Source organism: Myotis yumanensis, unplaced genomic scaffold, assembly GCF_028538775.1.
Source record: "Myotis yumanensis isolate MYYU_CA2020_CCGP unplaced genomic scaffold, mMyoYum1.0.hap1 SCAF_1, whole genome shotgun sequence".
Taxonomy (NCBI): Eukaryota; Metazoa; Chordata; class Mammalia; order Chiroptera; family Vespertilionidae; genus Myotis; species Myotis yumanensis.
Genome location: NW_027223752.1, coordinates 205,545,003 through 206,698,435, shown reverse-complemented (window position 1 = coordinate 206,698,435; position 1,153,433 = coordinate 205,545,003). Strand labels below are relative to the sequence as shown.

At 41.5% G+C, this 1,153,433-nt stretch overlaps 17 protein-coding genes, 6 non-coding genes and 4 pseudogenes across 42 annotated transcripts; 14 read left to right on the top strand and 13 right to left on the bottom strand.

The window, feature by feature from the left end:
• Window positions 1-30,673: 30,673 nt before the first annotated feature.
• On the bottom strand, window positions 30,674-31,168 carry LOC139007196 (serine/arginine-rich splicing factor 3 pseudogene; annotated as a pseudogene).
• A 10,360-nt stretch (window positions 31,169-41,528) lies between these two features.
• On the bottom strand, window positions 41,529-112,642 carry LOC139007190 (cyclic nucleotide-binding domain-containing protein 2-like). The gene is made up of 14 exons (XM_070410351.1): window positions 112,490-112,642; window positions 108,995-109,106; window positions 107,029-107,103; window positions 98,895-98,983; window positions 93,031-93,190; window positions 90,760-90,843; window positions 74,622-74,686; window positions 62,767-62,844; window positions 58,493-58,553; window positions 58,063-58,210; window positions 57,693-57,769; window positions 46,500-46,559; window positions 44,231-44,278; window positions 41,529-42,618 (listed from the first exon to the last, which is right to left on the bottom strand). Exons 1-14 carry the CDS (start codon window positions 112,609-112,611, stop codon window positions 42,418-42,420), a joined length of 1,380 nt encoding a protein of 459 aa, XP_070266452.1. The 5' UTR covers window positions 112,612-112,642; the 3' UTR covers window positions 41,529-42,417.
• A 21,170-nt stretch (window positions 112,643-133,812) lies between these two features.
• EXOC1L (exocyst complex component 1 like) lies at window positions 133,813-152,473 on the top strand. The gene is made up of 3 exons (XM_070410337.1): window positions 133,813-134,131; window positions 145,345-145,475; window positions 152,046-152,473. Exons 1-3 carry the CDS (start codon window positions 134,011-134,013, stop codon window positions 152,310-152,312), a joined length of 519 nt encoding a protein of 172 aa, XP_070266438.1. The 5' UTR covers window positions 133,813-134,010; the 3' UTR covers window positions 152,313-152,473.
• A 12,563-nt stretch (window positions 152,474-165,036) lies between these two features.
• EXOC1 (exocyst complex component 1) lies at window positions 165,037-219,845 on the top strand. Of its 4 annotated transcripts, XM_070396335.1 has the most exons (20): window positions 165,037-165,159; window positions 171,893-172,026; window positions 174,675-174,805; window positions 178,187-178,346; window positions 181,410-181,430; window positions 183,007-183,194; window positions 185,155-185,382; window positions 185,587-185,719; window positions 186,351-186,460; window positions 192,661-192,810; window positions 199,572-199,677; window positions 204,081-204,125; window positions 205,627-205,790; window positions 206,347-206,454; window positions 207,822-207,898; window positions 208,419-208,647; window positions 211,574-211,757; window positions 213,500-213,699; window positions 217,383-217,577; window positions 219,196-219,845. In XM_070396335.1, the coding sequence occupies exons 2-20, from the start codon at window positions 171,903-171,905 to the stop codon at window positions 219,346-219,348; spliced, it is 2,706 nt and encodes a 901-aa protein (XP_070252436.1). In that variant the 5' UTR covers window positions 165,037-165,159; window positions 171,893-171,902; the 3' UTR covers window positions 219,349-219,845. The 4 variants fall into 4 exon arrangements, with proteins under 4 accessions (XP_070252436.1, XP_070252445.1, XP_070252454.1 ...); XM_070396344.1 differs by lacking the exon at window positions 181,410-181,430 and having other exon boundaries at window positions 165,038-165,159; XM_070396353.1 differs by lacking the exon at window positions 204,081-204,125 and having other exon boundaries at window positions 165,038-165,159.
• Window positions 219,846-238,465: 18,620 nt separating this feature from the next.
• On the top strand, window positions 238,466-319,030 carry CEP135 (centrosomal protein 135). 3 transcript variants are annotated; one of them, XM_070396308.1, is made up of 26 exons: window positions 238,466-238,568; window positions 243,046-243,203; window positions 247,994-248,184; window positions 249,150-249,317; window positions 253,008-253,149; window positions 255,849-255,933; window positions 259,265-259,393; window positions 261,185-261,400; window positions 265,910-265,975; window positions 269,407-269,545; window positions 270,386-270,609; window positions 274,559-274,711; window positions 275,807-275,956; window positions 279,438-279,515; window positions 285,103-285,254; window positions 293,218-293,333; window positions 293,402-293,556; window positions 294,143-294,198; window positions 295,083-295,251; window positions 297,552-297,662; window positions 300,451-300,636; window positions 308,557-308,766; window positions 309,887-310,089; window positions 311,019-311,123; window positions 312,997-313,110; window positions 318,622-319,030. In XM_070396308.1, exons 2-25 carry the CDS (start codon window positions 243,091-243,093, stop codon window positions 313,094-313,096), a joined length of 3,417 nt encoding a protein of 1,138 aa, XP_070252409.1. In that variant the 5' UTR covers window positions 238,466-238,568; window positions 243,046-243,090; the 3' UTR covers window positions 313,097-313,110; window positions 318,622-319,030. The 3 variants fall into 3 exon arrangements, with proteins under 3 accessions (XP_070252409.1, XP_070252426.1, XP_070252416.1); XM_070396325.1 differs by lacking the exons at window positions 312,997-313,110; window positions 318,622-319,030 and adding an exon at window positions 312,170-312,988; XM_070396315.1 differs by lacking the exons at window positions 312,997-313,110; window positions 318,622-319,030 and adding an exon at window positions 311,553-311,656.
• Window positions 283,186-284,419, bottom strand: LOC139007175 (small ribosomal subunit protein eS6-like; annotated as a pseudogene).
• Window positions 288,413-288,541, top strand: LOC139001475 (small nucleolar RNA SNORA11). Its single transcript, XR_011470042.1, has one exon. It is a non-coding gene; the product is annotated as a small nucleolar RNA SNORA11 (small nucleolar RNA).
• A 5,555-nt stretch (window positions 319,031-324,585) lies between the features above and the next one.
• Window positions 324,586-553,358, top strand: CRACD (capping protein inhibiting regulator of actin dynamics). 7 transcript variants are annotated; one of them, XM_070396234.1, is made up of 12 exons: window positions 324,586-324,638; window positions 433,301-433,448; window positions 501,186-501,357; window positions 518,913-519,048; window positions 526,519-526,680; window positions 529,547-529,615; window positions 533,075-533,263; window positions 533,993-536,918; window positions 545,655-545,845; window positions 546,627-546,789; window positions 548,985-549,141; window positions 552,363-553,358. In XM_070396234.1, the coding sequence occupies exons 4-12, from the start codon at window positions 518,929-518,931 to the stop codon at window positions 552,616-552,618; spliced, it is 4,233 nt and encodes a 1,410-aa protein (XP_070252335.1). In that variant the 5' UTR covers window positions 324,586-324,638; window positions 433,301-433,448; window positions 501,186-501,357; window positions 518,913-518,928; the 3' UTR covers window positions 552,619-553,358. The 7 variants fall into 7 exon arrangements, with proteins under 7 accessions (XP_070252335.1, XP_070252327.1, XP_070252342.1 ...); XM_070396241.1 differs by lacking the exons at window positions 324,586-324,638; window positions 433,301-433,448 and having other exon boundaries at window positions 501,277-501,357; window positions 552,368-552,438; XM_070396258.1 differs by lacking the exons at window positions 324,586-324,638; window positions 433,301-433,448; window positions 552,363-553,358 and adding an exon at window positions 548,451-548,508 and having other exon boundaries at window positions 501,277-501,357; window positions 548,985-549,162.
• On the bottom strand, window positions 553,247-583,208 carry AASDH (aminoadipate-semialdehyde dehydrogenase). Of its 2 annotated transcripts, XM_070396297.1 has the most exons (16): window positions 582,749-583,208; window positions 580,834-580,994; window positions 580,173-580,468; window positions 578,655-578,775; window positions 573,634-573,953; window positions 570,009-570,201; window positions 568,085-568,326; window positions 567,624-567,730; window positions 566,949-567,121; window positions 566,106-566,298; window positions 565,373-565,488; window positions 563,532-564,327; window positions 558,929-559,092; window positions 557,415-557,537; window positions 556,800-556,931; window positions 553,247-554,318 (listed from the first exon to the last, which is right to left on the bottom strand). In XM_070396297.1, exons 3-16 carry the CDS (start codon window positions 580,400-580,402, stop codon window positions 553,932-553,934), a joined length of 3,297 nt encoding a protein of 1,098 aa, XP_070252398.1. In that variant the 5' UTR covers window positions 580,403-580,468; window positions 580,834-580,994; window positions 582,749-583,208; the 3' UTR covers window positions 553,247-553,931. The 2 variants fall into 2 exon arrangements, with proteins under 2 accessions (XP_070252398.1, XP_070252390.1); XM_070396289.1 differs by lacking the exon at window positions 580,834-580,994.
• Window positions 583,209-590,798: 7,590 nt separating this feature from the next.
• Window positions 590,799-623,083, bottom strand: PPAT (phosphoribosyl pyrophosphate amidotransferase). Of its 3 annotated transcripts, XM_070396186.1 has the most exons (11): window positions 622,523-623,083; window positions 606,347-606,413; window positions 605,552-605,758; window positions 602,940-603,052; window positions 602,665-602,810; window positions 601,827-601,899; window positions 601,128-601,279; window positions 600,612-600,739; window positions 599,024-599,245; window positions 593,714-593,834; window positions 590,799-593,119 (listed from the first exon to the last, which is right to left on the bottom strand). In XM_070396186.1, the coding sequence occupies exons 1-11, from the start codon at window positions 622,648-622,650 to the stop codon at window positions 592,923-592,925; spliced, it is 1,554 nt and encodes a 517-aa protein (XP_070252287.1). In that variant the 5' UTR covers window positions 622,651-623,083; the 3' UTR covers window positions 590,799-592,922. The 3 variants fall into 3 exon arrangements, with proteins under 3 accessions (XP_070252287.1, XP_070252303.1, XP_070252295.1); XM_070396202.1 differs by lacking the exon at window positions 599,024-599,245; XM_070396194.1 differs by lacking the exon at window positions 622,523-623,083 and having other exon boundaries at window positions 605,552-605,784; window positions 606,347-606,400.
• Window positions 623,084-623,236: 153 nt separating this feature from the next.
• Window positions 623,237-643,236, top strand: PAICS (phosphoribosylaminoimidazole carboxylase and phosphoribosylaminoimidazolesuccinocarboxamide synthase). Its single transcript, XM_070396213.1, has 9 exons — window positions 623,237-623,540; window positions 626,560-626,757; window positions 631,368-631,546; window positions 632,599-632,778; window positions 632,881-632,994; window positions 635,017-635,100; window positions 635,900-636,080; window positions 637,334-637,492; window positions 642,080-643,236. The coding sequence occupies exons 1-9, from the start codon at window positions 623,525-623,527 to the stop codon at window positions 642,244-642,246; spliced, it is 1,278 nt and encodes a 425-aa protein (XP_070252314.1). The 5' UTR covers window positions 623,237-623,524; the 3' UTR covers window positions 642,247-643,236.
• On the top strand, window positions 627,823-627,956 carry LOC139001362 (small nucleolar RNA SNORA5). Its single transcript, XR_011469960.1, has one exon. It is a non-coding gene; the product is annotated as a small nucleolar RNA SNORA5 (small nucleolar RNA).
• Window positions 640,669-640,770, bottom strand: LOC139000560 (U6 spliceosomal RNA). The gene has a single exon (XR_011469636.1). It is a non-coding gene; the product is annotated as a U6 spliceosomal RNA (small nuclear RNA).
• A 7,225-nt stretch (window positions 643,237-650,461) lies between the features above and the next one.
• Window positions 650,462-681,762, top strand: SRP72 (signal recognition particle 72). Its single transcript, XM_070396166.1, has 19 exons — window positions 650,462-650,582; window positions 652,710-652,830; window positions 654,727-654,850; window positions 656,151-656,294; window positions 656,374-656,485; window positions 659,949-659,980; window positions 661,012-661,136; window positions 661,224-661,281; window positions 663,468-663,599; window positions 664,432-664,560; window positions 665,503-665,575; window positions 667,125-667,189; window positions 669,086-669,181; window positions 672,643-672,746; window positions 672,880-672,957; window positions 674,044-674,181; window positions 677,426-677,463; window positions 680,063-680,222; window positions 681,506-681,762. Exons 1-19 carry the CDS (start codon window positions 650,468-650,470, stop codon window positions 681,681-681,683), a joined length of 2,022 nt encoding a protein of 673 aa, XP_070252267.1. The 5' UTR covers window positions 650,462-650,467; the 3' UTR covers window positions 681,684-681,762.
• On the bottom strand, window positions 679,192-679,753 carry LOC138995604 (ATP synthase subunit d, mitochondrial pseudogene; annotated as a pseudogene).
• Window positions 681,763-685,462: 3,700 nt separating the features above from the next.
• On the top strand, window positions 685,463-696,286 carry ARL9 (ARF like GTPase 9). The gene is made up of 4 exons (XM_070410312.1): window positions 685,463-685,824; window positions 690,690-690,852; window positions 694,024-694,199; window positions 695,843-696,286. The coding sequence occupies exons 1-4, from the start codon at window positions 685,567-685,569 to the stop codon at window positions 696,020-696,022; spliced, it is 777 nt and encodes a 258-aa protein (XP_070266413.1). The 5' UTR covers window positions 685,463-685,566; the 3' UTR covers window positions 696,023-696,286.
• Window positions 696,287-701,850: 5,564 nt separating this feature from the next.
• SPMAP2L (sperm microtubule associated protein 2 like) lies at window positions 701,851-757,232 on the top strand. The gene is made up of 9 exons (XM_070410301.1): window positions 701,851-702,415; window positions 729,739-729,769; window positions 737,914-737,979; window positions 741,672-741,800; window positions 743,398-743,535; window positions 746,105-746,219; window positions 752,727-752,858; window positions 755,381-755,556; window positions 757,118-757,232. Exons 1-9 carry the CDS (start codon window positions 701,851-701,853, stop codon window positions 757,230-757,232), a joined length of 1,467 nt encoding a protein of 488 aa, XP_070266402.1.
• A 28,994-nt stretch (window positions 757,233-786,226) lies between these two features.
• HOPX (HOP homeobox) lies at window positions 786,227-815,448 on the bottom strand. 3 transcript variants are annotated; one of them, XM_070396144.1, is made up of 3 exons: window positions 815,078-815,448; window positions 793,532-793,688; window positions 786,227-787,038 (listed from the first exon to the last, which is right to left on the bottom strand). In XM_070396144.1, the coding sequence occupies exons 2-3, from the start codon at window positions 793,673-793,675 to the stop codon at window positions 786,961-786,963; spliced, it is 222 nt and encodes a 73-aa protein (XP_070252245.1). In that variant the 5' UTR covers window positions 793,676-793,688; window positions 815,078-815,448; the 3' UTR covers window positions 786,227-786,960. The 3 variants fall into 3 exon arrangements, with proteins under 3 accessions (XP_070252245.1, XP_070252254.1, XP_070252235.1); XM_070396153.1 differs by lacking the exon at window positions 815,078-815,448 and adding an exon at window positions 811,170-811,255; XM_070396134.1 differs by lacking the exon at window positions 815,078-815,448 and adding an exon at window positions 793,860-794,060.
• Window positions 815,449-896,342: 80,894 nt separating this feature from the next.
• Window positions 896,343-908,091, bottom strand: SPINK2 (serine peptidase inhibitor Kazal type 2). Of its 2 annotated transcripts, XM_070410277.1 has the most exons (5): window positions 907,979-908,091; window positions 906,952-906,995; window positions 901,465-901,544; window positions 898,230-898,339; window positions 896,343-896,661 (listed from the first exon to the last, which is right to left on the bottom strand). In XM_070410277.1, the coding sequence occupies exons 1-4, from the start codon at window positions 908,031-908,033 to the stop codon at window positions 898,237-898,239; spliced, it is 282 nt and encodes a 93-aa protein (XP_070266378.1). In that variant the 5' UTR covers window positions 908,034-908,091; the 3' UTR covers window positions 896,343-896,661; window positions 898,230-898,236. The 2 variants fall into 2 exon arrangements, with proteins under 2 accessions (XP_070266378.1, XP_070266388.1); XM_070410287.1 differs by lacking the exon at window positions 901,465-901,544.
• Window positions 908,092-925,528: 17,437 nt separating this feature from the next.
• Window positions 925,529-925,974, top strand: LOC139007146 (myosin light polypeptide 6-like; annotated as a pseudogene).
• Window positions 925,975-962,772: 36,798 nt separating this feature from the next.
• On the bottom strand, window positions 962,773-962,902 carry LOC139001384 (small nucleolar RNA SNORA42/SNORA80 family). Its single transcript, XR_011469979.1, has one exon. It is a non-coding gene; the product is annotated as a small nucleolar RNA SNORA42/SNORA80 family (small nucleolar RNA).
• Window positions 962,903-982,842: 19,940 nt separating this feature from the next.
• Window positions 982,843-1,007,285, top strand: REST (RE1 silencing transcription factor). 3 transcript variants are annotated; one of them, XM_070396116.1, is made up of 4 exons: window positions 982,843-983,055; window positions 985,442-986,345; window positions 996,194-996,277; window positions 1,001,731-1,007,285. In XM_070396116.1, exons 2-4 carry the CDS (start codon window positions 985,451-985,453, stop codon window positions 1,003,626-1,003,628), a joined length of 2,877 nt encoding a protein of 958 aa, XP_070252217.1. In that variant the 5' UTR covers window positions 982,843-983,055; window positions 985,442-985,450; the 3' UTR covers window positions 1,003,629-1,007,285. The 3 variants fall into 3 exon arrangements, with proteins under 3 accessions (XP_070252217.1, XP_070252224.1, XP_070252206.1); XM_070396123.1 differs by lacking the exon at window positions 982,843-983,055 and adding an exon at window positions 983,827-983,869; XM_070396105.1 differs by lacking the exon at window positions 982,843-983,055 and adding an exon at window positions 983,983-984,415.
• Window positions 1,007,286-1,025,970: 18,685 nt separating this feature from the next.
• NOA1 (nitric oxide associated 1) lies at window positions 1,025,971-1,038,669 on the bottom strand. The gene is made up of 7 exons (XM_070396080.1): window positions 1,037,521-1,038,669; window positions 1,036,269-1,036,433; window positions 1,035,152-1,035,357; window positions 1,031,739-1,031,870; window positions 1,030,511-1,030,627; window positions 1,027,040-1,027,160; window positions 1,025,971-1,026,367 (listed from the first exon to the last, which is right to left on the bottom strand). The coding sequence occupies exons 1-7, from the start codon at window positions 1,038,641-1,038,643 to the stop codon at window positions 1,026,165-1,026,167; spliced, it is 2,067 nt and encodes a 688-aa protein (XP_070252181.1). The 5' UTR covers window positions 1,038,644-1,038,669; the 3' UTR covers window positions 1,025,971-1,026,164.
• On the bottom strand, window positions 1,026,395-1,026,563 carry LOC139001211 (U1 spliceosomal RNA). Its single transcript, XR_011469916.1, has one exon. It is a non-coding gene; the product is annotated as a U1 spliceosomal RNA (small nuclear RNA).
• Window positions 1,038,670-1,039,307: 638 nt separating the features above from the next.
• POLR2B (RNA polymerase II subunit B) lies at window positions 1,039,308-1,088,435 on the top strand. Its single transcript, XM_070396069.1, has 25 exons — window positions 1,039,308-1,039,437; window positions 1,042,517-1,042,589; window positions 1,049,212-1,049,362; window positions 1,052,052-1,052,164; window positions 1,052,285-1,052,504; window positions 1,053,319-1,053,477; window positions 1,057,011-1,057,175; window positions 1,060,101-1,060,297; window positions 1,060,467-1,060,586; window positions 1,062,281-1,062,467; window positions 1,065,706-1,065,849; window positions 1,066,090-1,066,229; window positions 1,066,330-1,066,441; window positions 1,070,074-1,070,228; window positions 1,070,950-1,071,148; window positions 1,071,477-1,071,645; window positions 1,078,764-1,078,860; window positions 1,079,896-1,079,990; window positions 1,082,311-1,082,561; window positions 1,082,658-1,082,747; window positions 1,082,996-1,083,103; window positions 1,083,826-1,083,939; window positions 1,084,563-1,084,723; window positions 1,087,558-1,087,753; window positions 1,088,243-1,088,435. The coding sequence occupies exons 1-25, from the start codon at window positions 1,039,419-1,039,421 to the stop codon at window positions 1,088,330-1,088,332; spliced, it is 3,525 nt and encodes a 1,174-aa protein (XP_070252170.1). The 5' UTR covers window positions 1,039,308-1,039,418; the 3' UTR covers window positions 1,088,333-1,088,435.
• On the bottom strand, window positions 1,088,419-1,152,602 carry IGFBP7 (insulin like growth factor binding protein 7). The gene is given in 6 exon segments (XM_070396094.1): window positions 1,088,419-1,088,673; window positions 1,090,199-1,090,325; window positions 1,090,935-1,091,051; window positions 1,094,547-1,094,656; window positions 1,152,082-1,152,322; window positions 1,152,324-1,152,602. Coding segments are annotated over 6 exon segments (849 nt in total). The 5' UTR covers window positions 1,152,558-1,152,602; the 3' UTR covers window positions 1,088,419-1,088,653.
• On the top strand, window positions 1,118,771-1,118,877 carry LOC138999911 (U6 spliceosomal RNA). Its single transcript, XR_011469475.1, has one exon. It is a non-coding gene; the product is annotated as a U6 spliceosomal RNA (small nuclear RNA).
• Window positions 1,152,603-1,153,433: the final 831 nt, after the last annotated feature.

Here is a 1,153,433-nt window from a genome sequence, read left to right as displayed (position 1 = left end):
AGAGGTTATGGGAGTTAAAAGCAAACTACTGCAAAAACCCAGTTTAGCCTGTGGGCTCTAAGAAGAATGCTGGGTCACTTGTGGAGCTACAGAGCGGAAGCTCAAGAAGAGATGGTCATTTGTGGCAATTACAGGACAATGACCAAGTGGCTAAAGGTCTGATTGGTTCACAAGATGAGTATCTACTTAGTTTCAAGGATACCTCTCAGCTCTCTCCACAAACATCTCTGGCATCTGGATGAAATTCCCATTTTATAACTGAGTTTGCCTTCTCTTTGAACACTATTATTTCATAAGTTTTATAGTGACTTCAATAAAATTGTCATAATTATTTTTTCCCATCTACCTCTTCAACTATCTAGAGATCAACCTCTGCTTCCAGGAATATCTCTTGACTAAAGTGTTTTGAGTGAACTACATTGTACTGAGAAATCATCCCAGGAGAAACACTCTTCTAAAAGACAACACATGGACAATCAATACAAAAAAAAAAAAAAAAAAAAAAAGGGAAGGTCACTGACCAAATACACCTACATTTCTTAAGACTTCCTGTTGTAGGATAAATAACTTTGCCCTGATAATAACACAGTTATTCTAAAAGATACAACACATAATTCTAAGAGATACAACATCCTCTACAGGAGAAACTTTTCCTATGTTCTCTAATTTCTTGAAAAATTAATTTAAACAGTTTAGAGAAATAGTAAGCAACATTATTGAAAGTCCTTCCCCTTGAGGTTGTTTTCAGGTTCATCCAATGCCCCTAGTGACTGTGATGTGGACTGATGGCGAGTAAGAGATTTGTATGTCCAAGAGACATTCTTGTTAGTGTTTTTTTGCAAAAGGTTTCATCTCCAGTCTCTCGAGGTCAGGAGGCGCTGTGGGTAGAGATATTGTGGGTGAATTCTCTCCACACAGGCCAGGGACAGCAGCTGGGGTTCATCTCAGAGGGCCTTCAGAGGTAAACGCCTTTCGAGAAAAGTAATGAGATTTTTTAAAAACGCAACTCAATAACGCTTGCAGTTCCTTCAGTGTCCACAAGGCTAGAATTTTCATGTGATAGATGTTCTGAGAGTAAAGCCATTATAGAAAAGCAGTAACGTTACTGCTAATTTGAAACATGACATTGAAAAAAAATTCCCATCTGCCAAAGTCAGAATCTTTTATTTGTTCCTTAATTTGCAATTAAAATATTAATACACACTCATGAAAGATTTATTGGATTTTCTTGAGATATTTATGAATCACCTCAGGGCAAATCTGGCAATAAAACAGATACTTCCAGACATACGAGGTTTTATTAAAATGAAACCTAAAATTAAATGATAGCTATAAAATACAAGGATGGATCAAGTAAATTTCATTATTTCTACACAGTAAATTGTATAACCATTCTTTATAGCTAGACTGGTTTTTAATCTACTTAAGAATGAATCAAAACATTATATTTTCTAGACATCTTGTATTTATGAAAAATACTTAATTTCCTTACATAGTCATGTTCAAATCAAAATTTTTATTGCATTTGGACAAAGGAATTGAGAGGAAAAAATTGGCATAATTTGTTCTTTATAAAGAAATGCTAAAATAATCCAAAGAGACCTGGAATGAGTTTCTGAATATAAAAATAAGTGACATTTCAGTTAGTATTATAAACAGGGGTAATCACTACTCATTTTTTATATATATTTTATTGATTTTTTACAGAGAGGAAGGGAGAGAGATAGAGAGTTGGAAACATCGATGAGAGAGAAACATCGATCAGCTGCCTCCTGCACACCTCCCACTGGGGATGTGCCAGCAACCCAGGTACATGCCCTTGACCAGAATCGAACCTGGGACCTTTCAGTCCGCAGGCCGATGCTCTATCCACTGAGCCAAACCGGCTTCGGCAATCACTACTCATTTTATCTCTACTGTCTCAAATAATTTTAGCTCTGATTTTTTTTTTTTTTTTTTTTTTTTTTTTTTTTTTATAATTTTTATTTCTTAAAGTATTACAAAGAGTATTACATATGTCTCCTTTTTCCCCCCCATGACATTCCCCCGGCCCCTACCCCCCGCCCCCCCCCCCGCCCCGTGTCTTGTGTCCATTGGTTAATCTTATATGCATGCATATAAGTCCTTCAGTTGGTCTCTTAATCCCCCCCCCCAACCCTCCCCAGGCTCCCCATTGTAGTTTAACATTCTGTTCAATGTTGCTCTGCTTCTGTATCTACACCTGTTCATCAGTCCATACTGGTCCCCTTTATTTGTCCCAACCTCACTGGAGTAGTCTCAACCTCCCCAGGGCCGTCTGAGCCTCACCAGGGTCATTTCAACCTCACCGGGGTCGTCCCTACCTCACGGGGGCCGTTTCAACCTCACCGGGGTCGTCCCTACCACACCAGGGCCGTTTCAACCTGACTGGGGTTGTCTCTACCACACCGGGGCTGTTTCAACCTGACCGGGGTTGTCCCTACCACACCGGGGCCGTTTCGACCTGACTGGGGTCGTCCCTACCTCACGGGGGCCGTTTCAACCTGACCGGGGTTGTCCCTACCACGCCGGGGCCGTTTCGCCCTGACTGGGGTCATCCCTACCTCACGGGGGCCGTTTCAACCTGACCCGGGTTGTCCCTACCACGCCGGGGCCGTTTCGACCTCACCGGGGTCTTCCCTACCTCACGGGGGCCGTTTCAACCTGACCGGGGTTGTCCCTACCACGCCGGGGCCGTTTCGACCTGACTGGGGTCGTCCCTACCTCTCGGGGGCCGTTTCAACCTGACCGGGGTTGTCCCTACCACGCCGGGGCCGTTTCGACCTGACTGGGGTCGTCCCTACCTCACGGGGGCTGTTTCAACCTCACCGGGGTCGTCCCTACCACACCGGGGCCGTTTCGACCTGACTGGGGTCGTCCCTACCTCACGGGGGCCGTTTCAACCTCACCGGGGTTGTCCCTACCACACCGGGGCTGTTTCAACCTGACCGGGGTTGTCCCTACCACGCCGGGGCCGTTTCGACCTGACTGGGGTCGTCCCTACCTCACGGGGGCTGTTTCAACCTCACCGGGGTCGTCCCTACCTCACGGGGGCCGTTTCAACCTGACCGGGGTTGTCCCTACCACGCCGGGGCCGTTTCGACCTGACTGGGGTCGTCCCTACCTCACGGGGGCCGTTTCAACCTGACCGGGGTTGTCCCTACCACACCGGGGCCGTTTCGACCTGACTGGGGTCGTCCCTACCTCACGGGGGCCGTTTCAACCTCACCGGGGTTGTCCCTACCACACCGGGGCTGTTTCAACCTGACCGGGGTTGTCCCTACCACACCGGGGCCGTTTCAACCTGACTGGGGTCGTCCCTACCTCACGGGGGCTGTTTCAACCTCGCCGGGGTCGTCCCTACCTCACGGGGGCCGTTTCAACCTGACCGGGGTTGTCCCTACCACGCCGGGGCCGTTTCGACCTGACTGGGGTCGTCCCTACCTCACGGGGGCCGTTTCAACCTGACCGGGGTTGTCCCTACCACACCGGGGCCGTTTCGACCTGACTGGGGTCGTCCCTACCTCATGGGGGCCGTTTCAACCTCACCGGGGTTGTCCCTACCACACCGGGGCTGTTTCAACCTGACCGGGGTTGTCCCTACCACACCGGGGCCGTTTCAACCTGACCGGGGTTGTCCCTACCACGCCGGGGCCGTTTCGACCTGACTGGGGTCGTCCCTACCTCACGGGGGCTGTTTCAACCTTGCCGGGGTCGTCCCTACCACACCGGGACCGTTTCAACCTCACCGGGGCCATCCCAGCCTTACCAGGGAAACAGGATGTTTGGTCCTCTGTCCCCTGCCGGCGGCTCCCCACTAGACAAAATCTCCAGGCATTCCTTGTGGTTGCACATCCAGCGCTCCTGCCCTCCACCAAGTGCACAGACTGCCTGTCTGCTGTCCCGCAGTGCCCCACCAGAGACTGGGACCACTGGGCATGTTTGTGCGCTTGCTGGTACAGCAGTTCCACAGTGCCAGCCGAGTCAGGCCCAGCCCTGGCCGGCCCCGGACCCGACTCTGCCCCCCCGATTGCATCCCTCCCAGATGCAAGGAGCTGAAATCTGCAGCCTGCTGGGATGGGCTCTGTACTTGGTGCTTCAGCACATCCTACTCAGTCTCTATGCGCTTCTTTCTATGCGAGGAGTTGAAATCTGCAGTTTGTTGGGTTGGGCTCTGTACTTGGTGTCACATCCTACTCAGTCTCAATGTTCTTTCTCTCCTTCCAGTTGTAGAGCTACCACTGGGCCAAGTTTCCCATGGTTCTGTATGATAGGTGTTTGTCTGATATTTGGTAGTTTCGATGTTGTTGTGCGAGGTAGCACGCACAGGTCTCTTCCTTATGCCGCCATCCTGGTTCTCCTGGGTCTGCTTCTTGAGTGTGTCTCTCATGGCTGCGAGCAGTTGAAGTCTGCAATTTGTTGGGACAGGCTGCAAAAGCGCATGTGGGTCTTTTTGTGCACCTGGCACAGCTTGGATGGGGATGTAAATTGATTAGGGCTGAGACTCAGGGAGTCGCCATGGCGGAGCAAATAGCACTGGCTGAGTCTCCGCGGCCCCTTGACTCTCTGCCAGGGCTTTGTGTCCCCCAGTGCCGGCGAGCAGCTGTGCAACAGAGTCTCCCTCGCTTTCTGATGGCTGCAAGGCCGTGCTGCCTCTCCCCGTAGGGTCTGGTGCTTCATGATCCCGCCTGAACCAGCTCAGTGGATTTGAAAGCTTGCAGAAGAAAAGGCGCTTCTACTTGTGGGTCTGGCACAGCCCAGATGGGAATGTAAATTGCGTAGGGCGGGGTCACAGGGAGTCGCCGGGGCGGAGACTCAGCGGCCCCTTGCCTATCCAGGACTCCAGGACTTTGTGTCCCCCAGTGCCGGCGAGCAGCCGAACGCCAGAGCCTCCCTCGCTTCCTGACCGCTGGAAGGCCGTGCCGTCTCTCGCCTTGGGGCCTGGGGCCTCAGAGACCCGCCCGAACCAGCTCAGTGGATTTGAGAGTTTGTAAAAGCACAGTCATTCCCTCTTGTGCCTCTGGCACAGCCCTGAGGGTAGGGCGGGGTCACAGGGAGTCACCAGCATGGATGAAATAGCGATGGCGGCGTCTCCGCGCCCCTCGCCTCCCCGGGACACCAGGACTTCTTGTCCCTCGGTGCCGGTGAGCAGCCGCGTATCAGAGCTTCCCTCGCTCTCCGACCACTGCAAGGCCGTGGCCGCCTCTCCCTGTGGGATCTGGGGCCTCAGAGACCCGCCCCGAGCAAGCCCAGAGGATTCGAGGGTTCGTAAAAAACCGAGAATCCATTTGCAGCCCGCGTGGCGTGTGACTGCGTACCTCTGGTTTTGGTGCCTCCGTAGCTCCCACTCAGTCTCACTGCGCTTCTTTCTTTTCCTCCAGTTGTAGATCTCCCACTGGGCCAACTTCCCCATGGTTCTGAGTGGCGGTTGTTTACTTCATAGTTGATAGTTTCAATGATGCTGTGAGAGAGCAGCACACACGGGTCCGCTCCCTACGCCGCCATCTTGGTTCTCCCCTTAGCTCTGATTTTTAAGTGTATCATACAGATATGAAGTTCTGAAAGTTGTATATATATACATATATATGCATACATATATGTCATATTGCTCTAAATTAAATACCAGTTGATACTATTTTAAGAAATTTCTGAGAAGAATAAAATTAATAATGTTGTCTTTGTTCATTTGTAAGGTAATCAAATTCCTTTTTCTAAAAAATGAATCACAGGTCCCTTTTCTATATTTCCTTACCCGTTAGTATGATTTCAAATATAAGCTATTTTTGCCCGACCAGTGTGGCTCAGTGGTTGAGCATCAACCCATGACCAAGAGTTTACAGGTTCGATTCCTGGTCAATGCACATGCTTGAGCTGTGGGCTTGATCCCCAGTGAGGGGGCTTGCAGGAGGCAGCTGATTGATGTTTCTCTCTCATCAATGTTTCTATCTCTATATACCTTTCCCTTTCTCTCACTCTAAAAAAATAAATAAAAGCATATATATTTTTTAAAATATATTTTTATTGATTTCAGAGAGGAAGGGAGAGAAAGAGAGAGAGAGAGAGAGAGAGAGAGAGAGAGAGAGAGAGAAAGAAACATCAATGATGAGAAAGAATCACTGATTGGCTGCCTCCTGCACACCCCACATGGGGATTGGGCCCTCAACCCCGGGCTTGTGCCCTGACCAGGAATCAAACCCCGACCTCCTGGTTCATAGGTCGACGCTCAGCCATTGAACCACACTGGCTGGAAAAAAACATACATTTTCTAAAAAGTAAGCTAATTTCAATCTTACTGAGTTTCAACCCTAATTTAAGAGATTTTAAACAGCTTAAAGGGAAAAAAGCAGAAATAGGTAAGTTAATATATTTATTTCTCAAGGAAAACTGAATAGTAAAAGTAGGTTTCCAAGCAGATCACCCCTGGTATTTTCTATCATGACATCCATATATTTAATGTCTATTGGGTCAACTGCCAACAATTGATTTGTGACGATTGTAGTTAATCAATCAAAATCAATTTGATCTTCTTTTCATACCCTTCTATCCTCCTGTGCTTTTATTCTCTATAAAACTGTGTCAAGGAATCGCCTCCAATACCTACCCTATCCTACCACGTCATGGCTCCATCTTATAGTAGAGACCTTCAGGAATATTGAACTAATTTTATACTGGACAAAGCACTCCAGGCAGATAATATATTACCTTACTGATGGCATCTTCTTTCCTGATCACTTGATACTAAATAGCACACTCCTCCTTCTAATCACTTCCTATGTCTTCCACACAGCTTTATTTTTTTCTCCTTAGCACTTATTACCACTCGATATACCACGTTAGATATCTTTACTTATGTAGTTGTTGGTTTGTTTATTGTCTGCCTTTACTAGAAAAAACCTCCAAGTCAGATTTTTAATCTCTCCTATCATTTATAATACACTTACTTTATATATTGTTCTGTTATCTCAAGTTCTTGGTGTTGTTAATTTGGAAACAGCCTAAGTGCCCATCAGCAGATGGGTGGATAAAAAACTGTGGTACATTTACACAGTGGAATGCTACACGGCAATAAAAAGAAAGAACTCTTACCATTTGCAACAGCATGGATGGGCCTGGATTGTATTATGCTAAACAAAATAAGCCAGGCAGAGGAAGAGAAGTGTCACATGATCTCACTCATATGTGGAATCTAGTGAACCAAATAAACTGATGATCAAAAATAGACCCAGAGAGTTAGAAGCATGAATAGACTGTTGAACCTCAGAGGGAAGGCAGGGGGGATGGGTGGGAAGAGATGAACCAATGTACTTGTATGCATATATGCATAGCCGTGGACACAGACAATGGGGTGGTGATGGCCTGGCGGGGGGGTGGGGGGGGGGCGAGCTAGAAGAGGATAATGGGGGAAAAAGGAGGACCTATGTAATCATTTTAACAATACAGATTTTTTGAAATGCTATGTGAGATTTAAATAGAAAAAAAATGGTACTCTTAGCATGAAGTGAGAACTAACTGTGTGTGTGTGTGTGTGTGTGTGTGTAAATAAGGGAAATATATATATGTAAATAGGGGAAATAGATAATCTGATTTCTGAAACATTTATTTCTAACAGCATACAACCTTTAAATATATATATATACTGCATAAATAGTGATACAGCCTTAACTTATATGGGAATGATGAAATGATCTTTCACTGCATAAAATATTGCTTAGAATATTCCTAGATTCTATTTCTTATTCTGTCCTACTCAGTTTGGGAAACTTCAGAACCTGGAATTGATATAGAAAAGAGTGAATAAATATATGGTACAAAATTAAAATAAATACAGAAATGTTGTTAGGAGGTGGAATTGTCTAACTAGGAGAGCAAGAATTCTTGGAGGCACTATGACCTCATGATGAGAACTTGAGCAATGGAGCTGGACCATCTAGCTTTGAATCATGACACCACCACCTACTAGCTGGAAGACCTTGGGATAGTAATTGACCTTTAAAAGATGCAGTTTGCATTATTTCTAAAATGGCAGTGTATCATATTTTTGCCTGCACAACATCCCCTTCCTTTGGAAAACCAACCCTTCCCTCTTCTATGAGAACCTCACATAGTTCAAGGATCAATGCCTGGATTTGTGCAGGGACTATGGCAAAGGCTTTCTGTCTGTGTAAATCCAACATACAAGGACTGTGTGGGTTACATGAAGAAAGGCTGTCTTAGAATGACACCAAGTAGTGATGAGAAATGGAGAGAGAAAGAGATTGAAATCAATATACATGCTAACATTCAGCCATGTCTGAAGCCAGGTCCATCCTTTGGAGTTCAAAGTTAGATAAGTCAAGCTTTCCATTTGTTTTGTTTAAGTTGGGTTTCTTAAATTTGCAACAGTGACTGGCACAAAATAAGTGCATAATAAGTTTTATTATGTTAGTGAGGACAAGAAAATGGAGGAAGAAGAAAAGACTTCAAACAGAAGAGAGGGTTTTGAAAACTTCTAAAGTTTTACCTTTATAAAAAATTTATTTTATAAAGAACAGGCAAAAAGAGAATTCATTTTCTTCCACAAAACTTTCAAGACCTAGACCAGCTGTGAGCAAACTACAGCCCGCGGGCTGGATCCAGCCTGTTTGAAATGAATAAAACTAAAAAAAAAAAAAAGACCGTACCCTTTTATGTAATGATGTTTACTTTGAATTTATATTAGTTCACACAAACACTCCATCCATGCTTTTGTTCCAGTCCTCTGGTCCAGTTTAAGAACCCATTGAGGCCCTCGAGTCAAAAAGTTTGCCCACCCCTGATCTAGACCCACCAATTATTCAGAAAGGCAGAAGGAGAAAATGGGACAAATCTACACTAATAAAAGAGAAACATGCAAATTGACCATCCCTCCGCTACACCCACCAGCCCATCAGAGTGAGTATGCAAATTAACCCAACAAAGATGGTGGTTAATTTACATACACAGGCACAGAGCAAAGACTGAAGACAGCGTAGAAGGAAGCCAAGTGCTGCAGAAGGGAGCGAAGCGGTGGAGAAGGCAGGGAGCCAACGCAGGCTATGCTCCCTTCTCTGCTTCGCTCCGGCTGCAGAAAGCCCTATTCTTGCAGGAATAGGCCCGAGGAAGCCCTATTCTTGCAGGAATCTTCCTGCAACGGGCCTCTAGTTACTATAATAATCTTTTACCATCCAGGCTTCACCATGAACACACAACCCAAGCTCTTACAAAGTTTTAAAACTTTTTATTTTGAAATAATTATAAATTCACAAGAAGTTGCCCCCCAAAATGAACAGAGAGGTTCTACATGTCCTTTGCTTTGTTTTCCCCAAAGGTAACATCTTGCATAACTTCAGTACAATATCAAAGACAGGAAACTGACATTGGTACAATCCATAAAGCTTATTCAGGTCTCACAAGGTTTACATGTACTCATTTGTGTATGTGCAGGTCTGTGCAATTTTATCAAATGCATAGATTCTTATAACTACAACCACCAAAATATAGAGCAATTGTCCTGTACATATGTATGCACTTAAATTTGGTGATTTCATCTTGTTAAAAAAAAAAAACAGAACAATTCCATCACCACAAGGCTCCCTGATGCTACTCTTTTACTAGTATACACTAGCCATACCCAGCCCCCTCTCCTCATCCCTAACCCTCACAACCATCTGATATTCTCTATTATTTTATTATTTTAAGAATGTTACATATATACAATCATATACTATGTTACCTTTGGATAATGGCTTTTTTTCTTTCACTCAGCATAATTCCCTTGAGATCTATCCATGTTATGTGTATCAAAGTTCATCTCTTTTTATTATATTCTGTTTAACCATTCACCTGTTGTCACCTGTTGAAGGGCACCATCCAGTTGTTAGCTATTATGAATAAAGCTGCTATGAATATTTGTGTGCAGGTTTTTGTTTTCACTTCTCTGGGATAAATGTCTAAGAGTGCAATTGCTGGCTCATTTGGTTAATACTTATTTAATTTTATAAAAGATTGAAAAACTATTTCAGAGTGGATATACCATATTACTTTCCCATTAGCAATGAGTGATCCAGTTTCTCTATATCTTTCCCAGCACTTGGTGTTATCTTTATGTTTTATTTTAGCCATGCTGATGGGTATATGTATAGTGATATCTTATTTTCTTTTTTTCTTTTTTTACAGAGAGGAAGGGAGAGGGATAGAGAGTTAGAAACATCGATGAGAGAGAAACATCAATCAGCTGCCTCCTGCACAACCCCTACTGGGGATGTGCCCACAACCAAGGTACATGCCCTTGACCGGAATCAAACCTGGGACCCTTCAGTCCGCAGGCCAACGCTCTATCCACTGAGCCAAACCAGTCAGGGCTTGAAAGTTCTTTATATGTTCTAAATACAAGGTCCTTTAATAAATAGTTACTCAAATATTTTCTTCCAGTTAATGGCTTGGCTTTTCATCCTCTTCACAAGGTCTTTCACAGAGCAAAGGTTTTAATTCTGATGAGGTCCAATTAATCAAATTTTTCCTTTTATGGATCATGCTTTTAGTGTCATGCCTGAGATTTTTCAGCCTGCCCTAGGTTCTGAATACCTTCTTTTATGGTTTTTTTTCTAAAAGTTTTATGTTTTATATTTAAATCTGTGCTTAATTTGAAATTAATTTTTTACATAAGGTGTAAAGTTTAAATCAAGGTTTTGCCTGTGGATGATCAATTGCTCCCACACCATTTTCTGAAAAGGCTTGCATAAACTTTTAATAACATTAAGTTGCCTTTGGTTATATTTTCTTCCTTTCGGCATTATTTTCAAAGCTGTTTAAAAAAAGTAGGAGAGCCACTTTTTATTCAAAAGTCACTTTAGGATAATCTTATTTGCGGTGATTTGATTTTACTGAATTTGCAGCCTCTGAAAGCCATTTTTGTTGACAGATCAATTGCATCTCATTACATCTCAGGAAAAAGAACATCACCCTTTCTCCCAACGAGCACACTTTTTAAAATGGTGTGACCTTTTCCAGACCAGAAAAAAAAAAAAGTGCTGCTTGTAAAATTCATACTCAGACCCCAAGGGCAATGTCATTTAACAGTTTCTTCTTCCTCAACAAAACCTGGCACTTACACGAGAGGCAATGACATCAATGCCTCACGTGTGGTGTAGAAACTGTTTCAAAAAGCCTGTGCCCGGGGTAAGTCGGTTTACAGTAAGTGTAGATCAAAACATGCTGGGACGTGACTTCATTGTTAAGAAAACATACTCAGTTTAGAACTTGAAAATGTCCAAGGAAAGACCTGTGAGATCCTTCTGTCAACTGGAAGACTATACTGGAAAGTGAGAGTGGGTCTGTGGATGGACTCAGACAGTATCTTTACAGAGATCTTTACAATTCTCAGGGAAATTTGAACAGGTTTGTGTATATCCTAGAAAAGAAATCAAACCATCAGATGACAGGTAAGCGTACACAGTGCTGCTCCACACGTGTCCTTCCCCTAATTATTGCTTAGATGTGAACATGATAGAAGAGTAGCATTGGATAGCATGCTTGGGGCTTCAAAATTCAATATGGTTGTATTACTAAGATTTACAGCTACAAATCTGAGCATTTCCTTGGCAGTATATGCCTGTGGGATAACAATAATTCTATATAATAATAGCCTAATATGCAAACCTGGAGGTTTGACCACTCACTATGATGTGCACTGACCATCAGGGGGTGGCATGGAACATGGTGGGCATTGGGGACACAGCGCTGGCAGCGGGCAGTAGTGGAGGCGCTGCCAGCCCCAATGGGTCCCAATGAGAGCGGGACCATGGTGGGATGGTGGAGCAGGTGAGCGGTGGCACCAGGCCAAGGTGGGCATAAGCAGGAGCCAAGCACCCTGCAGATGGTGACCAGTGGCAGGCACACCCTGATCGCCTGATCAGGGCTGGGCCCCAGGCTGGGACTGGGAACTGGGGGTGGGTGGTGGTTACCAATCTCCTGCAGCACCCAGACGGGAGGCTGTGACCTCTTGGCTACCTGGGGGCGGGGATGATGGAGTCGGAGGTGCGGTGAGAATGTGGGTGTCCGCTGAGCTCACTCTCACTCCCCCTGCTACCCTTCCCCGGATGCCAGGGCCCACACACTGTGCTCAGGTGCTGGGCACCTGCGAGGAGTCCGCCACACATCCGCACGCACGGTCTTTTCCAGGTAAGCCAGGCCACAGTCGCTGGGACCACAGGGGCTGGTTGGGCTCCCTCTGGGTTCGCACAGGAGCCAGTCTGCGAGGCTGGCCGGGAGAGAGCCTGCTGCCCACCTGGCTTCTGTGCAGCACTGCTGGGCGGCCCAGAGGCCCGTGGTGTCTGGCTGTGCTCATCGCATCTCTGCATGGGGACTCAAGTACTGTGACTCAGGCGGGGGGGGGGGGGGCGGGGGGGGGGGCGAGTGGGGGCCCAGGGGCCCAGTTGCTTCCCAGGGCCCAGAGGTCAGCTGGGACCTGCCCTTCCATGCCAGACGCTCGTGCTTCAATCGCCGGCCAGGCCTAGGGATCGCACCCTTGCACGAATTTCGTGCACCAGGCCTCTAGTAATAATAATAATAATTGTACTTTACATATATTATTTTACTGAAGAAGGGAAAATTGTCAAATAATAAAGATAAAAAGAAACACACCAAAATGGTAATTGTGGTTGTTTTTGCTTTATTTTTCTCTTATTTTCACATGCTTTAAATGTGGTTAAATTAGTTTTCCAAATAGAAATACATGTACATATTTAAAAGATTATTGTGCTATACACTGAACACTTGTGTTTTATTATGTGTAAAATATTTCTCAATAAAGTACTGAAAAATAGGGTAAGTAAAATGCACATGCAAAACACACTACCTATAAATCAATTTTGTTATTTTTCTTAAGAAAAAGAGAGACACACCAATTAAGGGCAATGTATGGAATTTACTTAGATACAAAATCAAACAAATCAATCGTATATAAATAAACAATTAGGCAATTCATAACTAAATATTCGATGTTATTAAGAGATTACTGTCATGTTTTTAATAAATGTGAAATTTTCACACAATACAATGCACAGATCTTAAGTGTTCAGTATGACTAGTTTTAACAATTGTATCCCCTTTAACAATATGGCTAACAACCACCCCCCAAAAAAATACTGATACAGATGTAGCTGTAGATACAGAAAATTTCAATCCCTCAGAAAGTTTCCTCCTGTCCCTTTCCACTCACTAAACCCCGACTCTTAACGCAGGACATCAATTCCTGGCTACTAATGCCATAGATCAATTTTGCCTTTCTCGGCTTCGTACAAAAGGAATCACACAGTAATGAACTCATTAAATTAATCCATTCTAAGTGTACAATTGAATGACTTTGAGTAAATTTATCAAGATGTGCAACCATCATCTAACCTGGCTTCATTAACCCAATTAGATCCCTCATACTCATTTTCAGGTAATCCCCAATTCCACAGCCAGGCAACTATTAATCTATTTTCTTTCTCCACATATTTCCCTTTTCTGGACAATTCATGTAAATTGAGCCATACAATAAGTAGCTTTTGTGTCTGTCTTCTTTCACTTAGCATATTTTTGAGGTTCATCCATGTTGTAGCATAGATCTGTACTTCATTCCCTCTTATTAGCTGAATATTTCATTGTACCATATTTTGTTTATCCATTCATCTTTGGATGAGCATTTTGGGTTGTTTCTGTTTTTTGGCTTGTATGGAAAATGCTGCTATGAACACTCATATGTGAGTTTTTGTTCCCACATATGTTTTCATTTATCTTGGGTAGATAAGTAGGAGATGAATTACTGGGTCATATTGCACATGTAAGTTTAACTTTTAAAGAAAAGGTCAAACTATTTTCTAAAGTGGCTACATCATGTTACATTCTCACCAGCAATGCATGAAGATTTTTGGTTTTCCATATATGTTGTCTTCTTGATGACAGCCATTCTAATGGGTATATATCAAGATAATGTTTTTGAGATCTATTCATGTTATTGCATATATTAGTAGTTAATTTCTATTTATTGCTCAACTAGAGGCCTGGTGCATGGATTCATGCACCGGTGGGGTCCCTCAGCCTGGCCTGTGGGAATTGGGCCGGAACTGGCTCTCCAACTTCCCTGAGGGATCCTGGATTGCTAGAGGGTGCAGGCCAGGCTGAGGGACCCCACCGGTGCACGCTTGGGGCTGGGGAGGGACCATGGGAGGGATCCAGTGGCCCAGTCCCAATTGGCCAGACCCCAGCAGCAAGCTAACATACTGGTCAGAGCGTCTGACCCCTTGTGGTCAGTGGGCGTCACAGCTACTGGTTAAACAGTGAAACGGTTGAACGGTCTAACGGTCACTTAGGCTTTTATATATACAGATATCATTCAATTGCATGAAAATATCACTTTTTAAAAAATCCATTCTCCTGTTCATGGACACTTGGGTGGTTTCCAGTTTGGGATCTAATGAATAAAAATTATAAACATTCTTGCACAAGTCTTTTGGTACATGTAAGCTTTTGTTTCTTGGGGTGTAAATTCCTAGGAACAAAATTGCTAGGTGATAGTATAGATATATATTTAGCTTTATAAAAAGCTGCAAAGTAATTGTGCTATTTTATACTCCTAACAGCAATGTATGAGAGTTCCAGTTGTTCCACATGCTTATCATTTTTTTTAAATTTTAGCTTTCTTAATATTATTACTCTTTAAGGTAATGGTTGCATAGGAGTTACATGTTTTTTTATAGTATTCGTATATTTTAGAGATAATGCTGGCATTTTTACAGGTGAAATTAAATGCTATCTGGAATTTGATTCATAATACTTCAGTGAGGGAGTCGGGCAGGGAGTGAGGTTGAGTTTCAGGGATGAGCAAACTTTTTGACTCGAGGGCCACAATGGGTTCTTAAACTGGACCGGAGGGCCGGAACAAAAGCATGGATGGAGTGTTTGTGTGAACTAATATAAATTCAAAGTAAGCATCATTACATAAAAGGGTACGGTCTTTTTTTTTTTTTTTTAGTTTTATTCATTTCAAACGGGCCAGATCCGGCCCGCGGGCCGCCATGAATTGATGGTATTGTTGCTGGGGGATGAATGCCTGGATGTTCACTGAACCTTTCTCTCTAATCCTGTGAGTTTGAAATTTTCATAATAAAATGTTTTAAAAATATATGTATACATTTTTTTAAATGAACTGAATATTGGAACTGTTAAACCAGACATAATATGTCATTCTGGAACATCTATAATCTGTTCTCTTGGTGTTACTTAGCAATAACTGTCTCAGAGTGTTAAAAAGTAATAAAGTACCAATGTCTTACATACAATTTCTCCTCAAAAACTACCCTTCTTGTACAAGAGAATATCATGGCTACATTCAGTAATATAACAGCTTTATTGTCACATTATTTGATCATTTAGAGAGAAACAAGTTTTAATAATAATAAGGAAATGTTACCATTTAGAGCTTTTCTGACTAACATGGCTGATATTTGACAGACTCATTTCTTGTGAAATCATGATGGTATTAGTTGTACCGAGAGAGAGAGAGAGAGAGAGAGAGAGAGAGAGAGAGAGAGAGAGAGAGAGAAAGAATATCTATCGGAGAGAAAACAGACGAATTTATAACTAACTGAACTTTTGTTTTCTCTGAGCACTTTGATTGCCCCAGGAAAATGGAAAACTACTTAAAGTCATTGTAATCAAATTTTATTAAATCATTAGCATTATTTTCAGTTTCTTGAGACTAAAAAACTTGCCCAGATGATAGTTGAATAAATGAGAAAGAAACATTATCTTTTTATATAGACTTCTAATATATTACTTTTGTTCTTTCTTGTTAGAAATTAATTTTTATATTTATCAATAATATCAAAACTGCCAAACATTACCATTCTCATCTATAATGGTTGCAATTTTTTAAACAACAATACGGAAACCCCAAAAGGGACACTGTCTAGAGCCAGTCACACAAGATAACTGATCATTCTTATGTCAAAGGACAGTTCAGAGAAAACAGTTCATTCTATGCATCATTCCTGAGAATTATGAACATTCTCCTGAGACAGCGATGAGACGTCTCCCATTGTCCATCAGTAGCTCTGACAGCCAGACTTTCATTTGCAAGCACACACAGTACTCATTTAAAACTTATAAAGATATCAAGTGGATAATATCTCTTTTCTTCCCAAGGTTTGATTGATGATTTAATTCTGTGACTTTCTCTTCTGTGCGGATATGACTTCATGAGAGTCCTTTTAAATTTCTAAGCCTGAGATAAAATTGAAGGGTTACTTTTCTTGGCTATTAACTGTAATATCTTGAAATTCACTTGACTCACTTTTGAATCTCACACACCAAAAAATGACATACTGCAGGCATCCTGAATTATTTAACTTTATCCTGAACAACTCTAGATTCATCAACTAAATTTAAGCTCAGCTGGATTATCAGTGATTGTGGTAAATGTAAATGGCTGTAGACAGTCCCCAAATCCTGCATCTCCCCAAGTCAAGGATTCCTAAAAATTATACACTCATCATAAATTATATTAAAAATACATCAACAGAATGCCTATTTACAAATGGTGGGGGGTTTTTGTACAGGAGTACAAGTAACTTAAAAGTGCAAATTTAAAACTATATTATAAAACTTTGTTTTATGAATGAAGTTTCTGAAAATTTGAGTATTTAAAGTTCCTTTGTTTGGCAACCATTATCTAAAAACTAGTGGCCCAGTGCATGGATTTGTGCACATTGAAAGGAAATCAATTGGAAGAGATATTTTAATATCACTATTCACCATTTTTCTATAATAGAAGTGTCAAAGATGAAAGAAAATTAGTAAAATGTATATGAAAATAATATATAAATTTATTAATAAATAAACAATAACAACATGATATAACAACAAAGACCTGATATAAAAACATTGATAAAAACAATGACTAATAAATTGATTAAAGTTATTCTAATATCTCCCTGTACACCACATTAAGAGTAAAAACACTTTCAGAGGGCTTGACTAATTTCCCCTGTGATGAAGTACTTACAACTTTAGCTTTAACATCACATGCTCTTTGAACTCTAGAGAAAGCAACATATAAACTGAGAATGTCCGAAAACAGATTTAGGTAGGAATATTCCTACTCTGTCCACAGTTTTTTCTTTTGATTTATTAATAGTCATCGCAAATGCCGGCATCACGGATTATGTTAGGTTGCAATCTTGTGATAATAAATCTAGTACTGTTACAAAGACCCCATTTAATATTAAGATTTCTCAGTAGCATGATGATTGCACCTACTTTCTTTCTTTCTTTCTTTTTTTTCTTGGCTCAAGTCAATTTAATTCACAAAGCACCTACTGGGATAAATATAAGGTTACAGTCAAACATAAATAAGTCTTTTATTTTGTCCTTATCTAACTATAAAAGTTAGGAAAAAAATCATTTCTGGGATTTTTTTCTTGCTTATTTAAAAGATGATGGTGTTGGGATAAGATAACCAACTTTTAATGATTTGTTCTTTTCTTTTTCTTTATTGATTAAGGTATTACATATGTGTCCTTATCCCCTCTTACTCCCCCACTCCCCTACTCATGCCCTCACACCCCCTGGTGTCTGTGTCCATTGGTTAGGCTTATATGCATGTATACAAGTCCTTTGGTTGATCTCTCCTCCTTACCCCCACCCTTCCCTACCTTCCCTCTGAGGTTTGACGGTATTTCCATTTTAATTTATGACACGGCGTTCCCAAAGGAGTGATACTATTAAGAAATTCGATAGGAAAATTTTCCTTTTCAGCATCATCGTTGAATCAATGGAATCACCACCCAAATAGGTGTGAAAATCTCCATCAAGTATATACAAAATTTCTTCATTTAATTTATGAACATGCTCATTTTTAGGACAAATAATCGCATGTTTAGATATATTTTTAATATTATCTATAGATATACTATTTCCAAAGGTAGCTTCAATAATAGATCCGTTATAAATCATTTCACCGGGGATTTCAATAATATCCATTCCAAGAGCTTTATATGTATCGCGCATGCTTGAGTCAATGTTTATTTTTAAATTGCCAGTGTGTTTCATATGTACCAGCCAATCGGTCGGTCGGTTGGTTGGATAGATAGATGGTCAGTTAGCCTTTTATAGATATAGATTATGTACTATTTTTCCTCAAACTCTTGGGGAAATTTCAAGTTCAAATTATTGAGTTACTATGCATAAATAACTACTCTTTTCAACACCTTACACATGCTTTTTTTTTTTTTTTGCCAACTGTAGGCCTTTGAAAGCATTTTATTTCATGTTACCAAAGTTCAAGCTAAGCCTCATATTGTATTTTAATATCTGAATGTTTCTCATGGGTCATGCCCAAGGCAAGATTTAATTGCAAATAAAGAACACATCTGTCTCCAAAACGTGACTAAGAGATGCTGCATTTGAGGCAACAACACAAACCAATATTTTGTTCCAAAAATTATGAACTCTGACACACATCTAGCTCTTAGCATTTTAGACAAGGAATTATCTACCTGAATAATAATAACCATAACAACAACAATGCTAGTAAAAGTTTAGTTCTATACTTTTATCTCATTTTTAAGTTTTTTTAACACAATAATTTCATATGGAAACATCAATAATGAGAGAGAATCATTCATTGGCTGCCTCCTGCATCCCCCCCCCCCCCACTGCCATTGGGGATCGAGCTAGCAACCCAGGCATGTGCCCTGACCAGGAATCAAACTGTGACCTGCCAGTTCAAAAGTCGCTCCTTAGCCACTGAGCCACACTGGCCAGGCCACATTTCTTTCTTATAAATGGTTGGTGAAGAATGAAAACTGGTTCCTGCCATTTACATTTCACTCAGTCTATCATCTTAACTCTACTTAAAACAATTATTTATGGGAGGTAAAGAGGGAATTGAGAGGTGTCACAATTTATTTTATTAATGACATCAACTTATGTAATAAGAAAATAAGATAAACTAACAGGGTTTTCACTTTACTCAAGAGGCTTTGTTCCTATAAAGAAAATATAGGGAATTGGCTGAAAATCTTCTGTCCCTTTTAATAGATGGAATTTAGTAAAAGAGGTCAGTAATTGATATCCCAGGATCATTACACTTGGGCACTAAGCTACTAAATGACAGTCCTATGCCAGGCCTAGACTTGCCATCCATCCCAGGCTCTCTGAGCTGAGCAGCCTTGTCTCTGGATCATTCGGCCATCAGCAACAGCCTTAGAGGAGGACTTGAAATTTTAAGATAAGGGCTTATAAAACTCAGACCTTGATAATGATGCAATGAATTATTTTTGAACGCTCACCAAAGTTCTAGTAGCTTTATAAATATTCATTAATTTGATCTTCATAACTGTATGAAATACTATCATTCTTTTTATACAGGTAGAGAAACTAAGGTTATAGAGAAATTATAATGGTAAAGACAGGAATCAAACCAAGGAGGTCTGATACCTCCACATGAGACAGAAGACCTCTCAGTATTTTGAGGATCAATATGGTAAAGAGGAAAGAGACCACCTGACTCTCTCTTTTGCCCATGTGGGAGCATTTCTAAGCCCTATAAATAATTAGATAGAAATAGCCTTGAAAAAAAATATTCTTTCAGTATATATTTTATCTCCCCAAAGCAACCCCTTTCAAATTTTAATGTGCATATGAGTGAGTAAGGATGCTGTTAAAATGTAGGTTCGGACTCAGAAGATCTAGAATAGGGCCCAAGATTCTGCATTTCTAACAAGCTCCCAGGTAGTCTGCATACTGCTGGTCCAGGGCCCACACTTCGAGTAGCAAGGCCATAAGATACATAAGTATATGTTTTTAAATACATAAACTCGTAGACTCACCTCTTGTTAAATAAATTTCATAACAAACATTTCATTCTAGATGCTTGTAAGGCTGCTCCTATAATTGTCTGTAGGACTTAGAAATGCTCCCCAGATGGACAAAAGAGAGAGTCAGATGGTTTCTGATGCTGTGTGGTGAGAATTTGAATCATTTTTATTTTTGTAACTTGGTATAACTGATCTAATTAGCATGGGGGATTCTAAAATGTGCTTCTTACTTCACTGATAATATTATTTCCTAAGTTGATATTAACCTGCTTAATGTTTTAGATTTTACCTAAAATAATAAAAATGTTAACCATATAGGTAGTAAAAAGTGGTAATTTAATTTCCAGGCTGTTCACACAAGTGAATTCTCTTTTATTGTACTTTGTTATGAAGAAAGCAAACAATAAAAAGTTGTTTATATCTATTATTTTTTTTAAAATACTTAAGTTTGAATTTAAAAAGTAGGACGAGAGCACATACATTTAAAATGCCATTTGTTGCCTACATGACACAAGGGAGCACAAATTGCAAAATTACATCTCACACCTTTGCTTTTTAAATTTAAAGGTTAGGTGAATATCAAAAGTAGTTTTAAATATAGTGTATTATTCAAAAAAAGTAAACAGGTTTCAGACCAGCATACATATGATATCACACACACACACACACACACACACACACACGGCAAGGATATGTACTGAAATTATCAATAGATATGGACACAATCGATGGTAAATCATCTTCTACCATTGTTTTAAGGGAACCAGAAAATGGCCCAACTGTTCCTTGTGAGCATGAAACATTTTAAGACTCAAGTTCATCATGTTTTATTGAGAAAGTTGAGTTCCACCTCTTCTGCTTGCCTCAGTGAAAAAGATAAAAATCAGGAAGGATACATAGAAGCAAGCAATGCTTTTCTGAAAGAATTACAAATCAAAATTCCACTGCACCTCTCTCTTTCCATACCTCATTTGTTGCCAGAATTCTGAAAGTTGGGTTCTAAACTAAAATTGTCATGGGTGCCTACAGCCCACATTCATAGTTCTGAGTCTGCACTTTTATCAGCTGTCCGGATAAGAAGCTGAATGACTTTTTACTCCACAGTCTCCACTGCCCCTCAAGGTGTCACACCCGATTCGAATGGGACATTCACAACCAGAACCTGAAGCTTCAGGGATCAGGTCCCTCCAGAAGGAAGCTCAGCAACACTTTTTTCAGATAATCCAAGCCATGTGACTCTTCCCTCTGCTGGGCCACTTGCTGGTTGCTCACTGCAGGCTGCACAGACAGTGGAGCAGAAGCTCTGTGCAGTCAGACACACCAGACAGACATTGCTCCAAATTCTGGTCCTGGGGCTCACTGCCAGTTTTATGTTTCTTTTTTCTCCTAGATTCTATCACTTCAAACCCTGCCTAGGGGCCTTGGCTGTTGAAGAACGTATCCTAGCTTCTTCAGCACCTCCACTGAAGGACAGCTCTGCACAGGCTCTGCTCCAGGTGGAACAGAGCTTTTTCAGAGGACAGAATTCTTAGAGCCCCATAAGGGAAGGAAGGCTGTGTGATGTTGTACCACATTAGCCATCCTTCACCTCGGGCAGGTGCCTGTCAGGGGTCCCATTCAGTAACGCTTGAACTCAGATGTCGGGGAGCTCAGAAAACCATAGATTCCCCTTCATATGAGCTCTTCTGAGAGCAGGGGGGAGTATAGTAACAAGAGCATTTATTCAGCACCAGCTGCCTATGTTTTAAGGCACTGTTCTAAGAAGTTTACACAAGTAAACTTATCTCTGTAATTATTCTGTAAGGCAGCCACATGAAATATTGTCACAAAATAATATTTTTTGACATGAAATAATGTTCTCTCCATTGTATAGATAAAGACTCTGAAGGACACAGGACTTAATGATTTAGTATGTGCAAAGTATTCAGAACTGTGCCGGGCACTTAGTAGGCTCAATAAATGTTAGCTATTTGTATCACATGATTAGTAAGTGACATGATTGGTATCACATAATTTGCATCACATGATCAGTAGTCTGGGATTCAATAAAGGCATCCACATGCTTAACCACCTTCTCCTGCCCCATCTATAAACTGAGCTCCAAAAATAGCCTGAAGTATCTATAGTTATTCCAAATAAATCTGGAAACAAGATTTGCTAATACAGAGAGCTGATCCTGTTATTCCTGTGCTTAATAACCTTTGATGTCACCCTACCACTTTCAGGAAGTGGCCAACTCCCATCAGCATGGCATTTGAGGCATCCCCCTATCTCATACCAGTCACCGCTCCCTAAACGCCCAGGCTCCTGCTCATTGTTCCCTCGCTGTGGCAGTATTCACAGCTTGTTTCTCTCTCTCTCTCTCTCTCTCCTCTCTCCAAGTTCTTCCTCTTGAAATGCTCTTTTCCAGCTTCCCTATCTAATGTCACCCCATCTAATAAAACATTCTCTGAAACTACTCCTTCACCTCCAATCCCATCCTGATGAACTGTTGGCTCACCTCTATTTTCCCACAGAAAAATCCTCACACCTCCCTTATAGCACTCACTACAGTGTATTAAAATCTCGTGGTTTATATGTACCTCTCCCCATGGATTATCACTACTTGAGTGGGAGAACACATGTGAAAATATTTTGGAAAGCATTCATAAAACAATTATTATGTACCGGACACTGTGTCCTATATTATAGTTCATTAGTTTCTGGATGTTGATTGGTCCTACAGCTAGGAAGTTTCCCCTTCTCTATTGCATCGCACCTTGAGCTCAGAAGAAAACCCTGAGACAGGGAGTCAAGTGCAAGCAGTTTATGTGTGAGGTGCAAAAAGCACTGGTAGGAAATGAGGAGGTGAGCCAGGGAAAGGAAGGGAGCAGTCAAGGCTGTGTTATTGAGCCAGCTAGCACTGTGGGCAACTGGAGCTTAGTGGTGCCAGGAACCAGGAGGAACCGTAATACACACTTCAAAGTTCCCCGCCCTAGAGCAAAGGCCCCACCAGGCCTTGGCTGAGGGTGTTCACAGATATTCTCCATTCCTTCCTTCTAGCCTGCTCCTTTGTATCTGGGCAGAGAGCATGGCTCTGGAAAAGCCCTCAGGCAAACAGGTGCAGACACTGGCAGCTGGAAGTGGACTAGAGTGAGCTGAAGTGGCAGGGGGAGGAATCTGGGTGAGACCCTGACAGCATCCGCCACAATGCCTCTCTGAAACTCCCCAGAGCTATGGAGGAGGAATTAAGTTAAAATTTTGGGAGGTTTCCAATCATTCTCACTTGATAATAAGAGCTTCTTTAACTCCTAGAATACAACACGAACTCCTTACCTTTGGGACTAAAGAATATAGATGGTTGGGAGCCTGAAAGTAATATGAGACTGAACCAGTGGATAAAAAAATCTAATATAAGATCGCACTGGTATTATGTTTGCATTATAGATGAGGTTATAACTTCAAGGAATAGGTGAATATCCATGATAAACAAGAAAAAATTTTAGAAGGTTTTAATCAATTGAGCACAGACTGCAAATGGAGAGCATGGCCTTTAGTCATGGATATAAGCCAAATAAATATAAGGGCATTTAAAGATCAAGTTAATAAGGAAGTCAGCGGATAGCGTCTGGGAAAGTACACCCCAAAGGAAAAAAGATATTAAGAACTTGAATAGCCATCTGACACAACTGTGTTTGTGGTCTAAAGATCTCTTCTGGGTTTTCATAAGGGAGTTTTATGGAGAACAAACCAATATAGGAGCAAAATAGGAATGTCTGAGATCCAGGTAAAAGCTTGTGTGGAATAGTGCTACGTTAGTTCTTAATTTCCCCCAGCAGTGTTTTTACAGCTTTCTTAGTAAGCAAAATGCAAGTTTTAAAAATAACTTCTTTCATAGAGCTGTCTGATTTGCCCTATTCAGAGAAAACCATGTATATGAGGACAGTATGCTGTAGGTAAGGAAGGGTAGTAAGAAAATGGCTTGATTGAAAAAAAATAAGCAATACACATGGAAAGGTCACCAAATTGAAAAATAATAAGGATTTTTGCCCTCAAACAAGAAGAATTTATCTGTGTGATATTAACTTCTCTTAATAAAGAATGTTGCAACATGGGAGGGTGGTCTACATAAATATATGGAAATGGGGATCAGGGTAACTGAAGTTGGCAATGCCCATCTCACACTGTCCAGGGGAGAAAATACCAACCCTAAGGAAATGCTACTACAGGGCAGAACTCTGCTCTGAGTCAGAAATGACTGTTTCCTGAGATGTCCAAACATCTATAAACCTCCTTTGCTCTGGCTTCCTGCTTAAAGAGCAACCAACTGACTTATGTCCACAATGGCTTTCAGATATTTGGAAACCAGGAAGAATTCCTGGAGGGCAGATGTAAACATGTCACCGTGAAAGAGCAGTGCCCATCATAAATGGGTCATTTGGCCAGTGTTGTTAGTGTAAGTCAGACCACGCAGGTCAGGAGACTTGGCAGGCTGAGAAAGTGAAGAGCCCAGGTCACAAAGCTAAGATTAGGGAGTCTGGTGATTTCACCACGGTAAGACCCATCTATGAGGTCTTGCCTGGAAAACTAGCCAAGCCACCCCCACCCAGATGGCCTCTGGACAATATTACCCACATTCATTGTAAAGTGGAAAAACTTGTACAAAAGAAAACTTTTCTCGAAACGCACAGGCAGAGAGCACCAGTACCGTATGAAGGGCCCAGACTTTCCAAGGCAAGCATAAATAAACTTACACCTACTCTGAAGATGTTACTCAACCCCCATTGCCTCGCACCCCCCCTCCCCATCCCCCAGCATGTGGTAGTGCCTTCTTACAGCCATTACATCTGACAGCCCCACCCAGTATCCTCTTCTGCAGAGCAAGAACTGGGTCCACTTTTCGCAAGAGCCTCCAACACACTGCCTTGTGTAAAATAGGTGCTCAGTGGAGGTTTGTTAGAGAGAAGAGAATGACAAACATGCCTCTACATAAAACACTTTCTGAAAATAGACTAAAACATGTTAGACTTTTAATACTACAAACCAGGAAAAAGAACTACTTGACATCCTTGCTGGGGTCTGGACCTGCTCCTCCTGAAGAGGGATTAGTACCCTATCCATGAGACCATTAAGATGTTCCTTTCAAAAAGAAACACAATGGCTAAAAGGATAGAGGCTTGTGTAGCAACAAGGGCCTTTCACTAGCAACTATATCTTTGGGTGCATGTCAGTTCCAATATTGTAGACAATGTCCATGTCAGGAACTGGTGAAGGGCAAAGACAGGTCTTTCACTTTCTTTTGCATGATAATACAAGTCTTACTGCCTAGTGGATGCTCAATGGTAGACTATATAAACTAATGCAATGTCATGTAAGAAATGCCATGGTGAATAGACATCAAACAAATAATAGTTTTATCATTTTTATTGGTGTAAAATATTATAAAATGTTATTTTCTATTTTTATGCCTAAATTGCCATGTTCTCCAATTTCCTGAATTTCTAATTGTTTTATTTGATTATTTTTGTTTAAGGCTCTAATTGGAAGACATGGGAAATATGTTTTGTGTGTGTGCTGTAAACAGTTTAATTTATTAAGATTTTAGTGAGTTATTTCTAGATGACTACTTCTGCCTGTTCTGTTTTACTTAAATTGACTCAACTCAATCTCAACATTTCTCAATATTTGATCTTGATATTTTGTGCATCTTTTATGTTCCAGAACAATGAAGTCCCTGCCTTGATAGAGCTCATTTCTTAGGCTGGAATATAGAGAAGCAAACAAAAATTACGACAAGAATAAGTTAGATGTTATAAAAATTGCAATGGTTAGTATTATATAAAGTATAAGGGAACAGAGGGAATGATTATTTTGCTTCAGAGGGGGCAGCTCAGGTGGCCCCAAGTAAAAGAGGAATTCTAGGCAGAGGGAAAGGCAGGTCAGAGGGAATAGAGGAAGAAAGTGCACAGTGAGAAATCTGTGGGGGAGAATGAATGGAGGTAAATCTGGAGAGATGGGCTCAGCAAGATTATAAAGGGGCTTTGTTTATTGTGTGAGGATGTATTCAGAGGGTGATAATAAGCCATCAAGAGTTTCAAGTGGGTAGATGTTTGTTAAGATCTGTGCTTTAGAAGGTCTGCGTTTTAGAAAGATCACTCTAATGCAATGTGGGAGGCTGGATGGGAGAAGAGTAAGCCAGCAGACAGAAGCTATTATGCACATTTAGGATTGATTCAGGGAATGGGCGTGAAGATGAGATGGAGTAAAAGGCATTTCAATAGAACCTAGCAGCCTTACAATTCAGAGCGATGATGGCAACATAATGGAAGAGAAACAGAACGGCACACAGGAGTGTGTTCATATCTGTCCATCCTTGTAGTCAAACTTAGTTTGTTACTTATTTCTTATTCCTCAAGCACAGCACCTAAGAAACTGCAGATTATGAATTATGCTTTACTTGCCTATGTTTTGTGATTGCTCATTATTTTAGACTAGAGGCCCAGTGCACAAAATTTGTGCATGTATACAGTCCCTAGGCCTGGCCTGCCATCAGGGCCATCTTCCCCAGCTGCCCGCATCCAGCCCCACCCCCTGCCACCACCCACCCCCAGTTCCCCTTTCGCCATCAGGTGATCAGTGCTTGACGGCCAGGGGAAGGGACCGAGAGGTCAGCTGTTCCTGCCCTCTTCCTGACCCCACAGCAGGTAGCCATCAGGCAATCAGAGCCTGCTGGCCAGGGAAAGGGACCAAGAGGTAGTCAGTGTGCCTCAGAGTGACTGGTCCAGTGGTCATTCTGCCACTAGGGTCAATTTGCATATTACCCTTTTATTATATAGGATTGGTTCTGAATTTGTGATGAAGGCAATTGCTGGGTGTAATTTAACTTGACCCCCTCTATTAAAAAGGGAAGGAAAGACTCAGAGGAACTATGAGATAATAAATTCATGTTGCTTAAATTCAGAAAAAGGAAGGAAGAAAAATGTACTCAGTAAATTAAACTTATAAATAGGACTGCAAAAAAAAAAAATTATTCTGACGATAGCAGTTTTGGGCCTTTAAAAAGCACCGAAGTCCACAGAAATATGGCACAGCTGACTTCCAGGCCACACAAGGAGCCACATCACTAAGCTCCACCCTCTGCTCCTCACCCAAACATCTCTCCTGTAGTTGCCAGAGAGCCAGGGGGAATAATCCTAGAGATATTAGAAAAACTCTGGGGTTTGAAGGGGAGGTAAAGAAGCAGCAACAACAAGCTGCAACAGGATGAGGAACTGCCAACAAGGCAGTCTGCAAAATCTCCAGCTCTTTCTCCCTCGCTACCTGGATGTTTGAAATTTGCCTTGTCATCTAGCCAGAAATCCTATGAATAGCAGTTGCTCTGGGTTAACAAATATCCTGTTAAAAAATTCAAATGCTTCAGGGATTTTTTTTAAGGTTAGTCATTCTCAGATTACCATAAAAGGCAGGCATTTCCACTCAGGCCCTTCAACGGGGCAGAAGTAGAACACAGTAGGACCAGAGAGGAGACACATTAGGAAATAGGAGAAAGGCATAGGAGGGGCCAGAACTCTGCAATTCATTGCTCAGATAAGAGAGAGAAAACACCGTTCTCTCTCTTCTTGTCCACATCTCTCTATTGTTTCCAGAATTACAACTGGAATGATCCCTATTAGTGCCAATTGGGGTGCATCACAAGTGATTTAAATATGCTGTCATATCCAGAATTACGAATTTCATCTTAAATTCCACTTCTTCCTTTTCCCAGCGCTACAGAATCAGAATCCCCAGAGATAAATTCAGTCAGTGACAAGGATTTGAGAGGCTTATGCCCTTTATTTTCAATGCTGCGAAGAAGATCAACCAGCCTGCCTTATTCAAAGGTAATTTCCCAGTTTACCTGAAGGTAACCTGGAAAGGAACCATTTCCTTTGCCCCGGTAGTTGCTCACACCAAGGCTTCCTTACCTTGCCCTGTTTCAGAACCTAAAAAGCCAGTCTCTTCTGGGACCTGAAGTTCTCTTGGATGGTCCCACATCATTCCCTACATTATTCACACAAGGGGAAAGCAATAGCTAAAAGGAGCACACTATTTCTCTCTCCACCTGGAGAATTCTCAAGGCAGACATCCAATGAAAAAAGGCAAGTCTCAGAATAAGTGCCAAATGATGCCATTTACACAAACTCAAAATCCTATAAAATGCTATGCTTTGTCATGTCTATACATGGAATAGTGAAAGAATGTAGATCAGTGGTTGCCTGGGGATGGAGGGAGGAGGGGTGGGTGAGAAAACAGTCTGTATGATACATTTATCTGAGGATAACTGCTGCCTCTGAGAGCGAGAACAAGGCTGCTGGAGAGGCAGACAAGGACAGGCCTCCCAGCAGCTGGGAGCAGCAGCCAGGGTCTGGGAGCCTAACTGTTGGGGTCCAACCCCAATTGGCACTAATAGGGATCATTCCAGTTGTAATTCTGGAAACAATAGAGAGATGTGGACAAGAAGAGAGAGAACGGTGTTTTCTCTCTCTTATCTGAGCAATGAATTGCAGAGTTCTGGCCCCTCCTATGCCTTTCTCCTATTTCCTAATGTGTCTCCTCTCTGGTCCTCACCTAACTGTTGGGGTCCAACCCCAGCAGGTCCAGGGGTCCCCAAAGGTGTGGACAGAGTCGGCAAAGAAGGAATGACAGAGGCAGCGTTCAGGTGATCAGCAGCCTAGCCAAGTTCTCTAGCCAGGATCTGTTTTTTATTGTCTTGTTACATCTGTATTTATACCAGTTGGTTTTAATCCTATCAATTTCTATTCCAAAGGTTAGGGTGTTTCTTCTCTCCACTCCAGGGAGTAAAGATTATGTAGCTTAAGCATGATTGTTCATAGTTAAAGTGATTAACTACCCACCTGGCACTTCGTTAAGGGGTTTTACTGATAAAAATTCCCACCTGGGGAAACAAACTTTCTCAGAGAGGTGACCTTGGTTAAAACACACAGCACTAAGGGGAGCAAACATATTAAGGACAGTATGCAATATAGGCCAGGTCTCTGGAAACATAAGCTGTGCAGATGTTTCTTCCCTGCAGTGACTGTGTCAAGCAGCAAGGGTGGATCAGCTTTCTGCACTTCTCATTTAAATAGGTTTTGATACAGCGGACCATACATGGTAGTTATTACAAAATCAAAAATAAATATTACACTTCAGTGTGTAAAAATAAAATGTCAGTATCAGAATTTAGCATATGCAATGTGAAGAAAAAATAGAAGTACTAATAACCACCAATTTTCAGTGAAGAGGGTCAAATGTTATGGCAAACATGGAAAAATAAATAAAACTTTTTAGAACTGAAATAAAAGCATACGTAAGTACTATGCAGGAGTAATCCATAATAAGTAAGAATGTCAGAGAATGAATACCCACTATCTAAAGTTGAAAATCAATAAATGTAATTAGAAAAGCACCATAAAACTAAAGTTTCTTTCGATGAAACTTCTGTAGTATGTGCTGCCATATACATTAATTGATTTATATTAAAAACTTTCACATTTAATGGAAGTTATTTACTTAGATGCCAATATAAAGATAACAGTTTTATTAAAGTAGTGAGATAATATGAAAGTTTTTTATTTTAAATTTTAGTTTTTTATGTTATTACATTATTTTTATTTATAAAGCATAACTTTATATGGAACCTCTTCAAAAAATGTTAGAATGCCAATGCAAGGTGGGCAGAGATTTTAGTTTTTCTGCTCTATTCTCAGAACATAAGACAGTGATTGGCATGTAGTAGATGAACATTTCTTGAGTGAATGAAATCTGAACTCTTCAAATATTGCCTTGTACATAGAAGACAAAATTTTAGGTTCAGCAACTTCAAGTCTGATTGCTTACTTTTCTTTTTATAAATCTCTTTTTGATTCCACTTTAATAATTTAATTTTATCCCTATTGCTCCAGGACCTTTTTCCTCATATGGTTTGCAACCATTATAGGGGAACTGCCATTTAAGATGAACACTGAAGGATGAGTAGAAATTGCTTAAAGAGAATATCATAGGTAGAGATAAGAGCATTATGAAAACTCAATATGTCATAGGGATAGGAGGATTTTGAAATCATTAGAATATAGCGTTTGAGAGGTGAATGGAGCTAGAGTGTCTTTAGATGTTCCTGATCATGGGGAAAAATAAAAAGACAATAGAAACCATTCACGCACATTGTGTTTTATTTATTTATTTATTTATTTATTTATTTAGAAATACATTTTATTGATTTTTTACAGAGAGGAAGGGAGAGGGATAGAGAGTTTGAAACATCAATGAGAGAAACATTGATCAGCTCCTCCTGCACACTCCCCACTGGGGATGTGCCTGCAACCAAGGTACATGCCCCTGACCGGAATTGAACCTGGGACCCTTCAGTCCACAGGCTGACACTCTATCCACTGAGCCAAACCAGTCAGGGCAAATTCCCCCATTTTTATTTTTTAAATGACAGCGCGTGTAAATCAGCGGCCACCTCTCAGATTGGGTTGTTTGAGACTCGGAAGACTTGTTTGTGACTTTGCCAACAGGTCAGTCCGAGGCTTAACCCTATATTAGCTCCCCAGTGGGAGGTGTGCAGGAGGCAGCTGATCAATGTTTCTCTCTCATTGATGTTTCTCTCTCTCTCTCTCTATCTCTCTTCCTTCCTCTCTGTAAAAAATCAATAAAATATATTTTTTTAAAATGCACCAAGCTTATGAAGTCTCAAACAAAACTTGAATTTTCTGTACATCCTCCTGTCAAATGAAGTTGTTTCCTGTACACCACTCGCCTTGCAAACTGGTCTTCTATTTCCTTGCATTTGACCTAGATCGGCTCCAAGACCTAGAGAAGTATTGAGACCGCTTATGATTTCTCTCCCGCGACAGTGATCTCTGTCTTCTCCTATCTCTGGAAAGGGACCTGCTCCGGCTACGGGAGAAGCTTCTGCGTCTTGGAGATCTGCGGCGAAGTGGAGGACTCCTTCGCCGATCATCATCTCGAGGGCGACGATCCCAAGAGGGAGGCGGGCCTCGATTTCGACTTCTCTTTTCACCATTGGACAGCTCCACTCTGACTCGGCAGCCACATAGTGTTCTCCCATCGAGCTCTCGGACAGCATCGGCTGCATCTCGGGGATCTTCAAACTCCACGAAAGCAAAGCCGGGAGGCTTTCTAGCAACCCACACACTTCTGAGTGGCCCATAATAGCCAAAAGCCCGTTCTAATTCTGTCTCGTCACCATTGTCCCCAAGATTTCCCACATAAACCTTACAATCCAATGGACAGGAATGACGATGCATTTCGAGATCTGGAGTGAGAAACTCAACGGCTGAAGTCCACACACTCTCGGACGACTCTCCGGCTCCCCGCTGACTGGTACCATAGGTCTGCGTACCTCTCCGGGTGGACAAAATTGCCTGCCCAAACAGGTCCAGGGGTTCCCAAAGGTGTGGACGGAGTCAGCGTTCAGTTCATCAGCATAGCCAGGTTCCGTAGCCAGGATCTCCAGCCAAGTTCTGTCCAGCCAGATTGTGTTTATTCCTCCTATTACATCTGTATTTATACCAGTTGATTTTAATCCTATCCATTCTATTCCAAAGGTTAGGGTGTTTCTTATCTCCATTCCAGGGAGTAAAGATTATGTAGCTTAAGGGTGATTGTTAGTAGTTAAAGTGATTAACTACCCTCCAGGCACTTAGTTAAGGGGTTTTGTTCCCTCCCTAACTTCAGGGGAAAATCCCCACTTGGGGAAACAACCTTTCTTGGAGAGGTGACCTTGGTTAAAACACATAGTGCCAAGAAGGGGAGCAAACATATTAAGAACAGTATGCCATATACACCAGGTCCCTTGAAACATAGGCTGTGCAGATGTTTCTTTCCTGCAGCGACGACCGTGTCAAGCAGAAAGGATGGACCAGCTTCCGGCACCTAACAACCATCCCGGGCCCAAGGCAAAGGGGCGTGGGCATTAAAATAAACACACACACCAAAGAAAAGAAAAACAAACACACACACACACATTGTAGAAAGTTATTTCAACACTGCCACCAGTATGTGTTTATTCTACTCTTGCTGTTAACAACGACAAAGATAGATTCAAATTTAACATATGGGAATGCCCAGGTATATATAGGTGCTCATTATGAAAATGGCTTCAGTGACCAGAAGGGAAATTTTTCAGGTAAAAATAAACACGGGATTCGTTTAGTCATGGAGTATTCGGAGTCTCAGCCTTCGCCTAGCTCAGCAGTCCTGCTGCGGGCAATTACACCAGCGCCAGGCTCTCCTTCTGCCTTTCTGCGCCTGAAGTGTGTGAACATAGCTCAAATGACCACACTCTCACATCCAAAGGCTCGTGTGCTCCCATGAATTCAAACTCCGTCCGCACTGGTCTTCGGCTAATAAAACAAAAACAAAAACAAACAAGCAAAATGCAGAGAACAGGGGCTGGCAGGGAGCTCTAAAGAGGACGGGTCTTCCTACGAACCGAACCGCTAAAGCCCCAGGCTTGTTGGTGATGGACAGGCCATAGGTGATGGGAGCCAACCAAGACCGGAGCGGAGGGGAAGGGGGTCAAAGGTCACTCACCCGGCCCAGGCATGTGCTACCCTGCTGGGGTAGGGGGTGGGGAGATGGGCATCAAAACATGCCATTACATCCAGGCAGACGGGCTCCGTGGTTTGAGCGTCATCCTGTGCACCCAGTGGTTGGTTTGATTCCTAGTCAGGGTAAATGTCTGGGTTACGGGTTCAGTTCCCGGTGGGAGCCGTGGGAGCCGTACAGAAGGCAACCCATTGATGCGTCTCTCTCTCCCTCCCTCTCTCTAAACATAGCCTCGAGTGAGGATTTTTTAAAAATGCGGCTCTAACCGGTTTGGCTCAATGGATAGAGCGTTGACCTGCGAACTCAAAGGTCCCAGGTTCGATTTCGGTCAAAGGCACACATACACACACACACACACAACTGCGATCACCATTTCTAGGCGACCTGATAAGACTTCAGCATAGAAGTAATTCGTTAAACTCGCAGCTGTAGCATGACCGATTGATTGGCTGTTGAGGTCTCGCGTGTGTTTAACTCAGGCCGATGGCCCTCCCTGGGCCTGTTTCTGCATCATCTGGTGACAGACAAAGAGTCCACCAGGTAGAATGGTGCGGGGGAAGAGGTGGGCTAATCCCTGGCAAATGCTTCCCCCGACGGTGGGCACATGGGGAAGGACTACGTCAGCGACCTCAGGCAGTCATTCATCCGTGTTCCGAGAGCGGATTACAGCCAAAGCCCTGGGCTCCGCCCTGGAGGGCGTGGCAAGCAAAGGAGCCAATAGGCACGCAGCGCATCTGGCTGCGGCTCCATAAATGCCGGCACATCTGGCTGCGGGCTCCATAAGTGCCAGGCCTTGCACCGAGCAACTGCGTGCCGGCCCGACCTTACCTCCAGACACAGTAGCTCCTGACCGCGCTTGATGAAATGATGGATCCCACAGCTGAAGATCTAGTTCAGTTATCCGGCAACTGCCAAGATACTCACTCTTTACCTCAGGAAATTGTGGAGTTCGTCCTGGAGTTCTCTGAGACACATGAGTCAAGAACTCCAGCTGCACCAGAGCCACAGATCTACATGCCTCTGACTGCCCGTGGTGACGAGAGCCAACATGAGTCCATTCAGAACCAGATGATGGCTCCTTTGAGGCCCACAATGATGGTTTCTGCATGTTCTAATATCCCTGGGACAGTCCTTGACCAGAACTCAATAACTCTTCCTGTTAATGCCTTCGATAAGCCCCCTGGAGAACTAAATGAGACTGTCTCCATGGACCAGAAGGTGACCTCCTTTGATCAAAGAAAACCCACAGCAACCTCCTGGATGATAGGTGGTACTGACAACCCAAAGACATTGTTCACTGATTGCCAAAAGACAACCATCACTGCAAACAACATGACAATCTCCAAAGAAGGTAGCCAGATGAAGACCCTCAGTGATGAACAGACTGTCTATGGAAGCCAGATGACCTTCAGTGGGGACCAGACCCCTTATGGAGGCCAGATGACACCTCTTAAAGGGGGCTATCCAGTGACCTTCATTGGGAACCAAACCTTCACTGGGAACCAGGTGACAACATACAGCAGTGACAAGACTCTCTATGGGGGTCAGATGGGGACACTTAAGGGGAACCAGATGAGAGCCTTCACTGATGACCGCACTCTCTATGGAAGCCATATGATGCCATGTCAATCACCATCATTGCCATACCTAGGATCCCTGTACTGTTCAAGTTCCCATTTGACCCAAGGACAATCCCCAGAAGAGCAGAAGTCAAAACTCAAAACCCAGAGATGTCAGTTCAAGAAGAATCTTGACATTTTAAAGCCCTACACTTGCACATACCAGGACTGTCAGAAATCATATTCAAAGTATTCCTCTCTCCAATTCCATAATCGCAAACACACAGGAGAGAGGCCCTACAAATGCAATGTGAAGGGATGCACATGGGAATTCGCCCGTTTAGATGAGCTCAAGAGACACAACAAAAGGCACAGTGGGGAGCGACTCTACCTGTGTACTCTGTGCGACAGGCGTTTTGCACGATCTGATAACTTGAAGCAGCACCAGAAAGTCCACCAGTAACTACGAACTGAATCCATCAGCCCATGAGGAAACAAGATTCTCCCTAAGCCTTTGTTTGCTTAGCACCTAGCATTGTGCCACCACATTGTAGGTGCTTCATATTACTTGTAAACTTTTAAGGTTTTTATTTTTTATTTTCTAAAACGTAGAAGAAAGAGCCCAGCTGGTGTGGCTGAGTGGTTGATTGTCCATCCATGAACGAAGAGGTCACTAGGTTGATTCCTGGTCAGGGCACATGCCCGGGTTCAGGGCTCTATCCCAGTGGGGTGTGTTCAGGAGGCAGCCAATCAATTATCCTCTCTTATCATTGATGTTTCTATCCCTCTCTGCCTCTCCCTTTCTTGCTGAAATCAATAAAAATATTTTTTAAAAAGATGTCTCTCTCTATCCCTCTCCCTTCCTCTCTCTCTAAAGATCAATTAAAAAATTTTAAAGCATAGAAGAAATACATGTATGCATTTTAATGGAATCAGAAGCATTTAACTTATTCAAAAGTTGGGCCTCCTGCCCTGGCTGTTGCTCGGTTTAGTGTCGTCTTGTGCACCAAAAGGTTGCTGGTTCGATTCCCATTCAGGGCACATGCCCAGGTTATGGGTTTAATCCCAGTCGGGTGTGTATTGAAGGCAGCCGATCAATGTTTCTCTCTCTCCCTCTAAAATCAATAAAAACATGTTTTAAAAAGTTGGAAAAAAAATTCCACTTCTTATAACCTCCTGATTTGAGGAAAGGTGACCAAGTTGCACAGAGTTGACTTGAGAATATGCTTTTCGATCTTGATTCATATTTGGAAATTTTCATTAATTTCTATCCCCTCACTAAAGGTCTCCAGAGTCTTTTGCCTAACTCCTATCATTTTGGGTCCTTGAAAGCATTTTCAGTTAAATCAAGATGATATTTTCTCCACCAGACAGAATTATCTAGGTGAGGTTTTACTACCACTATTGATCATAATTACAATAATAATAGATGCTCGAATCAAAGCACCTCAATATGGCATTTGAGTAAAAGAAATATTTAGTATATCCATGAGCAACATCAGAGTTAAATTTTATCTTTAAAACAGTTAAAAATAAACTGTCATTGTATTATTTTAACCCAAATAAGCATTTGAGCAGTTATTTAATTTGGTCTTCCTAACTCTTTTAGGTAGATAGGTCAGAAATAATTACTGCTAACTAAAGAGCTCCTTGCATCACATACAGCACTTGCCAATATAAGCTACTAACACTTTGACACATCACCACCATTGATGTATATAATTAACTTCTGCATTTGTTACATGACAGGCACCATGGATACGTCCAGTGTGTAGCATATAATCTTCTGTGACATTAGTTACAGTAAGTGGAATTGAATACAGAGCAGATTTGAATTTGAGCCTCTCTGAGAAATGGCATTTTACTAATGGGAGCTTCCATGTAATTGTAAAATGGCATTGAGAATAGCATAATAAGAGAATAACATTGAGAATAATAATGTGGCAACATTCCAGCATATTGCATTCTTTTTCTAGAATGTACTGCAGGACCAACATCACTTCCTTAGAGTTAGCTAATTGGTTAAGGACATGAATTGACTCCTCCAGACCACTGGGTACCAATTAATGCTAATTGTGGCTGTAATGAAGAATGGGCTGAAACAAACTTAAAGACATTTAATGGGATAAATGTAAAGTCATATTCCTAGGGACAAGGAATTTTAGGAAATGAGTATTAGTCATCCTTCATCATTTGTGAAAGCCCACAAAATAGCACTGTGTGCTGAACCAGTTCAGAAATAAGACAATGACATAGCACCTTATTACTGAAAAAGATAATAAAGAAACTGGCTGAAATCTGCAGGCCAGTGGGGCCTCCCCATGCAGAACCCCGCTGCACTAATGCAGGCCTCCCTGGGGGCTCAAACCCCTTGCAAAACTTACTGCACAGGGAGACCAGGCCAGATGGCACATGCTCTCTGTAGGTCACTTGCTCCCAAAGAAAGAGGAGGAACGGCATTGAGCTATAGATGTCCATCTTCTCCCTCCAAACACCCATCAGATTACTGTAAATCACTCCTTCTCTAGGAAGACTGAGGAGTAGAGAGCCCAAGACCTGTTCAGGGATAAGGTTCCCGCCACACGGAAGGAAACATCAAGGGAAAGAATCCCGCCATAAAGCAGGGAAGCCCAGAGAGACTACACAACCTTCCCAGGATTATGTAGCTAAATTGGTGTCAGTGCCAGGGATGATCCCCGGAACTCTTATTTATCCGTGTTAAAGAACAAACCAACAAATAAAGAGCAAAACCACAATGAGAGAGACCTCCTCATTTATTAGCACAGCACCTGAAAAAGTTGGGGTTGGATTGTTTAGTAGACTACAAACTTATTATGAAAAATTTGGTGATACATGTGATCAAGGACAGTGTCCAGATTACAGAAAATAATATATTTGTTCTCCAAAACTTTGTGGATTGTACTCAACTCTATGAGCCACATTTTTTTTTAAAGGAAGGTAGATGTATATAAAGTACAGAAAGGTCTGATCAGGATAATAAGAAGCTGAAACAGAACTGGAGTTTGAAAAGCCCTCTCTGAGAAGGAGGCTTACTTCTGTAAAGCTCCCAAAGAAAGAGTGAGACCAGAGAAAGTCATATGGAGGCAGCTTTAAGTCAATAGAAGGAAGAACGTTCACACACACACACACACACACACACACACGCACACACACACACACACACACACACACCCCTCTAGCAGTGAATAGGATGCAAATTTTATCATGTCACCCCCTTTATCTTAGGGTAAAGTCCAAGTTCCTGAGCAGGGTTTACAGGCCTTTGCAGACTGGCCTCTGGTGGGTGTCCAGGCCCAGCTTGTACCCAGCCGGCTGCAGCCATACCGACCTTCTCTCAGTCCCTGTGTACACAGGCTTCTTCCCCCTCCCGTCTTGAACGTGCAGGTCCTTCTGCCTGGTGGTCTTCCTTCTTTTCTATACCAAACCCAGTCCTACTCATCTCAGTTTTTCCGTCTTCGTGGAATCTGTCCTGACCGCCTGGAAGAGGCCGTTTTGCCCTCTGCACTTATCAGAGTCCTGCCTTCACTTTTCTTTTTGGGCCCTTCAGGTAATGTTTGTCTCCTCTCCTAATCTGTAAACTCCATGAAGGCAGGGAACATATTTTTACTCAAAATATATCAGATCCTGCACATAGTAAGGACTCAACATATATCTACTGAAGGAAGCAGGGGAGGGGGAGAAGGAAAGAAGGAGGAAGAAAGAGCGTTCCTGGAACTGGAAAGGTTCAAGCAGAAGATGTGAAGAACCATCTTCTGGGGAAAACGATTGAAAATTCAGGGTGTCCCCCCAAAAATGTATACACACTTTAACAGCTGATTCTATTACATTTTAAAAATGAAATGTATTTTAATAAACACTGCCTTTATAATTATTCAACGTATGTGTACATTTTGGGGGACACCCTATATTCCTGCACTGGGTGGAAAGATTGAACTAGGTAATGCTAGTCAGCAAATGTTTGCTGAGCATGTACTATGTTCCAGGAGCTGGGTGCAGAGGACAAGTACTGAATCAGTCCCTGCACTGGTACGTGAGGCATTTTTCAATTCTAAGAGCTAGTGATTAAATGCAGCAAATCCATTTAGCACCATAAGACAAAGCAACAAAAAGTAAAAATGTATGGCATTCTTTTTTAAAATTTTATTTTTATTATTGAAAGTATTACAGATGTCCCCTTTTTTCCTCCATTGACCCCTCTACCCCACCTCCCCCCCTCCCCCTGGAAGTCTTCACCTCACTATTGTCTGTATCCACAGGTTATACATATATGCATATAATTTCTTTGGTTAATCTCTTCCCACTATTGGACCAAGTTTCGATCGTAAACTGCAGTCATATCTAATTTTACTAAATACATATTATTGATGTTGAATATTAGAATTACTTACTTTTGGTGAGTCATCTATATGTATATAAAAAGCCAGCGACTGGAACACCATAATGACCAGAATGACTGGTCGCTATGATGCCCACTGCAACCAGCGAACAGGCCTGATCTGGGGGTGGGGCCAGCCTCCCATGGCCCCACCCCTGATTGGTCTCTCCTACCCCGATTGAGGGCAGGGCAGCAAGCCAACCCCTTTTGGCTCTTCCCCCCAGCCGGCCCGCCCCTGATCGGCCCACCCAACCCCTATCGGCCCACAGACCCTCCCCCTGGCCAGCCCACCCCTGATCACCCACCCCTACCCCAATAGGGGGCGGGGCCAGCTAGCCAACCTCCTGCAGCCCCTCCCCCGAGCCAGCTTGTCCCCCCCCCATCAGTCCCCCCACTCCGATCAGGGGCAGGGCCAGCCAGCCAACCACCCATGGCCAATCCCCTAGGCTGCTGGCCCCTGATCAACCCTCCCACCCAATTCAGGGGTGGGGCTGGCCGGCCCACCAACTGACGCCCCTCCCCCATCCAGCTCCGCCCCCAATTGCAGCCCCCACACTAATCGGGGGGTGGGACTGGATGGCCAACGGCCCACGGCCCCTCCCCCAGCTGCTGACCCCCAATTGGCCCACCCCACCCCAATTGGGGGCAGGGCTCGCCAGCCAATTGCCCGTGAGCCCTCCCCCCAGCATGCCCGGCTCTGATTGGGCCCCAATCGGGGTGGGCCAGCTGGCCAACTTCCAGCAGTCTTCTCCTCCCAACAGGCCCAGCCTCAATCTGCCCCGATTGGGGCTGGGCCGTCTGGACCCCACCTGTGCACAAATTCATGCACTGGGACTCTAGTAGTGTAATAAACAGAGAATGAGAGAAGGAGAATTAAGTTAATATCTTCTGGAAAGCAGCTGCGAGAACAAAAATAAGAAACCAGTCCAGTGAATCAGATGAACATTTCTCAATAATTACGAAGTACACTTTTTAGAAAGCTGAATTGAGTTTGTTTCCACTAAGTCCTTCCAAATAGTTCCAATATATAAGGGAAAAAAATGAGAAAAATTCTAATTCCCCTTTTCCAAGATTTTGCCAGGCATAAAAGCCTCCACTTAGAATCTACTGCTTTTAAAATTTTAACTTTGGCATTCTCAAACCATGTACCTCGGGTGAAAGAATTAAGACAGACTTGCAGCATCTTCTATCAGGAGAGGTAGCCAGAATGGAGTGGGGTCCCTCGGCCTGGCCTGAGGGATTGGGCCGAAACCAGGTCTCTGACATCCCCCAAGGGGTCCTGGATTGCGTGAGGGTTCAGGCCAGGCCGAGGGACCTCACCAGTGCAAGATCGAGGGTGGGGAGGGACTCTGGAGGTTGGCCAGCCGGGGAGGGGCCAAGTGAGGGCTTCAGGACATGTCTGGCACCTCTTGCTCAGTCCCAATCACCCGGACCCCAGCAGCAAGCTCACCTACTAGTCAGTGTCTTCCCCCTGGTGGTCAGTGCATGTCATAGTGAGCGGCTGAGTGACCTTAGCATATCATTAGCATATTACACCTTGATTGCTTGACTGGACGACTGGACACTTAGCATATTAAGCTTTTATTATATAGGATATTTCTGCTCTCATTTAACTTGGAGCATGCTGCCTGGATGTAGCTATGCAAAAAAAAAAATACCTTGAAAGCAAATTAGTCCCACAGTTCATGGCCTCTGTCCTTGGGACATTGGGCAGTCACTGCTTTCTCTGTCCACATTGTCTTAACACCTAGGGCAGTGATGGTGAACCTATGACACGCGTGTCAGAAGTGACACGTGAACTCATTTTTTTGGTTGATTTTTCTTTGTTAAATGGCATTTAAATATATAAAATAAATATCAAAAATATAGTCTTTGTTTTACTATGGTTGCAAATATCAAAAAATTTCTATATGTGACACGGCACCAGAGTTAAGTTAGGGTTTTTCTTTTTTTTTAAAAAATATATATTTTATTAATTTTTTACAGAGAGGAAAGGAGAGGAATAGTGAGTTAGAAACATCAATGAGAGAGAAACATCGATCAGCTGCCTCCTGCACAACCCCTACTGGGGATGTGACCGCAACCAAGGTAGATGCCCTTGACCAGAATCGAACCTGGGACCCTTCAGTCCGCAGGCCGACGCTCTATCCACTGAGCCAAACCGGTTAGGACAAGTTAGGGTTTTTCAAAATGCTGGCACGCTGAGCTCAAAAGGTTCGCCATCACTGACCTAGAGCATGTACTCTTGTACTCTTCTTGTGGATCTGCAAGAGTTTTGTGCCTGGAAAGAATTATGTAGTATTTTAAGATAAGAAATATCAGCAGACCACACTATCCCAAAACCATACAATGTAAGAACATGGAGGGAGACTGAAGATACAATTGGAAGAGAGGATAATTAATAGAGGAAGATGTTGGAGGAAGTGGGAAGGGTGGAGCAAGTGTCTGCTCATCTGAAAGTCATTTGAAGGCTGAGGTCCAGAGGTCCACTAAAACAGCTCTGAGTCCTCTAACTTAGAAACTATTGAACTTTACAACTTCTCTATTGTTTAGACTTGTTTCTTCATATCAAGGCAATATAGTAAAATTATAAAAATTCAAGAAAATTTTGCTGTTCAGCTCTCAGAATATAGCCATTCCTAATACACATTTAAACTCTACTGGCTTCATTGCATTGAAAATGTTTGGGTTCCCATTACTTAAGGCCTATGCTGATTAGTAGACTTAAGAATCACATTTATAAATGTAGTTTTATAAATGCCTATATTAAAGAATAAGCATGATATAAATAATTTACTGTTCAGTCATAGCCAGTGGGTTAATACCTAGACACAATTTGTGTTCAGGCTCATTAGTAAAAATAAAAAAAAAAATGTGGGAAGTGGCTGACAAATTAATGGTAAAGGTAAAGGAAGATGACTTCTGCGACCGTCAGAATATTAGGATTCATTGTCTCATTCTATTATTTTTAGAACCAATTAAATAACTGAGCTCTGAGGAAATGTGACATTTCCTAGCCATTTGAAAGTGGCTAATTTGCTGTGTGTCTTCGTTCTTTTTTTAAACTCTGTATTATGGAAAACTTCAAACACATACAAAAAAGAGGAGAGTATAATGAAACTTCATGTATCCATCACTCAGCTTCAACAATCTTGTTTCTTCTACACCTCTACGTATTTCCCCTGCACGTTATTTTGAAGTGAAGCTCAGATATCATTTTGTTTCATCTGTGTCTATGTATTACAATTTTTACTATTCCTGTATTTCCAGTGCTTTCTTCCTAGGATTAAATTAGTTATCAGTCATCAAAGAAAAACATAATAAGAACAACAGCAAGTTTTTCAATAAATATTTGTTGAAAGAATATTGTTGAATGAACAAAAGCTTAAAATTTATTGAGCACATACTGTGTGCCAGGCTCCGTATTATATGCCTTGTGTGCACAATTCACTTAATCCTTATAACAACCCGAAACCATAAATATTATTATCTTCACATTTCAGGTGGGTAAAACAATGTGAAGAGATTAAGGGACTACCCCAAAGATAAAACACACATTAAATGAATTAAAATTAAATCATATTGCAAATATAGGATAAAAGCAAAGTATGAATGACACTGGATATTTTAATAAGGCTTAGAATTTAGGCCTTTGAGAATGAAAGTAAATTTTCAGCATAGTCAGTAGCTGAAAATTTTCCAGTGTGAAATGATACCACTCTACTAACTAAATCTTAAACACACTTTTCAGTGACAAACAGCAGTATATCTTATCAAGTTTCAATTATGTTTTCCAGTAGGAGGAAGTTACCAGCTGGAACTGTGAGCAAGTTAGGGTGTGGCATCATTTATTTAAGCAATAAACAAACGCCAGGCCCTGACCTCTGCAGAGGCACTTCTAAGCGCATATTAAAATTTCCTTCCAGTTGTGTCTTTCAATCTTTTTTAAGATTTTCTTATTACAAAAATAAAAATGAGCTGAGCCAGGGCATCAGCTTCCTGTCTTCAGCTGCTGAGCCAAGAGTCTGGCCTTGTACTCATTCCACACTTGCTGCTCCGCCAGGTACTCCCTAATGTCCTCCTCTGAGGGGTACGCACACACCAGCTCTACAGCAGTTCTCCTGCATTCAGGGCTGGCTTCTGCTAGAAACAAGCTTTTGGGAATAAAAATGCACTCCACTCCTTCACTAATCTAGAAGAGAGAATAAACATATTTATTTGTTTTAAGTTGTTTAATTCACAAGGGAACTGTAGTTGAGGGTCAAACATGGATTTGAAAGGGTTAATGTGCCACTCAACCCCACCCAAGGGCCTAATCAAACACCAGGGATGTGCTGTGCACTTGAAGAGCTGCTGACTGTCTACCCAACCTGGAGACCAGGATGGCAACTGGGAAAGCCATTGGGGTCCATGTAATCCTGACATCCCTCCTTACCAAAACCCTAGGGCCGTGGTCGGCAAACTGCGGCTCGCGAGCCACATGTGGCTCTTTGGCCCCTTGAGTGTGGCTCTTCCTAAGCCTTAGGAGTACCCTAATTAAGTTAATAACAATGTACCTACCTATATAGTTTAAGTTTAAAAAATTTGGCTCTCAAAAGAAATTTAAATCGTTGTACTGTTGATATTTGGCTCTGTTGACTAATGAGTTTGCCGACCACTGCCCTAGGGGATTCGGCATAAGGACTATAAAGAGTTAGTTAAGAAAATATGAACCCTCAAGGGATAAGCTATGCATAGTTTATATATAAGACAGATAGTTATATAACAATTTTCAGGTAGCATGGAAGGTAAGTCTGATGTTAACCGTTAATCTCCCTCCGTAACACACTGTTCTGTGCCTCTCTTCTGGTCCTAGTCCAGATCTTCCTCTTCTTCTGTTGGGTCAGGTGCTCTGCCTCTGTCCTCTACTGTCACTTCTATGTTTTGCATGGGTCCCTATGTGCCAGGGACAGAGTTGTGAACAAGAGACTGATTCCTTTCTCACATTAGACTTCATTCTCTCTTCAACTGTTCAAAATTTCTGTCTCTCCCAAGGTTCAGCAGGGTTATTTCTTTTGGTTTTTGCAGTTGGGATCCTTTTAAAAATTGCTATTGCCCAACGCCAATGTAGCAGACATTTAGGCCTTTTACATACTTTCAGGGTGGGAGTGAATTAGAAGCCTCCAGGATTTAAAACAGGAAAACAGGCTATTCCCAGTTGGATATGCCTGAAGGGCAGTCTCTCATTATGTTAGTGACTTTGTTTCTAAAGTTGTTCCACTGCTCCAATACAAAGGTCTCCATTGCCACTGCCTGCTCCGGAAGGCAGAGGCTGGCCTCAAGCAAACAGCTCTGCAGGCTGATTCTGTATGGATTCCACAGGCCAGGCTCTGGTTATGTGAGTTTCAAAACCACTTTGAGTAAATACTGTTCCTTTATATTATTTCAAAACTTTTTATGGATCTCAAAAAGTGAGAGAAAAGCCCAAGTCTTTTAAAGATTTCTGTTAACATGGCATAAATACTGACATGGAGAATGGCAGATGAAAAAAAATGCATTTACTCTTGAAAATGAAAACAAAACAACCAATGAGACCAAATAAAATTACATACACATTTTAAAAATTTAGTTCCATTTAAATTGTTTCAATAATTCCTAACCGGAAGTTTTTTAATTCTCATGAGGACATGGTCCTCTTTGGATTTCCACCTCATGGAACGCTGCTAGAAACCGTTTTGTCTGTGAGCTCCCCACCAAACGGACAAAGCATATGACTTTGCTAAGAATGATTCAGGGACCTCTCTGGAAAAAGGCCATGCTCTTACCAGGTACACATGAAGATCACATGAATTGTCCAATGCTTCTGCCAACCCCTGAAAGTGTAAGAGAACCTCAGTCACTAAAAATGATAAGTACCTCTTTATCAGTTAAATTGAGCAAGAGACAAGAAGAGTCAAGTCAGAAACATGGCGTGTGTTTTTATTAATTCTTCTGTAGCAGTGGACCTACACATGGTTCTCAGTGGTCAGAGCATCGGCCTGTGGACTGAAAGGTCCCATGTTCAATTCTGGTCAGAGCATGTACCTCGGTTGCAGGCTCCTCCCCGGCACAGGCCCTGGTAGGGGCTCCTGCAGGAGGCAACCAATCAATGTGTTTCTCTCACATAGACATTTCTCTCTGTCTTTCCCTCTCTCCTCCACTCTCTCTAAAAAAATAATCAATGGAAAAATATCCTGGGGTGAGGATTAAAACAAGCACACAACAACAAAAACAAATGTATTCTATACATGTGTGATGGAAATGATTAACAATCAGGAAATATTTATTTAAAATGTGTGTGAGACTGTGAGAAAGATAAATGAGATGTGATCTTTGCCTTCAAGAAACCTTCGTCTTCTTTGGAACAAAAGACCTGCTTTTTGAATTGATCTAATTGCATTCTGAAAAAAACACACAAAAATTTATTTTTTTAAAGGAACTAATTTCATGTTAGGAGGGAACTGACATGTTTTGCATAACTAATATGTACCAGGCACTGGGCATATATTCTCCCACTTAATCCTCACAGCAATGCTATGAAGTGGATATAATTATTTTCATTTTGTAGGTGAGGAAACTGAGGCTCATACAGCTGAGGTGACTTGGATAAGGTCACATAACTAGGGCATGACCGTCCCAAAAAGCCAATGCAAGCCAGTGTCTCCGGGTCAAATGTCCACGCTATTTTCATTACTGCTGGGATGCCCATGGGAAACAGGATGAAAAAAAAACATTGTGAGATACACTTTAAAGCAAAAAATTGCAAATGTTTTTAACTTCTTGGCTATTAATATTAAAACTTTATTAACAAAATGATATGGAGGCTTGATTGAATTTTAAGGAAACCTTTCATAAATGAGATAAGGCAGGGACATCAGGAAACAGAAACCTAATTAAATGTGTTGAAGGAGTCAGATTAGGTTTATCCACCTATTTAAAAACACTCAATCACTTAAGTAAATGTATTATTGTCCTCTTATGCAATGTTTCTAATATTATAATTTTAAATTTAAATGGTAATACTGTGTAGAGAAAAAAGCACTAGGTTAGAAGATCTGAATTTGAGTTTTAGCCCTCAAATTACTATAGTATAATCTTGGGCAGTTTATTTAATCAGTTTTAATCTTGTAGGAGCACTAATATCTCTCCTATGCTGTTCAACCATCAACTCACCCACCCATCCATTCATCCATCTACCCATTCAACCACCCATTTATTAAATGATCTATTCAATATATGTTTATTAAGTGCCTTGTAAGTGCCAGTCACTGGAGACATGTTAGAGTTAAACTAGACTGAGAGTCTGCCCTCAAGGAGCCCACAGTCTAGAGAGACAGACGTGAATATAAAGCAATGTTGGGAAATGTGGTGGGTGCTGTAAAGAATACCTGTCCCGGCTGCAGCGGGCAGAGAGGAAAGATCACCTCCACTTAGTGAGAGGTAGAAGGGAAGGACACCTCACAGAGACCATGGGAGAGAGAGGACAGGCATCATGGAAAAGGTGACACTTGAGCTAAGTCTTGGTAAAGCATGAGCAATTTTTCCCAATAAATCTGGGGTGTGATGTTGGGAAGGATGTTCCAGCCAGAAGCAACCACATAAATAAATACCCAAAGGTCCGATATGGTGTGGTAGTCAGCAAATTACATGCAATTTGAGTTGGCTGAGATGTAAGGTAGGAGGAGGATGCAATAAATGAGGGTAGAGCAGATGGCTTGCCATTATGAGGAGGTTTAATTTTATTCTATGGGCATTGGAAAATTATTAAAACCCCTTAAATTAGAGTAAAGGGGTCAGATTTACATTTGAGGAAGGCTACAGCTGAGGATCTTAGTATGAGGATATTATAAGAAAACATGAAGATCTGTCATAAACTGTAAATCACTATATAAATCACTAAATAAAAGTGCTTTCAGTTTTAGTTCAATGTAAATCATGATTGGCTATATTATAGACCATGTGTGATTAAAAAACATGAATTCTGTGTGATTCTATGTATGTATTTAAATAAACCTATAAAATTTAAATGAATTGTAATAAACTAAAAACACTTACAAAAATGTCACCTTGTTCCAGCACTCTTATCTCAACAAAACCTGTTGCTGGTGAAGATCCCTAAAATAAATAAATCAAAATATTGGTGATCTTTGGAAATAACAAGTGTGGGTAAGGTTGTAGAGAAACTGGAACCCTTGTACAATGTTGGTGGGAATGTAAAATGGTACAGACACTATGGAAAACAGAATTGTGGTTCTTCAAAGTTTTAAAAATAGAATTACCATATGATCCAACAATCCCACTTCTGGGTACACATCCAAAAAATGTCAATGCAGGGTCTTGTGGTGATATTTGTATAGCCATGTTCATAGCAGCTTTATTCACAACAGTAAAAATATAGAAGCAGTCAAAGTATTCATTGATGCATCAATGGATAAATAAAATGTGGTATATATACATATAATGAAATAGAATTCACTTCCTTAAAGAAAAGGAAATTCTGACACATGCTACTACATGGAAAAACCTTAAGGACAATATGCTAAATGAAATAAGCCAGTCACAAAAATATAAGTACACTATGAATCTACTTATATGAGGTATCTAGAGTAGTCAAATTCATAGACACAGAAAGCAGAATGGTACTTACCAGTGCCTGGGGGAGGGAGAAATGGGGAGTTGTTTAATGGGGACAAAGTTTTAGTTTGGGAAGATGAAAAAGTTCTGGAGATTGGTTGCTCAATAAAGTGAATATATTTAACACTACTGAATTGCACACTTAAAAATTATCAAGATGGTAGTTTATGTTATGTGTATTTACTACAATAAAAATATATTGATAATTTAATAGATTAAAATTTATTAAAGGGATGTATGAACAATGACCATCAAATAAAAGACTTTTAAAATATTTATAGTGTTTTTTCTTTTCTTGTTTTTTGGTGAGGGAGATAGTAGTTTGTAATCAGAGAAATTATTACACTAAATTAAATTATTAAGCTAGTATGCACTTTTGGAACATTAAAAAGGGAATCAAATGACTTTACCTATTCCTTTCAATTACATAGCAATTTAATATAAGCAGAAATACCACAAATCATTTTACTTTTCACAATAATTCAAAAATGAATTCAAGAACAAAAATTAAGGAGGAAGATATTAAAATGAAGTTACTGTAAGGATTCTTTCCTTACACTAAGGCAAATGATCTGGTGAAGCACATTTTGTTTTCAGCAAAATGATGTCAGATTCGCCCACTAAGTCGTGTTGACCTACCTTGACTTTCAGCAGGATAATTAGGAATTATTTCCAACTCATTAGCATGGTGGTTTTCAAACCTGAGTTCTAAGAATCATCTGGAGAATGTATGAAACTTGCAGATCCCTGGGCACCATCTCTTTCCACCAAATTCTAATTCAGCAGGTCTGGAGTGAGGTCAAGGAATCTGCATTTTAGCCTCACACATGGAGGGGGTGGGATTCTGATGCTCCAGGTTCACAGGTAAACTGCATTGCAAATGATTAAGTAGAAACAACCTGTCCCACACGGAGCTTGTATGTCCAGAGGCAATTCCAATTGGAAGATTCTTTTTAATGTCAAAAGGTAAATGCATATCATGGGATGTTTATCCCTTGAACAAGATTTCCAGTAAGTTGACCATGATGAGCAAGTCAGACTTGAAGTCCAAGATGGCCATGACTGTGACATGAACTGGCAGAAATTCCCAGCAGGCAGGAAGGAGTGTGCCTGTCACCCCTTCTGCTGGGAACTTCTCTGATCTCCCCAAACCCACAACAGATCATTTCAGGAAATTTAAATTAGATCGAGGATGCCTATTGGTGTCTTCTGAAACATAAACAAAGGAGATGAAAGAAAGTAGACCTGTCAGTAATCCTGGAAACATGCATGCAATGGTTTGTCTCTGCTTGGCAATACAAAAGGGTGAGTATTTTTTTTTTCTGCCTGTGCCATCTCTCAATGGATTCCTCCTGATGCACATCACCTTCTGGTTTAATGCTTATTTAGTAACAGAACAGTTCTCTTTACTACCTCTGTGGAGTTCTCTGGGTTGGAGAAGATTTTGTTTTCAAGTATATTTTGCAACACCTCTGAGGAGCAATCAGAGAAAGAACCTCCAAGCAATTAGCTCCTGGCTGAAAAGGTGAGAGAACAACAAAATAAACTCTCTGAATTGTACCGCTGCCTCCAAGCCATGCACATTCAGTGGCAGAAGTTAAAGGTCTAATTCAGTGATGGCGAACCTATGACACACGTGTCAGAGGTGACACGCGAACTCATTTTTTTGGTTGATTTTTCTTTGTTAAATGGCATTTAAATATATCAAATAAATATCAAAATATAAATCTTTGTTTTACTATGGTTGTGAATATTAAAAAATTTCTATGTGTGACACGGCACCAGGTTTTTCAAAATGCTGACACGCCGAGCTCAAAAGGTTCGCCATCACCAATAATTGGCTAAGGAGGCGTAAGCACAACCTTGACCAACTCTGTTCCTCTTTTCTAAGATTGTTTTCCTTATTCTGAGTTCTCTGATTTCTAAAGTTTTGGAACTCAAGCTAAGCAAAATACCTCTTATGGAATCGTTTTTAACCTGCCTAACAGAACATTAGCAAACTCCACAATCTGTATGGCAAATTTCAAAATACTTTAAAAAACTATTTGCTCTGCTTGTGAATGAGAAAGCATTTACTCTCCCAGGAAGCTCTCTTTTTTCCATTCATTAAAATTCAGTTCGCTCTCTATCTGACCACTCTAGGTCATGTAACTGTCCTTCCCTAAGTGGCTACCTATCTACCACATACCTAGTGGAACCAAACTGAAATGCGTGGTTTTTCTCTGAGCAGGATGCAAAGCTGATTTCTTTCCTGGGTTCTTGTCCAGGTGGATTCGAAGAATGAAGCCACTGACAAAAGGTGGTAGATGAAAAGCTGAAAATTTATTGGAAACAAGTACAGACTCCCACATAGGGAGGGGGCCCCAAAGAGGGCAGCCCACTAAACTCCTTTTTCCTAAGGTTTATAAAGGCTGCAGTTCTTTGTGTCCTGATATTCCCTTCTGATTGGTCCCTATAGCAGCTTCAAAGCTCAAAGCCCACGTGGGTGCCCCCCTATTTGTCTCCTCCTTCAGTGGTAGAATTCTCTAACCCCTGTGAAAAGCTGTTTTCCTCTTTTCCCTTTTGTTTCATTACTCCCTGTGCTTTCCCCTTATCTTCTGTGAATAGGTGCGTTCCTCTCCCCTTACCCTGTGGTGCCTTTTGACAGCTCCCAGTCCCCAACCATCTATGCCTCCTTCCCCCATGGACCCCCTAATTCCTAAAACTCCCTTAACCTGCCTATTTTACTCCTAAAAACTCCTTTCACTAAGACAACAGAGCACTTATTTACATATGGTTTTTACTCTCAAATCGTGGCATCAAAACTGTAAACTCCTCAAAGATAAAGAAAATGTTATAGGCAGAGAATCGAAGATGGCGGCATAGGTAAACACCGGAGACTGCTGCCGCAAACAACCACTTCAAAAATACAACTAAAAGACGGAACGGACATCAACCAGAACCACAGGAAGGCTGGCTGAGGAGAGACTCTTCAACTAGAAGGAAAAACAACAGCATTACAAGGCTCAGAGGAGGCGCAGTGTGGAAAATTTCAAGGTACGGTGGTGCGCGCGCAAAGTGGGCTGGTGGCTGAGGGCGCGGTTGTCATTTTCAATCAGGAGGGAGTCTCAGACTCTGGGCTACAGATCCAGGCGAGTCTCTAGGGACCCAGACTCAAACGGGAGAAGCAGGACTGTCTGGCTACGGTCCCTCCGAGGTTTGCAGCGGTTGCTGGGACAGAGAGGCGGAGCCCCTGGGGACGGACTGAGAGCAGCCATAGCTGCTCCCTCCCCCCGCCCTGTTGAGCCCGCCCCGCCCAAGCCCTGCGCAGAGCCATTTGCCGGATCGCCTCAGGCAAAGGCTAGATTAGCACCTCCCCAGAGGACTGAAGTTTTCCCACAGCTGATTATCACAGCCAGTCGGCCTGGTGGTCAAATCCCTCTAGTGTTAACTACAACAATTAAGGCTTAACTAGAACAAGACTGTGCACAAAGACCACAAGGGGGTGCATCAAGAAAGCATGAAAGATGCGGAGACAAAAAAACATGACAGAAATGGAGGATATGGAGCTAAAAATCGCAATTTTGAGGGCTTGCAATAAACTTGAGCAGAGCCTCACGAAAACTAATGAGACCCTCGATGCTACGATAAAGAAATTAGAAAGTAAGCATACACGGACTGAAATAAAGAATATTATACCCAATAGCAGACCAGAGGAGCACAAGAATCAAACCAAAGATTTGAAAGCAAAAAACACCCAACTGGAAAAGCAAAATGAAAAAAGAATCCGAAAGTGTGAAGATAGTGTAAGGAGCCTCTGGGACAGCTTCAAGCGGACTAATATCAGAAAAATAGGAGTGCCAGAAGATGAGAGACAGCAAGATATTGAAAACCTATTTGAAGAAATAATGGCAGAAAACTTCCCCCACCTGGTGAAAGAAATGGACTTACAGGTCCAAGAAGCGCAGAGAACCCCAAACAAAAGGAATCCAAAGAGGACCACACCAAGACACATCATCATTAAAATGCCAAGAGCAAAAGACAAAGAGAGAATCTTAAAAGCAGCAAGAGAAAGAGACTCAGTTACGTACAAGGGAATACCCATACGACTGTCAGCTAATTTCTCAACAGAAACTTTGCAGGCCAGAAGGGAATGGCAAGAAATATTCAAAGTGATGAATACCAAGAACCTACAACCAAGATTACTTTATCCAGCAAAGCTATCATTCAGAATTGAAGGTCAGATAAAGAGCTTCACAGATAAGAAAAAGCTAAAGGAGTACATCACCACTAAACCAGTATTATACGAAATGCTGAATGGTATCCTTTAAGAAGAGGAAGAAGAAAAAGGTAAAGATACAAATTGTGAACAACAAACATGCATCTATCAACAAGTGAATCTAAAAATCAAGTGAATAAATAATCTGATGTACAGAATGAACTGGTGATTATAATGAATCAGGGACATAGAAAGGGAATGGACAGACTATTCTTGGGGGGGAAAGGGGAATGGGAGATGCGGGAAGAGACTGGACAAAAATCGTGCACCTATGGATGAGGACAGTGGGTGGGGAGTGAGGGCGGAGGGTGGGGCGGGAACTGGAAGGAGGGGAGTTATGGGGGGGGGGGGGGAAGAGGAACAAATGTAATCTGAACAATAAAGATTTAATTTAAAAAAAAAAAAAGAAAGAAAATGTTATATATATTTTTAAAATTCCTGCCTGTTATACCTTGAAACTTAAATTTGCATTTGTTGGATTGAATGCTACCCCTTACAGATTTTTTCAGACAATGAGTTACATTAACATCTTAAATAAATTTAAAAAATGATGTATTTCCTTAATTAGACAATCTAGCATAACTTTGGGTACAATGATACACAACTGACACACTTGTTAGATTTAATTAGAAGATAAGGGGATACAACTAACATATTTAACATTTTTTATAGCAGGAAATGATCTTAGCGCATAAGTAATTTTATTTAATTAAATAGAATAAAGTGTAAGTCACATGTAAACATTATTATACATTTAGGATGCACAAATAAGATATATTGTTTTTATCAACTTAAAAATGCTGGTTAAACTAATTTAGCTACTCAAGAACTCATTTCTCAGAATCCCAAATTTCTGCCTTGACTCACCCCATCACCATGAAAATATCAAACTTAAAATATTCAGGACACTTTATAACATTGCTAACCATATTCTCCAATAATTTATAGCAATATTCATGTTTTTAAAATTATGCCTACAAAAATTATAATTGTTCTAAAAATCTTTTCCCTTTATGCATTTGAATTATACTACAGAGTACATAAGAATCTGCAGAGGCAGACGTACCAGGAAATAATGAATCTTAAGGTCTAAGGCCCTCTCTTGCATAGGCCCCTTCCAAGTTCTAGGAGAGGCCCCAGCAACATATTCACATGTACTTCTATTTTTGTAAATTTTGCAAAAGTTATATATTTTAGTTGCAATTGTTTAAGATAGCATTTTCTTTCCACTACTACTTTCTCTCCATTTATATTTTCCATCTTTTTTGGTGGCACTGGAGTAGCCAGAAGTACTTTGAAGGACCAGGTAAGGGGAAGTTGAGTTGGAGACACATTTGGCTTGGATTTAGCTGGATATACTGATGTAGTTATCAGTCACTTCTCTATTTAATTAGGTTACCAGTTGCCTCCCATGAATAGTTCAAGTGCCCACTCTGTGACTCATCTGGCTCATAATGTGATGATGAGGGATACTGGCTATATTATGTTACGAACATGGAGAGAGATAGAGCCAGAAGCTGCTCTATGGAGAATTCTTCCATTTAACAGGCACATAAAATTGTAAGTTGAAGATTTGACCTCATTGAGTCCTAATCAAAATAAAATTTCCATTTTGTGAAAAAAAAAGCTCCATATGGCAATGTTATACCTATAAACATGTCACATGTACTTTTTTGTTGTTGTTAATCTGCACCTGAAGATAGTTTTTCATTGATTTTTATAGAGAGTGAAAGGGAGGGGGAGAGATAGAGAGAGAGAAACATTGATGTGAGAGAAATACATTGATGGGTTGCCTCCTGCACACAACCCAACGAGGGCCAGGGATTGAGCCTGCAACTGAGGTATGTGGCCTTGATCAGAATTGAACCCGGGACCCTTCAGTCCACTGGCCAGAGCTCTACCCACTGAGACAAACTGGTTAGGGCTCACATGTACTTTTTGTGGAATTCTTATAAAACAAAAATTTTCACAATTTCTATGAATGTAAGTAAAAATTTACAGCAACACACAGTGCGTGTTTCTCAGAGCAAACTTGCATATCTACGTATCTCAACACATCATGGCATACCTGACACATTTTAAAGATTTTTTTATTGATTGACTTGAGAGAGAGGGAAGGAGAGGGACTAAGAGAGAAACATAAGTTTGCTTTTCTACTTATTTATGCATTCGTTAGTTGGCTTCTAGTATGTACCCTAACCCAGGATTGGAACCTTGGTGTATTGAGATGATGCTCTAACCAACTAAGCTACCCAGCCAGGGTGACACATCTTGAAATATGGTGTTTCCAGATGAAATGGCTACAAATTCTTTTTCTTAAAAAGTGATCCCTAAATTATATAAGCTTCAGGTCCCACAAAACCCAGATTTGTTCCTAAAAAGCAATTCTGCCTAGATTATCTTCATGCAGGGAATTATAAAAGATGATGATGATGATATCACCTAAATACCATGTAGTCTGGTGGGGTGTTTTCATATATTTTCTTTTAAGTTTCAAGACCTTTTTTTTTTCAAATAAAAACTTGATGTTATGAAACGCAGTTGAAAGTCTTAGTTGTTGATACCATGAAATAAGAAAATAATAAGCTAAATGAGAAATAAACACAAAATAAGAAAGAATAAATTAAATTTTAAAAATCAGTGTTGACTTATAACCTTAAAAAGATACATCCTCACCTTTCTGTTAGGAGTAGTCCACACTGATCGGCCGGTGTGGCTCAATGGTTGTATCACAAGAAACACACACCCCCAAAGAGCTCCCAGCACCATCTGAAAACTATTTACCTATCTGGTTCACCCCCTACTTGATAGATGAGGAAACCAAAGTCCAGAGAGACCATGTGACTTCGAAGGCATATTGGATTGCTAGGCATATTGTAACAAAGGACTCAAACTGGGTAATTAAACAATGTACTTGTATGCTCAATGTTTCTAGCCCTATTTTGGCGGAAGAGTGATGTATAGTTAAGGACATTCTGCTTTTCATGTTTAGAAGAACTTGATTTTAGGTAAGTATTTTCATGCTTTTCATGTTTAGAAGAACTTGATTTTAGGTAAGAACTTGTTTTTAGGTAAGTATTTTAAAGAAATTACATCTGCTACTTACATTGAGTGGGCAAGTACTAATTACAATGATTTTAAGATCAGTCACAGTTTCTAGAGGCTGAAAGCCCAAAATCCAGTTGTCAGCAGGATTGTTTCTTCTAAGGGCTGTGAGAGAAATCTGTTCCAAGCCTCTCTCCTGGCTTCAGATGGCTTGGTGTGCCTTAGCTTATAGAAGCATTACCCTGAATTCGGCCTTCATCTTCACTTGGCATTCTCCCTGGGTGTATGTGGCTGTGTCCAAATTTCCCCTTTTCTATGGACAACAGTCATTCTTGGATTGGGACCCGCTCTAATGACCGTATCTTAACTATCTTAAATGACATCTCTAACGACCCAAATTTCAAATAAGGTCACATTCTGAGTTCCTGGGGGTTAGGATTTCAATGTATGAATTTTGGGGGAACATAATTCAACCCTAACACCAGGATTACTGCCACTAGTGAAACTTTCTGGATTTCCCAAATATCCCTGAATTTCATAAGTGTCTTTTATACCAAAGAGCCAATTTTATAAAATATTATCATTACTAACATCTCCAGTTAAAGATAAATATCTTAATTCAATAAGCAAACAATTGAGATTCAACATGAATTTTTAAAATGATTAATCTAGAGTAACCAACCATGTCGTGGGCATTAGTAGGGGATAAATCTTTGTACGTGCCATGGCACCGTGGAAAGGACTGTGGGCTGGAGGTCAGGAAATTCAAAGCTAAGTCCCAGCTCTGACTTTCACCATGGAAACATCTGGATGGCCCCTGCCTCTTGTGCAGGAGTTGATATGATCTCTATATTCCTGAGGATTCTTTCATTCCATTCTATTTTGTTATACTCCATTTTGTAATATTTTTTTCTATCCACACACAAATATATGAGCAATGGAGAAATGAATGACACAAATAGATAAGCATATTTATAATACCTGCTCATAGACTCAGAGATTTTTAGAAATAGAAAATTTTGATTTACTACCCTTATTTAATACACACAAAAATGGAAGCCTAGGGAAGCAAAATGACTAGTCCTAAGACACACACATCATTCTTTGCTTGGATAACTTTAAATATGGAAAGAGTCCTAAAATTAAATTCACAGACCTAGGGGCTGCCATGGATGAACTTTAGGGGTCTATGTACCTTCTGAGTGTTTTGTGTAAAAACTGGTATGAATGTGCATGTACACATTCTATTTCTTCTAGGAGACGCTAGTGTTCGCCATAAATCCTCAGCTCCTATGCCTAAATGTCTGGCAGATAAGAAATACTCAGTAAATAATTGCTGATTTATGTATACTGAATTCTTAACCATAAAAAGTTAATAACCACTGAAATAGAATAAGATAGAATACAGTCATCCTCTGGGAAACAATCCTCACTGTCTCCTGCTCCCAGAATGCTCTACCTGCCTGAAGTTTTCCATCATCCTGTAGTTGCAAGTCCTGGATGAATTATACAATGTTGGATGTGCCTCTTAAACCAATTAAGAATGATGTTTAAATCACAATTTCATCTCCTTTAGGAAATCATCCATTTTTTATTTAACGTTACCATTCTGTTTAATTAACAAGGGTTTAATGATAGTTAATAAATGATATGTTAATTAATTTAGGAGATTACATTGTGCTTATTAAAGTAATTTAAATTTTTAAAGCTTGTAATTTTCCTTAATTCCATCAAATAAGATATACCACATTCAATTAAAATTGAGTTACCTTATTTTATTCTCCTATTAGTCCAAGAACCAGGGAAAATCTCTAGTGTATCCAGGACATGTACTGGAATAATTACCAAGACTGTGACTTTCAAAAAGGCAGGGGAATGCCTTGGGCCCAAGAGAGGTGGTATCATAAGCAGAGAGTAGCAACACCATAGAAATAGGTGATCAAGAAATATGTGATGAATCAGTGAAAGAAAAAAGAAGTAGCTAATGATGGTAGGAGGGCAGAAAACCCTTTGAGCAGGGAGCCATCAACATTAGAACAGTTGATAGGACATCCATCAGTGCCGGGTGATGGGATTAATGGTTGATCCTCCTCTGAAAGAGAATGTGCTTTTTGTGGGACATTAAGGAATGGCACCAACCTGATGATTATCAACATAGATATCAAATACAACTGTCTGTCTCTAGTTATCAAACATTTCTTTTTGCAAATCCATTACGAAGGACTTGCAAATGGGGCCTCAAGACAAAAGAGGTATGATACTCTGCATGAAGCAGGCCAGGCCATTTGTACCATAGATGTGTATAATAATGAATTACATTTTTAAAAAACCCACAAATGTTATTTACAAATCATTTGTACTCTTCAGAAGCATTTACAAATAATTTACTTTGCCTTCTTCATAAGGTTGGGTCTTACTCATACTTGTGCCCCAATTCCAGAAAAGAGTAGCTACTTAACAAATGACAGTGAATGTATACTTATAAACTAAATATAGTCAAGAGCATTATTAAATACTAGAGACCTGGTGCACGAAATTCATGTATGGGTAGGATGCCTAGGCCTGGCTGGCAATAAGGGCTGATCAGGGCCTTCCGGCTTCCGGCCAGGGCCTCCCTCCATTCTGCACCGCCCCCTGGTGGTCAGTGCATGTCACAGTGAGCAATCGAAGTCCTGGTCTCCCGGTCAAACTCCCGAGGGGACAATTTGCATATTAGGCTTTTATATATAGGTAGATAATCAAAGAAGGTCAAAAAAAAAAAAAAAAGATCCCACAAAATCTTGCTATTTGTCTTGTATAGTTTGCTAGCCTATTCTATATCACAGAGAAAGAGTGAATTTCTGTCCTAAAAACTTCCTGAAAGGGTAAGTGATCAGTTTGACATCTTTAAGACTTAAAGAAATGAACACAGGATTTTGGGGTGCTCCCTTGGTTAGTGCCAAGACAACAGGGATCCTCCTATGTCAGTGATGGCGAACCTATGACACGTGTGTCAGAGGTGACATGCGAACTCACTTTTTTGGTTGATTTTTCTTTGTTAAATGGCATTTAAATATATAAAATAAATATCAAAAATATAAGTCTTTGTTTTACTATGGTTGCAAATATCAAAAAATTTCTATATGTGACACGGTACCAGAGTTAAGTTAGGGTTTTTCAAAATGCTGACACGCCGAGCTCAAAAGGTTCGCCATCACTGCCCTATGTCTTTACTCTGCAACCCCTGGAACAAAGATCTCTGATTTTTAGAGAGAAAAGAACCTTAGATTTAGATCTTCAATGACAAGTCAAATTGAAAGCATTTATCTTACCTGAAGTGGAGGTTTCTTGGTGCCTAGTGTTTTTTTCCTAGCACCTGAGAATGAAGTCTTGGGAGAAACTGTGGATGCTTAAACAAGAACAGATATTTTGTTGTTGTAAATTCTATTTTAACTTATTCACATTATGATCCATTCATTAGGAGTAATGCTAGGCACTTCTTAAAAATGGTGTTGTAGAAGAATATTTAATGGAAAAGGAGATGCTCATTTAAATTTTTCCTCTTTTTAATGGTATATTGAAAAATAAATATAATTAACAAAAATAAATATAATGTGGCAGATATGGACTCAAATTGGTAGATTACAACTCAGAAATAAATTCTAATGTTTATACAACATTATTAGACAGACATATTCTTACTTTCTAAACTTCTTCCAGTTACAGCAGGAGTTCCTTTTGGTGGAAGAAGAGTGTGGACATTTTTCCGGGTGGAGGAACCTGTCTTCATTACACAGGAACGTACAGATACTTCCTCATAGTTCATCTGAGCAATTATCCGACCACGACCCTAAAAAAAAAGACGGTGAATAACTGAGTGAGAAAGAAACTTGGAGTTCTTAAATGCATCATCTTCTATATTGGCATATAGAAATGATTAACTTACAACTTCACAAAGGAGTCGATACTATTGAACCATCTAATGTCAGTTGGCAATCTGTGGTTGGTTCAACTAGCCCCCTAGCTCCATAGTTGATCACAAATACAAAAGTCATCTAGAGGACTTAATCATTGGTTGTAGCTCCCTGCCAGAATTTTAACTGAAAAAGTCAATGCTCCATTGTGTACTTACAGATATGATGAATACAAGAAAGTGGGAGTGTAAGTTGTCAGAGATAATGGTTGTTCCAGCCCTGAAAGAAAAGGGGGAGGGATGGAATTCAGAGACCACAGGGAATATTTATTCAACAAAAATCCTCATTGAGACTGTGATGTGCTAGGCTAAAGGTAAAGTGAGCAAAACAGAGACAGTCCCTGGGTGTATGGAGTTTTATGTGTTTTCCCAGTTAGAGCAATTCTTGAGCATTGATGTGCCAACCTTGCAGATTTGAGGTGGAGGGCAACCCCCACCGCCTGGTCGGAAAAAGCAACAATAGGTTCTGTTTGTGCTTTCCTTGGGGACCTTGAGGAAATGCGCCATAAACAAGAGTGGAAGGAGGTAGCATTTAAGTACATGTGCAATGATGTAGGCAGAATGATTTGAGGTGAGGTTATTTAGCAGGTGAAGCTTGATTTCCGTGCTCTGCCTCTGTCTATATGTAGAATTTCCTCTCAGTGGGTGTCTCTGAGGCTCCCTGGCATCTTCCTAGGGTCTTCCTCTTTATATTCACCATGGATGCCTCAGAGATCGTCCAAGGCCAATAACTAATTTCTACTAATGTGATAAACTAATTTCTAATAACTGATTTAGAGTCATTCTTTTAAATAAAAGATATAAATTTTAACTTCAGCCTTGTAGAGAGACACCTGGAATAGCAACAATGCTTTATATTCTCATGCGCTGTTAATTTACTTATAAACCTCAGTGCCAGTTACTGTGTGTTAAGTAGTAAGGGACTATGAAGATGAAAAAGACCTGCCGATAAGTGGCCTTATCACCTACTACAGGTTGGGGGTGGGAGGATTAACAAACACTTTAATCAGTGAACAGTGGGGGCAGCATGGGCATGAGTGCCAAGACAGGACTGAGCGCTCACCCATGCCAGCTGCCATTTATGCACATTGAGGTTCTGAGATGCAGCCTGCTTATGGTGATGGGTTTTTGCAGCTAAATCTGCAATCAAGATCCCTGAATGAGCCCAGGCCTAGATCTTCCCAGGCAGGAGCGGCGAGGGCGACCCCAACAGAAACAGGAGCAGGGACAGTTAGTGAGACCCTCAAGGGAAAGACGAATTTCTAGAAAGAGGCAGGGATCTGAGGCCCAGCCACTCCCACCCACATGAAAAATCTCTCTTCTTTCATTGCCTTGGAGAATTTAGGTTAGATTTTCCAAGGGGCTGGCAGATTTCCTAAATGTACACACAGCTTTTCAGAGATCAGAGGGAGGCTGATAAAAGGTTACTGTCCCATCCTATCAGGCGGAAAGACTTTTGAATGAGTTTGATCTTTGTGGTTTAACCCAGTAATGATGAACTCTGGTAAATCCAGGTCAGGCTGGAGGAAGACCGTGCCTTAGCAGAGCGGCAGGCGACAATGTGAACAACCAGTCCCTTTAATCACTTCTCAAGTCACACCCAGCATTAGACTCTTACACCAAGAAGACACGTCACAAAACTGATTCACAGGAGCCAATGCATCCTCAAGTCTTCTGGATCCTTCCCTGCTCATGTTTTCACTTCTGTGACATTAGATCAGGTTTTTCCCATCCTCTGGGTTATCACAACAATCTCCTTTGTCTCCAGTAAGTTTGATGGCAATGCATCCTCTCTCAGCAAGGTCACAAGAATAATCCTTAAACACAATCGCACTGTGTCGTTTCTGTAGGCGGAGGTGGTTTTCTCCGAATGTCTTGGAGGCCGTCTAAGGTATTGAAGGCTTTCACCTACCACCCTCTCCTAAGTTAATTCTTTATCCTTCTACAGCATACACTCTAACGGAGAGCCACACACAGTCAGAGCTTGCTGTGACACCATCTGGGCTATTTGCATTTCTGGACCTTCCATCAATCTATGTCACTCAAAAGCTGGATTTAACTTTATTTTTTTTCCAGGAAACCTCCAATCGCTGACCTTAACTATTCACATCTCAAGCCTGACACTTCTATAACTAACTGGCATTAATATTGATTTGCCTGTTAATTTGCTTATTTTGATTTATCCTCCTCTAAATGGTATTTTGTTGTTTCGTGTATTACAGTCTAACTTTCTAAGTAGTTTTCAATCTCCTTAAAATCAGAAACCACAACCTCCAGTCTTTTTTTCCTACTCTCTTCCTCCCATCTCCCCAATCTCCAAAACAGTACATTTTAAGCTACAGGGACTTCTATCAATTAGCAGATGCATGAAATCAGTTTCATAAGTCTCCTCCCAATATATTTAAGTGAAATAGAATAGAACCTAAGAGAACCAAAAACATCAGAGTGCCTCACCTATGGTGAGGACGAGGATCTTTCTAAAGCTCTCACACAATGAGAGAGCTGTGAGTGAGAGTGTGTTAGACTATGATTTAAAATATATTTCTTACTGAGTTGTGCTCAGAAAACCTTGAGAAACATGGCCAGGGATCTACTAAGTATTGGTCCTACGCAAGAAAGTTGTCTTTGCACATTTATTTGGATCTCCCAGCAGTTGCTCTTGGGTTCCGGACTCATTTCCCTTTGGCTTTTAATGTCACCCTGTTGGCTCCAAGCAACATCTAATGACTCCCAGATTAGACCCTGCCTGTCCCTTGGATCGCAGTCTGACCTCTGCATGACCCTATCCACACTGACCCTGCATGCCCAATGCCCACATTGTATCAGATGCACCTTGCCCCTCCCACCAAAAAAGCCCAGAAATAATGGCAAATGTGTACACCTGGTTATTTTGGGAGCATCTAATATCCTCTTTCTAGATTACAGTAACTGGCTTTATTATGTAATGAAAACAAAAGAGACTCAGGAACATTAACATTTCTTGGAGCTACCTGGGAGTAAAATTCTAATTCGTGAAGGAGCCCTGAGACCCATGACCTTAAATGAGCAAATTTAGTTGAATTTTAAAAATAGAACAGCAAAAATTTAGCATTTTGAAGAACTAAGTCCTGTGGGGGAAAAAAATTCTAATTACTAGTTATTACCTGATGCGATAGTTGTTATAATAAAATCCTATTTAAAAGGTCAATTACTATGAAAATTCTATTTCAGTTATAGTTTTTATTCTTGCTTTATACATAAAGATATAAATCTAAATTAGAGCCAATATTCTTATAATTTCAAAAAAAGATCCTAATGCAAGTAGGTTGCTTCAAAATGGCTTAGAAGGGATTTTGGTTAAAATATAGAAATTAGGTAGAGAGTTGAGGGAAATCAGTAGTCTTTTACATTGCCATGGTAATAATCTATACTTTTACATGTTGGCACAGTCATAACATTCCATCTGCACTTTGCCCTGGAGCCATAAATGATTGTGTTGGTGCCATCAGTTGTTCTTACAACATTTAGAAAATGAAGATCACTTGCTTATCTTATTTGCTGTCATTTAGCCAATGGAGAGAAAACAACATATAAACAAGGCTTCTTCTTCAGAGGCAGCCATAACTTGATAGAAAACTGCCAGGGGTTCGTTTTACTGGATAGTATGTATATATTAAGCACACACCAGGGGAATGGAAATTCCCTGGGAAAATTGAAGGATACCCTATCTCCCCACATAATTATATGAAAGGTCTTAGAGTTTGAGCATGGAAGCCCTTAACCCTTGAAGAGGCTCGAGGAAGACCTACCAAGCTATCTATGGAGCTAGAAAGTCCTTTAGTACTAGCACAATGGATAATACACTGTTGCCTATTTTCTGTCAACCAACAATAGTAATAAGATTAAGAAAATGGATAGGTGGGGGCAAAATTATTACTATCAAGTCTCTAGTGCTGACGCTGACTTGAAGCTGGTCTCTGAAGGCTTCCTCGGTTTGAACTGGTCTATAAGCCATAGGTGTGTCCCAACCCCGTTCTGCATTCCAGGAGAGCAGGGATGGCCTAGCATGTGTAGAACATGGCAAGTACCCAATAAATGTTTGTGGCAGTTGGCTTCATCGTATAGTGCTTACTTATTTCCTGTTCATTACCACCTTCTCATTTATTTTATATTTTCTTCTATTCCCTTTGTGGAACAAGAAGAGTTATAAATAAATTCTACGTAAAGGTAAATTAAATATTGTTGAAGAGTGAAAGGATGGCGAAGTCACATTTAGAGAGAGGAACCAGGTGAGGCTTCATGAAAGAGGTGATTTTGATATGATTATAAGCAATAGGTAGAAGTGTAGCTGGCAGAGAGAGTCAAGTCTTATAATTCATTTAATAAATTTTAGTCAAAGGTTGATTTCCTGATTCTAAAAGAGAAGCTTAGGATACAAAATGTAACAACATAACCTGTAGTAACGGCGTACAGAACAGTGGACCAGAAAGTCTATCTTTTCTTTTGGCCATGAGAAGAATAATGGGAGGCTCCTGTTGAGAGAGGAAAACAAACTGATCAGAATTTAGAAGGATACTCCAAGCTATTATTTTAATTTTTAAAAGCAGCTGTAATTTCTGTTTTTCATTCTATGATTGTCTTAGTCCATTCAGGCTGCTATAACAGAATATCACAGACTGGGTGGCTTATAAACAACAGAAATTTATTTCTCAAAGCTCTGAAGGCTGGAGAAGCCCAAGGTCAAGGTGCCAGCAGATTGGTGTCTGGGGAGAGCCCACTTCCTGGATCACAGAGGCTGTGTTTTTACTGCCCTCACGTGGTGGAAGGGCGGACTCTGATCTCTTCAGCCCCTTATGAGGGCACCAACCCATTATGAGGGCTCCACCCTCATGACCTAACCACCTCCCGAGGGCTTCTCAACACCATCACATTGGGGATTAGGTTTCAACATATGAATTTTGGCAGGACACAAAGCATTCAGTCTATAGGAATGATCAAAGTCAAAATGCATTACTTCCCAATCTAACAGTCCCTACTCTTGGCTAACCCGTTCCCCCAATTAATTTCCTCTAGTTCCAACTGCAGCCAGCCTCAATCCTGTCCTTCTTTCTTGTGTTATTGTCAGGGTCACCCTAACCATGTCACCTTTAACCCAGAAGGACCTCCTTGACCTATGATTCTGTCATGCCTTACGGAGAACTTTCCCTACCTCAGAGTTCCTACCCCCGCATCCTGATTCCCTCAGATCAGTTTCCTTGGACAGTATTGCAGGCCCATATCAGAATGGAATTTTCCACTCTCCATGGACATGGTGATTTTCATCTCTGAGCCTTGCCTGAGAGGGTACCAGCTCTTTATACCCACTAGTTTCTTCTGGCCCTTGCTGGTAATTTCCTCTTTGCTGTATAGCCTATGATGTTAGCAGCCTATTTATGATATTTCTTGCACTTTAAAATAATATATAAATATGTTTACCACACTCCCATGCATATGCAAATATTCCCAAATAATTTTTCCCGGTTGTCGAATGTATACAAGCTTTGTCTCTTCAATTTAACAATAAACCCAGTAATCATAATAATATGTGATTTAACATCTTTATTTATGCAAGCCATTTTATATATAAAATATATTTCATACATATAATACAATATATTTTTAATTTACTTTATATTTATCTTCTTCCTGAGAATAGAGCCTATACCCTCAACTTCCTTTCTTATACCTACTTATCCTTTACAGCACTACAAAGCACAGGCACACAGTAAGTGATCAATAATTGATTACAATATTAATAAAATAAATGAAGGATTTAAGGCATACCACAACAACTGAGTAATAGTGAGAGCTCATAATCAACCTCAAAGACTAAAATGCTTAAAAGTCACCTGTCAGAGGAGTGTAATATATAGACCTTGAAATGTCAAGGAAGAAGAAAGTTCTGCATTTTTAGCTCCTTGGATTATCTTAGATATCGAAGAGATCTATACATCAATCTACTTGACAAGTAGAAAATAAAACAGAACAAACAAAAACACCACAGAACCCAAATTTCCCTGCCTGCCTGGAAATAATGAATGTGAAGGTTGGTGGAAATAATAAAGGTGGGAGGAAGTCTAGAAAGTGGTGCTTTCCATGTTTATGTTGGGATAGATCCTGTGTGCACATGACTGGTTGATTCAGGGTCAGTAAAGCTAATAAATACAGGGAGAAGTTAGCTCCTCTGCCCAGGAATTCTGCTTCTAGAGACTCCTCAGAGAAATCATGATGGTTTTCTCTGAAAATGCTTCCTTTTGAAACAACTGCATTTTGAAAAATAAAAAAAAATCTAGCAGAAAAAGGATGGGTTGGATGTGAGTTACTATGGGAACGGTCACTCACTAAGCATCAGTACTTCCCAGGCTCCACGTGCAGTGCTTCATGCCGGCTCTCTCAGTTAGTCCAGGCAGCACCTTACACACGGAAGCTCCGGGAAGTGAAGTAACGTGTCCCTGGCCACCCCCAGTGGCAGAGCCAGGCTCCCAGCCAAGGTCAGTCTGACTCCAGAGACAACGTTCTTTTCCCAGCATCAAATTGCCAATTCAACTCAACAAAAAGCTAGTGAGCACGTGTGTCAGACACTGTTTTAGCTCCAGGGACAAAGCATGAAACACACAAAATCGTGCCTTCAAGTAGCCTACATGCTTGGGATTCCCAAAGCACCACTTGGGATATTTAGAATCACCTAAGATACCTCTAAAATGCCCGGTGAGAAAGAAAAGAATGACGGTGCTATCCAAGTTCTAAATCAATAAAAACTTCATCCAGAGACACTTTCATTTTTATAAGGCTCACTAGAACCAGGGCAATTTTTTCCTTTATTTGAAATTCAATGAAAGGCAGAGAAGACATGCAGGCCCTGAATGGTATTAGAAAGGTTGATTAATGTCTCATAAATGTAAATGTCATGATTCATCTTCTACAACTACTACTCTACAACATCCAACTGTATTAGATGCCAGCAGATACCAGGGTCCACTTGGTCATTATTTATTTGTGTCATATTTAATTTTAAAGTCATTTTCTCCATTCCACACAGACACTCCATGTAGCTGTAATTACAATTTTATTCTGGCCTTCCCTTGACCCCAAAACTTCCAAAGTCTTTGCAGAGTGGCTAAAAGTATAAAGGAAATTAAATTTAGCAGGCCATTTCCAAGACTCTCCAAAGTGTATTTATATAATCAAGCAATGTAGGATCATTCTTCAATATTAATCAGAAATCTTCTTTTGCACCCACAACTTTTATTTTTAATTTTAAGGATAGAATAAAAATCAACTGGGGATTATTGTCTTGAGATTTGGTATCACATTGGCCTAAAGATTCAGGTAAGCATCAATCCCAAAACAACTCTCGGGAAAACTACTTTGACTCCCTTCGTACCAAGAGGTCTTTTATTGGAAAGAGAAAATTAGCAATTTTGAGTGTGACCTAATTTTGACCAAGATCAATGTTACAGAACATATTACCATCCTATTTTTTGTTTATTCCAGTTCCTTCCCACGCGTCTCCTGAAGAACACTTCTAAAAGTGATCCCTATAGGGACTTGGGGCCACTGTAAATAACTCTGCCATCCAAAGGAATAATTCAGTAAAATATAAATACAGACAAATTCTCTTCTCTGTCTCACCTACCCCTGCTCATTAAGATTCTTCTTTCCAGAAATTCACAGAAGTGCATATACGCCATAACTATAAATGGAAGTGACTGACCTGGTTTTGGATTTTTCGGAAATAATGAGATTATATTATACACAAAGAATAGAAGACAGTCGGAAAGAAAGAGAGAAGCAGAGAGCTGTCAGGTATTACAAAGGAGCATAGAAGAATGGCTGACACTGGATGAATTGGGAGGAGAGAAGAAATGAACACTGAAAGGAAACATTGTTTAGGAAATATTATTGGAAAATTCCTATGGGTTATTAAAAACCTTCCTTTTTTTCCTAGAGCATTTAGTGTCACTGCCTTATACAAGTACTCAAAGAACTTACATTCTGGCACTTAAAAAAGAAAGAAAGAAACTCTTCATATATCTAATAACTTCTTTTCATTGAGTAAAAAAATAATTTTTGAAATAGTTTAAGGCTCATAAGAAATTGTATAAGTAGAACAGAGTTCCCATGGATCTTTAACCCAGTTTCCCCCAATAATAATATGTTACATCACCTTAGCACATTGTCAAAACTAAGACATTATGTTCTTCAATATTATTAATTCAGACACAGACCTTATTCAGATTTTCATTTAAACATTTTTCTTATTTTTTCTTTTCTCTTTTCGTCTCTTGTTCTATGAAGCTTTACCACATGTGTAGAGTCTAGCAACAAATCAGGATATAGAAGTGTTCCATCACTACAGAGAAACTCCTTGGTTTCTACACCCCCAACACTAGCCTGTGCGACCACTGGGCTCTTCTCTTTTACTCTAACTTTGTCATTTGGGGACTGTCATCACGGTGTGTAACTCTGAAATTGGCCTGATGCACTTGCCCCTAAGATCCATCCATTACATTGATTTTTAATGTTCCCATTAAGCAAACTTTAAAAGAAAACCAACAACACCTTAAGCATCAAAACTGATCTGATTATTTTCCTTGTGCAATATACAAAGAAAAAAAGCATTTGGAATTCTTAAAAAGAGAGAATGTGCAATGTGGAATAAACTGAAGAGCTGTTAATAGAGTTACTTCTTAGAGGAGATTAAAAGAAATAGCTTTGGCAAGTTGAAGCATTTTATTTTGGCTTTTCTAAAACTATGACGTCAGGATCTCTGGGACAACAGCATTTTGGTTTATTGCTCAAATTTCGATGCACGAAATTCATGCAAGAGTAGGCCTACCTTCCCCCGGCTGCCGGCACCAGCTTCCCTCTGGCACCCGGGACCCGGGTTTTTCCTCCGGCTGCTGGCAGGCACCCAGACCCAGGCTTCCCTCGAAGCCCCAGTTTCGTCTGGAAGGTCGTCTGAAAGGACGTCCAGTCTAATTAGCATATTTCGATTTTATTATTATAGATAGTTGTTGCTGTCTGTGGAGAACAGACTAAAATTTTGGATATAAAATTTTCATTAAGAACTTGATCAAATGCCAATTCCTACACTATTTCTGTACCTGTGATTAGTAACACTATCTATGAAAAGTAGCAGATGTTCACAACCATTTCTACCATTAATAAAGTGGCACAAGAATACTTCTATTAAACAATGTTTATTACTTCCCTCAGAATTTTATTTTATTTTTAAAAAATATATTTTATTGATTCTCCACAGAGAGGAAGGGAGAGGGATAGAGATTTAGAAACATCCATGAGTGAGAAACATCCATCAGCTGCCTCCTGCACACCCACTACTGGGGATGTGCCCGCAACCAAGGTACATGCCCTTGACCCGAATCGAACCTGGGACTCTTCAGTCCACAGGCCGACGCTCTAGCCACTGAGCCAAACTGGTCAGGGCCCCTCAGAATTTTAAATGCTTGGATTTAATGTAAAATCTGATGAGACTAACTTTTAACAAAACAGTAAAGTCTTCATAGCACCAAGTTACATCCAGAAACTATTGAATTGGTTTTTAAATATATGTAAATAGGAATGTTCTACTAAACCTCTACAGTAATAGTAACATGTCTCCTAATGGGCTGCTTTCCAGTTCAACAGGCCCCAATAACTTACTATGTCAATGTATTTGGCCTGGGGCCTGAACCACCTGCTCTGAAGACACAACTTCTGAGTTCTTTACTGTCTTCTAATGATCACCTCACCTTTCTGACTTCCTATTACAACCTTGGCGATGGCAGCCCCCCTCCTGAGGGGGATTCCTGCCTGAAAGGACCCACATTTTATGATGGTACAACACCCCCAGAGGCAGCTTTGCGGGTCCTCCAGTAAAGGCCAGCTGTCTGTCAGGAGAGACAGACCAGCTCCCAAGTCCAATTTAAAATACAACCTTTCTGCACACACCCAGGTGGCAAACACACACTGCAAAGTGCAGCTGGACACCTCTATCCCTAAAGCCCCAGGCCCAGTGACTGAAAGGAGGGCAATTATGTCCTGCCCCATGTAGCTCAGTGGGTAGAGCACCAGCCTGCACACTGAAGGGTCATGGGTTTGATTCCCAGTCAAGGGCACATGTCTGGGTTGCAGGTTCAATCTCTGGCCGCCACTGGGGTGGGTGCAGGAGGCAACCAATCAGTGCGTCTCTCTCACATCGATGTTTCTCCCTCTCCAGCCCCCCCTCCTTTTTCCCTTCCTTACATTCTCTCTAAAAATCAGTGGGAAAAATATCCTTGGGTAAGGATTAAAAAAAGAAATAAAGAGAAAAGAAAGGAAGGCAATTATTTGGCAGGTTAACCCAGCAGCAGGAATGGGGATCCCACTGCAGACAGTGGAGTGGAGGATGTACCCCAAGTGCATGCTGTTAGGGATGGTAGCCAGGGCAGAAAGCAGGCAGGCAACTGGCCACAGAGAGGCACAGCAAACCCCATCAGCAGGAGGTTGTCTCAGAGCACAGAGCAGGAGGCAATGAAGAACTGGAAGCAGCAAGATGGTGGGGACCCAGACAGTGGTCAGCATAAGAAAAGTGTGGGAGCTGATGACCACAGCAGGAGTAAGGCTTAGGGGAGCACAGCAGTGTCCCTGTCAGTGGCACTGGAGTACACATTTTGAGCTGGAGCACAGGCATAAGGTAAGGAAGAGAAAGGAAAGGGCACTGAATTTGATTGGCAGCCTACCAACCTAGGCGCTTTAAACACATGATCTTATTTAATCCCCAAAACAACCATGCAAGGTAGGTATTAGCCGCATTATGCAGGAGAGGAAACTGGGGTTCAAAGAGGATATCTTGTATTGCCATCATCATAGAGATGAGATGTGGGATAGTGAGAATTTGAACTCAGGACAGGCTGACTTCAAAAAGCAATGTTGCGCCCTGACCGGTTTGGCTCAGTGGATAGAGCATCAGCCTGCGGACTCAAGGGTCCCAGGTTCGATTCCGGTCAAGGGCATGTACCTTGGTTTCGGGCACATCCCCAGTAGAGAGTGTGCAGGAGGCAGCTGATCGATGTTTCTCTCTCATCGATGTTTCTAACTCTCTATCCCTCTCCCTTCCTCTCTGTAAAAAATCAATAAAATATATATTTTTTTAAAAAGCAATGTTGCTCCATTCCCGCTGTTGTTTGTCATAATTATCCTATATAATAAAAGGCTAATATGCAAATTGACCAAACAGTGGAACGACCACCCACTATGATGGTGCTGACCACCAGGGGGCAGATGCTCAACACAGGAGCTGCCCCCTGGTGGTCAGTGTGCTCCCCCCATGGGAGCTCAGCCAGAAGCTGGGCCCATGGCTGGCAAGCACAGCAGCGGTGGCGGGAGACTGTCCTGCCTCTATGGCAGTGCTAACGATGTCCTGTCTGACTGCCGCCTTAGGCCCCCGGGCTCCCGGACTAAGAGAGGGCACAGGCTAGGGTGAAGGACCCCCCTCTAGTGCACGAATATTGTGCACCAGGCCTCTAGTATTTATTAAATGCCAAATCTTTGAGAACACAGCTCCCAATGCATACTTCTCCTCATGTCACTTACGTTTCCCCTTTCATTTATATTGTGCCAAAAATTAGAGGCTTTTTTCCAGAATCTAAATTCACTTCCAGTGGCTATGAGATTGGGCATAAAGTCAGACGTATCTGAGAATGATGTTTGGAGGCAGCCAAGAGGAAAAGCAGGATGCTGGGGCGAATAGGTCAGACCTCAGCTTCTGAGGGTGGAGGTGCACCAAATCAGAGACCAAAATGTGGAGAATGGAGCTAACGCATGTCTTGTGAGTGCAGGCTGAACGCAGAAAATATGACTCTTTCAATGAACTCTCCTCGGCCTCCAATAGGCACATGGCTGGGGGACAGATGGCTCTAAGAAGGGACCAGTTTCAGTCCAAGGAAACTAGGAGATGGATATGTAAACATAGATTTCTTTTGGAATAAATATTCATTGTGAGTCTCTTGATTTTTAAAATGTATACTTCATAAAGTATAAAGACGATTTTAAGAAAACATAATTTAAATGTCTCCAATTTTCCTCCTAAATTGCACCCTTCTAATAAAAATATGTTATATAGTTATATAATATACATTGTCAAATAAAGGGTAGTCGGGCATGTATCCTTTCCAGTTTTGATAACTGTCAATACTGGAAGGTTCAAGCAACGTCATTTTTTAAATTAAGGACTGAGGTTTATTTGGCATTTCAGAGCACCACCTGCTGGATTAATGAACAACAACAGTCCAGAACAAAAGTGAATCTTCACATTGTCTTTAAAAGAACTGGTCATGGAACCCTATGATGCTCATCCCTTCTCTTTTCTTTCCCTACCCAGTCAGTCCTCTCCTGGCTTTATTTACACCCTAAGGCTGTCCATGCCACACCTATCAATATTGCTGAGTCCTCAGAGTGGCTAAGGAGCAGGCTTCTCAGGCCTCATTTAATAAAATCTGGGATGTTTCTAAATATCAAATAGAAAGGCAAATACTACTTTTGAAGTTGCAAAGTTCAATTTTCTTCGAGGGACTGTTTCTTTTTGCCCAGGGATGGGTTTGTTTGTTTGTTTTACACATTAACAACCATTCTAATAGAACGCTTTCACATTTTATTTGTGAATAATGACTAAAGTTGACTGATTTACGGTATTTGAGCCTGTTGTTTTGATACGGCTTCCCAATGGCATTTGAGGAAAAAAAATAAGGTTGGTTTAGAGCTACTTTTTTAAAAGTCTCTGATCTCAAATGACCCACAAGTATTATGAATGAGAGGAATGGGACAGATAAAAGACATTAGGGAGTGGTAGAGACTGGGGACCTAGAGCTCTGTCTCAAAGGGTATACCTTATTCTGTTCCAGCCAGCTCTTCAGTTTTTTTAAAAAGAAGCCAAAAAAGCTTGATTTTCATCAGTGATCTTTAAGTGTTTAAATGTTAGCGAAAAACAAAACCAAACCAAAAAAGACCTGCAGGCCAGAAGTGGCCTATAGGCCAACCTCTGATTAAAAGTTGTGGATACTAAGGCCTTATCAGATGTATCTTTTGAACTTTGCTCACTGGATGATAAAATATGAATAAGTGAGCAGTCTATGGCTAAAATCCACTCCCGTCTCTGATCAAATCACTTTACCATGCCTAAGGACCTCTACCAGCCAGTCAGCAAGTCTATGCTATATACCCCCTGTTCCTTGACAGTCACGTGACAGGATCATGGATTGTTGAGATGTCCTGGCAATGGCCTTTTATTCCTGTGGCTTCCCGTGTGCCTTAAAGTAACCCAAGGCTCAGATTTTGGCTACAATAGGAAACAGTTTAGCAGAACTGAGAAAAGCAGCTGTGGGGTTTATGGGCTTGAAATTTGCATTGCATTTCCAAACAGATACATTAATATGTAGTAACTTTAAAAATATATTTATGTTAAAAAAAAACAAACCCCACCTTAACTCAAATTTTGACCATCATACCCTACAGTAAAGTCTCCTCACCCATACACCCTACTGGGACAACCAGAGGCAATCTACCTCTGACTTAGGAAAGATGTTGACAGCATTTACACATTTTAAAGAGAAATACATTAGCTTTCTTACTCAGAGTGCTCTGGGAAACAGTGCAGGTTTTATGCTTTGGCCTGGGAAAAATTCATGGAGAACATAACAATACTATGTAGATAACAAATTTCATGACAAAAAAAGATTTGAAGGAGATCATTGTCTGCTTCGTCTGCCATAAAATACCGTAGATCAGATCATTTAAACAGCAGAAATTTATGTCCTCACAGTTCTGGAGACTAGAAGTTCAAGGTCAAGGTGCTGGCTGATTTGGTTCCTGGTGATGGCTCTCCTCCAGGCTTGCAGATGGCCACCTTCTCGCTATGTCCTCGCCTGGCCTCTCCTCGGTGCATGAGCGTGGATGGAGAGAGACTGCACTAGTGACCTCTCTGGCGTCTTTTCTTATAAGGACACTAACTTTATCAGATCAGGGCCCCATCCTTATGGCCTCATTCAACTTCCTATGGGACCCCATTTCCAAATTCAGCCGCATTGGGGGGTTAGGACTTCAAGATATACATTTGCAGCAGAACACCAACATTCAGCCAAAAACAAAAGAACTCCGCTGTATTTCTTTATCATCCGTAGAATGCCTCTTGAAATTAAAATAATTAAAGCATCTCCTTTTTTAAAAATTATGAGTATGAATGTTGGGGGTTTTTTATCTTAGGCAAATAACTTTAAACCCATTTTTCCCTGACCTACAGTCCTTTTCTACTCTAATAGGCACACCTGGTGTTTATTTTTATATATTTGCTATTCTTTCATAATGTTTCAAGTTTGTCTTCTTCCTTTATTGTTAATGAATTTCCAGGTGCTAGCTTTCCATGGAACTTCAGGGCACTACTTATAATGTCAGCACTAGGTATAGCTTTTTCTCAGAATTTGCTTTAGAATTCTGAGACGTCATCAATTTATAATCCCTCCTAGGAGACTGGGCTTAGTAACACTCTACACCTCTCGATTTTTACCTTTATTCTCTGGAGATGAGGTACCTGACTAAACAAATCTGGTTTTAAAGAATAATAACTTGTAATATTTTCAATTATTATGAATTTTTAAAAATGGAATCCCTTTCATTTCTTTCTTGAAAGAATACGGTGAAATGCCCTCAGGTACTGGGCCTCCGGCAATAGTCATGCTCCTCCCACTTTCCCTCTGCAAGCCCTGAAGCCATGTTTGTTTTAGCCTCTGGCTACCCCTGCCAACCTGACAGCTGGCCCGAGGCTGGCATGGCCTAATCAGATGGTTTTTCTCACAGGAATTTGGAAGAGGGACATAGAAAGCCTCCGGCAGCAAGATATGAATGCTGGATTAGAAGTCTTGTCAGCCAAAGGCACCACTTGTGGGCAACTCGGATGCATCATGCCCAAGACAGCAAAGGAAGCCAGTCCTCGGCCAGCAAGAGGAATGGAGCACGTGTGCAGAGCGAAGCAGAGACCAGGGGCCATGCAGCCGAGAAAGACCGGCTCGCAGTTCCCAGTTCTCATCCTTCTGAGCCTTCACTGTGCGTCATAGTGGATGCAGAGCGAAGCCAGCTCTTCACTGTTTTAAAATACAGTATATTAATAGAAAATCTGAGGTATAGTGAGCCCAATGGATCAGGAGACATAAACGAGCTATCAGAATACTGCGATACGAAACCAAAAATAAATGAAATTAAAAAATCAATTGAGCTGCTTTTAAGCTTTCTGGCTCTCAGCTTCTTGGTGATTATTGCCCTTGTTTTTTTAAAAATGTTCCCACATCTTATCTTACAGTCTAGTTTAATTCATGCACAATATATGACTGGTCTGAAATCATTTGTGGTAAACACATGAATCTCATGTAAATTAAAGGCATGAAGATGTACTTGCCTCATCTGATGCATTTGTTTTATAAAATCATAAAATGAACAGACTTCTGAACTACATACATGTGCACATGTGCAAACACACACACACACACACACAACATGCTACTGGTTTCTGACAGATGACCGCACTGCCTGATTTGGTTGTATTTCAGGAATAGACAGAGCAGTACAAGAGCATAAGGCAGTGGTTCTCAACCTTCTGGCCCTTTAAATACAGTTTCTCATGTTGTGACCCAACCATGAAATTATTTTCGTTGCTGCTTCATAACTGTAATGTTGCTACTGTTATGAATCATAATGTAAATATCTGATATGCAGGGTGGTCTTAGGTGGCCCCTGTGAAAGGGTCGTTCGACCGCCAAAGGGGTTGGGACCCACAGGTTGAGAACCACTGGCGTAAGAGATCCAGAAAAAGATGCAAACTGGTAGGCTTTACATAACCATTTTACCATTTCACCTATGCTAATCATTCAATCATTCATTTGTTCAACAAATATTATTGAACATGTATTAAGTCTCAGGCACTGTTCTAGGTATCCTGATAAAAACAAAGATTTAAAAAAATCTGTCTTATTTCATCTACAACATGGAGGAATGTACTATTATGTCCATCTCATAGATGAAAAACTGAGGCTAGAAGAGGTGTATTAACTTGCCCAACACATAACTAATAAGTGGTAACACTGGGACTCAGATGCCTTCAAGGCCCATGTCCTTTCCACACACCCTACTAGCTTTCACCACCATAGACATTTATAGATTACCTTGAATTTCAAATAAGAAATATCAAATATCAGTTACTTTCCTCTAAAATTGCAAAAATTATATACAGGGAAATGCATACCCAAGAAAGCTGCATGTTTCTTGATATTGTTCTTGTACTCTCTGTGCAAGAATACAGTAGAAATCCTAAAAACAAAGTAAAAAATAATGACTCTCTCTCTACACACACACATACATATAAAAATACATTCATATATGAAAAACTATCCACCAACATATATATGAAGCAACCTTGGAAAATCATTTACTCTATTTGTCCCCTGTCAAGTCACATGATATTAATTTTTTAAATCCTATACACCTCTGATTTATAAAATCAGATTTGTTCAATAAATAGTTATTTAGTAAATGAAATAAATTTCAACAGCAGCAATATTTTTAAAGCATTTTCATTTTCACTTAAAAACAAATTAACTGTGTGGTAGTTTTAGGAATCCTTAATTTACAAAATTAATTTTTTCTTATTTTTTTCTTAAACAATTTTTAAATTGTTTCATTTTTATTATATAAACCATGGTGATGTTATTAACTGCCCTTCAAACAATCTATTCTATTTCATAGATGATAATTTTCAATAATTTGCATAATACTATATGAAAAGATAATGGAGTACAAATGTATAAAGTAATTTTTTTAAAAGGCAATAGTCAGTTTGACCATGTCCCCTAACACTAATATAAAACCAATGTGCGCACTGAAGGTAAAGAAAGGGTAAAAATAAATATACTGGGATGTGTCTATGTCAGTTAAAACCCAAACTACTGCTAAAAAACAAACCACAAGATGTGGAGAAAAAGAAAAGATACAACAATGAGTAAAAAGGCAATTTTCTCTCTGTTTAACCTGAAACCAAGAATTTTTTTTCTAAGTGTTTCAATCTGGGTTATTAATACTAGCATTGTGTTTCACAACTGAATGCTAATTTCCAGAAACATCCAAAGACTTCCAGAGTTTAAGCTTATATCAGTCAGTCTAGGCTAGGCTATTCTGCAGTATCAAACAACCTAAAAACTCTCCGTTTAAAACAATATTTTATTTCTCACTCATGTGCATATCCATCGTGGTCAGCAATGGACTTTGCTCACAGAAGTTACCAGAAACCTAAGCTGACAGAGGCTCCACATCCTGACAAAAACAGAGGCAGGGAAGACAGAAGATAGAGAACCCTATACTGGCTCTTCAAGGGTCTCCCCAGATATGCACCCAAGTCTACTCACATGCTATTGGCCAAAGCAAGTCACATGATCAAGCCTGGCATCAATAGGGTGGAGATGAATCATTCTTGCACTGGAAGAGACAGTCTTCCAATAGTCCTAACAGTACCCTACAGCTAGGACTATGGTTTACAAAACAGACTCATCTGCATCATCTCATTTGATCCTATTAACAACTCTCAGGGCAAGATGGGGGTTGCTGTGGGACATTTCTGTAGAACTAACTCATCAGTGTTAACTGCTTCTGCTATTTCTGCTCTTCCACATTGGCCAGTCAGACTGAAAGCAAAGGATGGGACAAGCCATGCCAAGGCCCCTTCCAAGCTGCTCTCAAGCCCACCAGCTTCATCCACCCTAGTTCCTGCCTTCGGAGGGCTCCCACTTCCTTGTACTCCCCTATAGTCCCAGGAATGGAGCAGGTGGGCCAGAGAGGAGATGACTGGCTGTAGTGACATAAGCCTGGTTACCTGATCCGAGGGCACGAAGCTATGCAAGACTGCAGCTGCGTCCCTGGACAGTGATAGGAATGTTACATAAGGAGAGGCAGGTGCCTGCTCCAGGTGAACCCTGGATGGATAAATGCTAATAAATAGCATGAGTTTCCTGGTTGATAAAATCAGCCAGGGCTTTTGGGAGGTTAGGGCCCTTTGATCTCCAACAGGGACCCAGGATGGCTTCGCAGATTGTTCCTGATCCAGATGTCAATGATGAGTTCAGGTATAAAGCATTTATTATAGTGTCGGACTTGCCGAATTATGTACCGACTGTTTTGTTAATGTGCTTCACACTGTGCAGGAGGCCACACTCCCTGGGGTCTGGGCCTACTGGAAAGTTGCCACCAGGAAAGTGGTTCTCGCATGCTCTCCCTAAGCCAGCAGGTTAAGGAAGCCGCATGGCTTCTCCCTCTCTTTCCTCCTTCTCTCAGACGCAAAGGCGCAAGGCCCTGAATTCCCTCCACTGGTCCCTTTCATCCATGAACCTGGGGCTGGAGTGCCCTCTGGGCCAACCCAACCCCAGACATGCACTTTACACCTGACCTTCCACCTTCACAAACCCTGCTCCTCCAGAGTCTTGGAATACTCCACAGGGTGCCTGGGATGCATGAGGCAAATGAGCCCCCAACCACTGAACACTGATACATTTGTAATGTGAATAAAGAAAAACAAATTAGCTTTACTAGTAAATGCTTAGAATATAATATCTACATCAAGAAGCTCACAAAATCCAAGTAATCTCAACTCTCAGTTCTAAAGTTCCATTAAACTTGTTTATCCTCCTAGTGTTCTACCCCCTGCCCATTATTCCTACTGAGCAAATGTGCAGCAAATTAATTTGTCATCTTTTGGCAGGTTTCACAGTATCAGAGGAAAATAAAAGTGTTTTATTGATTCAACAGTGAATCTGAAATGCTTTCAGATCTATCCTAAAGTCAATGAATGCTCTAATGATCATCAGAAATAAAATAAAGGGCTAAAACATGAAGAAAGACAAGGATTAGGTGTCACGTTACTGGAATATTCTGGAAAGCAAACTTTAGTGCTAAAGCCACCAATAAATTTATAGCATAGTGTAGTGTGGTGTAAACAGTCCTAGAGTGGGGAGGAATTTGTTGTATTCAAGCAGCGGTTCTCAACCTGTGGGTCGCGACCCCGTTGGGGGTCGAATGACCCTTTCACAGGGGTCGCCTAAGACCATCAGAAAACACATATTGAATATATAATTACATACTGTTTTTGTGATTAATCACTATGCTTTAATTATGTTCAATTTGTAACAATGAAAATACATCCTGCATATCAGATATTTACATTACGATTCATAACAGTAGCGAAATTACAGTTATGAAGTAGCAACGAAAATAATTTTATGGTTGGGGGTCACCACAACATGAGGAACTGTATTAAAGGGTCGCGGCATTAGGAAGGTTGAGAACCACTGTGTTCAAGGAACAGAGAAAAGGCCCCATACAGCTAGAGCATCGTGGATAAGGAGGGAACAGCTGTGAAATGTCAGAGAGTGGTGTGGTAAATTAAATTATCAGCCTCAATCTCCCCCCCCCCCCCCGACACACACACACACGCATACACACACATCCATGGCCTTTGACATGTCACTTTGCAATTCCTCTCACAAAAGAAGAAATATATTTCCTTACTCCTGGACTCTGGCTTTGCTGTGAACTTTTATTTGGTCCATGAGATGTCAGCAGATATGACACAACAACTGTGTTCAAAAGCTTAGGTATGCCCTCTGGTGCTCACCCATTGCCTGTTGGTAACTGGTCCTAAGAGGAGAATGAGCACCTGGAGCAGAAGGGCCCCAAGGTCACCTGTAGTGTGAAGCAGAGCTGCCAGTCTGCAAAGCCTCCATCAGGCAGCCGCAGCCAGGCTGCAGGCATGGGCGTAAGCCAGCCGACTAGCAGATCCAGGAGGAAGGGAGTTGTTTTAAGCCAGAAATTTTAGGGTAGCTTATTCCTCAGTGTCTCTGTGGCAATATCTAACCAATACTGATCTTTTTATGCCATAAAAGAGTGTGTAATTAGAAAAAAGAAAATATATTACATAACATAAATAATGATTTTGTGTGTGTGTGTGTGTCTGTGTGTGTGTGTGTGTCTGTGGAGAGAGACAGAGAGAGGAAAAGCGCACACAAGAAAAAGGAAGTTATATATGATAGATACTTTTTTAGGGGTTACTTCTTGAGAGTAGAAATAGGGAATGTTCCATTTTTAAGTTTCTGCAGTCTTTACATCATTTTTACAGTGTTCCAGTGAGCACAGGGGAATGAGGGATAAATAAGTAAAGTTCTATTTGTCACAGTCATCAGAGAATCTCGAAGGTCAGTCAAAAGGTATTGAAGTTCCTTAGATGAATCCTGTGTGCCATTTAAGCTTGTCTGAAACCTCACTATTGTACTGACTAGTGTACTTACATTTCCTGTTTTTCAAGTAAAACTGTATTTGTAGCAAGGTGTCCTGTGTCCCAACTAGACTGTGTTTTGCAGAATTGGTGACCTAGTGATCCTTATAGGATTCAAGCAATGTGAGAACTGATCATCAAAGAGGATCATATTTATGACTGAGGAAGAAGCAGCTCTTTTCTGGCAAGGGTGCCCAAAAGAGGGAAGACAAGGAGATCAACGAGATGGGATAGAATCTGTCCCCTTCACAGTCCAAGGCTCTGGTTTTTAATCGTGATGAGAGAAGGTTTAACCATGAAACCGAAGGGCCAGAGAAGAAGACCGCCCCACCCCACAGTAGACCCACAGTGTAGAATGGGCACTGTGCCCAGAGACATCCCCCGAGCAGCATAAGGAGCCTGGTGAGGAGGCAAGAACAAGAGCTTGAGTGGATACGTTTCTGAGGACAAGCACACAGTACCTTGGGGATGCCTGAAATGAGAGGACCATTCCCAGGAGGGGCCAAGATGAACCGTGATTTGGGCAATAATGTCATTAGAACTGCATTTGCACTGGGAGAGGTGATGTGGGGCTCACATGGACACTATCAAACAAGGCGCCAGGAGTTAGTCAGCCTGTCCGAGAGCAAAGGTCCACATCTCCTTCCCTGCTGAGGGGTCTATTATATATTCCATGTCGATTATATTTCCATGTTTTTTGTCCCTTAGAAAAATATGATCTATGGGAACCTCTTGAACCATTGCTAAACGTAGGGCTGACTATAGGGTTAAGCCTCGGACTGACCTGTTGGCAAAGCCACAAACAAGTCCCAGCTTAGAGGGCACAGTCCTCTTAGCATAATTAGGCTTGATCTTATGACGCTCCCTAGATCCTTCCTAGGTAGCTAATGGGCTTTGGGTGGTGCAGCAAGTGCTGCCAAAACAAGTGAAACTCACAGGAACATTGTAACTATGGTGACCGCTACCTTGTTTACCTCTGGCTATAAAATAAAGGCGCAGCTTGCCTCTGGATCTCTCTCTGGGCCTCAGCCAGGCACAGGAAGATAGACCCAGCTTATTCTCTTTGTCATTTCTTCATCCTTCACCACTATCACTCAGGCTTGTGAACCCTTGGCTGAGCTGACTCGGCACAAATAAAGACTGCCAAAATACTTGGTTTCTCTTTTCAAACTCAAATTACTCTGTGCTAATATCATAAAAACTCAGGGGATCTTCAATTACCTTTGAGTTCTCATCTAATTTTTTATGATACATCTTCACTTGATATTGTGATGAAAATTCTCCTCTGTGAGCATTTAATCAAACACTAATCACATAAGGGTTCATTTTTCAAAGAACAGCCCCCATGAACTAAGAATCCTTGAAAATGTATTTGATTATGAGTTAAATCACTGACTATTCCTAAATAAAAATAGCAAGGTTTAAAAAATGGAGACTCAATGTCCTTTGACACATGCCTCCATTCAGGTACGAGGCTGTCCTTTTAACAAAGCTACGTCTTTAAATGTGCCATAGACGCTATTGGAAAGGACATAAATAATGGAAACCGGAGCCTGGAAAATGGCAAGCTGGCTCAGCCTCGGGGAGCATCATTTGTGAGATCCAGCTGCAAAAGCTAGAACCTATAAAAAATGCATGCAGCATTTCTCTTTAAGCATTAACACACCACTACTTTAAATGTTGGTTCTGACTGAGAAATTCCTCTCAGCAGGTGCTTCTTACCCCCGTAACCTCCGCAGGCGGTCAGGGCCCCAGGAGACTAAACAAATTGCTAACTTAAAAATTCATTATAGAATCTGCTCCCTTTCCAAGACATGAGATGTACTCTATAATTTGCTCTTCGGAACCCCCAGGGACCCTCCTCTTCAAGGCCCCATGTGCTAATATGACGCCATCTCTTGTCTATTATTAATAGGCTGGATAGAGTTTTTAAGAAATGTATCACACCCAAAAGTACTAAAATTGGAAGTGAGAATGCCAGTAGTTGCACATGAATTCCTTTAAGCAATGTCAAAAGTGATGACAAAGATGATCTCAATACACCAGACTGCTGAGAAGTGTTAAACTCCATAGTTTTCATTTACCAACAGATGGTGGCAAATGGATGATGAGGTCCAGGGGCATGAACTCACTGTGAACAAAACAAATGCAACTCTGTGAAGCTATGAAAGATAATATAAAGTTATCGGGGATATAAGAGAAAAGTATGGAGTTTAAGTAGGCATTATTTTGAAAATATAAAAACCAGCCGTCTGGGCAAAGGCCCAGACTTAATACAGATAAAGCAGGTGGCTGCTTACTTTATCACATATGGAAGACTCTCATATAGAGGGCACATAAACCCAAGATGGTGATAACTCAAATAGACCCAGTCAAAATGTCACTGTCAGAATGGGCCCATGGTGGCAGGAAGAACCAGTACTAGCATCCAGAACCAGGGAAACTGACCCAGGACAGAACAAAGCAATCCCTGAGAAAGTGCTAAAACGAGTGAAAAAAATGGTGTGGTTGATATTATCCTATATAATAAAAGCCTAATATGCTAAGTGTCCAGTTGCCCGATTGGCCATTCAACCAATCAAAGTGTAATATGCTAATGATATGCTAAGGCCGCTCAACTGCTCACTATGACATGCACTGACCACCAGGGGGCAGATGCTCCTACTGGTAGGTTAGCTTGCTGCTGGGGTTCTGGCCAATCGGGACTGAGACAGATGGGCTGGACATGCTCTGGAGCCCTTCCGCAGTCCCTTCCCAGCTGGCCAACCTCCCAAGTCCCTCCCTGGCCCTGATCATGCACCATGGGGGTCCCTCCGCCTGGTCTGTGCCCTCTCACAACCCAGGCTTAGGGACCACCCATGAGTGCACCAATTTTGTGCACCAGCCCTCTAGTTTCAAAATAAACCCTTTGAGTCTAGTTAATGATTAAGAACAAGAGTTTCTTTCTCTGAAAGCTTGGGTCTGAATTCAGTTCAAAGCACTTCTCTAAAATTTAGTCAATAGGCAAATATAGTATAAATAGATTAAATGGATGCAGGAATGAAAGAGGCCTAACCAAAGACAACTCATGGATTATTTAAGGATAATGTTTTTGTTCTAAAGAAATACAGCACTTTTAAAAAATGCTGTGGTAGACAGGTAGAAACAAAGAGAACAATTTGATTAGACAGAGAGGTACAACTAAAGTCCTAGAATGTTAAGAGTTTGGCTAGTAATTATAACCCATCCCAGAAGAGATAAGAGAGAAGCAAAATCATTTTAAAGAGATGGAATGGCTAAGAGTAAGGTCTGGCTGTAACTCAATCTTGAAGACATTAGCATACATTATGAGAGAATGGTCACTCAGAACAGTAATAAGCCTAGAAACAGCAAATGGAGGTGGAGATGGAGAAAGGGAAGAATTGGCGGTAAGTGCCCATCAGAGTTGAGACACGGAATCGGTGGGAGGTGACTGCCTCACTCTGGAGGTGCTCTGAGCGCTAGGCTTGGGTTTATTCCAGGCGTCCCCTTGGCCTGGATAAAAGATCCCTCGAGACCACTTACAGAACTTTACTTCAATTTTATCTTCACTTAGCATCCCTCTGACTGTGAATTCAGCCTCTCAGGCCACCCTAATATAGGAAGGATTCATGAAATAATAAACACGGATATCTTAGTGACTGGAAAAGAATATTCACCATCAACGCTAAGAAGCCAACATTTAGGTTTACACCATTCTCTTGTAAATTAACATGGGTCAGTCCTCTCCTCTTCTCAGGAGGCATCTCATGAAGCGCTGGCATGCAAATGTCTGGAACTACAAATCTGACATCAGTCAGGCCCAGACAACAGGATCTTCACCACCCAGTGCGGAGGTTGGCTGCCAGTCGGCTACACCCCCTTTATAGGCTATACTCCCTGATGTTACAAAAAAAGAAACATGTAGGAATACATAATCCACTTACTATCCTGTGAATTTAGCCTTAGATGACTAGATTATGTGGATCAGAAATCAACTGTATAAATCAATAACCAATATTAAACCTATTAGGTTGTATAAGAATGTACACTGTATCTATTTTATTTGTGGTGGGCCCTAACACAAGGAATTATTTTTTGATAAATACAAATTTAAGAAATGAAGGGAGATAAAGGGGGTGGGGAGAAGGAATTCAGGTTCATTTCAGAAGATTAAGCTGCTAGTAAGACATGCTGACTTCTCATGTGACTGTTAAGCCAGGTGGTTTCAATCCTTTTGAGAAGCTAGTCATAAAAATTGTTGGAGGACAGAGAGAACTATAAAACTAGATCAGTTATGTAACTGGACTATTCATTATAGTACAAGGCTGTGAAGATGAAAGTTGTTCCTGCTTTAATATAAACATAAACAGAGATTATTTTGAGAACTATCCAGCCTGGGGAAGAAAAAAGGCATCTGAAAGTTTACTGTATTTGCCTGTTATATGACTCAAGTACACATGATCTACAGTGCTAAGTTTCACCAAAATTTATGATGGAGAGAAAATAGAGAATAACAACTCATTAAAAAGATGGAACAGAGAACATACAATGGAGTCAAGACAGTCTCTTCAATAAATGGTGTTGGGAAAATTGGACACATACATGCAAAAAAATGAAACTAGACCACCAACTTACACCATACACAAAAATAAATTCAAAAATGGATAAAGGACTTAAACATAAGACAGGAAACCATAAAAATACTAGAGGAATCCATAGGCAGCAAAATCTCAGACATATGCCGAAGCAATTTCTTCACCAATACAGCTCCTAGGGCAATGGAAACTAAAGGGAAAATAAACAAATGAGACTACATCAAAATAAAAAGCTTTGCACAGCAAAAGAAACCATCAACAAAACAACAAAAAAGCCCACTGCATGGGAGAACATATTGGCCAATGTTATCTCCAATAAGGGTTTAATCTCCAACATTTACAGGGAACTCATACAACTTAAGAAAAGGAAGATAAACAACCCAATCAAAAAATGGGCAACAGACCTAAATAAATACTTTTTAAAAGAAGACATAAGAAAGGCCAAGAGACATATGAAAACATGCTCAAAGTCACTAATCATCCAAGAGATACAAATCAAAACGACAATGAGGTACCATCTCACACCTGTCAGAATGGCGATCATCAACAAATCAACAAATGACAGGTGCTGGCGAGGATGTGGAGAAAAAGGAACCCTCGTGCACTGCTGGTGGGAATGCAGACTGGTGCAGCCGCTGTGGAGAACAATATGGAGTTTCCTCAAAAAACTAAAAATGGAACTCCCATTTGACCCAGTGATCCCACTTCTAGGAATATATCCCAAGAAACTAGAAACACCAATCAGAAAGGATATATGCACCCCTATGTTCATAGCAGCACAATTTACCATAGCTAAGATTTGGAAACAGCCTAAGTGCCCATCAGCAGATGAGTGGATTAAAAAACGGTGGTACATCTACACAATGGAATACTATGCTGCGGTAAAAAAGAAGGAATTCTTACCATTTGCAACAGCATGAATAGAACTGGAGAGCATTATGCTAAGTGAAATAAGCCAGTCAGAGAAAGATATATATCACATGATCTCCCTCACTTATGGAATATGATGAACAACAGAAACTGATGAACAAAAACAGATCCAGAGACAGAGAAGCATTGATCAGACCGTCAAACCTCAGAGGGAAGGTAGGGGAGGGTGGGTGTACGGGGGAGAGATCAACCAAAGGACTTATATGCATGCATATAAGCCCAACCAATGGACACAGACAACAGGCGGGTGAGGGCATGAGTGGGGGGGCAATGGGGCGATAAGGACACATATGTAATACCTTAATCAATAAAGAAAAAAATATATATATATATATATAAAAAGATGGAACAGAGTACTCATATTAAATGAGTTGTTCCTACTAAGCAAGTTTGAATAAAGGCAAGACTGGTAATTATAAGTATGCTATGCATACCTGAGTAAAACATCTGAAAATCACTCGATTTTCTAAGTACTTGTTGGGGACAAGTTTTTGTAAAATCTGGGCCTTGGATGAGCAATCAGCAGCATGCTGTGAAGAGGCTTGAAATTTATTCTCAGGAGAACATTTATTTCCCAGTGATTAGACCTCCCTTTGCTAGGATCCAGGTCCAATAAACTTGAAGTGGTTTTGATGTATCAAGTTTCTGAGCAAACAACAAACAAAACCAGAAAGAGAAAATTGTGAAATTGTAATGTCCATTGCAACCTTCTTGGGCAATCACAGCAAGTACTGCTGATAACCGTCCACTCAGGTTTAAGTACAACCTCTAAGTCTAATGCATGTGTTCACATACAAAACGAGGGTTTCAAGTTTCCTGTCACAAATCAGTCTCTGCCACAGTATTTGCTTCCCGGGCAAGTGCTGAGACCACTCCATGGCCTGGCCAGAACAGAGTACCCACCAGCTCTAGACACACCAGCCTGAAACTCCCTTCCAAAATACAGGCCAGTTATGGACTTCTGAGGCTGGCTGCTGTTCTGAGATAAACTTCCACTGCTCAGGTTTCCCTTACTGTTCAGGAAAGGAGTGTGGCTGCCAAATCCCAGGTGGCATAGGCACGCCAAAGCTGACTTCTCGGTACCCAACACCACCTTTTATTACGGAAAACTTGAAGGATGGTAAGTAAATGATTCAACCAGCCAGTGAGGACAGAGTACATAAGTCTGTGATTAAGAAGGTGAGTCATGCCACAAAGCTGGGAATATGTTCTGGTAGCATATTATAGGATGGGCCACTATACAGCAAATCTTGGCACAAATGAATAAAGAGGCCTTTATTATTATTCTGGAAGTTAGGAAGTTTCACAAGTATCTCTCCACGCTTGCCAGTGCAATCCTTTGGAACTTTACAGGAGGCCTCTATCTTTCTTTCTTTTTTCTTTTTTTTTTTTTGAGGCCTATATCTTTCATTGCATCACTCCCTGGGAATTACTTAGACGGGAAACCATGTGGTTGAGAGTGGAAATTTCAGGGTCAGGTGCTCTGGGTGTGAGTTCTACTGTTTGTCAGTTGTGGGCCCTGGACAACTTGCTTCAGATCTGTTAGCTTTCTTTCTTCAGTCTGTGAGAGAGAAATAAGAAGAGTAGCTAATGGAGTCATTGGGAGAATTGAATGAGCTACTGCAAGTGAAATATACAAATCTGTGTTGTTGTTTCTTTAAAAAGGTGTTCAGCAAATGATAGTGTTTGGTAACTGTGACTCAGCTGTGTCAGTTCCTCTAATCTTCTCCCATTAGACCTCTATCTATGGCCTTTTTCCCAGCAGCCAGCTCCCCGGGGGTCCCAGGAGCTCACGATCACAGTCACCTCATTTACCGTACTTTCCTGCTCAAATATCCTGGGAGTCTGTGGATGACCAAATGACTTGTATAATCACAGCAGCTCTGAAGTCAGAGTGTGGTGAAATCACTCAGGCTGAAGTGGAACAGGAAGGCTTAGTGTAAGAAATAGAACGTTTAAAAATATATTTTTTTATTGACTTCCAAGAGGAAGAGAGAAGGAGAGAGAGATAGAAATGATGAGAGAAAATCATTGATCAGCTGCCTCCTGCACACCCCACACTGGGGATTGAGCCCACAACCCAGGCATGTGCCCTGACCAGGAATCAAACCGTGACCTCCTGATTCATAGGTTGACGCTCAATCACTGAGCCACGCCGGCCAGGTGAAATGGAACTTTTTAAGTTAATCGGTTATTTTATTTATATCTAACCCCAATCCCAAATATTGGTGGGATTTTTTTAAGCACATAATGAACAGTGGAAATAAACAGTGGAGAAAGTCAGAGGGAGGAGAGAATACAGACAGGGGAAAAGCAAGGCCAGCCATAAGATTTCATCTAATTATGTCCCAGACCATCTAGAGCTAGATATGGGCAAATCTGGCTATAGCTGTCCTGTGATGAAGGCAAAAAAGGAAAATATGATCAGTTGCAAAATTCATATATGCCAATATGTGTCTTCTATGTCAGCCACTGTTCAAAGCATTTTAGATGTGTTAACTCCCTTCTTGTCATAGCAGCTCTATGAATTGGTACTATGTTATTGCTGTTTATATGGATGGGAAACTGAGGCTCTGATAAGTTAAATAGGTGGCCCAGTACTCACGGTGGCAGCACTGAAATTTGAACTCTGGTTGCCCAGTTCACAGCTCTTAAGGACTAAGCAATGCTATTTTGATAGACAACATATAACAAATAATAGAAAGCCAGCAGTTCAGAGGGAGGATTTCCTAACACTGAGAGCTAAGCTCTCATAAAGACAAATAGTTTGACAAAGTACACTAGCTTCCAGATTGAGGGATTTCCCAGGTCAGTTTTTTGGTTTTTTTTTTAATGTTTTTATCGGTTGCAGGCTCCTTTCCAGCACAGACTCTGGTCAGGGGCGTGCAGGAGGCAACCAATTGTTGTGTTTCTCTTACATTGATGTTTCTGTCTTTCCCTGTCTCTTCCACTCTCTAAAAACCAATGGGAAAATATCCTCAGGTGAGGATTTTTTTTTTTAAAGTTTTTATATATGATGTACAGCCCAGCTGGTGTGGCTCAGAGGTTGAGCATTGATCCATGAAACAGGAGATCATGGTTCCATTCCTGGTCAGGGCACATGCCTGAGTTGCAGGTTTGATCCCCAGTAGGGGGCATACAGGACGCAGCTGATTGATGATTCTCTCTCATCATTGATGTTTCTATCTCTCTCTCCCTCTCCCGTCCTCTCTTTGAAATCAATTTATAAAAACATATTTTTAATAAATCCTTAAAAAATATGATGTGCAGCTGACCACCTCTTTCTGTTTGAACATTAAAACAACAACAACAACTACCAGGGATTGTCAATATTATTTCAGGAAATAAATAACATGTAAGTACAAAACACACACACACACACACACACACACACACGAGTGTAATCGAAACATAGGGGATCTTGCTTTACAATTTTGAGTAAATTCAGCTTTGTGAAAAATGTACACCATCCTTGTCTTTCTCATTGGCCTCTGACAGGTGAAGAACTGTCAGAGAATATCAATGGTTGTCAGAACCACTGACAACCTCTCTTTGGCATCTCTGTGACCCCAGGACAGCAAGGACCCAAAGGCAGAACTGAGACTCCATTCTTCTCCAGGCCAGATCCCGGGAAGGTCTCAAAATTAAGTCTCTTAACATCAAAAACACACACACAGAAGGTCTGTGAGCAGCAGCCAGAGCAGGTGGCCTCAATCATGATTTCACACAAGATGCACATATTGCTCACCAACCTGAGCGAATCACTGCAGGCTGTGAGACATGCCACCGGGACACGTGTACCATCAGGCTGTAATTTCAATCGGGAATAAAACTGAATACTGTATCTTTTTTAAAAGAACATATTATGCTTAAAGAAAATATAAGATGAACACCAGGAACATGATTCGATTTTCCTGATGCTAACACATTGGCAGCATTTTCCTATTTTGTTTGGTAAAGAATTCTGAGTTGCTTCTAAATTTATGCTGAAACCCATTGGATGCTTTCCGAGGCCGAAGCCAGCAGCTCCACTTGTTCAGGGAGTTGTATTTACAATACCCACTGTTCCTATATGTCCATTAGAATGCAATTATCCTGCTTGGGGGGAAATAAAGGTCACTGGGTTAATGGAGCTCACCTTTCTTTTTTAGCTCATAAATAATAAATCAAATATAATATTTAAAAAGAAAACCACATCCTGCATATCATTGTGTTTCTGTTGCTTTTCTCACAGAACATTTGAGTACATGGCACTTACTATGGCCATAATCGTCACAGTCCATCAAGTTCCTATAGCACTGGTCCAGTCAAGAAATACACAGCATGCATCTATTAAATTGATAGTCATAAAAATTCAAATGGTCAAGAAATTTCTCATGACATTTTCTTTTTTTAAATATATTTTATTGATTTTTTACAGAGAGGAAGGGAGAGGGATAGAGAGTTAGAAACATCGATGAGAGAGAAACATCGATCAGCTGCCTCCTGCACACTCCCTACTGGGGATGTGCCCGAAACCAAGGTACATGCCCTTGACCGGAATCGAACCTGGGACCCTTGAATCTGCAGGCTGACGCTCTATCCACTGAGCCAAACCGGTCAGGGCCTCATGACATTTTCAAGGTAGACAATGGTACATTCTACTCTGACTGTAAGGAACAACTCACAAAATTATTTATACTAGCAAATATACAGAAAATCTCATGGGCTTTATCAAAGTATTGGCAAAGATATGCATTTAAAAATTTTTAAACAAATGCGTACAGATTCAAGCACATTCCGTTGCTTCCAAAACAACTTACCAACAGTACTTGTAAGGAGACAGTCCTTATGACCACGCCAATAATAATAAATATTTCTAGGCAAGAACCTGCTGCCACTAGTTTCCCTAATGACAAAACGAAGACATTCCTGCCAGCCAAATAGCTGAACAGGGCTCTCAGCCCAAAAGAGCCCAATCGATGTTTTCACTTCGGGCTTCCCAAGGGAACAACTAAGCAATCGCTCCAGTACCTGGCACATCAAGATTTATAAGGCAGAATAGGAACACATGGCCTAAATAGCTTCAGAAAGCCACTTGTCTAGAGAAACTAAAAACAAAACAAAACACACAAAAAACTAAAAACAAAGCAATAAAACAACAACAGAGCATCTGTTTTTATATCACCATGCCCCTGAAAATAAGGCTACATGCCTCATGCGATTTATCTAAGACATATTTTTAAAATAAAAAGGGAATGATAGTACACCTCTGAGCCTACTATAAGAACTGTTAAACACTTATAAATAACTCCCCCAAAATAATGAAAATGAAAAACTGTTTCCACTTGACGCAGGCTTGTGCGACAAAGCGCACTGCAATCACCCAACAGAACCACACAGCTTCTGCCTCCTTGGTACGAGTTTCAGCAGTAGCCCAGCACAGCCCTGTGAAAGGCATTTTGACAGAATTACAAACCCAGCAATGAACCAGACAACTGTTTTCCTAAATAACACAGCAATGGTACTCACAATTATTTCAAAAGTTTATTTGAAGGGCATGTATCTGTCATCAACAGCCTATCATTATTTGTTTTTATTATCATTAATAGCAACGAAAGTTGTTCTGCCAGGCACTGATCTAACAGTTTTATGCGAGTTACCTAACTTAATCCTTGAAAAAAAAATCCTATGGTCTGTGAAGGGTGGCAGAATATACCACCCCAAAATATGCCACTTTGGCATAAGGATGATTTTGAGCTAAAGAAATCTAAAAAACAGTACATGAAAGAAGAGCGTTCTAATCTCCCCTTTTCTTCCTGAAAACAGGAGATTAAAAACTCCCTTGTGAAAGATGCCCTCTTCTGTACCAGGAGGAAAGAAACATTCTTTGATGAAGAGTCAAAGCCGAGAGAATTCTATAAAAACAGACCTCGTTAAAATAATTCTTATCTTCCTGTAACCTCCTCATATATTTTAGTTACTTTTCCACAATCACCTCTTTTCATTTCTTTGTGAGGACTCCTATGTCATATAAAAATGATCTAGATTTGTAAGCTTTTCTCCTGTTAATTTGTTTTATGTCAGTTTCATTCCCAGGCACAGCCAAAACACCCTTTACAGGGTAGAGGTAAAAGTCTGCCTCCCCTATATCTGTGATAATTTGAATCTAATTAACACCATAGATCAGCACAAAGCATTAACTAACACTATTTAAATATAGACACTTATTTTCCTTAATATTCATTCTCATTGTAAATACTTTTGGCTTTGAGCCCTGCCGGTGTTGCTCAGTGGTTGAGCACCCACCCATGAACCAAGAGGTCACCAGGTCAATTCCCGGTCAGGGCACATGTCTGGGTTGTGGGCTCAATTCCCAGTAGGGGTGTTGATGCTTCTCTCTCTCAGTGATGTTTCTATCTCTCTATCCCTCTCGCTTCCTCTCTCTCTAAAATCAATGAAAACATATTTTAAAAGATTTTTGGTTTTAAAATTTATCTGGGTTCCCCGGAAAGGTTTCCTTCAAGTATTAGTCATTTTACTAAATATCATCAGATACTTACTTCTTTACTTATTACAAGAACTTTTGCATCTGTTTTACAAAAAAACGAAGCAGGCCGATTGGTATTAGTTAAAAGGCAGGTTTCCTGAAAAATAAAAACAAATGGATTTCTTCAGGAATTATTTCAGCTCTGATGTTATCATTACAATGAAACTCTGGCACTGTATGGAATTATAAGCATGCATCATTTTAAGCAAATAATTTTTTTAAAAAGGCAATTGGAATTGATAAATAAGGACTGTCCTGGTCTTACTTTCACATAATTTATCAGTCCCAGCAGCATTAAAATGTAAGGACTATTTTATAAAAACAGAATGCAGGGTTGAACAAGTCTTTATTCTGGAATACTTGCTATATTAAAACAACAGCATAATCTGCAAACACACAAAATGCTATATGTTAACTCCACTCAACATTTATTACTAAGAAAAAAGGGTGCTTTGTCCTACAGATGGCAAACTTGGAGTGGATTCTAACCTAGATCTATGAGGTTCAATGAGGGGTATGGTGTGAGTATAACCAAATATAAAATTATAACAAATTTTAGTGATTATAATATTGAAAAAGATGTAGCAATAAAGAATCAAGGTGAGTTTATCTTACTGAAGGGAGAGTGGCATGACTTTAACATCTCTCTTTGCTTGAGATGGGACATCCATCTTATGCAGCCCTTGGACATCAGCACTCCTGGTTCTCAGGCCGTCACACTCGGACCAGGCCTTCCACCATCTATCCCCCTGGTTCTCGGTCTTTGGACTTGGACTGAATTATACCCATGGCTTCCCTGGTTCTCCAGCTTGCAGACAGCAGGCTGCGGGACTTCTCTGCCTCCAATTCCTACAATAAATCTCCTCTTACATATACCTGTATATATCCTATTGGTTCTGCTTCCCCAGAGAACCCTATATGGATTTTGGTTGAGAAATACCAGTTCAGATAATCTCCAAGTTTCTTCCTTTTAGTTAAAAAAACACACACACACATCAGTGGCTCCATTTGATCTGCTCACAGTTGAGGCAGCATGGCAGAGTAAACAGAGCACTGATTCAGGATTCTCCTCCCATTTCTGCCACTAACTAGCTATCTCAAGAGGAGCAATTCAGCTAACTGCTCTGGTTCTCCATTCATGAAGGCGTAGAGTGAAAGTTTGTTTAGCTGACCTCTGAAGCTCCATCCAACACTAAGGTGCTGATCCTGGGGAAGATCTTGATGTCCAGAAAGGGTCATAAGGTTCTAAGTAAGAGTGCTTCCAAAGTGCCTCCAGCACTAAAACATTCAGCCAGTCACAGGCTGGCCAACATCTTAACCAATGCTCAATCTATCAAGACATATTTGACCCACCAGTGATGGCACATAATTAACAATGGGAATACCGTGGAAAATAAGGTTTGCTTTTGACTGAAAATTGTTAGGAATACATCTTTGTCCTTTGCCCTTCTCATTGGATTTGTTACCAATAAAATATATTGAATCCATCTCCTATTGGTATTCCCATAGCCAGTGCCTTGCTTCAGAGTCAATTTCCCACCTGCTGGAAAATTGACTTCCATGTTGTCCTTTCTCTGCTAACATAACCCACCTATGTTAACATTTAGTAGATGACTCATCCCATCAGTCATCTGTCTAAATGTTAATATGATTCATCTCCCTCTGACTTAAAACACTTCAACAAGCTCTACTGCCTGTAGAATTAAGTCCAAACTCTTCATCATGGTTTTCAATACCATATTTGACCTCAGCTGACATTTCCAAAATAACACCAGCAACTGTTCTCACCTCCGAGACCTCCACACTTAGGTACTTTTGGATCTGAGGATCTCCAAATCAAATCTGCCCTCAACTAAATACAGAAATGAAGCAAGTTTTATTCCTACACACAAGCTGCTTTCTGCCCTAAATTTTATCCCTTTTGCATAAAGTATTTTACAAGCATCAAAGAATCAAAAACATCTCCTTGAATCAGTAACTGTTTTGGTACACTTTTTAAAAAATACCAGCCTCCAAAGCTACAGGGTTTGTAACTCATTCATTTAACTGGGCAATCATTCATATAACAATCAATTATGAATCTTGCAGGTCCTGTATGTTGACAAACTATATATCAGGCTATATGTCAGTTCTACACTGCTAAGGAAAATACACATTCTTTAAGCATTTCAATTACTGAAATATTTCATACTTGAGGACAATTTTATTTTAGTACAATGACACATAACTTAAATTTTTAAAAAATAAAAATGGTAAGAGACTGAGAAATTAAGACAATATTTACCCCTATGAAGTCACCTTCTTCAAACTCATTTAAAATTTCAGAGTTGGTATTTCTGTCCATGCTGGTATTACTTGACATGACCTTTAAATGTCCAGCAAGAATCAGGTAGCATTCAAGTGGTACATGTCCTTGTCTTAGAAGCATACTTCCAGCTTCCAATCTGGGGAGAAAGAATATTAAAAACACTTCTGCAAAATGGCAAGTTTGAAGTCATCGTTGGCAAACAAAATGCTGTCCTCTTCACCTGTGAAGAATTTCATGTTTTGTTAAGGAGCAATTATCGTCTTCTGGTATAGACCTTGAAGGCAAGGACTAGAGCTAACCTGTCCACTGCTATAGCATCGGTGCCGAGAATGGCACTTGGCTCATAAACTAGGCCCTCAGTGAATATATTTTGAGTGGATTATGAATAGGCAGAAGGAGGTGTTGCACAATCACAGAACAGAAGGTCTCCATACAAATGAATTCCTTAGATAAGCCCTGCTTTCACAAAATATAGGTATTTCTAAAACACTACTGAATTCATGAGGTAAGGCAAGATTTTTGGTTTTCTGGGAGACAAATTTGGTATTAATTAGCATTCCTTTGATCAAGACTTTTAAAAAATACATTAAGTCCTCACTTTTTTATTAATTTTACCATTTTGTTTTCTTACAAAAATATAATCTCCAAAAGTTTCTTGGAACTGTGGCAAAATGACTTATAACAGAACCACCTTTCCCATAGGCTAATTGATATAAACAAGAGTTAAGCTCCTATGGCATCTCATCACTATTATAACAAATGACATTGAACAAAACGTTATTTGAGGATGTGCTGTATTATACTCAGGAACAGTTTTGTAAATCTGCTGCTTTTCCCTATTTGTAGGTATTGAGCCAGAGGACAGTAGTTTGTCCACTCCAAGTTTATAGAAACAACCCATCCCTGGTAGTAATGCATAATAAACTTTAATGAATATTAAAAAATCACCTGGGGCATTTGATAAAAGATCAAGATTCCTTTAAACCCTGGAAATTCTGGTTTGGTAGATCTGGGGTGGAGCCTTGGCATCTGTATTCTTAAAAGGATCTCCAAATTATTTTGATAAGAACCACACTTGGAGAAACATTGTATTTGAGGTTAAGAACAAACATTATTTATTTTCTTTTTCTTACATGAGTAATTTTTGTGAAGACTGGGGCACGTTCCATGACATATTAGGAAGTCTGGATAATTTTAGAGTTTCATTTAATTACTACCCAGAATTCTTTCTTCCTAGAAGAATAAGAGTTATAATATCTATATTCCAAATTAGACAGGTGTCACTAAAGAGAATGTTAGTGATAAAGATGACAGTGTTATATATTAAAGACTAGAGGCCCGGTGCACAAAAATTTGTGCACTCGGGGGGGTCTCTCAGCCCGGCCTGTGCCCTCTCACAGTCTGGGACTGCTGGGGGGATGACCACCTGCTGGCTTAGGCCCGCTCCCCAGGGGATTGGGCCTAAGCTGGCAGTCAGACATCCCTCTGGCAGCTCGGCAGCCCTCGGGGGATGCCCACTTGCCAGCGGAGAGCAGGCCTAAGCTGCAGTCGGAAATCTTTAGTGCTGCTGAGGAGGCGGGAGAAGATACCACCACCACCACAGCTGTACTTGTGGCTGAGCAGAGCTCCCCTGTGGGAGTGCACTGACCACCAGAGGGCAGCTCCTGCATTGAGCATCTGCCCCCTGGTGGTCAGTGTGTGTGTCATAGTGACCAGTCATTCCCAGTCATTCTGCTGTTAGGGTCAGTTTGCATATTACCCTTTTACTATATAGGATAGAGGCCTGGTGCACGGGTGGGGGCTGGCTGGTTTGCCCTGAAGGGTGTCCCAGATCAGAGTGGGGGTCCTGCTGGGGTGCCTGGCCAGCCTGGGTGAGGGGCTGATGGCTGTTTGCAGCTGGCCACACCCCTTTCAGGGAGGGGGGTCCTGCTGGGGTGCCTGGCCAGCCTGGGTGAGGGGCTGATGGCTGTTTTCAGGCTGGCCACAGCCCCTTCAGGGTGGGGGTCCCTGCTGGGGTGCCTGGCCATCCTGGGTGAGTGGCTGATGGCTGTTTGCAGGCTGGCCATGGCCCCCAGCCACCCTAGTTCCCAGTGGAGGCTGGCTGGAAGCAGGTATCTGAGATTTATTTATCTTCTATAATTGAAACTTTGTTGCCTTGAGTGGAGGCCACAGCCAGCCAGGGCAGGTGGGAAGCTTGGCTTCCTCCATCACCAGGGCAACCAAGCCTCCTGCTTGCTCCAGCTCCGTCTTGGTCAGGTTAATTTGCATATAGTCGCTCTGATTGGCTGGTGGGCATGGTTTGGGGTGTAGTGGAGGTGTGGTCAATTTGCATGTTTCTCTTTTATTAGATTCGATACTCCCATCCCTGTGTTATCAGTGAGGAGGCCTCAACTCCAGCACTTGACATGCTATGAATCAATTACATGATGTTGAGAAAATCACTTAGCTTCTACTTCCAACTCTTTATATATAAAATGGGAATAAATCTGTAACTACTACATACTTCATAATAATGTTTTAGAAGAAAATATGGAATATATTTAAATTATTCAAAAGGAATATTTTTATTAATAAAGTATTAGGATTTTGCCCTGCTTTAAGAAGTTTGACAGTGTGAAGGAGAGTTAGAAGCAGCACAACTCCCACCAAAATAACTATATCAGGCATACCAGGTAATAAGTAAGTCTGCCACAGTTCCATGGAAGTTCTTATAAGAGAAGACACGAAACCCTTGAGTCAGAGACTTATGAGTTGCAGCAAAAAGTGTAACAGGAGTGTCAGCATGGTGGCACCAGTCCCCAAGTCCCATGGGGCAATAGGATGGCCCAGGGGAGACTGCATATGCAGTGGGTGAGTCACAAGGGAAGAACCGGGGCTTAGGGCATCCACTGCTTTTACAATAGGCAGCAAGCGAGCTGTTTGTCTGGAAGGAAATCAGGAACAGTACAATGTGTTATTATCTCAGGATTCCCAGTTGCATGAACAATCCTGAGGAGTGGCCGGGGGAAAGGACCAGTCAAAGCCTTGAGCTTTGGGCACATTGCATACGAGCACAAAAGGCTCTTCACAGACTGTATCTCAGGATACTGGGCTTATTAATGAAAATGGATAAGATTTTAAAATAAGGTTCTACATTTACTTAAAGAATTATAATTCTAGTTCCAAAGGAAGACTATGCAAAAGGGAAATTTAACATTACTATCTTCACTGCCTTTTGGAAGAGAATCACAAGATTAAAATGTGATGACTCCTGATTTTCCATTACTTTTACTCTGAAGAATTAAAAAGTTATTAAATTAAAAATTGCTGAAGTAACTGCTGCATCATAGACATATCCTCAAGATAGTTGGTTTCTATGAATTAAGAAGAGTCCACAGGAATACCAGGGCATCAGGGAATGGAGCCAATCATAATGATGTGATGGAAAAGGGAAAGAGGGGAAGCACTGGGAATGGGGAACTTACAGAGGGAAGAGATGGGTGACAGGCACTAGAATGGGAAAAGAGTCTGGTATTCAAGACAGTCAGATTTAATGCATCACAGACAGAGCAGGATGATTCCACATTCTGTTTCCTTTCCTCTATGTTGTGAAAGTGGATGAGGGCCATCATTCGCAGCCAGTTTTTCAAGTGCATCATTTGGCTGCCAGATGCCCATTATACTAATTGGATCACCAGCCTCCTCTATAACTCATTGACACAAGGATTCCAGGGCTACCCATTTCTTCTGAAGCATTAAAATTTAAGAATACCACCCATACAATAAACCATAAAATATTCACAGGAGCCTGTACTCTAGTATTAAATTGCAACTCCAGGATGGTTCTTCAATAGCCTATTTGAATGATGTGAAGGCATGCCAATGCTGAATAGGCTTCTCCTGCTTAAACATTTAATTTTATACTTCCGGAGCACTCAAAGCTCTTGCGAATATTTACAGTTTAATTAAAATCATTTTCTTTAAGAACTTTTTTCTTTTTAAGCCCATAGATACAACTGCTCCAACCTAACAAATGCAGAAATCAGTATTTTTGTTAAGAATAGAAAAAGCAAGATTTAATACCATCACATCAGGCATTAACATGTCTACATAAAATATGCACATAGCTATACATGTATATTGTATATTAAAATCTAAGAAGAGCCCATGAACATTATTAAATACTGATTCATTTTTGTTTTTTATTCTTCATGTAAAAGGATAAATATGAATAAATAGTACTATCAATCTTCAATGAGTGAGCTGGTGTTTATGACAATAACTCTCCATTAAAACTTATAAATAACAAGAGGCCTGGTGCACAAAAATTTGTGCACTGGGTGGGGGGTGGTACCTCAACCCGGCCTTCCCCCTCTCACAGTCTGGGAGCCCTCAGGGGATGTCCTACTGACAGCTTAAGCCTGCTCCTTGGGGGGAGCAGGCCTAAGCCACAGTCTGGCCTCCCTCTGCAGGAGGCAACTGGGCCAATCAGGAGAAGCACTGCCCCCATCACCCCACTGCTGCTGCCACTGCCAGCTGCCTGCCCTGCTCAACCCTCACAGCCGCTGCAGTTTTGTCCGGAAGGACATCTGGAAGACGTCCAGGTTATCTGGTCTAATTAGCATATTACCCTTTTATTAGTATAAATAATGATTTTTAAAATGAGACTGCATGTTAATACTACATAAGTTAACTTTTTCCAAGAAAGAACTGCATACATGATGAATCTTGTATTAACCATTGTTATGGGTTCAGACAACAGAATCCATTCTGATTGGTTTGAGAAAGAAAGGATTTACTACAGGTATTAGATAGCTTATAGAATCTTTGGAAAGGTTATTTAAATAGTTTCTAGGCCAAATTGCCAGGAAAAACTGGTGAAGATGCTGGGAAGACCCCAGAACCAAACAGTCAGGAAACTGGGCCACCATATCTGAACAGAAAATCATATGGTCTTTGCCAATACCTCTACCAGCAAAATGGATGGCCCAACCTTTCCTCCCCAACATATTAACATCCTCTCAAATGTCATGAAGGGATATCTAAATCATATGTCTGTATACTAAAAGAAAGGGGAAGCAGGAAAAGGTAGTTTTTCATACTGTTGTTTTGCTTTGTTTGTATTCTCATTAGGATGGTAGGGTTTACATTAGGGAACACTATAAAAATATAACCTTTATTCAAAAGATTTTGGGCAACTCCTAGTTGCAAATGTCAACTTCAGACTCTTATAATAAAGTTTAGAGAATTTTACCTAATACACTTTGCATATTTTCCTCTTTTTAGATAAATAAGTGGACTGTTATAGCAGTCCAATCACTTCTTTTTATTAGTTTGGCATTTTGCTTATAAGTCTTGGTCTTCATCCTATTTTCAATTCTCGTTTCTTTCAGGTTGGTTTAAAATTCATGATTACACTACAGAGTTCAAAGCACTAACCCCAAACTTTTACATATATCTTCTGGTAAATATTCAATTTGTAACATGTGTTTTGTCTCTGAAGTTTGGTTAACTTTTATTCACCATCTGCCCAGGCCGCCGCTCTAACCACTGAGCACACCAGCCAGAGCATACTATCTGCCTTTCTGAAGGGACTGCCAAGGCCCAAAGGAATATTTTTGTGTCACTTACTCTTTTTAAAAAATATATTTTTTTATTGATTTCAGAGAGGAAGGGAGAGGGAGAGATAGAAACAATGATGAGAGAGAATCATTGGTCGGCTTCCTCCTGCACGCCCCCTACTGGGGATTGAGTCCGCAACCTGGGTAATGTGCCCTTGATCGGAATCAAACAGGGACCCTTCAGTCTGCAGGCAGATGCTCTATCCACTGAGCCAAACTGGCTAGGGCTGTGTCACTTACTCTTGATAGACTGCAGTCTGGCAAAGTTGGAGCTGTACTTCCTTTGGCAAACTGTGAAATGCCCTATTCTTCGTTAGATATAGTTGAATCTTTAAAAGAAAAGGAAAAAAAGAGAACAGCTTATAAAAGGGCTAAAGAAAAATGATTATGTTGTTCTGTTATTAGTTCAGATCTGCTCAACATTTCTGATAACCAAAACAAGAGTAGATTTTATGTGTTCTCCAAAGTCTAGCCGTTTCTTATATGGTAGATGTTGATAATTAAAATATTCCATATATGGATTCATGAGAACTTGGTATGGTTTTAATATAGCAAAAATTCTCCTATGGAAGTGAAGGAAACACTGACACAATGAGGAGGTGGTCTTCTCCAGCATTTATGAAATCCCATAGTGTTAGGACCCCACCTCTGTGAAGAGGTTGATAAGGAATCCTTCAGAACCTAGCTTGTCCAGCAAAACATGCAGTAAAAACCAAGGACCATAAAAATAAATCTGATTGTATCCAGAAGTCCTTCATTGGAAGACATTAGAGGTAAGAAGTTCAAACATGCCTTTTTCTCTTTTTCAAGGTATTTGATTTTACTATGCATTAATATTGCATCTGCCTGGTATCTTTGAAAAAGAATTGTGATGTGGCTACTAAATCTTTAAAATGTTTGCATTTTTAAAGGGTCTGAAAACAAAGATATGCTCACAACCCCTACCTCATACCCTATACAAAGATGAACTCAAAATGGATCAATGATCTAAATATAAGACCTAAAAATGATTAAACCAGAAAACAAAGGAGCAAACCTTCATGGCCTTGGATTCGGTGATGGGTTCTTAGATATGACGCCAAAAGCACAAGCAGCAAAATAAAAAATAAACTGGACTTCATCAAATTTAAAACTTTTTGCATGAGAGGAGAGCATCAGGAAAGTGAAAAGACTAATTATAGAATGGGAGAAAATATCTGCAAATCATATCTGGAAAGGGTTTAATACCCAGAACACATAAAGAACTCTTACATCTCAGAAACAAAAAGACAAGCCAATTAAAAAATGGGCAAAGGATTTGAATAAACATTTCTCCAAAGACATACAAATGGCCAATAAGTACATGAAAAGATGCTTAACATCTTTAGTCACCTGGGAAATGCAATCAAAACCACAATGAGATACCACTTCACACCCTTGGGCACTGCTGGTGCAATTGCTGTGGGAAACAGCTTGGCAGTTACTCAAAAAGCTATAGGATCATCATACCAACCAGCAATCCCAATTCGAGGTGCCCCTTCCCAGACTCCCAATTCTGCCGACCACTTTCTTTCTCTATAGTTTTGCCTTCCACAATATCATATAAATATAATCATATTATACACTGTTTCTAACTTAGCAAAATACATTTAAGATCATCCTTGTCTTGTGTACACCAGCATTTTGTTCCTTTCTATGGCCCATTTGAATATATGGCTATATCAATTTTTCTAGCCATTCACCTGTTGAAGAACATTTGTAACAATTATCTTTAAATTTTCCTTTTCATTACTAAAAAATTAAAACGCCACCTAATTTCTAAATATGTATAGTATTGTGTTAATATTTTATTTTAATTCTTTGAAATTTGGTGATTACAATGTACAGACTTAATTTACTATTAATAGAAATGCTTGACTAACTAAAAGGACTCGTTTTCTGACCTGCTAGATAAAAGTTTTCTGCAATTGCTACTAAATTTAAAAACTTGGGAATTTTAGAGTGCTTAAAACCTTAAGTTAGAGTTCCTGCATGTTATGAGCATACTTTTTCAAAAAAATGTTATGCCATTTTAACCATTTTTAAGTGTATGGTAGGTTGGCATTAATAACATTCACACTGTTATACACCCTTTCCACCATTTGTTTTCAAATCTTTTCCATCACCTCACCTGTAAACTCTGTGGCCAGTAATAATTCTCCCTACTCTCTTCCTCAAGACCCTGGCAACCACTGTTCTACTCTCTGCCTCTGTGAATCTGGCTGTTTTAAATACCTAATATAAATGAATCATGAAGTATTTGTTGTTATGTAATTGGTTTACTTAATTCAGCATAATGTCTTCAAAGTTCATCATATTGTCTTATGTATCAGAAATTCATTCCTTTATAAGGCTGTTGTCTTTTCATTTTTTTTTATAACAGTCATCCTAACAGGTATAAGCTGATATTTTACTGTGGCTTTGATTTTCAGTTCCCTGATGATTAGTGACCTTAAGCATCTTTTCATATATCTGTTGGCCATTCGTATGTCGTCTTTGGAAAAATGTCTACTCTGTTCCTTTTCCCATTTTTTTTAAATTAAATTATTTGGGTTTTGCTATTTAGTTTGAGCAGTTTCTTATACATTTAGATATTAATTCTTATCAGATAAATGGTTTGCAAATATTTTCTCCCATTCCACAGGTTGTCTTTTTATTTTTATTTGGGGGAAATTATTATTTTATTATTTTTGAATTGATTTGAGAGAAAGAGAGAGAGAAACATCAATCAGTTGCTTCCTGCATGCACCCTGACAGGACCAAACCTTCAACCTGAGCACGTGCCCTGACCAGGAATTGAACCAGCGACCCCTCTGTACACATGATACTCAACCAACTGAGCAACACTGGCCAGGCCTGTCATTTTATTTTGATGACTGTTTCCTTTGCTATCCAGAAGCTTTTTAGTTTCATGTAGTCCCATTTGTCTATTTTTGCTTTTGTTGCTTGTGGTTTTAGCGTACATCCATGAAATAATAGCCAAGATCAATGTTGTTATGGAATATATCCCATCTACAATAGCATCAAAAGAATAAAATACTTAGGAATAAACAACTGAGGAGGTGAAAGATCTGTACACTGGAAACTATAAAACATTGATGAGAGAATTTAAAAGAGATACAAACAAATGGGAAGGCATCTCATGTCATAGACTAAAACACTTAATATTATTAAAATGTCTGTGCTACCCAAAGCGTTCTATAGATTCAATGCAATCTATCAAAATCCCAATGGCATTCTGTACAGAAATAGAAAAAACAATTCTAAGAGTTGTATGCAACCACAAGGGATCCAGAATAGCAAAAACTACCTTGAGAAAAAAAAAAGAACTAAACTGGAGACAACACACTTTCTGATCACAAAATATATTATAAAGTTCCAGAAATAACAGTATGGTATTGAACTAGAGCCAGGCATATAAACCAATGGGACAGAACAGAGAGTCCAGAAATGAATCCACACATGTGTGGCAAACTGATTTTCAACAAGGAATACACAGTGGGGAAGGATAGTCTCTTCGACAAACAGTGTGGAAAAGGATATCCACATGCAAGAGAATGAAATTGGAGCCTTATCTTCCACCACACACAAAAATCAATTCAAAATGGATTAAAAATTAAATGTAAGACCTGAAGCTGTAAGGCTCCCAGAAGGAAAAACATAGGGGGACAGTCTCATGGCACTGGTCTTGCCAATAGTTTTATAGATAAATAACTTTGAAAAGCGAAATTTTGAAACTGTAAGGCTAAATGCAAAATGCTAGAGACAAAACAATGCACTTAGTTATAAACTATGTATCTCACAGGGGTCCAGGTTAACAATTCTGAAATTACTTCATATATATAACAAAAAGGTAAGTATATTGTAGATAACAACAGCCAGGTTTGTGTCTTGGGAGAAAGATGCTACAAACAAGCAAAGGGGGAATGCTGGAATAAACCCCATGGTATGGACTGGAGTCAGAGATGTCAGTATGACCTAATGTTTATTTTAATGTACATACAGATTGATATATACAGAAATGAATGTGGATACATGGGTTGGTATACATACAAACATTTGCTGGCTCTATGTGCTAAGAAGACCTAGAAGCAATGACTCCCAAGTTGCAATAAGAACAATTAGAGGGCAGATTTGGGGTTCTAAATCTCATTCTAATCTCATTCTGCAATAAAAGACTCCATGCTTCTCAAAGAAATGGCTGATTTTGGGGCTAGAGCCGTGGTCAGCAAACTGCAGCTCGCGAGCCACATGCAGCTCTTTGGCCCCTTGACTGTGGCTCTTCCACAAGATACCACATGCGGGTGCGCACGTACAGTGCGATTGAAACTTCGTGGCCCATGCGCAGAAGTCGGTATTTTGTGGAAGAGCCACACTCAAGGGGCCAAAGAGCCACATGTGGCTCGTGAGCCGCAGTTTGCCGACCACTGGGCTAGAGTATGGAAGAGACAAGATAAACCTGGAACATCTTACAATGCCAGAAAGTTACTGCTAAAAAAAAAAAAAAAAAAAGTGAGTTTGTCAAAAGAAGACCTAGTCAACATTCCTGATGGCTAGAGCTGGAATAATTTGAGCAATATAGTGAACAATGATAGTAATTATTTATAACTCAAAGAATAAAATAAATACCTGTAAGTCAATAAATATCCATTAGACCATCTATATATATAAAAGCCTAAGCAACCAAATGACCAAATGACCTAACGACTGGTCAACAGGTTGCTATGATGTGCACTGACCACTAGGAGACAAACACTAAACGCACAGGATCGGGCTCCCTCCTGTATGAATTGGGCCTGCGGGGATTAGGCTGAAACTGGCTATCCAAAATCCCCTGAGGGGTCCCGGATTGGAGAGGGCCCAGGCCAGGCCGAGGAACCCCACCGGTGCATGAATCCGTGAACCAGGTCTCTAGTACTGATATAAATACACATGAATGAATGAATGAATGAATGAGTGAATGAATGAAAGAGGCAATTCTTCTACAGAAGAATTATAAATGGAGAGAGAATGAGGAAAATAGAATATCACCATTAGAGCATCAAAGTAATAACTGCTACAGGCAAGATACACTGACGAATGCTAAAATTAGTGAGTAAAACCTTAAAGGGAATCAGGGTATCCACGTTGCCTCAAAGGATCTCCCATCAAATTCTTCTTAATAACTGTGGTGGTTGTAACATACAATCTCTTAAATACTCCTCCCTCCAGGACATGGATCCTAAATCCTCTGGGCTTGACTTAACTCCAGGGGCTGGGCTTAGCAATTCACTTTCAAAGAACAGCGTATAGAAAGGGGAAAATGGTAAGTTTAGAGTAGAGAAACTGGCAGGCACCACCTTAGCAAAGTAATAAGATATTGATAGCACAGGCCCCAAATCTAACATCAGTCTAATCATGAGAAAAAAAAGACAAACCAAACTGAAGGACATCCTGCAAAACATCTAACCAGTACTCTTCAAAAGTGTCAAGGTAGCCCAGCCGGCATGGCTCAGTGGTTGAGCATCGACCTATGAATCAGGAGGTCACAGTTAGATTACTGGTCAGGGCACATGCCCAAGTTACGGGCTCGATTCCCAATGTGGGGCGTGCAGGAGACAGCTGATCAATGATTCTCTCTCATCATTGATGTTTCTCCCTCTCTCTCTCCCTCTCCCTTCCTCTCTGAAATCAATAAAAATATTTTTTAAAGTGTCAAGGTAATCAAAGATAAGGAAATCGAAGGAGCTGTCCCAGATTGAAGACTAAGAAGACATGACAATGAGAGCAGTGTGGTATCCTGGCTTAAATCATGGAATAGAAAAAAGACATCTAGTAGAAAAAGCAAGGTAATCTAAATAGTTTATAGGTTATCCCTGACCTGGTAGCTCTGTTGGTTGAAGCATCGTCCTGTACACTAAAAAAGTTCCTGGTTCAATTCAGTGTCAGGGCACATACATAGGTTGTAGGTTTGATCCCCCCAGGGTACATACGAAAGACAACTGATGGCTATTTCTTTCTCACATCGATGTTTCTCTCTCTGTCTGCCTCTCCCTTCCTCTCTCTCTAAAATCAATAATCATATCCTTTGTGAGGATTAAAAAATAAACAGATGATAGATAGATAGATAGTTTATAGTTTAGTTAATAGTATTTGTTGAACCAATCTTAATTTCTTAGTTTTGATTATTATACCATGGCTAAGTGAGATGTTAACATTAAGGAAAGCTAGGTAGAGAGCAGCAAGTCCTCTGTAAGTCTAAAATTCTCAAAATAAAGTTAAAAAAATTAGCTTCAGCTAAACACGGAGGTTACACTCAGAAACTTCAAATAAATGGGTCTCAATCCCAGATGATTGAAGCCAAAAATAAAAATAAATCAGCAGTAAACAGTTATTACTATTTACCTATGCATTTCAAATGTCCAAGTTTCCCAAACTAAAATCTCCCAGAAGTTTGGCTGAGGAAACTATCTGGTTGTGACTCAGCTGCAGACCCTGGGGTAGAATAAGGAGAATCAGCCCCAGTTCAGTCTCTTTCTCCTCCTAGGCCCCTGCATCACGGGTATAGGTTAGCACCAGTGAGAGGTGTACTGTTTGGGATGGCTGAGGTGAGATGAAGCAAATGGAAGTTGGTGGTAATTGACACTTTGCAGAAAGGTTAATAAAGCATAAAGAATGTATGTTCAGCCTAGTGCTTTCTCTTTACCTAAAATGCAGTTAGCATTGAAATATGCACCTACCTTTAGGGCAATGCAGAAAAAAATCTCTAGATTACAGTAATTTTTATTCCCTGAACTGACAATTGCTCCTATCTGATTCAAAATAAAACTATTCATTCCTGTCAGCCTCTTTTTAACAACATGCAGAACAGGGATTTCCAGTCTGTCACCTCTAGATCTCCTTGAAGAAATACCAGCAAAAGGGGGTCTGAGTATGGGAAGGGATTTTTGAATTTTCAATATTTTGAAAAGTGTAATGAGATAATTAATTTACCTGTAATAAAGTCACCCAGGATAACATATAACATCTAACATATAACATACAACATATAACATATAATATATACATATAACATACTTGCTTCAGCTGGAATCATGTCAGCTCAGCATGAACAAAAGTGCTGATTGACAGTAAGATATATATTTAATTTTAGAAAGCAGGCAGATAAATTAACTATTAATAAATGATTTGTTAGGAAGTAAAGACCTTTCAAACATGGGGTTCATGGGGCAGCAATGGCTAGGAACCAGCATGCTTCTTACTGTGTAAGATGCCTTGCCCTCAGCTCTTGACTGAAAGCCACTCACCTCCACTCCCAGCACTTCTTTGACCCTGGACAACCTTCTCTGGTATAAATTGAAAGTGCTTGGTAATTGAATGCCATTTGATTGCCTTATGTATGCTCAAGAAAGCGGTATTCTTCATAGTATGCATATGATTCATAAGGAGTTGAATAAATATAGTATCTCTTTTTATACCCTCTGGAACACAGTTCTCTACTTAAAATAGGTTCTATGAAAAAGATAAATTTACTTTAAATTTGTCTATACGATTTTTTCCAAGTTGTACATTCACTGTTGAGGACTTTCTGGACCCACACAAGGATTTCAGCTCTCAGTCACAAGAACTTACATGGCTATGATATTTAATGATATAGGTGGATTCAAGATAGTGTCCCAAGTACAGGGACATTTTAGAAATGTCTGATGCCAAAGATGATGACTACACTTGTAATACAACACTTTTTTTTTTTTAGGATACTCTGAAATGCTTTATATTTTAAAATGTTTAAAAATCAATACCTCTTTTTACTGTATAGCTGGTATACAAAACATTCTTTAGAGGTTAAAAAACAAGAAATGTACATCCAATTTACCTAAGCACATTAAAATAATAACTGAAGCAGAGGACTACCTAATCTCTTAAAGACAGAAGAAATTTACATCTACATAATGGGTTGCTGAAGTTCATTCAAAGATTAGTAAATTAAAATGATGGAAAACATTTTCATAGGCTTAAATAAATTCATTTATATTCAAAATCAATTATTTATCACAAATACACACCTCAAACAAATATAACACATACTAGGGACTCGATGATTAATATTTCTTTAATCAACGTATAAGTAAATGAAAGAACAGCTTCACTAGATGTATGTATAAAAATATATAACTATTTCAACCATCTTTACTTAATCCCATTTTGTTTTTCTAAAACCCTAAAATTAAGCAAGGATTGGAAAGTAGAAAATAAGAAAAATAATTTGGCATAATGTTTTTATAATGTTAACCTATATTTGCTTAAATTGATAGAAGAAAAGCATAATTGAATACATTAGAATAATCATATACCAGAAAAAATTTCATTTATTTACCTCTCTGAGATTTTCTTGGCTTCTCTGATTAGGTTGAATGAACAACAATGTTTTCAGCTTTTCAAAATCTTTGCTCTGTAAAACAAAGTGTACTGACATTTAATGCATCCTACCTGTCCCCATGGACACAATTTCTCCTAAAAATTTGGACAGGATTTATAGCCTAGGGAACACTGAGTGTTATGTTTGTATAATATTGACTTTTAACTTTACAAATTAACTTTGTTGAAATTACTTTAAGAAACAGATTTGCTTAAAACAATTGAAGCACCAAGTGTGGAATTCACTGGCCATATTATTGATAGACATGTTTGATTATAACTAAGACAACAAGACCATTATAACAAATTGAGCGTTGGCGTGCTGAAAAGTTATTTCTTGAGTTAATGAGTCACCTCATGAATGTAATTCAATCTCATGTCAATCCAAATGAATAGAGATCGCATTCACCAGACTCAATGAACCTATAGAATAGTGTCAGTATTTGTTTCCTTTTTATCTAGGGAATTAGTCTCAAAATAGTGTTGCTGGCTAAGTGCTATGGTGAAATACAACTCAGCTGAGTTTATCTCAATACAGTATCTTTTCCTAACTTTGTATTCTAGGTCTCAGGCTTTAACATAAAAAAGTATGACCTCCATCCTATATCTTGATATCAATTTACTTTTCACATCCCATACCTGATTATGAGAATCTAAATATAGACCCAAGATACTCCTAGACTTATTCTGATATTTATACATATATACACACATATGTGCCCACATGTAGAAACATATAATTTTACAAAAATAAAATACACTATTCTGTTTTGTGACCTGATGTTTTTCTTCAGTGATCTACTATTTACTTCCTTCCACTTGTACATCATCATTTTTATTTTTATTTTTATTTTTATTTCTTTTTGACTTTCCTACACCAGTTTTATTTAAAACACAAGTATTTCTCTTTGTGTAATGAATGGCAAATGGTTCAAACAATGCTGAACATGAATCATTGACTAATACAAGGGCTTTAAATATGAAACAAAATTATTTTTTAAAAAGCAAATAAAGGTTATATACAAAACGGACCTGGAATCTAAGCTGATTCCAGAAATGAAATGAGTAGAAAATCTGTGTTGAAACCAAACGTTCCACCCCTGCTTTGGAGAAGGGCTATGATACAACATTCAGTCAGCTGAAGATGGATTGACAGAGGTGTGTCTATACATAAATTTCAAGTCATTTTTGCTTGTGCAGAATCATACATCATCATTTTTAATAGGTGCATCATACTCCATCACATGATACTTCTTAATATATATTTAGCCAGCTACCCCTCAGCACCTAGTTTAGGTATCACTTCCTCCAAGAAGCCTTCACTGCCTCCCCAATTCTGGGTCCAGCTCCCCTCATATGTGCTTCAACCACATTCTACACCATCAGTATTGCACTCAACAAATGTTTAGTTGACTGTCTTCTTTCCTAGACTCTAAGCTATATGAGGGCAGGGAACCAACTACATCTGACTAATAATTGTAACCCTGTACCTACTACAGTCAGTGCTCAGCCAAGATCACACCAAATAAATAATTGTTGAAATATAACTTGCTTCCTTTCTTTAAATTATAATCAATAAGATAAATATTCTTGCACATGCAAATGAATGCATTTATCCAATCATTCTCATGGGGTAAATTTTTAAAACTGGAATCGCAGAGACAAGGTTGCTCATCTTGAATTTTAATGCATATTGTCAAATTGCCCTCCAAAATCCCTGTAGAAATTTACGTTCCCACCATCAATGAATGGATGAAACTGTACATTTTCCCATATTTTTGAAACACTGAGTATAGTCACCCTTTTCAAAAACCTTTTCCCAACATGCTTTATTTCTTTATAATTAAACATAATTTAAAAAGCTATTACACATTGTGATAGTCTTAAAACTAGATAGCTATTAAGATGCAAACAAAAATACTTACCACGTTATATTTAGAATAATTGCTTATGCCAAATAATAGTTCATTAGCTGAATGATTCTTTACGCTCAAGTAAAATAGTGCCCATTCTTTTGCTCGACTCTTTTCAATATACCTGAAGGAGAAATGATAAAATTATATAGAAATATAAGTATTTACTTGATAGAGAAAATGTGCAAAAAAAAATAAGCTAATGTGGAGATGAATCAACTGGAGAACATATACAGGTTAATATGCAAATTAGTATCCGGGGGAAAACTCTAAGGTATGGATTCAAAAAACAAGGTGAAATTTGAAACTTACTGTGGATGTCATTAAATTTTGCTCTGAAAAATGAAGTTGCAAAATGTTTTGTCTTGATAGATATGTTTTTCCAAAAGTCTATTATCGCTCTCCACAGGATTGCCTACTAGTACTACAAACTAAGTTTATAAAAATAACACTCAAATTCTCTTCCTCCTCTCCCTGCAGAACACTTAATTTTTGATCCAGGATATGATGCTCTATCTAGACTTGTACTGTCCAATATGTACATGTAGCTAGTACAAACTGATGTGTGCTGTAAGTATAAGACACCCACTGGATTTCAAAGACTTAGTATGAAGACAGAATGCAAAATATCGCATTAGTAATTTTTTATAGATTACTTATTAAAATATTTTGGAGATACTGGGTTGAAAATATTAAAAATAATTTTACCAGTTTTTCCTCACCTCAACCTTTTTTAATGTGGCTACTAGGAGTCGATGAAGGGGATTCTCAAGCATGGAAGACTGTAAAAGCTGAAAAAACTGTTTTAAATACCAGATTATCTAGAACAATGGTTCTTGCTGTGTTATCACTCTGTTGCTTTTGCCAGAACCTTCAAAAGTGCCTCAGAACATTCTAACCATGTGTGATCTGGACTACAAGTAGCAAGCTTGAGCTAAAGAGTGTGTCTCCCATAGCCAGGAATGACTAATAAGAAGACCAAGAGGACACAGTGAACTTGAAGGACAGAAATCAGCTGCCCCAGCCACCAGCAGATTCCCTTTCCCATGCCAGCCTTGGAGTTCTGGATGTTGGTGGTGAGTTTTGTTTGCATGTTTTATTTTGGCTGTGCATTTCCTCAGTGTCTCCTTTAACCTGTAACAAAACTGCAGACTGCCTCAATCCCAAAAGTTGCCTGAACCTCATCTGAACTTGCCACGTGCTCTGGAATCTGTGCCTTGGATGCGAAAGCTGTCATCAGAGTCCAGCTTTGTATCCATCTCCTTTCCCATGAGCAGATGGCAGCCTGGCCCCAGTCACTTCAACTCCCCTCTTGGTCTGACCCATGGAAATCCCCAAATGCCTTGAGCTCAGTCTTGTTCATGTACTGGGTGACTGACACTCAGGATCTCCGAAGTCTTCTTCAACCATATGTTACTATAACAAAAAGCAGACCAGTGGTTGCTTGGGGCTGGGATGGGAGGTATTCCAAAGAGGCTGAGGAAACTTTTGGGAGTGATAGGTATTTTCAGTATTTTGATTGTGGTGATGGTTTATGGGTATATATCTATATCAACTTATCAAAATATATACTTCCACTATGTCAGTTATACCTGAATAAAACTGTTAAAAACAATACAGGCATTCCTCATTTTATTGCTCTTCACTGTACTTCACCACGCAGATGTTGCCTCTTTTTTTTTCTTTTTCTTTTTCTTTTTTTTTTGTAACAAACTAAAGGTAAGACCCACCACTGGCTTTATTACATTACTTGCTTTATTGCAGTGTCTGGAGTCAAACTTGCAATAGCTCAGGGGTATGTCTGTATTAACATGTATCCTTCTTAATCAGTTTCGTCAATCAAGAAACCAATGAACAAATACTATCACCCACTCTGGCTAACTCCCACCCTAGTAGGAATAGAGTTTTCTTGGCCAAACAGGACTCCAGGGAAGTCATTCTGTCATATCCCTGACATAAATAATGCAGTATTTCAGTGGCATAGCTTCCATACGTATTTCACTGTGTTAGTCAGAAGAAAACGTCATCTGATATATGTCTGAAATCAGTCGATATTTCCATAGAAAGAAATATCTCTAGTGAATAAAGAATAAAACTTGGAAAATTTCACCACCTAATATAGCAGAGTAGTTAACTTAGGTTGGGGTTCACAGAAGCAGAGCCTGAGATGAAGATTCTTGTGCGACTTAAGGCTCTCAGGTGAAAAGGGTAAGGAAGTAAAGTGAGCAGGACAGGGAAAAGGAAGAAGCAAGGCAAAAATAGGGGTCCAGTTGCAGTCCTCCCTCCACGGTAGGAAGGTACCCCCATATCAAGTCATCCTTTAGCCACAGACCACACCTGAGAGCCTGGGGGTGTAACCTCTGAGCACTTTCTGGGAAGACACCTTCCATCAGCAAAGGCAATTCTTTGAGTTGTTGGCAGCCTATACTCATAGAGCTGGAGAATGGGGGCAGCTATCCACCTTTCCTCACCTATAAAATGGGACTAGTGATAGCAGCCAGTTCATGCGCTTGTCAAAACTGAATAGTGTATGACAGCACCCAGAACAGCACTTTACATTAATGGCATATGCAATTAGAATCACACATAGCACATAGTAAATGCTCGATAAATACTTTAAATTTTATTTTCGTTGCTACTTTTGTGTCCTCAGAGGTGCCCATACCAGGGGCCTCACTGCCCAAGTGCTATCCCTACACAGCTGGACACCCAGGAGTGACATGTTTGTCCCAACATTACTGAAGGGTAATCCAAAGATTCCATATCTAGGGAACTGGCTAGACAGGTACACACGTCCATTTTACATGGCATTTTCCTCAAGTTCACAATCAAGCAAAATCGAACTTCCCTGTTTTTCTCAACATCAGCTGTTATTAATTCTGTGGTAAACCCTCAATAGCTGGGTCACAAAGAAAATTCTGTTTCTTTGTTATGGGATGGGGCCACAACATTAGTAAGAAAGAAACAATTTCTGGAGGATGAGGCCCAGAAACCAGGATTTAAAAAAGATTCCCAGGTGATTCCAATGTGCAGCCAAGGTTGAGAACCACTGATCTAGCTCACAATAGGAAAACCAAAACTAAAAATAAAACCGCTCTCTCGCCTATGCTGTGTGACCCCGGTCATGAAACCAGAATCTTCCTCGAGCACCAGAGTCCCCAGTTACAACCCATTGAAAATCAAAGTCGCAGGGGCCACCTCTCTGCGTTTTGCATTCTCCAGAGGCAAGTACGGAAAACGCAGACTTTTCCTCCGGTTGTCTCCTAGTTTTGTGAACCAAACTGACACCTATTCCCAGCTGACTAACGAAGGTGGGGTGGGTCAGTGGCGACTAGACCCGGTTCCCAGGAGCAGGCAGCCAGCGAACTTCCTGCCCCAGGAACTACGGCAAATTCGAGGAGGAAACAGGCCTCGCTGCGATAGCTGGTTCGCCATGGGTCCTGCCCCAGGAGCCGCCTGGTCCGGCTGCTTTTCGGAACCAGCATGCCGAGGGCCGGTGGCTGTTACCTTTTCATGTGCAAGGTCAGTCCGCACACGTGCGCCAGGGTCGCGGCCACCCGCCTAAGCCTGCCCCTGGCCCCCGCCGGGTGCCGCGCGAAGGAGCCGTCGGGGCTTGGGACATGGGCCATGAGCACCCGGAGTCTCCGGACTCGGGGTAGAGAGGAGCCACGGACTCCACTCCCGCCACGGGGGTGGCTGGAGGGCGGGGTCCGGGCAGGACGCGCCTCTGGCCCCGCCTCTTGGGCTGGACCCATTGGGTGCCCCCGACCCGCACCCAGCAATGAACCCGCGGGGGCGCGAGCTTAGCGTTGCCGCTGGAATGAAAAAATGCATGCGCGGAGGTGTGGGAACGTGAAATTTTTTATTGAAATTAATGAAGTAATTTGTGGAGCTAGATGTTAAATTTACATTCGTTCTTAAAATAATGCATGACTCTAAATAAACCTAATGGGGGCGAGAGAGACCCTGGGATAGCCTTGGGTGCAAGCTTGAGAGTTGCTGTTATTTACGCGGGCGTTTTTTGTTGTTTTTTAAAAGACGAGTTTCTGCCTTGGACCTCGCTGTGCGCTCTGATTCTGGTCTCCAAGGCCTCCGCGCGGGGCGCGCAACCCATCCGGAGTCAAGCTGGGAAGAGAACCGCGGGCCGCCCCCTGTCAAAGTGCTTCAGTAAGTCCTTCAGCAATAAAGGAGGGCACGTGCATCTGGGCCTCAGGGAGAAAACGGAAGGAAGGAGGGATGAAAAGCCCCAAGTAAAACCTGGCTGGTGTGGCTCCGTGGTTGAGCGCTCACCTGTGAACCAGGAGGTCACAGTTCGGTTCCGGTGGGGTACATGCCCTGTTGCGGGCTGGAGGGATGGCGGGCAGGAGGCGGCCCATCGATGATTATGTCATCGTCAATGTTTCTATCTCTCCCTCCCTCTCCTTTCCTCTCTGAAATCTATAACTATATATATGTTTTTAAAAGCCCTAAGTAGAACTTTAGGGAACTGGGTGGTGAAAGCCAACAGCTCCACTTTGCTACTAGAATAAACAAACGGCTCTCAAAGAGCCCTAGAAGTTCTTATCCGAGACTGATTTATACGTTATTGACGTTTTGGGGTGGGGAGACAACAATAGCCCTGTTTACTTTAAACTTCCTGGGAAACGAAGTTAAGTACACTTTAGTTATTTATAAGTACTTACAATGTCATAAAGCAATGGCCACTTAACGAACTGGTCCTCTATAGTTTTCCCAGGTTCGTTCCATTAGAAAGACTTAAAAAATGGAATTATGCCAGCCCGGCAGGCGTGGTTAAGCATCATCTATGAACCAGGAGGTCAAGGTTGGATTCCCGGTCAAGGCACATGCCAGGTTGGGGCTGGATCCTCAGTGTGGGGTGTGCAGGAGGCAGCTGATCAATGATACCTTCTCATCACTGATGTTTCTGTCTCTCTTTCCTTCTCCCTTCCTCTCTGAAATATATATATATATATTTAAATGGAATTGTGCCAGAAATATATGGAATATTGATGGCAATATGCACAGAAACTACAAATGCAGAAAGAAGTTGCCTTTTTATGTTTTCTTGGAGGGAGAAGTTTAAAGGTTTATGAAGAGTTAGGTCCTTTTGGAAGACCTTCAGTGTGAAGAGTGCTAGGAGAGAAACAGTGAAGTGAAAACATCTACAGTTCTCCTGTGTTTCTCCTTTACTACTCACACAAAACATTTCTTCACTTCTGGTCACCAAAGGAATGTATGGAGATTTTTCCCTCCATACCCAGCAATTCTCTGCGACATCATCTCAGTGTCCTACAATTTAACTCAATTCTGACCCTAACTACCTGAAGTATATCCGACTGGAAGCTCTCCAAACCCCGGTGCTATTGGGATTTTATGGAAGTGCCCTCACATAGGCATGGCCAGTTATTAACTCCATTTCCAGACCCACCCTGCTCTCTGGAGAAGTGGGGGAGGGGGATGCCTGAAAATGCCACGCTTCTAATTATGGCTCCATCTAGGACTCCACTCAGACACACCTCAATAGAACAGAAGATGCTCCTCGTGCTCTTATCTCTTGGGAATTTGTAAGAGTGTTAGGAGCCCTGTGTCAGGAACCAAGGGCAGAGACCAACATATATATTTAGTTTTATCTAACACACAGACTCCAGCTTATATCATACTAGAGGCCCAGTGCACAAAAATTTGTGCACTCGGGGGGGGGAGGGTCCCCCAGCCCGGCCTGTTCCCTCTTGCAGTCTGGGACCCCTCGGGAGATAACGACCTGCTGGCTTAGGCCTGCTCCCGGGTGGCAGAGGGCAGGCCCAATCCCTAGGTGCAGCCCCTGGTCAGGCTCAGAGCAGGGCCGATTGGGGGGTTGGGGCTCCGTACCCTGTCACACACAGAGCAGGGTCGATGGGGAGGTTGCGGCGCCACCCCCTGTCACGCACAGAGCAGGGCGATCAGGGGGCTGGGGCGCTGCCCCCTGTCACCCACAGAGCAGGGCCGATCAGGGGGTTGGGGCGCCGCCACTGTCACACTCGGGGCAGGGCCGATGGAGAGGTTGTGGCTCTACCCTGTCACACACAGAGCAGGGCCGATCAGGGGCTTGGGGAGCTCCCCCCTGTCACACACAGAGCCACAGGGCGATCAGGGGGTTGGGGAGCTCCCCCCTATCAGGCACAGAGCAGGGCTGATCAGGGGGTTGGGGCGCCTTCCCCTGTCATGAACACAGCAGGGCAGATAGGGAGGTTGTGGCCCCGCCCCCTGTCACACACAGAGCCTCAGGGCGATCAGGGGGTTTGGGCGCTGCCCCCTGTCATGCTGATCCCGGTGCTGGGAGCCTCGCTGCTCCACTGATCCTGGTGCCGGGAGGCATATTAACCTTTTACTATATAGAATAGAGGCCTGGTGCATGGGTGGGGGCCGGCTGATTTGCCCTGAAGGGTGTCCTGGATCAGGGTGGGGGTCCCCACTGGGGTGCCTGGCCAGTCTGGGTGAGGGGCTGAGGGCTGTTTTCCGGCTGGCGAGTGATTGAAGCTTCCAACCGCTCCTTGTTTTCTTTTTTTTCTTTTTTATTCTGGGCCAGCTTTAGCTCTGAGGCCTCGCTGCTGAAAACATCGATACAATGTTGCAGTCCGGCTGGTTTCTGGGGTTTTGTTTAGCTTCTTATTTGCAACATAGTACATAGTTGCTTAGAGTTGCAACTGAGAGGCCGGCAAGTTAGGCGGGGAACGTTGGAGTCCGCAGTCACTGGAGCAAGCAAGCCTCCCTGCTCGCTTCAGTGCATGGCTGCCGGCCGCCATCTTGGCTGACAGTTAATTTGCATATACTCACTGATTAGCCAATGAAAAGGGTAGCGGTCATACGCTAATTACTATGTTTCTCTTTTATTAGTGTAGATATGATGCATCTGACACACTAAAGACTACATTACCTTTATTAAGTGTTTTATTATTTCCTATAGTAAAGAATTAAACATTTATTTTGTACTTTTATGTTATGCCAGATTAGTCCCTAACATGTTAGAAACAGTATGTTTTATCAGGCAAAATTATTTGAGTTGTTCCTCATGGTCTTACCCATGGAAATTCATAGATCAGTCAACTGATCTTTAACAAAGAAACAAATTTTTTCACCTACTTAATCTTTTCCCTGATAAAAATATAAAGTTTTGTTCTCTTCTTTTGCCATAATAGTAGTATAGATTGTTTAGAATGTACAATGTTGTCAAGTGTATATAAAATACACAGTGCCGAAATGTGCTTTATATTCTATCCACTCTCAACAAGAAATGTGATTATTAGAAAGTGTGGGAATTGTGGTTATGCAAATATTTTGCAAACATTCTAAGCTTTACAAATGTTTAATGGTAGAAATTTATTTTATACACTATGGATTTTATTAATTGATTTGCATTTCAATATTCTACAAGCCAATATTCTATATACACACATGCTATGAAGTCAATCCAGGTTATTGTTTTCCCAAACATTAAAAGAACATGAAGATTGAAGTTACTAGTTTTCTTTCATGAAATAGTATGCAGTGTCCAAGAACACAGTAGTCATTTAGGATGTTAAAAGGGACTTTCTGATTCCCAGTTTCCTCAACTATAAAAAGAGAGAATTAAATTATCTAAACATCTTTCCAGTTCTATAATTTTATTATTTTTAATATTGTGTATTATATAGAATGCCCAGGACAACCAGCAGTAACATTTTCTAAAGAGCATAAATATTAGAGAAAGGAATCAATGAATAAATATATTACATTAGGCAACATTTTCTTTATCATACAGCCACATCCATTTTGAAGTGTATAATTTCACTAATCCTTCAGTTTTGTACAGTTCTAGTAATTATCAGTACCTAGAAAATTGCAAATCTGATAAATACATATTTTTAAAATACCATGTGGAAACTCATCTAAAATAGCAAATCTATGAAAGCCACTATTGCTTGTATAATTCAATTTAATTTTTTTAAAGAGTCATATACACAATCAAGTTGCTGTTTTTTAACTGGGGAAGAGTACAGTGATGAGTACAAGAATACTCAAATTTCTTAAGATTTAAGTTGAGTCTGAACCTGACATAGATGATGATCATGAACATAAGATATATCCAGCTTATTCTAAACATACACTCACTTTCTGTGAACAATCAGCTCTACTTAATCAGAGCACTCTCCTAGATTCTGTTATAGACTTTTTCTGAGGCTGTTCCCTATCTCAGTGATTGGCACCACTTTGTTCACTTGTCCAAGACAGAGATCTGAGAGTCATTCGTGACTCCTCCCCTACTCCAGCACCTTCCTGATGCATATAAAAACGACAGTGAAGTATCACCTCATACCTGTCAGAATGGCTAACCATCAACAAACCAACAAACGACAAGTGCTGGCGAAGATATGGAGAAAAGGGAACCCTCGTGCACTGCTGGTGGGAATGCAGACTGGTGCAGCCACTATGGAAGACAGTATGGAGTTTCCTCAAAAAATTAAATTTGAAACTGCCAGTGATCCCACTTCTAGAAATATATCCTAAGAAACCTGAAGCACCAATCAGAAAGAATATATGCACCCCTATGTTCATAGAAGCAACATTTACAATAGCTAAGATCTGGCAAAAGCCCAAGTGCCCATCAGTAGGTGAGTGGATTAAAAAGCTATGGTACAGCCGTAGCCGGTTTGGCTCAGTGGATAGAGCGTTGGCCTGCGGACTGAAAGGTCCCAGGTTCGATTCCGGTCAAGGGCATGTACCTTGGTTGCGGGCACATCCCCAGTGGGGGGTGTGCAGGAGGCAGCTGATCGATGTTTCTAACTCTCTATCCCTCTCCCTTCCTCCCTGTAAAAAAATCAATAAAATATATATTTTTTTAAAAGCTGTGGTACATTTAGACTATAGAATACTATGCAGCAGTAAACAAAGAAGGATCTTTTACCCTTTGAGATAGCATGGAGTTACCTGAAGAATATTATGCTAAGCGAAATAAGCCAGTCAGAGAAAGAGAAGTACCACATGATCTCATTCATATGTGGAACCTAATTAACAAAATAAACAATGAACAAAATAGATCCAGAGACATAAAAGCATGGAACAGGGTGACAAATCTCAGAGGGAAGGCAGGAGTCAGGGGATGGGTGGGGAGAGATTAACCAGGGAACGTATATATGCATAACCCATGGACATAGACAATTGTGTGGTAAAAGCCTGAAAGGGGCAAGTGTGGGTTGGAGGGTGTCAATGGGGATAAAGGGGGAGGAACATCTGTAATACTTTCAACAATAAAGATAATTTTAAAAAAATAAAAGAATTGAAAGCAGGGATTCAAGAAGATATTTTTACATCTATATTCATAGCAGCTTTGTTCACAATAGCCAAAAGTTGGAAGCAAATCCAAATGTTTATTGTTGGATGAATGAACAAACAAAATGCTGTATATACATGCAGGGGAATATTATTCAGCCTTAAAAAGAAAGGAAATTCTGACACAGGCTACAACATGGATGAACCTCAATGACATGATGCTAAGTAAAATAAGCCAGATACAAAAGGACAAATACTGGACAATTCCACTTACATGAAGTACCTAGAGTAGTCAAACTCATAGCGACAGAAAGCACAATGGAGGTTACCAAAACCTGGAGGGAGGAGAAATAGGGAGCTATTGTTTAATGGGTACAGAGTTTCAGTTTGGGATGATGACAAAGTTCTGGAGGTGACACATGTTGATGATTGCACAACAATGTGAATACACTTAATTCCACTAGCTGTACACTTAAAATGGTTTAAAGCGTATCTTCTGTAATGTTTGTATATTTTACCATAATTTTAAAAACTAGCAATTTAAGCATCTATATATATAAAAGCCTAAGCAACCATTATGACCGAACAACAGGAATGACCAGAGCAACTGGTCAACCAGTCACAGTGATGTGCACTGACTACCAGGGGGGCAGACGCTCAACACAGGAGCTGCCCCTGGTGGTCAGTATGCTCCCACAGACAACCTCCCGCAGCCAGCCAGTGGCGTCCGTGGCTGGCAGTCATTCCTTCTGTGCCAGCCCGGTGACCGTCACCTCTTCTCCCGACCCCGCTGGGGCCTTCAGCCCTGATCTGGGACAGAAAGCCAGGGGTGGGTGGCAGTGGACATGGCCCCTTTCCCAGGGGGGCCAAGGGCCAGCTCCCTCCTTGGGGCCAGCGGCCAACCTCCTGCACCCTGTCCCATCCCAGGGCTGGCAGGCCCCAATGGCCCGGCCTTGATCGGCCCTGATCACTGGCGAGGCCTAGAGACCCCACCCATGCATGAATTCATGCACTGAACCTCTGGTATAACAGAGATACAGAAGCAAATGCAAAATAGGAGAGGGGGCATAATTGGGGGAGGAATGCTTTTTTCAAAAAAGCTTTGTAAAACTATCTCTTTAAATATGTGCATGTAAAATTTTGATAATGCTATGAACAAATAACAATCATAATAAATTTGAAATAATTTTAAGATCTGAAATTTTATAGATAACCAAATCATGAAGAGGGTAGGATCCTCGTCCAAGGTAACCCAGAACAGTAAGTGACAGGTTAAGGAGTTGAACCAGAATGTCTAAATCAAAGTTCAGCATCAATACATTGAAGCCTCTATAGCATATTCCTGAATATCCTAAAATAAACTTCTGGGAGTCCTGCCTTAAGCCTTCTTAAATTACTTTTCTTCATGTTTTATTAAATGCCTAATAATAATACAGAGTTTTCCACTTAGCCTAGCATTGTTAAAAATGAAATTTTTCTAATCCAAATACACATTTGAAGTAACTGACTTTTCTTCTCTATCTTCATAATTCAAACTAAACAGAATTTTTGAGTCCTGCATATAATATTGCTTCCTAAATTGTTGAGTCTTTCCTATCTATCTATATAAAAGCCTAAGTGACCATTTGACTGGTAGCTATGACACACACTGAACTCCAGGGGGCAGACACTCAACACATTGGCATGGAAACATGGAACAGACTGATGAATCTCAGAGGGAAGGGGAGACAGGGAAGGGCGGGAAGAGATTAACCAAAGATCTTATATGCGTACTAAAGGCTCAGTGCATGGATTCATGCACCAGTGGGGACCTTCGGTCTGGCCTGTGGGGATTGGATTAAAACCAGCTCTCTGACATTCCCTGAGAGGTCCCAGATTGTAAGAGGGCACAGGCCAGGCTGAGAGAACCCACCGGTGCTCGTGCACCAGGCCTCTAGTGAGTTGATAACTGTGTCTATTGCAAAGTGATCAGCATGAGTTTAGTGAACACTTATGGTCTCATCCTATATAATAAAGAATATGCAAATTGACCCTCACTCCATCACACCGTCACAGATGGCTGGGCCCACAGCGGAGGCGGGGTTCCCTAACGAGCCATAACAAGCAATCAGCAGGGACCTAAGACTGCGTATCGCTGGGCCAGGGGACCTGAGACTGTGCCCCCTGCCTGGCGGGGCTTGACGGGGGTAGGGCCAGCTGGGACTGGATCTTGCCCAATGGGGGTGGGGCCGGCCGGGTCTGGGTCTCACGCGATTTCCAGGTGCACACAGGTGGACAGGGACTTGACTCTGGGTCCCACAGTGTGCCCAGACTCTGACAGGAGGAAGATTTTCATATACATTTTACTAATTTTCTTTCATCTCTAACACTTCTATTATAGAGAAAGGGCAAATAGCAATATTAAAATATTTCCTCTAATTGATTCCCTTTTAATGTGCACGAATTTTGTGCACCAGGCCACTAGTGCATAATAATAAAAGTGTAATATGCAAATAGGCCAAATGGCTGAACAGTGGAACGGCTGTCCAGATGACCACACTCTGACACCCACTGATGCCAGGCCAGCCAAGGTAGGTACAATGCGATTGGTCAGGGGCCCAGCCATCACCCCATGATTGCCCTTCAGAGGGAGGCCCAGGCCACTGACTGGCGGCCTGTGGCAGGTGGGCAGGGCCTCCCTTTGTGGGGGCAATCCATCGCAGAGCCCCAGCTGGGTAGGCAGGGCCTACCTCTTTGGGGCGATTCATTGCAGGGCTCCCGAACTGTGAGAGGACACAGGCTGAGCTGAGGGACGCCCTCCCAGTGCATGAATTTTGTGAACCGAGCCTCTAGTCTATATATAAAAGCCTAAGTGACCATTACAACCGAAAGACTGGAACGACCGGAACAACTGGTCAACTAGTCACTATGACACACATTGACCACCAGGGGGCAGATGCTCAACACAGGAGTTACCCCCTGGTGGTCAGTGCGCTCCCACAGTCAACCTCACGCGGCTCCTCCCCCTGGCCAGCCATCCCCCGATAGGCGTGGATCACTGGCCAGGCCGAGGGACCCCATCCATGCACGAATTCATGCACTGGGCCTCCAGTTGATGAATAAGACACTGTCCTTTATTTCTCATGTGGAATATTTTGCACTGAGTCTAAAAATCATGATAACCTTTATGGCAACAGAAAGCATTTCCATTTAAGCATTTTTATTTCAGTTCAACTCAAGTCACAAGTTTAATATTAATTTTAATGTTAATTTTCCCATTAGAAATATGATATCATTATAAAGAGCAGTTAGACTAAGCAATGATATATAATTTACCATGCTTCAGACTTTAAAATAAAACCCTATGTGGACACTGCTTCCAACAATACTCCATTAGGTATCAGTTGAACACATACTAATGGGCATCTATAAAATAATTTTGTAAAGAACTATAAGGACCTATTATAAGCACATCCTCCAACACTGACGAAGTGCCTTTTCCCAGAATAATGTGCTTGATGAATCATCAATCTTAGCACTCCAAATATGATTTATTATACTCTTATTATCACAATAGTATAGGTTATGATGCATGGTTTCTAATCCTATGTGACTGTCTCAACCAGTTTGTGTGCTTCCTCAGGTCAAGGTAGCACAGGACTACACATAATAAATGCTCATTAAGCATTTGTAATATGTAATGAATCAGAATATGGAATCATAGAATATTAAAGCTGAAATGGGTCCTAGGGATTGATTGGTCCTACCTCTTTTTACAGTTAAGAAAATACTAAAGAACATTCACATGTACACTATGTCAAATATTCACATGTACACTATGTCAGAACATTCGCATGTACACTATGTCAGAACATTCGCATGTACACTATGTCAGAACATTCACAGGTACACTATGTCAGAACATTCACATGTACACTATGTCAGAACATTCACAGGTACACTATGTCAGAACATTCACATGTACACTGTCAAACATTCGCATGTACACTATGTCAAACATTCGCATGTACACTATGTCAAACATTCACATGTACACTATGTCAGAACATTCACATGTACACTGTCAAACATTCACATGTACACTATGTCAGAACATTCACATGTACATTGTCAAACATTCACATGTACACTATGTCAGAACATTCACATGTACACTGTCAAACATTCACATGTACACTATGTCAGAACATTCGCATGTACACTATGTCAAACATTCACATGTACACTATGTCAAACATTCGCATGTACACTATGTCAGAACATTCACATGTACACTGTCAAACATTCACATGTACACTATGTCAGAACATTCACATGTACACTGTCAAACATTCGCATGTACACTATGTCAGAACATTCACATGTACACTGTCAAACATTCACATGTACACTATGTCAGAACATTCACATGTACACTGTCAAACATTCACATGTACACTGTCAAACATTCACATGTACACTATGTCAGAACATTCACATGTACACTGTCAAACATTCACATGTACACTATGTCAAACATTCACATGTACACTGTCAAACATTCGCATGTACACTATGTCAGAACATTCACATGTACACTGTCAAACATTCACATGTATACTATGTCAGAACATTCACATGTACACTATGTCAAACATTCACATGTACACTATGTCAAACATTCACATGCACACTATGTCAGAACATTCGCATGTACACTATGTCAGAACATTCACATGTACACTATGTCACACATTCACAGGTACACTATGTCAGAACATTCACAGGTACACTATGTCAGAACATTCGCATGTACACTATGTCAAACATTCACATGTACACTATGTCAAACATTCACAGGTACACTATGTCAGAACATTCACATGTACACTATGTCACACATTCACAGGTACACTATGTCAGAACATTCGCATGTACACTATGTCAAACATTCACATGTACACTATGTCAGTGCATTTGCTCACAGCAGTCCCATTAGACAGATAAGAAGCAGGAATCAAGCAGGTCAAGGAATGTGCCCAAGGTTACAGCTGGTCAGTGTTAACACCGGGATTCCAAACAAGGCAATTGGAGATCAGAGCTTGTACTTTGTGGAAGCCCAGAGATAGATGTTAACTGATTTACATGCGATGATATGGCGGGCTGCTGAAAGTCAGGCTAAATGCAGACTGGCTGACTTTCCAGTGCAGTAGTTCATTGTCAGACCCATTGGTGCAGATCTGAAGTTTAAACATGAATTTCTGACTGGTGATGCTCTTGACAGTAATTCCTCATTTTTATATGGTGAAATTTGAAAAGACTGTACATGTAAATTACTTCTACAAAAGTGTCTCTCTGAAACATTTATCTTCAGAATTTATAAAAAGTAAGCTTTGAATATCCCCCATTTCTTAAATAAAACAACAGAGGCTCAGAGAGATGAAGAGACTAATGCCAAACTATTGCACAGCTAAGGAAAAACAGGGAACTAGGACCAGTCTCCTGACTCCAGGGGCAGGGCCGCCTCCCCTCCTCCCCCTCCCCCCAACACTCCTGGTTCTTTGTGTTGAAAGAGGCCTCTGTCTCCCATGCTCTATAAACCCATATTCCAGACTTGCCCTTCTGGAACTTTCTATTTCTCTAATTACTTTAACTTGTATTTCTAATTATTCCCAGTCTCTTATTTATTCCTTACCCATTACTATCTATATCAGACCCAATTTATGTACTAGTATATCCTCACATTAACTAGCTGCCACTTGCAACTTGCTCATTGGAAAGCTCTGGCCACTGCCAACATTGCCTCTCTTCCTAACACTGCTGAGGTTCAATTTATAGGAAGAAAGTCTCAGGAAAGCATCTTGTAGCCCTTGTAACTCAGAAATACTAGTCCAATGTACTAACCATAGTTTTTACTTTCTATACATTATAATGCCTTGACATCTTGGAAGCCCTGAAGACTCAAGAGGACTGCACCTTCCAAAGGTAGCTAATTCCTAAGATAGCAAACAAGTTGCCCATGAGTACACTTTTATGTGCAAACCAACCAGCTCAGAGCCTATGCCCGCAACCACTTCCTTTATCAAACTCTCATCCACGGAACCAATATCCCTATTGCCCTTAGTCACCCCTATAGTCCAGAGCCTGCATAAATTATTCAACTAGCCAGTTCTAAACTCTTCGACATGTCCTACCTTACCTTTCCTAAGGAGACCACAACACAGGCTTGTGCCCACACTTCCTCCTCCTCCTTCTGCCTCCTGACCCACCCTGGTGCTTCTATAGGTGACCTTCCGTGGAATACTGTGCCTCCTGTTTTTAGAGATCTGTGAGTATAAACTTCTTCCTTCAGGAACATTTCTATGTCTGCATGTTTTACCATACCTGATTAAAAACAATCCCAGGTACATTTTTCAAGATATCTGCTGAACAGCACCCTTCCTCAGAGATCTGACTTTCAGCTCCCCAGGGCCTCTCCTCTCAGTTTTGAAGTTTTAATTATTTCAACCTCTTTGTTTCCTCAGTCCAAGGGGATGGTAGTTGCTGCATCCAGAGTTCTTTTGCTTTTTTTCAGGTAAAGATTCTTTATACCTAGTCAACAATTCTTTACCTTAAATTTTCTCTGTCACTATAACTACTGTGTTTTCTGCCTCTTGACTAGAGCCAGATGCAGACACCATTTTATGGTTAATCCTGGCACTTGGGTTTGCATCAGAGCTTAATAATTTATCAATAGCTCATGAGATATTGCCAAGGTGGAGGGGGGAGGTGTGTGTGGAATAAACCCAGCCAGTAAAAATTCTGGGAAACCAAAGAGATTCAGATCAACTTACAATTTGTCATTCTCAAGAAAATAATGCAAGATTCCTCATACCTTCCAATTCCTCATCTTATGCAGCAACAATATTCTTAATCTTCACCTCTTATTAAATCAATACTGGAGTCATATCCAGGTATCTGTTGTCAATAAAGGTCATGATACATACTGAATCTTATGAAAATCAAGAGGGTTTCAAAACATAGGTCATTGTCAGTTTGGGCCTCTATAACAAAATACCATAAACTGGGTGTCTTTTTTCTCAGAGTTCTGGAGGCTAGAAGTCTGAGGTCAGGGTGCCAGCGTGGTGGGGTTCTGATGAGAGCCCTCTCCTGGGTTGCAGATGCTGACTTCTCCTGTATCCTGGCATGAAGGAAAGAGAGTGAGCTAGCTCTCTAGCCTCTTCTTTTAAGGGCACAAATCCCATCAGGAGGGCTCTACCCTCACGACCTAATCACCTCCCAAAGTCCACACCTCCTAATACCATCACACTTGGGGTTAGGCTTTAACATGTGAGTTTTGAGAGGACGTAAACATTCAGTCCAAAACAACATATGCAAGAGAGAAGAAACTCTTGCCATGTGAGACTCCTCAATGACATCCTTGTCTTCAAGTCGTAAGAATCGCTCAGTTGTAACAGCTATTATTGTGATGACGGGTAGTGGAAAATACGCTGGAGGAGCTGGTAAAGTACTTGGACTCTAATCAAGCTATAGTACTTCATACTAACTTGATGAACTTGGGAAAAACATTAACTTCTCTCCACCTCAGTTTCTTTCTCTTTCAAATGGGAATATTAATGGCACTTGTTCTACCTACCTTACAGGCTCACTCAACTCACCAAATATGTGTAGATCATCTATAGGTAAGATGTTGTGGTAGGTATTCCAGGATATACAAAGAGATTGTAAAACATGGTCCCTGCCCTCAAGGAGTTGTAATCCAGCATTTTTCTATCCATTCAACAAATAGTTATGAGACATCTCCTCTCAGGTCGTGTGCCAGGAGATAAGAATACAGAGGTAGCTAAAATACAATTGTTTCCTTTTAGGAGGGTATAATCTGATTGAGAGATAAAACAAGGGCACATATAACTGGAACAAGAAGTAGAGGGTGCAATGAAAGGTTGAAACAAATCAGCGTGACAGCTCTTGACCTAGTAAGGAGAGAGAAAGCTTTTTTCCCTAAGAACCTCTAAAATTTCAGAGAGATCAACCAGGACCCAGTCAGAAGACAGAAACCACACCGGCTACTTAAACAGAGAAAATTTAACATAAATAATTTTTAACTAGAACAGTAGGAGATAGTTTATTTAAAGTTAACCCCCTTTTTAAAAATAGAAGTTACTAAACAAAATAAAAAAGGGACTCTAAGGGGTCCAGAAATAGCAGGTATAAAACAGCAGCTACCAACTTGAAAGGATGCGTGAACAACAAAGGACTAAAGATGAAAGGAGCCCCCCACTCCTTCAAGATGACAGTCATGCCTCTTAGAAAGGGATATGGCTTGCACAGGGACCAAAAGCCTGCTGGTAGTCAACTAACTGGGCATGGGGCACCGTCCAGGACCAGTCTATAGAAACAGCTTGCCATTGTGGGAGGGTGTGGACAGGCTGCTGGTCTATAGAAGCAGTCAACTGTCGCCAGAGGTCATGGGTGTGTGCTGATGGGAGGGAGATCATGGCCTGAGGGCAGACCTGGAATCCCCCTGTGCAGCTTTGAGGTTACCACACTAAATAATCCTATATAAGAAAGGGGTAATATGCAAATTGACCATCACTCCAACACACAGGGTGGCTGCCCCATGTGGTCAAAGATGGCTGCCCCCATGTGGACACAAGATGGCCGGCAGGGGAGGGCAGTTGTGGGCAATCAGGCCTGCAGGGGAGGACAGTTAGAGGCAACCAGGCCTTCAGGGGAGGGCAGTTGGGAGTGACCGGCCTGCAGTGGAGGACACTTAGGGGTGACCAGGCCAGTAGGGGAGGGCAGTTGGGAACAACCAGTCTGGCAGGGAAGGGCAGTTAGGGGCGACCAGGCCAGCAGGGAAGGGCAGTTAGGGGTGACCAGGCCTGCAGGGGAGGGCAGTTGGGAGTGACCAGGCTGGCAGGGGAGGGCAGTTAGAGGCAATTGGGCAGGCAGGGAGGGCAGTTTGGGGCAACCAGTCCAACAGGGAAGGGCAGTTAGGGGTGACCAGGCCTGCAGGGGAGGGCAGTTGGGAACAACCAGTCTGGCAGGGAAGGGCAGTTAGGGGTGACCAGGCTGGCAGGGGAGGGCAGTTAGGGGCAATTGGACTGGCAGGGGAGCAGCTAGGCATCAATCAGGCTGGTAGGGAAGTGGTTAGGGGGTGATCAGGCTGGCAGGCAGAAGCGATTAGGGCAATCAGGCAGATAGGCAGGCAGGTGAGCAGTTGGGAGCCAGCAGTCCTGGACTGTGAGAGGGATGTCAACTGCCCATTGGAATCAGGCCTAAATGGGCAGTCAGACATCCCTCCAGGGATCCCAGATTGGAGAGGGTGCAGGTTGGATTGAGAGACATGCCCCCCTCCGCCCCCTGTGCATGAATTTCAAGCACTGGGCCTCTAGTCCTATATAATAAAAGGGTAATATGCAAATTGACCCTAACAGCGGAACGACCGGGAATGACTGGTCACTATGATGCGCGCTGAACACCAAGGGGCAGACGCTCAACGCAAGAGCTGCCCCCTGGTAGTCAGTGAGCTCCCACAGGGGGTGCTCCACTCAGCCACAAACTAAGCTGATGGCTGAGAGCACAGAGGCGGTGGCAGGAGCCTCTCCCACCTCCTCAGCAGCACTAAGGATGTCTGACTGATGGCTTAGGGGAGCGGGCCTAAGACATCAGTCGGACATCCCCCAAGGGCTCTCAGGCTGTCAGCTTAAGCCTAATCCCCCAGTGAGTGGGCCTAAGCGGGCAGGTGGGGTCCCAGACTGCGAGAGGATGCAGGCCGGGCTGAGGGACCCCCTCCCCCGAGTGCACAAATTTTCACGCACCGGGCCTCTAGTAATAATAATGAAGAACCAGAACCTGGAAGGAAAATATCTTCCTGCTGATATTGCCCTGCAGAGTCACACCATTGCCCTCTATTGATAAAGTTTAACATCCCACTGGCAGGAAAAAGAAATGTTTATGGAGGCCCAGCTCCAAGATCACAAAGCAAGGTAAAGAAGGGTGGGATTTGGAGCTGAGGGACACTAGGGTAGGTTCCATCCTGCTTGGCTCACATGCCGAGTCCTGAACCAATCACTGTGACCAGGGGAAGGAGGATCTGCTTAGCTAAGCCAGGACAGGGTCATGTGCTCATGCCTGTGCTGTGGTCAAGTAAACCGCAGGGGGAGCAGCCCCACCCCTACACTTGAAATGGCTTTTGCATGAAAAAGGTGGATTTTTTTACCAGAAGAAAGGAAAGAGTGCCTGGCTTTTGCATAAAAAAGATGGATTTTTCTACCAGAAGAAAGGGAAGAGTGCCTGGCAAAGAAAAATAATAGATAGCGTTTGCATGTTTTATATTGACCTTGAAATGTCCCATTTCATTTGTGGGTATTAGTATAGGAAAGGAAAAATTAAGGCCTTTCTTTAACACTAATAACTCTATTTTCATCCATTTGAGAGACATTTATTAAGCACCTATTATGAGAGGACCTCATCCTTCCTAATCTTCAACTACTGGCATCTTTGTGGACCCATCAGAATTGAAAGGTCTAAAAATGAAGAGACAACTGGAAAAAAGGTTGAGACAAGAATATGGTACCTCTATGTACAGATCACAGTGTCCTAAGAAATATGCTTATGACTTTGTAGCAAAGTTTTGAAAAACTACTCGGTCAAATTGGAGCAAGGCAGGATGGCCCAGTGGTTCAGAACACAGATTACAGAGCAAGACTGCCTGCATTCAGATCAGCTCCACCACAGTGTGACATAGGGGACAAGTTTACTCAGATGTGCAATTCAACATTAACTAATTTGCAATCCCCTTATCTCCAAAATAAGAAAAAGATTTGCTTGAAAATATCTGCCTAGCTGCTATATATATATTTTAGCATGGACAAAAGAAGCCACTTGATAGAAATAAATATTTTTACCTTATCACATTAAAGTAGCCTCTTAATGAACATACATCGTGTATTCCATGGACCAAATAGAAAAAAACAAAAATGCGTTCTCAGTATTATTCTGTAGCATACAGAAGAAAATACAAACTTTTTCTTTATAGCCTGTCTTTAAATGTTTATAAAATTGTATAAAAAGACAAAGTCTCCCCTGAAAACTGATTGGTATATATATTTTGTCAAAAGAATTATATTTTCATAGGGTACTTTTTGAATTTCTTTTCCATTTTCGCTTTTAAAAGGAAACTGCCTCTGTAAATCCAGAGTTTGTAAATGGTGTTAGAACATTCCAAAGGAGAGCTGCACTCCCTCCCTCCCTGGCTGACCCAGAGCAACCCTTTCTTAATGAGGACTCTGGCACCGACGGTGAACCACTGAAGCCTCCTGACCATGACACAGTCTGCACTGTTGGTGATACATTGAAGCCTAAGATATCAAGTATCTCAGCAAGTCCTCCTCGTTGAGTATTGCAATGTCAGGGAGGAGCGGTCACAAAAAGAAGGGGAGGCTGTATTCTCTAACAACTCTGACAACAGTCAGACTTATGGGACTATCTGGAGTGTCCAAAACCAGAAGAAAACAAATGGAAGCATGAGAAAACACCTTACAAAGTACATCCACTTGTAATTTATCCTACATCATCACCCACACACACATTTACACACACTGTCTTAGTCGGTTTGGGATGCTATAACAGTATACCATGGACTGGGTGGCTTAAACAACAAGTATTTATTTCTCACGCTTCTGGAAGCTGAGAAGTCCAAGACCTGGGCACCAGCAGACTCCGTGTCTGGTGAAAACTGCCTCCTGGTTCCTTCACTGTGTCCTCACATGGAGGACCCTCTTTGGGGGCTCTTATAAGGGTACTAATCCCTTTCATGGGGGCTCCACTCTCATGACCTAGTCACCTCTCAAAGGCCCCATATTCTAATGCACTACATTGGGGGGCAGAATTTCAACATATGAATTTGAGAGCACACACACCTTCAGTTCATTGTACATATTCACACACACACACACACACACACACACACACACTATTCCTAAACTAGAATTACCAAGGAAGCACTGTGATTAAAGAACAAATATTTCTTGGATTAAATAAACTATGACATGATACAGTAACAGAATATATGTGTGCAATAGAAATTCAATATTTTTATGCCAATACTGTCCTGATTCCTATAATAAAATTTTAAGAAATACAACATAGTACTACCTTTTATCCATCTGTTATATAATCACACATAAAATGGCATCAAGTTCAGGACTTTATTAATAAAAAACATTTAGTTACAATAATACTTTCCTACTAAAGCAGTGGTTCTCAATCTTCCTAATGCCGCGACCCTTTAATACAGTTCCTCATGTTGTGGTGACCCCCAATTTCATTGTTACAAATTGAACATAATTAAAGCATAGTGATTGATCACAAAAAACAATGTGTAATTATATATGTGTTTTCCGATGGTCTTAGGCAACCCCTGTGAAAGGGTCGTTCGACCCCCAAAGGGGTCGTGACCCACAGGTTGAGAACCGCTATAAAGGAAAAAGCAATCAATGTGGAACAGAAGTGCACTACCTCCATTGTGGAGGTTTGAGAGAGGCTACCCTGTTTCCACAGAATTGTGTTTCCTCAGAGGGGAAACGGGGACAATCATAGATCTACCTCTTAGCTTTGTTGGAAGATTTAATTAAACGATGTCTATTTCAAAGGCCAGCACACAGAGCCCTGCATTGGTAAGCACTGATAAATAGTATTTTCCCGTGTCTCCTGGAGACCACTCCAGGACATAGTGATGTGAGGCATGCACAACCACAGCCTTTTGCTCAAGCAAAAGGGCTGTGGAATGTGGGTCTGAAAGGACACAAAGAAGTTGGGCCCAGCCTCTTTTCACAGTATTTACCACTACCTACTCGTGCACCTACAGAGCAGCCCTGAACAGAACAGAACTTTGCTTCAACAAACTCTCAAGTAGGCCAACTCTGTCATTCCAGAGGACTGATTAAGTGCCTTAGCCCCCAGCTCTGTGTAAGCCCACCACTCCTATAATTTGCGAATATGCAAAAGAGAGAATGAAATGCACACATTATTATCCCGTTGCTTATAGGACACTTACTCCCAGATTTTTTTTAAGCAAATAAATAATCCTGTGGTAGCATGAGAACGTAAAACTTTTAAAGACTAGGTTGGGAAGTGATTAAAGCAAGATGCCTAAACTGAAAATTAAAAGAAAAATTATTCCTCAGTCTCTGGCATAAAAATTAGTAAAAATAAAATGGATCTGGACTAGTTTTTAGACTTAGAAATTATAGTCCATTCCCCTAGTTGTGGGTCTGTTAGATTTCAGGCTTCAGTTCCTCAGTTAACACAAAGGTTAATTCATCTATGAGTCTTCTATGCAAGGAAGTCTTTTCTTCTGAGTACTTTGCCTCCCTGTATGTACACCAGCTGGGCTATGTCTGCATAGACACTTGCTTCAATACTTTGCCCAGGATGGTAGATTTAGCTGGGCCTCATTAGTGAAACAGTAGATATTAAAAATTCCTTCCTTGTGCCCTGGCCAGTGTGGCTCAGTTGGTTGGAGCATCATTTTGTGCACCAGAAGGTCATGGGGTTTTTATTTTATTGTTTAAAGTATTACAAATAGCAATACATGTCTCCTTCCCCTCACCCCCCCCCCCAACCCCCCACCACTCCCCCACCACCACCCCCAACCCCCACCATTGACAGAAGATCATGGGTTTAATTCCCGATCAGGGCACATGCCTAGGTTGTGGGTCTGATCCACCTACTCTTTCCCATTTTCATATCCAAAAGCATAGTAATAGTTCTCTGGTCCTCTTGCCCAAATTATTTTAATAGAGTCCCAGAACCACAGACAGAATAGGAGAATACTGAAGTGGGAAAAGACTCTGGAAATGATTCTTCAGATGATCTGAGGCTCAGAAAGCACATGTCTCACCCAGGACTCCACAACTCAGCCTAGCCACAGACATGCCATTTATCTCTCCTTAGAGCAGCCATGGAAGACACCATTGGTTTCCTCCTTACAGTCATTCCTAGCCCCTTTTTTCCGAGTTAGAAAATCCCCTTCCCCATGATAGGAGTCAAAACTGACAAATACTTGCTTTTCTGGGCACGGGCACGTGACCAGGTTACAGCCACCGAGATGTAAAGGCATCTTTACATCTGCTGCCTGGTTTCTGGGAAACATTTTGCTTCTGGCAAAAAGAGAAATCAAGTAGAGCCACTCCTCACCCCCAGCCGCTTCTTCCTGTCCTTGGAGCTGAACAACGGCAGTCTGAGGCCAGAAAGCCAACATCTGCGAATGGAGGCTCAGAAGAATGGAAAGCACTTGAGACCCTCATCTCTGAGCTAATCCTGGGCCACCTTCTTGCAGCCTCTTATTAGGACAGATTGTTTAAAGTCTTTCCTATTCACAACTTTATGTCATGTATTCTGTTATCTGCAACTGAGTGCACCTTGAGTGGACTGGTGCCTTGTTTATTTCTTTACCTTCCTTCCACCTCACTAAGCTCCACAAGAGCAACTAATTGTTCTATTTTTTTTCCATATTCCAAGTTCCTAGAGTCAACCCTTGAAAAGTATTTGTTGAATAAATGAATGCCCCCCTCCCAAATCATCACTGGCTCTCTACGTCTACAGAATAAAGTCCAAAGGATTAATCTGGCATTCCAGGCCCCTCACAATCTGGCCCCAATTCATCTTTCCGGCCTTATCTGCCTTCACACATGCTACAATTTAGGAAAACTGGGCTATTTCCTGTCCTCCCAAACACTCCCTGTGCTGTGCTGGTGCCGGGCTTTGGCTCACAATGTTCCTTCCACAGAATATGCCCGTGCCCCCACCTCCATACTTCCTTGCATTCTTCAAGCTCCAGCTCTTCTCCCAGAGAACTTTCCAGGTACAAACATCTTTTCTATGTTCTCTTCTCTTTTGTGCCATTGATCACTTTTAAGCATTTCTGATAATTGTGTACTCCTCCCTATTAGATTATAAGCTCTCCTTAAGGAGAGGAAACCACACTCCCAAGAAGCAAATATAATGCTTTTCCCCAGTAAGTACCTAGTAAATTTTTCTTTGTGAGTAGTGAAATAAACAATATTAAAGTGAGCCCATTTCAAAAATCATTTGAACTGAGGAATTGGTGCTGACTCCCTCAAAAAAACAAAAATGCAAATGTCTAAATGAATTGCAGGAGGGGAAAGAAAGGAGGGAAGGAGACTTGTTGGAAGTGTCAGGAGCAAGCACGGGCGCTCTTCCTCTTGCCGATGATAACCAAGTTCTTAATGGAAGATGATCCCAATCAATAGAGCCAGACAGCTGATTTATATAACAGAATCAAGCCGAGGTAGTGGGCTTCTTCTGCAAAGTCATGGGAAAGGGGCAAAGGCTGCTACACAAGAATAACCAGGGACTCCACAAGTCTCCCTGCTGGTGCTCATAAATGTGTTCCCCATCAACAAACCACAGGAGAGCTCCAGAGAGCAGCCTGCTTGAGCCTGGATGCTGAGGAGTGACGGTGGGGCCAGTGCTGCTGCTGTATTTTGGCTGCTGCTGCTGGTGCTGCTGCTGCTGCTGCCACTGAGCATATACCGCAGCGCAGCGAGGGGTCTGACCGCGCTGAGTGCTCTGGGAGCCTGGGTCCGGCTGGGAAGGAGATGTGAAGAGAGTGAGAGCTGGGAGGTGGGCAGGGCTCACTGAGGAGCTGCAAACCAAAACAAGGAATCTAAGCAGCAAAAGGAGAGAAGGGGTGAGTTTGAGCCAAGATATCAGGCCAAGTGGAACTGGAGGAAATGTCATCATTGGTAAAGGAGGACTTGGAGAAGAAACTGTTTAAGCCACTCTCGCAGAATCTGTACGAGTTTATCCAAATAGAGCTCTCGGTCCAGGACAGGTATTACCTCTGTGTGTCAGGTAATATGTTCTTTCTGTTATCATTTTTAGACGTAACTAGCCCCAAGATGCTTGGGTGATAGGGGGACATATTTTGTATTTATTTTCCTATACAATTACAGCACGTGTATCTTTTCGTGATAGAACTTAACTATGCTCAGTTTAAAAATTTGGATTCTACAGAATTTTGTAAGTGCTAAAATGGAAGACAGAAAAGAATACTGTATTAAGAATATGTTGACCAATTGTTCAGAAATGAAAGTGGGTTTGTACTTTTCCTGATTTTGTTATTTTGTTTCCAGTCTTTTATGTAATTCACTTGCACGGCATACAGTTTTACTGTGGAAGAGCTCATTTTTAAAAATGCTAAGGAGAGCTCTCTGTATATTTCAAATATGTTGGAGAATTGTGTTCTACAACTCCATTTCCATTGAGTCTGGACAACTAGGGCTCTCTCTTTGCATGCTAGGAAAGAAAAAAGATCTTGTGTTTTCTTCTGAGGGCTTGTTTTTAATAGAGAATTATCTCTAAAATTTTTTCTCCTCTAGGAAGTATGCTCACAGAAATAATACTTTAATGGTAGAAATTAGCTCATGAAGATGGACCTTTTAGTTCCTCTAAACTATTTAACTAAAATATTTCCCTGTGGCTTTAAAATTCATGAAAATTGTCCAGAGGTAGAAATAGGCCTTGGCACATAAGTATGATTTGCCTAGCCAGTAATTTCTGTGCTGAATTTAGACAGAAATACTTGTGCCATTATTGCATGTAATGTACAGCGTTCCCGTTTCCCAATCCATGCCTCTTAATACCTTCCAGGGGCTTAGGAGGAAAGAGCTTAGAAACTCTAAGTGTTCACTGTGAACTTCCCTTTATAAGGCACACACCTCAGCATTTTCAGAAAACAACTTGTTATCATTCCCTTCCAGGCAATTGGCTTAGAAGAACTTTCTAATGGTATCAAGAGAGAGTACTCTAAGGGAAGTAAAACATCTTTTTTAAAGTGTTAAGAATTCTTTAAAATTCTATTAATCCTAGTAAGTATAATATTCACTCAATAATAAAAAGTGTGATATGTATATACATCTAACACTTTACCTAGCATATTTTGCTATATACAAGTACAAAATGTGGGGATTTTTCATTATAGCAAGGTAAAAAGCTTAACAGGCCCAGGAAAAGAATTCAAAGTGCAGAAAGAAGTCAAATGGTACAATTTTAGAAACTGTATTGTATCCTAACCATCAAATGGTAAATTATGTTGACTTAATATGTTAGAGAATATGCTTGTTCCAACATTAACATTTAATAATTTTATACCTATTGAGATCCTACTTTATAAAGCTAATTATCCATCAGGTAACATTGGTATACAGTATTTTTAAAGAAAAACTTTAAAAAATAATTGCAATAATGTATATACCTACTTTATCAAACATATTTTGTTGTTGTTGTTGTTGTTTTAATTGTTTTATTGCTTAAAGTATTACATATGTCTCCTTTTTTTTCCCGCCCTTGACAATCCCCTGGCCTCCCCTACCCCCCCAGTGTCTTATGTCCATTGGTTATGCTTATATGCATGCATACAAGTCCTTCAGTTATCCAACATATCTTAATGCCTCTTTCCAACTATATAATTAACTAAACTTCTTCTATCTAAGAGAAAAAAGTCTCCTAAAATTAAATTTTTGGATATGGATGTGACTTCCCCCGCCCCTCCCAGCATCCTTGAATTCTGAGAAAGACACTATGGGCTGGGGTCACCTGCTGCCTTTTTTTCATAAATGATATGAATCTTTTAAGTAGGATTGGAAGGTCAAGGAGTTGGCATTATTAACATGTGTGAAGGCAACCACTTTAAGGTTCAATTTCCTCATCTGGAAAATGACCAAATGAAGTAGGTGATCCCTGTCTTTAGTAAAATTCAATGATTCTGTCGTGTAAGAGGCAAGGAAAAACAAGGTCCTCTCAGATAAGAGGAAAAGAAGACAATATTGTGATATTCCAGAGAAAAGTTAAGATTATAAATCATATTAGTTCACTAACTTTTCACAACTCTGGTCCACGTCACATCCATCAATTTGAAAGCACTTTCCCCAAATGTAACATCAACATCTCTTTATGACCATTTCAAATACATTTAGACAGAACAGTAATTTAAGGCAAAATCAATGCGATGCTTGACAGTCCTAAATCTTTGACCATGCTTTACTCAGAAAATTTCCATTGATGTGAATCAAACAGGTCAGGTCACAATTGTTGAGGCAAGTAACTCCGGACATTGAAATGCTGGTCACCTCCAGGGAGTAGAGAGATGCATACTTGTGATTTCCTTTTATGTCCTACAATCCAGCAGTTCTAAATTTTTAAGAATTGTACATCTGGACTAGCCAAATCCTATCATGTAATTTTCAAAATTTAAAGAAGATATGTTTAAATAAGTTAAATTTTCTGTTTATCTGATCGGAGTCTGTCACTTGTAGGGTTCTCGCAACCAGATGAGTGTGATTGGCTGTTATTTGATACATGACCTGGTTGATGTAAAAAAACAGATATCATATGTTCAATTGCCCTCTCTGTACTTTGCTAGGATTTACATTGCGGATTTTTTGGCATCTTAGTACCCTCCCACCTCAGGATTTGCATGGTTATTTATCCTCGAGATTAGCTTCCCCCAGTTTAGAACATCATTTTCCCTGGCAGTTAAAAGCAGCATCTTATGAAGGAGGTAGGAGTTCTATTATGTGTGGGCACTCAGAAGGGATAAGACATTTATGCAATGATGAGAGTACAAATGAATCAAAGAAATTCTGACAAATTTGAAATGGCATATAAAACATTAACCATAATTAAATGGAAAGTAGCAGGGCATGGTGCAATGAACCTTGGAAGGTTTGGAATCAGACAGAACTGGTGTGAAACCGAACTCTGCTTTGCCTACCTGTCAGCTGTGAAATTTGGGGCAAAATAATTAACCTCTCTGGCCTCAGTATTGACATCTCTGAAATGGAAATAATAACACATCACATGTAGTGCTCTCCTGTTAAGTCCTAAGTAGGAAAAAACAAACATGATAAACTATTTTCCAAATAAATAAAATAAAAGGTTGGGTTATATTTTTTAAATATATAGCAAAAATCTATTTACTGTGAAAACATATGCTGAAATATATATATATATATATACTGTAGATAAATATTTATAATAAAAATAAAATATACTGTAAACATACATAAGTACATATATTTAATATATAATGAAGAAATTATAAATTAAATTATATATTTTATAAATAAAATTATACCCATATGAAGTGGAGAAAACAAACATGATAGACTATTTTTAAGTATTCCTATATATTTAGAAAGACATTTCCCATTTGTATACATTAACTTGAAAATAAATAGCATTTGCTAGAATTATGAAAACAGTATGCATAAATTCCCCACACATATTACATTTTGATGCCGGAACAGGACTACTTCTCTGGGAACCAGAGAATCTAACAATTTTGTCAAATCATCTATAATAATAAAAGCGTAATATGCTAATTAGACTGGACGTCCTTCCGGACGAAGCTAGGGCTGTGAGGGAATCCCGAGTCCCGGGTGCCAAAGGGAAGCTGGTGCTGGCAGCTGGCGGAAGGAAGGCCTACTCTTGCATGAATTTCGTGCATCAGGCCTCTAGTTTACAATAAGAATAGTACAATAGGGGTATTTTTAAAAGAATAAGTTAAGAAGAAAAAGAAACAAAATACTAGAGACTGGGTGGCTCATAGAAACAGTTATTTCTCCCAGTCTGCAGGCTGGGAAGCCCAACATCATGGCATTGGCAGATTCCCTGTCTGGTGAGGCCTCACTTTCTATAGACAATCAGTCATCCTCTTCCTATAGCCTTGCATGATCTCACATCTTCTAATAAGTGCACTAATGCCATTTAAGAGGGCTTTGCCCTCATGACTTAATCACCTTCCAAAGGCCTCACCTCCTAACACTATCACCTTGGGGTTTGGGATGTCAGCATATGAATTTGGCGACGGAGGACACACACATTCAATCTGTAGTACCCAGTGTAGTCCCAAAATTGATTTTTAAAAATATTTCTAGAAAAAATATTATGTGAAAATTACTTTTTTGATGAAATCAGTAATAGCAACCTCAATGACCCTAAGACATCATCAATACATTGAAACATTTTCAATGAAGCTGCTTTGATAACTCATGGTAGCTTTTCCCTATTATTTAATTTCAATGATGGAAGCAATTATATAACACTAGGGTTGTAAAATAAGTCATTTGTTTATTTAAAGTGTGGCTGTGCAGCTTCCTCATGAGCTACTTTTTCCTCTATTCTGACAAATTCCATTTGTTCAATTGGCCTATCTTCTTTCCATTTAGCTTCATAAATAACAGTGACTATTTTAACAGGAAAATAGAGGCAGTTATTAATTATAATGTTTATTTTGAAATTAAAAATGGAAATATATGGCGGACATAATTTAAAATTATAATTCTGAAAATGCTAACTAAAATATTAAAACTGGAGCAGGTTCATTCTGAATTTCCCTCAGTCTGTAGATATTACTCACTAAATAATAATTATTCAATGTCACCTCTGATGTTCCTGAAACCAACTCTCTAGCATTTTGACTATATAAACACATTTCTGTTTTAAGACAATGTGATAAGTTTCCACTTTCCCACTCCATTAATGTGGATATGGCCATTTAATTTTGGCTGGCAGCACAGCTCAAGTGTGGGAATTAGGGGCTGGGTCCAGTCCAGCATGCGTAGACTTCTTTGACTCTTGGCTAAGGACAATCTTGGAGCCTCGTTGGCTCCAGAGGAGGATATTTTGCCAAATTAAGGAGCTGGACTGTCTCTGTGCTGCATCATTGTACCAAAAGCTTAACACTTAAAGCATCTTCTAATTTTCTTAGTTTGGTGTTAGGGGGACAGTGACCATTAAGTGTAAGAAAACTTGTTAACTGGTAGATCCTACCTTCTTAACATCTCTTTCTCCATTCTCTCCCTCCAACCAATCCTTTATAGAATTGCCAAAAAAAATCCCAAAACTTTCTAAAATTGAAAGCTCTTCCTATCTATTCACTTAAAATCCTTTAGTGACAACCCTCCCCTTAAGTCCCCACAAACACATCGCTTTCAGGATAACATTTGAACTCCTCCACCTAGCATTCTAGACTAACTCGCTCCTTCCTATCCTCCTTCATACCCCCTAGTCACCCTCACACTTCAATCCAGCAATACCAAATACCTGTAATTACTAAAAATTGTCAAGTATTTCAGCTTTTGTATACATGCTGTTCCAGAACGTCCTTTACCCTTTTGTCGTTGTAACTCCCCCTGCCCTTTGCAACTCAGATGATCTCCTTCAAGAAGCTCTCCCCGATCACCAGAGGGATGAAGATGACCCTTCTCCTGTCCTTGCCTCACTCCCAGCACTGTGATCATGTTTTATTTTTTTAAACATAATTTTTTCTTTTTATTTTGAAATAATCTCAAACTTACTAAAGAGTTGCAATGATGATAGTTGTACAAATAACTTTCTTCTTGAAACAGTTGAGAGTAAATTGCCAACATGATGCCCCAGTGCCCACACTAAAACTTTAATATATTATTGCAATAACAGGCAAGGGCGCTCTCCTACATCAGCAATTTCCAACTTTTTTCTTCTCATGGCACACATAAACTAATTACTAAAATTCAGTGGCACACCAAAGAACAGATTCTATTTTTTTGATCCTGCACAAAAAAAGGTATAATTTTGATTCATTCACATTGAATGGCTATTGTTTTGATGGCTGCTGTCCTTTTATTTATTTGGCAATCTAAAAGAAAAGAGGTCAATGTCCCTGATTAAATAGTCAGGTATTATATGTTTTAAAAATTCCTATGACACACCAGTTGAAAATCACTGTCGTACACAATCACAATACAACCATCACAATCAGGAAATTAACACTGACCCATTACTATCAACTAATCCACTGGCCCGATTCAAGTTTTAAAAAAATTTTTATATTAGTTTCAGGTGTACAGCATAGTGGTTAGACATTTATGCAATTTACAAAGTTATGAGATCATGTATTTTTTTCATGAAGCCCCGATCCCTGTAATCTCAGGAATCGTGCCTTATGGTAATTCATTATTTTAGTGTTTAGCACAGGGCTTTATTCAAAAACGCATTCAAACATTTATCAAATTAATGAATCAGTGGGTCTATGATCAATTAGCTGGTTATTATAACATGTAGATGAGGCAGTGGAATTGTCTTCAAATTACATTTTCATACAGTGTCCTGTTATGTCCCTCCATCCCTACCCTCTCCTACCCCCTAAGTAGTGAGTGAGACAGCAGGCAGAACAAGAACATTGTCCTTTGGTTCTGAGATAGAGCCTTTGTCTGGACAGACACAACTGCCTTGTTTGTCTCCAAACAGACCTTTTTTAGGGCTGGAGACATGTACATGGGCAGGAACCCACCATCTTTTGCACACAGTTTCAGAATTCTGAACTATTTCTTAACTCCTGGTTAAGATCTTCTGTTCTAGGTCCCCTCTAGGACATGGCCCTCCATCACTGCCTTTGTCTCTTGAATATGCAATCCCTCTTCCAAACTCTTGGGACATGGTATCTAAATCACAACCTTTAGTCTCTTCTTATTTCTTTTTTGACTCTACTCTAGCTGTCTCTGCCTTCGCTGTTCCAGAGAAACTGCCCTTAGGGAGGAAATCAATGATACTCCCCAAGTCAGATGCAGTGCCTGGGCTGAACTCTGGCTTTACCCAACAAAGTGACTTCACAGGATTACCTCCAAATCTTTGAAATTCCCAATCTCTCAATTTCCATAGCATTGCGCTGTTAGGCTTCTCTCTTTTCTGCTGGCTCCTTCTTAGACCACTCTGCTGGCATGTTTTTCTTCTCCACTCTCTCACCTCTTTCCTCTGCTCTTTTTCCTACACACCTAATCTTGCAAACCTGTCCACACCGAAAAAATCTCAAGTCCGTATCTCCATTCTTAAGTTATAAACTTCCATCTCCTTCTCTTCTGAAGTAGATGGCTATCCCACTCAACCAGTTCACTTTCATACCTTCCTGTTTTGATTTCCATTAATTGTCATCAATGCCTCATTTGAAATCTTACCTGGATTTACCACTTCTATTTCCATAGCCCACATCCTATGCCTATGTTACAATCGTCTCTTAAAAGAAACAAAATGAAACACTTGAACAATTACTATAAACCAGGTACTACCCTAAGTCATTTGCATACTTGATCCTTTATCTTTATAGCCTACTAGAGGCCCTGTGCACAAATTCATGTGCTGGTGGGGTCCAGTCGGCCCGCTCCGATGTGGACTGATCAGGGGCGGGGCTGGCCAGGGCAAGGGGCTGCAGTTGTTCCGGTCGTTCCGGTCGTTCTGCCATTTGGTCACTGGGCTTTTATTATATAGGATGGGTTTCTAATGTCTACTTTCTACCTAAGAAAACTGAGCTTTAATCTTTCTAGAGATTAAGTAATTTACTCAGACCACACTGCAAGAAGTGATGTCAGGATCTGCATCCAGAATGTCTAATGTCAGAGTCCATTGAATCGCACTGCCTCTTCCAGGGACCTCTAGTTCCACTCTCTTTTCCTCTTCAGTGTATCCTGTGTATCACTGCTTCCAGAAAACTGCTCCTTTAACAGGACACCATTGTATTAGTCTCCTGCTCAACTTTCACTGAACACCTGGCATAGCTTCCTCTTCTTAGATTTGTCAACCTTCTCAGACTCATCTCTCCGGGGGACTGAGCCCCATCTTCAACTTTAAGCTCAACTGGTTGCCTTAGCAGCAGTACACCTGCACCTTCAGAAGACAATTACTCCTTCGCCAGCCCCGGTTCTGGAGCCCTCGCTGTCCAGGCCAGCCACCCATCTCTCCTCCCAGAGCGGGAGTCAGACACCACAAGTCTACAGTGGTTCCTGTCACTTTTCAGATCCGGAGTCTTTCAAAACATTACACAACCTTCCTAACCTAGTTAATCTGATTGCCCACCACATCCTAACATCAGCCAATCTATATCGTTCACTTTCTCTAATTCTTCCTGGTGCAATTCCATTTCTATTTTCTATTCATTTTCTCCTGCTACCTTCACCTAGAAATGCCTTCAGTATTATCCCCACCTTTTCAAACTGAACTAATTTTCAAGCTCTAACTCAAATGGTATTTATTTCATAATGCCTACCTTAACTATTCCAAGTCTCTCCCTTCTCAGAACTCCTGTTGAGCACACAGTCTGCTCCACATCACTTATCTATCACTATGATTATATTATAACTAGAGGCCCGGTGCCCAAAAATTTGTGCACTCGGCGGGGAAGGGGGGTCCCTCAGCCCGGCCTGTGCCCTCTCGCAGTCTGGGACCCCTCGGGAGATAACGACCTGCTGGCTTAGGCCTGCTCCCGGGTGGCAGAGAGCAGGCCCAATCCCTAGGTGCAGCCCCTGCTCGGGCTCAGAGCAGGGCCGATTGGGGAGTTGGGGCGCCGCCACCTGTCATGCACAGAGCAGGGTGGATTGGGAGGTTGCAATGCCACCCTCAGTCATGCTCAGGGTAGGGCCGATTGGGGGGTTGGGGCACTGCCCCCTGTCACACTCAAGGCAGGGTCGATGGGGAGGTTGCGGCACCACCCCCTGTCACGCACAGAGCAGGGCTAATCAGGGGGTTGGAGTGCTGCCCCCTGTCACGCACAGAGCAGGGCCCATCAGGGGGTTGGGGAGCTCCCCCCTGTCACGCACAGAGTAGGGCCGATAGGGGAGTTGGGGCATCGCCCCCTGTCACACACAGAGCAGGGCAGATCAGGGGGTTGGGGCACCACCCTCTATCGCTCACAGAGCAGGGCCGATCAGGGGGTTGGGGTACCGCCACTGTCACACTCAGGGCAGGGCCGATGGGGAGGTTATGGCTCTACCCTGTCACACACAGAGCAGGTCCCGTGGGGGGGGGGGGGGAGGGTTGGGGAGCCACACCCTGTCACACACAGCGCCGCAGGGCGATCAGGGGGTTGGGGAGCTCCCCCTTATCAGGCACAGAGCAGGGCTGATCAGGGGGTTGGGGCGCCTTCCCCTGTCACGAACAGAGCAGGGCGGATAGGGAGGTTGTGGCCCCGCCCCCTGTCACACACAGAGCCCCAGAGCGATCAGGGGGTTTGGGCGCTGCCCCCTGTCACGCTGATCCCGGTGCCGAGAGGCCTCGCGGCTCTGCTGATCCCGGTGCTCGGAGGCATATTACCCTTTTACTATATAGGATAGAGGCCTGGTGCATGGGTAGGGGCTGGCTGGTTTGCCCTGAAGGGTGTCCTGGATCAGGGTGGGGGTCCCCACTGGGGTGCCTGGCCAGCCTGGATGAGGGGATGATGGCTGTTTGCAGCTGGTCACACACCCACTGGGGTGCCTGGCCAGTCTGGGTGAGGGGCTGAGGGCTGTTTTCAGGCTGGTGGGTGACTGAAGCTCCCAACCGCTCCTTTTTTTCTTTTTTTTTTAATTCTGGGCCAAGGCCTCTGCTGCTGAAAGCAGGTATCTGGTTTGTTTCGGTTCTATAATCGAAACACTGTATCATCTCCAGCTCTGAGATCCCGGCCGGCTGAAAGCTGGTTTCTGGGATTTTGTTTAGCTTCTATATTTGTTACAATGTTTCAAACTGCCAGCTCAGAGGCTGGCAAGGCAGGCGGGGAACATTGGAGTCCTCCTTCACTGAAGCAAGCAAGCCTCATGTTCGCTTCCAGCTGCCTGGCTGCCGGCCACAATCTTGGCTGGCAGTTAATTTGCATATCGCCCTGATTAGCCAATGGGAAGGGTAGCGGTCGTATGCTAATTACCATGTTTCGTTTTTATTAGATAGGATATAATGTCTTGTACATTCTCAACTAGGAGGGCATGCCAAAGTAGAACTTTCTAGAACCAAAAGAGTCTTCCCTAAAGACAGATCTGGTTTCACTCTTAGAAGACAAAGCCAGCTTACAATGTTCTAAGTGAGGTCATCCATCTTGAAAGAAAGTTTAAGATATTTGATTTTGCCAGCTCTATACACCTTTATAATATATATAATTTATGTAACTCATGTTTGTTAGTTTTGCCTCCCCAACAAAACCATAAATTTCTAGAGGACAGGGCCATGTCTCATACTACCCTCTGTGGCATTTATAATAGTTGTATCAGATAAATACTCCTTTATTAACTCATCAATAATTTTCAATTTAGGATTGCTAACATTAAATGTGGATTCTTCTGATGTGTTCACGTGAGACCAAAGACAATGATTCTAAGGCCAGGAAATTATTTCCTAATTTTGTTCACATAAAATTAGCAATGGTTTTGCCACACTTTTCAAAGCATAGTACTGAAACTTTTGGTCTCAGTGACACATTTTGAATACTAGAATTTTAGGGATGCACTACAGAAGATTAAAAATCTCAACTAGGTCTACAGTAGCTGTAATGCAAGCATTTCTATATAAAAAAATTCACAGCACCTTTTGGCCCTGGCTAGGTAGCTCAGTTGGTTACAGAGTGGCCCCCATATGCCAAAGTTGCTGGTTTCATCCCCAATCAGGACATATACAAGAATCAACCAATGAATGCATAAATAAGTAGAACAACAAATCAATGCCTCTCTCTCTCTCCCTCTCTCTCTCTCTCTTTCTCTCTCTCTCTCTCTCTCTCTCTCTCTCTTTCTCAAATCAATAAATTTTTTAAAAATCTCAGAGTGACTTTAAAAGAAAGCATACACAGTAGTATTTGCATGGTCACTCTTTAACACTGTGTTGCTATGTGAGCAGAACTATTTACTTTCCTGACTTCACTTACTTATATTGTCATAAATTAAAATTCCAACTTGTTCTGGTAAACACTTTGGCACTGACCATAAGCCAACGCTAAGCCTCTTATTTCCTGCCCTGAGTTGAACCCCATTCCCCACCACAAAACTCATAGTTGAAAGCACACAGCTCAGTGTTCTATATGACAGATATTGTTGTGCAGTATGTAACCACAATTGTAGCAAAAATAAAGTTAACACATAGGGCAAATCTGGGGGCATACTTGTGAAGGTTCACATACATCAGGGTTCATAAATGGGGTACAGATACAAAGTAGGTTCAAGCTCATTGAAAAGTATGATGATGAATAACTTATCTTCTAAGAGTTTATGTAAACTAAGTGTTTTTCTGTCCCACAGTGACCAAAAATGAAGAAGTAAAAATAATTATGGTGAAACACTACAGAATAGGTTTAGATGAAAAATATGAAGTAACAAAGAAGTGGTCTTTGAATGATCTGCAGATGATTGATGGAAAAGAAGCAGATACTGTAAGTGTTACTCTCTATAAGGGAGATGTGGGATCGATAAGCTGGAGATCTTTATTTCAGTATCCTACTTCACATATTCTTGGCATGTAATTAAGTGTTAAGATGGCATATTGTTCTTAAGTCGTAAAATGTAATCTACTGGGATGATGCACTGGGAGCTTTTTGTTTTGTTTTTATGAGTTTAAATTTGAATTTTGTCTATTAAATTTAAAAGCATCTTTCCCAAGGGCTTCTTAACAGGTTAAACACAATCAATCAATTCAGAAACTTTAAATATATGGTGCTTCCACCATCTCTCTCTCTCTCTCTCTCTCTCTCTCTCTCTCTCTCTCTTCCTCAACTTCCACTGTAAGTTTGGGGGATTCCTTCCCTCACCTTCTTCAAACTTTCTGTCAGTTAGCCACTTGATCCTCCAGAAGGATCAATACTCCTTGGAAACCCTACTACCTTCAAATTGAAAGGCGAGGGAAAGTCTGTATACTACAATCTCTCCACTTGACCTTGCAACAAGTGGTTTTCCTAGTCTCCTTGTACTCTTCTGCTGATGGAGAACTCATTACCACATGAGGAAGTCCATTCTATTTCTGAACTGCCATGCTTTATTTTTAAATTTCCTATTTATGTTTAATCAAAATCTCTACCCATCAGTTCTAGTTTTGCCATTTGGAGCAATTCAGAACAAATCCAAACCTCCTTTCATATAGCAGCCTTTCCAAAACTTGAGGCTGATTATAATGTTCCCTCAAGTTTTCTCCTTTCTAGGTTAAATGTACCCCATTTCATCCTTTAAATAACTTTCACAGGAAGATCACATACGCCAATATGACAGGACAATATAAACACTCAGAGGTAACAGCATTAGTGTTACTTGTTTCCATGACATTGCTTCAACACCCTTCACTCCACTATTCTCTCTCGTTTGAAATGCTTCTGTTTTTCCAGAATTAAAGGCAATACTTTAGACTTAGGGTGACTAGTTTATATTTCTTTTGACATGGATTCCTTATTTCTACTAAATACTTATTTGAAACCTCAGGTCTTTAGTGCATGAATTGCCATTTAACCTGGCCTGCCATGCCCTCTACTTACATAGAATAAAATCTAAATGAAGGTCCTTGGTGATCTGACTTCTTTCTCTCTGGTCATCCCATCTTGAACTTTATAATCCACTGTGCTTCACTACTGACTCTCGAGGCTTAGAATGCCCAATCGCCTCTATCTCTTACCCCTTTCCCAGATTCACTGGGTAAAGTCCTACTCACATCTTCCCCACTGAATTGTGGATATACTGGTAAGTGTGTTATAGCCATAATCCGACAAACTGCAGTTGTCAGCTTTTTCTGTCTCGTCTCTGGATGGAAAGCTTCCAAAAAACTGGGACCATGACTTTTCATCTTTTACTATAGCCTTCAACCAGTAACTGTGTTATTGTTGGATGAATTAGAATTTAAACTCATCTATTCCTATTCCTACTAAATGCCATATTCTTAGTCTGGCTTATTCTTCCCACCTATCAAATCTTCTAACATTATAATTTTTAAAATATTCACTGTAATATGATGCAGATTTAATGAGCACAACACTTAGGACTTCATTCAAATCAATAATAAAAATGATGAAGCAGGCAGGGCTATGTGCATACTTCTAGGTAATTGATAAGTTATCATTACTACTACTGTTACTGAGTAGTACTGCTACCTGCTACCATTCACACTTAGCAAACTCTTATCAAGTGCCACATAATCATCACAAAACCCACATGAGTTACATTCTATTATTACTCCTGATCTACAGAGGAGAAAAATGAGACTTAAAGAGATTAATAGACTTGCCAAGGTCACGTAGCTATTAATTAGCAGAGCTAGACTTTACCCAGAAATCTGTTAATTTGCCTTGTTTTGATTGCTTGTTTAACATTTCTACAAATTCAGATACATTCACTCATTCATTGAGAATTTATAGTATACTAGAGGCCCGGTGCATGAAATTTGTGAACGGGGGAGGAGGGTCCCTCAGCTCAGCCTGCACCCTTTCATAATTGGGGACCCCTTGTGGGATGTCCAACTGCTGGTTTAGGTTCAATCCCGCAGGGATCTGGATCGGGCCTAAACTGGCAGTGGGACATCCCTCTCATAATCCGGGACTGCTGGCTCCTACTGCTCATCTGCCTGCCTGCCTGATAGCCCCAACCCCTCTGCCTGCCTGCCTGATCACCCCTAACCACTTGCCTGCCTGCCTGACCACCCCTAACTGCTCACCTGCCTGCCTGATCACCTCTAACCACTCACCTGCCTGCCTGATCACCCCTAACCACTCACCTGCCTGCCTGATCGCCCCTAACCACTCTGCCTGCCTGATCACCTCTAACCACTCACCTGCCTGCCTGATCACCCCTAACCACTTTGCCTGCCTGCCTGATCACCCCTTTTACTCTGCCTGCCTGCCTGATCTCCCCTAACTGCTCGCCTGCCTGTCTGATCGCCCCTAACCACACTGCCTGCCTGCCTGATCGCCCCTAACCACCTCTGCCTCAGCCCCGTCACAGTGGCTTCATCTGGAAGGACGTCTGGAATGAAGTCCAGAAGGTCGTTCGGCTGTCCGGTCTAATTAGCATATTATGCTTTTATTATTATAGATATTAGGCCCTGCCAGACTCTGAGGCTACACATGGAGAATTAGACACACATAAGCCCTTAATTCTGCCTTACTTAATTAATTATTTAGTCTGAATGTGTAAATTGTGTCCTTAAGACCCTTCTGAAATCAATATATACTATCTGCTATTATCTTGACTTATCACCTAGGAATCTTATTTTTAAAATTTGGCATGTTTAGCATGACTTTTTGTTAAAAGCATGCAGGATTTCATTGTTCCTTTCCTAAGTACTCATACAGCATTTTTCTGACAATACATTCTACATAAATGTTAAGAAATACTTAGGAAATAGTTAAATATATATTATTGCATATCAATATGCTGAAATATAAAATTTTTCTACAATATTCTCCATTTTGAATATTTAGTCTGTCATATTATTAAAACTGAAATCTGGTCCTGGCCGGTGTTGCTCAGTGATTAGAGTGTTGGCCAGCCTACCAGAGTCTCAGATTCGATTCCTGGTCAAGGGCACATATCTGGGTTGCGCATTTGCTCCCTAGCCCTGGTCGGGGTGTATGTGGGAGGTAACCAATCAAGGTGACAGACACATTGATGTTTTTCTCTCTCTCCTCCTCCCCCATCCCTCCTTCCCTTCAACTCTGTAAAAATCAATGTAAAAAATATCCTTGGGTGAGAATTAAAAAAACACAAATTGAAATCTGAACCTTAAATTTTAATACAAAAAATAACACAGGTATATTTATGTGTATGCATATACATAAACATAAACATATGTATATATACATAAACATAGTATATATACACATATATATAAAAATAACATAGGTATGTATATGAACATATATATATGAACAAACCAATACTTTAACAATTAACTCTGTGTGATAGAATTACAAATTTTTAATTATTATTTTCTTTATACTTTTATGTACTTGTAAATTTTCTTCACTGTATTAAATTTTATCAGAAATCAATCTCAAGTTCACTTATCTGTTTCAGAAATTAACCATCCCTGCCTCTTTTTTTGACCATTTTCGTATTTTTTTCTGAAGTTCTCAAATATTAATGATATCATAATTATTTCTACAAGTTTGTTCAGTGTCTGAGGATGCATTCAGCAAACCTGTCAACTTAGATTCATTGAAAGCAAATAGCTGTGCTCTATTTTTTCCTTACCTTTCTGGCCTTTAATTTCATACAGACAATGTTGATTCTTCTCTTTCCCCTTTGAAGATCATTATCTTTGATAGTGAAATAGATATATTTTTAAAAGTTGACTATTTCTATTTTACTCTTCACTTTCGGACCTAAAATATTAAATTGCTGGAAGAAAACCTATTAAATCCAAAGAGTAGTCCTTTTAAAGATTTATTTTCTATGGGTGAAATAAAAATATCCCAGTTGTTCTGGGAATTTCCACTCTCCTTCCTCTTAGAATTGAATCCTTAGGAGTCAGCATTTACTATATTTTTTTCATTATCAGTGATACAGTTTTAAATAGAGCAATTTGAGCCAGAGAATTGTCAGCTTTAAAAAGGAATGGAATTAAAATGGAAGTCAATTTATAATGCAGACATCAAAATGTCTGGGGATTTGGAGACTGACATGGTGCAACAGGAGAGAGGATGATGTAGCAAAAAGTGGGATTGGGTTAACTAAGATCTTGGTTCTTGTCCTGGGTCTACCAGTAACTTCATGTGTGACCTGGGCTTCACTTCTCTGGAAACTACTATCCAAGCTACAAACAAGAGATTACTGAGTGATATGTGAGGTCCCTTTTAGTTCTAGGAGTCTGTCAAGAAAGAAGAGAGGGAGGGAAGAGGTTGAAAGAAAGGAAAGAAGGGAGGGAGAGAGGGAAGGAGAGGGAGGGAGGGAGGGAGGGAGGGAGGGAGAGAGGGAGGGAGGGAGGGAGGGAGGGAGGGAGAATGTGTAGAAAGGAGAGAAGGAGAAAAGGTGGAAAGAAGGGAGGGTGGGAGGGAGAGCGGAATCCTATTTTTAAAATTTGGTGTATTTGGCACCAAGGAGTAAAGGAGAAACCTTTCTCCCCTCCAGAAGTCTGTAAGTAGGTTCGTCTTCTTTCATCATTACCCATACTCTCAAATTCATTACCGAAGGAAGGAAGGAAGGAAGGAAGGAAGGAAGGAAGGAAGGAAGGAAGGAAGGAAGGAAGGGGAAGGGAAGGAGAGAGGGAGGAAGGAACCTGTATTCTATGTGCATGCCTGCTCAGGCTTCAATTTTTAGGCTAAAGGGAAAAATCCTCTCCAAATATCTCAAAAGCATTAAGTATATTTTCTAGATGATAAGACAACTGTTTCAATGGATAAATTATATAAGGTGTGTGATTAGTATTTGGTAATAGAATGGATATGGTTTCCTTTTATTGAGATTTTCTGCTGCAATTATGACACCTGGGGAAAATTTTACAAGATGTGACTAGGGGACACTACACTTAACACCACCCATGTATATTCTTTTTTTTAAATGTTGTTTTTAAATTCTGTTAATGGTATAAAGCAAGGTGGTATTAACACCAGCATCACAATCTCACTGGGGACAGATTTAGGAAAGGGAACTATCATTTATTAAGCTCCGTACTATGCATGTAAATTTCATATCAGACCTTTCAAAAAGGAGAAGGAAAGTGAAGGTCACATCACATAAGCGATCTGTCATGGTTACATCAGAGATTCAAGACGGTAGTTTAACTTCAAAGCCCATCTTGTTTTTCCTGCCTCATGCAAGAATTTTCTCGCAGCCCGGCTGGCTTGGCTCAGTGGTTGAACGTCGACCTATGTATGAACCTGGATCTCAAGGTTTGATACAGAGCACTGACAGGGTTGTGGACTCAATCCTCAGTGTGAGGCATGCAGGAGGCAGCCAATTAATAGTTCTCTCTCATCGTTGATGTTTCTATCGCTCTCCCTCCCCCTTCCTCTCTGAAATCAATAAAAATATATTTTAACAAAAAGAAATTGCAAATACCTAAGTCTTATATAATGTTTACATGGTAACAAATTATTCAGACTCTTGTTTGGTCTCTCTCTGCCTCCTTACCAGTTAAAGGGCAATGTTTACCTCCACTTCTTTTTTATGGAACTACTTCAGATCAGTTCAACACACGTTGAGAACCTAGTAGTTGCCATGAACACAAAGATAAATAATTCAAACCTTCCACTCTCAAGGAGAGTTAGGAGTTAGGCAGATAATGAATGTGGAAGCATTTGGTAAACTGAAAAGCACTTTATAAATGTAAGGCATTGTTCTTACTGTTATTAGTAACACTAGCAAGTATTATTTTAACATACAGGACTTTGATTAGATTTGATGTCTGCTTTTTCTCAAAACACCTCCACTAGAACTATAACAAAAGCCTAGAGCAATCCAAAAAGCCTAGAGGCAGCCTTTAGTAATTTTTTTTCTGTTTCAGTCCAATGATTTAATGATCCTTGCTACTAACTTCAAAGGTAGTTCTTTGCTATTGGCTTCAAAGTCAGCAAGTTGGTGATCTGTGGTATGCCACAAGCTAATTAGCCATCCTGTATTTCACCCTTCTACCTTTGGAATAGCACAAGGAACCACCCTCCTAGTAGAGAAAAGGAGAAACATTTTCTCCCCTTCAGAAGTCTATAAGTGAGTTTATTTTTTTTTTCATACCTATCCATCCTCTCAAATTCACTACCCTGGCAAGAGTTGATAGATAACTACACATTCTGAGACACGTTCTAATTGTATAACTGAAAAAATTATAAACGCTTCATAAATAATCCTTATGATTTTCTTGGAAGCAATGTTTGAAGCAGGTTAGGTAGCTTTGGGAAAGCTCATGTGTAGATTTTAGAAATATGTTTGGTACTAATTCTTTATAATCAAGAAGCATATACAAAAGAATATGAGAGAACCTAGTTATTTTCTTGACTACAAACAAAATCATGTCTCTCTTTCTTTTCTAGGACAATCCATTTTTTGATCTGCACTTCAAGAAAGTGTACAGTTTGGAAGCATATAGTTGTGCTTCTAAATATGCCTTTGCCCGAACTGTAAATAAGCTGAATCATGCATATCTTAAGAAGGACTTACAAATCGTGAACTTTGATTCTACTTACATTAATGATGATTCTATTTGGTCCTCCAACAACAAGGATTGCTTGGTTCTTATGAGAATATGCTTTTATGCTTTCAATCTGCTGTGCCTGTCCCTCTGTCCCCTGCCACTCTGAAGATGCATTCCATTTTCTTCCATCCGTATTCTATGAAAATGGTTTCCTAAGTAAATATTGGCAGTCATGATTTTGTTTTTTTCCCTTCATCAGTGACTGTTATTTATATGGAAATAAAGTGATGCTTTGTGAATTGCAGGGAAATGTGTTTCAATGCAATCATTCAACATTTGGGACTTTTGCCCATGTATTCCTTGGAAACTTTAGAAGGGGTCAGATGGCTCTGCCTAAATTAGTATTCTACTAAAGAGTATCAAGAAGTATCTTAAAAGGCCTAAATATATTAAAAGACATCCCATGTTCATGGGTAGGAAGATTTGATATTGTCAAGATGTCAGCGCTACCCAAAGTCATCCACAGATTCACTGCAATCCCTAACAAAATTCCAATGGCTTTATGTGTATGTGCATAAATGGAAAAGCCAGTCCTCAAATTCATATGAATTCCAAGGGGCTCCAAATGGCCAAACAATCTCCATTTTCAAAACTTACTGCAAAGCTACAGTAATCAAAACAGTGTGGTACTGGCTTAAGGATAGACATATAGACCAATGGAATAGAGTTGAGAGTTTAGAAATAAACTCATCATTTATGGTCAACTAATTTTTGATAAGGGTGCCAACCTCATTCAAAGGGGAAAGAATAATCCATTCCACAGTGGTTCTGATACAACTAAATATCCACATACAAAAGAATGAAACTGGACCCCTCTCTTACACCATACATAAAAATCAACTAAAGTGGATTAAAGACTTGAATATAAGATCTGAAACTATAAAACTCCTAGATATTGCCTGCAGCAATTATTATTTTGATATTATAATGGTGATTTTCTATTAACGTAAATTTTCTACTTTTATTATTTGAGAAAACATCATATATCTGATAAGGGGCTAATTAATAACCAAAATACATAAAGAATTTATGCAAATCAATAGCAAAAAAACCCACACAAAATAATGAACCAATCCAATTAAAAATGGGCAGATGATCCAAATAGATATCTTTCTAAAGAAGACCTACAGGTGGCCAACAGGTACGTGAAAAGATCCTTGACATCACTAATCATCAGGGAAATGCAAATCAAAACCACAAATATTACTTCACACCTGTTAGAATGGCTATTACCAAAATGACAAAAGATAACAATCATTGGGAAGGATGCGGAGAAAAGAAGACTCTTGTGCACTAGTGGTGGGAATGTAAATTGGTGCAGCCAGTATGGAAAACATGGAGGTTCCTCAAAAAATTAAATATAGAACTACCATATGACCCAGAAATTCCACTTCTGAGTATATATCTGAAGAAAACATAAATACTAATTTGAAAAGTTGTATGCACCTCATGTTCTTTGCAGCATTATTTAGAATAGCCAAGATATGGAAAGAACTTAAGTGTCTATCAATGCATAAATGGATAAAGAAATTACAGTGTTGCCGAAACCGGTTTGGCTCAGTGGATAGAGCGTCGGCCTGCGGACTGAAGGGTCCCAGGTTCGATTCCGGTCAAGGGCATGTACCTGGGTTGCGGGCACATCCCCAGTAGGAGATGTGCAGGAGGCAGCTGATCGATGTTTCTCTCTCATCGATGTTTCTAACTCTCTATCTCTCTCCCTTTCTCTCTGTAAAAAATCAATAAAATATATTTTTTTTAAAAAAGAAATTACAGTGTAGCCTAGCCACTGTAGCTCAGTGGTTGAGCATCAACCTATGAACCAGGAGACTATGGTTCAATTCCTGGTCAGGGCACATGCCCAGGTGGCAGGCTTGATCCCCAGTTGGGGGCGTTCAGGAGGTAGCCGATCAATGATTCTCTCTCATCATTGATGTTTCTCTCTCTCTCTCTGTTTCTTCCTCTCTGAAATCAATAAAAATATATTTTTTTAAAAAATAAATGACAATGTATATAATATTCCTTTTCATATGCAACTCAATATACATTGAAAAACAAACAATTCAATTATATATATAATGAAATATTATTCAGCCATAAAAAAATAATGTAATCTTTTAATTTGAAATAACATAGATGGACCTTGAAAGATAAATATGATCTCTTATATGTGGAATCTAAAACACACACACAACCACAGAGAACAAGTTGGTGGTTACCAGAGGGTGATGGAGGTAAAAAGAAAAAGTAATCAAAATAAATAATAAAATAAAATAAGATCAGCTCTCTGAGCCAGGCAAAGGGAGGGGAAACAAAGAAGAAAAATGTTTTAGGTGTATATATTTTGTGTGATTTCCTGCCTTCATTGACTTTCTCAATTATATGACAAGATATCCATTCTAGATAAGACAATTTCTCCTGTTCCTACCTCAAAAAGAGATGGAGAGAATTAAGTGGTAAAGCCAGAGCTAATGCTAGGCACATACTAAGTCCTGTTTAGAACATATGAACAGTGACACAGGCAATAGCAGCTCCAAGAAAGTGACCTCAGTAAGCACACAAAACATGTTCTTAAAATGAGTAGGTATAATAGCAGTTTAATTCTGTCAGTAACTAGGACATCCATTGAGTCATTTTTTAAAAAGAGTGTCAATACATTGAAAGATAAAGATTGAGTGCATTAGTTTGCAAGGGCTACCAATCAAGCACCATAAACTGAGCGGCTCACACAACAGAAATTGATTGCCTTGTGATTCTGGAGGCTGGAAGTCTCAGATTAAGGTGTCAGCAATATTGGTTCTGTGAGGGCTATGAGGGAAGAATGTGTTCCAGGCATCTCCCCTGCATCTTCACATCATCTTCCCTCTGTGCATGCATCTGTGTCCAAATGTCCTGTTTTTATGAGGGCAACAGTCATATTGAAGTAGAGCCCACTCTACGGGCCTTATTTTAACTTGATTACCTCTATAAAGACCCTAACTCCAAACAAGGTCACGTTATGAAACAGTAGGGGCTAGGACTTCAACATATGGATTTTTGGAGAACACAGTTCAACCCATAACACTGAGGAATGAGTTGCAGAGGGCTTAAGGCAGGGGTGGGCATACTTTTTGACTCGAGGGCCACAATGGGTTCTTAAACTGAACCAGAGGGTCGGAACAAAAGCATGGATGGAGTGTTTGTGTGAACTAATATAAATTCAAAGTAAACATCATTACATAAAAGGGTACGGTCTTTTTTTTTTTTAGTTTTATTCATTTCAAACGGGCCGGATCCGGCCCGCGGGCCGTAGTTTGCCCACAGCTGGCTTAAGGGGACGTGACAACTAAATTCAATGTGGGATCCTGGATTAGACCCTGAAACAGATATGGGTGCAATAACTGCAAAAATCTGAGTAAGATCTGTAAGTTAGTTAATGATATTATATTAAGGTTAATTTTTTTAGTTTTAAAATCATTGTACCATGGTTATGTAAGGTGTTAGCATTGGGGGAAGCTGGGCAAGGAGTGTGTGGGAGCTCTCTGTGCTATCTATACAATTGCTCTGTAAGACTAATTTTCCAAAATAAACATTTTAAAATACCTATCTGAATGATTTCTATGATGCAGCTAAAAGATGAAGAAGGTTATCATATACAAACAACATCAAAATGTAGGGAAATGAGTTAGTTGCATCTCACTCCCTGAAAGCAAGTCACTTGGTTATCTATCTGAGTTGAAAATGAAACAGCCATCTAGCTAAAGACAACAAGTTAAAACACCTTTTTGTCAAAGCAGATAGTTCAAATGATAGTAGGCTAGGCCAGTGGTCAGCAAACCGCGGCTCGCGAGCCACATGCGCTCTTTGGCCCCTTGAGTGTGGCTCTTCCACAAAATACAACGTGCGGGCGCACACATACAGTACGATTGAAACTTCGTGGCCCATGCCCAGAAGTCGGTTTTCGGCCTGGGCGAGTCTATTTTGAAGAAGTGGCGTTAGAAGAAGTAGGGGGTGTCAGTCCGGCGGGCGGGCGACGGGAGACACGGCGCAGGGGGGCAGCGGGATACACAGCACAGGGGAGGCGTACGCGATTCATGCACGAGTTGAGTGAGCCAGTCAGTCAGCAGTCTCATTGTACAGTGGTTAGTGCTAGTCGCATCCGCAAATCACGTGGGGTGACAAAAGATAGACGAAACAAGTATACAAGACGAGTGTGGATGGGAGAGTTGGAAGGGGTCGACCTCAGCGAACGTACCTCAATCAGATTGAGAACGTTTTTAGCAAAGGCCAGTTTAGGAGTACCCTAATTAAGTTAATAACAATGTACCTACCTATATAGTTTAAGTTTTAAAAATTTGGCTCTCAAAAGAAATTTAAATCGTTGTACTGTTGATATTTGGCTCTGTTGACTAATGAGTTTGCCGACCACTGGGCTAGGCAAACCTCATAAATCTTATGCCAAGTCTTTCATTGGCCTCTTCAACTAATAAAAACCTATCCATCTAGCTTAGCTCTGTGTTTGCTTCTCAGGTAAAAAGTTCAGATTGTGGTTAACAAAAGGGACCACTTCCTATATTGGAGTGATGTATCTTATTAACCTTTGAATTATACACAAGAGGCATACAAGATACGTGTATTTATTTTCTTGACATGCAATTCTTATAAAGGAAATCTGACTTTTTACGTACTTACTGTAAACCAGATCACATTTGCCTTATTTTTTAATATATTTTATTGATTTATTACAGAGAGGAAGGGAGAGGGATAGAGAGTTAGAAACATCGATGAGAGAGAAACATCGATCAGCTGCCTCCTGCACACTCCCTACTGGGGATGTGCTCGCAACCAAGGTACATACCCTTGACTGGAATCGAACCTGGAACCTTTCAGTCTGCAGGCCGACGCTCTATCCACTGAGCCAAACTGGTCAGGGCACATTTGCCTTATTTTATGTTTCTTCTCTCTCCCCTTTGCATCCTCTGATAAGAATATTAAGCCATGTAAAAATACTTGTGGATATTGACAAACCCCATTATGTTTCGCTGTCAAGAGAATAAGGCAAATTTTGTAGACATCCACAGATTTCAGTAACAAATCTTTTATTTAAAGCATATTGATGGAAATTTGTTCCAGGTAAACTAACTTTTTATTGCTGGGCCTAATGTCAAGTTTTTGTACATTGTTCTAATATAAACCATCCCAGGCTGGACAACTTAGCAGACCACTTTTTACTGGATTTCTCCTAACAATGGTGCTTTTCTATTTCATGGTTTGACTATCCCTGTTTTGCTTTCTACTGACTTTAAATATTTTGCCTGAAAGACTGAAGATCTGTGGAAAGATAGGTAGCAAGTTATTATGGAAGTATCAGATTTTATATACATTTCTAAGGGAACAACAGTCATGGGGACTCATTCCATGCCTCTCCTAGGAAGTCCCTGATCCTTAAGGGCCTTCATTAATGGTAAAAAATAATCATCCACACTCACTGTCACTAAGTAATGATGGCAATAACAACAGCCTTGTCTTTATACAGCTTAAGTGCTACTTATCAGAAAGTTATTGTTATTTAAGCACTTATTATTAGTATATGTGAAAATATATCTTCCCACCAAATTTTATCCATACAAATGGTAAAAACTTTATAACTCTTTGGAGGAAAGGAAAAATACACGTTTGAAGCAGAGCATTCAACTTAACGTCTAATTTTCAGCAAAAGTGAATATGGTCAAGCCTGTGTAGTCATTTATGTTTATCTTGACGTGTTTACACTTCTAGGGTGCAGGTCTAGGCTTGCTGATGGCATTGCTCCTGAATTCCCCAAGTGCAAAGAGTAGCAAATCCTATGTCCAGTGCTTGATCTGAGTCTATGAACAAAGTCATGCTGAGAATCATTAACTTCTACTTCAAGCCAAAACATGTAGACTTTTGTCCATTATGGCCAATTCCCAGAAGAGATTTAGAATTAGGTGAGAGATGATCTGTGTACTTAGAAGAGAATCTCTCCAAATGTTAATGGGGAGCGTAGCACTGTGTCTGTTATTGTAATATCACCCCACAATATGTACATTGAATAAGATAGCTGTATTAAAAAAAGCTTTGAGATGCAATGTGATTTTGCAAGCCAACCTTTGCCTTCCTTGTCTCTGTACAGCTTACTGCATTACTTTTCTATGTCGGATGTGCACCTATTATCTAGCTAATACTTATTTTTAATTTTTTATTTAACTAATAGCGACACAGGTAATTACCATCATCATTTAGTGGCTCCCTGACTTCCTTCTATAAAGCTAAAAAAAAGTGCTGTGACATTCGCTCTCCTCCAGAACTGAACACAATTATGAAGTCTGTTCTTTGCTTATTCCCTTGAGATAGTTTAGGTATTACACTTGGAGTCAATGTGATGAATCTGAAGCAAGACTTGCTTAGAAGCTGTTAATGCTGTTTTGTTTTTTAAGATTATGGCTGAAATAAAAACATTTAGACGTTGAAAAAAAAGCTAAAAATAAATGGAGAGTGTTATGTGGGGATATTTACATCTATTTCTAATAAAGCCTAAAACATATACCATTTTCTCTACGTGCAAAGCAGTAGAGGCTCTTTCTCTCATGCTGTCACTGTTAAAGCCATTTACAAAGAAAGATTCTGGAAAGTGGAGCACTGTGATACTTACTGTTCCAAAAATATTACTTGGTGTTCTTTGTGTCGATGCTAATGGTCTGACTTGTCTGAAACATTGTTCATTCCTTAGATAGGAATGTGCATAACTGAATAACAAGAGAACAATGCTAAGAAATAGAAAGGAAAAAATCAAAGTAACTGGCATAATAAAAGTCCCCTAAATAGGGAATAAGAAAAAAATAAAATGGTGTAAATCCATATAATTTTCTCAAACACAAAAAGACCCCTTGGCTCCATAATCAAATTAAAATCAATCAGACTTAAATTAGGAGGCAGTTGGACTTCAGTAAAGTGGTCTATACAAAAGTCCTCTTCTGCCCAGCTGGTATGGCTCAGTGGTTGAGCATCCACCTGTGAACCAGGAGGTCAAGGTTCTATTCTGGATCAGGGCACATGCTCAGGTTTTGGGCTTGGTTCCCAGTAGGGGGTGTGCAGGAGGCAGCTGATCCATGATTCTCTCTCATCATTGATGTTTCTGTCCCTTTCTTTCTCTCTGAAATCAATTTTAAAAAAACATTTTTTTAAGTCCTCTTCTGTGAGATCCATGGAGTTTCTCACTAAACAAAGTCCACGAAGCCAGTTGCACTACCCACCCATTGGTGCTTCATCAGGCAGAGTCCTGGGGGCAGTAGAACACTTCTGTCCTTCCTTTCTCAGAGCTTTCAAGCTGAGGAGAAGGAGCTCCCCTTCATCCTCCCAAAGGAATGAAATGAGTGCAGGTTACTCTGAGCGCTCTAGGATCAAGTCTCCACAAGCTTCACACCTCTGCTCTATCGGTGCACAGTACCGAGTGATTACTCTGAGGAAACAATTAACTTCAGTAATCCTGCCAATATTGTTAAATCATCAATATTCACTACTTTTGACCATTTAGAAGAGACTTTTCCTTTGGAGCCTATTAACAATAGGAGAATTATTTCAGGATATCCAAATATGAGATTGCCTCATACATGATGTATGTTAATATATGCAGCCTTCTGTCTATGAAAGGGAAGCAGGACCTTAGGGCCTGAATGACTATTGTACATTGTTTAAGAACATAAATCTACCTAATTTAATCTTCTGAAGTAACCTGCACGTAACACTATCTACCATCTATTGACTGCTTTCTATGTGCTAAGCAATGTGCCAAGTGCTTTACAGGGAATAGCAAATTGTACAAGGTCCCAAAAGATGGGGATTATTATTTTGAATTTACAGAAGCTCAGACGAGTTAAGTAACTTGCCCTGTGGTCTTTGAATCTATAAAGACCAGATTTGAACCCAGGTCTGCATGACCCCAGTGACGATGTACTTCCCACTATTTTACATTGCTTCTTAAGTCTAATTCATGCAAATGACTCTGGTAACAGAAAGAGATATTCATTGAAACACTATGTGCCTACTACATGTCTTTGAACTAAATAATTAATTTGTGCCTCTGTTTTCTAGTCTTTTAAATGAGGATAATAAAAAATTCTTGCCTCAGAGGGCTGTTGTGAGAACTAAATAGTTAATACATGGAAAGTGCTTAGAATAGTACATATAACATAATAAGTGAATTGGTTTGAATTCTAAGAACTGGGAATACATCATGAACAAAAGAGATAAATATCCTTGCCTTCATAGAGCTTCATTCTAAAGAAAAGGAAAGAGCAAATAAACAAACCAACAAACAAATATATGTCAGGATGTAATATCATAACATGTCAGGATGTAATAAGTATCATGAAGAAAAACAAAGCAAAACAGGAAGGCAAGAATGTTATTTTGGGGCACTATTTTAAGTAAGGCAATCATGGAAGACCTCATTAAGGTAACACCTGAACAAAGACTTAAAAGGGATGCAGTCATGTGCCATGAAGATATTTAAATTTTTTAAAACCATTCTAAGCAGAGGGAAAAGGAAGCGCAAAGATCCAGTTTTCCCAGATTTTTCAAGGAACAACAAAGCTCTAAGGAACTAAAGGAGAATGATGAAGGGGGGAGGGAGAGGTAGTAGAAGATGAAGTCATGCTGGATGGAGAAAGGGGCTGATTGTATAGTGTTTTATAGGTCATTGTAAGAACTTTGGGTTTTACTCTGAAACTATTGGATAGTTTTTAGCAAAGTGCAACATGATTGCCCTTGTGTTTTAAAAATTATCCTTCTGGCAGCTTTGTTAAGAATAGACCTTAGGAAGGGTAGCAAAATGGAGTTAATTGGATGCAGTAATTCAGGAGAGACATGTTGGCAATAAAGTATAGCAATGGAGATGACGAGAGGTCAGATTATGGGCATACTTTGAAGGTAGAATCAAGAAGATTTCTGGAAAGATTAGATGTGGAATGTGAGAGAAAGAGATGAGTCCAGGACTGGCCTGAGCAGCTGAAGAGAGGGATACCATTAACTCAAATTCAGGGAGAAGCAGTGTTTAGAAATCTTGTGTGAATCCTGCTATATCCTTCCAGCCTCACCTCTTTTTCCACGTGTTGTGCAATGATCAACTCTTTGTAGGCATCAACTAGCTTCTCTCAGGAGCAACGTAACATCACCTTGCCACTCTCACTCCCTGCCCACTACTTGGGATACCTACAGAAACCAGCTCTCCACACTCATCTGCACCTAGAAGCATGTGGTACAACCTTGATCAATGGTAGAAAAAAACTGATGGATAAACACTTCCCTCTTCCTTCTTCTTCACTCCAGTACAGAATCATGAGGCTTCTCAGAAGGTACCACAGGATCAACAAATCAGTTGCCCATGGCATATGTCAATTGAACAATGCATTCTTGTACTGGCTTTTCCTTCTAGTCTGTTTTGTTTACCCTGAGCCCCTTATTCAATTCCCTGAACTCATATTCTCAAGTAAACTACCTTTGTCTAAAGCTCTGCTTTAATGGAACTGTGGGCACCAAAAGTGGCTGGCTCTAGAAAGCAAACCCTCAGCCTGGGGTTTTGGAAGCTGAGCCTACAAACTGATCACAAGACAATAAGGACCCCCCTGCTGGTTTTAAGTGTTTGGTGGTTGAAAATGGAAAGTGGTGATGATCCCTAACATACAGCAGCATCACAATTACTCAATTGTAGCAGATTGGAATTAGGTGCAGACAGAAAATTATTCATTGGATTATAGTGAGCATTCTGAAAGCAATGATAATTATAAGGGATGCTGGCTTCTGTTAACTGCTTTGGAGATCTTAACAAAGGAAAATGATGGTCTCAGTTTGGCCAACAATCAAATTATGGCACACTGTGAAAGCAGGATAGCCACTGAGAAGCCTGTGCTAAAACTCAGCCCCAATATATAATCATAAGGGTGGCAGGTCTGCAAAGGAGTCTTAATGCACAGCCTTGAAACATCACCCATTGTCAACGTCAGGGCCCTACTGTGAAAATGATAGGACTTTGAAATCTAGAATGTGGACATTTGTGTGGACATGGCTTGTAATTTTAAACCCTCGGGTTTTAGTCTCCCACTGTGCCAATAGCCCCCTTAGTCTTTTGTTGTTGTTGTTGTTCCCTTAGTCCTGACAAAGGAAAGCAGCCTCTTCTTGTCTGGAAATGCTGCAAAGTATATATCTGAGGAAGGTGCCTCCTAAATGACCTTATTTTCCTCAATATCCACCCCCTCACTGACTTGAGCCTATAAGCAGGGTCCGATCTCACACAGCCTATGTTGGGGATTGCAATCCCTGCTCTAGAAAGAACTAGACCAGGGTTCCTTAATCTAGACCAGGGTTCCTCAATCTCAGCACCAGTGATCGTTTGGGCTGAATAAATCTTTGTTGTGAAGGGTTGTCCTGTGTATTATAGTTTGTTTAGCAGCATTCCTGTCATCTACATGCTTGTAGAACCCCCCACTAACGAGAATAAAAAATGTCTCCCGACATTACCAAGTGTCCCCTGAGGATCAAAATCACCCCAAGTGGAGAATCACTGAATGAGGCTAACTCAAAAGGAATTACAGAACTGGCTAATATGTACCAAGAGGAACCATGGGACTGTGTGAGAGTGACTATTTAGAATGTTAAACCAGAGGAATCAGGTTATAAGGCTGGACAGGGGTGAGCTTATGACATGGGCCATTTACCTGTGATTTTAGATTTAAGGTTTTAGTAAGAACATCTGGGGTCAGTCCTAATATACAGCCTTGGTGTCTCCTTAAGCTTGGAGATGATGATAGCCTGTGCTAAACGAGATGTTAGAACAATTCTGAATGAATACTGAAAAAGAAATTAAAAGATTCAGGGAAGCCAGGATGTTAGAATGAATTTATTATGTGAGACTAAAGAGCCACCATTAGAATGTTTCCCCAAATAAACTACTGCACATAGCCTTTGTTTCAGCCTCTACTTTTTGGGGAATCCAGGAGGGGAGGGAAAAGTGGAGAATTTAATTTTTGGACATATAAGTTTGAGATGCTTAACAGACATCCAAGTGGAAATGTTGGGGAGGCAATAGATACACAATCTGGAGTTCAGGGAAGAAGTCCAGGCTTCTGAAATGCAATTCACTTTCCAACTTTGAAGAGGGATGTAAACATAAAGGTTTAAAAGGGGGGAGACAATAGCACATGCAACTGTCACATAAAGTGTTTCCACAGTAAGTGGTTTGGGACCAAGCAGGAAGGACCTCAGGGGTATTTGCAAAGATAGGACTAGACACAGATTCTGTCTCAAAAGGGAAGTTATTCAATGAAATTAAAAAGCATTCCAAGTAGCACTGACTAGAGCATATTGATATCAGTGGCAAACACATCCCTAGTTCTGCTGATTTTTCCACCTAATTATATCTGTAGATACTAAACACCAGAAGACATTGCACAGCTCATTTGTCTCTTTCTCGGTGAATAGATCCCTGACAGAGTGAGTTATTACCTCTTTTGCATTCCCATGGAACTTATCTACCTCTGTTGTTGGGTTTACCACACTATACTGCAATTTATCTACCTATTTAATTCTGTCTCCCCAATGAGAATGTGCCCTCTTCTTAGTGGGATCTCTGTCTTTGTATCTCCAGCACCAACACAGTGCCTGGCATAGAGGTGGCACTGTTTGTCAAATAAATGAATCCATGCATGAATGGATCCCTGCAGAACCCTTGCAAAGCACTGCTTTTGCACTGGAGCAAAGAAATCACTCCTTTGAAATCCCAACACCTCACTTTGGTCAATTACTTTTTTTTATTCTATACTAGAGGCCGGTTGCACAAAATTTGTGCACAGAGGTGGGGGATAGGGGGCGTCCCTCAGTTGGCCTGCACCCTCTCGCAATCTGGGACCCCTCGGGGAATGTCCGACTGCAGGTTTCGGCCTGATCATCCCTGCGGGAGTCAGACATCCCTCTCGCAATCCTGGATGCAATCCGGGACCGCTGGCTCCTAACCGTTCACCTGCCTGATCACCCCTAACCACTGGCCTGCCTGCCTGATTGCCTCTAACCGCCTCTGCCTTGGCCCCGCCAGCACGGCTTCATCTGGAAGGTCGTTCAGCTGTCTGGTCTAATTAGCATATTACGCTTTTATTATTATAGATGTATATGTGTGTGTATCTTGTTTAGCCCTACCATACTGTGAACTTCTTCAGGGCAGATCCATGTCTGAATCATCTCCCTCCGCTCTGGCTGCCCTTCCTCCATCAAAGGGCCTGGCATACAACAGGTGCCAAGATTACGGCGTAAATGAATCTCTTGCTTTGCTACCAACATTTGTATCACCTATACTTCTCAAACTTAACCCTGCATAGGCATCATCTCGTTAACACTTCATCACTGGATCTCTTCTTTTTAAAAAAAAATTTTTTTTAATTAATTTCAGAGAGGAAGGGAGAGGAAGAGAGAGAAACATCAATGATGAGAGGGAATCGTTGATGGGCTGCCTCCTGCACGCCCCCTACTGGGGATCGAGCCCGCAACCCCGGCAAGTGATCTGACCGGGAATCGAACCTGGACCTTCTAGTTCCTAGACCGGATCTCTTCTTAAATAAACCGTTAGGTAAATAACTCCTCTAGAGAGTGTAACATCACCAGCGCCAAATCCTCAGGTGCCCAGCCAGTCTATGAGCGACAGAGGCCGCCCCACGGCCTGAGGCCCACACGCCGCTTCCGCGAGGCCTTGCCCCGCCTCCCCACGCCCACCGCCGCCTCTTTTTCCTTCTCCGCCGGGTCCACTTCCGGCGTCGTTTATCACGTGCCCGGATGTGGGAAGTGGTGGCCGCGCCACTTCCGGTTTACTGCTCCACTGAGGGGCGCGTCTTAGGAGCGGCGGCCGCCCCGCCCCGTCGCCTTTCGGTTTGGGAGGACCCGCCTGGGCCCCGCCGGGTGGGCCCGGCCTCGCGGTAAGCCTCGGGCCGCGCTGCCCAGCAGTCCCGGCGGCGGACGGACGAGCGGGCCGAGGGCGCCGGGGTCTCGCGCTGCTCCCCGGTCCCCTGCTGGCTCGGCGCCCGCGTCGGCACCTCTCCCTCCGCTCTGGCCGCCCTTCCTCTCTCGCCTCCGGGTCGGGCGCAGGGTCCGCCCGGATCCTCCCCAGCTCCTCGCTGCCCTGGGGCCGGGAGAGCCGTCCCCACACATCCCACTGTGGGTCTGCCCAGGGGAACCAGGTGTCATTGGCGATCGACCCTGATCATGTGCTCTTCGGCTCGGACCCGGGCAGGAGGGCGTGACAGCACCTTCCCCTTCTTTGTCCAAATACACATTTTCTTCCAAATCTCTTAAGTGCGTTTCCCTGTGTCCGTGCACGGTTTTCTCCGCCGGGTGACAGTGCTCCGCGGGCTGAGATGTCTTGATGGCATGCGGGGCCCAACCCACCCGGACGCTCACATGGACCAGCTGTTTGCCAGGAAATGTGCTGATCAAGCGGGATTTCAGGAAACGAGAGCCCGCACAGAGTGTATGACTGCCCCTGGAACGCGGTCAAACGTGGGTTCTTAAATCTGGAAAATAACTTTAGAGGACAGAGTGATCTATCCACTGTCTTTACAGAAAGGTGCTTTGTAAAGGCTGTAAGAGTTCATCGCGTGACCCTTAGGATGTAAATGCCATGGAGGCACTGCGGTGGTGGTGTCTTCATGAACTAGTCTGTCGTGTTCATCGCTGTAACCTAGAACAGTGCCTGGCGCACGTAGTATGACATCAGTATTTGCTGAATGAATGGGGGTCACCTAGTGCCTTTCCTTATGCCTAACTCCTTTATGAGGTATGGCCAGTCCTCTTTTTCTTTTTCTACCACGAACCATATAGTCAGTTGTTGCTTTTAACCAGAGAGGAACTGTGTTGTAAACATTGGCCACTAATGGTCATTCATTTGGCCGGTTTTTACCACTCCGTTCAGGTTACCGCAGGAGGTGTTCGTTGAATACCTACTAAGAAAGAACACAGAACTGTGCCAAAGCGCGTCTTTCTCTCTCCCCCTCCCTCCCCTCCTCCGCCTTCTCTCTCTGTGTCTCTGAAGAGTCGTTGAGATGCACAAGCTTACACTCTCATGAAGCAGTTTGCAGCAAGTGCTTGACTGCTTAGTAACTACAGTGAGTGCCACAGCCATGGAGAGATCAATTTGGAATAAGATCTTGATTGAATCAACTTTATGTCAACAGTGAAATATAATTAGGGGTTGGATAGGTGATATTCCCCACATGGAAAAGCACCTAAGCAAAGATTTATAGGCCAGAATGAACAGCAGGGCTTGGAGTGGAAGGTTTGTATTTGGGAACACTAATAAGAGCTGAGCAAGAGCGTGTTTTAATGAAAGCTGTGTTTTAATATTCCTGGTTTGTTGAGTGTTTTGGGGTTGTGGGAGCTTGCAAAGAGATAACCAGGTATTGTACTGTTAAATAAATGTAATTGATGTGAACCTGGATTAGTGCGTTGACAGTGAGAACAAAATGTGTCGATGAGGGGAAATCAACAGAATGTGGTAGCAGATTTCATGTTGACAAGGGGGGAGGAGAATCAAATATGACAGATTTTGAACCTGGACATTTGTTTACAGATGTGAGAGTTGGGAAGATGGAACTAAGCTTAGGGAAGTTATCATTGTCATGTTATTTGGTTTTCTTTTTTTTTTTTTTTTTAAATCTTTATTGTTCAGATTATTACATTTGTTCCTCTTTTTTCCCCCCATAACTCCCCTCCTTCCAGCTCCCACCCCACCCTCCACCCTCACTCCCCACCCACTGTGTTCATCCATAGGTGCATGATTTTTGTCCAGTCACTTCCCGCATCTCCCACACCCCTTTTCCCCCCAAGAATAGTCAGTCTATTCCCTTTCTATGTCCCTGATTCTATTATAATCACCAGTTCATTCTGTACATCAGGTTATTTATTCACTTGATTCTTAGATTCATTTGTTGATAGATGCATGTTTGTTGTTCATAATTTGTATCTTTACCTTTTTCTTCTTCTTCCTCTTCTAAAAGGATACCTTTCAGCATTTCATATAATACTGGTTTGGCGGTGATGAACTCCTTTAGCTTTTCCTTATCTGTGAAGCTCTTTATCTGACCTTCAATTCTGAATGATAGCTTTGCTGGATAAAGTAATCTTGGTTGTAGGTTCTTGGTATTCAGCACTTTGAATATTTCTTGCCATTCCCTTCTGGCCTGCAAAGTTTCTGTTGAGAAATCAGCTGACAGTCGTATGGGTATTCCCTTGTAGGTAATTGAGCCTCTTTCTCTTGCTGCTTTTAAGATTTTCTCTTTGTCTTTTGCTCTTGGCATTTTAATGATGATGTGTCTTGGTGTGGTCCTCTTTGGATTCCTTTTGTTTGGGGTTCTCTGTGCTTCTTGGACCTGTAAGTTCATTTCTTTCTCCAGATGGGGGAAGTTTTCTGCCATTATTTCTTGAAATAGGTTTTCAATATCTTGCTGTCTCTCATCTTCTGGCACTCCAATAATTCTGATATTAGTCCGCTTAAAGCTGTCCCAGAGGCTCCTTACACTATCTTCACACTTTCGGATTCTTTTTTCATTTTGCTTTTCCAGTTGGGTGTTTTTTGCTTTCAAATCTTTGGTTTGATTCTTGTGCTCCTCTGGTCTGCTATTGGGTATAATATTCTTTATTTCAGTCCGTGTATGCTTACTTTCTAATTTCTTTATCGTAGCATCGAGGGTCTCATTAGTTTTTGTGAGGCTCTGCACAAATTTATGGCAAGCCCTCAAAATTGCGATTCTTAGCTCCATATCCTCCATTTCTGTCATGTTTTTTTGTCTCCGCATCTTCTATGCTTTCTTGATGCACCCCCTTGTGGTCTCTGTGCGCAGTCTTGTTCTAGCCAAGCCTTAATTGTTGTAGTTAACACTAGAGGGATTTGACCACCAGGCCGACTGGCTGTAGGAATCAGCTGTTTGGAAAGCGTCTGTCTTCTGGGGAGGCGCTAGTCCAGCCCTTGCCTGAGGCGATCGGCAAATGGCTGTGCGCAGGGCTTGGGCGGGGCGGGCTCAACAGGGCGGGGGGAGGGAGCAGCTATGGCCGCTCTCAGTCCGTCCCCAGGGGCTCTGCCTCTCTGTCCCAGCAACCGCTGCAAACCTCGGAGGGGCCGTAGCCAGACAGTCCCGCTTCTCCCGTTTGAGTCTGGGTCCCTAGAGACTCGCCCGGATCTGTAGCCCAGAGTCTGAGACTCACTCCTGATTGAAAACGACAACCGCGCCCTCAGCCACCAGCCCGCTTTTCGCGCGCACCACCTCACCACCGCACCACCGTACCTTTAAATTTTCCACACTGCACCTCCTCTGTGCGTCAGAATGCTGTTGTTTTTGCTTCTAGTTGAAGAGTCTCTCCTCAGCCAGCCTTCCTGTGGTTCTGGTTGATGTCCATTCCGACTTTTAGTTGTATTTTTGAAGTGGTTGTTTACGGCGGCAGTCTCCGGTGTTTACCTATGCCGCCATCTTCGATTCTCCTATTTGGTTTTCATTTTAGTTAATTTATTAGATGCCTACTATGTCCTTGCCAAAGGAATACAAAGATGAGTAAGACATGGTCCTTGTCTACAAGGGGCTACTTTTAATGGGAGGAGAGAATACAACTAGCTAGAAAATATAGTTTTAAGTGCTGTGTTAGCAGAGTATAGAGGAAGTGTTAGAGAAGTGGAAAGGGAATTATTCATTGTGTATGTGTGACTGCTTCACAGATTTTGAGGGATGAGTTGGACTTTCCCAGAGAGAAAAGAATTCCAGAAAAAGGAAATTGCATTAATAAAACCTAGAGATAGAAAGAAAAGTAAACTGGCCAGTATCCTGTGTGGCTTTGGAATGGGGTGGAATAGAACTTCTAACACAGATGTAGGCCCTACAACATATTAAGGAATTGGTAACAAGGGCATTTTGTAATAAGTGGAATGGAGGTTAAGATGGGTGAAGATGGAAAGAGGTGGAAAAGAAGGCAATTGGTGAAAATTGTACTTCATGGCTTCTTTATTCTCTGCAGAATAGATGAAGTCATTTGCAGAGAGAGAGGAGGCTGGTACTGGAGGTGGGGGTTGGAAGAAAGAAATAAGGATTTGCAACAACACTGATGGGGAGTAGGAAGAGGAATCATTGAAGGAAATGTTAAAGAATTGCTGAGCAACATTGAAAATCTAGCTTTGTTTGGATTTAGATATTTATAATGAATACAGTGAACAAGGACATGTGGCCTTTTTAAGTGGTATATGGTAGCACAAGAGAAGTGGGGAAATATATACTGTTTATGGAGATTTATAAACAGAGTGAACTTATCTATAAACAGAGTAAGATCTTGAAGGGGTAGTGTGGATGTAGAGAAATGGACACTGTTCCCAGGCTAGGTTTGAAAAGAAGCTTGGGAGAGGTCAGATAGACAAAAGAGGAAAGAGAAGGAGGTCCGAAGACTAGAGGCTGAGATGAGGAGAAAGAGGGAATATCTAATTTTTGTAAGAAAAGCAGTTTTTTGAGTTGGAGCAAAGATAAAATTTTCACAGTAAAATAAAGGAGATACCTTGTTTACAAGTCTCCTTGTGTTATAAAAATTCATTCTATGTCATTTACTTAAAACATACTTTCTTCATTTTCTATAGAAATGGTATCAGAAGTAGAAGTTAATTTGCATTGGAAAATAGTACTATATATTCACACACAATATATATATATATATATATATATATATATATATATATATATATATAAAGATACCTTTCAAAAATATGATTAAAAATATTTTTAAAAATATTTAACTCAATCTGATATTTTTAAAAACATGTTGAATAACATGAGAAAAAGGAGATAAATGAAAACCTTCTTTTAAAAAAAATCCTTACCCAAGGATATTTTTTCCATAGATTTCTAGAGAGAGTGGATGGGGGTGGGGAGAGAAACATCAATCAGTTACCTCCCACACACACTCCTATGGGGTTGAGGAACCTGCAACCAAGGTATGTGCCCTTGATTGGGAATCAAGCCGTGATTCTTCACTGCATAGGTTGGTGCTCTAACCACTGAGCAATTGGCCAGGGCAGAAACCTATTTTTTTTAAAGCATCTTCTTTTAAAAAATATATTTTATTGATTTTTTTACAGAGAGGAAGGGAGAGGGATAGAGAGTTAGAAACTTCAATGAGAGAGAAACATCGATGAGCTGCCTCCTGCACACCCCCCACTGAGGATGTGCACCCAAGGGACATGCCCTTGACCAGAATTGAACCCAGGACCCTTCAGTCTGCAGGCCAATGCTCTGTCTACTGAGCCAAACCAGCCAGGGCAGAAACCTATTTTTTTATAGCAGTTTTATGGGGATAGAATTCATATACCATAAAATTCACCCTTTCCAAGTGTATAATTCAGTGTTTTTTTAGTATATTCACACGGTTATACAACTGTGACTACTGTAATTCAAGGACATTTTCATACACAAAAAAGAAACCCCACACCCATTAGCAGTCACCCCTCATTCCTCTTTCACCCCAGCCCCAGCAACCACACATCATTCTGTCCCTATGAATTTGTCTGCTCTGGACATTTTATATAAATAGAATCATAAAATATGTGGTTCTTGGTATCTTGCTTTTTTCACTTAGCAGGTTTTCAGGATTCATCAATGTTTTAGCATCTGTCACTACTTTTATGGCTGAATAATATTCCACTGTATGGATTACATGTCAATTTGTTTTATCAGTTCATCAGTTGATGGATATTAGAGTTGTTTCCACTTTTTGGCTATTGTGAATAATGCTGCTATGACCATGTACAAGTTTTTATGTGGACATAAATGTTCAATTCTCTTGAGTATATACCTAGGAGTGGAATTGCTGGATCATATGTTAAGTCCATATTTAACTTTTTGAGGAATCGCCAAACTATTTTCCAAAGTGTCTGCACCATTTTATAATAGCCAGTATGAGAGTTCCTTTTTTTCCACATCTTTACCAACGTTTGTCTTTTCACTGTTACCCACCCTAGTGGGTGTAAAGTGATAGGTATCCCATTGTGGTTTTGATTTAGATTTTTCTAATTTAATGATGTGGACCATCTTTTCATGTGCTTAAAATCCTTTGCTTGCCCGGTCGGTGTGGCCCAGTGGTTGAGTGTTGACTCAGGCACCAAGAGGTTGCTGATTCCATTCCCGGTCAGGGCACATGCCTGGGTTCCAGGCTCAATCCCTGGGAGGGGGCATGTAGGAGGCGCTGATCTAGGTCTCGTTGATGTTTCTATCTCCCTCTTCCTTCTTCTTTCTGAAATCAGTAAAAAAAAATTTTTTTAATCCTTTTCTCAGTTCTTAATTGGGCTATTGGTCTTTTTACTGTTGAGTTGTAATTGAGTGGTAAGAGATCTTTATATAAGAAATTTATATTTAAAGATTGAGCATGAGTTTTTAAATTTTTTCCTTAACTTTTTATTTTATATTATAATATTTGGTGAGCACTTCCAAAGATTTTAGAGTTTGATAACACTGGTTCTCTAATTTCTTTTTCAGCTTTTTATTTTTATGATGTAGGTATATTAATGTATTAAATCATTCTTCCTATGCTTATTAGCCATAAATAAGATAATTTTTATCATAAATGGAACAATGTAAGATAGAATGATTTTGAGAATGAGCTTAATATATATATTCCGAATCTTTTCAGCTGAGTAAAGATGACAGCAATCAAGCATGCGTTACAAAGAGACATTTTTACACCAAATGATGAACGCCTACTGAGTATTGTCAATGTCTGCAAAGCAGGAAAAAAGAAAAAGAACTGTTTTTTGTGTGCCACAGGTGGGTATGTAGTAAGAAAAAGTTCTTGTTTGGCATTCTTTTATTTTCTAGAGGATTTTTTTTCCTTTTTAAAATATTCTCATTGTTTCTCTAGCTGAAAAACTGTTGGACCAGCAAATTTATTCTTAAAAATTTTTTTTAAATTGAGTATTGAGTAGATACAAAAGAATTTCTATTTTATATATATAAAATGAAGACTAACCATACCATGATACTTGGGTTTTTACAGACTATTAATACTTTCAGTCTGGTGGTTGTGAAATAGTATTTCATTGTGGTTTTAAATTGGATCTCCTTAATTAATAATGAGATTGAGCCTCTTTTCACAAATGTATTATCTATTTAGTTTCCTTGTCTAAGAAATGTGCCTGTTGGCCCTAGCCAGGTAGCTCAGTTGTCTGGATAAGCCAAGTTGTGGGTTCGATTCCCAGTCAGGGCATATACAGGAATCAATCAATAAATGCATAAATAAGTAGAAAAATAAATTGATTTCGCTCTCTCTCTTTCTCTGACTCTATCTCTAAAAATCAGTTTAAAAAAAGAAATTTGCCTGTTAAAGACCTTTTTCTCATTTTTCTGTAGTGTTGCTTGTCCTTTTGCTGTTTTAAGTTCTTTATATAATCTGGATACAGTTTGTGGCTTATGTTTTCACTTTTTATGATGTCTTTTAATGAAATTTATTATTTTAATGAAATCAAATTAATCTGATTTTTTCTGTCTTCCCCTTTTGGTGTTTTACTTAAAATAGCCTTCCCTATCCTAGAGTAATGAAAGTTTTCACCTATATTATTTTCTAAAAGTTTTATAATTTTACCTTTTACATTATAGTCTTTAATTTGTTGTGTTCATGTTTGTAGTGATGAGTGTGAGTGTATCTGTTTCTGGGTTTTTTCTTACATTTGGTTTTCATTTTATCCTGTTTGGTACTTTATTCTTTCACCTAAATTTTAGAATCAACTTGTCAAGTTCCAGATTTTGTTGGGATTTTTATTGGAATTGTTTTGAATCTGTAGTTCACTTTGGAGAGATCTTGCATTTTTAAATTGAGTCTTCTCGCCGAACCGGTTTGGCTCAGTGGATAGAGCGTCGGCCTGCGGACTCAGGGGTCCCAGGTTCGATTCCGGTCAAGGGCATGTACCTTGGTTGCGGGCACATCCCCACTGGGGGGCGTGCAGGAGGCAGCTGATCGATCTCTCTCATCGATGTTTCTGGCTCTCTATCCCTCTCCCTTCTTCTCTGTAAAAAATCAATAAAATATATTTTTTAAAAAATAAATAAATAAATAAAAAATAAATTGAGTCTTCTCCAGGAACATGGTGTAGCTCTCCATGTATCTGGGTCTTTTTGTAATGCCTTTCAGTAAGGTTTATGGTTGTAAAGGCTTTATTCCTAGATTTTTGATCCTATCATAGCATTAATATACTTTTTAAGACTTTATTTTTTAGAGCACTTTAAGTTTACAACAAAATCGAGAGGGAGATAGAAATTTTCCATATACCCCTTCCTGCCCCCACACATACATAGCTCTCCCTTTATTAATACCACTCACAATAGTGGTATATTTGCTACCAAAACAAACCTACACTGACACATCACAGTCACCCAAAGTCCATAGTTTACCTTTAGGATTCACTCTTGGTATTGTACTGTCTGTGGTTGTGGACAAATGTTTAATGATTTATATCCATTATTAAAGTATCATACTGAGTATTTTCCCTGCCCTAAAAATCTTCTCTGCATTCTGTCTGTTCATCTCTCCCTCACTCCTGGCAACTATTGATCTTTTTACTCTCCATATTGTTGCCTTTTCCAGAATGTCATATAGTTGGAATCACACAATATGTAGCCTTCTCAGATTGGTTTCTTTCACTTAATACCATGCATTTAGAGTTCACCCATGTGTTTTCCTGGCTTGATAGTTCATTTCTTTTTAGTTCTTAATAACATTCCATTGTCTGGATATACCACAGTTTGTCCACTCACCTACTGAAGGACATCTTGGTTGCTTTCAAGTTTTGGCAATTATGAATAAAGCAGCTATAAACATCAGTGTGTAGGTTTTTGTGCAGACACTTGTTTTCAGCTCCTTTGGGTAGATGACAAAGAGCACAGTGACTGGATTGTGTGGTAGGAGTATATTTAGTTTTGTAAGAAACCGAGAAACTATTTTCCAAAGTGACTGTACTATTTGCATTCCTACCAGCAATGTATGAGAATTCCTGTTGCTTCACATCCTCGCCAGCATTTTGTATTGTCAGTGTTTCAGATTTTGGCCACATTAATAGATGTGTAATGCTAGCTTATTGTTTTAATTTGTGGAGCATGTTTTCATATGCTTCTTTGTGACCTGTGTCTCCTCTTGGTGAGGTGTCAAGGTTTTTGGCCCATTTTTCAATCAGCTTTTTTTTCTTGTTGAGTTTTAAGAGCGTCATTTCTCAAGCAATCTGCCTCTGGCCCTCTAGTATGATTTAGAATTTTTCATTAGTATTCTGAGTATTCTTCAGTCATAGCATTTGTTATGAAATATTGCTCCTTTTTTAGTACAGTGTATAGGCACCTGACAGCTATATTTGCAATGAGTGAATGAATGAATGACAAGTGAGTAAGTGAATAATATTTCTAATGTAAGTGTGTGTTTCATTCAACAGTGACAACTGAACGCCCTGTGCAGGTGAAGGTGGTCAAAGTCAAGAAATCTGATAAAGGAGATTTCTACAAAAGGCAAATTGCTTGGGCCCTTCGAGACCTTGCTGTGGTAGATGCCAAAGATGCTATTAAAGTATGGTGTTTTTTTTAAGTGCTTTCTTTTTTTTTTTTTTTTTTTTTTTACCTGTGTTCAAAAAGTGTCTTTCATTTTATGGCATAGTATTATGTCTTTTAAAATGGTCTAATCTTGCTGTTTTGTGATCCACTGGTCCATCAGCTAAATAAGAATTAGTCTAAACTGTATCATTCAACTTTCCATTCTCCCATTCCCCACTCTTAGGCTACTGAAAATAAGCACATATATATGTTTGCTTCATTGTTTTTGCTTTTTTTTGAGCTACAGTTATGTTTGTGTACAAGACATAAACTAGAGCAAAATAACCTTGAATCTGTGCATATAAGTCAGGTATACTTAGTATAAAACCCATAAATTAATACAGATTTAAAACAGTGTATTGTTGTTTTTTAAAAAATCATTGTTCCAGGGAAACTTAGTTCAAAAAGACATGTAATACATGTTTTTCTTAGTCCTCACGAATTAATATGGAATCACCAGCTGAAGCACCTTTTGAGGCCATCGTCTGATGTTTGTGGCTCGATTAAAGGAAATGATAGTGAGTTACACACCTTATTTTAAGGAATTTCAAGAATAAGATATAAGAATATAAATATTACACCTTTCATTTAAGCCATATTCAAACTCCAAGAAAGTTGAATAAGATGATAATCATGTTAAAGGGCCACCTTTATTACTGACAATGCATGGATTTCCACAGCAGTACCTTATTCAAAGAAATCAAGGAGAACTCCTCTGATTAACTTAGGTGCTTCCCCTCCTCCTCTTCCTCTGCAGCCCAAAGGCAACCCCAGAGCTCCAGAGAATGCTTGGTACCTCATACACTGGCACTGTTGATGGGGCTAGCAGCAAGGTTTGCATTAATGTCACTACAGGTGCCCTTTGATTTAACTCTTTAAGTCTCATACATTTATTAAAAAGATACAAAGAAGTAAAAACTACCTCTGTAGAGTAATCTGCTAACATAAAATTCTCGTTTTATTCTTACCCTGGTACCAACCTGTGAGGAATTGAAAACTAGACAGAATGACAGGCAGTTGAGTCAGGTGAAAAATAATGTTCTAATGAAGCTAAAACTACTTTAGGAGAGCCCTGCATATCTGTAGAATTCAGATTCTTTCAAATAGAGAAAATGGGATGTGAGGGCGATCTGGCTGCGACATCTGTCACCCCATTGATCGCCAGGGTTGATTCGGCTGATCTGGCTGGCTAGGTGGGTGTCCCCCTCCTCCCTCACCGATCCATGTGCGTCCCTGTGCGTCCCTCCCGAAGTTGCGCGCTCGGTCTAAGAGGACGACCCCCCCCCCCCCCCCACCCCCCCCCCCCCCCCCCCCCCGCCCCCAGGAGAGGACCGATCTTCGGTCAAGGGTATATGAGTAGCTGTGCTCCCCTGCTAGAACCTCCAAACAAGCTCTCAAATAGAGAAAATGCCTTTAAATACAGACTAGGCCTTTGCTTTTATTCCTAAGGAGCACCCTGTTTTTAGAAAACTACAGAAACGGGTTTTGCGGATGCTTTGAGTGTATGTGTATGTTTGGAAAGAAAATTAAAATGGGATTTAAAAAATAATTTAGTAAATTATTTAACAAATAATTTTTGTTACTCTGGGGAGGGATCAAGAGTAGAGACTCTTTTGGTAGGTTTCTGTTTAAGAGAAAATACTTTAAGGGCTTTTTAGAAACTTACCTTTATTGAAAAGCTTTTTTTCCTTCAATAGATTTGCACTTCATAACCCCATTGACTTGCATAATTCGCTAACTTGGCTGAATGCTTATTGGAATGCTTTCTCACAGATGACGCCTCATTGCTGACTTGCTTAATGGACTTTTTTATTTTATTTTATGTAGGCACCTTGATGTGTATATGCTATATATGGATATAAAACATAAAATTTTTATACCTAGCCTAACATTAGGCATTTAGTATCACACATTGATTTGTGTGAGTGTTGCCACTGGAGCACTCAGCTTGTTTTATGGCATTATGGGAAATATTCCCAGAGAAGAGACCATTTCCCATCAAGTTTCATATTAGTTGCCAGTACTCTTAGATTTTTTTTTTGTAAGTAATAATGCAACTACCTATTCATTGTAAATGTAAGTTTTTAATCTTTTGACATTCAGTTCTGTTTATTGAGATATAAATTAAATTGGTAGTTCCATGCTACTATAATATGATTTTGCCATGCACGGGTCAAATCCTGATCCCTAAATTATCTCAAGTCTTCACAGTATAAGTCTGATATAACTTCTCTTGCCTTTAAGGTTTTTATTTACATTTTGTTCCCCCTAAATAACACTTCAAATTAATTGAATATATTAGCCTTCTGTAAACTATTAACATTTGAGTCTATTTTTTTTAAATTCTTTGGATATGAAGAAAAGTATATATCCACATGTTTTCATTTTTATATTGTAGTAAAGTAGTTTTACATTCAAGGTAGAATTAGCCTGGCATGAAATTATTGCTGTAATGTGGCTCAAGAGACATGTAGAAATTATAGTGCAATATCTTCACATCAGATGAGTTTCTTTTTGACTTTTGAGACACTTTTAATCATTCTCTATTTTCAGAATTGAAAACAGTTAGGGGCAGTCTCTGCTTTTTACCTGACCTGTTCTAGAGAAAACCACATGAGGATATAGATTGTATTTTTTCTTATATGTTATAATTAGAGATATATTCATTATCAAGGAAGTAGTGTCAAATCATAGTTATGAATAAAGTACATTATCAAAGAAGAGGTAAAACTCTAAAACCCCATAGGCAATTTAAAAAGAAAAATTAGGTCTGCATCCAGTGATGGCGAACCTATGACACGCGTGTCAGAGATGACACGCGAACTCATTTTTTTGGTTGATTTTTCTTTGTTAAATGCATTTAAATATATAAAATAAATATCAAAAATATAAGTCTTTGTATTACTATGGTTGCAAATATCAAAAAATTTCTATATGTGACACAGCACCAGAGTTAAGTTAGGGTTTTTCAAAAGCTGACACGCAGAGCTCAAAAGGTTCGCCATCACTGTCTGCATCAAAGCTAGAGACCATTGTAATTTTGCAGATTAGGAAGCTGAGACACAAAGCCATTAAGTAGACATCCTATATTTTTACTCATAGACTTCAGGGAGACAGGAAGAAAATGACCAAAACACTGTGTTGTGTTTAATCTAGCTTCTTTTGGGAGGTAAACAATGTTTTTGCTCTAAATTGAATTCTCTGAGCCATTCTCTATAAATCACTTAGCTGATTTTTAATGGTGATTTTTTTTTTCCAAGAACAGCCTCAACTTCTTTTTGTTTTATTGAAATGTAGATTTTACAGTAATGAAAATGGGATATAATTAAAAACAATATCTTGTATATTTTTATTTCAGGAAAATCCTGAATTTGATTTACATTTTGAAAAAATATATAAATGGGTTGCCAGCAGCACTGCTGAAAAGAATGCATTTATTTCATGCATTTGGAAATTGAATCAACGCTATCTCCGGAAGAAAATTGATTTTGTCAATGTCAGTTCACAGCTTTTGGAAGGTAAAGTTAAATAAAAATGTCCATGTGAAATCAGTTTTATCTATAGCTGAATATATAATTTGATTTTATTCAAAGTAATTAGAACACTGAGTTACTTTTTGTGAAAGAATTTAAAGACAATTTTTATTTCAGAAGTGATTATTCATTATAGGACCATTATAGATAAATGATACATTAAATTAAATAAATAAAAATCACATAAACTTAATCCTCGGAGATAACATTTTGTTAGAATTCTTCTAATCTATGCATATATATTTTTGCAAATAAAGAAATTTACATTGTTTTGTAACTTACTTTCTCATATAATGTATCATGAACATTTTCCATGTTATTAAATACCCAACCTTATTTTTAATTTCTTTCTTTTTTTTTCGTGTTTATTTATTCTTTTACCCAACCTTATTTTCAATGGCACCATAGTATTCCATTATATGGGTATGCTATAATTTATTTAGTCATTTACTTTTAATTTTCCAATATTTGCTTTTTTAAAATATATATTTTTATTGATTTCAGAGAGGAAGGGAGAGGGAGAGAGAGAGATAGAAACATCAGTGATGAGAGAGAATCACTGATTGGCTGCCTCCTGCATGCCCCACACTGGGGATAGAGCCCACAAATTGGGCACATTCCCAACCTGGAATCAAACCGTGCTCTCCGGTTCATAGATCGGCACTCAACCACTGAGCCAAACCAGCTGGACAAATCTTGGCTTCTTTTAAAAAACTCTAAGATGAATATCTTTGTAGCTGTATTTTTGTGCAGAGTATAGTTGTATAGGTGTAATGGTTAAGAACACAACTCTGAAGGGAGATTGCCTGGGTTCCAATCCTGGCTTTGTCACTTACTAGCTGTGTGACTTGGATTATTCTGTGTTTCAGTTTCCCTTATCTAAGAAATAGAGGTAATGAAAGTATCTACCCATAGGATTGTTGTGAGGATTAAACTACTTAATATATAAACATGATTAGAGCAATGCCAGATATGTAGTAAGTACTCAATAAATATTAGTTATTATATTATCAGGATAACATCCTTAGACATGAAGTTAATTAGGATAATTTTGATCAGTATGTCTTCAGGAATGTTACTACAGATTGTTTTGTGATGCAAGACAAAAACTCTACTGTTAATTATTGAAAATATATGAGATTTTATTCTTTTAAACTTTCTTTCTTAAAGATATAACATTGTGAGAAAATGGTTCTCTATGCCTTGTAGATGCAATTTGTGTTATATTCTTTATCTCAAAAAAAAGCAGTTGAAAGGACAGAGTTGTTGCTCCTCTTTATTGAGGAAAAAATTAGATTTGTCCTAAGTTGTATATTAGCATTTAAAAATAGAATCTTCTATTTTGTCAACATCTGAAATTGCCAATATTCATCCAATCTGACCTATAAAAATAGCAGTTTCAGATGCCTCAAACGATTCCTTTTCTTAGTCACTTGCGCCTGTCTTTTCTCTATGTTGTTTTACTTACTCTTTTTGTTTGGCCATGGGTCTTTCTCTCCTTAAATGTAGTATTCTTTCTCATCAGTTATAAATTAGTGAGCCCATTACTGGTTTCAGGCTTAATGCTTAGAACTTGCAGAGTCAGGTCACATCTGTTAGGCCTTGTGCTCCTTCCCCCAGTAAAGCTGGCCTTGTATAGGAGCCCTCAGAGTTGCCCTCTCACCAACATCAGACTCCAATGTCTTGGTGATAGAGTGTGTTGAGGGAATGACCTTCAAAAACTGTACTGTGGCTTGTCATGCCTTAAATAGTGGTTTAATTTTAACTGGCATGTATGTATGTATTTATCTATTTATTTTTAAATTTCAAGGTTGAATATTCTGTTGAGTGAATTTCAAAGCTTTCTGTCCTCTTTCCAAATATTACTTATCTCCAGATGTTATTTATTGCCTAATATGTATTTTAAACCAATATATTTTATGAAGTCAACAATATGGGAAAATACATATCCTGCCTATATTTATATCATTAAGAAATATTACCAAAATTAAAAAAGAGAAGAATATTACTGTTATTGAGAATGAAGTGTCTATCTTAAAAAAAAGAAAGAAAGACAGTTTAGTTTTTCAGGGCTTAAAACAAAGGTGTAGACATTTTCATTTTTATAAATATTAACCCAAATTGAGATCAATTTTAAGAATACTGAGAAGATCTTTAAGGATCTCCTTTTGAAAATCACTTTCTATAAATCAAATAAGCATTGTGTTGGCTTAGTCGAGTTCAGTTTACAAACCTGTTTTAATGTTTCACTGGACTTTAAAATCATGGCCATTAATTCCCATTAAAAAAAAATAGATGTCTCTAATCTTGGAGTGATGTTAGAAACCAAACAAATGATCACCATCTCCTTTTAAGAGATAATCATCCAAGTAAGTAAGACTGTTCATTGTGAATGTTAGCAGTAGTGATTTAGTAGTTTTTATTCTCAGCAGAATATAATTTTTAAAAGAGGACTTTGTTAGCAGTTGAAGTAGAGTGAAATATTTGGTTGGCCTTTTCTTTTTCGCTTTTGTAATCAGATTTTTTTTTTAATCTTTGAGTTGAATCCTTAAGTGCCAGCTCAAACTGATATCTTAAGTGTTTTTTAATTGCTTCAATTTTGTCCTTTCTAACAGTGTTTTATGACTAATCCTTTGTGAGGGTGTGTCAGTCCTGGTGAAGAAAGTTTTGGGCCTTGAGTGAAAATAACTAGACTAAATGCATGAGTCACAACTGACCTAAAAATAATCCCCAGGAAGTGATCTGTTTCCCAGTTTTCTCCTACAAGGACTAGTCAGTAGCGTTTCTTAAAAGACTAAGAGAAAATAGAAAGATAAATGTATTTTTAGTAACTGTCTGAAAATGAGTAAGAAAAATAAACTCTGGAAATGTAGCTTCTTATGGATTTTTACACTTTGTAGTTAATTTTGACATTGTCTTTTAAACCTTGATTTAACATGAATGAAATATGGGTAGTATTTTAAAATATTTAAGCCTGTATACTTTTCTACCTAGCTAATACTCTTTGCTTACTTTCCTCTGCTTTTTTCATACCTTTTTACTCTCCAGAACTGCCTAAAGTTACAGAAGGTGCGTAACACCTTTTCTTCTTATTCTCTTCTGTATATTTTTATTACTTGCCATTGTTATATACTATTGGTTGCATATTTTATGAAATTGTGTTCAGGGACAAGTTTATTACTACAAAATCCATATGGTCATAAAATTAATGATACTATTAATTATTAATTTTCAAAGAACTGTTTCATGGGAGAGAAAATACTTCTGAAACAGTTACGAACTTTTAAAGTGTTTATTTTATTTTTTAGTGTTTGTTTATCTTACATATCTAATTGTGTAAAGAGCTGTACAGAATGTTTGGGGTAGTTCCTGCTCCCTGGTGGCTAATAAGCTGTCACACATGACAGTTTAACATTTCCACAATGAGCTAAAATGGACTCATTCAAAGGACAAGGAGCTTGGTGATGCCTCTCTAAAGAACTTATAATTATATACTCTAATCTGCAATTGCCTGTACCAAAAGTTTTAGTTTCCTCTTTTTTTCTTTTTTTTGGTCTCAAATATTAGCTAAATGTGTCTAATTATCAATTCTTAAGAGTCCTTTGTTACTTAGAAATGGCTGGTTTTTGTTGTTCGATGAATTAACATGTCAAGTCATACTGAATGTAAATATTTGCATAGAAAATAATGTATATTTAAAGCATCCAGAGTTTGTGATTTAAATTGTGTCCCATTGAGTTTATGAAAATCAGTAACTTTATTTAATAGAGATTTATTTAGAGGATAAAAATTATTTTTTTATTTTACTTCTTTTAACCTCAAGTTTTATGTAAAATCTCACATTTTACTTAAGTGTATTCAAAAAATTGAACTGAAACATTTATCTAGAAAGCACCTCAGATTTGATCTCTTGGTCTTTTGTTATGAAGCATAAGGACCCATGTAAATTTCTGAAATTTAAATAGCCATGTTGTTGTTGCTCTTTTCACTATAGAGTTGTTGAGAAAACTTCAATAGCTGATCTTTAGAAATTTTATTAATGCATGTGAAACTTTTTTTAAACAGAAACGGAAATATCAGTTAATATTTTCAGTGCCCTAAATAAATTGTGAATCATAGGTGCATTTTTTAATTTCAATTAAAAGTTACTGAAAAACAAAACAAAACATTGTTACAAAGGTGAAAAGAACAAAAATAACAGAAGAAAAATGTTACCTGGATAATAAGGAAAGCAAATTGTTTTTTGTGTCCTACATTTTTAATTGTTTTGTTAGAGCAACAAGTACCTCAGGCAGGAAAAAAAAAGGGTAGGCTTGTTTCATGTGTTTTGTTTCTGTTTTTGTATTTGTTTTTTAGTTTAATTGTGTTTGGGGAAATTGGGACTAAAGCCTATTTTAACACAAGTCACTGAGTTAGACTGCATGTTTTTTTTTTTTATAATAAACATTAACAGGTGCCATTTTTTTATAAAAATAAGTTTTTCACATATTTTGAATCACTTTCCTATTTTTCAGCCACTAAATGTGACCACTTTCCTATTTTTCAGCCACTAAATGTGACCTGTGTTTATAATTGACTTTACCTATAAGTACCATGTTACTGTCCTTCCTACTTTTTTACTATTTTAATTTTTACCTTCTTTAAGAATCTGTTCCAAGTGGAGAAAACCAGAGTGTGACAGGAGGTGATGAAGAAGCAGTAGATGAATACCAAGAGTTAAATGCAAGAGAAGAGCAGGATATTGAAATAATAATGGAAGGCTGTGAATATGCAATTTCTAATGCTGAGGCCTTTGCTGAAAGGTTGTCCAGAGAGCTGCAGGTGCTAGACGGGGTAAGACTATTTTGTAATCTATGATTAGTGATGTGTAGTGGATTGAGAAGACTGGTGATAATCCCATTTTACTGCCTCCTGTGTGATATTGCGATATTGCTGTCTTTATTACCTGCTGCCATCAGTCTTTCACTGTTCTTGATCAAATGTCAGAACCATTCCTGCCAGTTAGGCCAATGAAGGCAGTTGGCTAAGGTTATGGATTTTGAGAGGTTCTTGATATGAAATGAAGTAGCCAGCCAGAAACCAATTTAGGATTTGATTTACCCAGCCTCTGAAACACCTCAGAATAGTTCAGTGCAAAAGAATAAAGAATAGCGTTATTGTGGGTTGGGGGTGGGGCGGGGGGGGGGGGGAGGGGATACAAATTAGAGAGAAATTAGGCTGAAATAAGGAAATCATTTACCAAAAGGGAGCAGAATAAGTGTGGTGAGAACAGGAGAGTCAGGGGGAAAGGATGTTTGACTCTGCTGAAATGTTTTAGAATAGATCCTTTAACTCTTATACACAGTTTCTGAGTCTATATCTAAATGCACACCTTTAGAAAGTAGAGAGCTAAAAGGAGCAGTGGTGATGTGAAAAAAATCTAATATGAACACTTGGAGTTTTTTGTTTTGTTTAGACAAGGTTAAACATTTAAGAAAAACCTTCAGAGAATAAGGAATATTTTAAGAGTTAAAGAATTTTGGTATTTTAACTTTTTATTCCTTGTCCAAGTTTTTTCCTCATAACATGTTACCTGCCTTCTTAATGTGGCTTAGTGGTTTCTGTTTTCTAATTAATATTGCATATATGTTTCAAGTCATGATATTGCTTTGCAGTTTAATTTTGGATTTGGCAACTTCTATATTTCAGGGAATTAAAAACAGTAATCAGAAACATTTAGAAAACAGTGATAAGGGAATGGTGCTTTGCCTAAAAAAAATACGTAACTGCAAACAAACAAAAAAAGAAAAAAGACCATAGAAGAAACTTTCTTATGGCTATATGCTCTTCCACATCCTATTAGTACAAATTGTATTGCAGTTACAAATTAGTTCCATGCAACCTCAGTGACTGGTATACCACTGCTAGCCTCTTGCCTAAGCCCTAAGGTGTTACATAGGTGATTTTGCTTTTGTTTAGGGTTTTACATAAATGTTAAGAAATATAGAAAATTCCTGTAGCTAGTAGAATTGGAAGAAATGTTGGAGATGACGTAGTCTATGGCCCCTTAATTTACAGAAATGAGAATATACCATTACTAATCTATAATAATAAAAGCATAAAATGCTAATTAGACCAGACGTCCTTCCAGACGACCTTCCGGATGAAACGGAGCTGCAAGGGAAGCCCCGGTCCCAGGTGCCAGAGGGAAGCTGGTGCCAGCAGCCAGAGGAAGGAAGGCCTCCTCTTGACGAATTTCCTGTATCAGGCCTCTAGTGATATATAATGGGGCAGAAATGCACTTGTACAGTCTGTGAAAATATAAAATACTGAGACCTGGTCCCTAATCTTGACATAGAGGCAAGTGTACCTTCTTGAAATGTTTTGTAAAAAGTGGAACGTAGCCCTGGCCAGCATTGCTCAGTGGTTAGAGTGTCAGCCTGAGCACCAGAGGGTCAGAGGTTCGATTCCAGGTCAGGGGTACATACCTTGGTTGCAGGTTCAGTTCCCGGCCTGGGTCAGGGTGTGTGTAGGAGACAGCCAGTCGATATGTCTCTCTCACATCGATGTTTTTCTCCTCCTCCCCCATTCCCTTCCACTCTCTGAAAATCAATGGAAAAAATATCTTCACTCCTCAGGTGAGGATTTTTAAAAAAAAAGTGGAATGTAAACATAATGATGAACCAAAGTAGATGTGTAGATGTACATACCAGTCTTTGTTACTCTACTGTCAAAGAGATTTGTCAGTGTTTCATCTTTATACTTTTACACATTGAAGTACTATACAATGTTACTTTTGTTTTTAACTTTGCAGGCTAACATCCAGTCAATCATGGCCTCTGAAAAACAAGTGAACATCCTGATGAAGCTGTTGGATGAGGCTCTACAGGAGGTAGATCAGATTGAATTTAAACTCAGCAGTTATGAGGAAATGCTCCAAAGTGTGAAAGAACAAATGGACCAGATCTCTGAAAGCAACCACCTAATTCACCTTAGTAACACTAACAATGTAAAACTCCTGTCTGAGATAGAGTTCCTTGTGGTAAGTGTGGTTATAAATTACCAACAGCAAAAAATAAATAAATAAAAATCTAACGGATAATATGTAAAACCCACTTGTAAACATTTTTTTAATTTTCTTATGAGAGCAAGGTTTAAAATAATTACAAATCCTAGTGATAAGAATGAGTAGCCTGTGAATTTCCCAAAATTGCAAGTGCCAATGTTATATTTACATATATTCCAGAACCACATGGACTTGGCCAAAGGTCATATAAAGGCCCTTCAGGAAGGAGATCTTGCTTCTTCTAGAGGCATTGAGGCCTGCACCAATGCCGCCGATGCCCTTCTGCAGTGCATGAATGTAGCTCTTCGACCAGGTGTGTTCATTGGAAATGGTAAATGTAACCAAGGATCGGTGATTAGTTTGTAACTTAGCAAAATACTTTTGACAAGAAATACATGGGGCAAGTGGTTTAGGGTTACGTGATTAACTATTCAAACAAGTTTCACAAGTTTCACTTATTTCCAAACATATTTCTATTGGCACTAAGAACTTTTTCATTTCCGTTCCTTCCATCAATGATCCAAATTAACACCATGATTTTTCTTCACTACAGTCCACAGAACCTGGCACAAAGTAGATGCTTTGGTTAGACCAGAGAGCACAAGGTTTTGCTAGGGCTGTGATTCTAAAACTTGACTTGGCATCAGAATCACCTAGAAGGCTGGTTAAAATACAGATTGCCAGCCCCCACTCCCAGATTCAGTATGGCTGGGCTGAGGCCTTAGAATCCACATTTCTAATGATGCTGAGGAAATACCACTCTTTGAGAACTACTGTGCTATACTATTTTTCCCCATACCTTTTTTTTAAAAAAACAAACGAACAAACCAGTAAAACTTTGGGTTCTTCAAAACTGAAATATGGATACTTTTATGAATATACCCATGAAACATCAGGGAAATCTTTTTACCCATGAAAGCAATCAAGAAATAATCTGATTTCAGGTCATGACATGCTCCTGGCAGTCAAACAGCAGCAGCAGCGCTTCAGTGATTTGCGAGAGCATTTTGCCCGGAGACTGGCCAGTCACCTCAACAATGTTTTCGTTCAACAGGTAATTTTATTTTATTGTTAATACTGGCATGTTCTTGTAGTTGTTCATATATTACCTTAAATTTAAATCCCTACAAAAAAATTGTATTTCTTTGGGATCTCAGCATATTCTTCCCACATTTATTTGATTTTAAGATTTTTAATTATGTGCATATTTGCTCATAGATGTATTTAGCACCTCAACTGCCTCTGTTGATTCCTTTAACTAAACTCTGATTCTAGAAATCATATAAATAACTATGCTTTTTTACTGCATATACCATTAAGATACTAAGTCCAAACTTGTTACATGTTTACTATTTGGCCGGTTTTATTTTTCAATATTTTGAAATAAGAACCAGGATTTGATTCAGTGTATGAACTGTTTCATTGGCTCTGTGTACTTATATACATGAGAAAAATGACTATAGCACAATTGTAAATCCCAGTAGATTTAATCTCACATAAATTATTTATCTACATTTTTATATGGAAAAGAATGTTATAATTAAGGTTGTGACAATAATATTAATAATATTAGAGTACATTAGAGGGATTTGATAAAAGGCATTTTAATATCTGGTATAGTAAGCTAGGTTTCTTATGTTCTTTATCTCTTTTTAGGGTTATTTGGGAAAAGGAATTGTGGGAAATTTTGTTCATTAAGAAATGCTGTCTGAAACATTGGATTCTTATTTTGTTTTCAATTGTATTTACTATATATTTTATTTCTGATTAGTTTACTCAGGCTCTCCTTCAACTCTATAATAGGTCCTCCTTTCTTTCGGTGCCTGTGAGTACATCAAATTTGGCTCAAGCTTCTCTGATTCTTTTTATTTTTCTATAAGTTTGCTAAACTTAACAGCCACAGAATCTTTATAGATTATAACTTGCTGATTTAAGCTACCTGTTAACCATATTTGTAGCCATTTTTTAATGTCCCATAGTAAAAATTTATTTTGGCCAAAAAGGCATTTAATCTTATTCTGCTTGGCCTTTCTTCTTGTCATTCTTTTACTCACTCCTTCATTTATTTAGAAATCATTTGCCAGGTGATTGAAATTCATACCAGACATTTATTTGGGATAGACGAGCAGCTGATCCTGCCCTCAAATAGCTGACAGTCTAGGGAAGGGAAATAGATAGAAAGGGTAAATGTTATGATAATAGTATATGGGAGCATAAAAGAAGATGATCTAACTAAGCATGTGAGGGGGAAGTCGGGAAAGACTCTCTTAACATTTCACTTAACATAAAAAGTGTTGAGAAAAAAAGTAAATCTAGAAGTCACATAGGAAATACTAATTCACATTTTTCTTATAGGATGATTTCAGTAATATCTATAACCACACAATTCCTTAGTTTTTAAAAATGACAGTGATGTTATCCACATTTGTTAGTGGTATTGGAAATACCAGTTCATAAACAATAGTTCTTTCTGCACCCTTAATTGTTTGTTATAACAATCAAATATTTATTTTTTGCTTCTTTGCCTTATAAACTAATGGCTTGTTTAAAATGAATGCTTCGCAGTTCTGAAAATCTAACATGTATTGTTACATGTGAATGATGCATGTTAAAAATCACAATGTTACCATACCCTCAGATATGCTGAAGAAGGTGGAAGAGGATGTCTCAAGTACAGAAAGTAGATTTTCTATGTGTTGAATTCAGTGCATCAGGTCAACTAGCAAAAGAGTCGGGAAACCTGGATATTTCTATTCCTGGTTGTGGGACAAACTAGTTGGGAAAATTTGATTACCTAATTATGGTACATTTCTTTGTCCAGTTTTCATTGTGTGCCTATTACGTACATAATGTAGTCCATATGTAAGAATAAGAAGTAGCTCCCAGCCTCAAGATGCTTGTAAGGAGGTTAATGTACTTAAAGCTCTATAGCAATGTGTATATTAAATTGCTAATTGTATAACTACATATACAAAGTACAGTGGGGCCTTGACTTACGAGTGTCCCGACTAACGAGTTTTTCGAGATACGAGCCGTCTCTCGGCGATTTTTTGCTGTGAGTTGCAAGCTAAAATTCGGGTTACGAGCCAGCTTCAGATACCCCACCGCTAGTTGGCGCAGCGAACATCACAGTGAACGCCACAACATCAGCCCAGCATCATGTGTCTCACTCGTTCACTTTAAGATTTGACATACGAGTAATTTGAGTTACGAGCTCCGTCACGGAACGAATTAAACTCATAAGTCAAGGCCCCACTGTATACATATATGTAAGTGCTAATGAGGTTTAATTGAAAGTGAATTTTCTGAGGTTCTAGATAGTCAGATGTGTATTTATAGAAACATCATATAGTAAAATAAAACCTGGGTAACAGACCACAAGTATTTAGTTCATGTCACAAAAATTGTTTCCTTAAGCATATTGGTTGATGATCTGTTAGAAAAGAAATATGATTATTTAAAATCAATTTTCATGATGTTTGTTGGAACTTTTTTCAGATTTTCTTTTTTCTTTAAGAAAATAAAAATATGCGCTGGCTGCTGTAGCTCAGTTGGGTGGAGTGTTATCCCATACACTGAAAGGTTCACATCCCAGTCAGGGCACATGCCTGGGTTTCAGGTTTGATCCCCAGTCAGCGTGCATACAGGAGGCAACTGATCAATGTTTCTTTCTCTTTCTCTCTCTCCCTCTCCCTTCCTCTCTCTCTCAAGTCAATTTTTAAAAAGAAAGAAAAGAAAACTAGCCCTGACCAGGTAGTGTCGTCCCAAAATGCCCAGATTGTTAGTTCGATCCCCAGTCAGGGCACATACAGGAGCAACCAATGAATGCATAAATAAGTGGAACAACAAACCAATGTTTCTCTCTCCTCCCTTCCTCTCTCTTTCTCTAATATCAATCAGTAAGTTAAAAAAAAAAAAATTGAAAGAAAAGAAAAATAAACATGACATAAAATAGAGTTTTAAAATCTTGAAAATTTTTTAACATTTCACATGGACATATCATTTCGGTTAGTCAGTATAGCAAAATATTTGAGTGTGCACTAGAGCCAAACACCCTGGATTCAAAATCTTGATGCTGCTCGGTGACCTAGCTGGGTGACCTTTGACAAGTTCATTAACCTCTTTTTGTCACCTTAGCTGCCTTATCTGAATAATGGGGGGTAGTAAAAATATCTACCTCTAAGTTAGTAATGAGGATTAATGTTGTTATATGTTCAGCGCTTAGAACAGTGCTTTGGTATAGCATAGTGTTCAATATTAGCTAATTTATTTATAAACCCTATTAATATGTACACTAAAGAAAATTTATAATTCACTAAGTTTTAGAAAATGTATTGGTCTTAGATTAATTTGGACAAAACCTAATATATTATTTTTAAATTATGTTAATAGAGTTTACTTTTTTTTAAAATGAGTAAAAAAGTACTTTGCAAGATTATTATGAAGATTGCAATTTTTATATATAAAGTACTTAGCATGGTAGTAGGCATTTAATAAATTGTCACTGTTACTATTTTATTTTTATTTATAGTAAACTTTAAACAATGTTTTAATTTAAAAAATATATAAAGAATAGAATTCTTTGTACATTAGAGTTCTAGATGTGATAGTTATCAAGTTATTGATTAGTTAAACAATTTAAGTAATTTTCCTATTTTCTGAAGTTATTTGGAACTATTTTCTCTAAAATTAAATATTTTTGTTAATACTAATATTTAATTTATCTGAATAGTAATGATGTGAAGGTAATGATGGTCTTCATATTAGAAGTGAGGTTTTCAGGTGATAGTGATCTTAGAAGGTTGTAAGAGAAAGCTTTGAATAATAAAATATGTGAGACAGCTTTGGAAACTGTAAAATCCTCTACAAATGTTAATAACTAATTTTCCCATTTTTAGGAGAAGAGAAGGTTTTTAATTGAAGAGCTTTCCTGATATTAAATTAAATAATGTAATTTAAAATGTAGTGGTCTGAGTAAATAGTTGTGGGAGAACATAATAATTTTGAGTCTGGAATCATTGAGAAAAATTAATGAGGAGAATTGTTTTAGATAATAAAAAGAGATCTAATATTGTTATTAATAAAGGCAGACTATTTGGAAAACATTTATAAGCTATAATAAGTTTCAAATATTCTTCCCCGTTCATCAGTGTAACTAATTAAGACACACAATTTGGAGACATCGTTAGACCTAAAATTATAATATCTACCTATGTTTAGTATCTAATTCTTGTGATTTAATGGAATCCCAATTATCATTCTCATGTGGCCATGAGAAAATATTTCTGAAATGTAATGTTCATACTGACCTTTGGCAATTATAATTAAAGGTATAATATATAGTCCAATGGTAATATCTGCATGTTTTATTTAATAACTTTTATTGTGTCCATATTTACTGTTAGTCTTTACTTCACAGAAAAGATGTAGTTGCCAAGGCATTCCAAATATATAGAATAGTTTCATTTTTCAACTGTTAAGCTCTTAGTGCTGGATGATTCTTTGGAGGTTGTGATCGTTTTATATTCACTCAGCCATCCAGAAAAGAACATTCACACAGGTCTATGCTCCCTTATCCAAACCTCTGATGTCCTCTGTGTTTTTAGGATTGTTCAGATTTTAGAAAACTGATACAGTGCATATACTGTATATTATGTAACCACTCCAGCAGGGGCTAGAGCAGGACCCTGTAATCAAGCACATAATGTTTTTATAGCAAAATATAGGAATCATCACTTTAAACATATTCTGGAGCAATGAGAAATTATGTTGAAAAAGAAGTGTCTGATACTTCCATCTTTCTTACTGTAAAGATACTCTTCAATTACTAAAGAACTCTTTATTCCCTAGGCCAGGAATTTTTCTTTCTGGATACTCTGTATTTAAAAGAAATTGTTTTTAAAAATCTGTAACTACTACATTCTTATTTTGTATATATAATAAAGAATATAAATTAGAAGAAAGAAATCTCTCAAATTAAAAAAAATAAATTCTTTAAATTCAAGGTGTTTATAAGCTAATGTATGTCAGCTAGTAGAGTACACATTGGTTAGCTTTAGGTAACTTCACCAGGAAATGAGTTAACCAACCCCAAAATTCCAACAGTCTGTGTAATTTTAATACAGTTTTCACAAAATGCTACCAAAAACTTCTGACTATCTAGGCAAATCAGATTGAGTCAGAATAACTTAAAATACATCTGTCCTTTTTTTCCCTTATTCTTGGGAACTTGTGTTTTCAAGGGAATCTCCTGTTAATCTTCCAACTCCCCATCGCTTAGACACTGACTTTGAGTTCCATGACAAATACTGACCAAGTAGAGAAGAGAGCTCGATTGTTTCAAAAGGGACCTGGGAAGATTTTCATTGTTTTATTTTTTAGATACTAGTAGGTAGTTAGAATTTTTGAGTCTAGTTAAAATTATTTTGTTAGACATGTTTTTAAAAGGAAATAGAAGTGCAACTCACATGTCTGAGATTCCAGTTCTAGCTTTCCTTCTATGTAACCTGAGCACATGACTTACCTCTGAGTTTCAATTTGTTCTTCTAGGAAATAAGGTTATTGGATTAGATTTTCTACCAGGTCTATATTTTCTAAAACAAAAGTCAGGATACATCATCTGTCTAAGGCAGTTTGATAACTTATAAATTTACTTATATAAAAGTCTTATCAAGGTTTAAAAATAAAATAGTATAGTTACTTATTTAACAAATTAATAGAAAAATTAAAATTCTATTATCATTAGTGGTATCCTGGAAAGCCCAGGATATAATCACCTATAGTCTTTCTTAGTTCTAAAATTCTATATACCATATGTTTTTATCTGTTCTATTAAACATTGTAGGCTCTAATGGAAATACCACGTATGTAGATAATTTGTTTTAAATTACTTCCTTATTTGGTGTGTTTCTTAATAGTTTGTATCATGATGTTTATTTGCTTAGTAAATTGTAAAATTATATGGGAGAGATAAGCTTCATGAACACATTAATTTTCAACTCCTTTAGAAGATGAAATGAGTAGTTGATTTATCAAAGTGCCATTCTTGAGTGTTTATGATTATTTTATGGTGGTGGTGTTCGGTTGGTATACACAGGATGGTAAAAGAAGAAAGTAAGTACTCAGTTTTTATTTTTCTGTGTTCTGTTGGATTTGCTTATCCACATTTGGTCATTGTTTAGAATTTTCAGTTACAACAGTGTTTTTTTATACTGTCAATGATATTTGTTTATTTATTTACTCCACTCACTCTAGGGTCATGATCAGAGTTCAACTCTTGCTCAACACTCTATTGAACTGACTTTACCCAATCATCATCCATTTCATAGAGACTTGCTCCGATATGCCAAGCTGATGGAGTGGCTGAAGAGTACAGATTACGGAAAATATGAGGGACTGACAAAGGTATGGATTTGATCAATTTGACATCACTGAGTATAGAGCATAATCTTTTAGAATTAGGTTATGTATTCAGTTCCCCAAGTGACATTTGAAATACTCCAGTACATTCTTAGCAAAGCAGAAAATAATTGAGTTTCTGAGTGCTCATTAGTGAGGGAAAACATTTATTTTATTTACTTAGATAAAGAAGAGCTAAATTTTAAATTTCAGTATAATACAGTATTAGACCATACTATATGTAGTCTGAGGCATCATTCAATTTAGTTAAATGCTATAATTATTTCCTGAGTTTTTCATGTGCAATATAGAAACTGGAGAGCATGAAGATGTGTGAATGAGGCATTCACCCTTTAAGAAATTATAATTTGTTCTATTAAACAGGTGCAGAGTACCTGTTTATTAAGCATTTCACTATGCCAGGCCTAACAAACAGGTGTTTACTTCTAAAGAGCTTTAAGTCTGGCTAGAAAAAGCAACTACACTGAAAACAATTAGCAAAATATTAAGTTCAAAACTGGAAATGAGTTTGAATATATGACAGCTTAGAGAAGGGAAATCTATGACATGAAACTGTGGGGGGGAAACCTTATGAAAGACATTGGACTTGAGTTGAGTTTTAAATAATGAGTGGGATTAAATAAGCCAGAAATAAGAGGAAGGGCATTCCAGGGGTGAGGAGCAAGATGTCTGGACAAAGCAGAGAAAATGTCCCTTTCCCAGGACAGTGAGGAGGCAGGCCTGACTAAAGCAGAAATTGAAATGAAATCTTGAGCCAGGAAGATGGTGGTAGGAATAGAGAGAGAATATAAACCAAAAGAGAGACTCTAGAGATAGGAGGGGCAGGATGATGCCAAATTGCTAGGCTTAGAGATTAAAGGCAATGGTATATCTCACTGACTGAAGGTCAGCCTTTGGGGAAGGTGAGAGTCATTCACTCATGTTCATTCAGCAAATGAACTGAGCACCTGTTATGTATAAACTAACACTGTTCTAAGAACTAGAGATGCAGCACTGAAGGAAGCAGGCAAATGCTTGCCATTTGAGAGTGCACATTCTGATGGAGAAGGACTGACAGAAATGTCAATTATCCCTTTGAGTGCCAACCAATATCCTAGGAACTATGCTACAATTGCCAAGGCATTTTGAGTTAAGGTTTTTAAATTTTTTTTCCCACATAAAGAGTGAACTACTAGCATCTAATAGTGACACTGCAGGAGGAGCATGAGAGCGCTCCCGGCACTTTTGGCGAAAGACAGGAGGAGTGCGATCGTATATAGCATGTTAAAAGGTGCTGGTGAGTGCTCTAGGGAAAAATGAAGCAGGGAGTGCCAGGAGTGGGGGAAGGTTACAGTTTCAAATCGATGGTCAGAGAAGGTGTCATGAGAAGGGGACATTTGAGCAGATCTACACTAATAAAACACAAACATGCAAATTGACTGTACCTTTGCTATGCCTTAAGCCACACCCACCAGCCAATCAGAGCAACTGTATGCAAATTAACCCAACCAAGATGGCGGCCAGCAGCCACGGAGCTAGAGCAAGCAGGAGGCTTGGTTGCCCCAATGATGGAGGAAGCCAAGCTTCCCGCCTGCCTGCCGCGGCAGCTCTGAGCTCCATTCAAAGCAACAAAGTTTCAATTATAGAAGGTAAATAAACCCCAGATACCTGCTTTCAGCCGGCCTGGCCACGGAGCTGGAGCCTTGGGTTGCCCCTGGCGATGGAGGAAGCCAAGCTTCCCTCCCGCCTGCCCTGGCCGGCTCTAAGCTCCACTCCAGGCTACAAAGTTTCAATTATATAAGGTAAATAAATCCCAGAATTAAAAGAAAAAAAGGAGAGGCTGGGAGCTTCCGTCGCCGGGGAGGCCTGGCCAGCCTGAAAACGGCCCTCAGCCCCTCACCCAGACTGGCCAGGCACCCCAGTGGGGGGCCCCGCCCACCTTCAGGTGTGGCCAGCCTGAAAACAGCCATCAGCCCCTCACCCAGGCTGGCTAAACCTCCATGGGGTGAGGGTCCCCACTGGGGGGAGCTTGACCAGCCTGCAAACAGCCATCAGCCACTCACCCAGGATGGCCAGGCACCCCAGCGGGACCCCCACCCTGAAGGGAGTGTGACCAGCTGCAAACAGCCACCAGCCCCTCACCCAGGCAGGCCAGGCACCCCAGCGGGACCCCCACCCTGATCCGGGAACCCTTCAGGGCAAACCAGCCAGCCCCCACCCGTGCACCAGGCCTCTATCCTATATAATAAAAGGGTAATATGCAAATTGACCCTAACAGCAGAATGACTAGGAATGACTGGTCACTATGACACACACTGACCACCAGGGGGCAGACGCTCAATTCAGGAGCTGCCCCCTGGTGGTCAGTGCACTCCCACAGGGGGAGCTCTGCTCAGCCACAAGCCAGGCTGATGGCTGCCAGTACAGTGGTGGTGGCAGGAGCCTCTCCCACCTCCTCAGCAGCGCTAAGGATGTCTGACTGCAGTAGGCCTGCTCCCCGCTGGCAAGTGGACATCTCCCGAGGACTCTCGGGCTACCAGAGGGATGTCTGACTGCCAGCTTAGGCCCAATCCCCCCAGGGAGCGGGCCTAAGCCAGCAGGTGGACATCCCCTGGTCCCATACTGCGAGAGGGCACAGGCTGGGCTGAGGGGGACCCCCCCCCCACGAATGCACAAATTTTTGTGCACCTGGCCTCTAGTTGATATATAAGCAGGCATGAGCAGTGGGAGTTACTGGGGGAAACTTTCCCCTCAGTGCGAGTGCACTTGAGCAGTAAGGAGGCCAGTAGGTGGAACACAGCAAACAGGGGACAGGACCTTAGAAGGGGCAGGTCGGAGAGATAAGGCAGGGTGGGGCAGGGCAAATTGGAAGGGACTATGCACCATTATAAGAAATTGGCTTTTACTGTGAGGGATTTTGGGGGAAGAGGGTGTTGGTGGCCTTTGAGCAGTGGAACAACATGATCTGACTTAGATTTAATAAATTGCCATTGTAGAAGGAGGCCATAGGTACAATACTTCATTGGCATTTATGCTGCGACCTTTAGTATTGGAATTGACCTTGTCATTAGGGAAGTAAACAATTGTTATCTAATGCAAATATTTAAATATCTATATTTCTATATTACATATCAGAACAGTTCATTTAGAATTCTGCAGTACTCTGAGAAACATTTAAAATATTTTATGTGTAAGTTTTTACGAATTTGAAGTTTAAAAACAAAAAATCCAAGTAACACATAAGCTATTTTAATAACTAGTAATAATTTAATTATGTGGACAATATGACATTCAGAAATGTTTGTGAATTGGAAAGAGTGATATCTTTTGTCTCTGTAGAGTGAGAATATTGGAATTGTTAATGTAAAGGTTTTCTCCTCCACCCATGTGCTTGTGAATAAAAACTTTCTAACAAAGAACTTAGAAAGCAAATTAACCTTATTTTTTACTAGCTTTGCTAGCAAAATTTTTTTCTAGTTTTTGCCTAGTTGGCTTTCTTTCAGAATATTTCATAAGTAAAGATTATTCTCTCTCAGGTAATTAATGTTTCTGCATGAACCTTATATTTACTAAATTTTATCCTTATATTTACTAAAATAATTATTGCATTTCTTATCCAGTATCATTGGTTCATGTTTCATAAGAAGGCAAGGGTTAGGTATAAATTCATGAGAAGTGTGATGGTAAGAAAAAGACAGATTGTACATTCCTATCAACATATTGATATCAACATATTTGGCAATAGGACATTATTGTATATGTCTTCCCAAATCTGGCTCCATCTTTTTCTAATCTGATCATAAGAAATTGGACATAAACATTGGTAAAAATATTTTTAAATTTAAATTTAAAAATTCTTTTATAAAAGAACATATATATATGTATATATCCTAAGGTGTTTACATGTATCTTATCTGGCTAGCCATTTTAGTTAATATTGTTATTGTCCTTCAGAATAGATCTTTTAAGTATTATGCAACTCTACTGTTCTGTTATATATTTGTTTTGTTTTGTTTTCATTCAACAGAATTCTGATTTGGCGCTATCTTAAGGAAAAATATTTACATTACTGGAATTCTTTGCCTTTTGAAGTTTTAGGATTAATATTTTGAATAATTAAACATTATTATATCTCCTTAAGAGTTTTGTGCCAACAAGTGTTTTGTCCCCTAGTGAATATTCAAATAAGTAATCGATAAGCTTTTTGCCTAATTGTGTTCTCAGTGAGTATTATTGCCCTATCTTTATATATAATGCAGTATTCATGAATGTAATTTAAAGTGAAGAAACAAGACTGTAGCCAACCTAGTGATGATTTATAGGATGTTTCTCTGCTCACAGTATATTTTAGATTGACAATATTAATGAGGTGTTCTGTTTTGTTTTTAATGACATTGACTAATTTCCTAAGAATGTTACTTGATCCTGTGGTTTGAACTTTTGACAGACTGTGAATTTTACCTCATAATCTAATTTGGTTGCTGAAGTGTTGTCAAAAGCAGGTATTTTATTTAAAAGGAAGAAGGAAGGAAAGAATGGAAGAAGGAAAGAAGGAAGGCAACATACAAACCAATGTTTCTTTACTAAGAAAAATAAATAACCCCAGATAATATTTGCACTTGGTTTGGTGTACACAGCTCACAATTTTTGATGGGAAGAGGAAAAGCCTGTTTCATATTCTTAAGGGATAAGAATCACTAGGTACTGCCTCAGCTCTACTTTGGCTGAATCTAAGAAAAGCCCTGACTTTTGATATATACAATTAGAGCCTGTGGAAAATAGGGGTGTCTTGATCACGTAATGAGCTCAACTGCCCAGATTTCTTCCTCCCAAGACTACAACCTCTATCTGTGACTCTGGTTTTGCATGTAGGGCAATTAATAGAGATAGTCCGTCCATGCTTAGGTAGAAAATGAGCTTTCCTCTCCTAATTAACTTCCTGAGGTTGATAGTCAGTCTTGAAGATTACTCAGACATCTTCCTTTTGTTTAAAGAAAAAGTAAAACATGGAGGACACTACAGTCAGCACAAAATAAAATTGAAAAGGTAGTCTGAGGTAAGATTTAAATTCATGATAGTTTAATTTCAGTTAGGTGCTGTAAGGTGCTAAGAGAAGGAATACATATTCACAGTGAGATACATCTTTCAGAATTTGGTAAGTGAATGAATTAACTGATAGTCACACTTGTCTGTGGCTTTGACCACCAGTGAGTTTTGTTGAGTACCTGGGAAAAAATGTATCCAGTTATTTGCATCCCATTGAAAAAGGGGGTGATTTGCAATAGTCTGCTGAAGTCACTGTTTTCTAGATTACAAATAACTATTTGAAACCATTTAAATTGCTTGGATAGTAATGTGCACTTTAAACAATTTAAGCATCAGAATGTAGTCTCTCATATTGGCTGATTTCAGTAGAAAATGAAGATTTTACTAATAATGCAAAGCTACCTTCCCATTTGTCAGTCGTTTACTGATTTGCAGTGATCAATATTTTTATCAGAATTTAAACTTGAAAAATGACACATTGAAAAAGCCCAATAGGAATTAATTTTGGGGTATATTTTCACTTATATTTACTTTTAAAGTTATGCAAAGATCAAGGAAAAGAATTGCCCGTTTAACTTTTCTTATGAGAATAATATGATCTATGAATTGAAAAAAACAACACTAGTATTTATATTATGTTTCATCCAAATACTATTTTATAAGGATATATCTATAAAATATCTAAGAAAATCAGTAGTGAACTATGAATCAGTATACAAATATTTACATAATATACCTTTTGAAAGGTGCACCTGATATTTAAAGCTAGGTAAACCTGTTGTAAAACTGGATATATTCATTTGAAATAATAAAGGAAGTTGAAACTTAATTCCACAATAAAGTTAAAAGAATATGTACAATTTTTCTGCTATGGTTTTATTTAAATTTAGTCAAACTTTGTGTATGGCATTTAACTTAGGAGTTGGAAAAATACATGGCCTCCCACTGTTGAAATATCCTTCATGAAGGTATGTGATGATAGGCAAATATGATGAAGAAATGAGTGTGTGTACAAAGTAATAGGTGTTTTCATTTGAGCTACATAAATCAAATTTGTCTATAAAAATAAATTATTTAATTATGAAAACTAATTAAATTCTTATTGAAAATAACCCCAGCTGACAGGGCACAATGAAACTGAATATACTCCTTCATTGCCATTGACTCTGTCCATTGGTATAATCATTTTTAAAGCAACATGGCAGCATGGAGGAAGAGTTATAAAGGTTCCCATACTGTTTGGCCCTGTAATTCCACCCTTAGGAAATTATTCCAAGGGAAGAACTCATTGGAGATAAAAAGCTTATTGTAACATTGTCTATCATAGCAAAATATTGAAACCACTTAAAGTGATGTGTGTTAGGGGACTGGTTTACTAAGTAGCACATCAACCAACTATAATATTTTGCAGTCATTAAGGTGTGAGACTGGAGAAGCATGACTCTTCTGACTCAAGTGTCCTATATAGTATGATTGCAACCATATTAAAATGTGAAAGTTAACATATAAAGATGAAAATGTGATTATGTCCCACTTCATATTTTTATAAGTTGTTAATGTTCAATATTTTTTTAAAGACAGGAAATAGCCTTCTTTTTTTATCCTGTGAACTGCATCAAAGTTTTAGATCACGAAATTTAAAATAAGTCTGAAGGACTTAGGGGGATTAAAAATGGAAATTATTTTGTTTTATTAATAAGTACATGTTACTTTTATTTCAGAATTACATGGATTATTTATCACGACTGTATGAGAGAGAAATTAAAGATTTCTTTGAAGTTGCAAAGATCAAGATGACTGGCACAACTAAAGAAAGCAAGAAGTTTGGTAAGCTTAGGCACTTCAGTTCATTGATTTCTATTCTATTAAAAATGGTTTTATTTTATTTAAATGGTCTAATTCTAAGACTTTTTAAACAAGGAGAAAGAAGATGCAGTAGAATTAATGAAAGAGTAAGTCTGATACATTTGGTTTGCCTTATAGGTATTTCATAGAAGAAATATTTGTATCTGCAAATGGTTTTTTACTAATTGAAATTCTGCACTATGTGAGAATTCTGCAGTATGCTATAAAGTACATATTCATAGGAAAAGCAGTTGACCAGAAAACGAAGTACAGTCTAGTCTGGTAGAGAAAGTATTAGACTAAGAGACACATGTTGAGAGTTCCTAAAAGACTTTTATTTAACAGTGGTGGGCAAATCACTGTTCTCTTAAGTCATTGCTCTCCACAGGGAAATGAAAGTGATTCCTGGCTTCTTACTTCTCACTGGCTATTTTGCATCAAAAAGAAAGTTTGTAAGTGTTTTATCTCCTGCCAACAGGCTATAAATATGTCACCAAAATTTCTTCTGTGGTTATACCTTATTTTTCCAAGATGTATTTTTGAAGCCTGTTTGTTGTTGTTGTTGTTGCTTCTAAATATGTTAAATGAACAAAAACAAAACAAAACATGATTTGAAAAGATAACCAGTGAAAGTATCAAGTTGTGAGGAATGTGATTTGCCAAGGCCACATTCTGCTGTTGCATGTACCCATCTCTGGGGTTCTTTTTGGATGGAGTTCTGTGCCTATGAAGTCAAAACCCAGCCTTAAGTGGCTACAATGTGCACTCCTCAGTGTGTCTGCGTAGCTCCCTTTAGAAAAATGAGTTTAGCATTTGCTTGTTTAAAGGAGCCTATCCCCTAAGCAACTTCAGTAATCGGGAAACAGGACTGAAATTGATAGTTCATCTTTCCATTCTTTTCTTTAGGACAGAGAAGACTGTCTTTAATGGGTAATTATTTTGTAATTCACTGGCTGGTTTGTTTGTTTGTTTTTAATACAACACTAATATATTGAATCTAGTAGTCCAGACTTTTGAAATGGTTTGAATCTGTGTACAAATATGTGACACTTCGGTAAAGAAACTGATGAGAATCTTGGGACAATAGGCTTTTGGAAACAGAAATGCTAACTCATCCTAAAGGTTAATTGTTATTAAACAGCAGTGTGTTTATATTCTTGTTAATGTTTCACTGTGAATATGTTATGGTTTTTTTTAAGTAAACACAGTATTAATGTAGTTACATGTTTAATGTTTTCATTTAGTATATCTGTCACCACTTGTTAGTGAATCATTTTATTTTGAGAGTACTCTTCTGCAGTATATTAAAACTGAAGTTAAAAGGGAAATCTTTTTAAAATTAGCTCCTGAAGAGGCCATTAATCCCATTATCACAACTGATTATCAAGCCTAAGATTCACACTAAGATAAATGACATAATATAAATATAATTTAAATCAAGTACAATAATATATATTTTTAAAGTCTTTACCCAAAGATATGTTTTTATTGATTTGAGAGAGAGAGAGGTAGGGGGAGAGGGTGTAAGAGAGAGAGAGAGAGAAATATTGATGTGAGAGACAAACGTCTATCAATTGCCTCCCACACATGCCCCAACTGGGGATTGAACCTGAAATATAGGTATGTGTGCCCTGACCAAGAGTTGGACCCGCAATCTTTTGGTGTACGGGACGAAGCTCCAGCCAACTGAGCCACCCAGCCAGGGCCAAGTACCATAGTATCTTAATGTTATCATTGCATTAACCCAGTGGTCGGCAAACTGTGGCTCGTGGGCCACATGCGGTTCTTTGGCCCCTTGAGTGTGGCCACGAAGTTTCAATCGCACTGTACGTGTGCGCCCGCATGTGGTATTTTGTGGAAGAGCCACACTCAAGGGGCCGCAGTTTGCCAACCACTGCATTAACCTGAGACCTAAATTTTTTCATTTCTTACCCCTTGAAAAGTTCCTAAATTATTTTGTTGAAAATATTTTTATATTAACATAATACACATGTAGAAGGCACTTTTATAGTTTTAAAAGTTAAAATTACATCTCTTCAATGTATCTATTAAATAATAAGGAATGGGGAGTACTTTATGGAGATTGATGGTACTCTAAAGTTACATAATTTCAGTTATTTTGATACCAGTTATAACAAGAAAACACTAAACGAACAGAATTCAGAGGATAAAAATAGTTTGGTCCATCTTGAAGAACTAACTTGTTATTCAGCATTTAAACATAAATTTCAATTAAATACAAATGACTTAAGTTCTAAGGTAGAATGTAACATTTTTTAAAGATATCTTTCCAATTATTCAAATTATGTTTAAATGAATTTTAATAGTAATTATAATTAAGATAAAAACTTGAAATTTTAGAACGATGACTTTTTAATGAGTCAAAATTGGTAATAATAAATAATATTTAAATGAGTTCTTTTTTATTTGCTCTGAAAATGCTGGGTCATAGATGCTCATAAGAATGAAAGGCAGATTGAATATACTTTATAAAAGTAAACTGTAGTCCATATAGTCATAGAGATTCAGGGGAGCACTCTGTTTTTGAACCAGTCTGGACTCAGATCTTTAACATCTACTTAGTTCAAATAATTCAAAATTAGGTTAAAATGCCAGTAAAGAATCTCTTCTTTGTTATAAGGTCTTTATGTAAGTCATTGCCCTTTTTGATTAATAGGTTTATTTTGACATCCTCAGAGAGATGGAATTTTCTCCCCAAGATTGATATTTTAGTATATTCTACAACTGTGCTTAAGAAATGGCAGGGAGATGAAATTTATTATTTCTTTTTAAAATCACCAGTTTTTTCTTTCTACAGCTAAGATAACACCCACACATTATTTTAGTTCATTAACATATGTATTTATATGGTTACTGCCTCTCATATTTATTTTAATATTCCCAGATCTTTAAAATGGTATGCCAAAATCATTTTTCATTCTGTGTTTCTCCACTAAACTAAGAAATCTTGTTGATTTCAAAGGAAGTCTTGAATACAAGACTGGATTCACGATGGCTAGAAATTCAATAAGTATTTATTGATTGCCTATTATATAATAAGCACTGCTGCGTTCTGAGAAAGCAGCATAAGCAAGGATCCTACCCCATGATGTTTATAGTCTAGAAGGAATTATTTAAATATATTTAAAAGTTTACCTGAAGATTTTGCTTGTTTCTGATAAATAATATGGACTTGTTTTGTGCCCCAAATTATAGTTAATAGGCACTACTAGTAATTCTGTATTCTTTATTGGCTACTTAAAAATAAAGTATATGAAGTAGTAGGCCTTGATTTGGAACTGATGACTTAGTATAGTGACACCATAAGGACACCAGGGGGATTGTTCAGGTTGGCTAGCTAGTAGCTCTAGCATGACCCTTGCTTGCCACTTTAATGTCCAGCCTTACTGTTTCATACTCTTTTGAGCTTCAGGAAGCCAAGGCTGGGAAGACATACATGTCGCTGGTGTGACAAGTTAGTAGCTTATACTTGGGCTTTTGCCTTGAAGTTTGGCAGTGACAGTTGACATATTTTTTGTTTTTAAAATATTTCTAGATTATGTTCTTTAATTTTCTGTTTCATTCTGTAATTTCTTTCTTTGCTTTTCATATCTACTTCTAATTTGAGTTTAGAATGTTTCACAAGATGATCTCTGTAATTCATCTAATAAATATTATATATACAGAAGTTTTAGAATAAAACCAAATGATCCTTAAAAGTTTAAAATTCCTGTATTAAACCTATTCCATTAGCTTTACCCTTCCATCCTCACTTCTCCTGAGAAGTAGTATTTTTATATAAACCTTTCATTCTAGGTGTTCACAAGGCCAATTACTAAGTAGTGCAGCTTGATATTTTGAAATGGTTTTCAAACCCCAGTCATATCATTTTTTATCAGATGTAATATAAAATTATTTAGTACAGTGGAGATTCCTTTCAGGAGCTTCAGGGAATCTGAAATTGTTGGTGCATTTAATGTCTAAATCTATAGCTTCATTTTAATAAATTTACACTGTATTAAATTATTTACTTAAACCATATTTTTTCTTCAGAAACCAAAACTTGCAAATATAGTCTTTTAAATTTAAGTATATAAACTTAAAACAATCACTTAAAAGTATGGGGTGATTGACAAATATAGATAGTTTTATCTGAATATTAGAGTAAAAATAATACATGAAAAGACAAGTATTTTCTTTCCTATAATTTTTCCAACAGTAGCTGGCCAACTAAATATACGTTGCACCTTTTGTTACTTGATGCTCATGGTTCTCTGCATGTGTCTTTTAAACTAAAGCTTAACTTCCTCTTGTGCATGGTTTGTGCAAATTGCAGTTTATTAACTTGTCTTTGTCTTTGATGCTTGCAACCTAATCCATCACAGCTACACTTCCTCGAAAAGAAAGTGCTGTCAAACAGGAAACAGAGAGTGAGTATGCTGAGTGTGTTAGTAGGTATTCTCAATGCATGTTTGTTTAATGTTTAGAAATTAGTTATTTGTCTTGAAAGAAGTTGCACCTAAACTATTGATTGCTCTGAGTTATTGCTAGACATTGATGAAAGAAAACCAACATGATGGTAGTGATGTGGCTACATCAAAGGAATATCTAATATAGTTGAAAATAAATGGTGTGTAATCAGAAATTTATAAAAAGGTTTAACGATTATATTTCTGTTTTCAGGCTGTGGTTAGTAACTATAAAAATTCTTTTACATGTGGTCAGATTTTGCATAATTAAACCAAAATTTGTCTTTAATTGTCCTTACTGTATCTTTATTTGTCTCATCTGACCATTAGTAAATAATAGAGGTTCACTGAGAGTTACTCAAGAAGAATTTTAAAATGTATTTATATTTGATTCTGAATGACAGTATCATGTTTTCTTATAAAAATGGAATCCTTTAATTCTTTGATGTATGTAAGATATTGTCCAGCCATATTGTTATAATTTTTCTTCATGGCAATGATGGATACCTATGTTTATACTTAAACCCAGATGTCCCATATTTATATCATTAATGATGTATTATATTTTAGTTGTATTTTAAATACAACAGGTTTTTAGGATTTTTTTTTCCTTGTTTTTAAAGAACTGTAGTTAATCAGTTCATTTAATGTAAATGCAGAGTTTCTGGGTTCAGGAATGTATTAAGTTGAATTCTATATAATTGACTTTTTTGTAGGGCAAGAATGATCGAGTATTGTCAGTTCATGTGGTACAGCCTAATATGTTGATTTAACTTGGAGGAGGGTAATATTGGGATATGGCAGTTTTCTTTTTTAAACAATATATATATATTTTTTATTTCAGAGAGGAAGGGGGAGGGTAGGGAGATAGAAAAATCAGTGATGAGAGAGAATCATTGATCGGCTGCCTCTTGCACGCCCCACATTGGGGATCCAGCCCGCAACCCAGGCATGTGCCCTGACCAGGAATAGAACTGTGACCTCCTGGTTCATAGGTCAGTGCTCAGCCACTAAGCCATACTGGCTGGGCGGGATATGGCAGTTTTCTTCAGAAATATAACAGTCATGTTAAACTAGTACACTGGGGCGGGGGGAGGGGGGGTCAGTGACCATCATATTCATGTCTTTTGAATGGGAAAGAAATAAATCCTCATCTACTTTAGTCTAGAGATATCATCAGACAACTTTATGTTTATAATGACACTGAGAAGGACATAGATTTAGGGATCTTTATGGTCTTTTACTCCTATAGATCTATGTAGTTTCACTACTCTTTACAATATGCTCAGGAATAGGTCACAAACGTTAATGAAAGAGAAGGACACTCTACAACCTGTCCATGTGGTAGTCTTGTATCCTAATATGAGCCCTCAAAAACCAAAACAGGGGCAGATAGCCCTGATTTATGCTATGGGTCTTTATTCATGAAGGTCACAACTTTCAAAGTTTTATTATTTCTTAGGTCTTCATGGAAGTTCTGGGAAATTAACTGGATCTACTTCTAGTCTAAATAAACTCAGTGTTCAGAGTTCAGGGAATCGCAGATCTCAGTCATCTTCCTTGTTGGATATGGGAAACATGTCTACTTCTGATCTCGATGTTGCGGATAGAACCAAATTTGATAAGGTAAAATAAAAATAGCAGGTATTGCTTAACCACTAATACTGGTTTTCTAACTGTTACTGCTTTAAGTGTGTTCAAAGATTTGGTTAACCATGTCTTACTTTCCTGTTCTGATTCTGAAAAACAAAAATACTAGTCAAATGGCCACTAAATTGTGAACCATCAATTAAATTACATTGTAGCTTTATTAAATTTTGCTATAAATCATAAAATGCTTGCATCTTAAATCTAAGTTCTTTGAGCAACTACAAGGTAAAGAGGAAATAGCAGCTTTTATGGAGCAGAACTGTTCTCTGCAGTGCATTAAATAAGCTTTAAAAGTTTGACTCTGTATTCCTCTTTCCCGATTTCAAGTGAATAGTTATTGTGAGTTTCATTATAGGTATGTTTTGGCTCTGCTATGCCTTGATATACTGCATTGTCCTGTCAGTCTTGGAACCGTTTGTTTTGGGGATTCTATTGAGATTATGGATAAAGCATTTATGATCCCTGCAGAAAATTAAATGTGTAATGTTATTTTAAGTATTTGGTGCAGATCTTTCATTTTAGTTTTCTTCAGATCTTTGAACAGGTACTCAGTGAACTGGAGCCCCTGTGTCTAGCAGAACAGGACTTCATAAGTAAATTTTTCAAACTACAGCAACATCAAAGTATGCCTGGAACTGTGGTACGGCTTATGTTTATTTATTGGCTAGTATACTAGTATATGATCTGTAATATAATTAGCTTAATTAATATGTTGTCACAGTTTCAATATTAGAACAGAAAAAGAAGGGATTTATGATATCAGGACATTTAAAATAATTTTTGTCATACCACAAGACAATAAAAACAGTGATAATTCATGCATGTAATTTAATACTCCAGACTGTCTTAAGCCTAACATTATCTAAGTCAGGGGTCCTCATACTACGGCCCACGGGCCACATGCAAATACAAATATTGTATTTGTTCCCATTTTGTTTTTTTACTTCAAAATAAGATATGTGCAGTGTGCATAGGAATTTGTTCATAGTTTTTTTTTAAACTATAGTCCAGCCCTCCAACGGTCTGAGGGACAGTGAACTGGCCCCCTTTTTAAAAAGTTTGAGGACCCCTGATCTAAGTTATCGAGGGAATAAAATATCTGAGTTTACTTTTCAAAAAACATTTTGAAAAGCGATTTTAGCAGTCATCAAGAAAAATTTTAAAAAATGTTTGGTGTTTGAGTATATATACCATGGGGCGGGGGGGAGAAGGGGGAAAGGAAAGGTGAGGCTTCAAATCTGATTTTTTTTCCCTATGACTTTGTTATTAACTAGCTATAAGACCTTAAACCAATTATTTAATCCCCAATTTCCTCATCTCTCATCTGTTCAATGGATATTATAATGCCTGTTCAGCATGCCTCTCGGGTGGCAAAAATTTAAGAAAATGAAATGAGATAGTTGCTAGAATATTTTGAGGAACTTAAAAGCACAATGCAAATAAAGTGATTTTAAAATTAAGGTCATCTTAAAAAAAGAGCCAACATATTAAAAGCAGTCATAAAATGAATGAGAAATTATCTCAAATGGGTGGGAATTTGTTGTTGCAGGTGATAGTAGTAAATTTGCTTATTTCTTAACTTCTATAAGAATTTTTGATAGCTATTTTAAATGCCAAAGTTCTATTAGAATGATTTATGAGATTAATTTTTAGTTCTCTATTGCAAGTTGTTTCTGGATGTTTTCTGTTTTCCGTTGAGCTGCCCACTCATTCCAACCTCCCCCCCTCCATCTCCTGTATCTCTGTCTTCCCACTTTCCCCTCATGTGCACATAAACACAACTTTTCCCTATAATTCTCAGGTAAAATGTAAGAACAAAGCACTTTATGATCATTCTTAAGTAGCATACTAAATTATATAGTTCTGTCAGTGATGCTATCTTTAAAAATCATTATTTTTCATAATGTATTCTCTCCTAGGAATTTTAAGACTGAGCAGGCTTTTGCTATCTAAACTAGTCAAATTGTTGGTCTTTTATTATATAAAGTACCTGAATAATTTTTGCAGACTGAAGCAGATGACCTCGATGGAGGAACGTCATCAAGGCTACATAATTCTGGCACACCATTGCCCGTTTCATCTGAGTATGTATTGGTTACTATCTATTGTTATTTTGGAAAAAAATAAACTTTAAATTTAACATAGAGGAGTGCTACTCAATGAGGCGTCCAGATGACTCAGTAACCTGACAGCACTCAGCACTGACAGGTGTGCCCAGTGTCTTATTAAACATCTTACTGAGTTAAAATCTGTCCTATTGTATGACTCTATGGCTCTTTGCTCTAGTACAAAAAATGCAATCAATTTTGATGTTTGCTGGTTGGAAGTAGCATTTGAATTAGCATGTATTTCTTGGAAATCACAGAGCACATTTCAGGATCCCAGCTTTACAAATGACAGTTATAAAATGAGTGATAAAACTTAACTTTAAAAAATATTTTTATATTGGAAACTGCTCAAGAATACTTAGTTCATTATATTTGGACATTTTTAATGAAAATATAGTATTTTAGTCATTTTGTATATGCCCAGTGGATTAAAGTGAAAGATGAATACACCTGAAGCTTATAATAACTTGCTACATTTTGTATGTTTTTTGAACAGGAAAGATATGATCCGCCAAATGATGACTAAAATATTTCGCTGCATTGAGCCAGAACTGAATAACCTAATTGCATTAGGCGACAAAATTGATAGCTTTAACTCCCTTTACATGCTAGTGAAAATGAGTCATCATGTGTGGACTGCACAAAATGTGGACCCTGCTTCTTTTCTGAGCACTACATTGGGAAATGTTTTGGTGACTGTCAAAAGGAACTTTGACAAATGCATTGTAAGTTCTTTTTTAATAACTTAGATTGTAATCATTGCAAAAAATAGGTAAATGTATTTAACAGATTTCCAGCTCTCCATTTGGGGATCTGCTGTTCAAAACCCCCAATGCCTTGAAGCAGGGTATTGGCTGCAATGTATATGAACAGAGGTAGTTGGATGGTACCATGCCGGTTAGCTTCTCTTCTACACTGAATCTTGGCAAGTAGGTGGCATGGAAACTGTAGCTGCTTAAGAGATCCACTAGGTAACTGAAATCTCAGTCAACTGATTAGTGACCAAAGGTTAATGAAACAATTAAAACTATCGTTTGGATTTATTGTTTTTCTTCTAACATATTCTAATGAGAAAATTAATAATTGGATCATTTTAATTGTTTATTTATTTTGTTCATTTTATATTTAACTAGGGGCCCAGTGCACAGATTCGTGCACCTTGAAAGGAACTGGGCTGCAAGGCTGTGGTGGGCACAGGGGCAGGTCTCGGCCCATCCTCCGCACCCCCACCCGGCCCCTCCTGTCACGGCCCCTGGTCTCCTGTCTGCCAGCAGCCCCTCTCCCGCTGCCGCCACTCCCATGCGCTGACGGCGCCGGCCCTGCTCGCACCCGCTGAAGGCGTGGAACGATTGGGGCCAGCACCAGCAGTGGTTTCGAGCTGCAGCTGCTGCCCCGATTGCCCCTCAGGAGCAGGGGGAGGTGGAGAAGCCCTCAGGGGTGATCAGGGCTGGCAGCCTTTGCTCGCACCCACTGACTGCGTCAAGCAGCTGGGCGCCGGAAGCAGGTGCAAGTGGTGGCTCTGGCACCAGCTGCAGGTGTGAGGAGGGCCATCACCGGCAGTGGGTGCAAGTGGCAGCTGCCAGCCCCATTCACCCCTCAGGAGCTGGGGGAGATGGAGAAGCTCTGAGGGGTGATTGGGGCTGGCAGCAAGTGGCGGCTCCTGCGCTGGCAGCAGGTGCGCTGGAGCAAAGAATTTTTAGTAACCACCAGAGGCTTGCCCCAATGACAGCGAACGGCGCCCCACCTTGGTCTGGCACCTCCACTCACCTGCTCCACCATCCCACTGCGGCCGATACCCACCATGTTCCACACACGACCCCTGGTGGTCAGCACATGTCATAGCGACTGGTTCCGTTGTTCTGCCTTTTGGTCTATTTGCATATTAGGGTTTTATGTAGATAGATAGCTTTAATAAATAATCATATCACTATTTTAAGAATTGTTCTTAAAATAACTTCCAGAAATCATCATTTTTCTCCTTCTAATAGGAAAGGAAAAATCATTAATAGCTTCATTTTTTTCCTGTTTTGGTAAGCTTGTAGGTATAAATTGGACTGAGTCAGATTCTAAAGAAAGTTTTTTTATTAAATTACTTGGTATGTAAAAGTGGGTATGTATCATGAATATCTCTCCTGCCTGTTACAAAGCCAGAGAAGACAGCTGTCATTTAAAACATTATCTATTAATGTTCAAGTGTATTCAGGCTATAATTATATTATGTGCATTTAAATGCCACACAGAACAAAAATCTTCATAAAGCTTAACAACAATAGACCAACATTCACAAATTAGTGCTTACTATGGCCTTTCTCCCACACAAGGTAGATGCTCTGAGTGGTTATGTTACTTTCCCCAAATCAACAGTTAAAAAGTGATGGAGTTGGTATTTATACCTCACAGTCTGGTTTCAGTACCTAGAATCTTACACTGGACTCTACTACATCCATTTTTATTCTTCACAGTTATCAATACTAATGAAGTAGAGTAGTAGTAAAGATAATATGAAACGGTTGACTGTAATCACAGTATTTTCTTATACTAATGCCTATACCCTAAATAATTACTTTTCTAATCCACATGTCATATGGTTTTCTAGTTATACCCCCAACATCTCAACACAATGGAATTTCATATAGAAGTTGAAAATGGTCCAACAGTATTTGGCAATGTATTCTTACTGTGAATAGATTTAGATCCTCTGAGAAGTTCACAGAACCATAATTGAATTCCATGGATCTTTATGAACCCAAATGTCTAGATTCTGTCTATATGCAACATCCCTTTGCACTTTGTCACCATCCATACATAAGCATTTTCCTGAACTAATTTAAAATACGTAGCAAGTACATACATGGAAAACTAACTTTGTAATCTAAATCCATAGTAGAAATGCCTGTTCTCCCTCTCTATTTTCACACCCCAAAAATACAGAACTTGTCTATCCAAACAGAAATTTTAAGTTAATGAGAATTGGAAATGGCTATGGTCCTCGAACTTGGCCACTTGGGCACCAACTAGAAGAAACCTGGAGAGATTCTGTATGTGCTCTGGTATCAGCTGTGCCCCAGAATAGGCAATTGCCTCTACCTACCTTTCATAAATGATAAAAATGTTTATTGGTTGTTTTTACTTTGAACAAAGAACTTAAGGTTCATAGGCCTTGATTACATCTTGTTTTAATAACCTGGATTTTTTTTTCCCTTGACTTTATTTTCTTTTGTTAAATCTCACCCGGGGATATTTTTCCCATTGATTTTTAGAGAGAGTGGAAGGGAGAGAGGGAGGGGAACAGAGAGAGAGACACATTGATTGGTTGCCTCCCACCTGCGCCCTGACCAGGGACAGGGATCTAACGCACAACCCAGGTATGTGCCCTTTACTGGGAATCTAACCCACAACCCTTCGGTGTGTGGGTCGATGCTTTAACCACTGAACATACCCAAGGGCGACTTTATTTTCCTGAATATATGTACTTTTTAACCTATAGCAATAGTTTCTTACTTATCCCTATTTACTAATCTTTAATTGGTAAGTATCCAAATTGTTCTAGGTATTAATTATATCCTTCCTCCATGATGTGTACATTTGATTATACTACCTTGTTTTAAGTTGCTTAGCTATTTCTCTCCCTTGCTTTCTGCCTAACTTTAGAGTAACCAAATAAGGCAAATGGAAGAAGTAAAGATCTCAAAGAAGAGTAAAGTAGGAATTCTTCCATTTGTTGCTGAATTTGAAGAATTTGCTGGGCTTGCAGAATCAATCTTCAAAAATGCTGAGCGTCGTGGAGATCTAGATAAAGCATATACTAAACTTATCAGAGGAGTATTTGTTAACGGTAAGCTTTTGTTAATGTTCTAAAGAATTTTTTGGTTGGTTTTTATTATTTCTGGTAACTCGTAATGTTCATTGTTTTTCATATTCTAAATTAAAAATTTCTGAACTTTGAAAAACAAACAGCACATAAAACTTATTCATATTCATCTGGAAGCACTTAGATTTTAGAATTCATATGGGCTTATTACTATGCAAAACTGAATTCACATTTTAAACACAAAAAATGACCTCCCGGATTACATATGCATTTTAGCAAGTCTTCTGAAGATGATAAGCAATGATGACTGTGTGACCTAAAGCAAATCAGTTCACTTCTGTAGACCTCAGTTCTCATATCTGTCACATGAGGTAGGTTAATGCTAAACTTCTATAACTCACTGTCTTCCTCTGTCAGATCCCACAATTAAATTACAGAGAAACAGCGTGGCGTGTCATTTAATTTGAAGTAAATGATCTAAGTGCATGTATTCAGGAATTGACAAGAGGTAGGATCATTTCACCGATTGTATGTAACATATTTTCAGCAGAAAAGTAGGCCAAGAGGATAGATAAATTACATGATTCAATGTTTGTATGGTTGATATTTTTCTTTTACAGTTCAAAGTAGCTTTGCTTTGTCTGATTTTGAAGTAGCATATGCTCGTTGCACAAAAGCCAAAATAAGAAGACACATTTTAAAAATCAGATAATATGTAATCTCATGCAGAGATACCATTTAATTTTTATCCTTCATATAAACTTTTCCATGTCTCTTTTCCTCTTATAAATGTGCATATATTATATGTGTATGTTCTCTAATATAAAAAATTGTATCATACCTTATTCACTGTTTTGGAGCCTGCTAGATTATAATCCAAGTCTTTCTTTGTTAGTTAATATAGATAATCATACTCATTTATGATGAATACATAGTATTTCATGTATTTATCACCACCAGATCACCTATTAATAGGCATTTAGTTTCTTTCTATTTTCTTGCATATATTTTAGTGTGTTTTCCAATAATTTCCTTAGGGTAAATTACTAGAAATGGAATTGCAGGGTCAAAAGATTTGTATATATCTCAAAGCTTTTGCTAAATTGCCACTTAGAGAGATCATACCAGTTTAGTGCCATTAGCAGTTGGTGAAAGTTTCTGTCACATCTGTACCAATGATGAAGATTACTAGGCATTATCAATTCTTTTATTCTTTATCAAATTAACAGGCTATACATTTATTTTGCTTATGATATTTTTTACAGTGTAAGAGCTTTCAAATTTTATGTCTAACTTATCCACTTTTCCCATTATGACTTCTAAGTTTTGGGGAATTCTTAGGAAGGTCATACCATCACAAAATTATTTTTTGATTAGCCTTATTTCTCCTTAATTCTTATGATTATGTTCACTTTTTTATTTTTACATTTGAAGTACTAGGGCAATTTAGAATTTATTTGTCTGAAAGATGTAAAATAGTAACCCAAATGTGTTAGGTTGTCCTAATACATTCTGAATAACTCATCATTTCCCCACAGATTTGAAAAGCCACCTTTATTGCATAATAATATATATGGGACTGTTTTAGAATGATATTTTTATTAGGTTTAGGTGGATGTGAAGATCCTTCAGTGCAATATATTTTATTCAGTCTAGAAATGTGCTTCTTAAACTTACAAATGAAAAACATCACATAAATGTTTTTATAGCTAAATATGGTCATATTCATATCAGGATATTTTGGGTTTTTTCCTGTGTTTATTTAGTGGAGAAAGTAGCTAATGAAAGCCAGAAGACCCCCAGAGATGTAGTTATGATGGAAAACTTTCACCATATTTTTGCAACACTTTCTCGTTTGAAAATCTCATGTCTAGAAGCTGAGAAAAAAGAAGCCAAACAAAAATACACAGATCACCTGCAGTCTTATGTCATTTACTCTTTAGGTCAGCCTCTTGAAAAACTAAATGTAAGTATATTTTCACTTAGTATCTTTTTCCTGGTTTTGAATACATATACATATGTTTACATATGAAAAATACAAAAGACACTTATCCTAAATTTGCTCATGTATGAATGCAGGAGGATAAGGAAAGAAGAGAGACTCAGTTACTGAAGCTGCCAGAACACTGCTAGATGCTCTGTATACATCATTTCTTTTAATTCTTATAAACATTGATGTGGGGTAAGATAGTATTATCTGTATTTTACAAATGAAGACACTAAAAGTAAATAAACTTGCCTGAAGTTTTAACTAACCTTTATTCCTAGTTCAGATGAAGATTTCAAGATTTTTTCAAGATAAAAGAAAGACCAAAAATTGTTTTGTGCATTGCCTTTTCCTTTCCCTTCTTTTCCTGACTTGAATCATTCCCTACAGCAAGTTCAGTCATTAAAATTAAGAAATGAAGGTTTTAGGAAACTTTGCAACATAGTACAGAAAGTCCTTGAATAAGGTAATTTCATTCAATGTTGTTTCTTTCTAAGGTTGATGAGATGCCAGGAACTTAAGTCTTATTTGTAGTAATTAGCCTATGGTAAAATTAGTTTCATTATGCATCGTTTCACTTAGTCATAAATACTATCTACGACATTAAGATTACTGTATAAGCTGAAATGGACCCCCAACTAACATTGTCCACAATGGGATTAGTCATCTTTTATAAGTTTTTAACTTTAAATTAGAGCCAAATAAAAAATATGCATCTGTTGTCAACAATTCAAAGAAATATTCAAGAGAACTTTAACCAAATGCAGAATCAATACCTTATGAAACTTAAGGACAGATACTAGCGGTTCTCAACCTGTGGGTCGTGATCCCTTTGGGGGTCGAACGACCCTTTCACAGGGGTCGCCTAAATACATCCTGCATATCAGATATTTACATTATGATTCGTAACAGTAGCCAAATTACAGTTATGAAGTAGCAACGAAAATAATTTTATGGTTGGGGGTCACCACAACATGAGGAACTGTATTAAAGGGTCATGGCATTAGGAAGGTTGAGAACCACTGCTTTAGGGGAAAAGGTCTGTCTCAGACCTAAAGCTATGTGATACTTAACTATAATATTAGAAGCATTCTCTTTGAAATTAAATTAAAGCAGAAATATTGCTAGAGCCTTTATTAATTTAACATTGTTATGGAAGCTCCAGCCAATGCAGTAATACCTAAAGCATAAATAAAAGATAAAGAGTCAAGATTATAATTACCTGTATATAATATGCTGAAATGATTGGTCTCTGGTAAAGTGGTAGGATTCAAAATAAATATATCAAAAAAACAATTTATTTCCTTATGTCATAATAACCAGTTAAATGTTATGTAGAAATAAATTTTAAAAAGCCTCAGGAATAGACTTGTCAAAAAATTATTATCAAAAATTAACTTAAGAATAAACAAATAATAATTGCTAAGAAAATTTTAGAGGAAAGTATTAAGAGGGGATTTGGTTTATCAGTATTAAATCATAGTGTATAATGCTCAAATAAAAGTATGCCAATCAATAAAATGACATATTAAAAAAAATAATAATAACCCTGCCCGGGTGGTTCAGTTGTCCCCATACACAAAAAGGTTTTGGCTTCAATCCCATCAGGGCATGTATAGGAGGCAACCGATCCATATTTCTCTTACATCTATCATGTTTCTCTCTCTCTCTCTCTCTCTTAAAAATCAATACTAGTAAACATATCCTTGGGTGAGGATTAAAAAAACAAAAGTACATATATACTTAAAAGACTGCCTAAAAAGAATATTTGTAACAATACAGCAGTGAGTATATTTAACATACAAGATCTTTTTAAAATAAATAAGGAAAGCACTAAGACTCCCATATATAAATGAGCAACAATTCTGAAATCATACTAAACATATGAAAGCAAGTTAACTTCATTTGTAGCCAAAATATTGTGAAATAAAGCAACAAATAAACTTCTTTCACTCATCAAAATTACAACTATTTTTTTAAGTTGTGATAATGCTCATAGTAATATGGTAAGATTGCTATATGGTGAGTCTCATATACTGTTGACAAATATAAACTGATTGAACTTTTCTTGGAAGTAATTTGTATATATGAAGAATCTTCAGAATACTTTTACAAGTATACTTACTCCTCAACTGAGGAATTATAGTCCTAGAAATTTATGCCAGAAAGTAATCAGTAATGTGAGTAAATACTGATGTACAAAAGATATTTATGACAACTATATTTATAATAGATTGTTTTAAATCTGAGTAGATTTTGCCAACACTGAAAAAAGTGGAAAATATTAAATATCCAATACTGGAGGAATGAATAAATAAACTGTAGTTCAGTCACTGGATGGAATACAATGCAGACATTAAAATTTATACTTCGAGGAGAAGAATCATAAAATATTAAATGGAAAATATAACATACAAAGTTATAATCTCACTAGAGGCCCAGTGCACGGATTTGTGCACCGGTGGGGTCCCTAAGCTTGGCCTGCGCCCTCTCGCAATCCGGGAATACTCAGCGGTTTCGGCGCGTTCCCCGCAGGCCAGGCCAAGGGACCCCACTGGTGCATCCATACACCAGGCCTCTAGTATGCATATAAGATCTTTGGTTAATCTCTTTCCATCTCCCTCCTCCCCCCTCCCCTCTGAGATTCATTAATCTGTTCCATTTTTCCATGCCTGTTTGTTGAAGCGTCTGCTTCCTGGTGGTCAGTGCGTGTCATAGCTACCAGTCGAACGGTTGTTCAGTTCATTAGGCTTTTATATATATAGACTAGAGGCCCAGTGCACAGATTCGTGCACTGGTGGGATCCCTCAATCTGGCCTGCGCCTTATTGCAATCGGGGTCCCTCGGGGGATGTTGGACTGCACAAAGCGGCAGGCGGCCAGGAAGGAGCCCAAGCCCAGGCCAGGCGCCGTGCTGGTCCCACTCAATCCAGCCCCGCTGCGCCTGCTGCCACCACCACTCTGTAGCACTGCCACGGAGGCGGGAGAGGCTCACGCTGCCACAGCTGTGCTCGCCAGCCGTGAGCCCGGGGTCTGGCGCCTGTTGGTCAGCTGAGTGGCACTCCCACTGTGGGAGTGCACTGACCACCAGGAGGTAGCTCCTGCGTTGAGTGTCTGCCCCTTGGTGGTCAGTGCATGTCATAGCTACCGGTCAACCAGTCATTTGGTTGTTTGGTCGCTTAGGCTTTTTTTGAAAATATATATTTCTTTATTGATTTCAGAGAGGAAGGGAGAAGAAGAGAGAGATAGAAACATCAATGATGAGAGAGTATCATGGATTGGCTGCCTCCCGCACACCCCCCACTGGGGATCAAGCCTGCAACCCAGGCATGTGCCCTTGGCCGGAATCGAACCTGGGACCCTTCAGTCTGCAGGCTGACGCTCTATCCACTGAGCCAGGCCGGCCAGGGCCGCTTAGGCTTTTATATTTATAGATTTATATACCCCACACATAAGAAGCCTAGATAGGAACCTAAAATGTTAACAGTGGTTATCTCTGAGTGGTAGTGTACTAGGTGATTGTTTTTTATCGTTTATGTTTTTACACGTTGCCTGGTTTTTACATAGTGAATACATATTATAATCAGTGTTGTTTTTTTTTTTTTACATTTAAGTGAAAATAAAAGCAGCTTTTAGCCATTATTTCTTTTCATTTCCTTAAAGCATTTCTTTGAAGGCGTTGAAGCTCGTGTAGCACAAGGTATAAGAGAGGAAGAAGTAAGCTATCAACTTGCATTTAACAAACAAGAACTTCGTAAAGTTATTAAAGAGTATCCTGGAAAGGAAGTGAAAAAAGGTCTAGACAACCTCTACAAGAAGGTCGATAAACATTTATGTGAAGAGGAGAATTTACTGCAGGTATGCTTAGTTCTTTTAACCACCCTAGATTGCACATCCTTACATATATTGCTTTTCTCCAGAATATTCATCTAGAAATGCTACAGATTTTTTAATTTTAGTGCAGGAAGAAAGTTCCATAAAGTATAGACCAAATTAATGAATTCTGAGGAAGGAGGGAATTATATAAGTTTATATGGCTTTCCCTATATATTTTATATTTATGTTTTATTGTTTGAGGCATTAAGTTGTTTCTCTTTTGTTTGGGGATGGGTTTTTTGTGGGTTTGGGAGATTTTTCATATTTGAGAGGAGTAAGTAAATGGAATAAAGTGTAGTACAGTGGAATGATTCTGAGCTTGGGTTGGAGTTAGAAATGGGTTCATAATCTGGGTCCAGAGTAAGCTAACCTGACTTTGGGCAAGTTAGTTATCCTCTCTGGGCCTCAGTTTTCTTATTTGATAAGTGGAAATAATACCTCCCTTATATGGTAGATGTTACTATTATTATTACTGCCATTTTATAGATGAGAAAATCAAAGCTTAAAAAGGTGGCATAATATGACCAAGATCCCAAAGCACATGGAAGGGAGCGCCAGATTGAAACTCCAAATCAAACCATTATTTTTTATAAACCATATTGAAAGTCCCAGAGATGAGACTAGTTCTGATTTCAACATCATCAAAGGCTTCGTGTAGGGTATTACATTTGTGTTAGCCTCTGAAAGTCAGATAGTAATTTAACGGATAAAGTGGGAGGAGTGGTACTTCAGGTGACATGCTGTGAGCTAAAAGATGAAAAGCAAAAAGTGTAATACTGTTTAGTAATTAGTCTTAAATTGGCAGGAATTGGGGATTTATATGATTTAGGGTTTATGAGGAAAATTCCTGGAAGTATACATTTCCTCAACTGTCAGACAGGGATGATGATCATACCAGTAGACCTCCCCCCGCCCGCCCCCAGGTTGTCATGAGACTTAAATAGGCTAATATATACATAAAGTACTTTGTACTGTACTGATACAGAGTAAGCATCAATAAATGTAACCTAGTGTTAACTAATATGTCAATGTGTGTAATTGTCTATAGATTATAAATTCTTTGGATTGCAGGTAATCCTGTCTCATCTTGGTGTGTCCACTATGGCATCAAGCAGTGTTTTATATAATCAATTTTAGATAAAGGAATTTTAAAATTTTCCTTGAAATGAAATTGAAGTATTAACTATTGCATTTCATTTTGTCACTAGTCTTAGTTCCATACATAATTGTGCATCTCCATATCTGTGTTGGATATTGTAGTTAGATATAATGATAGCTAAAATGTAATGTGTGCTTACTGTGTCAAACACTGTTGTAAGCACTTTACTCCATTCACTCAGTATTTAATCCTCATAAGAAACTTAGGAGAAAGGTATTATTATTATTATTATTATTATTATTATTATTATCCCAGTTTGCAGATGAAGAACTTAGGGCACAGAGTGATGGTGTAACACACGTATCTTGTAAGTAGAAGAAGCTAGGATGCATGTTTTTTCACTATTACACTCTGCTTAATTTTTAGACTATGTCTTGATATTATTTCTGCACACTTAATTGTGTATTCTTTCCACTCATAGTATTTTTGTTTTTATAATAGGTGGTGTGGCACTCCATGCAGGATGAATTTATACGCCAGTACAAGCACTTTGAAGGTTTGATAGCTCGCTGTTATCCTGGATCTGGTGTTACAATGGAATTCACTATTCAGGACATTCTAGATTATTGCTCCAGCATTGCACAGTCTCACTAAACTTTATGAAAGAAGAGAAGATAAATGAAGAAACCACTCTGAGTATACTAGACACTATCGAAAATATCAGCAACTGTTTTGAGAACCCAGACTTGAAATTTTATGTATTTAAATGTCAAATAAATGGATAACACCATACTACACATATTCAAGAGCAAAAAGTATCAACTTATATAACAGTTTTATTTAATCAATAGGATGTGTGCTAACTTAAAGCATTTATCTTATAAAATGCCTTTAGCATTTTCTCTATGACAAAATAATTTTCCTTTATTGCCTAGCTTCTTGTATTTGTGAGTGGTTATTCTATGAGTAATGCATTGGGAGTTTTCAGCTTCCACTAAAATCATGTAACTACTAAACATTGTACAGAACTTTTTCCCTCTTTCTAGTATGTATATGATAAGGGATCTTGTAGTGATCAATTATAAACACAAGATTTTGAAAATTATGTGAACATGTGGTAATGACTCTGAAATAAAGAAATTTTCAAAAAAGTTTAAGTTTGGTATTATTAGATCTGTTACATGCTTAAAAGATCATTACTCAAAAAAGTTCTTACATGTCCATCTATATATATAAAAGGCTAAGTGACTGAACATACGTCCATCCAACTGGCCAGTACATATGATTTGCACTGGCAATTTTTTTTTTAATTTCTTTATTGATTAAGGTATTACATATGTGTCCTTATCCCCCCATTACCCCCACTTATGTACTCACCCCCCTGTTGTCTGTGTCCGTTTGTTAGGCTTATATGCATGCATACAAGTTCTTTGGTTGATCTCTCCCCATTACCTCCACCCTCCCCTACCTTCCTTCTGAGGTTTGACGGTCTGATCAATGCTTCTCTGTCTCTGGATCTGTTTTTGTTCAGTTTATGTTGTTCATTATATTCCATAAATGAGTGAGATTATGTGATATTTATCTTTCTCTGACTGGCTTATTTCACTTAGCACAGTGCTCTCCAGTTCCATCCATGCTATTGCAAATGGTAAGAACTCCTTTTTTACCACAGTGTAGTATTCCATTGTGTAGATATACCACAGTTTTCTAATCCATTCATCTGATGGGCACTTAACGCTATTTCCAAATCTTAGCTATGGTGAATTGTGCTGCTATGAACATAGCGGTGCATTTATCCTTTCTGATTGGTGTTTCTAGTTTCTTGGAATATATTCCTAGAAATGGGATCACTGGGTCAAATGGGAATTCCATTTTTAGTTTTTTGAGGAAACTCCATACTGTTCTCCACAGTGGCTGCACCAGTCTGCATTCCCACCAGCAGTGCACGAGGGTTCCTTTTTCTCCACATCCTCACCAGCACTTGTCATTTGTTGATTTGTTTATGATAGCCATTCTGACAGGTGTGAGATGGTACCACATTGTTGTTTTGATTTGCATCTCTTGGATAATTAGTGACTTTGAGCATGTTTTCATATGTCACTTGACCTTCCTTCTGTCTTCTTTTGAAAAGTATGTAGGTCTGTTGCCCATTTTTTGATTGGGTTGTTTATCTTCCTCTTATTAAGTTGTATGCGTTCCCTTTAATGTTGGAGATTAAACGCTTATTGGTGATAACGTTTGCAAATATGTTCTCCCATGCAGTGGGCTTTCTTGTTGTTTTGTTGATGATTTCCTTTGCTGTACAAAAGCTTTTTATTTTGATGTAGTCCCATTTGTTTATTTTCCCTTTAGTTTCCATCGCCCTAGGAGCAGTATCAGTGAAGAAATTGCTTCTGCATATGTCTGAGATTTTGCTGCCTGTGGATTCCTCTAGTATTTTTATGGTTTCCCGTCTTATGTTTAAGTCCTTTATCCATTTTGAGTTTATTTTTGTGTATGGTGTAAGTTGGTGGTCTAGTTTCACTTTTTTGCATGTATCTGTCCAATTTTCCCAACACCATTTATTGAAGAGACTGTCTTGACTCCATGGGGTCTTTGTAATGGTACTAGATTTATTATCAAAAGATTGTGACCTAACATAATTGAAGCTGAAGTATTAACAGGATCTGTGGAAGGAGAGGTTGTTCTGATTCCAAGAATTGATTTGTCCCTGTCTGACACTGGCCTCCCATTTAAATTAATTCAAAGACAGTTTCCCATAATACCAGCATTTGCAATTATTAATAAATCACAAGGACAAACTCTAGACAGAGTAGGAATACAGTAGGTCCTTGGTTTACGTCAGAGATCTGTTCCTACGGAGCAAGGTAATGCAATTTTTGCCATAAGTCAGAACTCTCCTAGATAAGCACCTAAATCACTCACATGGAGCACATACACAGCAGTAATGAAGTGAAACAGTAAAAAAAAAATTAAAAGAAAGATAATTTCTGACCTTTACTTATGGTAAATAAATAATAAAAAAAAAAACTTTTTTTTTTTTTTATAAATAAATGGGAGATGGCGAAGTAACCACGAAACAACGTCCATAACCCAAGGACTGTCAGTATTTCCTACCTGAACCCATTTTCAGACATGATTAGTTATATGTTGCTTTCTCTCGAGTTCAAAGAGCGTGTGACGTTAAAGTTGTAAATACTTCATCACAAGGGAAATTAGTCAAGCCCTCTGAAAGTGTTTTTACTCAATGTGGTGTACAGGGAGATAAGTGTAATCAATTTATCAGTCATTGTTTTTATCAATGTTTTTATATGATGTTTTTGTTGTTATATCATGTTTATTAATCAGTTTATATATTATTTTCACATATTTTAGTAATTTTCTTTCATCTCTGACACTTCTATTATAGAGAAAGGGCGAATAGGGATATTAAAATATTTCTTCTAAATAATTTCCTTTCAGTGTGCACGAATTTATGCACCGGGCCACTAGTTTACTATAAAACACTTAAAAGTATAATAAGAAAAACAAAATCAATTATAATAGCATAAAAATACTTAGTATTTAGAACTAAATCTAACAAAACATGCTATGGACTAAATTGTATCCTCCCTGAGACTCATATATGGGATTTCCCCTATGAAACTGTATTAGAGAGAGAGCCTTTAAGGAGGTGATTAAGATTAAATGAGGTCATAAGGGTAGAGTCCTGATCCAATAGAAGTGGTGCCCTTAGGAGAAGAGATGCCAGAATCTCTGACATATGAGGAGATAGCAAGGAAGCAACCATCTGCAAGCCAGGAAGAGAGCTCCTACCAGAACCCAGGATGCTGGCACCATAGTTTCAGACTTTCAGCCTTCAAAATAGAGAAAATAAATTTCTGGTTTTTAAGCTACCCAGTCCGTGGTATTTTGTTATGGAAGCCTGAGCTGACTAAAAAAGATGTATGAGATCTTTATGGAGAAAATTATAAAACTACTAGAGGCCCAGTACATGAAAATCGTGCACTAACATGGGGTCCCTCAGCCCAGCCTGCGTCCTCTCACAGTCCGGGACCCCTTGCTCCTTATCACCCACCTGCAGCAGAGGCAGGAGAGGCTCCCGCCACTTCCGCTGTGCTCGCCAGCCGTGAGCCCAGCTTCTGGCTGAGCGTTGCTCCCCCTGTGGGAGCACACTGACCACCAGGGGGCAGCTCCAGCATTGAGCGTCTGCCCCTTGGTGGTCAGTGCACGTCATAGCTACTGGTCGTTTCACCGATTGTTCCACTGTTCGGTCAATTTGCATATTAGGGTTTTATTATATAGGATTGGAAGATATTAAAGGAGGCCAAAATAAGAGAAAGAATATTTCATGTTCCTAAATAACACATAACAGAGTAGATATGACAGTTATTTCCAAATTTAAAGATTCAGTGCAAATTTCCAGTTTTTTGTCTAGCACATAAGCTTGGAGTCACCTCTCTATCCTAACAAGTAAAAAGCTAAACTGAAAAATCAACTCTTCCTACATTTGTAAGAGAAGTGAGGTCACAAGGCAAACCACTGCCACAACTGGAGAGACTGACAGGAGAATACAGAGAAACAACTTAATGGAGCAGAAACACACAAGCTGAAACATCCACAGGAACCCGTGCTGAGGTGGGTAAAACTGACTAAAAGCTTGAGGCTGTGTGTGGACAAGTGTGAAAAATAAAAAATCCAGGGGTACCCAGTCATTGGGAGCCCGCCCCCCACCCCTTTCTTTAGTTTTACCTCCTGTAGTTCTACGAGGTCTCACAGTGAATTCTATATAATAAAAGGCTAATATGCAAATCAACCAAACAGCGGAACGACCAGTTGCCATGACGCGCACTGACCACCAGGGGACAGACACTCAACGCAGGAGCTGCCCCCTATTGGTCAGTGTGCTCCCACAGGGGGAGCACCACTCAGCCAGGAGCCGGTCTCATGGCTGGCGAGCGCAGTGACGGTGGCTGGAGCCTTTCCTGCCACTGCTGCAGGCAGGCAGTAAGAAGCAAGGGGTTCTGGACTGGGAGAGGTATGTCTGATTGCCACAGGTGGACATCCTCTGAGAGGTCCCGGACTATGAGAGGCTCCTCACCCCAGTGCACAAATATCATGCACTGGGCCTTGAGTTCTCTCATAAGAGCCTGTTCTTTTTCTTTATGGCACTTACCATGATTCTCTCCTCTCCTGCTTCTGATTAGGATCAAGGCCATTCTGTTTACCAGGATCTAGCCAGCACATGTAAGTACTTAATAAACATTGAGCTCAAAAAGTAAAAATTGAACAGATACAACCTGAGTTGTTAATTCATGGGAGAAGGAAATTGTCACTCATATTTCATTACTATTCCCTCTCATGTCTAGAGCACAACCACACTCTTGAACATAAGTTCCACTAGGGCAGAGGTCACTGCCTGCTTAAGCCCAGTACCTAGTATGCTGCCTTGCTTTTAAGCTGCCAGTAACTAGATGTTAAAGACTAATACTCCAGGTGCTAAGTGGAGGAATTGTTATAAGGAAATTACCCACAAGCTAAAGAAAAATTGTGCTCTGCTCCCAGTTTTTACTCTATACACATATAGCAAGTCTTGCACATTTAAGTAGTATAAATTCAACAAATGCTTGATGAATTAAATTCATGGAACAATGTCTTCTGTAGACCTCAGACATGCTATCTGTAGTAGCAGCCACTCTATTGTAGATTAGAAGATTAGTAGATTGTCTTGTCAATAGTTTTATAAAGTTCATTTTACTACTCAAGAGAAGTATCAAGATACTGTTTTCAATTAGCTAATGAACTAGCAAATTAGTTTAATGGGCACTAATTAGTGCCCATTAGTACTTTAGGATTAAGTTGACAATGGAAGATATTCCCTTGTTTGGAAAGGAAAAATGAACTAAAAATCTTACTGTATTAAAATACGTATGCCCTGGTGAGCATTCTCAAGTGAGAGGGATTGGATAGGTTTCCTTTTGTCCAATATGAGGGAAAAGGTAGGAGGATTATACTAAGGAATCAAAGAAAAATGTAGATCATAGAGTTATAAGTGTGTATTAATAGCAAATATGTAAACAGTAGGTGCAATTATTTAAAATTTTAGGGGTTTGGGTTTAATTTATTTAATGGTTATCTATATGTTACTATGAATAATTAGAGGTTTACATTTAACTTTCATTGCATAGTGGATTAAATATATGATGAAAAAAAATTTGCCCAAACTTTTACACTAATTTACTGGGTAACTTTAAGCATGTGATTTAACATTTTGGAGTCCTGGAGAAGCACAATCATGATCTTTTTTGGGAGGTGATTTAAATAAAATGTGTAGAAAGGTTTGAGGGTTATTTGGAAGAAATTTTATATTGTTTTATTAGAATTTAACATATCATGCATCTCTATACTTTTAAAAAGAGAGCTTTTTATCTTTGGATGGTTTTTCTGGTCCAATAACTCTTACTCGTTTACTCTCTTGGCTTTGCCAAGCTGTAACTAAGCCAATAACGATTCTCTGCAACTACTTTGAGCTCAGCATTGGCCAGTCAATATTATAGCACTTAGAGAAAGAGAACTTCCTAAAAGGATTTCTGAGTAGTGGAATACAACATTTAACCCAAAAGACCACATGCTTTCATAAGAAAGTTTATAGGCCCTAAAATTTGAGGGGGGGGGGGAAATCTTGAACTAGGTTTGTATTAAAATTTACTTATTATAACTTTATGTGGGATTTACAAAACTACCTTAACTATAGCTATTAATGTACTATTTCTAACTTGTAATCATAAAAATTCATTTCCATATTTATTCAAGAAGTGTAATCTGCTGTAGGATTGATCAAACTATAAAAATGTATCATCACAGTGAACAATTCTCTAAATGGAAGAAAGAGTAGAGACATTTAATGAGTGTAATACATCGAATGCTTTGACTTTTATTAATGAAGACCGAAGTGATGTGCTTCATCCTAAGAATTGTGATTGCTATGTTGATTGTCAGGGCCCCTTGCCTTTTAAATAATTTCCTGCCTCTTAGCCTTTTCTTTGGACCATAGTTTCTTTTTTTCTGTCTGAAAAATTACATGGTTCATCAGTGGCTATAAAATTTATCAAAATACTCCAGAAATTAATTGAACTGTTGTTCATTCTATATATCACAGTAGATTTATTCTGGATCCTGGACTCCATCACAGTCCCTGCGCTCTCTAGGATTAGGCAGCTGACTGTACTAGCTGGACCCATTAGACTCTCTGCCTCTGCTAGAAATCTGAATCCTGAGCAGAGTGGCACTGGGTGGGACGAAGACACTGGACTTAAATTATTCTGATAGTCATACCATGAGCCACTGTCCATAAATTTATTCTATAAAGATCTCCAGACTCATTCTCTCGTGACTGGTGGTTGATGCTGGCTGGGAGTTTCAGGACCTCCCCAACAGGGGCCCTCAGGTCATCTCTCTGTGAAGACTTTGGGCTTTGTCACAGCATGGTACCTAGGTTCCGTTGAGAATTGTCGAGATAGAGAAAGCTGGATTCTTGTGATGTTCTACCTACAAGTCACATCGCTTCATGTCTGCACACTCTACTTGTCAGAGAAGTGACAAGCCCCAGGCCTAGGCTCAAATTGAGGGACCGTAGACCCCATGCTCAATGGTAGAGTTTCAGTCACTTTGTAAAAAGAGCATGGATGGGATACATATTGGTGCGCCTATCTTTAGAAAATTCCATCTGCCACATCTTTCAATGGCTCCTTGTTGCTCTTAGAAAAATTCAAACTACTTATGGCCCATAGGGCCCTGTGTAGCCTGGATATCATCACCTACCTCTCTGAACTCACCTGCTACCTCTCACCTTCATTTGCTGTACTCCAGTAACACTTGCTTTTTTAAATATATATATATATTTTATTGATTTCAGAGAGGGAGAAGGAGAGGGAGAGAGAGATAGAAACATCAATGGTAAGAGAGAATCATTGATTGGCTGCCTCCTGCATGCCCCCTCCTGGGGATCAAGCCCACAACCCCAGCATGTGCCCTTGATGGGAGCTGAACCCGGAACCCTTCAGTGCACAGGCCAACGCTCTATCCACTGAGCCAAACCAGCTAGGGCACACTTGCCTTTTTTTTTTTAATCCTAGGAACCTGCTAAATTAAATTCATTTCTTTTCCATGAAATACTCTGACCCCAGATCTTTAAAAGTCTGCTTTCTTGTTATTCGAATCTTAGCTCAGATGCCACTCCTCAGAGAAGCCTCTCCTGACCACCCAATCTAAAGCACTTTTCCTCCTCCCATCATTCTTTCTCACATTACCCCATCTCACATCACCTAGCATAATCTCAGGTTACTCACTTTTTCTTTTTTCTCATTTATATCTCCCACCCACACTCCCCACTAGAAGGTAAGCTCTTTGAGAGCAAGCATCTTGCCCCTGATTTACTTCTTTATCTCCAGAGCCTAGAAAAATGAGGCCTCATAATTTAATCTGTTCTACTTTAATTCAATGTAATCCTATCAAGAAAACTCAAAACTAAGTAATGTCTTAACAAGTTTATATAACAATAAATTTTTTTCTTAAAGCTATTTCATTTACTCTGTATTATTTGATTATTCATCATTCAATCATTTATTCATCAAATATTTATTGATGCCCTGTGGGATTACAGAGACCAGCTCAAAAAGCTCCTAGTATAATTGGGGAAATGAATAAGTAAAGAGACCCAACCAAAGTGCTTACGGTCATTATCTTTAGGGAGAAGAGTAGTTTGGGGGACGAGCCCAGGGAAAATATTAGAAATTAAATGAGGACTTTCACTTAGTAACCTTTTTTATATAAATCTTTATTCACTTAGTAATCTTGATAACTATATTGTTTGAATTCCTCTACAAGCATATACTTGTTGATAATTTTGAAGTATGGTAAAATGTAAATGTTAATAAAGTTAATATCTTAGAAATTATTTTTTTTAATATATTTTATTGATTTTTTACAGAGAGGAAGGGAGAGAGATAGAGAGTTAGAAACATCGATCAGCTGCCTCCTGCACATCTCCCACTGGGGATGTGCCCGCAACTCAGGTACATGCCCTTGACCGGAATCGAACCCGGGACCTTTCAGTCCGCAGGCCGACGCTCTATCCACTGAGCCAAACCGGTTTCGGCATCTTAGAAATTATTAACATAATTTTTTTCTTTTGCTTTTCCTAGCACACATTTTTCCTAACTGGCCCAAGACACCAACCAGTTTCAGAGGGAGAATAAGAGATTTGATACAGAAAGAGAACATTGATTGTTTACTGGGTTGCCAGACACTGTTCTGCAGACACTTGTAATGCAGAGAGAGAGATAGGATTATTTTCCAGCTTCTGACCTTCGAAATAAGATCATGCAGCCAAACAGTACCCTCAAAAACCAGGTTATTGAACTGAGAGAAGATTTTCTAAATTCTTCCATTCACTTTCACCCCCCATCCATTAGAAACCAAGCCTGGCCCAACTGGCATGGCTCAGTGGTGGAGCATCGACCTATGAACCAGTTTGATTCCCCATCAGGCCACATGCCTGGGTTGTGGGTTCGATGCCTGGATATCGAACCCAGTGGACTCAATCCCCCGTGTGGGACATGTAGTAATCAATGATTCTCTCTCATCATTGATGTTTCTATCTCTCTCTCCCTCTCCCTTCCTCTCTGAAATCAATAAAAATATATTTAAAAAAAGAAAGAGACCAACCCTAGATGAGAGTTCTCTCCTGGGGTAGAGAAGAATTCCACAGAGGGGGTCTAACTACGCTTTGGTATAAGGAAGGTGTGTTACCAAGGAAGCAGGGAAGGAAGCCATTCTTCTTTAGCTCCAGGATTGTGGGCAGGAAGAGCAAGAAAGGAGCAGAGCAGAGATGCTCTGACTGTGTATCAGGTGAGTGGGGGAGACACCAAGGGCAGAAGAGGGTTCTCCTGACTCCCCATTTGAGACCCTGAGAAGAGGCCTCACTGCAGGCTGCCTCATATCAACCCTAGTGGGACCAGCATGCCTAGGTGGTAGAAGGTCATGAGGTTGAACCTTAGAGTCACCTGTATTTACCACATGGGGCCCTTGTGACTGAGAATATCTGAGAATCTGGCTGGGGATCCACAGTGCTAGTGAGGGGGGTGAGGGATTGCAAGATGGGGCAGGATGAAATGGAAATCACAGCCAGAAGTCAAAGGACTATGTAATACTGGAAGGAGCTCAGGGGAGGCAGAGTGCATTGGAGAGGGCCGTCGAGAGAGAGAGAGAGAGAGAGAGAGAGAGAGAGAGAGAGATTCATGTATCACACCAGCCACAGGCTTTAGCTGCAATGCCAGCAACACAGAGAGCAACTAAGTGGACAAGGGTAGAAGAAGGTCCCAAAGACCACCGTCTTCCCATTGGTCACACCGTCAGCAACCCCACACCTTCCCATAGGCATACACACAGTTAGCGCCTTGGAGCTGAAGGAGTAAGAAATCTGACAGATGGAGCTTTTGTTTTCTTAGAAGACTAACATCACCTAAAGGGGCTGTTTAAGTTATTGGATCAGATTAAATTTAAACAAGGAAGGATTTAAATAATTATTCTTACTCCTTACCAGTAGGTGGGCACTGAGGAAGAAGGCTGGATGAGTTAACAAAGGGACTACGATTTCTTTTTTTTTTTTTTTTTTTCGCTAAAAGTATTACAAAGGGTATTACATAAGTGTCCTTTTTCCCCCCCACCCTTGACAAGCCCCTGCCCTCCCTTACCCCCCAGTGTCTTATGTCCATTAGTTATGGTTATATGGATGCATACAAGTCCTTCGGTTGATCTCTTACTTCCCTCCCTCCTGCCCCCCAACCCTCCCTGGCCTTACCACTGAAGTCCGACAATCGGTTTGAGGCAGCTCTGCCACTGTATTTATTATTGTTCAAAAGTTTGTAATGGTCTTAATTATCCATGAAAGAGTGAGATCATGTGGTATTTTTCCTTCATTGACTGGCTTGTTTCACTTAGCATAATGCTCTCCAGTTCCATCCATGCTGTTGCAAATGGTAAGAGTTCCTTCTTTTTAACAGCAGCATAGTATTCCATCGTGTAGATGTACCACAGTTTTCTAATCCATTCATCTACTGATGGGCACTTAGGCTGTTTCCAGATCTTAGCTATGGTGAATTGTGCTGCTATGAACATCTGGGTGCATATATCCTTTCTGATTGGTGTTTCTGGTTTCTTGGGATATATTCCTAGAAGTGGGATCACAGGGTCAAATGGGAGTTCCATTTCCAATTTTTTGAGGAACCTCCATACTGCCTTCCATAGTGGCTGCACCAGTCTGCATTCCCACCAGCAGTGCACAAGTCTTCCTTTTTCTCCACATCCTCTCCAGCACTTGTCGTTTGTTGATTTGTTGATGATGGCCATTCTGACAGGTGTGAGATGGTACCTCATTGTTGTTTTGATTTGCATCTCTCGGATGATTAGTGACTTTGAGCATGTTTTCATATGTCTCTTGGCTTTCTGAATGTCCTCTTTTGAAAGGTGTCTATTTAGATCCTTTGCCCATTTTTTGATTGGATTGTTTATCTTCTTTTTGTTAAGTTGTATGAGTTAAGGGACTACGATTTCTCCATACTTCTGAGATGTGGTGTGAGTTAAATTCAGGATCCTGCTAAATAAATTTAAAAATCAATTACAATACAGAGCATTAAATGCTATGAAAAGAAGCCTAGGGTGCTATGGGAGCTCTACAGGGCAACAGTAATTGCTGTATTGGATCAGACCCATAGAGCATCCAGCCCAGCATCTGGTCTTCCAGTGAAACCTGCGTGCATTTGCAGAGGGGTGGAGTGAGGGAGCACATTTGATTTTGACGTTTCATTTTGTCAACTGGAAAATTAAGGATACTCCTTGAAATATCACCAGTTTCTCATAATATCCTATGACATGTTTGGCATTTATTGATTTCTGCAACTCTTCTTGAACATTTGTATACATCTGCACCATCTTTTGGAGGTTTGAAGTCTCTGTAGAGGATATTTCTAGAAGTTCTGTTATCATCCGATTTGGGTGAGTTAGGAAGGGTGAGATGAGGCAGATTCTGCCTGTTGGTCAAAATCTTCCTCTTCACGTGGTCCCCTCCCCTCCTCTCGGGGGGGGGGGGGGGGACGGGGGGGGGCCAAGGTATATTTATGTTCAAGGATTGGATGGTATGGTTGGGTTAGAATGGCTCAAAACAAATTTTATTTCCTTACTTCCAGTTCTTCTCCTTGCCCTGGATGATAACTCAGGCAGAACCCATGCCTTTTGGGTTCTTTCTGCAGTAGAATAAGGCTTTGGTCAGTAATTAAAATGTCTAGTTCACTGTCATAACCAAAACTTTAAATGTGGCTTAATGGTCCATGCGCTCACCTGCCCCTGGCTTGGGCCTGCTGCACGCAGAGAGGAAAAGGGAAGTGGGCACTGCTTTCCTCTTTCCCGGTTCCCAACTTCAATTCCTCCTCAACCGACCGAAGTTACTAATGGAGGGAGAGGGGGGAAGGGGGCAGGAACGTTCTTGCTTGAACGGCATTGCAGTGAACCAGCTTCTGCTCTCCAGTCCTGCTAGATGTTGAAACCTGACTCTTCTTTGTTGTGGGCACTTTGGGGACCCTCCTCCCTCCCTTCCCTGAGGGTCTATCACCAGCAACTCACTTGCCAAGAGTAAATGAGTCTCTATTTCCAGGGATCTCTTACCACTTCCTCCACCCTGCACCTGGCACCCATCATGTCCAGCTTCTCTCCAGAAGATCCCATCTTCCCTGGAGGCCTTCCTAAATAGGCCCCATTTCTGTTAGGTGTTAGTTGCAGACCACAGAAAACCCTGAACTGGGCTGTAGGAGGCTTTCAAATTGTTTAGAAGGGCTAGAAGAATAGGCTCTAGGCAGAACTTCTAAAAAAAGCTCCCACGGGGGGGGGGGGGTTGGTGGTCGCAGCTCCTTTGTGGTCAGCAGGAAGCTCTTGATGCTACCTACCTCTGCCACTACCCACCCCAGCCGCTCTCCCTCCTTCATCCAGTTCCTAATGCAAGTCTCATGTGAGGGCCAATGAGAGCAGAACATCAAGGGACAAACACATGAGTTCAGCTTAGCTCTCCAGCCTAACATACGGGAAGACACACAGGAGCCTGGAGACCCAACCCCCAGGATCTGCTACAGGAACCATAATCTTCTCTCACGTGAAGTTCATACCTAGTTGTGGAAAAGATACAACAAACTGAGATGGCATTAACTCAGGACTTTCTCCTTCACTCAAAGGGCACGTATTAGGTGGTCTTTTCATGATTTGACATGAAGGGAGAAGCTCTCCAAATATTCCTAGATCAATTTAAAAATTTACACTTGTGCAACCCTAATTTGGTCTGGAAGTAAATCATACCTGATTCAAGCCTTCTTTGCCAGTGGCTGCTCTAGAGGTGAGCACAGTACCCAGTCTGGCCACTAAAGGGACCTCTACTAATGCATTCTGGGAGACATTTTCCTCCTGGATGAAAAAGAAGCCTAGGAACACAACCATTTCTTTCTTGTCACGAAATTCCTGTCCCCTGCCCTCACTTCTTGTTTTGGGTGCGACCACATACGTGTTCCTTAGAGCTGTGACAGCCATTCTGCCATCATGGAGCGAAAGGCCGGTGTGGCTCAGCTGGTGAGGCATTGCCCCAGGCACTGAGAGGTCGCTTGTTAGATTCCCGGGGTGTGGGCTCACTCGCAGGCAGGGGCCATGCAGGAGGCAGCTGATGGATGTTTCGCTCTCTCTCCTCCCTTCCTCTCTCTCTAAAAAAATTTTTTTAAAATAAAAAGTCCTTTAAACAATTTATCTTTGAAAAAGTTCTAGGATAAAAGCCTCCCACTGAGGTGAGTGGGGAAGGATGAAAAGTGGTCAGATCCTTGGTGGTGCCATTGAACTGCAAACCAAACTAGGACCTGCTAATACCAGCTGTTTTGTCCATTGGTACCACAAAATGCTTTTGTTACTTAACCAAATGTTACTCAGGCATTCTGATACTGACAGATACTCAGGCTGAGTCCCTAGAACTTGTTGAGATAGAGATATGGAGAGACTGAGAGATTGGGCCTATGGAAAAGATTTGGATTGAGCCCAAGTCAACAGTATTTTCCTGTTTCTGCAGGTAGGACTTTCTGAGCAAATTTTTATTGGAATCTGGGTTAAAGAACAAGCTTTGGAAGTTAAATTATGACTATGACTGAATAGGTAGTGAGAGAACTGTGGAGAGATTTACCTCCTTGGATTGTGTTTACATTTCAAAATCGGGGCCAAACCTGGAACCAAGGTGACATCCCAGGAGCTATAAACCAGGACAGGCTTCTCTTGTCCCCCAACTTGAGACATTTATCTACATTCCAAGAGGTAGGAACTTGGGACCTGTCCCTCCTCTTCCCTGAGAAAATGAGTGTACCCTCATTTCTCTCCCTCTCAGGAGGAGAAGGGAAAGAGCTGTCCCTTTCATATATAAACTCTCAGATTCTCTCTTAAAATACATTTTTATTGATTTCAGAGAGGGAGATAGAGATAGAAACATGAATGATGAGAGAGAATCATTGACCAGCTGCCTCCTGCATGCCCCACACTGTGGATCGAGCCTGCAACTTAGGCATGTGCCCTGACCGAGAATCTGATCGTGACCTCCTGGATCATAGGTCCATGCTCAACTACTGAGCCATGCCAGCCGGACAGCTCTCAGAGTCTTAATTTGCAGGAAGGGGTCTGGGGTTCAGGAGGCTTCCTCCCTGCAGGACAGAATCCGGTGCACATAGGGTGACATCTGATTAGCATATCATTCTGGGATGTTGGAAAGGCAACTGATAGTTGTTGATGTAGATAATAACTTTGATCTCTGCTCCAGAAACCCCATATTTGCATTTAGGATACTATGCATAAAAATAGATATTAAAATGTAGCCAAAGAGGCTTGTGTATGCTTCTTCACCAGAGAATATTCAACTCTGTTGCTAAAATGGCTAATGTGACATTAGACTGTGTTGATACACATTGAATGGGCTGTGTAGATATATCAAGGGAAATAATATATCTTAGTACTTAGCCCTAATCTGACTTACAAACTTCTGGGTGTAAATTTCAAAAAGAAAACTGAGAAACTGAGTGTTCTACTCCAGAGGAGGAAGTCAGGTAAGTGATGGGCTTGGAGACCATGTCATTTGAGCAAAGGTTGAAGGATCTGGGCATCATCAGATGTATGAGGGAAAAGATTAACTTTCTTTTTGGTTAATCCTTACGCGAGGATATCTTACAATTGATTTTTAGAGAGAGTGGAAGGGAGGGGGAGAGACACAGAGAGAAAAACATCGATGTAAGAGAGACACATAGATTGGTTGCCTCCCCCACACACCCCGACCTGGGTCAGGGATTGAGCCTACAACCAAGGTACGTGCCCTTGCCCGTAATCAAACCTGGGACTCCTCAGTCCATGGGCCCATGCTCTATCCACTGAGCCAAACCGGCTAGGGCAAGATACACTTTCTTTTAATTGCTCAGAACAAATTGCTCACACTCATGGAGAGGCAGATTTTAGCTTCATACAAAGAAAAATATGTCTAACAAAGATTTCAACAATGCAATGAGCTGCTTTGAAAAGTAGTAAGTTCTCTCATCATTGGAAATAGTAGGTGGCAGCTGGGATGGCCATCTGTTGGAGAGGTTGCACAGGAAATCTGTGTTTTATGTAAGAAGTTGGTCTAATTGACTTTTATTTTTATTTTTAAAAAATATTTTATTGATTTTTTTACAGAGAAGAAGGGAGAGGGATAGAGAGTTAGAAACATCGATGAGAGAGAAACATCGATCAGCTGCCTCCTGCACACTTCCTACTGGGGATGTGCCCGCAACCAAGGTACATGCCCTTGACCGGAATCGAACCTCGGACCCTTCAGTCCGCAGGCCGAGGCTCTATCCACTGAGCCAAACCTGTTAGGGCTAATTGACTTTTTAGAAGCCTGGCCACTCTATGTCTCCACAAAGTTTAATTGATCACCATCTGAATATTCTCTTTATTGGCTATTGTCCTACAGAACCCCTTCCTTGGCAGTCTGCCAAATTCCAAATTGTTTTAACTTCCTGAGCAGAAGTGAAGGCTGTATCACTTGCTTTGTAACTTCTGGTAAATTACTTAATCCCATCTGTAAAATGGGGATACCAGTACTTCACAGGGTTATCATGGTGATTCACTGAAACTTGAAACAGAACCTAACAAGCATTCGATACACAATGGCTGTTCTTACTTTACTAGAGTCCCAGTGCACGACATTCTTGCACTGGGGGTGGGTCCCTCAGCCTGACCTGCGCTCTCGCAGGCCGGGACCCCTCGAGGCATGTCGGCAGGGAGTGGGTCTAAGCCATCAGGTGGACATCCCCCGAGGGATCCTTAGAGCTTCTGTGGAGGCTGGAGAGGCTCCCAACACTGCTGCCGCTGTGCTTGCTATCTGTGCAAGAGTAGGCCTTCCTTCCTTTGGCCACTGGCACTGGCTTCCCTCTGGCGCCCAGGCCCCGGGCTTCCCTTGCTGCCCCGCCTTTGTCCAGAAGGTCATCCGGAAGGACGTCTGGTCTATTTAGCATATTACGCTTTTATTATTATAGACTGAGGCCCAGTGCATGAAATTCATGCCCTTGTGTGGGGGGCCCTCAGCCCAGCCTGCGCCCTCTTACAGTCCGGGAGCCCTTGGGGATGTCTGACTGCTGCGGAGGCGGGAGAGGCTCCCGCCACTGCCACTGCGCTCTCCAGCCATGAGCCTGGCTTCTGGCTGAGCGGTGCCCCTCCTGTGGGAGCGCACTGACCACCACGGGCCAGCTCCTGAATTGAGTGTCTGCCCCTTGGTGGTCAGTGCAGGTCATAGTGACTGGTTGTTCCACTGTCAGGTCACAACCAGCTCTCCATCATTCCCCCAAGGGGTCCTGGATTGAGAGAGGATACAGGCCAGGCCTAGGGACTCCACTGGTGCACAATCGGGGCCAGGTAGGGACATGGGAGGTTGGCCAGCCGGGGAGAGACTGTGGGAGGGCTCCAGGGCATGTCTGGCCCATCTCGCTCAGTGCTGATTGGCCAGACCCCAGCAGCAAGCTAACCTACTGGTTGGAGCGTCTGCTTCTTGGTGGTCAGTGTACATCATAGCGAGTGGTTGAGTGGCCTTAGCATATCATTAGCACATTACGCTTTGATTGGGTGAACGGCCAACTAGACGACTGGACACTTAGCATATTAGGCTTTTATTATATAGGATATTACTGCTTATTAGTCTTTTTATTCACACAGAGCTCCTGCTCTTTTCTCTACTCTTACTGACTCCAAAAGGTGATTAAAAGGTGTAATTCCTTGCACTACCACTATGAAATGAAAATTTCTGATGTCTCTAACTAAAGAAATTCACAATTGGGGATGTCAAGAAGAGATATATAAGATAAATTGCTACATCATCAGGATGCCTTAGCGTTGTGCTTTAAAAGGGACCCTTTCTTGAGAATTATTTTCCAGTGTCTCTGCTGCTAAAGAATAGCTTCTCATAACATCTGATCATTTACACAGCTTGAGTGCCTTTTGTAGCCAAGTCACTACGGAGGCTCCACTGCAAGGCTCCAGACAGACTGGAACTATCATAACCATTATCCTTATCTGCCAGTAACAATCAGGTTGCTAGCCAAAGCATACACCTGTGGCAATAGGGAAATTGAGTCCCTGGTGCTTAAATAAAAGGATGTAAATTAGCTGGCAGTAGTATTGACATTTTAGCCCTATCTATGGTCTCCTTGCTAAAGGCAGGCAACTTTGCATTCTAGACTTGGTATCAGAAGGCCTAGCTCATTCAGTTCAGTTCAGTTCAATTCAACTTGATTTAATTCACACTTTTTGATCTTTTATTAAGCTCCCAACAGAAAGGAAAACAGACTAGGCACACATTAAAGCAATACATGAATGTTTACAAAATTATTCACAACCTATAGAGCAATTACATGATAGACAAAGAGTAAGTACGTTTGGGGAAAGTAGTAAACAAAAAGGAATTGAATTCCTCTCTGATCATTTCAGAAGAGAAATAGAAGATTTCAGGAGAGAAATCGAATTCTAGGATTTGACCATGTGTTTTCTTTATGTGAGCAGGTTCTCTATTTAATTCCATTCACAAATGTTTAATGTGGTAGATACTAAAGAAACATAGATGAGTAAGATAATCTCTAGCGAAAGGAATTCACAATTGGGGGTGTCCAGGAGAGATATACAAACACTTATGTTTTGATGAGATGAAGTCTTTAATACAGAGGTCCTGAATAACATCGTTCGTTTAAAGGTCCTTTTGTTATGAAGTTGATGAGAAAAACAAATACTGGCTGGGGCCACTGTCTGTGTGTGTAGAGTTTGTCCTCCCCATGTCTGGGTGAATGTTCTTGGGGATCTCGGGTTTCCTCCCACATCCCAAAGACATGCAAGTTGGGTTAACTGGGGTGTCCACATTGTCCCTGTCTGAGTGAGTGTGGTGTGAGTGTGAGCGCACCCTGCATGGAAGGGCATCCTGTCCAGAGTGAATTTCCACCGTGTGACTTGAGCTGCAGGGATAGGCTCTGGCCACCTGCCACCCTGAAGTGCAATAAGTGGGTTGAAAAATAATTATCTTATTTTATTAATCTTTCTGAAAATATGTATATGTACAGATCACATTTATTTCCATATTTAATATTAGAAGACTTTTCTTTAAAAGTTTGGTGATTTTTTTGTGACCGGAAATATGTAGTAGGATCTTAACTCGTTTATATCAATTAGCCTGTGGTGAACTGCCTTTGTCATACATCCTTTGCTTAAAGTCACAACGTTAAGTGAGGACTTGCTTTATAAGGCTCCACACCAGGGGTGGGGAACATCCTGCCGGCAGGCTGTATAATGCCGGCAAAATCATTTGGTCTGGCCTTGCCAAGGCATTAAGGGCGAGGTAATGAAATGTTAACCCAAATACAGCAGGCAAATTTTCAAGTTAGTAAATTTGTATAGCCCCCCCAAAGATGTTATAAATATCCAAATGGCCCTTCGCAGGGTTCTCCACCCCTGATCTCCACTGAGCCTTATGGAGACATGGGTGTGGGAGCAATGGCTGTGGGTGGCTGTCGGGAAAAGCTGCAAAGACAACGTGACTTTTTTAAAAAATACCTTTTTATTGACTTCAGAGAGGAAGGGAGAGAGAAAGATAGAAACACCAATGAGAGAGGATCATTGATAGGCTACCTTCTGCACACTCCCCACTGGGGATCGAGCCCCCAACCCCGGCATGTGCCCTGGACCAGAATCGAACTCGGGACCCTGAGGTCCGCAGGCCGACCCTCAATCCTCTGAGCCATCCGGCCAGGGCTACCACGTGGCTTTTACATGGAGTTTTCCCGGTGAGTAGGCGTCCACCTTGCAGGTGAAGGCTGATTGTCCGCAGGAACAGGGCTGGGCAGCGTTTCACGCCGCGCCCAGATGTGAACGCACCTGGCCTATAGCGGCCGCCACCGCACCGCCGCCACCCGCTGGGGTCTGGAGTTTGCCGGCCGCCAGGGGGCGCCGTGGCCTCGCGCCGCCCGGGTCTCGTCGCTTCCGGGCCCCGGGCCCGCGCCGCCGTCGCCGCCATCACTGCCGGCGCGTCCCCGCCCGCCGCGCGCCGCTCGCCGCTCGGTCCGCCGCTCCCGTTACCGGGGCAACGGCGCGCCTCCTCCGTGCGGGCCGGGAGCGCCTCTCCGCGCCATTTTCAAACTGTCCCAGCGCCCGAGCCCGTGCTGGGGCGGAAGGAGCCGACGAGGAAGGCAGGCTCGAGGGCGATGCGACCGCAGACGGAGGGAGCGGCGGCCAGAGCTCGGGTGAGGGCCCCGCGGCGGCTGCAGGACCCGGCGGGTCGGCGCCGTCGCCTCCCGGGCGTCCCCGTGGCCGGGCCGGGCCGGGCCGGACCGGGCGCTGCCGGGAGGGAGGCCGCGCGGCGCGGGAGGAAGTGGGCCCGGGCGAGGCGCCGAGAGGCCCCGCAGGCTCGGCCTCCGACACCCCTTCCTCCCTCCGGGCCGGCCGCTGCCGCCGGGCGGTAGGGTGAAGGTTAAATGCCCGCGTCGTTTCGGGGCCGTACTGCTCTCTGCAAACACAGAAGCGCCCCGACGCTCGGCCCCGCACCTGGGAGGCGCCTCCGCCTCGGTCTCTGCTGCTCGAAGCGGGAGGACCGGGGGCTTAGCCGGGCCGGCCAGGCGTCCCCGGGGCGGGGGGACGGCGGACCTCCGCGCTGGCACCGCCGGCCTCGGCTTCGGGCTGTTCGCTGGCCGCGTTCAGCCGGGACACGAGGTGGGAGATGGAGCCGGCAGCCCGTGGAGAGGAAGGTCTGATACGTCTTCGCTTTTTCCTTGGGAAGATTTTCATCTTTTTCATCAGTCCTTTGTTGATTTTTTAAAAAAATTCATATTCATTTTCTCTCCCCTCCCTCCTTCCCTCCCTTCCTTCCCCCTCTCTCTTTCTCTCTCCTTTTCCTTTCCTCCCTCCCTCCTTCTCTCTTTCTCTCCCTCCTCCCCTCTCCCCTTCCTCCCCCCTTTCTTCCCCCTTCCCCCTCCCTTTCCGGGATGTGAGGAAGTATTCTTTCTCGGTAAGGTAACCACAGTTGGTACCAGACAGAGAGGACGGTCCTGGTCTGACAGGTGTATTTCTGGTGACTCCAGGAGTTCCTCTAAAACGCCCTGCATGTCAGGTCCCTTCTGTGGAAGGAACTAGGAAGCCCAAAGGGACACCTCTTGGCAGGAAAGGCCTGTGGATGGAGAAGTCGAGGAGGTGCCTGTGCTGGGCATGATGGGCGAGTGGAGGTGCAGCCAGGGCGGACCAGGACTCCAGGGCCCCGCTGCCACCTGCGCTGGGACCCGAGGGTCGGAAAGTCCCTCTCGGGGCGCGGCCTTGGCTCACCCTGGAATAGAGCGCCGCTGCCTCCTCTGCGGACCCGGTACTTGTGAGATGTCACTGTTGGCAAAGGGTGAAGTGCAGGAGCGCTGTAAAGCAGTTCTCAACCTCCCTAATGCCGCGACCCTTTAATACACTTCCTCATGTTGTGGTGACCCCCAACCATAAAATTATTTTCGTTGCTACTTCATAACTGTAATTTTGCTACTGTTATGAATCGTATTGTAAATATCTGATACGCAGGATGTATTTTCAGGGGTCGCGACCCACAGGTTGAGAACCTCTGGTTAGAGTATTAGGACCATATTTTCCTGGCAAAGGTTAGAAAAGAGCAAAGTTTCTAAAGAAGTGATCTTTTAATAACTACATTTTAGGGCAGACTGATAGAGAATAGGTCCATAAGTAGTTTAAAAGAAGGATAAAAGCGTGTATAGAGACGTGTTTATTTTTATTATCGAAGTAAAATTTACATGGTGAAACGCACAGATCTTAGGAGTACTTAATTGAAAAGCTTTGATAAATGTGTACACTCGTGTAACACTACCCCAATCAATATATTTTCATCACCCCAGAAAGTTCCCTCTTAACCCTTCGGGTCAGTCTCCACCCATCCCCATGGCCCCAGGCAACTGCTGTTCTAATTTCTGTCCACATAGTTTAATTTTACCTGTTTTTGAACTTTATGTAAATGGCATTATGCAATATATGTGGGTGGCTTCTATTGCTCAAATAATGTTATTCAAATTCATCTCTGTGGTTGATATGTATCTGTAGTTCCTTCTCTTTTATTTTTGGGTAGTACTACATTGTATAAATATATCACAGTTTATCCTGCTGTTGAAGAACATATAGTTTGTTCCATTTGGGGGCTATTATGAATAAAGCTGCTATGAATATTCTTGTAGAGTCTCTTTGTAAGTTGCTTATTTTCATTTCCTCTAGTAAATTCCTAGGAATAAGATTACGGAGTTATAGAATAGAAGTATGTTTAACTTTATAAGAAATTGCCTGATATTTTCCACAGTGATTTTATACTCTAGTCAACAGTGTAAAGATTCTAGTTCAGTGGTTCTCAACCTTGGCTGCACATTAGAATCACCTGGGAATCTTTTTAAAATCCTGATTTCTGGGCCTCATCCTCCGGAAATTCTGTTTCTTTGTTATGGGGTGGGGCCACAACATTAGTAACAAAGAAACAGAATTTCCGGAGGATGAGGCCCAGAAATCAGGATTTTAAAAAGATTCCCAGGTGATTCTAATGTGCAGCCAAGGTTGAGAACCACTGTTCTAGTTGCTTCAAATCCTTGACAACCTTTTAATTTAGCCTTTCTAGTATGGGTGAAATTGTACCTCATTGTGGTTTTAATTTGTACCAGGTGTACCGGTTAATAATGCAGATTTTGTAATAAAAGAAAACACGATAATTTCAAGAGAAACATCAAAAGTGCTTTATTCAAAGTAATGTCCTACGCTAGCTACAATCTTTCAGGTAATTTGTGGATATCGTCCCAATAGAAGTTTTCTTGTTTTGAGGCAAACCATCCAGAGACCCAATTTTCCGCTTCTTTGTACGTTTTGAAGTGCTGCTCAGAAAGTGTGTGTGCCATCGATCGGAACAAGTGGTATCTGAAGGAGCAAGGTCTGGTGAATACAGCGGGTGGGTTAATACTTCCCAGGCAAGATCTTTTAACGTGTCTTTAACTGGTTTTGAAGTGATGGTGCATTATCATAAAGCAAAATTACTTTGCCATGTCTTCTGGCACATTCTGGTCTTTTTACGATCAAAGCGTGGTTCAAATTGATTGTTTGTGGTCGGTTGCGATCAGTATTAATGGTTTCACCTGATAATACACCACACCTTCCTGATCCCACTAAATGCAGAGCATTGTCTTCTTTCTGAAGTGATTTGGCCTTGCAGTCGATGTTGATGGTTGACCTGGATCAACCCATGATTTTGTGCATTTGGGATTTTCAAAATAAATCCACTTTTCATCACCAGTCACAATTTGATGCAAAAAAGACTTTCTTTCATGCCGTTGAAACAACATTTTACTTATGACTTTTCGGTTTTCCATTTGTCTTTCGTTCAGTTGATGTGGCACCATTTTTCTTCCTTTAAAATGTTTCCCATTGCTTGTAAACGACTGGAAATTGTTTGCTGAGCAACATTTAATCTTTCTGCAAGTTGTTTTTGAATTTGACACACATCTTCATCCAATAATGCTTGAAATTGTTGGTCTTCAAACTTTTTCAGTTGACCTGGACGTTCTTTGTCTTTCACATCAAAATCATCGCTTTTAAAGCATTTAAACCAGCGTTCACAAGTATCTTGAGATGGAGCATGTTCACCATAAGCTTCCTGAAGTATACGATAACTTTTTCTTCAAAATAATGAATTAAAACTTCCCACAAATGCTCTTTTTTTGGCACGAAATTCAACATGTTTAAGTATAAAAATATCTATGATGTTAACACCTTCAGCAGATTTGACATATGAAGTTTTGAACCTTGCTGTCAATACAACAAAATAGCATACGTATCAAATTGCATATATATCAACATATGTCTAACTCCATCTATTGAAAAAAAGTCTGCATTATCAACCGGTATACCTGGAATTTCTCTGATAACTAATGGTCTTAAGCACCTTTTCATGGGATTATTCCATTCAGATATCTTCTGCAAGGTGCCTGTTAAACTCTAACCCATTCTTTTATAGGTTATTTGTCTTTATTAAGAGTCGAATTGCAAGAATTCTTTATATATTCCTTATAAAAATCCTTTTTAGATATTATGAATATTTTCTCCCACTTTGTTTGCTTTTTTGTTTTCTTCATGGAATATTTTAATGAGCAGACATTTTTAATTTGGTGAAGTACAGTTTTTCAAGTTTTTCTTTTACATTTCGCGCTTTTTAAATAGTCTTCTCTAAGGATTTTCTTCCTATCTCTGGCTCAGGAAAATATTCTTTTTTTTTTTCTTCTAGAAGCTTTATTGATTTTCACTTTTTACACAGAGGTTTATGAACAAATACTCATTTTTAAAAAATATTTTTATCGATTTCAGAGAGAAAAGGAGAGGGAGGGAGAAACATTGATTGGCTGCATCTTGCATGCCCCATCCTGGGGTCGATTCCACAACCTGAGCATATGTCCTGACCGGAATTGAACCATGACCTCCTGGTTCATAGGTTGACGCTCAACCCTGAGCCACACAGCCTGGGCCAGATACTCATTTTAATGCAGCAACAAGAATATCATAAGCATTCTACTTAAATCAATCTAAATGTTGCAGAAGTCTGCCTATCTAAAGAGGAAAAAGAATTATTTCCAATTAAAAGGAATATTTTCTTATCATGAAACAATAATAGTAACTATAATAATATAATGATGTTTCACTCTTTTCTTTTAGGACTTAAATTTTTGGAAGTGAATAAAACTAGTTTTGGAAGACAAGATGACTACAGCTGCAGAAAGAAAGTATATTAATATTAGAAAAAGATTGGATCAGTTGGGATACCGCCAGACTCTGACAGTGGAGTGTTTACCCTTGGTAGAAAAACTTTTCAGGTAAAGATGAAAATACATTTCTAAACCTGTATGAACCTTAATTTCATTTATTTGGTTTGATTGAACTTCATGCTACAGTACAGAAATTGGTAGATTTTTTAAAAGCCCTTAAATCATCCAAAGCACATCTATTTGTTGCAGATCCTGCTTCCCCATCATGAATTCAGGGTCTCCATATTGTAGAACTCCAGGAGTCACCATTTACACTATACCAGTGGTTCTCAACCTTCCTAATGCCGCGACCCTTTAATACAGTTCCTCATGTTGTGGTGACCCCCAATTTCATTGTTACAAATTGAACATAATTAAAGCATAGTGATTAATCACAAAAACAATATGTAATTATATATGTGTTTTCCGATGGTCTTATGCGACCCCTGTGAAAGGGTCATTCGACCCCCAAAGGGGTTGCGACCCACAGGTTGAGAACCGCTGCACTATACTGTCTAAAGTAAACATTTTTGAGGATTTTCCCCGTGGATAGAATTACAGACTTTTTAATGTGGTTTTCTGATATAATTGGGAGTTCTGTGTCGGCCTCACTGGTCTTTACTATTACATTAATAATGTGGTCATTTCTTTAGCAGTTACATATTACCTTATATGTGGTAATTCTTTAGCTGTTATGTATTACCTTAACTGAAGGATCCTTTGTGATTTTCTTTTCCACATGAGGTCTGTTACTGTGGTTTGAGCCTGGGGCAGGGAAATAGCTTTGGGAGCTTTTGCAATAGGACAGTGATTTTCGATGGGTGTGCCATGGCATGCACACTGGTGTGCCACAAGAATTTTTAAGACATGCAATACCTAACTATTTAGTCAGGGGCACTGATCTCTTTTCCCTTAGATTGTCAAATAAAAAATGACAACAGCCAACACAAAAATAGTGTGAATAAATCAAAATTATGCCTTCTTTTTGGTCAGGTCGGCAAAAAATAGTGTTTTTATGGTGTGCCGCAGAATTTTAGTAATTAGTTATGTGTGCCATGCGATGACAAAGTTGAAAATCGCTGCAGAAGGACTATAAGAGATGATGATGGAGAGAATGGGTGAAAAATATTTTGTGGTCTTTAGTATGGCCTTCAAAACCCTTCCTCATCTAGCCCTGCAGCTTCATCTCCCATGTATTGAACCACTTGAAGCTCCCTAAACATATGTACACTCTCACCCATGGTCTCTCCATATGCTGTTCTATCTGCCTGTAAAGTCTCTCTCTCCTCTCTGTCCCCTTGCCCTTGTGCTTAGTTAGCTATATAGTCTGCTGGACTCTATCATGTCTCTTACATGCCACCATAACTACTTATTATTACTGGAAACTTCCATTTGACTTATCTTTAGAATTCAAACTCTATACCTACGAGACCAGAGACTATACCTAGGACAGGCTGAATACATAATTGGCACTGAAGTATTTGTTGAGTTTATCACATCTATAATAATAAAAGGATAATATGCTAATTAGACCGGATGTCTTCCAGACATCATTCCAGACGTCCTTCCTGACAAAGCCGGTGCCAGAGGGAAGCCAGCCTGGGTCCCGGGTGCCTGCTGGTGGCTGGAGGAGGGAAGCCTGGGTCCTGGGTGCCAGAGGGAAGCCGGTGCTGGCAGCCAGGGGAAGGAAGGCCTACTCTTGCACAAATTTTCATGCATTGGGCCTCTAGTAGTAGTATAACTTTCTGATAAACTGTCAGTAGAATATAAGCTCCATGGCAGTGGGTTCTTTATTGCTTTCCCTGCTCAATAAGTATTGTTGGGAGTAAATATTCCACTAGTCTATGTTCTTTGAGGTAAGGAACTGAATCTTATTTATTGTGTACCTTGCACTTAGCATGTAGCAGGTACTCAATAAATATTTGCTGAAAAAACAAGTAAGTTTCACAGATTCCACAGGATCAGGTGACTAATTGGGCATGGGGGAAATGAGCAAGAGGGGAGATTCAAAGATAATTCTAATTATGTGTATACTAGAGGCCCGGTGCATGAGTTCGTGCACCAGTGGGGTCCCTCGTCCTGGCCTGTGGGGATCGGGCTGAACCAGCTCTCCAACATCCCCTGAGGGGTCCTGGATTGCGAGAGGGTGCAGGCCAGGCCGAGGGACCCCAACTGTGCATATGCGGGCCAGGGAGGGACCGCAGGAGGGGCTCTAGGGTGGTCCAGCCCATCTCGCCTGGTCCCAATCGGCTGGACTCCAGCAGCAAGGTAACCTACCAGTTGGAGCGTCTGACCCTGGTCAGTGCACATCATAGCGACTGGTCAAATGGTCGAATTAACAGTCAGACACTTAGCATATTAGGCTTTTATTATATAGGACGAGAGGCCCGATGCACGAAATTCGTGCAAGAGTAGACCTTTCTCCCGGCTGCCAGCACCGGCTTCCCTTTGGCACCTGGGACCCGGGCTTCCCTCACAGCCCCAGCTTCATCTGGTCTAATAAGCATATTATGCTTTTATTATTATAGATAATTTATAACTTAATCTTGTTTTGAGAAATTTATTAATGCTTCATAGTACCTTGAAAGACTCCTAAGTGTTTGTTTTTATATTTGAATTCACTTGGCATTTAACATATTTAAGCCTTTTATAATTATACTAGAGGCCCAGTGCACAAAAATTTGTGCACTGGGGGGGGGGGGGGGGTAAGGGAGGGGTCCCACAGCCCGGCCTGTGCCCTCTCGCAGTCTGGGACCCCTCAGGAGATAACGACCTGCTGGCTTAGGCCTCCTCCCGGGTGGCAGAGGGCAGGCCCAATCCCTAGGTGCAGCCCCTGGCCGGGCTCAGAGCAGGGCCGATTGGGGAGTTGGGGCGCTGCCCCCTGTCATGCACAGAGCAGGGCGGATTGGGAGGTTGCGATGCCACCTTCAGTCACGCTCAGGGTAGGGCCGATTGGGGGGTTGGGGCACCGCCCCCTGTCACACTCAAGGCAGGGTCGATGGGGAGGTTGCAGCGCCACCCCCTGTCACGCACAGAGCAGGGCCAATCAGGGGGTTGGGCGCTGCCCCCTGTCATGCACAGAGCAGGGCCCATCAGGGGGTTGGGGAGCTTCCCCCCTGTCACACACAGAGCAGGGCCCATCAGGGGGTTGGGGAGCTCCCCCCTGTCACGCACAGAGCAAGGTCGATCAGGGGGTTGAGGAGCTCCCCCCTGTCACTCACAGAGTAGGGCCGATAGGGGAGTTAGGGCACCGCCCCCTGTCACACACAGAGCAGGGCAGATCAGGGGGTTGGGGGGCCGCCACTGTCACACTCAGGGCAGGGCCAATGGGGAGGTTATGGCTCTACCCCATCACACACAGAGCAGGGCCCGTGGGGGCGGGGAGGTTGGGGCGCTGCCCTCTATCACCCACAGAGCAGGGCTGATCAGGGTGTTGGGGCACCGCCACTGTCACACTCAGGGCAGGGCCGATGGGGAGGTTATGGCTCTACCCTGTCACACACAGAGCAGGGCCTGTGTGTGTGTGTGGGGGGGGGGGAGGGGGGTTGGGGCGCCGCACCCTGTCACAGAGCAGGGCCGATCAGGGGGTTGGGACGCCGCACCCTGTCATACACAGAGTCGCAGGGCGATCAGGGGGTTTGGGCGCTGCCCCCTGTCACACTGATCCGGTGCCAGGAGGCCTCGAGGCTCCGCTGAGCGCGGTGCTGGGAGGCATATTACCCTTTTACTATATAGGATAGAGGCCTGGGGGCCAGCTGGTTTGCCCTGAAGGGTGTCCTGGATCAGGGTGGGGGTCCCCACTGGGATGCCTGGCCAGCCTGGATGAGGGGATGATGGCTGTTTGCAGCTGGTCACACACCCTTCAGGGTGGGGATCCCCACTGGGGTGCCTGGCCAGTCTGGGTGAGGGGCTGAGGGCTGCTTTCAGGCTGGTGGTTGTTGACTGAAGCTCCCAACTGCTCTTTTTTTTTTCTCTTTCTTTATTTTATTCTGGGCCAGCTTTAACTCTGGCTCTAGCTCTGAGGCTTCCGCTGGTTTGTTTGCGTTCTATAATCGAAACAATGTATAACTCCAGCTCCGAGATCCTGGGGTTTTGTTTAGCTTCTATATTTGTTACAAAGTTTCAAACTGCCAGCTCAGAGGCCAGCAGCGCAGGCGGGGACGTTGGAGTCCTCCTTCACTGCAGCAAGCAAGCCTCATGTTCGCTTCCAGCTGCATGGCTGCCGACCGCCATCTTGGCTGACAGTTAATTTGCATATACTCACTGATTAGCCAATGAAAAGGGTAGCGGTCGTACGCTAATTACCATGTTTCTCTTTTATTAGTGTAGACTAGAGGCCTGGGGATCCGTCAGCCCGGCCTGCCCCTTCTCACAGTTTGGGAGCCCTCAGGGGAGCGGGCCTAAACCGCAGTCTAGCCTTCCTCTGCCGGAGGTGACCGGCTGATCAGGGAAAGACACTGCTCCAATCACCCCCTTGCTGCTGCTGCCTCTGGCCTCCCTATGCAGGAGGCGATCCAGCGATTAGGGGAAGGCAACGCCCCCATCACACCTCTGCTACTGCCACTGCCAGCTGTGAGGCTGCCTGAGCCTCGCCTGGCCCTCATTGCCTGAGCTTGGGGCCCTCACAGCAGCCATCGGCGGCTTGCCTGAGCCTGGGGCCAGCCCTGGGCAAGCGGCAGCCGCCATCGCATCCCCGATGCTGCAAGTCCCCACCCACCTGCGCCTGCTGAGCACGCAGCCTGCTGATCGGTCGTTAGTGTGACAGTGTCCCGACCAATTTCCATATTACCCTATTTTTAGATATTAGAAAGTTAATAGAATGTTTCCTTGTATTTACATTTTCTATTCTTTAATTCTAGTGACCTGGTTCATACAACAGAAAGTCTTAGGAAATCAAAATTATCTGCTGTGAAAGCTGAAAAAGAAAGTGCCAATTTTGATTTTGCTTTGGAACCTTACAAACTTGAAAATGCAAAATTGAGCAGGGAAAATAATGAATTATACCTGGAATTAATGAAACTGAGAGAACAATCGGCCCAACACATTAAAGGTAAAATTTCGTGATTTTTTTCTTTTAATGCCATATTTTTGTCCCCTTTCATTTTATGTGTAGGAAAGGCTAGTCTAATTTTAAAACTATTAATTAGACAATGTGGTGGTCCTCTTGTAACAGCTCTTGAAATTCTGTAGGGTTTGTTGAAGAGTTCCTGAGAAGTAAAATAAATTTTCATTCCATATCTGTATTTGTCTATACTATAACTGGATTAAACTTTTACATTTACAATTGCTAGAGAAAAGGTTAACTGCTGGAACTGAGGGAATGCTCTTGAAACAACTTTTGTTTTCCCTATACTGAAATTAAGAGAATTAAAGTAAGTTAAAAGCAATACATCATTCTGATTCTTTAATACTCCGTTTTTGAGCTAGAAGGTACAATAAAATGATTTCAAAAGTACTAGGCAAAGAGTAATTATATGGCTCTATTACTATAAACCATCGGTTCTCAATCTGTGGGTCGCGACCCCTTTGGCAGTCGAACAACCCTTTTACAGGGGTCGCCTAAGACCATCCTGCATATCAGATATTTACATTACGATTCATAACAGTAGCAACATTACAGTTATGAAGTAGCAACGAAAATAATTTTATGGTTGGGTCACAACATGAGGAACTGTATTTAAAGGGCCAGAAGGTTGAGAACCACTGCTATAAACTCTACATTCACTTGAAAGCCCTGTCCAAAACCTGGCATGAATTAATAATTTCTTAGTTTGATATCCAATTTACAGGGTCAAAAGCCATGGTGAATATTACAGCAGAAGAAAAATATGATTCCCTCTTGTGCTTCATGACTTATTTGCAGTTTTGTTAATAGTAGAAAAGGTAGTAGGCTTTCAAACAAACCATGCATAAGAATTAGGTAGAGCCTTTCAAATTGGGGTCTTTTTGTATTTTGTGAAGTGGAAGAACTTCATAGATTTCTTGATCTGTAAAATAGTCTTTGAATCTTTTAAGAGTTGAAAACTACATTGAAGGAAAGTACACGTGAAACTGCTGATCTGAAATTTCTAAATAACCAGTATGTTCATAAACTCAAACTTTTGGAGAAAGAGAGCAAAGCTAAGAATGAAAAAATTCAACAACTTCAAGAGAAGAATTTGCATGCTGTTGTACAGACTCCAGGTATATCAGTTCCTTCTCTAAACAATTTTTTTACATCTAATGTTTTAAAGACAGTTAAACTATTAACTGAAATAGGACTTTGGGTTTTCATGCTTAGACTTTAGTATTTGAAAAGATATATTTGGATAGTCACATAAACTTTTTGATTTACTTCTGAATATCCAGATAGTATTTCTTACATGTGCTTATAAACTTGTAATATCTTCTTAGCTGTAAGAAGTCTAACTTTAATGCCCAGAGTTTTATTTCCTTAATCTCTGTTTTAAATTCTCTTTCTTATTATTGTTATCCTATATAATAACAGCCTAATATGTCGTCCAGTCGTCCGTTTAACCAATTAAAGCATAATATGCTAATGATATGCTAAGGCTGCTCAACTGCTCGCTGTGACGTGCACTGACCACCAGGGGGCAGATGCTCCAACCTGTAGGTTAGCTTGCTGCTGGGGTCTGGCCGATCAGGACTGAGCAAGATGGGCCAGACACGCCCTGGAGCCCTCCTGTGGTCCGTCCCTCTCTGGCCAACTTCCCGCGTCCCTCCCTGGCCCCGATTGTGCGCTGGTGGGGTTTCTCAGCCTGGCCTGTGCCCTCTCATTATCCGGGACCTTTCAGGGGATGTCGGAGAGCCGATTTCGGCTCGATCCTGCAGGCCAGGCCGAGGGACCCCACTGGTGCACAAATTCATGCACCAGGCCTCTAGTTTTAGTTATAAAAGTGATCCATACTTAAAATATTTGGAAAAGATATACTTTCTTAGTTTATTTTATTATTTTTACCTTTATGCTCAGTTCTTGAGCAAGAGAAAAGATGATGATGGGTCATATCCAAGCTGATGGTTGTCCAGGCATAAGGTTGGTGGAAGAATGTCCTGTACTAATGATAAGGTCATTGAGATGTCTGAACCATGGGATCAAGATTATGGGAGTAAATGAGACGTAGAAAAGTGCAGGAGTATGAGACTAGGTAGAGATTGAGAAATTAAAGAGCATGGGTGGACCAATAGTAACTTGGTCAGATGAAGATCATGATCAGAAGGGAGTTGAAGATCAAAAGCTAGTATAGTTCCAAGTAGAGATAGAGTCCAAGCGCAGTCATGTTGTTATGTACTTGAAACTAAGTGAAGAAACTCATGAGAGTTGACAGATTAGGAATTGAGAGGCTCGGGTGGGGAAGAATCAGTGGAGCTCAAGGTGGCAGGAAATGAGAGGCAGACTGAGCCAATGGCAGAAAATTGGGGAAAAGTGGGAAAGATCTCAGAAATAACTGAAAGATTGAGAAAAAAAGAGGATAATCTGGTCAGATTTAAGAGAGATTCAGGGATGTGATCTCTAGAATTTAGTAACTGCATATGGTAGACTTGGAAGGTAAGGGGAATGCTCAGATTTCTGTTTCAAGTGACTCAGTGGGTGGATAATGGTACTATTTCTCAAGCTAGGGAATGTGGGAGGTGGGGGCAGAAATCCACCTTTGGATATGTTGAGGGTGTTACATGGGACAATCACATTGAGATTTCCAGTACACAGTAGGGTATGTAGATCTGTTCTTAGAAGTGTGATCCCAGATGGAGATTCAAGTTGGGAGTCATTGGAGTATCTTGGAAATTAAAGCTGTGGAATTATCTAGTGAGATTGTATAGTTCGGGAAGAGAGGAGAACCAAAGACAGACTCTAGAGAAGTTCTTATTTAAGGCACTTAGGGAAGAAGAAGGTTATGAAAGAAATTGAGGCGCAATCAAGAAAGGAAATCAGTAGATACGGGAAGAAGAAAATGGTTTGTCTTGTTTAGGTGTGTAACTACAAGCAGGTTGTTTAAATACTTTTGACTCAGTTGCTTCATTCTCAGAACGAGAGATATAAGAGAATACCAAATTTGTTAGGATTCTCAGAAAGACATAGTTGTGTTTTCATGAGGATCAGTGAGTTTTTAAGTACATGTATAATCTTAGCTAGATGCTGAAAAAGATAAATTATCCATGTGGTTTGCACTAAAATAGGATATCATCATATCTATTAAAAGAGAAACATGCAAATTGACCACACCTCCGCTGCACCCCCACAAGCCATGCCCACTAGCCAATCAGAGCGACTATGCAAATTAACCCAACCAAGATGGCAGCCGGCAGCCACAGAGCTGGAACCAGCAGGAGGCTTGGGTTGCCCCAGTGATGGAGGAAGCCAAGCTTCCCGCCGGCCCTGGCCAGCCGTTGCCTCCGCTCAAGGCTACAAAGTTTCAGTTATAGAAGACAAATAAATCCCAGATACCTGCTTCCAGCCCGCCTGGCCTCCACTCAGAGGTGCTGAAAAAAACAAAAAAGAAATAAAAAAAGGAGAGTCTGGGAGCTTGGGTCGCTGGTGGGGGAGGGGGGGCGCTTCGCCAACCTGCAAATAGCCATCAGCCCCTCAACCAGGCTGGCCAGGCACCCCAGCGGGACCCCCCACCATGAAGGGGCTGTGGCCAACCTGCAAACAGCCATCATCCCCTCACCCAGGCTGGCCAGTCACCCCAGCGGGGACCCCCACCCTGAAGGGGCTGTGGCCAGCCTGCAAACAGCCTTCAGCCCCTCACCCAGGCTGGCCAGACACCCCAGCAGGACCTCCACCCTGACCCAGGACACCCTTCAGGGCAAACTAGCCGGCCCCGACCCGTGCACCAGGCCTCTATTCTATATAATAAAAGGGTAATATGCAAACTGACCCTAACAGCAGAACAACTGGGAATGACTGGTCACTATGACACACACTGACCACCAGGGGCCAGACGCTCAATGCAGGAGCTGCCCCCTGGTGGTCAGTGTGCTCCCACAGGGGGAGCTCTGCTCAGCCACAAGCCAGGCTGATGGCTGCCAGCACAGCAGTGGTGGCGGGAGCCTCTCCCACCTCCTTAGCAGCTTAGGCCTGCTCCCCACTGGCAAGTGGACATCCCCCGAGGGCTCCCGGGCTGCCAGAGGGATGTCTGGCTGCCAGTTTAGGCCTGATCCTCTGGAGAGCGGGCCTAAGTCAGCAGGTGGACTTAGGCCTGAGGGGTCCCAGACTGTGAGAGGGCACAGGCCGGGCTGAGGGGAATCCCCCCCTTCCCTCCCCCAGCGCACAAATTTTTGTGCACTGGGCCTCTAGTATTTAATGATAAAAAGAAATTACTCCCTGCTATTTTTAAAGATAAGTAGTAAAACATTCCCTACTAATTCAGGTTACAGCATGATTTTATATTACAGTTGACATTCCATTATATACTAATTTTACTACTTAAAATTTCAGTTATCTGCTCTTTTGGCATTGCTTAATATGCATGTGTATTAAGGCAATTCTCACTGTCTTAAACTCCTTGTTTGACAGGTTTCTGTTGGTGGTAACTTCTTGAGCTCACATAAATGCCACAAGACACACTCAAGTTTTAATCTTGCCAATATCTGGTCCCCATTTACTGGAGGAATAGATTAAATCTGGGCACACATGCCAAGTGTGCAGAATATAAAACTTGTTTTATAACCATATCTGTTGAGGTTGTCAGGAAGGCATCATTTAAAGATCAGGGTGGGTATTTATGTATGGGGGAGAAAATATTTTATCCATATATATGATGTGCTAGAGACATACTGTATAACAAAAAGGTCAACCTTCTGGAATATTTAATTCTAAGACAGTAGTTTGTTTGTTTTTAATTTTTTTTGGAAATATACATTTGTTTTCTTTAGGCGGCAAGAAAAGAAGTATTGCTTTTAGACGCCAGCGAATGCAAATTGACCAACCAGTCCCTCCCTCTGAAGTCAGTTCCTATCCAGTTCCTCAGCCAGATGACCCTTACATTGCAGACCTTCTACAAGTGGCTGATAACAGGTGATTAAAGAATTTCTTGTTGGCTTTAGTTAATTGACAACTTAACTGTACATTTTTTGACAGTGGGGCTTTTGTTTCATTAACTATTGTATCTCCAGTGCCTAGCCCAGAGCTTTGCATAAGCACTCGATAAATACTTTCTGAATGTATTCTGAATATAGAATTTTTTTATTCGTTTTGTACCTTTGATATCAGATAGATCATATGCCTGCTGTTTCTGTCCATATTTGCTTTAAAACTGTTTGGTGCCATTTAGAATCTATTTCAGTAGAGTTGCTTTGACATTTGGTTTCATCAATCAAAGTAAAGTGACTTCAGATTTATGTCAAATGCTGATGGACATGGATAGATTTGTAATTGGCTTTGAAATTCTTGCTTCAAAATTCTTGCCTCATGATTCTTTAGTTCTATATGTTTGCATTTGCTTAAATTGGAATTAGGTATACATTTCGTTTTAACTAAGCTTTCTAGGAAAGGCACGATGTAAGTGTTCTAAGGATGTAAAAATGAGTAAGAAGGGGGTTGCTGCTTTTGAGAAGCTCACAATCTGGCAGTGAAGATGAGACAAGAGAAATACACAAAATGCCATTAAGAAAATTATGGGGCCTGGCCGGTGTGGCTCAGTGATTGAGCATTGACCTACAAACCAGGAGGTCATGCACATGCCTGGGTTGTGGTCGGTCCCCAGTGGGGGCATGCAGGAGGCAGCCGATTGATGAGTCTCTCTCATCCTTAATGTTTCTCTCCCTCTCCTCTCTCATCCTTCTCTCTGAAAGCAATAAAAACTTTTTTTTTTAAGAAAACTATGAGCGGTTCAAAGGAGCAAGAGAGCACTAGTTGACAGCTTCTATGGTCATAGCTGGAGAAACATATTAAAATATGGAATACATCAATAGAAATAGTGCAGATAACTTTTATTTATTTTTTATTATTTTAGCCTTATCTGAGGATATGTTTATTGATTTTAAAGAGGAACGAAGGGAAAGAGAAAGACAGAAACATATCAATATGAGAGAGAAACAACAATCGGTTGCCTCCCATTTGTGCCCTGGCCAGGAATTGACCTGCAACCTAGGTATGTGCCCTGACCGGGAATCAAACCCACAACTTATGGTGTACGGAATGCACTCCACTCAACTGACACCTGGCCAGGGCTAGTGCAGATTACTTTTAATTTCGTGGATTATGCAGAGAATATGGGACAATTTTTCCATTTTATTAATATCAATATAACAACCTAGAAAGGTAACTGTGGTTAAGGTACTCAATTAGGATCTTTTAGCTCAGTTATTTTCACACAATGTTATGTACCTGTATTTATACAGTTATCTGACCTTAATTGTGAAATATTTTGTGTGTTTGTTAGAGTTATAATCTAGGGCTTCTTAAACAATGTTAGTATTATTTAAGGAGGGTTTCTGACTTTACCTTTCTCTTTATCATTTTTCTTTTCTATTAAACCATCATAGGTAGCATTAGTCTCTTGATTATCTTGTTTTAATTTGCACATGCAAATTGTGTTTGCATTCAGTCATTTGTGCATTTTTTGAGTGCAGTTGCATATGTACTCTTCTCCTAAGCCTAGATGAGTAGAAAATGTGGTTCCAGTAATAGCAGGGATGAGTTGTGTCCAGCCTTACTCACTCCACCCCATGGATACTCTTTCTTAAAGCAGACCTGGTTTCAGGCTTTATCTTTCCAGTAGGAGCGTAGTTGTGCCATTTATATATTAACTAGAGGCCCGATGCATGAAATTCATGCACTGAGGACGGGGGGGGCGTCCCTCAGCCCGGCTTGTGCCCTCTCGCAGTCCGGGAGCCCCACAATCGATCATCCCAAAGAGGTAGGCCCTGCCCACCCAGTTGGGGCTCTGCGATGAATCACCCCCACAGAGGTAGGCCCACCCGCCCACCCGCTGCAGCCTGCCCATCGGTGGCCTGGGCCTCCCTCTGCGGGGCGATCATGGGGCAATGATGGGGCCCCCTAACCAATAACATTGCACCACCTTGGCTGGCCTGGTGCCAATGGGTGTCATAGTGTGGTCATCTGGAAGGTTGTGCCGCTATTCAGAAGGTTGTTCTGCTATTTGGCCGTTCGGTCGATGTGCATATTACACTTTTATTATTATAGTTGCTTGGAAAGGCTCGATGTAGTACAAATACATTTGGGCAATTGTATAATTCAGGTGATTTGGACAAATGTTGATTCTGTTAGAATTAATAGGTTCCAGAAAAGAGTGCTGTAATTACTTAGGAAATTGTAATATATATCAATATTTTTCTTCTCTCCAGGATTATAGGATAGTTTATTAGAAAATACAGGATCAGTTAGGATCTGAAAACCTGTTTAAGGCCCTTATTTCACTTAATATTATGAGTTTTGGACTTTACCCTCAATTTCCTGAACTTAAGAATTAGCAGCAACATCTCAAAGAGTTGTCCTAAGGATCAAAATGCAATAGTAGGTCTTTTATTGTGTAATGTATCTGAATTTCAAATTATTTACCACTCAGTTCTTTATCATTCTTATAAAATTAACTCTGAAAGATGATATATTCCATTTATGCATAACACAACACTTCCTAATTCATTGAGAAACAAAAAGTAGAGAGTTTATAAAAGAATGTGTCTAGTTTCATTTCTTGTTATTTTGTATTACTTAACAAAAGTATATTGGCATTAGTTATGAATGTGTTTCAGAATTCAAGAACTTCAACAGGAAGTCCATCAGTTACAAGAAAAATTAGCAATGATGGAAAGTGGACTGAGAGATTACAGCAAGCAGGTAAGATTTTAATTTATTTATATAGTAGGGATTGAGAGCATATACTTTTATTATAAATATATTTGGGTTGTATTTGATACTACTGATAATTGAGTTTTTATATGGTCTTTATATTTTTCATCAATTTGTTAATAGCTGGAGTGGGTTAGATGCTTTTAGAGCAATTCTACTCCATTTCACTTCATTATGCATTTAGGTGAATAGTAGTTTTTTGTTTTGTTATTTTGTTTTTCTTTTAGGTGAATCATCAACTTCCCCAAATGTAATTTTATGACCATGTTACTATTTTCATCTCAGGAGATAGTTTTTTAAAGTATGCTATGCTTTTTAATGATCTTTTAATTTGTTTTTTTTACTCTAAACATACAGATTTTGTCATTTTGAACATATCTCTTTGAAAGTTACTCTTCTATTACCATATATTTTGTGTGTTTTTTCTATAAGTAATAGTATCTCATAAAACAGTTTTCTGAAGAAGTGGGGGAATTATTATGGAGTTAGATCAGGACCATACAACTTTTGTTCTTTCATACTTCCTGTTGGTGTCTTGACTAAATTCTGATTTAGGTAATTACAGACTTTCTTCCTTAATATGCTTACTGAAGTTTGAATTGGGTAACACTTTTTTAATTTTTGGCATTTTTTTGGAGTGATGTGACCTGTACATGCAAATATAGATTTAACTTGTGTTGTTATAACTCTTACTTTCATAAAGTACTTTGAAGATTAAGTGGATTAAAATGGAGTTTAAAGAAAAGGGATTATAGTAATGTCAGACAAAAAACTTTATGGGAGATGTTGGAAATATCAAATATGCACATGAGTTGAATATTATTGATATTTTTCAACCTATAATCACATTTTCATTATGTTTTTTCAAAGTACTTTATGAACATAAACCCACTAGTCTTCACCATCTCTGTGAAGTAGCTGAGGTATTTGGAGAAAATAGCCTAACCATACTGATGGAAACCACTAGTTTATTGTGGTTATCAATCTTAGCTTGCCTTATTATTATCTTTTTTTTGCTTGAGTTTTGTTTTACTCAGCATAAAGTCTAAATTTTGCTGTTCTCTCAAACTCTTTCCACAACCTATAATTCTCCTCACTATATCACCGTGTTTCAACTTCCTATATCTACTAGTAACTTTAAAATTAGCAGTATTCATACTTAGACTCTCAAGACTTCATGCACGTAGAATAATGTTCTTCCAGTTTAAGGGTTAGTCTATCTCCCTGTTTTTGGTCCCATTTCCTCTCTTTTCCTTAAGACCTTGCTTTAACTGATTATTTTTTCTTTACCAAACACTTATATGACCACTTTATAATGATTAATTTCTTAATAGTCATATGAGAAGGTGCTATGATAGTCATCACTACCATCCCTTAAAAAAATCTAACTACTCTCCATCTTGCTAATGCCTTATTCTTCTCCCTCATGCAAGCTTCTCTAAAGCATCTTACTCTTCTATGTCCACTTCTTTACTTCCTGCTCACTCTTTAACCTGTTGCAGTCTGGCTTCTGCCCCCCACCGCATAAATTGGTCTGCTTAATGACACCAGTGACATTGCTAGATCCAAGGGACACTTTTAGTCTTTATTTTCTTGACCCACTCTGTAGTATTTGCATTATTGATAATTTCTCGTTGAAACTCTTCTATGACTTCATTTTGTTTTTTAACCTCTTATAATTTTTTCTTTGCTTTTTTCCTCTGCCCATTCCCTGAAATATTACTGTTTTCCAGGATTCTATCTTTGACCCCTCCTCCTGTCCCTGTATGTTTTCTCAGATGGTCTCATGTTGATTTAAAATATTGTCTGTATGTTGATGACACCCCCAAATTCTTTCAGGCTTCAACCTGTCTTCTGAGCTTCAGACCCATATACCCAACTTAACACTGGGCATTGCCAGTTGGATAAAGACTCTTCATACTCACATGCCTGGTCCTGAACTTATTATTTGCCTCAAATCTCTTTTTCCTCCTATGTTTCCTACTTTGGTTGGTAGCCTCACCATCTGCCCAAGTCAACATTCTGTAGTCTTTCTAGATCATGTTCTGTTCCCTTCACATACCACTCATCAAGTTTTATCAGTTCTCCTGCCTAAGCACTCCTTAAATTTATTTGTTCTGATCTACCCTATTCCACTTTTTTATTTTAGACCTTAATCATCTCTCATCCGTTCTTATAGTAGGTTTCTCTGCCTCTGGCTTTGCTTTATTCTTATCAAATTCATCCTTTAGTCCAGAGTAATCTTTCTCCTTGGCTAAGTATTCAATGTTTATCATAATTAGTTCCTGCCTAATTCTTTGGACTCATCTCCAATCATTAGTTTTCTTGTATATTACAATCCAGTCACACTGAGCCATTTCTACTCCCTCCAACATACTATGTTGTTTTATGCTTCTGTGTCACTGACTGGAACATACACTCCTCCTCTTCATAGCATCATTTATTATTACCATTTGAGCATATTTATTTCATAAGACCTGCTCTGATTTCTATAGGTATGTGCATATCATGAAGAATAAATAAATTTATTCCCTTAACTACTTTGGAGCCATATACCTATTTCCTTTATTCTACCATTAAACAACAAATTCCACAGCAATTAATTGGTTCACTTGCTAGTGTTCCTTGTAAAGCTGCGTTCCTGTAAGTCAGGGATCATGTTTTATTTATCTTTCTATACCTAGAACTGTGCTCAATAATGGGTGAATTGAGTGCTTAGTTTTTAATTTTTTTTTTTAAACCAGTGCTTGAAAGTGTGTGGGTTTTTCCAGATTCTTGCATGTAAGTGTGAATTCATAATTACTAGTGATCTTTTTTTAATTATAAATTTGTTTTCTAAATGATAGATAATTAATTAAATTCACACAAGTTTCCTGTCCTTTTTGATACTGAGTTTCAGCAGCAATTCATTTTTATTTGTGTTTTATATTCCTTTGTTTATTCTACATTATTCCACCAGGCACTGAAGTAGTTCAGACTCAGTTTCACTGCTCGACAATTTCCTTTTATATAAACACTGCCTAATTTTAGAGAAGAGTAAACACCAAAAACTCAATTAGGAAGAATCTATTCAATAGAAATATTTACAAAAGCTATGTTGACAATTCTTATGTTGACATTATCTGTGTTTTTTATTTTTGTTCTACATATATGTATTTCATATCTCATAAAGTGTGGGTACATATATGAATGTTATTCTCTTTTACACACTGTTCAACATAAGAAAAATGGAAATATAGCCAAAAAAATGTTTATTCAGTGTTAATCATTTTGGGTCAAAACAAGATTTTTAAAAATGATGTCATGACTTTGTCTTCAGATTGAATTAAGAGAAAGAGAGATAGAACGACTGTCCAATGCATTGGACGGTGGCTGCTCCTCTGATATCCTCTCTCTGGAGACTAAAAATAAAACCAACGAAAAGATTATTGCTCATTTAAATATTCAGGTAATGATTTTTATCATTATTTTACTGAGTGTATAAATTCCTAACTGTTTATAATGGTCCACGGGTTTGTAGAAGTGACAGTATTGTTCACTGAAGTATTATTTACAGTGGGAAATTTTTGTCAGAGCCAGAGTATTCAGATAAAGGGGGCAGCTATTGAAAAACCATATTTGTAAAGAATATTTAATGAGGCAGGAATATATATACACCATAATGTTAAGTATTTAAAAGAAGAGAATAAACTGTAGATATAATGTGATCTTTAATTTGCTTTTAAAAACTGTATATATGAACTCAGAGAGGGAAAACACTGGAAGAAAAGAAACCAAAATATACTAACATTTTATCTTTGTGTAATGGGATAGTCTTCTTTATGATACTCTTTATTTTAAAAAATTTTATGACTATATATTTCTTTTATGATGTAGAAAAGAGGATTAAAAATAAGTACCAAGATTAAACTTGGGTTTTTAACTACCTATCTAATGGATTCACTGTCATGCATTAGACCTGAAAGTGAAAGAACAAGTCCATAAAGCATGACTCTTGACCTTTAGAAATTTAGACATATCAGTGCTGCCTGGGATGAACCAGAATAGAGTAAGGCACTAATATCAGCAGTAGCTCTTGAGTAATGCTGTTCAGTACACATATTTTTTATGAGCCATGTATGTAACGTAAAATTTTCTAGTAGCCAGATTTACAAAGTAAAAAGAAACAGGTGAAATTGATTTTAAAAATGTATCTTAATGTATCTAAAATATTTTTTTTCAATCTCCAATTCATGTTGTAAAATATAATTGAGGTATTATACATTCTCTTTATTTTTTTGTGCTGTCTTTGAAATCTTGTGTGTATTTTACATTCATAGCACATCTCAGTTTGGATTAGCCACATTGAAAGTGCCCAGTAGCCACATGTGGATGCTGGTGGCCATTACATTGCATAGCACAGTCTAGAGCAGCCGTGGGCAAACTTTTTGACTCGAGGGCCACAATGAGTTCTTAAACTGAACTGGAGGGCCGGAACAAAAGCATGGATGGAGTGTTTGTGTGAACTAATATAAATTCAAAGTAAACATCATTACATAAAAGGGTACGGTCTTTTTTTTTTTTTAGTTTTATTCATTTCAAACGGGCCGGATCTGGCTCGCGGGCCGTAGTTTGCCCACGGCTGGTCTAAAGTAATATTATCATCTTAGTTATATTCTCGTCATAGTTTTAGAACTAGATGTTGGAAAAATGGTCACACAAATTTTTTACTTGTCCTTCCATGCTTGAAATTCTAAAGCCAATGACTATATATATTTTTATTAAGCCACACATTATCAGTTTTGCAATTCAAAATAAAATGTTTGTGAAATCTAAAGTCAATGACTATATATATATTTTTTAAATATATTTTATTTATTTTTTACAGAGAGGAAGGGAGAGGGATAGAGAGTTAGAAACATTGATAAGAGAGAAACATCGATCAGCTGCCTCCTTCATGCCTCCTACTGGGGATGTGCCCGCAACCAAGGTACATGCCCTTGACTGGAATCGAACCTGGGACCCTTGAGTCAGCAGGCCGACGCTCTATCCACTGAGCCAAACCAGTCGGGGCTATATATATTTTTATTAAGCCACACATTATCAGTTTTGCAATTCAAAATAAAATGTTTGTAAAATAGTTGTGGTTTTAAGTTTTGTATTTTAAAAATATAGTATTTTTTGAAATATAATTTTGAAAGTTTAGTGTTTAGGATAATTTTTCATTTCATATTTTTTACAAATTACAAATTCAATGTAGGTTGACTTTCTTCAGCAAGCTAATAAAGACCTGGAGAAGCATATACAAGACCTTATGGAAACCAAGGAAACAGTGACTACTGAAGTTGTTAATTTAAGTAACAAAAATGAAAAACTTTGCCAAGAATTAACTGAAATAGACCAGTTAGCACAGCAGTTGGAAAGACATAAAGAAGAAGTGCTTGAGACTGCAGATAAAGAACTTGGGGAAGCAAAGGTATGTCTACACTGTGGGAGTGTTTTTTAATTCTCCTAGAACAGTGGTCGGCAAACTCATTAGTCAACAGAGCCAAATATCAACAGTACAACGATTGAAATTTCTTTTGAGAGCCAATTTTTTTAAACTTAAACTATACAGGTAGGTACATTCAACTTTAAATTCACGGTTTTCGTCTTCCGTTTTTCTTTGCTGCTTCTTTGTAGCCATCTCAAACAGGGCACCTAAAAAATGTTTCATTTTATAATAATAAAGCCACCAACACAAACGAATTACAATTCTTAAATTGATGACAAAAATACCTGTAGGATTTGCAGCTGGTTGGAAAAATACAGGTAACTTTATGCTTCGAGTAGGTACTTTTGTCACCCGCACGCGATTTGCGGACGCGACTAGCACTAACCACCGCACATGAGACTGCTGACTGACTGGCTCAGTCAACTCATGCATGAATCGCTCGTGCCTCCCCCGCGCTGCGTATCCCGCAGCCCGCCTGTGCCACGTCTCCCGTCGCCCGACCGACACCCCCCACTTCTTCTAACACCACTTCTTCAAAATAGACTCGCCCAGGCTGAAAACCGACTTCTGTGCATGGGCCACGAAGTTTCAATCTCATTGTACGTGTGCGCCCACACGTTGTATTTTGTGGAAGAGCCACACTCAAGGGGCCAAAGAGCCGCATGTGGCTCTCGAGCCGCAGTTTGCCGACCACTGTCCTAGAATATATGAGCTTATGCCCTTTTGATATCTGATTCAGTTCTTTTGATTGGTTTGTTTTGTAATTCATGTTTTTCTAAAGTGTTTACTCTCTCAAAGCTTGTACTTGTTCTAGTTGTTTGTGTTTCTGAAGCACACCTGTATCTAAGATAGTTCTCTAGACTGTCCTATTTTTCTTCAAGATTTCCATCTGTCCTTTTATCTCTGCATTGTGAGTGAACACCAGAAGTTTGTCATCTTTGTCATTTTGTACTCATAAACCCTTTAAAGGTTTTAAAAAAACAACACTGTTTTTGTTCTTGCACATTTTTAAGTTGGTAGGTAATATTTTTCATCTTTAAATTTAAATAGATGCAAAGGTTGTAATTTCATCTGTTATAAATATTGATCTCTTAAAATAAAACTGTCACGTCATTCTTTTAAAGCCACTGGTAGAATCCAAATAAACCTTTCTTGAAATCCTTGCAGAATTTTATCCTATGCTTGAATATCCTTTTATAATCACTCCTTCAAATGTCTCTGCAATAAAAAAAATACGTAATGGCCCTGATCGCTTTGGCTCAGTGGATAGAGCGTTGGCCTGGGGACTGAAGGGTCCTGGGTTCAATTCTGGTCAAGGGCATGTACCTTGGTTGCGGGCACATCCCCAGTAGGAGGTATGCAGGAGGCAGCTAATCGATGTTTCTCTCTCATCAATGTTTCTGACTCTCTGTCCTCTCCCTTTCTCTCTGTAAAAAATCAATAAAATATATTTTTTAAAAAAAGGTTATTTAAAAAAAATACATAATGTGAAATATTTTCTTTTTTAAAATGTCCTGTAACTATACAGTTAACATTTTCCTCTGAATAGTGTTATCATTACACTTACTAGTAATCAGTGGATCAGTGTGACAAATATAAATTTTGATAATACTTATTAAATATTAAGTAAAACTAAAATTTTATTGGAAAGACATCTCTTAATAATATATAATGGGAGAAAATAGTGCCTAAGGTTTTGGCCAGCCCCAACTTTTCAGATTATCTTTTTGTCTAATGCTTCAAAAGTCTTTCATATCTTGAGAAAGTGGGACATTAGATGTCTGCCTTTATTTTGAAAAAGTGGGAGATAGTCATTTGTAAGAGTGAAGGTTGGGAAGGAGAACTCACATGACCTAGATCACAAGCAGGTTCTCGGGTCAATAAAATTTAAGAAGGGCTGAACGCAGAGAACAAGAATCCAGATACAGTGGGGCCTTGACTTACGAGTGTCCTGACTAACGAGTTTTTTGAGATACCAGCTGTCTCTCGACCAATTTTTTACATTGGGTTGACAGAGTAATTTGAGTTAACGAGCTCGGTCTCAGAATGAATTAAACTCGTAAGTCAAGGCCCCACTGTAGTGATTCCTTAAAACCATGTGCAATGACAGTTTTACATAATATTTGGAAGTCTTCATGTTATCTCAGTAATGGATATAACCTAGTTTGAAGACCATCACTTCTGTACATTGCTGAATTAAGTTTGTACAGTGTCACCTCCACTAATTAATGGAATAGAAGGACACTGCCTCAACGTAATAAAGGCCTTATATGAAAAGCCCACAGTTAACATTACACCCAATGGTGAAAGACTGAAAGCTTTTTCTCTAAGATCAGAAACAAGGTAAGCATGCCCATTCTTATCACTTCTGTGCAACATAGTACAGAGGGGCCTTGACTTACGAGTTTAATTCGTTCTGAGACCGAGCTCGTTAAGGAACTCATTAACTCAAATTACTCTATCAACTCAATGCAAAAAATCAGCCGAGAGACAGCTGGTATCTCGAAAAACTTGTTAGTCGGGACACTCGTAAGTCAAGGCCCCACTGTACTGGAAATCCTAGCCAGAGCACTTAGGCAAGAAAAAGAAATAAAAGGCATTATATGGGAAAGAAAGAAGTAAAATTATGTTTCCAGATGACATAATCATATATGTCAAAAACCCTAATGATTTCACACACACAAACAAAAATCACAGAACTAATAAGCAAATCCAGCAAAGTTGCAGGGTACAAAAGCAGCACACAAAAATCAGGTGAGTTTCGATACACGAATAATTAACAAATTTCGTACCACATAGAAATCTCAAAGACATATGCCAGGGACCGCACGCTTTTGGGCAAACTGCACGTTATTTAAATCATCATAACTACAGATCATAATGCAATTTAGGTGTTGTTTTTCACTAATTATAACATTTTTATTTACGAAAACAAACAATTAAAGTTCCTAGTACTTTTTCAACGTATGGTACTGCGTAAAACATTTTCCTCTATGAAGAGGGACCAAACAAAATTTACATAAGCATCTAGATTCGCTCCTTTTTCCATGGGCGGCACAAACTCTGCAGGCTCTCGTAGGAAATTTTTTCTTTCTACTCGCTGGAATACACGTAGGTTCATGCTGCTTCATATCACCTGACAACCTTTTGGGTGGATCTTTACGAGGTGATCTCCTTGCACCCCCTGGGGAAGGGCTGGACAGATTTGTCTCTGGTTCCGGAGAGCCTTCATTATTGTCATCCGTTATCCAGTCTCTCGCCACCGATAGCAGAAACTGTTTATACTTCATTTTTGCTTGTGGATTGAGGACGTTGTACACTCTAAATGAATTGAAAAGTCCACAGTTTATAAGGTACAGCACAACTTTTTTTGTCCATTTCATCGTTTTCCTTAGAATGGAACAACACGAAAGGAAGTGTATCAGTTTCGTTGGTTTCCTTCCTTTTTCTGAGAGAGGGCATTTCTAAAAGCGCCAGGAACTTGAAGACGAAGACTATTCGAATGACCAAAATACAATGTAACTGCAATGCTTTATGGGTTCGTGCAATTATATAGTTTTTTGTAGATTGACCTGCACAGTTTCCACCAATGAGATCGCTTCATTCGTTGTGGACAAGACAGTGTGTTGACATCTAAGGTCCATAACAGATGGCGCGTGAAAAATGAGAAAACTCGTGAGCGGTCCTTAACAGATGGCGCGCGAAACATGAGAAAGCTCGTGAGCGGTACGAAAGGTGTTAAAATCCAAAAAGGAAATGAATAATCCCATTTACAATAGCATAAGAAGGAATAAAATACATAGGAATAAACTTAACCAACAAAGTGAAAGACATGTACACTAAAAACTATAAAATATTGCTGAAAGGAATTAAAGAAAACAGTTGCAGTTCCAGGTTGGTAGTAGCAGGTGGGGAGAAAGCAAATAGGATAGGAAAATCAGGAAATGAGAATCCCATAAGATGAATTCTAAAAACTAGGGTTCGCCGAAACCGGTTTGACTCAGTGGATAGAGCGTCGGCCTTCGGACTGAAGGGTCCCAGGTTCGATTCCGGTCAGGGATGTGTACATTGGTTGCGGGCACATCCCCAGTGGGAGATGTGCAGGAGGCGGCTGACCGATGTTTCTCTCTCATCGATGTTTCTGGCTCTCTATCTCTCTCCCTTCCTCTCTGTAAAAAATCAATAAAATATATTTAAAAAAACAACAACTAGGGTTCAAGGAAAGTCCTCCAGGTATATAGGCGAAAAAAGATTTTCAAGTGACCCTCTTGTTTCAGCTGTTACAAATAGGTCCCTGTATTCAAGATGCCAAGAAATTAAAGCCTCAACTATGCCTCCTCTTCATTGAAATTGAGGCTGAGGGCTAACGCCTCAGATTACACTGGTGAGAGGGAGCATGAACTACTTGGAAAATGGCCTTATTTGTAATGTGACTTAGTGCTAAGTATTCTTGATTTTTAAGTATTTACCTAATAGCCTTTTTATTCCTAGAAAGAGATTAAAAGAAATATTTCTGAAATGCGGAATCTTGAAGAAACAATGGCAAAACTTCAACTGGTAAGTACTTTAATATTTAATTTTCAGAATTTTTGGTAAGAACATTTTTATGCTTATTTTACATATATTTTAACAGGTATAATTTACACATTTTAATATTCTTTTAAGTGTATGATTTAGTGGTTTTAGTATAGTTACTAAGTAATGCAGACATCACTACTGTCTAATAACAGGGCATTTTCCTCTATTCAGCCCCTGAAACTAATAATCTACTTTTCTGTTTCTTTAGATTTGCCTATCCTGGACAGTTTATATAAATGGAACCATATACTAGTAATATGTGGCCTTTTGTGCCTGGCTTCTTTTATTTAGCACAATGTTTTCAAGGTTCATGCTTGTAGCATGTATCTAGTGCTTCCTTTTTTATGGCTGAGTAATATTCCATTTGTATGGATACGTTTAGTTTGATTTATATTTTATAATTCCTTAATTTAGTATATGGTAGTTGGCAAGTTAAATTCAAATAGTGAAATCTGTTAGGAATTTTATATTCTTTTAAATGTTTCTTGACTTGTCAGTTTATAAATACTAAAACTAGAAATTGATAATTACTTGATAACATTGTTGACTTTTTTTTTAATCGTTATTGTTGAGAGTATTACAGATGTGCCCCTTTTTCCCCCATTTTCCTCCCCCCTCCCCATTCCTGCTCTGCCCCAGGCCTTCACCACCCTATTGTCTGTGTCCATAGGTAATGCATATATGCATATAAGTTCTTTTTTTAAAATATATTTTTATTGATTTCAGAGAGGAAGAGAGAGAGAGAAACATCAAAGGGAATCATCGATCGGCTGCCTCCTGCACACCCCCCACTGAGGATTGAGCCCACAACCCTGGACATGTGCCCTTGAGCGGAATCGAACCAGGGATGCTTTGGTCTGCAGGCCGATGCTCTATCCACAGAGCCAAACCCAGGCAGGGCTGCATATAAGTTCTTTGGTTAATCTTTTCCCGCACCCCATATTTCCATGCCTCTGGTTCTGTTTTATTCATCAGTTTATTTTGTTCATTAGATTCTTTGTTGGTTTATTTTGATTTTTAGATTCCATTGTTGATAGATATGTATTTATTGTCATTTCATTGTTCATATCTTTTATTTATTTTTCTTCTTCCTCTTCTTCAATAATACCCTTCAACATTTCATATAATACTGGTTTGGTGGTGATGAACTCCTTTAGGTTTTTCTTGTCTGTGAAGCTCTTTATCTGACCTTCAATTATAAATGAGAGCTTTGCTGGGTAGAGTAATCTTGGTTGTAGGTCCTTGTTATTCATCACTTTGAATATTTCTTGCCATTCCTTTCTGGCCTGCAAAGTTTTTGTTGAGAAATTAGCTGAAAGTCATATGGGTGCTGTTGACTTTTATTAAAAGCACTCAGTCCTCTTTTAATAGTTTTCCTAGCCATACTATTTGTTCTGGTAGTCTTCAAATCAGAATAATAGTAATCATTCCAGCATAAGTCTAGACATAGAATATTATCCTATACTAGAGGACCAGTGCATGAAATTTGTGCACGGAGTGGGGAGGGAGGGCCCCTCAGCCTGGCCTGCACCCTCGCAATCCAGGACCCCTCGGGGGATGTCCGACTGCTGGTCGATTGCCCCTAACTACTCTGCCTGCCTGCCTGATCGCCCCCTAACCACTCTCCAGCCTGCCTCATGCCCCTAACCGCTTGCCTGCTTGCCTGATCGCCCCTAACCACTCTGCCTGCCTAATCCCCCTAACTACTCGCCTTCCTGCCTGCCTTATTGCCTCTAACCACCTGTGCATGCCTGCCTGATGCCCCTAACTGCTCTCCTGCTTGCCTGATCGCCCCTAACCACTCTGCCTGCCTGATTGCCCCTAACTGCTCGCCTGCCTGCCTGATCACCCCTAACCACCTCTGCCTCGGCCCCCTTCACCACGGCTTCATTCAGAAAGACGTCCAGAAGGTCGTTCGGCTGTCCAGTCTAATTAGCATATTATGCTTTTATTATTATAGTCTCGAACTGACAGATCTTGCTAACAGGCAGAAATTCCTAGGTATCATTCAAAAGGTTATTGAGGATTTTGTTAATATGGATGAGTATCTATTGGAAACAATGACTAATACTAATTTCTAGATTTTCTTGTTATGTAAACTCTTTATATAATCTAATGCAGCAGTCGCCATCCTTTTAGACCTCATGGACCACTGGTTGGTGACCGCTGGTCTAGTGTGCATTGTTTTTGTGGCATAAGGCAAATTTAAAAATGAAGCCATTGTGATACACTGGCACATAGTAGGTTCTCAAATACTTGTGATTTTTATACGCTCACAATGGACAGCATATCACAGTGGCTTCCTTTTCATTCAGCTGTAGGATTTCAATTCAGTTCAATATTGAATAATTTAATTAACTAAACCTGTTAATTGTTGTACACTCTTCAGTCTCCAGAGATATTGTAAATTTCTCCCATGAGCTCAATAAACAGAAAGTAGACAAACATCTATATGTTTGATGATGTCTTTACATCATAAAACTCAATGTAAGCTCCATGATGGCAGGTACTTTTGCTGTTTGTTTGCTGCTGTTTGTATGAGCCCTATAAACAGAAAGGCTCATACTTGTGATTTCTCAGGCCTCATTCTCAGGTGAGGATTCAAAGTGGTTGTCTTAGAACTATGCCCATGTTTTGCCAGTGTTGGCTGACAGTAAGATGTTGCTATAATTACTTTCTAACTTGTCTTATCTTTTCAGTTAGTGGCATATTTTATGTATTTTTAAAATAAATGTTAATATCTATAGCTAACATTCATTAAGCAATTGCCATGTGCTGGACACTGTGTAGAGTGTTTCACATCCATAGATCAGTTCTCACCAGTGAATCCGCAGTGTCTTACTGGTCCTATCCCCATTGTGCAGGTGAGGCTGAGAGAATAAGCAAGCTAATTACAGACACCTATGGTAGTCTTATAACTCTGTCTTTCTCCTGCCCTCCTTTAAAAAAAAATTAAATTTTATTGCACAGTACATATTTATTCTTTAAGATATGGGACCGTTTACTAAACAAATGAAAAAAAAAGTAAATCTAATTCTATATACTCAGAAAAGAGCACTGTTAACATTTACATTTTATGTTTTTAGCCACAATTGGTAATTACTATTAACTTTAGTTGATACCATATATTTGACTAAGAGTGTTTATGTATGTATGTATGTATGTGAGTTGCTCTTAAATAAACATGCTTTTAAATATATACATTTTAGTCCTTGCCTGGTGGCTAAGTTAGTTAGAGCATTGTCCCTTTTACCCAAAGGTTGTGGGTTCAATCCCTGGTTGGTGAGGGTGGATATGGAAGTCAACAGATTGATGTTTCTCTCTCACATCGATGTTTCTCTTTCTCTCTTTCTCGTTATAAAATTTTCTAAAGTTGTTTGAAATCTTAATTATAGTATTAAAATTTGCAGGAATTAAACTTATGCCATAAAGAAAAAGAGAGACTGAGTGATGAGCTTCTTATAAGATCAGACTTGGAAACTGTTGTTCATCAGCTTGAACAAGAAAAGCAAAGACTTAGCAAAAAAATTGAAAGTTTTGGAGATACAGGTAAAATATAAAATGTTGGTAACTTAAAAAGTGATTGTGATTTCCTCTTCATGTATTATTTTTCTTAGAAGATGATCTTTCATTCATTCAATAGATAATTTTAAAGAGTGCTTGCTGTATAACAGAATCCATGCTAGATACTGTAGGTGCAGTAGAATATCTCTCTCCCTCAAGGACCTTGCAGAATTCTTTTTATTTTTACTGGTTAATACAGGAAACCCTGCTTGAATAGTTTCCAATAGAATTCTATTCTTCGAGGCAGAACTGTAATAGAATTAATTAAGACTAAGGGGAAGATTATTCTAAAAGTGAAAAATTAAAGAACAGAATCTTTGTAAGGAAATGCACTTGTATCTCCTGAAAGTAGTCACACACACACACACACACACACACACACACTCACTCACACTTGAAATAGGCTATCTTTCTGCCAGGTACCATTCCTAAACAAGGTTTTTTAAGGAACGTGTAAGAATTCATATATTCATTTATTCATTCATTAGACAAATGTTTATGAGCCTGCTGTGTGCCAGGTTCTATTTTGGGTACTGGCATATACGATGGTAAACAAGATACACAAGGTCCCTGCTGTTGTGGAGTCTTTGTTCTAGTTAGTGAGACAGACTAGTATTTGTTTCTCTAACTAATAGCACATAAATAATGAGGTTAATTTCCCTTCTTTCCTCTTAGTATATACTTCTTTGATACCTAGCAGTTATAGGCGATATACAAAACAGTTAATAATTTTTAGTAGCTTGCACTTCAAACATTATTGATATAATTTATTTGACTAATTACATATTTTAAATGCAACTTTTAATATTTATGTTCATTTTTCAGAAAGAGAACTTACTTTGGAAGTTGAGAGGATGAGGCTAGAGCATGGAATAAAACGTCGAGACAAGTCACCTTCTCGTTTAGATACATTTCTGAAAGGTATAGAAGAAGAACGAGATTTTTATAAGAAAGAGCTAGAAAGACTCCAGCATATAATACAGAGAAGATCTTGCTCTATAAATTATTCTGCACATGAAAAAGCTTCAACATTTAAAATGCTAGAAAAGGTAATATCTCTTTATCAGAGTAATTGATAAAGCAAGAGAGTATCTTTTTGAACAAACTTCTGGTTTATTACTGTATTAAATATAACATTATTATTAAATGTTAAATGTCATTCATACTTTTTAAAAGTTTTAATTTCGATTTTTGTTTTCTTTCATCACCTATACTATAGAAACACTGCATTAATTAGGAAAGCTACTTAAGAACAAAGCGTGATACACTGATTCCTGGAAAAAATGGAAAGACTGAATAGCTCATTACGTAATGGACGAGTGTAAGGGCATCTGGGCTTCCAGAAACTGGAACCAGGAACTCTTGCCACTGGACATTTCTTCTCTTTCTAACCTTTCAGTACCAGCTGCATTTTCTCTCGGAGCAGAGTGGCTTTGTCCACAGCAGGCAACATGGCTTCATGCCATTCCCTGCCTTGGACTAGTCAGAAAGGTGAATCACACTGTACAGACCAGGCATCTTCCATGTAAATCACACAACAGGAGAAAGTAGTAAGCCCGAGTGGATGCCAGGCAGATCATCCTATTAATACTACAACGACATTTATAAGATGGTAGTCTAAAGATGTGTATTAGGTAAAGCTAATCATGATTTATGAGAGGTCAAAACCACAGTGTCTATTTTATTTTATTTTTTTAAAATATATTTTATTGATTTTTTACAGAGAGGTAGGGGGAGAGATAGAGAGTTAGAAACATTGATGAGAGAGAAACATCGATCAGCTGCCTCCTGCACATCTCCTACTGGGGATGTGCCCGCAACCAAGGTACATGCCCTTGACCGGAATCGAACCTGGGACCTTTCAGTCCGCAGGCCTACGCTCTATCCACTGAGCCAAACCGGTTTCGGCCACAGTGTCTATTTTAGATCTTAATTATTTTCAATGTTTTATGAGTATCATTGTTTTATGAGTATGTGAATTCTTTATTTTTTAAGCTTTGGAGCTGTAGGAGTCCCAGAGGCTTGTGTTACCCTAAAATTACTACACTCTAGATAAATTAGGAAAAGTTAGGAGTAAAGTCATTCAAACTCAAAACATTTGATTTCAGACTTGGCTGAATTGGCCAGTTCCATCATCTTTTTCCTAAAGATCCTGTCAATTGTCAAATGGTTTTGAGTCATTTTCTGATTAGGCTTCAGCTTTTGACCTCATTGGCTAATGACTGAATTTGATTTACAGGTGTTAGGATACACACTATTTTATGTTATCTATTATAAGCAGAATGAATTAGGGGAAAAATACAATTTAAATCATTGAGTCATTTTTAAATCCCCATTTGTACATAAGGCTCATGAAAAATAAACTACTGAATTGACTACTTTCATTATGATTGAGAATCTTCCACAAAAATCGTTGATTAACTTAAGTATTTATTAAATAGAACTGAGTAGATAATGATCTCAAAGCTTTTAACCTAAATATTCGATTCAGTTTCGTGGTGTGATTCACAACTGAAAGACAGATGAAAGATTTTGGTAAGATACTGGTAAAATCAGGTGAGACTCTTTTCCCCTTCAACTTATTTACTGTCTTGAAATATTCTAATGTTACCTGACATGGATAAATAATTTACTTTCCAAAGTTTAGAAGTTGAGATGTTCAGAGCATTTTAGATTCACAGTAATAAATTGAAGGCATGGTACGGAAGTGGTTATGTACACTATTGAAACGGGTGGAGTGTCAGTCAGTTGTGAGTGCTGGGAACTGGAGAGTGCAGCCCACTCTCTAGTTACCAAGACTCACATCTGTGAGTTTTCAATCCTGCTTTACTGGGAAATTTAGGCACTGTTTCTATGGATTACAGTAACTCAGAAAAAATACTGACATTTTTAAAATCAGTGATCTTTGTCAACAGTACCCTTGTTGATTCTCTGTTGTCTGTATACAGGGGAGACACTGTCCCCTTTCACCATGGTTCCAACTGCGAGTGTTGAGTATAGTGTAGTAGAAAGTGCTTTGAAGTTAGAGGCCTGATAAAAGTTCTAACTCCAAAAAATGGCTTTGTGAACTTGGACAAGTTGCCTGACTTCATGGAACTCCGGTTTTGAAGTTAGCAAAGTTAGGACAGTAACTAAAATCTCTTGTGAAGATTATATGAGGTAATTTGCATAAGGGTCTAGCATAAAATATAGTTCCTAATAAATGTTTCATTTCCTCACTATTTGGTGGTTCAAAGCAAATCGGGTATAGGTCGAAAGTCATGTTCAGTTCAACAGATATGTACTGAGGCTCTAGAGATACAAGGTAAAGACATAGTTGTTATCCTCATAACCTTGAGCACTGTGCACGTGTGTGTGTGTGTGTGTGTGTGTGTGTGTGTTGAAAACAATGGAGTAATAAAAGGGAGTTATTAACAATTATATGTTAACACAAAAATAAATGTGTGTTGATGAAGAAAATACCGGAAAGACTCAGAAGGCTGTGAGAGTATATAGAGGAGATCTAAATTAGATTGGAGATTTTGGAAGGATACCTTAGAGAAAGTGACATTTAAGCTGAGACCTGGACAATAATGAAAAGACACTGTCAAATCCTTTTTCACTGAGTGCTTCTTTTCTGAAATCTGCAGACTACCTCCTTTCTGTGAGATATTGTTATTTAGGTTACAGATTTTCTTTTATAGTTATTTAAGCCTTGAGTCCTCAAATCCTAATCTGCTTTTGTCCTGTAAGACATTTTATCCTTTAAGGCAGAGGTCCTCAAACTTTTTAAACAGGGGGCCAGTTCACTGTCCCTCAGACATTGCACACATGCACACTGTGGGCCCGGGACGAGTCGGCTGCTAAGCAGGACAGGCAGCGGTGGCAAAAACACCCGGCGGGCCGGATAAATGTTTTCGGCGGGCTGCATGTGGCCCGCGGGCCGTAGTTTGAGGACCCCTGCTTTAAGGTGTCCAGATAGCTAACCTCATCCATTATGTTTTGATTTTGCTTATTTAACTGAGAGGATAACTCATTTCCGAGTTGCAGGTGAGGGGTACCTCACAGATATCTACTATTTACCAACTCCACGTTGTACATGGTATGTGCACAGTAGATACTCAGTAACATAGATCAGGATGCTTTTCAGTGTATCCAATTATCAGATTATCCCTACCTAGGGCTTCTGAATGTAGTCCCAAGTCTGTTTACTATCTTTGTTTTCCATTATTTCTGTAAAGATAGTGGATATTTTGAATTGTACCCGAATAATGGGTATAATCTTGTTTTAAATGTTGGAAGTAGTTGCTTAATGTACATATACTGCCTGGTAGAAATATTTATATTTATCTGATTGCAAAGGTAGACCTCACATTGGTTTAAAGCTGGGACAGTTGGGAGTTAGTGTGTCTGAGACATTGATCTTAGATTGTCAGAAAACACTGAGGAATGTTCTAGCCTATTATAGTTCCTTGCACTGGGTGAGCAGGCACACAGTGCCTCCTGGTCCTTGCCCTGGAGAGGGTTATAAACTAGTGGTCTCCCACTATTAGCATGTACCAGAGTCACCTGGAAGGCTTGATAAGCCATTTACTGGGCCTTGTGTCCTGTGTTTCTGATTAAGTAGGTCTGGGTTGGGCCCCAAAACTTGCATGTCTAACAAGTTCCTAGATGTTGCTGATACTTCTGGTCTGAGGATTATACTTTAGTTACCACCACTATAAATAACTTCAGGAGAATGACAGTTGAAGCATTGGATAAGATCTGATCAAATAGTATCATTGGCAACTGGGTCTCTTCCTGGAAACTTGAAGGCCGTGAAATTTGCCCAAATACTGCGAGCACTCCCATCTCCTATCATTAAAGATTAAAAATCATGTTCCTTAATTACATTAAAGGAACTTGTGGTTTTTTTGTCTGTTAGCATCTTTCAGTCAATCTTAACACCAGCATCCTTGTGACAATCTTGTGGTGATAATTATAACAAATGATAACTTCTGTTTTTAATTTATGTTTCAGGGTGATTACAATTCTGAAATTCATCTGATCACAAGAGAAAGAGATGAACTTCAACATATGCTGGAAAGATTTGAGAAACATATGGAGGATATACAGGCCAATGTTAAATTATTGACAGCAGAAAGAGATAAACTAAGTGTTTTATATCATGAAGTAAGAGCTTTTTATAATTAAACCAACAGATTACACAGAACTAGTTAACTATAGTGGAACCACCAGTATATGTCTTTTAAATTATTATAATATATAGACCTTGTGGTATTTGTGTGTTTTTTTTAATATATTTTATTGATTTTTTACAGAGAGGAAGAGAGAGGGATAGAGAGTTAGAAACATCGATGAGAGAGAAACATCGATCAGCTGCCTCCTGCACACCACCCACTGGGTATATGCCTGCAACCAAGGTACATGCCCTTGACCGGAATTGAACCTGGGACCCTTGAGTCCGCAGGCCGACACTCTATCCACTGAGCCAAACCGGTTAGGGCTGTGGTATTTCTTCATAATTAGAATTGTAAGTAGTAGTTTCTACTGTGTTCCTGTTCCCAAAGCAAAGATTTCTATTATTTTTTCATATTTAGTCTTCCTCTTTTCTAGCCTATCTGTCAGGTCAGTTAGCGAGAAAATCTACTTCTAGACTGACTCTGAGTCAAGTTAATCCTTGGGATGCAGACATGTTGGGATATGTTTGTCAAACAGTGGGTAGCAGCCATTATTGGGACTAATTAGATATTAAGGACTTAGGCCCTAATGAGGAAACTTTAGGGAAGAGGGAATCGATACAGTTTGGCCCACTTACAAAGCCTCAGTTGTCAGAGGTCAAAGTGAGTCTGAGCAGGGATGGTATCTATTACCTAAATTTATTCCCATATCAGTCTCCCATGAAATCCTGCTACTTCAAGATGGGGAGAAGGACATGCAGGTTAAAAGGTCAATTTGTAAAGTTGTTTTGCCTTTTGGAACTTTCTTATGATTCTGCAATACAAATTGATCCATTGGCTTAGATTCAGCTTTCTTGGGTCTGCTTAATTAATTATTAGTTATCCATCTGCTAACTGGTTTCTAAAATTTTGTGGCTGGCACTTCCCTCCATCTCCTTGTCGTCTTCTTATTTCTTTAATCATTTTACTCATTTCTGGGGATTTGGAAAGAGAGCAAAGGTAGCATGTGTTTAGCTTGCCTTTTTTTTAAAAAAAAAACGGAGCATATCCAGAGTGTTTTTTTATTTATATCTTTTAATTTTTTAAGGCTCAGGAAGAATTATCTTCACTAAGACAAGAATCCACCCAAAGCACAGTCTCCCATAATGTTAGTCTGATGGAAAAGGAAAAAGAAGTTGCAATATCTGATTTAAGAAGGGTTATAGCAGAAAAGGAAGCTTTAAAAGACAAGTTAAAAGTAAGTAATAAGATTGACTTATTTTTGAAAGGCAATTTATTGAGAAAAAGGGGGGGTCTTTATATGTTTTTCTGTGAAGTGACTATTTAGAATGTACAACTAGGTCAGGGACTGTACAACTAAATCCAAACAATGTTTTTGTATGGCCTTTGAGCTAAGAATGGTGTTTACATTTTTAAATCATTGGAAAGCTATCAAAAGAAAATTTTATGACACCTGAAATATTTGAAATTCAAATTTCATTATTGGTAAATTTTGTTAGAATACGATGCTCATTCATTTGCATGTTCTATGTGGCGTCTTTTTTGCTGCAATTGCAGAATTTAGTAGTTAAAACAGAAACTATGTTTCTGGCTCATAAGGCTGAAAATACTTATCTGGTTCTTTATAGAAGATAATTAATTTCTGATTTCAATAGGTAGTTCCTTACATGGAGGGATATTATCTTCTTTTTGTAAAACAGTTTTATTGAGATAGTCACACACCATACACTTCACCCATTTCAAGTGCTTTTTAGTGTAGTCACACATTTGTTCAACCATCACATCAATCAGTTTTAGAGCATTTTCATTATCTCAAAAGAAACCCTGTACCCATTATCAGCTGTTTTCCATTTCCCCCATCCTCCTCAGACCGAGGCAACCACTAATCTACTTTTTGTCTCAAACAGATTTGCCTACTCTGGGCATTTCATATAAATTGAATCATTCAGTATGCAGTATTTATGTCTGGCTTCTCTCATTTAGCATATTGTTTTCAAGATTCATTCATGTTGTAGTATATATCTCAATACTTTATTCTTTTTTATTCCATCATATAGATGGACAACATTTTGTTTTATCATTTGTGTGGTTTTTGGCTATAAAGAATAATGGTGCCATGAATATTCCTGTACAACTTTTTGTGTGGATGTATGTTTTCACTTTTCTTGGGTATATACCTAGGTTCATTTGATGACTACATTTAACCATATTAACAGTTGCCAGGCTGTTTTCCAGAGCAGCTGTACCATTTATATTCCCACCGGCAGTGTATACACATCCTCACCAATGCTGTTACTGTCTGTCTTTTTTTATTATTGTCATGCTGGTGGGTAGTATTATCTATTGTGGTTTTGTTTTGCATTTTCCTGATGGATAATGATGTTGATCATCTTTCCATGTACTTACTTGGCCATTTGTATATCTTTTTTTGGAGAAATGTCAGTTTAGAATCATCCTTTGCCCTTTTTTAGATTGGGTTATTTGTCTCATTATTATTAAGTTGTAAGAGTACTTATATATTATCAATAAAATCCCCTTTATCAGATATAATTTGCAAATACTTTCACCCATTCTGTGTGTTATCTCTTAATTTTCTTAATAGTATCCATTGAAGCACAAAAATTTTTAATTTTGAGGAAGTCCAATTTATCTATTTTTTTTATTGTTTATGTTTTTTGATGTCATATCTAGGGGCAGTCTTTTATAACTCCTTTTATAATCTCAGAAAAAACGTTAATATGTATATAAAGCAAGTACTTAGCACACAATAAGAACTCAGTATTAATTGTTAATGTTACTATTATGGAGTTCATAGTTTACTTCCAAAAAAGTGTTATTGAATTAATGTTTAGAAATTAGCAGCTACAATTAGGAATAAGAACATTTAAGCATTATTAGGGTAGTCTCTTTGTCAGAAAATTTCAGTTAAACTTTTACCCTGAAAGAATACTTTCAATTTGCGTCTTTTGGAATACTGCCTTCCCAAAGTAATCTGCACTAATAAAAGACAAAGATGCTAATTGACCATACCTTCGCTATGCCCAAGCCACACCCACCAGCCAGTCAGAGTGACTATATGCAAATTAACCCAACCAAGATGGTGGCTGGCAGCCACGGAGCTGGAGCAAGCAGGAGGCTTGGTTGCCCCGGCGATGGAGGAAGCCAAGCTTCCTGTCTGCTCTGGCCAGCTGTGGCCTTCGTAAAAGGCAACAAAGTTTCAATTATAGAAGCTAAATAAATCCCAGATACATGCTTCCAGCCAGCCTCCACTGGGAGCTTGGGTGGCTGGGGGCTGTGGCCAGCCTGCAAACAGCCATCAGGCCCTCACCCAGGCTGGTCAGGCACCCCAGCGGGGACCCCGACCCTGAAGGGGCTGTGGCCAGCCTGCAAACAGCTATCAGCCCCTCACCTAGGATGGCCACACCCTCATGGGATAAGGGTCCCCACTGAGGGCCTTGGCCAGCCTGCAAACAGCCATAAGCCCCTCACCCAGGCTGGCCAGGCACCCCAGCAGGACCCCCTCCCTGAAGGGGTTTGGCCAGCCTGAAAACGGCCCTCAGCCCCTCACCCAGGCTGGCCAGGCACCACAGCAGGACCCCCACCCTGATCCGGGACATCCTTCAGGGCAAATCAGCCGGCCCCCACCCATGCACTAGGCCTCTATCCTGTATAATAAAAGGGTAATATGCAAATTGACCCTAACAGCAGATAGACTGGGAATCACTGGTCACTATGACACACACTGACCACCAGGGGGCAGACGCTCAATGCAGGAGCTGCCCCCTGGTGGTCAGTGTGCTCCCACAGGGGGAGCTCTGCTCAGCCACAAGCCTGGCTGATGGCTGCCAGTACAGTGGTGGTGGTGGGAGCCTCTCCCGCCTCCTCTGCAGCGCTAAGGATGTCCAACTGAAGCTATGCCTGCTTCCCGCTGGCAAGTGGACATCCCACAAGGGCTCCCGGGCTGCCAGAGGGATGTCTGACTGCCAACTTAGGCCCAATCCCCCAGGGAGCGGGCCTAAGCCAGCAGGAGGGCATTCCCCAAGGGGTCCCAGACTGCGAGAGGGCACAGGCTGGGCTGAGGGACCCTCCCGAGTGCACCAATTTTTGTGCACCGGGCCTCTAGTCCTATATAATAAAAGCCTAATATGCTAAGTTTCTGGTCGTCTGGTCGGCCATTCAACCAATCAAAGCGTAATACGCTAATGATATGCTAAGGCCGCTCAACTGCTCACTGACCACCAGGGGTGCAGACACTTCAACCAGTAGGTTAGCTTGCTGCTGGGCGATCGGGACTGAGCAAGATGGGCTGGACACGCTCTGGTGGCTTGCATAGTCCTGCAATATTCTGTTTCCTTTCTCTCTCTGATCTCATTTTTATTTCCCTTACACTCTGTTCTCAGGACATACTCCTGAATATACTTAACCTGCTGGCTTTTTTCCCTTTATGGTTATGCTAATGAATCAATCTATATAAATTTTTAGAAATGAATTTATGCCAATCTGTGTCTTCTGTTACAATCACACATGGAGGTAGAGTGTTGCTGTTTTTTTCAACCAAAAGCATCGTGTTTTTTTCATGTTTAATAATTTTCTTTCTAAAACATTTTGTTATTTAAAAAAACCAAGTAGAATAGTACTGGAGACTTGCATTGCTTACTTTCATAATTTTGTTGTATTATCTAATGTGCATAAATATCTTTTATAAAATTCTCTTTCAGAGTTTCCAGGAAATGAGTCTTTTTGGAAAATCAGAATTAGAGAAAACTATTGAACATTTAACATATGTTAATCACCAGGTAATTCATCAAATTTAATTTGGGGTATATTATGTTGTATGAATGACTATGTTAATTATAGTCTTAATATACTGTATATTTTTGATATTACAAAATAGTATGATGCTAGAGCAGCTATATAAAAATGATAGACTCTGTACTACGAAGACTGACTACTTGGGTCCAAATCCCTCTCTATCACCTATTACCTGTAGGCAGTACTTAAACTTTCCATCCCTCAATTTTTTTATTTGTAAAATAGGAATAGTGCTAGTACTTAATTTGTGGAGAGTAAATGAGTTAATACATATTGTAAGTACACAGTAGTGTTAGTTATGCTTATTGTTTTGCCCTTGTTAAAAATTTAATATAAGGATTAAAGTACACAGTAAAATTCATTTGCATTCCTTACTGCTCTCTTTAGAAATAGGATTTCGAACAAACTGGTATGCATTCTGACGGTCTTTTTTGTCTCTGTGCTTCATTTTGTCATTGTTTTTATTTGTCTACTAATTCTTTGATTGATTCCTTTCTCCTTTGGATTAGTTATTTTTTTTTCTCTCCTCATGGTTTGTAGTTTCATGCCTCTGTGCGTGCTCAGTACCTTTAAATTGGATGTCAGACATTGTGAATTTTACCTTCTTGGTTGCTGGATTACTATAAATATTCTTGAGGTTTGTGCTGAGATACAATTAAGTCAGATGGAGGTAGTTTAATCCTTTTCACTTTTGCATTTAAGCTTCGTTGGGTGAGACCAGAGTACATTTAGTATTGAACTAATTTTGCTTCACTACTGAGACAAAAACCTTCTGAGTACACTTCCTGTTACCCCATGAATTACGTTGTTTTCAAATGAGTGATATGAACAGGAACTATTCCAGGCCCTGCATGAGTCCTGAGTATTGTTGCTTCTAATTCTTTGATGGTTCTTCCCCTGACCTTGAATAGCATCCTCTATACTGAGTTCTGCTCAGCTGAATACTCAAGGGCCACCCTTTGCAGAACTCCAGACCTCTCACTCTATGCAGCTCTCCTCCAGTATCTGCCCTGCAAACTCTAATCGTCTTGTCCTCCCCTCCCTTGATTCTCAGTCCTGTCTTTTGAACTTAGGGGAACCACTAGACTCCACCTGGGTTCCTTTTCCTGTGCCACAGTTTGGAAATTCTTCAGGCAACAAGCTGGAGCAATCAGAGGGCTCATCTCATTTGTTTCTTGTCTCTCGGTCACTGTTAATCGTTGCCTGATGCTCAGTGTCTTGAAAACCATTGTTTTATATATTTTGTCTTTTCTTTTTTTTCTAATTATTCAAATAGAAGGGTTCCTGTGACTCCAACTTGTGTAGAAACTGAAAGTAAGAGTTAATTAACTGGAAAATATAAGTACTAGAAGTCACTGGAAAGAGACTAAGAGAAAATATAAAATAAGTTAAAGTCTTAAGAGAATGAAGTAAGAAGGTATAACAGATGTTTAGTCAGAATTCTAGGAGAATATAATAGAATGTAGGAGAGGCAGTAGTTGAAGAGATGATGGCTGATAATTTTCTAGGAATTATAAAACATAGGAATCCTCAGATTTAGAATGTACAATGAATTCCAGTGGCATGATAAATAATACAATATATTTGTGTATAAATTTCCAGGCTCTTTATAGAAAACATTATGCAACCTTATTGAAAGACATTAAAGAAGACAAACAAGTGGAGATATATATCAGGTTTATACAAAAAGGTGACAGATATTCATGTTTATAAAAAGAATGTACATTCTCCCCAAATTGATCTATAAAGTTTATGTAGGTCTGTCTGAAATCTCAAGAAGGTGGTGTGTGTGAACAATGACAATAGATTTTAAAATTTGCATGGAAACAAAGAGCCAAGAATCACAAATAATTTTAAAGAAAAACTTGATGTAGAAATTGTTCTGTCAGTTATGAAGGCTTCAGAGCTGGTAGATTTCCTCTACTTTATTTTCTAACCCAGCCGTGGGCAAACTACAGCCCGCGGGCCGGATCTGGCCCATTTGAAATGAATAAAACTAAAAAAAAAAGACCGTACCCTTTTATGTAATGATGTTTACTTTGAATTTATATTAGTTCACACAAACACTCCATCCATGCTTTTGTTCCGGCCCTCTGGTCCAGTTTAAGAACCCATTGTGGCCCTCGAGTCAAAAAGTTTGCCCACCCCTGTTCTAACCCCTTCTATTGATTTTTTAATATATGTATACATATATATATATATATATATACACATATATATATATATATATATGTATATATATATATGTTTTTTTGTGTGTTTTTTTTTTTTCTTACTTTCTTTATTTCCAAGAGAACATTTTAGAAAGAGGTGGGAGATATCTGGGTGTGAGAGTCCCAGTATATAGACTTTCAGCCAGTCTCCTTGTTAATTCTTCTCCTGACCCCAACCTAATGCTTGGTGCTTCAGTGAGCTGAGCTTCTTCTGGATACATCATCAGGCTGCATATTGGTATTTCCTGTTGTGGTCTCTGTAGATTAATGGTGCTCCTAAGAGGCAAATATCTGGGGAATTTTGGGTTGTCATAATTAGCAGGTGCTTGTATCTAGTAGGTATTGGCCAGGGAGGCTACTAAGCGTCCTACAATACAGAGGACACCCTTCCCATCCCCCACAACAAAGAATTATCTGGCACCAAAAGTCATTAGTTTTTAGATTCAGAAATTGCTTTAGATTGTATCTTTCATTTTGAGTCATTATTCAATCTGCTCTTGTCTTCCACAAGTTGTTGAAGTCACTTACTAGAGGCCCGGTGCATGAAAATTCGTGCACTCAGGAGGGTACCTCAGCCCGGCCGGCTAGCGTCCTCTCAAGTCCGGGACCCCATCGGGGGATGTCCACCTGCTGGCTTAGGCCCGCTTCCTGAGGGAGCAGGCCTAAGCTGGCAGTCAGCCATCCCTCTAGCAGCCCGGGAACCCTTGAGTGATGTCCACCTGCCACAGTTGGACATCCTTAGCACTGCCGAGGAGGTGGGAGAGGCTCCCTCCACCCTGCTGTGCACGCAGCCTTCAACCCAGCTTGTGGCTGAGCAGAGCACCCCCTGTGGAAGTGCACTGACCACCAGGGGGCAGCTCCTGTGTTGAGCTTCTGCCCCCTGGTTGTCAGTGTGCATCATAGTGACCCGTCGTTCCTGGTAGTTCCGCCGTTAGTGTCAATTTGCATATTGCCCTTTTATTATATAGGACTAGTTATATAGGATGAGCATATAGTATAGCTTTCTTATTCTTTTATTGCCATTTTAGCACTGTTTTCAGAGGGAGGAGAGATAAAATGTGGTTAGTTTACAGTTTTAACCGGAAGACATATTTATTACTAATATTTCTTGGTTTTGAAATTTATATGTACATTATTCTATTTTGTATTTATTTTTGTACAGTATAAAATAAAATAGAAATCTACCTATTTTTTCACTATGAGTGGCTGTTCCAACTCTGTTTTTAAAGTTTTTATTATTTTCTCCCGTTCCTAATTTACATCTGTGTATATGTATTTCCTTGTCAATTTCTATGTGAAATCCACACTGTTTTAATTACAGTAGCTTTCTAATTTATTTTGACATCTCATAAGGCAAGTCGACTTGCATTCTTCCCCAACCCCAATTTTTTCCTGGTTCGTTTTTTTAATGTCTGAACTTATCTGTTCCTCATAGAAAATCTCATTGTTGAATAAACTCAGACTTGGAGGTAGAAGCTCTCAGAGAGGACAACCTACGTCTCTTGACAATCTGTTCTGGCGTTTTTCTTTGGCCTCCTTCATTCTCTTAGCCTAAAGTTTAGCATATTCTGTGATATCTTCCTTATTTTTTTTAGCACAGTATGCTGCTTCTTTGGAGCAGTATGCCAACTTGTTGCAGTACACGTGGAATAAAAGGACACGGAATCTTGGGTACTGTGTCCTAGGTTTCGTACCTTCTTTGTTTAGGGGTTTTCTCACAACATATTGACGGATATCTTCTTTAGAGAGATTGAAAAGTTTGTAGATTCTGCTAGCTCTTTTGGACCCCAGGCAAAAAGGCACAGTAGTATCAGTGAGACCAGGAATGTCTCCCTCCACCCCCCTTTTTCTTTTAATTCTCACCTGAGGATATTTTTCCACTGATTTTTAGGGAAAGTGGAAGAGAGAGGGAAAAACAGAGAAACATCAATGTGAGAGAAATACATTGATTGGTTGCCTCCTGCACGAACCCCAACCAAGTTTCGGGCTGGGGAGGAGTCTGCAACCAAGGTATGTGCCCTTGACCGGAATCGAACCTGAGACCCCTGGGTCCTCTGGCTGACGCTTTATTCACTGAGACATACTGGCTAGGGCATCTCCCCTTTTTTAACAATGACCAAGTTGAGAATACTGAAATGGGCATCCACAATGCAATCCTAACAGAATTGCACTTTCTCCAGTCCTCCTTGGTCTATAACAGGAATTCCCCCTTAGTAGCAGATGTACTTGGCCATGGATCAAGACACACTGGTTCATGGGGAAACCTTGATTGTCATAGCCACCACAGATTGGAACCACATAACCCTTCCATCTTCACCCAGAGCATCAGCAGCAACTTCTATGGCCCTTCTCATAAAAGGCACGAAGCTTGCCCTAACTGGTTTGGCTAAGTGGATAGAGCATCGGCCTGCGGACTGAAGGGTCCCAGGTTCGATTCCGGTCAAGGGCATATACCTTGGTTGTGGGCACATCCCCAGTAGGGGGTGTGCAGGAGGCAGCTGATTGAGGTTTCTCTCTCTTTGATGTTTCTAATTCTCTATCCCTCTTCCTTCCACTCTGTAAAAAAATCAATAAAATATATTTTAAAAAAAAAAAAAGGCACGAAGTTTGTGTTCATCATCTACTTCAATGGGTTTCTGGCAGCCAGTGGCTGGGAAAGAGATGTTCAGCTTCATTCTGAAGTAGCTGACTGCCTTCAAGGCGCCATGAGAAAGAGCTGTTTTTTCTTAAATTCCTTTTTTCCTAAATGAATTTTAGAATGAAATTTAAGCCACCCACCCCCTTATTTTAAAAACAGTTCTGTTAGGATTCTTGTTAAAATTTCATTGAATTTATAGTTATTTCAGGAAATTGTATTACATTTCCAGTATTGTATTTCCATTCAGAAACATGTGTGTCTTTACATTAAATCAGGTTATGTTTTATGCCCTGCAGGAAAATTTTTCAGTTTTTTCATATGTCTTCCCCATTTGTGTTTGGGTTACAGTATTTTCTGATATGATTTTTCTTCAAATCAGGCCTACCCACGTGCTGGTTTTGTTTTGTTTTGTTTTTAGATACTTCTTAAAATTTTTGCTTTGCTAATTGTTTCCCTTTCTCTTTTTATTGTTTTCATGAATATTTCATTTTCTTCCTTTCTTGCTTTTTTTGGTATACATTCTTTCAATGATACTGAAAAGGAGAGATAAATGTATATGCCTATTCTTACAGGTAGAATCTAAAGTGTACACATGATTTTTAAAGGACTTTTAAATAAATCTATTTTCCCTTAGTTTTCTTCCAGAAGTGTTATTAAAATATGCTTAAGGAAAATAAAATTAAGACATGTATGTATTAACTTTTAAAATTTAAATTATAGCTTGAAAATGAAAACTGTGAATTAAAGTCTAAAATGTTAATAATGAAAGAATCAATGGAATCATTAGAGAACAAAGCAAAATTCCAAGCTCAAAAACTTAGCCATGTGGCTGGTGACTCATCTCTTCATAAAACAGAGATGAACTCACTTAGGTAAGTTTGTTGAATGCTTTGTTATTTCACCTCTGGGAACAAGTTGGTGGCTGTGTGAGGTTTGTTGTGGTGGCATTTTTGGACTAGGCCTTTTTGCAGTAGTACCCAAAGTTGGCCTTGCAGCAGAATCACCTGCGGAACTTTTAAAAAGTCTGGAGGTTCTTATTCACCGAATAAATCTGAGTAGATTTTGAGTATCCGTATTTTTAAAGACTTTCTTAGGTTGATATGATTGCAGGCAATTTTTTGTACCTACATGTTTCAAAAATTCCCCTAACAGATACTTAAGATCATTTGTACTCTATAGCATAGGATTGCTGAAAATGATAGAATTTTTTTGCTATCTATGTCACTGTCCTTATCTTTCCTGTTGCAAAGAAATATAAAATCAGAGTATTTATATACAGAGTTTAAAATGGTGATATGTCTGAAAAATGGTAAGGTCAGTATGAAAAAATAGGCTGAATCTATAGGTTGGATTCAGGTCATGAAGTTGGTATGATAACCAAGTGTGTCTGGATTTTATCTTATAAATATAGAGAACAAAAAGATTTTTAATCCAGGAGGTGACATGAGTAGCATGCCTTTTTAAAAAATGAATTTTGGCAGAAATAGGAAAGATGAGTTTGGGGTCTTAAGAAACTGATGGCAAATGAGAGAGCATGTGTCTGAACTGAAATAGTGGCAGTGAACTTAGAGAACAGAGGCCAGGTTTAGGAAACATTTCTTACATAAAATCAACAGGATTGGATGACTTGTGTGGAAATGAGAAAAAGATACAGCAATGCAGAATATTTACCTTAGGATATTGGGTTGGTTAGCCATTGGTCCATTTAGAATGCAGATGGCTGAAGGAAATAAACAGTCAATGAAGATAGGTTTTCTCTGGACTGGGATTTGCAATAAGTTAAAAGATACCAAGTCAGAAGAAGGGCATCACTCTGAAGTATCAGAGGAAATAATTTCTCTAAATACATTTGTAATAAGAAGTAGGAAAGGATTTTCAGACATCAACATGACATTGCATATATGAAAGTAAATCAGTCATGAAGTAGTAACAACTTGAGATCCAACAGGATTGTAGTAATGACAATTAGAGAAAAAGATTGATAAATAAAAACTGAAAGTGTTAGTGAACAGAATGGAAATACCAGAAAACTGAGTTGGTGGAGTAGAAAACAAACTCAAGGAATTCACCTAGAATTCAGAACTCAGAAGGATAAAAAGAAATGATGAGCGAAAAAGACATGGATCTAATATACAAACACTGAGAATTGCAAAATTTTATAGTAAAATAAACAGCAGAATTTGAAAATCAAAAGGATAGTTAGGAAAAGGCCTGAGATTATATTCCTAAGGAATTCCTGATTATCAAACAAAACTTAATGAAATAAGACCAAGAGCTAGATGTGTCCATTTAATGAAGGAAATCACAGGGCATCTTAAATTTTTGTTCTTTGCTATTTGACTACAAGACTTGATAAGTTAAACATTAGGTAAAGAACTAAAATAGAAGCTGCTCCCCCCCCCCCCCCCCCCCTTTTTGCAAGCTCTGCATACATCCTATGCAGGAGAGCTACTTGAATGGACCACCCCCCACTTCTTCTGGTTCATGTCTATATTCAAATCCAAAGTACAAGTACCATGGTATATTTTTGTCACGCAGAACTACTAGGCTACCCTTCCCCCTTTTTGTCCAGCAGCTGACTGGATCTGGCATTTATTCCATTTTGGTTTGTGCTTCAGACTATGGCCACAATCTCCTTTTCTTTCCTCACAGAAGGCCCTTCACAGTCTTAGGCACTTAGCGCAGAGCTTTCAGTTCCTTCTCTTGGTTATCCTGGCCTATAGCTCCTTTGGTGTTTTCTTTGATATACTAATCCCCTTTTCTCTGGTGAGCTCAATCTGCTACTTTCCTCATCTAGGGGTGATTCCATAACTTTGTTTTGCTCTGACAGAAAAATCTGACTTATCTTTTTTTTTTTTTTTAATATATTTTATTGATTTTTTACAGAGAGGAAGGGAGAGGGATAGAGAGCCAGAAACATCGATGAGAGAGAAACATCGATCAGCTGCCTCCTGCACATCCCCCACCGGGGATGTGCCCGCAACCCAGGTACATGCCCTTGACCGGAATCGAACCCGGGACCCTTCAGTCCGCAGGCCGACGCTCTATCCACTGAGCCAAACCGGTTTCGGCAAATCTGACTTATCTTGCTTCTGAGGAAAGTATGTCAATCCCGTTCTCCATATCAGTAAACATTGATAGAACCATGAGTTCAAGCCGTCAGGTCCAAATCCAAAGCTGAACTCAATACAAACTGTAGTGCCAAGCACTCTACGGAAGCAAAGCCACACTAGTCAAACCTCATGCCACTTTTAATGTGGTTAATAGAGATCTTGCTACCCCTTTAACCACATCAAGTTCTCTTGACATGAAGACATTTAAGAAGCTGATGCTTAGATAGAGGAATCACAGGTTCCTTCCCATCCATTTGGTGGACCCATCTTTTCTTTTCAATCCTGAGTCAGGCGTTTCTCACCAAGTTTCAGTGCCACCAGTTGCTTTTCACCAAACAGGACTATATCAAGCATAGTTTTTAATTGTCCAAGTAGAGGATCTTTGGTTTGGTTTCTTGGTACAGCACCAGAGGACATAATACAAAATTCCATTTTATAACCAAATGACTGTGTTCTCCCTTGAATTTTAGCAGGTGCTGGCAAGGTATGGCCTGCTACCAATTTTTGTTAAAACCCAAGTGCCAGGAATGGTTTTTACATGTTTAAATGATTGAAAAAGATCTCAATACAAGATTAATATTTTGTAACCTAAAAATTATATGAAGTTCAAATTTCAGTGCCTATAAGTTGTATTGAACCACAACCACACTCCTTCATTTATATGTTATCTATCGCTGTTTTTGTGCTACAAAGGTAGGATTGAGTACATGCAACAGAGACTACCTGGCCCACATTGTTTAAAATACTCTGTCCTTTTACAAAAAAAAAGTTTACTGACCCCAGCTCCAGAGGATGGCTAGCATCCCCTGAGGGGCTAAGACCATCTTTCCTGGGTAGAGCAAAATTGCCTTATAGCAAAAATGTTAAGTGGTGGGCCATAACCATAGACTGTTAGAGACATCTAAAATAAAACAGGTTGGATGTGGAGAGAGCAGAGTGCCTGAAGAATGACTCCTCTGTGATTAACACATCCAACAGCAACTTGGGCTTACTCCTCACAGGTGGCAGAATACTATGACCTTCCTGTGACATTATGCCCTATACATTAAAAAAAAAAATTTAATAAAACAGGTAAACCATATCAGTCTCTGTTTCTTCTAATAGGCCGTTAGAATTCCAGCCTACCCTTAGATGGAACTTCAGCTCCATATTAGAACTTGAGCACTTTTTATGAATAAAGGACCCTTTAAGATGCTTCTCATTATGAAGGGAAGTAATTACTTTGCCCTCTAAAATGAAAGCATGAATACCTCCATGTTATCCTCCTATATAATAAAAGGCTAATATGCAAGTCGACTGAACGGTGGAATGACTGGTCGCTATGATGTGCACTGACCACCAGGGGACAGACGCTCAACGCAGCAGCTGTGGTCAATGTGCTCCCACAGAGGGAGCACTGCTCAGCCAGAAGCCTGGCTTATGGCTGGTGAGCACAGCAGCGTTGGCAGGAGCCTCTCCTGCCTCCGTGGCAGGTGGACATCCCCCAAGGGCTCCTGGACTGTGAGAGGGTGCATGCCAGGCTAAGGGACCGCCCCCCCTCCAAGTGCATGAATTTTATGCATCGGGCCTCTAGTGTAATCCTATATAGTAAAAGGCTAATATGCAAGTTGACGGAATGGTGGAACGACTGGTCACTATGACGCGCACTGACCATCAGAGGGCAGACACTCAAAGTAGGAGCTGCCCCCAACCCGCAGGCCCCGACTGGGCGGGGGGTGGGGTCAGCAAGCAGGCATCACCAGGCCAGCCAAGGCAGGTGCCAGCAGGGGCTCCCCAATCGTCCTGCCAGTCACTCTGCAGAGGGAGGCGACTGGCGGTGGAGGGCGGGGCCAGTGGATGGGTGGCGCCAGGCCAGCCAAGGTGGGTACCAGTGGGTACCCTCTCGATTGCCCCACCAGTCGCCCCACACATCGGCCCTGATCGCCAGCCAGGCCTTGGGACCCTACCTGTGCATGAATTTCGTGCACCGGGCCTCTAGTATAATATAACTGAGGAAATTGAGGCTCAGAGAGATGGGCCTATTCAGCCACATGGGTAGTAGAGAGCTAGAACTGTGATTATAAGTGAAGTTTTATTGATTTACTTTCTGGTGGGAAGTCATCACTTCCCTTTGCTGTGTTTATAGCACTTTCAAAGCCAAGAAATTGATTGTTTTACTAATAACTTAGTTCTCAAAATTTCCTTTCCAGACACCATGATGAACAAATAATATGATAGTCATTCAGCTGTTCTTCACAATGAACTTTATACTATACCTCAGTTCTTTCATTAAGAAGACCTTTTAAAATTTTTATTCATTTTTTTAATCCTCACCTGAGGATATTTTTCCATTGATTTTTAGAGAATGGAAGAGAGAGGGAAAGACAGAAATATCGATTTGAGAGAAACACATTGATTCGTTGCCTCCTGCATGCACCCCAACCAGGGCCTGGGCCTGGACCGGGGAGGAGCCTGCAACCGAGGTATGTGCCCTTGACTGGAATCGAATCCTTTGGTCCTCAGCTGACGCTCTAGCCACTTCGGCTGGGCATGGAGACTTTTATCTTAGCAGCAATACTTCTTTTATAAAAGTTACGTCCAGATCTGGTATAGAATTTCTTTTGTCCCCTTCCCTGTCTACACTAGAATATGAAAGACAAAGCTATATTTAGGACTCACCAAGGACTTCCTGTATAACCAAGATGTTACTTTATTAACCTGGCTTTCATTAGGAATTAACTCTGCTAATAAACTAAGATGTAAAGAGGTCTTTACATTTCTACTTAGAATTTCAAGCACAGCCAACTACTTGGGATGCTGTGGGCCATTCTGTTTTTAAAAGGACTCTGTATAACTTATTGGTAGACATTTTCCCTTCCACATAAGATGTTGGTCTCCCTGTATTCTTATAGAAGGCAATGTTGATGTAGTAGAAAAACCACTGATATCAAGTTAGACTAGATTTACATCTTTTCTTGTCACCTTGGACAAGTTATTATTTTTCTATAAAATGGAGACAATAGCTTTAATTTTGGAACTGTTCTAGGAATAAGTGAGCTAATATATAAAAGTATCAATACAATGAATACGTCCTGTGGTTATATCCCTCAGAGCAATAGCTGTAGCTTTAAGAACAGATTGAATATAGTGGAGTCATCTGGACTCAGATAATTTTATGGAATAAAATTTCTTGACCATAGAATCTTTCTTACTGGGTTCTATTTGGTTGTACAGTTCTAAAGAAGTCATCCTCAACTTGACTTTTCTCCTTCCTCTGGGTCATCATTCACTTGCCATTAGAAGAATGTGTCATGTCTTTCATCTTTCAGAACACCTCAGTATGGCCAGTAAAACTTCATTTTCAAGGAGCTGTTCTATCTTACTAGTGGTTTCAAAATCCAGACCTCCTCCCCATTAGGCAGTTCTAACCTAAGCTACGCTTGGTATCTTCTTCCCTGTCATATCCTCAGGCAAACCCTAAAAGGAACCTGTGGGAATCCCCAATAAATAGCCTGAGGTGGGAGTTTTGTCTTTCCAGCATGTTGGGGTTAAGAACTGGTAGGCCAGGGCTAAAAGCATTCCAAAGTGTCTATCACAAGACAGCAAGTTCTTGTTACTTCTGACAAATAATCTTACTAAATCAGGATGAGATTACTCTGAAATTGTCTTTACTTGCTCTGTACATCCTTTATTTTGCTCCCTGAAACCAATCTTTAGTCTTAAATCTTTATTGCACTACAATAAATGCCTACTTTCCCAGTTTACTATGACCTCCAATTACCTGCCAAAAAAAGTCAGAAAAGGAAGCAAAATTAAAAGCTCACTGGACTGGATGGTCAGGACTCACATGGGTAATCCTTTTAAGTGCCAGGCCATTCTGTAAAAACAAGACTTTCTTTTTGCCTCTACTATTGGAAATAGATTTTAAGAGGAGGAGGGTTGATATTAGGAAACTGAGATGAGTTAAAACTACCGGGAAACCTCTAGAAAAGACTACACATTAACTTGATTTTTATACTATACTGGAGGCCCAGTGCACAAAAATTTGTGCACTGGGGGGGGGGGGGGGGTGTCCCTCAGCCCCACTTGTGCCCTCTCACAGTCTGGGAACCCTCGGGAGATAACGACCTGCTGGCTTAGGCCCACTCCCGGGTGGCAGAGGGCAGTCCCAATCCCTAGGTGCAGCCCCTGGTCAGGCTCAGAGCAGGGCCGATTGGGGAGTTGGGGTGCCACCCCCTGTCATGCACAGAGCAAAACGGATTGGGAGGTTGCGATGCCACCCCTACTCACGCTCAGGGTAGGGCCGATTGGGAGGTTGCAGTGCCGCCCCCTGTCACGCACAGAGCAGGGCCCATCAGGGGGTTGGGGCGCTGCCCCCTGTCATGCACAGAGCAGGGCCCATCAGGGGGATGGGGAGCTCCCCCCTGTCAAGCACAGAGTAGGGCCGATAGGGGAGTTGGGGCACCGCCCCCTGTCACACTCAGGGCAGGGCCGATGGGGGGTTGCGGCTCTACCCCATCACACACACAGCAGGACCCATGGGGGGGGCGGGGTGAGCATCCTGTCACATACAGAGCAGGGCTGATCAGGGGGTTGGGGAGCTCCCCCCTATCAGGCACAGAGCAGGGCCGATAAGGGGGTTGGGCTCTACCTTGTCACACAGAGCAGGGCCCATGGGGGGGTTAGGACACCGCATCCTGTCACACACAGAGCAGGGCCAATCGGGGGGTTGGGGCGCCTTCCCCTGTCATGAACAGAGCAAGGCGGATAGGGAGGTTGTGGCCCCGCACCCTGTCACACACAGAGCCACAGGGTGATTAGGGGGTTTGGGCGCTGCCCCCTGTCACACTGCTCCAGGGGCCAGGAGGCTTCGCGGATCCACTGATCCCAGTGCTGGGAGGCCTCGCGGCTCCGCTGATTCCAGGTTCGGGAGGCCTCGCGGCTCCACTGATCCCGGTGCTGGGAGGCATATTACCCTTTTACTATATAGGATAGAGGCCTGGTGCATGGGTGGGGGCCGGCTGGTTTGCCCTGAAGGGTGTCCTGTATCAGGGTGGGGGTTCTGCTTGGGTGCCTGGCCAACCTCTCCTTTTTTTCTTTTTCTTTTTTATTCTGGGATTTATTTACCTTCTATGGCTGTCACTGGAACTGAGAGCCGGCTTTAGCTCTGAGGCTCGGCTCCAGCTCTGAGACCTCAGCTGCTGAAAGCAGGTATCTGGGTTTGTTTGGGTTCTATAGTTGTAACACTGTTTCAGCTCTAGCTCCGGGGCCGGCCGGCTGAAAGCAGGTTTCTGGGCTTTGTTTAGCTTCTATATTTGCAACATTGTTTCTTATACTGCAGCTCAGAGGCCGGCAGCGGCAGGCGAGGAACCTTGGCTTCCTCCATCACTGGAGCAAGCAAGCCTCCTGTTCGCTTCAGCTGCCTGGCTGCCGGCCGCCATCTTGGTTGGTAGTTAATTTGCATATCGCCCTGATTAGCCAATGGGAAGGGTAGCGAAGTTACAGTTAATTACCATGTTTCTATATTATTAGATAGGATTATTTTTAGGAAGATGAACCATTTCGAAGAAGAATGGTGGATGGCGAGAAATAATATATAATGCCATTAATTATACTGGAAGAGCTTTAAGAAATAAAAAAATTTTAAAAATAAGAAAAATATTTTTTGAGATCTCTCACCTTTTAAAAATTATTTCTACCAGAGATAAAGAATACCATTTGTTTTTGTCCACTGATTCTTTAGGATAGTAAATGAGCAGCTACAGCGGTCACTTGATGATTATCAGCACCGACTTTCCATCCAAAGAGATGAACTTGAATCAGCCGAAGCACAAATTAAAATGCTGGAGGAAAATATAGGTAATTGTTTTTAAATTTTGTTTTTGCTAATCCTAATTTGCTTTGGCTAACAAACATTTCATTTATAGGTAAACTACACCTTAAGATGACTTCACAGGATCAAGAGGCTCATGTCATGAAAAAGACCATTGGTGTTATTGATAAAGAAAAAGATTTCCTTCAGGAGACTGTAGATGAGAAGACAGAACAGATTGCAAACTTGCAAGAAAACCTTGCTAATAAAGTATGTGCTTGTTAAATATTATTATCCAGCATCTGAACAGAAAAGATTATTTCATTCTCTGTTTCAAGTATGCAGTTCTTATCGCCCATGTATAAGTTAAGACCCAGGCCATATCTTCTAATATGTTTGAATTTCATTTTATCTCAGTAAGTTGAATCTTCAGAATTTCTATTTCTAGAATATAATTTTATCAGATGTGATTACAGCAAACTTAAGGAAACAATTTAAGTTCTTAGTGTGAATAGAAACATGCTATTCTTGAAATCCAGTTGGGACATAGAGCTTTCATTTATAGCACCTATATAATAAAAGGCTAATATGCAAATTGTCCCCTTGACCGGTAGTTCGACCAGGAGTTTGACAAGGGGCGGGGCCAGCCGGCCAACCGCCCGCGGCCCCTCTCCCCCAGCCGCCCCCGCCTCTGATCGGCCCCCCCCCCCACCCGTGCACAAATTCGTGCACCGGGCCTCTAGTAAGTTATATAATTGGATTTGAACTGAGTAAATGTGATAAATTGTATAAATTCAACTAAAGACATTTCTATATAAATTGTTTAGAATCTTATATATTTTTTTAATTTCTCTAGGAAAAAGCTATTGCTCAGATGAAGATAACGTTCTCAGAGTATGAATCTTCTCTGAAGTAAGTAATCAGTGTAATGGCATCCATCTTCTTTTGAAATTTTTGGTGAATGCAGCTCTATTTAAGTAGCATCTGTCAATAGTTACAGTTCCATTTTTCTATTTTTGCCAATGACAGCAGCATTATTTTCTCAGTCTTTTGCATGAAAATGTTATATTATCTTTAACTTGTGCCATCTTTTATCATCCACATCTAAGCACTATGTCTTACTATTTTTTTACATGCTACTTGCTCTTTGTTTTTATTATAACTACCCTATGCAGGCCCTAATTATTAAAATATAGATTACTTTAGTAGTAGCCAGTCATGAATTTATTCTAAGTCTAAACCTATCTTGAAAAAAATTTTATATTTTATGTGTAGTCTCTTCAAGACAAAAGTCACTAATTATGTTTATTCTGTGTACCCTTTTATATTATACTAGAGGCCCAATGCACGAAATTCATGCAAGGGGCTTGGCCCCCACAGCCACAGCGGCTTGCATTGGCCCTCGGAGTCCTGGCTTTGTCCGGAAGGTTGTCCAGCTGTCCAGTCTAATTAGCTTTTATTATTATAGATAATAGTGGGAACTTAACCATTAAATAAATATTTGCCAATAGAATCTGTTATTATTTTATTACTTACCAAATGACTCTCCTAATACTTGAAAGTCTTCTGTTTTTACTTGACTTTTAGAATAATAATTTATTTTATGACTTCAATTGCTCATAATGATTGGTAGAGAGCTAAAATGTCTCCTTTACCTAATTAATCAGTATCTTAATGCAGTATTTATAATTTCTTGTGTTCTTAATATACTTAATTCAGAGTGAAACAGTTTTCTTTTAAATGAACTAAATTATTAAAAAAGCTTAGTTTTTATTTTTACATCACTCGTGTCACAGCCAACTAAAGGAAACTCTAACTAATCGGGACCGTGAGATAAACAGCCTCCTGCGCCAGCTTGATGCAACTAACAAAGAACTCAATGATGTAGGAAGATCTAAAGAAATATCTTGTAAGGAAAATAGAAGATTACAAGATGATCTGGCTACAATGGCAAGAGAAAACCAAGTATGAATACAATGCATGAACTTAAGTAGTTTTACAGTATACAGTTTTACAGAATATTCTTTGTTTGCTATATTGTAAAGCTTTAAATATGCTTTTTAAATTTTAATAATATAAATATCAACATTAATAATTCTTTAAGGATAATGATGTTTATAAGATTTTTTTAAAGTGTGGTTTAAAATGCTGCTATATATCACAGGATGCCTAATGGGTACAACCGTGGTCTCCTCACTATTTTGGTCTTTATTGTAAGAACTATAGCTGGTAACATGGTATTTACTCTAGATGGCAGACATTGTTATCACCCTACTGTGTGAGGACCTCAGAATCACTTCCAGGGCAAAGTTACTATGTTTTAAAGACCCATGATACATTTTAATTATTCTTACTTCTAGTCGGCTTAATTTATTTACAGCAGTGGTGGAGAACATCCAGCCTGTGGGCCATTTAAGGCCCGCAAAATAATTTGATCTGGCCCTGCCAAGGAATAGGGGTGAGTTAATTAAATATTTGACCAAATATAGCAGGCTAAAAAAATATATATATACACATATATAGCAGGCTAATTTTTAAGTTGATAATTTTGTATGGCCTGTGAATGATAATATAAATATCCAGATGGCCCTTGGCAGAAAAAAGGTTCCCCACTCCTGATTTACAGGTATAAGTAAATTAATGAATAATTTAGAATGTCAAATACTTAAAGGTATTATTTTTGTTTGTGCTGGTTTATTAAAGGGTTATACCCAGAAGACCAATAATTTTCCTATTGTAAATATTTTGTTTTGTTTTTGTAAATTTCTTTCAACATTATTCCATTTAAAGCATATTGCTGTTACATGAATTTTTTTCAATGCCAACATTTGACCAGATACATGATTAGGAATGTTGTAGGAGGTATGTGGTAATATTTGGTTAAAAGTCAAGATCAGCCTTGCCAGTGTGGCTCAGTGGTTGAGTGCTGACCTATGATCCAGGAAGTCATGGTTCAATTCTCAGTCAGGGCACATGCCCCGGTTGCGGGAATGTGGGGAATGTGGGGCATGCAGGAGACAGCCGATCAATGATTCTCTCTCATCATTGATGTTTCTGTCTCTCCCTCTCCCTTCCTCTCTGAAATCAATAAAAATATATATATTTTTTAAAAAGTCAAGATTGGCCCTGGCTAGTGGTGTTTAGTGGTTAGAGTGTTGGGCTGCATACCAAAGGCTTTCAGGTTTGATTCCTGGTCAAGTGCACATACTTGGGTTGCAGGTTCGATCCCAGCCCTGGTCTGGGCTTGTGTGGGAGGCAACCAATCTATTAGATTAATAACATACTAGAGGCCTGGTGCACGAAATTCGTGCACGGGGGTGGGGGGGGGGTCCCCCTCAGCCCAGCCTGCACCCTCTCTAATCCGGGACATCCCTCTCACAATCCTGGACCACTGGCTCCTAATTGCTCGCCTGCCTGCCTGGTTGCCCCTAACTGCCCCCCTCTGCCAGCCTGATCGTCCCTCACTGCCTCTGTGTGCCAGCCTGATCACCCTAACTGCCCCTCCTGTCAACCTGGTCTCCCCTAACTGCCTCCTGCTGCCAGTCAGGTCACCCCCAACTGCCCCCTCCCTGCTGGCCTGGTCACCCCTTACTGCCCCCCCTGCTGGCCTGGTTTCCCCCAACTGCCCCCCCTGCTGGCCTGGTTGCCCCCAACTGCACTCCACCCCCCCCCGCCCCCCGTTGGCCTGATCGCCTCCAACTGCCCCCCTCTGCCAGCCTGGTTGCCCCTAACTGCCCCCCCCTGCCGGCCTGGTCACCTCCAACTGTCCCCCCTACTGGCCTGATTGCCCCCAACCACGCCCCCCCCCCCCCCCAGCTGGCTCGTTCGCCCCTCACGGCCCCCCCGCTGGCCTGGTCGCCCCATGCAGCCTGCTTGTTTAGTCGTTTGGTCGTCCCTTACTAACCCCCCTGCCATCCTGGTCGTAGGCAGCCATCTTGTGAGGGTGTGAGGGTTAATTTGCATATTACCTCTTCATTATATAGGATGAGATTGGAAGTCTCACATCAATGTTTCTCTCCCTCTTTTTACCTCTATCTTCCACTATCTCTAAAAATCAATGGAAAAAAAATAGCCTCAGGTGAGGATTAACAACAACAAAAAAAGTTAAGGTCAGGAAAAATAAGTGCAAGCAATACTAAGGAACAGTTTTTCTTTTTTCCTACTCTCTCTTGTTCCCCAAATTCAAAAGTAGCCATTTGAATAGAAATAGAACTCATTAGATGTTATGTTCACTTTAGATTTGCCTTCAATTTTCTAATTTATAGGAAATCTCACTGGAATTGGAAGCAGCGGTGCAAGAAAAAGAAGAAATGAAGAGTAGAGTTCATAATTACATAACGGAGGTGTCACGATGGGAGAGCTTAATGGCTGCTAAGGTAAAAAGGCACTATCTAGGTTTGATTTAAGACTGATTTTTTATGTTTCTTTATTCTGCCTCTTCTATTAGATTATTAACATATGAGATTAGAAGTCTTGCCTACTGTCTCTTTATATTTCCCTACAGATCTTATTTAGTACTAGAGGCTTGGTGTACAAAATTCATGCACGGGGGGGTGGGGTCCTTCAGCACGGCCTGCACCCTCTCACAATCTGGGACCCATTGGGGGATGTCCGACTGCCAGCTCAAATTATTTGGCCGGCCATAAATGGCCCATGGGCTGGATATTCTCCACCCCTGCTATAAATAAATTAATCCAACTAGAAGTAAGAATAATTAAAATGTATCATGCATCTGTAAAACACAGTAATTTTGCCCTAAACCGGCAGTTGGACATCCCTCTTGCAATACGGGACTGCTGGCTCCTAAGCACTCACCTACCTGCCTGCGTGCATGCCTGATCGCCCTAACCACTCAATCTGCCTGCATGATGACCCCTAACAACCTCTATCTGATTGCCCCTAACCACTCTGCCTGCCTGCCTGATCGCCCCTAACTCCTCTGCCTGCTTGCCTGATTGCCCCTAACTGCTTGCCTGATCGCCCCTAACCACCTCTGGCTCGCCCCCGCCACGGCAACTTCATCCAAAAGGTCATCCAGAAGGATGTTCAGAAGGTTGTTTGGCTGCCCAGTCTAATTAGCATATTTTGCTTTTATTATAGACTAGAGGCCCGGTGCACAAAAATTTGTGCACTCGGGGGAAAAAGGGGGTCCCTCAGCCCATCCTGTACCCTCTCGCAGTCTGGGACCCCTCAGGAGATAATGACCTGCTGGCTTAGGCCTGCTCCCGGGTGGCAGAGGGCAGGCCCAATCCCTAGGTGCAGCCCCTGGTCACGCTCAGAGCAGGGCCGATTGTAATATTGGGGCACTGCCCCCTGTCATGCACAGAGCAGGGCGGTTCGGGAGGTTGCGATGCCACCCCTAGTCACGCTAAGTGTAGGGCCGATTGGGGGGTTGGGGCACCGCCCCCTGTCACACTCAAGGCAGGGTCGATAGGGAAGTTGCGGCGCCACCCCCTGTCACGCACAGAGCAGGGCAGATCAGGGGGTTGGGGCGTTGCCCCTGTCATGCACAGAGCAGGGCCCATCAGGGGGGTTGGGGCTCCGTACCCTGTCACACACAGAGCAGTGCCGATCAGGGGGTTGAGGAGCTCCCCACTGTCACACACAGAGTGGGGCCAATCGGGGTTGAGGAGCTCCCCCCGTCACTCACAGAGTAGGGCCGATAGGGGAGTTGGGGCACCGCCCCTTGTCACACACAGAGCAGGGAGGATCAGGGGGTTGGGGCACTGCCCCCTGTCATGCACAGAGCAGGGCCCATCACGGGGGTTGGGGCTCCGTACCCTGTCACACACAGAGCAGTGCCGATCAGGGGGTTGAGGAGCTCCCCCTTGTCACGCACAGAGCAGGGCCCATCAGGGGGTTGGGGAGCTCCCCCCTGTCACGCACAGAGCATGGCCCATCAGGGGGTTGAGGAGCTCCCCCCTGTCACTCACAGAGTAGGGCCGATAGGGGAGTTGGGGCACCGCCCCCTGTCACACACAGAGCAGGGCGGATCAGGGGGTTGGGACGCCACCCTCTATCATCCACAGAGCAGGGCCGATCAGGGGGTTGGGGCGCCACCACAGTCACACTCAGGGCAGGGCCGACAGGAAGGTTATGGCTCTACCCTGTCTCACACAGAGCAGGGCCCGTGGGGGGGGGCGGCGTTGGGGCGCCTCCCTCTATCACCCACAGAGTAGGGCCGATCAGGGGGTTGGGGTGCTGCACCCTGTCACACACAGAGCAGGGCCAATCGGGGTTAGGGCACTGCACCCTGTCACACACAGAGCCGCAGGGCGATCAGGGTGTTGGGGAGCTCCCCCCTATCAGGCACAGAGCAGGGCTGATCAGGGGGTTGGGGCACCTTCCCCTGTCACGAACAGAGCAGGGCGGATAGGGAGGTTGTGGCCCCGCCCCCTGTCACACACAGAGCCGCAGGGCGATTAGAGGGTTTGGGCGCTGCTCCCTGTCACACTGATCCCGGTGCTGGGAGGCATATTACCCTTTTACTATGTAGAATAGAGGCCTGGTGCACGGGTGGGGGCTAGCTGGTTTGCCTAAAGGGTGTCCTCGATCAGGTTGGGGGTCCCCACTGGGGTGCCTGGCCAGTCTGGCTGAGGCGCTGAGGGCCGTTTTCAGGCTGGCGTGTGACTGAAGCTCCCAACCGCTCCTTTTTTTCTTTTTTTTTTATTCTGGGCCAGCTTTAGCTCTGAGGCCTCGGCTGCTGAAAGCAGGTTTCTGGCCTTTGTTTACCTTCTGTATTTGATACAATGTTGCAGTCCGGCTGGCTGAAGCCCGTCTGAATAAAACAGGTTTTTGGGGTTTTGTTTAGCTTCTATTTTTGCAACATAGTTGCTTAGAGTTGCAGCTGAGAGGCCAGCAAGTCAGGCGGGGAACGTTGGAGTCTGCCGTCACTGGAGCAAGCAAGCCTCCCTGTTCGCTTCAGTGCATGGCTGCTGGCCGCCATCTTGACTGGCAGTTAATTTGCATATCGCCCAGATTAGCCAATGGGAAGGGTAGCGGCCGTACAGCTAATTACCATGTTTCTCTTTTATTAGATAGGATAGTATCTGCAGAGGTAGCTTCTGTTCCTAAATGAAAACAAAAATCCCAATATGTGTATATGTTTCTGACATGAATATTCCAGTAAGTAACTTAGTAACGATTTAATTATTCTCAAACTAGGAAAAAGAAAATCAAGATTTGTTAGATAGATTTCAAATGCTTCATAACCGTGCTGAAGACTGGGAAGTCAAAGCCCACCAAGCTGAGGGAAAAAGCAGCTCAGTTCGACTGGAACTTCTTTCTATTGACACAGAGAGGAGGCACCTTCGTGAAAGAGTGGAGCTTTTAGAAAAAGAAATTCAGGAGGTAATATATATATTTGTCTTGTGAAGTCTTTGCTTAATAGAACAGAAAGCATTCAAAGGTACTTTATTTGAAATGATAGTTAAGCAATCAAGTTCAATGGTAATCTTTTGTCATTAATTCTGATAATTTGCTTAGGAGCCCCGTTACTTTTTTTTAATTGTAGGTAAAATATACCTACCATCAAGTTTACCATTTTAAATGTAGTTTTGTGGCAGTTACTACATTCACCTTACTGTGCAACTATTACTTCCATCTATCTGCAGAACTTTCTCATCTTCCCCAACTGAAACTCCATCCACTAAACACTAACTCTGCATTCTCCACACCCCAACTTCTGGCAACCACCATTCTACTTCTCTATGAATGTGACTACCCTATGTACCTCCTATAAGTAGAATCATACAATATTTGTCTTTTTGTGTCTGGCTTATTTTATTCAGCCTTAAGGTTATCCGTGTTATATAGCATGTGTCAGAATTTCATTTCTTTTTAAGGCTGAGTAATATTTCATTGTATGTATAAACCACATTTTGTTTATCCATTCATTTGTCAGTGGACATTTGGTTGTTTCCATTGAGAGTAATGCTGCTTTGAACATGGGTGTACACTATCTATTTGAGTCCTTGATTTCAGTTCTTAAGGATATACCCAGAAATGGAATTGCTGAATTATGCGGTAATTTTATGTTTAAGTTCTTGAGGAACTGCCATGCAGTTTTCTACAAGGGCCTATAGCAGGGGTGGGCAACCTTTTTGTGAGTGCGTGCTAAACCAGCAAAATCTCTGACTCAAAATTCTTCTGCGTGCCAGCCCTAATTTTTTGAGAACATGTTACACCTACTTGATATCTCTTATATGTATGTGTATGTATCTGAAGAACCTTGAAGAAATAATAAAATTCATTTGAGTGACAAAAACACAGTGTATGATGATTAAAAATACATTTATTTTTTAATGTATACATCTACACTGATAGTCTGACAGAAAACTTTATGACTCCGTTTGATATTATCAGTGGGACTTTTGCTGCTGCATCACTGATGACAGAGATTTTACATCAGGTTTATATTTCGTGACCTTCAGAGATATGCACGAGCTACTGCTTTCATCCGTCAGGCTACTCCTATTACGAGACTTAACAAAATTCATTACTGAGAACAAAGATTCACAAGCATATGTGGATGAAAACAGAGAGAGTAATGCTGTTGCAAAGTCTTTTAAGCAGAAAAAATTTTCTGGAATGGCATTCCAAGTACTCAATACTTCGTTTTAGACACTTCTCTCTGGTACTCCTGTCTCTAATACCTTTTTTTCAATGTTTTCCAAGTCAACTCTAAGGTCAATAAATGTCTGCTTCCAAATTGAGCTACTCTGAAATTCAATCAACTGCATTTCAAAGTCAGCCATGTCTATCCATGAAAATATTTGTAAGTTTAGTTCCTCCATTTTCATGCTGTCTGGAAACCTCATGAATTTTGCTGTCTCTTTCAGTTCTCTGAATTTCGCAAATCTTGAGAAGAACTGCTCAATAGTTGACTCGATGATGTTTAAAAACAGCTTTTGAAGGCTTTGACAGTCTGTTCTGTCATCTTTTGAAAGGTCTTTGATGTGCCTCTTGAGGTTTGGGAAATATCTAAATCTCTCACCGTCCACATCCCTCTTAAAGACTTCCAGTTTCTTTTCAAAAGCCTTTATGTAACCAAACATAACATCAAGTGTCTTGCCAGTTCCTTGTAATTTAACATTTAAGTCATTCAAATGTTCACAAAAATTGTAAATGGAAGATTATAAGAGAGGGTTTCACGTGCCAGCAAAAGTTACTGGCGTGCCATGTTTGGCACACGTGCCAGGGGTTGCCCACCCCTGGCCTATAGCATTTTACATTCCCACCAACAATGTAAGGATTTCAATTTCTCTACATCTTTGCCAACACTTGATATTTTCTGGGGTTTTTTAATAATAACCATCCAATAGGTGTGGTATCATATTTTGAATTTGAATCACAATTTCTTTTTTTTTTTTTTAAATATATTTTATTGATTTTTTACAGAGAGGAAGGGAGAGAGATAGATAGTTAGAAACATCGATGGGAGAGAAACATCGTTCAGCTGCCTCCTGCACATCTCCCACTGCAGATGTGCCCGCAACCCAGGTACATGCCCTTGACCGGAATCGAACCTGGGACCTTTCAGTCCACAGGCCGACGCTCTATCCACTGAGCCAAACCGGTTTCGGCCACAATTTCTTAGTGATTAGTGATGTCGAGCATCTTTTCATGTGTTTATTGACCATTTGTGTATGTTCTTTGGAGAAATGTCTATCTTATCCTTTGCCCATTTTTTTTTTTTTTTTTTTTTAATCCTCACTTGAGGATATTTTTCCATTGATTTTAAGAGAGAGTGAAAGAGAGAGGGAGAGACAGAGAAATGTGGATGTGAGAAAAACACATGGATTGGTTGTCCTGCACTCGCTCTGACCACGCCCTGCCGGGAGGACCCTGCAACCAAGGTACATGCCCTTGACGGGAATGGAACCCGGGACTTTTTGGTCCGCAGGCCAACACTCTATCCACTAAGCCAAACTGACTAAAGAGCATCATTTTTCAATCAGGTCGTTTTGTTATTGAGTTGTAGGAATTGTTTGTATAATCTGGATGTTAATCCGGTATTAGATAGGTGTTTTGTAAGTTTTCTCTCATACATGGCTTGCTTTTTCACTCAGTTTTATCCTTTGATGCCTAAAAGTTTTAACTTTTATGAAGTCCAATTATTTCTAATACTCTTATTACATAACTTTTGGTATCATATTTAAGAAATAATTGCTTTTCCCCTATGTTCTTCAACAACGTTTGTAAGTTTTAGCTCTCATGTTAAGGTCTTTGATCCACTTTTAATTGACTTTTGTATATGATATAACATAAGGGTCCATATTTATTCTTTTGTATGCAGGTTTAAATAAGCTCTTATCATAAAGACAGTCTAATAAAATTTTCTTAAGTAAATCTTGAATTCAGTTGAAATATAGAGACCTAGTTAGATTTATTTAGAATAGATGGCTATTAGGATTTTTTGGTATAGTGTTGTAGTCTTCATTTTTTAGGAGAAAGTATTATCTATAGTGGGTAGGATTATAGCCCCCCCAAAATATATATTTAGGTTCTAATACCTAGTACCTGTGAATATGACCTTTTATGAAAACAGTATCTTTGCAGTTCTATAATCAGGTTAAAATGAGGTTATACTAGACAAGGCAGGTCATAACCCAATGACTTGTGTCCTTATAACAGTGATTTTCAACCAGAGTGCTGCAAGAATTTTTAAAACATGCAGTACCTATTTAGTCAGGGGCACGGACCGCTTTTCCCTTAGATTGTCAAATAAAAAAATGACAGCCAACACAATAGCCATCCCATGTGAATGAATCAAAATTATACCTATTTTTTTGTTAGACCAGCAAAAAAACATATTTTGTATGTGCTGCAGAATTTTAGTAATTACTTTATGTGTGGCATTAGATGAAAAAAGTTGAAAATTGCTCCCTTACAAGATAAGAGAAATATGGATACCAGAAGACACAAGGGAGAGTGGCAGGTGAAGATGGAGACTGAGATTGGAGGGATTTGTCTACAAGGCAAGAAACTCCAAGGATTGCCAGTAGCCACCAGAAGATGGGAGAGAGGCATAGAACAAATTCTCTCTTAGAACCTCCAGAAAAAGCCAACTCTGTTCACATATAAATTTCATGCTTGTAACCTCCAGAATTGTGAGGGAATAAATTTCCATGGTTTTAAGACACCCAGTAATTTCCAGTAATCTGTTATAGCAGACCTAGGAAACTAATACACTACCTCTATAAACTTTCTATTGAGTATAATAACTAAAAGCATGCTTTTCAACCTTCAAAAGAGTTCTCAGGAAAACTGTTCTTTAGTTCTTTATAATTTTTCAAGTTATATGGTACTAGAGGCCTGGCACACAAAATTCGTGCACGGGTCTGGTCCCTAGGCCTGGCCTGCGATCAGGGCTATCTTCCCCAGCTGCCTGCAGCCAGCCCCACCCCCCACCACCACCTGCCCCAGTTCCCCGCTCGCCATCGGGTGATCGGTGCCTGATGGCCAGGGGAAGGAACCGAGAGGTCGGCTGTTCCCACCATCTTGCCAGCTCCGCCCTTGCAATGGGTGGCCATCAGGTGATTGGAGCCTGCCGGCCAGGGAAAGGGACCAAGAGATGGTCAGTGTGCCTCATAGTGACTGGTCTAGCGGTCATTTTGGTCATTCTGCTGTTAGGGTCAATTTGCATATTACCCTTTTATTATATAGGATAGAGGCCAGGTGCACGGGCGGGGGCCGGTTCTCCTTCCCTGAAGGGTGCCCCAGATCAGGGTGGGGATCCCTGCTGAGGGACGGGAACCCTGGGGGCGGGGCCAGCCTGGGCAAGAGGCCTGGGGTGGTTTGTAGGTCGGCCATGCTTCCGATTGGGGTGGGGGTCCATGCTGGGGAGCGGGGCTGGCCTGGGAGAGGGGCCACCGGCTGTTTGCAGGTCAGCCACGCCCCTGGCTTTGTCAGGAAGGATGTTCGGAAGACATCTAATCTAATTAGCATATTATCCTTTTATTACTATGGATGTGTAATTGATTTATATATTAATATTTCATTTGTTTGGGGGAAACTGATTTTATTAATTCATTAATATTTGGAAAATCCAAATGTTTACTTTCTGAAACTGTTGACATTTATTAAATCTTTACACACAGCATTCTATTTTTTATGTTGACTCATTTCAGAAGAGCTTGTTTGAATTAATTTTCAAGGGGGGCTTGTTTCTAAATTCTAGAAGTAGAGTTTAAGTCACTTTTTATTACTCATAATCTAAATTGTGAGAAATTTAAATTATGGATTTTTCTAAGACAAGTATCTTATCAGTATTTCAAACTTTGCTCATTATTTCAGTTAATATTGTCTTATAAAGTAGTGTATTATTAAATTAAATTTAAATATGACTTCAGGTATTTGGTTTTAAAGCAAACTCCATTTTGAAATTCAGAATTTAAAGACAATTGACGAGTGATAAGTACAGGTTGTGGCAAAAGTAGGTTTACAGTTGTGAGTACACAAAACACAGAGTTCATTCTTGTACTGTTATTTATTAATTATTGTATTATTTTCCATACGAACAACTGTAAACTTTGCCTCACCTTGTATATATGTTACTTTTCTTGAAAAGGCATTATTATAACAAACCATTTATAGAGGAAAATTTACTGTAGTTCAAAGAACTCTCATATTCACAACACCCTAGAACAATAATTTTCATCTTTTTTTTAAATTAAATCTTTATTGTTCAGATTATTACAGTTGTTCCTCTTTTTCCCCCCATAGCTCCCCTCCACCCGGTTCCCACCCCACCCTCTGCCCTTACTCCCCTACCCCCAATGTCCTCATCCATAGGTGTACGATTTTTGTCCAGTCTCTTCCCGCACCCCCCACACTCCTTTCCCTCCCCAAAATAGTCCACTCCCTTTCTATGCCCCTGATTCTATTATATTCACCAGTTTATTCTGTTCATCAGATTATTTATTCACTTGATTTTTAGATTCACTTGTTGATAGATGTGTATTTGTTGTTCATAATTTGTATCTTTACCTTTTTCTTCTTCTTCTTCCTCTTCTTAAAGGATACCTTTCAGCATTTCATATAATACTGGTTTGGTGGTGATGAACTCCTTTAGCTTTTCCTTATCTGTGAAGCTCTTTATCTGACCTTCAATTCTGAATGATAGCTTTGCTGGATAAAGTACTCTTGGATGTAGGTTCTTGGTATTCATCACTTTGAATATTTCTTGCCACTCCCTTCTGGCGTGCATAGTTTCTGTTGAGAAATCAGCTGACAATAGTATGGGTACTCCCTTGTAGGTAACTGACTTTTTTTTTCTTGCTGCTTTTAAGATTCTCTCTTTGTCTTTTGCTCTTGGCATTTTAATTATGATGTGTCTTGGTGTGGTCCTCTTTGGATTCCTTTTGTTTGGGGTTCTCTGCACTTCCTGGAGTTGTAAGTCTATTTCTTTCACCAGGTAGGGGAAGTTTTCTGTCATTATTTCTTCAAATAGGTTTTCAATATCTTGCTCTCTCTCATCTTCTGGCACCCCCATAATTTGGATGTTGGTACGTTTGAAATTGTCCCAGAGGCTCCTTACACTATCTTCATATTTTTGGATTCTTTTTTCTTTTTGTTTTTCCGGTTGGGTGTTTTTCGCTTCTTAGTATTTCAAATCTTTGATTTGATTCTTGCGATCTTCTAGTCTGCTGTTGGGAGTCTGTATAATATTCTTTATTTCAGTCAGTGTATGCTTAATTTCTAGTTGGTCCTTTTTCATAACCTTGAGGGTCTCACTACATTTCTTGAGGGTCTCACTAAATTTATCAGCGGTCTCACTAGACTTATTGAGGGTCTTACTAAATTTATCGGCGGTTTCTAGGAAATTCTTGAAAAACCTTATAACCGTGGTTTTCAACTCTATATCCAGTAGTTTGCTTTCCTCCATTTCTGTCATTTGTGACCTGTTTCTTTGTTTCCGCATTTTTTATGCTTCCCTGTGTTGATAGAGTGGCTTTCTGTGCTAGGTGTCCTATAGGGCCCAGTGGTTCAGCCTCCCCAATTACCTGAGGTGGACACTCTTGGTGTACCCCTTTGTGGGCTTTGTGCACAGTCTTGTTGTAGTTAAGCCTTGATTGTTCTATCACTGGGAGGAATTGACCTCCAGGCCAATTGGCTGTGAGAATCAGCTGTGCCTGCAGTGGGAGAACTTCTATGCTGGAGACACCCTTCTGGGGCAAGACTTGCTTCAGTGGGGCTTTGGTGCTCACTGAGTCTGCCCCCTGAGTGTGTCCCTTATGGATCTGAGGAGTTGTAATCTGGCTGGTCCCACTCTGACCACTGGGTACACTGGCTCTTGGATCTCTAAGGAGGTGCTAATTTAGCCTCTGCCTGAGGCTACCCAGCAGGAGCCCAGCTTTGAAGCAATGCAAGCTGCTGTGGGGCCTTGGGCCTTCTTTTGGAAGTTCTGGGTTTCTCTGACCCAGCTGCAGTTTGTTAGAAATTTTCAGATTGCAAAGGGCCAGGCCTTTAATATGCAAAAGCCTCTGCACACAGTTTGGTTGGGGCGGGGTCTCTGGGATCAACAGAGTGGAGCAAGCAGCTATGGCTGCTTTTCAGTCCTACCCTAAGAGGCCCCGCTTCTCGGTGTCCTGGTAATCGCTGCAAGTACCTCTGAGAGAAAGCCGCCCTCGAGTTCCAACCGATGCCAGACAGTCCAGTTTCTTCTGTATGAGTCTGGGTCCCCAGAGACTCACCTGGAGCTGGAGTTCAGAGCAGTCAGGAGCTTGAGACTCCCTTGCGATTGAAAAAGACAACCGTGTCCTCAGTTCCCAGCGCTTTCCACGTGTGCCAAGTCCTCAGCTGCCAGCCCTTTCCGCGTGCGCCTCCGTACCTCTGCACTTTACTTGCACACCGCACCTCCTCTGAGTCTCCATGTGCTTTTCTCTTTCCTTCTAGTTGTAGAATTTCCACTCAGCCAGCCTTCCTGTGGTTCTGGATGATGTCTGTTTTATCTTTTAGTTGTATTTTTAAAGTTGTTGTGCGAGGCAGCAATTTCCGGTGTTTACCTATGCCGCCATCTTTGTTTCTCTCCATCTTTTTATCTTTTAAATATATACATGAAGTACTTATTTATCATGATTAATAATTATATGCAATTCATGTGTTAAGCATTAAATAGGCCATCTTTAAATATAGCAGGCAACTTCTTGAGAGTATCTGAAAATGTGCAAATATTGGCACTTACATTTTTATTAAGTGAGGTTGTAGCTGCACAAATTCAAGCCTTTAAAATTATTGGGTTACTTTTTACCTGTTTTTTATTTTTAGCACATAAATGCACATCATGCCTATGAATCTCAGATCTCATCAATGACAAAAGCCATATCTAGATTAGAAGAAGAGCTGAGACATCAAGAAGATGAGAAAGCAACAGTATTCAACGATTTGTCATCTCTTAGAGAACTCTGTATTAAGCTTGACTCAGGCAAAGATATTATGACCCAACAATTGAATGCTAAAAACCTTGAATATGAGAGGGTAAGAACTTATAAGATATTGTTGTAATACATTGTTTTACTGAGTCCTACTCTAGTTGTTTTAATTTATCATTCACTACCTAATACATTTGTTGCCCTTCGGAGTAGTTACTTTTGACTGCAGGAGTTTGAGAACTAACTTTGACTACTAGATTCTCTGCCAGGATTTCTCTGGCAGAAGTGGTGATGAAATTAGGAGCTGTTTTAGAGTAGATGGGTGTTTAGGGGATATTAGTCTCATTATAGAATAGGAGCATATCCCAATTCATTCTTTATTTGTTTAAAGATAAGACTTAAATGAAGTGGTGAGCACTTCACTGCTTCCTCAGTAGAATATTTTTCCTGATAAAAATCTCAATGCAGCCCGGCCAGCGTGGCTCAGTGGTTGAGTGTTGACCTATGAATCAGGAGGTCAGGGCACATGCCCGGGTTGCAGGCTTGGTACCCAGTAGGGGACGTGCAGGAGGCAGCCGATCTATGATTCCCTCTCATCATTGATATTTCTATCTCTCCCTCTCTGAAATCAATACAAATTTTTCTTTTTTTTAAATATCAAGGCGTTTAAATCTTTAAAAGTCTAGTTAGCTGGAACTTCCCATTCCCAAACTGAAGCATTACTTTAAATGTATGTTTTCAAACATTGGTGTTTTCAATTTTCACTCATTTAGTATCTTTGTTTACTGGTACTGAGAATCTCAAATACTGGCTTAATCATGTAGTCAGAGGACACAGATTTAATAGATCAGAAGAGCCTCCTTGCTGATAGGGTGGCCATATTTTAGGAGTTTATGATAATGACCCTCTCCTGATAAGGTAGTACTAGAAAACTATTTGAAGGTTGGAGTAGATCTCATAGCCAAATAAGCCCTTACTGAAAATAGCAAATATTATTTTGAAAATAAGATTTTTTTTATACTTAAAAGAGTGGTTCAGGATTTTTAACTGGTACCCAAAATGAAGGAACTGATGTGTATGGATATACTAGTAGCTCTGCAGATAATTTTTCTGAGTAAGTCTAAAATGTGCCAACAAGTCATGTAACATTATATTTAAGATTGTTTTTCTTGAAATGTTAAAAAAAAAAAAAGTGCCGAAGTAATCTTCCTTTGTTTTTCCTGTAGGTTGTGATGGAATTAGAAAATGTAAAATCAGAATCAGACCTGTTAAAAACACAACTGTCAAGTGAGAGACATACGATTAAAAATCTTGAATCATTGTTGGCTACGAATAGAGATAAAGAATTCCATTCTCATTTAACTTCCCAAGAGAAGGATACAGAAATTCAGTTACTTAAAGAGAAGTTAACCCTTTCAGAAAGCAAATTGTAAGTGTCCTAAATCAATCTATGTAAGGAAAATAGCTTCTTAAAAATAATTTTAATATGAGTAAATTGTAGATTTGTAGCATAAAACAAATGATTAAAAACATTGGAGGAACAAAAAAAATGTTTTTAATTTTCAGTGGGAGACAGGGGAAGGGTGTGAAGAGCAGTTTAAAAACCAAGATACTTTATTTATGTGGCTGCTGCTTTTGGAAGTTTAGGGACTTAGTTCAGAAGAGATACTGTGTTTGGAGATGTAGATTTGTATATCTTCACCAGAGATGGTTCCAATGGAAGTGAATGAGTGAACTTTGTAAAAATTACTAAATTTGAGCAAGGAAGAGAGGAGTCAGCAAAGGAGAGAGCATTTCAGGATGGGAGTGTCAGCAGCTTTTCATACTGTGGATTAGGAGAAATACTTCAAGAAACCTGGGCAGTTTGACCCTCGTGTATTGCTTACCTTTGAGGAGGTTGATGATGGTGTCTTTTTAGCCTGGAGAGAGTTAGGTATATTTGTGGGAAGATGAGCGGAAACCCAGAGTAGATGGTACATACAAGTGGAATGAGTAACTTTTAAAAAGAATTAGAAACATTTCTCTTTCTGAGGCAAGAAAGAGTCAAGGAAGCCAGTGAAGATACTTTACAACTAGACATTACAATCCTGTCATTACTCAAATTTGTATCTGCAGTCCTGTTGCAGTGCCTTGCACATGCTAAGTGTTTATTAAATAAGATGCATGAAAAAGGAAACTTTGTGATAGAAGCTCCAGAAGTTTTGAGAATTATTGTTGAAAGTCTTAATCTTCCCTTTTTTTCATTCTTAAGTATCATCTCCTTTGTATTTATTAATCACAAAAAAATCTATGACACTACACTCTATAACACAGAACATTTGTTATTCATTTCTTTGAATTTTAAAATTTGTTTTTAAGAACTAGCCAAAGCCGGGAGAACACCATGCTTCGGGCTAAAGTGGCACAATTACAAACAGATCATGATGCCATGAAAAGGCAGATATCAACTGAAAGATATGAACGGTAAGAAAAACTTTTAGCATTAGATAGTGTTTTTATTTATGTCCTGTCCTATTTCAAAAAGTATTTAATGTGGCTTACAAATAGCAAACTTTTTTAGCATTAATGCTCAAAATAAATTTCTTCAGTAATTCTTCCTGAAAAGGCAACAAGTGTTGTGGAAGATAATATCACTACAGTAAATAAAGTAGCAGATATTGTGTGAATGTTTTCCGTAGCAAAATTAGGTCATTATTTCAGAGGCTATAGCTAGGGAATAAACAAGCTAGTAAGGATTCCACAAGAGTCCAAAACGATATGATCCAATTGGAAACTAAATACAAGTCATCAAATAAGTGATGATGCTGATTATAAGGACTTTAACAAATATGTACCAGACACTATGTATATATTTGATAATCCTAACAACCTATTATTATGCCTATATTTTAGGAAACGGGGGTCATACAGGAGTAAATAGCAGAGTCAGTAATGAAATTCAGGCAAGTCTGGTCTAATTTTAAAGCCTGTGCTCCCCAACCTCTGTAATATACACTCTACGGCTTAGTAATTTTCATATTCACTTGTATTTCAGTTCATTTGCTTCATTATGTTAAAAATTTTAATCCCCAAGTGTTACATACAGGAATAAGACCTGCTTTAAAGTTAAAATCAGTATTTGATTTTTAAATCAGTTGTCAAGTGTCTTCAATTAGTCTTTCCTACTATATTAATATCATAGATAACGACATTTCTGAGATGATATTCTCAAACAGTGGAAAAATTGCTTATTAGGCCAATTTTTTAGCTCTCTTATTCTTATCCATTGACATTAAAATGTTTATTGATGTGCTGTTTGACATATAGACAGAATTTGCTAGGAATTCAATATTTATTATCTTAGTAAGATATGAAGCCTGAGATTCTGTCAGTGTTGTGAAAGCAATTTTTAATCTTGTAATTTAGAAGACCTAGTTTCTTAATATGCTGAACTGTGTATATATATATATATATATATATATATATTATTTCCATTTCTTAATGATAACTTAAATTCTTTCAATTCACAGGTCCTAAGTCAAACTCTCGATTGCGTAAGGTTATAGACCCCCTTAATTTCTCTCCTTTTTCCCTACCCCATTTTCCGAAGAAACCTTGACCCACATGGCCATGTCTTTCCTTCTTAACATCCAACTAGATTATGCATTCTTAAAGGGGCAATATTGCCTCCTGTGGGACAAAATTGGTTCTTGGGGGAAGAGGGAGTGACAAAACCCCCTAGGTATTACCATAATTTATGGCCCTCTAAAGGGCTACAGTATGTAAACAATGTACCTGTATATTAAAATTTCATGGAGTGTGGAGAAAACATCTAAAAAAGTTTCTTTTGGGGAATAATAGTGAAAAAGCGTTTGTGAAACACCCAAATATGTAGAAATCATGGATACTGAAGAACTCAAGGCATAAAAAGTCTAGGCCAGAGCCTGGATTGCTCACAAGGAGATGATAGTGCAGCCCCCATGCTTTGTGGGGCAGATAGACACAGGGAAGGAAAGCATAATAGAGAATGGATTACTTTACTCTATGACATTTGGGAGTTTTAAGGCAGGAAGAGGCAGAGGGCTAGATTTATGTGCAAGAAGAGGTGGGAAAGGAAGGAGCAGAGGGAAGAACCATCCAACTTTGGAAATCTGTGCTCTGAGGGCCTTTGAACAGTCTCTTATAATACAATTCCTTTAATTGAAATCTTTTATCTGTTTAAAAATCATATAAGGACATGGGATTTAAATTTAGTAAATAGAAATTAATTGAGCAGTAATTATTTCATTAACAACAATAGCGCCTTGTATTTGGGTAGCCCTTTTTGGTATTATCTCTTGTTTGATCTACTTGACAGAGAACGAGCAATCCAGGAGATGCGTCGGCATGGTCTTCCCACACCACCCCTTAGTTCCACTCTGAAATCTCCTTCACATTCTCCTGAACATATCAACTGATAATTTTTAGAAAGGTACGTATGTAACACCATGGACAAGCAAAACTAATCTATGGTTATGAAAATTCAGGAAGTAGTTTTCTGGGGAGGCAAGGAGATTGCCTGCAAAAGTGATCAGGGGAACTTTCTGACCACCTTTGGTGGGAATAATGGAATGTTCTATTTGGTGGTGGTGGTTATGAGAGTATATCCTATCTAATAAAAGAGTAATATGCAAATTGACTGTCACACCAACACAGGATGGCCGTCCAATGTGGACACAAGATGGCCAGCAGGGGAGGACACTTGTAGGTGACCAAGCCTACAGGTGGAGGGCAGTTGGGGTGGGGACCAGGCCAACAGGGGAGGGCAGTTGGGGTGGGGACCAGGCCTGCAGGGAGGGCAGTTGGGGGGGACCAGGCCAGCAAGGGAGGGCAGTTGGGGGGGACCAGGCCTGCAGGGGAGGGCAGTTGGGGGGGACCAGGCCTGCAGGGGAGGGCAGTTGGGTGGGACCAGGCCTGCAGGGGAGGGCAGTTGGGGGCAACCGGGCTGGCAGGGGAGGGCAATTGGGAACAATCGGGCCGGCAAGGGAGCAATTAGGCATCAATCAGGCTGGCAGGGGAGTGGTTAGGGAGTGATCAGGCTGGCAGGCAGAAGCAGTTAGGGGCAATCAGGCAGGCAGGCAGGCGAGCAGTTGGGAGCCAGCAGTCCTGGATTGTGAGAGGGATCCCAGATTGGAGAGGGTGCAGGCTGGGCTGAGGGACATACCCTCCCTGCCCCCCGTGCATGAATTTCGTGCACTGGGCCTCTAGTATAATTGTAAAAACTCATTGAACTGAACATTTCTGGTCCATGACGATATGAGACATCACAGAGAAATATTTTATGAAGTGCTAAATTCAAGGTACGAGTACTAGATGATAAAAGTGTGGACAAAGACAGACAGGAATGCATGTGGCACAATAGACTGAATCTGATTGGAATTACAAGTTGTTGGGGAATAATGAGGGAGAAAGGCATGGAGAGTAGGATACATAGAATTATTTAATGTGAGACTAAATGAGAGATTTATTCTGTAAGTCAAGGGGAGCCATTGAAGGTCTTCCTGTGTATAGCATGTATACAAGGGAAGAGTTAAGATGAAAGAACAGTTCCTAGCCCGGCTGGTGTGGCTCAGTGGTTGAGCATTGACCTATGAACTAGGAGGTCACAGTTCAATTCCCAGTCAGAGCATATGCCTGGGTTGCAGGCTTGATCCTCAGTGGGGGGCCTGCAGGAGGCAGCTGATGAGTGATTCTGTCTCATTATTGATATTTCTATCTCTTTCTCCCTTTCCCTTCCTCTCTGAAATCAATAAAAATATATTAAAAAGAAAAAACTGTTCCTGGCAGATTAACTCAAAATTGTATTTGGGCTTTATTGGGCAGGGTAGAAACCAGAGGCAGGGAGACCAGAAAGAGCTATGAACGGAACAGAATAATCAGTTCAGGATCAGTATAATATTATTGAAAGCAAAGATGACCGATTTTAAAAAATAAATTATATGTACAGAAAAGTGTCATGTTATAGTGAGGGCAGCCTAGTGAATTTTCAGAAACTGAGTACACACAACTATGCAGCCTGCACTCAGATCAAGAAATAAAGCATTACCTCACTTGAGCTCCCTTTTGGTCATAAGCCCTGCTCTAAAAGTAACTGTTTTGACTATTAAAAGCATAGATTTTCTTGCCTGCTTTTGGACATTTTAAAAATGATACACATTTCTGGCTCCTTTTCCTCAACAGGCCAGTATAGATTCATCCATACTATTGTGTGTCCTTGTAGAATGCTCATTCTTGTTGCTGTGTAGTATTCCATTATGTGAACTTACCACAGTCCATTTACTCATTCTATTGTTGACAGGTACTGGTAATTTCCAGTTCAGGCTATTACAAAGAGTTATGAACATGCTAGTACCCGTATGTTGGTGAACAGATATGTGCGTTTCTTTGGGTGTATACTTAATAGTGAAATTGTCAGGTCACAGAACATGTAAAAGTTTGAGCTTGAGTAGGTAAGGCAAAGCAGTTTTCCAGAGCACTAGGACTGAGGAAGTGTCAATGACTTTGCTGACTCACTGGAAATGGGAATGAATGGGAAAGAAGCATGTCAGACCCAGGGTTTGAGAGGTAGGTGACTGTGAAAAATGCAGGCTCATTGACAGAAATAGTAAAGTCAGTTCTTTTAAAAAATTATGCCTCTTTTAATAGAAGTACATAGGAGATAAGTAAGCATTTCCTCGATGACTCAGAATGTATGTGCTATGCTTTAACATACAGAAGCTTCCAGGGTTACTGATATTTGAAGGGCCTAGGTTTTGTAAATTACGCTTTATTGGAGCATAGCCACACCCATTTATTTACATATTGTGTAAGACTGCTTTTCTATAGTGGCAGAATTAAGTAGTTGTGACAGAGACCCTTTGCCCACAAATCTAAAATATGTACTACCTGGTCTTTCACATCAGGTAGCCTATGGGAAACTCAACAGTACACCTGTGGGATAATGAATGAAAGCACATAATTCCTTAGTCTTGTGGAAAGAGGCTTGACCTTTGAGGTCCCCTGAAAGGGTCCTGGGGACTCCCAGGGATCCCCAGACTGTACTTCAGGAACCACTGATACAGAACATTGTGGATTCCAGCAATGTCTAAAGATGTGATAAATTAGAAAACATTTTTTTAATTGTGATAAAATATATATGGCATGAACTTTGCCATCTTAACTATTTTTAAGTGAAAACCCAGTGCATTAAATTCGCAGCATTAGGCTCTCCCCTCAGTGTTGTGCAACCATCACTACTATTTCCACCCTAGACAGAAGTCTGTATCCTTTAAACAAGAATTCTTCAGTCTCTATGAATTTGCCTACTTATATTTTCATCTAAGTGAAATCATATAGTATTTGTCCTTTTGTCCTTTTGTGTCTGTCTTATTTCACTTCAGATAATGCTGTCATCAAATATCTATCGAATATCAAATACATATCATCGAATATCTCAGAACTTCCTTTTTATGCCTGGATAATATTCGTTTGTATGTTCATACCACGTTTTGTTTATCCATTCATCAGTTTATAGACACCTGGGTTGTTTTCATCTCTTAGCTATTGTGAATAACACTGCTAAGAACATTGGTGTACAAGGATCTGTTTTAGTCCCTGTTTTCAAATCTCTTGGGAGTACCTAGAAATAGAGTTGCTAAGTCATATGGAAAGTCTTTGTTTAACTTCTGAGTCCTTGCCAGACTTTTTCTACACAGCTGGACCATTTTACATTTCCACCATCAATGTGAGGGTTCTCATTTTTTAAGTCCTTTTCAGTGCTTGTTATTTTCCATGTTTTTATTATAGCTATAATAGTAGATATAGATTAGAAAACTTCGACCATTAGCAAAGTCCCAAATAAACTAATGACCTTGTTCATTGGTAACCCATTTCCACCCATATTTCCTAAATATTATCACCAAAATTAATTTTAAGGGCTTTGCCCATAAGCACTCAGAAATAAGTAAGATATGGTTATATTAACCCATATTTTACAGTGCCTCTCATAGTTAAAATATATACCCAATTTAGTTTTACTTTTTTTTAATTGTATGTAATACATGCTCACTGAAAAAGACATAAAATACAAAAATATACAGAAAATAAAAATCATTAAAAAAATTTTTATGGAAAATATATATAACATTAAATTTATCATTTTAACCATTTTGGGGTATACATTTCTCTGACAGTTAGTACATTCACATTGTTGTGAACAAATTAGTTCCACCATCCAACTTCAGAACTTTTTTATCTTCTCCAACTGAAACTTTGTGCCCATTAAATACTTACTCCTCATTTTCCCACCCCCTGAGAATCACCATTACAGTTTGTCTCTCTGAATTTGACTATTCTATTTACTGCAAGATAAATGGAATCATACAGTGTGTGTCCTTTTTGTGAATGGCTTATTTCACTTAGCATAATGTTTTCAGGGTTCATCCATGTTGGAGCTTGTCTCAGAACTTTCTTCCTTTTTAAGGCTAAATAATATGCCATTGTATGTATATACCACATTTTTTTATCCATTCATGAGTTGGTGAACACTTGGGTTGCTGTTATGAAAGCGCTGCTACTAACATGGATGTAAAATCAAAATCACTTTTAATCCTACAACCCAGAGAAAATAGCAATTAGCATTTCGGTATACTTGCATTTGTATTTAATTTGTAATTAACATACACATGCATAGACATACATGTAATTCTAATAGAGATCATATTCAACGTAGTTTTTATCCTGTTTTTGTTTTGTTTTATTGTTTGTGGTTTTCCCCCCTAATATTGTTATGAGGATTTATTGTTATCATTAAAAATATTTTCAGCCCTAACCGGTTTGGCTCAGTGGATAGAGCATCAGCCTGGGGACTGAGGGTCCCAGGTTTGATTCCAGTCAAGGGCATATACCTTGGTTGCGGGCACATCCCCAGTAGTGGGTGTGCAGGAGGCAGCTGATCGATGTTTCTCTCTCATAGATGTTTCTAACTCTCTATACCTCTCCCTTCCAATCTGTAAAAAATAAATAAAAATATATTTAAAAAAATAAAAAAAAATATTTTCAAAAATGCCATTTTAAAATAGTGATCTAATGGTTTATCACATGGATATCCTGGGATTTATTTATCATTCTTTTCTTATGGGACATATAGCTTGTTTCCAATTTTTTTCTCATCAAAAATGTTATTTTACATAAAATTAGAAAGCATGTCTGATAATATCTTCTTAAGTATGTCTTCCTCAGTATAGAAAAATATAATTACTTTCTCAGTGTTTCTATTATGGGATTTTTCATATTTTAATGTGTGTGTTTTAATTGGGAGGATGATTAGATAACACATAACATGAAAATATTTTGAAAAATATTTGATTGCCGAAACCGGTTTGGCTCAGTGGATAGAGCGTCGGCCTGCGGACTGAAAGGTCCCAGGTTTGATTCCGGTCAAGGGCATGTGCCTGGGTTGTGGGCACATCCCCAGTAGGAGATGTGCAGGAGGCAGCTGATCGATGTTTCTCTCTCATCGATGTTTCTAACTCTCTATCTCTCTCCCTTCCTCTCTGCAAAAAAATCAATAAAATATATTTTTAAAAAAAGAAAAATACTTGACTATCCATAACATTTTAAAACTCAGACAACATAATTTTCAGTACTTGTATACACTTGTATTTTATTAAACCTAGACATATCTTATGTTTTGAGTGATTTTTTTCAGTTAACATGCTATGTTATTCCAGTCTCTTCACTATGTGTCATTCTTTTAGTCTTCATGTATTTTGCTGTATTTTGGTAATTTGAAGGGAATCTTTTTGAAGTAGAAAACACTACTATTTAACCACTAAATAGGCAAGGGTTGTATTAGAGAATATAATTTCAATTAAAACATTACTGAATCTAAGTTTTTCATGATGTTTTGAGCTTGGTTTAACATTTTTATTTTAACTCACCTTTCCCTTCCCCTCTTTTTCAGAATGTTGACTTTCAATGAGATGGCTGTATGGACTTGTTACAGACAGAACAGTAATAATATATTTGAAGTACTTGTTCCTGAAAATCATGAAAATTGACACAAATTCTACCTCTTTCAACTTTTATTTAAATCAGTGAATATTTATGTAAAAAATGGTTTAAAAGAGCTATATCTATGTGTATATTTTCATGCATATGACAGAAAAAAATATGTATTAATAGTGCTGATATATCTGTATTTTTATTCCTGACTTAAATTACTCCTCAATGTGTGTTTATACTGTGAATTAATATAATGTATTAATCACATTATGTTTTAATCTTTTAATGAGCCATATTTGTATATAAATATTCTTACAGTACTTATTTTTAAAGTGTTTTTAGTTTTCATACTTGTGCTGATAACCTATATCTTTAACACATTCACAAAGGATTATCAACTCAGATGTTACACTTAACTTTTTTCTTCTAAATGTAAAATTAATTACCAATTTGCTGTCTATCATTGAGGTAAATATATTCAGGTCTATTCTTATAATAGCAGTGTCTTGGTAAAATAATGATTACCATTTATAATTTATTGTCAATTAGAACAACTGTGATGGGAAAGATACACTTATATATTATATACTTTATTTTCGCTATCACATGGTCTCTTCACATGATACAAATTTATCAAAATTAAACTAAAAGTGGTATTTAAAATTTTTGTCAAACCACAGAACAGAAATTTGGGACTCTTTTCCAGTAAATAAAATTCTTCACTATATCAGTATAAAAGTTCAGAATATAATAAAATAGTATATGGGGTAAATATAGTAAAACATTTTGCTAAAATTCCAGTATACATATATTCGATAATATCAGATTTTGTTTCTAAACCTGTATTTTGTCAGTTAGTCAGTCTTCCAGAATAATATGTAAACATTGAACTGTGGCATAATAAGTAGAAAACAGCATTTTACAATTTTCAAAATTTTAATTTTAAGGAATATAAATATATGCACATATTAATAAAAGAACAGGAGCACAAAATAGAGTATTGAATACAAAAACTAATCGTGTTTGAACCATACACATTTGAAGAAAATTCTGTTCTCTAGTAGATTTTCATTATGACTGAAAAAGAGCTTAAAAACTAACATAGGAAAGTGAAAGGCTAATTACTATGATCCTTTTTGTTTCTTCCTTTAATAACGTGGAGTTTGTGTGTGTGCATTTGTGTGTACCTGGAGGTGGGCATTGCTCTTTTTCTAAAACTACTATGCCTTATATGTGTGAGATGCCCTTTGCAATAATTCAGTGTGTAATTTGGGTGTGATGTGCCTTACTTTACCATCATCTTTGTAATTTTATGTATTCCATCTCCTTTGTGTGAGTTCAGGTATTACATTAAATGACAAGAGAAACGGGATTATTTGCAATGTCAAATGGAAAATCTTTTAAAAATATATGTAAATAAAATAAAAATATTTGTTCCCACCTTTCCCCCCAAAGCAACTGCAAGACATATTTTGTTAAATTTATTATATTTTTACTGTTTTCTGTAATTAAAAATGTGTAGCTTGCTATAATTGTTTTTATAACCATGGTACAATTTTCTAAAGTTAGTTTTAGCTTAAAATACTGAATGTTCTGACCTTTTATAGATGTTTTTAATTTGTTTTAAATAATTTTAAATTATGGAGCTTGACATAGATATTCCGATATTCCAGTCTATTCTCTCTTTCTTACAAATAGTTTTTTCAAGAATTTTAGCAGTATTCGTTATTCTAAAATTAAGAACAGTTTATTCAAATCAAACTTTATCCTGGTGAGATATAGGGAATCCTCTGAATTTAAGTGCCAGATGCTTTTTTTTTTTTTTTTACTCCCTTTTATTTTCAACTAGTTCAAAATGTAAGAAGTGAAGTTACAGTTTCTGTTTGAAATTCATCTATAAAATGTTTAAACAGGCTTTTGTGTTTGTGTACACATTTTTCTCTCTTGCAAATTTCTAATGTGTAGCAAGAATTTAAAATACTAATTGAGAAACTGACCCACCAAATTGATTTCATGACCCAGCAAAGGGACACAGCCTATAGTTGAAAACATTATAACATGAACCATCTCTACCTTTCCCACTATTACATTTATCCCCATGAGTCAATTTTGCTCCTTTGGCTTGTTCCCACTTGCATACACACTTCCCATTTTTAATCTCACATTTAAAACCCTCCCAGACCCCTTCCATTTTATTTTTGCTCCTTCTTTGACAAAAATTTCTTGAAAACAGTTATCTACACTCATTTCATCCCCCTCCCTTTACACCCACTATTCCTTCTTGCATTACTCCAGTCATGCTTTATTCCTATTACTTACTCAAACCATTCTTGTCAAGGCACCAGCAACCCCATTATGTGTACTTTCTTTCCAATACTATCTTTTTCACAGTATTTCTTTCCACTTAGTGTCCTTGTAATAGGCATTGCAGAAAGCTCTCTTTCCCTCTCTGCCCTGTGAGGATACAATGAGAAGTCAGTCTGCAACCCCCAGAGGGCTCTCACTTCAACCTACCCATGCTGGCACCATCATCGCAGACTTCCAGCCTCCAGAACTGTGAGAAATTTATTATTTATAAGCTACCCAATCTGCGGTCAATTGTTACAGCAGTGCTGTGCAATGTTTAGCAGTATCTCTGGCCTTTACCCACTAGATGCCAGTAGTAGCACCTGCCAAACAATTGTAACAACCAAAAAATGTCTCCACATTGCCAAACATCTTTTAGAGGACAAAATTACCCATAATTGAGAATGACTGGTTTAACTATATAATTTCCCACTTTCTGTAAACCTCCAAAAACAAATGGTTAAATACATATTTTAAAAATATTTTTGTTGATTTTTAAAGAGATGAAGGAAGAGGGAGAGAAATACCCATGTGAGAGCAGAACATCCATCGGCTGCCTCCTGCACGGAGCTCCCTATGGGGAGATGAACTGGCAGCCTTTCAGTGCACAGGTTGACACCCAACCAGAGCACCGAGCCACACCAGCCGGGGCAATGAATGCATATTTTTAAAATCCCTAGTGTTCTGCGTTTTCCTTTGGTATATGATACGGCCTCTGGAAATCTGTCTTAACTGAAAGGCAGTTATTTCACAAGTGGAAATGTAGATTGAGACCTGGTTTGATGTGCCACATTTATTATAGCCCCACGTGTAGTAAAAATGAACCGATGTGTTTGAAAAGTGAGGGGGAACAGTACCTGTCTAAAGTGATGCTCTGATTTCTGAGGCCCATGAGACACAAAGATTAGCTAGAAAGCTCTAGTATGAACATAAGTTCTCTAGAACTCTCAATATTTTAAGGTTGTGTCATTTGGGATGATACCTTGCCCTGCAAAATTAAAGGAGAGGAGATCCACACTTGATTTATGTACATTTGAAATTTTAAACTTTTTACATTTATTATTTTGAGACAGAGTGAGAGAGGAAGTGGGGGGTAAGGGGGAGTGTGTTCCACTTATTTATGCATTCATAGGTTGCTTCTTGTATGTGCCCTGAATAGAGATCAAACCTACAACCTTGGTGTATTGGGACGATGCTCTAACCAACTGAGCTACCTGGCCAGGGCCAAAATTTAAATTTTTATAGAGTATATTTTCATGTAGTTGGCAAGACCATAATATATCAAGAAAAAGACTCCAGTGATATGTTCTACGGGGATTTGATTTTCGGCTCTGGGGAACTTTTAGTGACTGTATTAACTCAAAAGAGACTTGCTCAACTCTTTATACAATTCTTCATTATTCTTATTTGGAATAAAGCAGTCATATTTTAGGATATGTAAGCACTGAACAACTGACTGATATTTATAGTCACAAAATACACAATCATGTTTTATGCTGGTATTAATTTAAATGTTTATCTAGAACAGTGGTTCTCAACCTTCCTAATGCCGTGACCCTTTAATACAGTTCCTCATGTTGTGGTGACCCCCAACCATAAAATTATTTTCGTTGCTACTTCATAACTGTAATTTTGCTGGTGTTATGAATCGTAATGTAAATATTTGATATGCAGGATGTATTTTCATTGTTACAAATTGAACATAATTAAAGCATAGTGATTAATCACAAAAACAATATGTAATTATATATGTGTTTTCCGATGGTCTTAGGCCACCTCTGTGAAAGGGACGTTCGACCCCCAACGCGGTTGTGACCCACAGGTTGAGAACCTCTGGTCTAGAAGAACACAGTTGGATAAGGTGACATGCACTAGATCTTTGCTGTAGCAAAGTTGCTCCAAGGCAAGCATCTGCATTAAAATTACTCTGTTTTTGTCATTGAGACATCTGGCTCAAGATTGAATACCTTGTGGGTTACCTTTCATCTTTTGTATCTTTATCATTGAGATTCTTTTTGCTTTTTTAAAAATTTCCTGCTTAATGATAAATTATTTTTAGCATCTTTGCATTAATAATGAAGGGGAAGATCATCAGATACTGATTTCCAAGAGTTCCCATTTATTAGATAGGTCTGGGTCTCCAAGTCCGGGGAGTTCTTCCTAAATGCAATATTTTTAAGCCTTTATTTTTTAAAGAATATATTTTTATTGATCTTTAGAGAGAAGAAGGGAGAGGGATAGGGAGAGAAACATCCATGAGAAACATCAATTGGCTGCCTCCTGCACTCCTCCTACTGGGGATGGAACCTGGAAACCGGGCATGTGCCCTGACCAGAGATGGAACTAGGTAGGGAGAGCAGTGATCAATCCCACGCCCTCCCCTTGACATGTTGGTTCATGGGTCAACGCTGGACCACTGAACCATGCCTGCCGGGCCTAAAAGAGATTCTTGCTACACGTTAAAATGTTGCACAAAGCAACTGTAACAGGATAATCTTGACCTGAACCCAAGAACCCAACCCGATAAGCATAGCCAACTGCAAAGAAGAAATCAACATGTAATTAACCAAGTACCGTGTAAGCAGTAGCTAAGCCTCCCAAGAGACAGCTTTCGATGTGAATGTCCTGTTTCCATTACTTGCTGCAAACATATAAACTACCGAAGGACAACTACATCTGGTTCTCGAATAGAGTACCCCAAGCCCAAGACCCCTTGAGTTTGGTAACACATTGAAGCAGTCATAGTAAAAAGTATGGGGAAAAGTCTCAGTATTTACAGTGATTATATATATATATATATATATATATATATATATATATATATATATATTCTTTTTCTTTAAAACATCTAAGTCAATCATTTAATTTCATTATGACTGGGACAATAATGCCGAATGTTAATGTCTCTGTTCTGATGTACAGGACTCAACAAAGAGATGTTGAGCTTTGCTCTTTGGTCCGCTTCCAGGAGTCCCAGTGCCATTTCCCATTGTCGGGGCTCTGCGGAGCGAAGCTCCCTCTGGGGTCCAGGTCGCTCCCGTTGTGTCGGGCTCGTCCAGGTACCAAGGGCCAGATTTGCACCCTGTGGGCTGGTGACTGACGGTCTCGGGTTCTTGCCCCGCGTAAGCCTCCCAGTGAACCCTCTCAATAACCACAGACCCCACGCGTTCAGGCGCGCCACGGGGCGCCGCCTGGCAGCGACCAAGCCCACGCCCTTCCCTGTGGCCAAGCGCCCCGTGTCTGGGCTGCCCCTGGGAGAGGAGCCGGCCGGTGCGCACCTCTCCGCGAGGGCGCAGGAGGGAACGCGGGACGACGGGTGCCTCGCGGGGGCGCCCAGCGGTCCAGGGGCGAGGCCGGGCGGGGCCGCGGCGCGGGTCCGAGCGCCCGAGGCGCCGGCGGAGCATGTGACCACGCGCGCGGGGCCGGGCGCGCAGTGCCGCGCGGCGGCGGCGGCGGGGAGAGCAATGGAGGCCGCGGCCGCCTGAGAGGCGGGTGCGCTGCTGAGGCTGCTGCGGAGGCTGCTGGTGCCGCGGGCAGCCGCGGGCTGGGCAGTCGCACCCGCCGCCCGCGCGGGACCGCTCGTCGCTGTGCGGCCGCTCTGCCAGCCTCGGCGCCCGGCGGGGACCTCAGGTGAGCTCCCTCTCCGCCCGCGGCCGGAGAGACAATGGGGCGGCAGGCGGGCTTCTCCGCTCCCTTCGCGGCCCCCGGCGAGGGCCCCAGAGGCGCCCGGGACTCCCGACCTTGACCTTGCGTGGGCTCGGCGGGGCCGGCCGTGGTCTTCGGGGCGGTGTCCGGGCGTGTGCGGCGCCGACACTCCCCGAGGACCCGGCGCGCGGCGTGCGTCTCTTTGGTTTCCACTCGGGGAACCTGCGGACGGGCAGCGCCCCGAGAACTTGCCGAGAGCGTGGGACCTTCTGGTTCCCCGCTTCCTCCCCGCGCCGGGTTCCTGTCCAGGGTCCCGGGCTCCGGCCCGGGTCGCCGCGGCGGCGTCAGAGCTGGACCTCGCCGTCCGGGACCCGGTCGAGGACCAGGGTCAGCTCTCTCCCCGCTAGAGCGGCGATGCTTTGTCTAACCGCTGCCAAGTCATTCGCACAAACTCTTGTTGCCCCAGTTCTGATGGGCCCCCCGCTTGGGTGGCTGAGGCGAGACAAAGGTTTTCCCTGTTTACCAAAGGCTGGAGCCGGGAGACTTCACGCTGCCGGGTGTAAATGTGTTTTCCTTCTCTTCTCCCAGAGGCTCTGGCGGTGGGCTTCCTGGCGCGATCACGCCCTTTCTTGCAGAGAGGTCTGTAGTGGCGAGATTGCACCCCCTAACCCTACGGGGGCGGTGGGTGGGGTACGGCTTTCACTCGTGGCTATCAGTAAACAGGAGGGCTGACTTCACATTTGATATCAGATATTCTCAGCATAGACACATCGAGATCATTATCTGGATTGTGGCTTTTAGGAGAGAATATATGTAAAGACACATCGATTCCGTGGATGCGGGGAGGGGGGAACAAAACCTAGTAACTATGACCATGTGTTGTGAAATTTAAATATGGTTTTATAAATAATAGCCCAGAAACTGATCTGGTGTAGGTAAGGGAGTGTGTGTGTGTGTGTGTGTGTGAGAGAGAGAGAGAGAGAGAGAGAGACAGAGAGAGAGAGAGACAGAGAGAGGAGGGGGCGAATGTTGGGAGGGATGGTGGTGATAGAGAGGGAGTAGTTAGAATACAAAGGATAAGGCAGTTTTAGTAAAAGATTCTTAATTTCCTGTAGCAAATTTTCAATTCATTAAGGTGTCATTAAATCATTGTTTCCCTGTAAAAATCACCTATAGTAGTTGTTAAATTATATATGTAAAGGCTAACGATTATTTAGCATTGTGTGTGGCTCAGGAACCTGAATAGAAACAATTTTGAGTAATTTTTCAAGTCAACAAAGGAAGGACACCTTCGCTGCTACCTCCTTTATTCTATGAGAAAACTGAACCCTAGTTCCAGATATTCAACAGAAAATTGCCTGTAAGAAAAAAAATTCAAAGGCAGGTTTTTACAAGAAACATTTTGAAAAAATGCATCTGCTGTAGGTGATAAGGTTGCATGATAGATTGCTTTAACTCAGAAGTGTGAAGGGAAAACAGTCATTGTACTTCCACCCCTTCCCAGTATTATTTACAATGTATTGTCTCCAAAACCTTATTTTTACAGTCACCTCTGACATGGAGAAACTTTCACTCTAAAGACTTAGCAGGACTTGGCACTGGATTTGGAGTCAGGAAGATAATACAGATTTAACATATTTAGGCACTTGGTGTGAGAAACAAAAGCTACTATACTCAGGTACACCTCATTTTATGGAGCATGGCTTTATTGCACTTCCCAGGTGTTGCTTTTTTTTTTTTTTTTTTTACAAATTGAAAGCAAGGCCTCTATCTGCAAAAAGAGGGGGTGATCTGGAGCCAAACCTACAGCATCTCTGAGGTATGCTTGTAGTTCTTTCTAAATCACAAAGCACTATAATAAGCCTAAATTATTGTTACTAGATGAGGAAGCTGTAGTTTATAATTTTCTCTTACACAATTTTGGAAAAGTTAATTGAAATTAATATAAGATTCTCCAGGGCAAAGCATGGTCTTTTAAGTCTTTTTTTTCTTTTTCCAGCCCACATTTCTAATCTGGTATATAGGAGATATTCGGTAAATTGTTGTAGAAAGGACAAGTTAATGAAAAATAAAATACAGATGGATAACACACGCATGCAAATCAAATTGGTTCACTTCTTTTAGTTTAATGAACATTTACTGAAGGCCTTCTTTGTGCCAGGAACTGGGTGGAGTGTTTCCACATACAGTTTATAAAAGGATTGACCTTTCTTTTTTTTATTTTATCATATTTGATGTGTGTTTTGATGAATGGGGCCCCTTGGGTGGTATTAATGATCATCTCATATAACCAAGTAGCACAAAGGAACATTACACTTGTTATATGTACATATACTTTCTCACAATGGCCTGTGGGGAGCAGGGCAGATATTATCATTCCCGTTTTGTAGGTGAGGAAATCCAGACACAGCGAGATTAAATGACTTGCCAACTCCTCGCCACTGAAGCAGCAATGCCGGGGACGGAAGCTGGACCTCACGCCTAGCGCTCTCACCTCCAAATCACACTGCCTTCTCCAAGATACACTGCACCTGCAGAAAATCACTCTTGAGTTAGGCATCATGAAGAAGTCTAGCTTTTGAATAACTTTTATATAAGGAAAAGTCACATTTTACAACCTAATACTTATGAAGTGGTTAAATGTACAAGTTCTGGAGTCAGGTGACTAAATTGGAAGCCTGGATTTACCAGTTACTAGCTCTGCGTCCTGGGCAAGTGACTTCATCTCTCTAAGTCTCAGTTTCCTCATTAGTAAAATCAGGGAAGTTATAGGACTTACCTTAGAGGATTTTGGGGAGGATGACATGAAATAGTATAGTGTATGTGCTTAGCACAGTGTCTAGTAGAAACTAAGCACTCGGTATCAGCTAATTATTTTTCTTCTTATAATGTAAAGCACTGGTTTTTAAACTTTTCTCTTTTTGCACAGTAAGAGATACGTTTTACTTTGCTATCCAGAATACAGATACATTACAAATGTGTGTAATTTTTTAAAATGCATTAATCAATGTTTGACTTCCTCTGTGCTATGCATTCTCATATGTTTTATTCTATTTTATTTAGAAATGCTGGTTGAGACCCACTAGGTCAGTGGTCGGCAAACTCATTAGTCAACGGAGCCAAATATCAACAGTACAACGATTGAAATTTCTTTTGAGAGCCAAATTGTTCAAACTTAAACTATATAGGTAGGTATATTGTTAGTAACTTAATTAGCGTACTCCTAAGGCTTAGGAAGAGCCACACTCAAGGGGCCAAAGAGCCGCATGTGGCTCGCAAGCCGCAGTTTGCTGACCACGGCAGGTGATTTCAATCACATAGATGGATCATCACCTGCAGTTTGAAAAACACTAATATAAAGAATAATCAGATTAAGTGCATTAAAGAAAAATCTGTTGTTGAATTTTTATATCTTTCATTCTGATGATTTATATAGCATCAGTTGGAATTTGGATATTAAATTACACTGAATATGGGTTACTAAACATTCCTCAGTAATTACAGTCACTTATTGAGTATTTATTATGGTCTAGGTACTGTGCTAAGCAGTCTATTATTACATGTTTTCTAATTCAGTGCTCAAAACAGCCTGTAATTTCCCTTTGATAATGGAAATTAATTCTCAAAGAGGTTATATTAACTTTCCCAATATCATGAAGTTAGTGAGAGATGAAACAAGAATTTAAACTGAGTTCTGTTTGACCCTAAAGCTCTCTTCTCTCCCCTAAACTCTGTTTTGATGTTCCCTCAGAGTAATTTTTGAAGATGTATCATTTTTTTAAAATATATTTTATTGATTTTTCACAGAGAGGAAGGGAGAGAGACAGAGAGTTAGAAACATCGATGAGAGAGACACATCGATCAGCCGCCTCCTGCACATCCCCCACTGGGGATGTGCCCGCAACTCAGGTACATGTCCTTGACCGGGATCGAACCCGTGACCTCTCAGTCCGCAGGCCGACGCTCTATCCACTGAGCCAAACCGGTTTCGGCTATCATTTCTTATTTTGGGTAAATTTGAATGGCAATATTGAGAATTTACCTGGTGTGGTACATCTTTTATAGTTTCCTTTGAAAGAACCTATATTTCTTCAAAATTTGAAGAAAAATTTGAACTTAGTAAATAAAGTAAGAGCATACTGGGTAGACTAGTAATTTATTTTGACTTTGCTGGTCTTTGATGTAAATATTTTAGAATAGCTTCTGAGGTTTTTATGGTAGTCAATTAATTGGTCAGTTTTATTGAGTACCCACAGGTTTACTGTATCTTTAGAAGAGACATGAAAGCTATGTAACTATAAAAAGACTTCATTATGAATGATTGTCAGCTTTTGTTAAGGCACAAAATGAAGACTTCAGAGCTACAAAGAGTACTTTATAGTATATTGATTTGTCTCAAAATCACCAAGCAGAAAGTATTTATTTTGTAAAATATTTGTGAGAAACGACTACTAACTGTCTTACTATTGTGGGGGGTTTTGTTCTTGTGCGTGTGTATTTCAGTTTTTGCAAGTGCTTCTTAAATTTTTAGCAGTATTTTAATTTTAAATTTATGGCATTTCTGGGACTTTCCTCCTATTTAAAAAACATTGAGAAAGACTTAAAGAATGTTAAGAAAATTCTTTTATAAATAATACTTAGAATGCACAAATAGATGATTTTAAGTGTCAATGGAAAGGCAAATTTCACTGTTCCTTTCACACTATATCTTACAAATTGATTCATGTATTGTCTGGCTTGTGTATTGTTGTTGACATGTAGGAATGTGCCTTATAAGTAAGATGATTATCGGATGCCTAAAGATTTATAAATATGTTTCTGCTTTTGCATTATAGCTTCTATTCCCATGGAGCTTTACACTTTTAACTCTTACGTTAAAAGAGTTTATTTGTTAAATTAAGGTTAGTCTTTCCAAACTGCTAATTTTGAAATCAGAGTTTGAGTAGGTCATTTTGATATTTTAGACAAAGAACAGCAGTTTCGTGGTCTGAAAACCTGTTTACTTCTCTTCGTCAGTCACCATTTTCTATTAAGATTAGATAAGAATGAATGTACCGTTTTGTTTATTATTTAGTATCAGATTTCATGCTCAGAAAACCGATTTGCCCCTAATGAAATTGTGTACAAAAGTAGTAAGCTTACGTTTAATGCTTATTTTATTACTTTATTACTTTTGTCTAACACTTAAGCCTTAATGAATTGGTATAGTTTTTGTGAGCATCAAGAAATGTTTCATCAATTGCATGTTTAGTGTAATTTGTATAATCATTCAGGCAGATACTAAACTCAGTTACCATTACATTTTGTACTACTTTTATTCTTGATGGGAAAATTCTTAGAGATAAGAAGAGCAAAATCAATTACTTGTATCAGTGGCTTTGAGGCAGATTCATATGCATATTTTAGATTTACATATATGTATGAATTCCACAGATTTGTGAGAAGGGCAAGATTGCAAACTCTTAATCCATAAGTTAAAAAAGTATTTTAAGTAACTGGAAATAAAAAAAAACTGAGTAAAAACCTTGAAGAGATGTTGGATGCCTTATAGTCACAAGTTATTAGAAATATTTAAGAAGCCAAATAGCACAACCATATGTAATAGCTTTTATATTCTAGTAAGTTTGCATGTGGAAAGGTGATTTCATTTAAAACGTCGAAAATGAAAAGCAGGAATATTTTCAGATTTTAAAATCTTGACCAGCTCTTCCAGATGTTTATAGAATTTTTCAAATACTATAATTTGAAGCTGAGGTGGAAAATTCAATAAACTTGCTTCTGAAATCAGTATGGTATTAAATGTTAAGTGTTCTAGGAAAATATGCAGAAACTACATCCCCGAAACACTTTGGGAAATACTTAAATCAGAAGTCAGTGCTCCGCTCAGTGGAGACAGGTTGCTAGAATAGAATTCAGTCGCATATAGCAGCTGCTAAGAGGAATTATTTCCACTAACAAGAAAGGAAGAACAACTCGCTAAAAAGGTGTTGGGCTTTATACCAGGGAAGATAAGAACAACACAGACAAATCCACTGGCCACTCCCACTCACCTGGTGAGGGGTTGCCTTGCACTACGCGGGGGTGGTGCAAAGAGAGCCTTGGTGATACTGGAATCTAGGATAAACTGGATTCATAAATAATCAGTGAACATTCTTGTGTATAAATTGTTAGCCCATGGTTTCTTCACTTGGGAGAAATCAAAAGGAAAGGCCATAGATCACTGTTTTTGGAAGAGGAAACTTCAGAGCCATTTATGGTCCCAGGTGGGGACCACAGCGGATGCTCTTAGGGAAGCTTGTGACAGATCCAGCAGAGCAGGTAAGACACGGGCTGCCCTAAATGATTGCATTCAGGATTTTCTTCATTTTGAAAAGTTGTAAATAAACTTAGTGACTTTTTGTCTACCAGGGTATCATTGCGACAGAAGCAATGAGCTCTCTTGGCACTGATGATGAAGCTGCCCCAGCCATGTTGGTGATGGGTTAACTGTTTTCTAGAGTTAATGAGGTCGGGGTCACAGGTTCAGTTCCTTGGAAGGGCAGTTAGCTTTGCTTTGTTCTCTGGTCTCATATGGTGCTCTTCACCCAGAGTAGCCATCTGGCGTAGGCAGATCATTGATCACAAAGGGACTAATAAGCCAGACAGTGTGGGAGGAGCGGCATGAATCTTTCTCAGTGGCTGTTGAGTAATTCGAGAAACAATCCCAAAAGCATGTGCAAATTTGTGTCTCATACATTATCTTTTTTTTAAATATCTTTATTGTTGAAAGTATGACATAGGTTCTCCCATACATCATCTTAATATGTAAAAGGTAACGTGGTTGTCAAATATTATTCTTTGTCATTTTTGTTGAACTCGCATTTTAACAGTTGTTTTTTCAAGTTAGGGTTTTTTAGAAGTCTCACTCGCTCAGCAGTTGTACATTGTCCTGAATGTTCCTCATCCCCCTTTGGTTTGTAGGACAGTAGCTGTGGTGGCGAGAACAGGGTGAGCCTGCAAATAGGCGATCAGACCACCTGCTCAGTTGTTCACAGATCCAACTCCACTGAATTAAGACATAAAAGTTAAAAAATTCAAAGGGCTATTTTGAATGAGAACAAATACACTGAGAATCTTCAGAGAAACACTGTATAATTTTTCTAAGTATTCCTGATCTACAAATCTTATATTCCCTTTTTAAAATTATTTTTAGTAATGAAAGAAATGCCAGAGGTCATCTAGACCTGTGCTGTCTCGTATGGTAGCCACTGGTTCCATGTGGCTATTGAGTGTTGAAGTATGGCTTGTCCAAATTGAGATGTGCTGTAAGTTTGAAACACTTGGTATGAAAAAGAATGTAAAATATGTCATTAAAATAATTTTAAATACTGATTACATGTTAAAATAGTGTTTTAGCGATGTTAGATTGAATAAAACTTTATTAAAATTAATTTTACCTGTTTTTACTCTTTAAAGTATGCCTACTAGAAAATTAAAAATTACCTGTGGCTCACATTTGTGGTTTGCTTTATATTTCTATTGAGCAGTTCTAGACCAACCCCTCATTTTACAGATAAGAGGGCTAAGGTTCAGAGGTTAAGTAACTGAGCTGAGTTCTTTCCATTGCCTGTAATCTCTCCCTGCTAATAGGTTAGGTGCTCAGGAAGATGGAACTCTTTGAACCATCAGAGGACCATTTAGTGCATGGCAATTACTGTGTGTTGCAAGATCTGTGCTTGAGTCATTGCATATTAGAAGTAATGCCAGTTTGTGTGTGTGTGTGTGTGTGTGTGTGTGTGTTTGTGTTTATGTGTACAGATATATGTAGGAGGGGAAGTTTGTTTTGTTTATAATGTTGATGTTTAGGCTTAGTTTTATCTTCCTATATAGGTCAGTGGCCCTACAGCTTTATTTACTTACTAGAGGCGCGGTGCATGAAATTTGTGCACGGGTAGGGTCCCTAGGCCTGGCCGGCATTCGGGGCTGATCGGGACCTTCTGGCTGTTGGCTGGGGCCTTCCTTCATTCCGTGCTGCCCCCTGGTGGTCAGTACACATCATAGCGAGCAATTGAACTCCCGGTCTCCCGGTTGAACTCTTGAGGGGACAATTTGCATATTAGGCTTTTATATAGATAGATAGATAGATAAGAAAAGCACATTGCAATATTAGACATTAACAGTTATAACTCTGGGATGAACAAGATTGTTGCTTATTCAAATGGGAACTTTAATATGTATTTTTTATTACAAGGAAGATTTCAGATGGTTTTGAATGAACCTTGATGGAAAAGTAGCAAAACTTTCAGCTGTATCTATTATGGATGGAGGAGAGCTGAATAAAGAGAGGTGCTTAGCCCATGTTCTGAAGAAAGTGCTATGAGCAGTTAGTTACTATCTCTTAACTATGGATGCTCCTGATGTTCTGGTCAATGAAGAAATAGCCAGGGTTGGCTGGTGCAAACACAGACTGTGAGTTTTCTATCAGTTTTGTGAAAATCATGGTCTTTACTTGGCAACGATATGAAGGAAGAAAACCTCAGGACCAGATTTGTTGTTTGTTATTTTTAGTTAAGATTCTAAGGCATTTTGAGTTTGTTATCAGTGACCCAATGATAATTAATGAACAAGGACTTTGTCAGGCAACCTCTAATACTTCAATTAATGTCATCATCTATATTAGCTAGTAAGGTGCATGAATTTACCTTTTAAGAATGGTATTGTGGAGCTTGAAAGAAGATGAGTGATTAATTCCAGGATGGTGGCTTATAAAACCTTTTCCAGTTGATCATTTTTCTGTGAGTTCTGTCTGTTACAAACAACCTCAGTTGATCGTAGGTACAGAGAAACAAAACAAGATAGTAATCCGAATGGTTACCTTTAAATAGTCAAAAAAAAAAAAAAGTAATTATCTCATGTGGTGTGAAGTTTAATGTAAAGTACCATTACCATCCATATCCTTTCCAGCCCATCAACATAAAGCCAGTTTATGGTATGTCAGCACACATGTACTGAGCATGTACCATGAGCTGGGCGCCATGAGCTTAGCATGAAAAGAACAAAAGTTGGGGGAATACAGATCATTTGAATGTGACAATGGTAGATCTCAGCCCAAAGCATTCATAACTTTTGTTGTAGTTTCTAATCTGGGAAAAGACTGTAATATTTTTATAGAACTAATTTTGCAGAAGCATTGTTGTAGAACAAATGCATTATGATTAATATTCTACAATTCACTAGTGATTTCATGCACTGTCTTGTTAAACATCATATCCCATTTCTAGCAGTAACCGATTCTCTTTCCCTTTGGGTCATTGGGATAATTAGTTGGGATACTGGGCTGCTTGTCATCCCATTGGGAATCATATTCGACATGGAAAGGTAGCACATGTCCCTTGTATTCCCTCCTTTTTTCCCGGTTCCAGTTGTTCATACCAGGAACTGTGGAGTTGGTAGTGAACATAAAAATGAAGAACCCAGAGTCTAGTAAAGAAGAAAGACACAGCAGAATGTAATGTGTGCTATGATAGAGGCTCAACGCGCTATGGGAATTCAGAGGAAGGAGTGAGTATTCTGGTCTAGACAGGTAGACTGAGGAAAGATAAGAAGAAAGCTCATGAAGTGATACTTGAGCTGTGTCTTGAAAAAATGTGTAGAATTTTGACAGATGGAAAGGGGGTGGAAATGTATTTCAGAGATAGGGAACAGGGTGAGCATGAAAGCCATGGTGTGCTAAGGTGACAGGAACATTGGGCATGGAAGGGAGTGGCAGGAGACAAGACTAGAAAAGTGAGTCAGGCATAATTTGGAGAGATTTGACAGGTAAAGAGTACTGACATTTTTTATTAGGCAATGGGGAGCTATCAAAAGGAGGGTGTGGCATAACTGCGCCTACTTTGGAAGGATGACTGGGAAATAAGAGGCCTGGTTCTGAGGTCAGCTTTTCCTCTAACTAGCCTAGTGACCTTAGGAAAGTCACTTAACTCCTCTGAGCCTCAAATGTCATGGATAAGATAAAAGGTTTGGGCAAGAGTTGTTCAGTCCATCAGTAAACAAATGCAGTGGTTATTGAGGGCTTAGCCTGTTCCAGGTGCTGTTGTTGGTGCTGGGATACAAGAGCAAACATAGGCCTCTGTACTATGGAGATGATATTCTGGTGGGAGAGACAGACGATAAACAGTAAACAAATCTAATCTAATAAAAGAAAAACATGCAAATTGGCCACACCTCCACTATGCCCCAAGCCACGCCCACAATCCAATCAGAGCGACTATATGCAAATTAACCCAACCAAGATGGCGGCTGGCAGCCACAGAGCTGGAGCAAGCAGGAGGCTTGGTTGCCCTGGTGATGGAGGAAGCCAGGCTTCCTGCCTGCCTTGGCCGGCTGTGGCCTCCGCTCAAGGCAACAAAGTTTCAATTATAGAAGCTAAATAAATCCCAGATACCTGCTTCCAGCCAGCCTCCACTGGGAGCTTGGGTGGCTGGGGGCCATGGCCAGCCTGCAAACAGCCATCAGCCCCTCACCCAGGATGGCCACACCGTCATGGTGTGAGGGTCCCCACTGGGGGGCTTGGCCAGCCTGCAAACAGCCATCAGCCACTCACCCAGGCTGGCCAGGCACCCCAGTGGGACCCCCACCCTGATCCGGGACACCCTTCAGGGCAAACCAGCTGGCCCCCACCCATGCACCAGGCCTCTATCCTATATAATAAAAGGGTAATATGCAAACAACAGAACGACTGGGAATGACTGGTCACTATGACACACACTGACCACCAGGGGCCAGATGCTTAATGCAGGAGCTGCCCTCTGGTGGTCATGTGCTCCCACAGGGGGAGCTCTGCTCAGCCACAAGCCAGGCTGACAGCTGTCAGTACAGCGGTGGTGGTTGGAGCCTCTCCTGCCTCAGCAGCGCTAAGGATGTCGGACTGCAGCTTAGGCCTGATCCCCGCTGGCAAGTGGACATCCCCCTAGGGCTCCCGGGCTGCCAGAGAGATGTCTGACTGCCAGCTTAGGCCCAATCCCCCTGGGGAGCGGGCCTAAGCTAGCAGGTTGTCATCCCCCAAGGGGTCCCAGACTGCGAGAGGGCACAGGCCAGGCTGAGGGACCCCCCCTGAGTGCACAAATTTTTGTGCACCAGGCCTCTAGTAAGTATATAATAGAATGTCAGGTCATGAGAAGTGCTGTAGAGAAAGTAAAGCTTAGTGAAGTGGAGTAAAGAGTGGTGCTGTTTCTGGATAGATTAGCCCGGAGAACTTTGAATGAAGTGGAAGAAGCCATGAAAATATTTGGAATCTCTTCTAGATCTCAAATCATGGTTATAATTAAGTGAAAGGCTATAGGAGCAATTTCTTCGACATTTATTTAAATCGATTTCCACATAGATGCTGTTCTTAAGTTCCACTTAGTTCCACCAATATGGTTATTGATGGGCAGAATGTTTTTAGTACTCCACCTTTTAAATACAGCTTGGCTAAGTACAGCAGAATCTCATTTTAAAAAGCAATTTCTTTGGTGTTCTGGACCCTGCCTGTCTCCCTCAGCACATTATCCATCTCAAACCTTTGTGGTTTTTGGAAGGGGGGGAAATGCTAATGTTTAACCAAACAGATTTCAGGCAGTAGCTGATTATATTGAATAGCACATCTAAGTTATTTTAATACAAATTAAAATTAAGTGGGAGCTCTGGGATAGTGCTGCTTTAATTAGAGTTGGAATGCATCTTAGGAGACCCTTTCTGCCAGTTAAAATCCTAACAGTGGCATTATGATTTTTAAAAAGAATCTTAATAAGCTGGGTCTTTCCTGAGGTATTAAAATTTGGTTTATAGATGATTCGTGTCAAATCAAGTGAAAGATTGAAGAATGTAAACATTCTTCTTTGGCCCTGAACTTTTTCTTGGAGGTGGCAATCATCAGGAGAGTATGCCTAAAACTGACTGTTCTTTATATGAGGTATTAGGTTGGGAGATCTGGATGGACCGTTTATTGAGGGCCATTCCCAGAGAGCTTTAAATTGATTTCCCACAAATTATGTCTGCAGGCTGGGAGGCTAGAGTGGAAGACTATCCATTTAGAGATAGTGTACGATGTGATCCCTGACCTTACGCTGGCATGGAATCTAAGCCATGTTGCTTTGTTTCCTTGCCTGGTGGTTCACAGCCAGTGAAACTGGCCTTCCCTGAATTATTTAAATCATCCTATCCTTTAAGGTTCTTACAAGGAGTGGCTACGTAACGGAGTGACTTATAAATTTGGGGCTGATACATGTATTTTTGTTCTTCGTTTTCCCTTTTCCTGAAGACAGCAATTCCTCCTGGGTCTTTGGTCCTGCCTTCTGGTTGTTTATAACCCCTGCGCTAGATTACTTCATTTTGCCAGTCCTGTTTTTACGATTTATCTTTTAAAAATTACATTCTCATTATAAACCCCTCATGCATCTGTCTTACTCAAAGTATTTAGTTATTTGATATAGAGCTGAAGGAAAGGAGGGAAGGAGGGAGGAGCGGGAGAGGGATGGAGGGATTGAGATTATGGGGTATTTTTTCATCATTTTGTTGATATGGCAAATTACATTGATCAGTTTTCATATGTTGAAGCATCATTGGGTTCTAGGAATAAATTCCACTTGGTCATGGTATATAATCATTTTAATATGCTGCTGAATTCTGTTTGCTAGTACTTTGTTGAGTATTTTTATATCAATGTTTCTAAGTGATATTGACCTGTATTTCCTTTTCTTGTAGTGTCGGCCTTCTAGCATGTGTTCCCTCTTCTTTCTAGGAAGTGTTCCCTCTTCATTTTTTTGTTGTTGAAAAGTTTGAGGATTGCTATTAGTTCTTCTTTAAATGTTTAGTAGAATTCACTAGTGAAGCTGTCATTGGGAGATTTTTGATCACTGATACTATTTCTTGTTATGGGTCTATTCAAATTTTCTATTTTTTCATTTCTTTGTGATTTAATTTTGATAGGTTTTCTGTTTCAAGGAATTTATTCAGTTCATCTAGGCCAGTGGTCGGCAAACTCACTAGTCAACAGAGCCAAATATCAACAGTACGGTTAAAATTTCTTTTGAGAGCCAAATTTTTTAAACTTAAACTATATAGGTAGGTACATTGTTATTAACTTAATTAGGGTACTCCTAAGACTTAGGAAGAGCCACACTCAAGGGGCCAAAGAGCCGCATGTGGCTCTCGAGCCGCAGTTTGCCGACCACTGATAGGCTATCCAATTTTTTAGCATATAATTGCTCATAGTACTCTCATACTTCTCTTTTTTATTTCTATAGAACCAGTAGCTATATTCCCACTTTCATTTATGATTATAGTAATTTGAGTTTTCTCTCTATATATCTCTTTTTTGTTGTTGTTGTTAATCCACACCCAAGGATATTTTTCCATTGATTATTAGAGAGAGTGGAAGGGAGGAGGAAAGACAAAAAGAGCGAAACATCGATTGATTGCCTTGCATATGCGCCTTACCAGAGCTGGGGATTGAGCTTGCAACTGAGGTACATGCCCTTGACAGGAATCAAACCCAGGATCCTTCAGTCCAAAGGCCAACACTCTATCCACTGAGCAAAACTGGCTAGGAGGGTCTCTCTCTCTCTCTCTCTCTCTCTCTCTCTTGTCTTTCTAGCTAACAGTTTGTCAATTTTGTTGATCTTTTCAAAGAACCTGTTTTGGTTTCATAGATTTTCTTTATTGTTTTTATATTCTTTCTTTTGTTCATTTCTGCTCTAATTATTATTTGCATCCCTCTGCTAGCTTTGCGTTTCGTTTGTCCTTTCTTTAGTTTCTAAAGTTGTAAAGTTGTTGATTTGAGATTTTTCTTATTTTTAATGTAAATGTTCATAGTTATACATTTCTCTCTTAGCACTGCTTTTTCTGTGTCCCATAAGTTTTGGTATGTTGTGTTTTCATTTTCATTTATCTTTAAGTATTTCATAATTTCCCTTGTGATTTCTTCTTTGATCCATTGGTTGTTTAAAAGTGTATTGTCTGATTACACAATTTTGTGAATTTTCCAGTTTTACTTTTTTAAATTGATCCATAATTTTATCTGTTGTGATTAGAGAAGATACTTTGTATGATATCTACCTTTTAAAATTTACTGAGACTTAATTTATGGTCTAACATGTGGTCTATCCTGGAAGATGTCCCATGTGCACTTGAGAAGAATATGTACTGTTGTTAGGTAGAGCGTCCTGTATGTCTTTTAGATCTAGTTGCTTTATTATTGTGTTTAAGTCCTCTATTTCCTTACTTATCCTGTGTCTGGTTGTTTCTCCATTATTGTGAGTGGGATATTGAAGTCTGCAACTATTATTGTAGAACTGTCTTTCTCCCTTCAGTCTGTCAGTTTTGCTTCATATATTAGATGTGTTTAATAATTGTTATATCTTCTTGGTGTATTGAGTCTTTTATTAATATATAATGTCCTCCTTTGTCTTATAATCTTTTTTTTAATTTAAAGTTTGTTTTATCTGATACTCAGCTGCCCCTGTTCTTTTTTGGTTACTATTTGCATGGAATATCTTTTTCCGTCATTTTACTTTTACCCTGTTTGTATCTTTGGATCTCAACTAAGTCTCTTGTACATAGCATATAATTGGGTTTTTATCAGTGATGCCAATCTCTGTCATTTGATTAGAGAGTTTAATTCAGTTATATTGTAAGTAATTACTAATAAGGAGCGACTTATTTTTGTCATTGTACTATTTATTTTCTGTATGCCCTATAGCGTTTTTTGTCCCTCATATTCTGCATTACTGTCTTCTTTTGTGTTTAGTTGATTTTTTTTTTTTTTTGGTAGAGAACTGTTCACATTTTTTTCTCTTTGTGTACATTTGATAGCTATTTTTGTGGTTACCATGGGGTTTACATTTAATATCTTAAAGTTATAACACACTAATTTGATTTTATACCATTTAACTTAAAACATGTAAAAACTCTGCTCCTTTACAGCTCTTTCCCCACCCATTCTGGTTGTTTTTATCACAAAATTACATTTTTATCTATTTGTGCTAAAAAGTATAAACAAAGAATTCTTTCAATGCATTAGCCTGTAAGTTATATAGAAAACAAGATTTGGAGTTATATGCCAAGTGTACAATAATACTAGCTTTTCCACTAATTTTTTTATTTAAATGTATTAGTCTCTTAAATCATGCAGAAAGCAAACAAAAGGCACAGTTACAATCACTGTACAATAATATTAGCTTTTTATAATTGCCCATGTGTTTATCTTTATTGAGACATTTATTTCTCCATACAGTGTTGAGTTTCTGTCTAGTGTCCTTTCATTTCACCTTGCAGGACTCCCTTGCAGGGCTGGTCTAGTGGTCATGAATTTTGTTTGCTGGGAATGTTTTAATTTCTTCCTTACTTTTGAAGGACAGTTTTGCCAGCTATAAGATTCTTGGTTGACAGTTTTTTCTTTTACCACTTTGAATATATTGCCCACTGTTTTCTGGCCTCCAAAGTTTCTGATGAGAAATCTGCTATTATGTTATTGAGGATCCCTTGCATATGATGATTCACTTCTCACTTGGTATGTTCAAGATTGTCTCTTTGAAAAAGAAAAAAAAAGATTCTCTCTTTGTCTTTTGAAAGTCTGATTATAATGTGTCTCAGTGTGGGGGTCTCTGAGTTCAAAATATTTAGTTTGTTCAGTTTTTTGGATGTTTATATTCATGTGTCTCATCAAATTTGGGAAGTTTCAGCCATTATGTCTTCAGATTTCTCTCTGCCCCTTTCTTCCTTATCCTTCTTGCACTTCTATGAGGCATGTGTTGGTCCACTTAATGGTGTCTTTAGACTCTGTTCACTTTTCTTCAATGTCTTTTTTCCCCTATTCCTAAGCCTCAATAATTTCCATTTTCCTATTTTCAAGGAAGTTCGCTGATTCTTCTGCCTGGTGAAATCTGCCTTTGAATCCATTTGTTTATGTACTTTTTAAGCTCCAGAATTTTTTGATTTCTTTTCAGGTTTTCTATCTTTTTATGAGTAGTTCCATTTTGCTCACACATTGTTTTCTTGACTTTCTTCATATCTTCGTTTAATACTTTTAGCACCTTTTAGACAGTTATCTAGAATCATTGTCTAGTACAGGGGTCCTCAAACTTTTTAAACAGGGGGCCAGTTCACCATCCCTCAGACAGTTGGAGGGCCGGACTATAGTTTAAAAAAAAAACTATGAACAAATTCCTATGCGCACTGCACATATCTTATTTTGAAGTAAAAAGACAAAACGAGAACAAATACAATATTTGTATTTGCATGTGGCCCGCGGGCCGTAGTTTGAGGACCCCTGGTCTAGTATATCCACCATTGGATCTTTTTCAGGAACAGGTTGTTGGTTTAGTCTTTTCCTTTGAATGTATTATACTTTCCTGTTTCTTTGTGTGCCTTGTGACTTTTTGTTGTTGTTGAACACTAGATATCTGAATCTAATAATGTGATAATTCTAGAACACTGACTTTTTCCATTCCCCAGGGTTTGTTGTTTTTTGTTATGTCATATTTGTCTCTGTGCTGAGGATTTAGCCTTAAATGTAAACTTAATGTCTTCTCAGCTTTTTTTTGAGACTTTCTTTGGGAATACATGGTCACTTTCTGTGTTCTGCCTGTATGCAGTTGTTTTTTAATATCCTAGTCTGTACTGTCTGGCTCCCTAAAGAAGAAGTGAAAAATGAAAGGGGGGGGGGGGGCTTTGGTCATTTAAATCCACTTTAGCTAAAGGAGGAGGGGTTTGCAACAATGGGGGAAGGTGGAACAACAGTGGCCATTAGCCTCTTTGACTGTACCTCTGTGATAAGACACAGCAATCAGAGCAGACATCCCCAATATTTGCAATACAAAGTTCTTTTGCCCATCCTGGTTCCCTCAGACTGTGTACAAACTGCTCCAGGAACCAGGCACAGCTGCCTGCCATTTATCAGGGTGTGGGATGTATAGCTGTCACTATACTAAGAGCTGAAAATGACTGATATTGATCACAATGTACAGTCTTCCAAGTCTTCCCCTGGACGTTGTAAGCCTTCAACAGACTCCAGAGTTCCAAAATAGTTGTATCAGATAGATTCTGCCAGTGCAATTGTTTTCTAGGTGGGAAGGCAGATTCCTGGTGCTTCCTACTCTGCCATCTTCTCAGAATTCTCTCCTCTTAGCCCATTTTTGAGTTGGATGCTTGCTTTTTTTGTTGTTGAGTTGTAGGAATTCTTTATCTATATAATAAAAGCCTAAGCGACCATTACGGTGGAACGACAGGAACGACCGGTCGCTATGATACGCACTGACCATCAGGGGGCAGACGCTCAATGCAGAAGCTGTCCCATAGTGGTCAGTGTGCTCCCACAGGGGGAGCGCCGCTCAGCCAGAAGCCAGGCTGACGGCTGGCGAGTGCAGCTGCCACGGCGGGAGCCTCTCCCTACTCCGCGGCAGCGGGCCGGGATAAGCACAAGCGGTGCCTGGCGCGATTCGGGCTCCTCCCTGGCTGCCTTGGCACACTGCTACATCCCCCACGGGGTCCCAGACTGTGAGAGGGCACAGGCCAGGCTAAGGGACTCCTCCCCCCCTCCCCAGCCCCCCAGTGCATGAATTTCATGCACCAGGCCTCTAGTACAATATATAATTCTTATATATTACCAGATATATCAGTGATTCTCAACCTTCTGGCCCTTTAAATACAGTTCCTCATGTTGTGGTGACCCCCAACCATAAAATTATTTTCGTTGCTACTTCATAACTGTAATGTTGCTACTGTTATGAATCGTAATGAAAATATCTGATATGCAGGATGGTCTTAGGCGACCCCTGTGAAAGGGTCAAACCGCCAAAGAGGTCGCGACCCACAGGTTGAGAACCGCTAAGATATATGCTTTGCAATATTTTCTCTCATTCTGTAGGTTGTCTTTTCAGTCTCTTGATAGTTCACATGCTTTCTTAATATAGAAGTCATACATGAATGTGAGGGGATTAATATAAAAAGCAAGCAGCAAACACAAACCTAGCTGTTTAAGTAGAAGATAATGTTGCTGCTATTTGATTAAGACTGCTGGGAAAAGACAAGATGGCCAAAGTTCTTAGTGACAGTCTGATTTCAGCTTCCCCGAGAGTTGATATGTGCTCCTCCTGGGCAAGGCCATGAGTGAATCCTGAGAAACGTAGAGCTTCCTACAGTCAGGGCAGAGTCAGGTTGGTTATTTATGTATTTTTCCTCCACGTTGTTTCCCAAACTTCGCTGATAATGGTCATATTCTGTTTTTCTTGTGTATCGCTTTCCTCGTTGATTCAGCACTGATATTCTGTCCACAGTGATTCAGCACTGGTATTCACCTGCTTTTCCCTGTTATATCTCCTTCTGCGCTAATTACACATTTTGTGAATTATGTATTTGTCCTGATGTGCCCATAGTTTATGTTGGTGAGAGAAGCTACATACTAATTCATTGAGTAACCAGATAAGCTGTTACTCTGGTTCTTTTGGGGATGGGATTATGCATTACAGTTCCATCTAAAACATGTTTTTCATTATAAGTCTTATGTTTGCATCTACTATATCCAACTTTCTCAAGAAATTTGCCTTTTTGACTGGAATTGTCATTCTTTGTTTACAACTTGAAGCTTCAATGGTGTGTTTATGGTTTTCACTGTCAAGTTGATGAAAATTGCCTTTACTACTCTTCCCAAACCCATACTTAGGACAATGGGAAGAAAACACCAATGTATACTTATTGGCTCTCTCTGTCTGACAAATACTACTTTGTGGTAATATATGAAGCTGAGTAAGTAAGCAAAAAACTTGCAATGCATATTTTCAGGAAATCATCTTTACAATGTGGTAGATGGAGAAACAGTATGAGGGCATAGCATAAGTTTTCAGTATGTGGTCCTTTGTCTTTAATTCCAGCAAGTAAAATCAAAACAAAACAGAACAAATTCTTTGGAGAATGAAAGGGATTAAGAAGTTTAGAAATAGTGATGTTTTCTGACATGTCTCTACAGAGGTGCAAAGATACTAACGTCTACAATTCTGTCTTTAATTGATAACAGTGCATGGAAGAGCCCACTTTTGTGTATATCAAGTCCAAGTGAAGTGAGCTGTGGAATTAGCATTGACATATACGTTGATATAAAGCAGTGATGGCGAACCTATGACACACGTGTCAGAGGTGACATGCGAACTCATTTTTTTTGGGTTGATTTTTCTTTGTTAAATGGCATTTAAATATATAAAATAAATATCAAAAATATAAGTCTTTGTTTTACTATGGTTGCAAATATCAAAAAATTTCTATATGTGACACGGCACCAGAGTTAAGTTAGGGTTTTTCAAAATGCTGACACGCTGAGCTCAAAAGGTTCGCCATCACTGATGTAAAGCAACAATAGAACTTGTAATCCCCTTTCCACTCACAGGGTACCATCTCAGTTCTGAAGAATGGATAAATTTCAGGGCCCCAGTATTGAATTAATAGGTCCAGCCAAAATAGAATTGGAGGGGAGGAACTTTTGTCTTCTTATAAATGAACAAGGGTTGTTACCAGATACAGTTGAATCTTTATTTTTAGTTAGTGGTATAATAACATTACAAAGCTGCTCTGCTGGGATAATTTTACAGTTACTGAATTGCTTATGTGTATAAATGTGTGTGCATATGTATACATATGACTTCGTTTTTGTGCAATCTTATTTATGAATTGTTTCTCAAACTGTAGTATTTGTATTTGATTGGTTAGAGAACCAGTGTTTTTAGGAAGGTAATAAGGAAGCAAGTATTTCCTCGGGATATTTCAGAGTTTTACCGCACTGAGGAATGTTTTAGTATAAAAGAAATGAGCCATTTCTGGACCTGGCCTCAGGTTATAGAGTCTTGTCGTGTTTTTTGGCCCCCTTTCTTCAGCTACCAAGAATGTGTTAGCACCTGTCCCAGAACTAAGAATAGTTAATTCCATACCCACCACCATCCTTGCACCAAGAGAAAAAATAAATAAGGACTTTCCCTTTTCAGTAGAGTGAAACTTCCAGACCCTGCCCTTGGCCGATCATATTTCGTCCAACATCTCTAAATATCTCTGCATTGTTTAACGGGTGGAGACAGCGAGGATTCCTGATTGAACTATGAGCGCATAGGACTCATCTCCACCTATCAGCTTCCTGAGGACTTCTTGGTGCAAACCCTACAGACTGTAGCTCCCCGCTCTGACCATCGTCTTCTTGCCCTTCAGCCACACCATTTGCTCATAGTCATAATCTTTCTTTTTTGCCTTCATTTTGATCCCCCCCCCCTTCCGATTTTCCAGTGTATCAGTGTTCCAGTTTTACCTGCCCTCAGGCCCAGCCTCGGCTCCATGAGCACTCAGTTCAGTAATCATCGGTGCCTCCCTAGCACCCACCCAGCACCCCAGCTATTACACACCCTGCACATCCCTGTGACTTGTCCTGTTACACATTTATATTGTCTGTCCTTCACTGAACCATCATTATTTTTCAGGACTAAAAGGTTTCCAATAAAATACTGATTAAAAGTTGCAATGACTTTTTATTTTATTGCCCGTCACTCCTTAAACAAAATTCTCAAAGCAGTTATTTCCAACCTTTTCCATACACTTCAAATACACCTTCATTTCTGGATGACTCAGCCGCTTGCTTTTTTTTTCAGCAAGGTCAGCACCAACTTGCTTCTCTTCCTTCATCAAGTTTTTCGGTTCCCATAACTATCTCACTATCTTAGGTTTTCTCTAGATCTCAGTTATTTTAACAGATATTTTTGAGAGCCTGCTCTGTTGACATTTGGCAGGTGCTGCATAACAATAACTTATATTAAAGTGGATCAGTACACTTTGCAAGGTACTTGCATATACCTTCTCTCATTAAACCATTATCGAAGCTCATCTTTAGTGCTTTGGAGCAGAGGTCCTTAAACTTTTTTTTTTTTTTTTTTTTTTTTTTTTTTTTTTTTAAATATATATTTTTTATTGATTTTTTCACAGAGAGGAAGAGAGAGGGACAGAGAGTCAGAAACATCGATGAGAGAGAAACATCGATCAGCTACCTCCTGCACATCCCCCACTGGGGATGTGCCCGCAACCCAGGCACATGCCCTTGACCGGAATCGAACCCGGGACCCCTCAGTCCGCAGGCCGATGCTCCATCCACCGAGCCAAACCGGTTCCTTAAACTTTTTAAACAGGGGGCCAGTTCACTGTCCCTCAGACATTCCACACATGCGCACTGCGGGCCCGGGACGAGTCGGCTGCTAAGCAGGACAGGCAGCGGCGGCAAAAACACCCGGCGGGCCGGATAAATGTTTTCGGCGTGCCGCATGTGGCCCGCGGGCCGTAGTTTGAGGACCCCTGCTTTAGATGAAAGCTTCCCTTTTCCAAAGCCAAATTATTTATTTGTTCTGTTAGCCTTATTACTCTACATCCTCCTCAGAAACTTTGGTCTTAGATGAGCTCTTTTCTTCCAAAGGTTCTTTTCCTTCTCGATATAAATACCCTTAGGCCTGGCCTATTATTAGAAAACAAACACATAAACAAAGCTCCCAGGGCTTACTCTATCTTTGAGATGCCATTCTGCCGCGAGCCGGTCCATCCTTGCTGCTTGACACAGTCGCTGCAGGAAAGAAACATCTGCACAGCATATGTTTCAAGGGACCTGGCATATATAGCATATTGTTCTTAATATGTTTGCTCTCTTTAGCGCCATGTGTTTTAACCAAGGTCACCTCTCCGAGAAAGGTTGTTTCCCCAGGTGGGGATCTTTCCCTGAGGTTAGGGAGGGGATACAACCCCTTAATTAAGTGCCAGGCGGGTAGTTAAGCTACATAATCTTTACTCCCTGGAATGGAGATAAGAAACGCCCTAACCTTTGCAATAGAAATTGACAGGATTAAAATCGGCTGGTATAAATATGCATGTAACAAGACAATAAACATCAGATCCTGATCAGTTCCTAACCAGAACTCCGACTAGAACTTTGGCTGGAGATCCTGGCTATAGGTCCTGACTAGGCTGCTGATCAACTGAAGGCTGTCTTCGTGTCATTCCTTCTTCACCGACTCCGTCCACACCTTTGGGGACCCCTGGACCCGCTGGGATTGGACCCCAGCACCATTCATCTATTTTCATCCACTTGCTAATAGATTTTTCATAAGTATAGCCTCACATCTCAACCTTTTAAATTTTTCGCTAATTCCCTATATCGTGAATTCTACCTTCCTATTCCCATCTTGAACTGAACGATTTTTTACTGATGCATCCAAAATTTCAACCACAGTCATCCCCCCCGCCCCCCAAAAAAAAGAGCCAAAGAGCCCTTTATACAATCTAATTCTGATCACAGGCTAGTCACAGACATGTGAAATGATTCCTCATGCTCAGCAACAGCTGAAGTCATCTGAGGATTTGGCATCATGGTTCAGGGCAATTAGCTGTGTGGTTCTGGGCAGTGGGGAAGGAGACAACCAAACACAGGAGGCTATATATTTTAAAAAGAATGAGTATAGAAAGCTGCCAGAGTATTACTGGAGCAGCAAAGAAGCTATGCCTTCAGTCCTCTTCTCACTCCAAAAGAGAGAACATTCCAGATCAGAGGAGGAATTAGAAGCAATTAGAGAGATAAAGTCATTCAAATAGTCATAGCAGGTTGAGACTAGAAGGGAGTTAATTAATGTGATAACGTGTGTACAGGCTCAGCATACAGCTCTACATAGAATGGGTGAGCAACTGAATGTAATTATTATTAGTTAATAGCTATTTTTTAATCCTAAGCTTTCATTTTACAGATAAGGAAATTGAGATTCAAATATTTAGGAACCAACAGTAATTCCCTGAAGCTACTGCAGAAAGAAAATCAGCTAAAAGTTCTTAGATTGCCACCCAAAGCCCTCTGCTTTCTGGTTCCAACTCCATTTCCATCCCAACTCTTCACCATCGCTCTCTGGTATGGCCCTCCGCTCGGTGCCCCCAGTCGCCCCTTTGTCCTCTGCGCACACCATTGGTCCCTCTGGATCCCGTGCTTTCCCCCTTGTGCTTTGCCTGGAGTCTCTTCCCCTTCCTCTCTCCCTATGCACATTCTGTGCTCATTTGTGAATTCTTCCCTGCCCTCTCTAGCCACATTACTCTCTTTGACGTTCTCTAGCATGAGTCCCAGGACACTAACTGGGTGTTTCAGGGGCTGTGTAGTGTGTGTGTATGTGTGTGTACACCTTTGGGTTCTTGGGCATAAGAAAGAACCATCTATTTTGCTTGGCCACTGCCAACACTTCCCTGCTAACAAAAGTTTGTGTTGTGTCTGGCATGGCCTGTGTGACATTTTGTCATAATTTATTACCTTGTTGTAAAAAGACCTTAGAAGACTTTAAACTTTGACCCCTCTCATAATATTATCAGAATTAATATAGCATAATAGCCCTAGCCAATTTGGCTCAGTGGATAGAGCGTCAGCCTGTGGACTCAAGGGTCCCAGGTTCGATTCTGGTCAAGGGCATGTACCTCGGTTGTGGGCACATCCCCAGTAGGGAGTGTGCAGGAGGCAGCTGATCGATGTTTCTAACTTTCTATCCCTCTCCCTTCCTCTCTGTAAAAAATCAATAAAATACATTAAAAAATAGCATAATAGACCTTTTGCATGGACAACTTCTAATAAGAATCAAGTAACTTCTTTTGATAAGACTTTTGTTTTCCTAATAGGTTTTGTACTAGGATAAACTTGGATAACCCAGGAAAAGAGAAAATTGATTTCTTGTGAGAAGAATACTGATTACAGTGATGTGTGCTTGTCTGTGGTAACCAATATCTTTTCAGGTAGACATGTTCTTGCTTCAAGGGCTCAGAAATACCAGAGCATCCTTGGTGACCGTAATGAAGGATTTGTTCATTTGTATTTACCTTTTTTCTTCTCTCCAAAATTGTGTTTAACTTGTCAGTAGACAATCTAGATAGTTTTCCTCCACCTTAACACTCCTGACAGTAACAATTACTGTTAGGACAAGTTGTATTTATTTTTTAAATTCTTAACAAAAGTTGCATAATTGGAATATCTGGGTCCAAATTAAAGTCTGAACTCTGGCTAAGATTCACAGTATAAGAAACATAAATTATTCTGTTTATACTTCCATTCTCATAAGTTATTTTTATATCAGACTTTATATCTTGTGTGCCATAAAGGTGTTCATTAAAACTTTGAGTGAATGGATACATAATTTTATATTTTTATATAAGAACATGTGTACAAGTTCTTGAGTGGATGTATGTGTTCAGTCTCTTGGATATATTCCTGGGAATGGAATTGCTCAATCATATGATAACTGTATGTTTAAAATGTGAGGAACTGCCAGACCTTTTTCCAAAGTGGCTCCACCATTTTGTATTCCCACCAACAGTAGCAGTGTATGAGGCTTCTGTTTTCTCCATATCCTTGCCAACACATGTTACTATGAGTGTTTTGGAGTACAACTATTTTAGTGGCTATGAAGTGGTATCTTGGTGTGATTTTGATTTGCATTTCCCTGATGGCTAATTATGTAGAGCATACTTTAATGTGCTTATGGGCCATTTATATATTTTCTTTGGAGAAATGGTTATTAAGATCCTTGGCCAATTTTATATAGGGCTGTTTTACTTAAAAAATTGTTTTGTAAGAGTTCTCTATATATTCTAGATACAAAAGTTCCTTAACAGATATATGATTTACAGATACTTTTTTTCATGCTGTGAGTTGTCTTCTCTCTTTCTTGATAGTATCCTTTCAAGCACCAACGTTTAAAATTGTGACAGAGTACACTTTATTTTTTCTCTTTTATCATTTGTGCTTTGGGTGTCATATTTAAGAAACCATCCCATAATCCATGGTCATGAAGACTTATACCTGTGTTTTCTTCTAAGAAGTTTATAGTTTAACTCTTTCATTTAGGTCTTTGATCCATTTTAGTTGATTTTGCATATGGTGTGAGGCGGGGCTCCACCTTCAGTCTTTGGCATGTGGTTATGCAGTTGTCCCAGCACCATTTGTTGAAAAGACAATTGTTTCAATGGTCTTTACACCCTTGTCGAAAATCAGTAGACCATAAATGTGAGGGTTTATTTCTGGACTGTCAATTCCTTCCATTGTTCTATATGCTTATCTTTATGCTTGTCCTCTCTTTTTAATTAATATTCCCGTTACAAAAAGGGAATTTTAAATTGTATACAGTGAGGTTGTCTCTTACTAAAATAGGTATTAAAGCCAGTTGGAAAGGCACAAAACAAACACGGGTCTAGTTACCCTTGAAAATCCTTAGGGAGGTGCAGTGTTGGAGATGAAGCACCAATTTTAATTGGTTCACTACAGCCAGTTTTTACCTAGTTGTTTCTGTGTTTGAGGACCAGCTGAAGGAGTTGATGTTCATTTAGGGGCTCTGTTACTTGAAAAATACTTACCTTTAAACACAAGAATTTCAGTGACACATAGAAATTAGGGCCAAACAAATTCAGATTCCTTTCCCAGGCCCTCACGGCACACGTGCTCATGAATTGGAAGCTCTCAGAACAGCTAACGTTACTCATTTTAATTGTTCCTTCTCCCCTCTCTTCTCCCTACTCTTTCCCTTTTCCTTCTGCCCCTTTCTGCTTCTCTCTCTCTCTTGCTCTGTCTTTCCCTTTCATCTTTCCCCTCTCTTTCTTCCCCCTTTTCCCCTCCCTCTTTCTTTGATCCCCCTCCCTCATCCTCCAGCATTTTGATGAATTTCTGTATCGTGCCGTGGCTGTGATATGACTATAATCCCCAATTAAAATGTGTACACAATGAACTAACCTTTGTCTCTTTTTTTTTTTAATCTTTATTGTTCAGATTATTACATTTGTTCCTCTTTTTTCCCCCCATAACTCCCCTCCTTCCAGCTCCCACCCCACCCTCCACCCTCACTCCCCACCCACTGAGTTCATCCATAGGTGCATGATTTTTGTCCAGTCACTTCCCGCATCTCCCACACCCCTTTTCCCCCAAGAATAGTCAGTCCATTCCCTTTCTATGTCCCTGATTCATTATAGTCACCAGTTCATTCTGTACATCAGGTTATTTATTCACTTGATTCTTAGATTCATTTGTTGATAGATGCATAGTTGTTGTTCATAATTTGTATCTTTACCTTTTTCTTCTTCTTCCTCTTCTTAAAGGATACCTTTCCGCATTTCATATAATACTGGTTTGGCGGTGATGAACTCCTTTAGTTTTTCCTTATCTGTGAAGCTCTTTATCTGACCTTCAATTCTGAATGATAGCTTTGCTGGATAAAGTAATCTTGGTTGTAGGTTCTTGGTATTCAGCACTTTGAATATTTCTTGCCATTCCCTTCTGGCCTGCAAAGTTTCTGTTGAGAAATCAGCTGACAGTCGTATGGGTATTCCCTTGTAGGTAATTGAGCCTCTTTCTCTTGCTGCTTTTAAGATTTTCTCTTTGTCTTTTGCTCTTGGCATTTTAATGATGATGTGTCTTGGTGTGGTCCTCTTTGGATTCCTTTTGTTTGGGGTTCTCTGCGCTTCTTGGACCTGTAAGTCCATTTCTTTCTCCAGGTGGGGGAAGTTTTCTGCCATTATTTCTTGAAATAGGTTTTCAATATCTTGCTGTCTCTCTTCTTCTGGCACTCCAATGACTCTGATATTAGTCCGCTTAAAGCTGTCCCAGAGGCTCCTTACACTATCTTCACACTTTCGGATTCTTTTTTCATTTTGCTTTTCCAATTGGGTGTTTTTTGTCGAATCTTTGGTTTGATTCTTGTGCTCCTCTGGTCTGCTATTGGGTATAATATTCTTTATTTCAGTCCGTGTATGCTTACTTTCTAATTTCTTTATCGTAGCATCGAGGGTCTCATTAGTTTTCGTGAGGCTCTGCACAAATTTATGGCAAGCCCTCAAAATTGCGATTCTTAGCTCCATATCCTCCATTTCTGTCATGTTTTTTTGTCTCCGCATCTTTTATGCTTTCTTGGTGCACCCCCTTGTGGTCTCTGTGCGCAGTCTTGTTCTAGCCAAGCCTTAATTGTTGTAGTTAACACTAGAGGGATTTGACCACCAGGCCAACTGGCGGTGGAAATCAGCTGTGGGAAAACTTCGGTCCTCAGGGGAGGCGCTAGTCCAGCCCTTGCCTGAGGCGATCGGCAAATGGCTTTGCGCAGGGTTTGGGCAGGGCGGGCTCAACAGGGCGAGGGGAGGGAGCAGCTATGGCCGCTCTCAGTCCGTCCCCAGGGGCTCTGCCTCTCTGTCCCAGCAACCGCTGCAAACCTCGGAGGGGCCGTAGCCAGACAGTCCCGCTTCTCCCGTTTGAGTCTGGGTCCCTAGAGACTCGCCCGGATCTGTAGCCCAGAGTCTGAGACTCGCTCCTGATTGAAAACGACAATCGCGCCCTCAGCCGCCAGCCCGCTTTGCGTGCGCACCCTCACCACCGCACCACCGTACCTTTAAATTTTCCACACTGCGCCTCCGGTGAGCGTCGGAATGCTGTTGTTTTTGCTTCTAGTTGAAGAGACTCTCCTCAGCCAGCCTTCCCGTGGTTCTGGTTGATGTCCGCTCCGACTTTTAGTTGTATTTTTGAAGTGGTTGTCCACGGCGGCAGTCTCCGGTGTTTACCTATGCCGCCATCTTCGATCAGTCTAACCTTTGTCTCTTATAGTTTGATTTTAGCATTTAAAGTATCTTTGTGGCAAGCAGTTAGACATGACTTGAGGCTATAGTAGATACTTCTGAGGGTATTGGCTGCTGGTGGCCAGGCAGTGGAGGTGAGACTTGAACCATATGGAGCTGTTAAAGAAACCCTAAGATGCGATGAGCCGGTAAGGGGTTGCCCTTCTCCAATCCTACACATATCCCCCAGGCTGCCTTTTGGTGACTTCTTATGGTCAACAACCTTGTTCATTTATCTTGATTTCACCCACAATGAGGGTCTTTGGAGAGGATAAGGCAGGGCAGGGGTGTACACAGTCTGACCTCCCTCAGCACAGTCCTGATGAATAACTAGTAAGCAAGTCTCTACACTTTGACCGTTTCCTAGCATGTAGTTCTGTTCTGTGAAGAATTGTGCTGGCATCAGATGACCAAGATCTATAAGCAGATCACTGGCTAGTGGGAGATGGAGGAAAATATGGATAATTTTAAAAAGCGTAGTTTGCTTATTTTCCTGATAGAAAATGCAACCTAATCATGGTAAAAAAAAAAAAACATTGTATGAAACTCAGTAAAGTATTAAAAGAAATAAAAAATTATTCTATCAGCCACATTGGGGTCACATGAAATTTTAGCTCAGAATTATGTACTATCTCGTGCTCTTTGCCCAGAAGTTGATCTTGTTCTGGTTTTAATGTGGAACCCTCATTCTCAACAGAAGTAATATTGCCTCCAAGGGGAAAAATTTGTTCTTGGGAGCCTAAAATCTTAGATGTAACAATGACTTGTAGCCCTCCAAGGGGCCACAGTATATAAACAAATATTTAAATTTCATAGGGGAGGGGAGTTATTAGGAAAATAATGTCTAAGGAGGTTCCTAGTGGGTGGTGCTTCCCCTCAAATTGATACGTTCAAGTCTAGTACCTCAGAATGTGACTATATTTGGAGATAGGATCTTAGAGCTAAAATGAGGTCATTGGGATAGGCCCGAACACAATGTGACTGATGTCCTTATAAAAAGAGAAGATTGGGGCAAAGACCTGTGTAGTGGAAAGACCATGTGAGAACAAAGGGAGAAGGCAGTTGTCTGCAAGCCAAGGAGGGAGGCCTTAGCGGAAACCAACCCTGCTGACACCTTGATCTGGGACTTCCAGCCTCCAGAACTGTGAGAAATCAATTTCTGTTGTTTAAGCCACCCAGTCCGTGGTAGTTCATTATGGCAGCCCCAGGAAACGAATAGAGGGGGTGATAATGACAAAGAGGTTGAGAAACAGTGATGCAGAATAACTTACCCCATTTTATGTTCTGTTTACTTCAGGTCTATTTCTTTTTGATGCTCTATATTATTGAAAAATTGCAAAACTGGTTTTCAGTTTTATAATCTTATTAATAAGTACCTTTCCATATCAATATCTAATTTGAGCCTCAAAATTGCTTTATATGTGACTCGCTATTAAGATTCCTAATTTTTAGATGCCTCTGGACATTTATGCACCATGTTCTCTTTGCCTAGAAAGACACTTGCCTACTTCTTACATGCTACTCCTTTTCTCTGCTAAATCCCTTCAGCACTTAGCTTCCTCCAGGAGGCCTCCTGTGATCCTCAGGCACACTTTCATAGCAATCAGTGGTTCCCACCGTGGTGCCAGTTGTACTGTACCGTAAACAGTTGCCTACGTATTGTCTGTTTCCGCTCCCACACTAGCAGCCCTGTGGGTAGGAACTTTTTCTTTCAAAACAGAATTTCCAGCTCCCAGCAGAGTGCTAGGCTATGTTGTTAGTGGATGAATCAGATCATATAGCTCAGGGGTCCTCAAACTTTTTAAACAGGGGGCTAGTTCACTGTCCCTCAGACCGTTGGAGGGCCGGACTATAGTTTTAAAAAAAACTATGAACAAATTCCTATGCACACTGCACATATCTTATTTTGAAGTAAAAAAAAAAAACAAAAACGGGAACAAATACAATATTTGTATTTGCATGTGGCCCGTGGGCCGTAGTTTGAGGACCCCTGATATAGCTAATAACTGGAACTTAGTTTTTTAGCATCTCCATTCAGTTTTCTCACTGATACCAGGCTACTTCTCTAATAATTCATCTGAATTATGTGTCCTGCTGGGCATGGTTTTGTCTCTGAATACAAAAGAATGCCAGTGGAGTCTGCCCTCTGCACTGTGATGCAGGCCCCTTTCACATTCTGGCATTGTGGCAGGTAGGTACGCATGTATATATGTGTGTATGTGTGCATGCATGTACATATGCATGTGTCCGTGTACATGTGTAATGGGCTCAACCTTGATTTGTCCCCCAAAGGACTTCCTGCTACCTACCACATTGCAAAGCCTCCTGCTAGTCCTTTTATAGTTTCCCAGTAACTTCTTATTGGAGATGGGATACAAACAGATTCCTTCTTCCTTTTGACAGTTGCTAGAGTAGGTATTGGACAGTGTTCAGGATATAACGTGAGATTAACAGCTAAATCCAGAGTAAATGTATACCACATACCACGAGTGTAATTGTTTTGTTCCTTCTTCTCACATCGACCCTGCTGGTAGTGTGTTAGGTCCTGGGATGTAAAGGTGACTAAGCCCGGCCTCTGCTTGCGTGGAATACCCAGTTATGGAAGACGAGTCGTGGAAACAGATGAATTCTAGTGCAGCAGGGTTAGCGCAACAACAAAGATAGGAGCAGGATGCTGCGAGGCCTGACAAGCCCAGCAGCTGCTCAGCACTGAGGTATTTTGGGAAGTCATCGTTTATGAGCTGGATTTTGAAAGGAGAGTAAGAATTTACCAGATGAAAAGTGGGAAAGAAATACACAAAGGCACCAATCTATGGACTCTCTGGTTTAAAAATGAATATGTATATGGCAAAAAAAAAACTGTAAAGGAATATCCTCAAATGAAGAGTTGAATAGTTGGTGTTTTATGGTTGTAGAATTATGGGTAGGTTTTTTTTTCTTTTTCAGAATTTGTTTTAATATTGTTGCTCTGTTGTTTTCATAACTAAAAATGCAATAAAAGCTTGTGACTATTTTATCATGAATGGATTTATTTCTTACTGCCTATATTTGTGCCTAATTTAACATTCAGATTAAACTAGTATTGCCCAATTGAGTAAATTTTTATTAGCTTTTTTAGTAGAGGGTTCAGAACAGGATGCCACTTGGTTCCTTCTGTGATAAAGACCCATGTTTCCTTTTCCCGTGGGTTTCCGTTGACGGGGTCTCGTCTGGGCGGCCAGGATAGGCTGGGTGGGGGTACCCTTTGCTGCAGCATCTGGGTGTCTTTTAACCAGGCTGAGCAGAGAGCGTTTACCCTGCATGCGATCAGTGGTGTGCACTCAGCCAAGAAGGTGAGACAAAAGGGTGGCTGGGAGGGATCCGGGAGAGAGTGGATAGTTTTAGTTAAAAGGGACGAGTCCCCAGACGGAACTCCCAGAGGGCACTGCAAGCCCAGAGGATGGAGCAAGCAACATGGCAGGTGAAACGGGGCTGTACAGGAAACCAGGTCTGCAGACACTTGGCTGGTGGTGGAAGGTTCCTTTTATGTGGCGTCCAGCGTGTCTTGCCAGGGCAGGGAAGCCACTGAAAGGCACCACGCCGGCCCAGACACCGGGCTTTGGAGGTTTTCCCAAAACAACTGTAAAGTGAGGCTGAAAGGGCTTTTCAGTTCACTGTGAAGCAGCGAAGGTTAGACCAGCTCTGAAGGTGTGTGTGCAAAAATGTCTCCTTTCTGATTTTATTTGTGGAAGGAAGATTTTAAGAAATGTTTAAAATTACTTTATATTTGAATCATCCCATTTTTCCCCCTTCAAAGAATGTTTTTTTCTGTCTCTTTTGCTGAACAATTGTTTATTTCATCTGGGTCAAAACCAAATGTATTCCTAATGTTCCCCTAATAATGTTTTTTTTTAAATCTTCTTTCTCTTTTTTAAATACATAGAAACCTCAACTTTGTGCAGTAACAGAGTAATCTTTTCACCAACAGCACAAGGCAAATGTAGGTTTACCATTTGAACAGTTTAATAATTTGAATGATCAGAACATGAGCACCAGAAGAGTGACAAGTGAGGGATGTGTGGGCCAGGATAAGAAAAATTGTGACTTAGAAGCCCTATTTTCTAATGCCTTAAAATTTGTGTTATTAGCTGAGTATTTAATATTTTAAAATACCTTTCAGAACTGTATTGGAAATGATGGTAATAATATGATAAGTTTGCACGGTGACAGATGATTACTAGAAATAGTGGAGTGATCACATTGTAAGGTATTAAAAATGTTGAGTCACTATATTGTACACCTGAAACTAATATAACTATTATAATGCTGTATACCAAGTAGACTTAAAAAATATTTTTTTAAATGGTGGTAAAAAACTAGAAGGAATTATTCAAAGTGGTAACATTTGCTGGAAATATGATTATGTGTTCTGGCCCACATAAGTGCAATTATTTTTCAGAAATAATTTAAACAATTTTAAGTTTGATGCCTGTAAGTCATCTTACATTATTTGTAGGCAGCCAGGTACACTGGATCAGATATTAAATTGCACCAGATTTTCACTCGTCTTAAGGGCCTGCTATGGTATACGTCCAAGATCAAATATCACTTCTGCCTAAGAACTCCTATGTAGCTTAAAAAAATTTTTACAGAGCTATAACAATACACACACATATCTTACTGCAGGGGTGACTAAATAATTCTTACTTTGTTTGTCAAATAATCTCTGATTATAAACTAAAGAGCGGCTCCCACTTTTATGGCCCTGCCTCTGAACTTGAGTAGTGCACTTGCTGTGGTAAATGATGGTAGCTTGCCAACTCATTAGTAAGGGCAGTTTTCTAGAAGATACAGTTACAAAATAAAGGCCCCTCTCTCATCAACAGATAGTTTCAGTGGCAAAGTCAAGGTGACAAGACTTAAAATATTTATTACTTTTAAAGGCACCTACCCTTTAGTGACCAGCAGCCCAGACATCAGACCTTCATTAACAAAGACAACTGATCTGTTTAGTCATGACGGCCTTCTCTCTAAAAGCAAAATTTCTAAAATTTTCACAATGCAATACACAGATGATGATGCATTGTGGAATTATACACTTGAAACTTATATGATCTTATTAACCATTGTCACCCCAATAAATTTAATAAAATTTAAAAATCAAAATGTGGCCGGAACCGGTTTGGCTCAGTGGATAGAGCGTCGGCCTGCGGACTGAAGGGTCCCAGGTTCGATTCTGGTCAAGGGCATGTGCCTGGGTTGCGGGCACATCCCCAGTAGGAGATGTGCAGGAGGCAGCTGGTCGATGTTTCTCTCTCATCGATGTTTCTAGCTCTCTGTCTCTCTCCCTTCCTCTCTGTAAAAAATCAATAAAATATATTTAAAAAAATAAAAAATAAAAAAAATAAAAATAAAAATGTGTCATTTCTGAGGCTATATTAGAGCTATCCACTCATGGTCTCCCTTACCCCAATTATTTTGTTACCGTAGGTCAAGTTAAACACCTGCATGGCTGTCTTCTGTTCAGATTCTTTCATATCAACAGCACTTGGTACTTAGCACTACTTTGCCCAAGACCCAGCTGTATGTTCTATAGAGAATGTGTCACATACAGTTTTGTTTTTAATGTAGGTACCTGTACAGCATGAGAGCCAGAAATACAAAGATCTCCTTGAGATAGAATGCTTAGGTAAAGGGGCTAATTACTTTTCTGATAAAAGCATTTTTTGTTTCTTGCTTTATTCATTCAACTATAGGGGGTACATACTTAATATTTATGGTTGTTAAGGATGACATTGTGAAAAGTTAAACAACATATTTAAAGCATAAGAGATGTAGCAAGACATTAAGAGTCAAAATAATGCTATGAAGTCATAAAGAAAAAATATCATTATAGGCCAGAGTAGTAAATGAGGGCTTTGGCAAGTCTGGAATTTTCATTTATTCATTTGTGAAAAGTTTATTGAGCGCTTACTAAGTTCCTGGAGCTTCTTTAAGTATTGGACACACAGCACTGGACAAGCTTGACCAGTTCTCTGCTCCTAAAGTGCCTACTCTCTGGTGGGAGAAGAAGACAAAAAAAAAAAAAAAAAAAAGAATGTACTTTATAAGAACTACCTGATAATGGCCCTGCAGAGCTTATATAGGGTGCTTTGATAGAGTACCTTGAGAGGCTATTTTAGATTGTTGGTCAGCTTAGGCTGCTTTGAAGGTGTGACATTTAAGCTGAGACCTGGATGACAAAAAGGAACCAGCTGTGCAGTCATCTGGGCACACCAGGCAAAGGGGCAGGCGGTGCCCAGGCCCTAAGGCACGGGAGAACTTGATATATTAGAGGAACTGAAGGTTGAGATCAGAAAGGTCGGTAGGGACCAAATCATGTAGGACTTGCTGGTGATTTTGATAAAGAGATTGGATTAAATGCTAAGTGCTGTGGTAAGCCATGAAAGGACTTTAAGCAAAGAGGGCCATGAGCTGGTTTATATTTTAAAATTTCATTCTGGTTGCTGTGTAAAGAATTGATTTAAGGGTGGCAAGAGCAGAAGCAGGGATGCAAATTAGGCAGGCTATAGACGTTTAAGTAAGAAATTATAGCGTCTTTTCCAAGTAAGATGGTAGGGCAAATGGGGTGAAATGGATAAATTTGGGATGTGTTCTGGGTATAGATCCTACAGGACCTGCTAATGGATTTGAAATGGGATGTTTAGGAAATAGAAATCAAAGATGATTGTAAATTTCTGGCTTAAGCAACTGGATAAGTGATGGTGAACTTTGAAGAAAGAACAGGATTTGGAGAAAACAAGTCAGAAATTTTAATTGAAGAAGTAGGAATAAACATGGCTCATGGGTTAGGCTTTTAAGATTTGGTAAAAATAAAAAAAATTTAGTCCATGCTTCCAAGGACAGAGGACATCAAAATCTATTCAATAAATTAAAAAACATTATAAACAGATAGTCTTTTTTTCCATTATGGGCTGTTAGGAGAGGAAGTAAACCAAGAAGGTTGGGGAAATGAGGTTAGAGAGGAAAATAGAAACAAGAGAAATAAGCAAGCCAGAGAAAGACAGAGATGGAAGGATACAGAAAGAAAAGTCACAGACAAAGGAGACACTCAAAATTGAGACAGAAAGGACATACACACAGGTGCCTCCTGCGTCCCACACTGAGAACTACAGAGAGATGCTAGCGGCAGGCATAAGGAGGTCAGAACATTTTTTCTTTATTGTAATTAACTGTGGAAGTGATACCAAGAGACCGACCAAAGGCAGATGAGACCAAATCTTTCTCAAATCGAAAGAAGTAGGAAAATCCTCTTTACTTCATTTGGTTAACAGTAAATGATATTGCACCCTGAACTGTTTCCAGGATTAAATGGTTTTTTTAAAATTTGTTATTAGCTAAGCAGTAGGTTCAATAATGACCTGAAAAATATATCATAGTGGTGTACAATTATTCATTTTGTAAATAAAAGAGGCTCTCAAAAGGGGTTCTTTCTCCTTAATGAAAATAGTGAGAAATCAACTGTCCATTCATAGGTTAAGTTGAGCACTGGCCAATGAGGCTCAGTTGGTTGGGCATCTTTCTTCACACTGATAGGTTGCTGGTTCGATTCCCAAGTTGCGGGGTTGCGGACTTGATCCCCAGTAGAGGCGTGTGCAAAAGGCAGCCAATCCATGTTTTATTTTCTCCCTCTCTCTCTAAAAAAAAAAATATTAAAAAAATCTTTAAAAAATGAGCTGCACACAATTTAAAATGGAAACACAGACCTTTTATTTTTTCACCCAACATTTAAACAAAGAACTGGAATGATTTGTAGGGCCCAGATTTCATGCTGCAGCTGGATTCAAAGGCTACAACAGTGATCAATGGTGACGCTACTCACTGGACATTTTTGGAATCCTGATCTCCTTGCTGCTGCTTCCGTCCCCACCGTCGCTGACTGTCCTTATCTCAATCAGGTAGTCCTCTTCAAATGGGACCAGCAGCTCAGCTGATGTGTTGTTTGTCTCCAAAACGTGGGTTTTACTCTGTCGGTTTTGTCAGTACAGAATCTGAATAAAATGGTGACTCAAGTTAAAAAAAAAAATGAGCTGCAGGAATAAACAAATACACAACAAATATATACATACATTCCATACCATATTGTACCATACCCTAAATCCACCTGAATTTTTTGACATAATAAATAGGATCCTTTAGAATAGAAAAACACTTTGAGGTTTTTTGTTTGATTATTGGCTCTACATCCATCTTAGACCCATTAATTCTTAGAGGTTGGTTATTGGTTAAAAATGTGGCTACTAGAAATCCATAAGAATCTACACATGAATCAGTTCTACAGGAAGATATGAGGAACAGGATTTCAGATAAATGTGTTACCAGAAGACCAACATGCCAGGTGTCCTGCAAGAGGAGGTACATTATTGGGACCTCCACTCTGCTTCACCCCAAAAGACCAGTGAAACTCTAGCACAAATAATAAAAACAATAAAAGAAATAATTGAGCAAGTTTAAAAGCTATGGAACTACATTGGGCTGAAAAGTAGTTGAACATTTGGTTGAGGATTTTTCTTTTTTTTATTTTATCTTTATTGTTGAAAGTATTACAGATGTCCACTTTTTTCTCCCATTGACCCCTTCCACCTGGTTCCTGCTCCCCCCACCTGCACCCAGGCCTACCACCCTATTGTCTGTGTCCATGGATTATGCATATAAGTTCTTTGGTTAATCTCTTTCCATACCTCCTACCCCCCTTCCCTCAGATTCATCAGTCTGTTCCATGCTTCCATGTCTCTGGATCTATTTTGAGGATTTTCTTTTTATCCCCTCTCCTCCCTCCCTCTTTACCTTCTTCCTCCTCTTTCCTTCCTTTTTAAACAATTTTTATTTTTATTGTTGACATTATTACAGATGCCCCGCCCCCACTTCCCCTCCCTCTTTGCCCATCTCCTTCCAGTCTTTCTTTCTTTTTTTACTTATATGCTATTTCCTTAAAAGGACATGGAAAGAACACTCAAATAAGATATCACACCTTGGTTCTGTTATTTATGACTGTTCTTGTATCTCTATGAAAAAACTAGACTTTGATTTCTAAAATCTATTTTGATTTAACATTGTAAAATAATTATTTTGTGAACATTTTAAAATACATTTTTATTGATTACAGAGAAGAAGGGTGAGGGAGAGATAGAAACATAAATCATCAGGAGGATCATTGATTGGCTGCCTCCTGCATACCCCCTACTGGGGATTGAGCCCGAAATCAGGGCATATGCCCTGACTAGGAATTGACCATGGAGCCACATTGGCTGGGCTGTAAATAATTCTTAAGATAAAATTTGCATTCTTCTTTCCTGGCTTCTTGCCTTTCAGTATCCTAAAAGGTGATGTTTATAACATTGTCAGGGTCAGTACTTGCCAGCTCCAGGACTGAACGAGGCCATGGGCACTGGGAAATGTCTGATGAAATAACGGGATGTGTTGTGATTTATAAAGACAGAAAAATTACTACTACTCTTTTTTGGTGAATGAGACTGAATAGCTGCCACAGGAGGAGTTGTTTATGAATGGTCATCCAGGCTAGAGAGCTAAAATGGAAAATGGCCAGGTTAGCACGGAAAGTCTTATGCAGGAAGTATTACCATTTGAATTTTCCTTGGGAGTTTCAAGGTGAGTTTTGATTATTACATAGAACAAAGGTCATCAAAGGTTCGGTGAATGGGTTGCATATGAAAGTGTTTTAATTATTAAAGTAAAGACATTTTGACCTGGGTTACCACTTAACCACAGGAAAGTATCTTTGGGGCACAGCCTTCGCTGTAGGTGGTGCCTGTAGGTTGCCACATGGCTGCACTGTTTGGTTTTGTGCATGAGTGTGGCTGCTCGGCCAAGAACAAATCATACTTCCTGACAGAGATTAGATTTCAGGAAGCACTTTAAGAGGAAAAGAGTAGAAGGGGAGTTTGAGATATGTGTAGCCCATCACTAAATACTTTTTTCCCCATTTCATGTTATTCAACCAGGAGGCTGTAAAAATATTAGTAGAATCTTCAAAGTTTATTTTTGTGTCTCAGAAACCCTAAAGACTCCTTTTTCTTCTTTTTTGACCTTCAAGTGGGAGTTATTGCAAGTCTGTGTTTGGCTGACAGTCATCAGCACTGAGGGTGGTGATTCGGAGAGCTCTCTGGCCCGAGCCAAGGAAATGGGTTCTTGTGTGGGCTCCCCTGCCAGTCATTGTGTGGCCTCAAGAAAATCTCTGTCTGTCTGGTCACAGAGTCTTTGTCTGTACCAGGGGTTGACACCCTTTTTCTGGAATGGACCAGGAAGTAAATATTTTAGACTTCCCAGGCCACGTATGGTCTCTGTTGAACATTCTGCCTTGATTTTATGTGTTTGTTATAACCCTTGAAAAGTAGAAAAACCATTCCTAGCTCCTGGGCCTCACAGATGCAGGTGTGGGCTGGGTTTAGCCGCCTTGCCTTAGGTGGATGACCTCTGATCCACATAACAGAAAAGGAGAGAAAACAAGTGAAAAGGAAGGAGGAGTTTGAACTGACAGTTTTTAGATATAGGACTCTGATGTGTTCTCTGAGGCAAGGGTTTTGTTTGCTGGTCTGTGTTTTATTTCAAGTATTACGTATTCATGATATAGTTTCTTTTTGTAATTTCCTGGGTTTTAAATTTGATTCACTCTTGTCTCCTATTGTTTCTTCTTCAACTCTCCAAGGATACTGCTACTTACCAACCTCAGCACCTCCCAAATTTCTCATTGTGAACAGACCGTCTGGAGAAGCAAACAGGGAGGAATGGCTTTCTTTGCAGGTGGAGGTGTGACCTTGCACTTACAGAAAGGGAACCAGCCACTTACTGCCTCGGTGGCCTAAGCAAAGAAATGGTTATTAAACAGGCAGACCCCAGCATCTCTGAATTCTGGGAGGGGGATGGGAATAAGGGGGAAGTGGGATGTGAATGGTAAATACCTCAATCTTTCATTTCTGATAGTGTTGAATCCTGTTAGCAACACTGAACCAAAGGCCCAAAGTTCTATTTGAAGAGTCTCCTTAGGGAACATTGGAATGTGCCAGCATTTTGGTTTCCTGGAGGACAAGACCCAGAAGAGGGCGTATGGACCGCCCCCCACCCCCCCAATTTCCCTTTTCCCCTCCACCTCTCCCCCACCTATACACCCAAATCCTGTGCCCTGTCCTGTGTTTCTCCTCGTCACCTGACCTCCATGGCAGTCAGGAACTGTCCATCCTCATCACCTCTCTAGCCCTGCCCAGTGGGTTTCTTCTTACCTTTTCCCACTGCTCCTGTTGGCTGGTCCAGTTGGTGAATTGACCTGTCCCCCGTTCATATCATCGGGTCTGGTTACAGACTTTAGGGCTTTGATTCCAGAACCACTTTGAACACTTTCCATCTCTCCTCAGACAGGCACATTTGCAATAGAAGCTGACACCACTTTTTCACCTTCTATTCTCTTCTCCACCCCACCAAATGCTCTCTCTGCCTCTTTTTTCTTTAGAAAGGATCGCTCATGATTTGGGCATTGATAAATGGAACGGACACTTTTTCAGTCCCTTCCTAACTGAATGTGTTCGTTGCAGGCGTTGTTGGCCATTGACCCGCTGAAACGCTTTATTATCCAGTTTCTTGGATCCTTGTCATCTTCTTGTGTCGTCTCCTCTCTGGGCTCACCCTCTGCCCACTGCTTTTCCAGCACCCTCTCCTCTTACAGCCTCTCTTGCGCTGGTGTCATTCATTCTTGAGGCGTTACCTGTCACCTCTGTGTGTGTGGCTGCCAAATGTGCACCTCCATCCCACCCTTTCCTTCTAACTTCACACTCCTTCACCAAGACTCAGTATATGTAAGACTGACCTCAATACTTCCCCCCCAAAACCTGACGTTCCTCTTTTCCCCAGCTCAGTCACTCAGGTTACCCAAGCCAGGAGCGTGACCATCCTCCTACACCTTGAAGTTTCTCCATTGCCCACTCCCTCCACACCCAATCACTTAGCAAGTTCTATTGATTTTTATCTCATAACCGCTTCTCCTCTGTATTCCTTCTCTGCTATAACATCATTTTTAATATATAATTTATTTTATTTTTTTTAACATATTTTACTGATTTTTTACAGAGTGGAGGGAGAGAGATAGATAGAGTTAGAAACATCGATGAGAGAGAAACATAGATCAGCTGCCTCCTGCACATCTCCTACCGGGGATGTGCCCACAACTATAACATCATTTAAAAATAGATATATTTTTATTGATTTCAGAGAGGAAGGGAGAGGGAGGGAGAGATTCTATCTCAACATCAATGATGAGATAGAATCATTGATTGGCTGCCTTCTGCACCCCCCACACTGGGTATTAAGCCTGAAACCAGGGCATGTGCCCTTGACCTGAATCGAACCCAGGACCCTCCAGTCCACAGGCCGATGCTCTATCCATTAAGCCAAACCAGCTAGGGCTATGACATGATTTTTCAAAATTTATTTTTCAGTTATAGTTTCCATTCAATATTATTCTGTATTAGTTTCAGATATACACTCTGCAGCCACATCATTAACTGAGGCCCACATCACCTCATCACCCATCTCCGCTTTTTCTCCGGTTTTGTCCTCCATATCCATCCTTCCCTCTGTAGCCATATCTAAAATTCAAACCTGTTACATGTCACACGCCTTCAGATTCTTCAGTGGCCATCCATCACTTCCAGAATAAGACCCAAACGCCTTAGTGTGCCTACCTGACTCTCTATGATCTGGCCCTCTACCTCTCCACACCCACTTCCTGACCCCCTTTGTCCACTTCACCTTCTAGGAATACCGTGTTCTCGAGTTCCTGGAGCAGGCCCTGCTTCCCATGTTTCCATGCCTTTCCCTGTGCTGTTCCTTTGGTCCTGGCTGAGTCCACGTGTCCTTCAGACTCAGCTCAGATTTGCTCTCACACATTGTGCACCCCTCTCTCTTACCACTTTTATTTAAGTTTTTTGTTGTTGTTGCTGATATCTGTCTCCCTCGTGGACTGTGCACACCTTCAAGACAGAGGAGTCTTGTCTGTTTCTCATCGAATCCCAAAGCCTCCCTCTAACTCTTATGATAAACCCGTGCAGTTGACATTATCCCCATTCAACAGATGAAGGAACTAAAGATCCAAAGAAGCTGAATAAATATCTTGCTCAATTTACGTAGCGAGTGTAGCAAGACAGCTGGGATTTTGTTATGATTTACACCTCTAGTTCTACACCCAGAACAAAACAATGACTTGCAGTTGTAAATGTAAGAAAACTCATTTTTACCCAAATTATCATTTGATTTTCGAAAGAACAATGGATTTAGTATCAAAGTATCGTTTTTTAAAAATATATTTTTATTAATATATCCTGGGTTGGAGTGTTCAGCCGTTTCTAGCTAAACTGATTCATTCCAAGTTACTTATGCCCTCTTAGCCTTCCTCATCTTCCCAATGGCATAACAGTAACTGAACAAACTGTAGACGGTGTGTGGAAGTGCTTGGTAAGTGCTATGCTAGCATAACTTATTATTAGTTTCTCATTTGTGTTTACATAGGTGGATACCTCAGAGACCTGATTCTGGCAAATTATTTTTGCTTTTTCACAGTATTATACCTCAGTTTCTTTACTAAATACAAACATTTTCTTTCACATTGGAGGAGTAAATGAATTAATATGTAGCATCACCAGAAAAGGAAACCTTTAGGATGCCCTATAAAAGTTTGGGTGCAAAAATGTGCATGCCTTGAAAAGTTCATACCTTAACTCGAAGTAGGATTTCCTGTGCCAGCTAAATTGGGTCACTTTCTGAGTGAAAGGAGCTTGGCTGCTGCTCCTTCCTTTTGTTAAGCTGTAAACACGATGCTTCCCTCTCCCTCACTGCTCCGGTCGCTGCTTTTGTTACCTGAGGGTTCACTTTGCAGATTTTTTTTTTTTTTCTGAGCCCTATCACTTTTCTTGATAGCATATCTACTGTTCAGCTGCCGCCCATGGGCATGACTTCCCAGAGGGGGCCTAGCTTGCGTGTGTACAGGAATCATCCGACAAAGTAGTTTCGGGGAAGGTGTTTTAGGATCTCGTGGCCTGCAATACTGGATTCCTAGTTGAATTCTCCAGGTGCCTACCTATAAAGGAGGAGGATTTATTTCATGGGCTGATAGAGTTTCAGTCTATCATTAATGTATAAAAAGTTCTTGATGATGAGTTTTACATTTACTGAGTGTCTTCACCTTAAATTTTATTTTTAAAATAGTTTATTTTATTTAACAGAAATATGTTGAAGGGCATCTATGTGCCAGAAACTACCCCCTGTGAGAGGATAGAATAGAAACCAAGAGAGACACATTCTGCCCTCACTGAGCTTATTATGGCTTAATCTGAAAGGTAAACCTCAAACAGGTAGTTACACTCGCCTGTGAGGAAGTTACTGAAACAGGAGGTGCAGGGTTTAGGGGAGCTGTAGTGGACAGCAGTGGGGTCCTCTGCCTGGCACCCCTTTTCGAGGATTCACTCCTTATACCCAGCCCTCCACACGGCTGTTGTTAGTACAAGTTGAACCAGTGCTGGGGTTGCAGTTGGTTGGTACAAAGGTGAGCACCTGTCCACATTCCAGGAATTTTTGAAAGGCAGGAAGGCCAAGGAATTTCTGGGTGTCGAAACAGTAATGTGAAAGCCTGGGCCCTTTTAGGGTCACCATGAGGCCTGGAGCAGGGGAGGAAGCCATAGAAGGAGAATGGGAGGAAGTGAATTCGATACTCTTAGGCATGGAGAGAAAGTTTTGGCAACATTTGGGTTTCTGATTAGTTTTCTTCATGAGACCCAAGCAGTGTACCATGCTCAGAATCTTTGCAATATATTTCCTATTTCCTATCTATCTATCTATCTATCTAATCTCCTATCTATCTATCTTTGCTTAAGGTAGTTTTGGTTGAATTTCTGTTGTATGACCACAGAGCAAGTTTTTCTAGTGCAGACAGATATAGCACAGGGACCTAACCTAAATTAAGAAATCAGGGGAAGGTGCAACATTTTTACACAATGTGGTAATTATTGGTTATACTCCCAGGATAGCCCAAAGTGATCATTTGACCCACAGTGTGGCTGGAATGGATTTCTGTGTCTCCTTAGAATGGAATCTTCCATTCATCTTGAAGGCCTGCTGTGTTCATGGGGTTGGACTAGGCACTGGGGAAGTGACTACATGCCCTGGGCCTTTGAGGAGCATTTGCTGACATTGTCATACGCTCTGTTATTTCTTCCTCAGTTTCAGTTACATTCTGGGTTAAGTGGACTTTGGGGGTGGGAGTTGAGTCTGGGAAACTAACTTCCATATGACATCGTTTCTATGGCAGAGAGAATTTTTGCCCTTTGGCTACAATAATTCATTAATACCACATATATTCTTTGAATACCTTTTCTACATTTAGGCACTGCTCTAAGCGTTGGAAGCAGTGATGAAAGCCACAGAAAAGGTTCTGTTGTCGAGGAGCTTAGATTTTAGGCGGGGATGATGGGCACCAAAAAGTGAACAAATAAATGAACAGATAACTGAGTTAATGAAACGTGCCATGAAGAAAATAAAAGTGTGCTGTGGAGGAGGGTGACTGGGGGTGTGGGGATGGAGTGTGGTTCCAGGGCTAGGGGAGGCGTCTCTAAAGAGGAAACTTCTCGGGTGAGATGCACCTGACACGGGGAAAGAGGAAATATGGTGCCTCTCCACACCACCAGCTCTGAGGTGGAGCGCTCAGAAGAACAGTGTCTGCTTATGAGGGTCACCAGGTCTGACCTGCACTGTCCCAGAACTGGGGTCAGTAACTATAGTGGCAGTTGAGCACTAAAGGCTCCAATTTTTTTTAAAAATATATTTTATTGATTTTTTACAGAGGAAAGGAGAGGGATAGAGAGTTAGAAACATCGATGAGAGAGAAACACCGACCAACTGCCTCCTGCACACCCCCCACCGGGGACGTGCCCGCAACCAAGGCACGTGCCCGCAATCAAGGCACATGCCCTTGACCGGAATCGAACCCGGGACCCTTCAGTCTGCAGGCCAACGCTCTTTCCACTGAGCCAAACCGGTTTGGCTCCAAATTTTTTTTAAAAGTCAAAATTTTCAAGTTTTTATATGGATTATACAGTTCATTAATATTTTGATATACTGGTTATATAAAATACATGATTTTAATAATTCCTTGGTTTCTTTTACCTACTAGAAAATTCACAATTATATCTGTGACTCGTGTTGTTTCTGTTCAATGGTGCTGGTATAGATGAATTAGCTAGTGCTGTGGACTCAGACTGATAGGGTTTGAGTACTTATTAGGCCTTTATCCATCCTCCCTCCCTCCCTCTCTCCCTCCTTCCCTCCCTCCCTCCCTTCCTCCCTTCTTTCCTCCCTTCTTTCCTTTATTTCTTTTAAATCCTCACTTGAGGATATTTTTCCATTGATTTTTAGAGAGAGTGGAAGAGAGAGGGAAAGACAAGAGAGAGGGAAAGATAGAAACATCAATGTGAGAGAAAGACATCGATTGGTTGCCTCCTGCACATGCCCTAACTAGGGCCGGGGCTGGGGAGGAGCCTACAACCAAGGTACTTGCCTTTGACTGGAATCGAACCCAGGACCCTTCTGTCCACAGGCTAATGCTCTATCCACTGAGCCAAACTGGCTAGAGCAGTTTCTTTATTTTTTTAAAAACATCCTTATTGTTGGAAGTATTTTTCCCCATTAACCCCTTCCAGCCCACCTCTGCCCCCACCCCAGGCATTCACCACACTCTTGTCTGTGTCCCTTTTTTATGCATATGTGCACACAAGTTATTGTAGTTTCTGTGTTTGTTTTAATGTGGACAGTTTACCTAATTCTCAGGTTTTTTTGCATCTATCAAAGGCTGATCCTACTACCTTTTAGGGTTGTTTTGAGGATTCAGTCAGGCCTGGCAGAGTGCCTGTTACATGCCAGACACTGGAAACGCATGCGAGCCTCTCATTACAAATGTTGGCCCCTCCCCCCACTTCCTATGTGACATACATGTCATGCCTGGGAGTGTATTTGGAACTCAGGGAGTGACTGTGTTAAAACTGAAGAAAAGATACGGGTAAACCAACCCAGCTCACAGAGTTCCCTCCATATACAGAGCCTGGCCTCATGTCTCCCGCTTCCGGCTGACTTCCCTTCCCTTGAATGTTACTGTTTTCTCCGCAGGGAAGGTGAGTCCTTCCACGGGAAGCCCTGAATAGGAATTCTGGTGCCAGGTTCCATGCCAGCATGATTGAGGCCTTATCTTCTGAATGTTTTCGATACCCTTGTTCTACAAAAGTGACAATATCAGACTTTGTTTATGCTTTAAGAGATTAGGTAATTAGAGGCCCTCTGGCCCCAGGCCATTTCAGATAGTGATTGGTTGGCAGAAAATACTGATGCCTTTTATTCTGGCAGAAACACAAAGGTCTTTCCTTCTGAGGTGGTCTCTGTTTTCTTGTTGGTAATGTATGCGCCCTGGCTGGCAGTGCCTGGGCTTCAAACTGGGACACTGGGAATTTGGTCATGATCATTTGGTTTGAATGAGGGAGCTTTAACATATTTGGAGGACTGAATTTGGCTCCGTGTCCACGCACCAGAAGTTGATTTTTTAGCCTGGAGAAGTTTGCTTAAATTTTAATTGAATTAAAAGAATATTTATTGAGTCCAGTGTTGGAAAATTGTTTGCTGTTTCATTAAATATCTCAGGGATTTTAAAGTTGTATTTGAAAGAAAGCTGTTTAAAATACAGTGAAAGCTGGATTGGTTTACGTTTATCTTTTCATCCACTAACTACTTGTTTCATTCGACTCCTGTGTCTCAGGAGTGTACGCCTTCTTCCCTAGTAAGTCATAAAAGTGTTCGAGACTCTAATCCATTGGCTACTGCAGTCGTTTAGTTGGAAATGTAACCATAGGAAAATACAGAAGGAATTTATATAATGATATATACATATATTCATGTATATGTATTCCAATAGTTCTATGTACATTTATGTATATACATTTGTCAGAATTATCTATCAGAAATCTTAAAATTGCATTTTTTGTAATAAAAGCAAAGAAATGTAATTTCTTTTGTATACTAATTTACACACCCACCAGAGAAGTATGAGAGTTACCATACAGAGACATCCTTACCAACCACTCATTATTGACTGGTAGCTCGAATTTGGTCCATTTTATTTGTATAAAATGGTATTTCGTAGCTGTTTTAACCTGCATTTTCTGATCAGCAGTTGGCTGGCATCTTTTCTTAGGATTATTGACCCACTGAACTTCCTCTTCTGTGAACTGCCTTAGTCAGAAGAAATAAAGAAACGTATCAATTCCTTCCTTTATGATTTGTACTCCCCCCCCCCCCCCTTCTTCTTGTTTTAATCCTCGCCTGATTATGACTCTTCCATCTGGGAAGTTTTCCATCTGAGCCATTGGAAGGATGGAGTTGCTATTTGTTATCATGGGGACAATGTGGAAGGAGAAGGTGTGGAGAAGAAGACCAGGGGTTCAGTTTTGGACATAATAAGTGAGATTTCTATTAAATATTCAAGTAGAGATGTAGAAGCAGAGGAATATACAAGGCTGGAGTTCAGGGCAAAGATCTGGGTTGGAAATATACATGGGAAACATCATGATATTTAAAGCTATGAGACTGGATGAAGTTACCCAGAAAATGAGTAAAATAATGAAAAGAAGAGGTTCAAGGACCGATCTCGGGAGCACTTCTGTCGTTGGAGGCTTGGGATGGATCTGAGGAGGACTCTGCAGAGACTGAGAAAAGTCTCCAGTGAGGTAGTGATGGTGATGAAGTTCTGGAGCCAAGAGAAGACAGTGTTTCAAGAAAGGAGGAATAATCCACTGTCTCCAATGGTGCCAAGAGGTCAGAATGATGAGGACTGAGAATTGGCCGTTGGAGTTACCAGCATGAAGATTACCGGTGACACAGACAAGAGCAGTTTAGTGGAATGGCAGTGGTGACAGACTGATTAGAATAGGATTAAAGGGTAATAGAAAGGGTTGAATTGGAGGTAGCAATAGAGATAACTTTTTGAGTTTTGCTGTATTGTGGATCAGAGAAATGGGACAGAGCCATAAGGAAAATAAGGGTCAAGAGCTTTTGTGTGTGTGTTATTTATTTATATATTTTTAAATATATTTTTATTGATTTCAGAGAGAAAAGGAGAGGGAGAGAGAGAGAGAAACATCAATGATGAGAGAATCATTGATCGGCTGCCTCCTGCAGGCCCCCCATGGGGGACCGAGCCCACAACCCAGGCATGTGCCCCTGACTGGAATTGAACCAGGGACCCTTCAGTCTGCAGGCTGACGCTCTGTCCACTGAGCCAAACCAGCTAGGGCTGTGTGTGTTTTTTAAAAGATGGGAAATATAGCATGTTTATATGCTCCCATGTATGCTAATGAGTGCTTAAGTAGAGTGGGAAATAATGATGTAGGAGAAGCAGGGAGAACTGCTGGAGCCTTCCACTTGAGTGGTAAGAGTGGATAGAATCTAGTGCACAGAGTGGGAAGGGTTGGCCTTAAGGAAGTAGACATCCCTAGTAATAGGAGGGAAGAGAGAATATTGTGCGTGGTCCCAGCTACAGGCAGGTAAGTAGATACAGTGTGAAGGCTTTGGAAGTTCTCTTCTGATTGCCTCTATTCCATTAGTTGAGAGTGAGGGTGTGTGGAGGCCACGTTGGAAGTTTGAGGAAAGAGGGGCAAGGAATGGAACAGTTGTCCAGGACAGTGGAAGGATGGAGAGTGGTAGTATATGTTAGGATTGTCTGACCACACCGGGGATTATGCTGCTTGAGGTTCATGATCATGAATTGGAAATGTGACCAGTTCGTCTAGTTGAGTGTGTTTCTCTAGCCAAGTTAAAAATCATTGGTACTGTTGTGGAAGAGGTAAGGATTGGGTTTAGCTAGGTTTAGTGCTTTGATAGGTGACTAGGATGAAATGAGAAGAGGGGCTTCTAGGAAGTGATTATTATGAAGGACCTTGCATCTAAACCGGCCAAGAAGATATTTGGGGACAAGAAAATAGTGAGTGATGGATGAAAACATTACAGATCAATGGCTTGCAGGTACAGCGAGTGAAGGAATTGTTAGAGATACTTGGAGGGGAAAAGGAAGAGAGAGAGAATTAGGTGGAGGAGTTGCTTTTGATAATTTTAGAAAAGTGGCATTTTCATTTTTAATTGGCAGTTTTTAAAGAATTATCTTTGTCTGATCTATTCTCACCCCAGTTGTTAATATCCGATGAACCAACACAAATTTCTCTAAAAGAACTCTAAAATGAAAAAAAAAAATTATATGTATATTTAGTTTTCAAAAATAGTTTTTAAAACCATAAATGTCTTGCTGTGTTTTGCTGGTCCTTTAAAATATGCTTCAGGATGGCTTTGGCAAATCCAGTGAGTTTAGACTCTGGTTTGGAGTTCTGGTGCTTTAAGCCAGTTTTGCACGGGGACTTGATGAATGTCTCACTGCAGCACATGAGAGTGCATTGTAAAGCTACTTTGAAATTGAAGTGAAAGTAGCTGGCACTCTGAAAAGCATGAAGGACTTAGGGTTTTCTGGTGGAGCAGTGTGTTAGATGCTGCTGTGGACAGGAGGTAAAATCTGCCTCGATTTTTCAGTTTTCATAAATTAAATTTTGGGGAAAAAAATGGAAGCTTTTTATTTTCACATAGGATGACATAAGCTTAACGCTAACTCCTTATATATACATATACTTATGCTACTTATGCAAAAATGTAAGTAAATAATGTTTTAGTTATGGGAAATTCTACATAGCGTGGTCAACTTTAAAAAGAATATTAATACTGAGGCTTATTGAGACTTACTCTTTAAGAATAATTTTAGTTGTCACTGATTTAGAGCATGACTGCTTCACTTTTAATAACTGATATAATTAACACTTCTTCCACTTAATAATAACAAGAACTCGAGGTATCAATAGGGTAATTCTCCGGAGTCAACAACTTGTTTCCCAGGAGACCTCCACGTTTAACTTGACCCTGCCCCCAGTAGTTATTCCTTAGCGAGGTAAACAGGATGAACTCTGCTGGATTCCAGAGTGTTAATTACATTAGAAACAGCATTTGTGTAGATTTGGTGACTATTCCTTGAGGAACGGGTGACTATTTACTTTCACTTGAAGGTAGAGGTATTGTAGGCACCTTTGGAGTCAACATGGAAGACTTTGGGTAGGCTGAACTTGTATCTGTCTGCTGATGACTACCTTATTCAAGTCCGTACCGTTTTTTAGGGGTAGGATCTGACATTAGTATTTGATGTTCTGTTTCCTCTGGCTCCTTTATTTTTTCAAATGAAGTTGGACTTATAAATACCTGTGCTTTGGGGACATGCCCTGATGATGTAGTGACCTGCTGTTGGTGAAAGGTATGACTTGGCCAAAACCACAAATTTCCTCAACTTAAAAATAGATGTGTCTCTGGCTTAAGGAAGAATATCTGTTGGCTGCCTACAAGGGGCATTTTAGCTTTTGGCATATTGACTGTTCCGAAATGGCCAGTTTCCATGATTCCCAGTGTCCTTTGACGGTTTTGCCCTAATGATTCCTGGCTCTCATTCCTCTGACTTACAGGCTCAAGAAAGGCAGCTCTGTGTGGGTTAGGAGACAGTGAGACTTCCGCAGGCCAAGCCAACAGGGTTTGATTTGTCACTCACTGGGCTAAATTGAGTGAGTAGCATGTTGGAAGTGGGACAACCTGGCCAACTGTACATCATACAATACCGTATGTGTTGCTACGGTTCAACTCTGAAGTGGCAATTTCTCTCAATGAGCAGAGCCTACTGAAATAATATGCCGGAGAAATCATATATATGTCATTTTTGACACAGGTGTTAGTCCTTGGAAACTAGTTGTGTGGTGTTTTTCTAACCAAATTATTTCTAGAAAATGAATGAGTTTTTGTTAAAGGAAAAAAACATCATCATTTAATTTCAACATCAGAAAGTATTAACCTTGCTTGAATAGCCTAAATAGCTAAATTTAATAATGTATTTACTCAGTTTTAAGCAGCCCTAGACACAGAATGTCCTAGGTTAATTATGAAAAAGCATGACATTTTGGTGATAAGTAAACAGTTATAGAATTGGAGTGATTGAGAAATTTAAATTAGTAATTAATTCTGCTTCCTTCCTCCATAAGCCTATTGGTATGAAGATTTAGGGCTTTTCTATTGTTTTGGGTTGAATTGTGTCCCCACCAAAATTGATATGTTGAAGTCCTACCCCCTGGTATCTCAGAACACGACTCTATTTGGAGATAGGGTCTTCAAAGAGGTACTTCAGTTAAAATGAAGTTATTAGTGGGCGGGTGGGGCAGGAGCCCACTCCTATATGACAGGTATCCTTTTAGGAAGAGGAAAGTTGGACACAGACACACACAGATGGAAGATACTGTGAAAACACATGGAAAAACTGGCCATCTACAAGTCAAGAGAGGGGCCTTTAGAAGAAACCAACACTACTAACATCTTGATTTTGAACTTCAGCCTACAGAATTCTGAGACAATAATGTCTATTATTTAATTGTTTTTTCTTTTTGGTTCTCTGATTGAGTAATATTTTCAACTCTGTCTTCTAATTTCACTGACTGGATCCTCAGCTTCCCCTAATCTGCTGTGTATTCCTTCCAGTGTGTTCTTTATTTGTGTTATGTCATTCTTTATCTCAGACTTTTCTTTTTTCATAGTTACTATATCTTTTTTCATGCTGTTGAGCTTCTTTACCATCATTACTCTGAACTTTGTTTCAGATAAATTTCTTCTCTGCTTCATTTATCTCTTCTCAAGAATTCTCTAGTTCTTTCATTTGGAGGTTGTTTCTTTGTCTCCCCATTTTGGCTTTCTGTTTGGGTTTGTGACTATGTATTAGTCACTCACAGAGCAGGGCCCATCGGGGGGCTGGGGCTCCGTACCCTGTCACTAACAGAGCAGGGTCGATCAGGGGGTTGGGGAGCTCCCCCCTGTCATGCACAGAGCAGGGCCCATCAGGGGGTTGAGGAGCTCCCCCCTGTCACTCACAGAGTAGGGCCGATAGGGGAGTTGGGGCACCACCCCTTGTCACACACAGAGCAGGGCGGATCAGGGGGTTGGGGCGCCGCACCCTGTCACACTCAGGGCAGGGCCAATGGGGAGGTTATGGCTCTACCCTGTCACACACAGAGCAGGGCCCGTGAGGGGTGGGGTTGGGGCGCCGCCCTCTATCACCCACAGAGCAGGGCCGATCAGGGGGTTTGGGCGCTGCTCCCTGTCACGCTGATCCCGGTGCCGGGAGGCATATTACCCTTCTACTATATAGCAGTGATTCCCAAAGTGGGCGCTACCGCCCCCTGGTGGGCGCTGCAGCGATCCAGGGGGGCGGTGATGGCCACAGGTGCATTTCTTTTAACTTTTTTTGTATTACCTTTCTATTCTGAGTTCAATAAATAGTTTCATAATTTCAAACTTCAATGTTTCTAATTTACACCTTTCTTTACTATATTTTTTCGAAAAAGGTAGAAACATTAATACATACATCTTTCTGTTTAATTGCTATTAAAATTTTAAAAAAATTAATTTCCAGGGGGCGCTGAGTAATATTTTTTCTGGAAAGGGGGCGGTAGGCCAAATAAGTTTGGGAACCACTGCTATATAGGATAGAGGCCTGGTGCACGGGTTGGGGCCAGCTGGTTTACCCTGAAGGGTGTCCTGGATCAGGGTGGGGGTCCCCACTGGGGTGCCTGGCCAGCCTGGATGAGAGGATGATGGCTGTTTCCAGCTGATCACACCCCCTTCAGGGTGGGGGTCCCCACTGGGGTGCCTGGCCAGTCTGGGTGAGAGGATGATGGCTGTTTCCAGCTGATCACACCCTCTTCAGGGTGGGGGTCCCCACTGGGGTGCCTGGCCAGTCTAGGTGAGGGGCTGAGGGCCATTTTCAGGCTGGTGGGTGACTGAAGCTCCCAACCGCTCCTTTTTTTCTTTTTTTTTTTTTTATTCTGGGCCAGCTTTAGCTCTGAGGCTTGGCTCCAGCTCTGAGGCCTCGGCTGCTGAAAGCAGGTATCTGGTTTGTTTGGGTTCTATAATCGAAACACAGTTTCAACTCCAGCTCTGAGATCCCGGCTGGCTGAAAGCAAGTTTCTGGGGTTTTGTTTAGCTCAGTGATTCCCAAAGTGGGCGCTACCGCCCCCTGATGGGCGCTGCAGCGATCCAGGGGGGCGGTGATGGCAACAGGTGCATTTTTTTTAACTTTCTTTGTATTACCTTTCTATTCTGAGTTCAATAAATAGTTTCATAATTTCAAACTTCAATGTTTCTAATTTACACCTTTCTTTACTATATTTTTTCGAAAAAGGTAGAAACATTAATACATATATCTTTCTGTTTAATTGCTATTAAAATTTAAAAAAAATTAATTTCCAGGGGGCGCTGAGTAATATTTTTTCTGGAAAGGGGGCGGTAGGCCAAATAAGTTTGGGAACCACTGGTTTAGCTTCTATATTTGTAACAATGTTTCAAACTGCAAGCTCAGAGGCCGGCAAGGCAGGCGGGGAACGTTGATTTCCTCCGTCACTGAAGCAAGCAAGCCTCATGTTCGCTTCAAACTGCCTGGCTGCTGGCCGCCATCTTGGCTGGCAGTTAATTTGCATATCGCCCTGATTAGCCAATGGGAAGGGTAGTGGAGGTATGGCTAATTACCATGTTTCTCTTTTATTAGATAGGATAGGTAAATGCAAGTTTTAAAACCATCATTTGGATTACAAATGAGCTTATCAAAGTATGGTTTAGCCCCTCTGTTGCCAGTTGCCAGTGAGGAGGGGTGGCTACAGTACAAAACCATGGACTTTTAGATCTGGAAGGACCTTAGACAACATCTATTGCAGCATCCTTATATATGGAGGAGGAGACTAACCCCTGGAGTGCTTAGAGGATTCATCTCGGGGTGGGCTCATCCAGGGGCTCATGGTTAATTATTGGCATATCCATACCTAGAAACCTGGTCTCTCTCTTCCTGGTTTGAGGCCAGGCCCAACCCTTTTTCTTCCCAAGGTTGTATCTATATATAATCAAGTTCTGTTGTTTTGGCAAAACTGATTTTGAGCCCTGGCTGGTTTGGCTCAGTGGAGAGAGCGTCGGCCTGTGGACTGAAGAGTCCCGGGTTCGATTCCAGTCAAGGGCACATGCCTGGGTTGTGGGCTCAATCCCCAGTGTGGGGCCAGCAGGAGGCAGCCGATCAGTGATTCTCTCTCAGCATTGATGTTTCTTTCTCTCTCTCCCGCTTTCTTCTTCTCTGAAATTAGTAAAGATATATTTAAAAAAACAAAAATTAAAAAAACAACCTGATTTTGAGAAGCAGCCTGTTTTCTTCCCTCCCTCTTGTCCTTTCTTTTTTTATGTTAAAAATATTTTTCACGTACAAAAAGACATAAAGAATAACGTAATCACCACCCATTTTAAGCTATTAAAATATTACAAATTGAATTAAAGCCCCTTCTCTGGTCATATTTCCCTCCCATCCCCCAGAGGTAAGTACTATCCTAAATTTGACATTTAACTTTCATATATAAATATATATATATATATATATATATATATATATATATATATATATATATAAAAACTAGAGGCCCGGTGCACGACACTTGTGAACTGGGGAGGGAGGGGGTCCCCCCTCACTCCGGCCTGTGCCCTCTCGCAGTCCTTAGTGCTGCTGCAGAGGTGGGAGAGGCTCCTGCCACCATTGCTGCACTCACCAGCCATGAGCCCGGCTTCTGCCTGAGCAGCGCTCCCCCTGTGGGAGTGCACTAACCACCAGGAGGCAGCTCCTGCATTGAGTGTCTGCCCCCTGGTGGTCACTGCACATCATAGCGACTGGTTGTTCCACCATTTGGTCTATTTGTATATTAGCCTTTTATTATATAGGATAATAATTTTATGTAAAAAATGAATGTATGGTAATGGTATGGTATCATTGTACATATATGGTATCATTGTACCATTATATGGTATCATTGTACATATATTAAACATTATATAACAAGTATCATGTAAAATGTATCTTTCTCAATTTGTTTTTATTCCATTCAGTTTTGTTTGATATTTATCCTTGTTGCTGTATATGTTGCTCCATTTCATTCATTTCCACTGTTATTTAGCTTTCATTTTGTTAATATAGTACATTTCACTATTCTCTTGCTGATATTTAGGCTGTTTTTAATTCAAAATGATTCTGCTACAAAAATATTCTTGTATATAGTTCCTTGTATATATATGTGTGTGTGAAAGTTAATTTAGGGGCTGCATCTGTGGGTGGAATTGCTAAGCCATAGGTTGTGGACATTTTCAGTCTTTTCAGAGACTACCAGATTGTCTGCAAAGTAGTTGCACCAACTTACACTCCCACTTACTAGTATGGAGTTCCTGTTGCTGCACATCCTTGCCAGCAATGCTTTTGTGCCAATCGAACACACTTTCATTTCTCTAGTTATGAGTGAGTATTAGCATCTCTTCCATGTTTAATGGCCACTTAGGGTTTTTTTAAGTGTATCTTTTTCTTTATTGAAGCCCCAAACCCAGGGGTTTTCTTTATTAAAACCCCTGTTGAGGGTTTCTGGTACAGCTGGCTGGCTGAACTCCACTCCTAAGGCAGTCGACCATAGTACTAGTAGGATGGGCCACTTCTAGTCTAACAGCGAGTATTATTGGATCTTATCTGGGCCTTTTCTTCTAAGATTATTGTTTGAAGAACTCAAAATAAAGGTACTGTAATGATTACTTTTATTTGCACAATAAAAATGTCGGTTCTATATATGACCAATCATTATGTTACATTAATCCTTAAAGAATAATGGAACTCCTGGCGTAGTCCAAACAGTGAGATTCTTGCTTTTATTATCAGATTTTCTATCCTGTGTCTTTTGTAATTTCATAATTGCCTAGGATAGAAGAAAAGAGGAAACATCCTTAGCTTTTCATGAGCATGTCCAGAAGTCTTCAAACATTAAATAGCCATAATTTTGTATGTTATTCTTAATTCACTATCAAAAGAAATAAGTTATCATTGGGTTGTTCACTGACAAATAGGTTGCAAACACATGTCTTTAAGATGGGTGATAAAGAATCATCACATTATCTGTTTAACTTTGGTATCTCTGTCTTGGGCAGGGAGTTAAGAACTTTCTCTGCAAGTCTTCATTTTGCTCCCAGACTTGGGAAACTCGGGGTTCTCAGTGAAACACGCTCCATGAACTCTATACTTTCACTAAAAGAGCAACTATGATTTGCAAGCATGCTGAGTAAGAACATTGAAGCTAATTAAATAAAACTACCTGCCCCCAAGTAAGTGTAATGTCTTTTGCTGTGAAATAGGAGACATTTGCCTGTACTATACTATTGATCTTTCAGATAACTCTTTAAGGTAGTTAAGAGCATCCACTTATTCTGATTTTTGACAAAAAGTAAAACTAACAAACTCAATGAGCTTGTGTTTTAAAATGTGACAGGAGCGAAGTGCAAAGGTAAATCTGTTCTCATCTGTAATGAAATAATAGGACCTACTGACTGAAATTAAAGGACCTACCCCAAAGGGTTGTGTGAGGCTTCGAAGAGGAGATACAAGTGAGTTTATAGGTTTTGAGCTTGCCTCCCACGTAATCAGCTCTGTGTTGGGTTACTGTTATTAATTGTTATTTTATTACTATTATTTGATGCCTTTCAATATAGCAAACCTGTGTTGTCTTTTCAGTAAAGAGATGACATCATTTCCTACCTTTAATACCTTTGTTTTCTGTCAAAATCCCTTGAGTCTGCAGATTAGCTAGAATATAATTCAAAACGTGGAATATCTATGATGTTTGTTGGATATTTATCACATCTACTCCCACTCCCTTCTTTTCATTCTTGCTGCTCTGCAAATCCATCCCTGGAAAATTGAATTGCTTCTTTCTGAGCTTTGGGCTAGTGTCTCTAAGTAATCCTTTTTGTGACCTCTGACTTACTTTAGGATTCTTTTTCCAACTGTAAGCACTTGTTCTATTAAAACCTGCTTTCTGGGACATCATTGGGTGTGTATTGATATCACTGTGTTATAGTTTGGTCTCCTGATGAAGGACTTCTAGACCCAGATGAAATGGCGCATAGGGGCCATTTCTGATTTCCTAGTCGGAGACCCTGTCTCTGTAAGTCTGGGCTTTTTGTCTATGTAAAGCTCTTTATAATCTCATTTGTTCCCAGGCCACACAGCTCCAAGCCAAATCCTCAGTCCTTTAGACTTCTGCAGAAGTTGGAAAAGGCCCTGGGGATCCTCCAAAGTACACACCATCAACAGATGAAAGAGCAGAGTAAGAGGAAACATGAAGCTCATGTCCCAAGAGTAGATCCTACTCTAAAGAATTAAAAAGCCAAACACTGGAGACTGCTCATGTTTAAAGGCACTCATCCTCAGGGAAGGAGATTTGTGCTTTTCTTGACCTTCCTGACACTGTCAATCTAAACAATATATTTGGAAAGTTCCAAGGCTGGCAAGATTGATTTATTCCAATCTGCAAACCTTTTTAGTGTCAGCTGTGTGGAAATTTTCTCATCAGCCATAAGAAAGCTGTTTTATAGTCAGAGCAGGTCACATAGTTCCCTAAAGCAAATAGCAGGCCAGCTTATCTGAATGGGATGAGGGAAATCATTATTCTTTTTTCCTTGGTTTCTCTGAAATAGCTTGGACGTTAATAATCAGATCTCATTTAGGTTGTGCATGAACATGAGAATATTTAATAAGCACTATTAGACTGTGATGTTGTCCTGGTGGAAAAGCACAAATATAAAAGCACAAGGCATATTTAAGGCCAGTTTTCACACTAAGGCAGTGCAACTTAAGATAACAAATAGTGCCTTGGATGGCACCAGAGGTAATTGGTGAAACTTGCCGACCATGCACATGAACTTCTAAAGGAGGCAGTATATGCAATATTTAAAGGGCATTAGTGCCTAAGTGAAACTCCTAGGATCATGTCCTGGACTGGCCACTTACCTGTGACCTTGAACAGGTTATTTACCCTTTTAGTGCCTCCATTTTTCCCTCTGTGTATTCGGGGCAATGGTAGTACCTACCTTAAAGGTTGTTGTTGAGTTTACAATGCACTTAGAACAGTGATCAGCAAACCGCAGCTCCCGAGCCACATGCGGCTCTTTGGCCCCTTGAGTGTGGCTCTTCCACAAAATACCACGTGCGGGCACACAGTACAGTGCGATTGAAACTTCGTGGCCCATGTGCAGAAGTCTGTTTTCGGCCTGGGCGAGTCTATTTTGAAAAGTGGCGTTAGAAAAAGGGGGGGGTGTCGGTCGGTCGGGCGATGGGGGAGACGTGGCGCAGGTGGGCCGCGGGATACGCAGCGTGGGGGAGGCACACGCGATTCATGCACGAGTTGAATGAGTGAGTCAGTCAGCAGTCTCATTGTGCAGTGGTTAGTGCTAGTCACATCCGCAAATCGCGCGGGTGACAAAAGATAGACGAAACAAGTATACAAGACGAGTGTGGATGGGAGAGTTGGAAGGGGTCGACCGTACCTCAGTCAGATTGAGGACATTTTTAGCAAAGGCCAGCTTAGGAGTACCCTAATTAGGTTAATAACAATGTACCTACCTATATAGTTTAAGTTTAAAAAATTTGGCTCTCAAAATCAATTTCAATCATTGTACTGTTGATATTTGGCTCTGTTGACTAATGAGTTTGCCGACCACTGACTTAGAACATTTCAGCCACTCTTACTCCTTATATACTCTCCTCTTGTTTCTAACTTGACACTTTCTTCATCTCTTCTTTCCTTCTTTTCAGTTTTCCAGCTTGTCAGTTCTTTAATGTTTGGACCTCCTAGGGGCCCTCCAGCCCTGGCAGTCCCTTTGGTCTATTCAGGGCTACCTCTTGTAGTGAAATGAGCTGCCCTTTCTGTTTACAAAGTGTCCAAGTTTGAGCTCCCACTTGAGAACATAGAACCCAGATGTCCATTCTAGCTTAGGGAAGGTGAACATAATTGGTGTCCTGGCTGATATGGGCATTTATTGCCGGGAGGCAAGAAGTGTTGATTCAGATGGAGATGATATGATAGGCTGTGGGGCTGACGCATTTGTATATGAATTCTTTTCTCCTCAGGGTGGTACCCACACTTTTGTCTAAAGTAGGATTCAAACATTAGGCCATTGCTAGCTGCTTGCCAAATTTTCAGTCTTATTTGACAAAAGGGACAATAAACATAAACCCTGTGTATTAGATCCCAGGCTGTGTAGATCTAAGCATGCTGAGAGTCCTGTTGCGCTGGTGAACTACTTAGAAGTTTTCAGAGAGAATAAAATCTTTTCCTTTCGTTTTGGATGGAGTGAATGAAAAACAATAACTAATTAATCGAGAGCAATAACTTTCGGTCAAAATGGGGTAGTTAGTTTAGTTGCCTGCTTGCTATATTTATAGTTGAGAAACTTAGCAGATATCACCTTAACTAAGAGGTCAGAATTAACACCACCAATAATACAATATATTAATACCTCAATCCAGTACACTGTGGAGGACACAGATCACAGTTATGTAAAAATGAATAACCTTAATACAATCATGAGAAAACATCAGACAAATTCAAATTGAGAGAATATACCAAATACTAATAATTGACCAGTATTCATCCAAAGTGTGAAGGTCATGAAAGATAAGACTGAGGACCTGTCACAGATTGGAGGATATTAAGGAACCATAACAACTAAATGCAGTATGGGATCCTAGATTGGATCCTGGAGCAGAAGAGGTCATTAATAACTGGTGAAATTTGAATAAGGTCTGTAGTTCAGCTAATATATGCCAATAGTATACGCCAATGTTGATATCCTGGTTTTAATCATTGTACTGCGGTTATATAGGTTGTTAACATTAGGGAAAGTTGAGTGAAGGATATATATATATATATATATATATATATATATATATAAACTTGGTAAAAAAAACTTTGCAACTTTTATGTAAATTTAAAATTATTTTAACATTAAATATAAAAAAGAAGAAACTAAAATAGGCAAAATAGGTAAAAAAGAAACCATAGGTACATTTTTAAATGTAATAAAAAGGTTTGAAAGATAATATTGAGGAAAACTCCCAGGAAGTAGAGAAAAAAGATAGAGATATAGAAAATATAAGAAAATTAGAGTATCAGTATTGGAGCACCAACATCCCAATCACTAGAAATCCAAAAAGAAGGAGAAATGGAAGGGGGAAAGTCATCAAAGAAATCAGTCAAGAAAATCACGGAACTGTAGGACATGAATTTCCATATTGACAGGACCCATTAAGCACTCAGCATAGTATACACAAGTGGACCCACACTGAAGCTTACTAGTGTGACATTGCAAAGTATGTGGGATAAAAAGAAGCTTTCAGAGAAAAGGGAGAGAATAAACAGGTTACATATCCAACGTGAATAATAAAAACGGCAACAAAATTTTTTTAAAAGCACTGTTGAAAAACATAGACACAGTAAAACAACAGAAAGAATACAGGAAGAAAAATGAAAGAATGCTTTCAAACTTCTGAGGGAAGTATTTTCAACCTTGGATTCTATCTTTAGGCAAACAGGATATGAGGGTGGAATGAATACATTTCCAGACATTCAAGGTCTCAAAACTTTTACTCCTCAGGAAGTTACTTGAAGATAATGCTTCATCAAAGAATGGAAAAAAGAAAGAGAAAATACGGAAAGTGGGGAAATAGTGGATTTAACACAGATGTGAGATAAAGGGAATTTCCTAGATGATAATGAAGGAAAACCTCAAGATGATAGCTTTGCAGTAGCCTGGAGCACGAAATAGTTCGAATTTGAGGTTTGAAATCTTCAGGGGCCTTCTCTCCAAGAAGATGAAATTGACAGAATTATTAATTTAACTCATTAAGAGAAGGTTGAAATAACTTGTGGAAATTTTTCAAAATATTTGGTGTGAAATACATAAAAAACTAAAAGAAAAAATAAGGTAACTAGTCACAGGGTGGGGTTAGGAAGAGAATAGGATTGTTCAAGAAAGAAAAATACAGTGGGGCCTTGACTTATGAGTGTCCCCGACTAACGAGTTTTTTGAGATGCCAGCTGTCTCTTGGCCGATTTTTTGCATTGAGTTGATAGAGTAATTTGAGTTAACGAGCTCCTTAACGAGCTCGGTCTCCGAATGAATTAAACTCGTAAGTCAAGGCCCCACTGTAATCAATATACCACATGGCTAAGCTGTAATAGCATTTAAGTAGTAATAATGTAGACATTGAATATAGAACCATACAAAATGATGATATAACTACAATGGGAGGGTGGGAGTGTGGGCATGTGGATGTGGATTGGGGAGGTGGGTGACTTCGATAATGGTAAGAATAAACCTTTACAACTAGAAAAGAAAACCTAACATTCCATTGGAAGATACGGAGGCCAGCACCAAGGTAAACAACTAAAAAGATTGTAATGTGGTTGCCTCTGGGAAATGGGGAAGATGGGATGGGAAAGCATTGCTGTTTCAGATAATGAACCAGGTTATTTGATTTTTTAAACTACTTAAATGTATAACTTTGGAATTAAAGGAAGCATCAATATAAAATAGGAAAGTATGTAAATAAAAAAGTGAAAATTAATTCCCCAAATGTAAGTCAGTTGAAAAGTTTTAAATATTTAAATTACCCCAAGAAGTGAATTTTTAAAAATTTATCTTTATTGTTGAAAGTATTACAGAGGCCCCCCTTTTTTCCTCATTGACCCCCTTCACCCTGCACATGCACACCCCCAGGCCTTCACCTCTGTGTCCATGGGCTATGCACATATGCATATAAATTCCCAGGTTAATCTCTCCCCACCCCTCACCCCCACCTCCCCTCTGAGATTCATCGGTCTGTTCTGTGCTTCTATGTCTCTGTATCTATTTTATTCATCAGTTTATTTTGTTCATTAGATTCCACATATGAGTGAGATCATGTGATACTTGTCTTTCTCTGACTGGGAGAAGTGCATTTTTTTGGACTCTGGTAAGAGACAGAGTGAATGAAAAACAACTGAAGGATTTGTGGTTAGAAGGAGCACCAATTTTGTATACGTGACAGTTTGCCAATTGTCCTAATTATCTAAAACTTCTCAAAAAAAGACATTCATAGGCTAAAATAGAAATTGTACCTAGAGATTGTTCTTAAAATCTGTGTTTAAGCCCAGCTGGCGTGGCTTAGTGGTTGAGCATCAACCTATGAACCAGGAAGTCACAGTTCCCAGTCAGGGCACGTGCCCAGGTTGCGAGCTCAATCTCCAGTGTGGAGCGGGGTAGGAGGCAGCCAATCAATGATTCTCTCTCATCATTGATGTTTCTATATCTCTCTCCCTCTTCCTTCCTCTCTGAAATCAATAAGAATATACACTTTTAAAAATCGGTATTTAACACAGTCCTTTACTCTTTTTTGATGACCATTTCTTCTGGCTAGGTGAGGGGCAAGCATGGCAGTTCCTTGTATTCGGTTATTGGTGTGTGTTCTTAGGTTAGTGTCAATTTCAGCAATTAAGTGCCATTAATTTTGGTTTGAAAATATGGTCACTGCAAGTAAAGGTGTTGCAGACTAGACAAAAATAAATAAACAAACACACAAATAAATAAGATGAAATCCCATGTCGTAGGCCTGCCTGTTTGTCTGTTAGAGTCTGGTGGTCATGTGAAGCCACTTGTGTCAATGCCATCTTTATGTGGACTTTGCCCTTGATAGTTTGATTCAATTAAGCCTCCGTATTAATAAAAATTCTTGTTTCTAGTGTCTGTTGTTTTGAATGTTTGTCTTTATCTTCTTTATTTGGCAAAATGTACTGTTTGATTATTCTAGTCTACCGTCTTATTCTGGTGTGTGTTGATGAATAAAAGTGAATAAAAAATTATCTTTGGTTGTTGATCTTTTCAAAGTGCTAAAATAGAAGTCAATTAACACCCACAGTTGCACCAGTTTAACTGACAAATGAAAAATAAATGTAATGTGAGATGGCATGCAGGGAGTCTTCTAGTTTGCAAAAGTTATTTGAAGACTTAATTGAAAAAAATGAAGATCTTTCCCATGGGACTTTTTTAATGATCATAGAAGGGTTTCGTTGGAGATAAAACTTCTGCTTACCTGTCATTGGAGGCCATGGGAAGATATTTTTCCCCATTTTGCATTTTTAAAAAATAATCCTTTTTAATGCATTTTTAGATGGAAAATGTTGTGAAGATGACTAAAGAAAATTAGCTAGTTTTTATAGCCTGTGACTCTTTAAAAGGCATGTGAATCCCTTCTTCCTCATATCAGTTCCCTCCTAGGGCCCTGACAGCACCCTATCATAGCATTTATCTCATGGTATAAGACAAGCCTGTTATTTCTTTGCTTCTCACACCAGATTATAAGCCTCCTAGGGATAGGACTTGGTTTCTATTTGTGGTATCTTCATTGAGTAGCACTGTGCCTGGGAATGAAATTAGATGAACACATGATTTAAAATAATTCTTTAGAAACTGATCACCAGAGGCATTTTCCATTCCTTAGATCTCCAAAGCATTTCCCATAGAAATGAAAGCGTCTGTGGTCCTCCAAAAGAAATTTCAGAAAAGACACTCTTCCTTTTTAAAAAATGTATTTCCCATGGAGGATCATTGAGTCTAAACATGTTTGTTGAGTATAAGGTCCATTTGATCAATATGTTCAATTATACGTAATTAAAAACCTAACAGTGGTTTAAGCAAGTGAGGACTTTTTTCTCACATAATAAAAAGCCTGGGGTAGGCAGCCTTTGGCTGATCTGGTGACTCCATGATGTCATCATGAACTTAGGCTCCTTTGGTTCTTTCATTTCTCCTCTAGGCCTTGTTCTCATGTAGATGCCTGTTGCACCTTCAGGTGTTACTTCTTCAGGCAAGAAGAAGGGGAAGAAGGACAAAGGGCAAAAGGAGCATGCCAGGAGAATCTGGCTCTTTTAAAAATGTTTCTAGACCAGCCGTGGGCAAACTACGGCCCGCGGCCCGGATCCGGCCCGTTTGAAATGAATAAAACTAAAAAAAAAAAAGACCGTACCCTTTTATGTAATGATGTTTACTTTGAATTTATATTAGTTCACACAAACACTCCATCCATGCTTTTGTTCCGGCCCTCTGGTCCAGTTTAAGAACCCATTGTGGCCCTCGAGTCAAAAAGTTTGCCCACCCCTGTTCTAGACAATATTCCAGTGAGTTCTGCTTACCTTTCATTGGCCAGAAGTGGGTCATGACTGTGCATAGCTGCAAGGGAGCCTGGGAAAATAAGTATATAGCTATTTAGTATCTGTAAGAAGGCAAGGAACAAGTAGATTGTGAGTCACTTTTGGATAATCAAACTATAAAATGAATTTCAGGAATTGTGCTGCTATGAACTTAGAGATGCATATATCCTTTCTGATTGGTGTTTCTGGTTTCTTGGGATATATTCCTAGCAGTGGGATCAATGGGTCAAATGGGAGTTCCATTTTTAACTTTTTGAGGAAACTCCATACTGTCTTCCACAGTGGCTGCACCAGTCTGCATTCCCACCAGCAGTGCACGAGTGTTCCTTTTTCTCGGCATCCTCTCTAGCACTTGTTGTTTTTTGATTTGTTGATGATGGCCATTCTGACAGGTGTGAGATGGTACCTCATTGTTGTTTTGATTTGCATTTCTCGGATGATTAGTGACTTTGAGCATGTTTTCATATGTCTCTTGGCTTTCTGAATGTCCTCTTTGCTGTTCTCATCTTACTGGAAAAATAGGATCATGGCAAAGCTGTTATAGAAATACTAGAGGCCCGATGCACAAAATTCGTGCAAGGGGCTCAGCCCTCACAGCCCTGGCTGCCTCAGTTGGCCCTCGCAGCCCCAGCTTTGTCTGGAAGGTCATCCAGACGGTCATTCTGCTGTTTGGTCTAGTTAGCATATTAGCTCTTTATTATATAGGATAAGATGGGTGTTGCCAGTAAAGTAAAACAAAATCAGTTTAAAAATCATAGTGCTCCTCGACTCATAGAGTTTTAGTGTTGGAAGATGCTTCAGAGATATGTGATCCTACCTCACCTTGTTCATACTGAGGAAATGGAGATGCAAAGAGATTCAAGTAATGAAGCATAAGCCGGGAACCCAACCTGGTCAGCAGCTTCCTAGCCCCTCGCTTTTTCCTCCACTGTCTCCAGTTAGTAAGTTTAAGAGAGATGAGGAAGTGAAAACCCAGGAGAATGCTGTTTCAGGACCTTCTATTCTTCTTAGAAACAGACTTTCACACCTTATGAATGACTGGATATCAATGTGGTGAGAACTACCAAAGTTCACTGCTTTCACCCCCTTGCTCTGTTTCTTCGGTCGGCATTCTCTGGGTTCCACAGTCATTAGAATTCCGAGGTTACTGCTGAGGATACAGTGACCCACTTTCAGAATCAAAAGATCAGCCAGTCTGTCTCCTTGCCAATCAGTGTTAGGTGTTGGCCACTCCTTGTTTTCTCTGCCTGCACTCTTGAATAATTGCTCTAATCAGCAAGCTTAGTCATCTTCTCTTGTAGTTCGGAAGGTGATAATAAGCTGTACCAGCCCAGTCCTGTAAGAGATGATGATACATTTTCTTTATGATGTGCATATGTGGACAGTATCCAGTTCCCTGAAGGACACAACTCCTGCTCTTTGACTCAGGAAGCATAGCACCGATGTTCTGGCTTCATAACAGCATAGGAGAAAAGGCACTTTTGTAAGAAAAATTAATAAACCGAAAACATTGAACCTAGACATGGCAGGTGGACCCTTGACACAATCAGTGTAGGCATTGTTGTCTTCGTTTCTATGGAGTAGACATTCTTGTTTTCATTTTTCAAGGTCAGAGTAAATAATGGAGCTGTAATTCAATCCCAGATCCTTTCCATTCCACTTAGTACTGTACCATGAAGTTCATATAGGACATTAGAAGGGGATCTTTGCTTAATAGTAGATTTCTTAAAAGGATTGGATATTCACTGGCTTGGTGCAACAATTTCAGTTCTCATAAAATCTGTCAAACCACTGCCCTATCTTATTTTAGCTTCCTTATTGTAAGTAAACTTATGCAATTTAAAAATAAGTGCCATAATATAACTTCTTTTTGGCTTTTTCCAAGTGACTGGGTTTTTTATTTTTAAAATTGCTTTTCCACAAAAATGGCAATACTTTATGAATATTGAAACTGCTAAAATCAAAGCCCCTCTTCCATATAATTTATTCATCTTCAGCTGACGGATTTTCACCATCAGTGAAGGTGGAATATATGTAATGCCGTTATAATAAGATGCATCAGCTGGAGGCTGGTTATCAACAGAACCAGAAAGAACCACAGGGATCATTTGGTCCACACTCCTTATTTGCTACAATATAAATGATCTCTTTCCCTGTCCCACATGCTCCTGAGTGGCTGAGTGAGTTTGATTCTCCATCCCTCCATCCATCCATCATCCATCCATCCATCCATCCATCCATCCATCCATCCATCCATCCATAACACTTACTGGGTATCTACTGCATGCTGAGGCCTGGGTTGGATCCTGAGGATATAGTGATGAATACAATACATCCTTTGACTTCAAGGTATCACAAATCTAGGAAGAAACAGACTCATATTTGACTGCAATGGAGTATAATAAGTGTAGCAATGTTGCCATAAACTGTGTAAGCTTTGCGAACACATTGGTTAATTCTGCCTCAACATTTTCATCCTTTGTTGTAGTGAATGCATAGGCAATTGAGGGTTTCCTTTTGTTTTTGTTCATGGATAGTTCAAGTATTTAAAGTAGAAAAAGATCAGAGGCAACAGGTTGTTACTGAATATCAACAGGGAAGGAATATAAGAATACAATAATTTCTCTATCAGGTTTTTTTATATTGTGACACTTGTATGTACATAATTAGAGAATGAGCTCAGTCTTTATTTACTCTACAGTGATACTCAGATCAATAATATACTCTTTATATGGACCATGCATTAAGAGATGAAAATAGATTTTAAAAACAGATAGAGCAATCCAGCCAGTATTTATTAAGTTCCTGCCATACGGCCAGAATTGTAGTAAGATCCATCATTGTTACCATCATAGTAGCTAACATTTATTGAGTATTTTCTCAGGTGTACTAAGCTCTTTACATGCATCATCTCCTTTAATTCCCACAAAAATCCCATTGTACAGATAAGGAAACTGAGGCCCAGAGAGATTATGTCATTTGTCCATGATCACCTAGCTCCTGAGTGCCAGTGTTAGAACTGTCTGTCTCAGAGCCCATTCTCTTGACAACTACTCTGGATAAAAGAAGCAAAAGATAGGAACCTTCCTTGTGACTCCAAACCTGCTTTTCCAATGTCTGCTGGACATCTGCACACAGTTGTCCCATAGGCATCTCACACATAGTGTGTCTAAAGTTAAACTTAGAGCTGCTCATCAGTGTCTGCTCATTCGGTTTCAGAATTCGTTAAGGCATCGCTGTCTATGCCTTTTCCAAAGCACAATCATCCAGATGTTGCTTTTCCTTTCTTCCGCCGACCAGTAGCTGACCCCTCTCTCATCCTTGGTTTACTGCTCCCAGTATACGTGAGATGTTCTGATTTTAGGATTCTGTGGTGAAATTAATTTAATTAGGTCTTATGAAGATGAAGCTAGTCAAAATGATCAGACTGCTTGGGTGTGAAGGAAAAGTTCATACTAAATCAACTTTCACTGGTTATATATTTAATTCGGACATATAAGTCAGAATTCTGCCTTGGTTTCAAAGTAGTTGAGGTTTGGAGCTTACTGTGAGCTACTTCTTTTTGCTCCTGTGGCACTTTGTATATTTCTGTCTCACCGGTCATGTTTTCATAATTATTTGCTTATATTTATTCTGTTGAACAGGACACTCTAGACCAGCGGTTCTCAACCTGTGGGTTGCGACCATCGGAAAAGACGTATAGCATATCAGATATTTACATTACGATTCATAACAGTAGCAAAATTACAGTTATGAAGTAGCAACGAAAATAATTTTATGGTTGGGGGTCACCACAACATGAGGAACTGTATTAAAGGGTCGTGGCATTAGGAAGGTAGAATCTAGACCTATATGTCTTTAAGCCCAGTCACCACCAGCAAGCACAGTGCCAGACACTGAGCAAACACTTACTAATGTTTGGTTAGAGGAATGACGCACAATAATTTTAACATGGGAGTGGGGGTGCGGGGTGGAGGAGGTCAATGGGAAAAAAAGGACGTGTGTAATACTTTCAACAATAAAGATAACATTTTTAAAGTTAACCTCAACTAGGATAGGAATGCATAATTTAATTTTTTAAGATGTTACCAAATTGTTCTCTATTAATTAGCAGCCGACCAAATAATTTTAGAAAATCTTAGCTTTCTTTACATCAATTCACACAATAAAAATTGCTACATGTCTTAATTTACAATTTGTCTACTTAAAAATCTTGAGTGATTAGTCATTGCCTACTAATCAAGTGTCCTTTCAGCTCTGCATATAAAGCTCCAATGCATGGTTCTTACCTGAAGGATCTTAAAATCTGATGTGAAAATAAGACAGATGATATGCCATAGTAACTGGGAGAATGTTTTTACATATTCATGTATGAACCGCAATTCGTGCATTACTACCAGTAGTTAATTTGGCTCTTGTTTCATACTTTTTTTGTGAAAGACAATTATCTATTCGACTTGAATTATTCTTACTTTTAAGAGACTTGTTGCCTTACACAGGTGATGTCAGAGATTAGTCTATTCTTGCATTTCACAGCTAGAGCACAGTACCAGTCCACACAACTAGTTCTGATGCTTGTCATCTTCAAAGTCAGGTTTTTAAATACAACTAGTAAGTGATTAACTTCAGAACAGAAGAGTATCACAGATAGTGATATACCTAGTGCATTAACCTGGGGTGGGTCCTTTTTTAACACCCCCTCCTCTATACAACATAATTATTTTTGCTAATAATAATTTATTATCAATAGCAGTCATTACTGTCTATGTAATGATGATTATTATTATACCAGTAAATAATCATTGTTTGGTTAAAGAGTTATTATATTCTTTAGTTTAAACAAAGTTATAAGCAATAACAAATTTCTATCTTAAATGTATTATTCATATTCAGTAAAATATTTCCTGAACAAAATAAAATTTGCACTTAATCAACGAAAATATCACATTTTGCAATTCATACTGTTTTAAATTCAGATTATAAACTTAAAATGGCCACATAAGTAACAGAAATGTAGTAACTATAATTCTATTTCTCATCTTATAATCATTAGACTATCATTTTTTATTTAGATCTGCTGTTTAAGTTGAGAATATGTAGCATGATGGGTTACATGAAGCCAGATATAACAATTCTGAACAATTACAAACTTATTCTGAAAATGAATCTGTGAGCCTGAACCCACAGCCACAGATGTATTCTAGTAAATGGGCATTCTCCGACTAACTTCTATACAGAATACATGTTTATTAGAGATACAGAATTTAAAATGTGCTCATTTGAAGCTTAAAGACATTATTAAAACTCGACAGTGTCTACAGTAATTGTTTAGAATTTAGAGTAATAAAAGATATTTTGGGGAAGGAATATTTTATCACACTGTTTTGAATTGGCAATGCATGGTGATAATAAAAAGCAGACTGAGTTTTAGACAGTGTGACCATGCTAAAATTGTCTATTGACATGGCATCCCCTATTGTCTGTACCTGGTGCAGATCCCTCCCACTGCCCTGCGCTGGAGACCCCACTGGTCAGTCCTGAGTTGTTGTTTTGATTTCTCTTTCATGTTTCCCCTTTTATAACCTGATAGCATGCATTATCTGCTTAGGTGGAGTCTGACCTCTGTCGTGGATTCAGCAGTCTCCCACCACCTTCTCCTCTGTCTGACCTTCATTCCCCATCCTCAGTAACATTAGGGATTTCACTGAATCTTTGCTGTCAGAGAAGAGCTAGGAGGTCGTTCTTCTTAACTAAGCTTTGGCTTTATTATATTTCAAAATCTCAATAGTAGAAACGGTTATTGGTGAGTCAACTTGATTTGCATTTTCCAGCCCTGCTTATACTGGTGTGACCTTAAACCCACAGATGAATATCAGTGATGCATTGCCTGAGGACAAAATGTGTTTCCAAATAAATTGGTTCACTAAAGGGCAGCTGGGGTGGCTTCTTGTTATTCTGCATCTTGGTATCTTTTTTTGTCAATTAAGATGAAAGAACATAATGTTTCCTCACACTGTTATGAGCATAGATGTGTCACAGCCAAATGCCTCATCCATTATATTTTAGAAATTCTGGATTACATGAAAGTGATTTATAGCTATCAAAGTAACGCAGTGCATTATATGAGATTTTAATGGCAGGAGAGTAGAAATGATAGATTTCCTTTCAGCATGATCAACTGATGAACGTTAATAATAATAGCTAACATTTGTTGAGTGCTTACTATCTGTGAGACACTCTTCTAAGTACTTCATGTGAGTTTGCAGAGGTAGGGACTCTTATTATTCCATATATATATATATATATATATATATATATATATATATATATAAATAACTTGGATTGTTTGTCTTCCTGGTGTTAAGTTGTATAAGTTCTTCATATACTATTTTGGAGATTAACCCCTTATCAGATGAATCATTGGCAAATATGTTCTCCCATTCAGTGGGTTGTCTTTTCATTCCATTGATGGTTTCTTTTGCTGTGCAGAAGCTTCTTACTTTGATGTAGTCCCGTTTATTTTTTTTCCTGTGTTTTCCTTGCCCTTGGAGACATATTGGCAAAACTATTGCTCCGAGAGATCTCTGAGATTTTACTGCCTATGTTTTCTTCTAGGATTTTTATGGTTTCGTGACTTACATTTAAGTCTTTTATCCATTCTGGGTTTATTCTTGAGTGTGGTGTAAGTTAGTGGTCTAGTTGCATTTTTTGGCATGTACCTGTCCAATTTTCCCCAAACCATTTATCGAAGAGACTGTTTTTACTCCATTTTATGTTCTTGCTTTCTTTATTAAATATTAATTGACTATAATGTTCTGGGCTCTCTGTTCTGTACCATCGATCTATATACCTGTTCTTATGCCAGTAACAGGCTGTTTTAATTACAGTGGCTTTGTAGTTTAGTTTGATATCTGGTATTATGATTCTCCAACTTTGTTCTTTCTCAAGATTGTTGAGGCTATTTGAGGTCTTTTTTGGCTCCATATAAATTTTTGGAGTATTTGTTCTAGATCTGTGAATTATGCCATTGGCATTTTAATAGGAATTGTGTTGAATCTGTAGGTTGCTTTGGGTAGTATGAACATTTTAAAGATGTTAATTCTTCCAATTCATGAACATGACATATGCTTCCACTGGTTTGCATCTTCCTCCATTTCTTTCTTCAATGTCCTATAGTTTTTCAAGTACAGGTCTTTTACCTCCTGGGTTAAGTTTATTCCTAGGTACCTTATTTTTGTTTTTGTAATAGTAAATGGGATTGTTTTCTTAGTTTTTCTTTCAGATAGCTTGTTATTGGTATATAAAAATGCCAGATTTCTGGATATTACTTTTGTATTCTGATACTTTGCCAAATCCATTAATTATATCTAGTAGTTTTTTTTATGAAGTATTTCAAATTTCCCTGTTTTATTAATGTATTTTTATAGTTGGTTTGTTAGAATCAGGATTCAAATAAGATTGCATTTATTTGGTTGATATGTTTCTTAAGTATCTTTTAATATATAATCATTTCCTTTCCCTTTTCTTTCCCTCTTTCCATTTGTTCAAGAAACATGGTCAGGCCGTAACCGGTTTGGCTCAGTGGATGGAGCGTCGGCCTGCGGACTGAAAGGTCCTGGGTTCAATTCCGGTCAAGGGCATGTACATTGGTTGTGGGCACATCTCCAGTAGGGAGTGTGCAGGAGGCAGTTGATCGATGTTTCTCTCTCATGGATGTTTCTAACTCTCTATCTCTCTCCCTTCCTCTCTGTAAAAAATCAATAAAATATATTTTTTAAAAAAAGAAACATGGTCATTGTTTGAAAATTTTTCTATGTTGTGTCACCCACCCTACCCTTGGGTGCGAAAGAGTTGCTTTTTATTTCCCTAAAGCCAAGGAGAGGATTGTAGAATAATTGTGGACTGTGATATCCCTCAGCAGTTCTCAACCTGTGGGTCGCGACCCCTGAAAATACATCCTGCATATCAGATATTTATATTACGATTCATAACAGTAGCAAAATTACAGTTATGAAGTAGCAACAAAAATAATTTTATGGTTGGCGGTCACCACAACATGAGGAACTGTATTAAAGGGTCGCGGCATTAGGAAGGTTGAGAACCACTGCGTGGAACCACTGGCCACTAGGAAGCCAAGGGGGACAACAGCCACTTGACAATCCCAGTGTGTTATTGGAGACCTCTTTCTGGGCAGTGATTCTTTTATCTTTTATGTTCACACTGATAATAAGGAGGCATAGAAAGGTACCAGGAATGCCTAATGAATCCTTAAATATTTATCAGATGATGCTGAGTATATATTAAGTGATATGTTTTAATTCTTTGAAAACTGGTAAGTTTACAGATGTTCAATAAAATTAATCTCAATGAACACAAATATCCTTTAATTAGAATATCCAGTGCTATGTTTATTCTTAAAATCTAGATTCAGGGAATGGAGTTCTTGGTAGTTAGAATATATTGAGTGATTTTTTTGACACCCTGTAAATATTACCCAGTGATTTTTATATACACTGATAATTCTTGCCTAAATAAGTTATTATATGGAGGTTACAAATGGTGATTTTTTGAATTTTATTGTTTCTTCTATACTTATTAGTTGGCATCCTTCTGTAAAGAAAAACTTTCCTCATTTTTCTTCTTTTATTTGCTCTCTGATTACACTCCCTGTATTTCTTTTATAATTTTATACTCATGGATTTTAAATTTATTATTCACAGTATTTTACTGTCATTCTTTTCATGTGTATATTGCCTAAATTTGACCAGTGGGATCCCCTTCAAACTAGTTCCTTTCAACCTTTACCATAATCGATTCATCTCTGAGCATCTCCTTGCTTTCAAGTCCAACAAGTTACCCCCGGTTACCTTGTATTTTCTCTTCCCCAGATGAGAACTCAGCCATTTGCTTAAGCATTCCACCTCTGTAGTGGGCAATGATATTCAAAAACCATGATCGGGGCACTAGGTGTCCTATCTGCTTCTTTCCACGCCCCTTTTGACATGGCCTCAAATCTTGGGCTGAGAATGGAGGGGAGATGTCAGATCCTTCATCCTTCCTGAGATAATCCCTAGATCCCTTAGGATTGTCAGTGGTTGAATGAACAGTATTTCTAGTTTTTCTCTTCTCTAAGGATAAAAATTCTAGGCTCTTTACTATTCTCATTAACTTAAAATTTTACCTTTTCTTTAGTTCTCAAAGAATCATGGGGTTGTAGACTCTTTGGAGTTTATAACTTTTTACTTAAAAATTGTCTTAGCTAGTAATTCTCTACCAATTTTGAGTCTCAGCCCATTTAGAAAATTTGATGAAAGTGGACTCTAGTCCTAGAAAATGCTATTTATACAAAAATTGTTTACATACAATTTGTTTGAGTTCTTGGACTTCTAAAGCCGAGTCTTCTATATGAAACCCTGCTTATGCTCCCAGGTTATGTTTCAACCTTGCCTTATCTATATATATAAAAGCCTAAGCGACCGTTATGATTGGTTGACTGAACGACCGGTCACTATGACGCGCACTGACCACCAGGGGGCAGATGCTCAACGCAGGAGCTGCCCCCTGGTGGTCAGTGCGCTCCCATGGCCAACCTCCCATGGCTGGCCAACATCCTCCTCGCCTGCCTGCCCTAATCAGCTTTAATTAGCCCTGATTGCTGGCCCTGATCACCGAGGAACCCCACCTGTGCATAATTTGTGCACTGACCCTCTAGTTATATATAAGGAAGCTTGGGATCGGTGAAGGTTTAGGTCAGGGGTGGGCAAACTTTTTGACTCCGAGGGCCACAATGGGTTCTTAAACTGGACCGGAGGGCCGGAACAAAAGCATGGATGGAGTGTTTGTGTGAACTAATATAAATTCAAAGTAAACATCATTACATAAAAGGGTACGGTCTTTTTTTTTTTTTAGTTTTATTCATTTCAAATGAGCAGGATCCGGCCCGCGGGCCGTAGTTTGCCCACGGCTGGTGTAGGTACTTCCTTAAGGAACAAATTAGAAATAGGGGTTTTTTGTTTGTTTTTTATTGTCATGAAAAGAACTAGTTTACACCCACCTATATCTCACAATAATCCTGGAATGTAATGAGAAAAAGACCTTCAAATAAAAAGAATGGCCTTGTGCAAAGAGTAGGAGATTTTTATTTTAAGAACAAGAATCCGTAGAAGCAGGGCACCTTAGTTTTCCAGTTTAAAAATAATAGACTCCTTTGTTATTGAAATTATGTTTTCTAGAATTCCTTTTCTTGCTTTCTCCACCCTAATATTTAACATGAAAAATTTGGAGGCAGAGGCCAAACATGATGTTTTGGGAAATGAACAGATTATGGAACTTTTCTCCCTATGATCAAGAACTTTCCCTATATTACAGCACCTGTTGCCTTAGGGTCTCATAATATAGATATTTCGGGGGGTGTGGCTGACTTTATGAGACGCTGTCATCAGTCATCAGGAGTCTCCTGTTAGCGTGTGTCAGTTGTCTGTGAGCCATATGCAATTCTTTGGGACTAATGTATGATTCTCTGCAGAAACTGTTATTCAGCACACCATGACCTTCAGTCTGGGAAGCCTCATTAAATCTCCGCCTTGCTCCAGAGAGCCACGCCAGCTCCAAGGCAGCACATCTCCAAGCTGTCTGTGGGCTTTGTTTGCACAAAGGGAGACTTCTATTACATTGTCCTTGGACCACAATGGTTGGAAGAGGGAAATGTTACCGTGTTCTCTCTAGTGTTTTCTTGTTGTGAAGGGGATAGTACAGGGAGGCACTAGAATTGGAGCAAAATCAGATGGGAGTTGTCACTATGTCCCACAGTATCAATAGTTACTAGAGAGAGAGAGAGAATATGAATGTGTGTCTGTGTGAGAAAGGGTTGGTGCTGGTGTAGAGAGGGCTGTACATTACATAATGCTGGGGAAATATAGCCACTTAAAATGTAGCAAACCAGGGAGTGATTTCAACCCAAACTGGCATTGACTGAGAGTCTATAAAACAACGTGATTTTAACTTACTGCTTTTCAAAGCGTTGCCTACAGACCTCTGAGAACACTGATCGCAGGGTTTTATCATGATAAAACAGTTCCTGTTTCTCCTTGTGTGTAAAGGAATCCTTAGTCACTGCTGACTCTGGAATTCTTTAGTCTGGTGCTCGGTCTTATTAATTGGTTTGCTGGGCAGATCCCTCACTCCACCACTGGAAATGCTTTTGACAAGGATGTTTGGATCATTTTCTGCTGTTTCAACATGCAGCCAAACTGGCAAAGCAGTTAGGAAAGTGTTTCAATTTTGCTTTTTATGAACGAGATGGATAAAAATAATAGTTCAAATAAGATACAAATAAAAATATTTCTTGTTCTTAAAACTGCCACATAAAATTTCTCTTCTGCGTTAAACACAAAGACCATATTCTGTGATAACTGGACAAGTGCTAAAGAACCTTTAAAGTAAATAGTGCACTTGGCTATATTGGCCAATATTGTTTGAACCAACAGAAAGTATTTCTGAGGTAAAATTTCTTGAAGTAGTATTTTAGGAATTTGTTAAAAATCTAACAGTACTACTGACTTTTTCTCTTTTTTTTACCTACTTATAAAACTTTTTTCTTTGTTCATTGTAAGTATCTGATTCTGAGAAAACAAAGATAAAGGATTAAAACTTTGTATGAACTGACTTTTTGCTGTATGAGTTTAGATCAGTGGTTCTCAACCTTCTGGCCCTTTAAATACAGTTCCTCATGTTATGACCCAACCATAAAATTATTTTTGTTGCTACTCATAACTGTAATGTTGCTCCTGTTATGAATTATAATGTAAATATCTGATATGCAGGATGGTCTTAGGCGACCCCTGTGAAAGTGTCATTTGACCACCAAAGGGGTCGCGACCCACAGGTTGAGAACCGCTGGTTTAGATATTTAGGTAGGGGAAGAGTTGGAAGGGAAGTGGGGGAGTATGGAGTATAGGCAGATTTGCTATCACTTTGTAGATTGTTAGAGGAACTCTCCATAAACAGTTTCCTTCCTCCTGGGTATGCTGCCCTGTGGGGCTGCTGCCACCAGGTGGTTGCTGGTGCCTGGGCTTGGCTACATAGGACCAGACTGGAAAGTATCTCAGCGATGGGCCAGTTTAACAAGCATTTATTGAACTTACTAGGACTCAAGCACTGGGGTAGGCACTGGGGATGCAAAGGTCTTATTCAAAGATGAACAAGAAAGAATCCCTGCCCGTGAGAGACAGACACAAACCCAGTAAACTGATAGAATTATGCACACAGTGCCACAGAAGGACAAAGCAAAAACATGACTAACCGTTATGCTGTGGAAGATGTCCTGCAGGGAACTTCCATCTGAGCTGCACCTTGAGGGATGACTATGAATTAAGTTAAAGTGAGGATGTCTTGCACATAACTGATTCCAAGACTTAAGTCAGTTGTGTTTTTTTCTGTAAAACTGTAAAATAAAAAAACTCTAAATCTCTGATTGCTAAAAAAAAATCACTAATAGAATACATGTAGCAAAATTATTTAGAGCAAGATTTACAAGAACATAAATGTCTTAATATATTTAATTATCTTCTGGTTAATCTCCCATTGGTAACAACCAATTTTATTCTGATCTTGGTTTAAAACCACCTTAAACTTGCAGATAAAAATATTAGGATCAAGATGCAATGGATCCTCCCTTCCTTACCTCTTTGTGTATATTTTATTTGCTATCTGTCTATGTGTCTAATCTGTCTATATTTTAGTACAGAATTAAGGACTTTCAGGTAGCTTGAAATAAAAAAAAAAGACTGCATTCTAGTTAATGTTCTTACCCTCTCGTTGTTAGTACACAGTGATAGCACAGTTGTTTTCTGTTTCTTTGCCTGAGACAAAATTGGTTGGCTGGCCACTTAACTTGCACTGCCCTGTCGTCCCCCCCCCCCCCCCCCCCCCCCAGTGAGGCTCCCTTTGCCAGATTATTCCTTGTAACTCAATCTAATTTCTCAGTGCACATCCTTCTTGAAAGGGTTATGTCACCTCTTTGCTTAAAGCCAGTGTTTCCTTGTTGCTTTTAGGAATGAAGTTCAGGCTCCTTACTGTGGCCACATCTGACCCCGCTCATGCCTGGAGGCTTGTCTCTTACATGCTTCTCCACTCCAGATCCCAAACAATTAACCTTCTTTCTTTCACTCTTTTGAATGTCACATGCTGTCTCTCACCTCCAGGATTTGCTGTTCCCGCTCTCCTCCTTTCTCTACCCTTTGCTGGCAAACTGCTCATCCTTTAGGCCTCAGTTCAGACTTTGGCTTTCCTTTCAAAGGAACAAAAGCCTAGTCATGTCCTTAAAAATCCTTCCACTTCCTTCAATCTCAGTTCCAGCCCGTCTAGTCATTATTACATGTCAGGGCTACTCTAAAAGCTCCCTACTTGGTGTCTCTGCTGCTACTCTTGCCCCTCTGCGTAATCCATTCTGCACACATTCGCAAGAATCATCTCAAAAATATAATTCAAATAGTGTCACTCTCATTTCAGTCCCTCCAGTGGCTTATATATAATTCAGCTCAGGTGATTGGGCACCTGACCACTTCACAACTACAAATCCTCCTCTTACCTTGCTACATGCTCAGTTACAAGGTGGGCATCCAGGTAATCCAGAATGTATGTATTTTAAAGAATCTTATTAGAATAAAAATATAAGCTAAAAATTTCTTACAGAAAATGTTCAGACTTTTGAATCACCTTCCCTCTTGAGAAACACCAACTCAGACATTCCTCTGGAAAGCCTTCGCTGGCACCTCCGCCCCGCCACACCCCACCACTCTGTGGCATGAACCTCTTTTCTGTGCTTCTTTCCTTAGGACTTTCATTTGTCCGGTAACTATCTTTAAGCTCCTTGAGGAGTCCTAGATGATTGTAGTTAATAAACTGGCTATGCACTTTAAAGTATATGTTTAAAAATTAAAAACAATAGTAATTACCTACATTTGGAACACGCCAGTATCTTTGTGTGAAGCATAATCTATATGGTGTTCAGACAATGCTTGGTGCTCCTATGAATGTATTGGGATCCTTGAAATAGCTTCATGTTTCCTACAAGTTGGAAACTACTGCACTAGAGGATGAGCTTAGCTATGGACAGTCTGTATTGACCTGTCACCCGGGGGACCGGGTTTTCCCGGTACAGTTGTTGACATCTTCCTCCAGAAAAGCTGCAGTAAAATAATCATCGGATGGTCATAATAAATGTCCCATCAGATGTGTATCCCCTGTGGGATGTCCCTTTCCTGGATTTTAGTACTTGCAGCAAAACTGGACCCACTCAGAAGCCCCTCAAGAGTCTTAATCAGGTTTGAATTTGCCACCCAGATCAGTTAGTGGATTGTTACCTACTCTGAGGGAGATCAGATTAATGTATTCTCATTGTGAAGTATTCTCATTGTAACTCTTGGGATGTTCCCGCTTTCCTGAGCATCCCTATTCATCTCTGTCAATCTAACTGCTACGTTATTTTTTTTCTTCAAGACTCACCATGAAACATCCCTCTTATCCTTCTTCTCTGTTCTGATTGGCCAAACCATAAACTCTCACACTTCCTTATATTCTACTTCACATTGTTCTATAATAACTTCAGTATAAATCAAACATACTATAGGTGATGCTATTTCAGCATAAATCAAACATACTGTTGGCTTCTAGAGGACAGACACTTGCTTCCCAAAGGATCTAGCATAAGATTGGACAATCAATAGTCACATACTAGATGCATACTTTTTTTGTTTATTAGGCACTTTCTTGGACTTTATCTTCTCCCTTCCCTTTCTAATCAATTAGCTAATAAATCTAAATTTGATTAGATTTGCTCTAGTGCTACTGAGTTATTGAAAAAAAGTCAAGGGGCCACTCTGAGGCCAAGATGCACCAATTGCCATTGGCCCTGGATAGCAGAGCACTCGAATATCTGACCCGTTTTGCAATAGCAAACAACATAGCAAAAAACGGTTAGAGGTCAGATTGCCCTTGGAGCTTGCACTCTTCCGCTGAGTCACTATTTTAGAATGAACAGATTGGCTGGATTCTGTGTCCAGGATTTCCTTATATCTGCCATGTGAAAAACCTATTCATTAGAAAGTGATCACTTAGAAACCAGAGCAATCAGTGATAATGCAAATTGGATTTTACCCTTCGTATTGAGTACACTAAATAGCTTAGTAATTTATAGGCACAAAAACTCCAAAGGACAGTGTGTTGTGTGGGTAAAGGAATGATTGTCGTCACTGTACCGTTACCTTCAGAGGAAGTACATATTCGTTGTTGGTGATGTTTTGCTTTTCATTATTCTGGAATTAAAGAAGATGTCACTTTGATTTTAGATTCATCTTCCACATCTTATCCTCTTCTATCAATTAATAAATGGATCAATCAACACATATTTTATAAATGTGTAAAAGAATATGTACCATTCAATAAATATCTACAGAGCATTTCATCTGTGTCAAGCCCCGTGCCCATGTGGAAGAGATACAACAATTAACGAGAATTGACTGCCTCATTGAATTTACAGTCTGCCCAAAACCAACCAGTAAACAAGTCATTGCACAGGTGATCCAAATGAAATGTCTTTAAAAGTTAAATGGAATTAATACAAAGGTAAGCATGACATAGCCCGCCTCTTCTCTTAAGAGCTTATAATTTAAATGTCAAGAAAGATATATACAACTAACCAGAATGCCAAGCAGAGTAAATAGTGTAGAAAGGGCACAAAAATAGTACTTGGGGGACAAAGACTAGGAAATGATTCATCGGGACCCTGAGAATTATGAAAGACTCCCTGAATAAAAAGTCAGCCTAGAGTGGTAGGCATTTTGATGGTCAGATTAAGAAAAGAAAGGCATTCTGGATGTGGGTGATATTAAGCATACGTCTCATCCACTCCTGTTGGTGGCGGGGTAGTATCAGCTCTACTGCTGATCCAGCTGGACAGAGGAATGGGGCTTGGACCCCAGGCCAGAACGAGGCCTACAGCATTCCTCCCTTCTCCTCAAGACCACGTGTCTGCTCCCTTGGAGGCAATTGGAAACTGCATGCTCCTTCAAGAGTAGGATGTGGTCTGCCCATGGGTCAGCAGCTCTGGGCGAGAGGGGCTATCCAGGAGCTGGGTGTGCCTGAGCACTGACCTCCCCAGTCAGATTGCTGTCTGTTGAGAAGAGGAAATATGAATACTTAAGAGTCAAAACTTCCTCGTTACTTCCCTAAGAAAGCAGAACTATGGGCAGAAGTCAACATGTTATAGGCAATGCTGAAAATTTGGAAGGAAGAATGGAAAAAAATCTCCACACACAGACAGTTTTATGATAAATTGCATGATTCAATCTGAGAATTGTACAGAGATCAGAGATCAGGGAGAAGGATGTCAGCGGGTCCTAGAGGGGACTGGGAAGGCTGGTTGCCTTGGAGAGGGTAGAACTTGAGCCGTATCTGCGATTCAGATGGGAAGAACAGATGCACCCTGGTTTTTCTTTTCTGAGTAGCATGTAAACAAGCTGAGGTATATGTTTTTTTTGCTAAAAGCCATGTGGCAGCTCAAGCAGTTTCTTGGAGCAGTGCATTATTTGGCAAAGAAACACAGATTGACTTTGGGAGCTCCAAAGCAATTTCAGGTAAGGAGGTACCCAGGTAGCATAAAAAGGAACATGGGAATGTCTGTGGCTTACCGCACTCCATCTATCCTCCAAATCAGTGTTGCTCAAGTATCTGCTCTCTTGTTTCCTTAGCCCTTCACTTCCACCTACGTTTCTGGTAAAGGAAAATAGGTACCTTATTTTAAATATATTTCATGGTTGGATGCCAACACCATGAAGACAGACTTTCCGAACTCTTTTAAAAGGTGTTGAGTGAGTTGGGAATGAAGAAATGTGAAATTGTTGGTTTAAGAAACAGTGAACATTTGAATGCTCAGAGTATTTTTTAGCAGTTTTGTTGAGTACACTGCACATATTTAAAATGTGCATTTTGATGAGATTTAACATATGCGTAACCTGAAATTTACCTTTACCCAAGGCTTTACCAGCATCTTCAAAATTCTGATATATCATGTTTTCATTTTTATTCCATTCAAAATATTTTCTAATTTCCCTGTTGACGTCGTCTTTGTCTTGGGTTAGTTAGAAGGGCATTTTATTTTATTTTTATTTTTTACCTTTTAGATATTCCAGACATCTTTCTCCTATTGACATCTAATTTCACTGTTGACGTCTTCTTTGTCTTGGGTTAGTTAGAAGGGCATTTTATTTTTATTTATTTTTTGCTTTTTAGATATTCCAGACATCTTTCTCCTATTGACATCTAATTTCACTGTTGTCCGAGAGCACACTTTGTATGTTTTCCGTCCTTTTAAATTTATTTGGCCTTGTTTCTGTGGTCACTTGAGAAGAATATGTTGTATTTTTCCATCGCTGAGTTGAGTGTCCTACAAATGCCAATTAGACTAGTTTGTTGCTAATGTTGTACAAGTCTTCTGTGTTCTTACTGATTTTCTTTCTGCTCATTCTATTAATTATTGAAAGAAGTATTTAAAATCTCTGATTCTAATGGTCAAATTTGTATGTTTCTCTTTTCACTTTTATCAGTTTTTGCTTCATGTTTTTTGAAGCTCTGTTATTAAGTACTTAAGTATTTATCATTATGAAACGGCCCTCTTTAGCTCTGGTAATATTTATTGCTATGAATTCTACTTTGTCTGATGTTAACAAATCCAGTCTAGCTTTCTTTTGGTTAGTGTTATAATGGTCTATATTTCCACACTCTTTTACTTTTAGCCTATTTTTGTATTTATATTTGAAATTAGTTTCTTTTCTTTTTTATATAACATGACAATCTCTCCTTCTTCAGTTGGAATTAATTTGATTACTGATATAGTTGAGTTTAAAGCTATCATCTGCTTGTTTTTTATTCTTTGTCATTTTTTTTCCTCTTAGGGGGAAGAAATAAGTGTTTTTTATGATTCCAGTTATTTCCACTATTGACTTATTAGTTATATTTTTGTGGTTGCTTTAGAATATACAGTATATTTAACTATCATACTCCATACCCAAGTAACATTGTACCACCTCACATATACTATTAGAATCTTATAATAGTACTAAAGGTCCAGTGCATGGATTCGTGCACTGGCGGGGTCCCTCGGCCTAGCCTGAGGGGATTAGGCCGAAACCGGCTCTCTGACATCCCCCAAGGGGTCCCGAATTGCAAGAGGGCAGTTCTCGGGTGACACACCCCGGAATTGGGCTCCCTCCTCTCTGGTTCTGGGTGCATCACCGAGAGCCACAGCTGCCAAGTCACCTCAGCTCGGATGCTCCTGCGTTGAGTGTCTGCCCCTTGGTGGTCAGTGTGCATCATAATTGTTCATATTTTTGCTTGTTTGCATGTCTGAAATTTTATTGGATACTGAGCATTGGGAGTTTTATGTTATTGAGACCTGGATTTTGAAAAAATTCTTTGAAATAGGTTTAGACTTTGTACCATTATGCAATTAGCTAGAGAACAATTTGATCTTATGGGGGAACAGTTGATCTGTTCAAGTTTTCCAGTTGACCTTTGTTATGGGATCTAATTAACAGCCTTTGGTCTCAGTCGTCCCCACTTCTCTACTCAGGCACTACCCTTCTAAGGTCGGTACTCCTTGCCATGTGTTAGAAGGTCTTTCCATTCTGGCTGGTGGGAACATGAACCATTCATGGTCCTATGTGAACTCCACTTATTGTGCCCTCGAATCCATGTTACAGGTAGTTTCCTCACATGCCAGTCAGTACTCAGCTACGGCCTCAAGGGGAGTCCTCTGCAAATCCTCAGACCCTTCTCTCTGTGTAGCCCTGTCCTTCTGACTGTCCTGTCCCTGAATTCCAGCTGCCTTGTTTCCCTGACTTTGAGAGTCTTCCTAATTTTCTCCTCAACTCAGAGACATCACTGGGCTGCACTTGGCCTCCTTCCACCTGCACTGTAGGCTATAAATTCTCTCCAGTCAGTAAACTGGGCTCACCTCTTTTATTTCCCTTTTCTTTTTTTCTTTTTTTCAAATCTTTAAATTCTTTATTAGTTAAGGAATTACAAATGTGTCCTCATTCCCCACCATTAATCCCCATCCCTCCCCCCCCCCCCCCTCACTCATGCTCTCATCCCCCTGTTGTCCATGTCCATTGGTTTGGCTTATATGCATGCATACAAGTCCTTTGGTTGATCTCTTCCCCTTACTCCCACCCTCCCCTACTTTCCCTCTGGGGATTAATAGTCTGATTGCTGTTTCTCTGTCTTTGGATCTATCCCTGTTCATCAGTCTATGTTGTTCTCTATATTCCACAAATGAGTGAGATCATGTGGTATTTATCTTTCTCTGACTGGCTTATTTCACTTAGCATAATGCTCTCCAGTCCCATCCAAGCTGTTGCAAAAGGCAAGAGTTCCTTCTTTTTTACCGCAGTGTAGTATTCCATTGTGTAGATGTACCACAGTTTTTTAATCCACTCATCTGCTGATGGGCACTTAGGCTGTTTCCAGATCTTAGCTATGGTGAATTGTGCTGCTATGAACATAGGGGTGCATATATCCTTTCTGATTGGTGTTTCTGGCTTCTTGGGATATATTCCTAGAAGTGGGATTACAGGGTCAAATGGGAGTTCCATTTTTAGTTTTTTGAGGAAGCTCCATACTGTTCTCCACAGTGGCTGCACCAGTCTGCATTCCCACCAGCAGTGCAGAAGGGTTCCTTTTTCTCCACATCCTCTCCAACACTTGTTGTTTGTTGATTTGTTGATGATAGCCATTCTGACAGGTGTGAGATGGTACTGTATTGTCGTTTTGATTTGCATCTCTCGTATAGTGAGCATGTTTTCAGATGTCTTTTGGCCTTCTGTATGTCCTCTTTCGAAAAGTGTCTATCTAGGACCATTGCCCATTTTTTGATTGGATTGTTTATCTTCCTATTATTAAGTTTCATGAGTTCCTTGTAATTGTTGGAGATTAAACCCTTATCGGTGACATCATTGGCAAATATGTTCTCCCATGCAGTGGGTCTTCTTATTTCCCTTTTCTTAAGGCACTGGCCTGCATTGACTGTCATCTACGGTCAGAAAAACATTGCTTCATATATTTTGCCTAGTTTTTTAGTTGTTACTCTAAAAAAAAAAACAGTATGGTTCCTCTTACTTCATAATGGCCACCGTTCAGGTAACATTTTAAAGACTGAAAAAAATTAAAACAAGAATTTAAAGAGTGTTATTTCAGGTATTCTGATCTTTTCGATTTAAGGGTAGGGTTAACAAATTGGATAAGGCTCCTTTTTCCAATGAACTTCAATGGAAACGTTTTGCATTAAGCCCACTTTAGCTGATTAAGCCTTTCTTTCGAATATGTGTTCCAGAGGATTAGACATTGCAGTCCAGGTTTAGGTGACAGTGACCCCCAGTTGTCCTACATTTGTCCTTGGTGACTTTCTCTGAGATTATGACCTAAATGTTTAAATAATTGACTTAAAAGACAGGTGAGGTGATGAAGGAATGATATTAAATCACTAACACTCCAGTTCTCTGATTCTACATTCAGACTCTATCTATTCACTGTCCTGTACCATGTAACTGCCCTTGAACTCTGTGTGTAAAAGGACAGTTTATCATCTTCTATCAGAAGAGTCTGAAACATGAGATTTGAAAAGGTTAAGACTAGAATTGCCTCTTCTCATTTCAAACCTTTTAACCTAGAAACCGAAAATAACTTGTTCCTCTTTTAATCAATAAAGAAAACACATTTGATGATTGTTGTTTCCCATCCTTTCTTAAAGATTATCTTCCCTTTTCTCAGAAGACTTCAAAAAAGCTCTGATTACTAGAGCCTCCAGTAATAACTTTAGTAGTGTCAGAATCAGGCTAGTTTGTGTAATTTCTCTGATAAAAGGCTTGCTAATGACATGAAGTAAAGTGCTAATGAAATTGTTGCTGGCGTCCATATATCAGTGGGTCCAAATTAAGCTAGGAAATTCATTTTTACATTTGTTTTCACCACAGGGTGCTTTCATATATTCATTTACAGATATCTTTAAGTGATTTTTTTCCCCTATGGTTCTTGATTTGTGAAACTGCATCACTATTTAATAATCATCCTGTGTCATAAGATTACAGTCATCCTTCTAAAGCTTTCTTAGGAGCTAGAAAGAAAATACCTTGCTTTACCTTTTTCTTTCTTTTGGAGTCTGGAAATAAAGTTCTCTCCTCTCCATCCCCGTCTCTCTCTGTCTTTTTGATGACTACTTGAGAAAGAGCCTTGTTCTTTCCTTTTTACTAGGTCTCCAGAGGCAAGGATGTGGAGGAGAAAAGCAATCCTTTCACAATCTTGTACCTGGTAAGTTTAGAGCTCGCTTTGTTTTGAATAGATAAGGAAAGAAAGAGGAGGTTCTGAAAGGAATGCTGAGACATTGCCCACTCAGCTTTTCAATTTATGTCACAGCCCCTGAATCCCCAAACTACCTCAGAAGGAATGCTTGCAAATGAGACAGTGTCTGTGCAAGAAGAAGGGAAGTACTTCGGTTATGTTGAGGTGATTAACATGCAGGTAGAATGTGTCCCTGGGAATTTAGTACATGTGAACATTTTTGTATAAGAGAAAAAATATGGTGTTTTTGCATTTCTTGGCCCCAATATAATTATACTTAAATGAAATAAAAAAGGGAAAAGTCCATAGCCATCCCCACATATTTTAACCTTGCTATTCCCTTTCAGTATTTGCCCATCTACTTAATGATTTTGAAATAAAAAATTGTAACATAAATACAACTTGGTATTCAGGTTTCTTAAGTCAGCTTCACAGAGCATACATTTTCTATGTGTTCAACAATTTTTTCTTGAATACTGTAAATTTGTTTAGTTTTTTTTCTCGCTAATGTTTATAAAGTATGAATCAGTTTTCTTCTCTTGCCCTTTATCCCTTCTGTCCAGAGATGCTCTCCAGGTTCATGCTCCCTGAGCTTGGGAAGGGCCGGAAATCTCTCAGGCACTGTCACTGTGCTTCCGGCCTGCCCGGTTCTTCAGTTTGCACTCTGGGTCATGGCAGAGACCGCAGATGATTCTGGGTGGGGTTGGGGAAGGGACACTTTACTAGCATGCTCTTCTTGTGTCCTGTACCCCTTCTGCTATAGCTGTCCTTTGCTGTTTGTGTTTGTTTTGCTATTCTAATGACCTCAGTCTCCGAAGCATGCATGTTCACATCAATAGAAGAGAAACAAATATTTCCTTAATGAGTGCAATTGAAGGAACTTTCCTCTACTCTTGATTTTCTATATTTTTATTCCTAATAGAATGACATAAATATTCCTATTTTATATAACTTCTTGTGCCCACAAACTTATTATCTGACAATGTGTATTTGCACTCGCAGAAAATGAGCAGTAAATGAAAAGCGATTCTGAAAAGCCTCGTTAGCTAGGGCTAGTTCATAGGGCTGGTTCTTTGAAATATTCACTTTCTCTTTCTCTGTCAGCTCTCTTGTCCCCCTTTTTATCCATCCATATTGAATCCACAGTCCATTCTAACAGCTACTCCCTTGGCAATATCCTGAACTTACTTGCCCTTCCAGAACGCAAGCCCAGCAAAAATAAAACCCTGGATGCATCCCAGCTATTTGCCTTTGCCATACCTGTTCTCAGGATGCTGAGTTTATCTGAAAATCAAAAAGTCATACAACCATGAATGAATGAATGAATGAATGAATGAATGAGGGAAGTGTACTATTCACCAGTATGTGAACAAGTAAAACGTGATGGCACAGCATAATTGTTCTAGAGGTCAGAGAAAGGGGAGATGATTGTGGATCGGGATAATCACAGAAGGGATGAGGTTTAAATTCTTCTCAGTTTTCTGCCATTATTTCTGGTAACTGCTACCAAGTGGGATTTTATGAAGAGCCAAACCCAAACATTTAACAACAAAACTAAAACTGTTTAAACCTTACATACCAGAGATAAACACCAAACAGATTTTTTTGTGTTTCCTTCTAAAGCAGTGGTTCTCAACCTTCCTAATGCCGCGATCCTTTAATACAGTTCCTCATGTTGTGGTGACCCCCAACCATAAAATTATTTTCGTTGCTACTTCATAACTGTAATTTTGCTACTGTTATGAATCGTAATGTAAATATCTGATATGCAGGATGCATTTTCATTGTTACAAATTGAACATAATTAAAGCATAGTGATTAATCACAAAAACAATATGTAATTATATATGTGTTTTCTGATGGTCTTAGGCGACCCCTGTGAAAGGGTCGTTCGACCCCCAAAGGGGTCGCGACCCACAGGTTGAGAACCGCTGCTCTGAAGAAACAAAGACTGACTTGACAGAAAGTTTATATAGGGAGTAACGGGGCCTGGAAGATAAAGTTGGGCCAGTTGATGGGCATCTTGAAATGCTAGACAGAGGATTGTAAAACATATTGGAAATATTTTGTTGTGGTTACCTGTCATTTAACAGTAATTGACCTGTCACTAACGCTTTCAAGAGATACTCCAGAACTTGACATAAAATTTCCTTAAAGACCATTCTTTTTCAGTTTAGATATTTACTTTCATTTATGAGCTATGTTTCGAATTTCAGCTTTTTGTTTAGATTGAGTTTGCTTTAATACCCTTCACTCATTATGAAAGTAATAGGTATTCACTGAAAAAATCAGAATATAAGAAAAGTTTTTTAAAAGAAAAAAATCTTCCATTTTCCTATACCTAGGAATAACAATTCTTAACATTTTATTGTATATTTTTATATATGTGTAAATTTTTGCAACAAAGGGATTATGCTACAAAGATTATTTCTTGAATATTTTTTTAATATATCATGAGTATCTTTCTATAACCAAAATATAGTTCTATACTAATATTTAATGAGTAGATAGTATTACATTGCAAACCATAATTTAATTAGTCATTTCTCTAATGATGGCATTTAGGCTTATTTAATTTCTTCCTCTTTATTTTTTTGTGGAAACATTTCCAGAGTACCATTCTGAAAAGTTTTACCATTTGTACTATCAACCTTACAAAAAAAAATAACTTCCCCATATCCTGCAGAAATTTGGAAAGTATCAAAACTTTTCCTGATAGACCTTTAAAAAGACCTTTAATAAACATGTTGAATTTCTATTATGTGGCTGTAATGCTATTAGGTACTGGGGATTAATTGGTGAACAAGACAATAAAATCTCTGCCATCTTGGAGCTTTAGTCTGTTAAAGGATGGAGTTAAGAAAACAGGATATTAAAACAGCGTTGCCCGGCTGATGTGACTCAGTGGTTGAGTGTTGACCCATGAACCAAGAGATTACTGGTTCGATTCCTGGTCAGGACACCTACCCAGGTTGTGGGCTAGATCCCCAATAGGGAGCGTGCAGGAGGCAGCCAATTGATGATGTTTCTCTCTCATCGATAGTTCTGTCTCTCTATCCCTCTCCCTTTCTCTCTTTCTAAAATCAACAAAAACAGCCCTAACCGGTTTGGCTCAATGGATAGAGCATTGGCCTGCGGGCTGAAAGGTCCCAGGTTTGATTCCTGTCAAGGGCATGTACCTTGGTTGCAGGCACATCCCCCGTGGGAGGTGTGCAGGAGGCAGCTGATCGATGTTTCTCTCTCATCGGTGTTTCTAACTCTCTATTCCTCTCCCTTCTTCTCTGTAAAAAAAATCAATAAAATATATTTTTTAAAAAGTAAATAAAATAAAATAAAATCAACAAAAACATATTGTAAAAACAAAACAACAGTGTTGCAATAGGATATGGGGGAAAATAGGAGTAGCCTCTATCCCAGATTTGGGGATATCAGAAAATGCTTTCTGATATCTCACAGGCATCTTAAATTTTATTTGTTCAAAATGGAATTTCTGACTTCATCCATTAAATGGATTCTACCCATTGTCCTCTCCATCTCATTCAATTACATCACCATCTTCTTCCTTTCTCAGGCCAGAAGCCTAGATGTCAGCCTTCCCCACACTGAGCTATAGTCTGTCAGCAGATTTTGTATATTTACCTCCAAAATAGGCCTCATGTCTTTTCACTTCCCTCCATTTCCTCTAGTCTCATGCTCTCCTTTCCTTGGATATTTACAGTGGCCTCCACTTCATTCTTGCTTCGCCCTAGTCCATTTCCACACATCTTTTATCAGTGCAAATCCGATCATCTCACATCCTCACCAGAGACCCTGCAATGTCTTCTCATTCCAAAGGCAACAAAATCTCAGACATATGCCGAAGCAATTTCTTCACTGATACAGCTCCTAGGGCACTTGAAACTAAAGAGAAAATGAACAAATGGGACTACATCAAAATAAAAAGCTTCTGCACAGCAAAAGAAACCATCAACAAAACAACAAGAAAGCCCACTGTGTGGGAAAACATATTTGCCAATGTCATATCTGATAAGGGCCTAATCTCCAAAATTTATAGGTAACTCATACAACTTAACAAAAGGAAGATAAACAATCCAATCAAAAAATGGGCAAGGGATCTAAATAGACACCTTTCAAAAGAGGACATTCAGAAAGCCAAGAGACATATGAAAACATGCTCAAAGTCACTAATCATCCGAGAAATGCAAATCAAAACAACAATGAGGTACCATCTCACACCTGTCAGAATGGCTATCATCAACAAATCAACAAACGACAAGTGCTGGAGAGGATGTGGAGAAAAAGGAAGACTTGTGCACTGCTGGTGGGAATGCAGACTGGTGCAGCCACTATGGAAGACAGTATGGAGTTTCCTCAAAAAACTAAAAATGGAACTCCCATTTGACCCTGTAATCCCACTTCTAGGAATATATCCCAAGAAACCAGAAACACCAATCAGAAAGGATATATGCACCCCTATGTTCATAGCAGCACAATTCACGATAGCTAAGATCTGGAAACAGCCTAAGTGCCCATCAGTAGATGAATGGATTAGAAAACTGTGGTATATCTACACGATGGAATACTATGCTGCTGTAAAAAAGAAGGAACTCTTACTATTTGCAACGGCATGGATGGAACTGGAGAGCATTATGCTAAGTGAAATAAGCCAGTCAATGAAGGAAAAATACCACATGATCTCACTCACTCATGGATAATAAAGACCATTATAAACTTATGAACAATAATAGATACAGAGGCAGAGCTGCCTCAAACAGATTGTCAAACTGCAGTGGGAAGGCCGGGGAGGGTTGGGGGGCAGGAGGGAGGGGTAAGAGATCAACCGAAGGACTTGTGTGCATGCATGTAAGCATAACCAATGGACATAAGACACTGGGGGTAGGGGAGGCCAGGGGATTGTCAAGGGCCGGGGGGCGGGGGGAAGGAGACATATGTAATACTTTTTGTAATACTTTAAGCAATAAAACAATAAAAAATAAAACCCAAACCGATAAAGCGCCACCTGACCTGAGCTGTGCTTTGCTCTTCGGTTCCACCTCATGTTCCTCTTCCTCTTGCTGAGATGTGGAGAGCAAGGGAAGCACACTCTTCTTTCAGTTCTCACCCACTCTACGCTCTTTTCTACCTCGGAGTCTCGCCTGAACACTTGTCCCCCTGCCCTTTCCACCGCCATGCTTTTCCTGTGCTACTCAGGGTAGAAAAGGACAATTGTCCCCAATCGGATGGTCTTCCCTGGTTACCAGTTAAGTTCATCTCATCTGATACCTTTTCTTCATAGTATTTAACAGGATTGAAGGCATTTGGTTATGTACTTGCTTATTGTCCGGTTTTCCCCAGTAGACTCCAGGCTCGTGAGAACAGCAGCTTGTGCCCATGTGTTAGAAGAGAGTGGCAGGGGCTCAGTACTTAACGCCACCAGAAATGAATGCAGTGCATCTGCCTAAAAGAAGAGTAAATATTATTGTTGATGTAAGAAAATATAATGATTTTTAGAAGCTAATTTTCCTAAAAACCACAAAAGACTGAGATAGGAAAATAGAATCTATGAGAATCTATTAATAAACCATGATGAAATCTGCATCAGTTAATTATTTTATCTTTAAAATGAAAAACAGCTTGTTTGACAAGGCTATAGAGCTTATAAGAGAGGCCTTCAAAGCCAGTCTCCTGACTTCCCTTTTGAGCCTCATGGCTCCCCCAGAGGCTGTGTATGGAGGGCAGAAAAATGAGCTCAGCAGAGATGCTGTCATTACCTGTGAGTTTGTCAGGGGACAGAGTTAATAGGTAAAGGAAAAAAAGAAGCATCAATATAGACTAGGAATATGGAATATTTCTATGAGGTATTTGTAAGAATTAGACCCATTCAGATCTGTCGTGAGAAATCTGTTGTGACAATTGGGAATTTTTTATTGATTTTTTAAAGTTTTTCAAAACTTTTTGGGGGCCCTAACCGGTTTGGCTCAGTGGATACAGCATCGGCCTGCAGACTGAAGGGTCCCAGGTTCGATTCTGATCAAGGGCATGTACCTTGGTTGCGGGCACATCCCCAGTAGGGAGTGTGCAGGAGGCAGCTGAATCGATGTTTCTCTCTCATCGATGTTTCTAACTCTCTATTCCTCTCCCTCTCCCTTCCTCTCCTTAAAAAAATCAATAAAATATATATTTTAAAAAAAAACTTTTGGGGGGATAAAATAGAAATTTAGCTCAATAATAATAGTAATAATTATAATAGCTGTTTCAGTCAGCTGTTCTGAGGTAGCAAGCCCTCCCCAAGTTTCAGTGGCTTGCAAGAACAGAGAAGGTTTATTTCTTGACCACATCACATGTCTTTGACAGATTGGCATTGGGTTTCCTGCTCCCTGTGCGTTTTCATCCCATGATCCAGGCTGAAGGGGCAGCCACTATTTGGGGCAGGGTGCCCTTGTTGTAGAGGAAAAGACAGCCAGTGGAAGCGTACCTTGGCTATTAAAACTTCTGCTCAGACATGATCTATGGCCAAGACAAGTCACAGGGCCAAACCCATTGCCAATGGGTTGGGGATAAATAATCCTCCCGCAGAATCCTGCAGACCATATGGAACCAGTGGAGGTACCAGGGATATCCTGGGGGTTCCTGAGGAAACAGGAAGGGAACTGAGTATTTGGAAACAGTAGTACAGTGTGATGCACTGGCAAACATTTGGTTCATTTTGGCTCAGTGCACCACATTGGCCAACATTTTGGTTCAAATATTTATTAAGTTATTACTCTTTGCCTAGCACTAGGCTTTCTTGATTTCCTTAATCTTCTGGAAATGTGACTTTAAAATTCCACTTGCTCATTTAAAGGCACATGTCTGTTTGATGCCTGTTCATCTGGGAAGCTTTTCTTGGCACCCAAGATGAGTTTGCCTCTCCTGCCTCCTTCCTTCTGAGGTACCTTAGAAAGATGGCAGGAGACCCAACTTCACCACTTGCCAACCATGCGATCTGGGACAGGCCCTGCTCCTCGGAATAAAGAGGATCAGAATAAATACTTCATAGAGTGGTGTTGAAACTTCAATGACATTTCATTTGAATGTACTTTGTGATCATTAAGGATTGCTGCAAAGTGTAAGGATTTGATTAACCGTTACAATAGTTTTCCTGACTTCATCTCTGACTTTTTTGTCCTCCTCTCTTCTGTTCATCTACTCAACAGATATTTCCTGAGCATCTGCTATTAGGGACGGTCACTGCAGGGCTTAGGGATATGGATTCTGGGGCCAGACTGCCTGGATTTAAATCCCTGCTCTACCACTTACTAGCCTTGTAACTTTGGTATTTAACCTTACCCAGTTTGTTTTCTAATCTGTAAAATAGTAATAGTACTTTATCCTTGGCTTATTATGAGGATCAAATGAATTAATATATGGAGTTAGCTTAGAACTCTTTCTGGTACTGCCCTGGCCTGTCGAGTGTTGTCCTATGCACTGCAGAGTCCGTTGGTTCAATTCCTGATCCGGTGTTGAGCGGGGAGGGAAGGTGGGGGGCACATGCCTGGGTTGTAGTCTTGATCCCTGGAAGGCAGGAGGCAGACAATCAGTGTTTCACTCTCACACTGATGTTTGTCTCCTTCTCCTTCTCCCTTCCTCTCTCTAAATATCTCTTTAAAATCTTTAAAAAAAAATCCAGAGTTGGGTTTTGATGTTTTATCCTTTAAAAAAAAATTTTAGTCAAAGGATGATAGCAGGCGGGTGGGGACATGGAATTAGTAACTGCAGTTATTACAGAAGTTTTGAGGACAGTGTCTACCATCTCAATTTAGTGCTCCCCAAAGAGTGCTCCTTTTGGGAATTTCCTTCTAAAATCCAGGACTAGGAAATCTTTTCTGAGGTGTTGCATGCCTCCTCCTTTCTGCTAATCAGCATGATGTGCCTACTTGCATTTCTTTTTTTAAAAAAAATATATTTTATTGACTTTTTACAGAGAGGAAGGAAGAGGGATAGGGAGTTAGAAACATCGATGAGAGAGAAACATCGACCAGCTGCCTCCTGCACACTCCCTACTGGGTATATGCCCACAACCAAGGTACATGCCCTTGACCGGAATCGAACCTGGGACCCTTGAGTCTGCAGGCCAACGTTCTAGCCACTGAGCCAAACCAGCTAGGGCAATTCACTGTTATTTTTAACAAATATTAGCAAATAGGCCATATGTTGGAAAAAACACTGTAGTGATGTCACCGATATAAATAAATATCATGTATCTACAACTATAGTCTACATATTTAAATCCAAGAGTCACACTCATAAACAATGTTCAGAGATCACACCACATCGCCTGAGGTTCTTGATTCTGTTGTCCTGTGGCATGACTTTCTGCAGCAGGTTTAACTCATGCCTGCAGATGTTCCCACGTGCACTAAGCCACACCCCTGCCATGTGCATTTGTTTACTCCAGGTGACTGGTGAATGCATGCATTTATTAGACCTATTCATTATAATTTAAAGTTACTGTAAAACATACAGAACACTTTTCTGTGAAATTGAACTTTTTATACATACTTAATTTTAATTACACAAACATGTCTACATAAGTAGAAACAGGTAAACTAACTCATTTGTCAATTTTTTACTGTGTGCATTCAGAATATCTGCTTTGTTATATACCTAGAGGCCCAGTGCATGGATTCGTGCACTGGTGGGATCCCTCAGCCTGGCCTGTGCCCTCTCGCAATCTGGGACCCCTTGTGGGATGTAGTAGTGCACGAAGCGGCAGGCAGCGGGGTGCTGCTCCTGCTCATCCCGCTGCCGAGGCTGTGCTTGCCAGCTGTGAGCCTGGTGTCTGGTGCCCCATCGGTCAGCTGAGCTACACCCCAGCTGTGGGAGCTCACTGACCACCAGGGGACAGCTCCTGAGTTGAGCGTTCTGCCCCCTGGTGGTCAGTGCGCATCATAGCCACTGGCCGGTCATCTGGTCGACTGGTCACTTAGGCTTTTATATATATAGATGGACCTTTGGCTTTAATGGACACACCCTCACCTGAATTAGTCCGTTTTATCAAGGTTTCACTGTAATATTTTACTGTTATTTGGTTACACATGTACTTGTACTTCCTGAAAGTCACTTCAGATCCCTATGGAATGAGGCAAATTATAAATAAATACACATGCATGCATGCATTCCTACAATCCTAAATCAGCTCATAAAAAAGGCCTCTAAATTCAGTGGCTTACATTTAGTAGGAAGAATCTCATTTCCATAGATCAAGTACTGTTCTCTGTGTCCCTGTGGCTTCTACGGGATAAATATGTTCTTTAAAATATTTGTACTATGCAAGTGTAGCTTTCTAAAATGAGAGGCCCACTTTTGTGTTCTTTTAGTTTGCCAAGGGAGTACTTTTGCCTGAAGGTCTCTTGGCCCCTTAACAGAAAATCCTGTAAATAAGTGAATGTTTTCATCACTCCCTCAAAGGCAAGAACAGAGATTATGCAGTAACTTCTTACATTCTTGGGTAAAGGTAGGTAATGTTAGTGCTCTGCCTGTTACTCTTAAAAAAGGACATTTTTTTAGGAATTGTAATCATTTCAGCACAGTTGGCAACTGTTTTCTTAGTATTTTGTAGACGATGATAAATCTCTGCTTAAAACCCACAATATGTCTAGTTGGTATTTGATTTAGGAGAAAATAATGCCGTATCTTTATGGCTGGCTGTCACCTGTGCGATGATGTGTCAACACGGAGAGAGAAGAACGTGTATCACAAGGTGACAGCAAACTGCCACATCCATCAGGGCCATGTCACTAAGCCGGCACGGCCATCAGTCAGCCCTTTAAGGATTCTGGCTGAATTCTCAATTCGCATATCGATGGAAGATAGAGAGCTGTCAGGACAGGTCTTAGGAGCACAGTGTCCTTTTCCAGTATTGTTTTGTGAACTCCAGGGACACACAGGCTTGCGTTTTTGCTCCTGAACCTTTCAATGCTCTTCTTTTTTCTTTCTTGCTTCCCCATCTGGCAAAAACCTGACTCCTTCCTCATATCCAGCCCAAAGGCATGTTCTCTGTGGAACACTTCCCACCTCCTCTACGCAGAGGTCATTGCACAGTGAATGTTATGTGGTGGCAGTTATTATTTTATAGTGTTGTGGCACCTCGCCCGTTTAGGGAAGAATCATTCTTAAAGTCCTGTTATGGAGTTACCATGCAAAGGAGGAAAATTGTCATTAGTATTCATGGAGGAGAAAAAATTCTAGCACTTACTGCCATATCTATGGTACATTCTCTGCTGTTTTTGAGATGGTCTCTTTGGTAAAGCTTATACAACATCTTTCTAAACGTAGTCGCCCTGCCCAAATGCTGCCATCTCCAGTGCTAACTAAGCCTAGTAGCTAGCCCCTTCTCCAACCTGCTGGGCACAGGGCTCCATAATACCTGTGCCCTTATCCTGGACTTCAAAAGTCTTACAATTTTAAAAGTAACTTTTATTGGAATTTTCCTTTGTATACTAGTAGAAGTTTATGCATGTTTATTGTAGAACATCTAGCAAAAGCAGCCATACCAGAAAACTCATAGCTAAGTCGCTCCCATATTTTGATATTTTAACCGCCTCATATTTTGAGGGGGAAGGAGGTTTGTTTATACTGTTTTTACTAACCTGCTTTTTCCAAAAAGCTATGTATAAAGTTCATATTACATAATAGGAACAGACTGTACAGAAGACATACCCCCTCTGCAGAAGGCAGGTGCTGCTCTGACGGAACATGAAGGGCACCAAATAAAAATTAAAAAAGAGAGAGAGAAACTATGCACTGAATCCCGGTTTGAATTCTGCTTTTGCCCCTTGGCAGCTCTGTGACTTGGGCCAGCTGCTTAAACCTCGGAAGCCTCAGTTTCTCCATCAGTGAAAGGAGGCCAAGTCTGCCTGCCTTTCCAGGCACTCTAAAACGGAAATGATCTGATGCACATACAGGCATCTATTCCATAAGTTTGAGTCTGATCACCTCTGCCTACCTGTCCGGCTTCATTCTCAGTACTCATTGCCCTGTGAGTGCTCCTGTCATTTGACCCTCCTGCAGTTTGTCAAATAGACCAGAATACCTCGTGCATATTTCCTCATTGTCTGTTACCCCAAAGATGGGCACTGGTGCGGGAGGAAGATGTAGGGAAAGATAAAGAACTCCAGTCAGAGCCTTTCCCCTGGAGGTTCTGGATATAAGAATATCTCTGTGAGAAACCTGCAGAGATATTCCTCATCCTAAATGAGATCTGTAGTTTAAAAAACAACACCACCATTAATGTCTATAAAGGAAATAATTAGCTAAAAATGTTCATTGTGCCTGGTAATTGTAATGACCAGTCCTCAGTCTTTCTCAGTTGTAGGCCTAACTCAGCATGAGATGTTTGTTTTTTATAGGAAGATCATTCAATGAGAGTGAGTCTATCAGGACTAAAATAGCACTTTGCTTTTCCATAAATTTGCATGTTTAGACAGTGTGCAGAGTGAGGAGGGACTGTGGAAAAGAAAAAACTATTTTCTTCTGGCCTTTGAGGATGAAGAGAAAAAAAAGAGAGAGAGAGAGAGCCACACATATTGATGTGATTTGGGGCCTGAGAATGATTATGTTACATATGCCCACCAGATCTTCACTTTTCTGACAAATGAAATCTCTTCCTTTTTAAACCCTTGATATCTAGTTTGCGTTTTGGCACATTTCTACATATGCATTCTTTGTAGCTGATATTAACCACAGCCTAACCGGGGCAAGTGAGACTATAAATACCTTCTTTATTGAAAAGTATAATTTTGAATCAGAGGTGTTTATGTTTTATTTTAGTTTTAAGCTTGGATTTTTAAACTGGATAAAGAATTTATTTTTATTTTATTTTATTATTTGATGAGGAAATAGGCACAAGGTATTCCGGCTTATTTGACCATCTGCAGGGGGTTCAAATGGCAGGGGAACAGGGATGTGGGTCCTGTTTGCTGCTGTCGGTGCCCAGCAGATAGTAGAGTCTCAGTGGATCTTCTTGACATGACTAGCCCTAGCAACATCACTGACAGCGGTGATAGGACCGCTGAAGTGGCTGCCGTCGGCACTTGCACTTTCTGGGACAGTTTGAGGTCAAGATGTGGGTCAGACTGAGCACAGTGGACAGTGATATGATTTACCTCCACTTCCTTAACACAGTGAAACAGGAGCGTCTGAGGAATCTGGGAGGGATGGTCAGAAACTGCCATCTGGGTCAGGACTTTGCAGCTGCCTAAGCTGTTTCTCCTTCCTCCTACTTGTTCTCAGAGACCAGCCCACCCACGTGCTCCCTGGGTCTGTCTGCAAGAGGAAACAAATGACATGCATCTGACCCAAATCACAGTATTACTAACTTTATGGAACCTTTTAAACTATTCTCCATTTATCTTTGCCCAAGGAACTCTGTACCAGTTTTGGACAGGTTGATTGAGATCTAATTTACCTACAGTAAACTTTACCCTTTTTAAGGTAGTGTAGACATAGGTATCGTCATGAGACCATACCGCAGTAAGAGTGTAGAACATGTCCATCACTCCAGAAAGTCCCTCGTGTCCATTTGCCATGAACCCCTTCCTCCTGTCCCCAGTCCTGGCAACCCAATCTGAAATATGTCCCTGTAGTTTTGTGTTTTCCCAGATGTCATAAATGGAATCATACAGAACCTAGTCATCTGTACTTCTTTCGTTTTGCTTTTGAGATTCATCCACATTGTTGCATGGATCAGGAGCTCATTTCTTCTATTTTTATAATTTTTGAGCAATTTAGAAATCATCCCTTTTACCCCCTAAAAGTAAATGTCTGACGCTTCCTGCCTGTTTTTCCAAAAACTCCATGAGTGTCAGGATGCTCATGAGACACAGGTGAAGAATTTTTATAACTCGGAAAATCTGAATAACAGGAAGATACTGTGGATATGTAACTTTCTGAGTACATATGGCAGTGTTTCTGCATTATAAAGATTTTTTTTCCCATTGTGTTAAATAAAATTTTCAAAGCTGTTTGGTCCCAATAGAGAATTTAATATAGCAGATTTTAAAGGTGCTTCATAAATATAAAGTGTATAGCAATCAAACAGGATAAAAATTGCTAGTTTATAAAAATTGCCAGTTTGGCTCAGTGGATAGAGCATCGGCCCACAGACAGAAGGGTTCTGGGTTTGATTCTGGTCAAAGGCACATACCTCGTTTGCAGGCCCTGGTCAGGGCGCATGCAGGAGGCAACCAATTGATGTGTTCCTCTCACATCAATGTTTCTCTCTCTGTGTCTCTCCCCCTCCCTTCCATTCTCTCTCTAAAAATTTAAATAAATCAAAAATGGGAAAATATCCTAGGGTGAGGATTAACAACAACAACAAAAGACATTCAAATGAGGAAATCACAGTACACAAACTGTCCATTAATCTTCACAACAACCACGTTGTATAAGGAAAAAGACCTGAATAGACACTTCTCCAAAAGATACTCAATCTCACTATCACTAGAGAAATGCAAATTAAAATCACAATGAGATAACACCTCACACCTGTCAGATTGGCTATCAATAAATCAACAAACAACAAGTGCTGGCGAGGATGTGGTGAGAATGCAGATTGGTGCAACCACTGTGGAAAACCGTATAAATTTTCCTCAAAAAATTAAAAGTGGAACTGCTTTATGACTCAGTGATTCTACTGGGAATTTAGCTGAAGAAACCCAAAACATAATCCAAAAGAATATATGCACTCCTAGGTTCATTGTAGCATTATTTTTAAAAATATTTTATTGATTTTTTACAGAGAGGAAGGGAAAGAGATAGAGAGTCAGAAACATCAATGAGAGAGAAACATCAATCAGCTGCCTCCTGCACTCCCCCCACTGGAAATGTGCCCAAGATACATGCCCTTGACCGGAATCGAACCCGGGACCCTTCAGTCCGCAGGCTGATGCTCTATCCACTGAGCCAAACTGGCTAGGGCCTTTGTAGCATTATTTACAGAAACTAATATTTGGAAGCAGCCCAATGTCCATCAGTAGATGAGTGGAGGGAAAGGAATGTGGGGGGTGCGGGAAGAGACTACAAAAATTGTGCACCTATGGATGAGGACCGGGGGACGGGGGGCGGTAAGGGCAGAGGGTTGGGTGGGAACCGGATGGAGGGGAGCTATGGGGGGAAAAAAAGGAACAACTGTAATAATCTGAACAATAAAGATTTAATTTTAAAAAAAGCCATGGTATGTTTACAGAATGGAATACTACTCTGCTATAAAAAGGAAGAAAATTTTACCCTTTGGGACAGCATGGGTGAACCCGGAGAACATTATGCTAAATGAAATAAGACAGTTAGAGAAAGACAAGTATCATCTGATTTCACTCATATGTGGAATTTAATAAACAAACTGAACTACCAAGCAAAATAAAGACGGACTCATAGATAGAAAGCAGGCAGACAGCTCTGGTGGGGATTAGAGGGATTGAGAAAAAAACAGGAAAAAAAAAGAATTCATGACATGGACAACAGTGTGGTGATTGCTGGGGAGTTGGGGGGTGGGTGGGGAAGAGGGCATAGAGGGGATAAATGGTGATGGAAAAAATTAATTTTTAAAAAAGTACAGATTGGTAGTTACAAAAATGGTTATGGAGATGTAAAGTACAGCATAAGAAATATATTTAGTAGTATTGTAATAACTATGATGCCAGGGGTGTACTGAAACATCAGGGGGGTCACTGTGTAAAGTATATGATTGTCTAACCACTATGCTGTACACCTGAAACCAATACCAAAAAAAAAATGGATTGGCCAGGCAGGTGGGCTCAGTGGTTGAGCATCAACCTATAAACTAGGAGCTTGCTTAAGGTAAAGTTGAGACAGATGGCCACAATCCGTACCTTTTGAGAGTACTATTCCCTAAGTTAATGCTCGGATCACAAGGTTCTTGAACACATGGTTCCATTCCCAGTCAGGGCACATGCCCTGGTTTCGGGTTTGATTCCCCAGTAGGGGGCGTGCATGAGGCAGATGATTCTCTTTCATCAATGTTTCTCTCTCTTTCTCTCCCTCTCTCCCTCCCTCTCTGAAATAAAAATATATTTTTAAAATATGGAATATAAATTGTGATTGATAAAAAGTTTAATTTAAAAAAAACACCTTAATATTCAGAGCAGATTTTACTTTTATACAGAGCTTTTGCAAGTATGATTTCATTTTAACACAGATATTTGAAATCACTAAGTTAAATAAGCATTTTTGCATTCTGAAATACGTAATGAATGATGTGAAAAAATGTCCATGGTCCCACCATTCTATCTTTGTAAAGTAGTAACATTTTGCCTTAAAGTTCTCTATTTCTTTTGGGGGAAAAAAAAACTGTTCTGAATTTGGTGCTATCATTCTCCAGTATAATTTTTTACTTTTACAATATATGTGCACATTCTTAAGCAATATTTAATATTACTTCACATGTTTTAGATTTTATGTAAATGCTCTTACACTGTATACAACATCCTGGGACTTAATTTTTATGCTTAACAGAATTTTATGTGTCTTGATAATATTGACTTGATATATGTAGCTCCATTTTATTAATTATCCATGCTCCATAGTTTTCTGCTGTAAGATACGCTGTAACTTATTGATTCTTCTCAAGATGGTATTAAAGCTTTAGCTAATGTTTTGCCCGTATAGCTTTGCAGCAGATCCTCTAACCTTTGCTCCTTGGCCCGTATGGAGAGCCCCTCTTGATTCTCTGTTGTGGTCCACAGAGCAGCAGTGTTATTATCATTTGGGAGCTTTCATTATATAAAAAACTGTTTTTAATTTTTTTGGGGGAAAAAAAGAAGTACATCAACATAGTTTTAATGGGATTGTGGATAAATTTTTTCACTTCTTGATTTTTCTTTTGTGGTGGTGATTTTATTTACTGCTTTTACAATTAAAAAAAGGAAATTTTAAATTTACCTTAATAATCCAACTTATTACATTATGAATACATTTATAAGTTATTTTAATTTTTTAAAGTAAGTTGTTATATCCATAGAGCTGATCTGTTGTACTAATATGCAATGACTTCCAGGATCTCTTGTTAAGGGAAAACAGGGATGTGTAGGACAGTGTGTCTTGATTGTATCTAATTTTTACATTAAGAAGCAGAAAGGGAGAAAGGGTTGAAGACATACCCATATATAGTTTATATGTATATACAAAGGGTCCCTGGAAAGACACAGAAGAAGCTGGAACCATCCTATCTCCCTTTCCAGGAACACAGAAAGATTTGGGATCCCTCTCTTACTACTGCAGTAAAAGGTATAATTAGGAGTGAGAGCTAGCCCTGGGACCTAACCATTTATAATTAATAAATCATCATTTATCACATAGTTTCTTTAGGAAAAGACCATCAGCGTTTCAGCAACTGACTTGACAAACCAGCACAAAGAACAAACCTTTTTTTTTTTTTTTTTTTGGTTAAAGACTATGTTGACGGTACACACAGTGAAGGCATTACTGAAACTGGGAAGAGTCCTGAGGGGCTGGAGTGTGGGTGGAGTAGTGGGAGTCTATTGCTATGCCCGAGAGCAAACAGACAGAGCAGGAGTACGTAGTTTCTTTGTAGCTAAGGCAGGGAGGCTCCTCCACTGTATTCTCAAATATCAGAGAAGAAGACCAGACCTGGGTTGAGTCCAAAAGTACAAGATAAAACAAGGTGGAAAAAAAGAGGGGAAATGAAAGTAGAATGGAAATTCAGGAGAGCCTTCAGGAAGGTTTCAGATTTGAGGGCTGTTGTCTTGGCGTCATCTCTAAAGTGTGAATAATTTTTATCACCTGTTCAAGAACCAGGTGATCCTAGCATTAGCGTAGGGAATAGTACTCTCAAAAGGTAGGGATTGTTGGCCATCTGTCTCAATTGGTGAACAGGTTCATGATCTCACACCAGGTCTGTCCTTTCAAGCCTGAACCTTAGATTTTCCTTTAAGAATATAGGAAATTACTCATCATTTATTCTCCAGCCAAGTATGGGGTGGCGGGGCCGAGGGGGAGGGGAATGCAATTTATTTCCTAAGAGGTGCCTTTGAGAAGTTGAAAATAAAGGAACAGATTAGTTTACTCATCTGTAATTCAAACAACCAGCAGAGGTATTTACCTGGTGAGCTACTTTGCTGCAAAGAATTGAATGAATTCAGTTCATGATGCTCAGGTTCTGTTTGTACTTTCTCAGGCCAGCAGAAGAAAAAACCCTCCTTGTCCCTGCTCTTCCTTCTCCACCCTCTGTAACGGAATAACCTCCCATTGGTATCAACGTGACGCGCACAGAGGACTCTTCATTTCTTGGCGGGGAGTTCCCTGCCCGTCACATGCTCTCTGGTTTGAGTGGAGTAAGAGTTCCTGGTAGAATCCCCTTAGCCGGGGATCATGCACCTGCTGCTGCTCTGTTGGGAACTTGAATCACATTGGTAGTGGGGATGTTAAGGGCAATGTCCAGGAACAACCAAGTTTTATTCGATACTGCTCATTGACAATAAGGAAGGCTTGGAGTTGAGACTCATCCTGGATAGCGATGGGATGCAAAGACATTGATTTGTCCAGAGTAGAGAATTTGCATTGGGGGTGGTAGATGTTAGGGAATAGAAAAAGCTCAGGTGCGTTGAGTGGGATTGGGGGAGGAGGGCCTTGATTGCCAGAATCAGTTAGAAATGTATTCTGTGAATAATGCGGAGTCATTGCAAGTTTTGTAGCATGGGAGTAACTTAATGCAAGCAGAATTTGCTGAATTAGTCTGGCAGTAATATTTAGGGCACGGCAGAGGCAGACTGATTGAATAATGGGCTATTATTGTAGCAGGACAGACATGAGTAGATGAGAACCTGGGTCGGGATGGTGGCAGAGAGAACAGATTATAGCAAGCATGTCAAACTCACGGTCCGAGGGCCGCATGTAGCCCACAACAAATATTTTTGTGGCCCAGCCAATATAACGGTATGTAAGAAACGTTTTAATGAAAATTTAGTAACTTAACTTTTTACAATATCCTGTTACACATAATTATTAGTAACTAACTACAATGTTCTCTAATGACTGATTACTATAATCGTGTTGCATTCATTTCCCTTATGCGCCTTACGCACAGGCACACCATTTCTCTCCACTAATACTAGCAGCGGATATTTTAGCAGCCGATTGCCACGTCATTAGTCTTGGGCTGACTTATTTGGTGTGTGCAACAGGAAATAGTTTGCTTTGGGAGAACAAGAAAAATAGGTTTATTTGCGTTACGCTTATTAATTTGTGCAGTTATTCAGTGTCTGGTAAGTTAATGTTCAAGAAAAAATATTAATTTTTATTAAAATGTTCTATTATTTTATGTTAACGATTACTCATTTATTTCAGCCCTTTGTATTCAGCATGTCTCTATTGAAATAAACCTACATTTCTATGAAAATTGAAGCTTTTGTTTTTTTGCGGCCCACATGAACTTAAATCTTGTTTATTTGGCCCGTGTTAGCCTTTGAGTTTGACATGCTGGGATTAAAAAGACAGTCAAGGAATGAAACAAGTAAAAAAAAGAACACTAACCAGGCATGGAGAGTGAGAATGAAAAAGTAAAATGGCAGGTATCAGTCTTAGAAAAACTGTATCATTACAGCTGATAAGGAATAGATATTAGCTTTGCTTTAAAGATTTATGTGTGGAGGGGAATGAGAGTACATAGAGGGTTAAAGGCAACCAGGAAGACAGTTATCAAGGCAACTAAAGCAACAGACAATTTCAGTTAGCTGTGCCTACTTAGCAGCGTCACATATTAGGGGACTGTAGGTAGGACGGTGGTGAATGTCAAGACAAATGGGAACTGAGCAAAGACTTTTCTTTGGGATTCAGAGCTCATTGGTAACTCTCAGAAGTGCAATTTGAGTAGACGGGTGAGATCAGGAGTGATTTGAGGGTTAAGCAGAGAACAGTTGAGATGTTGGAGAGAAGATGTATAGACCATTTGCCTCTGAAGTTTAATAGTAAGAGGAAGAAGAGAAATGAAATTAACAGCAGCAACTTTACAGAAAACCAAAACTTGTAGTTTGGCTAAGAAGTGGTGTGTGTGTGTGTGTGTGTGTGTGTGTGTAGGAATAGTAGAAATTATAAGATCCGGGGGGGTAGGGTGGGGTCAGTAGGGGTGGATTTCAACCATTGAGCCTGACTCACATGTATAAGACATCTGTGAAGATGTTTCTACGTACTAATGGCTTAGATTTCCCTCCTTTTTGATGCAGTCACACAGTATTAAGTAGATCTTTTGCACTTACGTGGTCCCAGAAGTTCTGTTGGGTAGGAGGCTGGGGAGGTAGGGATGAAGGAGCAGATTTTTGCTACTCTTCTCACTAGTGCATGGAAGTAGAGGAGAATGGGAAGGAGGTAATTTATATCTTTTTTTTTCCCAACTTCACTGTATAATTTCATATCCAGCCAAAACCGAAATATGAGTCTCCTGGCCCAAAGTCCAGATCATTTCTGCACCCTGCTGTGAGGTTGGGCGCCTTAGAGGAGGGAGGGAGGACTACCTGGGTCCTGCTGTTCACTGAGAGCAACCAAAACTGGTGTCACAGCTCCTCCTGCCAGTTGCTATTGAGAAGGGGCTGAGAATATAGTGCTCAAGGTGACCAGGTTGTGTCGGTCTGCAAAGTCAAAGTCACCCAGATGGAAACCCAACTCCAGCTGGCCAGCCCCGCAGCACAGTTACTACTCCAGACAGAAACCTTCTGAGTAATGCAGCTGTAGTTTCTGTTACAGTCTGTTCTCAAGTGGCAGGTCACAGGCATCATGACTTGCAGAAGTAAGTGAATCCCGGAGACGTGGTCCTGACACCAGGTCTTCCTGACTGCTGGACTGATTCCTAGCACCTGGTTTTAGGGCGGGCCCACAGCCAGCAGGGGCTGTGAAACATCTCTTACGTGGCCATGGCAAATAGGAAGAGTCCACTTTTTAACTTCTTTACCTGGATATGCATACTTTGGGCCCACGGAGGGTCACGTTTCTTCCCTCTCCTTCTCTTCCCGTCAGTCTCCAGAGTGTAGTACCACGCACAGGTGGCCCCATTATTGATGATTGTGTTCTTGTGTCTGAAATAAGTGCCCAGATAGTTATGCGTGATTTACAGACAAACTTAACATTTCCAGTGTTCCGTAATGTTCCCCCTGAGCATCTGAGAAAAGAAATGAGCAGAGATGGGGTGAAGTGGTCAACCTGGGACAAGTTGTAAATCGCTACCTCAACAGTTAGTGAGCTTCCATGAGGCTAGTTTAGTTGAGCCAACACCTTGCTGGGAGTCATGAAACTTACCTCGGGCTTCACCAGGCCTCCTTTGTCTAAATGGGAAGAAATGTGAAAGACTATAACCAGATTTCAGACCTGGAACAGTCAGTTCCCATTGTTCCTAGATTCTATATTTGCCAGTTTGCCTGCTGGCTAAATTTGTTTATAACCCCAAAATCAATGCTTGTAACACTTTATTTATTTATTTATTTATTTATTTATTTATTGCTTTAAAGGTGTTTATTAAGGAATGGCGGACTGTGTAATTGACACTTCTAGAATATGAAAAGTCAACTGTGGTCACATTTTCTCTCGGCTGTTACTGGGCGGGAACCACCACTTAGAGCAGCATCTCTGAGAGCTGCTACGGAACAGAGACCAAAGCTGGCCGTGTCTGGAGTTCTGGAGCAGCCTCACTCTGGCTTCTATGCCCAGAACTCTCTCCCCAGTGAGCTCAGAGGGAAAACGATGGCCCCTGGAGAGAGGGCGGTCATTCAGACAGTGGTCTTTGTATTAATTGCAGTATGTAACTCTACTGAAGTCCCAGTGGCAGCCACACATAGATTGTGGGAAATTGTTTGGCAGTTTCTTGTAAAGTTAAATGCTTTCCATCCTATAACCTAGCAGTTCCACACCCAAGTATTTACCCAAGAGAAATAAAAATATATGTTCACAAGTAGACTTGTATGAAAATATTTATAATAGCTTTGTTTATAATAGCCCTGAAATGGAAACAACCAAATTTCCATCCACAGAAGAATATGTAGTAAGTTGTGCTGTTTTCATACAATGGACTATTTATTGCTCAGGAATAAAGAGGAGTACAGTATTTATACACTCAACAGTGTGGGTGAATCTCAGAGACACGCTGATTGAATAAAGCCAGACACAGACATACTATATGAGCCAATTTGTATGAAGCTCAGGAACAGGCAAAATTAATCTACGGAAATAGAAATGAGAACAGTGGTTGTCTTTGAGATTTGGGGATTTACCAAATGGAGCATGAGGGAACTTTCTGGAGTGATGGAAATGCTCTATATTTTTATTTTGTTGGCGGTTACACAGTTGGGTTTCTTTATCAAAATGTATCAAATTGGCCCTAGCTGGGTTAGCTCAGTGGATAGAGTGTCAGCCTGTGGGCTGAAGGGTCCTGGGTTGGATTCCCATCAAGGGCACATGCCCGGGGTTGCGGGCTTGATCCCCGGTAGGGGGTGTGCAGGAGGCAGCCAGTCAGTGATTCTCTCTCATCATTGATGTTTCTCTCTTTCTCTTTCTCCCTCTCCCTTCCTTTCTGAAATCAATAAAAATATATTTACAAAACAAAAAACTTATCAAATTGTACATTTTAGAGCAGTATGTATTTTACAGTATGTAAATTTCCCCTCAATTAAAAAGATACTATTTTTGTAATTTTTTATGAATCTAATCTACATTATTTCAAAATCATAAGTTCAAAAAAGTACACTATAATTTCCATTTGTTTAAATATCTGGGGGCATACTTTATGACCCATATGTGGTTAATTTCTGTAAATATTTCATGTGCACCTTAAAAAAATGTGTAGTACCAGTATTGGGTACAGTATTCTATATCTGTTACTACAGTTGAGTTCGTTAATTATGCTATTCAAATCTTTTGTATCCCTACTTAATTTTTTCTGGCTTGTTCTGTGAGTTTAAATATTTTACAATCTTTGTAATTTTGAACATATTAATTATAGTTATACTAGAGGCCCGGTGCCCAAAATTCATGCACGGTAGGGGGTGGTCCCCAGCCCAGCCTGCATCCTCTTGCAATCTGGGACCCCTCGGGGGATGTTGGGCCTAAACCAGCAGTCGGACATCCCTCTCACAATTGGGGACACTGCATGCACCAGTGACCATACTTTTCATACAGGTGAAAGGCATCTTGCTGTTGTATGGGCAGCTACATTTTTTCCCCCTGATTATAAAAAGTAGTACATAACATGATCCTTCTGAGGCAGAAGTACCATTTTCCCCATCTTATGGGTGGAAAACTGAAGCAGAGAGAAGTTAAGTAATTGGCTTTGTCACACAGTTATAAGGGTCAGAATCAGGGCTGACCACAAAATGTGCAAGCCAGAGTCCATGCATGTCATCGCTGCATCATCCTGTTTTTTCAGTGTTAGAGTAGCCTTGCCAGGTTTTAATTTTTAAATCTAAGAGACTGTTCCCAATATAGAGGGTAGGGTCCCTAGGCCTGGCTGGCAATCAGGGCCATCAGTGGGGCGACCAGCGGACAGGTGATTGGGGAGCCCCCCAGGGACCCACCTTGGCTGGTGGCCTGGCACCTCCCACTGGCCGGCCCCACTCTGTCCCCTGATTGCCACTGCCGGTCATCTCCCTCTGGGGGAGGGGTGGGGGGGGACAGACGCTCAACACAGGAGCTGCCCCCTGCATTGAGCATCTGCCCCCTGGTGGTCAGTGTGCGTGATAGCAACCGGTCGTTCTGCCGGTCATTCTACTGTTCAGTCTATTTACGTATTAGGGGTTTATTATATAGGATTAAAGACCATGTCCTATGACTCTATTTGGGTCATGTCTGGGTCTTTCTTTTGTCTCTCTTTCTTGAATCCATGCCCTGGAATGCCTAGCAATTGTTGATTGAATGCAGACATTTTGTATAAAGAGTCATAAACTCTGTAGATGATGGTATCTTTCTCCAGAGGCTGCTTTTGCTTCTGAGAGGTGGTTAGGGCAGGGCAGACCACATTAACCCGACAAGGAACTGAGCTGCTTTAAGACTCAGTTCTGGTATTATTTTAGGCTTTCATGGTAGGTGGTGCCCTTCAGGGGTCCTAAGGAAATGTACCTGAGCTTCTCCCTTTCTGGGGGGCCCTGAACTCCAGTATTAATTCCTCCAACATCATGAAACTGCCCAAAGCTCTGTTTAATTCCCAAACCTGCTGGTGCTGCTTTCTGCTTGGTTTACCCCGTTTCTCAATTAGCAAATGCTTAAGAGAGGCAGAATGTCCAGCTCACTTCTCTACATGTCCCTTCTCTCTGGGATTCCCTTGGTCTGCCAGAGGTCGGCTCACTTCGGGTGCCTCTGCGCAGCTGCTTTCTGCTTGGCTTCTCAGCAGTTCTGCGCTGGGCCTCTTAAAGATCAGTAGGTGTCCTGAAAAGAAAAGTGGTACCAGGTGTTGCCTCAGTTTTATTTCTCTTCTCCCTAAGATCTTGGCCTCTCATGTCCTGGCTGCCTTGGTGTAGCACTCCAGTATTTTAAACAGGTTTTTAACATAATCTTTATCCAGCTTTTCCAGTTGTGTTCAATGGGAAGGTGGTCTGATACAAGATAGTTCCTCAGAGCCAGAACTGGGACTTCATCTCTAAACCCACAAAAGGATCTCCCCACAAAGGCCGACAACCATTGTCATCCTGAGATTAGAAGTGATTTCTTCCTGTATCGTTGCCCCAGAAAGTCACCTTCTTCTCCTGGGTTTTGCAAAGGCAGAATGACCTTTTGCAGATCAGCCATTTCCACCTCCATCCAGTTACAGCCTCCAGTCATGACGTCAGGGTTTGCATCCTAGCATGTTTGGAAAGATTGTGCATACCCTACATAGAGGGAGCCTATTAGCCTAGTTTGAATGTGATTAGCATTTGAATAAAAAGGTGCCTTCGGTATCTCTAGAAGAGATAATCGAATGATTACTGCCTTCACTTCTGCTGGGCTGAATATGTGTCTGGTAGTTCCTTGAATTTTAGCTAAACTGCCATGAAGAATAAATGTGAGAATTCTGTAAAGGATGGAAGCTCAATTATTCATGGATATGGTTCTTTCAGTCCCTTCAAAAGTGGAGGCAGTTAATAATAAATGTTATTAAGGCACTAAAATAAATTTAGGCCAAGGAATGCACATTTCTTGAATTTAGGGTTAGTAAATTTAATTGGAAGTCTCAGCAAAAACCTCTTTTGACTTGCCAAAGAATGGGAAAGAGATTCATGTTGAAGGCATTCCCAGAGAGAATTGAAGATATAAAACTCTTGCTGAATTGTGTTTTTTTGTTTTTGTTTTTTTTCTGAACAGTTTACAAGGGTGAAGATTCCCAGGCTTTCTCGAAATGTACCTCATTTTCTGGCACACTTACCACTGAAGGTGAATTCTCCTTTTAACAAGAAGAAAATTCTGGTGGAGAGCTACCCAACAAGGAAAGGACGTGTGGCTGTTACGGTAGGTAAGTCATTTGTTTAGAGGATGGTGAAAGAAGAGAAGTAACTTGTAGAGAAAACACTAAAGAGCGTTTCCTTATTGTGAGTGGGACTCCAGAAATGGATAGTACACATTTCACTAAATACCAAGTTAAAAGGTCCCTGTCGCCCCAGCTGGTTTGGCTCAGTGGATAGAGCGTTGGCCTGTGCACTGAAGGGTCCCAGGTTCGATTCCAGTCAAGGGCACATGCCTGGATTTCGGGCTTCCTCCCCCCTGGGCGGGGGTGGGGGGGTGGGTGCAAGAGGCAGCTAATCAATGATTCACTCTCATCATTGATGTTTTTCTCTCTCTCTCTCTTTCCCTTTCTCCCTTCCTCTCTGAAATCAATAAACGTAAAATTTTAATTAAAAAAAAAGAGAAAAAGGTCCTTATCACTGAAGATCTTCTAATTCTAGATTTCATTCCCAGCTCTTCCCCTACCAGCTAAGTAAACTTGGACAAGTCACTTATTTTTTCTAAACCCCAATTCTTCCATCTGTAAAGGGAAATTTCATAACAAAATGTTTTACAGATGGGACAGAGTAATATAAAAATGCTGTTATCATTGTTTATTATTTTTACTGCTGTTATAAAATTCTGTGGAATAGTTAGTGGCCTGTGTTTCATGGTGTGTTTGTACCATAGAACTTGGTGCTGTGAATTGGAGAGCTTCATCTTGTTCCCCACCTGCCGGCCCTCTAAGTATAACTCATACCATTCTTTGGGCTGCAGATACCTGCTAAGTACTTTTGGAAGTTAGGGGACAGGATAGAAGTAAGGGACAAGATCAAAGGAAAAACAACAACTGTATGCGTTGTCATGGCAGGCATTGGTTCATGAAAAATAAATAGTGTATTTTTTAAAGCCCTTGTTGAGCACTTATTATGACCTGGGTACTGTTCTGGGTGCTGGTTCCCTCACGGAGGTCATGCTGTGGCATGGAGGGAGGCAGATAGTAAATAATGCACATACTAAAGAAATAAGTAAATTGTTAGGATGTTAGAAGCCAATAAGAACATGGGAAAAAGAAAAAGTAGAGCTGAGTAAGAGGATTTGGGGGTGCTGGGTGGGGCAGGAGTACAAATTGCAGTTTTAAAAGGAGTGGCCAGGGTTGGCCTCATTGGGGAAAGACAGGAGGTCAGGGATTCGCCCTGGGCGTGGTCCAGGCAGAAGAAGAAGCTGATGCAGAGGCCCTAAGGACAGTACAGACTGCAGGCCCACGTCATGGAGCGGGTTACATGGGGAGGAGTGTTAGGGGGTGAGTTTGGAGAGGCAGTGTTGGCTCTGGAGGAAATAATGCCATTTCCTAGTTTTAGATATGGAAGAAAAGTTACCTTGGTTGTTTTTTTGTTTGTTTTTTTGTCTACCTGGTTTGTTCTTAGTGTGTTTCCTCTACAATTAAAACACACGAGCTCACACGCACACTAAATAAATTACAAAATGACCACTGTATTAGTGTCCTACGGCTTCGGTAACGAAGTACCACGGACTGGGGGAGCTTAAAACAACAGAAATGTATTGTCTCACAGTTCTGCGGGCTCGAAGTACAAAGTCAAGGTACGGCCATGCTCCCTCTGAGCCGCGTAGGGAGGAATCCTTCCTTGTCTCTTCCTGGCATCTGGTGGTGGCCGTCAGTCCTTGGCATTCCTTGGTTTGCAGCTGCATCACTCGGCGTCTGCCTCTCTGGTCACAGGGCATCATCACTGTGTGTTTGTGTCTTCCATGGCCATCTTCCCTCCTCTTATAAAGATACCAGACATGTAGGTTGAAGGGCCCACGCTCCTTCAGTCCAACCTCACTTCACCTGTTCCATCTGCAACAACCTTGTAGGTACCGGGAGTTAGGATTTCAGTATGCATTTTGGGGGACACAGCTCAATGCCTAACAGCCACCTTAAATAGGAAATAATATGCATTACTATTTCCATCTTACAAGTGGAGACACAGGCTTAGACGCTTAAATGACATGCCCACGGTCAGAGTCAGGAAGCAGAAGTGTCAGGCCAGGGCAGTGTTACCATGCTGCTCCTGCGCCTCGAGGGAGTCTGAGGATGGAGGGGACGGAATTGCCCTGCACACATACAACATCGCAGTCCCCATCCGCATCATACAGCCTAATCCCAACAGAGCTCAAAACTGGTGCTCTGTTTCAGCATTCCTTTAAAAGGGAAACGGAGGGCCCCTCTATAACCCGCCCCCCATTTTACTTTTCATTCCATGGCATGACCAACATAGGAAACAGATGCTTTTTCCCTGCTTTAGGAATTTTTCCAGAAAAATAAGCAGCGTCTGTGGCGTGTGAGCATTTTGTGACAGGACCACATGTTTTTTTTCTCACATGACATGGGGGGAAAAAATATATGGCTCTGAGTCAGTTGGAATACAGCAGTAGAAATAGGGGATTTTGGAAGCATTGAACATGTTTTGTTTTCTCATTATATTTAGCAATTCCTTCTTAACAGGAAATCTGGCTAGCTATTTGTGAGCCTGAAATCAACAGGAGAGCCTTATTTTAGACTTACTCTTGAGGTGCACACCTGAGAAAGGAAAGGACACACCAAAACATACAGAACACGTTACCAGGAGGAAAGTGGGCGCAGCCACCAAAGGCTGTAGTCCCAGTGGAACGTCAGCGTCTCCGTCAAGTCCTAAGTCTGGGAGATGAGACCAAACAGTGGTTGGAAAAAAAATGTCCTAAGGTTAAAACTGGAAAGATCAGAGCTCCATGAAGAGGTGGTGTGAGGGATAAATTGAATGGTTCTAAAAATGGGGAAGAAGGTTGGGGAGACCTGTTTGTCTTTGTCTCTGACTGTAAAGTGTGGTGGGAGTTGGAGTGGAAGGTGTTGGGTAAACCTGGCCAGTCCCCTACCAGCTTCTCCTAGACAGGATTGTTAGCCATTTTTGTTGTTACATGGTCTTATAGTTTCTTCTCAAGGTCCCTTCTTTTGATCTCTGTTCTCAATATGTTTTTATTCCCCCCAAGTTCTTGGGCTTCTCTTCCTACTTGACAGCTGACGGCTTTGGATCTGTGTGTTGGAGCAAATGTTCTTTAGTATCAAAAGGAAGGAGGGGGAAAAGCTGCCTCTCTTCCAAAGATGCTTCTACTCTTTGTGGAAATCGATTTTTTTTTTAATCCTGAAAGTGTGTGGAAAGAGCAAAGCCTTTATATTTTTCTACTGAATTAAAGGCTTTAATTTTTCCACTGAATTAAAAGACCTCCCCTCTTTCTATTGCCTGAGGTCACCACCCCTCCTGAGAACACAGCTCGATCCCAAGGGCCTGCCCGGGGCTCAGAGGCCAGTAAACACAGATGTACGCTGTTCACTTTGGATAATCTGGCCGGCACTTTGCAACTGCAGGTAAACCGGTGGTGCTGCTGCTGATTGGGATTGGCCAAGCAAGTCAGGATCACTGGTTTGAATTGCTTCCCAGCTGCAGACATTCTGGGAAAATACCAGGCTTTTCACAGGAAATGCCAAAAGGTGACAAATATTAGAACTTAGAAACCTATTTAATCCCTCTTATCACTGTGGAATAGGAATAAAATCCTCCTTATCTCCCAGTAGTGGTAGATTGTTGAGCAATGAGAAATAGTGAGGCCTTTAGGTAGAGACCATTATAAAATATTTGTTAGTTATTTTTTGTTCAGGTAAAATTCATATAACATGAAAGTAACCATCTTAAAGTTGAACAATTCACTGGCATTGAGTACATTCGTAAAGTTGCACAACCACCACCTCCATCTCATCCCATAACATTTTCGCCAACCCAAAATAGAACGCCGTACCCATTAAGCAGTTACTCCCCATTTCTCCTTCCTCTCACAGACCCTGCCAGCCCCCAGTCTGCTTTCTGTCTCTATAGATTCTCCCCTAGCCATTTCATATAAATGGAATCAAACACTCTCTGACTCGCTGTGCTTGGTGAGACATTTACTTTTAATTGCAAGTCATGTATGTTTTCAGTCTTCCCTTATGGTTACTCAGGGCAAGGTGGGCGCTATGGGAACGTTCACTTCTCATTAAAGCCTCCAGCAAGAAACCTGCTTCAGGAATACCTGCTTCAGGTTTGTTGCTGGTGGGTTTCTCTTCATGAGACAAACAGCAGTTTAGAATTGAGTTCCTTCGTTTGCAAGGATCTAAAGAATTCATCTTTACAGAGTTTCATTTCTGTCCTGAGACTCAGCACCTTCTTCCCCCACCTCCAGTTTATGTCATTGTCTAGTGGTCGGAGCACTAGTTTATGCCATCATCCAAATGAACCTGTAATTGATATTTTGGCAGTGGGATAGCCAGAGATTATATTGCTAGCCTAAGCAACAAAGCATAGTCTCCCCCCTCCCCACCCCCCAGCCAGGGGAGTTAAATGATACCAACCGTTGAAGATGAAAATTTGAGAAATACTTTACACTCTCATCTCTTGGGGAGGCTGATCGTCCCCCCTCTTCTCTTCCCTCCCGGGTGAAATAGAGGCTGCTCAGGGAGGGCTCTGGGATGCAGACAGAAGAGGCATTGAAATGAGATTCCTCTTTCCATCTGCCAGACGTAACCCAAGATGAGTTGCACAGATGAAGCTGGCAGAGGAACAGGGAACTGGATGGCAAACAAGGTTGTGAAGGGACCGAAATCCTAGTTAAAACCTTTTGCAGGAGCAAAAGAGCCTGCTGGTCTAATAATGCAAAACCCAAGAATAAAGTTGGTGCTGTGCTAATGGTGTCAGCCAATGCAACCTCTGTGAGTGTCTCCAGGACCCCCCAGGAGTGTTATTAGCATGTGTTGTGGAATGATAGTTAAATACAGGGCCCATTATGGCCTGTCTCCTTCCCATGGTGATGATCAGGTACTGTATCATGTGCTAGGTGGGACTTAATCATCAGCTATCTGCTCCAAAATACCTCTTCCAGGAGCCTGAAAATAGCACCTTTAGGGTAATTAATGGGTTTGACAACATAGAGTGGAGGAGATGGGGTGGGGCCTTTTTTATTCTTTTCCCCTCTCTCCATCCCTCTCTCCCTTCTTCCTTTTCTCATCTCTCCCTCTCTCCATTAGTATGTATGGAACTTGTTATGTGCCAGACACCTTGCTAAAGGTTAAGGATATGCAACAAGACCCTGCCATCCATGGCCTGGCTGTCAGGGCTCAGTGGTTGAGCATTGACCTATGAACCAGGAGATCAAGGTTCGATTCCTGGGCAGGGCACATGGCTGGGTTGCGAGCTTAATCCCCAGTATGGGGCGTTCAGGAGGCAGCCCATCAGTGGTCTCTTTCATCATTGATGTTTCTATCTCTCTCTCCCTCTCCCTTCCTCTCTGAAGTCAATATATATAAAGACCCTGCCATCCAGGAGGTCGTGGTCACGCCCTCCTTCCCGTTCTTTGTCCAACTGCGTAGTGTTTCCCTGCTATTACCGTGAACTGTAGTTGTGTACTTGTCTGACACCCAGAGTAGGAAGTGGCTTCCCAAGGCCAGCGTTGGCCCTGCTTTGAGCCGTTGGATCTAGCATTGCCCTAGCAGAACTTCACTGAGTTGAATTCAGATATGTAAACAGATAACCAGATAAAATGCGATTAGTGATATTTGAGAGAGTTTTACACAGAGTGCCGGGAAGCACGAGGGGCAGAGTAAATACTGCCACCAGGAGCCAGGGCCTCCCAGCGGTGTCATTTGAGCTGTCTTGAAAGATGAGAAAGTGTTTGTCAGACAAGCAAGGGGGGCGCGCAATCTCGAGGTCACACCTACACAAATGTTTTGTTGCGGGGGGGGGGGGGGGGGGGGGGGGGGGGCCTTTGATCCTCTAAATCCCGCCCTTTCTTTCTTTAATGAAACTTTGGGAAATAACTGCTTGATTCGCCAGTAGCTGTGGATCGAGCCCAGGGACAGTATAGGCATCTCTTCTGAAAGTCATAGCTTTGTTTCTTCTAGGGACCAAAGCCCCTCCAGCACAAATTCTACTGAGTTCTTTAGCGCCAAAATGCCCCCTCCTCTAAGCTTCCTTTTCCTCATTGAAATGAGTAGGAAAAGAAGATATTTTCTTTTTTAAATTGGAGGGAGAAATTTCACTTTGAAGGGAGAAAAACTTTTCCCCTTCCCCCTTCTGGGTTCTGTGGCTGGCCTAATAATTAAATCGACATTAAACAGATTAGCAGGAGAAAAGCAAAATTAATTGTTTACTCTGAAAGCAAAGTCTTTCCAGGAGCCCACGGAGATATGAAGGGCTCGCAGACAGTCAGGCTATGGAGGCGTGTCTGCCCTCCTCGCTCAGAAGGGGCCGGGTCCGGGACTTCAGAGGGCAGGAAAGTTGTTCACAGGAAGGTGGGAAGAGCAAATGTGTGGTAAACAGTGATTGTTTGCCATGCACGCAGGTAAATCTTTTCGATATAAGTTTTCTCTGGGAACAGGCCCCCCTATCTAAATTCTTTGGGGCAGTTAAGGGAAAGGTAAAAGGCTCTTCCTGAGTCTGCTGGGCCTGATCGTCTTCAACTGGAAACAATCCACCCGCCAAAATGGCACATTCTGAAGCCGGCTGCCGAAATCCCTTCAGCGCCCATGAGCCTTTCACCCCTCCCGCTGGCAGGTGTACGCTGAATGCCTCCTGCGAAAAAGGCTCCGCTCTGAGTCTAGGCGCACAGAGAACAAACAGTGAGACAGTTTCTGCTCCCAAGGAGACTCAAGTTGACACCAAACTAATGTCAGCACAGCTCCTCTACCGTTTACTCTGAAAGCAAAGTCTTTCGGTTGCATCCATGCACACAGAATTGGCACTGAAACTTTTAAAAATAGATGACGGTGATGGAAGAAAGAAAAAAAGAAACACAAATGTTTTCAATGTTGAAAAAAATAAATAAGTAGATGACTTCGTTTCTAAACTGACATTCCTAGGTCCAAGGAATAATGAAGAAGGCTGTATTACTCACCACCGGAAGATTGATTTATCAGGAAAAGGAAAAAACATATTTAGTCTAAACTTTATTGGACACATATTTTAAGAAACCTTAGAAAGTCCATTCCATGCAGAAAAATATCCCCTAAAGGAGCATTTAAGACTGAACTTAAATTTTATGTTAAGTATCTGGTTATATAGACTTATGTATTTCAAAAGCATCTGTGTATTATTCTGTTTTTATTTATTTGTGATGGATACTGGTGTTTAGTGGGACTTCATAATTTCCAATTTAGAATTCTTATTATCACACAAATAAGGATACATTTTGCCAAGGCTTGTCTTGCTTTCCGCATCTAGGAGCAACTTAGTTCTTGAGTTGGGTAGTGCCTATAATAGGTAAAATTGCTCATCCTAATGCTATGATTTCAGAATGGCCTCCCTCTCTTCCCCTTCCCTCCTCTCCCTTCCCCTCCCCTCCCCTCTCCTCCTACTTTTCCTTTCCTCCTCCTCCTCCTCCTCCTCCTCCTCCTCCTCCTCCTCCTCCTCCTCCTCTTCTTCTTCTTCTTCTTCTTCTTCTTCTTCTTCTTCTTCTTCTTCTTCTTCTCTCTCTCTCTCTCTCTCTCTCTCTCTCTCTCTCCCTCTCCCTCTCCCTCTCTCTCTCCTCTCTCCTCTCTCCTCTCTCCTCCTCTCTCCTCTCTCTCCAGCATTCTCCAGTCTGAGAGGAGGGCATGAGACAAGTGTTAAAATAGAAACAAAGTATAAGAGAAGGTTAATAGTGTTGTGAAGACTTGTGGGAAGAGGTTGGCTATAAGGAAGAGTAGAGAAATGAACGAGAGAAGAAAAGAGAGCTGATCAAGGGATAGAAAAATGCCTTAAAATCTAACATGTCATGTTTTGAAAGGCTTTGGGAAAAATAAAAAACATAAAACATGCCCTTTCCAGAAGAAACCAAGGAAGATATTTTATTTCAGATAAGTAGAGTGAGATGAATTTTCTCATCTCAAAAAAGTGAACTTTGCCCAGCCAGAGTGGCTCAGTTGGTTGAGCGTCGTCCTGTGCTCCAAAAGGTTGCAGGTTCGATGCCTGGTCAAGGTACAGGCTGTGGGTTCTATTCCCTATCAGGACATGTACAGAGGGCAACCGATCAATGTTTCTCTCTCACATCGATGTCTCTCTCTGTCTGTGTCTCTCTCTCCCTTCCTCTCTCTGAGCATGTTCTTGGGTAAGGATTTTTTTAAAAACAACTGAACTTTATTTTACACAATAGAAGCATAAAAGACCTTTGAAATTCCACATAGAACTTGATATCAGACATCAAAGGGGAGTGGTATCAGGTTGATTAATATCAGCCTCCCTTCAACACAGACAGCAGTGTCTCAGAAAACTGAGTCCCTCCAGGCCAGGGACAACACCTATTAATCTTGGAGTCCCCAACCTTAGCACATCGTTTGGTGTATTGCCATTATTTTTTTTTAACAAGTAAAATGATTACAGAGTTAGTCCCTTCCTGCACGTCACAGCACTGATTCAGTTGGAAGAAATTATTTGAAAGTAACTGACAAGAGAAGGAGTGTGATATGAAGTAGATGATTGAAGTTTTCAAAGGACACATCTCGAAATTTTTCTTCATTCCCAAATTGTTCATTTCACTACATCATATAATTTTCCACACAAAAAAATCATATGCACTATGAGCAGAGAACAACAAACGTATATTGAGATTCAGATGTTGATATTAAGTAATGAGAATCATTCTTCAACTAAATTGCAAATTGCTAACTTCTTGACTGCTATTGTATACATAATCTCAGGAAATCATTTGAATATAATCAGATTGGCAAATACTAAAACATGAATGTTTATAGGCTACTATGTTTTATTTAGAAGATTAGGAAGAAGATACTTTTTTTATTCTAGTATTAGAGCATTCTCTGTCCTGCCTCTGTTGAGATTAATCTGAGGTCATATATGTGTGGTGTTGTTGTTGTTTTATGAGAGAGAGAGAAAGCGAGAGAGAGAGAGAGAGAAACATTGATGTGAGAAACATCGATTAGTTGTCTCCCATATGTACCCTGACTAGGGATTGAACCCGCAACCTAGGTATGTGCTCTCACTGGGAATTGAGTCTGCAACCTTTTGGTATATGGGACAATGCTCCAGCCAACTGAGCCACCCAACCAGGGCATACCCTTCTTTTTTTATCCTCAATTTGCATAGTTTAATATTGTGGACTTTATGGGCTTTCAGTAAGTAGTTGATGACTTGGATTAGGTGGAAAAATGTACCAATATGAACACTGTCAAAGTCAGTGTGGATAGGCATAAAATAATTAGAAACACATTCCCATATACAATGAACTTTGTTGATATATTTTCCCAACTCTTTGCTAACATTCCATGATCAGATCTGTAAATTATAAAAGGCCAACCTACAGGCAATACTTTGCAGAATACAGTGACAATAGATCCAATAATAGGAAAATGTAACTGATTTCAGGCCAATCTAATAAAGGACATTTGTAAGTCAAGCCCAGGAAATTGCATTCAAGAGTAATGTTGTGACATTCACTGCAATATGACAGTGGTAACAAATTTTAAAAAGAATATTGAAGCTTCAAACTCTCCAGTTCTTCAGTGATAATGGGATTTCAGGTTACCCCTAACAGAGTAATCAAGCTAAAGAAGCAGCTAAGAGATACATAAAAGGAATCAAAATTGAATAAGGATCCATTAATATTATAGCTTATGTTTCAAAACGAAAAGTGAAAACATAGGGAAAAGGGATAGTTCTCTGAAAGTTGACTGACCGCCTCCAGTGGGTTGAATTTCTTGGATACATCTGGCCAAGTCTAAATGGAGAGATGACATTTGTGTTGAGACTATAATTGTCATAGCAATAAATTCAGTAACATTAAGAGAAGGATGGCCCTAACTGGTTTGGCTCAGCGGATAGAGCGTCGGCCTGCGGACTGAAGGGTCCCGGGTTCGATTCCGGTCAAGGGCATGTACCTGGGTTGCGGGCACATCCCCAGTGGGGGGCGTGCAAGAGGCAGCTGAATCAATATTTCTAACTCTCTATTCCTCTCCCTTTCTCTCTGTAAAAAATCAATAAAATATATTTATTAAAAAAAAAGAGAGAGAAGGATGGAAGTAATAAATTTAGAGATTATTAAAGGAAGAGACTTTGTTGTAATGCTGATATAAGGTATAAGAAAAGTATTCATTTGCACCTTTCTATTTGAGATTTTTCGTAAGTGGTGTGATTCCAATGATAAGACTGACCTTGGAAAGGAACAGGTCATGAAAAGGATATTTTGAGTTTAAGGAAATAGTTCATACTATGATGCAGAAGTAGGGGGGATATACAGCTTGCTTAATCCAGCCACTGTGCCAGGGTATAGGCATTTCAGGGCACAGAGGGGAGCATAGTCAACAATGGCTATCAGTGTGTAGGGGAAAGATGCACAAATATTTACTGGCAAAATGTTGTATAGATGACAAAAGCTATACAAATTATAAAGAGCAAAACTTGAAAATTCAGAGAAATGAATGCTTCAAAAATGTACTTGAAAAAGTGTAAGTAAGGTTAAAAGATAACATTGTGGTATTAAGACAATTTAGATGATTATTTATACCAAGTAGAAAGATGGATGCCAAAGGAACCTATAGACATGAGCTAGGAAAGCACATGGAATTTAATTTCTCTAAAGAAACAAAACTTAAAATGGAAATGTTATACCTGGCAAAGCAGGAGGATGAAAATTGGCCTTATATAATTGAAATGTTTGCCTTAGTTTGTCAGTGCAGGATATTTTTTCTCTAATAAACAACCTTGATGAGAATAAATATCTGAACAGAATCTTGAAGTATGTGAAAAATAATGCAGGAACAAAAGAATTATGATGGTGATATAAACCTATTATGCTATTCTAAAATGTTATGAAAAATTAGATCTTAATAACAATACAAATCTTTGGATATTAGTGAGCATTTTGAAACAGAAGAGGTGAGATGCAAGAGGATTGTCAATCTGGCGAGATGTATTTTTCTTATGCATAGTTTGGGAATTATGTCGTTTCTTCCAGTATAAACATTGACTCTATTAATAAAAAGGAAAGTGTCCCTCAACTAATCTGGCCTTTCCTTTCCAGGTATTAGGAATACAGTCAATTTCCCCCCCAGTGCAGGGGTCAGCAATTTATATCTATTTTTAAATACATTTTTATTGATTTCAGAGAGGAAGGGAGAGGGGGAGAGAGATAGAAACATCAGTGATGAGAGAGAATCATTGATTGGCTGACTCCTGCACGCCCCCTACTGGGGATCGAGCCCGCAACCCAGGCATGTGCCCTTGACTGGAATCGAACCTAGGACCCTTCAGTCCATAGGCTGACACTCTATCCACTGAGCCAAATCAGCTAGGGCGGGGGTCAGCAATTTTGATGGAGACTGTAATTGGGTGAATGTGCAGTTGTTCGAGACTGTGAAATGTAATCATCATTCCAGTGTTTTATTACAGGTATCATTGCGTTTCCTCCATCTCTTCCATTGTGTGTGACATATTGTATGCATCAGCATGCTGAAAGATAGAGTGCTTTCTTTCACTCAAGTGGAAGATGTAGGGCAGAATTGACCGTGTAAGTGTGGGGCACTTCCCCCGCATTTTCATAAGCTTTGTGCTCATAGATTGCATGCTGTGCTTTTTATTTCAGTAACATTTAACAAAACCATGGCCATGGAGGAAATTAAACTCACACAGAATGTCCATAATGAGGCTCTGAGTGCTGATGTTTCAGGTATGGTACAAACTCTGAGTTGCACGTTAAAGAGACAGAAGCCGTCTTTTTCCTGTTTGCAGTTTCCAAAATGTCCGGATTTAACCATCACTGACTTGTCCACTAACCTCCACTGTCTGGCGCACAGCAGAGGTACCCAGAAGGATAAGCAAAGCAAAACAGAGGCAGCCAGAACAGGTGTTCATGCGTCCTCGATCCCAGGGGAAAGCTTCTTAGGCTTTCGTTCTGCACTTAGAGTCTCTCTTCACAAATAATCCTGTCCAGCTTGGTGATCCAGTTTCCTGTTTCACAGGCATAATAAGCCTGTTCTGAATTAGAAAGGAGAAGGGATTATGAGAATCAGACTCACCAGCCTCATAAGAAGTGACAGTCAGAAACATCAAAGAAAGGGGCAGAATACTTATTTTATTCATTATTTATTTATTATTTTATTTTGTTTTGTGGAAGGGTTGGTAGGTGATGTGGGGGAAGGCTGATGGTGATTGTGCCAGGTGAGCTTTAAGTCTGCTCACAAGTTTGAGACTGGGTGGCCTCCACCCCAGAGTACTTATTTTAAAATAGGCACAAATATGTTCAAGGCAGAAAGACCATGAATTGGGACAGACTATCCTGTCTTCTTCAATTTCTCCTCAAGATATCATTTTATTACATCTAAGCTTCATAGGAAAAGCCCCAAAATATCAAGGACAGTTTATATTCTGTTCACTGTATGATCTGTTATAGAAAAATTTCCGGTAAAAATGCTTTTGTTTTAAAATTTTTTATACTAATAGGGATAACATTTAGTTAGCCTCATCCTTCAGTAATCTATAATAATAAAAGCATCATATGCTAATTAGACTGGACAGCCGAACGACCTTCTGGACATCCTTCCAGATGAAGCCGCTGCAGCAGGGGCCGAGGCAGAGGCGGTTAGGGGCGATCAGGCAGGCAGGCAGGCAGAGTGGTTAGGGGAAATCAGGCAGGCAGGTGAGTGGTTAAGGGAGATCAGGCAGGCAGGTGAGCGGTTAGGAGCCAGAGGTCCCAGATTGCGAAAGGGATGTCTGACTGCCAGGCTGAGGAACAGCTAGGAATCGGGCCTAAACCGGCAGTCTGACATCCCCCAAGGGGTCCTGGATTGCGAGAGGGTGCAGGCAGGCTGAGGGATACCGCCCCCCCCATGCACAAATTTCATGCACTGGGCCTCTATTACCATATAAATGAGAATTATCGTAATATAATGCATTGGATAAGCCCTAAAATATATTTATTCTTATTACTACTGATCAGAACATTTTGATTTTAAACTCCCATTTCAATTTTTTTTTAATTCCTTCAAATGAGTTACATGGAAACCACCAATGATTGAGCTTACCCTACCTTTCTTGGCAGAGATAAAAAGGATGTACATATACTAGTTCGTTCTTGCTAGTTAATTTCCTGACTGTTATATGTTTTTGTTTTACTTTATACAGAGCAGTTTCTCTCCCTTTAAAAAAAATAGCAGGTTGAAATTAGCTTATTTGGATGTTATATACACTTTTCTCTTTTGGAAAGTAGATATCAAAATTAGAGCAAATGAGAGCTTTGGGAGACAGTCTGCATTATGCTCGCAATAAACTTCTCCCCGTCCCTTCGTACCCTCCACTCACCATCACGCACCCCGGCCAGCATGACATGACAGTGTGTTTGTGAAAGCCTAGCCCCAGAACAGCTTATGTGACTCATACTATGAAGATTTTACTACCTCTCTAGGGAGGTTACAAAGTCTGTTAGTTCTCCTTACTTCCTTATTGTGCAGGTTGAGATTTTTTAAAGAAATGTATTTTATTTGTTTTGTTTAGATGATTCCCTTGACTACATTACTTCTTATCTTTCCTTATTGGAAATCATAAATTTACTTTGCTGTGGGATTCTTCTACACAGTTATTTGTTGTAATTTGGAATATAAAGGGATTATTCCTCAAGTTTCTGTTATTTGAACCCCAAACAAACCCAATTTCATTTTGTGTTAGTAAAAAAAAGTATACATACTGCCATATAGCAGTACACCTGCCATATATTTTCAGCTGCCATTTCTTTGAGATACGAGAAATTATGCAGCTCATTGACCACTTTTTCCTGAGGGAATTTGCGTTAGTATAGGTCTTTGATATTAGAAGTTGACGCTACTATTTGATTGGGGAAGAAACAGATTCATAATGATCTCATTTTTAATACAGCAAGAACTTTCTATCTGTTTCTTGGATGGAGTAAAAGGTAGTACTTAGAATGGAAGTAGGAAGAAAGGGAGGAAAGGAAGGAAGAAAGAACTGAACTGCTTAGTACCTGAGAAGAAGTAGATACATAAAACCTTCATAAGCAGAGCCCTGGTTCTCTACTTATGAGTTTTTAATTACCTACAGTACGCCAGGGTCTGTGCTCTAGCGCTCTTTCACAGGTATTTTTCTTACAGCCATGTTCTTTTAGTGTCCGCAGAATAGAAAAGAAAATTTGTCCCAGTGATGACTCAAAAAACAAAAAGGCAGAAGATTTGTGCCCTAAAAGTCGAAGGGGAAAATAAATGGCATAGAAAAAATAATACACTTCAAAATTATACCAGTGTATTAAACTTAGGGTACCAGTCTTGGTGATTGGTGATTCAAAGGTAGGATCACCTGAGCAGCCAAACGTTTCCTACGTTTTTCACTCACCCAGTGGGTTCCCTTGTATTTTATCAGCTTCTGGATTTTTGTTTGCGTTTTGGTGGGCTCCTCCTCAGGTTTTCCAGAGCCCAGTGGCTTTTGGAGGGGGGGGCGGTGGTCAGCCTGCACAGCTTGATGCACAGCCGATAAGACAAATCCTAAAGAGGGTTGTCTCCAGTCTCAGATGCTCCCCCTAAGTTACACTGGCAAGGGAAGACGATCTTTAAAAGCAGAGATGTGAATGAGAATTAATCCAAAACACGACTATCAAGGTCGCAAACTGAAAGTAGGAGAAATGCTAACATTTTGTGGCAAATACTGTTCAGGTCTTTTTCATGCTTTTAGCGGTATGTTGATGTGGGGGTGAGCAACAAGCTATTTAGAGAGACCCTGACATTTCTTTCTGCCCTTCCTTTGAAGACTAACAGTATTGGTGCGATTTATTCCTCGCTCCCTCAGAACTTCTCAAGTTTCCTCCCAGAAAGAAGTTTTCTCTCCACTGAGCTTCCAAGAACAGATTTCACATCACTGAAAGTTAATTTAAACTTCTGACTTTTACGATCTCAAGTTGGGGTAGGGGCTCTTTCCATGGGTCACACCTGCCATAACACAGTAATACTCTTCTCTTCTCATTCATCATTTGGGAATAAAAATGGATTTTCTTTTTACTTCCTTTCAAAGAGTAAGAAACTTTAAAACACTCAAAAGTCTATTTCTCATTTTACCAAAACCATTATAATGAAACAGTTTTGCCTGCATCTTGGTATTACTCTGGCTTCTTGTCTAGCATCCTAGATGCACTATTTGTTGCACGTTCTCCCTTACTTTTTGGCTCAGCACTCAAAGAGAAAGCCAGCCCAGAGCGCCCTCATCCATCACATTACACAAGTGATAAATGGAGCTAATTTACTCTCTGTGGGTTTTTAATTAACCTAGAACATTTTTTATATGAAATAGTTCTACACAATAAAATTTTCATTAATTATCAGCTGGGACCCCAGAGCCGAGCCAGAATAGAAAGAGAAGGAATGGATATTTCCCTTCCAACATTAACAATGTTAATACTAATAAGCAGAGTGGGAGCATATATCACTCTACACAGGGTCTGCAAGTTGTTCCAGGATAAACGTCACCCAGCAGTTTTTGAATATGTCAACGGTCATTTCACTGATACTTCAAGAAGTCACTTTTACCCTGGCTGGTGTGGCTCAGTTGGTTGGGTGCCGTCCCGTGCAACGAAAGGTTGCTGGTTTAATGCCCAGTCGGGGCACATGCCCTGGTTTTGGGCTTGAGCCTTGGTAAGGGACTGCAGGAGGTAACCAATCAATGTTTCACTCTCATATTGATGTCTCTCTCTCTCTGTCTCTCTCCCTCCCTCCCGCCCCTCCACCCTCCTCCTTCCTCTCTCTCTAAAAATCAATTTAAATTCATCACATAGAGTTGCCAAGAACAAGGGGTTGCAAATAGGCTTGCTTACCATACTGTAGCTTTTATGTATTCCACTGCCTTCCAGAGTTTTTCGACATAAAATTAATGGAAAATTAACAAAGAATGGACTATAATTTTTTTAAAAAATACACTTTTCAGAGCAATTTTAAGTTCACAACAAAGATGAGCAAAATATACATTTCTTGCCCTCGTAGTGTAATATTTTAACTGAAAAAGTTTACTTTTAGAAAAATAACAACTTTATTGAGATATAATACGCCATTTTAAAGTACATGATCCTGTGTGTTTTAGTATATTCACAGAGTTATGCAACCATCACCACTCTCTAATTTCAGAATTAAAATTTACTTTTAAATGAAGAAATTAAAATGCCACTTAGAAAATGGAAAGAAAAACAAATATCCCCCAAAGTCACCATTCAAACCAAACTCTTGTCATTTTTTGTCCATTTTATTTTATTTATTTTTTTGCATCCAGATAATTTTACAGAGAGTGTCCTGTGCACTTATTTTACAATCAATGGCTCTGTCTCTTTAACGGAACTCACAGTGTAATGAGGTGTGCGGTGATTCTTACTGCTGTGTATACACATGAAATTATTCAAGTACAGAAAATAACTTCATGGCCGTGTGTGCTGTGGTGTGATGCTTTCTATTAAGCCATCTCTCTCGGTATTTGAATATCCCAGAATACTGTTACGGCTTTAGACTTTTGCTCATCAGTGGTGGATAGATATCTTTTATTCCTTTGTGCTAAGGTGTGAAAACATTGAAAGCTTACATTAATTGATAAAGCTGAGTTTCCTTAGGTGATGCTGTCCCCTCAGACGAAGGGCAGACTCAGCACTGGACATGTTGCAGGAGTGATTTCAGCTAGCATCACGGGGAGGAACTGAGCACTGAGCATGTAGGAGCGAACAAGAGAAAGCCAGTCCGTAGAAACATGGACCACAGTCTGAACACATTTACAGAACTGTCACAGATGGCCAAGAGATATGTGAGAAGGTGCTCTGAAGATGTGAACGAAAACATTTTTTTCCAGAATTAGATTAAGAATGTTTGAAAAAATTGATGTTAAGTGCAATAAAGGATATGGAAAATGGGGTACTTATATGCTCTAAGAGTATAATTGATCAACCTTTAAGAGGCTAATTTGATGGCTTTTAAGACTTAAGACGTCTGTCCTCTTTAATTGAAGAATAGCACTCTTAAAAATTGTGCAGAAGTGATATTATAATATTATATAAAAAAGACACGTACAAATATATTCATTGAAGCCATGTTTGCAATAGCAAGAAATTGGAAACAATCTATTGCTCAACAGTAGGAAATTTGGCTAAATAAATCATGGCTTAGACCAGTGGTTCTCAACCTTCCTCATGCCGCGACCCTTTAATACAGTTCCTCATGTTGTGGTGACCCCCAACCATAAAGTTATTTTCGTTGCTACTTCATAACTGTAATTTTGCTGCTGTTATGAATCGTAATGTAAATATCTGATATGCAGGATGCATTTTCATTGTTACAAATTGAACATGATTAAAGCGTAGTGATTAATCACAAAAACAATATGTAATTATATATGTGTTTTCCGATGGTCTTAGGCGACCCCTGTGAAAGGGTCGTTCGACCCACAAAGGAGTCGCGAATCACAGGTTGAGAACCGCTGGTTTAGACTGTCATTAAAAGGATAATGTACGGAATACTTAAAGTACATAATATATATGTACTTCCCAGCACAGATGTGTAGGGAAACGGATTGGGAGATAATTTATTTTTTATTTTACATGATTTTTCATTTGATTACATTATGAATGATTTCTGCTTTTTCTTCTGCCTGTGTCTTTCAAACCCAAAATACACATTGTATGCCCAAGAATCTGGCTCTGGTCACCTTCGCCTCACATCCTGACCAGGGGAATTCTATTACTGAGAGAGGGCGCATAGGTAGTATCCCTACCCCCCTCCTTTCCTTTTTTGATGTCATCTAGTACTTACCTCCTAATGGGGCGACTGCCTTTTAAATTAGGGACAAAACTACTATTTGAGAATAGTGTTGTAGGGGAGGAAAAAACTATTTTTTCTACTTCCCTCCTAGGTTCTGTTTCTGGGCCCTATAAATTAGACTGACAAAAGACAGATTAAAAGAGAAAAGCAAACAAGTTTATTAACACATGCATTGTGCGTAACACTTGGGAATATGCAGATATGAGTATCTTCAAGATGTGATTAGAACTTGGGCTTATATAGCATCTTAGCAAAAGAACTGTAATGTTTACAGAAGCCAGAGGAAAAGGACTTTGAGTTTCTAGGGGCAGCAAATTGTTGGAAGGCAAATCTATGGGGAAACTAATGGAAGGTAAGAGCTGGTTAGTAAGGTTTGTTATATAGTTTCTTCTGATGCCATCTCGAGGCTCATGAGGGTCTAAAGTTGTCTCCAACAGTTAACTTTTGTCCTTTCTGGTGTGTGTGTGGCCGGGGAAGTGACCACCTTTGTAAATTATGTCCTACTCTTAGGCAAATAGGGGGAGGACAGAGAGTTTTTCTTGAATTTGCTTCTCAATTGCTTTCAGCTCAAAATAATCCTTATGCTAAAGGGATGTATTCTGGGATGGCATTTTCTGCTGTCCTACTGTGTCCTCTCTGGACAGATGCAGCCTATGGGCCCATGACTTGAAACCTTGTGAATAATAATAATAATAATAATAATAGACTGCCCTTCCTTCAGACAGACAGAACCCTAGCTGGGCACCTAGCCTGGCACGCGGTGACTGGCACGGAGGCCGGATTTCATTCACCTCCAGCATGCTTGGCTGGGCATCCTCATGTAGGAAACAGCCTGCATAGTCCTACACAGTCACCTTGCCTAGGGGGCAACCTGGCTGCTCCCTTGCCCACAGAGTGGCAAGATCGCCAGGCTGAACGTCCTTTCTCCTTAATGGTTCCCACATGACCATCCAAATCCCTTGATTTGGGATGCTTGAGTACCGAGGCTGCTCTGGTTTGCTCTTGAGGCTATAGCTCTTCGCCATTTTAATTGGTTGTGTTGCTTACTTATTCTTAAAATTCCTTTCCTTGTGATGAAAAATAGTGTTAGAGGGATCCGGCAGTCCATATGCCTAGCTTCACTGGATGAGTTTCTTGAGAGCAGGCAAACAGAGGCATAGACTCTTCTGTCATCTTTCTGTTCTAAGTTGGTGGGGTTTTAAGTCTCACTCCTAAAATGACAAATGTATTTTTTTAAAATAAATTAATGAAATATACAAAGAGGAAAATGAATTATTATAATCTTTATAGCTTCTGTAATTCCTGGCCAACTTTGCCTGAAAATAAGTCAGGGCAAGGTGAGGACTGGGGTGAGAGAAGAAAAGAGCAAGCAAAGTCATGCGCTTGAGAGGCTTTTATAACTGAGTTCTGAGATTAAAAATTAAAAAGTCATCAGATTCCCTTCCTTTTTCACACCCACCAAAAATAAATCATGCACACACCCAGAAGCAGTTGTGGGAGATGGAATTCTGTTTATATTGGCCTTTTAAACTCCATGCATAAACCTACTATGAAATGGTACTGGAGGAGCAGAAGGGCCATGCTGAGTGGCTACACAACCCGCTAGCCTAGTATTCAGACTGAAGAAGCACCAAGTAGATTGAGGCAGGACAGGGACTAATAAGGATGTACTTTAAAAGAGCCAAAATCATCCAAAATTGACTACTGAGCTCCCATGAACTTTTCTAAACTTTTCTTTTATAACACATTTAAATGTTTTTGAGTGTGCATATGTGTGTGAATATGCATGTGTGTGTATAAGATGTATGCATATGTGTTTGCATGTGTGTGTGTGTGGGGGGGGGAAGGGCTAGAAATTAAAATCCAGTGCTCATTATAGAAAAAAAAATACTTTATTTTATTTACATACTTAGATTCTCAGATTTATTTCAGATTTGCCTGTCATTTTTGGCAGCGAAAATTAAGGGTCTGTGGCTTTGAAACAGACTTCAGTACTCCCATGGCTCAGTATTGTACCTGCAAACTTATACAGATTTATAAACAATGATACATAATATGCGCATGTGTGCTTGCTCATCTTTTCTCTAGATAAATCTAGAATTTATAGGAATATGAGATTCTTACCACTAAAAATATCTAAGGCAGACTAGAAGAATATTTTCTTTAATTATCAGTTAGAAACTGCATTTTACTCTTCTTTTGTTACTGATAAAAGGAATTGGATCTCTAGGTTAGCATAAATTAACATGTGCTCATTTTACTAGTTAGGATTTAAGCTTTTTCCATGAAGAGCAGGGCCAAAATAACTGTATCTTAAATATGATAGAAATTTATTTCTCTCTCATAACTCAGGGCTAGACTGTCCAGGGACAATATAGTACTGGGTCCACTCCATAAGGACACCTGGGGCCTGAGTTCCTTCTACTTGCTGCTTGGTCATCCCTAGTGTGTGTTCACCCATATGGCCTGTTACCATGTCCGTATCCTGGGCACCTGGATGGGGGAAGGGGGAGAAAACAGCATATGCCTTTCCTTTAAAAACAAACATTTTGGAAATTGCCTCTATCCCATTAGCCAGAATTGAGCCATAATCTTTTTAGTGATGCCTGTCCTGGACATAGGATAGGAGAATAAGGTCATCTATTTGCTATACTTAGTCTTAATTCAGAGAAGAACTTATCATTAGCCTCACTGTTGAGAGATGTTTTCTTTTTCCCTCAGTGATTCATTCCCCTGCCACCAAACAAGGGTTTAAATTGAGGGATGAGTTGGGGATTTATATGGAAACTAGAGGCCCAGTGCACAAATTCGTGCACAGATGGGGTCCCTCTGGGTGGCCTGCAGGGATCAAGCGGAAACCCACAGTCCAACGTCGCCTGCAGCTCCTACCTGCCACTCCTGCTCATCCCGGCCCCACTGTGCCTGCCTCGGGCTCGCGCCCAATCAGTCCCGATTGGGAGAGGCTCTCACTGCCACAGCAGCGCTTGGCAGCCGTGAGCCCTGCATCTGGCGCCCTCCTTGGATCAGGCTGAAACCATCTCTCTGGCATCCCCCAAGGGGTCCCGGATTTCAAGAGGGCGCAGGCCAGGCTGAGGGACCCCACCAGTGCACGATTGGGCCTGGGAGGGACCGCGGGAGGGCTCCAGGGCGTGTCCAGCCCATCTCGCTCAGTCCTGATCCACTGGACCCCAGCAGTAAGCTAACCTACCGGTTGGAGCATCTGCCCCCTGGTGGTCAGTGCACATCCTAGCGACTGGTCGACCGGTTGACTGTCTGCCCCCTGGTGGTCAGTGCATGCCATAGCAAGCAGGTGAGCAGCCTTAGCATATCATTAGCATATTACCCTTTGATTGGTTGTTTGTTCTGCTGTTTGGTCTATTTGCATATTACCCTTTTATTATATAGGATACCAAAGAATTTCAGAAGTTTAGTCAATGTCTTATAGACTAGAGTAAAGCCTTTGACTGTGATCATGAAATCCTGAGGCTGGCTCTGAAATGGGTGTGCCTCAGCATTGGCTGTCCTGGTGAGTAACCTGTGCTGTGGACAGGAAGTCACTGTCAGGACAGAATATGGAGAGACAGAATGTTTTCCTGTAGGGGAAGGCATCAGACAAGGATGCATGTTATCTCCCTGTTTGTTTCATCTGTACATAGATTGTATCATATGAAAATCTGGGCTAGACTCAGAGGAAGAAGTGAAAATTGGTGGAAGAAATATCAATAGCTTAAGCTATGTAGATGACACCATCTTCCTGGCAGAAAGTAGCAATGATTTGAAATGATTTCTGATGAAGGTGAAAGAAGAAAGTGCCAAAGCAGGGCTGCACTTGAACATCAAGAAGTCAACAATGATGATCACAGAAAAAAACACACACAACTTTAACGTAGACAATGAAGACTTTGAAATTGTTAAAGATTTTGTTTACTTTGGCTCAGTCATCATTTCAAATGGAGACTGTTTCCAAGAAACCAAGAGAAGGTTGAGACTCGGAGGGCAGCAATGGGAGAATCAGGAAAGATCCCCAAGCGCAAAGATATGTCACTAGGGACCAAGGCTAAGATCACTGACATCCTCATATTCCCAATTACTATGTACAGATGTGAAATTTGGACAGTGAAGAAGGCTGATAGGAAACAAATTGATTCATTTGAAGCATGGTGGTAGAGGAGAGATCTGTGGATTCCCAGACAGCCAGAAAGACGAATTGAAGCCTGAAACATCGCTGGGGGAAAAAATGATGAAACTGAAGCTGTCCTACTTTGGGCACATCTTGAGAAGGCAGGGTTCTTTGGCAAAGACAGTAATGCTGCAAAAAATAGAAGGCAGCAGGGAAAGACGAACACAGAATCTGAGACAGATTGACTCCATAAAAGAGGCCGTAGGAGTGGAGCAGGGCTGCTGAGGACGGGACATTTGCGGACATCACTCTCTCAGAGGGTCGCCAGGGGTCAGAACCAACTCAGTGGCACGTAGCACACGTCGTGGAAAGGACGGATTAATTAAATGACCAGTTGAAATAAATTTTTAGAATACTCAGGTGCATTTACCTGAAGACACCAGAAAACCACCCTTATATGGTCATATTCAGGGAAGAGAGGGTCAGAAACAAATTGGAAAGAATTAGTTCATTTCCTCCTTGCTCTGAACCAGTTTATATGACTGAATTAAAATACTGTGCATTTATTGCCTTGTTTTGCTTTCTCTCTTTGTGTGTCTCTTTAACTATCAGCTCTTGAGAAACTAGTCTAACTATGACACCTCTCTGGACCCTGACAGTCCCTAGCACAACGGCACACACAAAGGGAGAGTGCAATAGATATTCGTTGGTTGCTGGATTGCAACTATGCATGGTGATCAAATTCGCTTTTTTTTTTTTGTATTCAAGGAGTTTGCTGACTGCATAAGCATTACTATCCTCAATTTATTTTTCGGATGCTGAGGTTGAAGGTGACTAAGTGAATTGTACCATTCTTCCGGTGATTCTGGATGCATTATTGATTAGGTGCAGAATTGACTAGCACAAATGTCAGTTGAAGATTTTCTTCCTCTCTTTTCCCTTGCGTTGTTTTGGCAGGAGAAGTGAAGGACAATTTTCAGGCCTTGCTAAGAGGCGCACAATAGATAATGTATCTATTATGAGATAAATAATTTCTGGATGAATTAATACCGTCTTCTAGATGAGAGCAGGGATCTGCTGTCCTGATTTTGCTTTCCTTGGTCAGCCCACTGGCGGGAGTTGCCCTTGCTCTTGGTTCAGGTCCCAGCCCCTCCCTTGCTTGTCTGTAACTGTGGGTGAGTCACGGCCACCTTACTGGCCCTCCTTTTCCCAGTTGTAAAGAGAAATGAGTTGCTACCAGCTGATGTTTTAAAGTGCCTCTGACTTCTGGAATGGAAGACCCTCTGGAAACACAAAGCATTGTTGTTGCGATATATGGGCTCTTTGCATGATAACTAGCTCCTCTTCTCCCTCAACCAAATTTCCTGCTGAGGTAAGTAATGTGGAGTAGGTTTTTTTCTTCTTCTTCAGCTTCTAGTTCTTTTTGTGTATGTCTAGCCTTGTAAATGTGGTGAATAAATGCTATAATTATAACCCTTTTTGACAGCTCTGTAATTTAATTGTAAATCACTGAGCATCTTTTTAAGACAATGACATGTATTGAAGATGCAGCTGCTTCAATCTCATCTGCCGAACTGACAGGCATTATTGGAATCATAGTCACAGCAACTATGGGAACTTCCGACCTATTCAAGGCCAAATATAGGGATATTCTGTGTGTGTGTGTGTGTGTGTGTGTGTGTGTGTGTCCACTTTTTGTACTCTGGTTTGCCAAAAGTGGCAGTGTGGTATTTATTGGCCTTTGCATAAATTAGTCCATTATTCTGAAGTGGAAAATCTCTTGGATTTCTTTTCTGCGATAAGCTATGTACTTTCTATTAACATTTCAGAGGCAGTCCCTCTGTTCATCTGAAGATTCCTGCCAGCGTTGGCTAGGAGGTATTGGAGATCCATTGGTCATCAGATATTGTATTGGTTTGCTGGGGCTGCCATAAGAAGGTACCATGGACTTGAGTGGCTGAAACCACAGATATTGATTGTCTCACTGTTCTGGGGGCTAAAAGTTCAAAATCAGGCGCTGGCAGGGTTGATGCCTTTTGAGTGCTATGAGGGAGAATCTGTCTCATTCTCTTTCCTCGCTTCTGATAACCTTAGGTGTTCTTTGGCTTGTACGTGATGTTTTCCCTGTGTCTTCATAATGCCTTCCCTCTGCGTGTGTGTCTCTCTGTCCAAATTTCCCCTTTTTACATGGACATCGAGTCACACTGGATTAGGGCCCATCCTAATGACCTTATTTTAACTTGATTATTATATCTGTAAAGGCTCTGTCAAATGAGGTCACATTCTGAGGTGCTGAGGGTTAGTACTTCAACACATCTTTTCAAGGGGTACACAATTCAACCCAGAACAGATGTCTACTTGAACATGCAGGAAATTGTTTCTTATAATGGTTGCAAAGAATTGGTGCCCTGAAATGCTTTTAGATAATTACAAGGAGACTTTCACAAGAATTATTTATTTTGTAATGATAGTGTTCCTTTCATTTATTTTGGGCTGTAACATAGAGCAGTGAAATCTACAGTCTGCCCTCATATTTGGCCAAGCACTTGTGGTGCAGCTTGGTTTGCTTTGTGACCTTCACTGCCCTGAATACAACTCACGGAATGCAAGATACTAGGGAAAATCAATACTGGCAGGTCACCTCAGAACTGTTTACCTGGTAGACGAATTGAAGATGAATTCAAGTTCTTTCTCCACCCACTTCTACTTGTTGCATGAAGGAGTTTGGATATAATTCAAGAAGATGCTCCTGGTACCAGGAAATTCCTTGGAGGATTCTGGTATCTAGACCACAGTTTGTTATGAAACAGAAATTTAAAAACCATATCTAACATTAAGGAAATAAATGGAAGGAATGCGGATTGCTTGGTGGGATAGAAATAACTGAACTAGATATTAGCAACGGGATCTCGGGCAAGTCAGTTCCTCTTTCTGTTTACCAACCGAGCAGTGTTAGCTTTGGATCACTAGGCATCTGTCAGAGAGCTTCCAGCTTAAAGCCCTGCGATTCCGAGGTTACTATTGCATAAGACTCTTCTGCAGACACATAGTGATGATTTAGGTCAGTGCTCAGATATGGATTGGATGAAGTCTTAGAAGGTGTTAGGTAAGAGATTCAACATAATCTGTGAAGACATAAATGATTATTCAGTGCATTGAAGCTCACAGTATAACACAGCCGTGGGCAAACTATGGCCCGAGGGCCGGATCCGGCCCATTTGAAATGAATAAAACTAAAAAAAAAAAAAGTCCGTACCCTTTTATGTAATGATGTTTACTTTGAATTTATATTAGTTCACACAAACACTCCATCCATGCTTTTGTTCCGGCCCTCCGGTCCAGTTTAAGAACCCATTGTGGCCCTCGAGTCAAAAAGTTTGCCCACCCCTGGTATAACGCCACAGGGAGGTAAAATGAGAAAACTAGCTAGGGAAATTTGGTTGTAAGAAATGTGAGAAAGAAGACTGAAGGATGATATTTCAGTGACAGAAAGAGGAGTGAAAGTGCTCAGAAACCTATGTATAGGAACAGTAGGCAGGTACTGGTCTGAGGGGCCTCCTCCTACTCCAGCACTTGGAACAGCTTCCACACCTGTATCATTACCACCTTTCAAGTGTGTTTCTGCAGAGAATCGAAGATGGCGGCATAGGTAAAACACCAGAGACTGCCGCCGTGGACAACCACTTCAAAAATACAACTAAAAGTCGGAGCGGACATCAACCAGAACCACGGGAAGGCTGGCTGAGGAGAGTCTCTTCAACTAGAAGCAAGAACAACAGCATTCCGACGCTCAGCGGAGGCGCAGTGTGGAAAATTTAAAGGTACGGCGGTGCGGTGGTGAGGGTGTGCGCGCAAAGCGGGCTGGAGGCTGAGGGCGCGATTGTCGTTTTCAATTAGGAGCGAATCTCAGACTCTGGGCTACAGATCCGGGCGAGTCTCTAGGGACCCAGACTCAAACGGGAGAAGCGGGACTGTCTGGCTACGGCCCCTCCGAGGTTTGCAGCGATTGCTGGGACAGAGAGGCAGAGCCCCTGGGGACGGACTGAGAGCGGCCATAGCTGCTCCCTCCCCCCCGCCCTGTTGAGCCCGCCCCGCCCAAACCCTGCGCACAACCATTTGCCGACCGCCTCAGGCAAGGGCTGGACTAGCACCTCCCCTGAGGACTGAAGTTTTCCCACAGCTGATTTCCACCGCCAGTCGGCCTGATGGTCAAATCCCTCTAGTGTTAACTACAACAATTAAGGCTTCGCTAGAACAAGACTGCGCACAGAGACCACAAGGGGGTGCACCAAGAAAGCATAAAAGATGCGGAGACAAAAAAACATGACAGAAATGGAGGATATGGAGCTAAGAATCGCAATTTTGAGGGCTTGCCATAAATTTGTGCAGAGCCTCACGAAAACTAATGAGACCCTCGATGCTACGATAAAGAAATTAGAAAGTAAGCATACACGGACTGAAATAAAGAATATTATACCCAATAGCAGACCAGAGGAGTGCAAGAATCAAACCAAAGATTCGACAAAAAACACCCAATTGGAAAAGCATAATGAAAAAAGAATCCAAAAGTGTGAAGACAGCGTAAGGAGCCTCTGGGACAGCTTTAAGCGGACTAATATCAGAGTCATTGGAGTCCCAGAAGATGAGAGACAGCAAGATATTGAAAACCTATTTCAAGAAATAATGGCAGAAAACTTCCCCCACCTAGTGAAAGAAATGGACTTGCAGGTCCAAGAAGCGAAGAGAACCCCAAACAAAAGGAATCCAAAGAGGACCACACCAAGACACATCATCATTAAAATGCCAAGAGCAAAAGACAAAGAGAAAATCTTAAAAGCAGCAAGAGAAAGAGGCTCAATTACCTACAAGGGAATACCCATACGACTGTCAGCTGATTTCTCAACAGAAACTTTGCAGGCCAGAAGGGAATGGCAAGAAATATTCAAAGTGCTGAATACCAAGAACCTACAACCAAGATTACTTTATCCAGCAAAGCTATCATTCAGAATTGAAGGTCAGATAAAGAGCTTCACAGATAAGGAAAAACTAAAGGAGTTCATCACCGCCAAACCAGTATTATATGAAATGCTGAAAGGTATCCTTTAAGAAGAGGAAGAAGAAAAAGGTAAAGATACAAATTATGAACAACAAATATGCATCTATCAACAAATGAATCTAAGAATCAAGTGAATAAATAACCTGATGTACAGAATGAACTGGTGACTATAATGAATCAGGGACATAGAAAGGGAATGGACTGACTATTCTTGGGGGGGAAAGGGGAATGGGAGATTCGGGAAGAGACTGGACAAAAATCATGCACCTATGGATGAACTCAGTGGGTGGGGAGTGAGGGTGGAGGGTGGGGTGGGAGCTGGAAGGAGGGGAGTTATGGGGGGAAAAAAGAGGAACAAATGTAATAATCTGAACAATAAAGATAAAAAAAAAAAAAAAAAAAAGTGTGTTTCTGCAGCCAAATTCATACTTTCTCCATAGGCAAAGATATCCAGGACATGCAAGAAAAATAATAAGATTGCAAGCTTCCGCTGCTTTCTAGTTTAGCACAGGGATCTACCTAATTAGGAGCATTTGTGATGTCTAGTTTCTGCGCTTGTGACCAACTCGACTCTTTATAAACACGCTCTCTGAGCTTCACTCTGCTCCCTAGGAAACAGATGGTGGGCTTTTCGTTGGTAAATGCCTGAGGGAAACTTGTTCTTATTTGAAGGAGTCGGAGAGCCTGCTGGAGCCTGTTGAAGAAGAACACAGCCTGGCTGTAGCTCTTGGTATGCTGTGTGAATAGTACAGGATGTTGATTTCAAGGTCCATCTGGAATGAAGACAAGCCAATAAATTCATTTCAGTGGACTAGTAATATTTTTTTGTAAGCCTGGCTTTTGACATTCTTTTTGGGGGAATCCTTTTCTTTGAACTTAGGACCTTTAAAAAAGGAGTTGGGTTGGTCATAAGGCATGATTATTCATGTATTAAATACCAACTATAACAAATAATTGTTACAACATGCACTATATTATAGGTTTGAACAAAGCATTCTGTGAGCCTAGTAGAAAATGGAAATTAGTTCTAGTAGGGGGCATGAGCATGGTTCCTGAAACGTCTGCTGGGACAAAAAGGATGTAGCATTTTAGCTGTATCAGTAATTCAGAGGGGGTGGGAGGTAGGGTTGGTAGTGAGAAGTGACAAGGCAAATCTCTGGAAAGCCTGTAGGTTAAGGCTAGATTATGAAAGATGTTGAGTGTTATACCTTGCTAGGGAGTTGAATTTAGTCCTGTAGGGTAAGAGAGAGACATTGAAAGTTTTTTTTTTAATTGAGGAATAATTGGCATATAACATTATATTAGTTTCTAGTGTACAACATAATGATTCAGTATTTGTATGTATTATGAAATGATCACCACAATGTCTGGTTAATGTCTGTCACCATAGTTATAATTTTTTTCTTATAATGAGAACTTTTAATATCTCCTCTCATAGCAACTTTCAAATGTACAATACAGTATTATTAACTATAGTCACCATGCTGTACATTACATCCCCATAACTTACTTATTTTATAACTGGCAGTTCATACCTTTGACCCCCTTCACCCATTTCACTTATCCCCCACCTCTGACAACATCCAGTCTGTTCTCTGTATCTATGAACTTGCGCTTTTTTTCTTTTTTAGATTCCACATGTAAGTGAAATCATGCAGTATTTGTCTTCTCTGTCTGATGTATTTTCCTTAGCATAATGCCCTCAAGGTTCATCCATGTTGTTGCAAATGGCAAGATTTTCTTCTTTTGTTATGACTGAATAATATTCCATTGTATATGTATGTGTGTTCATGTGTGTGTGCACACAACATTTTCTTCCTCCATTTGCCATCAGTGGACACTTACGTTGTTTCCATATCTTGACTGTTGTGAGTAATGCTACAGTGAACGTGGAGATGCAGATATCTTTTTGGGTTAGTGTTTTCATTTTCTTCAGAAGTGGAATTTTGTTGTTAGTTTCAGAAATAGAAAGCTGGCTCATATGGAGTTCTATTTTTAATTTTTTGAGGAAACCCTCAAAAGTTTTTAAACATGATTAGAACTTCATTTTACGAAGGTCATCCCAATAACCACATGGAGTATGGTTTGGAAGGTACAAGACTTTAGTCAAGAAAATAAATTTGGAAATTGTTGAGATATTCCAGTGAAAAAAGCAAGATATATTACTTTAGTTCAGGTGCTCACTATTCCTTGGCTACTGTTAACCTCTTCAGTAACTTCTACACAGGAGCTTTTATCATGGTCATTACAAGGGTAAGAGCTGCTGCTTTTTTGAAGTTCATTGGTTTCTTTAAGTTTTTTTTAATAGATAATGAATTTCTATAGGTCAAAAATTCAAAAGTTTGTAAATTATAAAGTGAACTCTTCTTCCTACCATATTTCTCATGACAATTTCTCCCATTGCAAGGTACCACAGCTTTAATTTTCTGTGAATCTCTCTAGAAATCCTGTATAATAAAAGAGAAACATGGTAATTAGCCGTACGGCCACTACCCTTCCCATTGGCTAATCAGGGTGATATGCAAATTAACTGTCAGCCAAGATGGCAGCCGGCAGCCATGCACTGAAGCGAACAGGGAGGCTTGCTTGCTCCAGTGACTGCGGACTCCAACGTTCCCCGCCTGACTTGCCGGCCTCTCAGCTGCAACTCTAAGCAACTATGTTGCAAATATAGAAGCTAAACAAAACCCCAGAAACCAGCTTTAGTCAGCCGGGCTTCAGCCAGCCAGACCGCAACATTGTATCAAATACAGAAGGTAAACAAAGGCCAGAAACGGGCTTTCAGCAGCCGAGGCCTCAGAGCTAAAGCTGGCCCAGAATAAAAAAAAAAAGAAAAAAAAGGAGCGGTTGGGAGCTTCAGTCACCCGCCAGCCTGAAAACGGCCCTCAGCCCCTCACCCAGACTGACCAGGCACCCCAGTGGGGACCCCCACCCTAATCCAGGACACCCTTCAGGGCCAACCAGCTGGCCCCCACCCGTGCACCAGGCCTCTATTCTATATAGTAAAAGGGTAATATGCCTCCCGGCACTGGGATCAGCGTGACAGGGGGCAGCGCCCAAACCCCCTGATTGCCCTGTGGCTCTGTGTGTGACAGGGGGTGGGGCCACAACCTCCCTACCCTCCCTGCTCTGTTCGTGACAGGGGAAGGCGCCCCAACCCCCTGATCAGCCCTGCTCTGTGCCTGATAGGGGGAGCTCCCCAACCCCCTGATCGCCCTGTGGCTCTGTGTGTGACAGGGTGCGGCGCCCTAAACCCCCGCCCCCACAGGCCCTGCTCTGTGTGTGATAGAGGGTGGTGCCCCCTTCCCCCCCACAGGCCCTGCCTCTGTGTGTGACAGGGTAGAGCCATAACCTCCCCATTGGCCGTGCCCTGAGTGTGACAGTGGTGGCGCCCCAATCCCCTGATCAGCCCTGCTCTGTGGGTGATAGAGGGCGGCGCCCCCCTCCCCCACAGGCCCTGCCTCTGTGTGTGACAGGGTAGAGCCATAACCTCCCCATCGGCCGTGCCCTGAGTGTGACAGTGGCTGCACCCCAACCCCCTGATCGGCCCTGCTCTGTGGGTGATAGAGGGCGGCGCCCCAACCCCGCCCTTCCCCCACGGGCCCTGCTCTGTGTGTGACGGGGTAGAACCATAACCTCCCCATCGGCCCTGCCCTGAGTGTGACAGTGGAGGCGCCCCAACCCCCTGATCGGCCCTGCTCTGTGGGTGATAGAGGGCGGTGCCCCAACCCCCTGATATGCCCTGCTCTGTGTGTGACAGGGGGTGGTGCCCTAACTCCCCTATCGGCCCTACTCTGAGTGTGACGGGGGAGCTCCCCAACCCCCTGATTGAGCCTGCTCTGTGCGTGACAGGGTATGGAGCCCCAACCCCCTGATGGGCCCTGCTCTGTGAGTGACAGGGGGCAGTGCCCCAACCCCCTGATTGGCCCTGCTCTGTGCATGACAGGGGGTGGCACCGCAACCTCCCCATCGACCCTGCCTTGAGTGTGACAGGGGGCGGTGCCCCAACCCCCCAATCGGCCCTACCCTGAGCGTGACTGAGGGTGGCATCACAACCTCCCAATCCACCCTGCTCTGTGCATGACAGGGGGCGGCGCCCCAATTCCCCAATCAGCCCTGCTCTGAGCCCGACCAGGGGCTGCACCTAGGGATTGGGCCTGCCCTCTGCCACCCAGGAGCAGGCCTAAGCCAGCAGGTCGTTATCTCCTGAGGGGTCCCAGACTGCGAGAGGGCACAGGCCGGGCTGAGGGACCCCCCCTTCCCTCCCGAGTGCACAAATTTTTGTGCACTGGGCCTCTAGTATTTTTATAAATATACAAGAATATATTTATCTATATTTCCCTCCTTATAACAAATACGTCTACCAGACATACTCTTCTTTTTTTTTTTTTTTACTGGAGAATTACACCATGAGTGTGTCCATAGAGTCTCCCACAGTCTGGATTTTGCTGTTTGCATTCCTGCAGTGTAGTTTATATGTTCCACTGTCCTCTGTATTTTCTTTAAATTGGTAGTTGGATTAAGCCAAGTGCTATCAAATTATATTCGATTTTGTTTCAAGATTACTTCATAGATGGTGTGTTCTTCCATTTTTAACATTTTAATCTTTGCTCCACTTGGATTTTAACCTGGTGTATAGTGTGTATAGAAAAACTTATCTATTTCCAGTTTTCTATTCAGCTATCCCAACAAGGTGGTCTGTCTTCCTCACTGATTTAAGATGCCATTCATATCATATATTAAAACCCCAAATGTATTTGGATTTATTTTTGGGCTTTCTATTCTGCTCTATTGATCTATCTATAATTCATGCAATAATGTTATGATTATTGAGAATCTATAAAACATCTTAATATCTGATAGGGCTAGTTTCCATTTATTACTCTTTTTTTCCCAGAGCTTCCCTTACTATTCTTATTTATTGTGAGTGGTATTTGACTTCTAATTAAGGAGAATGATATCTTTCTGATGTCAGGTTTTCCTACCCAAGACCACAGTATGTCTTTCCTTTTGGTCACCTGCCTGTCCTTTAGAAGTGTCTTAAAGTTTTCCTCATATATTTCCTTTAGATTCTCATTAAGTTTATTCCTATGTGTTTTGTTGTTTTGGCTATTATAACTGAGGTATTTTCATCTATTACATCTGTTTGTTATTTATGAATGGCCTTGATTCATACTCCATCAGATTTGCTAAATTCTGTTCTGTTTTAGTAGTTTCTCATTGACTTTCTTGGTTTTTTTATCATATCATCTGTAAATAGTGATGATTTAACCTACTCTATCCCAGTCTTTTATCCATCTAATTCCTTCCTATTGTGTTGGCTAAACTGCCACTTACCTAATCCTGGTTCAAACCTGTTATTTCCTCAGTTGCTAGGACTATTTTACCACATAGTTGCTTTTGGCTTGAGTCCAACTTTTCCAGCACTACCTGGCAGCAAGTGACATACCTGCTTCCTTTGTCCTGGAGCTGGGAGCCAGGTGTGATCAGTTGGTATCAGATCTTCGGAGGGTTGGGCATTTGAGGGTAAACCTTAGGCTCTTCACACCCTTATTCTTGTAAGGAAATTAAGTAAATAGTTCTTCATTTGTGATCTCACAACATTGTAAGTTTTTGAATAAAGACACCTTGATTAAATATTTATCTCTATGTCTTTCTCCTCTTGATCCTATCCTTTTTTTTTTCTTGCCTCCATTTTTCTCTGCCTTCCTGAACCCTTTTTTAACTCTCTTTCATTTATGTTTCTCTTCTCTCCCTTCCATCTTTCTCTTTCCCAGGAACTCCATATTCTTTGTGTTATATTTGATTTTGAATCATGATGTGGTAAATTCTTCTTATAAAGGAAAAATCTTACAGCTGGGCTTACCATGCTTTATTAGGTAATAAAAATATTTTAGCTCATTATTGTGAAATGGAGACAGAAATTTTAAATTGGTGCAGTGGGAGTGTCATGTCGAAGTCTACCTAATGTCCTCTTGGACCTTTAGCAAGTAATTCAAGATGAGGATATTAGTTTTTGTAAAACGATTCTTTGAGGTATTACTCTGTAACACAAAGAAGTCTTCATTTTTGGCTAGTACTTATGCTTGGAAACCACATTGCAAAGCTTTTATGAGGCAAAATCCTGATCCTGGAAAGCAAGTCCGCTGACCGTTCATGAACTTTCTTCTGCCCACCCCCCCACCAGGTTTATTTATTTATTTTTTTATGAACTTTCTTATTACCTATTTAGACATTGCTCAAAGTCATTAGAAAATATGACAAATTAGATGCTCAGTGCATGAAATTCATGCATAGGTGGGGTCCCTAGGCCTGGCTGGCAATCAGGCCCCGTCAGGCCTTCTAGCTGCCAGCCAGGGCATTCCTTCCAGCTGCCAGCAGAACCCTCTCTTCCTGGGCTGCCGGCCGGCCAGGGCTTCCTTCGTTCCTCGCCCTCCCCTGGTGGTCAGCACACGTCATAGCAAGCAATCGAACTCTCAGTCTCCCAGTCAAACTCCCGAGGGGATACTTTGCATATTAGCCTTTTATATATATAGATGTATGATGGAGCCTGAAAACAAAATGGCTTTATCAGATAGAGTTGAATGAGAAAAATGTGAAGCTATGAGAGGTGGGCCCTTCTTATTCACATGCAATCTTATATGAGAACATTGGGCTTTCTACCAATATTGGAATCTCACGCTTCATAAGCACAGAAACCATGTCTTAATCATCTTTGAATAACATTATGACTGGCCCAGAGGAGGCATAATGTAACTATTTTATGATTTGGTTAATTAAACTAGACCAGACTGCTGTGGCCTGAATGTTTGTGTCTTCTCCCAAAATCCATATGTTGAAATCCTAATGCCCAAGGTAATGGTTTAGGGAAGCAGGGCCTTTAGGAGATGATTCGGTCATGAGGCAGAGCCTTCATAAATGGGATTATTGTGCCTTCATAAACGAGACCCTAGAGAGATCCCTTGCCCCTTCCACTATGTGAGACTAAAACGGGAGCGCCCTCACCCAACTATGCTGGCACCCTGATCTCTAATTTATAGCCTTAAGAAATGAGAGAAATAAGTTTCTGTTGTTTATAGGCCACACAGTTTATGGTATTTTGTTATAGCAACCTGAACAGACCAAGACAAAGACCATTCCATTAGATGGGCACTTTTTTTTAAATCGAGGAATTTCAGCATGGTAGTTGATTTAGATCACATCTTCCCAATCTTGTCAATCCACTGCAGAATGGCTCCTAAGAGTGAAGGGAAGAGAAAAGCAGATAAAAGAACTATGAAATCAGTTTTCTTAGCTCTTTTGTGTTAGCTCAGTTAGCCTCCATTCCTTAGCAGCCCCAGAGGGCTGTAATGCGATAATTTCATTATGGTGATTTTGAGTCAGCAAAAAAAAAAAATGGTTAAAGGTTAAATTATATTTTATATACTCTGTTGATAAGAGAAAAATTTTTTAAAATATTTTATTGATTTTTTTACAGAGAGGAAGGGAGAGGGATAGAGAGTTAGAAACATCGATGATAGAGAAACATCGATCAGCTGCCTCCTGCACACCCCCTACTGGGGATGTGCCCGCAACCAAGGCACATGCCCTTGACCAGAATCGAACCTGGGACCCTTCAGTCCGCAGGCCGACGCTCTACCCACTGAGCCAAACCGGTTTGATAAGAGAAAACTTATGAAATCCATTTAAGAAAGGAATCCACTGAAACTGGTTAACATAATGTCAAAGATACACTTGTTTGAATTCAAAAAGTCTGCTACTTCCTTATGGGCATTTAAGCAAGTTGATGCTGTAACTACTTTTACTGACCATTGTATAAACAACACATGCTTTTTCTACCCTAGCATTTCATGTGAACATGAGCATTAGGGAATAATCATAGCTACACACAATACACAAGTGCTAGAAAACTTCAGACCCAACACACAGAAATGGGTAGAATAATCTCAGCATCACAAATAGATACAGTAAGGCAGGAGGGTCAAGTGATGGGTTCATGGCCAGAGCAATGGCTCGTCAGTAACAGAAGGAAACGTTCTGGCCTTTCTGAACCAGTGGCCGCTTCTGGGTCTTCCTTGCCAAAAGTTGCTTTGTAATCTCCTTTTGGAAAGCAGAGCTAGATTTTAGAGCAGAGGTCAGCGAACGTCTGTACAGGGCCAGATATTTTTTAAGGTCTGTTGCAGCTATTCAACTCCAGCCTTGTAGTGCGAAAGTAGCCATAGGTGGTGCTTACACAAATGCGTGTGGCTGTGTCCCAATAAAACTGTATTTTAAAAAACAAGTGTGGAATTTTGAAATCAGAGCTATTTCCCATGATCAGCAACAGATGTGTTATATCATACATGCAAACTGTCTTACAGAAGGTAACTGTTTTCTAGGACACAGCCCACCAGTGATCTTCCTGGTCACTTTCTCTTTTTATCTCCCTCTCCTTCTCTGTGCCTCCTTTGGGCTACTTAAGCTCCACCTATGGTTCAGTCCTAGCCCAGTACTGAAGCGAGTCTTCTTTGTTAAGCAGGAGCTATATAGGGAGCATGGAGTCAGACTTGCTACTTGTCTACTTTCACTGTGTACCGAGTTTTAGGTTTGAATTTCTACTTTCAAGTACCCCAGTTTCTGTAAGATTAAAATTCTGCCTTGTTCTCCTTACCCCAGTCATTTCAGTGATAATGTTTTCATATAATGCTAGGCACTGCATTGAAACAAAAACAAAAAAAATCATTAATTTCTGTTATTGAGTACTTACTCTGTTCTAAACACCAGTACATGTTCTTGACTAAAAGTATATAATACCTCTCTTTACCACCAAACTGTTTGGTATTCAACAGAAACAAGACCTCAACGCATTAAATAATTAAATATAAAATAATTTTAACTCATGTCTTATAACAAATAATGTAACAGCTACGTTTTACCAAAAATTATATTGAATATAGTGAAATGTTAAAATGTGCAATTCAGACATAAATTGCTTTTGTTGGAAGATTATATCTTCCAACATTCTGCTGACCTTGAAGACTATGTAGAATTTGATAAAAGGGAAAGAAGGGAGGACAGTGCAGGTAAAAGGTTTGTTATGAACAAACACTGAGAGTATGCTGGAGAGAAGTGGGAGAGAAGGTTAGACAGGAAAGGGCCCCAGATGTGAAGGAACTGGAAAGCCACGCTGTGGCAGTGGAGTTTGTCAAGAAGACAGTAAGTAACATCTGATGGTGTTCTGTGTGGGTTAGTGGAAAGTAGGTTGTAATCCTATATAATAAAAGCCTAGTATGCTAAGTGTGTGGTCATCTGGTCATCCGTCCAACCAATCAAAACGTAATATGCTAATGATATGCTAAGGCCGCTCAACTGCTTGCTATGATGTGCACTGACCACCGGGGGCAGACAGTCGACTGGTTGACCAGTCGCTATGATGTGCACTGACCATCAGAGGGCAGACGTTCCAACCGGTAGGTTAGCTTGCTGCTAGGGTTCGGCCAATCAGGACTGAGCAAGATGGGCCAGACACACCCTGGAGCCCTCCTGCGGTCCCTCTCTGCCTGGCCAACCTCCCGCATTCCTCACCTCCCTAGTCCCAATTGTGCACCAGTGGGGTCCCTCAGCCTTACCTGCACCCTCTTGCAATCTGGGACCCCTCAGGGGATGTCGGAGAGCCAATTTCGGCCCAAGGGTGGAACAACAAGTCACTGTGATGCACACTGACCACCAGGGGACAGACGCTTAATGCAGGAGCTGCCCCCCGTGGCCAGTGCACTCCCACAGGGGGAGCACCGCTCAGCCAGAAGCCAGGCTCATAGCTGGCAAGTGCAGTGGCAATGGTGGGAGCCTCTCCTGCTTCCACGGCAGTGCTAAGGATGTCTGACTGCTGGCTTAGGCCCGCTGCCCATGGGGAGCAGGCCCAAGCCATTATTCAGACATCCCCCGAGGGTTCCTGGACTGCGAGAGGGCACAGGCCAGGCTGAGGGACTCCCCGAGTGCATGAATTTCATGCACCGGGCTTCTAGTAGAAGAATAAAAAACAAAAGTTCAAGGTTTGTATTTTTATCCTGCCACTTATTAACCATGAAGCCTTGGAGTCATCATTGTCATCCCTGGAGTTTCAGTTTCCTTATCTGTCACATGCAAGTACCCATCACAGAGATGTCATGAAGGTAAAATGAGAAAATGTTCTGTAAGTCATACAAAAAAGTTCTCTACATATATCAGAAATCGCAGTGGCATTGACAGTGGTGAATCGGGATGAATATGCCTGTAGGCATGAGCAAAATGAATTTTATGGGAGAAACTAGACATAGGAGGCAAGCTTGTCCCAGTAGCACATGAATGGGCCGAAGAGAACCTGTACTATGCTGTGTACGGGCTGGAGAAATAGCTGCAACACAGCAGAAGATTCCCAGTCAAACTTAAGTGAACATATACCCTGTGGTTTGTTCACCGATACACATGCCACTTCATGATCCTCATTATAGTCGTCATTTCTAAGAGAACTATATGCTACCTTCTGAATAAAGGGAAGCTTGCCTTTTTGTAAACTTAGCTAGGGCTAAGGCATGTACCAGATTTCGGGAGCTCATTTTCATCCCCTTTGCTTGCATTGATGTCTCTGCTATGCAGTTTCCCTCTGGATGTCTTATTCTGTCTCTCTGTAATTGATGGGAGACAAGGAACAGTGCAAAACTTTGGGCAATTACTACGAGCAATAAAAAGATCTTTTGGAAGAAAGAAAAACATGCCCTCCTGTTTGCCCTTGCCCCGTGGGCTTACTGCTTATTATTTCTTCATGTCTTTTATCTTCCCTTTAAAGCTTGAAAATAATTTGCTTCCCCTCCCATGTGTTCACCACATTAATTGCTCTGGGCAGGAAGAAGTTTCTTCAATATACATCTTGTTCCTGCTTTTGGTTTTAAGTCTATTACATACCTCAGCTGCTTTGTTGTTTAACTTCTTAATCGTCCTCTTATTGGTATTGGGAAATGTCCTTGGTGCCACTGAGGAGGTTAGGTATGGAGACTGAAAGGATCCTTAGCTCCTTTTTTAAAAAGCATGTATAGCTTTTCCTGTATATAATTAACCTTGGGTGGTCATCTCTCCTTTTCCAATTGAATAACAGGTATATATCAGTTGTTTGGTTAAAAAAGATGCTCTTAGCACTGCTCTCTGGGCTGGCCTGGGAGGGAGACAGAGGCATGAGGCATTGTTCCTGTGTCTGGAGAGCATCGAGGCCACTTGAAAAGCAGTGTTGTGTTGGAAAAGATTAGACTCCAAATCAGAAGATCTGATTCTGCAGCTAACTGGCTTTATGGCCTCGCTTGAGCTTCTTTTTCTGGAAAAATGAATGGGTTGAATCAAATCAGTGGTTTTCAAACAGTGTCTCTTAAAGATTTTTGACATTTAGGACCTCTTTACCTCGGAGGGCTAAGTAGGTAGGGCTCTGGCTCGCAAGGCCTCTTCCCCGTGCTCTAAGTCTCTTACTTTGATATAGTAGGTTTCTATATAAAATTTCAGATAAAGGCTTCTATAACTAAAAGTATTTGTAAGCAAGTGGATCAAATGAGTCCTAACATCTCTTCCAGTTCTGATTTCCATGAGCCTAAGACTTTGCTACAAAATATAAGAATACATATAAGCATGTGCTAGATGTGTGACATAGAATTCTGTCACCTGTCATTCAACAAACAGTCACTAAATGCCTTGCAAATTGGAGACTGTCATACCTTCTAAACATCATAGGTATCTTCAGTTAGGTGCTGTTTGGATTCACATCAAAATGCATCTTCAATATACTGTGGTCAGACACCTTAGAAAATATAGAAAAGTAGGGAAAAAATCTGCCAATAGATCCTCCACTTAATGACAGTCAATCACTCTTACACTGTCCTGGGTTCCTGATGGTCATTCTGGTGTTTATTTCTGATGTTCTGCCAAGTTGATGCCATCTTCCTGAGTTTGCACACAGTTTATATGGGAGAAAACTGCAGATAAAGCAATATGCTCTAAATCACATTTAAAATAGTGCTGTAAGAATTGCAGTTGGAATCATATCAGACTAACACACTACCCTATACGTTGATAATCTTTTATGTCTTGAATCAGCTCATCCACTAATTATATATAACTGAGTTATATAATCTGCCTTTATATTAGTCATATATAATTAATATGGGCCCTATATCAGTTAACTTAAAATCTACATAAAATACAAAGGATGGGAAATGAGAGAAAAGGAGAAAAAAGAAAAATAAATGCAAGATTATGGTCTTGAAAAGGTACAATGGGAGTAGGGTAAGAAATTGTAAAAGCTCTTATTAATTCATATCTGACCAGATGCTGTAAAGCAATAAATCATGGGGCATTTGTCAAGTCATGGCTTTCATCAAAAACAGATAAGACCTCTAAAGCTGAAGCTGTCTGGATTTGCATAAACCACTAAAGGATTCTGTTTAGGAAAAATGAAATGATAGAACTTAGAAACTTGCATTTTGTGAGGTGTCTATGGAAAGATTATTTTTATTTCCTTAGAGCAGTGGTTCTCAACCTTCTGGCCCTTTAAAACAGTTCCTCATGTTTTTACCCCCAACCATAAAATTATTCTCATTGCTACTTCATAACTGTAATTTTGCTACTGTTATGAATCGTAATGTAAATATCTGATATGCAGGGTAGTCTTAGGCGACCCCTGTGAAAGGGTCGTTCGACCGCCAAAGGGGTTGTGACCCACAGGTTGAAAACCGCTGTCTTAGAGGAACAAGAAATAGATGAGCATGTTTTGTAGTGCTGCAGACTCATTAAATACCAGCTCACATCTCCATCAGCACAGCTAAGTTCTCTGAGGAATGGAATTGCTCATTTTGAACAACAGTATCTGGCAAACCACTCCTAGAACTCAGTCACACAGTGTTCGGTCTCCTGGACAGTGGCAGCCCGGCACTACCTGAAGGTCATACCTCAGGCGCTCAGTGCTGAACAGACAACCTGTCCCGAGGAGTCTATCTAATCGCTCCCATGCCCACAGGTGCTAATCCACTGACAGTATATTCAGCTTTTAAAACAAAGGAAAAGGTTGATACATTTAACCATCTCAAATTTAAAGCTTTTGTGCTGCAAAATATGCCATTAGAAAGTGTAAAGGCAACAAAAAAAAGTTTGCAACATATGATATGTAGTTTATATCTTAAACACAAAAAGTGCATAATGTTGAGACCATTTTCTACCCATTGGGGAGGGGGGGATATGTTGCTGTTCAGGGTGCAGGGAAATCTCAAACATTGCTGGTGGAAATATGAATTGCTATGGCCTTTACATTAAAATGTAAGTACACTCTGTCCCAGCAATGCCATTCTTCTTTGGAATTTGTTATAGAAATAAAAGCATCAGTACCCGAAGATAAATGAACCAAAATATTTATTTGAGTGCTGCTTGTAGTTATGTAAAAGAAAAACTGGAACAACCTGAGTGTTCATTAATGGGAGAAAAGTTAAATAAATTATAGTACAGCTATTAGAAAGAATGAGTTAAAGCCAAACTATCACCTGGAGGGATATGCTATATTAAATGTAATATATCTATGATACATTATAAAATAAAGGCAAATTAAAGAGTTATTTGTAGAGTCTAATTCCCTCTTTTAGTCTAATTCCTTTTTATTAAAAAAGAAAAAACAATTATTATGTTTTAATTTCTTTGTAGGAATAAATAAAGGGAGCCACGCATGAACCAATGATGAGTATGATTAGTCTGTGTTTTTGCACCTAATGTTCATTTATTTGCACATAAGGTGCTATAACAACGTATCAAAGAAAGGGATCTTAGGTGCAAGAATTGGATTCATTATAATTTTGGATTCATGACTCACTATCTTGTCAGTAAATGTGCCCGCCCAGCTGCGGAGGGGCATATTAAGAGAAGCGTGTGTAGAAACAAGGGAACATTTGGGCTATAAGTACCAAGAGTTTGTGAGGACTATTTGAGAATTTGAGTTTGGGTAGGGCAACTCTTTGCTGACCTCAAAACTCTCTAATGGCCCTCAGGGCATTCACTTCTGTCCTGGCGAGGCCCTCCTCATCTTGACTACCTACCAACAGTGGAAATCAGCTCTTTGGTTGGTTGCCAAGTATCCTGAGTGCTCCTCGTATAAAAAGGTGCACCTTGCCCTGACTGGTTTGGCTCAGTGGATAGAGCGTCGGACTGCGGACTGAAGGGTCCCGGGTTCGATTCTGGTCAAGGGCATGTACCTTGGTTGCGGGCACATCCCCAGTAGGGGGTGTGCAGGAGGCAGCTGATCGATGTTTCTCTCTTATCGATGTTTCTAACTCTCTATCCCTCTCTCTTCCCCTCTGTAAAAAAAAAACATCTCTTCCCCTCTGTAAAAAAAAAAACAATAAAAAAAAAATTTAAAAAAAAAAAAAGGTGCACCTCATGAAATTTGGACTTTATTCCTTCACCTCCCCGTGCCTGGAACAATAGTGTGATTAATCTGTCATTTGTTTGGTGTATCTCTTTATTTGGCTCAGTAAGAGAGATTATCCTGTACATTTGTGAAAGTATTACAATTTCCACAATGAACCACTGGCAACGACAGAAAGAGTCTCTGAGTATAACTTCTGCTGCCTCCCCCAAACAAAAACAAAGCAATCTACAAGTCAAAGTCCACGTTAGAGCAGCTGCCGTTTTCTTCCATGTACCCAGTTGACATATGGAAAAGGGCAGACTGAAATGCTCACCCTCTGAGGCTCTTCTCCTCAATGTGGCTGCTCAGTATAGAACTTTTGTGTCTTCTGGTTTCATTAACCCCCATTTTTAACCTGGTGGATTTCCATCTATCACAACCAAAAGGCCTTGACTGATACAGATACCAAAAGTACAAGTTTATGCATCTTTTTTTTTCTTTTCTTTTAATGCCCTTGACCAGAATCGAACCTGGGACCCTTCAGTCCGCAGGCCAATGCTCTATCCACCGAGCCAAACTGGCCAGGGCAGTTTATGCATCTTTTTAATCTGGCCAGCAAGCCAGTGGCTTAAATCTCGAAGGTATATCTATTTCTGAAATTCCATTTACTTGAGTTTTCTATTTCTTGGCTCAGTTAATATTTAGCCACTGAGGGAATGAGTGATTAAAAGTAACCAAGGTGAATTATCCCTCCTGATTTCTCGGCTTCTGACTTCATTGAGGGATTTTTACTTCCAGTTGAAAACTAGCATTTCTCTTTTTCATTCAATAAGTGAATATGTAACTAGCAACTGCTGTGTTGCAGGCATGATTTATAGATGCCAGGAATGTAAAGATAAATAAGACACGGACCTTGTCCTCCAGGAGCCCACAGTTTAGCAAATAAACTGGTGATTACTATATAATAAATGATATTTAAAGGGAACACCGGGTGCGGCACCTGATCAGCCTTTGGGGGAGCTCTGAGAGATGGTCAAGGAAGGCTTCCTGTAGGAGCTGACCCCAGAAATTAGTTTTGAAGGATGAGTAGGAGGTAGCCAGAGGGAGAAGCTGAAGAAGGTATACCATGAACATGGCCTGCCATGGGCAAAAATAAGAAAGTGAAAGAGAGTGCAGTTTTTTTATGCCCAATCGTAGTTTTCATATCAAGTTTTGTTCCTAAAAATTATCTTTCAGAACAAAGAGAGTTGGCTTATCTGCAGGTCCTTAAAAACCTTTTATTTTACAGAGCACTCTCTCAAATTACTTTATTTTGGACCACATAGAATTGTTTAGGAGAGACACAATGGCCCATGATTACCTCTGTCACCACTGGTTTCTATGTTTATAGAGGTTGTTTGACAAAAGAAGCAAAGAAATTCAATATAGATTTAGTAAATATTTTGGGGGGAGGGAGTGGGAAATGACTTCACAATTGCAAGTCTTAGATATCATTACAAATAAGCCTTTTAAAAATCACTTTAAAATGAAATACAATTAGTGGTTACTTTGTGGAGAATCATGAGTATATACCCACAGGATGAACGGAAAAATAAAACTGTTCTTATTTTAAGCAAATGGATGTTTGTGGCATGAGATAAAATTTCCATTGATAGCATCATGGACAGATGAAAAAATATTTTTAGTTTCAAGATAGTAAAGCCATTTTCACTTCCTTCTCTTTATTCAAATCCCCTAAAGAATAAAGAGAACAAGAAACAGAAAGGCAGATGTCACCTTGGAGGATGCTAGGATTTGTGAAGATTAAAAAGTGACAGAGGAATGCTAAGAGAGCAAAAAGGTCAATGTTCCCACAATGCAGGTACCCAAAGAGCCCGTGAAAAGCTTAAAAATAAAGGCATTGGAGACCAATGGAGACAGGGGTGGGGTGGGAAGCCGAGAATAGGGAGTTCAGGAGAAAGTCTGTCCAAGGAGCAGTTGTACCCCCATTGCACACAGGTAATCAGGCCTCCTCCACCCCCACATAAAATCAGAAGTTTATTCTTTGGAGGAGGTAAACCAGAGGTCAGCAGACTCTGAGATTTCAGGCACAAAGGAGGTGGGAGTGAGGAGCCAGAGCTTGGAGACCAGACAGTGAATACCAGCCACCTGGATGTGCAGAAGAAGTTGAAGGATCTATCTCTAGAGAAAATGAACCACCCCAGAGAAAAACCTGGAGATACTGGCATTTGAGAGGCCCTAAGTTGGAGAAGACGCTAATGTTCCCCATTCTATTCTGCCTGTTATCCTTTTTTTTTTTTTTTTTTAAATATATTTTATTGGTTTTTTACAGAGAGGAAGGGAGAAAGACAGAGAGCTAGAAACACCGATGGGAGAGAAACACCGATCAGCTGCCTCCTGCACATCTCCCACTGGGGATGTGCTCGCAACCCAGGTACACGCCCTTGACCGGAATCGAACCCGGGACCCCTCAGCCCGCAGGCCGATGCTCCATCCACTGAGCCAAACCGGTTTCGGCTGCCTGTTATCCTTTTAACTAATAGAATACCCCAAGTTTTGGCAAGGAACCTGGCTGCCTAGATAGGACTATATTTCCCAGGATCCCCTGTAGTGAGGTTAGACCAGTGGTCGGCAAACTTCGGCCCCTTGAGTGTGGCTCTTCCACAAAATACCACGTGCGGGCGCGCACGTACAGTGCGATTGAAACTTTGTGGCCTCGCTCAAGGGGCCAAAGAGCCGCATGTGGCTCGTGAGCCACAGTTTGCCGACCACTGGGTTAGACTACTAAATTCTTATCAGTGGTATGAGCAGCTTCTACATCACTGCTTTAAAAGAAACTTGCTTGTCTTCCCCTTTCTCTGTACCCTTCAAGGGTAGGGTGTGGGTGTGGTGCTGGTGAGGCAAGGACAGGACCCTGGGGATAGTGGAGCAGAAAATTAGAATAGAAAGAGCAGCAGCATCCACTTGTGCAGCATCACACATCAACTATGGAATGTTAAAAGAGAAGGAAACAAAATCTTAACTTGCTTGAGTTGTTCTATTGGGGGGGGGGGGGGGCCTCCTTAATGTAGCAACTTAGCCTATAACCTAACTAATGTGCTACATTTTTTTTAAAACAAACATGTGGTTTTTTGTCTGAATACTCTATAGTGAAGCCTACTAGTTCATATTTAGTGCTTCATCCTATATAATAAAAGCCCAGTGACCGAACGGCGGAACAACCAGAACAATCTGTCGACCAGTCGCTATGATGCACACTGACCACCAAAGGGCAGACTCTCAACGCAGGAGCTGCCCCCTGGTGGTCAGTGCGCTACCACAGTGGGAGTGCCGTTCGGCTGACCGGGATGAGGGGCTGCTCCCACTGCGAACCCTGGGCCAACAGGCAGGAACCCAGGCTGTGATCATCGCCTCCTTGCCTCAGGCTCCTCCTCCTCATTCCCTGCTGCCTCCTCCCGATGCCCGCAGGCCACACAGTGCCACCACCGGGCTCCCAGAGCTGACCCCGGAGGCTGGGAGGTGGGTTCGTGGCTGCCACGGGACTGAGGCCTACTCCGCCGCCTCTCAGTACTATTGTCCTTGGGCTCAGCCCCGACCAGGTGCCCTGGAGAGGTGAGTGCTCCGGCTCCATGGAATATGCTGGACCAGGGAGCAGCAGCTCAGAGGACGGGTCCACAATCTCTCAGCTGACCAGGATGAGCGGTGCTCCCATAGCGGGCCAATCCACATAGGCCACGCCCCCACCAGTGCACGAATCCTGTGCACCAGGCCTCTAGTTATTAAATAAGAATGGACAGCTAAGAATCAGTAGATATTTGATTAAAGCATCCAGCATGAAAGGCAGCAACCCAAGTGAAGAAGCAGAAAAAGGGGACTCAGAAGACTTAGAAGTAATGTAGGAAATGAAAGAAAACTTGAAAGAAAATGTCCTCAGAGATAAGAGAAAGATATTGTGCACATGAAAAAAGCAGATTGCTACTCATTGAGAGGATAAAAAAGAACTCTTGGAAATTAATCATTTAAGAGTCAAATAGTTCCATAAAACTGTTGGAAGATAAAGTTCCAGAAATTTCCCCAAAAAAATAAAATTAAAAAACAAAAGGATGGGCAATGGTGAGAGAAATAAAAAAAGTGGAGAATATTACATTGAGTCTGATATATTACTAATATGAGTTTCAGAAAGAGTGAGAAGAGAAAATAGTAAGGATAATTATCTAAAACAATTTGAATATTTTTTATAAAATATCAGAATTGAATAGCATGGTATTTCCAGGTTGACATATTATTTAACAAAACTATAGGCATTATTAAATTAATGTAATATTTTAAATTAATACATTTTAAGAACACATTTAACTGTATTTCTTTTTCTTTTCTTTTTTTAAATTCTCATCTGAGGATGTTTTTTCTATTTTTAGAGAGAGTGAAAGGAAGGGGGAGAGACAGGAGAGAGAGAAACATCGATGTGAAAGAGACACACCAATTGGTTGCCTCCCACACACATGCCCCCAACTGGCCGGGGATCAAGCCTAAAACCAAGGCAGGTGCCCTTGACTGGAATCGAACCCAGGACCTTTCAGTCTGAGGGCCGATGCTCTATCCACTGAGCCAAACTGGCTAGGACCACATTTGACTGTATTTCAACTAAATCCCTAAAGTATTATACAGGGTAGGGCAAAAGTAGGTTTACAATTGTGAGTGTGCGAAACACAGAGTTTATTCTTGTATTATTATTTATTATTTATTGTATTATTTTCCATATGAACAATGTAAACCTACTTTTGCCCCATGTGTATCTAAGTTGACTAGAAAGTCAAAAGTTTTTATTAACTTTTGACTTTTTATGTTTTAACAATAGACAGAACTGAAATTCAGCTGCCATACACCAGCATGGCTGTATTGGTTGTTAAAATTCAGAAATACTCTGTACTCACATCTCCCAACCCCCTGAATGCTTTCCTCCCCCAGCACCCTACTGTGGTAAGTCTTCCTTGACAACCCCGACAGTCCAGCAACTAACAGTTAACACCTGGCCCAGAAGTGGGCCTCCAGCGCCCCCTCGCAGGCCTGTAGCTACCCTGGCTGGTCTGACTGTTACAGTTGTTCACTTGACTCCGTTTGCAGCTCCTGAAGCCAGCACACATTTCCCACAGATCCAGTGCCACGCCCTGCTGAGCTCCGGCAACTTGCTCTGACACTGGGTCTACTCACCGCTCCCCGACTCCCTCCGCTTCTCGCCTTCATGTCTTTGTGCACATTGTTCGGAAAGAGATTTCCCTGATTTCTGAATGTCTCAAGTTTTATTCATCCTTCCTTCATCCGTTCATTTTCCCCTTGTACCAGAAAGCCTTCCTCATCTTGAAATGATAATCCCCTCCTTGAAACAACCTTCCCCTTCTGGATGTAGTAGTGGAACATACTACTTCTTACCTCATATTAGGGGTATCCTAGTGCTTCCTATCAAGTCTTTTTCATAGCGGACAGGCAATAAATAATTGCTGAGCAAATGGAAGTATGAGTGTAAATTAAAGGGCTCTATCAATTATCTTTGGAATACACTTGCTAGCAGTTCTATCACTTCTCTTGAGTGGCTATGTAGAATAATCTTAGATTCCCCAATAATCTCTCTGGGCCTGATTTCTATTATATCATATTCACTGCATACCAAAAAATAAATAAATAAATAAAACAACCAAAAACAAACACATGCAGAAATGTTTGCTGATTTTCTGGACTAAAGCTTTGGGTGCTTTCAAATTGTGTTTTGGTCATCTCTCTTTAGCGTAAAATGGTGATAGTAATTTTCCATTTTCTGTGCTGACTTTAATCTTTCCGAAATGCTAGAGCAGAGCTCTTTCTTGTAAGGAGTGCTGCGCGGTGTGCGGAACTGCAGCAAATCGAGCTCCTATTGTGACTGGCAGCAGAGGATGAGTCACGGCTTTGGCTGGGACAAGTGTGTCCCCGAGTCAGAAGCAGGAGCAGAGTGGTGCCTTGCTGCTGATAATCTCTCTCTAATACTCCTCTCCCGTTGCCCTTCATAGAAGTGAAGTAAAAATCAACTTGCAATGTTTGGTTGAGATTGCAAATAATTTGCACTTAAGTCTTTGGTATCTGGACAGATTTTCTTTTCCTGGCATGCATCTGATTGCTTTTTCTCTCTTCTTGTAAATGAGATTCAGGCAAAATGTTGGCTATGATAGGTTCCTCAGGTGATGACTCTGACTCAGTCTGTTTTTCCTGGAATCAGTGTCTGGCATGCGCCCTACGGGCATTCTAATGTAGAGGGGGATGGGCAGGAGGCCTTGGCCAAGGTCTGCAGGGTCCATAAGGCTTTGATTGCCAGCCCCACCCTGCCTGCCTGAGCACCCATGCTCTGCAGTGCAGTTCTCAGCAAAGCTTTATTTTGTCGGAGGGGAAATAAAACTTCTCTGATATGCGATTTTCCTATCCTCTGAAGCTAGAAAATGCTGAATGGAACTTAGCTATCTAATCTCTTCCCTCTCGCTTCCCTTCCTTTTTTATTGATATCTTGTAATGAAAGATTATGTCTCTTCACCTGGGGCCATATGTGGGAAGTGAATGTAAATGAAGTGAGTAGAGGTATAGATAACCTGGGGCAGGAAGGAGAGCAGGCAGGGTAGCATGGAGGGCAGTTATGCTGTTGCACACACCACTTCTCAGAGCAACTGTCAAAGGCAGAATCCTGAGCTGAAGACTCCACTGGCGGTTTTGTCCTTACTGGAATAGAACTACACCAAGAGCCAACCCAATGGTGCCTGGACTTACCCTGAGTCACACTGTAGACGTTTTTGTAGTAACATACCAAATGCCCTGCTGAGCTCACCAGGTGGGCCAGTCACGCATCCTCCCATCTGGCAGTCTTTGGGATAAAGTACCACATGGAAGAGTCTCTTGTTTGATTGGGAAATTTTAGGCTTCAGTCGGTGCAAAAGGTAAGTGCGTGAAATGTGAAGGAAGGCCCTGGCCTCATCCTCTGAAATTGGGAAATGGGCGGAGGGGTGTGTGTGTGTGAAATAGGCAGTCATTGTTACCCTTAAGAATGACATCAGAGGGTGACCTCCAGCTTCTTGCCTCTATGGCCATTTTCTACAAAGTTGTATCCCCCGAGTGCTCTGTTGTTATTCAGTAAAGTACTTAAATTCTCAAAAAAGTTAGAATGCAGTCAGAGTTAGCCCCCTATAAGTCCTTCTCATTAACATGCCTTTTAATAAGCTTTGTTGAATGAGAGAGAAAGGGGTGCATTGTCACTCTGGTAAGGAAATTGCATGTAACACAGTACTCTGGCGATTTGTCACGGGGCTTGTGCAAAAAGTAAGGCTAAGGGCCACAGTGGCATGAGACACTTTTGCAAACTATAGTCTCTCTTGCTGCCTCATAAGCTAAGAGTTGAGGCACAGATGTCATCAGTGTCTTTTGAAGCTTTTGAGTCTCTCTGCTAGATCCGTCCTACACGATGATTGATAGCCTTTTCTCACCTGGCCTTATTTCCTGTGTTGTGAGCTACTTTGGCAGTAGTGTGACCTAGCAGTTGTTGAGTGGGAGCTGACAGTAACTCTGGAATCTAAAAAAAAGCCCATTTTGCCCGACTGGCATGGCTCAGTGGTTGAGTGTCGACCTCTGAACCAGGAGGTCACAGTTCAATTCCCTGTTGCAGGCTCGATCCCCAGTGTGGGGAGAGGGTGCAGAAGGCAGCCAACCAGTGATTCTCTCTCATCATTGATGCTTCTCCCTCCCTCTCCCTTCCTCTCTGAAATCAATAAAAATATATTTTTTAAAAATAAAATAAAGGAAAGCTCATTTTGGCTTTCAGAGTCACATGAGGGATCTCGGCTCCTTTCCTCTCCCCCATAGTTGGAAGCCTTTCAGTGAGTAAGTGGGAGAGGGAGACTCGCCCAGAGATTCGGTTGGGTTTACATGGGACGCTTTGTACTTACACAGGCCAGTGCAGGGAGCATGTATTCTGCGAGGCTGAGGACTCTGTGTGCTACACCCCCCAAAATAAATAAGCAAATGAATAAAACATCACGGCAGCGCCAGAATGTGGAGTTAATCTTTCAAGTGGCAGGGCTGTGGGACCCGTCAGGGAATACTCGGCTTATCGCCCTGATGCAGGCTCTTCTTGCAGACAGACCAGGAGCGTGACTTGTTTCCCACTGAAAAGTCGGGGGCGTTGGGGAGCGCAGCTTGTTTTTCAGAGAGCTTCCTCCACTCAAGTTATTAGATGATATTTCTGGAAGTAACCTGTCCTGAGTCAGCACTGGTGTTGTCCTAGGAAAAGTGCACATTTGAGGGAACCAGTGGCGCTCGGACGGCTGTGTCTTACTGGCCGGTGTTTTCAATGGTTAGAGCAACGGCCTACGCACCGAAGTTTTTCCCGTGTCTCCCTCACATTGATCTTTCTCTTTCTCTCTCTCTTACCCTCTGTCCCATCCGCTCTCTCTAAATATCAATGGAAAAAATATCCTCTGGTGAGGATTAACAAAACAGAAAGACTGTCTTTGAAACTTTTGGCAATCTGCTCACTTTAAATGAGCCAGGAAGTAGTTGTGAAGAGTCTCTGCTTCCACCACAGTTGGGTCAGTTGCGTAAAGGGTGCAGGGAGGCAGAGGATAGGAACGCTGCCCTCGTGGAGCTTCCACTAAGCTTGGAGAGACAACATACGCATGGATTTTTAAATATTAAAGTTCAGTCAAGGCTCAACAAATTATTTAGAGGCACTAAATTTCACCTCTCTGAGCCTCCGTTTCATTATCCCTAAAACGTGGGAAAGAACTTAACAGAGTGATTGTGAGATATTGCATGTAAAACTAAGCCTAGCACATACCCAAAGTTTAATAAAGTTTGCTAGCGTTACTATTTATGGGGAAAAATAGTATTTGCCCCCTCTGCTATCAACTTTATTTAATTACAAACATATTACGAAATATCTTTGTGTCCTCTGTAAGCATTGGGAATTTATCATTAATTAATAGGTCTAAAGTTTTCTTGAATCTACTCATGTCTTCATTCTGTGAGTTTTGGAGGTTAACAACAAGTTCCAAAATTTTCCACACGATGTGTGAAGGAGCATTATACAGCACTTCCACTTAACGGTTCCAGAACGATCTTTTCCAGTCTTTTGCCTGATACCCTAGGGCAGTGGTCGGCAAACTGCAGCTCGGCAAACGCAGCTCGAGAGCCACATGCGGCTCTTTGGCCCCTTGAGTGTGGCTCTTCCACAAAATACCGGCTCTTCCACAAAATACCGACTTCTGCGCATGGGCCACGAAGTTTCAATTGCACTGTACATGCACGCCCGCACGTCATATTTTGTGGAAAAGCCACACTCAAGGGGCCAAAGAGCCGCATGTGGCTCGAGAGCCACGGTTTGCTGACCACGGCCCTAAGGCTTCCATCAATACTGTGGCTATTGGTCTAGGGCAGTGGTCGGCAAACTGCGGCTCGCGAGCCACATGTGGCTCTTTGGCCCCTTGAGTGTGGCCACGAAGTTTCAGTCAGACTGTATGTGGTATTTTGTGGAAGAGCCACACTCAAGGGGCCGCAGTTTGCTGACCACTGGTCTAGGGGAGGAATCCCTGAGACTCTGAGGGAGAGGAATAGAGTGTTCCTCAGCTGCCTGCCTTTGGATCCGAGCACCTGTCTCGTTAGGTGGCTGGAGATGGGTTCAAAGACCTGGTTTCTTCACTGGGCATCTGACCTTGTTCAGCTAAGTTAGCTTCTCTAGTCTGATGCAGAAAGCAAGTAGTGACTTCACCACCACTCCCATGTCTTTGAAATTGTCCTAGGGAAGGCGCTTGAAAAATATCAAGTTATACAATTCAGCAGAAATGAATCTGGTGCGTGCAGATTTGATAGGCTGCATGAAATTTTATAGTGAAGGCATTTTTTATTGAAAGTAGAGTATGTACAAAAGGTAAAGCATAATCCTTTTTTAAGGTTACGCCACAAATTATGAGTTTTTAAGTTATGCTTCAACACCAAGCTCATCAGCCACAATGTCTTGAGTTTAATAGCGCTTTCTTCCTTCTTCCATTAGGAAACGGAAGATTTTGTTGCTCTCTGAAGATAGAGTTTCCGTACTTGAGAAGCCAAATGATCAAAGCCAAAATAGAGACTTCAGCAGCACGAACATTGGCTCTGGCTTTGGCAGTGTCTGGGAGCTTAGTTAATGGCTTTGGCAGCTCTCAGCTTGTTTTTGCATGCAGTGCTTTCTCATCTTCATTAAGCCAAAGCGACTGCCACATATGCAATGGCTTGTGTTGATAAACAGTTGTTGACTCTTGTATCGAAATGCCCAACTTACTGGGAAATGTGGTAATTTTCCTTGATTGGCATTTCTCAAATATTTTGTGTCTTGGATCTAGAGCAAGAAATGTTTTAGATTGGAACATATGTGTGTATGAAGTTGTGTATACACACACAAACACACATATAAACTAAAAACCTGAGTGGCTAGAAACAAAAATTTCATGAAGTAGTACTCGATTTTGTATTCCACTCTATTCTTTTCTACTTTGTTTTCAAGGACTCTTGGTCATGAGCCACTACATTGATTGCAGGGTGCACCAAATGGACTGACTGTCACATGGTATTTGGAGAGCACCGATCTTAGGATTGCCTTTAGTCCAAACCTGCCCTGGGCTTCACATGCTCTTGAGGGAAAACTTTATACCATCTTTCTAGCTCACCTCCACCCACATACACACATACACCATCATGACCTTCACCCCTACCCCTAAGCCCTTAGACCTTCAAGTAGAGAGAGCCCTGTCAGCTGCTACCAGGGCTTTTTTCACCTAGCAAAACTCCACTTTTTCTCATAGGAGGCCGGAATCCTGAAAACTTTGTGAATTTGAAAGTCAAGTTATTAATTTATTTTGTACTAAATTTACTAATTCTTCCTCTTAGCTGGCATCAGGATCTCAATAATTCCTGAGATATACCAGTGCTAGTTCAGTGCTCTGCACACAGTAGGACTGCAGTAAATGTTTGTTCATCCGTCATAGTCCCAGATCTACGCTGAGCACTATGGAAACAGGGCTCTTGCAAAGGTAGCGCTGATCTGTGCTGGACAGAAAAACACTGCTTTGCCATAGATGGGCTGAGTTTAATAGACAGGATATGAAGTTGTAGGATTATTAGGTGGAATAAGAGTCCAGGTAGGGCGTACATTCCTGGATATACAAGACACCAAGAAAAGCAGACAGGCCAATGCAGGGCTAGCAAATCTGAATCTACTGGGGCAGAATTGATCAGCAAACTAAAGCTGTCTTCATGTGCATCATTGGCCCATAAGTTGGAGGCTGTCTGAGGCCATCTGACTTTGTCCCTCAGAACTTAAAAGGAACCCTGAGTGGCTAATGTCACTGATATCCTAGAAGTGTGTCTAAAGGCAGGTCCACATGTATTGCCCAGATTTGAGGCTCACATGTTAGTCACCTTTCTCAAAAAATCACTGAGTCAGACCCAAGACTGGCAGTGAGGAGGTGGGGCTTGGGGATTCAGTTCTAGGACCTTCTCCATCAGCATTGTCATTCCTAGGAATAGGGACCTGGATCTTGACATGAAGAGATGGAATGGCTTGGCTCTCTTTTACAGACTTGCAGACTACGTTACTGCCTCTCCCAAGCCCTGAAGGTCCTTACCTTTGCTAAATAAGTATGATGGTAACAAAACCAGCATAATTTGGAGACCAAACAGGAATGGAGAAAGCATAATAGATATAATTAATAGATAATTTATGAAAAGAGTAATAAGTTTTATGAGCCAATATACAGGGTATCCCAAAAAATGTAGTATACACACTTAATAACTGATAGCTCAATTGATGTTTCTTTCTTTTCAGACTTAACCCATTGGAATTAATAATTATTCAAAGTGTGTGTACATTTTTGGGGGGGAGGGGACACCCTGTAACAGATTGTTGTTGAAAACTTGCCTAGCGGGTGCTTTGTCCCAGAGCAGATAAGGGCGAGCAGCTGAAACGGGTAACAATCAGCCCAATCAAGCTAAGGAGGCTCAGCTGAGAGACAGTTTGCAACCAGGAAAGACAGAGAACTCCTAAAAAATGGGGATGGTTAGAGATTGAGGCTGAAACCTCTCCCTGGGCGCCAGCGCAGCGGCGAGACCGCGCCATCTTGTGTAGCTGTTATCCACATCCAGAGATCGGCTATAACCCGGAGGCAACGACTGCAAGAGCCCAGAGGAGACCTGCATCCCTCCACGGAAAGATTCAAGCAACAGCGGCCTCCTGATCACCACACGCTCTGCCTGGGGAACAGTTGCTGTGTGTGAAGCCTCCCTCCACCAGCCAGAAGAGCCACGACAGCTGTGAACAGCACCCACCAGAGGCTCTGCTATCAACAGAGGAGCCGCTGCTACCACAACCGCCCAAGGAGCAACCACAGCCCGAGGAGCCACTGCCACCCAGGGTCCAGCCACTGAACGACTCAACAACTAGTCATGTCAGTGAGATCAAACATGGGTAGACAAAGAAACCCCCAAAGGAAAGAAAAGGAGGACTGGCCAGAAAAGCAGCTAAGTGAGACAGAGATATGCAACATGACAGAAAAAGAATTCAGAATAAGGTTCCTAGAGTACATGCACCGGATGTTCAAGAAGCAAGAAGAAACAGATGAAAAAATTAACTACTTATGCAAGAAGCTAGAAGAAACAGATGAAAAAATCAACAACTTAAGTAAGTCCCAAGAAGAAATGAAGAGCGACATAGCTGCAATAAAAAACACCATTGAAAGTATCAACAGTAGACTGGGAGAAGCGGAGGACCGAATTAGTGAGTTAGAAGACAAGGAAGCAAAACACACTCAAACTGTACTGCAAATGGAGAAAAAAATTAAAAGACAGGAGGAGAGCCTAAGGGAGCTTTGGGACAACATGAAACGAAACAACATACGAATAATAGGGGTGCCAGAACAACAGAAAGATGAACATGGATTAGAAAACCTATTCGAAGAAATAATATCAGAAAACTTCCCTGAGGTGGGGAAGAAAAAAGTCACACAAGCCCAGAGAGTCCCAAACAAGGTGAACCCCGAAAAGACCCACACCAAGACACATCATAATTACCATGGCAAATGTTCAGGATAAAGAGAGAATCTTACAGGCTGCAAGAGAGAGACGGAAAGTAACATACAAGGGATCTCCCATTAGATTATCAAATGATTTCTCAACAGAAACACATCAGGCCAGAAAAGAATGGATGGAAATCTACAAAGTGATGCAAAGCAAAGGACTGAATCCAAGAATACTCTATCCAGCAAGGCTATCATTCAAAATTGAAGGGGAAATAAGAAGCTTCACAGACAAAAAAGGGCTAAGGGAGTTTATCACCACCAAGCCAGCCATGCAAGAAATGCTAAAGGGACTGGTGTAAAAAGAAGAAATATCAAGCTCAGAAAGAAAACAGCCACACACACAAAAAAAAGAAATGGCTACAAACAAGTACCTTTCAATAATAACTTTAAATGTAAATGGACTAAATGCTCCAACCAAAAGACATCGAGTGGCTGAATGGATAAAAAAACATGACCCATATATCTGCTGTCTACAAGAGACCCACCTCATTAGAAGGGACTCACACAGACTGAAAGTGAAGGGATGGAAAAATATCTTTCGCACGAATGGAAAGGAAAAGAAAGCTGGGGTAGCAATACTTATATCGGACAAAATACATCTCAAAGTGAAGGCCATAACCAGAGATAAGGAAGGCCACTTCATAATACTAAAGGGATCAATACAACAAGAAGATATAACCCTGGTAAACATATATGCACCCAATGCAGGAGCACCCACATACATAAGAAAACTTCTGGAAGATATCAGGGGAGAGATCGACAACAATACAGTCATAGTAGGGGACTTTAATACACCACTGACATTACTGGATAAATCCGCTAGACAAAAACTCAGCAAAGAAACAGCAATCCTAAATGACTCACTAGATCAGATGGACTTAATTGACATCTTCAGAACACTTCACCCCAAAGCTGCGGAATATACATTCCTCTCAGGTGCTCATGGGACATATTCAAAAATAGACCACATATTGGGTCACAAGCAAAGTCTCCACAAATTCAAGAAGATTGAAATCATAAAAAGCATCTTCTCAGACCACGATGGCATAATGTTAGAAATAAACTACAATAAAAACAACCTAAAATACTCAAAAAAAAAAAAAAAAAAAAGAAAACTTGCTTAGCTTTTTTTTTTTTCTGCCTAGCTTTTTAAAGAAACAGTTCATAGAACTTTAGAATGGGGAGGGACTTTTGATAGTATGAACTTTAGTTGCCCCATTTTACAGGTGTGGAAACTGAGGTCCCAAGAAGCTAGAAAAATGGCAGCGGTGACTAAAGAAACACAGATCTGTAAGATTCTGGGGCGTGTTTCCCCATTGAAATGAAGAACATTTCTCATTGTTGTTAAGAAAGAGTGTCCAGAGTAAGAGAAGGTTCTGCCATAGGTCCAGGTTGCTGAGCAAACTGCTCTGCCATTTGGGCCATATGATCCAGCAGTTCCACTGACAGAGAGGGATGCTATGGGGAGCCTTTGGCAGGTCCCTATCCATTAATCATAGCACTGGCCTTTTCAGTTTGGGGGCAAAACCCTACCATCCTTTGCAGATAACTACACACTTTTTGAGAAACAACTTTTGTCTTGCTAATGGGTTTTAGTAGAAACTGACGGCTTACCCATGGGCCACCAAGTTACCATATGACCTGAGCTGCCCATCATGAACTGGGTGTTGTCTGACCCACCAAGCCATAAAGCTGGGTGTGCTTAGCAGCACTTCCTTATCAAAAGGAAGTGGTATACAATGAACACCAGAAATCACAAGAGGCCAGGGAGATCCTCCTTCAGCCTTCAGAGTGATTGCGGCTCTGCTGACACCTTGACTTTGGACTTCTAGACTCCAGACCTGTGAGAGAATACACTTCTGTTGTTTAAAGCCACCCAATTTGTGGTAGTTTTTAACAGCAGCCCTAGGAAACTACTACCCTGGAATCAGCTATAATCCCAAGTCTTTTTTATTTGAACTATGACCAGTTTACTGCATTTTCATTCTGTATTGTACACTGAAGTTTTTTAAGTGAAACTTACGACATTAAAAAAGAAAGAAGTGATATATATGAGATCAGGTTTGAGCAGGCCCTGAAGGCACAGGTAAGTTGCATGAATACCCATGGTCCCCACTCCTGCTGCACTCCCTTCTCTCTCCCAGTCTGCACCTGTGACCTCGTGGAGAATTCCCTGTGACTAGTTGATTGAGGAAGAGCAAGCTCAGGTCTGGTTTATGGATGGTTTTGCATAATATTCAGGCACCACTTGAAAGCTGTAATGCTTTAGCCCCGTTCTGGGATATCGCTGAAGGACAGTGGTGATGGGAAATTCTCCCAGTGGCCAGAACATCAATCAGTACATCTGATTGTTCATTTTGCATATAAGGAGAAATAGCCAGAGGTACAAGTCTATAACAATTCATAGGTAGTGGCCAGTGGTTTGGCAGATGGTCATGGACTTGGAAAGAATATGATTAGAAAATCTGTTGACAGAGGGGTCTGGGGAAGAGGTGTGTGGATAGACCTTTCTGAATGGACAAAGGATTTAAAGATATTTGTGTCTCATGTGAATAATCACCAAAGTAGGATTTCAGGAGGATTTTAATAAGTCCACAGGAGGACCCATTCTGTGGCTGCTTGGCAGCCTCTTTACCCAGCCACTTGTCAATGGCCCAATGAAAAATGGCTCTGGTGGAGGGATAGAATTTTTTCATGAGCTCAGCAATGTTGACCCACTCGCCAAGGCCAACAGAGACCAACACTGAGTCGTCCATATAGCATCATCCCCTGGGGTGATGCAGATTGATTACATTTGGACCACTCCCATCGTGAAAGGAGCAGGGCTTTGTTCTTACTAAAATAGATACTTACTCTGGATATGGATTTACCTTTTCTGTATGCAGTGCTTCTGCCAAAACTGTCATCCATGGACTTATGGGATACCTTATCTACTGTAATGGTATTTCACACAGACATCACTTCTGGTCAAGGAAGTTGATAGGCCATGCTCATGGAATTCACTGGTCTCACCACACTCACCATCATTCTGGAGCTGCAAGCTTCACAAAATAGTGGAATGGCCTTTAGAAGACTCAGTGACAGTGCTGGCTATTTTGTCGGGCTGGGACTGTGCCCTCTAGGAGTCAGTATCCAAGCTATGGTGCTGTTTCTCTCATCACGAGGCTTCATGGGTCCAGGAATCAAGGGGTAGAAATGGGAGTGGCTCCATTCACTATTAATTAACCTTAGTGACTCCCTGGGAACACATTTGCTTCCCATCCCCTTGACTTTAGGTTCTGCTTGTCTAGAGTTCTTAGTTCCAATGGGAAGAATTTTTTTACCAGGAGGCAGAACAGTGATTCATCCCATTGGACTGGTAGTTGAGGCAGCCAGCAAGCCGCTTTTAGCTCTCCATGCCTCTCAGTCAACAGGCAAGGAGGGTTACTGTACTCACCAGAGTGACTGACCTGACTACTAAGGGAAAGCCGGGCTGCTCCCACACAGCGGATGTCAGAAAGAGTGTGTCTGGAAAACAGGAGATCCCTTAGGGCATCTCTAGTGCTCCCACATTCTGTGAGGTAATCAAAAGCTGTGACAACCCAATTCAGGACAGCTAGTGGCAGGTTCTTCAGGAATCCACAACCAGCTGAGGTCCTTGCTGAGGGCAAAAGGAATGTGGAATAGGTAGAGGGAGAAGATGGCTATTAAGACCAGCTATGACCGCATGACCAGCTGTATAAACAAGGACTATAATAGTTAAGGGTATTTCTTCTTTATTTTGCTATGACTAAGTATGGTTTAAGGAGATATGTATGGGTGCCAAGTGGACAAAGGATGGAGTGGTATGGTCATTATGATGGGTCAATTTGGCTGGGCTGTAACCCCCAGTTTTGTTTGTTTTTTAATCCTCACCTGAAGATATGTTTATTGATGAGAGAGAGAGAGAGAGAGAGAGAGAGAGAGAGAGAGAGAGATCAATGTATGGGGCAATGCTCCAACCAACTGAGCCACCCAGCCAGGGCTCCCCAGTTTTTAAAATCAAACACAAATATTGTTTACTTAAGTTGTTGTTTGGAAGGCATTTTGTAGATGTAATTAAAGTCCATATTAGTTGGTTTAAGTAAGGGAGATTTTTCAAAATAATCTAGGTGGGGCTGATTCAGTAAATTTAAAGGCCTTAAAAACAGAGCTGAGGCTTCCCTAAAAGAAGAAATTCCACTTGTGAACAGCAGCTTCAACCTGTGCCTATGAATTTCAGCCTGCCCTTTCCGATGACTCGCCCTATGGATTTCAAACTTGCTTGGCCAGTCCCCACCTTGCTTAACCAACTCCTTGCAATTAATTTCCTAATATATCTTACACACACCTACACATCTCCTACTAGTTCTACTTCTCTGATTAAACTCTGATCAGTATAGCCTCGATGTCCCTAAAGCTTTGTTTTATCTATCAGTGCTGTCAGCCACACCAAACCTACAGGTGTTGGGAGTTCAGTGTGTTGAGGTGAAATGAATCTAATGTGTTCAGTCCTCATGTGGAAGTACTCTTTGTTGAGGTAGTTTGCTACCGCACTAAGGAACTATGCAGGTCAAGGTAGCAGGCAGCTCCCCAATCATTATTTTCCACTCAGAGTTGGCATTGATTCCCAGCCAGTGGTTCCAGGAATCAAGGGCTAGAAATGGGAGTGGCTCTGAAACTCAAGTGGCAGAAATTGGCAGTGAATAGAATCAGCACCCACACATCTTCTAGTACGTGGGAGCAATGTGGCCAAACACTAAGACTTCACATTAAAAATCGGATCTGCCTCTGTTGCTATTTCTAAATACTATTTCTTTTGAATTGCTGTGAAACATATAAAAGGGGTTCCGAGACAGACCAATGGGAAAAACTAGAAAAATTAAAAATTGATGTGGTTTCAAGAAATAGGGGGCCTAAAAAACAGGCAAGTAATTTTAATTGGCGGGTCCTTGCGTAGACCTAGGTAAGTATAAACATATTCCAGTAGGTTCTGTTTAGAAATGCACAGTCAATTCTGCCATAACATAACATATGCGTTGCTAAACATCAGCAGGTTGTGGAAAACCGCAAAATGGAATCAATAGCCAATGGTAGTAACACAACACAAAAACATTTATCAGTGACTGCCTTAACCGGTGTGGCTCAGTTAGTTGAGCATTGTCCCATGCATCAAAAGGTCATTAGTTCGATTTCCGATCAGGGCACATACCCAGGTTGCGGGTTCGATCCCGGGTTGGGGTGTGTACAGGAGACAACCAATCAATGTTTCTCTCTCTCATCCTTGTTTCTTTTTCTCTCCCTCTCTTCCTTCCTCTTTCTCTAAAATCAATGAAAAAAATTTTTTAAATGTATCTGTGACATTTTAAAAGGATAGCAACCTAACTTTAAAAATACAGTAGTTTTACATTTCTTTATGTTTACATAAATGGTAATGAAATTCATAAATACTGCAATAAGTATAGCATTTTACCTTGCAAAAGACCTGAAGTTTGCTTGTGGCCTGGGGAATGGTTGGAAGGCGACAGCTGTGAGTTATTGTGAGGTGGGGGAGGAGGGTTATCCAAAATTGCATAGAAAGCTGTAACACCACTTGTGTAGGTACGTATGACACGGGCAGCAATCTGGGGTAATGGGTAAATATTTGAGGGGAGTGTGTGTGAATGTGTATTCCTGCACACCTCATTTCAGCTGGGTGCAGGATTTTGCATTCACCTAGTGTTTCTCAGGGATAAGATAGATCAATCACATTGGAACAAATTTGCATTTTCAAAGCAAGGGTGGTTGCAGGACTGTCTGTACTGCGTAAAGATATCACCATCCCCAGAGTTCTTTGTAAGTTTGGCACAGATTCATTTGGTAGCAAAACCCAAGGTGAATATAGATGTGTTCCAGAAATATTGCATTTGTTATAAAGTGCTGTCATAGACTCCACTAGGGTCTAAATATACCTTTTTACAATCTGAACATTTCTGATTTCTAAACACATCTGGCCCTGAGGGGGTAGTGAACAGTAGATCCATATTGATGTGTGCTGCGTTGTGCCAGGCATCAGGATGGGTGCTGTGGGTGCAGAATAAACAAGGCTCAGGCCCTGCACCCAGGGAACTTGCCGGCAAAGGGCTGTGGCACGCTTTGTGGTATAGTAATAGACGTCTGTTCCATGCACAGAGAACTGAGGAGGTATTATTCTCTTGGGCTGGAGAGCTCAGGGATGGCTTTCAAGAGAATGTGACACCAAGGATGTGTTTGGGAAGATGGTTAGGAGTTCTGTAGGCAAATGGAGAAAGGCATTCCAGGTAGAAGAAGAACATGTTTAAAAGTGTAAAGTCACAAAATCATATTAGTTTGCTGGGGCTACATAACAAAGTACCACAGACAGGGCGGCTTACACAACACAAGGATTTTCTCATTATTCTGGGACCTAGAAGTCCAAGATCAAGGTGTCATCAGCATCTTCTGAGGCCTCTTCCCTTGGACTGTAGATGGCCATCTTCTCCCTGTGCCCCACATGGTCCTCCCCCTGTCTGTGTCTGTGTCCTAATCTCTTCTTACAAGGACACCAGTCATATTGGATGAGGGCTCACCTAACGACCTCATTTTACCATCATTCTCTCTTTAAAGACCCTTTCTCCAAATAGTCACATGCTGAGGTGCTTGGGGGTTAGGACTTCAACGTAAGAATGTTGGGGGGCAGAGGTCAGCTCCTGACACATGGGGAGGCACAGCAGACGTATGAGCAAAGTGCACGGAAGCCAGAGGGAGGTGTGATTAGTTATCACTGGGCTTGGGGGGCTTGGGAACAGCCTCGAGGACCTAGGTCTTTGAATAGGGTTTTATCCCATTGGAAAAAAAATGAAAATGACGTTTCTGGATGAGGAAACAACACAAATCCAAGCTCTACGCCTTCCTTAGAAGTCTCCAACATATGCCATAGCCCATCCACCCAAGTGCCCAGGACCTGGGGTTTGGATCTGGGCTGGTTACCACGTTCTCCACTGGTGAAAGCTACAGCCACTACCACCCTGGGCCTCTTGCCGTTAGTTCCAGGGCCCCTGCCCTCTTCTAAAAGAGTATTAATTCAGTGGGGAAATATCCTCAGGTTAGGATTAACAACATAAAAAAAAGATGGACAACTATGAGACTTTTGAGGCAGGTCATAAAGGCAGTATAGCTTATGCCTAGCTAGAACTCTGTTCTTGCCTCTGGAATCCAAGTATCATGCCACGAGGAAGCCCAGGCCACATGGAGAGATCCGTGCAGGGAGAAACCCAGAAACCCAGGGTTCCTACCCTTCGACTCCATCTGAGCTCCCAACTGACAGCCAATACCAACCAGTTGATTGCACCATCTTGGAAATGAGTCCTTTTGCCCTCAGTCAAGCCACCTCAGCTGATGTGCTAGAGCAGAAACAAGCTTTCCCTGACAAGCCCTGGCCAAATTGCAGATTTCTGAGGAGAGAGAGAGAGAAAGAGAGAGAGAGAGAGAGAGAGAGAGAGAGAGAGAGAGAGAGAGAGAAGAGAGAGAGAGAGAGAGAGAGAGAGAGAAAGAGAAAGAGAGAGAATTATTGATCCTGTCTCTTCATTGTATGAAATAGCACAGCAGCAAATATCTTCCTCCCTCCGTGCTTCCCCAGTAAAGGAGCAAACTGTTCCTTCTTCACCCATGTAACCTGACAGGAGGCCGTGGCCCCCCTTCCCTCCTCTCCAGAAGGAGAATCGCAGTCTTGTCTTTGTATCGTCCCAGGGAGCACAGCCCATCCGCCATGTTGCCAACTCCTAGTCTTTACTGAAATGTTACAGGATTGTGGAGTCCAGTAAGAATGTGATAGCCACCGAGTATTTGTGTATCACCGTGTACTTCAGTAAGTAATCTTTTTTAACTAGATAGTTCCTTCTCCAAAGTATCCAGTGTTCCAGAGCTAAGAAAAGGTTCTGAAGTTCCCGGGCTTACATAGTAAAATTATACAGTCCAGGCAGTTGGCTATGTTCTGTGTTTTAATAAATGCTATTCACATATGTTAAGTATACATGTTTGAAATCAGAACTTGGCCCCAAATGGTAGGTTTATTTAACCAAAATGTGTGTCAGTCAGCTCACTTGGGTCTCCTGAGCAGGGTGCTCTGGGGTTTGGGGGAGGTATGTGCATGAAATATATGGTACCTAAAGAAACTAAAAATTGTTGGAAAGAAATATGGAAGGCAAGTGTTTCCCAGAGAATGTTCAGAAGAACACTAGCCATGATGGATGTCTAAACAGCCAAGTCTCCATAGCCAACAAGTTTTGGGAAGCACTGCATATTCTCTGCTCCTTTGGAGAGCAATCATGATATAGGATATTAAAGACCCTGGAAGGTCCCTGGTAAAGAAACATATTTAACTTTATTTTACCCAGGTTCTCAAATGAACTGGTCTTTGAATAAGAACCTGGTACCGACACACAGAGCCCAGTCTGAGAAGCCCCAGACGAAAACATTTATGATCTCCAAGTGAACTATGATAGGAAATTCTATTTCTCATTTGAAAGCGTACCATATGAATAATCCAATGCAGAGAAATTGTATGCTTCTATTATTTTAGGTTTAGAAATGAAATGTAAGAATTGCATCCTTATGACAAATGGAAAACGAATCAGATTTGCTCGACTTGCCCAGTGATTTTTAATTTTTAGAAACATCTATGTAAACTAACAATTATGATGATGCAGCCAGTACATAATTATATCTATGAAGTAATGGATAATGAGCACTTTTTTTAAGTGGAAAAAAATCCCTAATATAATTGTTGGATGATGACAATAAGTTAATTCAGTACTTAAAAAGAATGAAAATTACCATGATCCCTGAGCATAGTGTATATGCATATGTACATTCTTTCATGTGAAAAATGACAACACAAAAATGGTGAGATATTAAGACAATGTGGCACCCACTGTCTTTTCCCCAATAAATTTAGTCTTGCATCTTAAGATGGTACATTTCCAGAGAGGCTGGCAAGCAGATGTTTCATAGCTAGTAAGAAATGGAATCGGGATTTGAGCCAACTCTTCTTATCTCTGGGGCCCATGTACATAACCCTTAACTAGAGCTGTAGCCAATTTTTAAAAAGACACAATTTAGTAGAGGGAATATTTCTTCCTTCTCCCTCTCTCCTTCTCCCCACTACCCCAACCACCCAACCAAATTAAATTTGTGTTGTAAAATTCTAAAATGCCATCTGAAATACTCTGTTGGAGAAAACATTGCTAAACTGTTCTCCTGCTCTATGGCGTTTGTCTGTGGGAATATTTCACATCAGCATTGCAGAAGTGCTCTGCCTTACTACCTTGTTCAAATTGCTTTGATCTTTTAGGCCCCATCTGTACAAAGAATATTCATGGTAACAGTCGGTGTCATCTGTCAAGAAAATAGCCGCTGCTGATGACCATGCACTTAGCCAGTTGATTCTGTGGAGACAGACTGTTAATACAGCCCCCAAATCATAAATCGATCCTAAAATAGTTCATTTAATGCATATTTATAGGCTCGTCTCAGGTTTTCGTAATGGATGTTGTGGCATAGAATTGCAAATGTTTCATAAAATGTAGGTACTTGTTGTTCTGGCCCGTGTGCTAAGTGGTTAGAGCACTGGCCCTCTCAAAGAACATTAATTAGGCAAGTGTTAAATGACACCATTATTGTGTCTGTTTGCATCTGAAGGGTCAAGGGTTTGATTCCCAGTCAAGGGCATGTACCTGCATTGTGGGTTTGCTACCCACACCCGGTCGGGGGCGTATGTGGGAGGCGACCCATTGATGTGTCTCTCTCACATTGATGTTTCTCTCTCTTTCACTCTCTCTTCCTCCCTCCCTCCATTCCACTCTCTCTCTGAAAAGCAATGGGAAAAATATCCTAGGGTGAGGATTAACAACAACAACAACAAAATTGGGTACTTGTTTTTTGGATGTGAGAAATCTTATACTGAACTTTGAGAATAAACTGGGGGATCAACTCAATAAGAGTATAATTCCTCCTCTGATTTATAGGTTCATTCCCTATTGTTGTTGCTTAATCAGAGTTTGCTGCCTGAAGGTAGGGTGGGCCTAAATGTAGTTACTGGGACTTTTCACAAAGTTAGCCCTGGAACATTAATTAATTGCCACAGTCATTAGTAAAAATATCATTTAAAATACACATTTAAATTGTATTTAAAATGTAAAGATATCTTGACAGAAAGTATGTTACTAATTTTGCAAATGAGGACGGTGGAAATTACTTTTTATAACCGAGATGTGACCAAACACTAAGTCTTTGGAGCAGATTGTAAGCTTCCGTGTTCTGACCCCTCCTCCCAAGAGAGATTGGCATTCTTAGGACTTAGACGCTCTTTTCCTCGTGGCAGGAAGGAGTGGTTGTCGGATGGGTAGTCGGGTAGGTTTTATTGTTCTCTTACCTTCCTGATAGTAACCAAGGGATTGCTGAAACAGCCTTTCCCGGGTACTTCTGAGCTGTGTGCTCGCTGACATTTGGACTTTGACACGTCTTCCAGGATAATACGGGTGTACTCATGCCAAGTCATTGCCCATCTAAAGTGCAGCACAAAGTGCTGGAGTGCTTGGTTCACAAACAGTCCTCCACGGGCCAGCTCTGCAGACGGGGCTCCCTGAGGGAGGCCACTCTCTGCTTGCTTGCAGCCCAGCAGGTTCTCCGGGCTGAGGCTCCTCATCCTGGCATCTTCCCAAGGCTGTTTCTGTCCCGTCCTTGTGTTTGTATTCAGCTCTTTCCAGGTTCTGTTCACTCTCTGTCTCCCCCAGCAATGTGACCCATGCAACAAATATTTTATATGGTAGCTGCCACCGGTCTGGACGTTGAGGCAACACAAAGGACCCCATCCACCTTCTTGACTGACCAAGTCACCCGTTAGTTAAATACACAAGTAACCTGTTCAAGAAACTGTAACTTGTCTCTGATGATCGTTCACTCCCTTGGTTCCAGCTCAACTGAACGCCACCACATCCACCTTGACTTTAGAGCAAATGATGATCTTTTTTTCTATCAGTAAATTCTGACATAATAAAAAATTCTCTAGTTAACTTAAAAGCTGGATCAGTGGGCCCAGGCTGGGAGGAATGATTCATAACTGATGTTTTTAGGTTTTTGCAATGGTCTTTGAGAATATTCCTGGTTAGACAATTTAGGGTTAGATATTTCTGCAGTGAGAAAAAGGCAATTGATAAAAAGGGAAGAAGGAAGAATTTATCTCAGAAATAAGTGAAATTAGCATAAGTGGCTGTTCGACCATTTATCATGGTGACCATTCACAATAATAGTGTCATTTACATATTTTGAGCCTTGGATAGTCAAAAAGAAAATGTTGACTTATCAGTCAGTGCCAAAGACCAATTATATAATAATGTAATGATACCTGTAGTGCCTTATAGAATTTTTAAAAAATTAAGATACTTAATTGATTCATTTTATATAAGGCCAATTTTTTTAACACTTGCCTAATTTCTTTTCTGGTCTTCGAAATCCTCCGGTGGTAATTTTTTAAATTACCTCCCTTCTTCTTCGGGGCTGCACTGGAGATTTTGCTCATGGATACCAAAAGTAGATGTCATGAAAATCTCTGGCCTATACTCCTGAATAAGTGACCACTGAAAGCATACAAACATTCTGAAATCAAACCTTCTAATTATTTTTTACCGATATTGTCTCAATTGTATTGCACACTTTATCGTCTTTTAAATAATACAGAGTGAAATTTTAACTTTTTTGAGGACTGCATGCCTAGCACAAAGCCTTGGGTGTGGAAGGCATCTCGTATGTTAGAAGTCTGCCTTCCATTTCAATGTGAAATGATACAGCGTTGTTTCAGGGACCGCTGACGCTCGAAGGTCTGTTTGCATCTGTACTAAGGATCCCAGTATATGTCTTTTTGTAATTGGTGATTATTGTATCTGCTTCCTCAGTGTCTGATGCCACTGCTTAGGGCAAAGTGATTTAAACCACTTCTCCCACCCTTCAGATTTTCTCTCAGAAAAGCCAGAGCTGAAGATCACCAGAGGAGATGAGGCAACTACCTTGAACATCAGTAACCTCATTTTTATGCCCAGATCTCTCTGTAGACTCTGTCGAGCAAAGTTCTGGGGGCTCTGATACTAACTTGGGGGCCCTATACCTTTGTGTTTTATACCGATGTTTTTCTATGCACGTTGTGTATAGAAATGTTTCAACTTTCCTTTTCCCTCAGAGCTCCTGACTCCAGCTTCAAAGATATGTTTCCCATGACATAGACAAGTTAGCTCATCTCTCTGTACCTCAGGCTTTCCATCTGTAAAATGGGGATGTCGATGCTACCTACCTTACAGAATTGTGGTGAGGACCCAGTTCATATTTATAAAGTTCTTAGAGCAGTGATGCATAGTAAGGGTTAAATAATTTAGGAAAAAGAGTGCCTGATCACTGGATACATGTTCTTTAAACTTCTTTTTTTTGTTTTTCTTTTCTTTAAACTTCTTAAAGGGAAGATCTGAGAAGATGCTCTGGCATGGGGTGATTTATACTTCCTTTGCCGAGGTGGGAGTGGAGTGATGTGAGGAATTTGTATCTGAAACTGAACTGGAAGGTATTACCTACAATACCTGCAGGCAGTGCTGGCTGTGAGCCTGGGTTGTGCCTGGATGAAGCAATGAATGGAAAAATGTTCATAACGATTCCTGTGGGGCTCTTCGCAGTAGTTTTAAGAGGAGACAAGAGAGATAAACTAGAACTATATGGGGATGGAGAGGATAGGGGGCAACGCTTATATCAAGAGTTAGCGGTTTTCTGTGTGCGAAGGCTGAACGAGTGCTTCTCAGAAGAGATGATACACACACACACACTTTTTCTTAAACAGCCGTGTGGCTTATGCGTTATCTCAGCTTCTCCCGTGGAGAAGGGCACAGGCCACCTGCTTTGTTTAAGAAAGCAGACACCACCGTGGTGTGGCCTGTGCCAGGGGTGCTGCGCCTGGAGGCTTAGAACCCCTTCGTGTTGTCCCAGGTGCTCCCTGGGAGCCTGAGGCAGACGCGCACTGCGCTCCTGCTTGTCTCCGCCTGACTGTGCGCGGACAGGGCAGGCCCTGGCATTCCTGGCACAGGGCTTGGCCACCCCTTTCCTGTGATGGCTGCCCTTTGCCCCAGCTCCCTGGGCCGAGGCAGCTCAGCTGTAATTTGCTCTGAGGCTCCGGGGTGCAGCCCTGTCAAACCGCAGCGAGTGTTTATCCTGTAATCCGCAGACAAGAAGAAGGGAGGCAAATTCCAGCCTTTTAAGAAGTTGTTTGGCAAAAGGAAAAAGAAAGACACTTCGATTTCCCGGGAGGCGGAGGCAGGAAGGAAGAGCCACTCTCCCCAGAGCGTCAGCAATGGCACCTTCTCTTCGGATGAGGAGACCCTGGAGGACAGCCTAAGGTAACGATTCACCTTTCCTGTGTGTAGATCTCCTGTGGGGCCCGGGTGGGGAGTGGATCCCACAGGATGTGTTCCATCGCCGCCGGGAAGGTGGGAGACTTGCGGTGCTTGGTGTGCCCTGTGGAGGCGTCGCCTTGGGGAGCTGGTAGAGGAGTGTGGCCTCGCCCCCTGGGAGAGCCCTGGGCTCTGTGCCTTCCTCTTGCCGCCCTCGCTGGTCGTGGCAGGCAGCCTATAATGGGCTTGGCTCCACCAGTGTCCTTGGATGGAGAAAGACCTCCTTTCTATGTCTCATTGTTTGGCAAGGAGAAAGGCGGGTCCTAGATTAGATTTTGCACCCAGATCGAGGATGTGGGCTGCCCAGGCACAGGGTGGTCGCCCTTCCTACCCCTGGCCATCTCTAGCAACTTCCAGAACCTGTCTGCGTGCGATGCGCTTTCAAATTCTGTTCTTTGTTTTCTGTGTTCTTCTCTGCCTCTCCCCGACTCTCTCAGAACAAACACAGGTGCTAAATCTGGCCATGTTAGCATAAGGAACTCAGAAAGGCAGGGTCAGAAGGTCCGTTCTCACCTGAGTGCTGGGAATTGGAGTCGGAGTCAGAGCTGTTGCTGCTGACAGCTTAGAAGTCAGTCCCTCTGAGACTTGCCCGCCTTCCACTGGCACCAGGTGCCTGCCTCCAGCTGGCACTTGTCACTTTGTATGGAAGTCATTGATTTGCTTGGCTGTCTCTCTCACTCGATGGCTAGTGTCCAGGAAGTCAGGGACCAGGTTTTATTCGGCCTCATCTTAGGTGCTCAAAAGGTGTTTCCTGTGAATGCCTGGCACTGATGTAGTTCAGCTGGACCTTGACTAACGTTTCCTTCTACATCGTTGCATTATAACATTGATGAGAAAAATGTGATTCCCCGCCAGGCCACTGCCTGCGTGGAGTTTGCACCTTCTCCCCAAGTCTGTGTGGATTTTCTCTGGTTTCTAAGCCCCATCCCGAAGATGTGCACGTGAGTTGAGCTGGTGTGTCTACATTGTCCCAGGCTGAGTGTGGATGTGGGTGGAGTGTGGGTGTGGGTGGAGTGTGGGTGTGGGTGTGGGTGTGGGTGTGAGTGTGGTTGTGAGTGTGAGTGGCCCTTCCAGGAAGGGTTGGGTCCTGTTTTGTGCCCTGAGCTGCAGGGATAGGCTCCAGCCACCTGTCACCATGAAATGGAGTAGATGGGTTGGAAAAGAATGATTTTACTCGTTTTTATTAGTCTTTTTTAAATGTATGTATAACTCAAATTTATTTTAATGTTTAATATTAGAAGTGTTTGGGGACTTTATTTAGAAACTAGAGGCCTGATGCACGAAATTCATGCAAGGGGTCAGCCCTCGCGGCCCCGCCCACTGGTCATTCAGGAAGGTCGTTCCAGAAGGTCAGTCTGCCGTCCAGTCTAATTAACATATTGCCTCTTTATTACACAAGAATTTAGTGATGTTTTTGTGACCAGAAATATGGATCTTAACTCTTTTTTGTAGCCACCTGTAGTAAAATTGGTTTCATTATGTGTTGTTTCACTTAAAGTTGCCGTTTCTAAGAACCTCTCAACAATAACGATGTCCTACTAGTGCCCGTTGAAGTGCTGTGATCTGTGATATTCTTACTGTATTTCAAAGACAGGGACAGAAGCATCCTCTGTGATGTGTGTCAGTGAGCAAATTTGAATAGACACCACAGTGGAGCCCAAATTACAGAATCCGCAGGCAAGCCTTGTGCTGAAGCCCCACACGTGCTCACCGACAGTGCTTGTTGGTCTCAGTGCTGCCTCTCTTCCTGCACAGGCCATGTTTGCTTTCCATTGACTGTAGTAAGAAAACTTGACTTTAAGTAGAGGAAATGATTTTTCTGGAAGGTGAACACAGCTAGACTGACCTCACCCGGGCTGTTGGGATGTCAGTACGGATCCTTGTTGAGGATTGTCCAGGACGAATCCCTCAGTTGTAAATTAGCCATGTGAGCCTTTTTGCCTCTCAGTGTCAGAATGAGGTACAGATACCAAAATGGTACCAAATAGTTGTGTAATGTAACATGGGACTGAGTCTAGAAAGTTCTCCTTTGTTGTGGTTTTTTGGGGGGGAGGGGGTTAAATATAGTTTTATTGATTACAGAGAGGAAGGGAGAGGGAGAAAGAGAAACATCAGTGAAGAGAGAGAATCATTGATGGGTTGCCTCCTGCTCGCCCCCTACTGAGGGGGTCCTGCAACCTGGGCATGTGCCCTGACCAGGGATCGAACCGTGACCTCCTGGTTCATAGCCTGATGCTCAACCACTGAGCTGGGCTAGGGAGTTCTCCTTTGGGAGGACGGTCCTATGAAGACGCAGCTGGTCCTTTCCGTGGTTTTGCCAAGTCCCCGACCTCTTATTGAACTGTGCCTGGGCCCTGCTTGTTCTCTTCTCACTCAGGTTCTGTTCCTTCACCCCGTGAAGTTTCCCTTAGGTTTGAGGTATCACAGAGCCTTGGGAAATTCCACACTGGATCAGACAGCTATAAAATACAGGTCACGTCACCTGTTCTTATTATTGACTCTTGTTAAACCCACATTTGTGAGACAAATGCTATATTTAATTGACCCTTTTCTTTATAATGAAGCTGGAAGGATAAGCTCTGGATAAAGAGTTTTCTAAAATGTCTCCTTACAAATTTTTTTAAAATATATTTTATTGATTTTTTTACAGAGAGGAAGGGAGAGGGATAGAGAGTCAGAAACATCGATGAGAGAGAAACATCGATCAGCTGCCTCCTGCACACCCCCTACTGGGGATGTGCCCGCAACCAAGGCACATGCCCTTGACCGGAATCGAACCTGGGACCCTTCAGTCCACAGGCCGACGCTCTATCCACTGAGCCAAACCCGTCAGGGCTCTCCTTACAAATTTTAAAAATTAAAAAGGATGGGAATATAGAAGTCTTTTAAAACATGTATCCCCCTTTTCTTCTCAGCAATTGCCAATTGCCATTTAAGTCCACCCACAGAGTATTCATTGCTTACAGTACAGCTAAACTTCTGGTTATTTGTCCTGTTTACAGATGCAGAAGGTGAAAGGTGCTGTTTCCAATAATTCTCATTTTCAGTTCACAGCTCCGTCAGTGGGTGTGTTACGTTGCATTGTGTAATGATTCACAGCATTTCTGCGCCTTTTATTTGCCGTCTCCAAAAAACACACAATTCCGTTAACCTGGTCTTGGGTGGAGGTCCCAGGAGGCAGATTTCAGCCCGACCTGAGGGAGGATTTCCTCATTACGAGAGCTGCCTAAAATTGGGGAGGCTGAGTGTGTGCCAGCAGGGGCTGGGACTGATGAAGGGGAATTTCGGCACTGGTGGGAATTTAAAGGAGCTGAACTTTAACTCCGAAAAGCTGCAATTTTAGAAATGTCTCCATGGCCAAAAATAGCTCATTATTGATCTGCTCCTTCTGTCTGAAATTTCTCATTGCCTTTGGGCTCTTACAGCATCCTATTCTTTCTCTAGGTTAGAAGCCTTCATTTTTCTTAGGCTGCTGCTTTTAAATTATACATGCCTGTGGGAAAAGCAAAACAGTTAAAACATGACCCGTTTTTAACAACTTAACGTGACTTCCTTTATTAATTAAATACAACTACGTGGATGTTGAAAGGGGAGAAAGGGTCATTTTGGCGAACAGGTTTGGGAAATTCTGGGCCAAAACAAATTAAATAGGATCCTTTACATAGGACTTCAGAGAGCCTTCACTGTGCTGATTTACTCTGAGAATCTGCAAAAACTATAGAGTATAGAGCAGTGGTTCTCAACCTTGACTGCACATTAGAATCACCTGGGAATCTTTTTAAAATGCTGATTTCTGGGCCTCATCCTCCAGAAATTCTGTTTCTTTGTTATCAGGTGGGGCCACAACATTAGTAACAAAGAAACAGAATTTCCAGAGGATGAGGCCCAGAAGTCAGCATTTTAAAAACATTCCTAGGTGATTCTAATATGCAGCCAAGGTTGAGAACCACTGGCATAGAGCATTCCCAAGATTGCTTTAACCACAAACGCTTCTCTCACAGAGACTATCCTGTAGCATAGATTACAGCTGCCACCCATTGAACTCAGTACAATGTGTTTTGTATAGATGAACTCATGTAATACTTACCAAGGCACTCTGAGATTGACATTCTCGTCCCCATTTCAAAGATGAGAAAACGAAGGCCAGAGAGTGACTTGCTGGTAAGTTGCTGAGCCACTGCTCCAGTGGTGAAGTGTCCATTCTGAACCATCCGCTGTTCTGCTGCAGCCTTCCTGGGGAGCTAGTCACGTGGCCCTGAGCCACCGGGCTCGGGTGTTTTCCTGCCCTTAGCTGCCTGCCCAAGGCTCTCCTCCTCACTGGGACTCCACTGGTCCTGCTTCCAGTTTCTGCCTAACATGCAGCATTTACTGCCGTGCCATGCACAGCTACAGCACTCTATGGTGAGTGCCAGCTGTAGGCCGCAGCGAGAACTGAAGGGGCTCCAAGGAGGGTGAGGGCACTCTGGGACTGGAGCTGTCAGGGAAGTGTCAGGAATGAGGAGCCCTGAGCTGGCTCCAGGAGATGGGCGGGATTTGGAGTGGCTAAGAGACAAGGCACGGACATCTCAGATCCCGAATGACCGCAGCAGAGACTTCCACGTTCGAATGAATATGGCAAATAGAATTGAAGGGAATTTCTGTAGCGTAATAAAGGGCAGCTACAAAAAATCCAGGGTACTGGTGATGTATTACGGAATTGTGCACCTGAAGCCTATTATAGTCTTACTAACCAATGCCAGCCCAATAAATTCAATAAAATAAGTAGCTTAAGCATATACGCAACAACAAAAAAGAAATTAGAGAAGATTTAAATAGCCCTGGCCAGTTTTGCTCAATGGTTGATTCCTGGTCAAGGACAAGTACCTGGGTTGCAGGATCCCCGTCCTAGTTAGGGTGGGAGTGGGAGGCAACCAATCGATTGCCTCTCACATCTTGTTTCTCTCTTGCTCTCCCTTCCTCCCTCCCTTCTGCTCTCTCTCAAAAGAAAAAAAAATCAGTGGAAAAAATATCCTCAGGTGAAGATTAACAACAACAAAAAGAATCTAAGTAGATGGAAAGATATCTCATATTTATGGATCAGAAAACTTAATATTGTTAAGATGGCAATACTCTCCAAATTGATCTACAGATTCATTGCAATCCCTATCAAAACCTGTGTTTTCTGTAGAAATTGACAAGTGGGTCCTAAAATTCACATGGAAACGCAAGGGACCTAAAATACCTGAAACAGTCTCGAAGGGCTCACACTTCCTGAGTTGAAAACTGGCTACGAAGCTACAGTAATTTAAATAATGTGATATAAGTTGCCCAGCCAGTGTGGCTCAGTGGTTGAGCATAGACTATGAACCAGGGGTCACAGTTCGATTTCCGGTCAGGGAACATGCCCAGGCTGCGGACCCAATAGGGAGCATGCAGGAGGCAGCCGATCAATGATTTTCTCATTATAGATGTTTCTATCTCTCTCTTCCTCTCCCTTCCTCTCTGAAACCAATAAAAATGTATTGAAATAGTGTGGTACTGACTATATAAATCAGTGGGTTTTAATTGAGAGTCCAGAAATAAATCTTTACACTTGTGGTCAGGTGATTTTCAATAAGCGTGCCAGGACAAGTCAGTGGATAAAGAATAGTCTTTTCAACAAATGGTGCTGGGACAACTGAATAGCCACATACAAGAGAATAAAGTTGGACTCTTTTCTTATACCATTCACAAAAATGAACTCAAAATGGATGATAGATCTAAATGAAGATCTAAAATTGTAATAGTCTTAGGAGAAAACCAAGGAGTAAATCCATGACCTTGGATTAGTCAGTGATTTTTTTAGTACCAAAAAGCACAAGTGATAAAAGAAAAATTGGTAAATTTGACTTCACCAAACATAGAATTTTGTGGCCTGGCTGGTGTGGCTCAGTGGATTGAATGCTTCCCATGGACCAAGAGGTCCTGGGCTTGATTCCCTGTAAAGGCACGTGCCCAAGTTGTGGGCTTGATCCCCAGTAGGGAGCATGCAGGAGGCAGCAATTGATGTGTCTTTCTCATCAATATTTCTCTCTCCCTCTCTCGCTCTCCCTTCCTCTCTATTTAAAAATCAATAAAAACATTTTTTAAAAGAAAAATAAATAAAAAATATCATCAAGAAAGTGAAAAAAATCCTCAGGATGGAAGAAAACATTTGCATACCACTTATCTGATAAGACTATATTCAGAATAAGTAAAGCACTCTTATAACTTAATATAAAGATCCCCAAAACAGAGCAGTTTAAAAAATGGGCAAAGGATTTGAATAGACATTTCTCCAAAGATATAAAAATGTCCATTAACATATGAAAACACACTTGGCCAACATCGTTAGCCAGCAAAGAAATGCATATCAAAGCCACAATGAGGTATCACTTCATACCCATTAGGAAGGCTATAATATAAAAGAGAGATAATAACAAGTGCTGGTGAGGAAGTGGAGAAAGTGGAACCCTCATACATTGCAGATGGTAATGTAAAATGGTACAGCCGCCTTGGAAAACAGGTTGACAGTTCCTCAAAATGTTAAACTAGATATAAACCCAAAAGAAATGAAAGCAATGTCCACACGAAAACTTGCACACAAATGCTCACAGCAGAATTATTCATAATAGCCATAAAGTTGAAACAGTCCAAATATCCATCAAAAGATGAATGGATGAATAAAATGCGGTGCATATTCATACAATGGAGTATTATTTGGAAATAAAAAAGAGTGAAATACTGATCCATGTCATGACGTGAATAAACTTTTAATATATTATGCTAGTTGAAAGATGCCAGTTACAAAAGACTACCTGTTGTATGATTCCATTTATACAAAAGACCAAATAGGCTTACCGGTAGAACAGAAGGATTAGTGGTTGCCAGACATGGGGTAGGATGAGGGTGACTGTTCATGGGTATAGGGTTTCTTTTGGGAGTGATAAAAATCTTTTAAACTTAAATGGCGTTGATGGTTGCACAATTCTTTGAATGTACTAAAAATCATTGAAATGTACTTTTATAAAAGGCTGATATGGTATGTGAATTATATCTCAGCAGAGTTGTTTTTAAAAAGGGGAATGAACATGGCATTAAAAAGGTCAGGTCTAGCTGAGGCGATAAGTTCATGTTGGCAGGAGAGAGTAGGGGCCTATTTCCTTCCCTAAAACCCTAAAATAGGAGGTTGATACTTGGAATGGAACAAAGAGGGCTCATGTGGAAATAGGACATCACTGTCGAGTAGAGCAGGCTGGCTTGGAAGGCAAACAGCTTTCCCATGTGTTGAGGGTGTTGAGCCCCTGCTTTGGAATGGGATGAGGAGGCGATACTTGATGGAAGAGAAGAGATGGGGAAAGTGATATGCAGGTCATGTTTGAAACTGCCAACTTATACTGTGTGCCTATGGTTTCACCCCATGCACTCCACACCCCTCCCCAAAGTTAATATAAATCCTGCTCTCTACTTATATGATGACCTTATTCAGTGGACACACACACACACACCCCCCACCCCCCACACACACACACAGACAGACATCAATGTTAAAGGTTTGAGGTAATTTTTAGTTCTGATCTAATAACTTCACTTTACAAATGGGGAAACTGAGGCTGAAAGAGATGACAGTGCTGTTGTAACCGGACATTCAGTGGGTCCGTGCTGCCTGTCACTACTCAAGCCAATTGACTCTCAATTAAAATCCACTGATTTATAAGCAGAGACAGGGTTGAATCATTATGAGCGTTTATTCCAATATTGCTGGCAGTATGGGGGAGCAGCAGGTCGTCCACAGAAAGCTGCTCTGCCCCCACCATAAGCCGGCTGCTTATATTGGTATTACATGGGAAAGTAGGCAAAAGGGCAAATGGGCAGTCCACAGGCATGCACAAAGGGCTGGGGTTACATGGGGAAATAGCCAAGGGTAGGCCAAATGGGCAGTTAACAGGTGAGCAGAGGGTTGGGGGTCTTCAAAGGGCTTGGTGATATGCAAAGCCTGGGGTCTTCAAAGGGCTGGCGATTCCGGTTTCTGGCTCTGGTTCTGCAACAAGGTTGTTGGTCTTTCCATGATAATAGGAAGCTCCAAATGGGGAGAAAGGGCTGCATTTCCAGGTGAGCTCCCAGGTCCCGAGTGCGGCTGCCAGCCAGGTGGGAATGTGCCTTCTTTAATCAGAATAAGACAGTCACCGTTAACAGAGCATGATTAATATTTCTTACAATTCTAGCTCATTCCCTAACATTCTATTTCTGCCCCTATCGGTGTTAATGGTAGAGGTGTGACTAGAATCTGTCAGCTGATTTTGCACATAGTTCTAGTAATGCTTTTGTATGGAACAACTCAATCCCCCATTCTTATATCCTGCTCCAGTTAATTGCTCTCCATCCTTCTTTTTTTTTTTTTTTTTTTTTTGTACAAATGTGCGTTCCTTAGTAGAGCCAGCTTTCTCTGTCCTCCTCAGCCTAGATAAAGCCTGAGGTCACTGTTCTCATAGCTTCTTTTCCCTTTCCCTAAGGACGGGCCTGTAAAACTTGCCTTTCACTGTACTTCTCGCCTCCAGAACGGTGCCTGGCACACAGCAGGTATTGATGAATGCTGCCCTTTTTACCACTGGATCCTTCCCATTGGACAAGTCAATGTTCATCCGATTTATCCTTCAGTTTCCCACGTGGTAAAGAGTATCACTGTCCCTCTGACCAGCCGGAGAAGGAAAATTACACAGCTGGTGTGATGAGACAACATGTCCCCAATGAACTCCCGTGAAGCTCAGGCTCCCTGGTTAGTGGTGCCACAGGTCACTTGGCCTTGTGCTTTTCAGAAGATGAAGTCGGGAAAGACTGATTTTACTTGGTCATTTATCCTCTGCCCATAGGAACCTAGCATGTGGTGAAATTGAACAGGGATTAGAGAAGAGGTGCAAAAACCCTTAAATGAATAAAAATTAGGGACTAAGCAGGGGAATTAATGAAGCTGAGTTGATTAAGTCTAGGGCAGTGGTCGGCAAACCGCGGCTCGTGAGCCACATGCGGCTCTTTGGCCCCTTGAGTGTGGCTCTTCCACAAAATACCGACTTCTGCGCATGGGCCACGAAGTTTCTTTCTTTTTTTTTTTTTTAAATATATTTTATTGATTTTTTACACAGAGGAAGGGAGAGAGACAGAGAGCTAGAAACATCGATGAGAGAGAAACATCTATCAGCTGCCTCCTGCACATCTCCTACTGGGGATGTGCCCGCAACCAAGGCACATGCCCCTGACCGGAATCGAACCTGGGACCCTTCAGTCCGCAGGCCGACGCTCTATCCACTGAGCCAAACCGGTTTCAGCAAGGGCCACGGAGTTTCAATCACACTGTACGTGGTATTTTGTGAAAGAGCCACACCCAAGGGGCCAAAGAGCCGCATGTGGCTCGCGAGCCTCGGTTTGCCGGCCACGGGTCTAGGGGGAAAGAGGGCTGATGAATCGGTTACAGCAGATATTGGAGATACAGTGTGTGGGAGAGAGCAGCAGATCAGGAGCCAGGGTCCTCTTGTGAATGTGGGGCTTTCCCTTCTGAGCTGTGTGCCCTCAACTAAGCCAGCTCCTTCATCGGTGACATGGATATGCTCTCTCCCAGGATGATATTTTTATTATTTTTAAAAATGCATGTGACATCTTACTGTCTGCTCCGAAATAGCATTTTACAAATGCAGGGTAATATTATTACAGAGAAAAAGAGGAAGTTGATAACTAGTTTCCTGTTTCCAGAGCATAGAGTCTATGGCGAACCTATGAGACGCGTGTCAGAGGTGACATGTGAACTCATTTTTTTGGTTGATTTTTCTTTGTTAAATGGCATTTAAGTATATAAAATAAATATCAAAAATATAAGTCTTTGTTTTACTGTGGTTGCAGATATCAAAAAATTTCTATATGTGACACGGCACCAGAGTTAAGTTAGGGTTTTTCAAAATGCTGGCACACCGAGCTCAAAAGGTTCGCCGTCACTGGCATAGACCAAGACTCAGTTGATTTAGCTGATGGCTCAAGATGTTTATGAGAAGGTCTTTCTCCAGCTGGGGCAAATGGGGAGTGGAATAGTCAGGGTGAAGCCCCGGAGTCCCTCGAGAGCCTTAGAGGCAGGTGAGGTGATGGCTTGTCCTGTGGCTGGAGTAGGTGAACCTTCAACTTCCAGTTCTAAGTGTCTGTGTTCTAAGATTCTAAACTTCTCTCCTCTTCCTTGAATGTTTAATGATGCATCCTGTTTCTGTTGTAATTATGATGTATTCGGGTATACTATAGCCTTCTGGGTTCCTTATAAATTCATGGAATACTCAAGTTGGGGATGAGCCTCAAAGATGCTACACAAAATGTAATCTGACTCCAGTCTCTTTCAGCACTTCCAGTTTGTTTGATGAGGACAGTTAATTGCTCTTTAGCATTTCATTTGAATGAGACTCACGGATCTGTTTAGGAAGAAAACTGCTGATCAATTGCAATTGCCCCTGTTGCCATGGAAACAGGCTGAAGTGGGACTATAATTATATTTCTTTATTCCTGAAGTGAATCCCTAATCATTGCCATGGTAATTACCCAATATCTATGGCCCCAAATTACATGATGCTTCTCCAAAAAAGACAAAGGATAAAGGAAGAGGTGGGGGGGTGGGGGGGGTTGGCCTGAGACACGCGGTAAGGTGGCAGCTGCAGAAAGCTTCTTTTCTGGGTGGGGAGAATTCCCCTCCATAGGCGCCAGGTTAGACGATGTCGGTGGGTCTTAGAATGCGCCCAAAGCCTGCAGTAGTGGCCGGAAGGCTGTGTCGGAAACAGAAAACACAGCTACTGGTACCTTCAACAGTAGTGCCCTACACTACCTGCTGTATCTGAAAGTCTGGAGAACTGTCCAAGTTCCAAGGTTCCTTAATGAAGCAGCCCAGCAGCAGCAGCAGGATCCAGTCTGATTGCTTTTTTTCTTATCCTCGGGGAGCAGGCTCCTCGGGGAACAGGCTCTCCCCAGGTTCGCCCCTTGTAGCCCAGGATGGCCTATATTCCAGATGACAAACACCAGTGAAAGGGGACCATCCCTATCTTGTGTCATGGTTTGCGAATGAGGAGGACTTTCCTAGAAACACCTCCCCAATTTTCCACTGTTCCTTTCACACAGACCCTGCTGCAGACGGTACTTCTAGATCACAGGGCTTGAAGTGGAGGTGGCTCTTCTTGGCTCCGCCCTGCTCTCCTGAGCACTAAGTGACAGTGACTGAGGAGTGGAGGAATAGCATGACTACAGGGCTAACTTTGTTTTGCTTTGCTTCTCACCTTCTCTCTCCTGTGACTTTCTAGTGCCCTGAGCTCTAGGCCACAGGCCATCAAGCACCCTGTCTGATCTCTGTCTTGTCTGCTGATAGGCATGGACATGGGACACTGGGCCTGGGCTCGGGCATCCCAGTAGCATGGAGTATGGCATCCTTTGCTCTCAGGCAGCATCACTTGCCACCAGGGAAGAAAGGCAACCGCTTCAAAGAGAATCAAAACATGGGAGAACTGTACAAATAGTTGTCCATCCAATTGGGCTAGATTGGAAAGAATCAAGGCACAGATCCCAACGCACAGTGTGGCGACTGGTGGCTATTTTTAGTAACTGAGCTGTGACCATTTGGTTCCTCTTCTCAGCAGCACCCAAATTTCCTTTCCGGGAATCAAGCTTGCCTCGCTCCACCTACCTCTGATAGGACATAGTACCAGCTTCCTATGACAGAAGCCAAAGGGCCACTTCCTCCCCACTGCAGCCTGGCCTGAGCACATGACCTAGCCTGGCCAATCAGTCTCTTTCCCGGGCTTTGACTTGACAGGTGGGTCGGGGCGATTGTTGTGGATCCTACTGCCTAGACTGCTAGAGTTCTCTTCCAAGAGCCCTTTTCCAAGCCTCATCGCTAGCTTCCATTGTTCTTTGAGCCCCATCGTTCTTCCAGTAAATACTCTTTTGGTTGAGTGAGACATAGTTTCTGTTGCTTGCGACTCAGAGCTGTAGCTGACCCAGAATGGAACCAGGAAAACTTGGTGAGAGGGAGGTTTGAAATAGGAGGTGGGAAGCAAAGCCTGGAGCGGTTTCCTGGTTTGGGTTGAAAAGAAGGCTCAGAAGAAACCTTTTAAGAAGAGATGCTGAACATCCTCCTGAATTGCCCATCCCTTGGCTTCACAATGGCCTCCTATATAGGCCTGCCCTACCTGAAATATACTCATGATCTCAAAATAGTCCCGTCCTCCTATCAACATGTTTGCATCAAGCTTTGCATCCCCTCAGTGACCTTTCCATGGGAAACCGTCTGATAAACTAACTACCGTACAATATTAATTGTGCCGGGCCAGCTCAGCCAAGGGTTTGATGAGCCTGACGGGGGGGGGGGGGGGGGGGGGGGCGGGGGGGGGCGGCGAAGGATTAAAGAAAAGACAAAGAGAATAAGCTGGATCTGGGTGTATCTCCTGTGCCTGGCTGAGGCCACAGAGAGGGGATCCAGACAGCAAGCTGAGCCTTTATTTTATAGCCAGAGGTAAACAAGGTAGTGGTCACCATAGTTACAATGTTCTTGTGAGTTTTCACTTGTTTTGGCAGCACTTGCTGCACCTCCCACAGCCCATTAGCTTCCCAGATAAGATCTAGGGAGCCTCATAAGGTCAAGCCTAATTATGCTAAGAGGGCTGTGCTCTCTATGCTGGGACTTGTTTTGTGGCTTTACCAACAGGTCAGTCCGAGGCTTAACCCTATAGCCGCTCCCTGCAATTAATCATTTACTCATCACAAATTTTATTGTATAAAGGATTTTGGGAGAAAGATCATACATGTGATCCCTGCCCTCATGCAGCTCCTAGTGTGGTGGAGATACGATGATGCCATTATTATTAGAGTCACATCTGCGTAGCATTTTACAATATGCAGAGCACTTTTGTTTTCCCTCTCATTTAAGGCATGATTATAGTAACCATAACATGAAACAGCAAGAAATGCAGGCATGGGGCTCTGGGGGACAGAAGAGATCCCTTTCTTCCAGGGAAGCAGAAAAGGTTGTGTGGAGTTGATACACTTGAGCTGGACCTTGAAGGGTGGGTAGGACCTGAACTGAGAGACTGGCCTTGGGCTGTCCCTGGAGAGGAAGAACCTGTGCACTGATAGAGCCCAGAGAGGACATTGGGGAACTGAGTGGTGGGGGTTGAAGTAGGGTGACATTTGATAATAATGGGTAACACGTAAGCTTTTACACTGTTCTAAGTGCTTTACAAACCAGAATTCCTTTAAATCCTAAAAAATCGATGCGGGAGGACCTCCTGTCATCCCCCTTTACAGATAAGGAAACTGGCTGCCCGGAGTAGGTTAGAGCCCCACTATGAAGAGCCTGAACGGGTAAGCCACCATGGCAGCCTCATCTGGTAGGGTTTGGGCAACAGGGAACCAATGGAGGTTTCTGAGCTGGCAAGTTAACTGCTTTAAGATGAACTCATGTTTCGAGAGCAGAATTGGAGAGGACCTCAGTTGAAGATCGTCTATAGATGTCAATCATGTTACAGTCGGCTCAGGGTAAAGCCAAGGCAACAGGACCAATGTTACACTCCCTGGCCCTTCAGTTGCCCTCTGAGATTCCTCCGCTTTTCCCTGCGGTTTCTCACATCTCCCACTGTATGAGCCACCACTGCCTGCCTGGCTCAGGAGGGAGAGCATCATGCCAGCAGCTTGGGCTAGGAAAACAAAAGTTCTTCACGCTACACTTGCAGTGTTTTTGTAAGTCTTAAATGCTTTCAACATAGAAAATAATAATGAAAATAAAAGCTTAAAAAGTATGAACTTTATGTTGCGTTTGGCACAGTGGTCAGCAAACTCATTAGTCAACAGAGCCAAATATCAACAGTGCAACGATTGAAATTTCTTTTGAGAGCCAAATTTTTAAACTTAAACTATATAGGTAGGTACATTGTTATTAACTTAATTAAGGTACTCCTAAGCTGGCCTTTGCTAAAAACGTCCTCAATCTGAGAGGTCGACCTCAGCGAACGTACCCCCACTTCTTCTCACGCCTCTTCTTCAAAATAGACTCGCCCAGGCCAAAAACCGACTTCTACGCATGGGCTACGAAGTTTCAATCGCACTGTACGTGCGTGTTCGCACGTGGTATTTTGTGGAAGAGCCACACTCGGGGCCAAAGAGCCGCATGTGGCTCGAGAGCCGCGGTTTGCCGACCACTGGTTTGGCATCATCATTAGCATAATAAAGTCTGTGCGTTAGAGCAGAGTGGGATAACCCATCCTGGCCTCAGCGGGGTTTCCTGAGATCACTCACAACTTTTAGGCCCTTCAAACAACCTTGTGTTTTGCTCTATGTGCTGCCAAAGTGTGCCCATGAGTACTGTATTATTGATTTTTAAGACGCTTTCTTATAGCTTCTAGGTAGAATTATGACAGTTCTGCAATCTCTGGGGAAGTAAAAGAGGAGGAGGTGGAGGAGGGGAGAAACAGCAGCGTCTCTTTTCTCCTGTCCTTCCAAAGCCATATTGACTTAGGTGCAAGGGCTTCGATGTACCAAGACGTAGGACCCCCTAAGCCACTCCAAGTCGTCTTAGTGCTAATACAACACCTTCTCTTAGATGTAGAAGCCTCTGTTCTCCAGTCAGTAGGTCCTGTTCCTGGTGTTTAAACCTCCTGTGGCGGAGGGGTGGAGATGGAACCCAGGGGCTGCTGCTCTGAGAATCAGACACCCAGATCAGCTTTTCAAGTACTAGTTCTGCATTTCAGAATTTCCCAGGATTTTAGGCAGACATGAAGGATTCTCTTCCTCTTCTTTTTCTCTTCTCATTTTCCTCCACCTCCTGACACCTCTCTTCTTTTCTTCTTTCTCTTCCTCCTCAATCTCCTCCTCCTCCTTCTCCTCCTCCTCCTCCTTTTTCTTCTTTTTTCCTATAGTCTCTACTAATCTTTATAAATAGTGACTGTTTAATGTGGGTAGAGGATATGGAAGTGATATCAAACCTTTGGTGTGAAATGAGGACTTATGGAACACCTACCTACTCTTTCAGCCATGTCTACACATAGTTATGCGTCATAATGCTTCATTCATACATTTTTTAAAATCTTGATTAAAACATCAGTGTTCACAGCAGCATTGTTCACAATAGCCAAAAGGTAGAAACAACTCAAATGTACATGCATAAACAAAATGTGATATGTGTGTGTGTGTGTGTGTGTGTGTGTGTATAATCTCCCAGAATTATTCAGCCTTAGAAAGGAATGAAATTCTGACACATGCTACAACATGGATGAACCCTGAGGCTATTATGCTAAGTGAAACAGACACAAAAGCACAAATATTATATGATTCCACTTATATGAGGTACATGGGAGAGTCTAATTTCATAGAGATAGAAAGGAGAATAATGGTTATCAGGGGCTGGAGGAAGGGAGAATGAAGAGTTATTGTTGAATGAGTATGGGCGTTTCAGTTTAGGATGACGGATGGTCGTGATAGTTGAATAACAATATGAATGTACTTAATGGTACTAAACTATACCCTTAAAAATAATTAAAATGGCAGGAAGGCTGGGGAGGGTTGGGGGGGGGGGCGGCGGGGGGCGGTAAGAGATCAACCAAAGGACTTGTGTGCATGCATATAAGCATAACCAATGGACACAAGACACTGGGGGTAGGGGAGTCCGGGGGGAAGGTCAAGGGGGAAAAAAAAAGGAGACATATGTACTCCTCTTTGTAATATTTTAAGCAATAAAACAAAATTTAAAAAAATAATTAAAATGGTAAATTTTATGTTCTATATATTGTATTTTACCACAGTAAAAAAGTCTCGGTCAGTATTAGTAAATATGAAAAAAATTCATGGATGCTGGCATCCTATTTGGTATTAACAGATTTGGTGTTTAAGCAATAAAATCGGTTTACCTTATTTTGTATAAGATTTGCAGTTGTGGGTGAACTGGGACTCTCTTAACATTACTTGTCATGGTCCAGCAGCTGTTGTTCACATAGCATCTTTGCTCCCAAAGACATCCAGACATCTATGAACACTGTGTTCAAATAGAAGACCCTGTCAGCTGCGAGTGAGGAGCCTGAGTTCTGTTTCAGCTCTGTCTTGATCAAGTCTCTCTCTTGGCCTTTCCGGACCTCATCTTTGTTACATAGCCAGGAGGCTCACATCCAGGTCTTTTGTTTCTTAGCCTCATATGCTTTATCACCATGCTGCCTGTGGTTTGGCAAATTAGATTTGGTGCTCAGTCTGCCCAACTAGGTCTACCCTTGGTTGGGACCCTGCCCACTGCATTTGACACTTGGTCCCTGATACAACCTCCAGTGCGCCCCTTTCCGGGGAGGGGATGAAGGAGGGGAGGGGCATTCTGTCACCCTGGGGGACATGGAAGAGTGCCTGCCTTGCTTCCTGAAGGGTGGGTATGCGATTCTGCCTGCCCTGTGAACAGCCTGGATGTGGATTCCCCAGAAATAAGTTTGTTTCCCAGATCAAGGAAGAGCAGTTGGCTTTTGCTGCTTCCCGTTCCTACAGGTCGCCCTGCCTCTACTTCCCTGTCAGGTAGAAGTCCGGACTTCTTGAAGCCCAAGCCTTCACCTGAAGTGTTTATTGTTGGCCACCTGCCTCCTGTAAGCTGATCAGTGCAGGAGGCCCATCAGGATTGCCCCGATCCACATTCTCTCCATCTCTGAATTTCTAGGCAGTTTCGAGAGAGATTCTTTATTCCTGTAGACCCTATCAGCAATTCTAGTCCTTGGTTTAGATCAGCGGTTCTCAACCTGTGGGTCGCGACCCCTTTGGGGGTCGAACGACCCTTTCACAGGGGTTGCCTAAGGCCATCGGAAAACACATATATAATTACATATTGTTTTTGTGATTAATCACTATGCTTTAATTATGTTCAATTTGTAACAATGAAAATACATCCTGCATATCAGATATTTACATTATGATTCATAACAGTAGCAAAGTTACAGTTATGAAGTAGCAACAAAAATAATTTTATGGTTGGGGGTCACCACCACATGAGGAACTGTATTAAAGGGTTGAGGCATTAGGCATTGGTTTAGATGTATAGAGCTGTCTTCTAATTTTATTGTAATCTGAAAGAAAGAAATGCGTGTCTCTTACTTCTTCTAGATCTGAATGTTCCTTAAAAAGTGCTGGTTGGCAGGACCTGCTGGGGTAGAACCGATAGTGATGGCTCCTCAGGGGAAGGCCCCTCCAGTTAAGGTTTCGGCAGTGCCTTCTGCCGGGGCCTCGACAAATAAAGAGCTGCCTGCATTCTCCGTGAGCGGCCCTGGAACGCTGCTGTGTTGGAGGCATGCTCCCTTATTCCTGTGGGACCCTTCCGTCTGCCCAGCTCCTTGGCTGACCCATAGCAGAAAAGGACACAGAGCTGGGCGAGACAGGGATGTGGGTGGAGTCCCCGCATCAGGAGGAACAGGACACTAGTTGCCCAAAGAAATTTTATCATCCTAATAAAACGAAGCACATGATTTGCATTCCAGGTCCTTCAACTATTCTATGGGAGCCCGGGCGTTTTCCCATGACAGTATTTTTATCCCTGATGGGGGAGCAGAAAGTGAGCAGACAGTTCAAGCAATGTCACAGGACAACATCCTGGGCAAAGTCAAAACTCTTCAGGTAAGACAGCTTGAGTCTGGAAGGTTAGAGCCGCAGGAGGGCCTGGCTGTGGAGGGAATGGGGAGATGCCCAGCTTAGCCCTGAGTGATGGATGGGGAGGTCGAGTGGGAGCTCCTGGGGAGAATTTTCGCCTTTTTTTTTTTGTAACTGGAGTCAGTTCTCTAAGCCTTCTGTCCCCTGTGAGAGGTACATTGTCACCATTGTACCCACCTTCATAACGCCCCCTCTCCTGTTCTCTCAAACTGTTCCCTCCGTGTTGAGTGGGCATTACGAGGACAGGTACCCAAGAGAAGCTGCATGACTCGGATGGGAGGAGTCATTAACCGTGAAGTGTTGGCCATAGTCCCCAAGTTCAGGGCTGACTGTCTGTGGATGGTTTGCACAGCAAGTGTTCACTCTCCAAGCCTCCCTGCTTGGAGCATGAATGCTGAGCCTCTTACTCTGTTGTGCGCATAAATCTGGCTCCCCCGAGCCACCTGGCCTCAGAGGAATACCGGGAAGCTCTTAGGGCACCCCACCCCACCCCTGTTCAGCTGCAGAGCTGGGCAGTTTTCCTACATAAAATTAACTCAGGTGGTAACTCCTTAATCATGGAAGTATAGTTGACCCTTTAACAGTGAGGGTTTGAACAGCGTGGGTCCACTTATGCGCAGATTTTTTTTTCAATAAATACTGTAAATGTATTTCTCTTATGATTTTCTTAATAATATCTCTTTTCTCTAGATTCCTTTATTGTAAGAATACAGTATATAATACATAAAACATACAAATGTGTGTTAACAATCAGTTTATGTGACTGGTAAGGCTTCTGGTCAAGAGTAGGCTATAAGTAGTTACGTTTTGGGAAAGTCAGAAGTTATGTGTGGATGTTCAGTTGCATGGGGGTTGGCGCCCCTAACCCCTGCATTGTTCAAGGGTCAACTGCATAATAAAATAATTCTTCACCAAAAGTGATTCAGCTCTTGGGGACTCCGGGAAAAGCAAGGGAGTGAAGACACCTGGGATCTGACTGTGTAGGTTTGCCTGATTGCTTGGAAGAATTCACTCACCTGACAGAAGTGCCTAAGCAGGCACTTCTCTGAGACAGGGTGCCTGGAGGCGATCCACATCATGAACAGGGGACTCTGGTGTGCTGGTTTCCCTCTGTCTGTAAGTCTGCGTGAGCGAGGGAGTGAGTGAGCAAGAAAAGGGGGCGGGGGGGGGGGGGGGGACAGCTGACTTGAGTAGCTGCTGACAAGATGAAGCATTGTACTCAAATTTTCTGTTTTCTTGAAATGTTCTTGCTTCTACTGAACATTAGCTACCTATTTTGTGATCAGAGTTTGGTCACATATTCCCCACACACTCTCAGCCGAATGCAGCATATGGCAAGCAGGGAAAGAGCCCACACCCTGGCACCACGCCCAACGTACCCAGGTCCTTATTCCTACTGCCCAAGGCCATCGTCCTGCCCCAGAGCTAACCTGGGCACTGCCTTCAGGTTCCGCCACTTCCTAACCAGGCTACCTTCTTGGCTCTCGCTGGCCGTGCTCTCTGAACCCCTGGCTTATCATATCTGCTCTCTAAGAGGAGTGACTTACAGATTCCAGTCCACGAAACAGCTGTGTTTTATGAGTTCTTTAAACTTAGATAGTAGTTCACTTAGTACATCACAGCACATGCCACCGCCACGCCAAGTGGACTTGGAGTTGTAAATGGTATGGGATTCTACAGTATTGAAAATGTAGAAACTCAGTGCAATGTGCGACTGCCTATTCATCCTGTTAGGCACAATTTTAAAGAATCTGATCTCACAATTAATAAAATGTAAAACAACCAACTTCCCTGAAGCTACAATTCTTTTAATTAACACAGGAAGAGAAAATGTAAGTAAAGTAAAATAACTATATAATTCGCGTGCTGTCTTTTGCTGATAGCTACTCATAGGAGGTTTTCCTAATTTTGCTTCTGTTGTATGGAATCATGAGCTTCCTTACAGCTCTATAGTTATATTTTTAAAAAAAAATAAAATAAAGGGCTTTGCTCTTCGAGGAGGGAAATGGGGACCATTGTCATAGGAAATGTAATTTTTGGAGTGACATAAGATGTAACTGTATCACCCCCAAAAGACTGTGCTTTATTTTTCAGTCGACTAAGCAGTATGTTCCTGGTAAGTCGTAGAAATAGTAGTTAACTGTATTAAGTTGCATGAATGCTTTGCATTTTTTCATGACAATGTTATGCTGGCATTGATGCTTAGTAAGCAGCATAAAAGACCGCCCTTCCTAGGCTCCAGCATGGAATGAGGGTGTTTAGTTATGTCAGAGGCATGTATGTTTTTTTTTTTTAATGTCTGAAATTGTCTTTGTGTATCTGCGTGTGTTTATTTTAAAGAGAGAGAGACGAGTAATGGATAAACCTATTTGACAGTAAATGTCTTGGCAAGCTCATTAGCCTCCATTATTAAGACATTCCTTTGAAATTAGATTTTTCCTGGAATGCCATTTAAAACAAAAGAAAACACATTTTTCTCTGGCTTAAGAAACTTCCCAGCCCTTGGGAACCCCCAGAACAGTGCCTGTAAATGAATGCATTTGGAAAGGTTGCCCTCTAGTGGCCACATGTCGTCATCTCAGCTAAAACTGTCCTGTGTTGCACCGGGGCCAGTTAGTATCTCTACTGAGTACGGAACGACTGAATACAGCATACACCAGCCTACACGTTTCTGAATAGAGTAAATGGGCCACCAGCACAAACGTCTGTGGTGAACGATTGAGTCACTGTTCATCTGGTGGAGCACGGAGTGGCTTTGTCAGCTCCGCCCTTCCTTGCATTTGGACTACAATGGCCTTGTTTCCTTCCTGCCGCTGCCAGAGCACAGATCAGAGAGGTACCTGCATATCTTAGATCAGACCTGGCTGTGAAGTATCTACCAACTAATGATAAACCTCCGGAACACAACAGTCGCAGCCTGCAGACAGTTTGTAGAATTATACCACCCCTTTGTCAGAAATGCTTGGGCCCATTAGTCCACAAGCTATTTAGCTCGGGAGGGAAAACCTCCATCCTCAGTAGCTACTGTCTCCTGCTGAGCTGGATTTCACGTAAAAATGCCAAAGTGTCATACGTGTGAGGATTTTGACACCTATCGAGGACGCAAGGAATAAAACACCTGCTCTTAGCCACTTCTTCATGGAGCAGGCTTTAAATCCGTATGCTTTCTCTTTTTTTTTTGTTTTTTTTTTGGGGGGGGGGTTGTTTTTTTAGCTTGTTTTAACTGTGGGAGTATCCATAGTTCGCTCAAGAAGACAGCAACTTCATTTTTCCTCCACTTTATTCTTGCAGACATGGTCTGAAGAATGAGAAATCTGGGGGACTCTAAACACTGGCAGTGTGCGAGCTGCAGGATATGACATGCTTGGAATTCCCACACCATGAGAAGAGCCTCATCAATATGGATGTGCATTCCTATAGCATCATTCTCCAGCATTCCATATGACAACAAAGTGGCCCAGTTTGAGTGAATAAAATATAGTCCCTTTTTGCTCACATTCCAGGCTCAACAGTAACAGCATTCATAGCCACAGCAGCATGGACTCACAGGATAGGCACAGCTTCCCCCTCTCCCCTCTGGCTATGATCGCAGGGTGTATAAGGATCCATGGGTATTGGGAGGCCGGGGGGTGGGAAGGTGAAGGGGGGTGGTAGTAGTTTCTTCCCCTGTAACGTAAGGGCAGGCTCGCCTTAGCAGTCCGTTTTTCAGTGATTGCTTATATCAGTTTCTCTGTAACAATGCCTGAATAGTGGGCAGAAATAGTCACCAAAAAAAAAAAAAAAGCCACACTTATCCCTTTATTCAATTCACACCACACCTAAGATTGCCAAGTAGGTTTTAGCAGTCCCGTTTTCATTGTCAACAAGTCGCAGGGTGTGGTGACAGCCCCGTCTCCGTCCAGTCAGCTGAAGGAAGCATTTGGAGCAGGACCTCAGAGAAGGGAGAGTGTGCAGGTGCAGGAGCCTTGACCTCGAGAGCCTGAGGATCAGCCACCATGGCCTTGGACCCCAAGTCCTGCCTGGCCGTAGGTCTTATTTCTGACAGCTGCAGGGAGTGTCTGTGAAGAGACAGCCCTTGGTCTGGGCAGAGAGGTTTGCCCTGTGCCTAAACGGTGGCCATCATTTCTTTGATGACCTGAGTCCTCCCCTCCTCCTAGGCCCCCTAGCCACCAGCCCGTACTCATTTTCTCTGGAGGGAATTTGAATCAGCTGCTTTACGGAGATGCACATTGTCATTCACAAAGGCAACAGCATGTGTTTCTTCTGGCAGGATGAACATGTCGGTGACATATCAACCCTTTGATATCTGCATCCCCCCGCCCCCCGACACACACACACACCCCAGCCTCAGCTGGTACCAGCAGCCAGGTGTGCAGCTCTTCCTAGGCCCTCGTCACTCCTCCTCTCCATGCATTTCCTCGGACCCTGCACCCTCCTCTCTGTTGGCCTCTTTTCTCTAACCTCCCATTTCATTTCTTAACACTTGGAGTGGGGGAAACGAGTTAAGTCGGCTCGCGTGAATTGCGCGTACTCCGCGGGAGCCGTCTTAACTCGGTTCCTATAGATTTGCGGTGGAGTGCGGGAAACGTGTAAACTCGGGCCGATTGTAACTGCGTATTACCAAATATTTGTTTGTTTGCCGTTCACAAAGATACCTACCTGCGTATGCGAACCGTTTCATACCCATTGGGGTAATAGGTATCATAAAAATCCCTGATTTTGCGCGGGAAACCTAAATAATTGCCCGCGCCATCTTATATTTTGGCGGGAAATTCACCCCACACCGGAGTGTTAACACTGCTCTGTCCCTTTCCCAGCTTTGTCCCGTGGTCCTTATTTCTCGGTCCTGTTCTTACTCAGTTTTGGTTTGGTTTGATTTCCATTTTCTCTTTCCTTTCCCATTGGTAGCCATGGTAGCCATCCCATCTCTGGGAGACTGTGATTCCATTTTGCCATGTTCTTTTTTGTCCCCTAAGGATCAGGTGGACCAACACCAGTATTCTAAAAGGGGCGCCAAGGCAGTAAAATATCGGCACATTCCTTCCTTTTTGTGATGGTGGCAGAAATCCCTACAAAATGGCACTAGAGTGTTAGGCCAGGCTCTCCCTGCGAGCTGGTTACAGAATTATTCTTTCCATTGTGAATAGAAGAAGTCCCCTCATGTACTCCTCCAGGAGCCCGAGTGGACGGCAGAGCCTGACAACTGGAGGTGTGTGTCTCAGGGTTTAGAACCGTTTTCAGTCTTGGCCAACACTCCTAGAGGAGGGATGGCGGGTACACCCAAGGCTGGGCCAGGACTCCCGCACACAGGAACCATTCCCTCCTCTTCTGCCCAGTTCCCAGCCCTTTCCCACCAGGCAGCAGAGTGAGACGGCCGTGACTGTTAACACCGTGTCTCTTTGTCTGACTCCATCGGCTGTTCGAATGTGCCTGCGAATTGATCTGCTCAGAGTGGGTACTCGCTGCCGCTTCCTGCCAAACTTGTTTTTGGAAGACACCCTTTTCAGCCTTCTCCTCCCCGAAACCATTTCAGGCTGCTCAGGCTGTACTTCATTGGCTGGCCTCAGGCTTCGATATGTGCGCCTTCCCTGTGGGGTTGGGGAGCCAGGCTCAGGTCACACACATGTCCTGTCTTCCTGTGCGCCTGACTTGGCATGCTGGGATGCGGGGAGGGGTGCGGGGAAGGGGTGGGAGTCTTAGGCTCATCCCGTTCATGTCTCTGCAATCTCACCACACATCGTGCAAGGCTAAGGGGGAGCTGGGCAGCGGTGGGTGGGTTTGGTACCCCGAGTTCAGAGGGAGGAGGGGCATTCCCTTTGAGGGCTTCTCCGCCAGGAAACTTCAGTAAGGTATAAAAATGCTGCTTCGTGTTTTTATTCTTGCCCCTGTGAGAAGGAAGCACGATGTCAAGTTTATAAGAGCCAGTGGCGTGTAAAGAAAATAACACTGAAAGCGGTTTTTGAAGACCTAGATTCAAATTCCTTTGGGGCCACTCATTCTTCCCATAAGCTGGGGCCAGTCACCTCTCACCGCTGGACCGATGATTTGTTTGCAGAGTGAGGGGTTGGACTGTATGATTGCTAAGGTTCTTTGCAGCTCTGTGGGATTAAATATTAACCCAATTAAAGATAAAAATCAGATCACCTCCTCTTTCTCTCTTTTTTTGAGGCATAAGAGGACTATGAAACCCAAGTACGTAGATCTAGAGCAGCAGTTCTCAGCCAGAGGCGATTTTACCCCCCAGGGGACATGGGACAGCATCTGGAGACAATGTTGGTTGCCTCTGCTGGGGAAAGAGGGCTTGCCACTGGCATCTGGTGTCCAGAGGCCATGGGTGCTGCTAAACAGCCCATCATGCATGGGACAGCTCCCCACAGCAAAGAATTACCGGCCCAGAAGGTCAGGTGCCGAGGCTGAAACCCTGCTCTAGACGAAGGCCGTAAGTGGTCTGCACAGTACCCTCGATGCCGTGGTCTCCCAGACCGCCATGCTTACGGCCTTTTCTTCCTGAATGTCGTTCTTTTTCTCTGCCCCCGGCCCCTTAAATATGTTGCCCTTTCTTTAGCTATTGTTTTTATTTTTCTTCAGGGAATATATTTCCTTTTCTAATCTGGCTTTTCTCTAATTCCAAATACTTACTATTTTTCTTCCTGATTTGTACCCCCTGACTTCCCACCCCTTCTCCCTACCGGGTGAGCCACACCCACTGGAATGCAGCCCCTCCTCAGTGCTTTTCTCCTGCCAACTTCTCTGTCCCTTCCCCACGTGTTGTCTGCCGGCCCCTGGTTCACAGTGGGCAGCTACAGCGAGGGCAAAGCAGAGGTCCTGGAGGCAGGACAGGATTCTGTCCCTCCCAGGGCTTCAGCATTGACCGTGGAAAGAGGCGCTGGCCCTGGCAGTGGTGCCCACTGTGGCCAGAACATGGCGTTCAAGCCGGTGAGGGAGGTGGCCAAAGCAGAGCTATTCCGGGGGAATGTGTCCAAAGGGGGTTGACAGTTCCCTCGTTGCAGCCACTAGGGTCTGGATTTCCCCCAGGGGTTCCTGCATTTCATGGAACCATTTTCTATACAATTTTTGTACTTTTGACAGACCTTTCCTATAAATTGATTTTGAGGTCAATCAAACATTTTTTGTCCTAACACGTATCCCAACTTTTGGTCCGGAAACTGGGCTTTCTGCCCCCTGGAAAAGTGACATCTCCATGAAAGAGGGTGGCTGGGTGCAAAGAGCTCGTGGCTGGAAGGCGGGAGAGGAAAGGAACCGAGGCTGGAGACGCACTCGCTTATTGTAGGGCTGCCTCGCGGTCACTGGCACAGTGTTTGGAGAGCAGCCGTGTGCAGAACGTGCCTCAGGCCAACCAGACCCGCAGGGACCCTGGCTGCGGTTCCTGCGAGCTGCTTCACCGCCTCAGCACATCTTTCTTGTGTTTCTCTCCAGCGACAGTTGGGCAAGAACATCAAGTTTGGGCAGCCGCCGCCCAGTGCCACTCCCATGAAGAGGGCAGACAGCGGGGAGGCCGGCCTAGAAGGGGACCCGCTCCTGGCCAGTCCCACGGAACCTGTGACTCAGGACCTCATCCTCCCAGACGCCGAGAACAAAGTGAGGCTCCACGGGGCAAGGGCGTGACTGCTAATAACCCGGGAGGCCGTTGGGCAGTGGACAGGGGCAGCCAATGACCCTGGGGTCTGCAGGGCACGGGGAAGGGGGAGAGGCTTTTCTGTTGAGTGGCCCAGGGGGGAGGACTTCGTGGGCAGGTGCCTTCATCTGAAGCGGGACCATCCTGGGGCGGGGGGGGTGTGGGGGTGGGGAGAGCGGGGCCATGCCCTTTGCACGTGCTCTTCCCAGGGTCTTCCACGTGCTCCTTGAGACTCAGATCTGGGAAGCCAAGCTGTGCTGTCTCCTCCGCGCCTTTGCTGTGCGCCCTTAGCACTTCCTACACAGCAGGAGCACTTGTGTGTCTACATCCGCCCCTAACAGTTTTCTCTCCGTCTCTAAACATTGAGTTCCTCGAGGGAAAAACTGCATCTTACATATCTCTGTCTCCCCAGTAATCATTTGTTGGATTGGACTAATTTAAAGGGAAACAAGACAAGAAAGAAGTAGGTCAACAAGACAGCACATTGAGATCAGCTACCGAGTGTGGAATGTGCCACGGGCCCAGCACTACCCTCTCTGAATTTGTTGGGTTTTTTGTTGTTAATCCTATCTAAGGATATTTTTTCCATTGATTTTTTTTTAGAGTGGAAGGAAGGGGGAGAGACAGAGAGAGAGAGAAAGAGAAACATCAATGTGAGAGAGACACAAGGATTGGTTGCCTCCCACACACGCCTCAACCCGGCCGGGATCGAGCCTACAAGCAAGGTACATGCTCTTGACCAGAATGGAACCGTCAACCCTTCAGTCCTTGGGCTGACACTCTAACCACTGAGCCAGACCAGCTAGGGCTAAATTTGGTTTTTTGACACTGAAAAAACTAGGGTGAGCATATCCTGAAATGCGAGGCCTTCCAGCAGCAGAAGGGACACCCTCAGGCCTCTTTTGGAAGGAGGAGCTGGAGTGAGGAGTTCTCCAGACAAAGCTCCGAGTCTTCCTGCCTGGGAGCATCCTTGCACTCTGCCTCCAAGGTGCCCGGGTGATGCTGAGTGTTACTAAAATGGGCATCCCCCCCACCAAGCAGTCCTGCTTGTTGTCCTGCTTAGGCTAACATGGCCTACGGATAGGAAGAAAGATGAGCAACTTGCAGAGCAAAGTGCGGAAGGAAAGAAAAGGATGCCCCTGCCTGTTGCTCATCCCTGCCTGGGCCTGCCCTGATGGCTCCTGGCACTCACACCTGTAGGTGGTGGGTGACGCAGGGATGGGCCCATTCCTCCCCCTGTGGTCAGAGGTGCCCTCTGCAGCCTCCAGTGCAGCTGCCATCAACCTCTAGGCAGGGGTTTCCCAAAGACACGCAGGGCCTCACTGTCACTGACAACCTGAGACATGCACGGTGCTGGCGCCTGTGGGGAGGGAAGGTCATTTGTTCAGCCAGCTTTCTGTCCCAGCTGTGGTATCCAGAGGTGAACAAGATTAGACAGGGGGCTGCCCTGGTAGTTTATGTTGTAATGAGAGTCAGAGAACATACAAGTCAACAAAGATCAATATAATAATTTCAGCCCTAGTTGGTTCGGCTCAGCGGATAGAGCATCAGCCTACGGACCGAAGGGTCCTGGGTTCGATTCCGGTCAAGGGCATGTACGTCAGTTGCAGGCTCCTCCCCGGCCCAGAACCTGGTCAGGGTACGTGCAGGAGGCAACCAATCGATGTTTCTCTCACATTGATATTTCTCTCCGTCTTCCCCTCTCTCTTCCATTCTCTCTAAAAATCAATGGAAAAATATCCTCAGGTGAGGATTTAAAAAACACACAAATTTATCAATGAAATCGTTAAAATAAATGTATATTATATATATATATGTAATTTCAGATAAAGAAAAATGGAAATAAAACACGTGATGGGAAAGTGAGTGACTTGTGGAAAGATAAGGAGGTCAGCGCTGCCCAAAGCAAACCAGGAGGTGGGCGTGCTCTAGGCAGAGGGAGCAGCAAGGCCGAGGCCCAGAGAGGGGGCTGAGCTTGTCCTGAGGAGGAGGTCAGGGCGGCCGCTGGGCTCTGGGGGGCCATGGAGGGGAGCATGTGGTCCAGGGGCCGGATCCTGCAGACCACGGGAAATGGGTGAACTCTACTCTAAAATAGAAAGTCTCTGAGTAATTTGGAGCAGGGAAGTGACAGAATCTGATTTGTGTTTTCTAAAGATGCTTCTAAGTGTGGTGCAGAAAACAGACTGAGGTAGGGCAGGCTGGCAGGACCGCTCTGGAAGGGACAATAGACCCTTCTGTAAATATTGGCGATACCAGATAGAAGGTGTGGCGGGCCACCAGGAAGGTGCAGGTGCTGGACCTGAGGCTGTTCCACGGGCGGGAATCTCCAGCCATTTCCTTTTCCTTCCTTCTTTCCTGAGTTGTTCCTCCTCCGCTGGTCATTCACCTCGGCTCAGCCCTTTGGGTGTGGAATTGGTAGGGCCTCTTTCCTTCTCATAGAGAAGCGGGGGAGGCTTAGCAGGTGAAGGGGGTGGGAGGCAGCCAGCAAAGCCAAAGCTCTGAGGTCGGAGCCCTGCCTCCCAGGAACCGTGGCTGTAGGGCAGCCCCCGGAACCTCCCAGCTGAGGGAAACACCAGGGACTGAGGTTGGAGACAGCCCAGCTGGTATCGTGTTGGGCTCAGAGGAGGGGAGGGCACACTGTGGGCCTCAGGAGTCCTGTGGAGTCTGGACATTAGCAAAGTGCCCACCGTGACCCCTGCCAGCTCTTTGAAGGCAGCTGCGCCCTGTGTGGAGGAGGGGGCGGCCCTTCCAAGCACAGACGGTGTCTGGTTAGCTGCCCAAAGCTTCCTGTTCTGGCGTGTGACTCAGGCGCTCTCTTTACCGTTTCAGTCTAGTGACACGCCAAGTTCTCCAAGTCCTCCGAATCCGCCGGGAGCCAGAAGTGAGATGGAAGAGAAGGTAAGATGATTTGAACTTGCATAGTTAATTCCCACCCCCTTTCCTCCCCCCACAATCTTCTGCCTCATTTTCCCATTCATCAATGCTGCCTTCATCCATTCTTTCGACTGCAACCAGTGGTAGATACTGGAGCGTCTGTTTCCATGGCGATGCAGTTGCTGAAGCTGAATCCTGCTCTGAAAAACAGCCACCTGCCCAGCATGCCTGCGTTTGGATCCCTAGGTGTTGGTAGTCTGCCTAAATGTGTGATGTACTTTAAGACTCTGCTAAGTTGTTGAAAAAGGAAAAAAGTCTCCTATTTGGAGATGGTTTTTAACCTTTCTGGGTGCCATTGAAAGCTGGGCCTCCACCTGCAGGAGTCCAGGGAGCCCTGGGGAGCCTCCTCTGTAGAGGCCAGTCCACTCTCATGAGGACGGTTCACCCACGCAGGGTACGGGTGCCCTCCCGGGCCTGGCAGCACAGTGAGAAGAGTCTGTCCCGGGTTTTCTGAAGGAGACGGCCCAAGACAATGCCACCACCCAGACGGTGAAGAGGCCCAGCTGGCGTAACTAGAAACAAAACTTCGCATTTAAAGCTCAGCCTCTAGCCCTAGCCAGTTTGGCTCAGTGGATAGAGTGTCAACCTGTGGACCAAAGGATCCTGGGTTTGATTCTGGTCAAGGGCACGTACCCTGGTTGCAGGCTCCTCCCCAGCCCGGGCCCTGGTTGGGGCATGTGCAGGAGGCAACCAGTCGATGTGTTTCTCTCACATCGATGTTTCTCTCTGTCTTTCCCATTCTCTTCCACTCTCTCTAAAAGATCAATGGGAAAATATCCTCGGGTAAGGATTGACAAACAAAAAAACTAACAAAACAAAACAAAATCTCAGCCTCTAGTGCTAACCTATGTCTTCAGTCTGTCACATTTCATTTGAACTCCTTGCACTCATGTACCTATTAGGTTATGGAAATAAATGTTTAATTCATCTCTTTTATTTTTTAAAAAATATATTTTTATTGATTTCAGAGAGGAAGGGAGAGGGAGAGAGGAATAGAAACATCAATGAGAGAGAATCACTGATCGGCTGCCTCCTGCACGCCCCACCACTGGGGATCAAGCTCGCAACCAGGGCATGTGCCCTGACCAGAATCGAACCGTAACCTCCTGGTTTATAGGTAGATGCTCAACCACTCAGCCACGCCGGTTGGGCTAATTCATCTCTTTGCAGCAGTAGTTCAGGATATGATATGTATTATAAAGATAACTATAACTAAATAAGAGCTAGGGGACCCAAAGCTGGAACTATTTTTCCTTACGTCTGTGCTCTTTGTCATACGTTATTTACTGAGCATCCCTTTTGCTCGTGGAGCTAGCTTGGTGCCTCAGCTCTCATGTGTAAATATGGAAGGTGACTGCAAAAAGCAAAACCCTTGGCTAAACCTCACTGACGTTGCACTTACGAGCTGGGTCACAGTCAGGGGCATCGTGGCCTCCTCTTTTGCTCTGTGCCTGAGAGCTGCTGGCTCCAACAATGGCTGTGAGCGCCCTCTGCTGCATGTTCGGGTGGTGTGTGGTGTGGCCAGGAGCCCTTCCTTGGCTCCCTACTGTGGCCTCAGGGTTCAGGCTGAGCCACAGCCTCTGACTAAATCTGTACAGTTCATCCGTGGTACTTAAGTGATGGCGTCTGCATTACCGACTGCAAGCAAGCGGTGCCGCAACTCATCCTTTGAAGAATTGCCCTCTCCCTGGCGTGTTCCAAGTTTCTGCTCCTCCCTTTAGCTTCTCAGGGCCCTCAGTGCTCTGGGACTTTGGAGTGATGGTGCTAACACATGTTTGTGGGTTAGAAATGTCATGCCCTAGTCAGAGATGTTATTGTTCCTTCATTCCTTGATTAAATACTTATTGAGCCCTTGCCAAATGACATTTGCTACTTGGGCATAAAGTGGGCTTATACGAAGATGAAAAAGACACCCTCCCTGCTAAGGTGGAGAGGAGGTGTGTTCATACAGGGTCAGAGGTAGTAGGAACGCTCTTAGGGTAACAGTTCTTTGTCTAGAGATGAGCTTGTCCAGGGCTCAGCAAACTACTACTTATTTTAGACTCTGTGGCCAGAAGGTCCAACTACAAGACTCTCCGTTCCGTTCGGACAATGCCGATGGGTGTGGCTGTGTGTCAGCAAAAATTTACCAAAACAGGTTGCGGGCCGGATTCAGGTTTTGTCAACCCCTCATCTAATCCACATGTTATTCAGAGTAGGAAACTTAGTCCCTGGAAGGTTAAATAACCATTACAGGCTCATGCAAATAGCACTGGCAGAGCCAGTAGTTAACATTCTGTCTTGATTCCAAGAGCATTGCTCATTTCACGGTCCCAGTGAGCCCCCTCACTGGGCGGGGTGAGGCACAGGCACCAAAAAGTGCTTCCCTCCTCGGATTCCCTGCAGGTTGTTTTCTGATTCAGACTGATTATATATATATATATATATACTAGAGGCCCAGTGCACGAAATTTGTGCACTGGGGCTGGTAGGGTGTCCCTCAGCCCAGCCTGCACTCTCTCCAATCTGGGACCCCTCGAGGGATGTCTGACTGCCCATTTAGGCCCGATCCCACCAGGCAGCCGGACGTCCCTCTCACGATCCAGGACTGCTGACTCCCAACCACTCGCCTGCCTTCCTACCTGATTGCCCCTAATCACTTCTGCCTACCAGCCTGATCACTCCCTAACCACTCCCCTGCCAGCCTGATCGACGCCTAACTGCTCCCCTGCTGGCCCAATTGCCCCTAACTGCCCTCCCCTGCCAGCCTCGTTGCCCCCAACTGCCCTCCCCTGCAGGCCTGGTTGCCCCCAACTGCCCTCCCCTGCAGGCCTGGTTGCCCCCAACTGCCCTCTCCTGCAGGCCTGGTTGCCCCCAACTGCCCACCCCTTCAGGCCCGGTTGTCCCTAACTGCCCTCCCCTGTGGGCCTGGTCGCCCCTAACTGCCCTCCCCTGCAGGCCTAGTTGCCCCCAACTGCCCTCTCCTGCAGGCCTGGTTGCCCCCAACTGCCCTCCCCTGCAGGCCCGGTTGTCCCTAACTGCCCTCCCCTGTGGGCCCGGTCGCCCCTAACTGCCCTCCCCTGCTGTCCTGATCACCCACAACTGCCCTCCCCCGCCAGCCATCTTGTGTCCACATGGGGGCGGCCATTTGTGTTGGAGTGATGGTCGATTTGCATATTACCTCTTTATTAGATAGGATTTTCTAATATATTTTTTATTGATTTCAGAGAGGAAGAGAGAGGGAGAGAGAGATAGAAACATCAATGATGAGAGAGAATCATTGATCGGCTGCCTCCTGCACGCCCCTCACTGGGGATCAAACCCACAACCCGGGCATGTGCCCTTGACCGGAATTGAACCCGGGACTCTTCAGTCCACAGGCCGACTCTCTCTCCATTGGGCAAAACCAGCCAGGGCTGATTAAATATTTTAATCTCCACCACAGGCAGCTCCAGCTAAACCTTCTCGGCCAAAAAGGCACTTCTCTTCTGCTGGCACCATCGAAAGTGTCAACCTGGATGCCATCCCCTTGGCCATCGCTCGCTTGGACAACAGTGCCGCCAAGCACAAACTGTCCGTTAAGCCAAAAAACCAGAGGGTGTCAAAGAAGCACAGGCGACTTGGACTTGCCGGGGTATGTAGAGCCCATCCTAGCTGACCAGGCAGCTGCCCTTGCTTGCCGGGCACTAATTCTCTTCTAATACTGGACTATTGGTTTTCCTGCGAGTATTCACATTAAGAACAAGGAATTTGAGAATGACAAATAAAGGGAGTAAACATGAAGGTCTTCCTGCCACCCCCACAATCTACTCTGGGCCCGAGTTTACATGTCTCTATACTTAGAACTGCCCCTTCTCTTTTTCTCCTTTACTCATCAAACACATTTTTATTGAGCACCTATTATGACACTGACTTAGGCCCTAGTGATAATACAGCAGAATACAAAACAGACAAAAATCCCTTCCCTTACAGAGCTCCTGGAGCTTACATTCTAGTGAACTCAAGACAACCCCTGGAGAAATGACCAAGTTGTGAGCCCAAAAACAACCTCTCTGAGCAGTAGCAAAAGGGATTTCCTGCTGTTTAAGTGAGAAAGAAGCAAGGAAGACCCTTAAGAGTCACCTAAAATGGCAGGGCCCTGTTGCGTTCACTGACCCCATGTCCCAAAAAGCAAAGGGCTCCCTTTTGCCACAGTCCGAGGGCAGGAGGTCAGTGGACAGGGCTCCCAGGGGCCACGCCAGGGCATTTAAAAGTCTGTCCCCAAACCAGGAGAGTAAGAGGGCCACCTGCATAGTGACTAGGATGAGGGATGGTTACCTGTGTACAAGGAGAAAGCTAATTCTGTTTCCCTTGCCAACCTTAGGCTCGACCAAATGAACAAGGAGGCCTTCCGAGCCAGCTGTCCCTGGACCAGAACGGACACCCTGGAGAAGACAAGCTGATGTGGCACGAAGAGGAGCCCGAGCCTCTGGACGCCGAGGAAGAGAAGAGATGCCGGGAAGAATACTGGCGAGAACTGGAGGCCAAGTGCAAGCGGCAGAAGGCGGAGGCAGCCGAGAGGAGACGCCTGGAGGAGCAGAGGCTCCGGGCCCTGGAGCAGCGGCTTTGGGAAGAGAACCGCAGGCAGGAGCTCCTGGAGGAGGAAGGAGAGGAACAAGAGGAAGAGGAGGGAGAACCACAGCCAGTGGCAGGGAAGAGGCAGTGCACAGAGGAAAGGCGGAGGCTGGACGAGCAAGGTAGCCCAGCCCCAAAGTGCAGGGAGCCAGAGGAAGGCGGGCCCCAGGAAGCGGGAGAGAAGGAGCCCCCGGAGGAAGAGGCTGAGCGGCTGCAGAGCCTCGCGCACCAGGAGCTGGAGGCGCGGAGCAGACAGGAGGCGGAGAAGCGGCGGCAGAAAGCAGAGGAGAGAGAGTTGAAGGAACTCAGGAGACTGGAGGAGCTGGAGGAGCAGAGGCGGCGGGAAGCGGAGAAGCAGCGGTTGGAGGAAGAGGAGAGGAAGAGGCGGGAGGAGGAGGAGGAGCAGCGGCTGCGGGAGGAAGAGGAGAGGAAGAGGCGGGAGGAAGAGGAGGAGCAGTGGCTGCGGGAGGAAGAGGAGAGGAAGAGGCGGGAAGAGGAGGAACAAAGGCTGCGGAAGGAGGAGGAGGAGAGGAAGAGGCGGGAAGAGGAGGAACAGAGGCTGCGGGAGGAGGAGAGGAAGAGGCAGGAGGAGGAGGATCAGAGGCAGCGGGAGGAAGAAGAGAACCGGACGAAGGAGCTCAGAAGGCGGCAAGAGGAGGAGACAAGGAGAAGGGAAGAGCTGAGAAAAAGGCAGGAGGAAGTGGAGGCGCAGCGGCGGCGGGCAGCGGAAAGGGAGCCTCAGGGAGCACGGAGAGGGGAGGAGAGTGGGCTGGGGGCGGACGACAGGAGCCCGCTTCAGACGGCCTGTGCAGGGGAACCAGAGCTCCTGAAGCCGGACAAGCAAAGAGAGAACGCCGAGGCACCAGGGGCCTGCAGGAAGCACAGTCCCGAGGCTGAGCCCTCCGGAGAGCCGCAGGCGCAGCGGGGGGATGCTCGCGGGCAGGATGGGTGTGCAGGCCGGGAAGAGAGAGGCGAAGCCCGCACACCCCCTCCCCAGAAACCAGGGGTGTGCGGGGGCGAGGCGCCGGCCCGGGACAGAGACCGCAGGGTGGAGGAGCTGAGGTGGCAGGAGGTGGAGGAGCGGCAGACCATGCCCCGGCCCTACACTTTCCAGGTGTCCTCGGGAGGCAAACAGATTCTCTTCCCCAAAGTCAACCTGAGCCCCGTGACGCCCACGAAAGACGCGGGACTGGCCTCGGCTCCCCACCAGCCAAAGGCCCCCCGGGCCAGCCCGGCCCCCCACGCCCTGCCCTCGTCGCTGAGCATCCCCCACACGGCCATCCTGGTCACGGGGGCCCAGCTGTGCGGCCCCGCGGTCAACCTGAGCCAGATCAAGGACACAGCGTGCAAGTCTCTGCTGGGCCTGTCGGAGGAAAAGAAGCACGGGGACGCCCCTACCCTGGACCACCCACCCCGCGCCCCGGCCGAACCCCGGGGGGCCGGCGGCGGCGGGAAGGCCAGGCCCCCCCAGGAGTCGGCGAGCAGCGCGGCTGCCCTGGCCGAGTGGGCGTCCATTCGGTCCCGCATCCTGAAGAGCGCGGAGGGCGACCCGCGCGGCAAGAGAGACCAGCCCCCGCCTGGGGATGAGCCCGCGCCCCGGGGCCGCTGTGACTCCCGGGGGACCCTCCGGAAGACCCCGCCAGGAAACGCCAAGTTCTCGATCATGCCTGCCTGGCAGAAGTTCTCGGATGGGGGCGCAGAGACCTCCAAACAGAGCGCTGGAGCTGAAAGCGCGAGAAAAAGGCCCGGGCTGGGAGACAGCGACCAGACAGCGCCCCCGCCCCTGGCTGCTGAGAGCAATGAGCCCCAGAAAGGCCCAGAGAATGTGGGGGCGCGCCAGGAGCCAGCAGACACCACCGAGGGCTGCAAATTTGCCAAAGACCTTCCATCCTTCCTCGTTCCGAGCCCTCCGTACCCTCCGCAGAAAGCGGTGGCCCAGGTGGAGCCCGTGACCACGTCGGGCAGTGAGACCGCCGGTGGCGCGGGAAAGCCCGACCCCGCGTTGCCAGGTGGGGAGGAAAAGGCCTCCTCACCTTTTGGAATAAAGTTGAGAAGGACCAACTACTCCTTGCGCTTCCACTGCGACCAGCAGGCAGAGCAGAAGAAGAAGAAGAGGAACAGCAGCGCTGGGGACAGTGCAGAGGGGGGGCCGCCGGCACCAGCGTGCACGGAGGGAGAGAAGGCGGCAGAGGGTGCACCGGCCCTTAAGCATGGCCTATCCCTCCCCGCAGAGAGCAAGCAAGGCCCCGGCAGCTGGAAGGACTCTGCCGTAAGCCCTTCCAGCCCCCCTCCCACAGCCCAGCCTGGACCCTCACCGGTCAGCAGCCAGACCCCGGCCCCGGAGCACACCAAGGCAGCAAACAGAATGCCGATGGCGCAGAAGCCAGCCCTGGCGCCCAAGCCCTCCGGTCAGACGCCACCGACCTCCCCGCTCTGCAAGCTGAGCAGGCCCTACCTGGTAGAGCTGCTGGCTCGGCGGCCGGGGAAGCCTGACCCGGAGCCCAGTGAGCTGTGCAAGGAGGGCCAGGAGCGCCGTGAGCCTGGGCCACCCTCGCCACCACCTCCCAGGAGGGAAGAGAAGGAAGAGGTGGAAGCAGAGAGGAAAGCTGGTGCCCCTGCTCTGTCTGCAGCCCCACAGGAGAAGCCTCCCCAAATGCCCGAGGCCGGGAGGAAAGGTACGTAAACCTGGGTCGGAAAACTGCCTCTGTCCAACTGGTTCACGTCACAGCTAAAGCCAGGCTGCCCAAGGCCGGAAGTAGCCAGTGGAGCTCTAGTGGCAGCAGTTCCCTTCATGAGAAGCCCGTTTGCCATTCCTGGAGGGAGGGGATCTTAGTGAGGCTCTTTACTTTTGTGAAGAGGAAACGTCTGTGGCCCAAAGCTTTTTGGAAAGTTGATTGAGCCACATGCTGGCTGGAAAGGGGACCAGGGCCAGGGGCAAGCAGTCTGAACCAGCAGCAGCAGCAGGGCCAGGTGGAGAAGACAAGCATGTCCCCGAGCTTTCCATGCCATGGATGTGGGGAAGGACGAGGTGAGTGGTTTCGAAAGGCTTTCCCTTGGCTATAGAGAAGGTGGAAAGGCGAAGCAGAGACGTCCTGGGATAGGTGCAGGGTTCCTAAGGAAGGATTACGGTCACACCTCATTTCTCAAACGTCTCCCCATCTTGCAGTTCGATTCCCATCCAAGCTATTCACAGAAAAAAAATGTCGGTTGTCGAACCAATCTTCGGTTTTTGACCTGACATCCCTTTCATGCTGATACTTCATGACAAAAAGCATCTCTCAGGCAACAAAGGAGAGAGTGCTTTTGTAGCTGGTGAAATCAGTGATTAGCACAATCTGAAAAGATAAAGAGGCCGTCAACGGTGCTGATGTTGCTAAGGGTGTGAAAGAAGCAAGGATCACAGGCAATTGAAGAGGCAGAAAAACTGTTGATTTGGATAAAGGAAAAGCAGGTGGCCAGTGACAGCATTTCCGAGGCAGTGATATATGAACAAGCAAAGATAACGCTGCTTCTGACCTGAAAGACATCCCTGGAATGAGTGCTGAAAGTGATTCCTTTAAGGCTAGTAGCAGGTGGTTCAATAAATGTAAGAAAAGCAGTGTTTGTTTATGGATTAAACAGTACATTAGATGTGTACTGTATACAAGAAAGGTTAAAACAGGGAGTCATTTGGGGGGGTGTCTGGAATGGATTAATTCAGTTTACATTATTTCTTTTAAATGGGGGAAATGATTTAGTTTTTGAACAAACAGCTTCTCGAACAGCCTTCCGGAGCTAATTAAGTTTGAGAACCGAGGTTCCACTGCATTTGCTACTTTGGGATTGGCTGTGGGACAACAGTCCAAAAGCTCATGCGTAAGCAAGCTGTGGTGGCGTCTGGGCCGTCAGCCAAGTCCCTCAGATAAACGCCATCTGGAAGCTGATGCGAAGTTTCAGCGTCCATTCAGGCATGGAGGCAGTCTTTTGTTTCTGCCAACAGTCATTACCTGGTGGACCTCCCTTACATCTCTCTCCCCTTTTCTGGCCCACTGTAATTTAATTTAGGACACTCCCAAATTTTTCTCATCACTTTTCCACTCTTCACCATTTTGGAAATCCGAACTGATTCTGCTATGTATCTGGGGCTCACGCCCATTCATATTTACCGAACACAAGTTAAAGGTGCCCACGGCAATGAAATACCCCAATGAATGAAGATGCCCCGGTCATTGGGAGGGGCAGTGCGGGTAAAGACTGGGCTTGCCTAGACGATCGACTGCTGTCTGTGGGCAGTAGCAATACCACAGTAGGCTGGTAGGGGGCTTCCAGCAGCTCCACCAGCCTGGGCCTCTGCGTGAATAATTGGCTGGGTCTCAGGTTTATGCAAAATGCTCTACAATGGCACCCCCACGCCACCAGCTCGCCACTGGGAAGCCCTCCAGTAAAGAAATTGTAGAGCCACCCTCACTCCTGGCTGCCCCTCTTGGCTCTTCAGACCTGATGTTTGGGACCGCTCCCTGGCCACTTGGATTGGCTTTGGGACCCCTAAGAGCTTTTACCTGGTAGTTCTCACTTCTGATTTGCAGAGCAGGCCAAGTGTGGCCACAGCCCAGAAGTCTCACATCTCAGAGAAATTCTCCCCTGAGGTGTTTTAGGGAGGGATTGTTTTTATTTCTTCTGTTTATTGTTTAGGGTTAGGGTGGTTCTTGCTGAGAAAAGAGCCTGTGTCCTGAGGGGTATTGGTTGGTTGCTCACCCTGCCACCCGATTTAACCTAGACTTGACTGGTTTCCTGGACTGTCGACCAGCAGTTTCCAAACCATTTCTCCCTGATGGTTTCTGTCTGTCCTGACAGTGAGGAGCCCGTTTTTCAGCCTTTGGTTTTCCTTTCAGCCTCTGCACTGGGCCCCGGGGAGATAGCCACAGTGAATCCCTGGGAGCCCATTAAGAGAGGTCCCTTAGTTGGACACAATCCCCGTTGGCTTTCAGAGCTAGGTATTTTTGGGGCCTTGTCTCTCAGGCAGAAGTCTTAGAATTTGGGGCACCAAATGTAGGGTCCACCCCTGCCCCCTTTCCTCCCCCCAGGTTGTGAGTTGCAATGCCTGGGGTGGGATTTATGGTGAAATTGTGTCTCAGCCTCTCCTATTCATTTGCCCAATGCAGTGGTTCTCAACCTTGGCTGCACATTAGAATCACCTGGGAATCTTTTTAAAATCCTGATTTCTGGGCCTCATCCTCCAGAAATTCTGTTTCTTTGTTATGGGGTGGGGCCACAACGTTAGCAACAAAGAAACAGAATTTCCGGAGGATGAGGCCCAGGAATCAGGTGATTTGATTTGAGAACCACTGGCCCAATGTGTAGGCGTCACTCAACTAGTTTCTGGATTTTAGTCAGAGGCAGTTGTTCTGTATGTAGCTGCAGACTCGGTATGTCTGTGGGAGGACAGGGTTCGGGACCCTATGTCACCATCCTGAACCAGAACACCCATTTTTAGTTTTTTAAAATATGTTTTATTGATTTTTAGAGAGAGAGAGAGAAGGAGAGGGAGAGAGAGATAGAAACGGCAATAAGAGAGAATCATCCATCTGCTGCCACCTGCATGCCCCCTACTGGGGATAGAGGCTGCAACCCGGGCATGTTCCCTGACCCGGAATGGAGACTCAAGCCTCTGGGTGCCTGGGTCCATGCTCAACCACTGAGCCATACCGGCCAGGCCCCCACTTTTAGTTTTCACATTAGCTTTTGCACCAGTAACTTTTGTAGTCATCAAAGCCCCTCTCACAGCCTGGCCTGCTCCAGCACACTCCTATCTTCTCCCCTAAAAAATAATGTTCCAATGCTGCATCTTTCTCTTACACTTTTCCCTTTGGTTATAATTTTCTACCAAAAGCTATTCCTGCCCCTGTTTTCTTTATCAGTTTCCAGATTCTAGGTTGTCAGGCTCCACTAATTGACTTTTTCTTTATTTGGTAGAAAAGAAGCATGAAAACAAGGACCGTATGCCTTGTGACTGGTTGCTGCCTAAAGACCCTTCTGTCTGACTCTAGACCAGGGCTGACCAAATTTGTTTGACTAAACACCCCATTGGAATAAATTGCCTGGTCCTCCAATTTATTTGTTAACTGTGTCCATGTTAAAACCCCTGGAGCGCCATATATACACTTAGGGTGCCGTTCACTGAAGCAGTAGCGGATGTGAATCCATATTGCAAATTGTGGCATTATCTTTTATTTCTTTGGCCAACTTCTTGTCAGATCTGATTTCTTCACAAAGTGGCAGGCAAAGAGCTTGCTTGTCAGCTCTACTGTGGCCTCATGCTCGCATTAGGAAGTAGAGTAAATCTGTGGTCTGTTTGCAGGAATTGTCCATTTCATAAAGGGTCATTTAGATCAAAGGAGATGGGACATTCATAAACTTACCTAACCGCAGAACCTCACCCCTCGCCGTATGCTAAAAGCCAAGCCAGTGAGGACGGGATTGCTGGTTCTCATCTGAGCGCTCCCAGCTTCCCCCGGGAGTCTCTACACATGCCATTTGTTGTACCTGGCCTTCTGGTCTATGGGCTGAGTGAGAATGTCAATGCCAGTCTAAACATCAAATATTAGAGGCCCGATGCACAAAAATTTGTGCACTCAGAGGGGGAGTCCCTCAGCCTGCCTATGCCCTCTCACAGTCTGGGATCCCTCGAGGGGTAACCACCTGCTGGCTTAGGCCTGCTCCCTGGGGGATTGGGCCTAAGCTGGCAGTCAGACATCCCTCTGGAAGCCCAGGAGCCCTCGGGGGATGCCCACTTGCCAGCAGGGAGCAGGCCTAAGCTGCAGTCGGACATCCTTAGCGCTGCTGAGGAGGCGGGAGAGGCTCCCACCACCACCGCTGTACAGGCAGCCATCAGCCTGGCTTGTGACTGAGCAGAGTTCTCCCTGTGGGAGCACACTGACCACCAGGAGGCAGCTCCTGCATTGAGCATCTGTCCCCTGGTGATCAATGTGTGTCATAGTGACCAGTCATTCCCAGTGGTTCTGCTGTTAGGGTCAATTTGCATATTACCCTTTTATTATATAGGATAGAGGCCTAGTGCATGGGTAGGGGCCGGCTGGTTTGCCCTAAAGGGTGTCCGGATCAGGGTGGGGGCCCGCTGGGGTGCCTGGCCAGCCTGGGTGAGGGGCTGAGGGCCATTTTTAGATTGGCCACACTCCCTTCAGGGTGGGGGTCCCCGCTGGAGTGCCTAGCCAGCCTGGGAGAGGAGCTGAGGGCCGTTTTCAGACTGGCCACAGCCCCTTCAGGTTAGGGGTCTCCCCTGGGGTTCCTGACAAGCCTGGGTGAGGGGCTGATGGCTGTTAGCAGGCTTGCCACAGCCCCTTCAGTGTGGGGGTCCCCACTTGGGTGCCTGGCCAGCCTGGGTGAGGGGCTGAGGGCCATTTTCAGGCTGGCCACAGCCCCTTCAGAGTGGGGGGGGTCCTGCTGGGGTGCCTGGCCAGTCTGGGTGAGGGGCTGATGGCTGTTTGCAGGCTGGCCATGGCCCCCAGCCACCCAAGCTCCCAGTGAAGGCTGGCTGGAAGCAGGTATCTGGGATTTATTTAGCTTCTATAATTGAAACTTCGTTACCTTCCGTGGAGGCCAGAGCCGGCCAGGGCAGGCAGGAAGCTTGGCTTCCTCCATCGCTGGGGCAACCAAGCCTCCTGCTTGCTCCAGCTCTGTGGCTGCCGGCCGCCATCTTGGGTGGGTTAATTTGCATATAGTCACTGATTGGTTGGTGGGTGTGGCTTGGGGCATAGCGAAGGTACGGTCAATTTGCATGTTTGTCTTAGATTAGAAAAGCTTGATTTCACTTTTATTTTTATATTTTTAAAGATATATAAATAGAAATTCTAAGCTTTTCTTCCTTTACCCCCCCGTGAATGGCCTTGCGCATCCCCTAGGGCACACACACCCTTTTTGTTTGAGACCACTGCTTTAGAAAGAGGTTTCTATTCCTGGGACCGAGGCCAGTGAGGACCAATACCAAGGTGAAGCCACTGGGAGGGCGGAGACTCTGAACCAATCCTGATGGGAATTAAAATAGCAATGATCGCCCAACCTCCCCCATCCCCCCCACCCCCACCCCACTCCCCACCGTGTTTCTCCTGTAACACTTTGATTACAGATATCTCATTCAGAAACTCCCAGCCCCTGAGCCCCTGACGGCAGGTAGAACAGATAGTAACTGGCCTTTTCTCCAAGCACTGACCCTGGGGAGCAATGATTAGAACCCCGTAAATGCCAGGAGGTGCCTGCGTGTCTCCCCGGGACCTGAAGGAGCAAACTTAAGTGGGCTGTGGTTCTGCTTGTCCACTGAGTTTAGAATGAGAGAGAATAGGTTTAAACATTGCAACAAAATAAAATTTTAATGAGATATTCTGAACTCCCTGACCAAAAAGGTTATGTGATTAACAAAGAACATCTCTATCTTTCAAAACCTTGAATGAAATGAGTGATTTTACTGCTTTGGAAAATTTCAACAGTCATCCCTTGTGCTTAATCATTTACAAAGTGTTTTTATTTATAACATTTAGTTCAGCCTCACGGCATATGTAGAGGTAGACAATCTTAGCTCAGTTTTACAGATGACAACACCAACATCTGAGAAGTCTGATGACTTGCCTGCTCCCCACAGTGGTAAAGCCAGTTTGGGGAAGAGTTCTCTCCCAGGTAAAATGATCTTCCCAGTAACCTAGGACCGCCTCCAGTAACTCTCACCTGGCATTTGTAAAATGCTGTTAGCCTTTAAAAACATTTCTGATTATGTCCTCATGTTACTTCTTGGACCTTACTCATATATTTGTTCAAAACAACATTGTTTAAAAATGCCGTAGGATTTAGCAAAGCCTTCTTGTCTTGTTCCTTTTCTTGCAGTTCTTTTAAACCTGATCTATGATTCTCATTTTTCCCTGCATCTCTTGGATAATATTTTGGGCACAGTTCTTTTAGTCACTTTAGAAAACAATTTTTATTGTGGTCAAAGTGTGTAACATAAAATTGGCTATCTTTTCTCAGTGTACACTTCAGTAGTCTTAAGCATATTTCACATTGTGCACAGCAAATTTTTCATCTTGCAAAACTGAAACTCTATAAGCATTAAACAACATTCAACTTTCTGTTTCTATGAATCTGACTACTCTAGAAGCATCACATAAGTGGAATCATCTAGTATTGTCTTTTTTGGTGACTGGCTTATTTCACTTAGTACAATGTCTTCAAGGTTCATCCATATTGTAGCATATGACAGGATTTCCTTCCTTCTTAAGGCTGAATGACCTACCCTTGTGTGTATATACCACACTTGGTTTATCCATTCATCTGTCCATGGACACTTAGATTGCTTGCACCTCTTGGCTCGTTTGACTAGTGCTGCTGTGACCATGGGTGTGCAAACATCCCATGTACTTTTGGATAAAAGCTCAGAAATGGAATTGCCGGGTTCTATGGTAGTTCTATTTTTAATTTTTTTCAGAACTAACCTGTTTTCCACACCAGCTGTACCATTTTACATTCCCACCAACAGTGCACAGAATTCTAATTTTCCACATCCTCGCCAACACTTGTTATTTTCTGTTGATTTTTTTTTTTACGGTAGCCATCCTGATGGGTGCGAGGTGATACCCTCATTGTGGTTTTGATTTGCATTTCCCTAGTAATTAGTGATGTTGAGCATCTTTCTATATGCTTGTCGGTCATTTGTATGTCTTCTTAAGAGAAATGTCTATTCCAGTCCTTTGTTCATTTTTAATTGGGTATTTTGTTTTTTGTTGTTAAGCGGTCGGAGTTCTTCCTATAGTTTCTGTCACTTTTTGAAAAGAAAAAGTCCCCTAGGCACTTGCAGTAACAACAGTCTCATGTTAGTAATTAATATGTCCCCTCCAGTGTCATAATCAGAACTCCAAACACTATTTCAAATTAAAGTGTCTCCCTTCTTAAAGGAGTTAAGTAGCTTTCCTAAGGTCACAAAAGGTCAAACCCAGGTCTGCTCAGTTCTAGAGCCCAACCTCAGCGATCACCCATCTGTGAAGTGTGTTTACCCCAGTTGCATAGGCAAGACAGTCAATGTAAGAGAAACACAGACTGGAAGCTGGAAGCCCTTGGTTCACAATTCAGCCTGTACATTAACTGCTGGGTGACCTCGGACACGGGACTTGGTCACTGTGGATCTCATTACTCACGTCTATCAAAGGAGGGCACTGGGCCAAAATCATGGTTCCCACTGGGTTCCTCAGAGCCCTGCTGCCCTTAGAAGACCCCGGGGCAGAGCAGTGCCCCCATTTTCCTCTTTCATACTTTGGGGTTCAACATAGGATACTGTTTGTAAGGGGGAAAGTTTTTGCAAAATTTTGAAAAGCAATAAATTAAAAAAGAACAACAATGAATCAGATAACCCCCTGGGTCCCTTGTGGGTCTGAGATTTTATGACACTGGAGATTTTTTTTCTATTTAGAGGGAAGAGAAAGGCTCTTGTTTCTGTTGATCCAAGATAGTACTTTCCTACCCAGTGGAGTCGCTCAGGCATGAGCACGGAGTTTTACTAGGAAGGGCCAGTTGAATGTTCAGCGGGCTGATGAATACGTCACAGGTTTTAGGGGGTGAGGTACTGAGGTACGAGAACAGTTCATTTCACTGAAAGCTGGCTTTTGTCTTTACTAATTCTGATCACAGTTCAAAGGTGTGTGTTGCAGGGGAGGGAGTCCCACACCACCAGCAATTCTCAGACACCAGCTGGTGTCTCACAATTCAACTCAAGATGGTGTTCTATTCTACAGGTTAAAGGCTTAGTCCCATAAGGCTGTACCTTCAGATCCAGGTGCTTCTGACTGGTTAAAATCAGAGGTTCCCAGGAACCCCCTCCTTGGGTTTGATTAATATTCTCGAGTGGCTCATGGAACTCAGAAACATTTGACTTACTAGATCACTGGTTTGTTATAAAAAGGATAGAACTCGGGAACAGCCAGGTGGAAGAGATGCATACAAGGATACAAGGTATGGAGAAAGGGCAGGGAGGTCCCATGCTCTCTGGGTGGCCAACCTCCCGGCACTTCCACCTCGTCACCAACCCAGAAGCTCTCCAAACCCTGACCTTTGGGGTTTTATGGAGACTTCATTACACAGGTATGATTGGTTAGATCTTTGGCCATTGATTCAACCTCCAGGCTTCCCCCCTCCCAGGAGGTTGGGGGGTGAGATTGTAAGCTCTAATCTTCTGATTACTCAGTTGGTTCACCCAGCAACCAGCCTCTCCCCGCCCCCCCCCCCCACATCCTTAAGTGTGGTCCCTAAGTAGCCTCATTCACATAACATGAGACACCTTTACGCTCTCATCACTTAGCTCTGTGCCAGAAACAGGACAAAGACCAAATATGTATTTCTTACCACAAATCACAGTATCAGTCTTTTTTCCCCCACAGAAAAGCCGGTGCTTCAGAGCAGACACTCTTTAGATGGCTCCAAACTTGTGGAGAAAGTTGAAACCGCGCAGCCACTGTGGATAACATTAGCCCTGCAAAAGCAGAAGGGGTTTCGGGAGCAGCAAGCGACTCGAGAGGAGAGGAAGCAAGCGAGGGAGGCCAAACAGGCAGAAAAGCTCTCCAAGGACAACGTGAGTAGCCTGGTCTTCAGCTTTAACCCTGCCTTTCTGAGCTTGTCTCTTTTATGGCTGCAAGAACTTAAAAAAGGAAAAGAAAGTCCAGCCAGTGGGGCTCAGTGGTTGAATGTCCACCTATGAACCAGGAGGTCATGGTTCGATTCCCAGTTGGGACACATGCCAGGGTTTCAGGCTCGATCCCCAGTAAGGGGCAGCTGCTTCTCATCATTGATGTTTCTATCTCTCTCTCCCTCGCCATTCCTCTCTGAAATCAATTTAAAAAAATTTTTTTTGAAAAAAAAAGGCTAACTGGGAGTGGCGTAGAATATCTAGAAAGAATAGAGCAATAAACAAATTAACCACCACTAGACAGGAAAGCATTTTCAGTCAGAAATTTTATTCAGTTCCCTTATGCTATTAAGGTAACTTGATTTGGCAGAATTCACAATGTAATTAGTAGCAACAATCCACACACACGACAGTTACGTGAGGAATATGAAGATGATTGTATGGCAGCAGGGCTTTGGAGGAAATCAGTCTCTCTCTCTGTGACCTGCTTTTACAGTTAACTTGACGGGGCTCTTCGAGGAAAGTTGCGTCCCCTCTTGGGGACATTTGTACTGAGCTGCTTCATGATCAGGGCCAGGGTTGGAGACACGTTGCTCCCAAGTGCACTCCAACTGCTCCTTTGGGAACAGAAGCTGGTGCTGACCGGCAGAACCCCCCAGGCCCTGCACTGTGCGTCTTTGCATGTACTTAGGTTGAAAACATACTTTTCCTTTCTGTGCCCACCCAGGTCAGTGTCAGTCCACAGCCAGGAAGCAGCAGTGTCAGCAGAGCTGGATCTCTGCTCAAGTCCATGGCTCATCCAGAAGACAAGAAGCCGGAGACAGCAGGGTCCAGGCTTGAGCGCAGAGAGCAGCTGAAAAAGGCCAACACCCTTCCCACATCTGTGACAGGTAGCGAGAGCAGGACCATTTCTGTTTGACCTCAGTTACAGGTTTCTCTTCTTGGAGCATGCTTTATTTCCTCAGGTGTAATAACAGCACAGGCTGTTTCACCACCACTCTCATAAACTTAGACACTGATCATCAGCTCATCTGACAAAGAACACCAGAAACTCACTGTCAGTGGTGTGATGGCCATTGTTTTAGCAATCAGTTAGGGAGCAGAGAATCCTCTGATTTGTAGTATGTGCCATGTACTGTGGTGTAAATATTCCCACCATGGCCAATTTCAACCTATCAATGTGGTCTGATAAATTTCTGAAGTTAACAAGGTGTGATATGAGCCATCTCCAATGCCCCACTGCCTGTAGTCCAACAAAACTAGGTTTATTAACTTGCTGTAGTAAGGGAGACTACATATCTTAAGGACCTCTAAACAAAGGAAGAGATACGATTCTAGTAGAATTTGGGGGAAAGGGTGAAGTTTAGGTAAAATTTAAGTGGAGCAGAGTTTTGATAGGCTTAAAGCAAAGCGAGGGTGTGGGGTGTACATGAAGGGGTTGATATCAAGCCTGAGTTGAAAAGTAGACTCAGGGCCCTGTCTTCCTGGCACTACCACGTTAAAATGAATGTGTGAAAGTTGTATCTGAAAACCCCCACCTGGGGCTCTGTAGCTGGGATGGAAACAAGCTGTGTTTGAGTCAGTGACCCAGGTGGCTGAGATGCTCCAAAGTGGGATGGATGGTCCCTTTCGCCAATGCGATTTCAAAGGGCAAGTGTCTGACCAGCTGTGACTTCAGAGAGCAAGGTTGTTCGGCTCAAAGTTCTGGATGTTAATTAACAGCAGTGTTGATACGTTCATGACACTTTATAAAAGATACCTACACATTTTTTTAAAATCCTTGATTCTAATAAAAGGTAAAATGATCCATAATGTTTCCAACTATGTGCTTATTACAAATCGCCTGGAGGAGGGATGAATCTAAACAAGTTTCCTCCAGGGTTAATAGGGCATGTTGTGCACCCTGGGCAGCCCTGTTCCCAGGAGGGCATCCAACCTCCAGACCCAGGGTTTTTGTACGCCTTGGTTACCTGCGTGCTGAGTTCTGGAAATGTAAAGAGGTCTCACCATGAAAGCTGTATTTACTATTTGGTGAGGAGAAAACAGTTTTTTTTTGGAAACCGCTTTGGAGCACTGTACAATTTCTCAAGAACCTCCATGGGTATTATTTCATTAGGCTTTTATACCCAGGAATTAAGGGCTCTATACATTATGTGGGTGTGTCAGAGAATTAGTTCAAAATTAAGTGAGAAGCTCCAAAATCAGAGATTACACCTTTCTCTGCCCTGATTTCTTAGAAGCTCCAAAGCAGTTGTTCTTAACCTTCCTAATGCCACGACCCCTTAATACAGTTCATGTGGTGTGACCCCCAATTTCATTGTTACAAATTGAACATAATTAAAGCATAGTGATTAATCACAAAAACAATATGTAATTATATATGTGTTTTCCGATGGTGTTAGGCAACCCCTGTGAAAGGGTCGTTTGACCCCTAAAGGGGTCGCGACCCACAGGTTGAGAACCACTGCTCCAAAGGGTTACTGCAGTTCAGGTGGCTCCAGTTATGATAGCCAGCCTTGTTCTGAAATACTGTATTTGTCTTTCCCACCAGTAGTTCCTGAGGTCTGCTTTGGGTGGGATCCCTCACCTTAAGAAGTGTTTATGATGTGGTAAGAAAGCAATATGAGGCAAAAGAATTGCTAGACAAGACTGAGAGTCCTAAGAGCTGGCAGGATCTGTGGGCCTGAGGGGGAAGGAACCCCAGGTGTGCCTGGTGAGGGCGGGCACTTTTGACCTCACCAGCTTGGTAAATCCAAACTGCTTGTTTGATCGTTTTCTTATGGCATTGATTGGCTATATGATTAGAATTACAAAATTTACCTTTTATTTTTTATTATCATGCAGACCTAGCTTCTGTGCACAGAAAAAAAATGCTTCTAGAAATTATCTGAAATTAGGACTGACTGCACTGTGATCACTATAATGTTGCACGTTAACAGTTATAATCACATAGCTTGCTTTCTCTAATTCTCAACGAAGATGCCCAGTGTCTCACTGAGTTTTCCTTTCTGAATCCCATTGTATGATACATCAAAGTGTGGCTCTGACTCATACCTTTCTCCTTTTCCTTCAAAATGCAACCCAGTGGAGATCTCTGATTCGCCTCCCCCAGCGCCACTGGTGAAAGAAGTCACAAAGAGGTTTTCCACCCCAGATGCTGCTCCCGTGTCAACAGAACCAGCCTGGCTGGCTTTGGCCAAAAGGAAAGCCAAGGCCTGGAGCGACTGCCCACAGATTATTAAGTAAAGAGTGATTCTTCTCCATTCCTATTCCCAGTTATTGGCTCCTCTCTTGTCCTATTTATTTATTTTTTATATGAGGTAAAGAAACCAAGCTAGGGAAAAGAAGCATGTTTTATAGGCTCTAAAATAACATTTAGAAACTGAACTGGTGGTATTCCTTGTAAGAGTGTATTTGCACAACCCTAGGTCCTGGTGCCTTGAGCTCCTCCTAGTTCTAAAGAGAAAGTTCTGTCCGAGGGACCACAGGAAGCAAGATCTCCTAAGAACTCCTCAGGAGAGCCTGCCACCCCATTCCATAGCCCTTCCACACATGGACACCCACACACCACTGAACATGTACTTTTGCCAATCTTTATAATGGTTTTTTGACTCTGTGCTCCAATTTCTTTCATCCAAAACCTTTACCCTGCCATATTTAAGGATTTCTATCTTTTTCTACAGCAATGGTGAAAGGACCACAGGGAGAAATAAGAACCCTCATTCTCCCGAGAGCAGCCAGTAACTGAATTGCAAGTCACAGTCTGGCTCCCAACTCTGTGCCCATGTCTGGTTTTCATGAATTTTCCCCAACCTGAACTAACACAGAAAGGGAATCCATCCATGCCTCTTCCACACTGATCCACAGGCCCCATTACACCAGGACTCTCCTTCAGGACATGTTCAACATCTGGCCCATTTGGCTCCTAGGGAACATTTTTATTTAATATGGTAAAAAAAGGAAACTACAAATTACCTTTCTGTCTGAGACTCCCCCCATCTAGTGCAGTTGTTCTTGAGATGTCCAGGCTCCATCAGGCCTACTGTGAGGACAGGGCTAGAAACGTATATTCTCTCAAAACTCTTCAAATGAATTCTGATATATCCAAGGTTGAGAACCTTGGAATACACTGCTTCTACTGTAATCTAGATTTTAAAACTCTGAGAGGGAGACTCTGCACCCAAAGAAGCAAAAGTGAGATGGGAAAAATAATAAAACCATTCCCCCTCCCCCAGCTGTTTAGTTAACAGGAAGATAAGATTTGGAGCCTTTGTACTAAGGATCTCCTGTGGGAAGTTTCCTTCTTTACCATAACTGACTAATTCATATTCAGAGTCAAATATTCAATAGCATTTATCATTCAGAGCATTCACCTTGCTACCTTTAAAAAACATCTCAGAGTTTTAAGTGGCCTTGTTATTATACACATGTGATACAAAGAAGGGACCTGGCTATTTAAAAGCCACATATATTCACTATTTCCCTAAATTTGCTTTACATGAAACACAGACATACAGCAAGCCCACACATTGCTGCTGCTAATTTTACATTTCGTGGTGTTGGCACATTCCCATTTTCTTAGCTCCTGACTCCCAAGTGTAAGTACAGATCTTTTGCCCAGTGCGAGGAAAATTACATCCTTTTTTTCCTCTCCTACAGAAAAACACATTTTATTATTATGCATCATTACTCTCCTTTATGCTCACTTAACAGGCAATGTGCTATTATTCTGTGCTGTTATTCTACCATTTACCTTAAGGAAAGGATGACTGGCAGTTATTTACCATATAGAAGGCATTTTCTTTCTGGAGACGATGGCTCGGCCTTATGGTAGCAGCTGGCATGTGTGGTCATAAGGATAGCCGTACTCTTGCAAGTAGGATTTAATATTATATATATATACTGGACCTTCAGACTGTTAAGAATCAATGGAACTTTAATTTTTTTTATCACTATGGGAAGCAATATTCTACTGCACGTTTTCCAGCTGATGTTCATTTTTAAGTCAAATATGTAGACATTTGTTAGTTTCAATGATTTCCTCAGTAATATAACACTTTTAACAGGAGTTTTTTCACCTGAGTCCTGGAATTTTAGTGCGACAGTAATTCATCTGAATTGACCTTTTCTATCATCTCACCAGTTTGGATGTCACAGTAATGGCAGAGAGCAAGTGAAGAAATCTGATTAACGAAGAATGGTAGATGAGTGCACTCTGTACCGGCTCACTTACCATAAAGCCCAAACAAAACAGGAGAAATAACTCAGTTAAAAAGTTTCCTTCAAAATCCTAAAAGAAGAGTATACTGAGGAAAGCACAGTCACGGCATTTACTTCCAACAACTTCTAAAGGCTATGTTTAATATTTCATGTAAAAATTACTCCAAATTTGCACTAAATACCAATGAAGTGTTATTTTGCTTTAATTGTGTTGCAGTCTTTTCTCATCAACAAAGTATGGGGGAAATTCTGTAAAAACAAAAAATTCAAGACTTTTAAAAAAATCCTATTGCAATGTTAAATACACAGGTGGTTTTTTGTTTATTTGTTTTTAATTAAAACATACACACACTTCCCTTGGCAAGGTTATAGATGATTAACCTCTGTTCATAGACATATATATATATAACTAGAGTTTTTGTTTACTTTTTAAATTTTTCAAGTGCAATTGTTTCTTATACATTAATTACTATTAAATTATCATTTTAGCCAGTTATCAGCAAATTGTAGTATGTATTGTCTCTTCTTGTGACATTTAGCTTAATTGCTTATTTTAAAGCAGAAATATTAGAGTTACAAGTGTCTTGCAATATTTTTACCAACAATAAAATTAAGTAGAGGCTTAACCATGAAAATACCTTAGTGTGATTTTAATATTATTTTTAGATTTTGGTTGTATAAAGTTTTAATGTAAAATGTCCACTATTGAAGGAAAATGATCTTTCAATAAAAAAATACCCACAAGATCTTTAGCACCAACAGAATTTCCTTTTCAAGTTTATGTCTTTACTAATTTCAAGCAAGCTCATATTTACATAGCTTTTGTTGCAAAAGAAATACTTCAAGGCATTTTATATGGTACCTTATTATATTTTTTACTAGGTGTTTTTGGAGAAAACTAATGAATAGGGTCAAATAAAATGTTTATCTTAATCCTCAGTTGGAATCAAATGGTCTGTGTCTCAGACAATATGATCCTACAACCTCCTTACTCAGAGTGTGGGTGATGGAACAGCAGCATGTTTCAAAGCTGAATGCATGTGAAAAACACAGCTTAGGGCCCTGGGCCAGAGCTACTGACCCACATGGCTGGATTAGGTCGGAGTGAGTGATGTGGGTGAGGTACTCGCCTTGGTGCACAAAAACTCAAATACTGTTTTGGAGGCGAGTCCAAGATGGTGGTATAGGAGGTTGCTAAGCTTGCCCTCTTCCAAAAATACATCAAATGTATACCTATATTTAGAGCAGTTCCTCCTGAGAGACAACTGAGGGCCAATAGAACAGCCTCTGCACAACAAACAAGAGAGACCACACAGAAGAGGCTGGGAACCACAGCAGTTCTCCAGGAGCTGAGGGAACTCTCCAGGACAGGAAAAACCGGTGAGCGCCACTGTTTACATTTCCCCTGCACTTGGATGGCGGGCCCAAGTCCTATCCAGGTTCTCTGGCTGACCAGCAGGACCATGTTTGCATGTCCCCAGCACCCTTCCTGGAGCTAGATCCAGCAGGATCAGGAGGGTGCCATAGCCCGCACACATGAGGCCCCTGCACCTGCAGATTGATACTTAAACTCTAAAAAAGATGCCCTAACTGGTTTGGCTCAGTGGATAGAGCGTCAGCCTGTGGACTAAAGGGTCCTGGGTTCGATTCCGGTCAAGGGCATGTACCTTGGTTGCGGGCACATCCCCAGTGTGAGGTGTGCAGGAGGCAGCTGATCAATGTTTCTATCTCTCTCCCTTCCTCTCTGTAAAAAATCAATAAAAAAAATACATTAAAAAAAAGAACCACACAGGCGCGCTCTCTCCCTCCCTCTCCCTCTCTCTCTCTCTCTCTCCCCCCACCCCCCCAGAGCAGGTGCTCAAATCTTATCACATGTACTTTCCTAAGCTCCAAGGGCCCTTCTCTTGCCTCTGTAACTTGTTTCCTTAGCCCATTTCTTCTATGGCTCACTTTTACTACCTCTATAACTTTCTAAACAAACTTCCTCTTACAATTTTGAAAAAAAATGTGATACATATATACAATGGAAAACTACTCAGCCATAAAAAAGATGAAATACTGCCATTTGACCTAATGTGGGTGAATTTTCAGAGTATTATATATACTAAGTGAAATAAATCAGGTGGAAAAAGACAAGAACTGTATGATTTTACTTGTATGGGGGATATAAAACCAAAAGCAATAAATGAACAAATAAACTCACAGATACAGACAACAGAATGGTGGTTACCAAAGTGGAAGGGGGTGGGGGAAAGATGAGGAGGGTCAAGGGGGTCAAATATATGGTGACAGAAGGAGACTAGACTTCAGCTGGTGAGCACACAATAGAGTATGCAGATGTCATAAAGTTGTACACCTGAAATTTATATAAGGTTATTAACCAATGCTATCCCAATAAATTTTATTTAAAAAATTTAATAAGGGACCTAATTTGATGAATAGCTCCTACCTTTAAAAATCTTTTGTTACAAATCTCAGTATAAATGAGTGAATGGTGTATTACCTCACAGATTAAGTTTTTAAGCCACTAAGTATATTCTGATCTTGTTTTTCAGAGGTCTTCTATAAAAAAATAAAATATCTGTAGCCTAATTTAGAAAGTGCTACTAAATATATTGATGTTTTGTTTTATAACTCCTTTTACAAGTATTGTTGCTCCTACAGGAAATAAAATATGGCTGTTCTCCAATAAAGTGTAATAGACAAGTTTCTTAAACAAAATATAATCTTTATCATAAAATAAGACCATCCACATGCTTTATAATGATAAATATTGTCAAACATCTCAGATATATTCTAATTAAGACTGTACTTATTTTTTATTGCTATCCAATAAATCTAGACAATAAACATAATTATTTCTACATCCAATAATAAGCATTGATTCCCAAACCACAGGAGAAGAGAATACCTCTCCAGGAAGTTCATACATACTTTGCAATTGTCCACTCTTAGATTCCAAGATCCACAGTTTCCCATCCGTAGATGCTGCTGCGAGCAACGTTTCATTGCTGTACTTGTTATGGAAAGCAAATGGTGTTGAATATACCCTTGAGGTAGTTTCAAATTTCCATTGGAGATGACCTTTCATAGTACAACAGTAGATAAAGCAATCATGGGAACCAAAAAATATTTCTTGCTCTGATGTGGAGGGACATGGGGATGAAAAGATGGGTTCACTGGTAGAAAACTGCCAAACCTGAAGGGTTATAATGGCAGAAATAATTAATTCATCTCATTTCAACAATTCTGTATATTAAAGCTTTATGAAATTCTCAAACTGTAAGAGATGTAGGCTATTGAATGATTACTACACACAGAAAAAAATGGCTTTTTCTGAAAAGTGGAACTCTCAGATTTGACCTCTGACCCAGTGGTAAAATCTAGCACAAAATATACAAAGTATCCTTATTACATGAGTCATTGCTATGCATAATATGAAATAAAATTAATTTGAACCCCATCCAAAAGTTATTACTAGTATGTTCTGAGACAGTTCAAAAATAAAACTGCATTGAGTTTTCAATGTATCTTATCAAAAACTGTATCATATATTGTTAGTCTCCTAATGTAGGGAGAAGGAAGGAAGTGGACTGAAAGGAAGAGTTCATGTTCAATAATTAAAGCTTTAAACAAGAAGCTATGAGACGTGTCTGGCCTGTGGATATCTACTATTTACTTATTTCAAAGCTACTAAAACCTGTTGGCCAATATTTTGAAGAAAAGGCATAAGTCTAAGATAGTGTTTACAAATTTACAGTAACAGCAGCATAATAATAAAAAAAAGAGTGGGCATATTCATGAAATCCTATATAATAAAAGCCCAGCAACCGAAACGGTGGAACAACTGGAAAGACCAGAGACCAGAACTACTGGACCCTCGCCCAGGGGCATGGCTGGCCTGAAAACCGCCCAAGGCCCCTCACCCAGGCCAGTCCCCCCCCCCCCCCAAGCGGGGATCCCCACCCCAAATGGGGGCGGGGACCCCCACCCCAAATGGGGGCGTGGCCAGCCTGCAAACCCCCGGTGGCCCCCCCCCCGGCCAGCCCCACCCCCCAGTGGGGAACCCCACCCCGATCGGGGGCATGGCCGGCCTGCAAACTGCCTGCGGCCCCTTGTCCCAGTCAGCCCTGCCCCCAGTGGGGACCCTTACCCCGATCCAGGCCCCCATCAGGGCAGGCTAGCCAGCCCCCACCCATGCACCAGGCCTCTATCCTATATAATAAAAGGGTAATATGAAAATTGACCCTAACAGCAGAACAAACATATGCAAATTGACCCTAATGGCAGAACGACTGCTGGACCAGTCACTATGAGGCGCACTAACCACCTCTTAGTTCCTTTCCCCGGCCAGCAGGCTCCAATCACCTGATGGCAAATGGGGAGCCGGGGTTGGGTGGCAGGGGATGTGGGCGGTGCCAGACCAAGGCCCCCGCCCCATCGGTTGCCCCATATACAGAGGGCAACCTGAGACAGGGCAGGGCCAGCAAGCGGGTGGGAACACCCAACCTTTCAGTCCCTTCCCCCAGCTGTCAGGCACCAATCACCCAATAGCGAACGGGGAACCGGGGGTGGGTGGCAGTAGGGGGGGGCAGGGCCGACTGCGGGCAGCCAGGGAAGATGGTCCTGATCACAGGCCAGGCCTAGGGACCATACCCGCACACGAATTTCATGCACCGGGCCTCTAGTATGATTTATAATCTCAGTTCTGTCCCTGACTTGGACAAAGTCACTTTAACCTTTCTAAGGTTCATCTAAACAAACGGGAATAATAGCATTTGCCTCTTCAAACTACTTTGTAAATAAAAACATTATGTAAACAAAATAAAAGACTTCAAAAAGTGACTGTCGCACAGAGCAAAAGAACCTGCTAGGCAATGAGGGGTGAATGAAGAGCATATAGAGTCAACTCTAGCCATCAATGGGCTCACTCATGTTGGAGCTAGTGCACTCTCAAATCCACAAAGCAATCCCCCAAATCAAAACCACAGCTGCAGTTGTGCCAAAATGATAGTCACTTGCAGGTACTTAAAGGAGTGAAGATACTGCGTCCAACAAAAGATCTAATATAACCCAGAAGGAGCCTACCCTGCTAGTCATGAAGTTGAATATGCGACCCCCATATAAGGCAATGTGGGTTATACAAGAGATTTTGGTTTTCATAGAGAAAGCAGGGACTTCTTTAAATTTTCGTAACCTCAAAAGAAGTTATAATAAAATTGGTTTCAAGCTGTAAATTTTTAAAAACTGGGAGGAGGGGAATAGCACAAGTATAACAATGTTTGGATAGAATCTTTGAAATATATTGCACCAATTCACAAATTAAGAAATGTATGGCCTGGCCAGAGTGGCTCAGTTGGTTGAGTATCTTCCTGTGCACCAAAATGTTGCCAGTTAGATTCCCAGTCAGGGCACAGACCTGGGTTTAATCCCAGTCTGGCACGTATGGTAAGGCAACCAATTGATGTTTCTCTCTCACATGGATCTCTCTCTGATTCTCTAAGCATGTCCTCAGGTGAGGATTCAAAAAAAAATAAAGAAAAGAAACCCATGGCCTGACAAAACAGAACTAGTTTTTTAACATGAATTGAATAATGACATTTAAAGTTTTACTTCAGTTGTCACCAACTACTACTATTCCTTTGAGAAAGATACATAAAATAGTACCAGAAAAATTTACCTGTTCTCCAAAGTGAGTAAAGCAAAGTAAATTCCCATCTACACAGCCAATACAAACATACTGCAGGCAACACCTTGGAGAAGAGAAGAGCGGTTTCCCACAGCAATGTTTCCAAACTCTATTTCCAGTGGCCTGTCATGGGCAAAAAGCAATTCATAGCATTTCAATCTTTCTAATCAATTAACTGTATAAAACAAACTCATAAATCTCTAGGAGGCAAAGCTATAAAAACATCAGAAAATGCTATAATGACATGCTGACATAAACGAGGCTAGTACACATATACACAGCTATAAAATCAATCAGTACTATCTATGAGAGCTAAAAACCTGCACTAAAGCCAGGAAAGAAATAGCTAGCACATAGTATCTATCCTTAGACCATCCTAACTTCTAATGTAAGAAAATTCTATTTTAAAAAATAGATAGAAGACCTGCACAGATCTTAGTTGATTTCGGTCAGCTTTCTAGACTTCATGTCAGTCATTCTTAATGAGTTCTGGTTTAGTGATATCTGGACTATGGCTAACCAAAACTACCTAATTTTCAGAATTCAAAATAAAGAATATTAAAGATAAATAGGTAATAAAAGCAATATAAATTATTTTATGCCTACAGGATTTACAGCCAGTAAAAGTCCTCCCAGTGTAGCAAAATACAAGTGATACGGAATCAAGTTCAAACAAGGCGAAGAAAAGATAGTTCCTCCACATTTTAACTTCCAAACACACTTCTTTTCCTGCAAATAAGAAAGCAAATTAATTGGTTTCTGCTGGTGGTTAACAAATTCACATATCCTATCCCTATTATATGCTATACCTATTTAACTAAGTTTTTATTTTTATTATTTTTTTAATCCTTGCCCGAGGATATTTTTTCCATTGATTTTTAGAGAGAGTGGAAGGGAGAGTGGGAGGCAGGGAGAAAGAAACATCAATGTGAGAGAGACACATCAATTGGTTGCCCATGGGCTGGAGATCAAACCTGAAACCCAGATATGTGCCCTTGACTGGGAATCGAACCTGCAACCCTTCGGTTTGTGGGCCAAAGTTCTAACCACTTAGCACACCAGCCAGGGCAAGTTTTTATTTTTAATATAAAAGTAATAAATAAAGAGTAAATACAAGTTTATAAGAAAAGACCCAGATAGAAAAATAGGGGACTACTGACATGCTTACTATGGCAAATCAAGTTAGAATAAAGACCAAGACCACCAACTGTTAACAGTTTAGCATTTTCCCTTTGATTTTTTTGATACACACACACAAACACACAGAGTTTAAGATCATTGAGATCATTCTGAATATACACTTGGTATCTAATTTTTTCTCTTTAAATTTACTTTAATGCACAATATTCCATATGAACATAAAATCGTTTATCTCACTACCTTACCATTGAAAAGTGTTTGGAATTAATTTCTTGTCGTTATAAACAACTTGGAAATAGACATCATGATGCACATATTTCTCCAAGTTTCTGATTATTTTGCCAGGATAGATTCCCAAAAGAAGAGTTTTACTGAATCAAAGGATATGAAATTGTTACCTATGGCCAAATTATTTTCCTCAGAGTCTTTCACTAGTCACAACCTCAGCATTAATGCTATCATTCTAATCTAATACCATTTATTTCTCTCAGTTTTTAATTTTCATTCCTTTGATCATTAAATGATTTAAATATTTAAATACATTTACTAGCCATTTCTTCTTTGGAGTCCCCTATTTTTCTATCTGGGTCTTTTCTTATAAACTTGTATTTACTCTTTATTTTCATTCATACTTATAAATATAAATCAGTTTTAACTGTCTCATTTGTTTCCATTCCATCCCCCCCAACTTACTACTTTTAAATTTTGTAATACTTAATTTTTTAAAATTTGACATTTTCCTTTGTAACTCTTTTCTATTGTCAAGATGATGATTCTAAGTTTTTTATATTTCAGAACTCTGAGTAGAAAATTTGGTAAGAGAGTTAAAAATGTTTTAAGGTATGACTGTTATTAACTCTTTATTCTTCCAAGACCACAATGCTAAGCTTGGAAAATAGTTAACACCTGCTCCCTTAGTCAAAGAGAACCTGACAGTTTGACACTCTTCCTCAGATGAGACTGATGAGGCAAATCCTTACATAAATATCCAAAGCATATGCATGCTGGTCATGAGAGCCAAGGTAGAGGAATCCTGTGGTTGGATCCATGGTTGCCGAGCTTTTGACAGCATCCTCAGTAGTAAACATCCAGTGTTTTTCTCCATTATTACTTTTTAGAACATAAACTAACCCATTATAACAGCCTGTTGGGAAACAAAATGTAAAAGATGAGATTTAGACAACCCACTGGAAAATCATTCTGTAGCCTAAATCATAGCAATTTATACTCGATACTCTTCATGTGTACTTGGGCTCTATGTTCAGCTCAGATTTAAATTTCAGCAATGTAAGGCAGAAACCGAACAGTAATCACTTGTGTAAAATACCATTTAGTAGGTACACCTTTTAAAATATATATATATATTTTATTTTAGAGAGAGAGGATAGGAGAGGGAGAGGGAGAGAAACATTGATTGTTTGCCTTTGTGACCTGACCTGGAACTGAACCCGCAACCCAGGTATGTGCTGTGACCGGAAATCGAACTGGCAACTTTTCAGTACATGTGATGACGCTCAAGTAACTGAACCACTCTGGCAGAGGGCACCTTATTATAAAGTGCTTCACCACTAATGAAACAATGAAGCATGTTGCAGTGGAGAGAGGCTTGATGGACCGACTCAAATCCTGTCATGGGTATCCTTGAGCAAATTACCCAGTATCACTGAGCCTCAGATTATTTTTCCGCTGAATGTGTATACATCTACTCCCAGGATTATTGTGACAATTAAGATAAAATAATGTGAATAAACACCCAGTGTAAAGAAGGTGTTCAAAAAATGCTAACATTAACAATAGCCAATGTTTACTGAGCTTTTTACCTTGTGAAGGGTGCTATTCTAAAAATTTTACATCTATTAACTCATGTAATCCTCACAGGGAAGCAAGGGCTATTGTAACTACATTTTATAGATGACAGAATTGAAGAACAGAAATTAAGTTACTAGGGCAGAACTACTCAGCTAATATATGGGAGAGATTTTGAACCTAAGAAATCAAGCTCCTGAGCCTGTGCTCCTAACAGCAACACCAGACTGCTTTTCCCAAACTGCTGATATGGATGAGAATATAGGGCAGGTGCCCCTGACTTGGTGTAGCCAAAATAACCCAGGTGGAAGTGTGGGTAGTCAAAATCTACAAAGCAGAGATCACTCAAGTTTCCACTGGGCATTGGCCCATCACTCTTTGGTTCTGTCTATGGGTTCAACCAATGCTGCTTACTTGAGGCCCAATTTCCAGAACACTTGCTGTGCTGGTTTTGTTGCTACTGTTTTTCTGGCAATTACTGCTTGCTCAAGAGAGTGGTCTGCTTAGTGATGGTGAAGAGAAATGTCCTATATATAGTAGGACACCCAAGGACCCAGCCAGGTAATAAAAATGTCTCAGGTTCAGTTCAATTCCAGAAGAAAATTTTGTGACCTTGGGTTAGGTGAAGATTTCTTAGATATGACATCAAAAGCATGAGCCATAAAAGGAAAAAATAATAAAGTGAACTTTATTAAAGTTAAGAATTTCTCTTCAAAAGACACTATGTTAAGAGAATGAAAAAGAAGCCACAGATTGGGAAAAAATATGCAAAACATCTGATAAATATATATCCAAAATACATAAATTCTCAAAACCCACTAAGTAAACAAACATAATAACTTAAAAATGGGTAAAAGATCTGGACAGATACTTAATAAGATATATAGATGGCAAATAAGCTTCTACAAAGAGTCGCAAATGCAAATTTAAAGCACAATAACATACCACCCCATACATATCTGAATGACTAAAACTTTTAAAAACTTCATCAATGTGGACTACAGCTGCTGGAGCTTTCCAGGGGCCATGCCACTGCGCCCCTCTGGAGCCAGCGCCACCAAGCCCTCCCCCAGCACTGGCATTGCTGCACAGGCACACCCTTGGAGCTGGTGTCCCCGGGACTGGCATCCCACATGACCCTGGACCCAACTTAACAGTGCACCTCACCGAGCCAGCGCCCTCTTACCGACACACAAGTTAAGATCGTTCCCTAAAGAAGGGAGTCCATAAAGTCTGGAAGACGTGGCTACTTCTTCAAGTGTGAAGACATAAATGCAAGACTACAAGGAACATGAAACATCAAGGAAACATGATACCACCAAAGGAACATAATAAATTTATAGTGATTGACACAAGGGAAGTGGAAATCTATGAAGTCTTGGACAAAGAATTCAAAGCAATTATTTTTAAAAATTCAGAGAGCTACAAAAAGAAAATACAGATAATTCAATGAAATTAGGAAAACGATACATGAACAATAAGCAAACAACCCAAATAAAAAATGGGCTAAGGACCTGAACAGACTTCACAAAAGAAGACATAGAAATGCCTAACAGGTATATGAAAAGGTGGTCACATCACTATCATCAGAAAAATGAAAATAAAACCACAATGAGGTATTGCTGCATACCTATCAGGATGGCTATAACGTTTTTTAAAAATCTTATTAAACTGACAATACCAAGTGCTGACAAGGATGTGGAGCAACTGGACTTCTCATACATTGATGGTAGGAAGGCAAAGTGGTTCAATCACTCTGGAAAATAATTTAGTCGTTTCTTATAAATTAAAACCTACATTTACCATACAACCTCCCCCTCCTAGGTACTGACACAAGTGAAACAAAAACTTATATTCACACAAAATCTTGTTCACAAATGCTTCTTGTAATTATTCCTAATTACTAAAAACTGGAAATAACCCAAATGGAATGGATAAACTGTGGTACATCCATACAATAAAATAGTCAACAAACAGGAAACTACTTATTCATACAACTAAAGGCCCGATGCACAAAATTTGTGCAAAGGGCTTGGCCCCCACAGCTGCAGTGGCTGCCTCTGCCTCATCCAGTCTAATTAACATATTACGCTTTTATTATTTTACATAATATGGATGGATCTCCAACACATTGTGCTCAGTAAGAGAAGTCAGACCCAAAAGTTACATATTGTAAAATTTCATTTATATGACTTTCTGGAAAAAGCAAAACCAGAGGGACAGAAAACAAATTAGTAATTACCTGGGGGTTAGGGGTAGCAGGAAAGAGGACTAACAAGTGACACAGAATTTTTTGGAGTAATGAATTCTTTTTTTTTTTTTTCTAGTAGCAAAGTATACATTTTAGAAAACAGTTATAAAATGTTGTCTGAGTAATGAACTCTTGATGGTAGTAATGATTACATGAAGGTATGCATTTGACAAATGCATATTGTCAAAACACAGAACTATATACTAAAAAGGATGAGTTTTACTGTATATAAATTATATATTAATTTAAAAATGTTTAAAATACTAAGTGACCACCATGTGCCATAAGCTTTGAGTCTAGACAGTTGGGATGCAAACAGTGACTTCAATGAGCTGACTCACATGCATGGGGATTACTCATGATCATTCACATGTGTAACTCAACGTTTCCTGTAGCATAATTTTCAAAAAGTAGATGTTCAAAAGGGAAGGATGAAACGCAGATTCAAGTAGATCCCAGATAGGAGAGCACAAGTAGGGGAGATATATTTCTAAGCACTTAGTCTGAAAAGTTCTGATGAACAGATTCCATAACTACATAAAGTGCACCTAACATAGTTTGGGGAATAAAAAGGAGGCATTACACTTAGACCCTCATATTCCTAGTAGAGTAAAAGTCACCCATACTTTAATGAAACTGGGTAGCAGTAACACTTAATGAGCACTTAGTTTGTGCCTACCCATGTACTAAGAGATTCATAAGCAATTATGTCATTTAATCTTATCAAAAGCTCCAAGATGATTTGTGGTAGTTTTAAAATTTGTCCACAAATTATTTGATACTCTTCCTTTAAGAGCTTAATCTCCCACCCTCCCCCACACCCCTGAGGGTGGACCAGACTTAATGATGCACTTCTAACGAACAGAATAAAGCAAAAATGATGATATGCAACTTTGGAGACTAAGTCATAAAAACACTTCATTCCTCTTCATTCTCTCTTTTGGATCACTCACTCTGAGGGAAGTTAGCTGCCATGTTACGGGGTATTCAAGCAGCCTATGGAAAGGACCATGTGTCAAGAAACTGGAAGCTCCTGCCAAGATCCAACAAAGAACTAAAGCCTCCCGCCAGCAGCAATGTGAGTGAGCAGATTTTCCAGTCCAAGTCAAGCCTTCAGATGGCTGCAGCCATATGAGACCCTGAGCTGGAATTTCCAGCTAAGGAAAACTGTGAGATTCAATAAATATTTGTTGCTTTAAACCATTAAGTTTTGAGATAACTTGTGACACAGCAACATGTTTTATTTGTTACGCCCATGAACTCAAGAGAAAACTGAAGTTCTAAGAGGTTCAGCAACTTGTCGAAGGTCACAGAGCTGGTAACAGCTTTACAGCTAGGTTCAAATCCAGTGACTCTGATCCCATGGCCCATACTGTGAAAATCAGCACATGGTGAACTATTCTTCTTTGACAACAACTAAATTCACCATATACAAGTTTTTTTATTATTTGTTAGTCCTAAATATTATCATAAGGTAATTAAATTTAACTCCATAAACCTCAAATTCAGAAACTTGCCCAACTTACCTACTACAATAAAGTTTCCGCACTTAGATACACATGCTGAGGATTCAATTCGATCTCCCAAAAGCTGTTCCCATTTCACCTTCCCAGAGTAAAGGTCAACTGCCATCATTCTATGAGAATGGGAGCCAATGTACACAGTTGCAGATGACTTATCAACAGCTGGTATTACGATGAGAGGCGAAGCATCTACACATTTGCCTGTGTCTGCCCTCCACCTGACTTGTAATTCCATTGTCTCAGCCCTTATCACAGATGTTCCATCTTCATAAACTTTTTCAACACATGTTGAATCTTTTGACTGCCCAAGAAGAGCTGGCGGATTTAAGCTTTTCACTTTTTTAATAGCAGTCTGTGAAATTAAATCAGAAGAATAGGCAGAAGGGCAATGTTTTAACTTAGTTAAAAACTTAGTAGCATTCACAGACACAATCTGACTCCCTCTGCTCAGTGCAATAAAAGCATTTATCCCATTGTCTAAATTTACAGGCATGTCTGATTTCTGATGTAAAGATTTTCCACTGGTTTCCTCTTGATTAATGTTGCTGAATTTTCTTTTAGTGGCATAATTCTCACGAAATGTCAGGTCTTCATCTGGAAACACTGTTTGAAGGATGTGATTGTAAATCTCTAAAATGGAATTGCTAAGGATAATTTCCAGAAGCCCAGGTACTGATGTGCCAACAAGTTTTTCAATCTCATTGAGGAGCCGTATGGACTTCAAGGAATCTCCACCACTATTTAAGAAAAGTGACTCATCAGGAACCTTCAAAGAATCTTCTGGGAGACTCAGAATAGACTACAAACGGAAGAAGGGAGAAATATGGTGAAATAAGGGACCAGACCAAAAAAATTCAACATTCACAGGTATAGATAGAAATAGTATCTACATTAATGAAATGAACATAAGACACACAAAATATTTTAATAATTAAAATAAAATTTAAAATTATTTTCTTCATAGTAAAGGAGACCATCTTTATGCTACCAATTTTGTCACAAACTCACTCTAAAACTTCAAATTACACTTCCCTTTGAGCAGTTTTCCTAACCATAAAATAGGGAACAGAATTATAAAAACATCTGATTCACTAATTATAAAGTTACTAATATCTGCTATTTCTATGAGAATAATATTTATCTTCATTTGCTTCATATAAATCAAAATTTAAAAATAAAGTGGATTAAGACCCTTACTTAGATATCCCTTATTTTCAGACAACACCATACGTATAATTACACCCTCTATTCAGAACCCCTTGAAAAACTCCACATTTTATCTAAGAAAAATTGTATTGAGTTATTATGGTTGTAATAAAAAAATACATATATATTTCAAAAATTATCATAAATATGAACATTAGTCTATGAAATTAAATCAGAATTTATATATATTTATATATAAATACATAAACTTTTATATTTATATATAAATTCCTTTAAGCAGAAACATACCTGTTGCAGCTGAAAGTACTTCTGGAATAATGATGTAATAAGCCCTTATACAATAGATTATGTATAGCAAAATTTAGCTATTTTCTCAACTCTTGACAAAAGTGTTACTACACTCCACTGGTCCTTTTAGTTATGTCAAGATAGGTTTTGTCTACTTATGCCTTTTATGACTACCTCACTTCCAGTAAATTTCTTTATAGGGAGCTTACTTATGGTAGAGAACCTAACCCTATTTTAATACAAATTGAATAAATGGAGTTATACTTCTTACCACCTGGGCAGCAATAACATTCTTAGAAATTTTTTTCAGACTTAATACAATGGTATCATTCCCTAAAGATATTAAATGACCTCTTTACAATAGCAAGTTTGTATCTTAAAAGGTGTACCTTCCACAAATGCTGTAATTTTCCCCAAAGTTCCTCTTTTCCTTTGAGCTTATGCTCAGACTTCAAGTTTGTGTAGTTTAAATAGATCTTGTTTAACTCAGAAACATCAATTTTGCCTTAATGTGAAAGAGAAATACTTTTTAAAGTTATGCTAAAATCTTCATTAGTCACAAGAATACATACATTTTTCAGTGTAAATGTTAGAAATTCTATAGAATAGTTTCTCACAGATAATCAGTTCTAAAGAAAGTAGTACCATGCTAACAAGAATGTAATGGGAAATAAATACACAGATAAAAAATAAGACTAATGTCCCTCATTTAAAGAGTTAAAGAAATGGCACTATTAACCAAACAATTATTGCAATTTGAAGTAAATATTAAATAAAGATGAAATTGGGAGAGCAATATAATATGGTAATCAAGAGCAAATGTTTTGAAGTTAAGCAATCCTAAACACAACTTCAACTCTACCACTATCCAGCAATGTGATTTTGGGAAAATTAGTTCTTCTTTTTAAGCCTTACTTTCCACACCTGCAAATAATACCTCCTCACAAGATTTTCTGGAGATAAAATGAGTTAAAATGTCCTCATTTATACAAAGCATGTAATGGAGGGTTAACCACATTATATTCTACTACTTCTAAAAAGGATTTGCATGGCCTTTAAACTACTTATGAATACAATTAGTATTTTTTGGCACTAAACCATATCTGCTTTAAATTATTTTACCATGAGATGTGAATGGTAGAGAGTCAATCAGCACAAGCTCATCCGGGATTGCATGGCTTGGAAGATGTGTCTCTAGTTCTTTAAAGATGTAATTCTTTACTAACTCATTTTTTGACACCATGAACAGAATTAATTTTTCCTGATTATACCATATAACTGCACATGACTCCACTTGTTGAAGTCCTTCAGCAACCTATGAAAGAGATTATCCCAATTTACCAATGAGGACATTTTTTAAAATTTTATTTATTAAATTGACTGGGGAACACCGGTTAACATGAACATATAGGTTGGTTTCATGTTTGGGCTTCTATATTACAAGATCTGTATACTGCACTGTGTGCTCACCACCCAAAGTCAAATCTTCTGTCACCTTATATTAGGACCCCCTTCTCCCTCACCCCATTCCCTCTGGTAGCACCACTCTGCTATTTGTGTTCTTAAGTCCCAATGAGGACATTTAAAAACAAACTTCCTAAATGCTCAAACTTATCATGTCTGAAGTCAACACAGTCAAATTAAATTGTGAAATACACTAGAGATTTTTTTTTTATTTTGCTATTACTATTATCAGAACACAGGGTTCTTAACATTTTTTCAAAAATAATAACTTTTATAGCAAAATAAGCCAACTGATATTCAGTTAACAAAATCCAATTAGTCACTTCATGCTGGCAATAAAGGGCATGCTGAATTATCCATACCTAATATTGTAATTCATCACTTTTATAAAAATCTTAGACTTAAATGATACTGACAGAAAATTCTGGCATAGATAATTATTGGTGGCTGCCTCTAATATCTGCATATATTAGTAGATACTTAATATTTAAATAATTCTACCTGTTGCACAAGTTCAATGTTAAGACGTTTGCCATGACGTTTGATCTGACTGTCCTTTCGTCCCAAGAAGAATAACTCTCCATCTTTCACAGTCACAAAGTCGCCTGTGGCTCGCATTGTGCCAAGTGGTACTGTCACTTCACCATCAAGAAAACATACTCTGTTTCTGCCACCTCCACAAGATATAAACATCAATGTAATAAAAATAAAAATAAAATATGGAAAATATATTAAAATCATCAACTCAATAATATCCTCAAAAGTTCAGTTACTCAGTTTTAAGTTTTTAATATTTATAAGAAAAGGGGCTCACTTTTAAATATTATAAAATTAGAGATAATAACCACAAGTAAAATTATAAAAAATTTTATTTCTAAAATCATAGATGTGACTTTAAAAAGTCTAACAACTCTGACTAAATAGAATTTTAGCTACAAATATAAAGGTCCTAGTAACAGTTTCTAAATTACTCTTATATCTTCCCTTAGACATTGTTATCTAAAATAATTATGGTAACTTATTAAATGTTTTATCACTATGAAGATGAGACTGAGATTTAAAATTATCATCACTGAGAAGAATACTAAACATAAGAAAAACTGGGGAAAATAAAAGTAAAAGATTTTTTTTTTCTTGAAAAAGAAAATCATTCCCTATCAATAAATATAAAACAACCTAAAAATACTTGGCCATTGCCTTCTTCAATTCTGAAACCACTAGTATCTCTGACTTCAACTACTGTTCCAAGCAGTGGAAATCCCAGTTGTACAGGCAATTCACATCTGTGAAAACATAACCAAAACCAGATTTAAAAGTTTTCATTTGAATAGAATATTTTCTAATGTATTTAAGTCACATAGTATCAAGTAAATAAACAAAAAGTTTTTATTATGTTCTAATTCAAAGACTGCCAAGAGGAAAAGGTTAGATCTGTTATTTCTTGCTGTTTAGTCACAAAAAGTTCCAGCAGGATCTATAGCACCAGTTATAACAAGAAAGGTTCTGGATTCCCAGCTTAAAATTCTGATAACATAGTGTTCTAAAATTATTATCCCAGTGCCTATCAAAACACTATTATTGTTAAGATACTGGAAAAAGAGTTTCTCTCTAACCTGTTTAGTAATTAAAACCCTTACTTCAAAGTAGAGTTAAGAATCTCCTCTGGAATCCTGTAAAAAGTCGCCCAACTTGATACCTCTGTGATACCATAAACATTAAATATTTGTGTTCTATTGCCTACTTCTCTCCAGCCTTTGAGAACAGTCAGTGACGGAAATGCTTCACCACCAAGGGCTAGTACTCGAAGAGAAGTACTAGCTGATAAAACAGTTGACTTGATAAGCTGAGATCCAAATCTTCTAAGCAATGTTGGTGTTGCCTGTAGATACATTAGAAATAATTATTTCTTCCCTTCACTTCTTTAAAAAGGTAAACAAAGCAATGATCTGTTCAAAGCTTAACATTGGAAGCCCACATGGAAATTAAACCTATGTTTATTACATAGCAAATCATAGTTGGAAAACTCCTGAGGAAGCATTATCTTTTTAATGTGAATATAAATTTTGCTTTAGCCAAAAACTTAAGAAAAATACTAGTTACGGTTCATTATGTAGTTTGGACAAAAAGGTTTACAGATAAAAATGACAAATCTATAAAATCAATTTACATTCCCTTTCCTATTATCTCTATGCAAAAAGTATATAAAATGGACAAAAAAATATGCCTAAGGAAAACAGCATGAATTAAACTTTTTAAAAACAGTTTTATTGAGGTATAACTGACACATGATAAACTGTACATATCTAAGGTATACAATATAAATTTTAAAATATATACAGATATATCTGTGAAACCATCACAATCCAAATAATAAACATATACCTATATGTTTGTCTTAACATATAGCCTAAAATTACGTATGTACCATTATAATTCTTCCCTTCAACTAGACCCCTTCCCCAGATAACTGCTAATAGTGATCTATTTTCTATCACTAATGATCAGTTAGAATTTTCTAGTATTGTATAAAAATGTAATCATACAACATGTATTCTGATTTGACCTGACTTCTTTCACTCAACATAAATACTTTGTGATTATTCTATCTTGTGTGTATCAATAGTTCATTCATTTTTGCCTTAGTCTGTTCAGGCTGCTGTAACGAAATGCCACACACACAGATATATATAAATGAAACTAGAGGCCTGGTGCATGAAATTCGTGCAAGAGTAGGCCTTCCTTCCCCTGGCTGCCTTCCTTCCCTCTGGCACCCGGGACCCAGGCTTCTCTCTAATTAGCATATTACTCTTTTATTATTATAGATGAATACAGCAATATATCAATGGATATAAATTCTCATCTGCTGATGAGTCATTCTGTGAATGAATATATATACACATATATATAATATGCATATAGTATATATGCATATTATATATATGTGTATATATATATATGTTTTTGGTTTTGTTTTTTTAGGATGAAAAACACATTGCCAAAAAAAAAGTCATTATCAAATTTTGTGTTTGGGGCAGAAATTCAACATCCTCTTGAGTTTCATTATACTAGATATAAAACTGGTAATTTTAGTTTATCATGATATACACATAATTTTGTTATTTCTCTCTAGTACCTAACTACTTGCAATTACTATCTTAAGGCTTGTGTACCAGTAACATACTTTCAGGTACATATTTTTTAAATTTTTTAAAATGCCTAACTCAATTATAATTTAACATACTTAAATTAGGTTTTAATGAGAAATACAATAAACTTAAAGACAGGAAAGGCAGCATATCCCCACAGATCAGAGTAAAAGCCAAGTTCCTCTAGTTATAACAGCATGTATAAAATATACAATAATTTTCTAGCCAGAATTAACTGATTTGTTTTTTATATTCTCAAACAAAAAAGTGAGATCATCAGGAGATAGCCTTTGATAATCTAACTAGATTATCATTAATCCACTGTAAAGAATTTCAGGAATGCAAAACGTTCTCTAAAACACTTAAAATACTGAATCATAAAGGACTAAACATTTCATTTGTTCCTAAAATGTACCTGCAAAATAGTCACTCTGTGATGGGAAAAGAGAACAGCAGCTAATTTCGATGGGAGCACTTTGACAGAAGTTGGTACAATAAGCAGAGAGGCACCACTTGATAGAGCAACAAATATTTCCACAACTGAGGGATCAAAGGTCAGAGGTGAAGCTAGAAATAAAACATCTTCTTGTGTGATCTCGAAAAGTACCCTAAGGAAAAACAGAATGTAACTATGAGAAATGTCTAATATTTATTTGGTAAACACATATCCTAACAAAGTATTTATGACCATTAAGTTCTTGGGTGATAGCCAGATTTTTATTCTTTAATTTACATTAACCAATATGGTGATATTAATTCTAGAACTCTCTTTAAAAAAAAAAAAAAAAAAATATATATATATATATATATATATATATATATATATATATATATATATATTTATTGATTTCAGAAAGGAAGAGAGAGGGAGAGAGATAGAAACATCAATGATGAGAAGCACTGATCAGCTGCCTCCTACACACCCTCTACTGGGGATCAAGCCTGCAACCAGGGTGTGTGCCTTGACCAAGAATCAAAGTGTGACCTCCTGGTTCATAGGTGAATGCTCAACCACTGAGCAACACCGGCTAGGCTATAACTCTTCTTTATAAACGTAAGGATTAAAAGCCATTTAAAGCAATATACGCTTTTTACCATGACATATTTAATCATCTGTGATAGCTTTCTGATGGGTTAACGTGGCCGGATTGAACTACAGTCCCCAGAATTCTCCTTCTAGTATGTTTCCTGTTATGCCCAGATTTCAGGATCCCCAAGAAACCACATCAGGGAGCCAGCCATGTCCGATGCAAAAGCATAAGAGTCTTTATTCGAGCTAGCTCGGCTCCCCCACCTTGCCGACACAGCAGCAGGAAGCAGAGAGAGATAACTCTGTGTGGAGACGGGTTATATAGGGGGAGTTGGAGTAAGGGGAGGAGAAAGGACTGTGCTCTGCCGATTGGCCAGGCACAAGTCGGTGTCTTGTTCCTGGGTGTGGCTAGCAGAGGCTTAGACTTCCAGGAAGAAGCTCCTTGCCAAACACGTGGCCAAGGTAAGATGGAGCACTTACCCTGGGGCAAGATGGAGGGCGTAGCCCTTACCCTGGGGCAAGGTGGAGGGCCTAGCCCTTACCCTGGGGCAAGGTGGAGGGCCTAGCCCTTGCCCTTTCATTTCCCATTAAGGAGAAGACAAAGGATATTTTCTCTTGAGAATTAGAAGACAGAGGGAGGCAACTGCATTGGTAGCACACACACGTTTGCCCAATTATTCAATCACACACTATCTAGGTCAGTGGTTCTCAACCTTGGCTGCACATTAGAATCACCTGGGAATCTTTTTTTTTTTTTTTTTTAATATATTTTATTAAGTTTTTACAGAGAGGAAGGGAGAGAGATAGAGGGTTAGAAACATGGATGAGAGAGAAACATCGATCAGCTGCCTCCTGCACATCTCCTACTGGGGATGTGCCCGCAACCCAGGTACATGCCCTTGACCGGAATCGAACCTGGGACCCTTCAGTCCGCAGACCTACGCTCTATCCACTGAGCCAAACCGGTTTTGGCCTGGGAATCTTTTTAAAATCCTGATTTCGTTCCTGACTTGCTTGTGGACACGCCTGAGGCCCAGAAATCAGGATTTTAAAAAGATTCCCAGGTGATTCTAATGTGCAGCCAAGGTTGGGAACCACTGATCTAGATGCTGCTGTGAAGGGCTTTTTGTAGATATGATTAAAGTCCCTCATCAGTTGACTTCAATCAAAAGAGAGCTAACCCTGGGTTTGGATTTAGTCTGGGGAGGCCATTAAAGAATGTGCAGGTCTTTTCTGAGGAGACTCCAAAACAGCAGTTGAGTCTGCAATTACTCTCCCTACCGCTGGATCTTCGTTTCTGACTTGCGTGTGGACACGCACATTCCCACGAGGTTCCAGCCTGCTCAGGATCACCCCTTTCAGCTGGTCTATGCTACGTACTTGAGTATTGCTTAGCCAGCCCCAACTGCAAACCAACTCCTTGTAATAAATCTCTGATCTATTCTCCTGGTTCTTTTCTGGTTGGAATCTGGACTTACTCTATCCTACTCACTCACTGATGCTTAATAGAGACCTCTGACTCCCTTTCCCCACTACTTGGTGTTTTCTCTCAGTAGCTGATCAAAGAGCAGAATAGAATATATGCGGTTAGGGTATTATAGAGCATGGACAGTCTGTGTTGAGCCTATGGCACTACAGTACTTCAGTTTGAACACACAAAACCCACTATCTAAAAGCAGGGATTACCTTAACTTCAAAATATCTTCAAGTATGGTATTGTGAGGATCCACTCAGAACCCCAGAGTTGGTATAAATATTATTTTAAGCCAGCCGTGGGCAAACTACGGCCCGTGGGCCGGATGCGGCCCGTTTGAAATGAATAAAACTAAAAAAAAAAAAAAGAGACCATACCCTTTTATGTAATGATGTTTACTTTGAATTTATATTAGTTCACACAAACACTCCATCCATGCTTTTGTTCCGGCCTTCCGGTCCAGTTTAAGAACCCATTGTGGCCCTCGAGTCAAAAAGTTTGCCCACCCCTGTTTTAAGCTGAAGACCTTTTGGATTCAACAGATGCAAAAAAAAAAAAAGCCTTCTTAGAGTATCCCTTATCTGACTAACAGCAGCTTCTGGGAAATTAGGCTGCCACAAACTTCTTCAGAGTGGCTTTTACTCCCAGCAAAGACAAAAGAGTAAACCTACCATATTCTCTCCGCAGGGGAGTTTCATGGTCCTGACGCAGGAAAGACTATTCTCACCAGCACAAACTAACGTTATCACAAAATTTCTTATCTCTTCGTCTTTCATAAAGAAACTTGTTCGTTCTTCCCACAGAAGCCTCCCCCCCCTCCCTTTTCCCTACCAAATCAGGTAGATAAGCCTTCTAATTTTAACTTTTAATGATGGAGTTCAGAACATGCCACACCAAAATATGCTGCTCTGGCATATTGACTGGTTTGAGTTAAAGGCACTTGAAAAACAGTCCATACAAACACTCTGATCTTCCTTCCCCGCCCCCATAAAAACAGGAGCTGAAATTCCCAAATGAAAGATATCCTCCCTAGAGCACAGGTTCTCAACCTGTGGGTCGCGAGGGGTCGAACGACCCTTTCACAGGGGTCACCTAAGACCATCCTGCACATCAGATATTTACATTATGATTCATAACAGTAGCAAAATTACAGTTATGAAGTAGCAACGAAAATAATTTTATGGTTGGGGGTCACAACATGAGGAGCTGTATTAAAGGGCCAGAAGGTTGAGAACCACTGCTATAGCAGAAGGAAAGTAACATTCTTATCATTAAGAACTAGAAGATGAGACTCAGAGAATTCTATACAAACAGACCTTGTTAGAATAATTATCTTCCCTTAGCCTCCCCACATAGTTTAGTCACTTTTCCACAACTGACTCTTTGTTCAACCTAATATAAAAGCAAGCAGGTTTTGCCATCTCTTTCGGCCTTCATTCCCTATGAAGAGTCCCGTCACATAAAACTTGTATAGTTGACCCTTGAATAATGTGGGGGTTGCAAGTTCTGAAAAAGGACTCCAAGCACAGAACTTACCGGAAATGTTGGATGTTCGGCACTATACATGCATGAGGGACTCTGACAATCTTGGGTATCCCCGTGGTGCCTGATGTATGGAGAACATAGGCTAAACAATGTTTTAGCCTCACATCCATATGCTCTTCTGGCTTTTCTTCATTGCTTTTCTCAGAACTGGTGCTGTTTACCACTTTTTCTTTTCCGTATTTCTCTTTTCTATCATTTAGCATCAAGCTCACCTCAACATTTTTCCAATGAAGTCTGAAGAGTACTAAGTCATTATGTTCTACTGTAAGTGTATCATAGTTCAATAATTTTTCATAGGAAGATTTGAATTTCTGTTAAATGGAGACAATTTCCAATACGTTAAAAAGACATTCTTTTTTGCACAGAAGTAATATAAAGTGTTCATTTACTCGTTCATTATAGCGTTTATTTATTTTTATTTTATTTTTTTAATTCTTTATTAGTTAAGGTATTACAAATGTGTCCTCATCCCTTGCGTTTATTTATTTTTTAAATATATTTTTATTGATTTCAGAGAAGAAGGGAGAGGGAGAAACATCAATGATGAGAATCACTAATAGGCTGCCTCCTGCACACTCCTACTGGGGATCAAGCCTGAAACCCAGGCATAAGCCCTGACCCGGAATTGAACTGTGACCTCCTGGTTCATAGGTTGAATCTCAACTACTGAGCCACACCAGCTGGGCTCATTATGGCTTTGTAATTGTTGTGTTTTTTGAAAACTTGCTATAAATCCAGGGATAAAAATAAATAAAATAGAAACTTCCAAGAGTAAAGTGCTGTCCTTACTTTCGAAGTCACCTTCAAAATAAACAGACATAAAAACACACAATTGCATGCCCTAGCTGGTTTGGCTCAGTGATTGGAGCATTGGCCCTGGGACTGAAGGGTCCCGGGTTTGATTCCAGTCAAGGGCATGTACCTTGATTGCAGGCTCAATCCCTGCCCTGGTTGAGGCACATGCAGGAGGCAACCAATCGATGTGTCTCTCTCACATCAATGTTTCCTCTCTCTGTCTCTGCCCCTTCCACTCTGTCTAAAAAAAAACGGGAAAAATATCCTCGGATGAGGATTAACAACAAAACAAAACAAAAAAATACACAACTGCAGTACAATGTGGTAAGTATGACAATGAAATATAGGAACCGAGGAGGCTGAATGTAACTGACTAGAAGGTCAGAAATTGCTTCTTCATATGTAGTATTTGTAAGTAGCTATTCTCCAAATAAAGAAGATGGGTACTTCAGGCAAATAGCTAATACAGAGTGTAAGACCCAAGAAAACTGGTGTTGTGGAGAGCATTAAGCATTTCAACAAGCTGCAGAACTGGAGAAGAGGAAGAAGGTGAGTAGTGTTGTTAACAGGAGATGAGATGCTAATCCTATCCTCCTCTATAATAAAAGGCTAAAATTGTCCCCTCAACTGGGAGTTCGACCGGGAGTTTGAACAGGGGATGGGGCCAGTTGGCCAACCATCCGTGGCCTCTCCCCCCGGCTGGCCCGACTCAATCAGGGTGGGCTGGCCAGGCCCCACCCATGCACGAATTCGTGCACTGGGCCTCTAGTCCTTAATAACTTTGCATAACTTTTAAACTCAATACTGAGTTTAAACCTTAACCTATAAGCAATAGGATCCAAATGAAGGTGGCAGCAGCACAGACTAGACTTTACTCTGTCAAGACTCTGTCTAATAAGTGAGAGCCATTTATTGAACCTTTTGAAACAATTTAGATTTGCTGTATGGTACTTGAACTAATTGCAACCACAGTGGACAGAAAGGGTCTTTGAGCAAAGAAATCAACAGGGCTTGGTAACCTTCTGGATATAGAGTGAGCCCAAGAACACTGAGATTCTGGGTCAGGTATTTGGTAAAGAAAGATTAATACAGAGCTAAGTTCAGATAAAAAGATGCTAAATTCAGTTTGGCCATGCCAAAAGTGACGTTCCTTTGAATATACATTTTTATTTTGATAAACAGCAGCTTAATAAAATATAACTTAAGTTTCACATTAAAGAAATCAATATAAATGAGAGGAAAAGGGTCAAAACCCAGAAGCCTATAGTGTTTTCTGTTGGTTTGGTGTGTGTATATTAGAGGTAAGATGGGATGTGGCCTGTAATATTCAATGACAGACCTACATTTTCTAAAGACTTAACTCAAAACCATCTTCTGGCCTGGCCAGTGTGGCCCGGTAGTTGAGTATTGAGCCATGAACCAGGAGGTCAGGGCTTCATCCCCAGCAGGGGCGTGCAGGAGGCAGCCAATCAATCATTCTCTCTCATCACTGATATTTCTCTCTCCCGGGAATCAATACAAATATATTTAAAAATACACACACACACAAAACCATCTTCTGCCATTAAAATTTTCCTATCTCTACTAAGTTATATTTACTTTACTTACAACAATATCACACTATGTAGACTTACAGGTTTAGGAGTATTAACCTTTTCTCTCCAACTAAATTATAAGCATTTGGAGGGCAAGAATCATGTATTGGGCTTCTTTCACATACCAATGTCCTCCCAGACAACCTGACTCTAGTGCAGGGTTTCTTGATCTCAACACTGACATTTTGGACCAGATAACTCTGAGGGGAGCTGTCTTGTTCCTTCTAAGATTTTTAACATCATCCCTGGCCTTTACCAGTAGCACCCGCTGCCACGGTGACAATAAAAAACACAAGACAGCCTGGCTGGTGTGGCTCTGTGGTTGAGTGTCAACTTAAGCACCAAGAGGTCACCGATTTGATTCCCGGTCAGGGCATATTCCTAGGTTTCGGGCTCAATCCCCAGTAGGTGGTGTGCAGGAGGCAGCCGATCAGTGTTGTTTCTCTCTTATTGACATTTCTATCTCTCCCTCTCTTTCTCCTCTCTCTAAAATCAATAAAAAAATAAATTAAAAAAACAGCAGACATTGCCAAATGTCTCCTGGGAGGCAAAATCATATGCCCAGCTGAGAACCAATGCTCTGGTGGATGCTGGGCATACAGTAGATGCTCAGTAACTACTTCCCCATTGCTCCTGTGCTAAATGAAGGAAGAACACTCATACCATCATCAAAGTTATGGAATATGAAATAAGTACTTTCTATAGGAAGTAAAGGGTTTTGCTATGTGCTCAACTTCTTCCTATAAGCAAGTATTTAATTCTCACATCCCATCACCTCTTTAATAAAACTTTCACAAAGGTTGTTAAGAAAAATGAAGGTCACACCCCATTTTAGTTTTGTTTACATCAACAACAATGGAATTAACCAGTTTGAGGAGAAGAGAAAACTTTGGCCAGACATTAATACATGTTTATTTAAAAAATATTTATTAACCAAATGAATACTTCAGTTGTCTCCTTCTGGAGACTTTACTCAAATACTCATGATTCTCTAGAGGTCCTCATCTATCTTAAACTTTTGATACTTCTTATTGTTATATATACAGACAGAGATTTACAGACATAGGTAAAATGCATTTATATTACCCCCAAATATATAAGTTTGGATAAGAAATGGGTAAAAACAGGCTAAATTGAATATACCTACTATAATGTTCTTTTCTCTTTGGCAAGACAGTATTTTATAAACAAGAAATAAATAATAATAAAATATGGGCTGCCTCTTGCTGAACATATAATACCAATGCTTTCCCCTAAAGCAGTGTTTCCTTTTTACATATTTTATTTTTTTATTTTATTTATTGTTGAGAGTATTACAGATGTCTCCCATTGCCACCCCTTTTACCCCTCCCCATGAAGCTCCCACCCTACCCCAGGCCTAAAGCAGTGTTTCTTGGCTAGATCTTTGGTTGGCAGTCAAAATTTTAGAATTATAATAAACTTAATTTTCCAGAAAGGTATGGTCTAAGTACCAATCTCTTTTTCAAAATCTAAGCTTGCTTACAATTCTTTAATATTGTTCACTATTATAAATTGCCATAAATATTCTATACTAGAGGCCCAGTGCACGGGATTCGTGCACTGGTGGCGGGGCATGGCCTGCGGGGATTGGCCCACTATGGGAGCGCCGCTCATCCCAGTCAGCCAAGGGGCTATGGGCCTGCCTTCTGAGTGGCTGCTCCCACTATGAGAGCACCACTCATCCTGGTCAGCCAAGCCGGCGCTCCCACTGTGGGCACACACTGACCACCAGGGGGCAGCTCCTGCGTTCAACGTCTGCCCCCTGGTGGTCAGTGCACGTTATAGCAACTGGTCAACTGGTCGTTCTGGTCATTCCACTGTTCAGTCGCTGGGCTTTTATTATATAGGATAATAAAAGTGTAATATGCAAATCGACCAAATGGCTGAACAGCAGAACGACCATCTGGACGACCATCCAGGGCCACGCTATGACACCCACTGGCACCAGGCCAGCCAAGGCAGATGCAATGTGATTGATCAGGGGCCCAGCCATTGCCCCATGATCGCAACCACAGAGGGAGGCCCAGGCCACCGACCAGTGGGATGCGGTGGGTGAGCAGGGTCTCCCTCTGCGAGGGAAGCCCAGATGCCGGAGGGAAGCCGGTGCCAGCAGCCGGGGGAAGGAAGGCCTACTCTTGCATGAATTTCGTGTATCAGGCCTCTAGTAGAAAAATGAAAGTTTCAAGTATTATAAATTTTCCTAGTATAGGAACAACTTTGGAAAGAGAAAGGAAATTAAAATACATGATTATAAAGCCAGACGATATGTTCATGCCATAGAGCAGTGTTTTTCAACAGAGTGTAGGGGGTAGAGGGCACTGCCAGCAGACATTTGGCAATGTCGGGAGACCATTTTGGTTGTCAGAACTGGGGGATTCTACTGTCATCTGGTGGCTGGAGACCGGGGATGTTGCTAAACATCCTATAATGTACAGGACACTCCTGACAAAAAAAAAAACAATTACCAACTCAAAATGTCAACAATGCTGAGACATCCTGCAGAGTTAGTAAATTCAGAAATCAAGAGGGGATAAAGGAAAGGCCTTTATCAATTGAAAGATAAATGTAACACATAAAAAACATTTAAAAATATACACTTACATTAATTTGCTGTTTTTCAACAAGAATGTACTGTAGATTACATTTTTTCATAAAATGAGTTGATAATGCTGGTGGTGAATCTGGATCAATGGGAGCATAAGCAGCAGGGATCTGGAGAATTCTAAGGAAACAAAGTATACAGTCAGCATACAATATGTTGAAAATAATCTTTAAGCATTTCTATTTCTCTATGTACTTTACTATTGAATTTATCAGAAATTCTCGATGTTTTTGTTGACACATTTTTGTTTATAAGTAGTTACTTTTATCTGACTCTTAATACTGCGTATTCTTGAGTGTTTACTATATTAAATTCTCATTATCTAATTCAGAGAAATCTAAGATTTTTTTAAAGCTGATGTATTACAGTAAAATACACTTGGTTAACAGGCTACTACTAAGATAGCAAACAGGTAGCAGACTCTTATTTCTTCATCTATGTAGGGTAACATAAAACAAGGTAAATATCCACATGCAACTTATTAGTACAGTGGGGCCTTGACTTACGAGTTTAATTCATTCCGAGACCGAGCTCGTTAGGGAGCTCGTTAACTCAAATTATTCTATCATCTCAATGCAAAAAATCGGCTGAGAGACAGCTGGTATCTCAAAAAACTCGTTAGTCAGGACACTAGTAAGTCAAGACCCCACCGTATGTGGAGTCTATTAATCTGCATACTAAAAAGGCATATTTCACCAAAACCAGTATAAATTAAAAGGGGAAAAAAACCTAAAATAGATTTGTAAGTGGCAATACTTACATAAATAAAATCAAAGATAAGTTAGTTGTATTACCTAAAAGCACTTTGGAGACACTTTGGGCACACTAGATCTTTGCACATACTACATTCTCAATAATTTTTTGTCAATGATTGAATAAAAAATTTTAAAACTTTCTTTTGCATTTATATAATTAATCTACTAACATACATACTATGGGATGAATATCAACATCTCTAATCCTTTACAGCTTTTATTTACTGCAGAACCCTAATAAAGAAATCACTATATGAAAATAATATTCTAGAACTTAAATAATTGAACATTTTTAAATATTTGTTTGAATTAGTATCTTCTTCAAGTCATATCTCAATTTTTATGGAGTATTATCCAAAACTCTCAATTATTTATTTATTCACTTACTGAATACTCGAATACCTAAAGCTTGTCTTAGAGGAAAAAATATATTTACATTACTTTTAAAATACTGTTTTCTTTTATCTAACAACAGAATTTATAATTTTTCCTTTGGCAAATGAAGGCCTTATATTTTGGAGACATTTAAATGTTCTGTTATTAGTGAAAACTTCTAGTCACTTCTAAAAAATGCTCAGGTGAATTAATTAAAAATAATCCTAGGGGAAATATGAACTCCTTTAGCCTCTCTAGTAGAATTGAGCAAGCAATACAGAAGAATCCAATGGTAAACAGAACAATAATCTGTAATATATTCTATGTATTAAAGAATTACGAATTAAGTTTGAGTAATAAAAAATTTTTAATTCTAAAACATATTACCCTAAAATCCAAGAGGGTAAGTTTATCCCAGGATGGCAGTAGAGACCAATTTCCCGAATTCCTTGAAAGTCGCAGTGTAATAGCAGAAAATTTGATAATTCTGAAGCAGCATTGACCAGATTCTTGTAGGTGTAATAAACTGGAGGCTGGTTGTTACATTCATCAAAACATACAGCTATTTTATTGGAGTAAATGGAGGCAGCCTGATGCACCAATTCCTGAAGAGTCATTTCACTGCAGTTTATCTAACGTTACTAGTAGCAGAAGTGTGACAGGGACAGGGAGTTTTAGGGAGCCTGGTAGAGGGAGAAGGAGAGAGAGAAACTTATATAAATCACTACTCACAAAAAATAACTATATCAAAAACATACAATTAATGAATCTCTAAACTTATTAATTTACTTATGGTAACTTTGCTGAGAACAATGATGTTGCAAACTAATCTGATGCAATCATCCTAATGCTGGGTCAGAGCTGAAAGAAAATTTGAGAGGTGAGTGGTATACACTGATAAGGATGAAACAGGTCGAAATGCAGAATTATCTCTTGACTACGATCTAAATGTGTATGTATATTAAATTAACCAATAAGACCAAATTTAAAGCACCACATGGTTAATTTTTTCTTCAGTATTGTTAAATATTGATTATGTTGCACTGACCAGTTTGGCTCAGTGGATGGAGTGTCGTCATGTGGACTGAAGGGTCCCAGGTTCAATTCCGGTCAAGGGTATGTACCTTGGTTGCGGGCACATCCTCAGTGGGGAGTGTGCAGGAGGCAGCTGATCGATGTTTCTAACTCTCTATCCCTCTCCCTTCCTCTCTGTAAAAAAAATCAATTAAAAATATGTTTTAAAAAATTGATTATGTTAAAGTGCTAAAACCTGTACAGTGAATTTGAAAAGACTAATGCAAATAAAGTCTGTGTTTAGGGACTGAACTTAAGAGGAAGCAAAATCAATCTTTGATAGAAAAAAGAAAATCCACAATCTATTCAGTTTTTGTCCACTATATATAAACTGTGCTAATTACTATTTAGTATAATTCTTTACTCAGGTCACATTTTATAATTGTTAAGAAGTAAGCTCTTCATATTCTATATGACATTTAAATTCCCAATAAATTCATTCAAATTTAGACTCTAAATGTCATATTACAACTCAATAAAACATTGTATCAATTCAATGTTCTGAGGGCTTCTCAATGCAGATTAAATAAAAATATTTGAAACTATTTCTTCAAAGAAATGTTAGGGATAACCATTTTAAAAAAAACAAAAAACCTCAAAATTGCTAGTATTTTCTTGAAAGGTGATTTTTTTGAACTCTACATTCCAGACTTCAAAGCAAGTATGATTTTAATCATTCAAGCTTTAAAAATTTGTCCACACTTATTTGAACTGATTTCCCTACTGATTCAAAACACATTTACATCCATGTAATTTAGTTAATATTAGAAAACATTGATAAAACATTCCTACAGAGAGCAAAATGAACCTATAACTACTGAGACCCATAAGGTTAGGAAATGCTATGATTTCTAAATATAAAGTTTAAAAATATAACTTTAGTACTTAGTATTTCTTTTTATTAAGCACTAGAGGCCCAGCGCACGAAATCGCATGAGACCCAGACCTGTCCTGCACGAGTAGCTCGCTGCCTTGCCAAGGGCCCCGCCTCTGTGTCCAGGGGATGGCAGGCCTGGGGGAGAGACTGAGAGGTGCTCCATGCATCTCCTGGTGACTGGTTGTTCCAGCGTTCTGGCATTATGGCCACAGGCCTTTTATATATAGATTTCTACAAATACTAGCTATTTGTGATGGGCAAGATAAAAATTTTAAGCTTTCTTTATACATACATTGTGTAAATATAAGGAAGACTTTCCAAAGCATGCACTAAATTTATGAGGAAGGACCTCTTTACAAGAAAGGATACCTTCTGCAGAATATAAATAAGAAACTGCCTACACTATAGAATGTACTAAAGCATTTTTACAGAAATTTGTAGTCTATATACAAAAAAAATGCATTTTTAAAATACATACAGCAGTTAATTTTTCGCTTGAGGACAATCTACTCAATATATAATACTCCAAAATTACCTGACCTCAAAGTAAGGAGTAAGATTATAAAATGAACTAAATTCTTTTTTTTAATGCCATTTTTATGACATATTGCAACCCTCACCACATGTAGCTACACAATTAGGATGTTTTTCTACCTTTGAGTTTCCCAGTGGTTGCTACAGGGAATTAAGGCAAAATCTATTTTTGTTTAAGGTTTTCATTTTCGTTAACTAAACCAAATGCATTCTCCCCAACAATATATTTATTGGACGCCCAAACACTTCTTGAATCTTGCAAGGGGGGTCGGGGGCGGGGAGCAAAATCTGGTCGCAGATTTCGTAAGCTCCGGGATCATTAAGTTTAAGATACTTGTTATTTTACAACTGCAGAAGCTGCTATGTAGTCATCGCAGGAATGTCAACAAATCCTCTTACTTACTGGCTATTTAAAAAAAAAACAGGTGAGTAGTCTAGAAACTTTATTTTCCCCGTACCCACCGGCTTCTTCACTTACATTGCTAACTTCGTCTAATAACGATGCACTTTATAGCTTCCAAAGCACTTTTTCATCTGCTCTTTGAAACCAAGATCGCAGGTAGACGGGGCAGGCTTATTCCAATGAAGGGACCGAGGGGCCGAGGCTGGGTGACTCAGGGGGGATCACACGGGGCGCGACACCCGCCCACCAGACACCACTGACTCACATCAGAGGCCAGGCCGCCCCGAGGCTGAGCCGACCTGCGCACAGCCAGCCCCTGAGTCGTGGGACCTGCCTCCTGCACAGCAGCCCGCGCTGACCCCAGCGCCACTCCTACTGCAGGCCTCGGGGGGTGGGCGGGAGGTCCGAGCTTGTCCGAGCCTTCCCCCGGCAGCCCACGCAAGACACCCAGTCACCCGCAGCGAAAGAGCAGTCACCCCAAAGCCTTAGCGACAGCCAACTGCGCGCCCGCGGAGACCGAGAAGCCTCCCGCTCTAGGGGAAATGTCCGGCGTCGCTGAGTTGACGTCAGCGCGAGCGACGCAGGCAGACGGCGTCGCCCCGCCCCTTCCGGAAACTTCGGAGCCAATCAGGTAGGAGCACTTCCGGTGGTCTTGCTGGGTTTTGGGACCGTCTGCGAGGACTTGGCAAGTGAGCGGCTTGGGACATTTAAAAGCTGATTGAAGCTCCCAGGAGACAAGTTTGAACATCAAATGAGAAAAAGGGACTGGAGGTGGGGAGACTCTCAGAATTAAGTATAAAAATGTTCACTAAGTTCTCCTATTGTGCTTCCGGTCCTCCAGCACGAAGGCCCCCTGTTTTACCTTCTCTTGAACAACAAAATGGCCTTCAGATTTAGGCTGCGAGGGTGATGGGTAGTGCTGTAAGAATATGTCCTTTTAGTTACCCTCCTTCAACCCTCCTTCCAGGGGCCAGTTTCTGAGTTTTTTTAGGGGTCTTGTGATGTAAATGGGGTTGCTTATCGGCTTTGGTCACTGCTGGTTTAGAATTTAGCTTTTCCAAAGTAATTGGGCCCTTTGCTTTTGATTCAAGAATTTTTCTGTTATCTTTCCCTCTATCCTTGAGGTTTTAGGACTCTAAAAATATCTATACTGCCCTTGCCTGTTTGGCTCAGTGGATAGAGCATCAGCCTGCAGACTGAAGGGTCCCGGGTTTGATTCCAGTCAGAGGCACATGCCCGGGTTGCGGCTCGATCCCCAGTAGGGGGCGTGCAGGAGGCAGCCGTTCGATGGTTCTCTCTCATCATTGATGTTTCTATCTCTCTCCTCCCTTCCTCTCTGACATCAATAAAAATATATTTTTTTAAAGTATGTTTACTGCCATTTTTTTCAGGGGTTCAGAAAATGTAGGAGACTATGTTCAAGACACTACCCGGTAACCTAGGGTGATTATTCTAAAACATACACCAAATCAGTCACAGTATTCTCTGCTTAAGAAGCTTCAGTGGTCCCTCATTGCCTGCAAGACATTCAGGCTCTTTAGCAAGGTAAACAAGAGGATTCATTATCTCTCTAGCTTGGTCTCTCAGTGGACCACAGCTCTTCAACCCCCATCTTCCACATTAGCCACACCAGCTGCAGCAGTAATGAGACTCTAGCTAGGAAGTCTGCTGGGCATACCCACTCCCTATCGAGTTTCCACACCTGTGCTTCGGCTGGATCTCAGGCTGAAGTACCCTTTCTCTCCCCAGGCCTGCTTGATGAACATTTACTCCTCAGAAAACACAGCTTAAACATCACCTCCTCAATGTCTTTCTTCAAGTCTTGCATGATAATTTACCCATCCTCCTCCAAGCTCCATCCCATGAACCTAGCAAACTGGTGGGAGGGTCAGTCTGCCATGGGCCAGGAGTGTCTCTGCAAATACTTGCTGGGTATGCCAAGAATGCAAGGTACTGACTGCTCTTTTTCTTTTTTAATGTGTTTTTATTGATTTTAGAGAGAGGAAAAGAGAAATAGAAACATCCATGATGACGATCATTGATCAGCTGCCTCCTGCACGCCCCCTACTGGGGATTGGGCCCGCAAACCAGGCTTGTGCCCTGATGGGTTGATGCTCAACCACTGAGCCAGATGGGCCGGGCCTGACTGCTCTTTATCTGAGTAATTTTTCAGGGTTGTTTGGGATGATCAATCATCAGAGCTGAAGTAATGTCTTTCCCAAGGAGCAGGCATGTTTGCTTCCACTTACTATAAAAGTAGTCAATTCCCAAAAAGTATTCTTTTCCTGTAATGCAACTCACTGTGTGTACAGACATCCATCACCCCAGTGGGACTTGGGAGGCATAGGCAACTGATACAAACATGAACTTCTGGCTACTTCTTTTGCCATGTGTAATAAAAGTTTTATTACTTTGATCCCGGAATTTCATGAAATAGCTACATTATTTTCAAGTTTGACTTCTCAACTAAATATTAAGTATCTTGAAAGCAGGAATTCTGATCTTATGCACCTGTTTTCCTAACTCTTTTACTCTTCTCCAGTACATTTTTCCATTTCCTGGGAAGTATCAAATTTCTATCCCAGTACCTGGCTGATCATTTGCACATTCTAATTTTGCTGCTCCACTTCACCTTTTTATTTTTAAAAATATTTTTATTAATTTCAGAGAGGAAGGAAGAGGGGGAGAGAGATAGAAACATCAATGATGAGAGACTCATCGATTGGCTGCCTCCTGCACACCCCCCACTGGGGATTGAGCCCACAACCCAGGCATGTGCCCCTGACCGGAATTGAACCTGGGACCCTTCAGTCCGCAGGCCGATGCTCTATCCACCAAACCAAACCGGCTAGGGCTCCACTTCACCTTTTTAATTCCCTACTCATCTCAGTTATCCATGATGCTGTTTCTTTTAAAATTATTTCAAAAATAATTTTGAAAATCCTGCTTTTGCCTTCAATGTGTGGATTTGCCCCCTCCATACCACCAAACAATTAACTCAGGAACAACCAGATGGAAAAGATGTATAAGGCAAGGTATGTGGGAAGGGGGCATGGAGTTTCCATGCTCCTCGCGCCATTTTCCCTGAGTCTCCTTATCACCAGCCTGGAAGTTCTCCAAATCCTATCCTGGGTTTTTATGGAGGCTTTATTACATAAGCAAAATTAATTAAATCCCGGGCCATTAGCTCCAGCTCCTCTCCCCTCCTGGAACTTAAAGCACTGGGACTGAAAGTCCCAACCCTTTAATCACATGGTTCTCCAGGCAACCAGCCCCCATCCTTAGGTGTTTTCCACAAGTCCTCACTGACATAAGTTGAAAGAGGTTTGTTGTGATTTAGGAAATCCCAAGTGTTTTAAGATCTCTGTGTCAGAAATGGGACAAAGACCTGCTATATATTTCTTATTATGAGTCACAATAACATACTACCGAAAAGACATGATTAAGTCTGTGGTATGCTTTGTAGCACATAGCACAATTGGGATAATGGTGTGTTGTGTGATTTACTCTAACAATACTCTGCTGCCCAGTTGAAGGCAGAGAGAAAATTAGTGGTTGGAAAGAATGGAGAAAGGAGGGAGGTCATGCTGTTTGCAAGCCGTGTGTGTGTGTGTGGAGAGAGAGAGAGAGAGAGAGAGAGAGAGAGAGAGAGAGAGAGAGAGAGAATAAATGAATTGATTTAAGAATTTGGCTCACAATTGTGTTGGCTGGCAAGTCTGAAATCTGTAGGGCAGGCCAGCAGGTTGGAAACTCTGGCAGGGTTTCTGTGTTGCAATTTGGAGAATTCTATCTTATCTTCTTCAGGAAACCTCCATCTTTGTCCTCAAGGCCTTCAACTGACTGGTGAGCCCACCCACTTTGTGAAGGATAATCTGCTTTACTCAAAGTCTAATTTAAACTTTAATCACATCCAGAAAGTACCTCTGCAATATTTAACTGGTGTTCGCACAAACAACTGGGCACCATAAGCAAAGTTGACACATAAAATTAAGCATCACATCTAACATGTCCATTAGTATGTCAATAGTAAAGCAAAACAAATAATTTTTAATGAAGTAAATTCAACGACTGAGAGAGTACAAGGGCCCATGTGGTTCTCCTCTGTACAATTATTTCCCATTTTGTCACAGTGCAGGGAGTTGAGTATTACGGCAAATCCAGTGAGTACTTTCCAAAAGGTTAAAAGCATTGGCTCCGGCCATTCAACAACTTTTCAGCTACTTAAGAGAATTTCTGCTCACAAAAACACATGTTTACATTGCATATTGCAGCTTACTCTAAAATGTCTTTCGAAGGAGCATGCAGCTTTTTCATTTTAACCTCTTCAAGAAACATGAAGACGATTTTCCTTAGAGTTGACTAGGCTCTACAGGCATATCTCATTTTATTGTGCTTTGCTTTATTGCACCTCAGAGTTGTTGGAGTTTTTTGTTTTTTGGGTTTTTTTGCAAATTGAAGGCAAGACTCTCCACCAGCAAAAAGATTATGTATGATTCATTTTATTGTGATACTCGCTTTATGTGGTAGTGTGAAACTGAACCTGTAATATCTCTGAGGTATACCTGTGTTTAAAATCCAAAGAAAAAAGGCATTAGAGATTCAAGTGATGCTCTAGAGCAGCGGTTCTCAACCTGTGGGTCGCAACCCCTTTGGCGGTCCAACGACCCTTTCACAGGGGTCGCCTAAGACCATCCTGCATATCAGATATTTACATTACGATTCATAACAGTAGCAACATTACAGTTATGAAGTAGCAACGAAAACAATTTTCTGGTTGGGTCACAACATGAGGAACTGTATTTAAAGGGCCAGAAGGTTGAGAACCACTGCCTAGAGCAGTCATGGTGAACCTATGACACGTGTGTCAGAGGTGACACACGAACTCATTTTTTTGGTTGATTTTTCTTTGTTAAATGGCATTTAAATATATAAAATAAATATCAAAAATATAAGTCTTTGTTTTACTATGGTTGCAAATATCAAAAAATTTCTATAATGTGACACGGCACCAAAGTTAGGGTTTTTCAAAATGCTGACACGCCAAGCCCAAAAGGTTCGCCATCACTGGCCTAGAGCAACATTTTCAGAGGCAATAACATTGAAATGATTGAACCGTTTAAGCCTAGCTGTTAACGCAGACTTTGCTAAATTCTAGGGCAAGAGAAAGAGATGTCTAAAATTGGTACAGTCAGAAATAGTATGAGTTTATTTAAAATACTAGAGGCCCGGTGCACAAAAATTTGTGCACTGGGGGGGGGGTCCCTCAGCCCATCCTGTGCCCTCTAGCAGTCTGGGACCCCTCAGGAGATAATGACCTGCTGGCTTAGGCCTGCTCCCAGGTGGCAGAGGCCAGGCCCAATCCCTAGGTGCAGCCCCTGGTCGGGCTCAGAGCAGGGCCAATTGGGGAGTTGGGGCACAGCCCCCAGTCATGCACAGAGCAGGGCTGATCGGGAGGTTGCGATGCCACCCCTAGTCACGCTAAGGGTACAGCTGATTGGGGGGTTGGGGCACCGCCCCCTGTCACACTCAAGGTAGGGTCGATAGGGAAGTTGCGGCGCCACCCCCTGTCACGCACAGAGCAGGGCCCATCAGGGGGGTTGGGGCTCCGTACCCTGTCACACACAGAGCAGGGCCGATCAGGGGGTTGAGGAGCTCCCCCCTGTCACTCACAGAGTAGGGCCAATAGGGGAGTTGGGGCACCGCCCCGTCACACACAGAGCAGGGCCCGTGGGGGGGGGAGGGCGGGTTGGGGCACTGCCCTCTATCACCCACAGAGCAGGGCCGATCAGGGGGTTGGGGCGCTGCACCCTGTCACACACAGAGCAGGGCCAATCAGGGGGTTGGGGAGCTCCCCCCTATCAGGCACAGAGCAGGGCTGATCAGGGGGTTGGGGCGCCGCACCCTGTCACACACAGAGCCGCAGGGCGATCAGGGGATTTGGGCGCTGCCCCCTGTCACGCTGATCCCGGTGCCAGGAGGCCTCGCTGCTCCGCTGATCCCGGTGCCGGGAGGCATATTACCCTTTTACTATATAGAATAGAGGCCTGGTGCACGGGTGGGGCCGGCTGATTTGCCCTGAAGGGTGTCCTGGATCAGGGTGGGGGTCCCCACTGGAGTGCCTGGCCATTCTGGCTGAGGGGCTGAGGGCCATTTTCAGGCTGGCGGGTGACTGAAACTCCCAACCACTCCTTTTTTTGTCTTTTTTTTATTCTGGGCCAGCTTTAGCTCTGAGGCCTCTGCTGCTTTGTTTACCTTCTGTATTTGATACAATGTTGGGGTCCAGCTGGCTGAAGCCCGGCTGACTAAAGCTGGTTTCTGGGGTTTTGTTTACCTTCTATATCTGCAACATAGTTGCTTAGAGTTGCAGCTGAGAGGCCGGCAAGTCAGCGGGGGAACGTTGGAGTCCGCAGTCACTGGAGCAAGCAAGCCTCCCTGTTCGCTTCAGTGCATGGCTCCGGCCACCATCTTGGCTGACAGTTAATTTGCATATCACCCTGATTAGCCAATGGGAAGGGTAGCGGTCGTACGGCTAATTACCACATTTCTCTTTTATTAGATAGGACTAGAGGCCTGGTGCACGAATCCATGCACAGGTGGGGTCGAGGGCTCACCCCAATGGGGGCCTATCGGGGGCGGGGCTGACTTGGAGGAGGTTGGGGCAGGCTGATCGGGGCCTGGATCGGGTCAGTTGGCTGCTGCAGTGTACATCATAGCGACCAGTCACTCAGGTGTTTCTGGTCGTTCTGCCATACGGTTGCTGGCCTTTTATACATATAGATATAGATAAGCTGGAGAGGAAAAGTTGAGATAAGACTTTTACCGTATTTGTTGGGAGAAAAACTGAGTGAACCTGTGCAATTCAAACCCATGTTAAGGGCCAACTATAGTTTCACTGTCCTAAAAATTCTGTGCTCCACCTGTTCATCCCTATCTCTCCCCTAGCTCCTGACAATCACTGGTCTTATTATTTCCATAATTTTGCCTTTTCCAGAATATCATATTGTTGGAATCACACAATATGTATTTCTCAGATTGGATTCTTTCACTCAATAATGTGCATTTACTTGGTTTTTAAAAAATCAAAACTCCTCTAACACACACACATTTTGGAAATGTAAGCCTCTTCTGTGAAACTCTCTCCATTCCCACTAGTGCTTCCACAGAACTTGCCATTATCATAGTGCTTACTTAGCATTGCATTTCTAATTATTTGTCCCTCCTACTCAGCCAGTGGTCTTCCCGGATTCCTAAGAGATGGCCTATTTATTGAACCTGGATGTGACATGTCTGTCATTGTGCTATTCACCATAATACACTGAAGTCACTTTTTTTTTTCTTCCAATCCTCACCCAAGGATATGTTTATTGATTTTGGAGAGACAAGAAGAGGGGTAAAGAGGAGAAAGAAACATTGATGCGAGAGAGAAACATCAATTGTTAGCCTCCTGCACAGGCCCTGACCAGGTAGAACCCACAAAATGGTATGTCTCCTGATCAGGAATTGAACCTGCTACCTTCTTGTTGAACAGGATGATGCTCCAACCACCTGAACCACCCAGCCAGGGCTAAAAGTCACTATTAAAAAAAAAAAAAAGATTTTATTGATTTTTTACAGAGAGGGAGAGAGATAGTTAGAAATCGATCAGAGAGAAACATCGATCAGCTGCCTCCTGCACACTCCCCACTGGGGATGTGCCTGCAACCAAGGTACATGCCCCTGACTAGAATCGAACCGGGGACCCTTCAGTCCACTGACTGACGCTCTATCCACTGAGCCAAACCGATCAGGGCTAAAAGTCACTATTTTAAAAATAAAAAAGCACACACACAGCCCTAACTGGGTTGGCTCAGTGGATGGCATGTCGGCCTGTGGTCCACAGGATCCCGGGTTGGATTCTGGTCAAGGGCATGTACCTCAGCTGCAGGCTCCTCCCCTGCACTCAGGCCCTGGTTGGGGCTCATGCAAGAGGCAACCAGTTTCTCTCACATCTATGTTTCTCTCTGTCTTTCCCTCTTTAATCCGCTCTCCCTAAAAAATCAATGGAAAGATATTCTCGGGTGAGGATCAACAATAAATAAATAAATAAATAAATAATAAAAAGCACACACACACACACACACACACTTAAACATATTTAATTATATATATTTTGCACCAGCACATCAAAATGAAGTCACAAAAAAGTAGGCTTAGTTCAGTTCACAACAATATAGATCCTATGAAAACACATTTTTCATCTTCTCTAAAGTTTACAATACTCGTATAAATTTAAAGCAGTTAAACATTTCAGATTAAGTTGGTAAAAAAAATGTAATTCAGACTTCAGAAATTTGTGAAATAAAAGGCCATGAGGGAGAAACATTAAGAAATTTGAAGAATTACCAAACTATCATATAGTACATTATTTCATTATAAAAGCATTTCAATAAAACAAAATAAAAACTATGGAAAACACAAAAATCAAATAAGAGATTTTGGTTTAGCACTTTCCCTGAGACTCATTTTTAAAAACCAAATGTAAGTAAGGCTGTTCAAAACTGACGCATAAGTCTTGCCTCCTTCATACTGCTATGAGAAATACATTTAGGACAAGAGGCTATACACTCAAATGGTCCCAGGGTTTTATGCTTATGTCACTGCCACAGGGTTACCTGACCCATTGCTGCCTGGATGCTCTTGGCCTCAAAAGAGCTGTCAGGATATTTTCTTGGCCTACCATAATACAACATGTGAGACTACATACCAAATGAGGACAAAAAGATTTGTTACTAATAAATATTAAATTTCCAAATGGATTTGGAAACTATATACATCAAATTATGGTAAAAATAACACAGAACATGTTTCTGTTTTAAAAATCTTACAAAAATAGGAATTAGAGGCAAGTTGTCTTAAAATTTTAAATCTCAGATGTTAGAAGAAAAAAAACTTCAAAAAATTCAAATTCGTTAGTCCCAATAAAACTAAGTACAAAAAGTGGTAAGTTGATGTTTGGAATTAGATGAGCATGCTAATTCCAAAAAAGTAGTTGTCTTCTTGTTCCTTTAATAAAATTGGTCCCTACAGTTCTTCTACTTGATCATTTAATTGCAATGACATGAATGTGTATATATGCTTGCAAGTGATCCAAGTAAGAATTAAAAGTTTATTAGAACCTAAAATTTTATTTTTTACTTCAAACACACTAGGTTCTTTGCTGCGCTTTATACTATCAGGACACTAAGTAGAATGGATCACACTTTCTAGTCAAACTTTTTCCACATATTTTTACAATCATTTTTAGGGCATCTCAAAGGCAGGTGGCAAAGTACGACTAAACTGTCTATCTCCCTTCATCATAATGAAATCTCAATTGCAGTCTAATAGCCAACATTTCAAAAAATAATAATCATGCAATATCTTAAATACAGGTGTGATACGATGGCTCAGCCCACCAAGAATATGACACATTCACATTCCTATTAATTATTTAATTTAGTAATGAAAGTACCCCATTGCACAGGTTGGGAAAAGTGAGGCAAAAAAAGCATTAAAAATATTTTTGTCTAAAGTTAGACAAGGAAGCCAAGGTCATAATTATAATCAGAACTCTAGAGGCTTGACACCGTTGGGCTATAATAGATGAGAAATTTGCATGAAGCGTTATATTTAACTTACTTGTCCTGTTTGTATCACACCATCTTACTCTAACTGCTTGCAAACTCTTTGAAGCATGGATCTGGCAAATGCCTCTTACCAGCTGCCTTCTCTGACCAGGTGAAAATGGCTAGCTGATGCTTGTGTTAAAAAAAGAATACCAATATTGATGCATTATATGCAACTAGCAAGGTTCAATTATGAAAATATTCCACAATGAACTTTAGTAACTCTCAAGAAACATTCCACAAAACTCTATTAACAATCTGTGGTAAGGTATAGTACCTGGAAATGCCCTCTAAAACAGAAAATTTACCCATCCTTTACATTACTTTTGACAATCTCATAACTGATAGCCTCTAAGTACTAAACAATTAGGTAAAACTGAAAGGATTATCCAAGTTCCTAGATAACACCACAATATTTATCTAGGCTTATTAAAGAGAGAGCACTTTGGTACCCTTTTCAGAAAAAATAAAACATCTCAAAAACTTACACGTAACCATGTGGCACTTACATTGTACCAGCTGAGGAACACTAAATGGATAAAGTGTAACCACTGTAACATTTTAACCAACTTTATATCTTGAAACATTGTATCTACCCCTACCAGCTACCAATCCAGTTCCACAGGGTATTTTCCAGTGAGACACGCTGTACAATGACCATTTTTTTCGAAGCATTCCAGACCGTTCCCATTTTCTTGAATCATAATATCTTGCTTTTTCACTTTCTGTTTTTTAAATGTTATTCCTTCTTGTACTGATGAAACCAGTCCTTCTACTGACAGATATACAACACTGTTTGCTCCTATTGGGGGAAAGAGGGAAAAAGAAAAGGGCATAAAGGAACACCAGCTATAAACAACAAGTGTGGAGGCAGGTACCAAGGCACACTGGCTGAACATCTATGTGCTGTTTAAATAGTTTATACTTCACCTGAATTAAAAAAAGCAAATGTCTTATCCAGGCTAACGTAGATCTCCAAGTCTCCTGACTTCATTATTAAAGATAATGAAGCTGTTAAAGATAACGAACGGCCACATAAGCTGTTCATTCTATTTGTATCCACATTCAAATTTTTCTGCTAGAATCTGTGGTGAAATCATGTGTTTTTTTTCTTGGGATCTGACTTTGGGAGGCTTAACTGATATGCATGCATTTCCTCTACCTGGAAAACCTTTCATCCTTTTTTTCTCATCTCACCTTGATCTAACACAGCACTCACTATGGTGTATATACACACCAGCACCCTCACTATTCAGAATAGTGTTCAATATCTGCTCAACATACACAACCTCTACTTTTAACAAATATTTAATACTCTTTTACTAAGATTGACAAGCTTTGGATTTTCTGTTAATAAATTAATAAATGTAAATTTTATAGAAACTTTAATACCTACCTAGATATTCGGCAAGGTGTTCAAATTCTGGTTTATTAGCAATAAGCTCTTCTTTGGTTGGTATGTTTATTCCCATGAAGCATGGATATTTAATTGGTGGTGAAGCTACTCGAACATGTATCTTGGAAATAAATCATTTCACACATTCATTATTTCAACATTAATTTTAAAACAATTATGCAAAATTCTTTCACTGACAAATGCAACATAAAATTGTTTTACAGAATTCTATATAATAAAGAGCTAATATGGAGATGGTTGTCACACCCTCACACAGGCACACAGTAATGGCTCAGACACTCAACACTGGGGAGAGAGGAATGGGGACCAGCAAGCCAAAAATGAGCTTGCGAGAGAGGAATGAGGACCAGCAAGGCTGTGGCCTGGGATAGGGACAAGCCGCCCGCTCCGCAGTCCCAGGCACCAGCAGCTGGGGCTGCAGCACAGGAGGGACAAGCTGCCCACCCCTTGGTCCCAGGCACCAGCGCCTGTGGCCAAAGAGAGGGACAAGCGGCCCACCCCATGGTCCCAGGCGCCTGTGGCTGTGGCCTGGGCGAAGCTGCGTGCCCACGGCCCCCTGTGGCTTTGGCCAGCCTGGCTGAAGTCAGCCTGGGTGCTGGGTGCCTGTGGCCAGCCAGAGGGAGGGAAGCCTGGGTTTTGGATGCCTGGGACCGGCCAGAGGAGGGAATACTGGGTCCTGGGTGCAAGGCGAGGCAGAAGCAGTTAGGGGCGATCAGGCCAGCAGGGGAGCAGTTGGGGGCGATCAGGGCAGTAGGGGAGTAGTTAGGGGCGATCAGGCAGGCAGGTAGAGGTGATCAGGGGTGATCAGGCAGGCAGGCAGGCGTGTGGTTAGGAGCCAGGGGTCCCAGAATGCGAGAGGCAGTCGGACATCTCCTGAGGGGTCCCGCATTGGAGAGGGTGCAGTTTGGGCTGAAGGACCTAACCCCTGTGCACAAATTTCATGCACCGGGCCTCTAGTATTTAATAGCAACATACATGAAATGAAGCAAAATGCAAATATTTTAATTTGTTAATTGATCTGAGAGAAACAGAGAGAGATCAATTGTTGTTTCACTCATTTATGCATTCATTGGTTGATTCACTCTGCCCTAACTGGGGACTGAACCCACAACTTTGACATATGGGAATGTTGCTCCATCCAACTGAACTATCCAGCCAGGGCCGCAAACTAAAAAATTTCTTTCATGGAATACTAGACAAAAAAGAATCCTGGAAAATCATGTGATATACATATAGAACTCTAACGTTCAGTAAGAACTACTTTTAGATTCTATTCTTTACCAAAAAATCCCACTTGAACAGCCCTGATCTAGATTCCAAAATTTCCTGGATAAGAATTTCAGCTCCCCATAAAGGATGATTCCTTTTATAGTGCTTCTCGTTTTTATCTGACACCTATTAACGAGGACATTTCTTCTATTCTCCCATTTCTCATCATTTATTGACTTTATTTTCTTAGGACACCTCCATTTTTCTCTTATAACACTTAAATGGTCCTTTTGCCCACTTCTTTTTTTTCTCTACTTCTTATTTTACTTTTTTAAAAAGAAAATTAACCAACTATCAGGGTTTAACAAAAAACTCACAGAGCTGATTTTTGTCTGTTTTCTGCCTTTTATCAGGTACATATTTATGGATATAATCAGTGTCCACATTAAATTTTTACCATTCTTATGACAGCAAATATTTTCCCAAGTTATGCAGTCTTCATTATAGTTTTTAATGGTTGTATCATATTTCATCATATGTATCAATTTACTAAACTGTTTCCTACTGGTAGATATACAGGGTGGGCAAAGGCAGGTTTACAGTTGTTCGTGTGGAAAATAACACAATAATTAATAATACTACTAGAATAAACTTTGTGTTTCATGTACTCACAACTATAAACCTATTTTGCCACAACCTACATATATAAGCCATTGTTACTTCTTTAGTTTTGTTCATTCTTTACTACTGTAATATGAGTTGAATTTACTTTATACCTCTGTTTTTATATATAACTAGAGGCCCGGTGTACCAAATTTGTGCATGCGGGGAGGGGGGTGTCCCTCAGCCCAGCCTGCACCCTCACAATCTGGGACCACTGGCTCCTAACCAGCCTGATCTCCCCCAACTGTCCTCCCCTGCCGGCCTGATCTCCCCCAACTGCCCTCCCCTCCCAGCCTGATCGCCCACAACTGACCTCCCCTGCCAGCCTGATCGCCCACAACTGCCCTCCCCTGCCGCAACCCGCCTCCTCTACGCTGCGGAACCCCCAGGCCTTACTGTGCAGAGCAGCCTGGTGGCCCCGCCTCCGCTGTGCAAGTGGCCATCTTGTGGTGGCCATCTTACGACATCACGCAGGAGGGTCACTTAGGCTTTTATTAGTATAGAATAGATAGTATAGATGGCAGCCATCTTGTGACATAGCACGCGAGGGCCACCTAGGCTTTTATTAGTATACATTTTCATAGAATTCCAGATTATCATAATCACAGTCATGAAAAAGGATGGAAAATCATAATTATCTTGGAAGCTCTATAAATGTACTGTGATACTGCATTCTATACTTGCTTTCTTCTACAATAGATTTTATTTTTAAATCGATATCTCATTTCTGTCCTTTTAATTATTGAAATCTTTAGAGTTAGAATAAGCTTTGATATTTAAAAATATAAACTGGTATCAAGTTTATTACACTAGGGTTTGTTCTACATCTTCAAAAAAAGAAAGTAATCACTACTGTAAAAATTTAACAAGTACTCTATTGTGTGGCTTTTGTCAGTTTTTTAATTAATTAAAAAAATGTTTTTAAATATTTATACTGATTTCAGAGAGGAAGAGATAGAAACATCAATGATGAGAGAGAATCACTGATCGGTTGCCTCCTGCACGCCCCCTACTGAGGATCGAGCCCACAACCTGGGCATGTGCCCTTGACCAGAAATAAACCCAGAACCCTTCAGTCCATGGGCTGACACTCTATCCACTGAGCCAAACCAACTAGGGCTATATTGACCTTTTTAATGTACTAAGGATTAAATTAGTATGTAACTTAAGAGTGGTCATTACATATTCTCCACATTGCTGCACTTATTCCTAAACACACACAATTAAAACAATGTAAATCCTATCTAATAAAAGAGTATTATGCAAATTGACCATCACTCCAACACACAAGATGGCCATCGCCATGTAAACACAAGATGGCCAGCAGGGAGGGCAGTTGGAGGGACCAGGCCTGCAGGGGAGGGCAGTTGTGGGTGATCAGGCCAGCAGGGGAGGGCAGTAGGGGGGGAGCAGGCCTGCAGGGGAACAGTTAGGCGTTGATCAGGCTGGCACGCAGAAGTGGTTAGGGGCAATCAGGCAGGCGGGCGAGCAGTTGGGATTCAGCAGTCCTAAATGGGCAGTTGGACATCCCTCGAGGGGTCCCAGATTGGAGAAGGTGCAGGCTGGGCTGAGGGACACACACACCCCCTGCATGAATTTCGTGCACTGGGCCTCTAGTCCTATCTAATAATAGAGAAACATGGTAATTAGCCGTACCTCCGCTACCCTTCCCATTGGCTAATCAGGGCGATATGCAAATTAACTGCCAACCAAAATGGCGGCCGACAGCCAGGCAGATTGAAGCGAACAGGAGGCTTGCTTGCTTTAGTGATGGAGGAAGCCAACGTTCCCCGCCTGCTGCTGCTGGCCTCTGAGCTTGCAGTTTAAGAAACATTGTTACAAATATAGAAACTAAACAAAACCCCAGAAACCTGCTTTCAGCCAGCGGGGCTTCAGCCAGTAGGACCGCAACATTGTTTCAATTATAGAACAAACGCAGATCCCTGCTTTCTGCCAGCCGGGATCTCAGAGCTGGAGTGAGCAGGATCGCAACAGTGTTACAATTATAGAACCCAAACAAACCAGATACCTGCTTTCAGCAGCCGAGGCCTCAGAGCTGGAGCCAAGCCTCAGAGCTAAAGCTGGCCCAGAATAAAAAAAAAAAGGAAAAAAGGACAGGTTGGGAGCTTCAGTCACCCGCCAGCCTGAAAACAGCCCTCAGCCCCTCACCCAGACTGGCCAGGCACCCCAGTGGGGACCCCCACCCTGAAGGGGGTGTGACCAGCTGCAAACAGCCATCATCCCCTCATCCAGGCTGGCCAGGCACCCCAGTGGGGACCCCCACCCTGATCCAGGACACCCTTCAGGGCAAACCAGCCGGCCCCCACCAGTGCACCAGGCCTCTATTCTATATAGTAAAAGGGTAATATGCCTCCCAGCACCAGAATCAGCGGAGCCACGAGGCCTCCCGGCACTGGGATCAGCATGACAGGGGGCAGCGCCCAAATCCCCTGATGGCCCTGCGGCTCTGTGTGTGACAGGGGGCGGGGCCCCAACCTCCCTATCCGCCCTGCTCTGTTTGTGACAGGGGAAGGTGCCCCAACCCCCTGATCAGCCCTGCTCTGTGTGTGACAGGGTGTGGCGCCCCAACCCCCTGATCAGCCCTGCTCTGTGTGTGACCGGGTGCAGCGCCCCAACCTCCCCCGCCCCCCCACGGGCCCTGCTCTGTATGTGACGGGGTAGAGCCATAACCTCCCCATCGGCCCTGCCCTGAGTGTGAGAGTGGTGGCGCCCCAACCCGCTGATCGGCCCTGCTCTGTGGGTGATAGAGGGCGGCCCCCAACCCCCTGATCCGCCCTGCTCTGTGTGTGACAGGGGGCGGTGCCCCAACTCCCCTATCGGCCCTACTCTGTGAGTGACAGGGGGGAGCTCCTCAACCCCCTGATGGGCCCTGCTCTGTGCGTGACAGGGGGCAGCGCCCCAACCCCCTGATCAGCCCTGCTCTGTGCGTGACAGGGGGTGGCGCCGCAACCTCCCCATCAACCCTGCCTTGAGTGTGACAGGGGGCGGTGCCCCAACCCCCCAATCGGCTGTACCCTGAGCGTGACTAGGGGTGGCATCGCAACCCCCCAATCCCCCCTGCTCTGTGCATGACAAGGGGTGGCGCCCCAACTCCCCAATCGGCCCTGCTCTGAGCCCACACAGGGGCTGCACCCAGGGATTGGGCCTGCCCTCTGCCACCCGGGAGCAGGCCTAAGCCAGCAGGTCATTATCTCCTGAGGGGTCCCAGACTGCGAGAGGGCACAGGCCAGGCTGAGGGACCCCCTCTCCCCCCCGAGTGCACAAATTTTTGTGCACCGGGCCTCTAGTTTATTATAATGAACTATGCATTTTCACTCACTGTCCTGCATTGCAATTTCTATGCCAGTATCATATTATTAACTATTGGTGGTTCTGGAGGTTTTTAATTTTACTTACCTCTTTTGCACCAGATTCTTTCAGCAATTTGATTATGGGTGAGATGGTATTGCCTCTCACAATTGAATCATCTATAAGAACAATTCTTTTGCCCTTAAAGTTGTCCGACAATACTCCAAATTTTTTTGCAACACCAAGCTGCCTTAGCCTCATGTTTGGCTGAATGAAGGTTCTTCCTACATACCGATTTTTACATAGTACCTCCACATATGGAAGCCCACACTGATAGAGAATAAATAAAAGGATAATTAGCAGCAATATACAGGAAACTTTAGGTTTTTATTTTCTCTAGGTCATTTTTCAATATGTACATAAAAATTTTAAATGTGGTTGTTATTCTGAACTCTCCATTATGAGATTACAATTTTCCTCCATTATTTAAACTGTAGAGGAAAAATACAAAAAAAAAAATCACTCAAAGTAATATACTTAGTGGGAAAACCAATTCACTTTATTAGACTTTGTAATGCTTCTCTCTTAAATATTATTGTTTCTTTATCTTGGAAGAGAACACTAAGCATGTGAAGACATTTCAAAGAATAAATCACTGTCAGAAAAACTAACATATTTAAAAATTATCAGAAAGAAATTAAAACCAATAGGCTAAGGAAATGCTTTTTGCAGCATTTCTCTATCTTTCAGGCAAAACTTCTCTAAAATCTGTGCACATTATTTCTTTAAAAAAATTAATGAACTAAGCTTTCCAACATAGTTAGTGTTGAGTATTATATCCTAGGACCACTATCTATTATAATAAAAGCGTAATTTGCTAATTAGACCAGATATCCTTCCGGACGAAGCCGGGCTGCGAGGGAAGACCGGGTCCCAGATGCCTGCCAGCAACCAGAGAAAAGCCTGGGTCCCGGGTGCCAGAGGGAAGCTGGTGCCCGCAGCCAGGGGAAGGCCTACTCTTGCATGAATTTTGTGCATCGGGCCTATAGTAGTTTTATAATCTACCCAGTTATGAAAAATATGAAATTAAGCATAGTACTAAGAACAGTATACAAAATGAACATAAATAGCTTTATCATCACCTATGCTCAATAAAAAATGAATATATAAGTGGCTTGTGATGGTACTTCAAGAAGTAGGTTTTAATAATAAGTAAACATTACCACTAATGTCTATATATATTCATGACATTATCTTTTAAAATGAAGATCATTCTCCTAGTCTTCAGGTGAAGTTTTTTGTGGACTCCACTAAAATAGTACCATGGAATGAAAAGGCTGGGAAATAAGTAACTTGTAAAGAAACTGACATTTTCTTTTTCTTTTTTACTTACAATAAACTAATGAGTTTCTCTTTCGATTTTATTATTATTTAAAGATGTTTTTACTGATCTGAGGGAGAGGGAGAGAGAAAAACATCATTGGTCAGCTGCCTCCTGCAGCCCCCTATTGGGGATAGAGCCAACAACCAGGCATGTGCGCCCTGACCAGGAACTGAACGAGTGACCTCTTGGTGCACGGGATGATTGATGCTCAACCAACTGAGCCACACCAATTGGGCAATGAGTTTCTCTTTATAGGGAAGGGTTTCTAATTCCAGTGCTAAAAGAACAATTCACTGAGTGTCAAGAAAATACCTTTCCAGCATAACCAAGAGCAGCGGGCGTAGCAGATTCTGGGACAGTGCTAACCAAATCTGCATCCACAGGTGCTTCAATTGCCAGCTGCTGACCACAACGGTATCTTACTGTGTAAACCATTTGGTCTGGAATGTTTGAAAAAGGAAATAGATTATTTTTACATAGTGTAACAGCCTAATAACTAAGAAACTAGCTTGTTAGAACTCTACAGATTGAATACAAAAAACAAAAAACAAGACATACAAAAACACTCCAGTGGAAATACATAAACTGGGGAATTCACTATTTTTTAAAAGGGACTTTCATGCATATCTGAAAATCATAATCCTGACTACTGAAAGGAAAACAACATCCAAGAGTCAGATGAAAAGAAAAAATTGTGATCTTATGACTTTTAGGCTCAGTCCCATATCCACAACATACAACTATGTGCCTTCAGAGAGCCAAATACGTGAATGCCTTTGTGCAATGAGATAAATACCAGATTTACATTGATAAAGGTATTTTACTTACCCTCAAATATGCTATCTGGTCTTGCAAAATAAACATATTCAAAGATACAAAAAGCCATTGGGTTTCCTTCAGACCTTGGTATAATATCAAGAGTTTGGACATTGTCTCTGGATATTTCCACTATTTCTCCAGGCAAGATTTCACGGTAATATCTTAGAAAATCATATTAAAGAAAGAAGACTTTAAATAAACTAGTCCTTAAGGCTTTTCATAACATATGTAGTCTCTTCCTTTGTAACGGAAAAATAGTTCGATTTAATATAAAGTCTAGAGATGACTAAAAAAAATAAACAATATTCCTTCAGCAGTAATATCTGTAAATCTGTTACCCCTAAATTCTAACTTAGAATTAAAAAAAGAGAAAAGGCCGTAAGTTTTATTGATTTTTGAAAGAATAAAGGCTAAAAGAATATTATATCCTGGCTTAAATTTTTTTATCATAACTATTCCTTGTTGAGGAGAATTCTTCCTTTCTAAAATAAGTCTCATGGTGTTTTGAAAGCAAGATTATAGTTTCAGAATTACAACGTATTACTGGCACATTAAAGTTAAAGTCAATGTAACTGCAGAGAACTATGCACGAAAACCCCTGCATTTCTAAGTATATGTTATAGATGAAATCAAAAAGAAAACTTATGTAAAAATAAAAATTTTTGTTGATGTGGGAAAACCCGATATACTAAGTAAGATAAAACTTACCTTGCACCAATAGATAAAAAACTACAAGATTCTGAAGACACCACCCATCCTTCCGATTCTAAAGATTTTTTCTCTGTAAATCACAAGATAATCAATTCAGTTAAGGGACTCAAAAAATGTTAAAAGGGACTACCTATTTCAAGACAATTGAACACCAAGTAGATAAATAATAAAAAATCCATAGAATATCCATTTTTATGACTTTAAGAGCACATGAGTCTTCATTTAACTAGATCCAAAGATAAAATTTAATAATCCCAAGCCCTGGCCCTGTGGCTCAGTTGGTTGGAGCATCGTCCCGTACACTGAAAGGCTGCAGGTTCGATTCCCAGTCAGGGCATACCTAGGTTGTGGGTTCAATCCACAGTCGGGGCGCATCCAGGAGGCAACTGATTGATGCTTTCCTCTCACATTGATGTTGATGTCTCTCTCTCTCTCTTTCCTTTCCCCTCTCTCTAAAATCAATACACATATCCTCAGGGGAGGATTTTTAAAAACATGAATGATCCCAAGATTCCTCCAAACATTTTGACTTCATGGCTCAAACAAGACATCTGCTAAGAAAATCACTGAAATTATACTACACAATTGAAAAAGTTGGGCAAAGGATATGAATAGGCAATTCAGACAGTTAAAAATAGAAATGTCCCTTAAATATTAAAAAAGGGGCTCATCCTCAGAAATACTCAAGGAAATGCACTTTAAAAATAATTATCATTTTTTTCTTTTTCACCTAGTCCCTCCTCACTCATAAGATTCCTATATAGCTAATGATTTCGGGGGGGGAGGGGGGGGGCAACAGAACAATGAAACTATATTCCTTCTGGAAGTTCATTACCTTTATTTTTCAAATCAGATACAGGAATAAGTCGACCAATGCAGAGAGGGCGATTTCCATAAGGATCTCGTACTGCATAAATGACATCTCTGTGCATTATAAGTAGGGAGTATGCTGTGGGCGCTTCCTTCATTAAGTTTTTAATCCTAGAATTAATTAAATAATTGAACAAATTATTTCATTTATAAAAACATGCTAGGCAAAAAATCAACAACCATCAAAAAAAATGCCAGGCAAAGCTTTCATTATCAGATCAGCAAGCTTAAATTTATTACCTTGCTACCCAGTCTGGAGTATCATCTTGTTCCTGAGGAGGGGTATATGCCAGTAACTGGGTAATCATTTCACTATCAGAACTTGTTGACAGACCAATACCATGGCGCAGGAGCTATTTAGAAGGCAGAAAAGAGCAATCATTAGAGAGGAAGCTCCACTGCACCCCCCAGCTATAGCCCACCATAATAGGAAGAGATAAGGCACTGTGTGGATCAGGGGTCCTAAAACTTTTTAAACAGGGGGCCAGTTCACTGTCCCTCAGACCGTTGGAGGGCTGGACTATAGTTTTAAAAAAAACACTATGAACAAATTCCTATGCACACTGCACATATCTTATTTTGAAGTAAAAAAACAAAACGGGAACAAATACAATATTTGTATTTGCATGTGGCCCGCGGGCCATAGTTTGAGGACCCCTGGTGTGGATGATCAGTTATGAAAATCCTGCCTTCTACTAATGGTATGTGTATATGATAATAGAGAACAATTGCTGGATGCAATTGGAAGTCTCTGAAGGTTTTCAAGCAGAAAAAAAGTGCTTTAGGAAGTGTATATAAAAGCTTTTGAAAGCTAAGTTGGAAGGAATGTAGAGCTGCAATGGGGGAGAGCTGGGAAGGCATAGGATTTGGGAATGTGGTACTAACTTTCTCAGCCCCTGACACTCCTGACAAATAGGACACACTCCCACAAGAGTGGCACACTATAGTGGGGACTCTCAAGTCAGGTTTGTTGGCTCACTGATTAGAAGAGAGGAATCAATTGTACTGAACAATTACATGTAGAAGATGTAATAAAGATTGGTTGAGTTCGGCTCACGGACGCTGCAGAGAAGTTATTCTCCATCACTGCTCAGCAAAATCATATATGCTCACTGCTTAATCATCACTTGTACTTCTTCATTTCATTTTTCCAGTTTCCTTGCATTAGTATAGTGTCACTGGATTTTAAGAGCTTATTTATGACTAAAGATGTTAATCATTTCTCATGCATTGCACAATGAAATACCATGTTTTTTATTACTATTTTACTCTGGTGTTTTTCTTTTTGGTTGTATCAAACTTGTGTATTAAATATAATCATATTCTGTTTAAAATAAAATTGGTTGAGTACACTCAATGATGATCACGATGTTCTGAGAAAGACTGACCAGGACAAGGGCATCACCAATGTAATGCAAAGGCTGAGTTTATACAAACACTACAGAACATTTTCAGTAGCCAGCTGAACGTGCAGAGATAAAGTCTAGCATCTAGGTTATGGGGTTTTAAGGTTATGTCTAGCAATAATGACCTAGGTGTTGAACTGAACTGTTAGTGTTTACCTCCAAGTGGTGAGTTTTTAATTAAACATTTATGCTTTCCTGATTTTCTGAATTAAAACATTATTTTTAAATTTGGGAACACAAAAACATACATAATATTATTTTTATATGAAATGCCAGAGCCCGAGAAGAGGGCAGGAAGGACAAAGCTCTGAGGAATAACTTAAGCTAGAATCAAAAATAGTAGGGCAGGTGGTACAGAAACATAGGTTCTATATATTTTCCATTCACAATTCACCATCATTCAGTTGCTGTAACTATTTATCCCATATGAATACCTGATTCTAAGGAGATAATGGAGTGTGAGAGTGTGTATGTGTGTGTGTGTGCATGTGTGTGTATGTGTAACCTATTATTAAATACCCCTTGAGTGCCGAAACCGGTTTGGCTCAGTGGATAGAGCGTCGGCCTGCGGACTGAAAGGTCCCAGGTTCGATTCCGGTCAAGGGCATGTACCTGGGTTGCGGGCACATTCCCAGTAGGAGATGTGCAGGAGGCAGCTGGTCAATGTTTCTCTCTCATTGATGTTTCTAACTCTCTATCTCTCTCCCTTCCTCTCTGTAAAAAATCAATAAAATATATTTAAAAAATAATAATAATAATAATAAATACCCCTTGAGGTTTTTATTTCTGGGATTACCAAATCAAGATTATTGGAATCTAATGAACTAAAGAAACCTGGCATTAATTAATGAATGGCAAGAATGGATGAATATGAAGCTACCAGGAATATAAAAATACCAGGTACTTTTTAAAAAGGGGGGAGAGGGAGATGAAATGATGAATGAAGGAATAGGCACAAACAGAAAGCTTCAAAAACTGCCATGTGAACAAAACAATATAATTCTCTTTGCACTTTTCTAAGACTGATTCCTATAATTGTTTCCAAATCTCTTTTTCTTATATTTACCATATGAAAGTTTATATTCCATTTTTTTCTTAATGCTTTTAACACAGGGACAAAGCTAAAGTGATTGTAAGAGTCCATAAACCCTAATTTCTCTGTGCTTCTGATACCAGCTATAAGTCAAATTTTCCAAATCTCTGAAGTAGTACATCAGAATCTCCTTAAGAGCATATTAAGTACAGGCTCAGCACCCCCACCCCAGGCTCTGGGGTGATATCTTGGAGTCTGTAATTATAGCAAGTACTCCAGATAATTCTGATAGTTGTTCTTGCAGTTAGGTAATGGGTGGCAACAATTAGAAAACACTCTTTACCAAGATCCTCAGTAACTTCTTTTTATTAATTTACCCCAATCATGAAAAAGCGTTTTTAAAAAAAACGTACCTTTTTCCTTAATCGAGCAGCGTTGACCAATTCGCCATTATGTGCCACAGCTATTTTCCCATGAAGTGTTTCAACAACAAAGGGCTGACAGTTTTCTAATTCAGAGTTTCCTGTGGTGGCATACCTCGTATGTCCAATTCCAAGATTTGAAGGATATAATTTCTTCAAATTATCTTCAGTAAAGACATGATTTATAAGACCCATTCCCTTGCAAAGTCAAAGTAAAAGCTCATCTTAGAAAAAAACACAAAAACAAACTATTGGGCTAGTGAGTAGAGGCTTTAATAAGCCTCTGCTCAAGCACCCCCAAGTTAGACAATGCAGTCTGTGTTTCGGAATTCTAATCTTAAAAATAGATGAACCTAATTATAAGAACTGTATAGCACTAAAAAAAATTTTTTTGAGGTGGAATTCACATAATAAACTAACCATTGTAAAGAAAACCATTCAGTGGCATTTAATACATTCACAACGTTGAAATGCTTGTTTCATGAGATACTTTTTGTTGAAACATTGAAGGACAGGTGTATTAAATAATAAAACTTGTCAAATATAATAAACTAAAATATTTGCATTTTAAAAATTCAAAGCATCTTAAATGACCTGTTTGTGTCAGTCTAGCAAACTATCACTGGGAAAGAAATGCATCCTAAGTTGACAAATAGAAAAGATTGATATAAAGAGTAACTTCTATGTGCAAATTATTTATTCAAATTTCCTTCTCCCACCCCCATATACTAGCTAACATCTGGCTACTATTATCTTTATAATCCTCTTTTTAATGTTTAAATATACCTTGTGTGTTCTGTATGTCGGTACTGAATTCCCATCACTGATGACAATACCAGCACTCTCCTGACCCCTGTGAAAATAAAAAAGTATCAACTTAAATTTACCCCATTGATATGGTTAATAAACTTTATGAAACATCCTTTTCACAAAAGAATTGATGAAGTCAGTCTGACAACACATTAAATGCTACTAGTACTGCCCGGCCGTCATGGCTCAGTGGTTGAGCTTTGACCCATGAACCAGGAGGTCACTGTTTGATTCCCAGTCAGGGCACATGCCCAGGTTACGAGCTCAATTCCCCAGTATGGAATGTGCAGAAGGCAACCGATCAATGGTTCTCTCTCACCATTGATGTTTATCTCTCTCTTCTTCTCCCTTCCTCTCTGAAATCAATAAAAATATATATTTTTAAAAATACTACTAGTACTAATGTCACTTCTATTCATGACAATGACGATGATTATCAGTAATATGATATTGTCTGCCTTTTAACATGACAGACACTGTCCTAAGCACTTACATGAATGATCTAACTTATTAGACTTTCACAATAATACTATGAAGTAGGTACTGTGATTCCCATTCCCATTTTACAGATGAGGACACTGAGGAAACAGAAGTTAGATAACTTGCCCAGTGAACAAAGAAAGCAGTGGCACAGCCAGGAGTAGAATACAGACACCCCGACTCCAGCACTTGTGCTTCTAACCTCTGTCCTGTGTGACCTCTAAATAGGTTGAGTGTGTGGATGAGTATATGGATATAAACTAAAACCTCCAAATAACATAGCAGGTAAAATGCTTAGTTGTGGTACTGGAATTATAAGCAAAATTTACCTTAATGCTTTCCTGCATTTTCCAAATTTTCTCTAACAAACAACACTTTTGTTATTAGAAAAAAAATAAATGTTTTTTAAAAACCCTATGCCTATCAGGCAATCTGTATCTCATTTTGAACGATATTATAAATATCCAATGGCCCTTGGCATGAAAAAGGTTCCCCACCCCCAGTAGAGGATCTGCACCACTTTGGAGTACAAACTCAAAATGATAAAATAAAGCTTATAGCACAGCTGGTGTGGCTCAGTGTTTGAGTGTCGAACTATGAACCAGGAGGTCACTATTTGATTCCCTGACTCCCCAGGTTGAGGGCTTGATCCCCAGGGAGAGGAGGCGTTCAGGAGGCAGCCGATCAAGGATTCATTCTCTCTCATCACTGATGTTTCTCTCTCTCTCTCTCTCTCTCTCTCTCTCTCTCTCTCTCTCTCTCTCTTACTCCCTCTCTGAAATCAATAGAAAGATTTTTTTTTTAAATTTATTTTACCCCTAACCGGTTTGGCTCAATGGACAGAGCATCTGTCTTCGGACTCAAGGGTCCCAGGTTCAATTCCGGTCAAGGGCATGTACCTTGGTTGTAGGCACATAACCAGTAGGCAGTGTGCAGGAGGCAGATGATCGATGTTTCTAAATCTCTATTCCTCTCCCTTCCTCTCTATAAGAAATCAATACAATATATTTTTTAAAAATGTTTTTTAAATAAAGCTTCTAATTACTCAATAATTTTTAATGATTCTCAATAAGAGCTCTACGTACTAGATGTTTATTAACAATTTTTTTCTAGAGAATATATATCCGTGTAAAATACAAAGTAAATGTCTACCATATATTTATGCATACATTAATAATACATTAATTTATTTGGTAAAGAGAATCTTTTTCACAATTACATACTGTAATTGTTTAGGCATTTTATTTTATTTTATTTTATTTTTTTAAATATATTTTTATTGATTTTTTACAGAGAGAAAGGGAGAGAGATAGAGAGTCAGAAACATCGATGAGAGAGAAACATCGATCAGCTGCCTCCTGCACATCTCCTACTGGGGATGTGCCTGCAACCCAGGTACATGCCCTTGACCGGAATCGAACCCGGGACCCTTCAGTCCGCAAGCTGACGCTCTAGCCACTGAGCCAAACCGGTTTCGGCTGTTTAGGCATTTTAATAACAAAAATTACATTAAGTTACTTGCAGAGTAAAAAAAATCTAAAAAATTAAAATTATTTTACCAAATTATCAATGCATTAAATACTATGCTGAAAATAGATATGCATAAGATTATATACCCTAACATACTGAATAATTTGTGACTTAGGATTTATTTCTTTAGTGGTCTTTAAGTTAATGATACTAGAAGACTAAGAGATTTATATCAGAGGAAAAATAATTAAGGTTAGCCATAAACCTTGGGGCAGAAAGAATCTCTGCCAACCATTCCCAGAACAATTTTTTAAAAATCAATAACATTTAGCGAACCAGATTAAATCATGTAAGAAACTAAATCTTTAAACAAAATGGTTTAAAAAAAAAAAATGGTTTCCTGCCCTAGCTAGCTTGGCTCAGTGGATAGAGCGTCGGCCTGCAGACCAAAGGGTCCCGGGTTGGATTCCAGTCAAGGGCACGTGCCCGAGGCTGCGGGCTCAATCCCCAGTAGGGGGCATGCAGAAGGCAACCAATCAGTGATTCTCTCTCATCATTGATGTTTCTATTTCTCTCTCCCTCTCCCTTCCTCTCTGAAATAAAAATAAAAATAAAGAAATGGTTTCCTTCCCTTTTGTCTCAAGGGTAAATTTTCCCTAACAGCTGAAAGGAATAATGTTTGGAATCACTTAGGTCCTGGAGTCTTTTATTACAAATTCCTGTTTAATGCAGTTTCTTAAGTTGCTCCCCTCAGGCAGTTTGAACCAGTTAAAATAGATCATTTCAGCTCTTTGGAGCTTATTGAAAGTAGTTTTCTGGTTACCTTGGAAACAAAAGCATGGCTAGAAATAGTGAATCATTTGCAGGTCACTTTTAACCCTTTGCACTCCGCTGTCCCCTCTCAGGGGACATCGGAATTCTAGCATATCACTCGGATGTCCCCTCTCAGGGGACATTGCAGTTTATTAGTGATTACGGGGAATTGAGTTATTTCAACGCAACTTTTTGAGACATGCATGTTTCCCTGAAGTTTTATCTTGAAATGGCACAAGAAATTAAATCAAAATATGGTAAAATTACTAAGATATATACAAGAAATGTCAGCGGGTTTTGTGTCGGATTAAACAATAAACTACACATTCCCGAGGTGGGACAAAGAAAACGGGAGTGCATTGTGTGTTCTAACAGGAAAACACTTGGTGGCAGGCGTCAAACCACTTATTACTGTCAAACATGCACTAATCAGCCTGCAATGCATATTGGGGAGTGTTACAAAACTTATCATACTGTACAAAATTATAAACAATAAAATATTGTGGTTTTTTTTGCAAATATACATTCCTCGATGTCACCCAATTCATATAAGTCCAATATCATTATAATACGTTACTTGGTTCCAAAATTATACTAAATAATACGAGGGTCTGTAAATGCACGTTTCCGCCGCAAAGTAGCGTCGAGCAGCTGGTAGCCAATGTCCAGAATGGTTCGGAGTGCAAAGGGTTAACATGGAGAGAGGAGCAGGAAAGCACTGGACTGAGGAAGAGTGTCTGGAGTGAAATGATCTAGTTTAACCGGCCTGCTTATACCCTGTGACTCTCATGGACTCACATTCTACCGGGTCCTGGGCAGGGATCCCAGGGCCAGGTCTGGAATCTTGGGGGCTGGAGCTGGGGGAGCTGATGGCCGCCTGCACCTCCCTCTCACCTGGTGCTCAAGAGGGGCGCTGCTCTGGCTGGGGCTGCAGACGCCTTGTCCCCCACAGCCCGGCCCCACCACCTCCTCAGGCCATGTTGCGGAGCCACCCTAGGGCTCAGGGCAGGCCAGGCGGCCAAGCAGACTCACAGACCCCAGTGCTGCCACCTCTCACCATCAGTTTCTTAAAATGTTTACCACCTGTCTGCTGTAAAGTCTGAAGGTGAAAACTGCTAAAGCCACTTATCCTTACTCTCCTTTACATGTATTGCAGTAAGGTTAGTTCTTATTTACAACTAGAGGCCCAGTGCATGGATTTGAGCACCGGTGACCTGGCCTGCGGGGATCAGCCAAAACCGGCTCTCTGACATCCTCCAGGGGTGCAGGATTGCAAGAGGCTGGTTCTCAGGTGATGCACCCAGGAATCAGGCTCCCTCCTCTCTGATTCTTCACCAGAGAACTATAGCTATTAAGTCACCACAGCTTGGCAGCTCCTGTGTGGAGTGTCTGCCCCCTGGTGGTCATTGTATGTCATAGTTACCAGCCAGTCAGCTGATCACCTAGCCTTTTATATATATACTAGAGGCCCGGTGCACAAAAATTTGTGCACTGGGGCGGGGCGGGGGGGTCCCCCAGCCTGGCCTGTGCCGTCTCACAGTCTGGGACCCCTCGGGAAATAATGACCTGCTGGCTTAGGCCTGCTCCCGGGTGGCAGAGGGCAGGCCCAATCCCTAAGTGCAGCCCCTGGTCGGGCTCAGAGCAGGGCTGATTGTGGAGTTGGGGCGCTGCCCCGTCATGCACAGAGCAGGGTGGATCGGGAGGTTGCAATGCCACCCTCAGTCACGCTCAGGGTAGACTGATTGGGGGGTTGGGGCACCACCCCCTGTTATACTCAAGGCAGGGTCAATGGGGAGGTTGCGGCGCCACCCCTTGTCACGCACAGAGCAGGGCCAATCAGGGGGTTGGGGCGCTGCCCCCTGTCACTCACAGAGTAGGGCCGATCAGGGGTTTGGGGCGCTGCTCCCTGTCACTCACAGAGCAGGGCCGATCAGGGGGTTGGGGCGCTGCCCCCTGTCACTCACAGAGCATGGTCCATCAGGGGGGGTGGGGCGCTGCCCCCTGTCACTCACAGAATAGGGCCGATAGGGGAGCTGGGGCACCGCCCCCTGTCACACACAGAGCAGGGCGGATCAGGGGTTGGGGCGCTGCACCCTGTCACACTCAGGGCAGGGCCAATGGGGAGGTTATGGCTCTACCCTGTCACACACAGAGCAAGGCCTGTGGGGGCGGGTTGGGGCGCCACCCTCTATCACCCACAAAGCAGGGCCGATCAGGGGGTTGGGGCGCCGCCACTGTCACACTCGGGGCAGGGCCGATGGAGAGGTTATGGTTCTACCCTGTCACACACAGAGCAGGGCCCGTGGGGGCGGGGGGGTTGGGGCGCCTCACCCTGTCACACACAGAGCCACAGGGCAATCGGGGGATTGGGGAGCTCCCCCCTATCAGGCACAGAGCAGGGCTGATCAGGGGGTCTGGGTGCTGCCCCCTGTCACACACAGAGCAGGGCGGATAGGGAGGTTGTGGCCCCGCCCCCTGTCATTCACAGAGCCGCAGGGCGATCAGGGGGTTTGGGCGCTGCCCCCTGTCACGCTGATCCCAATGCCGGGAGCCTCACTGCTCCGCTGATCCCGATGCCGGGAGGCATATTACCCTTTTACTATATAGGATAGAGGCCTGGTGCACGGGTGGGGGCCGGCTGGTTTGCCCTGGAGGGTGTCCTGGATCAGGGTGGGGGTCCCCACTGGGGTGCCTGGCCAGGCTGGCTGAGGGGCTGAGGGCTGTTTTCCCGCTGGCAGTTGACTAAAAGCTTCCAACCGCTCCTTGTTTTCTTTTTTTTTTTTTTTTTATTCTGGGCCAGCTTTAGCTCTGAGGCCTCGCTGCTGAAAACATGGATACAATGTTGCGGTCCGGGGCTAACTGAAAGCCAGTTTTGTTTAGCTTCTTATTTGCAACATAGTAATAGTTGCTTAGAGTTGCAGTTGAGAGTCGGGCAAGTGAGGCGGGGAACGTTGCAGTCTGCAGTTCCTGGAGGAAGCAAACCTCCCTGCTCGCTTCAGTGCATGGCTGCCGGCCGCCATCTTGGCTGACAGTTAATTTGCATAAGGATACGCTGATTAGCCAATGGGAAGGGTAGCGGTCGTACGCCAATTACCATGTTTCTCTTTTATTAGTGTAGACTAGAGGCCCGGTGCACAAAAATTTGTGCACTCGGGGGGGAAGGGGGTTCCTCAGCCCATCCTGTGCCCTCTCCCAGTCTGGGACCCCTCGGGAGATAATGACCTGCTGGCTTAGGCCTGCTCCCGGGTGGCAGAGGGCAGGCCCAATCCCTGGATGCAGCCCCTGGTCGGGCTCAGAGCAGGGCCAATTGGGGAGTTGGGGCGCCGCCCCCTGATACACACAGAGCAGGGCCCATCAGGGGGGTTGGGGCTCCATACCCTGTCACACACAGGGCAGGGCCCAACAGGGGGTTGAGGAGCTCCCCCCTCTCACTCACAGAGTAGGGCCAATAGGGGAGTTGGGGCACCGCCACCTGTCACACACAGAGGAGGGCGGATCAGAGGGTTGGGGCGCTGCCCCGTCATGCACAGAGCAGGGCCCATCAGGGGGGTTGGGGCTCCGTACCCTGTCACCCACAGAGCAGGGCCCATCAGGGGGTTGGGGAGCTCCCCCCTGTCACACACAGAGCAGGGACCATCAGGGGGTTGGGGTGCCGCCACTGTCACACTCAGGGCAGGGCCGATGGGGAGGTTATGGTTCTACCCTGTCACACACAGAGCAGGGCCCGTGGGGAGGTGGGAGTTGGGGCGCCGCACCCTGTCACACACAGAGCAGGGTCGATTAGGGGGTTGGGGAGCTCCCCCCTGTCACGCACAGAGCAGGGCCGATCAGGGGGTTGAGGAGCTCCCCCGTCACTCAAGAGTAGGGCCGATAGGGGAGTTGGGGCACCGCCCCCCGTCACACACAGAGCAGGGCCAATCAGGGGGTTGGAGCGCCGCACCATGTCACACACAGAGCTGCAGGGCGATCAGGGGGTTGGGGAGCTCCCCCCTATCAGGCACAGAGCAGGTGGATAGGGAGGTTGTGGCCCCGCCCCCTGTCACACACAGAGCCGTAGGGCCATCAGGGGGTTTGGACGCTGCCCCCTGTCACACTGATCCCAGTGCCGGGAGGCCTCGCGGCTCCGCTGATTCCGGTGCTGTGAGGCATATTACCCTTTTACTATATAGGATAGAGGCCTGGTGCACTGGTGGGGGCCGGCTTGTTTGCCCTGGAGGGTGTCCTGGATCAGGGTGGGGGTCCCCACTGGGGTGCCTGGCCAGCCTGGGTGAGAGGCTGAGGGCTGTTTTCAGGCTGGCGGGTGACTGAAGCTCCCAACCGCTCCCTTTTATCTTTTTTTTTTATTCTGGGCCAGCTTTAGCTCTGAGGCTTGGCTCCAGCTCTGAGGCCTCGGCTGCTGAAAGCAGGTATCTGGTTTGTTTGGGTTTTATAATCGATACACTATTTCAACTCCAGCTCTGAGATCCCGGCCGGCTGAAAGCAGGTTTTTGGGGTTTTGTTTAGCTTCTATATTTGTAACAATGTTTCAAACGGCAAGCTCAGAGGCCGGCAGCAGCAGGCGGGGAACATTGGAGTCCTCCATCACTGAAGCAAGCAAGCCTCATGTTCACTTCTAGCTGCCTGGCTGTCGGCCACCATCTTGGCTGGCAGGTAATTTGCATATCGCCCTGATTAGCCAATGGGAAGGGTAGCGGAGTGACACCAATTTGCATGTTTCTCTTTTATTAGTGTAGACTAGTAGCCTGGTGCATAAAATTTATGCACATTAAAAGGGGATTAGTTAGAGAAAATATTTTAATATTGCTATTTGCCCTTTCTCTATAATAGAAGTGTCAGATATGAAAGAAAATTAGTAAAATGTATTTGAAAATCTTCCTCCTACCAGAGACTTGGGTGCACCATAGGACCCAGAGTCAAGTTCCCACCCACCCACTTGTACCTCAAGATCACGCAAGACCCAGACCCAACTGCCCCCCCAATTGGGCTAGATCCAGACACGGCCGGCCCACCCTTGTCAAGCCCCACCAGGCAGGGGTGCAGCCTCAGGTCCCCTGGCCTGGGATAGGGGGCATGGCCTGAGGTCCCCCGGCTTGGCACCAAGGCAGAGGGTGCACCTTGAGATCCCACGTCAAGCCCCGCTGGGCGGGGGGTGCGGCCTCAGGTCCCCTGTCCCGGTGCCGGGGCAGGGGGCACGGCCTGAGGTACCTCATCAAGCCCTGCCAGGTGGGGGGCACAGCCTGAAGTCCCCTGTTAAGCCTTTCCGAGTGGGGACGCAGCCTGAGGTCCCCTGGCCTGGCGTCAGGGTGGGGGGCGCAGTCTGAGGTCCCATCAAGCCCTATAGGGGTGGGGGTGGGGGGAGCAGCCTCAGGTCCCTGCTGATTGCTCATTAATGCTCATTATGGGAACTTGGCCTCCGCTGTGGGCATAGCCATCTTGTGTTACGGAAACCCCTGCCTCTGCTGTGGGCACTGCCATCTTTGTGGCAGAATGACAGTCAATTTGCATATTCCCACTTTATTATATAGGGCTAATGACCTGGTACATGAAATTCGTGCACGGGGGTGGGGTTGTCCAACCTGGCCTGCACCCTCTCCAACCTGGGTCCCTTTGGGCAATGTCCAACAGCCGGTTTAGTACGATCCTTGTGGGATATCCCTTTCGCAATCTGGGATTGCTGGCTCCTAACCGCTCACCTGCCTGCCGGCAGCCTCACCCCCAAATTCCTCCCCCACAGCCTGATCGCCCACAACTGCCCTCCCTGCCAGCCTCATGGCCCCCAACTACCTCCCCTCTGCTGGCCTGCTTGTCCTCAACTGCCCTCCTGTCGGCCTGATTGCCCCTAACTGTCTCTGCCTCGGCCCCACCACCATGGCTTTGTCCGGAAGAACGTCCAGAAAGTCTCCTGGTCTATTGGCATATTACCTTTTATTAGTATAGACTAGTAGCCCTGTGCACGAATCCATGCACCAGTAGCTCGCCGCCACCCTCCAGTAGCTCTGTGCCCACTGCCCCGCCCTCCTGCCTCCCCTCTCATAGCTTGCTGCCCTGCCCCCTCCTGTAGCTCTCTGCTGCCCATTTGTAGCTCACTGCCCCATCTCCTGATGATCCGGTCGTTATGCGGTCGGTCGTTATGCTTCATGGTGTAATGACCATTTGCATATTACATCTTTATTATATAGGATGTAGAATAGAGGCCCGGCACACAACATTTGTGTACGGGAGTTGGGGGGTGCCCCTCATCCCAGCCCGCACCTTCTCGCAGTCCAAGAGCCCTTGGGGGATGTCCGACCACCGTGGAGGTGGGAGAGGCTGCTGCCACCGCTGCTGCACTCGCCAACCGTGATCTCAGCTTCTGGCTGAGCAGCACTCCCTCTGTGGGAGCACACTGATCACAAGTGGGCAGCTCCTGTGTTGACATCTGCCCCCTGGTGGCCAGTAAACATCATAGCGACTGTTCGTTCTGCTGTTCAGTTGGTTTGCATATTAGCCTTTTATTACATAGGACTAGTGGCCCAGTGCACGAAATTCGTGCACTAGGGTGGGGGTGGTGTTCCCCCAGTCCAGCCTGCACCCTCTCCAATCAGGGACCCCTTGGGGGATGTCCGACTGCCTCTCTCGCAATCTGGGACTGCTGGCTCCTAACTGCTCACCTGCCTACCTTCCTGCCTGATTGCCCCTAACTGCCTCTGCCTGCCTGCCTAATCACCCCTAACTCCTCTGCCTGATCGCCCCCAACTGCCCTCCCCTGCCGGCCCGATCGCTCCCAACTGCCCTCCCCTGCCGGCCCGATCGCCCCCAACTGCTCTCCCCTGCCAGCCAAATCACCCCCAACTGCCCTCCCCTGCTGGCCTGATCCCCCTAACTGCTCTACCCTGCTGGCCTGATTGCTCTTAACCACCTCTGCCTCAGCCCCGCCACCATGGCTTTGTCCGGAAAGACGTCTGGAAGGTCTCCAGAAGGTCTCCCGGTCTAATTAGCATATTACCCTTTTATTAGTATAGATAGATGAAGTTAAAACGAGGAAACAAACGAAAGAGCTCTTTGTCAAGCATTAAAATGTAACAATGAAAGATGTTACCAAATTGAATCTAAAAGCGCTATCATATTCCCAAACAGAGTTTACAGTGTACTGCACTGTGATTTTTAAGGCAGAATACTTCTAAGATTTTGAAAATGGTTAATCCTACATGGCCATTTAAAAGTTTGGTTGTAGAGGTTAATTATTCTTTGTCTTTGAGGTTACAGTTTTGATTATGGAACCCAACCTCACTAGTTTTTTAGCACAACCTTCAGTTACAAAATATCTGAATTTTGTAAATAAATTGCTATTCTCTTTGTTTTCTAACAGAGGAAGATACCATAAATACTGCTTCAAAAGAGGTGAGCAACCCAAAGCACAATAAAGTATCACTGGTTCAGGTATAGGATCTGAATCATTCCATTTTAAATGTTATTTTGATATATAAAATCTAATATATATCAGTTTAAGTACTTATGGGGAAGTACTTAATGTATATCTCTATTACATATATTGCCTCATTTTATCTGGGCTGGTAGAGAGAATATGGTAGGGGAGGAAAGAAAATGTCTATTCCTACTTTTAGTAAAAGAAATAAACACTCAGGCTCTCCATATCCATAAATATCCAGTGAAGATTACTTATTGATGAAAAGCAGCTAAATTATTCTCACTAATAATATTGGTGATTAGTCTACCTTATAATTAAAGAGATGTTTTACATGAATATGAATACATGAGAAAAATCTTGACCCTCATTTTGAAATTACTGTAATTCTCATTACTTTATGTCAAGCCAGGTTGTTATAAATGAATGATATTCAAATACAAGACTTATCTATAAGGCTGAATAACTGTAAATCATGTTGAATAACTGTAAATCATGTAAATATGATTACCTATGACTTATAGGTAATCATATTCCTTTAGAAGATGCTAAAAGTCATTTACAGATTATAATAGTAAACAACACAGAAGCTGGAAAATACTGGTGTGATAATGAGGTGAGAGCACTTATACACATATGGTCTGATGAAAAAATTAAGCAAATGCTTAAAGGGACCACAAGAAACAAAAAAATATTTGAGGAAATTGCCAGAAGCCTAATGCGGTTTGGAATAGACAGAGATTGGAAACAATGTTGTACCAAATACAACAATTTAAAATATGAATACAGAGTTTTATAAAAGAAAAATGGCAACCCTCAAAGAAAAATGAGATTTTATGAAGAAGTTGACTGCATCCTAAGACAGCCTCTCAGAACTGACAGAGGGAAGCATGGTAACCTTGGAATTGATCTTCTTAAATAAAAGTCTATCAACTTTCCTCTTTGCGTTTTAACTTAACAAGAAGGACTTTCAAAATAAAATCCTAACACTATTTGTATATTCAAATGATTCAAAAGTATAAAATACATACCAAATTTAAGTGGAGTCAATTTCTTTCCAAATTTTGTACCAAAATATTTGTAATTCTTACACTCATTATTTCTGTTCAATTGTTTAAATGTTCTTACTCTAGTGTACTTAAATGCTTGAAGACTATATAATTCTTCTTTTCCTTTATTCTTTTGCTTATTTTAAGAATTATTTGAAGGTCATGACAAAAAATAAGACCTTTCCACATCAAGAGAAAAGCACACGAAGAGGATAAGGGCCTGAGAAATGCCAAATTTTTCCACATTGAGAAAAACTTGCTGCTTTTTTCTGATAACAGAGATGTTTAATCCTGCCCTTGGCAAATTAGACTAAATACATTGTTTATGAACTGTGTGAGAGCAAAAACTGCTGAAAAATTATTTTCTTCATAGCTTATTAAGAGTGAAAGTAACAGTAAATGGAAGTTTTCCCACAGTTAGAAAATTCTGCATTATACATTTATCATGAACCCTTAAATTAAGCCTTTACAGTGATTGCTATAAGAAGACATGGAAGTAAAAGGGAAAAAAAACCCACCTGCAAACTAAATTCTGAATTTTGGTTTTCTCCAAAGGTAGTAATGGTGTAACATTTTAGTAATTCTACAATTACGCCAACCTAATTATGTGAGCTGTAATTTAAAACTGACCCATTAAAGATATCAGGAAAGGCAAATAAATGTGGTGTAACATATTCAGTTTACATTATTTCTAACAGTAATGAATGATTTGGTTTTCAAACAAATCACTTTTCCAACAGCATTCCGGAATGAATTAAGCCCGAGATCTGAGGTTCCACTGTACTTCTAAATGAACCTATCTGGGATTTAACTATCCAGTAAATAACTGTCCACTTTTGATAATCCATTTCATTTTTTTTAAGTATATTTTCATTGACTTTAGAGAGGAAGGGAGAGGGAGAGAGAGATAGAAACATCAATGATGAGAGAGAATCATTGATCAGCTGCCTCCTGCATGCCCCATACTGGGGATCCAGCCCGCAACCAGGGCATATGCCCTGACTAGAGATTGACCATGACCTCCTTCCTGGTCCATAGGTTGACGCTCAACCACTGAGCCACGCCTGCTGGGCAATCCATTTCATTTTATATGAAATAAATAATGTTATAAATTTCATTTATTCTGTTATCCTGAGACTAAATATTTTAGGTCAGATTATGCAGACAAAAACAGAACCAAAATCAATGCAAAAGTGATAGATATATCACCTTCAAGGTTTGTTTTAGGTAGATAATGTATAACGGAGAAATTCCTGCGGAAAACTACAGGACACTGAAAAAAGAGATAGAAGAAGACATAAACAGATGGAAGAACATACCGTGTTCATGGATTGGTAGAATCAATATCATCAAAATGTCCATACTACCCAAAGCAATCTATACATTCAATGCAATCCCCATTAAATTACCAATGGCATATTTCACAGATCTAGAACGAACGCCCCAAAAATTCATCTGGAATAAAAAAAGACCTCGAAAAGCTGCAGCATTCCTGAGAAAGAAGAACAAAGTAGGTGGAATCTCAATACCAGATATCAAGCTATATTACAAAGCCACTGTTCTTAAAACAGCATGGTACTGGCACAAGAACAGACATATAGATCAATGGAATAGAATAGAGAACCCAGAAATCGACCCAAACCACTATGCCCAATTAATATTTGACAAAGGAGGCAAGAGCATACAATGGAGTCAAGACAGTCCCTTTAATAAATGGTGTTGGGAAAATTGGACAGATACATGCAAAAAGATGAAACTAGACCACCAACTCACACCATACACAAAAATAAACTCAAAATGGATAAAAGACTTAAACGTAAGACGGGAAACCGTAAAAATACTAGAGAAATCTACAGGCAGCGAAATCGCAAACATATGCCGAAGGAATTTCTTCTCTGATACTGCTCCTAGGGCAATGGAAACTAAAGAGAAAATAAACAAATGGGACTACATCAAAATAAAAAGCTTTTGCACAGCAAAGGAAACCATCAACAAAACAACAAGAAGGCCCACTGCATGGGAGAACATATTTGCCAATGGTATCACCGATAAGGGTTTAATCTCCAACATCTACAGGGAACTCATGCAACTTAATAGGAAGATAAACAATCTAATCAAAAAATGGGCAATGGACCTAGATAGACAGTTTCGAAAGAGGACATACAGAAGGCCGAAAGACATATGAAAACATGCTCAAAGTCACTAATTATACGAGAGATGCAAATCAAAACAACAATGTGGTATTACCTCACACCTGTCAAAATGGCTATCATCAACAAATCAACAAATGACAAGTGTTGGAGAGGATGTGGAGAAAAAGGAACCCTTCTGCACTGCTGGTGGGAATGCAGACTGGTGCAGCCACTGTGGAGAATAGTATGGAGCTTCCTCAAAAAACTAAAAATGGAACTCCCATTTGACCCAATGATCCCACTTCTAGGAATATACCCCAAGAAACCAGAAACACCAATCAGAAAGAATATATGCACCCCTATGTTCATAGCAGCACAATTCACCATAGCTAAGATCTGGAAACAGCCTAAGTGCCCATCAGCAGATGAGTGGATTAAGAAACTGCGGTACATCTACACAATGGAATACTACACTGCGGTAAAAAAGAAGGAACTCTTGCCATTTGCAACAGCATGGATGGAACTGGAGAGCATTATGCTAAGTGAAATTAGCCATTCAGAGAAAGATAAAATACCACATGATCTCACTCATTTGTGGAATAGAGAGAACAACATAGACTGATGAACAGGTACAGATCCAAAGACAGAGAAACAGCGATCAGTCTATCAATCCCCAGAGGGAAAGTAGGGGAGGGAGGGGGTAAGAGGAAGAGATCAACCAAAGGACTTGTATGCATGCATATAAGCCAAACCAATGGACACGAACAGGGGGCTGAGAACATGAGTGGGGTTGGGGGGTTGGGGGTTAATGGGGGGATGAGGACACATTTGTAATACCTTAACCAATAAAGAAATTAAAAAAAATAAATAAAAAATAAAAATAAAATGCATACCAAAAAAATTAGCCTTCTATATTTGGTCAAACATTTAATTAACTCACTGCTAATGCCTTGGCAGGGCCACACCAAATGATTTCTTGGGTCTAATCTGCCCTCAGACCAGACATTCCCCACCCCTGCCCTAATGGGTGAGTACTTTTCTAACTTAAAATCTGACTTGGCCCTAGCTGTTTCGGCTCAGTGGATAGAGCATCAGCCAGGTTGAGGCTAGATCCCCAGTAGGGGGCCTAGTGCAGGGGGCAGCAGATCAACGATTCTCATCATTGATTCTGTCCCTCTTCCTTCCTCTCTAAAATCAATAAAAAAATATTTTTAAAAATAAAATTTTTACTTGACTAGAATTATGGGTGAGAACCAACCTTCCCAGGGCACCCTAATGATTTTATGTGTACATAAGAAAAACCTTATGTAATCAAACAATCACATTTTTATTGTCATTATCTTGTATTACCTCATCATTCTTTCACATAAAAGGGCCTGTGGGAAAGTACATGTAACTAGGAATCAAGCTGTAATTAAAAAATTCAGCCCTTTCTCTTCAGGGATATATATTTAATGAAGGGATAATGGGGATGAACTTTTTGATTTATTTTCACTAAAATGTAAGTATTTTTTAAAAATTCAAGGTCAGTTCATATTAAAATGGTCAAGCAACTCTATAGATCCCTAGATTTTACACACCTCTTCCCATGACAGAATACCCAAAATAACTCTCCTAAGAATGTTATAAACTAATGAGGCTCTGGACTACCATAGAGATTTTTACTTTTTCCTTGGATTATATATCTAATCCTCTCCATAAATGTATTTTAAAACAAGATCTTTCTTAGTCAATCCACAATTAGCAGATTAGTGTCATTCAAGGTAAAATATTCTTTTCAATTCATCCCAGATTCTAAGTGACTCTTCGTAAACAAGGAATGCAAGATGTGAAACTCAAAGTGAAATATGTGGGACCCTGAGAAGAGGGAAAAGTACTTCTAATTTAAGCTGGTTAAGGGAAAGCTGATCATTTGAAATGCCTTTATACACGTTGCACCCATATTGCTGATAAGTGCTATTGCCAAGATCCTTAACTGTTCTACAAGTTGTTGCTGTGGCATTACCTTATGAAAACTTCGGGATACTTTCAGTGATAATGTCAAACCTAGGTTTATATTTCTTAACCCAACGGAATTGTTTATATCAACTAACAGGTCAGAGAGATAGAAAGCAAAATTACTAAGCTCAAAGGGATCTACCAATTTTTCCAAAATCAATGTGTATCTCGTCACACAGGAACTACTCCACTCCCCCTTTGTTAGAGAAGGCAGTTACTCTTTGGCATCTTCTTACTACTGATCTTCTCATTCCTTATCTAAAACGTAATCTTATGAATCTTTTGTAGATGGACTAGTCCCTGTAATTGGTTTATTTGCAGTTAATGTATATGAAATCTACATTCCTTTTGAACACCAACAAAGTCCTGTTTCCCCGGGTTTGAACTCTAGGATCCCTAAGTTCCCATTGCTATGACACATTCAAATCAACAACTGGCTCGAAAATCTGCCCTTGCAAACAAAAGCTTGCGGTGGTGTCTGCAGGTCCTGGACTAGCAGCCACCCCACACGAGCCTATCACAAGCGCGGCTCCGGGCTCTGAGAAATTAAAACGGGCACGCACCGGAGGGAGGCGAGAGATCCTAAAGATCATTCAGGGGTGGGGGTGGGGAGACAGGCTACAGTCCCGGGAGGCAAGGTAGCCCCCGCGAACGCCTCGGTAACCTCGTGCATGCCACAGGCAGGTACGGCATTCCGGTCCTCAGGCGCACACAGGATCGCCTGCTCGGGCCGCAGAGAGCAGCCTGGACTGGTGGAGAAAGAAGCACGCGCCACACCACCCTTCCCCTTCCCCGGGGAGCTCACCGGTGCTGCAGCCCCACGAGTCCCAGAGCGATCACATGCGGCACATCTAACTGCGTGGGCCACTCTCCCGAGCTGATGCACCCGAACACGCCGCACTCCTCTCGGATCCCCGACTCCTCCAGCTCCATGTCGCCAGAGAACCCACGTGGAGGGAGCCGCCGCCGTCGGGTCTAAGCACCAACCTGCTGCACGCTGGGCCCGGACGCCACAGAAGCTCGCGCCCGAGACAGCTGCTTCCTTCCCAGCCGCTCAGCCCGCGCTACTGCGGCGGCGCGTGCTTTCCAAGAAAGATTGTGAACGAGACTAGCTTGCTCCCGCCCCCTTCCCCGACTCCTCCAGGCCCACCAATGAGCGAGGGCGGAGGGAGGGGCTCCGGGCGGAGGGGCGGAGTCACGGGCTCCGGGGAGGTGGAGCTAGTTCTCCACTGGAGCCCCGCTGGAAGCCAATTTTTCGGCACGTGGAGATCCCCGTTATTTTCCAGCTCCTAAGACTGGAGTGAGGAGACTAGCGGGGTTCACGTCACTTCTCTCGCCGAGGATGTAACCTTCGAACGCCCCCACCCACAGGCCTTCCCCCGCCGTCGCTACTTGGTACACTCCAACCTCTGACCCGCTCTCGCGGCAGAGAAGGGAGCCCCATCAGCGAGACCTGTGAAGCGGGGAGGAGCCGCCATTGCGCGCCACTTCTCGCCTCTCCGGGAACCGCGCCGGCGCCGGGCGAGAAGGGGGCGAGGCGAGGGCAGGAGGGGACGGGGGGCGTCGCTGCGCCTGCGCGGCGGGAAGCCTCGCGGAGAGCGCTCACTCCACGAGTCCCCACCAGCCTGGTGGGCGGCGACACCCCGGGTTCCGCCGCAGCTCTGGAACCGAGCGCCGCTCCGGGTGACGCCGCGCTGCCGGGGGCGTGTCTCTGCTCCGCGCCTCCCGCCCTCGCCCCGTGAGCCTCTCTGACTCCTCCTTTCCGGAGTCCCGCGTCTCGGCCGCCGCTCCCAGCCCACCCAGGATAATGGCGACAGCTGAGGGTGAGTAACGGGCATCCCGGGTGTCCGCCGGGGCCTCCTGCTCGCCACGGCCTGCCCGGCCCCGGGCGTCGGGCTCCTGGTCTCGGCGCGGACACGTGCGCCCGGGTGGCCCTGACCCCAGCCTCCCTCTGGCAATGCCGGATCTCCCGGTACCCGCCCCTCCAGGCCGCCGCGCAGGCGGACACGTGGCCCGGCGCCGCGGTACCGAGCCTTGTAAATAAAGCGCCCCCCGGCCTCCCGAACTCTCCGAAACACCCAGGACTGCGTCTGGGATGGGGTGAGGACGAAAGGGAAGGGAAGGGATAGTTAGAACAAATGACCAGCGGGTGAAGAGGTGCCTGGAAGTCAGTTTTGTAATCAATAGGTACTGAAAAACAAACACTGGAACATCTCGTGTTGACTCTTCAAACTAGATGACTCTTCTTGTTAGGTTAATAATAACCTTCTATTCCAGAAAGTTAATCATTGAACCTTCTGAAAAATTTGCTATTTTCTGTCCCGATTTGGTGTGTGTTTTTAAAGTAGTCTTGTAATGCCATGATGGCTTTGGAGAGCTCTGAAACCACCAGGCAAGTCCACTAATTTGTAGCAGGCATTTCGGTACTTGTAGCATGTTTCCCATGATTAAGATGTTTCTACCCATAATTCCTACCCTATTTAATCACTAGGTTAAAAAGTATTGATTCAACTAAATTGGGAAGGAGGGGCAGTAGGTACAAACTTCCTTTTGTCTTTTATCTAACCTAGGCAACATCTTGACTTTTTCCTGTCTCTGTTATCTCCCAAAATGAATCAATTGTTCTAAAAACTTTTACCTTTTAGCCCAGCTGGCGTGGCTCAGTGGTTGAGCATCGACCTACAAACCAGGAGGTCACACTTCAATTCCCGGTCGGGGCACATGCCTGGGTTGCATGCTCAATCCCCAGTGTGGGGCATGCAAGAGGCAGCCAACCAGTGATTCTCTCTCATCATAGATGTTTGTATCTCTCTCTTTGTCCTCCTCTCCCTTCCTCTCTGAAATCAATAAAAATAAATTTAAAAAAATTTTTTTTTACCGTTTAAATATCTCAAGTCTTTTTCCCATTACTTTTTCCTTAGACCAGGACGTTTCTTGCCTGTATTGCTGCGACAGTATCCTAACTGTTCTCTCCGTCTCTCTCCCCTTCTTCATTTCATTCTTCATACAGCAGCCATAATCTTTCTAATATAGAAATCTGTCATTTTACTAAATGCTTAAAAGCCACATGTTTGTTCTTAGGATAAAGTCTAAACTCAGTCAACATGGCGTATCAGACCTAAAGGATGAGGATTGAAGGAAACTGTATTCTAGGCCCAGGGAAGAGCATGTCCAGAGCCTGGGAGGGGGGTATAGAAATTCAGTTACAGAAGTTAGAGTCCTAGGAAAGGAATGAGACATTGAATTTGGACCACTAAGCTGAGGCTGTCTTGAAGGGCCTTTTAAGCCTTGTCAGTGAGTCAAGACATTATATTAGGAGATGGGAATTCATCCTCTAAATTACGTACCCTGCAGTGGCACGCCACTTTGGTTAAACTAAATTATAATTGAATTGTTTGGTGGTTCCCTCCACTAGCTGGACATGACCTACTTCCCCAACTCTTGTGGAAGTCTCATCTCCTGCCATTTGTTGCTACTCTTAGCTGCTGCCACCCTCCCTGCCCAGCAGCAATGTACACACAAAGTGCTCCAGGTATACTGAAGTTCTGCCATGTATTCTTACACCCCATGGTCTTTTTTCATTACCACTGCCTACCCCTTTCCCTCTTCTGGTTAAATTTTGATCATTCCTCAGATCTCAGCCTAATCCTCTCATTGTTCTTTGAGGTCTAGACTAGGTTGGTGGCCCCGCTATGAACCTGTGGTCCCATAGTCTATATTTCTTTTTTTCTTTTTTTTTTTTCAATTTTTTAAAAATTCTTTATTAGTTAAGGTATTACAAATGTGTCCTTACCATAGTCTATATTTCTTACACTATACTTACTAGATGTCTTATTTAATTTCAGCTGCCCTCAGACTCAGGTCACTTGACAGCATGAACTTCGTCTCCTTTACTGCTATAACCCTACTGCCTGACACATGAACGTTAAAAAATGCTGATACTGAGAATGAGTGATTTCTCCCCTTGAAAATCTTAAGTCCTTGAACTTCTGTTATCTCTGATCGTCATCTAGGTCTTACAACCTGCATCAAAATTGGATTCTCTATGGGTGGGGGATTGAGCCTGCAACAGGTACATGCCCTTGGCCGGAATCAAAACCGGGACCCTTCAGTTTGTAGGCTGGCAATCTACCCACTTTGCCAAACTAGCTAGGGCAAAATTGAAGTCTCTTGTCCTTACTTCCTCATACTTTTCTGCAGCTGTTAAGAGAAAGGGTTAACTAAGGGTAGAAGATTGGGAAGCAGGATGAGAAAGAGAGAAAGGTGCTTCCAGGTGGACTAACTACTGGTGGAGGTGCCTTCCCTTGCACATTAACTTGAATCGGGAACCAATTTGGCTGAACTTGCCTATCTCACCTGCCATGAAAAGCAGAAGCCAGGCAAAATAAAGCATTCCCTCTCCCCCAACCCTGGCCCTTGCAAGCTAGGTTGGTTATGTATGTATGTGAAAATACTAGTATATTTACATTAATTTTAATGGATCTTAATTCTACTTCAGTTCTGCTCTGAGAGTCAGGTTGATAGTGGAAAGACCACAGAATTTGATAGAAGATTCAGAATTTTGTCTGGTTCTGCCATTTCCCAATTCGTGACCTCTACCTTTTTGATACTTGTTTCCTAATCTCTACAATTACTTACACAATAATTCTTCACAAAATTGTGTGAATCAAATATGATGATGCATGTGGAAATACTTTAGAGTATATGGTAAGCTCCTATGCAGATGAGCTTATTATTAAAATTTTGCTTAACCACTGTGTTCATTGATTCATCATTCTAAGTAGTCTTCACTGTTTAGCAAAATTCTTCCTGAAATATGATGTTTCCATTCTATTTCCACAGTACTGAACATTGGTAAAAAGCTCTATGAGGGTAAAACAAAAGAAGTCTATGAATTGTTAGACAGTCCAGGAAAAGTGCTCCTGCAGTCCAAGGACCAGATTACAGCAGGAAATGCAGCCAGAAAGAATCACCTGGAAGGAAAAGCTGCAATCTCAAATAAAATTACTAGTTGTATTTTTCAGTTGTTACAGGAAGCAGGTAAGTGGCTCTCCCAGTAGCCTCCCCCTTCATGTTCTCTCTCACATACACATATTGGTCCTTTTCAGGGAGAAATGACACATTGTTTGTATTCACAACATGTTGATTACTAGTTATTTTTTTTTTAGTTCTTAGAGGAATCAGGTAAGTGGCTTCCCTTTATCAGGGAGGTATATACACAACACACTCTAATCTCTTTCATGGGTAGATGACACTATTTGTAGTAACATTTTGTTTGGAGATGCCTCACAAGTAAGCTTATTTAAATCAAACCAGGAACTCAGATTTCACTATAACACTTTACTTGGTTTGGAATTAATAAGTAGTATTATTTAGTTAATTAAAAGGAATCTTCCCTGCAACTTCTAGGGCATCTTCCTAAGAGAGACCGATGAAGGACGTTGAGGAATGTACCTATGAAGGAAGCAAATTCTGGTGTTAGGCAGCTCTAGTTGATGAGTTGAAATTTATGAGCTGTAATTATATACAATTATCCTGTGTTCCATCCTCGGAGATAATACAGAATTTAAAATTTCTTGAAAGCTCTGAAAAGTGTTTGAAGACTAACCACATTTCATCCTGCTATTCCTCAAGTGAGGGATTTGGACTAGATGAAAGATCTTCAGGATTACCTCCTACTCCAAAACTGAAGACTTTCCAATAGAGACGTCTACTAGGAAGATAAAAACAAGATCAAAACATTCTATGGAGTGAAGGAAGGGGAATTAGGATAATGTATTTTTCTGCAGATTGGTCTGTGGTGTATGAAATCTTAACCTGTAAAAGATTTGCACTCTTTCCCTTTAGTAGTCCCATTGTCTTCGATCATTCAAACTTTGAAGCCTCTGGTTCCTTACCTATTAATTAAAAGCTTTGTTCTTTATCTCAGTTCTAATTTTATAACTTAATAACTTTATCTCCTTTTATTTGCACTTTTCCCAGTTGCCCTTTCGTAATTTAGAGCTTCCAGTAAGCATTAGTCTTCCTTAAATCAAAAGGGGGTTTTCATACGTTTGTTGCCAGTCAAGGTAGACATGCCTGCCTTATACAAAATAAGGTAATTTATGCAGCCATGTCAAATTCGGTGCCTGCCCACCCATGGCAGGCACTGGCCCAGAAGGCTGCCACAGAAACACTGTGGTGCATGGGCCCTGATCCCCTCTGCTGGGCCTCAGGGATAAGTTTGGCTACAGACATCAAGGAAAACAAAAAACAAAATAAGGTAATTTAAGTTAAATCCATTCTGTTAGTACAGAATGGGTTCTAGATAGTTTTGTCTCTTCCAAAGTACCATTTCACTGTTCGTTAATATTCACCCAAGGATACTTTTCCACTGATTTTTAGAGAGAGAGGAAAGGAGGGGGAGAAAGAAACATCGATGTGGAAGAGATACATCTATTGGCTTCTTCCCGCAGGCATCCCAACCGGTGCTGGGGATTGAACCTGCAGCGCAGGCCTGCACCCCTGACTGGGAGTCAAACCCAAGTTACTTAACACTGTAAATTGTTAATAAATCAGTATCTGTGTACCCACAGTAATTGCATATAGCTGTGGGAGTGTGTGTGTAGCGTGCACTATTTAAAATTTCTTTCTTTACAACCAGGGTTATGTTCCAAATTAAGGTATTTCAAGAAATTAGAATGGGAAGAGCACCAGAATGAGAATCAGTAAATCAGGATTCTAGTCTTCTCATTGTCACTCATGAACAAACTATAAAATACTGAGCAAATAATAGGTATAGGTAATACTGTTTTTCCCTGGTAATTATATTGCGTGCTGTACCTGAGTTACAAGATTTGTGGATTTGATCTCAATGTTTAAAAGTCAAAATTTAACCTTTAAGTTTCAGCTCTCCCACAAAAATGCACTGAAATTACATTTAGGTGTGCGAATTACATTTAGTGATGTGAATAACAATCCTACAGTTGCCAAACCATGGATGGGAAGCTGGGCAGCATTAATACATGGATGGCCCCAGGAATATGTGGGCTGTTTATCATACGTGGCCATTGTAATTCAGAGTATGAAGTAACATATTTACATTTTCTTAGTAATCTTGATGGCTTTGAATTTTGTAGACAACAGACAAATGGGGGGAGTTCTTTTTCTCATCGTATGTAGTCATGAAATTTGCTTTAATGGTTAGCATCTGTATTAAAAGGAATCATATCATTTAACTGAATCAGTCTTTTTTAGAAGTGGTTTTTTTTTTTTTTCTCGTACAAGTTTATTACAATAAGTTGATTCTGTGCTTTTGGTTCCCTTAAGTGTGTGCATGTCGCAGGGTGGGGGCTGGGAGGAGTTTCTCTGGGTAAGAGTAACTTGTATATGTTTAAACAACAGATTTGGACAAATGAGCAAATATGACTAAGGACTAATAGGTCTGAAAAAGAAGAGCTCTTGAAGCCAGGCAGTGAGGCACGTAGTTAATCACCTTAAGTTAAGGATTGATGTCAATCATCTGCCTATGAGGCCAGTCATTTCCTGGTTATGCAGCATACCACAATTTATTTACCCTGTTTCCATTGAATTTCACTGGTCAAACCCAGAGGAGATGCAGAGAAAGCAGCATAGGTTTTGGAATTGGACAGTGCACTTCCAAGTCCAGGCACCATTACTCACTGGCAGCATAACCTAGAGTTTCCACTTCATTTCTTTGAGTCCCTGCTTCTTTCACTATAAAATGTAAATAATAATACCTACCTCAAAATTTTTATATTTGGTTAAATAAGATAATGCATAAAACACTCAGAACAGTGCAGAGTTTTTATAAATGTAAATTCCTTTCATGTATGGATACATACATATGATCAATGATCTCCAGTCCTTTCCTAAGAAAACTTTTGTCTTAGAGGATTACATTGGCAATGGAGGTACTAACATTGCAGCCTTGAGATGAATATTATGTTAAGCCCATGCGGGTTTGTTGATTTGCATTCATGCTCTAGTATTACTTTGTATTGGGATATAATAACACTTTGGGGACAGGTAGTATAGTATAGTGGTTAAGTGGGCAACCCACAGAGTTCAGTATGGGTTGGAAACCCATACCTACTACTAGCTGACGTAACTACTGAGCCTCAGTGTCCTCATGTTTTATTGGATAATCATACTATCTACCTTATCAGGTGTTATGAGGGTTAAACAAAAAGAAAATAAATTAGCAATGCCTAACAAATTAGGTTTTGATACTTTTAAAAGTTACTTTGTGGCAAAATATACATACATAAAATTTACCGTTTTAACCATGTTTAAATGTACAGTTCTTGGCGGTAAGTACATACACAGTGCTGTGCAACCATCACCACTATCTATTTTCATAACTTTCATTGTCCCAGACAGAAACCCTGACACATTAAATAGTCATTCTCTATTCCCCCTTCTCCCTAGCTTCTGGTATCCTCTGTTTTACATTTATCCATGAATTTGCCCATTTTAGGGACCTTATAAACGTGGAATGAATTATATTCTTTATTTCACTTCGCATGTTTTCAAGTTTAATGCATGATATAGCATGTATTAGAATTTCTTTCCTTTTTATGACTGAATCCATTGAATGTATATACTACATTTTGTCTACCCATTCATCTGTTGGTGGACACTTGGGCTGTTTCTCCCTTTTGGCTATTAGGAATTACTAGCATGCTGTTGTGAACATTGGTGTATGAGTACCTGTTTGAGTACCTGCTTTCAGTTCTTTTCAATACAGCCTTTCGTAGAAGTGTTATTACATCACTCTAAAGTAATACTTTAGCATTAATGGGAATTAAAGTATCTCCTACATGAGTTTAACATAACGTTCATCTTCAGGCTGTAATGTTAATACCTAGAAATCCTAGAAATGGAATGCTGATATGGTTTTGTGATAAACATTATAACTGTTTTTAGAGAGGTTATTTTCCAAGACTACCACATAAAATAGTTCCCATTTTAAACATCACAAGTCAGCTCTTTATTTTAGTTTTCCAATAATAGTTTGAATAAGAGAGAAGGAGAGGAAGAACAACTATTTTATTTGCTGTTGGCCAAATTGGCCATTATGTCCCTGCTGCTAATTGTTGGGTGGTTTTTTAAAGATAATTTGCTTCTAATGTTAAGAGAAAAAAGCTATCCAAAATTTAAGATTATAGCTGATTGTGCTAAGTAGATCGATATTTTACAAGGCCTGTATAATAATGGACCATAGAATATGAGAATCCTGCAACTAAATCTAATGATTAAGTGCCACTTAGATAAGTTATGTGCCTTGTGCAAAGTCAAGTACTCATTGGCAGAAGATGTTCTCAATAAGTATTTTTTGAACGAAAAAATTAATGAATGATAAAGACACTACGACTCAGATCTTCTGATCCAGTATATATTTTGCCATGTGACATGAAAGTGAAATAAATCTGAGTATTTTGATAAGTAGTAATAAGACATATTAATTTTTCCTATTTCTACTTTTTAAAAATTACATTTATTTTTGATAGTGTCATTTAAGAGAAATGTAATTAGCTAAATAGGATTTTATTTTTTGTAAGGATAGAGTTTTATTATGCCTCAGGTCTACTTTTTAAAATACAATTTTAATGGTGTCGGTTTCTTTTCTTTTTCTTATTCATATATAGGTATCAAAACTGCTTTCACCAGAAAATGTGGGGAGACCGCTTTCATTGCACCTAAGTGTGAAATGATTCCAATTGAATGGGTTTGTAGAAGAATAGCAACTGGTTCTTTTCTCAAAAGAAATCCTGGTGTCAAAGAAGGGTACAAATTTTACCCTCCTAAAGTGGAGATGTTTTTTAAGGTATTTATTTTATGCATCTGTCTTACTATAACACAACTACAAACTTAAAGTCAAACATTTAAACATTAAAGCGATGATGTTTCTCTCTCATTTCTGTTTTTCTCTCTCTATCCCTTTCCCTCACAAAAAAAAAAACAATTTAAAAAACTTTTTACATTACAGTTGTCACTCCAGAAACATGTCAATAATATATACTTCCATTAGCAATCATAATTCAGCTTTTAAAAAGGAAACACCTTTGAAAACCTATCTTACTTTCTACCAAGGTGAATAACAAAATAAAATTAGCAATTACTAGGAAGAAAAGTAACAATTCAAAAAAAGTTTTAATTTACTGTTGAAGAATTTGAAGTAAAGGCTACTATGAGGGGTCTTTTATATTTTAACTAGAGGCCCGATGCACAAAATTCATGCAAGGGGCTCGCTCGGCCCTCGCAGCCCCAGCTTCGTCCAGTCTAATTAGCATATTACGCTTTTATTATTATAGATACAGAAAAACTATTATCAGTGTCTCTTATAAGCTAAAACATACAGTAAAGGAAGTAGGAGTCCGTGGTTATGAATTTGTATTGGTTTTCTTTATTGAAACTGCTTTTCTCTTTCCATATTTGTGTTTAAGTTTCTAGAGAGAGGCCAAATTCTTTCAATACTTTATAATTAGAATGTTACCCAAATATTTTAAGTTTTAAAGTAACTATTGAAAGTAGACCAACTGAATATATTTGCTGTGAATTAAAGGGTATTTTAAATAAAATTTAATCTTTAGAGGACATTTTTTAGAGGGATATTTCTGAGGATTCATGCTCAAGGGAAAAAGGACTTCAGATTATTAGAAAAGTTCAAATATCTTATATTTAAACTAGAGGCCTGATGCATGAAAATTCTTGCAAGAGTAGACCTTCCTTCCCCAGCTGCTGGCACCAGCTTCCCTCCAGGACCCAGGCTGGTCCCTCCAGCACCCAGGATCCTGCTTTGTCAGGAAGGACGTCTGGTCTAATTGGCATATTATCCTTTTATTATAGATTAATTGTAATCCTATACTTTATTTTCAGGATGATGCCAATAATGATCCACAGTGGTCTGAGGAACAACTCATTGCTGCAAAATTTTGCTTTGCTGGACTTGTTATAGGCCAGACTGAAGTGGACATCATGAATCATGCTACACAGGCTATTTTTGAAATACTGGAGAAATCCTGGTTGCCCCAGGACTGTACACTGGTTGATATGAAGGTACAATTAAAATGGATATTTGAAAGTAAAAAGTTACAACTGAGAAATGTCTTTAGTAGTATAGTTTTGAGAAACTTTTCTTTGGTGATCTGCTGTTTCTAGATTGAATTTGGTGTTGATGTCACCACCAAAGAAATTGTTCTTGCTGATGTTATTGATAATGATTCCTGGAGACTCTGGCCATCAGGAGATCGAAGCCAACAGAAAGACAAACAGGTAAGTGATACTTCAGGGTTGTTGTTATTTTTTATTCATTGCAAGATCAGGCTCTGGTAGAGGAGAAAGGAAAAGTGGAAGGCAAGAAAGGCAGTTATTATTTACTAGAGGCCTGGTTCACAGTGGGGTGGGGGGAGGGGGCGGAGGGCGTGTCCCTCAGCATGGCCTGCACCCTCTCTCAAATCCGGGACTGCTCAGAGGATGTCTGACTGCTGGTTTAGGCCCGATCCTGCAGGGATCCCTCTCGCAATCCAGGACCGCTGGCTCCTAACTGCTGGCCTACCTGATTGCCCCTAACCACTCTGCCTGTCTGCCTCATCGCTCTTAACCACTCGCCTGCCTGCCTCATCGCCCCTAACCACTCTGGCTGCCTCATCTCTCCTAACCACTCTGCCTCCCTGCCTCATCGCACCTAAATGCTCGCATGCCTGCCTCATCACCCCTAACCACCTCTGCCTCGGCCCCCACCACCACGGCTTCGTTGGGAAGTACACCCAGAATGATGTCTAGGAGGTTGTTTGGCTGTCCGGTCTAATTAGCATACTATACTTTTATTATAGACTAGTGACCAGGTGCACAAAATTCATGCACATTAAAAGGGAATTAATTAGAGGAAATATTTTAATATTGTTATTTGCCCTTTCTCTATAATAGAAGTGTCAGAGATGAAAGAAAATTAGTAAAATGTATATGAAAATCTCCCTCCTGTCAGAGTCTGGGGCGCGCTGTGGGACCTAGAGTCAAGTCCCTGCCGACCACGCATGCGCGCCTCTAAATCACATGAGACCCAGACCCAGCCGGCCCCACCCCCGTCAAGCCCTGCTGGGTTGGGGGTATAGCTGCATCCCCCGTCCCGGCACCAGGGCAGGTGGCCTGGCCTCAGGTCCCCCCACCCTGGTGTGAGGGCACAACGACCATTAGCTCTTTATTATATAGGATTATGATTTGAACCTGTGTTGTTGATTGCTATTTATTTAAAGCTAAATATCTCTCATATTTCCTATATCCTGGAAAAAAAGGTAGGAATAATACCTTACATTTAGAATGCAGATTTCTCATTATTGTAATAGACTCACACAGCAAGTATTATCTTTGTTTGATTACTTGAAAAGTAAGATTCTTGCCGGAAGCCGGTCCATCCTTGCTGCTTGACACAGTTGCTGCAGGAAAGAAACACCTGCACAGCATATGTTTCAAGGGACCTGGCGTATATAGCATACTGTTCTTAATATGTTTGCTCCCCTTAGCTATGTGTTTTAACCAAGGTCACCTCTCCGAGAAAGGTTGTTTTCCCAGGTAGGGATTTTTCCCTGAAGTTAGGGAAGGGATAAAACCCCTTAACTAAGTGCCAGGCGGGTATTAATCACTTTAACTACAAACAATCATGCTTAAGCTACATAATCTTTACTCCCTGGAATGGAGATAAGAAACGCCCTAACCTTTGCAATAGAAATTGACAGGATTAAAATCGACTGGTATAAATACAGATGTAACAAGACAATAAACACCAGAACGTAGCTGGAGATCCTGGCTACAACCTGGCTAGAGATCTTGGCTAGGCTGCTGATCAACTGAACGCTGTCTCCGTGTCATTCCTTCTTCGTCGACTCCGTCTACACCTTTGGGGACCCCTTGACCTGCTGGGGTTGGACCCCAACAGATTCTGAAAGATAGATATCTTCACAATTACAGCAATAAGTGGCAGATCTGGAACTCTATCCCAAGTCTTCTGGATCTTACCAGGTTCTATTTCTATTCTTTCTGTAAAAAATATAGGGCAAGATTCACTTTATATGAGAATTGTCATGGCAGTTAATTGTAGTTTAAGTGTACTTCACTAAATTATTTTTAGTCTAATTCAAGAAATGAATTCATAAACTCAGATACATTTTCAGATATACCCTTTGCTAGGCAAACTCTTCATAATCTGTACCCAAAACTCAGAAACCAAATAATTCCAGATAGCAAGAATATTACTAATTAGAATACTTGCAGCCTCAACTTTCTGTCTTTATTTTCTAGTCATATCGTGACCTCAAGGAAGTAACTCCTGAAGGGCTCCAGATGGTAAAGAAAAATTTTGAGTGGGTTGCTGAAAGAGTAGAGGTAAACCTTTTGTTGTAAATCCACACTATATTATGTGTTTTTGTCTAAGAACTTCTTACTTCAAAATAACTGGGTCCCTGGATCCCCTGCTATTAAGCTTCCATTACACTTCTCCCAAATCCAATTGAGGAAATCTAGAATCCTTGTTTCCTCCGGCCCCTGCAAGAGAAGTCTTGCATTTCTTACTAACCTCTCCACTGCTACTCAGAGTTCCATTAGCATGGGTTCCATTATCAGAGTTCAGAATTAGAGTTCCTTGTGACATTGAAATGTCACTTTAAGAGCTATTGTATTGTCATTACTGTGATTCCATGGGAATTGAATAGGATTTGTGGTTATCCAATCGTCATAACTGTCTTTCAGATCATCATTTCCATGGGAATATGCATTTGGATTCCTTGTGACTAACTTAAAGATTTATAAAACAACCTCTGTATTTTGGCTGATTATGCCTTAAAACTTCCATTAAACAGACTGTACTAAAAATCTTAGGATAAAATATATTTATAGTTTTCTGAATATTAGTTAGAAGTTGAATATTTATCCATTGCTTATTATAATTAACAGTTTGGTTAAGAAATACTCTTTTGGTTTTAATTATGAAGAATTCTTTATAGAAGTTATTTTGAAAAGTAAATTCTCTTACATTTTGTTGTGTTTATCTTAAATTTGGTCTATTAAAAAATAAAATATTCTGTTCAGATGTATTTTTAGTATAAACTGTAGCTCTGCAAATTAACTCGTTCCAATATTTATCCATTTTTGTCCTTCTTTTGCTACGCATGTTTTTTTCTTCCAGTTGCTTCTGAAATCAGAAAGTCAGTGCAGGGTTGTAGTATTAATGGGCTCAACTTCTGATCTTGGTCACTGTGAAAAAATCAAGAAGGCTTGTGGATATTTTGGCATTCCGTGTGAACTTCGGGTGACCTCTGCCCATAAAGGACCAGATGAAACGCTGAGGATTAAAGCTGAGTACGAAGGTAAACATCAGATAACTGGAGCATTTCAGGACGTTCTCCACATTGTGCCAAAGAATTTTATGTTTAGAGTAGTAATGCTTATAAAAGAGTGGGTTAAAGAGAATGATTTGACAATTCAAGCATGGAAGGAAGATAAAGACTACAATTAGTCTTTATTATTTTTTAAAATATATTTTATTGACTTTTTAGAGAGAGAGGGAGAGGGATAGAGAGATAGAAACATACATGATGAGAAAGGAACATCATCGATTGTCTGCCTCTTGCATACCCCCCACAGGGAATTGAGCCTGCAACCTGGGCATGTGCTCTGATCGGGAATTGAATCAGTGGCCTCTTGGTTCCTGGATTGATGCTCAACCACTGAGCTACACAGGCCGGGCTGTCTTTACCTAGTAAGAAGCCCCTCAAACACTATTTCTTAAATACTCCAACAGAAAATAGGGCCCATGTCAATTATGGAAAGCCTGAAGTTGAAGCAGCAGATCTTCTCAAGTATCTTTAATGACCAGCTTTTCCTGGGAGGTAAACATGATATTCAGTAATAAAAGAAATCTCTTGATGAAATAGCAGTGATCTAAAATAATGGAGCCCTAGAGACACGACCAAATGTTTTTTAACTGGAAAAAATGTTTTTGAATATTCTTTTCAAAGGTTGTTGCTACAAGAGTGAAGTTAAGTTTTTTTAGAGAGGAGGGAAAGGTCTCTTTGATAAAATAATAAAAGCCAGACCTCTTTTTCCAGAAAAATGCAAAGGAGCAATTTATAATTTTATCAAAGAATGAAATGTTTTAGAGATATGTTAGAAAATACATTGAAGGGATTTAAATACTTGAGTACTATATTGAATTTGCCTTCAACTCTTTTTTAAACCTAAAGCTCTAGCCTCTGTTACTCTGCTAAAGGACAGTGGTCTGGTGGTGGTGGTGTTTCCTTGAGTCTAAGCAGCAATACTAGAAGTGGCCTTTGAGCCATTCCCTTTAAACTTTGGTACCCGCTCCTCTCCTTTAACCTATGGATCTCAAAGATGGCCAAACCTATTCTTACTACTTTACTGCTTGATGTATAATAAGTGGCAGAGTGAGCCTTATATTTAGAATATAATAATATGTAATATGAATATGTGATGTTTTATTTATGCTTTTCTGGAGACTGATGAAGGAACTAAAGGAGTTAAGACACATGTCCTTATTTTCAGCCTATCTTTAAATATCATTTGACTATTTAGCATAATTATAAACTTGTGACTTCCCTAGGGGATGGCATTCCTACAGTCTTTGTGGCAGTGGCAGGCAGAAGCAATGGTTTAGGACCAGTGATGTCTGGTAACACTGCATACCCAGTTATCAGCTGTCCTCCCCTCACTGCAGACTGGGGCGCTCAGGATGTGTGGTCTTCTCTTCGACTACCCAGTGGTAAGATACATTGAATTTTTAAAAATTCTTTATTAAAAGTTTAAACATGCACAATAGTATAGAGAATAATGTAATAAAACCTTATGTACCCCTTACCCAGCTTCAGCAGTTAACATCTTGTTGCATCTGTAGCCCTCTTCTGGATTATTTTAAAGCAGATCTTAGACATTATAGCTTTTTATACTTAAACTAGAGGCCCAATGCACGAATTCGTGCACATTGAAAGGAAATGAATTAGAAGAAATATTTTTATATCGCTATTCGCCCTTTCTGTAATAGAAGTGTCAACCAAATTCACAATCAACAATGACAGATCGAAACACACGTGTGCGATTGGTGCCAGCGAGAGCTTTATATGTATCACACATGCGTGAGTCAACTTAGCCTTTTATAGATATAGGATAAACTTGCTTAATTAGACCTGCTTTCTGATGTAGCTAAACTTTTTCCAGCCCAGTGAAGCAGCCCAACTTCTCTTTCAGGTAATTGTCAGCAACACAGCAGTAAATATCAACATGAAGCAGATTGTTATTGTAGATCATGCAGGGAGAACAAAGGGTAAAATATTTAACTGCAGCAGTGTTTGACTATATTCTGCACAGTGAGAAAACCTGAAGTCATATTCAAGTTCCACAATTTCTTCTTTTCAGTCGGGTCAAGTTTCTAAACTTTCTAAATCTCCGTTTTCTGGCTAATGAAAAGAAAATAGGATTCTACCGAGTCTCCTATCTACCTACTCCAGGACTTCTGTGAGGATCAAATGAGATGAGGCATGAGAAAACGCTTCACAGACATCTGGTTAAAGTGTAAAATGTTTGCACCTGGCGGCTGTAAAGCAAGTCGTGTTCCTGGGCTGAAGAAACTCCAAGGGGCTAGTCGCTAGGGAGAGGAAGCCGGGCGTTGCTATGTAACGTCATTACCAGATGCCCACAGTGACCATTTCTGAGGGCCACATTTTGTGCCATGGGGTCTCGGCAGTGTTGGCTGCAATTTGGTGGGGTGTTGCTCCGGGGTAGTAGAGGAGCCTGTGTCCCATTTGGGGGAAGCCGAGTGTTGCTTTGTGGGTGCCAAGTCTGCAATGCCATTTCTTTGTAAATGGCCAGTGCACATCACAGCAGCTCCTGCATTGAGCATTTGCCCCCTGGTGGCCAGTGCGCATCATAGCAACCGGTCAGACAGTCGGAGGGACACTTAGCATATTAGCCTTTTATATAGAGAGATACTTAAATATACCTCTCTAAGTGGTAACGACTCTAGTTTTTAAATCATAAGCTTGACACCATATATACACCTATGAAAAATTAATGGTAATTTCTGGGTTTTTTAAATTTTTTTTTAAAATATATTTTATTGATTTTTTTACAGAGAGGAAGGGAGAGAGATAGAGAGTCAGAAACATCGATGAGAGAGAAACATCGATCAGCTGCCTCCTGCACATCTCCCACTAGGGATGTGCCCGCAACCCAGGTACATGCCCCTGACCGGAATCGAACCTGGGACCTTTCAGTCCGCAGGCCGACACTCTATCCACTGAGCCAAACCGGTTTCGGCAATGGTAATTTCTTAAAATCATCTATTTAGTGTTCATGTTTTCCAGTCTTCTCATTTGTTTATGAATTTTCTTTTAGGAAACTTGTAGGATCTTTTGTCTATCCATTCTTAAATTTCACAAAAGATGTGTCTTGATGAGTCTGTTTTCATTCTTGGCTTTTAGTGAGGGCTTTTACTCCGGAATTCTGATTCTTTTAGTCCTAGGAAGCTTTTTTGATTTACTTAATAATTTCCTTCCCCTTCCATTTTCTTTTGTTTTTTGACTTCTTATTCAAATTTGGACCTCCTTGATATCTATTTTCTTTCTCTTGTTGCTATACTTTCTGGAATATTTATAGTAACATTTTTTATTTGAGATTATTGTGTCTTTCACATTGGTTCCTTTCCTCAGCTATGTAGAAAACTGGGACACTGTAACAAGCCAGTTGGAAGCCCTGTGCAGATGGGTGGGGCTTGTCAAAAGTGGGCTCCACTATGGTAAGGCTGTTCTTTGAATAACCTCTCACATCAATGTCTTTCAATCTTTTCTCATGTGTTGCCCAGAATTACCCAGAGTACCTTTCTAGTCTCAGTCTCCTACTTGGAGGAATAAGCTTAGCTGCTAGCATTTGGGAAGCTAGGGTTCTTAATATTTGTAAACTTAATCCTGTTTTCACTATGACGTTTCGTGTCTCAGCTGTGCCTGGTGTCCTCCAGTCCACAGAAGTCTGGAAAAGTCTGTTTTGCCTTCATAAAAATTTAAAATTGCCATGGCCCGGAAGGTGCTTGCTTAGGTACATAGGGTGGGGAAGGGAATTTGAGGGGCCAAACTGCTTCTTGATTTCCTTCTTCTCCTTTGCCCCATTTTCACCCCCACTCCTCCCTTCAGATGTGTCTGGTGCCCATAATTCCTCAACCTTTCAGTGGGTTACGTCAGGCTGCTTCTCATCCTTCCCTGCTTCCAGTTTAGGATTAAATTTTCTTGGTATACTAAGTAGTGACCACTCCCTTTGCCTTTCAGCTGTGTTTATGTCTATTTTCTTTATTCCCTTTACTGCTTTTTACACAACTTCTAAGAGACATCTTGTAATTAATCCATCTTTAACTAGGTCTTCAACTAGACATCTACCAACTTCTCAAGTTAGAAATCTATAACTATAAATAAAACTGTAACCAAATCTATACTAGAGGAAATAGTATAGGTATTATCCATGGAGCTTAAAATAAGCTATCCATGGGAATGTGGTAAGCAAAAATTAGATGTTTTTAAACATTTTTAAAAAAATATTTTTATTGATTTTGGAGAGGAAGGGAAATGGAGAGAGAGAGAATCATCAATGATGAGAGAAGCATTGATTGGCTGCCTCCTGCTCGCCCCCCACTGGAGATCGAGCCCACAACCTGGGCATGTGCCCTTGACTGGAATCGAACCTGGGACCTTTCAGTTCGCAGGCCAACACTTTATCCACTGAGCCAAACTAGCTAGGGCGCAAAAATTAGATTTTATTTAGTATTGTTCAAGGAAGATTTGTACATTCTGATCACTAGGATTGTGGGATTACCTTTTGAGGAATAGTGTTTCAGTGGCCTGGGTAAAATCCTGAAAACTCCCATTTCTCTTAAAACATGCTCACTAGTTAATCTAATTTTTTTTTTTCCGCTTCACATATTTGCCTGTCATCCTTAAGCAGGGGCCATGCTAATATTCGCTTTAGTGTCATCTTTGGGATAACACTAAAAGTAAAGTGACTAATGTCACATATGTTAACACAAATTAATAAATTAACTTTGTGATTTAAACTATGTTCCTTTTTTGTTGTTAATCCTTACCCAAGGATATTTTTCCATTGATTTTTTTTTTTTTTTTTTAGAGAGAGAAAGGGTTGGGGAGAGACAAAGAGAAACATCAATGTGAGAGAGAGACATCGATTGGTCGCCTCCCCACACGCACCCCTATAAAGGGACCACACATTCCCCGGCATCTCCACAAAAAAACAACAACAACAAAAGGGACCACATACTAGGGATTAGGGATCGAGCCTGCAACCGAGGTATATGGGCTTGACTGGGACAGTCCACAGGTTGATGCTCTATTCACTGAGCCAAACCGGCGAGGACTGTAATCTGTTCTTATTGGGGATATTATAGTTAGAGTCAAAGAGCCTAGTGAATTCCAAGAATATTGAGAAAGGGGAGCTTTTGGATTGATTAGATAGCTACTCTTTGACTTTAGTGATGGTCATAAGTACCACTTCAAGAAACCAAAGCTGGGCAAACATGTGGCCCCCAAGGAAGTTAATTTTTTTTGATCTATGGTCATTTCTTTTTTATTAATTTTTTTTTATTGATTGATTTTTTTAGAGAGAGACATTGATGTGTTGTTCCATTCATTTATATATTCATTGGTTGATTCTCATATGTGCCCTCACCAGGGATTGAACCTGCAACCTTGGTGTATTTGACGCAACACTCTAACCACGTGAGCTACACAGCCATGGCTACTCTTCAGTCTTTTAGATCTTACTACTATTAAATTTACTTACAACCTGATACTTATTAAGGTTATGCTTTGGATTTGACTTTTACTGCTTAAAAATGTTAGATTAGTTAGAATGTAAAAACAAAAGGAGTAGCTAAGATATTATTAAAACAATTAGCATGCCTCAAGTTTGTCTAAGAACAGCTGTTTCTACCCTCTTGTCCCTTGTTTTATTTCTATTGTCCTTCACCAGGATTTAAAGGGATTGTGTATGTGAAAAGAACTTTGAAAAGGGTAAATATCTTTGCCAGTGAGTTCAGAGAGAAGAGTCATAGATAATGCATATAAAATACCTACTCGTAGCAGATATATATTACTTCCCTCTTAAAATCACTTCACCTCCCCAACATTAAGGATAGTAACTCCTTCTGCAGAAATACTTGAAATAAGAATAATACAGTAGTTTTTATTATCTATGGTTAACAGGACTTCTCTGAGTATAAAATAGTTTGCTTAAGTAGTACTTTCAGTATTAATCGACAGCTCAATTTTCTGTCTTTTCCTTTCTGAACCAATAGGTCTTGGCTGTTCAACCATACTTTCTCCAGAAGGATCAGCTCAGTTTGCTGCTCAGATATTTGGATTAAACAACCATTTGGTGTGGGCCAAACTGCGAGCAAGTATATTGAATACATGGATTTCCTTGAAGCAGGCTGACAAGAAAATACGAGAGGGCAATTTATAAGAAAAGAACATCATTGCATTTTTTTTAGGAGAAAAACTAATTTTCTAGTTTATAGAAATTATAGAAAAAACTATAGCAAAATTATAGAAAAAACTAATTTTTTTTCTGCAGAAAAAAAAAAACCAGGCAAAAGGAAAAGATTTTAAATCAGAGAAAACGAAACTTATTAGTGAATAATTGCTTCTCTAGATTCATGGATTAGTAGAATATATGTACATATCTAAAGACATTTTAAAATTAACCTCTTTCCCACTATATGGTCATTGCTAGGTGGGTAACAATCAAATAGCTTTCTTAAATGCTAATCATGTCTATTATAGAGCTCTGAAGTTACTACTTATATCTCGACCCATAAGTTCTAGACCAGGAGTCCTCAAACTACGGCCCGCGGGCCGGGCCACATGCAAATACAAATATTGTATTTGTCCCCGTTTTGTTTTTTTACTTCAAAATAAGATATGTGCAGTGTGCATAGGAATTTGTTCATAGTTTTTTTTTAAACTATAGTCCGGCCCTCCAACGGTCTGAGGGACAGTGAACTGGCCCCCTGTTTAAAAAGTTTGAGGACCCCTGTTCTAGACAGTTAAAGTGGCTTTATTAAGAACAGCTGATAAAGAGCAATACAGTTCTCTTCCTCAATTTGATCTTCACAACATTTTAAGGACATGATTTTTTATTTGCAGTCAGTAGCTCAGAAAATGGTGTGTATCTTTAGCTATTGATAGACATGTTTTGTTTTCATTTTGATTTTTTTTTCTGAAGAAAAGTTGAGATTGATGGGGAGGGGAGGGAAGACACAAAATAAGATGAAGAGGCAATGTGAAAGCCATGGAAAGGGAACTTTTCTGAGAACTTCTGATGGGTGTCAGAGCAATTTGCCATGGAAAAAAAGTAGAGCCACCTTTGCCTTCAAATGAAAGACTTAGTGAATCTTACTTGGCTATGGTGGGAATCTATGTGGGTAATAAAATTCTTTTAATTCTGATAACACATATTTGAGCCACACTAATAATCCCCAGTGTACCATCATTTTCAAAAATTGGAATCTCCCAGGTGATAACCATAACTAGTTTATTTCTTATAACAGAATAAATCTGAGCAGTGTACCCAGCAAGTTGTTACTGAGAGGTATTATAGTTCACCATCAGTCTATAAACCATATAGATTGGGACTCTTATGTTATGCAGCCATGGGGATTTTATAGGTCACTGAACTTTCATCCAAGTGTCCATGAAACCCCTTACACTTGGTATGACTCTTACCAATGACCTACACAGTCTACACTTTTTGCCTCTCAAACATTAACAAACTGGCATTTCTTACATGACTCTCACCTAATCTCTGGTGGAGTGTGTTTAACTTACCACTCCTTTCCTGGGGTAGACAACAATATATCCCAACATCTCTTGATCATTTCTCTATTACCCTTTCCTCTTAAGTATTGAGACTTTCCATTGTTCACAAATAATGGTTGGATCATCTTCACTGCTCCAGCTAAAACTAGCATCAATTGACTTCCAGCTATGTCTATAAACTTGTATATTCAACTGTCCATCTCTCCCTGTCTGAATGTTCCAAACTTAATTCTTCTTCCACCAACCCTGTAACTGGCTGCACTCATTCTCCCAAATCAGAAGCTTGATTTCATTCATCCTCAATGTTTTTCTTGACTTTTCACATTTAACTCATCACCAAATATTGGATTTACCCTGTTTACCCATTCTCTGTGCAAAAGCCGCAAGAACGGGTCAAATTCTACACATGGTGTGACCTAGAAGGACTTCATTCTCAACCCAGCCTTTTTGAAGTTTGTCCAAGGACTTAAAACATACCTTAAATCTCTTTTGCAACATTGACTCCTTTGAAAATATGCTTTTTACCCTCCAGAAAAGTAAACACACTGAAGTTACCAACCGATCCCACTGATGGTGCAGTTCTCTTGAAGTCTACACAAGGACTGTAGGTTAAGTAGGGAACTTGCTCTCAATTATTGTACTATCTCTTTTTGGTTCCTTTACTTCTTAGAATGCCCTCATTTCTGTCATTAAAGCTATTCATTAGTTAATAAAACTTTATTTTTACTAACTCCACAAAACATTCCTTAATGACCGCTAGCTCCAGTAGCTACAAGTAGTTCTTTCTCTGTTGGATTGTAAACTTCAAAGGAGAAAATACAGTTTTACACTTCGTTTCCCTCAAACTGCCTCATAATCTGATATGCTTTGCCTAGCTACCTGAGATGGGGGAATTATGTGCTCTTAATATTCTATGTTGAGGACAATTAAAAAGATTGTCGTTTGAGATCTCTGGGGCTATAACTCTCACCCTCTCTGCAGGGTGATGCAGCGACATAACCACAGTTACAAATGCACAGAGGGCCCTGGAGCCTCCTGGGTTCGTGAAAATGGGGACCACACACATCAGCTGCAGAGACCATCCTGATTCCCAATCCAGCTCTGCTCCATCCCAGCTGAGGGAAGCGCCGAGGCCTGGTTCTGACCTGTGAAATGGGAAGGATGGGCTGGGCTGGCTCCAGGTGGACAATGGCTGGGCAGCAGGGATGACTCTTACCTTCTGCAGTAACAGGAACGGGCCAACAGATGGCGACAGCCTCTGCCGCTTCCCAAGGCAGGCAGCTGGGGTGGGCGGAAACCACACCGCGTTACCCTTTAGAAGGGGTAAGTGAGAAGCTGAAGGATGGGGAGGAACGGAGGGAGTGTTAGTGAGCAGAGTGCTGGTGTCTGCACCCCTCTATCTAAACCCCTCCCAGGCTGGTTTGATGACCCTGGGGCTGTAGGCAGGAACTGGAAGATCAGTGACAGGCTGGGGCACGGGCTCAGCAGGTCCCTGAGCTGCAGGGGATTGCTGAGGGTGCTGTGCTCTGAATGGGGCTCCAGGGAATGAGAGATGCTGTCACCAGGGTGGGGTGGCATGAGGGACTTGGACGAGGCAGCACAGGGGCCGAGCCACATCTCACAGAGCCAGTGTGGGAAGTCGGCCTGTTTGCAGTGGGACTCTGCTAAGGTTATCAGCTGGGAAGGACCGAGGGACAAAGAGCAGCTGCCCAGAGGCACTGGTGCAATAACAGGACCCCTGTCTGCTGGGGGTGAGGGGAAGAATGAAGCCCATCAGAGCAAATGGCCACCGGGTGAAGGGCCGCTTGCCCAGAGGTCACACGTAAAGGAGAAAGGCTCTGAATTAATATCAGTATCAGTGTATCAGCCCCTTTAGATAGCTAGCTTGCAAGGTCAGACAGTTAAGTTCATCTTTTCTATTCAAACAAAAAACAAAAAGTTATTTTACAGTCTAAAAATAGCAGAGTTGACCTACAGAATAAGAGACTGTCTAAGAATAACAGAGTAGTTCAAACAGCAGTTTTCCAAAGGAGGGATTACTATGCTTCATCATCTAGAACTCCCTTAACCCCCCTAAAATCTAGGCCTAACTGGTTGGAAACCTGTGACAGTTCCACCTCTCTTCCCATGACTTTTATTACTATCCTCCTGAGCTAGAGTTCACTCTACCACTTGTGCTGTTTTTGCATTGTACATTGACCAGACATGAAATGTTCCAGGCATCACAGAAAAAACCACGAGCCAGAAATGGTTTCTGCCCAAGGAACTCACAGATTAGGGGAGAAATAAGAAGCAAAAAACTCATTCAGTTAAAAAGTTGAGTACCAGGAACAAACAAAACAGTTGAGGACCAATAATATACCAGGCAGTGTGCTACAAAGATGCTAGCAAGGCTGCTGCAAGTGGGCAAATATGGTTCCTGTTTTTATGGAAATTATAGTCAATGTAGAGAGACGAGCCTTAAACATTGACCAATGCTCAGAAACAGAGAGCTCTATGAAGGTCAAAGAAGTAAGTTTAAAAGCCTGGGACCAGGATGCAGAAATATTGAAGGATGAAAAGTAGTTAGCTAGGTTGCTGGTATAGAGAGGAGAGGGGAAGAGGCAGGATTTAGTAGGACCCTGACAAGATAGGAGTCTGTAAAGAGTAGGAGTTCAATAAAATGTCCTGTCATTTCATCAAGTACTCAATAGGTACTCTGTTCTGACATTCAAACACACCTTGATTATTTAATCTTACAAAACCCCTAAACCTCGTCTCTGTGTTGCTTGAGTGCTGTCTATACCAGGATGCATGAATTATCTTTTCTCCCCAGAAGAGTTATATATTATCCCTATTTTGCAGTCAGGAAAATTGGGCCTCTGATAAATTAAGTAACGTGTTCATAGTCTCTTGTCCAAGCATGTCAAACTCACAACAAATATTTTTGCGGGCCAGCCAATATAACGGTATGTAAGAAACGTTTTAATAAAAATTTCGTAACTTAATTTTTACAATATCCTGTTATACACAATTATTAAGAATGAACTACAACCTTCGCTAATGAATGATTACTATGATCGTGTTGCATTCATTTCCCTTACGCACTTTATGCGCAGGAGCACCATTTCTCTCCACTAATACTAGCAGCAAATATTTTAGCAGCCGATTGCCACGTCATTAGTCTTGGACTGACTTGTTTGGTGTGCGCAACAGGAAATATTTCGATTTCGGAGAACAAGAAAAATAGGTTTATTGTGTTACACTTACTAATTTGTGCAGTTATTCAGTGTCTGGTAAGTTAATGTTCAAGAAAAAGAATTTTTATTAAAATCTTTTATATTTTATGTTAACAATGACTCATTTATTTCAGCCCTTTCTATTCAGCATGTCTCTATGGAACAAAACCTACGTTTCTATGAAAATTGAAGCTTTTTTTTTTTTTTTTTTTGGCCCACATAAACTTAAACCCTGTTTATTTGGCCCGTGGTAGCCTTTGAGTTTGACATGCTTGCTCTCGTGAGTCTTAAAGCCAGGATCTAACCCGGACATTCTCACCCGAAAACACTGCCTTTCCTGCCTTACTTTCGACTGCTCCTAAACTGGAGCCCAAAGGGCAGCCAAAGGGTTTCACCACATGTTGCCCTACCCGGTTTGGCTCACTGGATAGAGCATTGGCCTGAGGACTCAAGGGTCCCGGGTTCAATTCCGGTCAGGGACATGTACCTTGGTTGCGGGCACATCCCCAGTGGGGGGAGTGCAGGAGGCGCCTGATCGATGTTTCTCTCTCATCGATGTTTCTAACTCTATCCCTGACCCTTCCTCTCTGTAAAAAATCAATAAAATATATTTAAAAACAACAACACAAAAAACAAAACAAAACGATCCAGTGATAGGCTAAACAAGCTTGAGAGTTTCAGTAAGTTGATGTAAAAATTTGAAATAAATATATATATATATATATATATATATATATATATATATATTTTTAAATTTAAAAAAACGAGAGAAACCAAGATGGCGGCATAGGTAAACACCGGAGTTTGCTGCCTCGAACAACCACTTCAAAAATACAACTAAAAGACGGAACGGACATCATCCAGAACCACAGGAAGGCTGGCTGAGTGGAAATTCTACAATTAGAAGGAAAGAGAAAAGCATACCGAGACTCAGAGGAGGCGCAGTGCGGAAGTAAAATCCTAAGGTGCGGAGTGCATGAGGAGCAGGCTGGCGGCTGAGGGCGAGGTTGTTGTTTTCAATCGGGAGGGAGTCTCAGGCTCTGAGCTCCAGTTCCGGGCGAGTCTCTAGGGACCCAGACTCATACGGGAGAAGCGGGACTGTCTGGCATCGGTCAGAACTCGAGGGTAGCTTTCTCTGTGGGGCTTGCAGCGATTACCAGGACATTGAGAAGCAGAGCCTCTGAGGGCAAGTCTGAGAGCAGCCATAACTGCTAGCTCCTCCCTGTTGATCCCGTGGGACCCGCCCCGCCCAAGCCCTGCAGGGAGGCTTTTGCTGGATAGCCTCAGGCAAAGGCTAGATTAGCACCTCCCTAGAGATCCAGGAGCCAGGAAGCCCAGAGGTCAGAGTGGGACCTTCCAGTTTGCAGCTCCCTGGAAACATAAAGGACACACTCAGGGGGCAGACTCAGTGAGCCCCAAAGCCCCATTGAAGCAAGTCTAGCCCCAAAGGGGTGTCTCCAGCACAGAAGTTCTCCCACCGCAGACACAGCTGATTCTCACAGCCAATTGGCCTGGAGGTCAATTCCTCACAGTGATAACTACAACAATCAAGGCTTAACCACAACAAGACTGTGCACAAAGCCCACAGGGGGGTGCACCAAGAGTGTCTGCCTCAGGTAATTGGGACACTTAGCACAGAAAGGCACTCTATCGACACAGCGAAGCATAAAAAAATGCCGAGACAAAGAAACAGGACACAAATGGCAGAAATGGAGGAAAGCAAAATGCTGGATATAGAGTTCAAAACCACACTTTTAAGGTCTTTAAAGAACTGTTTAGAAGCCGCCGATAAATTAAGGCCTTCGAAAAGACTGGTGAGACTGCCGATAAATGTAGTGAGATCTTCGAAAAGACTGGTAAGACCGCCGATAAATGTAGTGAGATCCTCCAGAAATCTAATGAGACCCTTGATGTTGTGATAAAGGACCAACTAGAAATTAAGCATACACTGACTGAAATAAAGAATATTATACAGACTCCCAACAGCAGACCAGAGGATCCCAAGAATCAAGTCAAAGATTTGAAATACGAAGAAGCAAAAAACACCCAACTGGAAAAGCAAAATGAAAAAAGAATCCAAAAATACGAAGATAGTGTAAGGAGCCTCTGGGACAGCCTCAAGCATAACAACATCCGAATTATAGGGGTGCCAGAAGAAGAGAGCAAGATATTGAAAACCTATTTGAAGAAATAATGACAGAAAACTTCCCCCACCTAGTGAAAGAAATGGACTTACAGATCCAAGAAGCACAGAGAACCCCAAACAAAAGGAAGCCAAAGAGGACCACACCAAGACACATCATAATTAAAATGCCAAGAGCAAAAGACAGAGAGAGAATCCTAAAAGCAGCAAGAGAAAGAAAGTCAATTACCTACAAGGGAGTACCCATACGACTATCAGCTGATTTCTCAACAGAAACTTTGCAGGCCAGAAGGGAGTGGCAAGAAATATTCAAAGTGATGAACAGCAAGAACCTACAACCAAGATTACTTTATCCAGCAAAGCTATCATTCAGAAGTGAAGGTCAGATAAAGAGCTTCACAGATAAGGAAAAGCTAAAGGAGTTCATCACCACCAAACCAGTTTTATATGAAATGCTGAAAGGTATCCTTTAAGAAGAGGAAGAAGAAAAAGGTAAAGATACAAACTTTCAACAACAAATACACATCTATCAACACGTGAATCTAAAAATCAAGTGAATAAATAATCTGATGTACAGAATGAACTGGTGATTATAATGAATCAGGGACATAGAAAGGGAATGGACTGACTATTCTTGGGGAGGAAAGGGGTGTGTGGGGTGTGGGAAGAGATTGGACAATAATTGTGCACCTATGGATGAGGACAGTGGGTGGGGAGTGAGGGCGGAGGGAGGGGTGGGAACTGGGTGGAGGGGAGTTATGGTGGGAAAAAAGAGGAACCAATGTAATCTGAACAATAAAGATTTAATTTAAAAAAAATTAAAAAAAAAAAAAAAAGGGTTTCACCACATGTGCTTAGCACTTGGAGATTCTTTTCTTCTGTGCCTTTGCCCATATTCCCTTCTCTCCTGAACTTTACTCAGAACCAACCTCAGGTTTTTCTATTATCTTTCAAAACCCCCTTCAAATGTCAATTCCCCTATGAAATACTATCAAGCAGCAAGAAACCGTCTCTCTTTCAAACGACTCTCTACGTTTCTAGTTGGTATGTTACCACCCCCATAGGCCTTTTTAAAAATTTCTTTATTGATTAAGGTAGTACATATGTGTCCTTATCTCCCCCCGCGCCCGCCCCCACTCGTGCCCCTAGACCTTTTATTTATCTTCCATAGATCGTTGCCCAGCTCCGGCGTGGGGGTACCAGGACGGCTTCGCACGCAGCGGCCGCGCCGGAGTGCACGGTGCTCTGAGCGGAACCTGTCTGGTAACCCGTTCTCAACCCGCCCCCGGGGTCCCACGGCTCAAGCTTCCTTCAGGAAAGGTGCACCCACTTTATCCACGAATTTCTAGCAACTACCGAGTAAGATACGGCCTCTGACGCTGACTCGGATATAGGCGCTTCCGACTCTGACCGCTTAGCAACCACTGGCTTCCTCCCCCGCTGGCCGCCTCCGAGATCCTTTTCCGGGGCAGAGGTCATCCCGTCCCGCCCGCGTTTCCTCCAAGATGGCGAGCGGCGGCGGCGGCGCTGGGGGTGTTTCGGTGCCTGCGCTCTGGAGCGAAGTGAACCGTTATGGCCAGAATGGTGACTTCACGCGCGCTCTCAAAACCGTCAACAAAAGTAAGTGTCAGGGCGGGCGCCGGGGCGGGCCGGGCCGGCGGAAGGATGCGGGCTCCTTCCGGCGCGCGCGACCACCTTTGAGTAGACGCGGGGGCGGGAAGACTCCGCCGCCAGTCCGGGGCTCGAACCCCGGGCGGCCTCGGGGGCGTGGGGTCGCGGCTCCGGCTGCCAGAAACCAGCCCTGGGTTTGGGGGTGTTTAGAGCCACGTGTACTTCCCTCTTGACACCCCTCGGGAAGCGAGGGAGGGATTTAAAGAGACCGCTGCTGCCAGCGCCTCATCCGAACTGTTCTCTCCTGGGACGCCTCTGTTTTCACGCCTGATTTCGCAAATATCCCCCATTACCTTCCCTTCGCCCATTTCACGGAGCGATCGGGACAGTGCTGTTGCCGGGGCAGCTCGTTCCCTGGGGCCTCCGCGCGGGGAGGATCCTGCCTGTGACACGTACTGGACAAGCGGGTGCTGACGAGGTGGGAGCTGCGCGGCCGGGGAGCAGGACGGGCTGCATGTGTCCGCCAGGCCCGCGGCCCCGCAGACGCTCCCCCGGTGTTATTAGCCCGAAAACGCCTGCGAAAGCACTGGCAATTGAAATCACGTCGGAAGGAACATCTGGCCTGTTTGGGGTTTTTTTGTGTGTCCCATAACTGATCATTTCCGATAAACTGCCTTCGCTATGAAGTTTATTCATTATGTTCTCCTATCCTTTGCTACTAAACTGTAACATGGCTGTGCTTTTTAATGCTCTCTGTCGTGCTAAATTCTTCATGGAAGATGCCGCCTCTATTTGGTAGATTTGGAAATGGAATTAACAGGACAGAGTTTGCTATTTAAAGCAGTAATGACGTACAAGGTATGTAAGTGCAATACAAGGTTGTATAAATAATTTTCACCAGCCTGTTGTTGGTTTAATGTGAAAAGAAGTGATTGTGCTCACAATACATTTTTTTTGTTTTTTGGTGATTTCCGGCATTGAGGGAAATAAATGCCAATTAGAATTATTTAATATCTAAACTTGTTTTGAATTAAGGTTAGCTTTTGGCTAGGCCTGCAGCCAATGCTACTCAGTCACAATGTAGTAAGGTATAAGAACTATTTTTTAAAAAATATATTTTATTGATTTTTTTACAGAGAGGAAGGGAGAGGGATAGAGAGTTAGAAACATCGATCAGCCGCCTCCTGCACACACCCTACTGGGGATGTGCCCGCCACCAAGGTACATGCCCTTGACCGGAATTGAACCTGGGACCCTTGAGTCCACAGGCTGACGCTCTATCCACTGAGCCAAACCGGTTAGGGCAGGAACTATTTTTTTTATTATTTTTTATTTTAATTTATTTATTGATTAAGGTATTACATATGTGTCCTTATTCCCCCATATAGGAACTATTTAATCAGCAGCTCTCATTTTGTTATCCAGTACAGTATATATTTTCCTCAGTGGCAGAAGCCTTTAACTCTTAGCTGAGTTCTTGCACTTTACCAGGGGGAAGGGGAGTGATCCTAGTCATTTTGACAATGAACAGGTGTTTAGCATTGAAACTTGGCTACCTGACTCCTACCTTGTACTTCTCTTTGGTCATCTTAGGTGAAAAGGGAAATTCTGAATGTCCTTTTGAAACTATTGCCAGCAAGATAAATTGCATTTGTATACTTTACAGCTTATAAATATCGCCAAAATATTCTCATTTCATCTTCTTGATAACCTTGTGAAATAGGTAATGCTTTCATACTCGTCTTGCAGATCAGAAGATTTAGATTTGTAGTTAGATGACTTGCCCAAGACCTCAAGGCATCTAATGACAATCTTGTACTCAAAACTAAATTTGTTTCCAAATTCTACATGAGTTTTCTTCTTTCCCTGTAAAGTAATGAAATATGTAGGATGTAGCATGCATCCCAAGATGAAAAAGTCGTACAAAACAGCTTTTTCCTTGCTTCTTTGTAACTCTCCTTTTATCACTTCTTAAGCTAAAATGAAGATTCCCTCTTTTTTAAAAAAATGTTTGACAAATCATTTTTGCTGCAATACAATTGGAAATGCAATTTCCTGAGGCAGGGAGTGGGAAAAATTAGTAAAAATGTGAAAAGGGAATAGATTTAAATATTCTTTTCCTAAATTGTTCCGTAGTACTGCAGGTCAACAAGGATGATGTAACTGCCCTACACTGTAAAGTGGTATGCCTTATCCAGAATGGGAGTTTCAAGGAAGCCTTGAACATCATCAGTTCTCATACCAAAGTGTTAGCCAAGTAAGTGATTCAGTTGGTTGCTTGTGCAGTTATTAGAAACAGTTTTACCATAGGTACATTTATTTATTTCACCACTATTCAGTGATTTTTTTTTACCTGTTTATTTCTTTTTTTCTGTTAATTCCCAGTTGTGTCTGTGAAACTGGATGGAGTAATAGTAACTTTGTTCTTTACTGCCTTGCTGAGCCTTTTCTTTGCTCCATCTTTCCTTAGAACCACTAAGAAGGAGGAAAATTGTGGAGGGATGTGGAGCACAAATATAACAGAAGACATAGGGAGAACAACTTAGCAGAAAGTTTAATTTTTAAAAAAAAAATAGGGGGCAGAGAGGGCAGACGTGTGGTAGGGCAGTATTATAAGTAGAGGTCTCTGGGATGGTTTTAGCTGGACTTCTGTGCCTACCTCCTTTGGGAATTGTTAGGTGAGTTTGATCGTAGGCCAAGATCTTTCACTGTCAGCAGTCTTGAGACTGGTAGTATTTTCATTATTGTGAATATTTTTCACTTATTTATCTCATTTATCTTTTCATGAAATGTGAACTTATATTCTGAATTGTTACTCTAATTTGATTTTTTTTTTTAATAGTTGTGTATAAGCCCCAAAGAAATGTGTATTGAAGTGAAGTTTGCAGCGTATTTCTTTAATTAAAGATTCTGGTTTATAAAGTGCAGAGCAGTATATAGTATACTTCCTATTGTATAAGAAAAGGAGGATATTAGAATTTATATGTGTATTTTTCTGTATGTGCCAAAACAAACACTAGCTAGAGAAACAATGTGTAAAAATAGTCACTTGTAGCCCTAGCCGATTTGGCTCAGTGGGTAGAGAGTAGGCCTGTGGACCATAGGGTCCAGGTTGGATTCCGATCTAGGGCAAGTCCTTGTTTTTGCAGGCTCCTCCCTGGTCTCACATTGATGTTTCTGTCTTTCCCTCTTTCTTCCACTCTCTCTAAAAATCAATGGAAAAATATTCTTGGGCGAGGATTAACAACAACAAACAAATGAAAAACCAAACAAACAAAATAGTCACTTGTAGGAGGCGAGGAGGAACAGGGTAGATTTGTAAAGCAGTGGGAGTAAAACCTCTTCGTGTATACTTTTTTTTAAATTTGAGCCAAATACATGTGTTACAGATTGAAAACCTATTTTAAAACTATTAAAAATAAAGGGGAAATAAAGGAGCACTGCTTTCTTCTAGTAAATATGTTTATGTTGAAATTCAGTATTTTGAGTTTTGACCATTTTGTGAGGTTGAGAAATTTTGAAATAATTTTTGTTAGGCAAGTAAGTAAAAGGATATTGCTTTTATACATATTTTTCCTTATCGGTTATGGATGAAATTTCAAAATGCATTTCATCCACTATAGTTCACTCTAGTTTCAGGTGTCACATTAATGTAGCTGAAGTTTTAGGTCTATGTATGCTAAGTAATGTATTTGTTGTGTGTTTACCAGTTTGGATACAAATACTATGTTCATTTAAGATTTCCAGTTACTTTTTCTTACTAATCATGTACTTCTTGAACAAGTTAAAAGCATTATGGCTTATTATTTGATAAATAGATTTAAGAAACTTCTATAATAATTTAAAATAGTGTTCAGATTGTCTGTGTACCTGAGACAGTTATTTAGCTGATGCATTATTTCATTCTTAAATGTTTATTTCAGAAGGCCAGTAATTCTAATAAGAATATCCGTGAGAGCAAGAAAGGCTAAGGAAATGGATATATTTTCTGCCACTAATGAGCTGTCTGACTTTCAAATAAGTCACTTACCTTTATCAGCTTCCTCATCTCTTTTTAATGGGAATTTAATAATAATATATATCAAGTGCTTAGAGCAGTATGAGTGCTCCGCTATGTGAGCTAATAATCAGATATTGTTTTTTTCTTTTTCAGTAACTCTCTTTCTTTTGAGAAGGCATATTGCGAGTATAGGCTGAACAGAATTGAGAATGCCCTGAAGACAATAGAAAGTGCCAACCAGCAGACAGACAAACTAAAGGAGCTTTATGGACAAGTGGTAATTACTGTTTTTAAATACCTGTTGACAACCATCCTGAGTGAGCATGACTCTACCTGTAGCAAGGAGTACGGATGAGGAACCTGATGCTCCACAAAACTTGCCACCAAACTAGTTTTTAAGGTTTCAACATATTTCCTCTTCTTAATCTTCATGCAAAAGTTGCATATATAATGTTCTATGAACAAGAGATTTCCTCGGGGTAATTTAAAGTTAAGAACTATCCTGTGAAATTTGGACTTTTGTTTGTTTGTTTAAATTTGGACTTTTTAGTTGGAAAGGAGCTTATATGCTTAAGCAGTTTAAAAACTGTAATTCTAGTTTTTAACTATTTTAAGTTTATAATAAAATCATGATAATTTAGATAAATTCAGCTGGTTCATGAAAATATCTTATTTTAAAATATCTTATTTTTACATGTTTTGAGACATATAATTAAGCCTAATGTAAAATAGGGCTTTTAATGATAAGATGATAGAAATGTTATATTAGAACTAGCAAAACCCTCTTTAAAGATTTTTAAAATGTCAATTTGGGACAAATAATGCGGAATTGACTGTATTGTTCCCAAGAGGTAATATGAGTTTAAAAATATAAATGGATTGAATAAAGATTTGGGCAAGTTCATGGATTGTAAAAATAATCTTTAAGGTAAGCTGGATCAATGTAAGGTGAATTCTGGCACTTTGAGACTGATGAAGGGCACCAGTCTCTGTCTTATATAGTGAACTAACTGACTCACAGTAATGGTCTTTTAGGACAACTTCAGTGAAATAAGAAGAAATCATATTGTGTGTACGTCATACTATCCTATATGATTGCTGGCTTCTGGGAAAGAGAAAAATGAAGATTAAGTACAGTGAACTGGAAATATTAAGTCCTTTTGTTAACATCTAATTTTGTTCCTGTTTATTGGAGTTTAGTAGTTGCTCTGTGTTGTGGGAAATTTTTTTCATTATAAGTCAGACTTAGGTAATGGTGATTTCTATTACAGAAAGGTTTTCTTTCACACCCCACTTAGGCATTTACCTAACCTCAAGAAGAGGTAACTACAATGACTGTTTCTAGCTGAATAATTCCTGCAAATCTGCACTGTAATAGAAATACATTACAAGTAACTTTTTGCAAGAACTAGTAGCATGTGGAGCTAAATGGAAAATTATAAAGGAAAAATGGTTGATTGCCGATGTTATGCTGAATTCGTTTTCCTTCTTAGTGGTTTCAAAAATGGTTTGTATAGTGTTAGAGACATAACACTATAGTTCTCCTCTGATTTTTTACTTGTTATTTGTCTCTTCAGTTATACCGGCTAGAACGCTATGATGAATGCTTAGCTGTGTATAGAGATCTCGTCCGAAACTCCCAAGATGATTATGATGAGGAGAGAAAAACAAACCTTTCAGCAGTTGTTGCAGCTCAAAGCAATTGGGAAAAAGTGGTTCCAGTAGGTATCCCTGAGTCCCCACACAGCCATGAAATGATATTCCTGTCTAGTGTTTGATTGGTATTTTGTTCCATGACAGGAGAACTTGGGCCTCCAAGAAGGCACACATGAACTCTGCTACAATGCTGCATGTGCACTGATAGGACAAGGCCAGCTGAGTCAGGCAATGAAAATTCTACAAAAAGCTGAAGGTTGGAAATTTATTAAAATCATTTATAATTGTAATGCACATGCAACTTTGCAAAGTATTTACAAAAACTGCACTTGACTTTCTTGACGTTTTTAAGGTGGGAATTTCTCAAAGTTCTAGCTTTTTCTCTTGGGATTTTGATAATATCTTTTCTCTGTTTCTGTCTAATTCATAAGTCATATTACTTGTTCATTTTCAACGACACTGGATCTTAAAATATGAATTTTGAGGAAGAGGTTTTTAGACAAGTTACTGTGCATGTTAAATGTAAATTGAGTTAATTAATGTCAAGCACTTAAATTAGTACATGGCATCCTCCTATATAATAAAAGGCTAATATGCAAATAGACCAAGCGGCAGAACAACTGGTTGTTTTGATGCACATTGACCACCAGGGGCAGACGCTCAACGCAGGAGCTGCCCCCTGGTGGTCAGTGCGTTCCCTCAGGGGAGCGCTCAGCCAGATGCTGGGCTTACGGCTGGCGAGTGCAGCGGCAGTGGTGGGAGCCTCTCCCGCCTCCAAAGCAGCGCTAAGGATGTCCGACTGACAGCCTATGTCAGTCGGGCATCCCCCGTCAGTCAGACACCCCCGAGGGCTCCCAGACTGCGAGAGGGCCCAGGCTAGTCTGAGGGACCCTTCCCCCCGCCGAGTGCACGAATTTCGTGCACTGGGTCTAGTCCTATATAATAAAAGGCTAATATGCAAATTGTCCCCTTGGGAGTTTGATTGTTCGCTATGACCTGCACTTACCACCAGAGGGCAGCACGGAACATGGCTGGAGACCAGCAGCAGTGGCTGGGCTCTAAGGGAGCGAGGGAAGGAGGAGGCGGGGAGGTCAGGAGGCAGGGAACCTGATCGGCCCTGATCGCTGGCCAGGTCTAGGGACCCTACCTGTGCACAAATTTTGTGCACCAGGCCTCTAGTATAATATAAGCACTCAGTAAATATTAGTTGTTATTGTTATTAAACAGGTACTGAAGTATATCAAGTATAATAATAATATGGTATACCTTATGTGTGTATATATGCATACACACTATACATTGATAAAACTATTCAAGCACATTTTCACTCCATGTAGTATGTTTCCATATACAATATTTACGTGTTTAAGCTTTTTTAAAAGATGTTTTTTAAACTTCACACACTTTATTATTTTATTTATTTTTAATATTCCATGCGTTTTAAAATTTATTTCTTTTCCTTTTTATTGAATATTGGAGTGACACTGATTAACAAAATTATACAGGTTTTGGGTGTACATGTAGAGATGATTGTGCACAATCATCTCTACACTGTATTGTGTGTTCACCACATCAAGTCAAGCCTCCTTTTATAATTATCAGTTAATGCCCCATACCCTTCTTCAATCCTTCTTTCCCCAGCAGTCCCCACACTGTTGTCTATGTCCATGAGTTTTTCTTCTTCTTTTTTTCAATCCCTCAACCTTTTCCCAAAGTCCCACCCCCACCCCCAGTAGCTGTTAGCCTGCTCTCTGTCCATGGGTCTGTCTCTGTGTTGCTTGATAGTTCGTTTTGTTCATTAGATTCCACCACATATGAGTGAAATCATGGTACTTGTCTTTCTCTGATGGCTTATTTCACTTAGCATAATGCTCTCCAGGTCCGCCCATGCTGTTGAAAGGGTAAGATTTCTCTTCTTTATGGCTGAGTAGTATTCCATTGTGTAAATGTACCACAGCTTTTTTATCCACTCTTCTACTCATGGGCACTTGGGCTGCTTTCAAATCTTGACTGTTGTGAATAATGCTGCAGTGAGCATAGGGGTGCATGTATTCTTTGAAATTAGTGTTTTGGATTTCTTTGGATATATTCCCAGAAGTGGAATTTTTTATTTTTTTGAGGTAACTCCATACTGCTTTCCACAGTGACTGCACTGACCTACATTCCTACCAGCAATGCATGAATGTTCTCTTTTCTTCACATCTTCGCCAACACTTGGTTGTTGATTTATTGATGATAGCCATTCTGACAGGTGTGAGGTGATATTTCATTATGGTTTTAATTTGCATTTTTCTGATGACTAGTGACCTTGAACATCTTTTCATATGTCTGTGTCCTCTTTGGAGAACTGTCTATTCAGGTCCTTTGCCCATTTTTTAATTGGATTGTTTAGGTTTTTTTTGGCATTGAGTTTTGTAAGTTCATTATAAATTTTGGATTTTAACCCTTTATCAGATGTATCATTGGGGAAATATGTTCTCCCATTCAGTGGATTGTCTTTTCATTTTGTTGATGGTTTCTTTTGCTGTGCAAAAACTTTAGTTTAATGTAGTCCCATTTGTTTATTTTTTCTTTTGTTTCCCTTGCTTAAGGAGATATACCAGGAAAAATATTGCTATGAAAAATGTTCGAGATTTTACTGCCTATGTTTTCTTCTAGGATTTTTATGGTTTCAAGTCTAACACTTTAAGTCTTTAATCCATTTTGAGTTTATTCTTGTATATGGTGTGAGAAGGTGGTCTAGTTTCATTGAAGCTTTTAATTAGAAAAAGAAAATGATGTATTAGAAAACTTATGTCTGGTCTTAACTCATTTTAAAATTTGCATACCGCCGAACCGGTTTGGCTCAGTGGATAGAGCGTCGGCCTGCGGACTGAAAGGTCCCGGGTTCGATTCCGGTCAAGGGCATGTACCTGGCTTGCGGGCACATCCCCAGTAGGAGATGTGCAGGAGGCAGCTAATCGATGTTTCTAACTCTCTATCTCTCTCCCTTCCTCTCTGTAAAAATCAATAAAATATATTAAAAAAAAAAAAAAAAATTTGCATACCCTTTGATCCAAGAATTTTATTTCTAGAAATTTATCTTAAGGAAATAATTAGATAAGTTCATATATGTATCTGTATGAATACTATTTGAAGAGATATTCTAAGAAAAAAATTTATAGTCATCTTGGGTTTCTGTTCTATTAGAGCACTGGTTAGGTCTTACTAAAACACCCAAAGAGATCACCATGTAGTCATTAAAAATTATAATGTTAAAAATAATAAAAATGTGGACCTATATTTATTATAATATAAAGATGTCCATAGTATATTAAATGGGGAAAGATTTCAAAATATTGTGTAGACTATCCCACTTTCATTTTAAAACGCAGCTGTACGTTTACATTTAAAAAAATCCAATAACTAAAATGCTAATAGTTATTATCTTTGGGTGGTGGGATTATTGTCTTTATACTTTTCTGAAATTGATTTTTTGTAATCAATATTAATATTTTAATACCCTTTAAGTGATTTTTTAAACATAGAGATTACAAATGAATGAAAAGTGTCCAAGAGCTAGAATAATAAGGGACTAATATCTGTTATAGTTGATGCTAATGATAAATTTCAAATTAACTTGTTATTAAAATTATCTTGATATCTTCTTGCTCTTTAGAATGGTGAAAGGAATGGGAGTTACCCAGCACTGTTAATTTTAAAACTATTTTTTCCTGTAGATCTTTGCCGCCGTTCATTATCAGAAGATTCTGTAAGTACTCCACTGTTGTTAAACCCAAAATTTTACACTTCTGACTAATATAAATTTGTAGGGGGCTTTGTTATAGTATTGATTGACTTTTTTGAATAGATGGTGATTCATTGAATAGGAATCACAGTAGAAAACCTCTTGATCAATTATTTGAAGGCATCTCTTAGGGTGAGAAATGACAATACAAAAGTTGTTTTATTTTAAATTCACATAAATATAAAATAATTCTGCTATTTAAATATAGGGCTCAAGTCTTTGAGTCTGGGTCTATTCATAGGAATTTTGTGCATATATCTTACATAATCCAGCATTCATGATTCCATTTCCAGTTTTGTTTTTTAAATGCAACACTAACTTAAAGACAATTGTGAAGTAATTTCGTTACAGTCCTTGTAAATGTTAACTTTTTCACTGTTTTACCGTTTTCTGGCTCATGTCTAATTAGACAATAATTTTCTTTAGGAACCCACTTTTATCAAATACTTCTGAGCATTCAACATAGTTTTTATTGAAATGAGTCTCTTTTCACACTCATAGTTCTCCTCTTATGATAATTAAGTTTTACCATTTGCTTGTCTAACATAACTGGCATAATGGGATTAGAAGCAAACACATCTGACCACTAGTCAGCATACATTCAGCAGGTGAGAGGAGGAGTGCTGGGTATGGTAAAAAAGAACAGCCCCCTACCCTTGAGCATTCATTTTATGTAAGCATCATCAGTCAACTTTTCCAGAGGAATGGAGAATATGGATTGATCTGGAGTGTCAGTTAAGAGAGCTGCTGCTTTAAATACAGAATTAGTTTCTGCTTTTGAAGTTCTTTGTATGGTGATAATTAGTTAGGATTTTGTAAACTTTCCTCTTGGTGGCAATTCCTAAATTTTAACAAACCGAATCTAAGGGAAAATTCCTGAAAATTCCTATGTCTTACTTAGGATTTTGTACCTTTTGAATGTTTGGGTCACTTAGTAAATATATGGAGCAATTTGGAGAATTTACAGGGGGAAAAACGTTTCTTCTTCTGCTTAGGATGGGACTGAGGAAGACCCACAGGCAGAACTGGCCATCATTCACGGGCAGATGGCCTATATTCTGCAGCTTCAGGGTCGTACAGAGGAGGCTCTGCAACTTTACAATCAAATAATAAAACTAAAGTGAGTCATTAAAATAAAATGTCTTTTATATGGGAGGAGGTTTCTTTTTAAAGGTTTGTTCCTTTTTGACTTGCTTATTGTTCACAGGCCAACAGATGTGGGATTGCTAGCTGTGATTGCAAATAACATCATTACCATTAACAAGGTAGGAAATATGCATACCTATCCCTACACTTATATTTTAAGCTGAAAGCATATTACCTGGCTTTGTTCTAGGATAAGTAGGTTTTTGTTTTTTTTTTCCTATGACAGAGTCCGAAATTACAGCAAATCACAATAGTGAGTTACTTAACTCATAATGATGATGATTATGCAAAGTATATTCAAGTACTAAAACTTTTTTGTAGTTACAGATCCTGGACTTTAAAATCTTACTATTTTCTTAGTTTATAATAATATGGAGAATCTCTGTTTGTTAGAAAAGTACAATGTTTGGACTTTTGTACTGTATGTATGCATGTTTTATATGATACTTCCATCTAGTGAGTCAGAGTTTTCTGTAGAGAATATTTTTCTTTCCAGTGGCTTTTATTTTGGGGGAGATTTGAAATTCAGGTTAATAGAAAATAACAGTAACATTTGTGGGGGGTTTTGATACGCTGTGTGATTTTTTTTCAAGTGCCATCTTATTTTATCCTCAATTACTGTTTTATGTGGCAATAAGTATTTCCATTTTATAGTAGTATAATCTGAGGCTGAAAGGAGTTAAATAATTTGTATAAGATCACAGCTAGTAAGAGGAAGAACTTGGATTCAGATTCTAGTCTCTGATTCCAATGCTTGCTCCTTCTAGCCCTTCATGGTACCTCTCTCCTCTTGTATGCACATACATACATATATACATACTGGCTAGTTTGTAAAACAGAATCTGTTAGAGTGAATGATATCAAGGTGGGGGGCCTTGAAAATTAAAATGTTGAATAATAAGTGCCATGATAGCAAAGTTTAAGAGAAATCTGGCAGTGGCAGGCATGATAAAGTATTAAAGTAGTGTTATAGGAAGACCAACTAGAAATACAGTTTTTTGAGGACTGATTTATATGAAAGCCATTTTCTTGCTGTACATTAAAATAATTTCATTGGTTTGGAGCTTCACATTCAGAAAAAGTAGAATTTATTTTAGATTTCTTCTTTGCCTCCTTTTAGTCTTTAAACTGCTAGAAGATCTAGTTTAAAAAGCACAGTATCAATTATTTGCAAATAACTATATCATTTAGCAAAGCTAGAATACTGTGCACATAGTAGACACTCTGATGCTCAGCTTGTTCTTCTTAGGATGGAGTGTGTCTTAATTATCTTCCTTGAAAAGTATGACTTTCTTTAGGCAGATAACATTGTGTTTGCTCCACACAGAAATTCAGCTTCTTTGTACCTCTGCCCAGGTGAGAGGACTTTAAGAAAAGAGAAAACAATAGCTATGTTACATTAGTATTTTTTGTTAAAATGGGTTCAAGAGAGGTGTGAATATATTTCTGAATTTTAATGATTTGCTTACACATGACAGTATTTTAAAGAGGAATGAATTACTTTCATCATTTGTCATCTAAATTTTAAAGGGCATAATTTGTAGAACTTGTAAATTTAGATAATATTGTAGTCCTAATTTCTGCTGTAAGATTTGTGCTTACCCCTGTGTACTTTTCTTCAAAAAACTCAAAGCAGCCCGGCCAGTGTGGTTTAGTGGTTGAGTGTCATCCCATGCACCAAGAGGTCACTGATTTGATTCCACTCAGGGCACATGCCCAGGTTTCAGGCTCCATCCCCAATAGGGGGCATGCAAGAAGCAGCTGGTTGATGTTTCTATCTCTCTCTCCCTTTCCCTTCTCTAAAAGTCAATAAAAACATTTAAAAAGCTCAAAACAAGCATGTACTAGTGGAAATATAAAACAAAAGAAAAGCAAGAACCCAAAACAAATTTATATGTATCTTAGGAGCATAGGCACCCCAACAAAGCAGTTGTATTGTCTTCCAAGCTCTCTTGTTTTTAACCTATCTATATATACAAAAGCCTAATATGCAAAGTGTCCCCTCGGAGTTTGACTGGGATACCGTGAGTTTTATCGCTCGCTACGATGTACGCTGACCACCAGGGGGCGGCGCAGAATGAAGGAAGGCCCTCGCTGGCAGCTGGAAGGAAGGCCCCAGTCAGCAGCCGGAAGGCCCGATCGGTCCTGATCGCAGGCCAGGCCTAGGGACCCTACCCGTGCACAAATTTCGTACACCAGGCCTCTAGTATAAAATAACTAAATGAAAATGGAATAAGGCCGTGGAGCCTTAAAAGAGTTGAAGTCTGAGATTGCTATTAATGATGGATGAACTTTTCTTTGTCAGGACCAAAATGTCTTTGACTCCAAGAAGAAGGTGAAATTAACCAATGCAGAAGGAGTAGAGTTTAAGCTTTCCAAGAAACAGCTGCAAGCTATAGAATTTAACAAAGCTTTACTTGCTATGTACACAAATCAGGTAGGTTGAACAGATTTCTGGTTCCCCTGGCTAAACCTTTAGAGTATGGTAACTAGGCATAATGGATATATATCAGTGCAATCTATTTATGTGTGTCTTAAACCCATGTGTTCTTCAGAATGTCATATATAATAGATTTTATTGGTTAAACAAGTAATTTGCCCAATTCTTTGTAAAAGTGTGCTGTTGGTGGCTTTTAAGAGGAAGAAAATAATGTTCACTCCTGTAAATGAGATAATTTTGTCAATATCTTATTTCTAATCTCTCTGAATTAAAGTAAAATAATCATGCAAAATAAATCAAGTTATAAATGTTAAGGATATCAGTTCTAACCCTAACATGCATTAATTCTAATTCAATTATGATTTCATACTTTTCTAGAGCAGAGGTTTTCAGTGAGAGTGAGAAGCAGTAACATTTTTATTATTTAGAACTGAGTTAAATTATTCTAAAATACTTTAGCAAGAAATACATACTTATTTTGTTGTTTTGAAACAAAGGCTTATACTTGATGTATTTTTTAAAACAAAATTCTGGAATTTAAGCATCCAAATTAATGTTTAATAACTCTTCCTTTCCCAATTGCTTTTAAAACTCATAGTTTAAATTCAGTAAATGGAAATCTTTTCCTTATAAGAAAAAATTGAGAATAGATACTATAAACCACTTCTCTCACCCTAGGCAGTTTTTTACTTACTGTTTTATTTCAGCTGATTTCCTTTCCCCTTCCTACATCCTTTTTTTTTTTTTTTTTTTTTTTTTTTGGTCACTCACTTAATGTTTAATTTCATTAACCAGCTTATTTGGGGGGGGGGCAAATATTGTTTTTTAGGCAGAACAGTGCCGAAAAATATCTTCCAGTTTACAGTCCCAAAGCCCTGAGCGTCTCCTGCCTGTGTTAATCCAAGCTGCACAGTTCTGTCGTGAAAAGCAGCACACAAAAGCTATAGAGCTGCTTCAGGTAAAGGAAATACTTGAATTTTTAATGAGGTGTTGGATAGTTGCAGCCTTGTTTCATTTTCATTATGTATAAAAGCTTGTAAATATGGGTAAACTAATAGGTAATATACTTCTAGACACTTTAGTTAATCCTTATGACACTTAAGTTAATTCTTGGGCTACAGCTTTGCTTTATATACATTTGCATTAGTATATGTTTGTCATAAACCCTAAAGAATGTTTTTATTTTTAGTTCTATTTAACTAGTTAAGGGTTTGTTTTAGGCTTATAATACCAGAACATGCTTGAACCCTTTTTCAATAACGTATTCTCCAGTAAGTCCCAATCTAACCTCAAATAGTTACAGAGATCCTTAGTTTTTTATCAGCCTAAGTCAGCTGTTAGATTATTTTTTCATTTCCTGAGGGTAGAATACATTGGAAAGTTGGACAGGGTAAAATTAGGACCATCCTGAGGGGCAAAGTTGTCTAGCCAGGGACCCAGTAAGGAGGTATCATTTATTTGAGTATCTTAAAAAATATTATGTAGTAGTCTTAATTATTATTTATTTTAGTGACTCTCTGGAAACTTGACATTATTGCTCTTATTTTCAGAGCATAATTTTATTTATTTATTTATTTATATTTTTAATTATTTTTTTTTTTATTTTTTTTATTTTTTATTGCTTAAAGTATTACAAAGGGTATTACATATGTGTCCTTTTTTTTCCCCCGCCCTTGACAATACCCCGGCTTCCCCTACCCCCAGTGTCTTATGTCCAGTTCAGAGCATAAGGTGTCGGGTAAAATTTTTCCAAAATAAAAGTTGGACTTTAAACCAAGAAATTTAATATTTTGAAACTAGATTTAAATTTTTATGTAGCTAAGATAAGTAATTGGAATGTGTGCAGTGAGTTGTATAAATAAAATGTGATTTTTTTCCCCCCCAACTAAAAAATGTTTAGGAATTTTCAGATCAGCATCCAGAAAATGCAGCTGAAATTAAGCTGACCATGGCACAACTGAAAATTTCCCAAGGTATTAATGATGATTTCATCATGACTAAAATATAGTTTTAATGGAAATATATGTTTGGAATGATTCTGAAGTAGTTGACTGTGAGTTTAAAATTTTTGCATAATGGTGAAGCATAATTATTGTTGTTTCAAACATGAAGCTAGATGGTGTGAGCTCCAACAGACTTAGTGAGTTAATTGGCCTTTTCTTGGATTATTTACTAAATTGTCAGAATGATTCTCAGTCTATTCCTTGAAAGTCTGTAGAAGCAAAGGATTTCTCTGTTCCGAAAGATCGTACGTGACTCAAATTTCCTGGGTATGTGGTGTCTAGAAATGCTTATATCTGTCACTTAGTAGTATTTGCATGAAATAAGGGTTACTTTGCCATCCTAGTTCTCAGAATTTTTTAGCTTAGGCCTTTATCCTTTATTTATGCTTTACACCTCATATCTTTGGGGGAGAGAAGCAAGTAAATTTAATGAAAACTGATATTTTTGGTTCTTACAGAAAACTGTTAGTGTTTTTGTTCATAATTTTGAACCAACCTTGAGTGATTATCTAGAGCTGTATTGACCATATTTGGTTGCCCCTATATGCATGTAGCTCTTTTAAGTTAAAATTAAATGGAATTTAAAATTCAGTTTCTCAGTTGTGCTAGCCACATTTCAGAAGCTTCGTAGCCACATGTGGCTAGTTGGACAGAATAATATATAGGATGTTTCCATCATCACAGAAAATTTTATCAGACAGCTCTGGTGTACAGTATGCATTCTCAGTGGGGATGATAATTGATTTGGATATTGGATTTTATGATGGCTAAAGTGAAAATTTTATGGGTAGAGGGTGAGGAAGTTAGTTGGCAATTAGGGGGGAAATGTGTGAAAAGACTCCTTAGTGGGGTACTAATGAAAACAAGGTTGAGAAACACTGCTAGTCTCCCTGTTACCTTATTCTCAGATTTACTTACCTTTTAGTTTCTTTTTCCTTTTCCCACCTCTCTTTCTTTTTCTTGCTCTCTTCTTTATCTTATTTCCTCATTCTTTTTTATTTTTTTTATTTTTCTTTATTGATTAAGGTATTACATATACGTCCTTATCCTCCCCTTGCCCTCCAACCCCCCTCCCCGGTCATGCCCTCACCCCCCTGGTGTCTGTGCCCATTGGTTATGCTTATACGCATGCATACAAGTCCTTTGGTTGATCTCTCCTCCAGGGTGGTTTTATTTTTGCAAAGATTATCATACTAAAATTACTGAGAGAGAATGCCTGTCAGTGGTTTTTGTTTTGTTTTTAAAGGCTTTAGTTATTTAGGTTTGCAGTGAGTAGAAAGTCAGAATTTTAACACCTTAGGAAAGTTTCCATTGCACTCATATCTATAGTAACATATTTCAAGGCCTAAGGCTCAATTTTTTTATTTATAAAATGAATAGAGTACATTATTCTCAAGATTCCAAAGCTTGAGTATTTAGAAATGTTATAAAACATGACTCTTAAATTTCTTGTCTTTTTTTTTTTTTCATTATATGCTTTCTTCATTGTGATGACTGATCATGTCTTTCATTTCTTAAGGTAATATTTCCAAAGCATGTCTAATCTTGAGAAGCATAGAGGAATTAAAGCATAAACCAGGCATGGTGAGTTTATAACTAAAATCTCATACAACTGAAAAAGTAATGGAATTAATAGTCCATTGGTATGTTTGATGTTTTTTGTATTCAATTAATTTCTGCCTATTTCTATATATATAATAGTTAAAATAATAATGGTAGCCCGGCTGGCGTGGCTCAGTGGTTGAGTGTCTCCTCATGAACCAGGAGGTCAGGGTTCTATTCCTGGTCAGGGCACATGTCTGGTTGCGAGCTTGATCCCCAGTGTGGGGCGTGCAGGAGGCAGCTTATCAATGATTCTCTTTGATCATCGATGTTTCTCTCCCTCTCCTTCTCCCTCTCCCTCTCCCTTCCTCTCTGAAATCAATAAAAATATATTTTAAAAAATAGTAACAGTAACTTTCTGGTATAAATTTAATTTCATTTTGTGCTCTGCTTTGCACTTATCTGTTATTTAGTCAGATGTGCCAGGTACTATTTAGGCCTTATATTACCACTGAGAGCCAACCTTAAATAACCTAAGATCCATATATGGAATTTCTTAGCCTAAATTATTTCGTCCTCAGTATGATTTCTTTGAGGTAAAATAATTTAGGAATAGTGGCCAATAAATTTAATTTTTAGTTCTCTGATTATCCCAGCATCAGATTTAGATCACTAATATAGCTGTGAAAGCATCTATTTTGAAGTAAAGACTAATTCTATAGCCGAAGCCGGTTTGGCTCAGTGGATGGAGCGTCGGCCTGCGGACTGAAGGGTCCCAGGTTCGATTCCGGTCGGGGGCATGTGCCTTGGTTGCGGGCATATCCCCAGTGGGAGATGTGCAGGAGGCAGCTGATTGATGTTTCTCTCCCATCGATGTTTCTAACTCTCTATCTCTCTCCCTTCCTCTCTGTGAAAAATCAATAAAATATATTTAAAAAAAAAAAAAAAAAGACTAATTCTATAGTGGTGGTCTGTGCATTTATTAAACTAGGACTGTTTTATTCATGCCTGTATTCTCTCACACAGCTTTTACAGTTGGGACTCAGAAAATGTGTAATAGTATTTGAAGGTTCATATTTTAAAGCCTTGGCTGCAGTTATTTTATGTTAGAATAAAATGTGATATATAGTTGAAAATAAAATGTTTCTAATATTTAAAATCTGACTTTCTGGTCTCTTTCAAGAAATTTATTCATTTCATTTAGGTTATTGGCTTTATTGGCATAAAAGTTGTTCAAATATTCCCAGTTTATCCTGTTAGTATCTATGAAACCTTTTGTTTATGGTAATTGGTTATTCATGTCTTCTCTCTCTTTTTTTCTTTTTCTTTTCTGATCAATATCACCAGAGGTTTATCCGTTTTATTGATTTTTCTCAAAATTCCAGCTTTTTGTTTGTCCTTTCTGTCCTCATCTCCTATTGCTCTTCCCCTTGCACTCTGTTCCAGCTACATGGGCCTCTGCTATCCCTCAAACACAATAGGCAAGCTTTTTACTGGCTTTATGTAGCTCAGGCCACATGTGACTCATCATGGGAGTTCAGCCACGTGTGTGTGTGTGTGTGTGTGTGTGTGTGTGTGTGTACCTCACTGATCATGTACTTGGATGTCCCAGCAGTGTCTTATTATATGAACTAATTTTCCAAGTGCTTATTCTCAACTTCTGTACTTACCTTGCAGACTGGTAATTTTGTGAACTGGCACTGCTTTAGAGGAAAGGTATATTTTATAGATAACTTTGTATTTGGAAAACACTGCTGTTCATGGTATTTCTAGTTATTATACCCCATAATATAGTAATTTTTATGATGAATTAGATTCTGGTGGAGAGAGCCTAGCAGCCTTTATCTGCTGTTTCTTCAATGTTTTTCATTTTGAAAAAGCTTATTCCGGGAGAGAAGGGGAAATTTTACTCACTAATTTATACCTTTCGCTGGCTAGGTATCTGCATTAGTGACTATGTACAGCCATGAGGAAGATATTGATAGCGCCATTGAGGTCTTCACACAAGCTATCCAGTGGTATCAAAAACATCAGGTAAGTAAATGGAGTAAAATGTTATAAGGGTTTGTTTTTACATAAAAATAAAAAGCTGCACTCCTGAACTAAAAAGTTAGGAGAATTGAAACATTACAAGTCACTATTTAAAAGATGGAATGATATTACTATTATAACCTACTGGAGGCCCGGTGCACGAAATTCATGCACTGGGGGCGGGGGGAGGGGGTCCCTCAGCCCAGCCTGCACCCTCTCGCAGTCTGGGAGCCCTTGGGGGATGTTTGACAGTTGAGCATCCTTAGTGCTGCCGCAGAGGTGGGAGAAGCTCCCGCCGCGGCCGCAGTGTTCGCTAGCTATGAGCCTAGCTTTTGGCTAAGGGGTCTTCCCCCCTGTGGGAATTCTCTGACCACCAGGGGCCAGCTCCTGCGTTAACCGTCTGCCCCCTGGTGGTCAGTGCACGTTATAGCGACTGGTCGTTCCACTGTCGGGCCAAAACTGGCTCTCCAACATCCCCTGAAAGGTCCTGGATTGAGAGAGGGCGCAGGCCAGGCTGAGGGACCCCACTGGTGCACGATCAGGGCCGGGGAGGGATGTGGGAGGTTGGCTAGCCAGGAATGGACCTTGAGAGGGCTCCAGGGCATGTCTCACTCAGTCCTGATCGGCTGTTCCCCAACAGCAAGCTAATGTACCGGTTAGAGCGTCTGCCCCCTGGTGGTCAGTGCACATCATAGCAAGAAGTTGAGTGGCCTTAGCATATCATTAGCATATTATGCTTTGATTGGTTGAATGGCCGACCGGATGACCAGACACTTAGCATATTAGGCTTTTATAATATGGGATTTTTTAAGTATACCAGATCCAAATAAAGTTATTAGAAGTAAGAAATGGCTGCAAAATGGGGAAAAAATTGTTCAGTTACGTTTTCTGAACCTCTTTCCTCTGTGTGTGTGTGTGTATGTGTGTGTGTATGTAATCTCAAGAAATAAGAATAATAGTACATGATCTACACTAATAAAAGAGAAACATGGTAATTGGCGTACGACCGCTACCCTTCCCATTGGCTAATCAGCGTATCCTTATGCAAATTAACTGTCAGCCAAGATGGCGGCCGGCAGTCAGGCAGCTGGAAGCGAACATGAGGCTTGCTTGCTCCAGTGACTGCAGACTCCAATGGCCTCTGAGCTGGCAGTTTGAAACATTCTAACAAATATAGGCCGGGATCTCAGAGCTGGAGTTATACATTGTTTCGATTATAGAACCGAAACAAACCAGATACCTGCTCTCAGAGCTAGAGCCAGAGTTAAAGCTGGCCCAGAATAAAATAAAAAAAAGGAGCGGTTGGGAGCTTCAGTCAAAACCGCTAGCCTGAAAGCAGCCCTCAGCCCCTCACCCAGACTGGCCAGGCACCCCAGTGGGGACCCCCACCCTGATCCAGGACACCCTTCAGGGCAAACCAGCCGGCCCCCAGGCCTCTATCCTATATAGTAAAAGGGTAATATGCCTCCCAGCACCGGGATCAGCGGAGCCTCGAGGCTTCCTGGCACTGGATCAGTGTGACAGGGGGCAGCGCCCAAACCCCCTGATCGCCCTGTGGCTCTGTGTGTGACAGGGTGCAGCGCCCCACTGCCCCCCTACCCCCCACCACAGGCCCTGCTCTGTGTGTGACGGGGTAGAGCCATAACCTCCCCATCGGCCCTGTCCTGAGTGTGACAGTGGCGGCGCCCCAACCCCCTGATCGGCCCTGCTCTGTGGGTGATAGAGGGCGGTGCCCTAACTCCCCTATCGGCCCTACTCTGTGCGTGACAGGGGGGAGCTCCCCAACGCCCTGATGGGCCCTGCTCTGTGCATGACAGGGGGCAGCGCCCAACCCCGATTGGCCCTGCTCTGTGCATGACAGGGTATGAATCCCCAACCTCCCTGATGGTCCCTGCTCTGTGCGTGACAGGGGGCAGCACCCCAACCCCCTGATTGGCCCTGCTCTGTGAGTGACAGGAGGGAGCTCCCCAACCCCCTGATTGGCCCTGCTCTATGCGTGACAGGGGGTGGCGCTGCAACCTCCCCATTGACCCTGCCTTGAGTGTGACAGGGGGCAGTGCCCCAACCCCCCAATCAGCCATACCCTGAGCGTGACTGAGGGTGGCATCGCAACCTCCTGATCTGCCCTGCTCTGTGCATGACAGGGGGCGGCGCCCCAACTCCCCAATCAGCCCTGCTCTGAGCCTGACCAGGGGCTGCACCTAGGGATTGGGCCTGCCCTCTGCCACCTGGGAGCAGGCCTAAGCCATCAGGTCGTTATCTCCCGAGGGGTCCCAGACTGCGAGAGGGCACAGGCCGGGCTGAGGGCCCCTCCCTTCCCCCCACCCGTGCACAAATTTTTGTGCACTGGGCCTCTAGTTATATATAAGAGAACTCATCTTTAGTGACTTGGGAGTCCATGGATGGTAGTAATTAGTAGAACAGTGGTATAGTTGACCCTTGGACAACATGGGTTTGAACTGCATAGGTCCATTTATATACGAATTTCTTTTCAATAAGTACTATAATTGGCCGAAACCGGTTTGGCTCAGTGGATAGAGCGTCGGCCTGCGGACTGAAGGGTCCCAGGTTCGATTCCGGTCAAGGGCATGTACCTGGGTTGCGGGCACATCCCCAGTAGGAGGTGTGCAGGAGGCGGCTGGTCGATGTTTCTCTCTCATCGATGTTTCTAACTCTCTATCTCTCTCCCTTCCTCTCTGTAAAAAATCAATAAAATATATTAAAAAAAAAAAAAAAAAAAAAAAAAAAAAAAAAAAAAAAAAAAAAAAAAAAAGTACTATAATTGTATTCTCTTCCTTATGGTTGTCTTAACATTTTCTTTTCTCTAGCTTTATTGAAAGAATACAGTATGTAATACATATAACATGCAAAATATGTATTAATAGACTTATTGGTTAAGGCTTCAAAGTCTGCAGTAAGCTGTTAGTAGTTTAATTTTTTAGGGAGTCAAAAGTTATACTCAAATTTTAAACTGTCAGCGCCCCTAACTCCTGTGTTGTTAAAGGGACAGCTATATATGGGATAATTGTATATCATGTCTCCATCTATTAGAGACATCTTTATTTTTTCCAGTATGGGTTTCTGCATGGGCAATACCCAACTTAGGTGGCATTTGTACTGTTAGCACTGTTAGCAGTGGAGAGATACCAGTGTTCTGGGAACTATTAAGATAATGTTTGAGAATTACGGTGACATATATTTGATTATGGGGTTATTTCTAGTTGTGGATGATCTAAATCGAGATGAATTGTGTTCCAAATTCATAAATTAGTAATGACTGTACTAATTTGTCTTCTCCTCTCCCTGTTTGTGTGTGAAAATTTATGATTTTTCATACATTCTGTAAAACTTGAGATGAGGAATTTAATGGATAGGCCCATTTTAAAGGTCCTATGAATATAACTTCATTAACTTGCTAAATATTTAGCTTAAAACTTTTCTTTCTCTTTTTATTCAAACTGTAGCCCAAATCTCCTGCTCATTTGTCCTTGATAAGAGAAGCTGCAAATTTCAAACTCAAATATGGGCGGAAGAAGGAAGCAATTAGTGACCTAGAACAGCTATGGAAGTAAGCTCTGAAAGGTGGAGATGTAGAAATCCAGATTTTATTGCTGTTATTTGATGTGAATGAATTATTTTGCTTGTTTATGTTTTCTTCAGTTTTATAAATTGTTAAATAACTTTTTTATTTCTTCTTTTAGACAAAATCCAAAAGATATTCATACCCTGGCGCAGCTTATTTCTGCTTACTCACTTGTAGATCCTGAGAAAGCAAAAGCGTATCCTTTTGATTGTTCCAAGCAGCTCTCAAGTTGCATAGTAGATCTCTTCCAGTACCTGTTTGACTAGGACTTTTTCTGTTGTAAATTTCAACAAACAAAACCCCCTTCTTTAAAAAAAAATTTTTTTTTTTTTTTTTAATCAGAGAGGAAGGGAGAGGGAGAGAGAGATAGAAACATCAATGATGAGAGAATCATTGATCGGCTGCCTCCTCCACACCCCCCACTAGGGATCGAGCCCACAACCTGGGCATGTACCCTTGACCAGAATTGAACCCAGGACTTTTCAGTCCGCAGGCCAATGCTCTATCCACTGAGCCAAACCAGCTAGTGCCAAAACCCCCTTCTAACTAGTAAAAACAAAAGTGAGAATTTAGTGATCAGTGTGACTGAAAAATACAGTGGTAGACCCAGCTTGGGGTACAGCTTGATCCACAACCAAAAATGAAGTTCATGACATATAGCTTAGATCTCCATGTTCAAATTCAACAGAAAAAAAAAAAAAAAAAAAACCAACACAAAAACAATAAAAAACAAACAAAACCACAAAAAATGTATGTATTTTTTTTTTGGATACTAGTACATGATTCTGAAATGTCATTTTGATTGAACTATTTTATGTCACATGCCCATCTCAAACAATAAGAGAATGGTGCCCTAATTGGCTGAGTTTGGATCATGTGTGCTACTCCAATATGGGTGTGTTCCCAAAACTGAGTGGGTGGGGTGGTGAATGTTAAGAAGCCATAAGTCAAAACCTTTGCATTGAGCAAGTCTGTATTTTATACTCTTAATAGCTGTTTTGAGGAAATGGAGTTTTTATCAAGCTATGACCTGAAAGTATGTCACTGAGTTAAGGAATAGATGATTAGAAGATAACTCATTTTTTGAGTTTTCCTTTCACAATATATAATATATAATTGACTTGATGACTTTCAGATTTGTTGTTCTATAAAAGATTTAAGAACGTTTTTTGCTTTTGACAAAGGGCATCAAATAAAGACCGTGTTTCTCTATAGGCATAGATATATTGTTAGGCATATATATGTATTTATATTGTGTTCCTGAACTCCTGTTCTATCCCAGTCTTAGTAAACACTTGCCCTCATCAGATAGTATGTCTCTGAAAGTAGATGTTGAGGCTCTTGAAAATTCTCCAGGTGCTACGTATGTTCGGAAGAAGGGTGGAAAAGTTGCTGGAGAGAGTCAACCAAAGGAGCAAGGGTAATGTTTTTCATTCTAACATTCACTAATGCTGATTTTAAATTATCTGAGGAATAAAAATACACTTATAAAAATTACATGTGAATAAGGTTTAAGTCCCCTTTGTTTCTTTTCCTTCCTTTTCTCTGTGCCCAACTCTTAGTCCTCGTTTTCTCCCTCCTCTCTGGTCCAGAATTAACTTCTGGTATTAACTTAGTGTGTATCCTTCCAGATCTTTTTCTTTGTATTTACACACAGACGTGAATTAGAAATGTTTTCCTTAGATTGGATTATTTTTTGTTTTTTACAGAAGTGGGGTTCCATTGTACTTAGTGTTTTCTAACTTGCTTTCTTTCAATTACTAAGTCTTGCAGACATACGCTATTTATGCATAGGCTGGATGGGCCCTACTTTATTAACCTATTAAGTTCTTAATATACATTTACTGTATCATTTAGTAATTCTAAACCACAGTTCTGATCTTTATTTTGCTGATTTGGAGGAAAGGTTAGCCAACTTCATTAACTTATATAAAGTCAAATTCCAATTTTTTCCTTATTCTACATTGCCATCTCAAAAAAAGAAGAGGCCTATGGTAAATGTTTAAGATTTTATTTTTGACTCAGGATGAATAGAGAATGGAAAAGATAAAACATTTCCTCAGTTTTGTGGCTTTCTTAATTTTTCACTATTTTCTCCTTTTTTGAATACCTTTCAAAATCTAATTTTTTTGTAATTTTGAAACAATATCAGCACCAACTTTATATGATTGACTTCATTATGAACTCTGTGTTTGATATACAAAAAGTATTATCCTCGTAATAGAATTTAAAAACTTAAATAGGGAATTGTAGTCTCAGAGATATGACATTGTTCCATTTTATCATATGAATCTGATTTCAAGCCTTATAAAGAACTCCAGAATGAAATGAATCCAAGCCAGATCTTAAGGGGATTTTTAAGTAATACCCATTTAAATATTTTCAGTATTTTTTCCCCTCTTTCAAAACAGGGTTGGGTGATTAGTAAGAACATACAATTCATTTCTAATCCTGTACAATTACTAAGATGTACATTGAGGTTTTTAAATATATATATTTTTATTTTTATTGATTTCAGACAGGAAGGGAGAGGGAGAGAGAGATGATGAGAATCATTGATCAGCTACCTCTTGCACACCCTCTACTGGGGATTGAGCCCACAATCTGGGCATGTGCCCTGACCGGGAATTGAACCATGACCTCCTGGTTTATAGGTCCACACTCAACCAGTGAGCCAAACCGGCTAGGCTTTTAAGCTTTTAAATTTCTGCACAATATTTTCATTAAGCATTATTAATGTCTTTTATTTTATGTTAACTTTTGGATACAACCGTTTAGTTACTTTTTAAGATACACTATGTTGTTGACAAAATATAAATCATGGTCCTTGCCCTCATAAGAACTTAAGTATAGCAGAGGGAAGTATATGTAAGCAGTAATTGTAATAAAGATTGCATGTGCTACTATTGTGCAGGGCATTCAGGAGTACACTAGAGGGGATGGATCTGACTCAGGACACTGGGAGGTTAGAAAACACTTCATGGAGGAGGTGACTGGGTTGACTTGAAGAAAATGAAACAGAAGAGTTAGGCAAAGTGTGAGCAAAAGCAAAGAAGTAGGAAATGGTAGAGAACCTCTAGGAAATTGCAGGTATGATTTGTAGGGAGACAATGTATTGTCTAAGGGAGAGATGAAGCTCTAACATAAGACACTGTCTTACTATAGGGTGTACCCTGAAAGAACTCAAAATGAATGACTTGATAGAATGACTTTTTAAAAAATTCTCACTTGAGGATATGTTTATTGATGAGAGAAGGGGGGGGCGGGAGGAAGGGGGAGAAGGAGAAAGAGAAACATTGATGTGAGAGAGAAACATCAATTGGTTACCTCCCATAGGTTCCCTGACTGGAGATCGAACCCGTTACCTAGGTGTGTCCTGACAGATAATTGCACCTGCAGATTTTTGGTGTACAGGATGATGCTTCAACTGAGCCACCCGGTCAGGGCCAGAGATATTTTGTATATGTTCCTTTTATTAAAGTATATATTGTTATTGATTTCAGAGGAAGGAAGAAGGAGAGAAAACATTGATGTTGAGAGAGAATCATTGATTAGCTGCCTCCTGCACACCCCCTACTGGGGATTGAGCCCACAGCCCAGGCATGCGCCCTGACCTGGAATCAAACCGTGACCTCTTGATTCATAGGTTGACCCTCAACTACTGAGCCACACTGGCTTGACTCTGTTCCTTTTTTTGTTTTTACTGTAGCTGTCAGAGTACTTAGCAATTATTTTGAGTGTTTTCTTGACTTCTTATGCTCTTTTAAATGCCCTTTAGTTGGAAAGGGGGGTCAGTGTACTTTAAATAAAGATTTTATTACCTAAAAAATTCAATAGCCCTGGCTGGTGTGGCTCAGTTGTTAAAGTGTCGACCCGAGCACTAAGGATTGTGGGTTCCATTTCTGGTCAAGGGCATGTACCTGGATTTCAGGTTTGATCCCAGGCCCTGGTCGGGGCGAATGCGGAGGCACACAATCTGTGTGTGTCTCTCACATCCATGGTTTTTTTTTTTGTTTTCTCTCTCTCATCTCCCTTCCTTTTCCCTCCCTCCTTTCCACTCTAAAAGTCAATGAAAAAAAATATCCTCAGGTGAGGATTAACAACAACAAAAATTCAATAAACTCACAAATTTAGCCCTATATAAACCTGAAAAATAAAAATTTGCAGAATAAAATGCCTTCCACCACTCTCTGCCCTTCTCCCTCCCAAGGTGAAAACCAATGTTACTTATCTTACATAACCTACCAAAGATATTCTTTGCATGTATTATACCTGTACATTTTCTTCTAACAAAGAGTTTAATGATCTGTTCTTGAGTTTTGCCAAACGTGAGGTAACTTATTGTAGATGTTGATGCTTGTGCAAGTTTCTTATCTTTTTTACATAAAGTTTAATATGCTTGTGCCAATGTAAATGGTATCTGTTTTCTGAAAACAGTTGTCACCCCTCTTTTCTAAACCCTCTCCTATAAATTACAGTGTATGAAGCTTGATTAAATTTAACCTAAATAAACATCCCAACTAGTCTATTTATTAACTTTGGTGAGCCCTCACTTAGCAAATCTTGAACACCTTTATGATAAAGTACTCAGCTTGCTCTTTTGCACATGCGTAATGCTCTATATTTTATCTTGTTGATGGTAATGATTTTTGTTCTCTTTGTAGACAGGGAGATTTGAAAAAGAAGAAGAAAAAAAAGAAGGGTAAGGCTTTTTAAAAACTCTTTAGATTTCTTTCTACAAGATAAAAGCTTGAGTTTAGCCCTATATAAAAACCTTCAAATATATTGTCCTCTTGTATCTTTGAACACTTGAGTTTTGTCTTAACTATAGCTAGTATTTAATTTTATTACATTAAAGAGTACAACTCTGGATTTTGCCTAAATTCAAATTATTGCTTGAGTAACATTGCTCTTTCACTGTAACTGTGAACAGATTACCTAACATTCCTACCTGAATTTTTTATCTGTAAAATGGAATTTGATGGTATATACCTCATATAATTAAATAAGATACTGCATGTAAAGCTCTTAGAACACTGGCTCGTAGTAAACCCTGATACATTAGGCTGCTTTTGGCTGTAAATACCATAGAAGTCCATCAAACTGGTCTAAGAAAATTTACTGTTTATGAAACTGTCAGTGATGTTAGCATCAAAATCAAAGTTGGTTGCTCCAGTAGTTGTATCTTTTTGTTCTGCTGTGCATAAAACTGGATCCCATTATAGTCTTGTGATGTTTGTTGGAAAAAGGACCACATACTTGTCATTTATATCCATCAGGACAAAGAGGGTCCCATTTGGCAAATCTTTCCCATTAATCTGATTGGGCTAACATAGGTCATTGTCCAGCCCTGAACCATCCAGGGCAGTGGTTCTTAACCTTGGCTGCACATTAGAATCACCTGGGAATCTTTTTAAAATCCTGATTTCTGGGCCTCATCCTCCAGAAATTCTGTTTCTTTGTTATGGGGTGGGGCCACAACATTAGTAACAAAGAAACAGAATTTCCAGAGGATAAGGCCCAGAAATCAGGATTTTAAAAAGATTCCCAGGTGATTCTAATGTGCAGCCAAGGTTGAGAACCACTGCTTTAAGAGAACAAGTGATAACTAAAGATAACAATAGCCTGCAATTTGACTTTTTTCTATATTTTGTGGTTTCCAGATGGGCATATTTTAAAACTTACAATTGATATGTGCTTACTCTAAAAACAAAGTAAAGTAAAATAAAAATAATAGACTTCTATTGTAATAGAATTGCATAAAGAGTAAAAATTTCCAACTGCAATTCATGCTCCAAAAAGTAATTAACTTTTTTCTATATAGAACATACATATACATTTACATGGTCAGTCAATAAAAGGCTTTACAAAGTTGATATGAACATATCAGGATAGTTTCTTTTCTGTTTTAGACTGTATTGTGCAGACTTTTTCCAAGTTATTAAATCTGGGTGTGCTTCACTTTTTAACCCATTGTATAGCTTGCTATAGTAGGGGTATATTGTAATTTATTTCATCGTTCTTTTACTGATGGACGTTTAAGTTTGCTATTTTAAAGGCTATCAGAATATTCTTATGGATTTCTACAGGATAAATTTCTAGAAGTATAAATTTTGACTGGTACTGCCAATAAATTGCTGTCAACAAAGGCTGTACCAGTAAACACTTCTGCTAGTGGTTTTTGAGTGTTTCCCATTATCTCACCAACACTGGGTTTTATTACTGCTTTTAGTATTTGTTGGTTTGGTAGAATTTTTTACCCCTTTCTGTTAGTGAGGTTGAGCATCTTTTCACATGATTAATGACTTTTATTTCTTCTGGCTTACTCTAATTACAGCTATGCCCATTTTTCTTTGTATGAGTTACCTCTTGATTATGAAGAACTTACTCTACATTAAGAATGTTAATCTGCTCTGTTATATAATATGCATTTTTTTTTTTACCATCTGATTATTTTTAATGTCCAGAGTTTAAAATACAAGGAGCAGAGCTTCCTCTCAGGCTCAAGTTTATAAATTCTCAATTGGCTTGTGAGGCCAGTAGGGTTACTTCTTTTTGTCTAATTTGGTTTCTGGGAAGACTTCATTCAAATCCTCGATGGTCATCTGGTCAAATGGAATTATGTTCTTCATCTTCTCCAGCTCTTTCTCGTATTGCTCAACCCTGGTCTTTGAGAGAGACACAAACTCAGCACAACTTTTCACATCTTTTTATTCAGCATCCACCAGGGCACTGTACTCATCCTCTGGCACAGGAACCTTCAGGGCATTAAACTTTTTCTCAAAGTCATCTACTAAGCCGGCCTTCGCCACATTGGCCTTGTAGTAAGCCCAGTCGATAGCAGGTGGTTTCTCAGGTAGAGTAGCCAACCTGGAGGTGAGGGTCTCATTCCAGGATTTCAGGGTGTTAGCAATGGCCTTCTGGTTTTGGGGTGTAATCTCCCCAAAAGCTACCCAGGCAATGGTTTTTAGAGCAAGTTTTCACCTAGCCATCTTGTGATCCTTCACCGACCCCATCATATGCATTTTTTATTCTCATAAATATATCTTTTACCAAATGAAAACTTAATTTTTTATATAGATACATCTGTGAAATCTTTTCCTTTATGTCTTCTGAATATTGTATCATGCTTAGAAATAAGGCCTTTTTCCCTGATAGATTATACAAATAAAACTTTCTTAAATAAACTTATTTCAGTTTTAATGTTATTTATTCCAAGTCTTGGACATAATGTTTAAATGATTACCTTGAAAACATTATGGACAGATTCCTCATTTCTTCATCAATTCATTGTTACACAGGAAAACTGCCTAAGAATTATGACCCAAAAGTGACTCCAGATCCAGAAAGATGGCTACCAATGCGGGAACGGTCTTACTACCGGGGAAGAAAGAAGGGTAAGAAGAAGGATCAGATTGGAAAGGGGACCCAGGGAGCAACTGCAGGAGCTTCATCTGAACTGTAAGTCATGCTTCCTGATTGAGGTCACTCAGAGCATAGGTTGATCTTTCTGAGATTGACTCAGGGTCATTAGTGTGAATTTTAAAATGTATTTTAAGTATGAGAAGTACAGTCAGATACCTTTGATGGTTTTTTAAAAAATATATATTTTTATTTCAGAGAGAAAGGGAGAAGGAGAGAGAGATAGAAATCAATGATGAGAGAATCATTGATTGGCTGCCTCCTGCATGCTCTCCACTGGGGATTGAGCCCGCAACCTGGACATGTGCCCTTGACCAGAATCGAACCTGGGACCTTTCAGTCTGCAGGCTGACGCTTTATCCACTGAGCCAAACCAGCTAGGGCATCTTTGATGTTTTGCAATACGCTATTGTAAAAGAAAGAAAATGTGGTATTTCTGGTTGTATTGTATTTTAAATGCTTGGATTTTAAGATTGTATCATAAATAATAGGATTCCAGTAACTTCAAAAGTAGACTACATACACTGAGTCATCCAATAAACTAAATATCTAGATAAACAAAGATATAAATAATGTGACTAAAAAGAAGTATTAAAAATGTTGCTGCCCTGGCCGGTGTTGCTCAGTGGTTAGAGTGTCAGCCCACACACCTGAGCGTTTGATTCCCAGTCAAGAGCATGTACCTGGGTTGCAGACTTTGAACCCCGGCCCGATCAGGAGTATGCTTGAGGCAACCAATCAGTCGATGTTTCTCTCTCCTCTTTCTCTCTTTCTCCTTCTCTATCCCTCTCTTCTACTCTCTCTTTAAAAAAAAGTTACTTGCCCTGGCTCAGTTGGTTGGAGCGTCATCCAGTACACCAAAAGATTGTGGGTTTATTCCTAGTCAGGGCACATACTTAGGTAGTGGTTTGATCTCCAGTTAGGTGATGTATGGGAGGCAACCAAGCAATGTTTCTCTTCCCCCCTCTTCTTTCCTCTCTCTCTAAAATCCATAAAAACATATCCTTGGGTGAGGATTTAAAAAAAATGTTACTAAATAACTCATTTGTATATGGTAGGATTATAAGTCATTTAAAATTTTTTCTTTATTTTCTAAGCCTTCTAAGAATTGGCATGTACCATATATTACTTATCCTTTGATTGTAAAGCACTAAACATTTTATTCAAAAGGGATAAAGAGTTGGGGAACCCACTTTAAAATAAATAGAATGTGTGGGAGATTATTAGGGGTGGAAAGTGAAATTCACGTATGTATGTTTTTATAGCGTTTTTCTTTGTTGAATGTATGAATGACTGACAGTTTCCTGATCTGATGATTTCAGGGATGCCAGTAAAACTGTGAGCAGCCCACCCACCTCCCCAAGACCTGGCAGTGCAGCAACAGCATCTGCATCTACAAGTAATATCATACCCCCAAGACACCAGAAACCTGCAGGGGCTCCAGCAACAAAAAAGAAACAGCAACAGAAAAAGAAGAAAGGTGGAAAAGGTGGCTGGTGATTAGAACATTCTCGTTGCAGACTATTTTTCAGCTAGTCTTAGTGACACTAGGAACATAATAAAGGTAACACAGCAAGAAGCACAGAGCTGCTCTCTCTCCCATCCCCACATATTCATCAGATTATTTTCTTGTGCATCAAAAAGGAAAACATCTTCCTCAAACTCTGCCTAGTCAGACTTAGCCTACTTGTACCACCTAGCTTTGCACAGATGATGAGAACTCAAAATAATTGGGATTTACCCACCTTGATATCTGTTTCTTTGTGTGCTGATCTGGAGGTGTTTTTTCAGTTTCACAAACAAGGCATGTTATCTAAGGTTTCCTAGGTTATAAACAGAAGTTACTTCTGCTGTTTTAACTAGAGTCTAAAGACACTTGTTCTTATCTAGTCCCACTTTAAATTATGTCTTAGAAGGTCTTGGGAGACTGAAAGTGGAATCTTCTGAGCATTCCAAATAGCTACTTAGAAACATCATGTGATAAAAAGGGACCTTATTAGTACACTGATGTTCTTCACTTAGTTACATGAGTGGCCACAGGAAAACCAAATGTCTTGATTAATTTTTACCATAAATTCTGTTATGTGATATTGGAATATGGGATATTATATATATACATATATAGTAATAAAAAGTATGTATGTGTATATGCATATATACACATGTATATAAATTAGGACTCCTTTTGCCCCCGTATCAGTTTCAGATTATGATAACATGGTGCTTATTTAGCACTATAAAGAACTCAAAGAAAACATCAATGTTGTAAGAAGCTGACCCTTAGCAGTGTTCTTAGGTCAAATGGGTTTGGATGGTCTCAATCAGATTTAATGTCCCCTATCAAGAGCATGAACATTGACTTCCTGTGTAGAGAAGAAATCAGTAGCAGAGTTCAGTAGCAGGCAGTATTAAAACTCAACAGTACTGTGTGGCCCAATTAATAAATACTCAGATGGCTTCTCTTTCTAGTTAGGGCAGTGACTATACATTACCCTTCCCAGAGTGAGGGAGTGTTATACAGTCAGGACTGCGGTGTCAGTGTTGCTCTGGTCTTTCCTTGCTTATAAGCCACTTTCCCATTGAACAGCTGTGAGACAGATGCCCACTCTGACTAGTATTCATTTTATGTACCCCAGATAGCATTGAATTTAGATTTAAGACTTACTTCCTTGTGATCGTATTACTCCATCCTTGTTAATAAAGTGCTGCTGTGTTTGACTCCGAACATAATGAAACATACTGAGACATCTTCAAAGAGTTTTTTAAAAGGCTTTCCTCCTTTAAAAGAGTAAGAAATGTGGTGCTGCCTTTCTGTTTAACATAATAAGAGTTTGCAGTGGCATCTAAACAAGAGACGGGCTTACATATGAATGGTTTATTATGGCATAATACTTTTTGAGCTCTCGGAGAATAGTCTTTTGGTAAGAGTGACAGATACTCATTCCTTCTAAATATATACCCCATTACAAGAATAATTGTTAGTAAATTTGTTATTTAGGATTCCATTAAATTTCTGTGGTGAAGGATAATCACTTTTTAGGTTTAACTAAGATACCGAATTTTGGTGAAAATTATCATTAAAATTTTGACACAAAATACAAAGTGAAATATATGGTTTTCTAGCCAGTCATTGCTATTACCAGTCATTACTAAGCAACTGAAACCTCAGTTCAAAGAAGTTATTGTCAAATTAAGTGTAAACATCTACATTAACTTTCTGGTAATTACTTCTCTTTTGGACAGCTCTTTAACCAGTGACATATACACTTTGTATATATGTGTACGTCTACATTTATAAAAACCAATATGGATACATCCATTCACTGTGGCACATTTTAAAATAAAATATTCTAGCAGTGAGTATGGATTGAGATGTTTTGGGTGTTGACATTTTATGGAGTTCTTCCTGGTTGGTACATCTGAGAATTTTTTTAAAAAAATATATTTTATTGACTTTTTACAGAGAGGAAGGGAGAGAGATAGAGAGTTAGAAACAACGATGAGAGAGAAACATCAATCAGCTGCCTCCTGCACATCTCCTACTGGGGATGTGCCCACAACCCAGGTACATGCCCTTGACCAGAATCGAACCTGGGACCTTTCAATCCGCAGGCCTACGCTCTATCCGCTGAGCCAAACCAGTTTCGGCCATCTGAGAATTTTTTAAACTGAGTATCTAAAAATCTCAGAGCATTGGCCTGTGGACTGAAGGGTCCGGGGTTCAATTCTGGTCAAGGGCACATGCCCGGGTTGTGGGTGATCAATGATTCTCTCTCATCATTGATGTTTCAATCTTCTATCTATAATAAAAAAAAAGTATAATATGCTAATTAGACCGGGCATCCTTCCAGACAAAACTGCAGCGGGTGGGGGCCATGGCAGAGGTGGCAGAGGCCCCTGGCCACGGATGGGGCCCGGGGCCAAGGCCCTTGCACGAATTTCGTGCATCGGGCCTCTAATAAAAATATAAACATAAAATAAAATTCTCTCCAGCCCCTCTCTGCAAAGCTACAAAGCTAATTTAATGGGGTTAAGAGACCCCAGCTTTAACTTCACTGAAAATCCATCATGTTGATAAGTGTATATAAATAAATTGAGGAGCAAACATATTAAGTTATTAAGTACAGCATTTTTAAGACTACTTGAATACTGCTAACAAACACAGCTGCAACACTAAAGCCTTCTGGATCCTGCCATTCATTCATTGTTCCTTACAAGCCTAATTGAAACAAAGATCTGATGAAGAAAAGTCAGTTTATTGTGTAAGAGAATTTTGTTAGTTTGTGAAATATACTAGGGTCCAATTTAACAAAAGAACCATCCATATACTCAGTTAAGAAACATTACACAACCTTTGAAAAGCCCTGTGGATTTCCTAATTTGTTGCATATTCAATCATTTGGAACAAAAAAAAAGATTTTTCTTTAGTTTTTATTTTTTCAGAGAGGAAGGGAGAGAGAAACATCAATAATGAAAATCATTGATTGGCTGCCTCCTGTACCCCCTAGTGGCGGGGGGGAAGGGGGGGCGGACCTGCAACCGGGGCATGTGCTCTTGGCCTGAGTAGAACCTGGGACCCTTTAATAGGCAGGCCAACACTATCCACTGAGCAAAACTTGCTAGGGCTCGTTTTTTTAATACCCTGCATTCCTAGTAGCTATGATCCTGGCAGACTTAATCAAGAATTTTTAAAAGCGAAATAGGAACATTTGAAATCGGGACCATTCACGTTCCTGTTGTCCCTTGAGCATCCTGGACAATTTCTAGATTCTACTAGTTAAGTTGGCACAGGCTGGAGGGCGAGGAGATACCCGACTTCACTTTGCAGGCTTGAGATGACTAACGGGATAGGCAGGGAATCCTCTGAGGACCCTCAGCCCTCTGACCCCTCGGGGTCCTTCTGATGGGAGACCCGTGAGCTGGGTGGGCGTGGAGATCATTCGGGAGAGGTGAGACGCTTAAATCTGGGCCGATTGGAAAAGGCCTTTTTGAGGCACCCTGCCCAGCTCAAGGGAATCGCGCCATAGGGCCCCTCCCGAAGGGTGGCACCTGGACACGCTTTTTCCTGCGTTGCCAACCTGCCACGCAGGGCTTTCAGGTCCCTTTGGACCTGACCCTCTAGCTCCTTCGCCTTCTTCCGCCCTCAGGTTTGGCGAATCTGCAGCACGCAGCCCCGGGAGATGAGAGCGTGTACCAGACGCCCGGTGGGTGGCAGCCCGCACGCCGTAGTGAGTGCGGGTGGGGTCTACGCCACGTGCATCTACGTGGATCTACGACTCTGCCTGCGCGCCCCCTCCCGCCCCCACAAGGGCCACACCTGCCAAGACTCAGGACCGCTGCTCCAGCGTGCGGGCGCGCAGGAGGGAAGGAAACGGGACTGGAGATGGAGAGGGGGAAGGGGAAGAAGAAAGAGAAGGGAAAGGAGCCGGAAAAAGGAAAGGAGGAAAAAGAGAAAAGGAAGGAGGTGGAGAAGGAGAAAGCTAAGGATAAAGAAAAGGAGAAGGGAAAAGGGAAGGAGGAGAAAAGTAGAAGTAACGAGGAGGAAAAGAGAAAAGAGCGGGAGAGAGAGAAAGAGAAGGAACAATTTAAGGGAAAAGAGGACGACAACAGAGTCTTAGGAAAGCCCCTGCTGGAGCCGCCGGTAAGAGACTGATGCCTCGGCCCCTCTCCCCAAGGCCGTCGTTCAGGCCGGAGCGCCAGCTCTGTTACGTCCCAGGCCCCGACCCAGGCGGGAGGGAATTGCGTCTGCTTCGGGGGCTTTTCACCTGTGTCGCTTCTACCGCCCCTTCCCTCTGCCCACCCTCACCCTAACCCCGAGCTGCATCTCAATCCTCATCAGAATCCAGTGTTGAAGAAGAGCCGCAGGGAAAGGTCCTTTTGCGGCCCCACCTCTTCCACTGCTCAGAACCAGGTCACAGACCGCCCCCCGACACAGAAACCCCCAACACAGAAACCCGCCCTGAACGCTCACTGCACACGGGCTCGCTCTCTCCAAGTCCTTTCTGTTGAGTAAGTTCTTTGGCGGAAGGTGCGGGGTTCCTAATTTGTGCCGGCTGGGTTTTCGAATTGTCTGGACCTTTTCTGTGGGCGTTGGTGGTTACTGCTTCCACTGTTTTCAGACATCCAGAAGGGATGGTCACAAAGGTTTAACGGAGAGATCTCAGAAGCTAAAAGATTAATACCTATGACTCCACTTATATGAGGTACCTAGAGTAGTCAAAACCATAGAGACCATAGGATGGTGGTTGCCGGCTCCTGGGGGAGGGAGAACGGGGAGTTAGTATTTAATGAGAACAGTTTGTTTTACAAAATGAAAAGAGTTCTGGAGCTGGTTGGTGGTGATGGTTGTACAACATTATGAATGACTGTGCTTCATACCACTTAACTGTACGCTTAGAACTGGTTAAGATGATACACTTTGTTATGTGTATTTTACCACAGTTTTAAGATTGGGGTGGGGTGGGGAGAGGAAAGAAAAGCCAGGCATCATTTGGGTCAGCTTAGTGAGCTCTGTGCTCCTGAGCTCCTGGGCTCAGGGCTGCTTCCAGTTCTAAACAATGTAATTACTCATATAAATTTGATCTTCGGGAAAACACAGACTGCATAGATCCACCTGTAATTAAAGGAATAACTTATGACAAGGAGCAGTGGTGTTAGGAATCACATTTTTGTATCTGAACTATTGCTTTACAATAATCCCAGATTTCCTTAGATTATAAGCATAATGAAGCATGTGGTTTAGACTAAAAAGTAAGCAAAATGTAAAGCATCAGCGCCTGCTGAATTTCTAGATTAGGGGGAATGAACTTAGGGCCAGTGATGTGGTCGGAAAGGGAATAGGGAACTTTTTTTTCTCATGATATTTCACAGGCTCTAAGAGGTCATTATTTTAGGTACCACTAAGAAAGAACAAAAAAAATGTTTCCAACCAAAGTAAGACATACCATGGATTATAAAATCCTCATTAAAAGATATTAAAATGTGAAAAAAATTATCTTCGAATTTATTAAATATTGAGGTATTCTGAGAGGGCCTTTGGTGGAGATAATGTGGGGGACACAAGCCACACCCTGTAGTCATTTCTTGGTGCCACCATTGCTTTAAATGGTGCAGTTTTAAACCATCCAATCAAGTCTCCTTTGTACATCAAGTCACTCTTCCTGACCAGTCACTCCCAGAATGACATTATAACTTTTAGATGCAGGCCAGCCAGTGTGGTTCAGTGGTTGAGCATGGACCTATGAACCAGGAAGTCACCATTGGGCTGGAACCCCAGTAGGGGGTGGGCAGGAAGCAGCCAATCAGTGACTTTCATCATTGATGTTTCTATCTCTCCCTCTCCCTTCCTCTCTGAAATCAATAAAAATAGATTTTAAACAATAGATGTAGATGGGAGGGAATGGGGAAGGAGATTCGGATGGAAGTAGGAAACATCTATGGAAATACCATTTGCTTTAAAACCATCAAGAATTTAAAAACAAACATGCACTTTTTCAAATTCTGTTATTCGGTAGTTAGTCTTCATAAAGCATGCTTTCTACATAAGTCTGTATTAGACCAGACCTTCAAACAGTGATGGCGAACCTATGATACGCGTGTCAGAGGAGACACGCGAACTCATTTTTTTGGTTGATTTTTCTTTGTTAAATGGCATTTAAAGATACTATATAATAAAAGGCTAATATGCAAATTGTTCCCTTGGGAGCTTGACCGACCGGAAGTTTGGCCACTTGCTATAACATGCACTGACCACCAGGGGGTGGTGTGGAATGAAGGAAGGCCCTGATGGGCCCTGATCGCTGGCCAGGCCTAGCGACCCTGCTGTGTACAAATTTTGTGCACCAGGCCTCTAGTATAAAATAAATATCAAAAATATAAGTCTTTGTTTTACTATGGTTGCAAATATCAAAAAATTTCTATATGTGACACGGCACCAGAGTTAAGTTAGGGTTTTTCAAAATGCTGACACACCGAGCTCAAAAGGTTCGCCATCACTGCCTTAATACATCTTACTTGCACATGAATCTTATCTATATATATAAAAGCCTAAATGACCGTCTGTTTCTGTGAACAGTCTGGCTGAATTGTTGCTGATGGCTAGTAGCTATGACGTGCACTTGACCAACAGGGGGCAGATGCTCAAAGCAGGAGCTGCCGAGCGACAGCAACTTTGCAGAGTGCCCTCTCGCACTCCGGGACCCCTCGGGCGATGTCGGACTGCTGGTTTCAGCCCTATCCCTGCAGGCCACGCAGAGCACCTGCCAGAGGGACTCCGCTCATTCCACAGACGCCTTTCGAGCCCCAGCGCCATCCCAGGTGCTGCCAGCTGGGGAGGGACAGCAGGAGGTTGACTCCAGGGTGTATCCGGACTGTCTTACCCAGTCCTGCCCCACTGGCCACCTTCTAATTAATTTCCTTTCAATGTGCATGAATCCATGCACTGGGCCTTAAGTTAAAAAATAAAATAAAATAAATAAAATAAAATGAAATAAAATAAAATAATAAAAAATAAAATAAAATAAATAAAATAAAATAATAAATAAAATAAAATAAAATAGGTGGGATAGACATTCTGGTGCTGTTGGGGATTTTTTTTTTTCCAACCTGAAATCTAGTCTAAATCTAATGTCAACATTTAGTGTTCAATGTATAAGATCATTGTTATTTTTAAAACAGTGTCAATGAAGACATTTACTGGTGGGGTTTTTGTTTATTTTTTGTGCATGAGAAACTTATTTAGTAGGCTGCTTGGGAAATAGATTTAATTTTCTGTGAACAGTCTGGCTGAATTGTTGCTCATTTATTACTATTTACATTGAAATTTGTACTGTAAAAGTCACCTTTCTGAGCACTCTGAACTTTCTATTTCTTTCTTCATACCAGCTTGCCCTGTTGTCCCTTAATCATTTGTCATAAAAATTTCTAAGGCTGGTATGTTGATGTAATGTTTCTAAAGTTTACATCTATTTCAAGAGGTTTTAACATCAGGCTCGAAAATATATGCTCATTTGTCAGTGGAACTGATTTAGCAACTTCTATAATCCTAGCCTTGTCATTTAATCATGATATTTATATTTAAAAGTATTAGAGGGGAACCTTGCCTTAAGAGCTTTTAATCTAATGATCCAATTGGAAGGACAAGACAGATTAATGAGACCTTAGATCAGTGGTTCTCAACCTTCCTAATGCTGCGACCCTTTAATACAGTTCCTCATGTTGTGGTGACCCCCAACCATAAAATTATTTTCATTGCTACTTCATAACTGTAATTTTGCTACTGTTATGAATCGTAATGTAAATATCTGATATGCAGGATGTATTTTCATTGTTACAAATTGAACATAATTAAAGCATAGTGATTAATCACAAAAACAATATGTAATTATATATGTGTTTTCCAATGGTCTTAGGCGACCCCTGTGAAAGGGTTGTTTGACCCCCAAAGGGGTTGAGACCCACAGGTTTAGAACTGCTGCCTTAGATGCTTATATGCTGGGTGGCACAGTCAATATTGGAGGCACCATGGAGGTACCAAGATCCCAAACAGCAATCATATATATATATATATATATATATATATATATATATATATATAATTTATTTGATAGATTGACCAGAAGTTGGAGAATGGAGAGGGAATGTGCAATTAACACCACATAACTAATGGTTAATTATCCTAATATATAAAAACCCTGCATCCGCCACATCCACAATGACTGGAGGCTCGACCTAATGCCCAGGTTGCGCACGCAGCAGGCTCTGGTGGGTGGGGATTGTGGCAGTGGAGACGGGGATGGGGAGGCAGGGCCGGCACTCACACTCACAACCGCACACATGCACAGACACACACAGCGCCTACCAGCTCACAGCCTTTTCTCCCTTTCTTTCCCTCCCTCCCAGCTTGCTCTCAAAGCCTCTCTCAGAATGAGGAAACAAAACATACTGGGCCTGAAGAGGCCTAGATGGAAGGGAGGGCGGGCAGAGGGTGGAGCGGCCCCCACTGGCCCCACCCCCTCCCAGCTGGCAAAGAGGAAGAGGGAGATGGGGAGGCAGGAAGTCAGGGAGGACTGCTGAGAAAAACAGAGAGAGACAGAGACTGAGCAAGATCAGGCCTGCAGGGGAGGGCAGTTGGGGGTGAGATCAGGCCAGCAGGGGAGGTCAGTTGGGGGTGAGATCAGGCTGGCAGGGGAAGGCAGTTAGGGGCGATTAGGCAGGCAGGCAGGTGAGCGGTTAGGAGCCAGTGGTCCTCAATTGGAGAGGATACAGGCTGGGCTGAGGGAACAACCCCCCCCCCCCCCCCCCCGCATGAATTTCGTCCACCAGGCCACTAGTAAAATATAAACTGGTACAGTTTGTTCTAGGTCTCTTAAATATTTTATGAAGTTTCATTCTGGTTTACAATTCCACAAGTATTATTGGGTCCTACCACAGGCAGGCACACTGCCAGGGACCAGGAAAACAAGGACCTGATAGCATAGGTTTATTGATTTATCCTTTGTTTCACAGGAGAAAAATAATCATATCCTAGTGTTGGGCCTCGATGGAGCAGGAAAGACCAGTGTTCTCTACTCTCTAGCTTTAAACAGAGTCCAGCACAGCAAGGCACCCACCCAAGGTTTCAATGAAGTGTGCATCAGCACTGAACACAGCCAGATGGAGTTCCTGGAGAGTAAGCCCTCTTTCTCATTAGTTACAGGATAGCTCCTTTTTAAAATATATTTTATTGATTTTTTACAGAGAGGAAGGGAGAGGGATAGAGAGTTAGAAACATCAAAGAGAGAGACACATCGATCAGCTGCCTCCTGCACACTCCCCACGGGGGATGTGCCCACAACCAAGGTACATGCCCTTGACCGGCATCGAACCTGGGACCCTTTAGTCCACAGGCTGAGGCTCTACCCACTGAGCCAAACCGGTTAGGGCCAGGATAGCTCCTTTGTTATACCTTAAGCAGGATATAATATTATCACCATTGGGTCCTTGTGAAAAGTAATACTGGGTCAGATTTTCCTAGAGATTTAGAAAGCATTTGTAGTTTAATACTGGAGTGCACTCTGAGGGACATCACTTTCTGCTCTTTTTATTATCTCCTTTTTACAGTGGTGGTGATAAAGGGCAGTTGAGAGGAAGGCTTTATACCCGTTGCATAGCAGCCTCCCTCCTCCCTTGCTACCCCAAGTAAACATGCAATCTAAGTAAACATCGCGTGCTTCCTTCTCTACAACCCCAACTGCAGACAAACCCCAAACCTCTTCTTGTAAACAGATGGCAGCCCAGAAGCCCATACTCTGTAGTAATTCTGGAGTCACCACCGCTCCAAATATTGCTGTTCCCCAAAGTCTCATCTGGTCCTCTTCTCTTTACATTCTTCCCTTGGTTGATTTCATCCATCCTCTTGGTATTAAGTACCATGTATATGCTGATGACTCCCAGATTTATCTATTCACCCCAAACATATTCAAATGTCACCTGACATTTCACCTGGCTGTCTGATGGCCCTCTCAAACCTAACGTCAAAACAAAATGCTTGAGTTATCTCCATATCTGTTCCTTTCCTTATAATCCACTGGTCAGGACCCATCAAGTTGCTCAAGACAGAAAACCCGGAGTCACCCTTGTTTGCTCCTTCTGTACCCCACCTCCAGTAAAACACGATGAATTTTTCTACCTTTACAACAAATCTCCAATTCATCAGTTACAGCCTTTCCCACTACCCTTATTTGAGTTGGAACCTCCATTATCTCCTACTGAGATTACTGCAGTATCTTTTAAATTTTGCTATCGTCCAGACACAAAGAGAAAATGAGCAGAGAAATCGATAAACCTGTAAGCAAATCTTTAAGAAAAAAGATGATATTTGGAATAGAGGTTTCAACTTGCCCAGAAGCTATTGAAGAAATAATTATTTTGACCAAATAAATAGCTAAAAAAAAATGGTTTCAAAATATAAAAAATGAAAAGGAAGGAGGAAGGAAGGAAGGAAGGAAGGAAGAAAGGAAGGAAGGAAGGAAGGGAGGAAGGAAGGAAGGAAGGGAGAAGAGGAAAGGAAGGACCCAAGTAGAGGGAGAAATGGACAGATCTATAATTGGAGTGAGGTATTTCAGCATGTTTGTCAATTTTTCATAGGATTAAGGAGAGAAAAATTTGCAAAGATGCACAAACTTTGAACTTCATCAGCAAGTTTGATCTATTGGACAATATAAAATTGCCTAATTAGTCTATTTTACCTACACCCAAAAGCTAAAATACACATTCTCAAACACTCATGTAACTTTTACCAAAATTGACCACTCACTGGGCTGTACAGCAAGTCTTAACACATTTCCAAATCAGAGGCATCATACAAAGCATGTTCTCTGGCTGCGTTGCAGTTAATAACTGAAAGATAAAAATCTCTATATAGGTAAAATGTCAGGTATCGGGAAAAAAAAATGAGGAACACAAATGTTCATTCTTGTTTAAACTAAATATATTCAAATCCTATGAACAACTTAGAAGATTATACAACATCCTTTAAAAATTAAAACCACAAAATACTTCAAAGACTGACTCAATACAAAGGAAAATAATGGAATATAAAAACCCTTTCCCATTAGTATGGTAAATGTTTTTATTGATTCCTAAAACAGCGGTCTGCAAACTTTTTCTATAGAAGGCCGAATAGGGACTAGGTGAGGCCTTGTGGGCCACCTGGTCTCTGTTGCCACTACTCAGTTCTGAGGTTCTAGTGGGAAAGCAGCCACAGACAATATAGAATCAAATCCACATGTCTATTCTGAAAAAGCTGTATTTGTAGACAATGAAATGGAAATGTGGTATAATGTCCACATGTCATGAAAAAGTATTCTGTCTTTTTCTTTCAAATGTTTAAAACTGTAAAATTGCCTAGCCAGCGTGGCTCAGTGGTTGAGCATCAACCTATGAACCAGGAAGTCGCAGTTCAATTCCCCATCAGGGTACATGCCCAGGTTGCGGGCTTGATCCCCAGTGTGGGGCATGCGGGAGGCAGCTGATCAATGATTGTCTCTCATCATTGATGTTTCTATCTCTCTCTCTCCCTCTCCCTTCCTCTCTGAAATTAATAAAAATATATTTAAAAATTAAAAAATAAAACTATAAAATCCATTCTTTCTTTGTGGGCTGTACAAAAATAGACAGTAGGCCAGATTTAGACTGTGGGCCATAGTTTGCCAACCCCTGTCCAAGGAGAAAAATAAAAACTAAATTCATTGTGTATAATAATATTGTCATTAACCAAAAAGTTTCTTCTGAGAAGAATCAATAGAATGAAATAATCCAAAGGCACTTTTTTTCTGAGGCAAGTACTAGTGAATGCCCATAGGATTATATTAACTCTCAGTGCAAAATTAAGAAGAAAAATTAGTTCTGGGATTTTGACAAAGGAAAACATTGTGCAAGTGAGGCTACCCAACGCATTTAGTCCATTTCAAAATTGTTTTAGAGAAATGTGTTTTAATCCACCATCTAGAATTATTTTAGTAGCTTATTCCCATTTCTTTTTTAGCTGTAACTGATTGACATATATGGGCTGCCGTGGCTGCTATGTATAACAGCAGGAGGCATCCACTGTAGTATTTAGTATTTCATGCAGAACCTTCATGTTCCAGAACGAATAAATCACTTGTGGAGGTAAATATCTCCACCCACCCACTCCTAACCCAGTGACGTCTCTCTGGTGGTTCTCAAGTGGTACACTCTAACCCCGTGGTATTAGGACCCCTGCACAGTGTTCAGAAGTTACCTGACTGCTTTCCTACCCCCTCGGCGAATGTGGCTGTGACTTTTTGTGTGTGTCTTCTTTCCCTGCTCTCCTTTGTAGTTGGTGGCAGTGAACCTTTCCGTTCCTATTGGGAAGTGTATGTGTCCAGGGGAATGCTGCTGATCTTTGTGGTGGACTCAGCAGATCACAGCAGGCTACCGGAAGCCAAGAAATACCTTCATCGGCTAATTAAAATAAACCCAGTCATCCCTCTGGTTGTGTTTGCAAACAAACAGGTAAAAATCTGTTCACATATTATTTGTACTCAATAGTTTTATCATTAACACAAGAAATAGAAATACCTACTTTTAACAAGTAAATATTTAACAATATGCTTTACAGCCATTAATTTATACTTATTAGATCTACTGGATTATAAACACCTTGAATGTAGAGACTAGTATTCATCTTTGTGCCCCTTATAATACTTTGTATACTTCCTTGGTATAGTAGGAATCTAACAAATATGTGTTAAATTTAATTCAATGAACATTTGCTGATTGTTGATTTCAACAAAATATTTGTGTCTACCATGTAAAAAGAAATTTAGATCAATTAGACCTGAATTATGTTCATACACATACATTAAAATTATTAAGCATCCATGGAGAAATGTTTATTGTTGGTGGAAAATAGTATGGCAGGTTCCTGAAAAAATTAAGTGTATAATTCCCATATGATCCAGCAAATGAAAAAAATTGAAAGCAGGGACTCAAACAGATATTTGCATACCCATGTTCATACCAGAATTACCCCTGATGGGCTTTTACCATTACAAGGAGCCCCTCTTTCCATCCAACACCATCCTTCTATTTATTTCCTCTCAAATTCCATCAGTGAATTTCTTCACTTGAGACATCATTCACATATCACTGGATCCATTAACACTGTTACAAAAGTCACTGCAGGCCCTAAGACTAAATGAATTCAGGAGTCAGACAGGCAATCTGTTGGGACAACCGACATCCAGAGAGGTAATCAACTCCAGCCAGATACCAAGTACAGCACATCTGGAAGCCTCATGGATTCCCAGTGATGGAATCTGATAGGTTCATATTGGTACAAGAAAAACACACACGAAACAACGCCCTTTAAATCATTCCCAGACATTTTTAAATGATCCCCTAAACCTTAGGGAGAACACTATGAAATAACAAAAGCCAATTACAAATGCAACTTTTAACCTAGTGTCTTGTCTTGATTGTAAAGAAGGTTTTGACCTTGCCATGCAGCACAAGTATGGGCTTTCTGTCTCATTTGAATCTCTTCTCTTTATGCCTCTCCCTGTGGGTTTCCCTCCTGTAAGCCTTCCCCATCTTTCCATCTTATCCTCTTTCTCTCCACCTGTCCTCTTCTCTCGGCCTCCTTCTCCTACCACTTCATTTTCTAAATCTATTCCCTCCCTGTTCCTTTCTCTGTCTGCCTTCACCCTGCAAAATTTGATCCAATTTTTTTTTTTTGGTTGAGTAGAAATAATGGTCACAAAAGAAAACTCACAATGGCAAATGCTATAATCAATAAAGCATGATATGGACAAAAAACAGTTAATGAATGAAATATCTCTTTAAAATAAATTTAAAATAATTGATCCTATTAAATATAATTCTGGGAAAATAGAAAAAGTAAGAAGCAGATTGACTGTAGTGTTTAGAACATTGATTAAGGTGTTATATTGGTTTAACTTTATTCCAAAAATATATTTTTGATGATAATTCATAAATATGGGTTTAATTCTGGTGAAAATATTTATATTCAACAACCACTAGGGTCATAATAATGGGGTCACAATATCCTCCATATTAAAATGAATGTGGGGTGATTGAGAGCAATAAATGCAAAATAACCAAAATTTTTCTATTTCTTTCTTTCATTCTTGAAGGATCTTAAAGCAGCCTATCACATTACAGACATCCACGAAGCTTTGGCATTATCTGACGTGGGAAATGACAGGACGATGTTCTTGTTTGGGACCCAAGTGACTGAGAATGGCTCAGAGATACCGTCCACCATGCAAGATGCCAAAGACCTGATTGCACACCTGGCTGCACATACGCAGTGACTAGGCGAGGCCCACAGTGGCTCACGACCTAGGAGTCACCAGGGAGTGTTGCATGGCAGGCTTGAAGCCAAAGGTTTCCACTTTCAAATAAAAAATAACCCATTTCCTATTTTCTCAATGCATGGCATATATACAAAGATAATGTTAATTGATTAAAAGCATCTCTTTATTTCGATTTTGAACTTTAAAAGTATTGGTAGCGCAATGTATTTGGGGGAATTTGGAGTTTTAAGCAACAAAATTAAAATGAACATTAGCAAACATATATCCCATTTGTAGTTTTTCAATGACAGATTTATATTGACATTTTAATAAAATTTTCTCTTTTTTAGTAAAAATCCAGATGTCTCTTCTTTAAGTATATGAGTTTGACACTGTAAGGAAAGAAATATTGGGGTAGTGCAATAAGAAAAAGTAAGCAGCTCTGGCTGGTGTGGCTCAGTTGGTTGGGCATTGTCCATGCACTGAAAGGTTGCTGGTTCGATTTCATGTCAGGGCACATGCCACCCCCTCCCCCCCCCCACCACCCAATAAAGAAATGTAAAAGGAAGTCCTTCAAGCAGGACTTATTTTTATTTTATTTTTAAAATATATTTTTAATTATTTCAGAGAGGAAGGGAGAGGGAGAGAGAGAGATAGAAACATCAATGATGAGAGAGAATCATTGATCGGCTGCCTCCTGCACACCCCCCACTGGGGATCGAGCCCGCAACCCAGGCATGTGCCCTTGACCGGAATTGAACCCAGGACCCCTCAGTCCACAGGCTGACGCTCTATCCACTGAGCCAAACCAGCTAGGGCAGGACTTATTTTTAGAAAAGAGAGCCTGGCCAGGCGTGGCTTAGTGGTTGAGCATCGAGGTCATGATGAACCAGGAGGTCACGGTTTGATTCGGTCAGGGCACTTGCCTGGGTTGCAGGCTTGATCCCCAGTAGGGGGCGTGCAGGAGATAGCCAATCAACAATTTTCTGTCATCACTGATGTTTCTATCTCTTTCTCCCTCTCCCTTCCTTTCTGAAATCAATAAAAATATATTAAAAATAAATATATAGAGAAAATAGTAGGCGCTATTAAATCCACACAAAAATATAAACAGCATTCATAAAGATTTAGGAAAAGGCTTCTCTTTTAGGAGCCTGTTCTACTAGATGAGGAACATTGTGGGGATTTGTTTTTTAAATATTTGACTTTTTAAAAATATATATGAGCTTTCTTCACTAGAAATAGCTCTGTTTACCTACAGACAAGATATAAATCCAACCTTTAACCTAGTGTCTTGTCTTGATTTAAAAAAAAAAAGGACTTCATTTCCATTCCAGCATGTATGAAGCTTGGAAGTCTCCACTTAACAAGTAAAAAGCTGAACAGACTGAAAAATCAACAACTCTTCTAGGATCTACAAGAGAGGTGAGGACACAGGCTGCTCCAAAACTGGAGAAACCAATAAGAGAATACAGAGAAGGATAAGCTACCAAAGCAGAGACTCCCAATGGGAAACCACTCTTGGGAACCAGTGCCAGGGTTTGGGAACCAGAGCTGTAATTGACCAATTGCTGGAGGCTCAGCATGGATAACTCTGAGCATTAAAAACTCCAGGAAGACCAGTTATATGGGGGTCTCCACATTTTGTGAGATTTACCTCCAGAAGCTTGGCCAGATTTCCACAATAAATATCACAGAAAAATCCCCAGGTGTTTCCAGGGCTGGAGAAAAGGAACCCTTTTTTTCTTCTTTTTAAATCCTCACCTGAGGATATTTTTCCATTGATTTTTAGAGAGAGTGGAAAGACAGAGAGAAACATCGATGTGTTTCTCACACCGATGTGGTTGCCTCCTGCATGAGTCCCGACCAGGGCCCAGGCAGGGGAGGAGCCTGCAACCAAGGTACGTGCCCTTGACTTGGAACCCAACCTGGGGCCTTTTGGTCGGCAGGCTGATGATCTATTCACTGAGCCAAACTGGCTAGGGCAGGAACCATTTTAAATATGCCACAGCACTTTACTCTATTAACAAGGCCTGACCTCTGGGAAAACTAGTTAACCAGAGCCTAACCCGCAGGGGTATTCTCAGAGCCCAAATCGAGCACTCTAGCCCAACTTAAGACTTTAAAGCTACAGTAATTTAGACATTGTAGTTTTGGCAAAAATGAACAAACAAACAAACAAATCAATGGAACAGATTAGAATGCCCAGAAATAGACCCTGTTAAATACAATCATCTGATTTTTGACAAAGGAGCAAAGGCAATACAATGGAGCAAAAAAAAAAATCTGTTCAATAAATGATACTGGAACAACTGGACATCCACATGCAACAACAACAACAACAACAACAAAGAATATAGACCCAAACCCCACAACCTTCACAAAAATACAAAAATTAACTTAAAATGGGTCACAGATATAAAACCAAAGGGATGATCCATGAAAGAAAGAATAAGCTGGACTTCATTAAAATAAAAACTTTCTGCTCTGCAAAAGATACTCTCAAGAGAATGAGAAGAAAAAAAAACAGACCACAGAATAGGAAAAAATAGTTGCAAAATAAACATCTGATAAAGTACTGTTACTCAAAATATACAAAGCACTCTTAACAATAATAACAAGAACAACCTGATTTAAAAATGGACCAAAAACCTTAAGAGACACCTCACCAAAGAAGATATACTCGTGGCAAATCTTATTCAATACTGAAGATGAAATTAGCTATCACATCATGAAAAGAAATGGAGAAAATTTGAATGCATGTTACTAAGTGAAAGAAGACAATCCCAAAAGGCTACATACTGTGTGATTCCAACTATAAGACATTCTAGAAAAGGCAAAACTGTGTTGACAGTTCAAAGGATAAGTGGCTGCCAGGGGCAGGGGGCGGGGGGGAAGGATGAATAGGTAGAGCATAGAGGACTTTTAGGGCAGTGAAACTACTCTGTGTTATACTGCACTCACTGGTGGGCACTTGTCATTACCAGTATACTAGTACATTCGGCCAAACCCATGGAATTCAAAACACCAAGCGTGAGCCCTAATGTTAACCATGAACTTTGGGTAATTATGATGTGCCGTTGTAGGTTCATGGGCTGTAACAAATGTACTACTCTGATGGAGGATGTTGATAATGAGGAAGGCTATGCGTGAGTGGAGGTATATGGCAAATCTCTGTGTATTCTGATTAATTTTGCTGTGAACCTAAAACTGTTCTTTAAAAATTTATTAGACTAAGAAAACCATTAGTTGAAAAAATAAAAAAAAATTGGAAAGAGGATTTGTTCTGCAAATTCTTCCTTTAAAACTTGGAATCTGTAGGCAAAACAAAAAACCAAATTTGGTGAAGACAGCCCCTCCCATTGTTAGCACATAGACTTCTCTATCAAACTTTGGGTCTAAATGGCACATAATTGAACTTCAGCATGCATGTGCAAATGATTATTAATTTCCCTCTGAGATGTTAGAGTGTGTGCCTTTAAGGTCACGAGCTTTCTCATAGTCAGAGGTGCAGGATGGTGTTTAAGAGCATGATATTACAACAGCCCATTCAGGTGTCTGAGGTCAGACCTTCTTTTGTCTGGCCTATGGAGATTGGATCACACAATGATTTGGGATTGTCAGAAACCCCGAATTTTCAGCCTCTGCCCCAAGGATGGCCATGAACTGAGTCCTGGACAATTCCTTAACTATCTTGTGTCTTACTCAGTCTTCCCTCTGGTAAAAGACTAAACCAAATGCAGGCCACTTCCAGCCCCAAACTCTGATTCTATAAGGTATCTTGTTATTATGTTTTCTAGGGTGGTCAGGGGAATACCTAATTTCCTGGATGCCTATTTCAAAGATGATGCTTTCAGATACGAAGTGACATCTCTGTTCTTCCTTCGTTAGCCTTGTTTTACCTCACTTTTTTTTTTTAAGATTCTGCATTTTAGCAATAAATGTTGTGGCCAGCATGTTTCCTTCAGGGAATAGCTATTGAATGCCAATATGGTGGTCACTGGTTGGTGCTGGGGATGATTAAAGCAAAGACGTGAGATATTGGCAGACTGTCAAGGGAGGCACATGTTTCAGGGGTTTCTAATGGAAACGGCCAAGACAGGTGCGAGTGTTGTTAAAGAAGCTGTCTGGCTGGTGGTCTGCCCAACAGACCTCATGGGGGGTGGCATTTATTACTTTGGAGAACTTTCCACACTCTGGTGTCTGTTGCCAGCCTTCCAGGCTGAGAAGCCATAGGTTTAGTGTGCATGCTAAGCGTTGATCTGTCTTTTCATTCATTCATTTAATCAACATTTAATGAGCACCAACTATGTACTAGAAAATGTGTCAGAACTCTTTCAGTTAAAAATGATGGAAATTTAAGTTAGATTTTTGTATGCCAAGAAAAGGGGATCTGGGAGTCTCATCATGCCAGGAAACTTCGGCCTGGGTGGATTCAGGGGTTCAAAGTTAAAATGTTCTCCATCATTTGGCCCTGCTAACCTCTACTTGGCTTCATTCTCCAGATTTCCTGGGCGAGGGACATTCGCCTACAACATTCGTATACTAGTACAGCTCATGATCCCGGAATAAGATGGACCCTCTCCTTCTAAAGCAGCCATCCAGCAGATCTCAGGGAGGGGCACTGATTGGCTCTGCCAGGGTCAAATATTCATCCCCGAACCAATCCCTGTGGTCATTTTGCCAGGACCAGCACTGGGCCAATGTGAAGGTCCAGGTGTAGGAAGAAGCTGACATGGGAAATTGCTTGACATGTTAGAGAGGAACAGGGAGGCTGGAATGTAGCCAGTAAGAGCAGAGCAGCCCACAGTAGACTGGAGAGGCAAGGACCAGATCACCCACGGGCCCCATAAGGTGCAACGCTTGCAATTTATTTTAAACAGTTTGGAGCAGCGGTTCTCAACCTGTGGGTCGCGACCCCTTTGGCGGTCCAACGACTCTTTCACAGGGGTCGCCTAAGACCATCCTGCATATCAGATATTTACATTACGATTCATAACAGTAGCAACATTACAGTTATGAAGTAGCAACGAAAATGATTTTATGGTTGGGTTACAACATAAGGAACTGTATTTAAAGGGCCAGAAGGTTGAGAACCACTGGTTTGGAGTGTCCTGATTGGAGGTCGGCCAACTCAGAACACCCGTCTGGAAGGCATTGCAGAATCCAGAGAGAGAGAGAGAGAGAGAGAGAGAGAGAGAGAGAGAGAGAGAGAGAGAGGTGGCCTGGACTGTCAATCTCAGCACCCCCTCTGTGCCTACGGAGAACCTGTGCCAGGGAACCTAACAGAGACTTGGCTCGGCTGTCTGAGTGGCGCTGTAACTGGTCTGGAAGCTGGTACGTTCTGCAACAGGGTTTCCGCAACCAGAGCAAACGAAGTACAGTGGGGCCTTGACTTACGAGTGTCCCGACTAACGAGCTTTTTGAGATACCAGCTGTCTCTCCGCCAATTTTTTTGCATTGAGTTGATAGAGTAATTTGAGTTAACGAGCTCCTTAACGAGCTCGGTCTCGGAACGAATTGAACTCGTAAGTCAAGGCCCCACTGTACTCGCCCTTGACACACTGAAAGGCTGGTCAGCAGCGCGCTGAGTCTGGGCACACACCGGTCTCTGGCTTCTGTCTCTAGGGTGGAGCGTGCTTGTGGGCCCCTGGGGTGCGTCACGTCGCCTTGGCAACCAGAGAACCTGCAGGGAGGGGGCGGGGAGGGGGCTCCTCCACCGGCCTCTGCGTCGGGTGGGCTGGGGCAGGGCGCGGGCGGTAACCCGTCCTCCGGCCATCGCGTCCAGGCCAACAGTGACCCAGCGAGGGCCCGCGCCCCGCGCAGCCGGAGCTTCCTGGGCCCCCATGAAGAACCAAGAGTTTTTGGGTTCATCGGAGCTATCCGATGGGCATGATACGACAGAAATATCCGCTAGCCTGAAAGCTTCCCAGGCACCCTTAGTAGAAGGCCTCCTGACCGCGCTTGAAGAACAGGAGCCGGAGCCGGAGCCGAAGCCGGAGCCGGAGCGGGGGACGGAGCCGGGGACGGAGCCGGAGCCCAAGGTGTCGGAGGCAGCCGATGAGCAAGGCCAGCTAGAGGAGAGCGAGGAGATCCTCAAGCCCTCCGAGTCCTATGAGCCATACATACTCTGTGAACCCCACAAATCCTGTGGGCCCTTTGAACCCTCTGAGCTCCACGTTCACGATGCTCCCTACGAACCCTACGACAACGACGAACCCTCTGACCCCTACGAGCCTTACCACTACGAGCCCTACGAGCCCCAGGAGCCCCCAAAGCTCCGTGTGCCCCGTAAGTCCAAGGGCTCCCGCAAGGCCCACAAAGCTGAGCTGCCTCACGGCGCCGCCATGACGATCGCTCCGACTCCGGGGACCAGAAACCTGCCGCGGACTTCCCTGACTTACCCGAGCGGTAGGTGTGGGGGCCCCTCCAAGGCACTGAGCAACTCGGCCAAACCTAAAACGGGGGGTCCTCATGTGGAAATTTGAACGCTCCTTTTGTTTTAAAGGAAGATGACTTTTGTGCCATTCACCTACTTCTGTTCCTTGGGGGAAATTGAGACTAGTCCCCAGAGAAACAGAATCGCTTGTCTCTGCTCCCTCCACCTGATGACCTCCTGGCTGTCTTGATTACCCATCGTTGCTTCTTTTTGAAGCCCTTCGCAATTCTTCTCTACAGTTAGTTACTGCATTCCTCTGGGTTGCCCCTTTGAACATAACCTCTGTTATAGCACTTGAGAATTTGTATTTCATCATTATGTTTCTCCCCAGCTAGAGGGATCATTAAAGAGAGGATATTTTTGTCAGTGTTTGGCACATGGTGACAATCAAGAAATGCTTAGCTATTATGTTGTGAAAGTTGTAGTAACAAAATACTCACGGAGCAAGTAGTCAAAGAGTACATTTACCAAGTAACTGCTTACTATATGCTCAGTCCTCACCAAGTTCACAGGGTAGCAGGGCTGATGGGACTTGGGTGTGAGCATCCTTTGCTCTGATCACACCAGCTCACTTCTGACCTCTCGATGATGACCCCACCCAAAGCAATTAAATCTCATATTCTTCTTGACTCCTCTTTATCAGCCTGGATTTTATGGCCTATTGTTCCAGTTGCTCACATAATCTACCACCCCACTGGCTCTTTGGCAAACCACCATACTTCTCCTGGCAAAACCCCAACCCTGGTTAACCCCAACCACCCACCTTCTGCCTACACCTGAGCAGGTGACTACTGCTGTACGAAATTCCATAATCATATTGTGTGCTTCTATTTCTGTTTCATGACCACTAATCACAAGTGGTCACTTGGCACTACCTAGCAAACCCACTTTATTCACCTAGTCACTTCTCACTCCTCCATCCTTCATACCTTTGACTTTCAAACAGCTGAAGATCTTGAAGGAGAGACATATATCATTTTATACTCCATGGTCCACCAATGGAATTACTTGTTCCTTTGCAAATATCCTTAACTCCCTTGCCAATTCTTGTCTGCACTTGGAAAAACAGATGATGACAACAAAAAAACAACTATTCTGATCTTGAAATTCATGATCTCGAACTTAGAGGTAGGCTCTTGGTGCTGCTTGGCAATCATACTGCATGTCCCTAGTCAGCTCATTTTCCAACACAGAAGCTATCAAACTACCAGCACCTGTCTATGCACTCTAGCTTTTCTCCTGTTAATAATGGATGAACTGTCTTTGTTCCTATTCAAGGCCAATCTCCCAACCTGTAAGTTGGATCCCATCCCATCCAACTTTAAGCTGCCTTTCTCCTAAAATTAGCCTTCTCTCTCCTGCATCATGTTATTCCTCTCTCTACTGGATCATTCCCATCAGCACATGTACATGCAGTAATAACTCCTATCTTAAGCAGAAAAACAAAACAAAACAAAACAAACTTCCCTTAACCCCATGTACCGCTCCAGGTACCACTTCTTTAGAGAAAAATTTCTCAAAATAGTTGTCTATAAGTCATTATTTCCATAGCCTCTCTTCCCATTTTCTTGAGAACACCCTGAAGCTTTCATCTCCTTTATTTAGCGGAAGTGGCTCTTGTTGAAGTCACAATGACCTCTGCTTTGCCAAATTCAATGGTTCATCCTTCATCCTCATCTTACTCACTTGACACACATTACCTCTTTCTTGGAAGTCTTTCTTTATTTGACTTTGGGGTTAACCACTGCTTTCATTGTCATCAGACCTCATTGATTGTTCCTGACTCAGTTTCCTTTGCTTCTATTCCCAGACTTTAGGCGAAAGTGAGTGAGGGATCAGGTTTTTTTTTCAGAGTCTTTAGAACTTTCCTTGTTCCCTGAGTTATGTCATTGGTTTCATGGCTCTAATTATATGCTGGTAAGTTCTCAAAATATCTCTAGCCTCAATTCTTCCTTAAACTCCAGAGTTTTATAACCAATTGCTTAACGTAACTAGTAAGCATGTAAAATTTAATGTGTCCATATCTGAAACTCTTACTTCTGCACCCAAGTTTGTTCTTCCCCCATTGTTCCCCATTTTAGCAAATGTCACCCCCATTCATTCATCCAGGTGCTCAGATTGAAAGCCTTGAAGTCATTCTTGATACCAGTTTTACTCTTACAGCCTGCCTCCAAATGATGAGCAAATCCTAATTTTGAAATATATCATGACTATGGCCATGTCTTAACATCTTAAACCAATGTCATTTTAAAATAATTTATTTTTATTGATTTCAGAGAAAGGAAGGGGGAGAGAGAATGAGAGAGAGAAACATCCGATACCCGCAATCTGGGTATATGCCTTTTGGTGTATGGAACGACGCTCCAACCAACTGAGTCACACCAACCAGGGCAAACCTTTATCATCTTTGTAAGTCACTATCTTTTGCTTGGTCCACTGCAATAGCTTCTACTCTTGCCCCATTCTCCCTCCACCTTCCCATCCCAGTTTATTGCACATATACTAGTAGTGGTCACAGGGATCCCTTAGAACAGCGGTGCTCAACCTGTGGGTCGCGACCCCTTTGGCAGTCGAACGACCCTTTCACAGGGGTCACCTAAGACCATCCTGCGTATCAGATATTTACATTACAATTCATAACAGTAGCAACATTACAGTTATGAAGTAGCAACGAAAATAATTTTATGGTTGGGTCACAACATGAGGAACTGTATTTAAAGGGCCAGAAGGTTGAGAACCACTGCCTTAGAACATAAATTATATGCAACTTTCCTGCTTTATACTCTTCAGAGAGGTTTCTCATTTCACATTGTTTGTAATCTAAAATTCTTAGCAGGCCTACAAGGCCCCACATGATCTGGCCTCTGCCTGCCTCCCCAATCTCAGATGCCATCACTCTCCCCACCATCATTGCTCTTCAGCCACATGGGCCTCCTTGCTTCCACCTCACAATCATTTCATTTGCTCTTCACTCTGCCAGGACACACTTTCCTCAAATATTTGTCACCTCCTTATAAAGCTGTATCAGATCACTCTGCTCACTTTCTTTTTATGTGTGTGACTTTAAAAAAATATATTTTTATTGATTTCAGAGAGACGAAGGGAGGGGGAGAAATAGAAACATCAATGGGAATCATTGATTGGCTGCCTCCTGCATGCCCCCTACTGGGGATCAAGCCCACAACCCGGGCATCTGTCCTGACTGGGAATCGAACCATGACCTCCTGGTTCATAGGTGGACACTAGGCCGGCCCGCTCCGATTTGTTCATTTTCTTTAAAGCACTTATCTATTTGTTTCCACTTACAAATGTATTTGTTTAACCTGTCAGAGGGCAGGACTTTTTTGTTTTTGTTTTTCCTTTTTTTATTGATTAAGGTATTACATATGTGTCCTTATCTCCCCATTGACCCCCAACCCGCGCCCCCCCCCCCCCCCAATTATGCCCTCACCCACCTGTTGTCTGTGTCTATTGGTTAGGCTCATATACATGCATACAAGTGAGGGCAAGACTTTTATTTTTCCTACTGTTTCATCCTCAGTGCCTAAAGTGGTGCCTGGAACAAGTAAGGACTTAGCAATTATTGTTGAATGAAAGTTCTCTTCATTCAGCTTCTGTGTTACCAAATCCAATGGTTCCTTCTCTATTGTTAGGGTTGTTAAGATTAAATGCATTAATACCTGTAAAGCATTTAGAACAGACTGTGGTACATGGTAAGTGCTCAGCAGATGTCAGCCATTATTATTAGCAGTGTTGTTATTATCTTACTTGACCTCTTGGCAGCATTTAATATAATTGACTATAGACCTCTTTCTCTTGGCCTCTATGACATCACAATCTCCCAGTTTATCACTGACCTGACTGGTTGCTGCTTCTCATTTACTGAGCCCTCCCTGTTCTCCTGAACTCTTAAAGGGCTGGATCCTGACCCTTTTCCTTTTTATTTTCACTATCCCCCCATAGGTGGTCATATCTATAATTATGGCTTTAAATAGCATGTTTATGCTGCTGCCTCTTAAATATATGTTCTTGCTGTACTCTTGCTTCTGAGCCCTACACTTATATATTCAACTGCCTATTGGGCACCTCCATTTGGATATATCATAGGCAATCTCAAATGTAATGTATTTTGAGACAGAATTCTTGATTTTCCTCCTATTCTTGTTTCCTCCTCAGTCTTTTAGCTAGGTGCTTGCAGAAAATGGCATCCAGTTGCTTAAGCCAAAAAGAAAAAAAAATCTATTTGTCCCCGGTTTCTCTTTCTTCACCCTCAAATCCAATGCATCCAATGCAAGTTCTGTTCATTTTCTCTCTAGAATATCTCCCAAATTCATGCATTTCCACTGCTAATTCTTGCCTCCCAATTACGGTCATTTCTCTCCTGGATTTCTACATTAGCTTCCTGAGCAGTCTCCCTGCTTCTACTCTTGTCATATGCAATCTCTTTGCTACTGCAGCCATAGTGGGCATTTAAAAAACTGAATCAGATCACACCTTTCACTCACTATACAGCCCTTCCTGTGATTTCCCATTTCTCTGCAAAGAGGCGTAGTTCTGCTCACTCTGCCCCAATCATAACTGACTTCTTTTCTGTTCCTCTGAAAGACCAATCTGAGTTTTGCCCCTGCTTCACAATCAGCACGTGTGGTTTCTCTCCCTAGATTCGTATTGCTTTCCCCGCATCATCTCATGGTTACTTCCTCAGCCCATATTTTTAAAAGGTGGGCAAGCCTACCATTTAGCGGGCCTTCAGTGTCATACCGCCTAAAGTGGCCCCCCTAAAGTATCTTGATGAGACTCGCTCTAAAAATTTTTCAGCCTGACTGATGTGGCTCAGTGGTTAAGCATTGATCTATGAACCAGTAGGTCACAGTTCAATTCCTGGTCAGGGCACATGCCCCCAGTAGGGGACATGCAGGAGGCAGCTGATCAATGATTCTCTCATCATTGATGTTTCTGTCTCTATCTCCCTCTCCTTTTCTCTCTGAAATCAATAAAAAACTATTATTTTTAAAAGAGTTTTCAGATCTGCTTTAGAAAACACCACTTTAAAGTTTTCTATCCTCTCAATTTGTCTGCCAGATTTTCCTTGTTAAAAATTCCAATAAGTCTTTATGTTAATTCCCTTAATAAAGCTCACATAAGCATCAGGCACATTTATATAACATTTACATAAAATAGTGTGAACATTAAGCAATATTTAGTCATCATGTCACCATGCCCCTGCTCACTCAATAAAGATTTCTTCCCCAGCGAAAGTTTCCTGAGCATCTACTACGGACGGCACGCTTCTGTGTCCCGTGGGGTGGGGAGATGCCTGAGACATAGCAGTTTGGTTGCATACAAAGTTTTGAAATTTATATTGTAGACGAGGTGCCACCATTCTATCACCTTACTAGTTTATCATCACCTAATCACTGTCGCTGTTAAACTTTATTGAGTGCTTACTATGTTCAAGTTGTAGGCCCTGAGCTGTAGATGAGTAAGGCATGGATACTTTCTTTGAAGGACTGTCAGTGTGGCTGGGGAGGCTGCACACTTCCATAGCAATAACACATCCCTAGCATACAAAGTCAAGTTGATTGGTTATCCTATACGACATTCACTTCCCTTTTCTGAGTTAAATGGCAGTACTAACTTCTTTTTTTACTTATTTTATTTTTATTTGTTTATTTTTTAATTAAATCTTTATTGTTCAGATTATTACATTTGTTCCTCTTTTTCCCCCCATAACTCCCCTCCACCCAGTTCCCACCCCAGCCTCCGCCCTCACTCCCCACCTACTGTCCTCATCCATAGGTGTACGATTTTTGTCCAGTCTCTCCTTGCATCCCCCACACCCCTCCCCCCCCAAGAATAGTCAGTCCATTCCCTTTCTATGTCCCTGATTCTATTATAATCACCAGTTCATTCTGTTCATCAGATTATTTATTCACTTCATTTTTAGATTCACTTGTTGGTAGATGTGTATTTGTTGTTCATAATTTGTATCTTTTTTTTTTTTTTTTTTTTTTAAATATATTTTATTGATTTTTTACAGAGAAGAAGGGAGACGGATAGAGAGTTAGAAACATCAATGAGAGAGATCGATCAGCTGCTTCCTGCACGCCCCCCACTGGGGACGTGCCCGCAACCAAGGTACATGCCCTTGACCGGAATCGAACCTGGGACCCTTGAGTCTGCAGGCTGACGCTCTATCCACTGAGCCAAACCGGTTCGGCCATAATTTGTATCTTTACCTTTTTCTTCTTCTTCCTCTTCTTAAAGGATACCTTTTAGCATTTAATATAATACTGGTTTGGTGGTGATGAATTCCTTTAGCTTTTCCTTATCTGTGAAGCTCTTTATCTGACCTTCAATTCTGAATGATAGCTTTGCTGGATAAAGTAATCTTGGTTGTAGGTTCTTGGCATTCATCACTTTGAATATTTCTTGCCACTCCCTTCTGGCCTGCAAAGTTTCTGTTGAGAAATCAGCTGACAGTCATGTGGGTACTCCCTTGTAGGTAACTGACTTTCTTTCTCTTGCTGCTTTTAAGATTCTCTCTTTGTCTTTTGCTCTTGGCATTTTAATTATGATGTGTCTTGGTGTGGTCCTCTTTGGATTCCTTTTGTTTGGGGTTCTCTGCGCTTCCTGGACTTGTAAGTCTATTTCTGTCACCAGGTAGGGGAAGTTTTCTGTCATTATTTCTCCAAATAGGTTTTCAATATCTTGCTCTCTCTCTTCTTCTGGCACCCCTATAATTCGGATGTTGGTACACTTGAAGCTATCCCAGAGGCTCCTTACACTATTTTCGTATTTTTGGATTCTTTTTTCATTTTGCTTTTCCAGTTGGGTGTTTTTTGCTTCTTCGTATTTCAAATCTTTGACTTGATTCTTGGGATCCTCTTGTCTGCTGTTGGGAGTCTGTATAATATTCTTTATTTCAGTCAGTGTATGCTTAATTTCTAGTTGGTCCTTTATCACAACATCAAGGCTCTCACTAGATTTCTTGAGGGTCTCATTGAGTTTATCGGCGGTTTCTAGAAAATTCTTGAAAAACCTTAAAAGTGTGGTTTTGAACTCTATATCCAGTAGTTTGCTTTCCTCCATTTCTGTCATTTGTGTCCTGTTTCTTTGTCTCAGCATTTTTTATGCTTCGCTGTGTCGATAGAGTGGCTTTCTGTGCTAAGTGTCCTATAGGGCCCAGTGGCTCAGTCTCCCCAATTACTTGAGGTAGACACTCTTGGTGCACCCCCTTGTGGGCTTTGTGCACAGTCTTGTTGTAGTTAAGCCTTGATTGTTGTAGGTAACACTGGGAGGATTTGACCTCCAGGCCAATTGGCTGTGAGAATCTGCTGTATCTATGGTGGGAGAACTTCTGTGCTGAAGACATCCTTATGGGGCAAGACTTGCTTCAGTGGGGCTTTGGTGCTCAGTGAGTCTGCCCCCTAAGTGTGTCCCTTATGGATCTGAGGAGTTGTAATTGGATGGTCCCACTCTGACCACTGGGTACACTGGCTCTTGGATCTCTGGAGGTGCTAATCTAGCCTCTGCCTAAGGCTACCCAGCAGAAGCCAGCTGTAAAGCAATGCAAGTTGCCCTGGGGCCTTGGGGTAGCTGCAGTTTGTTAAGTAATTTTCAGATTACAAAGGGCCTGGCCTTTCATATGCAAAAGCATGGGCAGGGCAGGGTCCCAGGGGATCAACAGGGCGGGTGGAGCGAGCAGTATGGCTGCTCTCAGTCCTGACCTCAGAGGCCCCGGAAATCTCTGCGATTGCCTCTGAGAGAAAGCTGCCCTCGAGTTCCAACTGATGCCAGACAGTCCCGTTTCTCCCGTATGAGTCTGGGTCCCCAGAGACTCGCCCGGAACTGGAGCGCAGAGCCTGAGACTCCCTCCTGATTGAAAAAGACAATCGTGTCCTCAGCCGCCAGCCCTCTCCGCATGCACCTCCGCACCTTTGTATTTTACTTCCGCACCGCACCTCCTCTGAGTCTCGGTATGCTTTTCTTTTTCCTTTTAGTTGTAGAATTTCCACTCAGCCAGCCTTCCTGTGGTTCTGGATGATGTCCGTTCCGCCTTTTAGTTGTATTTTTGAAGTGGTTGTGCAAGGTAGCAATCTCCGGTGTTTACCTATGCCGCCATCTTGGTTTCTCTCCTAACTTCTTTTTTTAAAGAGAAGAAAGGCTAAGTAAAAAAAGACCCAAAGTGCTCATTAAAGCTACTCATCTAAAACTAGATGCCTGGTGCACAAACTTGTGCATGGATGGGGTCCCTCAGCCTGGCCTGGGATCGGGCTGATCAGGGCCATCTTGCCCAGTCCCGATCAGGGCCGATTGGGGCCAGCCAGCTAAGGGGAGGGACCATAGGAGGTTGGGTAGTGGCAGGATGTTGGCTGTGGTAGTGCACTGACCACCAGGGGGCAGCTCCTGCATTGAGCGTCTGCCCCCGGTAGTCAGTGTGCATCATAGCGATTGGTCAACTGGTTGTTTGGTCGACCAGTCATAATGATCACTAAGGCTTTTATATATATACTAGAGGCCCGGTGCACAAAATTCGTGCACTGGGGGGTGGGGGTTCCCTCAGCCCAGCCTGCCCCTCTCACAGTCCGGGAGCCCTCAGTGGATGTCCTACTGATGGCCACAGTCTAGCAGCAGAGGCTCAGAGCAGGCGTCCCGTGTGTGTGTGTGTGTGTGTGTGTGTGTGTCCCCACTGGGGGTCTACTCCCAGCCACATTGGAGGTTCAGAGCAGGCACTATGTGTGTGTATGTGTGTGTGTGTGTGAGTCTGCTGGGGGCCTGCCCCCAGCCACACCATGGAGGCTTGGATCAGGAACCCCTCTGTGTTGATCTCTCAGGCTCCTGGCCTCCACTGCATGTTGTACTCTCCCTGAGCTATGGCCAGGATGGGGGTGCTGCTTGCAAGCCAGGCTTTCCTGCTCCAGGATCGCCATGGCAACGGGGGGAGCAGGCCCAGCTTGGAGTTGCCCACAGGCTGGGCTTTCCTGCTCCTGGATCAGGCCCAGCTTGGGCTGCCCTCAGGCCGGACTTTCCTGCTCCCTGATCAGGTGCAGCTGGGAGCTGCCTACAGGCCACACTTTTCTACTTACCAATGGCCAGATCACCACAGCCACCCAGGGCCCAGCGGCACTTTCCTGCTCTCTAATAGTCATAGGGTCCTGGCTGGGGGCAGGGCTTAGCAGTGTGGGGCTTAGGCAGCATGGGGGTCCCGGCTGGGGGCTCAGGTAGCACATAGGGGTCCCAGCTGGGGGCTGGGCTGAGGGAACCCCCACCCCCCAGTGCACCCCCCAGTGGGGGCTGGCTGGTTTGCCGTGAAGGGTGTCCTGGATCAGGGTGGGGGTCCCGCTTGGGTGCCTGGCCAGCCTGGATGACGGGCTGATGGCTGTTTTTAGGCTGCCTGCACCCCCTTTAGGGTGGGGGTCCCCACTGGGGTGCCTGGCCAGTCTGGATGAGGGGCTGAGGGCCGTTTTCAGGCTGGCGGGTGACTGAAGCTTCCAGCCTCTCCTTTTTTTCCTTTTTTTTAAATTCTGGGATTTATTTACTTTCTATGGCTGTCACTGGAGCTGAAAGCTGGCTTTAGCTCTGAGGCCGGCTCCACCTTGAGGCCTCGGCTGCTGAAAGCAGCTATCTGGAGCTTGTTTAGTTTCTATAATTGCAACATTGTTGCATCTGGAGCTCAGAGCTGGGCTGCCGCAGGCCAGGAACCTTGGCTTCCTCCGTCACTGGAGCAAGCAAGCCTCCTGTTTGCTTCAGCTGCCTGGCTGCTGGCCACCGTCTTGGTTGGCAGTTAATTTGCATATCCTGCTGATTAGCTAATGGGAAGCATTCAGGGGTATGGTCAATTTGCATGTTTCTCTTTTATTAGATAGGATACACACACACACACACTGCAGGCCTGGTGCACGAATTCGTGCATGAGTAGGGTCCCTCAGCCTGGCAGGTGATCGGGGCCGATCAGGGCCATCTCACCCAGTCCCGATCAGGGCCCATTGGGGCTGGCTGGCCGGGAGGAGGGACCGTGGGAGGTTGGCCAGCAGCAGGATATTGGCTGTGGGAGTGCACTGACCATCGGGGGAAGCTCCTGCATTGAGCATCTGCCCCCTGGTGGTCAGTGCGGGTCATAGTGACTGGTCCTAACGGTCGCTTAGGCTTTTATATATATCAATAGGCCTAGAGCTGATTCTCACAGCCAGTCGGCCTGGTGGTCAAATCCCTCTTGTATTAACTACAACAATTAAGGCTTAACTAGAACAAGACTGCGCACAAAGACCACAAGGGGGTGCACCAAGAAAGCATAAAAAATGCGGAGACAAAAAAGCATGACAGAAATGGAGGATATGGAGCTAAAAATCGAAATTTTGAGGGCTTGCAATAAACTTGAGCAGAGCCTCACGAAAACTAATGAGACCCTCGATGCTATGATAAAGACTCTAGAAAGTAAGCATACACGGACTGAAATAAAGAATATTATACCCAATAGCAGACCAGAGGAGCACAAGAATCAAACCAAAGATTTGAAATACGAAGAAGCAAAAAACACCCAACTGGAAAAGCAAAATGAAAAAAGAATCCAAAAGTGTGAAGATAGTCTAAGGAGCCTCTGGGACAGCTTCAAGTGTACAAACATCAGAATTATAGGGGTGCCAGAAGATGAGAGACAGCAAGATATTGAAAACCTATTTGAAGAAATAATGGCAGAAAACTTCCCCCACCTGATGAAAGAAATGGACTTACAGGTCCAAGAAGCGCAGAGAACCCCAAACAAAAGGAATCCAAAGAGGACCACACCAAGACACATCATCATTAAAATGCCAAGAGCAAAAGACAAAGAGAGAATCTTAAAAGCAGCAAGAGAAAGAGACTCAATTACCTACAAGGGAATACCCATACGACTGTCAGCTGATTTCTCAACAGAAACTTTGCAGGCCAGAAGGGAATGGCAAGAAATATTCAAAGTGATGAATACCAAGAACCTACAACCAAGATTACTTTATCCAGCAAAGCTATCATTCAGAATTGAAGGTCAGATAAAGAGCTTCACAGATAAGGAAAAGCTAAAGGAGTTCATCACCACTAAACCAGTATTATACAAAATGCTGAAAGGTATCCTTTAAGAAGAGGAAGAAGAAAAAGGTAAAGATACAAATTGTGAACAACAAACATGCATCTATCAACAAGTGAATCTAAGAATCAAGTGAATAAATAATCTGATGTACAGAATGAACTGGTGATTATAATGAATCAGGGACATAGAAAGGGAATGGACTGACTATTCTTGGGGGGGGAAGGGGAATGGGAGATTCGGGAAGAGACTGGACAAAAATCGTGCACCTATGGATGAGGACAGTGGGTGGGGAGTGAGGGCGGAGGGTGGGGTGGGAACTGGAAGGAGGGGAGTTATGGGGGGGGGGGGCGGGAAAGAGGAACTAATGTAATCTGAACAATAAAGATTTAATTAAAAAAAAATAGGCCTAAATATTTAATAGAGCCCACATATGTAATCTCAAGCATACAGACCCAGAGTGTTTGATCTGGATTCATAAGGGATTAAGGAAGTGATTTAAAAGAAACAGAATCTCAGGCAAGTGTGGGAGAATGGAAGGAAACTATATTGAGTAAAAACAAAATCTAAAAACTTTTGAAACTTGTAAGCTATTCACATGATTAAAAAGATAAAACAATATTAAAAGACCACAAGGAAATGTCTCTCTTCCTATCCTGTCTCCTCTCTTGTCTTTTATAGGTAACCATGTTTATTAGTTTCTATCTTTATGTAAATACAAGAAAATACTATACAAGCTTGTCTGTGTGTTCCCCTTTCTTACTCAAAAGGTAGCATATGCTATACTGTTCTTTTCACTTGACAGTGTATCTTTCTTTATAAAACCATGTTGTTTTCCTCATTTTAAAAAACAGCAGCTGCCTCATGTTCCATTACATAGTTGTGCCACCACTAACTTAACACCTCTTGGTTCTTTCCAGGGTGTTTCTATTTCAAGCAATAGATGTAGTAGGTAAACCCATACACCATGTCATTTCATACACATGCTGGTATCACTGTAGAGTAAATTTCTGGAAGTGGGAGTACTGAAGGGTAAATATACGTGCAACTTCGATTTAGCAAAATTGGCCTACATGGGAGTAACTGTGTACACCCACTAGCAGTGGAGGTTTCTATTTCTCCGTAGCCTTACCATTGCAGTATGTGTTCAAACTTTTGGTTTTTTGAAAGTCTAAGAGACAAAAAACTAGTAGTATGTAAATTAAATTTTAATTTGTATTTATCTTATTATATGGATGATATTAGCATCTCTTTTGGTATATACCTTTTCATCCTTTTGCCTATTTTCCTTTTCCTAGGTTTTTCTCTTGTATACAGAAAGATTGGCCCTTTGTCTGGGTTATGTATGACATATTTTCTTCACTTTGTTGGCAGTCTCTTTGTCTTCACTTATTTATTTTTTGTTTTTCCATAAAAATTTTTATAGGAAAATTTATCAATCATCTCTTTCACAGCTTCTGTATTGAATCATCATTGGAAAAGCCTTTTTCTATTCCTAGGTTAAAGGGAATTCACCCAGGTGTTTTCTTTAATAATCTTTTAAAAGAACATTTAAATCTTTGCTCCATTTGGAATTTATCCTGGGCATGATGTGAGTTATAAATCCAATTCTAAGTGGCTACCCAGTTGCCAGTGCCATCTTCACACAGGTGAAACCGGGTGAGAATGAACATGAAAAAAAGATTTGAAATTAGAAAAAAAGTCACAAAAGTGCAGACTTGGGGGTGTGATATTTTTGAACTTTATTTTGCATAGAAATACAAGTTTTTTGCTGTTGTTTCATCAGATGGAGGGCTTGCCCTCCACCTGTCTCTGCCTTTTCACCATTTCCTACATTCTCCCATTTCTTGCCCACATGACTCTGAGTACAGCACTGGAGCACAGTGCTAGGGAGCTGTGCCCAGCTAGGGGAGGAGCAAGGAAGAATGAATAGTAATATCAGATCATAGAGCTGAATATATCATATCAAAGAACATCCAAGGGTTGCCTACATAGCCATAACAAATATAGAACTGGACTGCTTTAAGACCGATCTTCAATAGCACACCTAAAACAAGCATGAATTCCACTTCAAAAAGCTGTGAAAAGTAATCTAGGTCTTACTGAAGTATCTTCCCAGAACTATCATCTAACAGAGCAAAACCTGCTATGATGTTCTTGAGGCACCTTTCTTCTCAAGTCCCTGTCACCATGATGGCAATACCCCAAACATTCCTTTTTGTTTCTCTCAAGCTCTAGCTTGCCTCTCTCTTCCCCACTCCTCCTGTCCCGTTTAGATCTGTTCTGAGAGGCTCTCCCTGCCTTTCCTTGTAGATCACTGGTACCCCATTCGGGACAACCAAGGACTAGAGGCTGAGCAGCTACATGTGGGCTCCTTAGGAGGCAGGGTGGAGGGCAAGGTGGAGAATGAACTTTGAAAGTCATTCCTATGATGTTACAAAATGCTTCACTTCTGCATGCAGTGGGCCCTCCCGGGTAGGGGTGCCTCAGAACGAACAGCTTTGGAATCCGATTTCTCCCAGCAGATGGCAGCCTTCTCCAGCAGATGGCTTGGAGCGCGGCCCTGATCATCTCATTTGCTCGCTAGAGAAGGCAGCCTGAGCAATGGGGTTTATGTGCTATAGAATAAAATACAAACACTCAAAGAGCATAATAGAACCACACAAAAGAAACGTACAGGCCAATATCTCTGATGAACACAGGTGCAAAAATCCTAGCAAATCGAATATAGCAGTACATTAAAAAAATATTCCATCACTACCAAGTGGAGTTCATTCCAGGGGCACAGGATCTTAGAGATTTTATGGATTTGACCCCAAGGGTAAGGTAAATAAAGGGAAAAATAAATAAATGGTACTATATCAAACTAAAAAGCTTCTGTACAGCAAAAGAAACTGCCAACGAAACAAAAAGGCAACAAACCAAACGGGAGAAGATATTTGCAAACAATAGCTCTATCAGGGGCTAATATCCAAAATATATAAAGAACACATACAACTTAACACCAAACAATCCAATTAAAAAGTTGACAGAGGACATACAAATGGCCAACAGATATATAAAAAGATGCTCAACTTCACTAGCTATTAGGGAAATGCAAATCAAAACTGCAATGAGATACCACCTCACACCTGTTAGAATGGCTGTTATCAACAAGATGGGTAATAACAAGTGTTGGAGAGGTTGTGGAGAAAAAGCAACTCCCATGCACTGCTTGTGGGAATGTAAACTGGTATAGCTACTACGGAAAACAGTATGGTGGTTCCTCAAAAAATGAAGAATAGAGTTACCATATGATCAGTAACCCCTCTTCTGGGTATCTACCTGAAAATTTTACTCCCAAAGATATATGCACCCCTATGTTCATTGCAGCACTATTCAAAACATGGCCAAAACAACCAAAATGTCCTTTGATAGAGGATTGGATAGAGAAGGTGTGGTACATATATACGATGGAAGACTACTCAGGTATAAGAAAAGATAAAATAGTGTCATTTGTGACAACATGGATAGACCTTAAGAATATTATGCTGAGCGAAATCAGTCAGTCAGACAGACAAAGCTAAGAACCATATGAAACTGAAACTCACAGGCACAGACAATAGAACGGTGGTTACCAGAGGGGTAAGTAAAGGGTAAAGGGGGCCAAATATATGGTGATGGAAGGTGACTTGACTTTGGGTAGTGGGCGCACAATGCAATATACAGATCATGTATCATAGAAATGTACACTTGAAACCTACACAATCTTATTAACCGATGTCAACCCAATAAATTTAATTAAAAATAAAAAGAGGTCATCATAGAGCCATAATGTTCTGACTGTCTCTTAGAGGGATATGCTATCAATCATTGTGTTCAAAAAATTTTAGAGTGGCTTCTTCTTGTTGACCCACTAAATATTTAAGCTTCTCTAGTTATCTCAAACATACATTTTTTACAGTTAGAGCTTTTGAATTAGGCCTCAAACAAGAGCCATACATTGCATACATACATTGTCCTTTCTGTTATTCTTTATCACTAACCCTTACCTTCTCTTCCTTTTTTTTTTTTTAATATATTTTATTGATTTTTTACAGAGAGGAAGGGAGAGGGATAGAGAGTTAGAAACATCAATGAGAGAAAAACATCGATCAGCTGCCTCCTGCACACTCCCTACTGGGGATGTGCCCGCAACCAAGGTACATGCCCTTGACCGGAATCGAACCTGGGACCCTTGAGTCTGCAGGCTGACGCTCTATCCACTGAGCCAAACCGGTTAGGGCACCTTCTCTTCCTTTTTAAAAGGCCATTCATTTGGTAGAAAAATTGGGTAAAATATCCCATATTCTGAATTTGATTTGTTCTTTGTGATGTCTTTATCTTGTTCATCTAGCTCTTATATATTTTTTCCATTTAATGTCCATATTTATTTAGAAGTAAGGTTGAATGTTTTCCATATGTCTATTGGCCAGTTTTATTTTTTCATTAATTACCTGTTAGTGTTCTTTGATTATTTTTTATTGAAAGTATCCATCATTCTCTTGTTGATTTGTAAGATCTTTCTACACATTTAAGCAGTATTTCTTTCTTTTCTTTTTTTGCATAAATCTTTATTGTTGAAAGTATTACATATGTCCTCTCTTTTCCCCATTGCTCTCTCCCACCCCTTTTGCAGACTATATAGATTAAGAGGCTTGCTTAGATTCAAAGGGAATTTTTTAAATTAAATCTTTATTGTTCAGATTATTACAGTTGTTCCTCTTTTTTCCCTCCATAGCTCTCCTCCACCCACTTCCCACTCCACCCTCTGCCCTTACCCCTCCCATTGTCCTTATCCATAGGTGTACGATTTTTGTCCAGTCTCTTCCTGCATCCCCACACCCCTTTCCCCCCAAGAATTGTCAGTCCACTCCCTTTCCTTGCCCCTGGTTCTATTATATTCACCAGTTGACTCTGTTCATCAGATTTTTATTCACTTGATTTTTAGATTCACTTGTTGATAGATATGTATTTGCTGTTCATAATTTTTATCTTTACCTTTTTCTTCGTCTTCCTCTTCTTAAAGGATACCTTTCAGCATTTCATATAATACTGGTTTGGTGGTGATGAACTCCTTTAGCTTTTCCTTATCCTAGGTGTCCTATAGGGCCCAGTGGCTCAGCCTCCCCAATTCTGAATGATAGCTTTGCTGGATAAAGTAATCTTGGTTGTAGGTTCTTGCTATTCATCACTTTGAATACTTCTTGCCACTCTCTTCTGGCCTGCATAGTTTCTGTTGAGAAATCAGCTGACAGTCGTATGGGTACTCCCTTGTAGGTAACTGACTTTCTTTCTCTTGCTGCTTTTAAGATTCTCTCTTTGTCTTTTGCTCTTGGCATTTTAATTATGATGTGTCTTGGTGTGGTCCTCTTTGGATTCCTTTTGTTTGGGGTTCTCTGCGCTCCCTGGACTTGTAAGTCTATTTCTTTCACCAGGTAGGGGAAGTTTTCTGTCATGATTTCTTCAAATAGGTTTTCAATATCTTGCCCTCTCTCGTCTTCTGGCACCCCTATAATTTGAATGTTGGTACGCTTGAAGTTGTCCCAGAGGCTCCTTACACTATCTTCGTATTTTTGGATTCTTTTTTCTTTTTGTTTTTCCGGTTTGGTGATTTTTGTTTCTTCGTATTTCAAATCTTTGACTTGATTCTTGGGATCCTCTTGTCTGCTGTTGGATCTCTGTATATTATTCTTTATTTCAGTCAGTGTATGCTTAATTACTATTTGGTCCTTTTTCATAACCTCCAGGGTCTCACTAAATTTATCGGCGTTTTCCAGGAAATTCTTGAAAAACCTTAAAAGTGTGGTTTTGAACTCTATATCCAGTCGTTTGCTTTCCTCCATTTCTGTCATTTGTGACCTGTTTCTTTGTCTCTGCATTTTTTATGCTTCCCTGTGTTGGTAGAGTGGCTTTGTGTGCTAGGTGTCCTATAGGGCCCAGTGGCTCAGCCTCCCCAATTACCTGAGGTGGACCCCTCTTGGTGCACCCCTTTGCGGGCTTTGTGCACAGTCTTGTTGTAGTTAAGCCTTGTTTGTTGTAGGTATCACTGGGAGGAATTGATCTCCAGGCCAATTGGCTGTGAGAATCAGCTGTGTCTGCAGTGGGAGAACTTCTGTGCTGAAGACACCCTTCTTGGGCAAGACTTGCTTCAGTGGTGCTTTGGTGCTCACTGAGTCTGCCCCCTGAGTGTGTCCCTTATGGACCTGAGGAGTTGTAATCTGGATGGTCCCACTCTGACCACTGGGTACACTGGCTCTTGGTTTTAAGGAGGTGCTAATTTAGCCTCTGCCTGAGGCTACCCAGCAGGAGCTTCGAAGAGATCTGCAGATTCTCCTTCCTTTTTTGGGGTTTGGAGGTACCCAGATGAGGCCCAGCTGTGAAGCAATGCAAGCTGCTGTGGGGCCTTGGGCCTTCTCTTGGAAGTTCTGGGTCTGTCTGGCCCAGCTGCAGTTTGTTAGGTAATTTTCAGATTGCAAGGGGCCAGGCCATTCATATGCAAAAGCCTCTGCCGCAGCCTGGGTGGGGCAGGGTCTCAGGGAATCAAAAGGGTGGAGCAAGCAGCTATGGCTGCTCCCCAGACCTACCCTAAGAGGCCCCGCGTCTCAGTGTCCCGGTAATTGCTGCAAGCACCTCTGAGGGAAAGCTGCCAACAAGTTCCGAGTTCTGCCCGCTGCCAGACAGTCCAGTTTCTCCCCATATGAGTCCTGGGTCCCCAGAGACTTCCCGGAACTGGAGTTCAGAGCAGTCAGGAGCTCGTGACTCCTTCCCAATTCAAAAAGACAGCTGCGTCCTCAGGTGCCCACCCCTTTCAGAGCGCTCGAGCCTCCGGACCTCTGCACTTTACTTCCACACCTCCTCTGAGTCTCAGTGTGCTTTTCTCTTTCCTTCTAGTTGTAGAATTTCTACTCAGCCAGCCTTCCTTTAGTTCTGGATGATGTCTGTTTTGTCTTTTCGTTGTATTTTTGAAGTAGTTGTGGGGGGCAGCAATTTCTGGTGTTTACCTATGCCGCCATCTTGGTTTCTCTCCAAAGGGAATTTTTTTGAGCAAGAATTTTTCAGAGGTGGCGCTGTGCCTCTTGCCTCACCACTTGAGGCACATGATGTCTCCCATTTGTGTTGGTTCTAAGGTTGATGAGTAGGTTCAAGCGAGGTTGACTTGATCCCTCTATTATAAAGTTCCTCATTCACCTTCCATTGAATGGTTTTAGCAACCAGTCTCATTCCTTACCTAAATTCCACTATCGGGGGTAAGATAAGGCCCCTTTAGAACCTAAGTTTGATGCTGTCACTTATGTTACAAGTCATCAGGACTCATTCATGTAATAATAAGTACTTAAAAAATTCATGCTGTAAGTGTACTTTTATCTTCACAATACAATCACTATATTTTTTGTTTCTATTTTGCTTTTAAAAATGATGTTCAGCCCTGGCCAGTGTTCTCAGTGTTTAGAGCGTTGGCCCAAGGGTTGTGAGTTTGACTCTCAGTCAAGGGCATGTACCTGGGTTGCAGGTTCGTTTCTGGTCTCACATCATTGTTTCTCTCTCTCTCCCTCCCTTCCACTCGAAAATCAATGGAAAAATATTCTCAGGTAAGGATTAACAACAACAACAAAAAAAGATCAAAGTTTTTTAGAGCCACATCCAGTATTTAGGATACTTAGGATTATAAAATAACCAATAGCCTGGTACACAAATTCATGCACATTGAAAGGAAATTAATTAGAAGAAATATTTTAATATTGTTATTCGCCCTTTCTCTATAATAGAAGTGTCAGTCAAATTCACGATAGAAAATGACAGATTGAAACATATGCATGCGATTGGCACCAGTGAGAGCTTTATATGTATCGTGCATGGGCAAGTCAACTTAGACATGTGTGTGTGTGTGTGTGTGTGTGTGTGTGTATATATATATATATATATATATATATATATATATAATAAACTTGCTTAATTAGACCTGCTTTCTGATGTAGCTAAACTTTTTCCAGCCCAGTGAAGCAGCCCAACTTCTCTTTCAGGTAATTGTCAGCAACACAGCAGTAAATATCAACACAACACAGATTATTATTGTAGATCACGCAGGAAGAGCAAAGGGTAAAATACTTAACTGCAGCAGTGTTTGACTATATTCTACGCAGTGAGAAAACCTGAAGTCATTTTCAAGGTCCACCATTTCTTTCTTCTTTTCAGTCGGGTCAAGTTTCTAAACTTTCTAAATCTCTGTTTTCTGGCTAATGAAAAGAAAATGGGATTCTATCGAGTCTCCTATCTACCTACTCCAGAACTTCTGTGAGGATCAAATGAGATGAGGCATGGGACAAAGCTTCACAGACATTTGGTTAAAGTGTGAAATGTTTGCACCTGGCTATAAACCAAGTTGTGTTCCTGGGCTGAAGAAACTGCAAGGCGGCTAGTTGTCGCTAGGGAGAGGAAGCCGGGTGTTGCTACGTGACGTCATTACCTGGCGCCCACAGTGACTGTTTCCGGGCTGGACTGGGCTGGGCTGTGGGCCATATTTTGCACCATGGGGTCTTGGCAGTGTCAGCTGCGATTTGGTGAGCTGTTGTTCTGGGGTGGTGGTGGGGCCTGTGTCCCACTTGGGGGAAGCCGAGTATTGCTTTGTGGGCACCAGGTCCGTGGTGCCGTTTCTCTGTGCACATCACGACAGCTCCTGCATTGAGTGTCTGCCCCATGGTGGTCAGTGTGCATCATAGTGACTGGTTGGATGGTGGGACACTGAGCATATTAGCCTTTTATATATATAGATATCCCTAAGATCAATTACTTAATCTGTTATAAATTTCTTCACCTGTTCCCTCTTTTTAAGTACTAATTTTTGTAGGGAGAGCTCTGTAATTTTTCCATTCTCACATTTATTGAAGTTGTTTCAGGCAAATATGTTTCCCTTGAAACACTGAGCCAAATCAGTGAGGGTGAGACCTGCAATTTAAAAAAGAGCCCCAGGTGATTCTGATGTGCAGAGAAGTCTGGAAATCATTGTAACACAGCTTTTCTTGGAACATAGCTAACAATGGCCTCATGAGAGCTAGTCCATCCTACCAGTTGGAGAGATAATGTAACAAGTGTGTTTCTAAGATAATAGAAAATATCGAATTCAAAAACTCCAGTTAGTTCTTTTTAAAGTTCATAGCCTATCTCCTACTAGGCTGTAAACTCCATGAGAAGAGAGACCACATCTAATTCATTTTTTAAAATATATATTTTTATTGATTTCAGAGAGGAAGGGAGAGGGAGAGAGAGAGACAGAAACATCAATGATGAGAGAGAATCATTGATTGGCTGCCTCCTGCACGCCTCCTACTGGGGATCGAGCCCGCAATCTGTTACCTGGAAATCCCTGGTTGGGTTCGGGCTGCCTGTCTGCTCTGTCCTATAATGAAGGCAGGGTTGAATCGTATTAGTCGTTTGAGAAGGCTAGCCAACCAGGAAGACTGGGCACTTATAAGCATTCAAATCCTGTCTCCCATCAAGGTGCAGGGGACAGGATCATAAAGGGGAGTGGGCTGGGGAACGGAATGCAGCTACGTGCAGTCCTGGAGGTCTGCAGACGTCAGTAATTGTCCTTGTCATTAGGCGATGAGATGATGTTGATGAGATGATGGTTTGACTCCTGGAGGGTCGGTCTGACCATGCTTATCGGTTCTGCTTGCTGGATTCACAGCCAAGTCACCTCCTCAGTCACTTCTCAAAGGCCTTGAAAAGGAAACTTAAAAAAACGTAGCCCCCTATTCATATATAACAAACTTAACTCCCTATTCACATAAGTATATGTGTTCCAAGATTTAAAATGATATAATTACTTTTCAGATTAATTCAGGTGATACCTATCAGATTACAAATCCCCCCGCCCCCCCATCAAACCCAGGCACGTGCCCTTGACCAGAATCAAAACCAGGACTCCACTGAGCCAAACCGGCTACGGCCACATTTTTATTCTCTCAGCACTTGACACCATGTTGCACACACACTAGAAGCCCAATCTATACTCGCTGTGTTTCCTACATGCTCTAGTGAAGCCATTGATATGCTGAAGTTGTGACTAATATTTTTCACTACCATTCCTCTACTCTCTGGATCTACTGTATTTGAGGTGCTGTACGCATAACGCCACTGAGCTTTACACAGACCTGCCTCTGAGCCTCCTATCTGAGAAAGGGAAGCCGAGTCTCAGAGAAGTGAAATAATTTGTCCAATACTGTACAGCTAGCTGAGTAACTAACAAAACGGGAGTTTGAGCCATGTCTGTTTGACACCAGAGGGCACCCACTTTCCTTTACCCAAAACACTCCAGAAGTAGAAAATGTTATTTCCGAACTCTCAGGTGCAATTAAAAGCTACCAAGTAGAAACCATCTGGAACAATCTGTCATCATGAGGCCTGTTAGAATAAGCATTTATATAACGTGGCCTATATGATTTAACACATTTTTCGACATTAAAAAAACCTCGTTCTAACCATGATTTTTTATTTGCATAAACGTACATTCTGTTTGGGACATTACAGGTATATCCAATTTGCTGTTGCTAAAGATACCTCAATGAATTTGTGCATAAATCTTTGTTCACACTGGGCATTATTTCTTTTTTTTTAAATTAAATCTTTATTCAGATTATTACAGTTGTTCCTCTTTTTTCCCCCCCATAGCTCCCTTCCACCCGGTTCCCACCCCACCCTCTGCCCTTACCCACCCCCCTACTGTCCTAATCCATAGGTGTACAATTTTTGTCCAGTCTCTTCCCACACCCCCCACACCCCTTCCCCCCTGAGAATAGTCAGTCCATTCCCTTTCTATGCCCCTGATTCTATTATATTCACCAGTTTACTTTGTTCATCAGATTATTTATACACTTCATTTTTAGATTCACTTGTTGGTAGATGTGTATTTGTTGTTCATAATTTGTATCTTTACCTTTTTCTTCGTCTTCCTCTTCTTAAAGGATACCTTTCAGCATTTCATATAATACTGGTTTGGTGGTGATGAACTCCTTTAGCTTTTCCTTATCTGTGAAGCTCTTTATCTGACCTTTAATTCTGAATGATAGCTTTGCTGGATAAAGTAATCTTGGTTGTAGGTTCTTGGCATTCATCACTTTGAATATTTCTTGCCACTCCCTTCTGGCCTGCAAAGTTTCTGTTGAGAAATCAGCTGACAGTCGTATGGGTACTCCCTTGTAGGTAACTGACTTTCTTTCTCTTGCTGCTTTTAAGATTCTCTCTTTGTCTTTTGCTCTTGGCATTTTAATTATGATGTGTCTTGGTGTGGTCCTCTTTGGATTCCTTTTGTTTGGGGTTCTCTGCGCTCCCTGGACTTGTAAGTCTATTTCTTTCACCAGGTAGGGGAAGTTTTCTGTCATGATTTCTTCAAATATGTTTTCAATATCTTGCTCTCTCTCTTCTTCTGGCACCCCCATAATTCGGATGTTGGTACGTTTGAAGTTGTCCCAGAGGCTCCTTACACTATCTTCATATTTTTGGATTCTTTTTTCTTTTTGTTTTTCCGGTTGGGTAATTTTTGCTTCTTCGTATTTCAAATCTTTGACTTGATTCTTGCAATCTTCTAGTCTGCTGTTGGAACTCTGTATAATATTCTTTATTTCAGTCAGTGTATGCTTAATTACTAGTTGGTCCTTTTTCATAACCTCGAGGGTCTCACTATATTTCTTGAGAGTCTCACTAAGTTTATAGGTGGTTTCTAGAGAATTCTTGAAAAACCTTATAACCATGGTTTTGAACTCTATATCCTATAGTTTGATTTCCTCCATTTCTGTCATTGGTGACCTGTTTCTTTGTCTCCGCATTTTGGCTGCTTCCCTGTGTTGATAGAGTGGCTTTCTGTGCTAGGTGTCCTATAGGGCCCAGTGGCTCAGCCTCCCCAATTACCTGAGGTGGACACTCTTGGTGCACCCCTTTGCGGGCTTTGTGCACAGTCTTGTTGTAGTTAAGCCTTGATTGTTGTAGGTATCACTGGGAGGAATTGACCTCCAGGCCAATTGGCTGTGAGAATCAGCTGTGTTTGCAGTGGGAGAACTTCTGTGCTGGAGACACCCTTCTTGGGCAAGACTTGCTTCAGTGGGGCTTTGGTACTCACTGAGTCTGCCCCCTGAGTGTGTCCCTAATGGATCTGAGGAGTTGTAATCTGGATGGTCCCACTCTGACCACTGGGTACACTGGCTCTTGGATCTCTAAGGAGGTGCTAATTTAGCTTCTGCCTGAGGCTACCCAGCAGGAGCTCAGCTGTGAAGCAATGCAAGCTGCTGTGGGGCCTTGGGCCTTCTTTTGGATGTTCTGGGTTTTTCTGACCCAGCTGCAGATTGTTAGGTAATTTTCAGATTGCAAAGGGCCAGGCCTTTCATATGCAAAAGCCTCTGCACACAGCTTGGGTGGGGCGGGGTCTCTGGGGATCAACAGGGTGGAGCAAGCAGGCTGCTCCTCAGTCCTACCCTAAGAGGCCCCACTTCTCAGTGTACCAGTAATTGCTGAAAGTACCTCTAAGAGAAAGCTGCCCTTGAGTTCTGACTGATGCCAAACAGTCCAGTTTCTCCTGTATGAGTTTGGGTCCCCAGAGACTCGCCCGGAACTGGAGTTCAGAGCAGTCAGGAGCTTGAGACTCCCTCCTGATTGAAAAAGACAACCGTGTCCTCAGTTTTCAGCCCTTTCCAGGTGTGCCTCCGTACCTCTGCACTTTACTTCCGCACATCCTCTGAGTCTCAAGTGTGCTTTTCTGTTTCCTTCTAGTTGTAGAATTTCCACTCAGCCAGCCTTCCTGTGGTTCTGGATGATGTCCGTTTTGTCTTTTCGTTGTATTTTTGAAATGTTGTGTGAGGCAGCAATTTCCGGTGTTTACCTATGCCGCCATCTTGGTTTCTCTTGGGCATTATTTCTTTAGGGTACATTTCTAGAAGTAGAATTGGATTAAGGAATATAAGCATCACTGACTCCTTTTGCCAAGTTATGTATTTATTTATTTATTATTTATTTATTTAAATTTTGTTTTATTTCTTAAAGTATTACAAAGGGTATTACATATGTCTCCTCCCCTCCCTTGACATTCCCCCGGCCTCCCCCACCCCCCAGTGTCTTGTGTCCATTGGTTATTCTTATATGCATGCATACAAGTCCTTCGGTTGATCTCTTACCCACCCCCCAACCCTCCCCAGGCTTCCCACTGTAGTTTGACAGTCTGTTCAATGCTGCTCTTCCTCTGTATCTATTTTTGTTCATCAGTTTATAATGGCCTTTATTATCCATCAATGAGTGAAATCATGTGGTATTTTTCTCGGCTTCCCAGGGGCCGTTTCAGCCTCACAGGGGCCGTCGCAGCCTTGCAGGGACCGTCGCAGCCTTGCAGGGCTCATTGCAGCCTCGCAGGGGACGCCGCATCCCACGTTGGGGGTGAAGGTGCGAGTCAGAAGCTCCTCTCGCTGTCTCTCCTGCTGCTCCCTTGCGTATTGCCAATGCTGGAAGTTTCTGAGAGCAGTCTGCAGGTGCTGGACATCATACTTTAACTGGTCAACACGAAGTTTGGCATTCTGGCTTTTGTTGGGTGGCTCTTTGCTGGACAAAATCTCCAGGCGTTCTTGGTGGCTGAATATCTGGTATGCTTGCTTGGATTTCGTTTTCTACTAAGTGCACAGACTGCTTGTCTGCCGTCTCCCAGCTGTTATGCCCAGATTTCAGGATCCCCAAGAAACCACATCAGGGAGCCAGCCATGTCCGATGCAAAAGCATAAGAGTCTTTATTCAAGCTAGCTCAGCTCCCCCACCTTGCCGACACAGCAGCAGGAAGCAGAGAGAGATAACTCTGTGTGGAGACGGGTTATATAGGGGGAGTTGGAGTAAGGGGAGGAGAAAGGACTGTGCTCTGCCGATTGGCCAGGCACAAGTCGGTGTCTTGTTCCTGGGTGTGGCTAGCAGAGGCTTAGACTTCCGGGAAGAAGCTCCTTGCCAAACATGTGGCCAAGGTAAGATGGAGCACTTACCCTGGGGCAAGATGGAGGGCGTAGCCCTTACCCTGGGGCAAGGTGGAGGACGTAGCCCTTACCCTGAGGCAAGGTGGAAGGCATAGCCCTTACCCTGGGGCAAGGTGGAGGGCCTAGCCCTTACCCTGGGGCAAGGTGGAGGGCCTAGCCCTCGCCCTTTCACCAGCGTCCCATGTGAGACTGGATCTGGTGGACCTGCTTGTGCGTTTGCTGGTACAGCGGTTCCATGTCGCTGGCCCAGCCGGGTCCATTTCCGGCTTCCTCCGAACCTGATTCTGCTTCTTGCCTGTGTTCCTTATGTGTGCGAGGAGTTGAAATCTACAGTTTGTTGGGTTAGGCTGAAAAAGCCACTGGCACAGCTTGGGTGGGGATATAAATTGAGTAGGGCAGGGTCTTTGGGAATCACCAGGGTGGAGCAAATAGTAATGGTGTCTCCGTGACTCCTCGCCTCTCCGTGACTCCGCGTCTCTGCGTCCCCGAGTGCTGGTGAGCAGCTCCAAGAGAAAGCCACCCTCGCTCTCCGACCCACTGCAAGGCCGTCCGGCCTCTCCCTGTAGGGGTCTGGAACCTCAGAATTCCGCCCCAAACAAGCTCAGTGTATTCGAGAGTTTGTAACCCCTTCCGATTGAAAATAAATAAAAAAACAAACAAACAAAAAAATGCTTCTTGAGTGTGTCCCTTATGGATGCGAGGAGTTGAAATCTGCAGTTTGTTGGGTTATGCTGGAAAGGTGCAGGTGGTTCCATTTGTGCCTCTGGCAGAGCTTGGGTGGGGATGTAAATTGAGTAGGGCGGGGACTTCGGGAATCACCAGGGCGAAGCAAAGTGCAATGGCGTCTCTGTGACTCCTCGCCTCTCCGCGACTCTGAGTCTCTGCATCCCTGAGTGCCGGCAAGCGGCCCCGCAAGAAAGCCACCCTCGCTCTCCGACCCACTGCAAGGCCATCCCGCCTCTCCCTGTAGGGGTCTGGGACCTCAGAATTCTGCCCCAAACAAGCTCAGTGGATTCGAGAGTTTGTAACCCCTTCTGATTGAAAAAAAACGCGCATCCAGTTGCAGCCCACCTGGTACGCGACTCTGTACCTCTGTTCTTGGCGCCTCTGTACATCCTACTCAGTCTCCATGCTCTTCTTTCTTTCATTCCAGTTGTAGAGCTTCCACTGGGCCAGCTTTCCCATGGTTCTGAGTGATAGCTGTTTGTCTTATAGTTGGTAGGTTCAATGTTGTTGTGGGAGGCAGCATGCACAGGTCTGTACCTTATGCCACCATCTTGGTTCTCCTATTTATTTATGTATTTAAAAATATATTTGTATTGATTTCAGAGAGGAAGGAAGAGGGAGAGAGAGATAGAAACATCAATGATGAGAATCATTGATTGGCTGCCTCCTGCACGCCCCCTACTGGGGATCGAGCCCACAACCAGGGCATGTGCCCTTGACTGGAATTGAACCGGGGGACCCTTCAGTCCACAGGCCGACACTCTACCCACTGAGCCAAACTCTTAGGGTATGCCAAGTTATATTTTATGAAGTGTACTAATTTAAATTTCCATCTGTAGTCCATAAGAGTGCTCACTTCATCTCATCCTTCCAGCATTGTTATCCTTTGCAAAAAAAATTTTATAGTTTAAAAAATACCTCATTTTTCATATTACTGTTCTGATTATAAGTTTGAACTTTCTTACATTTATTAGCCCTTTATATATGAATTCATATATAAATTCAATTTTATCCTTTGTCCAGTTAACTTTTAACATCTACCTTAGTGTTTTTCTTATTCAACTATACTTTTGAGTAGTAAATACTCCTCACATATTAAAATTGTTAAGCCTTTATCATATTTGTAGCCAAATACTTCTCCAAATTTTTATTTCCTCTTCAAGTTTTAATTTTTGACATACAGAAGTTTCAAATATTTTAATCTATAATTTCCTCTGTGTCTTTTGTCGCCTTTAACTCATATTAAAATCCAGTGATTAAGTAGACAGTCTCTTATTTTTGCTCTAATTCAATTAAAAATATATTTAACTTGTCAATTGTGATTTATTAGGTGATGTGGTTTATTTTGGTACATACTGTGTCATATTTAATTTGACCACTTTCCTAAATAGTTATATTTTCCTAGCTCCTTTTTCTGTTGATTTGTGATGCTATCTTTATATCTTTGATTCTTATTGAGTCTAATTTTTGCTTTTACTTTTCTTTTTTGCAGATCAAGGTTACTATGAGTATGCAAGGATAAGGTAAGACTACAGTTACAGTACTGTTTTTCCAGACTCAAACTAGTGGGCCAGCCTAGCTGGATGGGGCAAACTCATTCAGGGGCATCTGAAGTGAAAAGCTAGCTTGGGGTTTTTGAGAGGATTCCTATGTTTTCCCTTTGTCATAAAGCCCTTTTCTTTTCAAAATATATTTTATTGATTTTTTACCGAGAAGAAGGGAGAGGGATAGAGAGTTGGAAGCATAGATGAGAGAGAAACATCTATCAGCTGCCTCCTGCACGCTCCCTACTGGGGATTGAGCCTGCAACCAAGGAATATGCCCTCGACCGGAATCGAACCTGGGACCCTTCAGTCCACGGCCTGACGCTCTATCCACTGAGCCAAAGTAGTCAGGGCACAAAGCCCTTTTCTAATGACAATTCCTGTAGGAAACAGAAAGCAGAGGAAGAAAGTGATTAAGAAGTAAGAATGGGGGAGAATATTGAGATGCAGGAGAACTCTCCTTCTAGTAAGCGTTTTGCTTGTTTGCTAAATACTAGGTGTTACTTACCAGGTCTGGACCTTTGAGGGTCTTGGGATTCTGCATTGACAATTTCATATCACAGATTTTGTGAAGCTCCAGGTCAATGTATTCCACTCCCCTAACATCTAATTCATGCACAATAACTAGTGAAATTTCAAGAAAATGTCCCCTATTTTTTAAAAAATGTATATATATATATATGACATATAAAATAGATGCCTCTTGAAAATAGATGTTTATTCTTGATTTGACTAAGATATAGTTAGAAGAGGTATCAGAATAGAATCATTAAAGAGAAAAAGCAAAGATGGCGGCGTAGGTAAACACCGGAGACCGCTGCCGCAAACAACCATTTCAAAAATACAACTAAAAGACGGAACGGACATCACCCAGAACCACAGGAAGGCTGGCTGAAGAGAGACTCTACAACTAGAAGGAAAGAGAACAGCAAACCGAGGCTCAGAGGTGGCACAGTGTGGAAAATACAAAGGTACCGAGGTGCGCGCGCAAAGCGGGCTGGTGGCTGAGGGCGTGGTTGTCGTTTTCGGTCGGGAGTGAGTCTCAGACTCTGGGCTCCAGATCCGGGCGAGTCTCTAGGGACCCAGACTCAAACGGGAGAAGCGGGATTATCCGGCATCAGTTGGAACCTGAGGGCAGCTTTCTCTCCGAGGTTTGCAGCGGCTGCCGGGGTTCTGAGAAGCAGAGCCTCTGGGAACGGGACTGAGAGCGGCCATAACTGCTCCCTCCGCCCGCCCTGTTGATCCCGCCCCGCCCAAACCCTGCGCACAGCCATTTGCCGATCGCCTCAGGCAAAGGCTGGATTAGCGCCTCCCCAGAAGGCAGACGTTTTCCATACAGCTGATTCCTACAGCCAGTCGGCCTGGTGGTCAAATCCCTCTAGTGTTAACTACAACAATTAAGGCTTGGCTAGAACAAGACTGCGCACAAAGACCACAAGGGGGTGCACCAAGAAAGCATAAAAGATGCGGAGACAAAAAAACATGACAGAAATGGAGGATATGGAGCTAAGAATCGCAATTTTGAGGGCTTGCTATAAACTTGTGCAGAGCCTCACGAAAACTAATGAGACCCTCGATGCTACGATAAAGAAATTAGAAAGTAAGCATACACGGACTGAAATAAAGAATATTATACCCAATAGCAGACCAGAGGAGCACAAGAATCAAACCAAAGATTCGACAAAAAACACCCAACTGGAAAAGCAAAATGAAAAAAGAATCCAAAAGTGTGAAGATAGTGTAAGGAGCCTCTGGGACAGCTTCACGCGCACTAATATCAGAATAATAGGGGTGCCAGAAGATGAGAGGCAGCAAGATATTGAAAACCTATTTGAAGAAATAATGGCAGAAAACTTCCCCCACCTGGTGAAAGAAATGGACTTACAGGTCCAAGAAGCGAAGAGAACCCCAAACAAAAGGAATCCAAAGAGGACCACACCAAGACACATCATCATTAAAATGCCAAGAGCAAAAGACAAAGAGAGAATCTTAAAAGCAGCAAGAGAAAGAGACTCAATTACCTACAAGGGAATACCCATACGACTGTCAGCTGATTTCTCAACAGACACTTTGCAGGCCAGAAGGGAATGGCAAGAAATATTCAAAGTACTGAATACCAAGAACCTACAACCAAGATTACTTTATCCAGCAAAGCTATCATTCAGAATTGAAGGTCAGATAAAGAGCTTCACAGATCAGGAAAAGCTAAAGGAGTTCATCACCACTAAACCAGTATTATACGAAATGCTGAAAGGTTTCCTTTAAGAAGAGGAAGAAGCCAAAACCGGTTTGGCTCAGTGGATAGAGCGTCGGCCTGTGGACTGAAAGGTCCCAGGTTCGATTCCGGTCAAGGGCATGTACCTGGGTTGCGGGCACATCCCCAGTGGGAGATGTGCAGGAGGCAGCTGATCGATGTTTCTCTCTCATCGATGTTTCTAACTCTCTATCTCTCTCTCTTCCTCTCTGTTAAAAATCAATAAAATATATTTAAAAAAAAAAATAAGAAGAGGAAGAAGAAAAAGGTAAAGATACAAATTGTGAACAACAAACATGCATCTATCAACAAGTGAATCTAAGAATCAAGTGAATAAATAATCTGATGTACAGAATGAACTGGTGATTACAATGAATCAGGGACATAGAAGGGGAATGGACTGACTATTCTTGGGGGCGGGGGAAGGGGAATGGGAGATGCGGGAAGAGACTGGACAAAAATCGTACACCTATGGATGAGGACAGTGGGTGGGGAGTGACGGCGGAGGGTGGGGCGGGAACTGGGAGAAGGGGAGTTATGGGAAAAAAAGAGGAACAAATGTAATCAGAACAATAAAGATTTACTTTAAAAAAAAATAATAAAAATAAAGAGAAAAAGCAAGGGTTCATATCAATGGTTCATATAGATGAGAAATCAATAACACCAGATTTTATTTCTATCCACTCTTTTAATAAGTGAGTTAAACCATTCATATTTGTTATTATTATTTACTTATTTTGTATTTTCTATGTATTATGCATTCTAGTTATTGTTTTTCTCACCTCTTCTAGGCAGTAAACACTGCTACTTTATTCTTTTGTAACACTTTGCAGTTAAAAAATTTTTTTCCCCACAAGAATCCTGAGAAGTCGATAGTGTAGATATAACCAGCTAGATTACATTGAGACAAATTATGTCACTTTCCCAAGGTTGTATGGAGGCTAAGCAGAAGAGCTGGTGAGTGTTTACTGGGTGTTACCGAGTGTGCACTCAAAATAGCACATTACTCAAATAAATGTATCTGAGTGAGCAAACTCCTGTGGCTACATAGACAGTGAAATAGTTTACCTCCTAAGTGTTTATACTTAAAAAAAAAAAGACTGTTTAGAGAGTGTTTTTTAATGTTTTCGTTATAATTTTGATTATGATTATGATTATTATACTGCTTCTTGCTTTTGTTTTGGGTTAATTTGGTTTGATTTGATGAGGAAATTGTGCTATCTCCATTTATCTATTCCTGTCCCCATGCTCTAAAAAATTTTTCTTAGGGAAGTGTGCTGTGCCTGATTGTAATGAAAGAAAATATTTTCTGACTATAAAGCAAAATAGTTGAATGTAAAAGAGTATTTTTTAAAAAATATATTTTATTAATTTTTTACAGAGAGGAAGGAAGAGGAATAGTTTGAAACATCGATGAGAGAGAAACATCAATCAGCTGCCTCCTGCACACCTCCCACTGGGGGTGTGCCCGCAACCAAGGCACATGCCTTTGACCGGAATCGAACCCGGGACCCCTCAGTCCGCAGGCCAATGCTCTATCCACTGAGCCAAACCGGTCAGGGCTAAAAGAGTATTTTTAAAAATATATATATTTTATTGATTTTTTACAGAGAGGAAGGGAAAGAGATAGAGAGTCAGAAACATCGATCAGCTGCCTCCTGCACATCTCCTACTGGGGATGTGCCCACAACCCAAGTACATGCCCCTGACCGGAATCGAACCTGGGACCTTTCAGTCTGCAGGCCGACGCTCTATCCACTGAGCCAAACCGGTTTTAGCTAAAAGAGTATTTTTAATAAAAGAAAAAAAATCTGAATTACCCCATCAATTCAGACCTGAAATCTTTTCCATAATTGTTGCTATATAAACATATATTTATTACTTTGCACCCAAGGTAAAGATTTCAAAAACATTTTTAGCTAATGGGAAACCATAGGAGACTAATTATCAATGAAAACAGAGACAGCAATGTAGTCCTCATTTAAAAAAAAAATCTGCCTTTTGAGAGTTAAAATTCTTCAACCACATTCTTTTTTTTCTGCGAAAGATCATGACTGGACATTTTGAGGTTATGCCATACTCCTGGGAAGCCTGTGTTAAGGTGAGGCGATGTAGGCTGGAGATGTAGCTATGGTGACATGATGCACAATAAGTGAATGGAAAGGAGGTGTTAGATCTTCAACAGAATTGGAAAATGTTAATGAGATTGTTTCTAATTGAAATAAAAACTCCCTTTAAGTATTTATAGGAATAAATTAGAAAACTTTTAATGCTCTTGTAAAAAATGATGCATTAAAAAACATTTTTAGCGGGTGAAGAAAAGGTTGCAAGGGAAATCTTGGCTTGGAGGTGATGATGGAAGGCAGAGTCTAACTTGCTTGAAAAGATTAATATGCAATAAGATATTCTGTCTGCAACTCTTTTTTCCCTGCATCGAGCCACCTGCTTGGTAAGTTAGCTCAGGCTATTTCACAGGCTCGTGCGGTACCTGAATGGTGAAGCCATTCCTCTATTGAATAAGGATGTAGATTTCCCCCCCTTCATTTTTTCTAGATATTAACATGTATGGCTTGGGGATAGTAGATCTCCAAATGTTTCACCACCAAATAATCTTTTGGTTACCTCTATCCACTACCACAGTCATGGGGTTGGAAAGATTTTGTTGTTTATAAAATTACATTGATTAATTTTTTAAAATTAAGGACACTTTGTATCTACTTTATTTCATTTGTTGTCTTTCTGTCCTGACATGAGAGCAAGGATTTTTGTCTGTTTTATTCACCAAGGTACTCTCAGCCCTAGAACCCTACTTTGTACATAGTAAGTACTCAATAAATATCTCTCTATATAAAAGCCTACATAACCGTCTGACCATTGGACCATCAGACTGGTAGCTATGACGTGCACTGACCACCAGAGGGCAGACACTCAACACAGGAGCTGCCGAGCTGCGGTGACTTGCCAGCTGTGGTTCTCAGGTGATGCACCCAGAACCCAGAGAGGAGGGAGCCTGATTCCAGGGTGCGTCACACAAGAACTGCCCTCTCGCACTCCAAAACCTCTCGGGGGATGTTAGAGAGCTGATTTTGGCCTGATCCCTGCAGGCCAGGCCAAGGGACCCCACTGGTGCACAAATTCGTGCACTGGGCCTTTAGTTTATTGAATGAATGAACTAAAGCTCAGAGGACTTAGTAACTTTCTCAGGAATAAGAAAGTTGGCACTTTATTTTAAGACAAGTGGCCTGGTGCACGAAATTTGTGCACAGATGCAGGGGAGGTTCCCTCAGCCCAGCCTGCACCCTCTCCAATCAGGGATCCCTTGGGGGATGTCTGACTGCTGGTTTAGACCTGATCCCTAAGCCAGCAGTCGGACATCCCTCTCGCAATCTGGGACTACTGGCACCTAACTGCTCACCTGTCCACCTGCCTGATTACCCCTAACTGCCTCTGCCTGCTTGCCTGATTGCCCCTAACCCCTCTGCCTGCCTGCCTGATCACCACTAACCTCTCTGCCTGCCTGCCTGATCACCACTAACTGTCCTCCCCTGCAGGCCTGATCTCGCCTCCAACTGCCCTCCCCTGCCAGCCAATTTGGTTCTGATTGGTCAGTTTCTATGCCAGTCAGCGTCAAAAACTCCGCCTCCTAGGCAGCCATTGGCTCCTCACAGTTCATCCAGATTTGGTTCAGATTGGTCAGTTTCTATGCCAGTCAGCATCTCTGGGCATATCTCCAGGCCTGATCAGAGAGGTGGGGCTGATCAGCAGCTCCTATGGAGGCCCGGAGAGAAACAGAGGTGCATCTGCTGGCGAAGCCTGGAGAGAAAGAGAGAGGCAATGGCTGATCAACACCTGCCATGGAGGCTGCGGATCAGACCCTGCCTCTCTCTCCGGGCCTGATCCATAGCCCCCTCGGCAACCCAGCACTGACTGCAAGACTGACTTCCGGTGTTAGGTGGAGCCTTCAGTTGGTTGTTATGGACCCTGGGTTTTTATATATTAGGATAATAAACCCTAGAATCCCAGTGTTGGTACTGGAATAATAACCTCTTAGATGAAAATAATTGTTGGACCAAGTTTTCCTTTTCCCCAAGATTGATTGATGCTATCACCACCACACTGGCCTCAGGGGAAATGGTCCTTTGTTAATACTGTGGCCTGGCTGTGTGCATGGAATCCTTACTTACAGTATGCTCCTAGTACTGCTAAGGCAAAGTGTTAAGGGGCAAATAAGTCATTAATAAAGGCTGAGGGACAATGCAAGTGAAATAAACAGAGAGTAACATGGAAATAGGTAATTTGAAGAATTTTAGCTTGATCTTCAGGGTGTATGGCCCAGTTTTGTGAATGTGCAATCATGAGGGTTCCTATTAATCTCTCTTTGCCTCCTCCCACTTTCTTAAAGATACTCCATGATGCATCAATAACCATTTAATTAAGAAGGCCATATCCTGCCTGCCCAGTGTGGTTCAGTTAGTTGAATGTTGTTCCATGCACCAAGACGTCACCAGTTCAATTCCTGGTCAGGGCACATGCCCTGGTTGCAGGCTTGATCTCCAGTAGGGTGTATGCAGGAGGCAGTTGATTGATGTTTCTCTCTTCCCCTCTCCCTTCTTCTCTCTCTAAAGTCAAACCAAAACATATTTAAAAAATAAAAATAAAAAAGAGGGCATGCTTTTTAGTTAGTTCCTAATTGTGGAAGGCAATAAAGCGTTGTTATATATTGGGCCCTTTAAACTACAAGCAAGTACATAAATAATTATAATATGAACTACAGTAACATAGGTGATGTATTAGTCTGCATAGTATATAGGCAATGCTGCAGTAACAAATAAGCCACAAAACTCTCAATGACAATGCAGTAAGAGTTTATTTCTCCCTCAGGTCACAATCCACTGTGAGCTGGCTGATAGATATGCCATCTAGAATATGTGGCTTCCAGGGTCATTGCAACAGGGAAAGAGAGAAATGGAGGAGGCATTCTACTTCTTAAATACATTGCTCTGGAAGTGATACTGAACACTTGTGCTGAAGTAAGACATAACTAGGCACATGGCTCTAAGCTGCAAGGGAGGCTGGGAAATGTACAGGAACACATGGATGTTTGGGGAACATAAACTATCTCTTCTATAGGTAAATTCAGAACAATCAGGAAGGTCCAAGGCAGCTGCATAGGGAAGAAGGGGAGGGGGAGAAGTGGTACCAAAAGTATATTTTGCCTATTTCATAGTTTTCCCAAAGTCAGACAATCAATCTGAAATTTATCTGCACAATCTCTTCAGAATCCAATACCCTAAAGCCATTTACAAATTACTTTAATATGTGAATTGAGGCTTTTTCCCATTAACAAGTGTGCAATTATTTTACCTGGGGCCCTTTGGAGACAGTATACTCTTGGTTTTTTTACGTATTTATTATCTTTGTCTCATTATGTACTATATTATTAATAATTCTATAAGTGAGAAATTTGGGTCCACAATATTTTTAAATACTTTGAGCTCTTTAGCATTATTCAAATTACATTAAATAGGCCTGACCAGTGTGGCTCAGTGGTTGAGCATCACCCATGAACCAGGAAGTCATGATTTGATTCCCGGTTGGAGCACATGCCTGGGTTTGGGGCTCAATCCCCAGTAGGAGGCATGCAGGAGGCAGCTGATTGATGTTGATGTTTTTCTCTTATCAATGTTTCTATCTCTCTAGCCCTCTCCCTTCCTCTCTCTAAAATCAATAAAAAAATATTTTTAAAAATTACAACAAATAGGACATTGTTTTGTTCTCTCCCTCAGATGGGGTTTGAGTAGAAGTCATCTAATGTAACCATATTTATTAATTTGAATTCTCTTTGAATTAATCAGCTGGTATTTGTTAGTTCTTTTTCTAGGAAGAGACTCCAAGAACTTTCTAAGCCTAAAAGACAGTGGGGAACCCCAGATAGGTAAGGAAATATTATATAGTTTTGCTTCTGATGATGTATTCCTTACATTAAAGAGTTTTCTTACCTGCCCAAGAACCCCGCATCCTAGGTGCATCCACCTCTATTTTCAATTGGATCCATTGGACCCATACTATTATCTCAATTGAGTCAACATATGGAAGGCAAACCCCCTAAATCAGTGGTTTTCAGACTTATCTGCACATTAGAATCACCTGTAGACAAAAGACTCAGACAAAAGGAGATAGGCCAATAGCCAACAAGCACATGAAAAGATGGTCAATATTATTAGTTACTCAGGAAATGCAAATCAGCACAATCATAACATTTCACATGAACTACAATGGCTAAAATAAAAAAGACTGAAAATAAAAAGTTTTGGAGAGATGTGATTACTAGAGGGACGAATATATATATATCTGCACAGACTTCTACATGAATGGTCACAGCCACTTCATAATAGCATCAATCTCAAAACAACTCAAATGCCAGAACCGGTTTGGCTCAGTGAATAGAGCGTCGGCCTGCGGACTCAAGGGTCCCGGGTTCGATTCCGGTCAAGGGCATGTGCCTTGGTTGCGGGCACATCCCCAGTGGGGAGCGTGCAGGAGGCGGCTGATCGATGTTTCTAACTCTCTATCCCTCTCCCTTCCTCTCTGTAGAAAATCAATTAAAAAAACATATATAAAAAAAAAAACTCAAATGTCCTTCAATAAGTGAAAAGACCAAGAATTTGTGGCATATTCTTACAATAGAAAAGTAATGATAAAAATAACCTCACAACACATACAACATTGTGGGTGGTGGTGATATTAACCAATATGATTGTTTGATATTGTATAATGAAATGTGTAAATATTTGGAAGATCTACATAACTTGGTGAAATGATACTTTTCAAATGACCAAGGAATGATATTTCAATATCTTGAGCTGCTATCATTATTGTTATTTCTGCTATTTCCTAGAGAAATAAAGCAAAACAAAACTTAAAAAAAATAAAAAAGGTGAATTGATGTTTGGGTCCCAGACTTGCTTGGACTGGGGTGCAGCGTAGGTGTCGGGACTGAGCTCCCAGGTAATTCTCGTAGGCAAACAGGCTTGAGAACCACCATCCGTGGGTGCTACTCCATATGCCTTTGAAACTCTTGTGCCCATCCTCCAGGTTGCTGCTCTAACAGCTGGTCCTGCTGTCTCTACGCCTTTGTCCAGAGCACACCTGTTCTCTGGGTCCCCAACAGGCTGAACCCACTGTCTTTCCATCCTTGGCCACATGACTCTCCCTTTCCTTCGCTGACTCTGAAGAAAGCCTGACTTCCACCCCTCCTTTTTTTTCTGAGCTCGTATTGCTTTTGACAAAATTAATAGACTTTATTTTAAAATTACTTTTAGGTTTACAGGAAAATTGAGCAAAAGCACAGGGAGAGTTTCTATATTACCACCCACTCCTCTAGTTTCCACTATTATTAACATCTTGCATTAGTGTGGTACATTTGTTACAACTGATAAACAAATGCTGACATTATCATTAACTAATAACGTTAGGGTTCACTTTTAAGTTGTACAGTTCTATGGGTTTTGACAAGTGCATATTGTCATGTACCCACCATTGCAGTATTATGCAGAATAGTTTCACTGCTCTAAGAATTACCTGTGCTCCATCTATTCATTTCTTTCATTCTCTCTCCCCTCTCCAAACCCCTGGCAAACACTGATCTTGTTTCCTGTATGTATAGTTTTGCCTTTTCCAGAATGTTATAATTATAACCAAACAGTGTGTAACCTTTTCTGACTGGCTTCTTTCACTTAGCAATAGGCATTTAAAGTTCCTCCATGGCTTTTTATGCCTTGATATTTATTTTTAGTGCTAATAGTCCATTGCTTTGATGTACCAAAACATATCCATTCATCTATTGAAGGACATATTGGTTGCTTCCAATTTTTGGCAATTATGAATGAAGCTGCTATAAACATTTGTGTGCAGGTTTTTTGTATATATATGTTTTCAACTCTTTTAGCTAAATACCTAGGAGTGCAACTACTGGGTCATATGGTAAGAATATCTTCAGCTTCAGAAGAAACTGCCAAACTTTCTTCCAATATGTCTGTGCCATGTCCTCCAGCAATTAATGAGAATCCCCGTCCCTCCATACCTTCACCAGTATTTGGTGTTGTTAGTCTCTTGTATTTTAGCCCTTCTAATAGGTGTGTAATAACATCTCGTTGTTTTATTTGCAATTCATAATGAGTTGTTAACATACTTCATATGTTTATTTGCCATCTTTATATCTTCTTTGGTAAAGTGTCTGTTCATATATTTTACCCACTTTTTAAAAAATATGTTTTTATTGATTCTTCTTTTATAGAGAGAGGAAGGGAGAGGGAGAGAGAGAGAGAGAGAGAGAAGCATTGATGTGAGAGAGAAATATCTACTGGCTGCCTCATGCACAATGCACACCCCCTACTGGGGATCCTGCAACCTGGGCATGTGCCCTGACTGAGAATTGAACCAGCACCTTCTGGGTGCATAGGATGACGCTCAACCAACTGAGCCACATTGACCAGGGCTTGCCCACTTTTTAATTGGGATGTTTGTTTTCTATTGCTGAATTTTAAGAGTTCTTTTGTATTTTTTGAATACAAGTTCTTTTATCAGAGCATTCAGCTATTGACTGAATGTTTATGTCCTCTCAAAATTCATATTTTGAAATCTAATCCCCAATGTGATGGTATTTGGAGGTGAGAGCATTTGAAAGGTGATTAAATCATGAGGGTGGAGTCCTCATGAATGGGACCAGTGCCCTTATAAAAGAGGGTCCAGAGAGGTCCCTCACCACTTCCACCAACCGAGTTCACAAGCTTCTGCTTTAGCCTCTTATCTCCCCAATATCATTCTCTCCTCTCTACTCTGTTTCACATCACCATTAGGTGAGTTTCCAGGTTTCACCATTTGTTCACTCATCAAACCAGGATTGAGCATCTACGGTGTGCAGCACTAAACTATGCAAGGGGAAATCTCCAAAAGATTAAGACACGATCTCTCTGCTGGAAAAATATATAGGCTGGAGGAGAAGGTGCTCCTTGTCAAAATTGTGGAGGGCCATGTAAACCACTGTAAGGAGCTGGGGCTTTATTCTAAAGCAAATGGAAACCTTTGAGGTATCTCAAACAAGAGGATGACTTGGTCAGATTGGAGTTGAGGAAGATCACTCTGGCAATGGTGCCTCCTGCACACCCCACACTGGGGATCGTGCAGGCAACCTGAGCATGTGCCCTGATCGGGAATTGAACCGTGACCTCCTGGTTCATAGGTCGATGATGTTCAATCACTGAGCCATGCCAGCCGGGCATTACTCTTATTTTTTTTTACACCTGGTACAGTTCATCACCCAAAGTGAGAGCACAGTGTAGAGAAGTGGCATGACCATTTTACGTCAACCTGACTATAAGTTGCAGTGTTAATTACATTATGGCAGACACAGAACTGTCTACCTCTGATCGGTTCATTTTTGGTCACTACATTTTAAGACAGCAGATAAAACAGTCTGATTTTCTTTTTATTTCAACTGACATGAGTAGTTTATCCACTTCTGATGCCTGGGGTAATTCTTAAACTGAAGTAACACCAATAGAGAGGCAGCCTAAGATGTCATTAACAGTGAATTTCTTTCCATTTTATTTTTCTGCTTTTTAACAGAAAGCTGTCTTGGGGAAATCAAGATCCTATTCGCCCTATTAGCCATAGTGCTTTGAAGAGTCAGCTGACCAAAAGACTCGAGAGCCTTGCCAAGCCCAAGAAGGTTTCCTTCAGATATGTACCTAACAGGTTAGTATTGCATGTTAGCAGGTTATTTTATCAGGAGTCTCTAGGAAAATGAACACTGAACCCAGCCCTTTTATCTAAAGCCATGAATAGTCTTGTAGTCAAAATTTATTGAGGATTAAGGATTTTATGTTTCCAATCTGATGCTACAGTACAACTTTTCCAGAGCAGGATCTAATATTTAGCTATTGCAGACATGTATTATATCGTATAATGTTTTGACTTACCAGAATGTTGAATAATTGAGTTATGTCTCTGGTGTCCTCTCATCTTCCTTTTTGTATCTCTCATCCGCTGCCTGGGCCTCTGCCCTTTGCCCTCCTCTGCAAAACATCTTGCTTTTGTGCTGCTCATTGGCTGCCTAATAACTCCTTCCTCCCACTCCTTTTCTGACTCTGATCTCTCTGAAGTGCCCCGTTGTTCAAAACCATCCCTTCCTTCTCTAGCTCCGATTGATTCCCAAACAGAACTGCCATTTCCTGCCAAAGGCTAGTCCCAGGTAAGTGCAGGAGGTTCCTCCTGTGTGAGTTTGGCTGCGCGTGTGGTGAGGGTGGCCGAGTCAGTGCAGCCAGGCAGTGGAGCGTGGGCAGGACAGCCAGAAGCCCTCTGAAAGCAGAAGTGTGTATGGACAGGTCTCAAGGCTGGATGGTCACAAGCAAAGGAGGGAGATACAGGCTTACACACATACCCAGGCCTACAGTAGCAACCAGCAGGCAGCCTGGGCAGATGGGGCAGACCCACACCATGAATATGTTAACGAAGCAGAGGCTTTTTGGAAAATAACAGAAGCAGAAGTGGGACTGCAATCTGAGTTAACACCAGGGACAAAGTAGCCAATATCACTTCCTTTCCCACTGATGAAGAACAATATTACTATTTATCCCAAATAGTATTTAAACAATCTTAGTTTACAAAACCTAATAATGATGAAATAATCTACATACCATGATCAAGTAGAATTTATTTCTAAACTCAGAGTTCTTTTTTTAAAAAAAAATATTTTATTGATTTTTTACAGAGAGGAAGGGAGAGGGATAGAGATTTAGAAACATCGATGAGAGAGAAACATCGATCAGCTGCCTCCTGCACACCTCCTACTGGGGATGTGCCCGCAACCAAGGCACATGCCCTTGACTGGAATCGAACCCGGGACCTCTCGGTCCGCAGGCCGATGCTCTATCCACTGAGCCAAACCGGTTAGGGCCAGAGTTCTTTTTTTCACAAAAAAAAACATCAATACAATTCTACTAACTAAAGATATGGTAAAAATATTTAAATTATCTATGTAGATATTAAATAAATTATTTTCTTTTAAAGCAGCAAATTTTCTCTTTTAATTAGTTTATATTCAGGTCTATTTAAAAGATGCAATTTATTTATTGTGGTACATTTTCTGCTAGGAATAGGGTATTAGGAGGCGGCTGAAAACTCGATGGCTGTAACCATTTCTAATTTCTTCCCATGTCGATAATAGCTCAGCAGTAAAGAAATAAACTGTCATACCCACTCCTCTAGACCTGGGGGTATCAATGTTTGAATTCAAGCGATAATTTGAATTCATGCTTATTTCACTCACTTCTTTTCTCTCCATAACGTGCAGGGCTCAGTATTACTACAACTGCGGCAGAGGGTCTTCTGTCTGGGATGTCCCTTTTCCTGTGCTGATGAGAAGACCTTCCAAAAGGATCCAGAGGCTGTCGCAGCCCAACAGATTCGGGACAACACAGCTAATAAATAGGTAGAGTACCCGAGACCCTCTGTATTCTAATCTAACTTGGTTAAACGTTGTTCTTATTGTAGTGGATGCAGGTCCTTGGTGTTTCAAAGGATCGGGATACAAAATCAAATATTTTCAGCAACTGTGGGTCATCAGAAGATCTTCATCAATAATTACATCTGACTCATACGGTAAAGCTAAAATTCACACTAAACTTAACCATTGTCTGCCAATTAAAAGGAAATATACAAGTGGAGCATTATAGGTTTTTGCCATTTTTTAAACTTTGGGATTCTCTTATGCCCCTATGACTTGGCACATGATCCCCCTTTTGCTTTGAATGCTGACTTTCTCCTGTCTTTAGAAGTCAGCTTTGTGATATTTTCCACAAGGGAGCTAAGATTGTGACGTGGTTGTTGGAAAATTTTAGGTTACATTAGTGCAATATTACAGTGTATAATTACAGGAAGGTGATAGAACTAATGTGCACTACGGTAGTCAGAACACATTAGGTATATGTGTCCAATTATGGATGCTATGCCTTAGGGTTGGGGGGCTGGGTGAAAAAGATTAACAAGTACTAATTGGTAGTCACAAAATAGTCCTGGGAATGTAAAATACAGCATAGGGGGTATAGTCAATAACATTGCAATAATTGTGCATGGTGCCAGGTGGGTACTTGAAGTATCAGAGGGATCACCTTGCAAAGGATATGATTGTCTAACCACTATGCTGTACACCTGAAACTAATATTGAATGTAAAACTGTAATTGAAAAATAAAAAGGAAACATAATAAATTTGAGAATGTCCAGAAGGAGATAAATGAGGCGTTGAGCTTCTGAAAACTATGTTATATGAAAAATAGTTCGGAGAAATGACATGTTTAGCTTAGAGAAGAGACCATGGAAGCAGTGATGGTTCTGTGTGAAAGGTCAGCACCTGAAAGAGGCAGAGGAGGTGGAAGTAACATTACTTTCTGTTGATCCTAGAACAGAGTAGCAGACGTCAGCTAAGTGTAGGAAAACCTTCCTGAGGAGCTATCCAGTAGTGGAAAGTTTTACCTGGAAAACTCAACTGTCATCTCCACTCCAATTCTTGAATGTGTTCAAGCGTAGGCTACAACGATCGATCACTCTATGTTGGTTTTAATAAAGACTCCTGCAGTTAGAGAGGTTGAAATGGACAACTTGTCTTTTTCCTTCATAGAATCCAGCAAAAGAGGCTCAAGTCCTCCCACAAAATTTCTTCGTTTGCTTATTTATCAGTTCATTTGACAAAATCTGCTAATTTAGTTAAAATATATATGTAATTTGTAGTTATATATCTACATTTATAAACCAGAGGAATACTTTCTTTATCGGTCACCTCTCTAATATATATATGTGATTTCAGGAAGCAAGGGAATTGAACCAGGACCTCCTTGGTTCATAGGTCGATGCTCAACCACTGAACACATCGGCTGGGCTGTCACTACTTTTTGAGACTCCTGAGTTTGATGTTTCATATAAGTAAAACCTCCTTGAGTGTTAAAATGTCCTGTATTTTAAAAAGTTTATGGCCCTAGCTGGTTTTGCTCAGTGGATAGAGTGTAGGCCTGCAGACTGAATGGTCCCAGGTTCGATTCCAGTCAAGGGCACATGCCAGGGTTGCAGGCTTGATCCCCAAGAGGGGGCATGCAGGAGGCAGCCGATCAATGATTCCCCCCCCCTTCTCTCTCTCTCTCTCATCATTGATGTTTCTATCTCTCTCTCCCTTTCCCTTCCACTCTGAAATCAATAAAAAAATAGATTAAAAAAAGTTTATGTCTCCCCACTCTCCTAAGCAAATTCTTCTGCTACTGAACAATATGTAAGCATTGTTCACTGGCACTGGCTTGAGATCTTTATTATGAACACCAACTACAACATAATACTTTAATACAGAAAACTTCTTAGGAATTGTCTGAGTATGAAGCACAGTTTTTCTTTAAATGAAGTAGTCTGACCACAGTGCTTTTAGTTTAGGAGATATTTGCCTCTCAGAGTTTTCCAGTCATTTCTCTTTTTACTGGGGGAATAGTCTTTAACCAGGCTCTTTTCTGATATTCTGTGCACTGCAAACAGATAAGCAAGCTTGTCAGAATTGTGTGAGGGAAGGAGAGCAAATGCTTAGTGAAAACACAGAGGAAATCTTAAGGAATCCACATAATACTATTACAATGAATAATAATGTTAAAACTGCAACTCTTAAGCAACCAGTGTATCATGAGATTAATTCCATCTTTTCTTTTAATGAAATCAAATGAAATTTATAAATCAGAATGCATTGCCTAGGACAAGCATTGTTTCATGATAATTTTGTTTCAGATATAGAGATTTACATCTACTGTATCACAATATAAAATGTACTTCTTACTGTAGATCAAAGTAAAAAATTCTAGAAACACCAGTCTGGTAGAAAGAGCACTAATGATTATGGGAAAAGATGTTCCATAGAACATCTTTTATATATTAGAAACAATATATATAATTGTGGGAAGTTGATTATAGCCATCAAAAATGCAGTTATTGTTCCTCTAATGTTAATATTTTACATTCCATTTGCGTATAGGTCCCCCAGTGATTACTTAACAAGAGGTTCTCTTCCAGTCTGTGCTCCTTCTCCCCGGATATTACGACTCTCAATAGCCAAAGACCTCAGTCCAGACTATGTTCCTCCAAAAGATGTAAGTGGGTCCATGGGAAAGAACCATTTCCTGATTGACTTCGTAACATGAAACACGTTTGTAACTATAACATGCTCCCCTTTTATTTCTAGGTGTGTGTTTTCATATTCTTCTCTCATCAAATGAACTTTTCTGGCTGCCTCCCTGTGCCTTATGCATCAGTCGGATTTGATCAGAAAAGCAGAACCACTATGAGTAATACAGAATTAGACCTTAAGCAATAAGGATAGAGAAGCAGATAGAGAAATCTATGAAAGGCTATTATGCCACCTGGAACTTGGGTCTGGTTATAGATCTGGAAGCAATGAGAGATAGAGGTAGGTCAGCAGTTCCCTGAAAGGTTTTTACTTCAGGGGACACCATTACAGGTTCTACAAGCAAGGGGGAGTCTAACCTTCTTAGGCAGGGGAGGAAGGGCTGATTCTATTAGTAAGGAAGGCTCAGTGGTATTTAGGGGTTTCAAACCCCCAGCCTCATTGGACTCTGCACATATGTCCCTATTCTAATGTTCAAGGTTCCATTTCTTCCCGATCATTACCTTAACTTTAATATGGAAGACCATACAAGTTTGGGAATTCAATTTGCACTGTAATTCACCCATGTGTAGAAGTAGACTTTGAGTTTGATCTTCAGCCATGTAACCAGAGAAGATAGGGTTTTTATTAAGTAAGCCATAGGAACGTTCTGGTCACTTACCCACACCTTCAGGTGGGAATTTAAAGGCTTCAGCTGATCATCTCTTTCCTCAAGTGCACTTAGAAGCAACCAACCGACCCCACTATACTTTTTTATTTTACTAAAATGGTCTCTGCTGCGTGGTCACTCAAAGTCTTGCTTTCTGTTTTGCCACCACATGCCATGGACTACTAGTGTCTTTTTTTTTTTTTTTTTTAAATCACTGGCAAGAGGTTTTAATACCTTTCAATCTAATCAGCTCAGAAAACAAATGACAGATTATCTAAAACTGATGCAGAGAACCCATCTTTAAAGCTCTGATCTGGTTACCTGTTGCTTCGTACCAAACCACCCCAAAAACTTCGTGACATAAGACCACTGCCATTTCATTGCGCTCAAGGATGTGATGGGTCAAAAATTCTGACAGGGCAAGCAGGCTCGTCTCTGCTCCGTGATGTCTGGGGTCTCAGCTGGGATATTTCTAATGGCTCAAGTGCCTGAAGTGGTCGGGGCTGGAATCATCTGAAGGCTCCTTCACTCCTGTCTTAGTCATCTCAAGCTGCTATGACAAAATGCCCGAGGCTGGGGGGCTTAAACAACAGTTCTGGAGGCTGAGAAATCCAAGATCAAGGTGCCAATGGATTCTCTTCTTGACAAGGGCCCTTCCTTAGGGGTAACTAACAGCCACCTTTTGAGCACGCGGAGAGTTCTGATCTCTCTTCTTCCTCTTAGAAGGACCTTAAACCCATTATGAGGGCTCCACCTTCAAGACCTTATCTAAACCTAATTATCTTCTAAAGACCCCACTTCTAGTAGCATCACAGTTGAGGGTAAGGTTTCAATTGAATTCAGGGTAGGGGGGAGGACATAAACATTTAGTCAGTAAGAATACATATTTGGCCCAGCCCGCGTGGCTCAGTTGGTTGAACATCATCCCATGAACCAGGAGGTCACAGTTCAATTCCCAGTCAGGGAACATGCCTGGGATTCGGGCTTGATCCCCAGTAAGGGGCATGCAGGAGGCAGCTGATCAGTGATTCTCTCTTGCTGATGTTTCTCTCTCTCCCTCTCCCTTCCTCTGTGAAATCAATTTAAAAAAATTTAAAAAAGAATACCTATTTGTGGTACCTAGGCTGGAATGACTTGAAGGCTAGACTCAGTTGGGAATCCTATATAATAAAAGCCTAGGCGGTGCAACACCCTCACCCAATGTCATCACAAGATGGCCGCCCTCACGTTGTCACAAGATGACAGCCATAAGATGGCTACCACAAGATGGCCGGCAGGGGAGGGCAATTGTGGGTGATCAGGCTGGCAGGCGGAAGTGGTTAGGGGAAATCAGGCAGGCAGGCAAGCGAGCTGTTAGGAGCCAACAGTCCTGGATTGTGAAAGGGATCCCAGATTGGAGAGGGTGCAGGCCGGGCTGAGGGACACCCCCCGCCTCCCCTCCCCGCCCTGTGCCTGAATTTCATGCACCAGTCCTCTAGTATATACAGAAGCACCTTCATATGGTCTCTCCATGTGGCTCAGACCTCTCAGCATAGCAGCTATATTCTGAGAAGGAATAGCCTAACTTGGAATTCCCAAGGGTGAGCATTCCAAAAGAACCAGGTGGGAGCTGCATGGTTTCTTTATGATTTGGCCTTGCAAGACACATGATGTCACTGCAATCATACTCTGTTGATTGATGCAGTTACAAGTCTGGCCAGATTCAAGGGGGCAGGGACACAAACCCCACCTTTCCATGAGAGAGGTGGCAAGGAATTTACAGCGTTGTAGGGAAAAAACCCTGCCACACCCAATGATGTGAGTCTTTTGGTATCCTCCAGCATGGTTTGTGTATGCAGAAAAGAATGTTCAGAGGTATGCTCTTGACTTAAATAATTAATAGTTAATTTTTAAAATTCCATATCTTAAAAAATCTATTTCTTTCTTAGGCTATACATTTAAGTTTAGCTGGGAAGTTTTATTATTCTGTTTGTAATTCTAGCAGTTTTTAACAATTACTTTAAGAGTCCTGAGTGTTTGATTTGGTTTCAAACTGAATTAAATACCGTCAAATACTTTATAAGTACATTAAATTTGATTTATTTTTAAAATATTTTATTTCAATCATCTGCATTAGCAAACAAAACCTTCTCAAGAATCAAATGATTATTTAAAAATCTAACACATTAAACTTACAATTTTGGTGAACCTGTAGTTTTTTGGTTGTTTTGTTTTGTTAATCCTCACCTGAGAATGGGCCGAGACCTGCCCCTGTGCCCACCACAGCCTCGTGGCCCACAGTTCTTTTCAGGGTGCATGAATTTGTGCACTGGGCCCCTAGTATAACTATAATGCTAATATCAAGATCAGGAAATTTAACATTGATATAATACTATACTCACTTCATGGTCCATGTTCAAATTTCATCAATTTTTATACATACTTATTCTTAACACACGCATTAATCTTAATCATTTTGATTCTCTTAGGGATTTTTACAGTTAATTCTAAATCTTCCCAGAGCTTAAAAATAATACATTCCTGCCCTAGCCAGTTTGGCTCAGTGGATAGAGCATTAGCCTTCAGACTAAAGGGTCCCAGGTTGTGGGTTCAATCCCCAGTAGGAGGCATGCAGGAGGCAGCCAATCAATGATTCTCTCTCATCATTGATATTTCTATCTCTCTCTGAAATCAATAAAAATAATATTTAAAAATTAATAAAAATAATACATGCCCACAAAGGAAGCCAAGTTACTATCACAGGCACCTGGGGTTATTTGCCACCAGACTTTGGATGGATGAACTGTAGCAAGTCCTGTCACCTCTGTGAATGTCATCCCAAATTTCTTTCTATAGTAACATTGTCAGGACTATACAGCTTAGAAAAGGGGTTGGTTTCCTAGCTCACTTATTCTCTATTTACGGATGTCAGAAGCTCCTACTCAGACTAATCAACCTGTTTGAATTTTTAAAATCGTTGATTTTGGTAGATTTTGACTTTTAAAACTCTTATTTTTGTATTTAGCAGTTACCTTCTCACACATGCTTAATAGATTAATCTCCAGCTCTGATCATGCTTACTTTCTTTCTTTCTTTTTTTAATTTTTTAAATGCTTAAAGTATTACAAAGGGTATTACATATGTGTCCTTCCCCCCCCGCCCTTGACAAGCTTACTTTCTAATATAAATATTTGATGGCCCTGGCCAGATAGCTTAGTTGGTTAGAGCATCGTCTCAATATGCCAAAGTTGTGGGTTTGATACACGGTCAGGGCACACACAAGAATCAGCCAATGAATGCATAAATAAGTGGGACAACAAATTGAGATTTCTCTCTCCCTTCCCTCCTCTCTAAAACCAACAATAATAATACTAATAATACTAATAATAATCCTATATAATAAAAGGCTAATATGCAAATTGTCCCCTCAACTGGGAGTTCAACCAGGGGGCAGGGCCATCTGGCCAACCTCCCTGGGCCCCTCCCCCCATGGGCCCTGATGGAGGCGGGCCGGCCAGACCAGACCCGTGTAAGAATTCATGCACTGGGCCTCTAGTAATAATAATACTAGACTTGATGGTTCTCTTCTGGCTATGAAGAATGCTCCCTCCCCCACATCTAATCTAGTTACAAATGCATTCACAAGCCTGGTCTCCCTGCATAACCAGAGACCATCTGCTCCATGCTTCCTTGCCTCTATGCTGAGATTTTCCTTCCCATTATCCTTTCTTTATCTCCCTATCTTTCCTCCTCTCTCTACTTCCGTCAAGGTCATATCTAATGTTTCTTTATCCTAACAAGGGAATCCTTCTTGGCTTTTCCCACTCTTCCTCTGATATCCCTCAAAGTTTTATTTATTCTCTTTTACTGGTATCAAATGATTTGCCTATAGGACATGGTTTCTTCTAAGTTGAAAATTACTTTAAGATGCCCTAGCCAGTTTGGCTCAATGGATAGAGCATAGGCCTGTGCACTGAAGGGTCCCGGGTTCAATTCTGGTCAAGGGCACATACTTTGGTTGCAGGCTCCCTGCCCTGGTTGAGGGTGTGCGGGAGGCAAACAATCGATGTGTCTCTCTCATATCGATGTTTCTCTCTGTCTCTCCCTCTCCCTTCCACTCTCTCTGAAAAAAAAAAAACTATGGAAAATTACTTTAAGAAAGGGATTGTTTCAAATGGGGGTAAAGGGAGGACCTATGTAATACTTTCAACAATAAAGATAAGAAAAAAGAGAAAGGGATTGTTTAATTATTCCTTGTTGTATCTTACATAATATAATTGATTAAGAGATATTTGTCTAATGAATTAAATTAATAAATGATTGTTTTATTTTTTTCAACTGTAGACCTTAACTGAAAGCAGTGGTTATCATATATTTCTCTGATTTTCCCAGAGCCTGATAGGAGACAAACCTTAATTCATAGGAAATATTTACAATGCATAATTAGTATTTCATGGTGTTGTAATGATAGGACCTTCAGTTTGAATCCCAGCTCTGCCACTTACTAACTATATAATCTTAAATAAACTGCTGAACTTCAAAGTACCTTGGTTTCTCAAGTATTTCAATGAAATGAAATAAAAATGATACCCCAGGTGAAGAGTAAATTAATTAATACGTGTCGAGTACTGTCAGTGTTAGTATCATCATCATTTTAAACAACACAAGAAGGGATTAGGGCATACCTTTGTATTATTTTTCCACCCACAGTGAAAAGATAAAACTGTATTTTATTTCCAGTTAATGATTATATTCCACCTCAAAGTCTCGTGGTAAATTTTGAGTTCGAGTACAACTAATTTAAATAGAAAACCATGAGTTTGAACATATTTCCACAATTAAGACCAGAACAACATTCTCCATGGAGATATGCGGTTCTGCCTCCTTCCTCCTGGCTTTGGTTTCTCTTTCGTCTCTGTTTGACTTAGAAGAGAGCTACTAACATGTACTTGAAACATGAGGATCTGTGATAGTGCGAATCCCAATTTCCAAAGGGCAAAAGTAGTTAAGGACAAACGTACAGTGCCCCTTACAGCGCCTCATGTGTGTGGTGGGGTTGGGCCTTCCCTCTTGGCTGAGTTTACCACTCCATTCACCAGCATTACCATGTATTTCTTTTTTTTTCTTTTTAAACATTTAAAAAATATTTAATTGATTTTTTTACAGAGAGGAAGTGTTAGGGATAGAGAGTTAGAAACATCGATGAGAGAGAAACATCGATCAGCTGTCTCCTGCACACCCCCTACTGGGGATGCACCCGCAACCAAGGTACATGCCCTTGACAGGAATCGAACCTGGGACCCTTCAGTCCGCAGGCCGACGCTCTATCCACTGAGCCAAACCGGTTAAGGCTACTATGTATTTCTTAGACAACATGCACCACGGCCATTTCCTCCACATCTTTAAGTTCCTGAAAATTTGAGTTGGAATCCGTACAACTAGTTTGAGAAAGATGGGCATTGATCCTTCAGCTATGATTGTGGTTATTCTTTCTGCTGAATTTGCCGGGAAGTCTGGTCTAGAGATTAGACCTACTCTGTCATCTTTTTTTTTTTTTTTTAATATATTTTATTGTTTTTTTACAGAGAGGAAGGGAGAGGGATAGAGAGTTAGAAACATCGATGAGTTAGAAACATCGATCAGCTGCCTCCTGCACGTCCCCAACTGGGGATGTACCTGCAACCAAGGTACATGCCCTTGACCGGCATCGAACCTGGGACCCTTCGGTCCACAGGCCAATGCTCTATCAACAGCCAAACCGGTCAGGGTGCTACTCTGTCATCTTGATCGAGATGGTGTTTATTATTTTATGCTTACAGGTACTGTGTTATTTTTCTCCTCTAGATTGAAACCAAGATTTTAGCTCCTGCCCTGCATGCTGTTGCAACTCCAAGAATTATAGACCTTGCCTGTCCAAAGATCAAGATAGAGGGTCTGTGCTATCCAAGAGAAAAAACTGATGTGCCCATCCGTCCCGTAAGCCATCACTGCCTTGCCATCCCTCAGCTCACTTTCTGGTTGTTCCTATGGTGCTATTTTCCCCCTACAGGGCATTGGCCAAAGTCATTGCTAAAGGGAATCTTGAAAGAGAAGTCTGTGGCAGGAAGACCTACCTGCCAGATATGGAGAAGGCCTGGGGGGTAAAGGGTGAGGAGCATGAACTTTGGAGCCAGTAAGAGAGCTGGGTGCAAATTACAGCCTTGCCACTCTAGCTCTATGATGTTGTGACAGCCTCCCTGAGACTTGTTCATTGAACAAGTATTTGAATGCCTACTGTGTGCCAGACACTGTTCCCAGTAAACAAGATGGAGAGAAACAAACACAGAAAAAATAGGTAAACAAGTAAGATAAGGTTGGGTAGTGAAAAGTGCAATGAAAAAAATAAAGTAGGAAGTGAGTGATTATAGGGACAAGCTACTTTGCAGATGGTAGTCAGGGAAAGCCTCTCTGAGGAAGGTATATTTGAGCTGAAACCTGAATGATGAGGTGGAGTTGGCTAAGTGAAGATCCGAAAAGAGAGTATTTTAGTAAAGGGAAGAGTACTAAAGCTGGGTCCCAAAGCTGGGATGACCTTGAAGTTGGGTGCAGCAAGGGGAACCAGGGAACTGTAAAGATAACAGTTCCCATTTGCATGACTGTTAATGACCTGCAAAAATAGAGAAGGCCCGTGCTCAGCACAGAGCCCGCCCGGCACGTTCAGGAGCTTCCCTTGCTCTTCCTCCTGGACACCCTTCTCCATTCACTGCAGTGGCAACTTGGTACCCAATCCAAGTCGAGTTTTCAATAAATATCTAATGATGATGCTATCCAAGGATGTGGGGCCAATTTCACCCTCTTCCTCAGAATCTGAGGATTTGATATGGAATTCTATTTGGGAAATAAAAACGAATCTGGGTATTAAAAACCCTTGGGAGAATGTCTTAAGTTTGCTAAAGTGACCTTCCGACCCTCAGGCAAATCACTTTATTCTCAGTTTTGTGGGATGTAAAGTGAGACTTATAGGCATCTTTCTTTAATTGCTAGAACTGTTTGAAGGAGTGTTAAGAAAATCTTTTTAACAAGTGATACCACTGCAGACAATCATACACGGAGAACCCAAAACAAATCTGTCCCATTGCAACACAGAACACTTTCAGGGGTACTGCGCGGTGTTTGTTGTCCATCCCAATTCTTTTCAATGAACACTTAAGAAAGAGATTATATGACATCCTTCCTATTTTACCAATAAAGCAACATAATAAAAAGGCAACTTGGCAAATGGGAGTTTCAAAGTAAGACCAGAGGGAATTGATTCAGCACCAATTAGGCACCAGAGTCTATTCCAGCTTTCGACAAACAAGTATAGTAAGTTCTCACTTACCATTTTGATAGTTTCTGTGACCTCAAGCAACATGGCATATAACCAAACCAATTTTACCTTAGGCTAATTGGCATAAACAAGAGTTAACTTCCTAGGCATGTCATCAATGCTATAATGAAACATTATCTGAGGACCTGCTGTACTTCTCTCAAGCAGCTTATATTCTAAGGGGACGAAGCACACAATAAACATATCAACGAGATAAGTGAACTAAGCCAGGTGTTGGTAAGTGCTGTAGGAAAATTAGTACTGTGGAAGAGGGTAATTAGTAAGACTGATTTGTTTGTATGGCTAGGGAAGAAGTCCTAACCATACATGGTTGAGTCAGAGACTTGAGTGACGAAGAGCAGCCATAACAAGATTGAGGAAAGGGGAATTCAAGCAGAACTAGCAAGTGCAAAGGCCCTGATGTGGAAAGGGCTAGGCCAGAGGGGAGTTGTGTGATCATGGGAGGGGCCTCATAATAATCAAGGTAGGGAGTGGGGTTGCAGTCCATCGGGTAGGGCCTTCTGGGCCACAGGAAGGAGCCCAAGTATTATTTTTAGCAGAATGGGAATCCACTAGAGCAGCGGTTCTCAACCTGTGGGTCACGACTTCTTTGGGGGTCAAATGACCCTTTCACAGGGGTCGCCTAAGACCATCGGAAAACACATATATAATTACATATTGTTTTTGTGATTAATCACTATGCTTTAATTATGTTCAATTTGTAACAATGAATTTGGGGTTCACCTCAACATGAGGAACTGTATTAAAGGGTCGAGGCATTAGGAAGGTTGAGAACCACTGCACCAGAGGTTTTAAACCCTGGGAGTGGCATGATCTGACTTGAGCTTCAGAAAGTACTTACCTCATAGAGTTGTTATGATGATTAAGTAGCAATGACATAGGTTAATGACTTAGAACACTGTCTGGCTCCTGGAATGCCCTCATTAAAGCGTTCATTCTTTCCTCAGTAACTGCTATGTGAATGCTGGATTGTCCAGGGGTAAGAATGAAAGCAGGGAAACTGGTTAGGAGTCTGTTGTAGGAATCCAGGAAAGAAATGGTGGTGACTGAATCAGGGATATAGTTGTAAAGAGAGGGATGTGTGGTAAATTTGGGGATATATTCTTGTGTCTTTTTGTTTCCACTGTAGATAACCCAAGCTGCCTTGCTAACTACACCTAGCCCTCGAACAGTATTTCTAGCTAAGGCCAAAACTCTTCATCAAGATTATATACCTCACCGTGATCCCTACTGGCCAGTCTCTTATGCTGCTACACATTCCAAAATATCTCCCAGAATTGAAGAGCTAGCTAATCCAAGTGCAAGGTATGTCAACTTAAAGGAAGAGAGAATGGCAGAAATGTGAGTTGTTGTTTTTTTAATTTCAGAGAGGAAGAGGCTGAGAGAGAGAGAGAAACACCAATGATGAGAGAGAATCATTGATCGGCTGGTTCAAACCATGATCTCCTGGTTCATAGGTCAACACTCAACCACTGAGCTATGCTGGCTGAGCTCTGTTTATTTTATTTTTATTTTTTTTCCGATGCAAAAGCATAAGAGTCTTTATTCAAACCCAGGCTTGGCTCCCCTACCCTCCTTACTGACGCAGCGGCAAGTGGCAGAGAGAGCCAGCCCTGTGGGGAGAGGGGTTTTATAGTAAGGGGAGGAGAGAGGACTGTGGGCCCTGCCGATTGGCCAGGCACAAGTAGGTGTCTCGTTACACAGGATGTGGTCATATCTATGGCGCGCACTTCCCTTGATTATCATTAGTTAGTTTAAAGAAATCCGAGGTGTGGCTAGCAGAGGCTTGGGCTTCCGGGGAGAAGCTTCTTGCTGAGCACATGGCTGCTGCCCCAAAATGGAGGATTTGGGGCAAGATGGAGGTCGTAGCCCTCGCCCTTTCATTCCCCCCTTTGTCTTGGAACTTCCGGCTCAATCATGAGACGGACTGCATTTCTATTTCACTGTTGCTAGAGGCCTGTCTTGACAAATTGGACTAGTCTGTTAATGATGCAAGGGCCGAAAGTCAGCAGCATTAGGAGGATTACAAGAGGTCCCTCGAGGTCCGCTGTCTTCTTGAGGGTGATCTGCAGCGGGTGTGTCTGGTTAGAGGTCACCTTCCACTCAGGCTTCCTGCTGTCCTGGGCACAGAAGGAGCTGGGCTTGTGACCGACGCAGCAGCAAGTGGCAGAGAGCCTGTTTATTTTTTAGAAGACCTCTAACTCGCCTGAACCTCAATTCATTTTGTTGCATTCACATGATAATACTTGATCTCCTTTTTAAGCATCATCAGGAAAATCTGGAGGCACTGAAGAAAGTTGTAGAACTCCTGAGCCCAGGGAACAGGAAATATGTTAGTTCTTATATAACATAATATTTAAAAATTTTTATAAGGTGTTTTGCCTTAAAAAATAAAGTTCAGCACCAAATGAAATGAAGCTTATTCCCTGCCCCTTGACAAAGGGAAGGGAAGAGTTAGACCAAGTGCTCTAGGTCCTTTCTCTAAAGTTAATACTCAGTGGGAAGGTGCAAAGGGTGGAAACTTCAAAAATTTTGATTTAAGTCCACCAGAGGACTGTCTGGCTTGTTTTAACATTGCCGAATTATTAAGAAATTTCCAGAATTTACTTTTTGTGGAAAGAGCAAAGGCTTTGGAATCTGACCAGTACACTAATCTGGATTTGACCACAGGTCATTCTCACAACTTTCCCAAGCCTTCATTTCCTTATCTGTGTAGTGGGGGTCATGATGCCTGTTTCATGGGAGGCTTATGAAAATTAAAACAGGATCGTATCACCATGCCTAGCACAGAGGGGATGCTTGAGAAATGTTAGCTCCACTTTCTGTTCATCTTGCCTCAGGTTGGGTTCTTTTCCCCCCATTCCAGGACTCCTATGCACATTGTGTACTACGATCCAGAGGTCTTCAAAGTCAAGCCAGCTGCTCTGAAAGCACAATGTTCTCCGAGGGTCCTGGAGTTAGCAGAACCTCTTACACGTTAAACATGGAAACCTATATCTCTTACTCTCTAGTTGTGTATCTAGAAGACATTAGATGACTTAATTCCCTACTCTAGTACTGTCCGTCTGTATTCACCCCACAACCTCAAAAACATATGAGATCTCCAGGGAACACCGCGTGGACCTTCAACAGCAATTGCTGCTGGGGGCTGGAATCACGTGTCACACAGGTTTGGGGACTCTAGCAATAAAAGAGATAGCCTGCCTTATCCTTACTACCTTCTCACAAGCATCTTGGCTGTCTGGTTGTGGTGGCTGAACTGAAGAAACACTCTGCCTTCTATTGGCCGGTTTTGCTTCCTCGTCCCAGTGAAATCCACATTCCCCAGTAGCTGATCTCGCCTGGGTCCCTTCTCTCATGAGTCCTAAGAATTGAAGACAGTCTTTGTGTTACTTGTCCAACCTCCCCTCATTTCCAAGAAATAACACTGAAATAGTGGAACTCGTTTGAAGATGTCTCAATGCTTTGTATAATCTGTAGGTGAAATTTAGGGAACAGGTTACCTTAAATCAGGGATGGGAAACCTTTTTTTCTGCTGAGGGTCCTTTGGATATTTATAATATCATTTGTGGGCTATACAAACTTATCAACTTAAAAATTAGCCTGCTATATTCAAACATTTCATTAACTCACCCCTAATGTCTTGGCAGGGTCACACCAAATGATTTCTTGGCCTTTCATGGCCCGAGGGCTGGCCCTTCCCCTCCCTTGCTAAATGATCACACCTCCACCAATTACCATTCCTTTGCTCATGCTTAGTGTCATTTATCATTTATCATAAACTAGAGGCCCGGTACATGAAATTCATGCACAGGGGATGTGTGTATCTCTCAGCCCAGCCTGCACCCTCTCCAATCTGGGACATCCGTCTCACAATCCAGGACTGCTGGCTCCCAATGGCTCGCCTGCCTGCCTGATTGCCCCTAACTGCTTTTGCCTGCCAGTATGATCACCCCTAACCACTCCCCTGCTGGCCTGGTCACCCCCAACTGCCCTCCCCTGCTGGCCTGGTCACCCCTAACTGCCCTCCCCTGCAGGCCTGGTCACCCCCAACTGCCTTCCCCTGCAGGTCTGGTTGTCCCCAATTGCCCACCCCTGCAGGCCATCTTGTGGTGGCCATCTTGTGTGTTGGAGTGATGGTCAATTTGCATATCACCTCTTTATTAGGTAGGATGACAGGAAAAGAGTTATAGTTCTCTGTCAAATTGCATTTGCCCAGAGTTTTTTATTTAGTTTATTTTATTCTCTCCAGGGATCAGTATTTTACAAATTAAACTAACTTTTATGACATATCTGGATTTACATGGAAATGGGTCCTGGAGCTGGCAGAACCTCTTACATGTTAAACATGGAAACCTCTTATTTAAAAACAAATTTTACAGATGAATGAGCTCTGTCTCTAAGGCGTTTGTGTTAGAAGATAACTAGTGTTATGGAGAGGCAATGCTATATCGTTTCAAACTTGACTTTTGGAATCAGACAGACCTGGGTTTGTATTCCCCATGAATCATTTACCAGAGATGTGATTTGAACAAATTCCCTAACTCCTTGTGCCTCCCTTTCTTTATGTATAAAGTGGGCTCCTACTGCATTATTATAGATTAAATCTATACATTGTTGTATAGATTAAATTATATTTAAGAACATTATCTACTAAACTATGAATAGAAAAAATTGTTAAAAATTTAGCTACATTTGCCTTCTAAGGAGGGAATGGCATACTTTATCTCACTGGGAAAACAAATCTCTTTATGGCTTGATTCATACATTAAATAAATGCTTGTTGAGTATCTTCGCTTTGCCAGGTACTGTGCTAGGCACTGAAGACACCACTGTAAGCCAAACAAACATGGGCTCAGCTCTCATGGACTGTTTAGACAATTGGGAGTGATGTATGTAATTCAAACACTAACAAATAAATGTAAAATTGCTGCAGTGGCAATTTTAAAGTGCTATAAAGGAGAGGTTATAGTACTAGGAAAGAACAGAATAGAGACCTTTGACTCCCATGGGAAGATGAGAGAAAGCATCTTAAGTGAAGAGACAATTGGGTTGGAATCTGAGAATGGAGTAGGGTTAACTAACCAAAGAGGGGGCAGGGAGTCAGTCCAGGTAGTGGGAGCATGCGTTTAGTGGGCAATTTGCCGATTTGGGGGGCCCACCCCCACTCATTCCTCTTCTTTCTGCTAAGAACTCCCATTTTCATTTTGGGAAGTTACTTTCTCTTCATTGTTTAATGCTTTATTGAGACTTTTGTTTAAGGTGTTCTGGCTAAGGGATGGGCATATGACCCAAGACAGCCAAGAACTGTCCCCCAGGGCTTAGAGTCTTAAGCAGCATGGCACCAGGGGCAGGGCGTAGTGGGAGCTGATGTTACCCAGAAGTGGTGCCCTGATGAGACTTCATATTGCTCCTGCTACCTGTGTCGCTGGAGCTGCCCACAGCCTTCCAGTACCTCCCCCGTGACAGGTGAGCAGATGTGCCGGAGACTGGAAGATGGACCCTGTGACTCAAACTGAAAGACAAAAGGGCTTGTGTGATGCAGGAGGCGGCAGAAGGATGGGAGCCAGACCAGGAGAGGCCCTGGAGGCCACTTTAAAGTCTGTATCTTAAAACCACTGTGAGTCCTCGATGTAATTACAGGGATGATGTGATCAGGGTTGCCTTTTGAAAAACTACTTTGACAAATAATTGGGAAGGAGGCAGTGGAGGAGGCAGACCAGTTAGGAGGCTATTTAGCAGATCAGATGAAAGGTGAAGGCAGTTAGGTGGCACCCTGGTGCTGATGGAAAGTGACAGACTTGAGAAATATGTGGGAGGGAAACGTTTACAGGGTTTGGTGATGGATTGGATGGAAGATGGAGAGGTAATTCCTGACTTCTAGCTTATGAAACAAGATTGGTTTTGAGTGCTTGAGTATATAAATGGACAGTGGCCAGGCCACACGTGACAGTAGAACTCTGACTCACATCTTCTGTAGCAGTCAGCCCAGAATGCCCGGGATTTGGTCAATGGTCCTTCTTGGTGACTATTTTTTGCCCCCAGTGCCAACAAAAAGCCAAATAGACTCCTTTAGCCAGTCACATAAGATTCCCTGCTTCTGTTTAGCCTACTTCCAACTTCCCCATCAACAGCCTCTCATCAGAGCATCCCAGATCCCGCCACCCTGGCCGCACTGTGGAGCTTTCCTGCTCCTCGGTCTGCCTTTGAGCCCCGTCAAATGCAAGTGATGGCAGCGAACTCCCAATCTTGTTTCATAAGCAAGCTCTGAGTACACAGCCTGGTGTGTGCTCACTTGGGTGACCTTTACTTACACACCAGTGAGCCCTTCGCGGATGTAGAGAACCCTGGGAGAGGAGAGTGGAGACTTGTGTGTGCAGTTCTGGAACTTAGATTAGAGGACGCCTTTGGAGGACCTAAAAGGAGAAGTCAGGTACAGGGCTGCCTCAGGATGCTCACGGGCCCTGGGCACTTTCGCCTTTCTGGGTCTTTTCTTTTTTAAAATAATAGTAAAAATTATATTTTGTGATTGCATTCGTATAAAGATGGACATATTCACATTATATATAAAAGCATTTTTAACTAAATGTCCATTTTTTTCTTCTCATTTAAAAACTGAAACATCTTTTTGTGAGCTCCTACAAATATTCTGGGGTGTAGGCACTGTGCCTACTGTGCCCAATGGGGCAGTTGTTATATGGGCCTCTATCGTTGTCACAAGAAGAAGCCCAAAGGGTGGAAGTGGGGGGTTGGGAGGGTGAGATGTGAGAAAGGGAAGGGTAGGGGGCGGAGGGTGGGATGTGAGAGAGGAAGGACCATGAGAGTGTGAAAACTGGCTTGATATTTACTGATATTGAGGAATTACTGTTAATTATATTTAAGAGGGTACTGGTATGGTGATTAGGCCTTTAAAAGACATTCTTTTTTATTTTATTTATTTATTTAATATATTTTTATAGATTTCAGAGAGGAAGGGAGAGGGAGAGAGATAGAAACATCAATGATGACAGAGAATCATTGATTGGCTGCTGCCCTCTACTGGAGATCGAGCCCACAACCCGGTCATGTGCCCTTGACCAGAATCAAACCTGGGACCCTTCAGTCTGCAGGCCGACACTCTATCCCCTGAGCCAAACCAGCTAGGGCTAAAAGACCTTCTTTTAGAAACCCACGATGAACATTTGTGGATGAAGTGAAATCTGGAGTTTGCTTTGCAATAAGTAATCTCGACAGGAGGAGTGGATGAGGGTACAGCTGAAAGGACTCATTGTTAGTGTTGAAACTAAGGGGTGGGAATGTTCAGTTCAGTATAATACAGTGGGGCCTTGACTTACGAGTGTCCCGACTAACGAGTTTTTTGAGATACCAGCTGTCTCTCCGCTGATTTTTTGCATTGAGTTGATAGAGTAATTTGAGTTACGAGCTCCTTAACGAGCTCGGTCTCGGAACAAATTAAACTCGTAAGTCAAGGCCGCACTGTATTCTCTCTTCTGTTAGACAGGTGGGTGTTGTACATAATAGAGTGCAAAGTGGGGGTGGAGTGAGGAGGGACAGCTGCAGGTCTCAGCACAGGCTGCAGGGGCCTGAACAATGCACCCCCCCCCCCCCGCCCCACACACACACACATTCGGTCAGGGCTGCTTCACTCCCGATGTTTGGTGTAAGGGCTGTTTAAGGGAGGAAATCAAGGCAACATGTCTGTAATCCATGTTTGTGGACAGCGTGGAGAGAAGTAGCACATACAAGATGATGAGATAATTTATAATTTGGTGGAAGGAGGATCGTGGCATTACAACCCACTAGGAATAGGTAAAATAAGATAGAGGGGTGCTCCCACCCCAAATCCAGGGGAATGGGGGGATTCAGAACTCACCACATAATGGACTTTTCAAGGGTCAGCATGTCCCTATTGATTTCTGGGTTGCAAGTGCTTGACACAATATATGAAGATTAAATGGTAACAGAGAAGGTGTTGAAGGTTTGTTTGTTAACCTGGATTTGGTTGACGGAAGGAAAATGGTAACATAATCTTTTAATGGCTTAACACTGCTCCCATGGGAAGGAGGACATAGGGGTGGGTGAGGGAGGAAGGCAGGAAGTTCTTCCCTGGGAAATTCTTCCTCACCGCGTGAAGCAGGAGCCCGGAAATAAACGTTTGTCTCTAACATCTGCCTCATTGGGTTCTTGCCCTGCACTCAGCACCCTATCCAGTGAACAGTGAGCGGGTTTGTCTTTTGCTCCCTGTTAGTGATATCGAGAAGCTACCAGCCCCTGTCTGGATAACGGAGTTTGCTTCCTCTGGTGACTCCAGTTCCAGTCCCAGTGAAAGCACAATCCTCCTGTCAGGAGCTGGAGTCTGCGTCCCACTCCTTGAGTCTGGGCTGGCCTGCGACGTACTTAGACCAAGGGAAGGAGGCAGAAGAGACATTGTCTGACCGCCAAGCCCCGGCCTCAGGAAGCCTTGCGCTTCTGCTCTTGCCTGCTTGGAACCTGCTGTGGGACGGCAGGGGAAGAAGCCCACCCTCTTTGAGGGACCCTGGGGACAGGGGCCCAGGCCTCCAGACCTCGCCTCTGAGCCCAGCTCCAGCTCCCCCTCTGCCGAATGACAGTTCTGTGGGTTAGGTGGGCCCACCTGCCTGGCCCCAGCCACACTTGCTGACCTTTGAAAAGTCCATTAGAATTTGTTTGAAACCCCTCCCCTGCCATATGTGGTGAGTTCCGAGTCCCTCCCATTCCTCTGGCAAGTGTGGCCAGGGCCAGGCAGGTGGATACCAATGGTGGGTTTGCTGGTCTTGCTCTCTGTCACGTGGCTGCAGAGGGAGATGGTATTGTGCAAGCTACTAGGTTGGGGTTGGTTTGTTATCTAGCCAGAGTTAACAGACAGTGCTCAGCTGGTGGAACAACAGACTGAGGGGCAGGGAGGGGAGCAAGGGTCAGGGTTCTGACGTCAGCTGGCTGATTTCTGTAGGTGAGTGAGCATGTCCCTGGTTTGGTTTGCTAAACGAGCAGGTCAATACTTCTCCCTCCATTAGGTGTTTTAAGCCCTTTCATCAACTTGTGTGAACCAACCCACAGCAGACAGAAACTTAAGTGCCCCACGGTTGGCCAATAAGAGCCCATGTGAGCACAGGCGTATGTTGTCAGAGGGTTTTGCTTCCCAGGGTTTTGCCTGAAGAGGTCCTGGCCCATGGCCATGCGTGGCAGCAGCGGCATAGCACAAGCAGTAAGAGAGGGAGCCTGAAGACACACGTTCTTTCATACTTCGTGTTGATTTTTCGTTTCCAACTGGAAGGGCTGCTAGATGGAAACTTCCCCACCCCTAACATCATGCCTCTGCCTGCCTGCCCGCCCTTTGCTGCCAGGGTGTGGTCTGCTAGATCTCCCAGGATGTTGGGCATCTTGGGTTGAATTGCAAAATAGAGCAGGCAGGCATAAGGCTGGGGATGGAGAAAGGTGGCTGTGGGGGTCGGGGGAGCAGGAAGCAGCAGCTGATCTGTATGTGAAGTTCCCCTGGGAAACTAGGGACACAGGGGTTGTGAGCAGGCAGCTGCTCTGGAAAAAGGGCAAGTGTGGCTGGGACCAGGCAGGTGGACACCAAAGTAAAGCAATAGCAGCCACCATGTAACATACCGCTTTCTGTGCAATGATCTAAGGGGGCAGGAGGGCCCTGGGGCTTAGAGAGTTTGAAAGCACCGCAGTCCTGGCTTCAGTGACCTTCAGCACAGCGTAGGGCAGGGAGCCATTCCAAGGTTCAGCTTCTCTGGGATTGTTACCACATGGTTGACCATTGGTGGAGAAAGAATAAGTGACTGTATTGTATGATTTCAAATGTATAGGGAGCCCTGGACAGTGTGGCTCAGTTGGTTGAGCACTGAAAGTCTCTAGTTTGATTCCCAGCCAGGGCACATGACCAAGTTTCAGGTTTGGTCCCCTATTCTCTCTCTCTCTCTCTCTCTCTCTCTCTCTCTCTCCCTCCCTCCCTCCCTCTTATTCTCTCTTTTAAAATATATATATATATATATATAGAGGCACTGTAGATATTTGCACTTTCTGGAATCAGAATGGATGGCAGGATTTGAACCCTGGACCCACCACTTACTAGCTCTGTGTCTTTGGATAAATTAACTAACCTCTCTGGCCCTCGTTTATATATATTCCTTTGATATTAATGAGGTCTCCGAGTTCTCCTTGCCCTTCACTCTGGAGCAAAGTGAGCAAGCGAAAGAGGTAGACAGAGGTCAGAGAAGTTTGAGGTCAGAGAAATAGCCAGCAGCCAGGACTCTGTAGCCTGCAGCGAGGTCCTAAATCCTGCAGGGGGCGTGGTAGACCACGCCAAGTGACTTCTCCGGGAAACGAAAGTCACGGCCCAAGCATCAGAACGATTCTTGCACAGCTAGGATAAAAACTCCTTAAACTAGTTGTTGTTGTCCAGCTCCTTGGAAGTTTTCATGTTGAAATAATAAAACCCCCGCCCAGCTGACGTGGCTCAGTGGTTGAGCGTCATGAAGCAGGAGGTTGACAGATAAACCAGGAGGTCAGGGTTTGATTCCCGGTCAAGGCACATGCAGGAGGCAGCCGAGCAATGATTCTCTCTCATCGCTATTTCTATCTTTCTCTTCCTCTCCCTTTCTCTCTGAAATCAATAAAAATATTTTTTAAAAAAGAACCCTCCCCCCACAAGCTTACATTCATTCCAAAAGAATAAATAATTGATGATAAGATAAATGAGTTGTAGCTTTAATGGGAGAGAAAAAAACACCTAACACTAGTGCTTCTATGGTACATGAAATCCAAAGGGACAGGCGCAGAGGGCTGCCTTCAGCTGTGAAAATGCATTATAAGCAAATTCAATTTTTGTGAATTTCAAGTGTCTGGGTACTTCGAGTTAAACTGGCAAAGGCCGAATTGACTGGGAAAAAGGTTTATTCGTATGCCTATGGAAGCCAACAAAACAAGTAGCTGCCTTTTAAAATGGTTAATATAGAGGCTAACAGACCTAACTTTATAGGGACATGAGAGGGAAGAAAAAGATTATAGGAAGAACAAATTCTTTAGGAAAGACGAATGGGATTTCACAAGAACAAATGGGAGATAAGAGTTTGTGATGATGTTTGTTTATGCAGGTGCGGTGGTCTTGCTGGCTTCTTGGGGACCATAAAACTCCCCTGCAGAGGGGATTATGCTGGTTTACTCTGTGAGTCCTTGCTGGGAGTGAAAGCCACCCAGAAGAGGGGATTTATGGCAGCCTCGGTTCCCAGAAGTTGCTGCTTCTAATCAGATAAGGGAAGCTCTGAGGAGGCTTCCTTCTGCATCTGTTCAATTTCAAATGTCTTCAGCTTAAAACCATCTTCCAATGCTGGGTCCCCCAGGGTAGTGTGACCTAGAAATATGAAGTCTTGCTGAATAAGGACGTGACTTGTAAATTGTTATCTTCAGTGGCAGTGCTTCTTTCGCTGGCAAACTGTAATTTCTTCATTCTCGGTGTCAGGAGCATAATCAGTATTTAAAAAGAATCTGAAGTTCCATGAGTGATTTCAGCATCTATTGCATTGCTATTCTAATGTTTAGTATTACTATAATTTAAAACATTTTCATAAACACTGTAAAAATATTATTCAAGGGATATTGCTAAAACTAGGCTTGAAAAATGCAGCCATAAATAAAAAAGTTCAGAACAAAGGTCACATTGTAGGCGGTGGGAACAGCACCAGGTGTCTAACTGGTGGAGTCAGACCGGACCGGGTTCAGCAATCTCAGTTCGTGGGTTCTGGCTAGGAAGGAATTCAGAGCCAAGACCCAAACTGTAAGAGAACATTTTTTTGGTAAGTCATAGAGGTAGAAAAAGTAATTCCTAGAAGAAATGGGCTTAGGAAACAAGTTATAGAAGTGAAGGAAGGGCCCGTGGAGCTTGGGAGTGAGGAAGCTGATGGTGTTGCAGAAGACCGGAGAAAAACCAAGCCACGCTTAGAGAAAGGGAGTTGCATTTTATTATTAAATTCTGCACAGGCCCAGAGAAAAATGTGTCTTTCAGATTCTGGGCCCCCAACATGGAGGAAACTCTCTTTATTTATACTTTTTCCAGTCCTTTGTCTCCCAAATTTGGAATGAGACTTCCGGGCCTTCAGAGAAAGAAGGCCTGTGTGCTGGGAAGGGGCCATGAGACCATATCTCAAGGCCTGGCCTGGTGCCAGCACTGACAACTCTGTCTGGGGCATAGTTTACGACCTCTCTGGAATGGACTAGTCTTATTTTCCTTATTATTTAAGCAGGCAAGTATTTACAGAAGCCAAAATGGCAGGGTTAAAATTTCAAACAGCAGTTTTCATATAAGATGAATGCTTCAGTGGTATGGTTATGGGGGTTGGGGAGGGGAGGGAAAGGCAGGGGCGTGCTCCCTGTAGGAAGAGCACAGGGGGCCCTCCATCCTAAGGGTTTTAAGGGTGGAGATTTTGGGGTAGGTCCCAGGGGAAGATCTCAATAGAATATCCAGCAGTTTCCCAGGTGTGTCCTTTCAGGGTGGTGGTCTCCACTGATTGATTGGCTGGCACCAGGGCAGGGGGTCATTATTCAATGCAGCTGGTCCTGAGGTCAGCCATGGCTGGTTTTATTGCTCTTCTGGGCCTGGAGCTGAAATACAACCGAGGCTTAGATGTTATCTCTAGGGAGGAAAGGTCTAGGGGTCCAAACCACAGGACCAGCAGTATGCTAGGGGAGGAAAGGTCACCCTGGGGGCAAGGTCCCACCCGACATTTTGTCCTTTGCTGGGAACCCAGGGCTTTCCACCCTGATGAACTGTTTCTGGCCCATCATCCTCCCTCTGCTCAAGTCTGTCTAACTGCTCAGCATGGTTAGATATAATAAAAATGGTATAAATAACGGCCAACCAACCACATTAAGACTGTGCTATTAATCTAGGAGACAGCCCTAAGGGAAAAAATTTAAATAATGCTTAAAAAATCAATAACAACTTTAAAGTAAAATTGTGCTCTGTAATAGTTACGGATTTTTGTACTCCAGGAACGCGGCCCTTATACTCTTTATTTGTTCCTATGGGAAAATGAATCTTGAATTATACAAGATCTCTAAAAACTTGTTCTTAAGTAAAATATAGCCCTCCGTATAAAGGAGTGGGTGAAAGCTAGACACCATTTAGTTCACAATAATCAAATTGCAATTCAATGGCAATTGTTTGTGTAGAAGAGCTAGAATGTGAACAAATAGCTTAAATAGCAGCAATTCATCTTGAAATCTTATGGTAACTATAAGTAACCTAGCCTTAAAAACTAAGGCAAGATTATAGATGAGAAGTCTATGGACTCTGCTTGTACATGGAAATAACTCTATGAAATAGTGTTGATTGAAAGCAATTAGAATTCAAAATTGTACACACAGTTATTATAGCTTTGGAAAAAAATCTAAACTTGTCTACTGATATAAGATGGAGATTTAATTTAAACTGATGTAAATCATGCTTATATTCATTGGATCCCTCATTTTCTCCAGAGTTGTTTGTGTGAAGAATAAAAGCAAGTTGGAGTGGCTAGCAGGCTTGGGAGGAGAAAGAAGAGGAGGATGAATTGGTGGAACACAGGGGATTTTTAGGGCAGTGAAACTGTTCTGCATGATATTGTAATGGTGGATATGTGTCATTATACATTTGTCAAAGCCTATGGGCATCACAACACAAAGAATGAACCTTAATGTAAACTGTGGACTTTAGTTGATAATAATGTCTCATATTGGCTCATCAATGAAAACAAATGCACCACACTAATGCATGATATTAGTAATATAGGGAATGGGGTGAGGGTGGGAGTAAGAAGGTATATGGGAACTCTATTTTTCAGTTAATTTTTATGGAAACCTTAAACTGCTAAAAAAAAATAATAAGATTCTATTAATTAAAGAAAAGAAGTAAATTGGTGGAAGAGGAGATTGCTGCACAATATATTCTTGGGGAAACCTCGAATCATCCAACACAAATCAGGCTAAAACAGGCTTTTAACTCCTTGTTTATTTAGCATGAAGGTGCATTATTATTATTATACTAGAGGCCCAGTACACAAAATTCCGGTGGCCCCTCAGCCTGGCCTGTGCCCTCTCACAGTCCGGGAGCCCCGAGATTGATTGGCCCAAAGAGGTAGGCCCTGCCCACCCAGCCGGAGCGCTGAGATGGATCAAAACCCGCCCCCCCTCCCTTCCTCGCAGAGAGAGCCCTGCCCACCTGCCGAAGCCCATCGGTTGGTGGCCTGGGCCTCCCTCTGCAGGACAATCATGGGGCAATGGCCAGACCCAATTGCATTGCACCCGCCTTGGCTGGCCTGGCACCAGTGGATGTCTTAGTGTGGTTGTCCTGACAGTCATTCTGCTGTTTGGTTGTTTGGTCGATTTGCATATTACACTTTTATTATTATAGATTTTAGTCCTCGCCTGAGGATATTTTTTCCATTGATTTCTAGAGAGAGTGGGGGAGGGGTGGGAAGGTAGGGGGAAAGGGAGAAACATCGATGTGAGAGAGACACATCGATTGGTTGCCTCCAGCATGTGCCCCTACCAGGGCTGGGGAACCTGCAACCAAGGTATGTGCCTTTGACCGGGAATCAAACCCAGGACTCTTTGGTCCTGGGGCTGACACTCTAACCACTGAGCAAACTGTCCAGGACTAAAGGTTTATTATTTATTTTGCAAGGGCATAAAGATTAAGAACCAAATGAGAGCAATAAAATGTCTCACACCCGTTGCCAAAATAAATTTTCTTATTTGGTTGACTTTCATGAACTTTAAACCAATCTACTCAGAGGAATACATTTTACCCTTTATAGGAAAAGTTCCAAATTTCCCTCAGTTTATTTAGTCAGTAAACACTGTATCGTAGCAGTTCTCACTGCAGGATTCATCACAACAACAAACATATATGAAGGTGTTTAACAAAGTGCCGTATTGTTAGTATCTCGTTCATCCGCAATCACCCCTTGAACTTCTTCAGAACACACAACGTTTGCTCAGACAGCGCAGAGCGCCAGGTCTTTAACTCCCCCTGCGGTGGAAATGTGATGACCCAGGAGAATTCCAGCTCACTCTCCACAGCCACACCCTACTCTCTTCCACCCCTGGGGCCACGTACCTTCTTCTTCATGCCACTCACCAGCTTCTCTGCCTTGAATCCTGGGCAGAAATTCAGGTCTGTTAAAAACATGTCTTTATTCTCTATAACTCAGCTAGCTCTCTGACCTTGAGCCAGTGGAAAAACAACCTCACACCTTTCCGGGGTTCCAGGAGCCACCCAAGTGCCAAGATGTTGCGTGGTGGGGCTTGAGGGTGGGGTGGGGAAGGGGTTACTGCTAAGACATGTTATCTCTCTCGACCTGTTCCCGGCAGGTCCTTTAGATTTCTGCTGCTCTTCTGCTGTGACTGGAACGTGGGAGTCTTTGGCAGGGCTGCCTTTGATCTTATCTACTTAGACAGGGCTGTTTTCTCTCTGGGTTTTTCTGTCCTTAATAGTGATTATGTTTCTGTCCTTAGTAGTGATCTGTCCTTAGCACACATCTCTTCTGCTCCTGGAATCCATGATCTCTCATTTTCCCCTCCTTTTACTCCCATCCATGGAAAATTCTTTCCAGTCTGGAATGACACAAGTTTTCTTTCTTTAATGTCCTTCACAATGGCCCACCCCTACATTTCCCTAAGAGCGTAAGCTTTTGGAACAAAGAACAAAATTGCTTGAAACTGTATCTTTCTTCTCCTTTGCTCCATCCCTCCCTCAAAGCAATGAGGACAGACCCTGCTGGAATGGAAAAGAGAAAAGGGCCCTACAGAGAGAAAAAGGCAGAATGTCACATATCTAATATTATTTGGCAAGATATTTAATTTGTATGGAGGTCTGAGCTCCCATATATTTACAGCTACCTGATACCTGTGAAGGAAGCAGTGTGTCCCTGACAATTTCTAGTTGTTCTCCCTTATGCCTTGGCCAGCTTTGAGGAAAGCTTTGGAGCTATCCCTTGGGTTCATCATGGTCACATCCCTGCTGCTAGGTCATAAGACTTCTTTTCCTAGTCACTGCCAACTATTTCATTTTTGGTCACCTAAGGAACATTGGATATCTTTGAACACCGTTCACCAGAATGGATGGAATTTCAAGTTTTTTTTGTCAAATGGACAGATTTTGATCCAAATCATTCAAGAGGGTGGTGAATATAAATGATCATATTATTATGATGGGGGAAAGGGAAGGGGTACAAATCTTAATACGTTGTGTCTCCTACCCCCAAATGCCACAGTGCTTATCCAAAATTCTGACATCCAATACTCCGTTAAGCGGAGGCCCTGAAGGCCTACCTCAAAAGGTAAACTTGCTATTTAGTGATGCTCTTAGGTGGCCTCAGCAGTTACGCAGCAGGGTGCAAACCCTGAAGGAAGGAGACAAGGAGACACAGGACAGGTACGTTTTGACGGAAGAAAGCTGAGACTGGGAAAGGAAAAGGCCATCGTTTCCCATGGGAGGTTGGAATCAGGAATGGAATATGAAGGGTCTCAGAAACCAACCCAAACGTGTATAATTTTGTCTAGTCTAGGTAGGCCTTGCTTTTGTAGGAAGGGGGTGGTGTGAGGCTGTCCACTTGCTTTTTTGAGAGTTGTCTATGATAACTTTGTACATTCTCCACTCAGTCATGGAAGGAGCCTGCAGCTGCAGTATTTAGCTCCCCAGGATTTCTGCTGTGTGGACTGGAGTTCCAGAGCCCCAGCGCAGAGGCTCACCAATAGGAGGCGACATGCTGTTAAAGGAGGGAGAATAAGCTCTTTGTACCAACTGCCCAGTCTTCCTCTAATGTTTCAACCAACCAGAGCTGGAGGTGTTCTTCACAGATCCTCACCCCACCCCACCTCACCTCGCCCCACCCCCGCAGCCCTAAACCTTGTCAAGGCCATTAACTCTTTTTTTCTAAACCTGTCTATTTCTCTAGCATTTCCTCTCTGCAGAAAGGTCCACACCTCACAGCTGGACCAAGACAAGCTATTTTAGTGCGCAGCCTTCTGTTGCCCACTGGGAATGGAGAATGGGGTAGAGTTATCAGCTTTTCCTCTTTAATTCCCACTTAAATAGGTCTAGGGTGTGCCCTGATCCCCAAATGGAGTGAAAACCACCTAAGGAGGCCCCACTGGGACATCTCACAACAGGGTGAGCTTATGCTCTTCTGTCTTTGCACCTTTTTAAAGCACGGAAGGCAAATACCCTCATTCAAACCCCACGTACCTTAATCTGAGTTAACCTGAGTTCAGTTCTGAACATGCACGCGGAGTTAGGAGGCAACTGTCCTGTGTGAAGCGGCAGTACATGGAACTTAGCTGAGACGCCGAGGCTGGAGGCTGAGCAATCCAGTGAGAGTGCGTTCAGGCCTGTGCCCAGCACTGTCTGCCACCTTGGAGCCACCCAGCCAGTATTTATCATATTGAAATGAAATTGCATTTAGTCCACATTTATGGAATTTGTGTCTATATTACCAAGCCTTTCAAGATCCCTAAATAACTCTCAGGCTCCAAAACAGTAAATTAATTGTGTTAATTGACTCATAAGACTCTAATTCTTTGTCTTTGCTTTTCTTTGTTGCTCTCCACGCCCCAACCCCCAAGCATTAAGGAGTGCATAGTGCAAAGGAGAAAAAAGTGAAGGGAACGGCCTCTTCTTATTGTCATTCCAGACACTCATGTGCTTTTATGGAATAAGTATTTTGTACCAGGACTGGACAACATAGCAGATTCCTTATGAGAGAAGATGAAAGGAATGGCAGTGCTGGCCAGGGCAGGAATACCAAAGGTTCTCTCTTCCCTCCGGTCAGCTGCTCAGCTCCTTGGAGCAAAACACCCCTCTGTCTGGGATTTGTGCTAGACTTGACCCTGCTGTGGCTTTTCCTCCAGACAGTGTCAGGCAAGTGCTTTGATTATTATCCTTGTTTAGACTCAGCAAAATCCAACAGGACCTCTGAGGTTGCTGCCATTGTTTTGGAACTTTCTTGGCTTCAGAGATAGTTTATGACTTGTTTATTAATTGCAGAATACTAAGCTATTTTTAAAGATATATTTTTATTGATTTCAGAGGAAGGGAGAGGGAGAGAGAGATAGAAACATCAATGATGAAAGAGAATCATTGATTGGCTGCCTCCTGCACACCCCCTACTGGGAATTGCGCCCGAAACCCAGGCATGTGCCCTGACCAGGAATCGAACCATGACCTCCTGGCATACAGGACAACGTTCAATCCACTGAATAGAAATAAAATATTATTTCTATTTTATCTATATTCTAAATATATATAAGTATTAACTAAATATAAGTATACTTATATACTATCTATTAAATATAGTATTTGATTGGAAATTCCTTTAGCAAATAAAACCACTTGTGCTGTGATGGCTCAGTAAATACCATTTGGTTAGCCAGATGAATTCGAGTCATTTACTATCGTGAATTTCATATGTAAATTATATCCCAATGAAAAATCTTTTTCTAGCTTACTATATCCTACAGCAACAAATATGTATTGAATATTTGGTAGTCTTCCAAGTACTCTGTCAGGTTAGGTTCTAGAACAGTGAGGGCGAACCTTTTGAGCTCGGCATGTCAGCATTTTGAAAAACCCTAACTTAACTCTGGTGCCGTGTCACATATAGAAATGTTTTGATATTTGCAACCATAGTAAAACAAAGACTTATATTTTTGATATTTATTTTATATATTTAAATGCCATTTAACAAAGAAAAATCAACCAAAAAAATGAGTTCGCGTGTCACCTCTGACACGCGTGTCATAGGTTCACCATCACTGTTCTAGAACCTTGATCAGTGGCTTTTGTTTGCTTTTGTGTGTATTGATTTCAGAGAGGGAGAGGATGAGAGAAATAGAAACATCAATGATGAGAGAGAATCATTGATCAGCTGCCTCTTGCATGCCCCACACTGGGGATTGAGCCCACAATCCTGTCATGAATCGTGACCTCCTGGTTCATAGGTCAACACTCAACGACTGAGCCATGCCAGCCAAGTCAGGCTTTAGTGGTTTTTAAAGCTCCACACATAACTCCAAAATGCAGCCAACTTGAGCCACTGGCCTAGAGCCTCATGCCTGCTTAGCAAGTTGAGTTCACTCAAGAATTGACTATTCTCATGCCCTACTGTCTTCATTAACAGTAATCAGCAAAGAAACCTGCATGCCCTCAAGGACAGAATCCTCTTCCAAGTCAAGACAGCTCCTTAATTTTCCAAAATCAGCACTGTGTTCCTTTCTGTGGGCGATTCCGAATGTTCAGTACTTTGAAGAGGGCATGCTTTATGCTTTCCAGTTTTTTCCCCCTCTTTTTGGATTAGGTTTCTGTGAGTCAACTGTGGGCAGAGGAACATTGGCTCCACTTTGGAACAAAAGTTGGATTCTGTCCAAATGGGTTGGCACTTTTGCCCTGAAAAACCTGGATTTTATAGTTTGTGAAGTTCTAAACAAAACCAAACCAAAAATATGATACAAGAAGCTGGAAATGTGAGGACTTTGACAATGGGCTTGCACTCTCTCTCTTGTATTTACTATCTCACTGTAGCACTTGGGTTTATTTCACCGTCTTTAATCCTGGCCTTCCGAGGGTTCTGATGTGGACCCTCCATTGCTAGCAGATCACCAGTTGCTTTGGCACCACATCCACTCTGTTTGGCAAACCTATCTGGGCTTGTATCCCAAACCACGTGGTCTTAATTAAATCCACCAGCCAATGTATTAACTTCTTTTCCATTCATCTCCATAAGTTGAAGACAATTTGTGGAAAAGATAGAAATGGATGAAGAAATAGAAATTAGAAGATTTTAAAAAAAAAATCCTCACCCAAGGATATTTTTCCATTGATTTTTATAGAGAGTGGAAGAGAGAGGGAAAGACAGAGAGAAATATTAATTTGCGAGAAACACATAGATTGGTTGCCTCCAACCAGGGCCCGGGCTAGGGAGGAGCCTGCAACTGAGGTATGTACCCTTGACCAGAATTGAACCCAGAAGCCTTAAGTCTGCAGGCTGACACTCTCTCCACTGAGCCAAACCAGCTAGGGCCACACAATCATTTTTCATGGGGATAGATCTATGAGTGAACTTGCTGGGTCATAAGTTAACTTTAGTAGATACTGCCAAATAGTTTTCCTGAAGTGGTTGAATTATTTTACACTTACATCAACAATGAGAATTCTAGTGGTCATTTTTGAGATAAAAAAAAAGAAGCCAACAACTCTCTTAACCCGGTCCAAGCTCCTGGCAGCATGAAATCTGCAAGGATCGGTAAGATAGGGAACCAGCAACGCTTTGCAGCTGAGTGATGAAAGAAAAACAACCAAATCAGAGGCCTGAGAGGACACCTGTGACTGCTCCACCCCAACTCAAACCAGCAGGAAGGAAACCCCGCAGCTTTATTTTGGGGTCGTTTCCTAGCATGGGCATTAGCTAGTTATAAAGGAGAGGGATTTGATGAAATGGGAGATGCTGAAATAGTTTCCAGTTAACTTATTGTAAAACAGGAATACACACACATAGAAAAAGCAGGGTAGGTAGTAGTGTTTCTCATACTTTATTGAGCAGGGAAGAACCGGTTAAAAATACAGAATTTACATTTCTAAAGAGATACCCCAGGTGATGTCATTGGTGTTTCAAAAACCACGGAGAAACACGGGGACAACAGCAAGAATATTCCCGTCTCACTTGACTTTACACCACAGCACCTTGTTGACATCAGTGTTTTGTTGAGTGTCCTTTTCAACATATAAAAATTGGGAGAAAGCTTTCACCATTCCCTTTGTCCCCTGGGGTTCTTCTTCCCAGTAAGGCAGGTTCAAAAGCGAGAGAGGCAGCTTTTTCCTTCCTTTCTGGTTGCCAAGCAGGACAATCACCACATGTAACCCCAGCCACCTTTTAAAGGGATTTACTGTTCATTTCAATGTTGAGCTATGAGAAGGTATCAAAAATTACCAATATAGCAGTGCCAAGTTAAAATTATTTTGGGACTTGGTAGGTACAAGTTGAGAGAATTACATTTATTTCATTAAAAAAAAATGTGTTAAGGGCCTAAAATGTGACACTATGCTAGGGCAAGGGATACCATGGTAAATAAGATAGAAGAGGCGTTTATTTTGAAGAGGTTTTCATTCTAATGGGGGAAGATGTTAATTGGGATGGAATAACTGCTGTAACACACACACACACACACACACACACACACACACCTAATTCTCAGTGGCTTAGCCCATTAAAAAATGTATTCTTCATGCATTTCATCTGTTTGAAGTTGATAAGAGAAGAGGTATTCTGGGTCCCAGAATAGTCATTCAAACAGTCATTCTGGGTCCCAGGCTCCTTCCACATTGTTCTCTGTCCACAGTCTTCCATTCAGCCAGCAGATTGGAAAGAGAAAGCTAGGAGATTGCATGGCCAGTTTGTATGGCCAAGCCCAGAGGTGGCATACATCACCTTACCCACATTGCATTGACCAGACTCAGTCATATGGCCACACCTAACTGCAAAGGAGGTCAGGAAATGTAGCTGAGTACACGGAAGGAAAAGGAAACAGTTTGATGAACACATAAAAGCCTCTACTGCAAGGGCGAAGAACAAACGGAAGTATATAATCTGGTGTGGTAAGCGTTGTACTATAGGAAGGTAAAGGGTGTTGATAATACACAGGAAAGATACCTAATCAAGACAGTCTTTGGTCAGAGAGAGAATATCCTGAAGTAACTCATGCCCAAGCTGATGAGATACCCTCTTGCAAGAACAATTTGTTTAAATTCCAGAGCATTAATTTTCAGAGTTACCATTAGAAAATAATGGTTGCTCTCATTCTCTGCTTTAAGAAGAAATATATAATATGGCATATGCTGTTGGGGACTGCCCGATAGCCATTCCTTCTTCCTTGATAAGAAAATGCCAATTTTCTTGAGCCATCAACTGACAATGTGTTCTAGGAAAATGGATTCTAGGAAATGGACTATAATTAGTGTAAGGCAACCATGGTAATCCAGTTCACCTTTTTTCATTCAATAAATAGTTAATGATCTCGTGCTATGTGTCCATCTGTTGTAAGTGCTGACCATCTTGGCCACTTCTAGGCAAGTAGTAGGGAGGCATGTGATCCAATTGCAGACAATGAGGGGTAAGGGAAAGACTGCTAGGGGATTCTGGGAAAGGTTTTTCCTCCCGGATTAATTAAAATGAGAGTTGCCTGAAGAGACAACCAGGGCTTTTCCTTCCTGCCTTTGGATGATGTTGTGTGGGATGTGATGCGTGGGACTGGAGCAGTCATATTGTGACCATGAGGAGACCGAGAAGAGAATCTTAGGGGGGTAACCTAGAGCTCTAGCCTAGCGAGGTGGTTGAATTAGCCAAATCTGAAGACACCTACCTTTGTTATATGAGAAAATAAAAAGCCACCTTCAGTTGGATATTCAATCCCTTGTAGCCAAAAGCATCCAAACAAATATACATGGTTTTGCTGGCATTGTTTGTTTTTAATTAGAATGGGTATTTTAATAAACGAATGAAGAATCCGATATTTTTCATTTTCTTCTCAGCTGTGTTGTTTGGTCATAAAGGAATTTCTATTCCAGATATCTCTGTGGGTAAAAATCATCTTCCAGGACCTTATTGGTTCCTCTTTTGGCCACCGCAGATCCCCCAAGTTCACTCACGTGGTTGTTGGCAGACCTTTGTCCTCACTGACTGTTATCAGCAGGCCTCAGTTCCTTGCATGTGGGTCTCTCCATGGGGCTACTCCACATGGCAGCTGGTCTCCCCCAGAGTAAATAATTTCTGAGAGAGAGAGAAAGAGACACACACACACACACACAGAGGCTACAGTGTGTCTTTTAGAACTTAATCTCAGAAGTGACATATCCCATTTCTGCCCTTTTTACTGGTCACACAGACTAACCCTACCTAGTACCTGTGAGAAGGGACTATAGAAAGGTGTGACTACCAGGGGGCAGAGGTGATTGTAGGCTGGCTAAAAACCTACCTATATGAGAGGTGAAAAAATTAGTCTTTAGCTAGGCAGCCATCTCCTCAGATAAAACTACAGAAGGAGAGATCGCCTGAGGGACAAACAGAACCTCTGCCTCAGCTCTCCCCTCTGGTCATGTCAACATTCAGGTGCACTTTCCTTCTCACATGTGAACACACTTCTGTATCCAGAATGAATCTATGCTTCTGGATTATAGTTCCTATGCCCCTGAAGATTCTTATCCTTAAGATCATTATCCCCAGATATTTGCCTTCTTTACTCCCAGATGGTGTCAAGTTCCCATATTTAAAAAATAAATAAATAAAAAATAAAAAGGAGCAGGGAGAGGAGCTCCCATCTGGAGGAAAGAGAAAGAAAATCCTTCTGCATTGCTAATCTGGAACTCAAAGGATGAGTCATATGAACCATGAGTCAGTTTGTCACTGTCTTTAGTAGTTAGATTGAGATTTAAATCCAATGTTTCTTATGTTTTAAGTGCAAATGGTAAATTCTTATAGAAGGTACACTGAAACGTATGCTTACAGGGGCACATTCCCAGTGCAGCTGTGCTGAAATAGGAGGGCAACTGCTGGTGAAGGTGAGGGGAGAAGGGCTCTAGAAATCCTCATTTCTTCATGCCTGTAGTTGTTTTTACTATAAACCACACATCACAGCGCCAGGCTTCATAAAATCAAAAGATCTTATTCTCCTGTCTTGCCAACATAAGCAGTGGCTGGTGTCCCAGATCCTTGCCTGACGTATGTTCACTTCACTACCTCTCAGTTCTCAGTACTTCCATCATGGGGAAAGAATGTGAAGTTTCAAATTATTTTTCTTATTACCATTGTTATTGCTAGTTACCTTGGCACTGAGTTTGGGCAGGGATGCATTTGAAACAGTTGGCATGAGGTTTTTAAGTGACTGTTTAGTGGACAGTGGAATAATATGGAACAAGATTTCTAAATGGAGATGGCAAAGATTAAGAGAGTGTAGCAAGGTATCCCCAAGAAGGTGACAACTCCTATCTACCATACATTTGTACATAGTTCAGAAAAGTACATACTTGATATGTATTAATAATCTACTTGTCATCTTTTCCTTAGATTTGCAAAAGTAAGTTTTCTCAATCTCTGTCAACTGAGAAAAGCCTGCTTTTCTGCCCAATTATTTTCAGGGTTTATTGGCCTATATAGTCCTGCTTCTTCTGGATGCTTACTCTAGTGGCTGGCATTCCTCCTTTGATGAATTCTTCTCTTCTTTTCTTCACTCTGCCATTAGTCAGGATTCTCCTTGCAAATGACAGATACACACTGAGAAGGGAATGCATTAGTTCACAGAGCCAGGAAGGCTGGGGTAGCCCAAGGGAAGAGTGGAAACCGGGACCTGGTCTTTCTTTCCAACTCCCATCTCTGCCTGGCTTCATGCTCTCACATTACAGAGTGGCCTTCTCTACATGGCTGGGTAGATGGCTGCCCAAGACTCCAGGCCTCCATCCCCACAACTGTCTGTGCAGGAGACTATTAGAGAACTAACCCTGACCCAGCTGAGGTCAAGAGCTCATGCCGTGGTTCAGTCCCTGTGTGCAAAGGGATATGAATTGTAATTGGCCAGCCTGGGTCATGTCTAACTCGGAATAGGGTGGGGAATCTGGGGCACTGTGATTAACTGCTCTTCCAGGACACTTCAATAAAGTAGACATTCTCCAAATGGAAAGGGGTGCTGTTACCCCTTTACAAGAACAAGACAGCAGACAGAAATAAATGTTTCTGCAGTCCACTGTACACGGCAACCATGGCTCAAGCAGCTCCTTCCCTGCCCCACAAAGCGTCACCAGTGCTAGGGCATTCTGGGTGATAGAGCTTTCCTAAAGGCCGAGGAGAACAAAGAGCAATGGCAGCATGGCGGCAGCAGGCTCAGTGCTGCACAGATGTTAATTTAAAATAGCATATTTGAGCCTGGCCGGTGTGGCTCAGTGGTTGAGCATCAACCTATGAACCAGGAGATCACAGTTTGATTCCCAGACAGGGCACATGCCTGGGTTGTGGGCTTGATCCCCTGTGTGGGCGTGCAGGAGGCAGCCGATCAATGATTCTCTCTCATCATTGATGTTTCTATCTCTCCTTCTCCTTTCCTCTCTGAAATAAATAAAAATATATTTTTAAATAAAATAAAATAGAATATTTGACATTTTACAGTCCCTGCGCCACTCCACCTGCCTCTGGGGCAGCTTACCTGTTGACCCATGACCTTTGCAGATCATTCTCTTCCATCCCTTCCCTAAGTGTCCAAGGACCTCAAATATCCTCCTGCCTGAGCTTCCACGCGACACAATCATAAATTCCTGCTGCTTTTTTGTGCACAGCCACTGAGTTCTTTATTTTTTTTCTCCTACTAGACTTGCTTCAAAGCAAACGCCCCCAAACAAAAACAAACAAACAAACAAAACACCCTACAAAACCCTCAACAAATCAAGGTGCTGTTATAAACAAAAGAGCCAATTTTATTTTTAGGAAGAACCTTTCCATCTGTGACATTGTGATTTAGAATAAGAAATCCATATATTTGATCTGCATTCTGCTCCTGCCATACAGCTCCTGAAAGCCCTGTAATGTTCTAAGTAATAAGAGAGCTGGAGTACCTTTTGTTTTAATATTTGGTATTTTGCCCTCCAGCTCCAGTTTCTGAAATAGTTCCAGAATGATGAAGGTGAAAGGAGGGTCTGGTTATTCATAACAACTGCTTTCAACCAGCCCTGAGTTTATGTTAATGAGGTGATTTTTGGAAAACCCCTAGACAGGATGGGAGCTGATTGCCAAGGGAGCCAACCATGTGATTAGAGCAGCGATTTTCAACCCTTTTCATCTCACGGCACACATAAGCCAATTACTAACATTCTGCAGCACATCAAAAATTACATTTTTTGCTGATCTGACAAAAAATAGGGATGATTTTGATTCATTCACACCAGACGACTATTGTTGTGTTAGCTGTTGTCATTTTTTAATTTGACAATCTAAAGAAAAGAGGTCAGTGCCCCTAACTAAATGGTCAGGTATTTCATGTTTTTAAAATTCTGGCCATACACCATGTGTGGTGCATCTAAACGGAAAATCACTGAATTAGAGCGTGGGAACTTTCAACTCCACTCCCATCACCCTGGACCTCCAGGTAGGGGAGCCAGAGGCTGGAAATTGAGTTTAATCCTGAATGGCCAATGATTTAGTCAATCATGCCTAAATCATGCCTACATAATGAAGCCTCCATAAAAATCCCTAAGGTACAGGATTCAGAGAACTTCTGGGTTGGTGAACATGTGGGTGGGTGCCCAGACAGGGTGGAAAAGCTACACACCCCTTTCCCCATATCTTCCATCTGGCTGTGCGTGAGTCATGTCCTTTATAATAAGTAAACTGTTTTCCTAAGTTCTGTGAGCTGTTCTAGCAAATTAATCAAACCCAAGGAGAGGGTCATGGGACCCTCTGATTAAAAATTAAGTAAAAAACATGCCTCCTCTCAGTATAATACTATACTAATTAAGTTTAATATTAAGGTTACTTCTGGCTGGTGGGGTCATGGGTAATTTTTATGGCTTGTATTGTATGTCATATTTTTTTACTTATCTCTAGTTCTACAATTAACAAATTACACTGGTTTAAGTCAAGAAAGGAGAAAAGGACATAGACTGCAGCCTCTGTACTTTATTTTTATATATCTTTATTGATTTCAGAGAGGAAGGGAGAGGGAGAGAGAGAGATAGAAACATCACTGACGAGAGAGAATCATCGATCAGCTGCCTCCTGCACACCCCACACTGGGGATTGAGCCCTCAACCTGGGCTCATGCCCTGACCAGGAATGGAACTGTGACCTGTGATCTCCTGGTTCATAGGTTGAAGCTCAACCACTGAGCCACGCTGGCCAGGCACTGCCTCTGTACTTTTTACCAAGAAAGGCAAAACCCTTCTCCAAAGCCTCCCTCATTCCCACAAGTCTTCAACCTAAATGTCCTTGGCCAGATCATGTCACATGACCTCCACAGTTTCCATGTGAGGATGGAGGAGGGCGTATTCCAGCTTTTCAGCCTCTACAACCTTGAATAGAGAAAGGTGGTGACAGAGAAAGGGGTTGGAGATAAATATCAGCCTAAGCAACAGTGTCTGCAATGGTAAAATTTGGACAACACAAGGCAAAGAAAGAGAGACTGTGCAGAGGTTTTTCTCAGGCTGGGATGGGTATTATCACTCTGGTGTGTGACGTTGAGTGTTCAGAAGAGGCTCCTGATAACAGAACTCAAAGAGCTCTGGGTTCTCCTTAAGGCTTATCTCAGGAGTCAAAGTGTACCTCACCATGGCCTCGTTAGAACTTTGTAGCAATAGTAATTATTATTACTCTCTACAAAGTGCCTTTTTACAAGTAGAGAATTGCTATCCTTGCACTACAGTTGAAAAAGTAAACTCAAGAAGGTTGTTAACAAATTCACATTCAAAAGGCACTGATTCTTTCCCTGCTGCCGTCCAGCCACACAGAAGCAGCAGCCCAGGGACATTCAGGATTTGGCTCCATTTGTAACTCACCTACTACCCACCTGGAACCCACCACCATGGCCATGGCTGAGGGAGGCACTGCCGCTAGAGGGGTAATGGATGTCAATACTACTTTACAAGAGGTGTGGAAGACTGGCCTCATCCATGATGGCCTAACATAGAATTCGAGGAGCTGCCAAAGCCTAGAGACAAAGGCCAAAACCATCTGAGTGAGCTTGCTTCTATCTGTGATGACCCTGTGTATGTCAAGTTGGTGGAGCCCCCAAACCAGCCTCATTAATATTGATGACAACAAAAAACTAGGGAGATGGGTAGGTCCTCTGAAAAATTGACAGAAAGGTAAAACCCCTTAAAGTGGTTGGTTGCACTTGTGTGGTAGTTAAGGATTCTGAGCCCTGGCTGGTTTGGCTCAGTGGATAGAGCGTCGGCCTGCAGACTGAAGGATTCTGGTAAAAACTCTTAGGCTAAAGATATCAAATGCAAGAAATGAGTGAATAAAAACTTGGCTCTTGTTAGAATAAACGAATGGACATGAGTCCTCATTTCCTCCCAGCATTGCCATTCGAGGATTCGTGGCTGTTGGCATGATAAGCACAGGAAGTGATCCTTCTGTCATAAACAGTTCTTCCCAGCACCAAGATAAAGGCACACTCTCTGCCCAGTTGGTCAACTCTTCTTGTCCTGGATGGATTGTTCTTGAATTATGTCTCTGTTATTCTAGAAAGACTTCTGACAAGGGTCTTAGACCTGGTTTATCATCTCTCTCATTGCTTGACATGGACAAATCACCAAGCTCTGTGTCCACTTTGCCCACAGTCACATTAGCAGCACAGTTCTTCCTCCTTATCTGTTAGTCAGTGTCTGGTATGTGCACACATTCCTGTCTCATTGTCACCTTCTCTCTTCTTTGCTTCCAGAAAGTGATGTCAGTATCCAGCCCTGGCTGCTGACAGATGCTCAGACCACCACTATTGATGGTGCAAGGGAGGGTGGCAGATGAGTCTGTTCCGTTCAGATCCTAGTTCACTGTGTATTGTTTATAGGAGAAATGTTTTAAGGTAGAGGAAGAGGAAGTGTATCAAGGATGTTTAAGGAGACCTTGTAAACATTTGTATTCTGGGTAACTGTTAGTGTTTCTTATTTTGGACTTTTTATTTTAAAGAACTGAAAAGACTGTGTAGGTAAGAGTTCAGAAGTGTCCTCTAGTGTCATTCCAGGCTGGCAGACACTCATATAGCTTTTCCAATATCCACTCCACCTGCTTCTTTCCTACCAAAAAACCCTCCTGATTTTACTCAAGGCAGCAATACGCCCAATTTAAAATACTCGCCTTACCTCCCTAGCTTGTTTGGCTCAGTAGATAAAGCGTCAGCCTGTGGACTGAAGGGTCCTAGGTTCGATTCTGGTCAAGGGCACATGCCTGGGTTGCGGGCTTGATTCCCAGTGTGGGGTGTGCAGGAGGCAGCTGATCAATGATTCTCTCTCATCATTGATGTTTCTCTCTCTCTCTTTCTCTCCTTTCCTCTCTGAAATCAATAAAAATATATTTAAAAATAAATAAATAGGTCGGAGTGAACCAAGATGGCGGCATAGGTTAACGCCGGAGTTTGCTGCCTCAAACAACCACTTCAAAAATACAACTAAAAGACGGAATGGACATCATCCAGAACCATAGGAAGGCTGGTTGAGTGGAAGTTCTAAAACTAGGAGGAAAGAGGAAAGCATACCGAGACTCAGAGGAGGCGCAGTGCTGAAGTAAAATACTGAGGTGCGGAGTGCATGTGGAGCGGGCTGGCAGCTGAGGGTGCGGTTGTCTGTTTCAATCGGGAGGGAGCCTCAGACTCTGAGCTCCAGATCCTGGCGAGTCTCTAAGGACCCAGACTCAAACCGGAGAAGCGGGACTGTCTGGCTTCAGTCGGAACTCGAAGGCAGCTTTCTCTCCGAGGTTTGCAGCGGTTGCTGGGACTCTGAGAGGCAGAGCTCCTGGGGACGGGACCGAGAGCAGCCATAACTGCTCGCTCCGCCCGCCCTGTAGATCCCCTGGGACCTGCCCCGCCCAAGCCCTGCACAGAGCCATTTGCCGGATCGCCTCAGGCAAAGACTAGATTAGCACCTCCCCAGAGGACAGAAGTTTTCCCACTGCAGACACAGCTGATTCTCACAGCCAGTCGGCCTGGAGGTCAAATCCCTCTAGTATTAACTACAACAATCAAGGCTTAACTACAACAAGACTGCGCACAAAGACCACTAGGGGGTGCACCAAGAAAGCGTAAAAAATGCAGAGACAAAGAAACAGGACAAAACTATCAAGGGAGGATATTGAGTTCAGAACCACACTTTTAAGGTCTCTCAAGAACTGTCTAGAAGCCGCCGATAAACTTATTGAGATCTACAAGAAATCTAATGAGACCCTCGATGCTGTGATAAAGAACCAACTAGAAATTAAGCATACACTGACTGAAATAAAGAATATTATACAGACACCCAACAGCAGACCAGAGGAGCGCAAGAATCAAGTCAAAGATTTGAAATGCGAAGAAGCAAAAAACACCCAACCGGAAAAGCAAAATGAAAAAAGAATCCGAAAATACGAAGATAGTGTAAGGAGCCTCTGGGACAGCTTCAAGCATACCAACATCAGAATTATAGGGGGGCCAGAAGAAGAGAGAGAGCAAGATATTGAAAACCTATTTGAAGAAATAATGACAGAAAACTTCCCCTACCTGGTGAAAGAAATAGACTTACAAGTCCAGGAAGCGCAGAGAACCCCAAACAAAAGGAATCCAAAGAGGACCACATAATTAAAATGCCAAGAGCAAAAGACAAAGAGAGAATCTTAAAAGCAGCAAGAGAAAGAGACTCAATTACCTACAAGGGAATACCCATACGACTGTCAGCTGATTTCTCAACAGAAACTATGCAGGCCAGAAGGGAAAGGCAAGAAATATTCAAAGTGATGAATAGCAAGAACCTACAACTAAGATTACTTTATCCAGCAAAGCTATCATTCAGAATTGAAGGTCAGATAAAGAGCTTCACAGATAAGGAAAAGCTAAAGGAGTTCATCACCACCAAACCAGTATTATATGAAATGCTGAAAGGTATCCTCTAAGAAGACGAAGAAGAAGAAAAAGGTAAAGATACAAATTATGAACAACAAATATGCATCTATCAACAAGTGAATCTAAGAATCAAGTGAATAAATAATCTGATGAACAGAATGAACTGGTGATTATAATAGAATCAGGGGCATAGAAAGGGAATGGACTGACTATTCTTGGAGGGGAAAAGGGGTGTGGGAGATGCGGGAAGAGACTGGACAAAAATCGTGCACCTATGGATGAGGACAGTGGGTGGGGAGTGAGGGCGGAGGGTGGGGTAGGAACTGGGAGGAGGGGAGTTATGGGGGGAAAAAGAAGAACAAATGTATTAATATGAACAATAAAGATTTAATTAATTAATTAAATAAATAAATAAATAAAATACTCACCTTACCACACTCACTTGAATTAGGAATGGCCATGTGACCCAGTTCTGGCCAATAATATGCAGGTTGAAGTTGCTGGGTGGGGGGTGCTCCCAGGAAAACTTTTTAAAGGGGAGAGTCTAGTTGGCATTGGCCTTTTTCTTTTTCTCTTTCTTTATTTTCCCCCTTGACATGCAGACTCAATGACCAAGCATTCATCTTGCATCCATGAACACAAGAGCCACATGCTGAAGATAGCAAAGTAGGAAGACAAGAATGACTGTAGGTCCTTGACAACATTAGGGAGCCACCTACCTGCTGGTGTTTTATGTAAAAACAATAATCATTTAAAGAAATAGACAAAAAGTCTATTTGGCTAATTCACTGTAATCACATTTCTGTTCATACAGTCAAACACAACCTTAATTAATAGACTGTTAAAACGTTTAATGTGCTATTATAGAAAACTGGAGGCCCAGTGCATGAAATTTGTGCACTGGTAGGGTCCCTAGCAGCCGCCTGCCGCCTGCTGCCACCACTGGGGCCTCCCTCCCTTCCCCTGGCTGGCCCTGCTCCCTGGTCAAACTCCCAGACGAACTCTTGGTAGAGGGGACAATTTGCATATTATGTTTTTATTATATAGGGTGGGTGAAAATGGACTGCAGAGTCCTTTAGAAGAGTACTGCTCAAACTTTCATGTGCATGTACACCCCGTGGGGACCTTGTGAAAGATGCAGGTTCCGATTTGGTAGGTCTGCACTGGAGCCTGAAATTCTGCATTTCTCACAAGCTTGCAGCTAATGCTGCTGATGCCAGTCCCAGACCACCCTTTGAGTAGCAAGAATCTGGAAAATGACAGCTCTTTTGTCAGTCTGCTCTTATGGTGGAGGCATTCTGTTTTTCTTTGATCTGCTTATTATTCAGTAAAAAAAAAAATTCAGAGGACTCAGTGCATTTTCAACAAAAAGTTAATGTTTTATTTAGAATATCATTTTAGAGACAAAAAGCAGTTCACTTTGGCTAGCAAAATAAACTTAACAAAAGCATTTAAATAATGTAAATCAAATACTTTAGTAGATTTTTTTTCTTAGTTACTTGCTTTTCTGTCATGTTACTTGTGCAGTTTCTGTCTTTTAGCCTAACTGGGTTCTTTCTAAGTTAATGCAGCTTTAATCCAAGGAACTACTTAATGAAATCGGAATGACTCAAATATTCTTCTGTGTTCTCATTCAACTTCACTGTATTCAATGAAACACAAGGAAAACAACTTAGGGAAGTAGATTCAGAAGGAAAATGTTTCTCCCTCTTGGTCACGTTATCTTTTCAACAGAGACCTTGCCTGCTCTGAAATGGATGTTGAAAGTAAATTGTTATTGGGAGGTGATGATCAAAAGCAAACTTAGATGATTTTCACACCATCTGTCATCATGACCCAAAGGGAAAGGCAAGCCACATCACTCGCCTAGTCAAGCCACTGCTTTACACAGAAGCTGCACATAGCTTCCTATTGTTATTGTATTTTCTAGTTATGTACATTAAAAAAATACAACATTGTGTTAAATAGCAGGACAGCTAACAGCGAACATACAACACTACACTGACAAACCAAAACAGCTTGGTTAAGCCGAGGAGAGAAACAGCAGGTGGTCTTCATGGAGGGAAGCTGCCAATGCCCACCATCTCCTTAGTCCGTAACGGATCTGCTTTCTGAGGGTAGGCCTTCCGACTTCCGCCACTGGGCCAGGCGCTGCTTAAACCATTTCTGGAGGAGTGAAATGTGAAAAATTACCTGTCACATGCTGAAAAAAATGATGTCTATTCCCTTCTAAAAGATAGCCTCTGTGGTCCAAATAGAAAGGAGGATTGCCTGGCCAGTATTGCTCAGTGGTTGAGCATCAACCTATGAACCAGGAGGTTATGACACATAATTCCCAGTCAGGCCACATAACTAGGTTTCGGGTTCAATATCTAGTTGGGCACGTATGGGAGGAAATCAATCGATGTTTCTTTCTCACATCAATGTTTCTCTTTCTCTCTCTCTTCTCTAAATCATTAAAACATAACTTTGGGTGAGGATTTAAAAAACAAAACAAACAAACAAACAAAAACTTGGAAGAGAGACTAGTGAGAAATAGAAGCAGCAAGCATTGATGGACCTGGGAGAGGATGAGTTAGAGGACTCTATGGGGAGTCAGACATTATTCTCCGTGGTACTTCCCAACCTTTCACACATCATGGTGTACATTTAGAATGCTGATATTTTCATGTCCCGCTGCTTGGGTAGATGACCACCGGGGGGCCCTGCAGTCCCGCGTCCTGCCAACAGGAAGCTCTATTGTAACCAATTGGCTATGAGAACTTGAGGAAGTTTCTAAAAATAGAGCACCCGTCAGCTCAACTGTAAAAGAAGTAAGCTCAGGGGGTCGCAGTTGACCCTTCTGGGATTTCTAGAATTTACCTGTTCTAGGGGTAAGCAGATGAGGGGACAGAAAGGGAGCAGAAAGAGCACAGCTATGGGATGCTAGACCTGGACTGTGCTGATGGAAATGTCGTGAGAAATAAATTGGGGGTTCTGACTTAGCAGAGATGGACACCTGCCCAGCTGCACATGTAACCTCAGAACAAACAGGCAGGCTCTAGGGCCGTGCTGGGGAAGATGTCATCTCTGCAGAGATCGAGGGAGCTGCAAGGCAGTTTGGCATAAGCTCCAGATCAGAAGAAAGGGTGAGAACCACAGGAGAAGGAGCGTTTCTAAGGATCAAGGCCTGTGGAGATAGAAGGGAATGAGGCCGCAGGACACTTTAGGGCAGGGGTCCTCAAACTACGGCCCGCGGGCCACATGCAAATACAAATATTGTATTTGTTCCCGTTTTGTTTTTTTTACTTCAAAATAAGATATGTGCAGTGTGCATAGGAATTTGTTCATAGTTTTTTTTTTAAACTATAGTCCGGCCCTCCAACGGTCTGAGGGACAGTGAACTGGCCCCCTGTTTAAAAAGTTTGAGGACCCCTGCTTTAGGGCTCTGTACCACCAATGCTAGGTTGGCTGCCCAGCATGGGACCATACCTGCAACTCCCCCTAACTGTACAACAGACTTTACACACTGAAATGCTGTACACAGCTGTTAAGGTCAGTTGTCTTATACACCTTGGCACTTGTGGGGTGGCAACGAGAAAAGTCCTATAAAGCCAGGGACAGCAGACTACCCACCCGTAGGCAAGCCTTACTTTTGGGGACTGCTCTCTGGGTGCTACATTTCACTCCTGGGGATAACTAACCTTAAGGAGAAGAGAGAGCTCATGTATCGTTGGTGGCTTTAACCAAAGTTCTATTGCTAAAGGTGGACACCATTTTCTTCTATAATCTGTGTGTTTAGTTAACTCTGAAATCTGGTCTGAGGGCAGCATGGCTCCAGCTTCATTAATGAGGTAGTTCTATGGGGTTTTCAAGGCTACAGGGTCTGATTCACTAGGATTTCCAGTTGCCAGAGCTGAATAAAGGGTAGAGTTTTACAGACTAATTAAAACTTGGAGGAGGAAAGTCTCGTTTTTATCAGGATTCATTTAGGACAAAATGAGTGAGCTGGCTTCATTCAGAAGAGCCACCCACATCTTTACACTATTTGTGAGGCAGAATATTAATGTACAGCTACTGAAAATAACCAGCAAGGACCACAGTTGTGAATTGGTGAGATGGCATCTAGATGCTTAACCAACTGAACCCTCACATCAGGGGATGGGACAATGTTCAAGAAAAGCTCGACTATTTTCTAAAGATATATATTGTAAACCAAGTATCACTATATATAAAAGGCTAATATGCTCTGACCGGTTTAGCTCAGTGGATAGAGCGTCGGCCTACGTACTGAAGGGTCCCGGGTCATGGGCATGTACCTTGGTTGCGGGCACATCCCCAGTAGAGGGTGTGCAGGAGGCAGCTGATCGATGTTTCTCTCTTATCGATGTTTCTACCTCTCTATCCCTCTCCCTTCCTCTCTGCAAAAAATCAATAAAATATATATATTTAAAAAAAGGCTAATATGCAAAGTGTCCCCTCAGAAGTTCAACTGGGAGACTGAGAGTTTGATCGCTCACTATGACGTGCACTGACCACCAAGAGGCGGTGCAGAATGAAGCAAGGCCCCGGCCTGCAGCTGGCAGCCGGCAGCTGGGGAAGCAAGGCCCCAATCGGCCCTGATCACTGGCCAGGCCTAGGGACCCTACCCGTGCATGAATTTCATGCACTGGGTCTCTAGTGTATATAATAATTTAGCAAAGCAGTTCTTGTCCAACAAAAACCACTCAACACCTTGCTTGCTTTTTCCCCATGTAGAGCTGAATCTTTCCACATCTCACTCACATCAATACTAATTTTCCACCTGGCTCTTCATTGTGTCAGTCATCCCCTGGGAAAGACATTCATCTCTCGCTTGCTTATAAATGAATGCCCTCATTACCCTCACCCACTGATGGAGATTTATTTACTCCAAGTGAACAGATGATAATTAGACACTGTGATAGGGAGGGGCTGAGGCAAAATAACATTGTTCCTGTCCTTTTCTCTAGTAACTAACATTTCATCCCTTTCAGGAGGAGACCTTTAGAGGTCTTTATTCCACTGATAAAATGTCTACAACTAAAAACCACTGAGTTCTGGAAATAGTCCCAGGACACGACGAGCAGATAAAAATACTGGAAACCTCTCTGAGAACCAGTGCCAGCTACACTGGGCTCGAGTTAGTGATAATAGAAAACGCCAGATCATCGGGACCTCCCAAGGGGCTGATGAAAGAGCTTTCCCAGAGGCTCCTAACACTGACTTCAAAACAATGGAAGACACAGGGGTCGGTATTTTGTCAGGTTTATCTCATTTAAATGTAGGAGATATCAAATTACTGCCATGAGAAAAACCTATTCTATTCAGAAAACGCAACTTAAAAAGTTATTTCCATTAGGTCACCCTTCACGTCATTCTGGGTTCCCATAGGTGCCCCCTCCCACAGCAGAGGACATTGTCCTGCAGTGGGACAGCTAGTGAGAGGTCATCAAAGCCCCCAGTCAGAGAATGTGCCACCTTTTAGCCCCTCGTGCCCCTGCCGGATCAGCAGCAATGGTTATTATCTCACAGGAGCATCTCCTGTTTATTTTTTCTACTGACGCATTACTTGTTCTAGGAAAATAAATAATATGATTTAAATTCTGGAGGTGGGGGTGTCGGGGATGAGGGAATCAGGATATGAAATAAAAATTATTTTGGTGCCCTTTATTGGTGGTGTAAAGGGACAACACTAATAAAGAATGGAAACTGGGTGTGCTGATACCCTGCTTATGTGGAGGCCTAGCACACCCTGGCCTTCAGGAGTTATTTAAAGGGCCCCTGCAAAGCCTGCTAAAAATAAAAATGTTATTTATGTCTGAAAGTTCATCATTGGCATAATATCTCCAGAAGACACTTTAAAAATAAAAGATACTTTAAAAATGTAAGTACTGTTTGAAAGATTAAAGATGAAATCATTCTCACATACCAGTGCACACTGGGGTTGAAGCGGGCAGGAGGGTGGGGGTGGAAAGAATGGGGAGTTGGAAGATGAGCCCCCACCTGAGGGGGGATGACAGAGGGATACCTTGGAAGCCTCTTCCCCCAACTTGCTGTTGCCTCTCTCTGAGCTCTGGGCTCTCAGATGCTTCCCTGCGGGTCTATAAAGGAAGGCAGAGAGGCAAGCCTAGCTATGGCAGCCCGGGGAGGAAGAGGTGTTGCCCCCATGGCAGGAAAAGGAAGCCAGTGGCCCTGCTGTGAGGCTGACTCACCCCCACACCCACTCGTTTCAGGGCTGGGTCTACCATCTGTTCATTGGAGGGAGGTAGAAGAGAGGAAATGGGAGAAGGGGCAGATGCACCTGCTGTGCAGGGGTCTCAATTGGCTGACCTCAATCACAAAGAAGCAGGTGCCCTTACTTTCTTCCTGACCCACACTTGATTTCATGTTAGTTCTGTAATATAAGGTGAATCTTGAGGAAAGATTGAATATAGCTGGGATGGCTGTCATTTAATGCATGGATTTTACAAATTGAATTTCAGTCTTTTCCTCCTAGCCCTCTGAGGTGTCTGCGTTCTTCCTCTGTGGAGACAACATAGCATCCTGCCAGGGTTCAAATCCTAGCTCTGCTGCTTACTTGTGTTCTTGAGCAAATTATTTAACCACTAGAGGCCTTGTGCATGAAATTCGAGTGGGGGGGGGCGGGGCCTCTCAGCCTGGCCTATACCCTCTCCAATCTGGGACCCCTCAGGGGATAACTGGCAGTTGGACATCCTTCTCGAAATCCGGGACTACTGGCTCCTAACTGCTCGCCTGCCTGCTTGCCGGATTGCCCTGAACTGCTCCCCTGACAGCCTGATCATCCCCTAACTGCTCCCCTGCCAGCCTGATCATCCCCTAACTGCTCCCCTGACAGCCTGATCATCCCCTAACTGCTCCCCTGACAGCCTGATTGCTCACTAACTGCTCCCCCCTGCCAGCCTGATTGCCCCCCTAACTGCTCCCCCTGCTGGCCTGATTGCCCCCACCACCATGGCTTTGTCCAGAAGGATGTCCGGTCTATTTAGCATATTACCCTTTTATTAGTGTAGATTCTGTGCCTTGGGTCTCTTCCCTGAACAATAGGGCTAATAGTTGTGACAAATAAGCAATTTAATACTTGGAGGGTGCATGGAACAATACCTGGCAAGTTTCAGCCATTACAAAGGTCAACATAATTATTCTGCCATAAGGTAAGGGGATGATGGTAATTCACCACGGGAGTATCAGAGGCTGAGAAGAGCTTAGACCCCCAGTTGGTGCGGTGTCCACAATAAATCCACAACATTCTCTTTAAACGATGAGTAATCACTGTCTCTGTGATCACTCTTCTTTTCTAAATATAGCATGGGATTTTAAATAATAAAACTTCAGCAGGCCACCTCCTCACGGGTTCCAAGAAACATGAGCTGTAAGGCTTGGGTTACAGCAAATCACCTTCTCCTAAGTCCTGCTGTTCCCTTTGCTAAAACAGGTATGCTTGGCTTTCTATTTGACTTAGGAGTGAAAGGATTTTCTAGAAGCAAGTTGTCCAAAGTGTGCCTGGCTCAATTCATAAAAATCATTTTGGAGTTGGGATGGAGGGTCTGGATCCACCAGAGCTCCCATGACAAGCTTTGAAGCCTCATGTGAGTATGGTTCGGTGGAGAGGAGAGGACAAGCCGTCTGATGCTCTGGTGTGTGCAATGGGAAGAACAAGAACATCTCTGCTTTAGAGCTGAGACTAGAGGTGTGAAGTGCTTTGGGCTTCCGTGGGAGAGGTGCTAGAGCAGCTCCGAGTAGTACGCATCATACATAACCCATCGTCTTTCTATGACCAAAGGGAAAATAAAGTCAGAGTTACCGAATAACACTGCACCTGGAGGTTAACAATCACGGATAGTGTTTCATTCTCTACCCTAAACAATTTTCAGGATAAAGTAGGAGGCTTTGAAAATAGATTTAAAAGTCCATGCATTGAAGGGGACATCTGCTCCCACCCCATAAAAGATTAAACCTGAGAGCCCGGGAGTTTTCAGATATGCGAACCAAAGCTCCGGGGCTGTATGCAACCCTAGCTCTGCAGCTACGGGGAAGCTGGAAGGCGACCGCGTGGAGCTAAGGACCCCTGCCGTCCTGGCAAGCCCCTCTCTGGGCCTCAGTTTCGTCGTTTGTCAACCCTGAGGACTGAGTTTATTGCTGATCTCCAAGGTCCCCTCCAGCTCTGACACGGCCGCGGAGAGATATGGGGGCGCCGGGCTCAGAGCGCAGGCGGCACCCCAGGAAGGGCGCCCAGGGGAGACACTGAGCCCGGGCCAGCGAGGCCGGAGTGGACGGGGCTCCTCCAACCCGGAGAAAGGAGAGCGCTCGTCTCGGGCGGAGAGGAGAGGGAAGGAAGGACGAACGTGAGATTTCCAAGCAGCTCCTGGGGAGCCCCGCGGGCTAGGGATAGAGGGGGAGACGGGTGGTGGGGGTGGGGAGAGGGCGCCAGGTAGCCGGGAAGGTGGGGTGCGGCGGTAGGAGCGATGCAGAATCGGGGCTCCGGGGAACCGGCCCCCGGAGCGCGTGCAAGAGCGATGAAGGATCGGGGAGGGCGGCGAGGCGAGGGCGAGGGGCACCCTTCTATTCGCGTGCGTGGCGCGCAGTCCGGGGACCGGGTCCCCCGGGCGGGGGTCCGGGAGCGCGGGGCGCCGGGCCTCACCTGCGTCTCCTCCTCGGAAAGGCCGGCCTCGGCCGCGATGAGCAGCAGCGTGGTGGGGTCCGGGTGCTTGTTGACCTTGTTGAAGTTGTACTCCAGGATCTCCACCTGGTCCTGCGTGGGGCCGCTCGCGGTCTCCGCCGACATGGTCCCGGCGCGGCTGCGGGGAAGGAGAGGCGGCGGCGGTGAGCGAGGCCGGGCGGCGGGGCGCGCGGAGGGACGGGGCCGGGGCGCGGCCGGCCGCGGGGCTGTCCCCTCCCGCGGTCGCACAGCGGCGGGGTCCCCGGGGCTGCGGGCTGCGGGCTGCGGGGGAACCTGCCGGGACTCTTACAGCGACTTTCCCGGGGGTCCCGGTCTGGGTGGCGGGGAGGAGGGGACGCCGCGCGCCCTTGCGCCCTGAGACTCAGGAAGGAGCGCAGGAAGCGGCGGTGGTTTTGAAAAACCGCCTTCAAAGCTTCCTGGGGAGGGAGCTGCCCGCGGGGCGGCGTGACGGAGGGCGTGGGTGCCCGGTTCACGGCGCTCTGCCTCCCGGGAGCCCTTGGCAGGGAGGGCTGTGCGCCCCACGCCTCCTCCTCCAAACGAAGTGACTGCGCCGACTTGGGCGGCGCTTTCATCTCTCCCTTTTGCAGAGGTGGACATGGGTCCATGGAGGTGAGCATCAGGAGAAATTTCCACCTGAGGGCTGGTGTGAGTCCCTGCAACTGCACCCTTCTCTCCCTTCCCCCCTCCACCCCCATTTTTAGGCCTGAGCCTGAGGCCGGGGGCCCACTGCTGCTCACTGCCCCGCGTGGCCTGGCCATTGTTCCACAGGACACGGGAGGGAACCCACCTCATTGTGGCCCCCCCTAGGTAAGGACTCCAAGACAGAGCCAAAACCCGGTTGAGGAGCATCTACAGCAGCTGTCCTTTAAAAGCGCAGACTCCCCGCTGTGATTGTATTAAAATACACTGTTGCCCCTAGCAGGTGGGTCCTAGGTTCGAATCCGGTCAAGGGCACATGCCTAGGTTGAGGGCTTGATCCCAAGTAGGGGGCATGCAGGAGGCAGCCAGTCAATGATTCTCTCTCATCACTAATGCTTCTCTCTCTCTCTCCCTCTCCCTTCCTCTCTGAAATCAATAAAATTATGTTAACATACAATAAAATACACTATAAAGTGAAGAGAACAGGTCCATTACAAGCTTCAAGCTCTCTTGTATTTCCTTACTTTAGAACCAGACATTGCTCTAGCAGAGTTGGGGCAACATGACTTCCTACATTCCTAACTAGCCTCTGACTAAGGCCCCCCCCCGCCCCCCCCAAAGCCAGCTGTGCACCCTTCCACTCCCTCTCCCAATTTAAAATATATAGAGGTGTAAATTTAGAGTCTTCAAGACCTTGGCTGTGGATTTGGTGCTAACAGGCTGGGACTTCACCTTGCTGACAGTAAAAAACAAGTGCAAGTGTGGAAATCGCATTGGTTTGTTGTTGGAACAAACAATTGCAAAATCATCAGCTACAATCCTGAGCACATTTTGATGTGGTTTGTGCCTGGGAAGGGCCACCCGCCACAGTTCCGCCTGCATAATGTTACCTGAACCTTTTCTATGGTGACCTGCATCCCAGGCTCCCTAAATAAATATCTTTCCCTCTCCTCTACGCCATTTGAAGAGGCTTTCCTGTAAGAGAGAATCTTGGGCTCTAGCCACTTGTCAGGTCACTGTAAAATCTCCCTGTGTTAGGGCCCCTGCTATAAATACGCGAAATCTCCCTGTGTTTTAGGAGCTCTGTGCTCCCCCTCCTAACAACCCCTAGCGGGGATTCCTGTCACAGTGCTGAGTCAGGCAGGGTCCAGCAAGGCCAGAAATGCCCCCTCTCCCGTGGGCACCTATCTCCCCGTTTCTTTGACACAGAACTTCCATTTTCTCCTGTAACAGCCCAGGAAGACTTACTTTCCCAAGGTCACCCAGTGAGCGACCAGCACCCTCGAATGGAAAGCCTTAGCTTCAGTTTCAGTCCCAATTCCATCTCCAGTTTGGCCCAAAAGATCATGAGGGCAACAGTCTAACAGGCAGGGCTTGTTGCCATTTTGAATGGGCACAGACTGCCCGCTTAGGATACCCATTCAAGCCATAGCCGCCCATTGGAAACACCCACCACTGCTCATTTTGCCTAAAAGAACACAGGAGACTGGAAACTGCTGCCCAGAACGGTTCCGTCCTTTTCCATTGACATAGTTATGCTGGCTCTTCCTTGAAAACGTGCTACTTCTTCGTGGAGCCCTCAGTCCTTCACAGAAAGATTAATCAAATGAACAGATTTCTAAACTGGACTCAGATTCAAGGACTGTTATGCATGTACTTTCCCTCTTTGTAAAATTTAATTGCTGTTATGTAATTCCAGGGCGGGCTAGTGCTCCTCGACTTAATCAGGTGCATTTTCTCTTATTACGTTTTTTGTGGCTTCCTGTTACAGGCCTTTGTAAGAGGTTTCATGGGTAGGCCCCGGTTGACTTTGAAGTGTTCCCTGGGTTAGCTGGCTGAGGACCATTGGGCTGGCTGGCTGCTAAGGAGATTTGTGGGAGGACCGTTTGAAAGCACCTACTTCTCCAAGGTACATCTAACAGAACTGATTTCTAGACACGAGGTTGGAAATTCTAACCTTATTTTATTGTATGTTAACCACCTACCAGCACTGGACAGGGTAGCTCTACTTTGCTTCTCCACAAAACTCTGTCATTTCAGCGCTCTTTGGATGACAAGTGTTTGCTGCTGCTTCTTTGTCTCTTCTCTCTTTCTTTTAAAGGAAACTTATAAACCAAATCATTCTAGTGACCTTGGCCTTGCACAGCTTCTCAACGCTTGCCAGTAAGGAAACTGTTGAAAAGTTTCTCTGAAGGTAGTCTAAACAATTTTAGATGAAAAGAACTAAAAATATTTTAAAGCTTCTTAAACTTTAATTTTAGCACAAGTTCTATTGTTGCTGTGGTTATTAATGTCTTGTGAAATTTTCAAAGAGCAATTTGTCTTGTGGCTGTGTTTTCTTTTGTGGATGGGGGGAGATAATGCATAAACATTTCCAAAGTGGTTAAATGAAAGTTGCTGGCTTTTTCCTAAATCAACTCCAATGCCTGGTTGACAGCGTCACCTTTGTTCCCTACTCCTGTTTATTTATTTTAAAGGTATTTACCTATATGAACTGGTTTACAGGAAGTGCTACACTGGCAACTTGTAGAGATTGCCATGGACTCACACTTATCTTCTCCCTCGCCCAGCCGTTCTGACCTCTTTGTAAAGCCACTAACATCAAACCAAGAGAAAAAGATGATCAGTGGCAGATACTCCTCATAAACAGATTCCCATGGTGAGCTGGCCAAAAGCAAAAAAAGCAGATGAATCATTCTTCAGGCCCGTCTCCCAATTTTCTTTAGCTTGGAATTTCCTTTATGTTCACTGTGAACTTCCTGGAAGCAATGGACTCTTGAAGCATTTTGTATTTTCTTAAGTGGAAAAAAAAAAAGATGTGCTGCCATTTTCCCCCAAAAAGTGGTGGTCTTTGGAAGGGGGTAGAGTTTTGCCATTCACCACTTACTAAACTATTCTGGGTGAGGTGGGAGAGAAATCACCCAAGCTGTGTCTCTCAGAAATTGACAAATAGGAGTGGAATACTGATCTGCCTCCCCACACTAACACAAGTCTGGTTAAAGGAGAGAGAGTTTTATTTTGGTTTTTGATTGGTTTAGGTCGTTCAGCTTAGGGCAGTAGTTCCCATGCTTGCCTAGGCCTCTGAATCACCTGTAGAAAGATCCAGGCCCACCCCAGATCTCCTGAATCAGAACCACATTTTAAGAATGCAGCATGGGAGAGACATAAGAAGTTTTCCAGCTCCTATAAGATTTTGCAGTTTAATCCTTAAAGTCCACTATAAATGTTTAGAGCTTCTTATATCTTATAGCTATAAAGATGCATTGAAATATCTTCTAACTCTAACACTGTATCCTCTCAGCAGTTGATGAGATGGTAAGTTGAGGTAGTCTTAAAGGAATAAGTTTTTAAAAATACACATGGGGGAAATGTAAACAGCCTGCTATTACTCTTTTGTAAATATGGTCAGGAATAGGGAGATTGCTGTTAAAATTATGAATTAGCAAAAGACTATTTTCCATGGTTTCAAAAATTAGAAATAATGTAAAACCCTTTTTAAAATCTTTCAGAAAAAAATGTATTCTTGTGTTGAGATCAGAGTTTAAGAAAGCAGGTCACCAAAAGAAAAATTCCTTCCACCCCAGCATACCAATTTCCATAATTGATTTAGAAGCTAAAAATTACAGTGAAAAAGATTTGGCAAACTTGAGTTTGATTGTCCTCCTCTAATTCCTTAAATGTTCCAGTGAGGGAAATGCTGAAAGTTAAGTTGTCATTTATACAGACAACTTACATAATAGAACTTAAGACTGAATATTAGACTATGAATATACTATGTACACATAATGTCATTGCTATCTCCAGGGAAACAAGATTCCAAACCTTTGTGAGAAAACAAATTTTTAAATGCTATATTGTTTCAAATTTTACATATGGAAAAAAATGAACTGGAGGAAAATATAACAAAAAGTTAACAGTGGTTATATCTAGATTGTGGGACTTCAGATGACCTAAACATTTTTCTTCTTTATATTTTTTTCTGGTTTTTCACATTTATTACTTGGAAATTAGAAATTTTTTATTTTTATTTTTTTTAGGAAAAGGCATCCTTGATCATATCAATTGTCTTCTGTTTCATCTGAGTTTTGTACCAAATTACATTTTCAGAGTAAGCATGAGAGTTGCTTTCCATCAAGTCTATCTAGATGATTAGGGAAGTAAGAATTTTCATTTCCCACTCAAATATTATTAGGTACCTAAGGATATATATAATGTACATATAAGTTATGAAGCATAAATTAAATTATTACCAGGCCTATGGAAGCCACTTGTATTTCCTTCTCAATCCCACCCTCTGGCTTATCTGCCTCCAGAAGAAACCAAGGCTCTGACTTTTGTATTAATCATTCTCTTGCTTTTAAAATTAGTTCTATCACATATGTATGGTTCCCTAAAAGAACACTTTCTTTAGATTTGTATGTTTTTGAGATGTATAGAAATGGTATCACTACATATAAATTTTTTTCGTAAATTGCTTTTTTTGCCAACATGCTTGCAAGACTCATCCATATTTCTACATTTAGAGAAGTTCATTTATATTCAGAGCTCTTTTCTTTTTGTGAATATTTGGGGTTTTCCAGTTTTTTGCATTTTTTTTTGTTATGATGAAGATTTTCTTTCTGGACATTTTCATATATGCCTTCTGAGGCACATTTAGGAGGGTTTGTCTAGGACAGTGATGGTGAACCTGTGACACGTGTGTCAGAGGTGACACAGGAACTCATTTTTTTGGTTGATTTTTCTTTGTTAAATGGCATTTAAATACATAAAATAAATATCAAAAATATAAATCTTTGTTTTACTATGGTTGCAAATATCAAAAAATAGAAATGTGACACGGCACCAGAGTTAAGTTAGGGTTAAGTTAGGGTTTTCAAAATGCTGACACGCCGAGCTCAAAAGGTTTGCCATCACTGGTCTAGGATATATACAGGGAGTGGAACTGGTCATAAGGTATGTGTCTATGCACTTTACAACATAATTTTAACTTGCCTTCCAAAGTTGTTGAACAAAACTACATTTCCACCAGCGGTGCATAGAATTTCCTTTGTTCCACATCCTGATCAACACTTGTATTGCTAAATTTTTAAATTTTTGCTATTATTATTATTATTATTTTTTATTTGTTAATCCTCACTGGAGGATATTTTTTCATTGTTTGTAGATAAGAATGAAAGGGAGGGATGGAGGGAGGAAGGAAAGAGAGAAAAAGAGAGAGAGAGAGAGAGAGAGAGAGAGAGAGAGAGAAACATTTATGTGAGAGACATATCAATTGGTTGCCTCCCGCATGCCCTGTCCGAGGCAGGAACAAACCTGCAATCCAGGTGTGTGCCCTTACCCATCACCCTTTGGTGTGTAGGTCAACGCTCTAACCACCTACCAGCACTGGACAGGGTACTGTTATTTTTATGTATTCTTTTTATCCATGAATAATATCAAAACCTTCCTGAAGCTATTTATATTTTCACCCTGTTTAACTTCTTGGAGCTAAAAGGTTCCAAGTGTTTACTGTTTGCTTATAAGAGTATTTCCTGTTCCAGCCTAAGAGATTTGAGGTATTTTTAAAGAATTTAGATTTTGTCTCCAGGCTAGCTCTTTATTTCCATTGGTGACCAAGAACAATACAAAAGATGTATGGAAAACTAATTACAGCAGACCTTGTCTTATTATGTTAAAAATGTTACTATTTCCCCATCTACAGAAGTCAGAACTTGATTCTGCACTTTAAAACTGTGTTAACCATAACAATTATTGCCCTCTCCAAAAAAGTGAGTATCGAAGTCTCCAAATAAAAACCACAGAGGTGAATTTAAAATGACTGAATGGAGAAGGAGAAAAGTTGTAGGAATAGACAGGAAGTATAAAAGAGGGACTATTAGGCTGTGAGTTTAAAATAGGGTATAATCATGTAAAATCGAATAATGTACTCAGGTGTTGGAACTGCAATACCACAATCATGGGGTGCTGAGCTACAGTTCAACAGCAGGTAGATATTAGTTCTTTTCATTTCTCTCGCAATCCTTTCTTAGGAATTAGAATTGGATTAGTCCTGTTTTGCAATCAGGAAAGGTTAACTAACTTGTCTACAGTGTCAGAAGAAGACTCAGAAGTCTACCTTTTCTTTTGGCTACAGCAGTAAAGGCAGTTTGTGATGTCATTAGCATCAAGATCGATTTAGACCTACAAAAAAACTGTATATTCTCCTCATGCTCTACTGATGTCAGAAATTCTAAGATATCTCTGAATCCCTGATTTGAAGCTTTGAGCTCTAATTTTAGTCATTGTCACTTTTAGTGAAGAATTGGGCCGGGGGTGGGGGGGTGGTCTTTCTTGTGTGGGCCAGTCCTACTGTGGTCTCTCCAGCCTCATTCCCTTCGCTGCGGCTGCAGCCTTTTCACAGACCTCCACACGTTCCCTGGAAAGCCCTTCCCACCAAGGCAACAGAGATGATGGAATCGCCCCTTTCAAGCTTTGTTCTGACTCCATTTTTGGAGGTGCAAATACACTGGGGAGATTGGTTCAAGTCTGTCCTATAAGAGCTGAGCTCTTAACCCAGCGTAAAAGGTTAAGAGCTCAGGGTAAAAAGCTAAGAGCCACCTGCCAGCTCGCTGACAAGCACAGTGTTCTCCCAGAACATGCTGCACTTGACTCCGTGAGTCAGGAAGACTGGGATGCCAACTCATACTTGAATTCATGCCATTCCAACTGGACGCCAGGGACCATCTCATCCCATGTGCTCGTATTCCCCCAAGTTTTGTCAGGCAAAGCAATCATGAGGTTTGGTTTTCGACCTCTCCTCCCTGCTCTGGGATTGCATGGCTTCGTAGTTAATCCAAGGCTTCAATATAGGAAGTGCTGCCTTCTTTCCTTTGCAGTTCTGCATATCGATGTGCACGTCTGTATGTGCTCTGTGTTGTGCTAATTCAGCTTACAGCTTTTGAGGCCCTCCTCTTTAAATTCGCTTTCCTCGTGCCTAGAAACCCCGCCCCGTTTCAGGAAAGCCAGCAGAATTAAAAGCAAAATGAAATTTAAGTTAATGGAGCAAAAGTTCATATATAGTTATAGGGACAGTGCTTCCAAACTGTGAGGTGCCTGCTTACAGAAGATATTGTTTTTTAAATGAGTGTGAGCTAGGCATTCAGTAGGGCATCTCTTGGGTGGCAAACTGGTCAGAACAGCTTATAAGTCTCACTCTTTCTGGGTAACAGTCCCTTTTTTAAGCTTTCTGGGCTGGCAAAACACAATATTTGAAACCAGAACCTTAAAAAAATAAAATGCTGTATATATTGCTTCATGAGAATGTTTCCCTGGGCAGAATTTCTGAAGACTAACAAAGTGGGGGTGGGATCATATCGTGAGCATGTTTTCTCATTAGCACTTCGACATTGTGTATTGATTTCAACTTAATTATTGGTATTTTCAGTAATTTAATGGTTTATTTGCTCATTCCTCTACTTCACTCCCCAATTTACCTTTTTATCTATTAATGAGGAAACATTAATAAGAAAGAAGTTGAGTAGTGAGAAAGTTAAAAATAAGCAGGAACAAATACACTATGAATTGGTGAGTAGATTTTTCTAGGCTCTCTTGTCCTATGAGAATAATGACCAAATGGAAATTGTTTTGAAATAACTTGTTCATGGGCCTGTTTTCCCCACTAAATTATATTCTATGGTGGATATGTCATCTCTTATACATTTAAATCTCTCCAGCTTTCATTAGAAGTACCTGGCACTTAATAGGTACTCATTAAATGTCTATTAAACTGAACTTAAATGATGCCATCTGGCATGACTTGATTCAGAACATAAGTTAGGAAGACACTGCTTGTGTTTTCAACAACTAGGACTGGCTATGTTCAAAACCAAAACATAACATTGGAGAAAATAACTTTCCAACCTTCTAATATCTCTTGGTCCTCACTGCCCCAAACAGTACAGAGTTGATTCATATTTTTGAACTGCATACAGAAACCTCACCCCTATTATAACAATAACAACAAAATATTTATTGAGTGATTACTATGCACCAGGCACAGTCCTAAATGTCTTAAATGCATTAACTCATTTAATCATCATAGAAACAGGCCCTCTTAATATCGCCATTTTACACATATGGAAACTGATGTAGATGAAAATTTATATAACTTTCCCAAGGGGATGTATATAACTTTCCCCCAATACAAATCCAATGAGCAGCAGAGCAGGGTTTTAAACCCAGAAAGTCTAGCTCCTGCATCCATGCTATTAACCACTACCCTGTATTTCTTCCTTGTATTGAGCAGTTATGCAGACAGAAGAGCCTTGATGGGTGATTGTGGAAAGAGGGGCAGTAAAGCAATGTGGTGCCACCCGGAAAGGAGTAATGTGGTGTCCTGTGTCTGCCCTGGCTCCCCTGTGGGGTGGGGCTAGTCTGGGAGCAGCGTCTCCTTCCCTGTGGCATGTTTCTCACGGCTGCTGACCAGACACAGCTCTGACCCAGCTAAATGGACAAGCCAGTGATTTCAGTGAATGTCACCAGCACCACTAGCCTGACTGGCTTTCTTTCCCCACATGCTCGTCTGTAATTGGCACAGACATAATTGAAAGATGACATTATGTTAATAATATAGTATACAAATGAGAAAAAGTTACTGCATCCAACAGAATGGAATAGAAAGCTAGGCTTCAACCAGACCAGATGGATCTTAATGACTATTTCTTCTACTTAATCCCTAGGTGTACAGAGTCTGGTTGAGTTGATTAAGGAACTTCCTTATACTGTTGCAAAAAGTCTCTCGGTGGCCCAGACTTTCTACGGCCACTTACAGAAAATAGCAATATATTATGGCAGCTACTGGAAGGGAGAGTGTCTGTGAATGACTACCAGCAGTGAATCGATAATTAATCCTGGACATAAAATTATTTGCATACACACTGAGTCCTTTTTATTGATAACTCATGTTCTAATCCAAAATTTTGTATATGAAAACAAAAGGAAGTGAGGAAAGATAATAATCAAACTTTAGGCTTCTTTTTCGAATGTGCTATGATAAAGTGGAGTATTAATCCACATCCTTAGAAATAAATAGGCTAAGGAAAGAGGGCAATCTCATTTCCATTATCTCCTTATAAAAGATATCCATATTTTAAACAGATTGCTTTTCCAAAGGTCTACCTCTATGATGATGGTGTGGAATTCAGAAAAAGTTTTATCTGGAAAGAACATTATAAATTGTAGTTAGACTCCGAGGCTAACCCACAAAAAGGAATGTAACTAAAATGGTACATATTTGTTACTGGGGTTGGGGGGGCGGGGGTGTTGAAAATAATCCTGTCCAAATATCCTAGTGAAATTTAATAAGAAATCATTTCATTTTGAAAGCAAATGCTGAAGAAAAAGCAGTTTTAGTTAAAATTTGGCTTAGAGAAAGGAGGTTTTGGTGCAGATATTGAAGAGGTTTTCAGGGAACTTTTGATGATCTCAGAGGATTATAGCACAACTCATGTATTTCAAGTGTCCAGAATAGTCTCTGACACATTGTTGAGTGTCCAGTGAATGCTTATTGAATGCATGTCTATTGAACTTTATTTTCACTGCAAAAAGTATGACTTTCCTTTATCGTATGAAGACAGTAATTAGAGCTGTATTTGTGTCATAGATGAAGTAAAGAGGGGGAAAGAGGAAGAAGGGGAATGTTGAAAAGCATGGATGTGAGCAGCAGGTTGTTTGAGACAGAATCAATGAACAATCAAGAGGAAGCCAGAGAGTACTTCGCATGGTCCTCTCCTCCTCATCCTTCTACCCAGGGCACAAGGAGGAAGAGATTTCATGTGTCGCATTTCCCGAGCCAGCCACCAAGCAGCGCTGCCAGACAAGAACAGTTTAGTCGCTGGCCAGAGCTCTTTGTAGGTGGGAAGAGTAAGAGAGAAGCAGAAATAAAAGGTTTTTGAATATACAGTATTAGTTACAGAGGGAATGTTTGTATATCTTTAATGGGCAAATTGTATGTAGAAGATACATTTTATTTTATTCTTAAATATGTTTTTATTGATTTTTTAGAGCGAGAGGAAGGGAAAGAGAGATGGAAACATTGATGAGAGAGAAATATCATTGATTGGCTGCCTCCTACATGCCCCCTTCTGGGGATCGAGCCTGCAACCCAGGCATGTGCCCTGACCTGGAATCAAACCCAGATGTCTTGATTCTTGGGTCGATGCTCAACCACTGAGCTACGCTGGTAGGGCTATAGAGGATACATTTTAAATTCCCATACTAAATGAAAATATTACACTGGTATGGAGTAGTAGAAAAGCACTAGGCAAGGAGTCAGACCTGGATTTCAATTTTAACTCCCCTGCTTAATAGTCACAGGACCATGGGTGAGGTTTTTAAGCTTATGTGAAATGTAGCTCTCTCCTCTGTAAAATGCGGCCGAGAACTTCCTTCCTTGTCTGTTTACTGCAGTTGTGGTCCAGTGAGATTGTGCTCATGAAACAGCTTAGGAAACTAAAGTGATATAGCCATTTCCAGAATGTTACATTATTTCTTCATTCAGAAAAGTGAAGATGGGGGGATAAGGACACATATGCAATATCTTAATCAATAAAGAAAAGAAAAAAGAAAAAAAGAAAAGTGAAGATATTGGGCCAGATGATTTCTGAGATCATTCCTCCTCTAAAATGCTAATGATCAAAATGGCCTGCATTTTATTGTTATTCCTCATCAACAGTTTGCTGATGTCATTGGCCCGAGAAATGGAAGGACATGGGTCCAATCTAAGCGATGTTCTTGATTTGCCAAACACTCTGTGCCGACTTTCTACTTCAAAGGACAACTAAAGAGCCCATGAAACATTTTCAACCAACATGCTTTTTAATGTTCAGTCTATCTGTTAAATTAACATGAACATACAATTTGCCATCCAACGTGAAACACTTAAATTTAAAAGAGGTGCTATGAATAATTACACCAAGATACCAGGCACACATCACAAGTGTCCTAGGCAAACCTGGACATCTGGTCCCCTTATCATAGGTAAAATGTTAAATTTGTCACTTAGATGTAGAAAGATAAAAATGTTCCTGTTGAATTTAGGCATCTGTAATGCTGTCACAGATTAGTAAGATGCAGGTCTGTTAGGATCTTAGAGAATAAAACCACAGGAACAGGTTTTTTTTTACTCTTAAGAAAGCCTATTGTTGCAACTCTGTGTGGTTAAAAGTAAGGAGGATACAGGATGGCTTCCAATTTCCTGACCTTTCGTTTTTATTGCAGTTTGAATACGCAGGGTAGAAATTTGTCTGGTAGGATGAATAATGCTTGGGCCTCTGCCTGCTTTGGGTATTGTTAGTAGGGTTGTGCTGATGCTTAATAAGTGCGAATATCCATTACATCTCAAACACAGTCCCATCCTATGATCAAATGGAAACAAATGAACAAAAACGGCTTGTACTAGAGATTTCCATGGAGCACACCCGTGTGCGCAGGGCTTTTCAAACCAGATAATACCGGAGAGGTGAGACTTGTGAAGTAAACTGAATGATTAGATCTCCTCTTTGAAAATGTCTGATGCCCTAACACAACAACAAATTTGACAGAAAGATTTTTTTTTGGAGGGGGCAGAGATCTCAGTATTTTCTAAAGAAAACCATTAAACAGAAAAAGAAATGTGCACTACTAAGCTTAGAAGCAAATAACAAAAAGATCAACTTTTAAAGCAGTTTGTGAAGAGAAAAAAATGGCACAAATAAGTCAAAAGGACAAGTAATAAATATTCCCTTTATATTTTAGAGTGTGTTATTAATTTTTGGTCACCCATTCAGCTTCCTAATTATACTTTATTTAGGAGGGCATTAAATTAGATTAGCTAGATTCATAGACTATAGGCTAGGAAGATATGTGTATTTGTGACATAGAAGAGAAGGGGTGCTCAAAAACTTAAATACTGATGATAGAAATCATCCTGGTATTTTAAAAATCTAATACAGAATTGTTATAATGCTCTGCAGCCATTCAGTCACTTTAGAATGTTAAAACATAGAGTTTCTTTGTGAAAATGTACTCATTCCCAGTGCCTGTGAAAAGGGCTGTTCATTTGTAAGTTCATTTGCTTTTCTCATGTATGCTGGGTTCTACAATATGTTTGCCCAAGCCCTAGTTGCTTAGTAAGGAACAGCAGTTAGAGACCTTCATAGTATTGCACGTGCATGACCAGTAGATGTTTAGGCTGCCCTTTCATAGGTCATTGTGACCTGCCTAATGCAAGCAGGCATAATTTCCTCAGGTTGTTTGTACACATTGTGAAATGTACAAAAAAGACTCTGAGAAAAATGGAATTATCACTTTGCACAAATATACTTGAATCAATTATTATTTTTTATGGTCCAATGACCATGCTTATTTTATTACTATAATTAGGCAACGGATAAAATGATACACACCTGGTACTTTGTAGAACCCCAGATTATGCCAAAGTCCAACTATACATGCTGTTTGTTACCATGTGGCTCAGTGACATGGGCCTTATTGAGTTGTTATTATGACTAATGAGACAAACAGGGGCGGTGCAGCTCTAGCCTACTCATTAATATCACAAAATCATTGAAAAGGACGGATCTACCAGGGAGCCCAGCTCAGGGGATAGCTCTGAACCTACAGTAGATTGTTTCCCTGAGGATCAAATATAATGTTGCCAAAGGAGGCTGGATGGAGCCTTAGAAAACCTTCGTTCTCCTTCCAGCAGCATCACTTTGATCTCCACGTGACTTTGGACAACTCACTTAATTACTTTGAACCTTCATTTCTTCATCTACAAGTGAAGCTATAATCCTTCCCTCATGTATCTCACAGGGTTGCTGTAGAGTTCAGTGAGATGGATTATGTTATGAATAGCACTTTAAATTATAAACACTATATAAGTACAGAGTACCATTATTAAGGTTCTAATCCAGCTTTCCCAGTGACTCAGGACATAATATTGGGCAAACGAATGACATCAGGTTTTGTAATCATTAAATTAGGGAAACATTTTAGAACCTTCACTCAACCTTCTAACTAATAAGGTTGGAGCGCCCTGGCAAAGACCAATATGGAGCGCCCGGCTGGTGTGGCTCAGTGGTTGAGCATCGACCGTGCACCAAGAGGTCACTGGTTCAATTCCCGGTCAGGGTACATGCCTGGGTTGTGGGCTTGATCCCCAACAGGAGGCATGCAGGGGGGCATTGATGTTTCTCTCACATCAATACTTCTCTCTCTCTCTCCCTCTCCTTTCCTCTCTCTCTAAAATCAATAAAAACACATTGAAAAGAAAAAAATCAATATGGAGAAATAAAATGCTTCTAAAACTGACTAGCTCAAGTTTAAGAAAATAACACTGATCTCAGAAAATTATTTCAGTCACTATTAAAGTCCTAGTAAAGTCCTAAAAAACCCAGAGAAACTTCTAAATGTTTGAAATACTAGACTAGGACTTGTGATGTCATGTGTCTCCATTTCTCAAGGACAACTCAATATTTCATATTGCTTAAAGGAAATACAGGCCATCTAGCCCACTCCTTCCCTTCCCCTGTCTGCCACCAACCAGATCCAACACTAGAGGATTACATAAGCAAAGAGTGTATATAAATAGCAGATTATTAAAAAGAAGTTAGACATAATTCTTTAGAAATATTAGAAATATAAGCAACCATATAGATAGATCTTAAAAATATGGTGTTGAGGGGAGGGGGTGGCGGGGAGAGGTCAATAGGGGGAAAAAGGAGACTCGTGTAATACTTTAAACAATAAAGAGTTAAAAAAATATGGTGTTGAATTTAAAGAGAGAGCAAAAGGGATAGAAGAGTGCCAAAGAAATAGATTGAGATGTACAACTTAAAAAGGGTCTTGTGCCTAAAGACAGAAAAAGAAAAAAACTTCATAAATTAAGAAATTGTTCGTCTGCCTCATTTTTTGGAACTTGACTATATAATTCTTTCCAATGTATTTTTTGCATGATGTGGGATACTTCATGGCTCACTCAATACCCTTCATGCTGCAGCTTACACCATTGCTGGTCTTTTTTTTTCCCTTCAAAGGGCAAGGTGAATAGCTTGCCATTGACCTCCATGACTACCCTACATACTTTTCCACACCATCATCAAATAGCTTTCTAGCCTTATCTTCTCCAAGTGAAATGACATCAAGTCCTCTTGCTGTTCCTTACAGATTTGATTTTATTATTATTTAGTCGTCTAGGAGCCCTGTTGAGCCAGTTCCAAGGAATCTCCACCCTTTCAAGTTGTGGAATGTGAATCAGGTACAATGCTCCTGCTTTCTTCACTCCTGCTTCATAAACCCCAATTCTAGCCATCTCCAAACAGTGCTATGCCACTCCCCAGGCAGTGTGTGAAGAATACATAATAAAGTGTAAACATTCCCAGGCATAGGTTACTGAATTAAAGTTTATTTCTAAAACAGATTTCAGCCCTAGCTGGTTTGGCTCAGTGAATAGAGCATTGGCCTGTGTACTGAAGGGTCCCGGGTTCAATTCCCATCAAGGGCACATGCCCAGGCTGCAGGCTCAATCTGTAGTAGGGGGCGTGCAGGAGAAAGCCAATCAATCATTCCCTTGCATCATTGATATTTCTATCTCTCTCTCCCTCACCCTTCCCCTGTGAAATCAATGTATATATAACAGATTTCACTCCTAGGTATTGGTAGACCAGAAATTTGGAAAGGAGTGAGGAAATATAAGAGCTGAAGAAGATTGTTTATGTAAATTTCCTTATGGAGAAACCACACAGGAAGGAAATGAAAATATATCAACAAAGACTAACTATCTAAGCATATCTGTCATGTCCTTAAGAATTCCAGGAAACTTCAATCATAATCTGTCTAGATAGAATGACTGGCATTAGTTCCTGCCCAGTATGCACTAAGAGATTATAAGTGGTAGATGTCTGCCTTAGGTTGTTTTTATTTTTAAAATTTTATTGCCTGGCTGGCATGGCTCAGTGGTTGAGGTTCGACCTATGAACCTGGAGGTCACGGTTTGATTCTGGGTCAGGGCACATGCCTGGATTTCGGGCTCGATCCCCAGTGTGGGGAGTGCAAGAGGTAGCTGATCAATGATTCTCTCTCATCATTGATGTTTCTCTCTCTCTCTCCCTCTCCCTTTCTCTCTGAAATCAATAAAAAATATATATATATTAAAAAATTATTATTTTAATTGATATTGAGAGAGAGAGAAACATAGATGTGATAGAGATATAGCAATCGCTTGCCTTCACAGGTGCCTGAACTGGGGATCAAGCCCACAACCTAGGTATGTGCCCTGACGCAGGGCACATACCGCAACCTTCCAATGAGCCACACTGGCCAGGGCAGCTTTGTTTTTATCATAAAAGAACAAGGCAGTTCCGAAAGATCGGGCAGGGTTTTAATGTTTGGTCAATATTTTATCAAAATTACTGGAAGCAAATTACAAGAAATGATTTGAGGATGGGTAAAAATTAACTTCTCTAGTTCTAAAAGAGCTTTTATTGCTATCCAAACATGGTCATAAGCTAACACCAATCACTAGGCTTTTTAGAACGTGAAACAAATAAAGTAACTTGGCCTTGTGATGAACAATTCCCCCAGCATGTATACTGAACTTATTTTTGGCAAGACAATATAAATACACCAGCTTTCTGTCTGGGCAGTCCAGATACAAAGCTTTCAATAAGGAAACTGAGTCATGGTGGGAGTGAGTGACTTGGCAGAGAGGCCAGAATGAGGCATGGGCAGGCCTGGGTCCAGACTCAGCTCAGCCACCAATAAATCCTAACATTTAGAGCAACTCACTTTACTGTCTTATGCATTGCCTTCATAGGAGACTACATAGCTCATTGCTCAGGCCATGCATTTTTGAGAATAAAAGGAGGTGCTATTAATCCACTGGACAACTGATCTTTTGGGTTCCCTCCTGCTTTATTTGTTTATGTTTTTTTTCTCCCATTGACGCCCTCACCCCATACACGACCTTCCCAGGCCTTTACCACTCTATTGTCTGTATCCATGGGTTATGCATCCATTACAGCTGCAAATAAAACCCAGGTTCCTGATCACCAGCCCCACACTCTGCTCCCCAAGACAGGCTATCTTCTACCAGGACTTATCTACACTGGAGTTCTGTGGAAGGGTGTGTTCAACATAAGGATCCACGAAGGCACTTTCCCAGCAAATCAAAAGGACAGGCTGACCTGTACCTGCTTGCTCATGTACTCACACACCCCAAACCCACGTGTGTTCAGAATCAATAGCGCTGGAATAACAAATCCACACCAGGGTCATTGAAGGCAGAGGTGGCCAAGGCAGCAAGGGCCAGGAAGAGAACAGTCCTCCCCACCCCCGCCCCCACCTCGGTGTATCAGGAGAATCCCTTTTACTTGCAGCCTCAGGGCTATTCTGCACCAGCCCACCCAAGGCCAGCAGGCAGTATGGGTGTGATCCAGGGGCTGCCTCAGGATCCGCAGGTGTTGGTTTTTAAATGGGCAGGTTAGTATTTTATAAATCACTCTGGGCCACAGCCCACCCATCTGCTAACAATTCCATCTTTGCACAGCCCTATCCACCAACCCCATTCACTTGGTGCTTTAAAAGTTTGAGGAAGCCATCAACATTTTCTAAAAATGTATCCAGGTTAGGTTATGACGTGGCCTTAAAAAAAAAAAGTCTATGTAAATTAAGCCATTCCACACTAAGAGAATTTGGCAGAGATTCTGACACAGTTATACAAACCTGTTTTATCACCTGTGCAAACCCATCACTCACTTTTTAAATAAAAACATTTTTAAGTGAAACTTTGAATGGCAAAAAGAGGAAACATTTGGCTTCCAAACAGCAGCATGAAACAGATTTGGCCACCACCCCAACGCCAGCAGCCTAGTCCTTTCCCCCAGAGCTGGAGTCCCCCCATGGCCCGGTGTCCCTGTCTCCTGGGGCTCAGGGTGGTGCTTACCTTCCCCGCCCCCTCGCTGCTGCTCTCACCAGCAAAGACTGTGCCCTCTGGCTGCCCAGCTGCCCTGGGCTCCCAGACGCCTGAGACTCTGCTTCAGCTCCCAGGGAGGCTAATTACACACCTGGCCACGCCCCTGTCAGAGGCAGGAGGTGCCACGGGCAGCCGCCACTTGCCAACAGGAGCTGCAGCAGTCTCAGCTCTCCAATGAAAGAAAGGGCTGTCAAGGGCCCACAGTCGCAGGAACTTAGGGGACCCCTTGCCCCAGACTGTAAGAAGGGGGTTCCTTGTCACTAAGGCAGAAAAACTGCTCTGCCAGGGGCAGCCTTCTGTTCCAAAGGAGAAACCAGGTAATATTTATAAAGCCTGTGAGAAGAATTTCTTGACATTTTAGTAACCTTAAGGTGGCTCTCCTTTCCCCTCCGCCCCCCCCCCCCAGAAAGATAAATTAAATGTAGCCACTTCCGATGAGGATGAATGCATTTAACAAAAAATAAACCAATTCAGAAAAAGAAATCTCTCAGGGCCCACAGTCTGTAGGGAATTCCTTATGGGATGTGATTTGAAGAATTCTACTGAAAACCCCCAATCTTGGTATATTTTCCCCCAGCAAGTTGCTTGGAATTCTGAGTAGTAGAGATTGAGTTTTGCCTGAAACTTTGATTTTCCTGATTGTCCCAAACGGTAATTATGTAACATTTTGGAGAACTCTCAGATGCGCTATCTTGCTGGAACCTACTTAATATACCAGGGAGAGACATAACTCATTAAGCAATCTTATCTATTAACATTATAACTTTAATTAGTTTTCCAAAATGAGTAATTAAAGCTTTGAGGATATTACACCCCGGAAATCGGGCACGTTTGGATTGGCAAAGGGATGGCAAACCATGAACAACATGGCCAGATGTCTTAGGCCGTGGGCACCCCTGCCCCCGCACAGGTGCTGAGGTGAGGGACAGACAAGAAGAACAGAAGCCACAAGAACAAACTTCACACACTCACGCTTCTGCCCGTTGTTGAGATCTGGAAATCACTTTGAAAAGACCCTGTAGTGCCAAATAGACTCACCCCAATGCTGAGAACTTAGGCCAGTTCCTGAGAGAGCAACATGGCTGTCCGCCAGAGCAGAGTGCCTGGTGCGTCAGCCATGATTCTTTACAGTAATTACAATCCTCTGGCTTACACTAGGTATTATGTAGGGAACAAAAGGAAGCTTTGGTTTTGAAACATCCCTCCTCACCATCCCTTCTCATGCGCTAGCACAGTCCTTAAATAATGCACCTCTGAGGCTCTAATTCCTCCTGCTTACCGCCCCAGAGCATATCTGGGTTTCAAGAATGTGCTTGAACATTCTGAACACCCTGTCCTAGCTAGAGCTGGTAGTGTGGTTTTGAGGACCCAGAAGTGATGGCCTCAGGGGTCCTTCTTCCTCTGAGGTCCTGTTGCTGTCCTCCCTGGGTGTGTGGTCCAGTGGGTAGTGACCCCTCCTCTCTCTGGGCCTCACTATCCTCACCTGTGAAGTGAGGGGTTTGGGTTTTACATCAGAATCACTTGGAGAGTTTCAAAAAAACAATGTCAGGCTACACACCCAGGGGTTCCGATTTGATTGGTTGGGGTGGGACCCAGTCCCAGGTTCAAAACTGAATTAAATGATCCCTGGGACCTTCCAAGTTGTACAAAAATCCACAGTTCTGCCCCTGTAGATTTATTTATTGAATTAATATTTTCCAGGCATACTCATTTTTTATTTTCAGTATGTTGCATAGGATGATTTTTAGAGCTGCTTTTAATGATTAAAAAAAGACCTATTGCCTGGCTGGCATTGCTCAGTGGTTGAGCAGCAACCTATGAATCAGGAGGTCATGGTTAGATTCCGGTCAAGGGCACATGCCCAGGTTTCGGGACTCGATCCCCAGTCGGGGGCTTGCCAGAGGCAGCCAGTCAATGATTCTCTCTCATCATTGATGTTTCTAGCTCGCTCTCCCTCTCCCTTCCTCTAAAGTCAATAAAAATATATTTTAAAATAAATAAATAAATAAATAAATAAATAAATAAATAAAATTGTTTATTTTAAAAAAGATCTATTGCTCAAGTATTGTTTGTTGGGGTGTAATTGGCATATAATGCTGCAGTGTCTACAGTGTACAATCTGATAAATTTTCACTTATAAGAAATGGTTATCACAATCACAAAAGTGAACACATCCACCATCCCCACATTTCCCTGTGCCCTTGGTGACCCTCCCACCCCTCTTCCTCCTGCCCTCCTTCCCCAGGTAACCACTGATCTGCTTTCTGTTACTATCAATTAGTTTTCATTTTCTATCAATGAAGTCACACAGTGTGTACTGTTTTTTGCCTGGCCTCTTATCATTTTGTTTTTGTTCCTTAGATATCAAGCTCTTTGAGAACAGGGGCTACCTTTCATTTGTTTCCTCTTCTTCCTGGCCCCCAACTTATCTTTGCTCAGAGAAGCCCCTTAATCATGATTTGCTTGATTGAAATCAGACCTTTATGACCTTCTCACTGAGCTTCAGTTTGGTGGCTAAGAAGTGCCTGCCAGTGGGTTAAGGGTCTTAAATCAGTAGCTTCAGCTCAGTTTTAAAAAAAAGCAAAAAAAATAAAAAATAAAAATAAAAAAAATAAAAAGCCTTGGTTTCAACTATGGAATTTGGGGTTTGGACTTCTAGTGGTCCAGAAAATGAACATCATGGTGTGTACTGGGGACAAGGGGGTGGAGGGACTACCTTCAAAAGGCTCTTGGCTTTCACCAGATTCTTAATCTTAGTCACAGGTTCTTGGCCCAAGGGAGGAACTATGGAATTAATGTCATCCTTATTATATTCCTATATGCATTTTGTGACTATGATGTCTAATTATAAATCCTCTACCATCCGCTCCCCCTCCCTCCCTTCTCTCCTCCCCCGTAACTTTATTTTGTTCTCTGCCTGCTCTGGTTATCCGAACCCTTCTTAACTAAATACACTACAGACCTTGTCGAGGGAAGTGCTACTTCATGGAAACTTTTTGCATTCCTCTTCTCTTTAAGACCGTCTCACCTAAGTTCTGTGGTATGTTGTGCCCTTTTTCCCCACAATAATTCTTGTTCCACTTTACTTAACAGTTTACCTGGGTATCATTGTGCTCAAATATCACAAACCTACATTTTCTCAAAACCCCAGAGCATGGGGTTCCTTTTCACCTTAAACAGGATCAATATTTTCATTTTCATAACTGATAAGTATTATGTGAACCAGAAGTAACAAGAAATAGCACTGCAAATTTACAGTCGAGTCATCTCTACTCAAATCAGAGATACCTCCCCTTCCCCACTACATTGAACACAAAAATATTTTAAAATGATACTATGTCTAATTTTATTTTTTTTACAAATGTAAAAACTTTATTGGTATACATATTTCTTAAATTTTAATACAAAATCTGATCTTAGTTCTAGAAAAAAAAATCCAAGCACTTTCCACAGCCATGATTCGCTTTACAACGTTATGTCTAATTTTAAACTGAGATGTAGCACAGCAATATTGGCTTTAAATGATAAACTCATGTGTAACTGAGCACAGTCATACAAGCGCTGGTTTCAAAGTGTCTTGCAGAGATAGGAGAGAGTGAGAAAAACATATCACCTACTGGCCAGAAGGCCAACATAGACAGCCCCTCGCTCCAAATCCACCTCAACTCCAGGCATGTTTTGTAAGGATTTGATATCGTACATCCCTCAGCATTCTCTGGCTCCCAGCTTGGGACCAGCTCTTAGCTTTCATTCTCCCTTACACCTCCACCTCCACCTTTCCCAACAGAATAGCAAATATGGTAACTGGAGCATTTCTGTCGCTTCTACACAAAGTTCATTCCTCCTACATTAAAGGCAGATCTTTGAAAGTTACTTACGTGGAAGTGGCGAAGGCTGGGTTTGGAAGCTGAGTTCTCTGATGCTGGCCTGCTTAAATAGCTGAGCTGCCTGACACAGGCGGTTGACAGCACGTTATTTACGCCTGTGAGTTCACTCTCAAGCAAGGACCTGAAAAGCCTGCAGCGTGGGTAGGAAGAAAACAACGAGTATGCCGAGGTTACATCGCTCTGGTTATTCAGGTTTGATATTCAGGCGGTGACTTCTGAGAGTCTCATGGAACGTTCTCAGCACTACTGATTTCTTGTTCCTGATCTGCTTCTTAGCCAAGCAAGAATCTGCACCGAGACTGGATGAGAGAGATGCAGCCAAGAGAAGGAAGACACACAGGACCCTGGAGCCTTGAGCCAAGTTTCTTATTTTGAATGGGCTTCCAGTTAGATGTTTTCTCATTTCAAAGCATAGGCTTGGTGAGGCTGATTTCACAGTTCTGGGGGCTGGGTGCCAAGCTAAGAGCCTGGATAATTGCCCAATCAATGAAAAGTTATTTTGTTTTCAGGCACAGAATGTACAAATAAAGAACAGTTATAAGGGAGGTTCAGCCTAGGATGACACAATATTAGGTCCCTTTGAAAACGATTGTCATTGCTTTCCCCCAGCGTCTATACTTTCCTCCTCATTTCCCCTCCCCTTCCTTTGTTAATGAAATTCCTATCTGAGAGTTGAGAGCTCAAATAAAAAGCCAGTGTGTAAGCAAGCCTGTGGGAAGATGCTCTCCAGGGGTGAGAGAGTGCTCAGTGGTTCGTGTGACCATCAGTGGAAATGTTTCTAAGGGTGAGGGTATGTGTGTGGGTGTGGGGACCCGATTAGTCAATGTTTATCTGTAGTTTCTAGCTAAATACGGCAGTTAACAGTCAATTGCAGAATACTAAATGCATTAAGCCGGTATGATTTCAAGAGGATGAAGGAAGGGAGACGGGGCTTGGTGAGGTCATTTACGGGAGTATCTGTGTGTGTTTGCACAGACACAAGCCGGTAAGTGCCACCCAGATATGCATGTCCTGTATTTTTCACTTCACTGGAGAAAGAAAAAGCCCGCTTGATTCTCTTGGGAACAGCAGCTGTCTGTAAAAGAAGAGCAGCAATCATTCAGAATATTTCTTTCCTTCTTGGAAAAAGGGATAATGGTTATAAAACATGTGTGGGAGAAAAGTAGAGACAGGAGGCCTAGCCTACCCCATCCCTGGTTACCAGAGGAATTCTTTTGTTTCCTGCCTAATTCATTGCCTAACTTTTGACTGTTCTATGGCCAAATTTGAATTCTTGCCTCCCAGATTTCTTGAATGCAGGGTCTTGTTCATCCTTTGACACCCACAGTGCCTGACACAAATTACTATGACAATGAAAATGAGGATGAGGATGAGGGTGACCGTTATCACCCTGATCGTCATCTAGAATCTTGAGAAACTGACCATATGCCAGGTTCCATGTAAAACACTTTACAGTGGGTTTCTTGTGTATTTAATCCTCACAACTCTAGGAGTTAGTTTTTTATTATCATCATTTTAGGGCTGAGGAAACTGATTCTCAGATAATTTTTTTTTGATTCTCAGATATTTTAATTCACTTTCCCAAGGTCACAGAAAATGGTAGACTTTGAATTTGAATCCATACTTATCTGCTTTTACAGTCTGAGTTTTCACTCAGATCTGATTTGAACAAACACCAAGAAAGTTGCCTAAGAATATTTTCACCTATCTTTATTTCTTCACTTGTTATCACCTATCTTCCAGAATGTGACATCCATGATTTCAATGACCTTGCCTGCCTTATCCACTCTGGTGACCCCAGCACCCCGCACAGTGTATGACACATCGTCAGTGCTCAATAAATATGTGCTATTTGCTCATTTTCTAAATCCTTTGAAGGCTATGTAACCCCAGACAGAGGGCCTGGCATTATCAGAGTCTCATCTTGGTTCAGACACATTTCTTTCGCTCTTGTATGGTGTGTTTGCTTCAAGCTGTTTCTCTTTATCCAGTGTATTATGGAGATGAAACTAAAGGTGGAAAAACCATAGAGCAGCTTTACATCACTTAAGAATTCTGGGATTTCTAGGTAAGATGGCAATGTAGGTAAACACGGTACTCACTTCCTCCCACAACCACATCAAAATTACAATTAAACTACAAAACAGCTATCATTCAGAACCACCTGAAATCTGGCTGAAGGAAAGTCCTACCACTAGCGAATTAAGGAAGAAGCCACCCCAAGACTGGCAGGAGAGTAACATCAGAGGAATGGCAGCATAAAGGTGCATCTTTTCCTCTCCCCCTGACATTTCAACAAGTTAACCATCTAGAATTCAACAAAGAAATTCCTGCTCAACACAGATACATGCCTGAGAGACCCACACACGGAAACATCTAAAAATGGGCATAGGGGAATAAACGGGGAGATGAGAAGGGAGGATGGTCCACAGACACAGCCCTGCAGCTGGCAACTCGAGACTCGTAGAGAACATTTTATGAATGTAATCCCAAAGGCAAGGGAAGTAAAGGCAAAAATAAGTGAATGGGACTATATCAAACTAAAAAGCTTCTGCACAGCAAAAGAAAATGACAACAAAACAAAGAGGCAGCCAACCAGATGGGAGATTATATTTCAAACAGTAGCTCCAACAGGGGTTTAATTTCCAAAATATATAAAGAACTCGTAAAACTCAACAACAAACAAATAACCTAATCTAAAAGGGGGCAGAGGGCCTGAAAATACACCTCTCCCAAGAAGACATATAAACTGACAATAGATATATGAAAAGATGTTTAACCTCACTGGCAATTAAGGAAGTGTAAATAAAAACTACAATGAGATACCACCTCACACCTGTTAGAGTGGCCATTATCAACAAGACAATCAATAACAAGTGTTGGAGAGGTTGTGGGGAAAAGGGAACCCTCATTCACTGCTGGTGGGAATGCAGACTGGTATAACCATTATGGAAAGTGGTCTGGCGATTCCTCAAAAAATTAAGAATAGTCCAGCCAACATGCTCAGTGGTTGAGTGTCAACCTATGAACCAGAAGGTCACAGTTTGATTTCCAGTCAGGGTGCATGCCCGGATTGTGGGCTCGATCCCCAGTGTGGGGCTTGCAGGAGGCAGACAATCAATGATTCTCTCATAACATAGATGTTTCTATCTCTTTCTCCCTCTCCCTTCCTCTCTGAAGTCAATAAAAAATACATATTTTTAAAATTAAGAATAGAGCTACTATATGACCTAGCAACCCCTCTCCTGGGTTTATTCCCAAAAAAACTCAATCATGTATTCACAAAAATATGTACACCCCTATGTTCATTGCAGCACTATTCATAGTGGCCAAGACATGGAAACAACAAAGTGTCTCACAGTAGAGGACTGGGTAAAGAAGTTGTCCACATGTACACAATGGAATACTACTCAGTCATAAGAAAGGATGAAATAGCACCATTTGCAACAACATGGATGGACTTTGAGAACATTAAAAAAAGCTAAGAACCATATGATTTCACTCATATGTTGGGATATAAAACTGATACTCAGGAACACCAACAGCAATGTGGTGGTTGCCAGAGGAAAGGTGGTGGGGGGGAAGAAGAGGGTCTTAATATAAGGTGACTTTGGGTGGTGGGCACACAGTGCAATATACATATCTTGTAACGTAGAAACCCACACCTGAAACCTATATGTTCATATTGACTAATGTCACCCCAATCAATTTAATAAAAAATAAATAAAATAAGACTGGTAGGAGGGGTGAATATGTAGAACAGGCTGGTCCCACACCCACATGTGGCAGATAAAAATTAGGAGGGATATCTTGGCTGCAGAGGTATTCCCTGAGGAATACCTCTGCCCCACACCAGGGTTCCAGTGCAGGAAGAGAAGTCCCCATAAGGTCTGGCTCTAAAAACCAGCAGGGATTGAAGCTGAGGGAGACAGAGGCTACTAGAGTCCTAAGCAGTTCCTCTTAAAGGGCCTGTACACAGACTTACTCAGACTCACACTCTCTGAGCTCCAGAGACAGGAAGGGACATGGGCTTTCTCCTTAGTATCTCTTTTTGTTTGTTAGAGAGAAAATCTTTCTAGAAGCTACTAAAAAAATTCCAGTTTTGTCTCCTTGCTGAAAACTGGGCCAAATGACCACCACATTGGTTAAATCCATCATTTGCAAAGAGAAAGTGAATCAGGTTGATCATGGTTCATTTCATGGGTCCAAGAGAGGGATCCACCTTCTCCTGACAAGTTTTGTGGTATGTGAAACCACACAGGATTCAGTTAAGAGAGAAGTAGAAAAGTGCTACCAACAGCCAATCCAAGAAGTCCTTTAAAGTCTGATAACCTAACTGCTTTATTGCCTGGCCACCAATCTTAGCCATTGCTACTGGGTTTCACTATATCAGTTCTCTGATTCTGTGCATTTTGTTTTTAATAAAAAAAAGTTTGCTTTGGCTCTGAGCAAAATTAAAACTATTTCAACAACCCACAATTAAGAGAAGTAGCTGGCCACAGTGATTTTTTTTATGCAGGTGTAAATGCTAGGTCTTTTCTTTTTTTAAATATATTTTTACTAGAGGCCCAGTGCACAAAAATTTGTGCACTCGGGGGAGGGGGGGTCCCTCAGCCCGACCTGTGCCCTCTCGCCGCAGTCTGGGACCCCTCAGGGGATGATTACCTGCTGGCTTAGGCCTGCTCCCCAGGAGATTGGGCCTAAGCTGGCAGTCAGACATCCCTCTGGCAGCCCGGGAGCCCTCAGGGGATGTCCACTTGCCAGCGGGGAGCAGGCCTAAGCTGCAGTCGGACATCCTTAGTGCTGCTGAGGAGGTGGGAGAGGCTCCCACCACCACCACTGTACTGGCAGCTGTCAGCCTGGCTTGTGGCTGAGCAGAGCTCCCCCTGTAGGAGCGCACTGACCTCCAGGGGGCAGCTCCTGCATTGAGCATCTGTCCCCTGGTGGTCAGTGTGTTTCATAGTGACCAGTCATTCCCAGTGGTTCTGCTGTTAGGGTCAATTTGCATATTACCCTTTTACTATATAGGATAGAGGCCTGGTGCATGGGTAGGGGCTGGCTGGTTTGCCCTGAAGGGTGTCCTGGATCAGGGTGGGGGTCCCTCTGGGGTGCCTGGCCAGCCTGGGTGAGTGACTGATGGCTGTTTGCAGGCTGGCCAAGCCCCCCAGCGGGGACCCTCACCCCATGAGGGTGTGGCCATCCTGTGTGAGGGGCTGATGGCTGTTTGCAGGCTGGCCACAGCCCCCAGCCACCCAAGCTCCCAGTGGAGGCTGGCTGGAAGCAGGTATCTGGGATTTATTTTTCTTCTATAATTGAAACTTTGTTGCCTTAAGTGGAGGCCACAGCCGGCCAAGGCAGGCGGGAAGCTTGGCTCCTTCCATTGCCGGGGCAACCAAGCCTCCTGCTTGCTCCAGCTCCGTGGCTGCCGGCCGCCATCTTGGTTGGGTTAATTTGCATATATTCGTTCTGATTGGCTGGTGGGCATGTCTTGGGGCATAGCAGAGGTGCAGTCAATTTGCATGTTTCTCTCTTTTTTTTTTTTTTCACAATGGATCTCTTTTTTATCAAACAAATATTCCACCTTTGTTGGGGTCCAACCCCAGCAGGTCCAGAGGTTCCCAAAGGTGTGGACGGAGTCGGCGAAGAAGGAATGACACGGAGACAGCGTTCAGTTGATCAGCAGCCCAGCCAGGATCTCTAGCCAAGTTCTGGTCAGGATCTCCAGCCAAGTTCTGGTTAGGATCTCCAGCCAAGTTCTGGTTAGGATCTCCAGCCAAGTTCTGGTCAGGATCTCTAGCCAAGTTCTGGTGGATCCAGCGAAGTTCTGGTTAGGATCTCCAGCCAAATTCTGGTCTGGATCTCCAGTGAAGTTCTGGTCAGGATCTTTAGCCATATTCTCTCGGTAGGTTCTCCAGCCAGGTTCTCCAGGTTCTCCAGCCAGGTTCTCTCGCTAGGTTCTGTTTCTAGGTTCTGTCTCACATGTTTCTCTTTTATTAGATTAGATTGATTTCAGAGAGGAAGGGAGAGAGAGAGACAGAAACATCAATGGTGAGAGAGAGAATCATCCATCAGCCTCCCCCCGCCCCAACCCCCGCATCCCACTGGGGATTGAGCCTGCAACTCGGGCATGCACCTGACTGAGAATTGAACCATGACCTCCTGGCTCATAGCTCAATGCTCAACCACTGAGCAACACTGGCCAGGCTAGATACTAGGTCCTTATATCATTACTGGTTTTCTGTATGTCCAGGGAATAACACACAATCATTAGCCTCTTGTCTTCTCTTATGTCAAATGGGATTGATGATGCTATTGATTTCTTAGAAACATGAACTCCAATACTGCAAGTAATTATAAAAAGATTGCAAAACCATCTGTAAGCTTGAAGGCTCACTTTCCGGCTCCTCCTCTTGTCTATTATATTTCAGTGGACTTCCATAATCCCACATGTTTACATCTGTCTCTGCCTGGGAGCTCCAGCTACTGCCTGGGATGCGTAAACTAGAAACATATGGCTGATACAGTAATTCTCACATACTTCTTTTCCTCTGGGTGGTTAGCAAGTTTCAAATTAACACCTGCAGTTAGATCATTATTTTCCTTCTCTTTGCTGTTCTTGCAATGCACTTCAGGAACTTTCTCCTCCATTGCTACAGATCAAGAGAATTAGCAGGAAGGATGCGGTGAGCTAGATGTTATACTCCACAAAGAAAGAACGCTATCTGGGAGATGGTATGTGCTCAATAAGCATCTGCTGAGTGACCAGAAGAATGGTGGAAAGGAAAGGAGTACAGGCTTCTGAATCACGTAGACTTGGGTTCAAGTCCCACCTCTGCCACTTGCCGTCTCTGTGATCCAGGGCAAGTTATGTAACTCCTCTCAGATTCAGTATCCTCGTCTATAAAATGGGAACCACGATGTTTATCTTACAGGTTTGCTGTCAGGTCTAGAGATAATATATGCTAGTCACTTAGCATAATGCCTAGGACATAGTATATGCTCACTAAATGGTAGTTTCAAGAAGCCAGATTTCCCCAAGTCATCTTTGTGCAATGCACACATGGTAGGTAGGCATGAAATAGTTAAACCTAAAACCCAAAGTACTACAGCAAACAGGGGTGTTTGGTAGAGCCACCGAGAAGGCAGTGATATGTGGACAGCGGAAGAAGCTAATTTTGTCCTGCCAAGAGCTGGAGATCACTGAAGTGCCGAGAGCCACTTTATGAATGGGGAACACATGGAACCAAGCAATGGTGCAGAGACAGAAAAGCCATTCCCTGGTGAACAGAAAACCACCAAAGGCATTTAAGAAAACTCATTGTGAAGGATATAACCCCACCCCTAAGGGGGTTTGACTTGTAAAGAAGCAAATTAAGAAGCGGGGTAGCCAGAATATAGAAGCATACTTGATGAAAATTCTGTCCTAAGATATGAACTTATAGAAAGACTGGGAATTCTTTGCAGATGGCATGGAAATTCTGACTCCCTGAGCGCCCTTCCTCACCCAGCGTCCTGGGATGAGGAGCCGTGTGGGAAATAGAAGAGGATCAGAAATGACAGAGAACTGAGACATAGAAGAGGATGCCAACTGGCCTAGGTTGGAGAGGTTTCCCTTGGCTGTTCCTGAAGGAGGGTTTCACAAGTTCCCTGGTGGAGGGGAACTGGAAGTTTTAACATCACCTCTCTGTGTTCTTTGTAGTTTTTGTATATCTAATAATGATTAGGTCATCCTTTCGGTAAGCTATAGGTATCTCATTCTAATCACGGATTCCATCATCTTACCTAACCCATTTGTCCTTGTGGTGTCTGAGTCAGCTGGTGACTGGGAGTTAGGATACGTTCACCCATAGCAACGCTGTTACGGAAGGTGTCTGAGGAAGGCTGCTCCATCTGGTGTGACCCATGTTGCCTTTGCTCTTTGGCTTAAGAACCACAGTTCCTTCTTGTTCCATTTAGTTTCATCTGGAGTCTAATGAACAGGGAGGTCACAAGCCTTGTTTTCCTGCCAAAACCCACTCGTGCTATTGGTGGGAAGAGGGGAAGGCCCTTGCTCATAGCGAGTATCACCCTGTCTGTGGAAGGAGGAAGGAGGGAGGCATCTCTCTTCACCGTGAACACCTCACTTCTCACTCTCAGCATTAGGACTTGCTGCTGCTGGCGGAGCTGCACCCGAAGCAGCATGGTGACATTCTCCAGAGGGGTGGGGGTGGAGTCTCACCTGAGAGGCTGCCTCTTCCGTGAATGATGGGAAGATATTGTAATTGGGGCCACTGCAGCCTGACTGTAATCCCTTAACGCACAGGGTGAGGACAGAGTGTCCCCACACCCACTCCTGAACTTTCAGGGATGGGCCCTGTGCTTTTAGAAGGCAGAGGGTGGGGAGCTCTCTGGTAGAAAGCTTGCTTGGTGGGCTTCAAACCCAGGCACAGTTTGTGCTCCTAACTATTGTGGAGCTCGACCTTTGCAACCAAGACTCACCATGCAGGAGAGGAAGAGCAGCGTCCATTCTGCCTATGGAGTACCCCAACCCGGAACTCTGAGCATCCTTATTTAAGACTCTCGATTTCTATAAATGGTTTTACTTGGGAACAGAGAGGAATAAGAAAGAACAGAGCTAACAGAAATATAAAGTTTGAAGACAAAACAAAAAAATATATTTATTGCATGTTTGACATAGTGGAGAAAGTTTTGAAAATAATTTGGGGTAAAATTGTGGATCAGCTGAAGGGAATGAAGGAGTTTTAATTAGAAACTAAAGACCTTTTTCTTCCTCTCTCCTGCTCTCCACCTCAGAGGCCTCTGAGTGGTCTGTGTGGGACTTTGGAAGCTCACATCTCCTCTCCATGCCGTAGCTCCCTCTGCATAAGGAAGGAGTCAAACTGGATGATCTCTCTGAGGTCCTTTCTGTCTTAATGTTCTGTCCTCCAAGGGGAAATTCAGGAGCAGGTTGATGGAGAAGAAGGACCCCCACACAGCCATAGGGGGAGATCGGCGACCCCCACTTAGGACTGAGAGAAAGTTTCAGGGCACATGTGCAACCTCAGCAACTGTTAGAACATGAAACACTCCACTCCCCTACCATTGGTGAGGAGCCGCTCCCCAAGGGTCCTGAGTCCTTCCCCTCAACAACGTGGCCTCTTTAGACCTCCTAGGTTCCAGCAACAAGAAAGTAACATGTGGCACTGTGTGTGTGTGTGTGCGCGCGCATGTGTGTGTGCGTGTGTGTGTGCGTGTGTGTGTGTGTGTGTGTGTGTGTGTAGGTGGAAGCAACCAGGATTCTGCTCCAGCTGCAAGGATTTCACCAGGTGTTGGGCCAGTTCCTGGCCCTCCACTGCAATCCAGGGAGACAACTTGAAAGAGAAAACCCTTGGTGGGAGGGGTGGGTGGAGGGAAGGGAAGGAGAAAGGAAGGAAAGGAGCCAAGGGGAAGGGATGGAGGGAGGAAGGAACTGCAGATCATCCTTGAAAAAAAAAAAAAAAAGGTCTGAATGTCTTGGTTTCTTCTTTTGGCAAAAATATGCCACAGTCTGATTTTGTTGACTAATTCAGTGCAACTCTGCTCTGTGCATTTCAGCAAAACCCTGCCTCCTTCAGGGCCTTCTCGGAGACTTCTGTAGCGAGATACTGGCAGTGCGGCGAGTAATGAGTTGGGGTCTCTTGTAAAATGTCCCCTGATGTGGTGAATTACATACATGGTGGTACGCACCCTTGCATCTGGCTTTTACATCTCTGGGGAATAAGCACCCAGACTGTTCCTGGCAAGAGGAAAGAAAGCTTTCAATCAAGAGACAAAGTGTAGCAAAGTAAGTAAGAATTTATTGGTTGCAACAAAAATATACTTAGGACAGTGAAACAAGGAAGGGCACAGAAGAAATAACAGGAGAGGCTAGGCCGGGCTGCTTTGGCTCACTGAGAAGTCAGAGAAAAGGGGAGACAGGTTCAGGAGTTTAGCCCAGGACGAGCCTCCACTGCCCATTGCTCCCCTGGCTGCAAATCTCGTGGGGTCCCTTAGGGGGAAGAAGGGGGAATGGACTAGCGCGTAGGTGTGCCCTGGGGAAGAGCATGAGCTAGGTCTTTCATCCTGAGTGTATTTATGTCTCTTGCAGATAGAAATCTTAGGGGAGGTCTCAGGAGAGGGTCTCAACAGACTACTCATCAGCTTTCCAGATGTGCTTTTTCAGGTTTCCACTGATTGGTCGATGCCATTGCAGGGAGTCATTAGTTAATGCAGCTGGTCCTGAGGCAGCCACAGCATCACTTGTCTGGTTTTGCTGCTTTTCTGGGCCTGGAGCTGAAATATAATTGAGGCCTAGATGGTATCTTTAGGGCGGAAAAGATCAGGGGTCTAAATCGCATGACCAGTGATGTGAAAGATGAGGGGTCCAATCTGCATGACCAGTGATATGCTAGGGTAGGATAGGTTACCTTGGGGGCGAGGTTCTTGTTTGCCCAGTTTTTCCCCTTGCTAGGCTTCTGGCCTGGTGAGTTTTTGTACCTGGCCCATCCATCATCCTTGCTCTGCTCATGTCTGACTAACTGCCTAGACTAGTATTAATAAGACTAGTATTTCCAGTGGGTTCTGAGTAACCTACAAGCGGCCCTGGTGTCCTGGTTAATCTCCCAGAGCTGATGCCCCTGACTTTGTTCTCTGACTCAGAGGGAAATGAACTCTTCATGGTGCTGCCAGTAGCTGCCCAACCTGTCCCAGGGCCAGATCTCAGGCTAAGGACAAGTTCGGATGGTGTCAAGGATCAGATGAAAGGCTTTGGAGACAGTGTAGACCTGGTTCAAACCTAAGGACCAACCTTCCTAGCTTTCCCAGAACTGTCCTGGTTTTAGCACTAAAAGTCCTGTACCCCCCCACCCCCAACTCCCCAGTCCCAGGTGGTTGGTCACCCTGTCCTAGGTATGTCACTTCATAGCTGGCAATTTAACCTCTCTGAATCTTAGTTTCCTCACCTGGGAAATGAGGATAGTGATAACCTCATAGGGTATTTGAGGAGTAAGGTTGATATCTATTCAAAGATTGTTCATAAAGAAAGGAGAGGATCGGGTGATGAAAATAGTGTCTTTCTGCCTCTGCTCCAAAAAGGAGTAATTGTCTCCTCTCCCCAATGAGTTTTCAGAACCCCAATGTGTTTCCTGAGACCTCCCTTAAGATTTTCCAAGTGTAGGTGTGAGAACAGCACGTGAGGATTCTGGAACAGTCTTCAGAAAGCCTGGCAGGCCCTGGCTCATGCAGAAGGTGGATTAAGGACTCTCCAGGCCCTGTGATTATCTGATTAAGGGTACATGGCAGAAGCAGCTGCCCATTTGCCAAAGTCACTTTTAGCAGCTACTTCTTGGGAGTCACAAATAAGGGATTATGGGGCCTTTTCTTTTCAGGGTCTTTGTTGCCCCTCAGCTATTGTCTGCAGAGATGCTTAACTAATAGCTGTGTTCTGAATGACTATTTGCCACTAACTACTGTTTCAGGGCTGAAAAGGGAAAATAAGTCAATTTTCCAAAGGACTCCCTTGCAAGGCATTTGCAGCACAAGCAAGTGTGGATTTCACAGGCATCTGAATCCCCGGCAGTACAGGCTGAGGGCTGTCTTGGAGACCAGAAGCTGCAAGCAAGAACTCCAATAACAGAAAGGGAGGGGAATTACTTATTCAAATGCCCTGATAGAAGAAGGTCTTAATCAAAGACACCACAGAAAACAAGCTGCAGGCTGATAAGGAGTATTTGGAACATGGAGGTCTCAAAAGGATCCAGGCCTTTTTCTGAGTGGAATGAAATGACTGGGAGAAAGGGTCCTTCATAATTGAGCAGAGCTATGTCAGCACTAACAACAGGAGGGGGCTCTTAGTAGGAAGATGCCAAGGGCTGGGGATTATTCAAAGTGCACATATCTTCACCATTCCAGTCTTCCCGCCCCCATCACCCATAAAGTAAGAATCACTAGAACTAGTGCCAGATTCTGATTGAAAATAGAAGTCTTCAAAAGTTGGAAATTCAACATGCAAGACTCTGGTACCAGTGATCACTAACTAGTTCATGGCCAAGGCAATTGATGCACAATTTTGCATAATCAGGGCACCTTTCGGAGTAGAGCAAAAAGGACTCTCCAATCAGGAATTCACTGATTTACATAAACATCAGTGTGATCAGTGGATTCCAGTCCTATGGCGCCTCCTTCACATTTACATTCTAAATGAACCATGCGGCAGAATGCCAAGGAGAGCAACACTGCTGGGTTTGGGTAGCACATAAAACTTCCCGCCGGACTCTGGAGACTTTTACAAAGTAGATGTTTCTAGGTTACCAAATCATCTTTTCTCCCGTGTTTCCCACCCTTTTTAAAAGAAAATTAAATTCTGGAACAGTTCATTTAAAAGTCAAGAAATTGATTATCAGAGTAATGCATTAAGGCATGCCCATTAGACATTGCTGCATAATAAATCACCCCAAAGCTTCGTGACTTAAATCAACCACAATCACTTTATTGTCTCTCCTCATTTCTGTGGACAGGAATTTAGGAAGCTTCAGTGGGAAGATTCTGGTCTGGAGTCTGTTATGTGGGAGCTAGAACAGCAGAGGGGCTGAGCAGTTGGAGTCTTGCTGGGTGTCTCTCTCCAGGTGGTCTCCCCATAAGCATAGATTTGAGCTCCCTCACAACATGGCAGCCACAGGTAGTTAGGTGCTTCAGGGAAAGCATTTCAGACCCCAAGGCAATAGCTGCAACAACTCTTATGATGTGGCCTCAGAAGTCATGTAGCATCACTGCTACTGCATTGTGTTGGTTACAAGTAAGTCACAAACCCACCTAAATCCAAGGTGAATTGATCTTGCTGCTTAATGGAGAAATGGTGAGGTTCTGGAAGAGAAGTGTAGGATGGGAGACCTTGTGACCACCTTTCGAAAGTACAATATGCCAGAAGTATAAATAACTGAGGAGCATAGCCTTTAATGGAAATTTTTGTATTTTAAGAAATTAATATATTAAGCTAAATAAATCTCTAAAAGTACTGAAGAATATTATGTTAGCTACCTTTAATCTCTTCTTTTCCATGTTACCTCTGATTCTCTGGGATACAATGTGCTAGATTCGTTTGCTAGGGCTGCCATAAAAAGGACCACAAACTGAATGGTCTAAACAACAGAAATGTATTGTCTCACAGTTCTGGATGCTAGAAATCTGAGATTTAGGTGTCAGCAGGGTTGATTCTCTCTGAGGCTGTGAGAGAAAACCGTTCCATGTCCCTCCCCTGGCTTCAAGTGCTTTGCTGGCCATCTTTGCTGTTCCTTATCCTGTAGAAGCATCACCCCACTCTCTGCCTTCACCTCGCATGTTGTTTCGCTTGAGTGCCTGTGTCTGTGTCAGATTTCCTTATACATGAATACCAGTCACATTAGATTAGGGCATGCTCCCTACTCCAGAATGACCTCATTTTAATGGATTACATCTTCAAGGATGCTGTCTCCAAGTCAAATCACAGTCTGAGGTACTGAGGATTAGGACTTCAACACAGGAATCTTGAGGGGACACAAGTCAACCCATCACATGCTTCTTCTTTCCTGAAGAAAGGAGCTTCTTATATACATACTAGTGGCCCAGTGCATGAAATTTGTGCATGGGGTGAGGGGGTTCCCTCAGCCTAGCTTGCACCCTCTCCAATTGAAAACCCCTTGGGGGATGTCTGACTCTTGGATCGGGCCTAAACCGGCAGTTGGACATCCCTCTTGCAATCTGGGACTGCTGGCTCCTAACTGCTCACCTGCCGCTTCCCTGATTGCCCCTGACTGCCTCTGCCTGCCTGCCTGATTGCCCCTAATCTCTCTGCCTGCGTGCCTGATCTTGCCCCCAACTGCCCTCTCTGCCTCAGCCCCCACCACCATGGCTTTGTCTGGAAGGAAGTCAGATGTCCAGAAGATGGCTGATCGACCTGGTCTAATTAGCATATTGCCCTTTTATTAGTATAGATAGATTATATAGGATAGGATTGCTTGAATAGGGGCAAAAGCCTTTTTCAGCAGGAGGAGATGCTCTTGGCAGACAAAAATACGTAATTCCTATATCTGTACTGATAGCCAGCCATGTGCACTATACTGGCAAACCAGTTATTAAAAAATTGAACCACTTTCTTACACCTTACACCAAACAGCTATTGCCCTTAAAACCCCTCCTCAGCCCTCACCTTAGGTACTGCCTTCGCAGTTCACCCAGATTATGTTCTGATTGGTTGGTTTCTATGCCAGCCAGCGTCAAAAGCTCCACCTCCTAGGCAGCCATTGGCTCCTCGCACTTCACGCAGATTTGGTTCTGATTGGTCAGTTTCTATGCCAGTCAGCATCTCTGGGCCTATCATCTGGGCCTGATCAGAGAGGCAGAGCTGATCAGCAGCCCCTGTGGAGGCGGGGAGAGAAACAGAGGCACGGGCTGCTGATGAAGCCTGGAGAGAAAGAGAGAGGCAACAATGATCAACAGCTGCGAAGGAGGCTGTGGATCAGACCCTGCCTCTCTCTTCCGGCCTCTCTCTGGGCCTGATCCGCAGCCCCCTCAGCATTCAGTGCTGGTTGCTGCGCCTGCAGCAGGGGCAGTCAGTGCTGGGTTGCTGTGGCAGGATTGATTTCCGGTGGGTCGAGCTCCGGTCATTACGGACCCTGGGTTTTTATATATTAGGAGATATATATATATATAAATAAATTTTTATTGATTTCAGAGAGGAAGGGAGAGGGGGAGAGAGAGATGGAAACATCAATGATGAGAGAGAATCATTGATTGGCTGCCTCCTGCATGTCCCCTGCTGGGGATAAAGCCCACAACCCAGGCATGTGCCCTTGATTGGAATCACACCTGAGACCCTTCAGTCCACAGGCCAACGCTCTATCCACTGAGCCAAACCAGCTAGGGTGAAAGGAGCTCCTTTTGATACAGTTTCTGAGAGAATGAATGGGGGAGCAGGGCCCAATCTCAGCTAAAATTTCCAAAATGTATGTCTGTCTTCTTCTTTTCATGGTCCTTTCCATTCTCTCTTACCTACCAAACACCTTCTTTAAAAATTAAGTACAGATTTTTGTAAAGGCTATTAATGCCATCAGAGCAGTTTAGGATTAAATACCCTTCTTATTAAAATGTAATTATCAAATGTTGGTTATGAAGTTGCATCCCCTCCCAAATTTTCTATAGTCCTAATGCCCATGGTTATATAACTTCAAGTTGCTAGGATTTTCCAAGACTTTATCCTCCTTGTAACCCAGGGCTCACCTATCCAGCAAACTAGTTCATTAAGGAGGCTCAAAGAGCAATTTATTGACTCTGAGCATTCAAGATTGTCCTCTCTCAATATTATATAGACATTAAAATTTTTACTTTCTTTGGAGGTTTGAAGTGAACAGAAAAAAGGACAGGCACATCCTGCTGCCTCATTAAGGAAGCCACACGTCTTTGGCTTTCTTGTCCTAGCACTTACCTTGCATTTGATATTTTCAAAATGCTGTTCAATCATTAAAGCACCAAAGTGACCTGTGCAAGGTGATATAATAAATCAGGAGCAGGCCCAGGTGTCAGCCGTCTCATGAACAAGCACTTTGTCCTGTGCAAGCCACATCCCTTTCTCCTTTTTCCAGAAGCCAAACGTCTACTTTTTCCTTTGTTTTGCAAAGGGAGCAGCAGGAAAGGCTGGTGATAGCAGGTGCCAGATGATGCTTGTTAGATACCCACTGGGAGCAGGCTTGTTATTATTGTTTGTAAAACACTCCCTAGAGGGTCCCAGAAATCTTAAGGGGAACCTTTAAAATCTGAAGCCCTGAGTCAGCAGCTGGACATCCCAGCAGAATCTCTCTTGTACCCACTGGACTCTGTCCCAGGGCCAGATCTCAGGCTAAGGACAAGATGAGATCTGAGACATTCCCGTCACATGAACAATAGTGGAAAAGGTACAGAAGGTGTTCCTTCTAGTCCTGGAAAACTCATCGTCTTGGTCATAGGATCTACTAGAAAGAAGCCCCCTGAAATTTGGTAGTGTTTGGTGGAGTCTTAAGCCAATAAACAATAATTACAACCTTTAAGGACTTTGCTTCATTCTATGGAGGTGCTACTGGAAAGAATCCCAGATATCTTATATGGCTGCCTCCCAGGAAGAATGGGAGACACCATGATGCCCTCTATTATTTACAAAGTTCTCATTTTTTTCTATGGTGAGAGAAAATTGCATGTAATTAGTTGGTTCAATACTTGATGGAGGGAAATCAAGGGCATGCAAATTATTTGATTTACTCTACTTTAAGATGCCATCCTGAGTAGCAGTTACCCTTAGGCAGGCCAATGAAGCAAAAAGCAAACCCAAATAATGTTCTCCTCTCCTGAGATACCAAGTATATCCTTTCCCCTGATTTTTTTCTTTAGTTATTTGCTTTAAAGTTGGGTTTCTACTCAGTATAAGTATAACAAGGAAGGTATGTTTCATTTTGATTATATAATAGTCATGTGGAGCAACATGTGAGCAAGAATACAAGTTAAGGCTTCTCTTTTCTTATCAAAATGCTATTTTGATCCTACATGCCTAAATTCTAAGCACAAGGATCTAAGTGTTTAAGTCTATTTTCATAATCATTTCCAAGAAACAATCTATTTCTCATTTCATCTTGGCTTCTAGGAACCTCAGAGCCAAATTTAGTGCTCAGTTTTACTTTGCATTCTTATTTTAGTTTTTCAGGTATAATATGTTTACATTCACAATGTTTATTATTTACCCATAGCTTAATAATTTTATTTTTTAAAGAGTTGTTTTAGCCTGGCCAGTGTGACTCAGTGATTGAGTGTTGGCCTATGAACCACTAGGTAAATGTTCCATTCCCAGCCAGGGAAGATGCCCTGGTTGCGGGCTTGATCCCCAGTGTGAGGCGTGCAGTAAGCAGCCAATCAATGATTCTCTTTCATCATTGATGTTTCTGTCTCTCTCTCCCTCCCCTTTCTCTCTGAAATCAATAAAAATATTTTTTTAAAGAAAGAGTTGTTTTACTGCAGAGAATACTTAGCAGCAAAGAAAAGAGGGTGTAGGAAGCAGCTATATGGTTAAGCCTCGGACTGACCTGTGGCAAAGCCACGAACAAGTCCCAGCTTAGAGGGCAGAGCTCTCCTAGCATAATTAAGCCTGACCTTATAGCGCCCCCTAGATCCTTCCTAGGTAGCTAATGGGCTGTGGGAGATGCAGCAAGTGCTGTCAAAACAAGGTGAAACTCACAAGAACATTGTAACTATGTTGACCACTTCCTTGTTTTTCTCTGACTATAAAATAAAGCTTCAGCTTGCCAGCTGGATCCTTCTCTGTGGCCTCATCCAGGCACAGGAGATCCACTGAGCCCCAGATATATTCTCTTTGTCTGTCTTTTCTTTAATCCTTCCTCACCCCTCCTCAGGCTCACTGGACCCTTGGCTGTGCTGGCATGGCACAGAGAGAAGATGGTCAGCTGGTCCAGAACCTTTGGTGTATGGTGAGCACGTGAAGATGCTCAGTGGTTACAGAGACCAGCTGAGGATGAAGAGTCAGAGATTGTTTATAACAATATTCTCCAGTCACCAGGCTTTGGCAGTCATCCACGACCCCTCCAGTTCCCTCGGTTCTGCTCTAGTGATGTCGCTCACATCCCTTCCATTCTGTTCGTGCCTTACGCTAACATTTCAAGTTCTCATTACCTCATGTCTAGGTCATTTCAAAAGCCTCTTAACTTGTCTCTCAGCCTCCATGTCGCTAAGTCACCCCTCCTACAACCACCACATTACTCCTAAAAAAAAAAAAAGACTTCCACCACATAATTTCACTGTTCAAAACCACCTGATGTCCACTGAATACAGTTTAGCTTTTTAGAATGACATTTAGATCCCTTCTTTATCAAATTACAGTCTTCATTGACACACTGCTCTTTCAGGACTCCTCTCAGAATACCAAGAGTTAGCCAGAATTGTGTCCTTGTTATTCCTTAACCATGCTATCTCCTTTCCCACTTCCAAGCCTTTACCTACGCCATTCCCCATGCCTGGCACACCCTCCTCCAGTCTTCAATATCCTGTATGTCCATTATAACCCAACTTGGTCACCCTCTCTGCTCTAATGCCTTCCTTCCTCACTTCCAGGGAAATTGAACTTCTCCCTTATCTAAATTATACCATTCATTTGACACTGCCTTATATTATAAATTCACCTTTTTTGGTATATGCTCTGCTTTCCCTGTTACATTGTGACTGTTCTACAGTCAAAGGAGTGAAGGAGACAGATGCTGGGAGGGCTCTGACATGGGAGGTGGTTGAACAGCCTGGTGGTTATATTTGTTGGCTCAGGAATCAGACAGGCTGGATTTGAATCACAGCTCTGAACTAAATTACTGACTAGGCAATGTTTACCAAGACACCTTATTTCTCAGCATCCCCATCTGTAAAACGGTGGCGGGGGAAGGTTGTTGTGAAGATTCAATGAATTAATATGTAGAGAGCCCTTTCCCAGGCCTGGACTATAAATAAATCTCAATTAATTTTAGTTATTATTTTCTTCATTATCAAATAAGAAGAGAGAGTGTATGATGTCTAGACGCCACAAAAATTACCTTATTTAGCCCTAGTCAGTTTGGCTCAGTGGATAGAGAATCAGCCTTTGGACTGAAGGGTCCCGGGTTCCATTCCAGTTAGGGGCACATACCTCGGTTGCAGGCTCAATCCCTGGCCCTGGTCGGGGCATGTGCAGGAGGCAACCAATTGATGTGATATGTTTCTCTCACATCGATGTTTCTCTCTGTCTCTCTGCATCCCTTCCACTCTCTCTCTGAAAATCAATGGAAAAATATCCTCAGGTAGAGATTAACAAAACAAACAAACAAAAATTACCTTATTTAGCCGAAACCGGTTTGGCTCAGTGGATAGAGCGTCGGCTTGCGGACTGAAAGGTCCCGGGTTCGATTCCGGTCAAGGGCATGTACCTGGGTTGTGGGCACATCCCCACTAGGAGATGTGCAGGAGGCAGCTGATCGATGTTCCTCTCTCATCGATGTTTCTAACTCTCTGTCTCTCTCCCTTCCTCTCTGTGGAAAATCAATAAAATATATTTTAAAAAAAAATTACCTTATTTAATTTATATGACAACCCTGTTAGGTAATAGGATGTCAGAGCTATGGAGCCATGACCAGCCCTGAACTGCTAAATTAGGACTTTTACATGTGAGAGAAATACACCCCAAGTCACATTTAGGCCATGTTTAATGTCCCTGTTGCAGCTGAACTTAATTCTAACAGGCATAATTACTGTCATTCTGGTGCTGGAAATAGTAGAACTTCTCTCTAGTGGCCATTAGGAACTTCATTTCTAGCAGTTTACACGAATTCTCTTAACAGGGAATGACTCAATTCCAATCTCACTCTTTAGAGTGAGAGGAGGATATGAGATTGAAGAATGTGTGTGTGTGTGTGTGTGTGTGTGTGTGTGAGAGAGAGAGAGAGAGAGAGAGAGAGAAAGAGGTGATAAATCAGTGACACAACACCCCCCATCCCACCCACTTCTTGATGGTGGAGCTTGTCCTTTCAATATAGCTGTGAATTCTAGCTATTCATAACCTCAGATTCCCTTGCAGCTAAGGCATAGATATGAGACCCAATTTAATCCAGCTGACCTGTAAAGTCTGCTGAGGGTATTATGGGAAATTCCTTCTTCACTGGGTTTAATCTGGTTGACATGTGTGCCTGGAACTGCTGTCGCCATCTTGTTAGTAGGAGGGAAATGTAGCTGATACACTGAGGAAGGCAGAGCCAGGAGAGGGACAAAATCTGGGTCCTGATGACAAAATTGATCAAACTCAATTGAAGTGAATCCAGCTTATTGCTCTGTGCAATAATGTCCTTATTTGTTTAATTAATTTTGGTTAGATATTCTGTTACTTGTAGCAAAAGCATCCTTACTTATGCAGTGGCCAAATGCATTTTAACATTCTAGGCTGTAATGTTACATCTTTTTTTAAAAAAAAAATATTTTATTTATTGATTTCAGAGAGGAAGGGAGAGGGAGAGGTAGATAGAAACATCAATGATGAGAATCATTGATCCATTGCCTCCTGCATGCCCCCCTACTGGGGATCGAGCCCCAAACCTGGGCATGTGTCCTGAGCAGGAATCCAACAGTGACCTCCTAGTTCACAGGTCAACACTCAACCACTGAGCCACAACAGCCTGGCTATAATGCTATATCTTTACAGGCCATCCTAGTCAACACAAATGATTCTTGCCCTTGCTACCATGTTATTTTCCCATTTTCTAATTGGAGACAGGCTAGGGAAATATGCTATATCCACTTAATGGAAGATTATGCAGCTAGGTAATCTGAGTTTGAAACCTGGCTTTACATGGGCAAATAACTTTTCTGTACCTCAATTTCCTTAACCATTAAATGGGGAAAATAACCATCCTGCCTCATAGGATTGTACTGAGGATCAAATGAACTAATACGTATAAAATAGTTAGAACAGTGCCTTGACTATAGCAAGTCATCAGTCAATTTATATCAGCTTTATATTCATCCTCGAGAGCAGTGCGCCCTTCTGTATGTTCCTAAGCATTTTGCCGTCACACTTTCCACCCACATGCCAAGCACTCCTGGGAATAGCTGAAATGCGGGACAAGCATGGCCAGCTCAGTTTTCTTCCTAGCATGCATATCACAAGATCACCAGAAAAGAAGTTTAATTAACAGAAAGTAACAAATATTTTGTCTGAAAGCATCATATAGAAACCAAAATTCCCCACACGCCTCAGATCCCATGCTCTGGGTGTCCTTCACCCCATGTACTGAGACAGGGGTGACACGGGCTCCTCAGAATTGGTTTTCCCACAGGTCTCTGGGGTGTGCCCTTAGCACTGACCTCTATAACCTGAGTGAATAGAAATGGGAACATGCCACAGATCCTCTTAGATCATTATCACTTTTCACTTTTCAGCCTGCCATTTCTCCCCTTCTTTAGCATTTTGTTGGCCCAAGAATCTCTCTTTTCTTCTTCTCTTGGGAGACCCCTGTTCCCATCAATGATGATTGGATATCCCTGTCTGACTACCATGCCCAGGGACTGCAGAAGCTGTTTCAGTTTCTTACATCTGCATTATGCTTGTCAATCTAGGTTGGGTTTCAGCCAATGCTTCTTTATATCTTATCTTTGGAGCCCTTGGCAGCTCTCAAAATTCTTTGGTCTAAGTTATTTAATCTTCACAGAAATCTTGTATGGAGTATGTTTCCATTCCAAACCAGAGCCCTTGGGGACCTTTTCCCCTTTCCTGTAGAGATCAAGGGCAGAGGCACAAAAATACTTCACTTTCTTTACAGTATGAATCTGAGGCAATCTGGTCTTTGTCTAGTTTGACCTTAGCAGTAAGTAGTTCAGGTGGAAGAAGAGCAAAGACACTGCAGAAATCATTAAAAGTCTACCTGAAACTTGAGGATTTGGCTTTTGAAGGAAAAACAAACACTATCAGGGTACAGGATCTGGTTCTGACTTCTAACTGGTGGTCCAATGTAGAATAGAAGGACAGGAAAGAAGAAAGCTCTGGAAATTAGCTGGCTTAACAAAGCACTTCCTGGTATGAAATCTTTTGCCATTTGTATGTGTGAACCTCAAGAAAGAATATATCTGCCAAGAAGGACTTCTCATGATTGACTGGGCCCACATTCATAACCAGAAGCTAGCAGCCATTGCTGACAGAAGCCTCTCACGCATACCGCACTTTAAGGAGAAGCCAGACCTCCTGCACTGTACTCCTGCATTCTGAGTTGGTCATTGTAATGGAGCTCCTGGTATTGTCTTTCCACCAATGGACTGAGACCTGTCCTGTCCAATTAGAACTGTGCAGCTATATCCTCATTTGCATCTACGCTGAGAAATCAGAGTAGCTCAATAACAACTAATCAGAACACAGGGAGCAAACCAATCAGGACCTTGCAATTTAGATCAATCAGAGCTATGTGAGTTAGGCTCCTCATTTGCATAAAAATTGACCAATCAGGAAGGAAGGTTGGAACTTTCTCAATAAAAGCAGCTCCCCTTTGCCTAGGTGGAGCACACTTTTTGTTTCCACTGGTGGCTGAGTTTCCCAGGTTTGCAACTTGTTCACCTAAATAAAGTTTCTCCTCTTGCAGTATCTCAGATTGGGAACTTTTGTTGACATATGAGACCAAAAAAGCACAATATTTGGCACCGTTCAAATTAAAGATGCTCTGTTGATTTATTTATCCAAGAGCCACTCAAACACTTATATTAGAAATGACTAGGCTAGGCTGGTGCCATTTGGGGGCTTAGCCCATCTGGTTTCCAGATGATCTAATACATTTATAATTTTTTTTAAAGAAATGACTAGGCTAGAAATGGAGGAGCCCACCCTGTCCCCTTCAGGGGTGGAGGTTTGAGATTCTGTGTGTGAAGTTGATGTGCAGTTGAGGTTTGCCTAAACAGGACTGCAGGTTTGTGGAGCTTTGGTTGCTGCATTCTGGAAGGTACAAGGAAATGCAGGCCTCCACGTGTGGGCTGCTACCACACAATTCTGCCACCTCAGCATCTGTCATAGCTGCCAGACTAGTGGAAAAGTTCCTTTCATTTCTTCTGTTTTTAGTCAGTGCCAGGCTGGGAGGCCTAGAGAGGGGTCAGGGGCCCAACCACTGTGTAAACCAGAGCAGTACAAGTGACCAACACTGTTCTTTCCATTTTTCTTTTTCTTTTCTGCCTTCCATGAGGATTTTTTTAAAAAAAACAAGCAAACAAAAGAACCACTTCACTTTCTACTTCCAAGCACACCCTGTTCCTTCACAAGGAAAAAAGCCCACAGAGCAACAGTTATTCATAAGGTCTCTATTCAACTGTCCTTGCTTGGTTTTGGCAGGGTTCAGCTAACTGGTCCCGCACAATGTGGGCCAATGGGGGGAGGTGGGGTTCACAGTAGAGAACAGTAAAAAATTCTGCTTTTCCAGAAAGAATGAAAAACCACAATAGTCTGGATGAGTCTGGAGCACAGTAGTGACTTTATTCTCTATTTGCCCCTTGGACTGGAACCTGCCTATGTCAGGCCTGGCCAGGATAACTTATCCATTCCTGCTTGTCATGTCCAAGGGGCTTCCTTGGGAGTAAGTAACTCACCGTTACTTGAATGGGTGGCTTTCATCGTGGAGCGATTCCTACATTAGAGGGAGACAAGTGAACTACCTTTCCAGCTGGGCAGAGTGAAAACTTTGGAGTCATTCTTGACTCCTCTCTTTCTCACATCCCACTTCCAGTCCACCTGCTGGACTGCATTCAAAATTTATTCAGTATCTATATCAGTCAGTGTCTCTAACAATCTAAATCACGAGATTTATTCAGTGTATCGATATAGGGTTCAAGAAGAGAAACAGAACCAGTAGGATACACATATTCAGAGATTTCTTACAAAGAATTAGCTTATAGAATTGTGGGGGTTGGTTAGGCAAGTCTGAAATCCATAAGGTGGGCCCTCAAGAAAGGCAGGTGGGAATTCTCAGCACAAGCTGGTGCTGCTTTCAATACATGGATTTTCTTCTTCATCAAAAATCCTCAGTTCTGCTTATAAAGCCTTTCAACTGATGGAATCAGGCCCACCCTGAATCGAGGATAATTTCTTTCACTCACTCAACTAATTAGAGACTTTAATCCACAAAATATCTTCATAGCAACATCCAGATTAGGTTTAACTGAATACTAGGGACTGTAGCCTAGCCAAGTTGACCCATAAAATATACCATCACATTATCTAACTTCATCTCTCCTTCACAGCTGCTCTCCTGGTCCAAGTCAGCATCTTTCCTCCCCATAGCTTTAGCCTCTTACTAGTTTTTCTGTTTCTTCTCTTGTCCTCCCTACCCCTTCTTTACCCTGACCCCAACTATTTTCAACAGAGCAGCTAGAGTGACCACTGCTCCATTGCTCAAAGCCCTCATTATGGGCAGAAAAATGGTTTCCCAAAGGTGCCCACATCTTAATTCCCAGAACCTGTGAAAGTTACCTTACATAACAAAGGGACTTTGCTGATAAGCCTCGGGTATGGACCTTGAGATGGGGAGATGATCCTGGACTATCCAAGTGGGAGTAATCAAATCACATACATCCTTAAAAGTGGAAGAGGAAGGCAGAAAAGTGGGTCAGAGAAATGTGCAGTGAGAACTTGACCCTCCAGTGCTGGCTTTGAAAATGGAGGAAAGGACCACAAACCACAGCAAGCAAAAGGGGACCTCAGTCCTTCAACTGCATGGACTGAACGCTGTTAACAAGCCTATGAGCAAGGAAACAGATCCCCTCCTAGTTTCCAGTAAGGAATGCAACCCTGCCAACAGGGCCAAAACACGTATGCTTCGTATTTCTAGCCTGGTCCGACTTGTGTTGGACTGCTGATCTATAGAACTGTAAGATACAAATGTATGTTGTTTAAGCCAGTAAATTTGTGGTAATTTGTTATGGCAGCAATAAGAAATGAATACAACCCTCCAGCAACTTTCCATCCTACTCAGAGAATAAACCAAGATACAAAAATATAAAAATTTGGAAATATAAAAATAGGATCCAACCCTGCATTTGTACAACTCACCCTCCCCCACCCCCCAATCACTGATCCTTGGTGCGCTCAAACTTCCAGGCGCACTCCACCCGCAGCACTTTCCCATTTGCTTTTGCCCCAGATGTCTGCAAGACTTCCTGCCTCACCTCCTTCAGTCTTTGCCCAAATATCACCTCCACAATGAGCTTTCCCTGACACTTTATTTAACATTGTAGTGCCCCTCACCAGCACGCCCTGACCCCCTCCTCCACCAGCTTGCTTTATATTTCCTCAAAGCTCATTTAATATTCTATTTTATTTATTTATTACTGTATAGGACAGTGATGGCGAACCTTTTGAGCTCGGCTTGTCAGCATTTTGAAAAACCCTAACTTAACTCTGGTGCCGTGTCACATATAGAATTTTTTTGATATTTGCAACCATAGTAAAACAAAGACTTATATTTTTGATATTTATTTTATATACTTAAATGCCATTTAACAAAGAAAAATCAACCAAAAAAATGAGTTCGCGTGTCACCTCTGACATGCGTGTCATAGGTTCGCCATCACTGGTATAGGAGGTAAAATTTCTCCTCTACCTTCTTAGGGTTTCTTCCTGAAACTGTCTTAACAAATTAAGAGGAGAAAAGTGTACACAATTTATTTCATTAAAAATTTACATGTCATGGACGTCCTCAGAGGAAAATGAAGAATCAAAGAAATGTCTAGGCCTAAGTCTTTTTTTTTTTTTTTTTTAAATATACTTTATTGATTTTTTACAGAGAGGAAGAGAGAGGGATAGAGAGTTAGAAACATCGATGACAGAGAAACATCGATCAGCTGCCTCTTGCACAACTCCTACTGGGGATGTGCCCACAACCAAGGTACATGCCCTTGACCGGAATCGAACCTGGGACCTTTCAGTCCGCAGGCCGACGCTCTATCCCCTGAGCCAAACCGGTTAGGGCTAGGCCTAAGTCTTATACGCTAGGTTGAACAAAGAATGACAATTGTGGAAGAGTAACCAAAATGCATGGGGGCTGAAGGAACATAGAGTTATTTTAACAGGGCCTATTTGTACAAATTTCTCTCTGTCTCAACTCCTCATCTCTGGTGATAAGAATGTTGTCTTTTTTCTGGTACAGGGAGGGCATCTTTCACGTGGGAGTTGCATTTCCTGTTTTCAGAAGGAAGAGGGGAGCTCAGAATGCTCTTCTTGTACCAGTTGTTTTCAAGTGACTTTAGTGCAAAATAATCAACATGCCAAAGCACCATAATTTGAGGTGATGTGTTCTGAACCCCTTCACTGCTTTCTGTTAACTGCTGTTTCCTAAAGACTTAGAAGTTTGTAGTAGGTGTTCTGTAAATATTTATGGTGGGAATGAAAGAAGGAGAGGAAGGGTGGAAACAGCAGTGGGGGAAGAGGATGCGTATGTGCATTCAAAGAAATTTCCCATTGGTTAATTCAAGTCTGAAATCCCTGAAGAACTATAGTAAATTTCAGTCTGTCTGTTTAAGAAAACATGAATTTACAAGCAGGGTTATTTTTTCCTCTCCCAAAGGGAAAAGAGCCAGTGTGTTCTATTAATTAGCAGATTTGGATTAGCTGTGTACTTTCTTTTTTAGGGCATTAGCTAAATTCTGTTTCCACTGAAATTCTGGGAAATGTTTGAATTTCATATGGATTGCTCCAAATCCTTTGAGATAGAGTCTCTGCAACACTGTGTTTAATAATGCCTAAAGGTTTCATTCTTCTCTAGCTCCCCCTCAACAATTACAAATTCAATTTTTGATGATCTCCTTCCTCTAATTTTTATGAGTGGACTCTAATACTTATTGTCAAAAATTAGTGATAACCTGCATCAAGATAGATTTTTCTGCCACAGTAACAACAAACAAAAATGTAGTAGATATATTTCAAAGTTGATTGGGATGAAAAACAGACCCAAGTTTTACTGCCATCCATTGACTGACTATTGAATGACTAGCACCCATATGGCTAGGGGTTGGCCGAAATATAGGAGCTAGTTTTTAAGCAGAGTAAAGTTGTAGATGGTGGCACATGATTAAACTATGTGGATTGTGGGCTAAGGTGCCCAGTGTGGGCATTTTAGGGTAATGAAGTAGAGAAACTAGGTTAGGAGAGAGAAGAAAAAAAGAGAGTTACAAAGGGAAGCAAAGAGGAGGGAGAGGAAGAAAAGAGAGAGATAGAGAAAGAAGTAGAATGATAGCATGAAGATAACGACTATAATAGAAGTAAAATATCCCAGGGTCAAATCTGGAGAATGTTGGGTTCAAGTCCATGCTGGCTTCTTCCTAGCTGTGCAGCCTTGGCCAAGACACTTCTCTCTGATCTTCAGTTCTTTCAAGAATTCATAGTGCCATTTAGAAGGCAAACAATGTGACCAACTATTATAGCATGGCATAATAAGCCAGGGTAATAGTGTAGAAAGGAGGGGGAGCTGGTCCCATTTGAACAACTGAACTGTATGTGAATGGGTTCAACCCTTGGCTTGAGGTACTTATTAATTCCTTCCAGTATGTTTTTGATTTCAGATATTATATTCTTCATTTATGACTTGTCCTTTATTATGCATTCCATGTCATTTTTCATGCTGTTGAGCATCCTTATAACCATTACTTTGAACTCCATATCTGATAAATTGGTTGCCTTCATTTCATTTAGCTCTTTCTTTGGAAATTTCTCTCTCTCTTACTCTCTCTCTCTTTCTCTCTCTCTCTCTCTTTTGTTCTGTTTTCATTTAGGGCCTGTTTCTTTGTCTCCTCATTTTGGCTGCCTCTTTGTGTTTCTTTGTATGTATTAGATAGATCTGATATAACTTCAGTGGGGTCCAGTGGTGCAGTCTCCTTGATTACCTGAACTGGTTGATCCAGGAATTGCTGGAAGCCAGTCCATCCTTGCTGCTTGACACAATCACTGCAGGAAAGAAACATCTGCACAGCATATGTTTCAATGGACCTGGCGTATATAGCATACTGTTCTTAATATGTTTGCTCCCTTTAGCGCCATGTGTTTTAACCAAGGTCACCTCTCCGAGAAAGGTTGTTTCCCCAGGTGGGGATCTTTCCCTGAGGTTAGGGAGGGGATACAACCCCTTAATTAAGTGCCAGGCTGGTAGTTAAGCTACATAATCTTTACTCCCTGGAATGGAGATAAGAAATGCCCTAACCTTTGTAATAGAAATTGACAGGATTAAAATCGACTGGTATAAATACGGATGTAACAAGACAATAAACATCAGATCCTCATCAGACCCTCATCAGTTCCTAACCGGAACTCCGACCAGAACTTTGGCTGGAGATCCTGGCTAGAGGTCCTGACTAGGCTGCTGATCAACTGAAGGCTGTCTTCGTGTCATTCCTTCTTCGCCGACTCTGTCCACACCTTTGGGGACCCCTGGGCCCTCTGGGATTGGACCCAACAAGGAATGTCCCTTGTGTGGGTTATGTAAGCCCTCTTGTTGTAATTGAGTCTTGATTGCTATTGGCATTCATGCATGGGATCAACCCTCAGCCTGGCTGACTGTGAGGCTCAAACTCCAACCATGGTGTGCCACCTGCTGTGTAGGTGCTGACCACATGAAGCAGAATTCGCCTCTGCAGGATTTGGTGCCCACTGAGATATTCCTTTGGATATGCTGCTTGTGCAGCTTATTAGATACTGCTCTGAGGTTGTCATTTCTGGGACACTTCTACCCCCTGGATCTACATTCAAATATCTACTTTTTCAATGTGCTTGCTATGTGACTTTAGGCTCATGATGGCACCAAGGCTCTCTGAGCTTCCTGCTTCCTTGGCTGTAAAAGGGCACTGCAAAGATCAGCAATGGTGAGTGGAGCTGGCACTGAGCAATAATTTATGCTTTTTCATGGCTGTGAAACATTCTGTTGGATAGACTATTATCCATTCTACTATTGATGGACATTTGAATTATTTCCAAGTTTGGACTATATGAATAAAGCTGGTATGAGCATGCTTGTGCATGTCTTTTGGTAGACATAGCATTCATTTTTCTTGAGTGTATATCCAAGAACAGAATTGCTAGGTTAAAGGATATAAAAATATTTAGCTTTAATGGTACAGTTTTCACTTCCATCAGCTGTGTATGACAGTTTCAGTTGCTATATAGTCTTACCAGTACTGGATTTTGTCAGTCCTTCTAATTACCTAGTTGTCTTGATTTTCAAATATGCTTCTACAAAGAGATACAGTTATGTCTAGTGGACTGCAAAACTCCCAGCCATCGGGAAAGTTCCATAGCCCAAGAATTAAAGAGTGAACTTAAACGCTGACCCGAAGAGCAACAGGAACTCAGAAATGGGAGAGATCAGCATGGACATGGAGAGACATGAACCTTCGGAGAGGCTAAAATGTGTGGGGCTTTGACCTGTCCGTGGGATCTGAATAAAGGATGAGAAATAAGAAGGCATCCTGTCAGAGTGCACAGCTTGAGCAAAGACAAAAAGGTAGGAAAGAGCTTGGAGTAGAAATCAGGTAGAAAGCTGACCTCACTTGAACAAAGACTACCTCCTGAGAGGAGCAGGGCAAGTAGCTGGGCTGGTAAGGAGGGACCAGGCTTAGGCAGGGGCTTTAAAGTAAAAAAGTGGCTTGGGATTTGGGTGACTGGAGCAGGGGAGGTTGGTGGAGTGTTACTGAGTATGTATAACCTTGAGTGGAAGTGAAATACATTAGATTAGAATCAGATGGTCTCTTATTCAGTCTCAGTTTCCTACTATACCTCAGAGTAAGGAGAATCTCACCATGATGAGTGTGATGATCATTTTTCTTTCAATAGGGCCCCTGACTGCAAGCCAACTACTTCATTTGCTGCTCAATAAAAGGGATAGATCTGTTCCTATACCAGAGAGAAAACCAGATGTACTGAATTGAGAAATGGTATATCTGCACAGTGTACTTTAGAGGCAGTATAAGAATTCTCAAGGGGCTAATTTTGATTTTATGTGATTTATACCTTATGGGCTGACTTCACTAAATTAGGAGGCTTGTGGCAGGTGCATCTGTATAAAGTGATAAACACAGGCTACCGGCCCTTAGAGGGGAAAGGAATTGCTCCATTTCCCCTTCTCTCCATTCCCCATGGCTGGGCCCATGTATCTCCTCATCTGCAGACTCAGAACTGCACTGACCAGTTGATTCATTTGTTCATTCCTTCAGTTATTCATTCAGTAAACCTTCACTGGATGCTCAGTGAGGGCCAAGTAATGGAATCGAAGACAAAAGCACAGGATTCTGTCTTCAAAGAGCTCACGGGCAGACAGGGAACACAAGTATGGAACAACTGAATGCAAATAAGGTAGCAAAGAGCTACAATAAAGGCAATGCAGAGGACAGTAGAGGACACCAATCTACCTTTGGAAAGTCAAAGAAATGTTTAAAACGGAGTCTTGAAGGATTACTTGGCATTCACATTGCTGACAAGATTGGAGGAGGGCCTTCCAAAGGAAAGAAAGCAAGTCACAGCCTGGCAGGAAGACTACAAATTATGTAGCTAGAGCTTAGAGTTTGTGGTAGAAGTAGCTGGAGATGAGCCTGAGAAGGAGCCAGAGCCAGATCACCAAGAGCTGCAAACACCAAGCTGATGAATAATGACTTTACCTTGTGGACAGTGGGGAGCCATTGTAGGGTTTAAGTCAGAACTGTATACTCCCAGCAATTAGAAAAATCACACTGGCCCCAGCATCAAGGATCAAGCAGAGGGAGTGAACATCGAGACAGGAAAATCAATATAAAGGTTATTGCATCAGACTTGGTTTTTAAATAAAGATACAAGCTTAAAAAAGGCCCGTGACAGAGATGGTGGAGAACGGGAAATGGGTATTTAGGAGGTAAAATCTATAAGACAGGAGATTGGAAGAGGAAGGGCGAGGTAAGGAGAAAGGATTTGGATGAGTCTCATATTCTGTCTGGGTGAATGATGGTACTGAGAGGAAATGCTGGGGAAAAAAGGAAGATTTGGGCAGGAGATTGGAGGGGTAGAGAAAATGAGCTTAATTTTGGTCATTTTGAGCTTGAAGTGCCTGTGAGATATAAATAGCCTATACCACTTAATGTATAGTCTGACACAGAGAGAATTCTGAACCAGAGAGGTAGATTTAGGATTATCAGTACTGTGAAAAATAACATAAATAGAGCCACTTCAAAATAGAGTTGTAGCTGCCATCCCAAAGGAACTGCCTTGCATGTATTACTCTTCAAACCTTTGAAATGTTTAAACTGAGCAAAATAACCTTTGGACAAAACCAACATTGTAGTCCAAACAACTGTTTGCAAACCTAACAGAAAAGCAGATGTTTTGAGTAGTGGACTAAAAATTAAAGGCATTCTTTAGAATTAGTATCATCATGTATAGCCAAAGAATAATTTAGCTTTATTTGCACCTATAGAAATTCCTTCCTCAACTTATAACACCGATAGAAATTCCTTCCTTCTATTCATGTAATTATTCCCCTTCCATTTCTCATAAAAACCCCTTGCCTTCACCCCCTATTCAGAACATTATTTGGGTTTTTGCCTGAATCAGTGTTTCTTGAATAGCTGTTCTTTTGGATCTCAAATAAATGCTTGTTGACTCTCATTTCAGTCCTTTCGGTTAATAGTACACAGGTGATCGATAAAGCCTAGAATCATCTTAGAAACATACAATCTGCCAAAACTCAATCAGGAAGAAGCAGAAAACTTGAATAGGCCAATAACAACGGATGAAATTGAAGCAGTAATAAAAAATAAATAAAAAATAAAAAAGAACACCCAGCAAACAAAAATCCTGGACCAGATAGCTTCAAAGGTTTTACCAAACATTCAAAGAAGAATTAACACCAATCCTCCTCAAACTGTTCCAAAAAAATTCAAGAGGAAGGTACACTTCCAAGCTCTTTTTATGAGGCCAGCATTATCCTAATTCCAAAACCAGATAATTACACTACAATGAAAGAAAATTATAATCCAATATCTCTGATGAACATAAATGTTAAAATCCTCTACAAAATATTAGCCAATAGGATCCAGCAATACATTAAAAAGGTCATACACCACCATGAAGGAGGATTTATTCTGGGGATGCAAGGATGGTTCAATAGTCAAAAATCAATAAACATAATACACCACATATACAAAATGAAGGATAAAAATCGTATGATCATATCAATAGATGCAGGAAAAAACAGTTGATAAAAACTCTCAGAAAGTGGAAATAAAGGAATCATACCTCAATGTAATAAAGGCCATATATAACAAACCTACAGCCAACATCAAATTCAATGGGAAAAACTGAAAACATCTCCCTTAAGATCAGGAACAAGACAGTGCTTTCATCACTCTTATTCAACATAGTACTGGAAATTCTATCCACAGTGATCAAATAAGGAAACATAAAAGACATCCAAATTGGAAAAGAGCTTGTAAAACTGTCATTATTCACAGATGACATAATATTGTATATAGAAAACACTAAAGACTCCACCAAAAAACTACTAGATTTAATATATAAATTCGGCAAAGTAGTAGGATACAAAATTAATACTCGGAAATCGATGGCATTTTTATACGCCAATAATGAACCCTCAGAAAGAGAAACTAAAAAAATCCCATTTACCATTGCAACAACAACAAAAAATAAAATACTTATGAATAAACTTAACCAAAGAGGTAAAAGACTTGTACTCTGAAAATGATAGGACATTGGAAAAGGGAATAGAGGAATACAAAAAAGTGGAAACATATACCATTTTCATGGATTTGAAGAATTAACATCATTAAAATTTCCATAGTACCTAGAGCAATCTGCAGATTCAACACAATCCCTTTTAAAATACCAATGGCATATTTCACATATCTATGTCAAATATTCCAAAAATTTATAGGTAACAACAAAAAAGGCCCCGAATAGCTGCAGCAATATTGAGAAAAAAGAACAAAGTTGAAGGGATTATAATACCAGATATCAAACTATACTGCAAAGCCATTGTAATCAAAACAGCCTGGTACTGGCACAAGAACAGGCATATAGACCTCTGGAACAGAACAGAGATCCCATAAATCAACACACCCCAATATGGCCAATTAACATTTGACAAAGGTGGTAAGAGCCTACAATGAAGTAAAGATTGTCTCTTCAATAAATTTTGGGAAAATTGGAGAGGCACATGCAAAAAAATGAAACTAAACCACAAACTTACACCATACACAAGAATAAGCTCAAAATAGATAAGCGATTTAAATGTGAGTCACGAAACCGTAAAAATCCTAGAAGAGCCCTGACCGGTTTGGCTCACTGGATAGAGCGTCGGCCTGCGGACTCAAGGGTCCCAGATTTGATTCCCGTCAAGGGCATGTAACTTGGTTGCTGGCACATCCCCGGTGGGGGTTGTGCAGTAGGCAGCTGATCAATGTTTCTCTCTCATCGATGTTTCTAACTCTCTATCCTTCTCCCTTCCTCTCTGTAAAAAATCAATTAAATATATATTTTTTAAAAATCCTAGAAGAAAACAGACAGTAAAATCTCAGACATCTTCACTGATACATCACCTAGGGCAAGGAAAACAAAGTGGGGAAAAAACACAAATGGGATTGCATCAAATGGAAAAGCTTCTGCTCAGCAAAAGAAACCATCAACAAAATGAAAAGGGAACCTACTGTATGGGGAATATATTCACCAATGATACATCTGGTAAGAGTTTAATTTCCAAAATATACAAAGTACTCATACACTTCAACACCAGGAAGAAAAACTATCCAATTTAAAAATGGGCAAAGGACCTGAATAGACCCTTCTCCAAAGAGGACATAAGGAAGGCCATTAGACTCATGAAAAAATTCTCAAAGTCACTCATCATTAGAGAGATGCAAATGAAAACAATCAGGTATCTCCTCAAACTTGCCAGAATGGCTATCATCAATAAATCAACAAACAAGTGCTGGTGAGGATGTGGAGAAAAAGGAACACTTGTGCACTGCTGGTGGGAATGCAGACTGGTGCAGCCACTGTGGAAAACAGTGTGGAGGTTCCTCAAAAAATTCAAAATGTATTTACCATTTGACCCAGTGATCCCATTTCTGGAAATATATCCTAAGAATCCCAAAATACCAATCAGAAAGAATATATGCACCTGTAAGTTCATAGCAGCATTATTTACAATAGTTAAGATCTGGAAACAGCCCAAATGCCCATCAGTAGATGAGTGGATAAAAAAAGCTTTGGTACATTTATACCATGGAATACTATGCAGCTATAAAAAAGAAGGATTTCTTAGCCTTGGAGACAGCATGGATGGACCTGTAGAGTATTATTCTAAGTGAAGTAAGCCAGTTAGAGAAAGACAAATATTACACGATCTCACTTACATGTGGAATCTAAACAACAAAATAAACTGACTAAGAAAATAGGGCTAGAGGTATGGATGCATGGAACAGAATAATAGTGTAGGGGGGAGAGAACAGGAAAAGATCAACCAAAGAGCATATATGCATAATCCATGACACAGAAAATAAATAGCATGGGGAAGACCTGAGGAGGGGGGCGAAAAGGGAGAAAATGGGAGACATCTGTAATACTGTCAACAATAAAAAAAGAAAAGAAAAAAAAGCCTAGAGCCCTAAGCAGGTTTGGCTCAGTGGGTAGAGCTTTGGCCTGCATAATGAAGGGTCTTAGGTTTGATTCAGGTCAAGGGCATGTACCTTGGTTGTGGGCACATCCCCAATAGGGGGTGTGAAGGAGGCAGCTGATTGATGTTTCTAACTCTCTATTCTTTCCCCTTCATCTCTGTAAAAAATCAATAATATATATTTTTTAAAAGCCTAGAATAATTCAGAGGGACATGAAGGTGAGAGGAAAAAAAGGGACAAGGACCATGGTATGGAGAACACCAGCCCTTAAGGGTATGTGAACAAAAGTCACCCCCGTGAAGGAGATAGGGGAACAGTTAAAAAAGATGGGAACAAGGCCAGAAGAAATCATAAACTCTGTGAGGGCAATTTCTTCTTGTTCATGATGTATTCATACCCATGAAAATGTCCAGCTCGTAGTTGTTGCATGAACGAATAAACAAATGGAGTGGTGTCATAAAGATAAGGAGGTATTTCTAGGAGAGTATACACTCAGATGCTGCAAAGAGGTCAGTGATGCGAGATGCGTTACCAGACTGATCTGCACATGAAACAGAGAGCACTGGGGTATCCTCAGCCACCCAACCTGAAGGGCTCAGCCTACGTCGCTCTCCTCCCCGCATAGATAGGTTTGCCCAGTACTGACCATAGGATAGTCTTTCTTTCAGAGCTCTCATCCTTAAGCCCTCCCCCTTTTTCACCCTAATATCTTGGGGCTGGACCACTGTCCTTAAGTCCATTCCAAGCTCCTATTTGGTACATTGCTGTATTCGTTATCTATTGCCATGTGACAAATTACTGTAAAGCTTAATGCATTAAAACAGCACATTTATTATCCAACAGTTTCTAGAGTTAGGAATCCAGATGTGGCTGACCTGGGATTTCTGCCTCAGGATCTCTCCAAAGGCTGCAATCAAGTTTCAAGTGAGGCAGGATCCATTTCCAGCTCACTCAGTGGTTGTTGGCAGTTCCTCACGGGCTGTTGGATTGAGGGCCTCAGTTCTCTACTGGCTGTTGGCCACAGGCTTCCCTCAGTTCCTTGACATCTGGGCCAGTCCAAAGAGGCAGATTTCATCATCAAAGCCAGCAAGAGAGAGTCTGCTAGTGAGAACAAAGTCACAGCCTTTTGTAACCTACCACAAAAGTGCCATTTCGTCATGGTTGCCGCAGTTCATGAATTACAGGCAAGTGACCAGGTCCAGCCCACACACGAGTTGTGGATCACACCAAGTGTGAATACTCAGTGGTGGGAATCACTGGGGTTCATTTTAGAAATCTGCCTATCACAACTGCCTGGAACCTCCATTCTCTCCCAAAATCTAAGATCTGTTTTGCTGAGAAGTTCTTTTCTGACAGCTGTCTTCACCATCTTGATTGAACCAGGGCAGAAAAATCTCATGGCTTTAAATTTCCTTGTAAGAAGAATGGCTAATGCTTATACAGTGCTAACTACATGCCAGGCTTTCCATGAGCTTTATATGAGCTTTACAAATATTCATGAAATCCTCACAGCAGCTCTTGGAAGTGGGTACTCTTGTGAACTAATTTTATAGACAAAGTAACTGAGTTACAGAGAAGTAAGTATCTTGCCAAAGGTTGCACAGTCATTAAGTGATAGAAATGGGATTTGAGATCCAAGAGTTTGGTTCCAGAATTCCTGCTGTTAACCATTATCCTTTTATAAAACCCGAATATAAGCTGGAATACAATGCTGTCCAGTGTTGGCATGATATGACATTAAAACAAAACATTCAAAACATAACACATTGAGCAACCAAAACAATATGTCTAGCATTTTATTACATTAAAAGAGATTCAATCTACACCTTACAGCAATGTCTTTTGGATCTCAGAGCCTTTTATTTGACAAGTCACCACTTCAAATGTTCCCGGAAACCCAGTCCAGACTATTTTTCATTTTCTGTTCCCTTCTTCTCTCTTAGCTCCTCATTATATAGGTTAACTTAGTCATCTGGCTTCATTCTTTTGTATCTTATCTATTTGGTCCATGACCTGAATTTTACAGGTCAAATGTTAATCTTGGAGTTAACCCAGTCATCAAGAATGTTGCCCCTTTTCTTCCAAACTATTTTGACTATGACATGAATTTTACAGATCAAATAGTAATCTTGGAATTCACCCAGCCATCAAGACAGTTCTTCCAAACTGTCCAGTCTGATTTATCTCTCCCCACACACGATAGACCCAGTAGTCAGAATACACCTTAGGGGAAAGGGGGAGAGAGAGAAACTGAGCAATAAAGAGAAAATTGTCTTTAGCTGATGGGGGTATGGAGGAGAGAAAGGAGAGTAGAGCCTGGATTCCTAACTCTAGTAGGAACACATAAGCTAATAATCCTGGTCTTTGTCACATTCCAAGAGATGCATGACTGTTGTGCTACGTCCTTATTACCACAGATGAGGTCACCCTTGGAACTGAAGCCCTGGGGCGTGGCAGGGAAGCTTCCTTCTCTGATCTCACTCATCTCACTCTTTCTCTGAAGCTGTGAATTGGGGTAAAGCACATGGAGAACTAGGGAGAATGAGAGATGCTTCCAGTCTTCCAAGCCCTCCACCTGAGGGCCACCTTTTGCTTCCAAGACTAGAGTCTGTGTACTAGAAAGTAGTGAGAGCTGCTGATTCAAGAAAGATGAAGTAGTCACACTTCGTTTTCTAGCCAAGTAAATCAAAGGAACTGACTCTCAAATCCTGTCATCGCTACCTCAGCAAAGTCTCTCCAATAAGTCCCTCATATCCATTTCTGCCCTGATCCACTTCCACTTCCCCTGTCATTCCCCTCTTCCTGTCTTTCTCCATTCATTTCTCACTCCACTGCCAGTTTAATCTTCCCCAGTACCAGTCTGATCACACCACTTTCCTGCTCAAAATCTCTCAGTTGCTCTCCTTTCCTCGTAAATCCTCATCTAAACCTTCAAGACCCTCAAAACTCTCTTTCTAGACATATTCTTCTATTGTATGATCCATCTAAAATAGGTGACTCACTGACTGTCAAGCACTCTACACTTTCCCACTCCATGCCTCTTACTGCCATCATGTCCTTTGCCTCTAAAATCTTCCATTTCCCTCTGTTCCCCTGCCCACCATGGTACCAATTCAAAGACCATCTGAAAAATTACCTCCCCTGAGACACACATTGAAATAGAGTGTGACTTCTCACTTTTTTCATTTTCTATATCATTCATTCTATCTTCTCTAGGACATTTTTCTTATACTACAGTATCCGTGTGCCGCCCATTTATTAGGAAGCACGTGCTTTGAGAGAAGAGGTTATTTTCTTGCTGAATTTCAAATACCCAACAGTGGCCAGCAAAGAGCCTTAAACATGTGCATGTTAAGCATTCAATAAGTAGTAGTTGAATTAAAATAAAATTTGCAGCCCTGGCTGGTTTGGCTCAGTTTGGCTTAGAGCGTCGGCTTGAAGACCAAAGGATTGTGGGTTCAATTACCAGTCAATGGCATGTACCTCAGTTGCTCATTCAATCTCGGGGTGTGTACGGGAGGCAGAAGATCAGTGTAAAAAATATCCTCGGTGAGGATTAAAAAAAGAAGTTTGCAGGGCTGATATCTCTCTAGTACTAATTTATTATCTTAATGTTTCATATTACATCTTTTGCTGGAATAGGCAAGACACATTCCTTTGAAGAAGGAGGGGATGAGGGAGAGTACAGCAGAGGCCCTTGACCTGGGCGGTCATGGTCATGTACATTCCACAGCTTGAATCTCATCAAAGCCCAATAGCATTTAGTCTCTGGGTGTTACCTAGTAGGCAACACCTTGAAGCAGCCTGGCCTCATGCTTTTCAACCTTGTCACCTGCCACCATCAAAGGGAGTGTGGCACAAGGCATGTCAAACAGGAAAGCCAGCTCACATCAATTCAAGTCTACAAATACCCCTTCAATACCTACTATGAGTTGGCACTCTGCTAAGTGCTGGGGTTGGAGGGATAAACAGAAAGATACGACAATGGACACCTCCAAAATATAATTCCAGTAAGAGTAGCTACCATGTACCAACAGCTTATTGTACTGGATTCAGTATCTGACATGCATTGTTTCACTTAATCCTCACAGCAATCCCTATCATCACTTTCATTTTATAAATGGGAAAATGAAGGCTTAAAGAAGTAAAGCATTTTGCCCTGGATTATCAGGCAATTAAGCTAGAATTTAAACCTAGGGTTTATGACTTGAATCCATTCTTAGGAGCACTAACTTCCTCAACAAGCTTTTGTGCTGTTCAAAACAGAATCTTGCTCCCTTTACTTTTCGAGTCCTGCAAGGTGGCTTTGGGTGAAAGAATGTACAACATAAACAATTTTGCCTTCCTTTGCCTCTGGAGATTCCACACGTCCATAGAGCAGCCTCTTCTGGATTTCTCTGACATTCCTTCAACTACGGCTCTCAGACTAAAGTAGCACATGGCCAGAGGCAGTATCTGCTCCCTCCCACATTCTGCCCTGATATTCCCCACTAATCAAAATCGCAGAGACAGAACGTAGAATGGTGAGTGTCTGGGGGAGGGGACGGAGGGAATGAGGAGTTTCTGTTTAATGGGTATAAAAGTTCAATTTGGGGAGATTAAAAAGTTCTAGAGATGGATGGTGATGATGGTTGCACAATATTGGAAAAATATTTAATGTCACTGAACTGTACACTTAATTATGGTTAAAATGGTACATTTTATATTTATATTATGTATATTTTAGCACATTTTTATTAAAGTTCAAGTTCTCATTTAATAAAAGAGGAACCCGAGTTTCAAGGTGAAGTGGCTTGTCCAAGGTCTCGCAACAAAGTGAGTAGCATCGTGAGGAACTGTGAACCCAGGCTCCTGGCCATCAAGCCATGGCTGTCTCTGTTCTCACATACTCCCTGCTCCCTGGGTCAAGGGGTCAAGGGTCCAGGGGAGGCCCCAGGGAGACTCCAGAGATCATCATCCCCTAGAGTCAGGAAGTGTTTCCACAGCAGCCCTTCCCCCTTGCCTGAGGCCTTGCTATCTTCAGTCCACTTTCCTCTTCTTTTTCTCCCTGAACCAAACGCTCTTCATGATCAAAGCAGGCAAGTACTCATGGCAAGGCCCTGGAAAATCAAATGCAGATGGACTGAGCTCCAGTGGAAAATGTGGAGTTTTTCTGTTTTTCCAACTGTCTTGGCTCTTAACTGTTGGGATGTCATTCCAGGTGGAATTTCCAGCCCTAGCCTGGCTCCTAACGCAAGAGATTTATTTTTTCACGTGCACCTCTCCTGCACTTGTCTCCCCGGGTGCTGCTGGTTGCCGCGCTCCCAGGCTCTGCCTGTGGGCTTGAACAGTGCCTCCATTATTGGAGGAGCATGTCCTGGCAGGCTCCGAGGGCACGTCCTGTCCAGCCGGAGGGAGAACACACCCCTGGGAAACAGGTTGTTTTACCTGCTGCAAAAACATCTGCTGCCTTAGCACAGTCAGTGAACCAGGGGAAAGGCCTCAGAGAGATCCAAGTCGAGCTTTAATTTGGTCTTCAGATCCTCATGGACCAAAGGCTTAGCCTAGGGTAAGAAGGCAAAGAAAGGTGTTGGGAGTTTGAAACCACTCTGAGAGCGAAGATGAACCTTCCACAAATAGATCAGATAACGCTCTGAAGGGAAAGAGGTTTTTTTTCAATCTTTAGTCAACAAATCTGTACTGAGCACCTACTGTGGACTGGACCCTATGTTAGGAGCTGGGGATATGCTGGTGAAATGAGAGAAATAAGTTCTCTGCCCTCCTGGAGCTTATAGTCTAGTGAAGGAATCAGATAATAAGTAAGAAAACAACCAAATAAACAAGAACATTACGGACTGTGAGGTACTAGGGAGAAAACAGTGAAATGATTGCAGGTAAGCGTGACAGGAGAAAGCAGTTATGCTGCTTCTTTAGAGAAGGTGGTTAGAGAAGGCCACACTGAGAAAGTAAATCTAAACTGGGACCTGAGCCCTGGCCAGTTTGGCTCAGTGGATAGAGTGTCGGCCCTCAGACTGCAGGGTCCCAGGTTCGATACTGGTCAAAGGGCTTGTACCTCTGTTGCAGGCTTGATCCCGGGCCCCTGTCAGGACACTTGTGGGAGGCAACCAATCGATATGTCTCTCTCACATTGATGTTTCTCTCTCTCTCTCTCTCTCTCTCTCTCTCTCTCCCTCCCTTCCACTCTCTCTAAAAGTCAATGGGAAAATATCCTTGGGTAAGGATTAATAAACCGAGACCTGAAAAATAAGTCAAATATATTAAAATCAAGGGGAACAACATATGCAAAGGCTACAAGACAGAGAGAGGGTGGCACGTGTGCAAACCAGAAAAGCCACCAGTGTGGCTGGAGAATGGAGAGTGAAGGAGAGAATAGAGGCCAGGGTGTAAGGGTCCTGGTTGGCTACAACAGGGAGTCTGGCTTTTATTCTAAGGGCAGCAAGGAAGCCTTTGAAGGTTTACACGTAGATGGAACTGGTTCTGAACAGACCTCATCGCCTTGGCTGAGGTCTCTCTACCCTGACCATTTCTCTCCAAATTACTAGGCCCCAGTTTTAAATATGCCCTTCTCTGCCCTCATGCTAAAGGATAGCAATTAAGCTGTCAGAAATTCAGTGGCCCACGAGATTCCTGAATGAACTGGGCCATGTTAAATCAACGTTCATACGTTTCCATGTCTCTGTCTGCTTTTAAAGTGTTGGAATTCAGCATTAAAAAGCCTCCTCCTGTCTGAGGCCTGACAGAGCAGAAGAGAAGCTCTCAAGAGCATATCACTACCTCACTCACTGCATCTGGAATTAAGATCAGGCCAGCTGATCTTTACATTAAAAGTGTAGATCGCCTTTCCTGCCCCCTCTCACTTAACAACCAACGTTAAGCAGCAGTCATTGAACTGATGAATGACACCTTCGTCACAAACCTATCTAGGCATATTTTCATTCTTTACCAAAGCTACAATTAACCCTAATTGAGGCTCACCCATCTGTTCCCCGCTGTCCCCCACCCACCCACCTACAGAGGAAAACCCAACTACTCCTCACCTGTAACCTAGAAAAACAGAACTTGTTTTATAGGAACACATGGACACACATCCCTTTTGCAGAAAGATTGTTTATGTTCTGTTCTTTATAACATAGGACTGTGCCATGGGCACGGACAACAAACAGGTTGACGTCTGGAAGATATGCAGGGAAAGTATCTGCCCCCCTGAAAGATTGTCTTTCCTAGGTCACTTAAGTGATTCCTGGCTCCTGCTTTCCTTCTTTCTTTTCTTTCATTTGTTCCACAAATATTTCTTGAGCAGTTAATATATATGTTATGCAACAATGTTTTTTGATGTATATGAATCTTCCCTGGTGTGGTATAGTGAAAAGAGCATGCATTCTAAAGTCAGAAATCTGCAGTTTTGATTCTAGAAGGTTTTGCTTGCCTGGAGCAAATAATTATACTTCCCCAAACTTTGGTATCTCTTTGGCAACTAAAGGCTCCTCTGAGGATTAAATATAGTCATGAGCATGAAAGTTCTGTGAATTATAAAGTTCTTCGAATGATAGTTGGTTTTTGAGGGTATGTGTTTGTTTTAAGATGGGTATCTTTTTGGTCACTCACAACCTCTAGCCAAGAGAAGCTAACAGAGGTTAAGCTTTACTTGTACATGTCCCGTCCAAGGTCCACTGAGTAGCCTTAACAATGTATTCTGATAGTCATATGTTTTTATAAATCTTGGAAAATAAAGAGATTTTAATAGCAAGAGGTTAAGATCAATGCAAAATATAGTTACCCCACCCTGCTGTAAACATGAGTCCAGTATCCTTGCTCCAATCATTGCTCCACCCTTCACTAAGAGCTCTGAGCCCAAGAATGCACATTTCAGATCCCAGGGCCTGACACCCAGGACAAGAAGCAGAGCATCTCAAAGTCTGCCAATGAAAAGATTCTCATTAATGGGTTCCTGGCAGTTAGGGTTAGAATAAGATGCCAAGAGAGGATAAGGAAGAAAGGAAACTGCAGAAGTTACTAAGGCAAATGCCTCTCAGATAAAAGCTGTACAGCTCACATTGCACCCCATACTACTATTTCAAGCAACAATAACTAATCATAGGGAAATATCTGTGTTGGAGAATGCTAGTTGTCTTTGAAAGTCCATCTCCCCTCCTTACATAGAGTATAGATTTTAAGCCAAGTTATGGACACTCATCGAGAGATTCTACTTCCCGGTCTCCTTTGCAGCTGGTTGTGGCCACGTGACTAAGTTCACCAATGGGCCATGAGCAGGAGAGACTTGTGCCTGGCATTTATTTATTTATTTATTTATTTATTTATTTTTTATTTATACAGTGTAAAATTTTTAGACTTAGAATTAGGCAGCTGAACTCAGTTTAGATGATCCCAATTTTGTTGGCAACATCCAAAGCATCATAGTCAGGAGCCAGGGGAACATATGCCTTCTTCTCTCCATCAGGCCTGATCAGGGTGTTGATCTTGACCACATCAGTGTCATAGAGCTTCTTCAGAGCCGGTTTGATCTGGTGCTTGCTGGCCTTGGCATCCACAATGAACACAGGTGTCTTGCTGTGTTCTATCTTCTTCATGGCTGACTCGGTAGTCAGGGGAATTTCATGATGGCATAGTGGTCAAGCTTGTTTCTTCTGGGTGCGCTCTTCCAGGATATTCAGGCTGCCTTCAGAGCCTCAGTGTCTTTGGCCATCAGAAGGTGGGTGATGTGCAGATCTTCCTTTTTGTGTGGGTGTGGACGCCTTTCAGCACCGCTTTCTTTGCTTTCAAAAGCCTTTGCTTTGGCTTCGGCTTTGGGAGGGGCAGAGGCTTCCTTCTTAGCTTTCGGTGCCATCTTTGTAGAAAAGCATGCCTGGCTTGCTTTTAAAAAAAGAAATTGCTTCTCTAGAATTTTTCCTCCTCCCCCACCCCTGCCAGCTGGAAAGTGATAGGTCTTACCTTGAAACACCCAGATGAAAACAATGCACAGAGGCCAGACTTTTCCGTTTTTAGCACACTTAGTGTCTCAGTGATTTTATCACGGTATTCCTAGACCAAAAGAAATAACTAATAATTCTAGCCCTAACCAGTTTGGCTCAGTGGGTAGAGCGTCTGCCTGAGGACTGAAGGATCCCTGATTCGATTCCGGTCAAGGGCATGTACCTTGGTTGCGGGCACATCCCCAGTGTTCTAACTCTCTATCCCTCTCCCTTCCTCTCTGTAAAAAATCAATAAAATATATTAAAAAAGAAATAACTAATAGTTCTATTTATTAAGTAGTTTTGTACAAACAACCTAATAAGTATTGATGTCCCAACAACTTGGTGTCAAGACCATGAAGGGTCTGAGATTTTATCTTATGTGTAAGCTAATGAATTAGCCTGCCACAGTTTCATGGGTGTTGACAAAAGACAAGAGACTCCTGGGTCAGAGATGAAGGAATGTATTACTCATGGCAGTAGCAATACTTGGAGAGTGTCAGCATTTGCTCTGGTTTCCTGAGCCCCAATTCCCATGGGCCTAGTGAAGAGGCTGCAGGACACCTGCACATGCAGCGGGTTGTGATACAGGATAGGTAACCTGAATCTCAGGTTACCAAGCTTTGGCAACCTGAACCTTTTATAATGGGCAGTAAACTTGCCTGGTCTTTGCCCTAGAGAGAGACATTACTTCTATTATGCTAGGTAGTAAGTAGATCTGCTCATTGTTCCAGAGAGAGTCACTATCTCTGTCTTCCAAGACTATTAGCTATACAAACATCCTTGAAAAGATAGTCCGGATCAAAGGCAGTCAGTGCCTCTGCTTACAACATATGCAAAACCATGAGAGAGCTCTACAGAGAATTGTCTTCCAATATTTAGTAGCCATCTGCAAAAATTATTATGCATAAATTGAAAGAAAACATGCTTTATTTTACTTTTAAATAACTGTAATCACTTGGTAATGGATATGTATATCTGTTAGGCACTGCACAACACTCCAACCTTGGAATCAGATTGGATACCACCCACTCATTCTCTGTTTCACATTCATTTTCTCATAGTACTTATCTTTTAACACAGCAACCACTAAAAAGATTAGCTTCACAAAGTTATGATGTCATCAAAAAGGAAGTAAGGCTAGCTAATGTTGAAACTGTGAGCTACCTCAAGCTACTAGTTTATGTGGTGTCTGTGTTTTCCTCAGACGTTTGACATACCCTGTGTGGGCCTCTTGTGTTCACTGAGGCTCCCTTGGACAACTTGGTGCATGGTTTGGGAACTGCAGCCCTAAGTAATTATGGAAGAGGCACTTGATTCTGAATGGCCTTGAATAGTAGCATTATCTAGATAGCCTAGACCCGTGGTCGGCAAACTGCGGCTCGAGAACCACATGCGGGTCTTTGGCCCCTTGAGTGTGGCTCTTCCTAAGCCTTAGGAGTACCCTAATTAAGTTAATAACAATGTACCTACCTATATAGTTTAAGTTTAAAAAATGTGGCTCTCAAAAGAAATTTCAATTGTTGTACTGTTGATATTTGGCTCTGTTGACTAATGAGTTTGCCGACCACTGGCCTAGACTAAGTGGATTGTTACATCAGAAAAAAATTAACTTCTATCCTCTTAGGTCAAATTGGGGGGATGGGGGTAGGGTTTGCTGCAGTACCAATGGGCTTTATCCTAACTAGTACCATCTCCTATGTAATCTTGACGATGTCTCACAATGTAGTATTTGAGAGCATATGTTCTTATATTGTGGGGCAAAAATTATATGCTAGGTGGGGTTTTTTTTGTCTTTCTAACCTTACTCAGTCATGGCCTTAATCAACATTTATTCGGTCCTTACTATGCCCTGACACTTTTCAAAATTCAAGCCCACTTTTCTGTTCCTTAGTCTCTTTAGCTGCAGGCTCAGCTCTTGACCTTTGAGCCAAACCTAAGCCAACCCCTTCCCCATTTAGCAAGAAGGGTCTGGAAGTTGCATTGATGCTTTACTCCCCGGGGTAGCTGGTGTGCCCAGTAGCTGGCATGCTCTTGTTGCTGGCTGGGCTTGGGCCTGTACTCCAAAAGGAGAACTTGGGTGAGCTGAACTGAACCACATGGATCAGTTCTTTTTTGGCAATCTGGTTAGGACTAAGAAACTTCAGACCATTTGACACATCCAGTAAGACACACTGTAGCCAGAAAAAAAAAAAAAGCATGCAAGCAGCAAGATGGAGAGATAGAGAGTACTTGCTTTCACTGCCTACTGCTGAGCTGGCTTGGATTGCTGTTGGGGTGGTGAGCCCTGCGTGTGTCTGAAAAAATGGAACAGGCTCTGATCCATCAGTGATTGAAGGGAGAAAAGAGAAGAGGGCTGGCTGGGCTGGTCTTGGGTAGTGTTGAGAAATGTGGGTCCTGTGACCACTTCCTATTTCTGCAACGAGAGAGAGAGAGAGAGAGAGAGAGAGAGAGAGAGAGAGAGAGACAGAGAGAGAGAGAGAGAGAGAGAGAGAGAAATGTGCGCCTTGGCACTTTGCACTTCTGCAGCATGGAGAAAAAAGAGAATCCTGAAAGAGCGCCAATCTTTCCACACCCAACATGAGTGACATTTTAATGCACATTGATCGCTAGTAAACTTGGCCCAATGAATGTCCTAGAATTAAGACGATCCATGCCAACTTTTCTTCTTGAGGGAAGAGGAAAAAGATGAATGTAGGACAGCTTTGCCTCTCCTACAGCCTACGCTGCGTAATACTCATGGTTTTATAGCAGGAAGAATTTGTTTACTTAAGGATCTGAGAGAGGTTAAAATAAAACATGCGTTTTGTAAATAAACTAGAAAATCTATCTTAATCTGAAACCGTATTTCTGATTTCAAAATCAACTGTCATATGTTATTATTTTTAACTTGTAGATTTGCTTAAACTGTTATTTTATTGAAAAATAATGTGATTATTTTATTGAAAGAGAAATATACACATGGTAAAAAGGATCAAGCAGCACAATTCTTAGCTAGTATGATGGGTGAAAAATGCCTGTTTTAACTTGTACTTCTTTTTTTTTATTTTTTATTCTCGCCCAAAGATAAGTTTATTGTTTTTGTAGAGAGAGGAAGGGGAGGTGGGGAGAGAGAGAGAGAGAGAGAGAGAGAGAGAGAGAGAAACGGTGATTGGTTGCATCCCGTATTCACCCCAACCGACAACCTAGGTACCTGCCCTAATTGGAATCGAACCCTCAACCTTTTAGTGTGTGGGATGACACTCCAACCAACTGAGCCACCCAGCCAGGTCTTTATTTTTTTAAAATATATTTTATTGATTTTTTACAGAGAGGAAGGGAGAGGGATAGAAAGTTAGAAACATCAATGGGAGAGAAACATCAATCAGCTGCCTCTTGCAGGGGATGTGCCGCAGCCAAGGTACATGACCTTGACCGGAATCGAACCTGGGACCTTTCAGTCTGCAGGCCGACGCTCTATCCACTGAGCCAAACCAGTTAGGGCAGGTCTTTATTTTTTTATACTTCTCTAATGATGAATGAAGTTGAGCAGCACCTCTTCCATAATTTAAAAGCTTTTTCTGTGAACTTCCTATCACATTCTGCATCCATTTTTTTCTCATTTTGCTAATATTTTTCTTCCTTATTGTTTTGTAAGAGTTCTTTTATATGAAGGTAATTAGCATTTTGTCTATCATAACTGTTTTAAGCATTTTTGTGAGGTCTTTTACTTTGTTAAAGGTATTTTCCAATGTAGAAATTTTAAATCATTTAATATTCTTTTTTCATGAGCCCAAGTTCACATATCACCTCAAAATTAGCATTTAAAAGTAATAAAATCTTTTAAATATTTCTTCCTAAACTTTTTATTTCTTGATTTGAGGGAGAGAAACATCAGTTTGTTTTTCCACTGATTTATGCATTCATTGGTTGCTTCTTTTTTTAATTTAATTTATTGTTTAAAGTTATTGGTTGCTACTTGTACATACCTTGACTGGAGATTGAACTGGCAACCTTTGAATTTTGGAATGATGCTCTGACCAACTGAGCTACCTAGCCATGGCTTAAATATTGCTTTTGATTTCACTATTTATCTCTTGCTTTCCATCCAAATCATTTTGGATGGATTGTAGACTCATGTAGATTATTTGAACTCTATAAACTAGTTAAGAGACAGAAAATATAACGACTTTCCCACATGTGGAATGGGAGAACTGGAATTTAGCCTCTGAATAAATCTTGGGGGGAAAAAAATCTTGGAACATTAAGAGCTGCTCTGTCCACAAACCATAACCTAGAAAACTCTTCCCACTGGCCTGGGGATGGCCATGTGGCAGCTTGCCTTCTGTCTGAGACTTTAGGTATTAAAAATATTTCTCACTTGTGAAAAATCAAAGCCCAGGACTCAGGCTTTATACTGCCTGCTTGCTGCAGGAACCCTAAACATATAAGGTAATGAATTAATTTAAAAACTGTTCGGATCATTGAAACACGTAGGGGTCTGATAAAATCAAACAAGAAACTGCCCAGTAGAGACACTTCACTACCCAGACACTTCACTACACTTTCAACTGACGATGAGTTTACCACCAAAAATTCATATCACATGATTTGATTTGTACCACTCTTCAGAAGAGTTGGCAGCCACAACAAACAGGAGACTCTCTATTTTAGAATTGGAAATAGTCAAACAGTCTAAAGATGATGAGAATTTAACTGTTGCTTTCGCATAGCATTTTACATAACCATGTTATGGGACTGGTGTCTCAACTAACTGTAGAGACTCACTGAGCTTATGTAAGTGGGGAAATAAATCAGAGCTACCCTTTCGAAGCAGGAGCACAGCAGCTATGCATCTGACTAGCTAGGATCATGTAACTCCCGCAAGGTCCCCAGGTTCTCTCGTAGAGTCAGAAACATGGGTTTCAGCCATTTGCTGCATTGTACCTTTCTCCAAACAAATGTGAGGATTATGATTAGGGAGGAGTCATGATGAGACGGGAATGGAGGATTTTTCTCTTTGTGTTCCTACATTCTATCAAAGGGATGGGGGAAGTGTATGTTCCAAATTCATTCTTTATTTGGTGAAATAAAAAAAAAAATCATTTTTCTGTGACCTGGAAAGAGAATCAAAAAGTATTAGAACTAATGGCTTATTTTTATGTGTGCAAGATGTAGTAGGTGAGAAGTGTGTGGTGAATTTTAATCAAACTGCTTACACATGATCTCAAGAAAACACATGGATTGTTAATGAATTTTAAGAATTACTTTGAGAGCAACTGACAACTTAATTCAGAAATGAACTTTTATTCCACAATAATTCTTTGTCCTTAAAGCATAAGCTCGCTATTAAATTACTCAGTTGTTTCCCACACTGACATTAAAGGATTAGAATGTTATCAATGTTACCTAAAGTGATTATTCATGTTGCTGCTGAAATGTTTACGACCCAACTACAGGAGAAGACTTTCAACTTTTCTTCGTTAACTGGAGGTAGCTTAAATAAATTTGTCTAGTTTTTCAATGACAGAAATTTGAAAAACCATTAGGCTCGGCAGGCAAAGCAAATGGCCTTGGATTGGTCCAAGGTAATGGTTCAGTTGTGGGATCAGAAGGACTAACTTGTTTTTCAGGTCCTGTACCACCGCGTCCATCCCCTCTTGCCCAAGATCCTGGGGTCATTCACACTGCTTCTCTGCCTCATCCTGTTGAGCATTTGGAGGTTAACTGAATCTGTTTTCTCTGTAAAATAAATACGTTCGTTATTGTAAATATGTACTTTTTAAAAATAAGACATATTTTTAAAATAATTTTTTCATTGGAAAATACAGGGGCGGGCAAAAATTGGTTAATAACAATAAATAATACAATAAATAATAAATAATACAAGAATTAACTGTTTCATGTACTCATAACTATAAACGCACTTTTGCCCAACCCTGTATTTTATTAGGGTGCTGAAAGTACTATGAACTTAATCTGTTGTGTTTTTTTTTAGAAGCAAGTATTCGTTTTAGAAATAGGTTGCTACTAAATGTTCATCTTAGGGAACAAGTAAAAAATAGTTATTAAATTAACCTAATGGGATACTAATACACAAAGAAAAGATAAGGACACTTAATTTACAAATATAAAAACCTCTCTGAGAGATATTATAAAACAAAACAAAGCAAGTCCCCAAATCTGTGTGTATAACAATGGAATATTAAGTATCAATGAGAATGAATGAATTACAACTACATCTGTTCATATGGAAGAGTCACACAGACATGTTGAATGAAAGAAGCAGACACGGACATATTAAATCATTCCATCTATATGAAGTATACAGACTGTAAAAGTAACCCACCCTGTTCAGAGTCAGGGTTCCCTCATGCATAGAAAGTATAAAGACAGAAAAAGTATGTTGTCAGAAGAGTGGGGACCCTTGAGGGATGTAGTGACTAAAAGGGACCCTGAGGGCAGCCCTGAGGTTCAGGTAATGCTGTTTCTTGGTTTGAGCATTGGTGGCAGAAATGTCTTCCGCGTATGAAAATTCACTGAAGTGTGCACTTTTTTATGTATGTTATATTTCAATTAAACTATTTTTTCGTGCACATAGGCTGCTACCGTTTGTGCACATCTCTGGAAGTATAAGAAGAAATAAATAAATAAAAAAAGAAGAAATAAATCACCTCTCTGTTTCCTGTCAACCAGCCAACTGTATAGTAGGGAGAGAGATGGGGTGGCTGGAGGACAGAAACAGGAGGAAATTTTCACATTATACTCTTTTGTACTCTGTGACTCTTGAATCATTTGAATGTATCACCTATTCAAAATATTAACTTTTTTCTGATAGTAGTTTTTTTTTTTAATCCCTGAGGAGTGAGGATATTTTTCCATTGATTTTTTTTAACAGAAAGTGGAATGGGGGGAGGGGAGGGGAGAGAGGAAAGAGAGAGAGGAAGAGAGAAACATCAATGTGAGAGAGACACATCAATTGGTTGCTTCCCATGCACACCTGATCAGGGGCGGGATTGAACCTGCAACCCAGGTATGTGCCCTTGACTGGGAATTAAACCCATGACCCTGTGGTGCACAGGCTGGCGCTCTAACCCCTGAGCTGCTGGCCAGGGACCTGATAGTGTTTTTTAAACTTATTTTTAAGAGTAATTTTCCATTGGGCATGCTGCCCAGTGCAATCATGTTTTTATAAATACAATATTTTATTTAGAAATTTTCTAGAGCACCCAGAAGTGCACCATCATAAACTGTAGCTTTGGGTACTTTTATTTACAAACTGTTGCACTGTGAGGTAACCGTTCTCCAGAGGAAGAACACACTACACTACAAATTGTCAACATAAAGAAGATTTTTACAGCAGAGTCTTCAGCATCTTGTTGAAGGTGAGGAAGACAATATTTTAGACAATGAAGACTGTTACAAAAAGCTGAAGAGCAATTGGGATGCAGTTTGTAATGGAATTACATAGAGGGGATAAATGGTGATGGAAAAATAAAATATAAAAGAAATAAAATGTTAAAAAGACAAGATGCCACCCCCCAAAAAAGATGCAGTTAGCAGTCAGTGACAGCAGGAGATAGGGTGGCCGCTCAGGTGACATGTTCTCACAGCGATGGTTAGGTCCACTGCAGCAACAAGGACCTTAATCAGCACACATACTATGTTTCAGTGATTCTAATGTGTACGTTTTCCATGTTTTAATACCTCACTATGTCTTATTATCACTGTTGACCAGACAGTGGGTGTGATAGTGTCATTGTCTCCACATGCATATCAATAATTGAAGAATGAATGTCACTGGGTTGGAAGGAGGTCCTGAAGATAGTAGTTGACCATTCTTTTTAAAAACGCATTGTTGCCTGGCCTGCATGGCTCAGTGGTTGAGCGTCAACCTATGAACCAGGAGGTTACGGTTCGATTCCCAGTCAGGGCACATGCCTGGGTTGTGGGTTTGATCCCCGATGTGGGGCGTGCAGGAGGCAGCCAATTAATGATTCTCTCTCATTGTTGATGTTTCTATCTCTCTCTCCCTTCCTCTCTGAAATCAATAATAATTTTTTAAAAAAGGATTAAAAATGCATTGTTGGTGGTCTTATTGGCACAGAGAGGGATACTGTATCAAAAAAGCTGAGTGTGACTAAGCCAGACTGAGCATGAACTTTTTAGATGAACTTAAATTAGTTTTTCATGTATTCCTTATTATGTCTAAAGAAGAGCTATAATAAAACTCCTTGTCTAAATAAAAAAAATTGTTTTAAGAATTTTACTTTATGCCCTCTAAAAAGAAAAGCTTGTCCTGCTCTCCATATGCATTTGAATCTAGTAGGAACCTTGGCAGACAAGTTCTATACATTGTGTGTATGAATGCCTGCGAACCACGTTATTTCCAATGTGAGTCTAAGCCCCTGCCATTATCAAGGTCACCACATGCTGTGTGTGCTGATGGAATGGTGCATCTAATCTCCATGACTTTCATGAGGTGCCCGGAACCGCTCGGAGAGAACTCTCCCTAAACGGGGAGGGAACCAGACTGAACACGTTTGTGCAGAGAGGAGACATGATCTCAAGTAGAGTCTGGTGGCTGCCACTCAGCTTGGTGTCTCAGCCCAGGATCCCCATAAGTCATGTCTGAGTCCTATGGGGGCAATAACAAAAAGAGATTTCATTAGAGAACATTCACCCAATTGAGACAAAACAAAACTCCTGTGTGACCACGGAGAGAATATAAGTAACTATTTATATTAGTTTCCCGAGGCTGCTGTAAAAAATTACCACAAACTGGGTGGCTTAACACAACAGAAGTTTCCCTGGGGTCCTTATAATTAAGTCAGTTCCAGAGGCCAGAAGTCTGAAATCAAGATGTCAACAGGACTGCACGCTCTCTGGAGGCCCTGGGGGACAATCCATTCCTCATCTCTTCCATCTTCTGAAGGCTGCCCTGGTATTTCTGGGTTTGTGGCCACATCATTCCAAATCTATCTTCATGTTGCCTTCTCTGTGTGTCTGTCTGCTCTCCTCTGTGTGTCTGTCTTATAAGGAAACATATGATTGCATTCAAGACCCACTAAGATCAGTGGTTCTCAACCTTCCTAATGCCGCGACCCTTAATACAGTTCCTCATGTTGTGGTGACCCCCAATTTCATTGTTACAAATTGAACATAATTAAAGCATAGTGATTAATCACAAAAACAATATGTAATTATACATGTGTTTTTTGATGGTCTTAGGCAACCCCTGTGAAAGGGTCGTTTGGCCCCCAAAGTGGTCACGACCCACAGGTTGAGAACCACTGCACTAAGATAGTGCAAGCTGAGCACCTTCTCTCAATATCCTTAACTTGGTCACATCTGCAAAGACTTTTTCCCCAATGAGGTAACATTCACAGATTCCAGCGATTTGATCTGGATATATTTTGGGGGGCCTTTTACTGGCCTACCACATGACCCTGGCACCCTAATAACAGAGTAAAATCCAAAAGGGGGCATGAGGTTCTCTCTGCCTACTTTGCCCTGCACTTCAGCAGCATAGGGTAACAGTGCAGGACCCTGGCAGCAGAATCCAGGGATGGAACATTGCAATTGAACTGACTGAATTATAAGGACCCCAGGGAAACTCCCTGTGGGTATCCAAATTATTTAAGACTAGAGGCCTGGTGCACAAAAATTTGTGCACTTGGCGGGGAGGAGGATCCCGCAGCCGGCCTGTGCCCTCTCGAAGTCTGGGACCCCTCGGGGGATAACCACCTGCTGGCTTAGGCCTGCTCCCCGGGGGATTGGGCCTAAGCTGGCAGTCAGACATCCCTTTGGCAGCCCGGCAGTCCTCAGGGGATGTCCACTTGCCAGCGGGGAGCAGACCTAAGCTGCAGTCAGACATCCTTAGCGCTGCTGAGGAGGCAGGAGAGGCTCCCACCACCACCGCTGTACTGGCAGCTGTCAGCCTGGCTTGTGGCTGAGCAGAGCTCCCCCCAATGTGGGAGTGCACTGACCACCAGAGGGCAGCTCCTGCATTGAGCGTCTGCCCCCTGGTGGTCAGTGTGTGTCATAGTGACCAGTCATTCCCAGTCCTTCTGCTGTTAGGGTCAATTTGCATATTACCCTTTTATTATATAGGATAGAGGCCTGGTGCATGGGTGGGGGCCTGCTGGTTTGCCCTGAAGGGTGTCGTGGATCAGGGTGGGGGTCCCGCTGGGATGCCTGGCCAGCCTGGGTGAGGGGCTGTTGGCTGTTTGAAGCTGGTCACACCCCCTTCAGGGTGGGGGTCCCCACTGGGGTGTCTGGCCAGCCTGGATGAGGGGATGATGGCTGTTTTCAGGCTGGCCACACCCCCTTTAGGGTGGGGGTCCCCACTGGGGTGCCTGGCCAGTCTGGGTGAGGGACTGAGGGCCATTTTCAGGCTGGCCGGCGACTGAAGCTCCCAGCCTCTCCTTTTTTTCTTTTCTTTTTTTATTCTGGGATTTATTTACCTTCTATAATTGAAACTTTGTTGCCGTCACTGGAACTGAGAGCCGGGCTTCTGCTTGCTCCAGCTCTGAGACCACAGCCTGCTGAAAGCAGGTATCTGGGGTTTGTTTAGCTTCTATAATTGAAACTTTGTTGCTTTTGGAGCTCAGAGCCGGGCCGTGGCAGGCGGGGAACCTTGGCTTCCTCCATCACTGGAGCAAGCAAGCCTCCTGCTCGCTTCAGCTGCATGGCTGCCGGCCACCATCTTGGTTGGGTTAATTTGCATATCTCGCTGATTAGCCAATGGGAGGTGTAGCGAAGGTACCGTCAATTACCATGTTTGTCTAGTATTAAATAGGATGAGGAGCATGGAGGACTTTGCAGGGAGTAGGATCCTTCATCAGCAGGAGGAGGCAAGAATACTCTATCGCCTCTTTGGACAGCTTTGTATGTGACAAGATCAGTACACAAAGCCAGACGGGGACTGGTTCGGAGGAGGTAGGAAGAGTCTCTCTGTGCCTCCTTGGTAGCTGTCAATTGGACTGGTAAACCATTCCCTGGGCCCATGCCAGCCCACAGTGTGGCAGCATGTTCCGCCTCAGGGGCAACAGCCGGCCTAGTGCTTGTCAAGGCTTCAGCACCCAACTCCAGGCCACTTGATCCCTCAGGCTGGTTCTGGGACTGGTTTGCATGATCCAGGCTCAGCCTGGGGCCAGTTTCAAAGGTCACCCCTGTGGTATCTCAAAGCGGCTTGGGCTCTGGGAAACATAAGGTAGAAATGGTCAACAGTAAGCCGGAGGCAGAACCCTGGCAGTTGGGGGCATGCAGTAGGTACTGGTACATACTGGGGCGTAGCCCAGCAGGGCTCCTGTGCCAGGGGCATGCAGGTAGCCTCCACATTTCAAACAGTCTGAGAGCTAAGGCCGGGGACAGAATGCAGGTAGGGCTAAACGGGACTTGGGCATTGTTAAACACTTAGTTGAGTATCTGTGGGCAAGTCCTGAGATCTCTAAGTGGAACCTGAGTTTTGTTTTGCTTTGTTTTTAATGAAGTACAAGTACAAGTTATGTCATTGTCTTTTTCCCTGCTGGCCTTCCTTACTAATCCACTGCTTGACAAAACCCAACACACCTCCCCCAAACACTCAAGTAGCCGGGGAGGGTCCTGTCACCTCAACCATTCTACTGCCCTGTTAGTGTGAAGCCCCTGCTCAGGCCGTGGTTGGGAGGGGGCACAGAGTGAAGTCTGGTATCTCTGAAGCCTTCGGCTTGGCATTGAAGTTGGAGAGACCATTGCAATGGAAGCCTGGGGTGGGGTCGAACTGTCAGGGTAAGATAGGGAGGTGGTGGGTTTATTGCAAAGAACCAGGTTTCATTTCTGGGAGCCTGTTCAGCTCTTCACCTGCTGAACCTAAGCCTTTTTTTTTTTTTAATATGGTTGTTTGTTTTGGGCTCCCGCTTCCTGAAGTATCAGTTTCTGTCAGACCAGTTTGTTAAAAAAGCACTTTGAGCAAATACTAGAGGCCAGGATGAAAGTTAAATAGGGAGACAAAAAAAAAAAAAAAAAAAAAAAGTTTTGCTTTTACATAACTTGGATTTCATTCCCACTCAGGGTTAAACAAAGTTCTCTTCAGAATCAAGAATGCCCATTGGCCAGAGGGAGTTTCTGACCTGGGAGAGAAAGGGCAATCACCTTGGCGTTGGAGACCTGACCATGTGGCATTTGATTGCATCTCTGGGCTTTAAAACACCAAGAAAGAAAATGGAAGAGAGTTGTTTGTACCTTTTGTTATAGAATAGTTATCTTTCTGAAAATGAATTTATAGAAAATTTCTACAGTGATTTCTTTTTTCTTTTTTTTTAATTAAATCTTTATTGTTCAGATTATTACATTTGTTCCTCTTTTTTCCCCCCATAGCTCCCCTCCTCCCAGTTCCTGCCCCACCCTCCACCCTCACTCCCCACCCACTGTCCTCATCGATAGGTGCACGATTTTTGTCCAGTCTCTTCCTGCAAGGCCACTTCTCTGAGTGAGAGACGGGGAGAAATTTATAGGTAACAAGCCCTATGATGACCTCATCACTCACCACCTTGCTGAAAATGACCCCATTCTTTTGCCTGCACCACACATAAACATCATAGTCTTTTCTAAAGATGGTGTTGAAACCAATGGAATCCACATGCAAATAATTAAATTGGACCCCAACATCACACTATATACAATATTAATTCAAAATTAATCAAAGGCCTAAATATAAGAGCTAAAACTATAACTATTAAAAGAAAACAGATGCAAATCTTCTTAGTAATGATTGCTATACCTGGTAACAAAAAAACACAAATGACAAAAACAAAAAGATTAATTGGACTTCCTAACTTTAGATTTGGCAATGGTTTCTCATATATGGCCCCCCAAAACACAAATGGCAAAAGAAAAAATAGATAAATTAAGAACTCTTTTCATAAGTCAAAGAACAATGTCACTAAAGTGAAAAGAAAACCCATAGAAGGGGAGAAAATATTTGCAAATCATGTATCTGATAAGGGACTTGTATCTAGAGTAATACATAAAGAATTTTTACAACTCAACAACAACAAAAGGCAAATATCTCCATTTAAAAACAGGCAAAGAATTGAATAGATATTTCTCCAAAGAAGATACACAAATGGCCAACAAGCACAAGAAAAGATGCTCAACATCATTAGTCATTAGGGAAATGCAAATCAAAACCACAATAAGATATCATGTCACACCCATTAGGATGACCATTATTTAAGAGATAATACCAAATATTGTCTTCCTCCAAGTGTCTTCCTCTAAGTATCTCCTTCTTTGGAACATGTATGCCCCAAACTCTAAAGGCTCTATTCTTCCTTAGGAAAACTCAGGCTTTAACCACCAGGAGGAAGCTCACTCCTGGTGTGGTTTAATTCTCCAGTGCATAAAAACTTCCAGTCTCGAAACGCACCTTGTAGTGGATGCTGCCATGTGCCAGAAGGCCCCCTCCTGGAATGAAGAACTTTGTCTCCCAGCTGCTGGAAATGTGGCCAGAAGATTGCTCTCAAATGTCATCCTTTGGGACTGCCTTTGGTAATAAAGAGCACCTTGGCCAGAGTCAACCTCTCTCCAGGGGTAGCCCACATTCAATGACGAACCAAAACAGGAGTGTAAAGGCCCAAACCTCATTCCAATTTGGGGCAACTCTGCAGGACCATTTCAGATCCAGATCTCCCTGTGTGGTTGGTTGAAGTCTTCTGCTGGGTCTGCATCACAATTCAACTTCTCCCTTTACTCAATCCTGCTTTCTCTATGTCCCTTTCGTAGGTGTTTGTCCCAAGAGCACTGTGATCACACACACACACACACACACACACACACACACACACACACACAGAGCTTTAACATGTGCCCAGTTAAACTGATAACATTTACATCTTTGCAAAACATCAAGGGCATTAAGGGTAGGGAGCTGGGGCTGTTAGCTCCCCACAGTCAGTGGGGACCAAGATTCTTATACTGGTTCCTTTACCAGTGAAAACATTAAATTAAACCGGTAACATTTACACTTACACTACAAAGGAAACATTCCTCTTTCAACAACTCTTCTCATCTAGGTCTTTATTATCAGGAGAGAAACACTTCCCCTCATTCTTTGGGAAAGAATTCTGTCCTCTCTGTAAAGGGGAATAAATGATCTCTTCAAGCATTTGCAGATACAGTGAGTCAGGGTATGTGAAGGCACGCAGAGCAGTGCCCGGCCTGTGGTGAGTGCTGTGCTTACCAGAATAACCGAGCAATGAGAGCATATCTGAATAGCAGCTCCTTTTGTCATCCCAGAACGACGCCCGGACTTAATGGTTAAGGTTCTGCAGTTTCTCTTTGTGGGAGGAGGGTTGCCAATTCTTTCATCTTCATTTTAAGAGGTTTACCTGCATGTGTGGGAGGGGCTCATTCCCATAAATGTATCAGAACACTCTCTGTGCTCATATAATAATGCTTATTACAGTCTCCCATGACGGGACCTATTGCAACACCATCATAGAGGATTGGGCCTTGCAAATCTTCAAAAGGGTAGATTGTGGTACATGATGTTTCTTAGGCTTATTTGTCCATGAAATCCACTCCCTTCCTTTGTTTTTCAGTCATGCCTAAGTACTATTTCTTGAGTAGTGTTCTGTGGAATACATTTTTGGAAACTAATTTCTTCAAGATGATTATATTAATTTAAGAGGATATTTTACCCAAACAGCAGCAGACTAGAAGTTAATTGGAGCTGATGGCCAGTTTGGAACGTGACACTAATAGTCATAACTACTCTGTATTGAGCATCTGTCAGGTGCCAAGCATTGTCTTGAGAGCTTTACAAGCGTCACTTCATTTAACTCTCTTAACAGTCCTCTTAGAGATGGTAGTTTAAAGCCCTGTTTTACAGAGTAGGACATTTAGGAGCAAACGGGTTAAAGAGCTTGCCCAAGATAATAACACAAGTAGTGGAGCCAAGATTCAAATCCATGGATTTCTGTCTGTTTTGAAAGCCCATGGATTCCTATTTCTGGTTGAACACGGTGGTATAAAGGTAGCATTTCTCTCCTTCCCTGCACTGAAATCAGCCAAAAACAACAAAGAGAGAGAGAAACAAATACTCAAAATTCTTTTTCCTAGATAGTATGAGATAGCTGAAACCCCAGTTCCCCAATTAACATATAACGTTGTTATATATTACTGGAGGCCTGGTGCATGACATTTGTGCACTGGGGGTGGGGGGGGGGGGGTCCCTCAGCCTGGCCTGCGCCCTTTAGTAGTCCAGGAGTCCTCAAGGGATGTCCCACTGATGGCTTAGCATGGAAGCAGGAGAGACTCCCACTACCGCAGGTTTGCCAGCCGTCAGCCCAGCTTGTGGCTGAGTGGCGCTCCCCCTGTGGGAGTGCACTGACCACCAGGGGGCAGTTCCTGCATTGAGCATCTGCCCCCTGGTAGTCAGTGTGCATCATAGCAACTGGTCATTCCACCGTTCAGTTGATTTGCATATTACTCTTTTATTATATAGGATGTTATATATGTTGTATGTCATATATATATCTTAATGTTACATGTTAATTATAGCTTGGTAAAACTGGAAAAATAAAATAATTTTTCATTAAAAAAAAAGAGCCAGTTGCAATTCTTGAAACCAAAATGCAAAACCTAACTCTCTTGTTTGCAATATTGGGGCAAGCATGCATCTACTGGTACCAAGAATTTCCCTATACTTTGTTTGGTATCAAAGACAAAAGTGAGGCTTCCAAGGAACCAGAGACTAGCCATATCTAAGAAGCTCTGCCTCTGTGCAGCACAGAATAGTCTTTGGGTTGTAAAAACTTCACAGCTGCTCATCTTTATGGCTTAGGGAGAAGCAAAACCTAAAGAAGTTCACTTAACCCAAATCAAGAGAAATTCCAGCAGGCCTAATGCTTGCCTCACACAAACCTTCTGTAAATAGCTCATCAAGGAAAAATTCATCTCCTGCAATGATGAACAATCTAAAAGAAATGAGCACAGGAAACCATACAAAGCTGCCCATCTGGTGTGGCTCATTGCTTGAGCATCAACCTATAAACCAGGAGGTCACAGTTCGATTCCTGATCAGGGCATGTGCTCAGGTTGCAGACTTTATCCCCAAGATGGGGCATTCAGAAGGCAGACAATCAATGATTCTCTCTCATCATTGATGTTCCTATCTCTATCTCCCTCTCCCTTCCTCTCTGAAATCAATAACATATATATTTAAAGCTATACAAAGCTACTATAAGGGAAAAAGGTGAAAAAGAGCAGGAAACCAAGTGATAAACAAAGAATATACGCTGGAATAATGTTGCTATGAAACAGATAATAATTGTGATCAAATATTTAATCTTGAATTTTTAAAACATAACGAAGTAATTGCTTCCATGAAAACGGAACACAAAGCAAACAAGGCTAAAACTCAGGAAGGATGCAGTGAGATGATGGATGAAATGAGCCGGCTGAGCTCAGATGTCAATGCAAGCCCAGAGACAAAGCTCATGCATTCATCTACATACAGTACTAGTAGAACACAAAACAGGTGATGCAAACAGAAGGGGAAATTTGAACATGAATACCACCAGAGCACAATTAGAGGGGAAATTTTGGGCTAGATGAGGTCACCTCTAAAAATCCAAGGTGGTCTGCTATAGTTTTTGGTCCAGCTTTAGGGCTAACTCTGACTACAACTTTCAACAGATATCATGTATTCAGAGAGCTCAAAGTTAAAAACAATAGAGTATATCAAAGTCTCTCTTACAGGTTGTCAAATTATTGCATGGGGAATTTAATTTAAGGAATCATGCCAAAGAATGATTGCTATAGGTAAATAATTTAGGAATCCTTAAATCCCTTTACACAGAAACACAAATGTGCACTCCTAGGTAGGTAGATAGATAGATAGATGATAGACAGACAGACAGATAGCTAGGTAGATACTCACACACATAAATATATACTGTAAACTAAATGTATAGGCCTAGGCCTATCCTATCAGAGACTACAAATAATGCCACATTTCCCTCTCATTGCCAAATTACATTAGCATAAGTCCTCATTTAGCTTACCTTTGGAAAACCTAGTTTATTTTTTGTTGTTGTTTTTAACCATGTTTTCTACACCAAGCATCACTGGAAATTTCTGGGAAATGTGTACTGGCTTCCGAATCCATTCCAGTTGTACCATGCCTGCTCAGTAGTGATCACCCCATCTCAGCACCATCCTGGGCTACTATTTGCTCTGCCGTATCTCTCACCTGGAGGCTCCTAAAATGCCCTCTCTCTGGTTACTGCTGCTTTCCTTTGTACTGCTTCATCCCAACCAGGCACAAGCCCCTTTCCCTTATTTCTACAGAGTGCTAGCTAAACCCGGGCTGTGGTGTTTAACAAAGATTTTCTAAAAGCTGGTGGTGAACATGAAGGAATTATAACACAGGCCTAGAAACTCCACAGATTTGGGGACATTCCACAGGAGTCCCTTGTGGAACCCAGTTTTGCTTAAACTCCAGCCTGCAAGCATGTAGTGAGGCCACTAAACTTCACTTCTCTGCTGACCCCACGAGTGAGTCTTTGCATACATCTTCTCTTTCAAGAGTTCAGGCCCCAATAGAAGTAGAAATTGCCTACTAATAACAATGTGAAACCCCTTCCCAGCAGCCTTGTCTCATTTCCAGGACCTACCTTTTACCAGAATGATTGACAGCAGAAATGTCCCATTCCCAACCAACAGGGAGGGGTAACCTTGCCCTAACTGGGCCTCACCAAAGGTCCAGGCAATTCACTATTCATTATAGGATTATAGTCTAGCACCAGGTCAAGCATCACAAATGCAATCTAGTAGAACACAAAACGGGTGATGCAAACAGAAGGGGAAATTTGAACATGAATACCACCAGAGCACGATTAGAGGGGAAATTTTGGAGCTCTAAAAAATAATATTTTAAAAATACTATTAAGCTAGAGCCCAGCTGGTGTGACTCAGCAGTTGAGTGTCAACCCTTGAACCGGGAGGTCACAGTTTGATTCCAGTCAGGGTACATGCCAATAGGGGGCATGCAGAAGGCAGCCTATCAATGATTCTCATCATTGATGTATCTATCCCTGTCTCCTTCTCCCTTGCTCTCTCTGAAATCAATAAAAAGTATTTTAAAATATTAAGCTAGAAATATTGGTATGAAATAAAATGTAAATGCAGCAGAATGGAGTATATTGTATACCTAGATTTAAATTAAAATGTTATTGTAATCTGATTTTACAACATGGTATAAGGCAAGTCCATCTTGACCACTGCCTAAGAAAATTGTTACGGAGGCAACGGTTACAATATTCCTGCAACATAGAGCAAGGGGATAGTATTTAATCTCCACTTTGTCAAATAAATGCATGTATGGCCAATTCCTAAGTACCCAAAAGCAATAGGGAGGTTATATCACATGTTGCTGACAAATCATCTTCTGACAATTAGCTCCCTCTCATCATCCCCAGATCCATTTTCTTGGTCTTCATAATGGCCTTCTACTCTTGCCCCTCAATTCACAAGGTCTATAGGAAGACAATTTATATCTATTCATTCAATCATCCATTCATTCATCAAGCATTCAGTGAGTGCTTACTGTAGAAGAGGTACTCTTTGAAACACTCCAAACAAGGTGAGAACTCAATTCTGGTTGCTGCAACAATTACAGAACATTTTGTAGTTTCCAAAACATATTTAAACACATCACAGCCTCTGGTGTATTAAATTTGTCACCAAACACTTAAACCTCTCAACAAAGATGAGGATAATTCCACCCACTTATCTCTAGGTTGGTAGGGGTTGTTTGCATAAATTCAGTGTCACTGAATGAGGGTTTTGTGGCCCTGAATATGCCAAACATAAAGAATGCTGGTGATATTTCTGCAAAGGCCTAATAGAAGTTCCTTATCGATAAGTGGTCATAAATGTAGGTGATGATGCCACTGAAAAATCACCATTTATAAATAATACAATGCACTTGAAAACTAAGTGCACCTCTCAATAACAGAAATGATGCAAGCTGATGTAGAAAAATAAATTAACAATATTTTAAGTGCTTTAAAAATACCTACTTATATCATATTAAATGGGTGAAAACGGGGGGAGGGAGCTACACTCAGATATTTCTTTCTGGTTCCTGAGTATTTATCAGAATTTTTCTCACAAAGTAGTCAGACAGTTTCTTATTTCATGCCTTAGGACATGCTAAATTATTAGGTGGACCTGCTGAATTATTGAGTAAGCCCAGGCAGATAATAATAATAAATATTTTATTAGTACCAAGGAAAGCATTTTGAACACACGGCAATATTTTCTAAAAAATAGATGAATTCTAGAAGCTGCAGATCTCAAAATAAAAAATATTCAAAGAATAGTATGTATATTTCGTATATAAAATGTGGGCATTAACAATATATTTGCTAAAATTTTGTGGTCTATTTCCATGTGTGAAGAATAATTTGAACACATTTGATGTGGTGGCTGAATGATAGTGGTCATTTGAAACGTGTTCCTCAGGAGCCATATCTAGGGCTAAAGAAATTTAAGATCTAGTTTTGTTTTTCAGCCCAGAGTGAAGTTAACAAGTGTCGAAAGCTATTAATTTTACAGATGATGGAAAAATGATGAGAAAGAAAATGAGACTGCTGTTTCCCTATGACTTCAAAGAATCCTGTAGACATTTTCATTCATCTAAGAAAACAACCCTGCTAATTATATTACATGTAATTATATTATTATATATAATAAGCTAATCTCATAGTTGCCTGTTTTATGGAAAGAGAATTTAGGTCTTGGGAGAACTGTGGAAAGTGGAAAAACCAGAAAGAAACCCCTAGATCTTCTAACTCTGGCTCAGACTACACCCTCCTTGTAACTTGAGGTGCATTTTCCTCCTGGTCTAACTGGTTCAGGGCATTGTGTACTCCCCAATAATGGGAATGTGTCTTTTCCATCTCCCCTGGTTTCCACATCACCTGCCACTCTTGATCCTCTTCCTATCTCTCTAGTCACTTCTCAGTCTTTTTATAGGCTCCTCTCCTAGTAGTTACCTCCCAAGCCTTACAGCTATTGGTCCTTCTTTGGCCCTTTTTCCTTTTAAAGCTTCATTCCCCCTGAGTAAATTTTCCTTTCCCATCTCTTCACCTACCAACCAGATATAGATGACTTTCAACTTTAATTTCCAAAACCAGTCTCTTTCCTGAACTACAAACCTATGTGTTTGTCTTCTGTTTCCAAATGGATGTCCTTGTAAGTTCCTGAAAGTTCAGCATCAACCCCTAAAGACCTGCTCTTCTTCTCTTTTTAAATATATTTTTATTGATTTCAGAGAGGAAGGGAGAGAGAGAGAGAGATAGAAACATCAATGATGAGAGAGAATCATTGACCAGCTGCCTTCTGCACGCCCCCAACTGGGGATTGAGACCGCAACCCAGGCATGTGCCCTTGACCAAAATCGAACCTAGAACCCTTCAGTCTGCAGTCCAGCGTTCTATCCACTGAGCCAAACCAGTTAGGGGAAGACCTGCTCTTCTTAATTTCCCCTTTTCTCAATGGATGTCATATCTATCAATTCAAATGTTGAAACCAGGAAACTGGGAATCATAGAAGATTCCTTTCTCCCCCACAGACCCAAACAGTCAAGTCCTGATCATCAGCCTCTGAAATCTTCCTCAGATCTACCTTTGCTTATCCATTCCTGTTGTTGCTGACTCCTTCCTCCTCCTCCTCTTCTCTTTCTCCCCCTCCTCCTCCTCCTCCTCCGCTTCCTCCTCCTCCTCCTCCTCCTTCTTCCCCTTCTCCTTCTCCTTCTTCTCCTTCTTCTCCTTCTCCTTCTTCTCTTTCTTCTCCTTCTTCTCTTTCTTCTCCTTCTCCTTCTCCTTCTCCTTCTCCTTCTCCTTCTTCTTCTTGTTCTTCTTCTTTAGATTTTCATCACTTCTCTCATAAACAAAACACCAGCCTTCTTTACTAGTCTCCCTAACTTCAGATAGCCCCTAACCACCTATTCACCATAATGCCCCCAAAGCAGCTGTGTACATCAATCTTCCTTTAACCTTCAATGGACCCCCATCCAGACAATATGTGATCCCTCTCTACCTAAACTGCCTTATCTTACACCAATGTCATACTTTCATAAATCTTTCCTTGTTACATTTTATACTCCAGAAATACCAAACTCTTTGTAATTCCCCAAATATGCTAGGTCTCCCTGCTTTTGCATGCTGTATGATCTTTGCCTTTGCCTTACCCTGGTGTCTAGTTGGAAATGCTTATCAGACCTTCAAATTCAAGCATTCCCTTCTCTGTGAAAGCCTTCCCTGATTCTCCCAGACAACTTTTGCCCTTTTTCCTCCATGTCCATGGCACCATCCACACACTACTGTTAGAGCGTTGACAACACAGATTTTAAGGCAGGATTATATTTTGATATATCAAATTATATGTTTCTTTCTTTGATAGCAAGGCATAACTTCCAGACAGCAAAGTGCACAAATCTTAAAGAATACAGCTCGATGAATATTTATACGTGCATTATTGTAGCACCACTGTCCAGCTACTGGATCAACCCCTAAAGAAAACCACCAATCCTTTATTACCGTAGATTAATTTTGCCTGTGTTTGAACTTCATATAAATGGAAGCATATAAAATCATTTTTATGTCTGGCTCTATTTGTTCAACATTGTCTTTATGCTTTATCTATGTTGTTACATGTGGATATAGTTTCTCTTAAATTGCTGAGTAATTTTCTATTGTGTGATTACTGCAATTTATTAGTTCTACTGTTGGTGAGCATTAGGACTTTTCCAGGGATTAGGGGCATTTTTTGTTTTGTTTTGTTTTAATATTATAAATAATATTGTTAGAAAATTCTTGCACCTATCTTTTGGTGCATCTAAAGACTCAATTGACATAGAACCACAACTGGAATTGCTGGTTCATGAAAATGCTGTCACTTAGTTTTAGTAACAAATAATAAGCCGTTTTTCAATTTATACTTCAAAAATCAAGATAGATAGATAGACAGAGATAAATAAATAAATATGAAAGATATATCTCCATATTTACCCATCTATCTATTTATCTATCTGATGGCTGCAGTTGTGCCACAACCTCAGCAGCTCATCATTGTCAGTCTTTTTAATTTTACCTTTTCTAGTGGTGGTATAAGTAGATCTCACTGTGGTTATCTGGCATTTTCTATTCCCAGGATCTCCTGCCACCTCTACCCTTCTCCCATTTGGGCAGTAGTGAGAATACTCTGCACTCACTGCCCTTGGGGTTGATAACAGAGAAATGAAGGCAAGAGAGAACAGAATCAACTCCTAGTTTTTTTTGTTTAAAAATAGACTGAAACTCATGCCAGAGGCAACAGCTTGAGAGAAAATGTTTAATGTTTTGCTCTAAGCATCAATATCTGGATTTTGAGTATCAGTATCTAAAATCCAAAGGAATTTAGGGCAGTAAGGCATTTCTATCACCAATACATTTGGAAGAATGCATGTTCATGTAAGACTGAGTTTTCCTACTTTAGAGGAGATAAAGACCCTCTGGGCAGAGGTGAGGAGCAAGAACAATTCTTATGAGTATCCTGCTTCAGATCAAATCTGAGGATGCAGTCTGGGGAAATGATAAAACCTCTAAGTTGGTTGAGGGTCCCAGTATGGAGGGAACCTATTCCTGAACACCAATATCATCAGATCTGTCTGCACCCCATATGAAATGGGCACTCTAGAGCATAAATGGCTTGAAGGTGTGTCAAAGCCAAGTGCACCTGAGACAGCCCCTCTGACTTTCCCAGAGCCTTAAAGTCAGCTGAACAAGCATTTCCCATTTCCTGGGAGAGAGCAGATGAGACTGAGCAAGTCTTATGGTTAGAACGAAGAAACATAGGTAACAGCAGATAACATAGGTAACTGCTTAAACCTCCTGACCAACAATATGATAAGAAAATAAAATCACCTCAGGGGATTCTGCTGAGAAAAATGAAGGACAACCAAGAAATAGGTAGAATATGGCCATTGAGTCCCAGACACCAACTAGTCTTTCCCCTCCTCATCAGAATGTCCTGACATAGCCCCCAGAATAGAGATGTAACCCTAGAGTGAAGAGGACAGAGACAAAAATCTGATTGGCTGATAAAGCTTAATTGATTAAAATTACTTTTCTACCACCAGATAGAATGGGGGCTCTTCTTACACACCCAGGAATGTGTACTGAAATTAGTTTGGACTATATATTAGTCCGGGTTCTCCGGAGAAACAGAACCAATAAAGATATATATATATATATATATATATATATATATATATATATATGGAGAGAGAGAGAGAGAGAGAGAGAGAGAGTTGACTTGTGTGATTACAGAGGTTGAGAAATACAAGATCTGCAGTCGGCAAGCTAGACTGCAGATAAGTCTGGTTTGAGTGCAGGTGAATTATACCTTTGCCTCCATTGTGTAGCTCCCTGAAAATCCTCATTTGCTCCTGCTGGGTGATGCCTGATATTTCACTGTCAATACCCCACTCCTTTAACCTGAGATTTTGAACTTTGCTAAAATGGAGGCACACTTGAGAGAAATAATATTTTAAGTTGTTATCAATTCTTGGGTGATCAAAAGAGCTGAGAAATTTTTACAATAAGAAGTGGTAAAGAAGAAGGGGAGAGAATAACAAGTAACTGGAGATGGTGGGCGGGGGGTTCCTCTGTAGAGTTAGGAGAATGGAGTAGCCTAGGGTGCAGATTCTTTGTGGACTTTGAAGTTCTACCTAGTTCCTACCATAGTTCCTATGCAAATCCGGTCTGCATCAGGGAAGGCTGAGGAAAAAGAACAGAGATGCCCTTCCCTCCCCCTCTCCATTCCTCGCAATAGTCATTGGAGCTAAGGGAATTGTCCTGGGCTGCTTGGCAGTGGTTTTCTGTCCTGGATTAGTTGGTGTTTTTCTAAGGAAGAAGACAGATGAGATGTACTACAGTAGAAGGAAATCCTGGAGCCTGTGCCAACTCCCCAAATTGTTTCCTGAGCTTGTGATGCAGAGAACTATGTAATTATGACACTGTACTACATATAAATTGGCTTGAAGAAATTAGTCACATACACCCAATTGCCAAGAGCAATGAGAAAAGACAGATTTGTTGGAAGCAAATGGTGTGGAGGCAAGCCACTTGGAGGCTTGGGTTTCCTGGTGAGAAGATACTACTGAACTAAATCTAATTATTGCAGGAAGTAGCTCTTACTCTCCAAAGCAAAGAAATAGCGGTGGCTCTGGCAAGGCTGTGACAGCCAGGATCTGAAAGTGTGTCCAAGAATTTTCTGAAAAGATTGACTGCCAGAGAAGCTCATTGTTCTCATCTAATCATGCCTTCTCGAATGGAATAAAGACTATCCCAATCTCCAAGTTCAAGTCAGCTGTGCTTCAGTCTTAGTTATTGAGCAAGTTATGGACCCCCTTGGTGTGGCCTAGAAACAAATGTACATCATTGATTGTAACTTAGGTGTCTTTGGAAACATCACCTCAAAATGAAATGGAGTCAGGAAGATTTAAGTGATGTAACTCCTACTTCTACTTCCTCTTTGATCTATACCCTTTCTGCCAATGGCTTTGTCAACTTCTCAGTCCCTGGGTTGCATGGTGAAGTAAGCTCTTGCCAAGCTCTTTCCTGATTCTACATCAGGAAAACAACTTAATCACCAGTTCATCTCAATAGAGGATGAGTGGAATTTTAGTGCTAGAGCAGCCGTGGGCAAACTACGGCCCGAGGGCCGGATCTGGCCCGTTTGAAATGAATAAAACTAAAAAAAAAAAAAAAAAAAAAAAGACCGTACCCTTTTATGTAATGATGTTTACTTTGAATTTATATTAGTTCACACAAACACTCCATCCATGCTTTTGTTCCGGCCCTCCGGTCCAGTTTAAGAACCCATTGTGGCCCTCGAGTCAAAAAGTTTGCCCACCCCTGGGATAGAGCTTGAAATGCAGTGAGTAAGTGGGTCCCAGGGTTTCCAGGGGGAGAAACTGGACTGGGGTGAAATGTCCCTTCACTCTGCCCAAGAGACAACTGTAGGCACAAGAATGAGTAGCTGTGTGAAAATAAGTCAACACTAATGTCTAGACTGAAAAAATATTGAAAAGAAATCAAGTCTTTTGCAATGCTGGGATTGATGTCTTAGAATCGGGATAATGAAAATATCATCGGGATCTTTCCAATATCACTGTATTTAGCCAGGGTTCTGCAAATAAACAAAACAAAAAATATAAATATAAAGGTATAGATATACATATATAGATCTAGATATACATATAGAGACATAGATATAAATTTGTGGTAATTTCTCATGCGGAATTGGCTTACATGATTTTGGAGGCTGAGAAAGCCCATGATTTGCTATCTGCAAGCTGGAGATGCAGAGAAGCCAGTGGCGTAATTTTGTGTGAGTCTAAAGGACTGAGAACAAGGGAAGCCAACTATCCATGGGCAGGGGAAGAAGCAATGAAATGTCCCAGCTCAACAGTGAGGCAGAAAAAGAAAAGAAAAAAGAAAAACATGGTCAATTTTTCCTTCCTCCACCATTTGTCTTATTCTAGCCCTCCGTGGGTTGGATAATGCCCACCCACATTGGAGAGGACAATCTACTGAGTCCACCAATTTAAATACTAATCTCATCCAGAAACACCCTCACAGACACAGCCAGACATAATGTTTAATCTCAGCAACCCAAGGCCAGTCAAGTGGACACATGAAATTAACCATCACAGTCATGATCTTAAACCATGTCACACAAGTGAGAGTTTTCCCTTCATTTTTTTTAGATCAGCACCTTGAAATGTTTAGCTGTTTTCTCCTTTGCTTGAGTTTATGTGGTGAGTTTTAGAAAGTATTCATTTAAAAAATCCTTTATTATCTTTACATTTGGCTTTAATTTATAACCATTTTCACTTAAACAGCATGCTGAGGATATTTTTCAAGTGAAGGCAAGTTGTACTTGGAAGGAAGGTAGAAAGGATGTGAAGGGTAGATCCCTACCTCCTCCTCACGTGTAGTCCATGTTCACAAGTTATCCATCTCTGTTCTTCCCTTGTTTCTAAAATTATCCCAAGATCATCTGGCCATGTTTTCTCTAGAGTGAAAAACGTATTTATAGTGAATGTCCCCTGTGGTCACTTTTTCTGATCTCCGCTCCTAAGGAAGTGGATGCAGATGGGATGGAGCCCAGCCAGCCTTCTCTCCAGCCTTCCTGTGTCCTTGCCTCTTTCCCTGCACAGGGACCCCAGAGACCAGGAAATCTCTGCCAGTCCCTTCTTCATTCTTAAGGTGGCCAGGGTAGCTAGATACATACCCACAGTCATTTCCCCCTTCTTCCTCACTAATAAACCTTTATTTTATTGCAAATGTCAATATGTTCCGTTCAGTATTTATGGTCAATTACTTTTCCCAGCCTCCCAGGTGGGAAAGGGTGGGTAAGTGACAAAGTTTTGGCTGATGAGGCAGAAGCAGAAGTTGTTGAGTAGGATACCTGCAAAGCTCCTCAAGAGGGGAAATGAGACAGCTCACCTGGAAGGCCCCCTTCATACTTTCCCCTTCCTTTTTCTTGCTTATGTATATCAAGCACAACCACACAACAACACTGCATATGTGACAAGGATATAGCTATTTAAGAGCCTAACAGTGGGATGCTGCCCAAGGCAGGTGATGGGAATGGGTGGATGGGAAAAGCACATTTTTAAAAAGAGAAAGGCCTTGCACAGATTGCTGAGAATGCGTTCTGGATAGGTGCTCAACTCTGCACCTGGTGTCTTGAAAAAAGGAGGGAGTGAGGTGGAGGAGGAAGACAAAGAAAAGCCAGTGCAAAAAGGTATTGTCAATAATCCTATGAAACTTTGCAGTATAACACATGGAAAAAACTCATCTGGCATCAACTGACTCAGGAAACCATGACAACTCTCCTAGCCTCAAATCTTCCCAATCTTGCCAGAGTCTGACTTTACTCCTGGGAGTTCTCAAATGTTCCGTGGTACAGCAGCCAGTCCTCCGTGGATGCCTAAGAAGAATTCTCTGCTTCCACTACCTTTCCCTGCAGGTGTGAGCAAGATCTCTGGGCGTTCCTGCAGGAAGGACGCAGGCTGCTGGCCAGCCCTTATATCTCAAATCCAAACACTGGATTCCCTTTCCAGATACTCTGTCCTGGGCTTGGCCCCCACCCAGCTCCAGGGCTTGGGTCAGTCTTTGCACAGCTGTCTCTTTTAGAACTCAATAGACCTAACTTCCTGTTTAGGTTCTGTTCTCCCTGTGGGGAGATTGCTATATTCTTCCTCTACACAAAGGTGCATAAAATTAAATGTTAAGCAAAATCTCTGTGTCATGAAAGAGGTGTTTTTTAAAGTCTTTTTGAAATATGGTTTTCTTGATTTTTAGAGAGAGAGGAAGGAAGAGGGATAGAAAGATAGAAACATCAATGAGATGAGAAACATCCATTGGCTGCCTCCTGCACACCCCCTACTAGGGATCAAGCCCACGACCTGGGCATGTGCCCTGACCAGGAATCAAACTGGTGACCTCTTGGTTCATGGATCAACGCTCAACCACTGGGCAACACCAGCCGGGCATAAACGAGGTTTTTTATTACGGAAGAGCCTTGCAATAGTAGCCTAAGGAAGAGTGTGGGGGGATGTCGCCTTGGTACACCCCCAGAGCCAGGCCTCCTGGCATTCACACACTTGTGTAGTCTCCTTTTCTTGACTCCATGGCTCTGTGACTTGCTTTAACCAACAGAATGAGGCAGAAGTGATGGTGGGCCAGTTTGGGGCCCGGGGATTAGGAAGGCTGGAGACTTCTGCTTTTGCACTCCTCACCACGGGAAGCAGCTGCCAGGTAGGGAGGCCAACTACCCTGAGGAAGACCACAGGAAGTAGGGTGGTTTGTCATCCAACATGAATAACCAAAACAAAGAGCTGCTATACTGCATTGTTTTAGGGTTTGGAAATCGAAAGATTTGGGCAGAGGGGTAAAAGGGGAAGAGAGTGATCTTTGGACAGACAATCCTCCAACCCATGCTTAAGAGGATGTGTGCCACCACAGAACTTCGTGTGCAGGCTGACTTGATCTCACTGTATATCCCATTCTCTCCCTCCACCTCCTCCCTGGCCCCTGGATTTGTTATGCTTTTCCTATTTTTGTGGCTGTACCACCCATCTGTAATGGCTCCTCCCTTCATCTGTGTATCAAAATCCGCTGCTTCTTCCCAACCACTGTAAAGCAGAATCTCTTTGTAAAGTTTCCCCTGAATACTCCAGCCCCCGTAAGGGCTCTTCTTTTCCTCTGAACTCCATTCCCAGAGCAATTGTAGAGTGGAGCGTTGATTTGGCCCTTAGCCATTTTGCAACATCATTTCTCTTCATGTCTTGAACTGATAGTAAATGTATTTTGATATAAGTTTCTAGTTGTTTATTGCTTATTCCCCGAATCTGATTGTCACTTGAGGACAAGAACACATGTGTGTCCCCTCAACAGAAAGTCAGTAAACATTGTTGATTTCTTCTATACTTTCCAGTAATCTCCAATCCAAGGGACCCAATAGCTATATTTCCTTTTTTTTTTTTTTTATGAAGCCTGAAATACTGCATTTGCAGCATGCATTTAAAATTTTTTTGAGATATAATTGGCATATAACATTATATTTGTTTTATATTTTCTTTTTAAAGCTTCCATATCCTAACAAAATAGTTGTAATGATTTTAAACTTTTATGCAAGAGGGGATTTCTGTGAAGTGGGAGCCTCATTTTTAAAACTGGGAAAGTCTCAAACAAACTGAAACGCATTGGCCACCCTACTTCTACTGGTTCTTGCCTCATCTAGTTCAGTTGGTGCCCCACCCAGGGGTTTAACTGTAGAAACTGAAGAGCAGTTGCTCAATCTTATTTTCACATTAAATTGTTCCTGCGCCCTATAAAGTTCAGCAGGTGGTCTCCTAAATGAGTTTCGCTATCATTTAAATTTGATAGGAAGGCCTTTGAAAGCCAGTTACGGTAATTATATGTTAGCATCCAGGAGGTTGTTTTCACAGCAGGAGCCATAAAAGCAAGGATAAAAACCTGTTGGATGTGCTCCAGCGTGGTTCTGCAGAGGGAAGCTATGTGTGGCAATGACATGTCATCCGGCCCCCGAGAATTTACTGTATTCCCTGTATTCCATCATGTAGCAAAGAAAGCCCAGGGCATCACTAATACCTTCATGATAACATGTATTACAATTTATTGAAATTTGCTTTCTCTGCGTGTCGCACTTTACCTTCCAGTACTGTGAGCTGAGCTTCTGAAAAACAAGGACTGGTGTATTTACATGACAATGTTTACAAAACACATATGATGTGGCAGGTGTGTTCTCTCCTTTTTTACAACTGTTAACTCATTTAATTCTCATATCACTCATATCAAATAGGTGCAATTATTATTCCCATTTTGCGGGTTAGGAAACTTACGCACAAAATGGTTAAGTAAATTATCAAGCTAGTAATTGACAGAGTTGGAATTTGCTTCCAAGCAATCTGGTTCTAGAATGTGTTTCAACTACTATACATCCTTCCTAATCTTTATTTATTGTTGTAGCCACAACACCTAGACCCATCCCTGGGTCTCCATGAGACTCCATAAAAAATTTATTAAAGAATGAATAAATGAATGACTCCCATATGTAAAACGATTCTATGTCCAGGGCATTCTTGGTGAGATTTAATTTAAAACATACTGTTATGTTTTTAAAACATGTATTTAACCATGCACCACATGATGCATCTACATTTGGAAGTCAGAAACTGTGGCACAGTTCCCATAAAATTATCCACTTACTCTGATTCTATTTTCAACAAAGCACCTTCAAATTGGTCATTCTTAGTCCAATAAATCTTGATGCCAGGAATGGGTACCCTGATAATGGGCTTCAAATACCAGACATTGGGAAAATGTCAAGTGTTCTTGGTTCTTATATAATAGGATCAAGTTTGAAGCTGGAACAGTCATGAAAATATCCTTTATATATGGTTTTGTAAGGGTTTGAGTCAAATATAGGATTTGAGGGAGGGCATAAGAAGGAGTCTTTTTAGACTTGTTATTATTAAATGTAAACATTTTGGGAAAATATTAGGAGGGTTGCCTCGTCAGAAATGTACCCTGTTAAGAAACTATCTTATGAAAGGAGCTGCTATCTCATGTGACAAGCTGGTTTCCAGAATAGTTTTAGCTAAGGACTCCCAGGTTGAGAAAATTATACAGTGATTCTCAAAGTATAGTCCCTAAGCAGCAGCAGCAGCATCATCAAGGAACTTATTAGAAATAAAAATGTTAAGCCCACCCTAGACCTACTGAATCAGCAACTCTGGGAATGGGGCCCAGCAACCTGTGTTTTAAGAAGCCCCGGGTGATTCTGATGCAGGTTAGGGTTAAGAATCACAGATTTACAATTACTAAGTTTGGTTTGTTTTTAACTTTATTCTTTAAAAAAAAAAAAGATTTGAGAATAAGTGAACTGATTCTGTGAAACGAACTAAACTGGATTGTTGAATTAGTAACTTAAACAAACATAAACACACACTCATATGGGACAAGCATCACCCAACTTTCAGAAGTCCCATTAAGGTCTAGAGCAGTGATGGTGACACGCGAACTCATTTTTTTGGTTGATTTTTCTTTGTTAAATGGCATTTAAATATATAAAATAAATATCAAAAATATAAGTCTTTGTTTTACTATGGTTGCAAATATCAAAAAATTTCTATATGTGACACGGCACCAGAGTTAAGTTGGGGTTTTTCAAAATGCTGACACGCCGAGCTCCAAAGGCTCGCCATCCCTGGTCTAGGGGGTGTTAATCTCACATTTGATCCCAGCCTGCAGCAAAGCTTTCCATCTGTTTCACTGGGCCCTTTTACTTCATGCCACCCCACCAAGGGGAAAAGGGTTTCCAAGACAGAGCTAGTGTCTCCTGGTGGCATGGGCCTTTCTTTTCTTTCCTTTATGTTCTGGCTCTCCTTTCCCCAGGCACACATGCTGCTTCTCAAGGGGCTGGAGGCCAAGGTCACCAAGACCAGCTGTCCCTAAAACACAGCCCCCTTGGGACAATCTCAAATCCAGCTGGCTCTACTAGGAGATATTATTATCTCTGCTTTCAATCCTTTATTTAAGGGTCACAGTCCACAAATCCAATTTCTACATGTCTACACTGCAACTCTAAACTGGGTTCCACTGCTTTCCCACAGGGCTTCTGGACCATATGTGAAGCAAAAGGAATGTCTGTGAAATAACCTCTCTTTGTGTGTGATTTTTATTCTGCTTTTATATTGTGGGGGGAGGGGACCATGTCAACTGATTTTTATTTAAGAAGATAACAATTCTTGCCCTAGCCGGTTTGGCTCAGTGGATAGAGTGTCAGCCTGTGGACTGAAGGGTCCTGGGTTCGATTCCAGTCAAGGACACATGCCTGGGTTTTGGGCTCCATCCCCAGTGAAGGGTGTGCAGGAGGTAGCCAGTCAGTGATTCTTTCTCATCATTGATGTTTCTATCTATCTTTCCCTCTCCCTTCCTCTCTGAAATCAATAAAAACATATTTAAAAAAAGAAGAAGATCACAATTCTAGGTAGTTCTTCAAACACCAAAGAACCTGGGTGGTCTCCCCCAGTGTGCAGGAGACATTGACGTAATAGTTATTTTCTGGGTGACACTATCAAACCCCACTTGGCAGTAGCTGCTCAACATTTTCCATTAACAATTTCAAACACATTACGTGTGGGCTTCCCTTGGCTTAGAAATAGGATAATATCTGTATGCAAGATGTAATGAATGAGCTATTTGGAGATGGATAGTTACCCATTTAGAGAGGTCTGAAAATATTCCACTATTATAAAGGAAATGCTCCTAAAAGTAGTATTTTATAGATCAGCCACCCTGATTTTCTATTTCTGCCATTAAAATAGTATTTTATATTTGAGAGAGAGAGAGAGAGAGAGAGCGAGAGAGAGAAATATCATTTGTGGTCCCACTTATTCATGCATTCACTGGTTGATTCTTGTATGTGCCCTGACCGGGCATCAAACCCGAAACCTTGGCATTTCAGGACGATGCTCTAACCAACTGAGCTACTGAGACAAGGCTCCTGTGCCAACTTTGATCAGCCTGTATTGGCTGCCCACCTCACAAGAGCCCCCAGCTTACAACCAAACCATTTCTGGTTGACAGAAGAGAGGCCATCATGAATTGAACCCTGATTTTGTATAAGCACAATGCTATTCTGAAAATTCAGTGGTACAAAAATTATAACACCGATCACAAAAAAGTAGAACCAAACAAATTCCAAATATATTTAAAAGCATTATGTAGGTAAAATCACACAACCCTAAAAACAGTGTAGCAAATGCTCCTTTTGAGAGATTTTCCTGCCTGGCTTAGCCTTGTTGCGGCTAATCAAAATATATGGCTGATGAGGACAACTTTTCCTGATAAATCACCCTCTGGCTCACAAAGGGTTTCTTGACTCCTCCAAAGACTAACATGCCACATTGAAAATTAGAGTCATCTGTCTCACACATATTCATGGCCGATTTCAGGTGCATGGATGCCTCTGAAAGTCTTCGAGGGGCAAATGCTACTCCAGTGACACCTTGCTTTTCCATTTCAGAAGGAATTCATTGCTGAGCTGGATAACTGAGATTCTACAACTTCCATTCTGCCCACGTCAGGACCCTGAACCAGCTGCTTGGTCCATGTTGCCAGGCCAATGCCATGTCTTTGGCACTTGGTTCCATTTGGTCTCTATGGTGGAATTCTTATTTTCAGTAATGACGGTCATTAAAGTGGAGGTCAAAGGTCAAAGTATTTAAAGTTATGGATAAAAAATATACATGAAAGTGCTTTGTAAAGTATAAAAGAACTTTTTAAACTGTAAGTAGCCAAGCAAATATTGGATACCATGCATTGTCTGAAGTAATGCATATATTCACAAGTGCAGAAGTTTTAGGGTGAAAGGCAACGAAACAGAGGGGAGAATCTAGAGACGGAAAGTTGGAAGCTTCCTCATGAACTTGCCCGCTACAGAGAAGCGTTCTCTCCTGTGGCCGCTGGTCCCTGCATCAGAGCTGTGTGCTCAGGTCAGCAAAGCTGGGACCCTCCTCCTCTGGCAGCTTTTCAAACTCCCCCTTTTCCACCCACAACCAAAGAGCGTTTACCAACTCCACTGCAGAGGGTCAAACTGTTTCTGTTTCTTCATTTCCCATCTTTTCACCTAGATCAGTGGTGGGCAAACTGCGGCTCGCGAGCCACATGCGGGTCTTTGGCCCCTTGAGTGTGGCTCTTCCTAAGCCTTAGGAGTACCCTAATTAAGTTAATAACAATGTACCTACCTATATAGTTTATGTTTAAAAAATTTGGCTCTCAAAAGAAATTTCAATTGTTGTACTGTTGATATTTGGCTCTGTTGACTAATGAGTTTGCCGACCACTGACCTAGATCCTTTACCCCACATGAACTCCAGCTGGACCATTCATTCCGCTGCATTCATAGAAATGATGTCTTCCAAGAATCAAAGCATAGGCGCCTTTATTTAAGAAGCATTTTGCAAGTGAAATGGGACTCTCGAAGGTTTGGGACAGTGCCGACAAATTAGAGGCGCATCACTTAGCTGGCTTCAGACTGAGCTGTTTGAGCAGCTGGCAGCCCAAGTTCCCGGGGAGCCACTGCCCCCTTGTGTCTCAGAGCTGGCTATGAATTAGTCCATGACCGGGAAGAACGTTAGTGGGCTATTTCTGGCTCTTAGATTTATTGGTGCAAGTAAGATTTCCTTTCCATCTCATGGCTTTTTGAATGATAACTTTTCTTCCCACCGATTTCTATAAAGGTATAGTTCATTATAATTATCAAAATAATGTATAGTTCTTGAAGGAAAATTTGTGTACAATTATTTAATTTTGTTAGTGTCTTGATGTATTTCCTCCCTAATTTTTCTCTCTCTCCATATAAGGAAACCTAGTTTTACTGGGAGTCAGAAAAAAAGCCACAAGAACTATGAAATCTAATTTTATCATAAATGTCATGTAAACATGATCTCTTCTCCACAACAGGAAAATTAAGTTTGAATTTGCTAGAGAACTAAGAAACAAAGTTGTCTTTTTCTTGGAAAAAATATAAAACATAAAGGATAGTACTTAAGAGCATAGAACCTCATAAAATTTGGCTGTAATTTCAAATCTGTGGACTAAGAATACTGTAATGAATGCAACTATTCGACACATTAAATTGAACATCTCATTTTCAAGACAGAAAAATAAAGCTTCCCGCCCTAAAGATGTGGGAGTTAGGAAATTGGGTAGTCTAAACATTGCAGTTATTGGCAACTGCTCTCAAATGAAATTAGTCCTATCTCTAAGTGTTGTGTAGATATGCTGCCCCCCACCCCAAATATGGAAAATATAGGAACAAAGGCTTAGATCTGGATATTATAGGAGGAGCTGAGTGGATACTTAATAAAAAGTCTAAACCCAGTATAAGGTATGCTCCTAGAGTTGTTTAAGATCACCTAGCCATTCAGTATTGTTCTCTTTTTCAGAGTAACAAAGAAAAAAAATGAAATTCACTGTTGGGAAAGAGTCAAAACCTTATTTCCCTTGTGGTGTGTGGGTTGTGTCTTAGTTAGTTTGTCTGTCTTGGGGTAGGAAGGAAAGTCAGGGAAGATAGTGGTTTTATTGTCATTATCTTAAGAGGCCTTCTGGGCATTCCTGCAATCCACAAATATGCACTGGGCTAAGCACGGTCCCAGGCATGGGAGATGCCATGATGAGCAAGACTGCAAGACTGGCAAGATCTCTATCCTCTGGGAGCTTCTGTTCTAGAAATCTCCATAGACCATTGGAATATTCTTTTCACCGTTTACTTTGGGTGATTATAATTACTACATATCACTTTTATAATGAGAATATTTTGGAGAGAGGAGGAAAAATGGAATTCTTCAGTAAAGGATGGACACAAATCTGAATTTGTCATACAACTCTGACTGAGAAAATTCAGGACAGCTCTGTCTGTACTACACAGCAATGGTGGTGAAAAGACCAGGCACTCATTTACCACAGAGAGTACATAAATGGAGAGCACATAAATTTTCAGAAAGAAATGTTTTGTAGTCCTTTTCAACACTTTAGATATGTTTATTTCTTAACCAAGTACTTCCAACTTATGAATTTATACTACAGAATGTTTGCACAAATAAAGAATATGTGTACAAAGATGTTATTGCAACATAATTTGTGATAGTGAAAAATGAGAAATAACCTAAATGTCTATCACTAAGAAATTGCATAAATAAATTATGTTATGTTTATATAATAGAATACAATGCAGTCACTTTTCAAATAAAATAGATCTGTATGCACTGACATGTAAAGCTATCCATGATATATTCGTATAGGGTCAGGGATAAGTAAAAAAGGCAAGTTATTTTTTTAAGGTAGTGTTTTCTATAATAAAGCCTACATTTCAAGTGTTCTAAGCACCTTACACCTGTTATTTCAGTTACTCCTCACAAGATCCCTATGAAATAGGTACTATCATCATCCTCACTTTACAGATGCGGAAACTGAGTCAGATCATAACTTGCTCAATTAATGCATATATGTGACTTTGGGACATGTGCTTAGTTACTCTGCTATATCCAAGAAACAATTGACTCTCCCTTTAGCTTAGACTAATTTGACTTGGGATTTTCCTACTTTCAACCAAGAAAACCCTAACAATCCAAATATAGATAACAGAGACTGGGTAACTTATGGCATCCTATATAATAAAGAGGTAATATGCAAATTGACCACCATGCCCTTGCACAAGATGGCCGCCCCCATGTGACCACAAGATGGCTGGCAGGGGAGGGCAGTTGGGGGTGATCAGGTCAGCAGGGGAGAGCAGTTGGGGGTGACCAGGCCTGCTGGGGAGGGCAGTTGGGAGCCAGCAGTCCTGGATTGTGAGAGGGATGTCTGACTGCTGGTTTAGGCCCAATCCCTGTGGGACATTCCCTGAGGGGTCCCAGATTGGAGAGGGTGCAAGCTGGGCTGAGGAACACCTCCTCCCCCTCCCCCCCCCAGTGCATGAATTTCATGCACTGGGCCTCTAGCAATAATAATAAGTTGTTTTTAAAGAGAAGAAAGTACATCCATTGATGTGAAAACCCAAACAGAGGGAGAAAAGCAAGTTTACAAGACAGGTGTGTGTGTGTGTGTGTGTGTGTGTGTGTGAGAGAGAGAGAGAGAGAGAGAGAGAGAGAGAGAGATTTTATATAGACACATATCTTAGGGAGAGCAAAAAGGTTAATATTGCTTACCTCTGGAGGCTAGGATAGGCAAGAGTTTCACTTTTTATTTTTATATTTCTATGTATTTTTTAATTTTCCAAAAAGCTTATCCTACTTTTATAAAACTTTTAGACCAAACATAACTATAGGAACCTGAAACCAATACAAAATAATATTGAAAGAAAACTATAATTTAATTGAAAAATAAAAAAAATTACAGGACATTAATTTGGCACACTTATGTTGTACAACTTCCTGCTTCATTGCCTCTATTCCATGTGAGAACAAAGGTCTGGGAGCCTGGAGACCCAGGCTTCTAGACCAGGCTACTTCAAATGTGTTCTATAACCTTGGGCAAGTTGGTCAACTTCTTTCTAAGAAGGGTGCTTAAAACCACAGTAACTACTATTACAGTGGTTTCTATGTGCCAAGCACTGTGCAAAGCAGTTTCCTCACAGCAGCTCCATAAATTGAGCATTACCCCCAGTTTCCAGAGAAGAAAACTGAAGTACAAGTAAGTGTTGGAGTCAGAATTCGAACTCAGGTTTAGGTGACCCCAGGAAGCCATATTGTTTCCACTGCACACTCTCCCAGACACCTCTTACCTCATGCCTCATGGTTTCCTGGTACTATAATCATACACTTAAAAACAGGACTTGATTCAAAACCCTCTACCTGGACCACATTATTATTCTAAATTAATCCCTGGTCACTTTTATTATTGTTTTGTTTATTCTTTATGTTGCATCAAGCTCTAAAACAGGGTGTCTCAACTTCAACATTTTAGAAAAGTTTGTTGTTTGGAGTAGTCCTGTGCATTGTAGGATGTTTGGCAGCATCGGTGCCTCTACCCACTACCTACCAGTAGCATCCACCCTCCAGATGTGACACCAAAAATGCCTCTACACATACTGCCAAATGTCCGTTGGGGGCAAGTCACCCTGGGGTTAAACGCTGCTCTAAAAGGAAGACAAGCCAAACATCTGCATTGACAAGGAAGGAAAACTGTTTTGAAAGGAGTTATTGAGCCTGGCTGGCATGGCTCAGTGGTTGAGCATTGATCTATGAACCAGGAGGTCATGGTTCAATTCCCCATCAGGGCACGTGCTGGGGTTACAGGCTTGATCCCCAGTAGGGGGCCTGCAGGAGGCAGCCAATCAATGATTCTCTCATCATTGATGTTTCTCTCTCTCTCTCCCTCTCCCTTCCTCTCTAAGATTAATATATATTTTTAAAGGAGTTATTGAATCTAGTAAATATTTTAAAACTTTTATCCTCACCTAAGGATATTTTCCCATTGATTTTTTAGAGAGAGTGGGAGGGAGGGAAGGAGGGAGGGAGGGAGACAGAGAGAGAAACATCGATGTGAGAGAGACACATCAATTGGTTGTCTCCCGCAAGCACCCCAACTGGGACCAGGGATTGAGCCTGCAACCCAGGGACATGCCCTTGACTGGATTTTAACCCAGGACCCTTCAGTCCTCAGGTCAATGCTCTATCCACTGAGCCAAACCCACCAGGGCATACATTTTTACTTGCATAATTCTTTGACTTTACCAGCTCAGGTTACAGTCAGCTCCATGTATTTCCGTTATTTGCCATGTGCAGAACACTGTGCTAGTTACATATCCCTACCCATGATGCAGGGAGATGGTGAACTAAAATTAATCTTGCCTCTCAGCAATGACTCCACTTCTCCCATCGTGAAATTCACCTTTTCTTGAGAGGAAATGAGCCACCCAGAGGCTGCTGCTGAGTGAGAATGGGTAGTCAATAGAGAACAGCAATAATTGAACAATGCTGACTTTATTCCAACTAAATAAAGCAATGCACAAGCCACCTGAGCAATAAGCTTGACTCAAGGGGCAAAAGCCAAGAAACAACGATTTTGTTTTGTTTTGTTTTTTGCTTTAATCATCAGTTACTGCACATGGTTGTCTTCCACATCTCCTCTTGGAAAACGTGAGTTAACAAATCTCATGCAAAGAAACATAGGAAAAGAGAAAAAGAGAAAATGCAGTTCATCTAGTGTGTAGTTGAAGGTGGTTTCTCCAATTTCTCTTCTGTAAAATGCTCCTTCAGCACGGTCCATTTCGGATTATTTTTATATCATGACCATCTTCCCTGCAAATTGAACAACCATAAAAACACATTTATTACCTAGCATACTGACACTGTCCCAGTACTTATATTAAAAAGACCCATGTCAGCCTGTTCAGTATGGCTCAGCAGTTGGACATCGACTCAGGAACCAAGAGGTCACTGGTTCGATTCCCGGTCAGGATACTGGGTTGTGGCCTCAATTCTTAATAGGGGGTGTGCAGGAGGCAGTTGATCGATGATGTTTCTCTCTCATCAATGTTTCTATCTCTCTATCCCTCTCCCTTACTCTCTCTCTAAAAATCAATCCTATATAATAAAGGGCTAATATGCAAATCGACCAAACAGCAGAATGACCAGTCGCTATAATGTGCACTGACCACCGGGGGCAGATGCTCAACACAGGAGCTGCCCCCTGGTGGTCAGTGTGCTCCCACGAGGGAATGTTGCTCAGCCAGAAGCCCTGAGCCAGGCTCACGGCTGGCAAGCGCAGCAGTGGTGGCGGGAGCCTCTCCTGCCTCCGTGGCAGCGATAAGGATGTCCGACTGGTGGCTTAAGTGGGGAATGGGCCTAAGCCATCAGTCGGACTTCCCCTGAGGTCTGCCGGACTGCAAAAGGGCGCAGGTCGGGCTGAGACCTCCCCCCTCCAGTGCACGATTTTCATGCACCTGGCCTCCAGTAAAAACATATCTTTAAAAAAAGTCCTATGACTTTGTATATTACAGTCCTTCTTGGGCAATATCTATGTAATCATTTTTAAAGCTAAATGAAAAAAACAATGAGGGTGAAAGCCCCAACTCTGTCATTTTCTTCTCTACCCATACGGTACAAGGCACTAACCCCAAAGAACCACTCTGAGAAGACCTAGGAACAGTGATGACGAACCTTTTGAGCTCGGCGTGTTAGCATTTTGAAAAATCCTAACTTTACTCTGGTGCCGTGTCACATATAGAAATTATTTGATATTTGCAACCATAGTAAAACAAAGACTTATATTTTTGATATTTATTTTATATATCTAAATGCCATTTAACAAAAAAAAAAAAATCAACCAAAAAAATGAGTTCGCGTGTCATAGGTTTGCCATCACTGCCTAGGAAGCTCACTGAAGACTGAGGTCAGAGAATGGAGCCCTGAAATGCAAAGCAGCATACCTGAGAAGAGTCACAGTCCCTCAGCCAGGCATAATACATTTAAGATTTGGCATTCTCTAGGTAAAGTTATTAACATCTATTGCCCAACTAATGCTGCAGGTTACACAGGTCACCAGCACATGCCCTCTGAATTCAAAAGAACATTTAATATTCCACAGAGTTTAACTATTAAATATACTCTTAATTTTGGAAAATCACCCATCCATGGATAGTAACATAACTCGATTATCCAGTCTACAGTTGCACATGTCATTCCCCAACTTCAATCTATACAATGCACTGAAGGATTCTGGTATATTTTTAAATGTCAGTGTGAAAACAGAACTACTTATGTTGCAGGTGATTCTTATATCCAAGAAAGGAGCCACTACTTCGTAAGTAATCAAAATTCAAGGACAAAAGAAACTGTGGCCATTCTACACTGTAAAAATATGTTACCTGATTTTCATGCACAGAGTACACTCGTTGGCATAAGTGGACATGTCGCTTCCACATACAGGGTTAAAGTCTCTGGGACATCCTGGTAATCTATATTGATTACAGTTTGGCTAGAAAAGAGAAAGGAGAACAGAAATTAGAGAGCCACTTGAAACACCTAGATTTCCTAGAAACACCCTAGAAAAATCTATTTTACACACACAACAAAAAAAATGGTTTTTCTAATGCAAAAATCAGATGCAATGTTAAAACACTGGTTCAATACCAATGTAAATAAGAAAAGGTTAAGTTGGCTGATTTTTAAATGGAAGCCCAAGGCATGCCACCATGCCTACTTTATTATCCTCTAGCCGCCTAATTAGTACTTCACTACTATTTCCGTGTGAATATTCTATTACAGGCACCTTAATCCCTTGGCATAATGCTGAGACACACTCAGGAAGCTAATCTTTTAGTCTGGACTTTTTAAGATACTGGCCTTTAACCACCAGGACTGAAGAAAGCAGCATGCCCTGGCCGGTGTGGCTCAGTTGTGCGTCATCCCCTGCATTGATAGGTGGCTGATTTGATTCCTGATTATAGCACATGCCCGGGTTGAGGTCTCGATCCCCAATGAGGAGCGTACAGGAGGCAGCCTGATGGATGTTATGCTTCTCTCTTCTCCCTTCCTCTCTCTCTAAAAAAAATCAATAAACTATTAAAAAAAAAAAAAAAGAAAGAAAGAAAGAAAGCAACAGGTTCAGAATGAGACCTTAAGGGTTGTTATGGATTGAATTGTGGCCTCCCCAACAAGATATGCTAAAATCCTAACCTCCAGGACCTCAGAATGTGATCTTTTTTGGAAATAGGGCCTTTATACAATAATCAGTTTAAAACAAGGCTATTACAGTGGGTCCCAATTCAATATGACCGATGCCCTTATAAAAAGGGAAAATTTGGACAGAGTCACGCACTAAGGGAAAATTACATGAAGACTGAGAACACCATTTACAAGCAAAGGAATGGCTGAGGCTGCCAGGTACTGGGAGAGAGGCATGGAACGGATTCCCCCTCACAGCCCTTAGAAGGAACCAACCCTGCCAACACCTTGACTTTGGACTTCTAGCCTCCAGAACTATGAGACAATCAATTTCTGTTGTTTAAACCACCCCCGTCCATAGTATGTTATCACAGCAGCCTGAAGAAACTGATATGGGGTCATGGAACTCAAGCCTCTGATTTGATGGAACTGAGGCCAGAAAGATACTCTGTCTTGTTCTTAGTCACTAGTGTCCAGCAAGGCCAGGACTGGAACTAGTCACCGTGATAAGACTATGGTGCGCAGAGTTCCACTTTAACAAAAGGTTAAATATATGGCCTGCTGTGTTTCTGATATATATATATATATAGAGAGAGAGAGAGAGAGAGAGAGAGAAAGAGAGAGAGAGAGAGAGAGAGAGAGAGAGAGAGAGTTGACAATGCAAGGGGGTTAAGGGCACAAACCTCACATACAGTCAAAAATCCACATATAACTTCTTGCTCCCCAAAACTTAAGGAATTTTATTTGTTTTGGTAAATGGTATTCACCTTTCCGCCTTCAGAATAAAAGAAGCCACCCGTTTTAACTATCTGAATAAATGAAATGGATCTTTCTATTGATATAATCTGGATTTATAAAGACGGAAGCAGCGCTGGCGATGGGCCAGACTCTAAAGGCAAGAGGTCTTGTTGGCCCTTGCCATCCTCTGCTCAGCACGCCACGCTTCATCTAGAGCATGATGTGTTCTTGCCGCACCAGGCTCACTAAGATGATGCCGTCTAGGGCTGCTCTCAAAGGCAGAGAAGATACCCTCCTATCCAATGAGATTGGGAAAAGTAGTAGTTGATCATTTGATTGAAAAAGTAAATTAAAACAAAGAAACAATGATTAAAAAATAATACATACTCTAAACATTTTATCCTAAAACATAAGTGGAAATAAAACTGCCCATCTTTTTTTTTTTAATTTAAATTCTTTATTGTTTAAAGTATTACAGATGTCTCTTTTTTCCCCTCATTGACCTCTCCCCGCCCACCCCCAACCCCCAAGCACATGTCCTCACCCCCCTATTATCTGTGTCCATTGGTTATACTTATATGCATGCAAGTCTTTTGGTTGATCTCTTACCCGCCCCCCACCCCACCCCTCCAACTGCCCCTGCCTTCCCTCTGAGGTTTGACAGTCTGTTCGATGTTTCTCTGTCTCTGGATCTATTTTTGTTCATCAGTTTATGTTGTTCATTATATTCCACAAATGAGATCCTGTGATATTTATCTTTCTCCAGCTGGCTTATTTCACTTAGCATAATGCTCTCCAGGCCCATCCACGCTGTTGTGAATGGTAAAAATTCCTTCTTTTTTACTGCAGCGTAGTATTCCATTGTGTAGATGTACCACAATTTTTGAATCCACTCATCTATTGATGGGCACTTAGGCTGTTTCAAAATCTTAGCTACTGTAAATTGTGCTACTATGAACATAGGAGTGCATATATCCTTTCTGATTGGTGTTTCTGATTTCTTGGGATATAGTCCTAGATGTGGGATCACTGGGTCAAATGGGAGTTCCATGTTTAACTTTTTGAGGAAACACCATACTGTCTTCCATAGTGGCTACACCAGTCTGCATTCCCACCAGCAGTGCAGGAGGGTTCCTTTTTCTCCACACCCTCGCCAGCACTTGTTGTTTGTTGGTTTGTTAATGATAGCCATTCTGACAGGTGTGAGATGGTACCTCATTGTCATTTTGATTTGCATCTCTCAATGATTAGTGACTCTGAGCATTTTTTCATATGTCTCTTGGCCTTCTGTATGTCCACTTTTGAAAAGTGTCTATTTAGGTCCTTTGCCCATTTTTTGATTGGGTTATTTATCTTCCTTCTGTTAAGTTGTATGAGTTCCCTGTAAATGTTGGAGTTTAAACCCTTATCGGATATAACATTGGCAAATATGTTCTCCCATGCAATGGGCTCTCTTGTTGTTTTGTTGATGGTTTCTTTTGCTGTGCAAAAGCTTTTTATTTTGATGTAGTTCCATTTGTTTATTTTCTCCTTAATTTCCATAAAACTGCCCATCTTTTCATGTAAGACAATGAATAAGTAATGTATTTGGTCATCTATAATGCTAGGTGGGATCCTATGATTAAGGTTAGGCCAATAATTTGTGGAATTATTGTGCAGTAGCTTCTGGGAGCCTTAGTATTTTTAAAAAGCTGTCACCTGTCTTCTGCTTCTCCCCACAATTTGGATTCTTCTTTGTCTGTTCCTCCATCCTGCTGCTGGGCACACGGAGCACTCACCTTTGGGCCAGGAGGACAAAGGCCACATTTCAGGAGGGCAGCAACGGGCACTGTTATTTTAAGTCCTCGTTAGGTATAGTTGAATCTAATCTTAATACAAGAGATAAGACCTTTCCTTCGAATGTTTCAACCAAGTAGAATTCTGTGGATTATCACTGTAAAACTCATAAATAAACCACCTAGAATTTCCTGCTTTGGTTTCTTTAAAACAGGACTTCTCAACCCCTATTCACATTTAAGACCAGATAATTCTTTCCTGTGGGAGGCTGTCTTTGGTCTTGTAGGATGTTTAGTAGCATCCCCGTTCTCTCTCCACCAGTCAAATGACAGTCTAAGTGTCTTCTGGAGGCAAAACCACCCCCAGTTGAGAACTACTGTTTTAAAATACAGTGAGAATTTAAAGACACTTGTAAAAACAACATACTATACAATTTAAAAAAAAATTTACTGTTGTTTTATCTACACATAATTCAACAGCAATTTTTTTTAACAATTTGTCTTTTAGCAAGTCTTTCAAAAGCATTCAACACAGTTCTCATATGGACGACAACTTTGTTTCTTTACATTCATGTTAATATTTTCTGTACATTTTTAAGTAAAATAAAACTGGCGACTGGCCTATCAGGCTTGTGAACACACACATTTGAGTCTTGGTACTACAATTCCACTGTGGGAAATAAAGTCTACTTTATTACTAGAGTGGTCGATATGCTGTGGGAATTGTTCAGAGAGAAAGGAAAGGGTCATTTGTTTGTGAGGTAATTAAGTGGAGGGTATTTGAATGAGCTTTTATACCCTTGACAAGTAGCCCGAGGTGGATCCACAGAGGGCTGTATGTGCATGTCACCTTGGAAGCTGGTTAAAAATACAGATTTGGGGCCTCACCCCAGACCTACCCAATCTGAATCTCCAGGGGTAGAATCTGTGTGTCTAGAGGTCCTTGAATTCTGATTCAGCTAGGACTGGATTTAGGAACCACTGCTCCCAGTCATCTTGACATTCAGTCTGCTCTACTTGATGAAAGCTAAGGAAAATGCACAAAGACACACAATTCCACTCACAGTTTCAGGGAACTCCTTGTGCTACCTTTCCTGCCTCCCCTTTATAATTAAGACAGGTCTTGCTATGTCCTACTCTCTCAGAGATGACCAGGTAAACAGCTAGCGAACCAAAATTAATCTATGCCTGAAACTCAGGTTTTTGTTATATTTGAGAAGAGTTTTCAAATGCTTTCATCTCAAAGAATGACTAATATATGACTTTTGATGTCCTTCAGATCTTTGAGCAGGGGTGGGCAAACTTTTTGACTCGAGGGCCACAATGGGTTCTTAAACTGGACCGGAGGGCCGGAACAAAAGCATGGATGGAGTGTTTGTGTGAACTAATATAAATTCAAAGTAAACATCGTTACATAAAAGGGTACGGTCTTTTTTTTTTTTTTAGTTTTATTCATTTCAAATGGGCCAGATCCGGCCCGCAGGCCGTAGTTTGCCCACGGCTGTCTTTGAGGAACCTGCCCAGCTGGCAGGCAATGTTGGGTGCCAGTCTGTTTCAGGTCTGTCTGAGTCTCCTGACTTCAAAGCTATGTTTGGATACCTACCATGTAACTATGACATTGGGGTTACTCACTTCCTGGATTTTCTCTGATCTGAGGTCTAAGGCTGTATGAGCAATCACTTTTCACCCTTATCAATGAGGTCAAATAATTTCATTAATAAAGTATTCCCAATAAACCCTTACTTTTATTCATTTACCCAAATTTGTGCCAAACCGGGGGGGGGGGGGGGTGGTGGCGCTCAGACTAGGTTTATCATCTAGGGAGGCTCTAAATTATACCCCACAAGAAGCCAACTGTAGGAAGTCGCCCCTGGCAGACAGTTCCTCAGAGCTTCAGAAGTCTCTCTGTCTGGAAGAAGGCCACCTGGCAAACTTACTTATTCCTCCGAATCCTTTTCATTTTTATAGAAGGATGTGATATGCTTTTAAGTAATTCTCTGAGCTTTACACTCTGAAGCTTTTCCTCAGAAAGGTCCTTATATACTTTAACAAATATATTCCCATATTTATTCATTCAATAAATGAATACTCTAAGATTTTAAGATAGGTGTTATAAGAAATTTATAAGAGAAATTTAACAAGAGAAGTTAAGAATTGCCCTAGCTAGTTTGGCTCACTGAATAGAACATCGGCCCGTGGACCAAAGGGTCCAAGGTTCAGTTCCAGTCAAGGGCACATACCTCAGTTGCATGCTTGATCCCTGGCCCTGGTTGGGGCACATAGGGGAGACAACCAATTGATGTGTCTCTCTCACATTGACATTTCCCCCTCTCTGTCTCTCCTCCTTCCCTCCACTCTCTCTAAACATCAATGGAAGAATATCTTCAGGTGAGAATTAACCAAAAAAGAATAATAATAAAAGTTAAGAATTATACACTGAAAACTACAAAATGTTATTGAAAGAAATTAAAGACCTAAGTAAATGAAAAGACATCCCATATTCATGATATTCGTGGATCAAAAGACTTAACTGTCTTAAGACAGCAATAATCCCCAAATTGATCTCCAGGTTCAATACAATCCCTATCAAGATCTCAAATGCCTTTTTTTTTTTTTTTCAGGAGAAATTGGCAAACTGATCTTAAAATTTAAATAGAAATGCAAGAGGCCCAGAAAAGCTGAAACAAGCGTGAAGAAAAAGTTGGAGGATTCACACTTCACCATTTCAAAACTTACTATGAAGCTACCGTTATTAAAACAGTGTGGCACTAGCATAAGAATAGAAGGGCATAAGCTATGGGAAAGCGTAGAAAGGTACAGGTAGAAACGGAGGCTGAAGTAAGGACATAAAACATTCTCTATGGTAGCTGGGAAGTCGCTAGATTTTGCAGAGACATGCTGTACTCAGAGGAAGGATTCTGAAGAGTCATTGCAGCAGCAGTATGTAGCAGGAGCAGGAAAGTAGAGATACTAAAGATTGAAGGAAATCGCCTGGAGGGCTATTATGCTAGTCTGGGTAAGAGATAATAAGGGCCATAAACTGGAGCAGTGGCAATGGAAACCGGGAAGAAAAAACAAAGGTCTCTTGCATGATTCATCCTTTTAATAATCCTGTACAAAGAGAGCAGGGTCCTGTGGTATTTGCCTCCTGAGAGTGAGTGCCTCCTTAATTTTGCACTCTAGCCACCTGATCTACCTTACCCTAATCCCAGCCCTGAGAAAGAGGTGGGATTGTCCTCATTTTTCTGAAAGAAAATCAAACCCAAGAAAATTGAGTCATCTCATCAAGAAGTATTAATGGGCTGACAATTGGGCACTAAATAACAAATAAGACATCACCTTTGATCACAGGAGTAGAGAGTACAGTTTACCGGTGGGAAGACAGGCAATTACAATTCAAAGCTGAGATGGGGTCATGAAGAACACTGGATCTGCAGTCCAGCTGCTTGGGTTGCAACCATAGCTCCACCATTTCCATGTGACCGTGGCCAAGGGGATAACAATGACACCTACCTACTTCATAGCCTTTTAAAAGATTGAGTTACTACATATAAAACACTTAGAACAGTGCTTGGCACATGCTGAGTGGTATTTTAGCATTTCCTGTTGAAGGAAACCAGAATATGTTCCCTCCAAAATATGACTCTTTGACATAAAAACTATTTTGACCAAAAGGCAGTTTTGAAAGCAGCAATCCAGAAGAAGCTCCCTCTACCCTCCCCCCTTTCTGCCTAAAGGCAGGATATAAATTCTCCTTAACTGGATAGACTCTACTCTTATCAGCCCAGACATGTCATCAGAGGGATCTGCAAAAAAACCTTACCCCATTAGTTTCCTCCCATACATTTACTACCTCATTGTTTGCATCCTTGGAAGCTTAAGCCATTTGCGCTACAAATTTACTGCTCTTTGCTAAAGATAGTGTTCTAAGCCATCTCTTTGAGTTACTCTCTCTACATGCTCCTATGTATATGTGCAATGTACATGTTAATAAATGTGTTTGTTTTTCTCTTGTTAATTTGTCTTTTGTCATAAGGACCCCAGCTGAGAACTTAGAAGGGTAGAGAAGATATTTATTTTTCCTGCCCTACACTATCATAATGATGACATTGCAGTCTAGGTTGAATGGAAACACAAAAGAAGTACATTTATATACACTGTGGAGAAAGAAAATAAGGTGGGAAGGCTTCCTAGAAGAGGTCTAATCTAAATTGAATACTCAAAGCTACCTAGCCCAGGTCAATATCCCATATCCAAAATAATATCTATCTATCTATCTTACAAGGTCATTGTGAGAATTGACTGAATATACAAATGGACAATGCCACACCAGATATTAAAATAGAAACATGACCTACAACCTGCAGCAACCTGCCCAGGAAACCAACTCATTATGTAGAATAACCAGACCAGGAAGCCAGCCTGCTCTAAGTCAGACTTGGAAGAAGTCAGATGGCTACCTATAGTGACTGACCAAGAAGCTAAACAGGGGGATGCGGGAAGAGACTGGACAAAAATCGTGCACCTATGGATGATCACAGTGGAGGGGGGAGGTGGGAGGTGGGGAGGGCAGAGGGCGGGGTGGGAACCGGGTAGAGAGGAGCTATGGGGGGGAAAAAGAGAAACAACTGTAATAATCTGAACAATAAAGATTTAATTATTTTAAAAAACAAACAAACAAAAAAAGAAGCTAAACAATAACCTCTGTAACTTTTGGCCCCAAATGGACAGGATTTGATTAATAACTGACAACCTCCCTAATTTTTGTCCCCACTTCCAACTTAGGACCAATCAGAGAAAATCAAATATGCACTCCTAACCAACCACATGTCCAACCCATGCACTATTTGCTTTTAGAACCAATCAGAGAAAGCCAAATATGCACTCCTAACCAATCACATGTCCAACCCATGCACTCCAACTTCCCCATGCCAACAACCTCGAATCAGGGCACACCTGAAGCCTTCCTTTCTCCCACTAGAAAGCTTTCCCACGCCTCCACCTTAGTTGAGTCTCTGCCAAATACAAATGGCATGGCTGATTCCCCTGTTACAGCAAGTTCTGAATAAATAGCTTTTCTTTATTCTCATTCGGTTGATCTTTGTTTGCTTCCACTGAATTTAATTTGAGAATGTACTGTACAAAAAGTCGACTGCAAGGCATAACTATTAAGTCAAGGACTTTCTGAATCATTAGAGGAAGTAGTGAAGGAAACAAAGGCCTGAGGCCTTCAAGACCTGAGCTATTTTCAACAAAAAATTTACATTTTTTTATCTGTATTGCAAAGCTTCTGATTTCTAAAGCAGTCAATAGTTTCAAAAGTATTAGGTCAAAACTGAAAGCTAGCCCCCAACCCAAACTGTTGTGGGCTTCACTGTATTAGAAACAGTATAAGCGGTTTCCTACTTACTGTTCTATATCCTGAAGGATGACCAAATTGATTGTTCAGAGAGGCTGAAAGAAGAAAACAGACATTTAAAAGTATGTGATTAAGGTCAATTCTTGCAATTCCGGAAGGGAGAGGGATAGCTAGAAACATCGATCAGCTGCCTCCTGCACACCCCCTACTGGGGATGTGCCCCCAACCAAGGAATCGCGCAACCAAGGAATCGAACCTGGGACCCTTCAGTCCGCAGGCCCACGCTCTATCCACTGAGCCAAAAACAGTTAGGGATGTAAAGAGCTTTTAAAATCCAGCTTGTGATCTATCTAGGGCACACCTTCCTTTCCCTCCAGTACTTAACTTCCTTGAACCATCCCCTCTGACCCCCACACCCACCTCCAAAGGATATTCCGTTGTTTTTCTAGCACCTCTCTTAGCAGGCACACAAAGAACTTTTGGTGTGGGTTCCATAACTGACCGCCCCAATAGGTTTGCTTGAGAAAGGACTACGGAGCTATGGAATAAAAGTCAGAGAAGTGGCTCCTAATAATTCACAATATTCTTTCCCTCTGCCGCTCAGGGTAATGAGCACACAACTTAGCATTAGGTGCACCATCTTAACTCCGTTGTAAAAAAGGCTTCGAGTCCGGCTGGACTGAAGCCCCTTTCTCATAAGCCACAGACACCCCGATGCGCTTGGCGATCACCATTCCTAATTCCCATACATCTCCTGCTGGGGTTCAGCAGGGCCACTGTGTACGCCAAAACCCTGCGCCTTGTCTTGAGCTCCAGAAATCTGCTTTAAGGGAGAAAAGGCAGACAGCAGGGTGTCACCAGAAGGAGCTGGGAATGAAGTCCTAGCAAGGGGGTCCCTGGTCCTCAGCCACCCCCCTCACCCCCACATTCCTCAAGGACCGCAGCGGGTCCAGGAACCGCCAGTAACGGGTGCTTGGAGGGACGCCAGGGACGCCGGGATCCAGGCAGTCGCCAGCGAGACTCCCTCTCATTACTCCTCCACAAGCCGGGTGCGACCACGCTGGCTGGCGAGCGTTACCTGCCAGGTGCGTGGCCAGAAGCACCAGCCCCAAGCTCATCGCCAGCAGCGCCATCCTTCCTCCTCCGCCTGCGGTCGGGTGCTGCGCGCGAGACACGTAGGTCGTGCACAGGTCGGACCTGCGGTGTGGGGTGAGGGAGGGGCGGGACCGGGAGGACAAGAAGAGGAGGAAGAACGTGAAAGGGAGGAGGGAAGGGAGCGTCAGGAAAGGATGGGTAGGGGGGGAGCCTGGGAAGAATGGGGGAGGGGAAGTAAAGGATGCTGCTAGGCTAGCCCCCTATCGCCCCCCTTCCCCTCCCCCTCCCTGCGGAGGATGGGAGTAAATGATTAAGGGGAGGACCTCTCCCTGCAACAAACAAGACCCTTGTCAGAGCCCTGGGACACAACCTTGAGGGCTGTCAGTCAACTCCTATGTCTTCGACATCTCCTCTGTCCCAGGGTGTTTTGGAGGCTGAACTCAGCAAAAGAATCCCTGCTCTTAAGCAGCTTTCTCCTGTAGGTGTTGGGGATGGGGTGACACAGGGAACTCCAAAACAACAGAATCAATACAGTAGTTTCTAAAGTGTTAGAAAATGGTGGGGAAAGGGGGAGACTTTCCATTGGGAAGTCAGGAAAGGCCTTTCAGAGGTGACATTTTTAAAAATCTTTATTGTTGAAAGTATTACATACTAGAGGCCCGGTGCACGAAATTTGTGCATGGGTAGAGTCCCTAGGCCTGGCTGGTGATCAGGGCCAATTGGGGCCTTCCGGCTGCCAACCAGGGCCTTCCTTCATTCTGCACCGCCCCCTGGTGGTCAGCGCATGTCATAGCAAGTGATCGAACTCCTGGTCTCCAGGTCGAACTCCCAAGGGGACACTTTGCATATTAGCCTTTTACATATATAGATCTCTCCCCCCCCCACTCCCCCTCAGCAATTACCCCCTTCTAGACCTTCCCAGGCCTTCACCACATTGTTGTCTGTGTCCACACATTATGTGTATATGCATACAAGTTCTTTAGTTGATCTCTTCCCTCTCACCACCCCACCTTCTCACCCTTCTACCCCCACCCAACCCCCCAACCCCCCTCCCCAGCCCTTCCTGCTTTCCCTCTGAGATTCCATGGTCTGTTCCATGCTTCTACATCTCTGGATTTATTTTGCTCAACAGTTTATTTTGTTCATTAGATTCCACAAATAAGTGAGATCATGTGATGCTTGTCTTTCTCTGGCTGGCTTATTTTGCTTAGCATAATACTCTCCAGGCCTCTCCATGCTGTCTCAAAGGGTAAGAGATCCTTCTTTTTTACAGCTGCACAGTATCAGAGGGGACATCTGAGCTGAAAGCTGATGCATGAGAAGAAGGAAGCTTGGTGAAGACCTTGGGACAAGAAGCACAGGCCCAAAGAAAAGCAAGTGCAGAGAACCGGGGGCAAAAGCCAGCTCAGTGTTTCAACTGGAGTCCTGAATGGAGGGGGAGTGGGAGCAGGAGACCAGACTGCAAAGCCAAGGTCATGTGTGGCTGGGTAGGCCATGATAAGGGGCTTTGGATTTTTTCTAGTTGCAGCGACAAATCAGTGGAGGACTTTAATCAAGGGAATGCCCTGACCTGACTTCTTTTTTAATAGATTGGATGAAGAATGGACAGGAGATAAGAGATGTGTTAGGGCAGTGGTTCTCAACCTTCCTAATGCCGCAACCCTTTAATACAGTTCCTCATGTTGTGGTGACCCCCAACCATAAAATTATTTTCATTGCTACTTCATAACTGTAATTTTGCTACTGTTATGAATTGTAATGTAAATATCTGATATGCAGGATGTATTTTCATTGTTACAAATTGAACATAAAGCATAGTGATTAATCACAAAAACAATATGTAATTATAAATGTGTTTTCCGATGGTCTTAGGCGACCCATGTGAAAGGGTCGTTCGACCCCTAAAGGGTTGTGACCCACAGGTTGAGAACCGCTGATCTAGAGGAAAACATTGCAGATCTCATGACCCAGGTTGGGTGGAACAACTGGAAAGTGAAAACAAGATACCTGCTACACAGAAGAGCTAAAGGTTGTTCATTTACACTGAAATCTGGAACATTGTTTTTACAAGCCAAAAGAAGATCAGATGGCTTTTGCAACTAACTACTATGTACAGACATATTTTATTTTATAAAGTGCGCGTTCTTCTTATCACTTACTGTATAGTTCGTTTATAGAGTGATTTTCCCCCCCAGTTTTCTGAGCATGGTAACTTGACACCCTGGATGTTGGGCAGTTGTACTATTAAATATTAAACACTAAAACTTTGGTGGTGCCTGTGTAAAATTGTCAAAATTTTAAATGTTTTTTTATGAAGTCATTTTTAAACATTCCTTTTGTTTATTGATTTGAAAGAGAGAGAAACACTTCAATTTGTTGTTCCACTCATTTATGCATTTATCGGCTGGTTTTTGTATATGCCCAACTGAGGTACGGAACACCCAACCTTGGCGAAATGGACGATGCTCTAGCCAATGAGCTACCTGGCCAAGGCTCTCTCATTCTTTTTGTATGTAGTAGTTGCTGTTTGATAAAAGTTGCTGTGTAATTTTTTTTCTATTAGACATATAGTAGATCCTTCCATTAAAATTAGACTGTGCGGTAAGACATTTATAGAGCTTAGGGTCCTTTAATTCTCAACGCAGAGTGACTGTTGAGCTAACACCAAATGGTGTGTTGGTAATACATTTCAAATTGCTAAAAACACTTAAAATTGCTTATTCAGAAATATCTGGCACTACTATGTTGCAAAAACTCAGACTTGAATGGAGATTTTATGTCTAAATCCCTGAGGTCAGATGCTAAAGTAATGAAGAGTAACCACTGCCACTTTAATGTGAAAATCTTTAAGTACAGAAAATGACAGAATTGCCTAGCAGCGGTTCTCAACCTATGGGTCGAGAACTATGACAATACATCCTGCATATCAGATATGTACATTATGACTCATAATAGTAGCAAAATTACAGTTATGAAGTAGCAACGAAAATAATTTTATGGTTGGGGGTCACCACAACATGAGGAACTGTATTAAAGGGTAGCGGCATTAGGAAGGTTGAGAACCACTGGGCCCTAATGTAATGAGGCATTCATTAGTTAGAGTTTTGCATGAGATTTGAATACTTCAGTAGGACCCTACATTGTTCATCTAAAATAGTTACCATAGAAAACCTGGCAGCATTTTAAAACACAATTACTCCATCTTTTCTTTGAGCTACTAATTTGGGGGGGGGGGGGGGGGGGCGGACACAGAAAAGGAAAAGAGACCATATTAAGTTTGTGCCAGTTGCTTCGCTCGAAAACAATAACTTGTAGTAGGCTCAAGTTTTTAAGAAATTCTTTTTCTTTAAACTAGTCTATTTCTTTAAACTATTTCTTAAATCTAAATTCTTAATAAGTAACTTTTTTTACTCATTATAGAAGGCAAGGATAATAACTCTTGCCACTCAAAAATGTCATGTCAGGGGTGCTAAGTATTGACTGTGAAGGAGATCCATGTAATTATCCCAGCAATTCTGTATGGGGGGGTGGGGGCGGTGAAAAAGTTAAGGAATGGTTTTGTGTTTCATAGAGGAAAACCCTTCACAAACACAGTATTTATGTTTTTTTTAAAAAAAGTTTCCTATATCACCAGTCTTTAATGTATTGCAAACATTGAATGATATTAAGGGGAAAAAGGAAACTAAGAAAAATTAAAAAGATAGTTATTGGCTTCCAGAAAAAACAAAGCTCAGTAATATAAATATCAATAACTGATTTAATCAAAATTATGATTAATTATTTAAGAAGAATGGGAGAGGAAATGTACATAAGGGTAGTGGGAGGGAAGGGAGGTGAGAACGAGTTGAATATTTCTTACTGAAAAACCAAGGGATGAAAATCTAACCTGAACAACCAAGAAGAGGCATTTATTCATATTAGAGATGTGAAGATAAATATCCAAATAATCAAAACAGTGCAAATTGGTTTCTTCTGGAAATTAGGGAATGAGGCAGGAGAGGGACAGTAGAAACAGCCCACTGCTTTTCTTCTTAAAAACTTTGCATGTGTTAGGGGCTGAATTGTGTCTCCCACCAAATTTATGTTGAAGTCCTAATCCCCAGTACCTCAGAGTGTGTATTTTGAGATCGGGCCTTTAAGGAGGTAATTAAGTTAAAATGGAGTCAGAGAGGAAAATGGCCACCTGCAACCCAAGGAGAGAGGCCTCAGGGCAACAACGAGAAAAAACCAGCTGACACATCGATCTCGGACTTCTGTCCTACAGAACAGTGAGAAAATACACTTCTGTTGCTTAAGCCAGCTGGTCTGTGGTATTTTGTTACAGCAGTCTAGAAAACTAATACAGCACGTACAAGTGGTTTCTAAAAATTAAGGTTATATGTATGCATTATTTTTATTAAAAATTAAATTTTAAGAAATTTAACAAACGCCCTAGCTGGGGTTGCTCAGTGGATAGAGCATTGGCCTGCAGACTGAAGATTCCGGGGTTTGATTCCAGTCAAGGACACATGCCCAGGTTGTGGGTTTGATCCCCAGTAGGGGGCATGAAGGAGTCAGCCCATCAATGATTCTCCCTCATCACTGATGTTTCTATCTCTCGCTCCCTCTCCCTTCTTTTCTAAAATCAATAAAAATATATTTTTTAAAGAGAGAAATTTAACAAACGTTATTCTGAGACACATAACATTAGTGCCCTCCAACACCTCAGATAGTGTTTGAGAATATTTATTTACTGATTTTTTTCCCCTTAAGAAGTTCCCTTTGACTTAGTTATTAACTTGGAATACAAGTTTTGGTAGTTATTCAGCAAACCTTAATGAGAGGTTTAAAGAAGAGAGACAATTGTGCCACAGAAGCACAGCAAGTTAGTGCATTGGCAGTTCCACTCTCTCCCCGCCACTTATACTGATGTGTCAAATGTGAATCTGTGACATACTCCCCGTATCAGTCAGGGTCTAGCCTGAGAAACATAAGACTCACCGGGCATTGCACCAAAGAAAATTTAATATAAGACATTGACCAAACCAGTATTGGAGAACTGAAAACAAGCAGACAGGGAGCAATGAGGTAACACACAGAGATGGCAACTTCAGGATGTAGGTATACCCCCAGGTCAGAGGGAACAAAGGACCAGCATTGTCAGAACCTAGAAATTCCAAGGAGGCGCCATGGGAAGCTGGGGCTCAAACCTCTGAGCGGGGGTGCTGCCTGGCTGGTGCTCATGGTTCTGAGGAGCACAATGAGGCAGTTCTGAGAATGTGAGACAGAGCGGAGACTGGCACTGCCAGGTGGAGACATTGCTGGGGCACGGCTGAGAGGAGCAGCAAGCGTCCAGGAGCAGGTCCCTCCTCCACGTTCCTGCCTTGCAGGGCCCTCTGAATACATCCTATTGGCAGAGCCTTCGGAGAGCCAGCTGGCAGAAGAGAAATGAGTTCCAGCATCACCGAGTCTGGAAGGATGGCTTTAGAGCTGACATACAGTAACCTAATGACTGGCACAGCTGCACACCCCACCCCTTGACTTTAGCAACCTCAAAGCTGGGGCAAGAAGACAGCATGCCGTTTTAAATTCCAGCTGGCACCACTCACAGCTGAGCTCTGGCTAGTGTCCTGTTTGAGGCCAAAGGGTAAATTTGGAATCAGTGTTAATACTTTTCTGAGTCACGTACTCTAGGTTCTTTGAACAAAGTTCATAGAGGAGACATGGCTTCTTTTGCTGAAGACTTTCATCAAGGATGGATGGACATACATAATATTTGCTCAACTTTGTTGGATTTCTGTCACTGAATAACATACCGTACGCACTTGCTTATAAACCTCTGATGGGTCAGGGACACAAACTGAAATCTGACAGACTGAGGGATGATGCTTAGAGTGGGCTTCATAGGAATTTCAGCTTCAAAAAGAAAGCCATTTCTGCCCTGGCCAGTGTGGCTTAGGTAGTTGAGTGTCATCCTGTACATTGAAAGGTTGCCAGTTCAATTCCCGGGTAGAGCATCAACCTGTGGACTGGAGAGTCCCAGGTTCGATTTCATGCCCAGGTTGTGGGTTTGAGGCAGTCAATTAATGTTTCACTATCACATTGATGTTTCTCTCTTTCTCCCTCTCCCTCTCCCTTTCTCTCTCTCTCTTTCTCTCTCTCTCAAAAAAAAAAAAAAAAATCTAAAAAAAAGAAAGACATTCACTCCCCAAGATAGATTTGCTATATATGTATGTGGGTGTATGTTGCTGCCTTTATATAACTTTGTCCCAAACAATTGATACTACACCTTAGAAATATTTTGTACTATGGTGCTTTTCCCATAGCCATGTAGAACAAGGGTTAACAAATGTTTTCTGTTAAGAGCCAAAGAGAAAAACCTTTGGACCTTGCACGTCATACAGTCTGTCACAACTTGTCAACTCTGTCACTGTTGTGCAAAAGCAGCGTGGACCTCCAGTCCATGAATGGGCCTGTCTGTGCTCAGGACAACTCTACAGAACAGGCAGGGTCACATTTAGACTGTGGGCCATGGTTGACTGACCCCTGGCCAAATATGCCAAACACAGATGTCCAATGCTGATGATCAGCACGCTTGTGAAAGGGAACACTGAGAGCGAGCTAGGAGATATGTTCTGCCGTTGGTCCTGTGGTTGGGTTTTCAGTCCTTTTTTAGGTACACACGGCTGACTTAGGTCTCCACAGCTCAAAACAAATGAAAATTTCATAAGGCGTCTAGGGCCTAGACTCTAGGCAATATAAAGTTGTCTCAGCCCTATTATCTGGTCACTTCATTCAAAATCATTGTTCTAAAGAAAAAAATCATTGTTCTTTTCTGCTGAATTATCTTACTGATTGTGCCTATAGAGATCTTTTAACTTCAGTTTTCTGTCACTTGCTGCTGGTATGCCCTTGAATACAGGTGCCAGTGAGTCTTAAAATTGCCAGAGATAGCTGTTATCTGTGTGACAGAGCAAACATTTAATTGCCAAACATCTGTTTTTCCTGTTGTCCTATAAATTTCCCTCCTCCCTTTGGAAGCCCCATGCCCCTGTCCCATTTCGTACGATGGCATATAAGCCTAACCTGACCAACTTGCTCTTGGGTCTCGTATTTTTTTAATGAGGCTCCTGTATGTATGTAATTTAATTCGCTTTTCACCCTAGCTGGTTTGGTTCAGTGGATAGAGCGTCGCCTGTGGACAGGAGAGTCCCAGGTTCAATTTCAGACAGGGGCACATGCTCAGGTTGTGAGCTCAGTCCCCAGTAGGGGGCGTGCAGGAGGCAGACAATCAATGATCCTCTCTCATCATGGATGTTTCTGTCTCTCCCTCCCCCTTCCTCTCTGAAATCAATAAAAATATATTTTTTTAAAAAAAGAAAAAAATTGTTTTTCTCCTGTTAATCTGTCTTAGGTCGATTTAATTACTGGATAAGCCAAAAGAACCTGAAATAGTAGAGGAAAACTTTTTCCTTCCCAACAGAGCCCTTTTTGAAATATTGGTAGGGGTCACATTTAGAAGTTTACAGAGCCCTGGCCAGTTTGGTTCAGTGGTTTTAGTGTCAGCCCGAGAACCAAAGGGTCTTAGGTTCAATTCCTAGTCTAGCGCACATACCTCCGTTGCAGGTTTGATCTCTGGCCCCTGTTGGGGTGTGAGTGGGAGGCAACCAATAAATGGGTCTCTCTCACGTTGATGTTTCTCTCTCTGTTTCTCGCTCTCACTCTCGCTCTCTCTTGCCCTCCTCCCTCCTTTCCACTCTGTCTAAAAATCAATGGAAAAAATATCCTCAGGTGAGAATTAAAAAATAATAATATGTCCGGGTGGGGTGGCTCAAAGGTTGAGCATCGACCCATGAACCAGGAGGTCACAGTTCAATTCCCAGTGGGTGAGTGCAGAAGGCAGCGATTGATGATTCTCTCTCATCATTGATGTTTCTGTCCCTCTCCCTCTTCCTCTCCCTTCCTCATTCTGAAATCAATAAAAACATTTAAAATAATAGTAATAATAATAATAGAAGTTAACAAAAAACTCAAAGAAAAATGTCATTTCTTATAAATAAGTAGAAATAGGTTTTTAGTGTTTTTTAAAAATATATTTTTATTGCTTTCAGAGAGGAAGAGAGAGGGAGAGAGAAATAGAAACATGGTTTATGCAGAGAGAATCATTGATTGGCTGCCTCCTGCATGCCCCCTATTGAGGATCGAGCCCACCCCCGGGCATATGCCCTGACCAGGAGTTGGACCGGTGACCTCTTGGTTCACGGGTTGATGCTCAATCACTGAGCAATATGGCCGGGTGATGTCATTATTTTTTAATAAACCATCCCTACTATCCAGAAAAATATATGATCCTACAAATTGTATTCATTCGTCCATTCCACAAATAATTATAAAATGCTATATATGCATTGTCCTAGGAACTAGGTTTAGCAGTGAACAAACATACTAAAACTCCCTGGCCTCAAGAAGTTTACATTCTAACTCTACCCAGTTGGGCTCAGTGTTGGCCTGTGAACTGAAGGGTCTTGGATTCAGTTCTGTACCTCAGGTGCAGGCTCGATCCCCAGCCCGTCAGGGTATACAAGGAGGCAACCAATTGATGTGTCTATCTCACACTGATATTTGTCTCTCTGTCTCTCCCTCTCCCTTCCACTCTCTCTAAAAATTAATGGAAAAATATCCTCAGATGAAGATGAACAACTACTACAAGAAAATAATCCTAATCTGTCAGTGTTGTTTGAAAAAGAACTGAAAAAAACTCATGTTTATTTCAAATAAAACCACAAGCAGATGGTTCACTCATTTGAAATAACATATGCACGCCCACCACACTTCAGAATAGTTACAGAAGTGAGACCAGGCGCTAAACTACATTTGGTGGTGTCTACTGCCATCTAGTGGAAATGAGTTGACATTATAACAAGTGCTTCATTTATATGGTAGTTCTCAAAGTGCTCTAAATAGACATTGTTATTCCAGTTTGTTTTGATTTTTAAGAAAAACTTCATATCACTGAGTTTACTATGATCCAGGCACTATACATGATCGTATTTATTCCCCATAACAATCTTATGTGATACATATGTATTGCCTGTGTGATTATTACACTTATGGACGAGGGGGCGAAGGCTAAGAGAATTGAAGAAACATATTCAAACTCTTATAAACATATTCAAACAGCTTATAAGCAGGAACATAAGGTTTCAAACCCAGGCACACATCACTAATATAAATCATCATCATCATTTTATCCGTCTTCATTATTGTCTTCACTATTGCAAAGCAGTGTGATTATATGCTAGGCATTTTCCTAAGCCCTTTACAGTATTATAAATAATTTAATCCTCATAAAAACTCTTATATTGGTAATTATAGTTGCCATGTTGTCCATTAGATCCCCAGAACTTGTCCATCTTATAACTGGAAGGTTGTACCCTTTGACCAACATCGCCCCTTTTCCCCTACCCACACAAACCCCCACCCCCAGTCACTGGCAGACACTTTTCTATTCTCTGTTTCTATGAGTTTGATTTTATTCAGATTCCACATTTAAGTGAATTCATACAGTATTTGTCTTTATCTGTGTTGTTGAAGCCATGATGGAAACATGTCAAGGTGAAAAAATCAGTAACAACCCATGCTAAGAGACTAAACAAGGCCCAGCTGGTTTCTCAATGAAGAAGCTACTGATGAATGTGATGGGTACAGTTTCTGTGAGTAATGGAAACTGAAAGCAGATTTCATTATGTGGGGGAATAGAGTGGAACTAGCTATTCCTCTTTTTCTAGGAAGACAGAGAAAAAAACAGTAGCTAAGGCCGATGGCAGGGGGAAGTGAGAGAACGTGAGGCAAGGAAGAGGACAGATTATGTGACACTTGTTTGGTTTGGTTTGGCTTGGGCGGGACCCAAGTCTATGATTTATGCAGAAAGGGAAGGGTGTGAGGGGAAACTTCTCTTCTAAATATACAAACATGTGTACTGAACGTCAACTGTGTGGCCACTCCAGGGATAAATATGACACAGTCTCCAGCTTCAAGGATCTCACAGTCTTGAGTACTAAGGGACCTGTGTGGCTCTCCCCTGAAACCTTGAGAAGGTAGTAAACTGAGCATGGATTAGTGATGAGTAATCTTTTTTCCATGAGGCTCAATTCGGGAAAGACATGTATGTGGTCCCCAGTTTTCTTTGCAATTGTTTAAGCATTCTTTTTCATTGTTAATTTATTTATTTATTTGAGAGAGAGAGAAAGGGAGGAAAGGAGAGAGGGAGAGAGAGAGAGAGAACGTCAACTTGTTGTTCCACCCATTCATGCACTCGTTGGTTGATTCTTGTATGTGCCCTTGCCAGGAATCAAATGCACAACCTTGGTGTGTAGGGACGACACTCTAACCATCTGAGTTACCCGGCCAGGGCTTATTTAAGAATTCTTTCTCTCATAGAGCTGAAGCATCAGGTTTCAAACCCAGGCACACATCACTAATATAAATAATCACTAATACAAATCATTGGCCTGGGGACTGAAGGATCCCGGGTTGATTCTGGTCAAGGGCACATGCCTGCGTTACAGGTTTTATCCACAGTGTGGGGTGTGCAGGAGGCAGCCAATCAATGGTTCTCTTTCATCATTGATGTTTCTATTTCTCTCTCCCTCTCCTTTCCTCTCTGAAATCAATAAAATATTTTTTTTTAAAGAATTATTTCTCTCTGTCACTGAAGGGTTCCATTTTTAGGCTAAAATTCAGGGAAGAGATTTGGCATCAGAAAGCCATCACAGACCAGGAACAACCACAAAAACTCTAGCCCTGGGGGCAAGGTCCCACCCTACAATTGATTGTCCACTGCTAGGCACCTTGGGCTTCCCAACCTGGTGAGCTTCTGTGCCTGAAGGAGAAGGGCTGCAGACTCAGGGCAGCAATGAAGGGGACAGGGATGCCTATGCAAAAGAGAAATTTCATCCTCCCCTATCTCCTCTCAGAAAAAACCAAGTCTTTTATTCTATATAGAGAATAAAAGACTTGAGCCCCACCCAGCCCATCCTCTGAATGAACTCTGCAGCACATTAAGTTGCTGTGGAGATTTCTGGAAGAGTTGAAGGTCAATCCTTATCCAACTCTTGTCCTGAAAGGTAACTATTATCCCCCTTGTGTCTCATTCATATGCAGATATTCTGGAGCACAGCAATCAAAGAAGTAGCCCTGGGGAATAAACAAGTTTAAGACAAGCAATGAAGATGCTCACTCCCCTTGCAGCTTTAAAAGGGCCTACAAGATGCAGAATCCTAGAGCTCTTAGAAGATTCAGGGGTGTCTCCAGCCACTTGGCTTTCCGGGAGCTCACCCCACCTACCCCTGCGCCCATGCCTCCTCTGTTCTCAGGGTCCTTCTTCCTCCCTGGGACAGTCTGAGTCATCTTAAAGCAGCCTGGCCCAAATGAAGGAAGAACCATTCTACTTGCTTCCTATAAGGATGAGTGTTTACACAGGCACAGATGGTGCATTTGCTGTAGGCAGTTAGACAAGAGCAGAGCAAAGACAAAGATGGACCAGATACAGGTCACTGGGTTGGAAAGCCCCAGGTGCCTAGTAATTGTAGGATGGGACCTTGTCCCCAGGGTGACCTTTCCTCCCCTAGCATACTGCTGGTCATGCGGTTTGGACCCCAAGACCTTACCTTCCTAGAGATAACATCTAGGCCTCAGTTGTATTTCAGGTCCAGGCCCAGATAAGCAACAAAACCAGCCATGGCTGACCTCAGGACCAGCTGCATTGAATAGTGACCCCCTGCTCTGGTGCCAGCCAATCAATCAGTGGAGACCACCACACTGAAAGGACACACCTGGAAGGCTACTGAATATTTTATTGGGATCTTTCCCTGGGCCTGGCTGGCGTGGCTCAGTGGTTGAGCTTCAACCTATGAACCAGGAGGCCACGGTTTGTTTCCATGCTCCATCTCGTTTGGGGCATGCTGGAGGCAGCCAATCAATGATTCTCTCTCATCATTGATGTTTATATCTCTCTCTCCCTTTCCATTCCTTTTTAAAATCAAATATATATATATATATATATATATATATATATATATATATATTTTTTTTTTTTTCAAAAAAGATCTTTCCCTGGGACCTTTCCTAAAATCTCCATCCTTAAAACCCTTAGGATGGAGGACCCTGTGCGCTCTCCCTTCAGGGAATATGCCCGTGCCTTTCCCTTCCCTCTTCATTTCCCTTTTCCATCCCCTCCCCCTTCTCCCCTCCCCAGGCATGTTATCAGTACTTTCCTCTCTCCCAAGCTCCAAAGGCCCTTCCTTTACCTCTAGAACTTGTTTCCTAAGCCCATTTCTTCTAGGAATTACTTTTTTTATCTCTGAAATTTACCCAATACATGTTCTCTTGCAGTTTGGATCTAGACTTTGAATTCTTTCCTAGCCAGAACCCAAGTACCGAGGTTGCTGAACCCAGGTTTGGCCTGACCGCATGGATCACACACCTGATGCCATTCCCGCTGCCCACAACGCATTCAGAAGTGGCTCTTCTGGAGAATGGCCTTCCAATGGTCCAATCCATATGAGAAGCCCAACTATGTACCTGCCTTCAACAGTTTTCTGACACCTTAATAATTAAGGTCCGTGCACCTCAGCAAGGTGGTTTAAAACACTTTTGTGTTTTCTTGAAACTTTCCTGCCTGCAGCCACTCCTCAGTCTGGGTAGGCTTCCTCCCCTCAACCTCCTCCTCAGCCTCCCAAGCTCACCTTCACCTCCAGAAGCCTGCTTGCCAGCATGCACAGCCCCTGCCAAGCCTGGGCCCTTCCAAGAAGCAGGTCTGAGATGTCACATCCTCCAAAAGACACGCCTAGCCCTCATAAATGACTTCTTTCTCTTCACTTCTATGGTAAAATTTGTAAAATGTCCTCATTCACATCGTTATTCAGAGTGTATTTATGAAGGCTTATTGCGTGCATGCCGGAAGATTTTGTAAGGTACACCAACAATTCCAGGAAGGATAAAGTGGAAAGTCCTATTCCCAAGGAGCTCGCAGTTGAGTGAGGGAAGATGATATGTAAACACATTACTATATGGTAGGTCTTATGCTCAGGATGGTCCCAAGTACCACGAAAATCAACCCAGATTTGGGGGTCCTGGAAAGGCTTTCTGGAAGAGGATTGGGAAGGACATTTCAGGCAGGTGAGTGTACAGGCAAAGGTGTAGAGAGAGGTCCTGGCCTAGGTAAGGAACACCAGTGAGTCAGCTGGGCTGGAGGGCAAGGTCAGGCAGGGCACAGAAAGGTGGGATGAAGCTGGAGTGGAGAGCCAAGGCCAGAGCATGAAGGATCTTTTGAGCCTTGTTAAGGGATTTGTCCTTGATCTCTCAAGCAGACAGACCATTTAAGAAAATTATTCTGACTGGGCAGGCTTGGCTTGGTGGTTGAACGTCAACCTATGAACCAAGAGGTCACAGTCCCACTCTCAGTTGGGGCACATGTCCAGGTTGCAGGCTCGATCCCATTGTGGGGCAGGCAGGAGGTAAGATTAGTAAACCAAGGCCCCAGGGCCTTACCCTGTGGGAAGTGAGGCCCTGAGGTCCCAGCCTGCAGGCTGGACTCTCAGCACAGCCACAGTGTGGGATGTTAGAATTCTCAGGGGTGCATTAGGTAGAGGAGACAATGACTTGGGGGTGGGGAAGCAGGTCTCTACACTACTACACACACCCTTCCATTAAGTTTCTGTCTTCAGTACCTACATTTCCCAACTTTAATCTTTCTACAAGTTCCCTAAGAGCAAAGGGGAAAGGAGCCCCCTTTTTCATAGTTCCCTTCTCAGTTTGTAGTAAGAATTTTCTAATCCTGGCAAATTACTTCTCTGAGACTTAGTTTCCTTATGTATAAAATAATTTCTTTTAAGTCAACACTAAAGTAACACTTATTGTTTGCCAGGTGCTAACATAAGCATTTTCCATTTTTGAATCCATGTAATCCTTACAACAACCCTAAATTATAGGAACTGTTATTATCTCCATTTTACAGGTAGGAAAACTGAGGATCAGAGACCAAGATTCACTGCAGCAGTAGTCTGGCTAGGAAGCTGCCATCCGCACCTCTGCTGTGGGACACTCAGGGCAGACACTGGGAAGAATTGTTTCTCAATCATACTTACACATTTTCATCACTAAATCCCAGGCCATTCTTGGATAGGCTGAGCCTAGGTCATGTGCTCACATGTGCCCAAATTCATCAGGAATGGACAGACCTTATCTGGCCCTTTTCAACACCCATGATGGAGGCTGAGCCATACCTTTGAAATGTGAGGTTTGGGGTACAGACTTCTCATGGGTTCTTGTGTGACAAAGATGAAGAATAAATATGTAGACTAACAGATTTCCTTGATTAAAATGTATAAGTTTATTGGAAGCATATACCAACTCCATCTTGGCAGAGGTGTCCCTGGGGAGGGGCCCCCAAATGGGAAAAGCCTGCTTTCTCTCTCTAATGGGAAAAATTAAAAAAAAAACCCTGCCTCGTGTCCCTTGTCTCCTGTTTATGTATGCTGCAGTTCTTTGTTTGAACCTGACCCTTTCTAATTGGACCTTTCATTAATTTAGGACTCTGTGCTTTCCTCATTGGTTGTTTTGTTACATAGTATCCATTTCAAAGGCCAAAGCCCATGTGGTGACCCCTCTTTTTTCCCCTTATCTTGAAACATTCCTCTATTGTCTGTGAAAATATGTTTCCTTTTTCCCATCATCCTGTGACTTTTCTTTATCCTCTGTGAATGTATGTCCTCTTCCCCTCTTACCCTGCAGCATTTCTCTATCATTTGTACAAGTAAGATAAGCATTTTGGCGTCTCCAATCTGCTCAGGTCAGGGCTGCTTTTGATCTACCTTATGCTTGCTCTACTTGCTCAGGCCAGAGATACCTCTGTCCTTCACATACGCACTCCTCCCCCATGGACCCTCTTTATTCCCTAGAGCTGCCTATTTTGTCTTTAAAATTCCTTTCACCTTCAACCAAAGTGCAAACAATAGGTGACTTACCCCTGTATTAGTTTTCATTGCTGTGTAACAAGTTATCCCAATCATAGTGACTTAAAACAATAAACATTATCTTATAGTTTCTGTGGATCAGGAATCTGGTTACCGTTTGGCTGGTCCTTTGGCTCAGGGTCTCTCATGGAGAAGCAATTATGTCGTCAGTCAGGTGAGGATCCACTGCCCAGTTTACTCATGTAGCTGTTGTCAGGCCTCAGGTGTTTACATGTGGCCAGAGTCATCATTTCCTTGCCACATAGGCCTCTCCATAGGGCTACTTAAACCATGACAGCTGGCTTCCCCCAGAGTGGCAGGGGGTGGGGGTGGGGATGGGGGTGAGGGAGAAAAAGAAGGAGGAGGAAGAGGAGGTGAAGGAGGAGAACAGTAAATGCATTCTTAATGCAATACTTAGGAAGGGAGTAGAAAAGGACAGAAAGGCAAGGGCAACCCAAAGGACTGGTGAAATGACTTGAACATCATTGTTTTTCTTTTGTTTTTCCATATGGTAGGCAGATAGATTCCATATGAAAATAAATTACAACTTAAAACTAAAGGAAAAATAGTCAAAGTTCAGGAATCCACCATGTAGCAAGAAATGAACAAATTCTCAATATGAAAAACATGCAAGTGTAATTTTAAAACAAATAAAACAAAAGAAGTCTAAGAGTTGCCATGAAATGCAAGATCATTGGAACAGATGGAAATCGTCAATGATATTATGCAGGTAGAGAAAGGAAAGTTAACCTCTGGAAAAGATGAGTCAGAGTTTGAAGCCTATAAGGTTGTGGCATACATTTCAATGGAGAAATGTCGTACCTTCGGGTTTCAGAGTCACGACTCACAATTAAAAATGTTTTTTGGGGCCGAAACCAGTTTGGCTCAGTGGATAGAGCGTCGGCCTGTGGACTGAAGGGTTCCAGGTTCGATTCCGGCCAAGGGCATGTACCTGGGTTGTGGGCACGTCCCCAGTAGGGGGTGTGCAGGAGGCACCTGATCGATGTTTCTCTCTCATCGATGTTTCTAACTCTCTATCTCTCTCCCTTCCTCTCTGTAAAAAAATCAATAAAATATATTTTTTTAAAAAAATGTTTTTTGGGGAAAAAAAATGTTTTGGGGAACCATCTACGTGTACAGAATTACTTTCCACATACCCTGAGAGCTGTGCACTAGTAGTTTTCAAACACTTTTGACCTAGACAAAGAGTAAGAAACACATTTTACACCGCAGTTAATGTGCACACACTCAAACACAAAAGTATGTGTTTTATGAAAACAACACACATCCTTGGCTGGCGTGGCTCAGTGGTTAGAGTGTAGGCCTGTGCACCAGAGGGTTGCAGGTTTGATTCCTGGTCTAGGGCACATGCCTGGTTTGCAGGGTTGATCCCTGCCCCATTGGGGCGCTTGTAGAGGCAACCAAATTGATGTGTACATCCATGTTTCTTTCTCTTTTTCTCCCCCCTCCCCACTCCTTTCCATTCTCTCTAAAAATCAATGGGAAAAAATATCCTCACTCCTCCAATGAGGATTTAAAAAAAATTTTTTTTTATTCTTATGTGCTATGCACTCACACTTTTATATTCTACTAGAGGTCCGATGCACAAAATTCATGCACTGGGGAGAGGGGGTGTCCCTCAGCTAGCCTGCACCCCCTCTAATCTGGGACCCCTCGAGGGATGTCCCACAGCTTTGTAGGAATGGGGCTAAACGGGCAGTCAGACATCCCTCTCACAATCCTGGACTGCTGGCTCCTAACCGCTCGCCTGCCTGCATACCTGATTGCCCCTAACCGCTTCTGCCTGCCAGCCTGATCACCCCGTAACTGCTCCCTTGCCAGCCTGATGGAGGCCTAACTGTTCCTCTGCCGGCCCCATCGCCCCCAATCGCCCTCCCCTGCAGGCCTGGCCCCCCACAACGGCCCTCCCCTGCAGGCCCGGTCACCCCCAACTGCCCTCTCCTGCTGGCTGGGTCGCCCCCAACTGCCCTCCTCTGCAGACCTGGTCACCCCCAACTGCCCTCCCCTGCAGACCTGGTCCACCACAACTGCCCTCCCCTACCAGCCCAATCACCCCTAACTTCCCACCCCTGCAGGCCTGGTCCCCCTAACAGCCCTCCCCTGCAGGCCCGGTTGCCCTCTCCTGCAGGCCTGGTCCCTCCCAACTGCCCTCCCCTGCAGGCCCGGTTGCCCCCAATGAACCTCCCCTGCAAGCCTGGTCCCTCCCAACTGCTCTCCCCTGCCAGCCCAGTCGCCCCCAGCTGCCCTCCCCTGCAGGCCATCTTGTGGCCACATGGCTGTGGCCATTTTGTGTGTTGGAGTGATGGTCAATTTGCATACTGGTCATGACTAATTAGCCTATCTGGGCTGATTAGCATATCCCTCTCTTATTATATAGGATTATATGTCATTTAAAAATTCTGGTCAAGATCCACTACACCGATTTCATGAACCATTAACAGGTATGACATACAGGTTTAAAAAGTACTGTTCTGGAGCCATTGCTGCAGGAAGAGTTCCCGAAAAGCTGAATAGTCAAGATGGGTCACTTCACCAAGGACAAGACTGCAGCATTCAAGGAGGCCTTCCAGCTCTTTGACTCAACCGGGACTGGCAAGATTCTGCACAGCCGGTGCGGGGACATGATGAGGGCCCTGGGCCAGAACACCGCCAATGCAGGGGTGCTCAAAGTCCTGGGGAACCTCAAGAGTGATGAGATGGATGTGAAGGTGTTGGGCTTTGAGCACGTCCTGCCCATGCTGCAGACTGTGGCCAAGAACAAGGACCAGGATACCTATGAGGACTATGTCGAAGGCCTTAGGGTGTTTGACAAGGAGGGGAACGGCACTGTCATCGGTGCTAAAATCCAACATGTTCTGGTGAGAAGATGACAGAGGAAGATGTAGAGATGCCGATGGCAGGGCACGAGGATAGCAATGGTTGTGTCAACGATGAAGAGCTCATTTGTACCGTGCCGAATGGCTGAAGACATGCCCAGTGTGCCCAGAGCCCTGTGCCTGCTCCTGAATGAGACTGTGTAGTAGCTCGAGGCTTCCTAGGTTCTCTTGTAGCAGAACTTTGCCAGCTTGTCTCTCTCTTGGATGATGTCTGCCATCAGTGTTCACCAAGTAAATGTGCTCTGTGCCCTTAAAAAAAAAAAACACCACCACTGCTCTGCAAGACTTTTACCCTGTTTCACCCTTAATTAGAGAATAGTTAGAATAAAACCAGAAAGCTCAAATTTACATCAGCTGACTTCCCCCTAGGGAAAAGGAAGGGAATGGGATGTAAAATTAATGTTTTCTTTTAAAGATCTGAATAATGCATCAAGTTGAACCAAGTACTTAAGTTTCTTTTCTATATCTGTGCTTATTTCCCCAATCTCCTTTCTTATCTTATGATTTCATGCTTTCCTCTTTTTTTCCCTTAGGTTAGTTACTAGTTTATGCTTTTCAAAGAATCAGTTCTTAGATTTACTTACAAGTTCTACTATTTTCAAATCTCAAACTTGTTAATTTTGTAATTGATCTCTATTTTGCTTTCCTTAGATTTATTTTGTTTTTCTTTTAAATTTTTTAAATTCAGTGTTTAATTTACATACTTTAATTTTTCTTATTGCATTAGCTGTCTATTGCTAATTGTTGCTAATAAATTACCCTAAAATTTGGTGACTTAAAGCAACATACATTTAGCCCTGGCTGGGTAGTTCAGTTGGCTAGCATTGTCCCAATACACCAAGATTGTGGGTTCAATCCAGGGTCAAGCACATACAAGAATCAACCAATGAATGCATAAGTAAATGGAACAAGTCAATGTTTCTCTCTCTCTCTCTCAAAATCAATTAAAAAACAAATATACATTTATTATCTCACAGTTTCTGTGTGGCCTCTCTATTTCAGGAGCTATCACAAGGTGTCAATCAAGGTGTTGGCCAAAGACTCCAGGTTCAATTGGGATAGAACCACCTTCAAGCTCATTCAGTGGTGTTGATAGGATTCAGTTCCTTGTTGGCTGTTGGCCCGAGGTTTGCTGTCAGTTCCCTGACAAGCAGCCTTCTCCATCAGAGCAGGCATGACAGAAGAGCCACAGACAAAAAGTACCAGTAAGATGAAAGTCACAGAAGAAAACCAAAATATGTTCCCCCAAAATATGGCCCTTTGATATAAAAATTATTTTGAACTGAAGGCAATTGAAAAGAAACAAATACTAGAAAATCCCCCTGCCCTCCCTGTATTTGCCTAAAAGTAGGACATAAATATTCAAAGGTGTCCCTCTTTTTCTCTCTATCAGGAAGGACAAAAGTGTATCAGTTCATACTTGTATCAGCCTGGAGATGGCTCCTACATAAGAAACTTTACTAACTAGTCTTTCTCTTCCATTTCTTTCCTATATATTTACCTTCCCATCCTTGGAAGACTAAAATGACTTTTCTTTGTCCTATCATTCCTCTACAAATTTATAGCTCTTCCTGGAAGGTACTATATAGACCAGAGTTTTAAGCCACCTCTTTTTTTATTTTTTTAATAGTTTATTGGTTTTTAGAGGCAGAGGCAGGGAGAGGGAGAGAAAGAAACATCGATGTGAGAGCTAACATCAATTGGCTGCCCCCTGCACACCCCCTACTGAAACAAAATTTTTGGACTGGAACCCAGATTCTTCGTCCGCCGGAATAGAAGAATGAATCCAAGGACAGAAGATGGTATAGCAAAGGTGGAAATTTATTAAAGAACAAGTACAGACTTGCACATAGGGAGGGGGAAGAATCCCACAGAACGAACTCCCACGTGGGGAGGGGGAAAGGGTCCCACTGAGTTTCTTTTTCCTACGGCTTATAAAGGCTGCAGATCCTGGTGCCTTGATATCTGCTCTGATTGGTCACTATGCCCTTAGACTGGTTACTATAGTAACTCCTAGGCTCAAAGGTCAAACCTCACATGGGACATGTGAAGTACTCCCTCCCCTATCGCCCCCACACTCCTCCTTTCTAATTATTTTCCTATTCCCTTTGGGCTTTCTTCTTCTCCTTCTGGATAAAGGGCTTCCTTCTCTTTATTTTGTAAATATAGACCTTTTGCTGTCCCTAGCTCCCTCATTATATGGAAATATACCTGTTGCAGCTTTTCAGCTTTCCTTTTCTATGGAAATATACCTTCTGCAGCCCTGGGCTTCCTCCATGGTCCCCTTAATTTCCAAAAATTGTAAAATTTCCTAAAACTTGTCTTTTTCACCCCCCAAAATTCCTATTCCGCTACCAGGGATCAAGCCTACAACCCAGGCATGTAGTTGCCCTTGACTGGGAATTGAACCGGCAACCTTTTGGTGCACGGGACAGCACCCAACCAACTGAACCACATTAGCCAGGGCCTAAGCCATGTCTTTGACTTACTCTTTTCCTGAGTCTTTCCCATGTACATATGAGACATTCACATGAATAACTCGGTTTGTTTTTCTTTTGTTAAACTGTGCCTATATTACAGAGGCTCCTGCTGAGAATTTAGAAACAAAAGGTTTTTCTTCCTCTCCTACAGTAGCCTCATGAGAGAAGCTTCAATCCATCACTGTTGCCATATTCTATTCATTAGAAGTGAATCATTAAGGGGAAAAGATTGCCCAAGGGTGTAAATACCAGGAAGCAGGGATCACTAGGAGCCATGTGCGAATTGTCTGCCACACTTATAAACAGTGGTCCTCAGACATTCCAGCAGACACTCAACCTTGCACAGAATGGCAAAAAGTTGAGTTGGCTGATGTGCCTATTGTTCCCAGCTGAGACTGAATAGGGGACAATCTGCCTTCTTATTTTAGCTCTCATACAATAAATAAATGCCCTTTCCAAGATCTATTTGGTGGCACATTGTCCCCATTTTTGTGTTTTTTGATGGTGATTTTTCTGTTTATGCTCCCTCTCCCCCAACACACATACACATTAAGTGCTAAGTATTGCCCATTGTTCCTATATGAAAGAAGGTTGTGATGAATCTCAAGGAGAAAATACATGTGCTAGATGAGCTTCGTTTGGCATGAGTTATAGCATTGTTGGACATAAATTCAATGTTAATCAATCCACAATATATCTTCTACAATAATAAAAGCATAATATACTAATTAGACTGGACAGCCAAACGACCTTCCGGATGTCCTTCCAGATGACCTTAGGGATAAAGCTGGGGCTGGGAGGGCTGAGGCAGGCAGCCTTCGAGGGCCGAGCCCCTTGCACAAATTTCATGCATCGGGACTCTAGTCTATAATAATAAAAGCATAATATGCTAATTAGACCAGACATCCTTCCCCGACGACCTTCCAAATGAAGCCTGGGTCCCAGGGGCCAGAGGGAAGCTGGTGCCGGCAGCCGGGGGACGGAAGGCCAACTCTTGCACAAATTTCGTGCATCGGGCCTCTAGTATTAAATAAGATCTCAGAATTCTGATACGTAGAGTATGCTTGTTGTTAACCTATATAATCTGTCACCTCCAAACCCAGAAAGAATTACTTTCCAAGTACCTTGAGTCCTATATGCCAGTGGTTGTGAGACCTCCATGCTGAGCTTTGTGAAGTGGGCCTAGAACTCTACAAACTACATTGCTTCTTTGTCAGCTGGCTGCTGTTAGGTTCTGCCAACAGGAGACACTAGAGGGAGACTTGAAGGCAGAAGGAGGAAGCTGGAACTTTGGCCAGCGATGCCTCTTTGCCTTGGCAGGGCCAACAGCAGATGGTCATAGTCTCCAGCTTCTTTTCCACTCTCCCTAAGCTGCTCCCTAAGCCACTCCCATTGAGTCTCTGCCCTGCCATAGTGACTCTCCTAGAGTAAGGTAACTGCTACCTGCAGGCATTACCTCAGAGTCACCACCTTGTCCCTTTGCTTTTCAGTCCTTTACTGTCTGAAGCACTAATTTAATTTCCAAATTAAATTCTCTCTATAGAATTACCTGCTACGGTTTCTATTTTCCTGGATCCTAACTGATATATAGAAATTCTTTAACTTTTTATTTTGAAATGATTTTAAACTTCTAAGAATAGTACAGAGAAATTTTGGATACCTTTTATACCCCTTAAGTCCATCCTTTGTTTTTCATTGAGGTGAAATTCACATAATATAAAATTAACCATTTTTAAAGTGAACAATTTAGTGTCAATAGTACATTCACAATGAATTCATCAAATGTTGACATTTTTCCACATTTGCTTTATAATTCACTATCTATATGTATACATATATATGCATGTATAATTATGCATGATTATTTTTTGTCAACCATTTGAGAGTAAGTTGCATACACATTCCTTTACTCTTACTACAATTACATGCACTTCTGAAGAACAATATTTCATATAGAGCCATTGGTACATTACTTTTATCTAATCAAAATCCAAAAAAAATTTCCATAATTCAATTTTGTGAATTGTCCCAATAATATCCTTTGTAATATTAATTTTCCCATTAGTGCAAAGCCCAGTCCAGGAAGACATACTGAATGTAGATGTTATATCTGTTTAGTCTCTTGTAGTGGGGAAGAGTCAGCCTTTCATAACACTGACATTTTTTAAAGAATACAGGTCAGTTATTAGAATTTGGGTTTCTCCTTGATTAGAATCTGGTTTACATTCCTATAAGAGATTTGTGTCCTTTTCAGGGTACCACAAGATGTCTGTCTGTCTCTGACTGATGATGTTGATTTTGATCATCCCCTCAAGGTGTCTTCTGGTTTCTTCTATGTATACTCTTTTGCTTCTTGCAACTAATAAGCAATCTGTGGAGAAACACTTTGAGACCATAAAACTATCTAGAAATTTCATAATATTTATCTCCTGTACAATTTGCAGTTTGGTCTTGAATCTTCTCCTGGATTTTTCTTTGATTCAATGTTATTGTAAAGAGAGCTTTAAAATGTCCAGGTGTTAGGGTACAACATATAACTCCACAATTCTTGTTATTTATTATTTCATTAAAGGAAAAACAAATCCTATTATTTTTTAAAAACCTATTGTTTTATTATGGATTATGCTTATTTTGTTATGGCTTAATTCTCAATCCTTTCAATTAAAATTTTTCATTTGAAATTTTTTATCTAGTTCAACACACAATTGATACAAACAGCATACAGTAAGGTCTCCATCTTACCAGCTACTCAGTTCTCTAAAGTAATCAAATTTACAAGTTTCTCTGTGTTCTTCTAGAGATCGTTTTTATACAATAAAGCAAAAACATACACATCCCAACCCCCACCCCCATACAAGTAGACTTTTGTCTATACTTTCCACACTGTTCTGCACTTGGCTTTTTGGTTTATCAATATATCTTAGGGATCATTAAATATCAATACATTAAAATATTAGCTCCCTTATTCATTCTGTTGAGTGAATAGTATTCCATTGCACACATGTACTGTGATTTATTCAACTAGACATTTATCGACATTTAGGTTGTTTCCATTCTTTTTTGCCTTTTTGTAAACTATGGTGCAGAATAACCATTTCATATATCAGTGCATATGTAAGTATGTTTATCATATAAATTCCTGGATGTGACATTTCTGAGTCAAAAGGTTGTGATTTTGTGCTATAATTTTGATAAATGTTGTCCATGTACCCCTCATCAAAGTTCCAGAGAGATTGTACTGATTTACCAGGAATGCATTTTAGCACAAATGTCCCTTATCTCCTTTGTACTATATGCAATGGCCGTGAGAAAGGAAATTTGAAAATAGTAACCAAGAAGATTCTAAAGGAGTGGCTTTTCCAAAAATGGTACATTTAATATTGAAAAAATAGAATTCTTAGGATTTAAAAAACTTACCTTACGATAAAGCTGGAATGTTAGTTTAATTCTTGTACTTGCAAAGACTGTTGTTTCTCCCATTCTGAAGTTGTGTTCTTTGGCTTCATTTTTTACTTTAGTGATGCACATATTTCCAACTGAGTACAAACTCAGGAAGGTAGCAAATAGTCCAGCTGTTGTACAGACATAAACCCGGGCAGAGGGGAAGAGAAAAAGGGGCTCTCGGCTGGCCTCTCCTGCAGGTTTTTACTGTTCTTAAAGCATTTTTCTTATCCAAATAAGAAGGAAAACTATTTTCCAGTCTTAAATCGAGTGCCAAAATTATTATTGGAATTGTTCCCTTAATCTGTCAGTTTCATTTTTTCCCATGGAGGCGTGGTAGAGACGACCAAACCTTCCCAGTTGGAATTGGGGTTGGAACTTGATTGCTCCCACAGACAGCTGGTTTGGGAAAACCCCTTGCAAGGCGATTTCAGTAAGGGACTAGAAACATCAGAGAGTTGATGCTGGGATCGGAAAGTCTAAGTATACATGTGACTTCAGTCTTTGTACAGTGCTATTGGCTAACAGAGACACAAAGGAATTAATTATCTCCAGGGATTTCTTAGGAACAAGAATCAAATTCCAAGGAACCAAACTCCTTAGTGTTGGTCTCCAGCTTTTTCGCTCTCTTTTCTAGTCTGGTCTAGTCATGAATACTGTATTGGCTTTGGAGCACTTCAGTTCATCTCCAGGCTTTGTCGCTTGCTGGCCTTGGATTGGCAGATAAATTAACCTCCCAGATTGGGGTGGTGAACACACAATACAATATACAGTTGATACATTAGAGATGTGTACACCTGAAATCTATATAATTTTACTAACCAATGTCATCCCAATAATTTTTTTTTAAGTTGCCCTGACCAGGTCACTCAGTTGGTTAAAGCATTCCCCATAGGCCAAGGTTGTAGGTTCCATCCCTGGTCAGAGTACATACAAGAATCAACCAATGAATGCATAAATAAGTGGAACAACAAATCAGCATCTTTCTCTCTCTCTCTCTCTCTCTCTCTCTCTCCCCCCTTCTTCTCTTTCTAAAAATCAATAAACATATATATGTTTAAGTTAGCCTCTCAAAGACAAAGGGTCCTCGCCAATAAAACTGTAGGTCAAAACAAACAAGCACTCTACCTTCTTTGTGGTGTTAATGTAAGGATTAAAGGTAGTCAAGTGTATGGGCATAGTGCCTAACACAGTCTTAACAAATAAGCCTCAGTAAATGTTAGTTACTTTCCTATTATCCTCTTTCTACCAGTCTGATCAATGCCTAAAACTCATTCTTCTAGAGCTTATAGTCTTGACCAGTATTAAATTAGAAAAAAAAATCACTTATAGTAAGGCAATCTCAGTGGAAACACCAGACTTAGTCTAAATTAGAATTCATAAATTTAAAAAATATCCACTCCTTTCTAGGTGGTAAGATTTCAAATTCTCAGAAATGTATTTGGCAGTGTTGACAGCCACATTATTAGAAGAAAATCCACACCTTTGGGGGTAACTCTGGCAGGTGTAATCAAGGCAAAACTATAGCTCATATTGAAATATTACACAAACTTAGAAAGCAATTTAGACACAAATGGAGTTTTCACAACAATCAAATAGAAGTACCTCCTTTCTTTCCTCTCCCCAGAGCTTATAAAAGGCATCTCTTAAGAACAGGAAATGGTTTCTTGGCTGGTTTTCCTCAGTGGTTAGAGCGTCAGCCTGTGAACCAAAGAATCTCCCTTTTGAGTCCCAGTCAAGGGCATGTACCTCTATTGCAGGCTCGATCCTGGGCCCTGGTCGGGGTGCAAGTGGTAGGTAACCAATAGATGTATCTCTCTCACAGCAATGTTTCTCTCTCTCTTTTCTCTCCCCTTCCACTCTCTCTAACAAGCAATGGAAAATATATCCTCACTGGGGATTTTAAAAAAGGAAGAATAGGAAATGGTTTTAGAAAAAAATTACAACTAAACTACACAACAACCATCATTCAAAACCCCCTGAAATCTAGCTAAACAGAAGTCTTACAACTAAGTGTTACCAGAGAAATTAGGGGGTCAGATTTCTCCACCTTGGGGTACTGCTGAAATAAGCATTTTCAGAAGCCCCCTGGGAGAATGAGATGTGGTAAGAGACTTTACTTTCCAGATTGCGAAGTCCATGCCCCTTAACCCAGCCCTGAAAAAGGTGCAGCAGGGGTTCCAGCAGAGCCAAAGGCAAAGCCAATGGCCAGAGCTTCCGTTCCATGCAGCCAAGTCCAGTCCAGCAACAGGTTAATTAAAGTCCATTAGTCCGTTGTGCGGAGTCTGCATGGCTGTGAGCCACATGGGAACATGCAAGGGAGCATGTCCCCTGCAACAGGCGTCCCAAGAGGGTCAAGAGACAAGGGAGCAAACTTCCTTTGTCCAGAAGTTTGAATATTCAGGTTTCGTGCCTTTGCAGTGGCCACACTTATTCTGGCCAATTATCTGTTCCCAGGTGTGATTGACAGACAGGTAAGCACCTTCCCGCACCACTCAGACTTTGCTGGGCATGCGTCCAAACTGCCTTTATCCAGTTCCTTCCCAATCAGCAGTGGGGGGGAACAGACTTGGAGAGTGTTAAACTAGCAAAGCTGTAAATAACATGCCTATGTTATCTGGTCTTCTCTTTATTCCTTTCCTATTAAATAATAATCAGATTATTACAATGGTATCATAAGGATATATAGAAGCCACATCGAGACTGCATTTTCAGCCATCTGTCTGTCTTTGGATCCACCCAGCTTCTAAAGGTACCACAGTCTGCTCAGCAGGTCCTGTGTACCAGCTCAGATGCTCCCAAGCTTCCAGAACCTTCCATGAGCAGCAAGAAGCATTGCTCTAGGCCAGTGGTTGGCAAACTGCAGCTCTCGAGCCACATGCAGCTCTTTGGCCCCTTGAGTGTGGCTCTTCCACAAAATACCATGTGCGGGCACGCATGTACAGTGCGATTGAAACTTCGTGGCCCATGTGCAGAAGTTGGTATTTTGTGGAAGAGCCACACTCAAGGGGCCAAAGAGCCGCACGTGGCTCACGAGCCGATGTTTGCCAACCACTGCTCTAGGCAATGTGTTTAAATTTGAGCCCAGTTAGCCACCAGGAGACCTTCTTGGTAGTTCTCTTCTTCCTCAAAGGTCTACATCTCTGACCCATTGCTAAAGTCAGTGAGAATATTAATTTTGTATATAATTCCTCAGGGAAGTACTTAAAATGAACAAAGATGATTTTCATGAAAGTGCTCATTCTTTTTTTTGAATCCTGGATAATTTTAACATATCATCTGACTGGCAAGTCACTTCTAATAAAATATAAACTGAAAATAGAAAAAGAAGAGTAAGGAATGGTTTTATTGTACACTAGAGCAGTGATGGCGAACCTATGATACGCGTGTAAGAGGTGACAAGTGAACTCATTTTTTTGGTTGATTTTTCTTTGTTAAATGGCATTTAAATATATAAAATAAATATCAAAAATATAAATCTTTGTTTTACTATGGTTGCAAATATCAAAAAATTTCTATATGTGACACGGCACCAGAGTTAAGTTAGGGTTTTTCAAAATGCTGACATGCCCAGCTCAAAAGGTTCGCCATCACTGGACTAGAGGTCTGGAGCACGAAATTCATGCACTGGGGAGTGTGTGTGGGGGGGGGCGGTCCCTCAGCCCAGCCTGTGCCCTCTTGTAGTCCGGGACCCCTTGGGGGATGTCCCTGTGGGGACCGGGCCTAAGCCGGCAGCAGGACATCTCTCTCGCAGTCCGGGATCCCTCGCTCCTTACTGCCCGCCTGCTTGCTGCTCCTTAGCACTGCCACAGAGGCGGGAGAGGCTTCTGCCACTGCTGCTGCACTCACCAGTGTGAGCCCAGCTTCTGGCTGAGTGGTGCTCCCCCTGTGGGAGTGGATGGACCACCAGGGGGCAGCTCCTGCATTGAGTGTCTGCCCCCTGACGGTCAGTGCGCATCATAGTGACCGGTTGTTCTGGTCATTCCACCACAATGGTCGCTTAGGCTTTTATTATACAGGCAGTCCTCGGGTTACGTCAGATTTGATGTATGTCATTTTGTGGTTACGTCGACATCTCCCACTTATTTATTAAAAAAGAAAAAGTTCTTCCATTTTGATGTATGTACATATGTGCTTTATGTTTTTTATTATTTATTTACCACAAGTAAAGGTCAGGAATTGTTACCTTTCTTTTAAAATTTTTTTACTGTTCCACTTCATTACTGCTGTGTATGTGCTCCATGTGAGTGACATAGGTGCTTATGTAGGTGGGTTACGACTTACAGCGAAAATTGCGATATGTCAGCACCGTAGGAATGGATCTCTGACGTAACCCAAGGACCTACTGTAAAGATAGACTTTGGAAATTCTCTGAAACTTAATGGTTTCCAGATTTTATAAATATACAGTAGTAAATTATTTTACTCTAAACTCTTTATTTATAGGTATCTGACAGGGACCAAATTATTTAACCACAATGACAGAGATTGGCTAGCCTTTCATCAAACCTCTTTTCTCTGCCTCCTAGGTTCTGGGAGCCGGTCCATCCTTACTGCTTGACACAGTCGCTGCAGAGAAGAAACATCTGCACAGCATATGTTTCAAGGGACCTGGCATATATGGCATACTGTTCTTAATATGTTTGCTCTCCTTCTTGGCGCTATGTGTTTTAACCAAGGTCACCTCTCCAAGAAAGGTTGTTTCCCCAGGTAGGAATTTTTCCCTGAAGTTAGGGAGGGAATAAAACCCCTTAACTAAGTGCCAGGCAGGTAGTTAATCACTTTAACTAAGAACAATCACGCTTAAGCTACATAATCTTTACTCCCTGGAATGGAGATAAGAAACAACGCCCTAACCTTTGGAATAGAGATTGACAGGATTGGAATCAACTGGTATAAATACAGATGTAACAAGACAACAGGAGACAGAACCTAGAAACAGAACCTAGTGAGAGAGACAGAACCTAGACACAGAACCTAGAAACAGAACCTAGCGAGAGAACATGGCAAAAGATCCTGGACAGAACCTGGCTACAGATCTTGGCTGGAGAACCTAGACAGAACATGGCAGGAGAACCTGGAGAACCTGGCTGGAGAACCTAGCTTGAGAACATGGCAACAGAACCTGGCTGGAGATCCTAACCAGAACTTGGCCAGAGATTGTGGCTAGAGATCCTGGCTAGGCTGCTGATCAACTGAATGCTGCCTCCGTGTCATTCCTTCTTCGCCAACTCCGTCCACACCTTTGGGGACCCCTGGACCCGCTGGGGTTGGACCCTAGTACCTAGGCATACAACTAGACTATATTGCCCAACCTGCCACTTAGGTGTGCCAAGTGGAATGTGGACAAAAGTGATATGTACCATTTCCAGGCCTGGCCTATTAAAATTCCCATTCATCCCCCTATGTGTCCTTGAACCCTCCCAGCTGATAGGAAGGAAGATGACTCCCAGAGCAACCTTGGGAGCCACATTTTTATATGGAAGGAGCCTGGATCTCCTAACTTCTTAATGGAGAATTGCCCAACCAGGAACATCAACATTAGACTGTTTTGAGAGTGAAGTAAGCTTTTTTTTTTTTGTATCAAGGTACTAAGATTTCGGGTGGTTTATTTCTTATAGCAGCTAGTATTACTAATACAGTCTTAAACACAAAATGCCATCTCAAAGTCCTCAAGTATCTTTATACAATTCCCCTTCTTCCTTTTCCTCTTAGCCTTCCTTCCTTCCTTCCTTCCTTCCTTCCTTCCTTCCTTCCTTCCTTCCTTCCTTTCTTCCTTCCTTCCTTCCTCTGTCCTTCTCTCTCTAACTCCCTTTCTCCCTTCTTCACTTCCTTCCTCCTTTCCTTCCCTCCCTCCTTTCTTCTCCAATACTAACAATAATACTTTCCTTCTAGGCATACTGTAGGCACTGGGGGTATTAGGTGAACAAAACAGACAAATCTGTGGGGGCAACAGTCAATAAACACGGAAACAGTATGGTTTCAAGCACTGATAATTACTTAGAAGAAAACTAAAAAAGAAAAAAGGAGTCAGAGAGTGACAAGGAGGATCTTTTAGACAGGGTGATTAGAAAAGGGCTTTCTGGGGAGGTGGCCTTTAACCAGATATCTGAATGATAGAAAGAAGTTAATCATAACGAAGATCTGAAGAGTCAAAGATCTCTTAACAATCATTTCTCTAAACACAGTGATCTGTAGAAGGAAAACAAACCTAACAACAGTACAAAGAGAAAAACTGAAATGACTCAACTGAGTCAAAGATGAGTGAAAGAGAGAGATGAAACTCAAACCAGATGTATGTATTCCTAACCTGACTGCTCTTGGTCAGAAATCCTTAGCATCATCAGTAAGCTCTTCCACTTTTGGCTGACTAGTTCCATACTTCTCAGTCCTTCGATTTGAAGTTTTCCCATGCATTCAGGCAACTCAATCAATATAGTAATATGTCAGGTTCTATCCTTAGACACTTAAAAACACGATCTAAATGAACCTAACTGTGGGAACTCCAGCAAGTTATTTAACCTCTCCTGTCCTTAATTTCCACGTCTCCAAACTGGAGACAGTTCTAGGAACTAAGTTACTGCATAGGTTTGTTTGGATGATACGTGAGATTGTACACTAAAGTGCTGGTATAGAGTAGGTGCTAAAGATACATTTCATTCAGGTGAAATTAACCTGCACACCATTCAGAGCCCAAGTCTTATCAGGTAGCCAACCAAGTCTATGTTCTTAATAAAATCAAGGTATTCCTGCTTCTTTAGGATCACACTCCAATTCAAGACTGATTTGAAGGGCAAGTATAGTCTGCCCATAACTTTGTATGCAGGGCAGTTGGCTCTGGGAGGCAGTATGCTTTGTGTGAGGGATGCTCATTCATGAGCAGCTGACCTGAACTACCCACCTGGCTGCCTGGGGCAGGATCACCACGAGCTGTGCCCTGGACCACTCCACAGGGCACCATTCACATAGAATTGTGAGTCACAGTCCCTTTGTGGATTTGGAAATCAACCTGTGGGTCATGGCCAGCATCTTTTTAAAATTTTTATTGAAGTACAACCTAAAAGCAGAAAAGTGCACACATCAAAAATGTACAGCTCAATAAATTTTTACAGGCTGAACACGCCCATGGAACCAGCCTGACATGAAGAAACAGAACATTGCTAACATCCTCAGGTGCCCTCCCAGTCACTACCTCCCACCAAAGCAAATCACAAGCCTGATTTCTAGCACTAGAGATAAGTTTTGTCCTTTGAGAATGTATTTAAATAAAATTGTATGGTGTGCCTCTCTTGCTCAGCATTGTATTTGTGAAGTTCATCATGTTGTTGTGTGTATTAGTAGTTCTCATTGCCATTGAATAATCCTTTGGATGAATAGGCTGCTATTTATCTATTGTACTATTAGTGAACATTTTGTTGTTTTCAGGTTTGGGCCATTTCAGAGAGTGGTCTAAAAGAACAGCCATTTCCTCATGCTTACAGATTTTATGAGTCAGGAATTTGGAAAAGGTACTGTGGAGATGGCTTATCTCTACTCTAATGAGGTCTGAGACCTGGGGCCCTGGCCCTGGCTGAAAAGACTCAATGATGGGTGAAGGGTGGGGGAGTTAATTGATGGTGACGCCAGCATATATCTGGCACCTGAGCTGAGAGCACTCTAACACTAAATACTGCCAACTGGGTCACCTATATGTGGACCATCTCGGAGTTTGGCTTCTTCCCACATGGTGGCCACAGGACAGTTGCCTTCTTACGTGGTGGCTCAAAGCTGCAAGCATGACTCTCCCCCAAAATGAGGTAGAAGTTACATGGCTTTTTCTGATGTAGGGGAGAAAAAAATATATTTTCCCTCTACCCACTTTAGGTTCATTGGTTGGGGTCTGCAAATTAGGCTGACCAAAAAACCACACACAGATTAACAAGAGAAATACATGCAGCATTATTTACAATAGCCAAGATATGGAATCAACCTAGGTATCTATTGATAGATGAAAAGATCAAGAAGATATGAGATATGTGGAATATAGATATATATATTAGACTGAATGGAATATTATTCATTGATAAAAAAAAAAGACTGAAATCTTGCCATTTGTGACAACATTGATGGACCTAGTGGGTATTACGCTAAGTGAAATAGGTCAGACAGAGAAAGACAAATACTTTATGATTTCACTTATATGTGGAATCTTAAAAAAAAAGAACAAAATAGAAACAGACTCATAGATACAGAGAACAAACTGATGATAGCCAGAGGGGAAGGGGATGGGGAGATGGGTGAAAAAAGTGAAGGGGAATAAGAGGTACAAAATTTCAGTTGTTATAGTAATAAATACAGTGGCAGAGCTGCTTCAAACCGATTGTCGGACTGCAGTGGGAAGGCCAGGGAGGGTTGGGGGACAGGAGGGAGGGGAGTAAGAGATCAACCGAAGGACTTGTATGCATCCATATAACCATAACTAATGGACATAAGACACTGGGGGGTAAGGGAGGGCAGGGGCTTGTCAAGGATGGGGGGGAAAAAAGGTCACATATGTAATACCCTTTGTAATGCTTTAAGCAATAAAAAATAAATAAAAATAAAAATAAAATAAAATAAAAATTTCAGTTGTTATAAAATAAAGAAATCATGGGAATGTAATATACAGCACTGGGAATATAGTCAATAATATAGTAACTTTTACGGTGACAGATGATTACTAGACTTATCATGATAATCACATTGTAGGGTATATAAATATAGAATCACTATGTTGTACACCTAAAACTAACATGATTTTGTATTCTAACTATACTCTTATAAAATAAAATTTAAAAAGAGAAAAGCAAACAGAAGTTTATTAGCACATACACATGGGGACACTCTATGATGAGTAACTCAAGGGGTTATTAGAACTTGGGCTTATATAACATCTTAACAAAAGAACTATAAATTTTTAGAGAAGTGACAAGACGAATAAAAAGAACTTCAAGTGTTAGGAAGGCAAATTGTGGGAAGGTAAATAGATGGGAGAACTAATGGGAGATAAGGGCCAGTTTTATCAAGGTTTGTTATGGTGCCATCTCCGGGCTGATAAGGTCTGGAGTTGGTCTAGTGATTTACTGCCCTTCTTCTTGGTAGAAAGGAGACAGGACACCTTTACAAATTTTTGTCCTGCAGTTAGCCAAGTAGAGAGAAGATGGAGAGCTTTTATTATATCTTCCTTTTTCTCAAATGCCTTCAGCTCAAAAGAATCTTAATATCAAAGTGGCTTATTTTGGGGTGGTATATTCTGCTACCCTCCATTGGCTTGACTTTGTAAGTCACACAGCATCACTTCCACAGCGTTTTATTTGGTACAAGTGAGTCACAAGCTTGCCTGGGTTCAAAGGGGGGACACACACATCCTCCCTCTCCTAGCGAACAGTCCCTACGTTACATTATGCAGTGGTTGGCAAACTCATTAGTCAACAGAGCCAAATATCAACAGTACAACGATTGAAATTTCTTTTGAGAGCCAAATTTTTTAAACTTAAACTGTATAGGTAGGTACATTGTTATTAACTTAATTAGGGTACTCCTAAGGCTTAGGAAGAGCCACACTCAAGGGGCCAAAGAGCCGCATGTTGTTATGCCCAGATTTCAAGATTCCCAAGAAACCACATCAAGGAGCCAGCCAATCCGATGCAAAAGCATAAGAATCTGTATTTCAAGCTAGCTTGAGCTCCCCTCCACCAGACTCACTGACACAACGGCAAACCAAGTGGCTGAGAGACAGAACCCCGCCTAGAGACGAGTTTTAAAGGGGGGGTTGGAGTAAGGGGAGGAGAAAGGACTGTGCTCTGCCGATTGGCCAGGCGCAAGTCGATGTCTTGTTCCTGGGTGTGGCTAGCAGAGTCTTAGACTTCTGGGAAGAAGCTCCTTGCCAAGCACGTGGCCAAGGTAAGATGGAGGACGTAGCCCTTACCCTGGGGCAAGATGGAGGGCATAGCCTTTACCCTGAGGCAAGGTGGAGGGCCTAGCCCTCGCCCTTTCAGTGGCTTGTGAGAAGCAGTTTGCTGACCATGGCCTTAACCGGTTTGTCTCAGTGGATAGAGCATCAGCCTGCAGACTGAAGGGTCCCAGGTTCGATTCCAGTCAAGGGAATGTACCTTGGTTGCAGGCACATCCCCAGTAGTGGGCGTGCAGGAGGCAGATGATCGATGTTTCTCTCTCATCGATGTTTCTGACTCTCTATCCCTCTCTCTTCTTCTCTGTAAAAAAATCAACAAGATATATTTTTTTAAAAAGAAAAGAAAAGAGAGATTGTTGCAGAAAAGAGAGATTGTGTGTGGAAAAACACAATCTGCCCAACTGCTATGACCATTCTTGGACATTTATTGTGACCATATGTACATCTATGTTGGGTATGTACCTTGGAGTGCAATTGTTGTGTCAAAGTGTATATGTATTAAAAGCTTCAGTAGGCAATGCCAAATTGTTTTAGTTTGTGCCAATTTATAATCCTGTTAAAAATGTATGGAAATTCCATTTTCTCCATATCCTTACTAACAATTGGCATTAGTTTTTCTCATTTTAGCCATTTGGCTAGGTATACAGTGGTATTGCATTATGGTTTACATATTGCATTTTCCTGATGACTATTGAAGTTAAGAACCTTTTCTTTTTTCTTTTTTTTTCTTTTGAGTAGACTCTTTTTTTTGTTGCTTTTTTTCTTCTTCTTTTTTATTTTATTGAGAACCTTTTCATATGTGTATTGGCTATTTGAGTATCTTCTTTTGTGAAGTGCCTGTTCTCTACTGAACAAACAGGAAGGGTCGGTCAATCTACTCTTATCACAATTTAGGATGGCACTGAAGAGCCAACTTTAGAACTCTTTGTGGAATCAACTGAAGCTTCACCTAGGTTGTAAGAGCATCACAGTTCAACTTCTGCTCGATCCTGTGTCCCTTGTTCTTTCACAGGTGCTTATCCTAGAGCACTCCCCAATAACCAAGCAGCATGCAATTCTCTTCCCAGGGAATCCAATGTACTATACGTTCTATGTAGTGCGTCCTAATGATAAAATGCCTTCTCTTGCTGGGCATCAATCCACTGGTAGAGTTGATATTATTTTTGTCCATGCAGTACTCTCTTCCATTAGTGACAGCATTCTGCTTCTTTTGGGAAATGTAACACTCCTCCAACTCAAGTCAGAGGTTCTTCTGGGTACCTCCAATTTAAGTACCCTATCCTCTGCCAATCCTATATAATAAAGGGCTAATATGCAAATCGACTGAACTGTGGAATGACTGGTCGCTATGATGCGCACTGACCACCAGGGGGCAGATGCTCAACGCAGGAGCTGACCCCTGGTGGTCAGTGTGCTCCCACAGAGGGAGTGTCACTCAGCCAGAAGCTGGGCTCATGGCTAGCAAGTGCAGCAGCACTAAGGATGTCCAACTGTCAGCTTGGGAGCGGGCCTAAGCCAGCAGTCAGACATCCCCCTAGGGCTCCCAGACTGCAAGAGGGCACAGGCTGGGATAAGGAACACCCCCCCTGAGTGCACAAATTTTGTGCACCGGGCCTCTAGTGTTCAATAATCATCATAGGAACCGACCTGTGACTCAAACAGACCAATCAGAATCCTTTCCTAGAATTTTTCTATTCAACATTAGAGAGAGAGAGAAAAAAAAAAGCCCTCCTTTCCTGAGGGCTACTGGAGGCCATGTAGCCTGGAGAAATATGGAGAAAGGGATTCCTGTGGCATTATAGTCTGGATCTAGGACAGCTCTAAGACGCATTTGCACCTCTACCCTTCCAGTTGGCCTTCTGTAATCTGCAGCCAAAAGGATCCTGACTAGTGCACAGGTTTTTAAGAAGAGTAGACTATGATAATGCATCAGGCAAATAATCAACAGTTGTACCACTGCTTCTGTGTAATGGTTTTTCTTTCTTCTATTTCTCTGTCTTCTCTTCTGTTACCTTGTTTTCTCTTCTTAATCAAATCTAATCCCTCCTTCAGGATCTGTTCAAACACTCCCTACCCAGTGAAGTCAAACTTTCCTGCCACTCCCAGTTTACATGCATTCAGTCCACAAACATTACTGAACTCTTGCTACTATTATGCTTATAGCTGCCACTATACCAGCACTGAGGCCCAAAGACAGAATGGTGTGCAACGAAAACCTTTAAGCACTTCAGTGTTGTAGTGGGGAAAGCAGACCCATAGATGCATAGTTACAATATTAAATGGCAAGTGTAATGATAGAAATGTTAGAGGGCCCCTAAGAGAGGAAGTGTGTGTCAGCTAGACTGCAGGAGGGTTTCAGCAGAATACTCATCCATTTTCCAGGTGTGCTCTTTCAGGGATGTGGTCTCTACAGATTGTTCAGCACCAGGGCAGGGGGCCATTAGTCATTGCAGATGGTCCTGGTGTCATCCACCAGGTTTTGCTGCTTTTCTGGGCCTGAAGCTGAAATACAACTCAGACTTAGATGTTATCTGTAGGGAGGTGACCTCTGTATCTGGCTGTAAAAATCTCAGACAGTTTGTTCAGCTACCTCTCTCAGTTTCCCTATTCCACTGGTCCTGGCTTACCAGCCTGTCTCATAAGTGGATCCTTTAGCCACATTAAGCCTTCAGATGAGACTGCAGCCCCAGTTGACATCTTGACTGCAACTTCATGAGACCCCCAAGCCAGAAGCACCTAGCTAAGGTGCTCCCAAATTCCTAAAATTGTTTCAGCTAGTTAGTGTTTATTATTGCTTTAAGCCACTCCGTTTTGACTTCCTGCAGAAATAGAAAACTAATACCAAAGATTTATCTTCCTCCTGACTCCTGAGATAAATATTAAGAAACCACCGGGCTGGCATGGCTCAGTGGTTGAGTGTCGACCCATGAACCAGGAGGTCACAGTTTGATTCCTGGTCAGGGTACATGCCCAGGTTGCAGGCTCAATCCCCAGTCTGGGGCATGCAGGAGGCAGCCTACCAATGATTCTCTCTCACCATTTATGTTTCTACCTCTCTCTCCCTCTCCCTTCCTCTCTGAGATATAATGGACTATAGCCTAGGTTTTTTGGTAAGTCATTTTTTTGAATAACAAATACATAAATAAATACAAACTCACTGTAAAAGAGTCAAACAATAGAGAAGTACAGAGATCAAACAAGAAAATACCCTTGCATCAACTCCCTACCCCCCTGTCCCACATCAACTGTCCTTGGAGGAGGTATTGACATTTTTGTGTACAATCTTTTAGCTCCTTCTCTGTAGCATGAGTGCCTAATGGCTGCTTTCTTTATCATTTCTTCGGCACCTTATGCATTTCTCTAGCATTTATTTCATTCTATTTTATATTAACGGTTTGCTGTTTTCTTCAGGGACAGCTTCATGTGTATGCAACCTGTGCAGTCACATGGGGCCCTGAAATTAGAAGGAGCCTTTGATTGATTTAATGCTCTATTGTCACTGTCTTGATATTATTTTTTTAAATATATTCTTATGGATTTCCGAGAGGAAGGGAGAGGGAGAGAGAGATAGAAGCATCAATGATGAGAGAGAATTATTGATCGGCTGCCTCCTACATGCCGCCCCCCCCCAACTGGGGATCAAGCCTGCAACCTGGAAATGTGCCCTTGACGGGACTTGAACCCAGAACCCTTCAGTTCGCAGGCCAATGCTCTATCCACTGAGCCAAACTAGTTAGGGCTGTCTTGAAATTCTTAAAAAATATTTTAGCAAAGAACTTCACATTTTCATTTATCCTGGGACTGGTTTTCAGATTTATCTTCCACACGATTATAAAGGTAGGGGCCCATGGCAGTGATGCTGTCGTGATCATCTTGGATTTCCCCAAGTACCTTGAGAATGTCCACATTTAACAGTAAACATTTGTTAAAACGAAGAGAAAGTTTCTTATCTCTGAAGGGCTCTTTTTTGTTTTGAAGTCATGCACAGATATCTTTAATGATGATCAACAAACACAGAATAATCCAGAGTTCTTATTATTATGGTTGAGCCTCATTTTCTCTCTGATTTTTGCATGCTACTCTGAGCTTCCTTTGTTCCATGCAAGGAACGCAAGAAGAATAACGTTCTTTGTTTTTCCTTTAGAGAGATCTAGAAACACATTCTCAAGAAGCAACAACTTCTGCCTCTTGCAGCCTGTAAGTTCCATGTTTCAACAATATCTGTACTCAGAGAAGGACTGTAAGCCAAGCATAAAGAAGAAATTCATGTTTTCAAGGCAAGCAGTCAGTAGGCACAAGTGAATATATAATGGAGTATATAACTATAATATTTGATATTTTGTCTTCTGCCCATAGTTCAGCCAGTGATATTTTGCTCATTTCAGGTGTTCAATGTTCCTTGAATTTCTGTCAGGGGGAGATTAGCATGACTTCTTAAAAGGAACATATTAGATTTCAGGTTGTTCTAATTAATGATACGGGACTTTTGGACTGGAACACGCAGTGTTCCCCTGGGCAGGATGGCTTCCCCGGGCTCTTTGTCGGAGTCGAAGAATGAAACCACAGACAGAAGATGGTATAGCAAAGGTGGAAATTCATTGAAGAACAAGCACTGATTCCCACGTGGAGAGGGGGAAAGAGTCCCATCGAGTTCCTTTTTCCCAGGTTTATAAGGGCTGCAGTTTTTGTGCCTCGATATCCCCTCCAATTGGCCACTATTCCCCTTTGATTTGATCACCATAGCAACTCCTGAGCTCAAAAGGTCAAACCTCAGGTGGGGCATGTGAGGCCTCCTCCCTTATGGTTTTCCTAATTCTCCTTTGAATGAGGGGCTTCCTTCCCTTTATTTTGTAAATGTATCTTTTGCTACTTCCAGCTCCCTTATCTTATGGAAATGTGGCGTCTGCCTCCCCCAACTCCCTTGTCTTATGGAAATGTAACTTTTTGCAGCTTGGTAGCCTGTGCTTTTTCCGTGGACCCCTTTAATTTTTTAAAATATATTTTTATTGATTTCAGAGAGGAAGGGAGAGGGAGAGAGAGATAGAAACATCAATGATGAGAGAGAATCATTGATCAGCTGCCTCCTACATGCCCCCTACTGGGGATGGAGCCCGCAACCCAGGCATATGCCCTTGACTGGAATCGAACCCGTGACCCTGCAGTCCCCAGGCCTATGCTCTATCCACTGAGCCAAGCCAGCTAGGGCAGGGGTGGGCAAACTTTTTGACTCGAAGGCCACAATGGGTTCTTAAACTGGACCAGAGGGCCGGAACAAAAGCATGGATGGAGTGTTTGTGTGAACTAATATAAATTCAAAGTAAACATTACATAAAAGGGTACGGTCTTTTTTTTTTTTTTAGTTTTATTCATTTCAAACGGGCCGGATCCGGCCCGAGGGCCATAGTTTGCCCACGGCTGGGCTAGGGCAAGGCTTTATTTTTTTTTTAGTGAAACTTTCCTTTGTAAGTGAATCTTCAGTGAAAGTGCCCTGAGTGTGTGTGGGGAAAGGAAGGCTAGCCTGGATATTTATTGATATGAAAAGATCTTTGGAGTACATTATTAAATGAAAAATGGGAGTTGCAAAACTATAAGGTATAGGAGCCTCAATTTTAGGGATATGTAGGTGTATTACCAAAAAAAGAAAGTTGAGAAATATATATACACTAAAACAAAATGAGACCATTTGAATTTGGGATCTATTTTCCAATATTAAGAGCAGAAATGGGGGGCGGGGTGTCAGCTTAATTCTCTGAGACCATCAAAACATCAGCTTTATCAGATTTTATGGCCAACTGGAGAGGAATTTTTCCTGATGGCCTGGAGCCAATACTGACAAACATAATTGACAGGGTGATAATTAATGCGGGATCTCTGGTTTGCTTTAATGTGCTCCCCTGTCTACCTCTGTGGTCAAAATTTCATATTACCTGAAGCAATGCTTTGCACATAGTAGATGCTACATAACTACTTCGAGCTGGCAGGAAGGAATGTAAGAACTTACTGTGAAATGGAAAACAGATGTGACTACTTTGGAAATGTAATCAAACAGCTTTTGAGGTACTGGGAAGGCGCGTGTTTGCAAACCAGGAAACACCCAACCCCAGGAAGCAGATGCTGGTCTGCTGTTGGTCAAAACATCTTTTTCATAGAAAGCTCTGGGGTCTCATTTTTACTTTGGTGACTTTTTAAATGTTCTAATCTGTCTAGGGAATTTATTTCTAAAATGACATTCCGAGTCACTGCCTCCATTCACAGCAAGCTGGGTTTTGCCATAATTGCCTTTGATGTCTGTTCTGTGGCCTTTCTTCCTCTCCTAACCTCTGTCGTTGTCAATTACCCTGGGAGGCTACCCACACAATGGAGACTATTGCCTCAGTAACAGCTGTATCAGCAGTACTGCCGAAGCCTACACAGAGAGCCAAGCCAACTTCCAAGGGTTTGCGCACACTTTGCGCAAGGAAAATAGATGATTTTCCTTTCTACTGGGTATGCCACCGTCACATGATTTTGAGCAGCAGTTCCTCTCAGAGCTACACTGGATCCCAAGCTGCCTCTACTGTGGGCAAATAGATTCTTTTCTTTTTCTTTTAAATATGTTTTTTATTGATTTCAGAGAGGAAGGGAGAGGGAGAGAAAGATAGAAACAACAATGATGAGAGAGAATCATTGATCAGCTGCCTCCTGCACATACTACACGGGCAATTGAGCCTGCAAACCAGGCATATGCCCCAACCGGAAATTGAACTGTGACCTCTTGGTTCATAGGTCTACGCTCAACCACTGAGCCACGCCTGCCGGGCCAAATTGATTCTTAATAATGCAAGGTTGCAGCTGGCGAATTCGGAAGACAGGTGGAAAGAGGAGGAGATCCTGGCTGTGATGATGGCACTGCCCTAGAGGCTGTCTTCCACAAACCATTTCTACTTTCCACACCTAGAACCTTTTCTTGAAGGATTAGGACAGCGCTTCTCAACCTGTGGCTCTCCACCCCTTTGGGGGTCGAACGACCCTTTCATAGGGGTCCCCTAAGACCATCGGAAAACACATATATAATTACATATTGTTTTTGTGATTAATCACTATGCTTTAATTATGTTCAATTTGTAACAAAGAAAATACATCCTGCATATTAGATATTTACTTTATGATTCATAACAGTAGCCAAATTACAGTTATGAAGTAGCAACGAAAATAATTTTATGGTTGGGGGTCACCACAACATGAGGAACCGTATTAAAGGGTCGAGGCATTAGGAAGGTTGAGAACCACTGGATTAGGACATGTTAGGCAGTGCCAGGAAAAAGAACTAACATTTATTAAGTAACGATTATGGGTTGTACAGATCCATTTTAATCCTACCACCTTTAAGAGGTATTATCAGTCCCATTTTACTGGTAAAAAAAAAAAAAAAAATGAGGCTTCCTTGGGGTCTAAACTCTGACCTCTTGACTCAAGGAGCTTTGAGGGAGGGGGAATGGGACTCAAGATTACTGGCTTGTTTGGGGCAGTAAGCTCAGTAAATGGCATCGGGACTATGCTTCATAGGGATGGGGCTAAAATAATCTAATCCAACATATTAGTTTACTTAAGTTGGAGGAAAATGTTCACATCTAATGCATCCTGATTTGGGGAAAATAACTGAAATTTGAAGACTATTAGAAGTACCTCATTACAAACTTTTTAACAGTTTAACAGGTGTCCTGATTCCCAGCCCATCACACCTGGACAATTATCAAGGACCAGAGGCTCCTTTTTCAGACCCTCGCTCTCCAGGTTTTCACTATTGGCCATTTCCCAGTAAGGTAAATTAAAGATGCCAGCCATGCTGGATAAAGTCATACTTTGGGTTTCCACTGCCTTCCAGAATTATCACATTTCAAATACGACAAAACAGTGAGAGTTATGCCCATCATCATGAACTCAATGTCTTTCTGAGCCCAGTCTTAACATTATTTAAATTGACAAATTGTTGGCCCTGGTTGAGTAGCTAAGTTGGTTAGAACATCTTCTTGATACCCCAAGGTTTTGGGTTCAATCCCCAGTTAGGGCACATACAAGAACCAACCAATGAATGAATTAGTAAGTAAAACAAGAAATCAACGTTTTTCTATCTCTTTCTAAAATCAATCAATAAATAAAATAAACAAATTGTTTCCTACAAATGATATTCAATTCAAATGTCCTTGCAAAATGTCTATTTTGACAAATAGAGTTGCAGGTAGAAGTGGTTTTAAAATTTCTGTGAAGCCAAGCAGTTCACAGAGAGTAGGAGGTACTTTCTTATTAAAAAAAAAAAAAGATAAAATTTTTATGTGGGCTAGTGGAAGAACATATTGTCATAGGGAATACTAAAGTGTCTACAATGTAAGATGAGTTCTTTAGAAATAGAAAAAAAAACATTTTAAAAAGTGGCTACAATTGATTCTGAAAGGAAAAAAAATATATGGCAAGAGAAGTCATTTAACCTCTTCTTCTATTGGACCTATGTCATTGGACATGACTTTGTCCTTTCCATTGTCTTTATTTAAGTCAAACTTATCAACATGAGATTCCAGCTATATTACAAAGGAGCTGAACCCTAGCTGGTTTGGCTCAGTGGATAGAGCATTGGCCTGGGGAATGAAGGGTTCTGGGTTCAATTCCGGTCAAGGGCACCTGCCCAGGTTGTGGGCTAGATCCTCAGTAGGGGGCATGCAGGAAGCAGCGGATCAATTATTCTCTCTCATCATTGATGTTTCTATCTCTCTCTCCCTCTCCCTTCCTCTCTGAAATCAATAAAAATAAAGAAATAAAAATAAAAACTAAATATTTTTTTAAATGGAGCTGAAACTTTGTAGCAAGTCACCTGAGTAGGTATAATTAATGTCACAAATTTTATTTTGAACTTGTAAATCTGCTTTTGGAAACCATTTATTTGCATGGTAGATTTCGTTTTAATATGTCCTACTTCTGTGCAAAAATCCCTTGGATCCCTGAAGTCTCCCTAAGCTCCTTTCAATGCTTCTTAAATTTGAATGTGCATGGACAGCTTGTCAAAATGCAACTTTGGACTCAGTAGATCTGGGTTGGGCCTCAGATTCTATATTTTTCACAACCTCTTAGATGATGACAATGTGCTGGTTCATGGACTACATAAAGCAAGACTTTGTTTTTTTAATATTTTTTAAAAAATATTTTTATTGATTTCAGAGAGGAACAGAGAGGGAGAGAGAGAGATAGAAACATCAATGATGAGAGAGAACCATTAATCAGCTGCCTCCTGCATTCCCCACACCAGGGATTGAACCCACAACTCAGGCATGTGCCCTGACAGGGAATCAAACTCTGACCTCTTGGATCCTACTGAGCCATGCCACCTGGGCCATAAAGCAAGACTTTAGGCCAAAGAATTCTGAAAAATCACTGGGACCAGGTCTCAAAAGCAGGAACCAAATGGGTTGATAAAAGAAGACTTTCATAAGAGAACATTTAAGAATGAAAGAGATAGCAATAGAAACTACCATAAAACTGGACTTTTTTAGGGCTTTTTTTAAAAAAAAAAAAAAGGGATTTGGTCAAATTGGCTTATTATCATTCCTTTCTTGCTAAGTAAGCACTAAACTTTAGTCCCAGAATGGATATGAACAACACACAAGCCACCACTGGAGAAAGTAGCCAGATAACAGAACAACAAAGCCTGGACAAGTCCTGATCTCTCCATCTCCCTCCCGCCCTTGCTGCCCGTAAGTGCAAGTTAACATCAAGAAATTCCATCGAGCAGAAGATAGGAGTTACAGTTTTTGCTCAAGATACATATGATCTCAAAGCTGCACACTCCCAGGCCTTTACAGTTTTGCAGAATTCAAGAAAAATTTATTAAGGATGCTTTCTGGCTTCCATAACAAAATACAACATCTGTTCTCTGATTCTTTCTGAACTTTGATTTCTTTTTTTTTTTTTCAAAATATATATATTTTTATTATATATATATTATTGATCTTTTACAGAGAGGAAGGGAGAGGGATAGAGAGCCAGAAACATCGATGAGAAAGAAACATCGATCAGCTGCCTCCTGCACACCTCCCACTGGGGATGTGCCCGCAACCAAGGTACATGCCCTTGACCGGAATCAAACCTGGGACCCCTGAGTCCGCAGGCTGACGCTCTATCCACTGAGCCAAACCAGTTAGGGCTGAACTTTGATTTCTTTGTAAAATGTAGTATATCCTACAGGTCATCATGAGAAAAAAAAATCATAGAATTTAGAAATAGGTCAAGAGTCTCCTCAATAGAGATTTTTCCTGGGCCTTTACTCGGCCAAGCAACTCCTCTGGGTTCCCATAATCTATATTCATGCTTTGATCATGACACTTAATACCTTGTATTTAAAAGTCTCTTTAATAATTTTCTTTTTAAAATTTTTATTTATTGATTTTAGAGAGAGAGAGAGAGACCTCAGTTTGTTGTTCCACTTATTTATGCATTGATTGGTTGATTCTTGTAGTTGCCCTGACTGGGGAATGTATCTGCAACCTTGATATATCGGGATGATGCTCTAACTAACTAAGCTACCTGGCCAGGGCAATAATTTTCTTACTTAAACTAGCTCCTTGGAAAAGATAATAATAAAGGTAACATTTAGTGAGCACTTGCTCTGTGCCAGGAATATTCTAAAGACTTTTTATCTCTACAGTAGTCTATGAATTAGGTGCTACTGTCTATAACCATTTTACAGATGAAGAAACTGAGACTCAGAATTGTAGTAATTGCCTAAATTCATTGAGTGAAATGACTGGGATTCGAGCCCAGGCAGTCAGCTCTAGAACCCACATTCCACGTGAGTGGAAGCCTTCTCAAGTATTCCTCTCAATAATTCTATAACACAACACAGTGTGGTGTGTAGTAGGCACCCAATCATGTTGGATTTCTCATTGGTGAAATCATCAGGAACCTGCTAGGAATGTAATAAATGCTTGTAGAGTCTAAATCTCTTCCAGAAGTGCCAGATACATCTGTGGTATGTGTTCTACTTGTCTCAGCACACCGGACCCAGATTAGCCTTCTGGCTTCTTTTACACTATGTTGTTTTTCCTCTCTGATGTCTCTGTTCCCTTTCTAGGCTCTTTGTTACCCCTTCATCCTCCATGGATCTCTAAATATTGGAGTTCCAACTTGATATTATGTAAAGTTGTCTGTCTTTATGTCTTCTCTCATTCTTTTCCCCACTCCTTCACCCTGCCTCTTTATCCTATAACTCTAAATACTTTCGTGATGATGCTAATGATTCCCAATTTATATTGTCAGCCCAGGCCTCTTCCCTGAACTCTATGCTCAAGACTTCCTTGATCTCTCCACTGGCATGTTTCATGGGCATCTTAAATCTCACAGGTTCAAAACTAAACTTGACTGTAAGGTATAAGCAGAAAAAATAAGCCCCACAAGGTGTGGAGACTGGGCAAACCTCTTGCCAAAAAAAAAAATGTTTTTTCACATGACATTGACTATGAAGGGGTAAGTAAAATGATATTTATTAGTAACTTGCCCAAAGTTAAACTATGGCCCCTAGACAAATTGTGTGTGTGTGTGTATGTGTGTGTGTGTGTGTGTGTGTGTGTGTGTAATAGAGATTTATAAATGCTGCCTGGAAAGACATGCTGAAATAAATTTACTAGGTGAGAGACAAAACTAGTTCATGTCCTACAGGGCAGTAAGACTGTAACCATTTAAAGGTATCTATTCTGCTGGAGAGAAATAATTTGCATTTCTATCAGACAAAAATCTACAAGTTAACTTGTAACTTCAAAGATTCTGGGTGTAATCAATAGTAAGTAGCATAGCAAGAGTGGTCATTTTTTCTTTTTCTTTTTTTCTTTTTCTTTTTTTTTAGAATTAAATCATCCTTGGGTGGGCCCGTTAAGAGAGAACTCAAGTACAATATTGAAAAGTTGCACAACCTTCTTTTTGCCTTATTTCCACGTTTTGGATGATTTTTCTTAACAAGTATCAGAATCTTTATGCACTTTTTTCTTGAGCACAGAGCTGGGTTTTTTGTTTGTTTGTTTAAATATATTTTTATTGATTTATTGAGGAAGGGAGAGGTGGAGAGAGAGAGAAACACCAATGGTGAGAGAGAATCATTGATCGGCTGCCTCCTGCATGCCCTCTACTGGGGATCGAGCCCACAACCTGGGCTTGTGCCCTTGACCAGAATCGAACCTGGGACCCTTCAGTCCACAGGCCAATGCTCTATCCACTGAACCAACAGGCTAAGGCAGAGCTGGGTTTTTTTTACTCCAAAGCTCATATTCCTTATACCATACTTCATCAATACATAATATATTTTTTTTAAATATTTTTAATTGATTTCAGAGAGTAGAAGGGAGAGGGAAAGAAACATCAATGATCAGAATCATTGATTGGCTGTCTCCTGCATGCTCTCTACTGGGAATCAAGCCCACAACCCGGGCATGTGTCCTGACAGGGGATTGAACTGTGACCTCCTGGTTCATGGGTCAATGTTCAACCACTGAGCCAGGCAATACATAATATCTTTAATTTAGGAGAGGTGCTAAAGTGATTTTCAGGCTCTAGGGCTGACAACTGAATATCCATTACAGGAATCAAGTGCTCTTAGAAGGCCAAAGGTTGAGCCTTCTTGTTAGATTTCCTCAAAGCCTACTCTGTTAGTCCCATTGAATTTTCTGTTCCCAGAAACCTAATAAGTACTTCAAGTTTATACCATTCATTTGCAGTTCACCCAATGTTTTGTTTAGTGTTGTTTATCTGTACGTATATTCCAGTCTCCAAAAGTAGATCATAAGTCTTTCATAAGGAGATTTTCTTTCTTATAGCTCCGTGGATATGCTCTACAATGCTCAGTAAGGGTTACTGAGTAATGAGGCCACATGTATGTGACAAAATGAATGCTAACGAAGTTGAGATAAAAGAGGCATATTGTTAAGTAAAATAATATGAAAAACTTGATGGAAAGAAGGAACCTGAAATTTGACTAAGAGAAGGCATAGGATTTATACTGCAATAATAAGAAGGCCATACTTAACCCCAAAGAGATTTCCTAAGAGAGGGAATTATCAGTGATACCTGCTGGAGGAGTTGTTTCATGGGCAAATCACTTATTCATTCAGCAATCTCTATTGAGTGTCTGCTATTTGTAATCACTGGGGATACAGCTATGAGTAAGTCAGACATGGCCCTAGCCTTCTTGGAGATTATAGTGTTTTAGGAAAGATGGGTACTAATTGCAAAAAGAGTGTTAAATTACTACTATAAAATTAAACTTAAAAAATTTACTTAAAATAACATCCAAAATATACCTAACCAATACACCTCAAAATTGTCAAAGTCATCAAAAGCAAGGAAAATCTGAGAAACTGTCATAGCCTAAGGAGACACGATGGCTAAATGTAATGGGGTTAGGATTCTGGAACAGAAAAAGGACAATAGGTACAAACTAAAGAAATCTCAGTGGACTTATTAACTGTGGACTTCAATTCATAAGGATGTATTACAATCAATGAACCCATATTGGTTCATTAACTGTAACAAATGTGCATTTTAATATAAAATGTTAATAATAGAGGAAACTATGTGTTTGAGGAAGAGGTCTATGGGAATTCTGTCCTATCTGCTCCATTATTCTGTAAGTCTAAAAATGTTCTAAAAAAAATAAAGTCTAGAAACAATTTTAAATGCGCTCACTGTATATAAAAACAAAAATTATTTGTGATAAACACTAAGAAAGCAAAAAATGGGATGTTTGTTGTTAGAGTCTATAAAACTCCCAAGAAAAGGCTTTCCTGAAGAAATCAGACTAAAGCTGAAACTTAAAACTTGAAAAAGAGTTGGCCAAGAAAAGAGAAAGTCAAGATCCTTCTCTAGGCAAAGGTCACAGAGAATTCTAAGACTGTGAGAAAATTAAAAACAAGTTCTGTGTGGCTACAAGAGCTTTAGGCAAAAAAGATAAAATGATTCTGTGATTGCCTCAGATAAGCCTTGGATACCCATACCAAGTTAAGGATGTTTAAGTTTATTTATAAAGCCAAAGGAGAACCATTCATTCAATAATCAATATTATCAGCTACTTGTATATTAGGGGAAGCTCTGCTAAGCACTGGTCCTATGACAATGAACAAAGTAATGAAACCCCTGCCCTCAGGAAGCCCACAATGGCTGGAAAGGGCAGGGGGGTGTTGAGAGAAGATGGAGGGGGTGGGGGGATTGAGCCCTGAAGGGCCTTACTCTGCAATAGAGGTTTTGAGGCAAGGAATGGCTTGACCTTTTGCATTATTTATAAAACCTCACTTAGGCTATAATCTATTCCTCCACATCAGCCAAAGTGAGCTTTGCAAACATATCTCAGAACTGGTCATTCGGCCATAAACCCTCCATTGTTTCTCCTTGCATAGCAATGGAAATCCAAACACCTAACACACTTAAAGTAAATTAAGCACTAAAGAAATTTTCGCAAAATATGTCAACCTGGAAAGAAAATATATCTGGCTTGTTTTTCAAACAGATTTCTACAGTGTTAAAGTGAGAATAAAAAGAATTCCTCTCCAGATTAAACCAGGCATCTTCAAGGTCACTCTGAAGTGATTTGCATATGCAGACCAATGTTCTTTAGTTTATCTATACTCCTAATCTCTGAAATCCATTTAGTGACAGCCCTCCTTTAAATGAAAAAAAAAAGAAGCTTTTATTGTATTCCTGACATTCCTGAAGTTGCATACCACAGTACACCAAATATACAGGCTTGTGAAACATCTTTTTATCTTCCATACTGACTTTTTTTATATATATATCAAGGTTTGGCCAGGTTTATGCTTGAGAAAATTTTGCTATAATATTTTTAGGAGTCACAACCCCGTAAAAATGATAAGTAAATGTATGTCATTTGGTTAATATTCTGTAAGATTTTAGTTTTGAGATTGTATAGTTCTGTAACTGCTGCTATTTTCTTTTTTAATAAGTTGGCTTCTTTCATTTATTGATTTTAAAAAAAAATTTTTTAGAGAGACGTTAATTCGTTGTTCCACTTATTTATGCATTCATTGGTCGATTTTTGTATGTGCCCTGGTTGGGAATTGAACCTGGAACTTTGGCATATTGTGATGACACTAGTCAACTGAGCATCCAGTCAGGGCTGTTTGCTATCTTCTTACAACCTTCTTTCTGATTAGTTGTAAACCACACAAACAAAAAAAATCACAAATTCTAATTTTATAAAATATATAAGTATTCAGTATTTAAATTCATATTTATAGAAACTAACAAAATAGATGTAAATTGTAGGACTATCGAAAATAATGTCAATGATAGGACTAAAACTTCTCTTTAGCTGTGAATGACCCCATTTCATTTTGACTTTTAGTTCAAGATGACTTTATACTTGCTGACATTAAAAGTGAGTATTCTAACCCTAGCTGGTTTGGCTCAGTGGACAGAGCATTGGCCTTTGGACTGAGGGGTCCTGGGTTTTATTCCAGTCAAGGGCACATACCTCAGTTTCAGGCGCCACATGAGGGAGGCAACCAATCGATGTGTCTCTCTCACATCAGTGTTTCTCTCTGTCTCTCCCTCTCCCTTCCACTCTCTCTAGAAAATCAATGGGAAAAATATCCTTGGGTGAGAATTAAAAACAAACAAACAAACGAAAACTGTAAGCAAATAAATGTATTTTTTAAAAAGTGGGTATTCTAAAAAAAAGTTTTTATTGAATGTTAATTATAATTGGAAAAAAAGTTATGTTGCCATTTCACAGTTTAAATAAAGGGAAAGTTTACCTTCTTAATTATAATTCCCACTCCCCTCTTTGAAAAATAAAGAACTTGCTCAGTTCATACCCATTTACTAACCCACCTTAGGACCAACTAACAGCTGCTCTCTTACAACCCATTCTGTGAGTGGGAAAACATTAGAGACTACAGGTCAAGTTAGTCTGGGGCAAAACAAGTGGGAATGTCAGCATCTGAACATTCCTATACGGTCACTGAGGCAGCTCCTTATTGCACCCCTCTCCACAGACACAGCTCTATCAGAGGCTTGTTGGATGGATTTCTTCCACGAAGCCACACTCCCCTCTGCTAGACCTCTCTTGGCCCAGACCAGGTTAGGTGCCCTTTAGTGGATCCCATCTGCTGTCATGCATCTGTTCTCTCACCCTAGCATTTCTAGAAATGCATTGTCTTCTTTCTCTTACTTTTCAGTCTGTTTCCTGAAAAATCAGACAGAGGCCAAAAACCAGGACTACAGGCTTTATTAGAGGAGAAGGACCTGCCGGGCTGTCTTGCAAGGGGAGGACAGCAGCACGTGCAGGGGTGGGCACGCCTTTTGAGGGGTGGGATGGGAAGGGGTGGGGGCTTAGTGTACTTGGTGCACACTGATTGGTGGCTTACTGTATTGTCCATATAGGACAAGGTCTTAGGGTATTTGGCAAGTGTGGATTGGTGATCTAATGTATAGTCCACATAAGGTACCTGGTTAGTCACTCAGGTATTTCCGGGCTGCAGGTTACGTCATACTCTGCCCACCAGTTGTGGGAAGGGAGGATCTATCATTCTCCCCACTAAACTGTGAGCTATTTTTTTTTTTTTTTTTATCCCTAAGGACTAGCAGGGAACTCTTTGCTTGTCCACAAATATTTATTTGAATGCCTTTTTTGTGTCAGGCACTGTGCTAGATGCTGGAATTACAATGATGACCAAAGCAGTAAAAACAGATATTATGGGATTTATAGTCTGGTAAGGGAAATCAGTTGTTAAATAAATATACAAGTCATGAATTCATTCAAATAGGGTTTAGGGCCATGACATCCAAGCACCAGGTGCCAACAGAGCACATACGGGCTTTGCAGGACTTGATCTAGTGAAGGCCTCCTGGAGGATGTGACCTTTAAGTGGATTCCTGAGGAACGAGAACAAGTTGCCAAGCAGAGTAAGTCTGTGTTGGGAAGGGGGTGGGTGCCGAGTTGGAACAACACACAGGGGGAGCCTGAGACTGGAAATGGCCAGTTTGGTGCAGTTGGTGAAAGAAGGGCCTCAGCCAGGTCAGGCGCCTCCTCCTATGAAGCAGCTTGAACACTGCCCTGAAAGTTGAATTTGTAAGGCCACTGGATGAAGAATGGAATGTAGAGGAACAGGAAAGGACAAAAGGAGATTAAAACGGGAGATAATGGGATCTTGTTGAGTGGAAGTTGACTGAGTGACTAAACTTTAGACTCAAAGTATGGAATATAAGACCTGGAAGTCCCCAGAAATTCCATCTAGGTTTTATATCTCAGTTAACAAGGAAATTGAGTCCCAGGTGGCGCTATAAATTATTCAATGCTAATAGCTTAGTCATAGCAAGACTAGGACTACAAACCAGTTGCGCCTTCTGTCTCTTCCCATCATTTCACATTGACCACTTTATGTGAGGCAGGTTTCTTAACTTTTAAAAAAGCATGCTTTACCCCTTGCCAATGTGGCTCAGTTGATTGAGCGTCTTCCTGTGTAGCAAAAAGTTGTCAGTTTGATTCACTGTCAGGTACATGCTCAGGTTTCGGGCTCTATCCCTAGTAGGGGCGTGCAGGAGGCAGCCAATCTATGTTTCTCCTTCATGTAGATGTTTCTCTCTCTCCCTCTCCTTTTCTCTCTCTCTAAAATAACACACACACACACACGCAATGCTTTACAAAATGATAGATATATAGCGTTCATTGCATTATTCCCTACTTTGATTATGTTTGAAAATGTAGATAAAGTTTTATAAGAAGCAATGCTTTAACACTGTTGGAGTGTAGGTACAAATGCAAGGCCTTTGAAAATTTGACAAAAGAAACTGGTCCATAGCTTCCTGGGACTCCCAGACTTACACAGCACCCTTTGGTTCCCAGCCTGCTAGACCCAGCTGGGTGGCATTTGGAGGGATTGCCATAGTCACAGCTAATTCCAGATTGCTGATCTCCAAGGTACTTGCATGAGGCAAGACACATAACCTCTCTTTGGCTCTTCTGTAAAATCGGAGTCCATGCTGTAATGCCAAAAATAATAATGCAATTTAGTGATGAATTTGATGTCCTTTATTCAAGAGGTGGCCTCCATGGATTGTGGGAGTAGAGTGCCTAAACAAGCAGGGAACACTCTTCCCAAGGGATTTGGGCAAGAATGAGTCTTATAGAGTAGCGGTTCTCAACCTGTGGGTGGCGACCCCTTTTGGGGGTCGAACGACCCTTTCACAGGGGTCGCCTAAGACCATCAGAAAACACATATATAATTACATATTGTTTTTGTGATTAATCACTATGCTTTAATTATGTTCAATTTGTAACAAAGAAAATACATCCTGCATATCAGTTATTTACATTATGGTTCATAACAGTAGCAAAATTACAGTTATGAAGTAGCAACGAAAATAATTTTATGGTTGGGGGTCACCACAACATGAGGAACTGTATTAAAGGGTCGCGGCATTAGGAAGGTTGAGAACCACTGTTCTAGAGCATCAGAAGAGGCAAATGGGAAAGAGCATTGGCTAGGAGGTCAGGGATCTCCCTGTAAGACCAGCAGGTCCTGTTTTCTAGAATAAGGTAAGCAGGCTAAAGCTGAGTTGGAGGTTTATGATTGGTGTATGTTAGGTTTCCTCAACAGTAAGCTGTTTCCTATAAGTGCAGGCTGACTTCAGTTTAGATTTATGACATGGGTCAGGCCTCTGGGGCAATCTCCATTCTATGGGACTCAATATATAAATTACCTTTATCATTACTTATTATATGGGGGATGTTGTGAAACCAAAATGAACTCATGTATGCAGAAGTACCTGCCTGTCCCATGTTCCCTGATCAATGAGCACTATTTTTAATTGATTTTTAGGAAGAAAAAGGAGAGATTGATTTGTTGTTCCACTTATTTATGCATTTATTGTTTGATTCTTGTATGTGCTCTGACTGGGAATCCAACCTGAAACCTTGGTGTATTGGGAGGACACTCTAATAACCAATTGAGCTACCTGGCCAGGGCCATCCTAGAATTATTTTCTTAGCATATTTTCTCCCAGATGCTCACAAAATTTTTTTGTTGTTAGTTTATTTTGTTCATTATATTCTACATATGAGTAAAATCATATGGTATTTGTCTTTCTCTGACTGGCTTATTTCACTTAGAATAATGTTCTCTAGGTCCATCCATGATGTTACAAAGAGTAAGATTTCCTTCTTTTTTTACAGCTGAGTAGTATTCCATTGTGTAAATGTACCACGGTTTTTATCTACTCATCTACTGATGGACACATGGGCTGATTCCAAATCTTGGATATTTGAATCAGTGTTTCAGGTTTTTTCAGATATATCCCCAGAAGTGGAATCACTGGGTCATTTAATTTTTTAAGGTACCACCATGCTACTTTCCACAGTGGCTGCATCAATCTGCATTCCCACAAACAATACACAAGGGTTCTTTTTTCACCACATCCTTGCCAACACTTGTTGTTTGTTGATATATTAATGATAGCAATTCTGACAGGTGTGAGGTGATACTCATTATGGTTTTAATTTGCATTTCTCTAATGATTAGTGAAGTTGAGCATCTTTTCACATGCCTATTGGCTATCTGTATGTCCTCTTTGGAGAAGTGTCTATTCAGGTCCTTTGCCTGTTTTTTTCATTGGATTGTTTGTCTTTTTGGTGTTGAAGGTTTTTTAAAAATATATTTTTATTTATTTCAGAGAGGAAGGGAGAGGGAGATAGAAACATCAATGATGAGAGAGAATCATCAGTTGGCTGCCTCCTACACGACTCCTACTGGGGATCGAGTCCACAACCTGGGCATGTGACCTTGACTGGAATCGAACCCAGGACCCTTCAGTCCACAGGCCGACACTCTATACTAGTGATGGCAAACCTTTTGAGCTTGACGTGTCAGCATTTTGAAAAACCCTAACTTAACTCTGGTGCTGTGTCACATATAGAAATTTTTTGATATTTGCAACCATAGTAAGACAAAGATTTATATTTTTGATATTTATTTTATATATTTAAATGCCATTTAACAAAGAAAAATCAACCCAAAAAATGAGTTCACGTGTCACCCCTGACATGCGTGTCATAGGTTCGCCATCACTGCTCTATACACTAAGCCAAAATGGCTAGGGCTACTGTTGACTCTTACAAGTTCTTTGTAAGTTTTGGATATTAACCCCTTATCAAATGTATCATTAGCAAATATGTTCTCTCATTCAATGGATTATCTATTCATTTGATTGATGGTTTCCTTGGCGGTGCACAAACTTTTTAATTTAATATAGTCCCATGTGTTTTTTATTTCTTTTGTTTCCCTTGCTTGAGGCAAGATATATATATATATATATATATATATATATATATATATATATATATATATATAAAATGTTCAAGATTTTATTGCCTGTGTTTTCTTCTAGGATGTTTATGGTTTTGAGTCTAACTTTAAGACTTTAATCTATTTAGAGTTTATGCTTGTGTGTGGTGTAATAATGTGGTCTAGTTTCATTTTTTTTTTGCACATATTTGTCCAATTTTCCCAACACCATTTAGTGAATTGACTATCTTTACCCCCTTGTATGTTCCTGCCTTCTTTGTCAAATATTAATTGACCATAAGGCATGGGTTTGTTTCTGAGCCCTCTATTCTGTTCCATAGATCTACATGTCTGTTTTTATGCCAGTACCATGCTGTTTTGATTACTGTGGCCTTGTAGTATAGTTTAATATCAGGTAACATGATTTCTCCAACTTTGCTCTTCTTTCTCAGATTGCTATAGCTATTTGAGATCTTTTGTGGTTCCATATATTTTTTGGAATATTTGTTCTAGTTTTGTGAAATACACCATTGGTATCTTGATAGAAATTTCATTGAATCTATAGATTGCTTTGGGTAGTTTTATGATGTTAATTCTTCCTATCCATTAACATGATATACATTTCCACTTATTTGTAACTTCTCCAATTCCCCTCCCTCCCTCCCTCCTTTCTTTCTTTCTTTCTTTCTTTCTTTCTTTCTTTCTTTCTTTCTTTCTTTCTTTTTTATACTGTACAACCCCCTTCAGTGCTCACAGCCCACAGGTAAGGAGGTTGGGCAATGGTTCAATGATGCAATATACTGTGGTATGGGTTCACTATGAGAGGCCCACAAAGAAGGGCCCATCATAAAAAATTCAATTTCTTTCTTCAGTGTCTTAAAATTTTCTGAGTATAGGTCTTTTACATTCTTGGTTAAATATATTCCTAGGTGGTTTGTTTTTGTTTTAAATATATTTTTATTGATTTCAGAGAGAAAGGGAAAAGGAGATAGAAACATCAATGATGAGAGAAAATCATTGATCAGCTGCCTCCTGCACACCCCCTATTGAGGATAAAGCCTGCAACCTGGGCATGTGCCCTGACCAGGAATCAAACCATGACCTCCTGGTTCATAGGTTGATGTTCAACCACTGAGCCACATCGGCAGGGCCTCAGTGTTTGTTGTTGTTGTTGTTGTTTTTGATGCAATTGTAAATGGGATTGTTTTCTTAGTTTCCCTTTCTGATAGTCCATTATTTGGTGTATAAAAATGCAACTGATTTCTCAGTATTTATTTTGTGTCCTGAATTTATTTATCAGTCTTAGTAGTTTTTTTATGGATCACATATTTTTACATCGTCACAGCTATGCTAATATTTTTGTCTTCTGTTTTCGTCTTTTAACACTTTTTAGCCTAAACATATAAGATAAATATATTTCTAGTACTTTTAATAATTATCATATGTAATAACTAGAGTATCTTTTCTTATTGATGTACCATGAATCATTAATCTGGTCCTTTAATGTGTATTTGTATTTTAAAGTTATTTGCCTCAAGAGCTAAAACTAACTTACTTTCTTGTCCCTGGGCTAAACAATTCTGGATCAGATAAAAGTAACTTAGCTATTTGCTCTATGAAATTCTTGCCCCTAGGAGATACCACTATGAATCAACTAAAATAATTTATTATCAAAATGAATAACTTGTTTATTTACACTTGTTTCAAAAATTTTCACCTTGTTGTGCTCATTAATCCAACACTATCCTATCTAATAATAGACACACATGGTAATTAACCGTACCTTCGCTACCATCGCCATTGGCTGATCAGCGTGATATACAAATTAACTGACAACAAAGATGGCGGCTAATTTGCATACTGCAGGCAGGGCGGGACACCAGGAGCCGCCATCCAGGCCCCTATGTGCAACCCCAGGAGCCACCAGAAAGCCAGGCCGCAGGCAAGGCGGCCCCCCAGGACCAGGAGCCACCTTGCCTGTGGCCCGTGATCGTGATCGGAAAGCCAGGCCACAGGCAAGGTGGCCCCCTAGGACTCAGGAGCTCATTGGCGAGGTCTGCAAGCAAAGCAGTGATCAAGCTATGAGGGGGAGGGTGGTGGGCGGAAGGAGCTACAGGAGCAGCTCTGGCTAGAGACTGAAGACTCTGGCCAGAGCAAGGAGCAAAGACTGAAGGCTCCAGCCGCATCAAAGACTGTGTCCAGAGCGAAGATGGAAGGCGGTGGCCAGAGTGAAGGTCTGGGTCCTGGATGCCAGAGGAAAACTGGTGCTGGCAGCCAGGGTAAAGAAGGCCTATTGCACGAATCTTCGTGCAACGGGCTTCTAGTTATATTATAAACCCTGATCATTCCCAAACAGTTCCCTGCCTTGCCAGACCTGATTAAGTTATCCAACTTGGGCCTAAAACCCTATAAATATCCTCCTCTGAGCACTAAGGTTCTGTCAAGTGCTGTTTCTGCAGTATTCTAATAGGCAGCTTTGCTTGATCAATAAGTTTTCCTGGGGGTCTTTGGATGTTAATGATTGGCAACAATAATCTACATCCTAGGATTATCACAAGCAGTGAATGAAATCAAGTACAGTAATTACTTTAATCACAGAACAAGAATGTATGACCTATCATGGTTTCCTGTTTTTCTTTTGCTGCACGGAAGCACAGAAATACATTTAGTGCGTAATCATAAGAACTTGGAGCTTTGGTTTCTCAGATTGTTACTTTCTATTTTTCACAGCTTTATATTCTTTATATTCTTTCTTTCTTTCTTTCTTTCTTTCTTTCTATCCTCACCTGAGGATATTTTCCCATTGATTTTTAGAAAGAGTGGGAGGAAGGGGAAGAGACAGAAAAAGGGAGTCATCAATGTGAGAGAGACACATTGGATTGGTTGCCTCCCGCCCATGCCCCAACCAGGATTGAACCTGCAACTGAGGTATGTGCCCTTAACTGGATTTGAACCCGGGACCCTCCCATCCGTGGGCTGATGCTCTATCCACTAAGCCAGACTGACTAGGGCTTTCATATTTTAATTTTTATTATTCTTTTAATCATCACCCAAGGATATGTTTTTATTGATTTTTTTTAGGGGTGGGGGGTGGTGGAAATTCATGTGAAAGAGTAACATTGGTTGCCTCCTGTACAAGTATCAGCATGAATGGGGTTGTGGGTTGAGAACCAAAATTTTCTTCAACAACAGAGACATTTTTCTGCGAAAAACTTGGTAGAGAACCGAGTTGTTCGAGATAGGAGCTGGTGAAGAACAGACTTTTCTTGAACGTCTCCCATCTCGAACAATTCAGTTCTCCACCAAGTTGTTTGTGGCAAATGTTTTAGACCCGACAACTCTTTCATGCTGGTACCTATATTATCAATCACGCATTTCTCAAGAGAGAATGTGTGAGAATGAGTTAGTTTGCCACTAAACCCCGCGTTGTTAACATCCCAGAAAATTGTGCTGTGAATCTTTTCGTTTGTGCTGTGAATCATGCTTTTGCTTTTGCTGCTGCTTAGTATTACTATTTAAATATGTACAGTAAATCACCATGGTTCCTAAGTAGGTTAGTGATAGCAGCAAAGAGAAAAGGAAAGTTGTGAAAACAATGATAGACCTTAAAAAAGAAATAATTCCGGGGTGAGGGCATGTGCTGGGAGATGGGAGCAACTGGGGAGAGATCAATAGGGAGAAAAGGAGACTTATGTAATACTTCAAACAATAAAAAATTTAAATAAAATAAAATAAAAATTTGTAAGAAGTAAAAAAAAAAGAATTGCAAAGTATATAGAGGTGTTCATGTGTCTCATCTGGCTGCTGAGTATGGCATGGGGGAATCAATGATAAGCACAATTTTTAAAATGTAAAGAGGCCATCAAGAGTGCTGCTAAGGATGTGAAAGTGCTCACGAAATAAGGATCACAGGAAATTGAAGAAGTAAAAAAATTGTGTTGATTTGGACAAATGAAAAGCAGTTAGCCGGTGACAGCATTTCGGAGGCAATGATATGTGAAAAAATGAAGACGCTGATACTGACCTCCTTAAACATACCCCTGAAACTAGTGCTGGAAGTGATTTAGTTAAGGCTAGTAAGGGATGGTTTGATAAATTTAAGAAAAGACGTGGCATTCATGCTATACTGAGGCACGGGGAGGCTGCCAATTCTAGCAAAGTACTTGCTGATAATTTCATGACAGAATTTCAAGAATAGTACATAGAGGCTGAGGGATTTGATCCCCAACAAGTGTTCAGTTGTGATGAGACAGGCCTCTTCTGGAAGAAAATGCCAAAGAGGACCCACAGCACACAAGAGGAGAAATCATTGCCAGGACACGAGCCAATGAAGGAAAGGCTGATGTTACCGTTGTGTGGGGATGCGAGTGGAGACTTTATATTAAAGCCTCTACTTGTCTACCATTCTGAAAACTTGTGAATTTTCAAGAAAAATAATGTCATGAAAAACAAGTTGAATGTTATGTGGAGGGCTAATAGTAAAGCTTTGGGAACCAGGCAATATTTTATTGAATGGAGTCATGAAGTGTGAATGAATTCCTCCAGGAAAAACAACTGCCACTCAGGGCACTGCTTGGAATGGAAAAGGATCCTGCCCACCCTCCAGGCTTGGAGGCTGAGTTGGTGCAGGAGTACAGCTCCATCGCTGTCAGGTTCTGGCTACCTAACACAACTCCCCTTACCCGGCCCATGGGCCAGCAGGCCATTTCTAAGTTTAAGAAACTTGACACAAAGGCACTGTTTCAAAGGTGTTCTGAGGTGACCTCTGAAACTAATTTAACCCTCAGGGAGTTCTGGAAGGAACATTTTAATATCCTCACTTGCTTGAGGCTCAGAGACAAAGCATGGGTGGAGAGGCGGAGGATCTTTCAGTACCATGCAATCAGCCTGGAAGAAACTGTGGCCTGAGTCTATTGCTGAAAGAGACTTTGAGGGCTTCACGGATAATGTATCTGTTGTGGAGGATATTGCGTCTCTTGGCAAGTCCATAGGGTTGGAGGTGGATGATGATGATGTGGAGGAGTTGATAGAGGACCACAACACTGAGGTGACCACCAAGGAACTCCAAGACCATCAGAGAGAGCAGCGGCTAAGGAGCTCTCTTCAGAGGAGGAGGAGGGAAGGGAAAATATCCCTACTTCACTAATCAAGGAAATGCTTGGGAAATGGGGAGAAATGCAAGTTTTATTGAAAAAATATCACCCTGACAAATTAAACTTGTTCAGTGACAATGCAGTGTTTCACTTCAGGTGAGTGTTAAAACACAAGCAAAACCAAACATCATTGGAAGGTTTTTAGTGAGACGGAGGCCCAATGAGCCTGAAGCAAATTCTAGTGGAGCAAAGAGACAAAAGAGAGAAAGAACCGCGGAACCTGACTCCCCTCCAAATAGTAACATCTCTCCACCCTCCTCTCCATGTTCAGTCATCTACAGCTCTCAACATTAAAGGTAAGGTCTAGTGTGTATGTAAATTTTCATTTTATACTGTAAATTTCATTTTTTTTTTTGTTAAAATTTAATTTACATTTCATGTCCTTTCTGTTTTTAAAGTGTTTATTTATAGATTAAGCAGTACATCCTATATAATAAAAACCTAATAGTGCAAATTGACCAAATGGCAGAACTACCGGTCAGCAGGGGGCAGGGCTGGCGAGCGGGCGGCACCAGGCCAGCCAAGGCGGGTGCAGAGGGAGGGGACAGTGATTGGGGGGGTGGCCACTTGCTGACCTATGCTGGGCCCCCAATTGGCCCTCCGGTCGCCTCCTACAGAGGGAGGTCAGACTGTGGCTTAGGCCCACTTCCCATGGGACCAGGCCTACACTGTCAGATGGACATCCCTCGAGGGTTCCCAGACTGCAAGGGGGCACAGTCCCAGCTGAGGGACCACCACCCCCCCACTCCCCTGAGTGCACTAATTTTTGTGCACCGGACCTCTAGTTAGACAATAAGAAAGGTTAAGACAGAGAATCATTTGGAGGTCTGGAACGGATTAATTCAATTTACATTTTTTCTAATGGGAAAAAAATTATTTGGGTTTCAAAAAAATAGCTTCTCAAACAGCCTTCCAGAACAAATTAACTTCAAGAACTGAGAGTCTACTGTATCTGAAAGTCTAAACAATAATGTTCTTTGCAGTGCATGTCAGGCAGCTTCTAAGATAGCCCACAATGATCACTTCCCTCCTCTTCCCTTTTCTTGAAACATCAAGACCTAATGTGGAATAAGAAACTTAGAAGAGAGCCCTGGCTGGTGTGGCTCAGTTGGTTGAACATCATCTGTGCACCGAGGAGGGATCAACAGCTCAATTCCTGGTCAGGGCCTGTACCCAGGCTTTGGGTTTGATCACTGGTCAGTGTGCGTATGAGAGGAGGAGACGGGGGCAACCAATCTGTTTCTCTCTCACATTGATGCTTCTCTCTCCTCCTCTCTTCTCTTTCTAGAAAATCAATTTAAAACACACAGGAACTTAGAAAAGTAAAGAACTGACATTCACTGAGCATTCAGTATGTGCCAGGTACTCTTCTAGGTGTTCTCCACCTGTGATCTCATTCTGTCCCCACATTAGCCCTGTTAAAATGGCATTATTATTCTGAATCACCAGACTAAGAAAGGCAGGCTGAGAGAGGTTAAAGAATTTGCCTGAGGTCTCACTCTAAGTGGCAAAGCCAGGATTCCACCCGGGCCTGTCTGACTCAGCTTATACTTTCTCCCCTGTTATCACTTTACTTCTCAGACTTATATTGTTTTTACTGCAATTACAGAAGGTGAGGCTGAGGTTTCAGGGCAGGAGTCTGTTTATATAGAACCTCACAGGGAAAAATAACATCCTGGAGCAGTAAGGATCAAATGGAAATATACTGCAAGCCACACATGAAATCTAAAATTTTCTAGCAGCTGCAACTGAACATAGTAAAAAGAAACAAGTGAAATTAGTTCTTTAAACTTTTCTATTGAAAGTATTTTTAGATTTACAGGAAGCTGCAAAAATAGTACAGGAGTATTCCGTGTTCCCCTTTCCACATTCCTCCAATAAGAATATCTTATATAATTATAATGTCAAAATAAGGAAATTGACAGTGATATAATCCACAAACCTTATTCTGATTTCATTAGATTTACATGCATACAAAACTGTTCCATCACAAGAAAGATCTCCTTTGTGGTACCCCATTGTACTCACAAGCCATCACCCCACATCTCATTCTTTCTTTTTTTAAATATGTTTTTATTGATTTTTAGAGAGAGAAGAAGGGAGAATAATAGAGAGAAACATCAATGATGAGAAAGAATCATCAATTGGCTGCCTCCTGCATGCTTCCTTCTAGCAACTGAGCCTGCAACCCGGGCATGTGCCCTGACTGGGAATCCAACTGGATCTTGTGGCTCCGGGTCAATGCTCAACCACTGAGCCACACCAGCCCAGCTCATTCTTTTTTTGTTATTGAATTTATCGGGATGACATTGGGTAATAAAATTATATCGGTTTCAGGTGTACAATTCCATAATACATTATCTGTATATTGCATTGTGTGTTCACCACCCAAGTCAAGCCTTCGTCTATCACTATTTACCCACCTTGATCCTCTTCTACCTCCCCACAACCTTTCCCTCTGGTAATTACCATACTGTTGTCTATGAAGTTTTTTTGTTTGTTTGTTTTGCTTTGCTTAACCCCTTCATTTTTTTCAGCCTGCCCTCCAACCCCCTTAGTTAGACAGAGCAAGGATGATGGGCCAGGTACAGAAGAAGGTCACCAGGGCTGAAAGCTCTGGGTGTCTAGCAAAGGACAATTGTAGGGTGGGACCTAGTCCCCAGGGTGTCTTTCCTCCCATAGCTTATTGCTGTCAGCCTGTTCTCTGTACCTATGAGTCTGTTTCTATTTTGTTTGTTAGTTTATTTTGTTCATTAGATTCCACATTTAAGCAAAATCATGTGGTATTTGTCTTTCTCTGACTGGCTCATTTCACTTAACATAATACTCTTTAGATCCATCTATGCTGTTGCAAAAGGTAAGATTTCCTTCCTGTTTTATGGCCTAGTAGTATTCCATTGTGTAAATGTACCACAGCTTTTTTATCCACTCATCTACCGATGAACACTTGGGCTGCTTCCCAATATTGGCTATTGTAAATAATGCTGCAATGAACACAGGAGTGCATATATTCTTTTAAATTCATATTTCGGGTTTCTTCAGATATATTCCCAGAAGTGAAATCTCTGGGTCACTATATCTCATTCTTAACAACTTGACCCCATCTAATCTATTCTTTATATCTACAATTATGTCTGTTTGAGATGATATGTAGATGTAATTATACAGTATATTAATTTCCTAAAGCTGCTTAACCAATTACCACAAACTGGGTAGCTAAAACAACATAAATTTATTATCTCACAGTTCTGGAGCCTAGGAGTCTAAAATCAGGTGTCAGCAGGGCCAGTCTTCCTCTGACTAACCTTTAGGGCAGTGATGGCGAACCTGACACGCGAACCCATTTTTTTGGTTGATTTTTTTTGTTAAATGGCATTTAAATAGATAAAATAAATATCAAAAATATAAGTCTTTGTTTTACTATGGTTGCAAAGATCAAAAACTTTCTATATGTGACACAGCACCAGAGTTAAGTTAGGGTTTTTCAAAATGCTGAGGGGCCGAGCTCAAAAGGTTCGCCATCACTACTCTAGGGAAAGAGCCATTCCATGTCTCTCTCTTCCAGTTTCCAATTGTTGCCAGCTTCTTTGGCTTGTGGCCACATCACTCCAATCTCTACCTCAGTCTTCACCTTAACTTGTCCTCTGTGAATCTCATGAATACACTTGGGACACACCAGGATAATCTAATTTCAAGATCCTTAATGTAATTACGTCAACAAAATCCTTGAGATCAAACTATACCTGGCATGTGTGGCTGGAGCCCTGTGAGTGAGGGTGAGAGAAGGAGGAGATATTGTAGGAGATGTGGGGGGGAAATAGTAGGAGATGAAAAAGTTAAAATACCAGTTGATAAATTACTTTTTGTTGTTGTTGTTGTTAATCCTCACCCGAAGATGTTTTTCCATTGAATTTTAGAGAGAATGGAAAGGAGAGGCAGAGGAAGAGAAACATCGGTGTGGAGAGAGACACATTGATTGGTTGCTTCCCGCACATGCTCTGACCAGGGCGGAGGATTGAGCCTGCAACCGAGGTACCACGTGCCCTTGACCAGAATCGAACCCGGGACCCTTTGGTCCTCGGGCCAACGTTCTATCCACTGAACCAAAGTGACTAGGGTAATAAATTACTTAATTGTGGCTTGAGATCAAAGCGTGGGGAAGCGGTGTATATTATTAACTATTAAGTTGCTTTGTAAGCATGGACTTAATGTCATGTGGCCAAAAATGTTGCTGCAATAAATCATAAATTCCTGGACAGGTCATGGGGTGTAGCCATGCCTCAGGCCTATAACTTCTTTAGTAAAAGGTTTTTAAGCAAGCCCTGCCCATTGTTCTTGTGCATCTAGGTTAACACACCTTTGAAATGCCAGAAGTAATACCTCTCGAAGGCTAAGGCGTGACCATCCTCAAGAGAGTACATAATTTTGATTACTACCCTGTAATCCAATCCCTGCCTTACTTTCTCTCACCTCCAGGTAACCTTCCTTAACCTCCTTCATTTCAAATGCATAAAATAAACTGCAAAACTATTATTCTTGGAAGCATTTGCGATCTTACTTCCCAGCAGTTACTGTCAGTTTTGGCTCAAATAAACTCATAAGAATTCTCTACAGGTTTGGACGCTCTTATGTCCACAGTCAGGAGAGATGAAATAATCCTGACATCTATTCTAAGCCATGGAAAATCTGAATAAACTATCCTTGTCTGAGACCTAGAGTATGCATTTCTGTCTGTCGGGTTCAATGTTTCAATCCTCTCTGGGCAGACACTCCTCCACCCCCTTCATTTTCCTTGTTTCTAGGTTACATGCGGACTAGCTTCTTAGGGAACACATACTTTCTTCTGAGCACAATATAGGAATTTAGATTTTTATCTTCATCCAATTCAATATGCTTGACTTGGTTAAAGTTAGATTGTGTGACAACCACAATTGTGAAGAGATTGCAGTGCTCTGGTTTTGTTTCTGGGAGAACTCATCACTGCGTATGTAAGGTCTCTTAGAGCTAACCAAGCCCCTATCTTAAGGGTGTCTGTCCTAGACTGTGCCATGCACTTCATCTTCAGTCCCGATTTGCTCCAACTCCTTTCTGGCTTATCTGACTTTCTTTCCTGCATCCCTCCTCCTGCCTCTTTTATCTTTCAGCCAAGGATGAGTCTCCCTTCCTGAATGACACACTAGGAATAACCTTAAGGTAACTGATGTCTAGACTTTGAAATCTTTCCTTGTAAATTGTGTGCATGTGCTGCTTAGTTTCCTGGAAGTCATACTCTACCTCCGCCTTGAAGCTTTGCCTAGCTGGAAGCAGTTTTTCCTCCAAACTCTAAAAAAGCACTGCCTGTGCTTTTATTAATCAGGGTATTCCCCGCCCACCCCCCAAGCTAGATTACAAACTATTTAAGGTCAAAACCTATTTTATACTTCTTTACCTGTCTCCCACCCCTCACAACCTTGTGCCTTAAACAGAGAAGGTGCTTAGTAAATATCTGCTAAATAAAACAGCTTTAAGGATAGAAAATGACTTTTTAGCATAAATTGGTAGAGACTCTATCAAGAGAAGAATCATCATGCTCAGATATAACATTTTAGATTTTGAAGACTTACCAAAATTATGCAAATAACCCCCCTTCCCTCCCCCCCAACACACACACACACACACACACACACACACACACACTGCTTTCTGTTGTTTACAGCTATAATTTTAAAGTCAGGCTTATTGAGGTATACCTCTGATTCAATAAAATTTGCCCTTTTAAGTTGTTTATTTCTTCTTTTCTTTTTGTTAATCCTCAACCAAGGATATTTTCCCATTGATTTTTAGGGAGAGTGGGAGGAGAGGAAGAGACAGAGATAAACATCAATGATCAATGTGAGACACATCGATTGGTTGCCTCCTGCACACACCTTGACCAGGGTGGAGGAACCTGCAACAGAGGCATGTGCCCTTGACTGGAATCAAACCCGGGACCCTTCAATCTGCAGGCCGACGCTCTATCCACTGAGCCAAACCAGCTAGGTCTAAATTGTTTATTTCTATGAATGTTGAGAAGTTTATAGAGTTGAATAGCCAAGATATAGCTCACTGACATCACCCCCAAATTCCCTTGTGCCCTTTTGTAGTCAAATTCCTTCCCTCACTGCCAGCCCCTGGCAACTGATGATCTGCTTTGTGTTTCTATAACTTGCCTTTCCCAAAATGTCATATACATGGAATTATAAGGTAAGTGACCTTTTGTATCTGACTTCTTTCACTTAGCACAGCGGTTCTCAACCTGTGGGTCGCGATCCCTTTGGAGGTCAAATGACCCTTTCACAGGAGTCGCCTAAGACCATCCTGCATATCAGATATTTACATTATGATTCATAACAGTAGCAACATTACAGTTATGAAGTAGCAACGAAATTAATTTTATGGTTGGGACACAACATGAGGAACTGTATTTAAAGGGCCAGAAGGTTGAGAACCACTGATAGCACAATGAAAAGTTGCATTATAGTTGCATGTATTAGTAGCTAGTTCCTTTTTATTGTAATTGGAAGGGTCCAGAATACCTCTTTTTATTTTTCAGAAGAAGGCATTTGAGTTCCTGAAAGCTCTTATCTTTCTAAAAGCAGGACCTCCCAAAAGAACTAAAAAGAAACCAATTGTCATAAATCCCTTTTCCAAGCAGGGATGATTCACTCTTATCACAAGATGAGAAGTCTTCACACTACATCTAACCAGACATTGTCACAAAACTATTATATCTCCTATCTATTCTCCTGAGGCACAGTTATCTTTCCAGTCATTGTTTTTCCATAAATGTCCTTTCTCCTTTTCCCTTCACTTAGAAGAAGTTCTTTGTTTGCCTTAGCTGGTTTGGCTCAGTGGATAGAGTGTCGGCCTGTGGACTGAAGGGTCCCAGGTTCGATTCCAGTCAAGGGCACATGTCCAGTTGCGGGCTCGAGCCCCAGTAGGGGGTATGCAGGAGACAGCCAATCAATGATTCTCTCTCATCATTGATGTTTCTATCTTTCTCTCCCTCTCCCTTCCTCTCTGAAATCAATAAAAATATATTAAAAACAAACACAAAACTGATAAAAAAAAATAGTTTTTTGTTTTAACATGTGCCCTTCTCCACTGATCTTATCAAGTTGGTATATGAGCCCAAATTCTAACTTCTCCTTTGAGTCACATTGTGTGTGTGTGTGTGTGTGTGTAACGTCTATATACCTTAGCAAAAATATGGTGCCTAAATTTTATCTTTTGCTAATCTGTCTTTTGTCATCTTGATTCCCAGGACCCCAATCACTTAAACTAAGAGAGTTCAGGGAAAGTTTCAATTCCCTGACACTGTTATTCTATTGTATGGACATATTAAAATTTGTTTATTCATTCAACCAGTTGGACTTTTGGGTTGTTCCTAGTTTTTGAACACTTCCCTGCAGGGTCTTTGTGTGTCGTATAGTTTCAATTCTCTTAAGTTAATATCTAGGAATGGGATACCTAGATTATATGCTAAGTGTCTCTATAAGAAACTGCAAGACCCCAGGTGGGATGGCTCATTGGTTGGACATCATCTGGATGGGCTGGGGTTGTGGGTTCAATCCCTGGTCAGGACACATACAAGCAGCAACCAATGAGTGCATGAATGGGTGGAAAAACAGATCAATGATGTTTCTCTCTCTCTCTCCCTTCTTCTCTAAAATTAATGGGTGAAAATTTAAAAAAGAAAGAAAATGCGGCTAATTAAAAAGAGAAAAAGAGAAAGAGAGAGAGAGAGAGAGAGAGAGAGAGAAAGAAATGAATTGCAAGACTGTTTTCTAAAGTGGTTGTACCAGTTTGCATGTTTGTCAGTAATTTATGAGAGTTCCAGTTGCTCAGCATCTTTTTTTAGAATATAATTTTATTGATTTCAGAGAGGAGGGAGAGGAAGAGAGAAGAAATATCAATGATGAGAGAATCATTGATCAGCTACCTCCTACACGTCCCACACTGGAGATTGAGCCTGCAACCTGGGCATATGGCCTGACCGGGAATTGAACCGTGACCTCCTAGTCCATAGGTCAACGCTCAACCACTGAGCCACGTCGGCCAGCTCAGCATCCTTATCAGCACTTTATATTGTCAACTGTTTTACTTTTAGCCATTCCAGTATGTGAAGTGATAATTTGAAGACAAATAAGAAAAATGTACATGCTCACTCATCTAAGAAACATTTATTGATATAACCAGTGTCTGGTTTTAGCTTTGGCTAGGTTAATACACTTTGTCAGATGTTTGATTTTGTGACTGTCAGAAATATGCTCATGTTGATAACATACAACACAATTCCTTATCTCCAGGTCCTTACCGTCAAGTGAGAAAGACATGGGAGAGAGTATACTTCTCATGGCACTTTGGGAGCAGACTGGAAGCATTTTGCCTTTTCCCGGGAGGAAGAGAAAGGCTTCTAGAAGCTGTCTTTTAAGTCAAGTCCCCTTTTCCCTTGGTTGAGCTTTGTAGATTATGTCAGTGCTAGGTCTTCAGTATTTTATTTTATTTTATTTTTAAATTAAATTTTTATTGTTGAAATATATTTTCAGGAAGCGGGGCTTCTGGGGCCAGGGGAAAACAAAGGGAAGACTGGAGAGTCTGAGAGATGTGGAATGAGCACCAGACTGTTTGGAAACCTGAGCCTCTGGATTCTAGTTCCAGCTGTGCCCTAACTAGTTGTACAAACCTGGACAAGCCAGCTGCTTGCCGACCTCTCTCCTTTCATCTCTAAAATAAAAGCTTAAGCCCCAAGATCTTTTTCATTTGTGACCTTTTATGGTCTGTGCACCATATGAGGGAAAAATTTTGGGAAGAAGGACAATGGCGAAGGCTAGAGCAAAGAGGTAGAATGCAGGGCTGGGGCAGGGCAATGCAGATGCTGGCTGTGCTGATAGAGGGGTGTGGCTTGTATCAAAACACGGGGAGATGGAGAGGCAGGTGCCTAAGGCCCAAATAGACTGTTAAAAGCCACCAAGGAAAGTAGAAGAAATTGGTATGAGAAACTAAGGGTATGTTAGCAAGCAGGGAGATTTTCTACAAAAAGCTGAGCACAGGGACTGAGGATTCAGGAGCGTTTATTTGTTCATTCAACAACAGTGGGGTATTTTAGGAAAAATTCAAGGAGGCAGGCTAACATTTAGCATGAGGCTGTGATGGGAACTGAGCTGGAAGTATCGACTTGGGGATGGTGTCTCCTTTTTGAGAGACTGCGATACCAAGCTAGGATCCTGTACAATTTAATAAACACTTGTTTATCAACTACCAAGTTATAGGCACTGGAGGTAAAGATCGATTTCTCTGCCCTTCTGGAGCTTGAGTTCTAGAAAGGGAAGATAAATATTAGATAAGGTAAATAAAACACATAACTTATTGCTGGGGTCCAACCCCAGCAGGTCCAGGGGTCCCCAAGGTGTGGAAGAAGTCGGGAAGAAGGAATGACACAGAGGCAGCAGCGTTTAGTTGATCATCATAGACAGACTCTGTAGCCAGGGAAATGACATGGAGACAGCCTTCAGTTGATCAGCAGCCTAGCCAGGATCTCTAGCCACGATCTCCAGCCAGGTTCTGTTGCCATGTTCTCTAGCTAGGTTCTCCAGCCAGGTTCTCCAGGTTCTCCAGCCATGTTCTGTCTAGGTTCTCCAGCCAAGATCTGTAGCCAGGTTCTGTCCAGGATCTTTTGCCATGTTCTCTCGCTAGGTTCTGTCTCTAGGTTCTTCAGCCAGGTTCTCTCGCTAGGTTCTGTTTCTAGGTTCTTTGTAGGTTCTCCAGCCAAGTCCTGTCTCAAGGTTCTGTCCAGGATCTTTTGCCATGTTCTCTCACTAGGTTCTGTCTCTCTCCAGGTTCTGTGTTTTGTTGTCTTGTTACATCTGTATTTATACCAGTTTATTTTAATCCTATCAATTTCTATTCCAAAGGTTATGGCGTTTCTTATCTCCATTCCAGGGAGTAAAGATTATGTGGCTTAAGCGTGATTGTTCTTAGTTAAAGTGATTAACTACCCGCCTGGCACTTAGTTAAGGGGTTTTATTCCCTCCCTAACTTCAGGGAAAAATCCCTACCTGGGGAAACAACCTTTCTTGAAGAGGTGACCTTGGTTAAAATACATAGCGCCAAGAAGGGGAACAAACATATTAAGAACAGTATGCCATATAAGCCAGGTCCCTTGAAACATATGCTATGCAGATGTTTCTTCCCTACAGTGACTGTGTCAAGCAGCAAGGATGGACCGGCTCCCAGCAACTTATTAGTGATAAATGCTAATAAGAAAAACAAAGCAGGGAAGGATTGGATATAAAGGTGTGTGTGTGTGTGTGTGTGTGTGTGTGTATGTGTGTATGTGTGTGTGTTCTAAATAGTGTGGCCTCTGAGAAGATGATACCTGAATAGAGGAAGGGAGGGAATGAGCAGCATTCAGAGAGGTACTGGATAGTCTTAGAAAAGGAGCAGCAAGCACAAGACACCTGAGTTGGGAGAGTAGTCAGGGTTCAAGGAGACCCTTAGTGCTGAAAAGAATAAGAATAAGGGGAGAGTAGTTCAAAATATGACCTGGGCTCTGGGAGAAGGCAGAAAGGAGCCCAGCTCATTCTGAAGCTCCTTGTTCACCTCCCTCATCTCAGCATTTAGGGACTACCTTCATGGCTGAATAAGACACAGTGTTCCAGGTATCAGAACCCAGAACAAAAGGTCAGGGGCCAACTGGCAGCAAGGGTAGATGCTGCTGCATTAAATAGACCTAGACTAGGCCTTAAATCCCTCTGTCTTCAGACACTATCTATGTTGAAGCCAGTGTGGCTCAAGGCCTACTGATGGATCTCCAGAGAGGGCAAAAGAGAGATATGAAGGAGAAGGAAGAGAAGGAGGAGGAGGAGGAGGAGGAGGAGGAGGAGGAGGAGGAGGAGAGAGCTATAGAAAAGAAACTAGAGAGGCCAGGTGTAGTGAACTTTTAATATATATGATTGCACTAGGAAATAACTGCACATGATTTAAAATTTCAAGTGGAATAAAAAGCACCCTATATTTCTAAGCTCCTGAGAATTTTAGACATCACTAGTCCAAGCTCTGCATCCTACAGAGAAAACTCAAGAGAAGTGATTTCTCAGAGCAACACAAGGAAGGAGAAAAAGGTCTCTAGCCTACATGGCCAGTGCATTTTCTGTTCTATCACAACCTTTTTTACCCTCACGGTAAGCTTCAGAATAAGGTTACAGAGAAAGTGAAACTATTTTAAGTTGTGTTTTAAGTTCACTGTTGACTAAATGAGAAATAGAAATCATGCTGAGCAAAATTTCAGAGCCACAGTTCTCTCCCTGCAGGATCAGTTACATTGGCAGGAAATTCCTGGAGGTGTGAGCAGTGACAGGTTCTACTGGAAATGTAGAGAGCATGGGAGAAAGGCCCCATATATTGGTCTTTGACAGACCAATGTCTCTCATTGGCTGGCGACAGCAGGAGTGGAACTGAAATCTTTCAACATCAGGATGAAGATGTTGTACCTTAATTTTTAATCTACATAAACCTTTCAGATATCACATTTAACACAGATAATTGAACTTCAATGTAACATTAATGTGGTTCAGTCAGATTAAGCTCTTTTCTTTCTTTTTTTTAAGTGTAACGTTTTAAAATTATGTGTAGCGCAGACACAATTATTTTAAGTTAATAAATTTTTATTTAAGGAATTTCACATATTGTAATTCCTTCCACTGCCTTAGTTCCTCCTGAGGTTGAGTCTTAATCCCTTTTAAAAATAATTTTCACTCAACCAACAGTTGTCATGTCAGTCAGTCCATAGTTCTTTTAGTCGGGCTTCTTTGATTTCCACTTGAATATGGACATACTTCAAAAATTCCCCACCTAGCCCTAGCTGGTTTGGCTCAGTGGGTAGAGCATTGGCTTGCAGACTGAATGTTCCCAGGTTTGATTCTGGTCAAAGGCATATGTCCGGGTTGTGGGCTTGATCCCCAGTGGGGGGCATGCAGGAGGCAGCTGATCAATGATTCTCTCTTATCATTGACTAGAGGCTTAGTGCACACAATTCGTGCACTCAGGGTGGGGGTGGGGGTGTCCCTCAGCCCAGCCTGAGCCCGTAGGGGATGTCTGACTGATAGGGAGCGGGCCTAAACCAGCAGTTGGACATGCTCCCGCCACCTCCGCTGCACTGGTCAGCTTTGAGCCCATCTTCTGGATGAGCAGAGCTCCTCCTGTGGGAGTGCACTGACCTGCATTGAGCATCTGCCCCCTGGTGGTCAGTGCTCATTATAGCGACCGGTAGTTCCGCCGTTCGGTCAATTTGCATATTAGCCTTTATTATATAGGACTAGAGGCCCAATGCACAAAGATTCGTGTAAGAATGGGCCTTCCTTCCCCTGGCTGCCAGCACCACCTTTGTTCCAGCCTGGAGCCACCTTTCTGCCTTCCCACGCTGCCCAGAGGCCCTGAGTGGCTGGGGCAGTGCGGAACGCCTGCGTTGTTGCCATGGTGATGATGCAAGCATCCCGCCCTGCCCCGGGCCGCTCGGCATCTGCATATGCAAATAACCCACCATCTCTGTTGGGTTAATTTGCATACTCACTCCTGATTGGCTGGTGGGCGTCACAAAAGTACAGTCAATTTGCATCTTTCTCTTTGATTAGTGTAGCTGTTTCTAACTCTCTCCCTCTCCCTTCCTCTCTGTAATCAATAAAAAATATATTAAAAAACAATTCCCCACCTATAATCATTGGGACCAAGCTTCTTCTAGGAATTTAGTTTAGGGCCAGAGTTAGGGTCAGATTAGATGGAGCTGCCTGGTTTTCAATTTCAGACACCCTCTAAACATCAATAAGTTCATTCCTAAACTATCACACTCTAGAATAGTACAGAACTTTGGGATATGCCAATATCTAAGATGAAAAAAATTTGACTATTAGCCTTTCATAATTTTAGCAGCAGTCTTTTTTCTTCCCACAGATCTAACAAATAGGTCTGTGAATAAAGGAAACAAAATATTTACTCTATGGTGTGTTTCCAATGATGAGGTCTACAGAAAATAAGCTCTTTTCAAAATAAAAATTTTAAAAATGGTTAGGAATAAGAAGCACATGAAACTAAAAAGCTACATTTTACCAAACTTTAAAAATAAATCTCTTGCCCTAACTGGTTTGGCTCAGTGGATAGAGCGTCGGCCTGCGGACTAAAAGGTCCCAGGTTCGATTCCAGTCAAGGGCATGTACCTTGGTTGCGGGCACATCCCCAGTAGGAGGTGTGCAGGAGGCAGCTGATCGATGTTTCTCTCTCTCATCGATGTTTCTAACTCTCCATCTCTCTCCCTTCCTCTCTGTAAAAAAATCAATAAAATATATTTAAAAATAAATAAATAAAAATAAATCTGAGAATAATATTATTAAGAACATATATAATTAAAATTTAAAAAGTGATGAATTAAATATGTAGGAAAGAATCCATATTCTCAAAATAAAAAAAACTCATTCATATTTTAAAGTATTTATCTTACAGAAGACCTTAAATTTTGGATGCAGCAGAGTAAAATACAGCTTCTTGTAAAACAATTAAGAATTCAAGTTCTCCCAAGGAAATTTTGTATTGATTTGTAACCTGGCCTTGAATTTGCCCTTGGTGTTCATGTCATGATAATTTGGGTCACTCTGAATATGCCATCTCTTGAACAAGGGCCTCTGCTAATTTTAAATGAACCCAGCTGCCAATTTGCATTCTTCTATTTGTACCACCATATGTGGGAATGAATTCACAATTAATAAGACATTTCCAGTAAGTAGTCAGATAGAGGAAATGAAGGACATTTCTAATAAGTTTAAAAGGAGATGTTTCATTTTTGTCTTTTTGGACATAAAAAGGGGAAAGAAAACAGGTCTTTGAGGGCTTTGATAGAGGACATGCAACCTCAAATTAGATTTTAGTTTGAGAGAGAGAGAGAGAAAGAGAGAGAGAGAAAAAACAGAAATTTAAAAAAAGAATAAATGTAGAAAAGTTAGCACCAGGCCTAAATTATTATTATTATTATTTTTTGCTCTCTTTTTTCCTTTTGTACTTTCTGTGTTTCCTTCCTTCTCTCTTTGATCAATGAAAATTAATACTTCTCAAGTTTGATTCATGGAGAGAGCTTGCATTTCATAGTAAGTAGTAATCAAAACCTTTGGGTGTTACACACCTTAAGGCCCACATTCCATCTTGCATCTGACGCTGAATTCATTAATAATATATTGTCAGATACAGGAAAACAAAGGTCCTACTGAGAAGTAGACCAGGAAACTTAGGAGGCTGGAAGCTCTTTCGTCAGAGAAACAAGCGAAGGAACTTAAAAGAAAAGGAACTGGGGGAACCGGGGTAGGAGTTAGGAAAGTCTTAATAGGTGGGTTTTCGAGCTTGCTGTTTTCTTTGTGTAGAATGTTCCTTCACCTACTTTCCACTTGTTGAAATTCTCCAAGGCCAGATTAGAAAACCATCTATTCTAAGAAGTTTCTAGACCCTTTTAGTTAGGAACCATCTCCCTACTCTGAACCCCTATTTAGCACTTGCTGCTACCTCTATGGTAATACTAGTGACAATCCAATTTATCTAGATAAGATTACTCAGGGCCTTGAATGCCACAGGAGGAGGTTTATGGGAGCCATTAAGCTTCTGAGCACTGGCATGATTTAAAGTATCAAAGACAGACTAAGAAGGCAGTTCTGGTGTAAACTGAAGGAAAGGGGTGCATAAATCTCTGCCATATTACTGTGCGCCAGGCATTAGGCATGGTTACTATGTAAAACGTGGGAAGCCAGGCTCCTTTCCGACACGTGGTCACCAGGCAGCCTCCATGTCCTCATCACCCTTCTCTACCCTCTGTAATCCGAAGATAATTTCTTCACTGAAATCGTGCTTTGAAGGCTCAGCAATGACCTACTACGTCTACGGATGTGTCCGCTCATTACTCATTCCGTTTTGGGTCCGCGATCTTCCCGAAACGTTTTCTTCTCACAACTCAAGAACCGACTGCGTTTTTCTCGTTGACTCTACAATTTAGAATGCATTTTTACTGTCGAAACTTAAAAGCGGAGTTTAATTAGTCAAGTGGCTATGGGTGGAGCCTTGAAGAGATTAGGAAGGGTATTTTCGAGCGCTTTAGACTTGAAAGGCGGGTGACAATAGTTCTCAAGAGTCTGGTCTAAGCCTGCAGATTTTTCTTTGAACAGCTCCATTCTCCAGCGTGCACGCCTGGGCTGGGGGCTAACTTCCCTGTTGCTTATGGAATAAGAAATCAAGGAGCCCTGGGCTTGCCTTTTTTTTTTTTTTTTTTTTTTGCTTCTTCTTCTTCTGACCTAAGGGCAGCAGTGAGGGGCCCGGCGGATTAGGTGAGTCTGCCCAGAGGCGCACGGGTCCCCAGCCCCGCTCGGGCCCAGCGCTCCCCACCTCGGCCAAGGGGCGGGGCGCACCCCGCGGCCACGCGCGCGGGCGGCCGAATGGGCGTGTCCCGCGGGCGCGCGCGGGCGGCGGAGGGGGCGTGTCCCGCGGGCGGCAGCGGCGGCGCGGGCCGGGTGCGCGGCGCAGCCTCCTGTGCTGGAATGTGCGGCTCCCGCGAGCTTGCGGCGCAGCAGCAGAGCGAGCGCCGCCGAGGCCCCGGGCCCCAGACCTCGGCGGCGGCCGGGACAGCAGGGCGAGAGCCCGCGGCCTGAGCACTCCGCAGCCCCACTCCCGGGCCTTCGCGGGCCTCGACGGCCCCAGCGCCCAACTTTTCCACCCTCCCTCCCCCCTCCCCCGAAACTCCTGCAACAAAGAAAAGTAGTCGGAGAAGGAGCGGCGACGCCAGGTCCCCAGCCCCTCCTGGCCGAGGAAGGCCGGTAAGCGCGGCGCGGGGCCGGGGGCTCGGGGCGGGTGGGGGAGGGCCGGCCGGGCGGCGGCGGCGGCGCCCGCGGGAGGGGGAGGGCGCGGAAGGACGCGGAGCGAGGCGCTGTCCAGGGCTGATTTGCAGATACTGTGGCTCCGGCGGCGGCGGCGGCCGCGCCGGACGGGGGCGGGCGGCGGGACGGGATCGGGTTACACCGGCGCGGCCCCGGGGGGCTGGGCCGGGGGCGTCCGTGGGGAGCGGCGCGGCGCCGGGACCCCCTCCCCGGTCGAGGCCGGCCTCCGCCTCCGCGCGGGCCCGGCGCCTCTCGGAGTCGGGTCCCGAGGCCGCGGCGCGGAGCTGCGTGGGGCCCGAGTCCTGAAACTTCCTCCTCGCCCTCCCGCTGCTCGAACAGGTCCCGCCGCAGCCCCTCGCGGCCCGCGGCCCACGTCCCCCTCCCTTCGCGGCCTCTCCCTTTCGCCGGAAGGCGCCGTTGAGTGCGGCCGGGCGGGTTGAGTCAGCCTGGGGCCCGGGCGGTTCCGCCAATGGGGCTGGACAGCGATTTCTGCGCTCGGGCCGCTTCCCCGCCGAGGCGCCCCGCGCCCCGCCGCCTCGCCTCCCGGGGCGGCAGGACGAGGGCGCGCGTCCCGCGGGGCGCCGTGGGGGAGTGAGCGCGCAAACTTCCGGGGGGCGGCCGGCGCGCGTGGGGGGCCCCCTCTGGCGCTCGGGGCGGGCGCCTCGGGGGAGGGGGGGGGCGCCGCGGAGCCTGTCGGCCCTGCGCGGAGGGCTCGCCCGGGAGCCGGGAGAGGAGCAGGGACGCCGGCGACGCGGTAACTTTCCTCTTCCCCGACGCGGGTCCGAGGGCCGGAGCGGGGGCTGCTGCCCCGGGGGAGACGCGGTCTGGCCCGGCGGCGCCCCGAGCTGGCCCCCCTGGCCTTTTTTGGTCTTGGGGAGCCCAGGAAAGGCCTCGGGGCGAGGTTTGGGGCAGCTCCCGCGAACTGGTGTGTAAATGTGTGCCGCGAGCGGGGCGAGCCGAGAGGAAGCGAGAGCGCCCGAGTTTGCAAAGAGCTGCTTTGTGTTTGGTATTTTGAGAAAATGGCCGAATGCCTATTTCAGCCAGGAATGCCGCCGCCGAGGCAGGCGCCGGTGGCAGCGGCGCGTAGGAATCCGTGCAGCACGTTGGGGTTCGGAGCTTTGCTCGGACGGTCTGCCGGACACACGTTGAGATTTCTTGAGGGGTGGTCGTGAGGATTGGGGGCACTATTAGGGAAGTCGATGTTTGGGTAAATAACCGAGGAGCCCGGACGATCAGCCTTGGGACAGCTTTTGCCCTCGGTTTGTTTTCTGTGATGGCATTTGATTCCAACTTTTTGCGGGTACGTATAACTAGACCGGTTTGCGTTCATACGCTTCGGTGAAACGGACTGCTTTTTTTTTATTTTTCTTTTTTTGTATTTTGGGTTAAACTTTTTTAGTTTTCTTGCCACTTATTTTGACTTCTAATTTGCAAGAGAACACCTACTTTGAGAATAGCGCCTTTGGGATGGAGCCTGGTTAAGACGGTTTAAAAAGCCCTACATGTTTTCAAGAGGGTGATCTTGTAATGGCTTCCACTAAGCAAGTAGGCCAAGTCAAGCACAATGCAAGAAAGTTGCTGATTGTCGGGTTGAATTGTATGATTATTTTTCGTAGGTGGTTTGAAAGATTATTTTCATTTATGAAGTTTTGAGTACACCAAACTTACTTTTTCGCAGGAAAAAAGGTCCGTAATTTTTTTTCCCCTTAAACAGGTCAAATCAGCAAAAAATAAGAAACAAAGTGGTACTTTTTCACAGTAGTTTTCTCCTCTGGAGTTAGTTGAGGCAATGTGAATTTAAGTTCAGTTGACCAATTTATTACAGGCTTCTACTTTCTAGACATGTTTGCCTGGCTTTTGGATTTCTCCCTTTTCTGATTTAGACCAGTAAATGTTGAAGGAGGATTTGGGAGGCTAGCTCTAGTTTACTATTCACATATTGAATTTTAAAAGTAATTTAATTAACATTAAAAATGAAAGCTTCTGTTTTGTTTGTTTTTTGCACCAGAAAAGTTAAAAGTGCTTGCCAGTGGTAGATCTACTTGGTGGACCTAATTATGTCAAAAATTTGATAAAGTTTTTCGGAGGAGGAGGGGTAATAGACATTTTTTTTTTTTTTTTTTTGGTTATGCAGTAAAGAATTTGAAATTACAAAAAGATTTTAAAGGCTTCTTTTTAGTAGTTAATGAAGTTCATTGAGCTTAGAGATTATATTGGAAATTTGTTTTTTAAAAGATATGAAGGATTATGGTAGTGTTTTGGTTTTAGACCAGTAAAAGTTGTGTTTAAACTGGTGCTTTTGTGTTTTGTTTTGTTTTGAATTCAGAATACAGTTATGGCCACCCAGGTAATGGGGCAGTCTTCTGGAGGAGGAGGGCTGTTCAACGGCAGTGGCAACATTGGCATGGCCTTGCCTAACGATATGTATGACTTGCATGACCTCTCCAAAGCTGAATTGGCTGCTCCTCAGCTCATCATGTTGGCAAATGTGGCCTTAACTGGGGAAGTAAATGGCAGCTGCTGTGATTACCTAGTTGGCGAAGAAAGGCAGATGGCAGAATTGATGCCTGTTGGGGATAACAACTTTTCAGATAGTGATGGAGAAGGACTTGAGGAGTCTCCTGATATAAAAGGTGAACCGAATGGCCTGGAAAACATGGAACTGGAAAGTTTGGAACTCAATGTTGCAGACCCACAGCCTGTGTTTGAGGTATCAGCTGCCCCAGAAATTTACAGCTCAAATAAAGAGCTTCCTCCTGAGACACCTGGAGCAGAGGACAAATCCAAGACCTTGAAGACCAAACCCTTTCGTTGTAAGCCATGCCAATATGAAGCAGAATCTGAAGAACAGTTTGTGCATCACATCAGAGTTCATAGTGCCAAGAAGTTTTTTGTGGAAGAAAGTGCAGAGAAGCAAGCAAAAGCCAGGGAATCTGGCTCTTCCACTGCTGAAGAGGGAGATTTCTCCAAAGGCCCCATTCGCTGTGACCGCTGTGGCTACAATACCAATCGATACGATCACTATACTGCTCACTTGAAACACCATACTAGAGCTGGTGATAATGAGCGAGTCTACAAGTGCATCATTTGCACATATACCACAGTAAGCGAATATCATTGGAGAAAACACTTAAGAAACCATTTTCCAAGGAAAGTGTACACATGTGGAAAATGCAACTATTTTTCAGACAGAAAAAACAATTATGTTCAACATGTTCGAACTCATACAGGTAAGAGCACCTTTGCAGTCCATAACTTCAACTCACTTCTGATAGTTAATTGAGTGGGTAGTTAACAATAATGCTAAAAAAAAAGCGGGGGGGGGGCGTACTGGGTTCACACCCTGATTTGATTATTTGCTGTCTTGTCCTTTGAACATGTTATTTATTCTCTGTGCCTCAGTTTCTCCAAGGAGGTAACTATACTATAGAATTAAAGGATCTAGTGAGGAACACAAATCAAGTACTGACTGTTATATGGAAGAATATTCAAGAGAAATCTTACCAATGTTCTTTCTAAAATACATACTCTAGCAACTTGGGATAGACCATTTAGCCAGCTTAGACTACTGTTTTTGTTAGAAGATGTATTTAGTTGGCAGTGAATACATCTAGATGCATACAGTAGTTTCCCGAAGGAATTTAGGACTTTGATAATAAAGAAAAAAACTAACCCTTGCATAACCACATTTAACAGAGCCTCAAACTATTTAAAAACATTTGACTTGGGATAGTGAGCTCCTAAATGGAACAACTTGTCTCCAAAACACAGAAATGTGAGAATTTTTTAAAGTATTGGTGGCATTATCACTCAAATTATTTTCCTAATAAAGCAACCACATGTGGAAAATGCAACTATTTTCAAACAAAAAGTAATGTTCAACATATTTGAACTCATACAGGTAAGAGGACCTTTCTAATTTATAAGTAAGTGCCTTCTTTCAAAAAAAAGTGGAACAATCTTAAAAATAGGAACAATTACAAACATCTCAAAAGTAAAGAGAATGCTACACTGCACCAACATATACCCATCATCTACACCCAACAGTTAGAAATATTTTGTCACATTTTGCAATTCATTTAAAAAAATAACAGCTTTATTGAGATATACTTTACTAACACAATTCATCTATTTAAAGTTATGGTTCAGTGATTTTAATATATTCACAGTGCTGGAGAGAATTATGCTAGGTGAAATAAGCCAATCATTTCACTTAATATGTGGAATCTAATGAACAAAATAAACACATATAGAAAACAGACACCATGGTAATTACCAGAGGGGAAGGATAGTGGGGGGTGGGGGGTAGAAGAAGGTATGTGGGGCTTTCCTTGCCTATAGCATGGTGAACGTTCCTAAAACCTGCCAAACTTTCTGTAAGAAGTGTGGCAAGCATCAACCCTACAAAGTAACACAGCACAAGAAGTGCGAGGATTCTCTGTATGCGCACGGAAAGTGGCGTTATGACAGGAAGCAGAGTGGCTATCCTGGGCAGACTAAACCGATTTTCTGAAAAAAGGTTAAAACTACAAAGAAGATTGTGCTGAGGCTTGAATGTGTTGAGCCCAACTGCAGATCTAAGAGAATGCTGCCTGTTAAGAGATGCAAGCATTTTAACTGGGAGGAGATAAGAAGAGAAAGGGTCAAGTGATCCAGTTCTAAGCTTCATATTTTGTTTTATTATATGACAATAAAATCTTGATATGTTCACTTAAAAAAAAAAAGAAGGGATGTGGGGATAAATGGTGATGAAAGGAGACTTAGGGTGGTGAACATAATACATTTTACAGTTGATGTATTAAAGAATTGTACACCTGAAATCTATATAATTTTATTAGCCAATGCCACCCCAATAAATTCAATTAAAAATATATATTCACAGTGTTGTGCAGCCATCACCACTATCAATTTTAGGACATCTTCACCCAAAAAGAAACTCAGTAGTCACTTCCCATTTCTCCTCAGTACCTCTTTAATTGTTGGCTTTTAAATTTACTTTAAAATTTTTGTAGTTAGGAATCTCATTTTTTTCAAATAAATGTTTGTAACTATAGGTAGTTACTTTTTAAAAACATATTTTTATTGATTTCATAGAGGAAGCGAGAAGGAAACGTTAATAGAATCATTGATTGGCTGCCTCCTGCACACCCCCTACTAGGGATTGACCCTGCAACTCGGCTTGTGCCCTGACGAGAAGTGAACCCTGACCTACTGGTTCATAGGTTGATGCTTAGCCATTGAGCCACAGTGTCCAGGCTGGTAGTTATTTTAATTTACATTACATTCTCCTGGTAAGGGTTGGTACTTTTGAGGTCTGATTACTGGTCTGAACAATCTAGTACTGTACTCTTGGGTCACAAGTGAAAAGGGACTATTGGGATGCTGTTTGGTTGTAGGAGTTGTCTCTCTGTAGAACTGAATCCCACAGGTGAAAGTGGGATACTGGGGAGGTAAATTGATATTGCTTTGCATGAGTGGTAGATTTTAAACTTGGAGGTGAAATTCCATTGAAGGAAAGAAGCCTGCAGCAAGGTTTCTTTTTTTAAAAAAAATATTTTATTGATTTTTCACAGAGAGGAAGGGAGAGAGATAGAGAGTTGGAAACATCCATGAGAGAGAAACATCGATCAGCTGCCTCCTGCACACCCCCTACTGGGGATGTGCTCACAACCAAGGTACATGCCCTTGACCGGAATCGAACCTGGGACCTTTCAGTCCGCAGGCGGACGCTCCATCCACTGAGCCAAACCGGTTAGGGCTGCAGCAAGATTTCTAAGCCCCAGCAGATGGCTTCTGCATTTAAAGTTTTAAAATCTAGTCAAGTAGCCTAGCCGGCGGCATTGCTCAGTGGTTGAGCATTGACCTATGAACCAGGAGGTCATGGTTCGATTCCCGGTCAAGGCACATGCCTGGGTTGCTAGCTCGATCTCCCTGGTGGGGGTGGGCGGGGAGGTGCAGGAGGCAGCTGATCAATGATGTTTCTATCCCTCCCTCTCTGAAATCAGTAAAAAAATATATTAAAAAATCTAGGCAAGTAAAAGAATTTGTAGTCCTTTGGAATTTGTTATAACCTATAAATGAATGTCTCCATGCCAAAGCATTTTATTTCAAAACTAAAGAAGTTCAAACATTACAAAAATATTATAACTGAAGTGCATGACTTTTATGTGTACACCTTGATGAAGTTTTATGAATATATATACTCATAACCACCATGCAAGTCAACAGACTATTACCAGCACCCCAGTGCCTTTGTCATATTAAATTTTGGGGGCGGGGGAGGGCAGTTTCAGTTTGATAACTTCAGAACTGTTGGGTCACTGAACTGTTTAAAAGTGTCCCCCAAAGCTAAAATTGTTTTCTTTTTTATTACTTTTTATTGAATTTATTGGGATGACACTGGTTAAAAAATTTTTTAAATGTTTTCAACAGTAATCTAAATTGTTGATTTAACATTTTTAGAAGAAAAAAGAAACTGAAGACAGTTGAAAAGATTATTTCCAATTTTTTGTGTAAAGAATTATTTTAAAAATAGGAACTCTGCCGAAACCGGTTTGGCTCAGTGGATAGAGCGTCGGCCTGCGGACTGAAAGGTCCCGGGTTCGATTCCGGTCGGGGGCATGTACCTGGGTTGTAGGCACATCCCTGGTAGGAGATGTGCAGGAGGCAGCTGATCGATGTCATCGATGTTTCTAACTCTCTCTATCTCTCTCCCTTCCTCTCTGTAAAAAATCAATAAAATATATTAAAAAAAAAATAGGAACTCTACTTTTTGCCATTTCTTAATTTTTATTGTAGTGGTTATTTTTATCTAGTTATAGTATAGGTCAGTGGTTGGCAAACTCATTAGTCAACAGAGCCAAATATCAACAGTACAACAATTGAAATTTCTTTTGAGAGCCAAATTTTTAAAATTTAAACTATATAGGTAGGTACATTGTTATTAACTTAATTAGGGTACTCCTAAGACTTAGGAAGAGCCACACTCAAGGGGCCAAAGAGCCGCATGTGGCTCACGAGCCGCAGTTTGCCGACCACGGGTATAGGTGACTAATTTTTAATGGTTATATTTTATGTAGTTATACCAGCCATTACTTAACATTTTCTCCACATTAATTTGAGGTTGATATTTTCACAATAAGATTATATATTACATAGCTAACACTGGTTGTATGGATTTCACATTTTATTGTTAAACCGATTTGGTCTTTATGCTTTCTAAAAAGATTTTTCCATCCTATTACCTTGTGATTTTTATTTTATTTTTTTGAGAATTTTTATTTGAGCCCAAACTGATGACAATTACTGGGAAGCAAGATCTCCAGTGCTTCTTACCTTTTGATTAAAGAAACCCACAATTTGGTGTATATAAATGGAAGGATAATTTGATTATGTAAATTCTGAGAGTATCTCTGCTATTAAATTCATGGCTCTAAATATTGTATTTCTGAAAATAAATTAATTAGTGCTGAACAGTAGAGATATGAAATGGCAGCAGAATCACTTATTTCTCATTAGGTAGTGTAGTTTGCAGAGTAAATGAGTTTCTTCTTTTATTGAGTAATCAATGCTAGGTACTTTATTCTTACTGAGAGGAAAACTTCTGATTTAAAAGCTTGAAGTGCTGGGCCCAAGGTCACATACAAGAGATTTGAAATCCGAATCTCTTTATAGGTAATTAGTATGGTGGGGATGAGGATTGTTTTCATTAGTCTTAAATAAAAAGATTTTTAATTTTGTGGCTTAGATATTTAACCAGTTCACAAATTGTACTTTATTTTTTATTTTATATTGATTGATTTTTTTAGAGAGAAAGGAAGGAAGAGAGAGAGGGACTGAGATTGAGATGGATTTGTTTGACCCATCTTTGCATTCATTGTGCCCTGCCTGGGATCGAACCAGCAACCTTGATATAGCTGGACAACATTCTAACCAACTGAGCTACCTGGTCAAGGTCACAAATTCTACTTTAAAAGATGACATTTTTGCCTGTATGTGTGACTGAAAAATCACTGTTTTGTAGATTGTGCCTATAGTGTAGAATTGCACAGATAGAATCAGTCTGTTTTGTTATAAAGAATTTAAAAGTAAATTATTTTTTATTGATTCTTCATGTTAATCTACACTAGTATTTAATTTAATTTCATTAACTTTTAAAATAACAGCTTAATAGGATTTACATGCCATACAATTCACTATGGATAGGCCTGTTCGGGACATTTCATATATAAGGTATCCTCAAAAAATGTATACACACTGAGTAATTATAAAGGCAGTGTTTATTTAAATATATTTCATTTTCAAAATTGAGCTATGAGCAGTTAAAGTGTGTATACATTTTTGGGGGGACACCCTGTATATGGAATCATTCAATATGTGGTCCTGTGTGATTACCTTTTCCCCCTTAGCAAAATGCTTTCAAAGTTCATTCATATTGTATGTACAATACTTATTTTCCTTTAATTGCCATATAATCTTTTATGGGTATACAACATTTCTTTTTAAATTTAAATTCTTTATTATTTATTACATACGTCTCCTTGGGTGTACAACATTTTGTTTATCCATTCATCAGTTAATGGGTGTTTGGTTTGTTTACACTTTCTGGCTATTATAAAAGATGCTATTATGAACATTTCTTGAACAAGTTTTTGTGTGGACAGAAGTTTTTTTTGTTTTTGTTTTTTAACCTATCTATCTATATGGAATTGCTGTGCCAAATAGGTAACTAACCATGTTTAATCATATGAGGAACTGCCAATTATTTTCTGAAATGGCTGCATTAATTTTACTATCCCAGTAATGCATAAGGGTTTCAGTTTCTCCACATCCTAGCCAATATTTGTTAGTATCTGCCACTTTGATTGTAGGAAAGCAAGTGGGTATGAAGTCTTCATCTTATTTTGATTTGCATTTCCCTCATGGCTAATGATATTGTGCATCTTTCCATTTTCTTATTGGCCATTTGTGGATATTCTGTAAAGAACTTTTTTGTTTTGTTTTGTTAAATTAAATCTTTATTGTTCAGATTATTACAGTTATTCCTCTTTTTCCCCCCCATAGCTCCCCTCCACCCGGTCTCCCCCCCCCCCCCCCCGCCCCCCTCCCACTGTCCTCATCCATAGGTGTACAATTTTTGTCCAGTCTCTTCCCGCACCCCCCACACCCCTTTCCCCCCTGAGAATAGTCAGTCCACTCCCTTTCTATGCCCCTGATTCTATTATATTCACCAGTTTATTCTGTTCATCAGATTTTTTATTCACTTGATTTTTAGATTCGCTTGTTGATAGATGTGTATTTGTTGTTCATAATTTGTATCTTTACCTTTTTCTTCTTCTTCCTCTTCTTAAAGGATACCTTTCAGCATTTCATATAATACTGGTTTGGTGGTTATGAACTCCTTTAGCTTTTTCTTATCTGTGAAGCTCTTTATCTGACCTTCAAGTCTGAATGATAGCTTTGCTGGATAAAGTAATCTTGGTTGTAGGTTCTTGCTATTCATCACTTTGAATATTTCTTGCCACTCCCTTCTGGCCTGCATAGTTTCTGTTGAGAAATCAGCTGACAGTCATATGGGTACTCCCTTGTAGGTAACTTACTTTTTTTCTCTTGCTGCTTTTAAGATTCACTCTTTGTCTTTTGCTCTTGGCATTTTAATTATGATGTGTCTTGGTGTGGTCCTCTCTGGATTCCTTTTGTTTGGAGTTCTCTGCACTTCCTGGACTTGGAAGCCTATTTCTTTCACCAGGTAGGGGAAGTTTTCTGTCATTATTTCTTCAAATAGGTTTTCACTATCTTGCTCTCTCTCTTCTTCTGGCACCCCCATAATTCGGATGTTGGTGCGCTTGAAGTTGTCCCAGAGGCTCCTTACACTATCTTGATATTTTTGGGTTCTTTTTTCTCTTTGTTTTTCCGGTTGGGTGTTTTTTGCTTCTTCGTATTTAAAATCTTTGACTTTATTCTTGTGATCCTCTGGTCTGCTGTTGGAACTCTGTATAATATTCTTTATTTCAGTCAGTGTATGCTTAATTTCTAGTTGGTCCTTTTTCATATCCTCAAGGGTCTCACTAGATTTCTTGAGGGTCTCACTAAGTTTATCGGCGGTTTCTAGAAAATTCTTGAAAAACCTTATAAGTGTGGTTTTGAACTCTATATCCTGTAGTTTGCTTTCCTCCATTTCTGTCATTTGTGACCTGTTTCTTTGTCTCTGCATTTTTCATGCTTCCCTGTGTTGATAGAGTGGCTTTGTGTGCTAGGTGTCCTATAGGGCCCAGTGGCTCAGCCTCCCCAATTACCTGAGGTGGACACTCTTGATGCACCTCCTTGTGGGCTTTGTGCACAGTCTTGTTGTAGTTAAGCCTTGATGGTTGTAGGTATCACTGGGAGGAATTGACTTCCAGGCCAGTTGGCTGTGAGAATTAGGTGTGTCTGCAGTGGGAGAACTTCTGTGCTGGAGACACCCTTCTGGGGCAAGATTTGCTTCAGTGGGGCTTTGGTGCTCACTGAGTCTACCCCCTGAGTGTGTCCCTTATGGATCTGAGGAGTTGTAATCTGGATGGTCCCACTCTGATCACTGGGTACACTAGCTCTTGGATCTCTAAGGAGGTGCTAATTTAGCCTCTGCCTGAGGCTACCCAGCAGGAGCTATGGAGAGATCTGCAAATTCCTCTTCTTTGTTTGGGGTTTGGAGGTGCCTAGATGAGGCCCAGCTGTGAAGCAATGCAAGCTGCTGTGGGGCCTTGGACCTTCTTTTGGAAGTTCTGGGTCTGTCTGGCCCAGCTGCAGATTGTTAGTTAATTTTCAGATTGCAAAGGGCCAGGCCATTCATATGCAAAAGCCTCTGCCCACAGCTTGGGTGGGGCAGGGTCTCAGGGAATCAACAGGGCGGAGCAAATAGCTATGGCTGATCCTCAGTCCTATCCTAAGAGGCCCCGAGTCTCTGTCCCGATAATCGCTGCAAGCACCTGTGAGAGAAAGCCGCCCTCAAGTTTCAACAGATGCCAGACAATCCAGTTTCTCCCCGTATGAGTCTGGGTCTCCAGAGACTCCCCCGGAACTGGAGTTCAGAGCAGTTGGGGGCTTGTGACTCCCTCCGGATTGAAAAAGACAACCGTGTCCTCAGTTGCCAGCCCTTTCCACGTGCACCTCCATACCTCTGCACTTGTGCACCTCCTCTGAGTCTCAGTGTGCTTTTCTCTTTCCTTGTAGTTGTAGAATTTCCACTTAGCCAGCCTTCCTGTGGTTCTGGATGATGTCCGTTTTATCTTTTAGTTGTATTTTTGAAGTGGCTGTGCGAGGCAGCAATTTCCTGTGTTTACCTATGCCGCCATCTTGGTCTCCTCTTCAACAACTTCTTTCAAGAACTACTTTTAATATTTTAAAAACTATCTTAAAATTCTTCCAGGTAAAAGTAGTCATTCTATGCTATGAGCTATTTACAGCTAATCTATAGCTACCAGCCAATTACAATTGAGCAGTTATATTTACATTTCTCACTCATCACCACATTCTTTTTTCTTTCCTTTTTCTCTTCCTTGTTTAATTTTATTAGACACATGTGTTGCTATATCTTACTATGTAGACAAAAAATAATAATTGATATTTATTTAGGGCTTTATATGTGCCAAGACACAGTGTTAAGTACACTGCATGTATTAAATTCTCACAATTCTAAAAAGTGAAGGTACTGTTACTTTTCTAGATGCAGAAACTTGCTCAAGGTTGTAATTATTATCTTATGGCCAAAGACTAGATGAAACAAATTTTCAAACTTAAAAAAAGTTTGTGGTTGACAACCCACACTCAAAAACAGACACATTTCCTGTCTTTGTGTCTTAAATTCTTCAGTACTAAATCACTGGCCTCTCATCTTCAATTGCTCTGTCCCTATGGTTTTATGAATAAAATTTGTTTTAACACTGACATTTCATAACAGCTGTATCTACCACTGCAAATTTTTAGCTAAACACAGCAAAATCCCTGCTCAAAAGCATTCTTGCTTTAAACTAACAATTCAAATAGTAGGTTTATCCTTTTTTTCTTTTTAAGTGTTTTTTTTTTAAATTGATTTCAGAGAGGGAGCGAGGGGAGAGAGAGAGAAAGAGAGAGAAAAGCAGCAATGATGAGAGAATCATTGATCGGCTGCCCCCTGTGTTGGGATCGAGCCCACAACCTGGGCATATGCCCTGACTGGGAATCGAACCTTGACCTCCTGGTTCATAGGTTGACGCTCAAACACTGAGCCATGCTGGCCGGGCTAGATTTATCATTTTTACAAAGATTTTAATAAAGTTAGCCAAGCCCTAGCTGGTTTGGCTCAGTGGATAGAGTGTCGGCCTGTGGACTGAAAGGTCCCGGGTTTGATCCCTGTCAGGGGTGCATGCCCGGGTTGTGGACTCGATTCCCAGTAGTGGGCATGCAGGGGGTAGCTGATCAGTGATTCTTCTCTCTCATCATTGATGTTTCTGTCTCTCCCAATCCCTTTCTCTCTGAAGTCTATAAAAAAAAAAATTAAAAAAAAAAAGTTAGCCAAAACAGAAAGAAAAAAAGTTACCCAAGCCATAGCATCAAAAAATTTGGGTAGATTTTTCTTTAAGGATAATTCTAAATTAAAAAAAAAAAAAAATGCTCCTTGATGCCTTATCAAGATTAATTTCTCAGTAGTTAACATTTAATATAGTCTGGCTAGGTAGCTTCAGTTGGTTACCCGGCCTGTTAGGGCACATAAAAGAATCAACCAATGAATGCATAAATAAATGGGGCAACAAATTGCTGTCTATCTCTCTCTCCCTTCCTCTCTCTAAAAAATCAACAAGTTTAATGTAATAATATGTAGTATTTCTGTGAAAATTAAAAGTGCTGTAGAATTCAGAAAGCCAGTGATAGTGTCAACAAAGTTGAAATGATGTAGTTATGTAAACCCTATATGAAATAACTTATATTTCTAATACATTTACATAAATTGACTATGTGCCAGGAATATGAAAATAATACACAGTACTGATTATTGTATATAATATTAGTGATAATTATGTTTGCCTTATTTTATCATATTTAAGCACTAATTATATTTTTTCAGGAGAACGCCCATATAAATGTGAACTTTGCCCTTACTCAAGTTCTCAGAAGACTCATCTAACTAGACACATGCGTACTCATTCAGGTTGGTAAGAAATGGGAACTTTTCTATCATTTATAGTAAACTACCATTAGAAGGAAGTTCTAGACCTGGAAATGGGTAATTATTTATGATTACATTTTTAAATATAATTTAGAAACTAGTTAAAAATCAGTATTCTATTACTATGGAGTTGTATTTTTAATGAGTCCATAGGTAGAATTTTTGTAAATGTAAATGTGTACTTTTCTGGGAGGAGGGTTCTTAATTTTCATTAGCTCTTCAATAAATTCAGTGACACATAGACCAAGGCTGGTTAATGCTTTTTGAACAACTCCTACTTTCTCACACTCCTTCAACACAGTATGACACCAAATTTCATAGTGTGTGGTTGCCAGGCTCTAGGGCAGTGATGGCGAACCTTTTGAGCTCGGTGTGTCAGCATTTTGAAAAACCCCAACTTAACTCTGGTGCCGTGTCACATATAGAAATTTTTTGATATTTGCAACCATAGTAAAACAAAGACTTATATTTTTGATATTTACTCTATATATTTAAATGCCATTTAACAAAGAAAAATCAACCAAAAAAATGAGTTCGCGTGTCACCTTTGACATGCGTGTCATAGGTTCGCAATCACTGCTCTAGGGATTCCTTCTGAGCTTCTCAGGTCTTGAAATTTGGATTTGTTCTATTTTGAAAGTTGATAGGGCTTCTCTGAGGACTGATATACAAAAGCCTACCTTTAGAGAATTATATGTAATTTGAGATATTAACTTATTAGCCTATAATAGATAGAATTCAGACAGTAACAAGTAGGAGATTCATGTACTACAGTGAAAGATCAGCATCACCAACCAGAATTGGACCCCAGTATCAAGCTGGCCAAGTTAAAAGTATTAGTATAGGTGGTCTTGTGGTTGATAATTATTTCATTTTGGCCATGATTGACCCTTGGTGAACTGCCATGTCTCCTTTCAGATTTAGAATATACGATATGTACCCCTGTGGGCAAACTATGCTAAATACAATCTTGTTTACAAACGTCTATGTAGACCAAGCATGTCAAACTCGAAGGCTAACCTGGGCCACATAAACAAGGTTTAAGTTTATGTGGGCTGCAAAAAAACAAAAGCTTCAATTTTCATAGAGACGTAGGTTTTTTTCTATACAGACATGCTGAATACTAAGGGCTGAAATAAATGAGTAATTGTTAACATGAAATAATAGAACATTTTAATAAAAATCACTTTTTTTCTTGAACATTAACTTACCAGACACTGAATAACTGCACAAATTAATAAGCGTAACGCAAATAAACCTATTTTCTTGTTCTCCAAAAGCGAAATATTTTCTGTTGCACACACCAAACAAGTCAGTCCAATACTAATGACGTGGCAATCAGCTGCTAAAATATTCACTGCTAGTATTAGTGGAGAGAAATATGGTGCACCTGCCTGTAAGGCGCATAAGGGAAATGAATGCAACACAATTATAGTAATCAGTCATTAGCGAAGTTGTAGTTCGTTATTAATAATTATGTATAACAGGATATTGTAAAAATTAAGTTACGAAATTTTTATTAAAACGTATCTTACATACCGTTATATTGGCTGGGCCACAAAAATATTCATTGTGGGCCGCATGTGGCCCGCGGGCCACAAGTTTGACATGCTTGATGTAGACCTACCTCCCTTAGGTTAACAGTTACCGTAAATCTGTGTGTCCAGTTGGGTAGCCACTAGCCGCATGTGGTTATTGAGCTTGTGAAATGTGGTTGATTGGAATTGAGTTGTATAAAATACTAAAATTCAAACCGTATGAAGAAAATCCAAATATTCTATTTTGAAAATATTGATTACATGTTGACATAATATTGAATATATTAGGTCAAATAGTAAATTCATTTTACGTTTGTAATGTGACTACTGGAAAATTTAAAATTAAATATGTTGCTTGCATTTTTAAAAAAAATATATATGTTGTTATTGATTTCAGAGAGGAAGGGAGAGAGAGAGAGAGAAACATCAATATGAGAGAGAATCATTGATCGGCTACCCTCTTGCAAGCCCCACACTGGGGATCAAGCTGCAACTTGGGCATGTGCCCTGACTGGGAATTGAACCATAACCTCCTGGTTCATAGGTTGACACTCAACCACTGAGCCATGCTGGTTGGGCTTGCTTGCATTTTATTGTTATTGAATATAGCTGTCTTATGTCAGTGATAAGACTGGTTTATAGTACAGATTCTGATTTATGAAGGGGTCACATAATATGCTTGCTAGCCTTTCTTGACCCTACATGCCTATCATGTTAATATATACTTTGAGTGTACCTTCTAAATCTCCAAAGCTATTGAGTTGGATCACTTAACCAGAACCTGGCTATGTCACCTTTCAGTGTTTCCTGGTTTCATTTTCTGAGGGTAACTTGGATGATATCTAAAGCTTTGCTGAGGCTAGTAGACATATGTCCTGTTGGTAGATAGTATGCGGTAGCCCTTAAATAAAACATTTAAGAGCGTTACACAAGTTAATTCATTGAATTATCCTATCCTATATAATAAAACCCTAATATGCAAATTGACCAAACCACGGAACAGGTTGCTATGACGTGAACTGACCACCAGGGGGCAGACGCTTGATGCAGGAGCTGCCCCTGGTGGTCAGTGCGCTCCCACAGAGGGAGCGCTGCTCAGCCAGAAGCCAGGCTCACGGCTGGCAAGCGCAGCAGACAGTAAGGAGCGAGGGGTCCCGGACTGCGAGAGCACTGGACTGCAAGAGAGATGTCTGCCAGCTTAGGTCCGATCCCCCCGTGGACATCCCCTGAGGGGTTCCAGACTGTGAGAGGGCACAGGCTGGGCCGAGAGACACACACACACACACACCCTAGTGCACGAATTTTGTGCACTGGGCCTCTAGTGATAAATAAGTTCTAGTACCATTTTACAAATGTGGAAACTAAGGCATTGAAGAAATGTGGCCATTTTTCTTGTAGAATGCCCTCCTTCTGGATTTGTCCTTACTTGCTTTTTCATGGTGTCATATAGTTTTTTCTCTGTCCCTGTGTCTTGTATTACTTATATGCTGGAAATTAAATGTAAATGCTTGATACTTCATGTTTTAAAGTCATATATCTGGTTGACCTGTACTATTAGAATGACAAAGTACTTGTATCTTCATTGAAATACTTTTGTCATTGTATAAGTATTTATCTATGGTGTTTTAATAATCTTTGCCTGAACAATTTTGAGTGTGCTAACTGTTGTTTTTGGATTTTCTTTGCTATATGTTTTCTTTTGAATTATTATTTTTTAAGGATTTTAAAGATATTTTTTTTTATTGATTTTGGAGAGGGAGAGGGAAAGAGAGATAGAAACATCAATGAAGAGAGAGAATCATTGATTGGCTGCCTCCTGCATGCCCTCTACTGGAGATTGAGCCCGCAACCTGGGCATATGCCCTGAGTGGGAATTGAACCTTGACCTCCTGGTTCATAGGTTTATGCTCATCCACTGACCCACACTGGCCAGGCTTCCTTGATATTTTTTCTGAACTATTCTTTAAAACAAACAAAAAACTATACCATACTTTTTTTTAAAATATGTTTTTATTGATTTTGAGAGGTTTTCTAATACAAGCAGGATTTTATGGCAATAGAAGGAAAATTGGAGCAAGTAAATTATGCTGCCATCAAATTTTAAACAGATTTCTACATCTTCCCATACCTTGACTAATGCTTGCTATGTAAATATCCTCATTTACTAGGGTTTTTAAAATGGTGCTATTTTCCTTATAATTCTTTAATTATCACAAATGTTGATTCAGAGGTAGGGTTTATGTGGATAGGCAGGATATGATGACTCCTCCCTTCCCCCCCAATACTAAAAATTAACCAGTTTGTTCCTACAGATAATGCATAGAGGATGCCTGGCTAACTGCCCATGCTAAATGTTTATATGGCTAAATAATCTAAATATTAGATTAAGTATATACCTGAAACCCATATAATTTTATTAACCATCAAGTCACTCCAGTAAATTAAAATTAAAATTTTTAAAAAAAAATATTTTACAGGTGAGGAAATGAGCCTTTAGAGAGTTTTCAGTACCTTGCTCAAGATCTCACAGTAAATTGCAGAATCCCATATTTGATTACCCGGATATTCTTACTCCAAAACAGTTCTTAACTATTATGCCACCTATCTTTCCCTATTCTTGTCTGTATATATAAAACAAATGCTTGTCTCCATTGAGGTGATTCACTGGAGAGAGGACAAGATACGGCCAAGCACTATGGAGTAATGTAGCATGTTGTAGAAACTTATTTACAAATTTGTTAGTGAACTAATATGGAAAAGAGTTGTCCACTTAGCTACATGTCCTATCTGATGCACTTGGATATGTATTTGTTTCTGTGATCAAGTGTTTTATCATCAGACATTTTCTAATCATGTAAAGCATACCATCTACATCTACATGGTTTTACTTAGTGTCTGAGTAGCTTTGCTTTATGAAAATATTAAGATGTGATATGAATTTGAGGATGTTTGAGAGATGAATTTTCATAAATGTCAATTTCCATTTTTCTACTATGCATTCCATTGGACCAGTGGGGTATGGATACCATTTGGTAATATTTACTAGAGTGTGTTCTAGAGGGGTATGTATTCAGGTAGAATGTGTTACTCTTATGCCTTTAATTTCGGGGTGGGGGTTGTTCTGGTTCTGTAATGTACCTGTGATTATTACTTTGTTTGCTTATTTTACTTACCATATCTATTTGTATGCCCCTTCAAATTTACCTAGTTTCTTTGGCCATTTTTTAAAAGGTAGGTAAAAATCAAGGAAAGATTTCTGACTAGGCTATATTTTTGCTTTAAAATAGCATCTTTGGCATTGGGGAAATTTGCTGAATGACGCTTGACAGCTTTTGCCTTGATGGATAAAAGGGTTAAATTTAAAGGGGAAAAAAAAGGCTCTTTGCTCCCTGAGGCTAACACAGTGTTTTAAAACTTGTGTGGAAGGTCTGGGAGTGTAGCTTAGAGTATACTTTATTTCTTTAAAGTCTCAAGACTTATCTTTAAAATATCTAAATTTTATATTCCACTCCATTATACTTTTTTTAACTAAACATAAAACATTTGAAGTTATTTTCTTTGAGGGTCCTCACTCCAAAATTACTATCCAGAACTGAACTTGGCCAGTAATTGTTTATTAACAAATGTCTGCTCTTTAGTAGTTCTTGAGAGCCTTACGTTGATGAAATTTTTAGATGATGATGGCTGTGAGATACGTATTTCTTGGTTTAGTTTCACAATCAATGTCAAGGGATGGAGAAAAGATATACAAGTAAATATGGTAAATGGAAAGTGCATGAAATTGTCTTTTCAATATATAGTTTTTGTGGGTTTTTTGTTAACATAATCCAATTCCTTATATTTTAATGATCTTGCATTCATTTTTTAATATGTCTTCGACGTCTCATTTACTTTTAGGTGAGAAGCCATTTAAATGTGATCAGTGTAGTTATGTGGCCTCCAATCAACATGAAGTAACTCGCCATGCAAGACAGGTTCACAATGGGCCTAAACCTCTTAACTGCCCACACTGTGACTATAAAACAGCAGATAGAAGTAACTTCAAAAAACACGTGGAGCTACATGTTAATCCACGGCAATTCAATTGTCCTGTATGCGATTATGCAGCTTCCAAGAAGTGTAATCTGCAGTATCATTTCAAATCAAAGCATCCCACTTGTCCTAATAAAACAATGGATGTTTCAAAAGTGAAACTAAAGAAAACCAAAAAGCGAGAGGCTGACTTGCCTGATAACAATAATACCAATGAGAAAACAGAAACAGAGCAGACAAAAATAAAGGGGGATGTAGCTGGAAAGAAAAGTGAGAAGCCTGTAAAAGTGGAGAAAAAAGATAATGCTTCGAAAGAGAAAAAGCCTTGTAGTAATGCTTCAATCCAGGTGACTACCAGAACTCGGAAATCAGCAATGGAAACTAGAGAGATGGATGTGCATTCAAAAACCAATGCAGAAAAAAACTGTAAAACCAAGAAAGGCAAAAGGAAGATGGAAGCTGAAGCCCATTCCATACAAGATGCTATTAATGATGAGCAACCTGTGACAAAAAAGAAAAAGAAGACAGAAAGCAAACCCAAAAATAGTCAGGAAGTACCAAAGTGTGAGAACAAAGTGGAGGACAATAAAAAGCAAAATACTTGTGTGAAAAAAAGTACAAAGAAGAAAACTCTGAAAAATAAATCAAGTAGAAAAAGCAGCAAGCCTGCTCAGAAGGAGACTGTTCAGAGAGGGCCTGCTCAGACAGAGCCGCTGCCACCCATGGAGCCTCCTCAGGTGGGGCCTGTTCAGACAGAGCCTCCTCCTCCCATAGAGCCTGCTCCGATGGAGGTTGTTCAGAAGGGGCCTGTTCAGATGGAGGAGCCTCCTGCCATGGAGTCTCCTCCTCTTACGGAGCCGCCTCCTCTTACGGAGCCGCCTCCTCTTACGGAGCCGCCTCCTCTTACCGAGCCTCCAATTCCCAAAAAGTCTCCTCGAAAAGATAATAAAAAGGAAAAGTCTAACATGCAGAGTGAAATGGCAAGGAAGGAGCAAGTCCTTATTGAAGTTGGCTTGGTGCCTGTTAAAGAAAGCCAACTTCTAAAGGAAAGTGCAAGTGCACAGGATTTCTTACCACCATTGCCAAAGGAAAACTTAAAAGAAGAGGAGTCAAAAGACCAAAAATTACTCACCGAATGTGAAGGAAGTAAAGAAGCCCCACTTCAAAAAGTAGAAGCAGAAGAGGCAGATAAGAGTCTAGCTGTTGTCAAGGAATCTGCCAATATTTCATCCTCTGAACAAAACTTGAATATGCTAGAGGGTGAAACTTCAGGTGATAAACCTCAGACTGACACTAGGCTTTGTGAAATGGATATGGATACAGATGAGAACAAAACAGAGAATCTCCCTGGAAAAGACTCAGCAGTTGAAGAATCAGTTTCACCACCGCTTCTTCCTCTGCCAACAGAAAAACAAGAAGCAGTGTCCAAAACTGCCGTAGCATCACCTCCTGTTACCATGGCAGTGAATGAGTCTCAGGAAATGGATGAAGATGAAGGTATCCATAGTCATGATGGAAGTGACCTAAGTGACAACATGTCGGAGGGTAGTGATGATTCTGGATTAAATGGGGCCCGGCCAGTTCCACAAGAAGCTAGTAGGAAAAATGCAAAGGAAGCCTCGACAGCCAAGGTGGCTGAGGGAGATTTTGTTTGTATCTTCTGTGATCGTTCTTTTAGAAAAGAAAAAGATTACAGCAAGCACCTCAATCGCCATTTGGTTAACGTATACTTCCTTGAAAAAGCAGCTAAAGGACAGGAGTAATTAAACTTTGGAAAAGGCTTCAATTCTTAGTTTGTAAGGTCCTATTACATTTTATATTCCTTTATACTAGTAGACAACCATTTAATTTTAAAATTGCTTTAATTAGTGTCCAATGTTGATTTTTAAGTGACACTCTTTTTCTTATGACTCTCTACCTATTGTATACATTTTAGCAAATCCAAGGGAGTTAGTGTACTAAACCAGCATCACCTAAATCTGTTAGCTTACACATTTAATTGAAACTAGAAGGCCAAGGTGGCATAGCATTTTATTGCTTTGTTTAGCTATAACTTGTCAGTTTACCCCTAATGTCTGTCTTCCTGTTTCAGTTTAGTTTATTCTTAGTTTCTTATGTAGCTCTATAAAAATTGGCATGCTTAAATAGCAAATTACTTGAAGAATTTGCCTGCTTTATATACAGTTAGCACTTTAAAATTTTTTTAGAGATGAGAAGAGACATTTAAATTGAAGAAAAATTCTCCAAGCAATGGACATTGTTTCAGTCCAGGTATTTACTCCTGAGTTTTGATCAATATTTCTTATTTGTGTATGTTAATCGTCATAAAAACAATGATTTTTGGTGTTTTTTTTTTTTTTTTCGGTGCTTTAATGGCTTAAAGATATTGCACATTTTTTTTTAACCTATGCAGTTAAATTTTTTCCTAGAAATAGCATTTGTGTTGAACAGTAACACTTTATACATATATATGCATGTTTATTTTGTCCTTTTTGGAGGGATGCTTTTAGTCTTGTTTGCAAAAGGGCAGTTTTTCTTTTGCTGCAGTTGTCTTTTTTGCAGAATATTAGTGTGTGCAAGTTGGTGAGCAAATGAAACATACAGGTTCAAGTCATTGATTTTGATTTTCACATCTTATATCTATAACTGTATTTCATATAAGTTATTTATTTTAAATGGATGTAGTAAGTTCACAGCTCTCAGCTTGAACTTTGCAATAAATGAACCACTAGACTATATTGATGGATTTTTCTCTAAAATACCAACCATAAGTAAAATTTATTGGCCTGTTTTAGTACACAACTACTTAAATGTACAGTGTTAAGTCATATCTTTGAGGAAAACCTTTTTTCATAGATGGTTGGTGTCCATATGGCTACTCAGCTGAGTAAACAATTGTGACATTTGGAAATTGCAAACCTGGAATTAAGAGACAGATAACACATTCAAATTATACAAAATATCCATTGTGAGATTCCAAAGCCATAACAATTATACAAAAAAACCTAGGATGAGAAGAAGGTAGTATGAGTGCTGGTAGACCAGCCATTACTTCCTATGAATACAATGAAAAAGGCTGGTGAACCTTAATTACAGTCCAGATTTAAAAATCACACTTTCTCAGGGATCTCCACAAACGAGTGGGTTTCCTGGCTGTCACTGTGACAGCCTCTTTGTACAGGTGAGGCCTCAAATGAAATGCAGCTATCTTGGTGTTCCTATACTTTGTAGGAAAAAATGTATATTCCCAAACTTACTTTGTTTTGATAGGTTCTTTGGCCAGTCGCCAAAGAATATAAAAGAATCCAACAGGATTTTTCTTGTTTATAGTAGTTATTCATTGCAGTAAAAATAAACTATGATCCCAATAAGGAATCTTAAACAATTCTGATCTTCCATTTTCTGTTCTGAAATAACCATTTTATATTTCATTTATTTTCTTCTCCCTGGTGATCTCTTTGAGGTGTAGGTTGCAGAGTTTGATAGAACAACATGAAAAAAGATTAGGAAAAGCGTTGAGGTGTAGGTGGAAAACTTGTTAAAAATCTAGGAGTGAAGTTTGAGTTAAAAGACATTTGAACTTTGAATTGACTGGGAGACCAAAGATTCAAAGAAGATGATACTCTCAAGACATGAGGAGTGAATTGTGTGTTAATAGTGTGTTTTGTGTGCATGAATGGAAATTTGTAAATGATGTTGAATTCTAGGTGAATTCTTGGCTCCGACAATCATTGTCAACAGAAGATCAAGCTGCAAATATTTATGTTTTAAAACTTAAATTATAAAGCTAGTTAAATCTTTCTAACAACTAGTTTTGATGTTCATGGGTACATTTTATGTAAGTTACCTTTTACATTATGAAAACATTCATATTAAGTACAGGTTGGAGATTGGAAATCAATTTGGGGGAGAGGCTTTTGTAGATTCTTTCGTACTAAAGAAAAACATTTGACTTCTTGGGAATTGAGTTATTTTCTTATCTAGTTTTAAAGATGAGAATGCTAAATAAAAATATGAAGGAAATTAAAACTCCTTATTGTTAAATTGATCCGTGAAAACATTGTTATTAGAAATTGGGTAGGGCTTTTGAGGCCTTTCTTCCAGAAAACAAAGACTTGATTGTCAGGCCTATATTAGGTTCTGAACCTTAATGCCATGTATTTGTACTTATTAAAAATTGTTTCAGTAAAAATCATATTAATAATATGAACTTCTTTTCTAGTTGGGAGTTCTTCCATTTGAAAAATGTGATATTTGCATGAAACTGAATCTTTGTGTTTTCTCAGTTTCCCCTCCACTGGATAGAATTTAAGCTAGACTTCCCTTTTGATAAAGAAAAAAAAGTGAACATGTTATTTGTAAATTGATGTTTAGTGACTAGAGATAAACTTGAAATATTAGAATACATTATAAGTCTAATCCTAGGTAGTCTTATGAAAATGTATCTCTTAACTATCTTTTGAATCTATTGTTTTCAATATATTTTAAGTTATATATTTTCTCTTTTCAGAGCTGCTTCTTTCAGGCGCTTTTTTTTATTTTATTGAAGTGTAATTTACAAGGGGCAACATTTTTTTTTTTTTTTTTTTTTTTTACAAGGTTTCTTATAACTATGGCTGGATGTTTTCACTAGTCTTCCAAGAAGGGTCATTGTATTTTTTAGAGTCACTTCTAAAGTCCTGTGGTCTTTAACTTAGGGACTATTTTTTATATGAGTGCTAATAAATATTTAAACCCAAGTAGACCTCATTACATGTCACCCTATGAATGTTGACAATGGAAGGGACTACCTTGCCTGTAGTATATCAGTTTTGGACTGAAAAGCTGGGGAAGGAATATAATTTTCTTTTTTGCATAAATCAGAGAAATAGCTAGTGTGTGGAGTTTCCTTCTTGACCTCAGCAGATAAACTGAGCTGATAGTGTTAATTCAGATTCAGGAAATTATCTGAATCCTGCTTTGTGTAGATTTGCAATCTACATGCAATATTGACTAAAAAAAATAGCTTTTCAGTTTCACATGTATACATAGGCTTTCCCCACTCTTTTCAGCATCCATTAGTTAGTTAGTTATTGAACTTTGTAAACTGGCATTGAAACATTGCAACACTGTTTTGTTGTACCAATTTTATAAACTTACAGTGCAATACGTGTTATTTTTCAGAGACAAACCAAAGGTTAATTTCTCAAGGTTCTTGCTGCCTGCTGTAGCAGCCTTTGGAGGATCTTTTATATACATTTGTAATAGATGAAAAATAAAACATTGCAAATCTTCTTTCTTTTTCTTGTTAATGTTTAAACCATGTACCAAGTTTTTGGTCCAAATCATGTAAAATAAGTTAAACTTAAATTGCATTCTATTAACCAATATGAGTGTATTTCTGTAAGCATAGTTATGTTGAAATAAAGTTTTTAAAAGCATATTATGCCTTTGTTTATTATTGGCACATCAGGTATCAAGGAATCCAGATTTATTTTGCTGAAATTGCAAATGTATTAATAATTTTCTAAATTATTTTTCTCCAGACAACCCATAGTGTCTAAAAAGGTCATAGTAGTCTTTATTGCTTGGGGTAACAATCTAGTGCAGTGGTTCTCAACCTTCCTAATGCCGCGACCCTTTAATACAGTTCCTCATGTTGTGGTGACCCCCAACCATAAAATTATTTTTGTTGCTACTTCATAACTGTAATTTTGCTAATGTTATGAATCGTAATGTAAATATCTGATATGCAGGATGTATTTTCATTGTTAAAAATTGAACATAATTAAAGCATAGTGATTAATCACAAAAACAATATGTAATTATATATTCAATATGTGTTTTCCGATGGTCTTAGGCGACCCCTGTAAAAGGGTTGTTCGACCCCCAAAGGGGTCTCGACCCACAGGTTGAGAACTGCTGATCTAGTGGGTGGTAGTTCAAAGCATATCTTCCTGTTCTCTGCATTCTGGAAGGTGGAGGTTGGGAGAAACAATGAGAGGACAATTCATAGGAGGTTTTATGTAGTAACTAGTGTCCCAGTGCACAGATTTGTGCACACTGAAAGGAAATTAGAAGAAATATTTTAATATTGCTATTCACATCTTGCTAATGAAAATAAGATTCTACCGAGTCTCCTATCTACCTACTTTAGGACTTCTGTGAGGATCAAATGAGATGAGGCATGGGAAAATGCTTCACAGACATTTGGTTAAACTGTAAAATGTTTGCACCTGGCTATAAAGCAAGTCAAGTTTCTGGGCTGAAGAAACTCCCAGGATGCTAGTCGCTAGGGAGAGGAAGCCAGGTGTGTTGTTCTGTGACATTACCCGGTGCCCATAGCGACTGTTTCTGGGCTGGGCTGTGGGCCGCATTTTGTGTCATGGGGTCTTGGCAGCATTGGCTGCAATTTGCTGGGCTGTCGCTCCGGGGTGAGGGCAGGGCCTATGTCCCACTTGGGGGAAGCTGAATGTTGGTTTGTCGGTGCCAGGTCCATGGTGCCGTTTATTTTTAAATGGCCAATGCGCATCATGGCAGCTCCTAGGCCGAGCATCTGCCCCCTGGTGGTCAGTGCACGTCATAGCTACCAGACAGACAGACACTTAGCCTTTTGTATATATAGATTCCTTCCCAATCACAGGTCACTGCGTCTTAGTGACAGGCCTGGTATTAGTAAATTTTGACTTATAGAGAAAGATGCATTGAAGGAAAGGTAATTGAGATATGTTGTGTTCTCTGAGTGCCATGGCACTTTAAGGATTTTTGCTGTATTTAATGGAACTCTGAGAAGAAAATGAAACTCAAGGGAAAGTGATAGACCATTTTATTAGTAGGAATTTGCTTCTTTTGTTAATGGAAAAACAATTGAGCTTATGTTTTTGTGAAGTTGAGAGAAAAGGGAGGAGTTGAAGAACCTCTCTGGCTATGCAAAGCATCAAAGTAACTGGGATTTGCATTCTGTCCTGATGCAGTGAGAGACCTGGAATATCCTCTGAGTCTTACAGCATTTTATATTTGAACTAGAGGTTCGGTGCATGAAAATTCGTGCACTGGAGGGGGGTCACTCAACCCAGCCTGCCCCCTCTCCCAGTCCAGGAGCCCTCTGGGGATGTCCTCTGTGGGAGGCGACAGGGCTGATCAGGAGACGGCCCTGCTCCCATCACCCCGCTGCCACTGCCGTCCATCCGCTGCAGCTGCCAGCCCTCGGCCCTGGCTTCTTAGTGCTGGCCCCGCCCACTGGTGGGTGGGGGGGCAATCTGGGGCCAGGTCAGCTGGGGGAGGGGCTGTAGGAGGTTGAGTCACAGCAGGTTGCACCCAGTCCAGCCTTTGCAGAGGCGTGGCACCTGGACTGAGCCCACGCTGCTGCCTCTGTGGAAGGGGCGGCATTGGGACCTGGCCACGCCACCTTTGCAGAAGGGGGTGTGGCACCGCCTCTGCAAAAGGAGCCACAGCTCTGGACTGGTGGCACCGGACCGGCCCACCCCTCCTGTGCGAGCACTGGACCCACCCACCTCTCCTGAGTGGCGCCGGCCCTAGGCCCTTGCAGCCGCTGTGGCTTTGTCCAGATGGATGTCCGGATGGACATCTGGAAGACGTCTGCCCTAATTAGCATATTACCCTTTTATTAGTATAGATTGATGAGAGTTACTCACTCTCTTCCCCCTCCTGTAAGATTCTTTAATAAGCAACAAAGCAAAACGAGTTTCTAGACATTTATTGGGATAGTAGAATCAATGACAAGGAGCTTGGAAATTTCTGCCTGATCAAGGATATATGGGGAATTTATCTGAATATAGAAATACTATTGATAACTGATTTGGTTTGTTGTCTTCAAAGAATCAATGATTTTAATCCCTTGCTGCTACTTTCCTAGAGGCTTACCCCTGATACAATTTTTACATGTGACATACTCATACATTTGCATTTTTCCCCCCCAATGTCTCAGGGCTTGACCCAGTAGTATGAGCTCTTCTTTATCGCTCTCATCTTCAGCTCCATCAGATTAGTGAAGGTTCTAAGAACATTGTGCTAATGTTTGCTAACAGGGAAAATTTCTTTTTTTTTTTTAAATATATATTTTATTGATTTTCTACAGAGAGGAAGGGAGAGGGATAGAGAGCTAGAAACATTGATCAGCTGCCTCCTGCACACTCCCTACTGGGTATGTGCCCGCAACCAAGGTACATGCCCTTGACCGGAATCGAACCTGGGACCCTTCAGTCTGCAGGCCGACGCTCTATCCACTGAGCCAAACCAGCCAGGGCTAACAGGGAAAATTTCAATGTTAAATTGTCTTTTCAAAGGATTTTGTTGCTCACTGTATCAAGTGCTCTGCAAGGCCTAGAGTTAGAGCTGGGTTCACAATAGGGCTTCCTTCCTTACCACTAAAATTGGAAGGAATTATTTCAGCTTTAATAACCCTGTTTCTTCATCTATAAAACGGGGACATCTATACAGTGGCTTTGAGTTTCCTTTTTTTTTGTGGCTTTGAGTTTTAAATGCTTATTGAACACTTAGCCTAGTGCTTGGCATACAATTGTAAGATTTCTTCTAGATAAACTGAGTATCCTTAAGTATATAAAATGCCTCCACTATTTGAGTATGATCAAGTTGTATAATTCATCTGGTTGTCCTGCCTGTTTTGCAAGAGTGGGCTTTTAATGTTAAGGTAGTATGTGGGCTTTTGTGTCTGTTATAATATCCTTTAAGAGTCAGTATATGCACTGTTTGTTTTTTCCAAGCACCTAAAACAGTATCTGGTCCTTAGTAGGGCAAATACTTGTTAATTAGGCCAAGAATTCTGTGTAAGATGTATATCCTTGTTTTCAATGAATGAATATAGTACAATGGTAATTTTACTGTATTTTTAAAATTCTGATAATGCAGATATCTCTTGGTTCATAGACAGATTAGGATATTTTTTTCTGGATCTCTTAACATTAACAAGGCAAGGAGGGTCAACCCAAGTAGCAGAAAATAGCAAAAATGTTAAGAAAGAGACTTTAAGCCCTAACTGGTTTGGCTCACTGGATAGAGTGTCAGCCTGCGGACTGAAAGATCCCAGGTTCGATTCCGGTCAAGGGCATGTACCTTGGTTGTGGGCACATCCCCAGTAGGAGGTGCGCAGGAGGCAGCTGATAGATGTTTCTCTCTCATCGATATTTCTAACCCTCTATCCCTCTCCCTTCCTCTCTGTAAAAAATCAATAAAATATATTTTTTTAAAAAAGAGACTTTAAGAAACTTTATTTTGAGGCGGGTTCAAGCTTACAGAGAAGCTGCAAGAATGTTCCCCTTCAAGTCTTGTGTACCCCTCACTTGGATTCACCATTCTCATTTACTTTCTATATGTATTACTGAACCATTAGAAATTATTGCAAGCATACTCCTTCCTCTATGAATATTTATGTCAGTTTGTATTTCCTAAAGATAGGGGCATTTTCTTGCACAACCACACTAAATCAAATTCAGGACTTTTAAGATTGGGGTGTCATTTAATATACAGTCTATTTGAGTTGTGCCAACTGTCTTAGTACTAAACAATCCCCCTGTTCCTAATCACCCATTGCATTCAGTTATCACATCTTTCCAGTTTTCTTTAATTTGGAACAATTCCTTTTTTGTCCTTAATGACAGGAGTTTGAAGAGTACTAGTACATGCCTGCTGTTTAAAGAATGTTCCTTAATTTGGATTATTCTGATTGTTCCTGCATGGTTTTAGTTATGCATTTTGTCACAAATACTAACCTTGGGCATTAATTACATAGGAAGGCACATGATGTCATTTTATCTCACTGTTGGTTGCGTTCATTTATATTATTTGTTTAAGGTGTTGTCCACCAGATTTCTGCATTGTGAAGTTATTTTTCCCTTTATAATTAATATTCTGTGGAAGGATATATTGAAAGTCTTATTCCTCAACAAAGCAAATGATCTTAAAAAATTTTTTATTAATCCTCACTGGATGATATTGTTTCCATTGATTTTTAGAGAAAGCAAGGGAGAGAGGGAGGGAGGGAGAGAGAGAGATTGGTTCCCTCCCACATGTGCCCCTACCAGGACTGGGAATCAAATTTGCAACCTGGATATGTACCCTCGACTGGGAATCAAACCCTCGACCCTTTGGTGCACAGGTCTAAGCTCTGACCACTGAGCCAGATGGACCAGGGCAAACCCAGTGATTTTGGGCTGGCTCTTTTACCTTCCCTATAAGTTGATAATCTTCTGATTGATTGATCCCTTATCCCTGGAGACTCACGTTCTTTTCACGTGTACCCTGACAATCATTTCATTTACCCCAATTTAGCCAGTGTGTGTGTGTGTGGGGGGGGGGGGGGGGGGAGCATGGTGGTGGTGTGCCCTTTCCAGCTCCCTAAATGAGACTTCTTACAGTCTGTTAATATACTAAAGGATTCTTACTTATGACCAAATACTTTGGAATGCTGGCACATTAAATTTCTCTCTGCTTAAGTCATAACAGTACTATAACATTTTTTACATTGCAAATGGAAATTTACTAGTAGTCAAGATTTCCCCATCAGAAGGGGAAATTTTAGAGAACAATAACCTAATTCTTTTATTGATTTTGAAATATCACACCTTTTATTTCTTTTTCTGTGTGCTCTAATTATTTTGAAAATCACTACATTTTCATAAAATTTAAACAAAATCCATCTTGACTAGCTTTCTTCCTCTTCCTCTCAGTTTTTCACCTCTTACTCTCATTAGCTTCTTTTTAAAAAAATATATATTTTATTGATTTTTTACAGAGAGGATCGGAGAGGGATAGAGAGTTAGAAACATCGATGAGAGAGAAACATCGACCAGCTGCCTCCTGCACACCTCCCACTGGGGATGTGCCCGCAACCAAGGCACATGCCCTTGACTGGAATCGAACCTGGGACCTTTCAGTCCACAGGCCGACGCTCCATCCACTGAGCCAAACTGGTCAGGGCTCACTAGCTTCTTTAGCGTTAACCACTGTTGATGATTTACTGGTAACTGTTCCCCTCCATGTGTATGCATGTTGAAATGCATGATTTTTATGCTTTTTACATAAGGTTATTGATATCCTGCAATTTGCAAAACTTTAATTTGAAGGTCATTTTTTATAACTACTGCATAATGTTCTATAGTTATGGATATATATTATGGTTTAATTGCTTTAATGTCTTTTTCTGACGTCCTTATTGCCAAAATTTGTTGGCAGTCTGGAAGTATTTGTGGAGTGGTTCAGAGGACCCATAATTTCTTAAACCTTACAAGTTAAGTTTATGCTTGTGTTATTAAGATAGAACTTTCAGATTTGCAAGTAGTAGTCAAGTCTTACACTCTTCTTGTTTTCACACAGAAGATGTATGTATTTGGAATATTTAATTTAGTGTTGTTTAAAATAACAAGTGAATAACATGTCCAACATCTAACGTTCAGCATAGGTATAGTAGGGGAATAGCATCTCAGCACTTAACATTACTGGGCTGAATGAATTATACACACACACACACACACACACACACACACACACACACTATTTTTTATTTTCAGAGGAAGGGAGAGGGAGAGATAGAAGATATCAATGATGAGAAACATCCTACGGCTGCCTCTTGCACGCCCCCTACTGGGGATGGAGCCCACAACCCAGGCACCTACCCTGACTAGGAATCAAACTGTGATCTCCTGGTTCATGGGTTGATCGATACTCAACCACTGAGCCACAATGGCTGAACCCTCATAAATGGTATATTAGATAACAATTTGATAAAGTAGAGGTTCCTACATGAGCATAAGCTACAACCTTAGCTGGAATTCAGCCATATCTAGTGGACCAGTGTGGGGAATCCAGCAGGAGTCTTATTTGCATTAAAGAACAAAGATTTTCTGACAAGATACAGCTTACCTTAAAATATTGAGAATAAGGCAAGTTTACTCAGTAGCAAGCATGGGTCCTTGGAGTTAGAAGTAGCCAGGGTAACTATGGTGACTGCAGTACCTAGAATCCTGAGAGGCAAGGGCCATAATGGTCATAAGCAGTGTTAGAAGCACCGACAGAACCTCTTCTGTAGGGACACTAGTGAACATGATAATTCCCTTGGTCAGTAATGACAGTAGATATGTGAGGCGACATTGCATGTGGCTGCTCTGTGCCCTGTGTACACAAGTGGGAAATTCCATTAAAGGGAGCTATTTGGGAGGAATAAAGTGGTTTGTTTCATGAAGAGTAGGCAGACCTTAGTCATGAGTCAGGTGAGTCATCTGGGGATTCCCAGTCTTGGGGAACATTTTGCATGAGACTGGAGAGCCTGCATTAGCGTTACGAGTAATTAGAACCAAGCATTGTTCTAACTACATTACATTAATTTAGACCCCTTAACATCCTGAAAAAAAGTTTATTACTCCCACCTTGCTTCCTGAAGATGAGTTGCTTGATGTCACACAAGTAGTAAGTGGCAGGTCTGCTGTCACTGTCAGATTAAGTGAAGACTGTAATGTGGGAAATGGATGCTAAAATAAAAGGAAGAATAGGATGGTTGGTCAAAGGGATTTCAGCCTAATCTGAGTATATATTTTTTTAATTAACAAGGTTGATTATGTTAATATGATACAGAGGGCTCTCTTTAAATAACCTTCCCTCTATAAATAGTCTTCCCTTGCCCTAGCTGGTTTGGCTCAGTGGGTAGAGCATCAGCCTGAGGACTGAAGGGTCCCAGGTTCCATTATGTTATAGGGCACATCCTTAGTTCAGGCTCACGGCCCTGGTTGGGGCACACAGGAGGCAACCAATTGATGTGTCTCTCTCACATTGGTGTTTCTCTCTGCCTCTCCCTCTCCTTTCCATTCTCTCTAAAAATCAATGGAAAAAATATCCTCAGGTGAGGATTAAAAAAAATTAGGCTTCCCTCTATCATAACATCTAACCAGTGTATATTTACTAAAGACCTTAAGAAGCTTACCAGCAGTAAGATTGCACCATTTTCAGATAAAAGTAAACTAGGATCAAACAGTTGTGCCTTGATTCTGTTAATGCCTACAACTGAATATAAGCTGGCGTTTTTAGATAACAAGCTATATTCATTATGTAGTAACTATTTGGAAATGTTAAGAACTGGATTTACTTGAAAGTGTTCTTGGTTCTGAGTCTGCTGTATTGTAGGTCTTAGCATTGTCTCTTCTGATCAGTTTATTAGAATATCACTTGAGTTGCAGACACTTAAAAGAGGTTATGTGTCTGTCTCCTAGAATTGATAGGTAGTGGTGGAGACAACCTAACTAAACAGGATATCCATTCGAGACAGCAGCATAGGTGAGAGCAACAACCAGCCTTGACATGGTTGTGTTTCTGCTTGGAATCCACCAGACAGACTGACCCTCTTCCCCCACTCCCCCCCACACACACATACACACCCTCCTGTAAAATGCACTAACACTGGCTGGAGTGCTGGCTGATAAGCAGATGGCTTATTGGCAAGCAGCCCCAGGTCAGCTCACCCCATGCAGATAGAGGCAGAGGATACAGACTTAAGTCAGGACTTTGGTGAAAGCCAGAAGGACCCCTTGGTGAGGTAGATCTCCTGGATTTGCTCATATAAATGGAAATATGCTTTACAGTAGGCCTGGAAAATCAGAGTATATCCCCAGATCCCAAATCCTGCAAGAACATTGGATCACTTTCACTAAATGTCAACTAAGTAGTCTTTACAAAGTTAACAACTCTATAAAAATATGATGAAGTTTATAAATATTTTAAAATCTTTGTTACAACTTTTTACCTATTTTTTTTTTCTTCCCTCCTCCCCCCATTTTGATTTCACATTAAGTGGTGGGGATAGTTCAGTTTCTTTTTGGGTTTCAATCTTTTTTGTTTTTCATTTCCAATCCATGTCACCATCCCTCTCCCTGGCTGTAGAGCCAGAAAAAAAACATTTCTAGGGCCTCAGCATTCTCAGCTTGGATTCTTCCTCAAACCCCCATCCTTTTGTCCTTATAAACTTTTTAAATTAAATTTATTGATTTTAGAGAGAGAGAGAGAGAGAGAGAGAGAGAGAAACATCAATTTTGTTGTTCCACTTATTTATTTATTCATTGGTGATTGTATATGCCCTGATGGGGGATCAAACCCACAACCTTGGCATATCCGGATAATGATCTTAACCAACTTTGCTACCTGGCCAGGGCACTTTTTTTTTTTCTTCTCTTTTAAATTTACCAAAGTAAGAATTTCGCAGCCTCTTCCTCCTTTCCTCAGTCTCATAGCTGCTCTATATGCATCTGAATCCTGAGGTAAATTTAAATTAGCATCATATTTCTTTTTTATTTTTTAATATATTTTTATTGATTTCAGAGAGGAAGGGAGAGGGAGAAATAGAAACATCAATGATGGGAGAGAATCATTGATCCGCTGCCTACTGCACACCCCCCTACTGGGGATTGAGCCCTCAACCCGGGCATGTGCCCTTGACTGGATTCAAACCTGGGACCCTTCAATCCGCAGGCTGATGCTCTATCCACTGAGCCAAATCAGCTAGGGCACATCATATTTCTTATTTGATAGATTTACAATGGATTCTCTTCCTATAAAGTCATTAGAAAATGTAACATACTGCATTTTCCTCAAGGTAATCAACATGCTGAAACCTTTTGTTGGATAAAAGTGGCCATGAATTCTTGGCAGCCCTTCCAACCAGCTTGGATCTGTGCTGTTATTAGGACTTGCTTTGGCTGATAGAATGTGGCAAAGTGACATTGTTTGGCTTCTGAGCTTTGGCTTCCAGAGGTCTTGCAGCTTCTAGTCTCTCTTATCTTTTTTTAAAATATATTTTTATTGATTTCAGCGAGGAAGGGAGAGGGAGAGAGATATAGAAACATCAATGATGAGAGAGAATCATTGATTGGCTGCCTCCTGCACACCCCCTATTGGGGATTGAGCCTGCAACCCAGTCTTGTGCCCTTGACTGGAATCGAACCTGGGACTCTTCAGTCCACAAACAACACTCTATCCACTGAGCCAAACCAGCTAGGGCTACTTATCTTTTTGAACAGTCAACTTGTGAACAAGCCTGAACTAGCCTACTTGAGGATGAGACCCTAGATCAGTGGTTCTCAACCTTCCTAATGCTGTGACCCTTTAATACAGTTCCTCATGTTGTGGTGACCCCCAACCATAAAATTATTTTTGTTGCTATTTCATAACTGTAATTTTGCTACTGTTATGAATCGTAATGTAAATATCTGATATGCAGGATATATTTTCATTGTTACAAATTGAACATAATTAAAGCATAGTGATTAATCACAAAAACAATATGTAATTATATATGTGTTTTCTGATGGTCTTAGGGGACCCCTGTGAAAGGGTTGTTTGACCCCCAAAGGGGTTGCGACCCACAGGTTGAGAACCACTGCCCTAGACAGAGTAATGGAAAGAGGCCCAGCTGTTATAGCCATCCCAGCTAAAACTCCTGACATGGAGTGAGGTCTGCAAATGCATGTCTCATAGAGCAGAACCACCGAGCTAAGCCCAGATTACACTGCCAAACTAAAGAATGGGAACAAATAAATGCTTGCTTACAATCACCAAGTTTTGGAGTGGATTGTTACTCAGCAATAGATATGGATGCAAGCTTAAGTATGCCCTCAATCTAGTTAATAAAGAGCATTTCCAATTAAACCAGCAACTGTACCTAGAAGTGACCTCCCCATGCCAAAAGGAGTTAATGGGTAAATGGGACTGTTAAGCATTATTTTCTTTTGTTGAACAGTTTCATCCAAGTTCCTATGCTAAAAATTTTCAGCACATTTCTCAGAATTAGCTTTACATAATAGTTTTATTCTGTGAAAAAAGACATTTTCTTTAGTGTTTCAATAAAATAATAAAATAATCTTTTATCTGGCATTTTAAAGGAGAGTAGTCCCCATTTGTCTGATTTTCATCTCATTGAGTATTTAACCATAGAGTTTAAAGTCAAAGACAGGAAAAAAAATATTTTTAGGCCAGATGTTAAATGCTGAGAAAAACTGAAGATAATAGAAAGCTTTTCTTGGGCAACCAAGATCCTCTTTTAGTGAAACTCTGATGTTACAAGGAATGGGAGGCAGGAGGAGTGCTACACAAGTAGAAAAGACAAGGTCGTTTAAACAAGGTCAGGGCCAAATTAGTTTTGTTTTTGAAGCTATTGAATTTGCCAGTACATGGAGACCACCAGTTCTTCTAATTCTATGTCACCAGTAGGGACAGGATTAAAAATCAGTTTCTTTTCTCTGATAGTTTAATGGTATAATACTCTAGATCAGTCGTTCTCAACCTTCCTAATGCCGCGACCCTTTAATACAGTTCCTCATGTTGTGGTGACCCCCAAACCATAAAATTATTTTCGTTGCTACTTCATAACTGTAATTTTGTTACTGTTATAAATCATAATGTAAATATCTGATATGCTGGATGTATTTTCATTGTTACAAATTGAACATAATTAAAGCATAGTGATTAATCACAAAAACGATTTATAATTATATATGTGTTTTCTGATGATCTTAGGCGACCCCTGTGAAAGGGTCGTTCAACCCCAAAGGGGGCGGGACCCACAGGTTGAGAACCGCTATTCTAGCTGTTTCCATTCCAAATTTTCTGTATCTTACAATTTTTTTTTTAAAGGGAGGGGAGTAAATCTTTCTCCTTGTTTTTAAAAATATTTTCATTGATTTCAGAGAGGAAGGGAGAGGAAGAGAGAGAAACAATGATTAGAGGGGATCATTGATTGGTTGCTTCCTGCATGGGCCCCCCACTGGGGACTGAGCCCACAACCCAGGCATGTGTCCTTGACCGGAATCGAACCTGGGACTCTTCAGTCCGCAGGGCCGACGCTCCATCCACTGAGCCAAAACAGCTAGGGCTACAATTTTCTTTTTCTTTTTCTTTTTTAAAGACAATATTTATGTCACAGAGGTACTGTAATGATCAAATGGGATAATGTGGGAAGCTTATCTCACATTTAGTACATGTTCAGTGATTTCCTTTTTTTAAAACTATGTTCTCATTCATTTCAGAGAGGGAGAGATAGAAACATCAATGATGAATCATTGATTGCCTACACGCCCCCTACTAGGGATTGAGCCCACAACCCAGGCATGTGCCCTTGACTGGAATTGAACCTGGGACCCTTCAGTCCGCAGGCTGATGCTCTATCCACTGAGCCAAACCAACTAGGGCAGGACTACAATTTTCTAATCAGAATTGTAGGTCAGGATTTCCACTCATGCTGTGATCTGTCCGTGGTACTTGGCAAAACTCACTAGCAAATGTGAAAAGATTCCCAGACAGCCATGAAAGTACAGTCAATTTAAAGCTATCTGAGATGGTAAGGCAGCGTGGAAATCACACTGAGACATTTGTTTAGGTTTGGGTAGCACTGGTAAAGTAAGACTGCAAGGATATAGCAAAACACACACATCTTCCCAGCTCTGAGAGGTAATTTTTAGGGTAGAATTGTATATGGTAGGGTTCAAAGGAAGCTAAAAAGACAATTAAGTGGCAGTTACAGTTAACAAGAAATTTGTGTCATTACTTTTTTGAAAATATTTTTTTATTGATTTCAGAGAGGAAGGGAGTGGGAGAGGGAGATAGAATGATGAGAATCATTGATCGGCTGCCTCCTGCATGCCCCACACTGGGGATCAAGCTCACAACCTGGGCGTGTGCCCTGACTGGGAATTGAACCATGACCTCCTGGTTCATAGGTCAACGCTCAAACACTGAGCCAAGCTGGCTGGACTCATTACTTTTGAAGGTCTTCAAAGTGAGCTACCTTTCTTTTTTGAGATAACATGTTTCCTTCCTGAGATTGAAAAGTTCTGGCCTTTAGACTTGTGATGGGTTCAGAGAGGAAGTACTGTATAGTGGTTAAAAACATGGGTGGGTGTTGAAGGGCTTGTTCTGTAATCTGATTATGGTGGTCATTAAATGAACCTATCGAGATATTAAAACCCATAGAACTATATATCAAAAGGAAAACAAACCAGTTTTACTGTATAATTTAAAAAACCCACATGGGTGCTGGTTTGAATCAATCACTTATTAGTTGTGTAATCCTGGGCAAATTATTTGTGCCTCACTTTCCTCATCTGTAAATGCAGGTAATAATACTTCCTGCATGGGATTGTAAGGATTCAGTTAATATGTGTAAAGCACTTCAAAGAGTGCTTGGCTCAATACAAGAGCTAACTACTATCCTATCTAATAAAAGAATAATATGCAAATTAACTGTCACTCTGTGACAAAGATGGTGGCGCCCATAGCAGTGGGGGGCGGGGGGAGGATGCTGGCGGTGTCCCCCTGGCAACACGAGCCCAGCGCCCCGTGCCCCGGCTGTACAGAGAGAGGGACCGGGGGCCCAGCATCCTGCGCCCTGGCTGTGCAGAGGGAGGGGCCTCTGGCCAGAGACCAGGGTGCGGGATGCTGGCATCGTTGCAGGCCAGGCTGCAGGATGCCCCCCCCCCCCCCCCGTGCACAAATTTTGTGCACCAGGCCTCTAGTTCTATATAATAAAAGCCTAATATGCTAAGTGTCTGGTCGACTGGTTGGCCGTTCAACCAATCAAAGGATATGCTAATGATATGCTAAGGCTGCTCAACTGCTTGCTATGACATGCACTGACCACCAAGGGGCAGACAGTTGATCAGTCGCTATGACATGCACTGACCACCAGGGGGCAGGTGCTCTGACCAGTAGGTTAGCTTGCTGCTGGGGTTTGCAGATTGGGACTGAGCGAAATAGGCAAGACATGCCCTGTAGCCCTCCTGCGGTCCCTCTCTGGCTGGCCAACCTCCTGCGTCTCTCCCTGGCCCTGATAGTGCACTGGTGGGGTCTCTTGGCCTGGCCTGCACCCTCTTGCAATCTAGGACCCCTCAGGGGATGTTGAAGAGCTGGTTTCAGCCCGATCCCAAAGGTCAGGCCGAGGGACTCCACTGGTACATGAATTCATGCACTGGCCTTCCTATATAATAAAAAGGTAATATGCGAATTCACCCTAATGGCAGAACAACCACTGGACCAGTCATTACGAGGCACACTGACCACTTCTTGGTCCCTTTCCCCGGCTGGCAGGCTCTGATCGCCTGATGGCCACCCACTGCAGGGGCGGGGCCGGCGAGCCAGCAGGAACAGCCCAACTCTCGGTCCCTTCCTCTGGCTGTCAGACACCTATCACCTGATGGTGAACAGGGAACCGGGGGTGGGTGGTGGCAGGGGGTGGGGCTGGCTGCGGGCAGCTGGGAAAGATGGCCCTGATTGCAGGCCAGACCTAGGGACTGTACCCACGCACAAATTTTGTGTGCCAGGCCTCTGGTTATTATAAAAGAATAATACGATACAGTGGGGCCTTGACTTACGAGTGTCCCGACTAACGAGTTTTTCAAGATACGAGCCGTCTCTCGGCCGATTTTGTGCTTTGAGTTGCGAGCTAAAATTTGGGTTATGAGCCAGCTTCAGATACCCCACCACTAGTTGGTGCAGCGAACGTCACAGTGAATGCCACAACATCAGCCCAGCATCACGTGTCTCACTCGTTCACTTTTTGATTTGAGTTATGAGCTCCGTCATGGAACGAATTAAACTCATAAGTCAAGGCCCCAGTGTATGTGGGCTATCATGATTATTGAAACTATGAGTAGTCTGAAATATAACTAACATGAAGTACTACTACCTTGATGCAAGAAAGGAAGAAACCCTAGAAAAGTGTAAATGCTACTAAGCAAATTTAAATCTGTTCTGTTGCTGATGTCCAAGGAAGATATAAACTAACCAAACAAAAAAATCCCCTCATTCTCCTAATTCATTCATTCATGCATTCATTGAATGCCCATTTTCCAGGGACTTACTGAAAAGTAAGAAATTATCTTGGCAGGCTTTCACTGATGGTGTTCTTTAGTATATGTGTGTCTTTTTTGTGTCGCCTCAGCTTTCTCAAATTTACTTCGGCTACTGGCCAAAGGTACTGACAATGTCTGTGATTAAGCATCATACCTATTGCATCTACCAATGAAATATTAAGACCCAATACATCCTTCCACTAGGTTGATTCTGAGAATTATTTGGGAAGTAAAAGGAAGCTTTTGAAAAACAGGAATCCAGGGGGTTCAAGCAATGGTTGTTTTAAGGATGATCTAGACCCCTGGTTGGCAAACTGCGGCTCGCGAGCCACATGTGGCTCTTTGGCCCCTTGAGTGTGGCTCTTCCTAAGCCTTAGGAGTACCCTAATTAAGTTAATAACAATGTACCTACCTATGTAGTTTAAGTTTAAAAAATTTGGCTCTCAAAAGAAATTTCAATCGTTGTACTGTTGATATTTGGCTCTGTTGACTAATGAGTTTGCCGACCACTGATCTAGACAAACTCAGAAATATTCAGATCATGAAACTCCTTTACTAAATATATTTTCAAAGAGAAAATAAGGATGTTCTTTGACATGAAGGGAAACCATGAGGCATCATTCCTAAATGATGTTAAAGTATTAGACTTGAACCATGTCCTTCCCACTACAGGGCATCAGTGGGGCAGACACAACGGAGAGACACTGAGAGCAGGCAGAGGTGCTCCCTATTCGAGTCACATGAGTCTGAAGTCTTGTTTTTAATGTTTAAGCATTACTCTTTGACAGTTGAGAGAAAACAATCCCCAAGGGAGGAGGAAAGCAGCCAAGACAAAATGGAACAGTCTGAGAAAGAATGGAAATGATTCTATTGCTCCACAAGGCAGAGCCAAGTGGGAGGGAAGCCAGGGTAAATGATCAGAGGCTGTCTACGAAACAGCTCTCCCAGCACTGGGTGCCTACTCAGTGAGGCAAGAACAACTCTGCCATGGCTGGCACAGCTGAAGCTCCAAGTTAGTCATCTGCAGAAAACTAGTCTTGATCTCCATTTTGAAGAAGTGTCTGAATGATCAAAAAACACAAGCGCATAAGCGTGCATCTGTACTCCACTTCTTCTCGGTGGCCATGGGAATTGAGTGTCGCAAGTAACAGACAAATTTAGACTCTGGGGAACTACACGGTAAAGCTCTAAAGATCCGCATGGCTTGCCATTTATGGTGACTAAAAATACAAAATGTGTTAAACTTAATTTTGTCTCAGTAACTGGAAAAAATGGTGCTGTTTTAAAGGGGGAAAAAGGAGGTGTGACTTTTAAAAATAAAGCTTTGACTTGAGCCATGCCGGTGTGGCTCTGTGGTTGAGCATAGACCTATGAACCAGAACCAGGAGATCACGGTTCGATTCCCGGTCAGGGCATATGCCCGGGTTGCGGGCTCAATCTTCAGTGTGGGGCGTGCAGGAGGCAGCCCAGCAATTGATGTTTCTATTTCTCTCTCTCCCCTTCCCTTACTCTCTGAAATCAATAAAAATACTTCTGAGTTTAATATTACATTGAAGTAAAAAATCCCCTTAGTGGCACATACTTTGTCCTTTTAGGTGTCACAAATACAAAGAAGTGACATACTGAACACCACAGGCCTGCAGATCCGAGTAAATGACCTAATATAAACTTGCTTTCTAGTCACTCAGAACAACCTGCTCTGTGGAAGTGAGGGGGCTGTCCTGACTTAGCTTCAATGATTACTGATTCAAGGGAAGTCTTTATACTCTGACTAATGGATTAAGAAGTATCAGTAAACTGACTAAAGCTCAGAAACCAATATAGTAACAAAATTTTCTTAAAGCACAATCCACTGTGGAACAGCTGAATAGGCAGCCGTGATCTGGGCTGCATTAGGTTGGCAGAATATGAAGTAAATTAATACCAGATCCTAGCAGAAGTCCTTGACTGTCTAGGCATGGTCTTTTTTGTGTGAGGTTTCAGAACCACCCATTTCCTGCCTTTTTACTGAGAATCATAAAAGGTTCAGAAAAATCTGCTCTTTCCTCACTTTATAGGTGAGAAAATAACTAGGGACATAAACTTATTTAGTAAACTGTAATGTTTGAAACTCCTAACAAAGCACCTTGGAACATTTTAAGATATGCCTCAGTCAGACTTTATGAAACAAAAGCATTGAATTTTAGAGGCAAAAGACCTGAGAATATGTTATTAATGTTTAAAAATGGAATCTTTGGCCCAGCCGGTGTGGCTCAATGGTTGAGCATCGACCCATGAACCAGGAGGTCATGGTTTGATTCCCATGCCCAGGTTGCAGGTTCGATCCCCAGTAGGGGGTGTGCAGGAGGCACTTGATCAATAATTCTTATCATTAATGTTTCTATCCCTGTTTCCCTCTCCCATTTTCTCTTTGAAATAAAAAAACACTCAAAACTTTAAAAGCCTAGAGAGAAGGAGGGAGAAATGTTCTGCTTTTGAAATACATATTTAGAAATTATCAGGTTGATGATAGCATCAGTTTTTAGGTTCTGTATTTCTCTATAAATGCCAGTTTTACCGTATTCCCTTCATTCTATCTAAAGAGTCAGGCCTAAGCTTCAAACTATAAACAGTAGATAGGAATATAATGGCTACAATTTAACTTATAAAATTAATGGTATTTCATTCTGTCCATAATGAAAAACTAGAAATCAGCCACCAATTTGACTTGGGAAGCTACTGCCCTCTAGAGCAGTGGTTCTCAACCTTCCTAATGCCGCAACCCTTTAATACAGTTCCTCATGTTGTGGTGACCCCCAACCATAAAATTATTTTCGTTGCTACTTCATAACTGTAATTTTGCTACAGTTATGAATCGTAATGTAAATATCTGATATGCAGGGTGTATTTTCATTGTTACAAATTAAACATAATTAAAGCGTAGTGATTAATCGCAAAAACAATATGTAATTATATGTGTTTTCCGATGGTCTTAGGCGACCCCTGTGAAAGGGTCTTTCGACCCCCAAAGGGGTCGCAACCCACAGGTTGAGAACCGCTGCTCTCGAGGGTGGGTTTGGAAACGTCAGCGGTACTTTTAGGTTGTCAGTGACTGATGGGGTATGGAGGAGTTGCTACTGGAATTTAATAAATGCAGTTTTACACATAAAGTACTACCTTCCTGCCCTAAGCGGTTTGGCTCAGTGGATAGAGCGTCGGCCTGCGGACTGAAGGGTCCCAGGTTCAATTCCGGTCAAGGGCATGTACCTTGGTTGCCAGGACATCCCCAGTAGGGGGTGTGCAGGAGGCAGCTGATCGATGTTTCTCTCTCATTGATGTTCCTAGCTCTCTATCCCTAACCCTTCCTTTCTGTAAAAAAATCAATAAAATATATTTTTTTAAAAAAAGAACTACCTTCCCCAAATGCCAATAGTACTCACTTTGAAACACAATGGAAGTGAGGGCTACAAAGTTTTACAAGTTGCATCTTATTCTAAGAGGCCTTAGAGAGAAGGGGGCTAGAGGATACACATTGACAGGGAACATATGCTAAATCTGAGTCAACAGAAAATTCATGGATCTGACTGCAATTCAGGCCAATGTATCCCACTAGCATTTACTCAACTTCGGGATCTGGGACTTGACTTGCCAATTGTTCATTGTATTTAGCTAGGAATAATAAAAGGTATAAACTTCTGATTAATGTAATGTTATACAGTATACACAAATGTTAAAATGGTTACATTCTCTGCTAGAAAGATATAACTTGAATCCGTCTGTACCTAAGATTTTTCAGACACTTTTAACTCATGTCAGGTAAACTTCTGCTTGTTCTCCAGTGTCCATTCTCCCCTTCAGTAATAAAAATCTGAAATGGTCCCTATTACCCTCTACGTCCCAGCTCTCTTGTGGATGGGTATGGCAAGGTGACTGTTGACCCACCGATGGATTGTGTGAAATGATGGATGCAACTTCCAGGTCTTGCCCGCTTGTTTTAAGCAGGGAAGCTGCCGGCTCTTCATCTCTGTCCCTCTTCCCTCTCACTGGAAAAGGATGGCCACTTGAACAAACACCAGAGACCTACAGATGGAAGCCACGGAGTATTCCACCAGTTGGATCCTTGGATGACTACAAGGTGCAGAGCCACCTACTCACTTCTATCTTACTTTGGAGAAATTGATTTTCTGCCACTTTTTCATATGCCAATTGCTAAGTTGAACTCTCATTCAGACTCCAAATAAGGAATGACATCTGGTGTCAATAAAAAAACAGTAGTGAGAGAAACTTGAATGTAGCAGAACTCCTTTTTAGGCATATTTGGGTCACACATGCATACACACACCCTACAAAAAAAACAACTTATAGTTACAAACTCAATACAAATAGGCACAGTTCTGAGTAGTTAAAAGGGTGGGCACAGGGGAGCTTGATTATAGCTACACAGTTAATACCAGCGCGAGCAAAGCCAACTCCATATTTTCATCTGTTTTTCTTCTTCTGCAGATTGCACACAAGGGAAGGAAGCTTCTTGGTTTTATAGGCCACAGTTCCTTTGATGCGCTCTCCTTTGATGTTAACGATATGTGGCAAGAGAGGTGGCCGGACCGTCAGCACTGTTCCTTGAGGTGTATAGCCTCGGAGATGTAGTCTGTCTTTAAACTGAGGCGTTACTGCAACCCAACCTATGCAGGCACACAGCAGAACACAAAATGGTGTTGGCAACTATCTCCCCCCTGCCCCCCACTATCACAACTATGCAGTTGGGTTTCCCACATTTGGGGAAATCGCAGGGGTCGGCACATCCGGAGTGCAATGGATAATCCTCGCCCTGGGAAAACCACCTTTGTGATCATGGTGTCTCCCCTGCCAGGTATATTAACAACTACCTTATTGAAAACACTAAACTAGAGCTTAAAATGGAGCATGGAGGAGACTACTGTTCTTTCACGCTGTATTTTAAAAACGCATACCATGCATTTGTGAAAAGGTACAAATTTATTTTCGGGGGTTGCATTTTCTAGCATGTACCAGTAGAACAGTCACCTTATGTTAGTTAAGATACATTTCTAATAAAAAAGGCTACTTTATTCATCTTTTTAAAAAGTGCCTGGTGCCCTGGCCAGTGTGGCTCAGGTGGTTAGGCATCGTCCTGTGCATCAAAAGGTTGCCAGTTTGATTCTGGGTCAGGGAACATGCCTGGGTTTTGGGCAGATCCCCAGTAGGGGGCATGCAGGAAGCAGCTGATCCATGTTTCTCTTTCACATTAATGTTTCTTTCTCTTTCTCCCTCTCCCTTCCTCTCTCTCTCAAAAATCAATAAAACCATTAAAAAAAAAGTGCCTGGTATAAAATTACCTGCAGAAGAAAACTTGATGTCAGCCACTGCTTCAGGTTTCCCAAGTCCTTCTTCTAATGTAATGTCTTCAGCAACAAGAGGAGGAAATTCTGCCATTCGCTCTTTTCCACCCATTGGAACCTTTCATTGAGATAAAATGAAGATGTTTGGAAGTACAAATTAAATTCCCTATAACTCTAATATAAAGTAAAGCACTGATAAGGTAATTCTGTACATGATCAAGAATAAAATCCTTTAAACATTAATGGTTGAAAAAGCCCCAAATCACTTCTAGTCAAATGAAGAGCACAGGAAACCTATTGTTCCCAGTGCCAAAGGTCACATGTGGGTGGTGACTCCTGATAGCAGGATCTACTTTATTAGTTTACACTATTTTTACAGCCCTCTATACAGCTCTACAAAGAGTAATGTTGGGCAATTAAGGCAACATCTTTCCAAATACTTTAGCTCTTAGAGTCCTGGCTACCCACAAAGATTAATCCCTGCCTCATGACAAGTCAAGGGTACACATATAAGATTCAGCATCTATGCTTACAGATGTTTCCATGAATTGGAAGTGACTGGATAGTAATCTATATATATAAAAGCCTAAGTGACCAGCCAACCTGCCGACTGTCCGGTAGCTATGACACGCACTGACCACCAGGGGGCAGACGCTCAACGCAGGAGTGGAAACCAGGCATGGAAACATGGAACAGACAAATGAATCTCAGAGGGAAGGGGGTGAGGGGAGAGGGTGGGAAGAGATTAACCAAAGATCTTATGTGCATACTAGAGGCCTGGTGGGTCCCTCGGCCTATCCTGCGGGGATCGGGCTGAAACCGACTCTCTGACATCCCCCGATGGGTCCGGATTGCAAGAGGGTGCAGGCCAGGCCGAGGGACCCCACTGGTGCATGAATCCGTGTACCGGGCCTCTAGTTTATTAACGGATGTCTCTGTGTTTAGCACTAGGGAGATAAAGATAGATGTTACAGTATAGTCCCATCCCCCAAGGAAATCAGACGGTGGAAATAACAAGTAATCCAAGTGCAAGGTAAGAAATGTGGTGAGAGGCATATATTACGTATTATGTTTGTGGAGGCAGTACTGACATTTTGGGCCAGGTAATTCTGTGTTGTGAGGGGCTGTCCTGTGCACTGCAGAATGTTTAGCATCATCCTTGGCCTCTACCCACTTGATGCCAGTAGCACCCCCCAGTTTTGAGAAAATCTGTAACTTCTCTTCACTCAGCATTATCCAATGAAACTTTCTGCAATGATGTGACTACTGAGCAGTTGAAAAGTGGCTAGTGCAACTGAAGAACTAAATTTTAAATTTTATTTAATTAATTTAAATTTTTTTTTTAATTAAATCTTTATTGTTCAGATTATTACATTTGTTCCTCTTTTTTCCCCCCATAACTCCCCTCCTTCCAGCTCCCACCCCACCCTCCACCCTCACTCCCCACCCACTGTGTTCATCCATAGGTGCATGATTTTTGTCCAGTCACTTCCCGCATCTCCCACACCCCTTTTTCCCCCAAGAATAGTCAGTCTATTCCCTTTCTATGTCCCTGATTCTATTATAATCACCAGTTCATTCTGTACATCAGGTTATTTATTCACTTGATTCTTAGATTCATTTGTTGATAGATGCATGTTTGTTGTTCATAATTTGTATCTTTACCTTTTTCTTCTTCTTCCTCTTCTTAAAGGATACCTTTCAGCATTTCATATAATACTGGTTTGGCGGTGATGAACTCCTTTAGCTTTTCCTTATCTGTGAAGCTCTTTATCTGACCTTCAATTCTGAATGATAGCTTTGCTGGATAAAGTAATCTTGGTTGTAGGTTCTTGGTATTCAGCACTTTGAATATTTCTTGCCATTCCCTTCTGGCCTGCAAAGTTTCTGTTGAGAAATCAGCTGACAGTCGTATGGGTATTCCCTTGTAGGTAATTAAGCCTCTTTCTCTTGCTGCTTTTAAGATTTTCTCTTTGTCTTTTGCTCTTGGCATTTTAATGATGATGTGTCTTGGTGTGGTCCTCTTTGGATTCCTTTTGTTTGGGGTTCTCTGCGCTTCTTGGACCTGTAAATCCATTTCTTTCTCCAGATGGGGGAAGTTTTCTGCCATTATTTCTTGAAATAGGTTTTCAATATCTTGCTGTCTCTCATCTTCTGGCACTCCAATGACTCTGATATTAGACCGCTTAAAGCTGTCCCAGAGGCTCCTTACACTATCTTCACACTTTCGGATTCTTTTTTCATTTTGCTTTTCCAATTGGGTGTTTTTTGTCGAATCTTTGGTTTGATTATTGTACTCCTCTGGTCTGCTATTGGGTATAATATTCTTTATTTCAGTCCGTGTATGCTTACTTTCTAATTTCTTTATCGTAGCATCGAGGGTCTCATTAGTTTTCGTGAGGCTCTGCACAAATTTATGGCAAGCCCTCAAAATTGCGATTCTTAGCTCCATATCCTCCATTTCTGTCATGTTTCTTTGTCTCCGCATCTTTTATGCTTTCTTGGTGCACCCCCTTGTGGTCTCTGTGCGCAGTCTTGTTCTAGCCAAGCCTTAATTGTTGTAGTTAACACTAGAGGGATTTGACCCCCAGGCCGGCTGGCTGTAGGAATCAGCTGTATGGAAAACGTCTGCCTTCTGGGGAGGCGCTAATCCAGCCTTTGCCTGAGGCGATCGGCAAATGGCTGTGCGCAGGCTTTGGGCAGGGCGGGATCAACAGGGCGGGCGGAGGGAGCAGTTATGGCCATGCTCAGTCCCGTTCCCAGAGGCTCTGCTTCTCAGAACCCCGGCAGCCACTGCAAACCTCGGAGAGAAAGCTGCCCTCAGGTTCCAACTGATGCCGGATAATCCCGCTTCTCCCGTTTGAGTCTGGGTCCCTAGAGACTTGCCCGGATCTGGAGCCCAGAGTCTGAGACTCACTCCCGACAGAAAACGACAACCGCGCCCTCAGCCACCAGCCCGCTTTGCGCGCGCACCTCGGTACCTTTGTATTTTCCACACTGCGCCGCCTCTGAGCCTCGATTTGCTGTTCTCTTTCCTTCTAGTTGTAGAGTCTCTCTTCAGCCAGCCTTCCTGTGGTTCTGGGTGATGTCCGTTCAGTCTTTTAGTTGTATTTTTGAAATGGTTGTTTGCGGCAGCGGTCTCCGGTGTTTACCTACGCCGCCATCTTGGTCTCCCCTCCTCTCTCATTCTAATTAATTTAAATTTAAGAGCCACATGTGGCTACCATATTGGACAGTGTAGTCTAGGGAAAACACAGCTCAGTAGCTATTCTAGGATCAGCCCAACATCCCTTTTCTTACAGGGCGCACTTCACTTCATAGCCAAATCCTCAAGGAGAACAAGGTGAGGAGAGAGCTAGCTGATGGTATAACAAAGATGGTTCTAACAAAGGCTTTCTTAGCAGAGCTGTGGGACTATCAAGGTGTATGCTAACCTAACCATGCAATCATCAGAGTGTGTCGCCTCACCTTGAGTAATATATCACCTGCGTGCTTCTGATATATAGTGTCTGCCTTCTCCAAGGAGGTAATGTGCACAGGAAGGAAGTTGGAAGCCACTACTGTAAACCAAGCTGACAGACTTCCCTTAAGAAAGAAAGAAGTTATTTTACACAATGAAAAACTTGCAAAAACAGCAAAAGGCACAATTAAAAAACAACAACACAGCTCCCTTACAAGTACTGGTATTTAAACTATATTAATGCCTAAGAATAAGGGTACAATGTGGCAGAAGCTGTGCATTTCAACAATTGATGTAAAACTATAATTCCTTCTCATAGGCTTATTGATAATTGTTTAAAGAAATGGTAATTTTATTAAAAACAAAGGGGAATACTGTCTTCTTCAACTGTCCCTGTTTAAAAAATTAACTTTCTGTGAGCTTCAAAGAAATATATTCGGGTTTTAAGTGTGTAAAGATAAATTTCCAACAAATTATGAACAAACACCAAACCCAAGAAAGGTACTAAAGCAATGGCCTGCAAGTTGCAAAATGTGTTGTTGAACATATCCATGTTTCACTTTCCTTGTTCGGGGAGCACTTCTATAGATACTCTAAAATCCCCAGAATGATGCTATGAAAACCCAAACAAAACCATATATAAAAGCATACATAACATGGGACATAAAGAATTGTGGAATTTATTTAATGCATATTAACCCTGTACTTACTTAAATGTTTGACCAATGATTTCCCTGTGAAACAATACCACAGGATAGGGCAGTATCTTTTCTTAATGCTAAGCTGTATGGGGCCTGAGCATCCTATTGAAGATACAGTTTTAAGCCCAACTACCATATTCCGCTCCCCCCCCCCCCCCCCCCATTAATTTTACCAAGTTTTTAGAATGGGCATTTAAAAAAAAGAGAATAGTATATCAATGCCCCACATAGTCATGATCAGCATTTTGTCAGTCTTGTTCATAAATCTGCTTCCTTGAAATAAATCTGAAAACTGTCACATTTTTTTTTTATTGATTTCAAAGAGGGAAAGGGAGAAAGAGATAGAAACATCAATGATGAGGGAGAATCATTGATTGGCTGCCCATGCCCCACACTGGGGACCAAGCCCACAACCCAGGCATGTGCCCTGACCGGGAATCGAACCATGACCACCAGGTTCATAGGTCGACGCTCAACCACTGAGCCACACCAGCTAGGGACTAAGTAACTTTTTGATGATACAGACTTCCCTTACCTGCAGAAAATCTATGCGTCCTAAGGCACCCAAAAATAGAACCATTCCAGGTTTAAGCACAAAAGTTCTTGGAATAATGGAGTGTGTTGGCAAGACAATATTCACTTCTTTTTCTGTTAGAAGTTTTAAAATCTGTGAAGTAAAGGGTAGATATTTTGAAAGAATTACTTTTATTGAAAATATATGATTTACCTAAGAGATAAACAGTGATGCAAAAAAATATTCCAGACTTCACACTAAACCAAAGTATGTCATAATTTGCTGCACATAAAATTTATTCATTCTCTCCATCAAAATGAATCAATTTACTAATGGCTCTACTCTTGTTTCACAACTTAATCTTGAGTAATGACAAAATAAATTTACGAGTGTGCGATTTTCTTTCTTATGTCAGTAGAATCCCCCTAATGTCAAAATTGGCATGAACTGAAAACAGTGATGATTCAATTCCAAAAGAGAATAAATGTTCTCACCATCAAGGCTTATAGGGAGCAGCAGTTTTCAGCTAAAGGTAAGGTAATAAGTTATCTTATGTCCCAGTGGCAAGTATGTGCGAATTAAATGCAAAATGATCACAGCATTTTAGGAACAGGTAAAGAGCTTGAACAAACTCTTCCTAAATTCTGGTCTTTAGTTTCCTTATTTACCCCAAATACTCAGCAAAAAGTGGCTTCTAAGGATGAAGAGTTCCTTAATAGACCAGAGAAAACAGAAAAAGAAAGCCAGGAAGTACAATATCCTAGTAAGATTTAAGGAACCAAAATTTGATTTAACAAGAAAAAGAATAGGGAAGGTAAAAAAAATGGGATAAAAGAAAACTTTTGTGAACTTGCTTAAAAAAATAGAAAATATGTGATACCACCCTGGCTAGATGGCTCAGTGGTTGAGCATTGACCTTTGAACCAGGAGGTCATGGTTCAATTTCCAGTCAGGGCACATATCTGGGTTGTGGGCTCGGGGCCCAGTATGGGGTATGCAGGAGGCTTCCGATCAGTGATTCTCTCTCATCATTGATGTTTCCATCTCCCTGTCCTTTCCTCTCTCTCTCAACTAAAAAAAAAAAAAAAAAAAAAAGCCACCTGCAATAAAGAAACCTTTAAACACTTTTTAGACCCTAAGATTTCCATAAGACTTCCATTTCACAACAGAATTTCTTGGTTCGCTTTGAGGAACTGATTTAAGGCATCAAATAAATTAATCAATAAACTGACACTAGAAGCAAAGTACCTTAAACACCTTAAAGACCCTTTATATCTCAACACTTAAGGGTCTTATTCTGCTGGCCTGAAATTTAGCAAATTCTTGCCTTTCTGACTATTTGACAAGATGTGTATATGACTAAAGTAACCGCTATCCATGACCTGATTATAAAAGGGAAACATGAGTTGAAGTTAAAGTGATAATACCATTCTGAGAATGAAACTCTTAAGTAATCCTGATGAGGCAAAGGAAGGAAAAGTACCTAAGAAACCAATGTTGTTTCACAGGGAGATACAGAGATAATTAGGTGAATTAGATACTGGTCAGTAACCAGATTCAAAGGAAGCTGATTAATAGATCTGCAGTAAGGCTGTATCCTGGCTGTACACTTGAGTCAATGAATGGATGATGATCATTCATGATGATGATCAAAACTGCAAATAAATAAAAAATTGTGAGACTTAAAAAGTATGTAGGATATAGGTTGAATTTAATGAGATAGGATCAAAGCTGCCCAGGAGATACTGTAGTTGAATTAAAAAGATGTACAAGGGGCCCTAGCCAGTTTGCCTCAGTGGATGGAGCATGGGCCTGCAGACCAAAGGGTCCCAGGTTTGATTACACTCAAGGGAAAGTACCCTGGTTGCAGGCGCCTCCCTGGCCCAGACCCTGGTTGGGCATGTGCAGGAGGCAACCAATTGATGTGTTTCTCTCACATCCATAGCTCTCTTTCTTTCCCTTTATTTTCCACTCCCTCTAAAAAAAAAAAAAAAAAAAAATCAATGGGGAAAAAAAATGTACAAGGGCCAGACAGGTAACGTTAATCCTGTTCTAAATTATGCCGAAATGAGGGCACTCATACAAGAAATTCCATTCTTTTTATTTTTTACATCTTCACCTGAGATGTTTATTGACTTGAGAGAGGAAGGGGGGCAGAGAGAGAGAAAATATTGATGGGTTGCCTTCCATAGGCACCCTGACCAGGGATAGAACTTGCAACCTTTTTGGTGTATGGGACGAGGCTCCAACCAACTGAGCCACCTGGCCAGGGCAAGAGAAATTTCATTCTTAGTGTCATAATCTTAACAACAAAAACAAATTAGAAAACATTCTGAAAGGGGCCTGGTTGATGAATAGCTTATCTCTCAGAGAGAACACATGTAGAAAATAAGGTCAAGTAATCTGGATTATGTCAGCATAGAAAATATTCAATGTTTGTTGGATGAACTAATGAAAGAATAGGGGGAGGAAGAAATAGGACATTATACTTTGACATATTTCAAAGCTTTGAGGAACAATGGGTACAAGTTATAGGAAGACTGTTCAGCTCAATACAAAGAGCAGGTCAAAATCACACAGGTTACCCTGGGCAGCAAGGTGACATTGCTTCAGCTGATGAGGAGTCACTCCTCACTTCAGTTCAAGCTGGGTGCCCTCTGATGGATGTGTTATAGAGGCACTTCAAGCAATGAATGGGTGGCTGGACTGTAATAATATTTGTAATTTCTTCCAACCTCAAAATCTAAGATTCTATACATGTCTCCCTAACTAGGGTAACAAGCACAATAACACAAGTAGGGTGTCAGCAGTGAAGCCCAACAAATTAAATATAGAACTTGATGGCATATAGTTTCATCCCTGAACCATTTCTATGAATGAATCAGAACTGAGTCTATCATGAAAGTATATCTCCTTTTTTGTGTTCTACTAAGACAGTACTCATGCAATTGAAAGTTAACGTTCCTACAGTCCAAGTGCCCAGTAGTTGATGAGTGGATAAAAAAGCTGTGGTACATTTACACCATGGCATACTACGTGGTTGTAAGAAAGAAGGAACTCTTATCCTTCGTGACAGCATGGATGGACCTGGAGATTATTATGCTAAGTGAAATAAGCCATTTAGAGAAGGACAAATATCACCTGATGGCACTTAAATGTAGAATCAAAAGAACAATATAGGACCAGAGGCATAATTAAATAGAATAGACTGACAGATCTCAGAGGGGAGGATGGGAAGAAAGCAACCAAAGAATATATATGCATATATGCATAACCCATGGACACAAACAATAATATGGTGAAGGCTTAATGGGAAGGGGGGTGGGGCAGGGTGGAGGGAGGGAAAGGGTGGAGAAATTGGGGGACATCTGTAACAATCAACAGTAAGAGAAAGAAAAGAAAATTAATGTTTTTAAAACACATCAAATACATACACAATTTTCCTTTGTAATTCCAGGGGTGTCATAAAACCAGTGGGCATCTTTCACATCTTCTGGGGTCAGTTCTACTTTTTTGGTGGATTTATCTGTAACCATAACAGGTTCATTTCCCATGTCATAGGCAAGTGAATCAGCATCAAACTCAAAGGCAGCTTCATTCTTTTGTTCTTCTGAATACAAGAATGTTCTTCCAACTCTTCCTAGAATAAGTTATATTGGAATAATTAGTTACTCCTTTAAAGCCTTTGATTCCAGACAGATAATTCTTATGTTTGCATCAAACAAGTTACTAAAACTATGAGCTATAAAAGTGAGACTACAATGATATATAGCTTTGATTTTCTTAAAAAGGCAGTGGGGGCATGGGAGGTAGAGACATAGAAGCATCGAACACTGTCCAATGGGACGGTGGAGGGGGGCGGGGAGTTAAGAGATCAACCAAAGGACTTGTATGCATGCATATAAGCATAACCTATGGACACAGACAGTAGGGAGGTGAGGGCTTGTGTGGGGGCTGGGAATGGCTGGGGAGAGGTCAATGGGGGAAAAAAGGAGACATATGTAATACTAAATAATAAAGAATTAAAAAAAAAATCATCAGGCCCTAGCCGGTTTGGCTCACTGGATAGAGCGTTGGCCTGTGGACCAAAGGGTCCTCAGCTCGATTCCGGTCAAGGGCATGTACCTTGGTTGGGGTCATGCAGGAGGCAATCAATTGATGTGTTTCTCTCACATCAATGTTTCTCTCAGTCTTTCCCTCTCTCTTCTACTCTCCCTAAAAGTCAATGGAAAAATATCCTCGGGTGAGGATTAACAACAACAACAGCAGCAGGAGTCACACTCTTGCATTGATCAAGTGTGTGCCTGGCTGTGTACATCGCGTATGAGGGAAATTACTGTAAATCAAACTGTTTTTAGTAAATGAAGGTTGAAAAGAGACACCAAGGAAAGGGAGCATCTATTTTACAGCTGCTGCATGGAGTCAACAACTGTACTGTTCTGCACGGAGGGGCTGTATCTTAGTGGAAATGCTTTTACTGCTGTATTTCAGGTTGCTCAACAAAGAATATTAGCATAGACCACACAAGAGTTTCTTGTAGAAGATGCTTACCTACTACATAACCATGCTTTTTTAAGAGATTAAGTTGTTTTCTTTCTAGCTGACTAAGATCTTCTTCAGCTTCAGTTGCATATTTTTTCAGCCTTTTCCCCCTTTCAAACATTCTGTAAGGAGTTGGGTTGCAAATAGGAAACTTCAGAAGGTTTAGTGTGGTACCTGAAATACCAAAAAATATATTTTAATAAAACTGCACAAGGAAATATGGGGCAGAAAAATAACATCTCTGAGGAGCTACACACTGAATTGGGTACTGTGTTTTATTTCACTGAACTTCATGACAAAATTATTCTTACTTTATAGACGAGGAAATAGGTTCAGAGACTGGCTTACAGGCTCAACCAGGATGTGAATCCCAAATCTGCAGATCTGATTTCTTTTCATTTTCACATACTACCATCTTACATAAAAGCACTTCTGTGAATAGTTCAGCCCAAGTCCACAACAGGTAAGTTAAACACTGATTTCAAAGGAACAAATGAGGCAGTTTTGTCAAATGTTAAATACAAACAGGGTCATAAAAGGACCCATTTTGTAATTACAGAAGTTTGTTAAAACCATAAAATCGAGCCCTATCCAGTTTGGGTCAGTGGATGGAGCATTGGTCCATGGACTGAAGCGTCCCAGGTTCAATTCTGGTCAAGGGCATGTACCTCAGGTTGCAGGCTCAATCCCCAGTCTCAGGTCTGGGCTCATGCGGGAGGCAACCAATCAATGTTTCTCTCACAGTGATGTTTCTCTCTCTCTCCCCCCTCCCTTCCACTCTCTCTAAAAATCAATGGAAAAATATCCTCGGGTGAGGATTAACAAAACGAACACACCACAAAATGGACATTTCTTTCAACAAAGCCACACGTCATACTGCATTAGTGAATTATTCAACGGTTAAATGTGTAGAGTATACTGATCACACGAATAAACTCAAGATAGTGCAGGTAGGTTTAGAAAGTCCAAGGACTTCCATGTACACATCCAAAGTAAAGCTCCAAGGGAAACCTCAAGGAGAGCAGGGACTTTGCCGCCTGGTTTATCTCTAGTGCCTGGAACAGTGCCTGGAACATAGAAGAGCTCCATAGATATTTCTATTAGAAAATGACTGCAACTACTACATTTCCAAGCACTACGCTGACACAGAAGAGAGGTGTTATTAAAGTAGGGAGAGAATTATTAACGGGAAGGTACAGACAGTTCCTGGTGGACATTAAGCATCTCAGAAAACGCAGGGGGCGGACCCCCTAAAGCTCACCAGGCCAAGAGGAGATGGTGGCTCGGTCGATAGCCTCGGCGCCCTTGGCGATGCAGTAATCCGACTCCAGGAGCGTGTTGAACAGAGTAGACTTGCCCGCGTTGGTGGCGCCCACCAGGTAGACGTCGCCGCGGTAGCGCCAGGAGCGCTGCAGGGCGGAGATGAGCTCTTCCACTCCGTACCCGGTCTTGGCGCTGATCAGCCGCACGTCCCTGAGGACAGTACGGGACTTGGCCGAAGGACTCGAATTCTCTTCCCCACCAGGTGGCCCGCCCCGGCCGGGGGCCCGCTGGAGCCCGGCGCGGGCACAGTCGTCCCACAGACGCTCGCGGAGCCGCTGCAGGTAGCCGGGGGCGTCCTGGGGCAGCAGGTCCACCTTGTTCCCCAGCACGATCAGCTGCTTGGCGCCGACCAGCGCGGGCAGGTCGGGCAGCAGGGCATCGGGCAGATCGAGCAAGTCCACCATGTACAGCACCAGGGCGGGCCCGGGCTGCCGCAGCGCGGTGCTCACCAACTGCAGGTACTGCTCGCGGCTCACCTGCAGGCGCAGGGCGCGCCGGTGGTGCACCAGCAGCCAGCAGCGCTGGCACACGGTCCGCGCCAGCCCGTCGGCCTGCGCCCTCGCGCTCAGGAACTTCTCGCTGGGCAGGTAGCCAGGCAAGCCGGGGTCCTGGCAGTGCAGCTCCGCCCCGCAGCCGGAGCAGTTCAGGCCGCTGGACGGCACGGTCGGGTCCGGGTGCCCGACGACCGGGTGCGCCCGGAGTCTGGCGCGGAGCTTCTGCTGCCGCCGCTCCTCCCGCCGCTGTAGCTTCTGTCGTTCCTCCTCTTCCTGACGCTGATGCAGCTGCCGCAGCTGCCCTTCCACGGTCGGAGCGGGCTCCGGCTCCGGGACGTATTCGGGGAACAGAAAATGCTCCTCCATGTCATCCCTTTCTTCGTGACCCGCAGTCGCCGTCGGGCCACGAGAAAGCCCCTGTCGCAGGCCCGATGCGTGCTGGGAGGAGGTGGCGGCCGCGCATCTCCTCTCCAGGAGCGGCTCCCGGAGGCCATGGCGCGCTGCGGTGGAAGCTAATCCCCGAAGTAAGGGCCAGAGCAGTCTGCGGGTGAGGCGTGCAGGCAGCATGGGGAACGTGGCCGCCGAACTAAGAGGCGGAGCCAAGTGCGCGCACGCGCACTGAACCCAAGAGGCGCGCGCGCGTGAATGCTGACTAAAGCCCGGGACTACCACACGCTGTCATTAGTCAGCCGCCGCACTTCACTCCTCCTCCTGCTCCTAATCCCGTTAATTCTCGCCATCAAGGCTCCGAGGCTCGAGAGCCCGCTTAAAGCTGCGACAAAGGTTCCAGGATCTAGATTGTGCTCGCCGGGCTAAAGAGGCTAGTGAAGGTTTTGTCACTTTCAGGCTTCCTCAACGCGCCACTGCTGGCACAACCCGCCCATAGTCACGTTTTAAAAAGCATTGATTTTTGGCTTTAAAAGTGCAAAAACTAGAGCAATAAATGCCGCGGATTTACAGCGCAATTTAAACTGTTTATTAAATATTGGATTTCTTTTTTTGCAGGTGTCATTATTTGTGTAACAGCATTGAAAAACAAACAAAACCTTCATTGGCTGGATCCGATCCTCAGACTGTAGTTTCGGTCCCCGCAATCAGCCATAGGAGGCGTTGGCCCACAATCTGCGCCTGCGCATTTCTAACCGTTACCACGCTAGCCTACCATTCGCGCATGCGTGAACCTTACATTGGCTACGTAGGTGGCCTGTGGCGGAAGACGCAGAGTGTTCTGGGAACGCCGGATGCGGAAATCACTTTGTCTCTCGCTCCAGGTGCCGGTGGTTGCTTCGTGCATTTTTGTCTGTGATTTCCAGCGTTAGGAGTTCGGGGACCATTTGCCACAATGTATGACGCAGACGAGGGTAGGTGACCGCGGAGACACATCTAAGGGGGGAAACGTGGGGAGCTGGGCGAATTGAGGATTTGCAGAGTCCCCCCAAGCCGGCCACACAGGTGTCCCCGGTCTGGTTTTCCTCTTACCCCGGGTCGGGAACGAAGCCGGGATTGCCAGAGGCAGAGGGTGCAGGGAATGTAGCGTTAATGTTCCCGGTCAGGGCAACACTTGTTTTTTCACTACTTGCTTATTAATGAATCACACATACTACTTTCTCGTATTGAAATGGCGAGCAGAACCATAAAGTCAAAATCCGTTTTGACTTTGCAGTAAAGGGCTCTTTTTAAAATTTCCCTTAAGGCCAGAGTTAATGGATTAATTGAATACAGTAGTTGAATTTTTGACCGTCAACCTTTTCCAGACAACCTGTGCTCTGGGGGGTGGGGGTGGGGATGGGGGTGGGTGGAGGGGGGTCTAGTTTGGCATTCCTTCATGCTGTCATATGGCTAAGTAATTTGTCTTAAAAAATGGCCTTTAAATTTCCTCTTCCCACAAAAATGACACAGTTAACTGGGCCATATGTCTTTGTTTTTTCTTTTCACATATATTTGTCATGTCTAGTGTGTTTTCATGTGTATTTTTAAAACTCCCTCTTCCATTCTCCACAGCTACTATTTCAAACTTTGTTTTCTTCTGCCTCCCAATACTGTGGCCACTCCTCACATTTCTTCTTTACATATATATGTATATTTTTTATTATTGATTTTTTACAGAGAGGAAGGGAGAGAGAGAGAGATAGAAACATCGATGAGATGTGCCTGTAACCAAGGTACATGCCCCTGACCGGGATCGAACCGGGACCCTTGAGTCCGAAGGCCGAGCTCTATCCACTGAGCCAAACCGGTCAGGGCACTCACATTTCTTCTTATTCCCTCCACTACTTCATGGGGAAAACAGAAAGACAAAAGCTTAAACTCTACTGATTAAACTTCTGTCTCATTTATATCTGAGTCTAGAAATTTATTATCATTACGACGTTCTCCTTCTATCTCAATGGAAAAGAAATCCAGAAAAGACTTTTTAGCTTTCTTTTTTGAGTAGGTAATATATTCTTGTGTCTCACAAGCCAGAAAATATAAAAGTGTCAGGACTCTCTCTTGTCTACCACCTTCCAGTGTGAACCTCCCTCACAGTAGGTAGCCACTGTCCCTCGATTATTTTTTATGTTTTAAGATATATTTTTATTGATTTCAGAGAGGAAGGAAGGAAGAGAGAGATAGAAATATCAATGATGAGAGAGAACCACTGACTGACTGCTTCCTGCACACTCCCTACTGGGGATTGAGCCCTCAACCCAGCATGTGCCCTTGACCAGAATCAAACCCAGGACCCTTCAGTATGCAGGCCGACACGCTATCCACTGAGCCAAACTGGCTAGGTCTAGAAACTTTTTCTTATCCCCCTCTCCTTGTGTACCGTAGGGATCAGTAATATTAGTTTATTTAAGAATTTATTAAATAACTTTATTTTAGATATGTATTCAATTCTGAATCCAGATCTCAGAATATAAAAGAAAATACAGTACACTTACTCTTAAACATAAGATGAGAGTTATGTTAGAGGATCAGTGCACACTGATTTTTCAAGTGCCCCATTCAAATTATAATTGCTGTATAATTACCCCAACATTTGGCTGCCTAAAAATTAATATGTTTATGGAGTTAAGTGGTCAGGAATTTGGGTAGAGCATAGTAGGAATGACTTGTCTGCTCCATGTCAGTAGTTCACCTGGGAAGATTCAAAGGCTGGGTGTTGACAGCTGGGGGCTGGATGATCTGGAGTGTTTACTCACGTGCCTGGCACTTAGCTTAGAAGGACTCAAGGACTTGAATTGCTGACTGGAGCATCTGTAAGTAGCCTCTTCATATGATTTGGGCTCACAGTTTATAGTTTTAGATTACTAGGACTTCTTAATGGCAATTCAGGGCTCCAGAAGAAAGTGTTTCAGCAAACAAGGCAGAACAACACTGCCTTTCTGACCTAGTTTCTAAAGTCACATAACATCGTTTTAGCTGCACTGTCTTAGTTTTGGGAAAGTAAAAAACCTGCCCAGATTCAAAGGAAGGAAACATAGCTGGTGTGGCTTGGGGGTTGAGTGTTGACCTATGAACTAGGAGGTCACTGTTCGATTCCTGATCGGGGCACATACCCTTGTTGTGGGCTCCATACCCAGTAGGGGATGTGCATGAGGTGGCTGATCAGTGATTCTCTCACATCATTGATGTTACTATCTTTCCCTTCCTCTCCCTTCCTCTCTGAAATCAATAAAAAAACAAACATATATATAAAGGGAAGGAAATATAGACCCCTGTATCTTTTTAAAAAAAGCTTGTGAAATGGAAGATATGATTGTGGCCGCCTTTGGAAAATACAGTTTGTCATACCTGTACATGTGTGAAATGTTTCTGTAATGGACCATCCCACCTTAAGCTATTGCTCAACTATTGGAACCCTTTTCTATCTCTACACCTTAATCTTTGACCCCAGTCTCTGAGGACTATGAGCTTGCTCCTAGTTACCTGCATAGATTCTATTAATGAATAGAATGGGAAGATGGGAAACTTACAGATTCACACACTTATGCTGAACCTTTGTAATGAGGCCTCTTTGTATATTGGGTGAATACCTGTGTGATGTACACCTATGTGTACATAGATGTTTACCCATGTGTGTTATTCATTACAGTTTAAGTAATGTAATTGAAATTTTAGAATAGTGAGGTAGAAGGATTGCTTTTAAAAAAATAAGTTTTTTATTGATGTCAGAGAGGAAGGGAGAGAGAGAGAGAGAGAAACATCAGTGATGAGAGAGAATCATTGATTGGTTGCCTCTTGTGTGCCCCACAATGGGGATTGAGCCTGCAATCTGGTCATGTACCCTGACTGGGAATCAAACCATAACCTCCTGGTTCATAGGTCGACACTCAACCACTGAGCCACACTGGCTGGACAAAAGTATTACTTTTTATTTAGCAGATAACATCTTTGCAGCAAGATGTTAATTAGCATTTTTATTCCAGATGAGTACAATATTTTTGTTTCTTGCAGATATGCAATATGATGAGGATGATGATGAAATCACCCCAGATTTGTGGCAAGAAGCATGCTGGATTGTAATCAGGTAACTTTTAAGGCTAAACTGAATAAGCTTTAAAAGGCACTATAACCAATAAAGGGATTTCCTACTTATTCGGTTCTTGAAAATTAGCTGTTCTGTATCATTGTGCTACATGAGAGCCAGTTTCTTATTTTATTTATTTATATTTAACTTTAAGTATTTTGGACTTACAGAAAGAGTACACAATGAATTCATGTATATACTTCACCTAAATGTTAACCCTATACTATATTTTCTTTGCCTTTTTTTGTCTCCATATTTTTTTCTGAAACATTTGATAGTAAGTTGCAGACATAGGAACATTCTTTTACATAAATCATCAAAATCAGGAAATCAGTATTGATATAATAATCTTATTTAATCTGCAGACCTTACCCAAATTTTGCCAGTTGTAGCAGTAATGTTGTTTATAGCAAAATAAATTTTTTTCTGATTCTGGATCTAACCTAGGATAACAAATTGTGTTTGTTTTTCATGATTTATTCTTTTATCGCCTATAATATAAAACAGTTCCTCATTTTTTTTTTTCACCTTGACATTTTTGAGAAATACAAGCCAGTTATTATTTCCCATTCATTCATTCATTCATTCATTTAAATATGTTTTTATTGATATTAGAGGAAAGGAGAGGGAGAGAGAGATAGAAACATCAATGATGAGAGAGAATCATTGATCAGCTGCCTCCTGCACACCCCCCCACTGGGCATTGAGCTTGCAACCAGGGCATGTGTCCTGACCAGGAATTGAACTGTGACCTCCTGGTTCATGGGTTGACGCTCAACCACTGAACCACACTGGCTGGGCCTGGCCAGTTACTTTTTAGAGTGACCCTTAGTTTGAGATTTGTGTGATAGTTCCTTATAATTAGATTTGGGTGATTACTTTTGGTAGCAGTGATGCTCTGCTCTGGAAGTATTATATCAGGAGGCACATGATGCCTATTTGTTTAATTATTGGTGATATTAATGTTATTTCTTTGTTTTTTCTTTATTTTAAATGGATAAAGTTACAATAGGGTGTGTTTCAACCCAAATTCCCCTAATTTAAGTGTAATTAAAATGTAATGAAACTCGGAAAGAAACCTTACATATAGATAAGAAAACTAACATACATACACACACACACACACACACACACACACAGCACGCACACTAGAGGCCCAGTGCACGAATTCGTGCACCAGTGGGGTCCCTCAGCCTGACCTGTGGACATTCCCCAAGGGGTCCTGGATTGAGAGAGGGCACAGGTCAGCCCGAGGGATCCCACCAGTGCACGATCGGGGTTGGAGAGGAACTGTGGGAGGGCTCCAGGGCGTGTCTGACCAGTCTGACCCAGTCCCGATTGGCTGGATCCCAGCAGCAAGCTAACCTACCAGTCAGAGCGTATGCGCCCTGGTGGTCAGTGTGCGTCATAGCTACTGGTAGAATGGTCACTTAGGGTTTTTTATATATATACTAGAGGCCCGATGCATGAAATTTGGGCGGGGGGGGGGGGGGGGAGGAGAGGGTGCGGGCCAGGCCCTTTGCCGGGCCTGCAATGATGCCAGCATCCCTCACCAGGGACTCTGGCCCGAGGCCCCTCCCCTCCCTTCCTTCAGTGTGGACGCTGCCTTGCATTACAGTGAGCACAGCGTTCCTCGCCGTGGACTCTGGCCCAAAGCCCCTGCCCTCCCTTTCCTCCGCCCGGCCAGAGTGCAAACACTGGGCTTGCATCGCTATAAGCCCAGCATTCCTTGCCAGAGACTCCAGCTCAAGGCCCCTCCCCTCCTCTTTCTCCACCCGGCTGGGGCACGGACCCTGAACATCCCTGGAGGCAGACTCCGCAAGCCCAGCTTTCCTCCCTGCGGACTCTGGCCCAAGACCCCTGCCCTCCCTTTCCTCCGCCCGGCCGGTGAGCAGATGTTGGGCTCGTGTCGCTGCAAGCCCAGCGTTCCTCACTGTGTACTCCAGGCCGAGGCCCCTCCTTTCCCTCGGCCAGGGCGCGGACTCTGGCCCGAGGCCCTTCCCCTCCCCTCCTTCGACACGGATGCTAGGCTCATGTCACTGTGAGCCCAGGGTCCTTTGCTGCGGACTCCAGCCCGAGGCCCCTCCCCTCCCCTCCCTCCACACAGCCAAGCCTGATGCTGAGCTCATGTTGCCCAGCTTCTGGGTCTTCCCCGGGGCCAGGCTGCCTCACTGGGTCAGGGGGCCGGGGCCCGTGGGCAGCGTTGCTCGCGCACTGCCGCCGGCCACGCCTCGCCGGGGCCGGGGCCCAGGTCCCATGGGTAGCATAGGCGGCGCGCTGCCGATGGCCCATCCTACTGTGTGCAAATTAGCTGCCATCTTTGTTGGTGGTTAATTTGCATATCATACTGATTAGCCCATGGTAGGCGTAGCGAAGGTGCGGTCCGTTATTCTGTTTGTCTATTATTAGATTAGATATCTACACTAATAAAAGATAAACATGCAAATTGACCCTACCTTCGCTACGCCTTAAGCCACGCCCACCAGCCAGTTAGAGTGACTATATGCAAATTAACCCAACCAAGATGGCGGCCAGCAGCCATGGAGCTGGAGCGAGCTGGAGGCTTGCTTGCTCCAGTGATGGAGGAAGCCAAGCTTCCCACCTGCCGCAGCCCAGCTCTGAGCTCCACTCAAAGCAACAAAGTTTCAATTATAGAAGGTAAATAAATCCCAAAAGAAGAAAGAAAAAAAAAAGGAGAGGCTGGGAGCTTCTGTCGCCGGGGGGCTTGGCCAACCTGAAAACGGCCCTCAGCCCCTCACCCAGACTGGCCAAGTACCCCAGTGGGGACCCTCCACCCTAAAGAGGGTGTGGCCAGCCTGAAAACAGCCATCAGCCCCTCACCCAGGCTGGCCAAACCTCCATGGGATGAGGGTCTCCACTGGGGGGGGCTTGACCAGCCTGCAAACAGCCATCAGCCCCTCACCCAGGGTGGCCAGGCACCCCAGCGGGACCCCCACCCTGATCCGGGACATCCTTCAGGGCAAACCAGCCAGCCCCCACCCGTGCACCAGGCCTCTATCCTATATAATAAAATGGTAATATGCAAATTAACCCTAACAGCAGAACGACTGGGAATGACTGGTCACTATGACACACACTGACCACCAAGGGGCAGACGTTCAATGCAGGAGCTGCTCTCTGGTGGTCAGTGCGCTCTCACAGGGGGATCTCTGCTCAGCCACAAGCCAGGCTGACGGCTGTCAGTACAGCGGTGGTGGTGGGAGCCTCTCCCGCCTCCTCAGCAGTGCTAAGGATGTCCGACTGCAGCTTAGGCCTGCTCCCCGCTGGCAAGTGGACATCCCCTGAGGACTGCCGGGCTGCCAGAGGGATGTCTGACTGCCAGCTTGGGCCCGATCCCCCAGGGAGTGGGCCTAAGCCAGCAGGTGGACATCCTCCTTAGGGTCCCAGACTGCAAGAGTGCATAGGTCGGGCTGAGGGACCCCCCACCCCCCCGAGTGCACAAATTTTTGTGCACCGGGCCTCTAGTGTATATATAGATATAGATATAGATATAGATATAGATATAGATATCTCTTTGTTGATTTCAGAAAAGAAGGCAGAGGGAAAGAGATAGAAACATCAATGATGAGAGAGAATCATTGATTGGCTGCCTCCTGCACACCCCACACTGGGGATTAACCCCACAACCCAGGCATGTGCTCTGACCGGGAATCGAACCAGTGACCTCCTGGTTCACTTGAGATGCTCAACCATTGAGCCACACTGTTCAGACAAGAAAACAAAATTTTAAGTAATAAGGTAACATCCTGCTGTGTTAGGATGTAAAATGCTGCAACTCTCCTGTCATCAGACTAACAGTTGCTTTGTATGAGTAACATGATGATGTCTCTTTGATCCCCATCTGCTCCAGGATGCACATCTTTTGGTTGACACTTTCTCCCTTTTCAAAGAACATAGGCTTCTGATATTCTGCCAGTTGTATTTGGAATATAACTGAACCTTTTTTGAACATTGTTAAAAATGTTTTGAGTTTTTGAGATGTCAATATATATTTTTCCTATTAAACAGAGGCTATAGCCGAAACCGGTTTGGCTCAGTGGATAGAGCGTCGGCCTGTGGACTGAAAGGTCCCGGGTTCGATTCCGGTCAAGGGCATGTACCTGGGTTGCGGGTACATCTCCAGTGGGAGATGTGCAGGAGGCAGCTGGTCGATGTTTCTCTCTCATCGATATTTCTAACTATCTCTCTCCCTTCCTCTCTGTAAAAAATCAATAAAATATATTTAAAAAAACAAACAAACAAAAAAACAGAGGCTATAAATAATTTGTATTGAGACATTAGGATTTTCTATAATATTTGGATATTAAACACCAAGAGTCTTTTCTACTAAGAAACAAAAACCAGGTAGGCGTTCTGTGGGATATGCCTACATTCAAGGAATATTTTGGTTTTAGATGAAAAAGAATTGTTTTCAACATATGTGGTAGATTGCTCAAGGATAAAACACTATTGTGAATAGTCACTGCATTTAATATTTGTTACAAAATAAATGATTTGATTTTTACATTTTTTTTAAATAGTTTATTTTTATTTATTTTATTTATTTTTTAAATCCTCACCTGAGGATATTTTTCTATTGAAATTTAGAGATAGTAGGAGAGGGAAAAACAGAAACATTCATGTGAGAGAAATACATTGGTTGCCTCCTGCATGAGCCCTGACCAGGGCCCAGGCCGGGGAGGAGCCTGCAACCTAGGTACATGCCCTTGACTAGAATCGAACCTGGGACTCTGGTCCGCTGGCTGACATTCTATTCACTGAGCCAAACCAGCTAGGGTAATAGTTTATTGACTTTTAGAAAGGGGGAGAGAAACATTGATGTGAGAGCACAACATCAATAGGCTGCCTCCTGCATGTCCCCTATTGGGGATCGAAATCAGGGCGTGTGCCCTTGACCAGGAATCAAATCTACAACCCTTCTGTGCGAGGGCCGATGCTGTACCACTGAGCAACACTAGCCAGGGTTCCTGTAGCCATTCTTAACGCTGTACCTTATGTAAACATTGTATACTGTGTTACCTACCAGAGGATCAAACTTCTAATATTGCTGGCTGTAGTTGATTGAATAAGGTTGGGACCTGGGCCCAATGCCAATCTCTAGGCATGCCAGTGATCTGTGAGGTGACCTGATGACGCCAAATGGGTGATTGGTGTTTAGTTGGGTTATTCATATTGTATCAGAAAATTGATGTGAGTATGGGTGAATCATTAGGTACTAGGGAGAGAGGAGCAGAAGTAAGGAGGTATCACAGATATAAGATGCGGGGGTCACAAGGTACAGGAGTTGAGATGTGGCGGTGTGCTGGTGGGGCAGCTCCTGTTGCTATGGGGTGATGAAATACTCCAATCCTTAGGATTGTGTTGGATCTCAGAGCTCTTGTAGTCTCACTAAAGTCTCACCATGCAGCTGTTCTTGGGTGATTGTGAGGAGTGAGATTCCTCTTGCACTTATATCTACTTGTTTCTTTTTATATATCTCTTTCCCCATCCCTCACATGACCAAGTGTCTATTCCTTATAAACAACGTCTGCTCTTGTAGATTCTCCATCCTTTAGGGCTTGACTGTGTGATTTCTGTATCTACACTACTAGCACTGATCTCTTACCGATGCTCCATCTTTTAATCTTCATTCATTTGCTAAGTATTTTCACTTGAATGACTTACTGTCATCTCACCTTTAACATATTCAAAATAGAACTAATAATCTTTAACCTGAAATTGAAATGCTTAATACATCCCATATTTTAGTCATTGATATCTTTTCTCTTATTCAATTTAGAGCTCTTATTTTTATCTTTGACTGGATTTTTTTAGTTTTTGTCCTGACATTTTTTTCAAGAAATGTTTCTAAGAGTTTGGATGAAATTTATCTACAAAGGACATTTGTAAATTAGTGCTCTCTTATAGTTCTTTATTTTTATTTTTTAAAAATATGTTTTTATTGATTTTTGTAGAGAGAAGGGAAAGGGTTAGAGCAGCCGTGGGCAAACTACGGCCCGTGGGCCGGATTTGGCCCGTTTGAAATGAATAAAACTAAAAAAAAAAGACCGTATCCTTTTATGTAATGATGTTTACTTTGAATTTATGTTAGTTCACACAAACACTCCATCCATGCTTTTGTTCCGGCCCTCCGGTCCAGTTTAAGAACCCGTTGTGGCCCTCGAGTCAAAAAGTTTGCCCACCCCTGGGTTAGAAAGATAGAAACAACGATGAGGGTAGTTCTTTATTCATTATAATTCTTACGTTGTGCCTTTTTTTTCTCTTTCTTTTAATCTTTATTGTTGAAAGTATTACATAGGTCTTCCTTTTTCCCTCATTAACCTCTCCCAACCCTCTCCCATCCTCCCCTTATGTTGTGCTTTAATTATTTTACTCATAAGTATAAGTCTTATTTCCACAAACTTAAGAAGTTCTACAAAGACAGTTTTCATAGTCTCACCCCTTTTTTGGATACTTCATAGTATCTTGTGTGGTGATGGGCATATAGTGGTTGGTATTTAATAACTGTTTGTTGAATTTAATTGTAATAAAAATGGGGAAATATACTAGAAAACATCACTCACTGTGTTGTGACTAATTATGGACTCAAATATTTTCCTAGTTCCTATTTTGACGAGAAAGGCTTGGTCAGACAACAGCTGGATTCTTTTGATGAGTTTATTCAGATGTCTGTTCAAAGAATCGTAGAAGATGCTCCACCTATAGACCTACAAGCTGAAGCTCAGCATGCTAGTGGAGAAGTTGAAGAACCGGTAAGGTAGTTATTCTAATAAAGTAACATAAGTAAAGGAAGACTATTGATTTGAAATTTCAGTTCTCTCACCTGCCTTGAAGACTAATAAAAAGTTAGTTGGTGTTTTTAGCAGAGTACTTATAGCATCTTCAATCAGCTCCTGATTTATTCTTATAAGTGGAGAGATGCATTTTTGCAAGTATAGTTGACCCTTGAACAACACGGATTTGAACTGCATGGGTTGATGAAATACATGGGTTTCTTTCATTCTTCTACACAAACAATGTAAACTTATAGTATTGATAAATACAGTGTAGTACTCTTAAGTGTATTTTCTCTTCTTTAACATTTTCTTTTTCCTAGCTTATTTTATTGTAAGAATATTGTGTTATCGGTAATGCTTCCATTCAACAGTAGGCTATTAGTAGTTAACTTTTGGGGAGTCAAAAGTTTTCAGTGTATTTTTAACTGCATGGAGTTGGGGTATGGGTGTTCAAGGGTCAACTAGAATCCAAAACCCCAGTCTTTATCAGATAGTAGGTATTTGATATTTGGCAAAAGGGAATTCAGAAATAAGATGAAGCCAGAAATAGTCATATTTCTTAGAAAAACCCATTGCTTTCTTTCACAATAAAAGGAATCATTAAAGAAAAATGTATTTGAAGGACTTTTTCTCTTGATTGTTTGTTGAATGAAATACATTATAGCAGTATAAGAAATAAAGGAAAATCACTTAAACATATTAGCTATTTTATTTTTTCTAAGTTCCTTAGTCTTTGTTGACACATGCATACTTTTAGCATTGTTAAAATCATAGCAAGGGTATAATTTTAATACTCTGGTTTTACATGAATGATTGTAAGGAAGTATATAATCTAAAATAATGACTGTCTGTAGTTTTTCAGTGGTAGAGAGGCAGTGTGAAAGACCTCTCGAGATACAGGTAAAACTGAGAAACAAAGTGAGACAGGGAGAGCCTCAGATACAGAGGTACACTGAGGGAGGGAGAGGTTATTATTTTTAGTCTTTTCTGTAGTTAGCTCCTGGGGGCTGATACGTTATTCTCATTCTAGTTGGAGATGCTGTAAAGACTTGCTGTTAAGAACAAAAATAATAGTCTCTTCTGGCAGTGTGCTGGACCAATAAGCATAAAATGCCTTTTTTATACTTACGACATTTTTCTTTATCTTTTATATATTTTATTGATTTCAGAGAGCAAAGGAGAGGGAGAGAGAGATAGAAACATCAATGATGAGAGAGAATCACTGATCAGCTGCCTCCTACACGCTCCACACCAGGGATTGAGCCCATAACCCGGCGTGTGCCTTGACTGGGAATCGAACTTCAACCTCCTGGTTCATAGGACGCTTAACCCCTGAACCACTCTGGCCAGGCCATTTTTTCTTTATTATCTTTGCAAAACGAGAGAGAACAATGTAACATAGCATATTCAAAGTGCTAATACCATAAGTATTTTTGGAGGAAAAGATCTCTGAGGCTGGGGTATCAGAACTTGGTGGAAAAGATTGAGAGACTTAAGCTGACCATGAAGGGCAGGGTAGACTTTATCTTAGTAGAGGAAAGATACTTAGGCATTTCAGCAAGAAAATGCTTGATGTATTTGGCTTGGGTATGGCATGGGGACCACCACAGTCAGTGTATGATTTTTTTTGTTTGATCTGTTTTTCGATAGGTATTAGTGGAAAATAAGATGGAACCAGGTGGTCCCAGGCTTTGGATGTCTTTGGGTGTCATGGGGAATTGTTGAAATATTGTCAAGTAAAGTGAATATAGCATTATTTTAGAAAGATTACTTTGGAAATGGTAGGAAGAGGTTGGAGGCAGGTAAAAATCTTGGAATATCCTAGGTTTAAAATAATAATGTCCTATGCTAGGGTAATGGTGGAAATAAGGAGTAGATGGATGGCTTCCCTTTTGTTCATTATCATCACTGTTTCTCTTTGCTCTTTACCTACTCCATTTTAGGAAACTTGAATGTCGATAATTTACCTTAAGTAGTTTAGTCCGATCTTCTCCTCTGAGATTTGATTGAGAGAGAAATTTACTAATCCATTTATCTCTGGAAGTTCTCATGGATCTTGTTTTATTGGGGAGCAAGTATATATTTAATTGAAAAACTTTTTTTTCTGCTGTGGAATGAGCTACAGTCAACTAGAGTTGGTAGTTCTTGTCCTTCACATAGAATAATTAGAATTTTTTGGAACTTTAAGAATTAAATTAGGTGCATTCTTTTTTCTGGTGTTCGGTTGATTAGAGGACAGCTCTAACTGTATGAATTTACCTTTTCTTTGTTTTCTGGTAACTTTGTACTTCTGACCCTAAGGACAGGGCACATGAGACTATATGTATCTTTAATACAAATACATTTCCGTTGTTTGATATAAACTTAGAGCACATGATATGTCCATAGTCTTTATTTACTTATTATATATTAAGTCTCATTTTGTTTTCTGCATTAAGAAAGTGATTAAATATAAAATGTGACATCTTTGGAATATGTATGTTGACTTTAGAGAGTCCCTGTATTAGTACAATATTAGTACTAATTATTAGTATCGTGGGTTAAATTTGCCAGTTTCTGGAGCCTTTTCTACTCAAAATGTTAATGTCTATTGAAAAAGAATCATTAAAATTTTTATGGAAAAAGATTATTTATCCTCTATGTGGTTTCTTTGGTTTTATTTCAGCCAAGATATTTGCTGAAGTTTGAACAAATTTATCTCTCCAAGCCTACTCACTGGGAAAGAGATGGTGCTCCTTCACCAATGATGCCAAATGAGGCCAGATTACGAAATCTCACGTAAGATTTTTTTCCAGCAACTGGTAGCGAAATACAATTCAGAAAATGTAATTTTAACTAGTTGAGAGTTTTAGCAAATACCCACTATTACTAAATTGTGTTCTACTTTTATTTTTGAAGGTATTCTGCTCCACTTTATGTTGATATAACAAAAACGGTCATTAAAGAAGGTGAAGAACAACTGCAGACTCAGCATCAGAAAACTTTTATAGGAAAAATTCCAATTATGTTGCGTTCAACTTATTGCCTATTAAATGGCTTAACAGATCGTGATCTTTGTGAGTTAAATGAATGCCCCTTGGATCCTGGCGGCTATTTCATTATTAATGGATCAGAAAAGGTATTGTGGCATTATTTTTTTAAAAATTGATTTTAGAGAGAGAGAGAGGCAGTGAGGGAGGGAGGGAAGGAGAGAGAAAGAAACACCGATTTGTTGTTCCAACAAATTCATTGATTGATACTTATATGTCCCCTGACTGAGCATTATTGAATCCGCAACTTTGGCGTATTGGAATGATGCTCCAACCAATTGAGCTATCCGGCCAGGGCTTGTCTCATTATTTAAAAAAAATTTACAAAACGATGATTAAAATTTGAAAGTTGGAATTAAAAAGTAAACTTTTATACAGAATAATCTGGAAGTGGTAGTTGAAATATTTAGGGTGGGTGACAGTTAAACTTATGTAAACCAAACATTTACTTTATTTAAAATATATATATATTTTTATTAATTTCAGAGAGAGAGGAAGAGAGAGGGAGAGACAGAAACATCAATGATGAGAGAGAATCATTGATTAGCGCTCTCCTGCACACTCCCTACTTGCGATTGAGCCCACAAACTGGGCATGTACCCTGACCGGGAATCGAACCCTGACCTCCTTGTTCATGGGTTGACACTCAACCACTGAGACACACTGACTGGGCAACCCGAAATTTTATTTAGCTGTATTATATAATATGTCCTATATGGTCTGTTGTTTGGGCTTACAGGTTTCTATGAAGCATTTATACAAAATGGAATTTGTAAAGTTTAAGAATTGATGTTTCAGTGAGCCTATATAATCAAATTAAATTAAGATACTGATTTCACTCTTCTTTCTATTTCAAGGACCTTGTGGGTTTTATGGCTGTAACTTTTTTTATTGTCTATATAGGTTTTAATTGCACAAGAAAAAATGGCAACGAACACAGTCTATGTTTTTGCCAAAAAGGATTCTAAATATGCCTACACAGGAGAGTGTAGATCATGTCTGGAGAATTCTTCCCGACCCACCAGTACTATTTGGGTTAGCATGCTGGCAAGAGGAGGACAGGTATGGACTGGGATATGATGTTTGAGTTAATTCCTTTTTGTAGTTTATCAGACTGCATTCTTAGAAAGTTTTTCTTGAACATATTATCAGTGTTATATGATAAGCATTGTTTTATTTACTTACTAGAGGCCCATTGCACGAAGATTTGCACAAAAGGCCTTGCTTCCTCTGGCTGCCAGCACTGGTTTTCCTCCGGCACTTGGACCCAGGCCTTTGGTCCGGCCGCAGCGGAGAAGCCAAGGGTTCTCTGCTCGGGCCACAGCAGCAAGGCTTGGCTTCTCTGCTCTGGCCGCAGCAGTGAGGCTTGGCTTTTCCGCTCTGGCTGCAGCAGAGAATCCAAGCCTCTTCAGTCCTCAGTCGTTTTCATTCTTTGGTCGTCTTCAGTCTTCGCTCTGCGTCTGCATATGCAAATTAACCACCATCTTTGTTCGGTTAATTTGCATACTCATCCTGATTGGCTGGTGGGCGTAGTGGAGTGACACCAATTTGCATGTTTCTATTTTATTAGTGTAGATTGCTCTGTAAGATTACTCCAATAGCAACATATATCATTTCATAGTTTCTATAAGTCCAGACTTGGTGTGGCTTAGCTGGGTCCTGTAGTTGAACATCTCTCACAAGGCTGCAATCATTGTGTTTTCCTGGACTGCAGTCATCTTAAGGTTCAGTCTCGTGGTTGGTGACAGCATTCAGTTCACCATGGGCTTTTGAACTGAGAGTCTCAGTCCTTGCTGGCTTTTGGTTGGAAGCCTGTCTCAGTTTCTTGCCACATGGGTTCTCTCTATGCAGCAGCTGACAACATGGCAGCTTGTTTCATCAGAGAGAGTAATCGAGAAGAGCCATAGAGTGTACAAACAAGGGGAAAATCACAGTCTTTTATAAAATAATCTTGGAAGCAATATCCTCGTTGTGTTGGATGCAAGTCAGTACCCTCAGCCTCGTATTCAATGGGAGGGAATTGCACAGGCAATAATAGTAGTGGGCAGGGATCATCAGGCACTATCTTAGAAGCTGCCTATCATAGGCATGTTACTTAAAATAATGTAATCTAATAATAGCTAGCATTTCTTGAATATTTGCTGTGTCAATTATGTTTTTCAGATTGCTTGATTTAATCTTTACGAGTATCTTGGAAAGTAGTTGTAATTACCTCTATTTAATTTCATGTACACTTAAAAATATATATTTTTATTGATTTCAGAGAGGAAGGGAGAGGGAGAGAGAGAGAGAGAGAACATCACTGATGAGAGAGAATCATTGATCGGCTGCCTCCTGCATGCCCCCTATTGGGGATGAGCCTGCAAACTGGCCATGTGCCCTTTACTGAAATTGAACCTGGGACCCTTCAGTCCGCAGGCTGACGCTCTATTCAATGAGTCAAACTGTCTGGGGCTCATGTGCATTTAAAAAATTTTTTTCTTTTATTGTCTAAAGTTTTACATATGTCTCCTTTTTCCCCAGTTGACCCCAGCCATTCCCACCTTGGGTAAGCCCCCACAGCCCCAGTGTCTGTGTCCATTTGTTATGCTAATATGCAATGTGCATTTTTTATTAAAGTTTTTTTGAATAAGTCATACATGCATGTTCAAATAGTTCAAGAAGCACAAGAAAGGATATACTATAAAAAGTAGTCTTTGACCCCCCCAGATCTCTTCCTCAGAGGTAGCTGCTTTTGATAATTTTTTTATGAATCAGTTCAGAAACAGTCTTAATGCAAAAAATACAAGTGGGAGCATACCACATACACTTTGCTGTTATCCTTTGGAAAAGACATGTTTAGATCAGTGCTTGATCATTCTTTTTGAGCTGTGATATTCCATATGCAAATTTTAAAACTATCTTATGGTAGACATTTAGGTATCCAGTCCTGTGCTCTTACAAATAGTTTTACAGAGTCTAATTTCACTTTTTGCAAGTCTTACAAAGATAAACTTAAAGATTAGAGAGTTTTAACTGCCTGAAGTTAAATAGAATGTGTTAATTGAAAAGGTTTTTATTAAATGGTGGTGGAATGGGGCCCAAAAAAGATCCCCAGGTGGTTGTGATGTGCATTTATTTTTGAGAAGCATTGGCCTTGGTTATGGAGGGCAAAGATAAATTCAACGTATTAGAGAGGTTATCATGTTAGCTAGGGGAAAATGAATTAATTAGAGGCAGAGAAAGGAAAATCGTCTGGATTTAGTGACAGGTTTGCTATAGTATGAGGATGGATTACTTAAGATTCTGTGATTTCTATCCTGAGGTTCTGAATAGAATCACTTTCAAGAATTGATTTTTAAAGAGAACTTATTGAGTTCATTTTTAGACAGAATATTTTTTGGGGTTGGGGTGCATGATGTAGGCATTATTTCTTAATGTTTTGCTTGTTTTGAAAAAAATCTATGATGAAACAAATAATGGACTAACTGGAAATAATTGATAGAAATAGCCAAATGGTAGTTGAAGATATGAGGGTTCAGGGTACAGGAAAAAGATCAAGATGAAGATTTGGGTATCATTTATGAAAAATTATTACTGGACACTCATGAGAAGGGATAAGGTTTCTAAGGAAGGAGGCCTGAAGTAGGAGGAAGACAACAGAAACTGTCATTAGAGGGATATGATAATATAGGGTTTTGAGGCCAAGGGAGGGCTGAATTTGATATTGAAGGAAAGAAATATGATTAAAATTGAGAAGCCACATGGTTGTATACCAGTGTAGGCTAGTAACTTTTATTTCATTACTGTATGTGTGTGCAATTAAAGTGAGAAAGAAATGGGAAAAAATAAAGCTTGTGAAAGAGCCTGTTTATTTACTCAAACAAGAAAATATCACACAGACCAGCTCTGAGCTAATACTTATTTTTCATTCTGTGCTTAGCTTTTTCAACATTTGTCTGTCCATATTCTCTCTCCCTCTCTTTTTTTCATATTCTCTCTCTTTTTTTAAAAAATATATTTTATTGATTTTTTAAAGGGAGGAAGGGAGAGGGATAGAGAGTTAGAAACATCGATGAGAGGGAAACATCGATCAGCTGCCTCTTGCACATCCCCTACTGGGGATGTGCCCACAACCAAGGTACATGCCCTTGACCGGAATCGAACCTGAGACCTTTCAGTCCGCAGGCAGATGCTCTGTCCACTGAGCCAAACCGGTGAGGGCCATATTCTCTCTTTTTGAGCCCTTTTCTGTTTCTTCAAGATATGTTTTGTTTTTATTTGTTTTCTTGGTGGATGGAGAGGGTGAAGGTTCAATGTTCATATTCTTTTGCAGCCAAAAGTCATTTCCAGATACAGTATTGGGTAATTCTGAGGATATCTTGGCAGGCAGATAGTAGAGAATGGAAGTTTTTTCAGGTCTAAATGACCAGCCTGTCCATAAAATTAGTAAATCTGTTCCAGTGTCTTTGAAAAGCAGCCATTCCTCAGAGTATAAGAAGCATGCTTCTTTTGAAATACGTACAGTGATGAGCATATATGTAAAATGGTTCTCACTGATACTTCTCTATGGCTGTGATCTCTGTATACTCATTCTCTAATGTTATTTTTTCTAGGGTGCAAAAAAGAGTGCTATTGGTCAGCGCATTGTGGCAACTCTACCATATATCAAGCAAGAAGTTCCCATTATTATTGTGTTCAGAGCATTAGGTTTTGTGTCTGACAGAGATATTTTAGAGCATATTATTTATGATTTTGAAGATCCAGAGATGATGGAAATGGTAATGTATAAGCAAAATATATTCCTAGTGTATTATAAGAGGTTTAAGGTTACTGACTGTTGCTAATCTTTTTTTTTTCAATCCTCACCCAAGAGAGAGGACAGAGAGTGAGAAACACCCTTGTGACAGTGAAACGTTGATTGGTTGTCTCCTGCACGCACCCCGACCAGGGATGGAACCCGAGACCTTTTGATGTACAGGATGACTCTCCAGCCAACTGAGCCACGTTGGCCAGGGCTGTTGCTAATCTTAAAACAAGCAGAAAGCCACTCTGAAGAGCAGTTTACTTGTAACAGATCTCATACTATTTACTGTTAAATTTTAACTTTTTATTTTGAAGTAATTTCAAACTTACAGAAAGTTGCAAAGAACTCTTATATACTCTTAACCCAGATTCACCAGTTGTTACCTTTGGCACATTTGCTTTAGCATTCTCTTTTTATACATATTATTTTTTTCTAGAACATCGAGACTTATTTCATGGATCATGCTCTTTTACTCCTAAATGCTTCAGTGTATATGTCCTAAGAACCAAGACATTCACTTACATGATCAAAGTATGATCATTAAATCAGGACATTTAACCTAAGCACAGTTCTAGTAACCCACAGACCTTCTTCAGGTTTTTGCCAGTTGTTCTGATAATGTTCTTAATGGCATTTTATTTTTCTGGTTCTGAATTCAGTATAGGATCATGTACTCCATGTTGTTTTTATGTCTCTTCTCATCATCTTTTTCTCAGTGTTTCATAACATTGAAATTTTTGGAGATGATAGGCCATTTATTTTGTAGAATTTCCCTCAGTTTTTTTCTCTTTTTTTAATATTTCCTCATGATTTGATTCAACTTATGCATTTTTTGGCAGGTAAAATACAGAAATAATATTGTGTGCTTCCTAGGTTATTGCATCAGGAGTCACATGATGTCATTTTGTCCCATTATTTGTAATGTTAACTCTGCAGTGTGGTGTCTATTAGGTTCCTCTGACTGTAAAATTACAATTTTTGTGGGAAGGTTCTTTGAATCTAGGTAAATAATAATTTTCTTATGAGTCTTTTCCATTAATGATCTTTGTCTTAATAAATAGTAGTTGATGGTCTTAAAGTTGTCCTGAATTGTTCAGAGACTTTAAGACTACAGAGAAATAAGGTAAAATACAGGCTAAGCATTGGTCACAAAGTTAGAAAGTGGAGTAGGATTACATTGTAATTATTAGAGTATTTATTTATTGATAAGTTACATGAGAAAAATGAGTTCTGGTTAGATTTGACTTTAAGCTTTCAACAGTAGTATGCTTTAAATTTTATTTTATTATTGTATTTATTTGTTTATTATGTTAATCTTTATTTGAGGATTTTTTTTTTTTAAGAGCGTGAAAGGAAGGGAAGGGAAGGCGGAGGGTGGGAGGGAGAGACATCAATTGCATGCACCCCGAGTGGGGCCCAATATAGAACCTGCAACCCACACTCTAACCACTGAGAAACACTGACCAGGGCTGCTTTTTAAAAATTTAAATACTTAATTTATGAGTATTTAAGTGTTTAAAAGAAAAGATAATACATGTTATCTTTTATCCAAAAGGCATCCCAAATGATTCGAACTGGATTAAGAAAGTATTCAAACTGGAAATTTCTTAGTAAAGTGAAAGACCTGATTTGCTTTATGTATATTGTTGTTTTGAAAAAACTGTTTGTTCCTATAGCTCCTATGAAGCGTAAGTCAAATTTTACAAGTCTGTGAGTCAAGCATTCACTGTGCAAAAGTGTTTAATTTATTCTTCTGAAAACACATTATTATCGTTAATACCTTTTTCCAAATCCATATTAACCTTAAGAAAACAGTTTCATAAGAACGACAATTTCCTTTAAAAAGATCATTTTCGTTTACCATACTGTGGCCTCACTTTGACTGGTTTACCTGACCTTTTTTCTGATCTCTGATTCTGTAATTGGAATTTGGATGCTTAAACTTGTGAATCAGTGATAATTAGACATAGGAAGTCAAAGGCGGGAAAGACTTGTCAGTATATGTGATAGGATTTAAAATGTATTTACAGGGGTCAAAGTTATGAAATGTTACCCCTCATTTCTCATGTTCATTGTTGTGTAAAATTGGAACTTAAGAAGGTTAGAACTAGAGTGAAATTTAGATATTATTAAATCTAGCCTTTTTGTAGATGAGGAAACTTAGTACATGGCTGCTCAGATACCAGAGGTATGGAATGTAGGTCTCCATAACAATGTGTCTTTAAAATACTATCTTTTACAAAAAACTGAGTGGTTTTATTTGTAGGATAAAGACCTCTTAAACCAATTTTTTTTGTTTTGTTTTTAAACATATTTTTATTGATTTCAGAGAGAAAGAGAGAGGGATAGAGAGATAGAAACATTGATGAAAGAGAAACATCATCACGTGGCTCTGCCTGCATGCCCCCTACTGGGGACTAAGCCCCCAACCCAGGCATGTGCCCTGACCGGGAATCAAATTGGTTTCTTCTTGGTTTATGGGTCTGTACTCAACCACTGAAACATACTGGCTGGGCCCTTATAAACCAAGGTTTAAAACCAATCTGGCCCATTTATTTTTAGGTTAGTAAATTTTGATTTGACTATTAAACTTCTCTAAATTGATTTTAGATATTTGGAAGGAGCTTGTTTTGCCATTAAAATATAAAAAATAAACACTATTTTTATAGTGGAATTATTTGTATTTTTCTGGAAAGTGTTGATTAATGGATTTTGTTAGAGATCTTGATATCTAAAGTGTCTTCAAAGTCTAAGATTTTTTTTATTCCTTGATTTTCTAAAAATATTTGCATAATCAATTAGGTTCATCGGGATAGTTAACATCTTATAAATTAACAGTTAACTTATTTTTAAACTGAAAGTATGAATTTTAAAGTAACTTATTTAAATTATCTGATAGGTTAAACCTTCTCTCGATGAAGCTTTTGTCATCCAAGAACAGAATGTTGCACTAAATTTCATTGGTTCAAGAGGTGCAAAGCCTGGTGTCACTAAAGAGAAAAGAATTAAATATGCAAAAGAAGTCTTACAGAAAGAAATGCTCCCTCACGTTGGTGTCAGTGATTTTTGTGAGACCAAAAAAGCTTATTTCTTGGGGTATGTTAAATTTCATTGTTTTAAGTTCTTTGCAAAATATGTATTTGAGATAAAGCTTTCCTTAAAGCCCAAAATGTCAAACATGATGTTTTTAATAAATGAATTTTTTAAAAATCCCAAAACCATGTTTTTCCTTTTTCTCACCTTTTCTTTTTGTTTTTTGTTAAAGGTATATGGTGCATAGGTTACTTCTGGCAGCTTTGGGTAGAAGAGAATTAGATGACAGAGATCACTATGGAAACAAAAGATTGGATCTTGCTGGACCACTACTTGCATTCTTGTTTAGAGGGTAAGGAATTATAAGATGATATTATTAAAAGTAGAGAGATTTCACTTTGATTGGCATTGTACGTGGAAGTGCTAAACTATCATTCATATTGGGTGCATGTGAAGTTAACTATGTTCTCTTTGCCACTTGCCCAGATTCAGTTTTGCTTCATGTCTAAGAATTTTAAGTTTGTGAGGACAATTTATTATAGTCCTCGCTTACTACATTTTCTCTATTCCTCTGGTAGTTTTGCAAGGCATTTGAAAAAGCTTAATTACTACTTTCAATTTTTGAAGGCTGATATTAGAACTTTTGTTATTCCTGTTTTGTATTTTATAAAAACACAAAGGCTGCAGGGAACTCTATCAAAATATTAGCAGTGGTTGTCTCACAGTATTGGGGTCATATGTGATTTCTGTTTTATTGTAAATGTTTTATACTTGCCGTAATGAACATACATTTTTATAATTGGAAACAAGTTATTTTAAAAATAAAATATGTAGACAGTTTAATAAAAGTAAGATTTTAGCAATGTTTTATATATGTTCTGTTATTTAGTGTGTTGCAGATTAGTATTTGTTATCATCCCGCTAAAGAACCTCTTGACACTCTGCCCCACAATTGCTCTCCCCATATATGCTTATGTTCTGTATGTACATCTATGATCCTATCTAATAATAGAGAAACATGGTAATTGACCATTCCTTTGCTATGCTGCCCATTGTCTAATCAGTGTGATATGCAAATTAACCACCAACAAAGATGGCGGCTAATTTGCATACTGCAGGCAGGGCGGGCTAAGCCCTGCCTCCAGTGGCGACCCCCGTGTGCGGCCCTGGGTGGCGGGACAGTGTGGCCGTGATCGTGATCAGAAAGCCGGGCCGCAGGCAAGGCGACTCCCTGGGACCCAGAAGCCGTCCTGCCTGGGGCCTGTGATCGTGATCATGATCGGAAAGCCGGGCCGCAAGCAAGGCAGCACCCCGGGACCCAGGAGCCACCTTTCCTGCAGCCCATGATCCTGATCGTGATAGGCACGTCGGGCCGCAGGCAAGGCGGCCCCCTGGAACCCGGGAGCCGGTTGGTGAGGTCTGCAGGCGAGGCAGCGATCAAGCTATGAGGGGGAGGAAGGAGCTACAGGAGCAGCTCTGGCCGGAGACTGAAGACTTCCACCAGAGCGAGGAGCAAAGTCTGAAGTCTCCAGTTGCAGTGAAGACTGTGTCCAGAGCGAAGATGGAAGGCGGTGGCCAGAGTGAAGGTCTGGGTCCCGGGTGCAAGAGGAAAACTGGTGCTGGCAGCCAGGAGAAAGAAGGCCTATTGCACGAATCTTCATGCAGCGGGCCTCTGGTTTATACGTAAAAAGAATAATAACACCTCTCTCTCGCTCTCTAGACCAGCGGTTCTCAACCTGTGGGTCGTGACCCCTTTGGGGTCAAACGACCCTTTCACAGGGGTCGCCTAAGACCATCGGAAAACACATATAATTACATATTGTTTTGTGATTAATTGCTATGCTTTAATTATGTTCAATTTGTAACAGTTAAATTGGGGGTCACCACAACATGAGGAACTGTATTAAAATGTCGCTGCATTAGGAAGGTTGAGAACCACTGCTCTAGACCAACCACTTTTTGTCCCCTAATGGGCAATATTGTCCCTGTTGAGAATGTATGCTGTAGACCTTCATATGTTAAAAATAGTACCATTTTATTTGGCAGCATGTTTAAGAATTTGCTTAAAGAAGTACGGATCTATGCACAGAAGTTTATTGATCGAGGAAAGGATTTTAACTTGGAGTTGGCAATTAAAACAAGGATTATATCTGATGGCCTAAAATACTCTTTAGCTACTGGAAACTGGGGTGACCAAAAGAAAGCTCATCAAGCCAGAGCTGGAGTATCTCAGGTAAAGATGCCGACTATGATTACAGGCCTGATTACAAAATGTTATGGGACTAGCAGATTGTTTCATTTGTTGAATATAAATTATTTTGCTTTTTCCCCCAGACTTGGTCAGATGTAAGAGCATTGGAAACTTGAATTATGAAAATGAAATTTTTCTTTTTTTTAAACCTTTATTGTTAAAAGTATTACATATGTCCCCTTTTTTCCCATTGACCCCTTCTAGCCCACCTTTATTCCCCCAGAAATTTTTCTTAAATTAGCTACTACTATTACTAATAGAGACTTAAAGTTTTGGCATGCATCAAAATAGTTAATAAATTAGAGTAGCCATTTGGAAGGTCAGATAGTCCATGTTAGTGAAATTTTTATGTCTTAAAATCTTCATATTAGAAGTTGACCGAGGAAAATATAACACTAATTTCTAACACTGATTTCTTTGTTGGCAGGTCATATGTACAGGGACTGCAATAGCTACTCTTAGATGGAATAATGGGGGAATGTTTCACAAGGCGCTTTAATTTTTTTCTATTTATTTTTCATAGAAGATTGAAAATCTATATGTATATGTCTAGCTTTATGGAACTTTTTCTTTTGGATCTTGGCCTCTGCCTTTTTTTTTTTTTTTTAACTAGCCTGTATCACCTGGTTAATTTGGCATTCAAACACCAACTTCAAGTGCTTGATTCCTAGAAACCCAGAGGCTCTGAGAAATTCTGGGAAGCTTTCCAATAGCAAAGTTAAATTTCTAGTTCCTTTTAATTTAGTAAGGATTTATTGAGTATACTTGGTGTTTGTGATCTTGGATTCACAAACATGAATGAGATACTATTGTAGCTCTCAAGGAGCTCACCATCTATCAGAGGAGACAGAGTCATCTGTACACAGCTCACTAGGCTGGGGGCTGCACTATGCTAAATGCCACGTTGCCAGTTCAGTTCAGTGGATGGTTATTGGAACTGTTGATGAGCCAGGCACTGTGTGACACACTGGAGTTGCACAGATGAATAAAACATGATTCCTGATCTGCAGCAATTTACCATCTGTACTCATAGGTAGATGTAAACAGATAGTTACAACATGGTACAGTAAGTATTATAATGAAGGATGTGCACAACCGCTTTGTGGGAATGCTGCAGAAAAGCACTTAATGCAGCTTGAGAGGGTGAAAAGTCTTTCTTTAGCAAGAAACACCTAGCTGAATCTTGGTAATTGGGAAATAGTCCAAGCCTGGGAGGAGTGGAGAACCAGTGGCTCACAGGAAACTGGGAGAAAATTTCTTGATATCCTGAACAAAGGGATGGAGAAGGGAAAGAGTGTATGTAGGAGGAGCTAGAGCAGTCTAGGATTTTCAACTCCAAGTGGGAGAATCAGGAAGATGGGGTTGGAGAGGGGAGCTGGGAATAGCTCATATAAGGGATTGACCTGTTTAATTTTTGATTTTTAGGTAGAGTCACAGTAATTGGCAGTGTGGAGAAAAGATTTGAGAAGGTTACCCTTGGTGGCAGGAAGATTGTTGCAACAGGCTTAGTGAGAAATAACTAGGGCCTTGAATAGACTATCTTGTAGATGGAGACAAATGTGAGAAATGTTTAGGAAGTGCATTTTGTAAGACTTTGTGATTGATTAGCTAAGTGCGGCTTGGTGGTTGGATGTCGACCTATGAACCAGGGTGTCATGGTTCAGTTCTGGGTCAGGGTGTGTGCCAGTGTTGCAGGCTCGGTCCCCAGTGTAGGGGGTGACAGGTCAGTGATTCTCTCTTATCATTGATGTTTCAGTCTCTCTTCCTCTTACTTCCTCTCTGAAATCAATAAGAAATATATTGAAAAAAGAGAACTCCATAAAGTACAGAAAAGAGAACAGTTCTTCCTGGAAGTGGGTCAGATGGCTTTCGTAGAGGTGGTGACATTGCAGCCAGCAGAGTAGAATGGGGAAGTGCATTTCATTCTGTGGCAATAGCATGGACAAAGGTGTGGAGGTGAGAGGGTGTTGATGAGTTTAGGAGTTTGGGAGACTGGTAGGAGAAGGTCGTTTGGAACTTTGTTGAGAAGAACTTTAATGTCATGCTCCTCTCTAGAGTTGGTGGGGAGCTGTTTTAAAATTGTGTAAATGGGTGAGAGATGTGAACATGTCTGTGTTTTAATCTGTAACTGAGGAGGATAGATCGGAGGGGACATTGCGGGGATTTGTGAGGTGTTGGCAGTAGTATAGGTAAGAGGTAAGGGGCCAATGTGTTTCTGAGACATTGGGAATGGAGGGATTGGGTTTCTGAGAAAATTTGAAAATAAAATTGACAGGATATGTTTATTGGTGTGTAATACCAGGAAGTCAGAGGGAAAACTATTTTGAGATTTCTGGATTGGAAGATTAAGGGAAGGATGATGCCATCAACCATGAGGGGAGACTTAGGAAGAGGGAGGTTTGGGTTGTTGTAGGGCTAGGGAAGATGGTGATTTGTTATTGGGTATATTGAGCTTGGATTGCTTACTCTGTATGCCTCTAAATGTTACCTTATAACAGTGATGGCGAACCTATGACACGCGTGTCAGCGGTGACACGCAAACTCATTTTTTTGTTTGATATTTCTTTGTTAAATGGCATTTAAATATATAAAATAAATATCAAAAATATAAATCTTTGTTTTACTATGGTTGCAAATATCAAAAAAATTCTATATGTGACACGGCACCAGAGTTAAGTTAGGGTTTTTCAAAATGCTGGCACGCCGAGCTCAAAAGGTTCGCCATCACTGCTAAGCATTACCTTGCTTAATATCGTGTAAATTTTGAATCTCCGTGTTGGATTTTGAGGTCTCAGGATGGATTAGGGGTATCTGCTATGGTCAAAGGAATGTGAGTTGATAGCATTTAACACTTACTGAGTGCATGATGTATGCCAAGTACTGTTTTAGGTACTGGGATGCAAGAGAGAATAAAACAAAAAATCCCCACCCTTGTGGAACTAATGACCTAGTGGTTGGAGACAGGCCATAAAGAAAACATTTATGTGGTATGGTGGTATGTAGGAACTTATATTAAATATTTACTATTCCTGTTTAAGTTACGGAGGTTACAGGGTGAACAGGATTATCCAGGGAAAGATGGAGAAAGGAGGGATGGGGTCAGTTTGACGCTCAGTGGATTATCTGTAAAAATATGACTTTTCCTCATTCCAGTATTTGCCAAAAATGTGATAGTTTTACAGAAATGCCCCAACTTTAAAGATTTGCCATTGTGTTGTAGGTATTAAACCGCCTGACGTTTGCATCTACTCTTTCTCACCTGCGTCGTTTAAATTCTCCAATCGGTAGAGATGGCAAGCTGGCAAAGCCAAGACAGTTGCATAATACGTTGTGGGGAATGGTGTGTCCTGCTGAGACCCCAGAGGTAATACATTAAAATTTGTGTTCAGAACAAACAGTCTGCCAATAATTATGTAGGATGTAATTACTTTCAGAGTGAGTTTTTATGTAATCAATCATGTAGTGTGGTTTAGAACTAAGATAATTTTGTTCTTCAAAAGTAGGAGTAAATCCTGAAATCAAATTGAAGGAAAAGTGTCTATGGAAAATAATTTTGGTACTTTTGCTAACGCAGTGTGACTAATACTTCGTTTGTCATTTTAAGGGCCATGCTGTAGGACTTGTGAAGAATTTAGCCCTGATGGCTTATATTTCAGTTGGATCTCAACCTTCTCCAATTCTGGAATTTTTAGAAGAATGGAGTATGGAAAATTTAGAAGAAATTTCTCCTGCAGCTATTGCTGAGTGTGTATAGATGTAATTTTTAAAAAAGCTATTATTAATCTTTGGTTATAGCTTAATATAGAGTTACTAAATGCAAAATGCTTTTGGTTTTGTATTTCAGTGCAACCAAGATTTTTGTTAATGGCTGCTGGGTTGGAATACATAAAGATCCTGAACAACTTATGAACACTCTAAGGAAATTGCGGCGTCAGATGGACATCATTGTGTCTGAAGTAAGAGTCTTTAATTAAGAGGCCAGGATCTGTGGGATTTCTAAACAGGGCATAAGACTAGACAAAAATTATTTTTGTATTGGTGTCTTTCTTTAACTGGTTTCTCTTGTATTGAAACTACATTGTCAAAAGTGTAGGTAATGTTTTGATCTAAATTCAATTAGTAGTAGGTATTGCTTGCTCTAAGGCTTTAGATATATGCTTCTAAAAATTTGACATGTAAATTTAAGTTATTAAATTATATTTTAGAACTCAAATTATATTTTAAAGTAAAAGGAATTTTTTGAGGATCTTTTTGTAAGGCTGACAACAATGCTTTTAAAAGAAATAATCACGCCTGATTCTTTGAATCCAGAAATTCATTCATAAAGAGTGATACACCTCTAACAGATTCTCATATTTAGGTGGGTATTGAAATGCTTTGGGATAAGGATGGATTTAAAAAAAATCATTAAAATATAGTATGTGTACTTTATTACTCTCCAAAATAGGACTTTTGCTTTTAGTGTACTGTATTAGGGATATGGCTCAGGCATTTGAATCTCCCAAATCTACCCTTGGGCTCTGTCTAGGTCCGTGGTCGGCAAACCGCAGCTCGCGAGCCACATGCGGCTCTTTGGCCCCTTGAGTGTGGCCACGAAGTTTCAGTGCGCGCCCGCACGTGGTATTTTGTGGAAGAGCCACACTCACGGGGCCGCAGTTTGCCGACCACTGGTCTAGGTGAAAGTGGATCTGAAGGGAAACTATAGTACACTTAAGGCAATAGCTGGCCATCTTTCTACCTAGCAAAGCAGAGAAGAGAGTTTGGTTGCTCCAGACTTTCCTCTAGAAGGCAGACACCCTAGGTCAGTCAGTGATGGCGAACCTTTTGAGCTCGGTGTGTCAGCATTTTGAAAAACCCTAACTTAACTCTGGTGTCGTGTCACTTATAGAAATTTTTTGATATTTGCAGCCATAGTAAAATAAAAACTTATATTTTTGATATTTACTTTATATATTTAAATGCCATTTAACAAAGAAAAATCAACCAAAAAATGAGTTCACGTGTCCCCTCTGACACTCGTGTCATAGGTTCGCCATCACTGCTCAAGGTTTTGACCCAGGCATTTCACAGCTTGAAGGCAGGAAGAGCATGTTTCATTTGAGAGCAGGCAGGGCTAAGAGAAAGCCTTGGAACCAAAATTGGCTGTATTTTTATGATTGAGAACTTTGTTAATGCCATGTTTTTCTGCTGAGGGCCTCCTTTAGCTTTTCTGTATTCTCTGAGGTAAAATTAAGTTCTTCATGCTGTTTTAGGCCTTTTTACTTTCAATGGGCCCATTCCTTCAACCTGGAGTATTTCTGCTCCCTGTCCCCCAATGGCTCCTCAAAAACAGGCTGAAGGGAGGAGGGTTGCTTATTATTTTTTCAGGTAAATCTCACTTATTCTGCAAAACATATATTAACACTCATCTCTTTCAGGATACCTTACCTGACTTCCCAGTTTGACTTAGATCAAGACAGACATTTTCTATAAAGGGCCAGATATTAAATATTTCAGGCTTTGTTTACCATACAGTGTCTGTTGTGTGTTCAACCCCGCTGTTGTAGTGAAAAGCAGCCACAGATAAAATATGAACGAATAAAACTTTATTTATAAAAACAGATGGCAGGTGAGGGCAGATTTGGCCTGTAGGCTGTTTCCTGACCCCAACATTAAAATGTCTGACTCACTCACTACACTATTAACTCCTCAGAGACAGGAAACATGTCTTACTGTGACTGTTATTTTCCACTCCGAGCATGGGGTCTGACATATAGTAGATCTTTTTTTTTAAAATTTTTATTTCAGAGATGAAGGGAGAGGGACAGTGAGAGAGAAATATCAATGGTGAGAGAGAATCATTAATTGGTTGCCTCCCACACATCCCCTACTGGGGATCGAGCCTGCAACCCAGGCACGTGCCCTTGACTGGAATCAAACCCGGGACCCTTCAGTCCGCAGGCCGACGCTCTATCCACTGAGCCAAACTAGCTAGGGCATATAGTAGATCTTGAAAGTTTATGATTGAGACATTATAAACATTATAAATGGACCTGTGTCCTTGGAGTAGGCACTTTAGAAGTTGTCTGGTACTTTTTCTTTTCCTTCATATTTTCTGATAACCAGAAGTTCTCATTTTACCCCTTTGTATCTTGAATCATCTATTGGGCTTGTTTGGCTTTCCTGTCAGTAGTCCTCTGTATACTACTAAAGAACACCTGTTTCCTTTGGAATGTAAGATACTGCTTGGCCTTTGGGAGGACATGCTCAATTTATGTCCTCCTGGTAAGTTAATAGAGCTATATTCTACTAGGAATTCTCTAAGGATTCAAGGCAGTGCATTGAAAGCAAGGTTTTTTCTGGGACTTGAGAATGCCACTCATGATGTTTTGCTAATAGACACAATGTTTCTCCTCAGATTATTTCCTAAGGACAGGAAGTGGGCTTAAGAGCTTGGAACATTTTCTCTTTATTGGCTTTGACTCTAGTTTTGAGGAACTTGATGTTTTTGATAAAGCTTATATTATTTTTACTATTGTTTTTAAACTGAGTAATCTAGATCTTTTCCTTTCTTAAATAGACCCAATCTTTTCTTTAATAAAAGTATCCAGATGTGATTTCACTTTTTAAAAGTACTTTTGTGGAGAAATCGCAATCTATTTTTCTATTTTTCAACTCATTGGCAATTTATTTCATAGTTGACTTACAAGATTATATACTAGATTTAGGCAATTCACTGAAATCTTTTGACTTATTTTTTAATATATGTATGTGTACTTCAAGTTCTGCAGTGCTTTTAATAATTATTATGATCTTTATTGAAAATTTTTGATATTGTCTAGGAATATATTTTTAGCACTATCCAGTAGAAATATAAAGTTAGCGACATATTCATTTAAAATTTTTTTAGTTGCCATATTATAAAAGTAAAAAACAAGTGAAAATAATTTAAATAGTATATTATTTGATCCGATACATCTAAAACATTAAAATTTCAACATATATTCAAAATGAATATTATTAATGGAAGTTTTTACATTTTTTTTCTGGTACTACCTTTGAAATCCAGTGTGTAGTTTATTCTTACAGTATATCTCATTTCCCATTGGTCACATTTCAGGGGCTCAGTAGTGACATGTGGCTAGCATTGACTACTTGCATTGGATGGCTAGACTGTAAGCCATTTGTCTAATAGGTGACTGGGAGGAGTCTAGCTTATTCCTGGGAAAGTATTGTCAAGGCAATATGAGGCGGGTTATTGAAAGGTTACAGAGTGAAGTATATGTGATTATCAAAGAGGCAAAATAAAAAATTGTCATTTACTAGTGTTTGTGATACCTGAAACAGTTTTTTATTTTACTTTATCTTGCATGACATTATTACCAGATATTGTTGAGGTCTATAATTACCAAGGTTAGATATTTATCCTTTATAAAATTTTACATTATACCTAGACTTTTAATGTATTAAACAATGGTAATCTATTAAGATTTGTCCATTTTTTGGACAATGGGTACTCCAGGAATTCATTAGGAGCTTTATTGCATTTTTGGCTAAGGCTTAATAGAGAAACTAATAGTCCGTGCGATTTTTGTTTTTTTACATCTAGGTTTCTATGATCAGAGATATTCGAGAGAGGGAGATTCGGATCTATACAGATGCAGGTCGTATTTGTAGACCACTTCTGATTGTGGAAAAACAAAAGCTTCTGTTGAAGAAGAGACATATTGATCAATTGAAAGAGAGAGAATATAACAACTACAGGTAAGTACATGCAGTGAGAAAAAAGTTGAGATATTCATATACCATAAAATTAATGATTTTCAAGTATATAGTTCAGTGGTTTTTAGTATATTCACAAGATTGTGCAACCATCACCACTATCTAGTTCCAGAATATTTTCATTGACCCAAAAAGAAACTCTTCATTAGCAGTGATATTTAATAATAAAAATATATCACTCGCCCTTTATTTAATAATAAAAAAATATATATTTTTTTTTAGAGAGGAAGGGAGAGGGAGAGAGAGATAGAAACATCAATGATGAGAGTGAATCATTGATTGGCTGCCTCCTGCGTGCCCCACACTGGGGATTGAGCCCAAAACCCTGGGCATGTACCCTGACCAGGAATTGAATCCTGACCTCCTGGTTCATAGACTAACACTCATCCACTGAGCCAAGCCAGCTGGGCGAGTGATATATTTTTATTATAAAAAAATTCAAACAATATGTGCAATAAAAGCCCCACTTGATACTCTCCTGTACTTGTTAACAATTGGGTGTATATTCCTCCAGACCTTAATCAATGTATTTATATACTAAATCCCTAACCCCCACAAATAATTTCTTTAGAACAAAGCACAACAAACTTAAAATATGAAACCACAGTCTGTTCTATGCTTTTGGAATACTCATTATTAGGTAGAATGCCTAGTTAGTTAAAAGAGTTCAGGAATTAAGGAAATTAAGAGAATTCTTTTTTAGTTGGCAGGATCTTGTGGCCAGTGGGGTAGTGGAATATATTGATACTCTAGAAGAAGAAACAGTGATGTTGGCAATGACTCCAGATGATTTACAAGAGAAAGAAGTAGCTTATTGTTCCACATATACACACTGTGAGATTCACCCATCAATGATTCTTGGTGTCTGTGCATCTATTATTCCATTTCCTGATCATAACCAGGTTGGTAGCCATTTTTAACTTCTTATTTGTGAGGAATTGGGGGAAGTAGAATAAAAGTTAGAGATTAGTGTAATTTTTAAAGAAAAGCCTTTTAATGAAAGGCTGTGAACTCCTATAGAATCAGCACTTAATATGCTTATTCTTGTGCTTCACTGTTAGAAGCCATAATTAGCTATACCAAAGGGTCATCACTTATCTTTCTGAACCACTCCCCCCCCGCCCCCACCGAAACTTTACCAATCCTTCTGGTTTATGTCATAACCTGTAGAGTCTATTCCTTTAGGAGTAATTACATTTTTATTGATTCTATTGTCATTTCTACCTTTAGTCTCCTAGAAACACATACCAGTCTGCTATGGGTAAGCAGGCCATGGGAGTTTATATCACCAACTTTCACGTCCGTATGGATACATTGGCCCATGTTCTCTATTATCCTCAAAAACCACTTGTGACTACACGGTCTATGGAATATCTGCGATTTAGAGAGCTGCCAGCAGGTATGTTTGGTTTTGTCCTACATTTTTTAAGTTCCTGTCATGCTTAAGGCACTTTTCTGGGTGCTTGGGAAGGTTAATAAAATACATATGACATAGTTTCTTTTTCCATGGAATTTATAATGTGGTGGGAAACATGAACACAATTAAATAAAAATGTAAACATGTCAGAAGTGTTATGACGGAGGTATAGGGTCCTTTGGTAGCACAGAGGAAGGAAATGGTTTATTCTTGTTGAAAGTGTAGAGCCAATTTCATGGGGAAGGTAGCATTTCAGACTAAAGTTGATGAAAGGATATTTGAATTTGAGAGAAGGTTTCAGCAGGACCTAGATCCAGGAACACATGAGATCTGGGGACAGTCAGTAGTCATGTCCTTTTAATATGACTGAAGTGTAAGTGCATGTGAGTAAAGCTTGGTCTCACAGTGGGCAGGAGAGCAGGTTGAATTTCATTTGGAGAATGAAGACCTTTTTGAGCAAAGAAGTAATACAATTAGAATTTTTTATTAGGAATATCATGTGGCACTCGTCTGAGAGTAGATCAGAGTCAGATACAGTATTAGCACAGAGGTCTAAGTGAGAAATGATAAGGTCCTAAAAAATGAAAAAGACTAAGGGGTGATACATGTTAGAATACACTTGATAGGACTTGTTGACTGGGTGGATGTGGAACAATGAAGAGGTGGTTCCTGGCTTGGGTGAGCAAGGAGAGAGAGGTACTATTAATAAAGTTGGAGCACATTAGAAGAAGGAAGAAGTTATAGAGGTAATATAAATTCAGTTTTTGACATGTTCATTTTGAGTTGCTACCAGAGTATCTAAGAAATGATCTTCCAATAGTGAGTTGCAAATATGGTTTTAAAGAAAGTCAAATCTAGAGCTGTTAAGTTTTTGATCTATTAATGGTAACTATAGATTACTATGAAATTGCTGAGGTTAAATTCAGAGTTAGAATACAGCCAGAGACAGACAGAACGTTAGGCACCAGGAAAGGAAATCGGGAGAGAGGTTTTGAGATGTAGCTGATAAAGAGGAGAATCAGGAGTTTGCCGGAGGAGATTCTCAAGGAGACCTGGACAACAGGCAAAAGGGTGCAGAGAAGCTTAAGGCTATGAGAGTGTTGAACATCAAAGGAGACAGCATAGTTCTTTGGCACAATTGTCTTGTTAGTATTATGAACAGAATTTTGTCTTTGGGGGTAACATTATTTATTTAATAAAGTGTGCCTTGTAAGTAGTGACTTTAAATTATTAACTACAATCAAGGATCTAACATTTTGATAACAGATTCTCACAAGTTCGAGAATGACTTATTTTTAAAGTCCTCCACAAGGGGTTACCCTTGTTTAGAAAAACAAAATGATAGGTTTTCTACAGTACACTCAGATCGTTGAGCTTACAGTGCTGTGTTTTCTTCAACATTTAGATAACTAGTTTCTCTATCGCTAGAGAAGAAAAGAAATACAACTGAAGGGTTGGATTTGAAATAAAATGTTCCTTTGGTACTGAGATGAAGTGTTGAGGGCATGGCTGGTAGGAACTATATGCCTTTCAGTTCTGTTATTATTTCATGCTTTAATCATGTTATCTATTTTAAAAGCCTTTATTTTGAGATAATTTCAAACTTAAAGAAAAGTTGTAATACAAATAGCTCCTATATACTCTTCATCCAGATCTCCTAGTTCACATTTTACCACATTTGCCTTGTTCTTCCCCTTTCCCTCTCTTTCTGAACCATTTGAAAATAAGTTGTAGACATGAAGCCACATCACTCTTTAATTCTTCAATGTATGGTTCTTAAAACAAGGACGACTGCATACTGCAGTCTTCAAAATCAGGTGGTTAACATCGATACCCATTTAGTCAGCAGGCCCTAATGCAAATGTTGCCAGTTGTGCTCTTAATGTCCTGTTTGGGTCTAGGACAGCTGTGGGCAAACTCCGGCCCGTTTGAAATGAATAAAACTAAAAAAAAAAAAAAAGACCGTACCCTTTTATGTAATGATGTTTACTTTGAATTTATATTAGTTAACACAAACACTCTATCCATGCTTTTGTTCCGGCCCTCTGGTCCAGTTTAAGAACCCATTGTGGCCCTCGAGTCAAAAAGTTTGCCCACCCCTGGTCTAGGATCTAATTTAGGACTGTGCATTGCAATAGTTGCATGGCTCTTTTGTCTGCTTAATCTGGAACAGTTCCTTAGTCTTTCCTTGTCTCATGACCTTGACGTTTTTGAAGAGTTCAGGCAAGTTACTTTGTACATTATCTCTCAAATTGGGTTTGACTTTTTCCCTCATAATTATATTCAGGTTATGAATTTTTGCAGAATTAGCATGGGAGCGATGCTGTATTCTTAGTGCATCATATCAGAAGGCCCCGTAGTGATTTTAACTTTTATTATGTGGTCAAGATGGTATCTGTCAGGTTTCTCCACTTTTTGTTAAATAAAGTATTTTATATTTTTAGTATGTAATAAGTCTTTTGTGAGGATATACTTTGGGGCAATGTAAATATCCTGTTCCTTGTCCAACTTTCAGCTGTTAGCTTACCATGATTGCTGCCAAATGGTGATTTTCTAATTCCATCATTTCTCCCATTTGGAGGCTGAAATTGTTCCAGATTTTCCAGTGGGAGCATCTTCAAGATGACTCCTTACTATTCTTTTTCTCATTATTCTTTAAGTACTTATTTCCTTACATTTTGCCTCAGCTTGTGCTTTCCTTTCCCTAAATATGGACTCAGCTATTTCTCCTTTTAGTAAGGATAGTATGTAGAAACCAGAATTTGGGTGTGAGGTATACTCCATGTTATTAGAATGTCATCTAGGTTCTCTCAGCTGAAAGAACTAGGAAAAAATATATATGCATATGCCCATACACACCCTGTTTTGTATTTTTTTTAAAAATGTTTTTATTGATTTCAGAGAAAGGAAGGGAGGGGGGAAAGAGGGATAGAAACATCAATGATGAGAGAGAATCATCAGTCGGCTGCCTCCTATACACCCCCTACTGGGGATCAAGCCTGCCACACTGGCATGTGTCCTGACTGGGAATTGAACTCACTGGGAATTGAACCGTGACCTCCTGGTTCATAGGTCAATGCTCAACCACTGAGCCATGCTGGCGGGGCCTTCTCTCATTTTTTAACTTTACTAGAGGCCTGGGCACAACATTCGTGCACAGGGGGTGGGCGGAGAGGGGTGACGGGGGGTCCCTCAGCCCAGCCTGCGCCATTTTCATTCTGAGAGCTGTTGGTTGGACATGTTTAATGCTGCCGCAGAGGCAGGAGAGGCTCCCACCACCACTGTTGCACTTGCCAGCCGTGAGCCCAGCTTCTGGCTAAGTAGCACTCCCCCTGTGGGAGTGCACTGACCACCAGGGAGCAGCTCCTGCATTGAGCGTCTGCCCCCTGGTGGTCAGTGTGTGTCATAGCGACTGGTTGTTCTGCAGCTTGGTTGATTTGCATATTACCTTTTTATTATATAGGATATATCAAAGAGTTGTGAGTTCACACTAGTGTCTCCCATCTCAATCCAACACCATAGTGTTTATTTTAGACTGCATTCTCTGACAGTGAAAAGCCTGGCTCCTATTGTCCTCAATGTATTTACTTCTTTGCTCAGTGTACTGATGGATCCAATCTCCTGACCATCCTGGCTGAATTATTGGATCTGGCCCCTGCCTAACACACCAGCTGGCAGTGGCTAAATTCTGAGCCTTGACCAATGGGAATAGGCTAATCTGTTTATCATAAGGAATGTCTTTTTAAAAAAATATATATTTTTATTGATTTCAGAGGGAGAGAGAGATAGAAATATCAACAATGAATCATTGATTCGTTGTCACCTGCATGCCCCCTACTGGGGATCGAATCCACAGGCCGATGCTCTATCCACTGAGCCAAACCGGCTAGGGCAGGAATGTCTTTTTGATTAGTATCATTCCTATTCCTGTAGAGTACTGTTATCTTGATTTACTAATATACCTTCTGGGAGCAGAGATCCTTGTGACAGAAGTTCACCTTGACTTAAAGTGGGTCGGGATTCAGAGCTGAGGCTTTAAGTGGGTGAGAACAAAGTGGCAGGAAGTGTTTGAACTTGGTTGGCAGGTGGGTTGCAATCCCAGATTTCAAATGTATATAGTCTTTGAGCTGACAGATATTTTTAACAAAGTTATTAATATTTATTGAGCATTCATTTTGTGTGAAACACCATCCAGGGTGCTTTTACACATGTTATTTCTAAGCATCATAAAAGCTTTGTGGTGTTTCTTCACCTGCAAAATGAAAATGATAATAGTACCTACATTATAAAGCTTTGGGGATGATTTAATGGTTAAATCCACTTGAAACTTGTAGCTTAGTGCCTAGCAGTAGGGGAGCAATAAATGTTAGTTGATCGGTAATAGTAGTGGTTATGTCATCTCTGTTTTACAAATGTGGAGACAGGATCAGAAAGGTTATTTGCCTAAAATTACATCACTTAAATATATAAATCCAGAATTTAAACTCTGGCTTATTTTTTTCATTTTTGACCAGATGTGGCCTTGACTTGAAACCCCCACCCCTGCCATCTCCCTTTCTTTTTTTTTTTTTTTAATATTTTATTGATTTTTTACAGAGAGGAAGGGAGAGAGATAGAGAGCCAGAAACATCGATGAGAGAGAAACATCGATCAGCTTCCTCCTGCACACTCCCCACTGGAGATGTGCCTGCAACCCAGGCACACGCCCCTGACCAGAATCGAACCCGGGACCCCTCGGTCCCCAGGCCGACGCTCCATCCACTGAGCCAAACCGGCCTCGGCGCCATCTCCCTTTCTTATGCTCTTTCCTCTTCACTACATTGCTTCTTGATTTTGGACTTTTGAGTGAAGAAAAAAGTGAAGAAAAATTATTTGATACATAATTCAGAAGCTCACTGTTTTTTAGCTAAATTTAGCTGATCTCATACCTGCCTAAATACCGTGGATAAAGGTTGTAGGATGGAGGATGTTGCCTCCTGGGCTGTAGTAGATGTAGCCTGTGCAGGCAATCTAGGGATTGTCACACAAGAGGCAGAAAAGCCTCCCAAGGGCCAAGACAGTGAGCACCATAGGCTGCATAGCTGGAGAAGAGTGGCCACAGCATTGCTCCATGGAAACGTAGGGACATGCTGGGGAAGTCTCATGCCACGTTTCACAAGTGTCACATATCTCGTAGGATCACATCATTTCTACCCAGACCCTGAGATTTCTGAAAATTCTCAATTCTTTCTGGGAACTCTCACTTCCAGAATCCTACATTATGCTGCTTGACGGTATGAGACTTAAAATTATTCTAGTTCTCCCAAAGAGTGCATACAAAAGGATGATGATTAACGTGGATGTTACTAAATTGTTCTTAGAGGAGGAAATAATTTAGATTTCAAGAGGAGTTTTTATTGCACACCTGAGAAGTGACTATTTGACTTTTCTGACCTCTTCTTGACTGCCTGCTACTGGGAGCTTTATCTCTGGCCTTTCCCAGGAAAGACTCAGCTTCCCTGACACTACCCTTCTGTTGGAGAATTTCACTGCCTCCTTCCTCCGTCAGCAGAGGAGTCTATATTTTTCTGCTCCCAGTGTAAATACACCAAGCTATTGAGGCGCTCAGAATAACAAATGTGCTCTTGTTTCTATGATCCTTTTTCCTTGGAGAGCAGACAAGATTATATTTAGCACAAGTATTTAGTGTTATCTGTTAAATGGGTTTGCAATCTCAAATTTGTAAAAGGTTAGGCCAGATTGGTGAGTAGTAGGTGAGTGGAGAGGTTTGCCTTTCTATTGGGTTTAGCTCTATTAAGTTTCAGCTGTGGTTGTGATGTGTATGTGCAGGCCCAGTGATCTGATCAGATCTGATCTTGCAAGAAAAGTTTGAAATCAGCTTTTGTGAGAATCTCTTTTTTAAAATGTTAGGAAGGAATTCAGGTTAAAAACAAACTGGAATCAGCTACCTTGGGCCAGTGTGTAAAACAGCCGGTGGAAAGCTTTCTATGCCATAGCAGCCAGAGCTTTTGAGGAGCAAATGTAGTTTTCAGGGAGGAGGACCTGCCCTTTGCATACATCTCTTTCTCCAGATCCGTTTCTTGTTTGGTTTGGGAATTAGAGACTTGGAGGAGTGTGTCTAAAGTGTCCCAGACCCAGACCAGCAGCACTGCCACCCCTTCCCTGCACTCCACTTGTTTAAACTTACATGCCTGCTGTACACATAAAGGAGTGGTATGTCATTCTATGAGGGGTGGGTTGTTTGAAAATTGAATTTAGCTTTAAGGAAGCTAATATAAAAGATTGATTATTCAGAATTCAGATAAGCTGAACATCCGGTCATCCAGATTTTGGGTTTTTTATATTCTGTGGTCATAGTTTTTATTCCATATTTGAAATGTTTAAGTCACGATATTATGTTCACTATAGCTTTAGAGTGTATTTTCATTTTTGAAAAATCTGATGATTCACAAATATGTGGATTATGTTAATTGAAACCACATTGAATAATCATTCCTTATATTGTAATCTAGTGTGTTTTCAACTTTTTTTCTTCTTGAATACTTGTTTTTTACAGTCTCATCAAAAGTAGTTTTGGCAAAAGCAACTAAGTGTAAGATTGTGGTGGCTAAGATATAATACCATTTTTTTGGTGGTATAGGGAGAGGATCTAGGAGCAGTGTAACACTGGAAAGAGGTAGTACCAGGTTAGATCGAAAACCAGAAATCAGCTTATTGCTTTATAACTTGGATCACCCATAAATTACTTAATTAGTACTTTCTGATAATGAGAATAACAACAAGACCTTCTTTATGGCACAGGATTACTGTGACAATCATGTAACTTGGTTTGGGGAGATACTTTATAAATCTGAGGTAACTTGTATGTATAATCACTAATTATCAGAAAGGATACATTGGGAATGAATGCTCTTAGGATTTGCTTATATTAAATGTTAAGCCATCAGAGTGGTTGCTCACAGATTGCTATTCCATGAGGAATGAATTTTGACAATTACCATGGTGATAACATCTGTGGCAAATATGGTGAAATAAAATTGATGCAATTTTTCTTTGTTTCCCAGATGATGCTTTAATGTTTGTTCTTCAATGCACCACAGGTATCAACTCAATTGTGGCCATTGCATCATACACTGGATATAATCAAGAAGATTCCGTTATCATGAATCGTTCAGCTGTAGACCGAGGCTTTTTCAGGTCAGCTTTTTATAAAAGTTGTCAAACACAGATACAGTGGAAATACTAATATTTTAATAAAAAAAACTTCTCTAAAAATAGGTTTGACTTTTATATGTTCAAACTTTTTTGGTGATTTTGAAGGTCAGGCTGGAAGAAATTTTGATCTGACAGCAGATAAATTTTTCTGTTAAGATACCTAACCTTTTGCCTCAATTCATGAAGTCTGGCAGGCACATGCTTGTGTGGATGCCTGTACAGAGTTTTGTGTGGTGAAATCTATGCCTTACTTCAGAAAGCAGAAGGCCTGGTTGATGGTCATGAACAACTAAAGACACTGCTTCCTGTAGCTCAGGATTTTCAGATGCTAATATTTTGACCCCACCCCCACCCCTTTTGTAAGCAAATAACATGTTTGCATTTAGATAATATAGAAACATCTAAGAAGTAAAAATAAACCTATAATCTTAGGACCATAAATAACTTAAAATTACTATGTGTTTTCTTTTCGATCTTCTTTTCTGTTATGCTGTTATTTTATTAACAAGCAATTTGAAATCCACGGCATATGAAGATTGGTTAAAAAACTGGGAATTTAGAAGAGGATGGATGTGTGTGTGTGTGTGTGTGTGTATGTGTGTGTGTGTGTTTGGTTTCAGAGATAGCACTAGGACCAGAGAGGTGAAATTATAGTTTAATATGTCATAAACTTCTCATTTGCACTACTGGAACAGATCCTGGGTGACCATCTCTGGAGGTCCTATGGAAGGATTCTTATTTTGGGTAGGAGGTTGGACTCAGTGACATTAGGTCCTTCCTGTTCTCACATATAATTCCAGCTATGATCAGGTTATGGGTCAAGTACTACATGTATGACCCATGTGATAGCATTTAGGACTTAACTTTGACCCTTAATATAGTTAAATAACTCTTAACCTCTTTTCATGATTTAGATTATTTCCCAAATACTATCAATTAAGTAAAAATTATTGGTATATTCTTAGTCCTATTATTAGAGGAAAATAGAAGTTACCTTCAGAACTATGTGTTTTTTAGGTCTGTTTTCTATCGATCATACAAAGAACAGGAATCTCAAAAAGGATTTGACCAAGAAGAAGTTTTTGAGAAGCCTACACGTGAAACATGCCAGGGTAAGTGATACTGACATTTAAATTATGGAATTCAAAGTTAACTTAGCATGGTTTTCCTAATTACTTTTTCTGGGGTTTGTCCCCCCCTCCCCCCTTTTAATTTTTTGCGGCATGGGAGTATGTTTTTATGTCATTCTTAGAACTCAGATTTAAGACAATATGTGTGTTTGCCAAAATATTTTGTACCTAGGAGTGGGCTTGATACAAGTTCTTCTGTCCTGGTAGATCCTGCTTTGAGGAGGGTATTTGGAAATCAGAGAGGTTGTGTGATATCATGGGACACACCTCAGCTTCATTTTCACTTGTACTGTGTCCAGTCCCTCAGTTTATGTATTGGCATGGGAACTCCCTCCTCTCTTCACATTGTGGTGTGACCATATTTGTCTAGTCACAGTATTTGTATACATTTAACAAATAAATGAGAGGATACTTAGCCATTTTTTTCTTTCTAAAAACTCAAACTTCTTTTTTGTAGTTGTTACTATTTTCATGGACACCTAAAAAATATGTATACGGTATTATGGATAGAATGTCCTAGGGAAATGGGGTATCTTTGCTTCAATTTTGACTTCAAATAGTATTGCATGAAGTAAAGTGGGTTTTGTTTCCCTAGGCATCTTCCTATTACTCCATTTCCTGGGATGGTTCTATATAATAGTGAATTGGTGTCCCGATTAACTAAGATAACATTTAAAATTTCTGTGGGAGGATGTGTGTAGAGGCCATAGCTATTTTCTCATGTAATATAGAGGTCAGAGGACGGCCACACAGCAGATGGAAAATTTGATTTTTCAGTGCTCAGTCTAGTGCTTTTTAGAGTTCAGAATAGTTTATAATATTTGGAACTAGAGGGCCCGGTGCACAAATTTGTGCATGAGTGGGGTCCCTCGGCCTGACCTGCGGGATGGGGCCGAAACCAGCTCTCCGACATCCCCCGAGGGGTCCTGGATTGCGAGAGGGCGCAGGCCAGGCCAAGGGACCCCACTGGTGCACAATTGGAGCCAGGGATGGACCCAGGAGGTTGGCCAGCCAGGGAGGGACTGCGGAGGGCTCCAGAGCATGTCCGGCCTGTCTTGCTCAGTCCCAATTGGCCAGACCCCAGCAGCAAGCTAACCTACTGGTTGGAGCATCTGTCCCCTGGTGGTCAGTGCACATCATAGCAACTGTTCAACTAGTCGACAGTCTGCCCCTGGTGGTCAGTGCACGTCATGGCAAGTGGTTGAGTGGCCTTAGCATATCATTAGCATATTATGCTTTGATTGAACGGACAACTGGACACTTAGCATATTAGCCTTTTATTATATAGGGTAAGAGTATTATACTAGGGGCCCAGTGCATGAATTTGTGCACCTTGAAAGGAACTATGGGCCACGAGGCTGCGGTGGGCACAGGGGTGGGTCTTGGCCCAATGTCTGCACCCTCACCTGGCCCCTCCCGCCACAGCCCCCGGTACCCTGTCTGCTGGCAGCCCCGCTCCTGCCGCCGCTGCTCCCACACGCTGACGGCACTGGCCTCACTCATGCCTGCTGATGGCACAAAGCGATTGGGGCCGGCGCCAGCAGCGGGTACGAGTGGGGCCAGCACCATCAGTGGGTGTGAGTGGTGGCTGCTGCCCTGATCGCCTCTTAGAAGTAGAGGGAGGTGGAGAAGCCCTGCTATCGGGGCCAGCAGCCGCCGCTTGCACCTGCTGCCGGTGCTAGAGATGCCGCTTTCACCCGCTGCCAGCTCCAAGTGATCGAGGCTGGCGCCGGGTGCCAGCAGTGGGTACCAACGGCGGCTCCGGTGCTATCAGCGGGTGCGAGAGGCGCCCCTGGCTCTGATAGCCCCTTAGAATCGGGGGGTGGAGGGGTAGAGAAGCCCTGAGAGGCAATTGGGGCCAGCAGGTGCGAGTGCCAGGTGGGACCGTGGCGTGTGGGAGCATAGAATTTTCAGTAACCACCAGAGGCTCGCCCCAATGACAGCGACTGGCGCCCTGCCTTGGTCTGGTGACCCTGCTCACCTCCACCACCCCGCTGCGGCCCATGCCCACCATGTTCCGCGCTCTGCCTCCTGCTGCCAACTCTTGCCATGTTCTGTGCACGCCCCCTGGTAGTCAGCACACATCATAGCGATCGGTTGTTCCACTGTTCGGTCTTTTTGCATATTAGCATTTTATTATATAGGATGGTCATGGTGAGTTAGAGATGCCTGTGAACTTCTCAGACTTAGAATTGATTTATGTATTCAGTTCTTAATCTTTGTGGAGAGGATTATGTGACATTTTAAATACTTTTCTATGTGGTAGTACCATTCTAGAAATGCCATATCTGTTTCTTTGTAGGTATGAGGCATGCCATATATGACAAGCTGGATGATGATGGTCTGATAGCTCCCGGGGTCCGTGTGTCGGGAGATGATGTTATTATAGGCAAAACAGTCACCCTGCCTGAAAATGAAGATGAGCTGGAGAGCACTAACAGACGCTATACCAAGAGAGACTGTAGCACTTTTCTCAGGACTAGTGAGACAGGCATTGTGGACCAGGTTATGGTAACTCTCAACCAAGAAGGATATAAATTTTGTAAAATAAGGGTGAGTATAGCTTTGTCATATTATAGCTTTGTCATATTACTTTTTATGGAAAGTAAACCAGATGGACTTAACTAACCTATTTTTATATGAATTCAGGTACGCTCTGTTAGAATTCCACAGATTGGAGACAAATTTGCCAGTCGACATGGTCAAAAGGGTACTTGTGGTATTCAGTATAGACAAGAGGTAGGTATTTTTTATCTGCCTCACTCCTAACCCAGAGTTTCGTTGAACATTTTATTAAATCAAATGATTTAACTTAAGAGCCCAAAGGAGGCAAAGGCTTGACTTTTAATTTTAGTGTTGACGAGGTACATGAACATACTGTATTAAACAGAATTTAGGACACATAAAAGTTCAGATAAGAGGAATCAGTTCTTGTTCCATAGCTATGAGATTTAATTTTAAGATTCTTTTTAAAAATTCATTTATAGGATATGCCTTTCACCTGCGAAGGAATCACCCCTGATATCATCATAAATCCCCATGCCATCCCCTCTCGTATGACAATTGGTCACTTGATTGAATGTCTTCAAGGGAAGGTAAGAGGTTTTCTTTAAGAATATGAGTTCCAAACTGATGTTCTTTCCAAAATGATGATAGGTGATTTCTCTTATATTTGACTCAGGGTACTTTGGAAGAAGCTAATGTGGCATAATCATAACCAATCACAAATTGTTTATGATTAATTATGCCTTTTTTCTTTTTGCAAAAATTTGTAGTAATGGCTAAGTCAGAATTTTTATAAAATTTACTGTATCAAAGCAGTACACACACACATATATATATGTTGGTTACCCTTTTTATTGGTTCTTTTCTATAGATAAGAGTTAGTTCATTGGTGGTTAGTTCATCGAGAACTTAAATTTATAGCTATATTATTAGCTGTGTGTGCATCTTTCGGTGGAGGTTTTTCTATTTTTTTACGTATCTTGTTAGAGTAGAATGGCTGCAGCCTAACAAGTAGAGGACTTGGATTTTGGGCATTAAAATGTATTTTCCTTGAGCCATAGGAAGTGTTTGGGAGTCTCTCTTTTTGTAACTGTTCTCATGGATTGCTTCCTATTTGAAGAGTTATAATTGAGTTTTTATTTTTTAGGTTAGTTATAAATACTATGTTAATAAAATGAACCTATGATATTATAGCTTTCCATAACAGATTTTTTAAAGTTCAGAATCCTTTCTTTTCTAGAAAGGATTTTTACAGATTTCTAAGGAGAAATAAAAGGAAGCAGCCTTTTAAAGATTACTTTTTTTGATAAAGGTTTCAGCTAACAAGGGTGAAATTGGTGATGCCACTCCATTTAATGATGCTGTTAATGTGCAGAAGATTTCCAACCTTTTGTCTGATTATGGCTACCATCTCAGAGGAAATGAGGTATGTTTGCGCTTATGTATTTTTTTGTATGTGTGTAGTTTCATTCTTTTTTTCTTTTTCTTTTTTTAAAACATATTTTTATTGATTTCAGAGAGGAAGGGAGAGGAGAGAGAGATAGAAACATCAATGATGAAACATCATTGGTCGACTGCCTCCTGCACGCCCCTTACTGGGGATCAAGCCTGCAGCCCTGGCATAAAATCATGACCTCCAGGTTCATAGGTTGACATTCAATCAGTGAGCCACACTGGCCAGGCCCTTATTTTTTTGTATGCTTACATGGCTGTATCAATGTAGTTTCATTCTTAAAGAATTTAAACCTTTTATTGAAGTATATACTGCAAATATGTTACAAATTATAAATTATAGCTTGGTGAATTTTCACAAAGTGAACATACCACATCCTGAAAATTAAATTGCCAGAACTCTTTTATGCATAGATGCCCCCTCTTGTGTCTCCCTCCAGTAACTACCTCCCCTGCTCCACTGTATTGACATCTAACAGTATAGATTATTTTGTCTGTATTGATTTTTATATAGATGGAATCATACAGTATATGTACATATATTTTTTTCACTTGTTTATTAATATTTTTAAGTCTGTGCTTCAAACTCTGTTTCAGGTCTTGTACAATGGATTCACTGGTAGAAAAATCACATCACAAATTTTCATCGGCCCCACTTATTACCAGCGTTTGAAGCATATGGTGGATGACAAGATTCATTCTCGTGCTAGGGGGCCTATTCAGATCCTTAACAGACAGCCCATGGAGGGTAGATCCCGGTAAGAGAGCTGCATCATTGTCAGTGACATAGTTCACATAGTAAAGGCAAGATAAATGTTTGTTTCTTTCCTTTTATTAACCAGTTAATGAGTTGGTTATCTAGCATCCTTCAAAGTTGACCAATGATTTGTTTCTCAGTAATAACATTGAAAACTCAACTGATTTCATGTTTTTGTGTATTAAGAGTACTAAGGAAGAAGCCATTACCATCCACCTGTCTGGTGATCTGAACAACGCATTTTATTTTACTCCCATGCTGGGAAAACCTCTCATTCACTCGTTCTTTCCACTCCCTTTGCCAGCAGCAATGTTACCATTTCAGGCTTGATTACCCGGGAGACTCATTCATGGAAAAGCTACTCTATTGAGATCAAATTTTATTATTCATTTTTGAGTACAGAGTTGAATTCTAGTAAGTTAAGTGATAGCATGATGAGACTTGACTCTGTACTTCATTGTATTTTATGAGGAAAATTATATATATTAAAAGGCTAATATGCTAAATGTCCCTCCCTCCGTCTGACTGGTCGCTATGACACACACTGACCACCAGGGGGCAGACGCTCAATGCAGGGGCTGCCGTGACGTGCACAGGCCATTTACAGGGAAACGGCACCGTGGACCTGGCATCCACAAAGCAACACTCGGCTTCCCTAAAGTGGGACACAGGCCCCGCCACCACCCTGGAGTGATAGCCCACCAAATCACAGCTGACGCTCCCAAGACCCCATATGCTCAAAATGCGGTCCACAGCCCAATCCAGCCCAGAAACGGTGGCTGTGGGCGCTGGGTAATGATGTCACATAGCAATGCCCAGCTTTCTTTCCCTAGCACCTAGCCTCCTTAGAGTTTCTTGAGCCCAGAAAGATGACTTGCTTTATAGCCAGGTGCAAACATTTTACACTTTAACCAAATGTCTGTGAAGCATTTTCTTATGCCTCATCTCATTTGACCCTCACAGAAGTCCTGGAGTAGGCAGATAGGAGACTTGGTGGAATCCTATTTTCTTTTGATTAGCCAGAAAAATGGAGTTTTAGAAAGCTTAGAAATTTGACTCAACTGAAAAGAAGTAAGAAATGGTGGACCTTAAAAATGACTTCAGGTTTTCTCACTGTGCAGAATACAGTGGGGCCTTGACTTACGAGTGTCCTGACTAACGAGTTTTTCGAGATACGAGCCGTCTCTCGGCCGACTTTTTGCTTTGAGTTGCAAGCTAAAATTCGGGTTACGAGCCAGCTTCAGATACCCCACCACTAGTTGGTGCAGCGAACATCACAGTGAACGCCACAACATCAGCCCAGCATCACGTGTCTCACTCGTTCACTTTAATGATTTGACATACGAGTAATTTGAGTTACGAGCTCTGTCACGGAACGAATTAAACTCGTAAGTCAAGGCCCCACTGTATAGTCAAACACTGCTGCAGTTAAATATTTTACCCTTTGTTCTACCTGCGTGATCTACAATAATAATCTGTGTTGTGCTGATATTTACTGCTGTGTTGCTGACAATTACCTGAAAGAGAAGTTGGGGTGCTTCCCTGGGATGGAAAAAATTTAGCTACATCAGAAAGCAGGTCTAATTAAGCAAGTTTATTCTATATCCATACTAATAAAAGGGTAATATGCTAATTAGACCAGATGTCTTCTGGATGTCCTTCTGGACATCCTTCCAGACAAAGCCACAGCGGCTGCAAGGGCCGAGGGCCTGCAGCCATGGCTGCGAGGGCTGGTCCAGCACTACGGTTCCTTTTGCAGAGGCCACGGGAGAAGGCGCCGCAGGAGAAGGCAGAAGGGAGAAGGCCAGCGCTAAGGGAGAAGGGAGAAGGGAGAAGGTGGCAGTTAGGCAGTTAGGGGGATCAGGCTGGCAGGGGAGCAGTTAGGGGCATCAGGCAGGCTGGCAGAGGTGGTTAGGAGCCAGTGGTTCCAGATTGTGAGAGGGATCCTGGATTGTAGAGGGTGTAGGCTGGGCTTAGGGACACCCCCTCCCATGCATGAATTTCGTGCACTGGGCCTCTAGTATATATATAAAAGGCTAAGTTGACTAGCGCATGCGTAATACATATCAAGCTCTTGTGCCAATCACATGCACATGTTTCGATCTGTCATTGTCGATTGTGAATTTGGTTGACAATTCTTGGTTCACAAAACACCACATGCGGGCGCACATGTACAATGTGATCGAAACTTCGTGGCCCATGCGCAGAAGTTGGTATTTTGTGGAAGAGCCACACTCAAGGGGCCAAAGAGCCGCATGTGGCTCGCGTGCCGCAGTTTGCCGACCACTGCACTAGTATGGTATATGTGAGAATCTAATGTGTTTACTCTATGTGGGGACCTTCTAATGCACATTAAATAGTTGATTGACTTCTCCCCTTCCCCCACATGTAGAGAAAATGCTAGGATATACAAATTAGAGTCTAGTTTTCCTTTTCTAATGTCATTCTTTACCTATGCCATTAGTCAAGGTGCTGTTGATATCTATATATATAAAAGGCTAATATGTAAAGTGTCCCTTCGGGAGTTCCACTGGGAGAATAGGAGCTCGATCGCTTGCTCTGATGTTTGCTGACCACCATGGGGTGATGCAGAACATGGCGGGTGATCAATGGTGGCTGCGGGGTGCTGAGGGAGTGAGGGAAGGAGGCGGCGGGAGGCTGGGAGAACTGTGTGGTGGAGGCGCGCGGGTAGCGAGGGAAGGAGGAGGTGGGGAGGCGGGGAACTTGATTGGCCCTGATTGCCGGCCAGGCCTAGGTACCCTACCTGTGCACGAATTTTGTGCACCAGGCCTCTAGTAGAAAATAATACAAAATACTCTGCTTTTCTCTTAACAGGGATGGTGGCCTGCGTTTTGGTGAAATGGAACGAGACTGTCAGATTGCCCATGGGGCAGCCCAGTTTTTAAGGGAAAGACTGTTTGAGGCATCAGATCCATATCAGGTTCATGTTTGCAATCTTTGTGGAATAATGGCGATTGCTAACACCAGGACCCATACATATGAATGCAGGGGCTGTCGGAATAAAACCCAGGTGTGTATAGACTTTCTGTCCAGTTGATAACTGTTTAGGATATAACTATGTTGGGCTAATTACCCAGGCAGATTTAGTGTGATGGAACAGATTGGCATTTTCACAATTTTGAATAGCATGCCTCTGTAAGATTCCTAGTTTTAAATGAGAAAAACAAAATTTGATTTTTCTCTAAAAATCAGTTTAAACTTTACTATGGTAATATCGCTAAACTGTTCATTTTTTTCGAAAAGGCCTTGTACAAGAAATTTTTAAAAGTGGGTTTTTAAAAAGCCTTTTGCTTCAGGAGGGTGCTTATGTCTGGCAGAAAGGGTCAAATACCAAAGCCTACTAGGAGGAAGAATCACCTTGGGCCAAGTTAGTAGAATGAGTTGTATCAGCCTATCCTTTTGTTTATCTTCAGCACCAAGTCTTTACCTTTTTCTGGGCTAGGGAAGTGGGCTCATTTCAGTATAACTTTGCTAATTACTTTCTTTTTCTTTCTTTCAGATTTCTTTGGTGCGAATGCCTTATGCGTGCAAACTGTTGTTTCAAGAGCTTATGTCTATGAGTATTGCACCTCGAATGATGAGTGTTTAGCTCTTTTAAAAGATTCTCAACAAGACACTTATCAATGCCTTTTGTGTCTTTTTATGATAACGACTTTTAAAAATAATAAATATGTGTTACATTGTGATAAAAAGCATTTTATTTGTTTTGTTTGATGATATGCATGCTTTTCTTCTGTAAACAGGTAATAAATTTTTGTAGATAGTCTTGATGTGTTATCTCTGTGTAAAGTCGGTGAATATAACAAAGGTGTTAGTGGACTGGATGAAAAGAAACTGGTTATTAGGCAAGAACAGGGTAGTAGTTATCCATGACTATGTTTAGCTATGCAGACTAATATATTCTTCAGGTTTATAGCTTGGCACTTTCACCTGTTTAAAAAAAAGAAAAAAAATTAGTTACATATATGTACATGGTTGACTTTCTAATTTTTAGGTGGCTTAGTGTTTCCAAATAAATGATGTTAAAATGTGGGGGATAAAGGATATGTAACTGCATAGATCAGTGATGGCGAACCTTTTGAGTTTGGCATGTCAGCATTTTGAAAAACCCTAACTTAACTCTGGTGCCATGTCACATATAGAAATTTTTTGATATTTGCAACCATAGTAAAACAAAGATTTATATTTTTGATATTTATTTTATATATTTAAATGCCATTTAACAAAGAAAAATCAACCAAAAAAATGAGTTCGCCTGTCACCTCTGACACACGTGTCATAGGTTCGCCATCACTGGCATAGATGATAGATGGTGGAGTGCTCTTTAGAATTTGAGCTGTACAATTTTGAATGTGGAAGGCGATTTTGTCGTATTGGTCTGTGTGTAAGAGATGGACTTTTTTTTTTGATAGAGAGAGGAAGTGAGAGGGAGAGAAACATCAGTGATGAGAGAGAATTATTGATCGGCTGCCTCCTGCACGCCCCCTACTGGAAATTGAGCTCGCAACCCGGGCATGTGCCCTTGACTGGAATCAAACCCGGGACCCTTCAGTCCGCAGGCCGATCTATTCACTGAGCCAAACCAGCCAGGGCAAGAGGTGGACTTTATAGAACTGGCAGAGCACATTCACAAACCACCAAGTTGAGATCCAGAGAGGCTAAGGACCTTTCCTTTGTCATCCAGCTGTCATTCAAAATTTAAAGTGGAATAATTAGTGGCAGAGCTGAGACTCAAACACATGACTCTTAGCTGTTGCTCTGTTTCATCTCCTGGCTTTACACATCTTGGCTATAGAGAATCTGATCAAACATCTTTTACTTGATATTTTTTCCTTTCATACCACAGATGAGTGATCCACACAGAGGAATGGTTTGACAAATGCTGATAATAAATTTTGTTCTTATTTTTGGTTTAAGGAAAAGTCAATCCAGACATCAGTCTAATAGAATTATATAAATGTAAAGTAGTATCATTCTGACACTACCAGGATGGGTGCTCAAGAGGAAGCTTTGACACGAGAGTGGATAGAGGCAGAACAGAGTTGGGTACTTGCCAATACACTCTCCTTTCTGGCTTTTTAAAATACGAGCTCAAAGGGAAGTACCCACAATCATTTCCTTTTAAATGGGAATTTAATATAATAGTCACAACACCAAGGAAAAATGCCATGTGGATAGATAGTCATGGGAAATAGAAGCCATCCCAGTCAAGTTTGAGTTTTTGTCTCATGTATAAGGTGAAAGAATCTAAGTTTACTGTAATAACAGCATTCCATCAACTGCCCGGATGTACTTCTGGAGCTGTGTGCTCTACATTTTGATTATACATTTAATGCCCCTGTGGATTCCTGACATTACAGAATTTCATTAAGGGCTGTCGGATACTTTCTAACTTGGTTCTGTTCTTTATTAAGCAAAAACACTAGTTCTTAAGTGGCTGAGATTTAGTACCTACCTTTAGTCACTGGTATTTCATGTATGCTGTCTACCACTGTAATTTTTGCTGATGCTGAAGCTTGTCCTTGAGAGTTGGATGCATGGCACTCATATTCTCCAGCATCTTCCTTACTGAGTGGAGATAACTGTGAATGGAAAAGAATCTTTAGTGCCTCTATGCTGGTCCTCTCTTTTCCTAGTAGTCTCAATGAAGTCGTTATAAGTTTCCTGTGATGACCAAGGAATTCACAGCAAAGATACTGCTAGAAATAGTGCAAGTCCCATGCTAGGAGAATTACACAACTACCGGATTTGGTTTGCTGGGGAGATGCCTACTCTGAGGAAATGTTACCGACAACTTTCGGTCACATTGCAGAGGTTAACAACTGGAGAGGTGCACACGACAGTTGGAGGAAGACCTTGATAGGGTGGGTGTATGATCTCAGTACTACACAATGAGTATCTACAACTATCGAAGGTCAAGTAAAATAACTATTAATCAGTACTTGATTAAAGTACTTAATGCATGGATCAGGTCTGTGATCATTTTGCTTTGAAGTAGAGGAAAAAAAATTAGTTCTTATTTGTTGGTCATTTTTAAACATCCAATGAACTTCAGCTGTTTTCAGCTGCGTCTGAAAGTGGAGCAGCAGCTCCGTGTGAGTGCTCCCAGCCGGGCAGTGCACTGGGCGTCTCTGCCAGGTCCGCAGTGTCCAATTCCAACAATGAGAGCCTGGCCAGCTCCTGCTACTCACCAGCACCCAGCCAGTTACTTCGTGCTTTTCTGGGCCACCTCGGGTCTGAATGGCCAGGTTGTCCCGGTCACCAGGCAAGAGTTCTGTCCTGTGAAATCTATTATCGTCCTTTTTTACCTGCAAAAAAAGAGGGAAATCGTCTCTGCATTCTCTGCACTGAATCATCAACTTGGAAGAGGCCACGTTTCTATAATTGCACAAGGAGTACATCAGACTTTTTAACTGGGTTAAAACTAGCAATTTTCATATTTTTCCTGAATAGGTACATGAAAGATCCTCATCCTGTCAGTTTCCCTCCCTATGTTTTAAGTTATACAACCTTACATGTATGAATGTACTTTTCTGCATGCTTGGGGAACACACATCATGCTCTCCTGCCCGGGACACCATCATTTACTCATGCCCTTACACATTCTGCTGCTCTGCTGGGCCTTTCCTTGCTTGCCAAGACATGTTTGAGCGGCAAACGGTATCGCCCAGTGCTAGGTAGGTTTGGTGCTTGGGACCTTCTGCAGGAGCCCAGGTGCAGGGGTTCTTTCTGCAACAGCCTCATCAGTGAAAAACAGTAGGTTGAGTTAAATACCAATTCTTTGAGGACTAAGGATTCACCACGTATGTACTAAAGTCCTGAGAACAAAAACGCCTGTCAAACAAATGCCTATGTCATTCTCATGACAAAACTTCCTGTCTATCCCTGTGCATCTCAGGAGAGTCAGGATGGGTTAAGAAACTCCGTTTCCTTGGTTTGCGGCCAACAGTAAACACTGTCTTAACTTTTCCCCCTTTTTATAAAGGCAAACTATGGCCCAGGCCGGGTGGCTCATTTGTTTAGAGTGTCGTCCCATGAACCAAAAGATTGAGGGTTCGATTCCCAGTCAGGGCACACACCTAGGTTGCGGGTTAATATCACAAGGTAACTACTGATCAGGAAGTCACAGAGCACTCATCAGGCTGTGACCACCATAGAAGTGCTGTCGCCTGGTGTCGGGAGAGAAGGTGTGTCCTGTTAGTTCGGGTGTTGCTGAGATCCTTGAGCATGAAAGACATGCCACCTTTACACCTCATATTCTATTACTCATTTATACCCACAAACCAGTTCCGTGCTTAAAGTGGAGTGGACATGGGAATGCATAGGAAGCCTGTATTCTCAGCAGTTTGGTACAAGGACAGTGGGGAGAAAACAAATGCCCTGTTTAATTATTTAAGTCATGACTTTTAAAGTGAATTGACATGGCCCAAAGTAAGAAACACATTTTGCATTGTGATGTGGAACATACAAAAGGAAGGTTTTAGGAAATGATACCTTTACTAAATGTGATGCCATAAGATATTTTCTGTCCTATTTTTTATTTTTAAGAAACTGCAGGCTGTGATTCCTACATTACACTCAGAACTCACTGGTGGTTCGTGATCTGCAGGTTGAAACAACTGCTTTATGCCACCCATGTGGCAAATTACACGATGGAGGCAGAGGAAAATCAGCAGAGCCTAGCAGCTGCGTTTTTGCTTGTTTCTGGCAAGTTTGTAGAAAATTATTTTTTCCTGTCCCCCAACCCCTCTCCCCCCAGTTGACAAGCCCTAAGGAAGCCCATGGGATCTGCCCCACACAATCCCAGAAGCTTAAAGGAAAAGATTCCCCAGGCAGATTTATTCCCCTGGTGTGTGTATGCTGGCTGGGGAGGGGCAGAGAAAGGGCTGAAGAAATTACTCGCTGCCAGATTTGTCAATAGGTCACAGGCCTTGGACACTTGGGTCACCCTGGCTTCCACTGTTTAGTCCCTAGAGTGCTGCAGAGCTTTGTATGGACATTCTTTGGAAATATTGTTTCTCCACCTCTCACTCCCCAACAAACCATTAGCCTCCAAACAAGCAAGGAGGAGCGACAGCAGCTTTCACCATGAAGGCCAGAAGGTACACACCCATCAGCTGCATTTTTGCTCTTAATTGCTTCCCACTCCCCTTTAAAAAAATAACTTATTGAGGTGAAAGAATTTCACTGCTTCCTTTAACAGCAATTTCAGCTGCAAAGGATAGTTGTAATGCAGCTAGCTGGTGCTGTCTCTGCCCACCCCCAGGCATTTTCTGGAAAAAACACTGCCTTCATTCCCACCAGAGGGCCCAACGGGGGCGATGCGGCCTTCTGGCCACATGGAGGCGCCAGAGGTTGGCAGGTGACCCAATGTGAATCCAGGTCCTACAGGGGGAATTTTACAAACGCACTAGAGAGAGTGGAACAAAATTTCCTCTGGGATCATTAAGCCGTGATAATGTGAACTTGGAGCTGCCAGTGACTATATCGCTCACAGTGCGGAGGAAGCTTTCTGAGGTGGAAGAAAAGAATAAGACCAGTACATTGGGAGCAGAGTCAAGAGCCAGGAGGCTAGGCACATTGTATCTGGATCCAGCTGCCCTTGAAATTGGAATCACCACCCACTCGACCTCCCACCCCCATTATTTTTGCCTAGACTAGTTTGAAGTGAGTTCTGTAACTTGCAGCAAAAAGAGTTCTGGTGCCAAAATCCCGCCCAGAGTTCCAGAAACTGCTCCTCTGGTCAGACACCAAGCCAACAAAATAATCAAGAGACCATCATCCATCTTAGAACTTGCTGGAGAAGTAAACCTGCTACAAATAAGTGTCTGGTTATGCCTTTTTACTGAAATAGATTTCCTGTTTGTTTGCACTAGTCTGATGATATGTACTTAATAGGATTTTCATGGGGGGGTGCTAAAAACGAGTCAAAATATACAAACTGGGAAACATAAAATACTGTACAGTGCAATCGTTAAGTATTATTTGACCTGGCAAATAGTTTCCCTTCTACAGACATGCTGAGAATATGTTGTCCTTCAAATTGGAAGATAGTTACACAAAACAATACCACCTGAAGGGAAACATTTCCAGGAATAGTAGCTAACAAGCAGTGCCAACTACATATCTGACAAGCCAAGTGATTTTACCTGCTTTATGTCATCTTTTCAAGAATTATAAGCTACTTTCATGATACAGAGGAGGAAACAGAGGCTTAGAGCAATGGCTCTCAATCTAGGTAATTTCCCCCAGGGGACATTTGGCAATGCCCATAGACCTGTGTGAGTGTCACACTGAGGGAGTGGGTACTACTGGCATGTACTGGGTAGAGGCCAGGGATACTGCTGAACACCTTACAAGGCACAGGGCAGCCCCCACAACACAGAATGATCTGTTTCAAAATATCAACAGTGCTTGAGGCTAAGAAACCCTGACTTAGAGAGAACTCAGCCAACCTGGCTAAGGAACTCACCCCCTAATGGGGACACACACACTCCCATGCACACACATGCTGACACTCATACTGAAGCACAGGCATGCTCACACACGCACACACATGCACATCGAGGGCGAGTTTGGGTGTCAGCATTATAGTTTCCCAGTTCCTAAGGCTCCACAACAAAAGCAGAGCAGGGCTATTTGGCGGTCAGTAAAAATGCTGGTTAGATCCCAGGGACATATCTAGAAGATTTCCATAAGGTTTCAAGGAGGAGCAGCAGGCAATGGAACCGGCTGAGGATTTCAGGTTAGTACCGTCCTTGTCCAGTGAGAGAGGATGTGTTCTTAAAATCTGTGTCACTGACCTTGTTCCAGATGAGGACAGGGGTTGGGATTCCGATGACCTCACAGCTCAAGTACACCTTGGCACCAGTGACATTCCAGATGTTCTTAGGGGGGGTCACAATGGAAGGACCTACAAGAGAGGGCACAAAGCCAAATAATTTTTTTTAAACAATCTTCAGCGTCAGTCAGCATGCTAGGAGAGCAATACTTGATTTTTTTTATGATGCTGTCCCCTCTGTGAATTATCTGAAGCAAATTTCAAAGACCAGACTGGCATCCCTTGGCCACCAGCATGACTTTAAGCTATGCTTTGAGAATGTGTACACCTAGACAAAGACAAAAAATAAGTAGGGAGAAAATTTTATTGTTTATAAGATTTTCTACTCTCTCAAGTCATGCTTAAATGAGTTTGAATTTACCAGCTGTTTTGCATTATCTGGGTCTTTCCAATTAATATAGTGAAGATTTAGTTCCAAAATGTTCCATGTTTTTCTTTCTTGTTTACCAGTATTTTTAGTTATGGGGGCGGCAACTAAAACAATCTACGAAGATATTTGAAAATGTATTGAGTACCCTGAAAAGATGGTAGGTAGTCCCTGCCTTAAGAAGCTTGGGATCTGAGGTTGGCGAGTCAGTGGTGATAAGGCAGGGATGGTAACTTTCATCAAAGAGATCAACATGAGGAGCTGTGTGCCCTGGGAGACACTTTTGAACAGAAGTGGCCCGAGTGTTAAGGAAGAAGGTGGAAGGAGGAGGCAGTGGGTAAAAGAGAAGCAGTGACAGATCTACTGTGTGTGACCAGGGCCCCCAAGGAGAGGGCTCTTTTTAGGATTCTCAGTTTCCAGGTCACTGGCAGTGGGCGTTGGCAAGTGGGGGCACCTGTGGAAAGCATTGTCTGATTTGAGTCCTGGGTGTGGGACCCTCTAGGGAGAGCTCAGAGTGACACCTCCTATCCCCTCAATCCTGGCACACATCGCTCCCCTTCTCTATCATATCCCCTCCAGTAAGAAGGTCCTTAGCAACAACAACGTATGCATCCTTTTTGTGACAGAAGAGGTCTTGGGGTTGGCAAACTCTGGCCTGTGGGCCAAATCTATCCTGTTACTTGTTTCTACATGGCGTGTGAGTGGTCTTTACATCTTTAAGTGGTTGGAAAAAAAAAAGGAATCCTATATAATAAAAGCATAATATGCAAAATGAACGAAAGGCCCTACAGCGGAACGACTATCCGGATGACCATCTGGACGACCATCCAGATGATTATCTGGGACCACGCTATGACACCCACTGGCACCAGGCCAGCCAAGGCAGTGCGATGTGATTGGTTGGGGGCTCGGCCATCACCCCATGATTGCCCCACAGAGGAAGGCCCAGGCCACTGACCAGTGGGCTGTAGAAGGTGGGTGGCGCCTCTCTCTGCGAGAGAAGCACAGGTCCCAGGTGCCAGAGGGAATTTGGTTCCAGCAGCCAGGGGAAGGCAGGTCTACTCTTGCATGAATTTCGTGCATCAGGCTTCTAGTATTTCATAATGTGAAAAATTTAAGAAATTTACAGTTCATTGTCCATAAAATAAAATGTTATTGGGCCCTGGCCGGTTTAGCTCAGTGGATAGAGTGTCGGCCTGCAGACTGAAGGGTCCCATGTTTAATTCCGGTCAAGGGCACATGCCCGGGTTGCAGGCTCAATCCCCAGTTGGGGGCATGCAGGAGGCAGCCAATCAATAATTCTCTCTCATCATTGATGTGTCTATCTCTCCCTTCCTCTGAAAATATATTTTAAAAAATGTTATTGGAACACAGCCATGCCCAGAGTGGAGCATTTGTGGCGAAGACTGTATGGCCTAAAGTATTTACCATTTGGCTCTACACAGAAGATAGTGCTGATCCCTGCTCTAATCAACTGAAAGGCAACCAAACCTAGGTAAGACAGGGGAAAGTCTCAGGACTTCAATGCGCTACATGTTACCCAGAGCAGATGCAAGGAAACCCAGTGGATGATTTCTGGTCCAGCTCTGAAATGCAACACCTTTTTATTTTAAATTTATTTTTTATTGATTATAGAAAGAGAAGAAGGTGTGTGTGTGGGGGGAGAAACAAGATTTATTGTTCCCCTTATTTATGCAGTCATTGATAGGTTCTTATATGTGCCCTAACGGGGGTTCGGACCCACAACCTTGGCATATCAGGACCACATCCTAACCAGCTGAGCTCTCTGCCAGGGTGAAATGCAATGCTTTTGAAGCCAACAGATACTGAAAGATCTGTACTCCCTGCTCTTTTCTGCTGAGGTGCCAGCTCCCCAACATCTGCAGCAGGGGAGACATACACACCTACTTTTTAACGGGTGGAACTTGGAATTTTACTTCTGCTCACTCTGAATGCCAGGTTTCAGGCCCCCAGGGCCCCCAGAGAGACCAGGGACAGTCCACAGAGGAGGGAGCAGAGCTGGGGGCCTGGGCTCCGGGTGGGACAGCCACCACTCCAGGACCAAACCTATCTGGCTCAGTGAGCTTCTTGGGTAAATGAGTTAAGCATTCCCTCTGAATGCCTGGCTGGTGTGGCTAAGTGGTTGAGCGTCATCCTATGAACCAGGAGGTCAGGGTTTGATTCCAGTTCAGGGCAAATGTCCGGATTGCAGGCTCAACCCCAAGTGTGGGGAGTGCAGGAGGCAGCCAATCAATGATTCTCTGTCATCATTGATGTTTCTATCTCTCTGCCCCTCTCCTTACCTCTCTGAAATAAAAAATATATATATAAAGAATTCACTCTGAATCTCAGCTCTCTGCTGCCTTGTGTCTAACTGCAGGGTCAGCTTGCCTCAGAGTCCTGGGAAAGGCACAGCCTCCCCTGAGGCCTGGAAAGTTTTCTGGCACAATCAGCGTTCAAGGGACACGCAGTCTCCCCTTCTGCAACAGGCTATTTCCAGCACACCATTAATTTCTTGAAACAGAAAGGAAATGCTCCCGGCATGTAAGATTTTCCCCACTCATCTGAAGTATTAGATGCTGATACATTTTTAAAAAATCCCTGGGGCACTTTTATTCCCCCCGCCCCACTCCTTTTGCAAGAATGTGCAAAACAATCAAAGTTTTGAAAGCCCAAAATATATTCCATGCTTCCTTCCCTCTGCACCATAGGCCTAAAGAGGAAGTCTCTATCTTGGCCAGGGGTCTTAGCTTTTCTGTTGCAAACGTGGATGTGGTGAGCCTGGTGGTGCTGTGTTTATGTGTGTTTCTGGCTCTGTCTCCGGTGCTTCCTAGTCTGACGGCACCAACACAGGACCCTGCAAAGGGCTGGGCCGGGCCTCACCCCAACCCCAGGCTTCCTCCTGGGCCCTGGGACCACAAGGGCTTGGACACCACAGGACCGGATCTGGCTGGACTTTGAACTACTTTCGCTCACCTCTCTCAGGGCCCCCACGTGGCTTTGTCCTCTTTTCCACAAGAGGATTTAGCAGGATGACATCAAAGCTCAGGGGATCTCAAGGGACTGTTCCGAGAAGAGATTTGGAGGGCTTGGAACAAAGCTGCCTTTCACATATCGAAGCCACACAAGCATTGTAAGGCGTTTTCACTGGGAGGGCTCAGTCTTGCAGCAAAGCCCTGATTTTAACCTACATGTCTCCCTCTAGTCAGGCAGTTAGTCACCCATCTTGGTCAGGGCAGAGAGCACACAGGGAAGTGTTCCTGCCTGATTTCCCGCCAGGGCATGCTATGGAGTCTTCCCAGGGCGTAACTTAAAAACTAAGATAGTCTTCGTTTTAATGTAGCCCAATTTATCAAGTTTTTCTCTTATGATTTGTGTCCGATTAAAGAAATTTTTGCCTAGCCCAAGTCCAGAGAGATCTCCTGTTTTCTCCTATAAGCTTTATGGTTTCATCTTTCGCTTTACTAGTACGCTTGTGGCCCATCTTGAATTAATTTTTGTGTGTGCTATGAGCAGAGGTCTAGGTTCATCCACTTCCCCCAAAGGACATCCACTTGCCTTGGCATCATTTGCTGAAAAGACCATCCTTTTCCTATCCTATATAATAAAAGAATAATATGCAAATTGACCCTAGCAGCAGAATGACCAGGAACGACCAGTTGCTATGATGTGCACTGACCACCAGGGGGCAGATGCTCAACACAGGAGCTGCTCCCTGGTGGTTAGTGCACTCTCACAGGGGACCTCTGCTTCGCCACAAGCCAGGCTGACAGCTGATGTCCGATTGTGGCTTAGGCCTGTTCCCCTGGGGAGCAGGGACATTCCTAAGCTGGCTGGTGGACATTCCCCGAGGGGTCCTGGGCTATGAGAGGGTGCAGGCTGGGCTGACGGACCGCCCTGAATGCACAAATTTTTGTGCACTGGGCCTCTAGTTGAATTATAATGGTGCCTTTGTGGTAAATCTGTTAACCATACATGAGTGAGTCTACTTCTGGATTCTCCATTCTGTTCCACTGGTCTTGTGTCTATCCTTGCACCAACAATCATAGTATAAATTTAGAATGAATTGTATTAAAACTGAAGCACTGAATAGAGGGGATCCATTATATTCATCTCCCTCTAATCTCCTCCTTATTCCAGGAAGCTGAACATTTGAGGAGGAAAAAGAATTATCTTATATAATAAAAGCATAATATGCAAATTGACGTGTTGGTTGCGGGTGGGGCCAGTGAGCAGTCAGCACCAGGCCAGATAAGGTGCATGCCAGCAGGCAGATGGAGGGGATGGCGATCAGGGGGCAGCAGCAACCAGCGGTGGTGGAGGGGCAATTCGGGGGGGGGGGGCAGGAGGGGGCAGGGCTAGCTGGCCATCACCTGACTGGGCCACCCTGTTGCCTTCCACAGAGGGAGGCCAGACTGCAGCTTAGGCCCACTCCCCATGAGAACAGGCCTAAGCTGTCAGTCGGACATCCTCTGAGGGTTGCTGGACTGTGAGAGGGTGCAGGCTGGGCTGAGGGACCACGCTCCCCCCACTCGAGTGTAGAGTGCACTGGGCCTCTAGTTTTAAAATATTTAAACCCAGGAATACTTTCTTCTTTTTAAAAGAATAGTTTATTGATTTTCTTTTTATTTTTTTAGAGAGAGAGGAAGGGAGAAGAGAGAAACATCGATGTGAGAGTGCAATGTTGATAGGCTGCCTCCTGCACACCCCCTACTGGGATCCAGCCCACAACCAGGGCATGTGCCCTGACCAGGAGTTGAACCAACAACCTTTTGGTGCATGGGACAATACCCAACCAATTGAGCCACACCAGCCAGGGCAAACCCACAAATACTTTCAATGAGAGCCATCACCAGGGGTTCAAGATTAGGACAAATTATACTATGGGTTCCTCCTCTCTCCCAACCCCTGGAATACATATAATACTTTTGGTTAATGGGCTCAGTCAATATTTGGTCCATTCTAAAATCATAAATGAGTCTGTCAATTCTACTACCAGGCTATCCCTAGAATTCTATAAAATTTCTAAGTAACAAAAATCTGTATTGCCCGGCCGGTGTGGCTCAGTGGCTGAGAGGTTGAGCATTGACCCAAAGGTTCTGTTCTACCTCAGGAGAGTGCTCAGCAAAATGACTCTTTACCAAATGATTTCTAACTCTTTCCACTCTGCCTTCTTTCCAAGAATGCCAAACCAGGTCCAGAATTTATTTCTGTTTGTAAGAATAAAGGAACTTTTAGTTCACTCTGAGCTCATTTTCAGGCAGAAAGCTCAAAATCAATCCTGGAGGCCAGGCCAAGGACAATAATAAACACTACCATCTAAATCATGCTCCGTGTTTGGGTTCCACTTAAAGCAAGTCTCAACATAGGTACATGAACAGGAACAAACAGCAGAATAGGCTCAACTATTTATTTATTCTTACCCTTGTTCTGGTAAAGACTTTAGGCTGCTCGCATACACATATGTGTCTCGCAAACATCCTGTACATAGAATTAAATGACTGCCCACGACCTCCCTGCTCCCCTTTCCCACCCTAGGCAACTCCAGGCAGCAACCAAGCCATCTGCAGTGCTGCCTGGTGGCTGGTGTGAGAACGCCTATTCCAAAGCTTTCTCCATCTCAAACCCATCCCTATCTTTCTGTCTCAGGTGACTGTACCCAAACTAGGCTACTCCATTTTCTTTCTTACATTTAATGACTCAGCTCTTATTCAATCTCTTTTGACTTTCTCAACTCTTTAAGTTCATGTGGCAATCCCTTATTTTTTTATTATAATTCTTGTCTAGTTATCTTAGATGGTGTCTTTTTAAAAAAATCATTTCTTGAAAGGAAAGAGGAAGAAGAAAGAAGGAAGGGAGGAGTTGGAAGAGAAGGAGGAAAAAGAAAGAAAGGAAATGAAGAAAGCCAGATCCTAAACGAAGATGTAGCAAGGAAGAATAATGTTTCAAATTTGGAAGAAAATTAAAATTTAATTTAATGAAGCAGTGCCTCCTTAAAAGTACCTAGAAGGAGTTAGGTGTCTCCTGCACAGTCTCCACCTATCTGCATCCCACTCCTCAGGCCCTTTGAATTGAGTTCTAGATAAATGACCAACAGACTAGCAGCGGACTTTCGGAATATTCGCTTATAACCCAGAAATAACTACGTTCTGAGAAATCACTAAAGCTATAAAAAAGGAAGAATTGGAGATAGATTTTTAAAATTAAATTTATTGGGGTGACATTGCTTAATATGGATGGATTTAAGTCTGGAATATTTTGACTTGGTTCTGAAGAAGCTAAAAAGGGCAGTTATTACAAAACACACACATGTCATGAGGAGAAGACCCTGAAGTGTAATTAATTTTGAACTTGACCAGCAATTCATTCATTTATGGTTTTACATAAAATTGTAATAAAGAAAAAAGAGTTAAAACGTATCATCCTATCAAAACATGGGGATAATCTAAAAGAAGTATGTGAGCAATTTCCTAGGCTCCTACAGAGCACAAAACACTCTCCAGACATGACCTAAGATGTCCTTACTATGTTTCTATTAAAAAACCAAAAAAACAAAGCACTCTTGGGGACAGAAAACTTGGCCCTGGAACCGTGTCTGCCAATTATAGCCAAGTGACCTTGAACCAGCCACTTACCTATTTTTACAGAAGAGGAAACCAGAGCAGGTCTGAAAACCTCCTTGGGCTTGGAAGTGAACGTCCCTGTCTTGAATATGTCTGAGAGCAGTCACAGGCACCTTCAACATCCATGAAGCTCTGAGGTTCTCAGGTTGTACCACCTGGCTCTGGGGCTCTCATCCCCTGTAAACCAGCCAGTGTACCTCCTCATCTACTAAATGTATGTATCTGACTGACAACAAAGTTCATTCTCCCAGTGAAGGAAAGAAAAAAGAGCTTATCCAGGTATCAGCTGTTACCTAGCCAATTGCTTTTTATCTGAAAGAGCTACATAGAGGCTGTTAGGAGAAGTCATGTTTTGAAGTTGAATATACTCCATTGAGCTTGGGAAATCATGAAAAGTTAAATTCTCTTTAATAGTCAGTTTTTGTCCAATTTTGTTATTGTATTTAACCACATACTGGTTTTGGCTTCATCACCTCCTTCATTTCCCCCATCACCTCTTCCACTTTTACCCTACAAATCCATTTCTACCCATACAGATCCACTCTTTCCTACTTCTTACTTCAACCCAAATCCATGCTCTGATCCTGGCAATCATGCTCACCTACCATTACCTTCTCATTTCCACTTTGCGTATGGTGATGTCCTTGCTTACTGGAATGTCCTCCCTCCTCTCCTATTATTGATGCCCTGCTCTTTACTTGAAGCTCTAAGTTTCATCTCCTTTTGACATTTTGTACAGCTCCAGCTCCCACTTAGTTCTCCTCTGCGACCCTGCTGGGTTTGGAGTTAGTGTCACACAACTTAGTGCACCCTTGTTCTCGAATGCTTTCCCAGCTGGGCTAACGGAAGATGCCGGTGTCCTGATGCAGTCAGAACAGAGTCAGGAAATCTGGAATCAGGTGTCCTTCATGTTCATTGGAAGGAGGGATAGTCAAGAGTGTATGCAGTGGGAAAGGGCATCAGTAAATTAAGAATAACATAACATTACTAGAGGCCAGTGCATGGATTCATGCACATTGAAAGGAAATTAATTAGAAGGTGGCTGTCGGGGAGGGACTGGGCTAGATGGGCCAGACAAGCCCTGGAGCCAAACCTCCCACAGTCCCTCCCTGCCCGGCTGCACCTGGGGCGGTGCCAGGCTCAAAGGGCATCTGTGGAATGAGCAGGGCCCCTCCAGCAGGTGGGGTCCCTTGGCCTGGCTCGTGGGGATCGGGCCGAAACCAGCTCTCCAACATCCCTCAAGGGGTCCTGGAGTGCGAGAGGGCGCTTTGCAAAGTTGCTGTCACTCAGCAGCTCCTGCATTGAGTGTCTGCCCCCTGGTGGTCATTGTGTGGCATAGCTACCGGCCGGTCATTCGGTCACTTAGGCTTTTATATATATAGATTAGCCAGACAGAAACTGAGAATATAGCCACTGTCCTGAAAATGCACCAGTGTTCACAATGCCAAGGTATCTAGCCAAAGTGGGTTTATAGCCACCCCTTTCTTATCAGCTGGAAGATCATTCATTGAGATTTTTTAAATCCTCCACTTAACTTTCTCTTGATATAAGCAATGATTCTTGGCCACTCACCAACCAATTAGTGTATGATCAGGGGATGAGAATTAATTTAAATATATAGTAATCAAGTGAATCCTAATGAGAAGAGTAGATCTGCTAGGAAGAAAAGATAATCTGTCATTCTCACACATGCTGGCTTATGGTATTTGCATTCTAGCTCTCACTGAGTATGTATTAATATGGCTAAGACAGCTGAGTATAAAGACTTCTGTAAGTTACAGTAGGCTTGTAAACCACACTCATCTTGACTCTCAGTGATGCTGGGTCCTGGAATAGTTTGTGCAGAGTATGTGTATTCACACCAAAAAAGGAGGGTTTAGGAAAGAACAGAGATACCACATATGGAGATAGAGTCCACACAACTTGGCAAAAATCTGCAGATTGAGTTCTGATAACACATTGAAGGGAAAAGCACCAAACAACAGTACAAAATGGGAAAAGAATAGTAGGAAAGCACTATGGCCAAGACGGGGAAGAAGATGAAACACGTGCAGACTTCCTGATATTAAATTAGGGGAAGCAGCAACGGTATGGCTAATCAAAGAGCAGAGCCACTTGCCAAGGCAAGTCATTTTGGGAACTTCCAGAGGTGCGGTGATGTGGCAGCTGGACCTCGGAATGGAAATCCAGCTCACAGTCTCAAGGATGTCAGCCGAGGACAGCAAGAGCAGGAGAAAAAAGGACTAAACCCTCAGCAGCAGAGTTCAGATTTAATTTCAGGGTATTAGTTTAAAGAAAAGTTACCTAGTTATGGTAGCTACTGTTAATTATTTACACTTTAGTGGGAACGAAAAACCAATAGTTTATAATGATGGGGCCCTGCCAAACATTGGCAGGGAAAGATGTGTAAGAATTGCTTCCTCTTTTCCAAATATAATCTATTGTGGTGGGACGGGTGAGGTTCAACACATTTAGATTGAGAATCAGATGCTGGGGAGGCCATGGTCTGTAGTGAGTTTGGAGCACAGACTTTGCAAGCAGGAATTCTGCACTACCACGTCTGAGTTATGTAACATTGTACATGTTGTTTAACTTCTCAGTTTATTCATCTGTGAAATGGGGCAGTAACACCTAAGTCTTTATCAGCGGTTCTCAACCTTCTGGTCCTTTAAATACAGTTCCTCATGTTGTGACCCAACCATAAAATTATTTTCGTTGCTACTTCATAACTGTAATGTTGCTACTGTTATGAATCGTAATGTAAATATCTGATATGCAGGATGGCCTTAGGCGACCCCTGTGAAAGGGTCGTTCGACTGCCAAAGGGGTCACAACCCACAGGTTGAGAACCTCTGCTTTAGATGATCAGAAAGATTAAACAAGATACAGCAATTAGCACAGTCCCTGGCCTGGGGTAAACGCTCAACAAGTATTAGCTATTGTTTTTATTTCAAAGTAAATTCCTTATGACTGGAGCTGAGACAAATTGCTTATCCAGGGAATGGAGGCAACACATCCCTTGAACCAGGGGTGGCTGGGGAAAGAGACGGCATCTGAGCAGGCCCTGCAGTTCAGAAGCAGGCCTCTGTCCAGGAAGGTTTTACTCTCAGACAGTAGGGGTGCAGAGACAGGAAAGCACCGCCCTGCCGGAGGAACAGCGAGGGAGCCCACCAGTCTGGCTCGGGGAGAGCGCTGCGTACAGGAGAGAAGCTGAGACTCCAGCGGCTCTGAATGTTGGTGTGACATGACTCAAGCGGCAACTTCAGAGGCCTCTGCAGCAGGATTGAGACAGGCTGGGACTAGAGACCTAAGTCAAGTTTGTAGCAATGGGACAGAGAGGGAAGAGGCAGACTGGAGGGACCTGTCAGGACATTGCTCAGCCACTTATTTACAGGGGCAGCCCATCTGCAAGCAGACTTCCCAATAAGATACCAGCCTGGTCATGGCATGCGCGGACCCCGTACATTACATTTCCGACTCGTCGTTGCCTCTGGGTTAATGAGACACCCCATGCTGGCTCCCATCTCTGATGCTGAACATCTTCCTGGAGTGTACTGGGCTATTTTTCTGTATAATAGACATCACAGCACTCAGATGTCTTTCCATGATGATTGTGAATCTTGCAGTGCCTCAAAATTATCACCCTGAGTTTGAATTTATCATGGAGCATAAACAGAAAGTTGATTCTTCACAATTTGTTGCTTGCAAACAAATCCCTTGTGTGACCATGTTTTCTTATTCCTTTGCTCTAACTTGAATGGGTCTAGCACAAGAAAGAGTAGGATACTGACCAAAGGTCTGACTCCAGGGCGTGGCCCCAACCCCACGTGATCTGGCTGTCTAGGCCAGTGGTCGGCAGACTCATTAGTGAACAGAGCCAAATATCAACAGTACAACAATTAAAATTTCTTTCGAGAGCCAAATTTTTTAAACTCAAACTAAATAGGTAGGTACATTGTTATTAACTTAATTAGGGTACTCCTAAGGCTTCGGAAGAGCCACACTCAAGGGGCCAAAGAGCCACATGTGGCTCGCGAGCCGCAGTTTGCCGACCATCCTTGGAGGAAGGCTGTGTTAGGTAAGGTAAATCCATGCAGGATTTTAGGTTAAGTTCAGATGCGTAAGGTGGAGAGATCTCTCTGGCAGCCACATGGTGGATGAGCTGAGCGGGGCTGTGCCAGCCACCTTGCCAAGGGATGAGCTCATTTATTCAGCAGCACTGCCATGGAAGCCAAACTACCATCAGAACACCAGGCTGACTGATGTCCACACCAGTTAAATCCGCCGGCTGGATTTTTATTTGGTTTGCACACAATGGAACAACTGACGTCACAGGGAGCACCTTATGAAGGGAAACGCCCTAGCTATGTGGGTGCACCTTGTTCATGGTACCACAGTCGTGGAAATGCTTTGCACCACATTTCACGGGCCTGTCCTGTCTGGGCTATGACACACCTTAAATTCAACGAATTAAAACGTAGGGTCACCTTTTCCTGTTCCACAAGCACTGAATTGAGTGGGGGAGTTTCCACAGGAGGGACTCCTGGGATTCTGGGATTCCTAGAAGCCTGCACAGTCAGTTCCCGGAACACTTATCTTTGAGATCCTGCCCACCCTCCCCCTACGCACACACCCAGTGCCGGCCGCCAGGCCTCAGGAAGTGTTTCCCCCATGAGCTGTAAGGGGAAGTCTTCCGGAGCCCGCAGGCTCACCTACCCTCCGAGCTCGGCCTCGGTCCATGGGCCCTGTCCTATCACAAGGGCTGCAGTCTGTGGGGTCCCAAAGAAATAGATGTTCTTGAGCCCGCCCCTGGGGGGAAGGAAGTGAGGGACTCCCACATGGCCTTCAACTCCAGGGGGGTTGGCCTTACTAAACCTAGTGCCTAGAACATCTTGGAAAGCTGAAGAAGGTCGAGGCCTGAACTCCCAGGAGGCCTTGGGGGACTTTTGCTCTTCTTTGCCCAGTGGACAGCCCAGGTGCTGGGGAGCTTCCCACTCTGGGTCTTTAGTGGAAGGTCAATGTCCTTCAGCTCCCTGAGAGCTAGGGAAGCCCTCAGTTCCACTCTCTGACCGAGGAAGGGCTTGGCATTGTAGGAGCCACAGCAAATCCTCAGGCCAGGCCCACGGCTCCAGGCACAGCCTGAGGAAATTGGCCGAGCAGCACAGGGCTCCTGTTAGACTAGGAGTTTCCAAAGATGGTAGGTTTGTTCAGTCTCGTTATGCATGTTGGAAAAGACCTCGCAGAGGGCTGCCAGCAGGAATAACTGGCACCAGACACACCGAGCCACACAGGCAAGCTCCCCACCTGGAAAGCAGTTCTCAGAAGGGTTCTGTCTCGCAGTGCTTGCCAATCCTGGTGCACACGGGGCTCCCCGGGGCTCGACTCAGTACCCAGGCCTGGGCTGCACTCCCAGTTTCACGTTGGTCTGGGTGTGGCGCCTGGCACTGGCATTGTTTAAAAACTCCTTGGGCGGAACCACTTAATTAAAACAGAGCAGGAGCTAGAGGATGAGAAAGACTGGAGGGTGGAAAGTAAGAGAGGAGGAGAGGACAGATTTGAAGACAGAATGTTCCCAAATCTTTTTAGCGAGAGTCCGGACACGTGGGAGACACAAGTATTGAAGGAGAAGAGAGAAAAGGCCCAGGAACTGGAGTGAAAGGTGAAGGGTATAGAGACCTGATGACAAGACAACTTCATTACTGTTACTATCATTGCTTTAAGCCACGTGGGGGAACGGTGAGTCTTAACAGTTCTCCTGTGTTATTTTCCCTTTTCCTAAAATAAATTATTTGGTTCACACGCTCAGCCCCACCCCTGCCCCTCTCCTGCCTTCCTAATTCCTTCCCTCAATGGTAGTGGGCAGGGCTGGGGCTATATCCGGAGTTTGTGCGTCTCAGTTAAAATCCGACTAGATCGGGACCCTTTCCTTTGCTCCTCTGGTGTCAGATTGCCTCTCTGTTAAGGACCAGGAGCAGGAAGAAACACAAGGGATCTGTGTGTGAGGAAACAGCTCCCTGGAGGCTGGGAGCAGAGCTGGGCCCACTGTGCTTGCCCCTGGCATTTCCACTTTCCACTTGGTGATGTTTTTGCCTTGGGGCTCCAGCCTCCTTTTCACTTCTCTCTTGGTTACTGTTGCCTCCTTGGCCCACAAGCCCAGGCACTAATCAGCCGACATAACAGCTCCCCCTGTTCTTTCTCCGTGTTTTCCCCTCTTTCCCCCGTGCCCTCTGGTTATTTTCTGTGCTCCTTTGTGATGTTCACAGCCTGGAAAGCTCTCAGCTGTTTAGCCCAAGTCTCATCCTTTGTTTATCTCTGCTTTGCTGGGTGTTCTCCGATTTCCTCCCAGCTTCCTAGTCGGACTGAACATTTCTTTCCCCCTGTTCTGTGTTTGCTCATGCTGCCCCTCAGGCTCAAACTGGAACAGAACCCCCTTCTCACCCCGTCGGTATATGATGCCTGGGACTGTGCACTCGATTTGTGCACCACTGTGAACACCCCATGTGTTCCAGCACAAGTACAGACCTTCTTTTTGCATCTGAAACTCACATCAGACAAGATGCTGGCTGGGGGTGCAGGGGACCATCCGGGCTTGGAAAAGAGCTAGGATGTTCAATGAGGCTCAAGCGGGTAGGTGTGACTCTCTGATCCCAGGGTAGGAGGCCCTGTCTAGTGGGAACTCGGGGGCTTTGAATCAGGATTTTGTATTTTTCACTAGTTAGGCAAGTCACACTTGCTCTTATCTGGTGGGGGACAGCCTGGCGTCCAACCTGTTGGGGGTGAGCTCTGAGACATGAGGAGCAGATAAGGGAAAGCTACACCCACAGACAGGGAAGTAGCTGCCCTAGAAGAGGGACCCTGGAGCCTGGGTTTGCTGTTTGCTGCTCTTACTGGTATTTTTAGAACCAGACGTTTTTACTTTGGCACTTAGGTTATTTTTAGGCAGTGATTACTTTTCTGTAATTGGTGGTGCTTTTTTTGTGTTACTTGAGTTGCTAATTCCTTTTACAATGCAAGAAGAAACCAGGAAAGGGGTTTCCCTGGTAGATTGGGTGTGAAAGGTGTGGATGCTGCATCTTTTCAAGGCCTGGGAGCAGCTACATGCACAGTATCCACAGGTGAGCCCCAGGGAGAAAACCTGGGCCCCTGGAGAACCTCGCTTTCCCTCCCGCAGGTCCTCCTTCCAGGGCAGCCATCAGCCCCAGCCCTGGAGACTCTCTTCTTTTGTTTAAGCAAAGGGAAAGAATTTCCTCACAGAGCAGCTGGGCTTTCAGACTTGGCACCTCTTCAGAGCAGCCATACATAAAAGTAGGAAACTTGTTCTTTATAGACTTGGAAAGAAATGTCCTCGATCTTCCTGAAATTGACATGGAAGCTGCAGTTTATGCCTCCTCAGTCCTTTGGGTAGATTTTCAGGGAATCTCTTTAGCAAATGTGTGACTCCTTTGGGAAGCTAGGGGCTTCGAAGATGATGCTTTTGACAAGGGGGGGATGCTGTGCTGCTGTGGACTAGGGAGGAGAGGGGAAAGATCCAGGTTTATCTGTCCTTGGGAAAGGATTATGGTCTCTGGGCCCGTAAATCAGTTATATTGGCACATGAAGAAAAGAAAACTTCAAGTTAACTCAAATAGAAAAATAAGAACAAGACCCCTGGGGCAAGAATGACGTTGGCTAAACACGCAACCTGTCTCCAGTTCCGCCCACATATCCATGGGAGATTGGTCTGAATGAAAACTGAGGGTCATGATCTCTGGAGCTGAGAGAGATAAATCCCATTCACAGACAGTTCTAAGCAATTTTTTAAAACAAGAAAGTAGCATTTTTACCTACACAATAATAATGAGGAATGACAAGTCCACAAATAGTCCATAACGTCAGCACTAGATAGCTTTCCCAATGTCATGTAACATGCTCAGAAGATGATTAAAAAATGGTCTGGAACATATTGGTCACCAGGTGTAAAATTGGGCTGGCCAGACATTTAATTCCTAATAATTAGGGGATGTCAAAAGAAAAATGTCACCCATTCATCACTAATTTTAATGTCCATCTCTTAGAACACTAACTTCCACTATTGCCCAGCTGAATTTATTATTTAAAGCTCTATTGGAAATGGTATAAAAGTTGAGAAAGATCCACAGGGATACTAAATAAATCAAATTTCAGCATTGCATGGCATTGAGCAGATAAAACATGGAGCAGATTGATTTATATATTTTTAAAATCCTCACCTGAGGATATTTTTCCATTGATTTTTAGAGAGAGTGGAAGAGGAGGGAAAGACCGAGAGAAACATCAATGTGAGAGAGACACATCGATTGGTTGCCTCCTGCACGCACCCTGACCAGGGCCCAGGCTGGGGAGGACCCTGCAACTGAGGTATGTGCCCTTGACAGGAATCGAACCCAGGACCCTTCAGTCCATAGGCTGACACTCTATCCACTGAGCCAAACCAGCTAGGGCACAACTTGGAGCAGATTAATTCATTCAGGTCCTCCCTGAACTGACTACTGTGATGGGTGATATGAGGGATACAAAGATGCCGTTGGACTCTTTACCTGATATAGGTTTACAACCCAGGAAGTGTAGACAAATATACAAGAACATAAACAATTATAATATACTGGAGGCCTGGTGCATGAATTCGGACACGGGTGGGGGCCCTTGGCATGGTTGGTGGTTGGGGTCGATCGGGGGGTGGGGGGAAGTCAGCCGGCTGTGGGGGAGGAACTGCGGGAGGTTGGCTGGCCACAGGAAGTTGGCTGTGGGAGCGCACTTACCACTAGGGGGTAGCTCCTGTGTTGAGCATCTGCCCCCTGGTGGCCAGTGCACGTCATAGCAACTGGTCAACTGGTCCTTCGGTCGTTAGGCTGCTTAGGCTGTTATATATATAGATAACCTAGCCAGTTTGGCTCAGTGGATAGAGCCATCAGCCCATGGACTGAAGGATCCCAGGTTTGATTCCAGTCAAGGGCACATACCTTGGTTGCAGGTTCAATTCCCAGCCCTGGTCAGGGCACGTGCGGGAGGCAACCAATGTGTCTCTCTCACATTGATGTTTCTCTCTCTCTGTCTCTCTCCCTTCCTTCCACTCTCTCTAAAAATCAATGGAAAGATATCCTCGATGTGGATTAACAACAAAAACAAAAAACAAAACAATACATAAATAATTATAACATAGATGAATTATGACTGATAAATATAAACATAAAAATATTTTGACTGAGTGGGTCAGAACTGAACCATGGGAGAGGAAAAGCGCTTTCCAAAGTTAAAGAGGGTGGGTGATCCCTGGCTGGTTTGGCTCAGTGGATAGAGCGACAGCCTGTGGACTGAGGGGTCCCGGGTTTGATTCCGGTCAGGGGCACATGCCTGGGTTGTGGGCTTGATCCTCATTGGGGAGGTGCAGGAGACAGCCAATCAATGATTCTCTCTCATCATTGATGTTTTTATCTCTCTTTCCCTCTCCCTTCCTCTCTGAAATCAATAAAGATATTTAAAAAAAAAAGATGGTGGGTGAGGCAGGTAAGGATATTCCAGGCAAGGGGATCAGCATGCTCAGAGGTGAGATGTTTGGTTATCTTTTTGTTTGGCAAACACCCTTTGACAAACCTTCTTTCTTCATCACTTTCTATTCTGAGATGTTCCTTGCAGGAAAAATAATTATAGTTAATATTGGTATTGGGCTTTACACCCGACAAAGGTATATATCTATTACTTCATTTAAAATATATATATTTTATTGATTTTTTACAGAGAGGAAGGGAGAGGGATAGAGACTTAGAAACATCTATGAGAGAGAAACATCAATCAGCTGCCTCCTGCACACCCCCTACTGGGAATGTGCCCACAACCAAGGTACATGCCCTTGACTGGAATCGAACCTGGGACCCTTCAGTCCACAGGCTGACGCTCTATCCACTGAGCCAAACCGGTCAGGGCCATTACTTCATTTTTATTTTCCCAACAATCTTGTGAGCTAAGGTAGTCATTTTACAGATAAAGGAACTGAGATTCAGTAAGGTTAAGTATCTTGTGCAAAGTGACCTAGACTGGGAATGAATCTAGGTCTTCAGAATCCAAACTCAGAGCATTCTCTAGGCTACTGTGGTGCCTCTCTACATAACCAGCTGAAGTATTCTGTCTTGTTTTGTTTTGTTGGGGGGAGAGGTATTTCAAGCAAAGGAAAAGAACTCTTGAGAACTGGAGGACAGCTAGATTGCAGAAGTTTTCAATGTCAAGCCAATGAGATTAGTTATGTCTACCAGTTATTATGAAAGGAAAACCAAGAGAATAAAAACATTAGCATATGTTGGAGAACATGTTACACAATTGCTGGTCAAATAGAGGTCATGGCTCACCATTCACACTCTGGGCCTGAAACGTTTCAGAGGTGTTATCTCACTGGTTCTGGGTAATTTGGACTCGCAACTCCAAATAGGTGAGCATTATCCTCCTTATGAATAATGCTGGGACAGTGTTAGTCCTACTATGACCATATGGCTAGAGTCCTACCCACATCTTGGAATAAAACAATGTGCAAACTCCAGCTCTTTTTATTGGATTTTAATGGTTCTAATGAATGTTTAATGTAAAAATCAGTGTTTGAAAATATGCTTCATGTTTTTTCTTGCAAATGACTAAGATGATGCCATACTCTTAGAAAATACCTTATATAGGCAGGAATCCTGTGAGAACTTTAAAAGTCAATGTTAACACCGAGTAAACATTCCCTGGTAGAGCCAAGTTATCTTTATATTAGTGAACATGTTTCTTCTCTAAGATTAGATATGGTTTAGATTTGTATCTTCATCTTGAGAAAAAACTCATAACTGCCAGCAAAGAAATGAGTCCTAAAGAAATGTGTTTACTAAACTATAAAATGCAGAATAAATAAGACCTGGCCCTGAGAATCTTCCCAGCCTCGTTTCTTGTCACATCCCTCCTGAACTTGAGCTCCAGCCATAAGGAACTTCTCGTGTTCCTCAAATGTGTCCTGCTCTTTCTAGACTCTAGTTTTTGCACATGCCGTTCCTATTTCTAGAATATTCCCCCCCATTTCCCATTCTTCCCCACTTTTGCCTGGTTAACTCCTAGATATCCTGTGTCTTGGTGTGGTTATCTTTTTGTTCGGCAAACCTCCTTTGACAAACCTTTCTTTATCACTTTCTATTCTTCATCCCTTTGTTGTGCCCCTCCCCCCTAATGTAGACTGGCGGCTTCCTTCCTGCTTCTATGGGTCTCTGTATTTATCCTTATAACAGTATTTTCCCAAGGCATCATAATTGTGTCTGCAGAGCCCACTAGATTGAGGGCTTAATGCTGGTAAGGACCTGTCAATTTATTCTCTCTACTTCGTCTCTGTGTGCCAATAGTTAGCATTGAGTGAATGGTCAACAAACTGCTGAGCAGTTGAGAGACCAATGCCACTACCAACATATACACCAGGTTCAGGATTTTTATATGAAGGTTCAAATAGTAAGAGCTTAGGAACCATTCCAAGAAACTGTCCTTCTTTGCTGTTGATTATTAAAAAGACTTTGGGGTCTAGCTAGCTATAACTACAGTTAATCCTTGAACAACGCGGGGCTCAGGGGTGCTGACCTCTGCGCAGTTGAAAATCCACATATAACTACAGTCAGCACTCCATATATGCAGAGTTGACTGTTGAACAAAATGGGTTTGAACTGTGTGGGTCAATTGACCTACATAGGTCAATTGAAAAAAATCCCACATACAGTGGAACTGCACAGTTCAAACCTATGTTGTTCAAGGGTCAACTGCACTTTTATTCCACCGTTTGTACAAGGGAATATTTTAGCATTTAGGAAAGGTTGAAGTATAGAGATTTTGATTAACTGTGGCCTATTTAAAAATTGGTACTCAGCTGTTTCTAAGTACAAAGAGGTCAATGTTCAGGCATGTCCTTCTTATGTCCCTGATTCAGCTACTCAACAGGACCAGTAAAATAGCCAAAGGTGCTGACTCTGTACTTCTACACTTATACTAACATAGATCATATGTTAAAAACCTATAAAGAAATAGCTATCCCATTAAACAATATAGATTAAATCCAGGAGACAAAAGATAAGGATGGACTCTATAGCAAAATGCCCCCTTATTAGTCAATTTATAAGGTTTAAAAATTGGGGGTATGCCCTACCCAGTTTGGCTCAGTGGGTAGAGCATCGGCCTGTAGACTGAAGAGTCCCAGGTTTAATTCCGGCCAAGGGCACATGCCCGGGTTGCAGGCTCTATCCCCAGTAGGGGGTGTGCAGGAGGCAGCCAATCACTGATTCTCTCTCATCATTGATGTTTCTCTCTCTCCCTCTCCCTTCCTCTCTGAAATCAATAAAAATATATTTTAAAAAAGTGGGGGTCATCGGTCAGAGTTTTAGTGGGAGAAATTACAGCAAAGTTTTGGGCAACTACTTAAAAGTACAAAAGCGCAGTTCTGTGTTACCAAGCAATAATAGCACATTGGAAAAGATGGATTTAAAAGAAAACTGGTTACGTATCAGTCCCACTTGTCCAAAGATGTTAAAAACAGTTACAAGGGTCAACCTAAAACCTGTTTGCAGACATGAAAGAAGAATTGCTGATTTCATATACAGAGGAAAAGCACCCACTAAGGGACAGGCCCTTCCTAGTGGGGTGGGTAATAGGAGACAGTATTGAGATTCTTCTCTCCTAGTATGTAACCCCTCCCTGTTAAAATACTTTCATATTCCTAAATTATCACATAACCATTGAACTTTTAAAGAAGAACCCTAAGATCTATCTTGTCCAAATTCTCATTTTATAGATGAGGCTTGTGGGGATTAAACATTTTGACTAAGCTCATTCCTGGATGCTGGCAGAAAAAGAACTAAAACTATATGAACTCATCTCCTTGTGCTTTATAAATAACACAGAAACAACCATTCTCTCTCCTCAATCAGCTGGCTACCACTTAAACAGTGTGAAACGGAGAGATTAGCAAGGCACTGAGCAAAGCCATTAGGCATCCACAGCTCCGTTTCCCAGGCAGAGGGGCAGCATGCCGTTTAGTTGTGGGAGTATTTCCAATTTGCATGAATGGAACATGGACAAATAAGATAAGGCTAACTCCAGGAAAGTAATTTCTTTAGTTCCCCGGAGCCTTGGATTTGGAAAACTGTAGCCTGCTCTGGAATTCAGGACCATCACTGGGTAGAACTCCCCATGTGACCTCAGCCCACGCATGGAGGCTTGTCAAGGTCCCAGGTGCTGGCTCGCCCACGGGCTGTGGCTGAGACAGAAAAACAAAGAGAAAAATCCTCCCCAAAACACACACATAAGCAAGAACCATCTTCCTGTGTTCTCTGCCAAGAGAGCTGGAGCCAAAGAGATGAGTTCGCAACTCTGATTCATCCATCAAGACAAATAAACTCAGTCTATGGAGGTTAGGAGGCCAATTTAGGAAGTAAACACAAGTTCAGCTTTGGGAAAAACACAGACGCCATCCCTGGAATCTAACTCCACAGTGAGAACAGGGCTCACTCTTAAGGATGGAGTTTTGAAAATGTCAGCAGATGAACCGCTTCAAAGAAGCAACTCCAGAGGCAAAGAGCACCAAGACGTGAGCCTTCCTCCCACTGCACAGACGCGTGGAATCGGAGCTGAGGAGCATCGCTAGTGGAGAAGGGGCCTGATGGCAACGTAACAGCAGCAAATGGAAGCCTGAGGGGTGAATAGCACTTCCTCCCTCCAGGAGTGCCAAGCTTCTGGGCTGGTCTGGAGCATCCACTTTAGTTCCCTGATCAACACTGCCCTTACCTGTATCACTTCTCTGCTTTGGATAGCGAGTTGTTCCCCTGGATCTTACCCAGCTCCTACCCCAGCCCCCAGCAACCACAGGTGTGAGCTTTAGCCCACATTCTCTTTGTCTCCCAGCATCACTAGAAGATCTGGTCCAGGCCCTGTTCATCCCTTCTGCTGCATGGGTCTCCCACCCCCTTATCAAATCCGCCTTAGGTAGAGCCTAATTCTTCTCCCCTTGCACGTGGGCTGGCCTTAGTAACTCACTCCTAACGAACAGAGTATGGTAGACGTGACAATGTGTGACTCCCGGGACTCGGTCTTTGAAGGCATTGCAGCTTCCTTCTTGCTTTTTCTGGGATCACTTGCCATGGGAGAAGCCAGCTTCCCTGTTGTTAGGATGCTCAGCAGTGCAATGCAGAGGCCTGAGTGATGAGGAACTAAACCCTCCTGTCTGTAGTCATATGAGCGAGCCAATGTGGAGACAGATCCTGCAGTCCCAGTCAAGCTTGCAGATGTCAGTTCTAGAGATCAGCTGTACAACACTGTGCATATAGATAATAATACTGTACTGAGGAGATATTTCATGTTATGGCTTTTAACCACAATGAAAAGAAATAGTGAGATCAAAATGACCTTTCAAGAATTCCAAGGTTCACAGCAATGATTCATTTTTTGGGCAATACTCCAGAACTGAGTGGCAAACTTACTCAAAACACCTCAAAAGTAAAAAAACAAAACAAAACAAAACACAAAATAACCCCGTATTTTCACATTAAAACAAAAATGTTGCTCCCTTCTTCCTGGAGGATTGGCAGGGTGAGAAGGGAGACAGGAGGGCAGATAACCAAACATAAAGACAGGTGTTGTAATCCCAAGAATTCTGGGAATCACTGATCTAGACTTGAGGTTTCAAAAGAAATGGGCTTAAGAAAAATACCTGGGCATTTGAAAAGATAAATTCCAACCAAAGAACTGACATCACTCGGTTTCTTTCTAATTGTCCTTTCAGCAAAGACCGTGTAGACACTGTACCCAAGGAAAAGGGCAGAGGGCAAGACGGAAAACTCAGATAAGCAATGAGCTAATGCACAGATAAGAGGGGTGTGCATTACATCGGCAAAGGCAGAGACAAATAAAGAAGACTGACATCTATTCATTAATATAGGACTGGGTCAAAAATGAAGAACATATAGATGGCAAGTTTCTGTTATATCATCTCCCACAGAAATTAGGAAAAAAAATTATCAAAAGGGGAAAGGGCACATGAAGGGTTCTTTTTATGGTGCACATACCTAATTAACACTGCCATGCAGAAAACTAGGAATGGGATTAGTAAAAGGCATGTGGGGATGTGAAAGGAAACTGGATATTATCAGGACAAGGAGAAGGGTCAAGTTCTCATAAAATTTAGAACGTACACTAATGCTCTCAAAGTTGATTGACAGTTGAAGTTTGCTTTCTTTTTAGGTATTCCTCAGTCTGCTACTTTTTTTTTTTTTACATTAAAAGCTAATTCTGTGAAGCTTTTCAATGACCACTCCTGGGTGCAGGCCCCTTTGGAAGGACATGAGAGAAAAACCAAAGCTCTAAGGAAGTCTTTCTGGCCAAGACTAGAGCAATGTTCTGAGCCCCTTTCTTGCCCAGACGTTTGTGGGGGTCCAAGGAAGGTGACTGAATTCTGGGCTGCCCCCAGGCCTACGGCTCTCAGGCCTTCCTCTAAGTGAGCTCCCAGCAGTCAGGATGAAGGAGAACAATGCCCTCCCCTTGTGTTGCTTCAAGACAGAATATTTCCATCAAGACACACTGACTCTCCCAGGAAGGAAACAAACTGGTGTGAAAGCTGGGATGCCCACCAGAGTCTCTTGGGCCATCTATGGGGCTGGAGTGGGCAGAAGAGAAGAATAAGGACAGAAAATAAGCAGAGAGAAGTGGGGCGGGAACCACCACCTCCCAGTCATTGAGCTTTCTATCTCTCTGGGTTGCTTATGGTACCTTCACAACAAAACACAGACGGAAGCTCCTCCAGCAGGAGCCTCTCGGCACCAGGAATTCTCTCTAGATTTCCTACGGGATCTGGATGTGAATCTTTCTCTCTTTCTTCTAGAAGTCCTGCCAGAGCGAGACATTTCTCCATCAAAATGCTGATCAGGCCTGTCCTATTAAGAAATTCATTTCAGCCCAGTGGGCATGGCTCAGGGGGTTGAGCGTTGACCTATGAACCAGGAGTTCATGGTTCAATTCCCGGTCAGGGCACATGCCCAGGTTGTGGGCTCAATGATCATGTAGGAGGCAACCAATCAATGATTCTCTCTCATCATTGATGTTTCTATCTCTCTCTCTTCTTTCCTCTCTGAAATCAATAAAAAAATATTTTTAAAAAAGAAATTAATTTCATAAAGAGAAAAAGAGGAGGCTGGTTTACATAAAAATGAAAACCAAAGAAATACCCATTTCAAGTTTGACAGCTTTTTCTAGCTTTGTTTCCTCTATCGTGCCCTGCCCCCCCTTCCCTCCCCCCGCCCCCACCAAAGTCTGATTGACCTGTTATATTAACACAAGTTCTGTTTATGCATTTTCATTACAGATAACAAATAAAAAAAGCACATTTCCCACTGAAAGGAAATCACATTTAAAAAATCCCTTTAGGGACAGGAAAAAGTGCAAACCATTTAAAAAGATTAATTTGTGGGAGGACGAGGTTGGTCCCAAATCACTCCCTTGCATTATGCTCTGGTTCAGCGAGGCGGATGCCCCAGGCCACATGTATAATGACGGAAGGTTCTCTGTCACTGCAGGCCTGCACCTTTCTGAGACCATACTCATTCTCAAATCAAAACATGCAAAAATGTAAAACCAAAAGCTTAAATAAGAACACCTTTGTTTTTCTCATCTGGATGCCCAAGACAACGCAAGCCAGCTCACAAATTGCGGAGAGGGGTAACGGGCAATGAACATGGGGGGCCTCGGCGCATGTTTCTATTTGATTAAGATTGATTCATCCTAAAAAACAAACGTGATCAATCTTGTAGATCAATGTTGAATGGTACAATGCACACATTTCGATGTACTAAATAATTTATTGAAATAAAATGGCTATTTTAAAAGGCCAATTTATCTGTATCCGGGCTCTCCCCACGTGTCCATTTTACACTATGCCCTGTTTCTTCTGCTCTGGACACACCTGGTCCACCAGGTTAAGGAAGTCCCTCTGGTCCACGTGCATATGGCGGTGGTGAAACCTGGCTGGAGGAATGATCTAAATTGGTACAAGATGCAGCATGAGTATATTTTGGCCAAAAGTGATGCCCATCAATGAGCAACTCTAGGTCCTACTAAAGGCACTGTTTTTTTTAAAAAATATGTTTTGATTGAATTTTAGAGAGAAAGAAAGGGAGAGAGAGATAGAAACACTGATGAGTGCTCGCTTCGGCAGCACATATACTAAAATTGGAACGATACAGAGAAGATTGGCGTGGCCCCTGCGCAAGGATGACACTCAAATTCGTGAAGCATTCCATATTAAAAAAAAAAAGAAAGAAAAAGAAACACTGATGAGGGAGAAAAATCAACATGGATCGGTCGCCTCCTGCATGCCCCCTGCCAGGGATCGAGCCCGAAAACTGGGCATGTGCCCTGACTGGGAATCATGGGTCGACGCTCATCCACTAGCCACACTGGCCGGGCTGAAGGCATGTATTTGGGGTATGAGACACTAACGTGGAATTTAAAGAATGCCCCCTGCTACAGCCTTTGGAAAGCCTCTGCTAGTCAAGCACTACATTCCATGCCGTCACTGAGAACATGTCTCAGCAAATCAGGGGATCTCTGCATGCCTAAGGAGTGAGGGTCAGTCAGTGGGAGGTCCATTTGGGGCTCTCACCTCTAGCATGCCTATTTCCTTTCTCCATGTGTGCTGAAAAAAAAAAAAAGCTTGCTTTTGGTCTGGCATTGTACTCGACTCTTGACCACTCAGGCTTTAGCTAAGCAATCCCAGATCTTTGGCACTGGCGAGTTCCCACACACACAAGGTGAGATGCCTCTCTCTGTTTTCCCCTGGATGGTCACTGAGTAGATAGGGTCCCCTAATAGCTTACGCTGGGTCTGCAGGACTCATCCACAGTCCCAGGGCTCAGCCCAGCAGAGGGGCCAGGCCTCGGCCAGCATCTAACGCGTCTCAGGGAGCCACATTGATACTGTGCCATACTTGGCGTGGAGGATATCAGGGTGCTCAGGAAGGGAGGGCCACACTGGCTTTCAAGATTTTGGTTCTGCTTAGGAGGGCTTGAAGAGCTTTTCTCGGAGTATCGGGAACCCTGGATGGGGGAAGGGAGGTGGTCATAAAGAATGTCCCAGAACTGCCCACAATTACTAGGGTCTCCGGATCATGAGGGTCAGACTTGGATGGGCCTTTTAGGTGGCCCATAAACTTCCATGACTACTCAGTAACTGGCAAGCTATAAGTCAGCCCAGTACAACACCACCGTCACCACCACCACCACCACCTCTAACTTCCCTACCATGGAGGCCGTGTATGGGGAGCTTTCTAAAGTGTGTCTCATACTTAACCATCAGCACAGCCATCATGACCCCTATGGCACAGAGGTGAGGAGGGAGAGGGGGAAGGGGTGAGGGAGGACTTAGTAACCTGCCCGAGGCCAGGGGCTCACACAGCCGCTCTCCTGGTGTGAGCACGCAGGTCCCAACACTGCCTGGCCCATTTCCTCTTTGGAAAATGCCTCTCTAACCCAGAACACAACCATTCTATTGTTTCCCTTCCTCCTTCCCTTCCTCTCACCTATTGCCTCTGAAGGTGAGAAAAGGTCAAAGTGAGCCATAACTGGCACCTGGGCTCCGCTTGTCATTCAGGCGAGTCTGAAAGCACTACAGGCTTCACTTAGTGTCTCATTACAGGAGCGGCTGAGTTTCCTCTCCAGCCTTCCTTACTTCCGGGGCCAAGTCACCCTTGCCAAGCTCTCCATCCCTCTTCCTTCACCTCTTGAAGTTGAAGGAAGGCCCCTCTTCCAAGTACCACTTGCGTTCTCTCCTATTTATGCCTTCTAACACTGGGCCCTCTTTTTCTTTTTAATCCTCACCCAAGGATATGCTTTTTCATTGATTTGAGAGAGAGGAAGGGTGAGGGGGAGAGAGAAACATAGATCGGCTGCATCCCATAGGCATTCCAACTGGGGATTGAACCTGCAACCCAGGTATGTGCTCTGACTGGAAATCAAACACAGCGCCTTTTGATGTATGGGATGACGCTCCAACCAACTGAGCCACACCAGCCAGGGCCTGAACCCTCTTTTTCTAAACACCTTTTCAGATGGCTTGCTTCTTTTAAGTCCTTCAATTTAAAAAGGCCCTAAATAATTATAATAAAAAAGTCACCAGTACCCAGGTACTGTCATGTTTTAGGGACTTAAGTGTTCCTTCATTTGCTATAATCTGTGTTAAAATAATACAGTATTATATAATTTGAATGCACTAGAAGCCCTCAGGGCACATTTTTGGGGATAAGATATTAAACCTGGTTGAAACTCAACAAGAAACAGTGTCATGCGGAGAAATCCATCCCTATTGGACCCTTGACTGATCACATCTCAAAGCCTAGTGCTTTGCGAAAAGGCATCTTTCGTAAAAAAATAAGCAATCCTGTTACTCAGCGCCTTCTCTGCATACTGTAGCTTTGAAGGAATTTGGTAGTTTGCAAATTCAAAGCTGAAAAAAAACCCCACAACTAAGACTTGAGTCCATTTATTCATGGCAAAATGAACACAGCTTTGAAAAGTCTACGCTCATTAGGATCATTTCCATGTAATCTGTAATCTGGTGTGAGGCTGTTTAACTAGCCTCTTGCCCATGAATGGAGATCAGTTTTCTAATATGTGCTCTGTCTTCAAAGGACTCAGGAGATACCACAGAATAAGAGTAACTTTAATATATTTCTTTTTTCAGGAACGTGTCAATGTTGTCTTAATCAGTGATATTTTTATTTGATCAGATTGAGAGTCTCTCTCCCCCTTCCCGGCTCTTGCAGGAATGATCAGAGCTTCCCCATTCACAGAGGAATGTCCATTCCTCCCAGCTGGGGAGGTTCCCTAACTAATGAACTAGAACACTGTCAGATGTCTGGTTGCCAAGTCATATATTAAAGTGCTTTTCTAATGAGATTTCTGCAAGGTAACTGTAAAACCATAAAAAGCACACAGCTTCAGTGAAGCAAAAACGTTAAAAAAAAATAACTAAACGCCTTTAAGGGAAAGAAGAGTTCAACACAGCAGTTAAAAAGCTAAAGAGAATGTGACAAGTGGAAAAATGAAGTGCAATAATTTCACCTCTGAGAAAAAGGGTGGACACAAAGCAGAGCAGTATGGCAGTTAGATTATAAAGGAGCCACCCGAGTAGCTCAGGACTGGACCTTAAATAGCTCCCTTTCGACGCATCTATGTCCATCTGTAACACGGATCTGTGATCAACATAGTTACAAATGCCCCCTGTTATGAAAGGAAGGGCCATCTCTTCACTCCTAGAACTCGTACCTGAGAATTTGGGAACAGTCTATAAAAGTCTTGACTACCAAGGCTCTCTTTGCTGGAACCAATAGAATGAGAAATTCTCACTCGGAACACAAGCAGCAGCAGTGACGTGAAGCCTCTGCAACAGGTTTTGAAAGCCCTTCCCTTGGCGGCGCTGTCACTGCCTTCACTTATCTAACCATGGAGCCCACCATGACATTACAGAGGCTGAGAGCTAGAGGCCAGCCCTGGGTCTGTATTGGTGTGTGCCCACGGCTCCACTGTGTGCTGTACTGATCCCAGCAGCCCTGTAGCCTTGGGTCCCATTCAAGAGATTGAGAGTAGAACTCACCCTTCAGAGGATGGTATAGGGTCTGAAAACCAACACAGATGGTATGTGGGTGTTTAGCCCCAGAAGAGAAGCCTGAGGTGGGGAAGGAAGTACCTGTTAAATATCTTCTAACACCTGAAGGGAAGCCATGCCAGGGAATGAGAAGTCTGGATTTCAGTTACTCCCGAAGGAAGCACCAAGATCAAAGATGCGTTACACATTTAAGGTCAAGGGAACCAAGTGCTTGTCGGCCGATAAAGCTGTCCAACAACAAACAAGACTTCCTTAAAGGCAGTCTCGTGCGTCTGAGCAATGGCTTAGGGTTGTCAGGGAGGATGTCTTCATTTTATTTAATCAAATGCACTCTATTGATTCCAAAGAAAAAATTTTATTATTTAATATTATCAAATCTTTTAAATAGCTAACATCACTAGCACTGGGAAACGCTTTATTCAAGATTAATATAATTATTTTTTCCAAATACGGTGGCCTGATTTATATGCAAGAAACAAAGCAAGGATATTAAATAATTGCTTCTATGAGACCACAGAACATAATTAATCAGTCCTCCCTTTGCAGATGGTCTCCAATGTAAGCACATTTTATTTATTTATTTATTAAAAATATATTTTTACTGATTTTAGAGAGGAAGGGAGAGGGAGAGAGAGATAGAAATATCAATGATGAGAGAGAATCATTGATCAGCTGCCTCCTGCACGCTTCCCACTGAGGATCAAGCCCACAATCCAAGCATGTGCCCAGACTGGGAATTGAACTGTGACCTCCTGGTTCATAGGTCAACACTCAACCACTGAGCCACGCTGGCTGGGTGTAAGCACATTTTAAAAAGCCAAATAATTGACAGAACAATTACCCTGGCACTCCATGTCCAATGCAAATGCTGGGATATAGTAGTCTTCAAGTGAATTCTGCACCAAAGCGCTAGTCTTTAGGTAGGTAATAGAAAATGGAACGCAAAGGGAAGGGAATTTCTGCGTTAACATAATCTCTGGATTCAGACAGATCTAGGTTCTAATCTAGGTGACTCTGGGTAAGTTACTAACATTTTGAGCCTCAGTTTTCTCATCTATAAAATGGGTTAATAACATTACCCAGGCTCTGTAAGGTTGTTACGATATATGCACAGGACTTCCCATGCTGTCTGGCACACAGTGAGCACTCAATAATTGGTCACTGTTATTTATGATTTCAAGATAATTATTTTAAAATGTGATAGAAGTTGTTTTCCTGGCTAAGGAGAAGGCTGAACTAAATGACTTTCGTAGTTCCTTCCAACCACCACACTCTAAGATCCTATATCCTATTCCACATTACTTTTCCCCTCAACTCACTCCTGCCCCTCCCTACTTTCCCACCAGGGGCCATTAACAAAAACAACAGCAACAGCTATTCATTGATTGCTAAGGGCACTCAGCAACCTTTTGAGGTTAGGGCTATCTCCCATTTTACAGAGGTGAAAACTGAGGCACAGAAAACTGAGAATGGTTGAGTATTTTGCCTACAGTCACAAGGCTCAAAAATGGGACAGCTGAGATTCAAAACTAGGCAGTCTAAAACTCAGGTTCCTAACCACTATCCCATATTACCTTATTGTTAACCAAAAATTCTGCCTTGACAAATCAATTAACCAACATACAAGTAAACTACTTGTTGCAGTTGATGGAAAAGTGGTAATAGATCCAGTGTTTGCCTTCAATCTCCTCAGTCTTCAACATAGTTCTTCTAGCTTGAAATTCCAGAGCTTCATTCCTAATTATCAATTTTCCTAATTCACCTGGGGTTTAGATCTTTTTTCTTTTTTTTTTTTTTAAAGGCTCTACCACATTCCTCTGATCTTTGCTTGTAATACAGACTGGCTGCATGGAGGGCTGGCTAACCCAGAGCTTACGGAGCCCTGAGCAGTCAGGCATTTCAGAAATGCACTTGTATGATGACCAGGAGGTTTCTCTAACAATGGAAAGTTACCAACAGCGCTGCAGGGCTCTAGGCAACCAGCTTCACCACCCTCCCCGCCAGCCTGGGGGCTGGGCAGAGCTGGCTCCTGCACACAGGGCCCTCCATCCTCCTGTCTCAACTCAATGCCTCCTGCAACAGTTGCTCATTTCTACTTGGCCCAAATATTGTTCTCTGGCCCCAGTGATCAATGCCTTGTATATAAGGTGAGAAAAATGACCTCGCCATCCCTGCAAGGGGCCATCATTCATTTCATCTACGAGAGAAGCACAAAGCTACTTGGCTCAACCAGCTCAGAGTATTCCTCTTTGCTGTCTCCTTGCTGAATATCATCACTTCTTCAAGCAAGGTACTGCACTGCCTTGTCATTTACTTTTCTTTTTAAAACAAAAACAAATTGCAGGTAATTCACTGCATCTTGTGTTGCTAAAATTCGCATCCCACGGTACTTCATTAGTAAAAGCCCCCTCTTCCCCACCCTCCAACACTGCTCGATGAGATGCAAATAAAAACCATTTCAGTTTTCCAGCCGAACAACCATGAACAAAGAAAAGAGCAGCGCCTTGCTTATCTCCGTGTTACACATTAACACAGTCCTCCTCTGCAGAGGTTCTCCATGGTAAGCACACTTTAAAAAGCCAAATAATTGACAGAATAATTACTCTGGCCCTCCAAGGTCAATGCAAACGCTGGGATGGAGCCTTCAGTTGAACGTGGTACCAAAGCTGCAGTCCTCGGGAATGCAATAGAAAATGTAGTGCAAAGGGAAAGGAATATTCCGACTTCTCCACTAAGATGTGATGGAAAAGAATAGAGCTCAGATGAAAGGAAGCTAGCAAGTCAAATTTCATATGAATCTTCCCAAGTACCTCCTGTCCCGCAATCTCTGCCCCACTGATATACTCCCCCACCTCCCACCCCACTGATATTTCACAGTGCTTTGCCCTACTACTCTTACGATATTGGTCTCATTACTAATAACTATTAATAATAAAAATTACTACTGCCCTTCCCATCACCACAAATACTGCTGCTACTACCATTCCTGAGCTTATGCCCGGCACAGTACAGGCTCCTCCTTATGTTATTGCAGATCATTCTCACAAGAATGAGGTGGTTATGCTTCTATTAGCCCCATTTTACAGATGAAAAGGCAGAGGTTCTGAAAGGTTTAATAACTTGCACAGATTCCCAGAGCTGGTCAGTAGCAGGGCCAGGGTTCTATGGTAGGTTAAACTCCAGAGCTTTCATCCTGACTATGACGCCCACTTTTCTAAGTCATGGCCCATTGATAGGACTCTTTCCATCCCCATGAATGAATGAGTGAATAAAGGAATGAGTGAATGACTACATGGACGAACAAAGCAACAAACAAGTGAGTGTGTTTCTGAACACTAGCGTTTTAAGATAAAGTATGCTCTCTCAGAAAAGTGAAAAATATCTAAAACTGAGCATGGGAACACTTATGATTTCAACAGGTGATCATTTCTTTACCTGCTTAAAATTCAAAGGGGAAGAAGTGGCAGAAATGCATTCTGTCTTGAGTGCTCCTGGCCACAGGGGTAATGGCTGAAGTAACAGACAGGCAAAAGAATCTTGATTTTGGATACATGAAGGGTTTTACTAAAGTTAACATCAATGTCTTTTCTTCCAAGACATTTATGTTTTTTACTTTTAATTAGAATTGCTTAGAGAGAATGCCAGTCGGTCTTACCCATTCCCCCCCCCCCCCATCCCCCATACCCCGCAACACACCCCCAGGAAATGTGAGGAGACAAACCAAACGGCTGCCGGGAAAGAAAGCGTTCAAAGACATTAGAGGGATCAGTACTAGCAATGGAAGCGCCTCGTGTCTCAAAAACCACGCTGCTTTCCTCTCCCTGCCAAGGGGTATCCATGCTGGCTCCCTGCTCTTCGCTCTCTCTCCTCCCAGTCCTGGCCGGCGCCCCCGGAATTCCTTGGGTATGATGACAACGCTGAGAGGTGCCATCCGCTCCACCTCACCTTTCCTCCCCTGGAAGTCAACACCCATTTCCCCTCCAGAGCTTCCCCCCTTTGTCAGCACAGGAAGTGAGAATCCCAACCTGGGTGCTTCGAGCCTGCCTGCGTGGACACCTTGGGGAGCTTGCCTGGCCTCTGTGTGGGAACCGGGGAAACTGGCCCCGGTGTCCAGCTCCGTCTTAAACTTGCTTGGTAATCACTTTGGAATTTCCCGTTCTTCACAGATCCTATCCCTCTTTTCCGTGGCTCGCACCCAGCTGAGGGGTACAAGTATGAGAGCCTGTCAGGGAATTAAAAATGGCTGCTGCTGAAATGCTTAAGAATGATGACAGGAGGAAGCTGATGTTGAGATTTATTCTCCTCCATCTCCTCCCACTCACACCCTAGACCACATAGCTTCCCCCCTCGGAAAGGAAAACATTCTTAACTTCTGTTTAAATGTTTATCAGACGTTGTCTGGACTTGCAGAGTCTCTGAAGTCACATTTTTCTTAGTCACATCCTTCTTGGTGTGTGTGGTGTGACCCTCCTATCAGACAGGGAGGAATGCCTGGACCTTGTGCAGAAATCATTTGGTGTGGGAAGCACCCACTGCTCCCCAGGGACTTTCACTTGCTCAACACAAGCAGAAGCTGAGCAAAGAACCTGAGCTTCTCCATGGCTTCAGTTTTGAGTAAGTATGTATATATATAAAAAATCCCCTTGGTTCCTCGTCTGTGGGGCCTTGATTTTAAAATGCAGCCCCAGCATGGAGCCTGGAACCAGAGAGGGGAGAGTGGAGGTTTTAGGTCCTCGGCACAAAATGAGGAGCTGTTCAGGGTTTTATCCTGGCCCTGAAACACTCCTACGTTGCCTTCCTGGGCCTTCTACAATGATAAGTTAGCTTATACTTCGGATGTTAGGGAAGTAGTATGCATCTAACATGCCTTGTATCAGTAAGTGAAAGACCTGTATGAAGGACGAGGGCAACAGAAAGTGCACTGTTGTGTCAGGTAGGTAAGTGGGTTTTGGCACCGGTTCTCAGCCACAGGCAGGTTCTACATTCTACTTGGTTCTCAGTTTTTTTTTCTTCTTTAAAAGGGGAAGGTTGAAGCAGTCACATAGGAGGTCCTTTTGAGGCCAAGGATCATTTCTGATTCTTTGTCTCTAATGTCTGAAGTGGAGGAAATGGGTGTAAGCTTCAGCCCAAAGGATATCAGTCACAATAAGAAAGACTTTCCTGAGAGTAAACCTAAGTTTACTGGTACAAAGGATACTCTGGATTTGTTCTTTCTAGACCAGTGTGGGTCCCCAACTGTGGTCTGAGAGAGCTCTTCTGGTACTAGCGTCTTTGGAATTGTCATGTTTGAAATTTCAGACTGGAATGAAATAGGGATGCGGGTAGGGGACAGTTAATGAAAAACAGTATGGAGGTTTTTAAAAAATTAAAAATATAACTACCATATGATCTAGCAATTTCACTTCTGGGTATTTATCTGAAGGAAATAAAAACACCAACTAGAAAAGTTATCTGTACCCCCATGTTCACTGCAACACTGACAATAGCCCAGACATGAAAACAAGCTAAGTATCCATTGGGATGAATGGATAAAGAAATGTGATACACACCAATCAGAAAGGCTATATGCACTCCTATGTTCATAGCGGCACAATTTGCAATAGCTAAGATTTGGAAACAGCTTAAGTGCCCATCAGCAGATGAGTGAATTAGAAAACTGTGGTACATCTACACAATGGAATACTACGCTACTGTAAAAAAGGAATTCTTACCATTTGCAGCAGCATGGATGGAAATGGAGAGCATTATGCTAAGCAAAATAAGCCAGTGAGAGAAAGATAAATATTACATGATCTCACTCATTTTTAGAATATAATGAACAACATAAACTGATGAACAAAAATAGAACCAGACACATAGAAGCATCAAACAGACAGTCCAACCTATGAGGGAGGTGGGGGGTGAGGGGGTAAGAGATCAACCAAAGGACTTGTATGCATATGAGCAAAACCAATGGACACAGACAGTAGCGGGTGAGGGCATGTGCTGAGGGGTGGGACAGCCAGGGAGAGGTCAATGGGGGAAAAAGGAGACTCATGAAATACTTTAAAAAATAAAAATTTAAATTAAAAAAGAAAATGTGATACATACATACAATAAGATATTATTCAGCCATAAAAAGAAGAAAGTCTCACCTTTTGCAACAATATGGATGGACCTTGAAGGTATTACGTTAAATGAAATAAGTCAGAAAGAGAAAGGCAAACATTGTAGATTCCACCTATATATGGAATTTAAATAAAACAAACAAAAAACCGAACTCAAGGATATACAGAACAGATTGGCGGTTGCCAGAGGTGGGGGTGGGGGTGAGAGAGAGCCAAATGGGTGAAGGATGTCGAAAGGTACAAAACTCCAGTTATAAATAAGTAAGTCATGGGGATGTAATGTACAGCTGATGACTAGAGTGAATAATAGTGTATTATCTCTTTGAACGTTGGTAAAAGAGTAGATATTAAAAGTTTTCATCACAAGAAAAATAATTTGTAACTGGGTGGTGAAGGATGTTAACTAAACTTACTGTGGTGATCATTTTGCAATATATACAAATATCAAATCATTATATTGTATATCTGAAACAAATGTAATGTTATATGCCAATTATATCTTAATAAACCTTTAATAAAATGATTACATGTCTTGTTATGCAATGTGATTAAGCTATTATAAAAACGGTTGGTGCTAGAAGGAATCTTAGAGCCATATAGTCCAGCCTTCAAACTAGATATAAACTTCTTCTCTCCAACAGCTTTGGGTCCTGCTTGAATACTTCCAGAAACCCTCACCAAGGCTCCCAAATCCATTGTTGAATCACTGTTATTGTTTTACAGTTTTTCCTTAGATGAACTAAAAATCAGCCTTCCTGAAACTTCTACCATTGATTATAGTTCCATCCTCCATCATGAAATAAATTAAATTGTTTTTCCATCTGATGTTACCAAAAGTATTTGCTCATTGTAACAATTCAAACAATGTCCTCTTTAATCTCACGATAATCTTAACCCTCCAAATGACCTACATTAGTTTATACATTTTCATTTTTTTAAAAAAATATGCTTTTATTGATTTCAGAGAGAGGCAGGGAGAGGGAGAGAGTGAGAAACATCAATGATGAGAATCATTGATCAGCTGCCTCCTGCACGCCCCCTACTGGGGATTGAGCTCACAGCAGGGACATGTGCCCTGACCAGGAATCAAACCGTGTGACCTCCAGGTTCATGGGTTGACACTCAACTACTGCGCCACCTGGCAGGGTTATACTTTTTTCATTTTATTTTTTAATTAAAAATTTCATACCAATTATCCTACAAATTGTCTTGTTGGTGAACAATCGCTATACCATATATTGATCTTATTAGATCAATACATGTAAATAAAATTCATTCTTTCAAAAGCTGTAAAATGTTCCATAACTTGGACATACCTTTTTAAGAATATTCAGATGTTTCATTTCTTTTCTATATACAAACTATGATATAAAAAATATTCATATACATATTTCCTTATGTATTAGTGCTTTTGTTTCTGTAGGATAAGTTCACATTTCTGGGTCAAAGGGTATGAGAATGTTTAATTTTAAAAGACACTCATAGTATCTATTAAATAGATACTCCTACTATCAAAACGGTTGTTAGGAATTCTTGGACATGTCAATAGTGTGTGAGGGTGCTCATTTCCTCTCACATTTCCCAGCAGCAGGAGTTAGAAATTTTTAAAAATGAGGTCACACTAAACGGGGAAACACTGTATGTCATTGTTCTAATAGCACTTTTGGGACTATTGAGGTTGAGCAACTCTTCACATGTTTATTGGCCATTTGTAGTTGCTCTTTGTGTGTGTGTGTGTGTGTGTATGTGTGTGTGTGGTTGCTCTTCTTTTAATTTTCTATTTGTAACTTCAACTCATTTTCCTCTTGGGTTAGTTATCAATTTATATAAACGCTTGTTTTTTTAAAATAGATATTTACTCTTTATCATATATTTTGCAGATAATTCTCCAGACATCACTGTCAGTCTATGGCCATTTATTCATGGTATTGGCTGCTATAAGGCAAGTCGGCTTTATGAGAGCAGGGACAATGGCTGTTCAGTACACTGCTGTATCCTATCCTAGGTATCCAGAACAGTGCCTGGCACATAGTATTTTCTCAATAAAAATAATGAATGAATGAATGAATGAATGAATACATCAGCTTGAAATTTTCATGTAACTAAGTCTGTCAATCTTTTCCTTTATGGTTTCTGGGTTATCAGGATAGTTCTATTTTATTAGTTTTACTTTTTTTGCAATGAGTGCTTTAATCCATCTTGAATTTCTTTTATTTATTTTTTAATCCTCACCCGAGGATATGTTTTTCACTGAATCTAGAGAAAGAGAGGAAGAGAGAGGGGGAGAGAGAGAAACGTTAAGGGAGAAACATCAATCAGTTGCCTCCTACACATGCCCCAACCTGGGACAGAACCCGCCACCGAGGCATGCGCCCTGACCAGGAATGAAACCTTGACCTCTTGGTTCCTTGGTTGATGCTCAACCACTGAACCACACCATCCCAATTAGAAATTTATCTTTACTTAGGATGAATTAAGGCTTCTCTTTATACAATTAATGAAAATCAAAGTATACTTGTTTTCTAAGCATTTTTATAGCACTTATCTGCATATAAACAATATAAAATTTTGTATTGTTTGAATTAATTTCAAATGATCCCTTTTCATGTAGTAAAGCAAACCAGGCAGGAACCCTCAAATCTGTTGGCCATTATTTCTGTTAAGGAAACGGTTAAGGAGTGAAATATAATTTCTTTCAAAATGGTCTCTGTGAAGATCTTTGACATATTTTAGAAAGGACTTCTTCCCTCTTCCCACTGAATTTTGGAAATGGCATATTTTGCTACAAAGCTTGTCTCATCCCTCTTCTCCCCCCACCCCCCAGCCATGATATTTTATTTTACTTTTTAATTTTTATTGATTTCAGAGGGGAAGGGAGAGGGAGAGAGAGTTAGAAACATCAACGATGAGGGAGAATCATTGATGGACCACCCCCTACTGGGGATGGACCCGGAAATCTGGACATGTGCCCTGACCAGGAATCAAACCGTGACCATAGGTTGATGCCCAACCACTGAGCAACACTGGCTGGGCCATGATCTCTTTTATCATCTGGTTTTCAAAAGTGATTGATTACTATTCTGATGGGGTCTGTGGATTCTATGATACTAAACTTCCAGTCATCCTTTAAAATTGCCTTCAGCAACTGTTTCTGAAATGTAACTAAAACCAGAAACTGCTGCCCAGCTATGGCAGACACTGTGGGTAGACTGACTCTGTCCTAATCTCCACCCTCCTTCTCAGTCTTTCTAGCTGCCCGGGGTAGCTCAGTGACCATTTCTGGCCAGTGAGATTAGGCAGACGTTTGCCGAGAGGTGAGCTTCTGAGAAACTTTCGCTCACCTGATAAAATGGGACATGTATTGGCACGATCCTTTTCCTTGTTCCTCTAACCACTTAGAATTAGGACTCAGCCCGGCCATGATGGCTCAGTGGTTGAGTGTCGACCTATGAACCAGGAGGTCACAGTTTGATTCCTGGTCAGGGCATATGCCTGGGTTGCAGGCTCCATCCCCAGTGGGGCATGCAAGAGGCAGCTGATCAATGATTCTCTCTCATCATTGATGTTTCTCTCTCTCTCTCTCTCTCTCTTTCTCTCTCTTTCCCCTCTCCCCCAACCCCTATCTCTCTGAAATTAATAAAGATATATTTTTTTAAAAAAGGAAAAAGAATTAGGGCTCAGTAATGGGAGGGGCAGCTCCCTTCTTTTGATCATTAAGTTTGGGTTCTCAACAGCACTGTTGAGTGGTTAAACCCACACCAGCAGCCGTCCACACCTGGACTCCTTGTTCTGCAAATACAGTTGGCCCTCCATATCTGTGGACTCCGCATCTGCAGATTCAACCAATCGTGATTGCAAGTATTGTTTATAAAAATGTTAATGTTGCTGCTGATGTGTATCCTGTAGTTGGGCTTAGATGGTTGCTTCTGTACAGAACATGCGCATACCCTTTTTTCCCTTGTCATTACTCCCCAAACAATAAAGTGTAACAACTATTGACATAGCGTTTATACTGTATGAGGTACTATAAATAATCTAGAAATGGTTTAAGGTATACAGAAGGATGTGCATAAGTTATAGGCACTGTCAGCCCCTTTTACCTCTTTCTGGGTGAACCACTGTAGCCAGGTTTCCTGGTACTTGCAGCTGAACACATTCCTTACTGATAGAAGAGCTGTTGCCTTTTGGGTAATCATTCTTTTTTTCCTCTTCCCCCAAATTCAACCATCCCCTTACACGCTGATATCAGGTACAGACGCACCGAAAAAAATTTACAAACCAAAATATAATACAAATTACTTACAAACTCGATTACATGACTAATGCAGAATATTGCTGAGAAATGTTTCTTCACCTCTTTGTCTAAAAATTTCCTGAGTCTGAGACGAATGTCATGCTTCCATGAGAAACTCGCCATTTCCTGCTTTCTTTGGCAGTGTCCACAGTTAGGCTTTCTAGTCCTTATCATATACCCTGTTGGTTTCAAGGACTTTTCAGTGGGTCACATGCTCATTCCACAGAGATGAGACACACACAGGAAAAAATTAAATCTCCCCCACACTCAATTTTACTCAAATTGATTACAATTTTAATTTGCTTTTCATAAAGGTCTTTTTATACTCTTCAGTTATGTTTTATTTTGAGAAAATGTATATAAAAGCAGCAATTTATCTGATTTACCTTTTCTAACTTATTTTGCATTTTACTCAGGAAATTTATGTCACCTTGGTTATTTTACTGAGTAAAGTTAACAGGTCTGGGCTGTGTGTGTACTTTGGGAGTTGGACTTAATCTATAATTAAGCAAGTTAATCATGGGCGCTTGGAGAATGATTTTATCATGCTATATTAGACAACTGCCATTGCCCAAACCTGGAATTTAAGCCATGTTAATTTACTAAAGCAACATCTTTAGATTCTCTGGATATTTTTCTTCAAACACACCTATACTGTTTAACAAAACAAGCACAAGCATGTGCCTACCCATACATTCATTACAATCAGAATCAGTGGAGATGGTGAAAATGTAGTATATTAACAATAGAGGACATTTAATGAAGGAGACACAGATTTAGGAATGAAGACAAAATCCACTGACTAAATTGGAATGAGGCATCTCATGTTTAACTGGCTCTAAAATTCAATTTTAGCTTCCTGTGGCTTTAATTGTAAGCACACACGTGTGCGTGCCTATGTACACGGCAGTTCATCCCAAATCCCTGCTCCAGCTTCCCTTGGTTCCCATGAATTAGGGCACTCAAATGCACCGAATCTTGGTTGCTGATTATATAATGCAGGGATAACACTTACAACACAGCATTCTTGTGAGGATTAAAAAGGTGATCTACGTATGAAAGTCTGTGAAGATTTTTATAAACCATACGGTGCTATGTTAATTTAAGGCATGGTTGTATTCCTATCTTCTGGTCAGATATGGGAAAAATTCTGCCAGAAAAATCACCTGTGGCTTCTTCGCTTTATAAATATACTAGAGGCCCGGTACACGAAATTCGTGCATGGGGATGGGGGTCCCTCAGCCCAGCCTGCACCCTCTCCAATCTGGGACCCTTCGGGGGATGTCTGACTGCCGGTTTAGGGCAGGGATTGGGCCTAAACCGGCAGTCGGACATCCCTCTCACAATCCGGGACCACTGGCTCCTAACTGCTTGCCTGCCTGCCTGCCTGCCTGCCTGGTTGCCCCTAACCCCTCTGCCTGCTGCCCGATCGCCCCTAACTGCTCCTGCTGGCCTGATTGCCCCTAACCACCTCTGCCTTGGCCCCTGCACCTAGGACCAGGGGCAGGTTCTTCTGGGCTGGCTGCAGCCGCAGGTGCCCGGGACCACGGGAGGCTTCGCCCAGGCTGGCCGCAGGCACCCAGGACACTTCGCCTGGGCCCGGCTTTGCCAGGAAGGACATCCGGAAGACATCTGGTCTAATTAACGTATTACCCTTTTATTAGTATAGATCCTTAGCATTGTCTAGTTACTTTGTTACTGGGAATAACTGCCTAACAAAGAACTATTGTTGCTAAATATGCTGGAGATGAAAGATCTGAGCAAAACAGAAACAAGGCTTTGCCCATCTCTTTAAGGACCCAAGGACACGTGCAGGAAAATGTTGTGAGCAGATTCTCCTCCAGTTGTAATAAGTGGAGCAGGCCAGAGGCGCTCCCTGAGGCCTGGAGAGTAACGGTGCATCTCACACACTTGGATGAAACAAGTGGTGGAGCCACGGTCTCAGCGATAAGCACAGAGATGCCGAGCATCAATTGTGTATTTGACTGCAGTCAAATCGAGTTGGAAAGGTCATTATTTTCTTCTGTGAAAAAATGCTAAAGACAAAACCTCCAAACTTCACAAAATTTTTACTGTTCACAGCTCCTGTAGGTGGCTGCCATTACAACGGATGTTTTCAAGCTACTCTAGCAGGGATGCACATGTTTTTTTATCAGCCCCAATGCAATGGTGTATAAAGGCATATTCTCCATTTCCCTATTCTTTTTGAAATATTTTATTGGCCAAATGGACTTTAACAAAAGAAAAGCATGATAGCAAACATACAGCCCTTTTGTTCTTGCTGGAAGAGTTGTGGATGAACTGGACCCGGTGGCTGGCAATCTTGGATGCAGACTAGACAATTGGCAGGGCTCTTGTGTTTTTGGCCAGTCATTAAAAATTTCATAAATAGGCACTGGGGTGAAAATACTACTCTCAATGGTCTCTACGCCTTTGGGGAGGGACAGTTGCAAGTATAATCCAAGTCTGAAGATAATTAAAAAGTAATTTTGACTGCATGTTGGAATGCTTTGCTTTGGCTTTTTATGTTTTGGAGAAAATGTGTCTAAATTATTTAGAAGAGGATAATTTTTAAACTGGAATCACCAATGGCTACATATATAAACTTAAAAATAAATGTTCATAGCTTTGAATCAATAATTCCAATTTGGGACCTATTCTAAAGAAATAATGCAGAAGAAATAAGACCTTAATGCCCAAAGATATGAATTCAAAGGTTATTTGTGACAGAGAAAAACTGGAGTAAATCACCCACTCAAATGAATATGTAGCATTATAAATATTATTTATAAAATATTTTAAACACATAGAAAATATTTATAAATTAAAAACAAGATGTCTAAAAAGATATAAATAGCAATATCAATTATATGTGCCTAAAAAAACTAGATTAAAATACAGTAAAATATGGAGGGGGTACAACGAAAATATTAATGGTTGTCTTTGATTTCAATGAGTTCCACAAATTTCAATGCTTATGTTTTTCTCTAATAACAAAAAGGTCTTTATTGAAAAGGAAGTTAAATTAGTTTGTATTCCCACAATACACAAAAACTGCACAGCAGCTGAAATTAATTAACAAGAATATGTAAGTCTAGAATTAAAAACCCATTGTGGTTTGTCCAAACAGCAAAATATCTGACAATGGATCACTAATTGCAAAATAGAATCCTCATGGTCTCAACAGGTCATTATGCCATTAAAAATTTTGCTTTTACGCATTTTCTGGGAACTAGGAAGAGCAAAGTGAATTTACTGCATATTTTCCCCTTAGTTTTTACTGAGTTATTTAAACACAATCTTTAAGATTTTTTTGGATCCATAGTCAGTCTATCCTTAGCTCAATTCTGAGCAAACAAAAACAAAATTCACTCATCTCCACTCCAGACTGTCACTTTGGGCAAAGTAATAACCAATTCATTTATGTACTACACATATAGCCATAGTTACATTATTTATAAGCTCATATAGTCTATAATTAAATTACAATGTATTTATAGGCCACAAATGTAAATGTACCATTGTTCATTTTTCCCTCCCAGTAGAAAATGCACAGTAAATAAATGCTTCCAATGATTAAAAATAGTTGAGGAGTGTACATATGTGTGTGCACTCTTTGCTTGTATGAATTTTTAAAATATGTTTTTATTGATTTTAGAGAGAGGGGAAGGGAGATAGAAACATCGATGAGAGAGAAACATTGATCAGCTGTCTCCTGCATGCCCCTGACTAGGGATGGAGCCTGTAACCCGGGCATGTGGCCTCACCAGGAATCGAAGCAGTGACCTCCTGCTGCATGCATCGATGCTCAACCACTGAACCACCTCAGCCGGGCTTAAATGCATTTTTATTGACTTGACTTACATGGGGCTCTTTTATTTTAATCTAATTGCCTCTTTTTCCTTCACACACCCCAGAAACCACCAGATGGACCACAGGTTTACAGAATACATAGAGAAGGGGTATTATCTGTCTCATCACTGCAGATTTCCTTATGGCACCTAACATAGCATTTACAAGAAGTGAGCATTTGACATGAGTGACAGGGAATCATTATAATTTTCCACTTCTAATGACAATGAGAATCCAGCTAACCTTTGTTTCCTGAGCTACGTGATGGGTAGACTTGGAGGAGCCTGGAGAGAGCCTAATGGCTGAGCGTAAACCTGGAGAGAGATGAGAGGCCTGGTTGCGGGCAAAGTGAAAGGCAGGCGGGCTTGGTGTGAGGGAAGGGCCATGCAGGAGACTCCAGCTGGTGGAGAGACTGGAGATAGAAGTGGGAGGGACCTTCCTGCTGCTCCTATGAAAAATTAGAAAAAATCTATACTTCTCACTGATGCTTGTGGATTGGGAGCCCTGCTAGCAGGTGGGTACAGGGCAAAAACAGAGGCTCCTCATGGAGACAATCAACACAGGTAGTACATATGTTTATTGAATTGGATCACGAATCCAAAAATTTCTACTAAGCACCCATTCTGTGCCCAGAACTATCCTAAATGCTTTGGGATGTTCAAAGGAAGCATGACTCATACATGCCCTCCGTTCTCAGGAATCCTGGTAGTTCCCTAATACTTGTCACTGATCTGACTATTTCCAACATAATTGCTCTTCATTATTCACCGATTCCATATTTGCAAATCCACCTACTTGTGAAAATTTGTTTGTAACCTCCCAAGTAAAACCATTCTTAGACATGCACAAAATGGCAAAAAATCTCAGGTCCCAGCTGGGGGGCAAGACAATACTCTGCCTTCTTATTTCAGCTTCCTACTATAAACAAGCATCCCTTTCACAGTCTACTTAATACCACTTTTTTTTTTTTTTTGCATTTATGTGCTTTCTGTTGGCGATCTTGCTGTTTAAAATGATCCCCAAGTGTAGTGGGGAAGTGCTGTCTAGGATTCTTAAGGGAAAAAAGGCTATAATGTATCCTAGAGAAAATATGTGTGTTAGATCATCTTTATTTGGACATGAGTTAGAGGCTATTGGCTTTGATTCTACTCTGTATTCACTTATTGCCCTGTATTATCTAATTCAGTGTTTGCAAGACTTTATAGAGCATAACTACCTTGCATAATGAGAATGGATTGTATTTGTGCCTTCCTCTGTTGCTGTTCAACTAAAGGGGAAAGTAGGCTTGCGGTAACCTTTATTAAATACCAATTGTGGATCAAACACTGTGCTAAGCATTTAAAACACATTAACTCACTGTAGTGATGTGAAAACTGAAGCCCGGAGAAATTAAGTAAATTTCTCAAGGTCACACAGCCAGTGGTAGGACACCATTCTCATTGCCTGGGGAATGATTAGGGGGAGGTGGTAACTTTGAATCGAACATTTGTTCTCTGTCTCAGAGTTTTTGTGATCGTAGAAAGTAAGTATAAGGGTCCATGTGAGAAGATGCAAAGTAACAAGAAATTCTCCTCTAGGATGGGGGACCTATAAGCGGGACAGAGCCACCTTTCCTTATCAGAGATCCCAGAGTGAGTGACAGAGAGAGAGAGAGAGGAGGGCTTCCACCAGGTTCCTCTTTCCTACAGGGTACATTGTAATCCACTCTTAATTATTCAGTCACTTACTCAACAAGTATGTATTGAGTACCTACTACATCCCAAGGACTGTTTAGACACGGGGGTCAACAGTGAACAAAACAGATAAAACACTGGGCGCATGGAACTTACATTCTAGTAACATAAATGAAAGATTATATTGTTGTGGCTTTATTTTTTTAATGTATTTTATTGATTTTTTATAGAGAGGAAGGGAGAGGGATAGAGAGTTAGAAACATCAATGAGAGAGAAACATCGATCAGCTGCCTCCTACTGGGGATGTGCCCACAACCAAGGTACATGCCCTTGACCGGAATTGAACCTGGGACCTTTCAGTCCGCAGGTCAATGCTCTATTCACTCAGCCAGACTTGTTAGGGCTATTGTTGTGGCTTTAGATGAATACTTTTCTTAAAGTATTGTAGTACTCAAACTTTTAGTAATACCAATAATACTGATAGATGTAGAAATATGATTAGGATTAGGATCCTAAGACATCTGTAAAAACTTCATCCCAAAGTAGCATCAAGAAAAGAAGGGACAGGCCTGGCCAGAGTTTCTCCGTGGTTAGAGTGTTGGCCGTGCACAGAAGGGTCGACAGTTCGATTCCCTGTCAAGGGCATGTACCTGGGTTGCAGATTTGATCCCCAGTCCCAGTTGGGGCATATGCAGGAGGCAACCAAAATATGCATCTCTCTCACATCAATGTTTCTCTCCCCCAACCTTCCACTCTCTCTAAAAATCAATGGAAAAATATTCTTGGGTGAGGATTCACACACACACACACACACACACACACACACACACACACACACCAAACAGAAGGGACAACCATTGTCTGAATGATATGGACTGAGCTGGCTGCCTCTCAGGGGTGGCATGCCAAGTTTGGGGGCAATGCCAGAGGTGGCTCATGAGTCTGGGGATGGTGTTGGAGGAGCAGATCGAGTAGAGCTCACCATTTATGGAGTTGTTGGCCAAGCCTTGTAACTGAGAAAGGGTTGGGGTGGAAAAGAAAACCACATTTGTGCTTAGTTAGGAAAAAGGGACAGCAGGCAATGATAGGCCAGGCAGAGCGGGTGAAAAGCAAGAGGCCTCAGATGAGGCAGAAATGAGGTAGAGAGCCGGTAACAAGTCCACATCACAACTGGGTCCTGAACAGCCTGCTCCTGCCCTGACAGTTCTGTGCTAGCGAACCAAAGGCTCTGTGGTACTGAAAGAGCCTGCTGATAGCTTCTCCCTCCTGCCCTACAGGTCTGATCTGCGACACACCTGAGCGGAGAGGGGCCTCTGGCTCTGCAGCCCTGGCCGTCAAAACTCAGTAGCATCTTGATCTCTGTCCCTGCCTGCCCTCTCCAGCTGGGCTGAGCATCTCTAATACACAGCCTCACTGAATGGATCCCCCCCACCAGCCTTCTCTAACTCAGAGCAGCACTGCTGCCTAAGCATTTCATTTTCTTTCTTTTTTTAAAAGCATTTCATTTTCTATCGCACACTCTATGGCTTCCTGAGGTTGGGGGGTGGGGCAGGGTTGCAGAGTAATTGCTGCAGCTGCTATGGAAATTCACTTTTGGATTTCTGTTCTCTGAGCAGAGAGTTCTGAAAACTCCCACGGAGAAGGAGCAGGCTTTGCATCCTGCAGGCTCGGGCTACCCTGACAAATTCCTAAAGCCTCGTTTCTGTGTGGTCTCTTTCAAAACCTTCTCAATGTTCCAGGAGATCTATCTCTTGATAAAATTTTCTCCCTTGCTTGGGGTCAGGCCAGAGGAGAGCAGAACAGATGTTAGATCTAAAGCTTCCCCAATTCAACCACTTGACCGCTGGCCCATTAATCTGCCGCCATGTAAATGAACGTCTTTGAGCCTTTCTCACTCAGGAAAAGAGACAGCTTCCCCCAAAAGCTGGTTCTTCAAGAAGAACAACAAGAAAGAACAGGATGATTGGAGGCAACTGCATTTCTGCCTGAGAATATGAAAGCGCTCTCTTCCCTCCACCTACCCTCAGAAAGTCAAAATGGGTTGTACTTGAGTTCTCAAATCCCTACATGGATTTTCCTTCTCCTGGAAGTTGTCACCTGACAAAACATGTGCTTCAGTCCCTAAAAATGCAAATTCCCTCCAGAGAGTGGCCCTATAGTGAGCCTCAGCTTAGTTGTGGAGTAAATATTATCCTGGCTGGGAAAATTGATGGTAGAGTGGTGCTTAGGACAGGCTCAGTCAGCACGCAGGGCTAAAATCTCTGGTGAAAATGAACACTTGAGCATGTTGATAGTTATCTTAATGATTTTTCTCCTCCTTTACCTTACTCGGGGTTACCTGAAAGGCCTGGCAAATGATCAAACACCACACATAAATGTTATGCCCCAAGAAGTCCTGCCTGGGAGAATATCCATGCCTGCTGCCCCCAACACACTGGCCCTTCAAGGGCCTGTTGGTTGTGGATGAGGAGACTGGCTCTCAGATTTCCCATCTGGCCCTGGAGGGACGGATGCCACACTGGGTCAGGGATCTGCCCAAAGGGCCCCTCAGAGACATTCATTCATTCATTTAAGAAATACCTTCTTTCCCAGAATGGAATATGACATGTATTATAAAGTGTACCACATTATCACAAAAGCCAATTAAGCTATGACATAAACTTGGTTATCATATAGAATTTCTACTTTATGTTAATTGAAAGAGCTCTTTTAGAGCTATTTAATCAGGAATGTACCATACATCCCCCTTGTCAATCCATCAGAAAGAAAACATAAGCAGGATAAACTCATTAAGGTCTTTCTAAAACTTTTCACACCCAGGAGTTTGACACTTGTGAATCACTTTTGTTATAAACTGTTTCTTTTGTTAATCCTCACTGGAGGATAGTTTTCCATTGATTTTTAGAGGGAGTGGAAGGGAGGGGGAGAGACAGAGAGAGAAAAACATCGATGTGAGAGAGACACATTGATTGGTTGCCTCCCTCATGCGCTCCCAACCAGGGCCAGGGATCCAGCCGGCAACCCATGTACATGCCCTTGACCGGAATTGTAACCGGGACCCTTCAGTCCACAGGCTGATGCTCTATCCACGGAGCCAAACTGGCTAGGGCTAAACTGCTTATTTTGGAACAGTTTTAGGGTTATAGAAGAGAAAGATAGCGCAGAGAACTCGTGCTGCTGGTCTACCTGCCATACTTTGAATAGCAAGGCTGTAGCTCAATGCCTCCATTTACGTACCTGCACTGCTGTTTACCTGGCTGTGTGATAGATGGTCTTTGGTTTTCTGATTTGGAAGCTGGGACAGTAATCCCCCTTACTTCCCCAAAGTTCAACAAACAAGGCGTCCATAGAAGCCCCCAGCAAACTGTAAAGTACTACAAACCTCCGTGATCATGATCACCCTCTACAAGGTACTATCTGGAATTCTTGCCCCAAAGTAGTTTCTAGTCCAGCCAATAAGGTTCTTTACATTTATTTTAATTGTAAGACAAATAACATCTTATTCTTAGCAACTGTTGATATCTGTTTACACCGTGTTTTCACATCTGTTTAATAATGTGACCTTTGCAATAATCTTGTGAAGCAGACTAAACTGCCTTCACTTATGTATTATCCTTAAGATTTGAGGGTGTTGCTTTTTCATAGTGGTTAACTCTACTTTGAACATGTCTGCTTTGTCCATAGCCTTGTCAACACTCCTACTGTAAGTAAGAAACTTCATGCCAAATGAATGGGGCTTTGTCAAAATGAGGTTACTAGATCTGGCTTACCTGGTCTGAACCTTTCTTACTTTTCAGACACAAAACTTCTTTGCAGCCCGGCCTGCTTTTGGGCCCAGCGGGTTTCAAGGACAGCACCTGTCTCTGGTAACCCACTGAGTGGTAGCGGCTTTCAGGGGGCATGTTTATTGTTAGCTCCATCCATTTCTAACTAACTCCTCCATATAATTTGCCATTAATTCAACTATTTAACACATCAATTTTAGGTAAAAAATAAACATTCCCCCCCTCCACATTATCAAGCATGGCTTTCTTCACCTGACCTTCTCACTTTATCTTCGAGGCTTCGTGGGGGTGGGGTCCTCTGGGGGTGATGGTCTTGATCAACTTGGAAAACCACATAAACCAGGCTTGGGAGAGCTTTCCTGTGACATTTCTAGTCCTTATCACCTTCCTACCCCCTCATAATAAGGCTTCACTGGGAAATCTTGAAAATTGCCTAAAATAAGCGCTTATTCATTGAGATACTTCTAAGTCTTTTTACACCTCTAAGCTCTAAAGGTGCCACTCCTGGATCTAAATTACAAAAAGGTTATACACATACATTTTCTGGCCTAAACATCTTTTTTTACACAAATTCAGGGTTCCCGTTTTAACAGTTGCTAAGAATAAGATGCTATTTGTCTTACAATTAACACTGCACAGATGAGGTCAGATCATTTGCAGGGTGTTTTGAGGTTAAAGGAAGCATCATAATCTTATACACTGTGGGGGAGGAATTTAGGACGAGGGAAGGCCGGCTGGCCTTGGACTCTACCCAAGGAAGTTCTGTCACTAAACTATTCAAAAGAGACTTATAAGGCAGTTTGTTCTAGAAGACAAGTCTGCAGTAAACCAGAGGGCAGGCTCTATGGACAGGATGCAAATTATATTTAAGGATGATAATAAACACCTGCTCAGCTTAAGCATTCCATCTAATATCTAGAGTGTAAAAGATCTTAGAAGTTCTAACACCCTCTCCCAGCTTCCCCTCCTCACTTAGGTTACCTCTCAGCTCTCCAACAGAGCGTCTTCGGAACAGAATTCTCCTGACTCCCATATGAGCATGTAACGGTATTCAACAGTTTTTACCTACAAGTTCTCCCTAGTGTGTAATCTAACTGTGCTTTGTGGTGTGGAACCTGGGAAAGAAAATACCTAATAAGAAGGGCTCTCAGTGGTTTAACAGGGCTCAAATTTAAAAAACCGCCCAGCAGCTGTTTCTGCACAGGGGCCTTTCACAAAAACTGCACTTCAGGAGAAGCCTGCACTCAGCTACCTGCCTCTGCACTGAACTGCCTGCCTGCACTGTAGTCCTGCCACCCAAGCCAGCTCTTATGGAGTTCCTGGAATCCTATTTCAACCAATAGAGACTTTCCCTATCCAATTGGAGCTTCAAAGGTATATCGCCATTAGCATCTTCACCAACCAATCAGGGCAGCTCCATTCTGACCAATCAGGACAGAGCCTTTTGGACTAACCAAACTTTGAGGGTTTGGAGTCCTTATTTGCATGAGGATGGACCAATCAGGAGCCAGGGGTAGTCTATAAAAGCAAGTTTCCCCAGTGCACCTTTCCTTTCCATCCAAGACTGAAGATTGCATTTCTCCAGCTGGAATTGAAACACCAAAGACATCTTGCCATAGCAAAGGAGCAGAGTGAGGTAGAGCTTCCTAGCTGAAGAGGGGTCTCGCTCCAGGGCCACCTCGCTCCAGGGCCACCTCACCCCAGGGCCTCTTTACCGCCTTGCTGCTTCATAATTGAGCTGTAACACTATTGAGCTATTCCACAGCTGTGCTGTCTCACAGTTGAGCTGCTTGCTCTGAATAAAGTTTCCTTCGTCAGCACACTCCAAATTGGGGATTCCTATTGGCGTTGAATTGGTACCAATGACCTTTGGTTGAGAGTGGCTATTTAATTCCAGGCCTTTTAATTCTGTCTCCTGAAGAACTGTAGAAAAGTAGGTCAAGCACCTTCCATTTAATAACCAATTCCCAAACCATGACGAAACATTAACTTGTTCTTTGGATTCTTTTCCTTGAAAAGAATCCCAAGTCCTTTAAGACCCTTTCTTCAAGCCTGCCTATTTTCTTTTCCAGAGAAAATATAACAAATATTTAACAAAAATGTTAATATCCCTAATAATTCAAAATAAATATGAAAAATACAAATAATACATGCACAGAAAGAAATGGCAAGGCATACATAGACAATTCACAGAAGAAATACAAGTGTTTAATCTCACTAGAGAGCAGGAAATTGCAAACTAAACAGGGAGATACTGCTCTTCAGCTTGGCAAGAATTAAAGAGATTGATAATACCCATGTTGGCAAGGGTGTGGGAAAAAGGATATTCACATATACAGTTGGAGGGAGTATTAACCTTTTAGGAAGGCAACTTGCCTGTAACATTTAAAATTTGAATAACCTTTATTCCATCAATTCTACTGCTAGTAAACTATTATAGATACATAAAAATACATACATAGGATGTACAGTAAAATATCTAAATTGATTGTGAATAAATGTGAGGCCATATATAAATATGTTACGCTTATACCTTTGCTATATATGTTACATAGACACACAGAAATATGTTTAGATGTGAATAGAAAAAGGTTTGGAAGTTTACATAGCTGTTAAAGGTATCAGTTCCTGGTAAGAAGGATTGGAGAACAAGGCTACCTATTTTCTTTTCTAAAGCTGCTTCAGGTTTTCAAATCTTTCCTAAAATGCAGGGATTAGTGGTAAGAAAGAACCGGTGATTCACTTAGCGTTCTAGAAGTTTCTGTGTTCAAGAAGGGTAACTGAGGCTTGAAAAAAAACAAAAAACTTTAAAGCATTTCTATGGGGCTAGGGTAGACTTCGGGATGTGGCTTTTCCTGTTTCTGATCTGAAAGCAGAGAGAAGGAGGAACGGGGCTTATAGGGGGAAAGCCTCTTGAAACGAAAGGAGCAAGTGGCTGTAAGTTGGGAGCTGGGCTGGCTAATGAGAAAGGGATGCCAGGGCACTTTGTGAGGAGTCATTTAGTCAGGAAAGAGCACAGTTCTGACTGTTCAAGTAATAAACAGCTTGCCATGGCAGGTTAGGACCCGGGGTTCAACAATGCTTCTGAGATCTGAAAGAGAACTACAGGTCCTGTGTAGCAGGAGGAGTTAGGCTTCTCTTGCCGGGATTATTGAAACAGCTTCCTAATGGGAGTCCCTGATGACAGTCTTGCCCCTTCCAATCTATCCTCCTAAGGGCGGCCGCAGAGATTTTTTAAAAGCACAAATCCAATTACATCACTCAACAGCCCACTGCTCTTGTGACAGGGTCTATACTCCCATGGGCCACAAGGCCCTTGGTCACCAAGCCCTGTTAAGTGTCCGGCTGCCCCCGTGGCCCTCCCTCTCTGTGGGGCAGCCCCATGGAACCACGTGCTATGCTTTCTGCTCTCTTCCTTCTGCTTGTAATGCTTCTCTCTCTTCCTTCTAGCTCACTCCAAGCATCATGCTAGCTCTTCTCCAGCCAATTCCTTCTCACCCCTGTCTCAATCAGGACATCACTCTTCTAGGAAGTCTTTCTCGGCTCTTCATAAACCCGGGTTTAGGATCCCCCTCCAGGGGGCTCTCTGTCTGTCTTTGTGGTATGACAGTGGTAGTTTTACAAAGTATTGCACTGACTTGCACTGCCCCACTCCCCAACCCTTTGCCACAAGGTAAGCCAGACCATTACAATTTCATTTAAAATCGGAACACTCTGTATCAACTTATTTATTTATTTGTTTACTATCTTTTTCTTCTGTATCAACTTTCAATGACGTTCTACCAGTTGCACATGTATTTTCTTTCACATCCCCAAGCAATTCTCCAACACCAGCTGGGTGTCCTACAATACTGACATTATCTACCTTGGGATAGCTTCAGATCACACCAGCTAAGGGCTCAGTCCAACAAGATTTCCCTCTCCAACCCTCATCCCTCCCCCCAACACACACACACCACACACACACACACACACACACTTCTTATGTCAATCACAAGTCCATGTGGTCACCTGTGCTTCTGACTGACTGGCTACAGATTGGAGATTCCAACAACGCCCTCCCAGGGTCCCATTAATTTGTTAGAGTGGCTCACAGAACTCAGAAACATTTTATGGACTTACTAGGTTACCAGTTAATTATACAAGGATATAACTCAGGAACAGCCAGATAGAAGAGATGCAGAGGGAAAGGTCTGAAGAAAGACACGGAGCTTCTATGTTCACTCTCCTAGCACCTCCGTATGTTCACCAACCCAGAAGCTCTCCAAACCCATCCTTTTGTGTTGTTTTTAAAAAATATATATTTTTATTGATTTCAGAGAGGAAGGGAGAGGGAGAGATAGAAACATCAATGATGAGAGAGAATCATCAGTCGGCTGCCTCCTGCACGCCCCACACTGGGGATGGAGCCCACAACCCAGCCACATGTCCTGACCGGGGAATTGAACCGTGACCTCCTGGTTCATAGGTCGATGCTCAGCCACCGAGCCATGCCTGCTGGGCCCTTTTGGGTTTTCACGGAGGCTTCATTACATAGGCATGATTGATTAAATCACCCAATCATTCAATCATTGGTGACTGAACTCAATCTCCAGCTCCTCTTCCTCCCAGGAGGTTGGAGGGGTGGGATTGAAAGTTCCAACCCACTAATCACATAGTTGGCTCCACGGGCAATCAATCCCTATCCTTAGATGACTTAGGGGCTTTCTGAAAGTCACCTCCTTAATTTAAGAAAAAGACACCTTGTTACTCTCAGGACTTGGAAAATTCCGAAGGTTTGAGTAGCTACATGGGATACATTTCTTATTATAAATCACAATATCACAAATTCAAAAATTTACGGGAAATATAGTAATAGAAAACAGGTACTCAAGTAATATGTTATTAACATAAAAATGAGCATACAATGAGATTTGCAAAGAATGAATGTTTAAAATCCATCAAAATGAGTTTCTGAAAAGAAAAATCTTCACTGAAGCTTTTTCCATTTGACCTAATTCTAACCAGCAAGGGGGTGGGGAAATGTTGAGATCTGGGTCGGGGGTGACAATCTAAGAGTTCAGGGTAGCAGAGGAGGGGAAAATGAGTCAGTGTCAAATGTATTCCCTGGCCTGGACTTCATAAAGGCAGAAGATACAGGAGAAGAGAGAGCAGACAGGCAGGGGAGTCCATTGCCTGCATTTCCAAAAGGGAAGGCACTTTCTTAAGAGATTCCCTTGTTTAATCAACAAATATTTACGGAGTGTCCAACTATTAGCCAGCCGCTGTGTTTATAAAGAATTACAAGCTGGAGCTTCTCTGTTAGGAGGCCCCCAGTCCTGTGCAGAAGACAGACATTCAGGGAGTGCTTCAGAGGCTGTGGGGGGCGCTATACTAACTAGCAGAGCTGTTGTCACCTCTGCTCCCTTTGCTGAAATCCTCACATGGGTCCTCTGCATGGCTCCGCCCACCCCACTTCCTGCTGCTCATCCACCTCTAGTCTCTATCCCATTTCCCTGTTGCACATTCTTCACAGCACATATGACTGTGAAAATATCAGTTTACTTGTTTCTGTGTAAAGCTTACAGTAATTGCCATCAGAGAGGGGTCAATCCTGCCTATCTTATTCGAGGCTGAGATTAGAAAAGTACCTGGAAAATTCATTCATTCATTCATTCATTCATTCATTCATTCAACTAGTAGATTTAGAGCATCTACTAGTACCAGGCACTGATCTTAGGCCCTTGGGGATAGATCAGGGAGCAAAAATTCCCTTCCTTCATGGAGTTTACTTGAAGGTTGAATGATGACAACAATGAATATTCATTAGGTTATTTGTATGAATAATCTTCAAAACATTGACTCTTCACAAAAACTCTATGAGATAGGTATGATGATAATCCTTACATTATAGGTAAGGAAACAGAGGCCCAGACAAGTCAAGGCTAAGGAAGTGGCAGAGTTAAGATTCACACCCAGGCAGTCTGGTTCTAGAGCTCAGCGTCTTAACTGTTCTGCTAGAATAGCTCTTGTTTACATGGACACAGTATGTGTGCAATAAACATCGTTGAAAAAATGGCTGGAAGAGACGAAGGACAAGGACATCCCTGGCGGGTAGGAGAATCAAGGAGCTTCACAGAGAAAGTGACAACTGCTGATCCTTAAAAACTAGGAGTTCAAAGGGTGCAATGTGAGGGTGAGAGTGTGGGTATGACTGCAAACAGCAGCAGAGAGCAAGCCTTATGGCTGGGCTGTAAAAGGAGTTGGGGAGAACAGGCCAAAATAACTGGGTAGAGCTATTGTGAAGAGCCTCATATTCCCTGCTAGGTAATTTGAACTTGGTTTTAAAGGTATAATAAGGCAGATGCTTAAGAATGAATTCTGATTTCACAAGTAAAAATTAATTCTGAGGGAGAAAAAAGAGAAGATGGGATCCAAAGGGACCAAAGGCAGCAGGGGGGCGGGGGGTGGGGAATTACCCAGGAGCTCAGATTGATAGGACCATGAACAGGAAGTAACCAAGAGCTGGAATAAAGGAACACCATTTCTTTTCTCTTCCAATGTGAGATTTTATTATACATCTCAGCTTCTCTATATTAACTTTTTATTAAGCTGAATCCTCTCTTTCAATTACTTATGACTTCAGGGACCTTGATAAGATCTAATAACGGCAGTAAATTCATGATGACAGGTCTAAGATGTGATATTATTAGCTCATTACCCTTCAGACAAATTTTCAGGAAGATGGCTTTGCTTCTTATCAGAGAGGTACAGAAAACAAGCAGACAAAGATCCTCTCCAGAAGGTGGGTAAGTGGTGATCTCATAAAATAAGGGAAGATTTGGGAGTGTCTCCAGGGCTCCAGTGAAAGCACTCAGGGAGGTGAGTTTGCAACTTGTATTGATACTTTCTTAGTCAGCAAGACCAGTTCTGTTTTGCCTGGTTGGTGTTGCTCAGTGGTTGAGTGTTGACCTATGAACCAGGAGGTCACAGTTTGAGAATAGGTTAGGCCACATGCTCGGGTTTGGGGTTTGATCCCCAGCAGGGGATGTGCAGGGGGCAGCTGATCAATGATTCTTTCTCATCATTGATGTTTCTATTTCTCTCTCCCTCTCCCTTCTTCTCTGAAATCAATAAAAATGTATTTTAAAAAAAGGACCAGTTCTGTTTTGTGTATCCCTTGTTCTATAGCACCTAGCACAGTGCTGCCACACTTTAGATGCTCAATAAGTGTGCGTTATATGAGACCAACACAAAGAACACAGATGGAACCACACCATTGTGACTGAGTCCTACAATATCCCCTCCCTCTCAATACACAAGGAAGCATAACTCAGGTTTCTTCTGAGGGAAGAAATGGCTGGAGAAACCTAGAAATGCATTTCTTATTCTTTGCAAAGCCCCAATACTAAATGGCACAGAAGTACATGGCACTATATCAGGTTTGCTTCTATAACTTTCAAAACATTCAGGAGTCAGAACAATCTATCCTACATAATAAAAGGGTAATATGCAAATTGACCCTAACAGCAGAGCGACTGGGGATCACTGGTCACTATGACACACACTGACCACCAGGGGGCAAACGCTCAATGCAGGAGCTGCCCCCTGATGGTCAGTGTGCTCCCACAGGAGGAGCTCTGCTCAGCCACAAGCCAGGCTGCCAGCTGCCAGTACAGCGGTGGTGGTGGGAGCCTCTCCCACCTCCTCAGCAGCGCTAAGGATCTCTGACTGCAGCTAGGCCTGCTCCCTGCTGGCAAGTGGACATCCCCCGAGGGCTCCCGGGCTGCCAGAGGGATGTCTGACTGCCAGCTTAGGCCCAATCCCCCGGGAAGCAGGCCTAAGCCAGCAGGTGGTCATTCCCCGAGGGGTCCCAGACTGTGAGAGGGCACAGGCCAGGATGAGGGACCCTCTCGAGTGCACAAATTTTTGTGCCCTAGGCCTCTAGTATATATATATATAAGGCTAATATGCAGTGTCCCCTCAGGAGTTCGACCAGGAGACCGAGAGTTCAATTGCTCGCTATGATGTGCACTGACCATCAGGGGGCGGCACAGAATGAAGGAAGGCCCCAGCTAGCAGCTGGCAGCCAGGAAAAGAAGGCTCTGACTGGCAGTCAGAAGGCCCCCATTGGCCCTGATCACCAGCCAGGCCCAGGGACCCTACCCATGCATGAATTTCATGCACTGGGCCTCTAGTATATTTGAAAATCTGGTTTTAGGCCTCATTATCTGTGCTGTGGAAAAGCACTCTGGTGGGCCTTATATTCTTTTCTAAGTTCTCCTACAAATGGTCCCATGCACTAGACCCCATTTCTAAATTTAGCTTGGGGAGAAAAGGCTAATTTATGTCCAGGTTTCCAGTTTTAGATACTATGTTTCTGAACATTTTTCCAAACATAAAGTAAAACCAGGTCTGTACCCTCATGGGGTTTGCAATCTGGAAAGATGCAGGGAGCTGAGGGTACATGGTAATGAGGTTATAAGACCATAGGTATGCCTCATTTTATTGTACTTCTCTTTATTGCATTTTGTAAGTGTTGCTTTTTTATTTTGGTTTTGTTTTAAAGAAACAAATGAAAGGCAAAGCTCCCTCATCTAAAGAAAGATTATGACTCACTCTATTTCACTGGAACCTAAGTGCATTATCTCTGAGATATGCCTGCTATTCTATCTGACTACCTGTCTCAGCTAAGAGCTAGAATGGATACTACTTAAACAATCACCAAACTAACTTTCTTTATCTAACCTTCTGTTCTGATCGGGGAAAAATTCCCCTTATGGTGTTTAAGAAAATCTTAATATGTGGAATGAACTCTTCAGCTATGGACATTTCTCTTTCATGACATGGCTTTGACCCAAAGGAACAAATAACTGTTTCTGTTGGATAAGGATGTTGGACCACTTTGGGTTGTGACTTTCTAAGTTTCAGGTGATAATAATACCAGTACCAGTAAGTCACACAATTTAAGGCTTTCAATCGTGAACTCTGAAATTGGTGACATCCGACCTATTAGCACACGGACTTCTGGGAAAAGCTCTAAAAATGAATAATTTGGAAAGTTTGGTGAAAGTCTGAGCTGTTAAAGAAGCAACTGCTTCTGTGCTTTCAGGAGAAGGGCCTTGCTCCCACTTTCTACGTTGGCTGGGCCCAGGAGAAGGACTGCTAGGTCGGATTTCTAACCTCCCCTTGAAACGGCTGCCTATGGAAAATGTTATTTCAGGCATTAGAGTTAAAATCTGTGTGTGTGTTTCCCCAAGTCTGAACTCTACTTATTTTCCACTTTCATTTATGGCAAGATTGGACTTGCTTGAAATAAAATAAACCATTAAACATAACCTCAAAGCCATTCCTGCTGAACAGTGCATCCTGGGGACGCATAACACAAAAAAGGGAACAAGAAAGAAAAACAAAATGGTTATAAGGTTCACAACAAAACTGTATCATAAAGATGTTCTTCAAAGAGTCTGTATTTTTTTTTTTGCCCACAAATTATTTGCTAGATAGCTGTTTAAGAATCTGTAATTTCCAGTAAGTGAACTATTTTTCTCAATATTAAGAAACCATGAAATCTTAGTTTCATAGTTCTGACAATCTAGCCATTTAAAGGTGGAACAAACAACTTCTCTCTGAAAGTCCTTATTTCGCATTTCCTTGTAAAACTTCTTTCCCCCATTTCTTGACTTCATCTCTATCTATATACCCAGGCCAAGAACAAAATGATGATAACATAACATACTTTGTTTCGCCAAACAATGGGGGCGAATCGACTTGCCAGCTGTTAGCATCAGTTGGGTGAGTTTTTGGGATAGGATGCGGGAGTCTGGAATATCGCTAAATCATACACACACACACACACACACACACACACTGGCCTTGCAAGTCCTCACTTTCCTGGTGCACGCAGCAAACGCTAAAACTAAAACCTCCAAAATAACAGAAGAGGAGGCGTCTCCCATCTCTGCCGGCATCCCCGCGGCTGCCAGTTCCTGTCCTCGCATCTGTTCCCTGGGATGCCCATGGGAGGAGAGTTGCGGAATCAGCGCGGGGCGCACGGGTCGCCGTCGCCCGGTCGGATCCGACCCGCTAGGGGGAGCCCGGGTCTACAGCAGCGTGAGCCAGGGGGGCGGGGTCGGAGAGGAAAGCGCTGGTGCCCACCTTGCTCGCAGGTGCCCTTGCTGACCTGGGTGATGGCCTTCTCCCCGCGGTTCTCGGCCCTCAGGCTGGCGGCGCGCAGCTGGCACCCGGTGGGGTAGGTGTTGCCGTCGCTGCCGCACACGGGGTAGCGGTTCTTGCACATGCACACGCCGCTCACTCCCGGGCCCCCGGCTGCTGCCCCGGCTTTACCCTTCCGCCTCTTGCGGCTCTTCACGCACTCCATGCCCGGCGCGCAGTACCCCCCTGCCCGCGCCGCCGCCCCCGCAGGGCTCGCCCTCGCCGCGGGCGCACATGGGGCAGCAGCCACACGCGTCGCGGGTCTCGCCCAGCGGACAGCCCCGCGGGGGCAGGGGCGGGCAGGAGGCCGGCTCGCAGGGGCCGCAGACGTCCGAAGAGGAGGAAGAGGAGAGGGGCAGGAGCAGGAGCAGCAGCCCGGCGGCTCCGAAGAGCAGGGCGCGTGCCGGCGGCGGTTCCATGGTGGGGTTAACCCCGGCGGCGGCGGCGGCGGGAGCGCGAGTGAGCCGGCACCCGCTGGCCCGGCCTTAAACGCCGCGCCCCTCCCGGTCTGGCCCACAGGAACCACACCCCGGGGCGGCGAGAGCGCGGCCGCCCCGCCCGGGCCGCGGGACTCCGGCGCGCTCCTGCCGGCGGGGCGGGGTGGAGCGGCCGCGGGCGCCCGGGGCGCGGAGGCTCAGGCCCGCTGCGCGGGGCTCCGGCCTCAGAGCGTACCCCCCGGCCCCCGTTTACCCCCTGGCCCCTCGCCCCGCAGGCTGCGCCCCAGTCTCTCACAGTCACCCTCTGCACCCTCGTTTTTCCTATCCAGATATTTGTACTTCTTTCTTAACAACGACTTTGAACGGAACCAGTGTTTAATGTATGACCTTCTAAGTGGGCCCTGGAGGCCTGAGTGCTGATTACCCCGCGGTTGGGGAAGCGCTTCCAGGCACACTTGGTTTTACAACCCCACAGCGGGATTTTGAGTCCCCGTGGGCCCCAGACCCCATGTGGTTTTGGGTTGCAGGCTGAAAGGGACGGATCTTTGCCAACCACTACCCTTTTTGGAACCTCGTAACTGCCTCCTCCACCTCTGCTTTTTTCTTTAGACCAAGGAAAAAATTTTAATGATTTTCTGAATGTCTCTAAATATACAATTCTATATTTCTCTATAGTAAAAATTTAAGTTTTTTTTTTTATTGTAGTTTTACATATGTCTCCTTTTCCCCCAATTGACACCCCCCCCCTTCCCCCCGCCCCCAGCCATTCCCACCCGGGTAAGCCCCCACCGCCCCAGTGTCTGTCCATTGGTTATGCTAATATGCATGCATACAAGTCCTTTGGTTGCTCTCTAACCC

What these genes read in the sequence shown, in the direction of transcription:
- AASDH (XM_070396297.1), bottom strand. Translation starts at nt 580,402, where the DNA reads ATGACTCTTCAGGAATTGGTGCATCAGGCTGCCTCCATTTACTCCAAT. An exon ending in CATATGCTTTGGATATTTAT is followed by an intron (nt 557,538 to 558,928) that starts GTAAGGATTTGC and finishes TCTTATTTGCAG; the next exon opens with GAAAAGAAGTGTGTTTGGAA. An exon ending in TTTTACTGGCTGTAAATCCT is followed by an intron (nt 556,932 to 557,414) that starts GTAGGCATAAAA and finishes TGCCCATGACAG; the next exon opens with GCCACTGGAAATAGAGTTTG.
- LOC139007190 (XM_070410351.1), bottom strand. Translation starts at nt 112,611, where the DNA reads ATGGCCCATGTCCCAAGCCCCGACGGCTCCTTCGCGCGGCACCCGGCG. An exon ending in CAGACTGCAGTCTATCAAGA is followed by an intron (nt 93,191 to 98,894) that starts GTAAGTGACACA and finishes CTTTCTCCCCAG; the next exon opens with ATTGGAAGCTGGAAGTATGC. An exon ending in AACTGGAAGAAGTTTAGAAA is followed by an intron (nt 57,770 to 58,062) that starts GTAAGAATATGT and finishes TTCTTGTTTAAG; the next exon opens with CATCCACAGTTTCTCCCAAG.
- PAICS (XM_070396213.1), top strand. An exon ending in GTACACTGGTTGATATGAAG is followed by an intron (nt 632,779 to 632,880) that starts GTACAATTAAAA and finishes TGCTGTTTCTAG; the next exon opens with ATTGAATTTGGTGTTGATGT. An exon ending in GGGTTGCTGAAAGAGTAGAG is followed by an intron (nt 635,101 to 635,899) that starts GTAAACCTTTTG and finishes TTTTTCTTCCAG; the next exon opens with TTGCTTCTGAAATCAGAAAG.
- EXOC1 (XM_070396335.1), top strand. Translation starts at nt 171,903, where the DNA reads ATGACAGCAATCAAGCATGCGTTACAAAGAGACATTTTTACACCAAAT. An exon ending in CCATTGCCCGTTTCATCTGA is followed by an intron (nt 207,899 to 208,418) that starts GTATGTATTGGT and finishes TTTTTTGAACAG; the next exon opens with GAAAGATATGATCCGCCAAA. An exon ending in AAGAGGAGAATTTACTGCAG is followed by an intron (nt 217,578 to 219,195) that starts GTATGCTTAGTT and finishes TTTTTATAATAG; the next exon opens with GTGGTGTGGCACTCCATGCA.
- SRP72 (XM_070396166.1), top strand. Translation starts at nt 650,468, where the DNA reads ATGGCGAGCGGCGGCGGCGGCGCTGGGGGTGTTTCGGTGCCTGCGCTC. An exon ending in CATACCAAAGTGTTAGCCAA is followed by an intron (nt 652,831 to 654,726) that starts GTAAGTGATTCA and finishes TTTCTTTTTCAG; the next exon opens with TAACTCTCTTTCTTTTGAGA. An exon ending in AAGCTATAGAGCTGCTTCAG is followed by an intron (nt 664,561 to 665,502) that starts GTAAAGGAAATA and finishes AAAAATGTTTAG; the next exon opens with GAATTTTCAGATCAGCATCC.
- SPINK2 (XM_070410277.1), bottom strand. Translation starts at nt 908,033, where the DNA reads ATGGCGCTGCTGGCGATGAGCTTGGGGCTGGTGCTTCTGGCCACGCAC. An exon ending in ATCCTTCAGGATATAGAACA is followed by an intron (nt 901,545 to 906,951) that starts GTAAGTAGGAAA and finishes CCTGGCCCAAAG; the next exon opens with GTGAGTGCTCCGTGTGCCCA. An exon ending in TGGGGAGAAGCAGAAGACAG is followed by an intron (nt 898,340 to 901,464) that starts GTGACAGCTTTT and finishes TCTCTTTTCTAG; the next exon opens with CCAAACTGTAATCAATATAG.
- SPMAP2L (XM_070410301.1), top strand. Translation starts at nt 701,851, where the DNA reads ATGAAGAACCAAGAGTTTTTGGGTTCATCGGAGCTATCCGATGGGCAT. An exon ending in CAGTGGGGAACCCCAGATAG is followed by an intron (nt 737,980 to 741,671) that starts GTAAGGAAATAT and finishes GCTTTTTAACAG; the next exon opens with AAAGCTGTCTTGGGGAAATC. An exon ending in ACAACACAGCTAATAAATAG is followed by an intron (nt 743,536 to 746,104) that starts GTAGAGTACCCG and finishes ATTTGCGTATAG; the next exon opens with GTCCCCCAGTGATTACTTAA.
- CEP135 (XM_070396308.1), top strand. Translation starts at nt 243,091, where the DNA reads ATGACTACAGCTGCAGAAAGAAAGTATATTAATATTAGAAAAAGATTG. An exon ending in AATGCTGGAGGAAAATATAG is followed by an intron (nt 293,334 to 293,401) that starts GTAATTGTTTTT and finishes TTTCATTTATAG; the next exon opens with GTAAACTACACCTTAAGATG. An exon ending in TCAACTGAAAGATATGAACG is followed by an intron (nt 311,124 to 312,996) that starts GTAAGAAAAACT and finishes TCTACTTGACAG; the next exon opens with AGAACGAGCAATCCAGGAGA.
- HOPX (XM_070396144.1), bottom strand. Translation starts at nt 793,675, where the DNA reads ATGTCGGCGGAGACCGCGAGCGGCCCCACGCAGGACCAGGTGGAGATC. An exon ending in TTTCCGAGGAGGAGACGCAG is followed by an intron (nt 787,039 to 793,531) that starts GTGAGGCCCGGC and finishes TCACTCCTCCAG; the next exon opens with AAATGGTTTAAGCAGCGCCT.
- POLR2B (XM_070396069.1), top strand. An exon ending in CTTGCATTCTTGTTTAGAGG is followed by an intron (nt 1,060,587 to 1,062,280) that starts GTAAGGAATTAT and finishes TTTATTTGGCAG; the next exon opens with CATGTTTAAGAATTTGCTTA. An exon ending in ACCATCTCAGAGGAAATGAG is followed by an intron (nt 1,083,940 to 1,084,562) that starts GTATGTTTGCGC and finishes ACTCTGTTTCAG; the next exon opens with GTCTTGTACAATGGATTCAC.
- CRACD (XM_070396234.1), top strand. Translation starts at nt 518,929, where the DNA reads ATGGGAGCCCGGGCGTTTTCCCATGACAGTATTTTTATCCCTGATGGG. An exon ending in GCAAAGTCAAAACTCTTCAG is followed by an intron (nt 519,049 to 526,518) that starts GTAAGACAGCTT and finishes GTTTCTCTCCAG; the next exon opens with CGACAGTTGGGCAAGAACAT. An exon ending in CCTTCCCACATCTGTGACAG is followed by an intron (nt 546,790 to 548,984) that starts GTAGCGAGAGCA and finishes AATGCAACCCAG; the next exon opens with TGGAGATCTCTGATTCGCCT.
- REST (XM_070396105.1), top strand. Translation starts at nt 984,389, where the DNA reads ATGGCATTTGATTCCAACTTTTTGCGG. An exon ending in TTGATTCCAACTTTTTGCGG is followed by an intron (nt 984,416 to 985,441) that starts GTACGTATAACT and finishes TTTTGAATTCAG; the next exon opens with AATACAGTTATGGCCACCCA. An exon ending in ACACATGCGTACTCATTCAG is followed by an intron (nt 996,278 to 1,001,730) that starts GTTGGTAAGAAA and finishes ATTTACTTTTAG; the next exon opens with GTGAGAAGCCATTTAAATGT.
- PPAT (XM_070396186.1), bottom strand. Translation starts at nt 622,650, where the DNA reads ATGGAGCTGGAGGAGTCGGGGATCCGAGAGGAGTGCGGCGTGTTCGGG. An exon ending in CTCTTGGTTATGCTGGAAAG is followed by an intron (nt 599,246 to 600,611) that starts GTATTTTCTTGA and finishes ATTCTCTATCAG; the next exon opens with TGTGGGCTTCCATATGTGGA. An exon ending in ACACCTTGCCGAATATCTAG is followed by an intron (nt 593,120 to 593,713) that starts GTAGGTATTAAA and finishes TTCCCCCAATAG; the next exon opens with GAGCAAACAGTGTTGTATAT.
- NOA1 (XM_070396080.1), bottom strand. Translation starts at nt 1,038,643, where the DNA reads ATGCTGCCTGCACGCCTCACCCGCAGACTGCTCTGGCCCTTACTTCGG. An exon ending in CACCATCTCCTCTTGGCCTG is followed by an intron (nt 1,036,434 to 1,037,520) that starts GTGAGCTTTAGG and finishes TTGGTATTTCAG; the next exon opens with GTACCACACTAAACCTTCTG. An exon ending in CATCAAGTTTTCTTCTGCAG is followed by an intron (nt 1,026,368 to 1,027,039) that starts GTAATTTTATAC and finishes GTGCCTGCATAG; the next exon opens with GTTGGGTTGCAGTAACGCCT.
- EXOC1L (XM_070410337.1), top strand. Translation starts at nt 134,011, where the DNA reads ATGTCATCATTGGTAAAGGAGGACTTGGAGAAGAAACTGTTTAAGCCA. An exon ending in GTATTACCTCTGTGTGTCAG is followed by an intron (nt 134,132 to 145,344) that starts GTAATATGTTCT and finishes TCTGTCCCACAG; the next exon opens with TGACCAAAAATGAAGAAGTA. An exon ending in ATGGAAAAGAAGCAGATACT is followed by an intron (nt 145,476 to 152,045) that starts GTAAGTGTTACT and finishes TTTCTTTTCTAG; the next exon opens with GACAATCCATTTTTTGATCT.
- ARL9 (XM_070410312.1), top strand. Translation starts at nt 685,567, where the DNA reads ATGGAGAGGGGGAAGGGGAAGAAGAAAGAGAAGGGAAAGGAGCCGGAA. An exon ending in AGCCCCTGCTGGAGCCGCCG is followed by an intron (nt 685,825 to 690,689) that starts GTAAGAGACTGA and finishes TTTGTTTCACAG; the next exon opens with GAGAAAAATAATCATATCCT. An exon ending in TTGTGTTTGCAAACAAACAG is followed by an intron (nt 694,200 to 695,842) that starts GTAAAAATCTGT and finishes TCATTCTTGAAG; the next exon opens with GATCTTAAAGCAGCCTATCA.